General features: G+C 34.2%; 2 non-coding genes and 6 pseudogenes across 2 annotated transcripts; 5 read left to right on the forward strand and 3 right to left on the reverse strand.

Annotated features, from left to right (window-relative positions):
- Window positions 1-169,233: 169,233 nt before the first annotated feature.
- Window positions 169,234-169,377, forward strand: LOC122897433. The gene has a single exon (XR_006382531.1). It is a non-coding gene; the product is annotated as a U4 spliceosomal RNA (small nuclear RNA).
- Window positions 169,378-370,638: 201,261 nt separating this feature from the next.
- LOC122897467 lies at window positions 370,639-370,758 on the reverse strand (annotated as a pseudogene).
- Window positions 370,759-630,290: 259,532 nt separating this feature from the next.
- On the reverse strand, window positions 630,291-630,439 carry LOC122897505 (annotated as a pseudogene).
- A 25,936-nt stretch (window positions 630,440-656,375) lies between these two features.
- On the forward strand, window positions 656,376-656,494 carry LOC122897513 (annotated as a pseudogene).
- Window positions 656,495-749,350: 92,856 nt separating this feature from the next.
- On the forward strand, window positions 749,351-750,997 carry LOC122915797 (annotated as a pseudogene).
- Window positions 750,998-882,358: 131,361 nt separating this feature from the next.
- LOC122916419 lies at window positions 882,359-886,763 on the reverse strand (annotated as a pseudogene).
- Window positions 886,764-914,838: 28,075 nt separating this feature from the next.
- On the forward strand, window positions 914,839-915,239 carry LOC122898633 (annotated as a pseudogene).
- Window positions 915,240-1,144,076: 228,837 nt separating this feature from the next.
- Window positions 1,144,077-1,144,181, forward strand: LOC122898229. The gene has a single exon (XR_006382919.1). It is a non-coding gene; the product is annotated as a U6 spliceosomal RNA (small nuclear RNA).
- The last annotated feature ends 9,252 nt before the right edge of the window (window positions 1,144,182-1,153,433 follow it).

Raw genomic sequence — 1,153,433 nt, forward strand, 5'->3', positions numbered from 1 at the left:
TTAAGCTTAAGTCCATAAAGACCAACAGAGATGGAAGAGAGAAAACACAGAATATTGCATACTAAAGCATACGAAAGCCTAGGCTCCTCTTTCTCTCTCCATACATGTGTATAGAAAGATGAGAAAGACCAAGAGACAGACAGATCCATCTATCTATTTATGGTTTGAGAGAGAGGGAGAGAGACACATGTTCAGAGAAATTAGCATTCTTGTGGGATACATGGCATCTTGAAACTTTGTCTCCTATAGGATGTTTCTCATGAAGACAGAAGATAACGTGGCCATGAAAGGAAAAAGTAAGGGAAGGAAACTGTTATCCAACAAAGAGGAAAGATGAAAAGAATCCTCAGGATAATGACAGAGAGAGATTCTAGGATTAGAACCAAGCCTGGAGAAAACCAGTGCTTGACTGGAGCAGAATGTTGGAGGGTTGCTGAAGGAAGAATACCCTTCTAGTGAATTGGAGGACAGATTACTGATACATATAAAGAAAAGTAAGTAAGAAAACAGGAAAATGTAGTCACAGTACACTACATGTCTTAAGTTGAATAAAATTCACATAGCCATTATTAATAATTGAAAAAATGTCACCTAGTAAACTACATAAACAAAATGGCAAAGATGGAAGAGAGTAATACTGGTGTGTGAAGAAAGGTTAAAAGAAAGGTAGATTTACCTATTTTACCTTCAGAAGCCTATAGATACTAAATGGAGTACTATATAAAAACCTAATAATATAGTTAGCCGTACCTGGAAGGAGTGAATAGGATGGAATATCAGGACATGGAAGAACAAGCATTTTATTTTTTACCAAAAGAGTATCAATTTATTGCTTCAGTAAACCAGAAACCAAAGCAGGGAACCAGTGATGCATAAGAAAACTAGCTTTCCTTATAAATCTTACAGAGGGGCACCTGGGTGGCTCAGTGGGTTAAAGCCTCTGTCTTCAGCTCAGGTCATGATCCCGGGGTCTTGGGATTGAGCCCCGCATTGGGCTCTCTGCTCCGCAGGAAGCCTGCTTCCTCCCCTCTCTCTCTCTGCCTGCCTCTCTGCCTACTTGTGATCTCTCTCTCTCTCTGTGTCAAAAAAAAAAAAAAAAAACCTTTAAAAATAAATAAATAAATAAATAAATCTTACAGAATTATTTGTTTGTTTGTGTTTTTTTAATGTTACATCAAAGATAAACTCAAAATGGATGAAGGACCTCAGTGTGAGACAGGAACCCATCAAAATCCTAGAGAAGAAATCAGTCAGTAACCTCTTGAACATTGGCCACAGCCGCTTCCTTCAAGACACATCTCTAAAAGCAAGGGAAACAAAAGCAAAAATGGGACTTCATCAAGATAAAATGCTTTTACATAGCAAACAGTCAACAAAACTAAGAGGCAACCCATGGGCGAGAAGATATTTGCAAACGACATTATAGATAAAGGGCCATAAAGATCTATAGAGAATTTCTCAAACTCAGCACCTAACAAATAAATAATCTAGTCAATAAATGGGCAGCAGACATGAAGAGACACTTCTCCAAAGAAGACCATGTAACTGACTAGCATACACATGAAAAAATGTTCACCATCACTAGCCATCAGGAAAATACAAGTCAAAACCACAATGACATACCCCCTCACACCACTTAGAATGGCTAAAATTAACAAGACAGAAAACAGCAAATGTTAGCGAGGATGTGGAGAAAGATAACCCTCTTACACTGCCGGTAGGAATTAAAGCTGGTACAACCACTCCGAAAAGCAGTATGGAGGCTTCTCAAGATGACAAAAATAGAGCTACACTATGACCCAGCAATTGTACTACTAGGTATTTACCCCAAAGATACAGATGTAGTGAAAAGAAGGGGTATATGGACTCCAGTGTTCAGAGCAGCAATGCTTACAATAACCAGACTGTGGAAGAAGACAATAAGTCCTTCAACAGATGAATGGATAAAGAAGATGTGATTCACATATACAATAGAATATTCAGCCATCTGAAAAAATGAATACCCATTTACTTCAACATGGATGGAACTGGAGGGGATTATGCTAAGTGAAATAAGTCAAGCAGAGAAAGACAATTATCATATGGTTTCCTTCACATGTAGAACATAAGGAATAGTCCAGAGGATCCCCAGGGGAAGGGAGAGAAAACTGGGAAAAAATCAGAGAGACAAACTATGAGAGACTCCGGACTCTGAGAAACAAAATGAGGGTTACAGAAGGGAGGAGGGTGGGGGATAGGGTAACCAGGTGATGGGTATTAAGGAGGGCATGTGTGGTGATGAGAACTGAGTGTTAATAAGCAACTAATGAATCATGGAACACTACATCAAAAACTAATGATGATCAAGCCCCGCATCGGGCTCTCTGTTCAGCATGGAGCCTGCTTCTCCCCCTCTCTGCCTGCTCTCTGCCTACTTGTGATCTCTGTCTGTCAAATAAATAAATAAAATCTTAAAAAAAAAAAAAAAAAAACCAAAAACTAATGATGCATTATATGTTGGCTAATTGAATATAATAAAAAAATTAAAAATAAATTTAAAATAAAAGGTGTTATGTATAGAAGTGAGACAAAAACTAATTTAAGAGCAAAATGACAAAAGAAGGTTAAAGAGGATAAGCATAAAAGGTAGTGGAAGGAGAATCAAAACTACCATAGCTGTGACAGGGTATGGATAGTCCTCTTCCTCTGGCTCTGATGTTATTCATTCTTATTTTCTTTTTCCTTCTCTTGGATTCTCTTCCATACCTTTCTCTCCTATTTATATAATTTTGATTTACTAATTTTCTTTTTGTCTCTTTAATTATCTTTGCCTTTTTCCCCCATTCTCCTAATATCATAGGCTTTTATTTTTTATAAAAATTAACACTTGAAACATGTTTCAATAGCTCCCCCCAAATATTTTAATACCTTTGGATGTGCCTCTTTCATTAACATGGATTCAGTGGTCCTCTATAGATTCAGAGTAAGTATAATATGAGAAACATTAAAATCACCAGAAGAGTGATGCCTGAGTGGCTTAGTTGGTTAAGCATCTGCCTTCGGCTCAGGTCATGATCCCAGGGTCTTGGGATCAAGCCCTACAATGGGCTTCTTGCTTAGCAGGGAGTCTGCTTCTCTCTCTGCCTGCCATTCCCCCAGTTTGTGCAGTCTCTTTCTCTCTCTGTCTCTCTCACTCTCCCTTTCTCTCTGGCAAATAAATAAATAAAATGTTCTTTTTTTAAATCACCAGGTGAACATTTTCAAATTATATGTACCCTTAGCTTCCCATTTGGATAAGAATCCCTAGAATCTCTAATTGATAAGTATCTACAGATAGTTGTAATAGTGTTTTAGAAGATATCTCAGTATGGACTATTTTAGGCTTTATCCTTTTGCTAAATTAAACGTTATGTTCAAGTTATCGAACGCTCTCAGCAGCATGACTGAGAATCCTTTGGACAGCAGGGACAAATGTTCTTCAGTCAGTAATCCAATAATGGGATCCATAAGTTCCTTTCTGTTATTGAAACATATAACTTCCATCCCTTTGTGCAATGACATCACTGATTTATCCCACACCCTTTTAATCATAACAATTTATTAAAATAAAATAAAAATAATAATTTTAGCAAGATAGGCCAAAACTACTTTGACTGATAAAAATTAAATAAAATGAAATATGATATCAAATAATAATGTAAAGTACTTTATTTTCAATAAAATATGTAATCTGAAAGAAACAATAAACTCAAATTTTTCTTCACTCTTTTCCAATATGTCTTATAATTTCAAAACTTCATTTGCTGCATATTAGTATTATTGCATGAAATGTTATCTTTGTTTACCATTTGGCAAGTTCATATACATATATTAAGACCCTCTTCTGCATAAAGGCCTTCCCAGTCCCACAGATGTATTCAGTTTCTCCCCACTGTTTACAATCACAGCATATTTTAAGCTTTTTATCAACAGTGTAATAATTTTTTACAAGCTTGAAGACTATACTGGTATAATATGACTCTTGAGGATGATGATCTTATTTTATTTCTTTATCACTGGAATTTGGAAAATCAATATGTTATATTTTTCACTTTTTAAGGAAAAATTTTTCAGCAGATGAAATTAGAATAGTATTATGAGCTGTCATACACACATGACTCATAATCACCGATACTTATAAAGGTATATTTCAGTATTTATATCTAGAAGAAAAGACCAGCACACCATTTTCACACCTAAAAAAGTTTACAATAATTTCTAAATATCAAAAATCAAATTGGTACTTAAATACCCTCAACTGTCTTTTTTTAATGTATACCTACAAGTTGTGTGCTTGAACCAGCTCATTCCACCTATTTTTTTTATTTTCAATAATTCTGTGAGCCCAGTTATAATTACTAACAATTATATAACCATACAATTAAATATATTATATTAAAAATTTAAGACAAGAAATACTAAAAACCTCACTTTCTAATTATATTATTAACTTTTTCTAACACCTATAATTTTGATATTATTTACATCTATTGTATCTGTATGCTGAAAACATAATATGCTATTGTACAATGGTGCATCTTTTATCAACTCTGTCTTCAGTGATGCCATGTTAGTAGCCTAAAATTAACCATAGTGAAAATACGTGTGTTTCTGTTCCCAGCTGTGTGCACTGAAAAATTGAGAAACAATGAACAACTCAACCATAATGGGACACTGGTGTCCCGACTGTGATCTGTAATAACAGTTCATTAATAAGAGTCAAAGCTCCTTGGAAATATCCGACTCCAAATCTGGAATAGAATATGTGTAGGATGAGCCTGAAACATCTTATCATACAAAATAAAATGGAAGCTATTATTACTAGTGGGCTTATATTAAACAAAACAAACTTTAATAGACTACTGCAGTCAGAGATGGGGCAATACAAGCATCAAAAATAATAACTGCCATAGATTGAAAGACATCAAATATGCTAGTATCCTTGTATTAATAATCATCATAAAAATACATACTTATCACTTTTAGTACATGCTTGGTAACCAATTATTATTCTGAATAATTCATAAATATGAGAACAATTCAAAGACTTACTCTGCATTTCCTATTTGAACTATACTTCATGATACCTAGAAGAGTATAAAGAATTCCAGATAATAAATGAGGAAGACGTGAAAGAATTAAAATATCACATTATTCCACCATTAAAGAAAAAACAGAAGTAGACAATCATCCCTAATGGAAGTTAAAGTCCTTAGGTGAGAGGCTAGCAGTGAATTTTATATGGCTGGATCAAAATGAGAGCATCTAGACATGCTTGTCAAAATTAACCTCACAAAAAAGAGATCTGATGATGCATCACGTGTCTCTTGTAAAGATGCTCTAAGAAGTACAGAACACCTCTCTGTTATCCTCGTCAAACTGTTCAGTATTAAAGATGTGCAAGTGGATGTGAAAATAACTAAATGGAATTTGAAAAATTATTGTCTACAACTTAATGAAATCACATTTAGAACTTGAAGAGGAACAATCAGGACATTTTAAAATGCTAAAACATTTTTAAAAATCTATTTCTTTAGAAATATTTTTCTTAAGTGATTCTCGAGGCAGTAGTGAAACATTTTAAAGGTAATGGTACATATTTGAAACACTTTGAAAATTATCTCCTTGTTATTAAATAACTCTTTGAGAACTCCTTAGCAGTGAGGCTTATTAGTTGATTATAAATTATATTTTAAAACCTTTGCAGAGAAAATGTATAATAATTGTTAATATCTCAATTGCTATGCTATAGTCTTATTAATTTATATTTATTACTTCAAACATGAAATATTTATTATAAAGATATAAAACATGTTCAATCTATGAAGAATCTAAGGCTTAAGATAAAGATAGTTATAAATAAAACTCTGCCTAAAGACATAATAAAAATCTTTATCATTACCTCTCTGTCTCCTTTTACCCCTCATGCGCACGTGTGGATGCACAAATGTGTGCCCATTATATCTGTCTACCTATGTTTCTATCCATCTATTTATCTAACTTTCCTTTAGTTAAAAGATCAAACAAATTTTGCTTTTGAATTTTGTTGAATTTCACAAAGTTACATTTTATAAATAAAATTATTTCTTACATGTGAACATAATAACAAATTTCATTTCCATACTGGCATATAGGTATATTATTAGGAGATGAATAAAAATAATCCGTTGGTCAGTACAGTTGTTTACATAGTAACTACATAGTACATAGGACAAACTCCGTAAAACTCTGCTTGGTAAGTGGCTTCATTTCCTATATGTGGTAGAAAACAGCTGGCTAGCAGAATTAACTTTGCTGCCTACTTGAGGCAGTTCTTTTGGGGGCTGTAAAGAGATGGGAGGGATAAAATACATGAACGAAGAGAATTAATGACAACATTACTGGTCAATACAAACATATCCCCCCGTATCACTGGCATGGTAAATTATTAAATAAAAAATAGATAACATCTACCATAGGAAGCTAATGGTGTAGAACTTTATAAAAAACCGCCACCTTAGGTGGTGGTATTTATATAGTCTGTACCTAGAGTGTTCAGTTTTTCCTTTAGAATGCATTGATTAGCCAAAAATGCCTTGATTGAAGGAAAGGAGACTTTAACCTTCATAATGAATAAGCCTCACGTTGCTGCTCTAATATTCTAAGTCCTCGGTTTATCTTTGTTTCTAGCAGTGTGACTCTAAATCAAGATTAAAAAGCAACTCAACATGAGGTAAAATAAAAAGGAGGTCATTTAATCACCCTGTTAGTTTCAAATGATTATTGATTCTTAGAGGCGATGTCTAATTCTGCCAGAAAATCCATTTCAGTAATGATTACTGCCTCAGTCTTATGTATGATACTGGAAGTTATTAAAAGTGGGAATCTCAAGGGAAATATACAACTTTAAACCATTAATATCATATTTAATATTTTTTATCACAGCTCTGCCCTTTAACCTACAACAGAATCAGAGTATTCATTTAGAAATATGTGCTTTACCACAATTCTAATTACTATATATACAGTCCTTTGGGCGACAGAAGCATATTGAAATACATAATGGGTAAATATCAAACAATGTTGGACATATTGAATGTCTTATTGTTTCTTATTACCACAAACACACAACACTCAAGTATTATGCTTAAAAATCTGATATTACTCTTTGTCTTTTGTTCATTCAAATTATTTTAGAGTCATGCATGAAATGCTCCTAGAATCACAGATTTGCTAAATACAGTGAATAGAAATATCCAAACACAGTTCAAAAAGATAACTACAGATGATATATGTGTCTCTAACACAGAAACATAAAGCTAGGATGATGCTTTATTTTAGGTTTGTTAAGGGAGGTGTCACCAAATCGGAGATTTGCTTCTTTGAGTATGTCTCCATATTTGTAGTTGTTTAGTGAAGTTTAGCAGAATAAGAGAAGAGGACATATATGGAGCCTAATCTAAAGAGTGATGTTTCAAATCTGAACTTATTATTTAAATTTCTATAAAAAAATAATTTAGAATAGGTTTAATGAGTGTCAGGAATTCATGCAGTAAGAATGAAGAAAAGAGAGATCTGAGAGTGGAATTGTTAAATATTTGGTAGCAGATTAGAAAATAATCATATGAAATTGCAAAAGGTATTATCAAATGTTGTTATTAAGTTTTTATTCATTTAGTTTGTATAACCTGATTTCATAGTGGTTACACTGTATTCAGGAAAGACAGATCAATAACAAAATAAATAAGTAAAATATTATGTAAATAGTGTTATCTGAAATGAAAAAAGTAGGAAGGTTGAGTAAATATGGATATGAGAATACTACTATTTTAAATAGAATGATCAGGGACAACCTCATTGGGAATGGAATCTTTGAGATGGGAACATTTCTCTATATGTCAATAACATAGAAATGAAATGGCAGTCTAGATAGATCAGATTTATGCAAGTTATAAATCAATGAAATCTTACTCAGTGATAGGCATATCTATACACAAACTTCAAATTTGTTTTCATTTTTCTATTGAATTACAGAAAAGACATTCTCAAAGATTATACATATGTATTTTTGTATGCATGTATACATATATACATAGACCTATATTTATATTCATATCTATACATATGTATACAAGTTATTTTATTGTAATCTTCACTGCTTGTTTTATTTTTCTGAACAGAAACTGAAAGGTAACTAAAATTGGCAAAACCCTAACAACTGACAAAGAAAATAAAAGTGAAGATACAAAGTACCAATATTAGAGTTGAAATAGGGAGCATCACTACAGACACAGTAGACTTCAAAAAAAGAACAAAACAATATTATAAACAGTTGTACATGCATTAATTTGAAAACTTAGATCAAATGAACCAATTCCTCAAACACAAACTACTACAACTGTACAATATGAAACAGAGTACTGAATGGTTCTATAACTAACAACAAAATTGAATTTACAATCTTAAAACCCCCTAAAAGAAGTTGTCAACCCCAGATGGTTTCACTGGAAAATTCTACCAAAATTAAGATAATGATTAACACCAATTCCACACAATCTCTTACATAAAATATACATAAATATTATGTAAAATAGATAAAATGTACATAAATGTGGATTACAAAAGTAAAAGTAAAATGTAAAACTATAAAATTTTTAAGAAACATAGAAAATCTTAATCTAGGACTAGGCAAAACATACTTTAATTTGAAATAAAAACATAATCCACAAACATTTTTAAAGATTGGACTTTATTAAAATTTAAAACTCTGTTCTGTGAGTGATCTTATTAATAATGAAAAATAGCCTACACTCTGGGAAAAAATATTTTCAAATCATAACCTGATTAAAAAAACTTGTATCTAGAATAGGTTTTTTTTGTATCTAGAATATTTAAAGAACTCTCAAAACATAACTATAAAACAACAACAATGAAATTAGAACATGGAAAAGAAACATATAAACAAATATCTCACCAAAGAGGATATATAGCTGTCAAATAAACACATGAGAAGGTCAACATTTTTAACCATTAGACAAATACAAAATCAAGTCATACTGAAATATCACTACATGCCTACCTGAACAGTTAAAAATTGACAATACCAAATGCTGGTAATGTTGCAGAAATCAGGCAAGGTGATGCTCCCCAGCTTTGTCACCAAGACAGCATGGTACTGGCACAAAGACAGGCACACACCAATGGAACAGAGTAGAGAGCCCAGATATGGATCCTGAATTCTATGGTCAAATAATCTTAGACAAAGTAGGAAAAAATATCCAGTGGAAAAAAGATGGTCTCTTCAATAAATGGTGCTGGGAAAATTGGACAGCTATGTACAGAAGAATGAAACTCAGCCACTCTCTTACACCATACACTAAGATAAACTCAAAATAGATGAAAGACCATAATGTGAGATAGGAATCCATCAAAATCCTAGAGGAGAACATAGGCAGTAATCTCTTCGACATTGGTCACAGCAACTTCTTTCAAGATATGTCTCTAAAGGCAAAGGAAACAAAAGTAAAAATGGACTTTTAGGACTTCATCAAGATAAAAACCTTCTGCACAGCAAAGAATATAGTCAACAAAACAAAGAGGCAACTCACATAATGGGAGAAGACATTCGTAAATGACACTATAAAAAAAGGGCTGATATCCAAGATCTATAAAGATCTCCTCAAACTCAACCACACAAAACAGATAATCACATCAAAAAATGGGCAGAAGAAATGATCAGACACTTGTCCAATGAAGACATACAAATGGATAACAGACACATGAAAAAATGTTTATCATCATTAACCATCAGGGAAATCCAAATCAAAACCACATGGAAATACCATCTTACACGAATTAGAATGGCAAAAATTAACAAGGCAAGAAACAGCAAATGTTGGGGAAGATGTAGACAAAGGAGAGCACTCTTACACTGTTCATGGGGATGCAAGTTGGTGTAGCTACTTTGGAAAGCATTGTAGAGATTCCTCAAAAAATTAAAAATAGAGCTACCTTATGACCTCAAAACTACATTACTGGGTATTTACCCCAAAGAAATGGATGTAGTGAAAAGAAGGGCCATATATATCCCATTGTTCATAACAGCAATGTCCACAATCACCAAACTGTGGAAAGAGCCATGATGCCCTTCAACAGAGGAATGGATAAAGATGTGGTACACATATACAATGGAATATTACTCAGCCATCAGAAAGGATGAATACCCAATTTTTATATCAACATGGACAGGACTGGAAGAGATTATGCTGAGTGAAATAAGTCAAGCAGAGAGAGTCAATTATCATATGGTTTCACTTACTTGTGGAACATAAGGAGTAACATGGAAGACATTAGGAGAAGAAAAGGAAAAGTGAAGGGTGGGAAATCAAAGAGAGACTGTGGACCTGGAGAAACAACCTGAAGATTTTAGAGGGGAGAGGGATGGGGGGGGTAGGCGAGACTGGCGGTGGGTATTATGGAGGGCATGCATGTATTGCATGGACCACTGGGTGTTATACATAAACAAGGAATCTTGGAGCACTATGTCAAAAACTAATGATGTATTGTATGGTTACTAACATAACACAATAAAAAATAAATTAAAAAAAGAAAAGGAAAAAAATGTTGCAGAAAAACTGAATCACTAATCTCTTATTGATGTAAATATAAAATGGTAAAGTGACTTTGGAAAAACAATGTTGAAGTTTCTTATAAAAGTAAACATGTGACCACCAAATGATCTGACAATTGTACTCTTGGGTTTATATCCCAGATAAATAAAAGTTATGCTAACACAATATCCTATAGATAAACATCCATATTCATTTCATTTAAAATAGTCTACACCTGAAACAACCCAGATGTTCTTCATGAGATGAATGGTTAATCTAATAGTGATACATTCATATCATGGACTACCAGTCCACAATAAAAAGGACCAAACTATTGATAAGCATAAGAACCTAGAAGAATATCCAAGGAATTATTTTGAATGAAAAAGTTAAACACAAATTATATGCTATGTTGTTATATATATATATATATTTTTTTTTTTTTATTTGAGAGAGAGAGTGAGAGAGAGAGAGCATGAGAGGGGAGAAGGTCAGAGGGAGAAGGTCAGAAGCAGACTCCCCATGGAGCTGGGAGCCCGATGTGGGACTCGATCCCGGGACTCCGGGACCATGACCTGAGCCAAAGGCAGTCGCCCAACCAACTGAGCCACCCAGGCACCCGCTATGTTGTTATATTTCTAAAACTGTTTTCCAATGATAAAATGATAGAAATGATCTGTGGTTCTAGAAGTTAAGATGAAGAGGGGTGTGAAAGAAGTGGCCATGGTTATAAAAGGGTAATATGAGGGACCTTTATTCATTTGTCTATTTCAAATGGGTTAGCTTCTAAAAGTTATTTATTTGGCATATAATACCAATTTAAAAATTGTTACAAAATTTTAAAATAATTTCACTTCATTAAATTGCATGAGAAAGTAAATTTTCTGTACCAAGTACATTATTTGTGTACAAAGTGAATTTAAAACATTCCATGAGTGAGAGAATATTTTCTAAGTTGTTCTCAGGGATGGGTAGCTATAAGTAAATCAATTTAGAACCCACAACTTGCTTATTGTATCTCCCAAAATCTAATACACCACGTCAAGAATTCTGAAAAGAGTAATTCAAGTCCCCAGATGAATATAAGGCAGACTTATAAACTTCCTGAAAATTGACATCATTTCTTAAGTCACACACTAACCAATGGAAAAGGTGAAAAACTTACTGGCTCAGGGTGCTTGCATACACCCTGAAGGATCAGTGTTAATCATTAATCTATGCTGATTTAGGGGTGAACACTAAGAAACTAAGCTTAAAAGTGAAAACAAGGAAAAAATTTGAGTATGGGCATGAGAGGTTGCATGCCATGGGAAATGTAGATTTCACAGAATCAGTCTGGAAATTCACTGAACAAATAAACAAACAAAAAGAACAATAACAGCAAACCCTGAAGAGTGAGAAATAAGAACCCCAAGTTGCTACAATAGATCATATAAAATGTTCAGTTTCAACAAAATATTATATGACTGCATGCAAAGAAAGGGGGAAAGTGACCCATACATAGGAAAGAAGCAGGCAAAACAAAATGCTTTTGAGTACTCCAAATGTTCAACTCAGCAAAGATTTCAAAGCAGTCATTATATGCAGTGATAGAACAAAAAGAAACACTTTTTAAGTAACTAAATAAAGTTTCATCAAGTTGAGACTATTAAAAAAGAGAGAGAAATTATGAAAAGAAACACAAATGGAAATTCTGGATTTGAAGTTATAATAAATGAAATGAAACTTTCCCTCCAGGACTTAATAGGACATGTGAGCTAACAAAGGAAATAATCAATAATCAATGACCTTGAAGACAGATCAATAGAGTTCATACAATTTGAAAAAGAGAGAAAGGAGAAAATTGAACAGAGCCTAAGATACACATAGTACACTATTATGTGCATCAATATATAGTTAATGGTAATACCAGAAGATAGGAGCTGGAGAATGGGGAAGAAAATAAATATTTAAAGAAGTAATAACTGAAAACTTCCAAAATTTGCCACCAAAAATCAAGCAGTATAGTATATATCTATACTGCTTGAAGTTTTTGACCTTCTTGGATCTTTTTATCAAAGATCCATAAACAGACACATCATAATTAAATTGCTGAAAAACAAAGAAATACACTACATTGGAAGAAGCAAGAAAAAAACAACTAAAATAAGGAGGCAATAGATGCAATATTGGGAACACTCAAAGACAAAAACATGTAATCTAAGAATTCTCTATCCAGCAAAATTCTCCTTTCAAAGTGAAGAGTAGGGATGCCTGGGTGGCTCAGTTGGTTAAGCAGCTGCCTTTGGCTCAGGTCATGATCCCAGGGTCCTGGGATCTAGTCCCACATCTGGCTCCTTGCTCGGCAGGGAGCCTGCTTCTCCCTCCGCCTCCGTCTGCCAGTGCTCGCTCTCTCTCTCTCTCTCTCTGACAAAAAAAAAAAAAAAAAAAATCTTTAAAAGTGAAGAGTAAATAAGGACATTCTTAGATGAACAAAGCCTGTGAATTTTCAGTTAGTAAACCCGTTTTATAAGAAATACAAAAGGAAGTTCTTCAGTCTGGAAAAAGTGACTCCAAATAGTAATTCTAATGTACTTGGATAACAAAGAAATTCAATGTCTTGAAATTTGTTGTTTAATATATTTTCTTAGCTTTTGATTTTTTTTTTCGCCTAATTTTCTCTCATTACCAAAAGTGTTGAGGGCTCTTTTAAAGACTGAAGATTTTGGTTACATATTGAACGTGAAAGCAAACTCTGTGTGTGTGTGTGTGTGTGTGTGTGTTATATTAACCAGCCATCGCAGTTTGCCTAGGAAAAATGGGGTTTCCTGAGATGTACAAGTTTTAATGCAAAAACCAGAATGATCACAGACAAATGGAGAGCTGGTCATTCCAGATTTTGTGTTTATATGTATACACGTGTGTGTGTGTGTGTGTGTATCTGTGTGTTGTGTGCGTGTGTGATTTAGCTACTTTTACTGAGTTCCATTAAGATGAATATTGTACATGTATATGCCTTTTGTGAACTGGAATTTCTAAGAAACTTGTTGATATGACTTTCTGTACCTTTATTAAATTTAATCAAATGTACTAAATATGTAATAAGTGAGAGTGATAAGACTGGTACTTCCATGTCTTTTCCTTACAGCTTTGGCATTTAAAGGAGTTGCAGTAAATTGAAAAAATAAAATCTTTGACCTATCTGATTCATACAGACTCTTCCTAAATGATGGTAAAATAAGCTTTGCAGTGTCATAAATTTAGTCAAATCCATTATCTGTAACCAATGTGATCAAAGGACTCACGTCCTTAGTCTATATTTGATCATATACTTGAAAATTTAATTTTTGTTAGAAAGTACAATAATCATATGATATAAAAATATAAAATGGCTATTTTATTTTTTAATTTTTATCTGATAGAAGTAGAATCTTATGAGGCTTAAAGATGTGTTAAATCTAATCTAAAGTGATCATTGCACAAGAGTTCATAATTTATAGAGAATCATAAGCTATTATTCCCTATTTCTAAGGTACACATCAGTCTCACAATTAATCAGAACAGCATGTGTTTGTTCATGCCTGATCCTATTGGACTTTACATTTCCAGTATATGTTACAAAAATTGCTATTGACCGTGTGAGAGAGAAAAAAAAAATCTCAGCTAACAAATGGAATGCATAAGGTCCATTAATGCTAACCAATACCATGTTATATGATGAAGTGGAACAATTATCAAGCACCTGACTCAAAGCTGGCAGATCATTTCACATTGTCAGTTAATTCACTGTTAGTCTTACCTGCTTTTAATCTTTGTCTGTCTTACTTTTAAGCTGTTGATCCATTGCAGCAATGAGACATTTCATACTTTATTAAAAATTCCACTAACACACTAGATATTTAATCTCTGCCGTTTTGTTAGAAACCTATTTCTTAAATGTTAATAAAGAATGCATACACTGGAATTCTCAAGAAATGCTTGCCATAATGCATTATTTCTTCATGTTCTTTTTCACTTAAATGCCAAATCTTTCACAATTCTAGCTACCCCATTTAGAAGGAAGACATATTATCTTAATTGTTTCAGGGTTTATTGGCAAAGGTTCCACAATTTAAGATTACTGAAAAATTTTTTATCTGCTCAACTCACCAAATCTAATAAATGTTATTGAATTTTTTTTAAAAAAGGAAGGATATACATTTTGACTGTTAAACATGCCTTCAATTTCCTTATCCCATTTGGTAAAGTCTTAAAGAAGGAAGTTAAAGATGGTTGAGGAGGAAAGAAGGGGCAGAACAAGAGAACACATTCAGTGGAATATGGCAGACAAAATTTCCTCCAATGTACCGAAGAGATATTGTTTAATAACACCAATACTTCATGCAATAGTATTTTTACATTATGGTTAATGACTTGTTTAGAGAAGGAGGCAGCAGTAACTAGACTGATGTGCATGTATCTAACTCAGCAAAGTTTATCTTATATATCTAGGGAAACCACCATTGCACCTGTATCCACTTGCTTGACACACAGGTGTTACAATCTGTATTTACAAGACTGTCTGCCAGCCTGAAGACCCTTTGTTGTGAAGGGTATAAGCCATTGTGATTACAGGCACATTAAATCGAAAGAAAGCCGTTCCCTGATCTTCCTCACTTCCATCTGTTTGGTTGCTACTTCTCAGGTGTAATTTAGACAGGCAGATGTGCAATCTGGGAATCCATCCAAATTCACTTTATTTACTTCCTTTTTAAGGAAAGGGGAGCATTCAATATTGTCTTGAGAAAACAACTCTATCTATACTACTGTTCTCTCCAGTCTGTGGTTATATTTTATTCTCTAGTCATAATGTGGAAGAAGTGTGGGTCCTGAGGCTTTGACATTGATGCCCTATTTCTTCTGTCTCTTTTGTCACGTCAGACAGTGTTATTCTCTGGTAGGAGTCTCTAGCACTTCCTCCAGAGGAACTTTTTCCATTACAATTGTGAGTCTCTGACTGATGGCAAAGGGCTATAGGAAATTTACATAAAATTCCCTAACATATGCCCCTTCTGCTAACCTAACTGTAAAGGTAGTCAGATCTTTTGCATAGTTGACATAAGGGTAAAGATTAGGGCTCTTTTAGTAACCAGATGCAACTGGATATCTGGAGAACAGAATAGTCAATCATTAAAATCCTCATGATCAGGGACAGATAAAAGAGAGAGTAGAGACAGATTAACTCTTCAATTACTTGTAGTAACTGAAGACCTATGGTATCAGTCAAAATAGGTTAGGCTATTATACAGTAACTAAACTAACCCTGAGATCTCGGCTACTCAAAAAGGCAAATGCTTCAGATTAGAACGATGCATCTGTCCTTAAAAAAAAAAATTGATCAGAACACTCATATAACCTCATTTAGCAGCAAGTTGGAAACAACTTGTGTAATTTTTGTAAAGTATAATTTTCATGAAAAGAGAGGCGAACCAAATATGCACAGTTATTAACAGTCTTCACCAATGACCACATTATTGACTATTAATCTGTAAATTGATTGATTCTTTCAGTTCTTTATTGTTTTCCCATTAGTCACAGGTCCTGTGAAACAAAAATTAAAACTAAAAAAGTTCATGTTATTCTTATTTATTTATATGTAACCCTTTCAAAATTAGACATGCTTTCCCTAGTTACTAGAACCTTCAGCAAATCCCAGAGCTACTATCCCTCCACCTAGACAACACATTTTAGATATACAGAACTAGTGGGCAAATATTGTTACCTCAGTTATGAAATATTTAATTTTATTTTCGAAGGACATCACCATCACTGACTTAGTGATGCCTGACTGACTGAAAATGATGGCAGGGCCATGTTTGGAGAGGTCAGTTGGATGCAGGAAAATGTGGTAGCAGATGGTGACATAGTGTGTGGGAGATAGGGTGGTGTGAGGGGAAAGACACAAATAGAAATAAAAAGATTAACTATAGGTGACAGCTGCTGGTGAGGGAGTTGACAGATTTTTTTTTCTGGTGCCCAAGACTTTCACCACACTTGTTTTAGAATTAGAAAATGTGAAACCAGTGTTGGCACTTTTGATCTGTTTTGGCATCACCCAGAGGTCTTACATTACTGTCATCAATATAATAAGCCAAGAATTGATTCTTTGAAATAACTGACAATACCAAAGAACTACTGACAACCAAGTGCTCTCATCCACTTTGCTCTCATCTAAGTAAACAATTATTAAAGAAAAAACACATATATCAATAGGAAGAAAGCAAATATCAAAAGTTTTATGTTCCATTGAGTTGTATTAAATCATATTATTATAATAACCTATTATTATAAATACCATGAAGAAGCTTATAATGACTCGGAATTGACATTGTTTGGCAGCGACAGTATGATCATTGACTTACTATTCATAAATCATCTCAGAACAATGCACATAATAGGCACAAGTGTTTATTATATATACACACTAAAAAATGTTTGTTGGTTAAGTCAGCATTATCTTTTTTAGATCATAAGCAAATACATGTTTCTACTGGATCAAATTCTGAGATATTTTTTAATCAATATTCACCAATTAAGGTGAAATTCTAAAATTTATGGAAAATAACTTGGATACACAAGTTTACCCAAGTTAAAAAAGCTCCAATACATACATGAAATGTAGAGAGGACAAGTAACGCCTCCCAGAAGAAAAGCATAAAGGGAACATAAGCAGAGTAAGATATCAACAAGATTTGCAAAGATTCCAAGTTTTGGGTCCCTCCCCCCCCTTTTGTTTGATGTGATATGCTGATATCTCATAGGGAACTGGTTGGGCCAAGAGTTTTTTGGATTTCCCAGAGAAAAAGAAAATAAAGAGATGTGGCTTGATGATCCAATATTCATTGACAGAGATGAATGATGCTTATTTGCTGAAAGACAGAAATTCCTGACCATTCCTACCACTCAGTAAAAACCCTAGAAAGCTGGAAAGTTTGGCAAATGAAAATAGGAAAAAAAAATGTATAAAGCAAGAGGGGTTGTATGTAAGGTGACTGTTTGTGGGTTGAGGTCTCTAAAAGTTCTCAGTACTGCTTTATATTCTTATAGTAAATGTTCTTTCACAAGACAAGAGCATTTTTGTTTCACTATAACTTCATGGAAAAGTACACACACTCTAGGACACTGGGAAAAGACAATAAACACCCAGAGCTATATTTTGATTTTAATTACAATAAATTAAGTGACTAAAAAGTTGTGTGGCTAGAAGTGCTTGAGATCAATGGATTCAATTATCCTCAGTGACCGTGCCACATACTGGAGGTAATCTAAATGCTACAGAATGTGGCTGGATTAGAGAGGTGTAAAAACATATTTAATCCTCCAGTATAATGTTCATGTTTATCGTTTTTCAGCAACTAACTCACTGTTCTATGTCTGCTTTATTCAGTGAAGTATACACTGGAGAGGAGTTAGGCAATCAGTAGAGTAGAGGCCTATATGTCAGCAATATTATTCTTAGAAACATATTGACCCAAACTATTACTTTTGTAATCATGGCACTTCAAAGTCATTACAATACTTTTATGGTTTTCTATTTTCCACAGATAGCCCCTTTTAGACAATTGTATATTGTGTATTTTACATGTAGTTAATCTGGCACCCCTGAGTGTACCACTGTAACAAAGATTCATCTTTGCCTTAAGAACAGACAAATTACATATCCACTCATTGGACTAGACAAACTTACACCTGAGTTTTGAAAGATTAAACATTAAGCATATATTAGAGATATAATTAATAACTAAATACAGAGAAACAGAAGGTATCATGTACATAGCCTTTCCAACTCTCCGTTAAGTCACACTGTTCTACAGCCTCATGCTGTACGATGTTTTACAACCGCAGTTACCACTCTTGTAATGACATAGTCACTGATGGTATCTGTATAACATCTATGACTCTCAGTGCATTGTTGACTTTGGAATTTCTATCTTGTTTATCACTCTATCCTTATCAGCAAGCATATTGTTTAATTTATCAAGTCTCAGTTTTCACATATGAATAATACGGTATAACAACATGTACTTTATTGGAAAATAGCAAGTTGTAGTTAAGAGGGCTGATTCTGAAATTAGACAAACCTAGTTTATATCTCAGCTATGGCAATTAATAATTATGTGAACCTGTAAATTCCTTAGTGAATCCAGTAAGCTTTGTTTGTTTGTTTGTTTGTTTTATTAACATATAATGTATTATTAGTCCCAGGGGTACAGCTCTGTGAATTGCCAGGTTTACACTTCACAGTACTCACCATAGCACATACCTTCCCCAATGTCCATAACCCAACCACCCTCTCCCTACCCCCATCCCTGGCATCTAGTAAAAGTTTTATTTCAGATATTATATTTCATTCCAGAATTTCAGTTTGTTCTTTTTGGAGGTTCTTTTTCATAGATTTTATTTCTTATAGAGATCCTAGTCTATCTGTTTCAATATCGGTGTTATTTCAGACTAGTCCATTGATTTCTTTTTCTCTTGAGTATGAGTTATGTTGTTATATATACACATGTTATATATACACATATATATGTAGTCTAGAGATTTTGGAATATATCATGATACATTGTGTAGATTCTGGGTCCTGTTTTATTTCTTTGAGAAGTATTAAGATTTTGCTTGCTTACTTGTTTTAGCAGTTACTTTGTGGCTGAACTCAAACTTCATACTCTATCTGGTACCTAGGGTGCAGCCCTTGAACTTGATGTTCAGTTCTTTATAATTAGCTGCTTGGAGTCTGCCCCATGCATTCTTGGAATAGAGATTAGCTACAAAGTTGGGAAAAGTTTACGTGGAGAATTTTGAACCATCTCTGTGGCTTTCTCCTTTGTACAATTTCACTTCTTACATCAGAGCTGCTCTGGTACCCCTGATTCCTGTTCCCTAGTTGCTAATGTCATTAAGATTGCCAATTCTACATTCTAGCTGCCTGTCACAACTGCTATCCAGAGACTTCCTTTAGGTAAAAACTGAGAAAAATAGGAAAATCAGAACCATTCTCTTCTTCCAAATATTGATTCTTCTCCCGTTTCCTGCTGGAGAAGAATCACACTTTAATGCTTTCAGAGAGGCTTATATATTTCATTTTTTTTAAGATTTTATTTATTTATTTGACAGATAGAGATCATAAGTAGGCAGAGAGGCAGGCAGAGAGGAGGAAGCAGGCTCCCCCCTGAGCAGAGAGCCCGATGCGGGGCTCAATCCCAGGACCCTGGGATCATGACCTGAGCTGAAGGCAGAGGCTTTAACCTACTGAGCCACCCAGGTGCCCTGGCTTATATATTTCAGAGTTTATAATATAATCTGCAGGTTACTCTTCCATTACTTAACGTTAAAACTTCCTCCTTAAATTCACTGATAATTATTTTCTACATCTTTTTTTTTAAGGTGAATAGTAATCACAACACTTCAGAAAGTTGTGGCAATTGTTGATTAAGATGATATATATCAATAACTCAGCACAATGATTGGTAGCGAGAGTTTGATATGTAGCAATAGCAATTATAACAATTACATATCTGAAGATTAAATGAAGAAATATATATACCAATTCACAGTAGTTAAATATTATATTATCAGGATGAATTAATTAGTTTGAAGATTACTTGTACAATAAATAAAATATTAAGTTGAAGATCATATTGCCAGATGTAAGTTTTAGTTAGTGTGCCATATTGTGTTCTTAAAGCACTTTCATTAATCAAAGATTCCATGTACGTCAATCATCATAATAGCATTTTAAGCTAAATCCTCTGATGTACTTGGTTAACAACTATCATCTTTATTTCTTTATAGTAACAAAATTGAAGGCTAAATTTTAAGTAGAAATTTATCAAGATGATATAAAAAATATTTAAGCCAGTTGAAGAATTTGAAAAGCATTATAAACTTCCCATTCTCTATGTCACTTTCTATTTGTTCTCTTTAACGACAATTTCAGATTCTAGGAAGCAAAATTCTCTTATTTTTCTGTGCTCAAGAGATGATGTTGATCACTTTGTATGTTACATTTGCAAAGAATTTTCTATTTACAGTGTAACTTAGTTCTTATAATGCCCTTGTGAAGAAGTCATTCCATGTGTGTTACTTCATTGTAATAATGGGGATTATCACCTCAGTCTCCTGTATTTTCTTCTGTCACTGGGAATAATGACTACACATAACAAAACTAGAAATTGCATTTGATGGCATGCTTAAATATGAAATAATTGCTAGCTTTATAGTCATCCTGGCTCTAGTTACTGAATTTACCTTGAGAAAAAGAACAGTTTTAGACAGAAATCATTTGACAAGGAATTAGCAATGCTGATTTTTACACACCTGTCTTAGAATTAAAAAGAAAAGTTAAAAAGAAAGAAAGGAAATTGTACCTCTTTTGTAGAAATTTTCTGGGGTGTACTCTTACTTTGAATTCATTTGGGGTATTCTTTTCTTTGACTTCTCTCAAGGTATTCCAGTTCTTTCTTTATATAAATTGCAACCTTGTTAAATAATACTTAGAAACATTTTAATAATTATAAAAGGATAAAGTGTATGTATGCATGTATATATGTATAAATATATGTATGCCATATAATTTTACATTCACATACATAACACAAACACACACAGTCATGTTATACTTACACTTTAGTTCAGGTCCTTTCTAACACATGGCTTGATAATCACAATAGACATAAAATCTTCAGTCAAGGTTTCTAGCTTAGTTAACTGTAAGAAGGAGATTATAAAATGGCATCATGGAACCAAGCGGGAGTATCAGGATTTAGGAGTGTGGGTACAGGAGGGAGAGAAATATTCTCATGTGTGTGGACATATATGTACATGTGTGTATAACACAAGTAAACCTGGTTTGAAATGCAAACTCCACTATGTAGTAGGTATGTAAACACAAGTTCATTACCTGTAAAATGAGGATATTAGTAATTTCCATAGAGGTTTAGGTGATTAAAGAAATTTAAGGGCCCATTTCCATAACTGTGATATATAGTAGATATTCAGTACAGTCACTTTTATTCTATCTAAACTCAGTTCAAGTTCCAGCTTTACTTAAAAGCTTTACCTGCCAGCCTTACTCCTCAGTGATTATCTAAGTGATGAATTTCCTTAATGCCCATGCTTTTTGCAGCACTTTCTTAGCATATGCTACCTATTATTTCCAGTTGAATATTAACGTATATCTTTTATATCTCAAGTGAGACTGTAAGATATTTAAGACATTGTTCAAGACAGGAATGTATCGATATACCTTTCCATATACCAAGCATTCACCCATAAGTTTGTGTCATACTTAATCAGTTTTTGGAGCACTGATCAAAGAGAACCATAAAATTGCATGAATTTAGAACTTAGAGCAATCATAGAAAACATCTAGATCAGAAGTTTCCAAACAATTTTTATAAAGGGTCAAATAGAACTATTTTAATCTTGGCAGGCCAGATGATCCTGCCATAACTATTCACATTCACCTCTAGAACATGAAGGCAGCCATAGACACTATGCAAACAAATGCATGCAGCTGTGTTCCAATAAAACTTTATTTACAAAAAAAGCAATGAGCTACAGCTTATCAATCTCTAATTTAAAAGATTCATTTGATTCTTATGAAAACAGTCTCAGAAAGATATTTTTCCCAAGTAGAAAGCAGTACAAAATGGCAAAATGAGACTTAGAATATCTTTAACAGTATCTAGTTCCCTTTTCAGAAACCCAAAAGCCAAAGGGGTTAGTAAATTAAATTTAAAATAACATTTTAGTGTATAAATAACATAAAATTCAACTTAGTATAATGAGGGTTTATTTTTATTTTTTAGATTTTTTGTTTTTTATTTGACAGAGAAAGATCACAAGTAGGCAGAGAGGCAGGCAGAGAGAGAGAGAGGGAAGCAGGCCCCCCACTGAGCGGAGAGCCAGATGCGGGACTCGATCCCAGGACCCTGAGATCATGACCTGAGCCAAAGGCAGCGGCTTAACCCACTGAGCCACCCAGGTGCCCCGAGGGTTTATTTTTTAATGTCTGGAAATGGCTTGTGGTTATGGTATAGGATTAGGAATATCCAATATAGTCTTTTTTTTTTTTTTTTTAGATTTTATTTATTTATTTATTTGACAGAGAGAGAGAGATCACAGGTAGGGAGAGAGGCAGGTAGAGAGTAGGGGAAAGCAGGCTCCCCGCCAAGCAGAAAGCCTGTTGTGGGGCTTCATCTAAGGACCCTGAGGCCATGATCTGAGCCGAAGGCACAGGCTTAACCCATTGAGCTACCCAGGCACCCCCAATTTAGTCTTTCACTTATCATATCAGCTGAACTAGAAATATAGTGTAACTTTATTCAGTTACTCATATTTTCCATTCTTTTTACCATAATCATTTGAAAAGGGATCCACTATTCAGTTTACTTAATGTCACAACCTTCTTAAGAGTAAAACATAAATTTGAGACTTAAGTGTCAAAAATACCTCAGAACAGAAAGCAATGAAAGGACGGGATTCCTACATCATTGCAGAATTGGAAAAAACACAGGTGTCTAGTTTCATTGAGCTTCTGAATCAGTGGAATCCATAAAAAATATGAGTGTTTGCATTTACAGGAAATGACTGAAAATAGTCTATTCATATTAAAATAAACTCTTAAGATTTCTGTGCTAGCATTAAAATTCTTATTCTGCAATGATTTAAGTAGCCTCATACAGCAAAAGGACTGCCTTTGCAGGTTTCGCAGAGCTGTATTAAATCTGCTTTTATAAAATATTTTTAAACTTTAGAGTATACTTTAAAATAAATTGTATTATTGGGCACCTGGGTGGCTCAGTCATTAAGCATCTGCCTTTGGCTCAGGGCATTAACCCCAGGGTCCTGGGATCAAGTCCCACATCAGGCTCCCTGCTCTGCGGGAAGCCTGCTTCTCTGTCTATCACTCCTCCTGTGGTGTTCCCTCTCTCGCTGTGTCTCTCTGTCATATAAATAAATAAAATATATTTTTTTAAAAAATAAAATCAATTGTATTATCTTATGGAGAGGTATTTTTAATAGTCTCCTATAGAAAATATCTTACTATATTTAGGCATGTAATAGATTTCTTGGAAATTTCAAATCTGTGTTTCAAGGTAACTGTATGATTATTAGTTTATCAACCTCTTTTACACAGTGTATCCCAATAAACAGAGGTTGATAAAAATATAGAGAAAATAGAAATAATTTCAATTTATTTTTTTAAAAAAATATTTATTATTTTAGAGAGCGAGAGAGAACTTGAAAGCAGGGGTCATGGGAGGGGGAAGTGGGAGAGGGAGAGAGAAACCCAAGCAGATTTTAGGCTGAGCATAGAGCCCAACACAGGGCTTGACCTCAGGACTCTGAGATCATGATCTGAGGCAAAACTGGGAGTCAAATGCTTAACCAACTGTGTCACCCAGGTGCCCCTGTATTAATTTCAATTTTTAATTAATCTAAATTACATATATTTTCTTTAAAAACTAGTATTAATATGTGTTAATTATATTTGACCATGCATAATAGAAGTCTACATTCAGAGTAGTGTATTAGGAGGGAAGAGAAGGTTCTTTAACAGCTCCTTCCCTTACTGGGTCTGTGGTCTTGCGTGTTGTTTAATTTATTTACTCCTTTTTCCAACTGGGACTAGTATTCTCAGCTATTTCCACAGAGGAGGTTTTGCCTGATACCAATATATGTAAATGGCTTAGCATGGGACCTGACATATTATATGTATTCATAAACATTAAATATAATTATGAGTTCTGGGGATCACCCTGCAAGAAGAACACAGACAAATCCAAGCTCCTTTCTGTCTGCTAGAAAGAGAAAAAACATCTGAGGAATTCATTGCTATTTTTCCATTAAAACTAGTCTGTTTTGGTATACAATAAATGTGTGTCAGTCCCTGTTTTAGGTATTTATGATACATCAGTGAACAAAGCAAATTAAATCCTGATCACAAATGGCAAATGGCAAACATAATAAGTAACTATACAGTATTTTTAAATGTAATAATATAATACATATGAATATGTATATGTACACATAAATATATGAAAAATATAAGAAAAACTAAACTAAAATAGGGGAATTTAATGATAACTGTGATGCCACAACATGGTGGGATGAGCAACAGGAAAATCAGTTTAAGACTGACTTACTGAGAGTGACTTTGTACAAAGATTTGAAGAACCTGAGTTACCAATTCAGATATTTTGGGGAAGGGCAGATTAGATATAATAGAGACTCTACCATGGGGACATTCCTGACATGTTCAAAGATCACCAGGGAGTCCAACATGCCTGTAGCAGAGTGAGTGAGAAGAAAAAGAGTTAGGAAATGAGGTCAGAAAGAAAATGGGAATTAGTATCATAGAGGGCCTTGAGATCACCATATAAGATTGAAATCATAGCACATTTTGGAACAACATGACATGATCTTTTGATGGTTTAAAGGATCAGTCCCATTGCTGTGTATATAGGTGATCCTAAGTGAGCATGGGAAGAAACAGACCAGTTAGGAGGCAATGGCAGTGATATAGGCAAGAGATGATGGTGGCTAAGACTAGAAGAAAAGCAGATTCTATATTAATTTTTATTTTCTCATAGAATGAATGTGGGCAAAGTGAAGAAAAAAAGGGATCAAGAATGAATTTTTTTGACATGAGCAACTGGGGAGGATGAATTTCTGTAAAATGAGATATAGAATGCTCCCAGTAGATAACAGTGTCAGTAGGAATTTTCTTTAAGCCATGGTAATTTGAGATATGTAATGGGTTTGTGAGAATAGATACCAAGCAGGCAATGGATATAAGAGGCTATAGGTAATGAAAAAAAGACCTTGACTGGAAATAAATATATAGGAATTATTAACACATAGATAGTATTTAAAGGCATGAAACTCAAAGAAATCACCAGAGAAGTCCTAAGACTAAGCATCAGAGCTCACTACCAATAGGCTGAGAGACCAAACAAACAAAGGAAATTGAGAATTATCCAGTGTAACATGATGAACATCAATGAACAGTAGTACTCTGGAAGCCAAGTAAAGAAAGCATATCAAGGGACGCCTGGGTGGCTCAGTTGGTTAAGCCGCTGCCTTCGGCTCAGGTCTTGATCCCAGCCTCCTGGGATCGAGTTCCACATCGGGCTCCTTGCTCAGCAGGGAGCCTGCTTCTCCCTCTGCCTCTGTCTGTCACTCTATCTGCCTGTGCTCACTCTCTCTCTGTCAAATAAATAAATAAAATATTAAAAAAAAAAAGAAAGTATATCAAGGTGAAATGCCAGCAAAGATCAAGTAAATAAATACTATGACCATTGAAATCAGCATATGCAAGTCATTCAGGAACTAGAAAGAAGCTGGGGTGGGTATAATTCAGAGTAGTATTAAGAGACAATAAGGAGAGACAAACTGAAGAGTTTTGTACAAAAAAAGTAAAATAAATGGGTATTGGCTGGTGGAGGAAATAACACCACATTTGTAAAATGGTGTGAATGAGACAGTGTACTATGTTGAATGGCATCCCTCCCTCAAAAATTCATGTCAACACAGAACACGTGAATGTGGCTCTTTGCAAATGCAATTAAGTTAGAATGAGCCCTAATTCAACACCTGCGGTCCTTACAAGAAGTTTGGACACACACACAAATAGGTGAGAAGGCCATATGAAGATGGAGATAAAGACTGGAGTGTATCTACAAGACAAGGAATGCCAAGGATTGTAGGAAACCACCGGAAGCAAGAAAAGTCATCAAATATTTCCCTTCCTAGAGCCTTTGAAAAAAGCACGACCCTATTGATACCTTGATTTCAGATGTCTAACCTCCAAAATTTAGAATGAGTTTCTGTTGTGTAATTCTGTTACAGTAGCCATAAAAAATATAAAAATATAATAGAGAGATTAAAGATTGTAATGAATGAGAAAATTGTTTGTGGAGAGGAATGAGAATATCTCATGTGGTAAAAGGCAGGAAGTAGTATGTGGGTATAGATTCTGGTGAGTAGATATGGTGGTAAAGATAATTTTATTTTTTTTTAATTAAAAAAAAGGACCTTAAAAACCTACATTATAGGGACGCCTGGGTGGCTCAGTTGGTTAAGCAGCTGCCTTCGGCTCAGGTCATGATCCCAGCGTCCTGGGATCGAGTCCCACATCGGGCTCCTTGCTCGGCGGGGAGCCTGCTTCTCCCTCTGCCTCTGCCTGCCACTCTGTCTGCCTGTGCTCGCTCTCTCTCCCTCTCTCTCTGACAAATAAATAAATAAAATCTTTAAAAAAAAAAAAAACCTACATTATAGACCATAAAATACATTAAAAATCACTGATCTAGATTAGCCTTCACATTTTAATATAGAAAATCAAATAGTGGCATCTGACTGCTATTTTTCACCTAGGTATACCATGTCCTTTCTCAAGTGCCTGTCTTTGCTCTCTCTTATTTTGAATGTCCGTACTTTACATATTCACCTACATATTCCAAACCCAATAGAGTATTCACTTCATCAACATTTCCAGGTCCCCTCCTGCTATAAATACTTATAAATAATTTCTATTACTCATTTTTTAAAATTTGCTTAGAAAACACTTCTCACCATTCTTTGTGAACACACATATTTCAATCATTTTTCAAGATTTTTGAGACTAAAAACCATATCTTAAAAATCCTGAATCTCCCAGAGCCTCCAATAAAATATTTTGTACATAGGTTACATAATAGAATTTTGGTCAGGGTAAAATCAGAAGACATCGTGACCAATTCCTTTTATCAACCTATGAGGAAATTTATCCCTATACTCTTAAACAAATGGACTAATATATTTTTATTTAGGCTAAAATGGAGTGATATTTTTATTATACAGTGTTGTCTTCAGCATTTTCTAAACTGTTCTTTGATAAGAATAGAATTTGTATGGTGTTTGTTTTAAAAAAAATTGAAATCATATTTCAGTAAAATAAAATAGTCCACAATTGATGTGAAAATGAAACATTCCAACCACTTAAACAATTGGGTCAACTATTTTTCCTGGTATTCTCTTCCATGTAGCTCCCTAATTTTCAAAATTCATCTCTGTTTATTATCACCTGCATGTCACGGCTAGTAGAAAAGAAAACAAGTTTGGGGTGAATTTAAAATCTGTCATTTGCTTATTTCCTGAAACATTTGGCCAGATGTTAGGTAGGGATGTGAGCATTAATGACTACAGTAAGATCAGAGATTGAGAATTTCATTCATCCAAATTCTATTTCTCATTTCCAAGGGTAACTGAAAGTTGAATGAATCATGAAATGACGTTGTCCCATCGGTATATCTAAAATGGTTCCAGTGGATGACAGAGTTAATATTCCGAGGCCATATCTATGTGCAACTCCAGAATTGACTACTTTACAGTTAAAATGTCCTTTCTGGATCTTTTGAGGACTGAATTTGAAACATTTGACAGGATCTATCATTAATTCAACTCGGGATGGTCATTAAAGTGACGAAAAAATAATAGATTATTGAAAAATATCAATGGAAAATTGTAAAATAGAAATGACCAAAGACTTATGTATTCTTCTATTTTTAGAGAATTGAAAAATCTTTTAAATATTTCTTGCATTTTAACCTAATACACATTGTTTTTATGTCTCCAAATTGCAAAGACTTGTACAAATATTCAGTTAATCTGAGTACAAATGAGACTCAAAAATAAACAAAACAATTAAGACACTTAAATTTAATGCAAATTTGCTGGGGCACCTGGGTGGCTCAGTTGTTAAGCATCTGCCTTCAGCTCAGGTCATGATCCCAGTGTCCTGGGATCTTGCCCTGTGGCGGGCTGTCTGCTCAGTGGGAAGACTGCTTCTCCCTCTCCTTCTGCCTGCCTCTCTGCCTACTTGTGATCTCTCTTTAAAATCTTTTAAAAAAATTAAAAAATGAAACAAATTTGCCTAAATTTCATTAATTTCTGATACCCTCTATAGTATTTGGGAAGGAAATCGGTGTTTTTCATAGTAAACATAAACTGTTGATTATTAAATTATCTTATTTTATGGTATTGTTTTTCCAATCTATTTTTTTTAAGATTTATTTATTTATTTGACACAGAGAGAGAGCTCACAAATAGGCAGAGAGGCAGGCAGAGAGAAAGAGGGAAGCAGGTTCCCTGCTGAGCAGAAAGCCTGATGTAGAACTCAATCCCAGGACCCTGAGATCATGACCAGAGCTGAAGGCAGAGGCTTAACTCACTGAGCCACCCAAGCGCCCCTCTAATCTAATTGCAATGACATTTCTAGGTTCCTTGTAAAATGGTTCTCGAAGAGTTTCTTTATTTGATCTTCACAATACTGACATTGTGAATTAGGGCATTTATTTTTGTTGTTGTTATATTATTATCATTCTTATTTTAAAGATGAGAAATATTTAGCTCATTTAGTGTTTTATAAAGGCAAAGCATGAACTTGAAGTGCATAACTCAAAACACTGTGTTTTTTCTACTACTCTTAGTTAACTTGGTCAGTGATTAACTAAGTATTCTTAGACTTGTGTTCTAATTCTGGTTCAGTCAAAAATTAGGAGCCTGACTGAAGAAATTTTTGCAAAATGCTGCAGGTGAGAACACATTCTACCTTGTATAGAACATACCAAAATCTTTTCTCATCTCAAATTGAATGTTCTATACATCATGGGATGCCTGGGTGACTCAGCCGTTTAATTGTTCAACTCTTGATTTTGGCTCAGGTCATGATCACAAGGTTCTGGGATCAAGCCCCACACTGGGCTCTGTACTCAGGAGGGATTCTGCTTAGAATCCTTCTCCCTCTGCCTCTGTCCTTTACCTCCCCACTCCCTGCCCTTCCCCTCCCCACGCCCTGCTGATATGTGTGCATGCTCTCTCTCTAAAATAAATAAATAAATCCTTTTTTAAAAAGAAGAATGTTCTATACATCTTCACATTTATAATTGCATATGTGGCTACATGTATATATGCTTATACCAAATATTTAGAGATATGGTTGCAATTCTAGGTTGAATACAAATAAACATAGTTCTTTATGAATTCTCAAACTTTTAAAGCATTAATTGGTATTCTTAATTTCAAGCCTCAGTTAAATTTTGCAATATTTATTTAATTACATATAAATGGGGATCCATTTGTCAAGAAAGTTTATTGGTATTTAGTGGAAAAAGTAATTTCCTGAATATATTTTGGAAAATAAGATATATTTATTATTATTATTATTATTTTTAAGTGCTATCTTTTTAAGCTCATGTTGGGCTTCTTGTTGGAGTCCTGTGAACTCACAACTCAAGACCTGAGCTGAGATCAAGAGTCAGATGCTTAACTGACTGAGCCACCCAGGGACCCCTAATATATTTGTAGTTTAAAACATCTAATAATAAATGTATAAATCTGTTTTTAGATTGACATTAATTTTATTGTTTTCCTTGGGGGAAGGACAGAAGATATCACAGCATAAGAAATTATTCCTGATTTTTACTCCATATATTTTTAGTCAAAAAATTAAAGAGCTTGAAAATTTTCTAAAAAGCTGATTAAATAAGGGATCATTTTGGATATCACTACGGCCTCTGAATAACAAGTGTTAACTGAAAGAATATGGCTGAGGGCAAACATTACTCATTAATTATTTTTATTCCCTTGATTATGTTATAAATAAAATGATATGAGCTAGAAATACATCATTTTAGATATCAACTTATCCACCTACTTGTCTGATGGTTGTTTAGCATTGTAGAGCTTAGACATCAGTAAAATGGGATTATAGTAGTCATATTGCAAGCTATCTAGAAATATTAAACATAACTTATGTAAACTAGATTATGAGTTCTTCGGTTGCGTAAACCACTGCTGTATCATATGTACTGGTACTTCAGTTCCTCTAACAGTGTAGCTGTTTCTGAGTTGTTAGGAGAACTGAAGAATCCGAAGGGGACACTGAGTCAATCCAGAATTTAGTAATGGAAAAAAAAAAAATCTCTTCTATCTCTATAGCTAGAAGTGTAAGGAAAACAGGTAATGTTACCAGAGGTTAAGAGCAGGGATTATTGGCTGCATCTTTACTCATGAAGGGCAGGCCTGCCTGGAGACTGGTGCAATTATATATATATAAAGTTTTATATATATATATATATATATATATATATATATATATATTATATTTTATATATAAATATATTATATATTTTATAATATATATGATATATAATATATTTATATATTTTATATGTATAAAATATATATTTATATATATGACTATGATGTATAAAAATCATGCATTCATATATGTATCTATCCATATAAATATTTGACTACATACATACATATATATCTAAGTACATATATATTACATATGTACATATATGTCCATAAATAATTATATATTGTACAATTGTCTTTTTATATATTGCATACAAATATATATATAAATGTATTGCTTACATATATAATTTAAATTATGTTCATAATATATAATATATACATATACTGCATATATACTATAATATGTGCAATAATAGTGTATAGAAATATACAAATATATATTCTGTATTTATATTTATATATTATATGTATATTTTATAGAGATGATTAAGTTTATTAACATATACCTCTGGAAGGGTTATACAAGATGATTTAATTTTTTATTTCAGTTTTATTTTTTAGGTGAAAAACAGTGAGAGACTCCAAGGGCTAGAAACTCACCCCACTCAAAAGGCACTTTGACCACATCAATTGCAGGGTCATAGGGAAGTTCTATTTTTAATTTCTTGAGGAATCTCCACACTGTTCTCCAAAGAGGCTGCACCAACTTGCATTCCCACCAACAGTGGAAGAGGGTTCCCCTTTCTCCACATCCCCTCCAACACATGTTGTTTCCTATATTGCTAATTTTGGCCATTCTAACTGGTGTAAGGTGATATTTCAATGTGGTTTTAATTTGAATCTCCCTGATGGCTAGTGATGATGAACATTTTTTCATGTGTCTGATAGCCATTTGTATGTCTTCATTGGAGAAATGTGTTCATATCTTCTGCCCATTTTTTGATATGATTGTCTGTTTTGTGTGTGTGGAGTTTGAGGAGTTCTTTATAGATCCTGGATATCAACCTTTTGTCTGTACTGTCCTTTGCAAATATCTTCTCCCATTCCATGGGTTGCCTCTTTGTTTTCTTGACTGTGCAGAAGCTTTTGATTTTGATACACTATGGAGTATTATGCCTCCATCAGAAAGGACGAATACCCAACTTTTGTAGCAACATGGACGGGACTGGAAGAGATTATGCTGAGTGAAATAAGTCAAGCAGAGGGAGTCAATTATCATATGGTTCCACTTATTTGTGGAGCATAACAAATAGCATGGAGGACATGGGGAGTTAGAGAGGAGAAGGGAGTTGGGGGACATTGGAAGGGGAGGTGAACCATGAGAGACTATGGACTCTGAAAAACAATCTGAGGGTTTTGAAGGGGCGGGAGGTGGGAGGTCTGGGTACCAGATGGTGGGTATTATAGATGGATTGCATGGAGCACTGGTGTGGTGCAAAAATAATGAATACTGTTATGCTGAAAATAAATAAAAAATAAATTTAAAAAAAGAAAGAAAGAAAAAACAGAAGAGTAAAAAAAAAGAGGCACTTTGATTGTATCAATGTTGATACTGAGAAAGAGAAAAGGTATAGTGTTATTTTTTAATGCTCTTTAGGTGTGGAAATAACTGGTCCTCCATGGCAATCCTAGTTTGTGTTTTAGCCACATTTCTGTTCGAGAAATTAATTTTCATATTCCATGTATTATGTGTTTATTAAGAGTTTACTGTACTTATTCATTGTCCCAGGGGCATTAGAAACTTTTTTTTTCTCTCCAGAAAATTTCTCTATTTGTAGAGCCAGTCTCATCACCTTGAATGCTACCTACTAATCCAGTTTACCATCATGTCTTCCCTGAACCGTTTCAGCAGTTTTCTCACTAGCTGCCTGTTCCCATTCATGTACCAATTCACTTTAATCTAGGCTCCATAGCAAGCTGCTTTACCCATTTAAATGTAGATCAAATTGTTTCTAAAGTCAGAATCTTCCAATGTCTTAGATATTAAAATAAAAGCTAAGACCTTCACCCTGGCCTACAAGTCTCTTCATGACTTTTCTATCTCCCACCCCCGCTCTGTCTTTGAGCACCTATCCTTTCACTCACACTAGGGCTCACCATAGCCCAGCCACAGTGCTGCCTTGATGGTTCTCACACACGCCAACCAAGTCTTCACCTCAAGGCCTTTGCTCTTTCAATTCCCTCATGCTGAGATATTTCCTCTGTATATAAAGTTATCATTTGCTTTTTCACTTCCTTTAGGTCCCTTCTCAAATGAGATCTTGTCAGAATAAGTCCTGATCATACCTTTCTATACTCCATTGTCTTGGTAGCTTTCTTCTCCTATCCTCAAGTTCATGAACATTTCCCTCTGTCATCCTTATTGAGTCCATTTAAGTTTTTATTTAAACTCTCAGTTGTAATATTCCCACTGCTTTTTCTTTTTATTATCTTTCCAGTTGTTGAGAGTTTTTATCTTCCCACTTATTTCAAGAGGATCACCCTTAACTTAATGAAGCATGCCTATAATATCTGCTTTAAATTCTTCAATAATTCCAACACCTGTATCATTTCAGGGTTGGTACATATTTTTGTATTTTCTCTTGAAGATTCAGATGTTCCAGATTCTTCACATGTCAAGCAATTTGGGATTATATCCTAGACACTTTGATATTTTGATTATCAAGACTAAGTGTTGCTTAAATCTTTAGGAAATGATGTGTTTTGTTTAGTTTTAACAGGAAATTCACCTGGTTAATTTCATCAAAACAGATTTTTCCATTTTCACAAATTTCAATCTATTTTTCTGGGCAGCATTTCCAAAATCAGTTCCATTTTCAAACCCTTTGTAGTATTCTTCCCATATATCTTATGTGCATACCATCCTGGTCACCAGTCTGGAACTTGGATAGTGATGTACTCTATAGCAGGTTCTTAAGTCTCTGGTATACTATTCAGGGTCAGACCCACAGAGTTGCACCTTGCTAAGGTATTGATTTCCATAAGCTGCCACACAGTTCCTTCTACCAGTAATATGCGTAGAGCCAAGCTGCAGGAGAGAAGGTGGGTGGCACAGGGATAGGGAGATATTTAACCCACTCTGATGGAACCACAGATCCACTGGTCAGATAAAATTGTTTATCATACTCAGAGTGTCAGATGTCAAGAGCTGCTTATTATATTATTACCTATCCAGCTGTCACCATAGCTCTGGTATTTTCTGGGAGCTTGTCTGGGAGTGAAAGAAAAAAAGAAAAACCAATTGCTATATTTCATACTTTTTCTGACCCATAACACTCCTATTTTATACTTTTTTTTTTTTTAAAGATTTTATTTATTCATCAGAGAGAGAGAGGGAGAGAGAGCAAGCACAGGCAGACAGAGTGGCAGGCAGAGGCAGAGGGAGAAGCAGGCTCCCTGCCGAGCAAGGAGCCCGATGTGGGACTCGATCCCAGGACGCTGGGATCATGACCTGAGCCGAAGGCAGCTGCTCAACCAACTGAGCTACCCAGGTGTCCCTATTTTATACTTTTTGGTCCAGAAGGAGAGGGCTTAAGATCTCTTTCAGTGTACACATGGTGTACACAATGTGTTTGTTTTTCTTGTTGTTGTTGTTGTTGTTTTTGTGTGTTTTTTTAGAATTTTATTTTTTTATTTGACAGAGGATTAGAGAAAGCACAAGTAGGGGGAGTGGGAAAGGGAGAAGCAGGATCTCCACTGAGCAGGGAGCCTGATGCTGGGCTCCATCCCAGAACCCTGGGATCATGACCTAAGCTGAAGGCAGATGCTTAACTGACTGAGCCACCCAGGTGCAATACACAAAGCGTTTCAATCTGCCTTTGAGTTAATGCGGGCAATAGCAGAGGAAAAGAAAATCTGCACCAGTTTTGTTGGATTTTGAATCTGTCTCTTCTCTAATCCATCTGCTCTTTACTTTTCAGAATTATCATAAAGCTGTTCCAAGCATTGTGCCCAGGAGTTAGAGTTGCTTTCAGTGGGAGAGACAGGGGAGAACTGGTCTACACTAAAAATCCCTGAAATTGGAAATATTCATCCCCTATTAGTATTTATTTTATTTATTATTAGTATTAGTATTTAATAAAATTCCTTCTTTGTTATTTTATTTAGAAACAATGTTGAACTTACAATGGCTAAACATACATTTTTTAAAACAGTCAGCTAAAACCTCCATATGGACAATTAGCAAATCAATATGTGCTATCAGTGACTAATCCACAGATTGGGAGTAAATTTTGCTTTGGGAAATTCCTGATAACAGTTTGACCATTTGACTATGTTCAGTCAATGAAGACAAACTTTTGGCTCCTTTGTACTCCTTTGTGGGTGTATGGGTGGCTCAGTAGGTTAAGCATCTGCCCTTTGGTTCAGGTCTTGATCCTGGGTTCCTGGGATGAGGGAGCCCACATCTGGCTCCCCTGCTCCAGTAGGGAGTCTGCTCCACTCTCTTCCTCTGACTCTCCCGACTGCATGTGTTCTCTCTCCCTCTCTCTGTCAAATAAAAACTTAAAAAAAAAAAAAAAAAGAACAACTCCTTTGGACCTTTGGATACATAAAATGCCAAGCCTCCAAAAGAAAAGGGAAAAATGTAGTACAGGAACATTTAAACATGATTAACCAACCCTTCAAATAATTCAATTGTTTTTTCTCTTTTTTCACATTTGGGATATGTGGTAAATAACAAATTAATAATTGGATCTTAGAGATGTATTTGAAAATCAATACTTTTTAGGCCCTATCTTTGGGTCAATAGGGACCAACGCCAATATCCTGTACTCCTCTATAATTTCATCTCCATTCCTATGCAACGAGAATTGATACTTAAAATGATAAGCCTGAGGCATTGCAGTTCCTGAATTATCACAGATTCAATTATCTTCAGACTCATGAACTTGCTAAGGTGGGCAAAAAGACTAATACATTTGAGAAGGATTTTAAAATAATAAGGATTGACCTGAAATGATTGGGGAGTTAATTCTTAGTTTTCATGGACTTTTATTAACCATATTAACTGAATTTTTAAAGCATTACTGGTAATCAAGATTTTCTCTACAGATAGTCTTCTGGTTTGGAATTTGCTTAGAATATTGAGGAATAGTTTTAAAGAGAAAGAGTGAAAGTTTATTCTTTTGTAATAGTAAGAAATTCTTCTGTGGAAATCTTCTATACCTATGAAAAGGTCAGTAGCTATTTTATTTGTTTTTAATTTAATTAGAAAGAAGAGTATAGCAACTATAGATTTGTCAAAATAACAATATCTGGAAAATAATATTCTTACTTATTAGTATTATCATTTACTAAATGAATGTTATTTATTTCTTCATTTTTTATATATCTCTACAGTTATCTATAAGTATAGAGATACTTTTAAATTAGGGATTGATTATTAATTAGAATAAATTTCATTGCATTTTCCTAATACATATTTAGTTATGCAATTAAATCCCTTTCCTATCTTCGTGGATATGTAGAATGAAGATTTCTAAAAATTATCTATTTACAGGATGATATATTTTATTCCTGAAAGAGAGCAAACATACATTATGTAATATGTAAATTGTAGCGCAGCTTTTAAATATCAAACTCATAATTAGACATCCTGCTCAGCCAGACTTCATTAATCCTTAATCTTTTAACATACTGTGTGCTTCTTGAACATAAACTATTTCTGGCACAAACTATAAGCAAAGTCATACAGACATTTGTTGAAATAAAAACAAAATGACGTGAATTACCTGAGAACATTTAAAAACAGAACAAAGCACATTGTTTTAACCTCCGATTCTATTGATTTTGTCAAACTTTTGTTTACTTTTTGGAGCACACAAGAGGCAGACAGTATTAAATGCTTGACTGCATCCTTAAGTTGAGAATGGCTGACCCACTTGGGACATTTCTACTAAATCAAGAATCAAAGCATGCCATGTTTGAAAGAGAAAAATAGTCAGATTTTGCTCAAGAAAGAGATTGATTTGTCTAATAGAAAATATCTGTATGTAAAGCATTTTAAACTTGATTTGACTAATTCCCCATTATGTAGTAAGCATTCAAATTATTCCCTATTTCCCTCCTCTACTAACTTTTTTTTTTTTATTATTCTGTAACAGAAAGTTACAAAAGTCTTTTAAAAATGTGCAGAAGAAAGTAGAGTCGTGCTGGGAAAACTCAGTCTGAATGGTGTTTCCTCAGGTAAAGTTTCTGAGGAAAAATCTCATGTAGAACCAATGGAAGATAAAGAAAAGACCTCTATTTACCAATAAAATATAATTTCCTAGAACAGGGCCATGTAGTTGACCTAAAATAGAAGCACCTTAGTGGTTATCTGATAATATGACATGGTGTGGGACTCTGGGTCATTGTAGGAAATTCTAAAGGTCATACCAAAAGGTAATTATAGAACTGCAGTTAATGACCTACACCTGATTCTTTGAACTGTATCTGATTTCTCTGTATTAGTAGTTTTATTTTCTCAACTTAATCAAAATTCTTAGTGTTTTCTTTACTGCCCATGGTGATATTCTGGAGTTTGATTCTTGTTTTTTTTGTGGGGTGTGTGTGTGTGTGTTTTAATTATTATTTTTGTTTTAGTTTTTCTGTACTTATCTTCACCTTTATTAATGTGTTCACCCATTTAAGACCTGGCTGATGGGTACATACTTTGTATCACATACTATTATAGGTATATGTAAACAAATTAGCAAAAAAATCTTGCTCATGTGTTAGAAGAAATAAATACTATGGAAAAAGGAAATGAAGTAAAGTAAGGTAATAGAGAATTGTCAGGGCCAGAGGAAAAGAAAACCATTTCAGTGCTTATTAGAGTTCAAGTAGGCCCATTGGAAAGGAGATATTTGAGGACAGACCTAAAGGACCTATAAGAGTTCAGAATGAAGATATCTAAAAGAAGTGCATTCTAAGCAAAGGAAACTGTTAGTAAAGAGGGCCTCAGGTGGGTATGTGCTAAACAGGTTCCAGGAACAGTAAGACAGTCAAAGAGGCAAGGAAGAAAGTAATGCAAGGAGAGGTCAGAGTATTATGAGAAGCCAGGTCATGAAGGGCAACAACCTTCATGGGCTAGGCACATAGGACCATCCTAGGACTGAGGTTCAACCAAGGAAACAGTATTCCTATCCCTACCATGAGATTAACAAGCACTGAGTACAAAGCAACATCAATCTAATGTTGGGGAAAGGGCAAGAGTTTGGAGAGAGACACCATTTATGGCACAGTTTTGCAAGATGACAGAAATTTGAGAGTGAAATTCTTTTTTTTTTTTTTAAAGATTTTTTTTTATTATTTATTTATTTGACAGAGAGAAATCACAAGTAGATGGAGAGGCAGGCAGAGAGAGAGAGAGGAAAGCAGGCTCCCTGCTGAGCAGAGAGCCCGATGCGGGACTCAATCCCAGGACCCTGAGATCATGACCTGAGCTGAAGGCAGCGGCTTAACCCACTGAGCCACCCAGGCGCCCCGAGAGTGAAATTCTTAACAATGAGTAAAACCTTCTGGTAATTCAGCCCTCACCTGACCATTAAGCTCAAAATCCATGAGGCCTGTGGTATATTTCATGCAATAACAATGATAAAAACCAAAACTGACCCAAGTGCTGACTAAATTAATTTAGTCAGTTTAGTTAATTTAGTACAAATGTTGTAACTCTTGGAGGATTTAAAATAACCATTACAAATATGTAAAAAAAAATCTAATATAAATATTGTACAACATGCATAAACAGATGGGGAATTTCAGCACATAGTAAATGTATGAAAGTCAAATGGAAGTGATATGAATAAAATATACAGTAAGAAACTACTTCAAAGTACTCATCAGTAAGCTCAATATAGCCAAAGAGAAACTTAATGAACTTAAAATAGGTCAACAGTAATTACAATACATGAAGAAGAAAAAAAAAAGGCACAGGGAAGAAGATGATATATTAGATGTAAAAACTCCAAAGAAAAGACAGAGATTATCAGACTGGATGAAAGAAGCAAACCTAATTTCATGATAGGTACAGGAAATGCATTTTGTATATAAATGCAAAGATAAAAATAAAAGAATGGAAAATGACTTATTAAACAAGCGCTAATCAAGAGAAGGCTGAAATGATTGTATGATATAAACAAATTGTACTTCACATCAAGGAAAATTATCAGAGAAAAAGGAGAAATTGATATAAATATAAATAACTCACATCAGTAAGATGATAAAATGTTTCAAAATCTATGTATATATTAATTTATTTATTGTGTAACAACACAGTTTTGAAATTTATGAAGCAAAAAATTGATAGACGGAAGTGTGGACAAATTTGCCATTATATTTTGAGATCTAAATATTCCCTTCTCAGTAATCATTAGAAAAATTAAAGGACATTCAGACTAATCATACTATGTTATCTAATTGACAATTATAGGACACACAAACTTAGAATAACAAAATATATATTTTCTTAAAGAATACATAGAATATTCATAAAGATAGAATTATAATATATAAATTATAATTCATAGAATTTATAATAATTTATTATTTATAATAATTTATATATTATAATTCCTATAATTAATTATAATTTATAATTATAATTTGGGGCCACAAAATAGAACAACATATTTAAAAGATGCAAGAAATACAAAATAAGATTCTTAATGACAATATATGTAAGGGAGGAAAAATAGATATCACAAAATACACAAATACTTTTAAATTATATAAGATGTTTCTAAATAATTGATGGGGAAATATGAAGACTAAAGCAAATTTAAAATATTTTATTAAATAAAGTAAAAATAAAAATAAATAAAAAGTTAAAATATTTTGATTTAAATAAAAATCAAAATATATCAAAATTTGAGACATAAAGAAATGTATAGCATTAATTACTTATATTAGAAAAGAAGTAAGTCTTAAATCAATGACCTAAGTATTCATTTTAAGAAACTACAAAATGAAGAAAAATTGAAATTAAATAGAAAGAATAAAATAAAACAAATGAAATCAGAAATCAATGGAACTATAAAATAAAATAGAAAATATCAAGAAAACTAAAAGCTGTTTAATTATAAGGACAAAAAAATTAAAAAGACAAATATTTGGCCAGAAGGATCAGAAAAAAAAAAAAAATTAGAGCAACCCAAATTACAAATACTAGAAGGAAACATCTCTACAGATCTTGATATTAAAAATTTATTAAGGGAATATTATAAACATTATTATAATATATTCTACAACTTAGCAAATTTCTTGAAAAGTTAAACTCCCAAAGTTTAATGAAGAATTGAATGCACTATCCATTGAATAAAATGAATTTATAGTTAAACTCTTCTAGTCATGAAACATTAGGCACAGAATCCTTGAAAAAAGTCCATACTACTTAACTAATTTTACAGTTATTGTTATATTCAGAGTGAAGCAGAAAGAATGAGAGAGAAAAAATGAATAGAACAGAATAGAGGCTCAATATTCATCATGAATATAGATACAAAAATCTTCTACACTATATTAGAAAATGAAATCTCCTAATAAACTTAAAAAGATAACACATCATGGCCATATCCTGGTAATGCAAGTTTTGTTAAGTTTTTGGAAATCAAAACAATCTAATTCATTGTATAAATAGAACATTTATATATATTCCCACCATATCACTAGAAATAGGAGAATCATCTTTAACTTGTCAAAGAGAATGTGTCTTCCTCAAAAAATAAAACAAAACATCCTACAGGTAAAATCATACTTAATGTGAAACACTTAATCTGTTTTCATTTTTTCCCAACATCCTACTTATTGGTCAAACACTGAAATTTTTTTCTCATTTAATTCTATCATATTTGCATTAGCTTCTGCACTATTACTGGAAACTCCAGTCAATCCAATTAGGTAAGAAAGCACAGCAAAAAGTCATTTGGAAAATAATTAAAATTTTCTCTATTTCAAACACATAATTTTCTAGATATTGGATTCCAAAGAGTCTTTAAAAAGCTTCTAGAAGTAATGAGTGAGTTTAAGAAGATCACATAATATTGAATCATAAATTGAATTCATAAAATCAATGTATGATTAGATGAAGCATGAGAGGCTGTGGACTCTGAGAAACAAACTGGAGGTTTTGGAAGGGAGGTCGGAGGGGGGATGGGTGAGCCTGGTGGTGGGTTTTAAGGAGGGCACTTATTGCATGGAGCACTGGGTGTGGTGCATAAACAATCTTGGAACACTAAAAGATTTAAATTAAATTAAATTAAACTAAAATTTTATAAAAGTAATATTTTAAATCACACCAAAAATGAAGACCTTTAATATAAAATCCAACAGAACATATGGTAGAGCTATGTCCTAAAAATGACAAAAATTGAAATCAGAGATCAAATTAAATGAAGATACATACAATATTCATGGATTAGGAAACATGATTTCTTACTATGCCAATTTTTACCAAATTATGTTATACATTCAGCATATTTCCAAGACACATCCCAGTAGGTACTTTATAGATATCATTAAGCTGACTCTAAAATATGCATGGAAAGCAAATTTGCTAGATTAATCAAAAATTTTTTTAAAAGAATGAGGTCTTGGGATGCCTGGGTGGCTCAGTGGGTTAAAGCCTCTGCCTTTGGTTCAGGTCATGATTCCAGGGTCCTGGGATTGATCCCCGAATCTGGCTTTCTGCTCAGCAGGGAGCCTGCTTCCTCCTTTCTCTGCCTGCCTCTCTGCCTACTTGTGATCTCTGTCTGTCAAATAAATAAATAAATAAATAATCTTTAAAAAAAGAATGAGGTCTGTGGATTCACACCGTTTGATTTCAAGGCTTACTATAAAGCTACACTAATTAGTGTTTTGTGGAATTGTTGAAAGAATACACAAATTAGTAGAACAGAGTCAAGAATGCAGGGATACACAAAAACACACACTCATATTTAACTGATTTCAACACAGATATCAAGTCAATTTAATGAGAGCTGATAAAATATGTAACAAATGATGCTGAACAAATATTGTGAACAACACAATATCCATGAAAAAAAAAGGAGAGATCATTTCAAACTATACATTAAAAACTTATACCATATACAAAAATTCATTCAAAATGGACATAGATCTAATGTGCAACCTAAAATGATAAAAATTTTAGAAGAAAACATGCAAAAACATTGTTAGATTGTTAGATGAAAATTTTTCAAAGAGGCTAAAGCATGTTTCACAGAATAAAATATGAAAAAATGGATTTTATCATAATTAAAAACTTTAGCTCTTTATAAGTCACTGTAAAGAAAATGAAAAGATAAGACACAGACTGGGAGAAATAGTTGTAAAATATGTATATGATAAAGAATTGGAATCCAAAATATAGCACTGTTAAAATTAAATAAAGAAGAAACAAACAACACACTTTTAAAAATAGGCAGCATAGTTAACCCTACATTTTACCAAAGATTACAAATAGCACATAAACATATGAAATTATGCTCAACATTGTTATTTTTTGGATAATGTGATAAAATTACATACCTATCAGAATGAGTAAATTAAAACAAAAACAAGGAAAAAAGCAATATCACGTGCTTGAAAGAATGTGCAGCAATCAGAATTCTCATACCTACCCAGTGGAAATGCAAAATGTTACAGTTAATTTGTAAAAGTGTTAGACAATGATTATAAAAACAAACATATACTTATGACATGATTCAGCAATATCTTCCTTAGATATTTATCCAAGGAAAATGAAAACATATCCACACAAAAACTTGTATGTGAGTAATCACAGTTACTTTAGCCATAATCATTAATACTCCTAAATTATTCCAATGACCCTTAAGGAGAAAAGATTACAAATCATGAAGACATTCATACTTTGGAATACTACTCAGTAATAAAACTGAATGTGAATGGAACTCAGATACATGTTACAAAAGCATTATGAACAAATTTCAAATGCATTATGCTAATTAAGAGAAGCCAAACTTAAAAGGCTATTACAGTCTTTGATCCCATTTATATTGGATAATACAAAAAAAAAAAAAAATCAAAACTATAGAAAGAAAAACATCAGTGAATGCCCCTGGCTAGAGTTAGGGGTAGGAGATTAACTACAAAATTTTTCAGGTCGAAGAAAATGTTCTATATCTTGCCTGTGGTAGTGAATATATGACTATAAAATTTGACAAAATTCACAGCACTGAACACTTAAATAGATTATATTTTACTACATATGAGTTATACTTCAAAAATTCACCTTAAAAAAACTACTGTGATGAAAAATACAGCTGATACTTGATTACAGACTAGTCAGTGATGAAGTTGATACCGACCGCTGTGGATAAAGACAATGTTGACTATTTTCATCATATTTACAATGTTGATTGGGTGCCAGACACTATGTTGTTTTATAGACATTACCTTAAGAGTTTTTGACAGAATTGGGAATTATATGTAATAGAACCACTTTTTTCTCCACTGGGAAAATGAATTTCATATTAGTTAAATAGTAAGCCAAAACAACACAAAGGTGTCTGATAGGTCCATTAGATTCTAAAAGACATTCCCCTTTTTTGTTGGCAGTGAGAAAATAGAAAGGAAAAGAATTAAAGATCTTAGTGAGAATTAAGAACCTGTTCTATTATTAGAAGAGCATGAGAAAGGTGGCAGAAAGATTAGATTCAAAGAAGGAAATATCAGAGTGGCTAATGACTATGGTGAACGTTGAATTGGAATGACAAATCAAAGCCTTAGAGATCAAATAAATGTGACGACATGCTCTTAGGAGGGTTATTAACACTTACACTGAGATTTTTGAGGTTGATGGCAAAAGGGAGACTTGCTTTACATTCAACTAAATATATTACAGTTAATTGAGAATTTAGTTTTGTGTATAAATTCATTTCCATATGATTGTATATTATAATATAAAGTCACAAACAGGGTGGTTTCTCAAAAGGAAACGAAAATATACTGGAACTGAAACACTAATATATATTTCTTGACTACTGGAAAGGAATGAAGGAAGGAGGAAGAGGGGAAGGAAGAGAGAGAAGTAAGGGAGAGAAAGAAAAATTAAGCCACCATGGTAGCCTGCAAACTGGAGGAAATATGAGCTTTTTAAAAGTTTAATAAATAAAAAGTTAAGAATGAAAGTGAGTATTGTCATCTTGATCCACAGGGAATTAAGTGCATAAATCTCTACATTTACCTCTGTAGCCTGACCTTAGGAAGCAGAAATAATTGAGAAAGTGCTCACCGAATCTCATTATTAGAGAGTGAAATTACATAGAAAAACCTAATCCTGAAATCCTCATGCAGGTGAAGTCTCCTCGAAGACAAGCTTGTAGTCTACAGGGAGCTGACAAATGGAATTGTGTATAAGATTATCGGTCTCCCGGAGACTCTTGTGTATGCTCACTTTATTGGAACAGCAACAAGAACGTCCATTTCCTGGCAATGAGAAGTGCCTGAAGAATTTATCTATCATCCAGGAAGAGTGTGAAAAATACCCTGTAATATCTTTTAAAAAATATGTTCATTTGCTAGGAATGAAAATGGAGGACAGCTGCTATAACTGTTTTGAAATTCATTCTCTAACATGAAAAGGAAAGTTGCAAACATTGTACTAGGTTTAAGAAAAAAATAAAAATCAAGAACCCTTGATCCTGCTGCAGAAAATAAAACACTATGCAAAATAATTTTATTTTTCTTTTTTAGGACATTAGCTTTCTGGAATATGAATTATTCATAAAAGTAATAGTATTTTTTAAATGTAAAATGGAGAAGGTGCCAGAATGCTGTGTTGTAATATTAATGCATCTCTACATTTTTAAATGTTAATATTATTGTAAATAGAGAATGAATTATTGTAAAGTTCTAAATGTTTTACATATGTCATCTCGATGAATTATCTACGATAATGCAGGTTTTATTACTGTCCCTATTTTACAGAAGAAGAAGTGGAGGCAGAAGAGTGTGAACCACATACTCTGGAATCATAAAGAACATTTTTAGAAAATTCCCTACAGAGTTCTATAAAACTCTAGGAAAATTGTGATTTGGCATGACCTCATCTTTAGCTGTGCTTCCTCAAAAGTGCCCTTTTGCTGGTTTTTTGGAATGACCTACCTGGGCCTATTTAGGTGAGCAAGGATCCATTCTTAGATATTGTTCTGATATTCATGTCCCTCCTTTATCAAAATTTATTTGTTGGTATTCATTCCCTGAGGACCTAGCTAAGTAATTCCTCCTTACAGGCTAATGGAACAATGTACTACCTTCCCAGCTAATAGAGCTGCATTTCAAAAGAGCCATTTTGGAGACATTAACTTATGACATTAACTTATGGAAAAGAATTGATATTGATGAAGAGACTTTTAGGCATCAGCAGGCCTCTTACTTAATATCTGAAGTACTTAGAAAGTCATTCTGTACTATTCTGCCTATAATGTACTTAGTGGTAACATCCAAGTCATCTGGGTAAAAGCTGGACTTTTAAACATCTGGGACCTCTAGAGCTATTCTAAATTGCCTTATCAAATTATAAAACATCCATGTGATCAGAGGTTACCAGTTTCAACAGAATTGTTTACTTTCAGGAGACGGATAGAGATTTTTGTTTGCACTTAGCTGTTGGAAACCTCTGATATACTCAACTCTGTGATCTTAAGTGGTGTTGCCATGAGAAATTGTACAAAAGTACAGTATATTTTGTTAACTGCAAAATATGCAGAAATCTTCCAACTTTGTCTGAGCAGTCCAGGTTCAGAACTATGCATGTACTGCCATTAATAAAGAAAACATCCTCATATTCTAACGTGATAGCTTAAAACATGATCAACCATAAATTTTTCTTTTAAAAAAAAAAACCTCTGGCTATATACTGCAAATTATTTAATTATATGACATAATTTTGAATCAAACAATTGATAGTCACAAAATATAGGTACCAAAATCATAGAAGCTTATTATTCTTGCTTTTCAATATAAGTCTATAAAATCTTGAATAAATTATGCAAATGTTATCATATCATTTTGTCACTAAATAGTTATTAGGTGTTCACGAAGCAGAATGTTCACATGTCACATTTCAAAAGTGTGAATTTTTATGAAAAAAACTCTCAGAGTTACCTCAATAGCATAACTGAAAATGGATAGTCCCCAATATTTATTTTGACCTCGGAAAATTTGAGTTCAGACAATATATCCAAATTCACATTCTTTCAGTGAAAAACAAATTGAGTTTTGATCTAATGTATTCTATACTGAAAGGAGCATTGCATATATGAGATTCATATAAAATAGCATTATATCTTAGGGAAATTGTGAGGTGGATGGGACTTGCTTTTGAATCATATGTCCTGTTAATATCCACTTTCTTTTGTGTTTATTTCCTGGACAACAATTAAATTGGCTTTTAAGACACACCATATACATTATTAGGCAGCCCTATCCTGTTGCTTTTCTAATTTTATGTTTATATTATCTTTCATCTCTCTCTCTAGATATATACATATATTGAGAAAGAGATGTAGATATATACATATATGTGTATATATACATATATACATGTATATATATATACATATATACATATATACATATATACATGTGTATATATATATATATACACACATACACACACACACACACACACACACCCCTTAAACTAATCTCCAAAAGAACATTGACCACTGTCCCATATCTTGCACATTTCCACCATTCTTTAGCTCTTCTACATGGCACTTTGGAAATATTGGAGATGAATATTTACTTCTTCTCCGGGCTTTGTAAAATCCAAGATGGTGGCACAACCCTGGGAAAGAACAAGCAGCCCTGAACATAGCTGAGAACAAGCTGTTCAAGTTCTGGTGGGTGTTGAGCTGGGAGAGGCAACTGAAGCACTGGGTAATTCTGGCCATGACAGACGATGGGCTGACCATGTGGCAGCACCTCAAGAAGCGGGCATCAGGTACATGTGCCAATATTACTCTGGGAAGGAGTCCTGAAAACTCCTTCCACAGATACGGCTTCCCCAGAAAGAGAAAGCAGTCATCCAAATGGAAACACCTACTAAGCCATACAGGACTAGTAAGTCACAGCCCAAAGGGCAAAAGAAGACAAACACACCCCAGAATGTAGACATGGAAGATGCTGAAGGTGAGAGCTAAATCTCTCACCCTTTTTTCCAGAAGATTCTCAGCCAGAATTAGGAGTTGCTTCAGAGGACTTTGGAGAAAGCATTGCCCCTTTTTCACTCTCCTCAGATTCCTCTTCCTTAATGGACTTTAGTAATCTACCTGGAGGGTTCTGTTGACAGGAAGAAGGTGGAGAAGAAAGATTGGAGAAGGGGATCCTTAGCCCCCCGCTGCATTTGTAATCAAAGCCCTTGAGTTCTCACTGAAACAAAGGGGGAAAAAAAAATCCAAGATGTCAAAGAGCTGATTTGGTGAATTATTATGTACAAAGAAAGAATGCTAGAGTTATTTCCTAGAGAAAGGTAACAAAGAGCAAATCTTGAATGGGTGTTGGTATAACTAGATGGAGCAACTAGCTTTGGAAAATTTCTTACCTTCCCTAAATTTGTTTTGTCATCTATAAAAATGAATCATAGGTTGGCCAGATTTATAAATTCAAATGACTAAATTATATATGCTTTTATACCCACAAAAGTGGGAGCCCCATGCCTGAAACATAGCACACACACAATAAATATCTTTAATTGAATTTCAGTTGAAGAAGCAGGATGTAGAGGGTTAGTGGCTGGTATTGGACTTGGGTAATGAGAAGCAAACAATAGACAGAGAAGAGGAAGATTTGGGTTTTTATGGGAAAGGTCTTGATATCTGAACATCAGTGGTTAATATGATAAGGCAGAGGGCACAAGCAAATGCAAAAGCTGGAGCTTACAGAGTTCTTCTGTATATTGAATTGTCAAGAGTTTTATGGGAAAAGATAAGAAAGGGAGGAGCAGCATAGGCTTCTAGATTAATAGCGATTGGGAAATGAGATGAAGCAGCAATGACTAGGAAATTGATGAGGTGGTAAATATTAGTAGTTTAAAAACTAGACATATGAAGAAGAGATACTTTCATAATTTGGGGAAGTGGCACAAAAAGGGATAAGCACTTACCATAAAACTTTATATCAGTGTCCAAATGTGGCTTCCATACATCCCCCCCTGATACTTTATGAGATCCCTTTCAAGAAGCAACTGATTTTCTTTTTAGGGAAAAAAACAAAAACAAAAACAAACAAAAAAAAACCACACAAGTTCCTTAAGAACTTGTGACACAACAAGAAAAATTAATATCATGATACTTAAAATCCCTGAGGTTGAGTCTGTGTTCAGTGCTTTGTCTGCTTAATACCCAAATAGGAGCCATATGAGTTCTGTGATAGAAATCAATTATTTTATGATTGAGGAAATTAATATGTTACACTGAAAATATGGGGGTCATATGCAAGCACAGAACAGGCCATACAAATGCTGAGTAACAATGATCTTTACCTGAAGATTATGTATATAATCATTTTAAGAATCTGTTATGGTAGTAACTACACTGAGGGTTTGTTGTTGTTGCTGTTGTTGTTGTTTTTTGACTCAGAATATTTTATGATTTAAGAGATGCATATGTACTAAACCTGAAGCTGAAATAAAACACTGTGTTTATCAGGTGTTGCTTAATAGCTGAGAACCTTTTAAAATGGCTTAGAGCTATCTGTGATACATAATCACTGACTTTTAAAACTTCAGAAAAAGTTGTTATGGTTTATTTGGAGATATCATATACTTTACCAAAGTCTCCTGGGCTTGTTGACATCCTAGATACTTTGTGAATGAGACCTTTTTTATTCTCCCTTCATTTGTTTAGCTCTTTACCTAATTGATTTTCTGTGCTAATACACTAAAGGTCTGAAGAAGGCAGTGCCTCAGGTGTGACAGATGAAATAAGGTGCTTTTAGTCATTGCTTTTATCCTCCGTGTCTAATGTGTTGGTTACAGCTGTGCAGTTTAACAGCAAAATCAATACATCATTTGCTGCAGGTACCTGAAAGAATTTGGAAGTCCTTCACTATTTTAACTATTAGATTTCCTCTGGAATTTTTATGTATTTATTCATTCATTCATTCATTCATTCATTCATTCATATGCTTTCTGATACTGAATGTTACAAAGTTAGTGATTTTTTTCTTTCTCCCCTCTTGCCTTCTCTGCAAACACTGTCTTTCCCACTAGCTGGTTAAGTTACTTTTCTTTGGGTTTTGGAACATCTGCCAATCTAAATGAATCCTGTAAAGTGTAAAATAAATGTTTAAAAAATCTTTTCCATTTTGTCTAAATCATCTTTGAGCTTAAACATTTAGCATATGTTCTACTGAAAATGGAACCACTTTGTATTGTGCACGGAAGGCAGTATGTGTGGGGGCACTTGGGTAATTTCTCATGTAAATGGATGCTTATATTGCCAGTTTTCCATTTTACATTGGCAATGACATGGTTTCAGCCTGAAACAGGAAAAAAAAAATTCTCCTGATTAGAACATTTTCCCTATTCAATATTCTCTTGCATATATTTATATTCTCTCTTTTATTATTCTCCAAATGTTTAGTGCACGTAGTTTTACTTTCATACCTTGAATATAAACTCCCAAGGGGTGGGACATGGGACGCACCTCTCTCTCACCCTATACAGTTAGCATAAGCCCAAGATCTGGAATGAGGGCAGTTCATGCGGCTTTGAAGACTCACATAAAATTTATCAGGTTTATTTACTGTTAGTAGGTTCCTAGAATAACCTGTTGAGTTTGTTTTTCTTTAAGTGTTGAATTTTCTTTCCTACACTTATCCATGCCATATATAATTTATGAGAGTAGCAGTCTTATGCAAGAATTTTATTTCAAAGTGAACTTATTATTTTTAAGTGCATTTAAAAAATGACTAGTATGCTTATTTCAAAGAAGGTACATCTTTAGATGAAGTAGATATAATACAGTGGTGCTTAAGAAAACACACAATTCATCAACATTTATTCCATAATTTAGCATATTATTTGCAATAAACCTAATATTAAGTCTTACCATTTTAAATGTTAACATCTAGAAAGATTAAAGATTTAGAAGTCTCCTCACCCATTTTTTTTTTAAGAAAAGAAAGGACAAATTTTAGGATATATCATAATATAGTATGAGGGTAATCTCCTCCTTGGTCTGCATCAGCATATATACAAAGGCCATGTTTATTCATAGTGATAACCCTGTAACAAAGTGAGACCTAAGATTAAAACTAACCCGGTTTAGGCTAGAGCTAATATTAACTCATTTTATATTATTTTGTTAAAACTGCTTTTTAGTTTAATTCTAGCTATACTTTAAAAGTGTAATAATTCACAAATATGTAATTTCTCTCAGTTGACCAGAAAATTCAACTATATATTCTAATTATCAACCTTTCTTTTTCTTTTTTCTTTCTTTCTTCCTTCCTTCCTTCCTTCCTTTCTTTCTTTCTTTCATTATCTATCTATTTTGAGAAATAGAGAGAAAGCACATGAGTACAGGTGAGGGGCAGAGGCAGAGGGAGAGAGAGAATCTCAAGCAGACTCCCTGCTTAGTATGGAGCCTCGATGGCTCAATCTCATAACCTTATATCATGACCTGAGCCAAAATAAGAGTTTGGCACTTAACCAACTGATCACCCAGGTGCCACACATTCTTGTTATATTTAAAAAACAAAACAAAACAAAATAAAATAACAAATTTTACAAGTTTTGAAAGTAGTACACCAAATTATCAAAATCATTGATTATTTATTCTTGAATAGGATTTATTGTTACTCTTCTTGGATCCCTATAGAATACTATATTTGGATAGGTAAGTAGTATATGTTCATGTAGTTACACATAAATATATTTATGTCTCAACATATTTACATTAGCAATTATTTACCATTAATTTTCTTTCTTTCATTCAAGATGTCTCCATTAGTCACAAATGATTTTTCTTTTTTTTTTTAATTTTTATAATTATTTTATTTATTTACTTGACAGAGAGCGAGAAAGATCATGAGGAGGCAGAGAGGCAGGCGGGGGGTGGGGAGAAGCAGGCTCCCTGCTGAGCAGAGCCCCATTCAGGGCTCCATCCCAGGACCCCAAGATCACAACCTGAGCTGAAGGCAGAGGATTAACCCACTGAGCCATCAAGGTACCCCTCAAATGATTTTTCTAAGGTGAGGAAAATTTCTTTTCCTGAACATTCTGAGCTAGTCATACAGACAGGTTCAGTTTTATTTGTTAATTATACAAACTTGGGCTTAATTCCTCTGACCTAAGCAAATTAACAGACAGAGGCAAAATCTTGCAAAGGTTCTGTCTCTATAATAAAACAGATTCCTTACTAAAAAATAGAATTTTCTCTAAATTTTATTATTGATTACTTATCATTAAATAGTCAATTGAGTAAAAGAAGTGACTCCTTATGCTTATTATTTTCATGTCTACTTGTGTTTGATTGTGTTGTTTTGGGCCAGAGAATGAAACTAGATTCCACAGAAACCTGGCTGAAACTAACTGTAGGACTAAAAGAATAGTAAATCAAAATATGTAATATCACCTAATCTAAAAGTGGGAAAAAGACTAAAGTCCTTCATGTTTTGGCAAAACATACCCATTTAGAGGCAAGACAGCCTTGTTAGAGAGACGCCATATTAGCATGCTCTAGACTGGAGGACACAAGTTATTTCTGGGCAGGAATAGATCTTCCCTTAAAGGGAAAGATTTTTTTCACAATGCTTAAATGTAATTATGTTGGTGGGAATCAAACAGCCTCAGGCTGTCTGCATTTGCATTCCAATGGCATAATATTTTCATTGCTGATCTCAAGCTGCTTTAATCTGTTTCATTGTTTAAATTGGGGAGGTAGAAATTTTATATTGATGCTTTATATAAATTGATGCTTTGGCAATCTTGCCCAAAATTAAATCATCAATCTTCTGAAAAATATGGCCAGGAAAATTGTAGACTTGAGGTGGTTGTTAGTCAAGAAAAGTAGGCAATAACCTCATGAAAATCAGAAGTAAAAATATATAAAACCTTAATTCTTTAGGGATATAAAGGCCTAATAGGACATCTATATTCTTCCTCCCTTTCTGGGAAAGACTTACCTAAATAAGATATATATGTATTATGTGTCATCTTTTAGAATTAAATGACTAGCATTTATACAGCCACTACCATGTAATTTCTTCAAGCACACTAGAAGATACAAAGATGAATAAGACTTTAGTCACTGTACACTAGGAATTTTTAATCTATTGGTAGAGATAGTGTTGAGCACAGATATTAAGAATTTAAGCAATGAAAGGAGCAGACAAGGGACTGAATGGAACCTTATACTGAAAAATGGGCTGCTCAGTGCGAAGATTTCCTTACAGTTCCCAAGAGGCAGCTACTCAACTTTTTTCAGTAACACACTTTATCTAGTGCATTCTTCAACACTGCTCGAATATGGTCACACAGCCATTTTTTCCTCTGGATGTACCCATGTTTATAATTCTACATGTAAGCTTCATCCTGGTCAAATTGTTTTTACCACCTACTAATATTTTTGTAGCATTCCATGATGTATTTAAAACTGAGATAATAATTTAGAAATAAAGTCCTCCTGGTTTTTATGATATCCAATCATATTCTAATGTGGTATCTCTGTTTCTGAAATCTGTCTTTATTAACCCCTAACAAAGTGTAGTGTTAGTTATTTTTGGTGTTTGCTCTGCTTAGCTCTATTGTGTCAGGTACGGTGGCGTGTTCTCAAAACCTTAATGATTTGGGATGAACACAAGACCTGGAATTTAGTTTCAGATCAAATTATTTCCAAGCAGTTTTTTTTTTCTTTTTTACTGTAGTAGATATAGCAGGAAAATAGGGCCTTAATAGGATATCTATATCTATTCTGAAGAATTCTTATTACTCTATACATCTTCCCAGGAAAGAATAGCTCTGGCTTAAGGTCTAACAGAAACATAGCTTCCTCCCCTCCAGCTAGAACTATTATATAAAAAGCAGAACCTACTGATTCCTCAATGGCATAAAAATCTACCAAAAACCTTGAAAGGCAGGGCAGGTAATTGATTCTTCATTCATTAATTAAAGACATATATTGATTACCTACTAGGTACCAGCTAGAAGATAAGGGAGCTGGGGCAGAGGAGGGTATAAAAATGGGTCTTGATCTCAATAAATCTGCCTTGAAAGAAGGAGAAAATCAGAGAGTCAATCAGACCAGTATATCTTTTAAGGGGGTCTTTTGTAATCTCAACTTAAATCTGACAGAATGGTATATGTGATAGTGCCTTAAGACTATCCTAGTCTGGTTTCACTCTCTGGGGTATGTGTAGGGATCATATTTCTTTGAAACTGCTTTGGGTTACTTCAGTAAGTTTACTAAAGGAGGGTAGAAAACTCAAGACATGTATAGCAAAACTTCTTTAATTCTATGACAATAAATTGGACTTAAATACATATACACCAATTTGGTATAACTGTGTATTGTTCACTCCCTATTTCTCACAACCAAATACAGATACAAAAAGCATATTTTTGGCATATTTTAAGAATATCCCTTGAAGAGACATGACTTAATGATGTATCGACCTAAGAGATGATACCTAAAAAGGCAGTTCATAGAATAGCTATGATCTTTGAAAAAAGAAAATGAGTTCTTAAGAGTCTCTAGACATTTTTAAATAGTCAGCAAATTACATACTTTTTAGACTGTCACACAGTTAGCTTTTTCATTCAAGCACGACTATACTTTGTGAAGGTGCGGAAGGCAGGCATGTCTGTTATCATCTAATATTTACCTGACTATAGCCAATCAAGTAGCCTATGTCTATTCCCACAGTGCCTTACTGAGATAATGCATTATATAGTATTATACTTTCAGTAGAGGAAAAAAATATGGTTTTCACTTTTAGCTCTCAGAGAAGAAAGGGTGAAGAGGCAAAGTCTTATAGGAGCATAAGAAAGTAATGAATTTGATACAGAGAAATCCACTCACTAATTTGTTTTTGCCATTTTCCATAATAATCCCAATTGCACCTTTCAGAAAGGTACCTGAGCATTCAGCATATGATGTCTGAGCATAGGGAATAAGGAAAAAGGAAAAGAGTAAATGCGTGGCAAGAGCTAGATAAAAGTAGGGGCTTATCTTTTGTTCACCATTCCTATCCTCTACGGCCATACTCAGTTTTTATGAGCACTACGCTGTTTCAGGACTTCTGTTGTGCAATTATTTGTAAGATGTCGATAAAAAAACAAAAAATTATAGGAGGGCTATTAGCTTCCACAGATTGTTTTTCAGTAAATAGTTTTTTGGTGAGCTAGATTTACACCATTGCAGACCAATCCAGCTATGGGTTCCAGCAATAGAACCACAAATGAACACAGACATCTGAATATTATCAAGGCACATAGTCATCCTATAATTGGCTCTTTTGTCTAGTTTTTCTATATATTTCTGCTTACATAGAATGTAACTCTAAATTGCCTTTACCATAATGTTGAAATCAGTTGATCTATAAACCGCATGCACTATTTCAGCAAGACCAATTGTGGGAAGCAATCAGGTCTACTTAAATTTATAAAATGCAGTATTAATACAGTCCTTTGTAATGTGAAAAAGTCAAAGAAAATGAAAACCAACACCAGTTCTTTTTTTTTTATACATGCAAGCTGTCAAATCAGATAAAATGCTTGAATACCTGTTATTATAAAAGGAAAAGACTGACTAGGTAGTGAGTATGACCCTCTTCAAGAAATTAAAAAATAAAATGGAATAAGGTTCATGTGGAAAACATTTTCAACATGAGTAGTGGTCCTTTTCTGTATTCCATAGTATTTTGTTGCTCTATCAATTTCACTTGAGGAGGTTAGAGCCCATCCCCATAGCTGGAATTGATGAAAATCTATAATATGTCAAATTCTAGGCATACATCAAATAGCAAGTTCTTAAGAGTGACGAATAGTAAATTTTGAAGTTAGGTGTTTGGCAAGTAAAAGACACAATTTATATTCTAGCTGTGCTCCCAGTGACTTCCCTCCTGATTTAATCTGAATGTTATTGACCTCTGGAATCTCAATGCAAACAAGATACAGTCATTCCATAATATTTGCAGTCACTTGTGCCAAAAAAAATTGTGTTAGTTAATATTAAAACAAAGTATAGGATTTCTGAGATAGGGTGTGTCAAGTATTATTCAAATTAACAATTCAAGAATGATTAATGGTAGAAATGACATAGCCATATTTAACTTGAGAAATTCCAAGTTGGCCTATAGCTGCTTAGGGACCATAGTTTTTCTGCTAAAAGTTTTAGTTTTACTAATTCAAAGCATTCTCAGGAGAAAACTCCCACTTTATGTTAATAATAGTCCAGTCAAGCATTACATTAGTCTTTGGACACTTAATACACACCTAACATAAACTAGAAGTTCTGGAATACTAAAATTGTCTTTAGCACCTAAGATCAATATCATTCTCCTGAAAACCTCTCCAGGAAGCAGTATATACTTTATATTTCAGAAATGTGTGGTTTACTATGTTGATGTCATTGACAGGTTTTTTGGTTTTAGTTTTATTTTTCCCTCAGTCAAACAGTGATTTGGTAAATTCATCAAGATGCAGTACTATACTTGCTTTTCAGGACATTATGTCACAAAATAACTAGAAATAATTGTGATACTTCAGTTTAAAAGAAGTATCATGTTAACAATGGATTGAGTGTACCCTATGTATGTATCCCCTACAGCACTTTCTTATTCTTTATGATATAGTACTATAGAAGCATAATTCAGGTTATCATCTCTAGTGCTTTCCAGGGTAGAGAAGCACATTATATTAATCTAGTAATGGATAGATGAAAGCTTTTTGAATACAGCACAGTAAAGCTGTGAATTTGCATTATCACTGATAAGTTCCCAATCTTCTATAAACAAATTGTTTGCAAATGGCCACATTCTTACACCCAAGGGAACATCTGAAACATCTTCATTTTTTTTGATAAAAGTCTGAGATTCTGTTTTAAGCAAAATACCTTTGTAGAAAATACATTCTGTGTGTGTGTGTGTGTGTGTGTGTGTGTTTAGTCAAATCTTTTATCTACTTGAATAATCTATTTTATTCTAAACCAATTATTATGACTTTTTAAAAAGTATTTATTTATTTGAAAGAGAGAGAGAAAATGAGTAGGAGGGATAAAGGGTGAAGAAAAGAGAAACCCAAGCCGACTCTGTGCTGAGGACAGAGCCCCATGCAGGGCTTAGTCTTACTACCCTGGGATCAAGACCTGAGCTGAAACCAAGAGTCAGATGCTAAACTGATTGTGCCACACTGGTGCTCCTATTATGTCTTCTTATCCATTCCAAGACATATATAACCTCTACCTTTCAACTTTGCAAACAGAAAACTTAGAGTCATAAAGTAGAGTTATTATGATCATCATCATCCAAAGTGATAGAAGGGAGGGGTTCCCAATTCTAGCCATAGGAATAAAAATTTCAAGATTTATCTTCCATCTATAAACTTCTAGGAAACTAGCCAAAAAAAAAAAAAAAGAAAGAAAGAAATGACTGTTTTCAAACATTGAATAAAAGGAAACACAAGACTATGATCTTTGAAAAAAGAGAAACAAAGAAAGTATGCTATATATTTAGTCCAATTTTCCTCCTGGAGAAATTTCCAGATCACAGCATAAGAAAGGGGAACTTCCACAGCAATAACAGAGCCCCTTAGATTTAGATCTGTATAGATTTACTGTTAATCTTTGAAAATAATAATAATAAAAAAAATCAGTGTACACATAGGGTAAAAATTGACGAGCTGGGCCACAAATAAGTTTAGGAGGAAGAATATTCACCTGAATTCATAGTTCTGGAAATCATCTGCATTTTCACCAGCCAGTGTGGAAAATCATCTTTGAATGAATGAAGCTTTCAGCAGAGAACTCAAAAGACTTACGCCCCAGTAGTAGAGTTAAACTTGTCAAAGCTTATAAGAATTATAGACCAATCATACAAACAAGCAAACAAATAAACCTTGAAATTATCCATAAAATCTGCAGGTAACTTTTTAATTACTAGACAGACCAAAGTGCAACATTCTTTAAAGGAATACAGAAATTTAACTCAGCATTATAAAATCACTATGTTCAGTATCCAAACAAAAATTACTAGAAATTACAAAGGAAAATAAAGTAAAACAGGAGAAAATGCAGTTTAAATTCAAAAATAAGAAAGATGGAAAATTATGTTAATGAAGTTCTCATGAATAAATCTAATAGGCTTAATGATTTATTAGAAAAGATAAGCTTAGTAAGAAATAAGATAAATGAGGGGCGCCTGGGTGGCTCAGTCTTTAAGCATCTACCTTCAGCTCAGGTCATGATCCTAGGGTCCTGGGATCAAGCCCCGCATTGGGTTCCCTGCTCAGTGAGAAGCCTGCTTCTCCCTCTCCCATTCCCCTTGTTTCTGTTCGCTCTCTTGCTGTGTCTCTCTCTGTCAAAAAAATAAATAAATAAATAAAATATTTAAAAAAAAAAAGAAAGAAAGAAGAGATATGAAAATTAAAAATATCAAAAGATAAAAAACGTAATATCTAAAATGGAAAACTTGGTGGATAGTGTTAAGATTAGACACTGCAGAAAAAAATATTAAGATGAAGGATCAAGGTGCTTTATGCTAATATGCTATGCAGTTTAGCATATGGTAATTGGGATAATAAGCTAAGTGGTGTCAGAAAAAATATTTGAAGAAATAAAGAACAAAAAACTTGCGAAATTTGAAGTAAACTATAATCCCACATAGCCAAGTAACAACATAATCCAATAAAGGTTAACAGAAAGCAAACCATTCTAATTCATAATATAATCAAATCATTAAAACACAGTGATAAAAAGAAAAGCAGCTCAAGTAAAAAAAGTGCATTATTTGTAGAAATATTTGAAAAATCACAGACATCTTTGTAAAAAATTATGTAAGCCACAAAACAAAGAAATGGCATCAGAGTGCTGATTTAAAAAGAAGAAGAAGAAAAAAAAGAGGTGTTCTCAATTAAATTTCTATATTGAGGGGAATTATCTTTCAGAAGTTAAAAATTTTTTTCAGGGGAAAAACAAAGTTTATTTATCACCAGTAATCTTACACTACATTAAGTATTAAAGGAAAACTTTAAAACAAACAAAAAAAAAGGATATGAACCCTTTACTGGATATATTATTTGCAAATATCTTCTTCCATTATATAGAAAAAACTTATATAACTCAACACCAAAATCTCAAATAATCTGATTAAACTTGGTCAGAAGACCTACATAAACATTTTCCCAAAGAAGATATACAGATGGTTAACAGACATATGAAAAGATGCTCATCATCACTAATCAGTGAGGAAATGCAAATTAAAACCACAATAACTTATCATTTCACACCTGTCAGAATGACTGAGTCAAAAAGACAAGAAATAATAAGTGTTAACAAGGATGTGGAGAAAAGAAAGTCCTTGTGCACTAGTGGTGGGAATGTAAATTGGTAGAACCACTATGAAAAATAATATGGAGTTTCCTCAAAAAATTAGAAATACCATATGATCCAACATTCCACTACTGGGTATTTACCCAAAGAAAACAAAAATGGTAATTTGAACATACATCAACCCCTATATTGGTTGCAGCATTATTCAAAATAGCCCAGTTATGGAACCAACCCAAGAGTCTATCAATAGATGAATGGATAAAGAAGGTATGGGGTGTGTGAGTATGTGTGTATGCTTACATAAATAATATAGATTATTTATATGTGTGTATGTTTACATAAATAATATAATTATATAAGTGTATATATATATATTTCTCAGCAAAAAAAAAAAAATGAGATCTTGCCATTTGTAACAAAATAGTACATTATGCTAAGTGAAATAAGTTAGAAAGACAAATACCAGATGATTTCACTTATATGTGCAATCTAAAAAACAAAACAAATGAGTAAGAAGAAGACAAACAAAAAGTGGAATCAAACCTACAAATACAGAGAACAAAGTAATAGCTGCTGAGGGGAGGTGGGTGGAATAATGGGCAAAATGGGTAAAGGGAGAAATGGGCAAATGGAAGAAACAGGCTTCTAGTTATGGAATAAATAAGCCGTGGGAATAATTTCAGCACAGGGAATACAATCAATGGTATTATAATAACATTATATAGTAGCAGATGGTAGCTACACCTGTGACAAGTACAGCATAACATATAAACTTGTTGAATCATTATGCTGAATCACCTAAAATCCATGTAACACTGTCAATTACACTGAATTTTTTTTAAAAAATCCTTTACAAAAAATAGCGAAAGAAAATTATTTAAAATAAAAACTTGCATTGATATACAAAAAAAGCACCAGAGATGCTAAAATGTAGGTAAACAGAGTTTGTATTACTTTTTAATTTTTTAAAAAGTCTGTTTAACTATTGCAGATTTTACAACATATGTTGGAGCAAACAGTAAAATTATATGGTTATAAAACAAGGAAAGGAGGGGAAACATACTGTTATAAAAATTTACATAAAGTGTGGAAGAACGTAATGTCATTTGATGGTAGATTGTGACAAGTTAGAAGTGCATATCAATACCCCAAAGTTATTATCAGGAAAAAGAAATAGCTATTACCAACTAGCGATAACAAATAGGCTATCAATACTGAAGATGAATTAAAATGGTAAATATTATTAGTCAGAAAGAAATTAGAGAGGAAAAAAACTTTAAGACCAAATGGAAAGTGAGATAAAAAAAAATCATTATCATTAGCAAATTATTAGATTTGAAGCTAATTTCATTGGTAACAACAATAAATATAAATGGTCTATACATTCCTATAAAGGCAAATAGTAAAACTGGGGGATTAAAGCAAGGGCCAAATACATGCTATAGATATTAAATTTAAATATAAATACACAACAAAAGAAAAATAATGGAACATATATAGAATGATGAAATTAGAAAAAATCTGAGATGATCATGTTAATACGAGTGACTAGATTTCAGAACAGTATATAGTACAGGGTATAAATAGGGAAAATTCATGGTGATAAAGTGTCCAATTAATCAGTAATAAGAAGACACAAATGCAAAAAGCAGAGTTTAAAAGTACATGAAGTAAAACAGATATACATGCAAAGAGACTATTTCACCATTCTTATTGGAGATTTAGCACTACTCTATCATTAATTAATAGATCAAGTGAATAGGAAATAAGTGGCTCTATAAAAGGTGTACTATTATCCACTAAATTCACCTAATTAACATATCAGAACAAAGTTTTTATAAATGTAAAAATGTCATATCAAATATGTAATACTACTACAATAAAATGAAATGAAAAATCAATAAGAAAATACCCAAATATCCAAATATCTAGAAATTAAATAACATAAGCCTAAAAAATGCATGAGTTAAAAAAAAACTGGATAATATTCAAATCTATCAAAAATGAAACAAAAGATATTAAAATTTGTTAGCCATAATAAAAGCAGTCTATTAAATTCTTTATAAGAGTTCTCAAATCAATGATCTAAGTTTCCAACTTTAGAAAGTAGAAATGGAAGAGCAAATCAAACTCAAAATAAAGAATAGCAAGGAAAAAACTATAAGAGCACAAAGTGCTAAAGGCTAACAAACATTAGATAAAAATAAATAGACCAAATCAATTTCCTAGGAAACATCAATAAAATCTCTACAGATTCATAAAAATATATTAATTTTGAAAATTAAATATAACATAAATAAAGTAAAAATAAATGGGCTGATAAAACAGAAAAAATATTATTTGCCAATCTTAGGAAAGAAAGAAGAGTCAATCCCTACAAATCCATGAGACAAAAATAACAAAGTGAATAGTGTGGATGATTTTATGCTGATGGATTTGATATATATAAAGTGTTAGTGAAATAGACAAATTCCGTGTAAGGCATACATTTTCAAAACTGACTGAAAAATCTAAAACATCCAGAAATTTCCTATATCAACTAAAATAGATTAAATACTTAATTAAAAAAACTTCCAACCCTGGTAAAATGAGACAAAATGATTCTAGAATTTAAAATGGAAATGCAAAGAAAGAAACAAAAAGTTGGTGAACTTGCACCTTGACTTCAAGAACTTTTATAGCACTGCAGCAAACAGGATAGTGTAACATTGGCACAAGGAAACAAATGTAGAAGAAGAGAATATATACTCATACCCACATATACATAGTCAATTTTTGACAATGTGCTGAGGAAATGAAAAGGGGAAGTCTAGTCTTCTGAACAAACAGTACAAAAACAGTTAAGTCATATCCAAATAAAGAAGAAAAAAAAGAACTTTACTACTACCTAATATCAAACCAATAGTTAATTTGAATAGACCTCTAACTTAAAAGCTAAATAAAATATTACAATCACTACAAAAACACAGGAGAATATATTTACAAACTTTGACCAGGCAAGTTTTTCTAGATAAAGCACAAAATACAAAGGCAAATTTAAAAAAATGGATAAATGTACATTAAAATTATTATCTTCTGTTTTATTTTATTTTATTTATTTTTTTTTTAGATTTTTATTTATTTATTTGACAGAGAGAGATTACAAGTAGGCAGAGAGGCAGGTAGAGAGAGAAGGAGGAGGAAGCAGGCTCCCTGCTGAGCAGAGAGCCCAATGCGGGCCTCGATCCCAGGACCCTGAGATCATGACCTGAGCCGAAGGCAGCGGCTTAACCCACTGAGCCACCCAGGTGCCCTATTATCTTCTGTTTTAAAAACTATATCATTAAAAATGAAAAGTCAAGATGCAAATTGAGAGAATATATTTACCATGCATCTTTCTGACAAAGGACTTACATCCCGAGTATGTATAGTCAATAATAAGGAGTCAAGCAGTCCAATTAAAAAAAAAAGGAAAAAATGGACAAAAGACTTAAACAGAAACCTCTTTAAAGGGGATGGGAGTAATCAGTAATTGAGGATGATTAAATTAGTATTTTAAGCTGTCAAGGAAGTGAAAATTAAAATCATAGTGAGACACATTAATGTCAGAATGACTAAAATTATTAAAAATTAGCAATACCAAATGATGGACTGAATATGGAGCAAAGTGGAATTCTCATGTACTGCTAAGATATCTGAGGATGTAAAATGTATAAAGTTCTTGGAAAAACATATAGGCAGTTTCTTAAGTATTTAGGTATACACTGATTATATACTGCTCATCAGTTCCATTTTTAGATGTTTACTGAGAAACCTAAATAGGAATTACATGGCAGCTTTATTTTGATAACCCTGAAGTGGAACCTACTTAAATACCCATTATCCTTCCATCAACAGGTGGAAGGATAAATATATTGAGATGTATCTGTAGACACAATACTGTTTGGTAATACAAAGGAACACACTACTCATAGACTCATACTCACTACTCATAGAACACTCTAGTCACAACAGGAATGAATCTCAACAGCATGCCGAGTGAAAGATACCAGACATTCTAGCATACATATCACATGATCTTATTTTAATAATAGTCTAGAAAAGATAAATTGAATATGTAATAACTGAAAACCAGTGGTTGCCTAGGTCAAGCAGTCTTAGAAGAAGGCTGTCTTGTAACTGATACAAGAAAATCTTTTTGGGGAGGTTCTTGTTTTACATCTTGACTGGGATGATGACTATGTGGGCATATACCTTTGTAAAAATTCATTTAACTGTGCACTAAAGATGTACTTATTATATATAGTAAATAAATTACACATATCAATTATTGATTTAAAATATAAAGGGGAAGTTCAACAGAATGCAAAGGTAAAAAAACCGACTTTTTTTTTTCCTAAGTGTCAGTAACTCAGGAGAGATTCAATGCTTAGACCTCAAAGTTAAATAATATAGAGGGTAACCATAAGGCCTCTGCAGAATAGAACAATTTCCTCTGTAGTTTTCCATTACAGCGCCCTGTCTCATAATTGAAATGAACTTTGCAGTCCAACATGACAGTCATTACTCCTCAAGACTGAGCAAAAATTGCAGTGAAGTTATCTCCAGGAGAACAAGTTTAAAATGAATATATGGTGCCAGGAAGATGGGTCATTGACATAACACCTTACTACCATGTATACCAGATAAGAGGTTTTCCAGGACAGAGGATCCTGTCCAAATATAGGTTAGCTTCAAGATAAGGAAAGAAAGGGAGCAATGAGGCATATATAGATGTGTGAAGACATAGACAGAGTTGAACTTAGGAAGCAAAATTGCTTTTGTGTAGTGGTTGCCAAGGGAGCCCAACCAAAGAGTCCTGATGTAAGTGAAGGTGCGTGACTTTTTTTTTTTTTCCTGTTTTGTAATATGATGTGTATCCATGTCTAGATTAGTGTACAGCACATAAGAAGTATTTGATGTTTGTTGAATAAATAAATTAAAGTAATAAATTAAGGTAAGGTGGTTATCAAAAGAGTAAATAAGATAATGAAAATAAAATCCATGTAATATTCAAATTCCTTGTGCAGTTGTCAGGACACATATTGTACCAAATACAGTGTGGCTTCACTAACTGTTATTTTATAATTTTGGCTAAAATCAGCTAGCAACAACTGAATTTTAAAGTCATCAGTGAATATCATGAAATATTTCAAGTATCTCTTCTCAAAGAAGGGGAAGATGTAAGGTCAATTGAAGCAGGACAGTTATAACGAAGGATTTTAACTATGCTTAAAATTGTTCAGCTCCCATCTGTTCACATTATATTTAAGTGCTTTAGGGGAAAACCTGTTTGACCTGAAGTTCAGAGCTAAAACTCAAGTTAAAATAAAAAACTGTTCAGTATTAATTACAGTGATTAAAGAAGAGAAAAGTTAGAGAACTATGTACTTGTGATTTAGTCATTCAACTAACTATATTATGAATTAAAGGCAGTTGTTAAGGCATCTTGATAAAAAATAGGGGGATGGCCTTCCAAAGGAGTCTTTGACTTAGTAAGCTGTTCCTCTATTTAGGTCCCTGGCTTTAGTAGGCTCTTGTGATCTGGTGTGCCTTCCTAAACATTTTCTAAGATTCTTTCAGGTATTCTGGGTCTGCATAGATAACATTGTAGAACAAACCCACATTCTGACTGGAACCCTTCAGAGGGCTCTGTGAACCTCTACCATAGCCCATACCCTCTGCTGTGAAGCCAACCAGATACTCCCAACAAGCCCTGTGACCCTGTGGTTGGAATGGTTCCAGAATTATGACTAGGAAAAAGACTGCCCCTATTGTCCAGTGTGGTCCATGTTTCCAAAGACTGCACAAAATTGAACCTCAAAAATAATCTAACATGCTGATTTGGGGTGACTAAATTGTTTATATGGACAAGGGCGCTGTTAAAAGTAGCTTTCTATCTCTTTCCTTCTAGCCTAAGAGAGTAGAGATGAAATGTAAAATAAGAAAATTGTAAAGTGACAATATCTAAAAGAAGGTCTAACCATATGAAATATGAGCAGTCTTACTATAAACATGCTGTGCTTATAAATATAATTCCACTAAGGTGGAATCTAGAGGTAAAACTAGTAGACTTAAAATCCAAGTAACTAGATTGAAGCAAAAATAAGGCATTTGAAATCAAAGCTGGGTAGAATCTCTAATTAGAAATTAATTGTTTAAATAAGAGACAGAAAGCATAGTTTCTCTGAAGATCTAATGTACAGAATAATCATTGAGCAAGAATGGCTATGCTCTAGAAAATGAATCAATGTATGTGTGTAACCAAGGGGTATTAGAATACGCACATCTAAAGGTTATTTAATGAGGCATCATGTGATACCTAAATTATTTCAGTGCTTTTAAATATTAAATATTTTAATATTTTAATTATGTCTCTCACTTATTAGACATACAAGAAATACTTGTAACCAAATGGAGCTTATAGTTTGTTAGATTTTTATAGTAACAATGCATTAAAACCCTGTAAGAAGAAAGCAAATTTTAAAAAAAAGAAGAAGAAAGCAAATTTAAAGGTATGTAGGACATTTTTGAAACACAAGGCTTGCAAGTAGGAAAGATTTGTACTACCAAAGGCACTACCTGTGTAATGTCAGAGCTTTGAAAATTGACACTGTACTCCTGAACATAAGCCAGTCAGGATTTTTCAACTTTGAATGCCTCAATATACAAAAAGCATTTGCAAAATAATATATGGAGCACAGAGCATTCAAAGACAATGTGCCTTCTTTGGAAAAAAAGAATGCAATCCTTGAAATATTTTATTTTAGAAGTCTTCTATGGAGTAGATTCTAAGAAATATTTAGGTTATTTGTTACATACAAATACATATACATGTGTCTGTGTATGCTTCCATTTTGTGGTTGCTCTAAATTTTTAGAAATATAATAATCCCAGAAGTTCTGAGAAAAAGCATTTTTAGATAAGATATTTCATTTGGCTGCCATTTGGCCTAAGATCAGATCAAATTCTAATTCATTCTTTTCTTATTTATATGTTTTCAATGACTGGCTGAAGTAAACATTTTATATGGCTGGATAGTTTCTTGAGTTCATCTTTTTGAATTAAAATTACTGGTACTTGTAATTCAAAATATGGAAAGGCAATACATTTTGGGATATTGGCTTTGGAATTATTTTGTGACTGATAAAATGTGGTGTTTATCTAGAGAACATACATACCTAGTTCAATTTGGCTATAGGACCAGTTAGCATAGGAACACTTCAATGGGTAGGGTAGATTCTGGGTCCTCTTAAGAAACTAGATCCATATTCATCATAGCATACATTGAATTTAAAACATCTTTTTTTTTTTTAAGTTTGTTTTTCTTAGTATGTTTCTTTTTTGTGAAAGGTAACTTCTGAGATGTTTCTTGGAAAATAGAACCTAAAGGGAAGCATTGTGGGCTAAGATATATGTGAAAGTGTGCTGGGCATACTTAAATTCCAAGTTTGTTAAAAAAAAACTACTAGAAAATGCACAAATTATATTCCTCTTCATGGACTAGCTCTTATTTTTAGAAAACATGACATGTTTATAAAGAAAGCTATATTGAAGTGACTTTTCTAAGGACAGAAAAATATGACATTTTCAAGTTTGAAGAGTCGATTTTCAATATTTTTAATATGAGCCAAAATATTTGAAATTGAAGAGCCTTCCTTGTGTTTACAAGAAACTTCAGTTGGAACTATTTTCAGGATGAAAAATACTGAGAATGAAGTTGATGATTTACATTGACAATTCCATGCTGACATTTGCCTACAAACAAAATTCTATCACCAAAAGGATTACCTGTTGTATCTGCAATAAATAGAATTCTTACCAAAAAAAGATTAAATAAATTAGGTTTTTTTCTTTTTCTAACTACAAATATCGCTTCTAGGCACTTTGTGCATTTTTAATTTTTATTATCATTTTATGCTTTTTAAATGGAGCTTCTGCCTAGGAAGAGATAGTTTCTGGTACCTTTCCTTGTTATCTCATTTGCCTCTCTCTCCCTGAAATTGTGTATGAAACAGGCTCCAAAACACCCCTACTGAGATATACAAATTACCTGTCTACTTGTGGCTGGGAAAACTCAGAGGGAAATGTGCAATGAAACCAAAACTCATGCTTTTGTTAAAGCAAAAATTGGACAAATAACAGAAATCTAGTTATTTACTATAAAAAAAATTCCAATTTGACTATGAATTTCTTTAAACTAAATGAAACAACACTTTGTTTCTATGATGCTGAGGTGTATATATTTAACATAGATATATATTTATTTAAAGACTGTTTTTCTTTTTAAAGTTTCTACACCTGATAGGACAGCATTTCTTTAGAAGGTGAGGATATTTTTTTCTAATGAGTCAGCATATGAAGACACAAACCCAAGTGATCTCCTACAAAGCATGTTTATTATACAGGCATACTGGATAAATACAGAGATGGTTTTTAAACTCTGCTTACTGCTTCAGTAGTATCATCCTTTTGATAGTTAGCTACTAATTTCCATATGTTCTCTTCTTTCTTATTCAAAAAGATGTACTTCAGGGTCTAGTCAACAAAAGCTTTTGAGGGAATAAAACTCCTGTGTCTCTCTCTTGCTTGTTTTGTAAAGGAATAAAACCCTCTTCTTAAAATATCTGTGAAGATAGCATCATTATTGTTAAAGTCAAGAGGAGATCAAATTCCTAGAAATAAATCGGTATTTTCCAAACCTGGGTACATAAAATGATCCATCTGAATTTAGAAAAAGTAACAGAAAGTATTTTTATATTCATTTTTATTTCATCACTTTTTAAATTTCTATTTCTATTTATGTTGCATAATATTTATGTAATCCATACAATTTTTGTAGGATTCATACAATTAACTTAGAAGGATATACAGAACCAATAATATATTAAAGTGTTCAAAAATGTGCTTCTAGAAACTGAGGTCCAAACTCTCCCTTCATTATCTGTTAAACCAGGCATTTTGGCAAATGTGCTTCTCTGTGACTTATCCTTAAAACAGGGATGTTTTAAAGCAGTACCTACTTCAAGAGTGATATGGTGATAAAACGCATTAATACTGATAAAGTATATAGAATACTATATAAAATGTTTGGCTTTTGTTAAAATATTATTGAATTTATAAATAAATATAACTGTATTAGAAGGTATACATCTAGAAATAAAGTAGTATATGATTAAAATTTAGAGGCCATTTAAATATACACATTTCTAATGTAGGTATACAGATGTCATGAGAATAGGTCTTAAAATCAATCATCATTTTATGAATGAGCAGAGAAGAATTTAATGTATAAAAAGGTCTCCTGAGGAAAATGTTCCCCTCCTGAAATACATCATAACAAAAAGTATTTTAATTCTTGAGGATAGACTAATTTGTTTCTGACTCTGTGATCTTGGACAAATTAGTTCAGCAATCTGAAAACCACTTTTCTCATCTAATGTATTGCAAGAGTAGTGTTATTTCATAGGCTTGTTGTAAAGATTCAGCGATTTATTACATGTGGGGTGCTGAGTGCACTGCTTGGCACATAATTTGAAAAAAAAAAAATGGTTTAGTTCCCTCCTTTTCCTGACTACAGTGCCTTAAATTTCTATATTTTTCAGATTATAGGAATTTTTTTTGGTGGAAATCCTGCTGGAGTATCTTATTTTGAATTATTTATTAACTAATCATTCCATCTAAAACATCCTGAAGGCACAGAATGAGTGTATTGATGAGGTTATAAAGCAGAATCAAGAAGGATGTACAGAGCTGTCCTGTAGGCAGCGTAGACATGTCAGCCAAGTCTTTTCTTTATGGGGGAACCTCCATGGGCTAAGCTACATCTCACTTAGTTCTACCAACAATTCATGTGGTGCTATGGGACTGCTTGGCTGACATTCTCCGTCTCACAACTGTGACCCCAACTATGCTACATATTTCACATCAAGGCCTATTTCCAACTTCTAAGAGTGAACTGGGAAGGAAAAAACTATCTTCTCATTCCTAGGAATATTAAGCTTTGGTCCTTTGAAGTCCTGAGTATGGATTATTCCTGTACATCTGCTGGCTTTAGAAATCTTGATATCAGTATCAGGGACCAATATCCCTTTGCCTTAAGAGACACATTTCCCAAGATAAAATAGACCTTGTAATTAGACACCTAGAATGTTCTCAGAAATGTCACTTTCTCCAATGTCTCCTGCAGATAAAGGCATACGTTTAGTTTTTCTTGAGCACAGAAGCAGACTGGGCATCCCTCACCAACACCTGAGTCCTCTTAGAAGATAAGATCTAAAAATTTAATAGCTTTCTTCTCAGCTGTGTACTATCAACCATAATCTCAGGTGATTCAGCAATTGGGATAGTTATCTATCTATCTATCTATCATCATCTATCTATCTATCTATCATCTATCATGATCCAATATATCATATCTATATCACATAGATATCATATATATTCATATATATGTACACATACATACACATACAGATTCACATATATGCTTTTGCATTTTAATATGAAATTTGTGCATTGAAGAGCCATAGAAGAGGCAGTGGACACAGAAAAATAGGAAAATACTGAGGGGTACTAAAATATACTTCCTACTTAAAATATATTTTTCCACAAAATATTGTGAAAATGTCTATGCTACCTAAACCAATCTACACATTTAATGCAATTCCTATCAAAGTACCATCCTTCTTTTTCAAAGAAATGGAACAAATAATCCTAAAATTTATATGGAGCCAGAAAAGAACTCGAATAGCCAAAGGAATATTGAAAAAGAAAGCCAAAGTTGGTGGCATCACAATTCCGGACTTCAAGCTCTATTACAAAGCTGTCATCATCAAGACAGCATGGTACTGGCACAAAAACAGACACATAGATCAATGGAATAGAATAGAAAGCCCAGAAATAGACCCTCAACTCTATGGTCAACTAATCTTCGACAAAGCAGTAAAGATTGTCCAATGGAAAAAAGACAGCCTCTTCAATAAATGGTGTTGGCAAAATTGGACAGCCACATGCAGAAAAATGAAATTAGACCATTTCCTTACACTACACACGAAAATAGACTCAAAACGGATGAAGGACCTCAATGAGAGAAAGGAATCCATTAAAATCCTTGAGAGAACACAGGCAGCAACCTCTTCGACCTCAGCCGCAGCAACATCTTCCTAGGAACATTGCCAAAGGCAAGGGAAGCAAGGGCAAAAATGAACTATTGGGATTTTTATCAAGATCAAAAGCTTTTGCACAGCAAAGGAAACAGTTAACAAAACCAAAAGACAACTGACAGAATGGGAGAAGATATTTGCAAATGACATATCAGATAAAGGACTAGTGTCCAAAATCTATAAAGAACTTAGCAAACTCAACACCCAAAGAAAAATAATTCAATCAAGAAATGGGCAGAGGACATGAACAGACATTTCTGCAAAGAAAATATCCAGATGGCCAACAGACACGTGAAAAAGTGCTCCATATCACTTGGCATCAGGGAAATACAAATCAAAACCACAATGAAACATTACCTCACACCAGTCAGAATGGCTAAAATCAACAAGTCAGGAAATGACAGATGCTGGCGAGGATGCGGAGAAAGGGGAACCCTCCTACACTGTTGGTGGGAATGCAAGCTGGTGCAACCACTCTGGAAAACAGCATGGAGGTTCCTCAAAATGTTGAAAATAGAACTGCCCTATGACCCAGCAATTGCACTACTGGGTATTTATCCTAAAGATACAAACGTAGTGATCCGAAGGGGCACGTGCACCCGAATGTTTATAGCAGCAATGTCCACAATAGCCAAACTATGGAAAGAACCTAGATGTTCATCAACAGATGAATGGATAAAGAGGAGGTGGTATATATACACAATGGAATATTATGCAGCCATCAAAAGAAATGAAATCTTGCCTTTTGCAATGACATGGATGGAACTAGAGTGTATCATGCTTAGTGAAATAAGTCAAGTGAAGAAAGACAACTATCATATGATCTCCCTGATATGAGGAAGTGGTGATGCCACATGGGGGCTTAAGGGGGTAGGAGAAGAATAAATGAAACAAGATGGGATGGAGAGGGAGACAAACCATAAGTGACTCTTAATCTCACAAAACAAACTGAGGATTGCTGGGGGAGGGGGGTTGGGAGAAGGGGGGTGGAGTTATGGACTTTGGGGAGAGTATGTGCTTTGGTGAGTGCTGTGAAGTGTGTAAACCTGGCGATTCACAGACCTGTACCCCTGGGGATAAAAATATAATATATGTTTATAAAAAATTTAAAAAAATTAATTCAGGGTGCAAATTTGAATTCTAATTTTGTGTATATTTGCCGAAGTTTATTAAAACTCAAGAATTTATATATATATGTGTGTGTGTGTGTGTGTGTGTGTATATATATATATTTCCTACACTTAGGCCTGAATATAATAGAAAACTCAAAAGCATCAAATTATTCCTTACTTAAGATATATTTATTTTGACAGAAAAACTGATCCAGCAATTAAAAAATTGATGGGTTCTAGTTTGAGCATAATGGGTTTGATATCTATGGTCATTTAGGTGGCAATGTACATATCATATCACCAAAAAGCCATATCTTTTTATTGTAAGCAATTCATATATGTTTCATTATTCAGACTATCCTTTAAAAAGACAAACTATCTCAGCTTATTCTTAAGCAAACACTGCATTCAAAATCCCAAGCCCTCTAAATATCTACTACGTAAAAAAACTTCAATATTTTACATAGACTTTATTATATATAACAATGAGGAAATTCCAATTCCGAATGCACTTTTCATAGAAAAATCGTATCAATTTAACATAGTGAAAGCTCTATGAAAGGACTCATGTCGCAACTTTAGAAATTCACCATTAGTGAGTCCCTGGATAAGTGCTCTATGATGAGGTATGGAGGAAGTAGAGTGTGAAAGAGCAGAGATATCGACAAGGATAGACCTTAAAAGCAATAATCACTTGATGACTGAAAAGTTTCTCATATTCAAAGGGAATCTAGAAATTTCAGCAAAATCTGAGCTTAAACTAAGAAATGCAGTAAATAATACAGCAAATAGATGGTTCATTTCAAGTTAATAAAATTGTAACACACGTGATAGATAATTGAAACTGTTTTAAAATTTGAAACTGAGGTAGACCTTTCCTGATTAAAGAACTCCTTTTCTACTCAAACCTTATTATTTAAAACTTTTTACCTCCTAACCGAATATGTTATTTCTGTTTGTTTGATTTGCGTTATTCTAAGACACTGCTAATCAAATATTTTAATCAGCATTAGAATAGCAGTATTTACACAGCAAAAAGCAAAACATAAATAATTTAAAACATTAAAATGCAAGATACTTTAGTCTGTTCAGACAACAGAGAGAAATAAAAGGTATCCAAATTGGTAATGAAGAAGTCAAACTCTCTCTCTTCGCAGATGACATGATTCTTTATATGGAAAACCCAAAAGACTCCACCCCCAAACTACTAGAACTCATACAGCAATTCAGCAACGTGGCAGGATACAAAGTCAATGTGCAGAAGTCAGTGGGTTTCTTATACACTAACAATGAAAATACAGAAAGGGAAATTAGAGAATCGATTCCATTTACTAGAGCACCAAGAAACATAAGATACCTGGGAATAAACCTAACTAAAGAGGTAAAGGATCTGTACTTGAGGGACTACAGAACACTCATGAAAGAAATTGAAGAAGACACAAATAGATGGAAGACCATTCCATGCTCTTGGATCAGAAGAATAAACATTGTTAAAATGTCTATACTGCCTAGAGCAATCTATACTTTTAATGCCATTCCGATCAAAATTCCACCGGCATTCTTCAAAGAGCTGGAGCAAATAATCCTAAAATTTGTATGGAATCAGAAGAGACCCCGAATCGCTAAGGAAATGTTGAAAAACAAAAATAAAGCTGGCGGCATCACGTTACCTGATTTCAAGCTTTATTACAAAGCTGTGATCACCAAGACAGCATGGTACTGGCATAAAAACAGACACATAGACCAGTGGAACAGAGTAGAGAGCCCAGATATGGACCCTCAACTCTATGGTCAATTAATCTTCGACAAAACAGGAAAAAATATACAGTGGAAAAAAGACAGTCTCTTCAATAAATGGTGCTGGGAAAACTGGACAGCTATATGTAGAAGAATGAAACTCGACCATTCTCTTGCACCGTACACAAAGATGAACTCAAAATGGATAAAAGACCTCAATGTGAGACAGGAATCCATCAGAATCCTAGAGGAGAACATAGGCAGTAATCTCTTTGGTATCAGCCACAGCAACTTCTTTCAAGATATGTCTCCAAAGGCAAAGGAAACAAAAGCGAAAATAAACTTTTGGGACTTCATCAAAATCAAAAGCTTCTGCACAGTAAAGGAAACAGTCAAAAAAACAAAGAGGCAACCCACAGAATGGGAGAAGATATTTGCAAATGACAGTAGAGACAAAAGGTTGATATCCAGGATCTATAATGAACTCCTCAAACTCAACACACATGAAACAGGCAAACACATCAAAAAATGGGCAGAAGATATGAACAGACACTTCTCCAATCAAGACATACAAATGGCTATCAGACACATGAAAAAATGCTCATCATCATTAGCCCTCAGGGAAATTCAAATTAAAACAACGTTGAGATATCACCTTACACCAGTTAGAATGGCCAAAATTAACAAAACAGGAAACAACATGTGTTGGAGAGGATGTGGAGAAAGGGGAACCCTCTTCCACTGTTGGTGGGAATGCAAGTTGGTGCAGCCTCTTTGGAGAACAGTCTGGAGATTCCTCAAGAAAGTAAAAATAGAGCTTCCCTATGACCCTGCAATTTCACTCCTGGGTATTTACCCCAAAGACACAGATGTCGTGAAAAGAAGGGCCATCTGTACCCCAATGTTTATAGCAGCAATGGCCGCGGTCGCCAAACTATGGAAAGAACCAAGATGCCCATCAACGGATGAATGGATAAGGAAGATGTGGTCCATATACACTATGGAGTATTATGCCTCCATCAGAAAGGATGAATACCCAACTTTTGTAGCAACATGGATGGGACTGGAAGAGATTATGCTGAGTGAAATAAGTCAAGCAGAGAGAGTCAATTATCATATGGTTTCACTTATTTGTGGAGCATAACAAATAGCATGGAGGACATTGGGAGTTAGAGAGGAGAGGGGAGTTAGGGGAAATTGGAAGGAGAGGTGAATCATGAGAGACTATGGACTCTGAAAAACAATCTGAGGGGTTTGAAGTGGCGGGGCAGGTGGGAAGTTGGGGTACCAGGTGGTGGGTATTATAGAGGGCACAGTTTGCATGGAGCACTGTGTGTGGTGAAAAAATAATGAATACTGTTTTTTTGAAAATAAATAAATTGGAAAAAAAAAAGATTTATTTGACAGAGAGAGAGAGATCACAAGTAGGCAGAGAGGCAGACAGAGAGAGGGGGGAAGTAGACTCCTTGCTGAGCAGAGAGCCCAATGCGGAGCTCATCCCAGGACCCCGAGATCATGACCTGAACTGAAGACAGAGGCTTTAACCCACTGAGCCACCCAGGCGCCCCCAACCCAGACTTCTTGAAATCTTGAAGCAACTTCTCTATCTCCTTTTCTATTTACATTTCAGTTTTTTAATTATCTAAAGAACTCTTATTAAAAACTAAATTTTTATGGCTTTATCACAATCTCTCAAATTATTTAAATATTTCTCCAAGGAGGGGACACATGGGTGGCTCAGTTTGTTGAGAGTCAAACTCTTGGTTTTGGCTCAGGTCATGATAATATGGATGGTGAGATGAAGCCCTGCAGGGAGCTCCTCACTCAGCGAGGCTTCTGCTGGAAGATTCTCTTACTCTACTCCTTCCCCTGTGCACACTCACATTCTCTCTCTCAAATAAATAAATCTTTAAAAAAAAATTCTTTAAGGAAGAATAGTAAATATCCTTCTTTCAAAGAGTTTTCAAAACTTAAAAAAAAAAAAAAAAAAAAACTTTTTTTTTTTTTCTAATGTGAAATTGAGATATTAATTCCTGCCTGGCTTTGTGGTTGAAGACACCTGTGGACATAGAACTACCTTGGCCATTCCTCCTTTTGTGGTACTCAGGTTGCTGACCCATTAGGAATTGGACACTTCTTCTGATTAATGTATCTGTAGAGGTACCACTAACAGCAACATGTATAACATTACAGAGCTTTCCAGATTGTATTAGGTTGTTAAGATTTATGTCTTCTAAAGATGAGGGAAAGTTCAAGAAATAAAAAGAACAGCTATCATTTTGATTTTACTTTCAAAGAAACTGGGACTTACTAAAATTATCTAAATTTATTTTTTAAGCAACATAATCAGGGAAAGAAAGAAAAAAAAAAAAGGGAAAAAGATTCCCTCTGATTCCTCATTAAGTTTTCTATCTACACCAGAGATAAATCTGTATGCTCTCTACTACATTGGGGCAAATTTTCAACCTGGCTGATTGGGTTAAATAAGTGGTTTAAGGCTATGAAAGAAGTTTTTCCCTGTGGAATATAATTGATGTGCTTGGTGGCTGCACTCTCTTGACCTCATTATTACCATTTTCAATAAGGTACATTAACAAACTCTAATGAAATTAATGCTTTCTGTTGAGAAAGAGGGTAGATGAGAAAGATAAAAAGTATGAGTAGATGTTAAAAAAATATTCTAGGATAAATTTAGTATATCAGAGCTGGAGCAGCATCAGATTCCCATACTGTGTATGAATTTCCAGCTCCAAAAAGTGTGAAAAAGGCTTAGAAACTTCATAGATACCTCAATGCCCATGATCCACCCACTTTAGGGTGTGATTTGAAAAGCAAATGGTGTGTTGATGGCATTAAAAAAGGTATAAAAGACATTTTAATGACAGTGTAATCAAAGATTATACACCAGCTGTCACAACCAAGGCAACCATAGTAATTGGGGGTGACCAGAAGGCTTTCCAAAATAAGCTTCTTTTAAAGATTTATTTAAAACTGTCACCAAGGGACTGTTGACATTTTAATTTTTTCTTTAGATTTGGGAGTTGTTATTTTATTTCTTTTTATCTTTTCTTTGCAGAACAGGATAGCTCAATTTATTATCAGTTCTCTCTCTAGTGAATGATCAGAGAAGCAAAAAGGAAAATATACTTTTATAATGAATACTTTTATTAAAATTAAGGCCATTTTAAAGACAGGTTTTGAAATAATATATCAGTTTGCTTTAACTATCACATATAGTTTGTACATGCATAATTAATACTTATGTCATTAATTTTGTTATTAATATTCCTTGATATTCTGGGCTAATAATTCTATGATCAAAAAGCAATTGTTAGTACTAATATATTATCACGTTTAATTGATAATGATGCTTCTTGTATTATGTCTTCCAAGAGTTTTGTGTAATAAATGATATGAATATACTTCATTTACAAATGGGTTATCATTGTTTTAATCTTCCTCTTAACCTCTAAATTGCTAAAATTAAAGTAATATTTCATTACATCGGTACTTAGTATTTTACAAAACGTTTCCTTTGTGTTTCGCATTTTTTTCTTGCAACAGCCCAACAGCATATACAGGATAGGTATTAGCAGCCAAATTTTACAGATGTGGAAACTGAGAATGAGAAAAGTTGATTATTTAGATAACATAATGAAGAAAGAGCATAACTGAAACCTTACTTTGGGACATTTTTGTCAATGCATGGTATTGTCAGTCTGTTGTTGTAAGCCAAGTAAATAAGTAAGCAGTGGTATCTCATACTTGTAATTTTATTTCTCTAAAAATTAATGATGTTGAGGATCTTTTCAGCTGCATATTTGCCAAGAGTATGTCTTTTTGGATAAAATGTCTGTTCAGATCTTTGCTTATCTTTTTTATTGGGTTGCTTTCTTATTATTGAATTTTGAGAGTTCTTTATATAATCTGTATATGAATACTCTGTGAGGTATGTGATCTGCAAATATTTTCCTTTAGTCTGCAGCTTATATTTTCATTTTCTTTACAGTATCATTTAAATAGCAGAAGTTTTTAATTTTAATAAAATCCAAATTTTCAATTTATTATTTTAGGCCTTGTGCTTTTGGTATTACATCTAATAGATCTTTATCTGACCTAGGGTCACAAAGTTTTTCTGCTATACTTTACTATCTTTAAGTCTATGATCCATTTGAATTAATCTGCATATAATATGTGAGATGTAGTTTAAAGTTTTTGTTTCTTTGTTTTGCATGTGGAGCTCAATTATTCCCACATCATTTGCTGGAAGAGATTATGTTTTTCTTTCCACTGAATTGCCTTAACACCTCTGCCAAAATCAAACCAATATATTTCGATGTGTCCAAATCTGGACTCTGTTCATTTTATCTATGTATCTTTCTTTTCACTAAAATCATACTGTCTTAATTACTGTTAATTTTTTATTAAGTATTGAAATCAGGTAATGTGGATTCTTCAACTTTGTTCCACTTTATCAAAAGTATTTTAGATATTCTAGTTGTTTTGACTTTCCATATAATTTTAAAATCAGCATATCATTATCTACAAAAATAATTGCTAGGGTTTTGACTAAGATGGGTCAATCTCAAAAGAAATGACAGGCTAATGTTGAGTGTTCAAATCCATGAATATATTTTTTTCAATAATTTAAGTCTTCTTTGAGTTCTTCCATCTGTATTTTGTAGTTTTAGGCATACATATTCTATATATATTTTGTCAGATTTATGGTTAAGTCAGTTTGCCTATCTGTCTTTCTATCTTTTTTCCTTCTACCTTTCCAAGGTACAGTTATGATTGGACTTCTATAATTTATATAGAAAACAGTCATGGCTCAAATGTTGAGGCACTTATATTTTACTCTTTGGTGCTACATAAGTGACACTTGTTGCTGTGCCATTTTATCACTTGTTAGAAGAATTAATGACAGCTCATGAAATTGGAAAGCACCAATTTGAATATGCTTTCTAAACAAGAAGTTATTGTTTATTTCTCATTCAGGGTTAAAATACAATAAACAGTCATATTTCACTTTAAGATTGTGAAACTTTTTAGCCACTGAAGGCTAGATAGCATCAAGTTACCAATCACCTCTGCTCTGGATTAATATGCCCTATAGAAAAGAGTTCTGAATGGTGTATACCAAAGAATCTTGTATGTTTACTAAGTAAAGAAAATTCTTGACATTATAGTCAAACATTTATAATTGTGGATATTGTAAGCATTTCATGATTATTTACTACGCTCTAAATCACATCTTCCCCTTAATATGTGACCACAAACTTGTTTCAAGTTTAATTATCAATACTTTGAGTCACTCCCAGCTTACAATACACCACCAACATTGATCTTACTTCAGATCCTAGAATTTTCTTTACCTTACACTGAAGTTGACCAGAAGTGAAAAATTACTCAAAGAAGGCAAGCCCTACAAAATCCATCAGCTAAGTTCTGTTTATAATTTGTGCCTTTAATAAGAAAGTTATTAATAGAAGATGTTGCTTATACTATACTATAACTTTGTCCATTTCCACAAAGCACATATTGGTTTCTAAATGTCCAACAATTGAGGATTATTAAAAAAAAAAAAGGAAACATTTTTACCATCATAGAAATACTAAGCAATCATTGCAAGTGACATAACTGTAAATAAAATTAGACATTGTTATTCATATCACATTACATGATAGGAAAAACATAGCATTGCACAAAAATTCTTGCCAAAAACATTAAACATGTATCTAATCAAACAGGTTCTAAATACCAGTTTATAGGAAATACAATAGGGAGAGGAGAATGCTAAATGACTGCAAAAAAATGAAACCGATCAAATTCAGAATGTAGAAAATTCTATGGTCCAAAGATCAACTTACTTTTCTAGAAATAAATAGTGTGCAAAAATAAAGAGATATAAACTTCTAAAAGAGAACATTCCACCCTAAAACAACAGCATACTCATTCTTCTTGAGTGCACATGGAACTTTCTTCAGAATACACCACATACTGGGTCACAAAGAAGGGCTCAACCAATGCCAAAAGACTGAGATTATTCCCTGCATATTCTCAGATCACAGTGCTTTGAAACTGGAACTCAACCACAAAAAGAAGTTTGGAAGGAATTCAAACACTTGGAAGCTAAAGACCACCCTGCTTAAGAATGTTTGGATCAACCAGGAAATCAAAGAACTTAAACAATTCATGGAAATTAATGGCAATGAAGACACTTTGGTCCAAAACCTATGGGATATGGCAAAGGTGGTCCTAAGGGGGAAATACATAGCCATCTAAGACTCCCTCAAAAAAAAAAAAAATTTTTTTTTTAAAAATCCAGAACACACCAGCTCTCTTTACACATTAAAGAATTGGAAAATCAACAACAAATTAAGCCAACCCCACACACAAGAAGGGAAATAATCAAGATTAGAGTAGAGATCAATGAGATAGAAACTAGAGATACAGAACACATCAATGAAACTAGAAGCTGGTCATTTTGAAAGAATCAATAAGATCCATAAACCATTGGCCAAATTAATCCAAAAGGAAAGAGAGAGGACCCAAATTAATAAAATTATTAATGAAAACGGAAATGTCACGACTAACACCAAGGAAATAGAAACAATCATCAGAAATTACTATCAACAGTTACATGCCAGTAAGTTAGACAACTTAGATAAAATGGATGCATTCCTGGAAACCTGCAAACTTCCAAAACTGAATCAGGAAGAAGTTGACAACTAAATAGACCAATATCTAGTAATGAGATTGAAACAGTGATCAAAAACCTCCCAAAATGCAAGAGCCCAGGACCTGCCAGATTCCCTGGAGAATTGTACCAAACATTCAAAGAAGAAATAATACCTATTCTCCTGAAGATGTTTCAAAAAATAGAAAGAGAAGGGAAACTTCCAGACTCTTTTAATGAAACCAGGATTACCCTGATCCCCAAACCAGGCAACGACCCCACCAAAAAGGAGAATTTCAGACCAATATCCCTGATGAATATGGATGCCAAGATTCTCAACAAGATCCTAGCTAATAGGATCCAACAGTACATTAAAAAGATTATCCATCATGAGCAGGTGTGATTTAGCCATGGGATGCACGTGTAGTTCAACATTTGCAAATCAATCAATGTGATAGAACAAATCAATAAGAGAAAAGAGAAGAACTACATGGCACTCTCAATTGATGAAGAAAAAGTATTTAACAAGATATAGCATCCATTCCTGATTAAAACCTTTCAAAGGGTTTTAAATCCTTTGAAGGGATTAAAATCCCTTCAAAGTATAGGGATAGAGGGAACATTCCTCAACTTCATAAAATCTATCTATGAAAAACCTCAGTGAATATCATCCTCCTTGGGGAAAAGCTGACAGCCTTCCCTTTGAGATCAGGAACACAACAAGGATGTCCACTCTCGCCACTGTTGTTCAAAATAGTACGAGAAGTTCTAGCAACAGCAATCAGACAACAAAAAGAAATAAAAGGTATTCAAATTGGCAAAGAAGAAGTCAAACTCTCTCTCTTCACAGATGACATGATACTTTATATGGAAAACCCAAAAGACTCCACCCCCAAATTACTAGAACTCATACAGCAATTCAGTAGTATGGCAGGATACAAAATCGATGTGCTAAAATCAGTTGTTTTCTTATATACTAACAATGAAAATATACAAAAGGAAATTAGAGAATCCATTCCATTTACTATAGCACCAAGAATCATAAGACTCTGGGAATAAACCTAACCAAAAGGGTAAAGGATCTGTACTCAAGGAACTACAGAACACTCATGAAAGAAATTGAAGAAGACACAAAAAGATGGAAGAGCATTTCATGCTCATGGATCAGAAGAATAAACATTGTTAAAGTGTCTATACTGCCTAGAGCAATCTATAATTTCAATGCCATCCCGATCAAAATTCCACTGGTATTTTTCAAAGACCTGTAACAAACAATCCTAAAATTTGTATGAAACCAGAAAAGACCATGAATTGCTAAGGAAATGTTGAAAAAGAAAAACAAAACTGGGGGCATCATGTTGCCTGATTTCAAGCTTTACTACAAAGCTGTGATCACCAAGACAGCATGGTACTGGCACAAAAAAAGATACATAGACCAGTGTAATGGGTAGAGAGCCCAGATATGGACCCTCAATTCTCTGGTCAAATAATCTTTGACAAAGCAGGGAAAAATACCCTTGGAAAAAAGACAGTCTCTTCAATAAATGGTGCTGGGAAAATTGGACAGCTATGTGTAAAAGAATGAAACTCGATCATTCTCTTATATCATACACAAAGATAAACTCAAAATAGGTTAAAAAAAAAAAAAAACAAACCTCACCGTGAGACAGGAATTTATCAAAACCCTAGAGGAAAACATAGGCAGTAATCTCTTTGACATCGGCCACAGCAACTTTTTTCAAGACATGTCTCCAAAGGCAAAGGAAACAAAAGTGAAAATAAACTTTGGGGACTTCATCAAGATCAAAACCTTCTTCACAGCAAAGGAAAGTCAGCAAAACAAAGAAGCAACCCACGGAATGGGAGAAGATATTCACAGTTGACACTACAGACAAAGGGCTGATATCCAAGATCTATAAAGAACTCCTCAAATTCAACACACACAAAACAGATAATCACGTCAAAAAATGGGCAGAAGACATGAACAGACACTTCTCCAAAGAAGACATACAAATGGCTAACAGACACTTAAAAAATGTTTATCATCATTAGCCATCAGGAAGATTCAAATCAAAACCACATTGAGATACCACGTTACACCAATTAGAATGGCCAAAATTAACAAGACAGTAAACAAGTGTTGGAGAGAATGTGGAGAAAGAGGAACTCTCTTACACTGTTGGTGGGAATGCAAGTTGGTGCAGCCACTTTGTAAAACAGTGAGGAGATTCCTTAAGAAATTAAAAATAGAGCTTCCTTATGACCCTGCAATTGCACTGCTGGGTATTTACCCCAAAAATAGAGATGTAGTGAACAGAAAGGACGTCTATACTCCAATGTTCATAGCAGCAATGGCCACAGTGGCCAACTGTGGAAAGAACCAAGATGCCCTTCAATGGACGAATGGATAAAGAAGATATGGTCCAAATATACAATGGAGTATTATTATCTCCATCAGAAAGGATGAATAACCAGCTTTTATATCAACATGGATGGGACTAGAAGAGATTATGCTGAGTGAAATAAGTCAAGCAAAGACAGTCAATTATCATCTGGTTTGACTTACTTGTGGAGCATAGGGAATAACATGGAGGACATTGGGAAATGGAGAGGAGAAGTGAGTTGGGGGAAATCCGAGGGGGAGATAAATCATGAGAGACTGTGGACTCTGAGAAACAAATTGAAGGGTTTGGAGGGGAGAAGAGTGGGGGTGTTGGGTGAACCTGGTGGTGGGTATTATGGAGGGTACATATTGCTTGGAGCTCTGGGTGTAGTGCATAAACAATGAATTTTGGAACACTGAAAAGAAATAAAATAAAATAAAATAGAAAAATAAAAAAGAAAGCAGATGTGGCCAAATTAATTTCAAACAAAGTAAACCTGAAAATAAGGAGACTTCTTTTTATAGTTGAGTAATATTCCTGCATGTGTATGTGTGTGTGCGCGTGCGCTTGTGTGTGCAGGTGTGTGTATCACATCTTCTTTATCCATTTGTCAGTTAATGGACACTTAACACTCCTTCCATAATTTAGCTATTGTAGATAATGCCACTATAAACATCAGGGTGCATGTGCCACTTTGAATTGTTATTTTTGTATTTTAGAGGTAAATGCCCAGTAGTGTGATTCCTGGATAGAGGATAGTTCTATTTCTAATTTTTTGAGGAACCTCCCAACTGTTTTCCACAGTGATGGGATCAGTTTGCAATCCCACCAATAGTGCAAGAGGGTTCCCCTTTCTCCACAGCCTCATTAACACCTGTTTCTTGTGTTTTTAGCTATTCTGACAGGTGTGAGGTGATATCTCACTACAGTTTTTATTTGTATTTCCCTGATGATCAGTGGTGTTAAGCATCTTTTCATGTGTCTGTTGGCCATCTGTATGTCTTCCTTGGAAAAACATCCATTCATGTCCTTTTCCCATTTTTTAATTGGAATATTCATTTTGGGGGTGAGTTTCTTCATGTATTTTGGATACTAACACTTCATTAGGTAAGTCATTTGCAAATATCTTCTCATATTCCCTAGGTTGCCTTTAATTTTGTTGATTGTTTCCTCCCCTGTGCAGAAACTTTTTATTTTGATGATGTCCCAATAATTTATTTTTGCTTTTGTTTCCCTTCCCTCAGGATACATAATCTAGAAAGAAGCTGCTATGGCTGATGTCTGTGTACTCCTTTAGGATTTTTATGGTTTCAAGTCTCACACTTAGGTATTTAGTCCTTGAATTCATTTTTGTGAATGGTATAAGAAAGCTGTCCAGTTTCATTCTTTTGCATGTGCTGTCCTGTTTTCCCAACATAATTTGTTGAAGAGACTGCCTTTTTCCCATTGGATATTCCTTCCTTCTTTGTCAAAGATTAATTCTTGCCATTTGCGGATGGAACTAGAGAGTATTATGCTAAGCAAAATAAGCCAGTCAGAAAAAGACAAATATCATTTGATTTCATTGATATGTAAGAATTTAAGAAACCAAACAGGGGTGCCTGGGTGGCTCAGCGGGTTAAAGCCTCTTCCGTAGGCTCAGGTCATGCTCCCAGCATCTTAGGATCAGGGCCGCATCAGGCTGTCTGCACAGCAGGGAGCCTGCTTCCTCCTCTCTCTCTCTGTCTCTCTCTGCCTACTTGTGATCTCTGTCTGTCAAATAAATTTAAAAAAAAAAAAAAAGGAATTTAAGAAACCAAACAAATGAGCAAAGGGAGAGGAAAGGGAGAGAGAAAGACAGGTAGGAAAACCAAGAAACAGTCTTACAGTCTTGTAACTATAGAGAACAAACTGTTACCAGAAGGGAGGTGGGTGTGGGAGATGGGTGAAATGGGTTTTAAGGATTAAGGAGTATAATTGTGATGAGCCCAAGGTGTTGTATGGAAGTGTTGAATCACTATATTGTACACCTGAAACTAATATAACACTGTATGTTAAATGACAGGAGTTTATTTATTTTTTAAGGATTTTATTTATTTATTGGAGAGAGAGTAAGAGCACAGAGAGAGTGGGAGAGGGAGAAGCAGGCTCCCCACTGAGCAGGAAGCCCAATGTGGGGTCGATCCCAGGACCCTGGAATGATGACCTGAGCTAAAGGCAGACACGTAACTGGCTGAGCCACCCAGCCATCCCAAATAACTGGAATTTGAATAAAAACTTTTAAAAAAAGGAAAGTTATTAGAGACATGTAATGATACAGGAGTTAATTCTCTAAGAAGAAATAGCAATTCTTTTTTTTTTTTTTTTAAGATTTTATTTATTTATTTGAGGGAGAATGAGTGAGAGAGAGCATGAGAGAGGAGAAGGTCAGAGGGAGAAGCAGACTCCCTAAGGAGCTGGGAGCCCAATGTGGGTCTCAATCCTGGAAGTCCGGGATCATGACCTGAGCTGAAGGCAGTTCCTCAACTGAGGCCACCCAGGTGCCCCAAAATAGCAATTCTTAATGCATATATATACCTATCAACATAATGTCAAACTACACGAGGCAAAAACTGATAGAACTACAAGGAGAAATAGATGAATCCCACTTTAGTAGTTGGAAACTTCAGCACCCTTCTCTCAGAAAACCCTTCTCTCAGCACCCTGCAGATAGAAACATGGTTGAACTCAACAACACCATTAGTCAACTGGAAATAATGGACATCTTTAGACTACTTCACCCAACAGCAGAATGCACATTCTTCTCAAGCTCATGTGGAACATTTACTAAGACAGACCACATTCTGGGAGATAAAATACACCTTAACAAAATTTTAAAAGTAGAAATCGTATGTCTACTCTTAGACCACAAAGGATTAATGCGACATCAATAACACATCAATAACAGAAAGATAACAGGAAAATCCCCAAATACTTGGAGATTAAGTAAAACACTTCTAAATAACACATGGGTCAAAGAAAAAAATCTCCAGAGAAATTTTAAAATGTGGTTAACCAAATGAAAAGGTAAAGGCAACTTAAAAAAAAAATTGTGGGATGCAATGAAAGCAGTAGGGGACACTGAATGCATATATTAAAAAAGAAGAAAAAAAATTAAGTCAGTAATTTAAGCTTCCATGTTAGGAAACTGCAAAAATAAAAGAAATTAAATCTGAAGTATGCAGAGGAAAAGAAATAATAAGAAAATAGAAATCAATGCAATTGAAAACAGGAACTCAGTAGAAAAAAAAAATCAATGACACCAAAAGCTGGTCTTTAAGTCAGACTAAGACAAAAAGAGAGAGGGTACAAATTACTAATGTCAGAAGTGCAAAATGGGATATCACTACAAATGTTACTTATATTTAATGAAGCTAGAAAAAATATAAAAATCTTTGTTTGATATGAGTGACTGTATGAAAATAAATAAATTTCATTAAAATAAAATTAAAGAACTAGTAAACTTCTAGGTAGTATATTTTTCCTTTTTTAAATTCTTTAATGTATTTATGATTATTTAAAAGATTAAAATATCTTCTGAGATGTTTCAACATATATAGGTATATAGCTATGAAAATTAAAACAGAAAATGAGGAGAAAAGGACAAATTATGGCAAATTTTCTATGTTTCCAAAGGGGTAAACTATTAATACTAATTAATTTCACATTCCAATTAATGAAAAAGAAATATATATAAAAATTTTAATTAATAATATATATTATAATCCCTAGAGCAAACACATGAACAGCACCTGTACACACACAAAACCTAGAATATAATGATGTCAGGAGAGTAGAAGGAAAGAAATGGAAAATACTAATTAAAAGAAAACTATATTGAGTAAAATGCATGTTTCCAAAAGCTGACTAGAGTTTGAGAATCACTGGTCTATGCAGACAGAGAAGTAAAATGTTTAAGGCATCATTATCCCTTATTTGAATTACTGTCACAGTAGACATTTACATCCAACCTTTCTCTGTTCCAGTCCATGCTATACAGAGCAAGTAGAACATTCTTTTTTAAAAATTATAATGGACAGTAACACACCTGCATAAAGCCCTTTAAGACTCCATATTGCCATTGCAGTAAACATCCAATCTGATTTACACTTGTAGAACTTTTCAGTCTAGTTGCTTGCCTCGTCTTGAACCACTCTTGCCCCTTTCAGGCTCCAACATCCTGATTTTGTTTGATTCCTTTCAGTTCTGAGCTCCGGAATTTCACTGCTTTCATCAACAAATATTAAGACATAATTGTCTCTGTCAGAGTAGTTGCCTTCCGTCTACGGCCATACCACCCTGAACGCGCCCGATCTCCTCTGATCTAAGAGAAGCTAAGAAGGGTCAGGCCTGGTTAGTACTTGGATGGGAGAAGAGTTGCCTTCCCATTTCATTCCTGTTCTGCCTTGTTAACTCCAACTTCTACTTCAACTTCACCTTAAAATTAATTACCTTAGCGAGTCCTATCCTGGTCCCTAAAACTGTATAACTGTGTTCTCTGGAAGGTAATCACTGTGTACAACTTTGAGTGCCCAACTCCTTGAGGGCAGAGATCGTAAATGATTTGGAATTCTACTTCATAGGAGATCTCTCCATTCTCCCCCATTAATGAATGAATTGATAAATAAGTTATTCTATTTATTTCAGTATAGATTCTTGCATGTAGATTTTATATTTTGATTATAGACCAATGGCACTTTATCACGTTGCTTAGATTGTCCCAGCTTTGGCCATTTGGAGCTCTTTCCTTTGGCTTCTGTGTTCCTTTAACATATATCCATCATTTTGTGCAGGTGTGTTTGTGTGTGTACTTGCCTGTGTATGTGTGGGTGAGGGGGTAACAAAGAGAGGGAGAAAGGGGAAATTTCCTTAATTTTTGGATTTGGGGTTCTATAAGATACTCTACGATCATCTTGTAAATGTTTTGCCCCAGGCTTAAAGTAAGCTATTTGCCCAAGGATCCCTTGTTCTCCTGAAGAATAGTATTAGAAACCAAGATCTCTTGAACACTTGGGTGGCTCAGTTGGTTAATCATCTGCCTTTGACTTGGGTCATGATCCCAGGGTCCTGACTGAGTCCAGCATCCTGCTTCTTTCTCGTCAGGGACCCTGCTTCTCTCTCTCCATGCCACTTTCTCTGCTTGTGCGCTCGCTCTCTCTCTCTAGCTCTCTCCCTGACAAATAAATAAATAAAATCTTTTAAAATAACAAAAACAAAAACGAAACCAAGATCTGGGTGCTAAGTGTACTTGTTGCTACTGGAATGTCATTGCTTTTAGGTCCTCAGCAAGGAAATATATATATGCACATATTAACCTATGTATATATGTGTATCTGTAGCTATTTCTGTATGCCATCATCCATATCTGCATTAAGGTAAACATGAATTCATGCTGATGCTTCCAACATCAGCCTATTACATAAGAATCATTTAGCTTCCTCCCTTGTTTATGTGCAACTCCCCAATACAAGTTTCATTTACTTAATTGCTCAATAGTTGTTTCAGAATTGTTAACCTTTATTAACTTAATCACTTACAGGATAGTGCTTATGTACAGTTTCTTTTGCCTTTAGTTTTCAGGATTCCGCTTATTTCCACAGTTACTTAGGTTGGCACATTCTACCCCACTCCCTTTAAGTTTTAAAATATTTTATTTATTTATTTGACAGACAGAGAACACAAGTAGGCAGAGAGGCAGAGAGAGAGGGGAAGCAGGTTCCCTGCTGAGCAGAGATCCCGATGCGGGGCTCTATGCCAGGACTCTGGGATCATGACCTGAGCCGAAGGCAGAGGCTTAAGCCACTGAGCCACCCAGGCGCCCCATCCCTCTCAGTTTTTTGGTTTTTTTTGTTGTTGTTGTTTGTTTGTTTGTTTTTTTAAAGATTTTTATTTATTTATTTGACAAATAGAGATCACAAACAGGCAGAGAGAGAGAGAGAGAGGAGGAAGCAGTCTCCCTGGTGAGCAGAGAGCTCGATGTGGGGCTCAATCCCGGAACCCTGGGATCATGACCTGAGCCGAAGGCAGAGGCTTTAACTCACTGAGCCACCCAAGCGCCCCTATCCCTCTCAGTTTTAAAGAAGGATTTATTTGGTTAACAAACGTTGATGCCTAACATTTATCCTCAACTATCTCTATCTAGATTTAAGGAAGGATTTTTAATGGAAATATAAATCTATTCAAAACATTAATATTATTTAATTTTTATGCAAGTTTTACTTTTGGCTAAGAACCATGAAGCTAGATAGACTGACATCCTAAAAATCAGAATTGGAATTAAAAGCCCTTTTTTTATTCAAAGACATGTACACAAAAAATATTTTCACACAATAGATTTGAAAACAGTAGGCATTTTCAGGCAATTTATATAAAAGTCCAATGGCATTTAATTTTTCATTGAAACCATCTGAGGACACAGAGTCACTGAAACAATTCTCTGACCAGTATAATTACAAAAGTGGGGACACCTGATATTTCTTTACTTTCAGATGTATCAAACTACTTGTTAAAAAAAAAAAAAAAAAAAAACTTCCCATCTGGTTAAAAGGTTTTATTTGTAATATAAATAAACAACGTGTATACAAGTGTTTATCCTCTTGTTTTTATTGTATTATTTTATTTCATTTAGTTTAACATGTTGCAGAAATTAATGTTGGAGAAAGATGCACTAACATACAACTTTATCTCAGTTATCAACCTCCATGTTTGTCTAACATAATTACACAAATGTCTATGTAGAAAGAAATAACAAGCATAGTATTTCCTATTAATTATTAAAAGATGTAGAGTATTTTGGTAGATAAAGTAATAAAATTTATCCCAAAATGACACTTTATAAAACTTTGAATCAGCTTCTAAAGCTTGTCATGCATCTACATATAAAAAACAAGGATAATACTCCTGAATTCATAGACATTTTATTAGGATTAGTAAATAATGCCCGCAAAGCTTTTTCCATTGCCTAGATTTAGGCATTAACTAAATACAAAATATCATTGTTTAAAGATACAGGGAGAATATTCAGAGAGTGCAGAGGTAGATTTTTTTTTTTTAGACTTTATTTATTTATTTGACAGAGAGAGAGAGAGAGATCACAAGTAGAGAGGCAGACAGAGAGAGAGGGAAGCAGGCTCCCTGCTGAGCAGAGGTAGCCGCTTGATCCCAGGACCCTGAGATCATGACCTGAGCCGAAGGCAGATACCTAACCACTGAGTCACCCAGCCGTCCCAGAGGTAGATTTTTTAAAAAAGAATGTTATCCTGTGTTCCAAAGTGTTACTTAATCCTGCCTATCTCTCTGAAGTATAATTTTGAGATACTAGATGCTGTAATACTTATTAATTTGACTTCTGGGCACTGTATACTAAATAAGCTGAAATAATAGGCATTAAACTGGAGGCACCTAACAGAAAGAACTTGCAAAGATATGATAACATCTTTGAATTGGTATTTCCATGCTTAAGCAGGCCTTGCCAATGTTTTCTTAAAAGCAAATCCTATAGAGAATACTCTTTATTCCATACAAATTGTATACTTTGTTATTCAGACGGCTAAAACAAAACAAAACAAAACATTTGACTACATAGTCCAGCATCTTCATTAGTTTATGGTTAAGGGTAATTTTTTTTTTCTTTGTGTTCTAGCAATGCCCTCCTGTTCTAAGCCAAGTCAATGGTGGATACATAATAATTTTAAAAATGTACACATGTGTAAGAAGGAAGTCTTAAATACTGGTACAAAACTGCAGACGTGATTAGGAAGCATATCTGTTTGCTCAATCTTTAAATGGCTACTGTGTGTTAGCTATGAAAGATAAGATCATTAAAACAGTAATTAGAAGCTGCTAGGCATACGCATATCATCTGTTTAAGTCAGGAACGGTATCACATGCTGTGTAGAGCAATACATAGGTATAATTTGTTTAGCCTTTCCCTCAAACAGCCCACTGGCACCTACCACATGCAGGTTTTAGTTTAGATGCACTAATTGTCTGATCCATTATATTGAAATTCATGGTCTTATTTGAAGAGCTGATGAGAAATCATTATTTAAAGGATATCAAAGTGATGGTAATTGTGTAAAATAATCATTAGAGTCCATGTTTTGACAAGCATATCCTTTTCATCATTATTAATATCTATTTACTTCCTTGGGTTTATTTTTCTTTGTCAGTAGATATGTTAATTTTATTCAAGGAAGAAACTAAATCCTCTGTCCAAGGTTTTCCCAAAATTCAAATTCAGTACTATTGATGTGTCTTTGTAGCTTTACTGTGATATTTTTGCAGGATGTGAGCAGAATACTAAAATAAGCCTTTAATGTCTGTGGCTCTTAATTTTAAATTGGGATCTGGTGTTCTATTTTTCAAAAGTTTGGTGGTGTGATGGTATTCTACATAGGAAATGGATTAAGTGGAAAAATAATTCCTAAAATACCATATTAGAAACAGTAACAATAAGATATATGAGGAAAGTAACATGGTCAAAATCATCAAACTCAAGAACCCACAAGAAACTGTGGCACCCTGCAAAAGAAGTAAATACCTTCATTGTAATTTTTATCATCAGAATAAAATATTTATTAAGAGCCTAATATTTATATAGAAATAACAGGAAAGTCCAGGAATATTCAGATACTGATATGGTAAACCAATTATTTTGACCATATCATATTTTAGTAGTTCTAAAATAGATCATAGCTAGGATGATCAGTTTTAAAAACAATTTTAAAAATACCCATGGTATAAGACCTACTTTCCTACTGTGTCAGACAGTTATACAATCTTAAATACAAAATCTAGATACTGCCAAAATTGTGTATACCTAAAAAGTAATATAGAAGTGAGAGAACACATTATTAAGTAAATTTTTAAGCAATAATATAGGAGATTAAAAACAATCTGGGGTACCTGGGTGGCTCAGTGTGGTAAAGCCTCTGCCTTCAGCTCAGGTCATGATCTCAGGGTCCTGGGATCGAGTCCCATCTTGGGCTCTCTACTCAGCAGGTCAGCAGGGAGCCTGCCTCCCCCTCTCTCTCTGCCTGCCTCTCTGACTACTTGCGATCTGTCTGTCAAATAAATAAATAAAATCTTTAAAAAATAATAATCTAAAAGCTGAAATGATCAATTCCACATTCCTATCCAATATTTTATATTCATTAGAGTAAAAGCATGGAGGTAATGTGGAAGGAAGACCATTATGAAGATAGAAGGACTTTTTAAGATGAGCCTCATGATAAAATTTTCAGGTGACCTTATTTTGGTGAATTAAGTCTCACCATTTCATCCTCAAAAACTAGTATAATTTTGGCCTGAACTTTGGCATGCAGTTTGCACCTCCATAAATACTCAGATTCACATACTGGAGCTGATATGAATAGTATATACAGAGGAACTCACCAGACACTATGGAGATTTCAGGCCAGAGAACTTTCAGGCTGAGGAATTGATCTTAATTCTTTGGTATCTACTCACATCCAAATAAATTAGGTTCTGAGAAATTCAGGCAATCTGGAGTCAGAAGACAAATGTACTAGATAACTTTTAATAACCATAGAAGTAATTTACATAATCTCTCTAAAATTCAGTTTCCTTTTTTGCAGAATTAGGACAGGAAGAGTAATTTTCTCATCAAGTTGTGGTGAGGTTCAAATTTTTTTAAAAAAGTACGTGAAAGTGTTTGATAAACTTAAGTGAAATACAGTTGATATTTCCTTTAACAACATGAATATAATACTTTCAGATTTGGCTACAACAAAACTGATTGCCATTTTAAAAAGGCCAAAGTTACTCAGGATTCCCTTAAATGAATTTGGTGTGGCCTTGGTAGTACGTGGAGAGCATTAAATAAATTTCCATATTGTTATTAAAGAAGGAAAGGGTTACAACAATCTTTCCTCTAGTTCTCTAAATATTCCTGAAGACATGTACAGAGTTACCTAAAATTTGGAGCTCTCCAGTATACAACAAAATAAGTGCTCTCAACATAGTAGATTCTAACTTTGGTTTTTCATTTCTATATCCCTTGCCCCACCTCCGCAGGCAGGGGTGCTTTTTTTCTGAGGAGTCCACACTCAGCTAGTGGAAGGTTTCCTATGCATTTGCTCTCTCCATTAATAATTTCCCCTCTTCGGCTAAATCAATGTCCCTGCATGCTGCCAATACATAAAGGAATGCTATTTTATAAATAGCAATCATGAATTGAAGTAATTTAAATGAATATATCTTATTTTGGCCACATTTACTTAGATCTGATTTTGTTTATTATTAGAAAAATAAGATTTTTTTTCTCTTAATGAAATTCAGAATTTTAGTCTTTTTTCTCTTAACCCCAAATCAATAATAGTAATAATAAGAAAGATGTCCTGATAATCAGCCAAAAAGATTCTTCGGCTAGCAAGCAATAACTTAATTTCTGTATAGCTCCGGGGGGTGAGGGGGGCGTTGCAAAGGGAGTGTGAGAAGTTCATTATTATCCAGCAGAAAAAAAGGGAGCATGCTAAGAAGAAAGCAGCATCTTTCCTACTGGGATTTCTCTTGGACTACATGATTTGCATGAAGGGCGCCACATCAAACGCAGTGGGTGCCCTTTTTCAAATATTAATGTGAAGCTTGTTTTAAGTTCTCTCTTGACTTTGTGCCACCTTGTATCAAAGGAACTTAAAAGTAGGACTTGAGGGTGGGGGAGACTTTTCCAACTGTTTTAACACTTAGTGGAATTCTTTCTGCATTTGATCAGTGTGCCTCAAATTCGGAATAATATGACATATGCACACATTTTTCTAGGATGCCTATTTTCCATGATCATTTTTTCATGTTTTGTGTCTGTGTGGATTGTTTAAATATTCTAAACATTCTAAACCAAAAGGATTTAAAAGATTGATAAGTAAATGGCACACAGAACCAATAAACACAGACATTGATAGTTACTTGAATTTATTGTGGAGAGAGGACTGCTGGTTGCTGTTATTTTAAATGAGAATTTTCAGCTATTTAAGTAGAAGCTTTTAATCTCCTTCCTCTGGCATGATTAAAACAAATCAAGTTTGAGGATCAGTATGGAGATGAGTCTGTCTGGATGCAGATGTGCACAAAACAGGGTATGGGTCATGGAATGAGATTGTTAAATTGATCCACTGTGAGTAAATCTAGATTTGTCTCTGAGTCTATGTGGGTCAAATCGTAATTTGATCTTGCTATTGCTTGTTAAATAATTTAGTACTGCAGCAAGATAGTTCACGTTCAGACATGTTTTTGATTATTAATTTCAAGAATTAAAATTTGAAATATTTATAGCTTGATGTCCATTTATGCATATTTCTTAAAATACAAGATTGATAGAAGATTTAAATTAGGAAAATACATCTTAAAATGTAACATCTGGGTAAGAGACTCGTTACGTTAGGAACAAGATATTTTATAATGTAGTTTTATTAATATTGATTGACATATTATCAACTTTCTGTTCTTAGTCACTCTTTACCATGTTATCCCTCCTATTTTGCTTTGCTTTTCTCTCTTGCTTCACCTTCCCCTAAAGTACATTAGAAGAAAACTATCACCAGTATATCTGTCTATACTATGAGTAGGCTTATCTCTTTCATATGTAACATATTGCTAAGACAAGTAAAACACAAATGGTAAACAAAGCTGGTTTTAGTTTTTTTCAATAACAATAGATAACCATTGGGTATGCATTGTAGGGATTCAGACAGTGACCCCTAGCAATAAAGAATTTTACTTCACTCAGTACTATAAATCACTTTGTAAAGAATATTTTATGTTATGAAGTACATGTTATGTCCCCCTCATAATTCAGATGTTGAAACCCTGCCCCCAGCTCCGTGTGTTGGTATTAGGAAGTTAAGGCCTTTGGGAGGTAATTAGGATTAGATGAGGTCATGAAAGTGAAGCCTCATGAACGGGATCATGCTCTTACAAGTCATGAGAGCTTGTTCCTCTCTCTACCTTCTGCCATGTGAGGATGCAAGGAGCAGTCATCAGTCTGCAACCTGGGAAAGAACCTTCACCAGAACTCAACTATGCTGATACCCTGATCTTGAACTTCCAGTCTGCGTAATAAATAAATACATTTTTCTTGTTTATAAGCCACCCAGCCTAAGGTATTTTGTTACAGCAGCCTGAACAGACTGACACACTTTTGTGTGAAGTGAAACTATGTGTGGAGCACCTGGGTGGCTCAGTGAGTTAAGCGTCTGACTCTTGATTTCAGCTCAGGTCATGATCATTGATATGACCAGCATCAGGTCATGTGGTTGAGCTCCACATGATGCTCCATGCTCAGTGCCGAATCTGCATGAGATGTTCTCCTTCTCCCTCTGCCTCTCCCTCTGCTTGCGTGCACATGCATGCTCTCCCTCTCTCTCAAATAAATAAATAAGCAAAATCTTGAAAAAAAATCAAACTATGTGCTATAGACTGAATTATTATAATAAACAAAATAGTTCAAAATCTTTTACAATCCCATATCTGTTCCTCAATACAATAAGGGAAAGTAAACAGTCTTCTGAAATTTGTATTAAATATTCTTTATTTTTTATTATGTTACTTTTTTGTATAACTATAACACTAAAATCCACTGTATATAATTTTTCCTGACCTGTTAATTTTAGCTGAGCACTTTATTTCTAAGTATCATCCACATCATTTTTTGTTTGTGTTTGTGTATAGAAGCAAATTTGATTCTTATGTGATTTTTATGTAATAACCTTATAGATGGTTCAAATATTTCTTTTAAGTTTCACTATCTATTTATTTATATGATTATATCTATGAAAACAAGTTATTATTGTTTTATTTCCCCCATCCTAATTCTTGGGATATTAATATCTATCCTCAACTAACTGTCCTCACCAGCTGTCCCCATTTAAAAAAAAAAATTGAAATTGAATATAAATGATGATGATAATGATTTACTTGAGTTAAATTTTTTTAAGATTTTATTTATTTGAGAAAGAGAGAGAGAAAAAGAGAGATCATGTGTGTGCTTACATGAGTGGAGGAAGCGGCAGAGACAGAATTTCAAGCAGACACAACCCTGAACATGGATCCCAACCAAGGGCTTGATCTCACAACCCTGAGATCATGGCCTGAGCTAAAACCAAAACTCAGAAGTTTAAACAAAGCACCACCCAGGCACCCCCACTTGACATAAATTCTTTAAGAGTTACCTCATTAATACATATTACACATTTTTGTTATATTCTTTTTAATGAGTTATTAAGTTTACTTCTGTAGTATCAATTTAATGTAACAAATGGCATTGCACATGGTCTCTGTTAAATCAACATTATAATCCTTGGATAAATCAAAACAGGTCACAATGTCATTTTTTTCAATTTTATACACAAAAAAATTACAGAGAACAGCATGACATAAGCTGCTACAAATTAAAATAAGCATGAGCAAAATTTTTAGAAAACACATTTTGAGAAAAAATCATGATGTTACATGTATAAAAGGACGAAGACAGAAAAGAAAATAACTCATTAGGAAAGAGATTGCAAATATTAAATATATGTCATGGCAGATACAAGAAATGGGTATTTAGCAGTTCCGTGAACACAAACATACACACATAAAAATATACATATAGGGGTGCCTGGTGGTTCAGTCATTGGGTATCTGCCTTCAGCTGGGGTTATGGTCCTGGGATCAAGCCCCACATCGGACTCCCTGTTCAGTGGGAAGCCCATTTTCCCTCTCCAACTTCCCTTGCTTGTGTTCCTGCTCTTGCTGTCTCTCTGTCAGGTAAATAAATAAAATCTTAAAAGAACATATATGTGTGTGTGTATACATATATGTATACATATATGTGTGTGTATACATATATGTATACACACACATATATATGTATTTCTGTATTGACATGCATAGTCAATGACTATGTACTATTTGTGTATATATGTGCATTTATATCTATTTCATATATACATATATTCATCCACTAAAAGTCAAAACTCAATGGATGAATTAAACAGCACATAAGGAATAACTGAAGTGAGAATCAGTGAAGTGTTAATGAAACCTGCAGAATTAACCCCAAATGGTAAAGATATGAAGAAAAAGAAAGGTAAAAGACATGAAAAAGTAGTGCATATTTCTGACATATTAATTTAGGGTTCAAGAAGATAAAAAGAAAGTGAATTAGAAAGATAAAATATTCAAAAGATAATGATAAGAATTTTCCAAAATTGAAGTTTTCAGATCACAACAAACTACTACTTGCCATGAAAAAAAAGAAAAAGGAAAAAAAACACCAACCCAGATATTCTATTGTAAAATGACAAAGTGCCAAAACCCACAAGAGATTCTTAGAGGCAAATTTTAAGATAAATGAGATTTTCTAGAAAATAATTAAATTTTAGACAGATAGCAATTTTCACAGCAAAAATGAAAGCCAAATGTCAGTGGAATTATATCTTCCAAGCTATTAGAGAAGGTAATTGTCAACCTAGAACTGAATACCCAACTAAATTACCATTCAAATTTGAGAGATATATAAAAGCATTTCCAGAAAATAAAAATTTGAGACAGTTTAAAATTAATAGATATTAACTGAAGCAAATTCTAATAACGAACCAAGGAAGACATAAATTTACTTCCAAAGTTTTGGATATATAAGAAGGATTAATGAGCAATTACATTGGTAAATAGGCACAGTATCTAAAGTAACAGATGTATAAGCCAATAATAATGTAGTTTAAGGCTTAAAACAGCATGGAATAAACCTGCTAAAATAGTTTGACATGTGAGATGGGAAACAATTTACTTCGATCTAAATCTTTTTAAGACAATAACTTTGACTTTAATCATGCCTGTCTTTAAAATTTTAAATCACGGAGTGTCTGGGTTGCTCAGTGGGTTAAAGCCTCTGCTTTTGGCTCAGGTCATGATCCCAGGGTCCTGGGATCGAGTCCCACATTGGGCTCTCTGCTTAGTGGGAAGCCTGCTTTCTCCTCTCTCTCTCTGCCTGCCTCTCTGCCTACTTGTGATTTCTGCCTATCAAATAAGTAAGTAAAATCTTTAAAAAAATTAAAATTTTAAATCACTAAAACAATAGCATTAAAGAAAATATTTTCCAAACCTACAAAGTAAAAGTGGGCTGAAAATTTTCAAAAGAAAATCAAGAACTACCAAACTGTTTTCCAAGTGGCCATACAAATGCTCCAGCAATGTATGAAGATTCAAACTCCTCCAAATCCTAGCCAATACTTATAATTATTTATCTTTGTTATTATAATCATCCTAGTGGTTGCGAAGTGTTTCAGTGTGATTTTGATTTGCAGTTCCCTCATGGCTAGTAAGGTGAATCTTTTCATATGCTATTACCATTTATACATCTTCTTTAATAAATCTTCATTCAGACTTTTTACCCATTTTTAAGTTGGGTTGTCTTTTTAACATTGGAATACTTATTGTTATAAATATTTTGAGTTCTCTATTAGATACTAAAGACACAGGTCCCTTATCAGATCTGATTTTCAGTTTTGATTTTCCCATTTCGTGGGAGAAATGAAAGTACATGTCCACATAAAAATTTGTGTATGAATACTTATAGTGGTATTGTTCATAATAGCCCCAAACTGAAAATGGTAAATATCCATCAACTAATGAATGGATAAATAGATTTGTTATATCCATACAATTGAATATTATTCAACAATAAAAAGAAATATAGTACTGGGCACCAGGTGGCTCAGTCGGTTTAGCATCCAATTCTTGATTTTGGCTCAAGTCATGATCTCAGTGTCAAAGGATTGAGCCCCAAGTCAGGCTCTGTGCTCAGCACAGAGTCGGCTTGTTCCTTCCTCTCTGCCCTCCCCCTACTTATACTCTCTTTCTCTCTCAAATAAATAAATAAAGTCTTAAAAAAAAAAAGAAAGTACTGATACATAGTACAACACGGAAGAACTTTCAAATTGTGATGCAAAGATAGACAAATCACATTTTACATGATGGCATAATTTTATTTACATAAATGTTTGAAATAGGCAAATCTATAGAACAGAAAGTATATTAGTAGTTGCCAAGGGATGGAGTTGGAAGTTCGGGGACTTAAAAGTGATGGCTTAAAAAAAAAAAAGTGATGGCTAAAGTGTATGGGATTTTCTTCTATGCTGATGAATATATTCTAAAATCAGTTGTGGCAATGGTTGCATAATTTTGTGAATGCACCAAAGACCATTGAACTTACACTTTAAATGTGTGAATTTATCATATGTAAATTATATTTCAACAGAGCTGTTACCAAAAATGTCAAGAAAACAGATGAATATGAATATAACAAAGCAAGACATGAAGAAACATAAAATATTGTGAAGAAATAAAGCAATCCAAATAAATCATATTTGTAACAAATATAAATTACATAAACTTGCCCTTTAAAAACATTGCAATATTGGTTAAATATTTACTATAGAACCATATGTGAATACTTAAGAGTATATTGTAAGCTGAAATCATTGAAATTAAATGAAGAGAAGATGCATCAGAAAAATAATAAGAACAACAAAACTGTATGTATCTATATCAATATCAGACAAACATTTCAGATAGAAGGTACCAGCTTAACTCAAAAAGAACAATTTATAAGGAAAATCTAACAATTTAACTTGTTTGTTATAAAAATACTACATATACATACTTATACATACATATATATGATGATATGGGTTTAAATAAAATCTTCCAATTATTTCAAACATTTAAATAATTTGTTCAGTTACACATGGAACATTTCACAAAATGATGATATATTAGGTTGTAAAACAAGTCTAAGCACAACTCAAAAATTGTTAATATAAAGAATGAAGATTTCATATACTTATCATACAAGGTAATTAATTGGGGAATTACTTTAAAAACAAAAAATAAAAACTCTTACATATGGAAGTTTTAAAAAATAACTTCCAAATAATGTATGTGTCAAAAACACAATGAAATAAAAAAAACTCTTAAATTTGGAATAATACATACATTATTTGTAGAATGTGGCCAAAGATGTACAGACAGGAAAATTTATACTTTAAATTCCTAATGTAAAAATATAAAACCTAAAATAGCTGAGAAAGGCATTCAAATGATGAAATTCATTAAGAAGTATGATAAGTTAGAGTAAATGTCTAAGTAGTAAAAGAAGGGAATATAGAGGGTCATACGTTAATGAAATAGAATATACCAACAAAAATAATTTAAATTAAAGAGAGCCAAGCTTCAGTCAAGATTAGTCATGGAAGGTAAGGGCATCAAAGAAAACACAAATGAAAACACTAGAAATGAAAAAGTAGATTTGGAATAAGTTTTTATGTCAGTAATGTTAAAACTTAGATGAACAGCATTCTAAAATAATATAAACAAAAATAGAACAGACAAATAAATTAAAAACATTTACACTGTATTATATCCTTTTACTAATGAATTCTAGCATATGTTCAATAATAGAAATTCTTAAGCTATTTCACATGTTTCTGAAAACATTTTAAAAAGGAGGAACTGCAATAAATTTTACAAAGCTTTTAGGATCATGACACTAACATCAGACATGGACATAAGAAATTTAAAAAATAAGTCACAATTAAATCCTATAATCATAAATTCAAATGTTTGAAATAAAAATTTATCAAATTAAAAATAGGAATGTGTATAAACATAATAGTGACATACTGACAAATTTAGATTTATCTCTGCACAGCAGGAGGAATTTATAACACCATCCAATGTAATTCAGCTTGATGACAGGTATAAAGAGAAAAATGATAATGATAATGTATTCAAAACAACTTTTGATAAAATTCAGTGCCATGTCATGATTTTTAAAAGTCTCTTGCACAATAGAAATATGAAAGAATATTAGAGACATTTCTTTTCAAATAGGGAACAAGAAAAACATGCTCACTAACACTTCTACTTGTTGTTTACTGAAATCAGAATAAGAAATAAATAAAATTATAAATATTGAAGATAAGTCATCATATGCATCATATGTTTCCTACAGAGATGATGCAGAGCAATTATAAGTATTGAAAGCTTATCAACATTGATAGAAAAATACAAATTTATCAAAGTAAATTATATTCCTAGACACCAATATCAAAGATATGGCTGATGTAATTTTGTAAAGCATATATATATAATTTACAGTGACATAAAATATGGGTTCCTGGCAATTAACATAACAATCTATAACAATATATAAGACTTCATATTTTGAATAAAAAATATTGAAAATTATGTAATAAGTATAGAAATAAATGATGCATTATTTATAGGAATTCAGTCAGAGAGAAAACAAGATGTGGGAGAAAATGACAACTGCTAGAGATAGAGCCTTGAATAAAGATAAGGGAGTATTGAAAACATAATCCAGATACTGGCTTTTTGTGAGAGCAGAGACAGTAACAAAGAAGAAATTAGGGTAAAAGGGCAATATGCAGGTAGATGGTAAAAGAGAATCTGAAGTACCTGAGATTGCTTTAGTTGTCTTAGAGAAATAGGAAGAAAAATCAAACCAAGGGAGAGAATGGGGGAGAAAGTATTAGAAGTTTGAGAAAAAAAGAAGTATAAAATAATTGTATAAAGCAGTGGGAGAATGAATGGGACATATAAATACAGAATAAATGACAGAGAGCTCTATGGTGCTTTTGTGATCAGCAGTCATGAAATTAAAGTGAAACCTAGCAGCATGTCTTCCCATTTTTCCTTGAACAGATGAAGATGCATGGTTTTAGGCAGAGAGTTGGATTTAGCCAGAATAGGATATTGTGAAGGTTGTATGGAGAGGGGAAGATAAAGCAGATACTTGACAGCTTAAAACAATGATGGATCATGATGACAGAAAATGAAGACTACAGGTAGAAAGTGACAGATAGGCAGTCATTAGGGATAGTGTGGGAATATGGGTTTTAGGGAGAAGAAAGCATCACTGATCTGGAAGTATGGCAATGAAAAAGGAAAGGAGGGCACTCCCAGACTAGTGAAATGGGAGGTGAGAGTATAAAAATACCTACTATGTGAGAGGATTGTAAAAAGTCAAGGTCCTCAGAAGACGGTGAAAGTAAAGAAAAGGTCAGAGCAAGTTTCAGTATTTGGAGGATTTAGAGAATGAATGAATATGTGTTTGCAGAAGTACATACATATTTTAGGAGTTGTAGGTATAGAAATTTGAGTTAAAATAGAGCATTGGAAGGCCTACAGGCATGAAGTTGTAGGAGATGTGGTGTGCTAAGAGTCCTGAATGTCTTGTGGTGTTGGATTTTAAAATGAGTAAAAGGAAATAGTTAAGTTGGTTCCAATTGTCTTAAAACTTACATGAAAGCTTTTTAAAAAATCTTGTAGTCTAAGGATTATTGTTGCTAACCAGCTTTGAGTTTTAAAAGTGGATGTTAAAAATATTTTATCCAGAATTTTAGATATTCTTTATCAAGATAGTTTGTTTTGTTTCTTTTTTTTAGAACTTCTAACTTATCTCAAGTCAAGAATCCTAATAAGATATTCATTTCAAAAAGATTCAATACCAATTTTGGATGCTTTATTTCTGCCAGCCATTATGTTATTTGCTCTACTTGAATTTTCAAGGACCTAACCTCCCTCTGAGTACTAAGGCACACCTGGGCATTACTCGACTATTTCTGATGGAGTTTTCTCACTTATCTACCCTATAACAGAAATCTGTACTCCGTTATCAGTATCTGGAAAATGTATAGTAACAACAGCATCTCTATATTGTTACCGTTTATATGAAAACAAAAGGCAAGTCAACAATCCTGCTGCCACAGAGGAAGCCAGGAGCTGGATGTAAATTCATTTCTGGTCTGTTAGTCCAAGAAGTAATTCTGGCTAATACCGAAGCACCCAAGGTGTTGGTCTAAGATGTTTCACAAAAAAGAAGTTTATTTTTTTAATTTCCATTTATCTCAGAAGGCAGGCCAGGGATCGATACTCATTTGAAGCTAATATGAAGATTAAATGTTTTTCTTTATATTTTCAGTTATATTTGTCTGCCCGTTATTTTGAGTTAGGACTAGCTTGAAACAAAGATAAAAAGAGCAATGAGGCTGCTCTGGAGGCAGATAACAAACCATCCAACTTCAATTCACATACTTCCCTCAGTTTCATTTAACTCTCACACAAAATCCCCATTCTCTTTTACACACTTCATGAGCTCTCAGCACATGAACCACTGCACTACGGGTTAATGGGCCTCCATAGCCTTTTGAAAAAGAAGTTTGATTTGAAATAGCAGAAGTTTCACATATAAAGTAAAAGATGCTTTTAGTTTAGAAAAAGCAATGACAGGTGGTGGGCAATCTGAAATGATTCAATTCAGCCAATTTTTTAAAATCTATTTTTCATGTGGAACATCAAAATGATTTTGCTTTGACTCATCTTGGCTGCTACCGCAGTTTGTTTAAAAATTTGTGCAGTAAATGTCAGTATAATGATAGAGGCCATGTCTTAAACTTGAATGTCATCTAATATTTGCTATGTTTTGATATTAGACATATCTGGGAAATTATACACACTAACTGAAAAAACAAATATACTTTGTTCATACAATCCCTGCATTCAAACACTGCTAACATAAAAAAAAAGCTATTTTTTAACATTAAGCATATTATATAGTCTTAAGAACTCTAGTCCAAAAACAAAAGCTTGGATATTATGCTGCTGACTCAATTTCTGTACGATATTGAATATTTTCCAAGTTATAGTAATCTAAAATGAAATCACATAGAAGAGAACAGCAAGCAAAATAGGTCTAATTCTTGATATTTAAAGGTTTTTCTGTATGCTAAATAAAGTAATTGGGGGCACCTGGGTGGCTCAATTGGTTAAGTGTCTGCCTTCAGCTCAAGTCATGATCCTAGGGGGCCTAGGATGGAATTCCACACTGGACTCTCTGTTCAGTGGGGAGTCTGCTTCTCCCTCTACCCTCCCCCCAGTTTGTGATCTCTCTCTCTCTCACATATATAAATAAATTAAATAATCTTTTTAAAAAGTTAAAAATAATAATAAATTGGATTAAAAGATACACTTTTATGAACACATTTTTCAATATATTTGCCTCAATAGTTGAGAGAATAGTAAAATTCAAGTTGCTCTGATTGCTCATCTTTTGTTTCTTATTATTTAGTAAAAATATGATTTGTGAGAAAAGAAGAAAATAATTTTAGTAGAAAGAGGAAAAGATTGTCAATAAATAAAAAGTATATAATAAAACATGGGAATGTGTTTGTTAAACATATAGCAAAGGTGATCAGACATAAAAATAAATATATACTGATTTTCTTCTCTAATTTACACATCTTCCAGAATCTTTTTAAAATTGAGTTAGGAAAATATTAACTCTGATTAAAGTGTAAATGTGTAAAAATAAATGAATTATTTCTTTTTTCAAGAATACTTTTTCCAGAATTATATGCTATTAGTTATACACATTCCTTCATATTTCATGAAATCCTTTCATGTTATTATTCAGAATTACAAAATTCTCCCCATTATGCAATTTATCCATGCATACCATAAAGCATGATACTGATTTCATCAGGGAAATCAGAACCTTATCTACTTGTCTCACTCACCTCGAATTTATCATTTGCTTTCCTTGGGAGCTATTGATTGAAAGTTGGAAAAAAAAAAAACAAAAAACTTATCTTACTAAATTCTCCATGGCCCTTGTGGAGGATTTTTTGAGTTCTCTTAAGTGACATTCATTCCAATCTCCTAATAATATCCCCACTTAACCCAGATTTAAAATATGGCTCTAAAATCTTTTTCACCCAGCTTCCCTGGCAGTTACTATTCTAACCTAGATATAGGTTCTTCCAAACATCTCTGTCTTTCCCTGACTTGGAAGACATATGTAAAACAGTATGAGGTCATTGCGATTATTTTGCTGCTACTACTTCTGTTTTCAAGCATTATCATGGGTACATTTCACTTTTTGTGGAAGCTATAGCAGAAGTTCCTAATGGGATTGTGAAAGAGTATATGTGCCATCCATTTTGGTGGAGTGAACTGTGAGCCTGTAATTGTATATCCATTTCCTGATTTCCTGACTTGATGCGGCAGAACTAGAAGCTCCCACGATAGACATTGCTGCTAGAAGCTCAGTCCTGATCCTGCTCCTCAGCACGTCTTAAGGTACTATAAATATTACTTACCTATAATAAATTCCTTTCTGCTATCTGCAACTTTATCCCAACCGATACATCCTTCCTCCCAGTGAGGGTACACAGAACTACATATAAAGGCCTAAATAAATCCCTCCACTGGTGAGTATGTTGGAAACCTACACATTATCTTACTAAGTGAGGAAATGATACTCAATTCAGTCTGGTGATCTCAGATTTCCCTGAGTTTTCCTACATCAAGACCTGTAGAAACGCAACTTCTTGGCCATTGCTTTTTTTTTTTTTTTTTTTTTCCCTTTGGTTGCTAGAGAGTAATATGACTGCAGCTTTTATTAGTTTTAGAACTTTGAAACTAATCCAGGGCACAACAGGGAGATTTGCCTTTTAAATAAATTCATAGATTATATAACTGAAAATGCAGGAAGGCACAGCTAATTCCAATAGGCAATTCCAATTTTGAAGTGTTATTAAACATCTTGTATGTTTGTGGGAGAGATTCTAGGACCCCTTGTGAGTCTCTCTGTTGATAAAGGAAGAGTTTTAATATCGTATGTTGATTTATTCAGTAAATATCAATTGAGCCCCTAAATACATCCAGTAGGGGGGCCATTGAGGTATTCTAATGAAGGAAGCACTGTGATTAAATCTGTGCTTTAAAAAAGGCCTCTTAAGAGGCTCCAGTGTGGAGAATTATTTGAAACTGACAAATACCAGAGACAGAAGACTAGGTAAGGAGGTTAAGGAAACCAATCCAGGTGCCAGTTAATTGGGGCCTGAATTAAGACAGTGGTCCTTGCAAAGAGGAGAGAGAAACATTTTCGAGGTAAAAAGAAGCAGAAGCAGTAGAACTTTAAGGATGATTAGATGTGTGGTAGGGGCAAAGTTGAAGGAAAAGAGGTCAAGCACTGTATCTAGGTTACTTCTTAAGCAATTATACTGGTAGGGTGTCATATACTGTGCTAAAAAGCACAGAGATAAGGATAAATTCTTGGTCATTTTAGGAGCTAGAAAATTGTGGCACTGATTTTTAAAAATATTTATTGTAAACATATCAAATGTATTTAAAAGCAGAGAATAGTGCCAAAGTACTATCTACTTTCTTCGATATAATAGTACTATTCACGGCCATATACTTCTCATGAAATTTCAGCAAGATTTTGCCATATTTCTTTTATTTACCTTTTTATTATTATTTTCATTATTAATATATTTTAAAGCAAATGGCAGACATATCTTTTTATGAGATAATTCAGTAAAGAGAATGCATTTCGAAAACTAAGGACATTTATTTTTATGTAACCACAATCATTTTCATACCTAATAAAACTGACAATAATTATTTGAATTCATCTACTGTGCAGAGCAATATCACATATTTATGATTAATAGTACTGTTAACTTTTTATTGAAGTAAATCAATTATACAGAATAGTGCAGAAATCCAAATTGTATAGTTTGGTGAATTATCATAAACTCACCTCACTACTCAAATCAAGAAACAGCAAATTATTAACTGCCTTAGATCTCCATTCTTGCCTCTGTAATTAGTTTCTCCCTAAATACAATCTTGACAATAATCTTATCTTCTAAAACATAGCCTAGTCTTGCCTCATTTTATTTAACATAAATGGAATAACATGTTGTGTATTCCTTCATAACCGACTTCTTTTGTCCATTGTTCTGTGTGTGATATTAATCCATGGTATTTATGTGTAGTTATAATTTATTTTTTCTTTTTACTGTATACTATTCCATTGTATGAACATGTCATAACTTATTTATCCATCATACTGATGATCCATTTGATTTATTTCTAGTTTAGAGCTATTATGAATAACTCCTTATCAATATTTTTGTTGGTGTCTCATTGTACATACAAACATATGTATTTCTCTTCTTTATGTACTTAAGAATTTATACATGCCTAGTAATAGAACACATATATATTCAGATCTAGTCTATAATTAAAAATAGTTTTCCAAGATAGTTGTACTAGTTTTCACTTGTCATGAGAGTTCTAGTTGCTTCACTTCCTTTTCAATACTCGGGCTTGTCTGCATTTTTTCTCATTACAATTATTGTTTAGTGAGAACTAATTGTTTAATTTGAATTTTCTCAAAACTTATCAAGAATTTGACTCTTTGCTCAGATATTTTGATCATTTGGATTTTTTAAATAAAGTTCAAATCCCACAATACTTTTTAATTGAGTTGCTTGTCTTTTCCATAGCTCTTTAGTTTTTATGTTTCAGTCTTTTCTCAGTTACATGTGTTACTAATATTTTCTCCCTTCTCACTTTCGTAAAGATTATGAAGATATTATTCTATATCTTTTAGAAAGTTTAGTTTTGCTTACTTTTCTGATGATATTTACATCCATAAACTAACTGGAATTAATTTGGAGTTATGAGTTAGATGTCAAGATTCATATTTTCTATGTGGCTATACAACAAACTAAATAGCATTAATTAAAAGATTATTCTTTTACCAGTAATTTACTTTTACTAATTTCTTTAAAAACATTAATACCTATGAAAGTATGAAAGTATGGCCTATTTTATCTAAAAGTTGTCTTAGTACCTAGTGATATATCTTATATAAAGATTATGGGCTTATTAAATAATTTTTCTGTAAAAAAATCCACATTTCACAATAAACAAAAGAATAATAATAACTTTTATACAGTAGTTCCCCTTCCCCCATGTCACAAATACCCTAGTCACATTTACCACAATTTTCTCCTGAGACTCCAACCATAAATTTGGAGATCAGGTAAGATACATATTTACATCTGAAGCATATCTAACAAGGACTCCATAGGGTCAAAAGTGAAGAGTTAAAGATTCTGACCAAGAGAAACATGATGTGTGTGTGTGTGTGTGTGTGTGTGTGTGTGTATATATATATATATATATATATATATATATATATGACTCATAAAATGCAACCAAAAACTCTGAAAGAGTTTAATAAAGATAAAGGATACAGATGAACAGATGAAAAAAAAAACTGGCAAGAATTGAGTTGAAGTGACTTCCAGATGCACTTCCCAGTGGTCCTTTCTTAGGACATGCTTCATATCTGCATTAGTACTATCATCTTGGTTTCAGAACAGTAAAAGGCAATGATCTGCAGCAGAATCTCTTATGCCACACTGATCACAAAAGCAAGTCAAGATATAGAGCCAATTATACCAGGTGTACAGTGTCATAACTTCCTCTGCCCTATGGTCCTTTTAGCTGGACTTACAATCAAATTGACATGAAAGAGATTAACAGGGGAAAATTTAATTTAATAGGCATATGTACAGGGAATCCACACAGACATGAAATTTCAAAGACAATGAGGCAACATGAAGCTTATGAGCTAAGGAAAAAGGTAGAGTCTGAGAATACAAAACTGAGGAGACGATTAGCAGGAAGGTGAAAGATATTTTAAAAAACAAAGGTTGCCCGATTTGCAGATAAGTTCCTTAGATATAGGATAGTCTCTGTTAATAGCTCTATTCCTGGTATCCGGTCTCCTTTCCAGTGTAAATGTAGGCAGTTGATGGGGAGGCAGAGGACTTTTCTTGCATCTGATGAGTCTTAATTACTTTCAACTTGAAATAATCTTTATACCAAAGTGGGCCATTTTGGGACAAGTGTGCCCTTTGCCTCTGACAGTCATGAATATACAAGTTAACCATGGTGCCATCATTGGTAATTCTAACTATAAATAAACAACAGATTATGAATGATTAATTATCCCACTTGTTCTTAAAACAAGTTAGTACCAGAGTTGCAGGCATTTTTAGAGATAAGCAGAATTGTCCAAGTTGGGAAGAAAGATTACTACTACAAAACAAATGAAGACTTTCATCATTCATTTAAAAAAAAGAACATAATATTCTAAATAATACTTTAAAATCCAATTGTCACTCAAAGTCACATTTTCCTAGATTGTAATAAATATTGAATTCAATTCAGAGTTAATTAAAATTAATTTAAGACACTATCTTTGGAATTTTTTATACTGATTTGCTGTTGACAGGAAACCAAAGTAGAAAACAATTTAGCTTTGAAAGCAATTAGCATTTTAGAAATAATTTGGTTATGAATGACAGGGTGGTTGAAATCAGGTAAACTGGGCATGGAGCCTACTAAAAAAAATAAACAAAATAAAGAGAAATAAAATAAAATAAAATATATGCTTTTATTTAATCCAAACACATTAATTGTTATTTTATTAACATCGCCATGAGTATTTATTATTTTGTATTATCTGGTATCAATTTTCTGGCTCTTAAATTCTATTTTGGCTTTAATTTTCTTGTTCTCATTCTAAACTTAACATACTTCCCTAAGCCAATTTATCAATAAACATAGCCTGTACTGAAAATAGGAATAATTAGATTAACAGAGTTGGTGGACCTCTCACACTTAGCCTGCAAAGGATTTGGTAATATGCAAATCACTTAAGAATAGCGTAGTCAAATTTTCCAATATAATTTGTTTACAATCCCACCACTAGAAAGCAGATTACAACATTGTAAGCAGTGTTTCCCTACCATCTGGAGATATTTTTATTAAAATGAGATAAACAGGGTTTCCCAATTCCATTAATATTATGAGTAGAGAGCAAGAACATAAGTAATGTGGAACTAACAATATTCATTGAAAAGCACAGGTCATTTGCAAGGGCATTGGGTGTAAAACCTACAAACGGAGGATGAGGGAGACCTGTGGTTCATATTTAACTCCAAGTGGAATGATAATCCTCTCCTTTTCCTTTATTAGTTTCTATTTCTTTCTTATTTAAATTGCTTTCTGCTTTTTGGTAATACTTACCATCTTAATCCATTAAAGCTGTAATCTATCCAAATGAAGAAAACATATGCACAAAATGCAGAGTGGAGGTGGGAAGCAACAAAAGATTTTTTTTGATTGATTGATTTTGCTTGTTGGATTATTAGAATTTCCTATTGTAAATTCTATTATGCTTTTAACTTGCAAAATATAGAACTACAAAAAATAACAAGATTACCAATCTTTTGTTTTGCAAATATTAATTACACACTAGTTTGATTCCATAATGGTTTTCTAACATTTGAAATGTATAGCTATAACATTTACATTTTCTTATCTAACATCACACTCATATGTATTTAAGTGTATGAAATTATGTTTGTATGTAAATGAGTGCTCATGTAGGCAAACATGTATATGCTTTCTTGACTTTTTATATAATGGGAAATTTTCAAATCATATTCAAGTTGCTTTAGGAGCTATATTGACATAACTTCCATGGCAGACAGGTCTGAGGTCTAATCGTGTTAGAGGCAGTGCAACATAGGCTGGAAGGAAGGAGAAACTCGACGTTTATTGAATAGCTATATGTCTGTCCTACATATCAGATGTTTTCACACACAGTCTCTCATACCACCAGTCATTACGCCCTGTTGGTTCTTCCTACTAAATATATCTTGAATCACCCTTTTTCTTCGTAACACTACCATCAGTTTTTCTTGGAATACTCCTGTGACTTTCCAACTGCTCTTCTTTCTAAAAAGTTTTATTTCATCATTGTGCCATCAGCATTTGTCTTTCCAAATCACAAATTTAGCCATGTTTCACTGTGTCTCTTGAAATCATAAATCACTTGCCTTTGAAATGTATGACATATAAGATTATTCCTGACCTATACACAAGCTTCATTCTCCACAACTTTTACTGACCTTTCTTTTCCTTTCCTCTTTCCCACCCAAAATGTATCCCCTGATCAAATAACTTACAATTTCCCATATATGAATACCCATATGTATGAAACTCCATTTATCCAGTTTTTTATTTTACCCTTCTCCCAAAATGCCATTTGCCCTTCACAACTTCCCCAACCATTAAAAGTTACACCCTTCTAGGGGCGCCTGGGTGGCTCAGTGGGTTAAGCCGCTGCCTTCGGCTCAGGTCATGATCTCAGGATCCTGGGATCAAGTCCCGCATCAGGCTCTCTGCTCAGCAGGGAGCCTGCTTCCTCCTCTCTCTCTCTCTGCCTGCCTCTCTGCCTACTTGTGATCTCTCTCTGTCAAATAAATAAATAAAATCTTTAAAAAAAAAAAAAAGTTACACCCTTCTATGTTCCTATAACATCTAGTATATATCAGCCACTGCTCTACAGAGATATTTGAGTTTCCATCTAATCAACATATAGTCTTCAAAAAGAGAACACAACTTCCATATTTCTCCCATTAAGCATATTTCTTTATGAGATAAATCAGATTATTGTATCAAAAGATCTTACCATGAGATTCAAATAAGCTATCTCAGTTACATGCAAGACAATTACAATAAACCTTACTTTTGCCATCTGTAAAATTATTGTAGTGGAATATCATCTTGAAATCTCTATTTCCCTTTCCTGCCCTCTATTGCATGTGGCCCTTCCCCTATTCAAAGAAATTCATTTAGTCAGGCAAGATTAAAATTGGTCAGTTTGTCTTTAATTAATTCTACCTCCTAACAATTCTATCCTCCTCTTCTGAGAAAAGTTTGAAATTATGGTACAGACAAGAATCTTGAAAGACAAATCTTTCATTTTATAGAAAGTGCAATTTAGGAAATGGAGATAATGTTTATGGACTAAAGCAAAAGTCATGAAAATTTCAGCCTTAAAATTTAGAATTAAAAGACCTTCAGAATTTACTCTATTCTAGGAGACTAGATAAGAACTGCTAGATAGAAGAAAAACCAAGGAAGGTACAGTTGAGTGAAACTATGAGAAGGGGCCACCACCCACTCCTGGGACACATTACTTTAGAAAGATAATAGAAGGTTCTAGAAGTCTGATAATCAGAAATTATTGAACAAATTCTCAGTTGCATCTGTTCTGAAAGGAGTCTGGAGCCCCAAGATTTCCCTCCAAAGTCTTATAAACTTCTCACCCCAATATACAACTATAGTGATTATTCTATTTCCATGATAATTATTATGATCAAATCAAATTAGGCTTGTGGACATTATGAACTCCAAAGTATAAAACTTTAACATGATCTTCAAATCTTGAAGGTAAAAATATTATAGTTTCATTTCAAAATTTTTTCCACCCATATTCTATTTCCTTAATTTGTCACCATTTTAAATAAAATACTGATTTACATACAGTATATTACAAAGCAAGAGCAATGGCAAAAGCAACATAGGACATTCCAAAAAACAAGAGGAGTTTCATGTGTGTTTTATCTCTAATCCTTAAATGGGTAGGCTAAGCAATACTTATAAAAAAGGTATATATTGATAAAAGACTTCTTCCTTTATGTATAGTCCTGGTCCTTCTGCTGATCACAGACCCACACTAATTGGTCTATATTCTATATCTTTGTCAGTTACTTACTCTTTTTTACCTATTGGTACAGTCTAAAATTAACTTCTTCCTTTTTCACTATATACCCTGCTGTGCCTTCCCATGGCAATTTTCTCTTCATCCTGATTCCTAAGCAGATATTTTAAAAATAAATAGGACAAAAACATTTCCTTGGCTCAAGCTAAATCTAAACATAAAGTGACATAGAAATTTGACTATTATCAGATAAATAGATATATCTAGATATCAAAGCAATGTCAAAACAAAGAAAATCAAATTTTCTAGACTGATAAAATAAAATGGATAGTTGCCATATGCCCACTTCTCTTTCCACTTTGTGCACATCAAGCTAATTCTCAATGACAGTGCAATGTGTAATCATCTCTGTAAGCTACATATAACTTAAAGATGTCTGTACACTTGCAGAAACCTTAGTTCCAGAAACAAAAATGGAAATGTGTTTTCTATGTGGATGCATATTCTGTTCTAATAAGTGGCAAAGCTTGTTTCAGTTTTGAAATGATGGTGATCAAATAGGAACCTATTATTTATAAAACTCAGAAGCCTTTCTTGCAAGTCTATGCAAGAAGAGATGGAGGAGGCTTGGGTATTTTCTTCCACTCTGTCACTCTTCTTCTGTAGCTTTCTTTTTTATGTCCCCAGTGATTTGCCCAGAGTTTGGGCACAGAGGAAAGGTGTCTTGGGGCTGGGGGTGAGGGGATTAGTAATTTCAAAGATAACACAGTACCTATTAAATATTATGTCTTGCCAGAATTAAAGAGAGTTTATGCAAAACCTCATGATACAAAATGTTACATGACTCTTTTCTTAAATACTTTGAAGAACATTACCTACTTACTAAGTGGAAGATTAAACACTTAAATCTTGGTTATCTGATGATTAAGTACAATGAAAAATTTTTTAAGGATTTGTTTATTTATTTGAGAGAGAGAGAGAGAGAAAGTATCAAAGTTGGAGGAGGGACAGAAGAAGAAGGAGAGCAATCTTCAACCAGACTCCCCACTGAGTGTGGAGCCCAATGCAGGGCTTGATCCCAGAACCCTGAGATCATGATCTGAGCTGAAATCAAAAGTCAGCCACACAACCAACTGAGTCACCCAGGTGCCCCACGAAATTTTCAATATGTAATCGTTTACGCATTTCTTTTCACTTTCTTGTCTTTGGTATCCTAGCGTTCTCATGATTTCTCCTTATAAAATGAACAAACAAAGAATACAACTTATTCTGAAATGGTTCAATAATCTTTTTTTTTTTTTTTTTTCATTTTCTTATACTCGTATTTAGAGGCACCTGGATGTCTCAGTGGGTTAAGCATCTGCCTTCAGCTGAGGACCTCAGGCTCCCTGCTCAGAGGGGAGTCTGCCTCTCCCTTTCCCTCTCCTGCTCTCCTTGTTTGTGCGTGCTCTCCTCTCTCTGTGTCAAGTAAATAAATAAATAAAATCTTTAAAAACAAAAAACCCTTATATTTAGAAAAAAACCTCAAATTTACAGAAAAGTTGCAAAAATTATAAGAACGCTGCTAGTCCTACAGACCAGATTCACCTAGTTTTAGCATTTTGTTCCATTTGCTCTCTCCATACATTTATGTATCTTTTGCCTAAATGTTTGGGAATAAGTTGCATATATCATTACACTTTACCATAAAATTTTCAGTGAATATTTCCTAAGAACAGGGATATTCTGTTTCCTATCAACAGTATGTATATGAAGTTTGACAACTTGAACAGTAACATAGAATTTAATCTATTGTCAGTATTTCTATGATGTCAGTATAGCCAGTAATATCTTTTGGAGCATTTCTCCAGTTCAGGATCCAGTGTAGGATCTGATATTTCTCAAGTCATCATGTCTCTTTTGTCTCCTTGAATCTATAAAAACTCCCAGCATTTCTGTAACTATTATGATATTCACATTTTTTGAAGAATATAGTTAATGGACTATAATTATAGTCCCTTTGTCATCAAAATTCTCTATCAGGAGCTGATCTTTGCTCAAACTCCAAAGAATATTCTTGCGTATGGAAGCCTTAGGATTTTTAGGGTCATTCAGGGCAGAATCAGAACATAAATAATAATACTAGAGATAACAGGATGTGTAGAGGGAATATTCAGAAGGTGAGAGAGACATTCTGCAGTGAAGGAAGAGTAGAAAAGGAAAGAGGGAGGCTGGAAGTGTAAGTCCTTTGATATGGGGAATTTTAGGGAACTGTTGTTATAAAAGAAAACAGGAAGGAGCCTGTCACTCCTTCCTGTGTATCAAGTCTGTGTGTATCAGTCAGGGTTCAACCAGAGAAGCAAACTAGCAGAAGACATATATTAGGAGACTTATTGCAAGGAATTGGCTTATGAAACTGTGAATGTTAGGCAGGTCTAAAATCCAGAACATGCCATCAAAATGGGCAGGCTGAAATCTTGGACATGAACTTGGAAGACAGTTTTCAGAGGAAGAATTTTTTAAAATTTAAATTTAATTAATTAAGATAAACTATATTATTGGTTTCAGAGGTGGAGGTCAATTATTCATCAGTCTTATATAATACTCAGTGTTTATTACATCCCCTGACCTACTTAATGTCCACCACATAGCTACCCTGTCCCTCCACCCCCACCCCTTCAGCAGCTCTCAGTTTGTTTTCTATGATTCAGAATCTTTTATGGTTTGTCTCCCCCTCTCTGGTATCACCTTGTTTTATTTTTTTCCTCTGTTGCCCTATGATCTTCTGTTTTGTTTCTTAAATTCCACATATCAGGAAGATTATAAGGTAATTGCCTTTCTCTGATATATTTCTTTTGGCATAATACCCTTTGGTTTCATCCATGTCATTGCAAATGGCAAGATTTCATTTTTTGATGGCTGTGTAATATTTCATTGTGTGTGGGTGTGTGTGTGTGTATGTGTGTGTATGCATCACTTTTTCTTTATCCACTTGTTTGTCAATGACATCTTGGCTCTTTCCATAGTTTAGCTATTGTGGACATTGCTGCTATAAACATTGGGGTGCACATGCCCCTTTGGATCACTACATTTGTTTTTTGGGGGTAAATACCCAATAGTGTGATTGTTGTGTCATAGGGTAACTTTATTTTCAACTTTTTGAGGAATCTCCATACTGTTTTCCAGAGTGGCTGTACCAGCTGGCATTCCTACCAACAGTGTAAAAGGGTTCTCTTTTCTCTACATCCTTGCCAATATCTGTCATTTCCTGACTTGTTAATTTAAGCCATTCTGACTGGCGTGAAGTGGTATCTCATTGTGATTTTGACTTGTATTTCCCTTATGCCGAGTGATATTGAATATTTTTTCATGTGTCTGTTGGCCATTTATATGTCTTTTTTGGAGAAATGTCTGTTCATGTCTTCTGCCCATTTCTTTATTGGATTATTTGTGCTTTGGGTATTGAGTTTTATGGATTTTGGATACTAGCACTTTATCTGATATGTCATTTGCAAATATCTTCGCCCATTCTGTCCATTGCCTCTTGGTTTTGTCGACTGTTTCCTTTGCTGTGCAAAAGCTTTTTATCTAGATGAAGTCCCAGTGGTTCATTTTTGTCTTTGTTTTCCTTGTCTTTGGGGATGCGTCTTGCAAGAAGTTGCCATGGCCGAGGTCACAGAGGTGGCTGCCTGTGTTCTCCTCTCAGATTTTGATGGTTTCCTATCTCACATTTAGAATGGTTCAATCATCTAAAAGGCAAATGGCTTTTTTTTTTTTTTCAGCCTGTTTCCATTCAAGACACTTTAAAGAACATTTGGTTCCAGCTTTCTAGCCTTATTTCTCACAAACCTTCACATGTATCCTGTAATTCATAATTAAATTCTAAATTCTCTTGACAGACCCCAAAGTTTCCCTTTCCTGTGTCTTTGCTCATGCCTTTCCTTGGAGAAAGTTTTCATGGTCTAGACTACTGAAGATATAACAGAACCTCACCTGATTTTCAAGGCTCATTGCACAAGCCTTTCTTTCCTACTATCATTTTCCTGTTTTAGGCCTTTGTCAACTTTTGCTTGACAAAAGTTACTGATTCTGATTCCATCTTGGTATTATGCAGAATTATCACTTCTGCTGTTGCCTAGGTATTTTATCAATATAGCAAATTTTACTTTGTAACTCCTTTGATTAAAATGTTCCACCAACTACAGAAAAATTGCAAGCTGCTTAGCATGAAATGAAGCACTTCATAATTCAGGCCAAGGCATGTATATAATCTCATGTCCCAAAATGCTCTGACCAAAAATCTCCTGTTGCATTAATCCTGAATTACTTATAATTTTACTTTACATATCTTGATATTCCTTATCTCTTTTCTGTGTAGTGCCTGCTTTCTCCATTTCTCCAACTGGAGAATGTTCTTTTAAATTTTCAAAATACAAACTTCTGGTAGGCAGGCAGAATTTTAAGATGTTCTCCAAGATTTCTGTCCCCTACAAATCCTGTATAATACATTGGATTTAGGAATATAATGAATTTCATTTCCATAATTGGGTTTTGTGATATGGCACAGTTGGCTTTAAGAATAGGAAAGTTACAGCATCTGATCTGGTGAAGTCTTAAAAGACACTAGATTCTTCTTGGAGTAGGGGGGAAATGAAGATAGAAAGATTAAAAGCATGAGAAAGATTCAATGTCAGGGAGATTCTCCTTTGATTTTTAGAAGTTGGAGGACCCATATGGCGAGAAATATGAGTGATGTCTGAAAGCTGAGAGGCACATGGATGACATCTGGCAATGGAATAGGTCCTCAGTCCTACAATTGCAAGGAATTAAATTTTGCCAAACCACATGAGCTTAGAAAGAGAATCTCAAACTCCAGATAAGAATATAGCCTGGTTTCAGGGGTGCCTGGGTGGCTCAGTGGGTTAAAGCCTCTGCCTTCCGCTCAGGTCATGATCCCAGGGTCCTGGGATTGAGCCCCGCATCGGGCTTTCTGCTCAGCAGGGAGCCTGCTTCTCCCTCTCTCTCTCTGCCTGACTCTCTGCCTACTTGTGATCTGTCTGTCAAACAAATAAATAAAATCTTAAAAAAAAAAAGAGAGAATGTAGCCTGGCTTTTATATTTGATACCTTTTTATATATAATACTTTTATATTAGCATTGTGAAACCTTGAGCAGAGAACCACTTTAGTTGTGACTGAAGTTCTGATCTCGAGATACTGTGAGATAATAAATGAGTGTTGATGTTGTTGTTTTAAGCCACTAAGTAATTTTTATACAGAAATAGAAAACTAATAAAACTTCAATATTATTTCTCAAGAGACCTTCTTTCAATCTTAAGACTGGGTTAAATGCCCATCCTAGGTTTTCCTTTCAATTAGTATCATAGTTAGGTATAGCCTCTTTTTCCTCACATACTAAAAACAAAAACAAAAACAAAAACAAAACAAAACAAACAAACAAAACCAAGGAACAAAAAAACCAGACTGGATTCCAACTAAGATTATCTGTATGGCACATATAACATTTGTAATTAGCTTGAACTGATCAATACAATGCAGAAACGAAATGTTGCAGATGTTCTGTATGCATACAGACATAAAAACATACAAAAAATATTATTTTGGGGCAAAAAGTTTGATACTGATAGCAACAAATCTACTAGCACCCAAATAATTGGTTTCTAATACCTTCGTCCAACAATAGCAAAATTAAAAAAAAAAAAAAATCATGGCTCCTTGGAGAGATGCCTGTTTCTAGGACTAGGACAGGCAGTATACAAGAAGATCATGAAGCATCCTATATGCCAAAATTAAAGCACTAAAAATAAGTAAAGAAACAAACAAAAAAACAATAAAGACAAAAAAAAAAACAGAAAAATGAAAACAACTGATATAGGAAAGATGTTAGGGATCAAAGCCAATGGCCAAGAAAGAAGTCTTGAGATGTCTTGGGTGCAAAAAGGTGGTTTTATTGAAGTATGGGACAGGACCCTTGGGCAGAAAGAGCTGCCCTGGGGTCATGAGGGGTGGTCCCTGATAACTTTCAAATTGGGAGGGTGTTAGGGATAGTTTAAGTCTCTAAGGAATTTTGGAAGCAAGGTTTGCAGGACCTTGAGGGGGTTAGCTATTGTTGGGAAAATGTCATTTATTACTGTCTAATAAAACCTTAGTCATGACACCCTTCAGATGCATATCAGTGGGTCATATGCTTGGGAGATAATTGTCAATGCATATCTTGGAGGGTAGAGTTAAAGAAAGTTTCCAAAGGAATCCTGGGGTCAGGCTAAGATTGTCTTTTGCCTTCAGCGAAGTAGTAACATCCAGGCAGCTGAGTTCCTAGAGGAATGTCTCTCTGCCTGTTTCAAGGACTCGTCAGTGGACTATAGGTAGTCAGGAAATTTGATTTTTCTTTTGCCTTTATTTTCCACATCACAGTGATGTGTTAAATCAAACAGTAGAGCCTCCTGAAAGAGCCCTAAAGAGCCTTAACTGGAAAATTTTGAGTAACAAAATAAAGTAGTATTAGATTATGTGCAAAGCATAAAATAAAAATCCCTTTTCATATGGATATAAATAAACCACAAATTAAATAAATTATTTGAGGGAATTAGATCAGTGTCCTGATGTAGAAAATGTTGGGGTTCAGAGCCAATGATCAGGAAAGAATTCTTGAGACGTCTTTGGTGCAAAAAGATGATTTTATTAAACATGGAGACAGGATCTATGGGCAGAAAGAGCTGCACCAAGGTTATGAGGAGTGTTCTATTAAAGCGTAGCCAGGAGACCTTTCAGTGGCACATCAATGGCCCAAATGCTTGGGGGATGATTGCTAACATATATCTTTCAGGGAGGAAAGATAAAGGAAGTTTCCAAAGGAAATTTTATGTGTCAAAATTGACTTACAGGATTTTGGGGTGTGACGGGGTGGAGGGGTGTTGTTTGGAATAATGAGCTAAAATTGCCTCTTGCCCTTAACAAAGTTTTAGCATAGTGGTAGCTGAGTTCCTAGAGGAATATGACTCTGTCTGTTTTAAGGACTAGTTAATGGTCTGTGAATGGTAAGGAAATTTAATTTTTCTTTTGCCTTTGTTTCCCACATTATGTCCCATACAGAATTCCAGATAATTCAAGTAGATGCTCCACCATCAAAGAGGAGATATAACTCTTTACTCCTTAAATGGTATGACTTTTTTCCAAAAAAAACTTCCCAAAAAACAACCGAAAAAGTAACTTTATAGTAGAGAAACTTCACAGACATTACCTAAGGCAGCTGAGCAAGGTCAACATGAACAGTGATAGGTTATGTTGATAGTATGTGTCTTGGTATAATGTGATGAAAATGACACTTTACCTTGGCGTTCTTCCTCCCCAAAATACATAACCCCAGTATTAATGAGGAAAATGACAATTCCAAATTGAAGGACGTTCTACAAAATACCTGACCAGTCCTCCTTAAAACTGCCAAGGTCATTAAAATCAAGAAAAGTGAGAAACTGTCACATCAAAGAGGAGCTTAAAGATCATTATACATATGCGATATCCTGGATGGGATCCTGGGACAGAATATTAACATTACGTAAACTAAGGAAATCTGAATAAAGTATTGGCTTTAGTTAATAAAAATGTATCAATATGGTTCATTAATTCTGAAACACTTGTGTTAGAAGTTCATAATAGGGGAATTTGGATGTAGGATATATGGTAATTCTATATACTATCTTTGCAATTTTTCTATTAATCCCAAGTCATTCTAAAATTGTAAAAATTATTTTAAAAATTATAATTTTTTTTCATGGGACAGTGAAGAGTTAGATTAGAGGAGGGAGGAAGTAACTGTCTTTAATTATACAGGAAGATATTGTACATAACTAGAATACATTTTTCAGCTGATTAGACTGCCTGTGGATTCTTAAATGCTCACAAGCTGTGGTTTACAGATGACAATGTGGGTGCAATTTTGTGCCAGAGATTTGGAAGAAGCTTTTGCCAATATTTCATTGATATACACTTAAATTTAGTTCAGAAATATTTAGATCAGATATCTTTTATTTTTGCTGTTTTACAAAGAGCCACAGAACCAGGCTATCTGCTTTCTATTGACAGAAAACTGAGATGCTAATAGCAACCTAACAGGTTTAGCACTTGTAATCCTAAAGAACTTGACACAATTCAAATGTGAGAAATATGCAATTTAAAATGAGCTATTCCCTTTGTTTTGTTAAAAAGAAAATCACCGACCCAAAATGGCATTGCTTAGGCTAAGTCCTCAAACAGGGATCTAGTTTCAACCTCTTCCAGGAATGTAATCCTAACGTCCTTGGTCAGGAATTTTTTGATCAGCACCAGAGATGGTAATCTGCCCTTTGGGCCTTCTCCATCCTCCCCACTCTCTCCCCAAAAGAGTTAATCTGCATAATAAGATCCCTTGCCCTTCCCCCTGGGGGGAAAGTTGTCTTGACTGGATCAATCCTTTCATTTGCTAATAACTTTCATCCACCGCCCTCCCTCTTCTTTTTTTTTTTTTTCTTTTTTTCTTCCAAGATTTTATTTATTGTCCGGCAGAGGTAAAGAGAGAGCAGAACCAAGGAGAGCTGAAGTCAGAGGGAGAAGTAGGTTTCCTTCTGAGCAAGGGGCCTGACGCAGGACTCAATCCTAGACTCTGGGATCAGCGGACTGAGCCACCCAGACATCACCCAGACCCTCCTTCCTCTATAAACCTTCCACCGTGTAATACTCCTGGAAGCTCCCCTCTACTTGCTAGATGGGGTGCTGCCCAATTCATGGATCATTTAAGGAAGCCAATTAGGTCTCCAAATTTAGTCAACTGAATTTTGTTTTTTAACAGATTATATCTGGATCTATATGCATAGCCAGTTTTATTAAAATTTCTTTAAAATCTGCTTCTTGAGAAGAAATAACACTTGTTTGTATGGTTTCATTAAGTTTTGTATATATGTGATAAAGATAAATGCTGGAAACACAGTGATCCATTTGACACTGAGAAAACAAATAATAGTTATTATTAATTATTTGTGAAAGAAGCACTCGAAAGCTGAAACACTGCTTCTTTTGGCTTGTAATGCCTTTTTTTTTTTTTTTTGGCTTGTAATGCTTTTAAGATTAACAATACAATTTGTTCCAACCTCTACCTCTCAGTATATCTAATTTCTATCTGTCTCCTTGTCATCATTCTCAGAGGATCAGTCAGTTCCATCTACTACCTGTCTACTGTACATAAACTCTAATACTCTATTATTGAACTAAATTGATATTCAGCTGCGACAGAGGTCATGTATAATGTACTTCAAAATATCCTGCATATTAAATTGTGAAATAAAGAAAAGAACTTTGTTTCTATCCCTGAGAGCAAGGATAAAATAATATATAGCAACACTGAAACTGGTAGTGACCATATACTGTCAATAATGGTAAACATATACATTTACAGTTTTATACAAAGGAGCAGAATATATACCACAAAAACATTTCCTTTTTCAATTTCCCAAGGTCATATACTCTTCTGTAATTTTGTAAATTTTGCCATCCACCCTCCCTTTCTCATCTGACATATGAAGGTCATTCTAGATGCCTCTCTCATCCCAACTCCCAGGTTCTGTTCCTCACTAAATCCTGTTGATTATATTTCTAAAGGTTAGAAATTAGGAAAAATTGAGGTGGCATTGCATGGCATTTTTTTTTAAAGATTTTATTTATTTATTTGAGAGAGGTCACAAGTAGGCAAAGAGGCAGGCAGAGAGGGGAAGCAGGCTCCCCACCAAATGGAAAGCCCGATGCGGGGCTTGATCCCAGGACCCGGAGATCATGACCTGAGCCAAAGGCAGAGGCCCAACCCGCTGAGCCACCCAGGCACCCTTGCTTGGCATTTTAATGGAATTACACAGGGATATCTTAATCTTGTTTTAGTAGAACTACCACCCTGCCCCCTTATGTTCCTGGAAGGAGATAAATAAAACATAATGGGAAATGGAATAAAAGGTACTTTTACTGGTAGGCTGGCTTGTACCACAAATGTCATGAAGGCATTCTGATGTACTGAGCTAAAATATGTAACTTAGCACAAAAACTTTAATTTGGGCAATATAATTCTTACTGTGCTTCTTTGCTCAGGGACATAATCTTACAGCTAATTCATTGTCTTTGCATAGAAGAAATTCATTTTCCCTAAAGAGTTGTCAATTCCTAATCAGCTGGAACAACTGGGGAATCTAGCTGATACCCACACACCCATAAAGATATAATGGGGTTCTAGGCATTTATACCCAGAAAAGTTTGAGCAGGTATTGATATTTAGGTGGGACACACCCCACTATTCCAGAAGCTGGTGGGCAAGAAAGTAGAAAGATGTCAGATATGTAGTGAACATATACTGTCAATAATAGTAAATGTACATTTACAGTTTTATACAGAGGAGCAGAATATATATCATAAAAACCACTTTTTTGTGGGGAAATTATTTGCCATACATTTACTGAAAAACGACAAGTATCCAAAATATGTAATGAAGACTCTTACATCAAGGGACAAAAACAACAACAAAAAAAAGGAATACAAGTGAACAAAAATAATTAGCAAAAACAAAAAAGCATTTCATAGGAGATGAAGCAGGCATAGTCTATTAACATAAATAAACAGGCTCAACTTCCTTAACAGTCACTGAAATTCAAACTAGAAGCATCAAGAAAAATTATTTTATATTAATTAGATATAAAAATTTTAAAGTTTGATATATTTGGCATATATTTGCATACATGTGAGGTTTGATTTAATCTTTAACACAGACACACATACAGAAGGATGTTAAAAGCTTCATGAAAGAAGACTAATGAATCAAGCTTTTTTTTTTTAATATTTTATTTATTTCACAGAGAGAGATCACAAGTAGGCAGAGAGGCAAGCAGAGAGAGAGAGGAGAAAGCAGGCTCCCTGCTGAGCAGAGAGCCCAATGTGGGACTCAATCCCAGGACCCTGAGATCATGACCTGAGCTGAAGGCAGAGGCTTAAACCACTGAGCCACCCAGGTGCCCCTGAATCAAGCATTATCAAAAGAAGTAGAAGATGCAGTCTTGGCAGAATGAGTCACTCCATGTCTAAGTGCACTTCACCTAATTCAAGTGGATGGGTGTAAAAGTGGGTATGTAGTGAATTTAAGGTAAGTTTTGCTAGAAGATGTACATATCTCCTAGAGAATTTTAAGCAAGGATCTGAACTTAAGTAAAGAAAGATAGGACTAGGGAGAGAGTTAAAATTTTGGATAACTGACAGTTATTTTCTCCCACAGTGGCCATTTCTCAAACATCCATTTGAGTATATAAAATAAAACATGAAATTAAATCCAGCCCATTACTTTCATTATGGGATATGAATTTTTATCATAAATAAGTATATATGTGTGAATTGCATGATGTATATATTACCTTATAGAGTAATATGAACAAGAAATATATAGCTTTTACCTACCAATCATTACTACCATTAATTTAAGGGTATCTGAGATTTGTTTTATTCAGGTATTTTAAGACATGCAGAGTAGAAAAAAATTGTTGTGAAGAAAGAAGGGTTTTTTGTTTGTTTGTTTGTTTGTTTGTCTGTTTTAATATGCTCAGGTCCCTGAAAACAAGAGGCACGATATACCAAAGAGGGTCCATCAGGGAAACACTGAGCAGAGTGGGTGGACAGAGAGAGAGAGAAAGTGTAGGCTGCAGCCTTTCTTATGGTTATGGCAGGAAAGAGAGAAAAGCCCAAGTTTCTTAGCGGTGCATACAGAAATGAAGATAGGTTTAATGGGGACTGGTTATTGCATAGTGTCAGTTGTGTGCTTCTCTGAAAGGGGCAGCGACACAGCTATACCTAATATGGTAAACAAGACTTATGGTTGGAGTAGGGTCCGTGGTAAGATGCCAAATCATCAAATGTGGAAGCTAGAAACATGGTTATTACAATTATCTCCAAAGAGAATCCAATTTCCCCCATTAAGAGTTAAAAAATCTATTCCTATTATCCTTCAAAAAAAGAAAAGAAAAGAAAGAAAGAAAGGAAGGAGGAAGGAGGAAAGGAGGGAAGGAAGGAAGGAAGGAAGGAAGGAAGGAAGGAAGGACACAAGAAAGAAAAATAAAAGGAAGAAGGGAAAGAAAAGAGCAATACCCTATTTTTCTTTGTTTATTTTTCTACTACTCACATTTATTCTCTAATCCTTTTAATTTTACTCTTTTTACTTTAGGTATACTGACATTTATTTTGGGGTTTTTTTTCAGTGAAAGTTTTTCCTGGGTCAGGAGTTCAAAACTGGGTTTCTGCAAAATTTATTGTGGTTCTATTCACTTTGTGAAATGAACTCTTGATCTCTTCTTCCTGAATAATACTGAGTTTAGAAACAAATTCAATATATGCTATTAAAAAATAAAGTAATTAATAGACCAGTGTTTCTGCACAATATTTAATGTGCATGCTACATAAAAGAGAATTTAACAAGAAGCTCTATTTGGAGGTTATTGATTTTTAAGGAAAAAGGTTTCATCAGAAATTGTTGGTATGATTAAGTGTAAACATTAGCACTGTGTTAGCAGAAAGAATAATAATCTGAATAGAAAGTCCCATCATAAAGGTACATTAAATGACAGAGCAAATATAATATGAACTCCATACAATAGCTTTGTATATTTTAGTTTCATGTTCAGGACTGTTTATTTCTAAAAAAGAAATGTATAACATTTCTATTTTACAAACTAGAATTATCAGAAATGTCCAATATCTTCTACTTCTTAACTGGATGACTTTCCTCATGACTGATATGTTGACCTCCCAGACTCACACCAAGCTTAAACACTTTCTTCCTATGAACTGCCTTCCAGGGCCTCTTAACTTGCTCTTGGTTTGATTTCTATTTACATTCTCTGATTCATATTCTTGACTTTTCCCAACACTCTGAACTTCTTATCTCATTGCTCACTCCTCATTCATATATATAAAATATACTTTTAGTGAGGACAATCTTGATCTGCTTGTGTGGAGATATTCTTTGAATGCCTCTCCAACAAATTTTTACTAAATGTCATATTGATTTTTTTTCACCTCATCATTTTCCTTCAAATCTCTTTACTTTCTCATCCTTGATGCTCTTCATGCAATATGCTTTAATGTATCTGTTATTTCTAACCAGTGCCTCCTAAGGAGGTTCATAGAGATATTAATATAATGACTAAGGACAAAAAGATAAACTGCTATATAAGATTGTTTTGGGTCTTGGATATATTATCAAGAGGGCTATTTCATTCCCAGTAGGCTTTGAGAGGCATAAAAGGACCTTCTGTATTTCACTGGTACTAATAAACACATAGTAGAAAATATGTGAATAGTGGATAACCATGTAAAACACATTCCTAAAGGTCATCAAAATCATTACCATTATACAACCACTGTTTGGTAGCTGGGAGATCTCCCCTTGGATTCTCTAATAATCAGTATCATACATTTTATGTATAAGTCTATTGATAATAACACTGTACAATATTAGCACAGCTAATAGTTGGAACACAAGACACTCTTGTATTTAATGAAAATGTAAAAATATGTCAGGCACAAAACTCAGAGTACATAAGAATGTAGAAGGATTGGAGCCTACTTGGTAGGAGGATACGTTTAGGTAGCACGCTGGGATAAAAGTGAGATGACCTGAGGAATTCCAGACAGAAACTACCATGGTGGCACCCAGAAATATCAGCATCTCATGATTCAAATTGGGTCACAATTTTCCAAAGTGTTTCAGACTAACTGAGCATGGCCATATAATGCTTTTCCAGGCTATGACATCATAGAATAAATTATCTTATATTGTTACTTATAGAATATTTATGTTATTTTCTAATATGGAATCTCTCCACTAGATTATAATAACTAAAAGTATGCTTCATATTTTAACATTTTATTGCAAATCATATGCTAATAAATAGTGCACATATGATAAGCATTTACAAGAAAATTGACTTATACATTGTCAGTATCCTCTTAATTTTTACAGTGATTACAAAAGTTGAAAAACAAAAGTAAAAATGAATGAGAAAAGAGCATGTAAAGGTAAATAAGTGAAGCAGCCCTGCAATCACTCAATTGAAACAACTGTAACAGCGTAATAAAATTAAAAGACCATTTTAAAAACACTGAGAAGTATCCCAAAGTAGAAAGAAATAGCAAAGTTTGATCTCAAACAACTTAAAATAATAGGGCTAAGAACTGAATCTTCTTTTCTCCAGGACACTGATTAGTCTCTAGAGCTACAACAGACTGGAAATTACAGGCATCTGTATTGAAGGTGTTGGAAATAAAAGTTCAGGGCAACTGGTTACAACTGGTTAAATGTGGTTGTGCAACAGTCACAGAACGAATGAGACCCAATACACTACAAGAGAAGAAAATTATAACTCCATATCCCTGATGAACATAAATAAAAATATCAACAAATATTTACTAACCAATTTCATTTACAAGTATCATACACCATGATCAAGTGGGATTTCTTGCTGATATCCAAGGCTGGTTCAACATAGGCAAATCATTAAATGAGATGCACTGCATTAACAGAATAAAGGATAAAAATCATACAATCATCATAATAGATGCAGAAAAAGCATTTGTCAAAATTCAATATCCTTTCATGACTAAAACTCTCAACAAACTAAATATAGAAAAAACATAACATAAGGTCATTTTTTAATGAATAGGATAAAAAGTTAGAGACTTAGACGATACTATACAGAGAACAATCATAAGAAAGCTTGAAGTATTCTGGGAAAATAAGCTTAAAATCCAGAATTACTGTAAGAGTAACTACAGTGGTAATGAATCAGTACAGTATGGCAATGTGATATGAACAATGTTAAAACCAGTGACCAGAAAATTATATAGATTCTGCTATGGAAATTATGTAGATTCTGCTATGGATATTCAGATATTTACAATTAAACTGAGATTAAAATAGTGATATATTTTAACTTTATAGTACCTCAAATAGTGATATAACAAAATTGTGTGTGACGGCATTTTGAAGTTGTGTCAATCCTAGTTTTAACTTTATAGATGAGGAATCTTGAGGACATTTCTTAATCCCTTTGCATCTCACTATCATTAAAGATAAATTGTGAAAAACGACACCTTCCTTACATGGAAGAGGTGTGAAAAATAAGTAAAACACCTGGCATAGGGCCTCACACATATCATCACTTAATAAATGTCAGGTTTCTTTTCTCTCCATGTCCCTATCCCCAAATTAAAAATGCTAACATACCTAATCTTTATAATGATTGCTACTTTTCTTGTATTTTTTACATATACTAAAATATATCTACCATTTGCTATAAAAATTATTTGCTTTCTGGCCCAACCCTGGTTTTTATAAATGCAAAAAACTTCAATTGGCAATTTTATAAGAACAGCAAAGTTCCAGTAAAGTCAAGTCATTTCAAGAGTATAATAGTTGCTAAGATCTATTTTTTAATGGGATTTAAGCTGTGACATTACAATTAACTTGGGGAAGGAAATATTAATCAATGAGCAAAATAATTTCAGGTCTAAGTCTTTCTCAGATTTAGTGACAAAGTAACAGGCAAAATCTCTTAGAAATGCTATGAAAAAGCAGAGCATAATTATTCTAATTGGGAAATTGTGGCTGTTCAGAGAAAAAAAAATCACGATAACTATTTTATCTTAGCACTTAGAAAGTAGATATTATCTAAATTGTTTATGACAGTAAAATAAGTGTAGGGAGAAAAACTTAATTTTTGGTGTTTGCTCACTGACAGCTTTCAAGTCCCACACTTTATCCTTCCCCTTTCCCCTTACACCTGAACTAGCCTGCAGGAAAGCAGCCCCATATCCTAGCCAAAATAAAAATCAAAGTAAACAACTTCCATCTCTTTTATTTCACTCCAGACTGAAGTCTGGGTCCTTCTCTTTGGAGAATCTTTTTGCTGTTTATTATGCAAGTAATGACTTTTGTTGTTGTTGTTGTTGTTGTTTTCATATTCATTGGTGCCTATGTGTTATTTGTCTGATATCTGTATAAACTCTTAATCTAGGGGTCATTCAGAGGCCCCAAATACAACAATAAGACAAGCAATACGCCAGCTGGAAAACTGATTTGTAATTTCTTCATCTTCTTTGGCCATTTATTTTTCTCCTTTTCCCAAAAGTATAAGCATGGCTTCCCTATTTCTTTTGGTCCCTTCAAAAATAATAATAATAATAAAATAAAATAAAATAAAATAAAAATCTAAAATCATTATACATATAATGTCAATAGGGAGCAGCACACATAATTCCTAAAAGTAAATAAATGAAGTATAATTATTTTACAAATGCTATGTGATCTAGTACTTCACAGAACAGTCTCCTCATTTGTATACTCAGAGAAGAGAGTTTGTATCCAATGGATACAAAACGCCAAAAAAGGTGAAACACTTTGTCACTGTTGTTTTTATCATATTGAAAAGCAAATCTGTGGACATGTTTGTGTACTGAACTAAAACTGTCCCCGAGGTTTAACAGTAGACATATGGGAGTCAGATTGTACCTGTCAAAAGTCACTGTTGAGAAAGCACTGGTGTGGGAGAATGTATTAATGTTCTTAATTGTTAATGTTTGTTTTGTGACCTTCCCATCCGCAGATATGTATGCCTCTACTTGCTGATACATTCATCCATCTCTCTAATGGCTCTGCCTCGGTAGCTGCTGTTAGTACCAGTTATTCATCACTGCAAGTAGAATATGTTCTACTCCTGACATGGCCTTCAGTTCCGCTGAATGTGGGATGGAACGCTTCTACATCCAGGCCGCTGCCTCATTTTTTATCTTCCATGTGGTTTAATACTACTGCAAATTTGAAATTAAGAAACAGAGACTTCTTCCCCCTTTGGAATTTAAGAGAAAATATATTTTCTGAGCTAAAATATAAAGTGAGATGGAAGACAAACTTAACTTAAGTGACAGGTTATTATATACTGGAATCTATTATTACATAATTTAAATCAATGCCTGCTATACTTAGGTGGTATTAGAAATCAAATAAACATACATAAATAGGGCATTTGTATTCTTAAAAAAAAAATTGTCATATGGCAATCTTCTTACACCCTTCACCTGATTCCAGCCCATACATTTTTACTTTCTTAAAATGAGCTATTTTTGCAATATTCCCTTTTCCCTACCATGTATATTTTTATTCCATTTCTCAGGTTTAGGGCTTTATTGTATAAACCCTTCCATTCAATTTCTTAATGATTTCTCTACGGTACCTGTTTTAATAAGTCTAAGCTGACTAATCGAATATGCTCAAAAATGTGCATATTCATCTCAGTAAAACATACATACAAAAATTAATTGTAAGAAAAATTTCTTTTTTGAATGTATTTTTTAAAAAAGACTGTGTAAAGCCATACACAAAGGATACATTTATGAAAAAAAAATGATTGTAATGTTGTGGAGATTTTTTTATGACAATTATCTCTGCACAAATATGAAAAGTACAACTGTGCAAGTTCTTTTCTCTTTTAGATTCAAATTATATGTGTGTATTCTAATGGTCTAATATCCATAGTTTGTACGAATGATTGAATGAGTAGATGTTTTTGTTGCATTCCTGAAACTTTTCATTGGTATATATTCTGCCACAGTCACTTCTGATCTGGACTTGAACCTTACTGAGAACTCTGTTCTACTGAATAATGAAGATTTGGGTAGGAATTTAAATAAGTAGGCCAGAAACACAGTTTAATATAGTGCATCCCATGCTTAAGAGAATCTAATGTGTCAGTGAAACGTGGAGGCAGAATGTTCTAGGCATAAGCAACATGAGAGTTCAGGTAGATAGCATTGCATTTATTCCATGTCACTAATTTGTTTTGAACAGAACCTTGTTCCATTGGATTCACGTAGAGATAATTCATAACATTGATTTTTCTCCTACAAGATGGACGGCAAAGTGAACAGGGCTACAGCAAATTTATAACCCAGCTTTGGGAACAAGACACATATAAAGGAAAGAAAAAGCATCCACTTCTAGCAGAATGGCAAAGGTTAAGGAACAGCTGAAGGCTGGAAGAGCACGTCTAGCGTTCATCTTATACCAAGTGGAAATCTGACCAAATCTAGGTCTTCTCAAATGGTGGTCTTGCCTGCCCTGGTAGCAAAGAAGTACGTTTATGGATTGAAGAATCTGTCTCACCAGTAGGTCCAAGAGCCTGTATTTAAAAGCCATCTGTGTGTTTTTAAAAGGTAATTAAAGCCATAAGTAATTCAAACAGAAGGAACATATCCCAAAGGGGATGGAGGATGTTGGGCAGATACAAATATGGTGGTTTAGTAAATTTCAGCTCTTTTATTACCATATCATCATTCAAAAGATTTGGTGCTTTTAAAACAGAACCTTTTTTTTTTAAGCATAAATTTTACTAGCAAATAAAATATGTTGATCTATTCCTATTACTGGCATGTACACAACTATGCTATTAGAAGCCACTTTGTCATTTTCCTGTTTGACACCATACCTATCTTTGTCTATCTCTTACTCTTTTTATTTACTCTTTTAGTCCCCACAGCAAGGTAGGAATTATCAGCCCACCTTGGACAAGGGAGAAAGTATAAAGATGTCATTTATACAAGGTTATCTGACTAATAAGTGGGTGAACAGGGATTCAAACTACAGACTATCTTTCCCCAAAGTCTATTTTTCCCACTACATCTCTTTTGATGTGATTTTATAAAATATAGACATAGGCTGAATACAACTTCATAAAGCTTTTTCTTTTGATATTTAAAAATCATAATGACCTCATCTGCTAGACATAATTTGTATCTTAAGACAATTTGATATTTTGTCCTATTTTAGTTAAGAACTGGTTTGCACAATATTGAAGATTGTACTCCAGATTCCACAGATTCCTGTCAATTAACACTTTCCAGGAACTTCCTGATAGTTTGACAGGACTATTGCTTGTGCAATGTACTGCAAAACCATTGACTCAAGCATTTTAAAATACAGAATATAACCTATTAAGTGTTTGCTATTTTGATGGGATAGTGAAACGAATCTGTTTAATAAGTCAGGATGTTTCTCATTCGTGCTGGTTTATAAACTTTGCTTGTATACCTGTTTTAACCATCCATGCATGTTTAATAGCTCTTTCTATAAAGTCTATCTGAAGGTTAATCTAATGTCTGTATTAGGTCAACAGATTCTGTAACAGAAATCTATGCAGATAGGCTATTAAATGATATCAAAGTTACCCATGCAAGTGATAGTGGTCATTTATTTTACCTTAATTCTCTTAGATTATGGGAAAGATCTTGAAAAAGTATACAAAAATGTTAACAAGAGAAGGTTGAAATCTAGGAGCTACTATATCAGTTCACTTGTTTTTTTCCCAAATGAAAAAGGGATTTAGCTAATCGCAAGTATATAAAATATTGAAAATGAAGCTTTTCTTTTGATATAATAATTTTTGAAAGAGCAGAACTGATCTCCTGCCCCATATATCTTTAATTCAAGCTATAAGTTTATGAAGAATGTATGTGTGTCTGTACGTTTGTGTGTGAATAATCACTGAATAATTAAGCACAATAACAAAAAAAGTGACAGGTCTTGACTTCAAGGGTCTAGCAATCTGGTGAATTATGAATACATGGATGTTTAGTACGAGAGAATTTGGTTTTAGAGAGGTACACTTAGTAATGTATTCAAGAAACATTTATTGAAGGTCTAGTATATATGGGCATTAAACTATAAAAATAGGCTTAAAATAAGTAAAATAAAACATTCACAGATGGTAAAGAAAAATGAAAACTAACACCAATAAGTATTCTAATAGTGCTATGCATCTGGTCTTATAGTATAAGGATTTGGAAATAAATCTGGTGGGACTGGAGGGGGAATGGAAGATTGAAAAAGAAGTCTTCTCATTACCTATATGATAAATTCTAAGCTAACCGACCTGCCATCTAAAGCCCTCTGTGAAAGGAACTATGCTCACCTTCTAGCCTGTAAATGTCAATCCCCTGCCACGTCCTTCATTTACATACAGAAACAAAACTAAACAAAAACAACCAAAACAGCATGCTTGAGGTTCAACAACTCCCTCCCTTCACACACCGCCCTGCACATGTAGTGTTCTCCGTCACTTGCTTGCATTGGCTACACAATCTCCTTTTCCCGGATTGAAACTACCTTTCCCATATTATCTCAGGATTGAGATTTGATTTGGGGTCACTTTATTTTGGAAGATTTCCTTGACTTATTCAAAGTCTGGTTAGCAGTCATTTGGCTTTCATATATCCGAAGCATATCTATAATTCTTTTCACACATTTTGTATTAAGATTGTTTTCCTATATAGAAAGAAGCCTGTGTGGTAAGCTTCTTGAACACAGAGATTATATCTCATTATCTTTATAATTCTAGCTCCTAGCACAGTTTAGGGTTACAGAATAGTTATTTAATAGATGTTTCAAAATTAAATTCTGGTGACACTTCTTTGAAACTGCAAGGATGAGTAAAAATTAAGCAGGCAGATAAAAGCAATAAGAACATTCTAGGAAGAAGAAACAGAATGTGAAAAATGCAGAGTTATGAGAAAATGTAGTGCTTGATCATCCTATAACATGATTCAGAAATGAGTTTCATTTCTGGAAATTAGCTTAGCTTAACACCTTCCTCACAAAAGATAACAATGGTTTCATGGAAAAGGTATGCAAAATTTCAAAGTCTGAAGTGATGAAATTCAGAGACCATGATTTACCCTCTGAATAGCTTACAAAATCCTCATTTTTCCCGTCATCAGTGTGGGAAAGTAACCCTAGTGAAGAGAGTAGGATAGAGAGAAAACATAAAGGAAAAGAAACAAGGAAGAAACCGTAAATATACGTAAAAAAGAGCTAGAAATTTACTAGGTATCTATTTCAACTGAGCTTAAATATCTTCCCCTAGACCTGAATTTTTTAAAAAAGATTTATTTATTTGAGCGAGCAAGGAAAAGAGAGAGCGTGCCTGAGTGCAGAGGCAGGAGGGGCAGGGAAAGAGAACGGTAGTCTTAAGCAGACTCTCAAGCAGGGTTCAACCTCACCATCTGAGTCAAAACCAAGAGTCAGACACTTAACCCACTGTACCACTGAGTCATCCCTACACCTGAATTTTTAGTTGTCTACTAAGCAACATCATTTCACGGATCCACAGGCACTTTTGTTCATCCTCAAATCTTCTCCTACCTGAATTAATGTCTTCAGAAAATGACATATTTATTTCTTACCTTCACAATTATTTACTGATGATTTAGGTTGCATCTTTTATTCTGCTAGGGATTTGGTATATTCTAGTGAACAAAATACACATAATTTCTACATTTGAGGAAATATTCAATCTGTGTAGCCCAGAAACCCTCCTAGGTCCCTTCTTATTTCATTTTCCATAACCATTCAATTAGTAAGTCACTAGTTCCTTTCTATTCTGATTGTTAGACACTATGTCCCTTAACTTAATCTCTTCTTTATTTCTACAATTATTTTGATTTGGACCCCTAGTAATTCTCACTTGAATTATAATAGCCTCTTCACAATAGTTTTTCTGCCTTGCACTCAACCTGTATCTTCAACAATGTTTTTTAATACACATTGATTAATCATGTCACTAACCTGCTTTAAAATCTTTTACTGTTTCCACTTGGACTATAGGGGGGAGTTATTTACAAAATACATTTTTCTTCCCTTCTATCCCAACAGAACACCTGTTTTTCAAGTTTTCAGCCAAGTCTATGTGACTTAGGGGAAGATGACCCCAAGGTGAGCTTCTGGGGCTGATATTGATTAAGCCAATCATGGCAGACTTGTTTTCCATTGCCACTAATTGGTTTAGGGATAGGAATGTGCTTCAGTTCTGGCAGACAAGAAAAATGAGTGTCTTTTGAGGGAGTTCTTGGGAAAATTTTCTTTACTCCTAAGAAAGATTTAGGGGAGGAAATGATACCTCTTGACAAAGTGGGAATACGGCACCCGATCAGCCACCAGCCTGATTATGAAGTGAACACTAATTGCAGTGAAACTTAACTCATCACCTGAAGTTACCATTCCGGTAAGCCACCTTGACTCTGGACAATAAATATCTTTACTGTTCAAGTCCACTGAGTGAGGAATTTCTCTTATACACATCTTTACAAGTGCCAGACAAAGCCTTCCATGATCTGCTCCTGCTTTTCGATCTTAATTCTTCTAAGCTCTACTTTGAGGATAATGGTTTAAACTAAGTTGACTGAAACAACAAGGTGTGTGTGCAGTGCATCTGGGACCTTGTTAAAATATAGAGACTACTTTAGTAGGTTTGGGGTAGGGGTTGAGATTCTGTTTGAGGTTACACAATGGTGCTCTTCCAAGAATCACACACTATTAAGGAGGGGCAAGGTGACCTGTAAGTAGCTTCTTAAACCACCAAGACAGAAAAATGACAAAACCAGCACTGACTCTGTATATTTTGAGGTATATTGCCAATTCTCTGTCTTGTCAGTCATTTCTTTATTAAATACTAGCAACTTTTGAACTCAGTTAAGTGTTCCAATAAAATTAAAAAAAAAAAAAGGAAGGGAGCATACATTGTTAACATTCAGATCAGAAGATATAGGTATGTGTATGTATGTATGTATGTATATGTATATACACACACAGATATGTAAACAATATGTAAACATTCAGATCAGAAGATATAGGTATGTGTATGTATGTATGTATATGTATATGTATATGTATATGTATATGTATATACACACACAGATATGTAAACAATTTTGATTTCATGCTTATTGTCATGTTTCCTTGTTTGCTCTGTATGTTTCCTCTGAATTTACTCTAACCATTACCTAACTCAGGGATCTAAAAGTGGTATTTTTCCTAAATTGGATCATTAATTTTTAAATTCTATGCCATTTAGGAAAAACTCCTTAAGAAGGAGTTCCAGATAAAGTTTAAAGCAATATTAATTACTGAAAACTAGTTTCCTGCAGTTAAGGAAAGCAAATTACCTTGGGTAATTGAAAATAAATACCTAGTGTTATTAGCATAAAATTTTGTTTTCTAAATTACTGTTCAAAGTTGTCTGGCTTTTACAATTTCTCTCTATTCTTTGGTTCTAGGATGCTCTTTTTCTCTGGAGGTGGAAAAGTCTGAAATATTCATAATTAGCTTCTACAGGATTCTGATATTTGAAATATTTAAAGTATAGGAAAGTTTCTCTGCTTTCTATTATGTACTTTTCTCTTATGTGAGGAAATGTAAGTACAGATAAAACATCAGGAAGATCATATATGACAATTGTTACTCAAATCAAGACATTAATAAGTAATGCAGTGTAAATATTTAATAATTTATGCTTAGAATAACTACAAAAGAACAAATTACTTAAACTTTAATAAGAATGTTAGTGCTTTTTTTTTTTACTGGGGACAAGAGTCCCAGAAGTGTCCCAGTCTATATATTTTTGAATTACTTCTTTGTCAGAAGGAATATGCATTTAGTTTTGTGATAGTTTTTTTCAACATTTAGTAGACTATAGTTTATTTTTCCTGAAACTATAATTTAAGATTACCCAAACAAATGTAATTTTAGTTATGAAGGAAAATCTTCCTGAGTGAGTCTGGCCATTTTTCTCATTCTATTTGAATTCAATCAAAGACTAACATGCTTAAAAAAACAATCATGGGAGAAATCTTTTCATATTTAAATTTGTCCTCAACTCTTATGCTTACATTATAGTAAATTAACCTTGGAAAATTCTCTTTGTAAAATTTCCTTTTTACTAGGAACATCCAGAGGTCCAATATTCATAATTATGTGAGTATTAAAATTATATTATTTTTATTTATTCAATTATTGTAAGATTATTTACAATTATTATATGTAATGGACTATAGGACATGCTAATAGTGGCCAGAAGAATTATTAAACTCTTCAATGATTTTAATCAACCAGATGAACAATTAAAATAATAATGATTATAGTGATAATAGGAACATTTATTAAATATGTACCTAACTAGTCTACTCTTCATAGCAGGTTTGCCATCATTTTCTCCATAGTGTTCTACTATAAAGTACAATAAATTTACATGAGCGAATTGTTCTTTACAATTCCCTTCTTCCAAGAGCATGTATTGCATGGACCTCTCAGTGTTAACACGCAAACAGTGAATCATGGAACACTACATCAAAAACTAATGATGTACTATATGGTGACTAACATAACATAATAAAAAAAAAATTTCCCTTCTTTCTAGAAACATCCTGGAGGTCTAATATTCATAGTCTTAACATGAGTTTGAATAGCATGTTACCTTGCAATAAGAAAATCCATTACATTTGTTTTGTCAATAATGTTGTTTGCTCAATTATGAAAATATTGCTTATAATTATTATATGAAGTAGATTCAAGAGATATTAATTATTCCTTCAAAGATTAACTTATATAGGGGTTTTAATGAGTCAGCTTAGCAATTTAAAACAATTATAATGGCAGTAATAAAAAGTAAGACACTTTTACTATATGCTAAACTAACGGTTGGTATCATTATTTTTTTTTAAGATTTTATTTATTTATTTGACAGAGAGAGATCACAAGTAGGCAGAGAGGCAGGCAGAGAGAGAGGAAGGGAAGTAGGCTCCCTGCTGAGCAGAAAGCCCCATGTGGGGCTCGATCCCAGGACTCTGGGATCATGACCTGAGCTGAAGGCAGAGGCTTTAACCCATTGAGCCACCCAGGAGTCCTGGTATCATTATTAAATCATGTTTTTCTCCATATTATTCTACTACACAGCCATTCCGATCCTCTGTAACACAGGATAACTCATGACACTGTAATTTTACTTCAATATGGTTAAATCTTTAGTTGGTCTCTTCAGACACAAGTGCTTTTTCTCTCTTTACCTGCTATACAAAGAATATTGGGTTCCAATGTGACTTTTATAGCACTTTTGTAAGAATGCTTATTTATTTCCTTGTATTTTAAACATGCCCAGAGGCTCCATGTTCTATATCTATAAATTTACATTTAGGTCTAGTTACTTAGAAATAAATGAGAAAATAAATAAAATATGTACGGTGGATGCAAGCAGATATACAGCAGAGCACAACACATTTTGATTCTTGACTAGAAAACATGGGAAATTTTGTCATCTTCAATTTACCTTGCTTCATTCTGACCAAAACTTTCTTGACACAAATAATGATGTGTAGAATGGAGATGTGGTTTGTGGAATAGTTGCGACTCGTGTGTGTGTGTATTTTCTCCCCCCTGAAGCAGGATATAAGCACAGACGCCATTCAGTTAGAACACTGACTATAAGTTGAACACAGAGGGTCCTGACCTCATTGAAACAGTTATTTATGGTGAGACAGTGTCTGCAAATAGCATCCATTAGGACTAAATGCCTAGTGTATGAGATGGGGAAAAGGCACCTTCACACAAAAATGTAATATCCAGATTAGATGCCCGCTTCTGAAATTATTGAGTTTAGTAGGGAAAAAAGAGTTCCATTTGCTCTCAGTCCTGAGAACTACATTCTAGATAGATACGCATTCTATCTCCAAAAATCAGCTCTGGGTAGAAAAGATACAATATTAGTAATAGAAGGAATGCTAATATTGAATGGATTTATTTCAAATTTTTCTCTACAGGGCATTTTCCTCTGAAATCCTTTCATATTCTAAGACACGTCTTGGCAACACACGTGTACCTTTACATGTGCAAGTAATCCTGATATACAAATGTTAGAATGTGCAGAATAGAAAAATACTGAGTGATGAATTTTACTAAATCTGCCAAAATGTTAATACAGATGTCAAAATTCAGGCTGAAGAACATATTCCTCTTCAACACCATCAGCTCTTAAAATGTGATAGTGTGTGAAGCTTTAAATAAGAAGTGCTGGGGCGCCTGGGTGGCTGAGTGGGTTGAGGCCTCTGCCTTCGGCTTGGGTTGTGATCCCAGGATCCTGGGATCAAGCCCAGAGTCGAGTCGGGCTCTCTGCTCAGTGGGGAGCCTGCTTCCCTTCCTTTCTCTCTGCCTGCTTCTCTGCCTACTTGTGATCTCTGTCTGTCAAATACATAAAATATTTTTAAAATAAATAAATAAATAAATAAATAAATAAATAAGAAGTGCAGCTGAAGAGGAAAAACATGCATGTTCCAGGCACAATTTAATGACACGTTATATGCATTTCTGATTAAATATTTTAAATACATACATGTTAAATATTAAATTTGTATTTTGTTCATAGGGAAGTTAAAATTCATATAAGTCAAAAGTCATGCTCAAAAGAATTTCACCTATGAAATCTGTATTTTGAAATCAGTCCTCTCTGAGGATGTAAACAAAGTTGTTTTTTTAAAGATTTTATTTATTTATTTGACAGAGAGAGATTACAAGTAGGCAGAGAGGCAGGCAGAGAGAGAGGAGGAAGCAGGCTCCCCGCTGAGCAGAGAGCCCGATGCGGGACTCGATCCCAGGACCCTGAGATCATGACCTGAGCCGAAGGCAGCGGCTTAACCCACTGAGCCACCCAGGCGCCCTGTAAACAAAGTTTTAAGAATAGATGTGTAGATAAGAAAAAGATATCATTCAATTAAGAGAAATTTATGGAGCACCTATCATACCCAGGGGTCTTACTAGATGAGGTAGAATTTACAAATAATTTTTGAAAATCAGTAAATCCATTGACATATTGAGACTCAGAATGCTTATACTCAAATCAGAAAGATAATATATATTCAATACTATGACTTCCAGAGGAAGGGGTGTGCTTATGCCCATTCTGTCCCTGGATTGGTCTCTTTACTATCAACCTATTTATTATAACCAACTTCTAATATGCAGCATAAATTCAGCCTTGAACGATGGCAATAGAAATTTATGTCTCTTTCTTTTTTTTTAAAGATTTTATTTATTTATTTGTCAGAGAGAGAGGGAGAGAGAGCGAGCACAGGCAGACAGAGAGGCAGGCAGAGGAAGAGGGAGAAGCAGGCTCCCTGCCGAGCAAGGAGCCTGATGTGGGACTCGATCCCAGGACGCTGAGATCATGACCTGAGCCGAAGGCAGCTGCTTAACCAACTGAGCCACCCAGGCGTCCCTATGTCTCTTTCTTGAACCGTTGTTACAATATTTACTCCAATCCAATATTTGTCTAATTACTACCCCCAACCTATAAAGGCTACAAAAGTACAAACTTCAGAGATAGAATTCACCACTGAATTCTTATACAGTGCAGAAGAGCAGATGATCATTAGATTCATGTATGAATGTAATATTATACACTGTTCCATATTAAAATTGCTTCTTATGTGCATATACTATTGATAAAATATATTTTTAAGAATTTTTAAAGAGAAATATTTCCTGGATTTCTTTGTTTCCCTTGTATGCTTATAGAGTGATTTTCACAAAGTAAGTTCTCAACATAAATATTTTTTTCTCTTTTTTCTAATCAAGGAGATCTGCAGAGTGAATTTAGGTAGATATCTTGCTATATTAGAAAAATAGATAAGCAAAAAAGTGCAAACATTTGCTTACATATGCCCACATTGTCAAATTAGTAGTATTTCCCATGGGGTTTTAATTACATATCATCTATCCTAATATATATAGATATATACACACACACCCACATATATATGTGTATATATATTTTTATCTGTACATTCTTCCACTATTGTGCATAACACCTAGCTAGTGCTCTGAAATAGGGATCAACACACGGGTTCAAGTCCCTTCCTTTAGCAATCTATATTAACTGGAGGAATTTGTTACATTTCTATGTACCCAGATCAGCAGTACATAAGAAATTCTTTTATATTGGTGTGATTTTTCTGAAGCTCCAACTTGAGTTCTTCCCATTTTTTTGAAAATGAAAATGAGGCACCAGCAGAGAGTGATAAATAAATTTCCAGATGCAAAATAAAATTGACAAGTGAAGTTATAAGTAGATTTACATACTGTAGAATACACAATAAATCATAATATCCTGGAATATGAGTATTAATAACTTGATGTTAGAATCTGGCTTGACTTTATTCATTGAACACAAAGCCTAGGTTTATTATTATTATTATTGTTGTTGTTAACTATTTCCACTTCTATTTAATCCTGTTCTTCCTTAACTTTTTGATTTGATTCTTAAGAGTTTGAATCTTTTAAGTCTTCATTTTGATATGGACAATTGCACTTGATTTGCTCAGCACTTTAAAGATTTTTTATTTATTTATTTGACAGAGATCACAAGTAGGCAGAGAGGCAGGCAGAGAGAGAAAGGAGGAAGCAGGCTCCCCGCTGAGCAGAGAGCTGATGCAGGGCTTGATCCCAGGACCCTGGGATCATGACCCCAGCCGAAGGCACAGGCTTTAACCCACTGAGCCACCTAGGTCCCCTGATTTGCTCAGCACTTTAACAACTTGTCTACTCTGACTTTTGGTCAGAAAAATACTTTTAAATTTGTGACATTTGCAAAATACCTGTATCACATGCTATCACCAACTTTGACTTAAATGTGCAGGTTTAATATATGTCAAGTAAAGGCAATTCTTGGTAAAATAGTTTCTCAGAGGAAACAATGTAATATTTTGAGAGGTTCAAGAGAAAGGGATTATTATTAAAATAAAAAAATACATTGTGGTCCTGCTAGAAATAGTAAATTTTCACTAGAAATAAAAGTTATCAATATCAGAGAGCAAATCTCCATCATTCTATGGCTAGGCTCAAACATAACATGTAGCTACCAGAAATAAACAGAGGGAACTTTTTTTAAGGACACTGACATTTAATTCTATTTGAGGCTTGTTAAAGGTCATTCAATTTCTTTGCTTGCATTTTGCTTTCATTATCTTGCAAGCTACTTTGGTGAATTAATTCATTTAATACTGTGAAGATGAAAATTGATTTGTATCAGATCATCTCATTCTGTAGATAACTTGCTAATTTCAGAAACATTTCATTCTTATTTGTAATGAGGAAGAGAGGGATGGAAAAAATCTATGAGAAAGAGAAGATCAAGGAAATTGGATATTATACTAAAGATATTATCTTCTGAAGTTTCTTTTAAAAAATGACCATATCTTTATTTTGTTATAATAGTAAAGGTGAGAAGGAGATGAGTGCTATAAAAAAACAGTTTACTATAAAAAACTGTTTATGAAAAAGCAAGGGAAAGAAATAAGAATATAAACACTACTAGAAACATCAGTCTCAGACCCAAATAAAAATATCGGGAGCGATCTAAAGGATGTGTTCAAGCGGAGAGTGGCACAGCAAACATGGAGAAGGTAAAATTGTCTCTACAAAACCTTATAGTTACAAATGCAAACAAAAGAGGAGTGTAAAATTGATAAGAGAATAGAATGAACATGATTACATCAATTCTATTAAAAGCTATGAAAGACAATAAGTGATTCAATAAAAGTAATCTGCATCCAGGTTTGTTCAGTAATCCACTGGAGGTCTTTGTCAAAATCTTTTGACAAGCTAATTAAAAGCAGACAGTTATGCAGCATTTGGTGTTTACCTTTGTGAAATGAATCAACTCATCTTCAAGTTCCTATATTCATTTTTTCTCTATTGCCCTGTCATGGTGACCTTTATGGTACAATTCTATGAATAAACTGAATATTCATCAAGACAGACTCTGAGTCACAGTGAAAATAAAATGGCAGAAAAAAATTTTAACCAGCATTTAACTCATGAAATAAACGTTCACTGAACAATGAATGTATCCTGGACATTGCGTAGAGTGACACAGATACACACATGAAAGTCAAAGTAACTGCCCTTGAGAAGCTCCTGCTATAATAAGGAGTTTAAAAACAGGTCTTCTGAAATTTTAATTATATTTTGCTCTTTAAATATTTTTTTTTCTGAGTTAATGAGAAATATTTTCCTCAGGATAATTATGTTCCTTTTATAATACTGAATTCCACATAGCAATATATATTCACAACAAACAAATCCCAGAAAGGTTATTAAAATAAGGAAAAGATAGGGAAAAGGGCTTAAAAATAAGCCCTTTGTTTTTGGTTTTAATATATTTTGGAATAATTTTGCAGTGCTTCCATAGGATAAGCTGATTCCTTGAGGCTACTACAGTTTATATTTTTCCCTAGTGCCTGACAAATAAGTGGAAACTGGAATGAACTATTCTTTATGCCAGTAATGTCCTTCAGGGCCATGTTTGCTTTAACAAACTCCTCCTATCTTAAGATTTAAAGTAGGCCAACTTTTCTTCTCCTAATCCATCTCAGACTCAGGCTCACAACTAGGCCAGGAAGCTTGGCCAGGCCAGCTGTTTCTACACACTGCTGTTTTTGAAAAATTGTATTGCAGGATTTTAAGTGTGTCAAAAAAAAATTCTTAAATGAACATATTTTGAATAAAACAGCAATCAGAATCTGAGTGATGTGCAAGTAAAAAAAAATTAAGCAGATCTAAGAGCATCAAAAATAACTTTTTTCTTTAATCTTTGAATATTTTAAATCTAGAAAAAATCAATACAAATGTTTATGGTCGAGTGATGTTTCCATGTTCTTGACATTGATTCTTCAGTAAAGATTTAAAAACAAAGCCTAGGTAACATTTCTACAATATCAGTGTTCTTGTTTTCTTTGTTTGTTTGTTTGTTTTGTTTTTGCTATAATAGAACACAAGATAGCACTTACTATGTGCCAGCCCCAATACTAAGCACTTCACAAGTGTTACCTTATTGGATTCCCTTAACAATCATGAGGCAGATATAGCTACTTATTTCCATTTTGCAGATCACAAAATTGAGGCATCAATAGGGGAAGTAACACATTTAAATGTGACTCAGTCACTGGAGGATCTGAAATTCTAAACCAGGAAGTCTGTCTACAGGTTCTTAGCTCTTAACCAGATACATTGAAGCTGTGAAGTTTTGATATTAAGATCACTTTTGTTATGATTTATTTTTACTTTCACCAAAGTAATACGTGTATGAAGACCTTCAAACAATAATAATAACCAGCAGCCTTATGGTCACTACTATGCTTCTGATTCTTAATGACTCAAATCAACCTCTTTTAATTTTCTCTTTTTTCCTGTCATTTATCTATGTAATTCTAAAAATAAAACAAAGCCTACCTGTACTGTTCTTTCTTGACTTTTAAGTACATGGTATTTCCTACCTGCTACAAAGAGAGGAGAATCAGTATTTCATATCATAGACACACATGCATGCATTCACTCCTGCCCCCCTAACCAATGATAATCAATTTTCTGTTAGATCAGCATTCATAGTGACATCACATTATGTAAATCTTTGGTCTTATTAACTGACCACAGAGATTACATTTTCATTCCTGTACAACTTTTAATTTTCCCTGAAATTGCAAATTGATTCATTTCATTTGCTGAGATTTCTGAGTACCTACTATTAATTCATTCCCAAGTATCCTGACAAACTATAAATTTCCTTATAATCCAGTAAACACAAAGTTAATCTCTCGAGTGTTTTATTTCCTATCCCTGGGGACCTCCCCTTCTTGGAGTCCTTCGCCTTCTTTCCTGATCTGCACTGAATGGACAGCAGTCACAGGAAATCCTTTCACTATGATTCTGAGCAGCTGTCTCCTGTTTGTTTGTGTGTAATCATCGTTCTTTATAAGAATTTTCAATGAATTCTGCAGTTTTAACACCACTCTCAAAAGCAAGTCACCTTCAAAAGCATCCAGTTGTGCCCAATCCCTAGCCTTTCTAGAAATAATAAAGTAAGCAAGGGATAATAACCCTGATTGTCTCTCACATATACCTACTCCTATTTTCATAAGCATAAACTTCTGCTTTCTCTCTTTTGCTAAATTTTACACACACACACACACACACACACATTCCAGAGAGGTTGAAACCAGATGAGCCAGGTAGACCTCTCAGTTGTGACAGAGCTGAGATTGAGGAAACCAAAGTGGCTAAAATTCATAGAAGAGAGTAATAATAAATTCAGCTGTATAGAAATGCAAGATCAATTAAAAAATCAATCAGCTTTCTATATATTACTAATGATCAAACAAAAATTGTAAATAAAACAACATTACATGTATAACAGAACAAAAAACATGAAGTGCAGACTGATCTGACAAAAGACATGAAAGACTGGTACACTGAAAACTACCAAATCTAAACATAACTAAATGCATGGAGAGCTTTACCCTGTTTATGATCAGAAGGTCCAGTATGGTTAAAATGGGAAGGCTCCCAAATTGATCTATCCATTAAACACATATCTCAAATTAAAACTCATTAGGCTTTATTTTTACTTTTGTTTTTGTGTTGATTTTAATAGAAGCTGACTTGCTGATTTTAAAATTCATACAGAGAAGCAAAGGATTTAGAACAGCCAAGTCATCTCTGAAAAAGCATAGGGTTGAAGGACTAATGATAAGTGATTTCAAGCCATATTATAAAACTACAGAAAATAAAACTTCATGGTAAAGACAAACGGAGAGTCATGAGTCAATAGAGAAAACAGAGTCTAGAAATAAATCCACACACGTGTAAACAACTGATTTTTGGTATACTTACCAATACGATCAGTGGAGAGAGAATAGTTTCAATACTTGATGTTGAGATTTTTCAATAATGCAAAAAAGGTAATTTTTTCCTTACCTTGCACCATATAAAATAATAAAATAGATAATAGACCTAAAGGTAAAATATAATAAAATGGAAGGTTACATAAGAGACTTGGGTTAAACAAAGAGTTCTTATAGATAGCACCAAAAAACATGATCCTTAAAAGAAAAGTATTGATAAAATGCATCTGATATATATTTTATATATATATACATATATATATAAGAGATGCATAAATAAAAATGTATATGGTGATAGAGAAAGAAGAGAAAAAATTTGAAACTCAATAATAACACAAGCAGGGACGCCTGGGTGGCTCAGTTGGTTGGACGACTGCCTTCTGCTCAGGTCATGATCCTGGAGTCCCGGGATCGAGTCCCACATCAGGCTCCCAGCTCCATGGGGCGTCTGCTTCGCTCTCTGACCTTCTCCTCGCTCATGCTCTCTCTCACTGTCTCTCTCTCAAATAAATAAAATATTTAAAAAAAAATAATAACACAAGCAATCTAATTTAAAAAATTGGGAAAAATTTTGAGCCAACATTTCACAAAAATATATATATGGAAAACAAATAACCACATGAAATGATACTTGACATCATTAGTCACTAGGAAAATGCAAGTTAAAATCACAATCAGATTCTACTATATATTTATTAAAATGAATAAAATGTAACATCTGATGCTGCCAAGTGCTGCCAAGGATGGGGAACAACTTGAGCTCTCATATACTACTGATGAGAATGAAAACTGTCCAATCACATTAGAAAAGTTTGGCATCTTCTAAAATTGTTACATTCATCTGCCAGATAACCCAGACATTCTATCCCTAGGTATCTATTCAAGAGAAATGAAAGCACATGTCTATACTAAATCTCGTGCATCAGTGCTCACAGCTTCTTAATTTGTAAAAGACTGAATTTAGAAACAACTGAAATATCCGTCAAATTAGTCAAGAGATAAACTGTGTTATACCCACACATTGGTTTACTACTTAGCAATTAATAGAATTAATTATTGACACAGCAACAACATAGGTGAATCTCTTAGGCTGAGTAAAAAAACAAAAAACAAAAACAAAAAAACAAATAAAAACCAATATATGATATGATTCAATTTACATAAATATCTAGGAAATGCAAACTAATGACAGAAAACAGATTAGTGGTTGCCTAAAGATAGGCAGAGGCTGTTGGTAGCAGGGAGATGTGGAAGAGAGGGATTACAAAGGCATACAAGGGATAGAATTCACTATCTGGATTGTTTATGATGTCAGAATGTTTCAAATTATACACACAGTGCTGAACAGGCCAATAAAAATAAAGAGATAAAAAATAAGGGGGAAAAAAGCATTTACCTTTTTATTCTCTTTATTTTTGGAGGATTGTGTTTTTTTTTTGTTTGTTTGTTTGTTTTTTTAAGATTTTGTTTATTTATTTGACAGACAGACATCACATGTAGGCAGAGAAGCAAGCAGAGAGCCCGATGCGGGGCTCGATCCCAGGACTCTGAGATCATGACCTGAGCTGAAGGCAGAGGCTTAACCCACTGAGCCACCCAGGCGCCCCTGTTTTTTAAATCTCTAACATTTTAATGTTGTGTTTTGGGATTTTCTTTTTTTGTTTTGTTTGTAAGGAGGGATGGAGAAGGAGAAAGCCTGAGTGATGGGACAGTGAGGGGGGTAAGACAGGCACTATGACCTATTATTAGCCTACTATTGACCTGATCACCACCACCACATCGTGGTTAGCTGTGAGTGAAACCACGGAAAGCAAACCCCTGGATAAGGAGGAACTACTATATAGTCTCTTTGAAAGAAATGTTATGGAGGACACTGGGAAAATTGAAGAAAAGTTGCTTTCTGATAACCTCTAAGTTACTTTCCCCCACAGTTTCAAAACATGTGGATATGGTAGGAAATGGGATTGTGGAAAAAAAGTTTATAATTTGTAATGCATTGTGCAAGAGCAAGGTGACCCTGTCATTTAGCCAACTGAAGGAAGGATATGAATTAGAACCAGGTTGTTATGGTAAGATTCAGGGATAGGCATTCTATAAAACTAAGAACAGAAGGATTCCTGGAAAAGAGGCTCAGTTTTATAGTTGGATTTTTAGATGTTTGACATGAGGACAAAGGGGTCCTGGATGCCACTGGCCCTAACTCCTCAAGGCATAGAGGATAATGATGAAACCTGTATGAGCTGGGGTCATCTGTCCATGATACCCAATCACAAAGAAATTACCAGGTTCCTCTGAGTCCTCGCTTGAATCTCATTTCACTATACTCAGTGCCTATGCTTAGTGGTTAAAAGTCCTAAACTTACATCCAAAATGCCTGAGTTTGCATCTTTGCTTCCACTATGTACTAGTTGTAACCTTTAGATACTGAGGTCATTCATAAAAATTCATGTCTTCTCCTTTCAGTTATATGGTAGGATCACACCTCTTTAAAAGTTGGTATGACCCTGTGACAAGGCTTTAATCCAGTTGTGAAAAGAGCAACATATGTCACTTCTGGAAAGAAGCTTTAGATCAGTGCCTGCTGTGTCATGGCCGTTTCTTCTTGTCAAAATAAGAGGCGAAGCTATTGTCCAGTGGAGGACTTGGTCAGCTTGGGTCCCTAAGCAACAATAGTCAGCATGGATTCTTCCCTGCAAACCAATAATATGTAGTCCTAGGGAGAAACTTGTTTTTCAAGCCCCTGAAATTTGTGTTTGTTTACTGCAGCATAAATGGGTTCATCCTCACAAATATTGTGTGTGACCTTGGACAAGTTGCTTAACCTCTTAGCTACTCTGTTACCTTGTCTGTAAAATGGGAGTGATAATTGTATTTACTCTGAGGGTTGTTATGTGAATTAAATGAGAAAATGCATGCAAAGTTCTGAGAATATGCCAAGCACATAGTAATTTCTATTAGTAACAAATTATTATTATCAGTATATCTTTTGAAAGATTGAAAAACCAATGATTATTATTCATATTAAGCCAGTATTTAATGAATAATAACTATCAGCCTGGCAACATAATGATACTTTATGTAAAATATGAAAAATCATCATCATGACATTGTAAAACATTTTTAGCATTATAGGAATTATTAAGATCTACAAATTCCTTTTAGGAGTACTGAAAAATATTTGTGTGGCTTTGTTGGCAGCAAATGTCCTATTTCAATTGTAGCTAATGTTTTAATTTTCACGTGTTCATTAGAAGGACTTAAGTGAATCAAAATATATGGAAGTAGGTAATTCTCACTATGATTAGAGTAGATTTCAAGCTTGGTTAGACTTATTCTGGCTGCACTAACACACTGATTCAAATCTTTGTATGGGCTTACATGCAGTAGAAGTTACTGTTTTCCTCATTTGTCAATGATGCATCTCTCCTCCTCATATTCATTCACAGACCCATGCAGAGACTTTGCCACTTTGGACAAAGAGTCCTCAGAATCACTTTACAATTTGTCTCCATTCTAGTATTTTGAAGAAAAAAATCACCACCACTACCACCACTAAAAAACAAACCAAGGAGGAGTCTATATGAAAAGTTTTTATGGGCCAAGTGTAAGAGTCAAATATTAACATTTTGCTCATACTCTCCTGATTATGACTTACGGATTAATCACAATGAAGGGAAACCAAGTATTCTAACAATGTGCCCAGGAAAAGTAGCAGACATAGATTTGTGTGATGTATACACCAATCTTTACCTCAGCTATTTAAACCCTGAAATCTCTGAGTAAAAAACCACCCGCTCAAGGTAGCACCTAACAGAATAATCCTAACATATTTATTTCAATATTTTCAGCTTGTTAATGTTCCTTCACTTTCATTCATTCTCATTTTCCTCCTCACAACAACCCTCTGAGGGGTAAGAGAGGTGTTATTATTATTCTCCACTTAAAGTGGGAAGAATTGAAATAAGGGTGAAGAGTCCCTGGGTCAAATGGAGCAGAACTACTTAATAGAGAAATTAAGTGGATGTAGTTAAAAGGGATAAAGTGAAGCTATGCTCGATTTCCAAGCCTCAAGAGAGGGCTCAGGCAAGACCTAGTTTTAATAAGCCTTCATTCTTAGGGACATTTTGTTACTTATAACCTCAATTCATATTAAACTTAAACTATATTTTCTGTTGTTTTTTTTTCTTAAGAAAAATGGTTGTTACACAAAGTGTTACACATATCACACATTACAAATTACTATACTTTAAAAAAATCATACATATACACAACTGGACAGAGTCTTTTATTGCCCATGTGTTCTCCAAAAGTTGGATGAAAATAGGAAGGAAATTATAATTTAATGAGCAGGTCTGTATGCATGAAGCATTCTGTTGGTAATCTGCATGTATTGTCTCATTTAAAGAAAGCTTCAGTAAAATATTACCTACATTTTATACATGTGAACCTTGAAGGTAGAGAAATTAATTTTTCTCATGAATTACAAAGTCAGGAATGAGATTCTAAAAGATTAAATTTTTCCTGAAATAATAGTGATAAAAATCTATGGAGATTGTTCTGGAGGTTGTGAAGGCAATTTTCCACAATAATTATGGCATAAGTGGCATAAATGACAGGAGAATGTTTACATAAATCTGTACCAGGTACAGTTGCCAATATTGGCCTTAGCAAAACTAGATGTTGAAGGTTAAAACATTAAAGGAGTCCTGTTGTGTTGATAAGCTGAGAAGCTAAATGATAAAATCCAATTCAACCTAACTCCATTATTAAAAATAAGCTATAAGAAAATGGAGAAGTTAATTCTTGAGTAACTTGCATCCTTAAGCATGATTGGTCCATTCAAGTCCAGCTGGGTGATTCCTGTACCAAGTAACGCATGCATCCCAGGTACCCAAGCTGAGACCATAGCAGGTCTTCAGAGCAGTATTCTTCAGAGAATGGGTGGACAGCTTGTGCATACAGATTCCCAAATAGCGGATCTAGAAGTACTCTCCAGTTGCTTACCTTTTATTTACATATGTTTTGAACAAACCATTACATTTGTAAGAAAAACCAACTAATCTGCATTATCATTGTAGTCACCTTGTGATTCCAGAAGAGAACCTGTATGCTTTGGAATTATATTTTAGTCTCTGTCATTCACGGGCTGTGTGGTGCTGCTCAAGCCACCCTCCTTTCAAATCAAGAAGGTTAGAGATATTTTTCAAATATCAGAAACCATTTAAAGCACATAGTAATCCTCACTCAGTATTTATAGTTGTTATTGTTAACATCGAAATGGTAGCAAGGGTAATGATGATGATGTCGATGGTGGTATTTGGTCTCAAAAGCCCAACTCGTTTAACATACAAGAATCGTTTTCCAGTGGTTATTTGCATTTAGGCATAATAAGTTTAAAATTAACTTACATTTACTGAAACCTTTATTTTTGGGAAAATATTTTCAAACATGTCATCTTATTTGATCCACAAATGATAATTCTCATTTTAGAAATGGAATCTAATACTGATGTCTCATAGCCAACATTATGACTGTTCCAATGCTATTTCTGTTCTACCTCAATGTTTCTATGACAAATATTTTCAGTACTTAACATAAATATGACATTGGGATAAAACTGATCCATCAAACTCAATTATATAATTTTACACAAAACTATGTCACTATTCTCTATCTAAAGCTGGGTGCTGCATGCATGTGGCACAAATGAATCACTGTAAATTATTTCCCCAGAATAGATTCAATGCTGAAGTGAATTTATTCTCAGTTGGAATGGATTGAATAAAAGGCCTAATGAAGTCTCTAAATCCTAGAGCAAGAAGAAGCAGGAACACGTTTTGGATACTGCATTTGCCCTCAGAGATCAAAGAATATAATCTCGGGGGTGGGGGGAAGAGGAAACATTTAAAAATCAATCACAAAGATGCTCTAATGTAGGTAAAAAGCAGTGCTAAGAGAGCAGTATGTCCATTGTGATGATATAAGTCAGTAGTAGACAGACTCATAAGATATGAAACAGATACTAACAGAAATAAAACTTGTTTTGGTGTTTGTTTGATTAGTCAGTTGATGACATCTAAAAGATACAAGAGAAAGTCAATGTTTTCCTGTTACTCATTCTGGAGATCAGCAGCATTGTTTAAATACAGACTAACAGATGTAGTTACAAGAGCCTCTCCAATAGACACACAATTGCATAAGGCAGCCTGGCCCAAATACTTTAAAGAACAGGGAGTTTTATAGAACTTGAAAAAATATCTGCTATTTAGGCATCCCCAGAGTGGGCACTCATACCACCTGTGGGATCTCTGCTCTGGGACCACAAACAGAAAGGCAGTGCCCTAGAGCATAAAATCCTAGGTATTCTCAACACTTTGGAGTCTAGAGGGAGAAGTGATGTTCATATTTAGAAGTTATTGATAATGTCTAGGTGAACTTTCCAGCCAAAAGCAATGCTGGGGGATTTGGGGGAAGATTCAGTCTGAGAGGAGTGAGGTAGAAAGTACCACACTGTCTATAACTTGAGGGTCCAATACTCATGTGTGTTGACACTCATTCATCAGGGTGCAGGTCTATGCGTCAATTCCAAGCTCCATTATTCGGGGAGCTGGCATGTAATATAAATGAAACTGCTATTAATGCTGTTTCATTGAGTCAGAAGAAGAGAAAAACTTAAGTTTTTCATTTTTTCTGAAACCAACTGCTCAAAATTGGAAAGTCTAAGATAAAATAACTAGTAGATAAGAACACATGGTGACATCAGTAGACAAGTAGTTCTAGTATAGGAAGAACTATAGTTTTTCGATGTTACCCTGAACCACAACTCTTTTTTCCCACTAGGAATCATGAGATAATGTTTCTTTAGGCTAAACAGAAGAGTCATTCTTAGGATTTGAATGCATTCTCTTAAATATATTTCATGAATTTAATTTGATTTAATAATAACCATATGGAGTGAATGTTATTACTATACATTTATTAGTAAACAAAGAATTTGAGGTTTATGGAGGTGAATGGTTTTACACTCCAGATGCTTCTAACTTCATTTCCCATGCTACCTCTCTTGCTGTTTTATCATTTGCCCTCTCTTTTTCTTCTTTAAGGTTTTTTTTTTATTGACTCTAATTCCCAATACAAAATGATAGATGTTAACTTGAGTAAAATAATAAAGCATATTTTAACAAAAAGAATATTGAAACTACATAATTTCATCACCCACAGATAATTATAACTAATATTTTGACGTACTTCCAACATCTTACCTGAGAGGGTGGGAATGTGTGTGGGTGTATGTGTAGGCTTAGGAGTGCAAAAATGTCATCATACATGCATACTAATTTGGAAACCTATTTTTTTCAAAGAATATATTTCAGATATTTTCCATGTAATTATATATTTTAGTTTTCAGAATATTTTTTACAAAGAAATAATATGTTATCCTGTTAAAATTTCAAATAATGTAGAAAGATATGCACAATGAAAACCAAAAAATCTCCCAAATCTTCCATCATAAACACTGTTAACATTTTCATAAATACCCGATATACATATAATGTGTACATATGTATGGATATATATACACACATATATATACATTATATATAATATACTTTATATATAATAATGTATATAATCTATCTCTCTATATAATAATCTATATAAAGGGAAAGAATGAAAGACAGGGAAAAATGTGAACTCCTTTGATAATGAATGGAGTAATGTGAGCACTGTATTGTTTTGTTTTTAGAGGGGAAGGGCAGAGGGAGAGAGAGAATCTTAAGCAGGCTTCACACTCATTCCAGAGTGGAGCATGACATAAAGCTCAATCTCAGCGCCCTGAGATCATAACCTGAGCCGAAATCAAGATTCAGATGCTTAACTGACTGAGCCACACAGGCACCTCTGAGAAGTCTTGGTTTTAAAGTCAGGTTATATGGAATCAAGTCTGGTTGGTTTCAAACACTATAAAATAGGGTTAATTGTAATGCTAACCTCAAGGATTTCCCATAAGATTCAATGTGATTGTATGTAAAACCCTTAAAAGAGTACCTTTGCATGGTCATAAAAATTAACATTCAATACATATTAACTGTTATTATTGTTATCATTATTGTTTTCATAGCTATCATGACTTAATTGTTATATATTTAAACAATGTTAAACTGACATTAAGTGTTTACCTGTTTTCCGTTTTTAACATTTTCATGTATACCTGATATACTACCATAAGAGGGCTGCTTTTATGTCTCTTGGGAAAAAATAAACACTTTGACAAATAAGTCTTTTATAAGTAACAGTTATCTGCAAGAGCTGGAAAGATTCATTGTAATAATAATAATAAAAAAAAAAAACAGGCTTGGGTAATCAATCAGAACTCCTCTGTTTCTCAAGGTCCTCATGAGAGAGAAGCTTAAATCAGTGGTGATTAGTTTAAAGTTGTCACCAGGTGATTAGTTTAAAGACTGAATTTCTGCAAGGTTATGGGGAACCCTAAGTGTGGCACTCCAACATCAGCCTCCAAACCAGGTAATGATAAAATTCTGGGATAATTATCTTTTATAATAATGTTTTATAATGCCTTTAGCAACCAATGTTTAACATCGGGTTCTAGATATAATTTCTTCCTAAGCCACTGGAACAATCTTATTTTTTTTCCACAATTTATAAGAAGAAATAACCAGATATCATACATGTATCATTATATAACAGTAATGAAATGATCAGGCTGTAGACAAGAGCTATCCCTATACTCCAAGATGGCAAAGAAACTGAGAACTCCAGTCCTGGTTTGGACCTATTACAACATGTATTGTGTCTTCTTTATTGCCTAAGCTTCCATAATTTATTTGCTTGGATAAATTCCTAAAGGGGGATTTCTATGTAAGGATTATACATATATAGTGCATGTATTAGTATCTTTGATAAAACTGTGTCAGGAAAAATATTAAACAAATTTGTATTACTATGAAAAGTTCAGGGAGGAAGGTGTCTGCATTTCTGCTAGGATGGGCACCATGCTAGGCTTGCCACCCACATGGCAAGTAGGTGGTACACAGGTCCCCTCAGGGAGGTTTCTCTAACCCCAAACCATCCCTACAATCCAATTACTGTCAATGTCTTGGTTCCAACTCTTGTCCACTTTCCCTCAAAATCTCAGAAATCTCCAGACAATCCTCTCTGGCACCACTGTAGACTCTAATTCACCTTTTCTTATTCCCAGAATTATCTAATAAAAAACACAGACAGGATTTTATAGCAAGAAAATGATTTTCTGAAATCCTTTCTGAAAATGTTGTCTAAGAAGCAAAATGTCCAATTGTATTGTCTCATTTACCCTGCAGTAACTGATATTTATGCTATCTAAAAGAGAAATGAAGGGCATGCATTTATCATAAAGTAACAATCAAGACTCTACCTTAAATCTTGCTATACTGCTTAGTACAGCTTGTAATTATGAAAATTGCATCTTGTTGAGTTTTATTGATTAATATTTTTGGCTTAGACCCATATATTCATAAATTTTATAATTTGCATACCAAAGCAAATTCTTCTGTGATAAGAAATGTAACACAGTGTCCTAAATTTATCAAAGTATATGCTTAGTCTTTTGGGGTAATACCATTAGTTTGAATCTATGCTTCTCACAAGATTTAGGGAGAACTATATACATTAAGTGCAAAAATATGACACAAGGGATTTTTTTTTTTTTGTCTGTTGCTAAGAGAATTGGCCTCTTGAATTTTTCTCTAGGAGACTGGTTCTCAGAGGACAGAGGCTCCCCACTTGGAAGGAAGCACTCTCTCCTTTATCCTCATTGCTTTACATCTTTAGAGAGACAGAAAGAATAGTAATAGTAAGGTTCAGAAAGGAAAAAAAACAAAAACAAAACAAAAAAAACAACAGGGGTGAATTAAGCCTGCTGCAATAGACCTTATTTCCCAGGGTTCAAAGGAGTCTATAGCTCCCTCAAGTTATCACCACTCTCCCCAGAACTTTAATTTATATTCTGGAATCAAATGAACAGTTTTTATGCCAATAAATCAAGTTATTTAGCTACAGACTCTTCGTTTCTCCCTCAAAAATCTGCGGCATCTCTATGCAGTTGGTTTAAGGAAAACTAGATTTGCTACTTTTGTTGTCTTTTCCAAATATCAAAACTTTTATATGATTAAAAAATAAACTGGGGTATAATTTAGAATCATATACTACCGCAAAGTCACCCTTCATATTTCCCTTTTACACACACATGCACTTACTTGGTCCCAAACTCTATCTAGCAACTGAATTCAACCAGAGAGCAGAGCAGCCTCAGCCTCTGAGATAGAGCCTGGACCCACACTCAGAAGCAGGAGCGAAAGGAGGCTATTTGATTGGCCCCACTGCTTAGTGCTGATACAGTATCAGCACTGTACCTGCTCTGCCAGTTTTTGTGTAGTGATTTCACTAACTTTTTTGTCTGTGCTAATATAACTGTTCTGCATTGCCCTTTAACCACAATTTAACTAACTTCTTTATGATGAGATAATCATATTTCTCCACATCTTTAACTTTAAATTCCTTCATAAAATTCCCTTGAGGGCTTTTGTCTTCTACACCAAATAATTATACAGTCATTTCTGTTTCTCCAAGTAATGCCAGGAACCATGTACTTAAGGTAGATACTATGCTATGATATAATCACAACATCAAAATTGAGACAGGGTGGTTTTAGAGATAAATAGAGTTGTAACCTGAAACGTGCTATTATTTCCCATATTTGGGAGGTGCTGGCAAGGCACAAATAAAATGTATCTGCTTGCTATTAACTCTAGGCTGCACCAAGAGCTGGCAATACAGCTTCACTCGTCATTTTCAGTCTATTCTTCAGGTATTTTCAGTCACTAATAGGCATGCTTGTAGGGAAAAGCCAACAGTGAGTATGGAGATGAATGAATATTACTGTTTTATACAGTCATAAATTCATACCAATGATACACATAGAGTGTTGGAATTTTCCTATTACTCACTGATTCCATTTCTTTGGTTTCTCAGGTGCCCAGCCTTTTGGCTGAAACAAAAACATTAATTACTTTCCTTGCAGTTTTTCAGTGTTACTCTTTTGTAGGATAGCCAGATGGTGAACAGTCATTATTAGACCTACTCTGTGAGGCTCCTCTTCGTCCATGTACTTAATTTTGCATTAAGAGGACTTTTCTGGAACATACTTTTGAGTGCATCAAATTTGAAGTGCTAATCTGGCAAACTTGAAATTTTTCTTTTCTATGAAAACTTGTGTTCCATTCCTTATAAATGCATTTCTCTCATCAAAATTTCATTTAAAATATAGCAAACTAACTGCGATGACAATGCAGCTGTCATTGCATTGCAATATTATATCATTCTGTTCAAGCTGATGAGAAACAGCTTAAACAGAATGATATAATAGTTTCAGGCTAGCTTATGATATGAGAAGAAGCAGGATGAACCATGATGATGACAAACAATACACGATACAGTTGAAGCAGGAACTCGGTGTGAATCTTGCACGATCTCGGGTGAGTTATTCTCTGTGTCTTGGTAGCCCAATAATAACAAACATGCCTAACTCGTGATGCTGTGTTAAGGATTAGGTGAGTTAATATGTTAAGAAGAACAATAACTGATGTTTGGAAACATGCTACTAAAATTAGCTACCATTTCTTTGTAGTTTTCAGGACTTAAAATGACAATTTGACCCTTCTCTTATTAAAGGGAATTTGGCAAACCATTTCCTGTTTCCTTTTCCCCTAGAGAAACTTTCAAGTATGCCGTGCACCTTCCCAGAATATGTACAGTAAGTGAGATATCTCTGTCACTGGATACATTGCAGAGTTGATTTTGTGTGTGGTGTGTGGGGAGCAGGGGTAAATAATTCTATTCTTATTCCCTAACCTCTTGGACTGTCAGAGATTTATAAAGTTTCTTGTTTTTGTTTTTCTGTGTAAACAGTATGTGTGTTGACTTATTACTAAGAACTCTCTGAGAAGCTTCAGGGTTTTTTCCAGGCTTATGGAGATAAAATTAACATATAACATTATACAGGTTTAAGGTTTACAGGGTGATAATGTGATATACATGTATATTATGGAATGTTTATCACAATAAGGTTGGTTAACACCTCCTTCATCTCACGTAATTACCGTTTTGTTATTGTCGTTATGGTGAGAACATTAAAGCTCTCCTTTCACAGCAACTTTCAAGTCTGTAATATAGTATTGTTAACTATAGTCATCATGCTGTGCTTTAGATCGTCAGAACTTACCTATCTTGTAACTGAAAGTTTGTACCCTTTGATCAACATCAGCTCATTTTCCGCAACCTACGGACCCAGCTAAACTACCACTTCATGCTCTGTTTCCCTGAGTTTGATATATTTAGATTCCACACATGGGTGATTTCATACATTATTTCTCTTTTTCTATCTGGCTTATTTCATTCAGCATAATGCCCTCAGGGTCCATCCACGTTGTTGTAAATGACAGGATTTCTTTCCTTTTTATAACTGATTTATACATACATATCATATTTTCTTAACCCGTTCATCTGTTGATGGACATTTTGGTTGATTCCATGTTTTAGCTTTTGTAAATAATGTTGCAATGAACATGATGCACGTATCTCTTTAATGGTGATCTTGTCTCCTTTGGACATATACATACGTAGTAGTAGTATTAATGGATCATATGGTAGTTATATTTTTAATTTTTTGAGAACCTCTATACTGTTTTTCATAATGGCTACACCAATTTACATTCCCACCAAGAGTGCACAAATGTTCCATTTTCTCCACATCTTCCCCAATATTTATTACCACTTGCTTTTTGATGATAACTGTTCTAACAGCATGAGGTGGTATCTCATTATGGTTTTGATGATTAGTGATCTTGAGAACCTTTCATGTACTTGTTGGCCTATGTATTTCTCTTTTGGGAAAATATCTATTCAAATCCTCTGCACATTTTTACATTGGATATTTGTTTTTTGCTTGAGTTATATTAGTTCCCTGTGTATTTGGGGTAATAAAATTTTATCACACATATGTTTTAAAAATATTTTTTCCCATTCTGTAGGTTGCCTTTACATTGTTAATAGTTTCTTTTTCTATGCATAGCTTTTTGGAAATCTAATTTGTTGACTTTGTGTGTGTGGTACGTGTGTGTTTTGTTGCTGTATTTTTAACTTGTGCTTTTGGTGTCAGATCCCCTAAAACAACTGCCAATGGTGATGACAAAGAACTTTTTCTCATGATTTCTCCTAGAATTTTACAGTTTCAGATCTTACTTTTTAAGTCTTTAATACATTTAAAGTTAATTTATGTGAGTGGTGTAAAATAGAATCTTAACCACATTCTTTTGCATGTGAATATCCAGTTTTAAATAAACACCATTTATTGAGGAACTGATCTTTTCCTCATTGAGCATTCTTGACTCCCTTGTTATAAATTAGTTATGCATCGGTTTATTGCTGGTCTCTTGATTCTATTCCATTGGTGTATGTGTCTGTTTTTATACCAATACTATACTATTTGGTTACTATAACTTTGTAATATAGTTTGAAATCAGGAAGTGTGATGTTTTATCTATGTTCTTTTTCAAGGTTGTTTCAGTTTTTCAGGGTATTTGTGGTTCTGTATGGATTTTGGGATTTTTCTCCTATTTTTGTGAAAAATGACTGTAAGTTTTGAAGTTTTTTTTTTTTTTTTAATTCCAGTTAGTTAACATACAGTATAATATTAGTTTCAGATATACAACATAATGACTTAACATTTCCATACAACACTCCGTGGTCATTACAAGTGTTCTCCTTAATCCCCATCACCTATTTTACCCATCCTCCCACTCACTCCCCTCCAGTAACCATCAGTTCGTTTTCTGTAGTTAAGAATCTGTTTTGGTTTGCCTTTCTCCTCTCCCTCTCTCTCTTTCTCTTTTTTCCCCTTTGCTCCTTTGTTTTGTTTCTTAAATTCCACATATGTGCGAAATCATATGGTATATGTCTTTCTCTGACTGACTTATTTCACTTACCATAAGACACTCTAGCTCCATCCATATCATTACAAATGGCAAGATTTCATTCTTTTTTATGGCTGAGTAATATTTCATATTCTTCTTCTTTATGCATCATCAGTCCGTGGACACTTAGTCCATTTCCATAATTTGTCTATTGTAGATAATGCTCCTATAAGCATCAGGCTGCTTAGTTGAATTAGTGTTTTTGTATCCTTTGGGTAAAAACCTAGTAATACAACTGTTGGATCCTAGGGTAGTTCTATTTTTAACTTTTTGAGCAACCTCCATATTGTTTTCTAGAGTGGTCACACCAGTTCCCATTCTCAGCAGTAGTGAAGAGGGTTCCCCTTTCTCTGCATACTTGCTAACACCTGTAATTTCTGTGCTGTTGATTTTAGCCCTTCTGACAGGTGTGAGGTGATACCTCATTATAGTTTTCATTCTCATTTCCCTGATGATGAGTGATGCTGAGCATCTTTTCAAGTTTCTATTAGCCATCTGTCTGTCTTTGGAAAAAAATATCTATTCATGTCTTCTGACCATTTTTAAAATTGGATTGCCATTTTTGGAATGTTGAGTATCATATATCATTTGCAAATATCTTCTCCCATTCTCTAGGTTGCCTCTTGGTTTTGTTGATTGTTTCCTTCCCTGTGCAGAAGATTTTATTTTGATGAAGTCCTAATAGTTTATTTTTGCTTCTATTTCCTTTGCCTCTAGACACATATCTAGAAAAAAGTTGCTATGGCCAATGTCAAGTTGTTACTCTTTGTGTTCTCCCCTAGAATTCTTACGGTTTAGGTGTTTAATTCATTTTGAATTTGTTTTTGTGTATGGTATAAGAAAGTGCTCCAGTTTCATGCTTTTTCATATTGTTATCCAGTTTTTCCAACACCATTTGCTGAAGAGACTGTCTTTTTCTCAATGGATATTCTTTCCTGCTCTGTTGAAGATTAACTGCCATATATTTGTGGGTTTATTTGTGGATTTTCTATTTTGCTCCATTGAGCTATATGCCTTTTTTTTTTTTTTTAATGCCTACACAATACTGTTTTGATCACTGCAGCTTTATAATATAAATTGAAGTCTGGAATTGTGATGCCTCCAGCTTTCTTTCCTTTTTCAAGGTTGCTGTGGCTATTCAGGAATTTTGTGGTTCCATAGAGATTTTAGGATTGTTTGTTCTAGCTCTGTGAAAAATGCTGTTGGTATTTTGATAAGCATTACACTAAATGTGTAGATTGCTTTGGGTGGTAAAGAGATTTTAACAATATTTGTTCTTCCAGTCCATGAGCATGGAATGTCTTTCCATTTCTTTCTGTCATCTCCAATTTCTTTCAGCAGTATTTTGTAGTTTTCAGCATAGAGGTCTTTCACTTCTTTGATTAGATTTATCCCTATGTATCTATTGTTTTGCAATTGTAAATGGGATTATTCCTTAATTTCCCTTTCTGCTGCTTCATTGTATTGGATCCATAGCTGGATTTGGGCAGTACAAACATTTTGACAATGTTAACTCTTCTGATTCATGAACACAGAATATTGTTCCATTTATTTGTATCTTCTTCAATTTATTTCATCAGTCTTGTAATTTTCATTATACAGATTTTTCACTTTCTTGGCTAATTCATTCCTATTTCACTGTTTTTGATGGTGTTTTAAATGGTTTGTTGTCTTTATTTCTTCTTAGATATTTTGTTTCTTATGTACAGAAACAAGACTAATTTTTGTATGTTGATTTTGTATCTTGCTACTTTACTGAATTTGTTGTCTAGTTCTAACTGTTTTTGGTGGAATATTAATAATTTTCCTTATACAAGATAATATCATCAGCAAAAAGGGATAATTTTACCTCTTTTTTTTCTGATTTGGATGTCTTTTTTCTTTTTCTTGCCTAATTCCTTTGGCTAGGAATTTTGCTGAATAAGAGTGGTGAAAGAGGATACTTGCCTAATTCCCAATTTAGTGAGAAAGTTTTCAATCTGTTACCATTGAGTCTGATGTTAGTTGGGTCCAACTAAAATTCACAAACAATGTAGGAACTAAAGTGTTTAAAGGTTGGTGTGGCTTCAGGTCAGACTTGAAAGCTGTTGAACACTGGCATCAAATTTCAGTTACTCTGCATCTCTGTACCCTGTTTTCCTCACAAATAACTGGCTTCATCCTAAGACTGGCCTTGCTCAAATTTCCAATATGGTGTCATAATCTTTCATGGATGCTTACAGCCAGAAGAGTGTGTATATTTGTTGTAATATTCCCAGCAAAATGGAAGGCTTAAAAATGACTCAAGTTTCTGACTTATACAAGCATCCAACAAAATATGTGGCAGTACTATATTGCCAAATAAGGAAATTATAGGAGGGGGGAAATTGATCAATGAGAAACAGCTCTCCATGGGTTTCACAGTTTTGCACATCCTAGAACAACACACTGACTAACCTTTTTTTAGAAGTATCTTTTTGAGGATTTTTATGTAGTGAGCAGCCTTGGAAGACAAAATTATATATTCATTCTCCAGTGACTCTCCATTTATTGAGCAATTTACAAAGCCTTTAGAGCCACCTACAAAACCCAACATGAGCTACACCCTCCCATGCTCGTTACCTCTCTAATCTTATTCCCTACTAGTCCCCTTTCCATTCATTCTCTCCAGGCACACTGTCTACCATGCTGATCTTAAGGTATGCCTGGCATAATTCTTTAGGGCCTCTGCCGTGTCTGTTCCCGCTTCCTGAAATGTTCTTCCCCCAGCTATCCCATGGTTAACTCCCTTACCTTTTTAAGCATTTGCTTATCGGTCGGTCACCTTCCCAACTTCTGACCGTCTTACTTACATTGACAAGTTCCCTTCATTCCCACTCCATCCTTTATCCTTTCTTATCTCTTTTTTCTTGTTTCCACATTATTGGTCACTTTCTAACATGCTATATACTTGCTAAATAATCTTTATTGTTTTGCTACAATTTGAAGTCAACAGGACATATTTTTGTTTGTTTTCAAGGATGTTTCCAAGCACCAAGAACAGTACTGCATACATCATCAGTGCTCAATAAATAGTAGTTTGATGAATGATTAATGGACCTTCCTCAAATTTTCTGTGGAAGAAAGCGAAACAGTTACATACACACATAATTCCTGGTCATAATTGTGCAGGTCCTTTGCTTTTCTTAATAGAAGCATATTTTAACACTGTTCCAGAATGCTCCCAGCAGGATAAAAACCTTTCTGGTAGGATTTAAGTTTTGAATATACTGTTTACCATGACCTAGGCATATTTCAAGTCTCAGATAGAAGTGACCTTTGTTCTAAAAACCTCATTGGGCTGATTAGCAATGCTTTCACATTGAAGACAGAAAATATAAGCCCCCTAAGGAATTTATAATAAATGTGTCTTCTCTGTTTGCTGCACATTTTCTTCTTCCTTTTAGAAAAATATTTAGCAAGTTTCAGGTTACAGCTTTCTATTTTTCTCTTAAACAACCTTGTCCCCATTTTGATGATATGATTATATCATAGTCCTCTATTTTCTTTAAGTAGGAAGATTCTGTACAAGTTTGGGAAATTGCAAAAATATATAATTATTTAGACTGGAAGAAGCACAAAAGTGATTTGACTACGGTAGTAAACATTAGGGAAATATAGAAACATGATTAGCTCTTCATTGTTCTGTTCTTCTAAAAGAGGAACTAAACAAATAACCCTGTAGAAATTAAATTTTATGTTGTTATTTTAACAAGGAGAAAGTTAAATTAATGAACTTTATGACTAATATGTGAAATGTAATACATAATGTTCATGTGTTAATCAAGAAACCATAAATCTAGGGTTCAAAACAGCAAGCACATCTAAAAATTAAAAAAAAAAAAAGCAATTATTGACTTTATAAAGCACTATGAGGTGAAAAGATAATTAAATAATATTGTATAAGATTTTTGTTTTGGTTTTTGGCTTTTGGTAGTGATGTACACTCCTACCAAACATATGTGAAATTTCCTGGCTCAAAGTGAATGCTGAGTAAATATCAGCTCCTTTTATTAAGTTGCTTCTAGGCACTCCTGCCAACATTTACTATTAAAATAAAAAATCCAATGAGAAAAGTAAAATAGGGTATTTTATTATTGATTTAATGTGCATTTCTGTGTGATTAAACACTTTTTCCACAAGTTTATTGGCCATTAGTACTTCTTAGTTTCCTTGCTCAGATCTGCCTTTTATTTTTCTAATAGAGTGTTTATCTTTTGCTTATTGATTTCTTAAAACTTTTATAGAACAAGAATCTAAAGCTTTGATTTACATATATGGCAAACACTTTCCATTTGTTTATGATATCTTTTTCTCTTTACTTTAGGATAATTACATTTTTATATACCCAAATCTATCCATTTTTCCTTTGTTGAAATAGTAAGACCTTCTGCAACTTGAGATTAGATATATATTCTCCTACACTTTTTAAAAGCTATTTTCTGGTTTCATTTGTTATATTTAATCTATCTGAAATTTATTTTAGAAGAAACCACAAGGTAAGAATCTATCTTGGTTCTTTTCTAAGTAGATAAGCAAACTGTATGAGCATAATGACATGATATTTATCTTATAGAACTAAAACTAAGCTGTAATTGTCATTATTTGGACTTATTTCAAATCACGCAATTCTCAATTCTTAAACTCTAAAATAAAGATGTGTACAATAAAATTTTATTTTAAGGTTTAATTACTCAATGCATTTATTTAAGTTATGGATGAAGAAATCCAAAATGTGCACATTAAATGCATTCCATGAATGTGTTGATGTGAGAATATTACTAAACTAGAAATTGATAATAAAAATGATACTTTATAGAAATGACCTCCTAGAATATAAAATAAAATTCAATGGGGTAAGAATAGACAGGTCACTCAATGGAACATTATATAGAGCCCAAATATAGACCTACACATATAGTGAGCTGATCTTTAACAAAAGAACAAAGGCAATTCAATGGAGAAAGGATAGTTCTTTAAACAAACAATGCTTTGTGCAAATCTTTGTGCAAATCTTTGTGCAAACACCAAGTCTATAAATGGATACTACTAGGAGAAAGAAGGCCATCTGAAAAGGCTACACACTGAGTGATTTTGAGGCAGGGAAACTGAAGGGACCCCATGAGAGAAAAATCTGTTTCTTTCTTTTGCTTCTTTTCCAACTTCTATTCTTGCAAGGACCTGCACACCTACCTAACTGTACAAAGAACTTGTAATGCAAATAGCATATGTTCTCCTTGTAAGGAACAAGGATTTAATGATTCCCCAGAGTAAATGACATCTAAGGAAGAATCATGTGAGCCAAAGCTGTCATATGTGTATTCCAAACCATTGGGACCAGTCATCCTGATGCCAAGAACCCTTGGCTTCAAGGAATAACACCTGGGTCTTCATCTTTGCTCTAGCCATTCCCTGGATGCCTGAGATGACATGTACCCCAGACCTCTGTCCTCAAAACAAACAAACAAACAAGCAAGAAAACAAACAAACAAACAAAAACAGACCCTGAACAAAATCAAGACTCCTCCTTTCTCTTCTGAGTCTCCTGGACACTACCTCTTCTGTTACCTACTTGCTCTCTCTACCTTTATCAAACTCTGCTTTCACTTCCTGCTGGTTCACACATGATTTTCATCCTGTGTATGGCCAAGGACACGCTTAGCTGGTCCTGGAGGATCTCCTCTGGGTCCTCAGACCTTAACTGGTCCTGGAGGATCTCCTCTGGGTCCTCAGACCTGCCAGCATTCATTCCAACTATATGACATTCTGGCAAGGGCAAAACTATGGAAATAGTAAAAAGATCAGTAGTTGCCAGGGGTTGGTGGGTAGGGCAGGGCTGGGGAGAAGGTAAGGATGTATAATCAGAGCACAAAGAATTTTTAGGGTAGTGAAAATACTTCGTGTGATATTGTAATGATGAATGCATATCATTATATATTTGTTCAAACCCATAAATGTACAATACAAAGTGAACCTTAATGTGAATTATGAACTTCGGATGATTATGATTTTGATATGATTATTATTTTGTCAGTATTATTAATATTTGTAATATTAATTTTATTGCAACAAATATGCCACTCTGGAGAGGGATATTGGTAATGGAAGAAGCTATGCATGGGTAGAGGAAGTGGGTAACTAGGAACTCTTCGTAACTTCTCAATTTTTATGTGAACTTAAACCTACTCTACAAAATAAAGTCTTCATTTATAAGGGGAAAAGAGTATCAAGATACGCTACACCTTTCACAAAAATTAACTTGAAATGTATCACAGATTAAAATATAAAAGGCAAAACTATTATTAAAGTCCTAGAAGATAACAGAGAAGAAAATCTAGATGATCTTGGATTTTGGCAGTGGATTATAAGGAACATCAAAGAGACTATCCATGAAGCAACAAAAGATAAGTTGAATTTCATTAAAATTAAAAATCTTCTCTGCAAAGACACTGTCAAGAGAATGAGAGAATAAGCCACAGACTGGGAGGAAATACTTGTAAAAGACATGTCTGAAAAAACTGCAATCCATTATATACAAAGAACATTTACAACTCAATAAATAAGAAAGTGAACAACCCAGTTAAAAAGTGGGGAAAATATCTGAACAGACACCTCATCAAAGATGACATGCAAATGAAAAATAACCATATGAAAAGATGTTCCACATTATATGGCATTAGTGAGTTAAAATTAAAATAACAATGAGGACTACATATTTATTAAAATGACTACAATCTAAAATCTTGACAGCACCAAACGCTAATAAGAATGTGGGCAAAAGAAAGTCATTCATTGTTGGTGGGATATAAAATGTTGCGACCACCTTCAAAGACAGTTTCTTATAAAACTAAACATACTCTTACCATACTATCCAGCAATTATGCAACTTGATATTTACCCAAATGAGTTGAAAAAATGTCCATACAAAAACCTGCACATAAATATTTATAAAAACTTTATTCATAATTGCCAAAATGTGTAAGCATTCAAGGTATCATTCAGTATGTGAATGAATAAACTGTGTTACTATCAGACAATAAAATATTATTTGGCTCTAAAGGGAAAGGTTAACAGTTGTACTCAATTTGTATATAGTGATTGAATTATTACTTGCAAGTAATAGAGATTTAACTCTACATTGTGAAATGTATATTCATTTGTATGTATATTACATCTTGTTTTGATCAAAATGCAATTCCTGTAAAGGAAAAATAAATATTAGATGGCATCTAGAGAAAATAGAAAGTAAAAAAGACAATTTAACAGAGTTTCATAATAATGATAAGTAGAGAAATAAGGTGATTTCCATATATTTCCTACCTCCAAACACTTTGACTATTATTTGGGGGTTCAACAAGAACAGACCTCTAACAATTTTGTATGATCTATCAGGAAAACTATAACAAGGGAAAATCCTGTATAGTTTCACATGTTAAACTTGGAGGATTAGTAGGATCAGTATCCTATGTAATCAAGGCTTAATACTGCAAAACAATCATTAATATATTCAGAAAAATGAAGAAAGAAAGGTCACAAGGGAAATATATAGGTGAATCCAGTGAGCGTCACAGTAATAGAGTAGGCCTTAAAGTAATACGCCCAACTGAGAAGAATTCCATTTTAACCAGTCTGGTGAAAGAGAAATTGACTTAATGCTCGTGCTCAGGGTGTGGGAAGTAAAATTCTCCATTAGGGTAAATAATGTCATCTAGATAAAAGAAAAACAAAGTTATTATCAATAGCAGTTTAGAGTAAGCCATTATTTATGAAACTTTTAGAACTAAGTGTGAGAGAATGGTATGGAGTTCTCTTCTGGAAAAGGCATAAAATATAATGTATCAAAATGCCATTAATATGATATTTTCTTTAAAACTGAACACTACTCATAGTCATATTTAGAGGATGTAGGCAGGTCTGGAATAGAGCCTTTTTAGAAACTGTAGAAAATTAAGAATAAAATTCAGAATACATTCTCAGGACACCTTCATGAAGATCTTAAATTTCTTAAACTTAACATGTTTATAAATATAGTAAATTTACATTTATATATTTTATTAAAATGTCTAATACACACATATGTTCACACACACTTGGATAAAGTCCAATTAAGATAGTAGGATCAGGATTTTATTTCTAAGAAGCAGTCATTGTGCCTTAAGTCCAATAGTACTTAGCACATTACTTATGATAGCATAAGTACTCTGTAATGATCACATTTATGAAAATAGTAAATCTGCCTCTAAGACAGAATTAGAGTTCTTTTGATGATAGTGACCCAAACTACAAGAATGATATCAGGGAATAACTGATGTTAAATAGAGAGACTTGGGTAATTGAACTGTGCTCAGTTCCTCAAAAGTTTTATTAGTATCTGTGGAGTATACTGGCATAAAGTGGTTTCTTTACCAAGTGATTAACTAATGAAGTTGATTTATATAATGTGTCTAGAACACATAAAAGTGAGATGATTGATAATTTGGTTTTATTAGAATCTACAGAGAGATCTAAAATGAAATGAGACACTCTAAAGACAAGTTTAACATTTTAGTTGTAAATGTTCTAGTTGCAACTAGATGTATTGTTACATGTTCTAGTTGCAACTAGATGTAACAATATATCTAGTTGCAACTAGAACATTGATATAACTAGAACGTTGAAGAACATTGAAGTACAGATGTAGATAATGTCTACCATCAGAGATAATCTTAAAATGTACCAAAGGGATAAACAAAAAAAGCAGTTTACTTATAAAATAAGAACATTAAAATCACAGATTTCTTTTCTTGTTATTTGTAAAAAAAAAAAAATGGCAATAGAGAACAGAATAAAATAGATGTAATCAGGAAATAATTTTGAGCCTAAAATTGTTTTTCCAGCCAAAATATCATTTTATAAGAGACAAGTAACTAGGTAACATATGCAGCAATAAAATAAGATGGACTACTCTCTTCTCATTTCAAACATGTAGAAATTCTGGTTTAAATTTAACTATAAAATGATTGAATGTGTAGAACGATAAAAAAAAATCATAGATTTCTAGGGTCTAGAAATAAAGTGTTGGAAAATATTCCCTATGGATTTCTTACATTAGGTCATGTCTTGTGAGGAAGAAACTGTCATTTTTTTCCCCTACATTTTGAAGGATAGTCGTATGGCAAAGAAGATAGAGATCGTGTTTCCCTCTGTAGGAAAGAGCTGATTTACCTTGGAAGAAAGAATTTTGAGAAAAACTTTTGAGAAAAAGTCAGGTATGCTAATTGCACATTATAAAAGATTCAGGATCCATAAGGTCTCTCTCCTGTCATATACCTATGATGTGTTCAAAGTGTGCAGATTTCACTTGGACCTCTACATTTTCTCGTGGGATTTGAGGGGTGGTAATTTAGTGCAAAAAAATACTGATACTCTGTTTACCGCTATTGTGAACAGTAGGCTATCCTTTACCTTTGATTCATGAATCTTATGTCTTTTGCCAGCATACATGAAATTGTGGTGGGCTGCCTTAAAAGTTTGAAGGTAGGGTAAAATCTCTAATCTTTCACAGTTCTTAACAGAGGGCAGTCACTGAGCAATTATTGTGTGAATTAGTGCTGTGGAAATCCCAGAGAAATATTGTATACTGATAAACTCTTTAGAAGCTAGAAATTGGAGTTGTCACTTCACGAAGTCCACAGTTCAGCTGAATTCACAGAGCTATACAAACAAAGAAGAGCTATAATCTGCTTTCTGGTGTAGGAAACCTTGACTCTGTATGGAGTTGTGAATAAGGAAAACACTTCCACTAATAGGAACTTCATGCCAACATCAGGCATGAAGACTTCACAGCCTACATGGTGCTGGAATCCAGGACATGAAATATCACAAAAACAAGTAAACCCCTGGGACAAAAACAAGGGCAAAACTATTCTCTAGAGATGTCTCTAGAGATATCTCCTTATTTTAGGAATATATTGGAATCTCATAAAATATAATCTCCCACTAAGAATGAATTCAACAATAAGAATGTACAACTGCATAAAGAAACAATTCTCCATAATGAGGGATAGAAAATTAACCAAATAAGACCATTAAAACTCTGAGACTAAGAGATAATTATCTGTAAGATAACATAAAATATATTTAAGTGATTAAAAATATAAAAGAAAATAAAACAAAAAATAAATCAAAAGAACAGAAAATAAATATAAACACATATACATATGCTGAATTGAATAGGATGTGTATTGAAATTCTAAACATAAAATAATCATTGATATAAAACAATGTGTGGATTAGTTAGATATTAGATATAGCAGATGAGATTGGTAAACTGAGAATTCTGAAGAAATCATACAAACTGCATTATAGAAAAAGAAATCAAAGAGAGTCAAAAACAGTAGAATGAAAAAGCCCAACATATATTTAATTGTTAACTGACTTATTCCATAATTTATTCACATATTCATATGTCTGTGTGTTTTTGCATGTTCAATTTATTTCTAGTTCTTATTAAAGAGTTTGAAGAAATTCTTAAACATGCACAAATATGAGAGGTAGCGATATTGTTGCAGTTTAAAGATTTTTGAGATGTTTGGACTTTAAAGATAACTACATTCCTCTAAGTTAGACAGCTTGAAAAAAATACTGTGGTCAATTATATTTTGCGTTTGAGTTCTAAACCAACAAATTAAGAAGATAATTTTGTTTATGTTATTGTTTTGAGTGGCAATCACAGAATTTTCAAAGAATGCACATAGGAGAGCATGTGATTAGAAGTAGTTTAACAGATTCAGACACATTGCTAGAGCTGAGAGAAAATTGGCTAATAATCAAAGCTAAGATGGAAATGGGAAACCAGCTAGTCTGTTCATAGTGGACAGCACTGAGAGTATGACATGGAGTTGAGGGAAAGGCAGGACAATGGTTCCTGACTGCCATTGCACTGCCATTGCACTATAGGGAAGTGTTTCCACATGGTATCTTGCAACTTTCTTCCTAGTATACTGATAAATGTTGTCATCAGGTAGTCTACATATTTTTTAATGAATATATATATAGCACCTTACCATTATATATATATACTCACACATATACATACACACAGATATATCTTCTATAATATATATAACCTATAAATTATCAAACATGTTTTTTTAAAAAAAAAATTTACCAGTAATTACTAGCTGTATGTTTTCTAATAGTGTTGAATGAAATATTTATGCCATTTAAAACATAGCTCCTCTTAACTGTAGAAATAGTAGAGTGGGGCGCCTGGGTGACTCAGTGGATTAAAGCCTCTGCCTTTGGCTCAGGTCATTATCCCAGGGTCCTGGGATCGAGTCATGCATCAGGCTTTCTGCTCCGCAGGGAGCCTGCTTCTCTGTCTCTCTCTGCCTGCCTCTCTGCCTACTTGTGATCTCTGTCAAATAAATAAATAAAATCTTAAAAAAAAAGAGAATCACAAGCATTAGATGGGGCGGTGCAAGACTCAGTAACAAGAATAATTTACATATGTGTATATGGCAGAGAATGATAAATAAACATGTGAACAGTAAAATTATTTCAACACAGAGAAATATATATATGTATTAACTGTCAGAAATGACTTACATTAAGTTACAATCTTTCAGACTTTGACACTATTCTATCCTTTCTGATCATGCTGAGTAGCAAAAGGAAATAATAAAATGATCAAATAGAAAAACACATTTTACTTGCTTTTTAGAAAGGTGAATTGATAAGCCTCTAGATTTTCTTGATTTTTGTCCACTAAAGGAAAACAGCATATATTAAATAATATATTAAATAGGATTTCCAAGCTTTGAGCAGTGGCAATATCTTAGCCAATGAGGTTTATCCGAGGCGCAATTATTGCTAATTAAATAGGGTTTCCAATGTCCAGAAACTAGTTGTGATGCTTGTATATTCGGTTTCAAATTTTATGTGTCCCTACCAAACTAGTCATACTCTAATCAGTCTACCATAACTGCACATCTTTTCTTCAATGCTGTAACAGTTTTAGGTCAAGAAAACATCTGCTTCCAGCAGAATGTTGAAGTTGATTGGGCCTTAAGAAACATATATTTCAATTCTAGCAGTTTACATATGAAAGAAACGAGTATCTGAGAGATTGAATTATTTTCCCAAGGTCGTATATCTAGTTAGAAGCCAAATTGGTTACTTTCAAAAATCGCTGGAGTTGAAACAGAGTTCTTTATGTACAGCCTCAAGGAAATGCAATATTTATACCAGTGAGGAGAAAATTAGAATATTCTTACCCCTCCATATGCCTTAAAAATTTCTTCTTTTGCTTTTTTTTTTTAACAAATCTTTGAAATACTTTATAATTTGGTTTACAAATTGACATTGGGATTAAAAGGAACATTTAAAATGGCCTCTATTAATTCCCTATAGAAAGGGCCATCATTATTCCAGAGTGAAGTTGGAGAAAAGGGACATCCCATAAGACAAATATGCACTGGATGCTTTTCTACTATTTTATCTCAAAATAAAAGATTAGGTTTAAGCATTCTTGTTTGAATCAACCATTATCTTTATTTAAAATATGCGTGTTCATTTAAAAATAACTTCCGTGTTTCCTCTTATTTTTCATAGAACCTAATATAAGCTAAATATGTCACACAGTGCCTTTATGGCATAAGTACATGGGTCAGATTTTGAACACTTAATTACACTGAATTTGGCTTTGTTCTCTTATTCACTTTTATTTTCTTCTAGTTTGACAAAAAATTGCATAAGTTTATAAACTGATCAGGAATTCCCTAAGGTTACACATATCCAGATAAAAAGTGAAAAACAAATTAGATTCACAAGTATCGCCGCAGACTTAGCTGGATAAAAAGGCTGGCTAGTTCTGAAATGATGCCCAAAGTTCGCCCATCAGCACAAGATCCAGAGATATTGCTTTCTTCTGTTTATAAGAATAGACTGCTTGTGATGCCTGGGTGGCTCAGTCAGCTAAGCATCAGACTGTTGGTATGGGCTAAGGTTGTGATCTCAGGTTCTTGAGATCAAACCCTTTGCAGTGCTACCCACTCAGTGGGGAGTCTGCTTCTCTCTCTCTCCTCTCTCTCTCTCTCAAATAAAAAAATAAATCTTTAAAAAAAAAAAGTATAGATTGCTTAAATTGTTTAAAAAAAAAAAAAAAAAGCCTCTGCCATGATTCAAAGGAAGTTACAAGTGGTGTTAACTCATCCTTTAAATGGAGATACTGCTGTTGAATAATTTTTGTAGGGATTAGCTGACAATGTATATAAAGTGTATAACCACATGTTTGACACCTGGTAACCATCCATCCTTGTTTATTTACTCTATTTATATATTTACTTTCTTCACTTTTATATGCTCAAATTCTTGTGCCATCCTGTACTTATTGAAATACTGATAATTTTTACATCTCTTCACAGAAATTCCTAGTGCTTCTGGTGAAAATTATATCTCCCTCTAAGTATGTACTTTGTACACATGGCTTGCATTTCTTTTGTAGTATTTCCCTTTTCATCAGTATTAAATTGTGTTACATCTGTGTACTTTTGGAAAGTAATTGCTCCTGGAGTGCTATATCTTATACAAACCTCTGTCATATACTAAATGTACTCATAATTTTCAGTAACTCTATATTTTTCACTGAGTTAAAAGAGTTAAATACTACAAAAGAATTAACCCTATTGAGGAGGATATTATGCCATGTTTATACAATGTTTTATATCTGATTTATTGGCTGTTTTGTTTGTCTATTTCCTCAATACATAGCTAGAATATACCTCTGTGTTGTCAAAACATTGTCAAAGAAGTTTGTTAATGATTTGGGTATGTTTACATTGAATTTAGCCTTCAAGTCTGCATCTACATTATCACAATTACTCAGTTTGTCTACTTTGCATGAATTTTATTTGTTTCTATAGTAATTTTGTTCAATGCATTAAATTTAATTTTAGTAGCATAGTCAAATATGTTGTTAATGAGTTAAAATTTGTTGTAGGCTAATTCTGGACACAACTTCCTATATAACTTATATATAAATCTATTATAATTTCCAAGAGGCTAAGGAGAAAATTATCCTTTGGATCATATGTAATAATGTCTAGAAGCATGAGTTTTGATACTTAAGAGACAAAGCATACATATGATTTTTTGTTTCATATGCTTTGTATTAAAAAGTAAATTCTCCCAGTTTCACTTGTTATATCTTAAATTTTCATTGGAATCTTATTACATCTAAAGTGACAGGAAAAAAATTGACTGATTTTATTTTAGTTTAACCTTAGTTCATAGGCATTCAAATATGTGATTAACATAAAAATCTGAAAAAGAATTAGAAGCTTTAGATTTAAATCTTTAATGTTTAAATGTGTGACTTACAATACAGGAAAATATGAAAAAGCATTAGACTTGGTCTCAATATCTATTTACTTTAAAGTAAAATTTAGTATTAGTGTGCTCTCAATTGATTTGCTTTCAATTATACCAGTTTCTAAGCTTTCCTAAGTGTTAGATGTCATCTGCTACTACTGGAGTATACAAGTATATAGTTTAATAATGTCTGAAATGCTTAAAAAGTAAGTATATAATGATTGTTATTTGTGATAAGTTTATTGTAGAATTGCAACCTTATCTTCTTATTGGTTAAATGTAGGTGTTTTAAATAAATACTCTAAATAAATAGGTCATCTTAGGTCATCAGTCTGCCTTTTGCCTTTATCCTTGCAGAACAAAATCTGTTTGTAATCTGAAATAGATATTTAACTCACTTTTGTGAGACCAATTAGAGCAGAACCAGTTGGAAGTATCTTTAAAAATAAGGAATCCTTTCCATGGTGTAATTCTATAGTACCTAAGGTGGGTTAGTTTGGGGGAATTTTCATAGCAGCAAGAAGAGAACAGTTTTTTGGCATATCTTTATTACTTATCCATATAAAAATTTCATCACCTGAGCAAAGGACATAAACAAAATCCTTAGTGACTGTTATGAAATTAACCTTTATTTTTCTCTACTTTTTGACCTTCTGAAATTGGCTATGTTATCCTTCTACAAGTCAGAAAAATCAAAAGTATGCCATTGACCAGAATTATCTACAAAGAGGAGTAGTTTATAGTAATGGATAGACACTGTAGGGAATGTTAAAAATCATGGCATAATCTTAGAAATTTAAGACAATTTTTTAACAGTAACTTTAAAAACACTGTAAAATCTGGGACAGAGAAAATTCCTTACATGGCATCCTTGGTTCCTAAGATCTGTTTGACTTAATGTTTTACACATCCTTCTAAGGTGGTCACTTTTTGTTTTTAAAATGTTTTATTCTGTTCATTATGGAAGTATCATTCTAATAATTTCTTCACTTCCAACTGATGAGACTATGTAATTCTTTGTTATTTTTTTAATTCTTTGCTATTTTTAACATAGCATTTGTAAAATGTTAAATATGTGTATGTATGCATATATATGTATATATATATATGCACACAATACCTCTAACATTAAATCTTTATGTACATATATATGTAATTTCCAATTTCATATCATTTTTCACATAGGCACATTTATACAAAGAATAAATTATGAAAAAGAGAGAAAATCAGCAAAATAATATGTACCTTTACAATGTGAAAAACATAGCAAACATCTTAAATGTATTTATTTATGAGTATTTGGGATAAAAGTAAAGAGAAGAAAATTACTTTTCTACAATGACATGCACATCTGGACAAATCAAATACCACACAAGATTTAGAAACAGGAAATGTTAATCTTGTTGACTCAACACTTAAAGTGCTGTAAGAAAAACACTTTTAGTTTCAGAGCAATGTATATATGTACAATTACCATACATCGACAATAATTAGGCATGGGATGTCATTTTTTTTTTTAAGATTTTATTTATTTGACAGAGAGAGATCACAAGTAGGCAGAGAGGCAAGCAGAGAGAGAGAGAGGGAGGAGGAGGAAGCAGGCTCCCTGCCTAGCAGAGAGTCTGATGGTCTGATTCAGGACTCGATTCCAGGACCCTGAGATCATGACCTGAGCTGAAGGCAGAGGCTTAACCCACTGAGCCACCTAGGCAGCCCAGGATGTCATTTTCTTAATTTCATATTGAATACCCAATACAAATTTGCTTTGTTCTACAGAAGTGCAAATAACTTTGGTACTTTGATTTCTCTCATATACATGTAATAAAAGCTATAAGTAAATTATTTTTTATGTTTACATAGCAAAGCAATGAAATATTGCATTAAACTGTTCAACTACATTATCTTGGATGCTTGGATTACTGGTAATTTAAAATTGGTTTTTCTTCATTTTCCAAATGGTAAACAATAAGTATATATGGCTTTTATAATCAGAACAGAAGTTTTCACTAAAGAAAACATTTTAAATAACAGCTTTTTAAAAAAGACTGTCCTCTCGTTCAGTGTCTGACCAGAAAGGCCTGAATGGTGGTATAGCAGCATCTTGTCTCTGCCTTCATATTTCCTTTCTGCAGCATATATTCTGTTTTAACTCTTGGCTAGACAATAGGTTCTGTATTTGGGATGATTTTGACTTGTGATTTTGTGCTGATTTGAGGTTGTGACCTATTCCTCCTTTTAAATAATTTTGGTCAGCGCTGTACTTTTGACTTCTAGTCTAGTCCATTGAAGAAGAAAATTAGTATATAAAGATATTCTGGACAAAATGAAAAGTGCTACAAATATCTGTACTGTTTAGATCATCAACAATATTGTATTTCTTTTATTTAAAGTGCTATCAATTTATAAACACAAATGACATCATTGACTATGACTATTAATATAAACTTCAAGTTTCATATTTTCTAACAGCAAACAAAACAATGAAACCAGTTTTGCATCCACATAGCTCTATGTAATCGTGATACAGTGTTGTTAACATCACATATGATATCTGTAGAATTATTCTTCTAAGTCATCTGCAACAGCAAGATTTGAAATTGCAGGCCACTCATCATGTAAATTTAAATGTAAATCTTATTAGAAATCATCCAAAACAAACTTCATAATTTTCTTCTCCAAAGTAGAATAAATTGCTTAGTGTGTGAATCACCTAATCTGACTAAAAATTATTGAAATGTTCTTTTAGCTGTTTTGCAGTATGTACTACACAAAAGTAATTTTTTTCCCCAATCCTTGTTATTTGTATTCTTATCCCCAGTGTTGAAGTGCATTTATTAAGTCTTTGGATTATACTTTTTGTGTTAAGTAAAACATCTGTGTGTTACCACCCGCCTACAAACCACCCCTGCAAAAATGTGAATTCTGGCAAGCTAACAAGAACAAACAACACACCCTATACCAATAGCTGCAGGTGGGCTGAGGTCTTCCATCTGTGGTGTATGCTCCTTGTGGTCATTTGACAAAATTTAGATAGGCTGGAATAATATGTGCAAGGCAAAATGAAATAAAACTACAAATCTAACTTTATGATATTGACATTTTTCCCTTCTTTTAACCTTTGATTATGTTGCTAAATAATGTAAAATAAAATTTATGTGTTACAAAATTGTTTTCAAGTTATTTCACCAAATAAATACCATTACTGCAGTTTTAGCAACAGAATTATGAACTTATTCCATTTATTTAGAAATAATACCGTGTTCTTTAAGGGGTTAAATTATTGTCCTCTATGTTTTTGAAACTTTCTTATCAATATGGTATAATTTTAAGTGTTAGATTCTAATTATCAGCTTTACAAATTTTACTGTACATAGTTTAACTGTATGAGAATGTCCCTATTCTATGGCACTGGTTATTATTATCAGATTATTATCAGAATGGTTTAATTTGATTTTAATAATCTAAAGTATATCCATGAATTATAATGTCTTTTTAATTATGTTTTTGTTTAAGGAAAATGTTAATATTGGGAAATTCAGTACTCTTGATATGTATAAATAAGCAAGACTTTCTAAACCATATTATATAACTTAATTTCAAATATTTATTTTCATCTTGTTCAAGAAATGAATGTTCAGATGACATTTATTTCTCCTTTTTTATGTATGAGTGATTAAAATGTGTAAATTAAATAACATTGGATGCTTTATTTTTTCACATTTATAAAGAAGATTTTTTCATTTTTTTAAAAAATATTTTATTTATTTATTAGAGAGAGAGACATAGAGAGCATAAGTGGGGGAGAGGGAGATGCAGGATCCCTGCTCAGTGGGGAGCCCAACTCAGGACTCAATCCCAGGATCCTGGGATCGTGACCAGAACCAAAGGCAGACACTTAAACAACCCAGCCACCATGAGCCCCTGTTTCTCATTTTTTAATAAAAGTAATTTTAAAATGTGAGAAGCTAGACCTAAAGTCAATATATATTTTTTCTGGGCCAGGAAATCATGGAAGTATTTTCTATGGCAACATGGAGCATTATTAGAATCACAGTTCAGATCCCCTTTCTTTAATTCAACATTATTGAGGTATAATCTGCAGTTAATAAAATGCATGCTTATCAACTGAACAATGTGACAACATTTTCAAAGATTTACTCGTTTATTTGAGAGAGGAGCATGAATGTGCTCATGGGGGAAGAGGGGCAGAGGGAGAGAATCTTCAAACAGATTCCCTCTGAGGAGGAATCCTGAAGCCAAGTTCAATCTCATAACCCATGAGACCATAACCAGAGCAAAACCCAAGAGTCTGGCGCTTAACTGACTGAGCTACCCAGGCACCCCCCATGTAATTACTATCAAATAATCATGATATGGAATATTTATATCACCACAAAATACTGTCAAATCCAACTTTGAGGTTAGTCACTTTACCACCACTCCCCAATCTCTGACCCAGCCAACAATAAACTAGAACAAAATGTGTTCTAGAAACATACACTACTTATATCTGTTCTAGACTTTCAAATAAATGTCTGTTTGTTTTTGCTGACTGTTTGGTGTCTGTTTTGTTTTGCCATGATTTTTGCCCTAGCATTTCAAAATGCATTTTATAAATATTTATATGTATGTATCTTGTACATATTATGAATGCATTTTTAGTAGGAGATTTTAGGTATATCAATAATTTGTTCCTAAAAGTATTGAATAATGTTCCATTGTATGAATACAAGGCAATTTTTAACTCATTTACTCCTTGGTGATCTTTTTTCTCTAGTTTTTGGTTACTATGGGTAATATTACTGTGAATATGACCTGTTTATAGGTTTTCCTGCAGATTCATGTTTTAGGAAGAAGTGAAATTTTGGTGTTTTACAATAAATTTGTGTTTATTTTTTAGAAAAGTGTTAAATTGTTTTCAAAAGTGTATATACCATTTTCTACCCCTCCCAGCATGCCTGAGTGTTCCAGTCGCTCCTGATCCTTATCAATACCTGGTATTGTTAATCTTTTTACTTTTAGCCATTTTAGAAGGCTTGCAGTGGGTCTTTTGTGGTTCTAATTTACATCGTGCTGATGACTTAACAGTTGTAAGCAAGTTTTCATGTAGTTTTAGGGTATGTACATATATACGTTTTCATTCATGATGTCTCCAATTATGTCTATTGTCTATTTTAATACATTTTTTGTCTTATTTAATTGTAAACATTTTTTTTGTCTTCTAGAATGCAAATCTTTGTATTTATGCATTCTAGATTGTAGCCTTTTGTATTGTGGACAATTTTGCACAATTAGGGATGGTAATGTCTTAAAAAGAGTGATTTTTTTGTTTTAATATTTTTTTGAAGTCCAATTTATTGTTTATTCTATACCTAGTGTTCTTTGGGGATTTGTCAAAGAAATATTTGTCTACCCAAGTTCACAAAGATCTCTCTTTTGCTTTCTTCTCAATATTATATAACTTGAGCTTTTACATTTAGGTACATGCTATATTTTGAATTAATTTTTGTCTATGGTGAGAAGGGGTAAAGTGTTTATCTCCCGCTCTCAAGCATATATTTCGTTGAACTAGTACCATGTGTTGAAAAAAAAAAAAAAAAAACTCTTTCCTTTTAATTTAATCTTATATCTTCATTGAAAATAAATTAACCTTATATATGCAGGCATTTATAGGACCTCCGTTTTGTTTCATTGGTATATATGTCTATCCTAAAATCTATTTCTCATTATTTTGATTCCAGTGGTTTTATAGTAATACTTGGAAAGCAAATCCTTCATATTTTTTTCTTCATTTTCAAAAAGTTTTTGGTCACCATAATCCCTTGGATTTCTATGTATGTTTTAGAGTCATCTCTATTTCTGGGAGAAAAAAAAGAAAAAAAATTCTTCAAGTATATGACTGGAATTACATTGAATCTATATGTAAATTGGGAGACAATTAACATGTAAACAGTACTAGTTCTTCAAACCCATGGATATTGTTTTCAAAATACATATCTTGCTCATAGTTTGTTAACTTTGCCCTTTCAATTCCTATTTTTGATGGTTTTGTAAATGACAGCTTTTAAAAATTCACTTTCAATTGTTTATGGCTAGTATATAGAAATATTATTGGCTTTTATATAGACATAATGTCTTGTGTCCTTGCTATAGTTATTCATTAGTCATAGTAGTTTTAGTTAGATTCCTTCAATTTGTTCTGCCTGTGCTATCATAAATTATGCAAAAAACAAAAGCAAGAAATACTATTTTTTGCTGTATCCTGCCCTATGTTTTGTATAATCTCTAAATTCAAAGTATTTTATAATTGACATGATTTCCATGATTCATCCATTAATTTAAGGATACTGTTTCATTTTAAATAATTGGGGGTTTTTCAGACAAGTATCTGTTCTTGATTTTTAATATAATTTTGCTGTGTTCAAAGAATGCATTTTGTGCATATTAATCCTTTTATATTTAATGAGCCTTGTTTTATTGCAGCATTTGGATTATCTTGGGTGCCATTCACACTTGAAAAAATAATTTGTATTTTATCATAATTGTATATAGTGTTCTTAAAAGATAAATCCACTAAACTGGTTGATACTATTGTTCAAGTATTTATGGAGTAAGAGTAAGGAAATTTTGAACTAAAATAATACATTTGTCTATTTCTCTTTAGATCTGTCAGTTTTTTTTTTTTTTAAAGATTTTATTTATTTATTTGACAGACAGATCACAAGTAGACAGAGAGGCGGGGGAAGCAGGATCCCTGCTGAGCAGAGAGCCTGATGCAGGGCTCGATCTCAAGACCTCCCAAGACCTCCCAAGAACCTGGGATCACGACCTGAGCGGAAGGCAGAGGCTTTAACCCACTGAGCTAACCAGGCGCCCAGATCTTTCAGTTTTGTTTCACATACTGTGAAGCATTGCTATTAGGTAGATGAACATTGATGATTGCTCCGTCTTCTTAAATATTTGACCTATTTATTTTGAAATGTTCTCTTTATCTCTGGTAATAATCATTTAAGTCCTAAATTCTTCTTTAATCTGGTAATAATAAGCTACTCCAATTTTCTTCTAATGCATCTATACTTATGATTCATATATGAATATCTTGGCATTATATTTTTCTTTCATCTTTTTACTTTTTACCTGTCTCTTTATATTTAATGTATTTCTGTTGAAAATGCAAATAGTTCTGTCTTGATTTTTTATCCATCCAAATAATCTTACTCTTAGAGTGGACTGTTTTTTTATTGAAGCATTTAGACAACTAACATAAAACACATCTATCTATATGACTGATTTTAAATATATAGCCTTTTTTTTTTTAAACTTGTTCCATCTGTTCTTTTTTCCACTGTGGTTGTTTCCTCTATCTTTTTAGAATACTTGACTATTTTTAGTATTTTATTTTATCTTTGCTATTGACATAAAATGTATCTCCTTCATTTGGAGTTACTTTAACTTTGTCCATATATAGCTTTAATTTATTATAATATACCATAAAATAATATTCTCAAATTTCAAGTGCAATGTTGGAAACATAAGAGTATGCTTCCATTTTTTGGCTTCTGCCTTTTGATATTGATATTGTTATCATACATTTTATTTCTAAATATTATATTATAAAATGCAAAAAGTATTGATAGTTTTGTCTAGCTAGCATTTTTATAGAAATTTTGAGTCAGAAATTTACTATTTATCAAAATATTTATCATATTCAGAACTCTCCTTTGTTTAGATCAAGGTTTTTTAATACTACCATTTTCCATAAGTCTCAGTAACTTACTTTACAATTGCTTAAATATAGATTTCCCAGCTAAGAAGTGTAGCAGTCAGTTTTCTAAAAAAGGCTTTATTTTGCTTTCAGTTTTATAGGTAATTTTTTATGATCTAGAATTCCAGTTTGACAGTATTGTTTCTTTCAGCACTTAAAGATATTATTAATGTGGCTTTTGGCTAGATTGACTTTTTCATGAGAAGTCAGTGCTCATTCAATTCTTTGTAAGGTGTTAACTTTCTCTGCATGTTTTCAGTATTTTCTCATGTTAGAATTTCAATAATTTGATTTGACACAGTTGCTTATAGTTTTATTCATGTTTGTCCCACATGGCTCATTTAGCCATTTGGATCTTAAGTTTATAGTTTACACTAAATTTTGAGATTTTCTAAACATTTAAATACTCCTCATTCCCCTTCTGGAATACAATTACACATGTTAGACCATTGAATATTGATCCACAGTTCACTAAAATTCTATGCATTGTTATGTTTACATCTATTTCTCTCTACTTTCGTTTAAATGTGCCTATTGTCTTCAAGGCACATTTTTTTTTCTTTTTCCTATGATGTCTAATTTGATATTAAGCCATGCAATAATTTTTTATTTTAGACCATATATTTTTAATCCCTAGCTTTCTCTTAACATCTTTTTTCCCCTCATTATGTCCATGTTTTCTTTAGTTCTTTCAACATATTTATAATTAGTGTTTTGAAATCTTTCTTGTTTTCAGGCTTGCTTCTATTGACTAGTTGTTCTCCATGGTATGAGTAATATTTATTCTCTCTACCTCTCTTTCTCTCTCCAGCTGCCTCATCTTTTGATTAGATGTTGAAATTTGTGGTTGTTACATTGTTGAGAATCCCTCACAATTTTCTTACATACTTGTTGAATTTAGAGTAGACTCAAGGTTATCTCCATCTTCCTGCCGCCACAAATGACATTGAAATGAATACTTTTACACATATCCCTCTATGATTCACTGTGATGATTTATCTGGAAAATCACCAGAAGTATTCTTTCTAGGCTTAAGTAGTTATATCCCCAATTACCAGATTGCTCTCTGGAATAGCTTGTTGAGTAAACATCCACTATTAGTGCTATGTTCATTCTCCCCAATAAATTATATTTTTATTATCTAGGTATGTAAATTTTCCCATTCTTACAGGCATGTAATAATACCTCATTGATTTAATTTGCATTCCCATGATTACTGATGACTTTGGACATCTATTTCTTTCTGAGAGTCTTCACGTATTAGAATTACCTCTTCTGTAAATTTCCTTTTTCATATTACTTCCCCCTTTCTCTCTGATTTATAGGTATTCACAGGATCAATCTGCATATGTAAGGTCATATTTAGAAGAATTTAGAAGACACCTGAAGACTGGCTGAAAGTATTTATTAGTATAGTCATGTTTTTGGCTAGCTTGGCTATGTCTTCAATTTGGGCAAAATGACTTGGGGATAGGAGGAACAGATCAAAATACATTGGCTAACAATGATAATATGGGGAATAAATTTAAAAGGAGAAAAGAAAATAAGTGTAAGTAAGCAGAGATAGCACCAACGTTCTCATCCAGAATTTATCTATCTCCCTCACAACACAATATTTAACTTGAATGCAGGTTGAATTCTATTATTACTGGAGTTAAAAGTCTAAGAAAGTAAGGGAGAAAAGTGGAGGAGATGTATAAATAGTCTACAAAACACAAATAATACAGAACAAATCTGTGGGAAACTAATTTTAAAAATTGGTTGATATATGGGGTACCTGGGTGCCTCAGTCATTTAAGCAACACACTGTTGGTTTTGTCTCAGGTCCTGATCTCAGAGTCCCGAGACTGAGTCCCACTTTAGTGAGTGCCCACTCAGCATGGAGTATGCTTGGTCCTCTCTCTCTCCTCCTCCTCCTACTCACTCACATGGTATCTGTCTCTCTCTCTTTCTCTCTAAAATAAATAATAAAATCTTTTAAAAAAGTGGTTGATGTATGAGGTCTTTACTCATTTATATTGTACAGATTTTAAAGTCTAAGCTTTTAAATAAAAAGTTCTATCTCATTTAACATTTTCCAGATGCTGTAGTTTTTACTTTTTTCCATTCCTTATTTGAAAAAAAAAAATAAGAATGCTCCAGTCAGTTGTGTTTACTACTTTTAAAAAAAGGATTTATCTATCTATCTATCTATCTACCTATCTATTTATTTATTTATTAGTTTAGAGAATGATAAAGAGAGAGCATGAGCAGGAGGAAGGGTAGGGTAGAGGGAGAGGGAAAGAGATAATCCCAGTGGACTGTGTGCTGAACACGGAGTCCAAAGTGGGACTTACTTTCATGACCCTGAGATTATGACCTGAGCCAAAATCAAGAGTCAGAGGATTAATAAACTGAGTACCCAGGCACCAAAAACACTGTGTAGAAGAGCTAAATTTTCTTAATATTCATGAAAGTAAGAAAGGAAAAAAAAAAAACAAAACTGATGTTAACTATAGCTAATCTTTCTTATTATTTTTAAATTTGTGGATCTGACCCATACCTCACATAATGGAAAGTTTAAGCAATTTTACTATAGTCACAATTAAATATATTACACTGATCCATCATACTTTCTTAAATCCATTTAGAGTCACAGTGGATTAACTACTTACTACATCATTTGTAGTAAGGGTTTAAACCCTGAAAGACTCTTCATGTCCTTTTTTTTTTCTTTCTAAATAAATTGTTATGCCCTGTTATCTAATAGGGGAATCTTTGAAAAGACATCTCATTCCATTATTGCCTACATTCTTTATTGCAATCTATCATTTGCAAACTTCTACATTATGATTCTAAATCAAAATTTTCATCAGGACATATACCTTCTTGAACATGTTCAATATTCAGTAGGTTTGAACCTACATTGTTTCATTTGATGAGAAAAAACAAACTTGCGGGGTGTTAGGTAGCGATTTTTACAGATGAAGGCAGCGAAGCTTTAGAAATGTAAATTTCATTTTCTTGAACTTGTTTGTCCTGTACATGTTGGAAAAAAAACTTAAAACCTGAACTTACATTGTAAAGTTCATAACAATACACTCTACAGTTGTCATTCATTTATGTTTTAATCTTCATCTTTTGTGATATTCTACAAATTCTGATTTCACTACAATGATCTTCTCAATGGAATATTCTTTTGTGCTTCTTTACCATTATGTTTGTAGCTCATGAAAACATTGTTTCTTTTCTTTTCCTCTACCAGCACTATTTCCTTCCTTTTTTTTCCAGACATGTAAAAATCCTTTCTGGAATTCAGGACCCAAATTAATACTAGAATTCTATAAAGGTTTATTAAAACTGTGTAAATGATTTCTACAGACTTGTAAGTACAATTATATTTTATTTATGTAATTTATTTACTTATATGATGTTTAGAGTTTTTAAAGATGTATATTTGGGGTGCATGGGAGGCTCAATCAGTTAAACATCTGCCTTCTGCTCAGGTCATGATTCCAGGGTCCTGGGACAAAGCTCCAAGTAGGGCTCCCTGCTCAGTGGAGAGCCTACTTCTCCCTCTCTTTCTGCCACTCCCTGCCTGAGTTCTCTCTCTCTCTCTGTCAAAGAAACAAAATTGTTAAAAACAAAAAAGTTGTAAGTATTTGCTCACCAGGTCTCCCTCCATGTTGGACCATGAGCTCCAAGAATAAGAGTTATCTGTAATTCTTTGCTTTCTGTAAGTTGGAAATAAATAAATAACTCTGGATATATTACTAATTGACATAATACATGACCTAGTTGCCAATGCCCAGCTTTTTAAGGCATCTTAAAAGTCAGGTATTTAATCTGCTCACAATTTAATATTACATATGGTTTCATTTGAAGAAACCAAGTCACTAGGGATGAACTCATACAAAGTTATTAAACTAATATTATGTGAATTATCCTAGTTAGTTAATATGCCTTAAATTTGTACTGTTTTGCATTTTGCAGCATCCAGAAAAACATTTTACATTTACAATTTGGAGTTTTACTTTTGTATATGAAAAGTTAAAGTTTTGATAATTAAGTGACACTAAGCAGAAAGGATAAACAATCCAAACTTACTTCTTACTTCCATTTTTGGCCAGAATGGAAGAAATGGTACTGTAATTACCTTCCAATGATAGAAAATTTTAAAAAAAATATATGAAATGACTGTTTTCACAAATTGAAAACAGGCAGTGACAAGGGACATATTTCAAATTTAGGGAGCTCAACAGCTGGCATTTGTGAAGTAGATCACTAGAGAGGAGGAAGCTGTACAAAGAAAGAGCTCCAGAAATCTGTGTGTGGGTAATCCCGATTTTTGAGTAAATACTTAGAGGTATATGCATAAGACAAGAATCCATAAGACCTGAAAAAGAACAAATTCAAGGGAAAGAACAGTAACTAGGGTGATTTAAGATAAAATGCCATGCAAATTTAAATGGAGCTTGAAGATGTTCAAGTTCCACCTGCCAGATCAAAGAGAATTAATTGAACAAATTATATTCTGTAGAGACCCCAAAAGGATCACACCTTGTAGAAAGGCTGCACTAATCCTAAGGTAAAGGTTACACAAATCTACCCTAACACTATTTGAAAGTATCAAACTGATACCCAAGTAGCTCAATTGCCTGCCTTCACAAATCAAATTCATTTCACTTTAAAAGATGCTACTCTTAGAAGCATTACATTAGAAATCTACCTAAGCCAATACATGGATCTTAAAAACCATAGTTCTCAGTGAATTAAACATAAGCAACAAGGTAAGTTTTATAATATAATGTCATAGTACATTTTCATAAGAACACAAAGAAACAAGCAACAAAGACAATAAGAAAGACTGCTTTAGCAGAATGGGAAGTAGGCAGGGAGACAAGTGGAGTACATGAGTTAAAGGGAATACATGAAACAAGAAAAAGGTCTTTCTGTGGATCATGGATGATAATGTGACATAGTATTATTAATTCAGCCCTCTCTAGTGAGGTTAAAAATGAACAGCATAATAATATCATATTTGCAACAGTTTGTTAGTGAAAGTCCATAAAACCAAAGTAAAACATGTTATGGACAGTGTTTAATTTGGTTGATGTAAATAATCAATGTGTCACTTCTGTTGTCTATTAATTTATTATTAATTTACCTAAATTATCTGTATATTCACTTCAGTTTGTCATGGTTTTATTGCAGTTTACTGGCTGCCTCATTCCTTAGATGACTTTCTTCTCAGTTAAGTGACCCAAGTAGAACTCCACAGTCAAGAGAAAGAAGAAAGCAGAGAAGGAGGATAAAAGAGAAGATAAAAAAAATAACAAAAAATAAAAATGAAAGATGAAGGACTAAATTGAAAGAAGCAGCAGAAAAGTTATCAATAAGCTGGACATTGTAAATCCATCATTTTTTCTATTTCTCCTTCTCTTTTTGCAAATAAGGAATTTATTTTACTAATCATACCTGCCCTGTATGTGAAATCTTGCTTTGTTTCCACTAAAGGAAATTTTATAGAAGAGTTTTAATTTGGCTGGAGGTGAAAACCAAGAAGTAACATCAACGGAGGCACATTAACTGCACTTTCATGGCAGGGCCTTGCCCTCTGACCTTCCACATTCTGGCATAAGTAGCAACACAGCTGATGATGTTAGGAAGCCCAGAGAACCCACATACAGCATCTTGGAAAAACTGACGATGAAAGTGCACCACTATATGTTAATTAGAGTATAATAAGGTAACATATTGCCAGAGAAGATCAGTAAAATGAAAAATACAGGTGAAGAGAAACACTGTTAATCTGTCTGGTACCAAAGTGAGCAAGAACAAGCTCTCTTAGTCTTGGAGGAATAAAAGAGGAGAAGATATAATTTTCACAAAGGTATGTATTTCTGATACTTGCTGTCTTTAGCATTTCTCCCTTCTTTTATTATATTATATGTTCATCTTTACCAAGAAACAAAAATGCAATAACACATATACATAACAGCAAGCTTGGTTGAAAGGAAGGGAATTTATAGGCCTAAGGGAAGCTGATAAAGGTGGGAAATTGACAGCAATAAAACAAACCAAAAAATCCCACAGTCCTCTTTCTTCAATCACAGATAGGGGAGTGTTAAAAATGCACATATATGTATATACACACATATGTACATTATATATACACACATATGCATATATATACATTATTAATGTATAACTTGTAATATAATAACATATATAATTACCCCTTACTTTAAAAATAATACATGTAATTTCTTTTCCCTTCTTACTCTGCTCCTAATAAATGGCCCCTCCAGCAGCTGTCTTCCCGTGAGTTCTACACCAACCACCACTGATAATTGCTGTGTTAAGCATAATGTTTTCACAGCTGCAAGCAGGATTTTTAAATAGCAAAGGTGCACTGAAGCCATCCTCAGCAATTAATAAATACAATACTAACAATATTTGCACTTGTGACTTTTTTACTCTGAGCATACCAAAGCACTTCACAAATAAACGTGTTATTAACTTAATTTTTTACAGATGGAAGGAAAACCCACTAGATTTAGGTTAAGGCCATGTAAGTTACGATGTTGAAGACTGCACAACAAATCAGATCCGTGACCTTGAATAGAACCCAGGATGCCAGTAAGGCTTCTGCTTGGCTTTGTGAAAATCCAGCATCTATTAGCATTTGAACTTTAAATGAGCACCACTTAATGAACTTTACACATCATCATATTTGTAATAACATTTGCCATGAAAACCACTGTGTCAATTATAATTTCCATTCATTTCATTTCATAAAAAAGTAAACAATACAGTTTAGAGAGATTTTTAGAGGAAAGAAAGTCTTAAATAAACCACTCAGACACTGAAAGTGTCTTCTCAGGAGTGAAACCCACTGGAGCAAAGGAGGCACAGTCGGTGGACATAAGGGAAGTGACCACTGGGCCCTAGATAACTTTCAGAGGGTGGATAGCAGGAAGAGACTAACAGAAAGGTCAGAATGTTGTTTGTTTAACAGATGTGCTTCTAGCCTGTTACCAAAGCTCATGAGCCATTTTTATTTGTCAACATAGAGAGATTAGATATTTGCAATCTCTTATCACAAGTTCACACCCAATGCACAAAGGCTAACTTGTCCACTGGTTACTAAAGTGTGCTCCACTTCTAACTTGTCCATGCGTCTGCAGAAACATGAATTTTGTGATACCTAATTATATCCACAGTTCTTTATTGTTTAAAAGACTGTAAAATTATGTTTAATTCAATATCTTAATCTTCACGAACATATATGCCCTCTGGATTGGACATCTTGATTCTTACACAGATGGTTGTTATCTGCTAGTACATTCTCCCACTGCTTTCTTCCAAGTCAATTTGTCAGACATGTTAAATGAAAATATAGAAAATATAATTATATATGTTTATATTTTAAGTAATATCTATCTACTCATTATTATAATATTTTAAAGCATATTTTTTATTAAAAATTTATATGCAAGGGCATAAAAATCTGAATTTCTGATGTTTAACTGAAATGTAGCTCTTGCGTATTAAAATCATACAAAGTATATTCTTCTACTTATTTTTTTCAAAAACTAATGTTTGTTTTAAGCATTAAAGAGTAACTGAAACACAACTAAGTGGATATATATTTGCAAGCAGAATTCTTCTGACCATAAGTCAGTTTTCAGAATAAATTAGAGTTAACCGATTATAAAAGAGGCACTATAAGCTTATATCATAGATATGTATATTATCATATAACACTAGGTAATATGTGAACAATCCTATGTTTAAGTGATGTTCTGCGGAAAACACGAAGCCTACTAGATTACAAAGGTCTAATTATGCACATCATATTTAAATCCTATACTAATCCTTTAAAATAGCATTTATTATTTTCTTTAAAAATCTTCTTTTGTAGGGCATTTGGGTGGCTCAGTGGGTTAAGCCTCTGCCTTCGACTCAGGTCATGGTCTCAGGGTACTAGAGTCCAGCCCTCCATGCTATGGAGGACAAGGGGTGTTAGAGAGGAGAAGGGAGTTGGGGTAAATTGAAGGGAAGTGAATCACGAGACTATGGACTCTGAAAAACAATCTGAGGGGTTTGAAGTGGCGGGGGGGTGGGAGGTTGGGGTATCAGGTGGTGGGTATTATAGAGGGCACGGGTTGCATGGAGCACTGGGTGTGGTGAAAAAATAATGATTACTGTTTTTCTGAAAATAAATAAATTGAAAAAATTAAAAAAATTAAAAAAAATTAAAAAAAAAAAGAATCCAGCCCTGCATCTGGCTCTCCGCTCGTCAGGGAGCCTACTTCCCCCCCTCTCTCTGCCTGCCTCTCTGCCTACTTGTGATCTCTCTCTCTCACTCTCTGTCAAATAAATAAATAAAATCTTTAAAAAAAAACTTCTTTTGCTTTTTCCTTAATAGTATTTATAATTTATTAAAATAACAAATGTACTTAAATATAAAATAATAATGAAATATATAAACTCAAAAATATAACATGTCTTCTTGCTACACAATCTCCCAGTTATATAGACCTGAGTTAAACAAAGTAATACAGAGACACACATGTATTTTTTATAAAGACTACACACATACTCATATTTACATCTTCTTATTGTTATTATCAATATAAATGGAAAATAATACACATACAAAAACTTGCTTTACATTTACAATAGAATTTTGAGGAGTTTATATAACAATATATGAATCTTTCTATTCAGATATGTTTAATATTTAAGCAATCCCCAATAGACAAACATTTTTCCAGGTTTGTTTCAATTTTAAGAAATGCTACAATGACCAATGAGCATATAACTATCATGCATTGTTTTGAACATATCTCTATAAAATTTGGACAGCAAATATATAAAATTTAAAATGAAGTAGTTACCAGCAAATTGACCTCTAAAAGTTTTAGCTAATTTATAATTATTCTAAAAGTTTATGAGAATATACAAATAAATATATCTTTCCAATTAAATAAGTATGCATTCAATTCAAAATAATATAACTAGGAGGGGAGGTGAGTAGGACAATGAGTGAAATAGGTGATAGGGATTAACAAAGGCCCTTGTGATGAGCACTGGATGTTGTATCTAAGTGTTGAATCACTAAATTTTACACCTGAAACTAACATTACATGGTATGTTAACTTCAATTTAAGTAAAAACTTGAGGGGAAAAAAAGTAATATGGCTAGAAGCCCACAATATTGTGATACAAAAATTTTGGTAAAATAAGTATGAACACATTGGTGTACTCTCTACACTAGATTCTCAGACAACTGAATACCTGAATCACAGATATAGTAAAAGTATTTAAAGCCAGATGGAGCCAGATTGAAAAAGAAATTCAATTAGGCTTCAACTTTTTGCCTGACATGTTCAGATTCTTCAATGTTACATAGACTGCCCCAAAAAAGTCAAAACAAGAATTATGCAGTCCCCTCCAACATATGTTTTTTGTGTTAGAGATTCAGAGCATGTAACAATTAGAAAACTGGACAACTTTCTATCTGCAATTTAGGATTTTGTCCTGGGGGAGTTTTTAAGCCATCAGCAGCCATCAGTATTTCTTGGATACTACCTTTTGATATCCTCTCAGAGTGAGTTAATCACAGCATATATTTTGTGCATAAGGAAAGGACCAAGGAGGAAGTTCTAAAAAAGAATTGGGGGAAAATCATTGTTTCTATAGTTGGAGGAATAGTTTCTCAAAAGCAATCTAATCTTGTGTAGTCTCAAAAATTTTAGTTTTCATATTATTTAGTGAAATACATATTATTTAGAAGTAGTAGCATTGCTTCTGTCTTCAGCTTTTTCTCCCATGTTATATTTGAGAAACTATTCCTCCAACCAGAGAGCAATGACTGCATAACAGTACAATGACCTTAGTGTATCCAAGATGGCATTTGACAACTTAGACACAAATGTATGAAAAAAATTCCATAAATGATGGATAAAAGTTATTTATTACATTAAAAGATAAAATTATATTTACATTTATATTAAGTCAATTTGTTGTAACAAAACATTTGCCTAACACTTCTGCATAAATTCTTGGGTATGCACACTACATGACAGACCCAAGCACGTGCATACATATATTTCAACACACATATAATTAAGCAAAATTAATCAGTGTCCTTTATAGCAGGATTTACCATAGTCTTTAATATTCTAAGAAGTTTTTAAATTTGTTTTTCTGTCATGTCTTCGATGAAGACATATTATATATATAATATGGAAGAGGAAAACATTGACATTGTTCTTATCTCTAAGTAGTTTGATTGCGCATGCTTATCCTCTTCCCCTAATCTATTCTCTATTTTCTAATTACTCTACAACAAATATGTATTGATAATGAAAAATAATGTTTTCTTATAAAAACATTTAACTGGAATAAATCACGAAAGACATTCGAAATCTTAGAATGGGGAAAATTTTCTTATGACATAAAAGCTAAAAGCTATAAAAAGTGACCACGTTAACCTTTTTATTAGGTAAATTTCAAATGTATACAAAAGAGAAAATATTAAAAATGAATCCCCATGTAGCACTTCAAAGATTACCAACATTTTTCTTATATTGTTGCCTTTATTTTATTCAGTAATGCTATTTTCCCTTTCTTCTTTTGAATTCAAAATCTGTAATTTACTTACAAAAACTTCCATTTGTATCTCTAGAAAAAGACATTACTACAAATTCAGTGTTATTTTAAAATTTCAAGCACAATGAACTTACCAAAAAATATAAATCCATCTAAAATGTTTACAATTTGAGATCTATCCCTTATTAAAAAAAAAAAGTTTTTTGTTGGTTTATCGAATAAGGCAGTTTCACCAAAATTTACTCTTAATGCACTGTTGAACAATATTGTAGTAAGCTATAACAATAATAAAAGAATATAATAACAAAACAAGGTTTACCTATGCTTCTATATATTTTTATTTAGGTATAATTAAACATGAAACAGTTTCCCTCCCTTTCAATATTTTTTTTTAATATCTTCTTTTTCTACTTAAGTATAATTAACTATAGGGGAGTACACATTTTAAGTATTTAGTTCAATTAATTTTAACACACTAGTATATCCATATAAGTCAAAACCATATTAAGATATAAAAACTTCAAGGTAGACACTTTTCCAATTTGTGTTACTCCAGTTAAAAGTCATGCTAATTGTATCAAAGAGTGAAAAATCTTCAAGCATAGTATGATTTCTGTGGGATTCAAGTTTTGTTGCCTATGATTGTTCTTCACTCTTGTTAATTGCTGAAAGTACTCCATTGTATGGAATTTTATAATCTATCTGTTCAACCATTTTGTAATGGACTACTTCCATTTTTTGGTTTTAATTTTGTCCATTATGAAGAAAACTTCTATTTATTTGATTTTAGAGACCATTTATGAATATATCCTTATTTTACTTGGATAAATATATGAGTGGAAATGCTAACTCATAGATGATATATATTTATAAAAAACTATAAAATAACTTTTACAAAGGAGTTGTATACTTTTATACTTTCACCAGTAATACAGGAGTACATTTGAGTTCAGCAATTTTATCATAGCCATGTTAGTGGAATGTAATAGTACTCCATTAGAGTAAAATTTGCATTTTTTTTTCCTAATGAGTATTGTTGTTGACTACCTTTTCATATGTGTCTTGGCCATATGCATATTTTCCTTTTAGAAATACCTATTTAAATCTCTTGATCATTTTTATTGGGGTTCTTTGTATTTTTACTTATAATATAATTTATATATGTATTTACATATACATAATAATAATTATTATGATTATTTTAGTTTACAACAATATTATTCAACAGTAATAATGATTAGACAATAAGAGAAGAAAAATAAGAATAAGATACGAAGATTAGAATGGAAATAAAAGTCTTCATTACAGATATTGTATTGCATTGATATTATAGTAATAAACCATAAAAATATAAAAATGAAGAATTAGGACAAATATTTTGTAATTTTAGCAAGGTCACAGGACACAAAATCAATATGCAAATTCCACTTGTAATTCGGAATCCTGGCAATGAATCAACAGTAAAGACACCAACATTAAATACTAAAGAATACATTAATGACATATGCATAAGTCAGGGAAGTACAAAGCCTTGCAAAGAGAAATGAAAGAAAAAAGAAAATGGATATGGTATGAATGAACTGAAGGTTTTTACATTGTTACATTGCAAATCTAAGTTGATCTGTGATTGCAATCAACATCCCAGCTTTTTATTAGTAATCAGCTTTTATGAAAAGGCAGGTAACCTAAAATAGTCAAAAACAACCTTGAAAAAAAACAAAGTTTGACACATACTGTAGGATAATTCAGTATGGAATAAAGTTTATTTCACTAAATGGTGCTGAACAGCCATACAGAAAACTAGTTGGGTCTTGGGGTTTTATTGCTGTTGTTGATTTTTAATTTCTTCTGATAATCTTTGCCTTTTATTTGGAGTGGTTTGTCCATTAGCATTTAATCTAACTATTAATATTGGTGGGTTTCAATATAACTTTCTATAATTTGTTGTGCAGTTGTCTTTGATTTTAGTTTACCTATTTCTCCTTTTTTGCCTTTCTGTTTATTTGAATTTCAAAGCATGACATTTTTAGCATATGTTTAATTTTATCTCAAGGTATTTTATGTAGAAATTGACATTTTTTCCATAAGTGAGAATTATAAATTTTTTTGGAAAATATTATAGAAATTAACATATCAACCTATAGAAATGTGTAATTCCAGTTCTTTTTTTTTTTTTTTAAGATTTTATTTATTTGACAGAGAGAGATCACAAGTAGGCAGAGAGGCAAGCAGAGAGAGAGAGAGGAGGAAGCAGGCTCCCTGCCTAGCAGAGAGCACGATCTGGGACTCAATGCCAGAACCCCGAGCTGAAGGCAGAGTCTTTAACCCACTGAGCCACCCAGATGCCCCAATTCCAGTTCTTTTAATCAAGAACTTATCTTTTTTTTAAAGAAATAAGTCTATTGGTTAGAGCAAAGATTATTAAAGCAATAATGATTACAGCAATGATTATTTCATTCAACACACTTTATGATGTGCTACTTTGTAGTTTGTTCTTGGTCTTGTGCTATCTTGGCAGTTTATATCAGGATTACATGTACTTCATGATTATATAGTTTTCAATAATTTTCTAAGTAAGTTCTATCTGTATTTATATTTCATGGATATTATCCTCATTTATAAAATTAGAAAGCTAAAGCTCAGCAAGATTAAGTGATTTCCAAGGTCATGCAGCTTGTAAATGATGGAGTCAGAACTAGAATTTGGCATATATATATATATATATATATATATGGCCCAAATTTTATATATATATATATATATATATATATATATACATATATATATATATTATTTTTTTAAAGATTTATTTGACAGAGTGAGAGAGCACAAGCAGGGAGGGGGGGAGAAGGGAAAGGGAGTGGGAGAAGCAGGCTCCTCACTGAGCAGGGAGCCCAACATGGGACTCAATCCCAGAACCCTGGGATCATGACCTGAACTAAAGGCAAACACTTAACTGACTGAGCCACCCATGTGCCCTGAAATATATATTTCTGTAGCAATGTATAGAATTATATCCCCACACTTGATCTCAGAGAAGTCACACTGTCATCAGCAAATTGTGTACAAAACAACTTAATAAAATAAAAATTCTTAAGTAATTTAAAATAGATATAAATGCAGTACTAATACATACTTATATTAATAGTCTGTTTTGTATTTCAAGTTATCAAAATTCAAGATGCAACTTTTAAATCATTCTCCAAGTTTACACAAACACAAATGCCTAAAACAAAGAACTGAGTCAGTAATTCAAAATAGGACCAAGTGTTGACTTTTAAAATTTGGTATCAAATTCCAAAGTACAAATTATTTCTGAGGTTATTGATTGAATTGAGGTTACTGTCATTTAAATTTATGTCATACAAAAATTACCCCAGAAATGTTTCATTGTGTTTGTTACATAACTAAAGTAGACTTGTTCTTTTAAAAAAAATATTACTTCACTTTTCTATTTTCTTTTTATTCAATTTTCTTTAGTAGTTCTTAGCAATCATTCACTGGTTCTAGAGCTTATTATCCTATAATTGAGATAATGTGAAATGAAGTAACTTATCCACTTGAGTTGTAAAACTATCACATCATTTAGTTTGGGAAATGGAATCTCTATTCCAGGACTTTCTATTCTCATATTCAAAGAAAGCCAATATATCTGAGGTGAGTTTGTGGGGAAATATTTGAAATGAACAAGTATATAAGACTTTCCTTTCCTCTAAACCATTGAACATTTATTTCTTATTGAGAAAGGTAAATTATCATCCCTCTGTGAAGTATATTTGAGGCAAAGGCATTCAGCAGTGAGTGGGAAAAGGAGATCTCTGGCAGAAGTAGATATAAAAACCACTTTTAACTTACTAGGGGAGGGGGGAGTAGATAAAGTGATTTTCTTGCTGTGAATTCTATTCTCTACTATGAATTCACAGTAGAATTTTATGAAGCAGTTTTACTAGTGCCTACCTAGAGTCAGGAAACATTTGAATTTTGTTAAATAACTCATTTAAAGATATTGATTGATTGATTGATTGATTGAGTTGTTTGATTAACAGAAGTTGTCTCTGCCAGGGATGAAGGCTACAATTCTGAATGTATATTTTAGTGAAGAAAATATCTTCTTTACTTTCAAGGGATTTTTTTTTATTGTGAAAATGGCCTATATTTATTCAGACCTGGAGGAGAAGTGAAATGATTTTTCAACTTGGATGTAAGTTAAAGAGTGTTTTTAAAATAAGTCCTAGACTTAGTGCATACAGTGGAAGTCATGAAAATACTGGGAGATCTTAAATTAGAATCAAATTGTTTAAAAGGCTTCTATTACCATTTGAGGGTAAAAAATACAAGGAGACATCAGTGGCTATAAATCATGTTAATATGATCCTAATAGAGGATTACCACTTTGCCCAATATTAGATGTATTTATTCTGTAGCATGTATCAATAATTAATCCCTTAAACATAATTATGAGGCAAATTATTTGTTTTATAATTATTGTAACCAGTAATATTTATATTTTAGCATTTAAGAAATATATATAATAAGGTATTATTCTAAGTGCCAAAAAATGTTAATACAGTTAAAACATTGCAACTCTATGAAACAGATACTAATATTATCCCCATTTTGAAAAAATTAATGAAACAATGTTAAGGAAATTTCCTTAGGTCACACAGTTATTAAACAGTGGACCTGGGATTTGAATTTTAAAAAGCTATATTCCAGAGTTCATATTCATTTTATTTTGTTTTGTTGAGAAAGATAATAGCATAATGAATCCTTGTGTATCCATCACCAGTTTCAATAATTAGAACTATTTGTCCAATTGTGTTTCAACTATATCCTCTTCCACATACACTCTTCTGAATATTTTTTGGTGGCATAGATGTGACTAAGTGACAGATTACAAAAGAACCTTCTGATACTTTTCTTGCATTTAAATCTAAAGCCAAGGAAAATTCCCTTTTAGGGGAATGTAATTACTTTGTTGACTTGGAAAAATTTTCTTCTCAAGCTGATAGTGTAATGGACAAAAGAGACACCTCAAAGTAATGCCTTTCTCTTAATAAAAGGAGCTAAGGAAGCCTAAGTTACAGCTAGTTCTGCTACGGAAATGTAAAATGTAGTCAGTACTGAAGTTCTGAGGAACACGATGCCAAACTGATGGGGATCCTAGATTTAGAAAATTTGAGAATCAAAGTATAATGCTGGAGGTGGACAAGCAGTCTGGTTCCCAGAAAGCCAAGTGGAAAACACAATGAACATGCACAAAGATCTAGATAAAGTTAAGCTCATTGAATATTACCTTAAGACAAAGAAGGGTCACAGTTATCTGAAAACCTGCAGAAAACAAAATTAAGTGATGGCAAAAGTATTGATTAAGTGAGAACAGACATCACCCTTAGTATTTCTCTTTCCCTGAGGATTAAGTGCATGTCAGCTTTAAACCCTCCCTGTCTCCACTGCAACTTAAAGAATCGCATGCTTCTCTCTATTCAGCTGAGGTTAACAGTTGCATGCTTGAGAGATTTGCAAAAGTGTCCAGAACTTGACTTCTACGGCCAGGACATCCAGGCTTTTCTTATTTTTACACTTGTATTAATTTGAACATGACAACAACGAGTAATTCTACTTTATTTTAATCATTAGGGCTTCCTAGCCTTGGCATTATTGATGTTTTGACCTGAATAATTCTTTTTTTGAGGGAATATCCTAAGCATTGTAGGATGTTTTGCAGCATCCATCGCTTCTACCCAGTAGATGCCAGTACCATCTCTTCAGTTGTGGCAAACCAAAGTGTTTCCAGATATTACCAAATGTCTTCTGAGGGACAAAATCACCTTACCAGGGGAACTACTGGACAAGTATTGGATCATTAGACGGGGCCTACACAGCATTCTGAAAATGATTGCGAGCCATTATAGCCAATTAATTTAAGGATTTGACTACTTAACGTTTTATTGTACTTGATTAAATTCATAGCATTTGCTTATCTACATATGTATTTTGTTTCCTTTACTAAATTTAAATTCATTTTGCAGAGAATTTCATTAATTTTTATAACTTAAAAAAATCCCCAAAATGTCCTTTCATGAGTTAAAATTTCTTTTTAAAATACAGATAAAAAGATAGAACTTTCGGGGTGTCTGGGTGGTTCAGTCGGTTAAGTGTTTGCCTTTGGCTCAGGTTATGATTCTGGAGTCCTGGGATTGAGCCCCACATCAGGCTCCCTGCTCGTCAGGGAGTCTGCTTCTTCCTCTCTCTTTGCCCCTCCACCTGCTTGTGCTCCGTCTCTCTCTCTCAAATAAATAAATGAAATTTTTAAAAAACAAAAACAAAAACAAAACTTTCTTTTTATGCAAAACCTTAACTTAGTAACCACAATTAACACAATTAATAATAATTCCTCAATATTACCTAATATATTGTTGATATTCTAATGCCACTGTTTTGCAAATATATTTTTTAATTGCTGATTCATTTAAATTAAGATCAACTACGATCTATACTTTGCATTTAGTTGATGAGTCTCTTTATATCTTTTTTACTGTAGGGAACGATCCATTCTTCTTCCTTGTTTGTTGTTGTTTTTGTTTTTGTTTTTTGTCCCCAAAGCCATTTGTTTAGTTGAATAAAAGGACTAATATGTCCTGTAGAATTGTCCACCTCCACATTGGCATGATATGCCAAATGCAGTGGGTTGTATTATAAAAAGGTAAGTTTAGGGGACCTGGGTTGTTTTTGGTTGTTTTTATTTTTATTTTTATTTTTTTTTAAATTATAGCCAGTAATTACACTTACTCATTGTTCTGGAGGAAGACATTATCTTTTTTCTACTGATATTAAGGCATGTCTGCAATTTGCTCTTGAAAGAGATTCTATTTCTACCCTCTAAGGAGATCCTTTATATAAATGTCATTGAAAATACAGTCTGGAATGAAAGAGCCATCAATGACTCACAAGACATGCAGAGACGTGAGAGATCTGAAGAGAATTGTGTTCCAACAATACTCACCCTTCATTTCTACATTGTGTTGAATTTGGTAACTTTTTGAATAAGCAAGTCACTTCACTGGCTACTCTGATTAATCTGACCTACAGAGACCAGGAACAAAACCCATTCAATCGTTCCTTACAACATTTAACTAATGCTATTCTCAATAAGATTCCAAGCAGCTTAATGAGGACAACTTGAAGTTTTAACTACAAATATGCCATCCAAGGTAGCAGACACAGCTGAGCAAACAAAGCCTGGTTGGTGTCTTTCTCCATTTGGCTCAGCATTGACCTTTTTTGACTTGGCTTGAGGCATTAGTCCAGACACAGCAGATACATTAGTGATTATATACACTCTGCCTTGGCCTGTGAGGAAAAAGTCTCAGGCAGTCACCCATAACAACCATGACCAGTGAGTTCAGGCTGAACTCAGTGCTTTCTAGGGTTATTACAATATAATTGATCACTTTAGTTAAAGCCAGGGAAAATTCTGTACATGGTTTCTAATTTGTTGACTCACATTAGGAGACAACTGCCTTAAGGAGGACATAAATAATAAATCAGCTATCCCTTTAGGAAGTATCCCCAAGCAACCAAAAGTCACCTCTTTTGAAAAGATATTCACATTCATATATGCATTGCATGATCTCTTGTTACTGTTTCATAAAATACCTGAAGGTCTCTTATATCTACTCTTAAATTATAAGTTACTATATTTGGGGGAAAGTGGTAGATTAGTTCACCATTACTGGAAAAGAAACACATTGTCAGAGACAGATATAATGTCCCTAGGAAGAAATTATTTTTCTAAATGTTGGGGTCTTGCAAGTGGAACTAATATCCATTGGCAGGGGACAGAGGTTGAGAATGCCTCTGATATAGTGTCCCCCCAGAAAACTAATAACCTTTAGGTTTCCAAATTCAATTTGATTAATTGATCTAAGTCTTGTTTCATAATGAGTGCCTAAATTACCAGTAGGATCTAGTATGTTTGCTCCATAGAATGACTGAATGCTGGCTCTGCAGTGTCCAAAGACACTGACAGGTGAAGTCAAAAGCACCTGCAATAATTTAGGTGGGTCACATAGAGAAGGATTTCTTGCATGAGTAGCATTCTAGGGGTGATTCTAAAAGATAAAAATACTTAGCATTCCTCTCTCTCTATTATCACACAGTGTCTGAAGTGTTGTTTCCTCATGTGACTACATTATTGTTCTCTTTCTACCACCACAAAATCAGTGTGCCCATTGTAATGGTTATAACTTCACCTGTTTTAAAATTATACCCTGTACACATTAGAAGTTTTTCCAGAATTACCAGGAGAATTTGAAGTTATATCAATAAAACTTTCCAAAGTGAAATGCAAAAAGAAGAAAATGAAAAACAGATAACAGAACATCCAAGAGCTTTGGGGCAATATCAACCTATCATATGCATGACTGGCTTCACCAAAAAAAAAAAAAAAAAAAGAGAGAGAGAGTGAAAGGGGACAGAATAAATATTGAAAACATACAAAGAATTTCTAAAGTTAATGACTAACGCCAACAACAGAACCAAGGAACTCAGGGAAAACCAGGCAAGATAAATGTTAAATAACACTTATATGTTATTATATAAATGTTAAATAACATTTTATAGCATTTGAAAAAAAATAAAAATCAAATATCCTTTTCAAAGTACTGAAAACTAAATACAGAGAAAAACTTGAACATAAGAGAAAAAATCTAGAGTATCTAATTAGGAATAAGGACAATAATTTAAAAAGACTTTTGTTGAAAATCATGTAGGGGAAGAAATAATAAAATGACATACTTGAAGTGCTACATGGAAAAAAAAAATCTTGTTCCATAAATCTATACATGGCGAAAATAGTCTGCAAACAATGAATGGAGAATGACACTTAGTAAAAATTGGTGGGAATGCAAGTTGGTGCAGCCACTTTGGAAAACAGTGTGGAAATTCCTTAAGAAATTAAAAGTAGAGCTTCCCTATGACCCTGCAATTGCACTGCTGGGTATTTACCCCAAAGATACAGATGTAGTGAAAAGAAGGGCCATCTGTTCCCCAGTGTTCATAGCAGCAATGGCCACATCACCAAACTGTGAAAAGAGCCAAGATCCCCTTCAACAGATGAATGGATAAAGAAGATATGGCTAATATATACAATGGAGTATTATGCCTCCATCAGAAAGGACAAATACCCAACTTTTGTATCAACATGGATGGGACTGGAAGAGATTATGCTGAGTGAAATAAGTCAAGCAGAGAGAGTCGATTATCATCTGGTTTCACTTACTTGTGGAGTATAAGGAATAACATGGAGGATACTGGGTGACAGAGAGGAGAAGTGAGTGGAAGAAATCAGAGGGGGAGACAAACCATGAAAAACAAACTGATGGTTTTGGAGGGAAGGGGGTGGGGGGTTGGGTGAGTTTGGTGGTGGATATTAAGGAGGACACTATTACATGGAGCACTGGGTATGATGCGTAAACAAAGAATTTTAGAACACTGAAAAAAATTTTTAAAAATGGTAAAGTATGGACTGCAGAAATTTGTTCTTTCATAATAGCAATGAGTAAACTTCCAAAAAAAAAAAAAAGTCAGATTTTATTTTTTTTAGAGCTCTACATGTCAACCAAAGGCTTGCAGCAACCCAAATAACTTTTTTTTTTTTTTTTTTAATGAATGATCCCAGTAAGAACTGAGAGCTTTGTGGGTGTTTTAATGTGTCCTTGTTCCAGCATCTATCACCTATCTCTGTAGTTACACAGTAGCCACTATTTTACAGGTCTCTAGAAGACTCCCAGTTGCAGAGATTATATTTATTTGACATGACTCAGAACTCATTCAGTGCAGCCTTCTTTGAGGGTGTTTGTAAAATTATCAGCAGCAATTGTTTAACATTTCAGCTGCCCAAGACTGTGATAACATTTGTAGAAAACAAGAGGTTGAAAAAAGGAAAAGCTGTTGAATGGAGGTTCATAGGGAATTGTAAAGGGTTCTGATTTTAGCCATTCTGACAGGTGTGAGGTAATATTTTATTGTGGTTTTGATTTGCTTTCTCTGATGATTAGTGATGTTGAGCATCTTTTCATGTGTTTGTTATAGTGTAATCAAAAAAAAAATTAATTAATTAATTTTAAAAATAGCTCTGACATGTTCCTGAAAATTTAGAAGACCACACACAATCACAGAAGGTAAGAAAGCCCCTAGCTCTCAAGTGTGGCTTAACTTATGGTTCTGTATAAGCAGAAAGAGAAGGATAGTACAGTGTTGTAAACTACTACTTAAACAGTGAAGGCATACCCCGGAACACACAGAGAACACCTTAGCAAATACTGGAAGACTTCTTGGTCCAGGATATTAAAGAAAATCTCTGTCTAATCAATAGCTGGTCACTAAACTAGTCAAGCAGAGACTTCGGTGAGCATACATGACAATGAAGACCAACTTTACAAAATTCATTATTAAAAAAAGTTACTAACCAAACAAACAGTAACTACACTAAACAGTAATGACAACAAACCATGGTGAAGGAGAAAAATCTGATTTTCACAATTGCCATATTATTAAATTTAAAATAACCATTTTTAACAACAACAAAAAGGAATAAAATTATACAAATAAAGTAGAAAATCTGGCCAATACATGAGAGCATAAGAGTCAAAAGAAACAGTTCAAAAGGAAGCCCAAACACTGGAATTCAGAGACAAAACTTTAGATCAGCTGTTTTAAATTTCTTCGAAGAACTATAGAAACACCATGTCTAAATAACTACAGTAAAGTATGATACCAATGTTTCATGAAATAGAAAATATCAATAAATACATAAAAGCAAAAAAAAATTAACCAAATAGAAAACCTGTAGCTGAATAGTACAATATTTGGCATGAAAGCCTAGAGTGGCCATCAGACAGAGAAAGAATTCGTGCACTTAAAGATAAAACAATTGAGATTTCCCATTCTAAGATACAATAAGGGAAATGAACAACAACAAAAATGAGCATAGTCTAAGGATATACCATATATTAGGTCACAAGTCAAGCCTCAAAATTTTTAAAAGAACTGATTATCAAAGTTTGTTCTTTAATCACAATGAAATTAAATTAGATGTCAAAATAGAAGGAAATTTGAGAAGCTCATAAATATATAAAATTAAAAACACATTCCAAAACAAAAATTGGGTCAAAAAATCATAACAGAAATTTTTACAAATTACGTTGAGGTGAATAAAAATAAAAATATATCTAAGATTTTGGACTATACTAAAATAGTGATTAAGGAGAGATTTATGCCAGTAATGCATACATTAGAAAGGAATATCTCAAGTCTATTAACAAGCTAAAGTAGAAGAGTAAATTAAACTCAAAGTGAGCAGAAAGTAGGAAATAGAAAATATTAGAGCAGATAAATGAAATAGAGAATAGAAAATATAAAGAAAATCAACGAAATCACAGCTTTTTCCTTCGCTAATTTCAATAAAATTAAAGAAAAAAAACCTGTAACTAGACTACATAAGAAAAACACAGAGAAGACCCAAATTACTAAAATAAGTAATGAAAGAAGGAATAGACTCCTGATCAGGTAGAATTTTAAAAAAGAATTATAAGGGAAAGCTATTAATAAGTATATACCATTAAGTTTAGATAAACTAGATGAAATAGACACATGCCTAGAAAGACATCTACTCAATACTGAAAATTACTCAGGAAGAAATGGAAATCTGAATAGATCCATAACACATAGTTGAATTACTGATTAAAAAATTCTACAAAATTGGAGCACAACCACAAGTCTTCCTTGTTGAATTCTAAGAAACATTTAAAGATTTAACACTAATTCTTCACCAACTTTCCTAAAAAGTAGAAGAGGAAGGGATACTTCCAGACTCATTCTATTAGGCCAATATTATCCTGAAATTAAAGCCAGATTTATAATGGCAAGGAGTGCAAAATACAAAACAATATCCCTTATGAATATAGAGACAGATTTCTCAACAAAATGTTAACAAATTATATCCAGCAACATGATAAAATTTGGTCCAAGAGGACACAGGATATTCTACATTGCTATGTATCCTAGGTAATAAATAGGCAGGTAATAAATGACCAAAATCATGATCATTTCAGTAAATGTAAAAAGCATTTGACAAAGTGAACACAATAGGTGGGAATCTCCTCAAGCAGATAAAGAAAATTTATTTATTTGTTTATTCATTTATAAAGATTTATTTATTTGAGAGAAAGAGAAAGAGTACGAGTGGGGGGCAGGGCAGAGGAAAAGGGAGAGAATTTCAAGCAGACTCCCTGCTGAGCGCAGAGTCTTAAGTGGGGCTTGATTCTATGACCCATGAGATCATGACCTCAGGTAAAATTTTGAATTATTTGTTTAACAGACTGAGCCCCTCAGTGGCCCCAAGAAAATATATGAAAACAACCACCTATGGCTAACTTTAAACTCAGTGGGAAAAGACAAAGATTTCATCCTAAGAGATAAACAAGACAAGGATGTCAATATATACCATTTTGTTGAACATGGACTGGATATTAAAGTTAGGAAAACCAGGCAAGAAAAACAAGCAAAAAAAGTGTCCAGATTGGAAACAAAGAAGTAAAACTATCCCATTCACATACAATCTTATATTTTATTTAGAAAAACTTAAGGAATAAATAGAAATATATTATTAGATCTAATAAAGAAACTCACCAAATTGGTAGGACACAAGATTAACAGGAAAATCAACTGAGTTTTAATACTTTAATAATTCCAAAATTAACAATTTCATATCTAATATCATCAAAGAGAATAAAATGTCTAGAAATAATCTCACAAAAAAGTGGAAGAATTTTTTTTTTTTTTTTTAAGATTTTGTTTCTATGACACAGAGAGACACAGAGAGAGAGAGGGAACACAAGCAGGGGGAGCAGAAGAGGAATAAGCAATCTTCCTGCTGAGCAGGGAGCCCGATGTGAGCCTGGATCCCAGGACCCTGGGATCATGACCTGAGCCGAAGGCAGCCACTTAATGACAGAGCCACCCAGGTGCCCAAGTGCCAGACTTCTACAAACAAACCTATAACACTGTTAAAACAAATTAAAGGCCTAAATAAATGGAAAAAAAAAAAAAAAAACTTGACTGGAAGACTAATATTGGCTACACTTTCCCAGTTATTGGACAGACTCAGTAAAAATCCAGTGAAAAACCCAGCTGCCATTATACAGAAGCTGGCATGTTGATTCTAAAAATATTATGGGATTTTGAGAGATGCAAATTAGCCAAAACATTATCAGGGGAAAATAAGACAAAATTAGAGGGTACTGGAGGACACAGACTTCCTGATTTCAAAACACTACAAAGCTACAGTAATCAAGACAGTGCGGTGTCAACATAAGTATAGACATATATGTCAACACAATAGAATTGAGAGTCCAGAAATTAACATTTAAATTATGGTCAGTTAACTTTCAACAAAGTTGCAAAGACAAATCAATGGAGAAATTACTCTCTTTCAACCAATGATATTCACAAGCAAAAGACAATTTGATATCTACAAACAAAAGAATGACTTGGACTCCTTCCTTGCACACATACAAAAACAAACACAGAATGAATCACAGGCCTAAATGTAAGAACTATAATTATCAAACTCGTGGAAAAAAACACAAGGTATAAATCCTTGTGGTTTTTTAACTAGCCAATGGTTTCTTAGGTATTTCTAAAAATATCAAAGCAAAGTAACAAAAGAAAAATAATAAAATCAACTTCATAAAAATTAAAAACCATTGTGTTTCAAAAGGCACCATCAATAATTTGAAAAACAACAACAATACAGAGAATCAAGATCATATTTGAAAATCAGAAGGGACTACTGTCCAAATCAAATAACGAACTCTTATAACTCGACAATAAAAAGAAATGTTTAAGAATGCACTAAACTATTTAAATTTCTCTAAAAAGCCTATAAAAATGGCCAGTCAGCGCTGTAAAAGGTGTTAAATATTAATAGTCATTAGTGAAATGAAAATCTAAGCCACTAGATACTATTTCATACCCACCAAGATTGTTAATCAAAAAGATAGATCATAACATTTCTTTGTGTGTCAGAGTACTATTAAAGTATAATACATTGCTGGCTGGAATTTAAAATCATGCAACCACTTTGAAAAACACTCCTCAAAACATTCCTCAAAAATATAAACAGATTTGCCACATGACCCCGCTATTCCCCTTCTAGGTATTAACCCAACAGAATTAAAAATTATGTTCGTAAAACAACTTCGACACAAACTTCATAGAAGCAATTAATAATAGCTAAAAAAGTAGAAACAACCAAATACCCTTCAGCAGACAGATGAATATCCATGGTTTATCCATACAATATATAATTATTCAGCCATGAAAAAGAAAGAAGTACTTGATACATGCTACAAAGTGATCATACCTTGAAAAGATTACTTTAAGTGAAAGAAGCCAGACACAAGAGGCTACATTTTCTTTGATGACACTTATATATAATGTCTAGAATAGACAAATTCATAGAGACAGAATATTGATTCATTGTTGCTTAGTGCTCAGGAAAAGGGAAAAAGGAGAATGACTTTTAGTAGATATGGAACTTCTTTAAAAAGTAATAAAATGTGGTGGTTATGGTTGTACACTGAAACCCAGTGAATTGTATACTTCAAAAGGGTTTTATGATATGTGAAATATATCTTAAAAAAATAAATAAATGTTCTAAGTCACTTTCATAAAAAAAGACCTTGGTTTCTATATAACACAATATGTTATAATGAATTCCTCATAGTTTCACAACAAAATGTGCATCTTAAACTAATTTACCTTCCAGCAAATAATATAAAAAGAAAATAAAACCTTTCGTGACCATGGAGATAAACATCAATATTACAAACAGACACGAAAAGCAGCAACCATAAAAATTTTAAAAATGATAGTTTAAACTGCATTATTATTAATATTTTAAAAATCATAAAGCATTACTGGGTGAAATATCTAGCCATTAAAATGGGATAAGATATGTTCAATATGTTTGATTGACAGAAAAGTATTATCCAGATTAAGTATCACTTACAAGTCAATCAGAAAAAATATGTAACTTAATAAAACAGGCAATTATCAAAACATCATATTAAAAAAGCATAAATGTATTATTACATATTTTACATTATTATGAAATTCTAATTAAAACTGCAATAAGTATCCCAGTGGCGTGGAATGGAGCTCCACATTGGGCTCCTTGCTCAGCAGGGATCCTGCTTCGCCCTCTGCCTCTGCCTGCCAGTCTGTCTGCTTGTGCTCGCTTGCTTTCTCTCCCTCCCTCTCTGACAAATAAATAAATAAAATCTTTTTTAAAAAAACAAAAAGCTGCAATAAGATGGCATTTCACATCCATGCAGAGCATTAAAACAAACCAAAACCAAACAAAACATTGACCATATAAAAAACTGCCAAATATATGGTGCAGTTGGAACTCTTAAACACTACTGGTTGGGTAGATATTGGTAGAATACACTTGGAAAGTGGCAGCTTTCACTAATGTTCAACATCAGATACCATATGACTTAGCAATTCTATGTATACTGTCCACATATACTTTCTACATATGTGCATATGTTCACCCAATTAAATGTAAGTATTGCACCAAGATGATATGCATAGAAATGATCATAGCAGTATTCTTCCAAATTGTCCCAATTTGGAAGCATCTTAGTGTTCATTAATAGTAGGTAGATAAATAAATTTTGATACATTTATACAACAGAAGACAACATAGTAATGGAAATGAAGTGACACTGTAACATGTACTGACACAGATAGATCTTATAATCAAAACATTAGACTGACAGACACTGAATACAAAAGGTACATTCTGTACGATTCTACTATATAAAGTTCCAAACCAGATGAATAAATCTATGAAAGTAGGAAAATTACTTACCTTTGTGTGGATTATAAAGACACATAGTAGAGGTTTCTGGGATATGAATATAGTTCCATTTCATGCTTTGTTTAGTAGCTATATGGGTAAGCATACAAATGAAATAAAAACAACCCTTCCAGCTGTCTTCTGATATGTTCACTTACCTTTATGCATGTTATGCATGGTTAAATATAGAGTTGAAATTAAATATTAAGAAATATTACATAGATTTTTACACAAATAAGTTTACCATATTTATATTAATTTCACACTACTTTTTACAAACCAGGAGCTAGAGTAGAAATAAAATTATTTTCCCAAACAACCTATTGTAGCTTACAATTCATCTTCTTTTATAATTGCCTCTATGGTATATTAATCATCGGCAAAAAAAGAAAGTTTATGTTAAATTTATAAAATTACTTTTTAATAAGCTTGAAAAGAAGGATTCTTGCTTGGATATTCTTCTACATTTGTAGGCTAATAAATAATATAGTTAAGAAAAGTTAGGGGTGCCTGGGTGGCTCAGTGGATTAAGCCACTGCCTTCAGCGCGGGTCATGATCTCAGGGTCCTGGGAGCGAGTCCTGATCGGGCTCTCTGCTCAGCAGGGAGCCTGCCTCCCTCTCTCTCTCTCTCTCTGCCTGCCTCTCTGCCTACTTGTGATCTCTCTCTCTCTGTCAAATAAATAAATAAAATCTTTTAAAAAAAATTTAAAATAAATAAATAAATAAATAAAAGTTAGCGATATGTATCTCCCCATTACATCAAATAATAAGCATTAATATTTGTGGATTCTTGAGCAATATGTATCTCCCCATCACATTAAATAATAAGCATTAATATTTGTGGATCCTTGAACTGTATTCACATTTTCCTTATATACTGTATGAGAGAAAAGTCTATAAGCCAAAATGAACATCATATTCCTATAATATGATATGAATCATTCTCTGGATGAATATGTGGCCACCTTACAGAATATTTAGGCTAAACTGAATATTTTAATATTATTCTCTTTCACTGTTCTCTTTCAAACTCATTAATTTAAAAAATGTGGATGCTAATATCATTAAGCTTAATTTAAATATTGTAATATAATTTGTATGGGATTAGTTTTTTAATTTAATATATTTGGACTTTGATAAGAAGTCTGATTGCCAGTCAAAATCTTTCAGTTTTGAATATTTTGATCAATTTAGAAATGATGCCGTCAAGATAACTCAAAACAATTTTTTTTTTTTAAGATTCCATTTATTTACTTGATAGAGATCAGGAGCAGGCAGAGAAGCAGGCAGAGAGAGAGGGAGAAGCAGGCTTCCCACAGAGCAGAGAGCCCGACATGGGGCTCGATCCCAGGACTCTGAGATCATGACCTGAGCTGAAAGCAGAGGCTTAACCCACTGAGCCACCCAGGCGCCCCTCGAAGCAAATTTTTACATTATATTCAAAGTCTACCACTATTACACAAAATTAGAGACCTTTTATCTAACTTTGAAGAAGGAAAACAAGTTTGTAACTGTTCTTACTTAGGCAGAACAAACAGGAGGTTGTTGGCAAACCTTTAGAGTATGAGGATAGGACACTTGCTTCACTAGAAATTTATTTTGATTAAGCTGTTTCAAAATAGAAGGAATAACCACTTGGAATTTCTTAGAAATTCCATTTAAGAGAAGCTTAAGAGGGCCAGTCTAACTGGAAGAGGACTGCAGGGGACTGTTCTGAAGATATATTTGAGTAGCAAGCACATAGTACTTCAATTTATATGGGGTTACCCAGGGGAACTGATAGAGATGGAAAATAAAGAACCCCCAAACATCTTATTGCTATCACTTGATAGTACTATGTAGAAACATTCCTGTGGAAATAGAACTTCTCCTTAGAGATATGCGAATGTTCTCCAGTAGTTGGTTTGCAATGCAGCAAATAGACTTATCATAAACTCATCTGGTGTGCGGGGATACATCAACTTAACTAGTCTCAACTTTATTCAAATACTAAAGTTTTCACTTCTATGTGTTGGACTTCATGCCCTGACTCTCTAATATTAATGGAAGAAATAATCATGATGGTAAAGAAATTCCTATATTGTAGAAAATAAATATATACTTTGCCAGAATTGAGTTACTCAAACTAGTGTTTCTCCTTTGTTACAACAGCTATACATCAGAAAGTAATGGAAAACACTTTTTTTAGAGCTATTAGTATTTAAGGAAAAAAATAATCTGAGAGGTGTGTTTAGAAAAATTTTACCTATTTAGTTTAGCTTGCCTGTAGGGAACGCTGCAAAGTACATGCATTCACTATAGTGCATAGTCTGTGGTAAATTTCATTTTAAAATTTCTTTTTAATTGTAACTGGCACTTGTGAGCTTAATACTGGAATCAGCTGAAAAGTAATATAATTGTTAGGGATAACAACATGAGATTCAAGTATAAGTGACTAGTTATAGTTTAATAATCCTAAAAAGAACAAGTATATGAACCAAATGTTTAATTTTAAATACTGAACATCAAAGGCAGCTTTTTTTTCCCCCCTCTCAAAAGTTTAACTACTTTTAACAGAGTCTGGAAATTGGTTTACAGACTTTTCTTATACCCAAAGACATGAGAACACATGAGAACAGAGATTCTAGTCATGTGGCTGCCTCGAGCTGTAGCCCTTGGCCAGCCAGAGATGATTTAAAAGGTTCTACAGAGAGAGTCAAGACTTTTTTGGTCTATGATTATAAGTGAGTATGGTTTGGAACTGTTTAAACGAGGAGAGACCTATATTCTTAGAAACCTTGACTCTTTTTTAACTTTCTCATTCTTTCCAGCTGGCTAGAGCCTCCACTTTTCTCCAAATCAGGTGCCTGTCTAGATGGAAGCCAAATTTTTAAAGAATTAGATGGAAATAACACTTCTTATTTCATATTTTCAAATGTCGAATCTCCACTAAAAGGCAAGGGTAATTTTAGCCAACATGCAGGAAGAGTTAAAGGAATAGATACATTGTAAATCATATGGCAGAAGTGTCAAGTCCTACCCAAGTCGCATGTGGTTTTCTTTAATAGAAATAAGTCACTCCTATTATGCAGAGAATACTTCCCTGTAGCTATTCACATCCATTTAGTGTTCAACAGCTTGCTGAAGTGAGTCTTTGAAGACTTAAGTATATTCATACATTCATAAAAATGACACTCATTAACAATTATTGGACCAAAGAAGCTTTGCAATTTTTCCTTAAAAAAAAAAAGGAGCCTCATGAATAGCAACTGTTTTGTTTTGTTTTGTTTTTCAATCCAAATCTTTAGTGATCATTATTATATCCAGGCCTTTTACATTGCACCAGAGGAATCAAATTACCTGGGTTCCAAATCCACTTTCTGTTTGATCTTCAGCATGTTATTTAATCATCATTTATCTGATTTTCTTTATCTGTTAAGTTGAGAAATAATAATGTATAATTTATGGAGTTGTTGAGTATTAAATAAAATCATTTATCTAAAATTTTTAGGAGAGAATTTGGAATGTCACCCTGAGGACCACACTTATTACATGGTAGGGCCTCCATAAAGTTACTCAGTAATATCTATTGTTATTACCATCACAGTTGATCCTCATGACAACCGTATGAGCAAGCAATCTTATTGAAATTTGAATGTAACACAATTAAGAATCTGAAATTCCTACTTACATTCCAAACTTCATTCAGAAATCCTAAGCAGTGCAGCAGATGAGCTGGTACGCAAGCACAGACTGAGCAACTTTTCCCTAGTTTCTCAAATTGCATTCCACACCATACATAGGGACTCAGGTATGTTGTCTACATCAGGTCCTGTGCATGGACCTAAGCAACCAGAGATGGATAAGACATGATCGATCACCTAAAGAGATAATATTCTTCACAGATAGCCATGTGTGAAAATAAATCATTTAAAAACACATGCTAAGGGCTCTAGAGAGACATTATAGTAAGAGTAAAAGTGTTGCCTCATTGTAGAGGCATAGACTGTGGTCCCCAACAGATAGAAAGATATGGCAAAATACCCAGTGTCTGCAACCGGGAATACATAAACAGAGTTCATATATTTAATCACATGCACTTTTATAAATATTGAGACTGCTGAAAGCAAAATCTAGTAAAACTTACCCATAGTATGCATTTTCTTTAATTAATAGAATTTTTTTGATACTCAGACCCATAGTTTCGGGTATCAATGCCCAAAGCCCTATTTCCTTCAAAATAGCCAGTTAAACATCAAATCCTATTACTGACAACTTTCTGCTATATTTCAGAAATCTTATTCAACAATACCTTAAATCCAGTTATTTACAGTAGTAATGGCTAATTTAAGGTATCATGTAGAGTTTATTTTCCTACTTTTAGTTGCTTTAAGATTTGCAAGGAAAAATTGAAAGACAGAAAAATTTTGAGATTATTTTAAACATTGTGGTGGCTTTTTCCAGGTAAAATTAGGAAGATTGTAATAAATTATTAGTAAACACCAATATAAGAAGTCCTGTTACATTACTCTACATCATATACTTATGTTATACCTTCATTAACTGCATTTAAAAGCATGTCTTGCAGTCTTCTTTTAAACTTTTTCCAAATGACAAGGATTCACTGTTTCTGAATCAGTGAATCAGCTAATTCAGGTTATTTGGGATGATGGCAGGTGGTATTTTTCTGCATCTTTCCATATTACATACATAGCACTATTTACTCTCATTGTAGTGACAAATAATTAGAAATCCCAAGAAGCATTGACCCATTTTTCATTACAGTATAGTGGATATTTTTAAATAACTGAAGATACTCTTAGAATGCCCTGTTGGTTTTTAGGGAAAGATGTTTTGTTTTCAACATATTTGGTACTGCAATATATCAAACACAAAATGGAATGTGACTATTGCAAAGAGTTGGACTTTTGTTTCAAAAGAAATGAGTTGATTCATTTTTGCTCACAAAAGCACTACCTATAATTCATGATCTCTCTGTTTCATTTTTTAGACCTTTAACTTATTTATTATCTAACAAAGTCTGTATCAAAAGCCCACAGGATGATTTTCAATGATTTTTATTAGACGAGAGTGAAGTGAAAAGTTCTGCAAAACAGAACTTTTCTTTAAATCCCGGCACAGGACAGTGGACAGGAAGGACTTTGCTTCAACTTGATAAAGCAAAGTTTATTTCCAAAATCCCTCAATTAAAGTGTCCTTGGCAGTTTTGTAAATTTGAGAAAAGTATTACAAATGCAGAAGTGCCCAAAGGAGAGTGGAGACTCATCTCGTAAATACTGAAATAACATTCTTTTGATAATGTTAGATCTTTTTTGAGCTTTAGACTTTTTGTATTCCAAGTTAAAGACATCATTTAAATAATTTTGTAAATTTTGATTTATTAGAGATATGAATATTATGGTAGAAAAAATACTCATCATCATAATCTTATTTTGCTTACTCTAAAAATGCTCATATAATTCACTTTCATCTTACTATTATGAAAAATGTGAAAAATTTCCGAGTTCTAAAAATATGGAAAAAATTAAACACTCTTATAACAAATACGAGAATGTCAGATTCTTTATCTAGAAATAAAAATTCTTTAACATCTTGTCATAACTGCATTATCAACTTGTTAATATTTAGATATATACATTTTTAAGCCATTTGATGGTTACCCAGTGGTAATTTACTTACATATAAATCAGCATGCATTTCCTAAACAGGACATATTCCTGCATAACTGCAATGCCAACATTGCATATTAGATAGGACAGTAAATTAGGAAAAGTAATATTTTCTTAATATTTTAACATACAATCCAAATTCAAAAGTCCCCAAATATCTGCCAGTATTTTACTTGCTATTTTATTTTCAACCATGTTTCAAAAAGTTTCACACATTGCATTTTGGGGTATTTTTATTCTTCTTAAAGTTTATATTAAACTTCTACAATTTAATTCTTTTAAGACACATTTTTGAAAACAGTAAGTCTGTTTCTTTTAGGATCTTTCACAAACTAGATTTGCTTCATTGTTTTCTGATGATGTCATTTAACCTTTTCCTCAAACTCTATTACCTCTAAACTGGAAGTAAGGCCTAAAGGCCTGATTTAATTCAGATTAAAAAATTTTTTTGGCAAAAATACGGCACAAGTAATACTATCTACTATATACTGCATCCCATCAATTGGCACACAGCATCAGGTTGTCCCAAAATAAGTAATGCTAATTTTCATCTCCTTTGTTTGAGATGATAACAGACTAGATCTCTCTATTTTAAAGATATACTTTCCACCTTTTATAATTAGCAAGAAATGTGTGGGATAATACTTTTGACACTTTAAAAATGTCTGACTCCCAATAATCCATTTTATTGATCCCCAATAATCACTTTTTTCATACACTAATGATCATTTACTGAATCCTCGATTTACTAAAAAGTAATTTTCTAATCATACATATCATTCTTTCTATATTTTTAGCTGGACTTCTCTAATAAAAGAGTTTTTTATTATCAACAGGAGATGAATTACAGTTTTTGATTAAAGGGAAGCATTTATGTTTAATTCTGCTTCTTTAATTAATGAGTTTCAGATAAGACAGTTGGGGTAATATTGGTAGCAAATGAGTTTTTCTTTACACTTTTCTCTTTTTTTAAAATCATCATGGAGTCATGAATTTTTATAACTTGAATATTTTAGAATCTTTTTTATTCATTATTTATTTTTATGTGCAAATTGTGGAAACTTATTTTGTATGGAAATAGAGAAAACATCAGTAAAAAAATAAATGAATACATTCAGCTTGTTCCCTAGAACATGTCATTAGTTTAACATATATCTTTGTCCCTAGAAATATGTAAAGTTTTATTTATTTAAGTAATCTCTACATGCAACATAGGACTCGATCCCACAATCCCAAGCTCGAGTCACTTGCTCATCCGATTGAAGTAGGCCAGGTGCCCCTGAAAATATTTAATCATTACTCCATATGTTTTTCTGTTGTACATAAACTCAACAGAAATAAGTATTGTTGAAAAGTTTAGGAGATACAAACATTTAACTGGAAATTAAATAATCAGTTATTTTTGGACTCACTCTACAACATTGCAATGGCCATTATTATTCATCTTCATCAATTATTTAGTTTAACTGGTTTTCTCTGATACCTAAATTCACTTATGGTACTAAATACTTTTTCTAAACTTTCTTATGCCATTGTCAGTAAAGAACATGACAATATCACTTTTGCATTTAACTGCTTTGTGATTTTCACGTCATATTTTATAGACCTATGACATAGCACTTGTTAGAAAACCCACAAACCATACACCTGTCAACAGAAATCTTACCTAAGTACTTAAATGTTCTACTATTTTTTTCTAACCTATGGAGCTCCAGAAAGGTAGAAACTGCTTTCTATTAACAAGTATAAATACACATAACAGTATCATATTTATGAAAAAAAATCTCTGCAAAATTACAGATACCATGCAATTCTGAAATAATATATTAGTATCATAACATCCAAAAGAAGGATAAATTCAATCATTTTAGAAGTGGGCCATCCTGCAAAGCTGTCATATCTTGGCACATGGCCAGGTCTAGTTTAGAAAGTTCAATGGAATAGAGATTTGAGAAAGGAACCTGTAAGTAGACAAAAGAGTGTCTAGAAAATGGGAGACACTAAGGGTACCATATGATGGAAGAATATTAATCCTAGCATTTAGAATATGATAACCAGCTATACAGATAATAGAACACATATGGTGGCCAAGGTAGTAGGTAAATGGAACTTAACTAGCAAGAGGACGCATTAATAGGGACTATAAAACTTGAACCCATTTAGAAATTGAATTTGACAATACTAGAATGGACAGTTAGGCAGATAATCAATTGATGTGGAAATCTGCCTTATGGTAATGGGCAAAAAGCCACCAGAATGAATACAATATGACTCTAGTTCACCATGAAAATATCAAAAGCATGACTGATTCCTTGCCTTACATGGACAAGGGTACTGGCAAGCTACTAACAGAAGAGATATCAAGCACAGGAAATAGAAATGGAATCTAGTAAGTGGAATTAGATTTTGAGGCAGGTCCTAGGTTTGGAGAACAGGATGAACATCCTCTAATTTTAAATAGAAAAAAAAATTCAAAGCTGGTCAAGCTTTAAGAAATTAGTTGATGTGTGGTCTGAATATGGAGCTGGAATTTCTTATTCTGTACAGACCAAGATCAAGTCTAATAGGGCTGATGTATTATGATTGAGTCATGATCCTATGGAGGGAAAGCACATTGAGGCCAAAAAGAGACAGGACTTGATGGACTACAGACCAAATGGATATAAGATGCCTTGAATTTACAGATAAAATTGGTTCTAATGAAAAACTAAATAAATGAGATAGGAGACAAAATGGCGGGGAAGTAGGAGGAGGCTCCTTTTCAACCTGTACCCTAAAGTGAGCTGATTACCTACGAAAGAACTCCGATCACCCATGAAATCAGCCCGAGATCAGAATTATACACGTCTGGTTCTCTACAGGGGCAGAAGACGCCAGTGGGTAGGTAAAGCAGAGTGGGAACGTTGGACTGATACCGGAAGATAAACAAAAGGGGGAGGGAGCCACCAGAGGCGACCGATTGGAAAGTAATACCCCTAATACGAGAGTGTCCTGCATCTGGGGACCAGCATTAACTTGGAGACCGGTTGAAAGCACTCAAAAAGAGCAAAGGATCGCGGGGGGCATATTGTGGGAATCGGGGCAGCTAGGGACAGGGGCTTAAGTCCCCGGACCCAGGACAGCCTCCCCTGGTGCTGAGCCAGAGAGAGTGCAGCGGAGAAACCAGGTCTTGGTCCATGAGCTGCCAGCGCGCCCCAGAATGTGTGGGGTCCAGCTCCTGTGAGGGGTTGGGAGCCTTGCCAGATGGCAGAACACCGAGCCATGCTACAAAGCCTGAGACACGTGCACCCCTCACCCTCCCCTGAGAGAGGTGCGCAAAGGCCCACCCAGCGCTCTTCGACCTGTGCCATTGTTTCAGAGCCTGAGGCGTGCACGTGACCCACACCCTCCCCTGAGAGAGGTACACGCAAGCTGGGCGCTCTTAGACCCAGAAAGACCAGGCAATCCCAGCCTGGGCCAGCAGGAAAATCTCAGTGTGCGATTGCTGCTTGTAACCTCTCTGGCGGTCTGGAGCTGCCCAGACAGTCACTGCTGCCGTGGTTTTGGGTACAAGCAGAAGATCCTGCGTCCCCAGGGACCGCGACTCGGAACCTGCTCTGCCAGCGGCCAAGGGGGAATTTATATGGGCTCTGTAGCACTCACAGGAGAGCAAACTGAGGCTTCTCTCTGAAAGGGAGGTCAGGGTTCAGTTTGCTTTCTTCTAAACCTACAAAAACCATCAAAAGCGGTCAAGGCGAGAGGAAAAAAAAAAAGTGAACAAACATAAAAACCTCCAAAGAACAAAAGCCTGAAAAAAATGGTTTCCTCAGAGCCCACCCCCTTGAGGGGGGCGGGAGGACTTAACTCAGGGAACATCATTGACTGAAAACCCACGTGGCAGACCCCTCCCCCAGAAAACCAACCAGGGAAGGAAAAAAAAAAAAAAAAAAGACTATAAGAGAACAACCACCACTACTTCATAGGACAACTTTTATTTTTAATTCATTCCCACTATTCTAGCTCATGTTTTTTTTTTTTTTTTTTTTTTTTTAAAGTTTATTTATTTATTTATTTGAGAGAGACAGTGAGAGAGAGCATGAGGTCAGAGAGCGAAGCAGACACCCCATGGAGCTGGGAGCCTGATGTGGGACTCGATCCCGGGACTCCAGGATCACGCCCTGAGCCGAAGGCAGTCGTCCAACCAACTGCGCCACCCAGGCGTCCCTCATGTTTTTAATATAAATAATTTTCAACCTATTTACCATCACAGTGAGATGTCCAGTACATCAAATTCCATAATAACCTTCTAACCTGAACTTTTTGATACAAACACCTGTGTTTTTCTTTTGCATTTCTATTTTTTAATTTTTTTTTAAATTTTAGTTTAGTCTAGTTTGTTCCTTTTTATTTTTATTTTCTAATATTCATATAGAGTCAAACTTCAAAGTAATCCCCTTTCCCCAATCAACACTACCCTTATAGGTAAACCAATTTTTAATCCCCCTTTATCTTAGGAAAGTTGAGTCCTTTAACAAAGATATCAAGATACATCCAGGAAGAATCAAAACAACCTTCCTCACCCACACTGAGAATTTATAACCACTCTCCCAACTTTTTCTTCCACCAGTATTTCTGTGTTTTTGTGTTTGTCCTGATAGTATATAAATCTAGCACTTGGGGTTCTTTTTGACTAGGTTCTTCCTTTATTTGCATATATATATATATATATATATATATATATATATATTTTTTTTTTTTTTTCCTCTTGTCGTATACTTTTATCAGTCTTTTTGTTTGTTTTTGTTTGTATACTTCATAAATCTTACCTTGGGGCCCATTTGGGCTGAACCTTCTCTTTTATCTTCTCTTTCTTTCCTGTCTCTCTCTCTCTTTTTTTCTTTTTCTTTTCTTTTTTCTCTCATTTGGGTGGGGAATCCTGATTGCTCAGATGTGTTCCAGGGTACACCTTGACTGCACCACGGTCAATACATCCAGCTACATCCGTTTAGTCATCTCTCACCAAAATGACTAAGAAGAGGAATGCCCAACAGAAGAAAAATACAGAGGATGGACCTTCTGCAACAGAGCTAACAGCTATCAACATACACAATATGTCGGAAAGAGAATCCAGGCTAACAATTATCCAGGCAATAGCTAGGTTGGAGAAAGCCATGGATGACCAAACGGAATTGATTAGGGCCGAACTGAAAGCGATCAGAGATGATATTCACAATGTTAGGGCAGAGCTGAAAGCTACCAGGGATGAGGTTCACAATGCTCTCCATGAGTTCCAATCTAATCTAAATTCTCTCAAAGCTAGGGTTACTGAGACAGAAGATAGTGTTCCAGGCTTCCTCCTGATCTTTTCTCTCTGTTTGTCCTCCAGATCACTAATTCTATCTTCAGCTTAGAAGCCATGAAAACAGAATCAGGGAAATAAATGATGTCATGAAACATTCCAACATCAGAATTATTGGAATCCCTGAAGGGGAGGAGAAAGAAAGAAATCTAGAAGATATAGTGGAACAAGTTCTTCATGAAAATTTTCCTAATCTCGTGAATGAAACCAGCATTCATGTACTAGAGGCCGAATGGTCTCCAAACAAGATTATAGATTCCAAACAAACATCAAGGCACCTGATAGGCAAACTGAGGAATCATAATTGTAGATATAATCTCTTGAAAGCCACTAGGACAAAGAGGCTCCTTACAGAGGAAAGCCCATCAGAATAACGTCAGACCTGTCCACAGAGACCTGGCAAGCCAGAAAGGGCTGGCAAGATATATTCAGGGCACTAAATGAGAAGAATATGCAACCAAGAATACTTTATCCAGCAAGACTGACATTCAAAAAGGATGGAGAGATAAAGAGTTTCCAAGACCGGCAAGGCTTTAAAGACTATGCAACCACCAAGCCAACACTGCAGGAAATATTAAGGGGGGTTCTATAAAAGAGGAAAAATCCTAAGAATAGCATTGAACAGAAATACAGAGACAATCTATAGAAAGAAAGTCTTCAAAGGTAACATGATGTCAGTAAAAACGTATCTATCAATAATCACTCTCAATGGAATAGCCTAAAAGAGCCCATGAAATGGCACAGGGTTGCTGATTGGATAAAACGACAGGACCCATCCATATGTTGTCTACAAGAGACCCATTTTGAACCTAAAGATATACCCAGACTGAAAGTGAAGGGATGGAGAAGCATCTTTCATGCCAATGGGCCTCAAAAGAAGGTCGGGGTAGCGATTCTCATTTCAGATAAATTAGATTTTAAACTAAAGACTGTAGTCAGATATACAGAAGGACACTACATCATTCTTAAAGGGACTATCCACCAAGATGATCTAATAATTGTAAATATCACAATTACATAAGAAAACTGTTAATCAAGATAAAGAGTCATATTGATATGAATATATAAATAGTAGGAGATCTTAACACACGTCTCTCAGAAATAGACATATCATTAAAGCAGAAAATCAATAAAGAAACAAGAGCATTGAATGACACATTGAACCAGATGGACCTCATAGATATATACAGAACATTCCACCCTAAAACAAGAGAATATTCATTCTTCTCAAGTGCACATGGAACCTTCTCAAGAATAGACCACATACTGGGTCACAAATCAGGACTCAACTGATACCAAAAGACTGAAATTGTTCCCTGCATATTCTCAGATCACAAAGCTTTGAAACTGGAGCTCAATCACAAGGAAAAGTTCAGAAGGAACTCAAACACCTGGAAGCTAAAGACCACCTTGCTTAAGAATGCTTGGATCAACCAGGAGATCAAAGAAGAACTGAAACAGTTCATGGAAACCAATGAGAATAAAGACACTTCGGTCCAAAACCTATGGGATACAGCAAAGGCAGTCCTAAGGGGGAAATACATGGCCATCCAAGCCTCCCTCAAAAAAATTGAAGAATCCTTGGGGCGCCTGGGTGGCTCAGTGGTTTAAGCCTCTGCCTTCAGCTCAGGTCATGATCTCAGGGTCCTGGGATCTCTGCTTAGCAGGAAGCCTGCTTCCCCCTCTCTCTCGGCCTGCCTCTCTGCCTACTTGTGATCTCTCTCTGTCATCAAATAAATAAATAAAAATCTTAAAAAAAAAAATTGAAGAATCCAGAATACACCAGCTGTCTCTACACCTTAAGAACTGGAGAATCAACAACAAATCAAACCAACTCCACACATAAAAAGGGAAATAATCAAGATTAGAGCTGAGATCAATGAGGTAGAAACCAGAGATACAGTAGAACGTATCAATGAAACTAGAAGCTGGTTTTTTGAAAGAATCAATAAGATCGATAAACCATTGGCCACACTTATCCAAAAGAAAAGAGAGAAAGCCCAAATTAATACAATTATGAATGAAAAGGGAGAGATCACAACTAACACCAAGGAAGTAGAAACAATCATCAGAAGTTATTATCAACAGTTATATGCCAATAAGCTAAGCAACCTAGATGAAATGGATGCATTCTTGGAAAACTATAAACTCCCAAAATTGAACAAGGAAGAAATTGACAACCTGAATAGACCAATATCTAGTAACGAGATTGAAGCAATGATCAAAAGCCTCCCAAAAAACAAGAGCCCAGGACAGGATGGATTCCCTGGGGAATGCTACCAAACTTTCAAAGAAGAAATAACACCTATTTTCCTGAAGCTGTTTCAAAAAATTGAAGCAGAAGGAAAATTTCCAGACTCTCTCTATGAAGCCAGCATTACCCCGATCCCCAAACCAGGCAAAGACCCTACCAAAAAGAATGTCAGACCAATATCACTGATGAATATGGATGCTAAGATTCTCAACAAGATCCTAGCAAACAGGATCCTGTTGCACATTAAAAAGATTATCCACCATGACCAGGTAGGATTCATTCCTGGGCTACAAGGATGGTTCAACATTTGCAAATCAATCAATGTGATAGAACAAATCAATAAGAGAAGAGAGAAGAACCACATGGTCTTCTCAATTGATGCAGAAAAAGCATTTGACAAAATCCAGCATCCATTCCTGATTAAAACGCTTCAAAGTATAGGGATAGAGGGACCATTCCTGAGCTTCATAAAATCTATCTATGAAAGACCCACAGCAAATATCATCCTCAATGGGAAAAAGCTTGCAGCCTTCCCGTTGAGATCAGGAACACGATAAGGATGCCCACTCTCACCACTTTTGTTCAACATAGTATTAGAAGTCCTAGCAACAGCAATCAGACAACAAAGAGAAATAAAAGGTATTTAAATTGGCAATGAAGAAGTCAAACTGTCTCTCTTCACAGATGACATGATTCTTTATATGGAAAACCCAAAAGACTTCACTCCCAAACTACTAGAACTCATACAGCAATTCAGTAACGTGGCAGGATACAAAGTCAATGTACAGAAATCAGTGGCTTTCTTATACACTAACAATGAAAATTCAGAAAGGGAAATTAGAGAATTGATTCCATTTACTATAGCACCAAGAATGATAAGATACCTGGGAATAAACCTAACCAAAGAGGTAAAGGATCTGTACTCGAGGAACTAAGAACACTTATGAAAGAAACTGAAGAAGACACAAAAAGATGGAAGACCATTCCATGCTCTTGGATCGTAAGAATAAACATTGTTAAAATGTCTATACTGCCTAGAGCAATCTATACTTTTAATGCCATTCCGATCAAAATTCCACCGGTATTATTCAAAGAGCTGGAGCAAATAGTCCAAAAATTTGTATGGAATCAGAAGAGACCCTGAATCACTAAGGTAATGTTGAAAAACAAAAATAAAACTGGGGGCATCACGTTACCTGATTTCAAGCTTTACTACAAAGCTGTGATCACCAAGACAGCATGGTACTGGCATAAAAACAGACACATAGACCAGTGAAACAGAGTAGAGAGCCCAGATATGGACCCTCAACTCTATGGTCAAATAATCTTCAACAAAACAGGAAAAAATATACAGTGGAAAAAAGATAGTCTCTTCAATAAATGGTCCTGGGAAAACTGGACAGCTATATGTAGAAGAATGAAACTCGACCATTCTCTTACCCCGTACATAAAGATAAGCTCAAAATGGATAAAAGACTTCAATGTGAGACAGGAATCCATCAGAATCCTAGAGGAGAACATAGGCAGTAATCTCTTCAGTATCAGCCACAGCAACTTCTTTCAAGATATGTCTCCAAAGGCAAAAAAAACAAAGCGAAAATGAACTTTTGGGACTTTATCAAAATCAAAAACTTCTGCACAGCAAAGGAAACAGTCAAAAAAACAAAGAGGGAACCCACGGAACGGGAGAAGATATTTGCAAATGACAGTAGAGACAAAAGGTTGATATCCAGGAACTATAAAGAACTCCTCAAACTCAACACACACAAAACAGATAATCATGTTAAAAAATGGGCAGAAGATATGAACAGACACTTGTCCAATGAAGACATACAAATGGCTATCAGACACATGAAAAAATGTTCATCATCACTAGCCATTAGGGAGATTCAAATTAAAACCACATTGAGATACCACCTTACACTAGTTAGAATGGCCAAAATTAGCAAGACAGGAAACATGTGTTGGAGGGGATGTGGAGAAAGGGGAATCCTCTTACACTGTTGGTGAGAATGCAAGTTGGTGCAGCCACTTTGGAGAACAGCATGGAGATTCCTCAAGAAATTAAAAATAGAGCTTTTCTATGACCCTGCAATTGCACTACTGGGTATTTACCCCAAAGATACAGATGTAGTGAAAAGAAGGGCCATCTGTACCCCAATGCTTATAGCAGCAATGGCCACGGTCGCCAAACTGTGGAAAGAACCAAGATGCCCTTCAACGGACGAATGGATAAGGAAGATGTGGTCCATATACACTATGGAGTATTATGCCTCCATCAGAAAGGATGAATACCCAACTTTTGTAGCAACATGGACGGGACTGGAAGAGATTATGCTGAGTGAAATAAGTCAAGCAAGAGAGAGTCAATTATCATATGGTTTCACTTATTTGTGGAGCATAACAAATAGCATGTAGGACAAGGGGAGGTGGAGAGAAGGCAGCTGAGGGAAATTGGAAGGGGAGGTGAACCATGAGAGACTATGGACTCTGAAAAACAATCTGAGGGGTTTGAAGGGGTGGGGGATGGGAGGTTGGGGGAGTCAGTGGTGGGTATTATAGAGGGCACAGATTGCATTGAGCACTGGGTGTGGTGCAAAAACGATGAATACTGTTACGCTGAAAATAAAAGAATTAAAAAAAAACTAATTAAATACAAGCATTTATTGTTGCTGATGGGAGTAAAAGGACAGTCCTTTAGAGAAATATTTGGCCGTTCCTCAAAGTGTTAAATATATGATACCATTTGATTTGACAATTCCTCTGGTAGGTATACACCCAAGTGAACTGAGAAGAGGTGTTTAAACGAATATTTCTACTTGAATGTTCATAGTAGCATAGTCAAAATAGCCAAAAGATGGAAACAACCCAAATGTTCATGAAATGATAAGTGAATAAATAAGATGTGGTATATCCATACAATGGGATATTTTTCAGCCATAGAAATGAGGTATGGATGCATGCTATGACATGGATGACCCTTGAAAATTTTATACTAAGTGAAAGAAGCCAGTTACAAAAGGCCACATATTGTATGATTCCATTTATATGACACGCCCAGAATAGGCAAATATATAGAAATAGAACGTAGATTAGTGGTTTCCTAGGACATGGTAGTGAGTAGTAGGGTTGGGGTCATGTGACAGGTTGGGGAGAAATTAGGTGTGACTTAATGGGTTCAGATGTTGAAAATGTAAACTTAGATTGCGGTGATTCTTGAACAATTTTGTGAATACACTTAAATCCATTGAATTGTACAGTTTAAATGGGTGGATTTTATGGTATCTGAATTATATTTCTTTTTTTTTTTAAGGTTTCATTTATTTATGAGGGAGAGAGTGTGAGTTGGCAGAGGAGCAGCGGAAGAAGGACAAGCAGACTCCCCATGAAACATCGAGTCAGACATGGGACTCGGTCCTAGGACACTGGGATCACAACATGAGCCAAAAGGAGATGTTTACTGGATTAAGCCATCCAGGGGCCTCTGCATTACATTTCAATACAGATTTTTTTTATTAAGAAAAAAATTTAAAAAATAAATGCAATTTAAATTATTAGAGGAGTTCCTGTATTCAAAAATATATATCAAACCATAAACTTATATTTAGGTAACTGCAAATGTTTAAAAAGTGGAGTATCATATGGAATAATTTTTAAAGTAATATTTTAAATACACATTACACATTTTGATAAATTTTTCTAGTCCCATATGACTGTTTTATTTAGTGTTTAAATATTTGCATGGCTTATTTGGTGTATTTATAGCTTAAGATTTTCTTTTATTCATGTGTTTAGTTTGATGAAGTGTAGCACTCTTGTGCCATATAAAAATTCCCTTTGCCCTTTTTTATGCAAATATGTTGTTTTTTCCCTGAGATACATTCCAAAATGAGTATCAATTGGCATTTTGTTGATTTGTTACTATGTTAGTTCCGTGTCTTCTTAAAGGAAAAAGATGGCCCAGCCAACCATTCTAGATGAACATCATATTGGAGACCAGATGATTCGACACTTTTTTCCTACTTAAAAGTTCAATATAAGAAAGCATTTCTATAAAAGGTTAAAAACAAACAAGAAACTCAGGAACTCTTCACAAACTTGAGTGAAGCACGCATTATTATTTACTATGGTACATTAAACACATGATTATGTATAACAGATTTACCTCATTATTTTAATAACACATTGTTTTAATTAGTTAAACTGAATCTTGTTCATTGAAAAATGTGGTGGCAGATTGTCTGGTGACACTTCATTTTTCCTGATTATATTTTTAATAATATTTTATTGATTACATGGAATACAGTTTTATCTCTGATAACAAATCTCACGACAAGAAATCCTTCATAAATACACTGGAAGTATTATCTTTGCTGCTTTTTAAGACCCAATTCTTCCTTTGTTTTAAAGTTTAAAAACTTTTCCCTGTAGTTGGAAAATGAATTATAAGAATTTTACACATACTCAGTGGAAACAAAAAAAAAATTGTCAAATTTAAGGGGAATGGCAGATCTACTACGATTTAGAGTAATCACATTTATCATTTTTTATAGTTTATTTTAGTGTCTTATACCATGTTTTAATTCAAGATTTGGAATGGCATTGACGCTTTTGGGGTGAATCTACCTTAACAACAGTGCCAGGTTTCCCTCGGTCTAATTTGGTTCTCTTGGTGATAGCTAAACTTGTTCTTCTAATTTGAGCTCTGCTTGTCAAAGACCTTGTCCAGAATCAATAAAATAATTGACTTTAAAAATGCAAAGTCTTGTAAAAATTATTAATATACTTATATTACTTTATGAATTGTATTAGGTGTATTAATTATGATTACATGAATGCCCTTTTTCTAGATTATGGGATTATTTTAGTTATTTATGTTTGGTGCTTTCTCTCTCTGTCTCATTAGCATACTTCTGTATTATATTTTCTGTCTTCTCAATTTTGGGATACATGTCTTAAATATTCATTGCATTTACATTTTAAACTGAGTAGTTAAATTGTGCAGTGGGAACATAATTTTACTATGGGTCCACATGGCATAGACCCTATGAATACTGGCTAATATTTATGAAGTTCATTTATTTATTTTTTTTAGTTACCATTTTTTCCAGACAAGAATAATTATATCTTTGAAAATATGGTCTTTCAACTCTCTATATTTGAGCTCAACAATCTATATGGTCTATGGTCAAATCACATGCAGGTTCTTAAAATATCAAACAAATTTGCTCCAACTCATTTTAATGACCGAGAGTAAATTGCATGCTTTTGATTTCAAGTAGATAATTATGTCATACAGAACATCTTATGTTCACCATCTGCTTTCCTTTCTTAAAAAAAGAAATAATTCCTTGACCTATAACTACAAGTTATTATTTTTGTACTTTTCATAGGAAAAACTATATGCAGTCTCCAAATTTTTCCTCTCATTAAAAAAAATATATTTCAGTTGAGACTTTTGTTCCTACAATTGAAAATAAATTTCTGTTCTCCAAGTTTTAGTAATGTAAAATCCACTTGTCTCTATCAAAAATCAGCTCTTAATTCTCATCAATCATTAGCATTTAATCCAAATGATTATTCTCTTCTTCTGAATCCCCTTCTCTTGATCTACCCACCTCTCTCCTGCTCCAGCTCCTCAGGCAATTTTGCTGCTTTCTCATCTTCATGATCATCGTGGTGGTCAGAATAACCAAGGTCTCAATCTCTGACATCTTTTCTTCTCTTTGTACTCTATCTCCTTAGAGGATCCCATCAAGTCCCCTTCTATTATATGATGACTTCATAATTTCCATCTTTAAACTCTCTGAACTGATGGTTTGCCCAACTTCTGATTTATAAGGCCAACTGTTTAACTCAATTATCTCCTTGGATGTCCATAAAGGCATTTCAAATTTAACATGTTCAAGAACAGACATTTGTTGTTCTTTATCATACCTAATCCTCCAGACTTGTGCCCGTATTAGTAAATCACAGTATCATTCTTCTACTTACTTAGGACAAAACCCCAAAGATGTATCATTTACCATCATTCTCTCACACACCATACCTAATCCACCTGAAAAATTAGGTGGATTGATCTTTATTCATTATACATCTCAAATAAGCCACTAAACAGCACCACTAGCATCCAAATATCAGCTGTTATATATCTTACCTAAATAATTACAAAAGCAACTGCTGTTTCCACTTCCATATTTAACCTACAAGTCATTGTATAATTGAAAGCAATGATATCCAAATACATCAGATTAAGTCACTTCTCCATTGCATTCTCTATGACTACATTCCATCTTATTCAAAGTAATACTTTGAACCCAGCATCTTAGAGTGGCCTAAATGGTCCCACAGAATCCAGCCTACCTAATTCTTCTCTTCTGCAATACCCTATTCTTCTGTTTTAGCCACATGGACTTCTTGCTGCACAACCTAGGTTTGAAATTATTTTCTCCCAGACTCTAATTTAATCCATTTATCTCAAAAATTAGTATAGGCATTCCTTATCCACCTTGTGTAAAGGAACCAATGGCATCAAGTTGTGATTATTTTCCTTCCTCTTCTCTTTCCCCTTCCTTCCTCCCTTCCTTCCTTCCTTCCTTCCTCCCTTCCTTCCTTCTTCTCCTTCCTTCCCCTATGGATCTATCAACACAGCTAAAAAAAAATTACCTAGAGTTATTTCAGATTTGAAAGATCCTTTCTTTTTTTTTCTTTTTTTTTTCTTTTTTTTTTTTTTTTTTTACCATTCCTATCTTTCCTTCTTTTTTTTCTTCTTCACTTTTTTCCAACCAAATTTCTCTTGTGAAGAGCAGTAGAGCTCTAGAGTGAGAAAAGGATTTGTTTGATCAGGGAAGAGCATTAATTGTGTAGGGTAAAGGACTTACACTGAATAGTCCAGGCAACTTCTCATGTGAAAAAGAACTCCCAGGGGTGAAGGCCAATTTAACTTCCTTCCTATCTCAGACAATGGACATAGAGAATATTATGAGAGAATGTACTGAGCAAATATTATGTTGCTCTCTAGGGTAGTCCAAACCTATAGTCTTGCTAAAATCATAGTATGTGCTGCAAACTGACTTTTCACAACACCAGAGCTTCTTATGAATTTCAAAATGTAACTGAGTTGCATCATGGACACTCTTCATTGTTAAATATTTACTTTTACTAGATTTGTTTAAAAAATAGTAATGTACCATATTATGTTTTGCATGGAGAAATGGAAGTTGATACTAGCATTTCAAATATCAAGGCCTACAGAGAATAAGTACATGGAGGAGGAGAGAAAGGAGGGTCATTTTAGGCTCATTTAGCAGTATTCCATTCAAGCATGTTCTACTTTCCCTCAAGGCATGCTTATAAAGATGGTCCCTGCTGAGTTTAGGTCTACACATCACTTGTTTTATCTAGAGGGAGAGACAGTTAATGATTTTACATACCCCTTGCTGTGCACAGAATCATATGTCTTCTCTATCAAATGATACAGATAATTAGTAATTCTAATAAAGACTCAAGCTTGACAAATTTTACAGAATTGATTTTAATTTGTTTGCAGCATGTGTAAAATTCCTAAAGTTTTAAGACAAATTTTATCAACACAAAGTCCAATGAAAAACACACTTGACCTTGCTGTTATAAAATAGGTATTAGTAAATTGATCTAGGGGCTAATATCTAACTAAGTATCATTTTTGGAATCAGATTTTAGATCTTTAACAGAGTTTACATTTTTGTTTTCTAGTTTACTCACTTATGCTATGGAAGTATTTTGTTAATAATAAAGGTTAGTAATTAATATAGCAAAAATACAAAAAAAAAGAGAGAAAAGATGACTTTTGTAGCTATTTTATTATACCCTAAAAATTTCATTGTTTTATTTTTCAAAGTGGGATAAATGACAATGTTGAATCAAGTTTAATTAGTTTTTATTAATGTATGTCTTGGGAAAAAGAGTACAGATATAACTTTATCAAAGATAATCCTTAAATCACTTAGGACATAGGATAACTTTTTAAGAAGATACAGCATACAAACTAAAATTTGTCAGCCTAGCATTCTTGTATTTCATGAACTGTAAGAGTGTTTTTGTTTGTTATATTTTGTTTTCCAATGAATGGTGGAAGGATTTCTGATCAAGTAAATTACAGAAACATAAAGCATTGCCTTGGGTAATTCTATACCAATAAAGATTTTAAGCGTCTAAGAATCCCTGCAACGTTTTTGTGGGCTTACCTTTTGTTTAAATCAGAATTTCCAAAACTTTATTCATTATTGCATATAAGTCATCTATTTATATTATGTACAATACCTCTTTAGCAGGACATAGTTTGGCAAACAGAGGTAAAAATACTATTGCTTCTTTAATTTCTTTGAAATAGAATACTTTGGTAATTATTATTGAAAACTTTTACTTCCTTTTATCATGATGGGAGAAAATGGAAACATAATTGCTCTAGATATTTTATCACCTTTTTTAACACAAGAAAGGTTTGCTTCATTATTTTCCATGTACTCTATGGGTTATTTTTGTTTCTTATTTCTGTTGAGTTTTTTCATTCTTACCTATGATTTTTGCAATAAAATACAACATGATAAAAATTAGACTCACACTATAAAATCATTATACCATCCCCATCACTAAATTTGTATTAATAATTTAAAGTCACTGTCAGTGACTGTATCTTGGTTCTATATTTGGCTAAGTTTTAATGATTTTGGATTTATGAAAATAAATTACAGAATGAACAGTAGGGGCAAGCTGCACATAAAATATATCATTTGTTTCAGCCTATAGCTACTTTTATATTATCCTGGATTATTCCTCTGGAAATTCACATCTTTTATTTTGCATTTGCCGATTAACCACTGCATATATTGAATTCTCAAAATGCAAGTTTTGTTTGATTGTTTTTCATTGCTTGTTGATACACTATGAAGAAGCTGTCCAAACTATTCTAGAAGGAGAAAAATGGATCATAAAGGATAAGCATATTCATCCTCTCGTCCAAGGAAATGAAACAGGATGTTTTCAAGTGCATGCTAAACATATTTGTGATGCTAAACCCTGGGGCTTCATTCTGTGGTCATTAACTCTTCTGGTCATATGAACATTATGCATGATTTTTTAAAGGCAGATTTAGAGACAGCAAAACATTTATAGGAAATCAAAGTAAAGTGATTGGGAGTGGAAGGTGACCCTTAATCTAGGGCTTTCCCACAGCAGTTCAAGGCCAATTTAGCATAAGAAAAAGCCTATGCAACTAATGAATCCTTGAACACTACACCAAATACTAATGATGTATTATGTGCTGGCTAATTGAACATAATAATAAAATAAATAAATAGATAAATAATTAAATAAATAAATAACAAAATCTTTAAAAAAAGAGAGTAAGAGTCTATGAGGTGGCATTCTGTAAAGTAATTGCAGACATGAGTCCCAGTGCAGTGACTTCGTTAACTATAAGAACAGTGGTAACAGGAATGATTGCCCAACTTGTTGTTCTTGCACTCAGACCTGCAGAGTTCTCCAGCAAAATTCTATGGTTGACTACCTGTTGGAATGTGGATAAACTTATATCTGTTTTTCTTTGATATTTTAATTTTTACACCTTTGTTTAAATTACTTTATTATGACCTCTTCTGAATGACAAGGTCAAAAGTTTGGAGAATCCTTTGTGCTCTAAAGAGAAGTAGATAACACAAGTATAACCGCTGTAGATTGTTGACATTTCAATAACTGAATTTTTAATTAAAAATAAACAAAAGTTGTTAGAATTAGCCAGTTATGCTGGCACATACAGATCCATGGAAGCTCCACCTGAAAATGCATACTCTTGAGTTCTAAGAAAATGAACAGACATTTGGACACTTTTCTAGATTTCCTGACTCACTAAAGATAGTTTTGAATTAAAATGAGAGGAAATAATGAGAAAAAAAGAAAGGCAAAATCTTGTAAGGCCACTAACAACAAAATTAATGACAAAGGATGGTTTTAGTAACAACTCCAAATGCAAATTAGCATTGAGTAACAAACAGGAATGGATTAGTAAATGCTGAGAAACAGCATAGTGTATTGGAAAACAAACAAAGAAGAATAGATGTTGGTGGCAAGCACAAAAATAACAAAGTGATTAATACAACAATGTATACTGAAAAAGGGAAAATAGAATGAAAAGGAAACAACAGTCCAGTGAAGTGAAGAGAGATTATTCTTTAATTACTTTTTGATTTTTTTAAAACTCTCATCTGATGATTATTACTTCAGAACTTTCTCCTGTCCTTCTTTTCTCATAGTCACGGCCTTTCTCTAATAATATCTTTTATCATGAAAATGGGAATGATTTTGTAAATCTTTACTATAAAAGTAACACTCTATTATTGTTAAAAAAAATCTCCAAACTATATAAAGATAAAAATAAAAATCTTTCTTCATACCACCATCCAGAGAAAATTGCTATTAGTATTCAAAGTATATCTACTAACTCTTCTAATTATTTTTAATTTGCATAGGTATGTATTTTTGTACAGAAATCGATTTTAAATCTATACATTTAAATAGGATTAACACATATTGTATAGTCCTTTTTCTAGTGAAATTTGCCTCATCTATTTTTACATATTAAGTCAAAATCCTCCATGGCATTTCTCCATTTTATGGATATAAATATATTTAATCTATTTTGGTTACATTAAAATTTTCTGCTTCTATAAACAATGTTGCAATTAATATATTGTATTAAAATCTTCCTTTGGGATGAATTCCTGGAATTGTCAATGATTAGGCATATTTTACATAACTTTATGTATATTTACCAAGTGCCTTCCAAAAATTTTATGCCACGCTCTCTCTTCCAGTCTGTAGATTACCTGTTTCTCAATCACTCAACAATAGAAGTTTTCATATATATATTTAAAAATCTCTCATCTTTCATGATTTTTTCTCAATGTTTTATAAGAATTTTGTATGTGGGGACGCCTGGGTGGCTCAGTTGGTTGGACGACTGCCTTCGGCTCAGGGCGTGATCCTGGAGTCCCGGGATCGAGTCCCACATCAGGCTCCCAGCTCCATGGGGAGTCTGCTTCGCTCTCTGACCTTCTCCTCGCTCATGCTCTCTCTCACTGTCTCTCTCTCAAATAAATAAATAAAAAAAATCTTTAAAAAAAAAAAAAAAAAAAAAAGAATTTTGTATGTGATAGACATGAATCTTCTCTTCAACACTTACATTGCAAACTTTTTTTTTTATTTTTCTGGTTTTGTCTTGTTTTTGTCTTCTGTCCTTTTTTTTTTTAAGATTTTATTTATTTATTTGACAGACAGAAATAACAAGTAGGCAGAGAAGCAGGCAAAGAGAGAGGGGGAAGCAAACTCCCCACCTAGCAGAGAGTCCAATGTGGGGCTCAATCCCAGGACCCTGAGATCCTGACCCATGCCAAAGGAAGAGGCTTAACCCACTGAGCCACCCAGGTGCCCTGTCCTTTCATTTCAATTAATTTTTTAGTCTTGTTCAGAAGCTGTTTGACTTTTACATTATTAAATTATCATCCAATTATTTTATAATTATTTTGGTATAATGCTAAGAATGGCTTTCCTGAATTACTAAACCAGACACACGATCAGAAGCCATAAAGACTGATATTAAACAACATATTCATTTATATAATACAAGATATCATGAACAAAGAAACTGTGAATGGGACATTTTTAGTAGTGTATATAAGAAATGATGAGTAACTGTAATGTAAGATCTTAAAAATCTTTGAAAAACCAAGTAATACAAAAACATTTTTCTAAAAATGGTAAATTATTGTCAAATAAATTGCACATCAAAGACACAGATGGTACACACACACACACACATACACACACACAGTAGGTTGTGCTAACCCTTACTAATATGTCATTATTTATTCATCAGATTATAGAAAATAAAAAAAAAATATTGGTTACAATCGGTGTTGGCAAAAATACATTTGGAAAGGAATTTACTTTTATTTGATGTAAGTTTAAAGAATATGTTGTACATGTGATGCAAATATTCAGAAATAGTCCTGGTTCTAGTCAAAGAGAGATCCAGGGGGTTGAGCAACATACTCAAGTCACACTGTTATTTTCTGTGTTTGAAAATCTTATTATTTTTGTTGATTCTAGGCTGACTTTCGTTAATTAGTGGTAACATAGCTGCCATTAACTTCAGGCTGTTTTCAATCCAGCAGAAATATGTATTTTTTCATTAACAATAAAAGAAAATTATTTGATTTGTGTTACACTGTACAAGTCATATAATTTGCCCATGCCTAACCAGATGCTGTGCCCAGGAAGAGTCCATAACCCATTTATTCAGGTTTGAGTCAGTTGACTATACCTGGGGCTAGGGCTGGAGTTGACACATCTAATCCACTTGGATTGAGGTGATGGTTCAGAAATATGGGTTCTCCTAAAAGAATGGGAGAAATAGATGCTGTAAGACCAATGATAAAATGATTTGTATTGTTAGGTAAGAACAATACAGCTCACAGCATGATACACACACACACACACACACACACATCTCTCTTACAAAAAGTAAAAGGTAAGCAAGGATTTCCTTAAAATATACACATGTGAAACCAGATATAAAAAGTACTTAAGTGTACATACAACTGTCAGTATTGGTTACCTATGACAAAGGGCTGGAATTTGAATGAGGTTTTCTTTATTACTTAATGTATTTCTGAATGTGTAAACTTTTATAATACTGGTTAATAGGTAATGTTTATTGAGATTTTACTATATCTCAAACTCTGTTAACTTGCATTACATGTATAATTTCATTTAATTATGACAAACATTTCAAGAGGCAAATGTTATTTTTATAATGACTTCCAGATGAGAAAAATGATTTAAGAGAGATGTAGTAATTGCTCAAAATGTTACTCTGGAGTCTTTATTTTTTAACTGCATGGCTATATATATATTAAAATATATATGTATACATATATGAGAAATCATATATTAATACATATATAAAACAAGTGCATTATTTTCAATAGCATTGTTATATATTATACTATATTATTATAAATTATATACATATATACAAAATTATAAATGTATATAATTATATATATAAATTACATATAAGTTATATATAAATTATAAATGTATATAATTATATACAACTTATATATAATTATATAATTATATACATATATAAAAATAATAAATATATTTTTTGTTCATAGTTTCATTTGATATTAAAAATGTTGTATTTTCCATAGTCATATATTAAAATAGTGATCCATGTATCTTCAAGGACTTCTAAAACTTGCAATGTTGCATTTAAAATTTTAATTCAAACACTGGGCGTTATATACAACTGATAAACTGTTGAACATTATGTCTGAGACTAATGATGTACTATATGTTGGCTAACTGAATTTAAATTAAAAAAAAATTTCACATAGAAATCATGTATAAAATATTAATAAAGCCTCATTATTTTCCAAATTGTTAATTTGTCCAAATTGTTTTCCAAAAATAATTTCCAAATTGTTATACTCTCTTGTCCCAAGAGAGTTTATTAAATAATTCTAATTTCTCATTAATATAATAGCCACTTTATTATTGTAATAAGCAATTTAAATATAAGAATCTGTGAAATAAATGCTCTGCTCCATTAGTCTCTCCATTATGAACCCAGAACTATTTACAATTTTTAAAAGATTTTATTTATTTAATTGACACAGTGAGAGAGAGAGCACAATCAGATGGAGTAGGAGAAGGAGAGGGAGAAGCAGACTCCCTGCTGAGCAAGGAGCCCAATGTGAGACTTGATCCAAGGACCCAGGACTCATGACCTGAGCCAAAAGCAGATGTTTAACTGATTGCATCACCCAGGTGTCTAAGAACTATTTACATTTTTAAAAGAACTTTCTAGAATCAAATTTATATAAATCCATGTGATATTCAGAAGAAATGTAAAGTCCAAAACTTCCCAAACACATCAATACTCCATTTGATAGAATTATATTTATACATTATAAGAATTTTTTTTAATAATATTGACTGATTATATCTATGAAAATGGTCTTTCTCTCCCTTTTTAAAATAGCTCCTTTTTTGGCTTTTAACTAGTTTAATATTTTTCTTCACACAGTATGTCTCATCATAGTATTAATATCCCAAGGCATTTTATATTTTTTAAAGCTACTGTGAATGTAACACAATTTACACTACCCATTTCTAAGTGCTTATTACTGAAATATAAGATAGTAAGATAGCTAGTGATATTTTGTTCATTTGTAATATTAATTCTTTGTGTATTATATTTTTAAATGTTATTGAAATATACTTTACTTAACATAATTACATCAACTTAGAGTGGTTTTTAGTTTACTCACATGTAAAACCATCATCACCGTCTAATTTTGTGTGTCTGGTTTCTTTCACTTAAAATGTTTTTAAGGTCCAGGGATGCCTGGGTGGCTCAGACAGATTCAGCTCAGTTCATGATCGCCGGGTTGTGAGATCAAGCCCAGTCTGCGGTTCCCATGGAGCCCACTTGTCCCTCTCCCTCCCCTGCCCACACTTGTGCTTTCCCCCCCACCAAATTAATTAATTAATTAATTAATAAAATGTTTAAAACAATGTTAAAGCAATGTTGTCAAGGTTCATCCATGTCGTAGCATAGATCATTACTTTACTATTTTTATGATGAATAATATTTCATTGCATGGATAATTAAGAGAGATGTAGTTTATATATTCTTATATATTCTTATATTCTTATATATTCTTCAGGTGATGAATATTTGAATTATTTCTACTTTTTGGTTATTTAAAGTTAGAGAAGGCTGGAGTTGGATATTGTATTAACTGTGTCTTTTATTTTTTGTAGTTTCATGTTTTGATATTTGGGGCTTTGCTGACAGTAGAGGGACTGTCTTTCCCAGTGTTAGCTAATTTCTAGAGATAGTGAACAATTTTGAAATGAGCATGCTTTTCAAAGGAAAAGTAAGGTTTATATACCCTAGTCACCTATTTTCACAGTCTAGTTATTTCACTACAGCATTCCAGAAAGTAATGTTTAGCAAAAATTTATACATTTTCATGTTCAAAAATTTAATTATAGTTAACATGCAATAATTTATTATTTTTTTTTGTTATATAAACCAACTTCTCCTTTGGCCTAATATTAGATGAAAAAATTAAGTTAGAGTTTTAGTGATTTTTGTTCAAATAATGTTTACAAATTTGGGGACAAGGAGGTAGACTTTAAAAATTTTTAAATAACATTTGAATGTATAAATTTTAGGACTTGACAGGGCATAAATATAACTGAGTTTCTCTTCTTCCTAAAATGGTTCTATGAATAATGAGATTGGTATCTGTGGTTCTCTCATGGCCAGAGGGTTATAAAAATGGGCCATAGTGATTCAGATAGATTTAATCTTTTGACCAGGCTCAATTAGACCACACACATATGATTATTTCCAATGTTAGATGTTATTGACATTCTTATGAACTACTGTGTTGACTACCCATTAATGTGATAGCTATAATAGGCTATTCTAAAACACCCATTGAACTTTCATTTAGTCTGATTGAAATTGAGATTATAGTTAAGATCTGTTGACTTGTTCTCAGTATAACATCTATTTCAATGGTTTTCTTTAATATATCAAAGCAAAATCTTAACGTTATTCTTGTAATAAAGAATTTAGCTGGTCTTTTTCCCCACTTCCTGCACTAGAACCTCTAAAGCCTAGGCAATACCCCATTTGGGGGGAGGGTGTTTGTTATTTCTGCTGGTCCTTTAAGACCACACCTGAGCTTACGCTAATGAGGTGACTCAGGTGGACACTCTAATTGCTTTATATTTGGGGTTAGTCATACGAGAAAAGCTAGCCATATGATTAGAGATAGGGTTTTGTGTCACAAAACATCAGACCAATCCTGCGGGAAGAAATGGGGGCTGAAGTTTCAGTTCAATCACAGTTCCGTCACATGATTGAATGAATTATGACTACATAATATAACCCAATAAAAACTGTGGACACTCAAAGCTTGGTTATACTTCCTGGTTAGTTATACACATTAATATGTTAAGAAGGTGGCTCATCCTGACTCCAAAGAGAATGGACATGAGACGTTCTCATCTGGGATCCTCTCGGACTTTTGCCTATAGGTCTTTTGGCTTGTCCTGGTTTTTAGCTTCACAAGAAAACCGTAATCATAGGCATAGTACTTTCCTGAGTTCTGTGAGCTGTTCTGATGAATTATCAACCCTGAAAGGGTAGTTAGAACACCAAATTTGTAGTCAGTTGGTCAGAAATGTGTGTGGCTCAGAAGTTTCCAAGTTTGCAGCTGGTGTCTGATTTTAGGGCAGTCTTGTGCATCTTAACCTGGGAAGTTTTACCTAACTCTTGATAGTTAGTAATCAGAATCAGATTATAGTAATACAAAAATATTTTGATTATAATATGAACTACTTCATGAGAATAAATTACTTAAAAGTTTCTGCAGCAATAAGAACAAAATACTGAACAATCTGTAATAACAGGATGATTTAGTCTTTAAAATATAATAGCTCAGTGATAAAGACATTATGAATGAAACATTTTATCCAACTGAGTAGCATTTTGAATAAACTAAAATACTAACAGATGTCATATTTGGAATAGGCATAAAAAGCATTTCAAGCATAATATAATTTCTCAATAAAATTAATCAAATCAAGAAAGTGTCCTGGAAATCCAAGTAAGGAAAACCAAGTAAGAGAAATATTGCAATAAAAATTGCTGTGAAGAGTATTAATAAAATACACAAAACTCTATTGAGCCATGATGTCTGATATCTATATCTATATCTATATCTATGTGTGTGTGTGTGTGTAAAATGTAGTGTTCTAGTGCTAAAGAGGTAAAACTCATAGGTAAAATAGTATTAGTGATGGCATTCTGCATTCTATCAATTTCGTAATGTCCCCATGTCACTTATTATTGGAAATATAAGATATGGTTTCAAGAACCAAAATTACCAAAGAACAATAAACAAACAAAAAAAAGCACGAAGAATGCTTCCCTCAGCCTAGTGTAGTCTAATTGGCTATACCTTCAAGTACATGTGGTTTTTCTGCAGGTTGATTTGATAAATATCAAGCATGCCTCTTGGATGGGGGAGTAAATTTTTCATTGCCTCTTTTCTCATACATGTGTAATGGTTCGCATGAATAAATAAATATTTATATATTAGGAAAGAAAGATGGATAATGGATATAAGCATATCTAACAACTTTTTTCAATTTATTTTTTCAACTTATTTTTTCAATAAACCTTTTTAGACAATATATTTCAGGAACTGTGTAAAATGTTAGAAACTCAGAAATATGCCCTCAAGAAAACTTCTGTCCAGGGCTAGAGACAGAAGTGTAAAAAAATAAATACAATAAAATTAGCAAGTACTACTTGAGATAGATTGGTATAGAGGAAAGAAATTGTGTTTTATTTTCAAGAAAATATTTGTTTCAGTTTTCACTATATTTGGAAAAAATAAACTAAGACTGCAATGCATTTATTTGTGAATATACATAAGAAGACATAACTTTGAGATTGTTATATACAAATTTTTTTTAAGAAACTGTATGTCAATTATGCATCTCAAGGTTTTTTAAATTTAATTTGAACTTTTTTCAGTGTTCCAAATTCATTGTTTATGCACCATACCCAGTGCTCCATGCAATATGTGCCCTCCTTAATACCCAACACCAGGCTCACCCAACCCCCCACTCCCCTCCACTCCAAAACCCTCAGTTTGTTTCTCAGAGTCCAAGTCTCTCATGGTTTGTCTCTCCCTCTGGTCCCCCCGAATCACTTCTCCTGTCCGTCTTCCAATGTCCTCCGTGTTATTCCTTACTCCTCCTTCACTTCCGTGTTATTCCTTCACTTCCTCCACAAGTAAGTGAAATCAGATGATAATTGACTCTCTCTCCTTGACTTATTTCACTCAGCATAATTCCTTCCAGTCCTGTCCATGTTGATACAAAAGTTGGGTATTCATAATTTCTGATGGAGGCATAATACTCCATAGTGTATATGGACCACATCTTCCTTATCCATTCATCTGTTGAAGGGCATCTTGGTTCTTTCCACAGTTTGGCGACTGTGGCCATTACTGCTAGGAATTTTGGGGTACAGATGGCCTTTCTTTCCACAACATCTGTATTTTGGGGGTAAATACCCAGTAGTTATGCTGCACAAGTTTTTTTTTTTTTTTTTTTTTTTTAAGATTTAATTCATTTTATTTGACAGAGATCACAAGTAGGCAGAGAGGCAGGCAGAGAGAGAGGAGGAAGCAGGCTCCCCGCTGAGCAGAGAGCCCGATGCGGGGCTCAATCCCAGGACCCTGAGATCATGACCCGAGCCGAAGGCAGTGGCTTAACCCACTGAGCCACCCAGGCGCCCCACAGCACAAGTTTTTAAAATAAATTTCATCTATTATTATTTTTTGGTTTGAATTTCTCTAGAAACATATATCAGGATATGTTCAGAGTGTACTCAAGGGAAATCATAGTGAAATAGTAATATTCAGGTTGAGTTTTAGTGCTTAGCAAATCTTGTTCGGATAATATGTGGATGGCACTTAAAGCAGATCAAAGGTGGGGCAGTACTTAAGCCAGAAGTAAAGATGAAACAATATAATTTCAATAATGAAAGTGTTCACTATGTTTAGGGAATGGTGTGGTTAAAGCATGGTATATATAAAGAGTTTGTTTGGACATGCATTTCAAGACAAGGATGACATCTCTTCTAACTCTTCAAAATAGTATACTTTAATGATTGTATTCTTCACATCTTTTTGTTGTTGTTTATCACATCATTTAATAAGAATGCATTTACCCACCGATTTCCTATTCCTTGAAACAGGAATTTCCCCTTTATCTTTGTGAAATCATAATCAATTTAACCCATATGTGTTCTCCAACATGAGCTAGAAACCACAGCCATTGAAACAAATCTGGATCAGACAAAAAAAAAAAAAAATGTTTTTGAAACACAGCTTGGGACATCCGGGTGGCTCAGTCAGTTAAGCATCCAACTCTTGGTTTTGGATCAGGCCAAGGACTCATGGGTCATGAGATCAAGCCCCACATGAAGCCTGACTGAGGCTCTGCACTTTGTCTGTAGTCTGGCTCAGGCGTCTTTCCCTCTGCTCCTCTCCCAACTTGAGTGCACCCACGTGCTCTCTAAAATAGATAAATATTTTAAAAACCACACAACTATACCATCTCCTTTGCCTACAAAGTTTTGACATTTATAAATGCAGAACTGAGTGTTTAGAGATTTTATTACTCAAAAACCTAAAATATCTATTATCTTGTTATTTACATGAAAAAAATTGCCAACCCCTGTTCTATAAAATACAGAACCTGGCACCTAGTAGATAATCTAGCATATACTATATTTTCAACAAATGCTAGCTCCACTACTGCCTACTTTTCTTCCAGAAAAAAAATCCTCATTGTTCTTTTGAAAATGTTTATTTCAAGAGGTAATTAAACTTCATGTTGTGTATGACAGAGATACTATAAACTTCTCTCATAAAAGTATTAGTGTTTGGGATGCCTTGGTGGTTCATTGGGTTAAGCCTCTGCCTTCAGTTCAGGTCATGATCTTAGGGTTCTGGGATTGAGCCCTGCATCGGGCTCTCTGCTTAGCAGGGATCCTCTTTCCCCTCCACCCCCCGCCCCACCTGCCTCTCTGACTACTTGTGATCTCTTTGTCAAATAAATAAATAAAATCCCTTAAAAAAAAAGTATTAGTGTTTATTTTTGCTCACAAGCTTTTTGACTTTCTTCTATATTTGTGATAGATATATACAAATGTCAAATTACATTGTAGAACACAAACTCTTTTTGTTGTAAGAATATACAAATAATATATTTCTTCAGGCTTAATAGGCAATGCATGATATTAAAAATATGATTGCATAATACACTAAAATTATATAATTGATTTTTACATTTGTCATGCAGACTAATTATTAAGTTCATCCAGATATAGTATTTCTGTGTTTCCCAAAGTCAAAAATGGCCAAACATCTAGATATATCCTTAAGATTAGGGTATTTAGAATTTATCATCTTAGTTTCTTGAACTATTGACAGAAAACATCCCTCAGCTGTCAGCCTGTTTTAGCTTGCTTTTGCTAAAGAAAACTGACTTAGTTAAGGTCATATATAATTCTAGAGGTATCCCGCATTCAATACTTGATAAATGAAATGCTATACTTATGTGGTCCCCTCATCCCAACTTGGAGCAAATCTGTAGATCCACATCAGTTACAAAGCTCCTACTGTTTTACAGGAGGCCTTCGTTAGGATTCATGATGACTCAACTTCTTACTATTCCCAGTACTGCTTGCTTCTTTTCCATGAACAGTGTTGATCCAAGAGCACTCCCTTGTAAACATTTTAAATGTTAACACATGTCTGGGAGCCCACTTGGGAGACAGTATTAAATGCATTGTGAATATTCTTCTTATTCATAAGAATTCCCTAGTTTAGACCTTTTAACTTGAGATTATGATTTCTGTTATGACACTGTATTTTTCTTTTTGATTTTTTTTTTAAGAGTAGGGAGTAAAGAGATGCCAGTGTTGATCCTGATATGTTTCTCCTTTCTGAATTCAATTATCAGATTGGTTCAACTTGAGAAACTAGAACAATATTTTATTTTTCATGTAAATGTAAAGGAAAGAAATTGAAATCTATCTGTATTTTAAGTTTACTGGACAAAGAGTGAACAAAGTCCAGGCTTTTAAGAATTTGGCAGAATAATTTAAAAAGCCATTTGGAAGGAAAACCATAAGAGATTAGCTTTGATAACTGACAACAACAAAAAAGGATAAAGAAAGAAAAAAAAATGGAAGGAAGAAAAGAAGGAAGGAAGGAAGGGAGGGAGGGAGGAAGAAAGGAAGGAAATAAAACAGAATAAAAGAAAGAAAATAAATCAATTGAACACAGAGTTTTCTGTATTAAAAATTATAAAGCTACATATATTTTGAAGATATTGTCATTTGTATAAAACTTAATAAAAATTTTAATGAAGTCAATATATAAATGCTAATGTATTTGATTAGTTAGTATATGAAATATCTAGCATTTTTTAAAAAATATTTTTTATTTGTCAGAGAGACAGCGAGAGAGAGAACACAGCAGGGGGAGTAGAAGAGGGAGAAGCAGGCTTCCTACTGAGCAGGGACCCTGACGCTGGGCTCAATCCCAGGACACTGGGATCATGACCTGAGCTGAAGGTAGACACTTAATGACTGAGCCACCCAGGTGCCCCTCTGCCATGTTATAGTATGGTGAATAAAAGCTCATAAAATGTACTTTTGGAAATTTGGTATTTTTTTAATAATAGTTATATTCCCATATCCCTACTTATACTGAGAATAATCCAAATAGATTGCACATGAAATATAGAAAATAAAACTATGGGTGAAGATCTTATGCATAACACAGACACAAACATGCATACACACACACACACACACACACACACACAATCATAGAGCAAAGTAAATATGTCCCCTACATACAAATAAACATTTTTGAGTGACAGTATTATATACATAAAAGCTGAAAAACATACTTTTAAAATGATATTCTACAACAGAAAGAGATGTCCTACCTTATTAATAAGTAGATTCATGTTCTTAACTATTGTATTGATAATTTTTTAAAATAATTAAATCTAGATATGGAATAGTTATAATGGTATAGAATATCTCATTGGTTTCAATTTAATTGTAATTCAAAAACCTTTTTGAAGAGCAGTATTCTTTTACAATTTACCTTAAAAAGTGTATACATTTTAACCAACCATTACAATTTAAGCATTTAGTACTCACAAAAAACATAAAATCTTGCAAATGATTCAAGCGTACAAAAGTCTACCATTCTGTCTTATTCAAATGTAGAAACATTACAAAATATTACTTTTATACTGTGTTTTGTGCATATAATTTGACCCAATGATCAAGACCCATATGCATAAATAGTGAAAGATATCAATAATATATTAATGAGTAAATGAATAATTTCTGAAACCATATTATAACAAACTCATTTACTCATTTATGACTGTAGTATAAAGGTTAAAAGACAAAGTATTGAAAAATACTATACATACAATAATTTGTTTATGAATACATAATATAAAATAAAAAAGATATGAGTGTGGCATTAAAAACATAAAATGTAAGAAGAGAGAAAAATGCAGAGCTTTTGTATGTGGATCAAAGTGTTATCAGTTTAAAATAAATTTTTTTTTAAATATTTTATTTATTTGTCAGAGAGAGAGAGAGGGAGAGAGAGTGAACAGAGGCAGACAGAATGGCAGGCAGAGGCAGAGGGAGAAGCAGGCTCCCTGCCGAGCAAGGAGCCCGATGTGGGACTCGATCCCAGGACGCGAAGGCAGCTGCTTAACCAACTGAGCCACCCAAGCGTCCCTAAAATAAATTGTTTTAAGATGTTTTAAGTAAACCTCATGGTAACTACAAAACAAAAACCTATAGTGTATATACAATAGACGGATAGAAACACAGCAAAGCAGAAAATCATTGAATCACAAAGACAGAAAAAGATAAAAAGCCAAAAACTTACAAATCTTTCTCTGTAGACTATTAGGTTTGAAAATTATGTCTTTTAATGTGTTTTTCCTCTGGGTAGCTTCCAGAAACAGAAGAAAATATATTCTCAACCCTACATATATTGCACAGTCTAGAAGTGTTAAATGACAGACCAAGAGATAAGTATAGAGTTAATTTTATTTAGCATTCTTAATAAAGAGGCAGTTGTAATGAATTTGTGGTTTTTTTAACCACTACTCATAATCATACATTCATTTGACTTGTTCTTATTCTGACCAAAACACAACATCAGTGAAATTACTTGCAAAATAAAGATAATTTATCTCAAATTATAAGGAAGACCCCAAAAAGAAAATATGGGAGAAGTTTCTGGTTAAATGAAACAGTGGTACCAGAATGAACTTGGAAAATATCAGAGTAACAGAACAAACTTGGGAAACTCAGAAGACAAGGTTTGTACAATGAAAGTCATGTTCTTGGGATATTCTCAAACATAATATAAATGCTAAATTTCCAAGCACTGCAACAAGTTATAAAAAATGTATAGTTCAAAGATTAGGCCACTCATCAAAACTGCTTATCTACTCATTTCAGTCTTTTCCTTGATTTTCTCTTATTTATTCCTTTCATTGACTATATTTGCCCAACAAATAACAGTGTATTTGTACGTTTTCTCTACTATTCCCAGACTTACTTTCTCTATACTCCTGTGGTTAAGTTATATAGACTTAACAGTCCTTCAAATTGTGTAGTTAGTAGAATATATACTACTTAATGTACCAGATATATTGCAACTCAGAAAAATATATATGTAACATATATATGTGTGTGTGTGTGTGTGTGTGTGTATTTTTAAATTTAGTGAAGTCAGTCTTAATACAAATCATAAACAAATGTGTCGTTTACTTTGAAAGGAGAATAAATTATGGTATAATATTTTGGATTTTACTATCATAGCCATTATCTCTTAATGTCTGTTGGTTTTTAAAATGAGTTATTTTGGGTCATCTGGGTGGCTCAGTAGGTAAAGCATCTGACTGCAGCTTATTCATGATCTTAGGTCCTGGGAATGAACCCTTGTCAAGATCCCCACATAGTGGGGAGTATGGTTGTCCCTCTTCCTCTTTCTCTGCTGCTCCCCCACCTTCTGCTCTCTTTGTCTCTCCCTCAAATAAGTAAATAATATCTTAAAAAATAAAATAAAATAAAGCTTTGCCTGGGTGGTGCAGTCAGGTAAGTGTTTGTCTTTGGCTCAGATCATGATCTCCCAGTCCCAGGACAGAGCCCTGCATTGGGCTTCCTGCTTAGTCTGCTTCTTTCTCTTTCTCTCCCTCTGCCCCTACTCCCACTTATTCTCTCTCTCAAATAAATAAAATCTTTAAAAAAAAGGTTACATATTTTACTTTGTCATTAAATCTAAATAGCTTCTGAATTCAGCAGCATACTCTTTTATTTCACTTAATGTTCAAGTGGAAATGATCCATTTATTTTACTTGCTTCAGACTATTTAGACATAACTCATGGAGAATGATTGTGTTAGAATGAAATGAAAGATTTTTAGTTAATCACAATCAGGTCTGACTAATTCATGTGTAATTTATCTGTTTCTCAGGGTGGCTGAAGAAAACGAAGATGTGATCAACACTGAAGGAGTAACTAGTGAGTTAATGATACTATTGATATTATCTAAGGAAGAATTTCAAATTAATTAGCATATCTATAGTTCACTGCTCAATCTTCTTTCTAACACCCTGTGCACTATGAAGGGTCAGATGACCTGAAAGTGTAATGACAATTGTTTGTGTTTCAGTTTCCCTGAAATGTTTGAAGTACTTAAGATGTCCCAACACTTAACCTTATCTTTTCCTACACCACTTATTTACTACATGTTGAAATGCTTTGTACATTGTAAATATCAAGGTATTAGAATTATAAAAATGAAATGAACCTATGAAGCAAAACAAACAGAAAATACAGAATTCCAACAATTAATACAAATAGTAAACTGCATTTTAAAATTTATTTGCCTTGGGGTCATCAGATATCATAGCCTAGAATTTTAAATTCATAATGATTTGAATTAATACTATTCAAAATGATCTAAGTAACAATTTTGTGATTTTCTTGTTTTACTATGTTATGCCCACCTATTATAAACATTTTCAAACTCACAGAAAAGTTGATATTTTGAATGCATTATTTTTATATAATTTGCCTATATCATTTTTTGTCATATATACGGTAGTGCTCTGTCTCTCGTTTTGCTATACTGTTTTAAAATAAGTTATTAAGGGGCACCTGGGGGACTCAGTTGGTTAAGCATAAATAAAATCTTTTAAAAAATGCAAGATTTTTGCTGAAATATTTAGGGATAAATTAGCATGAACTCAGCAACTTTAATTTTTTTTTTTTAACAGATATTTATTTATTTGACAGAGAAAGAGAGCATATAAGCAGGGAGGAGGAGCAGGGAAAGGGAGAAGCAGGCTCCCCACTGAGCAGGGAGCCCAATATGGGACTCAATCCCAGGACCATAGGATCATGACCCGAGCCAAAGGCAGACGCTTAACTGACTGAGCCACCCAGGCATCCCAATCTTGTATTTTTTTTTTTTTACATTCAATTTTAATTGTTTTACTTAGGAGAGGTTGAGACAAAGTTTGTTTAATCGACTTACTTACCTATAGTAAAATATCAGAAAGACATTTTAATTGAGAACTAATTTCCCTTCAGATATAAATCTTCCCTGATCTAAATCTTATAATCCTTTCAAAATAAAGCTTTTTGTTTGAAACTTGGGCCAGTAGAAGAGACTTCTATTGCTGTTAGTCTTTTGGGTCATCTGATTAATTTGTCAATATATCTAAACATGTCATATGATGCTTTTCAAAACATAAAATAATATCCTTCATTGTGCCAAGATGAAGATATAGAAAATTGTCCTCCACTTTGAGGGAGCTATCCCAAAATGTACCAGACTCCCTTTTCTTTAGATGTTTTACTGAGGGACAAACCTTTGCATGTTATAGGATCTATCTCTCACCCTTGAAGGAATATTTTTCATCTATTAATTTCTGATTTCCTGTTTTATTAATGTAATATATTTAATTTATAGGTCAACGTGAAGGTTTATGAAATGAGGAAATGATTAAAATCCTTATAGTCTGAATTATGCACAGGATTTAAGAATTTACTTAATTTGAAGGAAAAAATGGGAAGTATGTATGAATGTCCCTGACAGATGAAAACTATTTCTATAATCATTTTTATTTAATGAGGCAGAGAAAATAAAGGCCTTTCTTGAGCAACAGCTGGATACCAGGTGCCTTTATTACCCCAGATCTGGTACCAATATCTAGTATTCTGAGTTTTCCTAGTTGCAACAAATAAAAACTGACTGTTAATTAGTTACACTGAAAGTAAATATATTGGTTACGGAAATACGGGGATGACTGAAGAACGTGGATGGAGAAACAGAAACAAAGAAAGCTATGTATCCAGAGTTACAGTCAAATCCCGCTACTGGGGCTGTTCTATTTAGAATACTATTGCAGCAACCAGTAAACATCTGATGCAAAAATTTGCTATAAAAAAACACTTATGTATGTAGTTTTGCCATTACGAGACCAGTGGATGCGGCCTCTACTACCACTGTAATTCTGCTTATAGAGAACAGATAACACTTCTTTCACTTCTGCCAACACAAGCGTGACTTGGTATCTTTAGCTTCCAATTCAAAATTCAGAGTAGGTAGATCTAACTTCCAGATGTAGGTTGCTACTGTGTTTTCACTGCATGGAAAACTTAAAGGACGAATGAATATCAGATCTTTTTGCTTTTAATAGTGTGAAACAACTTCTGTTGTCCCAGGAATCATGACATATAAAAGGTTTCTGAGGTTGAACCAAAAGATAAATAACAAGTAGGTCACAAGTAGGTCAAGTTTTTAAAAAAGAGAAAGATTTCTAGGAAGAGAGAAGAGAAAGTGAATAAATTTAGAGACGTGATTGAAAGATACATTTGAGACATCTGATAGAGTACTTTAGATGTTCATTGTACTTGTATTAAATATATATGACTATATACTGAGTATATGATATATATTGAGAAATAAGGCAAGAATTCTTTGGAACCAAATTTAGGATGGTACTGAATGTTAAGAAGAGAAATTATAAAGATTTGTTTATTCATTACTTTTATAATCTTGTTTGGAAGTACAAAACTCAGCTGCCCAGGAGAGAACAAAAATGCCCTAAGTGTTATTAACAAATAGGCAAGTACTAAAATTCTGCTGATAAAACCAATGTGATTCTTGGAAAACTAGTAACACAGTCCTGTATATTAGTGTACCATAAGTTATTAAACTTTAGCCCAATTTTGTGACATGCCTTATATAATTATTCAGTTCTTATCTTTGAGATCAAGAAAAAGTACACAATCTCTAGAACCTGGACTATGATTAATTAGAAGTTATAGTAATTTTCACTCCTTTTTTTGTGCGTGTTAAATAACATTCTAGTTAAAATCCTGAAACTTAAAGGTTTTATTTTGATTTATTTGAGAAAATGTCATCATACTGCAGAGAAATGGGTCTAATACAGGAAAATAATACATCTTCCATGATTGAAAATAATAAAAAAATTATAAAAACATAGACTTTTGGTGGTTACTGCTTAGAATGCAATAAGTATTATTATTATTGATTAGATATTATTATTAGATATTATTGATTAGATATAACAGATTATTTCTTTTATATCCTTAATTGAGCAATACAAGGAAAATTATGACCTCATTCTAATTAAGTACATAGTCAAAATTAATGACATCATCAAGATTAGAAATTTTCTTGAAATTAGAAAGTTACATTTATGAAGGAATTGCCTTCCAACAAAAAGTTTATACCTGACAATCAACTGTTAACATTTGCAAGTTGGAACATCTTGCAGAAATGAAAGAAATTTCATCTTCTTTTTGAAGAGCTTAAAGATCAGGAAAAATGGACCTAAATACTCACCTATAAAAAGTCAGTTATAACACTGAAGTGGAGGAAAAATGTCCCCTTTTATATGAAATATATTCTCTTTGTCACATTCCAAGCTATACCTCCCTTCATCCAAACTCCAAGCCTAGGAATAAATTGCCACTTACTATTTTCCCTACATTCCTTTGCTTAAACCCCACCTGCTTGGCCCTGTAGGCCTTGGTGTTTTTGATCCACACACTACTGGATAAGGGGTAGTAAGTACGATGTCCTCCTCCAATCTCTTAGAGGCTACAAGGTACACTGGCTCTGGATGAAATGAATTTATTCCTATCAGAAAATATTTTCAGGACAAGACATGAGAGTCTGCCAGAGAGAGAGATTTAAGCTTTTGGAACTAAGTAAAGAAAAAGTGCAATCCCTGATGTTCTGGTGAAGAATGAAGCTAAATGCTTCTAAGGTACTCCAAGCTGTGCATGAAAGGTTCCAAGTGACCGGGAGGATGGTATTGTTAAGGTGTTGTGAATGAGAGCCCTCCAGAATCTTCCTTATCAATTTACCTTTAAACAGTTCCTTTTTTGCCTCAGTATGAAGTGTCAATTCTGGTATTTTTAGAATTTTTTTCTTCCCTTGAATGGTTACCCCAACAGGCTCTTTTGAAAAAAAAAAAAAAAAAAAAGCACATTTAAAAGTTTTATGTAATTACAACCTGAGGTCCACTAGCACTGAGAGGAGCTTTATAGTTAGAATGCCTTGCTGTTTGCACAGAAAAACCCTGTGGTTCACTGCTTGTCTGATACTTCAATTATTTAGCTTTAATCACATACTAAAGCCGATATTGATTTCCTAGGTATTCAAATTACACCCCTAGCTGCAAGTGCCAGTAAAAGGGTATTTTATCATTTTAAATGATATACAATTTGGTGTAATGGGCTTGTTCTCATATAACGGTATATATTCATGTATTTTTAAAGTTATATTATAAAACCCTACCATAGGGATAACTTTTAAGACATATTTAGACTTTCCAGTGTGGGAGGTGTTCTTTTCATTGCCGTATAAAAGGAAAGGTACATTATGATTATAAGATTGGAACATTCATAAAAGTAAATAGTTATTTTTTTCCTTCTCTGCAATATAAGTACTCCATGTATATTTATTTTTTTGTGATTTATAAAAGGTATGTGATTATAGAATCTTTAGGCAAATAAAAAATGTAAAAATAATGAGCATTAGCAAATGTATAGAAGTGTGCCTTACCCAATTTTGTTACTGAATTTTTTCTTTCTCAATATACCATGGACATTTCAGGGAAATATATATAATTCTGCATATATTTGAAAATGATTATTTTAGTTTGATTTCATAGCTAGTGTTTGAATATTCCTACAAATAGTTCATTACTGGCAATAAAAAATATCTGATAGTCATCACAAATTTGGCCCTGATTTTTTTTTTTTCTACCTACAAAACTATATCACTTTCTTGTATGTTTGAAAAGCTGAGAGACAGGAATGATGCTCCTAAGGTATGAAGGAAACATTTTCTAGTTCCATTGATTAGAGTAGCTGATTTGAATTGGAACACAAAAGGTAAGTCACAGGAGAATGGAACTAGTACACCCCGATATGTTCAAGCCAAAAAGTTAGAACTTTTTAATATGGGCCATTTGTCTCAACTGGGAAGAGTCTTGGTTAAATCCTTGGCACATTTATATTACTGTCTTGTCCAGAAATAAAAGTCTTCTATCTTTTTGCTCTTCTCCAAGTAATCAGCAATTAATGATTAAAAATTTGCCTTACTTTTTCTAAAGGTTATAGTGTTAAAGGATAAGGTCATGCATAGAATTGAATATTTAATAAATTTTGTGTCATTTTTTTAAGGATTTGCTCAATCAGAATTATTTATTTACAGATGCAGTCACTATCTTCATCTTGTCATGCCTTCTCCTATATTTCCATTGATTAAGCAATAATAAAAATAGGGTTACATTTTTATTCCTTTTCTGAGTCTTCCACTGACTATTTCATAATAATCAATTTAATTAAGATTATTTTAAATAATTTATACTATCTATAAGGGTACTGAGTATAAAATTGAATGTATTATCTTGATTTTTTTTTTTAAGATTTTATTTATTTATTTGAGAGAGAGAGACAGTGAGAGAGAGCATGAGCGAGGAGAAGGTCAGAGAGCGAAGCAGACTCCCCATGGAGCTGGGAGCCTGATGTGGGACTCGATCCCGGGACTCCAGGATCACGCCCTGAGCTGAAGGCAGTCGTCCAACCAACTGAGCCACCCAGGCGTCCCTATTATCTTGATTTTATTAAAAAAATTACTTGACATTTATTATCCCAAAGAGATTTATTGACTACTAGATCACTTGACAGGTAGAAATAATCTTGTTGGTGTCTATATGAAGTAGTCAATGATAAACATTTACAGAGAATGTTAATTATTATTATAATTATTATTATAATGTTAATGTTATTATAGGGAGCAATTATTGAAAAATAATTCCATGATTGATTTTACATTATACTATTTTCTGTTCATTAAAAAAAAAATCTATTGAGGACACCAAGAAAACCAAACCACTTACACATCTGTTTACAGCATGGGCTTTTGCAATGATAAATATGATTTCACATAAAAAACACATAAAATCAAGTATACAAATTGCAGTATCTTACTGACCAAGTCTAATTATAACTCAATCTCTTTATTTACTTAATATAGCTTACAAATTTTTATTTTGAAAATGTTCTAAATAATGAAAGCCACACAGCATTTGGCGGCAGAATGAACTATGTTGGAATCCAGTTCCAATTTATCTATTATATGACTCTTAGTGAATAAATAACTTTTTGAGTAGCTGAGTTTCATTTCCAATAAAATTGATGATTATTAAGCACACAGCCTAGTAGTTTTCAGCATTTATTTACATGAGAGAGCTCCCATAGTATTATCTTTGGTGTCTTTCAATTTATAACTTTAAGAATTTTAAATTATCTTCAAAACAGTACCTGCTATGGTGACTAGACTATTAAAAGGTACTCAATAAATATTTGTGTAATGATCAAAATAATTTTTAAAATAATTATTGTGCTTAATTCTGTCCTTTCCTCCCCTCTCCATAAAAGACATGTTTATGCTCTCACCCCCTAGCATCTGCGAATGCAACCTTATTTAGAAATAAATTGCAGATATAATCAAGTTAAGATAAGGTCACAGCAGGTTGTGTGTTTTGGGGAGCTTAAATCAAATATGACCAGTGTCTTATTTTTAAGAAGAGAGGACACAGAAACACAGGAGAGACTTCAGAAAGAGGACCACCCTGAAGACAAACAGAGATTGGATTCATGAGTCTTACAAGCAAAAGAACTCCAGGGACTGCCAGCAATAACCAGAAGCAAGGAATAGGCAAGGAAAGATCTTCTCCTAGAGCTTTCAAAGAGGGCATGTTACTGACATCTTGATTTTAGACTTCTAGTTTCAGAATTCTAACAGAATAAATTTCTGTTATTTTAAGCTATGTGGTTTATGGTACTTTGTTAAGGCAGTCCTAGGAAACAAATGGAATTTCTCATATTTCACTTCAATAAGTTATTTTAGACTCATAAAATAAATAAACATTGTACACATTGTGTTGGGTATCATTCAGGTAGATACAATTTTCTTTGGTAATTTACTTATGAAGGTACAATTATTTATATTACATATGTAAATACTGATTTTCTAATTAATATAAACTTTCATATATTAACTCACTTAAATCTCAGAACGTATGGAATATATATATATATATCTATTTTCTAATAGATATATATATATACATGTCTCTATTTTTAATATATTTTTAAGACTTATTTATTTGAGAGAGAGTGGGGGTAGGGGCAAAAGGAGAAGGAGAGAGAGAATCCTCAAGCAGACTCCCTGCTGAACACAGAGCTTTATATGGGGCTCATTCCCACAACCGAGAGAGCATGACTTGAGTCAAAACCAAGAGTCAGCTGCTTAATTGACTGAACCACCCAGGCATCCCTATACGTATCACTATTTTATAGTTGAATTAACTGAGGCATAAAAAGATTAACTGATTTGTGTATAGCCTTAGAACAAAAATACCAGGGCACAGGGTAGTATCTGCTTATAAAATTTAAGAAGTAATGAAAGAAGTTGCTATCACTATCTCAGCAAAAGATATAACCACAACTGAAATAGCATACTGAAATAGTTGTACTGGATCCTCACCTTTTATTGTTCAGATGTTAAACTGCACTTGAAACCTCCTTGACCTATGTTTTATTTATGTATTTTCCCCCAGTAATAAGAGTTTCACAGTCCTCCACCCTTCTGCATTTCCCTTCAATGGATAGGAAAACTACATACCATCAAAACTGATATATATTAGTCAGGCCATCTATTACTATCCAAGCTGAACTAACTGCACACACTCCTGTAAATCACACTTGACATCATGACTCACATTATTTTATTTCACGTGGCAAACATAGGCATACCAAAAATCATCCTGAACTGCTTGTTTATTTACTCTTTTCCTCCAGTATAGTTAAGGCCATAACCAGCATGGTCTAGGCTGGTACATGTCCTAAAGAAACCTACATTTCCTATTTATTTCCTCACGACAATTTTGCAGGTGTTTGTTTTTGTTGACTTGTTATTTTGGTTTAATAGGGTATATTTGAATAAAGAATATAGAAGTACTGACAATCTTTTATCTTCCCACATTTGATATATACTATCTAAGGAGAGGAGTTGTCATATCTATAGCTTATGGAAGCTAATTATTTCATCAATATCCTTGGCAGTAAGATATGGGGAGAAACCAGATCCATATGGGAATTGTTAGGGCTGATTGAGTTCTTCATTCCATGTGAGCGTGCAATTACATTGTGATTCTCATTATTTATATGGTGCTTAATACAGTGCCTGGAACATACCTTCTGTCAAGTGAATGAACATATTTGAGAAGTGGAAACATGCTACAAACCAATAAGAATATGTTTAATGAGATTCCTGAGAGTAGTTCTCACTAGAACAATTGCAAACAAGAGGAATGCAGTTCCAAAAGAGGGTCATCCTCATCCATCCATCTTCATAATACTCGCGAATTACTATGATATTGGTGGTTGTGTTGATGGTAGGAGAAACAAACTGAAAAGGATAGGAAAAATAGAAAGTATGGAAAAGGATTATCTAATATTTTAAATATTGCTTTGTTAAATCCTTAAAGTATGAGATCTTACATGACCTATTTCAAATTCTAGGTTAAATGAAATGTTAAGAATCTGTACAAGAACTGACCTATTGACCTTTGTTCTCTTCAGGTTAATACAGAAATTTTACGAGTTAGGACTACTGAAGTGGGGATATTATGGAATATTAGCATTCTTTCTCAAATTTTTTCTTTGATAGAGAATTATTTGCTTGTTGAAACTTGAATAATTTTTAAACTCAATTATAAAAATGATTTTTTTGATTATGCGATGGTACTAAACTTGCTTGTGACTAATATTAGGAGGTTATTTTATTGCTTTTAAGACTAGCAAAGCATATGTGTCTTCAAGCTTCTGAATTTAGCAATGAAGAACTGGCATTTCAGTTCTGATACATAATGAGAATGACTGCTACCTTTAGCAGCATGGAAGCAGTTAAGATCTGTGGTGCACAGAGCAGTAAACAGTCTCTAAAATTGGCTAGATGCCAAAGATAAACATTAGTTTTGTCAGCTAATCAAATTTAAATGATATTTATTGCAATTATACTACAAGGCACCTGAGATTGTTGTTGCTCTGAGACTAACTAATATAACATGTAGAAGTAAAATTTAGGAGAATTTGGTCTTAGAGCTCCAAATGGGAACTCTTGTGGGTGATAGATGGAAATTATTCCTGAATGACTATAAGCTGGTCCATAAAGCAGTGAAAATCCAAAATCAGTTACATGCCAGAGATCAAAATTTTGCTTCTTACTTATGTTCTTCTATTCATTTTTATTTTGTGACTAAGAGAAATCAAATTGTAACTTATTCTTAAGTGAAGTCTTAGATGCTTAATAATCATTAGTGAGTTCTGAACAACTGTCCAATTATTAAGTAGCAAGTATTTGGAAATATTTTTAAAAAAAACTTTAAATAAAAATTTCACTTCCATATGCCTCTGACTTAATACAGAAATATAAACGTATTCCATAAAAATAATAAAATAAAATTTTATTGTTAGTCTTTAATAAATTTTCACAAGCTGTGCACTTTACTAAGTTGATTTAAAGGTGGCAGTCCATTAGAAGTATTCCATAGACAACAACAGTCACCCTAATTCTTTTTAAGAAAGCACAAGTGATAGAATCAATCTAATTCAAGTCCCCCATTCTCTCTCTCCAACAGTGTCTCCCTTATGAACCTGAACATTCTAGTACTTGGAAGTATAAAATACTTTATAGCAGTATATTTTCTATGGTTTGGAAATGCTCTAAATGTCCTACATTAGATAAATATTTAAGTAAATAAGAGCTCGATTTAGTCAATGGAAAGTTACGTATCAATTGAAATGTATCAATAATGAAGATTACTAATATATAAATACACTTGTGTTAGTGGGATCTAGGAAAGCAGGATTTTTAAAAATATTGTGAGATTATGACTACTTAAATTTAAAACAAAGTAAAACAATATAATGAACTGGCCAGAAAGATTTGGGACAGAATCTACTAATGGATGTATTTGTAGTGTGGAGTTTAGGATGATTATTTTCAACTCTTCTTCTGCCACCCCCCACCAACCTTCTCTAAGGAAACATCATATATATATCATATATATATATATATATATATATATGTTTTAAGTGAATAATGCATGACTCTGGGATAAACTAAAGAGCAATATATTCTATTCTATAATATATATTACTATTCCCTATTTACTTACTCTTTAGTAATACAAAAGAAAAATAACTTTATATTAATTTTCATCATACTTTGGAAAACTTATAGAATTTTTAAGTAAACATTGAGTTTTATTTTAACATATAGAAATAACTAAAAAAAACCACCTTTAAGTTCACTAGATTTTATTTATAATCCCAGGTATGTCATATTATGGTTTCAAATCACCCATAAGACAACTAATTCTATTTTTAACAAATATTTTATATTTCTGTAGTTTTAGATTTATAGAAAGTAGCAAAGATAGTATCAAGAGTTCACACATAGCCAGCACCAAGTTTCCTCTGTTATTAAGCCTTGCATTGTTATGGTATATCTATTTATTTCACATAAAGAATTATGCCGAATGCACTATCAGGTAATTCTCTTTGAGAATCATAATTCCTATTACATTGTGGAAAAATACATTCTTGAATTTTGAAGATATGTTGTCTTTTCTGGCTAGATGATTTTCAGTTAAAAAAATTAAAAAGTACTCCAAGTTAAATTATTAATATGTTACTCATGGGAATATGACAAATATAATAGGAAAGCCCAACTTTGGGGAAGTAGCAAGGCTAGCATCCAAAATGTAAAGTCATGGCATCCGTATCATAGTCTAAATGAACTATTTGATGTCAGTAGGCTAAAATAAACCAGATTATCCGTTTAAAAGAGAAATCTCTGTAACAGAAAACACAAGCACTCTAGATTCAGAAATTCAATTAGGCAGACCATCAACTTGATATCATCTTAAGTTGTCTGTGCCCAGAAAATGGAGCCCTGGTTCCCTACATGGAGTTAAGAGCCCTGACCTTGTAAAAGGATCAATTCACTTTGAAAAATTATGTAGAGTGACTTTTTGGAAATGCTGGACATTTTAAAGATATGACTTGACAAAATTTAGACCGTCATATTATAAACATAATAAAAAAATTCTAAAGCATAAAATAAAATTATTAAAGCTTGACCTAATTAACCTTATTTTCTAATACTATTATCTTTCAGGTCTATATATCTTTCTATTTTACATTTTAATAGTACTCTCATAATAGGCTTAAGAAAATTTTTATACATTTCATTTGAAAATTTTGCATTTATTTCAAATTTATTTTTATTATTTTATTTATTTCAAATTGAAAGTATTCAATTTCCTTTGGTGTTCATTTAGTGATTTACATCTAAGGCATGCTATGCAGACAAAAGCAAGTTGTATTACAATTTTCATTTCTCTTCAATTAATTTTGAAAACTGAGACAGAAGCAAATTCATCAATTATGATGTTAGAATCATTTTTCGGCTTACATAGGCACATAAGGGTATCATTATGGAGGTTTGGGTCATTTCTGTTCAGTAAAAACAAATAAACAAAACAAACAAACAGGGGAGCCTGAGTGGCTCAATCAGATAAGTGCCTGCCTTTAGCTTGGGTCATGATCCTAGGGTCCTGGGATCAAACCCTGAGTGGAGCCCTCTGGTCAGTGATGGGTCTGCTTTTCCCTGTCACTCTGCTGTTCCCCCTCCCTGCTTATGCTCTCTCTCTCACTCACTCTCTTGAATAAATAAATAAAATCCTTAAAAGAAACAAAGAAGTGCGCCTGGGTGGCTCAGTGGGTTAAGCCTCTGCCTTCAGCTCAGGTCATGATTTCAGGGTCCTGGGATCGAGCTCCGCATTGGGCTCTCTGCTCAGCAGGGAGCCTGCTTCCCCCCTCTCTCTTCCTGCCTCTCTGCCTACTTGTGATCTTTGTCTGTCAAATAAATAAATAAATAATCTTTAAAAACTCATTAAAATTAAACAAAAAACAAAAAACAACAAAGAAACCCTGATGTAAATCTTTGGTTTGCTGTATTTTAAGATAGAGTTAGACAAGGATTCCAAAATACCAGAAAGTAGAAATGTTTACTTTTATTTTTGTATGCTTTAAAATTCTTATTTTTTATTATATCTAATCTTAGTAGTTAAATTACTCAATCCAAATTAATACATTAATGATACATTCACCTATAAGTGAGAGTGGGCATGAGTGTCATTGGTGTTACCCTTGGAGGAGAATGGAAAATTTACCTTTTGGGAAGATTCCTGGCACATAGTGCCTTCTTTATGAAGAATCATAACCCCATTTTCTTGTCATTACCTTATATTCTCCTCCAACTTTTGCTGAATTCCTCCCAGAGTGTGGGAGAGCCTTATTCTAACTGGGTGGATAAGGAATAAACAAGCTATCCACTGGACTTACCAATTTTTTCACTCATAAAATTCTCAGGTAATGTAATCTCTGATAGAATTTTAAAACTATGTAGAACTACATTTGAGATTTAAAGAAAATCTATCAGCAGAAAGAGTTAAGAGTGAAATCAATCTAACTAGAAAAGCAGGGACAAGCAGAGACAAAAGCATGTTCTCAGGTAAAGTGAACTAGACTGATTTCTTAATTGCTTGAATGCTCTAGATTTTCTTACTGTGCCTGTGTTCTGTGAGATGGCTTTCTCACATTCCAATTCATTTCTTTTTTACTTAAAAAAATTTTGAGTGATTTTTTTATAAGAAAGTAAAACCAGAATAAATACTAATTAACTTAGTTAAATAATCGTTGATTAACTAAGATACTTTCAGATATTTTTGCTCATTTTTTTGTCTCATAAAATAAGGTGGTTTAGGGTTATTGGTATTATTCTGTACTAGCATTTCAAAAGGGTACAGAAATTGTCCCTTGGTCATAGAATCACATTAAAAGTACAGCATGAAGGTATAGGTCAATAGCTACATATTGCTAAGATCAGTAGAGTTATCCCATTTTAACCTCAGTTTTCTTTTTGATAAAATGAATATGTAGAGATGCATGAGGATTAAATGAGGTGCTATCCATAGTCTCTTGGGAATACTCTGGTACTTAAGGATACTGTAATATCTCAGCTATTACTATAACAATATTATGACTCATTATAATATCATTCATAAAGAGAGGTACAAACTGAGAAAGTAAACAGAAAAAAATTTGTAAATGGAATTAGTAATACTTCATAAATGAGATCATATACCTATAGGCTATTGGTCAAAGAAAGGAATTTTGTAAACAAAGAATATGAGGAAGGGAATCTCAAGCTGTAGGATTTAAATGGGCAAATGCTAGGACTGTAACATACATAATGTTAGCTAAGCAATTAGGAACTGGACACAGTGGGACATAGTAATATGATTGGATATGAAGGTTAGGCCCCATAATGCTAGATTTCTTTGAAGGGTTGATTCTTCCATCTAACATTTGATTTCCTTCTTTCTTACATTTCTAAGGATTCATTTCTATCAATGATCACCTCTCTCCTTTTTTGAGCACTGAGATACATAACTTGAAAATATTTTTTGTTTCTTTAGTCTATGAATACTTATTTTTCCTCAGCTTAATAATTCTATGGAGTTGTTTTCTAAATCACCTATTTCTTCTCTTCATTCTCCAAAAGAATAGTTTACACTTACAGTCTTCAAATTTTGTTTGTTTTCCTGTTTGTTTACATAGCTTGATTCCTGGATCATTTCTAATATGCTTTCCACTTCCCATAAGGACAGCATAATGCTATGGACAGACCACAAATTTTGGGAATTAGACACAATAGGAATTTCACATTTGTTCTGCAATTAGATAACTGACCATGAAAAGACTAGCCCATTGTTCAGCCTCATTTCCCTTATCTATAAAAAAATCATTAATATCATTTATACTGTGGTTTTGATATGAGAACAATAGTACCTAATCTACATAAAATACCTAGCATCACCGTAGACATAGATTGAGTAACTAACATGTGTTCATACTATTTATTTCTTCCTCTGGGATTCTTTTTTTTTTTTTTTTAAAGATTTTATTTATTTATTTGTCAGAGAGAGAGAGGGAGAGAGAGGGAGCACAGGCAGACAGAATGGCAGGCAGAGGCAGAGAGAGAAGCAGGCTTCCTGCTGAGCGAGGAGCCCGATGCGGGACTCGATCCCAGGACGCTGGGATCATGACCTGAGCTGAAAGCAGCTGCTTAACCAACTGAGCCACCCAGGCGTCCCTTCCTCTGGGATTCTGTAACTGTTCCTCAGAGCCTATCTCACTTGACCCTCTGTCTTGACAAACATCTCCCTAAAACACTTCCTTCATTGGCTTTAATTAATTTCAATTCCCTTTAAATTTTCCTATCTTTCCTTTCTTTGACAGAAAAAACTCCAGAATCTCCTCTGCATATTATCTTTAAGCAGTCTTAGCCATTCTAGCATATTGAATGATTATCTCTACATAGCTTTATAGTTTTATCTCTAGAGTTCCATTTCTGAGCTTTATTCTGAGCATTGGTCTAAGTATCCAAGATATGAATAACTGAATTAACTATCAACCCTTCACAAATACATACACAGTCTATTATACACACTCAGTCTGTACCTTCTCCTTCATCACTAACCACATTTGACCTAGCTCTCTGCTATCATTTTGATGTCATTTTCATATTGTGGTAGAAAGAACAGTAGTCCTCTAAAGATGTCTGTGTCCTAATCTCTAGAAATTATAAATGTGTTACCTTACATGGCAAAGAGATTTTGTAGATATGATTAAGTTAAAGATTTGGAGATGGGGAAATCATCCTGGATTAGATGGGCCCACTGTAATCACAAGAGCTGGAAGTCACTGAGAAGATACTGCAACAAAATCAGATGTTGGAAAAATGCACTTAAATATGGGAGACTGAACCATGACCAGTGAATTCATGCAGTCTCTAGAGGCTAGAAAAAGCAAGGAAATGGAACCTCCAGAAGGAACATACTTCTGTCAACACCTTCATCATAGCCTGTAAAATACATTTTGGATTTCCGTCATCTAGAGCTGTAAGATAATAAATTGTAGTTAAATCAATAGGTTGGTAGTAGTTTGTTACATAGCATTGGGAAATTAAAACACAGACATCAACAGAAACCATTCTGAATTTACTCCCTTTATGTATCTTGCCTGTTCTATTCAAAATTTCCTAACATTGCTCTATTTGAAGAGTTCATTTACTCTTTATGAAGTTCCATCAAAGTGTCAGTTGCACTGCCACCAGTTAGTTTACCAAAATATATGTATTGATCTTCTTTTTTCCCAAAACAATCATCTTCAAAAAATTATATATATGCAAATAATGAAAATTAAGCAACTTTAGTTTTTCATATGACTATATTAAATTTTTTCCTAATTATGCATTTCTTATTTTATATATTAGAAAAATAACAAAAATCATTATATTCGCACTATAGAGTGAATGTTTGTGTCCATCTAAAATTTATACATTGCGGGCTCCTGGGTGGTTCAGTGGGTTAAGCCGCTGCCTTCAGCTCAGTTCATGATCTCAGGGTTCTGGGATCAAGTCCCGCTCTCTGCTCAGCGGGGAGCCTGCTTCCCTCTCTCTCTCTCTGCCTGCCTCTCTGTCTACTTGTGGTCTCTCTCTGTCAAATAAATAAATAAAATCTTAAAAAAAATAAAATAAAATTTATACATTGATATTTAATCCCCAAAGTGATGGTATTTAGAGGTGGGCCCTTTAGGTGGTGATAGGTTATGAGGCTGGAGCCCTCAAGAATGGGATTAGAGTCTTTATAAAATAAATTCCAGAGACCTTCCTCACCCTTTCTATCCTGTGAAGACACAATGAGAGGAGAGTCACCTATAAAGCAGGAAATGGGCTCTCATTAGACACCAAGTCTGCTGTCATCTTGATTTTTAACTTCCCAGCTTCCAATACTGAGAGAAATAAATGTTTGTTGTTTAAGCTGCCTAGTATTTTTGCTGACATTTTTGTTATAGCAACCTAAAGGAACTAAGACAATCTATGATTTCACAGATTTTTATAGGAAATGGAGTCAAAAAATTATGATAATATTAAATTGAGAACAGAATAACTGACACTCAGGTAAAGCTAAATTGCAAAGAACTTAGACAAATGTCACAGGTTTGGAAAATATTAGAATGAAAATTAAACTCAACTGTGTGATACACCCAACTAATGAATCATTGAACATTATATCAAGAGCTATGTTGGCTAATTGAACTTAATAAAAATTAAATAAATTTAATTTAATTTAAAAAAAGAGAAGTTAAACTCAAATTGCTTCTCAGAAGCTCAACTACATAATGCAATATAATATTGTTACAAATGAGAAGTGTTCCTCTTAAATATTAAAGACTTTGACTTTTAGAAATGATAATCTCTTATGAGTGACTAGACTAGAAGTAACTGTTGATAATTTTGACAAAGGATATAATTACCCCAAATTAAAGAACTTCTAAAATACAAATTTCTTATAATAAGACTTGTAGTAGCTTTAGGGTTTTTTTTTTAATACATAAGTAGTCATTGTTTATTATTCTCATTTAGTACACACACACAAAAAAATCCCTAACGGTACAGGTTCCCTAGACCCTACCCCAGGCATACTGAAGGTGAGGTTGAGGGCAATTCTCTATTTGTAATAAGTTCACCAGATAAATTTTTATGATCAGTGAAGTGTGAGATACTGGACTGTAGAAACAATCACAAAAAGACCTATTACTTTTCTATAAAGTATACTTGCTAAGTAGATAGTTTCTATCTCAATAAAAGCACTGTACTTTCCTTAACAGTCATGCAAATATGAATATACATGTAAGATTTTCCAAACTTAAGACTTGTAAAATAAATGAGAGTGGGAAATATTATTTATTTCTTCATTTCTATTTCCCAGTTTGCAAATAAATTTATAATTACTTTCTCTCTTACAGCCAAGTGAAGTGAGTGGAGTATTTTATAGGCTGCAGGGCAGAGAGGATCTTTGATGAATCTTGTTCAAATCATATTGTATTCATTCAGTACTAATTACAATGATATAGTAAATATGAGTCAAAATATCATCTCCATTGAAAATTTTAACACACAGTATTATTAACTGAGAAGTAGTCAAGGATCGTGAAAATGTTTGAAAAGGGCATTGAATTTTTTTCTTTTAGGAAACAAAAAAAAATTGCTGAACATACAATTCAAATGAATTGCATTTCAAAACCTGCCTGCAACTTTTACTTTTCTTTAAAAAATAAAGCATTATTCATTCTCTTTGCTATAATAGTTAAATTATAAGTAAGTACATTACTTAGAATTAGGAGTGCATTTTCAATATAAATAATTTTATACGGACTATGTTTCTAAACTTTTCCAGACTACTAAATAAATGATTATAGATCCTATATTATTAATAAAATTTCCAATGAAAAAAATAATTAAAGGGTTGAATAACAAATTTAAACTGAAAATCTGACTATAAACTAGCTTTTTATCTTTGTCATGAATGCTGTTACTGAAACATAAATTTTAATTTAAAAAGAATGAGAAGCAAGCTGAAGACTTTAAAAGAGGACTGGTGGGCATTTTCAATGGCTTTAGGAGTTGGTGTTTTGGGTAATTTATAATCCCTAATTTCACTTCTAGACATAAATTTGCTTTATCTTTATGCAGCATTTCTCATATACTTTTCAACAAGTAATAGATGATGAGAAAGAGGTAAGGAGGACCACTAGCCTCCATGGTAATTATACTGAAAGGGAAACTGAGGATTTATTCTTTTTTAGCTGTTAAGCAATTTTTTAATGTTTTTTTTCACTATTTTTAGATTTTATTTATATTCAAGTTAGTTAACATATAGTGTGTTATTAGTTTCAGAGGTAGGATTTATTGATTCATCAGTTGTATTAACACCCATGATCATTATATCAAGTGCCCTCCTTAATGCCCATCACCAAAGTTCCCCTCTCCCTCACCCACCTTCTCTCCAAGAACCCTCTGTTTGTTCCCTATAGTTAAGAGTCTCTTATGGTTTGCTCTCTTTCTGTTTTTATCTTACTTTTTCCCTTTGCTTCCTCTATGTTTGTCAGTTTTGTTTATAATACTGGAAATTCATTATCCTTTGAACAAAATCATTTTAAACTCAGAATAAGTGACAAAGTTATACTTTTCTAAGTCATTTTCATACACACTAAATAAGTAGTCTTACTAGTTCGAAAAGAATTCTGTATCAAAATTATCACTTTGTTCAATTGTTCTTTCTATTGTTAGAAAATTAGCAATGACTTTTGGTAGATTCCTATCAATGATTAGTTTTTTAAAAGTTTTTTTAAGTAAAAAGGATCACTTTCTGTTGTCTCAAAAGATAATTTAGCTACTGTTTAAAAAGATAATTTAATGTACTGCTAGTGATTTGGGGTTAATTTCAACCCTTTTTGTCCTTTCTCTTTCCAAGCACATATGCTAATAAGTTCCCAGCAATATTGTAAAGATAAACTGAAAACACTTTGCATAAATGAAATGGTATGTAAATGCAAATTAATAGCACTAATGTATATTATAATTATATACAGAATCTTCCAATGTGAAGCACTGTCTTAAGTTAGGATACATTCCCCAGGGTAAGATAAGGATGAAAGAGTTCACAAAAGGACACATAAGATGATTAAAGTAGAATGAAACTTACACTTATACAAAAGGAAAGTGGGGGAATTTAAGATTATTTAGCCTGGAAATGTGAAGATATAGAGTGAATATAATTGAGTTATTTAAGATTTGGAAGTATTTAGTAAAGTTGATAAGATACTTTTTTATATGCTATTCCATAATACAAGAAGGAGGGATCACTCAAAAACTAATGGAAGGTTAATTTAAAAGGAACTAAAGGAAATGCTTAATATTTGTGTAGTGTAAAGTCAAACCACGTAATTCAATACCTTAGGAGATAATAGATTAAAATACAGAGGTTATATTCTAAATAGAGAAAAAAAATGAACATATTTTAGCCAAAGCAATTTTTCATATTAAATGTAGAAAAATCAATACATACATCCAGACTAATTAAATGATGACCATCAGTATTAGTAATATGGTTATTCTACTCACAATTTGGGTACGGAATTAGCTATGGACAAAAAAGAATGATGAATTTTTATAACTCTTGAATCATTTGTAATTTTATTTTCAAGGAAGAAATCATTGAACCTGTCTGTCAATGTGTCTATCCCTCATCACTGCCACACTCCATATTTATGACACATTCTTTTTTCCCCTAAAAATGACCTGGATTCTTTTTATTAATTTATAATTTTATCTATGCACACGATATAAGCAACTAATAAATTATTGGAAGCACAATTACAGAATCAAATGTTATATATTAATGTTTGAATTTTGCAACTGATTTTATATTGAAAAGTTATAGAAATGAATTCAGTAAGCAGATATTCTGATCTTATAATTTTCAATGTTTTTACTGTTTTAATTACACATACCAATACTTTAGTAATTTCAAGATGGATATTTGGAAAAGGAGCACAAGCACGGGAGACATGGGGGGGTGCAGAAACAGGTTCCCTGCTGAGCAAAGAGCCCAATGCAGGGCTCCATCCCAGGACCCTGGGATCATGACCTGAGCCAAAGGCAGATGCTTAACTGACTGAGCCATCCAGGAGTCCCTAGTAAGGTTATATATTTCTTATTTTATTTCTATTTAAGAAGTTTAAAATAGACAAACTTTTGGGGCACCTGGGGTGGCTCGGTCATTAAGTGTCTGCCTGGGATCAAGCCCCACATCTGGCTCCCTTTTCAGCAGGAAGCCTGCTTCTCCCACTCCCCCTGCTTGTGTTCTCTCTCTTGCTGTGTCTCTCCCTGTCAAATAAATAAATAAAATCTTTTAAAAAAATAGATAAACTTTTCATTTAATGTAAAATTTAAACATTAATAAATGTGCCATTAACAACTATTAACTGTTAATGTTATTTTTATTAATAAATACAGCTTCTTAAATGTTTTGAATATGAAAGGCAGTTATATTTTGATGGGGAGAAAGTGTAATTTTACTAGAACAAATGTTTGCTTTGGAAAAAAAATCAATGAACAGTCACATTGACTTTTTTTCCTACTGGAGTTGACAGCACAAGGATCAGTGCATTTTTATTTGGTTCTCAGCTTCTTTTCTGGGCAGTCTCCTGATGTTAGAGAATTATAGGATCCAGGAACAATCCAATAGACCTGTTTTAGTTGAAAGTTGATTTTATTTTAGAGGCTCAAGATTTAGTGACTGAGGATTTTGCCTAAATGGGGACTTGAACAAATTCTCTATTGGGCAGATATTTTAGGATTTCCAAACTCAGAAAATTCAAAGCACAGTATGATAGCTGTAACTTTAACTCATATCTTCCAATATGTAAAGCCAAAAAATGAGAAATGTTAAGAAAAAACTTGATGAACATATTGAGTCCTAATTGTGAAAAATGTGGGAGGAAGCTAGAAGCTAAGAGAAATGGTATAAGTCATGAAAGGAAGAGTAAAAGTTGTCTTGTTTTGCTTTTTAAATAAATTTTTGCATGCAATAAGTACATACTTTAATTATCATCACAAACTTGAGGCATTTTCTTTTCAAGTTAGGAGAAAGATCATTCTCATGAGGAAAATTTGTAAAAGTATGGCTATATAACCCATTTTCAAAGATAAAACAATTTTTAGTGTAGATTAAGGAAGCCCTAAGTTGTGAATATTGCTTCAACTATATTGCTAAATTTTAATATAATGAGGTTATAAAAGAAATTTAAATTTCCCAAAGCACTTCCTTACATACTGAAACTTAATTGCTCCCCATAATATCGATAATGCCATTATGCTATGATTTATATGCCAACTTACAGTTTCCTTTGTCTTGTAATGATCTGAATGTTATTCAAATACATTGAAGATACCCTTAGAATTTTTACTAAGAAAGACATTAATTCAAGTAATTTTAATTCTAATTATTTCCTTTCTGTTATGAATATTATGAGCAAGTCTATAGAAAGTTAAAATGATTTAATTGATAATACCTTAAAATTAGGGTATAGTGAATACATACGCTTTGATATAATGAATCAACTTTGTGTGTACTTTGTGTGTGTGTGTATATACACACACACACAAATATACGGATTTCATTCATTTGAGAGAAAGAGTGAGCACAAGCAGGGAGACAGGCAAAGAGAGAGGAAGAAGCATATTCCCCACTGAGCAGGGAGCCTGATGCAGGACTCTATCCCAGGACCTTGGAATCATGACTTGAGCTGAAGGCAGATGCTTAACCATCTGAGCCACCAAGTTGTCCATCAATTTTATATATTTTTTGAAGAGCCACTACTTTTTAATAAGATATTATTATACTTTAAAAACAACATATAAAGGATTTATGACATAAATTGCTTCAATCTTCAACCTTTGAAAAAACATTTACACAGGGGCTATATCAATTTACATCTCCATTAGGAGTACACAAAGATTCCTTTTTTTCTGTATCCTTGACAACACTTCTTGTTCATTCTTTTTGATTCTAGCCATTTTGACAAATGTAAGGTGATTACTCACCATGGTTTTGATTTGCATTTTCCTGATAATTAGTGATGCTGAGTATCTTTTCATATGACTGTTGGCTATCTGTATGTCTTCTTTGGAAAAATGTCAGTTCAGCTCCTCTGCCCACTTTTAATTAGATTATTTGCTTTTTGCTTTGTTTTGTTTTGTTGTTGAGTTGTGTAAGTTCTTTGTATATTTTGGATATTAGTGGTTTATTTGATACATCATTTGTACATATCTTCTCTCATTTACTAGGCTGCCATTTTGTTTTGTTGATGGTTTCCTTCATGAGAAAGAGTATGGAGGTTCCTCAAAAATTAAAAATAGAAATATCATATGATACAATAACTTTGATGCTTGGTATTTACTCAAAGAAAATTAAAACACTAATTTAAAAAGATACATGCACCCTTATGTTTATTGCAGCATTGTAAAATTAACCAAGATATGGAAGCAACCTAAGTGTCCAGTGATAGTTGAATGGATAAGAAAGATGTGAGATATACACATATAGTTCCATAAACATACCTATATGTATGTATATGATGTAATATGGAATATATGGTATAATATGGAATATTACACTCCCATAAGAAGGGTGATCATGCCATTTGCAATAACATGGATAGCCCTAGAGGGTATTATGCTAAGTGAAATAAATCAGACAAGGAAAGACATTTATCATATAATTACACTTTCATGTGGAATTAAAAAACAAGTGAATAAACAAACACAAAAAACAGAATCAGACCTGTAAATACAGAGACCATACTGATGGTTGTCAGAGGGAAGAAGTATAGGAGGATGGGCAAAATGGGCAAGGGGGGTGGGTGATATATCTAGTTATGGAATGAGTAAGTCAAAGTAATAGAAGGTACAATATAGAGGATATAATCAATGCTATTGTAATGGGGTTGTTTGGTGACAGATGGTATCTATACTATGGTGAGCATAGTATAATGTACAGAGTAGTTGAATTACTATGCTGTATACCTGAAAATAATATAACATTGTGTGCCAACTATTCTCTCTCTCTTTTTCTCTGTCTCTCTGTCTGTCTGTCTGTCTGTCTCTCTCTCTCTATATATATATGACTTTTTAAAAGAGCATTTATAGGTCAGAAAACTGAGAGTTGGAGAACAATAATGACAGTCTACTTTTCCAAAAAAGCCCCCATCACCCCTTCAATTTTATACCTTTCATATCCCTATTTGAATTAGATAGTAATGATAATATAAATGGGGAACATATAGAAATATAGGCTATTGGTAGAGATTATTATGATACATCACAACTACAGAGGTAAGTTAAAATGACACATCAATATCAACTGTATTTATAATGAGTGATTCACTAACAATTATAAATCTAATTAGGCAGTAATTGATTAGTCAGGTATCTTGGAGCTGAAGAATTTTCTGATAAAACATTGAATTTTGTTGATTTTAGTAAGGTTTTCTTGGTAATATAAATTTTCCTGTAATATTAATTTAAAGAAGTGAATACTAATGTCAAAAATTTGCATTAAACAGAATTAAATAGGCAAGGAAGACTTTATTCAAGACTGTTATAATAAGGGAGAGAGTTTGAGCTTAATTCCCCCAAAATGTAAAGCAGAAAGGATAAACTAGTGGAAAAGTACTGGAGGACATTCAGGAGGAGATTTGTAGATATGATTAGGTAGGTCGTCTATTTGCCAATCAGCACTTGTCAAAGTGAGAACCTCTCCTCTCACAAAGACTGGGACATAGGGGTGTATTTTTGCCCTATGATTACATTTCAAATGGATGGCTCCCAGGTTCTTGAGAAAGACATGCATGGACTGTAAAACCAGTAGGAGGCTTAGAGATAATGTATATCTCAAAGGGGCAAGGGAAGAATTTACAATAACAAATTTTCTAAAGTAGATGCTCTAGGAAAAGGGAAGTCAAGGATTATAGTAAGGAAAAAAAATTCTCTCAAGATTAGTCAGCTGAGGAGAATGTAAAGGCCATCTTGGTCACTACTACACCAATCTATTAGTTTTCATATTTAAGTAAATAAAGGGGAAGGTATGATATCTTATATAGGATAATACATATAGATTCTTGTATAGGATTGTGTGTGTGTGTGTGTGTGTGTGTGTATGATCTCCTAAATATAGGAGAAGATATATATAGAATTATAGAAAAATAGCTTTTGTAATTATAGTATCACAATGGTACATGCAATAGTGGCAGGCTTGGAAGGTTTGAACCCCTATTTCCTATGTTCCCTGGACCAGAGGTCATCTTAGTAAAGAATTGACTTTAACAAATCCAGTGCTCACATTTAGATAGAACTTAAATTTATGCCTAACAGAGAAGAAAGACAAATTCTCTTGCAGAATAAAAATTATAAAATAAAGAATCCATTGTTACATATTTAACATATGTAAAATATTACTGATATCCTTATCTCTATACTATCTTGCTATTGTTGGTGTTGCTTATGTTAAAGTTCTAAGTGAGTTAATAGTTTCACTCATGTTATTGGTCTTCTTAAGTTAATTTTACTTTAGATATTCTGTTTCTCAATCAAGTTTTCTACTGATTGTATGAAACAAGCTAAACATCAAAGTGGAGACAGATTACTATATTTCTAGTTTATATTAATATCTCTATTTCTTGATCTCTTATGTTAATGATTAAAGACTTTAAACCTATAATATACATACCAAAATGATTAATTAACACATTATTTATTTTTTATAAATTACCGTTACCTTCCTTTTAGAACTACAGAGTATCCCAAAGGTTTGTTCAGTGACCACCTGCATGAGCATAACCAGATATATTTGCAAAACTTGGCTTCTTTGAGCATTTCTGCAGAACCACCATATCAGAATCTCTTAGAATATACCTCAGGGATTTATAGAACTCCCTGGGCTGATATTTGAGAAATCATGAAAAGAGACAGAGAGAGAGGTAAAAGAAAGAAAGAGAGAAAAAGAAAGAAAGGAAATACATAAAATATAGATGTAAAGTGAAAAAGAAAAACATATGGGATGGGAAATTTGCACAGTAATTATAGTACTATAAGAGTATATGTACATAACAAATATATAGTGTGTATATACGTATCTATGTGTATATACACTAAATGGAGTACCATATTACAATATTACAAATATCTTTTTAAGTATTTATTTATTTATTTTTTAAATATAGAGAAAGCCCACATGAGTGGAGGGAGGGGCAGAGGGAGAGGGAGAGAGAGTCTAAAGCAGACTCCCTGCTGAGTGTGGAGCCTGATGCAGGGCTCAATCTCATGATCCTGAAATCAAAATCAAGAGTCAATGCTCAACCAACTGAGCCACCCAGAAACCCCAGTATTACCAATATTTTTAATATATTTCTTAAAAGCTGAATAATTATGGTTCTTTTCACCAAAAGATAACTATGATTCATAAAATATAATGCCATGGCATTCATATCCAAATACTATTCATAAAATAATAAGGTTAAAGTATTTACATACCCAGGGATCGTTTTTAACAAGACATGGATGCATATGCTATATTTGGTACTAACATCATACGATAAGATGAAAGGAAATTAGGAGGAGTGATAGAAATTCTATGAATTCTTTCCACTTGTAATTGTTTTGGTCAGTATTCCTTATACTATGTGAGACAGTTGTACATGAAAAATAATAAGCATTTTGATCTCTTTTTATATACTTACTTAGGTGTACACATTAGAATAGACAGAACACAAAAGCCATAATTTTATGGATACTTTTGCTTAGGAGGAGACTCCTGTGGGAAAGTTTTAATATACTAGCTTGTTCTGATCACCTGAATTACAAACCTGGTGCTTTGGTATGTCTATGACAGCTTCAGAATCACACCAACCTAATCTTCCCACAACTATTCAGATGCCTGGCTAGAAGAAATAAGGAAGGCTCAATTACATTTTTGTTTATGAATTTCTATGCATACAGTTGTAATCTATTGGATAACATATTGAAATGAGATTTCTAATGATACACAGATATGGCAAAAAACATGATGAACAATAAGTTTGGTAAACACTGCATTCAGCATCTAGTAGATGTCCACCATAAGTAATGTGGTCAGAGTATTTTTAACAATAAAGGCTAGAAAACACTGTAGTAATTTTAAATCTTATGTATTATTTAACTAATTTATTAGATAAGAGTCAAATCAGCAAGAATTAATAGTATCCAATAGCAATAATGACAATGAAAAGTTTAGACAAGTTCAACAGATAAAAATATTACCTGAAGGTAACTGTCCTTCAGGTAAAATTTTCTAATTGAGAACAAATAGATTGAGGGTGGAGGTGCTATTTTTAAAGCAAGCTGGATTTTAAAAGTTTTTTATCAAAATTTTTTTATCACTCATGTCCTAAGAGAGCAAAAACAGAATTTTAAAAATAATGTTTTAGAAGCAATTAAAATTATTAATGAAATAACTTGTTAATCATAGTGAAAAACAGGCACAGAAATTCCTACAGGTAAAAGCAACTTAGAGGGGGGTGAATTATAGGTGAATGTAGAAAAAGTAAGCAAAAACAAAACAAAACAAAGCAAAAACCGTGAGAGTTTGTTGAGGATTCTAGGTTGCTGTATATTCTAGGATCTTAGGAATTTGGGAAGAAGTGGAGGGAAAAGTCAATGAAAAAAACCCCTCTTTTAAAGGTTAGAGACAGACATTCCATGCTTAGTTGGAAGAACAAATATTGTTAAAATATTTATCTAGAGATTTAATGTAATCCCTATCAAAATGCCACCATTTTTTATAGAGCTACAATATTAAAATGTTTCTGGAACCAAAAAATATCCATAATAGCCAAAAGCAATCTGGAAAAAAGAAAAAAACAAAAAAAAGAAAGAAAAACAACATAACTGGAGGAATCACAATTCTATACTTCAAGTTATATAACAAAGCTGTAGTAATCAAAACAGTATGGCACTGGCTTCAAAAGAGACACATAGATCAATGGAGCAGAAGAGAACACTCAGAAATAAATTCATGATTATATGGTCAATTAATTCTCCACAAAGGAGGAAAGAAGAGTCTCTTCAACAAATGGTGATGGGAAAACTGGACAACTACATGCAAAAGAATGAAATTGCACCACTTTCTTACACCATACACAAGAATAAACCCAAAATGGATTAATGACATAAATGTGAGATATGAAATCATAAAAATCCTAGAGAACACAGGAAATAATGTCCCTGACCTCAACCACAGCAACAATTTTCTAGATATGTTTCTTGCAGCCAGGGAAACAAAAGCAAAAATAAACTATTGGGACTACAACAAAGAAAAAAGCTTCTGCACAGCAAAGGAAACAATCAATAAAACTAAAAGGTAACCTACTGAATGGGAAAAAATATTTGCAAATGACATATATCTCATAAATTAGTATCCAAAATATATAAAGAAGTTATTCAACTCAATACGAAAAAAACCTCACAAATAATCCAATTAAAAATAGGCAGAAAACACAAACAGACATTTCTCCAAAGAAGACATATGATGGCCAACAGACACACGAAAAGATTGTCAACATCAGGGAAATGTGAATCAAAAGCACAGTGAGATATTACCTCCCACCTCTCAGAATGGCTAAAATCAAAAACACAAGAAAAAACAAGTGTTGGTGAGGATGTAGAGGAAAAGGAATCCTTGTGCCCTTTTGGAGTGCAAACTGGTGCACCCACTACGGAAAACAGTACAGAGGTTCCTCAAAAAATTAAAAAATAGAGCTATCCTACAATCCAGTAACTGCACTACTGGGTATTTATCCAAAAATACAAAAACACTAATCCAAAGGGATACAGGCATCCATATGTTTACTGCAGCATTATTTACTACAGTCAAGTTATGGAAGCAACCCATGTATCCACTGATAGATGAATGGATAAAGAAGTGGTATAAATAAAGGAATATTATCCAACCATAAAACAGAATGAAATCTTGCCATTTGGAATGATATGGATGGGGCTAGAAAGTATAATGCTGAGTGAAATAAATCAGTCAGAGAAAGATAAATACTATATGATTCCACTCATATCTGGAGATTAAGAAACAAAGCAAAGAAGCAAAAGGAAAAAAAGAGAGGCAAACTAAGAAACAGACTCTTAACTATAGAGAACAAATATAGTTAGCAGAGTGGAGGTGGGTGGGGAATGTGTTAAATAGGTGATGGGGCGACCCCTGGGTGGCTCAGTTGGTTAAGCGGCTGCCTTTGGCTTAGGTCATGATTCCAGCATTCTGGGATCAAGTCCCACATCGGGCTCCTTGCTCGGTGGGGAGCCTGCTTCTCCCTCTGCCTCTGCTGCCACTCTGCCTGCCTGTGTGCGCTCGCTCTCTCTCTCTCTCTCTCTCTCTGTCTCTCTCTGATAAATAAATAAATAAAAGCTTAAAAAAAATAGGTGATGGAGACTAAGGAGCATACTTGTGATGAGCCCCAGGTGATGTGTGGAATTGTTTAATCACTACATTGCACATCTGAAACGAAAATAATACTGTATAAAATTTAAATTAAAAAATGTAAAAAGAAAAAAAAAACCCTCCCCTAAAAAAAGGTTTACAGACAGGCCAAAATAATTAATGGACTAAATTAAATCAAATTAAAACAATATAAAAATACTAACTTATTAATGCCATGGGACTTATTTTTAAGAAACTTATAGAGAAAAAGTGTTGTACTACATAATTTTTTCTTTACTTATAAATATTTATTTACCCTTGTGAAACAGAGTCTTAATAACAAATATTTTAAAGCAATTTTGCAAAAATGAACAAGTAATCATTTTACTTGGACCAGTAATTAAAACTAAGCGTTTTATATCTATAAAAGTAATTTTGTGAAAGCAATATAAAAATTATAAGTAATTATTTTATTTTATACCAATAATTCTTCAAGTGCTGAAGCATGAGATATGTATGTTCTTCTATTAGTTTGCGTAACTATAAAAATGATAGTGGGTTATAAAATTAACCAGAAAATTAAAGTGTACCCTTTTTGAAAATACTCACAAAATTGCATTTAACTGTGTGCTCACTTAGAGCTGTTTAATAGCTCTGAAATTATTGATAATTATTAAATTTAAGAGTAAATAAAATTAGGTTTTATTGTATTTAATTGATTTAATTCATGTGGATAATTGGCATTAGCTTCTGAAATACAGCCTTCCAATCCACAGTCTACTATGTAGAATATGATCCAATTAGATACAAATAGGACATTTTCTATATATAGATTATGCATTGAGATGCATCTACACATATAGTTTTTAAGTACAACACATAGTTTGTAATCTTTTTCATTTCACAACTAGTATGTTTTCAATATTATTAGATATGTCAATGAATAATGCATTTAAGTACAAAAATCCTACAGAATAATTTTTTATCATTGTTATTATTAAAATAGAAATAGTTTAAATGTGTATGTATTATATATGTATATAAGCATACAAACTCAAATTTAGTATTTGGAAACATATTTGGATTATCAGGATTAATCTAGTAATATGTTTAATGCCTTTTTTTAACCTATGCTTGTTATGCCTGCCTTTAAATCACTGTATGTGAAGACCAAATACAAGTTTCCATGTACAACAGCTGGTATCCTGTTTACAGTGATTACACAGGGGTTTGCGTTTCTTGAAGGATTATATAATAACTGAAAGAAAAAAACCTCAAAACCTCAGAAGTAAAATGAGCTTATGTCTTAAAGATTTTAGAAAATAAGTGTGCACTGTTAAAGGATATTATCAATTATACCATAGAATAACCATTATAATTATTTATATTTATTATTAATATTAGAATAAATAGATCTTTTTAAATATTTATTTTATTATTTATTTGACAGACAGAGGTCATGAGTAGGCAGAGAGGCAGGCAGAGAGAGAGGAGGAAGCAGGCTCCCCTGCTGAGCAGAGAGCCCGATGCGGGGCTCGATCCCAGTACCCTGGGATCATGACCTGAGCTGAAGGCAGAGGCTTCAACCCACTGAGCCACCCAGGCACCCCAGAATAAATAGATTTTTAAAGAAAAATCAATTTCAAGCACCTGATCACATAGTTTGTGACAAAGACATGCTTTGAAAGAAGAAAGTAGGGGCACCTGGGTGGCTCAGTCATTAAGTCTGCCTTCAGCTCAGGTCATGATCCCAGGGTCTTGGGATAGAGCCCTGCATCAGAGCAGGAAGGCTGCTTCTTATTCTACTCCCGTTGCTCATGTTCCCTCTCTCGCTGTGTCTTTTTCTGTCAAATAAATAAATAAATTCTTAAAAAAAAAAAAAAAAAGTAAATCCTCAAGCTAGATTGTGTTATTTGCACTGGAGAAAGTTTTATAAAAGAAAGCCAGAGTTAAAAATAAAATTTTAAAAAGATAATACCAAGTGCAACATAGCTAACCTACTGGAACTTCCATTCATTGAGAATAGGAATACAAAATGGTATGTTCTCTCTGGAAAACAGTTTGGCAATTTCTTATAAAGTGATGTCTACTGTATTATTAAAAAAATAAAATTTTGTTCATACAAAACCCTGTATGAAAATGTCTATAGTAGCTTTATTTATATTTGCTGAAAATTTTTTAAAAATTGTCTGACTGTTGATTGGATAATAAACTGCTATACATTCATATAATGGAATACACAAATGTAAGTCACAATGTAATTTCCTTTTTTAAATAAAGAATGAGAAATTATCCCAAATAAAGACATGGAGTTATTAGTACTTCATAGAGCAAGTTCTAATGGTCCTCTAAATTTGGGCAGAAAATAACCAAACATAATTTTATTGATATAATACACATGGAATACCTACTTTGTGTGATATTTAAATACCCATATAGACGTACATGGATTGTTTCCTTAGTGCAACAAACTATGTCAACTAACCTGAAATCTTAAATTTTAAAGTAAAGTAACTGCTTAGTGAGCCTTTGTGTTTTTTTTATCGACTACAATTTAATCACTATTTTTAAAGTGTTTTCTTTTGTCAAAAGATTTTAAATAAAAAGAACAGAAAAAATAGCTTTTGTTAAGTACCTGAAAAGATAGAAAATGTGTATCCACCAATTACTTATAATTTGTCTGTAAAAGTTAACTCTCCAAATGGCATTTACATCATTATAAATTGATACAGTATCTGCCCTTCTTTAAAAATTTACTCTACTCCTAACTTTTACCTTCAAATATTGGCACAAATTATTTCTTTAGTCCTGTTGCCTTTCTGATGTTCCATCACTTCAGATAAATGCTTAAAATTGGAAATAACAGTGGAATTTTCAAGATAGTAATTCACTTTCTCTTACTTAAAAGCATTCTGGAGGTTGAAGACAAGGTTGTTAGGAACATCCATGAATATTAGAAATCCAGAATTTTCTTGTTTGCTGTATTTTTAACCCCCTACTCTGCCTTCTTTAGTGAGTGGTTTCTGTCTTCAATACCGCATTAGTATTTCAAGGAAAAAAAAAATTATGTGTAAAAGGCAAAACATACATCTCCCAGTTTTGACAATCCCATTAAAATAGCCTTTAAAAAACAAAACAAAACAAAAAAAATCTTCACACAGTATTTCTTTCAATTCTTTGGTCATCTTTGTTGCAAAGGAAAATACAAAATACAACACATTAATTGTGCTAAAATCAATGTTTCATTAGTCACATTCATCCCTCCCAAAGGCGGACAATCACAAGCTAATATCCAGTTATTCTGTGAAGTCCAAAGTCTTTTATATCTGGTGCTGGGTAATCCTTGATATCAAATATACATGCAGCTCCTCATATTTGTAAACCTCAAACTAAAATTCCATTTTCCTGCTCATATTATACTAGTTACATAATGGGAAAAGACAATAACTTAAAGAACTCTGAGTTAGTAAATTAGAAAATGAAGAGTGCAAAGCATTCACTACTTTAGAGCAGTAATGAAACCTGCTTTTACAGAAATGGTAAGAACTGATGCCCACTTGGTGATTTTCATTTAGCAAGTATGCATGGCACATAATTGACACTTAAAGACAAGAGAATCTGTCATAAAATTCACCCAGTGAATCTGTCACAAAATTCAAGTACAATCAATACATATTTGAAGAGTAGGTGAATGAGTATCTAAGTAGGCAGGTATTTGGTGTTTATATGTTTTTGATGGGACAGGAGAAGAAAAGTTTAGATTTCAACTGTATTTGTGGTAATTAAATATTTACTATTAAAGATAATTTATGGCACATTTAGAAATTGAATAAATTAATTTTAGACTTTTCAGCTGACAATGATTTCTCTGATGTGGATAAAATCTTCCATGAACTAGTTTAGAACACACAAAAGTCTGAAATCAAAATACATAAAATAATCAGTTGTGCTTATTTAAAGTATACATATGTTCTTCATAATTGTTAGCAATAGTAATATCACTCTTTTGATTCAAAGAGTTACAAAGTATTCTAAATATTTTACACTGAAAGCATTAAGGGATCTTTTTCTTTGGTGTAGAAAGTCGATAATCCACTAGTCATAAGTAATTGCTACATTATGAATTCATTCTACCATATTTCTCTCATATAATTGCTGTGTAGTAGGAACTCTAGCCTTTTATACACATTCTAATAAATATCTTTTGATGGTCCTCCTGTGATGTTCTTAATATCTTTGAAATTCTTACATATTTTTGTCTTTGGGTCTTTTACTCCCCTCTCCCAATATTGTCTTAGCAAGAAGGAAAGGCAAATGAAATTAAATAGATACTGTTTGTACTTTGCAAGTTAATAAACATTGTCTATTAAAAAATCTATGGTTTCTTAACAGTGGAGAATTAAGTGATGTATTAGATATGATGAGAAAAGTTTCTAATTTGTTTAATTTTCTGGATTTAATTCATACCCCTCACCTTCTTTGCTGGCTGTTACGTGTGGGTGGTGCCTTCATTTTACTTGGCTACTTCTCTCACTCTTTCTACTGTTGATATCAGGAAAAAACATATTTCACATATATGGTTGTGGTTATAGATATGTATGTATATGCATGTATGTGTATGTGTATTTACAGAAAAGGGAGGGAGAGAGAGACCTTACAATTACAGCACAATTTTATATTCCTTAAGGTATACATTCTCTAAAACCTCAGCTTTGCAAATGTTTGTTAAAACTGCTTACATCTCACTATAAGCAAATAATAAACAAAAATGCCAAACACTCATTAAAATGTTATTTATTCTAGATTAAACAATATAATATTTATCAATTATATTGGCTTTTTTTTTTTTGCTTTGGATAATTTGATTCCACAGCTTGTAAGTTGTTGTGTATTTTAAATATAAGCAGCAGAAAGTCTTGTCATGTGTTATTTATAATGAATAAACCTCATAGCCATGAGGATGGACATATCTTATAAATATAAGTTCTCAAAGCAAGAATCTCTAGAATTGCAAAAATTTCCAGTTATAAAAGTGGCTCAAATTTAAGCAGCAGAATTGACAACAAAAACAAAATGCTCTTCTTTAATCCACTAATGTAACCTATAAAATGATGATAAACATAAAAATAAGAAATGGGCTTAAAATTCCCTGATCTTGAGTTATTAGAAAACATATTAATCTGCTATTACTTAGAATTTTAATATCTTCAGAAATTTTAAGGTTTTAAAAATAGCTTGGAAGATGAACATTTGGCACAAATGGTCAGAACAAAGACTGATATGATCATCAGTACCTCTCACAAATGAGGAAATTAAAATAGAGTAAAATAATGTGATCTGAAATAGTTTATATGCAAAAATCTACTCTATACAGACTTATTTCAATGCTTTGTAGGATAATGTTATGAATCAACCAATTTACAGACCCACCATGTACACATTTTGAACACCAGATCTTGAGGATATTAAATGTTAAGACTCTAAGTTCAGAGAATTCTTGGAGTTATATAAGCATTTGCTGAGGGTTAGAGTTTTTCATTGATAGAAATTCAGTGACAGAATGTAGACTTAAACAAACAAACAAACAAAAAAACCCTCCTAATTCCTTGTTATATTTGGGTTTCTTGTTTTAAGGTTAAGACACCACTAGCATGTTATTCCTTAATATTTTGTTTTCCAGGACACACATATCAGTTTCTTTAAACACTGCTTCTCAAATTTAGTTACAAGAATTAACATTATTGTGTTGGTTTACTCTGTATTTTCTTCAGTTTGTCAATGTTTATTGTCAATTTTGTCACCTAAAACAAAGTATCATATTCTATGTTGGAGATTTTCATAGCCAGAAGTCACCTTGAATATCATGGGATATAAATAATAATGTCTGTGATTGGGACACTATAATATTTCACTCATCTGAGAGTCACTTATTTGGAAACCTCATATAGTCACAGGAGAAACAAAAACCAGAATGTCTCTTCAGGCTTCTCAGGGCAGCCGGAAATCCTGGCATTCAGTCAGAGCAGATGGCGTAGGCCAGGCCTTGGCAGAGTCTGATCCCAAGACAGTTGGATTTAAGAATGTAGGGATGGACCAAACACAAGTCACAGGCTGGCCAGCTAAATGTATCAGAATATACAGAGAAGAGGGGCTTTAGGGGTAATTCTGTGAGCTGCTACTGTTGCTTTGTTAAATCTCAAAATAATTCTCTAAAATCAAGGCAAGACAAACATACTGTTTCTAGTCCTTGAAAAGATTAGACTTAAAGAGATCTTGATGTGTTAGACTGGAGTTTCATTCTATTCCTGAAAGACATTTAGTTGTATAGGCATTTATCCGGCTTTTTTACTCAATTAGCCTATGCTCAGAGGTCAGCATAGTTTTCTAAGTGCAACATGTATTTTTATGTTCTCTGATACTGTAAATATGACAAAATGTTAAGTGCAATTCTTATGTTTAAGGTTCATAATTTAACCAAAACAGCCTTCAAAAACAAGTCAAATATATTATCTAATGCTTAATAATAATGTTTCAAACTAGAAGATAACAGGTGGGATGGATTTTCTGTGGGACAGTATATAAGAATGCATTCCATGGATTCATAAAGTATTTTCAAGAATAATTTTCTTTATATAAGATTTTCTTTAATACTGAATTAAGAATATAACTCCAACCTCAATTCAACCACTATAAGATATTCAAGTAGAGCAAACATAAACATAAATAGATAAATATCCAAGTCTGAAATTATGGCTTTGTTCTGTGTCTCTGAATGAAACTGGAGGGGGGAGGTACAGAAGATAAACATCCTTCTTGTCAACAGCATTGACTAGAACTTCTTAGTTCTTAGAGATTTAGCCTAGATTTTGAAAGTATCCTCCTCATTAACAGAGGATTATATTAAATGACCACAGATTAGTCAAAATAAAAGTTACATAGTGTTGATAATGTGGGTTGTATTCTTAAACAATTTATTATTAATTCAGATGATTTGTTTGTTTATTGATTTATTTCCTCATTCCAGTAACTTCCAGTGTTGACTGAGTATGTAATATTCATCATGCACTGTTCTTGACATCTTGGAAATTGCAGTGAATCAGAGAGCCAAAGGTACTTCCTTTAAGGATTCTTACATTCTATTATAGGAAATAAGACAACAAACCCAACATAACCAAAGACAAATAAGAAAAGTTTCAAATAAGAGTAAAATACTTGAACAAAATAGGGAGTCAGGGAAGGCATCATCCAAGGAGGTAAATCTGGAGTTTACACATGAGACATTAGTGGTAACTCAACAGCATAATTATTTGATCTGTTAGTAAATAGCAAATTATAAAATGCAAGTGATGGAGGGACCTGTTGGCTAATATGAACACGAGAGATGTTGAGAGTCATATTTCCTATAATTTCCACAGGGTAATTGATTGCTTTTACCATACACAAAGGAAACTTTTAAAAGGAAAAGCTAATACTTTTATCAAGTTTTCCCCTGTTTTGTTCTAGTATCCCTGAAATTTTTCCCACTATAAAAGACCTGAGTGTAGTTAAATCATTAGCATCATGTTATAAAGCACTTTATCATCTCATACTGGATGAAAATCACATTATATAAATAACATAAATAACTAAATTAAATATAACAGCATAATCTAATCTATAAAATAAGTTAAAAAAGAGTAAATAGAAAATATGTGCTTTTTCCAGAAAAAAATAAAGTTAAAAATCGTAATTTTAGATGATTCTAAGCTAATTCTTTCAAAATGCAATGTTTTGATTAGAAGTTGTCTTCAGATCACCTTTTCTTAATTAGAGCTCAAAGACAAGTAGTCTTTATTTTTGGTGACCACATATGAAGAAAAACAACTAGTAAATCAATAAACCTGTTGATAAATATAGAAACACTTGAAATTTTATTTATCTCTAATGAAGAGAACAAAAATTTCTAAAACCAATAGTTTTTGAACAGCTTCTAAAATGCTATTGGATTTCCCTCCACCATAAAAGTAAAATAGTAACATTGTTTCAAGGCACACCCAACAAATGACAAAATATAATTGATCAAAACTTAATACTGTTTTGTTTTTATTAATTCTGTTCTAAGGAAGAAAGCAGCAGATCATATGACCTGTTTGTTCAATTTTGCATGAAACAATGTGAATAATACATCCTTATTTGGAGAAAACATAACTGATGGTGTATCCAAATTTAGACATAGCTTTTCTTTACATATGCACTGCAAAAATCACTAATTTGAAAGGGAACTAAATCAATTATTCCGAACATAATAATCAGACATTTTATTTTTATCTGAGATATAATTAATTCAAGAAGAAGCCTAATGAAATCTCCTTTCCCCACTTCTTTGGACAGTCCTGATTTAACTCCTTTGCTTTTATTTTGCTTTTTTAAAGATTTATTTATTTATTTGAGAGAGAGGGACAGAATATGAACAGTGGCACAGGGAGAGGAAGATACATCTTCAAACTGACCCCCTGCTGAGCATAGAGCCTGTCATGGGTCTCAGTCTCATGAGCCTAAGATCATCACCTGAGCAGAAATCAAGAGTCCAAAGCTTAAAGGACTGAGCCACCCAGGTGCCCTAACTCCTTTGCTTTTATAAGAAACTTTATATTAAAATGAAATATATTTGGAAAATATTAGAAAACATGAAGTTTTTACCCATATAGCTTTGTTTCATGACTGGGTTTCTTCTACTTTTCCGTGAATGATTCTAAGTTTACCTGAAGCATCATAATCTGTCATCATGGAAATAGTAACATATGCCAGCATCCCACTGCTTGTGTTCAATTTGCAAACAGTATGTGAAAGTTTGTCAAATTCATGTGTTTTCAGCATGCTACTTTGTCACCATCTAACAGGTTAAAATGCTACCACATCTACTGCTGCAGTTTTCCCAGCAGAAAACAGGTGTGTATTGATTACATCGTCAGCAGGGAAACAACAGTTTTGTCTCTTCTGTACCATGTCATTATAATGTAAAGTAGCAGGTAAATTATGGCAACAAGCTGATATGTAGTGAACCAGAGTTAAAGTTTCCAGGTGTTTGGGAAGTTTTCAATGTGAATGGGCATAAAGGTTTGATTTTCCTCATTTAATGATAGCATTTTGGTTATTGCCTCTTTTAGGAGTGTCTACATTTTTTACAAATATATATATTATACTGAAAAGCAGCATAATATGTTAGCAGTCCTGGGAAAGGTGCATGGGATTACAGCTAATATTTTCCCCTGTATATGCATTTTTCTATGATAGTATTTCTTCACTAAACCTATTTCATTTGTAATTAAAAGTAGAGTAGTAGAAATATGGGCTTTTCAACACGGACACTTAGGACACATGCTACAGGTAACAGGAAGGATTATGTCTATCTAGAATAACATAGTATTTTAAAATTATTTTCTATTATTTCCTTTCCTTATGATATATAATGCATTTAAGTGTATTACATACCTTACCAATTGAAAATATTATTTTAGTGTGTGATTTATTATTCATATAATAACTACCTATTATGATCAACTGCCAAGAATAATTTTCTGACAAAAGATTAATTTGGAAAATTGAAAACTAGATATCTGCTACATTTAAAAATATATTAGATATAGCAACAACTTAATATTTATATAAAGCAAAATAAATTTTAAAAACTTATTAACTTCCATATATTTAAAAAGTGGAGATGTTAACGAAGTGGAATTTATTTATTTATTTATTTTAACGATATTTTATTTTTTTATTTCACAGAGAGAGAGAGAGAGATCCCAAGTAGGCAGAGAGGCAGGGAGAGAGAGAAGGAAAAGCAGGTTCCCCGATGAGCAGAGAGCCTGATGCAGGGCTCCATCCCAGGACCCTGAGATCATGACCTGAGCCAAAGGCAGAGGCTTAACCCTCTGAGCCACCCAGGTGCCCCAACTAAGTGGAATTTAAATAAAAACATAAAAAAAATAGAAATTTATATCTCTAAGTCCTTAGTGTATGCAAATTTAAAAATATATCAATTTAGATAGTCATGGTATCCAGGATGGAATACAGACTATGATAAAGATTCTAGCTGTGTTATAAATGTACAAAATAACCTCACTAATATAGTTAGAGGAAAGGATATTGACCTATGCAATTTTGGAAACACATAAAATCATTAAATGAAAGGCAAAAACGGTGGACACAGCATTGTACTTTAGTTGATAAATTTGTCTTTCATGGGATATAGGTAAACAATTCTGAAACCATTCTACATGTATACTGACTTGAACAATTAAGTAATAGATATTGGATGATGGGAGCCAGGTTTCTTATAGTTGGACTGAGAAGTTATAGATATGCAAGGGAAGGAGACTATAATTATCCATCTGATAATTATCCATCTGATAATGGATTATCACTGGAGACATTGATATGAACTCATATTTCACTTAATATAAACATAAATGATTAAATGCAGACGTATTAATAATAGGTATATACACATGGGTTCATATACACACATGTATCTCCTTGCTCTGTCAGTTGAGATGGCCTGGAATGGACAACTCAGTAATAATAAACACATCTGCCATCAGATCTTAGTTTTTTTTACCATACTCCATAAGTGAATGGAGACAAGTTTCCTTGGGAAAATGACAAATTCTAGCTTTGATGCAGGAAACACAATCCAGTAATTCTCCTTCTCAGTATTTAGTCAATAAAAATAATATAATAAAAGGTAAGAATAATATAATTTATGGCCACACAAAAGCCTGTACATAAATGTTTATAGCAAATTAATTTATAATTGCAAAAAATTGAAAATAAACAAAGTGCTCACTTTATAATTGGATGAATAACCTTTGCTACACTATCCATATAATGGAATACTATTTAGCAACAAAAGGAAATGAACCAATCATATATTCAACAAGTTAGATGAACCACAGATGCATAGTATTATATGAAATAAATAAGCCTTAAAGAATTACATACTGAGTGAATCTATTTATATGACTTTCTTGAAGAAGTTATAAGAGGCAACAGATCAGTGAACACTAAGGGCTAGAGATGGGGGTATGGGTTGTACTTGTGAAGTAAAGGATACAACTCTGGTGTCTTTTAGGTTTTCTATATTGAGTATCATGTCATCCACAAAAAGTAAAAGTTTGACTTCTTCTTTATTGATTTGGATGAAGTTATAAATTTTTGTTGTCTAAGTGCTGTGGCTAGGACTTCTAGTATTACATTAAGTAACAGTGGTGAGAGTAGACATCCTTGTTTTGTTCCTGACCACAGAGGAAAGTCTCTCAGTTTTTCTCCATTGAGGATATTAGCTGTGGGCTTTTCATATATGACCTTTATGATGTTGAAGTATATTCCCTCTAAACCTATTTTGTCAAGGGTTTTTATTATGAATGGATGTTGTACTTTGTCAAAACATTTTTATGCATCTATTGAAATGACCAAATGGTTCTTACTTTTTCTTTTATTACTGTGATGTATCATTTTGATTGATTTGCAAATATTGAACCACCTTTGTAACCCAGGATTAAATTCCACTTGATTGTGGTGAATGATATTTTTTACTGTGCTGTTGAATTTAGTTTGATAGTATTTTTTTAAATTTTATTTATTTATTTGACAGTGAGAGAAAGACAGCAAGAGGGGTAACACAAGCTGGAGAGGGTGGTGGGGAAGAAGCAGGCTCCCTGCAAGGAACCTGATGCGGGGCTTGATCCCAGGACCCGGGATCATGACCTGGGGTGAAGGTAGGCGCTTAACAACTGAGCCACCCAGACACCTCTAGTTTTCCAGTATTTTGTTGAGAATTTTTGCATCCATGTTCACCATGGATATCAGCTTACAGTTCTCTTATTTTAGTAGTCTTTATCTGGTTTTGCTATCAAGATAATGCTGTCCTCATAGAATGAATTCTATAGGTTTTGACAAAAGTTTCATGCATTTACCATAATAGTATCATAAAGAAAAGCTTGTTTTAACCTAAAATATTCCCTATGAATCAATTGTCCAACTCCTCAACCCTCCTTGAATCCATGTCAAACACTGACTTGTTCAATCTAAGTTTGCCATTCCATAAAAATGGAGTGCAACTTTCCCACTGACTTTTTCCATCTTTCAAAAAGCACTTAAAACTCAAGCATACCTTTACATGGCTTCATAGCATACTCCTATTTATGGCTGAATGGTGTTTATTATATGAATGTACCATAGTTTTGCATCCATTCACCTATGGGAAGATATCATGATTGCTGCCAGTTTTTGGCACTTGTAAATAAAGCTCTTATGTATATCCATGTGCAGGTTTCTGTGCTGACATAAATGTCCAAATCAATTGTGTATACAGCTTCCTGAGATTCTGATTAGCATTGAATTGAAACTATTGGTCAAGTTGGGAAGAATTAATATCTTAACATATTGAGTTTTCCAAGTCATGGTCACAAAATATTTCTGCATTTATTTATATCTTGTTTGATTGTTTTCATCAGTGTTTTATAAATATCTGCACACAGATATTTTGTTAGATTTATAATTTTTGTTAGTGCATATTTTGTTAGATTTATACCAAAGAATCTCTTTGAATGTGTTGGGAGAGGGGGAGGGGAGGTTACAATCATGAAGGGCATTGTTTTAAATTTTAAATTCCAATTATATGTTACAGAAATATAGGAAGATGACTGGCTTTTATATATTGACCTCAATCCAAGTACTTTGCTGTATTTTTCTACTAGTTCCAGCACTTGTTACATAGATTCTTTCATATTTCCTTTTTTTATTAACACATAATGTATTATTAGCCGCGGGAGTATAGGTCTGTGAATTGCCAGGTTTATACACTTCATAGCACATACCTTTCCCAATGTCCATAATCCCACCATCCTCTCCCTGCACCCCTCCCCGCAGCAAACCTCAGTTTGTTTTGTGAGATTAAGAGTCTCATATGGTTTGCCTCCCTCCTGATCCCATATTGTTTCATTTATTCTTTTCTTACCCCGCGAACCCCCTACATTACCTATCTACTTCCTCATATCAGGGATATCATAGAGAGTTGTCTTTCTCCGATTGACTTATTTCATGAAGCATAATACCCCCTAGTTCCATCAATGTAGTCACAAATGGCAAGATTTCATTTCTTTATTTAAATTTTTTTTAAGATGTTATTTATTTATTTGACAGAGAGAGATCACAAGTAGGCAGAGAGGCAGGCAGAGAGAGAGAGGAGGAAGCAGGCTCCCTGCTGAGCAGAGAGCCTGACGCGGAACTAGATCCCAGGACCCCGAGACCATGACCTGAGCCGAAGGCAGCGGCTTAACCCACTGAGCCACCCAGACGCCCGAGATTTCATTTCTTTTGATGGCTGCATAGTATTCCATTGTATATATACCACTTCTTCTTTATCCATTCCTCTGTTGGATGAATGGACAGAAACTATGGTTCTGATGATGGACAGAAACTATGGAAAGAACCTAGATGTCCATCTAAGTTATTTCCATAGTTTGGCTACTGTGGACATTGCTGCTATAAACATTCGGTGCACGTGACCCTTCGGATCACTACATTTCTATCTTTAGGGCAAATACCCAGTAGTGCAGTTGCTGGGTCATAGGGTAGCTCTATTTTCAACTTTTTGAGGAACCTCCATGCTGTTTTCCAGAGTGGTTGCACCAGCTTGCATTCCCACCAATGATGTAGGAGGGCTCCCCTTTCTCCACATCCTCGCCAGCATCTGTCATTTCCTGACTTGTTAATTTTAGCCATTCTGACTGGTGTGAGGTGGTATCTCATTGTGGTTTTGATTTGTATTTCCCTGATGCCAAGTGATATGGAGCACTTTTTCATGTGTCTGTTGGCCATCTGATGTCTTCTTTGCAGAAATGTCTGTTCATATCCTCTGCCCATCTCTTGATCGGATTATTTGTTCTTTGGGTGTTGAGTTTGAGAATTTCTTTATAGATATTGCATACTAGCCCTTAATCTGATATGCCATTTGCAAATATCTTCTTGCATCCTGTCAGTTGTCTTTTGGTTTTGTTAACTGTTTCCTTTGCTGTGCAAAAGCTTTTGATCTTGATGAAGTCCCAGTAGTACATTTTTGCCCTTGCTTCCCTTGCCTTTGGCGATGTTCCTAGAGAGAAGTTACTGAGGCTGAGATCAAAGAGGTTGCTGCCTGTGTTCTCCTTGAAGATTTTGAGGGATTCCTTTCTCACATTGAGGTCCTTCATCCATTTTGAGTCTATTTTCATGTGTGGTATAAGGAAATGGTCCAGTTTCGTTTTTCTGCATGTGGCTGTCCAATTTTCCCAACACCATTTGTTGAAGAGACTGTCTTTTCTCCATTGGGCATTCTTTGTGGCTTTGTCAAAGATTAGTTGACCATAGAGTTGAGGGTCTATTTCTGGGCTCTCTATTCTGTTCCATTCATCTATGTGTCTGTTTTTGTGCCAGTACCATATTGCTTGATGATGACAGCTTTGGAATAGAGCTTGAAATCAGAATTGTGATTCCACCAACTTTAGCTTTCTTTTTCAATATTCCTCTGGCTATTTGAGGTCTTTTCTGGTTCCATACATATGTTAGGATTATTTGTTCCATTTCGTTGAAAACAAATGGATGGGATTTTTATAGGGATTGCATTAAATGTGTAGATTGCTTTAGGTAGCATAGACCTTTTCACAATCCATGAGCATGGAACATTTTTCCATTTCTTTGTGTCTTCCTCAATTTCCTTCATGAATACTTTAGTATTCTTTGCCTCTTTGGTTAGGTTTATTCCTAGGTATCTAGTCCAGATTCTTTGCCTCTTTGGTTAGGTTTATTCCTAGGTATCTTATGGTTTGGATTGCAATTGTAAATGGGATTGACTCCTTCATTTCTCTTTCTTCCATCTTGTTGTTGGTGTAAAGAAATGCAACTGTGCATTGATTTTATATCCTGACACTGTACTGAATTCCTGTACAAGTTCTAGCAGATTTAGAGTGGAGTCTTTTGGGTTTTCCACATATAGTATCATATCATCTGCGAAGAGTGGTATTTTGACTTCTTCTTTGCCGATTTGAATGCCTTTAATTTCTTCTTGTTGTCTGATTGCTGAGGCTAGGACTTCTAGTACTATGTTGAAGAAGAGTGGTTATAATGAACATCCCTGCCATGTTCCTGACCATACCAGAAAAGCCCTCAGTTTTTTTCCATTGAGAATGATATTTGCGGTGGTTTTTTCATAGATGGCTTTGGTGATATTGAGGTGTGTACCCTCTATCCCTACGCTTTGCAGAGTTTTAATCAGGAAGGGATGCCGTACTTTGTCAAATGCTTTTTCAGCATCTATTGAACGTATCATAGGGTTCCTGTTCTTTCTTTTATTAATGTATTGTATCACATTGATTGATTTGTGGATGTTGAACCAAACTTGCAGCCCTGGAATAAATCGCACTTGGTCATGGTAAATAATCCTTTTAATGTACTGTTGGATCCTGTTGGCTAGTATTTTGGTGAGAATTTTCGCATCTGTGTTCATCAAGGATATTGGTCTGTAATTCTCTTTTTTGATGGGATCCTTGTCTGGTTTTGGGAACAAGGTAATGCTGGCCTCATAAAATGAGCTTGGAAGTTTTCCTTCCATTTCTATTTTTTGGAACAATTTCAGGAGAATAGGAATTAGTTCTTCTTTAAATGTTTGGTAGAATTCCCCTGGGAAGCCATCTGGCCCTGGTCATGATTTTATTTATTTGGGTCCTTTCTCTTTTCATTTTGATATGTCTGGCCAGGGGGTTATCAATCTTCTTAATTCTTTCAAAGAACCAGCTCCTAGTTTCGTTGATATTTGTTCGATTATTTATTTATTTAACTTTTTTTTTTTTTTTTTTGTTTCTATTTCATTGATTTCTGCTCTGATCTTTATGATTTCTCTTCTCATGCTGGGTTTAGGCTTTTTTTGTTGTTCTTTCTCCAGATCCTTTAGGTGTAGGATTAAGTTGTGTATTTGAGTCCTTTCTTGTTTCTTGAGAAAGGCTTTATCGCTCTATGTTTTCCTCTCAGGACTGCCTTTGCTGTGTCCCACAGATTTGGAATGATTGAGTTTTCATTATCATTTGTTTCCATGAATTTTTTTCAATTCTTCTCTAATTTCCTGGTTGACCCATTCATTCTTTATTTTTTTTTTTTTAAAGATTTTATTTTATTTATTTGAGAGAGAGAGACAGTGAGAGAGAGAATGAGCGAGGAGAAGGTCAGAGAGTGAAGCAGACTCCCCATGGAGCTGGGAGCCTGATGTGGGACTTGATCCCGGGACTCCAGGATCACGCCCTGAGCCGGAGGCAGTCGTCCAACCAACTGCGCCACCCAGGCGTCCCGACCCATTCATTCTTTAGAAGGATGCTCTTTAGTCTCCATGTATTTGGGTTCTTTCCAAATTTCCTCTTGTGATTGAGTTCTAGCTTCAGAGCGTTGTGGTCTGAAAATATGCAGGGAATGATCCCAATCTTTTGATACCGGTTTTTGAGACCTGATTTATGGCCCAGGATGTGGTCTATTCTGGAGAATGTTCCATGTGCACTAGAGAAGAATATGTAGTCTGTTGCCTTGGGATAGAATGTTCTGAATATATCTGCCATGTCCATCTGGTCCAGTGCATCATTTAAGGCCTTTATTTCCTTGTTGATCTTTTGTTTGTATGATCTGTCCATTTCAGTGAGGGGAGTATTAACGTCCCCTACTATTATTGTATTATTGTCAATGTGTTTCTTTGATGTTGTTATTAGTTGGTTTATATAGTTGGCTGCTCCCATGTTAAGGGCATAGAAATTTAAAATTGTTAAATCTTCTTGTTGGACAGACACTTTGAGTATGATATAGTGTCCTTCCATCTCTTATTATAGTCTTTGGCTTAAAATCTAATCGATCTGATATAAGGCTTGCCACCCCAGCTTTCTTCTGATGTCCATTAGCATGGTGAATTGTTTTCCACCCCCTCACTTTAAATCTCGAGGTGCCTTTGGGTCTAAAGTGAGTTTCTTGTAGACAGCATATTGATGGGTTTTGTTTTTTTATCCTTTCTGATACCCCGTGTCTTTTGATTGGGGCGTTTAGCCCATTTACATTCAGGATAACTTTTGAGAGATATGAATTTAGTGCCATTGTATTGCCTGTACTGTTACTGTATATTGTCTCCGTTCCTTTCTCGTCTACTACTTTGAGGCTCTCTCTTTGCTGAGAGGACCCCTTTCAATATTTCCTGTAGAGCTGGTTTGGTGTTTACAAATTCTTTTAGTTGTTTGTCCTGGAAGCCTTTTCTCTCTCCTTCTATTTTCAATGATAGCCTAGCTGGATATAGTATTCTTGGCTGCATGTTTTTCTCATTTAGTATTCTGAATATATCATGCCAGTTCTTTCTGGCCTGCCAGGTCTCTGTGGATAAGTCTGTTGCAACTCTAATATTTTTACCATTGTATGTTACAGACTTCTTGTCCCGGGCTGCTTTCAGGATTTTCTCTTTGTCACTAAGACTTGTAAATTATACTATTAGATGATGGGGTGTGGACCTATTCTTATTGATTTTGAGGGGGGTTTTCTGCACCTCCTGCCTTTTGATGCTTGTTCCCTTTGCCATATTAGGGCAATTCTCTGTAATATTTCTCTCCAATATACCTTCTGCTCCCCTCTCTCTTCTTCTTCTAGAATCCCAAGTATTCTTATGTTGTTTTGCCTTATGATATCACTTATCTCTTGAATTCTCCCTTTGTGGTCAAGTAGTTGTATGTCTTTCTATTGCTCCGCTTCTTTATTCTCTCTCATTTGGTCTTCTATATCACAATACTTTCTTCTGCCTCACTTATCCTAGTAGTAAAAGCCTCCATTTTTTTATTGCACTTCGTTAATAGCTTTTTTAAAAATTTCAGCTTGGTTAGATTTTAGTTCTTTTATTTATCCATAAAGGGCTTTTATTCCTCCAGGTAGTTTCTCTACTGTGTTTCTCTAAGTGTTTCTCTAATATCTTCCATGTCTTTTTCGAGCCTGGCTAGCACCTTGAGAATTGTCATTCTGAATCTAGATCTGACATAATACCAATGTCCGTATCGTTCAGGTCCCTGGCCTTCAGTACTACCTCTTGTTCTTTTTCTTTTTATTTATTTTTTTTTTTGTGGTGAATTTTTCAGCTTTGTCATTTTATCCAGATAAGAATCTATGAAGGAGGGGCACCTGGGTGGCTCAGTGGGTTAAAGCCTCTGCCTTTGGCTCAGGTCATGATCCTGGGGTTCTGCGATCGAGGCCCACATTGGGCTCTTTGCTCAGCAGGGAGCCTGGTTCCCCCTCTCTGCCTGCTTCTCTGCCTGTTTTTTATCTCTCTCTATCTGTGTCAGATAAATAAACAAAATCTTTAAAAAAAAAACCCGAATATATGAAGGAGTGAATAAAATACTAAAAGGGTGGCAAAGACCCCAGTAAAACGTGCTTTAACCAATCAGAAGAGACCCCAAATCATGGGGAGAAGAAAGGGAGTAAAAAAGAAGTTTAGAAAAATAAAAATTAAAAAAAGGAAAAATAAATAAAGAAAAAATATAAAAAAGAAAAAATATATATTAGACTGGTGAATAGAACAGTGTCACCCACTTAATTTTGGGAGTATTTTGGTCCTTTGAAGAAACTACCTGCCATCATTTTAGAGAAAGAAAAATATATATAAGGGTAAACACAATGAAGGGATGGAATATGACTATAAAGATGAAAAAAATGTTAAATTTCTAAAAAAGGAGTTGATAAGATAAGTTGGCTGGGAGAATAAAGAAAAGGAATGTGGAGATAATTTTCTCAGGCTGGGGACTAGAACAAAGCCTTGTGTTAGATTTAGGTTAGATTTTGATCTATTAGAAGAAGTTGCATCACAAATTTTTTTAGAAGAAAAAACCCTATATGTATACAAAGATAGTTAGATACAATGAAGGATAAAATATTACTATAATAATGAAAGTTCAAAAAAGATTTTTTTTTAATGAAAGGTATTGTTAAGATAGACTAGTTAAAAAATGTTAAAAGAGGAAAAGGTAAAAGTTAAAGAAAATTTAGCAGAATAAAAAATAAAATTAAAAAAAATCATTAACTTTGCAAGACTAAGGAATCATGGGGAGAAAGCCATGAATTCCATGTTTTGCTTTCTCCTCCTCTGGAATTCTCTTTCTCCTTGGTAAGTGAACTTGGTCATGGCTGGGTTTCTTGCTGATCTTCTTGGGGAAGGGCCTGTTGCAGTGATTCTCAAGTGTCTTTGCCCCAGGCAGAATTGTACTGTCCTTACCAGGGGCCAGGCTAAGTAATCTGCTCAGGTTCGCTTTCAGGAGCTTTTGTTCCCTGAACGCTTTCCGTAGAATTCTGGAGGGCGGGAATAAAAATGGTGGCTTCCCTATCTCCAGCCAGGAGGAGCTGAGAGCTCAGGGCCCCACTCCTCAGTGCACCCTCAGAGAAAAGCGCTCAGTCACTCCCATCTCCCTGGCCTCGGGCTGTGCTCCAAGCTCACCCAGCCTGTGAGCAAGCGTCTCTGTCTCTTGCACACTACCCTACCTCTAGTCTCCAAACCCCACAGATCCCTGCACTTTTCCAGGGGTGTCTCCCTTGATTTGGTAGGGTCTCCACTCAGAGCAGTGGCCTTTGCCATGGATCACAATTTAAGGTAATCCCGAGTTGAGAGCTCATTCCTTGGCTCTGTCTCTGTAGCCAGCTTCCCTGCTCTAATACCTGTGAGTTCTGTGACACTTAGACACCCCCAATCCTTTTGTGACTCCGTGGGACCTGAGACTGCCTTGTCCCCACCTGGGCTCCACTCCCGTTTAGTCTCTGGAGCGATGTTTAAAGTGGAGCAGAGTTTTAAAAGTTCTGATTTTGTGCTCCATTGCTCAGCTGCTTGCCAGGAGCCAGCCATTCCCCTGTGGTCTATCTCCACATCGCTTTGGATTCACTTCTCTGCAGGTCCTACCTTTCAGAAAGTAGTCAATTTTCTGTTTCTAGAATTGCTGCTCTTCTTCTCTTCAATCTCCTATTGGATTTGTAGGTGTTTGGAATGGTTTGATAAGCTATGTAGCTGATCTCCTGCTACCTGATTTTGTCTCAGTCTGCTACTTCTCTGCCATCTTGACTCCCTCCCCATATTGCTCATTTAAAAAAAAAAAAAGTCTGCGAACTATTTTAGAAACAACGACAAAAAATTTAGCTTTATCCAAATTTCCTTTTTGTATGTTATTTTAGGAGACCAATTTAACATGTATAGCATACTAAAATTAAAAACACACTAAAATCTAATAGATGTGCTACTTTTGCTTCATCTACACTTACCCAAGATCTAGTCTCCTTTTCTAGGTGCTCTCAGTCCAGGACCCTGAACACTCTATCTTCCACATTCCCTTGATATCTAGCTTTAGTTGGATTTTGATAGTGGTAGCATTGGCAGTTTACAGGAGGAGATAGAAACTAAAGTATTTGTTCCCTACCCCTCCATACTGTATTTGTCCCTGGTAGTCAATTGTATTCCACTGTGGCAAAAACTTCCACAAGCTGCCCACTTATCCAATGGTCTAACATTCACTGAGCACCAGTAACTATTTCCTCCCTTCCACATCACCCCTCATCCCCAGGCTCCAAAGTTGGTAACTGTATCCTTCTGTAGCTATTCTCTGGGTATCTTACTATGGTTTGATCTTTTAACCCAGGATTTCCCATATTGACACATTGACATTTTCATCTGTATAGTTCTTTTTTGTGCAGAGCTATCCTATGCATTGTAGGATGTTTAGCATCATTTTTGGCCTTTACCCATTAGAACCAAGTAGTACCCCACCCCAGTAAGGATAGTCCAAAATGTCTCCAGACCGTCAAATGTCACTTGGAGGACAAAATCCATCTTCTCTCTCTCTCTCCCCACACACACCCTTTAGCTGAAAACAAACTGCCATAAACCATCTCATCATTCTGTATTATTTTCCTCAAAGTCTCTTCATTATAGACATTGTAGTAGAATCTTGACTCATATAACAGAAAATGATTAACTAAGAAAAACTGATGTATCGATCAATGTCAGTAATGTTGGGAAAGTAAATCATGATTAAGTATATGTGGTAAGATTATATCAGGCAATGGAAAATCTTTAATCCTTCCAAATATATAAGAATAGTTCTTAAAGATGTAACTATGGAACATACTTAATAAGATGATTGTTTAAATAATTTGTTAAATAATATATGTCATTATCAAAATGCAGATAACATGAAAAATAAAAATTATATCGTATTAAATAATATAAGGTATTCTAAAGAGTTTTAAGAATAGTAAAGTAACCCAAAGCTAATAAAAATATATAGATATTTATTGGAATAATGTCAAATAATCATTATTTACATTAAAAAATTATTATAAAAATAAATGCAGTGTTAAAAATCCAATGAACATATTTTTTTAATATTATAAAATGGTCCTTATTAATGCTGTTTTAAGCATTTCCAGTTCTCTGCTTCGTGAGTGTAGGAAAGCATTTCTCTGTCCCATTAAAGTTAGGTTTATCCACATGGCTCTGTTTACCCAATCTAATAGGTGCAGAAGCAATTTCTTTTTCTTTTCCTTTTTGAAATTGATGCTCTATAATTGGCTCTCATATTTAAAGATAATGATAGTAAGAACTGGTCAATCTCATATATAATGATAAATAACAGATATCATTATTTAGTCATGGTGATTACTTAGTTCATCATTTCTAAGAGGGTTTACCTTTTATTCCCATCCTAAACGTTAAAGCTATTAAATAAAAGTTAGCTTTTTGTTAATTCATCATTCATGATGATGGTGGGGATGAAACACACTGCATATAATCATAAACAGATTAGATTTAGTATCAGATTAATTCACAGGGAAATATAATTAATCACTTAAATAAATGAAAAGCTAATATTTGTATCACATAATTCTTTGTACTCTAAGAAGACTAAACTACTTTGCAATTAATTCTTTCTAAAATTATAAAATAATCCTTCAATCATTAGCTCATCTACTCTAAAACCCTTGAGAATTATGGAAACAAAGTTTGCTAATTGTAACATATCTGAATTTTAGTCTCATATCTTTAAATCATCATTCAGTAATTTTTCTAATATACCTTCTTTTTCCCTTTCCTGTGCCATTAATTTCTAGATCGTAAGGTATGGTAAAGAAATGTAAACCACCACATAATGTGGTCTCTGGCTGGTAGAAGTAATATAGGAAACAAGTGTTTCCTTGTTTGGAAAGGAAATTTGTTTAATCTTCACAACTATACTATTGAGATCTGTTGCTATTGTTGTTTGTGTGGTATTTAAAAATATAGGTGGACAAACAGTTTTTATATTTTACAAATTACTGTTCTGTTGTGTAAGCAGCAGTTGTTAATAAAGCAGCTTTCCTTTACTGGAGAATTACCGCAGTAGCAAAACCCAGTAGCTGTCAGTCTCAAAACCTGGGAAGAATTTAGTGAGCAGAAAGAACAGAGGGTTAGGTTGTCATTTGACCATAGCTTTTCAAGATCAAGGACATTTATTATAAAATATATGCCAGTCCCTCTGGTCTAATTTAATGATTCTTTGTTGCACTTGTATATTGTTGGGAAGTAGGATGATGACAGAATGCCTCACAAGGATATTTACAATAGAATATAAACTACATGGAGTCAGACTTGTAGCTGTGGAACTTGTTCAGATAAATTTGAGTTTATCTTGTTCCAAGTTGCATCCCCAAAATATGGGCCGCAGTTTAAGCATATAGTACATATTTCACAAATTTCGTGTTATTGAAGACATAATCACATCCACATTTGGATAACGAATGAGGATTTGAAAGTGAAATCAGACGAAAGCTTATTTAAAGAAGTCAAAAGCACATAAATTTATTACAATTCTGAATTTAACTAAATAGTAAGCTATGTTTTTGTCTAATAAACATTCCTTCTTAGTGTTCCCATAAACATATTATAACCTAAGAACTTAACGTACAGGGGCGCCTGGGTGGCTCAGTGGGTTAAAGCCTCTGCCTTGGGCTCAGCTTGTGATCCCAGGGTCCTGGAATGGAGCCCCACATTGGGCTCTCTGCTCAGCAGGGAGCCTGCTTCCCTTCCTCTCTCTGCCTGCCTCTCTGCCTTCCTGTAATCTCTGTCAAATAAATAAATAAAATCTTAAAGAAAAAAAACACTTAATTTACATTTAATAAGAGAAACTTGTGCAGGCCCATTTCAGATACTATTGTATTGCAATACTAGTGTCATTGTAAAAATGTACATTGTAATAACAATGATGCCAATTTCCATGCTAGCAACAGTCCAGTAGTCCTGTTGTGAACATAGCCAAGCTTCTCACATTAATGCTCAAAAAACTAGGTTTCTAGAGTATGATTATGAAATCTTGGTTTTTTTTTTTAATTTGGTGTGTGTGTGTGTGTGTGTGCGTGTGTGTAATTAGACCAGATGCTAATTTCTCTAACTTTCTAAATGGATATTTGATTTATTGCTATTTACCCTCTTCTGAGCCTTACTATTTATTCTCTTCTAAGTTGTTTATGTCATGTCCGTGAATTTAAAAATTGGCTAGTACTGGATAAGAATCATGTTTATTTTTGAAAATTAATTATTCTGTTGCAGGTTTCACTACTATTTATATCCCTTTCCTGCCCCCCATTGACTTCAGTCACAAACAAGTCTTTTAAAATACTCTGCCACATTATAGCAGAATAGCCTGGTGAGTAAGAAGCTAGAAGCAGTACCAGAAACCATTAAACCTTATAAAAATGATGCCAGTAAGGTATGCCACAGCGGCAGTGCTGCATTCAATTATAAATAATAACACAAGTACAAGTGCATGCCCTGGGCTTTCAGCTGATTAAATAGCATAACTACACAGGCTCCAGTACAGAGGCATGTAAGAAAGATTCCCAGTTTTTACCTAGAAACTAAAACTCTATCACTTAAGTGTTAATTGGTGTTACATTGAGTAACAATGCTGTGAACTGAAAAGGCAAGACAAGGACTCCCTGCTGTAATGTTAAAATGGTATGCATCTATTATCAGCTCGCTAAATTACCAATAGTGTGTACACTACCTCATCTAGTTGAAATAATGCAGGAGAACAGTAGGGGGTGAATGGGACCAACCTGCAAATTGATAAATAGATTCAGTTCATGGACATCTGAATTGTATCTTGCTATCATGTATCCTGCATTTTCTGATGATAAATGATTAAAAAGGAAGGCACCTAAATGAGATTTGATTATGTACTTGAAGTATAATGTTATGTAGATGTGAGTTTTTTTATTTAAAATGCATATGTACTATTTTGTACAATGCACATAATATACACAAATAGAAGTAAATATGTGATGATATCAGTGTTTATATTGAGTTGTAATGTCATAATCCTGGAGATTGCTCTAAGAAATCAAAGAAAAATCATAATTCTTTTTTTTTTTTTTAAAGATTTTATTTACTTATTTGACAGACAGAGATCACAAGCAGGCAGAGAGGCAGGTAGAGTGAGAGGGGGGAAGGCAGGCTCCCCGCCGAGCAGCGAGCCCGATGTGGGGGCTCGACCCAGGACGCCGGGATCATGACCTGAGCCGAAGGCAGAGGCTTTAACCCACTGAGCCACTCAGGTGCCCCAATAATTCTTGAAATATGTATAGCTCCTCTGCATTATCACCAACTGTGTGAGGTACATCACTATTTCCAATTTACACAAGTGGAAAACGATACTCAAAGAAATGATGCTTAAGACAGGTATATAATAAACCAAGATGACAATCTCTAATCCCTTTTAATCTCTAATCCCTTTTAATCTCTTTATATTATATCATGATGTCATTTACAAATATGTCAAAACTGAATTCATTGATAAAATATTTATCCTTTTATTTCAGGTAATCATACTTTGTTAAATTCATACATACTTTATTTTATAAATAAATAAGATCCATAATCCCCCAGATATTCTGGAGATCCCTAATTCCAGGGATAATGCTGAAAACTAAAGCATTTTATTGTTTGAACTTTTGTGCAATCTATCCTTTTGATTGAGAAAAAATACTATCCATAGTCATGAATATTTATATATATAGATAGGAAAGATTATTGACCATGTTTGATAAAGTTTTAGCTGTGAACATATATGGATTGACCCTTTACCTAATGCTTTAAGACCTTTATGGTATTTTGTTTGTAGATATCCCAGTGTGTAGTGGAACAATTTGTGCTGAATTATATTTCTTTAATCGAAAATAGTAAGATTATGTTTAGATTTAATAAATTTTACAGTTGTGCCAATATGGTAGTCACCCGCTTGGTGTGACTACTTAAATTTAATTAAAACTAAGTAAAATTTGGGGCAGCTAGATGGCACAGTTGGTTGAGCATCCAACTCTTGGTTTTGGCTCAGGTCATGATCCTGGCATTGTGAGACTGAACCCTGCGTTGGGCTCTGCACTCAGCATACAGTCTGCTTGAGATTCTCTCTTCTTCTCCCTTGGCCCCTCACCCCCACTCTCCCTCTTTCTCATGCTAAAATAAATAAATAAATCTTGAAAAGTAATAAAATAAAATAGAACTAAGTAAAATTTTAAAATCAATTACTCAGTTGTGCTAGCCATATTTCACAAACATGTCAGTGTTGCAGAAATCCTATTTAACAGTACAATTTTAGAATATAAGGAGTTGCTGTATACATTTGAAATATAATTTTTCATGTCAGTTGTACCAGAAACACTGAATATATCTTCATATTAATTTTAAATATATAATATTAATGACACAAATATTAAGAATTAAGTGGCAAAAACAACAAAAAAACATGATACAAGGTGTGTAAGATGAATTTCTTTGACAGGTTAGTCTTAAGTATGCAGCTGAGGAATGAATCAGTGGATTTGAAAATAGCTCCATGGTTATTAATCAAACTGAAACATATAGAGGGGAGATAAAATAAAAATCATCTTCAATTATCACCATAATCATACTGATGCTGACAGTATAGGACAATATTAAGCAGTCTAATGTATACAGACATAGCTTGTTTTACTTTACTATGCTTTGCAGATACTGTTATATTTTACAAAGAGAAAATTTATGGCAACCTTGCATTAAGAAAGTCTATCACCACCATTTTCAACAGCATTTGCCCGATTTGTGTATCTGTGTTGCATTTTGGTAATTTTTGCAATATTTCCAAAACCATTTTTAGTTTATATTACATTATCATATATTTGTTATGGTGATCTGTGATCAGTGATCTTTGATGTTACTATTATAATTGTTTTGGTATGCCATGAATAGCACCCATATAAGATAGTCAAACTTAATTGATAAATGTGTATGTTCCAACTGCTCCATCAAGTGGCTGCCCCCTGTTCTTTCTCTTAAGCTCTCCTATTCTCTGAGACACAAAGATATTGAAATCAGGCCAATTAATAACCCTACATTGGCCTGCAAGTGTTCAAGTGAAAGAAAGAGTTACATATCTTTCTCTTTGAATCAAAGTTAGAAAAGATTAAGCTTAACAAGGAAGGCATATCAAAAGCCAAGCTAAGTCAAAAACTAAATCTCTTGCACCAAACAGTCAGGTTGTGAATGCCAAGGGGAAGTTCTTGAAAGGAGGCTAAAAGTGCTATTCCACTGAACATACAAATGATAAAAAAGCAAACAGTCTTACTGCTGATGTGGAGAAAGTTTTAGTCGTCTTCACAGAAATCAAATCAGCCACAGCATTTCCTAAAATCAAAACTTACTACAAAACAAGGCTCTAACTCTTAAATTTTGTGAAGGCCGAGAGAGGTGAAGAAGTTGCAGAAGAAATGTTTAAAGCTAGCAGAGTTTGGTTCATGAGGTTAAAGAAGCCATCTTAAAAGTGCAAGGTGAAGCAGCGAGTGCTGATGTAGGAGCTGCAGCAAGTTACCCAGAAAAATCTAGCTCAGATAATTAAAGAAGGTAGCTACACTAAATAACAGTTTTTTAGTAGAGACAAAACAATCATCCACTGGAAGTAGATGCTGTTTAGGACTTTCATAGATGGAGAGAAGTCACTGCCTGGCTTCAAAGTTTCAAAGGACCAGATGACACTCTTGTTAAGGGTTAATGCAACTACTGACTTTAGGTTGAAGCTAATGCTCATTTACTATTTTTGGAAATCCTAGGGCCCTTAAGAATTATGCTAAATCTATTCGGCCTGTGGTCTATATAGAACAACAAAACCTGGATGACAACACATCTGTTTATAACATCGTTTACTGAATATGTTTTTTTTTTCTTTTTTTTAAAGATTTTATTTATTTGACAGAGAGAAATCACAAATAGGCAGAGAGGCAGGCAGAGAGAGAGAGGGGAGAAAGCAGGTTCCCTGCGGAGCAGAGAGCCCGACGTGGGGCTCGATCCCAGAACCCTGGGATCATGACCTGAGCCGAAGGCAGAGTCTTTAACCCACTGAGCCACCCAAGCGCCCCTCGTTTACTGAATATGTTAAGCCCACTATTCAGACCTATTGCTCAGAAAAAAGATTCCTTTCAAAGTGTTACTGCTTACTGACAATGCATTTTGTCACCCAAGAGCTCTGAAGGAGATGCACAATGAGACTAATGTTGTTTTCATGCCTGGAAACACCCATCTATTTTGCAGCCCATGGATCAAGGAGTAATTTTGATTTTCAAGTCTTATTATTTAAGAAACACATTTTGTAAGGTCCCAACTGCCATAGAAAGTGATTCTTCTGATTGATCTGGACAAAGTAAATTGAAAGCCTTCTGGAAATGACCCACCATTCTAGATGCCATTAAGAATATTTGTGATTCATGGGGAGAAGTCAATACATTAATAGGAGTATTGAAGAAGTTGATTCCAACCCTGATGAATGCCTTTTAGGGACTGAAGACTTCAGTGGAGGAAGTATCTACAAATGGGTGGAAATAGAAGAACTGGAAGTAAAACCAGAGCCTGGAGATGTGAACGAATTACTGCAATCTCATGATCAAATTTGAACAGATAAATTGCTTCTTATAGATGAGCAAAGAAAGTGGTTCTGTTCTTTTCTTTAGAAAGTGGTTTCCTGAGATGGAACCTACTCATGGTGAAGATGCTGTAAAGATTTCACTGATGAATCAATATCAGGGTGTGACAGGATTGAATACAATTTTGGAAAAAAATTCTATTGTGGGCAAAATGTTATAAAAAAGTATCACATGCTACAAAAATTACATTTGAAAGGAAGAGTCACTTAATGTGACAAACTTCATTGTTGTCTTATTTTAAGAAATTGCAGCCACTGCATCCTTCAGTGGTCATCACCCTAATTGGTCAATGACCATCAACATTGAGAGGGGACCTCCACCAGGAAAAAGATGATGACTTGCTGAAAGCTCAGGCAATGATTAGCATATTTTAGCTATAAAGTATCTTTAATTAACATATGTACATTTTTGTTTTAGATACACTATTATGCACTTAATAGACAATTGTATAGTTAAACATAACTTTTATATGCACTAAGAAACCAAAGACTGATTTTACTCACTTTGTTGTGACAATTGCCTTATTGTAATGGTCTGGATCCAAATGCACAATATCGCTAAGGTATGCCAGTATTTAACTGGAACCCTGGAAAGAGAAGAGAAGAGAATGATTCAGGGGAAATATTTGAAATGGCTGGAAATTTTCCAAAACTAATAAAAGACAATAGCCCATATTTCAGGTAGTTCAGAGAACTCAAAGAGGCAAACAGACAAGTGAATGCACAAATAGAGAGACATAATTTAGAAGAAAGAATCCCAGAGATCTACAAAGGCACCTCCTTGAGTGTTCAGAAGATACAGATCACTACATGCATATGATGAAACTACCCAAGAGTAGAGAAAAAAAAAAAAAATTGAAATATCAGAGACCATAGAACCTCAACTTGCAATGGGTTGGGAATAGGGCCCAATCCATACCAGGCAAGTGGGGAAAATCTCATACTTTGTGGGGTAATGAGTGAAGTACCCAAAAGGTCTTACCTTAATAATAGGGAATATTTAAACTAAATACTACACAAATCCTGATGAACCTGAAAAACAAGACATGAGAGGATTACAGTACTTCCAAGTAAACTAACTGCATTAGAGAATACAGAAATCTTAAGCATTCAAAAGTATAAAATTCACAATATATGCCAAACAATGAAAAATTACCAGGCATGCAAAGAAGTAGGTAAAAATATGTATAACTAGGAAATAAAAAGTCAGTTAATCCAAACTACCCAGGACTGACACAGATGTTAGAAAAAAGGACATTAGAATAATATTCCATATGTTAAAAGATTTCTGTGAAAACAAAGAAATATGAAAATACCCAAATATAACTTCTAGAGATGATTACAGTATTTAGAATAAAACATACATTAGTTAAAAACCACAGGAAGAAAAAAAAAAAAAAAACCGCAGGAAGAAATGATTAGAAAACATGAAAACATAGTAATTGACACATTTTTAAAGTTGAATATTTGTTGGCTGGTTGTTTGTTTTATGAAATAGGCCAAGTTTATCATGGTCATCTTTTTTATTTTAAGATTTTTATTTATTTATTTGAGAAAGAGAAAGAGCACAAACAGGGGAAGAAGGAGAGGAAGAAGCAAGTTCCTTGCTGAGCAGGGAGCCCAATGTGGGGGCCCAGGACCTTGAGATAATGACCTGTGCCAAAGACAGCTGCTCAACCAACTGAGACAACCAGGTCCCTCAGTAATTGAAAATTTACCCAAAATAAAATAACAGAAAGAACAAAAATAATGAAAGAGAAATGACCAACTATGATTCTATGTTAAGAGTCCTAATATAAATGGAACTGAAATTCTCAAAGGAGGAAGGTCAGAGAAATATATAAAGAAATAATGACTGAAAATTTTCCAATTATGAAGAAACTCTATAACAACAGATCCAAAATTTTTGGTGAAATCCAACTACAAAAATTCCCAAGAAAATGACACCAGACACAGGAAAAATCTAAACAAAATGAAAATGAATGTATTTTCCTGGATGTGTCAGACAACTAATGTTGCAGAGAAACCACCAACTAGAAATCTGTGAAGATAGGCACATTCCTCAAAGTCGTTGCTAAGAGGAGAGTGTGCTTTCCAGGATCAGAAGCCCCTGGAGCCATAAAATGATAAGAATACTTAGTGGTAATTTTGATGTATATTTGGGCATTCAGTGTGGAACAGTATGAAAATGAGGAACTCCTGGGATCCATCTTTTTATAGAAGTGGTACATTTTGTGGTCTTTCTCTTTAAAAACTCCATCATGTTCTCAAAATTAAGATATGAGAAAAATGTCTTCATGGCCCTAACAAGATAAGGGCAAAACTAATCATTATTTTCCAAATACATTTCCAGAGACTTCTCCTGGGAAAAGTCCTACTTTCCAAGGAAAAAAGGTTGTCTAACACTTGTCATAGTCAGGGGAAGATCACTTCTCCCACTTCACACGAATAAGTGAAATAAATAATACCAATGAAATAAATAATGTGAAAAATGAATTAGGGATCTACTCATTGGTACTTACAATACATGTGATATTATATGGTGTTGCGTGATGGTGGACTGAAAGTAGCTAAAAATGTATATTGGAAACTTGAGGGAAACTACTTAAATTACTTTTTTAATGTATATTTGAGGCTAAGAGAGGGGATAAAAAAGCATAAGCCTAATGCAAGCGGAAGAAAATATATAAAAATGAGAGTAGATATCAATGAAATTTAAAACATGGCAAAGGGAACAAGCATCAAAAGGCAGGAGGTGCAGAAAACCCCCCTCAAAATCAATAAGAATAGGTCCACACCCCATCATCTAATAGTATAATTTACAAGTCTTAGTGACAAAGAGAAAATCCTGAAAGCAGCCCGGGACAAGAAGTCTGTAACATACAATGGTAAAAATATTAGAGTTGCAACAGACTTATCCACAGAGACCTGGCAGGCCAGAAAGAACTGGCATGATATATTCAGAATACTAAATGAGAAAAACATGCAGCCAAGAATACTATATCCAGCTAGGCTATCATTGAAAATAGAAGGAGAGAGAAAAGGCTTCCAGGACAAACAAAACTAAAAGAATTTGTAAACACCAAACCAGCTCTACAGGAAATATTGAAAGGGGTCCTCTCAGCAAAGAGAGAGCCTCAAAGTAGTAGACGAGAAAGGAACGGAGACAATATACAGTAACAGTACAGGCAATACAATGGCACTAAATTCATATCTCTCAAAAGTTATCCTGAATGTAAATGGGCTAAACGCCCCAATCAAAAGACACGGGGTATCAGAAAGGATAAAAAAACAAAACCCATCAATATGCTGTCTACAAGAAACTCACTTTAGACCCAAAGGCACCTCGAGATTTAAAGTGAGGGGGTGGAAAACAATTCACCATGCTAATGGACATCAGAAGAAAGCTGGGGTGGCAAGCCTTATATCAGATCGATTAGATTTTAAGCCAAAGACTATAATAAGAGATGGAAGGACACTATATCATACTCAAAGTGTCTGTCCAACAAGAAGATTTAACAATTTTAAATTTCTATGCCCTTAACATGGGAGCAGCCAACTATATAAACCAACTAATAACAACATCAAAGAAACACATTGACAATAATACAATAATAGTAGGGGACGTTAATACTCCCCTCACTGAAATGGACAGATCATACAAACAAAAGATCAACAAGGAAATAAAGGCCTTAAATGATGCACTGGACCAGATGGACATGGCAGATATATTCAGAACATTCTATCCCAAGGCAACAGACTACATATTCTTCTCTAGTGCACATGGAACATTCTCCAGAATAGACCACATCCTGGGCCATAAATCAGGTCTCAAAAACCGGTATCAAAAGATTGGGATCATTCCCTGCATATTTTCAGACCACAACGCTCTGAAGCTAGAACTCAATCACAAGAGGAAATTTGGAAAGAACCCAAATACATGGAGACTAAAGAGCATCCTTCTAAAGAATGAATGGGTCAACCAGGAAATTAAAGAAGAATTGAAAAAAATTCATGGAAACAAATGATAATGAAAACTCAATCATTCCAAATCTGTGGGACACAGCAAAGGCAGTCCTGAGAGGAAAACATAGCGATACAAGCCTTTCTCAAGAAACAAGAAAGGACTCAAATACACAACTTAATCCTACACCTAAAGGATCTGGAGAAAGAACAACAAAAAAAGCCTAAACCCAGCATGAGAAGAGAAATCATAAAGATCAGAGCAGAAATCAATGAAATAGAAAAAAAAAAAAAAAAAAAGTTAAATAAATAAATAATCGAACAAATATCAACGAAACTAGGAGCTGGTTCTTTGAAAAAATTAAGAAGATTGATAACCCCCCGGCCAGACATATCAAAAAGAAAAGAGAAAGGACCCCAATAAATAAAATCATGAATGAAAGAGGAGAGCTCACAACCAACACCAAAGAAATACAAACGATTATAAGAACATATTATGAGCAACTATATGCCAGCAAATTTGACAATCTAGAAGAAATGAATGCATTCCTAGAGACATATAAACTACCACAACTGAACCAGGAAGAAACAGAAAACCTGAACAGACCCATAACCAGTAAGGAGATTGAAGCAGTCATCAAAAATCTCCCAACAAACAAGAGCCCAGGGCCAGATGGCTTCCCAGGGGAATTCTACCAAACATTTAAAGAACTAATTCCTATTCTCCTGAAATTGTTCCAAAAAATAGAAATGGAAGGAAAACTTCCAAGCTCATTTTATGAGGCCAGCATTACCTTGTTCCCAAAACCAGACAAGGATCCCATCAAAAAAGAGAATTACAGACCAATATCCTTGATGAACACAGATGCGAAAATTCTCACCATAATACTAGTCAACAGGATCCAACAGTACATTAAAAGGATTATTCACCATGACCAAGTGCGATTTATTCCAGGGCTATAAGGTTGGTTCAACATCTGCAAATCAATCAATGTGATACAATACATTAATAAAAGAAAGAACAGGAACCCTATGATACGCTCAATAGATGCTGAAAAAGCATTTGACAAAGTACAGTATCCCTTCCTGATTAAAACTCTGCAAAGCGTAGGGATAGAGGGTACACACCTCAATATCACCAAAGCCATCTATGAAAAAACCACTGCAAATATCATTCTCAATAGAAAAAAACTGAAAGCTTTTCTGCTATGGTCAGGAAAATGGCAGGGATGTCCATTATCACCACTGCTCTTCAACATAGTACTAGAAGTCCTAGCCTCAGGAATCAGACAACAAAAGGAAATTAAAGGCATCCAAATCGGCAAAGAAGTCAAATTATCACTCTTCACAGATGATATGATACTATATGTGGAAAACCCAAAGACTCCACTCCAAAACTGCTAGAACTTGTACAGGAATTCAGTAAAGTGTCAGGATATAAAATCAATGCACAGTTGCATTTCTTTACACCAACAACAAGATGGAAGAAAGAGAAATGAAGGAGTCAATCCCATTTACAATTGCACCCCAAACCATAAGATACCTAGGAATAAACCTAACCAAAGAGGCAAAGAATCTGGACTCAGAGAACTGTAAAGTATTCATGAAGGAAATTGAGGAAGACACAAAGAAATGGAAAAATGTTCCATGCTCATGGATTGTAAAAAGGTCTATGCTACCTAAAGCAATCTACACATTTAATGCAATCCCTATAAAAATCCCATCCATTTGTTTTCAACGAAATGGGACAAATAATCCTAACATATGTATGGAACTAGAAAAGACCTCAAATAGCCAGAGGAATATTGAAAAAGAAAGCTAAAGTTGGTGGAATCACAATTCTGGATTTCAAGCTCTATTCCAAAGCTGTCATCATCAAGCAGTATGGTACTGGCACAAAAAGAGACACACAGGGCACCTGGGTGGTTCAGTGGGTTAAGCCGCTGCCTTCGGCTCAGGTCATGATCTCAGGGTCCTGGGATCGAGTCCCGCATCGGGGTCTCTGCTCAGCAGGGAGCCTGCTTCCTCCTCTCTCTCTCTCTGCCTGCCTCTCTGCCTACTTGTGATCTCTGTCAAATAAATAAATAAAATCTTTAAAAAAAAAAAAAAAAAAAAAACAGACACACAGTGAATGGAACAGAATAGAGAGCCCAGAAATAGACCCTCAACTCTATGGTCAACTAATCTTTGACAAAGCCACAAAGAATGCCCAATGGAGAAAAGACAGTCTCTTCAACAAATGGTGTTGGGAAAATTGGACAGCCACATGCAGAAAAACGAAACTGGACCATTTCCTTATACCACACATGAAAATAGACTCAAAATGGATGAAGGACCTCAATGTGAGAAAGGAATCTATCAAAATCCTCGAGGAGAACACAGGCAGCAACCTCTTTGATCTCAGCCTCAGTAACTTCTCTCTAGGAACATCGCCAAAGGCAAGGGAAGCAAGGGCAAAACCACTGCCTTCGACTCAGGTCATGATCTCAGGGTCCTGGGATTGAGTCCCGCATCGGGCTCTCTGCTCAGCGGGGAGCCTGCTTCCTCCTCTCTCTCTCTGCCTGCCTCTCTGCCTACTTGTGATCTCTCTGTCAAATAAATAAATAAAATCTTTAAAAAAAAAATGAACTACTGGGACTTCATCAAGATCAAAAGCTTTTGCACAGCAAAGGAAACAGTTAACAAAACCAAAAGACAACTGACAGGATGCAAGAAGATATTTGCAAACGGCATATCAGATTAAGGGCTAGTATGCAATATCTATAAAGAAATTCTCAAACTCAACACCCAAAGAACAAATAATCCAATCAAGAGATGGGCAGAGGACATGAACAGACATTTCTGCAAAGAAGACATCAGATGGCCAACAGACACATGAAAAAGTGCTCCATATCACTTGGCATCAGGGAAATACAAATCAAAACCACAATGAGATACCACCTCACACCAGTCAGAATGGCTAAAATTAACAAGTCAGGAAATGACAGATGCTGGCGAGGATGCGGAGAAAGGGGAGCCCTCCTACATCACTGGTGGGAATGCAAGCTGGTGCAACCACTCTGGAAAGCAGCATGGAGGTTCCTCAAAAAGTTAAAAATAGAGCTACACTATGACCCAGCAACTGCACTACTGGGTATTTGCCCTAATGATAGAAATGTAGTGATCCGAAGGGTCACGTGCACCAAATGTTTATAGCAGCAATGTCCACAGTAGCCAAACTATGGAAAGAACCTAGATGCCCATCAACAGATGAATAAGATAAAGAAGAAGTGGTATATGTATGTGTGTATATATATATATAGAATGGAATACTATGCAGCCATCAAAAGATATGAAATCTTGCTATTTGTGACTACATTGATGGAACTAGGGGGTATTATGCTTTGTGAAATAAGTCAATCGGAGAAAGACAACTATCTATGATATCCCTGATATGAGGAAGTAGAGAGGCAATGTAGGGGGTTCAGGGGGTAGGAAAAGAATAAATGAAACAAGATGGGATTGGGAGGGAGACAAACTTAATCTCACAAAACAAACTGAGGTTTGCTGTGGGGCGGGGGGCAGGGAGAGGATGGTGGGATTATGGACATTGGGAAAGGTATGTGCTATGAAGTGTGTAAACCTGGCGATTCACAGACCTGTACCCCTGGGACTAATAATACATATATGTTAATAAAAAAAATAAGAAAAAAAATGAACAATATGAGAAATTCTAATCCCAGGATATATTCTTTTTTTCTTTTCAAAGGAGAAAAAACACTTAACATGAAGTTCCACTGTTCAAGATATTTGAAACAGTTGCTTTCCATTCACATTTTTGTTTAATATATATTTCTCAGAAAAATGTTCTCCACTAATGACTTATGGCAATTAAACCCATGTGGGATCATAAGTTTTGAGAAACTTGCAAAATATTTTAACCTTATAATAACTATATTAAAAATCTGCATTGCTCATAGATAGCTTATTCCCGTATTTCTTTTTGCTCTTAAAACAGGACCCCTAACTGAGGATTAAATTAAAATAAGTCTTTTCATAGATGGCTCCCACTGGAATGTAAATTACAATTCTAAGATTGCTGGTTCTCATGGCCTGTCTTTGCTATTTTTCTATTAAAGCTTCTAATTACACTATTAGTGTGTCTTAGATCTAATGAGAAAAGGATGGCCAGAAAGAATGAAGATTAAAACATTAATCACATGGGTCCGATCATGTTATGTCTAGAGGCTGACTGGATGCACTCTTCGTCATAGACATGTGTGGAGCTTGTCTTTTACTATTCAGAGAAGAAACACACACACAAAAAAATACTTTGGGGTTGTTTTTTGTTTGTCTGTTTTCTGTTTTCCAGATATTAGCTTAAAAAGTAAATAAATAAATACAAAAAAAGAAGTACTGAAGTTGGGAACAAACCTGGTTCTTTTTTATATTTTGATTAATTATTTTGTTTTTGCTTAATTTCACCATGATACTGTGATAGTTAAATATGAACTAAAGCAGTGCTCTGTGAAATGTGGGCCATAAAACAGCAATATTAGCATCATCTGGAGGCCTGTCAGAAAGGCAAACCTGGGCCCCATCCTGGACACACTAAATCAGAATCTCTGAGATCAGGGAATAGGAGTCAACATTTTAACAAGATTTTGAGATGATTTGATGCATGTTAAGTCTATAAAGCACTCTGCTAGATGATTTACTTAAAATTACAGTTACAGAGTTTCCGGGGTGCCTGGGTGGCTCTCGGGGTTAAGCCTCTGCCTTCAGCTCAGGTCATGGTCTCAGGGTCCTGGGATCGAGCCCCGCATCAGGCTCTCTGCTTGGCGGGGAGCCTGTTTCCCCATCTCTCTCTCTGTTTGCCTCTCTGCCTACTTGTGATCTTTGTCTGCCAAATAAATGGATAAAATCTCTGGAAAAAAAAAAAAAAGAATATGGCCAAAATGTATTATAACAGCAATATATCAAGAAAAACATCTTAGACATGGATTTTTAATTGTTTATTCTTCTTATGTTTCTTCAGTACCTACTAAGTTAAGTGGTAGACTCTGGGTTAAATACAGAAGTATTAGTGTTTGGGGTACCTGGGTGGTTCAGTGGGTTAAGCCTCTGCCTTCAGTTCAGGTTTTGATCCCAGGGTTCTGGGATCAGGTCTCATATCGGGCTCTCTGCTCAGTAGGGAGCCTGTTTCCCCCTCTTCCTCTCTCCCTGCCTCTCTGCCTACTTGTGGTCTCTGTCAAATAAATAAATAAAGTCTTCAAAAAAATAAAATTACAGTTTCCTTAACAAAGTTTTAAATTATAATTCTTCAAGGGATTATAGAAATATACAGTTATCTATTTTGTTTCCTAAAGCCAAACATATTACAAACAATATTTGAAAATTGTTGGTTAGTTAGGTTTAATTTTGCTATGTTTTCTGTCACTAAAAATGTTATGATAAGAATTGTTTGGTACCACAGATTCTTTTTCCAAATTGCCGCTTTTCTGAAAATAATGCAGGCTGATCACAACTTGCAAATGATAATGCAATTTAAAAATGACTTTGGAAATAAATGCTTTAAGGAAATTATCCTCCAAATTCTTCTAATCAGTTTAATAAGAAGTTATTAAAGATCAAAACTTTACTTGAGGCAAGTTCTGCTAGGAATTATCAGCTTCCATTAACAATGTTTTATTGGTATAGAATTTCAACTTGCATCCAATTCCCATACAAGGAAATAGAAAAATAATCTGTTCATATGGATAAAATTAAGTAGTAAGTATTCTACATGTAATATTATATTGAGATAATTATCAAAGTTATAAATAGTCCCAGAAATTAAGTATTTCAGGAGTAGATAGAAAAAATGTAATTTTAATGTATATTTTTATTTTGCTTTCAAAAAGAAGAATATGTAGTACTTGCTCTTAAAAACATTTCAGAAATTTAAAATATGGAGACAATGGAGTACAGATACTACTAGACCAGGCTATAAGCTTCTAGACCTTAAATTTGGTTTAATCCTCGCTCTGCTAAGCTATAAAACATTGGGTAAGTTACTAAGTGACTGAGACTTTAATTTCTTCATCTGTTAAACTGGAAAAATAATAATGCTTAATTTACAGAATATCATGAATATTAATCTATTTAATATGAGTAAAACATTTAAGAATACATCTGATACTGCAAAATAAATATTAACCATCATCAGTTGAAATTTCAGGAAATGAGTGTATCTGTATGTCTAGTCACTTCTTTCCCAACTATTTCACTTTTTCATTTAATATTTGCATTATGCTTCTTTTGGTCTGCATCTGAATAATCTCACCTACTTGATGCCAATCCAATAGCACTTCACAAATGACCATAAAAAATATTAAGAAAAATAATTTTTTCATGAAAAATACTTGCAAAAAACTTACACATTAACAAGTCATCCTCAACATCTAAATTCACTTTTCCTCAGCTTATTTATCCTTTCAAACAACTAGTCCTTCATATCCTTTTCCAAATATTTTGAACACTTTCTCCATCTCTACTCCTACCACCATCAAACAATTGCTTCATCCTTCAGTTTAGTATCTTCTTGATATCTAATCTCCTTTTACCACTCTATTGTAGTGATCTTTCTTACACAGAAATTTCAGTATCCTAGTAGAAAGCAATTTAGGGCAGGAACTATTTGCATTGTAGGTAGTATCACTAAAAAGACAAATAAATGTGAAAGATATTAAGAGACTCATACCAACAAAATTATTTTGGGAACAAAATATGACCCTATTAACTAGCATGTTATAGCTACGATTAATGACTATCAATTTCAACTTGACATTCCTTTTTGTTTACTGAATGAAGGAATGAATGAGTAGACATTACATATCATGTTATTTGCATTTTTTTTTTTTACCCCAAACAGGAAGTTTTAAATTAGCCACTATCAGTGAAAAATGGGAAGAGAAGAGAGACAATTCCTAGTTAGCATCCCTTAGCTAGATATAAAGAATGTCATGTAATCATCTGGACCTACTTTCATTGGGAACTAGAATTTGAAGGCATGATCAAACAAAACAAAAGCATTCAAAATTGGTTATATTTTTAATTTCCATTGTCTCAGGCAAAAGTTTATTACCAGCTACTGTGGGCAGTTAACAATTTTCTTTTAACACAATTCATGTTAAATTCTATTTACCACTCCATCCTCAACATCTAATAAAATTCTAGGAAAGAGCAGGGGCTCATTCAGCTTTTCTCTATTTTAAGGAAATATTATATAATACACGTAGCATACAAAATATGTGTTAACTGTTTATGTTATTGGTAAGCTGGTCGAAGAGGATAAAAGGCCTGTGTAAATGTATATTTATGTGTATAAAAGCAAACAAACCAAGATATTAGGCCAAAGAATGATTTTAGTAGAAATTCTTACCTAAGACAATTGCTTCACTGAGGGGTTAAAGGCAGGACAAATCATTTGAAACCTATGGGAAACAGGTATTACCAAGTGAGCAAGGGTGAATTTTTTAATACTGGCACTGAATAGATACTTTTTTTTTTTTTAGATTTTATTTATTTATTTATCTATTTATCTATTTATTTATTTATTTTAGACAGAGAGACCACATGAGGGGGAGAGAGAGGAGGAGAGAGAGGGACAAGAGAATCTGCACTGAGCATGGAGCCACACATGGGGTTTGATCCCAAGACCCTGAGATCATAACCTGAGCAGAAATCAAGAGTAGGATGCCTAACTGACTAAGCTACCCTGGCACCCCAGACATATTATCTTAACATTTAAAGTATACAACAGAGAGTGTCTCCGTATGTAAAACCAACTTGGGAAAATCCTGGCTTTCATAGGACAAAATATCCACCAATAAAAATTCATGGAGGACTTTCATAGAAATTATAAAGGGAACTTTGATGGATCCTAAATTTAACCAGAATGTCAAAATATAGACACCATGAAATATATTTCCAGATCAGAATGTAATTTTGTGTGTAGGGAAAAGTGGAAAAGGATAAAACTTTTAAAAACATGTCTTCTGTCTGTCCTTTCATCTGAAACAACAGAAAGTATAATTTTGCCATATTTACAGTATCTTAAAATTCTTTATCTGTTGACCTGATGAAACTTCAGGGTACTCCTAGAATCCTTTGGAAATTCAGATTATTTCTTCAATTTTCTTCCTTAAAGAGTTGCTTTGGACGTTTCTGAGACAGGGGAATTATCATTTATACACAGACATGCTGCTTGTAACTTTTTTTTTCTATGTTCACTTTGTTTGCCAGCCCCCTGCTCTGCTCACTGTCAATGGTTCTGTCCTATCTGGGCTTGCCCAATCTGTCAATCTCTGTACTCTTTTTTCTCTTTATCCTCAGCATGGAAACTCTTTCCTGTCTCCTCAAAGTTAACTTTTTCAGAAAAGTTATCCATAGCAGAGCTCTTGGGCCAAGAGTGGTGTGCTTATTCATTTATACCATAGTTTTAAAGGGAGTCAGATCAAAGAACAGTTGTCCAGAGATGCACATTACAACAAGAAATATTACTTAATTTTACATTTGGACCCTGTCTTCTTTTATGGCTCACATAGCCATATTACCTCACTCATATGAATTCTCCCTCTTAATTTCAATGATCTCTCCCTACTTACAGCTCATGGAACATACAGTATATCAGATAGACTTATTCTAATTAGAATAGATAAAAATTAACTCCTCTCCCAGTTAAAATGAAGGGGCATCACTGTATACACCTCAATATCCCCAACATTTGGAGACTATTAAGATAGACCCTAAACTTTCTGGTACTCATGACAGTAGACTTCAAAGAACCATACAGGAATTATTGCATAATTTTTAAAAATAAATTTAGACAGATTCTGACCCAGTCAACATATTGTCATGAATAAATCTCTCACAAAAATTGGAGTTTTGAGCACTGATACAGAAAGAATTAGATTAATGCTATGAAGTAAGAAGGAGATATTCACAGCCATTTGATATTAAAAGAGAAATACCAATAATTTTTTAAAATCAAAGTGAAAAGATAAAAGATACAAAAGTTGAACTACATGAAGTAGATGTTTTCAAAGATAAAAAAAATATTGAAAACTGACAATTTGGTGATATGATATTTCTGATTTATTTTCCTTTTTTTTTTTTCATAAGATTTTATATATTTATTTGACAGAGAGCCAGAAAGCGTAAAAGCAGGGGAAGTGGCAGGGAGAGGGAGAAGCAGGTTCCTGTTGAGCAAAGAGCCTACGTGAGGACTCTGGGATCATGACAAGGACTGAAGGGAGTTGCTTAACTGACTGAGCCACCCAGGTGCCCCTCTGTTGATCTCTATCATGAGAAATGATTCTGAGACTGTGGTTTTGTCCTTTTTATAACCCATATTTAATTTAGGTATTCAAAGTCCAACATATTAGTATATTGACATTAAAGGCAAAATTCAACTTCCCAAGGCATTAGGACAACACTGCTCAATTATGATACAAGTCACATATGTAATTTTAAATATTCTGGTAGTCACATAAAAAGGTAAAAAAAAAGTAGTTGATTTTCATAATATTTTGTGCAACATATCCAAAATATTATCATTTTGTCACACAATTAATATAAAAAGCATGGTATTTTGCTTATTTTTACACTGAGTTATTAAAATCCAGTATGTATTTTCCACTTAAAAAGATCTCAATTGGTACTAATGACATTTCAAATGCTCAGCAGTCATACATCGTTACTGGGTATTCTACTAGGGGTGCAACACTGGATTTTAGAATTTTTAAAAATTGGTGAACCAAGTAATATTTACCTATTTCTAATCTCTAAGTTAGAGTATCAATTTTTTGTGAGAAACTAACTCTTACACAATATATATTTCCACAATACAATGGACCTTTAAGTAACATGGATTAAAATTGTATGGGTTCACTTATATGTGTTTTTTTTTTTTCAATAAATATGGTAGGGCACTGTAAATATATTTTCTCTTATAATTTTCTCAAAAATTTTCTCTATTTTAAGGAAATATTATATAATACACGTAGCATACAAAATATGTGTTAACTGTTTATGTTATTGGTAAGGCTCCCAGTCAACAGTAGGCTATTAATAGCTAAGTTTTGGGGAAGTTGAGTGTTATGTATAGATTTTCAACTACATGAGGTACAGATCTCCTAACTTCTGTATGGTTCAAGGGTAAACTTATGTGAAAGCAATGTGATATTAGTGGCATTACACATTCAATTCATTTTGAAGAGAACAAATATGCTTTAGATAAACTTGTTCTTATGCTTCTTTGAAAAATCATATATTTTTGAAAAAGCAGTATTTTAAACAGACAAAATAGATTAATGTTCTAGAATTATGAAACAGAATTAACATGATAACTACTATTACATTAATAAAAGCATAGTTATAAGATAAATGAAAAGTCCTACTAATAAATTATGGGGAGGGAAGTATTAATTGGTTTAACAGGAAAAAAAAATACCTAATTTCAGTATCAACTGTCTTAACTTTAATATGAAAAACTTTATCATGAGTTAACAGAGCCCTGTAGTGATAGAACCAGAGGCCAGATCTGTGAACACTTGGTGAACAAAAGCCATTTCCTACTTTTTTTCTGCCTGCATTAACAATGCTGATCTCAGTGACGGTCACACAAATCATCCATATGTGATCACAGCCATATGACTAGTGATCCCATCTGAAAATTGTAAATGCTCAAGATTCCTTGTGAAATTGGATTAAACCTTTTAAGCAAGACTCAGGGGCATTGCTGAAGCAGGTGAGATCCATTAATTTAGCTGAGATCCATTAATTTAGCTCAAGTGTTAGAGGCAGGGAAGAGGGTCCTTAAACTGGGTCCTGGTGGTATCCAGCACTTTGTTACGCAGCAGCAGAGGCTGGAGCTGAAGGGTCCACAAGCACATTTTGTTTTGTTTTGTTTTGATTGTTCTACTGAAAGTGATCAGAAGTGATTCCCTATATACAACAGTAGCTGTAAAATAGTTGCCTGCGTCCTTCTATTTCTGCTTGAGTGGGAGAAGCCCTTCTATTTCATCTAATACATGGGTTTCACTAGATTGTAGTGTTCAGTCACCTCCCCTCCCAGTAATCTCTGAGAGGGCCATTAACTCTGGAGAAATGGAAGGTCCTTAGACACTCTGAGGGCTCACCACTATAATCAGAAGAATGAATAACTTCTCCCTACTTATTTGTTTAGGAGCCCAAAATTAATGTCCCACCCATAACAAAACGTCTTAATTTTACATTAACAGAGCACAGATTAGCATTGTCTTCACATATGGGAAATATCTTGGTAGTTTTCTTGGTGTGACTATGTGTTATTGAATTTTATAATTAAAATAATAAATTTTCTGGTATTAATTTATTCTGCAATATGATGAACACCAAACATAAAATAATACAAACATATGCTGAAAACAATTAGAATTATTTGTGGACAGGGGTAAAGTGAATTTCTTTTATAAAGTAAGAACATAGTGGTAATGGAGTTAGAGAAACAATTTAATTTTACTTTAGTCATGAGTTTGAATTAAACTGTTATGAAGATCACAGTTGTGTTGTGCTTAATCTAGCCAAGCATATGAATTATTGGGAAGGTTTTAGAAATACTAATTCTGGTATTCTGATCAACATAATAATCTTGATAACTTTACATTTCTCATTTGTTAAAAATTCAGACAGGTTTGTCCCTGAAAACAGGCACCTCATCTCCCTTGTTTTAGAGCATTTACTTTAGAAAGTTACATTTATAAATTATTTCTCTGTTCCTTTGTGATATAAATCTTCTATAACCTAGAAATATCTACTCAAGAACCTAGGAGCCATTACTTTGAATGGACTCATCAAGAAAGCTCACCCCAGTGTTTATGACACCTTTTATTTCAGAAGACTAGAGTTCAATCTCTCTCCCCTCTTGCAATAATTTTGAATAAAGTCTTATCACCTAATGCAATTTTTCTTTGACATTCATTACCTGCACTTACATACTTCCCTCCTTTTTATTCATTTATCTCGTTAAAATGACCATGAACATATACCGAAAGAGATAGATTCAAAATGGCACTGTAAATAGGCAGAGTGAGTAGTCATAAGTGACTCCAAAATATAAAAGAATTTCTAGAAGACAATAATGGGATAGTTTGGGTAATACACCAAAGTGTATGAAACCACAAACTTTTGGAGAATGTGAAGTAGGAAGTAAACTTTTTGGAGAAGGTGAAGTAGGATGGGAATCCTTTGCCAACTGTTTTAAATGAAGACTCTTTGGAGAGAGGTTTTAAGGTAGGAGTCTACATACATTAGAAGCAAGATGGAGAAACAGAACTATAATCAGAATAACTAGTTAAGGGTCTACATAGGAACAACTATGTCAGTTTCATATTCATCACTCAGTATCCTTGCACATATACAATTTGTGACTGCAGTACTGGCTTCTGTGCTAACTTAAGAGGTATTTTTTTCCTTAAAACCAAAGAGTAATCTGCCTTATAAGATGATCTTGGATGTAAATTACAAAAATTTCAAATCAATGTAGTTTATAGAATATGAATGTTTATCTTAAATAACAAGAAGTCTAGAAACAGGAATACTTACAGTTTGGCCCTTAACTCTCTTCATCTTTCTCAGCTTATTGTTTGGTCTTTAAAGTTGTACTGTCATTAACTATCATATGATCTCCCTGATATGAGGAGGTGGAGATGCAACATGGGGGGTTAAGGGGGTAGGAGAAGAATAAATGAAACAAGATGGGATTGGGAGGGAGACAAACCATAAGTGACTCTTAATCTCACAAAACAAACTGAGGGTTGCTGGGCGAGGGGGGTTGGGAGAAGGGGGGTGGGGTTATGGACATTGGGGAGGGTATGTGCTATGGTGAGTGCTGTGAAGTGTGTAAACCTGGCAATTCACAGACCTGTACCCCTGGGGATAAAAATATATTATATGTTTATAAAAATAAAAAAGTTGTACTGTCATTATCTCCAAATGGAATCTCATGCAGACACATCGACACTGAAATAAAAATAAACATATTTTTATTGGCAATTTTTGAAAGGAAAAAATCATTTCTATCATAATTTTTTTCTTACTATCAAGTTAGATAAAGTCAAAATGTAAAAGTATAAGTATACACTATGCATGTGTATGATATGTAATGCATGTATGTATAATTTCTGAAGCTAGCCAACACAGTGGTCAATGTTTACCAGGAATTTTTATCATTCTATGAAGGAATTGTTATGCTTTTTCTCAGAGAAAGTTATTTTTTTAGAAAGTTATTTAAACCTTTTCTTTTTTCAACTCAGTTTTATGGTTGTAGAACAACTATATATTTGAATTATATATTTAAATGTACTACCTCCATGTGCATTACAACATTCACTTCAAATTATTATTTCAAAGAGTAACCTAATTAGCTAAAACATGTTTGACCTAAACAAAGGAGGATCTTGTTCATTTATTTTTCTAATTATCCCAATCTAAATGTTATATAATCAGATTCTATTTTTCTTAAATTTACACTTAATACAACCCAAAAAACGTTTTAAAAAATACTTTAGAGGATGACATTTATTTCTCATTCATTTGAGCATTTTTCACATATTCTTTCTCCAAAGAGTGTCCACTTCACATCAGGTGCTATATTTGCCACTATGTAATTGAGTATGCAAACTAGAAGACTATGTAAATGTAATTATATACAATTATATGTAATCTATATTATATAATTATATGCTATATGATTGTCATTATATTAATTATAATTATATATATATTCTTTCTCTCTGTATATAGAATAGACTGACAGAGCTAACATGAAAGTATAGTCAATAACAAATAGTGATGTCTTTGTAGGTGAGTTGGTATTTGACATGATTACAAATAAGAAAATACGTAGGCCAGGTAACTTAGGAGATGGACATTCTCGTCACCTAACAAGAAAAAGATGCAAGTGAAAAGTTACATTATATTTCTTAAGAGCCAAGGTTAAGAAACTGAGCTGCCAGGTGTTGGAATAATTGGTTAAGAGAGTAAACCAAAATGAAAGTAACTGTCAAGTCTCATCACTTTATGTAACAGTATAAGCAAGAGAGTACATAGACAAAAGTGCTTTCCCCCTAGAAAAGCACTGGATAGAGATCTGGTTGATCAAGGCAAACATGGAGGATTCCCAGTACGGAGGGAGCCCTAACAAAAGGCTTTAGTCATTTTGCAGAGTCAGGGGCCAGGGACTGAGGGTCAAGGGAGAGGAAGAGATGAGGTAGCACTGGAAAAGTACTAAATAGGGAGTGTCTCAAAATGGAGACAATGTGTTTTCAAGGTCCCCAATAAGGAGACCTCCAAATAAAGGCATGTAGGTTATGACTACAGATATGCATGAAAGCATGGCCTCTAGGTGGACCTGTGTTCTTGACTACAACTCCCTTCATAGCCCGCAATACATTAGTTGTGCTCTAATCTGGTATGGGGAGAGAAGATCCCCCTCATAAAGCCTTCCAGGTAAATCTTTAATAATTGCCTATGGTTAGACCTAAAAAATTACATATGGGATTTTTGCTAAAGGGCTGAACTCCTCAATAGTCAGGAAATAGTTTGGGTAATACACCAAAGTGTATGAAACCACAGGTAAATTTTTTGGAGAAGGTGGAAGTGGGATGGGAATCCTTTGCCAATTGTTTTTAATGCAGACTCTTTGGAGAGAGGTTTCAAGGTAGGAGACATATATTAGAAACAAGATGGGAAAATAGAACCGTACAACATTAGATGGGCATGATGGAAGATAAAGTTAGACAGCTAAATTTATGGATGGTTATGGAAGGTTTCTGAATTCCATTTTATGGCATTTACCCTTAAGTGCACAGAGAATTTTAAAGGATTTTTTGCCTTGATCTTAGAAAGATCTTGTAGTCTTAACCATGCACATATATTAAAGGTTTTGGCAAGTAACCAGCAATATTTGCAATTTAGAAGTGTGATAGCACCACAAAATATTACTAGGGATAGAAATAAATATTTGATAATGATTAAATTAACATAATTTATAAGAGAGAAATAACAATACTAATTTTATATATTTTTAGTAGTAGTCTTCAAAGTATAAAGTCATTTTTGTCCATTTTTGGAGAACAAGAAACTCCAAATCAATGGAAATATTAACACTGCTCTTGTAAAAACTGATGAAACAACATAGAATTAGTAAGGATATCAAAAATTTGAACAATCCATAGATGCAAACATAGATTCAAAGCATCTTAGCAAACTCATTAGGGCATACAAAAAGATTATGCATTTTAATCAAATTTGATTTTTCAGAGTTATGAGTTTGGTTTAAAATTTTTAAAAACATAGTTTGGCTATTGTGGACATTGCTGCTATAAACATTCGGGTGCACGTGCCCCTTTGGATCACTACGTTTGTATCTTTAGGGTAAATTCCCAGTAGTGCAATTGCTGGGTCATAGGGCAGTTCTATTTTCAACATTTTGAGGAACCTCCATGCTGTTTTCCAGAGTGGTTGCACCAGCTTGCATTCCCACCAACAGTGTAGGAGGGTTCCCCTTTCTCCACATCCTCGCCAGCATCTGTCATTTCCTGACTTGTTGATTTTAGCCATTCTGACTGGTGTGAGGTGATATCTCATTGTGGTTTTGATTTGTATTTCTCTGATGCCGAGAACCTAGATGTCCATCAATAGATGAATGGATCAAGAAGATGTGGTATATATACACAATGGAATATTATGCAACCATCAAAAGAAACGAAATCTTGCCATTTGCGACAACATGGATGGAACTAGAGCGTATCATGCTTAGCGAAATAAGTCAAGCGGAGAAAGACAACTATCATATGCTCTCCCTGATATGAGGAAGTGGTGATGGAACATGGGGGCTTAAGTGGGTAGGAGAAGAATCCATGAAACACGATGGGATAGGGAGGGAGACAAACCATAAGTGACTCTTAATCTCACGAAACAAACTGTGGGTTGCTGGGGGGAGGGGGGTTGGGAGAAGGGGGGTAGGGTTATGGACATTGGGGAGGGTATGTGCTTTTGGGTAAATTGGAAGGGGAGATGAACCATGAGAGACTATGGACTCTGAAAAACAATCTGAGGGGTTTGAAGTGGCAGGGGGCGGTGGGAGGTTGGGGTACCAGGTGGTGGGTATTATAGAGGGCACAGCTTGCATGGAGCACTGGGTGTGGTGAAAAAATAATGAATACTGTTTTTCTGAAAATAAATAAATTGGAAAAAAAATTTTTAAAAACAAATCAATTAATTCTCTACTTAACAGAACAAAGAAGACCATATAAATGATTAGATCAATAGATTAGATTAATAGATTTAATCAATAAATGATTAGATCAATAGACCAGATAAATGATTAGATCAATAGATTAGATCAATAGATTAGATCAATAGATCAATGTTATGATAAAACTTTCGGAAACTAGAAAGAGAACATTCATTAATCAATCCGAAAGAGTATAGATAAAATAGATGAATAGATGACATTTATACTGCTACTTCACATTTAATATTAAAATGTAAAAAAAAAGTTCTACTGGATTGGGAATGTTTTAGTAATGTACAATATTACCATTTTTATTTATTAAAAGGTGTAGTCAGTGAAATAATGAAAAGATAAGGCAAGTGATAGAAATGAGGAAATGAAACTATCATTTGTATAAATTGTGAAAATTAAAAAAAATCAAACCTACAAAAAATATTAAAATAAGTCAGCAAGGGTTGATAAATACTAGGTCAATACAAAAATCAACTGTACTTTTATTAAGTTTTTTAATTTTCATTCCAGTATAATTAACAAATGGTGTTGTTTTAGTTTCAGGTATACAAAATAGAGATTCAACAATTCCGTACATTGCTTAGTGCTCATCATGATAAATGTATTCTTTAATACCCATCAGTTATTTCATCCATCCCCCCACCATCAGTTTGTTCTCTATAGTTAAGAGTTTGTTTCTTGGTTTGTCTCTTTTCCTTCACTTAATTTCTTCATTGTTTCTTAAATCCCACATGAGCGAAATCATATGGCATTTGTCTTTCTTTGACTGACTTATTTTGTTTAGCATTATACTTTCTAGCTCTATCCATGTTGTTGGACATGGCAAAATTTTTCTTTTTTTGTAGCTGAATAATATTCGTGTGTGTGTGTGTGTGTGTGTGTGTGTGTGTACACCATTTCTTTACCCATTCCTCTGTTGATAGATGGTTAGGTGGCTTCCATAATTTGGTTATTGTAAATAACGCTGCAATAAGCATAGGAAGGCATACATCCTTTTGTATAAGTGTTTTCACATTTTTAGTTAAATACCCAGTAGTACCATTGCTGGATTGTAGGGTAGTTCCATTTTCAATTTTTTGAGGAACCTCCATACTGTTTTCTACACTGGCTATACAAGTGTGCATTCCCACCACAGGGAAAAAATCTCCTTTTTTCCACATCCTTGCAACACTTGTTTTTTCTTATGTTTTTGATTTGAGTCATTGTGACAAGTGTGAGGTGGTATTTCCTTGTTTTGACTTGGGATTTCCCTGATGATTAGTGGTGTCGAACATCTTTTCATGTGTCTGTTGATCATTGTATATCTTCTTTGAAGAAATATCTGTTCATGTCTTCTGCCCATTTTTAATTGGATTATTTGTGAGGGTTTTGGTGTTGAGTTGTAAAGTTCTTTATAAATTTTGAATACTAATAACCCTTTATCAGATATGTTATTTGTAAATATTTTCTCCCATTCCATAGGTTACCTTTTAGTTTTGTTGATAGTTGTCTTTGCTGTGCAGTAGCTTTTTATTTTCATGCAGTCCCAATAGTTTACCTATGCTTTTGCTTCCCTTGACACAGGAAACATATCTCGAAAAATGCTGCTATGGTTGAGGACAGGACATTACTGCCCGTGCTTTCTTTTAAGATTTTTATGGTTTCAGGTCTCACATTTAGGTCTTTAACCCATTTTGAGTTTAATTTTGTGTATAGTGTGAGAAAGTGTTCCACTTTCATTCTTTTTCCTGTAGGTGTTCAGTTTTCTCAGCACCATTTGTTGAAGAGACTGTCTTTTTCCCATTGCATATTCTTGCCTTTTTTTTTTTTAAATCAAAGGTTAAATAACCATATAATCATGGGTTTGTTTCTGGGCTTTCTACTCTCTTCTATTGATCTATGTGTCTATTTTTGTGTCAGTACCATACTGTTTTGACTATCACAGCTTTGCAGTATACCCTGAAATCTGGGATTGTGATAGGCCCAGCTTTGGTTTGCCTTTTCAAGTTTTTGTGTGTGTGTGTGTGTGTGTGTGTGTGTGTGTGTTTTGACTGTTTGGTGTTTTTTTGTGGTTCCATACAAATTTTAAGATTATTTATTGTAGTTCTGTGAAAAATGTTTTTGGTATTTTGATAGGGACTATATTAAATCTATAGATTCCTTTGGGTAGTGTGGACATTTTAACAATATTTTTTCTTCCAGTTCATGAGCATGGAATAGCTTTCCATTTTTTGTGTTATCTTCAATTTATTTCATCAGTGTTTTATAGTTTTCAGAATGGAGATCTTTTACCTCCTTGATTAAGTTTATTTTTAGGTCTTTTATTAATTTTTGGTGCAATTATAAATGGGATTGCTTTCTTAATTCCTTTTTCTGTTGCTTCATTATTACTGTATAAAAGGCAATGGGTTCCTGTACATTGATTTTGTATCCTGCAACATTACTGAATTCATTTATCAGTCCTAGTAGTTTTTTTGGTGGAGTCTTCAAGGTTTTCTATATAGAGTATCATGTTATCTGTAATAATGAAAGTTACTTCTTCCTAACCAATTTTGTTGCATTTTATTCCTTTTTCTTATCTGGTTGCTGTGGCTAGGACTACTAGTACTATGTTGAATAAAAGTGATGACAGCGAATATCCTTTTCTTGTTGCTGATCCTAGGGGGAAAGCTCTCAGTATCTCAGCATTGAATACAATATTTACAGTGAGGTGTTTTATATGTGTGTGTGTGTGTGTATGTATATATATATATATATACAGCCTTTATTATGTAGAGGTATTTTCCTTCTAAACCTACACTGTTGAGAGTTTTTGTTATGAACTGGTATTGTATTTTATAAATCCCTTTCTTCATCTACTGAAATAGTCATATTATTTTTATCCTTTCTCTTATCGATGCAATGTATCATGTTATTGATTTGTCAATATTAAACCATCTTTGCATCCCAGGAACAAATCCCACTAGATTGTGGTGAGAGATTTTTTTAAAAAATGTATTTTGGATTCAGTTTGCTAGTATTTTGTTGAGGATTTTTGCATCTTTTTTTTTTTAAGATTTTATTTATTTATTTGAGAGAGGGAGAACACACAAGAGAGTGTGAGACAGCACAAGAGAGCACAAGTAGAGGGTGGAGGAGAGGGAGGAGAAGCAGACTCCCCACTGTTCATGACCTGGGCTGAAGGCAGATGCAGAGCACCTGGGTGGCTCAGTCAATTAAGTGTGACTTTGGTTCAGGTCATGGTTTCAGTGTCCTAGGATTGGGCCACATTGTGCTCTCTGCTCAGCAGGGAATATGTCCCTATCCTGTTGTCTCCCCCAACCCCGGCTCATGCTCTCTCTCTAAAAAATAAGTAGAACATTAAAAAAAAAAATCTCTCATATGTTTTGTGGGGCAGTGGAAATGAAAATTCCAAAATGTACCTAGCAATACAAAGGGTCAAAGATGCCTCACATAGGCCTTAAGAGGTAGACCAAAGTGGGAAGACATTATTTTTTAAGATTTATTATTAATTTGACCGACAGAGATCATAAGTAGGCAGAGAGGCAGGCAGAGAGAGAGAAGGGGGAAGCAGGCAAAGAGAGAGAAGGGGGGAAGCATGTCCCTCCTAATTAGAGGAAGAAAATAGAAAATGATCAGACATGTAAACAAGAAATAACATCCAGCACTTATTTCCTGCTTAAGATAGTGGACAAGCATAGTTTTTTTTGTTTTTTTGTTTTGTTTTGTTTTGTTTGTTTTGTTTTTGAGAGAGGGAGAGGGAGGAGGGAGAAGGAGAGAGAATTTCAAGCAGGCTTCATGGCCAGCACAGAGCCCAACATGGGGATTGATATCATGACCTAAACCAAAATCAAGAGTTGGATGCTTAACCAGCTAAGCCATCAGAGCCCCAAAAGTGTAGTATTTTTAATAATCTGTGCTAGGTCAGTTAAATATATATATATATGGACAAATAAAAAAGTAGTAATAATAATAAGTAAGCTTAATTCTTACAATGTATCTTACACAGAAAATAATTTCAGTTAACTTGTGGAAACAGCAAAATAATAAAACTTTTAGAAGGATACATGAAAGTATACCTTAATAGTATTAAAACAGCAATGATTTCTTAAAAACAATCATTAAAGAATTAAAAGTTACTCAAGTGGATTCCATTACAATTCTAAAATTAGTCTATTAAATGACACTGTAAGATTGTGGAGGGAAGCTATGGAGTCAGAGAAAATAAGACATGAAGTTTACATTAGAATTATATAAAGAAATATAATTCAGGGGTGCCTGGATGGCTCAGTGGGTTCAAGACTCTGCCTTCAGCTCAGGTTGTGATCACAAGGTCCTGGGATCGAGCCCCACATCAGGCTGTCTCCTCTGCAGGGAGCCTGCTTCCTCCTCTCTCTCTCTGCCTGCCTCTCTTCCCACTTGTGATCTGTCTCTGTCAAATAAATAAATAAAATCTTTAAAAATACATTCAATGAGAAATTACAGACAAAGCAAAGAAAAATAAGCACAAGATTTGAAGAAGTGGTATACAAGCAGGTTATCCAAATGGCCAAAATACTTATTAAAAGCATATTAACCATAAAGTGATACCTGGGAATAAAGATTAGAAAGAAATCAAATGTCCTTGCAAAGGTTTAACTAAAAGCCATGAAATGGTTTTTGAATGCAGCAATAAAGAAAGCACAAGGGAGTAAGATACAGTATCATAAAAAATTGTTATGACCTGTGTGTTGACACGCATGTTGTGAGAGATTCAGAAAGGGAGAGAGACAAGACAATATAATAGTACATATGTAATGATTTGATATTTAAAAAATAAACAAGAGAAAAGACAAAGTTGATATAAAAATTATTTCTGTTGAAATATTATATATAGAAATAAAACATCACAGAAATATTTTTCTTCTTTTTCTGTAAATGTTTGAAACATTGTAAGATGAGAATATTTTGTATGATTATACTTTCTATAATAAAAAATAAATATTGAATAGGGAAATATAATTTCTTAATTTTCATTTCATTTCACTCATATGAAATACGACTACCAACCATTTCTCCTACCCTACTGGCACCCTCTGACAAATTACAAGCACCCCCCAAGCCCCAAGCCCCCCCACACTCACTCACTCCACATTCTCTCAAAGGACCAGCAAAAGATCTGGTTGGGATTTTAAAAAGAGACTGAAGTTGTTGCTCAGCCCCTTACCTTTCTCTCCCTCTTTCTGTATCTCCTATCTTCCAAGTCCAAGTCCCATGTGACCACCGATGGGTCATGAGCACAAGGCCTGCAGGCTTTAGCTTTGCCAATGCCCATGTGAATAAAAGATCTTTACCCTTGGTGATGTATGGATAAGCCATTGTAACCATCACAAATCTAAGCAAATTGTTTCATTTCTACTCAGTAATAAAACTCTCCATCTCTCTGTCTCCTCTATGTTTTCAATGGATCTCAACTTGAACAGTTAATATAGTGTTACTTGTTGGATTTCCTACAATGTAAAAAAAAAAAATTGAATATATGGCATCGTGTCCATTTTTGAGCCTAATTTTTCCTTTAATATATAAATCTCTTTGTGACTATATGTATTGAAAATTACATCACATAATATAAACATTTTTACTCCATTGCCTCAGTTGTCCAGTTAACCTGAAGATGGAAGAGTAAAATATTTCTGTGTCTAGGACTGGTTTAAGAGGAAGCACAGTAACAGTTACCATTGTTTAGGCAAAAATTAAAGTTGTAGAAGGTGAGGAGAGAGATGAATTAGAACTCAGGGAATGGAAAATCACAAAGAATATTTCTAAAATGTAATCCTTCTTCATGGTAATGTCCAATGTAATATCTCTTCATTAATCTGTGGCTCATTTAATTTAAATTAATGAGATCGGGGGATTAGTATTTCAAAGAATAGGCTCTGGAATTAAATACTCTGGGTTGAAATCCCAGATCTAGTGCTTACTGGATCTGTTCTTTAAGGTACTTCATCTTTTTACGGCTGAGTTTTACAATCTGTGGAGGAGCATAATGACCAAATCTACATCATGCAGTTGTATGGAGGATATGAGAAAATGTATATAAAGCATTTTATACAATATCTGTATGATGATCCAATAAATGTGAGATCTATTAAAGTTGCTCTTTATATTGTTAGCATTACCAGGAACATTTGTCATTGGTTTTTTAAAGACAAAATTACTTAATATTCAATTTTAGCTGACCATAAAACTTAATTTTTTATTAAAAATCTTCTTTGGTTTGCAGCTTCTTAAGAATTGTCTTCTGCGCAAAAAAACTCCCAAGAGCGACTAAAAAATAGAAAAGAAGCACTTGGATTTATTATTTTCATCTTACATGAATCCACACCATCTTCTTCCTGTTTAGTAGACTGAAAATTTGTAGTAGAGATGAGTTAACGCACTAGTAGTCCAACACTATTAAACTTTCCGTTAGCTTAAAATAAAGTGACTTTACTTTTTTCCACAGCTTTGCCACTAACAGGCCCCAAAGCCCCGCTTGATAGTCAAGTTATCAGACCACTGTGGAGAGCTGCAATAAATGTATTCAAATCTCTTTCTTTCCGTCATTATTTCCATGGTCTATAAGTCAATAAGAATATGCCAAATGCCTTTAGAGCACTGAAACTTGATGCTTTGAGGGGTGGGCTCAGATGATCATTCATAATCTTTATTATAAACTCAAAAAAGACTCACAAATGCTGTCAGTGGCTTTAGAACAGTGTCTAATTCCAAATGTTGCATATTAAATCAGTTATGTTACGGAAGACACCTTTCCTAAATGATGTTGTCAATTCCTGGCTGCTTTACAAATTTCCTCCTTCCTCCTCTCTCTCTTCTCTCCTGTCTTTCTCTCTTTTTGTCTTTCTCTTTCTTCCTTCTCCCCTCACTCTTTTTCCTCCCTTCCTCCTCCCTTCACTCTCTCTCTGTCTCTCTTCCTCTTACCCTTAATTCTCCCTCAATTTCTTTCTTTCTTTTTTGCTTTAGGGATGTCTATAAGATCTCAATCTGTAATTAGTTTTATTACATTTTGTTTATAACTATTTCTTAATATAATAAATATTTTCAAGTAAAAGATATATTTTTAAACAATTTGGAATAATTAGTTAAGTGCCTTAAAATACACAAATGTGATTGAATCAGTGGTTATACCTGGGAAATGAATATAAGGTTTTGTTTATTAGGTTTGTCTGTATGTTTTTCAAATTTTTGTTCAAAGAACTATCACTGAATAACAAAAAAGGAAATAAAGCTATAAAACAAAATATTATATATATATAAAATACTTGGTAAAATTTTAAATCTTTGTATAAATGTATTATAATTTCTCTTTAATATCCCATCATAGAATATTCAAATTATATCTTACAAAGCACATTTCATTTCACAAATAAGAATATTTTCTGCTTATACAAAAGATCTTAAAGTGTCTTTCAAACACTATTCTATCAATATTTACTACATTTCTTTGAGGTTATTAGTATTTTAAAATTTCACAACAGAAAATAAAAGTAGTTAGGTTAATTATCCAAGGTCATATAATAGCTCTACAAATGATGTCAGGTGCTCACACTCAATATCTGACTTAAATTTTATTGCCTCCAAAATGATGCTTGAAGAGGAAATCCATCAGGGTTTTTACATACTGAGAAAGTTCTCATATAATCATTCACATACCATAGAAATATATGTATGCCAAGATTTAAAAAAAAAAAAAGACAAAATTTAAACAAGTTGACAATAATTGATTTCATTTTCTTAAATGTACAAAGAGCTTATATTTTTAAAGTACACTAAAGAATAAATAAAATAACAAATGCAATATGCATACAATAAAAGTATGAATAAGAATTATATAAAGCAGTGTATCAATGTATAGAGGTAATAAACAAATTCTATAAGTTTTTGCATATATGCTTTTCTTGAAACCAGTTACTTGGAATGTCTGAAATTAACAGGAAAAAGAGTCCTTAACTCTTGTGATAAAACTTGAAACATTACCATCACATTTAGGGAAAAACAAAACATGAAAATATGTGAACAAACATATAGCTTTTTGTACCAAATTAACAAAATGAATGGGCAAACTATTATAGCATAACACTTGAGAATCCTATTTACTCAAACTGTAGAAATTAGTATTTATACAATTAACGTGGGGAAACACCAACCACAAAGTGCTATAACTTCTCTTCCTTCTCCAAAATGTAGAGAAAGGTAGATTTAAATTCTAGATAACACAATTGTCTGAAAAGACATGCACTTACTTTTAAAGGTTCACAGGCAAACATGTTTATTTTTTTTCATAAAGATAATGTCTGCTACTACTAAAATTGCTCTTCCTCAGTGAAATGAAACAGATAAATTGCAGTGAGATTGTCAAAGAAATGAATTAAAAGCATAAATAAGCATTATTAAATTAAATAACATGTCTCTCAATTGAACACCTACAACAGATAATAATTTTTAAAAAAGATTTAATTAACTTATTTGATAGAGATCAGAAGTAGACAGAGAGGCAGGCAGAGAGAGAGGAGGAAGCAGGCTCCCTGCTGAGCAGCCGGATGCAGGGCTCCAACCCAGGACCCTGGGATCATGACCTGAGCCGAAGGCAGAGGCTTATTGAGTCACCCAGGCACCCACAACAGATAATATTTGCATCCATCTTTCCTTTGTTAGTTCCACATAAAAGATGGAGGTGTCACTCCTCATGACAAAGGGAAAATTACTACTACTTCATCTTATGATTCATGTTTTTTCACTATACTGATTTCTACCACTTGGTCATACAAAATGCTAGTCATTCTTTATATAACCACATTGGCATACATATGAATGCTTTTTTAAGATTGATGCTTAAAGTAGAATTCTTAGATTTAGTAGAATTCCTAAGTATGCCTTAAAATATGTGTCTTATAAATTGCATTAGAGACTGTCAAATTGTACTCTAAATTGGTGGCAATAATTTGTATTCTCATATCAATATAGAAATTTCATTATCCATAAGCTTCAACAACACATTTGTTTTATGTTTTCAAGTGGGATTTTAAATCATATCTAAATTTTAAATTTTTCCATAGTTGCACATATCATTACTTCCCTTTACAAATTTGGTTTTTTACATTTTATATTTTAAGAAAATATAATCAGTGAAATTCATAAAATTATTTGCTTTTAATTAATTTAAAGTTTTGGCTTATTTATATTTAAATATTTAATCAACTTGCAATTAATTTTTTATCATGAAGCATATGAATATAAATATTAAAAGTCAATGGATTTTCCTAATATCATTTATTGATTAAATTGTTTTACTGATTACTGCTCTCTAATCATTAAATAGTTTTTAGAGTGTAATTCCACTTTTACAAAGTGGCAAATTAGATATATATATGTCTATCTATTTTTTTAAAAGATTTTATTTATTTATTTGACAGAGATCACAAGTAGGCAGAGAGGCAGGCAGAGAGAGAAAGGGAAGCAGGTTCCCTGATGAGCAGAAAGAAAGCCTTATGCGGGGCTCAATCCCAGAACTCTGAGATCATAACCTGAGCTGATCACCCCTGGGTGGCCCCATATGTCTATCTATTTGCATTGATCACAGGATCAAGTTTATATAACTATTTGAAATTAAATGTATAAATTATATATGTATTTACAAATGCAATTATAGTATTTTTCTCAAGTACTTTTTCTAACTTTTTGCATATCACTGTAAAATATTTTGAAAACTGATTATACACAGGCATTTTTAAATAATAGTTCTAAAAAATAATTATCTCTAAAAGAGAGGTATACATTTATAACATAAAATAGTACCATAATCTATATCAAAATGGACATATTATATTTAAAATGTTTGAAGTATAAATTTTCTTTCTGTTAAGCAAAAGACCACATGAAAATTTTTTAAACTTTATATTCTTTGATCATTAATTTCAGTTCTAGCCTATCCTAATAAATAAATCAATACCCACTATTAATACTTTGGATCATATTCCTCATTGTCACTGTTTATAAAATAAAAATTATAAATGCTCTTAATTTCAAACAAAAGTTTAATAATCAAAGAAGATCATCAGTGAAGATAAAACTGTCTCATTTTAAAAAAGTTTCAAAATTTATTACTCATATGAGAAAATAATATTAACATTATATATGAGAAAATAACTTTGAACAAAATGATACACTTCTTAAGTGAAAACTGCAAGTTTAGACTACTGTGTACAATATGGTATTATAAGTAAAAAATTCCTGAATAGCATTTATCTGCACATTTTTGTATTGATTTGTAAAAAAAAACAGAAATACATGTGGAAGAGGAACAGTAAATGTTTGTTTGTTTGTTTGTTTGTTTGTTTTCTCTGAAGGATCTCTTAAAGAGAAGGGAAAATGGGACACCTGGGTTGCTTAGTAGTTAAGCAGGCAACTCTTGGTTTAGTTCAGGTCATGATGTCAAGGTCATGGGATTGAGTTCCAGGTTGGGCTCTAAACTCAGCTCAGAGTCTGTTGGAGGTTAGCTCCCTTTCCCTCTCCCTCCCCCTCTGCTCCTCCTGCCACTGGTACATTCTCTCTCTCTCTCAAATAAATAAAATCTTCAAAAAAAAGAGAGAGAGAAGGGGAGATTATTAGCTTTTCTTTTATTATCTATTTATATTGTTTATGTTATAAGCATGTATCGAGGAAAATGAATATGTATAGTGATATCCCCATTTTTAAAACTATAATAAATATACAGTATAGACAATAGAAAAACATAGAGCAACTTGCCACAAAAATATTAATAATTATTCATTAGCTTTATGTTTTTATTTTTAATGTTTTTGCTAGTTTCACAATTATTATATATTTCTCATAAAAATATACTAATTTACCAAAATGGTAACATCCCATATCTGCATTTAAAGTAAGAGAGAGCAGCCAAAAAGATTTTAATTCATATACACATCCATTTGCAACTTCCATGATAAAAAAAAGAAGAAATAACACTTAGTATTTAAAGTGGTTATTTTATGTCAGGGAAATAGATAATTTTTATACAGTTTTTACAATAAATATTTTTATACACTTAGCCATTATTTATTTTATAGGCAGAATTCAATTTATTTTCATTTTAAAAACAAGTGTTTATAGATAAAACAGATATGCAGTTATGAATACTCGAAACTATAACACTTAATTGTACTTCAAAAGCAAAAGGACCTACAGAGATCTATCATAAAGCACATCTTGCTCACTTTGCCTGAAAACCAGTATCCAAATTTACAACAATAAGCAAGTGTCACTCAAGCCACAACCAGATCAAAGTTGACCAACAAGCCCTAGAGCAGGTGGATTGCTTCAATTATTCGCCAGCTACGATGAATACAAAGTAAGTTCCAAAAGCTAAAAGCTTTCTGGAGATCTGTAGGATGCTGGCAATAGCTCAGAGCGATATGACATAGATGATAAAGCTTGGGAAAGACAAAAGTTCAAAAAAAAACCCCACATAAGTCATTGTTTTCTGTGGCCTTTAGTTTGGCAACAGTTTAACTATAAATGCAACAGCTGGCCACTGAAAGGATGGTATCAGGACTGGTTGAAGGGTGTTGAGATAAGATGCTATTGGCAGGCCTCCTATGTATTTGAGATGAAATAAGCTAAGAAACTGAATGGTTTAGCAGCTGGCCAGCCAAAGGATCCTGTTCAGATATTTCACAGCTGATAATTGAGCACTCTAGCAATATTTGCTGAGAATAGGTGGCTACTAAATGGGTTAGCAAGTGTTTGGAGACAACTAATATTCTAAGTTTGATAGTAGTATTTATGGGAAGATAAGCCAAGAAGCAGGAGGTTGTCATTATCTCAACTTGTTTACGAAGACTTGCAGAAAGATTAGACTAGAGATTCCATGGTATGAAATGAAATAGATCATGCTTAAACTCCAACACTGAATAGCCATTTTATATGCTCTTTCTTTTCACTGCAAACCAATCTTTTTACCATAATATAATCTATTTCTTATTTCTTATAACCTCACTGTTTTTCTTATGCTGATGATACTGTATAATATACCTCTTTAAACATTTTTTCTGTAATCTTACAATGCAAAAGTTTGTCTACTTTTTTTAAAAGATTTTATTTATTTATTTGACAGAAAGAGATCACAAGTAGGCAGTGAGGCAGGAAGAGAGAGAGAGAGGAGGAAGCAGACTCACTGCTTGCAGAGAGCCCGATGAGGGGCTCGATCCCCATGACACCAGGATCATGACCCAAGCTGAAGGCAGAGACTTTAACCCACTGAGCCACCGAGACATCCCTGTCTACTTCTTCTTAACTAACATATTTAACTATTTAATAAGCCCATTTAGTGAAAAACATATTAAATACTTGAAAGGCCATTCATTCAGAAAAAAAAAAAAAGAAAAACTTTTTACATTTAATTGGCAGTAAAGATGAAGTTACCTTGCTTTATTTTTGATATACTTAAACACTAGAAAGATGTAACAATTTAAAATATCTGCAATTTTAGTTCTCAAAACTTAAATTATACTTTATAATTTTTACATAATTTAAAAAGTTTTATTGTGACACAATATATATGTATTTTCAAAATTAAAAATCATCAAGATATATATATGCAGTGGTTTACATACCCAAGGATTAAATGAAAATGATAGCATTAATTTAGATTCTCATGCATTTGTTTTTATATACCAATTTATCAAACATTCCCTAATTGAAAAACCACTTTTAACTTAAGCTCAGTACTTTAAAGTTGTCCTCTAACATCAATCAATGTAGTTTTCTTTGCAGAATTGTTCTTTAAAACCACAATAGTTTAAAGAATGGGGTAAAATTTGATTATAGCAATTCTCACTGATTTAACTTGAAGAGATTTCTGACTTCTTCTGTGAACTGAATCCTATCTGATAGCCTCAGACATGATGCACTATATAATATGCTATATAAAGTTAAGAGGCAAATAAAGAAACATCTCGTCTCATCCCAATTCATCTGTTACATTCATCATACTGAAAACAAGGGTTAAAATATGAGAGAATTATTTATTACTCCAAAAACATATATGGGCAAAACAATAAATTGTAAAGACATTAACCAGAAAAGGAGTTCAAATCACAAAATGGCGGTTTGAGCTCTTTAGGGTTTAATGAACACTGGAAAGAGTTTATAAGCTTTGGTTCAAGTGGGGTCATGTTTCTGTATAAAATTCATGGTGGTCAACAAAAGAAGGAAAAAAAAAACCTTGCTTACTTTAAAAAGATCTATAAACCTTAAAATACCTCGATATTTGTGAGAAATAGAAAGTCCTTAAAGATAATGCTTTGTTTTCAATACTCCTTTAGAAATCATAGAACTTAGAATAAATGTCCAAACACCTTAAAGATAAACCCTTAATTATTTTCTCCATTTTATAGAACAAATATAGATTGAAATACACACACGTACACACAAGACTGTGTGGTTTTGTGTTGGAATACTTAACTATATGTAGGTCTATTTATGTCTTCATATGTATGTATTCACCTATATGCCTTTCTGCTTTCAGAATGATAACCAGTTACCCATCCTAAAATGTACAACACCTAAAAATGTCTAACCATTATTCGTTTTATAAAAGTTGTCAGAAATTTACTCTGTTGAGTCTTTTTAATGTTTTCTTGGTATTAATATAAATAACATTTAGGAAAAGCCACATTATTTATGAAGAGTTGCTCTTTGATCATCTCTTTACATTGTATTTTGATATCCTCAAAATATCCTCAAAATACAAGGTAGTGTAAGTATTTCAGGGTAATCATTATTTTACCACTTTCCCTTGTTTTTTAAACAGCTATTCTATGATCTTACAAATGGCATTCTCATTCTCCAAGTAACGACTGTGTTTAAAATATGATGCTATTGAGTAGCAAGATGGTGGAGAAGTAGCAGGCTGAGACTAATTCAGCTAGCAGGAGATCAGCTAGATAGTTTATCTAAAGATTGAAAACACCTGCAAATCCATCAGCAGACTGAAGAGAAGAAGAACAGCAATTCTAGAAACAGAAAAACAACCACTTTCTGAAAGGTAGGACTGGTGGAGAACTGAATCCAAAGCGACGGGAAGATAGACCCCGGGGGGAGGGGCTGGCTCCCAGCAAGCGGCGGAGCAACGGAGCACAAAATCACGACTTTTAAAAGTCTGTTCTGCTGAGGGACATCGCTCCAGAGGCTAAACCAGGGCGAAGCCCATGCGGGGTCAGCGTGGCCTCAGGTCCCGCAGGTTCAGAGAAGGATCGGGGGTGTCTGAGTGTCGCAGAGCTTGCGGGTATTGGAACAGGGAATCCGGCTACAGAGACAGAGCCAACAGTAAGCTCACAGCTAGGGGTTACCTTGAACCAGTCGCAGGCTCGGTGAGCTCAGAGTGCGGCCGGAGGTCAGGCAGGCGGGAGTTACTGGGCGCTGTTCTCTGAGGGCATACTGAGGAGTGGGGCCCCGGGCTCTCGGCTCCTCTGGGCCAGAGACCAGGAGGCTGCCATTTGTATTCCCGTCCTCCGGAACTCTACAGAAAGCACTCAGGGAACAAAGGCTCCTGAAAGCAAACCTGAGCGGATTACTCAGCCAAGCCCCTGGTAAGGGTGGTGCAATTAAGCCTGGGGCAAAGACACTTGAAAATCACTACAACAGGTCCCTCCCCCAGAAGATCAACAAGAAATCCAGCCAAGACCAAGTTCACCTACCAAGGAGTGCAGTTTCAAAACCAAGGAGAGCAGCATAATTCCAGAGGAGGAAAAGCAAAGCATGGAACTCATGGCTTTCTCCCCATGATTCTTTAGTCTTGCAGTTAATTTAATTTTTTTTCTTTTTCATTTTTTTTCTCTTCTTCTGCTAAATTTTTTTTAACTTTTACCCTTTTCTTTTTTAACGTTTTTTAACTAGTTTATCTATCTTTATATATTTTTTTCTTTTTTCTTTTTTATACTTTACTCGTTTACTTTTTTTAATTCTTTTCTTTTTTTTCTTTCTTTCTTTCTTTCTGAACCTCTTTTTATCCCCTTTCTCCCCCCTCACTATTTGGGATCTCTTCTGATTTTGTTAAAGCATATTTTCCTGGGGTTGTTGCCACCCTTTTAGTATTTTACTTGCTCCTTCATATACTCTTATCTGAACAAAATGACAGGCAGAAAAATTCACCAAAAAAAAATGAACAAGAGCAGTACCAAAGGCTAGGGACCTAATCAATACAGACATTGGTAATATGTCAGATCTAGAGTTCAGAATGACAATTCTCAAGGTTCTAGCCGGGCTCGAAAAAGGCATGGAAGATATTAGAGAAACCCTCTCGGGAGATATAAAAGCCTTTTCTGGAGAAATAAAAGAACTAAAATCTAACCAAGTTGAAATCAAAAAAGCTATTAATGAGGTGCAATAAAAAATGGAGGCTCTCACTGCTAGGATAAATGAGGCAGAAGAAAGAATTAGCGATATAGAAGACCAAATGACAGAGAATAAAGAAGCAGAGCAAAAGAGGGACAAACAGCTACTGGACCACGAGGGGAGAATTTGAGAGATAAGTGACACCATAAGATGAAACAACATTAGAATAATTGGGATTCCAGAAGAAGAAGAAAGAGAGAGGGGAGCAGAAGGTATACTGGAGAGAATTATTGGGGAGAATTTCCCCAATATGGCAAAGGGAACAAGCATCAAAATTCAGGAGGTTCAGAGAACGCCACTCAAAATCAATAAGAATAGGCCCACACCCCATCACCTAATAGTAAAATTTACAAGTTTTAGTGACAAAGAGGAAATCCTGAAAGCAGCCCAGGAAAAGAAGTCTGTAACATACAATGGTAAGAATATTAGATTGGCAGCTGACTTATCCACAGAGACTTGGCAGGCCAGAAAGAGCTGGCATGATATATTCAGAGCACTAAACGAGAAAAACATGCAGCCAAGAATACTATATCCAGCTAGGCTATCATTGAAAATAGAAGGAGAGATAAAAAGCTTCCAGGACAAACAAAAACTGAAAGAATTTGCAAACACCAAACCAGCTCTACAGGAAATATTGAAAGGGGTCCTCTAAGCAAAGAGAGAGCCTACAAGTGGTAGATCAGAAAGGAACAGAGACAACATACAGTAACAGTCACCTTACAGGCAATACAATGGCACTAAATTCATATCTCTCAATAGTTACCCTGAATGTAATGGGCTAAATCCCCCAATCAAAAGACACAGGGTATCAGAATGGATAAGAAAACAAAACCCATCTATGTTGCCTACAAGAAACCTATTTTAAGCCAGAAGACACCTCCAGATTTAAAGTGACGGGGTGGAAAACAATTTACCATGCTAATGGACATGAGAAGAAAGCAGGAGTGGCAATCGTTATGTCAGATCAATTAGATTTTAAGCCAAAGACTATAATAAGAGATGAGGAAGGACACTATATCATACTCAAAGGGTCTGTCCAACAGGAATATCTAACAATCTTAAATATCTATGCCCCCAGTGAGGGAGAAGCCAACTATATAAACCAATTAATAACAAAATCAAAGAAACACATAAACAATAATACAAGAATAGTAGGGGACTTTAACACTCCCCTCACTGAAATGGACAGATCACCCAAGCAAAAGATCAACAAGGAAATAAAGGCCTTAAATGACACACTGGACCAGATGGACATCACAGATATATTCAGAACATTTCATCCCAAAGCAACAGAATACCCATTCTTCTCTAGTGCACATGGAACATTCTCCAGAATAGATCACATCCTCGGTCCTAAATCAGGACTCAACTGGTATCAAAAGATTGGGATCATTCCCTGCATATTTTCAGACCACAATGCTCTGAAGCTAGAACTCAACCACAAGAGGAAGTTTGGAAAGAACCCAAATACCTGGAAACTAAACAGCATCCTTCTAAAGAATGAATGAGTCAACCAGGAAATTAAAGAAGAATTGAAAAAAATTCATGGAAACAAACGATAATGAAAATACAATGGTTCAAAATCTGTGGGACACAACAAAGGCAGTCCTGAGAGGAAAATATATAGTGGTATAAGCCTTTATCAAGAAACAAGAAAGGTCTCAGGTACACAACCTAACCCTACAGCTAAAGGAGCTGGAGAAAGAACAAGAAAGAAACCCTAAACCCAGCAGGAGAAGAGAAATCATAAAGATCAGAGCAGAAATCAATGAAATAGAAACCAAAAAAACAATAGAACAAATCAATGAAACTAGGAGCTGGTTCTTTGAAAGAATTAATAAAATTGATAAACCCCTGGCCAGACTTATCAAAAAGAAAAGAGAAAGAACCCAAATAAATAAAATCATGAATGAAAGAGGAGAGATCACAACTAACACCAAAGAAATACAAACAATTATAAGAAGATACTATGAGCAACTCTATGCCAACAAATTTGACAATCTGGAAGAAATGGATGCATTCCTAGAAACATATAAACTACCACAACTGAACCAGGAAGAAACAGAAAACCTGAACAGACCCATAGCCAGTAAGGAGATTGAAACAATCATCAAAAATCTCCCAAAAAACAAAAGCCCAGGGCCAGACGGCTTCCCGGGGGAATTCTACCAAACATTTAAAGAAGAACTAATTCCTATTCTCCTGAAACTGTTCCAAAAAATAGAAATGGAAGGAAAACTTCCAAACCATTTTATGAGGCCAGCATCACCTTGATCCCAAAACCAGACAAAGATCCCATCAAAAAAGAGAACTACAGACCAATATCCTTGATGAACACAGATGCGAAAATTCTCACCAAAATACTAGCCAACAGGATTCAACAGTACATTCAAAGGATTATTCACTACGACCAAGTGGAATTTATTCCAGAGCTGCAAGGTTGGTTCAACATCTGCAAATCAATCAATGTGATACAACACATCAATAAAGAAAGAACAAGAACCATATGATACTCTCAATAGATGCTGAAAGAGCATTTGACAAAGTATAGCATCCCTTCCTGATCAAAACTCTTCAAAGTGTAGGGATAGAGGGCACATACCTCAATATTATCAAAGCCATTTATGAAAAACCCACTGCAAATATCATTCTCAATGGAGAAAAACTGAAAGCTTTTCCGCTAAGGTCAGGAACACGGCAGGGATGTGCATTATCACCACTGCTATTCAACATAGTACTAGAAGTTCTAGCCTCAGCAATCAGACAACAAAAGGAAATTAAAGGCATCCAAATCGGCAAAGAAGTCAAACTATCACTCTTCGCAGATGATATGATACTATATGTGGAAAACCCAAAAGACTCCACTCCAAAACTGCTAGAACTCATACAGGAATTTAGTAAACTGTCAGGATATAAAATCAATGCACAGAAATCAGTTGCATTTCTCTACACCAACAACAAGACAGAAGAAAGAGAAATTAAGGAGTCAAACCCCTTTACAATTGCACTCCAAACCATAAGATACCTAGGAATAAAGCTAACCAAAGAGGCTAAGAATCTATACTCAGAAAACTATAAAGTACTCATGAAAGAAATTGAGGAAGACACAAAGAAATGGAAAAATGTTCCATGCTCCTGGATTGGAAGAATAAATATAGTGAAAATGTCTATGCTACCTAAAGCAATCTACACATTTAATGCAATTCCTATCAAAGTACCATCCATCTTTTTCAAAGAAATGGAACAAATAATTCTAAAATTTATATGGAACCAGAAAAGACCTCGAATAGCCAAAGGGATATTGAAAAAGAAAGCCAAAGTTGGTGGCATCACAATTCCGGACTTCAAGCTCTATTACAAAGCTGTCATCATCAAGACAGCATGGTACTGGCACAAAAACAGACACATAGATCAATGGAACAGAATAGAGAAATGCATGCAGAAAAATGAAATTGGACCATTTCCTTACACCACACACAAAAATAGACTCAAATGGATGAAGGACCTCAATGTGAGAAAGGAATCCATCAAAATCCTTGAGGAAAACACAGGCAGCAACCTCTTCGACCTCAGCTGCAGCAACATCTTCCTAGGAACATCGCCAAAGGCAAGGGAAGCAAGGGCAAAAATGAACTATTGGGATTTTATCAAGATCAAAAGCTTTTGCACAGCAAAGGAAACAGTTAACAAAACCAAAAGACAACTGACAGAATGGGAGAAGATATTTGCAAATGACATATCAGATAAAGGACTAGTGTCCAAAATCTATAAAGAACTTAGCAAACTCAACACCCAAAGAACAAATAATCCAATCAAGAAATGGGCAGAGGACATGAACAGACATTTCTGCAAAGAAGACATCCAGATGTCCAACAGACACATGAAAAAGTGCTCCATATCACTTGGCATCAGGGAAATACAAATCAAAACCACAATGAGATATCACCTCACACCAGTCAGAATGGCTAAAATTAACAAGTCAGGAAATGACAGATGCTGGCGAGGATGCGGAGAAAGGGGAACCCTCCTACATCATTGGTGGGAATGCAAGCTGGTGCAACCACTCTGGAAAACAGCATGGAGGTGCCTCAAAATGTTGAGAATAGAATTGCCCTATGACCCAGCAATTGCATTACTGGGTATTTACCCTAAAGATACAAACGTAGTGATCCGAAGGGGCACGTGCACCCGAATGTTTATAGCAGCAATGTCCACAATAGCCAAACTATGGAAAGAACCTAGATGTCCATCAACAGATGAATGGATAAAGAAGATGTGGTGTATATACATAATGGAGTACTATGCAGCCATCAAAAGAAATGAAATCTTGCCATTTGCGACAACATGGATGGAACTAGAGCGTATCATGCTCAGCGAAATAAGTCAAGCGGAGAAAGACAACTATCATATGATCTCCCTGATATGAGGAAGTGGTGATGCAACATGGGGGCTTAAGTGGGTAGAAGAAGAATAAATGAAACAAGATGGGATTGGGAGGGAGACAAACCATAAGTGACTCTTAATCTCACAAAACAAACTGAGGGTTGCTGGGGGGAAGGGTGTTAGGAGAAGGGGGGTGGGGTTGTGGACATTGGGGAGGGTATGTGCTTTGGTGAGTGCTGTGAAATGTGTAAACCTGGCGATTCACAGACCTATACCCCTGGGGATAAAAATATATTATATGTTTATAAAAAAATAAAAAATTAAAAAATAAAAAAAATATGATGCTATTTCTTTATCTTGGAAAAAAATAAATATTGAACAGCCACCCTACTTCTTCAAATATATTGTAAGAAAAGAAATACATCATCATTTTTTGCTTTACAGTTTATGAGTATATATTTCATTATTTTGTCTGCATGGTTATAATGCACAATACCATTGTCCCCACTTACTGATAATAAAATCTGAGAAAATAACATTTAGAGATGTTAACTAATTCATCCAAGGAAATGTGTGCTTAAGTGAACATGCAAGTTCAAATGTTCTTTCTACTAACTGGGAAAAGATTATAATAATGAGCTCATATTTCATAGAATTTACTAATTATAAAACAGAAAATATTTTGTAACTAATCAGATACATATTTAACAATAGAGCTTTAGAGTATAATTGAAATTAATAAAATCAGAAGTTTCTTTATGTTAAGAAATAAAAGTTAGTATCTGAAAAATAAGTAACTTGGTAGAATTCTAGCTATAATCAGTGTCAGAGGCAAGAAAATTACCATGATCTATTAACTCTTAGCACTGGGCACTTTCAACTAGGTATAAATGCAGTATAATATATAGTATATTAAAAATAGTCTATAAAATTTAGCTCCAAGTTTTAGTTTTCATTATTCTTGTGCTTTAGACATCCAAAGGAAGATTTGGTGAACAAAATTCAGTCAAAGATCAGAAACAGGTATGTAATACATATTCCTCAGTCTAATTGACCCAAAACTCATACATTTTCAGTCCAAGCATCAAAAAGTTGATCACTTCTAACTATTCTAATCACTTCTAATTATTCCCTACTCTCTCATTCTGGACCTTCCATTTTCATTTCTGTTTTGGAGAAAAAGTAGAAAAAAATTAATGTGACTATGATCAAAGGATAGGTATGAAAGGAACAGAATACCATCTTAGTGGCTTTTGTACTGACTTTTTGAGGGAAAGAAGAAAAATATAATAATTGAGTTTTACTTCTTGCCTTATTCCCATTAATTTCAAAACTATTTTTGACATGAAAAAAAGACAGGAACCTCTAGACACGTTGTAATAAAGGGAAAATATTCCTAAGATATACCTGGTAAATTTTATATACATTTAATCATATTACAACAAACCACACTTATATTAGAATTATGCCAGTATTATTACATCCACCAATTATGACAAAGAATTTTTAAGTTAAAAAAGGAACCACTGTGGTTTATATGTAAAATTCTTCTCAAACTAGGGCCCAGTGTTCAATATCTGAGAAATTTTGTATCTATTACAAAGTTTGACATCAACCCTTTAATATAAAAGAAAATGCATTCTTTATCTCTCAAAACATATTAAAGGTGAAGCAATACTTAACTGCCCAACATTTTTTCTTAACCTTTATAGGCTTGGACTAAATTTTTTCCCAGTTTACTCTGTAGAGCCTATTTTTCTCATCTCAAACTTTCCTTCTATTATTTCCAGCCTATAGGACTTTTACTTTCTTTCCCAACAAGCCCCTCCTTAGTTCTTTTTTATGTAAATTAAACATAAGTGTTCTTTATCCTCTTTTTGGAATTCATTATAGAAGAAGAATATGTCTTAAAAACAACCAAAACAAGGAACTGTATACATTAGCTTACAGGCCATAGAGTGGACAGCAGAAACACTGTTTTATATTCTTAAAAGATGGCAATCAACATTATGCAGTGGCAAAAAAAAAAAAAATGGTGAAAGTGTCACCAGAATACTTGGAAGCAAATAATGACAAAATACAATTGTAGGAAGAAGAAAAGAAGGCACAATACAATGGTATTACTGGGAATGTGTTTGTACTGATCTCTCTTGGATGAGAAAGAGAAGAGCTCAGAAGGAATCTCTGCCAGTTAGCAAGCAAGATTGCAAGATATTAGAGAGATTCAAGAAATCCATAGCTTGCAATATTGGAAAGTTGGCCAATTTTAGACTCCAAATAGTGAGAGAAAACAAGGAGATATTTTTTGAGGGGGAATAAATGACTGACTTACAGGCACGACATCATGCACAAAAACGTATAGAAGTGGTTCAAAGAGCAACTACTGAACAGCCAAATACTTTCATTTAGACAAAGAGACTCAGGAAAGAAACAAAACAAAACAAATATTGACTGTTCCACCATAGTTAGATAAGCCCAAGATGTATGCAAAGACAACTAAGTGGAAACGATATGAGGATACAAAAACAAAGAAACGTACTACTTCTGGAAATTAATTAAATCTCAAAAGGAACCTTAGACTTGTTATTTTATACGTGGATCTCACTAGGTTTTCATGGGAGATGTAATAACTAAATGATGTGGCTGAAAAGGTTACTATTTAAGACTTAAGATTATCTTTATACTCCTAATAAACTAGAAGTAGGGAAAAAACTGAAAATGCTCCTCTTCTACCCATTTCCTTATGGCCCTTTTAGGTATAGGCAAGATCAATGCAGAAAAATGAGCAGTTCCAAGAATGCAGTACCATGTCAAAGCTGACTTAATGCAATGAATTACAAACATATTCTGGGGGAAAAAACAGCTTAAATTTTTATTTCAAATATATACTATGAGATTTTTAAACTGGTTTTAATAAATGTAATAATGTGTTTCTACCCAATGAAGTTGAAATAGGAATTGGTTTTATTTTTCTTCAATCGCCGTCTTAAAAAGACTCTCAATAGAATTTATGCTCATGCTCCATAGGTGCAGACATTTTGTCTGTGTCATTGTTCATAGTTGTATCCTCAACAACTAGAGCAATATCTGCTATGTGATAGATGCTCAATAAATATTTGTTGATTAAATAAATCAATAAATGTTCTTTTAAACTTTTTGTTGCTTCTCCCAAACGTATTTTTTTGAACTAATGTATAATTTTTACATTAAAAATAAGGAGCTAATATATAAACATGACATGTGCCCTGTCACTCACATACAGCTTCACAGAAGGGTTTGCCTATAGAAAAATTCTCTGAAACACTAGGAATTAAGAGCAAGGAAGAGAGTGAAAGGGAACTCTATAAGAGTGACAAGAAAAAATGATTATGATTTTTCACAGCCTATCTGGAGGGCTCTCCTTATAGGTGTTTAAAGTGTACTGAAAAAAGTATTACATAACAGAGGCATACCAAAACCATAAAATGTTTGCTAATATCTAAAGCTAAAATCCTTTGGTTTGGAGCAATTCTAGGATTATGAACCTGCAATGGCATTAGAGTTCAATCATAATTGAGACAAAGAACAACAAAACAATGGAAATTAGTTGTCATGGAAAAGAGGGCTCAGTCAAGTTCAAAGCCCAGACTCTACCAAGCCTCTCATGTAACTGGTAAGGCATAAAATAAGAGTACTGTAAGTATAAAATGGACACATAAAACCCTGCTCAAGCAGGAGATATGCCTGTGCTCAGGGTTATCTTGAGCACATCTTTTTGGCATCAAAGGAGGCAAGAAGAATAGAAAAGTATTTCTTTAAATAGTCAAAAATATATTTTACTGTGGCATTTCCTATATTCTAAATAGTGCAATATGATTTTTCTCAGTAACATATACATTTTTTGATAGTTCCTTTCATATCCAAAGTCCAGAGGAGAGAAAGGGCAGGATGACATAGTAAGATACAGATTTTGTTTCTGTGGTCTTAGGTTGATAACCTAATGGATATAGTTTTTGTTTTGTTTTGTTTTTCCTAGAATAGCTTAATGTACTTTCATGTATATGACAATACAAGCCCAGACGCGAAAATCCAAATTTATTCCCCCAAATTTAGAATATAATTGATGTTGGAAGGTAGTTTTGAAAGAAATTATTTTAATAAGTCTGAGAAGCAGAGGCTTCTCACAAAAGTCTCTCACAGGATTTGTCTTTGCTTAAAATATATATTTCATTTGTTTGGTTAATTTTATGCATCAGTTTGACAAGGTTAACAGATGCCTAGAGAGTTGGTAAAATGTTATTTCTGGGTATATCGGTAAGGGTGCTTTTAGAAGAGATGAGCATTTGAATCAGCAGACTAAGTAAAGAAAATCTCTCAACAACGTGGGTACTCATCACCCAATCCGCTGAGGGTTCAACTAGACCATAAAGGTAAAGGAAGAGCAAATTCTTTCTCTTCTTGACCTGGGATATCCAATTTCTAACATCAGACATCAGAGGTCCTCATATTTATTTATATATATCCTATTGGTTCTGTTTTTCAGAGAACCCTCACTAATACACTTGGTTTTTTAAATACTATAGTTCACTGATTTCCCTCTTACCTCACTGGTTGCTTCTTTCTAAACTTCATTTTCTGGATAGTTCTCTCTATGCAAGACTCTGAATATTATTTTTTTCATAGTTAATTTCTCATTTATACTTACCTCTTGATTGATTCTACACAATCTTGTGACTTTCAATGTAGTTGATAAACTATAACTTTCAAAATAAATATATCCAGCTTAGACCACTCTTTGGAGACTCAAACTCTCATACCAAATTGTCTATTTAGTGTCTCCACATGGATACCTAAATACCCTTACCCTTCACATCACAGTATTATTTTTATTCTCCCTCTCAAACCAACTACTTTCTCATTCTTTCTCCCTTCATTAAATGGCACGATCATTAATCTAGCTGCTCTTCTAAAAATCCAGAAGAATCACCTTTTCTTCTCTTATTCTACCTTATCCTACATCCAAACCTAATTTATCCCACATTATCATTCACGACTAATAGCTCACCCAAACCTATTGTACTTCTAAATTCACCATAGTGCCTGTGTATTAGGGAACCCAAACTGACACACTCACTAAGACCCATAAGACCATCAGAGATCTGCCAGCAATCTACTTAAATATCTTACCTAATTATATACCACTTTTCATATTCTTGTCATCTCTTTAACACAAACACACACACAAGCTCTTTTCATTTACGTTTGCGTTTCTTATCAGTGGTATGGTCAGAGCTCAGGTTAAAATAAAGAAGTTACGGGGCGCCTGGGTGGCTCAGTGGTTTAAGCCTCTGCCTTCAGCTCAGGTCATGATCTCAGGGTCCTGGGATCAAGCCCCACATCAGGCTCTCTGCTCAGCGGGGAGCCTGCTTCCCCCTCTCTCTCTGCCTGCCTCTCTGCCTACTTGTGATCTCTCTCTGTCTATCAAGTAAATAAATAAAAATTAAAAAAAAAATAAAGAAGTTACCCAGAGAGAAACTGCTGAAGGCAGTTGGGTCCATCTTTATGAAAACAGAGATGGTTATGTTAAATTACAATTTGTTTCTAGATTTCATGCTAGTCTATCACTTCCCTACCAATAATTTCTATATTCTTAATTACAAGCCTATCTTGTATGAATGATGGTTTTAAGAAATCAAGAATAATAAACCATTTCCTCATTTAGATTATGAAAATATAGATATAAAACAAGTTACAGGAAGTGAAAATTGTGAATTCTTCTTGGCCGTTACTTGGAAAAATTTGGGTATCATCCTCTTAGTGTCTGGTTTGACAGTTTTGTTTCTTCTGGGGGAAGAAACAAAAACCAAACAAACACGAGCCCTTGGCAAGGTTGATCTAGCAGGATATGAAATCAAACACTGAGAAGGCTTTTTAGGAGTCTCTAAAATGTTAAACTTACTATAAATTTCTTATTGCAACACAAAGCATAAACCTAATAAATCAAATCATTTTGGAAAGCCTCAGGTCTAACATTTAGAACTGATAGTAAAAGTGGGTTTTGAACATAGATGTTCAAGTTTTGGCATTTACAAGAAGGAGTGCAGATAAACGGTAACGTTAGATATTATTCAGAATGCTTAGCTCTTAGAGTTTACAGCATTTGGATAAACCCTCTGATTTCCTGGTGCCTAATGACTCATGAGTCTGGGACCCTATATTGTTCTTCAAAGATTCATTTTATTTTATTTTGCTTTATTTATTTATTTATTATAACGTATTAATGTATTATATTGTATTGTATAATACATTGTACTATTTATATAATGTATTATTTGCTTCAGGGGTACAGGTCTGTGAATCATCAGTTTTACACAACTCATAGCACTCACCATAGCACATACCCTCCCCAATGTCCATAACCCTGTCACCCTATCCCTCCCTCTCCCCGCTCTCCAGCAACCCTCAGTTTGTTTCCTGAGATTAAGAGTCTTTTATGATTTGTTTCCTTCCCCTGTTCCATCTTGTTTCATTTTTTCCCTCTCTACCCGCCACGACCCCAGCCCGGCCTCTCATGCTAAGTGAAATAAGTCAATCAGAGAAATGTATTTGATTTAACTGCACTCAATGAACAGTTAAACTACTAGTATTACTGAATCTCTACTCTAATTGGAGAACGCTGAATACAATGGTGATTACTAGTTGTTCTACAAACATAAGTCATGTTTTGCTCTAAATGCACTAAGCATATTATCTATACCTCTGTTTTCAAATAGAGGGGCCACTAGGCTCATGCGGCTACTATTGCACTTGAACCTGAACTGAGATATGCTGTAAAATATATATTGTGCCTTTGAGCCTTCGTGTTAAAAAAACACAACTCATTAACAATTTCTATATTGATAGCATATTGAAATATTATGGATTGATGTAGTTCATTAAATAAGAGACTATTAAAATAAACCTGCTTCTTTTTATTATTTTAAATGTGGCTACTAGAAAGTATAAAATTACACGTGTCTTGCATTACATTTCATTTGGACATGTCTAGTCTGTATATAATTTTAAAATATCATTTCATTAAATGGATAGATAGTACATCATAAAGTAGACTTTATTAATGGCTTCCCAGATAAGGTCTCACTAGTCTAGTCTACAAAATATGAAAAGAAAGAGGGATGCAGACTTAGTGATTCCATTACTGATCAATGTAATGCTCCATCATCTCGTGTAATATTTTGTCAAGAAAATCAGAAGACAGTAGCATTACTGACCTTTTCTGATCTTTAAATATATTCATAGGAACATATAATTCTATTTGGTAATGTAATATACTACTGGTTCATGGCTATAATGTTCAGTTAAATAGTTAATTTGTTTTTTTTTTCATTTTATTATGAACATTTGCAAACATATAGAAAAACTGAAAGAGACTTCCACTGAGCACCCACATACCAAATCACTTAAATTCTACCATTAGCTATTTTTTGTCATGAAATATTTATTGAATGTTTATTATGTACTAGGTCTCAGGGTTAAAATGGTGAATCAGCAAGAGCTTTTCAACTATCTGGAAGACATGGACAAGAAAGCAGATAAACACAAAATACATGGACATATCATTGCACCTTGTGGTGGGTTCTTTAAAAAAAAAGATTATTTATTTATTTTTTTGACAGAGAGAGAGAGTGAGAGACACAGAGAGATAGAGGAAACATAAGCAGGTGGAGTGGGAGAGGGAGAAGCAGACTCTCCACTGAGCAGGGAGCCTGATGTGGGTCTCGATCCCAGGACCGTGGTATTGTATACGATACTCAACTTTGAGGTTGAGAAGTTATCTTCTGAGGATGAGCTTGGGTAGTTGGGGAAGAAGAGCATTGAAACTGAAAGAGAAATCAAAAAAGAAGGAACAGACTACACAGAGGGCCAGAGGCAGCAAGAAGTTTGTTAGGTTTGAGGAATTGGAAAAACACAAAGCAAACACACACAAACAAACAAAATAGGGGTTAGAAGATAACAGCAGAATGAGAGGACAGTAGGCTTGCCTCAGCTTACAAATACAACTAGGTAACTATCAAATTATCCTATAAACCCCGGAAATTGAACTTATGACTGGAGAAATGAACTCCACAATGAAAGGTAGAGAAGGGACCACATCAAAGAAGGTAGGAAGTGCAGAGACATGGTTTGGGAGAGGAACAGAATATGGCCACTGTGAGGGGGAGGGAGCTTCAGTCAGGAAGAAGAGCCAGAGGCAGACTAACAAACAAAGAGTGCCCAGAGAAAACAAATCCCAATACCAATTGGCTTGGAAAATGAGAGAGGTCAAGTTTCATAGTTCTTGCAACCAGTGGAGTTTAAAGCATGGAGTCTTAAGGTTCAGAAGCAATGGCTAGGATAGAGTCTGAAAGGTACTTCACTGCTACTGGAGAGAACACAGGAAAATAGCCTTTGTGTGGAAACAGCAATCTGAAGAGAGCTTGGAAAACACAGTGGGGAGGTTACTGCTTAACTTGGAGCGTATCCCAGAGAAACAACATTCACAGAGAGACCCCCTCCAGTAATAAAGCAACTAGCCAGCATAATTTCCCTCTCTCACACCTCAGCACAAGCATAGGGCTACTGGCAGGAACTAGTGTAGCATGAACACTATTTAACTTGCTTACACTAAGCTCCCATCCCCTGTACTCCAGTGGAACCACCTTTTTCAGTCTGTTTTGCCTCAGTCCCAGCTTGGCAGGTCCAATCCCCCAGAAGACTTGTCCATACCCCTACTTACACCACGTCTCCTGACTTGGAAGTTTTGCAGAGTTTCAGTTCCACTGGTAGTGGTGATAGATCTCATTTCACAAGCAGACCAGAGCACATCCAGAGAAAATGTGCCACATTCAGACCAGGGACAAAACACTGCCCACAACAAAAAGCCTCTGCAGATGACTGGCATGAAGGATAAATTGGCCAGGACAGAAGAGAAAAGCACATGTAACACACACTGGAGTGTGTGTCACACACTGGAGATACTCCCAGAAGCACCAGGCTCTAGGGAACAGGGACACTACATGGCAGGCACTACAGTACCTCTTCGTTATAAGGCCATTACCCTCAAGAACAGGTGACATACCTGTATTTCTTAACACAGGGAAACAGGCACAGAGACTTAAACAAAATGAGAAGATAGATAAATTAGTTTCAAATGAAGGAAGTGTATAAGCCACAGACAGAGATATAAGAGAAAGAGATATAAGTAACATGACTGATGGAGAATTAAAAGTAATGATCATAAGTATACTCGGTGTACTCAATACAACAGTGGAAGACATGAGCCAGATACTTTTCACAGAGATAAGAAATAGCTAAGTAGAGATAATGGGCTGAGTGAACAAAATGAGAAACATACGTGATAGAATAAACAGCAGGCTGGAAGAAACAGAGGAACAAATTAGTGACTTAGAAGACAAAGTAATGGAAAGTAATCAAGATGAATGAAAGAGAAAGAAATATATATATATAAACAAAATGAAAAAAAGACTGAGGGAACTCAGTGACTCCATCAAACACAGTAGCATTCATATTATAGGAGTCCCAAAAGAAGAAGAGATAGACAAGGGGCAGACAATTTATTTGAACAAATAATTGAAAACATTCCTAATTTAGGGAAGGAAACAAATATCCAGATCCAGGAGGCAGAGAGAATCCTCAACAAAATCAACAAAAGCAGATCTACATCAGGATATATTATAATTAAATTGGAAAAATATAATGATAAAGGAAATAACAACAAGGACGATGACAACCATAAAAGCAGTAAGACAAAAGAAGACAATAACAGAGACATGAAATCCCATAAAGCCATTAGGGATTTTTTTCAGCAGAAAATTTCCAAAACAGAAGAAAATTATATGATATGTTCAAAATGCCAAATAGGAAAAATCTGCAGCCAAGAATATTATATCCAAGAAGGCTATCATTCAGAATAGAAGGAGAGAAAAATCTCAGACAAATAAAAACTAAAGGAGTTCACAAACACTAAACGAGGCCTTTAAGGCCTGAAGGCCTTAAAGGAGACTCTATGGAAAGGAGAGATTAAAAGTGACAGTATAAAAGTTGGAAACACAAAAGTAGGAAAAATGAGCATTTCTGTAAAAAAAATTGGTCAAGGAAACCATAAAATAAAACGATGTGAAATATGACAACTTATACATAAAATGTTTGAAGCAGAGTAGTAAAGAATGGATTCAGACTTAAACAAACATTAACTTAATACAGACTGCTCATGCAGAAGATGTTATATACAAATCTAATGGTAATCACAAATCAAAAATCACTAATTAATATGCAAAAAATAAAGAGAAAGAAACCCAAATATATTACCAAAATGAACAGCAAAACATTAAAGAGAGATAGACAAGAAAAGGTCAGAGAAAATATTCAGAAACAACCACAACACAAATAATAAAGTGACAATAAATATGTATCTGTCAATAATTATTTTGAATGTAAACGGACGAAATACTCCAATCAAAGGACATGGATGACAGACTGGATAAAACAAATAAACACTCAAGACACATCTATAGCTGCCTATAAGACACTCATTTTAAACCAAAAGACACCTGCAAACTGAAAGAGTGGGGATGAAGAAACATCTATCATGCAAGTAGCTGTTAAAAGAAAGTCAGAGCATCAATACTTATGTCAGAAAAAACAGACTTGGGTGCCTGGGTGGCTCAGTGGGTTAAGCCTCTGCCTTTGGCTCAGGTCATGATCTCAGGGTCCTGGGATCGAGTCCCGCATCGGGCTCTCTGCTTAGCAGGGAGCCTGCTTCTCCCCCTCTCTCTACCTGCTTGTGATCTTTCTCTCTCTCTGTGTCAAATAAATCAATAAAATCTTTAAAAAAAAAAAAAAAGAAAAAGGAAAAACAGACTTTCAAACATGCTTTTTTAAAAAAGATTTATTTATTTATTTATTTGACAGACAAAGATCACAAGTAGGCAGAGAGGCAGGAAGAGAGAGAGGAGGAAGCAGGCTCCCTGCTGAGCAGAAAGCCTGATGCGGAGCTTGATCCCAGGACCCTGGGATCATGACCTGAGCTGAAGGCAGAGGCTTTAACCCACTGAGCCACCCAGGCACCCCATGAAAAAACAGACTTTTAAACAAAGACTGTAACAAGAGACAAAGAAGAACACAATATAATAATAAAGGGGATAATCCAACAAGAATATATAATGTATATATCCATGCATCCAATATAGAAGCACTCAAATACATAAAACAGTTAATAACAAAAACAAAGGAACTAATAGGTAATAAGACAATAATAGTAGGGGGGTTTAATACCCCATTTTTATCAGTGGACAAATCATCTAAACAGAAAACAATGGCTTTGAATGACAAACTGGACCAGATGAATTTAACAGATATATTCAGAATATCACATCTTAAAACAGCAGAATACACACTCTTTTCAAGTGTACAGGGAACATTCTCCAAAACAGATCACTTATTAGGCCACAAAACAAGCCTCAACAAATTCAAGAAGATCAAAGTCATACAATGCATCTTTTCTAACAAGAATCCTATGAAACTGCAAGTCAGCCACAGGAAGAATCTGGAAGGGCCACAAAATACATAGAGGTTAAATAACGTGCTACTAAATGATGAATGGGTCGACCAGGTAATAAGAGAAGAAATAAAAAATACATGGAAACAAATGAAAATGAAAATACAATGGTCTAAAACTTCTGGGATACAAAAAAAGAAGTTTTAAGAAAGAAGTTTATAGCAATACAGACCTACCTAAAGAAGCAATAAAAGTATCAAACAACCTAACCTTATGCCTAAAGGAGCTAGAAAGAGAACAAAAACAGAAGTTTAAAACCAGCAAAAAGAAAGAAATAATAAAGATCAGAACAGAAATAAATGATAAAGAAACTAAAACAAACAAACAAAAAACAATAGAACAGATCAATGAAACCAGGAGCTAGTTCTTCGAAAATATCAATAAAACTGATAAACCTCTAGCCAGACTTACCAAGAAAAAAAGAGAAAGGACTCATATAAATAAAACCATAAATAGGAGTGAAGAAATATCAATGAAGATCACAGAAATACAAATAATCATAAGCGAATATTATGAAAAACTATAGGTCAACAAGTTGGACAACCTAGGAAACTGATAAATTCCTAGCAATACGTATAAGCTACCTTCTGATCAAATAGTAAGAAATACAAAATTTGAAAAACTGATAACTAGGAGATAAGCTGAATCAGTAATAAAACAAAACAAAACAAATAAGAACTGCCAACAAACAAAAGTCAAGGACCACATGGTCTCACTGGGGAATTCTACCAAACAATTAAAAAAGAGTTAATACTTACTCTTCTCAAACTGTCACTTCCCCCTCCTCCTCAAAAAAAAAAAAAAAAAAAAAGAAATGGAAGGAAAATTTCTAAATTCATTGTACAAGGCCAAAATTATCCTGATACCAAGACCAGATGAAGATTCCACGCGCCTGGGTGGCTCAGTGGGTTAAGCCGCTGCCTTCGGCTCAGGTCATGATCTCAGGGTCCTGGGATCGAGCCCCGCATCCGGCTGTCTGCTCAGCAGGGAGCCTGCTTCCCTCTCTCTCTGCCTGCCTCTCTGCCTACTGTGATCTCGCTCTGTCAAATAAATAAATAAAATCTTTAAAAAAAAAAAAAAAAAGACTACAGACCAATATTCCTGATGAACATAGGTGTAAAAATTCTCATCAAAATACTAACAAACTGAACCTAACAATACCTTCAAAAACTCATTCACAACAATCAAGTGGAATTTTTTCCTGGGATGCAAGGATGGTTCAGTATTCACAGATGAATCAATATGTACATCACATTAATAAGAGAAAAGATAAAAACCATATAATTATTTGAATTGATTCAAAAAAAAATCATCTGATGAAGTACAACATACATTCATGGCAAAACCCTCAACAAAGTAGTTTTAGAGGGAACATACCCCAACATAATAAAGGCCATAAAAAAAAAATCCACAGCTCACATCATCCTTAATGGGGAAAAAATAAGAGCTTTCCCTATAAGGTCAGGAACAAGACAAAGATGACCACTTTCACCACTTTCATTCAACATAGTGCTGGAAGTCCTAGTCACGGTAGTCAGACAACAAAAAGAATTAAACATCATCCAAATTAGTGAGGAAGAAATAAAATTTTCCCTATTTGCAGATGACAAAAAAATGAAAGAGTCCACCAAAAAAACCTGCTAGAACTGACAAACAGATTCAGTAAAGTTACAGGATACAAAATCGATGTACAGAAATCTGGTGCACCAATGATGAATCAGCAAAAAGAAAATTAAGAAATTAAGAAAATAATCTAATTTTATTGCATCAAAAAAAAAAAAAAGAAGATACTTAGGAATAAACCTAAACAAAAAGGTGAAAGAACTATACTCTGAAAACTATAAACACTGATGAAAAAAATTGAAGAAAACACAAAGAAATGGAAGAACATTTCATGCTCATGGACTGGAAGAACAAATCTTTTTAAATTATCTGTACTACCCAAAGCAATTTACATACAATGCAATCCCTAACAAAATACCAACAACATTTTTCACAGAGCTAGAATAAACAATCCTAAAATTTATATGGAATCACAGAAGATCCTGAATAGCAAAAGCAATCTTGAAAAGGACAAACAAAGCTGGAGGCAGCAGGATTCCAGACTTTAAGTTATATGATGAATCTGTAATGATCTATAGTACTAGCAAAAAAACAGACACATAGATAAGTGGAACAGAATAGAAAGCCCAGAAATGAACCCAGAATGGTATAGTCGATTAATCTTCAACAAAGCAGTAAAGAATATCCCATGGAAAAAAGTCTCTTCAACAAATGGGGTTTGGAAAAGTGAACAGCAAAATGCAAAAGAAAGGAACTGGACCACTTTCTTACACCATATACAAAAGTAAATGAATTAAAGACAAAATGGATTAAGGACATCAGTGTGAGACCTGAAACCCTAAAAACCTCAGAAAAGAACATGGGCAACACATGTTTTTTTTTTTTTTTTTTTTTTAACATCAGCCATAGCAACTTTTGTCTAGATAGGTCTCTGGAGGCAAGGAAAACAAAAGCAAATTAAAAGCCTCTGCATAGTAAAGGAAACAATCAACAAAACTAAAAGGCAACCTGTGGAATGGGAGAAGGTATTTGCACATAACATATCTAATAAAGGGTTAGTTTCCAAAATATATAAAGAACTTACAAACCTCAATACCAAAAAACCCTACAAATGTTTTAATTAAAAATGGCAGAAGACATGAACAAACATTTCTCCAAAGAAGACATGAGGCCAAGAGACACATGAAAAAATGTTCAGCATCACTAATCATCAGGAAACATAAATCAAAACCACAAGTAAATACCACCTCAGAATGGCTCAAATTTGTGGCTCAACACAAGATTTCAAGGGTTACAAGGATGTGGAGAAAAAGGAATCAATGCACTGTGGTGGGAATGTAAACTTGTGTAGTCACTGTGGAAAACAATACAGAGGTTCCTCAAAAAGTTGAAAATAGAACTACCCAACAATCCAGTAATGGCACCATGGGCAATTGCCTAAAAATACGAAAACACTCATAGAAAAGAATGTATGTATTCCTATGCTTACTAGAGTGTTATTTATAATACCCAAATTATGGAAGAAACCTAACTATCCATCAACTGATGAATGGATAAAAAAGTGGTATATAGTATACACACACACACACACACACACAATTGAATATTATTCAGTTAAAAAAAGAATGAAGTCTTGCCATGTGCAATGATATGGGTAGAACTAGAGTATAATGCTAAGCACACTAAGTCACTAAGAGAAAGACAAATACTATACGATTTCACTCATATGTGGAATCTAAGAAACAAAAAAATAAACAAAGGGGAAGAGAGGGAGGGAAGTGGAAGGGAAGGAACAGGGTAGTGAGGAAGAGAGAGAGAGAGAAAGAGAGAGAGAGACCAAGAAGCAGACTCCTAATTATAGAGAACATACTGAGGTTACTAGAGGGGAGGTGCGGGGGTATGGGTTAAATTCGTGATGAGGATTAAGGACTGCACTTGTCCTGCTGAGAACAGGGTGGTGTATAGAATTGTTGAATCAGTATATTGCATACATGGAACTAATAGAACACTGTGTGTTCAACTGGATTAAAATACAAACTTAAATAAACAACAAAAAAGGAAATAACTTTATCAAACCTAAAAAAAAATTCTTGAACATTTAGGATAATATGTTATGAAACTTTGAATCTTATTTAAATTAAATCTTATTTAAACTATCTGCTTCAGGGGAACTCTTCTGACACTGTGCCATCAGGGAAAGGGAAATCATATCATTCTGCTAAATGGGGTAAAAGTCCACATTCTACTCATCCTCCATCCATAACCTACAGGTTAGGAGGCATTTCTCTACCATTGGTCAGGTGTAGTAAGGCTTCTCACTAGGCTTTCATAGATGCCACCCTGCCTTGTAGGTCAGAGGGGTTTTATTACTGCTTCACATGCCCCTCTTCTCCCACAGTTGGAGACATTGCTCATTAACTCTGGGCTATGGGGAAAGATCTGACTCTTTAGTAAGCCACCTCTGACACCAATCTAGCAGACTGTAGAGGAAGGAATCCTCATTACATCTGGGTGAGGGTACAAGTCTATGTTTCCCTCCTGGTCTCCACTGACACCAGGGGCACAAGAGACTGGCAGAAGTTCTTGTTATCATCCAGTGGTAATGAAAGTCCCAGTTCATCATTCAGTCTTCTGGCCTCAATACAACTCAGGGGTGCTCATTATAGCTGAGGGTGGAAGTCTTGGTCCCTATTCAAACTTTGCTTACAAAGGTTACAGTGGGTTCACTGTTTAGTCTATGATGTTTGGACAAGAGTAGGTCAATTATTACCTAAAACATTTAGGTAATAACATGACGATATATTCCCTGGATCTCCTTTTTGTCTCATATTTCATTAATTTGGTGGTAGAAAAGCTTATAACCCCAAAACACCAGCAGGTAAAAATAAGAAAGTCCCAATCAAAACTTTCTCTCTCTAGCTGAAGAACCAGGGTGTCTTTTCTGGTTCTTCAGCTAGAGAGAGAAAGTTTTGATTGGGACTTTCTTATTTTTACCTGCTGGTGTTTTGGGGTTATAAGCTTTTCTACCACCAAATTAATGAAATATGAGACAAAAAGGAGATCCAGGGAATATATTGTCATGTTATTCCTTGGTCCAAATGTCCCTAGACAGTCTGCCTTCTTCTCTCTACATTTCAGAGTATTTTTATTTTTGCTTTATATAATTACCTATGTGTGTGGTTTTTACCTATACCTGATGGGAAGAACAGGAATAAGTGCATCTACTCTATCTTATTGACAATACTGGCTTGTTTTAACACCGTTTTGAGAATCAGAGACTACAGGAACATGAATAATTTCCTTACACATATACAAAAGATATGAATTTCTATATACTTATATTCCTTCATATAACTAAGATTATATACTAGCAACTGTTTTTGGATTATCTGAATTATGTCCCATTTTCCATAATACATAAAAAGACAAATCCCTTTAAATATTGATTACACAGTTTTGTTTATGCAAAGAGGCAGGTTTCTCTTACTGAAACAAAACAAACAAAAAAAAAGATTTGACATTAACAATTCTAAAATAGTTTATCTATGTTTCCAACATTTAAATGGATTATACCCAATAATAACATTCAGAAAATTATTCTGGGCCAATTCTCAAGGTATGAATTTTCAATAATATATTACTGTAATTTTGATAATATATTGGTAAAAATTACAGCATTATTTTTTTCCCTCTCTATAATGCATGACTTTAATATTGGCTGTGAAATTTTCAAGTTTACTTCAACTAGGCTGTATAATTTTTAACTTTAGGAACTTTTATTCCATTCCTTATTTTATTAGATCATTTGTATTCTTGTAAGCTATCACAAAAATCTTTGTGGAAAAATAGAGACTGTCTTAAGTTTGATTTTTGTGTGAGGTAGGGATACATCATTTATATGCAAGTTGTTTGTACTTTGGGGAACTGGGGCCAAATCAATGGACCTCTTGGAGGCCATTTAAGACCTGTTTAGAGTTTTCCCACGCCACAAGATGGAAACTGGATATATTTATTCTTTGATTCCTATCTGTTACTGGTTGTGAGCTGAACTTGGGGTTATTAACTCCTTACTATCTCTTATGAAGGGAGTTTCAAATGTTGTAAAAGACAACCATCATCGTGTAAGAGAAAGGAGAGAAAGAAAGTTATACATGCAGGACCCCGATTATATGTGATACTCTGGAATGAGCATAAGTAAAATACTTTTTTAAAAAAATTGAACAATGTGCTCGATTTGGCAGCACATATACTAAAAAAATTGAACAAATAAACATCTAATATAAATATGTCTCCATGTGTTGGAGCAGGCAGAACTCCTTCATTTATAAGTCTTCTACCTTTGGGGAATCTGGGTGGATCCACAGGTGACGCATCTGACTCCGTTTCAGCCCAGGTCATTATCTGAGGATTGTGAAACAACCACACCTCAGAGCTCTGAGCTCCTTGTGGAGTTGGCTTGAGATTCTCTCTCTCCCTCTAGCTCTCCTGTGTCCCTCCCCCTACTCATGTGCACTCTCTCTCTAAGTAAATAAATAAATAAAATCTTTAAAAAAAAAAAAAAAGTCCTCTACCTTTGCTTAGAGAAATTCTAATTTAGAACAAAGGGTGCAATTTTTTTTTTTAAGATTTTATTTATTTGACAGACAGAGATCATAAGTAGACAGGCAGGCAGAGAGAGAGAGAGAGGAGGAAGCAGGCTTCCTGCGGAGAAGAGAGCCCAATGCGGGGCTCCATCTGGGATCATGACCCAAGCCAAAGGCAGAGGCTTTAACTCACTGAGCCACCCAGGCACCCCAAAGGGCTCAATTTTTGTTCAGGCAGATACACTGTTTAGGTTTCTTAATTTTAACAAAATGAGGTCCATCTCACTACATATCAGTCATTTCTAAAAAGTGACTGCTTTTAAAAAACTAGAGTTTTAGCATTGGAAAAAATCAAGATATTCCAGTTATTTTCTTAGTTAACACACAAAATAGTTTTAGTCTCCACTTAAATTCTTTGAAAAAACATTAAAATTTATTCTAATGATTAGAGATTATAACAGTTACACTTAAACACTACCTACTACCAATTAATCAGCTAAATTTTGCTTATGTTATGCATATAAAAAAGATAAATATGAAGGGGCTTATTTCACTCAGAGAATTCCTTTGATAGTTTTATTATCCACATTTTGGTAGTTTTTCTCTGGCCCTTTGACTACATATACAAAAACAGCACAACCACATAGTCACCATCTGATTACAATTTCATTCAATCATTGCCTTAGACTTTCCCCACTTGTATTTAACATGTTCTCACCCAGACCCCATCTCTGGACAACTCTGTACTCAGTGTCTTCTCTAGCAATTCCTGCCTCACACTGTCTGCACTTATTCTTCATCATGCGGGTGTCTCTACCATGTGGCTCTTTGCTTTTCCAAAATTACTTCTGAAAATTTCATTATTTTAGATTTCTCTTAGCTCTTTTATACCAGATTGATATTCGTAAGTTTCCACATTGTGGATTTGTTCCTTCAGAATTTGGTAATTTTTTACATGTCTGGGGGTTTAAGAGTATGGCAAACAAATGATTTTTTCCAATACACATATGGATTTAAGCAACTAATTTAAGATACAGTATTTTCCTCAAGGACTTAAATGATCTATTTAACCTTCTCCAGAAAAGATAGTAAAAATGTTTTCTGTATTCCTGCTTTATATCAACAAGTGTTACAATGCAGGATAATATGTTTTTCTTTTCATTCATATATTCAAAATTTAGGGTACCTATCTAATAGCTAAGGGCATGAAATTGACACCTTTAATTTCTGTTTTTCAGTAATTCTTGCCTCTTTGTAACTCTGATTAGGACTGAAATAAAACAAAATCTTAAGTGTCTCATCAATATACACACACACGATCATGTATACCACATGGATGTACACCTGCACACCTTTAAAAAACACCCCCTCATGACAATAAAATTGGCCTATGCACTTTATCTGCTCATATAAAGTAGAGTTTAATACACTCTGGCATTGCTGTTTAGGTTACTGCCTACATCTTTTGCCCTTTATTCTCTTTCGCTTTAACCCAGAGGAGTCTATCAAGAGACCATGTATAGAAATATCAAGTAAAATATATCATAAAAAAGGAACTCTGAGAACCTAGTGACCTGAAAAATGTTACTTATAAAACTAATGACCTAAGAATGCCTTTAAATATGAGAGCATCTAGTATGGCAAAAAGACCTTCAAAATGGACTTGTAAGCACTGATCCAGATAGAAGATTAAATAGCACAATATATATTAAAAAGCATAAGGTAAAACAGGAAAAGTTGGAATCTTTCATTCCACAGAAGCATTTCACTCTCCTACTGAGAAAACTAACTTCTTTTCTTCCTTCTTTCCTCCCTCCCTTTCTTCCTTCCTCCCTTCCTTCCTTCCTCCCTCCCTCCCTCCCTCCCTCCCTCCCTTTCTCCCTCCTTCCCTCTTCTTTCTTTCTTTTCTTTCTTTCTTTCTTTCTTTCTTTCTTTCTTTCGTTCTTTTCTCTGTATTTTATGGTTTTCTATTTTGGTGTCCATCTAGTTTATACTTTACCTATATTCAAAAAAACTGTATATTTGTATAGCAAGTCAAATATTGATTCATATGCTATTACACTATGCTAAGTAGGATTTTCATGGGCTTATTAGTACAATTAAATAATAAATGTAAATTATGTTCAGATGCTTATACACAGTTTTCTATAAATTTTTGTTTTGTATCTTAAGAATTTCTAACAGATTTCTAAAGTGATTGTTAATATACTTATTGGCATTATGGATATTGGTTATACATATTGGTTATGTGGATACATTAAGTCTTCATGTTGGCCATAGTGAATAAAAGTATTGATTTTCCATTCTCTAATCAATAAAATATCGATATGTTTTATAGTCAAGTGCCAAAACCAAAAGGAGTCATCCATAACACCTAGCTAAAGATTAAATCAATAGATGAAGTTCTTATTAGTGTTCAAAATGACAGTTTTATTTTGACAGGAGAAAATATAGTTGTTATGTCCTTTTTCATTTATAATAGTGGGGCAGAGGTCAAATATGCATAATGAATTTGAATTCACAATTTCTTTAGATAAAAAACCCTTGAAGCTCAGAAATTCATTTTTAAATAGATAGATTATCCCTAGTGTACAGTTCAGTAGACTTCATTAGAAATTATGGATGAGCATTTATAATCCTGAAAGGGACTACAGATCTGTTTATATACAATTCTCTCAATAAACCCATACTATTACACAAGGTACATTTTCTGTGTACTTAATCAGCTAGTTGTTTTTCTTTCTACTTTCTGCCATAATTAAATAAATATAAAATGTTTTTTATTCAATTTGTACTTCTCAAACAATCTTCATAAAGATCCACATAAAGTCTCATAATTAAACCTAATTATGAATAAATTTGTTTCAGATTTGCTTTCTAATTCAGGAACACTAGAAGAAGCAAATGACATCTTTTTATACCAGTTCTGATTTTTTTTACTGTTATTTACTAGATCTAAATAAATATTTTTAGGCTTGGTAATGTACTTCTTCCAACATATTTTTGTATGTTTTTATTCATTTTCATAATCTGGTATCATTAGCAGGAAACTAGTTCATATTAATTGGGAAAGAAACTGGTTGACATGGGAAAAAACAGTTTTGATAATTTTCATAAAGACACATACTATAATTACCATACATTCTCCTTTTAGGCTTCCTTTCTAAACTTATTTTCTCCAGTAACAAAATAATATTCTACCTCTTGACTTTGAGTAGTTGTATGGAATGCCACTTATTTAAGCAATTTCATATTTGAGGAAACTTTTTTCTTATTTTGTGTTATTGCAGATCATATTGTGATGAATATCCTTATAAATAGTTTGGTTTTCTATTTTTTTATAATTATAAATTCCTACATGATGATTTTCTGTTTCAAAGGGCATATGTTATTTTTAGAATTTTTCATTCCCATTTCCACCTTGGTTTTCAGATGTTTGTATCACTTTATAATACCATGAGCAGTGTCACATCAGATTCACTAGTCTGCTCCCTGGTTATACTGGCAAATAGATGAATAAATAGCTCCATAAATAGAACTAGTAGGCAGATTATGGTATTTGAATATTATTTAATTTTATATTTTCACTACAAGTAGGTTTAAACTTTTTTTTTAATATTTTATTTATTAATCTGACAGACAGAGATCACAAGCAGGCAGAGAGGCAGGCAGAGAGGAGGAAGCAGGCTCCCTGCTGAGCAGAGAGCCCGATGTGGGGCTCGATCCCAGAACCCTGAGATCATGAACGGAGCCGAAGGCAGAGGCTTAACCCACTGAGCCACCCAGGCACCCCTAAACTTTTTATATTATTAGACATTGATAATTTTTATTGTGTAAAATGCTTATAAACTTTACCAAATTACTTTTTCAGAAGGTTCTCCCTCATTTTTTAAAATTAATTGATGTCAATTTGTATTCTGTTGATACTAACAATATACTATGTCCCTCATATGTAATATGCCAATTTTCCTACTGTGTCTTTAAACTTTTATTTTCTTATTTTTTAATAAGATTTTAAAAAATTGTTTTGTGCCTTATGTTTTTCTTCCTTTTTTAAAAAATGTATTTCAGGTACATATTCTTTCATTTTTAAATGGTTATATTTTGAATCTATAGCAGAAGGCTAAAAAGGGTCAAAGAAAAAATAACCAATTTTACCACTTGGTTTTTACTAAGTTCCAAAGCTTAATGTACGTGTCCTAAGGTCTGCTTTAAACCTTAATCAGAAATGATAATTGAGAATGAACGCTGGTTTCTTTTCAGAGTAAGAGGCACGCTGAACAAGCATGAAAAATACCAGAGATAATTCATTTCTGGGATCAAAAATAGCTGAAAACAATATTTAGTAATGAATTAAAAGAAATTAAATTCATTCTTATATTTCAAAATTATAGAAGTCTATGAGGTAGTTATTGCAAAGAAATACCACTGATGAAAAATCTTGAATTTCTGCAACTGATGTTAAAAGAATCAAGGAATTGACACTTAACAGTGAAATAATATAACTTCTTAAATTGTCTGGGTCAAAACAAGAGGATCAATTAATACAAAAAAAGGAACTGGATTAAGTCTGGAACAAGATATAGTTCCTTTAATAAATTCTGGCTAAAATATCTTCCAATCACTTCTTTATTACAAATTGGGAGGTGAAACTACAACCAAATCAGTGACACTTTATATTGTACACAAAGGTCAACCTCAGAAAACTTCCCAGGTGAGAAGTGGTTACTCTTCACCATGAGTTTACAAAAAAGGAGGTGGGTAGGATATATACCCAGCAGTTTTGGAGGGTTCTATCTAGTAACTGAATACAAAATTCTATCTATATAACAAGGACAGACCTAAATAAAGAATGTCTTACAGATTACTACAATAAGAGTAAGTGCAATGAACAAATGCTATGAACTTCACAAATATCCAGTTCTGCATTTACTATGTTACATGGATTTCTTTTATTATTCCCTTTAATGGTCCCATGAAGAAACTCTAGTTGTATTTATTTTTTATTTTTATTTTTATTTTATTTTTGTAGTTTCAAGTTTTATTTAAATTCTAGGTATTTGGGGCACCTGGGTGGCTCAGTGGGTTAGACGGCTGCCTTCAGCTCAGGTCATGATCCCAGGGTTCTGGGATGGAACCCCACATCAGGTTCCCTGCTCAGCAGAGAGGCTCCCTCTGCCTCACACTCTTCCTACTTGTGCTCTTTATCTCTCTGTCAAATAAATAAAATCTTTTTAAAAAAAGAATTCTAGGTATTTAACATACAGCACATTATTAGTTTTAAAAGTAGTATTTAGTGATTCATCACTTACATATAACATCCAGTGCTCATCACAAGTGCCCTCCTTAATACCTATCACCTATTTAACCTAACCTGCTGCCCACCTCCCTTCCAGCAACCCTCAGTTTATTCTCTATGATTAAGTATTTGTTTTATGGTTTTCCTCTCTCTCTCTCTTTTTTTTCCCCCTATGTTCATCTTTTTTGTTTCTTAAATTCCACAAATAAGTGAGTCATATGGTATTTGTCTTTTTCTGACTTATTTCACTTAGCATAATACACTCTGGCTCCATCCATGTCATTGCAAATGGCAAGATTTCATTCTTTTTGATGGCTGAGTGATGTTCCATTGTATATACATACCACTTCATTATCCATTCATCAGTTGATGGGCATTTGGGTTCCTTCTATAATCTGACTATTGTTGATAATGCTGCTATAAACATTGGGGTACATATATCCTTAGGATCAATTAATTTGCTGGTTAACCCATTCATTCTTTAGTAGGATGTATTTGTGGTCTTTCCAAAATTTTTGTTATGGTTGACTTCAAGTTTCATATCATCTGTGATTGGCAAATATACATGGTATGATCTCAGTGTTTTTGTACTTGTTGAGCCTTGATTTGTGACCTAATCTACTCTGGAGAATGTCCCATGTATACTTGAAAAGAATGCTGCTTTAGGATGGAATGATTTGAATATATCTGTTAAGTCCATCTGATCCATCTTTCAAGAAATAGGTAAATTCCTAGAAACATATAAACTTTGAATCAGAATCCATCTGATTCAAAGCCATTGTTTCTTTGTTCATTTTCTCCTTAGATGCTCTGTCCATTGATTAATGGAGCATTAAAATTACTTACTATGAATGTATTATTATCAATGAGTTTGTTTATGTTTATTTTCATTTCATATATTTGGGTGGCCCCAAGTTGGAGGCATAAATATTTATCATTGTTAGATATTCCTGTTGGATAGATCCCTTCATTATGATAAAGTGTCCTTCTTCATTTCCTGTTACATAGTCTTTGGTTTAAAATCTAGTTTGGTAGAAGTATTGTTACTCTGGCTTTCTTTTAATGTCCATTTGCATGATAAATGGTTCTCTAATTACTCACTTTCAATCTGTAAGTATCTTTAGGTCTAAAATGAATCTTTTATAGTTAGCATATAGATGGGTCTTATTGTTTTAGTCTATTTTTATACCCTGTGTCTTTTGATTGGAGCATTTAGGCTATTTACATTCAGAATAATTATTGACAGATATGAATTTACTGCCATTTTCTTACTTGTTTTGTTATTTCTGGAGACTTTATTTGTTCCTTTCTAGTCTTTGTCAGTTTTGGTTTTTCTTTCCCACTCAAAGAGTCTCCTTTAATATATCTGGTGGGGCTGATTTAGTGGTCACAAACTCTTTTAGTTTTCATTTGTCTGAGAAACTTCATTTTTCCTTCTATTCTGAATGACAGCCTTGCTGGGTAAAGTATTCATGGCTGCATATTTTTCCCATTCAGCCCACTGAACATATCATACCTCTCTCTTCTGGCCTGCTAAGTTTTTGTGGAGAGATCAGCTGTCAACCTTATTTGTCTTCTCTTGTTTCTTTGTCTTGCTTCTTTTAGAATTTTTTTCTTTATCTCTATATTTTGCAGATCCAGGAGACTGGACATAACTACAATATGTCTTGGTCTTGGCCTGCTTTTGTTGATTTTGATGGAAATTCTCTATGCCTCCTGGATTTGGATGTCTGTATTCTTCCCCAGATTAGGGCAGTTTTGAGCTGTAATTTCCTCCAATAAACCTTCTGCCCCCTTTTCTATCTCTTCTTTTTCTGGGATTCCTATGATATGAATCTTATTAGGCTTTATGGATTCACTGAGTTCCTTCAGGCTACATTTGTGATCTAATATTTTTCTTTCCCTCCTCTTTTCAGTTTCATTATTTTCCACAATTTTATCTCCTGTATCACTTATTCATTCCTCTGTTTTGTCCATCCTTGTGGCCATTACCTTCAGTTGGTTTCAAATTTCAGTTATCGCATTTTTCATTTTGGCCTGACTGGTTTTTAAGTCATTTATCTCTGTGGTAAGAGACTTCCTGGCATCTTTTATGCTTTTCTCAAGAACACCTAGTATCCTTATGATTATTGCCTTAAATTCTGAATCAGGTATATTATTTTATCTGTTTTGATTATACCCTGGCTGTGACCTTTTCTTATTGTTTGTTTGTTTGTTTGTTTGTTTTTACATATTTCTTTTTTTTTATTTTTTAAGATTTTATTTATTTATTTGACAGACAGAGATCACAAGTAGGCAGAGAGGCAGGCAGAGAGAGAGAGAGAGGAGGAAGCAGGCTCCCTGCGGAGCAGAAAGCCCAATGTGGGTCTCAATTCCAGGACCCTGGGATCATCACCTGAGCTGAAGGCAGAGACTTTAACACACTGAGCCACCCAGGTGCCCCCTTGTTCCTTCTTTTTTGATGAATTCCTCTTCCTGGCATTTTGTCTATGTCTTTGTCTTCTCTGTGTTAGGAAACCCTGTTATGTTGCTACTCCTGGGAGTAATAGCATTATGAAGAAGAGGTCATATACTATCTGGGGCCTGGCACTTCAGGAAGTGGTTCAGGTGTGCTGTGTGCATTCTGCCATTATATTTTGGCTGCTCTTTCCTTCAGATAAGTCCTCTGCAGAATTTCTCCTTGCCTGCCGTGGGGACTATTTGGACCTTGACCAGAATGTGGCAAGTTTTAACTAGGTGTGCTCTGGTCGGCTTGCTAAAAGAGATCTGATGTTATTTTCACTAGAGCCGAAGCTTTGCAGACCTCAAAGGTCAGTAGATGTGGTGAATGCAGGAGTTTGTGCTGGGCTTCCGGGGGAGGGGCCTGCCACACTGGTTTTCAGGCACACCTGAAAAAAGCAACACCAGCAGAAGAACATAGGTGATGGGGCTGGGTGTGAGGGATTTAGGTCACCACTATTGCAATGTGCTGCTTACTGAAGTTTGTTTATGCTGAGGTGCCAGAGAGGAAAATGGTGCCAGCCCCCTCCTTCATCCCTAAAGAAGGGGATTCGTACCAAACACTGTCCTGGAAGCCCTTACAGAAGAGTGAACAATTTCCCCTCATGTGCCAGGCATCCCTCAGATTGCTGCCTTCACCCTGCCTGTGTCCAGGCCATCTGTCTGCCTGGCAGTATAATGAATCTTGGGATTACTCCTGGACAGGTCTCTCAGTCTTAAAACTCCAAAGTTGTTGGGGACCCTTGCTGGTCTTCTGGGGAAGGTGTCGCTGCAATGGGACTGATGCAGGTTTATCCCAGAAGGGCAGTTGCATCAAAACACAGGGGCATGGAGTTCAGAGTGAAGAGCAACAAAGAGCCAGTGTCCAAGTTAGTCATTCTTAGCAGGTGTCTCTGGGTATGTTGAGGGATGGGGAAAGGAAAGGGCATCCACTGGCTCTTTTGTCCAGAGAGAGGCAATGTTATCTCTCCAATATATACTTCAAGAAGGGGGAAATGTTTCTCCCAATGCAACCCAGGTGACCCCCTCGGCTATCTGCCCTCCTTCTCCACAATAGCATCGCAGCGCCTGCCAGGCTCCACATCAGTTTTGAACATTTAAAACTCCAGTCTCTGAGCTCTGTTTGTTGTAAAAACTCACAAAAACATCCCCTCTGGTTTACCCTGTCAATTGTTTTGGGGAAGTGTTTTCCTTGTGCAATCCTCTGTGTACTCCTCTCTCCCTCCCTTTCTCTTTCTCTCTTCTCCCTGTGTACAGGGCTCCCTACACTCCACAGCACCTATGATCCTCTTCTCCATCTCCAGTTTTATATGCATTTTACAGATGAGAAAACTGGAGCCAGGAAAGCCAAATAAAATGAGTGAATAGATGAAAAAATAAATAAATAGAATCAGATCTTTCTGATCTGAGAACTAATGTCCTCAGACTTGCTGATTCATTCAAAATATTTACAAATAAGTTGTTATAATTTAAAAATATTTTATTATTTCTCTTTTTTTAAATAATCTTTCCCCCCATAGATTGTGCTTTATTCCACTTGGTCTGTACATACTAATTTGAGTCCATATGCCTCAGGTGAAAAATTGGGCTGTTAACATTAATACCTCTGTTACAACCCTGTTACAAAGATCAATCATGATAATGGCTTTTAAAGTAATTTCATTTCATTTTAAATTACTATTCAAATATCAGCTATTATTATACCATAGTTTTTACTGCTCTGATGGTCAGTTTTAGATGTCAACTTGGCTGGCCTATAGTCCCCAGTTATTCATTAAAACATGAATCTAGGTGTCACTATAAAGATATTTTTTACATATGGTTAACATCCACAATCAGTTGACTTTGAGTAAAGAGGAATTTTCCCTAATAATGTGGATGGGACTAACCCAATCATGTAATAGTCCTCAAGAGCAAAACTGAGCTTTTCTGGAGGAAGAAGAAACTCTGCTCTAAGACTACAACATAAATTCCTGACTGACAATTACAACCTCCCAGTCTACTATAGTGGACTTGAGAACTGCCAGTCCTCACTACTGCAGAAGCCAATTCTTTGAAATCTATCTATCTAACTGTTGTCTCTCTCTGTCTCTGTCTCTTTCACCTCTCAATCTGTCATCTCTTACTGTTTCTGTTTCTCTCAACAACCCTGACTGATACCTTCCTTATCAGTTTAAATGTTTCTTGAGGAGATACGTTCTTGCGGTAATTTTCTCCCAACTGATCTCACAGTCAAAGAGAGAACTTTAGGTTCTCAATAAGTTTATATTAAGTAAATAAAATTTCATGTTATTAATACTAGGGAGGGAGCATAAAGCTCTCACAATAGTTTAAGGAAGAAGTTGAGATATTAAAAAAAACTGTATCAAGATAAAAATATTTTATTCCATCTACTCTATAGAAATCGCATCCAAGGAGATGTCTGTTCAAACTAATTTCAAAAAAAAAATCCTTTTATCTATGTTTTCCTTATTTTCCTTCCTTTTGTGGTCAAAATTTTGATATACCTATTTTCAAATAATCTAGATTTTGCAAATAACATGTTCTCAGGTTCTTTTTGCTACTTGGACCTAACAAAGTATGATATATGCAGATTTTCTCAAAATAATCCCTTTATGTGTTCTCCAAGTATTGGCAGTAAAGGGAAGATATTTTTATAATACTAAAATTTTTAAAATATGTAAAAAATAAGGTATAGATGTGTGTGTGTGTGTGTGTGTATCTACCTCTATTTCTCTATCTATCTCTATATGTGTCTGAATAAATGTTGCTTTTTACATCTGCTAAAATTCAGACTAGTTTAAATGGAAATAATACGTAACAGCATTGTAAAATCGACTTGTTTCTTATAAATATATTTTTTGCAATTTTTTGTTCCTGACATTTGTGCTTTAAGTCAAAAGTACTTATGTGAAAGCAATTGTTTTTTTCTTTCTTTCTTACCCGTCTTCTCTGAAATTGTGTAGGAGGAAACGAAACACTACCACTCAATCCCTGACATTAATTCAACAGACACATATTTTGATTTCAGAAGAATTATGGAAACATTCTTTCAGAAGAGAACAATGAAAGATAACATTCTGTATTTAGCACATTTCCCTTTTCCAAGTGGCAATGGAGTGTTGTAACAGCAAAGTAAATTGCTTCCTATTTCTAACTGCTTTATAAAAGTGTGACACTGAGCTGAATCACTGAGAACACATTTGTACACAGTTAAATGAAAAGTTTTATGTGATAGTAGAACTAGGCAGAATTATTTTGTCCTTGGATGTTTTGATGATTCACAATACTTAGGCCGTTGATTTGCGCACAGTAGGGTGATATGCCCAGAGCTATTAGGAAACTCCATTTTAAATCTAACACATTTTTATGAAGGGAATTTTTATACAGATTAGACCTGAATTAAGGGATATAGCAAGTACAGGAGCATAAGTAACAGTCTTCCTGGGAATATGGTGGGAATGAGGTTATTGAAGCTTCACATAGAGTTTGAAGTCATAGAAGCAGAGTCGCCCAACAAGAATATAAATAACAGCATATTGACATTGCTCATATTGAGCAAGGCTACACAGAGGTTATTAGGAGTGATAAATATCTTCAATTTTCTCTCCTAGCCCTCTGATTTCCTGTGATACCACTGAATACCTTCAGTCAGAGGCCAGAAATCAAGAGGGCTTCGGTGATGCCATGTGTAGGACGAAACATCTCTGAGCACAGAACAGGGCAGGGAATTTTTTAAGTTTTAAGGAGAGTGGCAAACCCATATATACATACATATGCATGCATATGTACAAGCTGACTGGCAGAAACTTTACCAAGTCTAGGCTGTTTAATGGTGGGATATCAGGTACAAAGTTCACATTTTTGAGTCATCTGGATACAAACATTTTATACATGAAATTATAAACAGAATGTGCTGATGAATATAGAATGATTATGATAACAAAAAACATCAATGCTTTTTGATACTGAATGGCCATTAATTCCTACTAGGTACAATATTACATGCTTAGCATATATTTTCTCTAATTCTCACAATTAGTCTGCAAAATAGATGTTATTAGATTTACTTTATATACAGTGGAACCAGCTTTCAATATAGTTAATTAAGTCACCCAACTTCAGCTAAGTAGTAAGTAGTAGAAGCAATATTCTTCACTAGGTTTTGAAGATTCAAAATCAACGTCCCTTATGTAATTTCATATTGGCTTCAAGGTATGCACACAATTGCCAAAAAAGAAAGAAACAACATTAGATTGAGGACCCAGAGTAGTGTCCAAAATTCATGACAGTGATTTCAGTGACTATTGATCATTTTTATTTGAACTCCTTTTTCCCCAACTTGAGTAAAAGCTATGGAAAATTTTGAAAAGCTCATCCTGGGCAAATGTTTGTAATAAACAATTCACAAAACATCATATAATTTCAGGCAGTTTACAGAAATTAAAGTCCATCCATAAATTCTTTCCAGGAAAGAATGCATAGACTATAGAAAAACACCAAGGAGTTATTCTAATCAATTAATAAACCAGAACCATCCAAACTCACAGTTCCTGGTGCCACATAAGACCATGAAAGCATAGTTACTTCCCAAGCTGTTACTATCCACAGATTTTTAAGATAAAATACCTTATATGTATTCTTGGCAAGTTCCTCTTTCTTCCTAACAAAAATATTTATTTTACCTTATTCTTCTCGTGCTACTCTAACAAATTGCTATAAACTGAGTGGCTTAAAGAACAAACATTTATTTCTCACAGTGTTGGAGGCTCAGAAATCTAAGATCAACGTGTCAGCAGATTTAGGTTTTGGTGAGGGCCTACCTGCTGGTTTCCAGAGAGCCATCTTCTTGTATCCTCATATGATGGAGACAAGAGAGAGATAGACCATCTCTCTCTTTTGTTCTTTCTTACAAGTCATTAATCCCATGTATGAGAGCTGCACCCTCATGACCTAATTATCTTCTAAAGGCCCTACCTCCAAATACCACTGCACTGGCATTTACGCTTTAACATTTGAATTTTGGGGTAACATAAAATTCAGTCCATAGCATACTGAAAGACATTATTACAGGTAAAGGTAAATAAGACAGATACAGTCTCTGAAGTTCAAGTAAATTTATAATGGCTATATCATAAGGATAAATAAAAAGAATGTTGAAATAGAAAATATGAACAAAGGCCTTGTTTAGGTAAGTTGATTAGGTAAGTCAATGAAAAGACAATTTTTAGATTGAAATGGAAGAACGAAAGAAGACAAGCAATGAGCTAGGATTAAACACTCCCCAAAGCTGAAAGACACTTGGCATATTTTCAATTAGCAATAATTGTACCTTGGATAAACCTCATTGGCTACGATACTGCCACTGTGCAAAGCTAACACTTTGCATATTTTAAGTAGTAGAAGGCCAAAGCTGAACAGAGCAAATTGAATGAGGGAGGACTGGCATAAGATTAGGGTGGAAAGACGGGAGAGTTTAGTTAGATTCAGAGGGCCTTTTTGGTCACTGGGAAACCATGCAGGAGAATGATATGATCAGTTCTTTTTGTTTCTAAAGACCACTCTTGTAACTGTATTTTAAGTAGATTTTAGAGAGGCAAGAGAAGATATTGAAGTCACTGAAAACACTACATTAAAAAAAAATTACGGTGGCTTTAAGAAGTTGGAGTGGAAATGGAGAAAAATGAATGGGTATCAGCTATCCTTTAGACATAGAATGAAAAGGATTTCCCAAAGTTGGATATAAAAAGTAAGGGAAAGGTGAATAAGCGGTATATGACCCCAGAATCTCTGGCTTTAGCAACTTGGTGGACAGTGATGACATTTACTAGATGAGTAACAGGTTTTGGATAAAAAGGGAATCCAGACTTATGTTCTGCACACAATAACTTTGAGATGATTAAGTGGAAATGTCAAGTAGAAATCTGAATATACCATTCTGAGGTTCAGAGAAATTGTTTTGGCTTAAGATATATTTTGAAAGTAATCATACTTTGAAAGTATTCAAACTAATACTTTGAAAGTAAAGTATGGCCCTACTCTAGGCCATAAAATTTGGTGAGCAGTGAATATTAAGTAAAAAGATAATGACCCATGACATAATTTGAAGGAACTCTAATATTTTGAGATCTGATATAACTTCTCAAATCAGTGAAAATATTGAGGAGTAGCCAATAAATTAGGGAGAAAACCAGGACTTCATAATGTTGTGAAAGGTAATGCAAAAAGTTAACAAAGAGTTTATAAAATGTGAGATGATAATGTATAAAGAGCTACTGAGAAATCAAATGAGATAAGGACAAAAACTTTTTTTTTTTTTTCCAGTGTGAAATATGTAAGCTTTTGGTGGCTTTGATTGTATAACTTGTTTGGATTGCAGTGGAGATTAGGAATGTTAGCTGAGCAAGTACAAAGTAATAAGTTGTCTAGACAATTTATTAGTCCTTAGAATTTCGCTGCAAAAATGAGAAAAGAGAAATGAGTTCTCAACTAGAGAAATTTTTTTTTAAATTTCTTTTCTGTGTAACAGAATTCATTGTTTATGCACCACACCCAGTGCTTCATGCAATATGTGCCTTCCATAATACCCACCACCTGGCTCCCCCAACCTCCCACCCCGCACCCCTTCAAAACCCTCAGATTGTTTTTCAGAGTCCATAGTCTCTCATGGTTCATCTCCCCTTCTAGTTTCCCTCAACTCCCTTCTCCTCTCCATCTCCCCATGTTCTCCATGTTATTTGTTATGCTCCACAAATAAGTGAAACCATATGATAATTGACTCTCTCTGCTTGACTTATTTCACTCAGCATAATCCCTTCCAGTCCCGTCCATGTTGCTACAAAAGTTGGGTATTCATCCTTTCTGATGGAGGCATAATACTCCATAGTGTATATGGACCACATCTTCCTTATCCATTCATCTGTTGAAGGGCATCTTGGTTCTTTCCACAGTTTGGTGACCGTGGCCATTGACCGTGGGGTACAAATGGCCCTTCTTTTCACTACATCTGTATCTTTGGGGTAAATACCCAGTAGTGCAATTGCAGGGTCATAGGGAATCTCTATTTTTAATTTCTTGAGGAATCTCCACATTGTTCTCCAAAGTGGCTGCACCAACTTGCATTCCCACTAACAGTGCAACAGGATTCCCCTTTCTCCACATCCTCTCCAACACACATTGTTTCCTGTCTTGCTAATTTTGGCCATAGCTAAAGAGATATTTTAATTAAGTTGATTTTTATTTGTTTATGTTGGAACAGAACAGAACATGGAATTATAAAGACAAAAGATCTTCAGACAGAATTTCAGAACAGCAACAACAAAAAGTGATGATACAAAGAAGAAAGAGAATAGGCAAAAGAAGAATGTTCTTGAGAAGAGAAGGTTAGACTCTAGTGGTCTTGAGAAGATAAGGATAAACTCTAGTTGTCCAGGCTAAAATAAATTTGAAGGACCTCCATTGTTATATGACCACATAATTCAATATTAGTATGAAGAATCAAAATTAATTTCTCAGGATATATATGAAGGAGCAAAGAGAAACAACAAACTCTGAATCAAGATATAAATTCAGAGGATTTATTTTATCTTCATTATTGCCCTCTTAGTTTTAGAAACTTCTGCCTTCATGAAGTTCACATGACAATTACACATCATCACTAAAATGTTTCTCCTTACATGAAGAAATACTACATTAAAGAAGAATAATAAAATTTCTTTAAAAAACTAACAGAGCTTTAGGAACTATAATTAAAAACATCATCATCAACAACAACAACAAAAACTCATGAAGAATTCTAATAAGCTCTCTAGGCAAAGATGGATATTTGGGAAGATTTTATAATCTGTTTCTTAATACTCCAGACTTGTACATTTGACCTCATACTTGACACCTATAGCTAGATATCTAAAAAGCTTCCTAAAATTAGTATGTCAAAAACAAACACTTGATTTTCCCCTTTCTTACTCTGAATCTGCTTTTTCCTCTGAACTTCTCATCTCTGTAAATGGCAATAATGATCCATGGTCTATCCAGTTATGCAAGCCAAAATTTAGGAGCTATTACTGGTCCCTGCTCTCTTTTCTGCTTTTCTCAGCTGAATACCTCATCAGGTTGTATTGTTTCCAAATTGAGCATATACAGATAATTTGTCAAATTTTATTCCTGCCATTTATACCCTAGTCTAAGCCATTAATAGCTTTTGCCCAAAATAATGGAATAACCCTTATCTGTCTCTACTCCTCTCTCTGTTCTTCATCCTCCACAAGCAGTCACAGCGACCTTTAAAAAACTGAACTCATTTCATGCCAACTCCCTGCTATAAGCTCTCTAATGTTTTCCCATCACCCTTAGCATAGAAGGCTTTCATATACTTTTCATTTCCTTCTCTTTTGTCCCTCACTTACTATGCTGCAGTACACTGTCCCTTTGATCTTTTGAGTCAGTGAGGTACTTACCTAAGTCTTTACTCTGCTTGAAGGGTCTTCCTCCAGATCTCTGACCCTCAGCCTTCTTGTTATAATGGTCCTAATGGAAATATCAAGTTATAAAATAACCCAAGAAAGAGATAGCGCTATGAAATAGCAATAAGTTAAATGTGTTCAAAAAGTGAGAAAAAGTTTTCTACCAATTAATTGTTGCTGTCATAAATAGGAAAGTGATGTTAGAAGTATGTGATTCTTTAAGCTGGAATAAGAAAATAAGACTGGAATAATACCTAATTTTCAGATGAAGTAGGATTTTAGTGGGCCCCATAATTTAACTGTGTTATTCATATTATTTTATAAGGTTTCTTAATTATAGTCAATGGGTATAGTAAATGAGTTTTATTAATATATGCAAGTATACTGTTTTTATTGTTATTTTAATGTTATTTTTAAGCTGTAACTTTGACCTTTCAAATGAAATAGTTGATAGGATCTGATTATCATTATGCAAAGTTTTAGCATTTAACAATAACTTAAACCTAAATTAATTTTGGGGGTTTTATTAACACTTGGGCAATTAGAAAATGGAAAAAAAAAGAGAGACAGAGATAATATACAATTAGATTGTGAAGGTTTAGCAAGACTCCACAATCATATTTCTAACTCCTTTCACCATTGACTATATTTTGCATACCTTCCAAGTAACCACAAGAATTAGTCTTCAAATCTACTCTCAATCAACTAAAGAAACTGACAAACCACTTTATTACTGAAATGTACTTATTTCCACACTTTGGTCAAGACTATCAGTTTTTTATCATAATTTCAAAGACTTTAATTTGACATCAAATATTTGAATACAGCTGCTACTAACTTAAAACATTTATTTTTCATTTACTATATATCATATATTGTGCTAGAGATCTATGACAGAGAAACGAACAAGACAATCTGGTGCCTGTTATTATGAAGGGGACGTTTCTTAGCATAATTCTGTATCCCCTTATAAAGATGGTTTCCTATATCTGCTTTTGTAAGTGCAAACAAATAAATAACAGAAAACAAAAACCAAAAAAATAAAAACATGATTCAATGCAGGAAGAAGTGAAGGATCATATTGCCTTTATCATTAAATGGTGGCCCGCTTAATACAGCTTAATGTTCACGATTTCTTAAATTGTTACATAATAGTTTATATATAAATTACATTTCACTTTCCATATAGCATAAATAAAATATGTAGATGCATAACCCTTTAGACAGTTCTAGTCTGTTTATTATTCAGGCGTATATCTTAATAAATTATACTTTCCTATTAGCATGTTCCAATTATGGGGGTCTCATTCTACCATAGTTGATAGTATTTTCATGGTAAAATTTATATTATATTGAATCTGCAACTCAAATATATTTTGCATTCAAGAATACTGTCTTTTTACTGTTTTTGGATTAGAAAATAGACATGTGGACCTATTCCAACCATACATATAATTTTTTTTTCCTCATAAAGTACTGTTTTTTTTTCTGCCTTTACTCAATAAACATTGACCATGCATTAGATACTATTTATAAGGACTTCCCAACTTCATTTAATTTTTTTTTTCTTTTCCTCCTCTATATTATTTTAAAATTCTCTGCATTTAGTCATCCAAAGTTTATAATTTGTCTATCTATCTATCATTTACCGTCAATCCTAGATTGATTTTTCTATGATCATGAGGTATATTTTGAAATTCAAACAATACACATATATAGAAGTTCAGTTTCCTTTTGGCTATTTTTGTTTCATCTAAAATCCATGATATTTATCAGATAAAACAATACAAAAATATTGTGGCATTATGTTGTCTAGGTTCCTGCTGAAAATCACAGAGACTCCAAAGTTGCTTCCTGGGTCCCTATCATGTCATTAACCCCTTTGTGTCTCTGCTTCTCTTTTTTTCTCTTCCCATTATGTTTGGGACATTTGATAAGCATCAGTTTACTCTGAGAATATTCCAAGATCATACTTTATGGAAACAAGCATACATTCTAACAGAATATGTCGTGTATCCAAGTCTGTATGCAGCTACCAGCATAACCATAAAGAGTGAGGCAACAACCACTAAAAAGAATACCTTGTTCCCAGACCCAGTATACATTTTCTCATTCTTCAGTATCTTCTTTCCAGAAAGTATGGGTTTATAGAGTTTTAGATATTATTATTACTTGTGTATCTTCTGATAAAACAGAATTTACTCCTTCCTTCTCCCACGTTCATCTATACTCTTTATAGTTTCTGTTTGTAAATTTTTATGAATCTGTCTTAAAAAATTATGAAACTTATCTGATGTTCAAATTTTATACATAATATTTTCCTCTTGATGTTATACATCCTAAGTATATCCACAGACACTACCCAGGACTTTTTACCTTCTCTTATGTAAGTGGCAACTTCATCTCATTTACCAAACATATACTTGGCTCTGGCAGAAGAGTAGATATACTCCCTTTCAGCTGATAAAACCGCTCCCCAGTTTCCAAATCTATTGGTTAGGTTTGAAATATCACATACAAGTACAGTTCTGTGTGCCTTCCTTTTATAACACTTTCAGTTTACTCCCATAGCAAATTGCCACCAAACTGATGAATTTCCTATTTACTATTGGGTACTGATAGCATCAAATCTTAAGAATTTGCTTTCAGCTATTTAATCATCTCACAATTTTCTATTTTATTATACCAGTAGAAGATAGCTTTTCCTTTGTCCATTGTCAAAAAAATTACTTCAAATTGCAATAGTGCATTTTCTTTTTCTAACATCCATCAGATTACAATACATTCCTAAATAAAGAACAGACCTTTAAGCTTTGGCAGGTTTTTTCTTTTTTTTTTTTTTTAAAGACCTACACTTGGAACAGAAAACCTAGAGAGCTTTAAATAACTCTCTTTCTTTGATATTTTAACCTCTGAATTGTGAATGGTCCTCTATTTGTTTTAATTCATACAGTACCATAAATAAGGGCATGCCTAAATTTACACAGATCCTGAGTTTCATCTCCATAGGAAACCCTAAAAAATTCAAATATATTGATTTAGCTTTAATATACATGTCATAAATAATCATATTTGTCATAGTAATTGCAATTATATAATATCGCATATCTCATGGACATGTGATACTTGCAGAAAAAGCTGAACCACACATTTAACTAATCATGTGACAAGGGTATGTGCTCTGTGAGAGCAAAGCTCTGGGCAAGACAATTATCAATAACTTATGCCACTGAAGGATATATTCAAAGCCCATCTGACTGTTACTGAGCCAGTTTTGTCACAATTTATAAATACATATATGTACACTAACATATGGGAAAATAAATGTACGTATATAACCCTATTTAGAAGTACTAGAATAATGTATATAAAATACCCTTCTGTTTATTTAAATAATAGCTGATATTCCTAGGCTGAAGAATATATTCAGTTTTAAATGAAAGCACATTTTGACTTTGTAATTTGCAGAAACCAAACTCCAGTACCATTTATAAACCTGTTCCTCAGTGTCTGAGCCTGAGGCAGAACCAGCATTTCACTGCAGGGAGAAGCTGAGAAATGGTAGAGCCAGATTTATTTGCCCCAAGAACTGGAGGGGAAAAAAATGCTGGCTTAGGAAGTATTCTGCCCACAGTCTTCTTGGACTTAAATTTAATTATGAATAGCTTAATATATACACACATAAATTTAATTATGGACATAATTATGGACATAAATTTGATTATGAATAGCTTAATATATACACCCACACATATATGTATGTGTGTGTATGTGAATTAATATTTTAATATTAATTAAAGTGCTCTAGCCATGTGATATGTCACAGGCAGAGGGAAGACAGCATCCCAAGGTAGGAGCCTGTCATAAATTACCCATTTTGGATACAAAGCCCAAAGAATTTGGTGGACTATGGGGAGAAAGCACACCTCCAGAAAGCAGTACTGAAAGTAGCCAGTCTACTAGGCATGTCTCTATTTGGATATATCAGAGAAGGTGGAAGTTTCACCTACAGAAGAAAAGGCAATCTCAGATGCCAGAGGCAGCCCAGAGGAAGTCAGCATGTCCAGCCCAGCCAGCTGTGGAAAGGATCCAGATAGTGGCCCATGTGGCTAGAGGAACACAGACTCAGACCACAGTTCAGAGGTCATCTTTGGGTTTGTTAAGTACACTCTTCACAACTATTTGTTCTTCTTTATAAATATTCTGACATTTACTATTCTACAGGTGCCACTTTAAACATTAGTATTTTTATTGACATCAGAACTAACAAATACACATGTATTTCCTATTTTTTTTAAAGTATATATATTTTTTAGTTTTTTTAATTATTTATTTATTTACGTTCACCCCAAACCTTGTTCTCACACTTGGCCTCTCAGTTTGCAAAGTAACTTCAGCCCTAGTCATGGCCTCTTTAGATGATACTACTTGTTTGTTAGGAATTGAAATTGAGTTGTCAATCTGGTTAATTATGTTGGGTTTTGGATAATAAGGAAACTGTTCTTTTTCATTTTATGTCTTTCACAGCAAAACATAGTGCTTGCATCTGTTTCGAAGTAAAAGCAGAACGAACACCCAACACTGATAGTTTTTGAGCTGTTTGCATGCTCATTTGTTAAAGAGATTTAGAAGGAATTATTGTACCGGATAGGCGATCACATTATAGGTGATCATACAGGTTCCTTCTAATTTCAAGAATCTATAATTCCATGGAACTACTTATAAGCAAAGGAAGACCAAAGTCTTTCAATAACTTTTGAGATTATTCTATTGAACAGTGATTCAGGAAAGCATCTAAGGAAAGGAAACAGTATATCTACTAGATAAGAGGATCTCAAGCTGACAGATATATTTGCAATTAATCAATTAGCAAACTCCCTTACACCTACAATTATGATGATGACATTTTTCAATGTTTTCTAACATTTCCAATATGCTTTATTAACTGAATTCTCAAGCTTCTTTGATTCTTAAGTTTGTATTGATTTATTTTGCAAATTCATATTCTTATATATAAAATAAAATAGAGACAACTTTCATCCCAGAAATAGTGAAGTATCTTGTGCTATACTAACTGTCCTGCAGATAACAATTTGATGCTCTAGAAAAAACAAAAACAAAACAGAAACCTCTCTTTGAAGACACAAGAAGCATTAGCTGCAAAGCTAAAATTGTTGAGCAGAGATTTAAGCTGCTAACTAGTATAGGAGAGATTAAAATTTGAGTTTGAGATTTGCCAATTTATAGACATTGCTGAGCACCTCAAACTTTCCACTGAAGGTCCATTTCTGAAATAAAGACAATGATACAAAGGCATGTTCTCTTGGTCAGACAGTAAAGCTGAATACTTGAATTAGCAAAGTAGAGAATATCATGATTCTCCAGATTCAAGGTGAAAAACAACAACAATACATTACATAATAAAATAATTCATCTCTATCATCTAAAATGGATCATTCATAATTTCAACTGCACAATCAAAAGCTATTTGACATGCAGACAAACAGGAAAATATATCTCAAAAATAAGAGAAACCTGCAGTTAGTTAAAAAGACTCAAGTTGATTCATGCATTGTTAGTAGTAGGAAAGGGGTTTATTTAGTTAAATGAATATGTTCAAGCACCTAAAGAAAAAGCATAAATATATGAATGGATCTGAAATCTCGATAAAGAAAGGAAAACTACTAAAATGAATCAAATAGAAATTTAGAACTAAAAAAATAAAATATTGGAAATGGAAAAGTCATTGGATAGGATAAGAGTGAACTAGAGATTACTGAAAATAAAATATGTCAGTGAATTTGAAAACAAATCAATAGATCTTATACACTTAGAAGAAAAGAGGAAAAACCTCCAAAGTTTATAAAAAATGACTATTATAGAGGCACTGTTTCTTTGACTGAAGAATAAGTGACTAACAACACTCTTGGACATGTCAACTATAGACTCAATTAAAAAAAAAAAAAAAACCTGAGGGTGAGAAAAAGCAGAAAGGTTTTGGAAGGAAATTAACACTTGGAGGAAGAAACAAAGTATGCACTGGTATTCCAGGTTTCTTTCTTTCTTCCTTCCTTCCTTTCATCCTTTCCTTTTCCCCTTCTCTCTTTCTTTCCTTCAGTGACAGCAACAATCAAAAGTCAGAGGTTTGGGGTAGCTTAAACTAAAAACAAAAAACAAAACAAAGCCAATATCTTCCTGGAAAGAGAAATCTGGACACCTAAGCTCCAAAGAAAAGAAAGGAATAAGCAAGGAGATGGGAAGATAAACTCAAATCAGGTTATATGTTCTTCCCAGGTATGTCTGAATGACCCCTAAACTTGATATTAATAGTAAATAAATAAATTTAAATTAAGTTATTAAAATGTACAAAATCTAAAAAGAGGAAAGAAGTTACAGAGAAAAAAAAAACAAACAAACAGAAAACCGAGAGAAAACCAATAACTAAAAGTTATACATAAGTCCAACCTGATCAATAATTGTATTAGATGTTAACATTCTATATACTTTGGTTGAAAGGTTGAAATTACAATAGATCAAAAAATAACAAAATCAACTCTTGAACGTCTAGATAGGTGTACACAATGGTAGATGTTCAGTAACCAGTCTCTTAAAATTTCCAAATTGGTAAATAACAGAGTATAAAGAGAAAAATCAACAAATCACAACAATGTGGTTTCATATACTCCTGCCTTACCCCATTCTGCCTTAATTCTTTTAGTGAGCAAAGACAGAGGAGGGATGCCAGGAAGGAGTCTGATAGGGAGTGGGAGGAAACAACAAAAAGATTAAGGTCTTCTTAAATCTGAAAATTCTGAAAATGCAATGGGACAATCAGGTGTTTAAACAGAGAACATTTTTTTCTAAGGGTTGAACACCTCCTGTAAATGGCTTACCTTGTGATTTAAAAAGACTTTGTTTTTAATGGAAAGATTCAGTTGAAAAGAAAACAATCAGTTGAAAGGGGCAAGTATGGTTTCAAGGGATACTATTCTAAACCTATGGCTTCTAGGAAAGAAAAAGTGCTAAGTTAAAGAAAAAGGACTTTTTGGTAATTAAATGGTGAAGTGGAAAAGAAAAAAAATTGCCATTAAGCTAGGAATCTGGTAAAATACCACAACATAAAAAAAAAAAAAAGAACAACAGAAATATAAAGTTCATTGCAAAAAATAAGAAATTGAAATTCACACAAATCAATTGAGACCCATGTCTAACACCCATTAAACAAAAAGGCATAAATTAGGAGAAAACTCTGTCTACACTTCAAACAAAATTAAATACAGTTGCCCCTTAACAACCCAGTGCAGATTTGAACTGTGTGGGTCCACTCTCATGCAGATTTTTAAAAATAAGTATATTGGAATTTCTTTTTGGAAATTTGCAACAATTTGAAAAAATTAGTAGGTGAGCTAAATAGCCTAGAAACACACACACACACAAACACAGAAAGAAAAAAAAGAAAAGGCCAGGTCTTATTGTTAAGAATACAGTATGTAATACATATACAAAGTATGTTTTATTCTATGGTATATGTTATTGGTAATGCTTCTGGTCAACAGTAATCTATTAATAGTTAAGTTTTGGGGGAGTTAGAAGTTATATGTGGATTTTCAACTGCTTTGGGGTGGCATGGCACCCATAAGCACTACGTTGTTCAAGGGTCAACTGTATACTCAAACTAACATGAAAACAACCTTGAATCCGAATCAAAATCTAGGATGAAACAGACACAAATGGGAACAAATGAAAAAAGAACTGAATGAATTTAGGAGATGGAAGAGGCATATTTAACTCAGGAAAAAAAAATTACATTGTGTCCAAGGGAGAAAAGATTCAAGAGAAAATTTAATTAGAGACATTGGAGAAAGGAAGGAAAACAATCTTGATAACAAAGTTAATGAAGTTAACATAAAAGGGTGAAAAAGAGAGAAGTGGAAATGCAAGACTAGCACAGAAAGAATAATATTTATATTACCTCAGAATCCTTGATGAAAAACTAATAATAGTAAAACAATAGACCAGAATTAATATTTAAATCTATAATGCAAAACAACCCTCTGGAAGTAGAAAAGTCTAGATACATAAACCCATTAAAAATTAACCCTGAACAATCAACCCTGAGGCCCATCACAATAAAACTATTAGATTTCAAAGGTCAACTAATATACTCAAAGTTTTCAGGACAAATGATCACATGACTTGTAAAAATCTGACTAGCAATTTTAAGATCAACATACAAAGCCAGGCAACAATGGGGTAATAGAGACCTTTTTTTTTTTCTTTAAACTCAAATTGTGAACCAAATATTTTATATCCAGCTAAGTTCTCCTTCAAATACTCTCTCTAATTCTTGAAAACAACTTTCTTTCTTTCTTTTTTTTAAAGATTTTATTTATTTATTTATTTGACAGAAAGAGATCACAAGTAGGCAGAGAGAGAGGGGGAAGAGACAGGCTCCCTGCTGAGCACAGAGCCTGATGCAGGGGCTTGATCCCAGGACCCTGGGATCATGACCTGAGCTGAAGGCAGAGGTTTTAACACACTGAGCCACACAGGTGCCCCTTGAAAACAACTTTCAACATACAAGTAGGGAAGAAGTTTTAAGTCCACCAACCCCTCTTCAGACATCTTAGAGGGTAAGCTGTATTCATTCCAGTGGGGCAGAGGTTGTTGTATTTTTTCCATGTTTATAAATATAAAAACAAATGACTTTGTATTTGTTTATTTTCTACATTGCTTCTTTTCTGTTCCATTGATATTTGACTCAATTTCTTTTCACTTGTAGAGGGCAAGATGGAGTCATTCATGTCAAGCAGTAACTTATATCAGGCAGTAACATAAGCAGCCAAGGGGATTGTAGCTAAGACCAGATAACACCAAAACCAGTACAGGCTAATGACACTCAGAACTGATAACCAATAGAACCAGAGGAGGTCTGCAAAGGTCCAAGACTGATTAGACTTTTAAAAAGAGAGAATTTTTATAGCAAACTGTCAGACTCTCCAGACACTGACCCTTTTATATCTGACCATATCAAAATGGCAACTGCTGCCATTTTGATATCCAAACAGAACAGGGATTCTCCAGTGCTTAAATATAGTAAGTAGCATGAGCCTAGAGTTACCTGGACTAGACTGAGGCCTCATCTTAACTGCATGCTTATGGACTGCATGTTTGGTTCATTAATGTCCTACCTTTTGTTGTATCTTGTTTGTTGTGTGACTTTGTATTGGGTTTTGCTTCGTGTGATGGGCAGGAGGCCAAGTTAAATGTGTAGTGAAATGTCACTGAGTTTGGAATCCTGAATATGCTTTATAATTATGTTAACCTTGCTTTATGATTCAATAAAACTGACCTGGAAAGACACAACTCATGTGTGTGCCCTCATAGCATGCCTGCAACATCACTTAATCATCCTTTTTTTGTGTGTATTCTGTTTCTGTTTTCCTAATTTCTTAATATGGACTTTGAATTCATTAGTTTCTCAACTTTTAAAATTTCCTAATATTGTTTTAATGTTACAATTCCATATATATACACGTGTGTATATACTCATATATATGAATACATATATGTAGAGAGAGAGAGATAGTGTATGAGTGCAGTGGGGCGGGGGGAAAGAGGAACTCAAGCTGACTCCATTCTGAGTGCAAGCATGAAACAGGTTCTATTCCACAACTCATGAGATCATGCCCTAACCTGAGAGGAAAACAATAGTCAGTGGTTAACCAACTGTGCCACCCAGGCACTCCTCAAACATATGTATTTTTAATCTTACAAGTTTATATGTAGAGTATATGTAGAATAAATTTCATTTATTGTTATTTGACTTTAAAATTATTTTTAATTTTCATTAACATCTCTCCTTTAAACACAGTTATTTATGGGTATCCGTAAATTACCCAACATGTGGTGATTTTGATGTATTATTTAGGTCTTTATAATGATTGTACTGTGATTTGGGGATGTTATATTTTCAAAACATACTTTGGATAGTTCACTAAGTATTTACTTGTTTATTGAGAGCTGTTGAGACATCATATAGCATTGGCTAACTGCATAGACTTTGGAGTCAAAATGGTGGATTTAAATACTAATTCTGCCACTTAATAGTTACATACCTTTTAATTATCTCTTCCTCAGGTTCTTTATCTTTAAAGTACATATAATAAAACTAAAATTATAGGGTATTTGTGGCACTCCAATGACTCAATGTATGTAAAGAATTCTGAGCATTTTATTACATATAATAAGAACTATATAAAATGCAGGTAATTAATTACTAATTTAGTGAAATCACTCTTGTAAATATGTGGGTTTTTTTAATGAATTACATGTAGATTTCTATACATATCTAGTATATCTAGGTTGATAATTGTAGTTTTCAATTAATCTTTGTCATCATTCATTGTTTTTTCTGTCTAACATTTCCAGGTATAAGAGACATGACTTTCCAGGCCAGCTCACCCATTCTCATGATGGATTTATATAATTCATCAAGGAACAAATACATTTTACTTTATATAAACTGGGGGGTAGAAAAGGTACCAAAATCATTTTGTAAGGCTGATACAACATTATCTAATTACTTGATAAACACAGTACAGGGGCCTAGTATCAATTAGAACCATAAATGTTAATAATAATAATAAATATTAGAATACATGAGGATCTGTGAATATTAATCCAAATGATATTTGTCTACTATATTCATGCCTTTGTTAGTTCTCTGTCTCATTCAGTTGGGGCTGGGCTATTTGACCTATAGAATAGAACATAAATACAGGGTGTGACTGACAAAACTCTGTCAGTGTTACAGTTGCCACTATAGTCCTGGATTGCTCATTCTGCGGGGAGCCATCTTCAATATGGTGCAGAGACTCAAGAAGACCTGTGAAAAGTTCTACATAGAGAGGAAACAAATTTCCTGACACCAACAGCCATACATGTGCAAAAGACCCCTTGAAAAGGGATCCTCTGGTCCCAGTCAAGACCCAAAGTCAAGACTTTGGATAATTCTATCTTTAATCATCTTGTGAGAAATTGAGAACACATATCTGAGATGCTGCAAATTTGTATACTCAAAAATATCATGGGAAATAATAAATTATTATTGTTTGTGTAAGCTACTTGTTATACAGCAACAGATAAGTAATACAGATTTTTAAAAATGTTAATTACTTTATATACAAGTGAAGTCAAAGAATAAAAGGCAAAACAGCTCAATCTAGGAATTATCTACAAAATGATCTCGAGTAAATGAGAAAAACAATGTCAAAATCAGATGTTGAATAGATTCAGGAAAAGTATTTGGCAGATTATAGTTAATTCCTAGTAAAAATCTCTTAGCAAATTCAAAATGAAGGAAAACTACTTTAACTTAGTCGACAAGAAACTGTTCATATCACATTTAAAAGTGAAATACTTGTGATATTCTCATTAAAGACAAGAACAAGCAAGTTTGGCTGATACAATTATTTAGTACTATTATAATGTTGTAATAGGTGATTAGTGGTTGCCTAGGGGTGGAAATGAAATGGGAAATGATTGCAAATGGGTACCAGGGATCTTTTTGGGTAAAATAAATGCTTAAAATTCAATTACGGAGGACTGACATAATTCTCTAAATTTACTACAAAATACTGAATTGCACTTAAAAGATGAACTACATGTTGTATAAATCATACTTCACCAAATTTAAAAAAAAGAGCAAAAATTAAAATGTACTGGGGTCCTAGGCAATGTTTAAAACCAACAACAAAGCAGTTGGGAATGTATAAACATTGTAAAAAGATAAAAGATAAAACTGTCATTTTTTTGCAGGAGATATTATCATCTAAATGGGCTATCCCAGAGAACAATAAGGTATCAGCAGGGTCTTTGGCTGTGAGATCATCATATCAAACACATTATCTTTCCTATATACCACCAGTAACCAGAAAAAAAAAAAAAGTAAAAGGTTTGCAAACATAATGACTCTAAAATAGATAATAACATCTAAAATGAAATGAGAAGGACCAATAAAAATAAAAGTATAAAACTTCACTTAGAACATAAAAAAGATGATTTAGTAATTGGAGGGGCCTTATCAATGCTCTGGATGGAAAACTCACTCTAGAAAATAAGACATTTCTTTAGAAATTATTGTATTACTGCAAAGAAATATGAATAAAATTTAACAAAAATAAATTTCATAAGCCAATTCAAAAAGACATATGGAAGAAGAAATACACAGTCATTATCAAGATGATAAATAAAAATAACACTGAGAAAGAACTTCCCATATAAAATATCAACCATAACAAGAAGCTATAGAAATTAAAATAAGCTGCTAAAATTTTTAAATGTCATATCTCTACTGATTCAGGCTCATTTTTGATAATTTAACTTTCAAAATACATACTGGCAAACAAACATAGGCAATGATGTATGTATTAGGGATATCACTAATTTATAATAGAAAAGAGTTTATAATAGAAAAGAGTAAATAATTTATAATAGAAAAGAGTAAAAAAAATAACATAGTCTAAAGTAACATTAGTAGAGTCTGAACAGAATACTATGCAGGAATTAAAATACCAGTATTCTATAAGTATTTAACTGGAGCAATCTTCAAGATTATATGTTTGTAGTTAAGAGCACAAACACAAGAACTAAATTATATAGATTTAAATTCTGGTTTTACCACTCACTAAACCATATAACTTTTGCTGGTTAACTCATCACTCTATGCCTCAGTGTCCTCATTTTTTAACATGGATAAGAGTATGAATATCTCAGAGGGTTCTGTAGTGTTAAAAGAATTAATACACTCTATCATTTGTCATATGGGATATGCAAATTAAAACAGTACCATTATACACTTACTAGAATTGCCAAACCTGGGTCACTGGCAATATCAAATATTGGTGAGGATATGGAAAAAGAGGAACTTTCATTCATTGCTGATGGGAATGCAAAACAGTATAGCTACTTTCGAAGAGAGTCTAACAATTTCTTATACAACTAAATATAATTTAATCATATGATGCAGCTATTACACTCATTGGTATTCACCCAAAGGAGTTGAAAATGTATGTCCATACAAAAACCTGCACACAGGTGTATTCATAATTGCCAAAACTTGGAAGTGATCAGTCATTTATTAGGTGAATGGGACAAAAAATATGGTATATCTAAACAATGGAATGTTATTCAGTGCTAAAATAAAATGAACTAACAAGCTTTTAAAAGACATGGAGAAAACTTCAATGAATATTACTTAGTGAAAGAAGACTATCAGAAAAATCTATACTGCATGATTCCAACTATATGATATCCTATAAATGGTCCAAATACAGACACATAGGTATGAGTAGGTAGAATATAGAAGATTCTTAGGGTGATGAAATACTCTGTATGATATTATAATGATGAATATATCATCATACATTTATCCAAACCCATGGAATGCATACCACTAGGAGTGAATACGTTAAAAAAAAAAAAAAACCTGTGGATTTGGGGTGATTATATGTTCATGTCAGTTCCTCCTGGATTAAAACAAAAAGCATCATTCTGGTGGGATGCGGGAGGATATGCAAGTGTAGGGGCAGTGGATATATGGGGAGTATCTATACCTCGCTCTCAATTTTGTTGTAAATCTAAACCTGTTTTAAAAAATAAATTCTTAAACACATAACAAAGAGAATACATTTACGTTCTTTGAACAGTGACTATGACACAATGAGTTTTTCTGTCTCCTAAAATAATTATTGCTTATTCTTACAGAAAGGGGGGGGGGGAGCAAGGAACAGTTCTACATAGTATGCTATCAATTAAAAAATGTATTTATATGTTTTTATGTACATAAACACATATATCAATTATGGATATGTGTGTGTGTGTGTGTGTGTGTGTGTGTATACCCAGAGAGTATAAAATAAAATAAATTGATAAATATACTTAGCACTACATGCAAAAATTATATCTATCTATATGGCTATACCATGTGGAGAGAAGGCAATAGGAGGAAACATAAATTCTACTGAACATAATTTGCAGGTATGTATGCTATCTTTGCATTAATTTCCAAAAATCAAATTAAAGGCTTATTTAAAATAGCATGGTAACATGGTATTTATGTTGAAATAGACAATTTAGGTCATTGGACAATCAAGATAGAGCTAGTATAAAAATCCATGTATGTGTGGAAATTCAGTATAAAATAATGGTTGCTCTTCAAGTTAGAGACCATTTTTTCCATTCAAAAGCAGTGAATTTCAGGGTGAGTGATGAATGGTGCTTTTCATCATGGGACCATAAACAAAAGCCAGGAGAACCTATGCTTGCAAATTTTTTCCTATCAATTTAGCAGAAAGATAGAGACACTTCCATTACTTAATAAGAGATGTAGTTTCTGATAAGTGCATTTGTGTCACAGTTTAATTGTAGTTTTTCTTAAAACTTTTTTGTCCTAAAAAAAAGTTCAGAATATCTTCATGCTTAGGCTGCATATTTGTTTTCTTAATGTGACTTTTGCTTCCAGATATGAAGTAGCTTGTATCAGATAACTTTCCCTAAAGGAAAATAACTAAAGGTTGTATAAAAGTACAAAAGAACATCTTTTGCAATTCATTTGAAGTAGCTTGTATCAGATAACTTTCCCTAAAGGAAAATAACTAAAGGCTGTATAAAAGTACAAAAGAACATCTTTTGCAATTCACTTGACCAAACAAAGTAGCCAAAACTTGAGGGATGTTGATCTCATAGAAAAGGGAAAATAAAACAAAACAAAACAAAATGCATCCCCAAATCTAGCTATACAGGGCAAAGGGGAAAGTATCTATACAAAAAGTGACAGCCAAGAGGCTAAATCACCAACCAGAGCATTTGGCAGCCTTGTGATATTAAGGAAACAAACAGAAATTGAACTTCAGAGATTACCAAGGAACCAAATAACCAGCCCAGGGTTTTATTTAAGACTCTTAAATCATAACAGTCTAAGAAGCAGAGCAAATCAGAAATAGGCCAGCACCACAAACACTAAACTCCAGCCTCAACTCACCTTAATCTCTGATTAGATCACAATAACTGACTGCCAGAGGTAGATCATTTATACAAAAAATTATGTTTCATAGCCTCCACACAATTTTTATACATAATAGCCAGCAGCAAGCAAACAAACAATTGCCAAGTCGACAAGAGACAGTATCAACTGGTTAAAAATTAAGATACTAAAAACAGGAAATAGAAATGGACTCATAAGTAATCAAGAAAGTGGAACTCAGTGTCAGTCTTAAAATAAGTCATTAATACTAAAGGAGATAGGTGATTAGATGGAGAATTTTATTAGAAATTTATAAACTTATAAAAAAATCTACATTTGAAATACATTAATGGAAATTAAGAAAATAATATATTTAACACAAATGAGAAACAGCATGAGAAGGACTTAGTGAACTGCAAGATAGGTCAAAGAAAATACTTGAGCCAAAGAATAAAGAAATGAGAAGAAAAAATACTTCTCAAGAAAAGAGTGTGGAAAGTTATGTAAAAGATGTTAAAATCATATAATTTGTATTTAATTGAGATATCAGAAGAGAAATGGGGAAAGAGGAAAACAACAATGTTTAAATAAATACTATCAAGAATTTGTGACAGTAATAAATGATGTCAAAAAACAGATTCAAATATTTCTAGGAACAGTCAGATAGATGAAAGCAAACTAACCTTGGAACAACACAGTGAAAGTGCTCAAACTTAAGATAATAATAGCAATAATAATAATAATAAATTTTGAAATCATCCCCCCAAAACCACTATGTTTTCTGAAAGACTTTAATATATAAAATATATTAAAATATTTAACTGGACAATTCATTAAAGAGTTAAGAGAAATTACAGTTGAGAATACTATTCTGTAATTAATTCATATCAAACTCATCCTACTTTTTTTTTCCCAAACTATATTCACATTTTTTTCCTTTCTTTCAAAGTATTATCCCTATCAAAAACTGTCACAAATTTTCTGGTTTAATATGAATTTATTCCCAAAATGTATCATCCAGGTTACTGATAAATAACATCAATACATTTTTTTTTCATTTCCTCTTACTGATTTGGCTTTTTAGCTAGAACTTATGAGTGTATATTAGTTTCCTAGTGGTACCATAATAAATGACCACAAACTCAGTTTTTTAGAAGAGAAATTTATTCCTTCATAGTTCTGACATCTAAAATCAAGATGTCAGTGGGGCCATGGTCCTGCTGAAGACTTTAAAAAATGATCTTTCTTTGCTAGCCCTGTGTGATCTTTGGTTTGAAGCAGCATAATTCCAACTCTGCCACTGTCTTCACATGGTTTTTTACTTTGTATGTATCACTGTGTGTCCTCTCATCTTTTAAGGACTCCAGTCCTTGGATTTAGAGGCCCTCCTAATCTAGTATGAACACATCTAAATTTAACCAATTACATCTTTAAAGATCCTAAATTCAAATTATGTCACACCCTGAAGTTCTGGATAGACATGAAGTTTTGAAGGAAATTATTCAGCCCACTATAGGGTGTGACTGAACAATTAATTTTGTTTGACTATAACCTCTTTTAACATTTTTTCCCTGAAGTTCAATGGCTCATGTTTGAAAGATAGACACCTTACTGTAAGTCAAACAAATTATGTAACACAATTTGATATAATCTATTATAATTTTATTTTTAAAATATTTTAAGTGATATATTAAAAATGTTTGGAAAGTCAGAATTATTTTCTTGTAAAAAATAATGGGTTCACATAATGATATATTACTTCACACCTGTCAGAATGGCTAAAATCAAAAACATACGAAACAACAACTGTTGGCAAAAATGTGGAGAAGAAAATAGGGCACTGTAAGTAGGAATACAAATTGGTACGACCGCTATAAAAAATAGTGTGGCAGTTCCTCAAAAACTTAAAAATGGAATTACCATATGATCCACTAATTCCATTACTGGGTATTTACCCAAAAAGCATGAAAACTCTAATTAGAAAAGATATATGCACCCCTGTGTATCACAGCATTATATATAATAGCCAAGTTATGGAAGCAGTCCAAGTGTCCACAAAGAGATGAGTGAACAAAGAAGATGTGATATATGTGTATGTACACACACACACACACACACACACACACACACAGAGGAATATTACTGAGTCATAAAAAGAATGAAATCTTGCCATTCTGCAACAACGTAGGTGGATCTAGAGGGTATAATGTTAAATGAAATAAGTCCATTAGAGAAAGACAAATACTATATGTTTTCACTCATATGTTAAAGTTAAGAAACAAAATAAATGAACAAAGAAAAAAGAGAAAAACCAAAAACCTAACTCTTAATTATAGAGAGTAAATTGATGGTTCCCAGAGGGGAGGTGGATGGGGCGATAAGGGAAACAGGGAAGCAGACTAAGGAATTCTTTATGCTGATGAGCACTGAGCAGTACATAGAATTGTTGAATCACTATATTGTACATCTGAAGCTAATCCAACATTGTATTATTTTGCCAAAATAAATAAACAAATTTAAAAATTAAAAAAAAAGGATTCACATGAATTAGTGAGTTTCAGAACCTTTGGGGAACAGGTTCCATAGTACCATAATACATGACCTAATTATTCTTTTTCTTACTGTCTGTATATAAAATAAAATCCTGAGTGGGTGAAATATTTTAATAAAATTAAAGAATGAAAAGAGTAAAGGAGAAATACAAAACACAAAATTATACTGGTTTGTATTGTCGGATTGCTCTTGTCAGGAGTAGGGAATGTGAGGTCCTATAGAAAAATTTGGGGAGAATATTTAAGCAGTCAAAAGATTTAAGATGAAAAGTGGAAAAAGATAAAAAGGCGTAAGGTACAGAAAGGCAAAATAAAGTACAGATTGGAGAAAAAGCTCAAGTAGGACATTTACTGCATTAAAAATGTTCATTAAAAATACATATCCCTAAGCTCTTTAGAATAACTGGATGCTGAAGAACAGCTATCTTTTTGTTTAGGGTTCACAATAAAGAACTTAGAGGGGAGTTGCTGAATATGTCTTCTTCCCTGGTTTGGATTCATTGAAGAGGTTAGTAATTACAGATGATGTTATGTTTAAGTATGTAGAAAATGTAATTCCTACACCTTGTGCTTCTAAAAGCCCCACTAATTATAAAAATGATATACAATAATGCTGAAGTACTTCTATACTGAATAGTTGATAAGACCTATATATGTCAGAGCAGAAAATAGTAAGCATTCAAGGTAATTTTTGCTTAATTAACTTAAATATTTCTAATTTCTTTTCATGTCTATCTTGATAGTATAGCAAGTGAATAAAAGAGATGATAGAGGCTGACTTAGGATACTGTCAGTTTATTTATATATAATGTCCTCATACTTATTTTTAAACTCACATTATTCACCATTAGTAACAGTGTATTTTAGGGTAATTAACAATCAAAAATAAAATTAAATAAGAACGAAAAAATAAATTAAATATTGTTTTGCATATTTATTTACTGCAACTCACCAGGAGGAAAAAGTCCCTCAGGCATGGAGGAAGATGATGAAGAAAAGTATCTGTCCAACTCACCCCTTTCCATTTATATTTTTTTAAAAAATACATTCACATTTCTATAGATTTCCTATAAATTTATGTAAGTCTATTTGATTCTTTCTGCCATTCTTTAACTCTGGCTATTTACATTCAGATAGATTATTAAGATTCATTTTTTGTGGTTGAAGTAATCCTGACCAAAGTAGACTAATGGGATAGTGTTAGATCACATTTTGATGACCAAGATGTTTTAATGACCTTTTGTAAGAATTAAATTGTTAAAAGAACTTAAGGGCTTTTACAGGAATTTTAATACTGTTACCATTACCCTAGTCAACCATCTTTTGTATCAGATTTACTAAGTGAAATTTATTATTTTAAATGAATATATTGAAATATTTGTAGCAGAAACTAGAGGATCACAAAAGACCATATATGGTAAAAACAGCAAATCACCTTATTTTACCATTTTTAAGTGACTACATAATAATCCATATGAATTCTTAAAATGATGGAATTAAATAACTTATGCTTAGAATAGTCCACGTGTTGACTGTACATAGATTGAAACATCAAACAACTATTGTTATCCACTAAAAACAAAGACCCAAATCCATTCAATCTGATAAATATAGTCTGAAAAAACAGTTAAATGAACTAAAGTTAAATAAGTCACTATAAATATAAAATTAAGATAAAGAGTCTGTCAATATCTATTTGACTTTGGTACATAATGTATGTATTTCTGTTAGAATGTATCTGCTCACAAAAGTGACAGAACTCTGACACCATATTCAAATATGTTTGTGTCTACAGTGGGCACATGTTCAATGCTAAGAAATAATTTGAACAAATTTCCATTCCCATTTCCTATTGTTTAAGTGATCTTCAATAAAATAGAACAAAATGGAGAAAAATAAATCTAAGTGAATGAATGTAATTTTTATGAGTCATATTGTTTTAGAAAAATAATTCTCCGATGATTGAAGATTAGTTTATGGCTTTAAAGCCATGAATTGCAAACTATATGTTTGAAAAAAATCCAACAATATTCAGAAGGAAGTTAACTTTGTAAAAACAGTGACATGACATCTTATCTATTCTAGGGACCCAATAAAGAAAATGTCAAGATGGTTTGATTAATGCCAGAATAATTTTCTCTTCTTGGCTTACATGAATCTTCTTGCTTATATGTTAAGTTCAATTTGACTTCCAAAATATCTATCTTTTGATTTCTCCCTCTATCATTTGTTGTTAGAAACTAGTTGTCATTTTTGAATGCAAATATACAACACTATTAAATAAGAAAGACTAATAGCAATGAATCTGTAAATATAGAAAGTCATTATTTCATTAACTTAAGAGGTCATGGCCTTAAAATATCATGATTTATCCATTTTGTAAATGGAAACTGTACCAGCTATTGTTCCAAATATGCATCTTAATTCCTAGGGCTTTCACTACAAGGTCCTGTTATTAGTATAACAACAAATTCTCTTCATTGTTTTTCTATATTGTCTTGCAAAAAAGGAATGAATAGGTGCCTGTTGTTAAACACCCAAAGAAACTCCTCTGAAAATTTCATTTTATAATAACATTAATTTTATTGTCATTATATTTTTATTAAAGACGGGAAAAAGACATTTTTTAAAAAGTTGTCTAGAATGGTGCACTCTTCTTTATGAAAATTTAACATATTAAATTATTTAAATAAATAAATGTATTCTGTATATCCCCAGTTCAAATTGTTTTAAGTTTTGTTTTAACTAAAATTAATTAGAATGCAGTCAATGAATTCAAGTTGATATCTACAGTATGTAAAATATAATCTAGTGTATTTTTATCAATGAGTAAAAGCTGTCATTAATGTTTATCTTTTAGCAGTTCAGGACACATCTTTCTCAGTGGACTTTCTATCTATAGATTGAGATGATAAAGCCTTCATGCCTGCACATACATTTATTTCTAAAGTGTAATCCCAGTGGTCCCTAATAAGTTATCCCATGGTGATTTATTGGTTTTAGAGGAAAAAAAAATTAAAATGTATGTCTTACTTCAAGGACATGTGCTACATTCTAGGATATAATGTTGACAAGACAAACATAATCACTCCTTTTACTCAGCATGCACTCTATGGTTTAGAATATGTTTTTTGTTACTATTATGTCTTACTGTATCTCCAAATCACAGAAAGTGGATCAATGCCTCAAAAGTGGCTCAACAGGGGCGCCCAGGTGGCTCAGTTGGTTGGGCGGCTGCCTTCGGCTGGGGTCATGGCCACGGTCCTGGGATCAAGCCCCCCATCAGGCTCCCTGCTCAGCGGAGAGCCTGCTTCTCTCTCTGCCCCTCTCCCTGCCACTCTGCTTACTTGTGTTCTCTCTCTAGCTTTCTGTCAAATAAACAAATAAAATATTAAAAAAAAAAAAGTGGCTCAACAAAGTAAAAATGTTAACAGCTTTATTGAAGTATAAATTATATAATCAAATACACTCATTCATTTTATTCATTCATTCATTTTAAATTCCAGTATAATTAGCATACAATGTCATATACGTTTCAGGTGTACAATACAGTGATTCAACAATTCTGTGCATTGCTCTGTACTCTTCACCATAAGTGTACTCTTAATCCCTTTCACCTATTTCCTGAATCCCCCCACCCAACTCCCCTCTGAGAACCATCAATTTATTCTCTATAGTTAAGAGTCTGGTTATTGGATTGTCTTGTTTTTTTCTTCATTTTGTTTCTTTTTTTTTTTTTTTTAAAGATTTTATTTGTTTATTTGACAGAGATCACAAGTAGACAGAGGCAGGCAGAGCGAGAGAGAGAGAGAGAGAGAGGGAAGCAGGCTCCCTGCTGAGCAGAGAGCCCGATGCGGGACTCGATCCCAGGACCCTGAGATCATGACCTGAGCCGAAGGCAGCGGCTTAACCCACTGAGCCACCCAGGCGCCCCAACTTCATTTTGTTTCTTAAATTTCACATCTGAGTGAAATCATATAGTATTTGTCTTTCTCTGATGAACTTTATTTCAGTTAATGTGATACCCTCTAGATTCATCTGTAGTTGCAAACTACAAGATTTTGTTCTTTTTTATGCTGAGTAATACTAGAGTATGTTTCTGCCTGTAATTCTGATAGGTATGAGGCAATGTCTCATATGGTTTTGATTTACATTTCTCTGATGATGAGTAATGTTGAGCATCTTTTCATGTGTCTGTTGGCCATCTTATCTCTTCTTTGGAGAAATGTCCTCTGCCCCTTTTTAATTGGATTATTTGTGGGGTTTTTTAATGTTGTGTTGTGTGAGTTCTTTATATATTTTGGATTATAACACCTTATCAGATATGCCATTTACAAATGTCTTCTCCCATTCAGTATGTTGTCTTTTAGTTTTGTTGACTGTTTTCTTTGCCATGCAGAAACTTATTTTGATGTAGTCCTAAGAGTTTATTATTGCCAAAGGAGGAGATCTGCACATACCTGCACATAAACTAAAAAAAAAAAAAAAAAAAAAAAAGTTGTTAGAGCTGATATCAAATAAATTACTGCTTATGTTGTCTTCTAACAGTTTGGTGGTTTCAGTTATCACATTTATGTTTTTAATCCATTTTTAATTTATTTTTGTGACTGGTGTAAGGAAGTGGTCCAGTTTTCCCAGTACCATTCATTGACAAGGTCATCTTGTTTCCTTTGTATATTCTTGCCTCCATTGTCATAGATTAATTGACTGTATAAGTGTAGGTTTATTACTGGCCTCTCTATTGTGTTCCATTGATCTTTATGTCTATTTTTGTGCAACTATTATACTGTTTTGATTACTAAAACTTTGTAGTATATCTTGAAATCTGGAATTATGACACACCCAACTTTGTTCTTTCTCAATACTGCTTTGGCTATTTGGTGTATTTTTTGTGGTTCCATACTAATTTTAGGATTATTTGTTCTAGTTCTGTGAAAAATGTTGGTATTTTAATAGGGACTGCACTGAATATGGAGAGTGATTTGGGTGGTATGGAAATTTTAACAATATCAAATCTTCCAAACCATGAGCATTGAATATCTTTCCATCAGTTTGTTTTGTCTTCAATTTCTTTCATCAGTATTTTATAGTTTTCAGAGTACAGGTCTTTGGTCACCAAAAGTTCTCTTCCTCCTATTTGTGCATAGCTACGTTTTTTGCAACTGAACAAATTTGCAGTTTAAGTGTTCCTACTGATTTATGGATTCAATAGTGTCTGTTCTAGGCAAGTGTATCTTGGCTGTGACTTTTTTGGATTAATTTGTTCTCCAGATTTGGAAATGTTGGTTTACCTGCAAGTTTAGTTCTCTGATGGGCCCAATAAAAGTTAGTGTTTTTCAATTTGGTCTGCCTTTTCTTAAAGATTTTCTCTTGGGTTCTTATGTAAAGTTCACTGTAATTCTGAGTTCTTGTTCTTATTCATGTATGATATCATCACCCTCCCGAATCCCTATCTTTTCTCAAGACTTTTTTCCTTTGGTTTTCTCCAGTGTGAATATGATATTACTGTTTTTTTTTCTTTTTTCATTATTACTACCTGACTTTTTCTGAGCTTCCTCTATTATTTTGTTTTCTATCATTACTTTTAGAAAGTTTTTATCTATTATACTTCAAGTATTTCATCTGCTCCATTCTTTCTTCTCTTTCCAGCATTTCAATTATGAATATTATACCATATCATGTTGTCCCATGGTTTGTGTTTGGTCTATTCTACTCTTCATTTCTTTTCTTTGCTTTCTTTCTCCTTCCTCCCTCCATCCCTTCCATCCTTCCTTTCTTTTTCTTTACTTTTTTCTCCTCTGTTTTTATTTTAGTTTTGGAAGTTTCTGCTGACATATTTTTAAGGACACTGATTCTTTTTCTTTCTTTCTTTTTTTTTTTAAATTTTATTTCTTTTCAGTGTTCCAGAATTCATTGTTTATTCACCACACCCAGTGCTCCATGCATTATGTGCCCTCCATAATACCACCAGGCTCACCCAACCAACCACCCCATGGCCCTTCCAAAACCCTCAGTTTGTTTCTCAGAGTCCATAGTCTCTCATGGTTTGTCTCCCCTTCCAATTTCCCCTAACTTACTTCTCCTTTCCATCTCCCAATGTCCTCCATGTTATTCCTTATGCTCCACAAGTAGGTGAAACCATATGATAGTTGACTCTGTTTCACTTATTTCACTCAGCATAATCTCTTCCAGCCCTGTCCATGTTGATACAAAAGTTGGCTATTCATCTTTTCTGATGGAGGCATAATATTCCATTGTATATATGGACCATATCTTCTTTATCCATTTGTCTGTTGAGGAGCATCTTGGTTCTTTCCACAGTTTGGCAACTGTGGCCATTGCTGCTATGAACACTGGGGTACAGACGGCCCTTCTGTTCACTAAATCTCTATCTTTGGGGTAAATACCCAGTAGTGCAATTGCAGGATCATAGGGAGGCTCTATTTTTAATTTCTTAAGGAATCTCCACACTGTTTTCCAAAATGGCTGCACCATCTTGCATTCCCACCAACAGTGTAGGAAGGTTCCCCTTTCTCCACATCCTCTCCAACACTTGTTGTTTCCTGTCTTGTTAATTTTGGCCATTCTAACTGGTGTGAGGTGATATCTCAATGTGGTTTTGATTTGAATCTCCCTGATGGCTAATGATGATGAATATTTTTTCATGTGTCTGTTAGCCATTTGTATGCCTTCTTTGGAGAAGTGTCTGTTTATGCCTTCTGCCCATGTTTTGGTGTGATTATCTGTTTTGTGTGTGTTGAGTTTGAAGACTTCACAGGCAACATGATGCTAATAAAAACGTATCTTTCAATAATCACTCTCAACATGAACAGCCTAAATGCTCCCAGAAAACAGCACAGGGTTGCAGATTGGATAAAATGACAGGACCTGTCCATATGTTGTCTACAAGAGACTCATTTTGAACCTAAAGATACATCCAGACTGAAAGTGAAGGGATGGAGAAGCATCTTTCATGCCAATGGGCCTCAAAAGAAAGCTGGAGTAGTGATTCTCATATTAGTAAGTTGGATTTTAAACTAAAGAAGGACACTACATCATTCTTACAGGGTCTATCTACCAAGAAGATCTAACAACTGTAAATATTTATGCCCCCAATACAGGAGCCGGCAACTACATAAGACAACTGTTAATCAAGATGAAGAGTCATACTGATATGAATACATTAATAGTAGGGGATCTTAACATGCCACTTTCAATAATAGATCATCCAGGCAGAAAATCAATAAAGAAACAAGAGCATTGAATGAAACATTGGACCAGATGGACCTCATAGATATACACAGAACATTCCACCCTAAAACAATAGAATACTCAATCCTCTCGAGTGCACATGGAAATTTTTCCAGAATAGTCCACATACTGGGTCACAAATAAGGGCTCAACTAATACCAAAAGATTGAGATTATTCCCTGCATATTCTCAGACCACAATTTCTTTGAAACTGGAACTCAACCACAAGAAAAAGTTTGGAGGGAATTCAAACACTTGGAAGTTAGAGACCACCCTGCTTAGGAATGTTTGGATCAACTAGGAAATCAAAGAAGAACTTAAACAATTCATGGAAACTAATGGGAATGAAGACACTTTGGTCCAAAACCTATGGGATATGGCAAAAGTGGTCCTAAGGGGGAAATACATAGCCATCCAAGTCTCCCTCAAAAAAAAAATTGAAAAATCCAGAACACACCAGCTCTCTTTACACATTAAACAACAAATTAAGCCAACCCACACACAAGAAGGGAAATAATCAAGATTAGAGCAGACATCAATGAGATAGAAACTAGAGATACGGAAGAACACACCAATGAAAGTAGAAGCTGTTTTTTTGAAAGAATCAGTAAGATCAAAAAACCATTGGTCATACTAATCCAAAATAAAAGAGAGAGGACCCAAATTAATAAAATTATGAATGAAAAGGGAGATATCATGACTAACACCAAGGAAATAGAAACAATCATCAGAAATTATTGTCAACAGTTATAAGGCCACTGATTCTCTCTCTCTCATTGTGTTGATTCTACTGAAGAAACCATCCAAGTACTCTGTATTTTTTTATAATGATTTTGATTCCTAGCATTTCCTTTTGATTCTTAGAATTGCCATTTCTCTGCTTATACTACTCATCTGTTCTCACATGTTGTCTGTTAGAGTTCTTAATATATTAATCATAAATGCCATCCTTAATAATTTAGACATCTGTATCAGATCTGAGTCTAGTCTTCAGACTGTGTTTTTTTGCTAGTTTGGCTTTTCCTTTCAGTGGGCCTTAAGTTGTATCTTAAGGCCATGACCTTCAGTAGCGTTTGTCTAGTGGTATAGTCTTTTTTCCTCCTCTCCCTTACTCCAGTCTCTGGAGTATTCCCATATAATATCATTGAAGTCCAGACTCCTGTTGTCCTTGTTCTTGGCCCTCTTAGGTGAGACAAAAAGTCTACAGGAATGGAGGAATTCTGCTACCTCTAATTGGGATGAAGCTCTAGAAAAGCCTTTTCTGTTGGCTTTTATTATGGAGACATTTCCAGTTATATGTCAAAATGCTTAATCTTCTTCCCTTGCCAGAGCCAGAGGAGATCTTTCTCATATCTTCCCTTTGAGAACATACTGGGATTCCTGGAGGGAGCCCACAAAAGAGTAGGTCTGTCTAAGTCTATTACCCTCAATAATTTCTGCTATTCCACACTTAGCCTTAAGCTATTCATCAAAATTATCACTGCTATGTTTCATTAAATTTCTATTGACCTATTAACTTTAACTTTAACTTTAAATTTCTATTGACCTATCAAGAGGCTAATGCTTCAGATAGATAGACCTTGGCTATATCTTAGTGGTAAGGCTCTGTTTCTAAATTTGGGTATAGTGATTTACTGTGCTACCTGTTTCAGATGGGACCCAAGAAAGTCCATACTTTCAGTCTGTCTTTATTTTATTTTTTTAACTAGGGATGGAAGTAGGAACCTGTAAGCTCTTTACATGCCAGAATTCAAGCTGGCAATCCAGCCCATTCCTGTTTATTCATCTTTTCTGGCCTTTCTTCCTCTTCCAGACACCTAAATGTTAAACTGCCTTATTAGGTTCTATGTGATTTTCCTTTTCTAACCATACTCAATAATTAAATGAAATTTTACAAACCTGTGGCTTTAATGCCATCTAAGTGATTACAATTTCCAATTTTTTTAGACTCATAGAGTCAATAAAGTGAACCTTAGACTCATACACTCAATAAACTCTTGAATGCCTTATGCACAATGTCACATATCTAATTGTGTTTGGGTTGGAGAAGGGATGGATATTAAATTTTCTGTAGAACATCTATAGAATTGCAGTTTAAGAAGAGAGAGAAATAAGATTTATGTCAAAAATAGGGCATGCATAGAATCACTGACCCTGGAGGCAGGCTGTCAGTCAATGCCCATACCCCAAAAATAGCTAGCTTCAAGAAATACTTATCAAAATAATGGAGAATAATTTGCACTAAATTTATGGCTAGCTACTTACATATACTATGAATTTCATTCATATTACTTTAAAATACATGTCATTAATAAAAATATTTTAAAATTAAACTATCATTTCAGTTTTATTAGAATTTGTTTTCATATATCTTATATATATGGTATCTTCTAAATAAAAACCTTAAATATATTAAGCTTAAAATATTTTAAAGAAATTTCTGCACAAAACATTTTCTTTTTATTTTTTCTTTAAAGAATAATTGCTAAGGTCTCAGTGGGATGTTGTGTCAAGAATGACAGATAATTCCTGAAGAAATTCTAAGGCTTTAGTTAAAAATAAGGGAAAACAATGATCTATGAGGAAATGAGAGAATGAAATTAGGAGACTACTGCAATGCATACATTTTAAATCTTTTTTTTTTTTTTTTTTTTGTCAAGTAAACCAATATAAATTTTTGGAATACAGTATGTCCCTTTCTGTTATTTTTAGCAAAATGGATTCCTTACTGTGGTAAGTGGAGCAATTGTTAATTTCAGCTTAAAATGGATTCTACTAGAGCAGTAGGTAGTGTTTTCATTTAAGCTGCTGAACAGTTATTTGGTACTATAAATTGTCCCAAATACTATGCTAAAGATTTTTCTTTATAAAAAGTAAAGTTATTATAAGAATTGAAATAACATTTTTTGGTTGCCCTACACTTGTTATATTTTCTGATTTAATCTTCAAGATCTCATATCAATGCAGGTATTACAAGCATATTTTATTGATATAAAAACTGAGTCCCAGAGAGATTATCTTAACCCAAGCACCATGGAAACTATGTGCTAAGCTGATTTGACCGGAGTTCTCTGTGATTTCAAAGTCCCCCTTCTCATATAATATTAGGTGCATACAATTGGATACTACTGTACATTTATGTTTAGGTTCAACCAAAAGAACATATTCATATGTAAATATTAGCATGAATTCAATATTATGATATTAGTTAGGTGACTATTTAACTTAGCATTCAATTGTGTATACTTTGAGATCAAAAGGGATGTTATTAATTATGCCATGGAAAACAGACATAAACCACCACTAATCATCCTAGGACATATGTTTACCTAAAATTAGTAGAATTCTAGTATAATACATTATATTACAAACTAGAGAATGTTATATGGTAAAATGAACATAGCACTTATTTTATTCCTACCTATAGTGACTTAATGATTTTTGGTACTATAACCTTAGGAAAATCATATATTATCTCTATAAAATCAGAGAACCAGATAATGTCTATGATGTCTTGTATATAAAAGTGTCATTGTCTCATATGTTTAATAAACCTACCCTTTATTGATTGTTTTTATGTGAAAGAAACAATGATGAGTGCCAAGAGAATATGAAAATATTTCAAGTACTGGATAATTCCGGAAATGTCTTGTTTAGCAAATAGGCTTAAGCCAATGATCAAAATATTGGTACCAATTATAGTTTTAATCCAGTGCTTAATGCTTTGACCATAATTAAGGTTGGAAATTACTTCTGATGAAAAAAAAAATTGCATGATTTAGTGGTTATGCATCATCAATTTCTATTCCGATAGTTTTAATGGGCAAACCAGAAGAATATTCTTTCAAGGGTCCTAATCTCCATGTTCCACAAATTCTAATAGTTTCATTGCAAAATGTCTTAGCTGCAAGTTAAACTTTAAGGAAAACATGATGTCCCAAATATGAAGAAATCAGCTTTAAAATGTTTTTGCTATTAAATACTCTTTCTATATACATCTTAATTAACATTAAATAGAAACATTTCATTTCTCAAACTTAGTAAAATGTAATATAGTACCAATAATAAAAGGAATTTCTAAAAATCAGAGAGTGCTACAGCATCTGTTGATCACTGAATACCATATCAAAATATAAATGTGAAAAGAAAGAATATAGCTGATAATAGCATAAACACAAATAAGAATTTGTGAGGGTTTTTTTGTGAATGCATAACACTTTATTTAAATATGCTTCTAATTTGCCTCATAGTTAACACATTCTGCCTTTTTAAAATTCCAACTTAAATTATATTTATAATCAACATGTAGTGAGTACCAAATATGGCTTAAATAGCACATATACAGCGTCTCAAAGCTTGTGTTCAGTATATAGTTATTTGCAAACTCAGAGATCATCTGGAAAAAAAAAAAGCCTACACATTTAACCGTAAGGGTCCAATCTACTGTACTTGAATCTATTATGAGGTACTACTTTTCTCATTTTTTCTATGAAAAGAATCCACCCATATAACAGTTAACACTCAGTTTTTGTTTTGCCATAGTCTTTAAGATACAATTTCATACATGACCCCTCAAAAACAAAAGAAAATAAAAAAGCTCCCAAGAATTCTGGGATATACCTTCTCATGATTATGCTATCAAAGAGAACAGCAACAACAAAACAACTATATATATATAGTGTGTGTGTGTGTGTGTGTGTGTGTATATATATATATGATAAAATAAAAACCTTATCAACAATGCAGTTGTCCTGTTAGATGAAGCAAATCACCACACTTCTTACACCTTCATGTCCTTATTTTTATAATAATTATTCTTTTTGCTTGCATCACCAGGATATAGAACATAAATAGTCTCAGTAGAGCTCTTGGCAATCATGGCTCTACTGGCTTGGTGAACACATCTGAAGAAGTATATTTGACACTTCATTTTAGCTATGTATTTTATTAGCATCTTGTCTTAAAAGACTCACTATACTAAGGAAACAGACTGAGCTTTTTTATATGCTTCAATCTTTGAAGTAAATGGAAACTATGAGCTTGGAACAGATAAACTGGATTTCTGAAAAAGTATGAGATTCAGTCCACATTTGAATTGTTCAGCTTATATTTTAATGGAAAATGAAGCTTGAAAAGAAGAAATGGGCATGTCATTAAAATATCTAATTCAAGATGGTAGTCACAACCCAATCATGCTGCCTTAGACTCTTTCAAGCTTTAAATGTTTTATTTTTCGAATATTATACTGTATTGAAGCATGGAAATCCTCCCCACAGGCTATAGTCAAATAGTGCGTTGTAATACTAATGTTTATATCTTGGAAACAGTTGCTGGAATGTGCTTCCTAAAGAAATGGATCTTGAAAGAGAACAAGGATATTGCTCCTTCAGTGAGATAGTGAAAAATGGTTCACTGCATTTTTGAAATAGGTACTGAATTGTTACAAAGAGTAAAAGAATCCAGGGAAATGAACTAAAAGTGATAGAAAAAGACTATTTAAACTTTAAGCTCTGTTAACTTCCAAAAATAGAACACAAAATATAACAAATAAAAAATGTCATTTTTCTTATTTTGGGGTATATCTTTGTATGTAACAATATAGATACATGAAGGGAAAAGGAACACACAACTTTTATGAACCTAAGTATTTGTTTAGTTAAAAAATGCTTCACATATCAAAAAAGAAATATTTTATTCATAATTAAGGGCCAGAGAAATAAAAGAAAAACATGTATCAATATAATGGCATGGATGGTTTTAATTCTTTATATGACAGTCTGACTTATAAAGTACTCTTCATGGAGAATTTTTTTTAATCTAAAATCGGTTTTGATAGGTTAATATCTGATATTGATCTTTCTAAACAGTTTAGGTAATAGAGAAAAATAGAGAAAGCAAGCAAGAAAGAAAGAAAGAGGGAGGAAGGAAGGAAGGAAGAAAAGTAAGGAAAGAAGGGAGGGAGGGAGGAAGGAAAGAAGGAAGAGTGAGCTAACCATATTGTTTTTATCTGGATATTTTGGTCATATAATTTTAAAAATCACTGCAGAGAAAATTAACTGCACACATTTACTTACTGTTACTTACAAAGTTCTTACATATGTTTTTAAAATGCAATTGTGCCTTATAAAATTAATACACAAATTAAAAGAATATGCATTTAATAAAATTAGTTTAACACTTTTATGTTTATACTGGTTATAAACTCTACCTTATTATTTTGGAATACTGTATTATTTAAAAAGATTCTTTTGACTATATATACTGTATAATATAGTAAGATACTGTTTGTATAATTAGCATATTAGATTAAGTAATATTAAAAGATGAAAAATAGCTATATCTTGCAATCCCAAGCATTTTGGACAAATAAGTGTCAGAACTGAAATCTCTGCAGAATATCAGAGCTGATTCTATAAAATGGGGGGGTAGAGACTTTCGTTTCTATCTTATTTCATGAATAGATGATTTTGGAAATAAGTGAATGAATCACTTCTTTTTGAGAATACATAGGGATTAAGTGCTCTCAGTGCTGGTGAATTAAAATTCTGTCCCTTATAGAAAAAACAGTATGTCTAATATTTCAATAATCACTTTTAAAATGTGATAACAAATGATCTACTTTCCAAATGAAAAATTTTGCAAACATATATTTTTTAAAAACTTGTTTTAATAATGGAGATTAACTACATCTTAAGCATTTAAGTAACAACAATCCATGCATATTAAATTATATTTCAAATAAGCTTTTTACTAGTATTTAATATAAAGTATAAATGATTACAGTATAAAGCTTGATGGATTATCATGAACTTATCACACCTATGTAACCCAATCTAGATGAAGAGTAAACATTACTATTATTTATGAAAACTTTTAGGTTACTGCTACCTAAGTACCCCTTTTTCTTTAAGGTAACTGCTTTGCTGACTTTGAATATGATAGATATTTTGCCTGTTTTTAAACTTTAATGGAAACATAAGGCATATATTAGTTTCCTATAGTGTCTTTCAACACTATTTTTGGAAGATTCACTCATGTTGTTATGTAAAACAAGAATTCATTCATTGATGATTATAACAGAAAAATCCATTCCACTGTTACTGGATATGCACTTTCTCCCCCAGAGTTGACTAATTGTGAATAATACTGACATGATACCTTGTACACTTGTGATGCACGTATGTATACGTTTTAGTTGGTAAATACTCAGGGTATATACCTAAGGAAAACTGCTGTTTCACAGGATATGCCTATGGTAGTAGATACTGTCAAAGATTTTCCAGGGGAGTGGCTCCAATTTACACTCCTACCAATGATGTGTGAGAGTTCAAACTGGCCATATTCTAGCCAACTTGGACAATTGTCACTCTTCAAAAAAAATCTTAGTCATTTGGATACTAAAATAGTATAATAGTATAGCTTTATTTTGCATATTAATGATGTTGATGTTGAGATGCTGAGATGATGTTGAGATGTTAAGCAAGTTTTAGTATTGGTTATTTCAGTAAACTCTTTTATCAAGTAACTCCTGAAGTCTTTTGCCTTTTTATCTTACGATATGTTCTGTATAATACTCAGTTACATATAATGCAAATACCTTCTACAACTCTTAAAATGAAATCCTCTGGGAAATATAAAATTAAATATATTTTACATAGATATACAGACACGCAGTATACTTATGTTTTCTATATTTCTATTTAGTTATAGCTACCTGATTTCCTATTATTTTCCTATCATTATCTAATTTTCACATTGGGTATTTCGAAATACCTTTGAAATATCCAGAAAAGATTGTTTCTAAGCAAGAATGGAGCTCTCATCTGTCAGAGCAAGAGATTTCCGCCCCCCCCCCAAGGTGATTATCAGAAAGCAGAGTGGATACACCACTAGGGTAAAGAATGAGGAGAAAATACTGATATCTCAACCTCAGGAAACTTTATATATAAACTATATTAAGAAATGTGAGAAAATATAATTGAGAGTTGAAATTTTTACTGTTTTTCTCATATCTTTCAATGAGTATTACTCATAATATATGTTATATCATAGTAATTCAATTAGCTGAATTATTTTCCTATCAAGCTTTAACCTCTCTGATAAAGTTTTCAATTCCTATTTGGAGTTCCATGAACATTTAATGAATTAATTAACAAATGAAAGAGGTTTTATCCTAGACATAGTCAAAGGTAAATAGCAAATAAATTACTTCAGTACCATATTTAATTAAAAATTAAATAGAATAAAAATAAATGCCACCACATTAATTTCTAAACTAACAATACAGGTCATCAGTGCATGAAAAAGAGACATATTTAGGGGCTGGGAAGATATTTAGGAAGACCAATATAATGTAAATGTTAAATGGAGGGGATCTGGATGTGACTTTTTAAAAATTTCTCCTGATTATACCACTGATGGTTACTTCTGTTATGACAACCTCATTCAGAGCTTAGAGCACATAAGTAGATACTCAAAATAGTAGGCACCTCCCTCCTCTGGAGGGTGATTATTATCACAAGATTGGTGGTCAGCATACTGGAGCACATAATGGCTGAAGGGTTTCATCCTAGTTATACCCTGTTGATAAACAGCTTAGAGAATTCATAGTGTCCTTGCACAGGAGAAACAATCTTCCTTTGTCTAGAATTACTTAATAAAACTCAGAACATCATTTTATGGCTGGCTGAGCACTCAGCCCTTTAAAGCATTAAAATATACCTTTAAGCATATTTTCAGAATCTGTAAACCATTGAAATTTCTTTTTTTTTTTTTACCATTGAAATTTCTAAATAAGATTATTTGAAATTCTACTTCCTTTTACTTCACTTGACCATTCTTCTTTCCTCACTTATTTCAGAAAATTTATTGTATTTCACATACAATTGTGAAACATACAAATAGTGTTAGATAAATCCCATTGGGAAACAAAAAAATTAGGTGTGTCAGATCTAGAAGGTAATTACTTCTTCTTGGGAATGAAAACTAATTTCATATTGTTAACTCAGAAATACTTAGCATGTGGTTTTGTAGTTTTCTGGACTGCAGTCTAATATATCATTTGCAGTCTTGTGTAGCAATATCTCTAGTGTTCTTCTTAAACTGTTACAGCTAAGAAAAATGGTATCATTAGAAATTTATGCTTTAGATCAAAATGGCTAGGTGGCAGTAAGTACTCTCAGGGTTTTAAGCAGTGGGGAACCACAAAGGAGTTTATATCCCAAACACATAGCTTGGATGCCTTAGAGAAGGCAGTGGGATTGCCTGCCTTTAGGAGGATCTTAGTGGAGAAGTCCACTTATTCTTACGGCGTGCACTTATTCTTCTGCACCCCAAACCTCTGCTGAATTGAATTGTAACTCTACCATTTAAAGTTAGGAGAAGGGAATTTGGGTAAATTGGAAGGGGAGGTGAACCATGAGAGACTATGGACTCTGAAAAACAATCTGAGGGGTTTGAAGTGGCGGGGGGGGGCTGGGAGGTTGGGGTACCAGGTGGTGGGTATTATAGAGGGCACGGCTTGCATGGAGCACTGGGTGTGGTGAAAAAATAATGAATAATGTTTTTCTGAAAATAAATAAATTGGGAAAAAAAAAAAAAAAAAAAAAGGCAGAGGAAGAGAGAGAGAGAGAGTCCTGAAGTAAACTCCCCACTGAGCTGGGGAGTCGGACTCAGAGCTTGATTTCAGGACCCTGAGATCATGACCTAAGTTATACACTTTACTGAGCCACCCAAGTGCCCCCCCAAAATGCTGCAACATATTGAAGAGGATAACAGAATATGGAGTTGAGCATTCACTTTGGAAGCAATTAGAGTGAAAAGTCAAAGGTGAGATCTGTCTGGTTCCTAGAAAGTAGTTATAATTTCAAATTCAAAGATTCAATTGACTGGTCTTAAATCATTATTGTCTTTTTAAAAAGTATCAGTACAGAACATTATGTAAGTTTATAATTAACATTATTTTTCAGCAGTAAAGAGTCAGGCAAAAGGGCACCTGGGTGGTTCAGTGGGTTAAGCCTCTGCCTTCAGCTCAGGTCATGATCTCAGGGTCCTGGGATTGAGCCCAGCATCGGGATCTCTGCTCAGTGGGGATCCTACTTTCCCCTACCCCCCGCTCCCTGTCTGCCTCTCTGCATACTTGTGATCTCTTTCTCTGTTAAATAAAGAAATAAAAAATCTTAAAAAAAAATAAAGTTAGTATATTATTTTCTTTTTCTTTTTTTTTAAAGATTTTATTTATTTATTTGACAGAGAGAAATCACAAGTAGATGGAGAGGCAGGCAGAGAGAGAGAGAGGGAAGCAGGCTCCCTGCCGAGCAGAGAGCCCGATGCGGGACTCGATCCCAGGACCCTGAGATCATGACCTGAGCCGAAGGCAGCGGCTTAACCCACTGAGCCACCCAGGCGCCCCAGTATATTATTTTCTTAATGTGCTATTTGACACAGGCAGACTTTTTTATTTGAGGTACAACTGACATACAATACTGTATTAGTTTCATGTGAACATAGTGATTTGACACTTGAATACACTGCAAAATGATCACCACAATAAGTCTAGCTACCATCTATCACCATATAAAATTAGACATTATTATTGATTATATTCCCCTTTGTGTACATCATATTTCCATGATATTTTTATTTTATAATAGGAAGTTTGTACTTTTCCATCCCCTTCACCTATTTTGTACTCTTTCCCTACCTCAGCAACCACTAATCTGTTCTTTGTATCTACAAATCTGGGTTTTGCTTTTTTATTTGTTCTGTTTTTTAGATTCTACATATAAGTGACATCATAAGGTATGTATCTTTCTATGCCTGACTTACTTCAATTAGCACAATACCGTGACTTACTTCAATTAGCACAATATCCTCAGGGTCTATTCATGTTGTAATAAATGGCAATATTTCATTTTTTATAGCTGAGTAGTATTCCATTCTGTGTGTATGTGTGCATCGTGTACACATATCCTCATTTCTTTATCCAAACATCCATTGATGGACACTTAAATTGCTTCCATACCTTGACTATTGTACATAATGCTGCAATGAACAGCATTGTTTATTGTGTGCATATATTGTTTTCAAGTCAGTGTTTTCATTTTCTTCCCATAGATATCAAGTAGTTGAATTGCTGGATCATATAATAATCCTATTTTTAATTTTTTGAGGAACATCCATACTATTTTCTAAGGGCGGCTGCACCAATTTACATTCCCACCAATAATACATGACAGTTGCTTTTCTCCACATTCTTTCCAACACGTGTTATTTTTGGTCTTTTTGATAATGTGCATTCTGACATGTATAAGGTATTATTTCATTGTGGTTTTGACTAGCATTTCCCTCATAAATAATGATGTGGAGCACTTTTTCATGTGTCTGTTGGCCAACTACATGTATTTTTCAGAAAAAAAAAGTCTCTTCAGATCTTCTGTCCATCTTTAAAATTCATTTGGTTTTATTTATTGGATTTTGTTTTAAGTTGTATAAATTCTTTGTACATTTTTAGTATCAACCCCTTATCAGACATACAATTTGCAAATACCTTCTCATATTTAGTAGTATGCCTTTTCATTTTGTTGAAGGTTTCCTTGCTGTGCAAAAGCTTTTTAGTTTGATATAGTCTCATTTGTTTATTTTTGCTTTTGTTTCCCTTACCTGTAGAGTCAGATCCAAAAATAATCACTAAGACCGATGCCAAGGAGCTTACTGTCTATGTTTTCTTCTAGGAGTTTTGTTTTTTTTTTTTTTTTTTCCAATTTATTTATTTTCAGAAAAACAGTATTCATTATTTTTTCACCACACCCAGTGCTCCTTGCAAGCCGTGCCCTCTATAATACCCACCACCTGGTACCCCAACCTCCCACCCCTCCGCCACTTCAAACCCCTCAGATTGTTTTTCAGAGTCCATAGTCTCTCATGGTTCACCACCTCTTCCAATTTACCCAAAAGCACATACCCTCCCCAATGTCCATAACCCTACCCCCCTTCTCCCAACCCCCCTCTCCCCAGCAACCCACAGTTTGTTTCGTGAGATTAAGAGTCACTTATGGTTTGTCTCCCTCCCTATCCCATCTTCTAGGAGTTTTAAGACTTCAGGTCTTACAGTCAAGTCTTCAATCATTTTAAATTGATTTTTGCATATGATATAAAAGAGAGGTCCAGCTTCATTCTTTTGAGGGTAATTTTGTTCTGTTTTCCCAATATTATTTATTGAACAGACTGTCCTTTCACAATTATTCTTGCATCCTTTGTCATAAATTAATTGACCATGTATGTGTAGGTTTATTTCTGGGCTCTCTATTCCATTGATCTATATGTCTATTTTTATGCCAATACCATACTGTTTTTATTACTATAGCTTTGTAATACAATTTAAAATTAGGTTTTTTAAAAGTTCTGGCTTTGTTCTTTTTCAAGATTTTTAAATTATTCAGGATCTTCTGCAGTTCCATATAAATTTTAGATTTGTTCTAGTTCTGTGAAAAATGCCATTAGAATTTTGATGATTATTGCATTGAATCTGCAGATTGCTATGGGTAGTATGGACATTTTAACAGTATTAATTCTTCTAATCCAGGAACATGGAATATATCTCCACTTATTTATGTCTTCTTAAATTTTTTCCATCAATGTCTTATAGTTTTTAGTGTGCAGGTCTTTTACCTTCTTGTTCATTTCTAGGTATTTCTTTAAATATGATATGATTACAAATGGGATTGTTTTCTTGATTTCTGTTTCTATTACTTTTAGAAATGTGACTTTTTGTATATTAATTTTATATCCTCCAACTTTTCTGAATTCATTTGTTAGTTCTTTTTTTTTTTTTTTAAAGATTTTATTTATTTATTTAACAGAGAGAAATCACAAGTAGGCAGAGAGGCAGGCAGAGAGAGAGGAAGGGAAGGGAAGCAGACCCCCTGCTGAGCAGAGAGCCCGATATGGGACTCGATCCCAGGACCCTGAGATCATGACCTGAGCCGAAGGCAGCGGCTTAACCCACTGAGCCACCCAGGCACCCTCATTTGTTAGTTCTAACAGTTTTTTGGTGGAGTCTGTAGGACTTTCTATAATTTTTATCAAGTCATCTGCAAATAGTAACAATTTTATTTCTTCCTTTCTGATTTGGATGACTTTTATCTCTATTTCTTGCTTAATTTCTATAGCTAGGACTTCCAATAGTGTGTTGAATAAAATTAGGAATAGTGGACACCCTTGTTTTGTGCTTGATCTTTGAGGATAACTTTGAGGTTTCATCATCGAGTATAATTGTGCATGTGTCATGTATAGCCTTTATTAGTGTGAGGTATGTCCCCTCTATACCCACTTTGTTGACTTTTTTAAAATAACAAACGGGTGTCAAATTTTGTCAAATGCTGTTTTGGCATCTATTGAAATGACAGTATAATTTTCATCTTTCATTTTGTTAAAGTGGTGTATCATGTTAATTTGTGGATGTTGAACCATGATTTTTGGAATAAATACCACTTGATCATGGTGTATGATCCTTTTAATGTATTGTTGAATTTGGTTTGGTATCATCTTGTTGGTAATTTTGTATCTATATTCATCAGGTATATTAGTCAGTAATTTTCTTTTTTGTCGTGTCCTTGTCTGGTTTTGGTATCATAGTAATGGTTACTGTGTACAATGCGTTTGGAAGTGTTACTTCCTCTTCAAGTTTTTATAATAGTTTGGGAAGATTGTTATTAAATTTTTGACTATTTATTAGAAATCACTAGGAAAGCTATCTGGTCCTGGACTTTTGTTTTGGTGGAGGTTTTAGATTACAGATTCAATCTTCTTGCCAATAATCAGTCTATTAGAAAAAACACAAACAACTCTCCATTTCTCTATTTTAAAATTTTTTTAATTTCTTTTTTAAAATTTTTTAAAATTTCCCTTCAGTGTTTCAGAATTCATTGTTTATGCACAACACCCAGTGCTCCATGCAATATGTGCCCTCCATAATACCCACCACCAGGCTCACCCAACTTTCCATCCCTCCTCCCCTCCAAAACCCTGTTTGTTTCTCAGAGTCCACAGTCTCTCATGGTTTGTCTCCCCTTCCAATTTTCCCTAACTCACTTCTCCTTTCCATCTCCCAAATCCTCCATGTTATTCCTTATTCTCCACAAGTAAGTGAAACCATATGAAATTGATACTCTCTGTTTGAATTATTTCACTCAGCATAATCTCTTCCAGTCCCATCCATGTTGATACAAAAGTTGGGTATTCATCCTTTCTGTTGGAGGCATAATACTCCATTGTATATATGGACCATATATTCTTTATCTATTAGTCCATTGAAGGGCATCCTGGTTCTTTCCACAGTTTGGGACTGTGGCCATTGCTGCTCGAAATGGATAAAAGACGTGAGACAGGAATCTATCAAAATCTTAGAGGAGATCATAGGCAGTAAACTCTTTGACATCAGCCACAGCAACTTCTTTCAAGATATGTCTCCAATAGCAAAGGAAACAAAGTGAAAATGAACTCTTGGGACTTCATCAAGATCAAAAGCTTCTATACAGCAAAAGAAACAGTCAACAAAACAAAGAGGCAACCCACGGAATGGGAGAAGATATTCACAAATGATACTACAGACAAAAGGCTAATATCCAAGATCTGTAAAGAACTCCTCAAACTCAACACACACAAAACAGATAATCACATTAAAAAATGGGACGAAGTCATGAACAGACACTTCTCCAAAGAAGACATACAAATGGCTAACAGACACATGAAAAAATGTTCATCATCATTAGCTATCAGGGAGATCCAAATCAAAACCACATTGAGATACCACCTTATACCAGTTAGAATGGCCAAAATTAACAAGACAGTAAAAAACAAGTGTTGAAGAGGATGTGGAGAAAGGGGAGCCCTCTTACACTGTTGGTGGGAATACAAGTTGGTGCAGCCACATTGGAAAACAGGGTGGAGACTCCTTAAGAAATTAAAAATAGAGCTTCCCTATGATCCTGCAATTGCACTACTGGGTATTTACCCCAAAGATACTGATGTAGTGAAAAGAAGGGCCATTTGTACCCCAATGTTCATAGTAAAAAACTCTATTTCTTAATGATACTGTGTTGAAAGATTCTCACTCTCTAGTTATTTGTAAATTTTTTGTAGATTGTTCTCTTTGTTGGCATATAATTCAGAGTAGTCTCCTATAATTATTTGTATTTCCATGGTATAAATCGTAACTTTTCTTTCATTTCTGATTTTATTCATTTGAACCCTCTCTCTTTTTTCTTGAGTCTATATACAGGTTTTTCTTGTTTTGTTTTTTGAGATTTTATTTATTTATGTGAGAGAGAGAGAATGAGAGGGAGAGAGAGCATGAGAGGGGAGAAAGTCAGAGGGAGAAGCAGACTACCTGCTGAGCAGGGAGCCCGATGTGGGACTCCATCCTGGGACTCCAGGATCATGACCTAAACTAAAAAGACAGCTGATTAATGAACTGAGCCACCCAGACACTCCAATAAATACAGATTTTTTAAAACTTTATCTAATCAAAGAAGCAGCTCTGAGTTTCACTTATCTTTTATATTGTCTCTTAAGCCTCTATCTCATGTTTCCATTTTGATCTTCATTATGTCTTTCCTTCTATTAAATTTGGGTTTCATATGTTTTTCTTTTTCTAGGTACTCAAGAGTAAAGTTAAATTGTTTATGTCTCTTAGAACCACTTTTGTTGCATCCTATATATTTTGGCATGTCGTATTTCTATTTTCATTTATCTCTATTTTTTTCTCTTTGATTTCTTCTATGACCTAATAGTTTTTCAGTAATGTGTTGTTCAATCTCTACATATATTTTTAAAAATTTCATTCATTTATTTAACAAAGAGAGAGAGAGAGAACAAGGAGGGGGAAGAGCAGTCAGAGCAGGCAGAGGGAGAAGCAGGCTTCCCGTCAAGCAAGAAGCCTGAACGGGATTCGATCCTAGGACCCTAGCATCGTGACCTGAGCCGAAGGCAAACATTTAACTGACAGCCACCCAGGCATCCCTAATACATATGTGTAATTTTTTCAGTTTTCTGGTTTTCACTGAAATCAAGTTTCATAGTATTGTGGCCAGATAAGATACTTGATACAACTTCAGTCTTCTTGAATTACAGAATTATTTTGTGGCATAATGTGTGATCTATCCTGGAAAATGTCCAAGTGCACTTGAGAAGAATGTATATTCTGCTTCTTTGGGTGGAATGTTCTGCATGCATCTATTAAGTTCATCTGGTCTAATGTGTCACTGAAGGCTGATGTTTCTTTATTAATTTTCTATCTGGATGGTCTACCCATTAATAGGTATGGAGTGTTGACGTCCTTTATTATTATCATATTGCTGTCAACTTTTCCTTTAGGTCTGCTAATATTTATTTTATATATTTTTGTGTTTTTCTTTTGGGTTCATATATATTTAAAACTGTGCTGGATTGACTGCTTTACCATTAGATAGTACCTCACTATGTATTTTATTGCAGTCTTTGTTTTCAAGTCTATTTTGTCTGATATTACTTACAGCTACATCAGTTTTTAATTTTCATTTACAAGGAATATCTTTTTCTACCCCTTCACTTTCAGACTCTGTGTGTTCCAACTTCTGAAGTGAATCTCTTATAGCTAGTATGTGGCTGTCTTGATTTTTATCCATTCAGCCATTCTATATGTCTTTTTTTTTAATTTTAAAAAAATTTTTTATAAACATACATTTTTATCCCCAGGGGTACAGGTCTGTGAATCACCAGGTTTATACATTTCACAGCACTCACCATAGCACATACCCTCCCCAATGTCCATAACCCCACCCCCCCTTCTCCTAACCCCCCTCCCACCAAAAACTCTCAGTTTGTTTTGTGAGATTAAGAGTCAGTTATGGTTTGTCTCCCTCCCAATCCCATCTTGTTTCATTCATTCTTCTCCTATCCCCTTAGCCCACCGTGTTGCATCTCCACTTCCTCATATCAGGGAGATCATATGATCATTGTCTTTCTCCGATTGACTCATCTCGCTAAACATGATACCCTCTAGTTCCATCCATGTCATCGCAAATGACAAGGTTTCATTTCTTTTGATGGCTGCATAGTATTCCATTGTGTATATATACCACCTCTTCTTTATCCATTCATCTGTTGATGGACATCTAGGTTCTTTCCATAGTTTGGCTATTGTAGACATTGCTGCTATAAACATTCGGATGCACGTGTCCCTTCGGATCACTACGTTTGTATCTTTAGGGTAAATATCCAGTAGTGAGATTGTTGGGTCATAGAGTAGTTCTATTTGCAACATTTTGAGGAACCTCCATGCTGTTTTCCAGAGTGGTTGCACCAGCTTGCATTCCCACCAACAGTGTAGAAGGGTTCCCCTTTCTCCACATCCTCACCAGCATCTGTCATTCCGTGACTTGTTAATTTTAGCCATCCTGACTGGTGTGAGGTGATATCTCATTGTGGTTTTGATTTGTATTTCCCTGATGCCAAGTGATATGGAGCACTTTTTCATGTGTCTGTTGGCCATCTGGATGCTTTCTTTGCAGAAATGTCTGTTCATGTCTTCTGCACATTTCTTGACTGGATTATTTGTTCTTTGAGTGTTGAGTTTGCTAAGTTCTTTATAGATTTTGGACACTAGTCCTTTATCTGATATGTCGTTTGCAAATATCTTCTCCCATTCTGTCAGTTGTCTTTTGGTTTTGTTAACTGTCTCCTTTGCTGTGCAAAAGTTTTTGATCTTGATGAAATCCCAATAGTTCATTTTTGCCCTTGCTTCCCTTGCCTTTGGCGATGTTCCTAGGAAGATGTTGCTGCGGCTGAGGTCGAAAAGGTTGCTGCCTGTGTTCTCCTCAAGGATTTTGATGGATTCCTTTCTCACATTGTGGTCCTACATCCATTTTGAGTCTATTTTTGTGTGTGGTGTAAGGAAATGGTCCAATTTCATTTTTCTGCATGTGGCTGTCCAATTTTCCCAACACCATTTATTGAAGAGGCTGTCTTTTTTCCATTGGACATTCTTTCCTGCTTTGTCGAAGATTGGTTGACCATAGAATTGAGGGTCTATTTCTGGGCTCTCTATTCTGTTCCATTGATCTATTTGCCTGTTTTTGTGCCAGTACCATGCTGTCTTGATGATGACAGCTTTGTAATAGAGCTTGAAGTCCGGAATTGTGATGCCACCAACTTTGGCTTTCTTTTTCAATATTCCTTTGGCTATTCGAGGTATTTCTGGTTCCATATAAATTTTAGGATTATTTGTTCCATTTCTTTGAAAAAAATGTCTTTTGATTAGACAATTTAGTCCATTTACATTTAAGGTAATTATTGATAAATACATACTTAGTGTCAGTTTAATTGTTTTCTGTCATTGTATTGCATTATTCCTCTCTGTAAGTTTTGCCTCTTTCTCTCTTCCATTTTGATTTGATGACTTCATCTTTAGTATTATGTTTAGATTGCTTTCTCATTTTCTTTTGTATACTACTATAAGTTTTTGCTTTCTGGTTACTGTGATGTTCACATATATCACCCTACATATATAACAATCTCTTCTAAGTCTACAACTTTAAAAATATTCTAAAACTCCACATTTTACTCCCAAACCCACCAATGTTTTATGTGTTTTGGTAGCACATTTTATAACTTTTTATTTTATGTATCCCTTAATTAATTACTATAGTTTTAGTTTATTTTTATTGTATTGGCTTTTAACTTTTATAGTAACTATTTTATACTGATTAATCCACTACCTTTATTGTATAGTCACCTTTTTCACTGAGATTTTAATATTCATGAATTATTATTAATTAGTGTCATTTTTGTTTTTTCTAGCTAAAAGAAGTTCTTTTATCATTTCTTTTAAAACTGGTTTACTAGTGTAAACTCATTTTGCTTTTGCTTGTCAGGAAAACTCTTTTTCTACTCAATTTTGAATAATAACCTTGCTAAGTAGAGTATTCTTTTTTTTTTTTTTAAAGATTTTATTTATTTATTTGATAGAGATCACAAGCAGACAGAAAGGCAGGCAGAGAGGAGAGAGGAGGAAGCAGGCTCGCCACTGAGCAGAGAGCCCGATGCGGGGCTCGATCCCAGGACCCTGAGATCATGACCTGAGCTGAAGGCAGAGGCTTTAACCCACTGAGCCACCCAGGCGCCCCGCTAAGTAGAGTATTCTTGTTTGGAAGTTTTATTGTCATTATTGTTCTCCTTTTAGCAATTTGAATATATTATTCCATTTTTCCTCTGGCCTTGCAAAGTTTCTACTGAGAAATTTGCTGACCACCTTATAGGGTTTCCCTTTTATATAACAATGTGTTCTCTGGGGTGCCTGGGTGGCTCAGTCATTACACATCTGTCTTCAGTTCAGGTCATGATTTCAGGGTTCTGGGATTGAGCGCTGGGTCAGGCACCGACTTCTCCCTTTCCCAGTCCCCTGCTTGTGTTCCCTCTTTTGCTCTCTCTCTCTCTCAATCACTCTCTCTCTCTCTCTGTCAAATAAATAAATAAATAAAATCTTAAAAAAAATGTGTTCTCTTTTTTCTTTTAAGATTCTTTAGCTTCTGACACTTTATTTTTAACATGCCTTGGCATAGATCTCTTTAGTTTTATCTTATTTGGAATTTTCTGAGCTTCCTGAACCTGGATGTTTGTTTTATTCCCTTGGTTAGGAAAGTTTTCAGCCATTAGTTTTTCAAGTATGTTTTATGTACCTTTCTCCCTCTTTCCTCTGAAATCCCCACAATGAAAATGTTATTTTACTTGATGCTGTCTAATTGGTCCTTTAGTTTATCTTTTTTCTTTTTTTCCTTTTGCTGTTGTGTCTGCATGTGTTCCAATACTTTTTCTTTCACCTCAATGATCCATTCTTTTGTTTCACCCAGTTTTCTGCTAAATACCTCACTTTGTTTTGTTCTGTTTTCTTTTTGTTCATCATATTTTTCAGCTCTGTGACTTATTTCTAGTATTTTCTCATCTTTTCCAATTCCTTTTTGGAAGTTCTCACTCTGTCCATCCACTCTTTTCCCAAATTCAGTGAGTATTCTTTATGACCATTATTTTGAATTCTTTACCATGAAGACTATCTCCATATCACTAAGGTCTTTTTCTGAGCTCTTGTCTTACTCTTTCATTTGGAATATATTTTTCTGTTTCTTCATTTTTCTTGATTCTCTGTGCTTATTTCTATGTATTGAGCATAAGTGTTACCTTTCTTAGTCTTGAAGGAGTAGCATTATATAGGCGATGAATTTTATGGTTGACCTTGTTCTAACTCTTGCTTCTTTCTCAAACTTGGTGATTATTTAAGCAGCCTGATTTATTATTTATTAATTTATTTATTTATTTAGAATTGGTTTCTAATGGGCCTTAATTGATGGCCTTGACTGATTATTCAACATACATTTTTTGAGAGATAGAATGACAAATGGTTAAGGGCATAGACTCCATAGTCAAACTGCCTGGGTTTTTAGTGTGACTATACTTGTCTGACCCTGGGCAAGTTATATAAACTCTTTGTGCTTTAATTTTCTCATCTTCATAATGGTGATGAATAATAATGATGTTTACCTCATACATTTGTGCTGGTGCTTAATTGTGTTTTTATTATTATTATTTTCAATTAAAATATAATTGGTCTGATATAATAGTTTCAGGTATACAACATTATTTGATATTTATATATACTGTGAAATGATCATCATAAGTCTAGTTACCATTTATCACAATACAGTTATACATTTTTTTCTTATGCTAAGAAATTTTAAGATTTATTCTCTCAGCAACTTTTAAATAAGTATTACAATATTATTGACTATAGTCACCATGCCGTACCTTATATCCTCATGACTTATTATAATTGGACATTTGTTTCTCTTTTTTTTTTTTTCCTAAAGATTTTATTTATTTATTTGACAGAGAGAGATCACAGCAGACAGAGAGGCAGGCAGAGAGAGAGGGGGAGGCAGGCTCCCTGCTGAGCAGAGAGCCCGATGCGGAACTCGATTCCAGGAGCCTGAGATCATGACCTGAGCCGAAGGCAGTGGCTTAACCCACTGAGCCACCCAGGTGCCCCACATTTGTTCCTCTTGATCTCCCTCACCCATTTTGCCTACCTCCCACCTTCCCTTCCCCTTTGAACAACCACCAATCTGTTCTCTATGTTTATTAGTTTGCTTGCTTGTTCATTTTTAAAAATTCAAGTAGAATTAAGATACAGTGTTATAGTAGTTTCATGTATTCAGTATAATAATTCTATACATTTCTCAGTGCTCATCATAACAAGTGTACAGCCACCTCACTTCTAGCAACCACCAGTTTGTTTTCTGTATTTAAGAGTGTTGACTTTTTTTTCCTTTGTTTTGTTTCTTAAATTCCACATACGAGTAAAATCGTATATATTTATCTTTGTCTGACTGACTTATTTGACTTAGCATAATATCCTCTAGATACATCCATCTTGTTGCAAATAACAAGACTTCATTCTTTTTTATTGGTGAGTAATACTCCATTATATATATACATATGTATATATATATATATATATATATGCACATACCATATATTCCTTATCCATTCATCTATGAATGGACACTTCCATTGTTTCTATACCTTCTGATTTATTCTTGGTATGTTTCTGTTGTTGAGGGTGTGTCAAGGTTTCCAATGTTTTAAGGAAAATAATCACATTTACCACCAAATTTCAGGCTGACTAGAAGCCAGACTGCCAGGCAGCAGCAGCTTTTAAAGCATGCAAATACATGCCCTGTGTACATGCCCTGTATACAGCCCTATGGAGTCACAACCGTAATCACTGCTGGCCTCTAGACCAGGAGATTTGACAGTGTTCCCTAGGCAACTGCTGTAAAAATTAAGGTTCCAGACAAGTGTGTAAGCTCCTTTCTAGGAAGTTTTGTTGAGCTGTGGTGAGGCCAAGGAGGGTATATAAAAATGCTGTCTCCATGATTACTTTCACTGGGAATGCTTTCCTTGCCTCCAGATGTGTGGAAAACTTGAAGCCTGTCCTTCAGACTGAAGCTCAGACAAAGTAAATAGGTCATATTCACAGGACAATAAGTTGTGTTTCAGTCTGTTGTCTGTGCAGAGCCCTGGGGGAGGGGTGGTCTGCTAGGAAATGCTTCTTTTTGTAGTTCCATGGAGCTCAGTAACACCAACTCCCTTAGTCATCAGGGTCATACAATCAAGGGATGGTTCCTGTGTGATCATTCCCAATAGCTTCAGCAAAGCAGTTGTAGAGTATAGGGGCAGAATATATTCCACAGCTTTAGAAAAGCAGTGGGGAATTGTCTTGATTGCATATACCCATGGGCTTCAGTAATGCAGTGGGAAAAAAAAATGCCTTCTCTGTGCACATGCATGAGCTTAAGCTAAGAGCAGGAGCATGCCATGACCATCTGTGCTTACTATGCCTAGCCAGGGGAATGGAGAGTATTGCAACTGCCTGGACATACTTGCTTAGGGAGTGAAAGGACTCTACCACCAATCATGCTCATTTGCCCTGGTGCAGGAGTAGGAAAATGCTGCAACTACACACACTCTCCAGCTTCACCAAGGCAGCAGAAGAGTGCTGCTACCAGTCACCACTGCCTGTCTTAGTAAGACAGTGGGTGGATGCCATGTCTCAGCTTGTCCAGCTGTGCTAGACAAGCAGGTGGAGAGTGTGATGGTACCTCCCAGCACCTTCCTTTCTGGAGAGAGGTTCAACTATACCCACCCACTGCAATGGGTGCTTTTAGATTAGCAAATACATCTTCATATACAGTCTAGGCTCTTTTCAAACTTCTAGTTTTTTTCTCTCTGTCTTGAGTTAAATGAGATTTCATGTGAGTCCTTTAAAAGAATCCTGTAGCATTCAGGATCACATGGATGTCAGCCTTCTTGGTTTTCTAAGCCAGACCTTTTGGGGATTTGTCTTTCCTATGTAAATCCCAAGTGTTAGAGTGCCCTATGCGGGGGCATCAACCCCTTGCTTCCCTGGGAGACGTTTCTTCTTATGTGTTGCCAATATTATTATGTGTTGCCACACCAGGGATGGAGTTTTTGGTGAGATCATGTTTCTGCCTCTCCTAACTGCCTTTACATAGTCCTTTTGTTCTTTGTTGTGGAAATGCAGTTCATCTAGTTTTCAGATCTTTTTCAGAGAGAAAATACCTATATTTAGCTTAGATTTGCTATGTCTGTGGGAGGAGGTAGTTCAGAACCTTCTTATGCCTCCATCTTAAACTCTCCTTCACACAGTTTTCTAGGTGGTAAAAAGCAAAGCAGACTGTGACTGTCACTACAAGCTGAAAATTTGAAAACACAAATGAACATCACCTTAAAATACATTATTTCATACTTACAATTATAAGAAAAACTTCCTTCAGGCACTTTGCCTGGGAATTCAGTGTCAGTCTATACGAATGAAGCAATCATGGCATGCCTAATCTGCCACTGTTTACCTTCTCTAGATCATAGAATGGGATCTGCCATAGTTTACCTTCTCTAGATCATAGAAAACTCAAGTCTAGAAGTGCGCATGGGCTTGAATAACCCACTACAATATTATATTATTATTATTATACTTCTAGAGGTTCTCTTCTAGCTAATGCTTATTCATAAAGAGATAAATGATGTTTATAGAGATGATCACTACTGCCCAAAATCTAAAAAGTTACTTTTCTTGCATAATGACTAAACTAATTAAAAATGATTAATACTTGACATCCTTTGCATGTTATGAGACAAAAAATAACTCAGAAAAGAATAAAACATAACAAACAACACTGCTGCAATAATGCTGCTATGGCAAAACAAAGAACAGACTACATTTTAAATACTGGATTTAAATGGATAGATAGAAAATTAGGTAGCTGTAGCTGAGCAGGTAGAAACACAGAGTTAGATTTATGTGTGTCTATCTACCTATGTAAAATATATTTTCCCTCATATCTCCCAAAGGAGTTTTTTAAAAATTATATTGTAAGGTTATGTTTCTAGTTCACTGAAAAATATGTAAAGAACTTGCTTTTTAGATAATTTTTTACCCAAACTACAATACTGCTACGTTATATACATACACTGAAAAAAGACCATACAATGTTAATTAAAGTGCCTCTATTTCCCTTTAGTGACATTAGACAATAACCTCAATGAGACTTGAGATTAGCAACAAAATTAGTACATGTGAGGGTATGGATTGATGATTCTTGAAAATACTGCAAGAATAAAAAAAAATCAGTAAAGTATGTTTATTCATTGACTAGATAATTCCCATTGAAAATTATTAAGGAACCATCATAAACAAAATTTTTCTTTTCTAGTTCCTAACAATACATCTGAAATGAAAAGAAACATATTCCTGTCTGCATGGAACAGACATTCTTCCAGGAAATAGCATAGTAAGGTCCAGATCTTATTTTTGTAGCCGACAATATATTTTTTTTTTACAGATTTATCTTATTAGTCTGCTCTCACATTTTTATTTGGTATATAGGAAATAACAAAAAAAAATATGAAAGAAAAAGTAAAAGGGAAAAAGAGAAAACTTTCTTTGGACTCATTTCAATGTTTATATCCTTTAAACTTAAATATTGATTTTTATTTCTTAAACATGGAAAAATCATGAGGCCTATGATATTGAAATAGATATAACACCTATAAATACTAATCATATCATTTTTTCTTTCAAAAGTCTGACCACTGTGCTCTTTGTAATATAATGGATTATAAACTTATAAACCTTTAAAATAAGGAGGAAGTAAGTAGTAGCTATACAAAATTATGATTTTTACTTGAACCTAAGTAAACCAGGTAGATCCCAGCTAACCATAAAAAAGAATATTGTTAGGACAAATTCAAAAATAAGAAAGATTTCTTAATCTATATTTCTCTTAATATTTAAAATATCATGAATCTATACTATAGAAGTTGATTTTCCACAAATGTGTTTTTTGAATCTGTGAATAGAATAATTAGGTTTGATACTTACTTGATTTCAAAGACTATCTTAAAGGAATAGCTATACCATTATTGAATAAAAAATCTTAGTCATAGGAAGTATCTGGATCAAGTTTAACAGAAGAAATTGTATACTCGAAGAAGAATAACAAAAATATTTTATTAGAGCAAACATGAATTGCAAAGATTTTACCAGTCACACATTTTAGAAATATCAGTGTTTTTACAGTAGCAGCAGCAGGATTAGAAGTAGCAGTAATACTTTGTGTATTAGAATAGGAGGACCCTAAGCTTACCTCATCCCATGTTAACAACTAGATATCATCCACATTCAAGTCAATAAACTGGAGAAGAAACTGGCATTCGAAACTCCACAACTAAATATAGAGAAGATGTTGCATCTGAAAGATTTGGAAACTCAGAAAAGCGGAGGGAGGCTGTGCATGTGGAGAAGGCAGAAAAATGGGCCTTTATACCAGGGACCTCACATGGGGAAGACAAACACCCAGAATGTGTGGCTTTAATAAGCAGAGGGGTTGAATTCTGTGAGTTTGTAAATCCAGTGGGACTTAGAGCCTGGAGCTTCAAAAGTCAGCTGAGTCAGCACCAGGCCGGCCCAGAGAGCAAGTGATAGGTGGGTCGCCATGCTTAAAGAGATAGCAGCCCCTGGGGAAAGGCAACAAAAAAATGGCAGTTTACACAACCCTGGGGTGAACTTGAGACGGATCTTTTCATGCTGACTTTGGACTGTGTCTGGGGAATTCTCTGAAAATGAGGGAACTGGCAGATGCCATTTTCCTCTCTGACCTCTCACATAAACACAGGGCCACCTGAGGGAGTCAGTGCTGTATAGACAATTGTTACCTAATCTGCTAGCAGTGTACCATGCCAATGAGTTCTTCTGAGGACTTGCCCTTTCTAAGCCTGCTAGCCTTGGCCCTGGGCTCAGCATTAATTTTGTTAAAGCTGCATTCGTGTCTTGCCCAGCTGCTGGGTGCACAGCTGCTGCCATGTGCCACACCCAGTTGCCACACCTTGCTCAAATGCTGTACCCAGCTACATGCCTCCAGGAACCATCATGCAATTACCTCCAGCTTCATGACCCTGGTTGCCCCAGTGTGCAGCACTCAACTACCACAGCAGTTTAAGAGATAGGGTATAGGACAAGTGACACAGCTCAAATTTTGCTAACACTATTGCTCTGCTCCAGAATTTCCTGGTGGGCACTCCGCCTCAGAGCTGGCCTACATGTGTCCCACTAACACCACAGAGAGCTAGCATAGCCCCACAATAGGCAGAGTCAGTACAGATGACTGCAGTGAAAGGACAAGTGACTCAGACACAATAACAGGATGAAAGTAACATCATAGGATACTCTCCTAAAGTGCCAGGTTCTGGTGAACAAGGGACATTAAACTGCAGGGCACTCCAGAACCTCTTTTTCATAAAGTCACTGCTTTCAAGAGCAGAAGACATAGCTGACTTTCCTAACACATATAAACAGACAAAGAGAGACAGACGAAATGAGGAGACAGAAATTTCTCCTAAATGAAAGAACAGGACAAACCCATGGCCAGAGATATAAGTGAAACAAATAGAAGTAGAAGTAACATGTTTGATAATGAAGTTAAAGCAATGATCATGAACATACTCACTGGACCTAAGAAGAGAGTGGAAGATATGAGCCTCAATACAGAGATAAAGGATAACATAGCAAAGATAAAAAGCTCAGTAAATGAAATGAAAAACATGCTTCATGGAATGAACAGCAGGATGGAAAAAGCAGAGGAAAAATTAGTGACCTGGAAGACTGAGTAATGGAAAGTAATCAAGCTGAACAAAAGAGAGAAAAAGCGTTATATAAAACAAGAAGTTGCAATACCATAACAATAATTAAGTTGAGTACCCTTCAATTCACGCTTGAATGTAGATACCTGAAAATATGTACTGACTCAGAAAGACAGAAACTGTTGTTTGGATTAGATAAGCCAGATGGCAATTTAGAAGGCAGAGTTCCACAATCAACAAAAGAAACATATTCACAAAGCTGCATATAGATCCTACTGTAACTTCAGCCAAATACCAATTTGTACATTTATAGTCTGAAAGTCAATTTTTCAGAAATCACAAAGAGCTGGGAGTCATGGAAATTCTCACAAGCCAGAGTCGAGACGAGACACATTATTAAAATCATGGTTAAGTATCTTAAATATCATATGTCTACATCTTAGGAATGTGGCAAGCTAGTCCCAGATTAAAGGATGCTCTAGGCATGCCCTATTTAAGCTTAAAAACAGACTTCAGAATGAGTTAACTGATCTATAGTTAAATCTATTGCTTGCCAGAGCAAAATGTAAAACAATTTAATAGCATTAAAAAATCCAACATTTAATAATGTAAAATTTATAAATCTGTTATCCAATAAAAATTATTATATATGCAAATAAGGGATATTTAACTTATAACTAATAAAAATAAGCCAATGAAAATCAACCAAAACATGACTGGACATGATAAAATTTGCGAAGACATTAGTTCTACTGTTTCAAAAATGATCAATATGTAAACAAATGTAAAGTGAATCATGAACAATAATGAGTAAAACAAATAAAATATATAAAAAAATACAAAACAAACACCTGGACATGAAAAAAATAATGTCTGAAAAATTTCACTAGACCATGTTAACAAGATAAGAAGATATTAGATACTACAGAACACAGTATCAGTAAAACCAAAGACAAAGCAACAAAACTATTAAAAATTAAGAACATCCAGAAAAATAATACTAAAAAATGTAAATAGCACTTTAGTAATGTGTTTATAAGATTAAGGAATCAACATACATATAATAAGAGTTCCAGATACAGAGCAGGCACCTACATGATTATTTTATTTGATGAAATTTACAAATACAAACATACAACTCGATGAAAATTACAAACATACAACTCAAGAACCTCAAAAACCACAAGGAAACTCAACTTAAGAAAATAATGCCAATACTCGATAATTGATCTGTTTACTACCAAACAGAGAAAAAAAGTTTTACTATGTATGCTACAAAGAAAGAAAGTAATAACTGCATACTTTTTGTCAGGAACTATTTAAGTCAAAAGGTAATTTCATCAAAAAATACTGTGAAAGAACAACAATCTAAAATCTAAATGTGCAGCTCTATATAGCCAATAAAATTATCTTTTAAAAAGGCAGATAAGGGGGTGCCTGGGTGGCTCAGTTGGTTAAGCCTCTCAGGTCATGATCTCAGAGTCTGGGATCGAGCCCCTCATCGGGCTCTTTGCTCTACAGGGAGCCTGCTTCCCTCTCTCTCTCTCTCTCTCTCTGCCTGCCTCTCTGCCTACTTGTGATCTCTGTCTGTCAAATAAATAAATAAAATCTTAAAAAATCTTTAAAAAAAAAGGTAGATAAGGGGCTTCTAATCCGTGCTTAGCAATATAAAACTTCAGATTTTTGTTTCCACCTTTATAGAAACAAACAGTCGAAGCACAAAATTTACCACTTTTCTTGAACTTATCAAAGACCTGAGTTGGCAGAGCAAAAACTAACCTGAAATCTATGGAAGTTGAAATTTATAATATATGAAAATTATGAAAGCAACATAAACCTGCAAAGAGAGAAAAGATATGATTATATGATTATCTGGGCAGAAACAGCTTGGCACTAATGAGAACTGTTAAATAACTGAATATTGTTAAAGAACTAGTAAAGGCTAAATGTGATCTAACAGACTATAGAATCCATGGGGGATGCAAATGCACCTACTTACATGCTCTTCCCCAAGGACTTCAATAGGAGCTCATAAAAACAAACAAACAAACAAAAAAACAACCTAAGGAGAAACTGGAGAAAGCTTTCCTTGTAGCAAAGGCCAAGTGAGAACAGCAGCTGCTGAGGAAACATATGAAATTAATTCCCTATCTACTACCTCCCATAAAGAACAAAAGACTTCCATTGGAAGGTAAAGGCAATATACAACGTCACTTTTATGAGAGTGAAAAGAAACATACACAAAACTCCTAGCCCTGGGGAAAGAGCAGGGACGCATGCTGCACCCAGAGCTATAGCTACAGGAGGAGCAGGAATAGTGAGAAATCCACACTCTCAAGACTTAAAGAGTGGCTGACACTGAAGCATAATAATTGTAACAGAAGGTACTTTCCCCCATAATCCAACAACTAACACCAGCTCACAAAAGCCAAAAACAGTGAAATACTGGAGAGAGACCCTCTCCAAAACACAGCAGAAAGGGAAGGCCTAAAGCGAAATGTGGAACAGTAATCAAAAGAAAACTTCTGACAAATAAATTCCCATTCTAAATGTTAAGTATCACTAAAGTAACCTAAAGCCTGCTGGGCATTAAGGGCAAAAAAGTAATAATACTATCCAAATAACCCACCCACTTCTGAAAAACTAACTTCAAACTAAATGTGAAAAGTCTAGAAGTAGGAAAAATATGAAGGCATGTGTATTTGAAAACATAAATACTTGTTTCTGTGTATTTTTTCAATCTTTATTACACTACCCAAGGTTTCCTAAATAAAAATTAAATAAAAACATGTCAAGAAATACAAAAATCAGAAGAAACAGACTGAGATATAACAGGAATTTAAAATAAGCACAATTAATATGTTAAAAGCTCTAATGGAAAAGGTGGGATAACATGCAAGATAATACAAGCAATTTTAGCCTAGAGATGGATACTGTAATGTAAACTGAAAGTAGAGAGAAAGAAGACATGAAGAACTACTTTTAGTTTCAAAATACAATGTACTGAGCTATGAAGAAAAAGGAATTTTAGGATAAGTCATTACAATTTACCCAAACAAAAATATTAGGAAAACTGTCTGGCAGGCCATGGGAGGCACTCACTCACTTCCTCCTTCCAAAGTTGTTGATTTCAGGAAAGGTTAACATGGTGGGGTAGGAATACCCTGAGTTTACCTCCTCCCAAAGGTACAGCAAATCCACTACATATGAAATAATTCCCTCTGAAAGAGACCTAGGAACTATTATTTCTCTGTGCTCATCTAGTTTACTATCTTGAAGTACCTGCCAGAGAGGGACGCAGTCAAGACTTTCCCTGGGAACTGAAATGCTTGTGGTGGCACCAATTGCTACTATATTATACTGCTATACTAATCCCGGCAGTGAGGCTATTACTTTGGAATTTTCCTTCTAGACTGTAAGTACCAGGGAAGTGTGTCTACTGAAAGTCCTGCATAACCCAGTACCTCAGTCAGAAGTCACAGAAGATAGGATAATCCTAAAGATGTGCTCACCAGCACATCTACAGATGTCATAGCTTGGCCCTGCAGCTAGATGGACCAGGAGCCAGCCATATCCATCTACTAGAACTCCCACTGCATTCATGGACCAGACACAATGGGAGGGCACATACAGCACACTGAGAATATCTGGTTTTGGTGACCAGGGAAAACTGTGCCTCTGGGTGTCACAGGACACCTCCTATCTAAGGCCATTTCTTCAAGACCAGGAAAGGTAGCTGATCTCTCTAATACATAGAAAAAAAAAAACAGAGAGTCAGGCAAAATGAGGAGACAGAGAAGTATGCCTCCCCAAACAAATCAAAACAAATAAGACAACATAAAACAATAAGACAGAATCTCAGAAAACAAACAAACAAACAAACCTATATGAAACTCTGATAAAGACTTCAAAGTAATGATGATAAAAACGCTCTCTGAATTCATGAAAATAATGGATGAACAGTGAAAACTTGAAAAAAGTGAGAGAAAATGTAAAAAGAACCAATCAGAGATGAAGAATAGAATAAATGAAATGAAAATATATTTAAAAAATAGCAAATTAAATGTAAAACAGATCAGAAAACGAGAAAAGAGGTAGGTGGAAATCACTCAAGCTAAAGAGCAAAATAAAGAAATTGATTAATTTAAATTTAAATTAAAAAAAAGTAACATGAGGATAGTTTAACAGACTCTGAGACAACATTAAGCACACTGATAATTTCCTTATACAGGTCCAGGAAGGAGAAGAGACAGAAAAGGTGCAGAAAATGTATTCAAAGAAACAATAACTGAAAACTTTCCTGACCTGGAGGAGAAGACATTCAGATCCAAGAAGCACAGGGAGCCCCCAAAAAGAGGAAGTCAAAAGGTCCACCCCAAGACACAAAATCAAAATGCCAAATTTCAAGATAAGGAGAATCATAAAAGCGGCAAGACAAAAGCAACTAATTATGTACAAGAAAATGTCCATAGGATTATCAGATGATTTTTTAGACGGAATCTCACGGGTTAAAGGGAGTGACACCGTATATTCAAAGTGGCAAAAGGAAAACAAACAAACAAAGAAACAACACAAAAAAAACCCCTATAATCATGAATACTTTAACTGGTAAGGTCAACATTCAAAATTGAAGGACAGAAAAAGAGTTTCCCAGACAAACAAAAGTCAAAGGAGTTGATCACCAATAAACCAGTCTTAAAAGAAATGTTAAAGGACTTCTTTAAGGTGAAAAGAAAGGCCATAACCTAAAGCAAGGAAAATATAAGAAAAAATTCTCAATTGTAAAAGCAAACATATAGGTAGTAGATTGACTACTTATAAAGCTAATAAAAGGCTGAAAGACAAAAGTAGTAAAATCGGCTATATCTGTAATAATTAGAAGAGGGCTATAAAAACATGCAAATTATGATGTGAAAAACAAAACATGGGTAGGATTAATAATATAGTTTTTTTAAAATATATTCAAACTTAAGTGACCATAAACTTAAAATAGACTCTTATAATATACAGGGTGTTATATATGAACTTCATGTTAACCACAGATCAAAAACCATAATAGATACAAAAAATAAAGAAAGAGAAAAGAATTCAAACATAACACCAAAGAAAGTCATCAAATCTATATCTATCTATCTATCTATCTAAAGGCAAAAGAAGGAGCAGAAAGAGAACTAGAAAGCAATGAGAAAACAATTTTTAAAATGGCAATAAGTGCATACATATCAATAATTACCTTAAATGTAAATGATCTAGATACTTCATTTAAAAGACATAAAGTGACTGAATGGATTAAAAAAAAAAAGTCCCATCTGTATACAGCCTAAAAGAGATTTATATCAGGCTTAAAAATGTAAAAAAATAAAAGATAAGGGTGAGAAATAAATTATTCCATGTAAATGGAAACAAAAAGAAAGCTGGGATAGCAATACCTGTAGTCAACAAAATAGACTTTACAGCACAGACTTTAGGAGGGCACATGCTGTGATGAGTACCGGGTGTTATATGCAACTAATGAATTGTTGAACACTATGTCAAAAACTAATGATGTACCAAATGGTGGCTAACTGAACATAATAAAAATAAATAAAATAAAAAACTATAACTAGAGATAAGGGTATTAAATATTGATAAAGGAATCAATTTAACAAGAAGATAAAGCAATTATGAATATCTATGAATCCAACAGAGGAGCACCTAGATATATAATGCAAATATTAGCAGAAATAAAGGAAGAAACAGACAGCAACATAATAATAGAAGATTTTAAAAACCTACTTACATCAATGGATAGATCATCTAGACAGAACATTAATAAGGAAACAGCGGCTTTAAATGACACATAAGACCAGATGGACTTAATACATATATACAGAACATTCCATACAAGGCATTTTTTTCCAGAAAAACAAACAAACAAAACAAAACAAAAAACAAAACACAAAAAGATAAAAACACATGGAGGCTTGGGGCACCTGGGTGGCTCAGTGGGTTAAAGCCTCTGACTTCACCTCAGATCATGATCCCAGGGTCCTTGGATCAAGCTCCATGTCAGGCTCTCTGCTCAGCAGGGAGCCTGCTTCCCTTCCTCTCTCTCTGCCTGCCTCTCTGCCTACTTACGGTCTCTGTCTATCAAATAAATAAATAAAATCTTTAAAAAAAAAAAAAAAAACATGGAGGCTAAACAATACGCTGCTAAACAACCAGTTGGTCTATGAAGAAATAAAAGGAAATTGGAAAAAAAAAATGCCTTCAGACAAATGAAAGTTGAAACACAAAGTTCCAAAATCAAGAAGACCCAGCAAAAGTAGTTCTAAGAAGGAAGTTTATAGTGTTATAGGCATATCTCAAGAAATAAGATATATCTCAAATAAACCATCCAACCATACATCTAAAGAAGCTTGAAATAGAAAAACAAAAAAGCACAATGATAGTAGAAGAAAAAAATATTAAACATTATTATAGAAGTTAATAAAAGAGCTGAAAAAAAAAAACCCTACAAAACAAAACGAAACAAATAGCAATAGAAAAGATCAATGAAACAAAAAGCCAGTTCTTTAAAAAGATACAAAAAGCTGATAAACCTTTAGTCAGACTCATAAAGAAAAGAGAGGTCTCACAAATTAAAATAGAAAATGAAAGAGGAAAGGTTAGAACCAACAGCATTAAAAATACAAAGGATTATAAAAGACTACTACTGCGAGCAACTATATACCAACAAATTGGACAGCCTAGATAAAATGGATAAACTCCTAGAAATATACTATCTATCAACACTAACAGGAAGAAATAGAAAATCTAAACAAATCAATAGCAAGAACAGTTAATACATACATTTCTCAAACTACTCACAAAACTGAAGAAAAACAAGTACTTCCAAATTCATTCTATGCCAGCATTACCTTAATACCTAAACCAAAGACAGTACAAGAAACGAAAATTATAAACCAATATTCCTGATGAACATAGATGCAAAAACCCTTAACAAAATATTAGCAAAGTAAATTAAAAGTAAATTGAAAAAAAAAAAGTAAATTGAAGGCATCATACACAAAGATCAAGTAGGATTTATTTCAGGGATGAAAGGATAGTTCGATATTCACAAATCAATCAGTGTAATCCATCAAATTAACAATATGAAAGATAAAAATCATGATCAACTTAAGTGCAGAAAAGCATTTGAAAAAACTTAACATCCATTTATGATAAAACTCTCAACAAAGTGGTTAGACAGGGAATTTACCTCAAATTAATAAAGGCAATAAATAACAAGTCAATAGCTAACATCATATTTAATCATGAAACTCTTGAAGCTTTTCCTCTAAGATCAGGAATAAGAGAAGGATTCCCACTCTTACCATGTTTATTCAACATTGTACTTGAAGTCCTAGCTTCAGCAATCATATAAGAAATAGAAATAAAAAAACATCCAACTGATGAGAAAGAAGTAAAGCTGTCACTATTTGCACATGACATGTTACTATAAATGGAAAACCCTAAAGATTCCACCAAAAAAACCCCACATTAGAATAATAAATGGATTCAGTAAAGTTGTAGGATATAAAATTAATACCCAGAAATGGTTTCATTTCTATATACTAATAACTATAACACAAAGAAATAGGAAAAAAAATCACAAATGTGCTAAAAAGAATAAAATACCCAGGAATGAATTTAACTATTACACTGATGGAAGAATTTGAAAATGGCACAAGTAAAGATATTGCATAATCATGGATTGGAAGAACTAATATTTTTAAAATGTCCATACCACCAAAAGCAATCTATAGATCAGTGTAGTCCCTTTCAAACACTAAAGGCATTTTTCACAGAACTAAAATAAATAAACCTAGGATTTGTATGGAGCCACAAAAGACCCTGAATACCCAAGACAATTTTGAAAAAGAACAAAGCTGGAGGTATCACATTCCTGGATTTAAAATAGTATCACAAAGGTATATTAATTAAAACACTGGTACTCACACAAGAAAGACGCATAGGTCAATGCAATAGAACAGAGAGCCCAGAAACAAGCCCATACTTACATTTTCAACTAATTTACAATAAGGAAAGAAGACTATACAATGGAGAAGAGACACTCTTCAAAAAATCACGTCGGGAAAACTGGATAACTACATTCAAAACAATGAAACTGAGCCACTTTCTTACATCACATACAACAATAAACTCAAAATTGATAAAAGACCTAAATGTAAGACCTAAAATCATAAAACTAAAAAAAACAAAACCAAAACAAGACACATTGGAAGTAAAACACTGTACATTAGTGTTATATATATACATACATATATTTGTACACATATATGTATGCATATATAGCTATGTATGTATATGTATGTTATACATATACATATGTATATATGTATGTATGTATACATATATGTTGTCCTTGGCCAAGGGCAACAAAAGTAAAAATTTTAAAAAGTTGGACTAACTCAGACTGAAAACCTTTTGCACAGCAAAGGAAACTATCAACAAAATGAAAAGGCAACCTATTGAATGGGAAGAGATACGGTTGACCCTTGAACAACATGAGTTTGAACTATGTGCAGGCCCACTTATATGCAGAATTTTTTTTCAATAAATACAGTAGAGTACTATAAATGTATCTTCTCTCCCTTATGTTTTCTAAAATTATTTATTTATTTATTTACTTATTTATTTATGAGAGAGAGGGAGAGAGAGAGAAGGAGAGACATCACCTGCATGAGGGGAGAAGCAGAGGGAGATGGAGAGAGAATCTCAAACAAACTCTGCACAGAGCATGGAGCCTGATGCACGGCTCAATCTCACAACCCTGAGATCAGGATCTGAGCTGAAACTATGAGTCAGAAGCTGAACCAACTGCACCACCCAGGTGCCCCTCCCTTATGATTTTCTAAATAACATTTTCTTTTCCTCTTATTTTATTGTGAGAATACAGTATATAATACATATAACATATTAAATACATGTTAATTGACTTTTTATGTTATCAGTAATGCTTTTGGTCAATGGTAGTCTGTTAGAAGTTAACTTTTGGGGGAGTCAAAAGTTATATATAAATTTTCAATTGCATGAGGTGTCACCATCCCTAACTCCCACTTTGTGGATGATACATTTGATAAGGGGTTAATATCTAAAATATATAAAGAACTCAAACAGCTCCCTTCCCTTCCCCCAAAACCAACAACGAAAATCAAATAATCTAATTAAAGACTGGGCAGAGGGCATGTATAAACATTTCTCCAAAGAAGACATATAGATGGCCAGCAGTCACATGAAGATGCCCATCATCAGTAATCATCAAGGAAAGGCAAATGAAAGCTGCAATGAGATAATGCCTTACACCTGTCATGCCTATTATAAAAAGCACAAGAAATAAAAAGTGTTAGTGAAAACGTGGAGAAAGGGATCACTTGTGCACTACTGGTAGAAACGGAAATTGGTATAGCTATTATGAAAAAGAGTACTGGGGTTCCTCAATAAATTAAAAATAGAGCTGCCATATGATCCAGCAATTCCACTTCTTGGTATTTATTTATTTGAAAAATATATGTGTGTTAATTTAGATATGTGTGTTAGTTTAGACTGACTGTTCAGACAATCTGAACATCTGAGCTAAGATGTGAATCAAAAGAATCATGCCATGCAAAAATCAAAAAACACAGAATTCTAAACATAGGGGAGAGAATAATTCAAAGGCCTTTGTAAGAAATTGAGCTTGACTTATTTGATTAAGAAAAAAGATAGTGTGAATGAAACTTCATGGAGGGAGATTTTGTAAGAGAGGTTAAGAGGAGCTTTGAAAGTAAAGGTAATGAGATTTTATTTTATATTCAGTGAGAATTAGAAACAGTTGTGGGGTAAAAAGGAAGAAAAATAATCTGACTCATTATTTAAAATATCATTCTGGCTGTTGTGTAAATATGGATTGTAGACGTCAGGATATTTTAGATAACCATATCATTTAGTTTTCCACAAAAACCAGTATACACAAAACAAATGATCTTCCTAGGTATAGCGAATATGTTTTGTCTGTTATTTTCCATTGTTTTCTTCTTTCTATCTAATAAAATCCCAATATTGTTCATGCATCCAGTTCTTATGCAGTCTAGGGAAGCTGGTTCTAGCTCTGCTTAAGCAGGCCTTATTTTTCTAAGGTTACTCCCATTGTCCTTAAAAGGAATTATATCAGAAATGGAGTTTTAATCATGACTGTAAATAGGATAACTAAGATAAAATAGATTTTTAAAAGACACCAGCTGCGAAAGCTCATTCAAGAAGAAATAAATAACGTGAATAGCTCTATTTCTACCATTAATTTTAATATGTAAAGTGAACAAAGAAACAAAACATCTTTCCATAAAGAAAACCAGGTCTAGGTGGTTTCACTGATGAATTCTACCATATCTTTAAGTCAGAAATAATATTATTTGTTTATAAACTGTGCCAGAAAACTGAACTAGAGGGAATACTTCCCAACTTTGTTTATGAAATTAGTGCTATATTGATACCTGATCTTGAAAAACACTTAAAAAAAAATGAGAAGACAAGCCACAGACTGATAGAAAATATTTATATGAGGAAATAAAGCATATGTTAATACCAATAGATATATACAAATGTATGTAACAGCTTTATAATGTATTAAATCAGTAAACAACCCAACATTGACAAATAAATGAAAATAATTAACAATATATGGTATATCCATATAGTGAAATGCTATTGAGTCCAAAAAAAGAGGAACTGAATATTGATTCATACTTTGACATAGGTTTTTCTCAAAATGCAGAATGAAGTAATTCCATTTATGATGGCATTTCTTTTCTTTTTTTTTTTTAAGATTTTATTTATTTATTTGACAGATAGAGATCACAAGTAGGCAGAGAGGCAGTCAGAGAGGCAGGTGGAGAAAGGAGGAAGCAGGCTCCCCGCTGAGCAGAGAGCCTGATGCGGGGCTCGATCCCAGAACCCTGAGATCAAGATCTGAGCCGAAGGCAGAGGCGTAACCCACTGAGCCACCCAGGAGCCCTGGCATTTCATTTTTTAAAGATTTTATCCATTTATTTGACAGAGATCACAAGCAGGCAGAGAGGCAGGCAGAGAAAGCAGGGTGGGGGGGGCAGACTCCCTGCTGAGCAGAGAGCCCAATGTGGGGCTCGATCTCAGAACCCTGAGATCAACCCTGAGCCGAAGGCAGAGGCCTAACTCACTGAGCCACCCAGGTGCCCCTATGATGACAGTTTCATAAAGTTCTAGGAAGTAAAAAGTAACACATAATGACCTAAAATTGATGAGTGTCTGCCTGGTGATACAAGGGGGATGAAGATGTAGGAATGAGCAAGATGGAGGGATGGCAAAACCCTGGAGAAATTTATGGGGTGGTATATATGTTCAGTGTCTTAATTTTGGTGATGATTTTACAGGTAATGATTTGACATTTAGACAAATGTCAAAACTTATCAAATTGTATATTTTCAATATGTACAGGTGATATGTCTGTCATGAAAAATATTACAATTTGAGTTTCTTAGTTACTTGTGGTTAGGTTGTATATACACATTCATATCAACTTTCTATAGAAACGTATATTCACAATGAGGATACAATGGGGGTCTGTAATGTTAACTCTCTCTCTCTCTCTCTATATATATATATATATATATGAATGTTAAATATATACATGTTTTGTTAATATCTTTGATAGTCACAAATAAAAGAAATGTATATTCATTTAACTGATCCTGATTATTGTTTCACCAATTATTAGATCCAGGTTTCCCCCCCATATTTTAACACCCCTGAAATTAGAACACATTTTGTCATCAGTCCATAGTATCTTATAAAAGCTTCTGACCAGAACTCATTTGTGATACAGTTGTCCTTGCCTGTATATAAAAGAATATGGTTACTAATCCTGGTGGCAATCCTGGATAGCAATAACACTATATTTTTCAAGTAATAGACTATTTAATTACTATTTATGGAAGAAATTAGAGCACCAGTTGTGGTCTGAAAATTTTCTACCTACAGTTTCTCTTAAGATCAAGAAAATGCTGGAGTGTTAGAGGCTTGGGAAAAATTCAAAAGACAACAGTAAAGCAATCACTTACAGTATCTACCTTTCTAGCACTCTTAATAGTACAGGGGATAATAATATTATTCTGAAAAACAATATTGTCTTGAAAAACATTAAAATAGAACCCTGAACTGAAAAATGATTCACAAGTTAGATTCTCAATGAAAAGAACTTTCAGGAAAGCCTTAACCAATTTATCTCTCTTTCTTTTTATGTAGGCAAAAATATGATATATATAATAAAAACATTTCTAAATAAATATTTAAAAAGCTTTTTCAATATATATAAAAACTCAATGATAAGAAAATATCATAATAAGAAAAAATAGTTTAGTTAGAAGCATTTTATTTAAGTGACAGCATCCTTAACAGCATCCTATAGCAAGGTAAGTGTTTCCCATTACTTTGTACAAGTCCATGGACAATATTCATATTCCAATCTATATCTACAGTGCCTCCAGAAAAACAAGCAGAAAACTGCAAAGTGGTAGCCTAAAGTGAAAGATTTCAAACATTCTATTTCTTAGAGAGAAATTAATACATGACATCTAAAAATGAGAAGTTAGAAAATAGTAATGTAAGTGAAGTATTTTACAAAATGAAGGCAAATACCAGAAGAAATATCTAAAATAATTGAAAGGCATCACTCGTAGGCACTGAAGAACAGAGACCATTGACTTATCTTTTTAATTATAAGACTTGTAACTTTGTTTTTAAACTAGTTACCTGGGCTACTGTCATAATTTTAAAAAATGGACATAATATAATTTAAAAATTTTAATGCAGCAAAATATATTTGGATGTTTAGTTTAGTTGAGACTAATAGAGAAGATAAAAAGTAAACAGCCATGATCACATGGACTACTTCCATAATCTGTGTTTTGTTTTGTTTTGTTTTGTTTTTGATAACTTAAGTAACAAATTTTAGACCGTTCATAAAATGCTTTATCTGCAAAATAATATAGGGCACTTTTGCCTGTGATATGCTATATAATTTTTTTTGAAAGAATAACATTAAAATGTTTTATCTCTAATATTAAGAATGATTTTTAGGGATGGATAGTACATAGAAAGAATAAAGGTTTTAGCAAAATTGGGTGAGGCAGGATGAGGAATGAAAAAGCAGAAGGGTTGAGAAGATGTGCCAATAGTTGATGAGAGGAAGTCAGCGACAAGGACTCAAGGATGACATTGTTAGGAGATTGCCAAAGAAGTGGGGCTGATTGTAAATTTCCTTATTTTAAAAGCAGAACATGCTTCAAATGCCCAGAGGTCTCTTACCTACTCACTATAGCAAAGAGCTGGACGATCACTTTTCTTTTACTGACAAAATTGGAGGCTGTTCGAGTGATTATCTGCCATCTGTTGTCTACAGGAGTTCAATTGCTGAAGAGTCCTCTAGAAGGGGGGAGAAAGAGCTCATTCTCGATGGAAGGTTGAATGTACATTCAGAGGTAGATTCAGCTGAGCAAGTGCCCAGCTAATCCCTTTTGCACACAGGGACAAGGCTGCCACCAACCCTAATTGATTCTGAAATGAATCTGTATAGAAAATTAGAAGGTTTTGGATTCCCATGTGAGCTTCAATAAAGAGCCAGGATGTAAGCCTGACAGCTGAATGGATTCAGAAATGAAAATCTGATAAGCAGCTTAAAACTGTACTTAAGTCCAGAAATGATTTGAATGCTGTTGTTAATGGCATATTGTATGTTGTCACCTAGTTAATTATCTCTGAAGATGAGTTCTTGCAGAGAAGATATGCTATTCTTCCACAGCTTTTCCTCATCACATATTTATTAACCTCCCCCCACACCCCTGTTCCCAGCTATCATTGCTAGAAGGCAGAAAGAAAGGATTAGACCACTGCAGCTCCTCTGTGGCTGTCAGTTCACTGTGCCAAACTTCAAATATGAACTGTTGCATGTACTGCCACCGACATTTCCTTTTACATCTTCATTTGCAAATGAGGAGCTGACATTTGTTAGGCCTTGTATTTGCACACAGTTCCACCACATGAAAAGCAAACACTGTCACTGCTGGATACTTTGTTTATTCCTTTGCAGATAGTATATGGCCTATTTAGAAATTTTCTTCAGAATTTTTTTTTTAAACTAACTGAGATAGATAGTCACAGAGCTACATGTCCTCATATTTTATTCAGTAAGCCGTCTGCAGTTTATGGAGCGTGCACTGCATTTGATAGCTATTTAAAACTCTATTTTTTAAAACTGATTTGCACTTTTCTGGTTTATACTTCTTAGGTTTATTTTCTCTAGATAAATTTTGGTTCATTTTTTGATTTAGGAGTTCAGGTTTCTCAGTCATTGATTTTTTTTTTTTTTTTTAAATAAGAGGAAAATATTTTCTGCCAAATGAAAATAATGATGTAAATTTAAAAAATACATTTTCCAAATATTGTTTGTGATTTATTAAAGCTTCATCTTTTCAAAAATAGCTTGACAATGTCAACATACTCGAAATCATTAAGGCAATTATCTATTATTTCTAAGAGCCTTTCTGTGAAACAAAAGCTTGGAGACAACTTTATAGAGATTATCTATGGCTGCAGGTGAGCTACATCTCTGCCTAAAGAGTTGGAGATCTGGGGATACCTGGGTGGCTCAGTTGGTTAAGCAGCTGCCTTCAGCTTAGGTCATGATCCCAGTGTCCTGGGATCGGGTCCCACATCGGGCTCCTTGCTTGGCAAGGGGCCTGCTTCTCCCTCTGCCTCTGCCTGTCTCTCTGCCTGCCTGTGCTCGCTCTAGCTCCTCTCTCTCTGACAGATAAATAAAATCTTAAAAAAAAAAAAAAAGGCCATTATTTAAAAAAAATTTAAAAAAGAGTTGGAGATCTGTTTGCTAAGGTGGTCACTAAAGGGTTGACTGCATGCTTTATTTCCAATAAGAATTTCATAAGAGCAAATTTTAAGAGTTTTATAAAAAACTAATAAATCAAAATCACCTATGTGGACAATAATATCATCAAGGAAGAGAAAAACAAAAGGAATATTTCATGGTTATTAGTAAATTTAAAAGAACAGCAAATTAAAAATTCTCATCCTATTTTTAGCAGTTCTCTAGAGTGGTAGTTATCAGCAATTATGTCCTATAATATATGTCTCGCTAACAGCATTTTCCTCACATATTTAACCATCAACTACAATCCTTCCCTATACCTTTCCAATTTGTTCATTTGACAGGACCCAACTAGTTCACCAAAATTTTGAAAATTGCTTTTCTTTATTTCTAACCAACTCAAAAGTTAAGAGGCACGAACAAATGAAATATTATAGATGAAAATTTCAGAGTATTATATAGACCAGGGCTCTTTTTATGCCAAAGACAATAGAAGAAAATTACTTCCGTCTATCTCACGTATTAGGTGGTTAAGTTCTTAGGGGCCAGTGTGTGTGTGTGTGTGTGTGTGTGTGTATCTTTGTATCTCACACTTGCCTCTTCTCACACCTAAATAATGATCAGCTAACTTGAACTGAATAATTTTTCCTTCAGTCAGTTATTTTAAAGTGTTTTGCTTTATTTCATATTGACCTGCTTTGACACCTTGCAAAAATATAACAACTTACATGTTACTAAAATACCAAAAAGTTGATGTTCAAAATGCAAATGATGATAAGTAAATGCAAGAGGGAATATTTCCCTAGATATGTCAGTGACAAAGAACTAAAAATGGTCAGAAAATGTTAGAAGTGTAATAAGTGAAATTTAATTGAACTCAGCTACTCAGGCTTAGAATTGTTTCAACTATTTATTTGAAAACTAAGGTCTATGTCCCAAATTTAAAAAAAAAAAAAAAGGTATAAACTAGATATGTGGAAAGAAATTCCTCCACTAGTACACCATTCTCATTCAGATTTATGTTATGTATGCACTGTTTTTTTTTTAATAAGAAAATAAGAAACTTAGAACAAGTGTCATAGAAAAAGAATGTCCATAAAATATGTCTGTTTAGTGTTTAGTGGAGATAGCTAACAGAAGGAAAAAGATACTTTAAAAGTATCCTTTATTGTGAGTGTTTGCGTTTACTGACAAATATAAGTATATATCACTTTGTGCCTTTCCACTGAGAATTTAAATTTTTCTACGAAACTTAATATTTTATGGGCCTATTATCTCTAGTAAGCAAGGCAAGCTGAAGATCAGTGAAAAAACAGGCAGATTCCTCATTAAAACATCATTTAACCAGATAGCTATGCTGCTTAGACTTAAGACTCATTTGAAAGTACTGTGAAAAATACCAATTACTTTTGATTTTTCACCATCTTTGATTACTTAATATATTTACTTAATATATTTACTCATCTACTAGATGGTATCCCCTCATGTTTTTCTCTCACTGTAAATTTATATCGTTTTCTTTTCAAAAATTGAACATCAGATACACTGTCATCAGTATAGCTCTGATAGAGGAAGGGTTGTCACTTTTGCTCATCATTTAATTTTACATAACTGCTCAAATAATTTGTTTTAATGTTTGCATGAAATACCTACTTTTCAACATTATAAAACCAAAATCTTATTTTGGTCTCTTATGTAGTACCATTTTCTAATGTACTATGTACATTTTTTCAAACTACAATTGTTTCTCTCCTATGATTTGTGATGGCTTTAATGGAAATGAGTTTTATCTCCATATTTAGATATTCAATACTTGGCTTAGAATGTATTTTTTTTTTAATCCCAGGCCCTTTGTTTTGAAAGTTATTATAAAAAAGGTAATGATCCAGGTCTTGGTGGTACTGGATGTAAGCCTGCAAGTGATAGCCAATTGCACAGCTTGCTTCCAAGCGAGCAGTGAAAAGCAGCTCTTATCACACAGGAGGCCACAATTAGTACAACATGACTTCCACACAGGCCACAATTTATTAGATCAAGAACCAAAGAGTGATGCCTCAAATTAGGCTATGTAGTGGCTCTGAGATGTAAGACTAAGAGCAGGGTTTAGCAAAGTTATAACATACTATTAACTAACTGGCTCAAGTAGACCTTATTTTGGGCCCAGTACTCTTTGAAAAAAATGTAGCTTCAAAACATGAAAAAAAAAATAGGAAGTATGTTAGAGAAATAGTTACATTAAACAAAGCAAAAAGTAATGAGTAGTACTAGAATAAAGAGTATGGATTCTTCCACAGAAAGGAAGACAGGATAACCAGCTTATTAGAACTTTATCTAGAATTGTATGTCTGCAAACACTGCTTTCTATTCTTCCTTCTTAGTACATCCATTCAGTAAATATTCACTAGCAGAATTAATCTGAACATGGCTCCTCTTTTGTGATCTAAAAAAAAATAAAATAAAAAAAAAATAAAAACAAACAAATATAGGAAAGGTGAAGAGCCAAAAAGTTAAGAGAAATATATTTTTAACATTCAACTTTAGAAATGAATATGTTTCTTCTAAATTCATATAAGCAAATCTTATTCATAGAAGAATAAAAAAATAAAACACTATATCTACAAAAAAGTCACTGAACATTTAAAGGTTTAATATATTTAAATTTTGGGGTGCCTGGGTGGCTCAGTGGGTTAAAGCCTCTGTCTTCAGCTCAGGTCATGATCTCAGGTCTTGGGATGGAGTCCTACATTGGGTTCCCTGCTAAGCGGGAAGCCTACTTCCTCCTCTCTCTCTGCCTGCCTCTCTGCCTACTTGTAATCTCTGTCAAATAAATAAATAAAATCTTTAAGAAAAAAAAAATATATATATATATTTAAATTTTATGTTTCCACTTAGCTAGGCCACAATATCCAATATTTGGTCAAAAATTAGCCTAGACATTGCTGTGAAGGTGTTTTCTTAGATGAGAATCACATTTAAATCAGTAGTCCTTGATTACTAGCAGATTACTTTCCTAGAAGATAAGCTTCATCTAATCAGTTGAGGGCCTTAAGAAAAAACAAAACAAAACAAAGACTGATGACCTCCAATGAGGAGGAATTCCGTCTTTAGAGTATCTTCAGATTCTAGCTGCAACATCAGCTTTTTCTTGGGTTTGCAACCTGCTGGCCTACCCTGCAAATATTAGATTTGCCAGCTTCTTCCACAAATGCATGTGTCAATTCCTTAAAATCTATCATATATATACATATATGTATAGAATCTTTGAACAATATGAAGATTAGGAGCTCTGACACCCCATGCAATCGAAAGTCCATGTATAACTTTTGACTTCTCCCAAACTTAACTATCAATAACCTGCTGTTGATTTGAAGCTGTATCAGAAACAAAAAGAGTTGATTAACACATATTTGTATATTACATGTATTACATACTGTATTCTTATAATAAAGTAAACTAGAAAAAATAAATTACAACATTTTAGTTTTCTACAATAAAGATATGAACTATGTGCTGAGGGAAGAAGGAGTCACTAAGGAGAATATCATTTCAGTTAGAAGAGACAAAGTATGAGCAAATACCTAGAACTAGCTTAAAGTTAGTATTGTTGACCTCTGAACCACCATATAGTTGAAATGTCAACTGTTTATCTCTTTAGTTTGTTTCTCTGGAAGAATCTTAAGAATACAACATATCTTCGTTGTATCAAATACTTTCTTTGTTATTCATAAATGGTGTTATATTAGAACTTAAGCATAAATAATAAACATATTTGGGGAATGTCAAGGTTTAGGATGGCTATTCTTATTTATTTATTTATGTATTTATTTATTTGACAGTGAGAAAGATCGCAAGTAGGCAGAGAGGCAGGCAGAGAGGCAGGCAGAGAGGGGGGGAAGCAGGCTCCCTGCTGACCAGAGAGCTATCTGCAAGGGCTCAATCCAGGACCCCAAGATCATGACCTGAGCCAAAGGCAGAAGCTTAACCCACTGAGCCACCCAGGAACCCCAGGATGGCCTTTCTTGATTCAAAAGTTCCTACAGTTAACTCTAGGTGGCTCTAGGTGCCCCATAAAGGACATAGTTAAGTTCCCAACACACAGCTTAATCAGAAAAACTTCCATGTTCTTCACAGTATGAAAATCTGGTTAGAACATTAATCTTTATCAACCACAATATAATTACTGACAAGTGCTAGTATTTACATTTACTTTTAGTTTTATGAATTTACATAGCAAAAGCCAAATTTGACATGGTCACCGACCTTACCTATCCCTGGTTACATACTTTGGTAATCATGCTCATATGGAATAATGAGAAAAATGATTTCTAAATTCTGAGGAATGTCTTTACTCTACACAGTTGGGGTTATTTACATATCCCTTGTTACAGAGATAGCCCTTGTTTCTCTAATCCCCATGATCCTGAAACTCAGACTATCTTCAACAGAGCTCTTTTTCCTCTTTCAGAGATGTTTTTAAATCAAGAAATAAGAGGGGGAAAAAAAAGAAATACGTAAAGAGAAGATCCAAAACACATTTTGTGTTAAAAAATATTTTATGTGCTAGAACAAACAGATTATCCTTCTCCTAGTGAAATCTTAGAGGAGGATGCTAAAAAAGTCTTATGTCCTCTGCATCAGTCCAGATAGGCTAAATTATGGTGTTATTATGTTAAAACCCCCAAATCTTAGTAGTATTTTAGCAATAAGGTTTTTTTCTTTCTTATACTATGTGCCCATCACAGGGTCTGCTGGAGACTGTGCCCCACATCCTCTGGTTCCAGGTCTCAGGCTAAGAGGGCATCCACTACATAGAACATTTCCAACCACTCTTTCTGGGAGAATGGAGGATGCTAAGTCATTCACTAACTTCAGTTACATTTGCCTAACAAAGATGCAGACAATCACACATAGATTTCATTGTCCAAAGCATTAGCCACAGCTAGCTGTCCCAGCAAAGTGGGACAATCACAAGTATTTGACAAAAAGATTAAAAGATGACCACACTCACCCTCCAAATGTGTAGTGTAGGAAGGTCACTACAAGCACTGACTGCATCAGGGACACTGTATGTCCCAGCCAAAGAATATTAATATGCTAAAAGTAGTATCTACTAGGTAACAAGCAACATATTGAGTCACATATATTTTTTCATTTACATATATTTTCACAATACTCTCTAAACTTCCCCAATATTATGTAACAAAAGTTGTTAAATATTAGAGTTATTTGATCAAAATCATACTCCTATTTAGTTATGGAGTCAGATATCCAACTCAGGACGGCTGGATCTCAGAGTCATTTTACCATTCTATAATACTATCAGTGTTCCTAATGAGGGTTCAAGGATTGGAGACATAGAGAAAAACTATGACCAAAGAATCAAGGAAGATGAGAGATAAGCAGAATATAAAAACACATAGTGAACTAGATAAATGGGATAATGTTGGAGCAATTTTATTTGTTTTCAATGTAACTTAAGCTCAGTGAAGCCAGAGCTATGATGATTACTGAAGTAGTAATAGCAAGGGTTAAATGTAAAGTACTTATCCTGCATGAACATTATTACTAACTGAATGATTCTGGAAAGTTACTTAATTTCTTTGTTCCTCAGTTTTCTTATCTCTTAATTGTGGTGACAATAATACCTAACTTAAAGTCTGTTAGCTTAAATTAGGTGATGTAAGTTATCAAAAACAGATAAAACGTAACAGGCATATGTAAATAGAAAGTGCCTATGATTCCTTAAAGATTTTAATATTCCCTCTTCATACATCCTCAAGACCCAGGCACTTTTTTCTTTCTGTCTCTCACTGAAACTATCTGATTTATGAGACACCTGGGTGGCTCAGTAGGTTAAGCATCTTCCTTTGGCTCAGGTCCTGATCCCAAAGATTCTGGGATCCAGTCCTGTGTCTGGCTCCCCATTCAATGGGAAGTCGGCTTCTCCCTCTTCCTCTGTCCCTCTCCCCGCTCATTGTCTTTCTCTCTCTCTCTCTCTGTCTCACTCTCAAATGAATAAATAAAATCTTAAAAAAAAAAACAACCTCTCTGATTTAAAGTTTGGGTACTTTAAATAAATTATAATGCAATTTGTATTTCATGACAATCCTCTTATTGTATATATTATGCTTTCAACATTTCCTTGTGTTGCTATTTTATGTATTTATTCAACAGATATATATGGGCTTTTACTCTCTATGTTTTTGTTTGTTTTGTTTTGTTTCAAAATGAGTCAGTTTTTTTTTTAAGATTTTATTTATTTATTTGAAAGAGAAAGAAATCACAAGTAGGCATAGAGAGAGGGGGAAGCAGGCTTTCCACTGAGCAGAGAGCCTGATGCAGGGCTCAATCCCAGGACCCCCAGGACCCTGCAATCATGACCTGAGCTGAAGGCAGAGGCTTAACCCACTGAGCCACCCAGGCTCCCTGAGTCGCCGGTTTAAAATAGAGAACCTCTGCTTTCAATGACCAGTGTTCAAAATCTGGGCATTTTTCCATGTTTCCCAGGTATGTGTACATATGAAATGATTTACAAATGAAAGAGTTCGCTTCTACAACAGAAGGCATAGCTTGTACTAAGATGCTTAGGTGGAAACGAAATGTGTATATTTGAGGGAAATGAAGGTGGCCGGATCATATGCGGTTGGTGAGAGGAGAGTGACATAGAGAGCAAAGCAGTAAGCAAATCATTATGATGTAAGTAAGGAAAAGTAAGGAAAAAAATGTACATTTAATTCCGTTTGTTGTAAGTTACACTGATGAAATATACTGCAATTTAGGCGTGCCCTGAGAACAAAATGGCAATATGCTAGTTACATCCATGTCGCTTGGCTCCTGGTACATCTATTGGAGTCAGTACCTATCAGGGCTTGTCACAGCAAACAAAGCAGGGCAGGGGGATCTGAGGTCATTGCTTCTTATGCTCTCTTTCTTCTTTTTCTAAATAAAGTAGAGCTACTAGAGAAGGATTTTCATTTAGCACATCAATATATTTTCATTATGACCAGCAATTTATTGTTCTTTCAATATCCTCATCAGTCACTTTAAAATGCTCTCACATGAAACATTATTTTTCTTTGATAGAGGATTAAGATGAATGACCTACTTGAATATGCTGTAGCTCACACTTACAGGAATCTCTTAAGGGAATCTGAATCAGTTCACACATGCAGAAGACCACTATAAAATTAATACTTAGTTACATAGTGCTTATGGAAGATATCCATTGTCTTAAAAACTTTTATTGAAAATCATAAAGAAATCTTTCGGTCACAAAAGAAGTCACAGAATTTTCCCCTGTGATTCAAGGTACCTTTTTATTGATGAAAAAAACATAGCCTGGGCTTCCCTCCCTCCCCCAAGAAAGGCAGCTACAGTTCATTCTCTTTGTATTTTCCAAGGTTGGAACAAATTAGGAGAGGTTGCAAAAATCTATTCAGGTAAGTAAAATATTGTTTATAATACATACAAATGTAATATCTTAGTATCTTAAATGAGAATTGGCAATGTTAAAATATACTTATGATTTTGAGGGGGATCATTTCTGAAAAGGCCTCAGTAAATAAAGTAAATGGTGTCTACTGAAATTTCTTTATTGACTTTTTTCATTAATAAATGCTATGATTATAATTAATTTCTTTGCACGAACTCAGCCTGACCTGTTTGCCTATGGCAGAAGTGAGAAAATGCCACTGAGTAATGCATTAAGGAGTTACTAACATGTGCTGGCAAAACCCAAAATTACTCTATTCCAGCAAAGAAATATCACATTTGGGAAATTAAAGTAGGTGTCTGATGTTTTTGTGTATAGGATGGTGAGAGTAAAAACCATTAGGACAACTTCTATTTGAATCATGATAACTTCTCTAAGATTCTACTGTCTTTTGATTCCATTTCTGGTTACTCTTTCTTGATCAACCCTTTATTTTCTTCTATAACTTAAAAAAAAAAAATCAACTAAGAAGGTAAATGATGGGGCACCTGGGTGGCTCAGTGGGTTAAGCCTCTGCCTTCAGTTCAGATCATGATCTCAGTCAGGGTCCCGGAATCAAGCCCTGTATCCAGCTCTCTGCTCAGTGGGGAGCCTTCTTTCCCCTCTCTCTCTGCCTCCCTGCTTCTCTGCCTACTTGTGACCTCTCACTCTGTCAGATAAATAAATAAAATCTTTAAAAAAAAAAAGAAGGTAAGTGATTTGCCCAGTATCATATGCCAAAGGAAGGTTTCTGGCTTGGGTCTGCTAATTCTTTCTAGGAAAAAAGGAAGTGGGATAAGTTTTAAAAAGGAGAAAGCTTAGGGATGCCTGCTTGGCTCAGTCAGTTTAGTGTCCAACTCTTGATTTTGGCTCCTGTCAGAATCTCAGGGTTGTAAGACTGAGCCCCACATTGGGGCTTCCTATTCAGCAGGGAGTCTGCCTGGGATTCTCTCCCTCTACCTCTGCCTCCCCCAACCCACTCTCTGTCTAAAATAAATATTTTTTTTTTTTTAAAGAAAAAAGAAGAAAGGCTATACAATGCCATATAGATTAAGGGAAAAGAATGTGTGTGTGTATAGATAGAAGCAATATGTTCCCCTTTTAAATGTGCTTAGAACTGTAGATTGAATGTGTAACAGTTCATGACAGATTAAAATACACCTTCTTTGACCTTGCCATCACTTGACCCCAGCTATTACGCCCTACCTCCCTACCTACACTGACCAACCCAAGCTGGCCAACCAATGGCTTCTAATCCATGACTCCAGTCTTTCGACCCTATGTCTTATTCCCCAGTGAACAAAACCTATGTTTCCTCTTACTTGCTACAAAGTTGGACAGTGAATAATTCTCATAACAAAATTGAACACTGATATTTCCTCCTCTATCCTGTTAAATCTTGAAGCTTCTTGTCTCTCAGAAATATTCATTTTAAAGCTATTCTCACATTTGCTATGTTTTAATGAAAATTTGAGCTAATAAAGAGTTAAGTGTGCTTGTGAGTCTCCCTCCTTCACTTTTGGTGCCATGGCTCCATCAGTATTGAATTTGTGATTCTACTTTAAAGAGGAAGGATGTATCAGAACGACTGCCAATGCCCCTTAGGGCCCCAAGCATAGACTGCCATATGAGTGCTGCTTCTGTCTTGCATTCTACCTTGTTATTGGCAGCTTGAGCATTAACAGTAACAGTCTTCAGCTAAGAACTCCCACTTTGGCTTGCCTTCACTTTTCTGCAGTGCTTTTGAACACACAGGTAAGAAACTGATGTTGACATTTCCAGCCATACATGTGCATGTGTATTATCCTGCTAATGGTACAGATATTTGGATATTTGGAGAACTTTTACCAAGGAAGTTTTTTTTGTTTGTTTGTTTTCCCTTAATTTGGTCCAAATTTATTTATGTTGAATTTTATACATAAGCAAAATGTTAACGCATTCTATTTTTTGTCATTCTATGACAAAAAGTATTATAAATATAATTAAAAGCCATAAAAACTCTTGAGAGAAAATGTTTGTAAAATATATTATAAAAGTGGCCAATGTCTTTTAATAATTTCTCTGCATTTATTATATTAGCACCTATGTATATATATATATATACACAAAAACTGTTCATACCCTTATCCTATTTTTCTGTTGGTGTATAAGTGCTTTTTATATCTTATTAAGGAAATTTAGAATTACAAGGATCACTTAGTACTTTACAATGAGCAATTTTGTTAATTTCACTGGCACCTTAAAACAAAAGGAAGATATCACGATGAGAAGATGGCCTTTCTTGTGTTTAAGAAATCGTAACAAGAAAGAGGTTACTTTATTTAAATGAACTATAACAAATCTTTGCTGGGTGTGTGTGGGGGGGAGTTGCATATGTATGCACATATATATGCATGTATATAAAAACATATTTTCTTCATCTGATCTCTTTTGACTCATTTAAAAAGCAAGACAATTAGCTGCTTTTTTGGATAAATAGCTTTTTACAAGGAAAATTTCTCATATATCTAAAGCTGGCTCCTCTTAATTCTCCTTTATCTATCTATTTTTACTGCCTCTCGAACTCCTTTCTCTATTCTTTTGAAAATTTTGCACACCAATCTGTAAAAATGTTTTTGTGTCATTATGTGTGCAATCTAGAAATATGTATTCTGGGTAGAGTAAAGTTTAAAAAAAGTACACAAAGTTAATTAAGTTTTGTTTCTTTTCTGGGGCGCCTGGGTGGCTCAGTGGGTTAAAGTTTTGTTTCTTTTCTCATACAATGTTGATTAAAGAAAGTCAAACCTATAACTCTGATTAAAGGAAAACCTAATAGCTTCTAAGCATTAAAATCTTTAAAATTTAGTTAGGTCAATATAAATATATGGATTTTGTTATGAAAATATTCTTTTAATATTTCTGATAAATACATTAATCTAACTAAGTTAATAATATTTGTTTAAAATCTATTCTATATATTCTTCCAGATTTTATTATATAATATTAATGTTCATATAATATTTTAGTTGATACTACTCTAATCTTAAAATCAGATAATTTAACATTTTAAAATGTCTACAATGGTTTGATGGGTCAAAGAAGTTACTGTTATTTCTGCAACTGTTTAAGATTTTAAATACATAAAATTATGTTTAAATGAAGTTTGAATGATGTATGTTTTAAAGTATTTAATCTTATTTCTTATAACGTCATAAATCATAAGGACTTAATGTATAGAGGTAAATTATAACTTTCATATTCTTAATCAAATTTAATAGCTTGCACTAACATTAAACTGTACTAATTAGTCACTGATATTGGGATAACTGGATAAATTAAAAGTAAAAAATAATCATCAAATTAGTCACTAGATTTAGTTTTAGTTTATCTTTATGCATTGCGGAAGAGCTAAAATTTGTCAGTGTATCAAAATGTCTTTAGGTGATCTATTTGCATTCATATATCTATAAAGGTAACACAAATTATCTGTCCATTAAGAAAAATAGTTAAGACATTTGAATGTTCCAACTTCTAGTTTTTTCTTGGTTTAGAGAAACAAAACTTGGTTGTTTTAATAAAAGATGAGAGTTACTATACATATTTGAAATTATATTAAGTATTGCTATCTATATACAAGAATACATTAAAATCATAGATATGACCTGTCGTTTTCTTAAGGAAATGATCATATTTTATTAAGATAGACTAATGAATATAAAATATGCATCATTTCGGTATATTGATAGTGTTCATTATATTGGAGCTATATATATTAAAGCTATATATAAAGTTAAGCTAAAGCAATGTTTGATATTATCATGCATATACATAATTATATATTTGCATATATCTTATCCTACACATGTATAGTTACATGTAGGTTATAAAATATCAATATGGGGGCACCTGGGTGGCTCAGTGGGTTAGAGCCTCTGCCTTCGGCTAGGGTCTTGATCCCACCATCCTGGGATCGAGCCCCACATTGGGCTCCCTGCTCATCGGGGAGCCTGCTTCCTCCTCTCTCTGCCTGTCTCCCTGCCTACTTGTGATCTCTCTCTCTCTGTCAAATAAATAAATAAAATCTTTAAAAAAATAAAATAAAATATCAATATGAATATGAATAACTAAATGAAAATAATGAAACATGTTAAACATTCTAACAATCTTGACTATATTTTAATATATTTAGGGATGCCTGGTTAACTGCCTTCAGCTCAGTTCATGATCCTGGGGTCCTGGGATCGAGCACCTCATCAGGCTCTTGCTCAACAGGGACCCTGCTTCTCTCCCTGCTTGTGCGTGTGGTCTCTCTCTGACAAATAAGTAAAATCTTTCAAAAATATTTATGCATAAGGGAAAAGGTTTATAGTTCCATTTTTCTCCATAAATACAAAAAGCAAAATTGAAAATTTTTTTGATTTTCAAAAAAATGACCAAGTTACTCTCTGCCTGGAGAAAAGCCCCATTTTTATACATTTTTATACATTTTTATACAACCTTCAATCTGAAGGCCAAATGATACCAATCTAAGACTGCTTTTGAATTTTTTTGGAAGAAACTTATTATGTACTACTACAAATACAGCTATTGAATTACAAGGATTGGATGCCTGGACCTGCATCTGCCAACTTGAAATAATTCATATCATTCCCATGACCTGGAGTTCTTGATAGCTCAGAGGTCTATAATTGAGAATCTCTCAAGATACTCCAGAGAAAATGACATCATGAAGGAGATGGTTTCCCAAGAAGCTTTGATCTGGCAGCAGATTTCTATATGTAAACAACTTCTACCAAAAGATTCCTAGACAAAGACCCAAATGCCAAGAATAACTGACTACATCCTTTCATCCTTTTGTCTCTACATCTTCTTCTTCTTCTTTTTTTTTTTCTTTTTTTTTAAGATTTTATTTATTTATTTGATAGAGAGTGCACACCTGTGAGAGAGCGCAACAAGCAGGGGAAACTTCAGAGAGTAATATCTGTATTTTAACATCTGGCTTAGCATATTGGCCTCAAGGCCCATGCTGACCAAAAGATAAGACCATGAAAGACCTTGAAAAGTCTATAAATATTCCACCGTAACATTTATGAGACTTCAGCTCTTTCTGCTCAGTCTCCTTACAACCCAAATTGCCCAAGCAATGTAACTAAACCATGACACCAATCTTGCTTCCCATATATCCTATTCCCAAATTAATGTAAAGTAAGCTGTCTTTTGGAAAAGTCTACTTCTTGGAAAATACTGAAACATAAGTAAAACACAAAAGAACTTCGTACTTTTTGTATTTTTTTAAAGTTATTGCTATGTTTTACATTGCCAAATTACATACTCCAAGGCTAAGACCCCTTTGGTTTTGTTTTCTTAGAACTTAAGAAAAGCAACAGAGTAACTGTGTACCTGCACTTACTTGGGAATGAAACATTCCCTAATGGGAAGGTAGGAGATAAAAAGATGCTTTGGTATGATTATGCTTTGGTATGATCATAATTATTCTCATGATCAGGATTTCAGACTATGTCTATCATTTCATGAATTACCATGCTAAAGTGATGAATCTACTATCTAATTCATCTCACTCAGCAGATTTTCACTGAGTAGATCACATATCCGAGGATTGATCTAAGCTCTTTAGATTCAACAGTGAACAAAAACAGACAAAATTCATTGTCCTCCTGAAACTTACAATTAGTAGAGGAAGACAGATAACATACAAGTAACACAAAAAATAAATATGAACTAACAATATAGACCCAGATTCCCAAGAGAATACCAGTATGTGATTATTGTCATTGAGTTGCATTCAGTTTAATGTATTTATAGTATTTTATGTGTATATATGTGTGTGTATATGTACATATACATATATACATGTACACACAGGCATATACACATACACACAGGTATACACACATTCATATACACATACACATATATATGTTTTTGGAAAAACTAGATTCCTGTTTTTAGAAACTATTTTAGACTCATAGGAGGTTGCAAAGTAAGTCTAGAAAGGACCTATGTACACTTTACCAGTTTCCTACAGTAGTTACAACTTACACAATTATAGCATGTCATCTATACCAGGAATTTGATATTGGTATATGTATGTGCATAGATCTTTGTCACTTTATCATACGTGTAGGTAGGTGTAACAACTTCTGTAACCAACATACAGAAGATTCCTTTACCACAAAGATCTCCCTCTGCCTCACTTTTATATTCATGTAAGTCCTCCTCCCTGGCATAGTCCCTAAATAAAACCTGGCAATCAGGAGTCTGTTTTCCAGCACTATAATTTCATCATTCAAGAATGTTAATAAATGGAAGTATGCAGTTTTGACTTTTTGCATTTGGCTTTTTTCACTCAGCATAATGTCCTCGAGATACATCCAAGTTGTGTTTATCACCAGTTCATTCCTTTTTTATTGCTAAGCAGTATTCGATGGTATGAATATATGACAATTAGTTAAACCATTGAGGGACATTTTAGTTGTTTCAAAGTTTTGGCTACTACAAATAAAGCTGTTATGAACATTCATGTATAGACTCTACAGTGAACATAAGTTAGTTTTCAATTTCCTGAGATAAATAAAATTTATGAGTCTTATGTATATCCTTTTTTATCTATTTATTGAGAAAGAGAGAGAGCGAGCATGGGGGGAGCACAGGCAGAGGAAGAAGCAGACTCCTCATTGAGCAGGGAGCTCAATATAGGGCTCGATCCTAGGACTGTGGGGATAATGACCGAACGGAAGACGGATGCTTAACTGACTGAGCTACCCAGGCATCCCGTTCCATGTTTATTTTTATAAGAAAATATCAAACTGTTTCCCAGAGTGCTGTACCATTTTACATCCCTATAATCAATGTTAAGAGATTCAGTTTCTATGTAGCCTCACCAGTATTTGCCATTTGCCATTGTCACACACACACACGTATAAAATAGTTTCTTCTGTTGGGATGTGCAAAAGTAATCAATGCTGCCATCCACTTGCACTCTACCAGGCCTCAGGCTGCCTATGTGGCAATAAAAAGTTCCAAGTGTCCTAATAACGAATACTGTCAGAAATCTGAATGATCTTACTAAAATGTTTTTGTTATTTACCATATAATTAAATCTATATTTTATTTAATTTTTACTCATTTTATTTTATTATTTTATTGTTTGGTAACCCTTTTCATTGTTCAATAATTCCTTTTGGCATCAGTGGGCTCAAAATAAGAACAAAAACAACAACAAAAAAACATGGAAAATGAAAACTCCAATACTGGTTTACATATTTTATGAAAGTTGATGGTGAGTTTATTACTTTTTATTTATTTTTTATTTTTTTAAATTGTATTTATTTGTTTGTCAGAGAGAGCATAAGTAGGGGGAGTGGCAGGCAGAGCAGGCAGAGGGAGAAGCAGGCTCTCTGCTGAACAAGGAGCTCGACACAGGACTCATCCCGGGACCCTGGGATCATGACCTGAGCCGAAGGCAGACATTTAACCAACTGAACCACCCAGGTGTTCCTGATGGTGAGTTTCAACATATTCCTTATCAACATTCTCTAAGAAATTCCATGAAAAACGTAAATAATTCCATATTGAAAAGATGTCATGGCAGAGTTCTAAAGACAGATATAGCTGAGGAAATTATAAAAGAATTTTGATATGTACCAACAGTAACTATTCTGTTTTAATGTTCATATATATTATTAACATTAATATAATATAAAAAATTAATCTTACATTATTATTCATATGGATGCTATTTTTATTCTACAGAAATAACTTTAAGAGTACTTTTTAATAGGAGCATTTTATAGATTTTAATATCACAAAGCCAATTGTTAGTTGATAAACATATCTTTTAATTATGTCATCTTAATTATTTTAGTGACCTCTTTCAGGACTCAAGGGTCCCCAATTCATGGTAAATCATGTCATTAGCCTAATTCTTTACTATGTTAGAAATTGATGAGATTTATGGAAAAAAAATATTTTAAAAAGAGCAGGGAAGACTTACTGGAAGTACCAGGATGGGGACTGGGTGAGATACACAGCAAATATAAATAGAGTGTTCAGGTTGATACTGAGAAAAGACCTAAAGGAAGTGAGAATGTGTTACATATCTGAAAGAAGAGTGTTTTAGGTAGAAGAAATGCAGAACCATTCTACAGCTCCTAAGGCCTGCTGGGTGCAGAGACCAGCAGAGGTTTAAATGGATGGAGATGGAAAAGAAACAGTAAGGGGAGTTAATAAGAAATGAGGTTAGGCAGGTAATGGAGTCATGCTGGTAGGTCAAATTTTGTAGGCCCAGTGGGCCATTATAATTTTTTTTTTTTTTTTTTTTTTTTACGCTTTGGTTGAAATTAGAAGCCATTGGAAGATTTTGAGCAGAGTTGTATAATAACCTGATTTATGTTTTAATTGAGAAATTCTGCTTCTGTTTCCAATATGCTAAAGTGAAAAGTTACCAGATTATTATTTTAACCCAGCCAAAAGATAGTGACCTGAACCAGGATGGAAAGAGGTGACAAAATTTGAAAATGGAAGCCTCTACTGAACCCAAGCCAGAGCCTAGAACAAATTCTTTCCTCAGAAACTGGATCTGGGTCACCAGTCCAGTCCAATGTCCCAATCCTTAATACTGAATTGGTCTTGGCAACTCTTATCCTTCTTGTTCTCTTACAGAATTCAGCCTCAATCGAATCTCCCTTCTCCAATCCGTTTGACATATTTAATGTGTAGATTCCAAGAGTAATTTTCAAAATCAAAATCCCTTTTATTTTACCCTAGCAATCCCCAAATTCCTTGCTACAAATACTACTATCAGTTTAACAATTGGGATGCAGGATCAATGAAGATAAAATAAAAGAGGTATGTGGGCACCTGGGTGGCTCAGTGGGTTAAAGCCTCTGCCTTCGGCTCGGGTCATGATCCCAGGGTCCTGGGATCGAGCCCTGCGTCGGGCTCTCTTCTCGGCGGGGAGCCTGCTTCCTCCTCTTTCTCTGCCTGCCCCTCTGCCTACTTGTGATCTCTGCCTGTCAAATAAATTTAAAAAATAAATAAATAAATAAAAGAGGTATGTGTTGCTATAACAGGTACCCTCCCTGTCTATCAGTAACTTCAACCCTTTCCTCTGCCTTTTTATCACATTACTTATCTTAATATGTCATGAAAGTCACACATAGTTTGTCATGAAAGATACAATTCTGTTTCAGTATAAGGACCAATTATACAATAAATTATTGTATGAATGTGACAACAACCTTATACTTTATGAGAACCACAAAAGCACAATTTTTGAAAGGCGCAGGATTATAGTGCTGTCATGTTCATTTTTTATAACCAGCTTATTCAAGTTTCTGTCTCAATAGGATATAAACCTGGAACCTTTTACATTTATTCTAATAACTGTCCTACAATTGGGCCATATACAATCCTCCTTCGCATTCATGTGAAATCATCCTGAGTGTGTGTGTGTGTGTTTTTAAATATTTTATTTATTTATTTGACAAAGAGAGAAAAAGAGACAGCAAGAGAGGGAACACAAACAGGGGGAGTGGGAGAGGGAGAAGTAGGCTCTCCACTGAGCAGGGAACATGATGCAGAGCTCAATCCCAGTATCCTGGGTTCATGACCTGAGCCAAAGGCAGTCGCTTAACAACCGAGCCACCGAGGTACTCCTGAATTATGGTTCTTTCCCAGATAGAAGACTAAACTCAGAGCATCTTCTTGAGTTAAATAAGGGAGAATGATTCAAGAACTTTATCGACTACTAGTCTCTCACTCTCTTGGTGAGTTTAAATGAAATACATGTAACATAGAGTGAAATTATTTGGACAGATATCCAGAATAAATCTAGAGAAAAATTTTTTAAAAAGTCCACTGTGAAGGACTTCTCAGTTACCAAAGGATGCACAGGAGGTGTGCAGACAAATCCTATTAATGGGTAATGGGATTTATTTGCATGTCCAGACACCAATTTGAAAATGTGATTCTGTCCAAGACATAAGAGGGAGAGTTCTTAAAGGAACAAAAATTCTGTCTTCAGGAAAGATGGAATATATTTCATTAAAATCACTCTGATTCACCCTTTAATAAACCACTTGAAGGGAAAAAAAATGTCTTTGTTGATACAGGAAATGCTGAAGTCTCCTGAGCTTAGTCCTCTGAAGTAAGTTCTACACTAGGCAGTTGGCAAGAGAACAACAGAATCTTAAGAGAGGTAGGCTCAGAAACATGAGGGATTTCTGGCTAGTGACATTATTTATTCTTCCTAGGCAAGATCTAGAATATCACTAATTGAGTATTTTAAAGAATAACATACATTGTACTAAACACATAAGGCAATATTTATAAGATGCAATGTCAAAATCTATTCAGCCCACCTGAAAAAAAAAAATGAAAGCTACATGACTAAGTGTTAACATGATTTTTTTTTCATTGTCCAACTGTTTATCATTAATTGTTTATCTACAAAAAATACATTAGGTAGATTATGCTGTCATAGAGCAGGGATTGTTTTTTTCTACTGAGAGCCAGACAGTAAGTATTTTAGGCTTTGTTGACTATAAATTCTCTATCACCTCTATCCCACTTTATCATTGCAATGCAAGAGTAGCTATAAACAATCCACTAAGTAGTAACCATTGCTGGATTTGGCCAGAAGGTTATAGTTTGCTGATCCCTGATACTAGCCATTCAGCATCTTTATCTATATAGTGTTAGCATCTATGACAGTTCCTGGTATGTTATATAAATTAATAAATAAATAAATTATTAAAAAGCTGGTAGTTCATCCTCTCTGTCTTTTATATATGACTTCTTTTATGTATGACATATATATATAATTTATATTTTATATTGACTTTTATATATGACTTCTTTTTATATATGACTTCTAATCTTTTACATATGACTTTTATATATGTCTTTTATATATGACTTCTCTGTTGATGTGATTCCAATGGTTGGTTCTAAGACCACCTAAACATTTTGGGAAATTTAAACTCAAAGTACATAATAGAAATATCATTTCTGTGTTATCATGGCCAAAAAATTCATAAAATGAATCTCTTCTTGAGAAAATATTAGAATTGTGGGATTACCAAATTGTGGGATCTTCTACAAAAATGTCAAGGTCCAGAAACACATGGCAAGGCTGAGATAATGGTCCAAATAAAGACAACTAGAGTAATATAAAAAACAAATGCAATGAGTATTCCCAGTGTAGATCCTAGTTCAGGGGAAAAACAAACAAACAAAGACGATAACATTTATTAGAAAATGACAAATTGGAATATATACTGTGGATTAAATGACAGTATTGAATCGATGTTAAAGTTCTTTAAAGGGGTTATGAAAAAGAACGACCTTGTTCTTAAGTATTATACCCTGAAGTATTTAGTGATGATGGTTAGGGTAGTGATGTCCTAATCTCACTGACAAAATAATATAAGCACATATAAACTGATATAGGATAATAAAGGAAATGGGGGCAAATCAGGCTAAAAGTATATAAGAGTTCCTTGTAAAAAGTTATAAAAGTAGTACTGCTAGTCCCCTACTCCAGATTTTGAAACATATAAAGCAGGAAACATCCAAATATTTTTTACGGATAATTTTTTAGCTCTACATAATCATTCTTAAACAAATCACAATAACTAAAAATATTGTGAACTTTAAGCTTTGAAAAATTTCACCAAGGAAATTCCAAGTAATATACTGCAGGAACTATTTCAAATACTTTCTTCAGCTCTTTTTTAATTAGATTATGTTTTGCCTGTAAACCAGATTAACAAGAACAAGAACACAGAGTGTTTGAGCTGAATGCTGAGTAAGGGCACAACAAATAATTAGGTAAACCCAGAAAACAAGTTTTCAAAATGAGACTGAAAAGGAGAATTTTTCAGACAGATTGGGCCTAAAAGAGTGAAATAAACAAGGGAAGTTGGAAAGTCCTGGGGGTCCAGGTAGAAACTGGTTACAAAGATAAATGTTTTACCAGATGAATAACCTGTTTGGTTAGAAAAATATCCCTTCTCTGGGCAATCTTTGAAGAACTTTGTGTTTGTTCTAAATGAGCTTTGCTGTTACACAGGTTTACTTTTCCTATTTAGTGTTTTTAAATTATTATAAATATATAACTTCTGAACCTCTACATGTTGGTTTATATTAAGGTCTTCCAACTCAGAATACTGAACAAATACGGAAAATCTTAAATTATTTTAAACCACTTTTTAAAACCATGTTGTTGAACTATGATTGACATACAAAAAGCTATAGATTACATATACATAACTTGGAAATAAGTGTATATATGTGAAATCACCACTGAAATCAAGGCTATACATTTATCCTTCATTTCTACAAGTTTCGTTCTGCCCCCTTTATTTATTAATTTACATTTACACTGATTTCTTGTATGTATAGTAAGAGCATTTAACATAAATTTTACCATTAGTCAATTTCTGAGTATACAATACAGTATTGTTAACTATAGGCCATATGCTATAGAGTTGATCTCCACCATTAATGAAACTTTGTGCCCTTTGATTAACTTATGGTTGTAAGGTTAAACATGAGTGTGAACTAATCACTGGAACCATGAATACCAAGCTTATTTGTGAAAATAAACATCACCTAAAGAATATCACCAGATTTGGGGCACCTGGGTGGCTCAGTGGGTTAAGCCTCTGCCTTTGGCTCAGGTCATGATCTCAGGGTCCTGGAATCAAGCCCCACATCAGGCTCTCTGCTCGGTGGGGAGCCTGCTTCCCTCTCTCTCTCCCTCCACCTGCCTCTCTGCTTACTTATGATCTCTCTCTCTGTCAAATAAATAAATAAAATCTTAAAAAAAAAAAAAAGAATATCACCAGATTTAACTGAAAAATAGACATGTGTCACCTAAAAGAAGTTAACTTACAAAAAAAAGAATTAAAACATACTCATTATTATCTCTACATTTTTAACCCTGGGCAGATCTAAGACTTAAGGTTCATTAGATGATGCCTTTTTGGCAAACCTGAGCTCAGTTAGCTTTCCATAGCTGTATGTTATAAGGAGTCAATACATTCTATCACTATAAACATACATGAAAAGTAGCAAATGGTGAAGTTATGACATTAACTTACTAGATAAAGCAATTCCCAAGTGGCCAGTAAAACAATTCTTTAAAAATTAAAGTATCCTCAAATTGTGATTTTTCCAGAAATTGTGTTGCTATATTTATTGTTCTGCAGTAATATCAACTATTTTGATCTGAAATTGGCCAACTGACCTCCATAAATTGCCATTTATCTTAGTTCAGACCTTGCAACATTTCTTCCTCTACAAACTCTTTTCAAATTATAGATATTGTTATCACAGTAGAAGGTCATTTTAAATCTGTTTATAGGTTCAAATAATGGTTAAAATCAATAGTATTTCCTGCATATCGCCACATTCTACTCGATTCAGCAGGTAAAGTGGTCACATTCTACAGAAAATAGAATTTTTGCTGTTGAAAGTCACCCTTATCAAAAGAGAGCATTAGGACCTTATTTATTTTTGTTTTGAAGCTTTACTTTGATTGATTTATATCAAACCAATACCTGTTTCTGACTGATGTTTCTTGGATATGAACTATATTAGTTATAGATCATAATTTGGTATAAAGGATTTTTTACAGATCTTACTGAATCTTTGAAGTATTTTTTAAAAAACAAAGATGAGTAGATTATAAAAATATAAAATAGTTATCTGCTAAATATCAATTATAGGTATATTTTTACACATAAACACACACACACACATAACTATCTGTAGGAGTCATATTTTCAATGATTCCTGCTCTCTATCTCTAGCTCCAAAGGCATTTTTGATCTTGGCTGTGTGAAACATGCTATTCACAACACCTGTAGCTAAGCCACTGCTCTGTCATTCTCCATCAGTAGCAGCAGGCATAGAAGTACAGTGGTTATCCTCTCTTATTATACCAAATTATTTGTTTTAAATCATATATTCTTTTTGTTTTCTGGCTCAGAAATACACATAGATACGGAGTGACCATTAATCATTACAACTGTACTGAAGAATCAATGTATGAATTTTATCTTTTTTGATTATTTAATCACAGCTATTTCTTATCTAAAAATATCTGGGAAGAATGTAATAGCTATGTTAATTTGTCATAGACTTATTTTTTAAACTCTGGATTTTTAATGAAAGCAGTTATCTTCAGATTTTATAATTAATTTCATAGGACAACACTTTGTTTTTATATAATAAGCATTTATATTAGTATGTTTTTACAGGTATACATACATCTACATATATATACACACACACACAGAGTGATATATACATACATATATACACACATATATACATTTATTTATTTGTTTATTTATGTATTTATGTTAAGTGAGATCATTCATTTCTCAAATTATCAAGAAGGTATGGGGTGGCCCAGCAGTATGTCTGCACTGGTAAGCTCTTGGGGGTTCATTGAGATTTCTAAACCTTTATTCAGCTAGTATCAGCAGAATTAATGCAGACAGTCAAGGTTAAGGGCCTTGATGCCAGGGCTACCAGCTCAGGGCAAAATTCTATAAAATCAGATATCCATATCATCTCTGTCCTGATATTGATCACCCCAAAATGCAGCTATCTCGATAAAAATAAAATAAAATAAATTAAAAGAAAATACTCCCTTTAAACTCAGAAATGAGATAAGAATGCCCACCATCATCACTTCTATTCAATGTTGTGAGGTCTTAACCAATGTAATAATATGGAAGACAAAAATTAAGAGGAAAAATGGGGAAAACAATGTGTTCCTTAAAAAATTAATAAAAATAAGTTTCAAAATGGTAAAGTATATAAAGTATTGTATATAAAGTATATAAAGTATACAATTATGGTAAATTTCTATATTTATTCATAACCATTTATGAAAAGATTTTTTTAATAGAATATTCTCTCATGTCACTGAAATCCCTTTGTGTTATATAGTGCTTAGCCCTTACTTTAAAATCTACATGTTGGGGGAACCTGGGTGACTCAGTGGGTTAAATCCTCTGCCTTTGGCTCAGGTCATGATCCCAGGGTCTTGGGATCAAGCCCCGCATAGGGCTCTCTGCTCAGCGGGGAGCCTGCTTCCTCCTCTCTCTCTGCCTGCCTCTCTGCCTACTTGTGATCTTTCTCTGTCAAATAAATAAATAAAATCTTAAAAAAAAAAAAATCTACATGTTAGAATGATCTTGTACACACCAGACTTAAAGTTGGCTTGTGGGAATCATTGTGAAGGCCTATGTAAGTGCACAAATACTTGCACATCTGTACATAAACTTGCTGAAAAAATATATATATATATATTTGTATAAATGCCATTCATAGTATTTTTAAATGATGTAAAAGGGCCTTGCTTGATTCCACTAACACTTTTTTTTTACCAAAATTGTATTATCAGAAATCAAAAGTATTACATCTTTGTTCATGTTCTAGCTCTACCAAAGATTCATGTAAATGACAGTAAATTAACATGATTTGAAAGAAAATAAAATACTACATTAACATTAAGCAAAAACTCAAATGAAAGTATTTATGTAAAATTCATTTAAGTTCCCTATAGTGATATACACATAAAATAAGTGGTCTTTACCTCTAAACTATTGTAACATATGCCTTAGTTCTAAAATAATACATTTCATGATTTTTGTATTATGTTGATAATGTAATATAAGTAATATATAAATGATAGCACCATTTGGAAAAATAAAGACCAAATGTAAACATTTGGTATACAGTTCAGAGCCTGGTATTTTCTTATATTGCTTTCCTCATGAGATAAATTTCAATCACAATAAATAAGTATTTGGTTAAAAAGTTATCCCTTTTCTTTTTTTTCTTTTTTACGTGATTCCTTTTCAAAAATTGTATTTTTTTATTTTAGTATAGATATACAGAATATATCTCAAAACAAGATATAGTAAAGGTGTTAATATGTAAATCATGTCCAAATGAATGTATCTGTTTCATAAATTTAACTTTCAAATCCGTTTATTATTTGATGCCATATATAGAACTCTGAAAGCTGTGTTCAACAACTTTTCTGCATCTTTTGAAACATCTCTGTTTCTTTACATTATTATTGGGTATATTAGCTGAAATTAAAAATATAGATAGGAAACTTTGCCTAAATTTAAAAAGTAGCAAAAAATTTAAAAAAAAATCAGCAGGAAAACATGCAGGTACTGTTGATCATTTAAGCTTCTGACTGTATAATGCACATTTAGGATTAGCATAACAATATTAGCTAAAGGCAACACAGACTTTTCCTTTTTAAGTCCTTTATTTAAATTTAAATCAGTGAGTTATCTCTCAGTATTAGCAGTAAGCTATTTCTGAACATGGAACACAAAATAAGTAGAGATCTTTTCCTTTGCTAGCACTCTCATTAAAAGCAGCACAGATGTGCTGGACTAAAATAATGACAGAAACCCAAGTTATAGTAAGACTAATGAGTTAAGAATAATAGAATTTGCTATAAAGAAAAAAAAAAAATCTGAGGTGTGGGGTCTTTTCTAGTCCTGCATGGGAATAGCATTTAGAGAATGAGGTCATGCTATAGGGGAAACTAAACCTGAACATCAAAGAAAGAAAGGTGTAAACAAAACAAATCCAAGAAAAACTTTGTCTATTGAATAATTTCCCGAGAACTGGTCTTGAGAATATGGCCTAGTGTCCTGACAACACACATGACTTTGGAGATGAATATAAAAATGTATTTGAAAACATCTATTCCACTTGTGGAAGAAAAATGTTAAGTAAGTTATTTTCTTAATCTACACACACATGAATATAAACCAAGCACTCATGATATAATCTTCAAAAACTTCCTTTTCCATAAGTATACTGAGATATTGAGTCAATTCCCTCCCTGTTCTAACTCTATTCAATTAATGATAGTCAATCGCTCCTTCACTGTGAAACCCGTTCCTTCCTTGCCACTAACTAGAGTATACTTCAGTGTAGTTTTCCTCTCAGTTTCTCTGTCCTTCCCTACCTCATATCTCGAACTGCTGCCTTTTCCTATGCTCACTGCCTCTGAAAACTTACTTCTTTTCAAATTCCTCTCTGTCAATATGAATCTCTAAGACTTAGAGTCACTCCTCTATAGGTGACAGCTACATTTATTTATTTGTTATTGTTACAAACCAAACTTCTAGAAGAAAATTTATTTTCCCTCATGATGGAGCTCTCTTCTTAGCCTCTAGCTTCATTTTTATCATTAGCACTACATATAATTATCTTGGTTCTCAAATTCCTAAGAGTCTACCAATCCTCTTCATATTCTCAGCCATTCTTCCCATATCACACTGAAAATTCTTCCTTACCTTCTATCTTGTTTTTTTAACTTCTAATAATTTTGTTTCTTGTATCTTATTGTTGACCTTGAACTTGTCTAATGGTTTGATATCCTCAAAAGCTTTCCCTATAATATCAATTCCTTTTATAGGAAATTTACTTTGGTGCTCTATTATTCCTCATATTAAAAAAAACAAGCAAACAAAAACCAATTGATTTTCCATTGACACTTAAGGCACCCTAGAGTGCCACATTACTTTTTATTAACTCTCTCATATCAAGGCCTCCATTTGAGTCAAGCCACCTTCAGTCTTGTGCTAATTCTCATTTGTTAGTTCCTTATCAGAAATTCTCCCATGTTTATTTCAGGCTGTATTTCATAATTTATTCAATATACAGTTAAGACTCACCTTCATTTCTGCTACTTTATGGTCACTTTTCCCTGCTTTTAATTCCTTTAGCATTTGTAAACACAGTTGGGTAATTTTATACATTTATTCATTCAATTTATATAATTTTATATATTTATTCAACATATAGCTTTGGGGTTAAACTCCAAATGTGTATTTTTTGTTTTGTTTTGTTTTTGTGTTTGTTTGTTTTTTGTGCCACACAGGTCTTGAATGGACTTATAGACTCTAATTTTCATTAGAACTATAACTGCTTTTCTTATGTCTTTTGGGAATTTGTTTCTTCAAAACTTATCAAAGGTCATAAAAGGTACTAATAAATTCAGTATAATATAATTATCTTTGTTAAGAACCTTCCATTTATATATTGATTCTGTAAATACCACTTTCTTCTTAAATGGGCATTCCTCTTTTTATATTTCCTGGGATTTTTGTTTGTTTGTTTGTTTGATTTTCTTTTTAATTAATTGTTGGTTCATAATTAAAACACAGGAAAAAAGAGGGGAAGGCTATAAAGCTTACCTCCAAATCTAATTTGTACTTATTGGTATTTCTGATGAAAATATTCTGAGAACCTAGTGCCTTATAAAAATAGGGTCAATAATATTTGTGGAATTATACGGAAACAAAATTATTTGTACCAGTTCCTTAAAAATGTCTAATGGCAGCTAGATTTTTCATGTAAACTGTTAAAGATTTGGGTGTTTTGTGGATTTCTTTCCTCAATGCTTTCCTTGTATCATTTGTGTCTTCTTTATATAGCAAGCATATGACTACAGATTCTGCCCTAAGTGGAAACTGCTATTCCTATGCTAAGACTGAGAAAATTCTATTGAATAAGCATCTGGTTAGTTGTCACTGACCGGTGTGGGAGAAGGAGAGACACAGTTATTAGTCTCTCCATTTAAACCATGCCTACCATTGTTCACCTCCATTCTGTCTTCTCTGTAGTTATTTTTGCTTCCTTCCCAGGTAATTTAGGAAGTGATTATCTAGCTACTGTTTCCAAATACACCTCTACATCCTTGAGCTGGTATCACTAGGGAAAAGGAATTACACAAATCTATAAATCCTAATTATACTTTTTGTTTTTGAGATATTTTTTTAAGAACAATATAAAAATAAGTAAATAAATAAACAGGATTATATATATATATACATATTTATATATAAATGTATATTATAGTATATATAATATTAATATATTATATATAAATATAGTATATGGAGATATATAGATATACTAAGTAGAGATACACATAGTAGCCAAATGATATTAGCTCATATTCTGGTTTTATTTCTTAAAATTATACAATTTAACTCAATAAATTTATTATATATATATACATATTTATATGTGTGTGTGTGTGTATATATATATATATATATATATATATAATAGGACCTAACATATGGTGTTTTTAGAACATCAAATAATTTGATCTCTGTAAGAACTTTAGGACAGTGATGGGCACATGTAAGTATGGTTGGTGTTGTGTTGTCAAATTGTTTTGTTAACAATTTGACACATGGTGAACCAAAGATCGGTAGCATTTCCCCAACTCTTTGTATTTCATTTATTAGATTTCTTTTAAGTTATGTAGTTGAGAAGATTTTAAATGAGAATTATGGTTACCTTCATTCTATCAAGAAAGCAGAATAGAGCTGATGCAGTCACTAGGTAAATACATCTTTCAAATCTACTCTATTTCTTTGCTATATTATCTCTAAGACTTACTTCCGATTGTATATTCTCTCAGCCTCATCTGAGTATGAAACTAAACTGATGCATACACAGCATAAATTTATACACAGATGTTCCAGCTATGTTGATGGTAGCAACCATATGTTGCCTATTCCACATGGAATGTTCAGGCTCACTTTGCTTTGCACAGTGGGAGTAATTGGGTTCAGTGGGAAGCATGACCTACTGAGATGCTGCACCTTTTCAGGTGAGAATGCAAATGAGTTGTTGATAAAAAGAAATCACTGTATCTGATAGCAGAAGAGTTAGAGGAAAAAGAATAAATACTTATTATAGTTAAATTGTGTGTGGAGAGACAATTAGAAATAAACAAGCGAAGGTCAAAGGAAGGAATAAGGTCACCCAGAGCAGACTAAAGAAAATACCTGAATTTCTTAGAATTAAACCCGGTATCTTTGGAAAGTATTATTAAATTCTGGCCACCAATTTACATGAAAATCAGAATATGGATCCGAGGACCATTCACAGATTGGTCTTTCAGTGATTTGTCAGTAAGCACTTTTCTGATCATTGGTCTAAATACAGAGATTTACAACAGACTTTTAATGACTGAGCCACCTAGGCACCCTAATTCTGAAGTTTATTTGTATGTGCTTCTAAAAGGAGTAACCAGATTCATAATGTAGATAGAAAATTATTTAAATTCTCTGAAGCTATGGCTAGTCACCACACCTGTGCATCAATCCTGGCTGAACATTACTTAAGGCTATTTATAAAGCAACACATAACACCACTGTATCAGAAAGAAAGTTGCTGGGTTAATTTATTTTTTTCTTAAAGAGGGCTTTTAAAAATTTCCTTCATATTTTATTTGACTGATAGGAAGCAATTACAATAGTTTTCAAAAGTTCATCCCTGACTGTTGGAAGTCCATGATATGCAAATATGAATATGAAAAAGAGTGAATTTACTTTGCTTTAGTTTAGATTAAGGTAACAATGGCATCTTGCATAAATTGAGCATATGACATATGTCTCAACTACCATTAGCAATGGATGTACCAAGAATGCTATAATAGAAGCTCACTAACTTTTTATCACCTGAAAGCTAAAAAGAGTTTTTACATTTTTAAAACGGTTTAGAAAATATGTAAAGAACATAATTATGTTGTGGTAGGTGAAAATTATATGAAATTCACATTTGTGCCCACAAATAAAGTTTTATGAGCACAGATACACTCATTCATTTATGTCTTACCTATGTCTGCTTTCCTACTACAATGATAGAGTTGCAGAAATCTTATGGCTCATCCAGAAAAAGTTATCAACTTCTATTATAAGGTAAAAATAAAACAGCACATTAGTCTTTCCTTAGCAGGCTTAGTGGTTCAAGAGTTGACTCTCGTAGAAACTAAGGGTGTGAGGATTATAGACTAGAGCAGCTAGGTGATTGGATTGATACGAAAACTGTAGGTTTAAAATGTGAGGGGTTCATGATACCCACCACTTAGGGTGTTCTCTTCCTATCTATGGTTGTGTCAGAGCAGTCAAAAATGTCTATGACTCACTTTGAGCCCTCGAAGGCCTCTTTTGATTTGATTTCTTCTCATTTTTAACTTCATGAAAATTAAGAGTTAAAAGGTAAATCTATGTATTTTCTAACAGAATATTTGTATTCACTTAAGGATGGGAAAAATAAGAGTGTGTCAACCCCTCTGATGAACAGAGGTCATACATCACACTCCAGTTACAGCGATAGTCCATTAGTGCCAGGGTAAAGATTCAGGGCAAGACGACATCATCCTCTAGGTGCTTTCAGTCGCTTACCCTTGACCTGTGAAAAAGTTGCTTTGAAGAAAAGGTGGAAGTTCATGGAGAAAGGTTCTATTTATGTGCCACAGCTGCCCAATTAGTGGGGCATGGTGCTGAGTTTAAGGAACAATTATAAGAAATAGACGGACTTCTCTATGTCTAAGTCCCTTCTAAAAAAGGAATGATGGAGCAACTGATCACAAAAGTCATAAGAAAGTGAAGTGCCAAAAGATCACAACATGTTTACAGCAGTAACTTCAAGAGAACTCACAGAATGGGAGGTGTAATCTTTTGGATATGGAGTTAAGATTATTTTAAGGCTGGGTTCATAAGCTATATTTTGTTGTTGTTCTTTTGGTTTAAATGTTTTTTTATCCCTAAACATGAGTCATTTTCCACTTTTCTATGTTGTTCATTCACAAAGATCTGAAATAAGAGAGGAAGAAGCAAATTTATTGCACAGCGTGCATTCTTGAGCAGTGATGTGCTGATAACAGGCTTATTAGTAAGTACTTCTAGAGGCATTCATTGTGGCCTGATATGGAGCCTCTTGCAATCTGTTCAATGGCAAGTGCTCATACAAACTATTTTCTAAAAATCTAAGAGCCTCTTAGAAAATGACAATAGCATCTGACCTATCAAGCATTCACTAACTGCTCAGTCACTTGAGTTCTTTTGGTGCTACTGAAAATAATACTTCACTTTTTTTTTCTTTTTTATTCTACCTATTGGTTAGTTTTTTAGTATTACATAAATACTTAGTATTTAAAGGCCTTGTCAGAATTTAGAATCTTTCTTTAACATTTCTTGTTCTGTAGTAGAGGATAAACGATTGTACTCTCATCTAGCCAGCATTTTACTTGATTTTGTTGTATTGACCGCAAAGGACTTAACTCTGAAGCAAACACAAAATGAACACTGTCTTGTTAAATACATTTGAAGTTTAAAAGGAGAGCTCACAACAATTCTTTTGAACGGGACTGTCTTTTATTATACCGACTGTATTACATTTATCTCTATCAAAAGCTCAGTGAGGCATGATATATTATTAGATAATATAAATAAAAATGTAGAAAAAATTAAAAGGTTTTTGCTTATAAATTAAAATCCATCAGATGACAATATCTAGTTTGTTAAATTTAGTAAGTACTTGTTAATCATCTATTTTATAGCTAATAGTTCATGCCATGAAGGATAAGCTCACTTCTCAAAACAGAAATAAAAGTAAACATACATGACGATAACAGGTAATAATGCGGTATGGTATATGTGAAAGTTGCAAAGGCAACAGAGTGATTTCTCATCACAAGGAAAAACAAAACTGTTAAGTATATGAAGTGATGGATGTTAACTAAACTTATTGTGGTTTTACTGTATACACATGTCATGTCATTTCGCTATACATCTTAAACTTATATATTTATATATGTCAATTTTGTCTCAATATAATTGTTGTATGCCAGTTATATATCAATAAAACTGGATAAAATAAAAATACTCATCATATGAAAATCAATAAAGGAAATTTCTTACTTATGAACTGGGAAATATTATTGAAAAGCATATGAATATATTCTATTATTATATTTTTAACATGGTATTTGGCACATTTATGTAATATGTGTGCAAGGTTTTCAAGAAGAGTATGGTGAACTCCCAGCAGCCCACTGCTAAACTCAATTAAAAAAACTACCAACCAATCATTTTTTTACCTGAATATTCTCCTCCATCCCTCCTTACTTCTACTACAGATGAGTATCCTGAGTTTTGCATTTATCATTATTATGATTATTAAAGCTTTATCATATTAAATGCAAAAAAATAATATAGTATTACTTTTTCTGATCTTTATTAAAATATATCTTCATGTAGGTAGCTTTCTGGCAATTGCTTTGCTCACTCCATTGTAGTTTAACATTTATGTATATCCTGAGTAGTTGTCACTTATTCATAGCTTGTTATTTCTCACATCTCATTGTCTACACTGCCATTTATTTATCTACTTTTTGTCAATATTTAGTTGTTTCCAGATGTTTGTTTTCACAAAAACTGTTACTGTGAACATTTTTTTTTACATACCTCCTGGACCAAATGTGAAAATACTTATTTAAAACACATAATTAATTGATTTAGGATATGGGAATATTAAGGTAATGGCAATGATTTATCTAAAGTATGTTATCAATATATATTCTCACCACAGTCTATTAAAGGTTTCTTTAATCCACAGCTTCTTCACTATTTGGTATTAGGTTCCTTGGTAGTTGACAATCTAGGAGATATAAAATGGTCTCCACTGTGGCTTAAATTTTTATTTCCCCAATTAATAATTTTATTGAAAAATTTCCATATATTTATTTAATAAGCATGTCTTCTCTTCCAAGTAACACCTAGTCCTGTAATTTTTTCCCTCATTTTTATACCGTGTCATGTTCTTGCACACCTTTCCCTTTACATTGCCTTACGGAGTATGTCTTTCCAGGATCTAGTTATATTACAGCAATAATATCATTCAGAGTACCATGCCAGAAGCCAGTAGAAATAGTTTTGACTATGTATAAAATAACAATAAAATCAGAATATAAGTTCAGAATTAGAGTATCTACTTTGACATCTAAATTTAAATATAATAAAAGCTAAAACCCAAGGGAAAACGAAAACAACTAGAACTAAGGGGTCAGTCAGGGCTCCCATTTATGATGGGGCTTTATCATTACAGAGAGCAGAAACACCAAAACCAAAAAATCAAACTAAATCAAAGCCAAAAGCGAATTCCAAACTTGAAATCTAAAAGAAAACCCCCAAAATTTTCAAATGGGTGAACACAAGCAAATAAAAAATCAGGATATAGAGCCTGTTGCCAAGGACCAATACAAAGACACAAGTCCAAGTATGAACCATTCTCAGAGTAAGTGGGAGGGGGCAGGGGCAACTGCCTAGAAATCCATGCTCTTGTCAGAGATGTGATCTTATACTACTGCCAAAATAAAGTGAATAAATTAGACAGCTGAAGTCAAAGGGCCCAAGATGATAGGCATCATATTGTGATCTGCATAAGTTTTCATGAATTATTCAGAGCCAAGGCTGGAGTCAAATCAACTCATTATAAGTTCAGCATTCTTTGGTGTACAAGGAAGACAAAAATGTGGATTTGGAGAAAGGCCTGCCAGTTCCCAGGGGTTCACGTAATACTTAAGTCTAGAAGCAAGCTGGGAAGGTAAACGAAGGTCTGAAAAGTCCTATAGGATACACAGATGGCAATGATGCTCAAGGTAACAATCTGGGGAACTGAGGACAGGGATTGGAATGCCTGTGGAGAGAACACTGTGAAAAAGGAAGAGGTCAGTGAAGTGGCAGTTGCTGTCTCAACTAAGACATATGATACAAATCCCAGTCTGGCCCCACTGACGATACTAAACAAAAATCACAGAGTTCTACTCACATTGAACAATCTATAAACTTTAATCCCATCAATCAAAATAAGAAGAAATCCCCAGGGCCTCTATATATGATAATCTACACTTGTCTTAGGTAATACCTTATCAAACAAACTTGAAGTGTTCCTTTTCTACCTAGTGGGTATGAAACAGAAAGTTAACATCTATATAATTTAGCAGGCATATTAAATCTCAATCTGACAATGTCATACTGCAACAGTGTGTCTTTTAATTTTTCATTCTAGATATTAATTTTGTTTATTAATCTTAAAGTCTATTGTAGCCCAAAACTCATTATTTGTGTAGTTTTTTATAAGATGTAACTTCAAATCCATAAAAATTACACAAACAAAATCATATACACTTTATTCTTAGCTGCAAGTATTCCTAAGGAAATGCCAAATGTATTTGGTCTCTCGATTTCCATGCTGCCAAGTTATTCCCATTTGCAGCAAGCCACTAAATTTGAAGATGAGGTAGACTTGATTCATGTTTTAACATGAATATAATCATCAGGATATGTGCCAATAATTTTTAGAATTTTTAGAAATTTTTAGAAATACCTTTTTAATAGTTTTGTTCTTTTTCTCATTCCATTCACAAAAGAACATGGAAGGTGAGATAAGATATATTAATTTAAAAATTAATTTCGATAATAAAACAGCAAGAATAAGTTAGAGGGAAATTTACAGGAAAAAATTGCTTATTATTAGCTAGCTAACATATTTGTGTTCACACTTCTAGTACAATAAAAAGTGTTATTTAAAAGATGTCTTTCTGGGGAGCCTGGGTGGTGTAGTCAGTTGAGCAACCAGCTCTTGGTTTCAACTCAGATCATATTCTCAGGGTCTTAAGATCAAGCTCTCCCCCAACCAAAATAAATAAACCTTTAAAAATAAATAAATAAATAGGGGTTTGGGTGGCTCAATCCATTAAGCATCTGCCTTCAGCTCTGGTCATGATCCCAGGGTCCTGGGACCCAGCCCTGCACAGGGCTCCCAGCTCAGCCAGGAGCCTGCCCCTCTTTCTGCCCCCCTCCCACCCCAACTCATGCTTGTTCTCTGAAATAAATAAATTTAAATAAATAAATAAATAAATAATCTCTTTCTCTAAGGTTTTCTTCATAAGCTTATAGCAGGTAATCATCCCAAAACATTTCCCCCCCACTGGATCATAACTGTTAGGAGAACATGTATTACAACTAGAAATGTATGTATAACAGTCTTCTGTTGAGCCAAAAAATCATTTTAATCTCGCTTCAAGGGTCTGGTTCGTTTCCTTGCATATTTGTCTATAACTCTACTTATTCACTTTATTACTACTTTGAATTAACAAACATAAATTCAGTATTATATTCAGTCTTATAAATATCTTTATGACAGCAAGGGCACTTATTTCTTCATTTTTATATCTAGTTTCCTGTGGCAATCTCTAATAAACTGGCTTAACTTCTTAGATATTTTCTACTTCCATTTCTCCTTTGTATGTTCAGAACTGTAGTTTCTCTGTTTGCCCACTCTCCACCATTTTTAGAACAAAAGAAAAAAACAACCAAATAATGACATTTATCAATACGAATTATTATCTTCCTGGGAGCAAACATAATTGTATTTATCAAAATAAGACTAGAACATATACTTGCACTTTAATGTCTATGAACATTTTAAGTTTTCCATTAGAATTTTAACTAATTAATTACAACATGCTTATATAATGCACTTAAACATTTTCAACCACTTAAAAATTGTATTTCAAAATGTAGTCAATTATTATAATGAAATCACACAGACCTTCTAGAATATAAATAATTCAGTTATATCAAAGACTAATTTTGACTTCTAATGTATCTTAAATGAGGCCACAATTACATTTGAGGAAGGGCATCCTTTCATATAAAAAGTATGTATACATCATGGTTTCTCTTATTTTAAAGTGCCCATGTATATTGCATAAAATTGGGTCTGGAGAACCAAATATTCAGTCTCCCATTAACAACAGTACACACATATATATATACTGAAAATACCAGTCTCAAAGAAAGCTTTACCAAATGTACCATCATCAAATAAGAGTGAATGGCCTTTTAAACCTCTCAAAATTACTGATAATTTAAAAGTCAGGGATTATGTTATATAATAAAATAAAGTGTAAATCAGAAAGCTGTAATCTGAATGGCTGCAGAATAAAAATACAAATCCCAAAAGTAAGGTTAGCAGGTTATACTCTGGGTAGGGCTGATAACATTAATTACAGAGTAATTTGATTAATGCTGAATTTGCAGCGTTCTTGCTTTGCATAAACTCTGTAGTTTGTTAGAGATTGTGCAAAGTTGATTTTCAAAGGGTAACCTGCACTTTAAGATCACATTCTCAATAATTTTTACTCCGTCTCATTAACTCTTTTTTGCCTTAATAGGTCAGTGCTACTGCAGAAAGCAGAGATTTTCATAAAGAATTTCAGGTCAACTTTGTTAAAATATTTTCAGAAAAGTAGTTCAGTAACTTATTCTGTAGGATTACAACTGAAAGGTTTATTTTTGAGTCTGCTTCTCTTTTTATAAGATTTTTTTTTAAGATTTTATTTATTTATTTGACAGAGAGAGATCACAAGTAGGCAGAGAGGCAAAGCAGAGAGAGAGGAGGAAGCAGGCTCCCCATGGAGCAGAGAGCCCGATGTGGGGCTTGATCCCAGGACCATGGGATCTTGACCTGCGCCAAAGGCAGAGGCTTTAACCCACTGAGCCACCCAGCCGCCCCTTGAGTCTGCTTTTTAAAAAATTTTACATACTTACAAATTGTTTTAAAACAATTCACATATTTTTTGTGAAGAAAGTGATCCAATTTATATTATTAGTCAAATAAAGAATTACTATAACGATCCCGTATGAAGACTATAACTGACCTGCTGAAAAAGGGTTAATAGATTTGAATTGAGATTAACATTCTAGCAAATAGGTGTCACTAAAGTATATGGGTACATGGATTCCATAGGCAGAGGTCACAAGGCAGTCACTCTAACATTACTCTAAACACTGAGTCAGATCTGTACCAGATAAGCCTATTGTTTTAAAATTGGAACCTACACGTTATGGCAAAGACCTCTCATGGCCCAAGTAACGTTTGAAGATTTAATAAGGCAACTTTGTCATCTAGATAAACTCAAGAGTTACTGGATCTAATTTATATTGAAACTGACAATTGTGTCACTGACTCATTTTTTTAGACTGAACTATTCTCAATATACTATTTAAATTTCTTTAGGAGTACAGTGCTATTCCAACATCAAGCATAGGGTTAGTAATACTTTATGACCTTACAGTATATAAAATTATTCATCATACCTGATTAGTAGTCAATTTCAAGTTTCTTAAAAATTTTAAATGTACCAACCTTGGTCATATAACTCAGGACTGAAAATACATACTAGATTTTTTTTTTAAGATTTTATTTATTTATTTGACACACAGAGAGAGATCACAAGTAGGCAGAGAGGCAGGCAAAGACAGAGGGGGAAGCAGGCTCCCTGCTGAGCAGAGAGCCTGTTGTGGGGCTCGATCCCAGGACCCTGGGATCATGACCCGAGCTGAAGGTAGAGGCTTTAACCCACTGAGCCACGCAGGTGCCCCTACATACTAGTTTTTTAAATTAATGAATATCTTTTCTATATTGATCAAACTAATCAAAACAAAGCAAATACCTTATTATTTCTGCCTAGCTATGAAATTTTAAAAAAGAACAAAAGAAAGCATAAGTTCCCTCTGAAGTCATTTCTTTCTCCAGTTATCTATTGCACATCACTCCTTGGACCTCCCCTCCGAAGGCCCCTTGCCTTTACATGATGCATTTTTTACATTTTAAATCATTGCCCATACCCCTCAAACATGTTCTCCATCTTTACTTCTCTATCTAGCCACTAAAACTAAAAATCCAGAAGTCAACCCAGATTCCTTCCTCTCTGCACCATTCATATCCAGTTGTTCAGTAACTCTAGCCATTTCTTCATACTAGTATCTCTCAAGTGTAGCCTTTTTATCTCTTCCACTAAGTAGTCTTGGTTTCAGACCTCATTTTTTCTTATTCTTGTTTTATTTTCCTTCAATTCCTTCTGCATACTCAACTTAATGATATTTCTAAAATAGACCCTTTTACATCGTAATATTAGATAGCTCCCTGAAGGATTCCTTGTAGGAATTGTAGGATTCCTTGTAGGATTCCTCATGATAAAATCCATATTGCCTACCTCCTTGGCTTCCCTTAGACTCCTCTTTATTTTACACATCGTTGTTTTCTCATGCTGTGTTCTGCTTTCCATTGAAACAAATGCCTATCTCATTCTTCATTGATGAGCTTCTAAGTAATTCTACTAGAGATCAGCTTTATCATCACCTCCCCAAAACTCTTTCCTTGGTCCTCAGTCATACTAGGCATACTTCTAACATGACATTGATCACAGTCTATTATAAAGTCTGTGATCCATCTCCATTGCCACATAGCTGATTGAGCATCATGAAGGCTACTACTGTGATTTTAGCATCTAACCTAGTGACTAGTATAATTTTTAATAATGAATAATTAATATTTGCTTAATGAATCATTAAATAAATGAACCCTATTCATTTCTCAATAATTATACTACAAATCTAGCAGCTATCTATCTCATTCAGTTCCAGAATTCTTGGGCAGAACTCTCAAACTAGTTTTATCCATCAAAGCATGGAGAATATTGTGGTATAACTAGATTCCAACTGTATATTGAGTATATAAGATAAAATAACTTTATACTAATTTATTCGGAGAAGTTGTTTACATATATATACAAGGATTTCTTTACATTACTATCTATTTAGATATAGATGGAGAGAACCAGATTGAATGTATTACATCAAAGGGACTTTTACATTAATAGGATTACTAATTCAAAACATTGGAAAAGTAGTTCTGAAGATCAGTGCAAAAATGTCCTTTGTATTGCTTAAACTTTTAACTACACACCTTGACAGTCACTTTGTTAAGCAAGCCCAAACGTCAAGAAATAAGAACATACATACCCTCTGCCTGATACAAGGGCAAATAAAATAAACACAACAAAAAGTAGGTAGAAATAAAAAGCTAGGGTAAACCACCCAACCCCATGAGCCCCAAACCAATGAAATGGGATATCTGAAGTATGAAAAAAAAAAAAAAAAGCCATCGTGTTTTAATACGAAAGCATATTATGGCAATATAAGATCAATTTCATTTCAACTCAAGCTAATTTAAGTTTACGCTGTGGTTAGAATTCTTATTCTATCACATATTAACTGTATTAACCTCTTTATCCCAACTCTCACTCATTTGTGAAATATGCAAAGTAATAATACATAGAAAAATGTTGTGAAAACGAAACGAGATAATACATGTGACCAATTAAGCACAGTGTCTAGTATATAGTAAGCATTTAATATATGCTAACTTTCCTGTGGAATATTTGCATAAATGACTTAAAATTTAAAAAAAAATTAAAAAGAAAAAATTTACTTTTAGTTGAGAATTATTAGTTTCAGCAAATATTGGTATCAAATGGATTTACTTTTTCAATGATCTGAAAGAATCCACTTTTACTGCATTTTCTTTCCAATACTGTTTGGCATTTTGTACCTCTGACCTTGCATCACTTTTTACAATCTCAGAAGACTTACTTTTACTAAATTATCCAAAGTAAAATATGTTGGTTGTTTTCAACTACATATTTATTAGAATATCTAACAAGGGATTTAACTATATGACTCTCAATATAAATAATTAGCATTCCTTAGGAAAAAAAATGTACTTGTTTTCTTTTAAAAGTCATAGCATGTGTTTGTATTGACCAGTTATTGCACTTAAGTATAGTTAAAGTAGTTAAGTTATAAGTATAGTTAAGTACACATAAGTATATGTATGTCACAGAGAATTCTTTTTAACTATTTTCTTATATTGAAGTCATAGTAACAAAAGATAAAAGAATAAAAATACTCTATAGAAATTAAGATCAGGCAGAAAATATCTAAATTCAAATTTAGCTATCCCCAAAGAGAAACTGTTGAAGTATCACTTTTTAAAAAATCTTGTCTAGGTGTTAGAATTAAATAGGCTCATATTAATTTTTAAATGTACAACTATTGTATTACAGCATTCCATTTCAAGTCTTGACAATTATTTCCCTGTTGGTTCTAAATCAGGAAATAGATGCCAGTAAACTGAACTATTGTTATGCTTACAGCTGCAGCTGCACCATCTCAGAAATAGCTGTGAAAAAGAAAATAGAAAAAAGAAAAATACTGTAGAATGGTTTGCAAAAGGTATGGAAGTCATCTTAGATTTCTGAGAAATCTCAGTCAAACCATTTGCACCTGGGTTCCCATGAGGTACATTTTCTTCTAGATGACAATAACATAGTTGGGAAATTTCTTTATCACCAGTATATAGAAGCATGTTATAGCTTTTTGATCGTTTGTTGCTATTTCTGTCTTTTCTTATCCTTGGAGATAGGAAAAAAAAAAAAAAAACCCACTAATGCCTTTTATTTGTATTCTTGTTTGTTTCTGGTTCTAAGTTTAAAATGCATGCGTGTTTATATGTGTATGTATTTTATAAAAATCATTGTTACAGAATCTATACCTTAATGGGAATAGATAAAACATGAATGCTTAAGCATGTTAAAATAAGGGAAGAAAGTATTGTTACCAAGGCAGCAACATAAATGACTAGGTCATTTCTGACTTCAACTCCTTCTCACAAGAACTAATGTCTAAACATCTGTTCAAGAATAAAATACCACTGAGACAATCCTAGAATATGAGGGTAAGACTGAAGCATCCCCTGCACCTCAGAGACCAAGACAGACTATATTCGAAGGGCAAGAGATGTAACTATACATTGACTGGTTGGTTCCTCCCAGCACAGCACAGCATCCTGCAGAGAGATCTTCCCTAAGCCTCTGTCTCCTCCAGTTAGAAAAGAAAACCCAATTACTTTGTGGGAGACACTCCTACCATGGGATTGAAAAATAATTTGAGGTGCCCAAGTCACTGGAAATGTAAATGTGATGGAGAATGGGGAGGGATTTGCAACAACCAGCATTTTAATATTGACAGACAGAATTGATACCTAAAGTGCCCAAAGAGTAATCCCAACCAGTGTCTTTGTTTACCTGCAAAAACCAAGTTGGGAGTGCACTCTAACCAGGTATTTGGCAGGGTGTGGATCTGCCTGATTCAGATACTCAAACAAGGACTTTTGGTGACTTTAAGCTTTCTTACCCAGGCAAGAAGCTGAATCATACCTGCTGTAAGAGTGCCCTCTAGACTCATCTGAGCAGAAGGACTGGCAATAACTCCTGGAAGATATGGAGGCCAACAGTGTTTAAGCTCAGTGGCAGACAGAGTTGATTGCCCCCAGAGCAAAGCTAATGACAGGTTTGAAGGCTTCCTGTGATATGATTAGGCAGGGGCTTAATATATAAGGAAGGATGAGGTCAGCTTCCAGCATTTCCCAACCAAAGAGCCTATCTGGGAAATCAGAAGTAGAGCAGCCCCTCAACTTCCATTTGGGCCAGGGGACAGATCCATAGCCACATGTACTATGGAAAATGTCTTCTGGTCCCATTTGACCAGAAGAACTGGAAAACAACAACAACAACAACAACAACAAAACAAAAGAAAACAAAACAAAATAACACCTGAAAATTGTGTGGCCAAATAGTGCCTGAGCTGGGATAAGGGCAGACAGAACTGATAGCAGAGCAAAGACAGTGGTCCCCTTCAGCCAAGAAATTTAGAGTGTAGGTTGGACAGAGTTAAGACAACAAAGAGTTTTACTGGTTTTTGAGCTGCTTCTCCCACTGCACCTGAACAGGGGTACTAGTTCATAGCCCACTCATCATTGAATATAGTTTTCAGGCTATCCAGCCATGGAACCTAACTAGAATGTATGGGAAGCTGCACAGCACATTCAATAGCCCTATGTATAGTGATATTTGAACAGAGAACACATCCTCCTGACTTTTCCCATCTGTAGAACAAAACTGGTGACCTCATCAAACTAGGAAATTCAGTGCACACACAGGCTTAATTTGGGCCCCAGACAACAACTGATATAGGTCCTGGGCCCTGGCCTGATGCCTTTTAAGAGCAGGAAAACTAATTTATATACCCATCTACTACTGAATACTGTGCCCTGTCCCAACTATTAATAAGCCTAACTAGAGAATTCGGGCATCTGTGAAGCCCATCCTACAGCCTCATTTGAGTAGGGCAGTTCTAACCAACTGCTATTAGGTAATGACACTCCACCACTGTCCTCAGAGCTCAAATAGTTGTCTCATCCAAAAATAGACCATAATAGCAGGTCCTACCTGTCTAATGACATTACCAGAATACAGACATATAAACCCAAACTGAGCTGACTGGCAAAGAATTATCTCTGTCAAAGAAAACATGTAAAATCTGAAAGAGGAGGCCCATTACTCAAATGTGCAGATACTCTTCTAAGGAATCAAAGATTATGAAAAATCATGTAAATATGACACCTCCATATGGAGACCAATAAAACTCCAATAACTACCCTGAAGAAATGGAGATGTATGAATGGTCAGACAAATAATTCAGACTAATCCTCTTAAGAAAGTTTAGTGAATTGCAAGAAAATACAGACAAATAACTAAACAAAAATAGGAAAAAAACACATAAATGAAACAAGATGTCAGACAAGGAAAGAGCAACTATCAACCTCCCTGCAAAAAAAACCCAGAAATCCAAGTTGAAGAATATAGTAACTTAACTGAAGGATTAAATAAAGTTTCAAAAGTAAACTCAGCCATGCAGAAGAAAGACTCAGAAAACTGGAGGACAGGACATTGCAAATTACCCAGAGGAGCAAAGGCAAAAAAGAAAGAAAAAGAATGAAGAAAGTCTATGGGAATTATATGACACAATGAAAAGAAATAATATTTGTATTATGGGAATTCCAGAAGAAGAGAAGGAGAAAGTATAAAATAATGGCTGAAAACTCCCAGAATCTGTGGAGAAAAATATACATCTCAATCCATGTGGTCCAAAGAATTCAAATAGGTGGAATCTGAATAGAGCTACATCAAAACAAATTATAATTAAACTATCAAAAGTCAAAGAGAAAGAAAGAATTTTAAAAGTCACAATCAAAAAAGTTATAAACAAGGGAACCTCCATAAGGCACTGAGAAAATTTCTCAATAGAAACTTTTTTTTTTTTTTTAAGATTTTGTTTTATTCATTTGACAGACAGAGATCACAAGTAGGCAGAGAGGCAGGCAGAGAGAGAGAGAGGAGGAAGCAGGCCCTCCGCCAAGCAGATAGTCTGACACAGGGCTCGACCTCAGGACCCCGGGACCATAACCCGAGCCGAAGGCAGAGGCCCCAACCCACTGAGCCACCCAGGTGCCCCATCTCAATAGAAACTTTTTAAGCCAGGAGAGAAAGGGATGACATTCAAAATATTGAAAGAAAATAAATTCTAAGCAAGAATTCTATACCTAGCAAAGCTGCCTTTCAGAAACAAATAAGGAATAAAGACTTTCTGAAGAAATAAAAGCAGGGGAATTAATTACCACAGACCCGCCCTACAGGAAATGTTATAGGGAGTTATTTGAATGGAAGTAAAATAATACTAATTAATGTCATAAAAATATTAGAAAGTATCATAAATCTCACTAGTAATGGTAAATATATAGTAAATAGATTCTGCAATAATGGTGCATAACTCACAACTTTAAAGGTCTTTATTTTTCAAGGGTAGAAAAATTACCATAAATACAATTACTTGCTTTGAGTGTGTAGGTGTATGCATACATTTATACAAAAGCATATATATATATATATATATATATATATAATATACATGTTTGTTTTGTGTACATATACAAAACAAACATGTAAATTATAACTGCAATAACTTAAAATTGGAAGAGGAAAATTTAAAGTACAAAATATACACATTCTATTGAGGTTAAAATGTTACCAGCTTAAAATAGGGTATTGTAAGGTTAAGATATTTTATGTAATGTTCAAGATAACCACAAGGGAAAACCTGTAATAATTTAACACAAAAAATGATAATAAATACATCAAAGCATGCTGATACCAAAAGACATACAAACACACACACACTCACACACAAACACACATAATGAGATAACAGGATGAGACACACGGAACAATGGATCTACAAACAAGTATACTACAATGAACAAAATGGCAATTGTAAGCCCTTACCTATCAATAACTACTTTAGATATAATCAGACTAAATTCTCCAATCAAAGGATCTAGAATGGCTAAGTAGATAAAAAGAAAGACCCAACAATATGCAGCCTATAGAGACTCACTTTGGCCTTAAAGACACATATACACTGAGAATAAAGAAATGGAAGAAGACATTTCAAGAAATGATAACCCCAAAACAACAACAATAACAATAACAATAGAAATAAAGGCAGGGGTTGCTATATTCAGATAAAATAGACTTTAAACTAAAATGGTAAAAAGGAGACAGAGAACATTATTACATAATTATACAGAAGTTAATACATCAAGAAGATATAGCAATTATAACTACTTATGTGCCCAACATTAGTGCATCTAAATATACAAAACACAAACTAACAATTAAAAGGAGAAATAGGGGTGCTTGGGTGGCTCAGTGGTTTAGCATCTGCCTTTAGTTTAGCTCAGGTCATGATCCCACAGTACTGGTATCAAGCCTTACATTGGAATTCCTTTTTTTTTTGTTTTTTTCTTTTCAAGATTTTATTTATTTATTTGACAGACAAAGATCACAAGTAGAAAAGAGAGGTGGGGGAGGGGGAAAGAAGGTTCCCTGCTGAGCAGAGAGCCTGATGCAGGGCTCGATCCCAGGACCCTGAGATCATGACCTGAGCTGAAGGCAGAGGCTTAACCCACTGAGACAGTGAGGTGCCCCCCACACTGGGATTCCTGCTCAGCACGGAGCCTGTTTCTCCTTCTCCCACTCCCCTGCTATGTTCTCTCTCTCATTGTGTCTCTCTCTGTCAAACAAATAAATAAAATCTAAAAAAAAGAGAAATAAAGAGTTATACAATAATAGATGGAGACTTCAATACCCCATTTTTAATGGGATAGATGGATAGATCATCCAGAAAGAGAATCAATTAAAAAGAGAGAGAATCTTAACAATGCAATAGACTGAATGGACCTAACAATCATATACAGAACACTCTATCCACAATAAGAGAATATACATCCTCCTTAAGCACACATGCAACATTTTCTAGGAGAGATCATGTGTTAGACCATAAAACAAGTTTTAGCAAATTCAGAAAGACTAATCATACCAGGTATCTTCTCTGACCACAACATAAACTAGAAATCAATAAAAAGAGGAAAACTGGAAAATTCATGAACACATGGAAACTAAACAATGTCTCTTGAACAACCAATGGGTCAAGGAAGAAATTAAAGGGAAAATGAAATGTTTATTGAGACAAACAAAAATGAACACAACATACCAGAGTGTGGGATGCAGTAAAAGCAGTTCTAAGAGGAAGGTTCATAGCAATAAACATCTACATTAAGACGCAAAAGAGATCCCAAATAAACAACATAACTCTATGCCTTAAGCAACCAGAAAAAGAAAAAAGTAAAAATTAAAAAAAAAAGCCAAGTCCAACATAAGCAGAAGAAAAAATAATAAAGACTAGAGAAGATATAAATAAAATCAGGAACAGAAAAACAAAACAACAACAGAAAAGATTAACCAAACCAAGAGTTGGTTCTTTGAAAAGATAAACATTTCAAGCTCTTAGCTAGACTAAGGAAGGAAAAAAGAGAAAGGATTCAAATCAACAAAATTATAAATAAAAAAGGAGACATTATAACTGATACCACAGAAATTCAAAGGCTCATAAGAATCTATTATGAAAATTATTCCCTAACAAAATGGACAACCTAGAAAAAATTTATATATATATAAATTTATATATATATATATATATATATATCTTAGAAATATACAACTTATCAAAACTGAATCAGGAAGAAATGGAAAATCTAGGCTAATCACTATTAAGGAGATTGGAACCAGTAATAAAAACCTCCCAATGAAGAAAAGCTCAGACAGTTTCACTGAGGAACTTGATTAATATTTAAAGAAGAATTACCAGTCCTTCTCAAATTCTTCTAAAAATCAAAGAATAACAACAATCCCAAACTCATTTTACAAGGCTAGTATTATCTTAATATCAAAAGCAGAAAAGGACATTACTAGAAAAGTATAGGGCAATATACTGATTGATGAAATTAGATGTAAAAATTCTCAATAAATATTAGCAAACCAAATTCAGCAGCACATTAAAAGAAGTATTCGCCATGATCAAGTAGAATTTATCCTTGCGATGGAAGGATCATTCAACATAGCCAAATCAATCAATGTGATATATCACACTGACAAAATGAAAACAAAATCATATAGTCATTTCATAGATGCAAAAAAAAATTCAATAAAATTCAACATTCATTCTTGGTAAAAACTCTTAGCAGATTAGGCATCGAATGAACATATCTCAACATAATAAAAGCCATTTATGACAAGCCCACAGTGAACATGATACTCGATGATGAAAACTAAAAGCTTTTCCTCTAGTATCAGGAATAAGACAAGTGTCCCCATTCTTATCACTCCTTTCAACATATTACTGAAAGTCATAGCTAAAACAATCAAGCAAGAAAAAGGAAAAAAGAAAGGTATCAGAATTGGAAAGGAAGAATTAAAATTGTCCCTATTTGCAGATGACATAAATTTATATACAGAAAATCCTAAAAGCTCAACTACAAAACCATTAAATTTAATCAATGAATTCAGTAAAGTTGGAAGATACAAAATTAATATACAAAAATCAGTAACTTTTTATATACTAACAAAATTTCTGAAAAATAAGGAAATTGATCCCATATATATTAGCATCAAAACAATAAAATACTTAGGAATAAATTTAACTAAGGAGGTAAGAAATCTGTATACTAAAAATTACAAAATATTGATAACAGAAATCAAAGGAAACACAAATAATTGAAAAGTATCTTCTGTTCATGAATTGGAAGAATTAATATTGTTAAGGTGTCAATATTACCAAAAATCATCTACAGAGTTAGTGCAATCAATATTCTAAAGGCATTATTCTATAGAAGTAGAAACACTCCTAAAATTTATATGGAACCACAAAAGATTACAAATAACCAAAGAAATCACAAGAAAGAAGAACAAAACAGGAAGTATCACATTTCCTAAATTCAAGCTATGCTATAAAGCCAGAAATAAACACAAGCATATACAGTCAACTAATATTTGAGAAGGAGCCAAGAACACTGAATGGATAAGAGACAGTTTCTTCAATCCTGGATGCTAGAATAATTGGATATCCATATGTAAAAGAAAAAAATTGGACAAATCTTACACCAATCACAAAGAATTAACTTGAAATTGCCTAAAAACTTAAATATGAATCTGAAACCATGAACCCCTAAATGAAAATAGGAGCAAAGCTCCTTGTCATGGGTCCTGGTAATGATCTTTTTGGATTTGACACCAAAAGCACAAGCAGCAAAATTAATGATAAACATGTGGAACTACATCAAACTAAAATGCTTTTGCATAGCAAAAGAAACCATCAGCAGTGTGAAAGACAACCTACAGAATGGGAGAGTATTTGCAAACCATACAGCATATAAGGGTTTAAAATCCAAGGTATGTAAAGAACTCATACAACTCAATAGCAGAAAAGACCAATAACCCAATTAAGAAGTTGGCAAAGTTCCTGAATAGACATTTCTCCAAAGAAGATATACAGAAGGCCATCAAGTACATTAAAAGATGCTCAACATCACTAGTCATTAGGGAAATGGAAATTAAAGCCACAGTGAGTTATTACCTTATTCCTATTAGAATGGCCATCACTGAAAAGACAAGAGATAAAAAATACTGGCATTGATACTAAGAAAAGGAAACCACTGTGCACTATTGGTGGTATTGTAAATTGGTACAGCCACAATAGAAAGCAAAATGGAAAATCTTCAAAATATTAAAAATAGAACTACAATATGCTCTAGCAATTCCAATTCTGGAAATATATCCAAAGGCAATGAAAACACTAACTCAAAAAGATTATCTGCATTCCCATGTTTATAGCAACATTATTTACAATATCTAAGACATAGAGACAACCCAAGTATCCATCGGTACATGAATAGATAAAGAATTTGTTTATACACACACACATATATACATGTATATACATACAATGGAATATTTTTCTTCCAAGAAAAGAAATGAGGAAATCTTACCATTTGCAACCTTAATGGACCTTAAAGGCATTGTGCTAAGTGAAATAAGTCAGAGAGAGAAAGACAAATAAGACAAATACCATATGATCTCAAATCTAAACCAAACTCACAGAAAAAGATATCAAGATCATACTTGTAGTTACCAGAGTTAGGGTAGGGGTAATCAGAGGAAGACAATCAAAAGTTATAATGACTATAGCGAACATTGCTATATGATACATAGGAAAGTTGTTAAAGTAAATTATAACAGTTATCACAAGAAGACTTTTTTCCCTTTAATCTTTCTCTTTCTCCTTCCTTCCTTCCATCCTTCCTTTCTTCCTTCCTTCCTATCTATCAATTGTATCTATATGAGAAAATGGATACTAACTGTACCTATCGTGGTAATCATTTCACATATATAAATAAACCATCATGCTATATGCCTTAAACTTATACTGTGATATATGTCATTATTTCTCAATAAAACTGGAAAAAAAAAGAGAACCATCCTATAAAAATTCTATTTTACAAATCAACAAGAGAAAGTCTCTTTCAGTGAACAGATTTAACTTGATGTTTCTAGATTTACAAGATTGAATACCTAATTTATTATTTGTTTTAGATTAACAGGGCTGAGAGAATTTTAATTCATATGGATAAAATGTATGGGCGGCCTTACACAATTTTACATTTCAGAAGTTTGCAGTTAGAATGTAAAAAAAATTATATTTGTAGACAGCTATAGGCACTTTGTGGGATACATAAAAGTACAGAACTCAAATGTCCTCAAGGAGCTCTCAATATCTTCAGAAAATGGAGACCATAAAATATTACAACTGAGGCTAAAAGGTGATAACATACTTGGTTTTTTTGCTTTGTTTTTTGTTTTTTTAAGATTACAATGTATATAATCCTGGAAAATCCAAATTTTTAAGGGAAAAGTACTGGCAACTATAGGCACTAGGATTGTTTATGAATATAAAAATGTACAAAGATGCCTTAATATCTTAAATATAGAAAGGTCTCTTATTATATATCCCAGGAGTATAGTTCACAGGTAAGTACTTCCAGGAAAGATACCCTGTAAAGTGTATATGCAAGTAAATTAAAAGTGAGTAAAACATTTGCAATTAATGTTTTATAAAGAGGAATTATAAAGAAGTAGAAAATTCAGCTTGGGTGAAATACTAAGAGTTCTGAGTTCTTTTTTCAAGAAAAGAGTTTGGAAAACACTAGATGAAAGTTCTAGTCTTAGCACTGTCACGACTTTCTCATCTATCATCTTTAAAATGAGGGAATTCATGTAAAGTTTTTTCTGTTTTTAGTATTCTAGAATTCCCTCACTGACCTTGTGAGGTCAGTGCTGTGCAGAACAGCATATCCTTTGACTTGTCCTAAACCATGTAGCCCTATTAATTTTACATAGATCTTATTGTAGTCAATGGATTTTCTTTAAGTCAGCAACATTCTTTCGTGAATCTCACAAAAATTAGCTGTAGTGAGTAACTATTGATAGAAGGCATCACATTTAAAAGAAAAATCTGAAAACCATCCCTTCCCTATGAATTACTGGTAGATATTCTCCCAATAGCCCTATGCTAAACATTCTGCTTATGTCTCTTTGTTAACCCCTAATTAGTTGAGCTGGAGGCTTCATCTGAGTAAAATAGAAACTAAATTTTCACTGCCTCAATAAAGTGGTTGAAATCCCTGTATAATTTTCTTAAGTTTAAATGGGTCTCCAATTATATTTTAATATAACCTAAAAATTATAATGCTGAAATGATTTTTGTAAAATGATTTTCTTAACAGTTATTATATGGTTATTACTTGTGCACTAGAATCTTGACTAAAACTAGGAGGATGCCTCAGTTTATGCATATATGTATACTTAAAACAGAAGGAAATTTTTAGCCTAACATTTTATGTCAAAAACAAAACATCCTCATTCAGGAATAAGAACATTGTGCATTTGCTTATTTCACTGTTTTACTGTTATTTGCAGAGCACTTTCAATTACTACTGAAAAAATAAAAATAAAACCCAACATTTTCGGTAAATAAGTTCACAGAATGAATTTTTCTCTATTTTCTTCAATTCGTTCTATTTGCTTCAATTTGTTGGATGCCTGCTTTCATTTCACACATACATTTTTGCTCACATGACTGCAGCTTTCACTGCACACTGAGCATATTTTCTTTCTTTTTTTTGAGCAATTTTTAAAAGATTTTATTTATTTATTTAATTGAGAGAGATAAAGAGAGAGAGAGAGAGCCTACACATGAGTGGGGAGAGGGGCAGAGAGAAAGGGAGGGAGAAAACTTCAAGTAGACTCCACACTGAGCATGGAGCCTAACACAGGGCTTGATCCCAGAACCCTGGGGATCATGATCTACACTAAAATCTCAAGCTGGATGCTTAACTGACTGAGCCACACAGGTTACCCTGAGCACATTTTCTTTAAATGCTAGCTTCTTAACCACTACTGGAATTCTATATGCTTGTCAATGGACAAGGCATCATAAACTTCTTTTCACATGAACAATCACAAGATAATTTAAACACAAATTATCCTATTCTACCCCACTGCAATCCTTCCAGTATAGTATCTAGTATATTCTGTTAGCAAGAGCAGCACTTTTATTAACATTCCATAGTCAATGTTATGGTTGCTACACTGATGTTTCACATTTGAGAAATGAGGTCATTCAACAATAAGATAGCCCATTTAAAAAATGAGCTACAGACCTTAAGAGATACTTCATTAAAGAAGATATACAGATGACAAACATATGAAAAGATGTTCCACATCATATGTCACTAGGGAAATAAAAATTAGAAGAGCAATGAGATACCATTATACACCTACTAGAATTGGCCAGAATCTACAACACTGACATCATCATATTCTGGTTAAGGTTGTGGAGAAACAGGAACTCTCATACAATGTTTATGGGAATGCAAAATAGTACAGCTACTTTAAAAGACAGTTTGATGGTTTCTCACAAAACCAAACATACTCTTACCATATGATACCACAGTCATGTTCCTTGGTATGTATCCAAAGGAGATAAAAACTTCTAGCTACACGAGAATCTGCACACAGATATGTGAAGCTGCTTTATTTTTAAGTGCCAAACCTTGGAAGCAACCAAGATGTCCTTCAGTAGATAAATGGATAAAATGTGATATACCCAGACAATGGGATATTTATTATTTAGTGCTTTAAAAAAAGGATTTTTCAAGCCATGAAAATATATAATGTTCAATGTATATTCCTGAGTTAAAGAAGCTATTATGAAAAATCTATATACTGTATTATTCCAACTATAATGCCATATAGAAAAGGCAAAACTATGGAAAGAGTTAAAAAAAAATCAGTGATTGCATGAGGATGATGGGGGGAAAGATAAATAGGCAAAGCACAGAGAATTTTCAGAGCAGTGACAATATTCTATATCATATAATGATGGATATATGTCAGTAAATATTTGTCCAAGTCCATAAAATGTGTAACATCAAGGATGAACTGTAATCTAAACTACAGACTTGAGGTGAATATGCTGTGTTGATGTAGATTAATCCTTGGTAAAAGTATACCATTCTGGTGGGAGATGTTGATAATGGTGGAGGCCATGCATGTGTAGGGGCAGGGGGTACAAGGGAAATTTCACACTTCTCTCAATTTTACCATAAATCTAAAATGCTCTAAAAAATTAAGTCTTTAAAAAAAAAAACCATAATTTTCACTTTATTTTTAAAATAGGTGTCGAAAAATTTTTTATTCTAGAATTAAGTTTTCTATATAATCTTAATAGCATTTTTTTTTCTGATCTCCAATTGCATGATACTTTAATCCCAGAGGAAGTAGAGTTCAGAGTTAAAATGTGTAACATGGCACTTACCACATATTATATACTGTTGTTTTTTTGTTTTTTTGATTTTTTTAAATCTGAGAGACAGAGAGATCAAGAGTAGAGGGAGAAGCAGACTTCCTGCTGAGCAGGGAGCCTGATGTGGGACTTGATACCAGGACCCTGAAATCATGACCTGAGCCAAAGGCAGCCACTTAACCGAGTGAGCCACCCAGGCACTTTTCTTTCTTTCTTTCTTTCTTTCTTTTTTTTTTTTTTTTAAATTTACCAATTCTACACATGCTTGAAGTAAGAAAAAAGAATTAAATTCAGATTTAGGGAGTGTCAAAGTGAGTAGTCAAACAATTCTATACATCTCAAATTCAAATGTCCTTTCCATTTGGCCACACTCATCCCCTTTCCAACTACCTGCAATGCAATCGGCTTTTAACAAGAATGAATCTATGTATAAAGAATCATTAATGCCTTTTTTGACACTGGAAAAAAAAAAAAAAAAAGCTTTGTACTATCAAGTGCACCAAACATAATTCCTTCTGTATTTTGAGAGGGCCCTCTATAATGATTACCTAGTTGGCTTTCCGGGCCATAATGGAATGGCAAATGCACTTTGTCCACACCTAGACAGAGCAGTTTGCCAGTGACAAAGAGAAAACCTTAACTGCCAGTGTTTCCTCTCTTAATGCTCACTCCATTCTTCTCCACAACAGGTCAGACTTAACAAAAGTTCACTTTCTACCCCACAAAAGAGTCATTCTTGATTCCAGCCCTCCCCTAATCATATCCCTTAAATTCATTCCTAAGCATAAAAAGAGTTTTGCAGAATAAAACATGCTATAGGATGAATCAGATTTGCAAAACACTGGGCTAAATGAAGATAAACAATTTTCTTTATAGCAGGACTATTCAATGCTTGCATATACTAATATACATTAATACATACTCATATGATTCTCCAAATGGGGGAAATAGTAGCTTTTCTCAAGCTTACTGGACTATGGGAATATGACTTAGCTGAATTCCTGATTAATACTGTTTGGCAAGTCCAGTTTGAGAAACATAGCCTTAGCTTGTTATCAACTATTTATACTTTAGTGTAAAAGAAGAATAAGAGATTGGGTTTGATAAGACCAAAATTAATTTTGTCTCAGTGAGCTTCCAAATATAAATGCTAGTTTTGGAGTCATTTTTACTTAGGGCTCTTTCTGGAGCAGGCCACCATCACAGATGCAGCTGATGGGCAGTAAAAGGAAACAGAGATTCTCTGTTTTTTCACATGTGTGTGCTGACAGTGTAAGTGCAATTTCCCATTTTCATCACAAGATTATAAGAACAGCTACATAAATACTCTTGCCAGAACAGCCTGGAATGCAAGAACAGAGTAATGGGAGCCTTTAGTACAACAGAGAGCAAACACTTCATCAGGTAATAGAATAATCTTACCTTTAATGTGCTAATGGGCTACTAAAACAAAAAAAAAAAGGAACAAAACCCTCAGATCTAGTTGAGCAATTTCTTATTGAACCAGTTTGTTTTTAATGTCAAAATCACTTGCAGAATCATTCCTTCTTAGGAAGTTAGTAAACACCTTGAGGAGTCCACCTAATTATCCCATTAATACATATGTACTTTGTTTCCTAATTTGTTAGTAAAGAGATGTAATAGTTAGTAAGGAGATGTAATAACACTACAGTTTATTCGCATGTGTATATGCTCTCTGTCCCCAGTTATGCAGTGAATTTAAGGTTAAGTGGATGCCCACTTGGCTATTTTTCTTTAAACCTTTTCATTGCTACATTGTTTTTTAACATATGGAACACATTTGGTCAGCTGGATGCTCAGGCAGATAAGACTGTTCAGCCTCTCACAGCCACATTTAATTAACAGAATCCTACTAAATGGAAAAGAGTTCAGGTATCTTTTTAAGTATTTCTTTTAATGTATGGATTTACTTAAATCATAGAGTGACTCAAGAGATTACTTTTATTTTGTTCTTCAGGAGAATCACTCATTGTCTATTCCCACTGACATCTCATTTCTCTAAATAAGTGCTCCAGTATGAAAAATCTAGGTGTCATAAAGTGTCTTTTCATACACAGAACTAGAGATTTTACCACTGACAGCTGAATAAAGAATAAAGAAATAAAGACTAAAGAATAGAGAAAATATTTTTATACAGTTTTTCTTTTAAGAGTCTAATAACACTTAGATATAAATTTTCTTTTTAACATCATAGCAGATTTCAGAATTATCTCAAAACAGGAAAAACCCAGTAAGTCAATCTCTGTGACCTATTCCTTCAGTCAAGTAGCTACACACAGGGTCACTTATCACTCAGTTACAGAAGAAAATGTCTAATTATGTTTTTTTTACTTAGCACAAAGCATACATTTATTTTATTAAATAAGGATCTAAGACATTTTCTGAGTCTGCAAAGTCTAAAAATACCCAGTCAAAGGCCCAGCCCTCAGAGCCTTTATGGGTGAGTTGCACTCTACTTACCCCAGGCAGGCAGTTGATGCTTTTCCTTCTACTTCTCTATTAACAGTACTAATGGACTTTGAAAGATTTGCATTTCTTCGGCAGCATTATTCTGCCTCATTTTCTTAATGCTATCCTGTGGGTTTTGTCAACTTCCCCTTTTATCTATTCTTCTAGTCTAAATTAAATTCAAACAAGCATACATCATTCTCTATGAATATTATATAACCTACAAAGCAAACTCTTCCGTGAACACAGTAAATAATACTTCTGAAGGTAATATTTAAGTGCAATTTTAAGCAAAGTCATTCCACTTTGTAATAGAACTAGACAATTAAACAAAATAAATTGCTTAAGGTAACATTAAGAAGATGGCTGCAGGAAAACTCAAAGCAAGACAACTGAATTAAGGTTTTGTTTTGTTTCTCCTCATTAGTTCAGGTGAAGCACCTAGGTATGTATGTTGAATTCTTTCCTCCTCTCTCTCATGAAGACTGTTTTGTCAGGTTTCTGTTGAGTTATTCTTGCCTGTGAGGTTGCTTAGTAAGCAGGAGCCTCAGGAATAGAAAACAGAGAGGACTGTAGAGCAGATACCATGACCTATTTCTAGGCAATAACCTCTTCTCACTTGCCATTCAAGTATCTTAAGAATTCTGTAAAAAGTGAAAAGTAGGCTTCAAGGCTACTGTTACTGCTCTGTATTAGAGATTTTCCTCTTAGGAAGCCTAACTACTTCTCTAAAGTCCACTTGATGGATATGTCAAACTACAACTAATTCACAAACAAGACCCTACTTTCCTTCAGGTGGCTCCGCTATGGCATGAACACATCTGAACGTGTTTGCCCTTTGTCCCTGATGGGAAAAGGACTTGAGTAACCGAGGTCACTAACTTTGACCCAAAACATGGAGAGCAGAAAAGAAGTTGGTTATTCCCACTGGTACCACCTTTTCAGATAGCCAGCAGATAATTTTGGCTTCTGGCATTTCCTTTATCTTCTGCTAGGCCAAAACTTAATCAGGGACATACTCACATTGTAACCTGACTTTCTCTGCTTCTCGCTATTCCTTACATATAAATAAAGAGGAGACTGCAGCCCATGTTTTTCTCCCTCTACATGGCAAATAATATATGAAAAATGAGTCATAAAAATAAATGTAGATCTTTGACACCTATTCTTCAGGACTCCATGTTTGGCTCCCCTTTCTTAACTATCTAAGAAAGACAGGCCAGGTGAGTTGAGGAGAGGAATATCTGGGTCTACAGCAAAACTATCAGAATTCAGGCAACTAAGCTACGGAACACAAGTATTCTAAATCAGTATAATATTCTTTGCTATAATAAAGTTTCATGTAGTTAGTTTCCCTTCTCTCTCAAGATACCTTGATTTGTGCTTTCATATTTGGTACCTAGAAAGAGCTTACAATTTCAGTAAAAACAGCTAAGAATTCTGAGCTATGACTGAATTATTTATCAAACTGAGAGACCAGTTTGCTCTTTGCAGAATTACAAACAAGGATAGTTATAAAGCCAACCACAAGAATAACATTAGGAGCCAGAAATATTGGTTACTTCTGAACATCATCCTTTAATTTATCTGGGGCCTTCTTTGCCCCTGGCAGCCCATTCAATCATCTCTACTCTGGGGCTTCCTCACCTTTGGGGCTCAAGCCTAGGGGAGGCAGACCCTCCCAGACTTACTGAGAACACTACTGTCCTTAATGTTACATTTCAAAACTTAGATCTCATTTTCTTCCTTTCTTAGGGCCCTTGAAACTCTTTTTCAGAGAGTCCTTTAGTGCATTTCTATATTTTCTCTAATTTATTTTCTGCTGCACTTCTGAATCTGATGAAGGGCTGACAGAGAATAGACCTTCTTGATGTATACCACAAATGTTTGTGTATGTCTTTTATGCATTAATCGTACTACCAAAAGCCCAATTGTTTGTCCTTGATATCAGTGCTTGTAATCTTTTGTTTATTTAACTATTTTGTAAATTTCTTCTTAAATTTACTACATATTTTAAATATGTCTAAATATATACTTTATTGTAAATCAATATATACTCTAAAAAGATGTAATAGTTTGTTATTAATGATTATTAATATTATAATATTAATTATATTTTAATTTAATAAATTAGTAATTTAATTTATATTTAATTAAAATATTATATTATATTAATTATAATATATTATAATTAATATTATAATTACAATATTAATAGTCATTAATAATATTGTAATAGTTTGTCATTAAAAATATAAGCTAGTCAGAGAAGTCAAATACTGCATAATTCCATTTACATAAAAGGAATCTAAAATGGTCAAAAACATAGAAATACAGAATAGAATGGTATCTGGGGACAAAGGGAAATGGGGAATTGTTCAATGTGTGTAACATTTCATTTATGCAAGTGCTAGAGATCTGCTGTACAAGGGTGTGCCTATAGTTAACAATACTATAAAAGACACAAAAATTTTAAAAGGGTATTTCTCATGTAGTGTTCTTACAACGGTTAAAAAAAGAAAAAGAAAAAAACATATATATGTATATGCATACATAAAATATAGAAAAAGAAAACAAAAAATAATTATTTTGTCATTTTCTCTATGCTTTTTAGTAATCACTTTACAAACTATATTTTAAAAGAGGTGTAATCACAAAGGGTGTAGATTTTTTGGTGCTTTTCTATATTTTCCTATTTCTACATAGTCATAATAACTTACTCATCTATTGAATGGGTGCTAATGCTCTACTAGATGGATGTTTTATTATGTCTCCTACTAAGGTGGTTAAGAGGCTATATTTTTGGATCACCTGGGCTGGAATTCTGACTCCTTAGTTATTACCTGTGAGATCATGGTAAGCTTTGCTATTTAGCCATGCTTTGGTTCCCTTATCTTTAAAAAATAGTTTTCACAGTGTAGGAGGGTTCCCCTTTCTCCACATCCTCGCCAGCATCTGTCATTTCCTGACTTGTTAATTTTAGCCATTCTGACTGGTGTGAGGTGATATCTCATTGTGGTTTTGATTTGTATTTCCCTGATGCCGAGTGATATGGAGCACTTTTTCATGTGTCTGTTGGCCATCTGGATGTCTTCTTTGCAGAAATGTCTGTTCATGTCCTCTGCCCATTTCTTGATTGGATTGTTTGTTCTTTGGGTGTTGAGTTTGCTAAGTTCTTTATAGATTTTGGACACTAGCCCTTTATCTGATATGTCATTTGCAAATATCTTCTCCCATTCTGTCAGTTGTCTTTTGATTTTGTTAACTGTTTCCTTTGCTGTGCAAAAGCTTTTGATCTTGATGAAATCTCACAAAACAAACTGAGGGTTGCTGGGGGGAGGGGGGTTGGGAGAAGGGGGTTGGGGTTATGGACATTGGGGAGGGTATGTGCTTTGGTGAGTGCTGTGAAGTATGTAAACCTGGCGATTCACAGACTGTACTCCTGGGGATAAAAATATATGTTTATAAAAAATAAAAAAAAATTAAAAAAATTAAAAATAAAATTTTTTTATGGTAAAAAAAAAACAGTTTTCACAGTCTAAGGTCTATTGTGAGACTTAAAAGAATTACTAAATGACAAGTATTTAGAACCGTGCTTGATACACAGTAAAGCCCTCAATACATGTAAATTAGCATTACTCTTATCATTGGGCATGCATATGATTTCAGTATTCAATAGTTGCCAATGCAGTCCCACTATGAAAAAAATTTAAGAGACATATATTTTATATTTGGTATTATCTTAGATATTATATCTCCTTTGATTCTTTTCACATCCAAATTATAATTATTATTTTTTAATGCAGCACCTAAGGAAGTTTTGATAGGTACTTACTATCTTCTAAAATGTATACAAGACCCCAAAACTCCTATTTGAAATTTTATGTCGTAGAATTACTGAAGGTATCTTCGTAAGGTTCTATTAATATTTTAATAAATAAATATTCTTTGAAATTAGTCCTCTGTGTCTTAACAACTCACCTAACTGTTATTCAGTAAGTTTCCAAATGTGCTTTGTAGATATACAAAGTATATGGAGTACAGAATAAGAAAACTTTAAAAAAGAATCATAACTTAGGTCACAGAGTATATGAAATAATGCTAAGCTCTAAATACACCCAGGTTCTCATTCACAGCTATGGAATCTTGTTTTACATGAATTCCTAACAGCCTTTTCTGGGTCACCAGTAGAAGAGAAGCAAAATAAAATAAGATTAAAAAATGGAAAGTAACTTAAAATTAAATTGAATTAAATTCAATTAAATGGAAATACAGACTAACTAATAGTTTCATTGAGACTAGTAAAATATGCTAGCCTATTGCCAGGCATCAGAGACAAATATGAAAAATATCCACAAAACCATCACATAAGAACCACAAATACAGCACAGCGTAAGGTCATTTAACATAATGGCAAACAGCCTCACATAACTCAATATGCCCTGGGGCATTGCTTTATTAGATCACAAGACAATATTTTAAATTCTGACTGAATCATCAATGACAGTTTAAATGTTCTTCAATGTGCGCTATACATACAGGAAAGGATATAATAAATTTCAAAAATGTATGACAAAAAATGGGTATGATTTTTATTTTTAAGTGCCTTTGTTTAAGATTAAAATAAAATATCACAAAATGAATTATTCAAAATTGACTCATTCACAGAAGGTTTGCATTTTGTTTCAGAGACAGCCATGAATAAGTGACGTTCTGTGTCCCTTTCCCCTCATGGGTCCTCACAAATACATTGAGTAGGCAAAGCAGAAAGAGAGAGGGAGGCCTGAACAGGACAGTTGTTGCAATGAACCAGGACCCCAGCAACCTGTCCTCTCTCATATCCTAGAGTTGTGTAATGAAAAGAAATGCACCCTTTATAAATTATATATAGTACTTATTCCCCATGTCCTATTTTTTACACTCTAGAATTAATGGTGCAATTGAAATAATACATTTCTTTCTGTCATGTATTTTAAATTAAAAAAAACACTAACACTGGATTTTCTGAATTTGTATTTTTTTCCTTTTTGTTTGTTCATTGTGGTATATCCTAATTCTATTAAGGGAAGGCTATTCTCTGAAGAGCCCATCATTCCACAGAAACCATAGCAGCTTATTCAAGAAGAGACCAGAACTATTGGTTCTATATTCTGCTCCATTAAGCAAAGCACAACTGTAATGAAACACTCAGCTGTATAATTTATTCAGAGAAAAGAATATCATGGTTATATTTATCCATTTCAACTATATTGCAGTTACAATTATCAGCCCCTTCCATTGTATATACTAGAAAAATGTCTTTCCTAAAATGTAACTTAGTAATAGTTCTCATTCATGCCTCTCCAGATACAGTAGTAGATTGTTTAAAAATCTGAGTAAAACTTAAAAGGTTGCTTATGTTCATCACTTTATTTTGTATTTAATTGAATCCAGCTGCTAAAGACAATCTCTGAGTTCTGCAATAAAGATGTAAAACAGTTTATTACTTGTATATATATGTTTAGAATGCTTAAGAAACTACAAAAAAAGAATTTTACCTACAGATTATTTTTGGTTGTTAAGATAGTAAGTAGGATTTGGATTTCCTTTTTTTTCCCCTTTAAATGTTATTTTTTAAATTGCCTGAAAATACTGCCTGACAAAAGTGCTCTGGCTAATACTGTAATTTAGAAGAGCACTGAAATGTGCCCTCAACTAGGAAAGTCACAGGTTCTTGGTTCTCCTGTTACTTGTGCAATAGGGAGTTTATAATGGAAATGACAACAGACCATTAACTATAGCACTGCTTGCGGGCATTGATATAAATATCATTACAGATTAAAGACCTCTGCAAGAATTTAGTCAAGTAGGATTAGCAAATAAACTATTAGAGTTGAAGATTAAATTGTGATAGACCAAATAAAGTAAATTCCCTGCTTATAGTCAATTTGTTTCCCAGAGTGGCAATGATTCTTCCTGGTTCTCCGAAAGTGAGTCCTGTGGCTAAAGTACAGCTGAGAGGTATGGAAGAATACCTAAGGTTCTGGTTGATGATAAGGAGATGGGACCAGAGACTTTGGGCTCAGTGTGTTTCAACTGTGGCTCATAATCCTTAAATGGTTTGGAGAAGCTACAATTTCAGAGTCATTAATTGCTGTGCATCCACAATCCTCAGCAATACGAACTTGACATTCTAATCTTTTGGGCTTCACGGACTTGTTAGATTTCATGTTTCTCCCTGCTAGGAATTTCCTGCAGTTATAAGGATAATAAATGTTTTTAACAGATATTTGTTAGGTAATAACCTACTTGATATATAGGAATATAGCTATGTAAGTATGAGTGTTGATATGCATATGAAAGCATGTTTTTGTATATATGTACATGTGTTCCCTCTAGAAAATGTATTTCTTATCTTTGTTTGGCTTCCCCTGTTCACTGGTTTTGTTTTTACGGATGTCAGGACCCATGCAAACAGTGGCATTTTTGTCTTATTATTGGCAGGTAAAAAATAAAATTCCACCTAACCTATTTGTTAGGTAATAACCTACTTGATATATAGGAATATAGCTATGTAAGTATGAGTGTTGATATGCATATGAAAGCATGTTTTTGTATATATGTACATGTGTTCCCTCAAGAAAATGTATTTCTTATCTTTGTTTGGCTTCCCCTGTTCACTGGTTTTGTTTTTACGGATGTCAGGACCCATGCAAACAGTAGCATTTTTGTCTTATTATTGGCAGGTAAAAAATAAAATTGCAGGGCACCTGGGTGGCTTAGTGGGTTAAGCCGCTGCCTTTGGCTCAGGTCATGATCTCAGGGTCCTAGGATCGAGTCCTGCATCCAGCTCTCTGTTCAGCAGGGAGCCTGCTTCCTCCTCTCTCTCTCTGCCTGCCTCTCTGCCTACTTGTAATCTCTCTCTGTCAAATAAATTAATTAATTAATTAAAAAATAATAAAAAAGCCTTCCTGGGAGGTCTCTTAAAAAAAAATAAAATAAAATTGCATACACGCTCACCTTCACCTTTATATGTATTCAGTGCATTAAAAATTTTATTGGTTTCCATTTATATTCACACTTTGGTTTTATGTGATATATTCCCACCTACTTCTAAAAATATGCTATAATACAGCATTTCTGTGAATACATCAAATCACTCTATAGAGAAATATAAATTAATAATGTTAATTTAAATATACATTTGTTATATCTTTTTGTCATTCATTTTATTCAGATGTTCAAAGTCTATACATACTACAGCTTTGAAAGAAAGTCTCATCACCTGGCTCCCCCAGCCTCCCATCCCCCGCCCCGTATTGCATGGAGCACTGGGTGTGGTGCAAAAACAATGAATTCTGTTACACTGAAAAGAAATTTAAAAAAAAATATATATATATATGAAAGAAAGAAAGAAAGTCCCAAGTCTGCTCAGGTTTCTTTCAAACACAGACTGTGAATCAGGAAGAAAGAATGGCACTAGTACCATAGAGCTGCTGCAGGAAAATTAGGCTTCTCTGGCTCACCCCCTTTCAGAGAAGAAATTAAAAGCAATGGGAACATTCTTATATAGCAACATCATGTGGAAGTATGAACTGATGGGTGAAATAAAAAATACATGCTCAAAGCACTGCTTGTTTTTCTTTTTTACTTCTTCTCAAAAGATATAAGAGTAAAAATTCTGAGGTCACTATCTGTCACCAGAAGCCTATAATAGTGACAAAGAGCTACAATAGGAAAGTTCAGAAGAAGAGATGGAATCATGGTAAAAAGAACAAAACAAAACAAAATTAAAATGCTGGCTTTGATTATAAGTTCTGGCAGGACCAGTGAGAATCAGACAACAAAATCCAATCAAAAATTCAAGCAAGAATTATGATGCCTAACATCAGGGTATAACTGGTGGTAAGGACAAGAAATCAGTGACAGATACAAGACAAATAATAACAGGTCACAACTAAGACTCCACCTACAGTGAATAATGCCAAGAAGTTAGGCTGTGAGTGGGTACAGCAAGCACATGAGATGATCCCTACCAGCGTAAGGACCTCTGGCTTCCATGTGAAAACATTTAGGAATAGTATATATTTTGATTTTATGTTGGGAAAGATGTTTTTAGAAAATTAAGTCCTTTTGCTTCTGACTAAAAGCATATTTTTGTTAAATAAATAGCTTAGACTATCAGAGACTCCTTTATACATTAACTTAGTGATAGGACAATATAGCTATGATTGCCATATAAATAATGTAAGCATTCATATTTTTATTGGTACAAAAATAAATGACATAGTGCTTGTTATATTTCAGGTATTGTTCTAAGCACTTTACAAAAATTTTAGCATATTTAAATTTTGTAATAATGATATAAGGTTCATGCTATTAATATCCTAATTTCCCAGATGAAGAGCCCAAAACCCAGGCCCTCACTAGTAAGCTATGAAGCAGGAATAAAACCCAAGCAATCTGACTCTGTGTACCTAGTAAGTCATTTCTGATGGCTGCTGGCAAAGACACACTTGAGTATAAAATTATGAGATGGCCTCTGTATTCCTGGAATGCTCTATATTCTTGGAATGCTTGGCAGAGAAATTGTGGGCCATATCTAGGAGAATTCAGAACATGTGCAACTGTCCTTTAGCTCAGAATCTCAGGTATTTACTGATGTAAGGAATTAAATCTATTTTATATTCCCAAAGCACATTCCAGATATAGTAATAAAAGGTTACTTACTTGATTAATTAACAGATTGTTGTACTTAATTGAAGATAAAGGTGCTGTAACAGTCCCTAAATTTTCACGATGTTCAGTCTAGAAGCAGTGTATTTTTTTTTTTTTTACTAATCTGTACTCCTTTAATATACTACACTGATTTATAAACTCTACCATATTTATTCTGTCACAGGTATATGTTTAGAAGTATATGTGAAGATACACTAATAGGACAACTGCATGAAATATATTTGTGTGTGTGAGAAGAGGGGTTCTAGTTCTCTCATTGCTTTGCTATGCTTTTATTTTTGGTAGTTTAATTTTTAATGTCATAAAAGTACTATAAATATATACCCAGGGTCATAGGGAAGCTCTATTTTTAATTTCTTGAGGGTATTTACCCCAAAGATACAGATGTCGTGAAAAGAAGGGCCATCTGTACCCCAATGTTTATAGCAGCAATGGCCACAGTCGCCAAACTATGGAAAGAACCAAGATGCCCTTCAACGGATGAATGGATAAGGAAGATGTGGTCCATATACACTATGGAGTATTATGCCTCCATCAGAAAGGATGAATACCCAACTTTTGTAGCAACATGGATGGGACTGGAAGAGATTATGCTGAGTGAAATCAGTCAAGCAGAGAGAGTCAATTATCATATGGTTTCACTTATTTGTGGAGCATAACAAATAGCATGGAGGACAAGGGGCGTTAGAGAGGAGTAGGGAATTTGGGTAAATTGGAAGGGGTGGTGAACCATGAGAGACTATGGACTCTGAAAAACAATCTGAGGGGTTTGAAGTGGCAGGGGCGTGGGAGGTTGGGGTACCAGGTGGTGGGTATTATAGAGGGCACGGCTTGCATGGAGCACTGGGTGTGGTGAAAAAATAATGAATAATGTTTTTCTGAAAATAAATAAATTGAAAAAATATATATATATACCCAAATACTTAATTTCTATTTTTCAAGTGTTGTTTTGAATTTATGTTCTGTGTCAAGTTTGTTTAGACATCTTGAGAAAAATTTAGTTAGCAAAGAAAATCATTGTAATTAAAATTATCTATGAACAAAAGAGTTTGTAGTCAAGATCTTATTGGAAGGAGGAAGGCATTGTCAAGTATTTGGAGAGTATACTGGTGTATTATGCAGAAAAGACTAGACCGTGCAATTCTAACAAATTAGCCCCCAAACATCATTAGTTTAATCCTATAAACATTTGTTGCTTATTCACATAAGACGGAAGGGTTGGTGGATTTCCTTCATCCTATAGCTATTACTATCTGGACCACCTATTCTCTAACATTGCTATGACCTGGGAATAGAGTGGTAGAGAAAGTACACCATTTCTTAATATTCTCAGACTAGAAAGGAAATGCATTGTTTATATTCTAAGTCCACTGGCTAGAACTAGTCATAAGACATGAATTTAATTTCAAGGGATTATGAGAAATATAAGGGAACACATGGAGAAATTTGAAACAATAAAGAATTAATTTTCTCTGCTACAAAGTAATATTAAAAGGCATGAGTCCAATATGTTAGAACTAATAGCAAGATAAAAAAGAACATATTTATTTTTAAAGAGAGTACCTTATAATGATGCTACTTACTTATATATTTTTAAAATGAAAGTTAATAAAGACTAATGTGCTAATACACATGTCAGCCATACTTTAGCAAAAATATGATAAGAGAAATTCAAGAGGGCTAGAAATAAGAAAAACAGGCAGACCCAATGGAACAGATGCTGAAGGAGGGGATGGTAGGAGTAAAAATATTAGTGCATGAACAGAGATTAGCTACTTAAGCAATGGTCAAAATTATTGTTGAGTAGACACTGAACTACCAACTTAGAACTGTCCATTGAGTTAGAAATTCTTACCAATTAAGAAATGCGAGGAGCTGAAACTAAGCCAGCTATGACATAACAAAAGTTGCAGAGCAAGAGTGCAAACATATCCTATTGCCATAATCAAGGCCCCACTATTCCCCTGTAACTTTCTTTTCATAAAAGGCAAAAATAATTATGAGAAAATAAATGGCCTCTCTAGTTTCAAAAGTCTATCTCAACCAATAAACTATTGTACCGGATCCCATATGATTGAGGAGCCATCTATTCTATATATTCTCTGGAACAACATATTGATTCTTACTATACAGTACAGATAAACACTGGTTGGGAAGGATTCAGTATGATGACATAGCTGGGCATACACCTTAAGTCTACCAAACAGAGACGTACACATGAGTGTACTACTTAAACACGCTGACCTTTACTCAACCCCACTTTAAAGTGAAGGAAATTATAGCTATCAAGTAAGTTTGTTCTTGAAATTTTGAGATAATGGAAGTAAATTTCATAGGTCAGTACTTGTGTACAGAAAGCACTAAAAATAGACTTCTAAATAGTAGGCATTAAAACAATAAAAATCAAAGGTAAAACTAAATAAGGGTACACATTTTGGTGTACACTCCGTTAAGAAAACCCCTCCCCAGATATTTTCCCCTCAGTTTCTACAAGTGTACAAGTGTGACTGAGTGGAAAAATACGACTTTGGGGGGGATAAACACATGATAGGATCATACATGATGAAATCGTCTGTTCTGAGCTCAAGGGGAAAACCGAAATTGGAAACGGCAATTTATTTTTTTTTTCTTGCCTGCAAAAAAAGCTATCTCTCAAGTTGAAGCAGGGCATCAAGTCTGTTGACCATGTATTAACTGACCAGTGGGAAAATTGGTTAATCTTGGGACTTAATCATTTAGGTTCACAAAGATATCATTCATTTCAACAAAGAAAATAGGAAACAGGATTTTTTTGATTGAATACATCTTTTGTAGTATTTATAAAACATCAAGAACCAGTGAAAATAAGCTTTAAGACATCAATAATCTTGATGTAATTCATGATTTTATTTGAAAATTAGTTCTCATATTGATATAAATTTATCATAAATAAAAATTAATTAATGAACCAATTTATTTGGTTTCCCATTTTTATTAAATGTGTATTTTTGGATGTTCATATAAAATAAATTATAAGGATTAATTTATAGTTAAAATGAGAATCTTTTTTTCATAATTATTATCCTTAAGTGGGTTTAAAATCAAAACCTATTCAATAACAGCCTATTCTTAAAATACAATGACAAATACCTATAAGCAATATCTAATTAAAATAAGTTTGATATACTATTTAAAAATAGGATAAAAATGTTTTGGATTAATTTCAGTGTTAATAGAATATCTATTTACATTGAAGACCTTTTACCAGTGTGAAAACAAAATAAAATGTTAAAGGTGCAACCTGTGCCCTCTTCCAGTTTTATTTATATACAACATCAATTCTTTGGGTTGATAAGGTTCAGTAGCTTTGACTCCAAATATTTACACGTGGATAAACTGATAATGGAATAAGCAAGGAGCATCCCCATGTGATTTCTCTAGAAACAGTACAATATTGTGTGGGAAAGTTCAGGGCATTTTCACTTTAGAAAGGGTCACCTTAAAGTTTCCTGAGAACTTGGTTTCGATTTTTTTAAAAAATTGACTATTACTTTTTTAAAGATCAGTTTAAGAAAGTGAGAAAGGAGTCTATTCTATACAAAGTGCTAGAAACTCCAGGAGTGACTTGAAAATGCTCTAGTGCCTTAGCTCTACTTCATTATTCTGAATGCTCCTAATCAGAATAACTACTGGTGGAAAGTAAACACATGTTCAATTTTCTATGACCTTGTCCAATCCTAAATCCTATTCTTAGTGATCATCATTGCTTGGGCTAATATTTCACAGGGTGGGTACTGGATAACCAAATTTATTCTCCTCTTAAAACCAGTTTATGCTTCTTAAATTGGGAAGTATGACAGAAAAGAAAAAAAAATAAAAAACAACTTGTCAGAAGAAGTGTAATGATGAGTTTTATATGTCAACCTGAATTGGCTATGATACTCTGTTCCTCAATCAAGGAGCACTAATCTAGGTATTTTTATAAAGGTACTTCATAGATGTGGTTCACATCTGCATCTCTTAAATATAGGAGATTACCTTCAGTGACATGGGGTGAGCCTCATCCAATCGAATGATGGTCTTAAGAGCAAAATCAAAGTTTTCAGGGAAGAAATTCTGTCTCAAGACCATAGCATCAGCTCCTGAATGAGTTTCTGTCAGTCTGTCTCAAAAATTTTAAAATCCCCAACTCCTGTAATTATGAAACATTTCCTTAAATTAAATTTCTCTTGATAGATGATAGATAAAATAGATGAAAAATTTGAGAGAGAGAGAAAGATTGTACATAGTTACAGAGATTAAGATAGAGCTATAGATAAAAATATAGTATAGATATCCTACTGATTCTGTTTCTCTGCAGACCCCGACTACTGATCAAGTACTCTACTAATTTTTTAAGTTCATATAATGTGCCAGCAAACTTACTTCTTAAATTTATCTTTAAAATCTTTTAAATGAGGCAGTTATTATTCAAGATAATTTTCTAGATCTCTTAAATGTTCATTTTCCTAAAATAGCTTGTTATTATTTCATGTGTGAAATGTATTCTTTCTCATATTATTAATTTTTTTCCTCTTCATTTAATTATTTTCTTGGAACAATTTTCATGTACCTGTTTTCATAGCAGTCTAAGACCTGTACCTAACTCTGATTTTACCAAACTCCTCTGACTTCTGAGTCTCACCAGGACTTTTTCTATGAGAAAATTAAGATAGGGAGAAATTAACTAATTAATTTGTCACATTTTCATAATAATAGCACAACTTTCTATTTCAGGATGGCACAATAAAATGAGAATGAACATACAAAAAAAAGGAGTAAGTATATCAATAGAAATGTTGGTTATAGGAATAGATGAAATCTGTGACCATAGATACTAATTTCCCAAATAGGAAAATAACATGGGGTTATATTGAATGATAAACAAGAACAGGTGTTCCATAAAAGACTATGTATAGCAGAAATCTGGAGTACATATGGGAAGTTTTGATGAGAACTGGAAGGTACCAAGAGCAAGAATTGGCTTAATGTTCAATAGAGGAATTAATTACAATAAAATAAGACTTCGTCCTTTCTGTCTCTTACATTTGCTTATACAAAACTTTTAGAGTTTTTTCTTTAATTTGGAGCTATAAAACTTTATATCTATACTTTTCCTTTTATCCTGCTCAACACGCTGTGGAACTTTACAATATCATGATTTTTATTGGATTTTCAATCATATTAATTTTCTTCTATTACTTTATTTATTCTTTCTCCCCATGATCTTATTTCAATTCTGGATATCCTATTTGGTGGAGGTTAAGCAAATTGGAATTTTCCTCAATTCCTCTCATTTATTCCATATCCTTATACTTTTTTTGTGTGGGTAATTTTCTTAAGACTTTATTTTTTAAAGCAGTTTTATGTTCATGGCAAAATTACAAGGAAGGTACAGAGATTTCCCACAAACTCCCTCCCCAACACATGCATAGCCTCCCTCATTATCAACAACCCCCACTAGTGTGATATGTTTGTTCAGCTGATGAGTCTACATTTGAAATATCATAATTACCCATAGTTCATTGTTTACCTTGCTGTTGTACATTCTGTAGATATGGACACATTTATAATGACTTATATCCATCATTATGGTATTATGCAGAGTATTTTCTGTAGTAGACCTGTGCCCTCTGTTGTTCACAATATTTTATCATTTTAATGCCCATGGGACCTTTCATTTCTAATGTTAGTAACTTGTGTACCTACCTGTCTTTTTTCCTTAGTTCACTTGGCTAGAGTCTTATCAATTTTATTAGTCTTTTCAAAGAATCAAATTTGGTTTAATTGATTTTCTCTATTGATACCCTGTTTTCAATGTCATTGATTTCTCTATTCTTTCTTGTTTACTTTGGATTTAATTTGCTCTACTTTTCTAATTTCCTAAGGTAGGAACTTAGATTATTTATTATCTTTCTTCTTTTCTAATACAAACAGTCAATGCTACCAATTTCCCTATAAACACTACTTTTGCTACATCCCATATTATTTGTATTTTCATTTTATTTATTTCAAAATACATATTAATTTCTCCTGACTTCTTGAGTCATACATATGTCACTTAGCAATGTGTTACTTAATTTCCATATATTTGGAGGTCTTCCAGTTATCTTTCTGTTATTAATTTCTAAAGTTATTTTATTATGATCTGAAAGTAGATGTTGTATGATCTATTCTTTTAAATTTATTAAGGTATGGTTTATGGCACAGATTGTGGTCTATCCTCGTGAATGTTACCTTGAGCTTGAAAATGGGTTAGATGAAGTAGTCTGTAGATGTCAATTATATCCTGTTGATTGATGGTGTTTTTGAGCTCAACTATGTCCTTACTGATTTTCTGCCTGCTCGATCTGTCCATATCTGATAGAGAATTGTTGAAGTCTCTGCCCATAATAGTAGATTCATCTATTTCTCTTTGACATTCTATCAGTTTTTGCCTCATGCAGTTTGCCACTGTTATTAAATACATATACATTAGGGATTGTTACAACTTCTTGGAATGTTGACCTCTTTATCATTTTTTTAAAATTTTTTATTGCAGTTGAATTAGCATAGTGTTATATTAGTGTCAGGTGTCAACATAACGACTTAATAATTTTTTTCAATAATTCCTTATATAACTCAGTGCTCCCCATGATAAGTACTGTCACCATCCGCCAGTAATGTTACTACCAATCTTACTGACTACAATCCCTATGTTCTACTTTTTATCTCTGTGACTTATTTATTTTGTAAATGGAAGTTTGTAACTCTTAATATCCTCATAATGCCCTTCTTTGCCCCTATAACTTCCCCTTCTTTGAAGTCTCTTCTATGAAATTAATATATATAGCTACTCTTGCTTTCTTTAGTGTTTGCATGATGTATTTTCTTCATTCATGTACTTTTAATCTATATATGTTTCTTTAGTGGATAGCATATAGTTGAATCTTTTTTTTTAATTCACTCTGACCATTACTATTTTTTATTGAATTTAGTTAACTGACATTTAAAATGATTACTGATATACTTAGATTAATACTTACCACATTTTTTGTTATTTTCTATTTATTGCCCTTGTTCTTCATTTTGTTTTCCTTTTTTTGTTGCTTTTTAAATTTTAATTGAGCATGTTATATGATTCTGCTATCTCTCTTTTAATAGTATATCAGATATACATCTTTTTTTGAACTTTTTTTTTATTTTAGTGGTTGCCCTGAAATTTGCAATATATATTTACAACTAATCCAAGTCCATTTTCAAATAACATTGTAATGCTTCAAGGTGGTGTGAGTACCTATAATAACAAATAACAAAATAATCCTAATGCCTTCCTCCTTCATTGTGGTCATTCATCCCACTTATATGTAAGCTATACAAGCATATATATCTTATATATAATCAAATACAGTATTGACATTTCAAATAATTATCTGTTAGATCAAATAAGAATAATAAAAAGAATAATATTTTAATCTTGACTTAATTCCTTCTTCAATATCTTTCCTTAAATAAATCCAAGTTTTTAACATATATTATTTCTTTCTCTCTAAGGACTACCTTTTAGCATTTCTTTCTAGGCAGATCTATAGGCAAGCTTTTGTTTGTCCAAGAAAGTCTTTATTTATTGATAGCTGGATATGATGAACTAGATAAAAGGAACCATGGTAAATTGGCCTTTAGTACTGAGCTGGTGAGGTGTTGGAGGAGGGGAAATTTTCTATAGCCCTATTTTTAGGTCTCAGTCTTTTAGTGAGCCAATACCTCTGGACTATGCACTTTATATGTGTTCCTTAGTTTGTTTTGTTTTGTTTTCCTTCCCCCACAGGTAACACAGGATGGCTAGAGTGGTCTGGAGTTGGGTATATTTTTTTCTTCTAGTCAGTTAGGCCCTTACCAGTTAACTAGTTTCACCTGAGGTAGCTTTTGTTAAGAAGAACTGGGTACTCTGGACTATTCCAATATGGTTCCTTTTCCCCTCTTCCCACCAGAAGGACTTTTAGTGATGAAGGAATTTTATGAATTTTTACTGTGAGAAGCTGGTTGTGCTCCTAAAGGTAAATCTCACATAACTGTGGACTCTTTCCTATGACTGACTAAATGTGGAATTCAACACTCAGCCTCCTTAATTCACCAATTACAGTTCAGTTTTTCCCATATCAGCACTAGTACCTGCGGTGGTTTCTGCTGCCAAATCTCTGCTTCTATCAGCTGTGACTCCCTGCACTTGAATGGCTGTATCTCTGCTTTGGGGGCAGCATTATCCCTGTGTCACCTCTTATGGATCCTAGAAGAATTACTGATTTTTCAATCTTTGCAGTCTTTTTTTTTTTTTCCACTTGTGTTAGGATACAGTGATGACTTCTAAGCCCCTTACCTGCAGGATTACAGTTTTGCACTTTTTTCCATTTTAAATTAAACCTATTTAATCTATTAACATTTTGGTTTTTGTCCCTATTCTTTCTGTCTTTGTATTTATATATATATATATGTTGTGTTTGTTATTAGAAATTATGTTTCAAAATTTCAGGTCTATCTTTTTATTTATCATCCTATCTCTTAGATGTCTTATTTACTTACAAAAAAATATGGGCCAATGTACTTTGGAAATCTTTAAAGATATCAATAAATATTATTTTTTTAATTGTCTTCTACTTCCTAAATTAATTGTTATCTATGGCTATTGTTCTTTTTTTTTAACCTTCCTTCTTTCTTTTAATGTTTCAGTTTTCTTCAGCTATCTGCGGTTCTCTGATTAGTCTCATCATATATTATGAATGGGTATCTATCATAATTAGTGTATACAACTGGGTATCCCTAGCTGGTATGTAAGTGTATGTCTCTCTTCACGCTTTCTGACTATAGGATGGTTGACCTAGGCTCTTAGAATATTGTGGCACTTTTAACTGTCAGCCTTCATTTTGAGGTTTACAAACAGAACAAGTAGAAAGGATAGATTCTTTCAAGTCTAAATTCTATATTGTTTAATGTGGGGGCTGATTTGCACTTGACTATAACTCTGTTCTGGACATACCTGTTTTCTGAAGGGTCTCTTTTCTGTTTTAAGTCTGGCTTTTCCTCAGTCTCTGCCCTGGTTCTTTCCTTCTGAGGTCAGCATGGACACTGTCATTCAAGCAGAACTCTCATCCCTTAGAATATAGGTTTTAGGAGATACCCTATGAATAAACACTACCATTGCAAGTGACTTGATAACAGAGGTTCATGTCAGATCAGCCCAGTTCTTTTGTTTTCTTTCTGTTGATAGTCACATAATTATTTACCATGATTACTAACTCAATGTCCCCTCCCATTTATATATTTATTTGCCTTAAATTTAGAATTTTCCAGGGCTCTGTGGGAAAAACACTTAGCTGTGGAGTAAGTAGCTAAATAATTTTTTTCCCCTTTCTGGTTTAGAGATATATAGACTAATTTGGATGCAGAGTGAACTACTGATTAGGAAAAAAAAAAGACAATTTGATTCACAGAATTCTGTTCAGACTCAGAAATCAGAGGAGGCTGATAAAAAGAGACGCAGGTACAGATCCTGGACAGCTATAAAAGGAGGTGCATGAAATGAATGCCTATTTCTTAAAGAATCAACATCCGTAATCGCCACAAAACACCAAAAACATAGAGAGAAAAGGGTAATGTGCCAACAGAATAACTAAATCAAGAAAAAAATCCTCATTAATAATCTGAGAGAGATAGGGGCACCTGCATGGCTCAGTGGTTAAGTGTCTGCCTTCAGCTTAGGTCATACCATGGTCCTAGGATCTCACCCCACAATGGACTCCCTGCTTAGCACAGAGCCTGCTTCTCCTTCTCCCACTTGCCCTGCTTATATTCCCTCTTTTGCTGTCTCTCTCTCTGTCAAATAAATAAATAAAATCTTTAAAAAAAAAAAAACTGAGAGAGAAGACATTTTACAAATGAAATAACAATGTATTTGGGGAAAAAAATGAGCAATAAGAGAAGAAAATGCTCTTAAATGTTTATGTATAACTCTTACATTTAAAAAGTATTTTTTTTAATTTTTAATTTTTTATAAACATGTAATATATTTTTATCCCCCGGGGAACAGGTATGTGAATCACCAGGTTTGCATTTAAAAAGTTTTAAAGATAAACTTAAGGTGTTCTCCTAAGAGTAGAAACAAAAGAAAATGGACAAAGAAAGAAAGAGAAAAATTAAAATATTAGTCTCAATCCAGGAAGTTCGATTTACTATTAGTGGGGGTTCAAAGGTGAAAAAAAAAAAAAAAGGAAAATAAAAGAGGGGAAAACTATCAAGGGATTAATACAAGAACATTTCACAAAAGTAAAATCCACAGGCCCTTAGAGAGTAGTACATTTAATAAAAATGACTCCCTCCCAACTAGGCATATCATCATAAAATTTTTACCACCACAAATAAAAGTTTTCAGAAAAAAGGAGTTAATATGTAAAGGATTAACAATCAGAATGGCACTACACTTCTCAACAGCAACCCAGAAGGCTAGAATAAGGGAGATAAGAACTTCAATATTCTAAGGGACAATAATTTTCCACCTAAAATTCTAGGTAAGCCAACTAATCAATTAAGTATAAAGGCATAAAAATACATAAGAAATATAGGGTGTTATAAAATTGTTATAAAATTGTTATATAAGCCAATCTAATAAACTCCCTCCTTTGAGCACCTTTGGTTCTTACTATCTTTATTACTTGGACATTTTAGATTTTCTGCCTTATGTAGCTGTTCCTGTGTGTCTCTTATGTCTCTAATTAAGGGCTTATACTCTGACAAGACCAGACCTGGCCACATACTCTATTATTGGAGATCTTAACACCCTATATATGACATGAGCATATGCCAAGAAAGAAGAAAGTCTAATAACAACAAGCAGTGGATTCAACACAGTAATAGAAAGATGGCAACTCTGTAGTAGATTTGGGGAGCAGACCAGATAAAAGTGGAAGGACTGTCAGTCATAGAATTGAAGTCTCTGAGGAAAAAAGCAGGACACTCAATAAAATACCTTGTATAAGCACATTAAAAAAAAGAACTTGTGGGCACATGGGTGGCTCAGTGGGTTAAGCTGCTGCCTTCGGCTCAGGCCATGATCTCAGAGTCCTAGGATCGAGTCCTGCATCGGGCTTTCTGCTCGGCAGGGAGCCTGCTTCCCTCTCTCTCTCTCTCTGCCTGCCTCTCCGTCTACTTGTGATCTCTCTGTGTCAAATAAAGAAATGAAATCTTAAAAAAAAAAAAAAAAAACAAACTTGTATAGACATTAAGGATATGTGAATTTCAAAATATATAATACAGAATGAAGAAAATAATACAATATTCAATAAAAAATGCAATCATAATATACTAACTTACTCTGCAGAGAACAAAATGAAATTGAAGGATGTAAATATCTATTATTAGTTAAACTAAAAATAGTGATAGTACTATATAAAGAAGAGAGAGGAAAAGGAAATGAAAATTTGGTTAAGTACACTAAAATTCACTATTATCAGAACAGAAAGCCATATGAATATATTGTATTAATGAATCATATACATATATATACACTATCTATACACACACACATATTCTCTCTCTCTCTCTCTCTACAGAACCTATACACAAAATTATACATATGGGGGCGCCTGGGTGGCTCAGTGGGTTAGGCCTCTGCCTTTGGTTCAGGTCATGATCCCAGGGTACTGGGATCGAGCCCCGCATTCGGGCTCTCTGCTCAGCGGGGAGCCTGCTTCCTCCTTTCTCTCTGCCTGCCTCTCTGCCTACTTGTGATCTCTCTGTCCAATAAATAAATAAAAATCTTTAAAAAAAATTATACACATGTTATATATGTACATATTCTTGATTTTAAGCTAAACTCTGCCTTATCTTAGCAAATTGCCTTAAAGCAAATTGAATAAATATCTAACCTTCATTGTCTTCACTGTAAAATGAAAATATATATAGAATCTACTTCAGAAGGTTGAAATAAATTTGATGTAATAAATGAAAATACTTGCATATTGCCTAACATGAATTCCTAATCAGTAGTAGTTTTATAAAATTTTCTTTGATTTTTGTATTATGTTCATCTAAATGTGTTTGTTTCTATCATAAACATTTACTCAAACAAGTCAAGTAAATCAAAATTATTTACTCAGGATTATATAATTTGTCACCATTTAAGCCCATATTTCGATATGCATTTATCTGACTTTAAATTCATACCTTTAATGTTACACTTTCTTAGGATTTAATAAAGTTTAAGCATGTAAGACAAATCACAGATCTTTCTGAGCAAATGATTTTGTTTCAGACTAAAAATGATCATAAACATATATGAAAACCTAATTTGTGAGAAGAGAGAAGTTAAGCTTTCTCAGGATTTCTCCGTCCAGTGTAAATATTGTGTTATTATGACACAGTATTCTTGAATATGCATAATAAATTTACGTAACTTTCAATCCAATACTGAAAATATTCTGATACTGAATAAAACTCAGTGATTCTAAATTTTCCCCTGGTTCTTTACAAGATACCAAAATGTCCTGATTATCCAGAAAGAGACAAAAACAGAGTGCCTAATATAATCCTTTTGAATAAAATGTTTTTCTTTGATTTTATTCTAAAGAGGAAAAATGAACTTTGTTGGCAATGGAGAAAATCAAATATTAAGAAAGAAGGGTCAGTAGCTGATACTGCCCAAGGTATTTACACATCACTGGACTTTGATGTAATAAGATGTTTTCTTTTTCAATACACTAGTTCAATGCTGCGGAAAAAAACTATCAGTACAAAAAAGAAAAATAATTCTGTTAAATTAATGTTATTCAGATTCATAGATTATGTTGCCATCCAATTTTGTATAGAGCAAAATTTAGGTGAAACTTTGGTAACAAAAGTTCACTTACGTCAAGCTACTCTTTCCTATTTGATCAAATTCTTTCCTAAAACAGTTGGAGAAGAGAAACACTTTTAATAAAAACGAGGTAGCTGATACCCTCAAAACCTTCAAGTCAAGCTACTAAAATCGCATGATTTCATCCTAAACTCATATAGAAGTGAGTTTGCCTTAAAAATAATAACTAAATTGCCTTAAAAATAATAACTAACTAAAGTTTTTGGTGCAGATATGCAAAAGTTGTAGTAGACATCATAATGAACAATCTTAATAAGCAAAACATTCTCTCTAACATGTCTCTTAGTCCTGATTTCCATTCCCTTCCCCTTACTAGGATAACTGCTACTCACATTTACTGAAACCAAACCCCTCTTTCAATTTCCAGTTAAAATTCCAGTGCCTTCTCTGAATAAGCCAATCTAATAAACTCCCTCCTTTGAGCACCTTTGGTTCTTACTATCTTTATTACTTGGACATTTTAGATTTTCTGCCTTATGTAGCTGTTCCTGTGTGTCTCTTATGTCTCTAATTAAGGGCTTATACTCTGACAAGACCAGACCTGGCTACACATTACTGCAAGGCTCACTATTACCCCTATACCCCCACAGAGATATACGTATTATTAACCAGAAAATCACACAAATAATAAGCACTTAATATTTTTTCTTTGAAGAAGATAATCTAACTGTATTTTAATAAATAAACTTTATATTTGTTTAACAACATGACAAAACTATGTAGGGACCAAGGGAAATGAAGTAGAGTTTTGAGAGAGTCTATTGTCTTTAAATAAAAATCACACCTTCTAGGAGAAGTAGCAATAAACAAACAAATAAACAAACAACCTCTTTGATTCCTATTTCAATGTTGACTGTGTATGATATGAATTTTTTAAAAAACTGAGAAAGTATGAACAGAACAATTTTGTATATTCAAGGAATCTCTTTCTTTTAGGTATAGAATGAATACATCAGATTTAGAATATCTTGGACATAGAGTGATGTTCCTTTCTGGGAAGGAATAGAAATGTTGAGGAATAAATACAGGGAACTTAGCAAAGCCCCACTAACATCCCTTCACTTAGAGGCATGGGACAGAAGGCATTTGTACATCAAATCAAAAGGAATGAATCCGAAAAACAATCTGAGGGTTTTGAAGGGGCAGGGGGTGGGAGGTCGGGGTACCAGGTGGTGGGTATTATAGAGGGCACGGATTGCATGGAGCACTGGGTGTGGTGCAAAAATAATAAATACTGTTATGCTGAAAATAAAAAATAAATTAAAAAACAAAAAGAAACGAATCAAAAGAAACAAATAGATTCATCAACAACTCCAACAAGAGAGTCAGATACAAGCAGCTCCACTCTTTAGATCATCTAAGCTGGCAATTGCTCCTGGTTAAATAATTTTCAGACACAACCGTAACAGTCAAAAAGTAAACACACTGCTAAATCTGTTTTTTAAGAATGACTACTATGTTTACATACACAGTGAAAACAGTCACCTACCAAAGTAAGAAAGCCATGCAAACACAGTGAGGAAAAACCCAGGAGAGAAGACACTTTCTAGTCAAATTACATTGAGCTTTAGCCACCTTACCTTTATCTTCAAGCAGAATATCTGAAATAGAGCAGCCAAGTATAGAAACTTCAATATTCTTCCTTTTCATTTGTCTGGATCTGAAAGATATAAACAGAATTCATTTCAAATATGAATACCAGAAGATCAAAATAAAGTAAATAACAAGTAAAACGAATTCTTGAGCTATATGAAAACTCTGTATTTTAAAAGAAAGGAAACTATTCTGAAAGACAATTGTAAACAATGTTATTATAAGAAAGAACATTTAGGGGCGCCTGGGTGGCTCAGTGGGTTAAGCCGCTGCCTTTGGCTCAGGTCATGATCTCAGGGTCCTGGGATTGAGTCCCACATCGGGCTCTCTGCTCAGCAGGGAGCCTGCTTACTCCTCTCTCTCTCTGCTTGCCTCTCTGCCTACTTGTATCTCTCTCTGTAAATAAATAAATAAAATCTTTTAAAAAAATTTAAAAAAAGAAAGAACATTTAGAAATACTTTAAGTTCTCAAAACAACTCATTAAAATTTATGCAAGACTAATAAGTTTCTGATTAGGAAACAGAAAAGACAATATGATTCTATGACTGCTTAAATAAAAACCACGAAGGAGATGAGATTATCAGATTGGACATTAAGGAAAATAAGATTAATAAAATAAATAACAGTCTTAAGGAATTACCTCAGAAGCCAAAGAGGAAAAATGTAGAATACTGATTAAGATGATCCAACCCAGATGGAGGGAACAAAACTGACAGGTTATAAAAAGGTAGATCAATGATTTTTAAATTAATAATTAAAAATACTTCTGTATTAAAGAACTGAATTTATGTATAAGAAAAATTCAAAGAGGGCCACCTGGGTGACTTAGTGGGTTAAAGCCTCTGCCTTCAGCTCAGGTCATGATCCCAGGGTCCTGGGATCGAGCCCCGAATAGGGCTCCCTGCTCAGCGGGGAGCCTGCTTCCTCCTCTCTCTCTCTCTCTGCCTGCCTCTCTGCCTACTTGTGTTCTCAGTCATATAAAAATAAATAAATAAAATCTTTAAAAAAAAAAAAAAGAAAGAAAAATTCAAAGAGGTCAACATTAGTTAAAAGATACAAGAACTCAAGCATGCCTTTGTGAATGTGTTTCACATTTAAAGGATTTAAAAAATACTCTCTATACACTTCTAGGGGAAAAAAAAAATTAGTATCTACAAAAAGGAAAAGTACCTGGCTGACTTCAAACTCTTGAAAGTAAGATTGCCAAAAGATAATAAAGATTGTAAAACAAGATTTCTAGATAAAGCCAATCTAATTTTTATGCAGAAAGGCAAAATCTATTTAAAATAAATTGTAAAAGTTGTTCTTAGATAAACATCTCATAAAATATGTCATCGACATTTTGTTTAGAAAAAACAAGTATTCAGTGACATACTCTAAATAACTGAGAGATTATTCAAATCCTAAAAATCCTAGAATGGGACTTTTTATAATAAAAGAACCAGTAATATACAATGTATCCAATAAAACATAGATGTAAATACTTCAATAAGATAAGAAAACTTTATCCAAGTATCAAAAATAACTATTATAGAAATTTCACTTGAAATAATATTAACATTGATGATATCGAGTTACAATTCTGTTTATTTAAACAAAACCTCAATAGAAAGTAAAAGAGAACCAAACTGTTGTACCTGTAGAAAACAGAATATAGACTTAAAATATGACACCAAACCAAGATACTGACTATAAAATCAAATAAAAGATATTTAATATGTGGAAAATGATCAAAATAAATAAGGGGCAAAATCAACTTCTCAACTGGTACAAACACATAATTACCAAATGTAATTATTCATACACCAATACTTACAAAATGTTAGCAGCCATTCGCTTTGCATAGTAGACTATGAGTCTTTAATATTCTTTTTTATATTTTGCATGTGTCACAATTTCCAAATACATAGACCTTTTATAATCTGTAGTTTTAATAAAAAACATGTTCTTATAATAATACAGATAAGATCAAACTTTACACATAGGATGAATTTTTTTCAGTCTCTTTAATAGGTAGAAATTAAATTACTACTTATTCTAATGGATTTTTTTTTTAAATGTCTTTGGAAGATATTGTCTCAACTGGGACCAAGTGGTTGTTGGCCTGGTGGAGCCTGGTCCCACACACTGATATGCATTTGTATTAGTGAATATGCTGGGAAGGTTTTAGTTGTGTTTGTTTGCTTTGCTTAGTTTAAAAAGTAGGAAATTAAGCAAAAGGGGCAAATAAAAATGGCCAAAGAAATAAAGAATGAAAGATACTGTGCTGACTCATTGGAGAAAGGGGTACAGGTAGGATCCTATGTCTGTTTTGAGGCTTGTGAGATTCAGCATAAAGAGTACTACCCATAGAACCAGAGAATAAAAATACACCATGGAATCGAAGAGAAAGACTACATCTTTGCTAATTCTACCATTGGTTTTGAGGCAGCTTGGATATTATCCTAAGGCTTTGGGACCACAGCCAGAGGATTGCTATGACAAGTGTAAAAACAGGAGAGTCAGAAGCTAGCCACAGAACATTTCCATGAATGAAAATAGCAACATGGGATGGGGAAATAGTGTGCAGCAGTTTGTGAAACTTAGAACAGAACACTATTAGGAAAAACTTCTTGATAACTAATCATCAGAATTGTTCATGAGATGTCCTCTGAGATTCCTAAAGTTTCTCCATTTCCTTTTCAATACACTTAGAATAATTAATTGCCCATCACAAGCAGTGGCCAATGCCTTTCTATCTAATATGACATGTGCCTCCTGCATCAACCTCATTTGTTACCATCCAATATCCACACTTTCTCCAATACAATTTTGCTTGATCTAATGAAATTTTTTTTTAATTCTTTTTTTTTTCTCTTGCAATGGCTAGTATTTCTAAATCAGTATTTAAAAATATATATATATTGGGCTTGTTTTATTCCATCAAGCCTTCAACAGAAATTCTTCTAATATTTTTTCAGTGTTTCAGTGATGCTTCCAATAAAACATTAAAAAGTTATGTACAGATACTTTTTTTTCATTTTTTCAATTGTATTAAAGTAAGAGTCAACTACTGTTATTTTACTAAGGGTTGAAAATCAAATAGTCTTAAAATTTTGTCATATGCCTTTGTAGTGTATGCCGGGATGGTCATGCTTCTTTTCTTTTCTTTTCTTTTTGTAACATCGATTTTAATTAAAAAACTCATTCTAATAAGCTTCTTTTCTTTTTTAAAAATACCTTTTTATATGGTTATCTATGTGAGAAGATTTTCTATTTTTTAGCTATCTTTGCATCACTGGAATGATTTCAAAGAAATTCAATAAGTTCCTAAGACTATATCTATAGAAATGTGAGAAAAATAGGAAGTGGAGATGGGAAATATAAGAAGGATGTTAAAATAAAAAAGAATTGATATATCAACTCAATGACTACTTTAAAAAAGTGAGTTTTACTGATTATCATGACTCATATTCCATAGCCCTCAAAAAACATTTTAGGGACACTTGAAATGGCTACTTGACATGAAATTAGACCATCATGCTTATTAAAATAAACTATAGAAATACAAAGATAGTCTATGAAAGAAGAGAATTTTGAATAATTATATACATCTTTAACTTCTGATACTCGGGTTTACAACTTTTGAGTAATTTTCCTTTTCATGGGTAAACCCAGAGACAATATTAAAAGAAGAAAAATTTAGTCATTTTTTAATTTGATTGACTCATTTTATACTCTCCCCTCACCCTACTGGTTATTAAAAAAAAGAAATACATTCAAAACTATTGTGAAGTTTTTTACTTGGACAGAACAGACACACTGTAATTTATAAAAGGGAATTTTCTTCCTCCGTGAACAATCACATCTCATTGTTCATAACATTGATAATCATGTGTAGTTATGTACAAAAAGCTTGAAAAATACTGCTTTTTGTGTGTTATTTAAAGCTGCCAATTTGCCTAGGCTTATTAAAATCAAGGCTAAATCGTTTCAATGAGCAGAGTCTTAAAGTTGTAGTTGCACTGTCATAGACCCAAGAATAAATTAAAATGTAAAAAAACTTCAGCTTGAGAGAAATTTAAATGATCAAACTAAAGCATTAATGCAGGATAAACCTAATCTTAGCAGTACAGGAATGAGGCTTTACTAGCAAGTCTCTCCCAAGAATCAATAAATGTTAGTGAACAATATTAAGTGACATGCTTAACAGTCCAACTATTAATACAGAGAACCAAACTGTTGTACCTGTAGAAAACAGAATATAGACTTAAAATATGACACCAAACCAAGATACTGACTATAAAATCAAATAAAAGATATTTAATATGTGGAAAATGATCAAAATAAATAAGGGGCAAAATCAACTTCTCAACTGGTTAACCTGGTTTTCTCAAAAAAGAAGCTTTGGCCACCTTGGATAGAAGCAGCCTGATACATTAAAATGTAAATTGTCTTTTTCCAAGTTGCTTTTTTTTTTTAACTACATAATCCATTAGTATCAAACCTGATTTTTTAAATTAAGACAAATAATGTCTTTTGCATATGATACAATTGTAATATAAGAATCTTAATACCATAAAATCTAGATAGACCATTCAGACTTAAGCAATCTCCTTGTAATAATATCCCCTGGTAGAAAGAATCTTTACTAATGATTAGTTATTTTTATAGATAGCTTTATAGTATAGAGACAGAGTTAAAGGTAACTCTTTTCTGTGGCTCTCATTTCATTTAAAAACAGACATAATACAGAACAAAGGTGGTCTAAAACACTCATATGTACTACATATTTAAAATGTTTTAAGGGAACCTAGTTGTTTCTTATATTCATTTAAATTTTGAAAATTTTATTCATTAAGTGCTTTCACTTTCTATTGCAACTATTAAGACTTAAGATTTTGTGTAGTTCAATTTTTAAGAAATGCTTGTGTAATGAAATATATGTTGATATTTCATGTATTCTGATCTCTGTCTTTCCTCATATAAACCTCAAAGAGATTTATAATCTCTTTGTGGTCAGAATATCTATTTGTTCTACCCCACAGGACATAGTCACATTCAACCGCAGGTAACAAGGTTTATTCCAGGCAATTATACTGGTTCATCAACTCTCCATGACTCACTAAAGTTGCTGTATTTTGTCTACCTGGATTTAATGAGCCTTCTATCTATATTCAGTTTAATTTCTACTTTTGGCCACCTTTTTTGTGTCATCTCTATTTTGCTAAATGGACTTTAATTGTACACTTAAGTCTTGGTTCTAACTCATTCCACCCTCTATATATCATCTGCAATCCATATGGTTAAGTTTTCTTTCTCAGTCTCAGAGCTTGATCATAACCACCCCAAGTTAATCCATTACTCAGCACCCAGGAGACAGGGAGTCAGATTGAGTTATTCGCAATGGGTGATATAATTATAACTATTGTTCACTTATTAATCATTGCTCTTAAGGAAACATATTTAAAGGGTGGCAAAATTAAGAGATACACACAAACACACACACACACACACTTACCTCAAATATTTTACATACTCAGCTATTCTAGAACTTGATTAAAATTTAATAACCTATATACCACACCGTGGGTTAGATAAGTCATACAGATTACTTTTTATCATCAAGCCTGGTAGCATAATTTATTGTTGTAACCATTATAGAAATGGACAAAGCAAGTTAAGGGATATCCCTTATTATACTGATTAAATTATAAGGTGAACATTAAGCTCAAGTAGAAGTCATTCACCAATGCTGTATTATATAAAACTAATCATTTTAATTATCTTAATTATTTAATTTAATTTATTATTTTTTAAAGTTATTATTTATCAAACTAATTATTTTAAATTAATTTTCAACAAATAATTATTTAGCACCATGTATGTGTTAAATACTGTTCAAGCAATGAACAAAACAGAAAAACTCATGTTTTCATGAAACATTTTAGTGGTAGAAAATAAGTTACAAAACAAAATTTAAACAAAATGTAAAAAAGTATACCAGTTGTTGATTTTGTAAGTATAGTATGGAAAAGTGAAGAGGACAGAGAATGTTTTGAAGAAAAAGACTTTGCAGGGAGTGAGATTTGAGTAATGACCTAAAGCACACAGAGGGAGTGAGCAATGAATTACATAGAAAATTTCATTCCAGACACAGGGAATAGTAAATACAAAAGCATATGAGAGAAATATATCTGTTGTATTTAAGGAGTGGAGAGGTAGTCACTGTGGCAAGTGTAGAGCAAATTAGTGAGAAGGTGATAGGAGATAAAGTCAGAGAATCAGGGTAGCAAATTATATTGATTTCTGTATTCAATTTAAAGGAATTTATTTCTTACTCTTAATAAACTAGGAAGCCTGGGTGGGACTGGGCAGAGAAGTGACATGGTCTAACTTACATTTTTAGTAAGACCACCTTGGCTGCTATGTTTGGAAGAGTCTAAAGAGTGTGGGCTAAGAGCTAGAAAAGAAATGTCAGTTCACAGGTTGTTTCGTTAATCCTGGTTTGAAAATGATATCAGCATACATAATAGTCTTCACAGTAATAGGCAGTGTAAGATGGTAAGGTTTTGTAAACATTAAACTGTGTAGCAGATAAGGTTTACAAATATATTTGTGAAGGAAAGAAGTTAAGGATTATTCCAAGATCTTGAACCAAGTAACTAAATAGCAAATAGAAATAGAAATAGAAAACAGAAAAACTGTGGGAGGAAAAGGTCTGGAGGAGATTAGGAGCTCAGTATTCAATATGGGTTTGAGATGTCTATTAGACATCTAAGGAGAGACATCCAGTAAGTTAATTGATATACCTGTTGGAAATTGAGGGGAGGAGCTGATGTAGATAGTACATTTGGGAATAGATAATACAATTGGGAATTGATGTAGATCATATATTTGGGATTAAAGTAAAGAAGAGTTCCTTTCATTGAGCCTTATTAAGAGGTTAAAGGATTGAGAAATTTAGCTCATATGTGGAAACTGATGATGTCACACATGTACCAAGAAGATATAAAACTACTTATTACTTTTAAGAGGCTTTATGGAGACATCAAGGAAAGTCCTCCCAAATGGATTCAAAATGGCTTGAGAGGCCAAAGAAGGGGTACTGGCCTGGAGTTTTTATTATTGTTCAGGGTGGAGTCAGGCTGAGGATTTCTGTGCACAGTCAGGAAACTTGTGTGGATTAAATCTGCTATCTGATGCTACCAAAGGAATGAGCACCTAGGTTTTCTTATAAATTTGCTAAGATGTGTGGGCTGAAGGAGAAGAGGAAAGAATGAAAGCCAAAAAAATTGTCTGCAGTGAAATTTTAAAAAAGGTGGGGACTCAGTTCCTTATTTTAGATAACTAGAAAAATATCACCTTAGAGTTAGGAGGTTATCTCAAGAGAAGTAGAAAAAGGATGTTCTGAGAAGGACTGAGTTATCAGTGGGGCCAAATATTGATGGTAAGTCCAGTAATACAAGTGGTATGAATAACCACTAGATTTAGTCTTATGGAGGTCTTTATGTCCTTAGAAAAAACAGTCTCACTGGAGTGCTGGGATAAAGTCTTAAAGACCTCTCAAGTAAGAATGAGAGAGGAGATATTGGAGGGTGTGAAATTAGACTTTTTTATAGAAATTTTACCATGAAGAAGAAGGAAAAATATAGAGTGGGAAGAGGAGATAAGAATTAAGTAAAACCAAGAGAAGCTTGTGCTTTTTTGTTTTTAAAAATAAGATTATTTATTTATTTATTTGGCAGACGGAGATCACAAGTAGGCAGAGAAGCAGGCAGAGAAGGGAGAGGAAGCAGGCTCCCTGCTGAGAAGAGAGCCTGTTGTGGGGCTCAATCCCAGGAACCTAGGACCATGACCTAAGCCGAAGACAGAGGCTTTAACCCACTGAGCCACCCAGGTACCCCGAGAAGCTTGTGCTTTTAAGCAATTTTGATGCTAATACCGCGAAAATTGTCACCTTCACATGAATTTCAAATTGCCCCAGGCAAATAGGCATGGACAATTAGAACTTATTTAAAGTTTCCAATTCAATACTGCAAACTTAACAACTATGTTCTAGGTCCCTAAATCTCATTTAAATGAGAAATCTATTACAGTTCTAACAATGGCAGGACAACAATTCATCTTTCATTATTATATCATTAATTATTTTAAGGGATGAGCAAGAATGGAGGAAGACATAGACCAGAAACATACTCATTAGCATGCAGAATGGCAGAAAGTCTCTCAGCTTAGTGACTACTGACAACCTAATAGGCTGTGAGAAACAGTCAGGTTAAATAAATTAAAAGATGCATTCATAAGACTGAGAATCTCCTACATATTTGCCCCTCCCATATTACAACATGGCAAGCTATTATGTTGCTCCCCATTGTTCCTTGTCTACAAGGATATTTCTACTCTATAGCCTAAAAAAGCAGTAAGTCTGAGAATGAGAAGGGTACCTAGTATGACTATTAGATTCCAAAAGTGAAGTTTTGTTTTTTTGTTGGTTTTTTTTTTTTTCTGTACTAGTATGGACTCCAGAATGTTCATCTATTTCTCATTAAACCTAAAAGTGAGTCTTGCTGTCAGAAAGACCTTCCCACATACTCAGTTCACCCAAGTAGATCTTACAACTGAGGAAAGGTCTGTAGTGGAAACACAATGCCACATAATCTAGCTACCCATCATAATTCTAATCCTAAATTCACCATCTGCATAAGAACTACCGGGCACCTAAGGAAAATTAATTGTATAAAGAATCTAGTTGAAGAAAGAGAACTTAAGCCAAAGGAAGCAAAACCTTTATTTAACATATTAAGTATAATTAATAAATCTAGAATTATACATAATGAAAGATTCAAGAACAAGAAATAGCTCTAGAAAAATAAAAATAAAATACAATTCTCAAAAGAACTGAATAAAAGTTTAAAAGGCAAAAGTTAAGCAGAAACAATGAAGGAAAAATAATGAAATATACAAAAATTATGACATTAACATGTTTTCAGAGTTAAAGACAACATGACAAATGAAAACACTTCCATTTGGACATGCGGCTTATGAAATTTTAGAATATCAGAGAAAATAGAAGCTACAAAAACTTTGAGAGGAAAGAAAATCAGCTTATCCTATAAAGGTATGAAAATAAGATGATCCTCAGACTTCATCAGCCATATTAGATCTTAGAGAAAAATAGAGCAAAGATTTCACTGTTCAGAGGAAAACTGATTCTACCTAGAATATGCAAACTAGAAAGTTATCAAATAAAAAGGAAAGGCACTTTCAATTGTTCAAAAATTAACAATTAAATTCCATTTATTTTTGTCTAAGGTAAAATAAGAAAATAGAAAAGTGGGAGAAGACTGTCATAAATAATGAAGCTAATTCTCCATAACAAACTTCATAACTATATGAATATGAGAGACAGAATATTGGAGTGATTGAGAGGCTTTAGTTTTCCACTGTCTGCTACACCATTAATTCCATGATCTTTGCCAAGTCATTTCATTTCTGTGTCAGTTTCTTCATTTGTAAAATGAGCCATAATTGGACCAACCTCATAGAGTTTTGTGATAATTAAATGAGTTAATACGTGTGAAATACTTAAGTATGATTATCTCATTAACAATGTGAGCACATAGTATCAGGTTATATACTGGCCATCAAAAATTGAAAAAAATACAGGTAGAATGTTTTTAATTATATAATGGAATATATGGTTGACCCTTAAGCATTGTGGGGGCTAAGGACAAAATACACATATAACTTTTGACTCCCCCAAAACCTGACTACTAATAGCCTACTGTTCACTGGAAGCCTTACTGATAACATAAGCATTCAAATAACACAAATTTTACATGTTCTATGTATCATATACTGTATGTTTACAGTATATTAAGCTTTAGAAAGGGAAACATTATTTAAAAATCACAAGGAAGAGAAAATAAATTTACAGTACTGTACTTTACTGAAAGTGATATGAATATAAGTGGACACACATAGTTCAAGGACCATATTTAAGGGAATTAATAAAAGAAGAAAGCATTAAAACTGGAAGTACATTAAAAACTCAAAAGATTCAATTACACAATGAAAGAGATATTATGATTTATATATATGCATAATCTTTTCATAAAGTAGAGAATATGTGAATGGGTGGAAATAGGACTGGGCAAACTCGTGTGCTTGACTTACTAGTAATTATATGTTGAATAAAGAACTCTTATCAAGCTTTGGGCTAAAAAAGTCTAAGTCTAGGCAACTTCTCAGTTCCTCATTGGTAAAATGTGTCTATTGGACACATTGCTGGTAGAAGAGGATGTAAATAGAAGAATGAGCTTCCTTCCTGGTTATAGCAGGCTCTGGCTTCACCCTACTCTATCTGCTAACACAACCGTCTAGGAGAAAGAAGTTTCTGAGTATAGTATGAGTCACTTTGTGCTAAGGAGTTTGAGTTGTGTCAAGCTGCAGTACCAGATTATGAGCTTGCTGCTGTAGGAGCTGCCACAGAATCAGAAAACCAAAGTTTATAGACCTGGCTCTCCCCAGTCTCCATAGAGGCAATGTAGCAAAGAATGGGAAATCTCCCCATAGTCAAAAGTTTAAGGCAGAAAATAAGATTTTAAAAAATCATGATATATTGAGTATTGTGTTTTCATTGCTTAGACACTGAACAGAAAATTTATATCTTCATGAATAAATATAGTGTTATCAACATTGAATATATTAAAGTAGTATAGAAGAACAAATTGGACAGATTAAAAGACTAAGGAAGATTTGAGAAACAAGTAAGGATAGAAGTTTCTTTTTACAAAATAGGCTAATAACAAATATTGAATTTTGGTGTATCAAGAAATATTATTAAATCAACTAATAGATGATTTAATAATAAAAAAAAGCAAGTGAAAAAATTGAAAAAGAGCATAAGAGGGATAGGATGAGTTACACTCTAATTCTTGAGAAGAAGAAAGTCATCAGACACTGTCAAAGTTGATTAATCAAACTATGGTCATATAAACGCATTATTTGGAACTAGGAAGACAACTACCAGAAACATCAAAAAATAAAATTTAACCTGATTGCTTGTGGAGAGAGGGAAAATGGGGAAAAAAGAGGGATATGTGTGTGTGTGTGTGTGTGTGTGTGCGCGCACACACGTGTGTGTGTGACAGAGGGGAGAAGGAGAATAAGAAGGAATGAGGCAGTCCTTATTATAGCCAATTGGAATTAACATTTCTGTTAAGAATCAGCATTGTTTTGTTGTTTACTCAGGTATATCAAGCCAACTATACAATAGAGACTAGAACCCAAATTACTTGACTACCTTCACCTTATAAAACTTTAAGAAAAAAGAATTAACAATGAAGACAGAACATTAAGTATCCAAAGTGTTATTGTTTAAAGAACTTTGTTGCTACCTTGGAAATCCATGGAAATGCACAAAACAATCATTGTTAGCCAACAAACTGAATTAATATTATGGGTTGAAACATCAAGAAACAACCCACACTCAAGAAGTGTATTTATAGCACACAATATTTATTTATTTATTTATTTTCTGTTCAGAAGAATAAACCATTAGAGTCAAATCCTCAAGATGGTCTTGAGGTCAAATTGCTAGTTACTGAGCTGTGCTGAATAGTTTCTTCAGCCACAGTTAATAAACTACTTGAAGCATGCTGGCTGAAATGAGCCACACAATGGTGAAATGAAGATAGAAAAAGACACTTTTGAACAAGATTTGGGGGACTCTGCTAATGCACTAAATGACATTATGCACAGTCTCTTGATGAGACCATTTCAACATTTCCTAATTTCCATCACAATTTAACAGTTACAGCAGACCTAGTTTCCTTGAAATTTGTTGTGAGGTTAGTAATGAATTAATTCTACCTGAATTAGATAGAGGAATAAAGAACTCATTTTGATTTAAAATAGCTGCAAATCCTATTATGTCTAACTATCAACATTTTTGCCTGCCCAAGAAATCCTTGTGGACTATTTCCACTACCACCCTACCCCCATAGGATTAAAATTAATGTCAAAGAACAAAATTATCTCTCAACACACCAATCGAAAGTGTAATATATAAAATATATAATACATGATTACTATATACATATATATCCTTGGAAGATTTTTTTAAATCATCAGTCTCTCTGGTGAATATTTGATACTGTATAATACTCGTAAGTGTTATATCTACTGTTTTATTAATATTTTAATTTATTCCCATACCATTTGCACTAGATTAGTTGTAACTTTAACAGTGCACTAAAAATACCCAATGTTACAACTACAGCTAAAACAAAATATTATTTCACTAACATAGTACTTTATTTTTATTTAAAAAAAATCTTTAATAGTAACTACTGAAATACATGTAGTAACTCTTTAAATTTTCTGTCTATAATTTTCCCAGGACCCTGAGATCATGACGTGAGCCGAAATCAAGATAATTTTTAAAAATCAGAGAAATGTAACATGAAGTTTACATATAGGAAGTTGCCATATGGTGCAAACCTTTCCATAAAGTCCTCTTACATGTGTTCTTCAGTCGGCATAGTTATTCTACTTAATACTTCTTAAAATTAGATCATAGAACCTATATAATTCTGTTACTGCAAACTTACTCACTTGTCAAACATTGTGACAAATCGCTAGCAGTTTGAAATTAAACAGTTGTATTTGAACACCACCTTAATATAATCCGTTTTCAAATAACTATTTAGGGACATCCTATAATGTTAAATGTTAAATGTATTATTATTAATACAGATTCAATAATTATATTTCCATGTGCTTTATATCTTATCAATTTTGCAGTTAGAAGTTTTATTAATAACTCCATGACTGGCACAAAGATCAGTGAATCATGACCTATGTATAGTTCAAACTTTCCACTTTTTAACTGACCCAACATAATTTTAAATAACTGTGTTTTTAATGTGCTTTATTATGACTTATTCAGCTTGAAATTCTACAATTGAGATATTCTCTCATGAGTTCATTCTAACTCCTGGGAAAGAGTACTAGGGAAACAGAATAAAAAAACACACAGTAGAAGGATAAATGAAGAGTCAGAATCAAAGTTATTGTAATTCATTCATCTTATTCCCCAGAGTATCTACAAACGTGCCAAATTTGGGACAGTAAAGCATGCCATCTCACCTAATTCAGCTTGTTTATCAAACAAATCTTGATATAATATTGTTTTAGGCTAGTACATGTCTTCTATTTTTAATTGTCATAAAACATACATAATATATTTATCATTTTAACTATTTGTAAATATACAATTCAGACATTAAATACATTCACAATGTTGTATAACCGCCACACATTCTATAACCCACATTTTTCATCATCCCCAACCAAAATTCTGAACTCACCAAACACTAACTCCATTTTTTCCTTCCCCCATCCTTGGTAACCTCCATTCTTTTATTTTGTATCTATGAATGTGCCTATTCTGGATACTTCATATAAGTGCAGTCACATAATATGTGCTCTTCTATGTCGGGCTTATTACACTAAATGTAATATTTTAAAGGTCCATTCATGTATCATGAAGCAAAATTTAATTCCTTTCTATGTGTGAATACAATTTAATTGAATGTATAATAATTACATTTTTTTAAAAAGATCCCAGGACGCTGAGATCATGACGTGAGCCAAAATCAAGAGTCACACACTTAACTGACTGAGCCACCCAGGTGCCTTAACAATTACATTTTTAAAGTAAATTTAAAAAGACAAACATGGCATGTATAACAAAAAATTTCAATACTTTTATACTATATTTTGGGTGGCCAAGTGAATTATTATTCTTTTTTTTCTGAGAGTAAAAGGGATACTAAAAACAATTAAGCCTGGACAACAGGCTTATACTAGGATTCTCTAAGGCAAACAAGAAAATTGGTCATCCTAGGTATCAAGGAACTCATTGTGGCAAGCAGCAGAATATGGATAGTTACCTATGGCAAACAAAGTATTTTCTTCATGAAGAACTAGATATGGAATTGCTTTTTGGGATTCCTTGATTTTGATGTATTAAAGGTTTTTAAAATAAAACAAAATTAAAATGGCAAACAGTATCTTTAAAGATAACCCCATTTTCCAAACAAACTGGCCTTGTAGGTTCCTAAGAAATGGTGGGAACCAGAAAACCTTCATTAGCTGGTTAGAGTACTGCAGAAATCGCCATAATTTCACCTGAACACAGCAGACTCAAGTCATTTTGAAAACCTAATTTTATCCTGTGCTATGGTTACAGAACAAAGAGCCTCTTAAAATCAGTAAATATTTTTTACTCTTCCTCCACTTCCATTTTTACCTAAGTCATTTTAATTCTCTTATCTTTCAAAATTTTACTCATCATGTCACTTTTCACTAGGAGCCTTCGCTGAATATCACAGCAGATTGTCTATTTCAACTAGAGTACTTCGTTTTCCAATCTTATGATTGAATCTTATGATTATATATACTTTTAATACATATATTTGGAGCTTGAGATGATTGGTATCTTCCGTATTTTCCATCATCTAATCTATTGTACCTTCTAAAATAGAGTTTCAGGGCATCTGGGTGGTTCAGTGGGTTAAGCTGCTGCCTTCAGCTCAGGTCATGATCTCAGGGTCCTCGGATCGAGTCCCGCATTGAGCTCTCTGCTCAGTGTGGAGCCTACTTCTCTCTCTGTCTCTGCCTGCCTCTCTGCCTGCTTGTGATCTCTGTTTCTCTGTCAAATACATAAATAAATAAAATCTTAAAAAAAATAAAATAGAGTTTCACAAATGTATAAAAGTAAAATAATGGGTTAAGTTCCGCCCACAAAAGAAATAGCTCTTTCTTGAGACACATAGGACACCTCATGCTCTCCTGACCAATTATCTTCCAAAATTTCAAGTTCATATGGGGCCTAAAAACAATAGAAGAGGTTGCTGAAGTTGGGAAATATTTATCAGAGTATCATAATAACTTTTATCTGCTGCAGATACCTAAAACAATCAAGAGCATGCTAGAGTTTGTCATAGTAATAGCATTGCATCAGGGAAAAATATTATCTTAAGAAAACGATTTTGACTGAAGGACTAGAAGCATAAAACTTCAGAATCTGAGTCAACCATAAAATTCATCCTTTTTAGAAAGCTACCTTCTCCAATCTTCTTATAATGTACTAATTTACTGGACAATATACTAGAGAGATGATTGTTCTAATTCACCTTAATACCTCTATTAATGGGAACTCATTACCAGTTGAAAAAGCCTCTTCAATTTAGTGTTAATGTGTTCTCAGGGCTAATTTAGAAAACTTCAGCTTCATATATATTTTGTGTGTGAAATATTACTCTATTCCTCAATATTCTTTAAGATTTCATGCTGTCTAAATGAATCCTATCCCATTCATATAGCTGGACCTATTGTATTGAGATAGGATATAATATAAAATATTGAGAGTCTTGACAGGAAGTTAAAAGCTTTTAAGGATGGGATGTAAAGACCTTATGCTATAGCGACAGTGTTAGAAGTGCAGTTGAGAAGTGTAAGACTTCTACTTCCTGGAGACCAGATAACCTTGCCCTGAAAAGGGAAGAAATCATAAAGTAAAAAGTAAAAAGAATCTAAGAAATCTAAGAAGTCATAAAATAAAAAGTAAAAATAATCTAGGTACTTCTGTAAGGCCCTGAGAAGCATGGGTACTCCCATGTCTAAGTTTTTGTTAGTGGGGAGGGTTGATAATAGAAACTCCAATAATTCAAGTGATCTCCATCCCTCACTCCTGCTCCCAGTAAAGGTTGAAATTTTGCAAAACCTAGAGAGCCCATACATATCAGTCTCCCTAGAAAAGGAACAGTTTTGTAAAGTGTAAAGAATGGATCTGGAGAGACAATAAGAAAATATCTGATAGAAATGCAGCAGGATTTATGGAAGGTCTGAAGGCTCACTTGAGGTTTGTAGCCATCAATTCAAAGACAGACCCGTCAGTGAGATTGCATTTTCCTCTCTAACCCCTACAATCAGCAGTCTGGATATACTGCAGAAATAGATGGAGAATTTAGATTTTGTCAGGTAAGTACAAAAGGTGGGGGGAGGAAGGAATATTGGAGTAGAGATTGTATTCATGATACTGATCGTAGTGCTAGATCAGGTTATAAACTGAAAATGGAAAAATGATAGACCTCTCATTCTGCAAACAACACAGGGTTAATAAATTAGAGGAACTATTAGGGTGAAACATCTTAAAATTGGATATAGAATAGGAAAGTAGAAGAGAGTGGCCAGAAATCAGAACATTTGTTATCTGAGATGTCTGAAATTGACACACTTGGTAATTTAGAGTTGCAGAATGAGCATGATAGTATTTTACTGAAGAGGTATGTTAATGCAATGATTTCCACAATCAAGGTTCTTTCTTCTATTAAACTACATTAATTTTAAAAGGGAGGGGTGTATATTAGAGGAGAAATTCCTGGTATTATCTTGTCCAGGGGATTTCAAATCCTTGGATAGGTATTGACTTAAAAAAGAAAAAAAAGATCCTCATAGGAGTTTTACTATTAAAATGTTAGTCAACTATATATATATATTTTTTTTTACATACTGATGGTACTGGTTCCATATCATGGAGGCAAAGAAATCATCAGCACATGAAAGAGTGCAAGGCATATAATAAGTATTTAATATGTATTTGTTTCATGAGAAAGAGTATTTGAAAGAATTAATATAATTTTAAGAACTAATGAGAAAATCATTATGAAAATGATTATTTATTCAGTTATTCTTTGTGTCATAAATAGATGAGATAGTATATCTGAAAGCTTTTTAGATCGTAAAGCTTCATTATCATTACGTTTCTGCAATTTTGATGTATTAATATCCATTTAACAACCATTTATAGAAAAATACTCTAAAGAAGAAGAAAATTTCTAAAATCCTTAATATGCGACATATGTCACTTGGGTTCTTTTTTTCTTTTTAAATATTTTATTTATTTATTTGACAAAGATCACAAGTAGGCAGAGAGGCAGGCAGAGAGAGAGGAGGAAGCAGGGTCCCCGCTGAGCAGAGAGACCAATGTGGGACTCAATCCAGGACCCTGGGATCATGACCTAAGCCGAAGGCAGAGGCTTTAACCCACTGAGCTACCCAGGTGCCCCTCAATTGGGTTCTTAAGTTGGCCTTAACATCCTTCAATTACATAAAGAATGGTTTTGAAAATATAACCTTGTTTTTCACTGTTGAGTACCACTAATCCAGGGCTGTGTTTACCCATTTTTGTCTTCATATGATAAATGTTGCTAATTTTATTTATTTATTTAATCAATTTTATTTCTTATCTAATTTCATTTCTTTCTACTCTCCTTCTTTTATTTACTCATTTGTTTTCTTGCAGGAGTAAACACATTTTTTTCTCTTCTTATGAAAACAGAAAGAATAACAATTCATGTTACTCTCAGGACTGCATGCTTAGGAAGCTCTTCCTTTATGGATGTTTTCATGATTTGCTTCTTATAGGTCCCAGGTTAAATATCTGCTCCACTCCCCATCCTAGACACTATCATAACTCTAGCATATCATTCATTTTTCTTTTCTTTAACAAAGCACTTATCAACACTTGAATTTATGTTGCTTCCATGTGTAATCCTAATCTCACATCTAACCCTCACTATCAAGTAAGCCCCTTAAGGTCAAGGATTAAGTGTGTCTTTAATCCTGTGTTCCTAACACTTAGAGAAGTATTTAACAAATAGTAGGTTCCCATGGAACAGTGGTAGGTTTTCTAACATTAACAGATCTGTAAATCTCTCCTTTTAAGGTTTCTTTAAAGGATATCATAGTTAAATAACAGTACTGTATCAGCCAGTCTAGTCCAGATACAAAAATTTCAACAGACAGTTTAACAGAGTTTTTGGTATAAAGAATTATACACCATGTCTCAGAGAACTAGAAAGACAAAAAGGAGATACTAAAGTATCACAGAAGGAAGCAATTACCACTTTTATGGCTGGGGAACAAAGAGATAAGGTTGGAATAGGTATCATTTAGAAACCTGGAGGAAGAGTCCTCTGAATGTGGAACTCAGATCTCTGAGGAACAGATGATGTTAAGATGGGGCTGTGTATGAGAAGCCACAGCAGAAAGTTATGCTTTCCCACAGCATTAAAAGACTGAAAAGTGGAATCAGCTGCTACCACAGGAATTGGTTCTTTGTTGCTCTAAGGATAAAGAAGTGCTGTGGTGATGGCGAGAGAAACAGGAAGCAAACAGAAGTCACACATTCTTCTTCCTACACCCTTCTGTTTATTTCTACTGAAAGACTCTAATAAGGAACCATCTATCAAAGGAAAAAATTGGTTTGCAAAATTCCAGCCCCACGTCAAAACACAGTAAAAAGTATCTGTTTGAAGTCAAGAACCTAAGTTTAATAACCAAAATATTTCCTAAGAATATTTAATTTTTATTTTACTTGGGTAATCTTCTAATTAAATTTTAAAATTTTAAACATGACTTTAAATACTTACTATATTTGAAATTTAATTTGTTAAATGTTTTGAAATTTATATAATTAAATTGTCTTCCACAGTTATTTTTTGTCCCATGACTATTCATCGAATAATTCTTTCATTATATAAAATTCTTTTTTACACAGTAAATTCTAGTGAAGGGAGAGGAACAGTGTGGATAGAGATACACAGATGCTTGGTTTACTTTTTTTAAAATTCCTGTTCTATTTTCTGATTTCCTCAAATCTTTTAATCTTTCAATTTTTTAAAATATCTATTCAATTATTTCTTTTTTTAATTTTTATTTTATTTATTTATTTGATAGAGAGACATCACAAGGAGGCAAAGAGGCAGGCAGAGAGAGTGAGAGGGAAGCAGGCTCCCCGCTGAGCAGAGAGCCAGATGCCGGGCTCCTGGGATCATGACCTGAGCGGAAGGCAGCGGCTTAACCCACTGAGCCACCCAGGCGCCCCTATTCAATTATTTCTTAAAGAGAAAGAGAGGGAGAGTGTGAGCTGGGGAGGAGCACAGGAAGAGAGCGAATCTCAAGCAGACTCCCAGTTGAGAGCAGAGCTCAACACAGGGCTCTATCTCACAACCCTGAGATCATGATCTGAGTCAAAACCAAGAGTAAGATGCTCAACTAACTGAGCCACCCAGGTGCCCCAGTTCTTTCAATATTTCCATCTCACTAAACGACACTACTTCCATCCCTAGGTCTGGGTGTCCTCTTTGTCTTCATCTTCTATGCTTTCCTTTCTTGTCTTTCAGGGAATTCTTATCCCCTTTTTAATTTGTTCTCTCACTGCAGCCAGGGTGATTTTTGTTGGAAATAAAAAAAAAAAGGATCACACTTTCTTCTTACTTAAAATGTTACCATGGTCTTCCTTTGCTCTTAAGAGCACATCTTTACCATGTCTAAGTAGGATTAACATCATCTGATATATACCCTCTATCATAGTCTCACCTTTCAATGTACTTCTTTTCACTCACCATACTTTAATTCTGTACTTCTTTTCACTCACCATACTTTAATTCCACAGGAGTTTTTCCCCGGTACTGCTGTTTCTGCTCCAACCAGAGTCTTAAAGGTTCCTTTTGCCTTAAAGGGGCTAACCACTCCCACCCACTGCAGGTAGGAGCCTCTTCAAATTATTTTTGATTTTACATATTTTATCTCTTTTTTAGAGTAATTCCTATGAACTCCTTTACTAGGTTACAGTCTTCTATTATATAATAACTTTATAGGCCGTATGATTAAGCCTTTTGCCACTCAATAGTAAGTTCTGTAAAGGCAATGTTTGTTGCATACATTTTATCCATGGAGTATTTTCCATAAACTGATTATTCAATAAATATGTGCACAGTAAAGTAACAGAGATAATACCTTCTATTATTAGGTATATAATTCAATTATTTGTTTGCTTCAGTTTCCTTCTAAGAGACATCTATAATGCACATTTTTAAGTTCTGTATATTTTTATTCATTTAACTAGGCATTTTATATTTTATGTTGCCATATGGAACTCTTCAAATTGTATATTCAAATAAGATGAATTTTTAAAGTTTCAACAATGCTTTAATTGAGCTTTTTGGGAGATATTTTTTTAAAAATACAATCAGAAATAAACTCACAATTATGTGGTCAATTAATCTGACAAAAAAGGACAAGAATATGCAATCAGAAAAAGACAGTCCTTCAACAAATGGTGTTGGTAAAACTGGATAGCAACATGCAGAGAATGAAATTGGACCACCTTTTCAAACCATACACAGAGATAAACTCAAAATGGATTAAAGACCTAGATGTGGGACCTGACACCATAAAAATCCTAAAAGAGAGCACAGACAGTAATTTCCCTGACAGCACAGGCAGTAATTTTTCTGACATTGGAAGTAGCAACATTTTTCATATGTCTCCTGAGACAAGGGGAACAAAAGAAAATTAAACTATTGCAAATACATAAGGTAAAAAGCTTATGCACAGCAAAAAGCAAAAGCAAAAACAAAAACAAAAACAAAAAAACAAAAACAAAATTCGAAAAAACAGCAACAGCCAAAAAAAATAAAATGAAAAGACAACTCTATGGGAAAAGACATTTGCAAATGACATAACCAATAAAGGGTCAGAATCCAGAATATATAAAGAACTTACACACTTTAACAGACACATACACACAGGCATAGACACACATCCAATTAAAAAACGAGCAGAAGGCATAAACAGACATTTCTCCAAAGACAACATACAGATGGCCAACAGACACATGAAAAGATGCTCAACATCTCCCATCCTCATGGAAATGAAAATCAAAACCACAAAGAGATATTACCTCAGACTTGTCAGAATGGCTAAAATCAAACATGAGAAACAGTAAGTGTTGGCAAAGGTGTGGAGAAAAGGAACCTTTATGCACTCTTATAGGAATGAAAACTGGGGCAGCCACTGTGAAAAAGAGTACGGAGATTCCTCAAAAAAATTAAAAAATAGAATTACCACATGATCCAGTAATTCCACTAGTGTGTATTTACTCAAAGAATATGGAAACACTAATCTGAAAATAGGTATGCACCCCAATGATTACTGTGTTATTTACAGTAGCCAAGATATGGAAGCAGCCCAAGTGTCTATCAACAGATGAATGGGTGAAGAAAATGTGATATACATACATACAATTGAATATTACCTAGCCATAAAAAAATGAAATGCTGCCATGTGCAATGACATGGATGGATCTAAAGGATATAATGCTAAGAAAAATAAGTCGGTCAGAAAAAGACAAATACCATATGATTTCACTCATATGTGTAATTTAAGAAACAAAACAAATGAACAAAGAAAAAAGAGAAGAACCAAAAAAACAAAAACCAGACTCAACTATAGAGAACAAGAGGAGAGGTCAGGGGAGGGGATATGTGAAATAGGTGAAGGGGATTAAAAGTACACTTAGTGTGATAAACACTGAGTAATGTACAGAATCCTAGAATCACTGTATTGTACACTTGAAACCAATGTAACACTGTACATTAACTATACTGAAAAATTTTTTTAAAAGAATCACTTCTGGGGCACTTGGGTGGCTCAGTGGGTTAAGCTGCTGCCTTCGGCTCAGGTCATGATCTCAGGGTCCTGGGATCGAGTCCCGCATCCGGCTCTCTGCTCAGCAGGGAGCCTGCTTCCCTCTCTCTCTCTCTGTGCCTGCCTCTCTGCCTACTTGTGATCTATCTCTGTCAAATAAATAAATAAAATCTTAAAAAAAAATCACTTCTGCAAAGACTAATAAGACTAATGATAATTTTCCTTTCTTTTGATTATCTATCCTTTTAGTCTTTCTTGATTATTATCTGAAACTTCCACAAAAAAATATGTAATGATAGGAGTGATAACGTCATTCTTACAAACTCTTTTGGGAAAATATTTTGGGGTTAAAATAAGAGAAAGAGCAAGTTACACTAATAAGTAGTAGAAATAATGGAACTGTCCAATTTCTACTTTACACTTACCTTGTTAAAAATACTGCCCACACTTGGTATGTTGTCATTCTACTTCCAAGACAATGCTGTATTTTTTCTCCTTTGAATCCCTTTAAAAAGTTTCCCATATTCTTTTGTATGTTTGTTTGATTTATTGTTTATCCTATGTTGCCAGAAGTTCCAATAAAGCCCAGAGGATGCCAGACAAGGCTGGTCTGATTTAAATCCTTGCTTCATTTCTTACCAGCTTTGTGACCTAGGATAGTCATCTGAGTTCACTGTGACTCATTTCCTTCTCTGTAAAATGGTATGAGAATAAGATGAGTTAGGATATGTAAAACATTAAAAAAAAAAAAAACATTAAAAGATCTTGAAGATTTACAGAGCTATTATTTAGGACCCTATGATTACATAATCGCAAACAAAATTATAGAATGTTGGATAGAAAATTATGTGATACAGGAAAATCATTTTTATCATTTAAAACTGAAAATGTATCTTTTTTTAAGTTATTCAATCAATAGCACTTTAAAATAGCTTAAAGGATTATGAGCTAAAAATACATATCAAAAGCATTTATTTTAGTGAAATTTCTATGTTATCAAAAGCCACTTATAGGTCAAGAAACATTGAGAATGGTTCTGATTTACTTTTAGCAGCTCAAGGACAGGAAGAACACTTAAAATTAATGAAGTGAGAATTTTGAGAATAAGTTTGAAAGATGTGTCCCTTTAATTTCAATAAAAGACTAGCCACAGAAGAGAAAAGGTGGAAAAATCAAAAGGTAATATTTGAGAGGTGCCATCCGAGAAATAGCTCATCCTTCAGGACAATTTGTAAATATGTGAAATATCCTCAAATCCAATCAAGATGACTAGAGTATATTTGCAAGGGAAAAAGCAATCATCAAACTTAGAAAAAGTTATAACTTAATCACTATTTGTTATCCCTCATGAAACCTTCTGCTTAGAATTTAGTCTAATGCACATTTATACCAGGCTGGGATTCCAAGATGATGAACATCAGTGTTCCACTCCCTCAAAAAGCAATGGCATAATCCTCATAGTGAATGTATTAAAGTGCCTGTTTGTCTTAAATCTAAGTCTCCTATGTGTTTATCATAGAAAATCATTCCATGAGTCTGGCTGATTAAAATATATAATTGATTTAATATTAGAAGAATCAAGCAAAATCTCTTATTTTATGATATTTAATTTAACGTAAGATAAATCATTGGGCTTGTAAAATATTAAATCAACATTAAATATTATGTATATTTGTTATAAGGATATGTTTTTAAAATCAGGTGTACAGGGACACCTGGGTGGCTCAATTGAATATTACCCAAAGGGTCTACCTTTGGGTTAGGTCATGATCACAGGGTCCTGGGATTAAGTCCCTTGCTCAGCAGGAAGCCTGCTTCTCCCTCTGCCCCTCTCCCTGGCTTATGCACTCTCTCTCTGGCTCTCTGACAAATAAAATCTTTAAAAAAAAATCAGATTTACATAAACCACACATTATATTGAAATGTGTCTCACTCTTCCTTATATCAATAAGCAAAGTCCACCAATAAGGGAACATCCTCTTATAATGAGTCTCAGAAGTCAATTTCTGATAATTTAGGGCTATAATAATATTGATGAGGGTCTCGATGAATTATGGATAGCATAAAAGATGTTATCTAAGAGATAAGTGAGCAGCAGAGTTTTGAAAAAGGAGTGGGATTAGAAATTTTAAAAATATACATATGCTGTCTTCCCCACTATCCTGTAAAAATACATTATCGACAAATGTGGTGTGATTCATGATAGAAAAAGGTTTTTAGTTAAAAGATATCTAAAATCACTGGGCTCTCTATTCCGTTCCATTGATCTATTTGTCTGTTTTTGTGCCAGTACCATGCTGTCTTGATGATGACAGCTTTGTAATAGAGCTTGAAGTCCGGAATTGTGATGCCACCAACTTTGGCTTTCTTTTTCAATATCCCTTTGGCTATTCGAAGTCTTTTCTGGTTCCATATAAATTTTAGAATTATTTGTTCCATTTCTTTGAAAAAGATGGATGGTACTTTGATAGGAATTGCATTAAATGTGTAGGTTGCTTTAGGTAGCATAGACATTTTCACAATATTTATTCTTCCAATCCAGGAGCATGGAACATTTTTCCATTTCTTTGTGTTTTCCTCAATTTCTTTCATGAGTACTTTATAGTTTTCTGAGTATAGATTCTTAGCCTCTTTGGTTAGGTTTATTCCTAGGTATCTTATGGTTTGTGGTGCAATTGTAAAGGGGATTGACTCCTTAATTTCTCTTTCTTCTGTCTTGTTGTTGGTGTAGAGAAATGCAACTGATTTCTGTGCATTGATTTTATATCCTGACACTTTACTGAATTCCTGTACAAGTTCTAGCAGTTTTGGAGTGGAGTCTTTTGGGTTTTCCACATATAGTATCATATCATCTGTGAAGAGTGATAATTTGACTTCTTCTTTGCTGACTTGGATGCCTTTAATTTTCTTTTGTTCTTTGATTGCTGAGGCTAGGACTTTTAGTACTGTGTTGAATAGCAGTGGTGATAATGGATATCCCTGCCGTGTTCGTGACCGTAGCGGAAAAGCTTTCAGTTTTTCTCCATTGAGAACGATATTTGCAGTGGGTTTTTCATAGATGGCTTTGATGATATTGAGGTATGTGCCCTCTATCCCTACACTTTGAAGAGTTTTGATCAGGAAGGGATGCTGTACTTTGTCAAATGATTTTTCAGCATAGACCCTCAACTCTATGGTCAACTAATCTTCGACAAAGCAGGAAAAAATGTCCAATGGAAAAAAGACAGCCTCTTCAATAAATGGTGTTGAGAAAATTGGACAGCCACATGCAGAAAAATGAAATTGGACCATTTCCTTACACCACACACAATAATAGACTCAAAATGGATGAAGGACCTCAATCTGAGAAAGGAATCCATCAAAATCCTTGAGGAGAACACAGGCAGCAACCTCTTCGACCTCAGCTGCAGCAACATCTTCCTAGGAACATCGCCAAAGGCAAGGGAAGCAAGGGCAAAAATGAACTATTGGGATTTCATCAAGATCAAAAGCTTTTGCACCGCAAAGGAAACAGTTAACAAAATCAAAAGACAACTGACAGAATGGGAGAAGATACTTGCAAACGACATATCAGATAAAGGACTAGTGTCCAAAATCTATAAAGAACTTAGCAAACTCAACACCCAAAGAACAAATAATCCAATCAAGAAATGGGCAGAGGACATGAACAGACATTTCTGCAAAGAAGACATCCAGATGACCAACAGACACATGAAAAAGTGATCCATATCACTTGGCATCAGGGAAATACAAATCAAAACCACAATGAGGTATCACCTCACTGGTGTGAGGTGTGACACCAGTCAGAATGGCTAAAATTAACAAGTCAGGAAATGACAGATGCTGGCGAGGATGCGGAGAAAGGGGAACCCTCCTACACTGTTGGTGGGAATGCAAGCTGGTGCAACCACTCTGGAAAACAGCATAGTGGCTCCTCAAAATGTTGAAAATAGAACTGCCCTATGACCCAGCAATTGCACTACTGGGTATTTACTCTAAAGATACAAACGTAGTGATCCGAAGGGGCACGTGCACCCGAATGTTTATAGCAGCAATGTCCACAATAGCCAAACTATGGAAAGAACCTAGATGTCCATCAACAGATGAATGGATAAAGAAGAGGTGGTATATATACACAATGGAATACTATGCAGCCATCAAAAGAAATGAAATCTTGCCATTTGCGACAACGTGGATGGAACTAGAGTGTATCATGCTAAGCGAAATAAGTCAAGCGGAGAAAGACAACTATCATATGATCTCCCTGATATGAGGAAGTGGTGATGCAACATGGGGGCTTAAGTGGGTAGGAGAAGAATAAATGAAACAAGATGGGATTGGGAGGGAGACAAACCATAAGTGACTCTTAATCTCACAAAACAAACTGAGGGTTGCTGGGGGGAGGGTGGTTGGGAGAAGGGGGGGTGGGGTTATGGACATTGGGGAGGGTATATGCTTTGGTGAGTGCTGTGAAGTGTGTAAACCTGGCGATTCACAGACCTGTACCCCTGGGGATAAAAATATATGTTTATAAAAAATAAAAAACTAAAAAAGAAGGTATCTAAAATCATAAGGGACATTCTAAATCCTTAAAAATGATAGCTATGTAGCTAAAACAGTTGAAAATTTGGACTATTTGAACAACATAATTTACGAATTGTTCTAATAGATAATCAGTAACACTGCTCTGCTCCCCAAAAGCTGGACATACACATTTGCTTTCCTTTTCAAAAAAAAAAGAAAAAAAAAATTTTTAAGATTATTTATTTATTTATTTGACAGACAGACAGACAGTAGGCAGAGAGAGAAAAGAAAGCAGGCTGCCCGCTCAGCAAAGAGCCTGATGCAGGGCTCAATCGCAGGACCCTGGGATCATGACCCTCCTACCTCTCTGAGCTGAAGGCAGAGGCTCTAACACACTGAACCACCCTGCCACCCGGGAAATTTTTAAAAATAAGCATATTTAATGTCTATGGCATGACATTTTGTTACACATACACATAATGAAATGATTACTACAGTCAAGCTAATTGTAACGTGACCATCTCCTCACATAGTTAGCATTTTCCTCCCAAGATGAGGTGTGCGGTCTCCATTTCTTGAGACAGGCAAGATAGAAGCCAGTCCTTCCAGTAGCAGCTGGAAACGTCGTCCTAGATGTGCGGTCCACTTCCTTCTCTCCTCAAGGAGAGCCTGGGAGCTGGAGTGCCCACCCACTCTGCCCTGAGCTGGGGGACGGAGTGTGGCAAATGCCTGCACTCTTGCGGTGCCTTTTCTTATGGTTGTTTTGCTGTCACTCTCAGGGGACAAGCAAACGGCAAGCCTCCTCAGCTCTCAGAGATAGGTGGTTAGCTGGAGGCTTCGCTCCATCTTTGGGGTAAGAGGGCCAGAGGGGTGCTGCAGTTAGTGCCCACAGCCGTTTCAGGTTACCAGGAGACTGGGGATCACCTGCCAGAGACAAGCCAGTTAGGAGCCAGACCTCCGGAGAAAAGTCAGAGAAGATGAGGCACTGGATGTGCAGTCTAACCCCTTTCAAGGAGAAGGTGGGAGGTGGGCATTATTATAGGAGCGGGATAGGCCCAGACTCGCAGGAGAGCCTGCAGCCCTTTAAAGCTTCTGCTTTGTTCACTGGAGATGGGAGGGACCGGCAAATGCCAGGCCTCAGGAGTTCCCAGGCACACAGGCGACGGAAGCACAAGGAGACCGTCAGGCCGCTGCGGGGACCGGAGGTCTCGGGAAGTATAGGCCAGATCCTTCCGGGAAGAAGCGAGAGGTTGGCGTTCCGTTGTTTTCCTCAGAAGAGCAAGGGGACGGCGGGCGGGAGGTACACCGGAAGTGCCCGCGAGCCTCTCCTACCTCACGAGTCAGTGGCTCGCACCGCGTCCCCCTGAAAAACAGCGGTGGGTGATGATATTACTGAGTTCAAGGTCTCACCAGCCGGAAACTGGCCAAGCTCGCCAAGGACCCTGCCGGCCGCCAAAGGTAGGAGAGTTAGAAGCTGGACCCTATAGTCCCAGTCCGAAGAGCCGGAAATTAGACCCCAAAGCCTGGTCTAGACGCTTCCAGGGAGAAGCTGGGAGCTGAGCTTTATGGCGGAGGCTCACTCGGCACAGAGCGGGGTGGACTAGCTTCTGGAGGCGCTCTTGCGCTGGTTTAAAGTGGACTCTTGGTTCTCTGTGGTCCCAGAGGGTCAACGAATCTCTGTCAACTCCCAGAAATACATGCGTTAGGGGGTCAGTTCTCGGGTGGCCATAGTAAAGGTTGGTGCCTTGGTTGCGTCATCTAAACTTTTCTTCACTCTTCAGGAAAAAGGTGGGAGTGGATTCCTTTTGGATTGTATGGTGCTGTGCCAGGGGTGGTGTTTAGGATGAGAGTGCGTTTCAGCTCTTCCTACATGTTCCATTGTGTGTATTTTCACAGCCACTGGGTGTATAGGAGATTCTATATTCCTAGACACTGGCGATCCTATATTCCTATACACTGGGTGTATAGGAGATTCTCAGCCAGTTTCTGGATTTTTGCACAGAGCCATCCGACATGTGTAGCCGCTTATTACTTGCATCCCTCTTAGGGAGGAGGAAGAAATCAGGAACGTTCTATTTCACCATCTTGTTAATGTGAGTCCCCCCATTCTTTTCAGAGATTCATGCAACATTTACAAAAAAAATTGGTATTTTAAAGAAAGTGTAAAGAAAGTGCCATTAAATTGTAAAATATCAACTCCACATTATGATTACAACATAAGATTAGTAATTCGCTAACAAGCACATTCTTAGACCTATAGATCTGGAATGTAAAAATGGGTTTATGAAAATTAGGTGAGTAAACTTCACATGATGTGTGAGGTTTAATGAGGCTAAATAAGAACTTGGAGGGGAGTTTATATTCTTAAATTTGTTTTAGAAAAGAAGTATTAGGGGCGCCTGAATGGCTCAGTTGGCTAAGAGTCAGACTCTTGGTTTCAACTGAGGTTATGATGTCAGAGTCCCGAGATCCAGCCCTGATGGGCCTCCTCTCAGAGAGAGTCTGCTTGAGATTCCTTCCCTCACCCTCGTTTTTCCCCCTGCTTATACTCCTGAAGTGCATCTCTCTCTCTCTCAAATAAATAAGTAAAATGTTTAAAAAGAAAATGGGATATAGTAAATAATGAGCATATTCCTAAACAGGCTGGGTACGTATCATCAATCCAAAGGAACTATAGAAAAGAAAGTGGTAAAAATAAAAATAATAATAGAATTTTTAAAAATCAGATTAATTAACTATCCTTAGGGATAATCATTAAAACAAGAAGCCATTTTAAAAAACTAATAAAATACCTTGGTATAAGAAAATATAAATGAGTAATACTTAACTAATTTAAAGTTAAATGTAAAAGCAATGTAGGAACACAAAAGATGCTTCACAAACTTGGGCTATTCTAAAATTTTAAATCTTGACATTCAAAATATTGAAAGTTTTAAATACAGTTAAGGAAGTAGAAAAATACTCAACACTTATGAAAAAGACAAAGACAATCCTTAGACAAAGATAATACAGTCCTTAGAAAAATTAAGGGCAGGGGACCTGGGTGGCTCAGTGGGTTAAAGCCTCTGCCTTGGGCTCAGGTCATGATCCCAGCATCCTGGGATTGAGCCCCACAGGGAACCTGCATCCTCCTCTCTGCCTGCCTCTCTGCCTGCTGTGATCTCTGTCAAATAAATAAAATCTTTTTAAAAAAAAAAGGAAAAAAGAAAAATTAAGGGCATAAACTGAATGTTCACAAAAAGGAAATATAGTTAAAATTAAAAATAAAAACAATTACTGTATGATCTAGCAGTTTCATTTCTGTGTGTATATCTAAAGGAAATGAAATCTGTATCTCAAAGAGCTCTCTGCACTCCCAAGTTCATTGCCAGCATTATTCACAATACCCAACATATGGAAACAGTGTCTCTTGAGGAAAGAGTGGATAAAGAAAATATGATAAATGTATATATATGATATATATATTTGTGATGATATGAATGAACCTGGAGAGCATAATGATAACTGAAATTAGAGAAAGATAAATACTGTATGATCTCACTTATATGTGCTATCTAAAAAAGTTGAACTCCTAGAAATAGTAGAGTGGTGGTTGTCAGGGAATAGGAGGAGGGAAATGGGGAGATGTTGGTTAAAGGGAAAAAAACTTTCAGTTATGAGGAATAAGTTTTGCACATTCAGTTATGAGGAATGTACAATGTACAGAGTGATGACTATAGTTAATAATACTGTATTGTATACTTAAAAGTTGCTAAAAGTAAACCTAAAGTGTTCTCATCACACATATACAACAATAGTAACTGTGATGTGATCATGTGTTAATTAACTTGATTGTAGTAATCATTCCATAATGTAAACATATATCAAGTTATAATGTTATACAACTTAAATATATACTAGTTTACTTGTCAATTATACTTTAGTAAAGCTAGGGTGAAAAAGCCCTCTCGAGCTTGAGAAGCATTGACACAGATTTTAATTGACATTTATTTAAAATTATACTTCACATAATTTGAAATTTTTATTAATTCATTCATGATTCATAAATAAATATACTATCCAAAAACTAAAACAAAAAATATTTGTTTAAATCAAATTAAATTTAATTTTTGCATATGCAGCTAAGTGAAATATATATGATGATAGAAATAAATAGTGATCATGATGGTAACTTTACTTTGAGCATTCTTATACCTGGAGCAGAAGTTTGATTGAAACAAACATTATTAAATCAATTTAGCAAAATATGTCAAGGATTATAAAAAAATGTAGTAAGATTTGTACCAGTAATTCTCTTCCTAGTAATCTATTAAAAAGAAAAAACAAAACACATACATACACAGAAACTCTTACAATGATTTATCTACAACAGAGTTTAATAAGACATTGCTTATGATAATGATAAAATAGAAGTAGTCTAAATGTCTCCAAATGGAGGACAAGTTAAATAAAATATGGTACGTAGATATTATAGTTGGCATTTGTGAGGGACTACGTATCATTCATTATTTCTTGTCCCTTTCTCACAGTACCTGGATTTTTCTCCCATTTTATAGCATCTATAAGGTTTTTGTGGTGTGGGCCCTGACTGGCTTGATTAGAAAAAATACATAAATGGACAGAAATTAGTAAGGTGAGAGGCAATAGACAGACATAAGCCAGTCAGTTCCCATAATTCTTTCTGGATATAGTGATTGGTTCAGGGTAAATATATCAAGTATTATGTTCAGCTGTATATAACTGAGAACCCCCAAAATAGCGATTTAACCAAGTATCAGTTTATTTGTATCATGGAAAAAGCCTAGAGCGAGGCAGGCTGGGACAGGGTCAGTCAGTGGCTGCATTATTCATCACAATATTAAGTATGTTCTTTCTCTGTTCAGCCATCCATAACAGACAGTGTGTTTCATACTTGTCTTTTCATAGTCCTTAAATGGCAGCTATGCAACTAGCATCGTGCCAACATTCCAGGAAGAAGAGAAAAGGGCAAAGTCAAGATCTTCATTTCAGCGAGTTGTTCACACTTAAAGAACTTCCTTTGGAGCCACCCAAAAACTACTGTGTGCTACTCAGAGGTTGTATGCCTAGAAAGTCTAGAAAATGCTGTTTTTAGTTTTTTGAGGTATTGTTGATAAACGAGGAAAAGACTAGGTAAGGTAGGCAATTGATGATTTCACAAAGGTAGGTATAAAAAATGAGTTAGTCCTAACAGAGTGATGCCTTTGACTTTTCCCATGGTTTAGGGAGAAGGGTTTGCATTTAAGACTTTAAACGTCCTTTTTGTGTGAATTAAATAATGCTTGATTAGTTTACATCATCAATGTCCTATCATATTATTGTTTTCACTAATCGAGAATAAGATAATAAAATTGAATATTCTGTGAAGATAATTTGTGCTCTTACAGAAATAAGCTACATAAAATTGTTCCTTAAATGACAAACAGTGCAAATTATTCTTTGTTCCATAAAAAATATTTGCTTTCAGGGCACCTGGGTGGCTCAGTGGGTTAAAGCCTCTGCCTTCAGCTCAGGTCATGATCCCAGGGTCCTGGGATCAAGTCCTGAGTTGGGCTCTTTGCTCAGTAGGGAGCTTGCTTCCCCCTATCTCTCTATGCCTGCTTCTCTCTTTAAAAAAGATTTTAAAGTAAAATCTTCAAAAAAATTGTTTGCTTTCTATATATGGATACAGTTTATTTTAGGAAATTAAATATACCTTGACTATATCTACCCTATCATCTTCTCTCTTACGGTGACACATGGTGATGGAAAGGATAAGGAAGTTGTAACAGGAGATTTGAGTTTGGGCCCAGATCCCATGTTTACTAATTAGGGGCTCTTAAGCAACTATCTGAATATAATTTCTCCATCTATAAAATGGAAGTAACTAGAGTATACTCAGAGGACTCTTATGGGGATTTAAAGAGAAAATATTTGAGAAGCATTTAAAAAAACTATCCAGTTCTGCACACATGTTTTTGAACATTACCCTTTCCTCCCTTTTTATTTTCTGTTTTATCTGCTTATAAAGCACAATGTTGACTTACTCAGCTTAATTAATGTAATATCATGTAACCTCAGTTTCATACAAAGCTCTACCATAATGAAATTTTATTTCACTTACACTTTAGAAACACTCTGGTGCCATTTCCTGGGCAGAAACAAGGGGGAAAGCTAGCCCTAGGCATGGGTCTAACAGGCTGGACTTTCACCAAGCATATGGGCAGGCAGTGCTTCAGTGGAGGGATCAAAGCACAGTGGATGGCCTTTCTCTGGATGACTTCCCCAGATGCTTAAGGTTCTTAAAACAGCTGTTTCAATCCAGGCACAGCAGGTTTCCCACTCTATCCTCTGTAAATTGTGGATTCTTTGCAATATCCCCAATGGATTTTTTTTCCCTTACAAATTGGCCTATAGATTAGGCATGACAATTAGCACTAGTCTGTAGACTTAGAAAAAGAAAGAAATTAGTCTGGAACTAAAAGAAAATATGCTGTGCACTAGTAAAACATATGATATAAATTAAGTCAGAGGATTATAAATGATGGAACTAGAAGGGTCCTTTGAGACTCTATAGCCCATTGTCCTAATTTTACAGATGAGGAATCTGATGATACCATATTTCATTAGGCTGCTCATGGTCACTATCTCTAAAATTGCTAAATTTGTCAGTGGGAGGGGGGAAACAAAGACAATTTTGCAGATTCATTTTGTATATGGCTATATTTTGAATCTAAACATAAAGCAAGCTTATACATTTATTTAAAACAGCAATCATTTAATCCTTATAATCTATAATACTCCCAAATTTAAAAAAAAATATGATATTTTTTCCCTTTATTATGTTTTAACTCAAATATAGTTTTCATTAGTATTTTAAGTGCAGGAAGTTTCTTGCTCTCTGGCCAAATCATTTTTTTTCCCCATTTTATTTCTTTTCAGTGCTCCAGAATTTATTGTTTATGCCCACACCCAGTGCTCCATGCAAATCCAGTATATCAAGGCAAAAAGCACTCTATTAAAATACTCATTTATCCATTTGTCATTCATTCATTTATGTAATAATCATCCAGTGAATATTTACAAAGTGTCTATTACTGTTTTAGTATTGTCCTGCACATTTAAGACAGATAAACAGAGAAATGGCTCTTGATCTCTGAAGGAGAAAATATAGCATAGTTTGTGAGAAAACCAGTCTGGAGCTACCTTGTCTAGGTTTGAATTTTGTCTTCCATTACCATCTAGCCAAGAGACAGTCAGCAAGTTACTTAACCTCTCTGCCTTTAGTTTCCTCATCTGTTGACTGTTCATAATAATACTGTTCTCAACTTCACAAGAGCTTATGAGGATTAAATGATGTAATCTATGCATAGTTTTAACATACTCCCTGACAATTATTAATCACTGAATAAGTGTTCATTACATATGACGTTAGAAAACTCCTTATCTAGTGAGAAATATAGACGATTATACCACTGCTCACAATATGATAAAGTGTGGTCTGAGAAAGATAAAAACATTCATAAGTTCCTGAAAAATATGTCTCTGTTCCTATGGTGCTACCAAGATGCAACACCAAATCAATGGTTGGAAGATGAGGCCACTGTTCCCTGAGAAGTTAATGCTTGAGTTTCTTTTTATAGATTTTTTTTTCTTTTCAGTTACTTCACAGGGACTTAGGAGAAACAATATAAGGATTCAATATTCCAGGTAGAAGAATGCATTTGGATTTTAGAATGATTGCTCTGCCAGTGATACATAAGTTTGCTTGAACTTACCCTGAAGACAGGTGTTATGAAGGTAGACTATTGGGGTACCGTAACTGAGGAAATAATGTGTGAAGAGTTTGAGAGAGAAGATATATTTGATAATCATTTAGAAGATGGAATTAGCTAGACTTAGTTGCTGATTGTATATGAAAAGTGGAGGAGGAAGGAATTGTGTAAACTTCCTGAAGTCTTTACTTTAAAAAAAAAAGTGGCTATGGATTGGAGTTCATTTACTGCAATAAGGAAGACTAGGCTTGATGAAACAATCAGACGATGAGTCCGCCTGTGTTTTCCATGAGCAAAACTTTCCAAATGACCTGTAATTCATGAGAGAAAAGGATAGCAAAGCTAGACATGAAGATAAAGGTATCTTCATTGTAAAGTGGCTAGAAATCATATGCATGGATGGAGTGAGTTATTTAGAAGAGAAAAGAATGCTTGGGTCAGACGTAAGACTGGAAGACTTGGACTGGGAGTAGTGAGGAGATAAAGCAATCACTGAAACTGTCAGATACATTTGGGATGAGTTAAGGTAAAGGCAAGAAGAAGTATATTGAAGTACCTAACATTTAATAAACACACACTGTAACCTGAGCCATTTATATGTTAAAATATTTAATTCTCAAAAGAGCCTGTGATACAGTCATCATCGTTTCAATAATGAGAAGGCTGAGGCTCTGCTGGCACAATATTTTCAGTCACACAGCTCCTATATAGCAGGACAGAGGTAACACTTAAGCCAACTTAACATCAGAGCCTTCACATTTCAGTACCTCATTTTACAACTGAAAAAACAGGATGAAACAAAACAAAGAGTAATATCAGACAAGCCAAAAAAGGAGAAAATTTCATGAACATAGATGTAGAGAAAATAGAAACAGAATATTTTTTAAAAAGTTCCAAGTAAAAAGAGTAAGACTATTTATTTTGGTTGATATTGTTGTTAACTATTTTGAGGACAGGAGAAATTTGAAAATACACACACGTACATATATATACACAGTTATAGCATCCATGTTTTCTTAATGATGCAACTTTGGAATAACTTTTCATTAAATGATTGAGGCATAAACTTTGTGAGTTGAAAAAAATAATAAGCAGAATTTATTTCAGTAATATTTCAGGAATATCATCTTATTCGATGGGAATACATTCTTTGATTATCCAGATTAGAATGAAAGGTAGAACTTGGAGGGAATGGGGGAGCAGACTTTGGCAGTGACTGTGTTTTAAAGCCTAGAGTTTCTTGGTTGTGAGAAATAAAAGGATGGGAAAAGCAAGAGGAAGAGAAAAGGAAAAGCCCACTGATATAGCCTATGACAAGAAGATTGTGCAGTGTATTATATGAATCCCTCCAAGGGGCATTGGTGCATTCTGTACATGTCTGTGGAACACCAAATATCTTGACTTCAGTGGATTTCTTGTTTTATTAACTGTTAAATGGGTAAACTTAACTCTAGGAGTTCAGATGTTAACATACTATAGGTTCTTTGTGAGAATTTCTTCTCTTTAATATGTTTTGGTTTATTTTAATTTTTTTCCCTTTGGCTATGTCTTTCAATGATTGCAATATGTTGAATCTCAGTATACATTGCAGTTAATTTAACTTGCTAAGGATTCATTCATATTTTTTTGTTTTAAATATGTGTATGATGTCTTTTGTTCATTTTGGAAAGTTTTCAGCCATTATCTCTTAAATAATTTCTCTACCTAAATTTCCAACTTGTAGGACTCTATTAAGTGTTTCATCTTTGTATTGTATTATTTTATCTTACCCTCTTTTCCAAAATTTTATCTCTGTGCTTTATTCTGAAAGGATTCTTCTGATCTTCCAGTTTACTACTTCTCTATGCAGCTATTCTGTTTAATCTATTCATTGAATTCATCTTTATAGTATTTTTCATTTCTATGAATTTTATTTCATAGTTTTAAAAATCTTCTCTATTATTTTTAAAGTTTTTTGTTTTTAGTAATCTTTTTTTAATCTGATGGAATGGTGATCTTTTTTAGTCTGATGGAATGGTAATCTACTATGGGCCATTAAAATTCTTGCTAGGCATTTCAAAAAATGAAGTCTCTCAGTGCTCTTTATTTGAGCCATTTCTTGGGCTTGAACCATTTTTTTTGTATTTGCAGTGAGCAACCACGGAGAATGAGGGAGCATCTCTTTTTGGACAAAAATCAGACATCCTTTTATTTACTATAAAAGTGGTGAATCTAGTAAGTGCTCAATTAACACAACCCACTGTGTATGCAGGCATTCACTATAGGCACTGTGCCCTGACCTGGATGTAGGGAAGCAGTGTGAACAACTTGCTACATTCTAGTTACCGCTTTGCCCTAAATAATATTCAAAATCATTCTGAGTTTATATCAGTTATTTTGCCAAAACTTCTTTACAATGTTTAAATCTTTCATAGTGAATATTTTTTTCTACTTTTTTTCTGAAAATTTAGTTTGTTTTAGAGTTAGTATAGGATGGAGTTAACTGCAATGACATGATTATGAATGCTCTATGTAGACCGGTTAGATTAAAATATTTTGCTATCTCATAGAAAAGGTAAGTAAAGGAAAGTTGTACTTATATGTGCATACTTTCTAGAGAAGGTGATTTATTTGGAAGTAAAATAAGTTGAATCTGATTATCTGTTGGAACACAGTAAGATAAAGTCATTTTAAAGAGCCCAATGAAGAGTATTTTCATACAAATTTATTAAAAAGTTCACATTTCTATAATGTATGGGCTCTGATAATAAGTAAATTGTCTTAAGTGAAAAAAACCTAATGAAAGCCCTAGTTATTTTTTACAATTTTAAAATATAATTTTAATATCAGTTTTATAATTTAACTCTAAGAAAAGTCATCAGATACATAAAATTTGGAAAAGAAATGGTTTTTAGTCAATTATGTTCACTTTCTTCTTATGGAACTTGTCAACCTCACTTTTCTCACTGTAAATTCCTTTATAGCAAGCATAGGTTTTAGCAAACAAATAATAAATGATATTTTTGAAAGAAAATAATTCTGTTTTTGTGGGTAGTCAGCAACAATAAGCTTCACATTACCCCCTGACATAGGTATATATGCATTTAAAATGAATACACCAGAGTGATTTGCACTGAATATTTTTTATCATTTGATACTTTACCTGATGCTTTACAAGGTCTAAACGCCTCAAAACTTTGGTTTGAATGGTGCCAAACATGAAGTAGAAAGCACTAGGTTTGATCTGAAACCCACAAAATCAAAAGATTGCCTAACCAAAAATCCAACATTTTACTGTCTGTAGATTGCAATGGGAATTAAAGTATTGCTTTTTTATTCTTTTCATCCAACATTCTGAAGGACATTTGAGAACTTGACATATGGCTTTGAGGAAGGGGGTTAACCAGCAAAGAATTTAAACATCCCTATATTCCTTCAAAGATGTACCATTGGTACCTCATGTACTTTCATTAAGTGGCATGTCTAGATTATATGGCCAAAAGAGGAGACTTCTTGTAGTCTACGTTTTTCATTGATGTGGATTTAGCAGAATTTCTTTGATATATCATTCATGTATCCCACAAATTTTTTATTATCTAAAGTGGTAGTTGAAGCTATAATTCTTATATCTCCAAAATTATGATCAAGCATTTAAAATGCCCATACAGGAGATGGAGGTGATATATAAATATACCAAGTCTTTCTTATAAGAGGACAAATTATTTTGAAAATGTGGGATAGAAGAAAGGACTTATTGTGTAAACCGTGCAGCTCAGAAATAATTTCATAGTTGTGCCTGGGACAGTGAGCCTATATTTTGCTTTATTAAACTCACAGGCCAACATATGTTAATTGTTGAAAAATGGTTTTGGGAATACCTCTTAGGAGTATCTCTAGTAATGCCTTGCAAGTCTGACTAATTAGAAACATTCTCTAGTATCCATTGATACTTTTTATTTTCTTCATCCTTTTCTTTTCCTGCCTTTAGTCAGTTTAAATTGATTTCTTCTCTCCAAAGTTTAAAAAAAAAATAGTAGGAATAGGGCTGGCAAGAAAACAAAGACATTGTCCTGGGGGAAGAAGTATACAAGACAGAGTCAGACCTAAGGATCCAGACTGTAGCTTTATAAGATGCCATCAGAAATCAGCCAGAATCACATAGGTGCATCCATGTGGTACCAGATATGTCAGTGCCCTAAGTTAATAGTGTGAGTATAATTGGTTGAGGGATATATATTCAAATTGCCAGAAGTTGAATCTCAGTACATAACTAAGTGCCTGTGTCTGATACTTGGAATAGAAATTTTTCAAATTTCCTCACAACTATAGTGAATGTTAAGAAGTCCTTTACTTTTCTCTATTTTGCAACAAAATATTTGCATTGGGTTGCTTGCAGTGTGAATTAATGCTAAGTATTCAATATGAAAAGCAGTGTAACATTCATTTTTAAATTTCATGCTTCGTGTCACTTCACCTCTCTCCTTACTAAATTACATTCGGTCACACTTTAACCACACAGGATGATGCAGCAGTGTTATATGTGGAAGAGGAGCAGGTAGGTGGAAAGGTGCAGAAGTGTATTGCAAAAAAATTAAAATTTTGTTTACAACTATCCAGGAAAAAAAATATAAAGCTGTGGTCTACAGGCCAAAATATTTTGAAAGATAATGAGACTAAGTCTTATAATTCTATATATATTTATATTCACACTGAAGTTTAATTCATTCATTTTAATTCATTCATGTGAAGTCGTTAAAATATCTATCATATATTTTGTTGTGATGATGTTACTTATGAGATTTGTATATTAAAAGTTTACAATTTTTTATGTTATCATTACTTTGTACAATAAAAAATGTTATATTCTGAAAGATCTGAAAAAGATAGGGAAAACATTCTGCAAGATCTTAAAGAGAAAAGTAGAATTAAATGGTAGCTTATACTGAATCTTTAATTAACATTGATTCAGTAATTACTCAGTACCTGCTATGAATAAGACACTCCTTAACACCTTACAATGTAAGTATTGTAGTCTTCATTTCATAGATAAGAAAACTGAGTCTCAGAGAGAAGCCTTTGTTTTAAGCCTACACTAGTAGTACATCAAAATCTGGGAGTTTTATCCAAACATAACCTGTCTTGGAGTCTCATGCCTTTTACTATATATCCCACATTTTCCCTGCTATAACTGTTTCTTACTTTTAAGAAGCTTAATATAAATGGCAGAGATATAAAGAGCTAAGTATAATAAAATTAGGATGAAGTAAGAACTAAACAAGATGTGATACTCTTGCTGTACTGATGAGAAAATGATTAAAAGTATTAATGAGGTCAGATAAGATTTGCTGGAGGAAAATGTTCTTATTTAATTTTAATTCTTAAAAGTTATTTAGCAAAAACAGTAGATATGCAATTAAGTATAGTATACACACAGTTATGTTTTAAGTGTAGACACATAAATAAGCACAGACTACATAAGAAGTCTATTTTCTGTAAGCATTAGGAGCAGAATCTATAGGCCACATCTGCTTTGACTCAAAATCCAACGTTTGCTACTTCCTACTGCATGGTATTACAAAGCCAGTTTCTTCATCTATAAAATAGGCTGTATAGTACTTATTTTGTGTTTTTATGAGGCTTAAATGTGATAATCCATATAAAGCTAGCACAGTGCCTGGAAAATAACTAAAGAATCCCATAAATAGTTACACACCTATAATTTGTGATAGGCATATGGTATGTGGTTTACAAGCAGAGATTGGGAGAAGAGATGAAGAAGATACCCTGGCTGGGTGAATAGTGTTGCAAGTACATAGAGCTCTTAATAAAGCAATTTGCTTGGGGATAATGGTTGGTATGGCCAGAAGGCTAAATGCAAGGTCATGGGAAGGTCATGGGAAGGAGCAGGAGATGATACTAAAATTCACTTTAGCTTTTTTGGAGGATGAATGTTTTTGTGAATAGCTTGCTTATATTATTATTCTTATAAAGCTTTAGTATACATTTAATACCAGTCTCCAAGAAGGCACTGATACCAGAGCATTTATACCAGGAATTTTGGAACTGACCAAGAAGGAACTCTGGGCTAAAGAATCAGAGGAAGACAAGTTAAATCTCTTTGGGGTACCAATGATGGTTTACTTGGAAGCCAGCAAGAAAGAAAGAGATAAAAATAAAATTCTCAGGAATGAACAAAAAGGCAGACTGGACACTAAATCTGGATATGTTATTTAAATTACTTCTTTATAAGTAATAGAAATCCAATCTGAGTAACTCAGACCAGAAGGGAATCAATAGTAAGCATTTATCAAGACTCAAAAATAACACGAAGTCTAGAAAACCCAGCTGGATAAAAATTAATAGTCATGGACACCCAAGATCTAGGTTAAAAAACACAACAATAACTAACTTCCAGTTTTATCTCAGCACAAATGCTAGCTTAGCTCTCTCTGTTTAAGAATGGATTCCAGGGAAAGAGAACAATTTTTTATTTGTGTAAACTGGGTCATTTTCAACACAATGATCAAGTATAGGACCTAGATTAATATTTCAGCCTTCACTCTGATTTCAGTCAAAGAATATGTGACAGTTCCCCAAAAGAAAATTGTCCTTTGCTGCCAAAAGAAAATAAAATAGATGTTAGGCAGCCGTTCTCCCCATCCCCAACATACACACACCAGTTGCTTTTTGAAGGAGCCAGAATGAAGAGTCTAGAAAATGTGAGAGAGGATTCCTAATGACTTAAGTGAGACACTGTAGGCAGATCATATTTTGTGAAGAGTTAGTGTTTTTCCTTAAAGGAACATGGAGTAGAAAGCATACAATATTCCTGACTTGGTGAGTTCATGATGAATAGAGATTATAGAGGTTTCACTTCAATTATCTTTCTATCTGAGAACTTAGACCTGTGTCTGGATTGTAGCTGGCACTTAAAACTTGGATAAAAGGATGAATTAGTAAATTAATAGCTCTTTTATGTTTTTTTTTTCCCTTCATTTTATATCAATTCCCTAGGATAGATTCCTGGAAATAAAAACTTATAAACACTTTAAAACTCTGGACATGATCACTAACTATTTTAGAATAAAAAATATATTGAAGGACTGACTTCTGGTTCCTTATGCCACCCTTGGAAGTCACTCTAGCCCAACAGTAAGAAACTGGACACATAAATCAACAAATCTTAGATTCATATGAAAAGAGAGAACACAGAGCACACTAATTTCTCCAATACTGGGGAGTCAGACAGTGACTGACAGGGAATTACGCTTACCAAAGCAAAGACTCATGAGCAGAAATAACCAGTAATTAGTACTGGAGTAGGAATAACTGAATTGTGATTGAGGAATTACAAGAGGCTCAGTATGGATGATTCTGTGAGTTAAAAACTCCAGGGGGACCCAGTCAACCCTTCTACCCCACAATTTTATGAAACTTACCTCCAGAAGCTCGGCTGGTTTCCCACAGTATATATTGGAGAAAAGTCCTCTCTGGCCTCTAGCTGGGGGATGGGTAGAGGAATTACTTTGGTATGTGCAAAAATGCTTTGTTTTTCTTTTTCTTTTCTTTTATTATTTTTTCTTTTTTTTGAAGATTTTATTTATTTGACAGAGATCACAAGTAGGCAGTGAGGCAGGCAGGGAGAGAGGAAGGGATGCAGGCTCCCCACTGAGCATAGAGCCCTACGCGGGGCTCCATCCCAGGACTCTGGGATCATGACCTGAGCGGAAGGCGGAGGATTTAACCCACTGAGCCACCCAGGCACCCCTGCTTTGTTTTTCTTAACAAGGCCTGCCCTCAAGGAAAACTAGTTAAATCGGAACCTAACCAGCTGGGGAATTATCAGAGTATAATGGAATAGCATGAAGGAAAATACCAACTTTGGCCCACTCTAGCCATCTTATCCAACCTGAGAAGAGGAAAAACAGTACAAAACAAAACACTAAGGTAAAGAAAGACTTGAGCTTATAGTCCAGAGGAACAGGCTCACTGAAAGACTGGAGTCCTAATCATAGGACTCCCCCTCATCCCACATCTCAGCATCTAACTAAAGGTCTGTTTATAACATTTCTTTATGTGAATTTTTTACATATGTCTGGCTATCAAGAAAAAAAATTACAAGGCATATCAAAAGGCAAAAGAACACAATTTGAAGAGATAGGGCAAGCATCAAGATCATATATAGTAGGGATGTTTTCAGACCAGGAGTCTAAAACAACCATGATTACATTAATCATTTTAAGAATCTAATGAATAAAGTAGACAGCATGCAAGAACAGACGGATAGGGAAACAGAGAAAAATCCTAAGAAAGAATAAAAGAAAAAAAAAAAATTCTAGCAATTGAAAACACTAACAGAAGTGAAGAATGTTTTTGATGGGTTATTAGTAGACTGTATGGCTGAGGAAAGACTCTAGGAGCTAGAGATTATATTAACAGAATCCTCAAACAATTGAAAAGCTAAGAGAACAATATGTTATCTATAAGAAACCCACTATAAATAAGAAAAAATATTTCTTTTAATAGTAAATGGATGTCATGAAAGGGCATGGAAGACCTTAAATGTATATTACTTAGTGAAAAAAGCCAATTTGAATAGGCTGCATACTGTATATTTCCAACTTCATGGCCTTTTGGAAGAGACAAAATTATGAGACAAGAAAAACAGCAACAGTTTTTAGGGAATGAGGGAAAGAGATGAATAGGTAGAACACAAAATATTTTTAGGGCAATGAATATACTCAGCAATATGATGCTGAAATGGTATGTCATTATACATTTGTCCAAACCCATAGAATGTACAACGCCAAGAGTGAATGGTAATCTGATTAAAATGTGTCAATATAAGTTCATCAGTTCTAACAAATGTACCACTCTGGTGGAGAATGTAGATAATTGGGAAGACTATACATGTGTTGGGGCAGGGGACATATGAGTAATCTCTGTACCTTCCTCTCGATTTTTCTGTGAACCTAAAACTTCTCTAAAAAAAAAAAAAGAACTGTGGGTTTGTTTTATTTTTTAAAGTTAATTTAAACACTGGACTTACTTTAAGTGTATTTCTGAATTTTAAAAAATAAAATTACAATATCATCAACAATGTGGACTAACTCTAACTTCAAAACAAACAAAAGTTTGTTGGCAAGTACTGTAAACAAACAAAACCCCAGTGTAATCCAAAATAAAATAGATTCTCTATTCATTGTGAAGTTTGTATGTATATTTTAATCCAAAATAGGCACCATTCTTTTTGAGCCTATTCTGATATATTAGTTGTAGAAATAGCAGTAACTGACTTCCTTTTAGCAGCTGCAGTGGACACTCTCACTTGGAGGGTATGGTGAGTTCCAGAAGTTTTAACCAACAAATCTATACAAAAAAATGTGATGAAAACTTTTTGCTATAATAGCCTATAATCAAAGAACTTGGAGAGAGCATAGTTGTAAAAAAGATTCATGGAAACTGATTTTTATTTAATATCTATTAAATGCCAGCCACAGCCACCATATCTGCATATAAAGACTAAAACTATGATTGTACTTACTTCTTTCCTCACTGTAACCCCCTTAGATAAGCATTGTTTCCTTTATTGTATATATTAAAAAAAAACCCTCATTGAAGCTAAAGAATGTTTACAACTCCATGTATTTTGTGGTGATAAAACTATGATCTTATTGTGTATCTTGTGGCCTTTTACATATTACAGTATAAAAATAACAATCTATAAACTTTCTGGAAGACTCTAGATCTTTAGGATCTAAATAACTCTAGATAACAGATTTCATAGCAAAAGTCAACTTTATTCTAGTTCTGTCATCTCAGATAAATACTGAAAAGGTGAAAAGAAAAGTCTTATAAGGCCAATTGAAAATCTACAATTGGTATGATCTTTTTTGTCTCTGGAGGCCTTAGTTAAGGATGCCTGGAGAAAAGAAAGTTTTAGATATCACCTGATTCAGTGGCAAAAGTGGTAAGCCTTACTAGCCAACTCTAACATATCAATACAATCTGTGCCATCGCTTCAGCTTGAACCATTACCTGAGCATCCTAGGAACAGGTGTTGGTTGAAGTATTATTCCACAAATAGCTCAGAAAACCCCAAAATGATGCCCTCAGAAATAAAATGCTATGGGAGCTGTATAGCTGAAATTAATGAATTCTAAGGGCATTTAATTTTTCAGGAATTTTCTCTACCAAACAATTTTTTATATCTAGTTTTAATAGTAAAATTAATCTAAATTGCTTATTTAGTTAACTTGAAAAAGCATTGCAAAAAATTCTAATGAAAAAATGTAATTTTCTAGTGAAAATTTCAGGCACACAAAGGAAAAGGCAGATGTGGTCTGGGGAAAAGAATATTTAGCCAAAGGCTTAGAAGTCTTGGGTTTGAATTTCCATTTTTATCCATTTATCAGCTGATTTTCATAGATAAATTATTTGGCCTTTTTGAACTTTATTTCCTTCTATGAAAATGTAGATAAAACATCTCTTCAATAAAGCTTTTTGATTTGCAACCCAATAGGATTTTTGTACATTTGGGTATATTTTTAGAGATTGTATATCTCTTAAAATTTTACACAGCTGTCTTAAAGGTATCAAAACACCTCCTAACAGTTTAAAAATTACCAAATTAGACTGTTTCAAGATAATTAAAAGAAACTGACCCTAAGGGACTAGACTGTAGTTCAATGAATGGTTGATTCTTAAATGTGAATCTGAACTCAGGACTTAAGAATAAATTATTACCTTTCAAATATTGTGCATATTCAAATAATCAGGTGTCCTGAAGCCGTGCATTTCTCTACTTCACTTTCTTGATTCTGTTTTTGTAACTATTGTATTGTGTAACTGCTTGAGGGAAAGATGATGTTTATTTGTATAGCCTGGCACAGTTTGTTGTTAATAAACACTTATCAGAATAAATGGGAAAAAGCAAATTGTTACATACATTATGATGTATAATTAACACCATTATTAAATAATGCAATTATTTAAATGCAGTGCTGACAAATTTGGCAGTTATTGAAAAGAAATGTACAAAACACTTGCTAAAAATGAAATTTAAAATTATAAAAACTCAGACCATTACTGTCATGCACTTTGCAAATGCCTCACAAGCACTTAAGGCGCAGCTAGTGAAGAGCACCAGACTCCCTGGTAATATTTATGTAACTTACAGTTTCCCAAAATGATGTCTTGCAAAACAACAAGGTGACTCTGTGGGAAAGAAGTCTTTTTTGTTTTGTTTTGTTTTTTGTTTGTTTTAACAAATAAACAAGAAAATTTGGGTTAAATAAGACAAAACTGTCTTCAGTGCAAAACCACTGAATACTTCAGTATGTTAAAATTTCATGCAGCTATCAAAACAACAGAATAGCCTTTCCTCAATATATATTTATATATATTTTTTTAATGGGACTTTTCATTGTTAACCTGACGGGCTTTGTGTAGTTTGAGGGAAGAACCTATTATTATTTCTCATAGCTAATTCCCACACTAACTAAAGAAATATATAGAGTTGTCCTTTGTCACCCTGTCATGAAGAAACACCTGTAGCTAATGCACGCTCTAAAGGGAGATCTGTAAAAGGTGATGTAAATATTTGTTAAACTTTTTTTTTCAATAAATTATGTATTTGGTGCCCAGCATATGGCAGAGACAGCTCTAGGTATTGAGTATACACATATCAGTTATCACTCTGGTGCTTTAAAGCTTGCTTACTAGAATGTAGTAAATAAGGAAAAAGAATTAATAAATGTGAGAAGTGTTGAAAGTGGAATGGGCACAAAACACTAACTAAAGAAGTGATGAACCATGTCAGAGGAGAGGAACTTGAGGAATTCTGGAGTCAGTGAAATCTTACTTGGTCAAACAGTGAGCCTTCCTATTTTAGGAAAATTGCAAGGGCTGAACTTTGTTTTGAGGTTGATGTTGTTATTGATTATTGAGCATTTTGGTTCCTTGAGTCTCTGTGATAATGATCAGAAAGAGTTACCTAAATTGCTTTGATCCACAGGTAATTAAATGACTCTCTACATCACTGTGTGCTATGAAAGAAAATTACACAATTTATCTTGTCTAATAAGGCAGAAAAATAGGAATAATATGCTATTACACTGTTTTATTTTTTAGCACATAAATTAGTGCTAGAAATAGACTTGAAAGAAAAATATTTGAATGTATAATTTCTGCTTTTAAAGCAATTTTGTTGAATGTCAGTTCATCATGCTTTTCTCCACATTTGCTCTATAGGTACTAGTTATGGGAGTAGCCATGGACATATACATTGTTTATAGCAAATGAAATGGTTAGTTTGAGCTACTGTTTTTCCCTTGAGAAATAATATAGCTGAAGATTTTATCCATTTCAGGAATCAGTGTTTTTGCCTTTGTAATAATACTGTGTCCTCCAACATGGAGAAAGTCAAATTTTCACAGTCTTTGTATCAAATTAACTGAAAGGCCATTGCCTTAATAAAGTTATCTATTTTGCCATTGTCCTTCAAAAATTGTGCTTCGTAAAGTTGTTTATTATATTCCAGTAAAATTACATTTTAGAAGGATACAGATAATAATTAAAGAGTATATATTCTAAATAAGGAAATTTTTTGAATATTTCTTTCACAGTAACTAGCATAAAATTACTAATGGAAAAATCTTCCTACAATTTTAGTTACTGATATCAGGTGTAGTATGGTATCATGCTGTGTGTAGACATAGTTGTTTATAAAGTAAGTCACAGAGTGCTGACTTTAGGCTAGCATTTAGGCAAGATTTTTAAGTGAGCGTGGGTGTTCACTTTTAGATTGAGGAGAGTGAGTGGAATTTTACATATTGTTAAGGAGGACAACTCCCATGTTAACAAACATATACTGGTTAGAGATAGAGAGCCATCTAGGGCTACGTGAGAACCTTGGCAATGGAAGCTTTTATGGAGAAAAAGATAGAAGGATCCTACTCCGACACTAGGAAAATCATATACAGCTTGTAGACTAACTTCTTCCAGTTAGGAAAACATTTTGATTGTAATGGGACAGTCTTTTTTTTTTGTTGCTATTTCTCTTGCTATGCTCAGCCAAACCCTAATTCCAATAATTCATTTGCCATCAGGAAATGCTCATGATGGATTGTATGTGGGGGAAATGATGGATGTAAATAATATGTAATTTTGTGGGAAGGGTGTGATAATAAGAAAGAAGGTGAGGAGAAAGAAAAGTAGGAAGACTTGATGACTGGAAATAAACAGATGTATTCATTTAGTGAATTATTATAAGTAACTGAATTATTTTCTTTGGATATTCAACATCTTCCTATGAAATGCAATCAGTATTAATAAACTTATAGTTAGAATACTACAGTTTTAAACATTGTTTTAAACATTGTTTAAAACAAAAGTTTTGTTTAAAACAAAAGTTTTAAACATTGATTATGCTCAGGAAAAATGAAATTTAGCTTGTACTTCAGTGGCTGGGTCCTGAAAGAGTCTCATCCTGGTTTCTTTATTCTGTGTCACCCTGTGCTGATGATAAAATGTATACATATTTTTCACTGATTATAAAAATAGTTCAGAAGGTGAATAAAGAGTCATTATAAACATTGAATGGTCAGGGAATGCTTTAGCTATATCACACAGTTACCACTCTCTGTATTAAAGTTCCTTAATGCAAGTGCATAATAGATTTTGTAAGTCACAGAGTGCTACAGATTTTTGCCGAGAAAATTAAGCACAGAAAGCAATATAGACTGTTGAGTAAAAACCCATAACCTCCAGTAAAAGAGAGATTTATAATGCTATACTATGAATTTAACAAATCACAAAAATACATAGGCTTGCAGAGATGTCAACCTGGGACCCTTTGTGAGAAGAACACTTCAGTAAAGGTTGTGGATGATCACATTCTCTGTTGTGGGTGGAATTGTGTCCCCATAAAGATTTATATATTGAAATTCTAACAGTCACATTGGGAACAGCATCCTTCAGTGATACTTTTTTTTTTTTTTTAAGTGAAGTCCAAACTCTTCACTTTGCCTACCAGTAATCTCAAAGTCGGGTCCCATCCCATCTCTGCAGTTGACTTTCTGGCATTCTTATGTTACGTTATTAGTCTTCTGGTACCATATATAAACAACTTTCATCTTTAAAAAAAAAAAAAAAGTCATGTTTTTCCCTTCTTCCTTCATCATACTTTTATACTTTCTATTTGTACTTCTGGAAATGTTTTCCTCTCTTCTGCTTTATCCTATTCATTCTTCAGATTTCCATTCCAATGTATTTTCAAATGTATTTTCCTTTAGAGAAGACTTCCCTGCCCATACAAGATTGCCTTAGCAGTGGTCTTTCTGTGTCCCCCCCTTAAGTACCCTTTGCTTATCTATGTGAGAACACCTACTCATTTGCATTGTATTAGGTTATCTATTTACTTGTCTATATTTTCTTCTACTTTAAAAAAAAATATTTATTTATTTGAGAGAGAGAGAGAAAGGTGAGAGGGAGAAGCGGACTCCCCATGGAACTGGGAGTGATGTGGGACTTGATCCCGGGACGCCAGAATCATGACTTGAGCCAAAGACAGTGGCTTAACCAACTGAGCCACCCAGGCACCCTATGTTTTCTTCTATTATATAAGTTTTTTTGAGCATAAAGTGTGTCTTTGTCATTATTTTCTCTCATATATCTATCCTTCTAGGCTAAATAAGGCCATGATATGTACTTGGAAAGCTGTATATAAATGCATGAGTCATCAGTAGAGTGATGCCAAACTTCTCATGGCAAGTGGGTACTCCTTGTTGGGCCAAATTAGCTTCATTTTAAGGAAATCACTGTTTATGGCGAAGGATTTAAAAAAGCTGTTGATATTTTGTAGAGGGATTAAAGTTTCTTTTTTTTTATTTTTTTTTATTTTTTTTTTTAGAGGGATTAAAGTTTCTTGAGTGAAAATCTAACTGATACTTCAAAAGGCAAATCTTTGTATATGATACATATAAATTTAGAGCATGTATACAAAATATATATATTATATGTAATATATATATATTATATGTTGAGTTTAGGGGAAAAAACATTTTATTAGGATTCAGCAAACCTCTGATCTTTATTATCACTCATCATGTCTTACTCAGCCTTTCAGACCTCATCTTCTTCATGTTCATAATGGAGAAATCATGGATTGTACCCATTTAATAGATCACTATGGAATATCAGTGCAACAATATAAGTGAAAATCATGAAGAATGAATTCATAAGCAAATATAAGAGTTTTTATTGATGTTAGTGGGCTAGGAAGCATGTAGAGAGAAGTTCTCTGAGATAGTATAGTGTATAGGAGCAGACGGTAGAGATGAAAGATCTCATTTAACCATTTAGAAAGTGACAATTTGATGGTTTATTTTTATGGAAAAGGAGCATGGAAGCAATATTAATAACATTCTTAAGTTAAAAACAAGAATGTAAAAATAACTGTATTCTACACTTCATAAAATAAGTCTATATATTTTAATTTTTATATAATTTATGTTAAAATGTTTTAGAAACACAAAAGCATTATTTTTATATATATATATATTCTATTTTATGCATTAATGTTTTGGAGCTCTTCCTAGGTGAGGAGTATATTTTAAGTACTTTTCATTAGTGAGAAAAGTGGTGCTCAAATCTGTTGAGACATAATTTATGAGGTTCATGAAGAAAAGACACATGGGTAAGACTAAACAGTTGGCCTTTTCTTTTCATATCCTATGCTCTTTTCTGTACAACCCATCACTTCTTTTATGAAAGGAATATTGCATATTGCATATTGACATCAGATGGCACAATGGACTTGGTGCTCAAGAGCACGAAGAAGAGTATGGCTGAGGATTAGAAATCCAACTATTTGTGCCACATGGCCATTCTTTCACCTCTTGGACAGAGACATTATAGAGATTGATACAACATAGGCATCTGTGAATATTTAATATTTTTAATGAAACCAGCTGCTTTCCTTGCTCTCTGTATAATTTCATGAATAAGACTGCTGGAAAAAATAATGAAAAACAAGTACAGTATGTTAGACATTTGACGCTCCCATCTAGATAAAGAAGGAGGAAGAAAGGGAAATAAGTTATACTTTCAGGCCCCAAAGCATGATCTGAGTAATCTGTTGCTTAAACAAAAACAAAAACAAAAACAAAAAACTGTATTTTAAGTTCAATATTCTATGTTGTGAGGTGTTTTAAAACCAAAACAGAATAAAACATTCTTTGAACTTAATTTTTAACTGTCACTGAATATAATTCTGAGTAAAGAATTAGTCAGTTAATTCTCTTTGAGGAGTATTGCTTGAGACCTTGAGGTCAAATCAAAGGTCCTCAATTTGGAAAAGTAATATTTGAAATCACCTTACAAGCCTAAACCAGTATTTCCTTATGTACCTACCAGTAATCTCCTTTCTTATTCCAGGCCTTTTGAATCAGCTTTTCTGAGGTAAGAGTTGAACAAATATAGTTTTTTTTAAATTAACATATAATGTATTATTTGTTTCAGGGGTACAGGTCTGTGATTCATCAGTCTTACAAAATTCACAGCACTACTCAAACAAACAAACAAAACAAAACAAAACAAAACAAAACAAAAACAGACAAAATTTAGGTCTCACTTTGTTCTTTTGCAAATGATTTCCATTAGGACTATTTCAGTAAGATTTTAAGGCTTCTTCTAATTTTCCACACACTGTATTTACAAAGATTCTCAAACTAAAATCCTCTTTAACTCTAGGATCTATCCACATTTCTGGTGAGGCAAAATCTTCCTGGTAAATATAAGCCTTTCTGTTAATCTTTTCAACTTCACTTGACAAAACATCAAAAAAAAAAGAAAAAGAAAGAAAGAAATGGTCCCTTGAATGAATGTCATAACTTACACACAAGTCTAATACAGGACTATATTTATTTAAAAAAAATATTCTTTCTCCCTTTTAGATAACATTTTTTTCTCCTAAAAAAATTAGATTACAGCAGGAAAGATGCGTCTCTACCTGTTGTAAGGGGTATCTGTGAAATGAGGTACTCTTATTTGGTATTGTGCATACATAATCTTTTTATTTGTATCAGATATAATTCACACAATATTACATATTGCAACAGAGGCTTCTACCTTAAATTAAAACTCATAGATTTTGACTATGTTGCATTCTATTTTATTTACCTTTATCGGTATAAAATTGTTGAGTTTTCATACAATACCCTTGCAGAGATGGAGCCCTTGACTTTCATTTGGAGTCTCTTCAGGCTTAGAAATGTTTGCTTTCACTTGACCCATCCCATTGATAAAAGAGCAATAAGATCCATGAAAATTATCAGTGACCCGTTACAGTGCTGCTTATGAATATCAACCAAATAGTAGAACTCTCAGAACCAAATAGTAGACGAATATGGAAAGGCCTGTACGCAGTCGTGTCTGATATCAGTTCTAGACTGCTCCCAAAAAAGCTTATTTTTGCTCTTGCCAAACCAGAACATTTATATTAGAAAACTACCTTATATGCAACAAATCTATAATTAATACACTGACTATTTCAGAAGGATGTAAGTAGAGAATTTATAAAATTATCTGTAGTAGTTCAGCTCAATATCTGACTTAGGTATTCCTTACAAAATTGTACTTTTGTTGTTCAAATCCATATAGCACCCATGCTGTAGTATTTAACCTTCCTTCATTTGTGCTTTCACTCACCAGTTATCCCTTTCCATTCATTCATGATAACAGAGCCCCGCACTGCTCTCCAAACTTCTGTTTCCTTACTTGTATAACATCACCTATTCATTACTTAATAGGGTCTTCTAGTTGATTATTTCGTTTGTGTTAAGTAAACATGTTTTTTTAAAGTGCCTCCTCAACTTGTTTTGAATGGACACTTCAAATTAGTTTTATTTTACAAAATCTTTCCTTGCTGAAGATTTGGAGTAGTGATTTCCAGTTTGTGAATATTAGATTTACTTCAAAGTGCTCTGAATCCCAAAATATTTGTAACATACATGTGGAATAATTTTGTACATGTGTGCAAATGAAATGCATGTCATTAAAAAATAAATCAGCAGCTATTAGGGGCATATTTATTTAAGCCAATAAAATACAAATATCATATGAGAGGTATCTACAGAATTTTTATCTGAAGTTTTTTGGAAGATATTTAATTGGATAAGGCACACCTGAAATTCTAGTTACTTCATTCTCAAGTGGAACTAAGGTAGTCCTATTCTCCTTTAACATCACTGCCCCTTGTCCCAACTGCAGCCCTAAATAGTTGCTTATTAGTTGAAACTGAAACTAAGACTTTTCTTCAAAACACATCAGAGATCAATAATAATATTAAAGGACACTGGTGATTTTCCCCACTATGTTTTCCCTTTACAGATCTGATCAAGCAGATCAAGACTGACTGTTTTCTCTCTTCTAGTTATAACACCGTAAAGGTCTTCTATTACTGATTCCTATTTTTACTCAAAATTCATAAAATTCCTGAGAATACAGAGAATCTGTCCTATCAGAAGATATTGATTATTATCAGGGTAATGTGGTAGATATCATCTTTCTTTATGCCCTTAAATATCATGATTGTCACAACTGTTCTCAATCAGGGTTAACTGGTTTAGTGGTTTAGGCAAAAGCTACTTAAGACTTTCCCTCTCAAATCCTGCTCTGTACCAAGGAACAGTTAGTTAGCTATGTTACTTAGTGACAAAAAGGACTTCAGACTTCCATTCCTGCCTAACCCTATTTTCTGAGTCCAAAAATATTCTCCTTTGAGAACGGAAGAGGGACGTCTGGGTGCCTTAGTCGGTTAAGCATCTGCCTTTGGCTCAGGTCACGATCTCAGGGTCCTAAATCCAACCCTGGGTCAGGTCAGGCTCCCTGTTCAGCAGGGAGTCATCTTCTCCCTCTGCCTTTCCCTCCTGCTATTGCTCACATGCTCTCTCTCTCTCTCAAATAAATAAAATCTTTTTTTAAAAAAAAAAAAAGAAAAGAAAGAACTGAAGAGGGAAAAAATGAGCAATTTGTACTGGGCATCAGTGATATTCTTGAGTTTATTAGCTACTACTGATAATTTGTGGGGTCACATGATGGGAGTCCTATCATAAATAGCCTTAGGAAATTTGTTGCTATAGCTCTGGCTCCCTGGTTTTTACATCAACATCCATCCTATGCTAATGGAACCAGTGCCATTTGAAAAATCCAATTACCCTTAAAAGGGCAAGTTTTTACAGAGAAATAAAGATATATGGAGATAGATCTTTTCCTTTGTTTTGGTAACTCTTCTTTCTCCACCTATATATTTTAACATTGAGGAAAAAAAAAAAAGAATGTTACAGTTATAGTAGGAAAGCTTAATCCACTGGTAGACTTGTAGAAGATTGTTTTCTAGACCTATTCCTTTAATTCAACATAGTTTTTTGTTTTGTTTTTAGATAAAATGTATGGCATCAAAATAGAATGATTTCTTATGATCAGATACTAATAATTGGATCAGGATCATTTCTTGCTAAATTGTTACTTCTGTCATGAATAAAATTACATTGCATATTGTTAATGGAATAATTAGAGACTCTGGTGTATCATAATATGTAACAATTAAAATGCTTCCTAAGATTGGGTTTCTCTTTTCCCTGAAGTTATGCTGCCTTTTCAGCCAAGTATGAAGTACCAAATTTTTGTCATAGCAGAACTATGATGAACATTGTTAAGTGCTGTAATTATTATTATTATTATTAGTTTCAATCCATTATATCTCAGAGTCTAAACATATGTAACAAAAAATATCAACTGAACTAAGCGTACTTTTTATTTTCCATTTATATATCCTCACATGTTTTGTGGTTGAGATCCAATTTCCACCTGGAAAAAACTGAGGAGGAAAGTAGAAATGATTAAGGCAATGTCATCAAATAAATAATGAATTTGGTTAATTTTTCCAACACTTAATTGATTCAGTGAAAACAATCAACAAGCTAATTGCTTCACCAAAATTAATAAATCACTTGAAGCAATCAATTGCTTAGCCCTAAATCTCATTTTAATCCTAGGAAGGGTGAACGGGAAACATACAATCCAGTCTTAATTAGTATTTTTTAGTTGAGAATTCCAAAGTATAGAGCTTATTTTTCTGAAATATCTTACATATCAGTATATACAATTTAAAGGAATAAATCCAAATTATTTAAAGTGTTTGCCAAATATTTTAAATATTAAGTGTAGAAAAAGCATAGACTTTATAAGTAGAGATCTAAAATAATTGATATTATTTTTGACATATTAAATCAATATACCAGTAATTCTTAAGAATTTTTTTTTCTGAGTATACTTGATTTTTCTAATAGCTACAATATCTTCCATCAACTTCATTCAAATAAACATTTATCTTTACTGTGATTTTTCAGTTGTCCACTAGGTATGCCTCTACAAGGGTTTCTTTCTTTTCTTTGTGTGTGTGTGTGTGTGTGTTTTAATTATGCACTTTGTGACCAGCATTTCATATTTCAAGATGTTTGTTTCATTGGGATATATTTCCAAAATATTGACCTGAGAACATTCTATGCCTTTTTTTTTTCAATAAGTATTTCATAAGGTTTGGTATATATTATTTCATTGGTCTCCAGAATAACTGAGCAGATTTACAACCCACTAACAAGGTTTAACATGTAATGTGCCTCTACATAGTCTGGCAAACCAAGTTAATGATTTTTATTAGATTAACAAATGTAAAATTAATCATTAAAATTATTTTAACTTGCATTATTATGTGTGATTTTTATTAAGTATTATTATTAAGTATCTATAACTCCATAACAATAAACTTGATTTCTGTCCTTTGTAAAAATTTGTCCATAATGATTTATCTTTAGAAATACCTATGTATCAGTTCTTAAGAATTTTTATAATAATTCTGTCATATTCTTCATGGTTTTATTTGTTTGATTACATTTAAGCTAAAGGTTGAATGATTTACGTTTATATGTCTCTATTAATTATGACTTAGTTGATTTTCTCTGTTTCTTTATTACTCCTAAATTTTGTCTTGGCTTCATTGTTGTATTGCTTCTGATTTGTCATTACCAGAATAACACTGGTCTACTTTGATATTATAATACCTTTGAAATTAAGCTTTTGGAATTTTTTAAAATGCCTTGTTTAGTACCTATTCCATGCAGCTGGATCTTTAAAATGGTGTAATCTTCAGTTACAAATACTGTGGACTATACCCTCAGGATTCCCTTGATTCATTATGTTAGTATATTTCCATAAATTACATAATCTACAACCTGGTGGCATAATTCCTGTGCAAGTGCCTGTTATGTGCCAAGTTATTTTATTTATTCATTGACTCTTCACAAGAGCAAGCCAAATGTCATCTCTGTCAGTCACCTAAAATGTTTCAACAAGGACCACTGAGTCAGAATCTCTGAGAATTTGATGATTAGGCTGGAAGAATCTTTTTTTTTTTTTTTAAAGATATATTTAATTTATTTGAAAGAGATCACAAGTAGGCAGAGAGACAGGCAGAGAGAGAGGGAGGAAGCAGGCTTCCCGCTGAGGAGAGAGCCCGACACGGGGCTCAATCCCAGGACCCTGAGATCATGACCTGAGCCAAAGGCAGAGACTTAACCCACTGAGCCACCCAGGTGCCCCAGGCTGGAGGAATCTACTTTTTGTTTTGTTTTTGCTCTTAGGAACTTTTACTGGATTTTTTTTTTTCCCTTTCTACATACCAAAGTCTGAATACTGCTGTTTTATAGCACTATCTTAATCACTCTCATTCTAAGTATGGGAAAATAAAGTCCAAGAGGAGTTAAGTGTCTTATCTAAAGCCACCTGAACTTGAAGCATGAGATCAAGATTACAGATCTGGTATCCTTTCTCCAAGACTGATTATCTAACCTTTAACACTAACTCAATCCAGGAGGAAATGCCTAAAGAGGCCTGAAACTTTTTACTCTATTTGAGCTAAAATTAACTAGTTTGTTTTGATTCAACTGCTTATTAAAAACTAACACATGGGGAGTGTCTGAGTGGCTCAGTCACGTAAGTGTCTGCCTTTGGATTGGGTCCTGATCTCAGGGTGCTGCAGTCTATCCCCACATCAGGCTCTTTGCTCAGGGGCAAGTCTGCTTCCCCCTTTCCCTCTCCCTCTATGATCTCTCTTGCTGTCTCTCAAGTAAATAAATGAAATCTTTAAAGAAAAATAATACAAAACAAAACACCCTGAAACTTGGGTTTTGAGTGGATCATGCTGGCATTGAGGCTTGAAAGAAGACAATTTTAGTAAAAACAATCATTCATGGGACATACTTTTAGAAGTGTAAATATCATCTGTGAAACAAGCTATATATTCTAGGTCATAATTAGCATAATGTTATACCCATTACTATATGCTTTGGTGGATATCTGGTAACAAAATAATGTGAAAGTACATGTGCCTACACACACACACACACACACACACACACACACCCCAGCTTGAGAATTATTACTCTAACTTGATTCTTTTTAAATATACTTTTCACATATATGATACGATTATAATGTCTATGAAAATTCAGTTATATGTTTAGGGAAGAAATGATTGCATATTGTTACAGAAAGAATTATAAAGTCTAGCAAAATAGTTATTTTGCAATAGAGCAGCTATTAGGATAAGTAGTATGGGGTAGGTAGGCAATTCTACAACTCATGGCCTATGACCAACACAAATGAAGAAATGCTATATTAACATAAATATATCTGTAAACTAGGAGGTCCTTTATTACTTTGAGAAAAAAATACAAAAATTCACAATCACCTATTTTTTAATAAAATATAAGTGGCATAAAACAGGTTTGAAGAGAAAAACAAGAATCAATGCATCTGGTTGGCTCAGTCGGTTAAGCATCTGCCTTTGGCTTAGTTCACGATCCCAGGGTCCTAGAATCCAGCCTGCTTCTCCCTCTCCCTCTACCTTCCTACCCTGCTCATGCTTGCTTTCTCTCTCTGTCTCTCAAATAAGTCTTAAAAACAAATATTTAAAAAAATAATCAGATTCACATTTTTTTTTTTTAATTTTTATTTTTTAAAAAGAGATTGAGAGAGCAGGGGTGGGGCCAGAAGGAGAGAAAATCTCAGGCAGGCTCCAAGCCCAGTGCAGAGTGTATGTGTTGCAGGGCTGGATCTCACAACCCTATCATTACCTGTGCTGAAATTAAGGGTCCGACACTTAACCCACTGAGCCACCCAGGCACCTCTGGATTCACATAACTTTTAAATAGGCAATAGGGAACATAACAATTTTGAACAAAAAGTAAACCTTTTTAAAAAACTTAAATGATCCATTAGAATCAACAAAACTGAGAGTGAGAGTAAATATGGCAAAGAGTCAATAAAACAGAAGGGAAATAAAAATTAAACAAAAGGCAGGGAAGAGAAATATGTAGATTATCATCATAAAATTTTGTACTATGCAAAATGAATGATAATAGTATATGGGCCAGGGGTCCTGTCTGAGGCAGAAGTGGAACAGCAGTTAAGCATAGTGGAGTTTAGATCGGTCAGACCAGATGTGGAGATGACCAACATCATGAGAACACCTTGGGTTGTCTCTAACCCTGTGAATAGGACCTACTTAGGTTCTGGCAGTGGCAAATTAGGTAAAAAGTTAGTAGATTAGGTAACAAATTAAGGGAAAAAGTCAGGGAGGCTCAATTTAATTTTTCTAGCCAGAAATTTTCTCATGTAGAGCTATTTTAAAGATTGGTATCTCACTTTTGACTCAGTGGAGTAGAGACATAGAAAGGAAGAACCACACACCGAGATAAAAATAAGAAATGGGGGAAACATACAGATAAAAAAATAAGTTCTCTGTTATGTATGAAGAAAGTTGAAGTTCCCATTCAGAGGTGGTGGGCCTCTGAGGGTTATTACTTATTTCCCTAAAAAAAAAAAATGGGGGTTGTTTCTTTTCACAGCTGCTGATTTTTTATCCTTAAATTATAAAAGCATCCTTTATCATAGAAATGAGAAGACTGTGAATGAAGATACAATTTTGTATATTGCAGTGACCTTGAGTAGAACTTTATTGTCTCCAAAACTGTATGGAATCATTCACATAGTATATTATATAGCTATGAAATCATACCTTCTTTGTCATACAGGGATCATACATAAGTGATTGAATGAAATTGATCGTGTGACCGGAGGATCTTCTCATGGAACATCTGCAATTTAAAAATAATAATTTATTAATTTTCACCTCAATTTCTAATGCTTATTTTCCTGTGAATAAGAAGACACAACGTATAGAGACATAGAACTCAGTTCTGTACTTAGACATACCTGAATTGGAAATTTTGCTCCTCACAAACTCCCTTGAGCAAACTGCTTAACTTTTATATTTCTTTGTCCTCAACTACAAATTGAGAATATTTATAGTTCAGACCTCAAGAAGTTGTAGGGAAGATTTAGTGAGATAATCTGTTATACATATTAAGCTTTCACTAAATGTTAGCTGTTATTATTAAGAAGGTCAAAAGGACCTACAAAGCTTGAGTTTGTGCTTTATCAGAATCTCTCTCTAGAATGAAATCACCATGTCATTTCTCTCTGAATATGATGACCTCTGCATATTTTAAACCCCACAGAAACCAGACTCTCTGTAAATAGCACACAGAACTGACAAAATACCAAACATGTTTTTTATTGAGGTCTAATTTTGGGGGAAAATTAAATAAAACAATGAATTCAGCATGCATTTAAGAGTAAAAGTCCCTAGAGACAGTCTACAGAAAGAAAGACTTCAAAGATAACTCGATGTCAATAAAAACGTATCTATCAATAATCACTCTCAATGTGAATGGCCTAAATGCACCCATAAAATGGCACAGGGTTGCAGATTGGATAAAACGACAGGACCCATCCATATGCTGTCTACAAGAGACCCATTTTGAACCTAAAGATACACGCAGACTGAAAGTGAAGGGGTGGAGAAGCATCTTTCATGCCAATGGGACTCAAAAGAAGGCTGGGGTAGCGATTCTCATATCAGATAAATTAGACTTTAAACTAAAGACTGTAGTCAGAGATACAGAAGGACACTACATAATCCTTAAAGGGACTATCCACCAAGATGATCTAACAATTGTAAATATCTATGCTCCCAATATGGGAGCAGCCAATTACTTAAGAAAACTGTTAATCAAGATAAAGAGTCATATTGATATGAATACACTAATCGTAGGAGATCTTAACACGCCTCTTTCAGAATTAGACAGATCATCGAAGCAGAAAATCAATAATGAAACAAGAGCATTGAATGACACATTGGACCAGATGGACCTCATAGATATATACAGAACATTCCACCGTAAAACAATAGAATACTCATTCTTCTCAAGTGCACACGGAACCTTCTCCAGAATAGACCACATACTGGGTCACAAATCAGGACTCAAACGATACCAAAAGACTGAAATTATTCCCTGCATATTCTCAGATCACAATGCTTTGAAACTGGAGCTCAATCACAAGGAAAAGTTCCGAAGGAACTCAAACACCTGGAAGCTAAAGACCACCTTGCTTAAGAATGCTTGGATCAACCAGGAGATCAAAGAAGAACTGAAACAATTCATGGAAACCAATGAGAATGAAGACACTTCGGTCCAAAACCTATGGGATACAGCAAAGGCGGTCCTAAAGGGAAAATATATAGCCATCCAAGCCTCGCTCAAAAAAATTGAAAAATCCAGAACACACCAGCTGTCTCTACACCTTAAAGAACTGGAGGATCAACAACAAATCAAACCAACTCCACACATAAGAAGGGAAATCATCAAGATTAGAGCTGAGATCAATGAGGGAGAAACCAGAGATACAGTAGAACGTATCAATGAAACTAGAAGCTGGTTTTTTGAAAGAATCAGTAAGATTGATAAGCCACTGGCTACACTAATCCAAAAGAAAAGAGAGAAAGCCCAAATTCATAAAATTACGAATGAAAAGGGAGAGATCACAACTAACACCAAGGAAGTAGAAACAATCATCAGAAGTTATTACGAACAGTTATATGCCAATAAGCTTAGCAACCTAGATGAAATGGATGCATTCCTGGAAAAATATAAACTACCAACATTGAGCCAGGAAGAAATCGACAACCTGAATAGACCGATATCTAATAACGAGATTGAATCAGTGATCAAAAACCTCCCAAAAAACAAGAGCCCAGGACCTGACGGATTCCCTGGGGAATTCTACAAGCCTTCAAAGAAGAAATAACACCTATTCTCCTGAAGCTGTTTCAAAAAATTGAAGCAGAAGGAAAACTTCCAGACTCTTTCTATGAAGCCAGCATTACCCTGATCCCCAAACCAGGCAAGGACCCTACCAAAAAGGAGAATTTCAGACCAATATCACTGATGAATATGGATGCTAAGATTCTCAACAAGATCCTAGCCAACAGGATCTAACAGCACATTAAAGATTATCCACCATGATCAGGTGGGATTCATCCCTGGGCTACAAGGATGGTTCAACATTCGCAAATCAATCAATGTGATACAACAAATTAATATGAGAAGAGAGAAGAACCACATGGTCCTCTCAATTGATGCAGGAAAAGCATTTGACAAAATCCAGCATCCGTTCCTGATTAAAATGCTTCAAAGTATAGGGATAGAGGGAACATTCCTGAACCTCATCAAATCTATCTATGAAAGACCCACAGCAAATATCATCCTCAATGGGAAAAAGCTTGCAGCCTTCCCATTGAGATCAGGAACAAGACAAGGATGCCCACTTTCACCACTCTTGTTCAACATAGTATTAGAAGTCCTAGCAACAGCAATCAGACAACAGAGAGAAATAAAAGGTATCCAAATTGGTAATGAAGAAGTCAAACTCTCTCTCTTCGCAGATGACATGATTCTTTATATGGAAAACCCAAAAGACTCCACCCCCAAACTACTAGAACTCGTACAGCAATTCAGCAACGTGGCAGGATACAAAGTCAATGTGCAGAAATCAGTGGCTTTCTTATACACTAACAATGAAAATACAGAAAGGGAAATTAGAGAATCGATTCCATTTACTATAGCACCAAGAACCATAAGATACCTGGGAATAAACCTAACTAAAGAGGTAAAGGATCTGTACTTGAGGAACTACAGAACACTCATGAAAGAAATTGAAGAAGACACAAATAGATGGAAGACCATTCCATGCTCTTGGATCGGAAGAATAAACATTGTTAAAATGTCTATACTGCCTAGAGCAATCTATACTTTTAATGCCATTCCGATCAAAATTCCACCGGCATTCTTCAAAGAGCTGGAGCAAATAATCCTAAAATTTGTATGGAATCAGAAGAGACCCCGAATCGCTAAGGAAATGTTGAAAAACAAAAATAAAGCTGGCGGCATCACCTTACCTGATTTCAAGCTTTATTACAAAGCTGTGATCACCAAGACAGCACGCTACTGGCATAAAAACAGACACATAGACCAGTGGAACAGAGTAGAGAGCCCAGATATGGACCCTCAACTCTATGGTCAATTAATCTTCGACAAAACAGGAAAAAATATACAGTGGAAAAAAGACAGTCTCTTCAATAAATGGTGCTGGGAAAACAGGACAGCTATATGTAGAAGAATGAAACTCGACCATTCTCTTACACCGTACACAAAGATCAACTCAAAATGGATAAAAGACCTCAACGTGAGACAGGAATCCATCAGAATCTTAGAGGAGAACATAGGCAGTAATCTCTTTGATATCAGCCACAGCAACTTCTTTCAAGATACGTCTCCAAAGGCAAAGGAAACAAAAGCGAAAATAAACTTCTGGGACTTCATCAAAATTAAAAGCTTCTGCACAGCAAAGGAAACAGTCAAAAAAACAAAGAGGCAACCCACGGAATGGGAGAAGATATTTGCAAATGACAGTACAGACAAAAGGTTGATATCCAGGATCTATAATGAACTCCTCAAACTCAACCCACACAAAACAGACAAACACATCAAAAAATGGGCAGAAGATATGAACAGACACTTCTCCAATCAAGACATACAAATGGCTATCAGACACATGAAAAAATGCTCATCATCATTAGCCCTCAGGGAGATTCAAATTAAAACCACATTGAGATATCACCTTACACCAGTTAGAATGGCCAAAATTAACAAAACAGGAAACAACATGTGTTGGAGAGGATGTGGAGAAAGGGGAACCCTCTTCCACTGTTGGTGGGAATGCAAGTTGGTGCAGCCTCTTTGGAGAATAGTGTGGAGATTCCTCAAGAAATTAAAAATAGAGCTTCCCTATGACCCTGCAATTGCACTCCTGGGTATTTACCCCAAAGACACAGATGTCGTGAAAAGAAGGGCCATCTGTACCCCAATGTTTATAGCAGCAATGGCCACAGTCACCAAACTATGGAAAGAACCAAGATGCCCTTCAGCGCATGAATGGATAAGGAAGATGTGGTCCATATACACTATGGAGTATTATGCCTCCATCAGAAAGGATGAATACCCAACTTTTGTAGCAACATGGACGGGACTGGAAGAGATTATGCTGAGTGAAATAAGTCAAGCAGAGAGAGTCAATTATCATATGGTTTCACTTATTTGTGGAGCATAACAAATAGCATGGAGGACAAGGGGCGTTAGAGAGGAGTAGGGAATTTGGGTAAATTAGAAGGGGTGGTGAACCATGAGAGACTATGGACTCTGAAAAACAGTCTGAGGGGTTTGAAGTGGCGGGGGGGTGGGAGGTTGGGGTACCAGGTGGTGGGTATTATAGAGGGCACGGCTTGCATGGAGCACTGGGTGTGGTGAAAAAAATAATGAATACTGTTTTTCTGAAAATAAATAAATTGGAAAAAAAAAAAAAAGAAGAAGAGTAAAAGTCCCTGAAGCAACCAACCACCTATATTTAAAAGCTTTGCTTTTAAATTAGATGATATTCAGAAAATGTTTTGGGGAGAAACAGCAGGATCTGTCCCTCCCCCTTTTCTGCATCACTTTACTTGAAATTACACAGTTATCTTCTCAACTGCTTGATTTGCTAAACTGAATGTCAGAAAATGTGTTCTAAACTTCATTACCAAACTAATATTTCATAGCTGTTGACAGTAAAAACAGTAAAAATTGATATCTTGAATGAGATAAAAATGGATAATTTCAGAATCTTTTTTACACCTTTTTTGGGGATTGATACACACTAAACTGTACTTATAGTATACAATTTTCTAAGTTTTTATATATGTATAAATCATACTAGTATCACAATGTGATTAATATTTCTAACACCCGTAAAAATGTCCCTTTGTAATACCTGTCCCTCACTCCTCCATGCCCACCCCCATCCTAGGCAACCACTGATAACTGTCGCTTTATGATAATTTTAGTAACATTTTTTGTCAGTTTGCTTTTTCTAGAATTTTATATAAATGCGGCTCTATAGTGTTGCACTTTATTTTCCTCCTTGGTTCATTAAGAGTAACTCATTCTGTTTTATGTATTAATATTCTGTTCTCTCTTTCTAAATAGTGCATCCCATTGTACGGGCATAACATAATTTGTTGTTATACATTCATCTGAAGATGATGAACATTTGAGTTTTTTCTGATTTTCAGCTGTGAAAATTAAGGCTACTATTATATTTGTAGAAAAATCTTTGTGTGAACATTTTCTTTCATTTCTCTTAGGTAAAAATCTAGTAGTAGAATGTCTGGGTCAAGTGGTAAGTTCTTGTTTAATTTTTTAAGAAATGTCAAACCTGATTTCCAAGTATTTTTACAATTGAACATCTCTGTCAATAGCATACATATGAGAATTTCAGTGTCTCCATATCTGCACCAACACTTCAATTGGTCATACTTTTAAATTTTAGTCTCCTAATATATGTGTAATAGTATCTCGTTGTGCTTTTTAATTGGCTTTATTTTTTAGAGGAGTTTTGGGTTTACAACAAAATTGAACAGAAAATACAGACCTTTCCCATATGTTTCCTCCCATCCCCTGCATTTTGAGCATTCCCTAACAAAGTAGTACATTTGTTACAGTCAGTGAATTTTTTTTTTTTAAAGATCTTATTTATTTGACAGAGAGAGACACAGCGAGGAAGGGAACACAGCAGGGGGAGTGGGAAAGGGAGAAGTGGGATGCCCACTGAGCAGGGAGCCCGATGTGGGACTCGATCCCAGGACCCTGAGATCATGACCTGAGCCAAAAGCAGACAGTTAACCGACTGAGACACCTAGGTGCCCCCGGTCGATTAACTTTTTAACACATCAATATTACCTAAAGTCCGTAATTTACATTTTGATTCACTCATGGTATTGTACATTCTGTGGGTTAGACAAAAGTGTAATGATCTTTATCATTATGGTATCATACAAAATACTTTCATTGCCTTAAAACTCGTCTGTGCTCTACTTAAACATCCCTTTTCCCCACCCCTAAGCCCCAGCTATAAATGATTTTTTTTTATTGTCTTTATACTTTTGGAAATGCAAAGACACATTTTTCTCTAGAATGTCATATAGTTAAAATCTTACAATATATAGCCTCTTTAGATTGGCTTCTTTCACTTAGCAATAAAAGTTTAAAGTTCTTCCATAACTTAAATTAAAAAATGATAGCTCATTTTTAAGCACTGAATAATATGCCATAATATCCCATAATAATATCCCATAATAGGTCTGGATGTACCAGTTTTTTCACTTGCTTAAGGACATCTTGGTTGCTTCTGAATTTTGGCAATTGTGAATATAGCTGCTTGTTATGATTTTAATTTGTTTTACTCAAATGATGAATCATGCTGAGTACTAATTATGTGTTTGTTATATATATTTTGTTGTTGACATGTTTATTTAAGTTTTGCTCTTTTTTGTTAACCTCTTGATTGAAGCATAATGTACTAACATAAAATTCACCTATTTTAACTGTACTCTTCAATGAAAAAGAGTTGTTCAGTGACCATCAGGAGAGAGTTCTAGTACGTTTTTATTGCTCCCAAAGTGTCCTTCTACTTAGTGACATTCGGTTGCTACTCCCATCCCCAGTCCAGGAATCTGTTCCCCTCCCTAATCATGCTGCTTTCTTGATGCCTATGAGGTTTGCTTTATCTAGAAATTTCATATAAATAGACTCATAAATTATATTTTTTCTTCTGGTTTGTTTCCCTTCTGTAAAACTTTTGTGGCTTATGGATATGTAGGTTATATTGTCCCTCTTTATTTTGAAAAGTATCCCATTATATACTTCATTTGTTTATCCTTTCACCAGTTTTTATCCTTTTGGCTAGATTCTAATTTCAGCTGTTTTGAATAATATTGCTGTTAAGATAAACAGACAAATCTTTGTGTGGATGTAAGGTTCCAGTTCACTTGGGGTACTTATCCTTTAAACAAAACAAAACAAAACTAAAACTGCTTTCCAAAATGGCAGTACCACTTTACATTCCCCCCAACAAGGTATAAGGGTACTGCTTTCTCTACTTACAGTGGCAAAACATGGTATTGACAGTTTATATCACTATCATTAATCTATAGAGGTGTGTAGCAATATTCCATTGTAATTTAAATTTGTATTTCCCTAATGATTGCTGATGTTGAGCATTCTTTCATGTTCTTTTTAGCCATCCATACATCTTATTTTATAAAATGTCTATTCAATTTATTTGCCCATTTTATAAATTCTCTTGGTGATGGTATATAATTAATTTTATAGCTTTCTGGATATAGTTTGCTAATGTTTGTTAAACTATTTTTTTAAATATTTTATTTATTTTTTTGACAGAGATCACAAGTAGGCAGAGAGGCAGGTGGTGGGTGGTGGCGGGGGAGGCGGGAAGCAGGCTCCCTGCTGAGCAGATAGCCCAATGTGGGGCCCAATCCCAGTACCCTGAGATCATGACCTGAGCCATAGGCAGAGGCTTAACCCACTGAACCACCCAGGCACCCCAAACACTAATACTTTTATTAGAGTAGTTTGTAGTATCTCTGTCATACACAACATGAAGTTTAATTACCTCTTGAAGTAATAATCATTTTCAAAAGAACAATGAGTTGTTTGTACTAATCTCTAATAATCCTTTTAATTTCTGCAGTGTCTGTAATGATGTTCTATATGCTTCCAACCTACTGCTAATTTGCATCTGTGTGTGTATATATATATGCGTGTATGTATATTCTATGGACATATAAACACACACACATTCCTAAAGAGTCTAGCTAAATTTCAGTTTTACTCATTTCAAATAACTCATTTAACTCATTTCAAATTTTTTTGTTTTATTAATATTTTTATTGTTATGTATCATTTTTTAAAATTTTATAAAATTTAATTTTTTTTAATTACCTAAAATATATTTAGGCTTGCTTTGTGTCTAGCTAGGTTGGAGAATAGTCTATATGCTTTTTAAAAGTGTATATTTTGCTATTATTGGGTGAAGTATTACAAAATTTCACTTAATACAAATTGGTTTATAGTATTGTTCAAAACTTCTTTATTACCGATTTTCTTACTAATTGTTCTCTAAATCACTGACATGGAGATAATGAAATCACCACCAATTGTTGAATTGTTTTTCTTTTTTCAAATTTATCAGTTTTTGCTTAATCTAGTTTGTGGTCTATCCTTTGGTACTTTTTTTTTTTTTTAATGTGTATCTGATGTATAAAATAAACTTTTAGTCATTTTGAAATGTCCCTGTTTTTCTATTAACAATTCTTTTCTAAAATCTACACTTTTCTAATATTAATATAATCACTGCAGTCCTCTTAAAGTTCTGTTTGCATGCCCATGTTTTTGCATCCTTTGACTTTGACGTTTGTGTATCATTGCATTTTGTGTCATTGACCTTTCTGTGTTCCCTACGCTACTGATAGCATAGCCGTGTCTTCTTTTCTTAGCCATTTGTCCAATATCTACCTTTTGATTAGAATGTTTGGTCCATTCATATTTAATGTAATCACTTATGTGGTTTGATTTATATCAACAGTTTTGCTATTTATTTGCTATATTTTTCCCACTTATTTCTTTTTTTAAATTTATTTATGTAAAATATTCTTAGTGTATAATTGAAATTCCACTGTTAACTTATAAAAGATTTATTGTTATATTGATTGTTCAGTATCTTGAAAAATGTTTTATATATATTTTGTACTTTTTTTTTCTATTTTCAGAGAGAGAATGAGTGTGAGAGAGTTTGTGGGGGAGAGCAGAGGGAGAGGAGAGAATCTTAGGCTTCATATACAGTGCAGAATCCCATGTGGGCTCCATCTCTCGACCCTGCAGTCATGACCTGAGCTAAAATAAGTCAGTTGTTTAACCAATTGAGCTACCCAGGCACTCCTGTTTTGTACTTCATTAAAGTTCTTTCAACCAACCTCTCCTCTTAGTTCACTCTGGTTAAAAGTGGAAGACTATTCATTCATTCAAAGATTTCTATGTAATTTCTATGATAAACATAATAATTACAAAAATTTCATATTGAAAAGGAATTTCCCACATTTTATTCACATCATTGTAAGATAGGGAAACCTCACCAACATAGATTCCCTTATCCTCCCTTCTTATTCAGTAATAATTATATGTGTGCTATCTAAATACATTAGAGATCGTCATGCAGTTTTATAGTTTTTCATTCAACTATCATATTTGTTTAATAAATATATAATGTTAACCCTTTGTAATGCTCTTTTTTCTCTCTTTCTCTCTCTCTCTCCTCTCTTTATCCCTTCCTTTCTTTCTCTTTTTCTTAGAAATTAAGTTTCCTTTTGGCATCATTTCCCTTCCATCAGAAGAACTTCTTTTGGTATTTCTTTTGGGACATTTTCTCTGGTGACAAATTCTATAAGTTTTCCATTATGTGTCTTTTAGTTGGTGTTTTTAAGCCATTTATATTTAATGTAACTATTTATATAATTATGATTTTTAATTGTATCGTTTTCTGTTTGTTTTCTCTGTTTTCTGTTTCTCTTTCCTGCCATCTTTTGTGTTCTTTAAATTGTTCTTAGTATTTCATTTCCATTTATATGTCATTTTTTAACTGTTTTTTTTCTAGTACATGTTTGTTCCCCTGAACATAGAATTCTAAATTGTCATTTTTTTTGTTTTAACATTTTAAGAAAATGTTGGTTTCTTTCCTTCTGCCTCCATAGTTTCTGATGAGGAAAAAAAAAAAATCACAGTCATTTGTATAATTGATCCTTTATATATATATTTTGTTCTTCTGATTGCTTTTTAGGAACTTTTCCTTATTTTTGTTTCTCATCATTTTTATTATATCTATGTGGGGAGGGAATGCTTTGATCTTACTCAGTTTTATATCTCTGATCATATTGAATCTCTTGTCTTTCATCAGAACTTGGAAGTTTTTACTCATTATTTCTTAATTTTTTTCCCCATCACTATGCTCTTCCTCCTTGCCTTCTGAGAGCCTGATGACAAAAAAGTTGGGCCTTTTTTATTGTATTGTGTCAGTGGCTCCTTACTTCTCCTATTTTTATATTCAACTTCAGTCTTGATTCTATCATCTCTATTCTGCTAATGAACTAATCCAGTGGATTTTATATTCTTGTAAATGTGTTTTTTAATTCTAAAATTTTTATTTAATCTTTATGTTATCTATTTCTCTGCTGATATTTTCTGTCATTCCATTTGTTTTAAGTTGGTTCACCCTTACTTCTTTGAGCATGGTTGTAATAAAAGCCTTCAAGCCCATTAGTGATAGTTTCAACATTAGTACCAACTTTGCATGTCTTTTCTTTTGTTAGTTGAAATTATCCTGGTTGTTTGTATGCCAAAACTTCTAAATTATGTAATGGAAATTTTGGTTGCTATGTATGAGACTTGGGTCTTTGTTTAAATCATTTTTTTTCTTTTGTCTGTTTATGTTATGACAGAGAATCTATCAGATTAGATTCAGTCTGAAAGTTCGAACCTTCCTTCTGTAGTGTGCAATTTTAATGTCAATTCAGTTTTCAAGATGTTTATATATGTTTACATGTATGTTTATCTGTTACTCAATCAACATCATGTGCCCACTAGTGGTCAATCTCAATCTTACATGCTAAACTACCATATAGTTAGTTCTCAAAGCCTATTTATATTTTTCTGGGCCAGATTCATGCATGCAGTCCTCTGAGATAAACTCAGGAGATTTTTCACAACTTTATGAGATTGTTCCCTGAATTTTCGCTACTGACATTTTCTGGTTCCATAGAGTCTTCCCTTCCATTCCTCTGGCCAGAACGCTGGGACTTTGGGTTTTCTACTCTGTTGCTCATTTCTTGTACATGAGGCTGCATATAGAGGTAAGAAATAGATGGACAAAGAGAAAAAAAAAAGAGCAACAAGAATTTAATCCAAGATCTTAAGGCCACAACCCATGCCTTCCAGCTGATGGTGACTTCACCTCCCAGCTTCAGCAAGATTCTTGTGGACTGAGTCAAAAGGAATGGATGAAGGGAAACTCCATAGAATTATCTCCATTCTATTTAACTCTTAGAATAGAGAGGGATTCTTTAAGGATTCTTTCTGTTCCTACTCAGTTTCTGTTTCTGCATTTCAAGCTACCTTAGAGTCTAGGCTGAGTGATATCAGAGGAACAAGACTCATCACTGATTTGTTAGTACTTAAGATTCTGACATCTTTCCCTAATCTTCCTGCTCACAAATTTACCTCCAGGTCCTTAGATAGCTGTTTAATGCAAATTGCCCAGGGTTTTATTTCATTCAGTGAGAGAATAGGATGCAGTGAGCTTCTTCCATATGGAACTGGGTGGTACTCCTTTAAATTCCAAAACTTGAACACTTTGGTACTTTTTTAAGCTTCCTCGTCTAATCCTTGGAATAAGAATATTTAGAATATAGTATAAGTTTATATATGTGGGGGGGAATATTCATCATACTAATTGTTGGGGTAAATAGTATACTTTTTTTTCTTTTGCTAAGGATGAGGGGTCCTGGGGGTAATGAGGATAGAGCATATGCTCCGTGAATGGTAGAGAAGACATAGTAGAATTTCCAAAGCTAAAGGGAAAGAAAAACCTACTTTATGTGTGACCCAGAGATAATACAAATATCCCTATCTTGTAGGGCTTTGACTGCTTGACTCCATACTCAGGTAAGGTGACTGCCCTAAAAAAATATTGTTGGGCAAAACCTTATGAAAAAAAAATTCACTGAAAAAGTTAATAATAAATTCAAAATCTAGGGGACTGAGCTGTTAGATCTTCCATGACAACAGATTTTTCCAGTGGTACTTATCTTTTGCAATTAACATTTTTTATTTACAATATACATCAAAACTCTAAATATGTCTATTATTTGATCATATAATTCATTATAGTTGTTTTAAATATAATTTATTTTAATGGTTTAAGTGTATGTGTGTGTGCGTGTGTATATATATATAGTTTTTCTTCCACATCATTAAATCAATGTTTTTAGAGTTCTGAAGTGAAAAAAGTTTCAGAAATTTGTGTTTACGTTTTTTTTCCCTTTTAGAGATTCACAATGAACATGATTACTGTTGTAAGTGCTCAGAGAAGTTACTCAGTACAGAAAGCTATTAAAATATGTTGAACCCAACACTTCCCAATCCTGTTATATCAGAAAAACTGTTTTTTTGTTTTGTTGTCATCTAACACTTAATAAACTTACAGAAACCAGTGTTTCCTGATGAAACACACTTGAGAATTACTGTTCCACTATAATTCAGGAGATTTCATCTTTAATTTGGTCATTTATATTAATTTATGAACAACAGAAAAATAATATCCCATCAAGTAGTTTGAACACATGTTACCATATCCATTGATTGCCTAAAATTGCAGCATATATGATTTTGGAGATGAAAACAGACATAAATGAGAAAAGAGAGAGTCTTGTAATTTGTAAGGACCTTCATATAAATTGTCAACAATTCATGAAACTAATTAAGAAGTAAAAGCATTAACTTTAACCACTTATGATAATATTAAGAAAGGGGCATAAATAAATGCTTCTTTTGCAATTCAAACTTAAAGAAAAAATACTAGAAATACTGTTCAAATGGCAAAAAGAAAAAATAAGCTCCTAAATTTATTTTAGCCATTCTTGTCAGGTGTGAGGTGCTGTCTCCTTGTGGTTTTGATTTGATTTCCCTCATGATTAGTGATGTTGAGCATCTTTCATGTGTCTGTTGACCATCTCTGTCTTCTTTGGAGGAATGTCTATTCATTTGTTTACCCACTTTTAATTAGATTATTTGTGGAGGCTTTTGGTGTTGAGTTTATAAGTTCTTGTATGGTATAACCTAATACTTTCATTATTTATTTTGTTGCCCGTATTACTCCACCTGTGACCATTAGAAGCTCTTTTAGAACAATTCCTTGGTCCCCATGTCCTTTACACATGCTCCAATACTTTATTGTTTTATTATGTGTGTGTGAGTGTGTGTGTGTTTAAGCATTTCCTTACTTTATGGAACTATAAGTATTTGGCCCTTTTTTGATTTGTTACGAAGCATGTATCCAAACACAGCTGAGAGTATTAACTACAAGCAAATGCCACATTGTTTTAGTGAAAAACTAAAGAAATGTTACAGTCTTGTAACCTTGCATCCAGATAGTTAAGGTTTTTTTGCTGAGTTTATATGGCAGCAACACTTTCATTTGGGATGATTATTATGGTAATAAAATATTTTGTGTGCACATTACAATAAAATATTTTGTATGCCACATATTGTAATGTGATTATACTCTGATTCCTCTTGGGATACCTGCACTTCGATGAGTACATTATTGTTAAAAATTATACGGTGATTTTAGATATTAGGAATTACAGAGTTTTAAATTCTCAAAATAGGATACAAAACCATTTCTCAATGGCACACTTTCCCCTTTTTCTAGTGAGAATATTGTGTGGCAATAGTACCCCTATATAATTACACAAATTTGGAAGGACCTTTACAAAGAAAAAATTGGTATATCTTAAAAGGGTACTTCTCAGGTTTCTGGAAACTATACAGTAAAAGTATTCATTGAGTTTTAAGAAGAAAAAAATGTAGTTAGTTTAATCAGGGCAGTGATTATATTTCAGGGCAGTAGATTATATTTCTGATAAATTGCTTTAGGTTAAACAGTATTATCAGGTACTTCCAGTGATGTTGTACCGTCAGCAACATTATACATTACAGAAACATGTCATTCTCTGTAACTGAAGTTGTTATTTCATATGTACAGGGATCATTGTAATGCCATTTTCACCCCATTAACAATTTTAACCATGATAGTTTTATTTTTCCCAAAAGCTGATTGCTGAATAATATTACTTTATTAAAGGTATATTTTTAGAGGTAATATTATTAATTATGGCTCAATCAGAAACAAAAATTAATTTCTATAGATTACCCTTACCATAACTGCTGCTAATACTATTTTAATGGAATATCCTAGACTTCCCCAATTTTCTATGGGAAAGGACATACCTAAAAGTTAATTAAAGTTCCTATTCAATTATACTCTTACTGAATCTAAAACAAAACACTATGTAAATAGTTTATCCTAATATTCCCATAATTAAAAAACAATAATGTAACATATCAGAGGAATTAAAATATACATAAGTAGCCCTATTTAAAGGTATCAACATTAACCTGTTGTTCCGAAGTAAAGCTACTTCATACTGTTTATGATACTGAAATTGATACTGAAATTGTCTGTTAGTCTGATAACAATACTGCCCTGCAAACACATGCACATACAGTTAGAGAGAGAGATTTATTTGAAAAGATACTGATTTATTATAAAGATTTATATTCTGAGATTCATTGCAAGGAATTGAATTGTGTGATTATGGGGGCTGCCCAAGCAAATCAAAAATCAGTAAAGCAGGTTATAAGTAGTATAGCATTCCAGTGGTGCAGACGGTATTATCCACAGGTAGAATTTCTTCTTCCTAGGGAAAACTTTCAAGGCTTTCCACTGAGTAAGGTAGGCCCACCCAGATTATCTAGAATAATTCTTCTTACTAAAAGTAAACCATTTAGGACTTTAATTGAATCTGAAAAATCCTTCTTCAGCAATACACAAATAATGTGATTGAAAGACTAAAGATTGTGGCCTATTCAGGTTGACATATCAAAAAAGCTCCTATAGCCATTGCCTTACTTGATAGTTCAACCTCCTCTTCTCTTACTTTTTTAAAAATTTTAATTATAGCATTAGCAATAAAGAAAAAAATTAACCTGAATATTTAAAATATTGTTTTTTCTTCCTCAAAATAATTGAATTTTTCTTTTTTTTTTTTAAATTATATAGGTATATATTGCTCTCTTCATAGCATTCAGCGTTGGAAATAGAGTTATAATTAGAGGATATTAAAAAAGTGGGATTTTCCCAAACCAATGTTAGTTTTGAGCAATAAGATCCCATGTTTAATATAAAGCAAAGTATCAATCTATTACAAAGGAAAATTACAAGGAATGAGTGACACAGAAACATTGTCAATGGAAGAGGTAGAAACATTAGTCACTGAAATTCAAGACTTTAAATAATATAAAAAATTGAGAAATATTTGGAGGTTGTTTCATTATTAAAGTAAACTTCAGTGTATTACACTTTATTCATAATTTATTTTCTGTGACAACACTGCAAATGTATAAGAATGTTACATAAGATCAGAAATACAATATTTAGGACAAACCTATCTATAATTTCTCACTAGGTCCAAACCTAAGTATTATTTAGACTTTTTTAAATCAGTTTTTTTTAAATTTGTTTTACTCCAAAAGTGAGATTGAGAAAACACTCTAACAGATTTTTGTTAAGATTGCTTTTATTTATTTATTTATTTATTTGACAGAGAGAGAGAGAGAGAGGGAGAGGGAGAGGGAGAGAGGGAACAGGAGCAGGGGGAGGAGCAGAAGGAGAAGTAGGCTCCCCACTGAGAAGGGAACCTGATGTGGGGCTAGATCCCAGGCAGGGCTCTGGGATCATGACCTGAGCTGAAGGCAGACACTTAATGACTGAGCCACCCAGGCATCCCTAACAGAGTATTTCTTAAAGAGAACAGGAAAAATATTATATTTATTTGAAAACAGAATGCCTAAAAAAAAAAATTATGGACAGAGGGTACAGGCAGTACTTTGTAATTCTCCCTTTGACACCTTTCCAGGACACCTTCCAACCAGGGAGCTCAAGTTCTTTCTTAAAGCTAAGGTACACAAAGTACCTTAGCTGACGTACTTCTGGTTCTCTAGCTGAAGTAATATCTGTTTCAATTTCCTGACCAAAGATTAATCTGTATATGTAAGTAGAGGAAAGGCTCAGTTGGAGGTAATATTTTCATATTTTCTCGAAATTCCCTCTTATTAATAGCTAACCCTAAATTATCTTCATCATGAGTACCAGAAATGCTTGTTTAATATCTAATTTCTTAGGCTCCAACCCAGAAACAGACTTTCCTTACTGGGGCATAGGAAGTCAACATGATAGAACAAACATTCTGAATATTTTGAGAGCAACTATCTTTGGTAAATTATTTTATAACCTAGGACTTCACATGTTTAAACTTTCACAAAATACTGTTTTCTCTGGAATGCTTTTTTTTTTTTCTTTTCTGTGTTTCAGGAAAATAATAAGAAACTGATCATTTAAAAATACCCATCAACCACTTTAGATCATTCAAATTAATCACCCAGAGAAGGCTTCCTACCTCCCCTGTCAATTGAACAACTTATTTAAGGAGTTCTGTCAGATACAATCCGCTTTACTTCACTTTGTCCCCTGCTGATATCGTTTTACAGGGGATTGCCCACACGCTGAGTGCCTGAGGGATCTAAACTCAGATTACAAAAGCAAACCCTGAATGCATGCTCTCTGAAAGGTAGACTTCTATGGGCTACAATGCCAAGTGTTTAGGAATGTGTCAAATAACAGTGACACCACCTTGCAACTATTTCACTTTATAAGATATTTTTAATGCTCACCCTCAGGAAAAGATTCTCACGGACAGATTACATATATCAAGAACTCACTAAAAATCATAGCACAAAGCTGTGCTCCATATGCATTCTGCAGCCAGAATTCCAAGTCTAGTTATGACCAGGAGATTAGAGGATTATTCAAATAGTGTTTTCTCCCACCCAACCCCCAATAAATATTTTACTTTACTCTTGCTAAGGATCTTATAAGGAACTTTTAGGTCATATTTCTGTAACTACAGAGCAAGATTTATCCCTCACATAGAGGTAAATGTCCAGGCTCTTTTGCTATTATGTCAGGAATTTAATATTTAAACCAGAAATTTTCATTTCTTTTCTTGCTGTTTGAAGACTAAAGCCAACGAACATGCTAACAAAATATGTTACAATACAGCAGGCTGAGAAGTCTATTCAGAAACCTATCCAAGAATGATCTGTAACCGAATTTTAAAATCTGCAGACATTCACTGCTTGCTTGTAAAATGGACTTGGTGAGCTCCATTGGGAACCATGTCAATAGCCAGACATTTCTTCCCATTCCACTACTGAACTCAAATCTTAGAGGCTTATCCCTGGAAGATCTGCATAGTCCCATCAAAGCCACTCAACCCATAATGCCTAAAGCAATTCAGGTAAACTCATTTCCTAGTAGGAAAGATGTGTAGCAAGCAAAACAAACAAAGTGGTCTTCATTCCTGCCAGCTTAAATCAGAGTCCTCTCCCCACCAGCTCATTTGCAAGGCTTTTAAATTTTTACTGTACTGAGTAGCTTTCAGAGAGCTCACATACTCCCTCTACATTAACTACCACTGTTAAGCAGATTCAGTGTTCAATTAAATTCAGTACTCTTGAAGACACAGGTGTGGGCATAAAAATAATTTTAAAATGTCCTCAAGGAACTTATTCTTAAAATTGTGTGAAGAGGGCGCCTGGGTGGCTCAGTGGGTTAAGCCGCTGCCTTCGGCTCAGGTCATGATCTCGGGGTCCTGGGATCGAGTCCCGCATTGGACTCTCTGCTCAGCAGGGAGCCTGCTTCCCTCTATCTCCCTCTCTGCCTGCCTCTCCATCTGCTTGTGATCTCTGTCAAATAAATAAATAAAATCTTTAAAAAATATATTTAAAAAAATTGTGTGAAGAAAGAAAAAGTAATTATGAAGATAATCCAATGGCATATGTCAGGTGTCTCAAAAGAAGGGGGAAATTACCACTGAGGTTCAAAGCCAGATTATGAGTCTCAAGTGCTCAGAGATCGTGATGTCACCCTGACCTCCCTGAGGTAACCAGGAAATCACTATCTTGGAAAATAGTAAATAATGGAATGCTTTTTAGAGTAAAAAGGAGGATTTTAACATATTTATTTTAACATTGATACCAAGTCATAGCACATCAATTTTGAGAATATTGCATCTCTTTGAACTTGGTGAAACAACTTAGCCTCTCAAGTTATGGAGGCAGCACAGCAGTCCAGAGTTTAAGAAGATGTGAAATGTCATAAGTCACAATACCAGTTCAAGTTACATGAAGTAATAACTATATGACCTTGAGCTAATTACTTTTTGTTGGGACTCTCAGTCTCCTCATTATTAAGAGGGTAAAACAATAAGTATCTAATTTTCAAGAGTGAATGAGATGATTGAGTAAAGACATAGTATCTAAGGCTTGTTTCAGATCTTTAACACACAAGTGTGTGCACACTTATAGTCTTTAGAAAGCTTGGAGTTTGCCATCCGTATATATGACAAGCATTAGCCACTCTAAATTTGTCATCAGGAAGAACTCAATCTCAGAGCAAAGAACTATGGGGACAAGGATATACTTTTGCCCACGCTGACTCACAAATTCAGATGCCTATCATACACTTGCAAGTAATATAGAGGAATATGATGGGCCACAGATAAATATATTTATTCCCATTTTTCTTGAAATCTAGACTCTACGATAATCTTTTTTTTTTCTTTTTGACAAACACATAGGTACAGATAATATTTCTATAGTATAAGAAGAGCAGCAGAATAAGGACAACACTAAGTGGCAACTGTCACTCTTCTGTGATGTCAGTAGGATGACAAACAATGTGGAAATTGTTGATTTGGGCAGTTTATGTCCTTTCTAAAAAGTGCAGTTGTTACTCTATCTTGACAACTCTTGGTATATGGAAATTCAGATACTATGTTAGTAGGTTTTTCAAAAGGAATTGGAAACTTGATTTTTTTAAAAATAAAATCTACTGGTTGAAATGTGAGTTGAAACAAAACAAAACAAAAACCCATTCACACTCATTCTGCTGAACAAACATGTCTGTGAAATTGCTCATATAACCATAGTCTTGTTGTTCTGTTTGATGTAACCATAAATGTATGTGTTCCTCTCTTGTCTATTTATGTTACCAGTGAAGGCAAATGGCAGTAGGCAACCCCTGAGATTATTTTTGCTGAATTCCCACCATCATTTTCTTTCAAAATCCCAGATAGAAATCACAGGAGTAATTTTATCACATGTTTGGCATCATAAATGAAAAGTTGGACACTATTTATAATTTAGCCTAATAATACTAAACCCTAGCTCATATTAAAACTACTCAAGTTTTCTGATATGATTAATTACAAAACAACTTGGAATTTCTGATTTAATTAGTTACAAGTGGATCTAGGACATCATTATTTTAAAGAGAGGCAGAGGCAGAAGAAGAAGCAGGCTCCCTGCTGAGCATGGAGCTCAAGGCAGGACTCAATTCCAGGACCCTGAGATCATAACCTGAGCCGAAGGCAGACCCTTAACCAGCTGAGCCACCCAGGCACCCTGGAGAATGACTTTAATTATTTGATACCGTTTTATATGAGTTTGGAGCAGAGAACAGCAAATTTATCTTTTTTTTTAATTGCCAGATAAATACTTTAGGCTTTGCAGACCAGATGGTCTCTATTGTAGCTATATAACTGTACCATTCTAGTGGGAAAGCAGCTGTAGACAAAATGTAAACAAATAGGGCATGGCTGTGTCTTAATAAAACTTAATTTATAAAGGTTTATAAATAACCTTTGGTTATTTATATCCACTGGATGGAGTGGACCCATGGATCATAATTTCCCAACCTCGGCTATACTGGATAATAATAAATGATACCCAATTTTTGAATATGATTGAGTTATGAATAGGTATGCTTCCCTGAAAACTGCCAGGATCCTCATATAACTCAAAATGAAAATAAATCTAGCCAATATACATAATTAGGTAGAGTGGTTAAATCAAATACATTTAAAGTATTTGATGAGTTGCTAGAGTAGTGCTAGAGAAGCTAAACTCTGTAAGAAGTTTCCAAAAATCTCTTATTTTCTGTGATAATTTATGTATTTACTGTTTTGAAAAAGGAAGATCTAACCCAGCAATTTTTATGCTGATGATTCAGATTAGACGAAGTTTTTTGAAAACTCAGACATGCTATACTACAATGGATGCTAGTTAAAATCATCTCATTTCTTTTGATCCCTACCTTAGCTGTTAATTTGATTAATTTCTAATAAGATTTCATTGAGATTGGATTACACTTTATCAGTTTCTCAGTTTCATGTCTCATGATGAGATATGAATCCTTACGCAAATTCTACCATTTCTACATTTACTGGGTAATAAATGCCACTGCATGTACACCTGTCTACATAGCCCCCTTCTGAATAGATGCAACAGCTGCTGGTGAACATTGCTTAGGACCTTGCTACTCAAAACTGTGATTCATGGGCCAACAGCGTTTATGTCATCTGGGATATTGTTAGAAAAGCAGAATACTCAATCAGAATCATATGTGTATTAAAGTTCAAAAACTACTGCTTAGAACACATGCAAAATATGCTCCCAGGTACTCAGTAGAAATCTGAAGTGACTTTATGATCTTACAGTGTTTATTTTAATTAGGAATTTACCCTGAGGGTGCCCCTACGAGTAGGGACTCCAACCTTGGCTAGGACTGCAAAACAAATCCAACCAAATGGGGAAAATGTTCTTTAGCAAAGGAAATCAGAATATGCAATTGAAAATGTTTACTTTTCAACTAACAGCTCGTATTTCCTATTGAGAGAACCCTCATACTTATGTAGTTATTCTTAGCATGTGATAAGTTAGCCCAAGGGGGGTTGTTACTTTTTAGGCTAACAACTGGAATATGACCATTACAGAGGTATAAACTGACCAGTGATAGAAGTGTTGACCCTAAAATGAGAAGACTGGAATGGAATATGGAGGCCACATTTATAAGACGCTAGAGAATCCATTATATTCACCTGGAGTCAATACAGTAACACTTTAATCTCAGAGAATAACTCTCCTTTTCAGAACCCTGACACCGTTTTAGTATATTATTACCCAGAGTGCACGGTTTTGGTCCTGACCCATATTCCCATTGAATTACACTTTGACTTTAGGAGACTACCATGTTTTACTGTAGATTAAAGGTTCCCAGAACACTTCCCTATAGGTGTACAAGGTGATCCATAGGGAGCAGAATGGCAATATTAAAATTGTATTTCTAATTTCTCAGTTTCTTCATATTTCAGTTCTCTTTATTGCTTATTAATATAGTTATGTGTATTAATAAATTAATATTGAATAAATATTCACATATTAGAGACACAGTCTCTCTTTCATTTTCCTTAGAGTAGTATATGTTCAGGGTGCCTGGGTGGCTCAGTCAGTTAAGCATCTGCCTTTGGCTAAGGTCATGATCCTGGCATCCTGGGATCAAGCCCTGCATGGGTCTCTGCTCAGTGGGGAGTCTTCTTCTCTATCTGCCCCTACCCCTGCCCATGCTCTCTCTCACTCTCTACCTTGCACTCATTCTCATAAATAAATACAATATTTTAAAAAAAACAAGAGTAGTATATATTCAAAATATGGAAACCTTTAGAATAGAAAACCAGGAAGCTCCAAATAATGACCTATCAGAATTCTGTTGTATATTTGTGAATCTGTATATATAATATGTATGTAAAAGTAAATTTGAAAGACATTTCTTTACAAAATGATTAACATTTTGATATTGTTTCATTTAGTAATCTGTATTTTATGAGAGGGCTCTTTTTTCATATAATGTATAGAGAGCCATAGACATTGTATAGTACAAGAAACTGGATTCATAATTTTTACTATAAAATACCAAAAGGCCCTTATTTCTGATTTTTTTAAAAGATTTTTTATTTATTTGACAGAAAGAGAGAGAAAGCACAAGTAGGCAGAGTAGCAGGCAGAGGGAAAGAGAGAGGCAGACTCCCCACTGAGAGGAGAGCCTGATGTGGGGCTCCATCCCAGGACCCTGGGATCATGACCTGAGCTCAAGGCAAGATGCTTAATGGACTGTGCCACTCAGGCACCCTAAAGGCCCTTATTTCTTTGAGCAGCCAAGTCAACATATAGATCTTAAGGGAGTAACATATAGTCATTTTCTTTTTTTTTTTTTTTTTAAGATTTTATTTGACAGAGAGCGATCACAAGTAGACAGAGAGGCAGGCAGAGAGAGAGAGAGAGAGGTGGGCGGGGGAAGCAGGCTCCCTGCTGAGCAGAGAGCCTGGTGCGGGACACAATCCCAGGACCCTGAGATCATGACCTGAGCTGAAGGCAGCGGCTTAACCCACTGAGCCACCCAGGCGCCCCAACGTAGAGTCATTTTCACACACAAAGTAAACTTATATTCTAACTTACTTTGGCTTCTCTTATTCTCATTATATGCTTATTTTTATTATATATTAACTCAACATAGTAGTCTTCAATTTACTTTTCCTATGTTTTTATCTTTGCTGTCAATTTCACATGTAAATAGAGGAGCTTTAAAAAAAAGTTTCAGCCTCAACCCTCCTGGCTGCTCTAAATGTTAAACTACTAGCTAAACAGAAGTCAACAATTGCCTTAAATCAGTACCTTCTGAATATTTCACAGGATTACATATTTTTATTAAAATTTAATGGAAATAAACACATGCTTTTAAGTAAAACACAGAAGTGCTACTTTGAAGAATACGACAATCATGAAACACAATTCTTACCAATTTCAACTGACTACATCCTTGTTGGCCTGTGTTTATTAGCATTAAAGGTAACTTTTTCATACTTCTTCATAATATTGAGATCCCTCTAAAAGAATGTCGTTGATCAACAGTCCTGTTCAATACTTGTATGTCAGTCCCAGAGACACATGCCTGTGCTTTACTTTCAAAACAACAAAAGTATTTACCACCTCATGATTTTTTATTTCTATAAGCATCTATAGTTTCAAAGTACATTAAGTTTTTAGAAATTAAAAAAAAAATCCATTATTATGAGTTTGACTAGGATAAAACCAAAGGTAAATGACTTTTGACTGACTAATCCTGCCTGAACACTAAACACTGGAAGATCTCAATGAAACATTAAAGACTAGGATCATACTGGCTGTTTGCCTAATTTTGAAACTTTTTGATATAGTATCAATTGTAACAAGGTCATGATAAGTGTTTTGATCTGAATTATTTTGGCTTTAGTTTTCATTTTTTTTATACCCCTTGTTGCATTTTAGACTCTAAATTTGCTACCTAATTATCTATTAATAAACATATTCATATAATAGAGGTTGATAACTATACTTAGATACCTATATATGCATATTCATAAGTGTAGTTTTATACAAATAGAACACTAGATTTTAATGGATTTTGTAGGATAATCTTTAATTATTTCTAGATGAAGTTACAACCTGGGAGTTGCAGAACCTAAGTTTGGATCCACTACTAATTAATGACATAACTTTGGGTATGAATGTTGATTAGATTTCTGGACTTTGGTTTCATCATGCGTCAAAAGGAGAAGAAACCAGTCTTAAAGATTTTTAATAATTTCTGAGTTGCAAAATCATTTGAAATCTATAAAACTCTAATAAGGTGCACCTTGTTACTAGTAATTTCACAAAATGAACAATGTTCAATGTTCTTAATGTCAATTAAGTCTTCCCGTTGGACTCAGTGCAAATTTAATTTCAGTGTGCATATGCATATGTGTGTATGTGTGTGTCTATATGCCATTAAAATTTATTTTTAAATTTTGAACTGGATTTTACCAACACTTTGTATTCCCTCTCCCCAACAGGCTACAAATTTTAACAAGGCTTGCCAATGTCTCATTGTACAAAAGTGACGCTATTTCATTCTATGTCTTCTGAGCTAAAGGAGGTATTGTTCAATATGTAAGAATCCTGAGACATCAAAAGAAATCTACTATAAGGAATATTTTTTCTTCCTTTAAACTTTCCATTAATTGGCACCTAACATGAAGAGTTGTTCCTGACTCCCCCAAAAAATAATAAGTAAACTTTATAAAACGTAACAATAATGGTTTTATAGCCATTATTGAAAGGATTGCTTCTCAAAAAAAAAGAAAAAAAGTTATTTCACATGATTATTTTCCTGTAGTTATGTAGACAAAACCTGTGTTCTCATCTGAGGACATAATGAGGATGTAGTTCTTAGTAAAGAGAAACACAGGTTCAAAAAGAATCTTTGGGGCATCTGGGTGGCTCAGTTGGTTAAGCATCTGCCTTTGGCTCAGGTATTGATCCCAGGGTCCTGATACTAAGTCCCACGTTAGGGTTCCTGCTCACTGGGGCATCTGCTTCTTCTACTCCTTCTGTCTCTCGCCCCTGCTCATGCATGAACTCTGTCTCTTTCTTCAGTAAATAAATATAATCTTAAAAGAAAAAGAATCTCTTAAAATGTGTTCCTAAAATATTCCTAAAGATATCCAAATTTACCATACCACTTTCCTAATAGAAGACTTTGAATTTTAGTATAAGCAAAGAGTAACATGAGAAAATAAAAATAATACTGAGATTGCATAATTATTTGCTTAATAATGTAATCAGTGCACATGAAATTTTCTAACTAAACTAAACTTCAGAGGTCTGTAATTTGCCATAAGTCATTTACCATTGACCCACATAGCAGCAGTAGCTCTTTTACAGAATGTTGTGTGATATGTAGGACCCTTCAGTAATGCTAATTGTGGGGAAAGAATTATTAGTGATAAATCCAACAGAATCCTGAAACATTGGATTTTCTTATGCAACTTACGGTTTCAACATTAAAATAGAAGAGTAATTTTGTTTTGTTTTATATAGTTTAAAAGTGGCCCAGGTATATTCAATAACTAATGATTGCTAGGAAATATTCAGGTAGTTATATTGCAATTTGGAAATTGTGATTACATTTGAGAAAATATAATGTGCAGTTTTTAAATAATTGTACAATTATAAGGTAAAAAACTTGTAAGTAGAGAGTGTTTCAGATAGTAACTATAAACCTACATAGTTTCTTATTTTAAGCTATTATCAAAATAACCACTTGAATACATTCATTCAAGTAATCTGCTGATTTTCACCAAAAAAACCAAACAAGCAAACAAAAAAAAAACCCAGTCAAACTTGATCGATGGCTTGCTGGTTATTCATCTGAAGTGTCTAGAAACATCTATTAAAATGTAGATGTTGGACATGTTGTCACGGGCTTTTTATGCTTTCACAGACTAGAAAATACAACTTAAATTCCATAAACCTATGCTTTGTATGAGACCTATAATAAACTGTGAGCATAGATTTATTTGTAATTTGGTCATTTTGATACATTTTAAATAGTATTAGAGATTTAGTGTATGCTTTTTGCTCATATGACCTCATATGTGTGTGTATGTGTGTGTGTGTGTATACAGAAGTACTAAACTTTCAGGTTCTCACAAAATTATGGAAAAATATCTTAATTCAGGTTTTTAAAAATTATATTTATTTATTTTTTTAACTTGGCAATTTCTAGCAATTACTACTTTTTCACTTTGCCGAGACACTGGTAAGACATTAATGGGAATTTACTATGAAAAGTCTTGTCAAATTCTTCAGTTGAATGCTTCTTTTACCTGTACTGAACAAAGATGTTTGAAATTGATGCTGAATTCAATGTTCATCCCTTTTTTATTTCAGATTATCTTTATGTTTCTTAAAGCTTACTAGTTCTGCAGTGAAATTTGCTTAAAGATTCACATCACTAAATTAGAGTTAAAAAAAATCTAAGAAGATAAGTTCTAATAAACAAAAACTGTAAACTGTATTATACGTAGCTCTTACAGTTTGTGTTCCCAACATGTCTAACTTACTGCAGTGGATTAGGTTGTAGTTATAGGAACACAATTACTGGACCATAGCATGGCTTGTTTTGTGAGCTCAGACATCTTATCTGTTTGAATTACTCCACACTCACTCTAATCAATTCAGCTGTGAGCAGTGGTTAAATATGGCTGGAAGAAAAATCAACCATGAAACAGTCAATTTAGAGACTGCCTAAAAAATACACACATACTGTGGGGAAAATAGATTCTAATGATAATAAAAAAATGAATAAAACAGCTTAAAATGAGATGAAATAGAACTTACTTTAACACTTGAAATACTTTTAAGTATTTTGGGGGGTAAGAACCAGTTTCTCAAAATAACATGGACCTTTCACTAATCCAACTGCCACTTTCTTTCTTTATGAATTTTTTGTAGAAATGATACAGATAAGTCATAATTTCTACAGAAATTCTCTATAGAAATATCCTCTATTTTAGATGCTCTAAACAGCATCTATTCACTCCATTTTTCATTCAGAGAGTAATGAAACACATAATCCTCTGCTAAGTTTGCTGTGGAAAATCCCATTGCATTTCAAAGCAGTAATCTTTCTAGTCAAAAGATAACATTTTTAAAGGTTGAATTGGACCCCTGTGTTTTCCTTAACTAGACACCGGAGAATGAAAAACACAACTGTCGAGATATCTCCTAGCTGGCATTACAGGAAACTTAATCCATTTACTTAATAGTGTGATGTTCTGTTAGCTGCAAGCCAGAAAACACTAATAAAACACTTCGGTTCATTATTTAAATGCCTATATTTCTCCCCCTAACCCCCCCAAAAGTATGTCTGGTGCAGTTTTAGGGTTCTTGAGGGAGAAAATGAGCAATTTTCTTAGCAACTGGTAAGTAAAGAAACATTACAAATTACATAATTGTAGCTACAGATAAAATAAAAATGAAGATCCTGAAATATGATAAACATGTATAAATTTTTTTTAAGATAATAGTATTTCAGATAGATCCCACGTAATTAACTGAATTTGTTTAGAATTAAGGACACATATAAAGTCAACAGATAAGTGACCAAATTTCAAAAACACTAGGGTCAGAAGTAACAAAGTTCACAGAACTTCAGACTAAGATTGATATTGTCATTACAGAACCTTCCTCCACTTTAAAACCATATAATATATATAGGGATGCCTGGGTGGCTTAGTCGCTGGGCGTCTGCCTTTGGCTCAGGTCATGATCCCAGGGTTCTGGGATCAAGCCCCGCATCTCCCACTCCCCCTGCTTGTGTTCCCTCTCTCTCAAATAAATAAATAAAATCTTAAAAAAAAAAAAAAAGATAATATATATGAAGGCTAGTTAATGGATGGTTATTCATTTTGTAGAGATATCCCTAAAACTAGATGAGACTCGGAAGACTCAGCCAAACTTTCAAAATAGGATAGTTTTTTGTTTTTCTTTTCCATCAAATGACTTTAGAATGAAAATCTATTCCATATGTGTATAGGTCTATGTGTATACTTTCTTGAACACGCTTATATTAATAAGTAATGTATATTTTAGAGGTGTTAAGGATTTTTTGTGCTAATGCAGTGACCTGCTGTCATCAGCTTTTTCAAGTACTATTCAAAACTTTGCTTTGGTTTTTCAAAAATCAATGACGAAATGAGAAATGTTTCTTAAATAGTAGGTGCTGACATAGTGTTCTTTATTGAGCATCACCAAACTAGATAAAAAGAACAGTGAACTGATCTTGTGGTAAGAGCTAAAACAACTGAAAAATATTTACTGTTCTATTAAAAATGAATTAACCCAAACAGACAGCCTTTTAATTGAAATCTTTATCACATTTCCTTTCTATTTAAATGCAAATGTAAAATCCTTTACACACTAATAGAAATCAGAAACTAAAAAGTGAACTACAGCTTACATGATACAGTAACCTAAAATAAGTTCAGGTCCAATATAACATATGAAACATTAAAGGCATTAAAATAACTTTTATAGAATTGTATAAAATGTTGCTATTTTGAGAATTTCTAAAGTAATTGCTTATTTTAAGCATCATTTTATTTTTTATGCCAATTGATAATTTAAAATATATTTTTCTATTATTTTCTTAGAGTAGAAGATCATATTTTTGTCTCTAATAAATTACTATTTACATCACTCTAATGTTCTACATTATAACACCTTTTTTCCAACAGGAAGTATTAATAAATGCTTATATTGTGAACACAACATTATTTAAGCTTAAGCAGAACAGTGCATATATTGGGTACTTTTAACCATTAAATGTGACTAAGGCCACAGTCTAAATAAAGGAGAAAAAGTTTGGAAACCCCCTCATGATGTTTATGGACTTGAATTTCTTAGTTACTCTAACAGCTTTTTTAAAAGGCTAGTATTTTAGGACCTATGAGAACTAAAATCCTCATAAATATGTTTCTTTTAAGCTTTCATGGAAGTTTATGTGTAACTTACCTAAAGTAATCTGGTTATGTAGAGTGAGCTGGAACTAGATGTCAATGGAAAAATAGGTGTGTGTGTGTGTGTGTTTTCTGTTGGTCTAAATGGTCACAAGAAGTACAAAGTGGTATAATCATTCTAAGGTGTTCTCTTTATGTCCCTTGTGTGTTATTTTTCCTATGTGCTTTACCCTACGTGATGTTTTTTGTTTGTTGGGCTTTTTGGTTGTTGGTTTTTTGTTTTGTTTTGTTTTGTTTTTTGCTTTATTCTCATTTTGAAGCACCATATCCTCCAGTAACTTTCAGGGAGAGTATATATGAGAGGTAAATTTTCTGAAATCTTATATTTCTAAAAATGTCTGCAATTTATCTTCTCACTTGATTATTTAGGTTGGTGTCTCTTCAGAACTATGTTCTGAACTATGTTCTGAACATATAGATTATTTAGGTTGGTGTCTCTTCAGAACTATGTTCTGAACATATATTATATATAATATGTATATATAATACATTATACATACTATATATAATACATATTATATATAATACATTATACATAATACACATATCATATATAATATATATAAAATATATATAAATATGTATATTGGACATTATCAAACGTGTACAAAAAGAGAAAGGATAATAATGCCCTCATCTCCCTGTGCCCTTCACTCAGCATCACCACCCATCAGCTTTTCTGCTATACTGTGTCATCTACTCATACTCCATACTCCACACTTTTCTTGGGGAGAAGGAAAAGGACAGGACAGTTTTAAAGAAAATTCCCAAAATCATGTTGTCTACAATAAATATTTCAGTATGTATCTATATGAAATAAGAACTACTTTTGTTAACCAGACTAGAATCACAGTGACACAACCGGTAAGTTAAACATTAGTATATTTAATAACAGGTCATGTTTGGTCTCTCCCAACTCTCTCACACACTCTCTTTTTTTGTCTTATTTTGGCCAATGAGAATAAGTACCTAAGCAGAGAAGGTCCACATGATCCATTTGTTGTATTTTGTTCCTATGTGTCTTGAGTTTCTTTTGATATCTAACAATTCTACTGTACCCAGCCTTGTGACATTGCTTTATTGAAGCAATTAGTCATTTGTATAGCAAAATGTTGTTGATTGTATCTTACTGACATTAACATATTCTATTGCTCCACTATCTCCTACATTCTAAGATTGCTATGAGAAATTGAAAGAACTCTGTATATACTCTACTACATCCCATCCCAAGAACATTGTAGAATTCCATTTTGCTTCATCTGTTTTGCTGGCACACTTATTTATTTATTATTAACATATAATGTATTATTCGCCCCAGGGGTACAAGTCTGTGAGTCATCAGTTTTACACAATTCACAGCACTCACCATAGCACATACCCTCCCCAGTGTCCATAACCCAGCCACCCTATCCCTCCTCCCCCAAGCAAACCTCTTTTTGTTTCCTGAGGTTAAGAGTTTCTTATGGTTTCTCTCCCTCCCTGGTCCCATCTTGTTTCATTTTTTCCCTCCCTACCCACCATGACCCCCTGCCCTGCCTCTCAAATTCCTGATATCAGAGAGATCATATGGTAATTGTCTTTCTCTGATTGACTTATTTTGCTTAGCATAATGCTCTCTAGTTTCATCCTTGTCCTTGCCAATGGGCAGGATTTCATTTTTTTAATGGCTGCATTACATTACATATATATACATCTTCTTTATCCATTTATCTGTTGATAGACATCTAGGTTCTTTCCATAATTTGGCTATTGTGGACATTGCTGCTATAAACATTTGGGTGCACATGTGCCTTCAGATCACTACATTTGTATCTTGGGTAAATACCCAGTAGGGCAATTGCTGGGTCGTAGGGTAGCTCTGTTCTCAACTTTGAGGAACATCCATACTGTTTTCCAGAGTGGTTGCACCAGCTTGCATTCACACCAAAGGTGTAGGAGGGTTCCCCTTTCTCCGCATCCTCGCCAGATGGGCATCTGTCATTTCCTGACTTGTTAATTTTAGCCATTCTGACTGGTGTGAGTTGGTATCTTACTGTGGTTTTGATTTGTATTTCCCTGGTGTTACTGGCACACTCTTGGCATTTTTCTTGAATATTTTGTTGATGATTTCCTCTTTTATTTTCAATTCTATTTTTGGGGAAATTTCATGAATTTATACATCGAAACCTAATAGTGTGAGTCTGCATATTTCTTATCATTTCCACCTTATTTTCCGTATCTTTACCTTTGTGATACATTTTCAAATATGTGATCTTAATTCTCCTTTATTTTCTAATGAGTTTTGTTTGTAACTTCCCAGAACTCTATTTGTTCTTTTTTATAGTATCTTGTTTTTGTTTCATGCGTATAAAACCTTCTGTTTTCTCTCTGAGAATATTGATTTTATTTTCTTAATCCTTCAATCATCTTTGATTTCTCCATGTTTTTAATATATTCCTTTTTTTTTTTTATGTTAGAGGCTTTCTATGCACAGTTATTAATCTCTGATTTTCTTCCAAAGCTACAGAAGAGCTTATTATAAGATCTTTTCCATAATCAGGCTCACCTTTGGGTTTCACTGTAAGGATGTTCTGTTTGGGCCATTTCATCTTTAATATAGATATATTTATGTCTTCTCTGTTAGGCTGTTCAGATTTTCCAAAGAGAATCTGGGTAGGGTACTCTTATCTGAGTACCGTAAATGCAATTTTTGAAGGAAGAAAGCTTGTATCTCTGCCTTGATGTTAGATATTCATTTATTTCAATAATACTAGGTATAAAATTCCTGCCCTCAACTATCACTAGTGTTTGCCTTTCTCCAAAGTAATCTCTTTGCTTTACAGGCTAAGTCATCTTTGTCTTAGAGACTTTTTCTCCAAAGTCGTCTTTGGAGATTAGGAAGAGTCATTGTTGCAGGTCTGGTTTCTGGGAAGGAGGCTCTGAGTGAATTAGTGTGAAGGATGGGTATTAAGGCAAACCCTTGGGTTCAGTATCTTTAAGATAGGAAAGGAAGAGAGGCAATAGAGAAGATACAATTCAGAAATAGAAGTTACAGTTGAAAATCCTACATTTAGGATTCTTTCAGAACCAGAGACTGATGCTTCCCTTGTTGCTCTAGTAGAGAGAGACTAAACATTGTAGTCAGTTTACCAAATCCATAATGCCATGTGTGTTTGGTAACAACAGACCAACATTATGGAAGGCTCTAGATTGAAAAAGGAACATTTCTCACTCCTGTCCTGCCAGTGAAGTGGTTAGGAAACTGTATAAATAAAAACAGTGCTTTTAGGGGAAAAAAAGGATACTATAAAGTCCAACAGACATACTCAGCTGACCCATACAGCTATGAAACTAAAACAGGCCTTCAGAGTTTAACCTTTTTGTGCTTAAAGAGCTAGGCCTTTATCATCCTGCATTGATTAGCTGTTAGATGTAGACCACCATGAGTCAGGCTGAGACCTTAAATGAGATGACCTTCTGAGGGGCTAACACCTGAGGTCGGTTTGCAGCACCACTCATAGCAGTCTGATGACAAGTTGTGTATTAAAGGGGAATCTGGACTGTTCATTAGAATATCCAGCAGCACAGCATTCACAAGAACTGCATGGGAGAATAGAGGGGGACTCCGACTACTACTTCAATAAACTTTTAATACAGTCTGGTTCTTCTTTTGTTTTTTTTGTTTTTTGTTTTTAAAGATTTTATTTATTTATTTGACAGAGAGATCACAAGTAGGCAGAGAGGCAGGCAGAGAGAGAGAGGAGGAAGCAGGCTCCCCGCTGAGCAGAGAGCCTGATGCGGGACTCGATCCCAGGACCCTGAGATCATGACCTGAGCCGAAGGCAGCGGCTTAACCCACTGAGCCACCCAGGTGCCCCAGTCTGGTTCTTCTTTCTGTTCTTTATTTTTGCTCACTTCAGGATGCATCCAGTGCTGCTAGTCTCTACATCTTTTCATGGTTCTGTTTTATAAATTATGTTACTCAACTTTTCCCACTACCAGTTTAGGATTCAGGTCTCTTGGATATGCTGAGTTAGTCACATGCATCTGTCAACATTCCAGATTCCAGAAAGTTGTTGTTTTGTTTTTACCTGTTTTTTTCATCCTTGTAGGTATAAGACTTTTTTAAAATTCTTATCTCTACAGTGGAAAGCAAAAATTAATGGGGTGTTCAACCCATCATCTTTATCCACATATGTCCCTGGCCTCTCACTCTTAATATGGTGACTTTTATTCTTCCCTCTACCTTACCTTTTGCTTATTTTTTTCAAAAGTTTACTATGCATTTCATTATTTATATAATTCTCTTGCCATATGCATAGAGGAATCAAGAAGGAATCACTTTCTTAATTATCTTAAAGTTTTATCTAAGTTTTCTCAGTTTTTATTTAATAGTCTCTAATTATGTCTTAATAAATATTTTTCTACATATTAAAAAAAAAGATGTTTTTACCCCCTCAACATAGCATATTCTGTTTTAAGCTATTTTAAAGTAGTCATTATAGTTGTGTTAGAGAGATACTCTTCTTTCCTAAGTTGGGTCTCTCTAACATTATTATGATTCTATTATGATAGGATCTGAACAGAAACCAGTCCAGGTAGGTAGATAGGACTTTTCTCTCATAAAGAATTCTGTGTATAGTGTAAAATTTGTGGTTTTACAGGTACATTTTTAAAAAGTAAGTAATGTGGACTTGTAGCCCCTGTCCCTATGTAATATCATAATATATATTAAGCGTCTCAGTATGAAATAAATGGCATTTTTGCTCAAAAATTTGCTTTCTTAATTTTGTTATTTTTAAATTTATTAATTATTTTATTATATTATATTTTATTTTTTTAACCTTCCTGCTCCTAAAGCTTGAGATAAATACCTCTGCATGTCCTTGGTCTTGAAATATTTTTTCTAAACACATCTGAAGGGACATGTGGGTGGCTCCGTTGGTTAAGTGTCTGCTTTCAGCTCAGGTCTTGATCCCAGAGTCCTGGGATCAAGTTCTGCCTCAGGGTCCTTGCTTAGCGTGGAGCCTGTTTCTCCCTCTCCCTGCTGCTCCCCCTGCTGGTGTGCTCGCACGCGCTCTCTCTCTTTCCCCCCGACAAATAAATAAATAAAATTAAAAAGCAAAACAAAACAAAACAAAAAACAACCCACATCTGAAGTTGTTGTAAGTAAATATCTATAATATAGATTAATGTAGTGAGTGGATACATGCCCTACACTAAGTTTTGTCCTTTAAATAATTTCCCTATTGGGTAGGCCATTTTCTTCCTGTATCTCAGTTTTGGCGGGGGGATGGGGGTGGAATATATATCTATATCTATATCTATATCTATATGTATATCTACATCCTATATGTAGATATAGATATATATATATATATATAGAGAGAGAGAGAGAGAGAACAAACATTTGGAAAAGAGATAGAAGTTATAATTCTGTTATCACAACACTAATGCTAGTGCTAAATGCTATGAAAAGGAACATTTATTATTTGTCACAAAATAACAATGTTAGGCTCTATTTTAGTAATCCACAGACCATAAAAACAACCTAGTGCAATTCTTGAGTTCACTTACTTAGGTCAATCCTGTGAATTAAATGTATGCAACGCAAGTGCCCATGTGAAAAGAGCAAACTGTGCCCAGCAATGGGAAGGCATTTCACTCATTATAATACTAAATACACAGGGTGAATTATATAGCACACAAAGTGATATAAGCTGACAGATAGAGGGATATAGCTATATATAAGTAAGCTAAAGCTGACTTTTTTTTTCCCCCTTCCTGGAAATCTAATAAATGCTGAATAGGCCTTTTATATGCTCTTCCTTTAATGCAAGCATCAGCTGTTCAGTATAGAGGGAGCTGATAGAAGAAAAAAAAAAATCAAACTCCATCCCCCACAACACTTGTCTCTAAAGGTTCCTTTCTAGTAAATGGCAGTCTATTAAGGTTCTTCCTAGACTTAATCAAAGTGTTGTACAGAAAGATCTGCCTCTGTGTGAACAGCTCTCTAGTCTCTCGGTGAGAGCCCAGGTCTCTAATTTTGTAGCTGGCCTAGTCCTGCTAAGCCCACAGTCTGCACAGTGTGTGGCTTCTCACTCCCTGTGGTTCTTAGTGGCAACAGGAAGTTGGGGGAGAGAGAGAGGCTGCAGTGCCAGAGCTGCAGGCAGGGATGCTGTCAAGACTGCATTTCTCTTTTTTCTGCAAATAAGGGGCTAAATCCAATTGACACACACTGAGGTAAACAGGCAGTGACATATTTGTAGACAAATTGTCATACTGTAGATTATTCACAAAACAAATTGTTTTTGATTTGTACTCTTAGATTGGGGGAGAAAAGACTGCCAGCACTAACAGCTGCTCCCTTTTCAAGGGAAACAAGCATTTAATGAAAAAGTTAATTTAAAAATAATGTTATACTGTTGCTAAAATTCCTTAGGGGAAATGTTTAACACTGCTCAAAACTAAAGGAAAAGATACTGTTTCGAGTCCATGTAGAAATATCCCAGTTTCCCTAGGGAATGCAATAAGTCTGTAGTTCTTGGAATCATTTTAACTTTCTTATTTTTGAGAGAATATTTTTAAATAATAATAAAATAATATAATAAATGTCCAAATATTTTCCTATGGCTCTTTTCTCATTTATAAAGCATTTAATAGTTTCTTTACAATAAGATTTGAGCTTAAAACATTATGTCATCTTCCACATGTGTTCCTTGTATATCTTTTAGAATCACTTGGGAGGCAGTACTGGAACTGCTTACAGGGAGAACTTATATGGATTCCACCACCATTTTTAAGACCAGGCCAGCTTTCACCCATTATTCTTATGTCAGTGCTAATATCATCTCTTATGGTATCCTCCTGTCTTCAGAAAAATCAGTCTGTATTGATATCATTGATTACAAACCACCTCCAGTACCCTTTTACCTAATCCCAGATCCTTCTTCCTAATTCTACTACTTTTAGGTAGTTTCTTAATTCTACAGCTCTCCCCTGGATTTTCCCAAGAGAAATTCCATTCCCTACATTTTATTTCTTTTGGTTTGGCTGCAAGGGGTCGATTAACTAATCTTGGGAATCAATTTGAACCTATTAACTGATCATGGTTGAGGGTTAGAGGGTAATTTGCAAGCAGTATGTATGTAGGCTGAACATTTTACATTATAAACTTTTTTAAAAATGAAAAACAAATGTATTTTTGGCTAATCTGACCTGTCAGCACTACTCTAGTCATGCTCTACAGGCTGCCACCTAGTTTAATGTAGTCTGCCACTTTATAAAACTAATTTTGCCTCAGGGTGCCTCTCTCCTTTACTTTCTTATATTGTTATATTAAAAAAAAAAATCTCTGAGCTGTGAACATTCTTTGGGTCTAATCAGATAAACCCAATATGGAAAATATAGTTAATATTGTGTAACTTACATCTTTTCTTTTAGCACTAAAGTCCATCTTTTTTTCAATTTCTCTTCATCCCATTTCCCTTTTCAAAGGCATTATGACTGAACAGTTTATCTGTAATCATTGCTTTGTATAATTTATGCTACATGCTATTTGTTGTCTTGAATTATTTAATACTTTAAAACATTGAGGGTATATATCTTATATAATGTTTTCCCCTAAAGAAAGGAACGCATATGTTATTTAAAATATTTCAAATGTTAATTTCCTTCTACATTTATTTTTATTATCTTCAATATTTGGTCCCAAGTGTGTTGCCTAATGTTTTATTCTCTGGCAAATAATTAAGAACATGATATTTGTCAAAATATGTTGAACCAGAGGAAGCCCTATAAAAATTTGAATTTTTAAAAAATTTGATAGTGATTGCATTATTTCAAAAACAAACAAAAAAGACAAAAATGGTTTCACTGTATTTCTGGTCTCTTCTATTACACTCTCATTTATTATTCCATTATCAGACAGTCCTCTTAAAATATTTCAGTATTTTAAAGCCATTTTAACTTCTGTTGGGAAAGGTATTTCAAGAAAAAAACTATACAGTAGTTCACCAAATACATAATAGCTTAAAGATTAATTTATGAAAAAGCTACCCAGTGATAGGAATTTCTTTCTTTTCACTGTGCATTGTCTAGAGCACTATCCCAAACACAGAAGCAGCTTCTGTGTTAGAAGCTGCTTCTACCAGGCCTTTTCATCTCCCACCCCCAGGCCTACCTACTAAGCAGTCCTAACTGCTATATCTGATATAAATAGAGGGAGAACAAAAAGGAATCTCACAGTTTCTCAGCAAATAGAACATCCTTAGCTTTTGATTTTCCACATGTGATTCAGTGCCAACATAATGACTGTCACTGCTTAAAGAGGTAACATAAATGAATAAAGCAAGATTCTTGAGATATACAGAGTCTAAGGAGAGAATCATAAATGGAAGTACAGTTGGGGTACCTGGGCAGTGTGGTGGGTTAAGCATCTGACTCTTAGTTTCAGCTCAGGTTGTGATCTCACAGTGATGAGATAGAGCCTTGCAATCGGCTCTGTGCTCCAGAGTGGAGTCTGCTTGAGATTCTGTCTCTGTCTCCCTTACCTTCCCCCTATGCACTCTCTCTCTCTTTCAGTGAAATAAACAAATCTTAAAAAAAAAAAAATGAAAGCACAAATCATGATGTCAACATAATAATAATGTTTTATACAAAATACTATAGCCACAAAGAGGTGGAGTTAAACAATCTTTTGGAAGTGAGAATGTGGGGAAGGTTTCACCAAGAAGATGACATTTAAAGAGTGGTAACGGATGGGAAGACCTTCATGTATTTCTTCCTCAAAGACTTGGGTATAAAAAAAGAGCATGTTGTGTTCAAGAACAGTGTGGGGATTGGTAGGTTTGGCTTATAGAAAGCACTGCTGTATCTCAGGGAATGAGCTGAAACCAAGCTAGGCTTCTTGCACAAGCTATACACAAAATTTCTGGAGTTAAATTCTGTAGTTTGAATTCTATAATAATATAGTTGAGGAGATGTAATCTTGCATTATCCAACTGGAATCAGGAAAAATTTTGGAGAGGCAGTTTAAGATAATATTTAAATATCGGGCCGTGAAATTGAACAGAGCTGGGTTTGAGAAATGGCTCCATCACTTACCAGTTATTTAGGTAATTGATTTAAACTTTTAAAGCCTCAGTTTCTTATCTACAAAATAAGAATAATATTTACCCCATGAGATCTTGTAGAAGCCAATGAGATAATATATCAGAATCTGGTAATACCCTGTTTGAACATGGTAAGTGTTCAATAAATAATAACTATTATTCTTCATCTCCATAGAAAAAAGTGCAGAACAAGGTCATTGCATTGTGGAGCTCTGGTTTGTCATCAGCCAATTTTTTACTTAAGTCAGTTTTGTCTGCTGATGTCAAAGGAGCAGCAGGTTAGCCAGGGGTGCAGATCGGAACAGAAGGTGCATACACCTGCCCAGCCACTAAATGAATCTGTCTTTATGGGACAGGTGTTGGCAGGCAGGCTCAGTAGCAAGAAATCAAGAAGGTAAAATGTGCATATCTGAGGCTCAGTGTGCTCTCTTAATCTCTGTCCCTGGAGTTCTCTCTATCACATGTGCTCACTCACTCTTGCTCTCATTCTTAACCAGTCACCTCCAATTAAATACCATGAGAGACTATGGACTCTGAAAAACAGTCTGAGGGGTTTGAAGTGGTGGGGGGGTGGGAGGTTGGGGTACCAGGTGGTGGGTATTATAGAGGGCACAGCTTGCATGGAGCACTGGGTGTGGTGAAAAAATAATGAATACTGTTTTTCTGAAAATAAATAAATTGGGAAAAAAAAATAGTTTACAAACTGAAGTCATTTTCTAACCCCTACCCTACTTCTGCAATACCCAGACAACTCAGCTCAATTGAGGAATTAAAATCAAGAATACATACTGACCATTAAATTCTGTGGATTCTACTTTCAAATACACCTCTCCCTCTCTAACTCTATTCCAGTGTTAAGCCACCAATGCTCTCATTTGGGTTATTTCAATATATTACTTGCCGTCTGTATCTTCTCTAAATTTTATAGAACTGGTAGAATTTGTCCTTTTTCATAGTGCAAACATGGCCATGTTATTTTACCTCATAATCTGACCGCTGGCTAACTGTTAAGCCCCACCAACATCTTTCCCCAGCTTGACTCCCTTCAGTCTAGGCCACAATATATTCTCTGATTTACAGAAATATGTATTGACTTAGGAAAGTAAACATTTGTTATTCTGAATCTCATATCAATAATCACTAACTATGTAATCATATAAAAAATATATTAATTCTGAGCTTCAGGTGTGATTATGTAAAATAGTGATAATACCTTCATTGAAATAGTTTGTGATTATTATTAATATTACAAAATACCTAGAAAAGCTTCTGGCATCTTGTAAACTATAATATCTGCAGTACTAGTAAATAAATGAATCAATGAGTGGTACCTAAAATTAATCACTCAAATTTTTAGTACCTTTGCTCCTATGTTTGCCTGGGATGCCCTCTATCATCTTGGACAACTAATATAATTATACTCTCAAGACTCACCTGACTCTGAATTATTCTCTTATTTCCCCAACTAGAATAAATACTTCAGTCCACTATTTCTTACTCTCCTATATGGGGTTATCTCTCACTTGAGGAGTTCAAGTTAGTGAGGAGTGCAAGCAATTAAACCAGTCTTAAATTTGCTTAAATTATTTTAAAATAAATCAACATCTTTTGTAGACCCTTTAAGGTAGCATTAAAAACATAAATTTTGAGGGGCACCTGGGTAGCTCAGTGGTTAAGTGTCTGTCTTCAGCTCAGGTCATGATCTTGGGGTCCTGGGATCCAGCCCTACATCAGGCTCCCTGCTCGGTAGGAAGCCTGCTTCTCCCTCTCCCTCTTGTGTTCCTGTTCTCGCTGTCTCTCTTTCTGTCAAATAAATATAAAATCTTTAAAAAAAGTAAATAAATTTTGAAATTAAATTTTGGTGAGATTCAATGAAGAGACATAAATTACATTTTTTATGGGTTACCTCTTACCCAAACATGGGGCCAAGGGCAGTGTCTCAGTTGCCCAACTCAAAGAAGCATTGTGTCTAGTTTTTTTAATCTTATTCTTGTCATACTCTAGCATTTCTTTGTTTCCAGACAGTTATTACCTCTTGTAAGTTCATGAAAGGCAGAGCATTCTTTTTTTAATTTGTGTATTCAAAGCATAGTTCCTAAGCTAAATTGAAGTGGATTGACTTGCCTCTACTATAAATGGAGAGGAGAAAACACTGATAACATAGCTGTAAGTATGTCAGGGAGTTCTATAAGAGGTAATGGGGAAGACATCCCAGTGGGGCTGGAGCAGAGAAGTTAACATGGAAATAAGAGGTTTAGAAGAAAATTATATGATGAATCAGGAAGACTGGGTGATTAACAGTGCTCTCCAACAAGGATTTGAGACCTGGGCTGCGTAGGTTTAAATCCTAGCTCTTCTGAGCACTTTGTTCTGTGATCTTGGGAAAATTATTTAATTACTCTCTGCTTCTGTTTCTTAAACTGTCCCAGCCACAGAAGGTTATAATAATGATCATATGAAATAATATGTATGAATGGTTTAGAGCAGTATTCCATAAATGTTAGTTTTATTGGGAAAGGTTAGTAGCAAAATATCATTTAGAGAGCTAGTGTTTAAAGTCTTGCCCAACTCAAAGGGCAGAGGAATTAAAGTAATGTTATTTAAAAAAAAAAAAAGTGTTTTAACAAAAGGAACAAAGCAAAGACTCAGTCAATCATGAGAACTATTTCCAAGGTCAGTGGTTTTGGATAAGAACAAGAAAAAAGGTGCTAATGAACGCTGGATCTAATCTGGGACAGGACCAAAATTACATGCAGGGACTATGAAGGGAAAATTGTCAAATAGTACTTGGAATGAGAAGTGGAGAGATGAAGTGACAGGGCTCTCAAAAGGCCTTTAGATGGTTTGGAAGTATAGTCTGATTTTATAAGCTTATTTTGGGAAAAAATGATGCTCTGAATTTAAAACAAATTATAAGTGAATGTTTAAAAATAATTTCATCTTGAAGTTGTCTGTTTTATCTCATTTAACATGATAAATTACTTACTTTCTGTTTTCATCTTTTAGAGATAAAATGAATTCCAGCAGACTTGAAATATCCAGATGATGATTTAAATTGCTAAAAGGTACTGAACACTTAAATTATGCATTCATGATAGCCAGTATTCCACACCAGTCAGAGCATCTTCATGAGGTCAAACTGGCCATAGAAGCCTTCAGGTTTTTATTCCTTTATGACACCAGTCTGGATCATCTTTTGCCCTCTCACCTTCTCTCTCAGTTAGAGGCTATAAAACTATATCAGATTATCTCCCATTTCTTCCTAATTGTGACCATCAAAATAAAACATTATAAAGTTAGGTGCAAGGAGCCAGCTGAGTGTTAAAACTATTCATGCTTGCCCACAACCCTGTCAGAGAACTCTCAAAGACAGAGTGACCTCCCTCCCAAGGGTGGGAAGGATGAAGGGATCACCTATTCATGCTTTTATGCTGTGGCCTCCAAATTTCCAGTGACTCAGAGGAGCAAAGCAAACAGAGAAAATGAGAGAATGAGAGTAGCCACACATAATTAGAAAGGTTAGACCCTTTTCCTTCCTGCAGTAATTCAACAGAGAGATGCGTGTAAGCAATCAGTAAGTCAGACCTATGAGAAAAGTTTTGAGTTTAGGAGACAGTAGTAATGAGATAAGCAGTAAGAAAGTTAACTTCTGTCCAAGTAGCACTTCCCATTTGTCTCAGACCTTCCTTTATTTTGTCTTCTCAGCAAAGTGGCAACTATAATTTATAACTCAAAATGTCACTCTTCTTCCTCTGATTTAATAAAATATATTGAATAATGTAAAACAAATAGCTTGATTTTATCATTTTCCAAAATTAAAAGTTATCTAAGACATTTTCATTACATTTTTGTTTCATACTTTAGGAAGTTTTAATTCTGTAAGTGAAGAACTTAATGATTTAAAGTGTCCAATCTAAAATTAACCATCTTTTCCCTGAGTACTTGAGAAGAGGTGAGTCAATGGAGTAGTTTATGAGTTAATAATAGAGTCCACACTTAGAATTAATGAAAGAAAAGAAATTACCTACTGATCCATATAAAGCAGAATTGTCCTAAAATAAGCAATAAAGCAGTGGCATAACTGTAAAAAATACCAAAATAAGTTTTTTAATGCACACTGCTCATTCTCTTTTTTTCATTGGTTCTATATCTTTATAATTAGATTAATTTTTGACATTACTAAACATGCAGTATTTGCATTTAAATTCTAAATGTGGCATCTTGACACTTCCAGAGGACACTTACAATGAAAGTCACATAAGTTAGCTAAACTAATTAATGATATCAATTTTTCTTGATATCCTTCATTTCCCACCCCATCTCCTTGATGGTTAGTTATAGCATTAAAATATTGATGTTTCTTCATGGTTCATATCCAAAGACATTTATGAACTTAATTTGCTTTTCACATTCTCATTTTAAAGGATTTATGGTAGGATGAAGTGGGAACACATGGTAACTTCCACCAGCCTGGAGTACCAGCTGGTGGTGCTTGGTTGTTAAATAATCACCCAGCTTTGCTTTTGTCATCTGGAGAAAGGAGGATTAATAATACATTTAAAATGAGAATTTTAAAAATAATAATAATGAGCCTAATGTCCTTGATAATAACTACAGAGGAGTGAGGTTAATCATCACTGAAAATTTTTCATCTTCCCTACAGATTGGTTAAACTGATTAACAACCAAGAACAAATTTGCACAACAGTTTAGCAGGTGGACTAAAAAAAAAATACTGGTAGGAGGAGATGAGGTCATTAGAATGCAAGTAAAGAATGACTAAGGGCAGAGTACTGGAACACACCCACTTGAATTAAATGCTGTGGGTATTTTTGATAACCTTTGCTGGATTACTAACTAAAAGAATACAAGTTTCATTTCTTCTGTTATTGAATATTGGCTTTCTTTCCTTTCTAGTATTTTTCCAGAAGTTCAGATAATAGTACCACAATTGTTTGAATAAAACTTTGCAAAGCATTTCCAAAAGTACCCACACAAGCCAATAAGAACAATGTCATTAGTTTTACAAACAAGGCAGCCAAGGCATAGGCAGATATTTAAATAACAACTACAGAGTCAGTTAAAAAGCAGAGTCAAGATAGAATACAGTCTTATGAAACAAACCTCACTTTGATAACACTGGCCTATGGAGAATGGAGCTAGAGACATAGATCAGTTACATATTAATTTCAAATTGTCTGTGATTTTTTTCATTTCTCTTAAATGTCATCACCTTTATCCGTGCTCCTTGCATATCTGTCCTATAAATCATTCTGTTAATTAGCCTATGTAGTTGCCATTTCATAATTAACAGACAGCTTTTTGTGTTTTTTTCCTCTAGTCATGACAGTAGTCACTGGGTGTGGCCACATAATGGGGCACTACTTAGTACAAGATAGTGGCTCACTTGCCTCACCAATTTATTAAATAGGCAAGTAATTTTCATTTTAAAAAAGTCCTTTAAAGGCATTTCTACCACAATTCCTAGCTATAACCCTAGAACCAATGAATAAATAAAGTAATAAAAGAGAATTTAGCATCACCAACAACAAAATTCTCTTCAAGGAAAGGAGGAATAACTACCCAAAATGTAAAGAATGATTGTAAAATCAATGATATTAATCAAGGATGAAGAGTGGGTACATATCAAGGATGAAGAGTGGGAACACAACACCAGCATTTGCTTACCAAAATACTGAAAACAAAGAAGCAAATACAAAAATACAGAAGACTTATCTGAACACAGAAATATCTGATATATCAATATTAGTGAGATTCAATTGTTTTGAAAAAATGAATACTCTCATATTTAACCAAAAATAGAGATTCCAGCCTCTTCCATTTGCTATATAACTGCTTGAAAGTTAAAGAAAAATACTTACTACTTGGTAAATGCAAACCAAAACAAATAATGATGAGAGTAAAAGGATATCAAATTTAATGTAAAAAAGTATAAAATGGGGCGCCTGGGTGGCTCAGTTGGTTAAGCTGCTGCCTTTGGCTCAGGTCATGATCTCAGGGTCCTGGGATGGAGCTCAGCATCTGCCTCTTTGCTCAGCGGGGAGCCTGTTTCTCTCTCTTCTTGCCTCTCTGCCTACTTGTGATCTTTCTCTGTCAAATAAATAAATAAAATCCTTTAAAAAAAAAGGTATAAAATGAAGCAAAGAGAACTTATTTATAATGATGAACTACAAAATGCTATAATGGTTAATTATTAAGGTTTATGTATGGATGAGAATTGTTATGAAAAAGCTTCTGTAAATACAAAAATAAATTTTGTAAGAAACAAATTAAAAGAAACTTAAACTCAGTCTATTACTGCTTATGTAGACACAAATGAGTGAAGATACTGAAAATAGTAATAAAACCTAGAATACTATAAAGAGGTATAAAATTCTCCTTATCTCATTCTTGATCTTTCTACACACATACCTTCTAATATATTTCATGCCCTGAACATGAACAATGTGCTCTCATTTCTTATCCTCGTGAAACTTGGAAACAGACCCTGATAATTCTTATTCTTCAAGAAATTCTAGAAGTAGTATATGCCATATTTTCTGGTCATAATACAATTAAATTGCAGGTTAGTTTATATGAACCCTAATGTAAACTATGATCTTTGGATAATAATGATGGGTCAGTGTAAATTTATTAATTGTGAGGACTCTACCAGTCTGGTGGGAAATAAGAGATAAGGAGGAGACTATGCATGTATGGAGGCAGGGAATATGGGAAATTTCTGTACCTTCCTCTCAGTGGTGCTCTAAACCTAAAACTGCTCTAAAAAATAAAGTCTACTAAAAAATTAATAATGAGGGCTCCTGATGGCTCAGTTGGTTAAGTGTCTGCCTTTAGCTCAGGTTCCCATGGTTCTGGAATTGAGTCCTGCATTGGGCTCTCTGCTCAGCGGGGAGTCTGCTTCTCCTTCTACCCCTCTCCCTGCTTAAGCTCCCTCTCTCTCAAATAAATAAATTTTAAAAATATAATAGTCAAATCCCAACCACCTTACATTTACCAAAATCCAAACAAAAACAAAAACATCCAAACTTCTCTTTTAAAAGATTCCTATTGGCAGAGTGAAAAGTAATACCTAAGTTGCTTACTGTCTAAAAAGAAACATAGTGAAAACACTATGTATCAGTTTCTGTGAGCACAATTACAGAAGTTTTCAGATGAAGACTTATGTCTTAAACACTTTTATTTTCTAAACAAATTTAGAAATATTTATAATAAGAGTTAAATATGTTCAACTATAAATGATGGAGAGAGATGGCCAAAATAAATAAATGGAAAGATGGAAAACTAAATACATATGAAAACAAATTAATTATGAAAAGGATATAATAAATATAAAGAAATAAAATAGTAAATAAGAAAAAAGAGGAGTAATTATAAAAGCACAAAATTAAAAATGAAAATGACCAAAGAACAATAAAAGGACACTGAAATACTTATAAGATGATAATTTGTTAAATGCTGTTCAAATAAATTTGACTCTCTCAGATGAAGCAAGTATTCTGAAAAACTACATTATCCATAATATCCACTATAACATCAAAAATTACTGGTTCATCAAAAATGAACCAGTACAACCATGAAAAAACACAAAGTGGGAGGAGATATTTGCAATGCATCTTATTAAGACTTTATAAAGAACTTACAAATCCACATGGAAAAATGCTGATAACTTAATAGAAATATAAGCAGAATACTTGAGAATTACCTTGGTAAAAAAGAATATCCTGCTGAAGAGTTAACATATTGTTCAGCATCATTAGTCCTCAGGTAACTACCCAGTTAAACTACAATAAATTACAAATGTGCACCAGATGACTATTTGTTGGCAAAAAGGTAGGGCAACCGGGACTCTCATAAGCTGCTACTAGAAGTGTAAATGAGTATAACCACTTGCAAACACTGTCAGCATGCATTCAAGTTGAAGATAGGCAGATCCTATGAACCAGTAGTTCTCTTCCTATGTAGACACACAATGGAGGTAAATATGGGCTCCCAAGATATATATAAAAATATTCATAGTCACTTTATTCAATATAAGCAAAAGTTGGAAACAACTTAAAAGTCCATAAACTGCATAATATATAAATAGATTGCAGTCAGTTTATAAAGTAAATAAGAGTGATGAACTAATGCTTCTACACATGGTGAAAAAAAAGTAACTGCTTCTAGCAAAATCTTGGATCAATCCCATTGAAAATAAGGATTAAAAAAAGCCAGACATTATATAACTTCAATTATATAAAGTTCAAAAACAGGCGAAAACTTTCTATGGTGATAGAAATCAGAATAGTGTTTACCTTTGGGGGCATAAAGAATGAATGGAAGGCCAAAAAAAAAAAAAAAAAGACTTCTGAAGTGTTGATAATGTTCCATACATTCATCTGGGTTATGCATATATTGTGTTTAACTTAAAAATGCTTCCAGTTGTTGCCAAGATTTTTGTTCTTTAATTCAATGTGGTTTTTTTCTAGAGCCAAATTTGAAAGAATGCTTTTAAAACTCTAAGACACCAGTAGAAGGATAGCTAAAATTTTTGAGTAGGAAAATTTTCTGTTCTTTCTTTTCTTTTCTTTTCTTTCTTTCTTTCTTTCTTTCTTTCTTTCTTTCTTTCTTTCCTTCTTCCTTACTTTCTTTCTTTTTTTGAACGTTTTATTTATTTATTTGAGAGAGAAAGAGAGAACACAAACCTGGGGAAAGGCAGAGGGAGAGAGAGAAGCAGGCTCCCTACTGAGCAGGGAGCTTGATGTGGGGGCTTAATCTCAGGACCCTGGGATGATGACCGGAGCCAAAGGCAGAAGCCTAGCTCACGAGCCACCCAGAGGCAGTCCTGATTAGGTAATTTTCAAAGGAAAATAAGTAAATGGTTCTCTATGAAGAAAAATTAATAGAATAATATATAGTTAATATTATAATAAGATACCATTTGTTAAGTATTTGAAGATAAAGAATAAAGAATAATAATATACCAAGGTTTTATGAGGCTGTGGTGTAATGACATTCTAATATATGGCTGTTGATTGTGTAAAGGATCACAACATTTCTTAAGAACAATTTGGCAATCTACTTAAACAATAAATGACTTTATTCTTTTTTTTTTTCTAAGATTTTTATTCTTGAGTAAGCCCTACACCCAATATGGGACTCAAATTTATAACCCTGAGATCAAGAGTTGCATGCTCTACTGGTTGAGCCAGCAGGAACCCCAGAATAACTTTGAATGCCATATTCTTGAACTAATTATTTAATCCTTAGCTTTTTATCCAATGATCAATTCAGATAAAAAAAGATCTTAACACAAGATCTATGTAGGAGAAAAATCCACTGGTAATCTATAAAGATAGATTATGACATAAAATGTGTGCTTTTCAAACTTTAAAAACATGTTGACAATAATACTGGAAAATGATGAAAAATGTCATTGTCGTAAGTTGTAAAATAGCACGTACGAAAGGAATCGTAAGAAAAATGTATGCTTATCTGCATACACTGTACTGAAAAGGGCTTATAAGTATACCAAAATTATAATTATCTCTGATTATTTCTCTATATTAATTATTAATTTGTGTATTAAACACAAGATAATTTTATCTAAAAGACATATTTGTGTTTCCAGGTCTAAGTGTAAAAATATACAAGATCCTAAAATCCTGGGTCCCTGGTCACCCTGTGATTTTGTTTGTTTAGAGAATGGTGGGGATATATTTGAGCATTCACTGATATTACTTTTTATGGTATTGTTACTGTATATTTCCAGTGCTTAACTGGAGGGTGTAGCACATGGATCACTGGCTAAGTTTCAGTCTCCACTTACCCTGTACACTGGGTGTTCTGCTGGGTACACTCAGCACAGCCATCTCCAGTAGTCTCATATGTCTTTATGCCTATGCAAGTCCTCTGCATGATTTTCTATTGAGATTCTGGTGTTCTGAACAGCCACCATTGTCACTAACCCAGAACTGCTAAAATCATAATTTATTATAACCTTGAACTCACTTCCAAATATAGATTAAACATTTTTCAACTCTCTGTGAATGTTCTCTTAGAGTAAAACCTATGAGACAACCTTGGGTACATTCCTTTTATTAGTGACAGTTTCTTATTTCAGTCAAAAGAGCATTGAGATTATTTAGGAAGTCAGCTCTATATTTTAATAAATGACTTTTAGTGGTCTTCCTAATCCTTGAATTCATATATGATGACTATGCCACACACTCTGACTTCTATACACATTTCTTGTCATATTAAAAAGTAAGGAATGGAAATTAACACTTATTAATCACCAAACTCATGTCAAGCACAATGCTGGACACCTCATTATGTAAAAATATTTCATTCTTATAATGACTCCTGAGAGGTAGGAAAAATCATTTTTTACTGAAGATGGAAAAATAAAGCTCAGAAAGTTAGGGAACTTCAAAATGACAAAAAGTAGTATGTGGCAGAACTGGTATTTGAACATTTATGGACACTTATGAACATTTATGCCTTCCTCCAAAGATCCTGATCTTCTAAGTGTGTTATAGTGGATAAACCTGTATTTGCTGAGAACCTAAAACTTCCATTGGGAGGCAGCACAGTATAATAATCAGGAACTTAGGCTGAGTAGTCAGACTACCCCACCTTGGTCTAAATGCTAATTTCAATGCATTGGCTATATGACTTGAGTAAGGAAAGTTTTTTAACATCTCTCAGCACTACTGTCTGGGTATAAAAGTAGTTTATACCCTATTAGATTATTAGGAGGGTTATATTAATTACTTACTGAAATTAATGAAAAAACTTAGTGCATGATACATGGTAAGCATTTAATAATTGTTAACTTTACCTCCAATTTTGTTTCTTCCTTCTTATTATTAAATGTTCACTTTCAAGATGAGTAGTACTCTGCTTTATTTTGAAAGAAGATGGAATCATCTTGTGATTTGCTCTAAAGATGGGGAATTCAGTAGATAGACTTACTGAAATGTTTCTATCGATAGCTATAAAGGTTATAAACTACAGCTGAATTTTTTCCTTATGCTTTTTGCTTTACTTATGCTTTCAGGAGGTATGAAGTAGTGTATAGGCTTATCAGATCTTTATGTTTTACCAATTTTAATTTTATTCCTACAAATTAAAAAGATACCAGCTGGTAATAACATTGGTCTAATAAATTCTCTATTTTTGATCCATATAAAAAGGTAAGTATATATTACTAACACAGATACTTATGAACAGAAGAGCTTTTTAAAAAGAGTTTAGAGACAAATGCAGTTAATAATTTCTAGAAATAAAAATATTTAGAACTAAGTTACACATTAATGTTAAACTTCTGTGGATGAGTAACTTTGTAGAGATTTCAAACATCCTTCAGCACTGAAACTTTCACCTCTTCTTTTGAAAATTTAATCTTTCATTCCAACAGGACTGAAATTTGATATTTTTAATCTCCAAATATGTAGTAATATATTTTCACAATATAGTTCCACAGTTTCTTACCTTGTATTAAATGAAGGAAATTGGAAAAGCATTTTATGTCTCCTCACAAAACAGATTTGTTGATATTTAAAAGTTGTTAATCGTTTCAAAACTATTTCACTTCCCAAATGCATATTGCTATTAAAAAGAATACTGATATCATGTCTTATCTATATCTTTTCCTTTCTTCTTGTTATTGTGGTTACATTTCTTTCCTTGAGGTACTTTTTTTTAAAGATTACTTACGACTTTTTCTATTTGAATGAATGCAGTTGAGTGGAAAACAACAAAAGCCATAGAAAATTAGAGTAAGTTTAAAATGAAGAGACTGGGGCGCCTGGGTGGCTCAGTGGGTTAAGCCGCTGCCTTCAGCTCAGGTCATGATCTCAGGGTCCTGGGATCGAGTCCCGCATCGGGCTCTCTGCTCAGCAGGAGCCTGCTTTCCTCTCTCTCTCTCTGCCTGCCTCTCCATCTACTTGTGATTTCTCTCTGTCAAATAAATAAATAAATAAATCTTTAAAAAAAAAATAAAATGAAGAGACTGACTCATTTTTTTCTCCTTATCTTTGCTTAACATAAACTTGGTAAAGAATCATTTAGTGTATCTTTGGCCATTTACAAAAGATAAAGATTTACAGTTATCTTTCCTCTGAATTAGAATTTATGGCATTACGCCTATTATGTGGTTCAGAGTCCTTTGAGAAACATTATATAGAAACAAATATAAGAATTATTTATTTGTTCATTTAGCAAATATTTGTGCAGAGCATACCATGAGGAAGGATATTTCTTGGCTCTGTGACAGCAAAGAACATGATACCTGTTCTTTCAGCACTTTTGTACAAGGCGAGATGGGCAGGTATTTAATAAGTAGTAAATTAGAAAAAAATAAAGTAAGTCAACAAAGTAATCTCAGATTGCAGTTAATTTTATGAGGAAACTAGTATTGAATGAGCTTGAAAATAACTGCAGGTTGCTTCAGTGCTCAGGGTTACTTGGATTGAGATCTGATTTCTAAAAAACAAGAGGAGCCTGATACTTGAAGATCCCATTTAGAGTATTCAAGACATGAAAGAAGATCCTCTGAAGTAGAAAAGAAGAAAATATGATTGTAGTTCAGTGTACTATAGTGTCTGAGTGATAAGAAGAAGATATACTGTGGGTCAAAAGAGATTTCTAGACAAACTGCTTGAAGATCAGGTCTTGCAAAGACCTGTAGGGTTTTCATTATAGATTTTCAGCAATACACCCTAGGTGTAATTTTCCTTTTATAAAAAGATCACTCTAGCTTCTCATTTGAGAATGGGTTCTAGTGAAGAAAAGGGAAATTAGGGAATTTTATTATTGTTGTGGTTGTGCAGGTGAGAAAGATAGTGACTTAACCAATGGAGGTTGCAGAGGAGATGGAGATAAGTGCATAGGTATGAGCTATAATTTGGACAGAGGTGAATGGAATTTCAAGGTCTGAGTTATACAGAGGACTCAAATATTACTCAGTTCTGAGTAATTGGGTAGTTATATTGTCAACTCCTGAAGTAGGGAGGAAGAGTTTGAGACAACTAGTGACCTCTTACAGTATCAAAAATGTTCATTATCATCACTTTCCTTATTTCATATTTATTTTCTAGCCTATGTAGGGAGATGTTGTTTTGATCAAATTAATATACGTTCTTAATTTCCATTACTAAGAATTACCTGGATAGAGGAAGTTCTCTAAAGAAACTTCTGTTGGGAAGTTATTACAGTGTTCTCAGCAAGGCATAATAATCAGTATAAGCAATTTAGAAAAATCTCAAGTTTTACAAACATCCAGATTGGTAGACTACAAGAATGTTTATTAATAACTGAACTCTAAAGAGAATAATAATAAAACAATGTAATTATATTAAATAAGTAAAAAAAAAAAATGAAATCCCTCCCTCCCCTTCCTCTTTACATATATTTTATTTAAGCCACAGTCCTTGTTCTGGTTATCTATTGCTGCATTACTTATAAATAACTAAATATCAAAATTTAGCAGTATAAAGTGACAGCAATCATTAGCTTTGCTCATAAATCTGCACTTTCTGCAAGACTTGACAGAATGGCTTTTTATTTTATTTTATTTTATTTTAATTTCTTTTCAGTGTTCCAGCATTCATTGTTTGTGCCCCAGACCCAGTGCTCTATGCAGTACATACCCTGCATAATACCCACCACCAGGCTTACCCAACTCCCCATCTCCTCCCCTCCAGTGGCTTTTCTACTTGACGCAGCATCAACTGGGATGAATTACATGAGGCTGAAGGATTCACTTCCAAGGCGGCTCACTCACGTAGCTGCCACATTGGTGTTGGCTGTCAGCTAGGAGCTGAGAGGGTGTCATCTGGGTGCCTCAGTTCTCCACTTGAGCCTTTCCATAGGTCTGCATGTGTGTCCTCCCAAACTGGCAACTGATTTCAATAAGCCAAGTGTTCCAAAAGACCCAAATGAAAGCTGCAAGACTTAGAAGTCTCAGGACATTCTTGCAGTATTATTTTGGCCAAAGCTCACTGAGGACAGCCCAGATTCAAGGGAAAGGGAATTGGACTACCCTTCTCAGAAGTTGCAAAGAATTTGTGGTCATCTTTAATCTACCACAAATCATCTTAATAATTCCACAGTGCTGCTGATAAGTAAATAAATAAATATATTTTTAAAAAGTGCATTTTTCTGCTCTGCCTTCTTGCACCAGTTGCTTATTAGGGGCATTCCCATGAACTTTTTGTGAGTGCTAATGAGTATGCTTATGGACCTTTGAAGATTTGAAAAAGGAAATCCATACACGCAGATAAACTATAAGCAGGTGATTATGACAAACCAAGTTTTCAAGTAGAATTTCCATTACAATGATTCAATGCTAGAAAACAAATTGAAATGCCAAATAATGTTCAGTTGAGTTGTGTCCTCAGATAACATTTTTCTAATTGCAGTTCTTGCTTTAGAGAACAGCAATTAGAAAATTACATATGCCGAGAAAAGAGGCCCAGAAAAGGCCTTGAGATTCTGGCTCACCATTGTTAATGAAGTCATACAATCTGTCTTTACTTATTAAGGTTTTTAAGCAGAGAACAGCTGAAAAGTAAGGCCCATTTAAAATGAAATTACAGAAAGGCAGAAAAGACTTTGATAAATATATTTGAAAGAGTAGTATTTTTTCACCTGTTCATGTGGTGAACATCTGTGGTTTTTTGGCAATTCGTGTTTTCACTCTAAAAGAATCTCCTAGTTCAAAGACTCATCCTCCCTTGTATCTAGTTCTTTGAAGTGTTCCCTTGGATCCCTTAAACTATGGGTAGCCAAATGATTTTGGCATGTGGGATATAGATTCATTACAAATGGAGTCTCAGGATTCAATATTTTATCTTTTAGCTTGTCACTACCTGCTTAGACTTTTAACCAGGTTGTTTGACCACTTAGCCTTGCAGTTCAGCAGAAATGCCATTCTCACAGGCAAAACTATAGTTAGTGTAACATGAGAGTCTTTTCACATGAAAAGAAATGGAAAAAAAGTAGTGAGATTGTTAACTGATGGTGATGGTGATAATAGATAATAGACAATAAAGGCATATATGCTGGTAGAGTAAGTTTCTCTGATATGCTTAAATGAAAATTATTACACTACCTTATTTTGGAGATTGTCCATAGTGAAATGCAGCTTGCTCTTTGAGATTTAATTTTAGGAATAAGTTTAAAACCCCCTTAATTGGAGTTACGACATCAAAACTAAGTATTCTGATGTTCACTGCTAAATCATACAAACAGCGTCTATGTAAGTGTTGTATATGCAGAACCATTATGTACATTTTCAGTCACATTATTAAGTTAGTAAAACCCAGCCATTATCAATTACGTATGCATATACTATTTAAGGTTACCAAGCCTAAGGGCAATCACAATTCTCTAGCGATCTGCCGACAACTATTTACAAACAACCTCAGATTTTCTATATATCTTGTTAAATAACTATTGGCTAGCCTGCATTAGAAATATTGATTCCATCCAGAATTTTTTTTTCTGAAATTGTACATGGTAAGAAATTTCAGGGGGACCATATTATTACAATATGCATTTATTAGATCGTTCTATGCATTTCCCTTACTTTAATAAAGCAATTCCTCAGATTTTTTACTAACTGAATGTTTTAAGTATTTCTCTTCATCGGAAGTCCACAATGTATGTAGAGAGCTAGAGCTTTAAAAAAGGAAAAGGATGATCAAAACTTAGGTAATGGACTGATTCTTCTACATATTCAGCCAAGTATTGAACTGCTCTTACTTCTGTGGTTAAAGCCCTCATATTATTAATTTTGTGATTTATATTCAGTATACTAATGTATTTGGTTCAAATCACCAGATGGTGATAGATGACCCTTTTTTTTTTTTAAGATTTTTTTTTCCAATTTATTTATTTTCAGAAAAACAGTATTCATTATTTTTTCACCACACCCAGTGCTCCATGCAAGCCGTGCCCTCTATAATACCCACCACCTGGTACCCCAGCCTCCCACCCCCCCGCCACTTCAAACCCCTCAGATTGTTTTTCAGAGTCCATAGATGACCCTTTTTATTTATATTTTTTGAGAGAAAAGATAAGGCCTTTACATGTTTCATCTTTAAGATAGGAAAATACATCGGTTTAGCATAATTTAGTGTTTACTATTTAGTGTTCTCATTGGCCCCTCATTTCTACATATCAAAATATTTACCTATGTCGCTTTACCTTAGTAAGGACATAATAAGGATAATTTGCACTGCATCATGACCATTTGTTCTTTTTATTATTCTTCTAAATTGTCTATGAAAACATACATATTTATAAGGCAAAACTATAAGGTGATTAATTGTAGCCTCCATATTTTTTAGTTCTGTTCCTCTTGAAAATTATAGTAATAGTCATGCTTATAGTAATGATTGCTAACATATATTGATCAATTACTATGTACAAGGTGGCATTTTAAAGACACAAAAAATCCATGAAATATATGTGCTATTTTTATGCCAAATTCAATTTGGGGGAAGTAAAGTACAGAAAGTTTAAGATATTCTCCCAAGATCCACAGCTTATAAATTTCAGGGTCAAGATTTGAACCCATGGATTCTGATTCTAACTTTATAAAATTGAGATCTTCTGACTCTACTACTTGAGAACTCCAGCTTCTGGTTAAAATCTTTTAGGCTTGACAATAGGCAGTTACAGAGGCCTTACCTGGCAGGCCTCTTGGGATAAAGTTGCCCCCCTCCCCATTCCTCCAGTATCCTATCGTGCGCGCGCGCGCGCACACACACACACACACACACACACACACACACACATCAGACTTGGTGCACAGCTAGAGTATTGCAGTTGCTCTTAAGGGAATTATAGTCAAGGACTCAGATTCCCCTGGCCAGTCATGCTCTGAGGAATATTTGCATGCCTAGCCCAGACATTTCAGTCCTAGGTCTCTGTATGAGTCCTTGGACAGAAGTCCTTCTTCTAGAAGAGAGGAGAGGAAGGGGACCTTGAAGACACTTTTCTCCACGCTGACTCAGTATCCAGTACTTTCCTTCTACTAGCTCTCTTCGTTATCTTCCTCTCAGCTTCAGGATTCATAAAACTGCTGAAGCCTTTTGCTCAGCGTTCTCTCACTTATAAGACAACCCTCATATCTGGGCTGATCTGTGTAACCCTCAACTGATGCACCCTTCTGTGGGAGAAAATAGAACCAGGGGAATTGGCACCTTCTCCACTTCATTGCTTATACTATGGCAGTAAGAAATTAAAGGTTTAACTCTTTCATATTCGGCTTTCTGTTTAATGGGCTCTTCTGACACTTTGGCAGCTCATCTGAGCTCCTGACAGTACTTGATACAGTCACTGTTGTGACAGAATCAGATCTGGATTTCAGAAAGGTCGTTCTAACTAATATAAAGAAATGGTTGAAGCTAGATGGAACTAGGAGTCTGGGAAATCTAAATGAAACCTGATAATGTCATAGATTAGGTTAGTGAAGTGTGATGGAGAAAAGTAGACATATTAGAGGTATATTTAATAGGTAGAATTAACAGGGGTCAGTGATTAAAGATAGAGGAGTGAGGATGGGAGAGATAAAGGATATGTTATGTCAAAATTCATGTTGAAGTTCTAACCCCCCAGTACTTCAGAATGTGAGTATATTTGGAGATAGAGGCTCTTCAGTGAGTTAAAGTGAAGCCATTAGAGTGGGCCTAATCCAATATGATTGGTATATATGATTCATTATAAGAAGAAGACATAAATACAGAGGGAAAATCATACTAAGAAACAGGAAGACACAGTACTCCTCCCTTCTTTCAAGGGGATATGCTCCAAGACCCCCAGTGGATATCTGAAGTCACAGATAATACTGAACCTTATACTTACTGTGTTTTTCCTTCATATTCCTAAGTATGATAAAGTTTAATTTATAAATTGGGTACAGTAAGAGGTTAGCAACAACAATAATAAAATAGCACAATTATAAAATTTATATTTATAAATTATAAAATATATAAAATAAAAGTTATGTGAATCTGTACTCTCTCGAAAAGCATCTTCTAGTACCTTAACTCTCTCATCTTGGGATATGAGATGATAAAATGCCTATGAGTGAGATGAAGTGATGTAAATAATGTAGGCATTGTGACATAGCCTTAGGCTTCTATTGACTTTCTGATGATATGTCAAGAGGATCATCTCCTTCAACACCTTGACCTTTGACTTCCATCTCCCAGAATTATGAGAAAATAAATCTGTTGTATAAACCACCAAACCTGTGATACTTTATTTTGGCAAACCTAGCTAAGCAACACAGGGCAATGTCCATTTTTTTGAAACTAGATGTTTTATAGTTGTGCTCCCTGATACTTGAAAGTTATGAGAAAGAGTGATCTAGGGATGGGAATCAGAGTTTATGGGCTCAACTGAGTTGGAGATGTCATTGAGCAATCAATTAGCAATAATCGCGCCTCAGATAAACCTCATTGGCTACGATACTGCCACTGAGCAATCAAATTGAGAAACTATATATACAACTCAGTCAGTCAATCTAAACCTCAGAGATACCTGTACTAGAAATTGCAATCTGTGAATCATGACATAATATGTAAAATATCATTGGAACCTTATACACAAAGTGAGATCCATCACTATATATATTTGGATATAATTGTGTAGACTTGTCTTGTATTTCTCTACCTGCATGGTGCTATTAAGAACTTCTACAAATGAGTAAAGATAAAGAAAATGTCAGTACTTAAGAGTATTTTACAAATGCTGAATACATAAAGTAGAATAAAGATAAAATTGCTTAGAACACAAGGCCAGGGTCAGTGGAAGAGATCTGTAGGTGTTACAGTGAGTTCTTACTTACTTAAGCCTACCAAGATTTTCAAAGGAAAATGCAGTGAGCCTTAAATAACAAAGGAAAACATACAGGGGAAAGACCACTCAAAATCGTTCAGTGGACTTATAATTAGAGTCCATTCAATGCTAGCTTATAGTACTTTTACAATTGCATTATTGACTTATCTGTGACTACCATCACAGGAGAACAATAGTGATACAACAATAGGAGAATGTACTAGAGAAGCTAGTATGAACGAAAATGGAACCCACACTTTCAGGGGCAAGTAGGTCTATGTCATGGTCTATGGTAGCAAATGTATGCAGACTGTCCAAGGAGCTGTAGAAGCCAGAAAACATAGGATTTGTACTGACAGAAAAGGCCATCCTGGGGCACTTGGCTTACAGTGACAAGGTACTAAAAGAGAGAAAAGAAATTTTTAACCTTCTCTCCTCTTGATTCAACACATTGAAACATATGAAAAGAAAAATTCAGATACTTAGAAAAAAGTGCTTGTTTCAGTCTCCTTACAATTTCACAGTGGGTAAAGTGACCTTTGATTTTAATCTAGGTGCTTGCTTTTCCTCTTTGGTTTGAGAAAACTGGGAGTTTTCTTTTAATAACTCTTTGCTCAAATTCTTGAATTCTTTTCCAATATACTTGACCCACATTCAATGTTCTCTGAAGTTTTGAATTCCTTTTTCTAATTATGATGATGGCAGATTTTTGAGGTGCGGATTTATTTTTGTACTGGACACTAAAAGATTTAACATTAGCAATCAGAACATAAAAATCATCAAAATTTTGCTAAGTTCTTTACTGGAGTGTATGGAAAACATCATGCATTTCTGTTTATTTTTTGAACATATAAAATAGACTATTGTAAACCATGATGTGAAAAAACATACTCAGCAATGGTAAAGCCTTTTCAGAATTAGCCTCTCCAAAAGTCTACAACTTTCCAAGTTGTTGGAAGTGCTACTTAAAAATATCAAACTGCAAAGATGCACTTCTAGAAATTATAAGTAATTTGTGCATCAAACAATATGTACAATAGTACTATACAGTAAATTGGACCAGCTGCCTATGCCTACCATTACAGCTGGTTGCAAAGTATATAATTTATGTTTTCTGCAGTAGAAAGTGGGAAGGTTTTTTAAAACTGTGTTCATGCTTTTATAAAGAGCCTTTTCCTGTTTTATTTTTTTAACCATTGTAAGCTCAAAAGAGGTGGTATTTTGCCATTATGTTTAATGTTAATCCACTTCTATTATAGTTGAAGGATCTATCAAAGCGGTTTGCCTATGACCTCTTATTTCATCCTTCTAAGTAGATGAATTAGACACATATTTATCTTCATGTTTTTCTTAAAATATGGGTTTATTTTAAGTTTAAAGAAAGACATTGACAATGACTAATAAAGGATACTTGATAACAAATAATTGGCTCTTAAAATTCAGCAAATGGCATAAGTTAAAAAAGTTAAAGAAACAATGCTTTCTATTGATAAACTGAACAAACTTCAGAATGGCACTGTTGAAATTCATTTCCTATTAGCCCTGTACATTTTTTATTTGGTAACAAATAAACAGTATGAAGTATATTTGTATATTAATCAGTGGTTTCCAGTGTGTGTAGTAGAATGGCTCAAAATCTGGGGAAAAGATCAGATGTAGAACAACTGGAGAGGGCACAGATTGCATAGAGCACTGGGTGTGGTGTAAAAACAATGAATACTGTTATGCTGAAAATAAATTTAAAAAAAAATTAAAAAAAAAAAAAAGAAAAGTAATCTCTGGAGCACCTGAGTGGCTCAGTAGGTTAAGCCTCTGCCTTTGGCTCAGGTCATGATCTCAAGGTCCTGGGAATGAGACCCACATAGGTCTCCTTGCTCAGCAGGGAGCCTCCTTCCCCCCTCTCTCTCTCTGCCTGCTGCTCTGCCTACTTATGATCTCTCTCTCTCTCCCTCTCTCTCTCTTTCTGTCAAATGAATAAATAAAATCTTTAAAAAAGAAAAGTAGTCTCTGACAAATTCATTTTGTGTTAAAATAAGTTTTGTTTTGCTACCATATTCCAAATAGTATTTGAAAAACAAATGAAAGTATACAATAATATCTATAATATTTAGTTGGTAAAACAGTGCTGAAAGTTTCAATCTTTTTACCCATATAATTTTGTTCATTGGCAAAGATGTTAATGGTTTATGAAATTTTACTGATGACTTTATAATTTTTTAATCATAAATTAACATAACCAAGGTACATAAAGTTTAAGCTGTGAGGTATAAATATTCATGGTATCCAACTTTACTCAAACAATTATTATGCATTTAGAATATGGACAAATTAATCTTAAATAGATTGTATCCCTCAATTAATGAAGATTTAAGTGATATGACTTATGAATGATTTATATAAATGAAAAAATGGTGTCCTGACTGACTTTAGTGTAACTCTTAATATTAATATGTATCTCCTGCATATTAATATACAAATGTGTAGTTGAACATGTAGTAAATTTCTCTGAAGAATATTTCCGAAGTGCTTTTTTGTTTTGTTTTTTTTTTTGGTTATTTTACTCACTCATTTGGCTTTATTATGGTTCTTTTTTGGTTAACTAATGGTGACAAAAATATACTTTCATCATTTTGCCCATGTCTCCCTCATGAAAGAAACTGACACCTACTGGGAGAATATCTCCTATGCACACCAGTCCAAGTGGGGGGCTCTGAAAATGTGGGAGAGAGAGATTTCAGACCTATTGCAGAATGGAGGAACATCTTTTTCTTGTGTTGGGGCAAGATAAAATTATTAAGTTGCTTCTTCAGAGAAACAGCCTCCTAGAAGAGCTTTCTCCAACCCTTAACATGCCACCAATTAGTAAGGTGATAGGGGAGGAGCAACTTGCCAATAGCCCAAGTTAGCAGGTAAATAAAGGGAGAAAAACAAAAGCAAAGGTTCATTTAAAGTGAGCACTTAGGGGGCGCCTGGGTGGCTCAGTTGGTTGGACGACTGCTTTCGGCTCAGGTCATGATCCTGGAGTCCCGGGATCGAGTCCCACATCGGACTCCCAGCTCCATGGGGAGTCTGCTTCTCCCTCTGACCTTCTCCTTGCTCATGCTCTCTCTCACTGTCTCTCTCTCAAATAAATAAATAAAATCTTTAAAAAAAAACAATAAATAAATAAATAAATAAATAAAGTGAGCACTTAGGATACTATTATCCCATTTTTGTATAGTAGTTTCTACTTATAAGTAATTATGAAACATCCATATTTATATAATTTTACCTCACTAGGTCCTATGCAATGTAAAGAAAATACTCCACCTTTGAAAAGAAAATAAATCTAATTGCAAATAGGATCTCAGAAATATAATATTGACACTCTAAAATTAAGCTCAAGGTCTCATTAAAATTTACAGAAATGTACATATAACTTTAGTGACAAAAAGGAAATTTCAAATTTTTTTTCCATGTTTTGTCCCTTCAGCTTTCTATTCTTCAGGTCTTTGTTTATCTAAAAATAGGTAACCTTAAGCAGGTTAGCCTCTTTGAGTCCATTATGCCACCTATAATATGGGAATATTATAATATGGGAATATGGGAATATTATAATATGGGAATAATACTAATTCTCCATTTTGATGATTCAAAATATTAGAGATATCATCACTCTAATGAACTTAGTGCAGACCTGTTTATTGTACTGTGGATGCAACTGTTAAAAACCCTCTGGTTTTTCACACTGTTGCTTTGTGTAAGAAAATGAAAGATAATTAACTCTTTAAATAATAAAGTAGAATTTGATTTCTTCCAGTAGAATAGTAGGTAAGTAAATTATTGTTTTTGTTGTCAGCTTAAATAACAATATTTTGTCACCTTAAATAATAATAACCTATTGGGGGGCCTAAAAATCATGAAATATGGAATCAAGCATATTCAGTTCAGTGCTATCCCAGCTATTAGTGACCTAGATACAATTTATTTAACTTTCCTGAAAGCCACTACCCTCTCTGGAAAAAGTAAGAATTAAGCCTCCTAGGATCCTTCAGCTCAGGTCATGACCCCAGGGCCCCATGATCCCAGGGTCCCCATACAGGCTTCCTGCTCAGCGGGAAGCCTGCTTCTTCCTCTCCACTCCCTTACTTGTGTTCCTTCTCTTGCTGTGTCTCTCTCTGTCAGATAAATAATATCTTTAAGAAAAAAAAAAAAGAGTTAAATCTCCTGTTTAAGGATTGCTGTTAAGATTATAAATATCACAGGGCCTATTAGAATATATATATAGAGAGAGAGAGAAAGAGAGAGAGAGTTGGCCCCTCCCCACCCTGGTTCCACATTTCTTTCTTGGTAACCACACAGACAGTGGATGGGGAATAGTTAGGTAAAGGAATTGAAAGTAAGGGTCAAATAAGGGAAACAGAGTACTCTGTGCGCCCCTAGGTCCCATAGGCTGTGGCTCCTTTGAATTACTCTATTCCTGGGGCCCTTGCACTCGGACTATGATAGAAGTAGCAGCTGTGAGGATCTCTGAAATGCCTTGCTTTAAGCGAGAGAGGTCATTCTTCCTTTGTCTTAAACAATAGCTCCTAGCTTCTGTGGAAGTGGCTGACTAAACTCCTAGGAAATGTTGGTTAGTTACCTCCATAGTGTTCCTTTCTGAGCACATTTCTTCATTTTATCAATATGGATAGGCTGACAATTTTACAGATCTTTAAATTCTGCTTCTTTTTTGATTAAAATTTCACCTTCAGTTCATTTCTCTCCTGGCATTTTGTTATAAGCAATCAGGAGAACAAAAGCCACGCCTTCTGCATTTTATTGGAAGTAGCTTCAGCTAACTATCCAATTTCATAATTCGTGAGTTCTACTTTTCACAAAAAACCAGGGCACAAACACAATCAGCCAAGTTTTTTTGCTACTTTATACTAAGGGCAGTGTTACTTCTAGTTTTACTTAACATGTTCCTCATTTCCTTCTGAGACTTCATCAGAATGACCTTTATCATCTGTATTTCTGCCAACATTCCAGTGAGGATTACTTAAATATTCTGTAAGAAGATTGTGTTTTTTGTTTTGTTTTGTGTATTTTGTTAGTTGTTCTTCTGCAGTTTCAGCCCCCTCCCCCACCCAGGTCTTCTCTTTTCTTTCTGGGCCTTCCCCCAAATCACTCATGACAACAGTCCATTCACATGGGTGTAAGATTTTTTTACCGTGCTCTTCAAAATTCTTCCATCCTCTACATATTACCGAGTTCCAAAGCCATTCCACATTTTTAGATGTCTCTTACAGCAGCACTCCACTTCTCAGTACTAAATTCTATTTTAGTCCATTTTGGCTCCTCTAACAAAAATATTATTGGGTGGCTTAAAAACATTTTTTTTTCCTAAGAGTTCTGGAGGTTGGAAAGTCCAAGATCAGGAAGCCAAGATCAGGAAATCTGGTGATGGCCCACTTCCTGGTTCATAGATGGTCATTTTTTTGCTGTGTCCTCATGCAACAGAAGGGGTGAGAGAGCTCTTTGGGACCTTTCTTTTCTATAAAGGCAATAGTCATATTCATGTGAGTTCCATCCTCATGACCTAATCAGCTCCCAAAGATCCCATGTCCTAATACCATCACATTGGAAATTAAGTTTCATTTTATGAATGTTGGTGTAATGCAAACATTCAGTCTAGAGCAGATTGAATCAGTCACTTACAGGCCTGGTCATTTCTACCCAACATGAGATAACTCGTGAGCCTTATTTAGTTCCAGAATATCTCTTTAGGGTCAGATAATACTGTAGTCTGGTCTGTCTTACAGCTGGACTTTCTACCTATTTTTGCTTCTTTTTTTTCTGTGTAATATCTGTTAATCCCAAGACCACTCAAAAATAAATAATTCTGCTTACTAATTCATCTTCAAATCTACTTCCAAAAGAATGCAACCTATAAAAAATTTTCGTAGACATCTCAAAATCAGTATTTCTAAAATGTTAACATTGCCCAGAAACTTTTCTCTTGCAGGTTTTCTTATTCATTACCTCCTGGTCTAAAAATATGAGACACCTGGGTGGCTCAGTGAGTTAAGCATCTGCTTTTGGCTTGGATCATGATCTCAAGGTCCTGGGATCAAGCCCACATCGGCTCCCTGCTCAATGGGGAGACTGCTTCTCCTTCTGCCCCTTCCCCTGCTTCCCTGCTTGTGTTTCTCTCTCTCTTTCTCTACCCCTCAAATAAATAAACAAAATCTTTAATAAAATAAAATAAAAATAAAGACCTTATTTTAATTTTTTTTAAATTAGGCTTTCGTTTTGAGAAAATTAGATTTAGTTGTATTTGTAAGAAATAATAATGACAGATGCCACTTACCTTGTACCTACTTTCCCCCACTGGTAACATTATGCAAAATTATAGTACAGTATACAGTATATAGTATACAGAATATTCTCATCACTGAAGGATCCTTTGGGTTGACTTGCTTCCTCTCTGCCCCTATCCCTCCTTAATTCCTGGCTATCACTAGTCTGTTCTCTATTTGATAATTTTGTCGTTTCAAGAATGTTAAACAAGTAAAATCAAACAGTAAGTAACCTTTGAGGGTGGGCTTTTTCACACAGTCTAATTCTCTGGAGATTTAGCCAGATCAACAATGCATTTGTTTTTATTGCCAAGTAGTACTTCCTGTTTTGTTTAGCCATTCATTTTGAGGGACATCTGGGTTATTTCCAGTTTGAGGCTTTTAGGAATAAAACTAATATAGAAACATTTGTGTATAGGTTTTTGGATGAACATAAGTCTTCCTTTCTTTGGATAGATTCTCAGGAGAGCAGTTGCTGAGTCACTGGCCAGTTGCATGTTAAACTGCCAATTTTCTATAGTGTCTGTATCATTTTAGATTCCCAACTGCAATATATGAATGATCCAGTATTTTCACATACTTGCTAGCATTTGGGTGGTCATTTTTTTCCCCTATTCTAAGTGATGTTTGGCAGTAACTTTTGAGGTATTAATTTGTGTTTACATAAGGACTAATGATAGTTAACGTCTTTCATGTTATTTCTTAATTATTTAAATTTTTAAAAGAATTTCCAGTTTTATCTTATTCAGTGAAATGTCTCTTCATGTCTTTTGCCCATGTTTTAATTGGATCATTTGCTTTTTTCTGCAGTTGAGTTTTGAGAGTTTGTGATATATTTTTGATACTAGTATTTTGGATATATAATTTGAAAATATTTTCTCCCAGTCTTTTACTTGCCTTTTTATTCTCTTGACAAAAACTCTAATAGAATACATATTTTTAATGTTAATGAAATCAAACTTATGCATTTTCTTTTTTTGTAGATCATGCTTTGTATGTCAAGTCTGATAATTTTTCTAGGTCTAGATCTTGAAAACTTTTTCCTATGTGGTTTTGTAAAATTTTTACACTTTATATTTGTGTTCATGATCCATTTTTTTTTTTTTACTTAATTTGTGTACAAGGTGTGAGACTTGGTAAAGATTATTATTTTGCCTATTGATATTAAATTGTTCCAGCATGATTTTTTGAAGAGGCTCTCTTTTCATCAATTTGCTTTTGCACTTTTTTCAAAATTGTTGGGCTATGAAAACTCAGTGCTCACAAAATTGATAACCTAGATTAAAAAAACCAATTTCGTAAAAGGTATAATTTGTCAAAACTCACAAAGGAAGAAACAGACAATCTGAATAAAGTTAGATCTATAAGAGAAATTGGGACAATAATTAATAACTGTTCAAGAAAGAAAGCACTATGGCTAGATGGATTCAGTGGTAAATTCTACCAAACATTTAAGAAAGAAATAGCAGTAATTCTCTCCTTTGTTTCAGAGGATAAGTAAAAGGACTACTTCCTAACTCATTCTATGAAGCCAGAAATACCCTAATAATACCAAAACTAGACAAAGACATTGCAAGAAGAGAAAACTATAGACCAATATCTCTCACAAACATAAATGCAAAAATTCTCATTAAAAATTCTCATTAAAATATTAACAAATAAAATGCAAAACAATAAAAATATATACCATAATCAATTGTGATTTATACTAGGTTTGCAAAGTTAGTTTAACACTTGAAAATCAGCTAATATAATCCATCCCATCAATAGTTTAAAAATGGTCATATTAATAGATGCAGAAAAGAATTGATAAAATCTAATATTTATGATAAAAACTCACAGTAAATTAGTAATGGGGGAAACTTTATCAACTTGATAAGTATCTACAAAAGAAAAAAATACATCGCTAACATTGTACTTCATAGTAAAAATACCTCAAAAATTTTCCACTAAGATCAGAAGGTCAAGTACAAGCAAATATGTCTCCTCTCACCACTTCTTTTCAGTATTGCACTGGAAATTCTAGCTAATACAGTAAGGTGAGAAAAGGAAATAATAACATTATTGTCTATGCAGAAAATTCAAAAGAATTAAACATCTAGAATTAAGTGATTATAGCAATGTTGATGGATACAGGATTAATATACAAAAGTCGTTATTTTTCTTATTTCCCCATAATAAACCAGGGGAATTTGAAGTTAAAAACACAATACCAGGGCATTTTGGTGGTTCAGTTGGTTAAGCATCTCCCTTCAGCTCAGGTCATGATCTAAGTGTCCTGGGATCGAACCCTGCATTGGGCTCCATGTTTAGTGGGGAGCTTGCTTCTTCTCTCTCCCTCTGCTGCTCTCCCTGCTTGTGCTTATATGCTCTCTCTCCCTGTCAAATAAAAAAAAAAAAGTATAAGATCTTTAAAAAATACCATTTATAATAGAATAGCAACTCCAAAATGTGAAATAGGTATAAATCTAACAAAATATGTATAATAACTACCTAAGGATAACCTCAGAACTCTTATTTCAAAGAAGAACTGAATAAATGGAGAGATATTCCATGTTCATAGATAGGATGATTCAATATTGTCAAGGTATCAGTTCTTTCCAAATTGATCTAAGATTCAATACAATCCCAGTAAAAACCCAAGTTGTTTTGTGGATATTGACAAATTGATTCTAAAATTTATGTGGAGAGGAATAAGATCCAGAATAATAAATAAAATATTGAAGAAGAAGAACAAGGTTGGAGGACACTACCTGGCTTAAAAACTAACTATAAAGCTATAGTAATTAAGCCAGTGTGGTATTTGCAGAAGAGGAACAGATCAATAGAACAGAATAGAGAGCCCAGAATTAGAACTCCATAAATTATAATCAACTGATCTTTGATAAAGGAGCAAAGTCAATGCAATGAAACAAAGATAATGTTTTCAACAATGTTGAAACAATTGGATATTCACATGCAAAACAAAACACAAAATCTAGATACAGACCTTGCTTTCTTCACAAAAACTAACTGAAAATGGATCACAGACCTAATGTAAAACATTAAACTATAAAACTCCTCTATGATAACAAAGGAGAAAGCCTTGATGACCTTAAGCGTGATGACTTTTAGATACAGCACCAAAGGCATGATTGAAATGAGAAATAATTGATGAGTTGGACATCAATAAAACTTAAAACTTCAGCTCCATTAAAGTCACAAAAGAATGAGAGGAAAAATCACAGACTGGGAGAAAAATATTTGAAAATAACACATCAAGAGGGATGTCTGGATGGCTCAGTCAGTTGAAAGTCTGACTTTTGATTTCAGCTCAGGTCATGGTCTTAGGGTTGTGATATCCAGCCCTGTGCCTCAGGCTTTGCACTGGACATGGAGCCTGCTTAAGATCTCTCCCTCTGCCTTACCCCACCTTCCCCTCTTTAAAAAAAGAAAAAAAAAATCACACATCTATAAAAATCTGCTTTGCAAAGAACTCTGAAAACAAGAAAATAATCTGATTTAAAAATGAACCAAACACTTGGACACCTCAACAAAGAAGATAGATGCCTGTGGTAAATAAACAGATGAAAAGATGTTCCACATGATAAGTCATCAGAAAGTTCCATCAATTAATTAGATGGTACTATACATCTTTTAGAATGGTTGAAATCTGGAAAACTGACAATACCAATACTCATGAAGTTGTAGAGCAAGAGAAACTGTCATTCTTTGCTGGTGGGAATGTGAAATATTATAGCCATTTTGGAAGACAGTTTTATAGTTTCTTACAAAACTAAACACTTTTTAAAAAAAAAAATTTATTTATTTATTTGACAGAGAGAGATCACAAGTAGGTAGAGAGGCAAACAGAGAGAGAGGGAAACAGGCTCCCCACCGAGCAAAGAGCCTGATGTGGGGCTTGATTCGAGGACTCCAAGATCATGACCTGAGCCAAAGGCAGAGGCTTAACCCACTGAGCCACACAGGTGCCCCACTAAACACACTTTTATCATATGATTCAGCAATCATGTCCCTTGGTATTTACTCAAAGGAGTTGAAAATTTACCTTCACACAAAAACCTGCACATGATATTTATAGCAGTTGTATAGTATTACCAAAACTTGACAGAAGCCAAGGTGTCCTTATGTGGGTGAATGGATAGATAAATGGTGGAACATTCAGAAAATGAAAGTATTCGATGTTAAAAAGAAATGAGCTATCAAGCCATGAAAAGACATGGGGTAATCTTAAAAGAATATTAATAATTAAAAGAAGCCAATCTGAAAAGTCTACATAATGTATAATTCCAGCTATATGCTCTGATGGAAAGGCAAAACTATGGAGATAGTAAAAAAGTCAGTGGTAGCCAGGGTTTTGGGAGTGGGAAGTGATGAACAGGCAGAAAACAGAGATACTTTAGCACAGTGAAAATACTCTGTGTGATACTATAATGACAGATACATGTCATTATGCATTTGTCCAAACTCATAAAATGTCCAACGGCAAGAGTAAAGAGTAATATAAATTATGGATTCTTCATGATTATAATGTTAACATAGGTACATCAGTTATAATAAATGTGCCATTCTGCTGAGATGTTGACAGTGAGGTAGACTATGCATGTATGGAGGCAGGGGTTATTTGGGGAATCTACTTTCCTCTCAACTTTTCACTGAACCTTAAACTACTCAAAAAATAGAGTCTTAATTTTTAGAAATCAGTTATATGCATTTTTGTGAGTTGATTTCTGAGTTCTCTATTCTGTTTCACTCATCTGTCTCCATCTGTTGACCAACACCAGTATTTTTACTGTAGCTATATATTGGTTTGAAATCAAGTTGACTGGTTTCGCCTACTTTATTTTTCTTTTTCAAAAGTACTTCAGTTATTCTTATTCCTTATCTTTCCATAGAGACTTTAAGATAATATCGTCTATATCTACCAAACTGTTTCTGGAGTGTTGTTAGGAATTGTATTAAACTTGTACACCAATTATAGATGAAGTTCAAAAGACATCTCCAAATCAATCAATATCTGTTATTAGAAATATTTGAAAAGCGTGAAAATCTGAATTTTTGTGATGTATGTCTGTTTCTTTCATTAAATTATAAAGTACTTCAGGGAAGGCAATCTTTCCAAATTCATTCATATATTTTTGAGGTCTAGATTCTTCGTGTGCAAGAGAAGATATTCAGTAAGTCATTACTTAATGAGCTGTATTATTAATATTACTACCTTTAGCAGGTTGCACTACACTCTCAAAGTTTATTTATTTATTTATTTATTAAAGATTTTATTTATTTATTTGACAGAGAGAGATTACAAGTAGGCAAAGAGGCAGGTAGAGAGAGAAGGAGGAGGAAGCAGGCTCCCTGCTGAGCAGAGAGCCCGATGCGGGACTCGATCCCAGGACCCCGAGATCATGACCTGAGCCGAAGGCAGCGGCTTAACCCACTGAGCCACCCAGGCGCCCCATACACTCTCAAAGTTTATTTTCGAATACATTATTCATTACTTAAAATAATGCTATTCTTTTAAAACTTAATTCTTACCCCTTTCTTTCATGATGATATCCTTCCATTATTACCTTGGGTGGTTTAGAAAATGCCTCTAATTATCTGATAGTTAATTGCATGAAATCATCAAAACTTATTTTGTCTTTTATGTGTTGATTTTGAACAGAATTGTTGATTATTGTGCTTGCCTAGAAATTCACATTCGTAAATTTATGTTAACAGATCAGATCTTTATAAGAGATAACTGGGAATTAAGTCCGTTGCATTTTTTTCTTTCTCTCTGTTGTCTATGTAAAACCTAAGATTACAACACACTGTCCAACATTTACTTTTCTACATACATTTTTCAAGGCAAAAGTACCTTTGTAAAGTTATTATCCTTTTTTTATTTTTTTTTTTTTAGAGAGAGATCATAAGTAGGCAGAGAAGCAGGCAGAGAGAGGTGGGGAAGCAGGATCCCTGATAAGCAGAGATCCCGATGCGGGGCTCGATCCGAGGACCCTGAGACCATGACATGAGCCAAAGGCAGAGGCTTAACCCACTGAGCCACCCAGGTGCCCCTTATTATCCATTTTTTTTTTTCATCAGTTCAAAAAACCACCCATCGGCCATATATAAATAAAGGTGCCCTATTACATTTTTTTGGTGGGTTAAATATTGCCAAATGAAACTTCTTTTATTACTAATAATATCCTTCTCTTTTCACATGTAGTGGATTCTTCTAGGTCAATTCCTTAATATAAATTTTTTTTTAAGGGAAGAGGGTCAGAAGGAGAAGCAGACTCCCTGCTGAGGAGGGAGCCAGATGCGGGACTTAGTCATGGGACTCCAGGATCATGACCTGAACTGAAGGCAGTCACTTAACCAACTGACCCACCCAGGCACCCATCTATCTCTTACATAAATTTTTTTCTGAAAAAACTTACCTGATTATCTTTAGCTTATGGATAATATTCAATTTGTTGTATCAATTAGTGGGGAATTAAGTCTAAAATTTCTCTTGACAATGTTTTTATTGCCATTTAACCACTACTTAAATATTAATCTTTCTTTGGAGGAGGATATTTTGGGTTTCTTTGTTTGTCTTATTTTGTTTTTTACTTTTTATATACTTTGTTGTTCCTCCCAGTTGTAGATTCCTGGAAACCTATGGTATATAGTATATTACAAAGACATGTTATATGATTTGATTTGAGTAATATTTATACCTCAGAAGCACACTAAACGGTCAGTTGTGACCCAGAAGCTGTATTTTCAAAGCTTTTAGCAACATCTTTCTTTTATTCCTATCTTGAAAATTCTGTCAAAAAATTATTCAATTTTATTGTAATGAATATTCACATGATCTTATGATAATAAAGAGCTAAACTCTATGGTGGTCATATGGTCTCCATTCAGATTTCTGCCTGTTTCATTCTTGTTTCATTCTTGTTATCCCTTAACTGTGTTAATTTAACCTTTCTAATATGTATTCCTAATGAAGATAATTTTATTGTATAATTCTGTGATTTTTAAAAAGTAGTCAAATTTCTCTTGGATCAGATTTCAGTAAATATCATGCACTTCTGAGAAATGTATCTTTCTGTACTCAAAGAGGCACTGTATGTAAAGAACTTAGTATGTACTTATAATGTAGTAAGCAATATCCTATGTATTACTTATTATTAATGGCATATCTTTAAAGATGAATGCTTTTTCTCATTCACAAGCTATTATAGAAATTACTGCAATTATTGGGAGTTACCAGTTACTTCAGATTACTGTTACTACTTCTACTTCTACTACTACTACTACTATTTCCATAGTACTATCCTAAAAGAACAGGATTATAGCATCTGAAATTTTTTTTTTAAGATTTTATTAATTTACTTGACAGAGATCACAAGTAGGCAGTGAGGCAGGCAGAGAGGGGGTGGGGGAAGCAGAGTCCCTGCTGAGCAGGGAGCTCGATCCCAGGACCCTGGGATTATGACCCAAGCTGAAGGCAGAAGCTTTAACCCACTGAGCCACCCAGGCGCCCCAGCAGCTGAAATTTTTAAAGAGAGATGAAAACTTCAGTGTTGAGTTTTTTCTTCTAAAATACATGTATTGTATTATTACAAGTAACATTTAATATATGGTCAATAATCTGTAATATTAATATTCCAACTGTTGAATTTGTTCATTAATTTTTCCAATAATATTCTGCCTACATTTCTAGACCACATGTTCAATTTTAACAAATCCTGATTCTATGGAAGACTGTCACAGTCATAACACCCCTCCTTCTAGACTAATTTGCATCACTAGTGCAAGCTGTCCTAGTACTCTGGTAGTCTGATTCTCTTTGATCAAACTTCAGTAAACATTCTGTGCTTCTGTGCACTATATCTTATTGGCATCCATTTATCTCCTGGGCATGATTTTAGTTAGAGGGCAAGCCTTAGGGAAAGAGCTTTGTAAGATCCTTTAAAGAACAAATTGTCTCTCTGCTTTGGCAGCAGTTAACTTGTCCTGGTCTAATCCTAACAACAACTCATATTTTTCTGAAGGTTGTGTGAGAATTTACATCATGGCTGTTCTAGCTTAATCTTATTGTTTGTCATCCCTCTAGGTTAGTATGGATCCCGAGTGATTTGAGGAAATTGAAATAGTGAAATAATACCAATTGAAAAATGATTTCTACTTATAGAGTATTAATCTGTGGAGTTCAAACTCATTAATCTAGAGCACCTCCCTTTGAGAGAGCAGGAAACATGTATGGCAATGTAACTGAGAGGTCAGATTGAAAAAAAAAATGAAAGAAAGAAAGAAAGAAAAAAAGAGAGATATTAAAGAACTTCAAGGTTACATAATGAATCAAAGAGGAGTTAGAAAATTTGCTGAACTTTTAGTTTGCTTAATAGGGCATTTCTCAAAGCCAAATGAAATTATTTTGGTTTAAAATGCCCTACTAACCCAGAGAAGGAAACTTCCAAAAATTAAACACAATAATACTCAGAGAAAAAAATTCTTTTAAGGACAAATTTTTGATTTTTTTTTCCATTCCACTTAAACTCTTCAGTTACAACTAATAGAACTCATTCCAAAAATATAATCAGGCTCTGTGTGATTTTACCCCTTTTATTCTTTGTTCAGATGTTACTCTTTAGAGATTTAGAGAAATAGATGCTGAGGAGGGATGGCATTTGTTACTGTGGCAGCTGTAACCATTTGGGTGGCAGGAAAGACATTTGTTAAAACAGAAGTATTTCTAACTTGGCAGGTGTGTCCTTAATGACAGCTATAGAACCTTATAGCTCTCTGGGACATGATGATAATATCATTGCCATGGTGTTTTATATAAATGTTCCATTATAGTGAACAAATATATGGAAGATGCCTGTGGAATCAAATAAATAAATAAATCTAATACCAAATTTTATAGTCATGGCACCAAGAATAGTGACAGTGTTTTTGGGAGTTAAGTAAACTGATTAAAGGAATGTACCTATTTTGTTGAGGAAATTTATTGTCCAATACAAATGTTATTTAAGATTAATATCCAGTACCATGATTTCTATGAAAGAACAGACTACTAAACAAAAGAGGGATGAGGAATCTTAAGTGTCTTGGAGAATGAGACAGTCATTTAATAGGAAACAACTAGAGAGAAAAGTCCCATTGGTGGAAACTTCAAGACAAGATTTGAAAAACCAGCATCTAAATGAATGTGTTTTTTGTTTGTTTTCATTTCTTTAGGATTGTTTTCTGTGGTGTATGTCTAATGTCAGACTTCTCCAAGGACATAAAAAATTCTAGTAAAGTCATCTTAATCACTTATTTCTTTGAAAATTAGAAGGGGCTTTGAATTTTGCATCCAATAACACACACCATAAGACCCAGAGAATGAAGAAGATATATAGACGATATACTAGAGATATATTTTAAGGTTTTAAAAAATATAAAAATATTTTAAAGAAAACACTTTGTTATACTAGTTTCAACAGTAAAATTACCATATTTTCTAATTTAGTTATTTTTTTAAAGATTTTATTTATTTATTTGACAAAGAGAAAGATCACAAGTAGGCAGAGAAGCAGGCAGAAAGAGAGGGGAAAGCAGGCTCCCTGCTGAGCAGAGAGCCTAATGCGGGCCTAGATCCCAAGACCTGAGATCATGACCTGAGCAGAAGGTAGAGGCTTAACCCCCTTGAGCCATCCAGGCCCCCCTCTAATTTAATTCTATAGATAGAACGACTGCATCTGAAATATCAGTTTTACTGCCTGAACCTAAAATGTCTTTTCAAATTTACATTTATCAATTATTCTTAATAATAGTAGAGTTAAAAATATTCTAAGATTTGAAATTTTAACCTTTTTTTAAAGCATACTGACATCCAGTTAAAATTATGAAGGTTGAAAAAAAGTTTTATGTGGCATGGCTGAAATGCATTAATATATTCATGAGGCTAATTAAAGCAGAACAATAGAAAATGGAAGTATTCATTGAATGAGTGTAGCTCTGTGTTTGTGTGTGGGAAAGATGGGTATGTATAATATCTATATATTATAGGTATTTACTTATTTATTTTTGTCGTTCTTTAAATTATTTCTTGGGTGCCTGGGTGGCTCAGTGGGTTAAGCCGCTGCCTTCAGCTCAGGTCATGATCTCAGGGTCCTGGGATCGAGTTCCGCATCGGGCTCTCTGCTCAGCAGGGAGCTTGCTTCCTCCTCTCTCTCTCTCTGCCTGTCTCTCTGCCTACTTGTGATCTCTCTCTGTCAAATAAATAAATAAAATCTTTAAAAAAAAAAATAAAAAAAAATAAATTATTTCTCATATTTCACATAACCTCCTAATTATTTTAAAGGTAATAAAAATGCCAAATATATTATTGGTGACTGGAAACTAAAATTACTTGTTTTTAAGTATTTATTTCCTTAAAGCAATATGTGGTAATGACTACTACTAATGTTAAATGCTGTACTCTCAGAAGAAATATTACAAATATTGGCTTTGTATGTCTTTCTTATATTCAGACAATAAAAGAAAGCAATTAATGGTGAAGTTAGGAAAATATATATTTAGTATTTGTCTCATCTCAATGATAATGAAGAAAGAGTAGTGAGAAGCACATTTAAGATTGGAAGAGCAAATACTTTCGACAGGTGCCTGGATTTCATGGAGTATAGAGGGTATTCAAACTGTCCTCTGTTGGTGGCTGCCAGATAGCTATGCTTTTTGGCCTCTTTATAGAATTAAACAAGATTACCCAGCTGGCTAATAATTAACTGGTAGGATAGTGCTTTTCATCCTTTTTATGGAGGATTGTCCATACCTTCCTTTACAGCTTTCTTAATCTTGGATTTGTTTGCATACATGTAGTTGAGAAAAGTTTTCTGAAATATTGAACTCTAGAAATAAAAACACTTAGTATATTCAATTTTAGCCTGACAAAAGACTCCTGACTTTGTGTCTCAGGGCACTTGTTTTTTCTGTTGTGTGTGTGTGTGTGTGTGTTTTAATGTCACAATAACACTTGTTACAAATAGATAATTTAGCTAAGGTATGAGGGTGTGAAGGGTCATATTAATTAGTCATATTTTTAACAATAAAGAAGTGTCAAGTATTTTTTATGTTAATGCCAGCTTTCTAGATCTGTAGCTGGAAAATAGTACATGCTGTCCCAAGTGGGATGGGCTCCAGCATTTCCTCTCCATTTTAACTAAAGATGTTTCACTTGGGTTAGTTTATAACAACTTTCTAAGTAAGGTTTTAGATGAAAACGTGTCTTGTAAATTAAAAGCAAAGGTGGGAAAAAAAGTTTTATGGCAAACAGGTTGTTATGTCCTATAGTATGTAAATGCCAAGCTGAAGACCAGATTCTTCATGTACTAATCCTGACTTACCAGATACAGATACAGATACAGATACAGATATAGATATAGATATATATAATGGGCAAGCAACTTAACTTCTTTGTACTTCAGTTATTTCATGTGTAAAAGAAGATAAAAATACTACCTACCTCAGAAAGTTGCTTTGAGAATTAAATGCATTAGTAGTACCTTGCAGAACACTTAGAATGATGACTGGCAAAAATTGATAAAACTTAGACATTATTAACATTTTTGTTGTCATTACTTTTGTATTTTTATCATTATGCTCATTGGCTCTTATATCTCTTTTAATAATGACATAGGAGGAGATGTCTCACATCATTAAATTATAGATTGAAGAACAGAGATAGTAGGTAGGGCTGCTCACAAATATTCTGGTTGTACTTCTAGGTAGCAAGAAGAACTTCACTTTCTTGCTCTTGTAGTAAGGAATTGCCTTGTGACTTTTTTTGCTCAAAGAAATGAGAAATGGAAATATGCATATCACTTTCAGATAGAAGCTTTAACAATCAATGCACAATTTACTGTGTCATCTCCCTGTGTCTTGGTGATTGTGGAAGCATGTTAAAACTGAACTTCCATCAACCTCAGTGGCTATAATGGACAGAGACTTTGCCACTGCCCTGCATGGAACCTGCAGCAAAAATAAGAAGTAACTTTTTGTTGCTTTAAGCTGCTGAGAATTTGGAGTTAGTTTATTATCAGAACATGAATTAACCTATTTTGACTTATACAGGAGGCAAATATTGGTATTCCTTTCCTTTTTTTCTCAATTTATTCAACAGTACAGAATCTTGTCAAACAAATGAAAGAAAATATCTTTATTGAAATAGTTGTTCTTCCTTGTGAAAACATGTGAATTCCACAAACTGTACTATCTTCAATCAAAGGATTATTTTCACCTTGTGTTTGACATTTTAATATCAGTTGACTGTTGCTTAATCCTGCTTCTTTCGTTTTATCTCATCATGAATCTACCTTATAGAGCTGCTTTCACTGGGAAATTTATAGGTTATTGCCGTGTTTCACCATAAAATCATACTTTGACATTTATTTCCTTGGAAATGACAATGAAAGAACAATTGTTTAGTTGATTATTATGACAATCTTCTGTGTTTTCTTGGTATTAATCACAAAATGTTGGAAATGTTTTTGTCTTAAAAAGATGTAGTTTCACTTTTATTTTTTTAAAGTACTCAATTAAGATTTTAGAAAACACCAAGGCTTAGGGGATTCAGGAGAATCAAGGGAGGCATGCACTGAAAGCTCTGGGAAAGAATGAAGACTTCAAGAAAAGATTGTGGCTTCCAGAAAATGTGTTGGTGCTGCTTTTTAAAACCTTTCAGGTTTTTGTGCTTCTCTCTCTACATACAGGGGACCAATAGATCCTGCTTACATGAAAGTATTTTGGGGAGAAAGTGGCAGAGGCAACTTTTCTGATGTAAAAATTTTCTACTGAAGTATTGTGAAGGTCAAATAATGTATCTTCTGTGCTATCTCCTCATATGTTAATGGGTTTCAAATGTTTAGCTTCTCCCTTCGATTACAATTTTCCTGAATATAAATTTTTCATCTTTTTCACTGTTGTTTTCTAACTTCATAGCACAACATTTAGCACTTATTAGAAAATAGTATAAGTTTGGTAAGTAAATAAATCAAAAGATTTATTATTTAAGAACTCAACAAAGGAGAGCCAAAATACATATAATGAGTTGCTTAATAAAGAATTGGTTTAGGGCTCTTGGGTGGCTCAGTCAGTTAAGCGTCTGCTTTTGGCTCAGCCCATGATTCCTGGGTCCTGGGATTGAGTCCCACATAGGTCTCCTTGCTCAGTGGTGAGTTTTCTTCTTCCCTATCCCTCTGCCTTTCCCCTCTGCTCATGCTTTCTCTTTCTCTCTCTCTCTCTCTCACTCTCACTTGCTTTCAAATAAATAAATAAAATCTTTAAAAAAATTGGTTTAGTAAAATATTCTGGCCTGGAATTTATAAAAATGTAATAATAGGAAGTTAATTAGAGTATGTGAATTTTCATATAGAAACCCAAAATATGGCAAGGTCATTGAACTATTTTACTTTGATGATTTTGTACTGTTTTAAAAATAAACACATATGTTTTCTTATTCTTTCTGCTCATGAGCTTCTGCTCTATTTTCTTGCTCATCATGCACGTGAAAGAGACTGTAGGGAACGTACAGCTATGGATGAATGAGATACTCCCCAAAAAGTAACTATAAAATGAGCATGGTTAATTTAGCTATCACTATAATTTACAAACATGGAAGATTCTAGAGGATTCTAATAAGGAATATTAGAGATAAAACAACTCAGAAAGCAAGGAAGAGATACAGGGAAAAGTCAACTCCTTGGCGATATCATTCTAACCATTAGATCAAGCCTTACTAACTTTCACATTTTTTAATATATTTTTAGAACAGTTTTAAGTTCACAGCAAAACTGAGTAGAAAGTACAGAGAATTCTCTTATAGCCCCTGCACAAACACAGTCTTTCCTATTGTCAACATCCATACCAGAGTAATACATTTTTTACAATTGATGAATCTAGAGTGACTCATCATTATTACCCAAAGTTTACACTGTTTCTCTCTTGATATTGTACTTTCAGTGGGTTTGGACAAATGTGTAATGGCATGTACCATCATTATAGTATCGTGCAGGAAACTTTTACTAGCCTAAAAATCCTCTGTGCTCTACCAATCATTACTTCCTCCCTATACCCAATCCCTGGCAAACGCTGATTGTTTTACTATCTCCATAATTCTGCCTTTTGCAGAATGTTAGTTAGTTGGAATCATACAGTATGTAGCCTTTTCATGACTTTATTCATGTGGTAATATTCATTTAAGTGTAGTCCCCGCCTGCCCCCCCCCCATCTTTTCAAGGCATGGTAGCTCATTTCTTTTTAGCACTGAATGATATTCCATTGTTTGCATGTCCCACCATTTACTCATTCACATACTATAGTATATTATTATGGTTGCCTTCAAGGTTTGAAAATTATGAATAAGACTATTAAAAAATCTGTCTGCAGATTTTTGTGTAGGCAAAGTTTTCAACTTATTTGAGTAAATTCCAAGGAGTATGATTGCTGGATCATTGGTAAGAGCATGTTTAGTTTTTTAAGAAACTGCCAAACTGTCTTGCAGAGTAACCATACCTTATACATTCCTACCAGCAATGAATGAGAGTTTTATTGTTCCAGAAGCTTACCAGCATTTTGTGGTGTTAGTGTTCTGGATTTTGGCCCTTCTAATAGGTATGTGGTAGTATCTAATTGTTTTAACTTCCTGATTACATACGATGTTGAGCATCTTCCTGTAGGGTTATTTGCCATGTGTATCTTTTTTAGTGAGGCCTTTTACTTACTATTAAATTGGGTTGTTCATTTTCTTATTATTGAAGTTTAAGAGTTCTTTGTATTGTGGCTAACAGTCATTTATTAGATATATCTTTTGCAGTTGTTCTCTCCTAGTTTGTGTCTTGTCTTCGTATTTTCTTTTTAATTACATGAACAAACATATCCCTTTCAATTTATTAAGGCACTAAAAAATCTAAATGATACAATATTTTTCAAGAGTTTTTGGATGGTAGCATAACCATTCAAAGAAGAGAATTATTTTAAGTGACTTTAAGACAATGCATTTTGGGGCACCTGGGTGGCTCAGTGGGTTAAAGCCTCTGCCTTCGGCTCGGGTCATGATCCCAGGGTCCTGGGATTGAGCCCCGCATCGGGCTTTCTGCTTGGTGGGGAGCCAGCTTCCTCCTCTCTTTCTGCCTGCCTCTCTGCCTACTTGTGATCTCTGTCTGTCAAATAAATAAATAAAATCTTAAAAAAAAAAAGACAATGCATTTTGACAATATATTTCTAGTAAGTTATAGAGTAAAGGCAAGAGAGAGAGAAATCTTAAACCACAAACAATAAAATTAGTAGTAATAAAATAAGTATTATTTTAAAATTATTTTATGTGTATATAAAGGAAGTAGACTACATGTTAATATTATTAGAACCAAGATTTCAATGTAGGACAAAAGAGATATAAATATAAAATCAAAGAGGTCAAGTAAAACTCTAGAATCTTAAATTTGAATTTGCAATACCAGTATAAATTTATGACTTATATTTCCTTTCTAATAGTGTGTATTTCTAGCTGTATACACTAAAAAGAACAAGAATCAATAGCAACCCAATGGCAAAGAAGATCCACCTTTGGTCTCTAAACATAATTTCTGCTAAAGGAATTGGAGGTCTTTGGGGAAAGGGCTAATTTCAGGTTTAGGGCAGGATATGAATGCACAAGATGAATCTAAAACATCATTTTCCCAGGAATCAAGGAATTTGTGAAAGACTAATGTGGTCATGTGAAAAGGATCCAGTCAACCTGAGAAGCTCTCATTGGCATATAAGAAAATAATCTGAGCTTTGAAAAAGGACTATAATTGGGGCACCTGGGTGACTCAGTCCTTTCAGCATCTGACTCTTGGTTTCAGCTCAAGTTATGATCTCAGGATCATGGGATCAGCCCACACAGGGCTCTGAACCTAGCTAGGAGTCTGCTTAAGATTCTCTCCCACCCCCCCTTACACCTCTCCCCTCCTTCCCTCTTTATCCTTCTCTCTTTCTAAAATAGATAAAGAAATCTTTTTGTAAAAGATTATAATTTATTGGAACAAGACAAAAAAAAATTCACAGACTCATAATATTCAAAAAAGAAAGACCTAGTTTATCACTGTTAAATGTTGTTTGGGACTACAGTTCTTTGAAAATTAAAAGTAAGTGGAAATAATATTTTTATGGGAAAAAAAAGAGGGGAATTTTTACTGATTTCAGAAGCCAGCCCACACATAATTAAGAACAGTTCAGAAAAATTATGGGTCATTAGTTCAGAAAAATTAAGGGTCATTAAGTTGCCTTGCCAAGTACAAAGTGGAAATTTGAGACTTGAAAGAGTATTTTAAAATGTGCTCTATACTTCATTAAAATTCAGTGTGAAAGGAGAGTGTCTACTGTAGACATTTTATAAAAAATAGATTTTAGTGAATCTAAAATCATTAATGTTCAATTCTTTATTCCTGCTATTGGTTATTGTACCTCCCCTCTTTTTCTTATCAGTCTTTGTAGTGGTTTTTTCAGACAATGAACATTTCTTTTGTTCATCTCCTCTGTCATTGTTTTTATGTCTCCAAAGTCTGTACTTTATTAGTTACTTTTACTGCTTTCTTTAATTTTATGTTCCTTTTCTAACTTTTGACATGAATACATGGGTAGTTTATTATTCATTCTTTCAGTGTTTTTCCTATGTACAATTTTGAAGTCTATGAATCTTCTTCAGAGCATGGGATTTAGCTGGATCCCACAAATTCTGATATGTAGTTTTTCTATTATGATTCAGTTGAGAACATTACCAAATATTCTCTGATCCCTGTTAGGTAGACCTCTTTGCCTCCTGAATTATTTAACGGGATATAATTTTTAGGATTTAAGAATTTTAAATTGCCTTTTATTTATTATTTCTAATTTCATTATTGTCAAAACTTCTACTTTCTATCATTTCAGTCCTTTATGAATTTATTAAAATTCACATCATGGACCAACATATGGTCTATTTTGGTAAGTGTTCCATGTGTACTTGAAAAGAATACATCTTTCAGATTTACATTCCATATTCCATATATGTCAGTGACATAAATTTCTTGGTCATATTTGTTCAGTTTTTTTTTTTGTCACACTTACTTATTTTTTTTGTTGTCTTATTACTGTCATTCACTCAGAGGTGAGTGTTAGAATCTCATTGTGTGATTATAAATGTGTTTATTGCTCCTTATACATAAGTCAAATTTATGCTTATCCCTTTTGAGTGATTACTGTTGAATCCATCATATTCAATTTTTTAAGAATTTTTTACAGATTCCTGAATGATCAACCACATTATCATTATGGCATGTTTCTGATTATCTCTAATAATGACCATGGCCTTAAAAGAGATTTCTTTCTGATACAGTACATTTCCAACTCCAGCTCTACTTTTGTTGGTGTTCATGTGATAAATATTTTTCTAGCTTTTATTTTTGTATACTTATGCATGATATGTATCTCATAAGAAAGTTTAAGCAATCATATCTTTTAATTGAATATTCAGACCACTTATATTAATGTAATTTTTATGTATTTAGAATTAAATTTATGATTTACTTACTTATCCTTTATGCTTTAATGTTTTCTTTTTTCTACTCTGTTTACTTCTTTTGACTTCCTTTAGTACTTTTAAAATTACTCAATTCTCCTCTTTTAGATTGCTAGTTAAATATCCTTTTATTATTTTAATGATTACCCTAGCGAGTATAATATCACAAAGCAAAGATAGTAGAACAAATCAATGCTATGTATACATTGCACTTTTATAGGATATTCACTTATATTTTAATTTTTATGTTTTAAATCAACAACATATAATTATTTCTCTTTTGTTCTCTTCTATTATATTTATCTACAATTTTTTTTCTTTTGGTTATTAATCTTGTCAGCATGTCCATGCTTGTATCCCAAATGATTTTTTTCCTTGGTATTATGGGTTATTTGGAAGTATACTATTTGATTTCCAAATACGATTTTTTTCAGAGATCTTTCTTTTAGTGGTTCTAATTTAATTACGTTTATAATGTTTGAGAGCTTTTTATGACAAACAATTTTGCCTATTTTGGTTCATGTTCTGTGTGTACTTTAAATAAGTATACATTCTGACATTCCTGGTTAGAGCATTCTAAATGTCAGTCAGTTCAAATTAGTTCAAATCTTTTATATCATAAGTGATTTTCTCTTTCCTGATTTTATCATATAATGAGGGATGGCCTCTCTGACTACAGACAGTGCATTTCTTTCTTTTCCCTCAATCTAGCAGTTTTTGCCTCATACATTTTTTTTAAAGATTTTATTTATTATTTATTTATTTAAGAGAGAGAGCGAGAGAGGAAGCACAAGCAGGGGGAACAGCAGGCAGAGAGAAAGACAGGCTCCCCACTGAGCAAGGAGCCTACTGTGGGAGTTGATCCTAAGATCCTGGGATCAGAACCTGAGCCTAAGGCAGATGCTTAACCAATGGAGTGACTCCAGGCATCCTGTGTTTCGTACATTTTGAATCTCTATTTTGAGGAACGTGAACATTTGGATTATTATGGACCTCGGATGAACTAACCCTTTTATCACATGAACAGTCATTTTTATTTTTGCTAAAATTCTTTGGTCTACTTTGTCTGAAACTAATATAGGAAATTCAGCTTGCTTTTAAGTAATAGTAACATGGTACATCTTGTTTCATCCTTTTACTTATAGCCTATTTGTGTTTATATATTTAAAGTGTGTTTGTTATAGGGAGCAAGTATTCGGGTCTTGCTCATTTCTCCATTCTATCACTGACTTAATTAGGAGTGTTCAGATCATTTATTTCATGTGACTATTGATATGGTTAGGTTTATTTCTGTTATTTTGCTGTTGATTTTCTATCTCACATGTTCTTTACCCTTTTTCCACTTCTGTGTTTTCTTTTGAATTAAGTATTTTCTGCAATTTTTATTCCCCCCTTAGGACTTACTAGTTATGAATCATGTTTTGTCATTTTAGTGGTTGTTTAAGGTTTATGATTTTTATGGCTAAATTATCAATCTAATTTCAATTAATATGGTAACATTATTAATATTTCCATATGATATGCATTTCATATTATACACCCCATAGTACATTATTTTTTAAGAGCCAGTTATATTTTCAGAGAGATTTAAAGAGAAAAGCTATTATGTATTTGTCCATGTAGTTATCATTTCTAGTGCCCTTTGTTCACTTTTGTGTAGATTTGTAGATTTATACCTCCTTTTGATATCACATTTTTTCTACTCAAAGGACTGTTTTTTAGTGGCAGTATCGTAGCCAATGAGGTTAATCCGAGGCGCGATTATTGCTAATTATATATCTATAGGGCTTTGGGTCTGAAGATGAAATATTTAAATTTTGTATGTCTAAAAAGTTTATATTTTGCTTCCATTTGTAAAAGATAGTTTACCCTGCATATAGAATTGTGTTTTATTTTCTTCTTTTTCCTTTTAGTAATTTTAAGCAGCTCTCCACTATCTCTTCACCACCCCGCCCCCCATTGGAAAGCTGGCTGTCAATCTCATCTGTATTCTCCTATACATAAGATGTGTTTTTCTGTGGCATCTTTAGTGTTTTTTTCCTGCAGTACTGGTTTCAAGCAATGTGATTATAATTTTCTTCAGCACTGTTTTCTTTTTGCTTTGTGTGCTGGGGTTCCTTGGAATTCTTGGAACATTTTTCATAGTTTTTTTGGAATTTGCATAATTTTCCAGGATTACTATTTTTTTTTTTTTATTAGGCCACTCAGAGTTGTTCTACAGGTCAGTGTTGCTCTTTACATTTTTTTATCCTTCTCTCTGTGTTTCATTTTGGATTGTCTATTGCTGACAAATTCAGTTCAAATCCAGTAGTATTTTCTTTGTAATATCTAATTTGCCATTAATTCTACTCACTGCCAGTTTTTTAAATCACAGCCAGTATAGATTTCATGCTATAATTTTGATTAGAGTACTTTTCAATCTTTCATGTTGGCAGTTACCTTTTTTAATATGGCCCACATATAGTTAAAGCTGTTTATTAGTTCTGGTTGGCTTCCATGAACTTACTTTTCTTTTCATCATGAATTGCATTTTCTTGCTTTTTTTCATACCTGATAATTTTTGCCTTGGATGCCAGATTAGTGTGACTTTTACTTTGTGATATACCTGACACTTTTGTATCTCTATATATAAATCTTGAGCTTTGTTGAATGAAATTAAGTTAACTTGGAAATGTTCTTGCTTTTAATATCAGTTGGGCAGCACCAGAGCAGTACTAATTTTAAAGCTAATTTTTCTCCAAACATGACATAAGACTGAACTGGATTTTATATCTAATGTCACATGAATTATGAGGTTTCTAGTCTGTTTAATGGAAATTAGCACTATTCCCAACGCTATGTGACTGCCAATGAGGCACTGTTACTTATAAATCCTTGAGTATTTTCTTTTGTTCACTTTAGGTGATTAGACCTGCATGTCCTGATTAGTACTCTGTTGAATATTCTAAGATGATCCTCTGTAGATCTCTATATTTCTTTCTCAGAGCATCCTCCTTCTTTCCAGGAGGCTGTTCTGCAAATTCCATTTTGCCTGTTCTCCCCACGTTCTCAGCTCAACCTTCTGAAGGGAACCCCTTATTCACAATATAGTCTGAAACTGTCTCAAAGCTGTAACTTGGGACAATTAATTGGATTCATCTAAATTGTTCCTTGTCTCTAGAGATAATTTTTCTCCATTGCCTAAAATCTAGTTTCTTGAAAACTATTGTTTTATATGTCTTTTCCAGATTTTGTCTATTTCAAGCGGAGAAAATTCTAGGGAAGAAAAATTTGCTTCTCATTATTCCATTTTGTTTAGAAATGGAAGATCCTGTCCATTTAATTTTTAATTTTATTAATACATTTTTTTGTTGTTGCTGTGGCATTTTCACTTGATTTTTTTTTCATACTCTGCTGATATTCTCAACCTATCCCTAATTTGTTCAATGTATTAATCATGATTATACATAAATTTGTATCCAGTAACTTCAGTACAGATCTTCTATGGATCTGTTCCCATTTTGTTTCCCCTCCTGCTTTTTAGTCGCCCTTTGTATTTTTTGTAATTGGGCTGTGTTTCAATGAGTGGTACATAGTATATATGAAAAATTAAAGATATAATCTTTCTGATGTTATGTTCCTCCAGAGGCTATTTAGTTTTGCTTCTAATAGACCATAGGCTAGGAGAAGAGCTCTTTAATTCAATCAAAAAACTGAACCGATATAAAGATGCGTGTCAATCTTTTATTCCTAGGAACAGCTCTTTGGAGCCCCAACTGGGTGTTTTTAAAACAAGGGTCCCTCCTCTAAGACACATGTTAAATTCCTTTTTTTTTTTTTTTCCCATCAACCAGGTAAGTCTTCACAAACTTTGTGAAGCTTTTTGTGTTTGAATCAGTACATGGTTTGAAGGCAAAAGCAATATTAAATACTGGGCTTTCCTCTCTGGTTTTTCCTTCTCTCTGAGATTAAGTTCTCATTACCTTGGTAGCTTTCAGATGACTTCAAACGGATTTTTTTTTTTTCCTATCAAGTTTTCAAGTTGTTTTCAGCACAAAGGTTGATCTGAAACAAATTCATCTACCAAAGCTTGAAGCAAAAAGTCCCCAATAATGTATTTTAAAATAACTAGAAATAAGGGGAAAATAGAGGTACTGACTTAATGCCTTCTTGGCTAAGATACTTTAGAATCTAGCATACATCTGTCAGCAAAGAGTTAAAAATGGAACAAAATCATACAGGATGTTCTACATTCAAATATTAAAATATTCATTGAGTGCTTACTACTAACCAGATTAATGGTTATAAGTCATATTACATTATGAGTTTTAAACTTACAAAGGCCAGTTTATGCTTTTACAAAATATCTTTTTATCCCAGAAGGATGTTTGAAATAGGTAAACAAGAATTTTATCGATTTGAAATTCGAGACTGAGCTATTTGGGAGTTATAGAATTCTTAATTATAAAGAGAAGAAGGAAATGTTCAAACTGGAAACAGAGGAGTAAGTAAATTACAACTGCTTCGTTTGATCAAATAAAATGTGATTCAATTCAAAACATATTTACAGAGTGCTAACTTTTGCAAGTTACTCTACTAAGCACCAATGAGAGGGACCATTGTTACACAGCCTCCACCAGTATTTATTATTAATTTGGACTGAGTCATTTTCAATCTTGTGTGTCACAGGAATATATTTTAACCATTCGCTGAAAAATTCAGTTATAGAGAGACAGATCTAGTAGAGTCTTTTGATGTTATGAGCATTAACAAAAAATGAGTCATTGTAAGTAAGGTTTTATGTTGAGGGGCACTTGGGTGGCTCAGTTGGTTAAGAATCTGCCTTTGGCTCAGGTCATGATCCCAGGGTCCTGGGAATGAGCCTTGCATCTGACTCCCTGCTGAGTGAAGAGTCTGCTTCTCCTTCTCCCTCTGTCTGCTGCTCCCCCTCCTTTTGCTCCCTCTCTCTCTCTCTCTCTCTCTCTCTGTGTGTGTGTGTGTGTGTGTGTGTGTGTAATAAAATCTTTTTTTTAAATATGGTTTTATGTTAAATTATGGTAAAAACCTAGTCTCTCGATGACTCATCATCACCAGTATAATATTTCCAAATCATTGTATCTTGTTTATATGACCACCCTAATTGCTCCTCACTCTCTTTATTCTTGAGTATATGTCATTAAACCACTTACTCTTCAACTTGCCATTTCTCTATATCCTTATCTCTCAGGATGGTCAAGTCTTTGCTACCTCATTTAACTGGAAAACAACTACACAAACTTCCAAGTTTAATTAAAAGTGTTCTTACATCTCTAAAGTGTTCTGCAGCAGCCTTATTTAGCTTCTTACTTTCATAAGAATTACATTTTATGTATTATCTGGTCCTGTTTGTGTATTTGTTTATCTTGAGAGATAAACAGGAAATTTTCATTTGAAAAAACTCTAATAATTCAAACCTACCTCTGAAAACCTACCTCTGGTGCATAATTACTAACAATTAAATTGACACAACCATGTATCAATAGAAAGCCAAGTTCACTAGATAGCCAAGTTCATAGTTCATTCTGCTATAAATCCTAAAATTATTCACTTTTGATGAATTTTTAATTTAGGGTTGAGTTACCCTATTTTAAAGTTTTTGCATAAAATAAGACTTTATTAATATTTTATATGATGCTTTCAAACTTGCGTAATTCAAATTTGCATAAAGTTCAAACACAGTACACTATTGTTATGGCACTTGTTTTTCTAATTTGCACCCATCTAACCAATAGACTTGTGCAATCCTCAAGTTCAGACAATATTTTTCATGTAAATATCACCAAAGCTTAAACTAAAGCTGTGATGGTGTTTAGTGTGCAGTAATTGTTGAATGAATTAAAAGACAAGAATAGCCAGAACCACTAAGCAATATATATATATGTATATTTTTAATTAACTTATCATCTCTATAAAAGTTTTTAAAAAAGAAGGAAGAAAAGAAAGAAGGAATCTTTAGTTCAAGAACACATAAGAAATTTTTTTTGTGTGTCTTTGTGTGGGTTCCACATTGACAGAAAATATTCATTTTGGCTGATTATTAAATTAGTTGGTAATTATTGCAGTTGTTCCAATTCCTTTTATTTTTTAAAGATTTTATTTATTATTTATTTATTTAAGAGAGGGGGAGAGAGAGAGAGAGAATGCATAACCAGGAGGAGGTGCAGAGAGAGAATTTCAAGCAGACTCCATGCTGAGCTCAGGGTCCCACTCAGGGCTTGATCTCATGACCCATGAGACCACAGTCCAAGCCAAAACCAAGAGTTGAACGCTTAACCAACTGAGCCACCCAGGTGTCCCTGTCCTATTTCCTCTTAATATGATTTTTTTAAAATATTTTTTTTATTTTTTATAAACATATATTTTTATCCCCAGGGGTACAGGTCTGTGAATCGCCAGGTTTACACACTCTCTTAATATGATTTTTATGTTTGTACTCAGCAGTATAGTTTCATTCACCTCAAGCACTATAAACCATCCCATTTGATTTTATATATTAAAAATATTTCTAAAGAAGTGATGATAAAAACTTTTACAGCTTATTCATTTATTATTTAAGAACTCTTTTTTAAAAAAAAATTACTTGAAATTGAGTATTTTAGCAAACCAGTATACCTATTAAAATTATTCTCTAATCTTTGTTAAAAGTGCTTAAGCAATTGAGGATGTAGAAGTGTGTTTGGAAATAACTGTAAAAATAATGCATTTTTCTTGTTTTACTTTTATGTTTATATGCTAAAAGTGAAAAAAACCACATTGCACTATTTTTTCAAGTTTTTATTTAAGTCCCAGTTAGTTAACATACAGTGTAATATTATTTTCAGGTATAGAATTTAGTGATTCAACATTTACTTATAACACCCCGTCCCGGTACTCACTACAAGTGCCTTCCTTAATCTCCATCACCTATATAACCTATCCCCCATACTTCCCTTTGGCACCCACCAATCTGCTATTATAGTTGAGTCTGTTTCTTAATTTTCCTCTCCCCGCCATGTTCACTTGTTTTGATTCTTAAATTCCACATCTGAGTGACATCATAGAGCATTTGTCTGACTTATTTCACTTAAAAAATAATTTCTAGCTCCATCCGCATCATTGCAAATGGCAAGATTTCGTTCTTTTATATGACTAATAACTCCATACCACAACATCTTTATCCATTCATCAGTCAGTGGGCATTTGGGCTTTTTCCGTAATTTGGCAGTTGTTGATAATGCTGCTGTAAACATCGGGCTTCATGTATCCCTCTGAATTAGCATTTTTTGTATCCTTTGGATAAATACCTAGTGGTGCAGTTGCTAGATAGTAGAGTAGTTCTGTTTATAACTTTTTGAGGACACCCCATGCTGTTTTCCACAGTGGCTATACTAGTTTGCATTCCCACCAACAGTATAAGAGGGTTCCCCTTAAATTTTACTATTTTTGGCACTTGCATAAATGTAATGAACTACATAGAAAATCAATCCATGTTTTTTTTCTTTCATTATGCTACCTATATTTGCAGATCAAATATATAAAACATTTTTAAGAGACTGCAGGCATTCATAGTTGATTAAAATTATTGTTTGAGATGCTAAACGTGTTTAGTTACCTGGGGTCACATTTCAGTAGAAAATCACACAAAATAATATGCAAAGTCCTTACATCAAGATTTTAACTAATTTCTAAAGTTATTTATTTATTTATTTATTTATTCGGATTTATTTATTTATTTTAGAGACCGAGAGAGCAGGGAAGGGGGGAGGAGTAGAGGGACAAGCAGACTCCCCACTGAGTATGGAGCCTGATTGGGGCTCAATCTCAGGACCCTGAGATCATGACCTGAGCTGAATCCAACAGTCAGACACTTAACCAACTGAGCCACCAAGGTGTCCCAAGAATTAAAAATTTTTGGGAGCCTTTGAAATAGGTACATAAGATATGTATCTTTTCTGTTTCTCTATGCACACACATATTTGTTTTTTGAAGCTTATGTGTATGTATTTACTGAATATATCTATTTTCTTCTTTTTATTAGAACTGCTGATCAAATAGTTTAGTTGGCAGAATCATAAAACTTATAGGACAAAATTCTAAATTTTGTAACAGATGTCAGACTTATATACTGATAATAGCATTGATGTTTTCTTGGAAAATCTGGGGAACTGAAGACAATAATAAATCTATCCATATGTGAGATGGATATGCTGCCTTCTAATGATACAGACTTTTTTTTTTTTTTTTTTTTGACTTGGGTGGAAAATTTAAATCAGATTTAGAATGGGAGGGGAGACCTGTATGGTAGCCTTTCGGTTTTTTCTTTTTTTCGTCCTGAATGGCAATATGTAAATCTTCAAATTAAGTTAAGTGTATATGTTGTTATTGAAAAGGCTTAGTAATTAACCTCATGTTATGATGGGCATTTTGCTTATGTAAAGGTCCAGAGAAGATAAGAGTTAGAATTGGTCATGGTTGGAAATTGGCAAAGGACACTTGGCAGTGGAGTTTTGCCCAGGATTTTGTTGTAGGTTTTCAGCTAATTTAAAAAGAGAAAACGAAGGTGGCGGGGGAGGAAAAGGAAAATAATATTGGGACATTTGTCGTTCAGCCTTATAAGCTTCTTTCTTTTCTCTTTCTTTCCATGTTCTTTAATCTATGGACAAATGCCATGTGCCATGAAAGCAATTGGCTCTTTAAACTGGACACTATCCAAAGCCCAGTGTGTAAAGATGAAAACTAAATAAATATTGGAGCCAGAATGTTACACATCTTATCTTTGGAGAGTTATTATTTCAGAGTTGCCATATGTGATGCCTGTCTACGGTTAGCGTGGTCAAAATCATTATTAGGCATATCGAACCTACAACACTAATTCCAGTGTCATGAATTCAGTTTAAAAGCAACTCTTTTGCAGTCAGGTTCTGGCAAAACTTCAAAGCTAGCATTCAAAGTCAGAAAGCTTAAAACCATGCAAGCTTATTTAGATTCCTTAAATGGGCTGGTTTAGGAGATTTCTGGGCATTTGAAGCTTTGTAAGCTATTGCAGAATGAAAAAAGTTAATCTGTGCAGCTACGTTTTCAATAATGTGACATTAGATTCATTTCAAAGGCTTTTCTTCTTGGGTATCAAACCACACTCAGGATTTCTCCAGGGTGTAAGACACACAGTCTCTTCCTTTATTTATTTATTTATTTGTTTGTTTGTTTATTTTTAATGAAGGGATTGCTTCTCATGCTGAGGATTATATAGTCAGAGTCTAAAGATATTTGGGTTTTTTGGTTACATCAAACAGCAAAAATGTGCTGTTTTATTTAAAAAACAAACAAACAAACAAAAAAACTATGCCCAAAACTAGAGAGAAAGTACATTTTTTTAGGCAGCAAATGCCTAAAAATACAGGTGGACTTTGGAGTAAAAGTGGCATTTGTGGCTCTATAGGCTATATTATCATGAAATTTGAAATATAACATTCTAAATTCTCTCAATCTCTCTCTCACTTTCTCTGACATCTTTAGAATGCATCTAATTCTCTAAGTTAATAGAATATATGAGATGAATATATTTATATCATTGACCATCTAAGCTTCTTTCTACTTAAGTCTTTCAAAATGCATTTTAAAATATTGGGCAATTTAAAGATTATTTTAAAAACTCAAATAGAACCCTGAATAGTCAAGAAATGATAAATAAATGTTGTGGAAAAAAATGTTTATTTTGTTTTCTTTATGTGAGAAAATTTCCCTTTGACCATTTTATTAGTGTTTTACAAAGTATTTTTCTCCGGAAGATAGGGAGAATTTCCTATCAAAATGTATACTTAATACTGTTGAAAGATAAAATGAAATTTAATAAAATTTTAAGAGTTTATTTGAGCAAAAATCTTTTGTAAACAGGCAGCATCCAATGTAGCAGAGAGAAAGGAGCTCCAAGGAGCTTGACAAAATTAAAGACTCATATTGACAGAAGGGAGTGGAAACAAAAAAGGTATATTGGCAAAAAAGTGAGTTGGTTATTGTAAAGTTACTTTCCTTGAGAAGATGGCAGGCGTCTATCAGATTACCTAACTAGTGCTGATGTGGCAATTCCTGATTGACTGGTTTAAGATTCTGTTTCTGGAAGAGCCAAACTATAATTAAGTCTTTGTTTGCTGATGTGGAGCTTAGCTTATGCAACTCAATTTTAGGCCTGTTGTATTGTTTTTAACAATACTCAAATCTGTATATTCACCTGATATTGTGCTCAGCTCCAGTCTCTGCATTTGGGAATATTTTGTCCTTGGAATATCAATTCTGGAACTTTTAAAAGTTGACACAATTAGCCACAAAGAGTGTATAGAGGGTTTGTTGTTTGTTTGTTTGTTATTTTAATTGCAAACTATACTTCATATTTCACCAACTTGGTTTGAAAGTGTCTGGATCACAGTAACTTCACCTTAAAACACATTTTCATCTCTTTGGGTACCTTTCACAGTATTCTCTATTGAATAATTTTAAAACGAGTTTTGGAAAAATGGATATATGAAATAAGGAATAATTAAATTTTGATAATTATTTGGAGATTCACATCTTGACCCCAAACCAAAATTGAAAATTAAGGTTGTCATGCATTTCTTTTGAAAACCAGTTTTTAGGAGTGCCTGGGTGGCTCAGTTGGTTAAAGCCTCTGCCTTCGGCTCCGGTCATGATCCCCAGAATCCTGGGATCGAGCCCCGTGTCGGGCTCTCTTGCCTAGCGGAGGGCCTGATTCCTCCTCTCTCTACCTGCCTCTCTACCTACTTGTGATATCTCTCTCTCTTTCTGTCAAATAAAGAAATAAAATCTTTAAAAAAAAATAAAAAATAATAAAAACCAGTTTTTATTTCCTGAAGTAACTTGTGTTCTCTTCTAGATAATTATTTTTTTAGATTTTAAGTCAAATGTTTAAATTATATATATTTATAACTGCTTACATATATATGTATAAGTAGATATGAAACTATAACTATTGAACTATAGAATATATATAAATAAATATATTCAGTAGTTGAATTAGCAAAATTGGAAATAATATTTCCAAAAACTTACATTTAGAAAACTGTAAATCCATAATGTAGAATATAACCACTAATACACTGAGGACTATTTTTTTTCCAATTTATTTATTTTCAGAAAAACAGTATTCATTATTTTTTCACCACACCCAGTGCTCCATGCAAGCCGTGCCCTCTATAATACCCACCACCTGGTACCCCAACCTCCCACCCCCCCCCCCGCCACTGCAAACACTGATGTCTATTTTTAATGTCCTTTGTCATCTTGCCTTCATTTCTGTCCCTTCCACCATCCCAAGGGAGAAACTGGCACTTCATGTCTCTTGATTCTTTTGCAGAACTGTTTCAGGTGAGATTCTGTAGGCAAAACCCTTGTCTCTAAAGGAAGTTGTACATAAGCAAATTGTGATTTTGGAAGCCCCACCTAACGATCACCCACTTGAGTCCTGAATCACCTGAGGTCTCTGACAGCATTCAGGTATCCACAGACATGCTCTTCAGAATCACTCTCTTTGATAATTGAGATATGCCACTCTCATTGGTGGCATGATCTTTGTAATCCTTTCACTTCCAGATTGACTGAATATGGACTTACTAGTTTTCATTCCCCTTGCCTGTTGAGAAGCACTTAAATGTCTACTGAACCAAACCCTTGTGGTAATGTCAATTTACTTCACGCTTCCTGGACATAAATCCCTTCTGCAGCAAATAAATGATAGATTTTAAAAATACATCATAATGCAAGTGAGGTGATCCACAAACACATGGACTTTTTTAGTGCCAGTACAGAACAATATTATTGATGAATGACTGTCCTGAACTCCAGATTTTCCTAAAAATACTCAAAATATGCTGATTTTCTTTGGTTATAGTTTTACCTTATGAAGTTGAAAACAAGTGTCCTATGATTAATTGTTTTAGAATATAAGCAAGAACATGCAAAAAAGCCTTTTTTAAGTTAGTTTTTTTTTAATTAATTTACTTGTGAGATTAAATAATATAGTCTTTGGGTCTCCCCCCCCTTTTTTTTTCTTAGTAAATACAACCCTAAACTAAAAATGTATAAGGGCTTTAAAATTTAAACAGGTACCAAATGAAAAACAGAACAAAGTTTATTATAACATAGTTAAAAACCAAGTTAAACTTTTATTTTGACTAAAACCTAATCTGGTAGATATCTCTGAAAATATTTATAAAAGTGAATTTCTTATAGAATTAAGTTAAGGCATAACTATATCTTCTTTGGTATATATCTTCTTTGGTAAAACATCAAAAATTTTTGACTGACATTTGAAATAAAAACATTTTACATTTAATGCTTATAACTTTTTCCCATTTTCAGGAAGCTTTTCCATATATCTTATTTTATACCCATTTCATAGACTAATTTCTTAAGGGTTTTCTCAAAATGCTGAACTTAGAAAGAACTAAAGCAACAGAATGCCCACTGTTTTTTTGGAAGTGTACAAAGGGCTATTATGAGGTGCCATTTAAATACCTCAAGATAAGACAGGAAAGAGAAACTCTTTGTTGTTGCAGAAGGGGCCTGACATTTTAGGAAGAAAGTATTTTAAATATCAAAGGTGAGTGTAGGAGGTAGCTGAGAAGCAACACAGATGTGTCCATGCCAGAAACATGATTGAAATACTTTGATATTTCTTCCTATTCAGGAAAAAAAGAGACAAAGTGGAAACCTAAAGTGGTCCACTAATGAAACAGATTTGGGAGCTAAATGAAGAGAGTTTGTGTGTGTGTGTGTGTGTGTTGATATTTTGAAAATACGGTTGAATAAATTCTAAACAAAAATTAATATAGAATTAAAATATAAGAACTAAAGCTAGTTAAACCAGTAAAAATAAATGATGAATATAGCCTAAAGTAGATATGACTTGCCCAATGAAAATGAAAATGATCTTTAGATGTCAAGGATCATTATTTTAACCAACTTTATTATAACTCAATGTACTGAAAATGTAAATATTAAACAGAATTCAGGGAGAATCCTGCCAACACATTTTAGGAAAGATGTTGTAATTGATTTTAATGAAATAATATGTAGGGTTATTTAATGTCGTCACTGGAAGTGTCTACTAAGGATTTTTTAGCACTGTACTATAGCACACCACAGAAAGCATGTAGGAACTCTCATTCTAATGCCTTCACCATGCACCATAAATTCATAGGTGTAGGCAGTTTCAAATGAACACTCTCACCATTAGGTTAACATCATCAAAGCTAAGTGGTTTTATTTTACGTGTGAAAACTAGAACACTGCTCACACAACTGCTGACATGCAAACAGTTTATATAAGTTACTAACTCTAAATGTCCATTCATATAGCAAGGGCAGTATCTCCATGTTTCAACTGTTTGACACAATGATGGATTATTTATTTACTGAACAGCACTGGTGGCCAGAAAATCTGATTTCCATGCATGAAATCCATGAAACCTCAGCCACTGAACAGTTTCTTTTCCATGTGGCAAAGGTCATCTATCAAGGGATTTTCTCACGTTTTGTGTGATTGGTCATGCCTCATTTCCTTCAAGAAAATATGATTTCCCTAAAGTCCGTGCATTTTAAATGACTCACAAAAGGCCTAGAAAGTTATTTCCTCTCTGTTTCTGATAAGCACAGAATATAGAGGCTAACCTACAGGGAATGACAAGCAACTGTTTGTAGCTAGAAACCATATTTAATCCTATCATTAGGAAAGCCTTAGCACTCACCAGGTATAAAAGGGCTGCAAAATTAGACACTTAACCTTGTCATTTAACCTTGCAGAGTTTAATCGGCCTTCAAACTTTAATAAATATGTTCCAAAGACCTATCCTTACATTTTAGAAGCGATTTCTTTCAAAAAATGTATTTCAGATTTTAAGTTTTATTTGCTAAAGGACTATGTGAAGATTTGACTCCCTCAAAATGCAAAATCATTCTTTTTATTTTTGGCCTAAAAAAATCAATGAGAAAAAAACAGTAAAAGATGATACTTTTAGTAAAACCTTTGAGAACAATAAGTATGAAACATGGTAAAATGAAGAGCAATTCAAAAAGCACCATTTGCCTGAGAAAAGATTATAACATATAATTCTAGAGATTAAAAATAAATAACCCTAGTATCTTAACTTAATTATGTTTACAAAATGTTCTTTGGCATACAGTTCAAAAGTATCTTAGAGTAGTACAAATGTCCCAAATCTTTTCATAGTTGCAGGTTATGTCCAAAAACTTCTGAGTATCAGTGGCTACTTGATACAACCAAAAGCACACCCACACCTCCATCATTGTACCCACGTGTTCAGTTTAGGCAAGTGATGCAGGAAGACCAAGAATAATCACTGATTATTAGTGTTATTGTGATAAATTTATAAAGACATCAGCTATAGTTGGTAGACAGGATGTGACAAATGATAAATAGTACTCTTATCAGTTACTGAGTAGAATATAAAACACTGTCACAGATAACGTTGTGAATCTATTGAAGTGTAGGCTTCATAGCTCCTGATTATATGGAACTCTTTACAAGGCCTTGTACATATTTTTGATTTAGTAGTTTTGAATTATTTCTTTTTTAATAAGGGCATCTTTGATTATATTAGGCCCTCAAAATCTGAATCCATCAACTGGTACTATACCTGGATTTCTTTACTATTTTTAGCTCCTTCATGTAATTAATCATTCATTTGTCTGCTCAAAACTATTCAAAGTTAGATTTGGAGGACAATAAATAGGAGGTTGGGAAAAGCAAGCTTTTTTTTACTACATTTGTGTTTGTATATATGTCTAATTTGAGTTGTAACTTGTACTGAGATTTTAGGAATAAAAAATGTAATCTAAGGGACAACCATCACAGTTAAAATTGTGTTTAAAGAAAGTGGTATAGAAAATAATAGATTTCCTAAAGGAATTGCAAAAGAAGGGTAGAGAGTTTACAAACAGATAAAAGCAGTATTTATACACTGACACAAATACACACATACACATTTGGATATGTGCAAAATGTGTTAATACCCTCTTTCTCTTGCAGTTTTATTGACAACCAATATATATGAGGTTTTGGAAAAATCATCCCTAATATCTTTATCTTAGTTATGGATATTTCTGGATTCTCAGCTACTTTAATGTTCCAAAATTAACAAAATGGTGTAAATGCAGTGTATTTATACACACACATACACTTACATATACACATACATCATCATTGGTCATATGTGTGTGTATATATGTATATATGTATATATATATGTGTGTGTATATATGTATATATACTATATACATATATATAATTGTATAGTAATATATTAATATTTATGAACAGTAATATATTTAATATATAGGTGTGTGGTTGCACACCTATATATTAAATATGTGTGTGTATACACACATTAATGAGACCAAATATCAACTCAAAGGAATTTAACATCTATAGAAACACAAATTTCCAATTACTAATTTTGAGTAATTGACCTATATTAAAAAAATAATAATTACTCACAGACTTGACAGTAGATACATATTTTTTACCTTGGACATAATACTGTATTAAAATTAATGATAGCAATATTAGGAGTTAGAATTTTTGTCAACATTTTTTGTATAATTTGTTGTATTATATATTCCTAATATCTTCCCTAAATCTTAAGAAAGGGCCATTTCTTTGTCTTTTAAGAGTAACTTCAGTTTTAACATTGAACTTCTGTTAAGGTGTATTGGTTTACAAAAAAAGAGAATACTGGAGAATTTACTACAAATAATCAGAATACTTCTTTAAACTATTTAATATATTCAGTTCAGCTATATATAGATTAATATTCCTTGAATTAGATTTTGTTGACAAAGTACTTTTCTACCTAATGGTTTTTGCTATGAGTATTTTAAATTATAAATATGTATTTTTTAATATTTAACATATTTAAATATAAATATGTATTTTTAAAAGATTTGTTTATTTATTTGAGAGAGAGAGAGAGAACAAACACATTCACAAGTGGGAGGGAGGGCCAGAAGAAGCGTCTTTAAGTAACTCTCCATCCACTGCAGAGCCAGCCAATAGGAGCCTCCATCTCAGGACCCATGAGATCACAACCTGAGCCACCCCAGCACCCCTTAAATTATAAATATGCATTTAAGCATATAAAGTAAAACACGGTTGCTTAGCTATTCCTCAACTAAATGTATCACTTTAAAAAATAAATTATAGAGGCGCCTAGGTGGCTCAGTTGATTAAAGCTTCTGCCTTCAGCTCATGTCATGATCCCAGGGTCCTGGGATGGAGCCCCACATGGGCTTCTCTGCTCAGCTGGGAGCCTGCTTCCCCCTCTCTCTCTCTGCCTGTCTCTCTGCCTACTCATGATCTCTCTCTCTGTCAAATAAATAAGTAATTTTAAAAAATTAAAATAAAAATTAAAAAGTTATAGTCTACTTCATAATTGTATGCTATATATGAGACATACATTTTCTTATAATAAATCATATTAATATTAAACTATATAGATTTGTAAATAAGTATTTTGACAACTAAATGGTATGATTTTACTAGTTGTACTTTAAGGAGTTACAAAGGTGTTCATCCAAAGAAGTACTTAGTATTTATTTTCCAATATATTCTTACTAAAGTAGATTAAACAGTCTTTTTGGTGTTTTACTTACTTGTTATATTATGAAAAAAGAAAGATTTCTAATGGGCCCAGTCCTTTTTTATGAATTTTGAAAATAACAAGTAATCATTACTTACAAATTTTCAACAGTTTAAGCATTAAAAAATCAATTTCTATAAAACTAATATCTAGATTACTGATGAAAAGAAACTTATTTCCTTACTACTCACTACCACAGAACTGATTTTGTTTTGTTTGAAATATTCTAACTATATTTAATACATTTTACTGATTTTTAAACTTTTTATACTGTAATCCATATATTCAGTACATAGGAAATAGGTTTAATTTCTTATGGCAAAGTATTGTCAATCACTAGACTCAACAATTGTACGTGAATGAGAACAGTGCTTAGTAACTTGCTGAGTATATAAGAACAAAACTAGCAATCTTTCCCTTTATCATTTATAAGTATCAAGAAGTCCACAAATAGGGCTGCTTATATAGACTCCAATGTGAAGACATGACAATGTATGTAATAGCTGTACACTGCATGTACAGCTTTGTACATTATGCTTTATTATGTCTAAATGTCTTGAGGTGAGGAAGAATCTGTGGATTACAGAGAAACTAAACTCTAAAGAACATATGTTGCTTGACATTACACATTTCCAGTGAAGATGCAATAAAAAGTAGGTTGATGCACGTCTTACGACAAAATACAGAAATGAATAAGGACCTCAAAATTCCCTAGTATTCAAAAATTTACCCTGATGCATGCAGTCCAGTACACAAGAGACTAATAGAATTCAATTTTATAATAATGTCTGCCTTTCTGAAAAAAATGCAGCGGTCCCTTGAAAAAAGAAATGCAAAAGTTTCTATCAAATAAATGTAAAATATGTTAATAAAGTGATTGGAAAGTCAAATGCATATTAAGGCTGACACTTGGGATTGCTTTGGTTTCTAATGTTACAGATTGTGACAAAGATCAGAATTATTTGGTGTAGTAATTAGTTATCCTTTTTGTTCAAGTCCAGCAAAACAATCTGTTTCATTATCCAACACTCACCCCCTCCTTCATTTTTCTTGTCATTCTTCTCTGCAGAGTTTTTTTTTTTTTTCCATGAATTCGAAGGTATTTTAAACACCATTTGGTTAAATTACATATTTTAGTTTTATATTTAGATTACCTTTCCTTAATTAATGTAATAGTATGGTGGCTCTCTGTCGCCTTCTGTCTTTTCATTTAAATTTTTGTCATGAGAGTATGGATCAAAATTTGGGGATTCAATAAGTAAACCTAAAATCTCAGCATTCAAAGACATGGTGCCATGGTCCATTTCTATTAAATCATCAGACTTTTCTGTGTTAATGTTTATATTTAAACATAATAAATTATACATGTTATAATGAATAGCATGGAAAATAATTGAAATCATGCTACTTCATAATTATGCAAACCCAGTGAAATGCTTGAAATGTTTAAAGTAGTATAAATGAATAAAAGAAGAAATAAGTTTTGGTTAAAAAATATATATATATTTTGGGGGGCGCCTGGGTTGCTCAGTGGGTTAAAGCCTCTGCCTTCGGCTCAGGTCATGATCCCAGGGTCCTGGGATCGAGCCCACGTCGGGCTCTCTGCTCCGCAGGGAGCCTTCTTCCTCCCCTCTCTCTCTCTGCCTGCCTCTCTGCCTACTTGTGACTTCTCTCTCTGTGTCAAATAAATAAAATCTTTAAAAAATATATATATATATATATATATTTTGGATAATAGGTACATGCCTGTTAAATTATAGGTAACTATGGATGAATGAAGTCACTGCTTATTTAAAAATGTAGGGTACAGAAGCACCTGGGTGGCTCAGTTGATTAAGTGTCTGTATGTCTGCCTCTTGATCTCAGCTCAGGTCTTAATCTCAGGGTCATGAGTTCAAACCCTGTGTTGAACTCCACACTGAGCCTGCAGCCTACTTAAAAAAAAAAAAAAATGTTGGGGACACCTGGTATTTTAAACTTAAATCTTACTTATATTTAAACTTAAATCTTAAATAGGTTACTACACTGAGGAATATTTCTATCTATATGAGTTTCTATTTTAAGAAGCAAAGAAGCATGAGGTTGCATTCTGAGAACTGGGAAAAAAACTCAGTGGAAATATTTCCAAATTTCAGGATAGTGTGAGATGGTCACATAACCCTGGCATCCCATAAAGTCCAGTAGGGTGACAAGTGTATCACTTACTAAATTTTCCCTAAGAACTCTTAAGTTATTCTCTTAAACTCTTATGATTTAATTCCTTTGGTTTTGGTGAATATTCAGTCACAACCTCACTTTTTCCAGAGGGTCCTCCACTCTAATCAAGACAAGCCCATTATTTTTTCCTCCCAGAAATGTCTTTGATCTTGCCTTTCTTTTAGAATATGTGCAGTGTTTTTAAGTATCTTTCAAGACTTTTCTTTTCTTCCAAAGTAGAAGTTTAACTCTTAACAGAACTGAGGTATTGTGAGTATTCCTCACCATTGAATTCCAATGACAAGAATATTGCTTCGAATAAATAGATGGTTAAGAAATATTGGTTCAGAGGCACCTGGGTGGCTCAGTGGGTTAAAGCCTCTGCCTTCGGCTCAGGTCATGATCCCAGGGTCCTGGGATCAAGCCTCACATCAGGCTTTCTGTGCAGCGGGGAACCTGCTTCCTCCTCTCTCTGCCTGCCTCTTTGCTTACTTGTGATCTCTTTCTTTCTGTCAAATAAATAAATAAATAAAATAACATTAAAAAAAGAAGTGTTGGTTCACTGGGGTGTCTGGGTGGCTCCGTTGGTTAAGCGGCTGCCTTTGGCTCAGGTAATGATTCCTGGGTTCTGGGATTGAGCCCCATGTCGGGCTCCCTGCTCAGTGGAGGGCCTGCTTATCTCTCTCCCTGCCACTCTGCCTGCCTGTGCTTTCTCTCTCTCTCTCTCAGATAAATACATAACATCTTAAAAAAAAAAAAAAGTTGGTTCATTGATAGCAATAAATGAAAGACTGTAATCAATTGACAAAAGCCATGATAACCTTGATAAAATAACAGTTTATAAGGTTTCTCATTTATTCTTTCATTTTCACAATGACTGAGCTAGAAACCCCTATTCCCATTTCACATGTGAACATAAAGCCCTAATTAATTTGTCAGTACTGTTCAAAGGTACAGTGGTCACTGTACCTTGCCTTTTATACTCATGATTAGGAATATCTAATGGTAAGATTTTGTGTATCTCTATTGACACTTCATGCCATGGATTATTAGTGCTCTTGTTAGTACTGGAAGTAAGAGTCATAGTGCTTTTAAATCTAATGAGATTAGAAAACCAATTCTAGGAAACTCAGAACTAATTCAGAAAACTGATCCTTAAAATTCTGATCCTCTCTTGGCCCCCAAATCTGTATTAGTCACAATTCTATAAAGAGAATTTCTATAAAGAAAAGAATATTAAGGAAAGTGGGCAAGAAAGAGATTGAGAATTGGCTCATGCTATTGTAGAGACTGGCAAATCCAAATTCTGCAAGGTAGGCTGGCAAATGGGAGACCAAGAGAAGAGATAATATTGTACCTTGACTCCCAAGGCAGTCTGGGGCAGAATTCCCTCTTCCTCTATTTTTTTCATCTCAGTATCTTCAACTAATGGATAAGGTCTACTATGTTATGGAGTGCAGTTTGCTTTTCTCAAAGTCTGTTGATCTAAATGTTACTCTTGCCTAACAAATACCTTCACAGTGGAATTTAAACTAGCATTTAACTAAACACTGAATACTGTGGCCTAGCTAAGTTTCATGTAAAATTAATCATCACAAGGCAGCAAAGCTCAGTTGCTCTGGACTTCCAGTAAAACATACTCAGGATTGTGCTAGACTCCTTGTTCTTCCAAGCTTGACTAAATGGGTTCCTGTGGCACTGGGAATGCTCTTGGAAAAATTTATGAAGAACTGGTTAAGTTATATCTGAGCTTTCAGGAAATGATCGTAACAGCTGCAGCCAAAATTAGGTAATAGGCAGAGAAGATGAATCTGTGAGAGCTCCCAAATCTATTTCGAGGCTTACCAACTCTACCTCTGCATCTATAATTTTAACAGTATAATAATCACATTAGACATCAGACATACCCTGATGAGCAACACATACTTTATTTTTCCTAAAGCTTATCTTTCAACATGTTCCTTATTAGTGAATGGTGCCAATGTTCATCAGTTTGCACAACCTATACATATGGGAATCACCTCAAATCTACTCTTTGCCAGTATGTTCTCTTGGTTATGCTTTCTCTACTTCCACTACTGCTATCCTACTTCAAGTCATTATCAGTTCTTGCCAAACATACCAAAATAGGCTGCATAACAGGCATTTAAAAATATAAATCAGGTATTACTACGCTTGTTCAAAAGTAGCCAATGTCTTCCATTAGAATCATAATGAGAGCGTCTGGGTGGCTCAGTGCATTAAGCATCTGCCTTCAGCTCAGGTCATGATCCCAGGGTCCTGGGATGGAGCCCTCATGGCGGGGGTGTTGGATGTGGCAAGGGGGGAGCTGCTCAGCAGGAAGCCTACTTCTCCCTCTCCTCTCTGCTCATGCTCTCACTCTCTTTCTTTTAAATAAATAAATAAAATCTTAATAAAAAGAATCATAATGAAATCTAAACTCTGTACCTAATCTGACTCTTTCCTGATCCTTGATGCCTGTCTTATCTCTTCCCATTATATTTGTTGTACTCCAGTCATATTCCTATATCTGCTAAAATGTCACCTTCTCAACCAGCCTCCCCCAAAATGCCTTATCTGAAATTATCCATCCTATCTTTACCATCACAGTTCATGCTTTACTCTATTCTGTTGGTTTCATAGACTTATCAATACCTAGCATTATATCATGCATCTGTTTGTTTTCTCTCCCTCATTAAAATGTAAGTTTTATGAGGGCAAAGTTTTGCCATTTCTATATTTATTTTCTATGCCTAAAAATGAGACTAGCACACAATTACACTGAATAAATAGTTGCCAAGTGAAAGAATTGCTATTGAATTTAGATATGTGTGACAGTGGATAAGAAGAAAATTTAAATATCACAATCTATTTATGTATGACATAATTGCAATAACAAGGGATTCATTGAGAAAACATGTTGGATATTTCTGCAAAAGAAACAGGCAAAATAATTGGAGTAGTTACCTTAAAAAGTTACCGTCAGGGCGCCTGGGTGGCTCAGTGGGTTAAGCCGCCTTCGGCTCAGGTCATGATCTCAGGATCCTGGGATTGAGTCCCGCATCGGGCTCTCTGCTCAGCAAGTAGCCTGCTTCCTCCTCTCTCTCTCTCTGCCTGCCTCTCTGCCTACTTGTGATCTCTCTCTGTCAAATAAATAAATAAAATCTTAAAAAAAAAAAAAAAAGTTACCGTCAAAGAAATATACACAATGCTAAGGTTTTTTCACTTAAATTTTAGCACCTGATGGTTTAAAGAGTTCCATAAGGATAAAGGCCACAATGTTATCCAGATATGTAATATATATTTTTGCTTATAATTGTTTTATAATTTTAAAAATAACATTACAGGACTTTTTGGCATACATTTTTTTTCTCATTTTAAGATTAAAAAATGTACACACTCTTTATTGTTTTAATATTTTTCTTAGTAGAATTTCTTTTCCTTCTCCATATGATTTGTTTGTACCTAAGAGTTTGACATCTTAAACTCCATGCAATCCTGCTTCAATAAATATGAGCTTAGTATGTCTAATTAAATGAAAATAGCTAACACTAACATGGGACACAGATTCTATACAGGACTTATTATATTAAACTATCCAGGAAATAACTCATACTGAGACTAAAATAAACTAAACCCAGAAAGAATTTCTCTGGCTTTAACAGTATAAAATTACTGTTTGAATTTATAGCTTATAATTTGACATTCTCAAAAGGAAAAGTATAGCATTTTGAATGCTTAATTACAGAACAAAAGAAAACAGTGGATGGCCTTATATTAAACCTTGACATTGACATGTAAGGTATTACAATATGTATAACTAGGGGTGCCTACTGGTACCTGGGTGGCTTAGTAGGTTAAGCGACTGACTCTTGATTTTGGCTCAGGTCATTATCTCAGGGACATGGGATCCAGCCCTGAAGTAGGCTCCATGCTCAACAAAGAGTCTACTTGTCCCTCTTCCTCTGCTCCTCCCCGCCACCATTACCCCATGCTTGCTCACTGGCTCTGTCTCATACATAAGGAAGTAGGTAAATAAATAAGTAAATAAAATATTTTAAAAAATAAGTTAAATAAAATAGTTACTACTATTATGTTGATAATTGGCTCATGGCCTTTACTTAATATTACTTAATAAATGAATAAATTAGTTAGAAAGAAAATATCTTCAATCTTTTGCTTTGTGAGTCTAAATGCCATTTCTGATCCAATTTGACTTTTGATGAAGTAAATCAAGGAGCTAGAAGAGTATTCTAAAAATTGTTTTAAATAGCAAATTTCACACCTTCCCTTAAGAACTTCATAAAATTGGGGCACCTGGGTGGCTCAATCAGTTAAGTGTCTGACGTCAGCTCAGATCATGATCTCAAGGTCCTGGGACCCAGCTCCTGTGGAGCCCTATATAGGGCTCCATGCTCAGAGGAGAATCTACATGTCCCTTTGCCCCTCCCCCTGCTTCTGTCCCCTCTTTTTCCTTCTCTCTCTCTCTCGGATAAATAATAAAATCTTTTTAAAAAAGAATTTCATAAAATCATCAAATGCAGTTTTCCTGTTATGATATTGATCTAATGGCCTATTTACCTATTTTTTTACATAGTCTTCTCTTTATTTTAAGTATATAAATTTAGATAGTTTTATATGAATTATTCTCATACATCTAAGTATTTAAATACTGTTTTGTCATTAAAAATTTTGAGAAGAAAATTTTTCAAAAACTCATTTCTGCTTTCATATTGTTTTTATTTTTATTTCTCCCTAACTGACCTCTAAGTCATCAACTTTTATCTTCCAGTTAGTGTACAATCTGATTAAGTTATCAGTGAGATCAAATATTACAAAGTGTCAAGTTTTCAATTGCTATGTCTCATTTCTGACACATACCAAGTCTGATTTTTGTTACCAATACGGTTCTTTTTAGCCTAGCTTGGTTTCAGATTCCATTTGACCATTAAGTGTTTCAATATTATGTTCTGTTATTTTCCTCCAGGCACAATCATATTCTCAAAGTGAATTTCTTTCTACTTTTTTCAAACCATGGAGTGAAACATAGTTTTGAACACCCCTGGATGCTATCTTTAGCTTCACTGTGTAGCATCATCACCGTCCTACATCTGCACAACACCGTCCTGCACAAATCTGCCGCTCCATATGTCACATCGTGCAAGGAGATTACAATGGGCTTGAATTTGGATCTCAGTCAGAGATTCTCTGGAGAGCTTCCACATAAAAAAAAATATTGCTCAAGCCGATATTTAAATCTTTGCCTAGAGGTACCCCCACTCCAAGGACAAATACTATGAGAATGAAAGCAGAGGCCCCCAAATTCTATCACCATATTTTTTTTTCCTTCTTTTGAGGAGTTTGTCCTGTTCTCCTTGTTGTAATTTCTTTCTATTGGTACTGGCAGATGCCAGATGGGCTTTATTTTTAAATTTAAATGCTTTATTTTGTGGCAGTGTTGCCCACTGCATTGTATTTTGTGCCAACTCTTATTCCTTTAAAATTCAAATGCTTGGCACATGCTTAAATTGTTTAAGGCTCAGAGACTAGGAACTTATGTGAGGGGGAAAGTGTGCATTGCTATCACTCTAATATTGAGAATAATTGAACCATAGAATGGCTATTAATAGGAATCTTTGAACCTAGCTATGTGTTTCTTTTGGTCACATGCACTAGCTAAATACTGCTCACAGTGTATTGACAAATAGTGAAACCTAGAAGAACGTAAGCTGTTAAAGAAATTCAACAATGCAGAGGACAAAGATAGCTTGAAAAACAAAGCTTATATATCACAGTGCCCATACTTTTTTCTTATCGACACAAGAACAGTGGGCAGAAACTTGGAGAGTTTCTGCCTCTACCTTCGGCTCAGGTCATGATCTCAGGGTCCTGGGATGGAGACCTGCATCAGGCTCTCTGCTTAGTGGAGAGCCTGCTTTCCCCTCTCTGCCTGCCTCTGCCTCCTTGTGATCTCTCTCTCTCTCTGTCAAATAAATAAATAATATCTTTTTAAAAAAATTACTGCATAGTAAGAACTCAATAATAGCTAGTTAATGTAAGAAATGAATTTAAAAATGGCATTAAGTAAAGTCCTCACTTTGAGATTATTGACCCTCCTTTCAGTTGTACCATATTCGATATTATAACAGACCAGAGGAACAGTCTGTGAGAAGACCCCAGGATTGGAGAATTATTAAGCAAGGGCACAGTGATGATGATGATGATGATGATGATGATGAAGAAGAAGAAGAATCATGACTGTGAGGCAGAGAATCTCAAAAGCAAAAATTAAGTAAAAAGTAATTTACAGGCTATTGTGATAGAATGTGATCACTGAAGTTAAAAATTAATGTAGAGAGTCATCAAGATTATTAATGTACAGAAATGAGCAACAAAAAAAAGAAAACATTTGTTCAGTTGATTTTATCATTGTTATATATGACAGTAGAATGAAGCACTGAAAAGCCATCGTTACTTACAAATATTGGTATTGGAATATTTGAGTGACAAATATGACATCATAAATTATGGTATTAGAAAACTAAATTAGTCCTTAAAATGTATGACTCATTTTGAAGAAAGTACTATATTTTTGCCAAAGATTAATTCTCTAAGTAGCAAGGTATTTTTACTTGTTTGTTTTTAAATGAAATAACAAAATGGTAAGAAAACATATATATATTGTTCTTGGAATTGTCATGCAGTGACTAAGTTATTGTCCTTGTTTAAAAGTTTCTATAAGATTTTATTGTTCTACTTTGTCCATCTTCGTAGGTACCAGGTTACGGAGCACTTAAACAATGTAGGAAGAATAAGACAGAAACAAGACTGCCAGAACATGCTGAATAATTGGGCATCTCAAAACAACTAGCTGGCCACTGAGAAGGACAGTTAGGAATGAAAACATAGGCTGGATACTCTACACCAAGAAAGGCTTCTTAGGTTTGGAAAAAAAAGGCAGCAAATGATTTTTTATTTTTTTTTCTATCTACTCATCCATTCTTCACATTTTTAAAAACCAAGAGAAAGATTGAAGTGTTGAAGGTGGTATTTATAGCACAACATATTGACATATTGACATACCGATCCTACCCCTTATGCAGATTTTTTCCAGAAGGGAAGCTCACTCATATCACACACTCAGTGCCAATGGAGCAAGAAGGTGTGCAACTAAAAGAGCAGAGCAGAACTTCTTAGCTAAAATAAATGTTTTGTGGGATTTTAATATATTTTATGATTTAATGATATATTGATCCTTAATAGTTTCCTCAGTTCAAATGTCATTCTTATAATAATGAAATGAAAAGAGAAAACTCTTTTCACCATTTGCCCTCATAACCCACGGTTGCCATTTTCTTCAACCTCTAATTATTTTATAGTTAATAAAGGAAAAAAGTTCTTTCTAAAACTTGTGCTTGCGGCTTAGGGTTTGAACTCACAGTATTACTTAACGTGAAAAGGGAAAAGCTTAATTACACTGCATAAGCTGTTCTAAAATCATTTTATTAAACTGGTGACTAACAAAATCTTTTTCTTTGAGGAAAAAAAAATGGAAGAAAATAGACTAGAATTTTGAATAGCAAGAGAAGTTTAGCGTAGGTTAAATAAACACATGTTTTAAATGGAAGGGTCACTAAACATTATAAATCTATGAAAAAAATTGAAATCTTATACTGTGCTTTTAAATTAGTAATTTGAGCAAACTAGATTAGAATCATATATGATTTGCTTTTGAAAATAACTTTTGCAAAGAGAAGGTTTTCAGATTTGTTCCTAAATTAATAATGGGATGAGCATCTTTATATACCACTTAACTCAGTATAAGTAGGACAATAAGGCCCAGAGTTTGCAGTAAATGAACACCAATTTGTAGAAAACTTAACCTCTCATACCTAACATAACTACATCTTTGGTTAATGAATGCAGTTATTTACAGCTACATATTAATAAATGCAGTTTCTTCAAATAATGCGTCCTCAATTTTACATAACAGTGTACCCTGCAATAAAACCATGAAAGAAAACAGTAAGATAGTTGATTATTAACTGAAGTGTCAGAAAAGAGAGGTAGAGTAGAAGTAGGCACTACTGATTTTATATATATATATATATATATATATATATATATATATATATGAAATTTCCCTCAGAATGCAGAGGATTTCTAAGTTGGTAATAGGAGGGAAATGTTTTAAAAGATAAATTATGTAATATTTTAAAACTCTCTCTTAACATAGCATGAATTGAAAATCCCTAAAAATTGCTTAATAAATACTATATGTCTCATTTGTTATTCTAAAATAAATATAAATATAGTTACTAAAAACAATTAATATATAGCAGAAAATTAGTGTAAATCTATTTACAGTTCAGAATATCTACCCTGGGGTTATTAAAAAAGAATGAGAGACAGAATAAATGCCTCAATCCCCACACCCATCTATGTGGCTTGGGAAGGATGGTTATAAATAAAGCCTTCCCTTTGTAATTTTTATATTTGTGAGCAGTATTCCCCCAAAGCATATGATTCTCCCAAAGCATATACAGGCTGGCTGTAGCCTGGGGAGATAGACCAATGGCATCTCAGTAGTGATCACTTAGGCATCTGGCTTCTGGCTATGTTGTCAGATTTGTGATCACCTTGAGTTAAGTGTAACATTTCCCCTTTTATAGAAAATATATTCCCCAGATCAGTCTTTTGTGGAATATTCTGGTCAGGTTTGTGTCAAATGAGCAACAGAGTCCTTACAAGGTTAAGAAAAGTGAAGTCAATTTTTTTCTTATTTCATCTATAGGAAAATAAATTATCAGCTTCTGTATGAACTATGTCATTGACTCTAAAAAGTTTCACTTTAAATCATCACTAATTTTCTCAAGTTCTTTATCTTAAAATGTGTAGATCATTATAAAAATAGGGCAAATTTCACAAAATCATGAATGTAGACAGATCATTACTTCAAATTATCCAACAGCAGGCTGGGCATTGATATGTCAGTGAGAAGAAGAAAAACATCAGACACGGATGAATGCTGTCTTCAAACCCGCAGATGAATTCATCAGCTACAAGAAATGCATCTCTCAGCAGCAGGGTTAAGATTGGGTGTCATTTGAGAAATATGCAAAGATATTTTTGTCAGTATTCTTTTGTCCACCCACCACTCCCTTCTGTCCTCCTCTCCCACTTATGCACCCTTCTTATACTAGGATCCTACAGATCACTCCTCACTGTTATGCTCAGTGCTTCTGCACAATATTTAACCCAATCTGAGTAAGATTAATTGAATTAAAAATTGGGTATTGAATGTGATTTTGTCAACAGATTTGTAATTTTTTCTTTCTTCATGAAGGGGAGTTTCCCTCACTGTGGCAAAAAGTAAATGTTGCTGTATACATACAACTTCAAGTTATATTACAAAACCTCAAGTTCCCCAGACTTCAGGATATCACCTCTCCTTTGAACACCCAGCCAACACAGGTCCTCCTTTCTACCTGTCTGCGGGAATTCTATGCTTTCCTCCTTCCTCCTTTTTCTCCTTTCCTCCTCCTTCCAACATATCTCATTTACTACTGCTGAAAATCCCTGAGGATACCTGTTAGATCAAATGGATAGCTATCCCCTCTTATGGATTGCTGTCCAGACATCAGGTTGGGTCACCTGTTACAATTTCATATCTGCTTTCCTGGCTACTGATGGCCTCTCTGCTTTCCTTTTCTCTAATCAGAGCAAAGTAGAATTAATAAACCTTTCCTGAAATCTTAATGAAAAGGAAAGCTTTAGGGTATAATGAAGAAATGGGGGGGTACAATACAACCCTAAGTTAACCAGTAAGACACATGTTTTCCATGTTCTCTGACCCCTTGGCCTGTCACAATAATCAAAGATTTTAATACCTTGTACACAAGGGCTTATTTCAGGCCCACTTTATTCTTAGGCAAGTTCTAATATTACAACCAGAAAATTACTAAAAAATACACTTGTATTAATTTTATAAAAATCAAACTATAACCCCAGTGCAGACAAAGATGTAATTTTTAGATTAAAGTTCCTACATTGGATTAACTCATTGGTAAAGCTTCTGAGAGTTGTACAGTTGTGTTACATTTTATCCCCCCCAACACATACACAACTGTCCTCCCAGAACTATGACAGAGGACACACTTCCAAGTACAAATTCTGTCCAACTTTACAGAGACTTTTTATGACCTCCACATGACAATTCTACACTCAACTAATTTAGATCCTACTCTCATAATAGGAAGAATACTACATTTCTTTTCCAGCAACAAATTTGCACACAGGAAACAATTTTTAAATGTATATAAAATGAATAATGATGCATTACTAATGTATACTCAGTATTTTAAAGTCATATTTTATTGTGATATTGTTACTTGTTGCCCATATTTTAAGGCATAAATATATAAATATGTATATGCACACATATGCATACATGTATAGCTATATATTGAATGTTGTGATTCCCTTTACTTTTCCCATGATTTGTAATTAAAATGATCAATGTATTTAGACAAAAGGCAAGATGTTCACAGCATTTTCTTTAGTAAATGGGAATTCATTTTGTTTGAATTTGTGCTTGAATGTCTAATTATGTTGTTTTGGGGACTCTGGGGATTTTATAATTACCTCTTCAAATGAAAATTGATCAAGGTTGAATATCAAAGGAAATAGAGAAAACCTTTTAAATATATTTGGTTTCAGAAACTTCAAAAGTATACTCTAGTAGGTGCTATTTATAGTTTGAATTGAGTGTCTCTTACTGCTTGGCACCATATAACCACTTGTGTTTTCTTTCCTATTGAATTTTACGTTTTATTTGTTTTTCTCTCTATTTTTGTTTACTGTGAGAACTAAGAATATATTTATTATACAAGCTGATGCTTGTGTTAGTTAGTATTTAGAGCAATTACATAAACACTTATGTATAATTGCTGATAGAAAATTTTCAAAATAAAATGGAATTTTAAATCAATTAATGCAATGCAATGCAACTTGTTTGCATTCCATACCTTAATTGAGCATGGTATTTTTTTTTTCCTCCTCTGAGTTCACCTATGGGACATGAGTTTGAAGAGTGTTCCTGTATCACAATGTCTAAAAGTTGAACTATTAAGCATTATTTATTAAAATCAAATGTTATTTCATGCATGAAGGAGGTAGTCATTATTAGTAATTATGGAGTCTTGCCCAAAAGCAAACAAAAACATAACTACTAGGATTCTCTTCAAACCATGAAATTCAAATGTAAAATTGAATTAATGAAATGTGCCATCATAGGCAAGATAAGTTGATCATTCAGCAGAGACCCACAAGTTGATTCTTAAAGTCTTTGTCGTACTTTTCTACAATTATATGTCAAATTTGGGTTAAAACTGTGATAAATCACTATTTTTAGCCATAAATGTCTGTGGAAAACCCATGCAGTCATGAATGAGCATTTCTCTTTTTATGTCTATAAATGTAATTTATAAATTTTGTTAAGACAGTTCTATTTAGGAAACATGAATTATAGGTCTTTCAATTTTCTTTGAGAACAGTATCTAATCTGAATTGCTTTAAATGCTTTTAGTTTGTGAGTTAAAAAAAACAGACCCATGAGTATTCTCTCTGTTGAAATAGTCACAGGATGTTTGCTCACTAGTTTGTTCAAATAGGTCAGCTATGACTTGTTACACGACAGCTATGTATCCCTACATAGAGAAGCTGTGCCTAAGTTATATGAGAAAATGATACAATAATCACCCCTGATACTCCATGTATAAAAACAGCCTTAGGCTGTTCCCCTAATATATCCTGTTAACACTTGTATATTGGTATTATATAAGATACTGACGCTCTTCTAAAAGGAAAAAAAAAATCAAGAGAATTATCCATTAAAATCCCTTTATGGAAATTACACAAGTTATTTGTATCCAGGGCTGGCCTCAGGCAAAATCTTGAAGTTGTTGCTTTTTCTGGGTCCTGTGCAAGGTCTTGCTCTTAGTATGTATGGAGTGGATTACATGCAAGATACAAAATACTTAAGGTGGTGCCTCTTCTAATAATCCCAGTATTTTTCTAAAGCAAAAATCTATGACTTTTGTGTATCTCCATGCATGATGTCACTGCCCACTCAGTTGCCTGAGACAATAAATGGACATCTTGATGCCTCCTTTACCAACATAAGCAGTTGTTTATTGGGTCCTGTTGGTTCTCCATCCTAAGAATGCCTTCCATTCCTACCTGTCTTCTTCACACTTCACACTGCCGGTGCTCTGTAAAATTCAGATGTTCCTAGATTCCCATAGAACTATTGTGGTACCCACCAACTGCACATCTGCCTCCAGCCTTCTTTCAGCCAACCCATCTTCTATAGTCCTTTCAGAGTTGTCTCTCTATAGTGCAAAGATGGCTTTTTTTCCCCCCATTTAATTTCAGGCAGTAGCTTCTTAGACCTCCACAAAATTTCTTGGATTATCCAGGTCTAATTTTTCTCATATATTTCCCATATAGACTGCTTACCTCTACAGAAAAACTTCGAGTATACACATGTAATGTGCTTTTTCATATATCACCTCCCTTTTTGTTTATTATCTGTCAATGGAATGTATGAATAAGTGCATGCTCTGAGACTGTGTTAATCAAAATTAAACAATATCTTTCTTTTACACCTCTGTTAAATAATATTAACATGTGATTTAAAATAATACATGCTTATCAAGAAAATGTGGGTAATACTGAAAAGTATGAAGGAGAATTTTTACAAAGCACATTAGCTTTATAACATGGAGATTACCATTACTATTTCAGATTTCATTCCATTATTTTTCTATGCATCTACCCCATAATTTTATTATCACTTAACATTATAACCTAAACATTTCTTCTGCCTAGAAAATTTGCTGAACATATTTTTATAATTCATTTATGGTTATACTATAAATCAAAATTTCCTCATTGCTAGACATTCAATTACATCTACTCTTTTACTATTTATTTTAAGGGCCATATTTTTCATTTTTTTGAGTATTTCTTAATGTAAACGCCAAGAATTAGAACTATTGGGTAAGAAGACAAAGAAACAAATACATCTTGAAGCCTATGGTTGCACTGCTTTCCGCAATGTTTTAACTGTTTCTGTTCTTGCAGTCCAACTATGAGAGTCTTATCTCACCAGCCTTGAGTATTCTCATTCTTGTAATTACTACTTTGGTGAAATAATTATCTTGGGTGCCTGGGTGGCTCAGTGGGTTGAGCCGCTGCTTTTGGCTCAGGTCATGATCTCAGGGTCCTGGGATCGAGTCCCGCATTGGGCTGTCTGCTCAGCAGGGAGCCTGCTTCCTCCTCTCTCTCTCTCTGCCTGCCTCTCTGCCTACTTGTGATCTCTCTCTGTCAAATAAATAAATAAAATCTTAAAAAAAAAAGAAATAATCATCTCATAATATTTTAACCAGTGTTTAAACAATCACTTCTAAAAGTGTGTTAGTTTTCTTATATTGTTGTTTTATCCATCCAAGTTCTTAACTTTCAGTTAAGTTCATCCAGTTCTTAACTTTCTTGTAATAACTTAAATGATGTCTACAAATGTGAGGATACAGTGCTCGCTTCGGCAGCACATATACAAATGTGAGGATATAAAATTTGTCACATTTGATTTATTATTTTCTAGTTTGTAATATGCATTTAATTATATATGCTGGCATATAGATAATTCTACATTTCATGTACACAATCGATTTTTAGATTTATTTCTACAGTTGTTACTGAGATTAAAAAGTATTCAAACATTCAAAAATTCGACTGAATTAATTTCTCTTCTTTTGTTATTTTTTTAATTGCTTCATATTAAAATTTCAGTCAACTGTAATTTCAATTGAGCTATTTAGGCATTAGGAATTTAGCAATTTTATCAAACTAATATGTGCAAACATGCAGTTATGGTTCCTTGACCCTTGGGGTTTTTAGGGGATTGACTCACTTATTCACAAGTGACTTTCCAATTCAGAATCATACCTGTAAAATAAAAGGAGAACTACAGAACAAAAAGCAATTTTCCAGAAAATAATAGGATATAATATTTTGGGGAGAGAGGCCACCTGTATAGTGTCTAGCACAACATAAGAATCCTACCTGAGAATCTGCTTCCATAAACGCTTCATGATTTTGGAATTAATTCCGTCCTTTAATTTTGAATTCACAGATTTTTCTAAAAGATCTGTTTCAGTAGCTACAAAATCAGTTAGTTGAATGGAAGAAAGGTGAGAAGAGGACAAAGGGATAGTATAAAATAGAAGTTATTTGTGTATCTATGTATTTGTAAATGACCTGACAACAGGATTATTATAGCCAAGTAGTTAACAGATTGTTCAGATTCATCTATAGTTTATATATAAATGGCCTTTCAGTGGCAATTCATATGCTTATTTAATAAGGCACTCACTTTTATAGTAACAGAAAATGCACTTCAAAACAATTTAGAATTAGCATGTGGTCAGTAATTCAAAAATGAAGTGAAATATAGTGAATTTGAATAAGTATGTCAGAAAATGTGACTAGTTCATCCCATAATTATTTCAGACCCAGTGGACAGAGGAATCTATGCTTCCCTAGCTGCAGTGAGAGAGTCTTACATTTGCTTTCATTGCCAGAGTGAATTACAGCATCAGAATCTTTCTCTTAGTAGGCCAATCATATCTGATTTTGCCATTGTCCTCATTGCATACACCTGCTATGGAAATTTAATATACTAAACAACATGCCTCCTTTTCCTGTTGCTTCCAATTGGATCTCATGCATTTGCATTTAACTCTGAAGGCTGTCAAATTATATGCAACAATTTAGATTCAGCAAGTTTAATCACATCTAGAGACGATTAAAAGAATATTTTAATCATCCATTTTCTTAGTTTGACCTAATTTCTTATTAAGTCACTGCTTTGTCTTGCATTTCATTTTTACTGAATTTTCTATATAACATTAACATTTTCTATTTAAAAGGACGGGACATTTTTTAGAAATATGTTAATATGGCAGCAATAGGGATGCAGTTATAAGAACTTTGCAATCATTCTCATTCTTTCTTTAGACTGCGCTGTTTGTAACAACCCTTTTGACCTCAAAAGTCTCAACACTTTTCCCTCACATACATTTTTTTCCCTCTCATTACCAAAATGCTAAGTTGAGACCATTAACATCTGCCTAGAGCAGATGTCCCTGAAGTTCTCCTACAAACATAAAATTTCCCTGAAAGCCAAAAGCATAGGTGTTATAAAGAAGCAGTTTTTAAACATACGGAATTTATTGTTTTCTGGGTTGTTTTTTTTTTTCCTGACACAATACCATTATTCTTTTTAAGAAATTCTTTTTTTTTTAAACTAACATATAACATATTATTGGTTCCAGAGGTACAGAACTGTGATTCATCAGTCTTATATAATACCCAATGCTCATTACATCCCATGCTCTCCTTAATGACCATCACCCAGTTACCCCAATCCCCCACCACCCTCCCCTCCAGCAACCTTCAATTTGTGTCCTATGATTAAGAGTCTCTTACAGTTTGTCTCCCTCGCTGGTTTCATCTTGTTTTATTTTTCCCTCTCTTTCCATATGATCCTCTGTTTTGCTTCCTAAATTCCACATATCCGTGAGCCATATGATACCTGACTTTCTGTGATGGGCTTATTTTGCTTAGCATAATACCCTCTAGTTCCATCCGCATTGTTGTAAATGGCAACATTTCTTTCTTTTTTTTTTTTTTTTTTGGTGGCTGAGTAATACATACATACATATACACCATATATATGTATGGATATTTGTGTGTGTATATATATACACACACACACACACACCATTCATGCTGTATCCATTCATCTATAGATGGACATCTGGACTCCTCTTTCTCTTTTGGCTGTTGTGGACATTGCTGCTATAAATATTGGGATGCAGGTGTCCCTTTGGATCACTACATTTGTATCTTTGGGGTAAATACCCAATTTTTGGGTCAATACCCAACTTTTTGAGGGACCTCCATAGTGTTTTACAGAATGGCTGCACCAGTTTGCATTCCCACCAACAGTGTAAGTGGGTTCCCGTTTCTCCACATCCTCGCCAACATCTCTCAATTCCTGACTTGTTCATTGTAGCCATTCTATCCAATGTGGGGTGGTATTTCATTGTGGTTTTGATTTGTATTTCCTGATTTTTAGTGATACTGAACATTTTTTCATGTGTCTGTTGGCCATTTGGATGTCTTCTTTGCAGACATGTCTCTGTTCATGTCTTCTGCCCAATTTTTGATGGGATTGTTTGTTCTTTGGGTGTTGAGTTTGGTAAGTTCTTTACAGATTTTAGATCCTAGCCCTTTATCTGATATGTCATTTGTAATATCTTCTCCCATTCTCTTGGTTGTCCTTTGGGTTTGTTCATTGTTTGCTTTGCTGTACAAAAGCTTTTTATCTTGATAAAGTCATAGTGGTTTATTTTTACTTTTGTTTCCCTTGCCTTTGGAGATGTGTCTAATAAGAAGTCGCTGTGGCTGAGGTTGAAGAGGTTGTTGATTTATTCTCTAGGATTTTGATGGAGACCTCCTCACATTTTGGTCTTTCATTTTGAGTCTATTTTTGTGTATGAGGTAAGGAAATGGTCCAGTTTCATTCTTCCATGTGGCTGTCCAATTTTCCCAACACATTTGTTGAAGAGACTGTCTTTTTTCCATTGGATATTCTTTCCTGCTTTATCAAAGATACTTGACCTCATAAGAGTTGAAGGTCCATTTCTGGATTCTCTATTCTGTTGCATTGATCTATGTGTCTGTTTTTGTGCCCATACTCTATCATCTTGATTGTAAGGACCTATTTAGCCATAGCGATTCCATCTCTGTTAAATAGCCATTTTGTTGTTTGTGCAGTAAACTTAAATTGACTCTCCCCCCCAGAGAAACTTACTTAGAATCAAGTCCAGGAAACCAGTAAAATGTAGTCTGCTAGTTCCTGATAACAGAGCCCAGAATACAAGGACGAGTCAGGTCAGATGGAGACATCTAATCAGTACGAAGTACTGTTTGTAACAGTGAGAAGGTCTTGCCCAAACCAAAATGACTTCATCTTGGGAAGGACGACGATCTTATTATTCACACTGAATATGTTGGCTGACTAAATCCTTCCCAGAAAATACTGTTTGTAACAGTTCCTAGTATGGAATAATCTTGAATAACACGTCACCAGACTGGATGAAACTAGCCAATCAGCAAGAGACACACAAACCCAGTGGGTTGAGATACCAAGATATGGGTTGCAGTTTTACCCAATAAAAGGTAGCCTATAAGATTGGGAGGGATCTCTCTCTTCAGAGGCGGCCCTGGCCAGTCAGTCTGACTTCTAATGCTTGGCATAGAATAAAGCTTTGCATAACTTTAACTTTGTTTCAGTCTCATTCTCCTGGCCAATCAGTCTGACTTCTAATGCTTGGCATAAAATAAAGCTTTAAATAACTTTCACCTTGTCTCAGTCTCGTTCCTTTGATAACGGACCTAACACTGATGATTATAGTTTTGTAATAGAACTTGAAATCCAGGATTGTGATGCCACCAGTTTTGGCTTTCTTTTTCAACATTTATTTGGCTTTTTTGTTTCCATACAAATTTTAGGATTATTTGTTCCAACTCTCTGAAAAAAGTAGATGGATTTTGATAGGGATTGCATCGAATGTGTACATTGCTCTAGGAATCATAAACATTTTAACAATATTTATTCTACCAAACCATGAGCATGGAACATTTTTCCATTTCTTTGTGTCTTTCTCAATTCTTTCATGACTGTTCCATAGTTTCTGAGTATAGATCCTTTGCCTCTTTGATTAGGTTTATTCCTATGTATCTTACGATTTGCGGTGCAATTGTAAATGGGACTGACTCCTTAATTTCTCTTTCTTCTGTCTCATTGTTTGGGTATAGAAATGCAAATGATTTCTGTGTATCAATTTTACATCCTGCCATGTTGCTTGTATGATTCATGTTGTTGTTAATTCTTGTATGAGTTCTATTGATTTGGTGACAGAGTCTTTTGGGTTTTGCACATAGGGTATCATGTCATCTAAAGAGTGAGAGTTTGACTTCTTTGCAAATTCAGATGCCTCTTATTTCTTTTTGTTGTCTGATTCTGAGGCAGGACTTCTAGTACTGTGTTGAACAGCAGTGGTGATAGAGGACAGCCCTGCAGTGTCCCTGACCTTAAGGGAAAAGCTCTTAGTTTCTCCCCTTTGAGAATGATAGTTGCTGTGAGTTTTTCATATATGGCTTTAATGATATTGAGGTATGTTCCTTCTGTCCTTACACTGAGAGTTTTAATCCAGAAAGGATGCTGTACTATGTTTTTATGCATCTATTTAGAGAATTATATGGTTCTTGTCCTTTCTTTTATTTATGTAGTGTATCACACTAATTGAATTGCAGATGTCAAACCACCCAGGAATAAATCTCACATGGTTATGGTTAATAATCCTTTTAATGTAGTGTTGGATCCTATTGGCTAGTATCTTGGAGAGAATTTTTGCATCCATGTTCATCAGTGATATTGGTCTGTAATTCTCTTTTTTGGTGGGGTATGTGTCTGGTTTGAGGATCAAGGTAATGTTGATCTCATAGAGTTTGGAAGTTTTCTTCCCATTTCTATTTTTTGAAACAGCTTCAGGAGAATAGGTATTAATTCTGTCAGTGTTTGGTAGAATTCCCCTGGGAAGCCAGCTTGCCATGGGATTTTGTTTGTTGGGAGATTTTTGATTACTGCTTCAACTTTCTTGCAGGTTATGAGCCCGTTCAGATTTTCTCTTTCCTCCTGTTTCACTTTTGGTAGTTTATACATCTCTAGGAATAAATCCATTTCTTTCACATTGCCTAATTTGTTGGCATATAGTTGCTGATAGTATGTTCTTATGATTATATTTCTTCGGTGTGGTTGTGATTTCTCCTCTTTCATTCATGATTTTACTGATTTGGATTTGGGTCCTTTCTCTTTTCTTTTTCATAAGCTTGGCTAGGGGTTTATCAATCTTATTAATTCTTTCAAATAACCAGCTCCTAGTTTTGTTGATCTATTCTACTGTTCTTTTGGTTTCTATTTCATTGATTTCTGCTCTAATCTTTATTATTTCTCTTCTCCTGCTGGGTGTAGGATTTCTTTGCTGCTCTTTCTCCAACTCCTTTAGGTGTAAGTTTAGGTTGTATATTTGAAACCTTTCTTGTCTCTTGAGAAAGTCTTATATTGCTTATATTGCTTCCCTCTCAGGATCACCTTTGCTGCATCCAAAGATTTTGAACAGTTGTGTTTTCATTTTCATTCATTTCCATGAATTTTATTTTTTATTCTTCTTTAATTTCCTTGTTGACCCATTCATTCTTTAGTAGGATGCTGTTAGCCTCCATGTATTTGAGTTCTTTCCAATTTCCTCTTATGACTGAGTTACCATTTCAAAGCATTGTGGTCTGAAATATGTAGCGAATGATCCCAGTCTTTTGGTACTGGTTGAGACCTGATTTAAGACCCAGGATGTGATCTATTCTGGAGATTGTACCATGTGCACTTGAGAAGAATGTATATTCTGTTGCTTTGGGATGGAATGTTCTGAATATATCTGAGAAGGTCCAGTGTGTCATTCAAAGCTCTTATTTCATTGTTGGTCTTCAGCTTAGATGATCTGCATTGCAGATCATTGCAGTGAGGGGGTGTTAAAGTCCCCTAATATTGAATTATTATCCATGTGTTTCTTTAATTTTGTTATTAGTTGGGTTAGATAATTGGCTACTCCCATGTTAGGGGCATAAATATTTATAATTGTTAGATGATCTTGTTGGATAGAACTTTTAATTATAGCACAGTGTCCTTCCTCCTCTCTTATTACAGTCTTTGGTTTAAAATCTAATTTGTTTTGATATAATGACTGCCACTTTTTGCCAGCTTTCTTTTGATGTCCATTAGCACGATAGATTGTTTTCCATCCCCTCTCTTTAAATCTGGAGGTGTCTTGGGGTATGCAATGAGTCTCTTGCAGACTGCATATTGATGGGTCTTGCTTTTTTATCCAATCTGATGCCCTGTGTCTTTTGATTGGGGCATTTAGTCCATTTACATTCAGAGTCTTTACTGACAGATATTAATTTAGCACCATTGTATTACCTGTAAAGTCATTGTTATGATATATTGCCTTTGTTCCTTTTGGGTCTTTGTTCCTTTTGGACTTTCTCATTGCTTAGAGGATCCCTTTTATTATTTCTTGTAAGGCTGGTTTAGTGATCACAAATTCTTTCAGTTTCTTATGCTGGAAGTTTTTCCATCTTGTCATTCTGCCCGGGGGGGTGAGGTGGGGAACAGACAATATAATCAGATAGGTGAGCAGAATAGAGCAACACTGGATTCTACATGTATTTTTGTCTGTTTTTTAGAAAACTAGATCCCAAATTTGTAAAGAAAGAAAAGCTTATATATGTACACAGATAAAATTAAATACAATGAAAGGATAGAGTGTAATAATGGAAATTAAAAGACAAGGGAAAAAAAGAGAAAAATAAACAACAACAACAAGAAAAGAAGGGACATAGATGGGTGAATAGAACAGAACAATATACTATCTCCTGGGGGTATTTTGGTCAGTTAAAAGAAACTGTATCTTTGTGTTTGTCCAGTCTGTGACAAGCATTTCTATCTCAGGCACATGACTCTGCTTTGACTCTCAAATGCTGTAGACTTCTGTGGCATGCTCTTTCACCACTCCTCCCAGGGGAGGAAGGTGGTCTCGCTGGTTCTGCTACTGTTGGGTTCCTGCTTGGTAAGCGGTTGTCCAGATGTGCTGCGGTTCGCAGTTCATGGCAACCCCGAGCTGAGAAACCACTCTTGGCTCCCTCACTCTTTGTAGGTGATCATGCTCTGATGCCTGGGAGCAATGCTGTACTCAAACACCTGGTCTTCCTGTGATCTCGAGGATCCTGAGACCACACTGTCCCAGCTAGGATTCTGCCCCTGCTTAGCCACCTGAGTGACATCCCTCACCGAAGCTGACTTTAAAAGTTCTGATTTTGTGCTCTGCTGCTATATCACTTGCCAGTAGCTGGTTTAAAGAGGCTCCCCCTCCCCATGGTTTACCTTCCCATATATTGCCTCAAATTTACTTCTCTGCACCTCCTCCATTGCAAAAAGTGGTTGCTTTTCTATGTGTAGACTTGCAGCTATTCTTTTCTTAGATCTCCATCTGAGTTTGCAGGTGCTTAGAATGATTTGATAGCTATCTAGATGAATTCCTGGGACCAGACAAAATTAAGGTCTCCTACTGTTCTGCCATCTTGGACTTCTCCTATTCTTTTTAAGAAATTTTCACATGATTATTTCCAAATTTGATTCAACTTATGTAGTTGTTTTAAAACCTGTATTTCTCAAAACTAAGACTTATTCCAGATAGTTTAATTTTTGTTAAATTAAATGCATTAGCAGTTTACCCATATCCTCAAATAGTGTTGAATCATTGCTCTTTATGGTGCAAAATGTCATAAAAATGGTCATTCAAAAGATTAAAAAAAGTATATCACTGAAAATTCATAAAAGATATTCAACTGTATTAGAAACAAAATGAATCCACTTTAGAAAATGAGCATTATATCTATTCCTATTAAACTGTCAAATATTTAGAAAGAAGAGGAGAGAGAAAAAACAAAAGGAGAAAAAACAAAACAAAACACCCTTTCTCCATTTCTTTGCACACTGACTCTATACTGAGGCTCTTTTTCCTCACTCTTCCAGACCATTCATACCTCTGCCTGCCTTCACTTCTTGCTTATACCTAGAGGTGAAAGTTTAGGATTTTCTCTGACATCTTCTGAGTCAGTGTCCATTTTATTCATGCATGTGTATAGGGCACTTTTTAATGCTCTAATCTTCCAAAGGAATTTTCCCCAGCTTTTTCTCCCAGGCTCTTAGTGCTCTTCAGAATGCCTCAAGGATATAATCTTTTGACTCAGGCTGCTATGGGCTTCTCATTTACTTTAAAATGTTTTTGAGGAATGCAATCTACTCACTTTAGTAGGTTCCTACTTAGGCAAAATGAAGAGAAACAGCTGGCATCCGTCCTTCAGTTAGGTGAGAAGAGGCATACCCAATTATTTGTTAATAAGGATTGCCCTGCAATAACTGTAGGTTGCCTGGGTGGCACAGTGAGTTAAGCTTCTGACTCTTGGTTTCAGCTCATGTAGTGATCTTAGGGTGGTGGGATGGAGCCCCCATAAGGCTGCAGGAAGTATGCCTGATACTCTCTTTCTCCCTCTACCCCTCCGCACTGTGCTCTCATTTTCTTTCTCTCTCAAATAACTAAATCTTTTTTAAAAAAGTAACTGTATAAATATATAAGCTTTTCCTTAGCATTCCAATCAAAGTCACTTGCTTTCCAGGATATTCAGTGTTTTCCCAGGATACTCAGTGTTTTCTTCCATAATTATTTTTTGTTACTCATCACTGCATTATCCCTCAAAAATAGGTCTAAAGAAAACCTACCTATTCTTTCACTATTATTTCAAAACCACATATTTCATGATCTCTATAACCAGACATGTTTACCTGCCTTGTTGAACTTCTGAAGCATTTTTAGTATTTTGTTTGTGGCTCATTCAACCTTAAATTACAATTGCATGTATATCTGATTTTTCCCCTTTATTGGTTTATAAGCTTTATGAGAAAGGAAACAATATCTTATTTTTTCTTTCCAGGGTATTTACAATAATAGGGCACTGCATAAATGCTGCATTTTTTTTTGTGGTTTTGTTGTTATTGATTTTAAAGATTTATTTATTTATTTTTGAGAGTGAGAACAGTGGTGGGGGGGTGGGTAGAGGGAAATAATCTCAAACAGACTCTCTGCTGAGTACAAAGCCCAAGGAGGGGCTCAATCGCAGGACCCTGACATCATGACCCAAGCCAAAATCAAGAGCTGGATGCTCTTTATTGCATGGACCACTGAGTGTTATATGCAAACAATGAATCATGGAACACTACATCAAAAACTAATGATGTACTTTATGGTGATTAACATAACACAATAAAAAAATGAGCGTCAGTTGGACGCTCAACCAACTGAACCACCCAGGTGCCCCAATACTGGATATGTTTTATATCTCTATTTTACATCCTGAAACTTCAGGTCTATGTTGTCTTGACACAAACACACCTTTTTTTTTTTTTTAATTGTTGTTATTTACTTGCTAATTATTATTTATTTTTCAACACTCTGGTCAATTATATTCCTCTTTTAGGAAGTTTTCCCTGAATATGCACTAGTCTGATTTTTATTCCTTCTTCTGTCAGATGCTACAGGAATCCTTGATGATTTCTTTTCTTTTCTTTTCTTTCTTTCTTTATTTTTTTAGATTGTAATTTCCTTTAGGGAAGGAATGAAGTCTTATTTAATAAAATTGCATAGTGCAGTCCCTGACACATAGTAGACACCTAATATTTATGGAAGGGAGAAAGTAATGAATAAAGAGAAATTGCTAACTTCTTTACAGTATAAATAAAACCATATTCTTTAAATATATTCATGTAAAATAAGAAAATTACCACTGTCATTTCTCATTTGTATAAAGTTAGGAAAATATAGGGAAAACATAAACAAGGCCTGAACCATTACCTTCTCCAACCTTCAGAATACCTTCAGAATATCAACTTCAGATATATGATGTTAATCAGGATGGGGAAGGCAGGATTAAGAACTTTGATTAAATATCACACATCCATTTATGTGACCATTTTGTCATACATATCAACACAATATGAATGTTTTCAAATTTTATATATGAATTTTTTATCTTATGTGGGTCATTTAGTTTATTTTCTTTTGGCATTTAGCTACATTTATGCAGTTTATAACATAAACATGTACCTTCAAGATTCAGTGTTTTATAATATTGAAAATATTTACTAGAATCTCATAATTCTTGTGATTATCAGTAAAGTAGATTTGATTATCAAATGTGTTTTTTATAGTAGTGTAATAGCAGTTATCAATGATGACTATTTTCATGCTTTAAAGATAACTATGTCCATCTGAATTATTTTTTAAAAGAAAAAATTTTGATAAAATAGGTTAAATTTTTATAATATTTTGGTTCTAATATACATCTGTAAAACATCTATTTATCTTTCTATCCATCTAACATGTAATTGCCTGGACCGCAGTCTTAAATGATGAATATTTATCACTGGGGACAGAGAGGGCCTGAAAAGAAGTTGAAGTGATGCCCCTCAGAGGTCTGCCACCATGTCTCTCTACTGTAATCCTCCATATATTCTTAATAGCTGAAATGGCATTTTACCTGTAATTCATCACTGACTTAATTATCTTTCTGCTCTTATCCAGCTAGGTCAGGAATAGGATAATAAAATAAATGACAATCTATGTTGTTGCTCTTATTTAAGCAAATTTCCTAGATGACAGTTGCTCCTGAAGGAAAGAAATCAGATTGAATTATTGGTGGCAGAGACTGAAGAGTACTATATTCTACTGTCACATAAAGGCTCTGAGGGAACTTCCCAGATTATGAGCCTCACTTGTGTGTATGTAAATAATTGAATCTTTTTTAGGGCTATAATGCTAGGTAACATGCATATTTATTTCATATCTCTTTTAAACATGATGTTGATAAATGAACACAATAAACCTTTGTGTCACCCAAAGAACAATACCCTTTCTCTGAAAACACATATGATTTCAGGTGTAAGTAGTATAATGTTTGCATTTACTTATTTATTTTGGAAATGCAGAAATCATAGGAAAACACTAATGCAATAAAAATAACTTTTTTATTTAAAAATAATTATTGCTCTCTTCCTGTCAATCTCTTCCACATCCTTAAAAAAATGGATAGATTAAGTGAATTTAGATGATGGTATATGAACCTTGTGTAAATATGATTATATAGGCCTAATACTGAAAGTCTTCACTTTGTTGGTACTATAGGACATCAGAAATATAAACTGAAATTATGCAAGGCAACCTTAATAATCAGTGGGAAAAATTACGGTTGTTCTATGACATAAAAAACTTGTCAAACATTTTTAAAAAACTGTTACTGGCAGTTATAAGTATACAGGGAAATGAAAAATAGTAAAACTAACATTTAATATACTATAAATCATTAGAAATGTTGAAATTTAAGTGCCTTATTTCTTTGAAAAAAATTAGAATCTTATTGAATAATGCTTGCATTTTCATTTCTTCATATAACTTAACAGTGCACAGTGAGAATTTTTTCTATGTCTTGGCAAATTGTCATTCTCCTTTCCAAGTTTGGGTTAGCTCCCAACATTTTATCCTTTGCATTTTCAATGTCATGAAACATCTCTGAGAGTTTCTTCAAAGTAATGTCACTTCCTCTGGAACTTTTTTTTTTCATTACAACCACTTTCCTCATTTATAGGCAACAACTTAAAAAAAATACAACAAATAAAGTGGAAGGCAACACTTATAATATTTAAAGAGTGAACAGATCTCATAACAATTTCTTACAAAAATCAGAAGAAAACATACTAAGCTTCCTTGCTGTCAAGAGAATAATATAAAATCTCCAACTGAGAAATTGGAACATATAATAATTTTCTATGGAAACAGAAATAATAGAAAAGTAAATATGTAAAAGAAATAAAAATTTAAGTAGTCAAAAAAAATGTAGTATAAAATGTTTAGAGCAAGCCAATAAGAAACAGAATTGGTACCAAGGAAAACCAAGTCAGATTTTGAGAAAAATTCTGAAATAAATGTCTCAAAGAATAAAAAGGAAATAGAAGAAAGAATGAAAATTATCTGACACAATGATTGTAATGAGTATAAGAAAAACAGAAATGAATACAACTTTGGAGAGCTGAGATAGTATCAGATATACACACTGTGAAAGTACTTTATTATGGGAAAAATCAACACAAACCATAAACTCAACAATCGTAACAATAATTTAGAAACAGACAAATGAATATAAATGATAATATTTTTCTCCCATTTAGTAAAAAAAAAAAAAGAAAGAAAGAAAGACAAAACAGTAAAGGCAAAACAAAATGAAATGTCATACTTTTTGCAGTAAAAACTAAACTCAACCTCACTTCAGCTAGCTCTGCAACACTAACTGCCAGAAGACAATAAGTAACATTTATAAATTTCTGAGGGGAAATATCATGCCACAACTTTTACATAGCCAAATTGACTTTCACATTTAAGGAAAGAGAATCTCATTATAAAACAAATAAAGTTATAAATGATCTATGTAAATTTTTTTAATTGCTTGAATGTATAAATCTAATGGATCAACAGATTAAATAAATCACAAGTTCAAAATTGATAAAATGTGGGACACCTGGGTGGCGCAGTTGGTTGGACGACTGCCTTCGGCTCAGGGTGTGATCCTGGAGTCCCGGGATCGAGTCCCACATCAGGCTCCCAGCTCCATGGGGAGTCTGCTTCGCTCTCTGACCTTCTCCTCGCTCATGCTCTCTCTCACTGTCTCTCTCAAATAAATAAATAAAATCTTTAAAAAAAAAAAATTGATAAAATGTGATGTAAGTATAGAGAAAGTTGACTCCAAAAGTTATCAAAAATTGTGTTACAGGATGCCTGGGTGGCTCAGTCAGTTAAACATCTGCCTTTGGCTCAGCTCATAATTCCTGGGTTCTGGGGTTGAATCCTCCATTGGGCTCTTTGCTCAGCAGAGAGCCTGTTTCTCCCTCTGTCTGCTGCTCCCCCTGCTCATGCTTTATGTCTCTCTTTCTCTGTCTACCAAATAAATAAATAAAATCTTTAAATAAATAAATAAATAAATAGAAAAATGTTGTGTATAATTCAAATGGGTCATTTAACTAGCTTGGCATCATTAGAATCCAGCCATAATATAGTAGTATATTTAAGTTACTCAAAGAAGTTCTTGGTCTTTGTTACTCTTATATTTATGCTTTTTCATGTGCTGTATAACATTGCATAAAAATATAAAATAACAATGGTAATATGTAATTTGAGTGTGGCATAAACAATGTAATGTATAAACAAAAGTTGATGATATGCTAAATGATCCCCTTCCCAATTTTCCTCTTGTTGTAGCTAGAAGCCAATTATCCTAGCATGACTTGGACTTAAGGGACTAGCCAATACTATGTATGGACTAGGCTGGACCAGTGCAGATGCCCATCTTCTTTCTTATCTCCTTTCATATCATATTGTTTCAGTCCCTCAATATTGTTTCATGATGTCTCTTAAATATGTCCTCTTTTCTGAATCTCTACTACCACCATGCTAATCTGAGGTCTTTTACTTGGGCTTTAGTAGGCAAACACCCACCCATCTATTCTGGCATAAAAAATCCTATTCCCGTGCCATTTTTAACACTAATCTCATACTGATAAAGATCTTTCTTTTAAAAAAATTGATGCTATTTATCAGTTCTTCTTTTTCTAGCTGACTGTAGCTTCCATGGAACAGAGGAAATTGTGTTAGTTTTCCATGGATTTCTGAGAAACTACCACAAATGTAGTAGCTTTAAAAAAAACACAAATGTATTATCTCAGTTTCCATGTGTCAGGAAAGTGCAGCACAGCATGGTTGGGTTCTCACCAGGTTGAATTTAAGACATCAGCTGAGAATGTCATGTCCTCAACTGGAGACTGAGCTAAGGCTACTTCCAAGTTCTCTCTGCTTGTTAGCAGATTCTCTCTCTTCATGACTGCATGACTGAGGTCCGTGCTTCGTTTTGTTTGTTCATTTGTTTGTTTAAGGTTTTTATTTTTAAGTAAGGGGTTCCTGTTTTCTTACTGCTGTTGGCCAGGAACAGCTCTCAGCTTCTAGAGGCTACTCTCAGGTCCTTGAGACATTGCTTCCTCTGTCTCATGTTGATTGAATTTACATGTTCCCTGTCTTCAGGAAAGGTCCCAATCCCTTTTAGGGCCTCTCTGATTAGATTGGCACCACCTAGGATAATCTCCCTTTTTTAAAAGCAAACTGTGTCCTGAACATAACTTAAGCATACTGGTGATATTCGTCATATTGACAGGTGACACCCATTCTCAAGAGATTATACAGGAGCAGGAGTACTGCTGGTCATTTCAGAATTTTGCCTATGACATATATAATGTTCCTCACCATTTTATTTCCAGCAAGTAACACAGTGTCTGGTTAACAGTAGGTTCTTAACAAATATTTTACTTCAGATCCCAATTTGTATTTTTTGCCCATCTTCCAACTTTACTTCTCCATTTGAGTACCTAGAAGCCATGTAAAATTATTATGACCAAAGCAAAATGCTGAATTTATGCCCACCACTCCTCAAGTCTTATCCAAGCCTCAAAATGATATTATCATTAACTGCTTCTAAGCCAAAATTTAGGCATCATCTCTGGCTTCTTCCTATGATTATATCTCATACTCAGTGCATCCCCAAATCTTGTCAGCTTTACTTATAAAAAACATACTATATCTGATACTTAATTGTTTTTCCATTGCTTTCATCCTAGGCAACCTCACATTCCTCTGGTGTATATCACTGCTCTCGCAGCTGAAGCGGTCTTCCTATTTCCATGCTCTGTCTGCATACCTCCGTTTAGTCTGTTCTCTAGAAGGGATTTTTTTAAACTTTTAAAAAAATATTTATTTATTTATTTTTAGAGAAAGAGAGAGAGAGAGAACAAGTGGGAGGGGCAGAAAGAGAAGAGAGACTCTCAAGCAGACTCCTTGTTCAGTGTAGAGCCAGACATGGGCTTGATCTTACCACCCTGAAACCAAGAGTTATCACTGAGCCACCCAGGCATCCTGGGAAGGATTTTTTTTTAATGAGGATATGATCATTTCTCTCCAGTCTCATCTTCCAACCTTCTTGCACTATTTTATTATAGCCAGCTCCGATGGCTTTCACTTTTCCCCTCAGATACCAGGTGTGTTCTGCTTTAGCACCTCCATTCCTTTGTTTTTCTTTTTTTTTTAACCATTCTTTATTCAAGTATAATTAACATATTATATGTTATATTAATTTCAGGTATGCAATATAATGAGTCAGTAATTGTATGCATTACTCAGTGCTCATGATAAATACACTCTTAACCATCTTCAACTCTTTCATCCACCCACCCCTATCCCCACCTTCTCTCTTGCAACCACCAGTTTGTTCTCACTATTTAAGAATCAGGGGGTTTGTTTTGTGTTGTTTTTCCCTTTTTTTTATTATGTTCATTTGTTTTGTTTCTATTTATTTATTTGACAGATAGATCACAAGTAGGCAGAGAGGCAGGCAGAGAGAGAGGAGGAAGCAGGCTCCCCGCTGAGCAGAGAGCCCAATGCGGGGCTCGATCCCAGGACCCTGGGATCATGACCCGAGCCGAAGGCAGAGGCTTTAACCCACTGAGCCACCCAGGTGCTCCATTTGTTTTGTTTCTTAAATTCCACATAGGAGTGAAATCAAAGGTATTTGTTTTTCTCTGACAGATGTATTTCACATAGCCTTATATCCTTTAGATCCATCCATGTTGTTGCAAATGGCAAGATTTCATTATTTTTTTTTATGGATGAGTAATATTCCATTGTGTGTGTATGTATGTATATATGTGTGTGTATATGTATATGTACACACCACATCTTTGTTTTTCCTTTTTTTTCTTTTCACATCTTCTTTATCCACTCATATATGAAAGGACACTTAGATTGCTTCCATATCCTGGATATTATGAATAATGCTGCAGATAACCATGGGAGGGGATTGCACATATTTTTTTCTATTTAGTGTTTTCATTTTTCTCAGGTAAATACTCAGTAGTGGAATTACTGAATCATATGGTAATTCTAACTTTAATTTTTTGAGGTGCCTCCGTACTGTTTCCCACAGTGCTTGCAGCAGCTTACATTCCTACCACTAGTGTACCTGGGTTCATTTTTCTCAATATTCTCTAAAACACTTATTATTTCTTGTATTTTTTTATTTTAGCCATTCTGACAAGTAAGAGATGATATTCATTGTGATTTTGATGTGTATTTCCCTGATTGTGATGTTGAGCGTCTTTTCATGTGTCTTTTTGCCATCTGTGTGTCTTTTTTTTTTTTTTAACATTTTATTTATTTATTTGAGAGAGAGTGAGAGTGCATGAGAGGGGAGGGTCAAAGGGAGAAAAAGACTCCGTGCCTAACAGGGAGCGAGATGTGGGACTAGATCTTGGAGCTCTAGGATCATGACCTGAGCCAAAGACAGTCACTTAATCAACTGAGCCACCCAGGTGCCCTCTGTGTGTCTTCTTTAGAAAAATGTCTATTTATGTCCTCTGTCATCGTTAACTGGATTATTAGAGGTATTTTTGGTGTTGAGTTGTATAAGTTCTTTATATAGTTAGATAATAACCTCTTATTGCTTATGCCATTTTTAGTATCTTCTCCCATTCATCAGGTTGTCTCTTTGTTTTGTTAATTGTTTCCTCTATGCAAAAGCTTTGATTTTGGTATAGCTGCAGTAGTTTAATTTTGTTTTTGTTTCCGTTCCTAAAGAAGACATATCTAGAAAACTGTTTCTTTGGCTGATAGCAGAGAAGTTACTCCTTATGTTTTCTTCTAGGACTTTTATGGTTTCAGATCTCACATTTAGGTTTTAAACTTGTTTTTATTCGAGTTTTATTTTATTTTAGGTTATGGAGTAAGAGAGTGGTCCAGTTTCATTCTTTTTCATGTAGCTATCCAATGTTCCCAACACATTTTTTTTTTAAGATTTTATTTATTTGACAGAGAGATAGCAAGAGAAGGAATATAAGCAGGGGGAGTGGGAGAGGGAGAAGCAGACCTCCCACTGAGCAGGTAGCTCAATGTGGGGCTCAATCCCAGGACCCTGGGGTCATGACGTGAGCCAAAGGCAGACGCTTAACAACTGAGCCACCCAGGTGTTCCTCAACACAATTTGTCCAAGAGATGTCTTTTTCCCTTGTATATTCTTCCCTCTTTGTTTTAGGTTAATTCACTATAAAAATGCAGGCTCATTTCTGGACTATCCTTTTCTATTGATCTGTGTGTCTATTTTGTGCTAATACCATATTTTTTTCATTACTATAGTTTTGTAGTATATCTTGAAATCTGGGATTGCGATACCTCCCGTTTTGTTCTTTTTCAGCATTGCCTTTGGCTATCTGGGGTCTTTTGTGTTTGCATACAAATTTTAGGATCATTTGTTCTAGTTTTGTAAAAAATGCCATTGATATTTTGAGAGGAATTTCTTTTGGTAGTATGGACATTTTAACAATATTGGTTTTCCCAATCCATGAACTTAGAGTATCTTTTTTGTTCATGTCATCTTCAGTTTCTTCAATCAGTGTTTTAGAGTTTTCAGAGTACAGATCTTTCACCTCCTTGGTTAAGTTTATTCCTAAGTATTTTATTATTCGTAGTGCAATTGTAAAGGATTTTTTTCTTAATTTCTCTTTCTGCCTCTTCATTATTAGTGTATAGAAATATAAGAGATTTATGTACACTAATTTTGTATCCTGTGACCTTACTGAATTCATTTATCAGTTCTAGTAATTTTTTGGTAGAGTCTTTAGGGTTTTCTGTATAGAGTACAATGTCATCTGCCAATAGTGGAAGTTTTACTTCTTTTTACCCATTCAGATTTCTTTTATTTCTTTTTCTTGTCTGATTGCTCTAACTAGGACTTCCACTACTATGTGGAATAAAAGTGGTGAGAGTTGATATCCTTGTCTTGTTGCTGATCTTAGAGGAAAAGCTCTCAGTTTTCACCACTGAGTATGATGTCTGTGCATTTTTCATTGGCTTTCATTATGTAGAGGTTTGATCCCTCTGAAACTACTTTGTTGAGAGGTTTTTGTTTTGTTTTGTTTTTCCATGAATGGATATTGTACCCTGTCAAATGCTTTTCTGCAAAATCTATAGAACTGATAAAACATGTTTTTTTTTTTTTTAATCTTTTGTCTTACTGCTGTGATGTAGCACGTTGTTTTGCAAATATTGAACCACATTTTCATTTTTGGAGTAAAACCATAATCATTGGTGAATTTTTTTTTAAGGTATTGTTGCAGTCAGTATTTTCTTAAGGATTTTTGCATCTGTGTTCATTACAGATATTGGCTTGTAGTTCTCTTTTTTAAGTGTCTTTCTCTAGTTTTGGTATCAAGGTAATGCTGGCTTACCAGAATGAATTTGGAAGTTTTTCTATTTTTTGGAATAGTTTCAGAAGAATAGGTACTAGATCTTTGTTAAATTTGTGATAGAAATCATCTATGAAGCTGTCTGGTACTGTACTTTTGTTCATTGGAAGTTTTTTTTATTACCAGTTCAATTTCATTGCTAGTAATTGATCTATTCAAATTTTCTATTTCTTCCTGATTCAGTTGTGGGAGGTTTTATGTTTCTAGGAATTTATCCATTTCTTCTAGGTTGTCCAATTTGTTGGCTTGTAAGTTTTCATAGTATTTCATATCATCTTTTGTGTTTCTGTGGTGGTTGCTATTTCTCCTTTTCTATTTATGATTTCTTTTATTCAAGTGCTTGTGTGCTGTCTCTCTGTCTCTCACTCTCTCCCTTCCCCCTCTCCCAATCTGTTGTTGTTGTTGAGTCTGGGTAAATGTTTACCAATTTTGTTGATCTTTTCAAAGAACCACTTCCAGGTTTCACGTATCTCTTCTATTGATTTTTTAGTTCCTATTTCATTTATGTCTGCTTTAATCTTTATTTTTTTCCCTTCTACTAGCTTTGGGTTTTGTTCTTTTTCTAGCTCTTTTGGGTGTAAGTTAAGGTTGTTTGATATTTTTCTTGCTTTTTGAAGTAGGCTTGTATTGCTATTATCTTCTCTCCTACAATAGTTTTTACTGCATCCAAAGGATTTTTGGACCATTGTGTTTTCATTTCATTTTTCTCTATGTATTTTTTGATTTTCTCTTTGATTTTTTGGTTAAGCCATTCATTGAATAGTAACATGTTATTTTATCTCCATGTATTGGTGTTCTTTCAAGATTTTTTTCTTATAATTGATTTCTGTGGTCATACTATTGTAGTCAGAAAAGATGCATGATAATATTTCAGTCTTTTTTGAATTTGTTGAGACTTGTTTGGGGGCTGAACATGTGATCTGTTCTGGAAAATATTCCACGTGCATTTGAAAAAAAATGTGTATTCCTCCGTTTTTGGATGGAATGTTCTGAATATATCTGTTAGGTCCATCTGGTCCAGTCTGTGATTCAAAGCCACAGTTTCCTAGATTTTCTATTTGGATGATCTAATGATTGATCTAGGTGGGGTCTTCAAGTCCCCTACTATTATTGTATTACTATCAATTTCCTCCATTATATCTGTTAATAGTTGCTTTATGTATTTGGGTGCTCTCATGTTTGGTACATAAATATTTATAATTATTTATCTTCTTGTTAATTATTCCCTTTATAATTATGTACTGTTCTTTGTGTCTTATTACAGTCTTCATTTTAAGGTCTGTTTTATTCAATATAAGTATTGTTACCCCAGTTTTCTTTTTGCTTCTATTTGCATGACAGATGTTTTACCATCCCTTCACTTTCAATCTGCATGTGACTTTAGGTCTAAATTGAGTCTCTTATAGGTAGCATATAGATGGATCTTTCTTTCTTTCTTTCTTTTTTAATCCATTCGGTCACCTTTTGTCTTTTGATTGGAACATTTAGTCTGTTTACATTCAAAGCAGTGATTGGTAGGATCCGTTCCTTTCTTCTCTGTCCCTTTCTTCTCTTGCTCTCTTTCCTTTAATGAATTTTTTTTTTTTAGCAATATGCTTGGATTCCTTTTTCTTTATTTTTTTCATACTTATACAGATTTTTATTTGTAGTTACCATTTCCTATGTGTACAACAGTCTGTGTTTGGATGATGGTAACGTAAGTTTCAACCATTCTAAAAGTACCAAATTTTTATTCCCCCACCTACCTTTTATGTATATGATATCATACTCTTCATCATTTTGTGAATCAGTTGAAGTTTTATAGGTATAATTGATGTTACTGCCTTTTGGATTTACCTCTGCACTGGTGATTATTTGTGATTAACCTAACTACTTTTATTATGTTTGTGTATGTGTGATTTTTTTTTTCCTTTCCTGATTTTCTTATTCCTAGTGATAGCCTTTTCTTTCCACTCAAAGAATTACCTTTAACATCCACTTAAAGTATTATCATTCACATTTCTTATAAGGCTAGTTTAGTGGTAATGAAAATGAATTTCTTTAGCTTTTGTTTATCTAGGAATCTCTTTATCTCTCCTATTCTGAATAATAATATTCTGGCATTTCAGGGGTGTCTTATGTTGTGTGTGCCCTAGTGCTATGGTTGAGCCACGTTTGCCTTCTGTCCAGTTGGCTGCAGTGGTCCATTATGCTTGGCAGGGTTTGGTCTCTGTGCTGTTAGGGGGCCAGTCTGGGACTCTCTTGGGCTCATAGGTAGTTCAAACCAGACTTTTCCCCTCAGCTTGTTTACTGGAACTGTGGTCGCTCTCAACTGCAGGACATTCTCCCTGCATTGTCCCCTGAAAGGCTTTTGTTTGTTGGGGGGGACTATAGTCAGACTAGTCTGCCCCTAGTCTGTCTGTTGGGGTTGTAGTCACACTAAATGGGGTTCTCTCTTTGTGTTGCCCCATGTGAGATTTTGGTGATGGTCAGTGCCAGCAACCAGTTAGATGTCTTCCCCCATCACAATGCTGGGGCTACAGTAGAACTGATGTGTATGGTTATCTTCCCCTCCCCCTATGGTAAGAATCACTGTTGGGAGTACTTGCAAATGAGATGCATTAGGCACTCTTTTGGAGGGACTGCTGGCAAGTAGGGTTAGTTGGATGGGATAGTCTGGGAGAATGCAGGGGCTAGGCACAGGATGTTAGCAAACAAAGTAGCACTTTCATTCTTGACCATACTTGTTTGCATGGTTGGCTCCCTCTTTTTAGCAATATTCCAGTTCAAGTGTCACTTGTGCAGGGTTGCTTTTCCTGACTTCCCAAGCTGAAGTTCTTTATTCCTTTTACATCTCTGCCATTCTCTATCACATCACCCATTGTTCTCTGAACTTCTCTGGCCATGTAATATTTTAGGTACTGCTTTTCTGATTTTAATTACAAGGGTGACTGATACATGATGGGTTTGTGATAAAAAGTGCTGAATAAATTAGTACCACCATGATAGGATTTGAATAAATTTTAAAGGGTCTTCTGCTTATCATTCATGACAGACTTGAACATTCCAACTTTAGACTAACACATATTTGAACAAACAATGGAGGAATGGGAGTACTATCCTCTAGAGACTGCAGCGAAAATGTGCTAACTAGCGTGTCATGCAGCTTTGTTGTACTATTTCTTTAGAATGGGCTAATTCATAGAACAACCTACTTAATTAGTGAAAACCAGAGTGTATGAAGTTTGATAGTCAGTTTTGGGATTCATGACAATTTCTGGAAAGTTCTCCATGTCTTCAGTGGACATCCTGGATAAAGCAAACTATACCATATGACATAACCACATGTCTTCCTGATATAAAAGAGATAATGTGCTTCAGGTGCAAATGTTTGGGGAGAGATATAGCAATTATTATAGCCTACCACTTTATGTACATTTTTTCAGGTTTAAAGCACTGTTATTTTTTCTCATTTTGCTATAGAGAAAATCTGAGTCAAAGAAGGGGTAGAAGACCTAATCAAGTAGTAGTAATTACAACTGGTAATTAGAGGAGCTGGTATTTCAACCCAGGAAGTGAAAGTCTGGAGCCAGTCCTTTTAATCACCATACTACATTATATGTGGAAAGAGTAGGAAATAAAAGTTTTGTTGTTGTTGATGTTGTTTTTCCCTAGTGTAGGTTCCATTAGTATAATGGTATGCTTAATAGGGAGAGTCAGTTAAATCACAATTTCCAAAAATGTGTTCCATGGAACACTAATAACTCTACACAGTCTGTGAGGAGAAAATATTCTAGAGTGATATAATTTGAAGAAAACCATTTAATTATAATGTCTTTATCAGGGAATCCTGTTTTATGTCAGTCTTATAGGAGCTTATCTGGCTCTGAAGCACTCCAGAGCATTGACATAGAACATTCCCATATTACTTTTACAATGGAACAACTCCTCCTCCTCCTCCTTGGTATAACTGGCAGTAGAATATCAAAACTGAGAATGGCAGCTGTTTAATTGTACCTCCATCTAATAATTACTATTAGCATTAGATGACTGAAAATATTTTAGTCTCCATTTCACTGATGGCTTATTAATGTACAGAGAAACAGATAGACTTGTAGTATGCTCATATGAAGTAAGTCAGCAACACTTGGGAACACAGATCTCTGTGTGGGTGTTCATGTGGGCTGTGAGGAGTGAGAAGAAGGGCAGAGGAGAAAAGAAGCTTAGTTACATACATATTTAAAAGTCAAGAGGATGTGATGCTTATTTTTTTCCCTTGTATTCATTACTCCTCTAATCCTTGACTCTGTTACTTTCAATTCTGCTGATTAAAAGGTATTATGTGTGTGGGTTAGTCAGTGCTGTGGTGTTACTGAACAGCAGGTAGATAGTAAGTATAATTCTTTTATGCAGTAGGACAAGTAAAAATGTAGTCAGCTTTGAAACTGGATTGCAAGAAAGAAATACCATGAATAGACATGGATGTACATAACTGCCTGGCTACCAGACGGTCACTGCGCATCTCTAGAATTGGAATAAATTCTTTTTAAAATTTGGAGAGGAGTCAGATTAGAAAAGAGATAATTTTTCTGATTGATCATTGCATACAAAAAGGCTTGACTTACACATTTTGCAACAGAACACAATGTAAAAGCTGAAAAATATACCATAAAATACAATGCAAAAATTTCCATATCACAGCTGCCCAGAGTGCATAACAAGGAGAATATTAGTAATGTCCAGATGCACATAAGTCTATAGGGATGCCTCTTGCCAACAGCAAAATGAAAGGAATGGCAATGTCAATCACATCCAATAGACTATGTTAATGTTTTTCAAACAGTTCTTTCACACTCAGAAATAGTGCTCATTAATAATGGATAGTACTGTATGAAGGAAAAAGAATGTTGCCTACAAAACTGATGGAATTCATTGTTCATTGCTCATCTCCTCTCAACAATGAACTACATTTCTGTAAGATGATTTTTCTTTTTTCTTTAAAACTGTGCCAAAATGGCTTTAAAACTTTTAAGCTAATTGATCCCTTTTCTGAACTAACATTTTATATATGGCATTAATGCAGAGCCCATCCTCACATTTCCTTCTCCATTCCTACCTGTTCCTGTTTAAAGTCACCTCCTTTTTAGTCATATTTTTTTGACTAGTACTGCTGAAATATACAAGTTCTCACACTTTCAAAACTACTTGAAATCCTGCTGGTAAAATCAAGATTGAAGTTTGGGGTTGTGTGTGTGTGTGTGTGTGTGTTTTGTTTTTGTTTTTTGGGTTTTTTTTTTTTTTCTTTTTATATTGTTAAGCAGCTGTCAGTCTGGCCTGTGGGTTTGCGGTATATTTGGAGTTTTCCAGATTATATAATCAAATACAAGAACTGAAAAATCACTGAAATTCAGAAAGGTTACCAATTCCATGGAGATTAATTTCCTAATATACCACTTTCTTCAGGGAAGCACCTAATTATCTCTCTTTGACTAAGAAGCCATTTGGAGTCAATTTTGTATAATGACCTCCATTTTTTAACATTTTTAAGCAAATGCTTTTTTGAAATAGCTTTGAATACTAGACCATTATTTTGTTCACATTAAAAGCTACCTTTTAGCAATATATTGGAAAACCCATGTACAGAAATACAGGATACCACTTACAGCTATAGGAAAAAGTATATTAATATAAACTCTAATGATAATGCTTTCATGTTAAAATGAATACTAGATGAAAATGACAATTTATGTTAAGATATATAGCAATAAAAAGAGAAATTCTGTCTTTGGACATAGATAAATTTCCAGTTAGTTGACAAATTCAGGTTTTTTCATCTCTATAATTTATGGGAGTGATTTCCTGTCGATTGGATTCATTTGTCTCAATAAAATGATGCCTTATCAGGGGATGAAAGAAGTACAGTAATGTTTAGTTATCCCAGATCCACATAAGCAAAGAACTCATATATGACAGACAAAATAATTACCCAACCACTCACCTCTTCCAAAGTTGTTGAAGTCCAAATTCCCACCACCAGTGATTATATTATGCTATAGAACAAAGGTAAATTGAAGTTGTAGATGGAGCAAAGGTTGTTAACCAGCTGCCCTTTATATATATAAATTATCCTGGATTATCTGAATGGGTCCGATGTAATCACAGGGTCCTCAAAAGCAGAGGAGGGAGATAGAAGAGAAAGAGTAAAGCTATGTTAGGAGGACTCCATCCTCCATTGCTGGCTTTGAAGATGAAGGGAAGGGGTCCATGGTGCTAAGAAATGCAGGAACCTTTAGAAGCTAGAAAAGGTGAGGAAATAGATGCTCTCAGAAAGCAACTGATTTCTGCTGTTACTTTGATTTTAGCTCAGGGAGAGATAGGTTGTACTTATACAGTCTACAGAACTGTGAAGTAATGACTTTGTGTTGTTTTTAGTTTCTAAGTTTGTAGTAATTTTTACTGCAGCCATATAAAACTAATATATCATATACCTAGATTTTGGGGCATAGTCAGATTTGTCTTTGCCCTTTAAAATTAAAAAGTTACAAACCATCAAAAAAGACTCTTCCAGACTTCCATTCAAACTGTCTGCCCTCACCAATTTAAACTGAAGAAAGAGAGAGTAGATAAAAATATAGAATAGTACTTATTTCACTAGTGGTTCTGTGATCTGACCTCAGGATCTCTGGAACTGACAGGTATTTAAAACTGAGTCATGGATATTTCCATGTCTTCTTTGGTGTCTAACCTGCTGAGTATTGTGATGGGTACTCCCTGTATCTAAGAATTCACCAAGAGAAAAAGACCCAGTAGGAGATATATATAGATATATAGATTATTCCAAGAATTGGCTTATCCAATAGTGGTGGCTGACTAAACAAGTCTGAAGTTCACAGAGCCTACAATCAAGAAGGAAAGATCACAAGCAGATTGAAATACTATGAACTAGGACCTAAACATGTTGCCCACTAATTACTCACTCTTTTTCTGTCTCAGGAAGGCTTATGTCCTTTTTTCCTAGGGCTATTAACTGATCAAGTTAGGTCCACCCAAATAATTACTAAATTGAAGTCAGCTGATCAAAAGCATTAATTACATAAATAAAATCCCCTTCAGAGCAACACTTAGATTTGAGTTTGAGTAGCTGGGAGAAAGTGTGTGTGTGTGCACATGCATGTGCCTGTGCTAGGAAATTACTTGCTTTCCTTACTTCTTCAAACAACAGTTTGAATATATGGAATTGAATTGAATTGATACTGAATTGAAAATATATTGAATATATTTTGATTTATCCTTCCTAGCCAATCTGGACACATACTACAAGAGGAATTTTAGCCTCAGAAAACTGATACACCACAAAATAAATAATTACAAACCCTCAGTTTGAGATGTGCTCTTCCTATCCTGCCACTTTATGTCTTCCTTTAGCGTCTGTATTTATGAGAATACAGCCTCTTACTACCAAGTATATTTCTCATCTTTCAGAGTACCAAAAATATCATGGATATCATGAATCTCAAGGATATCATGTGGTTGGAGATGGTGGGGAGTATGTTGTACATGGTTCTTAGTAATAAACGAAACAGGAAATGTTTAACATTTCATTTTAAGTGGGAGCCTATATTTTACCTCTCTAAATTTATTCCTTGCTGTTTTCCTTGCTCACTGACCTTACTGCTGACACACTGAAAGCACTTGTCTGTTTTCTACCTGGAGAGAGGACTTTGCCCATTTTAACGTCCAGGCCTGGGATGCTGCCTTCAGAGTTTCACAGGACTTTGTCCATTGCTTCAGTTAGATATGATCTGTTACCACATCTATGTTAGTTACTCTTTATGGCTTTATACTACTTCACTTTTAATTCCTAGAGCTAATTATTACATTAAATTTCATTACATGTTTACTTACTTCATTGTTTTTTGCTCTCCCATTTGAATTAGAAACTCCTTGAAAGCAAGAGCTGTCTCTCTTTGGTTCAACCTATGTCTAGCAACCCGAACTGTGCCTAGCACTGTCAATAAAATATGGTTCATTCTGAGGTTTTGCTTGAATGAATGAGTGATTGAAAGTTCTCATACATTATTAGGAAAAGTGATAGCTTAGTATGAAATAGGTAACTTCAAATTTTTCAGTGAATAATATTCTACTAATGCTCATAAAATAACCAAAGCCACTTTTTTGGTATCAAAACTCTAAGATTCATAGTTAAGTATATTTTTAAAAGTATTTTAGTATATAGTGATTACTTATTTTTTTTTAAGATGTTATTTATTTATTTATTTGACAGACAAAGATCACAAGTAGTCAAAGGAGGCAGGGAGAGAGAGGAGGAAACAGGCTCCCTGCTGAGCAGAGAGCCCCATGTGGGGATCGATCCCAAGACCCTGGAATCATGACCTGAGCCGAAGGCAGAGGCTTTAACCCACTGAGCCACCCAGGTGCCCCTAGTGATTACTTATTATTGGGAATTTTCAATGTGCTAAATTTTGACCAAGAGATGGACAGATTTATGAGCCCAAGTTATACTACAGTTCTACCACTTCTTAGTCATGTGACTTTGAATTAAGTAAGCCCAAGATTTTCCAGCTTCCTAGTGGAGATAATATTGGACATGCAGATTTTAATGAGGATTGCATGAGCTCTACACATAGTAAATCCTCAGTAAATGTTATATCCATCTGCATTTCTCATTAGTTGTAGTATGCATTTCACTCTTTAATTATTCCATAGCAGTTACATTTGATCTCATTAAGTAATCACTATTTAGCACTGACCATTGATAAAATATAAGTAGTAGTATCCTCTTATTGCATTGCTTAATCTTAAAAGATACGTCTAATTGTATTTTTTATTAAAACATGGTTTGGATGTCATTGTAATCACAGGAATGGCTAAATGAAACTAATGTAAAAAAAAAATAGAAGGAAAGAAACATTGCTACTAAATGCTAAGAATATGAAGCTAACTAGATATACCCCTGGGATTCTGTCCCATATCATGATATTCCAAGGTTATACCTATTATTATGGTATAAGTAATAGTATCTCTAATTTTCAAAATTACCTTCATTTGGCTAATAAGTTTATCATTGACCTAAATTGAAATAAACAACATGAAGGATGAACAGAGACTTAACTACAGACGTTTCAGAGATTAAAAAGATTTAATAAAAGGTATTTTCAGCAATTACAAACCTGTGTATTTGAACACTTAGATGAGATAAACTTATTTAAAAGGAACACATTAAAATTGATAACTATATTTTATATATATACACATATATAAAACTACACATATATTACCTTAACTACATATACAATTATATATGTGTGTATATAACCTAAGAAATCTTAAAATCATCAGAAGAGTTTAATGTATTACATGCCTTCCCACAAAGAAAACATCTGACTGAGATGGTAACATCCAAAGAATAAATAATCCAATTTTAACATAACTCTTGTGGAGAGAGGAAAAGAATGATAGCTTTTCAGTCTTTATGAGACAAACATAATTTTAATAATAACATTATATATTGATAACACTAGGGAGAAAGAAACTAAAAACATAATCTTAGTCTAGAACAAGGCTATAGACTCCTAAAAAAATATTGGCCAAGAAAATATAAATATTTTCTTCATATAAATCCAAAATGATGATCTATTGGACACATATGCAACACATAACATCCTCCAAAATACAAAAGCACATTCTATTCAAGACCAAAGAGTTTATCTCCAGTCTCTAAGTCTTCCCCTAAAAGTCCACACATTGACCTTTTTACTAAAGGTCTGATTAGATAAACCTATTGCCAAATCAAGTTCAGAATTTCCAAAACTGCATTTATTGCTATTTAATAAATCTTTCTCACATCCTCTCTTTTTTCATACTTTAACTGGTTCACCGAGCATGAACTCTTGGAATCATCCTAAACTACTTCTGTCCCTTGTACAGAATCTTTGACTTGGTTACTATGTCCTGCCAGTTCTACTGTCAACATGATTCCAAGAGCAGCCCTCCCTTTTCCATCTGCATCGGTAACACTTTAGTGAGGCCCTGGTTGTCACCATTTGGACTACTGCAGCCTTCAATATCATAATTTTCTTACCCATTCTTCCCATTATTACAACTCCTATAGATTGATGTCTCTAATACATGTATCTGAGCATCACTATCCACTTAAAACCCCTTTGTGGTTTTGTATCCCCTTTAGAATAAAATCTAATCTCAACATAACATAGAGAAGTTTCTGGCCTCCGCCTTCTTGACATATTTCCATATTTCTCTACACTGTGCTTTATCAACACTAAATTACTTGCAGCACCTGAAAACCAATGTATTAACTGATGCTTCTTTGCATTTTCAAATGCTCCTTCTTTTGCTCATAGTATTATTTTTTCCCTTCTTTAATGAAATGAATGGTTAATCCATCATTTCCTTAGAGACCAATCGCAGGAATCCTGTATTCTAGGATACTTTACAATTAATTATTTTTATCCTTCTCAGGACTATCCCCTCCCCCCTGTTTCTGTTCCTACTATACTTACTACACTGTAGCTTGGGTTTTTGCTTGTTTACCTTTTTTTTTTTTTCCCTATCTAGACTGCAAGCTCCTTGAAAGAAGGAATCAGTGAAGGAATCAGCACCCATGAAGATCTAAATAAGTGAACATGAATATAAAGAAGTAGAATATGAAAGCATATGTATTAGTATCCATATGTACACTTACATTTTTGAAAGTGATTCTTTATGTTTTGACTAAATATGAGGTTTTTTTTTTCCTTTCAATATCCTTCTTAGTTTATATTTTGAGGAATAATGTGTACATATGCAATTTTTAAGGTAGACAAATAATTACTCTGAAAATCCACTGTGGAATGAGTTAAAGTATATTTGGACTGTTTGTGTTCCTTTTTGAGTTACTAAAAAACTCAATATTAATTTTGAACACTTGAAAGAAAAGAGACAAAATAATCAGTAGAAACTACACCACTTTCTGGCATGTGTAATGCATTTGCTGAAGCAGAAGCCTGCCATATGCCCTACATGATATGCCACCCAACTTTGCCATCATGTCAGAGAATGCATTGTATCCTGCAGCCAAGCCACATGGGCATGACATGCTTTCCACTTCAGCATTTCTACGAACATTTTCCCACTTAATTCTGTCACACATGGTATCTATAATCTGTTAGGAGGAGTTCTGCCCATTTTGTCACCTTTAACATCTGAGAGTTCTTATGATGGCGCCAAATTGATTGTTCTTCTGATTTGAATCAGATGTGAGTCATTCTGGGTAAAATTTCTAAAGAGGGTTTCCAGTAGTCACTTTTCCATAAAAATTGAAATAAGAATGCATACTGGCACATACAAGAAATAACTTGGAGTATAGTTAATTGCATATGTGATTTTTTTTTTTTTACTCACACATTCATTCATTGACCAAATATTTATTGAGCTTTCATGATGTGCCAAGCACTGTGCGATATGCTGAGGAAGGAAATAAAAGAAAAAGATAATGTATACTAAATTAGGATCTTCCTCTTCCTCCTCAAGAAAGTTGGGGGAAAACTAAAAACAATAAAAGAAGAAGAAGTTTTCATTTCATTTAATTCATTTTATCTTTAAAATAATTATATTTCAAATTTTTTATCCACTCAAACTTCTTGCCATTTTGGAAAAAAAAAAAAAGCCTATGGGTAGAGCTTTTTTTTTTTTTTCAAGAAAGAATGTAGTATAACAATTCAAAAGTACAGAAAAGAATCAGAAAAATCTTATGTATAAACAAAGCAAATAAAAACTGTGTACACATCTTCACATGTATATTTTCAGTAAAAATCATTTTGGGACTTTGGCAGAAAAGATGACATGAAAAACATTTCCTTACTGGTCTTCCATCATTTAATTTGGAAGAAAAGAGAGTTTTGTTTTGTTTTTAATTGTTTTTTTCTTAAACATATATTTTGGTGGTTATATTAAGAAAAAGGCCATCCTTGGGGTACCTGGGTGGCTCAGTCAGTTAAGCATCTGCCTTTGGCTCAGGTCATGATCCCAGGGTCCTGGGATTAAGCCCTGCATCAGGCTCTCTACTTGTGTGCTCGCTCTCTCTGCTCTGTCTCTCTCTGTGTCAGATAAACATATAAAATCTTAAAAAGAGAGAGAGAGAGAGACAGAGAAAGGCTGTCCTCAAAATAAATGTCGAAGTAATACTTAAGACATTTGCTCTTTTGAAATATTACACTTAGAAGATGAACAGATTGAAGTAATAAAATATTACACTTAGAAGATGAACAGATTGAAGTAATAGAATAGGTAAATTTCAAAGTTAAATCAAAGATTTTTTGGAAATGTTTGTGGAATATCAAAACTAGTATTTATGAAGGGAAAGGACTAAATTTTATCACAGACTTTGACATTTGCAGAGCAATCAGAATTGAATTTTTACTTTTTAAATGTTCAAATTTTTACTTTTTAACTTTTTTTAGAATGTGTTATTTTTATTTAAATTCAATTAATTAACATGTAGTGTACTACTAGTTTCAGAGGTTCAGTGATTCAGCATTCTTATATAATACCCAGTGCTCATTACATCACATGCCTTCCTTAATTCCCATCACCCAGCTACCCCATCCCCCACCACCCTCCTCTCCAGCAACCCTCAGTATGATTAAGAGACTATGATTAAGAGTCTCTTACAGTTTGTCTCCCTCTCTGGTTTCATCTTGTTTTATTTCTACCTCTCTTCCCCTATGATCCTCTGTTTTCTTTCCTAAATTCCATGTATCAGTGAGATCATGTGATACTTGGTTTTCTCCGGTGGACTTATTTTGCTTATGATAATACCCTCAAGTTCCATATGCATCATTGTAAATGGTAACATTTCTTTTTTTTGGTGGCTGAGTAATATTCCATTGTACATATAGTGTATATATATATATATACACATACCATTCATGCTATATATATATTTATACACACACACCATTTATATATATATATTTATATTTAATATATATTTAATATATATATTTATATTATACACACACACACACACCATATTATATATACCATTCATCTGTGGATGGACATCTGGACTCTTTCCATAGTTTGGTAGTTGTGGACATTGCTGCTATAAATATTGGGTTACAGGTGACCCTTTGGATCACTGCATTTTTATCTTTGGGGTAAATACACAATTGCTGGGTCATAGGATTCAGGTATTTCCAACTTTTTGAGGGACCTCCATAGTGTTTTCCAGAATGTCTGCACTGCCCTGTATTCCCACCAACAGTGTGAGAGGGTTCCCCTTTCTCCACAACCTCACCAACATCTCTCCTTTCCTGACTTGTTAACTGTAGCCATTCTAACCAATGTGAGGTGGTATTTCATTGTGGTTTTGATTTGTATTTCCTGATGTTGAGTGATGCTGAGCAGTTTTTCATGTGTCTGTTGACCATTTGTATGTTTTTGAAGAAATGGCTGTTCATGTCTTCTGTCCATTTCTTGATTGGATTATTTGTCCTTTGTGTGTTGAGTTTTGTAAGTTCTTTATAGATTTTGGATACTTGCCCTTTATCTGATATGTCACTTGTAAATATCTTCTCCCATTCTGTTGCTTGTCTTTTTGATTTTGTCGACAGAATTGAGTATTTAAACATAAGAACTATGTTTACTATTCCATATATATTCCTATAAACATTTATTTAATTTAGACCATGTGGCATTTATTAAACTCTGTTACCATGTTTCATCATAATGAGAGTTGGACTGCATAAAATTGAAGATCGACTTCTGGTTTGAATCTTTTATTTTCCCATCATAAATATTAATAAACCTGATTATATAATTTTGTATCTATCTTTCAAAGGTATAATGTACATAAAAATATCTGAGTCTATTGCTCATTAATAAGGCTCTTGAATTTTAGCTAACATCACATTAAAACCATAGTGTAGAGATACAAAAAACAGAAAAGGATGGACCTTCTTAGATTAACTTTAAAATAAGAAAGCTATTGAATTCAACAAGAGATAAAATAAATGTTAGAATTTTAAGAACATTGTTAATTTTTTCAAAGATTTTATTTATTTATTTGACAGACAGAGATCACAAGTAGGCAGAGAGGCAGGCAGAGAGAGAGGAGGAAGCAGGCTCCCTGCCGTGCTGAGAGCCCGATGTGGGGCTCAATCCCGGGACCCCAGGATCATGACTTGAGCTGAGGCAGAGGCTTTGTTTAACCCACTGAGCCACCCAGGTGCCGCGAACACTGTTAATATTTTATACAAAAACCAAATTGTAATACCATTTTGATAAAAACAAAAGCAAGATATTCTCTAGAATCTCAAAATTCTAAAAACTTACTGTTTATACAATTCTTGTATTAAGAGACCATTCTATTACCAAAATGTATACTTCTACCTGTTCTTAGTGTCCTGGGTTAATCTTATGCATGACACCAGTAGCACAATAATTGAATGAATAATAGTGTAGGAACAACAGTAAGATTTAAAATAGCCACAGACACAGGAAATACTTGAATCTAATAAAAAACATTAAAAGTTGTATCATTGGGTAAAAAAGCAAATTGTAATGGCCATAGCTGTGGGACTGGCTAAATCAGACCTCTCCCACAGACCTTCATCAGTGGCTACAACTCAATGAGTTTCCATTGCTCTTATAAAGAATAAGATAAATGTACATAAACTCATTCTTGTTGATGACTGCCTTCCTTCAGGAATGTCATGTGAATTTTATGTGTCTCTACAAATATGTTGGCAGTGCCTGAATGAACTGATATAATGAAGAACACTGCCTTGAGAATTGTGAGACTTTGATCCTTGATATTAAATTTATCTAGGGTCTCAAAAAAATTAGTTTCTTGGAATTTTCTGTTTGGGAATAGGAGGATAATTAACAGATGACCTCTAATGTACTTTATATCTTTAACATTTATACCTATATCAGTTATCAGAAGCTGCTTTGTGGTAGTATTACAGTTTTGTTAATATTAGATTTAAGCATGTAGACACAGCTGAAACCTAAGCATTTAGAGCCTCACTGTCAATATTTAGTGTGCTGATCTTCATGCTTTCTTCCCATCGTTTTGTCAATATTTCCCTTTCTCTTTCCCACCCTCTCTCCTTCCAATTTCTGTAGAGTAGAAGAACATGTACAAGTTTTATTTTTTGTTCTTTTTAATCTGTGTATTTATATGTATATGTGAAAAGACTGACCACACAACATCAGTTCGCATTGCATCGCATCATGTGATGCGAACTGACTGCACTGTTTGCATCAGCCTCCCCAGTGAAGATGTTAGAAAGAAAGAAAAGAAAGAAAACGCAAACTTTTCGTGATAGTAGGGAACTTAAACAATTGACACTGTAATTATCTTTTTTTTTTTTTTTTTTTTACCATACCAAAGTAAATTTATTGAAGACTTGAAGAGGTACCTATTTTTGGACAACCGATCAGTAATATTAGATTCCTGTGTGGGTTATGAAAGACATGGCATGTCTTAGGCCTTAGCTGAATTACTGGGGGTATTTACTTATCACATGTTTAATATTTTAGTTAATATACTAAATTCCTTTCTTGAATCTGGTGATCTATTTTCTGTGAGTATTTTTCCGTTTTAGAAACAGAAAATAGGAAAATGTTATCCTAATGTGTCTTCATATCTGCTTTCTTTATTTCACCTCCTGTAAATTTACTTACATCTTTTTAGAGGTAAATATTTACACAGTATCAAGAATCCTCTTTCGAAAGGAGCCTGGGTGGTTCAGTTGGTTAACTCTGCCTTTGGCTCAAGTCTTGATCCTAGGTTTCTGGGATGGAGACCCATGTCATGTTCCCTGCTCTGTGGAGAGTCTGCTTCTCCCTCTCCCCTTGCCTGTCACTCTTCCTATTTGTGCTCTCTCTGTGTCTCTCTGTCAAATAAATAAATAAATAAAATCTTTATTATTATTATTATTATTATTGTTATTTATTTTCTCACCATAGCACATACCCTCCCCAATGTCCATCACACTGCCTCCCCATCCTTTCCACCCGTCTCCCCTCCAGCAACCCTCAATTTGTTTCATGGAATTAGGAGTCTCTTATGGTTTGTCTCCCTCTCTGGTTTCATCTTGTTTCATTTTTCCCTGCTTTCCCCTATGATCCTCTGTCTTCTTTCTCAAATTTCTCATATCAGTGAGATATTATGAAATTATCTTTCACTGATTGACTTATTTCATTAGCATAATACCTTCTAGTTCCATCCACGTCATTGTAAATGGAAAGATTTCACCTTTTTGATGGTTGCATAGTATTCCATTGTGTGCAAGTGAGAGAGTGGGTGTGTATGTGTGTGTATATATATATATATATATATATATATGTATATATACCCATCTTCTTTATCCATTCGTCTGTTGATGGACATCTATACTCTTTCCATAGTTTGGCTATAAACATTTGGGTGCACATGCTAAATAAAATCTTAAAAAAAAAAAAAAAAAGAATCCTCTTTTTACATGACCACACTCACCTGGACTCATAGTGAAAAGTATCAAAAAGCCAAGAATTTATTATTGCTAAGTATCAAATGGGTTTGAAGGTGGAGAGCTGTAAAAAAAACACTAGAAATCTTTAGTGGATTCCATTCATATGGTTAAATTAAAGTTGTATAAGGATATACCTATGCTTCCATGAAGCCTGTTTATTCTCCATGAATTTCTTTTTCCTCTTTATTTTGTTTTAATGTGTATTTGACCATCAGCCATGATACTTTGTGCAGAAAGCAATTAGCAATGAGTGCTATCATGGTCTTTATTTTAAAAATTTTGTTAACTGACATCAAACAAATGCGTTAACATTACACAATAACTCCTAAATTTTGATCAATCCTTTAAATTTATTTAGACTCTGTGTTTCTCACTGCTTGTTAAGGGATACTAGGTTAGTGGTTTATTTATTCTTCAAGTGAGGCTGCAAGAAAAATATGAAAAAGAAATAGACTTAAAAGGAAAAGAAAAAAAAGTTTTAAAATTTATCAACTCCCATTCTCAAATTGTCATAGATATTGCCTTGCAGATTTATGTTTTCCACTACCAAAGAATAATATCTGCTTTAATTTAACAAAAATTTTTTCAAGATCATTTGTTAGTGATCCCTGTTTTGGTTTTATTTATTTTTTATTTATTTATTTATTTAAAGATTTTATTTATTTCACAGACAGAGATCACAAGTAGGCAGAGAGACAGACAGAGAGGGCAGAGGGGCGGTGGGGAAGCAGGCTTTCCACTGAGCAGAGAGCCCAATGCGGGGCTCGATCCCAGGACTCTGGGATCATGACCTGAGCTGAAGGCAGAGGCTTTAACCACTGAGCCACCCAGGTCCCCCCCTGTTTTGGTTTTAAAAAAGAAGATGGAATTTCCACAAGCTTATATATTATAGATCCAAAACATATAAATACATATGCATACATATAAATGCATATATATAAATATATAATATATATTTATTATTAATAAATATATTAAACATGTTATATATTATTAAACATGTTATATATATTTAACATGTTTAATATATTTATTTAATATGTTATATATATTTAATATGTTTAATATATATATATACACACACATATACATGTATTTTATTATATGTAGGCATTCAGAGTTTATTTACTTTCTTTACTTGTAATGTAAAATAAACCTGCCATATAAATTTAAATATACCCATAAACCCTTCTTTCAATTTTTTTTAAGTTTATTTTTTTTAACAATCTGTGTACCTGATGTGGGGTTCAAACTCATGACCCCAAGACAAAGAGTCACATGCTCTTCTGACTAAGGCAGGCAATCAACCCCCTTCAATGTTATATAAAGAAAAAAAATCAGATTTTAATGTATTTACCACATAATACTTCTGGATTGATCAATGTATGTTATTAATTACTTTAAGGTTTCTTTTAATGTATTAGATTTAGAATTTCCTTTTAAGGAATTGGTGTCTGCATCTTCAAAAATCATAATTAACTTTGTTCAGAAGGAAAAAAAATTATGTGGAGAAACTATTTAACTGGTATGTAATTAGACTGAATTGTAACTTAAAACTTGTGAGATAAACATTTTCTGATAGGTTAATAGTTTTTATCCCACACAAGAGAATTGATTAACCAATGATTTTAACCATTGTAAATATTACAGCTGTTATTATACCCCTTTAATTTATGGTTAAAAAAATCAATTTAAGATTTCCTTTGATACAAACAAAAATATAAATAATTCAGTGGGGTCAATCCAATGCATTGTATTGTTTCTTAAGGAATAACTTTGTCATAATTACATGAGTGAAAATGGCAGAGTGAGTTCTCTTGGAAATTCCATTATAAAAACAATAAGAACACTGGCAAAAATAGTCAGACTCAATCTTTTAAACTCTTCAAATTAACCAGACTTTCACCAATCAAGGGAATTTTTATTCCAGGAAAAAACAAAACAAAACAAAACAAAAAAACCAGAACTGAATCTCATTAAGAAAAGTGAGCTTTATGGCTTTTTTTGTTTTTTTTTTTCTAGATTTATTTATTTATTTATTTGAGAGCGAGAGTACAAGCAGAGGGAGGGAGAGGGATGAGCAAACTCTTGGCTAAGCATAGAGCCTGACAAGGGGTTCAAGCTCAGGACCCCAAGACCCTGAGATTGTGACCTAAGCTGAAATCAAGAGTCTGAAGCTTAACCAACTGAGGCACCCAGGTGCTCCACAAACTTTGTGACATTTTAACACTATTTAATCCAATCTCCCTCCTCTCAGCTTTCAGTAGCCTTTGAAATCTACCACCATATTTACAATGAAAATCAGTAATCTGGAAGAAATGGAAAGAGGCAGCATGGAATTGGAGTACCTTCAAGCCTCATTCTCAGGGAATTGTCATTATTTGACTTATCTGTGGTTCTTGTTGGGTCCATGGTCAAAGGAACAAGACTGTTACAAAGCGAAGATCAAGCAAATCTTTATTTCGTGCCAAGCATCAAGAATCAAACTGACCGGTCAGGGTCGTCTCTTAAAAAGGGGCGACTTCTCTCTGCCTTACAGACTAGCTTTTAAGGGCAAAGGCCATGTGGTTGGGCCTGGCCACGCACAAGTGGCCAATGAGATTGTAACACACAGAGAAAGCTGCGCAGTCATGCCAAGTCACACATAAGTGACCAATTGAATCAACTGAATTACAATTTACCCTATAGTAGGTATTTGAACTAGCCTATCACCTTGGTCAGAATTGGTGCCCAAAAGGTGCCCAAAGGGCAGGGCCCTAACTCCTTGGTAGCTAGGAAGACAGTATGCACCCACACTGATTGGATACCTTCACCTGGCCTGACCCACCCTTCTATTTGGGCTTTGTTACCTGGGACTGGTTTTCGGGGGGGGGGGGTGAGGAAGGAGGGCAGGGACAATTTAAGTTTTACTGTATAAACAACAAAATCACTGTTTAACCGGATGGAATCACTCTGGCTAAATAGGCCCTTACAGTTCTCAGGGAGACCCCATTTAAAAAGCCCTATTATACATCTGTATAATGTAATATTATTCAGCCATAAAATAAGAATGATAGAGGGTATTATGCTAAGTGAAATCAATCAGAGAAAGAAAATACTATATGATCTCACTTGTATGTAGAATTAAAAAAAAAAAACAGATGAACATATGGAAGGCGGGGAAGGAGAGAGATAAACAAACCATAAGAGACTTTTTTTTTTGAGAGAGAGAGAACAGGAGTGCAGCCACCTCATAGGGTGGGGGGGCGGTACAGAGGGAGAGAGCAAGGAAGAATTATGAGCAGCTTCATGCTCAGGGCAGAGCCTGATGCAAGACTCACTGTCATGACCCTGAGATCATGATCTGAGCTGAAATCAGGAATTGGCCGCTTAACCAACTAAGCCATCAGGCACCCCCATAAGAGACTCCTAAGGATAGAGAAAAACCTGAGGGTTGATGGAGAGAAGTTGGTGGGGGATAGGCTAGGCAGGTTTTAAAGAAGGCACTTGTGATGAGCACTGGGTGTTGTATGTAAGTGATAAACCACTGAATTCTAGTCTTGAAACCAATATTGCAGTGTATCTTAACTAAAATTTAAATAAAATTTTAAAAATTAAAAAATAAGAATGAAATATTGATTCATGGTTCAAAATAGAGGAAATTTGAAAGCATTATATTAAGTGAAGAAGCCAGATACAGAAGGCCCCATATTGTATGATTTCAGTGATACAAACATCCAGAATTGGCAAATCCAGAGACCATAGTGGTTGCCAAGGGTGTGGGGAACTAGGGAATGAGCAGTGTTGCTAATGAGTATGATGTGAAATATTCTGGAATTAGATAATGATACTGATCGCACAACCTTGTGATATACTAAAAGCACTGAATTGTACACTTCTAGAAGGATGAATTTTATAGCCTGTGAATTACATCTCAATAAAAAAGGGCAAAAGTGAATTTTACTTACTATATGTTTCTAAGAAAAAAAATACAGGTCATAGAAGATACATAAATATTGTAATGATAAGATCAGTGGTATATGGTCTATTTGAAGCTGGCAACTACAATTGTGTCTATGACTTAAAAATATATCTACTGTTTTCTTAGTTATATTTTTAATCATTCTGATTTTTTAATCTTTTAGATATATTTTGTACTTTCTTCAGATAGATAGACCATTATAACCACTTAAATACTTTTAAAAATAATTATGTAGAAATTCCAAGATGAGATTTAATGAGTGAAAAAATGGTTTGGTCTTTAGATTGAAAAAAACTAGTTTACTTTTAATAGCAGGGAAAAAAAAGAATTTGAGGACACAAACTAGTTTATTTTATGCCTCATGTGCATTTTTTCTTAATGGAAAATTAGATTTATAGAACTGAATTAATCAATTCTTTATTCATAGCACATTTTTGTGTGTCTATCCATAGTCCATATTCATAATCTATTTTATGTTTTTATTCATATACTTCATAATACATTAAATCACTATGAACATTCCATCCAACCTCAAAGCTAGCACACTCTCTGTAACTTATATTGAATTACATAAACTTCTCCATATCATCTCCAAGTCTTCCCTTCAGAAGTAACTCATTTTTATATTCTCATTTTTCTCATTTTTATATTTATAATGAATGCCTAAACATTATATAGTTAATTTCTACTTGCTTTTAATCCACAGAAAAAAATATAGCATATATTTTCGAGTAAGAGCTTCTCTTCCAACACAAGTATGATGCTAATAAGATTAATCATTATTAAATATGCCTGCTATTCATTTATTTTTACTGCTAAATAATATATTATGGATTAAGTATACTTTATTTTCTATCAGTTTTTGGTCAATGAGTATTTCAGTTTTTTCCAGTTTTGCTGGTAATGCAAAGATCATTTCTATAAAAGTTCGTAGTCATTTTTTTTTTTTTTTGTTACACATGACCTGAGTTGCTCCTTTATGATTCTTAATTTTATAATATATTGCCAAATTATTTTAGAAGGTGGCTGAAAACTCTCACTGGCAATGTTTTAGCAATACAGATTATGTAAAGACCCTCAGATCTTTGATATGGTCAGTCCTTTTGCATTATGCCACTCAATTATTTCCAAACTTGTATCTCATTTATGTTTTAATTTGCTTTTCTTTGTCTAATAATAAGGTTGAACATCTCTTAATAAGCTTGTGATAAATATTGTATAATAGACCCCTTCATAATTAATACCTCTTTTTTCATTCATCTTTTTTTAATTAATGTGAAGTTTTTAAAATTATATATATATTCTTGGTATGAGTTCTTTGTGACTATGTGACACAAATATCTTTTATAACATATCTTTCACTCTCTTTAAATGTCTTTTGATGAATTAATTTTAATTTTAATGCTATAGTTACTATTATTTTCCTTTATGATTATTTTGTACTTATTAAAATCTATCTTTCCCCAAATCAGAAAGATACACTGTATTTTTTCTAAAAGTTTAAAATTTTTCCTTTTCACATCTAAGTTCTTAATCCAGAGTTTATTTTTGTGTATGAGTTGGGGGTGTTTTTTTTTCCAACCCCATTCATTGAATTATTCCTTTTTTCTCCAGTGATTTTTTTTTTTTTCATTTCATTTGTATACTTTCTCAAGGTTTTAAGTTAATATGAGTATAAGCTCTCTTTGGGCTCCAAAGATCAATTTAGTCTATCCCTTCACCAATATCAAGCCATTTTAATTATAATATTTTACAGCGATGTGTAAAGTAAGTACTTCCTTATTCTTTTTTGGTGTTGTTAGTGGATCTTGGCACTCTGTTCCTCCTTATACAGTTTGGACTATTCTTTCCTAATTCAAAGAAATTCTTATCATTTCTTCAAATGACTCCTCTTCATTTATTTTTGACAAGTTATTTTATCTGAATGTTGTGTTTCTACTTTTATGTCCCATTGCTCTTAAATTTTGCATTTTCTCTTTCTTTCTCATTTTTGTTTACTACTGAGAGGGTTCCTTAATACGACTTGCTAAACAACTTGATCTTCAGCTGAGGATCCAATTATCATGTCTTTATTGTATTTTTAATAATAAATTCATTATAAATTTATATTATCATATCATGCCTACATTTATATATAGATATAAAATTATTTATTTATATCTATATATCTATATATATCTTGGTTGATATCCCATCTGACTCTTTTAAGGGTTTCTCATTCTTACTGAATTTGCTAGCATAACTTATTTACTTTTCTTAAATTTTTGGTCTGGCTGTTCTAATATTTCTGCTTCTGATGGTGTATAATGCTTATTTTTTCTTCTTTGAAGATAAGTTTTCTTTAAAAACTTAAAATAAGTTTTCTTTAAGTACCAGGTTCTTTATTGTATGAGTCTTTATTTTCCTGAGACTATCATCTATTTTACTCTAGAGTATGTATTAAGGGATTGAAGGCTGGCACCTGGTTTAAGTGAATTCAGGGAGGCTGTGGAAGATGAGCCCTTACATAGACAGAGAAATCCAGGCACCATCAAACCATTGTTAATTCCATATATTTTCTATAATTTGCACAAGGTCAGTTTTAAAACTTCATGAAAAGGAGGAACATTGGGAGAAGGCAATGTTCTTAGAAAAATCATTAAAAAAATCACAGAAAAAGTGCCTCGTTAGCGCAGTAGGTAGCGCGTCAGTCTCATAAAAAAATCACAGAAAAATCAATCATGTCTCACCTATATCCTTCATCACCTCATCCAAGAGCTTTTGTGGAGCTTTGATACCGCCTACCGACTTCAGCAGAAAGGAACACCTGATGACTCTTCCAAGATGGTGGTGGTGGGAGGGAAGGTGGAATATGGGTACAAATAACAAACTCCAGCTAATTCTTATCTTATCCATCATTCTCTCACCATCATGGCTGGCCTAAGTCTGTCTTGGTTATAACCACCCTCAATCCACACAACTTTTTCAATCTTCTGTCTTACTGGGTCTCCTAGCTTTTGATGTTGTTGCTGTATTGTGGGTGCCATCTCTCTTTATCCAGGGTAGGTTTTGACCGAAGAAGCTATTTCCCATTATGTCAGGAATCACAGTTGTCCTTTTTACTTTTCACTTAGATATATATTTGTAAGTTTTCTTTATTTCATAAAATAATGACATGGGATAGTGTATTTTTGAGTGCACTTTTTTGGTTTTCTCTATCTGCATAAAAAAAAAGAAAAAGCTTCTTTAGAATAGTTTGACTTTCTTAACACAAAAACTGTTCCTTCCCTAAAGAAATGTGACACTCTTTTTTTGTTTGTTTGTTTTATTATGACAGAGGCAGAAAAGAAATTGACAGTGTATGCCTATGTTTTCTGTAAAATTCCCTATACACTGGAAAACACTTGGATTTTTCAACAGCTGTGTTATCTTAGTTGCAAACCAGCAATAATGGCTTTTTTTCTCCTGTAGTCCACTAGAGCTAAGTTAACCAATCCATACTTCTACACTTTTCCCTCTGTTCCAATTATATTACTAATGGAATTGGGGGGAAAATTCCTTTTAATCTGTAATGGCAGGTTAATCCTACTTTGCCTATTCCAGGTTCAGAGTCTCTTGAAGTCCTTTTATCCTTGGTGAATTTCTTACTAAATTACATTTAATAATTGTCCAAGTCATTACTGATTCATTTATTGCCCATTTAAGAAAACCAATATGTTATAAATACCAGATTTGATACTATTCTATGATAAGAGTTATCATAGCGCTGCCCTTCAACCATTTTTTATAGAAAACAATACTACTTTCTCCATTCCTCACTTCCCCCCTCTCTCTCTCTCCCTTCTCCCTCTCACTCTCACATGCACATACTACAATCTACAAATAAAAATGAATTTTTAAATTTCAGTATAAGCAATGTGTTAGTTTCAGATGTATAATATACTGATATGCAGTTCTGTATGTTACTCAGTTCTCATCACTATAAGTGTACTCTTAATCCCCTTCATTATTTTACCCATTTCCCCACCCACCTTAAAATGCAATTTTTTTAAAAAGGATTTTATTTATTTGAGAGACAGAGATCACACGTAGGCAGAGAGGCAGGCAGAGAGAGAGAGGAGGAAGTAGGCTCTCTGCCCAGCAGAGAGCCCAATGCAGAGAGCCCAGAGGGCTCAATTCCAGGACCCTGAGATCATGACCTGAGGCTTAACCCACTGAGCCAGGCGCCCCTAAAATGCAATTTTTTGAACATAAGGAGAAAAAAAGATAGAGAGAGAGAGAGAGGCACACCTAGAAACAGATGCTAAACTATAGAGAACACACTGATGGTTACCAGAGGAGGGGGGGGAGGGGGGGTGAACTAGGTGATGGGGATTAAAGAGTAAACTTGAGATAATCATCGGGTATTTATGGAAGTGTTGCATCACTATATTGTACACCTAAAACTAATATTACACTCTATGTTAACTAGAACTTAAATAAAAACTCTTAAAAAGCTAAGAAAGAGGCAAAACAAGATAATAGAATTATTCAATAAATATATGAAAAAATGCAGTTTAAATTTTTTTTGAAAGACAGGTGAGATGAATTTATAGCGATCCTCTGAAATAAGCTTTTCTGATGGTTTTCTGCCAATGGCACATGGGTGAGAGATGGTTGGCTAGCACTTGGCAGGTAGTCTGGTCTCACAAACGAAATAAACAAATTGGATATTTCTGAATAGAAGTTGACTCAGGCTTTATTAGCAATAATGTCTACAGAAATGGTAGAGAATTGATACATAACAGCCTAAATACCAAAAGAGTGAAGATTTTTATCAATGATAATGATTGCTGTGTGCATGCTATTAACAGAAACAGAAATAAACACTAAGCATTTAATTTTTTAGTCAATGGTCAAATTTAGTGGTTAATTTTATGTATGTATATTTAAATGTATATATGCACACACATATATATAATATACATGAAAAATTAATCAGTATTTGAAAAGGTGATAATAATAGGATTTATGATATAGGGTAATGCATGCATATCTGAGGAAAACACCAATAACCATTCAATTCAACTAAAAATTATAGATGCAGTCATTGACAATTAAAAAATAATAGTTTCAGAACACCTCATATTGACTCAACTAAATGTTAGTTTCTTTTTTTTTTTAAATTTTTTTTAAAGATTTTATTTATTTATTTGACAGAGAGAGATCACAAGTAGGCAGATAGGCAGGCAGAGAGAGAGAGGAGGAAGCAGGCTCCCTGCTGAGCAGAGAGCCCGATGCGGGACTCGATCCCAGGACCCTGGGATCATGACCTGAGCTGAAGGCAGCGGCTTAACCCACTGAGCCACCCAGGTGTCCCTAAATGTTAGTTTCATTTAAAAATCTGCTATCAAGACACCTAGATAATGTTTTCCTCATAATTTTATGTATATTTCAATATAAAAATTGTTTTTAAGCTCTCAAAAACTTGAGTACAAAAGGACTTAATTGATAGTTTATAGTTTCTGTTTATTAGTTTCTCCTTCCCTTTCCCCCATCCCAGACATCCAAAATCAATGCATTAGTTTTAGTCTACCAGTCATGACAAATGCATGGTTGGTAAAATATTTTCGGACCATAGGTATATAATATTTTAAAGAGATTCAGCCACATTTATGAGAAAGCATGCCTATCTTTAAATCCCGTTCTCTTCTGAATTAACTTAAAGTCTCTTTCTGTTGAATATTCCTCATACACAGAGTTTAATTAGTGTATCAGAAATTCACAATATATTATCTTAAACTTAACGTTTAGAGATGAAATTTTTAAGGAAGAACTTTATGAAAATAAAATAAATTTATTTATTAAAATTTTGTTTAAAAGATTTTTTTGTTTATTTGACAAACAGATCACAAGCAGGCAGAGAGGCAGGCAGAGAGAGAGGGGGAGGAAGCAGACTCCCCGCTGAGCAGAGAGCCCAATGTGGGACTCAATCCCAGGACCCTGAGATCATGACCCGAGCTGAAGACAGAGGCTTAACCCACTGAGCCACCCAGGCATTCTGAATCAGTAAAATATTTTTAAATGAAATATAACACTTAAGAGAGCAACAGATGTATTTCAGCTTTCACTTTTGTTTGGTAGAAGTCTATTGTTTTTCAGCTGCCAGTATCCACCTGTTGGATGAATATTGGCCTCCACCCCTCCTTCTCACTGTGCTTTCCTCCCTTGGTCCTTTAGGTGACAGCCATTAATTTCTGGAACTACCCATGATCCATCTCTATGCAGTTCAAGTAAGGTTGATCCCATCCACAACTTTGGGTGTGGACACAGAGCTGAGCAAATTGAGTATTTTGTTTTTGATGTAGTGATTATTCAGGAATGGGCATGTGACACACGCAAGGCCAATAAGGATAGGAAGATGCAGTCTTAAGACTTATGTTTAAACAGTTGGTCTAAAAAATATTTAGCCTCTGACTATGGCAAACTAGGTTGCTTTACACCATCCAACCACACAAAAACAACTAAAATAGTTGGAAGGCTAATATAAAACATCTATTTAAAAGGATTGGGACTTTATCAGTGCAGCAAGAAAAGTCCAGAAAGTGAGTCCGACATTTAGCATCACTTTCTTCTCAGATATTTGCCAAGAAACAGAACGGGAATTCTGCTGAGAACCTGAGCCAGAAGAGGGAGTTGAGAGGCTAAGATGTAGAATAAAGTTTTAATTAATTTTATAAGGTGGGAGTGCAAAGTAGGTCAGGTACTGATAAATACCCTGGACTTTCCTTTGGGAAAATAAAGGTCTAAAACCTAGGAGTAAGGTCATACCAGAAAAGAATAGTTGTGACAAGGCCTAAACAAATTTTAACTCAGCTCCTAATGGGTTAAGGAATTGGTTCTAAAGCAGAGGGGAGGCCAGAGTCAGCCCCCAGGGGACATTTGACCATATATGGAAACAGTTTTGATTGTCAGAATTTAGGAAAATGTTACTGGCATCTTTACAAAACAAAGACTTATCTAGTCAAAAATACAATAGCACCAAGGTTTAGAAACCCTGGTTAAAGGTAATTTGCACTACCCTGACAGGGAAGGAAATCTGGATGAATATATTACTTATTCTTTAAAATCACCTATCCAATTTTTATACAAAATTTCCCTACTTATTAAAAATCCAATCAAAGTGGGTTGGCTCAGTGGGTTAAGCCTCTGCCTTCAGTTCAGGTCATTATCTCAGGGTCCCAGGATCAGGCTCTCTGCTCCACAGGGAGCCTGCTTTCCCCTCTCTCTCTGCCTAGTTGTGATCTCTGGGTCGAATAAATAAATGAAGTCTTTTTAAAAAAATCCAATCAAAATAAATTGTAATAAAAAATAAGGAATAACTAATAACCAAGAGAAAAAATAGGAGATAAAAACAGATAAAATGGAGATTTAGAAATTAGAATGTTTAGACTCTGATTCTAAAAAAACAGTGAATATTTCAAGGGTTATAATGATGATAAATGTTGACAGAAACCTAGAGGCTATATAAAATAGTCAAATGGATTCTAAAACTACAAATCAATACAACTTTTAAACTATGGATTGGCACATGGGAAAAATATTAGGAGAAATATAGGCATTTGAACATCATAATTATCTAACCTTAGAATTTAGTTGGCCTTTATATAAAAACACTGCAGAAAACACATTTATTTTATCCATTCATGGTACATTTATAAAAATAACCGTATGCTGCCCCACGAAGCAAGTAAACTTCAACGAGCTTTTAGGGACTGATAATATACATAGTAGGTTCTCTAATCACAATGGAATTAACCCAGGAATCAGTAACAAAAAGATAACTAATAAGTAGTAATATACTTGAAAATTAAGGAGTATTCTTTTAACTAAGTAGTATTACATAAAAAAATGCTTATTTATTTAAATGTTTTAATAAAGGCTTGGCATATAATGTTAGACTTTTAAATTTATAGTTTCTATCTTACAGCATACAATTTGTGCTTTGTATCTAAAGATAAATAAGGTAATATATTCTCTAGGTCTATGTCAATGTTGCCTTTTTTATACTTTTCTCAACTCTGGTTTCCCTTAATTGGATCCATTCTCAGGAGGTGTCCTACTTTGTGTAACATGATGGTTGCCATGAAACACGTTTTGCATTCTAACCTCACCAACCCAAGTTGAAGCATTTCTGTTCCTTAACAATATATCTGTTTTTCAAATGAACTTTTTTTAAAATTGAAGGGTAGCTCAGTACAGAAAAGTATGCAAGCATAAATATACTCTGTACATATAGATAAATGTATAATGAGTACAGACCATATAACCACAACACTAGTCAAGAAATAAAACATAGCCAGCATCTAAAAATTCCTTTTTGCCCTGTTAGGTCAAAGGAGCAATTGAACTGGAAATTAGAAAACATTGAAAGTACTACAAATCAAAACTTGCAAGATGTATTTAAATGACATGATTAGAGGACAAAAAAATCTGTAGTTGTACAGAGTGTCTTGTAGAGTAAAGAAACTGAAGTCAATAAATACAAATATGAGATTGTTGAAGTAACTCAAAAGTGAGGCTTTAGATAATCATAGAGTTGAAAATGAGGTTGGGGGAGACAAAAATATAGAGGAATCATTGATTATAATGTGTCAGTTGCTTAGCTGATGAGAAGGAGAAGGAAGAGCAAAGGGTAGCATTATGTCTTTTTTTCCTGAATTCCAGTGACATCAAGAGAAATAAGACAGAAAAATGATTTTAATTTTTTTAAAGATTTTTATTTATTTATTTGATAGACAGAGAGAGATCACAAGTAGGCAGAGAGGCAGGCAGAGAGAGAGGGGGAAGCAGGCTCCCTGCTAAGCAGAGAGCCCGATGTGGGGCTCGATCCCAGGACCCTGAGATCATGACCTGAGCTGAAGGCAGAGGCTTAAACCACTGAGCCACCCAGGCGCCCCCAGAAAAATGATTTTAGATAGATGGACATTGATTGCTTTGGCCTCAACTTCTTGGTTGTGACATTTATCTTTGCCACTAAAAATAAAAACAAATTTGTGAGCCAAGTGTGTCTAGTACCTGAATAACATCTTATGGCAATCTTAAAAAATGTGTTCTTAAAAAGAGGTTTATTCTTTCCATACAAAGAGGAAAATCCGCAGTATATACTGGCTGACCATGTCTAGATCACCTATCCTCAAAACAATAAAATGTAAAATGTACAGTTTACACAAATATCAGAAATGATTAGCTGAGATTGGAACTGCTTATGACAACTGATAGACTTAACTTCTTAAACTGGATTCACATTCAAATTGACTACATATATTTCCTTGTATACTTGTAAAATGGAATGCAAACCTGAGAAAAGGTGAGTGTCAATTTTCAGAGAGACTTTAAAGATATAGGGGCCACAGGAATTGTTCAAGGAGAAGTCTTCTAATTTGATCTCCTTTCAGCGACTATTTGAGGCAAGTGAGTGATGGTGTCATTTCTCCAGATATTAATATTCAGAAAACTCTGTTACTATATTGGAAAAAGCATCTGAAGATTATATGAGTAGACACCTTGGGAGAGGACATTTTTAGGCCTGTTACATGAATGCTGTTTCTGAACAGAATCAAGGATCAGGTTTTGCCATGTTTGGAAATAAAGGTTAATTGCTCCATTGATCGAATATGCTTTTCTTTCTAAGTGCTTAGGATCACTTTCTTTTACTAAACACGAGGCTTCTGTTTGGCTTTAACATTGATTTCATTATTTGGTGCTATCCAATTCTTTAATTCCAATTCTTTAATAATTCTTTAACCAATTATAACACATTCTAATTCTGTTTTCAAAATCCTACAATTGCCTCTTTCAGCATCCATGGGTGTTCAAAAATCTCATGTGTGTAAGAATGTGCCTGGGTACATAGAAGAGTTGGCTGAAGTGTCTAGTCTTTTAACTCTGATATGTGTTCTCCAAAATAGGAAAATGAGCTTTATATCAATTAAGTTTAGCTAAGCTAGCTAAGAATTTAAACATATTAATAACAATAATTTTAAGCTAATAGTTAAATTAGGAAAATGTCTCTAAATTACCTCCAGTACCTGGAAAGAGTTTTTATTTCCACAAAATCATGAAACAAATAAAAAAAATTTATGATGTTAATATAATATAACATATAATTGGTATAAAACATTATTTCTTTAGAGATAATAGGAAAGAGTATTGTTCTTGGTCTGAGTTATTACAAAGTTTAAATTAGTAAAGTTTTAGTTCATGAGTTAACTTTCTATATGATTATTTAAAAAATACAGTGTGAATTTTGAGGAACTTCACTTTAAACACATACCATAAGATAATTCTAAACACCCTGGTTTATAGAGTAATTTAACACATATAGCCATGTTGAAAACACTCAAGATCAGTGAGGTCGCCATGTCTAAAGGCATGTCGCTGCTACTGAATCAGTCAGAAGTAGAACTCTATAAAGCAAGTCACTAGGAGATGTGTCATAGTTTCTCCCAACTGTAAATTTCCCTGTGCATGTGTTACAAACATGCCTGACACTAACTATGACTGTTACAGCTTTGCATTCATTTCCCCTGATACATTGACACTGGAGTGAAAAATGGCGGCCTGCGACAAAGAGATTTGGTGTTCTCACAGTGAATCACCCCACACTGGCTACTGATAAGCCCTACCACAAATCAGGGATAGTTGGCAAGGTCCTCTGCCCTAATTTGTTTTTAAAATTTTCATTCAGGCAGTGTAACTTCATTACTTCCCTGCAAGCAAGACCTCAGGCATTGTGTGAGAGAGATTTACAGCCAAGTAAGACAGCCATTTCAGACTGCAGAGAAATCCCTTCAGTTGCATGGTGTCTGCAGTTTTCCTTAGTTTGGTGAAGTAGATTTTCTTATGATATAATTTTTTTAAGATAGATTTTTTTTTTCTTCATATGACTAGATGAGGGAATTTACTGCTGGATATAAAGAAGCATTCATTATCTCTAGTCACAGTCTCATTGAAAATCAATGTGCAAAAACTCTAATATCCTTTACTGTTGTTCCTTAATCATAGTTTTCCTTTTCCTGTTAAAGGTGAAAAGAATTCAGCACATTGAGTCGAGGTGAGGATATACATTCTGACATAGGGCTAGAAGTCTGATGGAGAGAGAATGTATCATGTCAAACACCTTCAGCCATACTGTTGACAAACTAAATCTTGTCAAGTACTGGACAGCTTGCTTTCCCACCAAACTGCTTCTCCTGCTTGAGCCATGCATTAAAACTTGGCAGATCGACTTTTAACACTGACAGAAATGTTGTTGCCTACTTACTATTGCTTGGAGAGGAAACAGACCAACTGAACTATTAAGGAGCTTTGACGCCCATAAACAATTTATAAAAACTTCAATTTGGCACAATGAAAACAACTCAACTGAAAAGATTTTGAGCAAGACCATATCAGAAAGAAAACTTATTTCCTAGAAAAGGATATATTTCTCAAACAAAAGAGCCATTTAAAATAACGTGTGATTTATTGGCCAGAGGTAATAAAAAAAGTCCTACCCTTCCTTTTCTGTTGAATTTGTATTAATAGTAAAGAATGTCTAAATTCCTTTTTAAAAATTTCATTTTTTTCTGCCTTACTGATGTAGTTAATGTTTCTACACATGGTACAAATTTTGTAGAATATTGAATTCTACTTTGATTTCTAGAATAATAGTATCTTGAAGCACTGATTAGATTTAATCCAAAACTGAAAGAGTAATTTAAAGAGATTAAGCTAAAAAGAAGTCTTATGTAAATAGAAGAAATATATAAAAGTTTCCTAATATTCTGATGCATATTTGAAATCATTCAGAATTGAATCTCAGATACATATATTTTATTCTTGTATGTTTCTCATTTTCTGCATTGAAACTGGACTTTAGTTTCAGCCTAGAACTGTGATGTAAATATAATGTGAAAGACTGTTTATTGTAACTTCAGTGAATGCTTTATCCATAACCTTGCAAAAACTTGTCAGTAATGTGACCAGTAAGCATTCAGTTCTCAACTTGCAGCTCAGCAGTTCTGAGTGGAATCAGGAGAAATCCTGATAGCAGATATATGGGCTGCATCTGCCCTTCAGGCCCTCAGCCTATGAAGTACCCAGGAGTGGTGAACTTTGAATGTCTTTAGTATTTTTTTTTTTTTTGTATCAATGCAACAAATCCAAACTAAGTCAATTTGAGATGTTGGCAACATGTTTTTACATTCCCAGGAGTGAGGGGCATTGTGTTTTCTCTCATATACAGAAAACCCAGAAATGTTAAACTAGAAAACAGAATAGAAAGTAATATCTTTTTTCTTTTTTCGAGCCAATTTTTTTTTTAACTTTTAATGAAGCCATTGTTAATTTTGAGTTGTTACACATATTCTTTCAAAAAGCATGCCTCTGAAGTTTATTCATTAGATGGTCAATATTATGTTAAATGTGTTTAAACTTTTTTAATTTTGTTAAAATTAATAATAAAACTTGTTAACAAATAATATAAACATATTTCTAGGGACAGAGGAAAAAATGATCACATGAAGAAAAATGACACAAATTTCTGTATTTCATACTAGAATATCTATATGTTCTCTCTTTTTGCCTTTTTTTTTTCAGTGCACTTTAAGAGTAGTGCAGTAATCTCAAGTTATACTTCTCTTCTTTCCCCAAAAAGTAAATCCATTTGTTTCTTTATTCGATAACATACAGTATAAGCAAATGCTTCAGAGAAAACACAACCCTTACAATGGTCTGAATTTTAACTGGCTACTGTGTTTAGATTTTCAATTTTCCTTCCTTTTTCCCTGCCAGATTTGAAGAGAGTGTTCATATGCCTCACAATATGCTGAGCCCAAGATGATCAGCCAAGTCTTGGCTTCTTTGAGAGCTTAAACCCTTTAAACTCAGCGCTCTTTCCAGCTGGCAGGTCAGCAGCACTGAGCAGACCCTGCAGGTTTCTGCTTAGTTAAGTTTCCACAAATGCAGCTCTGCTTATTCTTAGCAAGAAAGGGGAAAGATTATCTGCCCCATGAACAATTCTATCCATCTTCCTTTTCTTAGGTCTCTGTATCTAATCTGTTTGGCATAGCAGGTTTTTTTTTTTTTTTAATTCATAAATTTTGATTGACAGATATTATTAAAAACAAACAAACCAACCATAAGATGTTAATGTCTTTCACTCCTGAAGGCATGTATTTACTTCTCATGAAACCTGCAAATGTTTCACTCATTCTCCCACTTCATATTAATAGACATGCTTGGCAATACTCCATAGATGTACTCTTCAGATGTTAGTTTTTATGTAGAGATTAAGTTTACAAAAAACAATGTAGACTTTCTTTAATCTCATTTCATTCATGTCTAAACTCTATTTCAGACATTTCCTCCCTGACACTTCAACTCTTGTTCAAACACTGACAACTTTTCTTAGGGTTACAGAGATAACCCAAACCAGCTAAATGAAGTTGGAATGACTGTTTATTCTGCACATTTTCTTTAGGTCATTATTAAAACCTCAAAATAAAAATAAATGGGATCTAGGGTAGCACTTAAATCGTTAATGTAACTTATGAATGAAAAAAATTCAGTTTGGGTATATGGAAGCTTAAATAAGAATCAGGAGGCAAACATTACCTTGCTACATGTTCTTGATTTTCATATGCATCTGCAGATGAAATTACTGGTTTGTGTTGGTTTTGGTTTGATTAGTTACTTGACTTTCCTATGGTTGAACTCTGTAAATGGTTGAATTCAAATGTAATAATGCCATTTGTTATATGATTATTAGACTTAGTTGTAGGCAAAATAATAATAACTATTGATTTTGGCTTTATGTATAACAGGAAGCCCAAAGCAATATATTTTATTTTAAATTGATTATTCTGAATTTTAAATCCCTCCTCAGCTGCCGTTTATTTTTATTTTTAGCTGACATATTATATTTTACATCTGTTTTCCTGAACTTTAAGAGAAAGCCAGATCTTTCCCATGACTTCTTATTTATATATTTTGTTCATCTGACTTATATAGGTTGACCAACATTTTTTTGTCTTCTTAATTAATTAAGGATTTCTGGCCCAGAGGTTTTTAAATATCTTCAGACAAGAAAATGATCCATATCTGTGAAATTACTCTATAATTCAAATTTTATTCAGTGTTATGGCAAAATATTAAGGGGTGGGGAAAAGAAATAGGAAATTTTTCAGTGGGATGGAAAACTAGGTTCACAAGAATATGAGAGCCATAGTCCTTTAAAAACTTCTGTTTAAAGCCACATTTGATAATGATAAGAATGATAATACTAAATATGTTTCTGTCTTTTAAATGATGAGGAAATTATCAAAATGTATCTTTTGTTTATTTTTTCAAGCTTAAAATTGCTTTTTCATACCCATTGCCCCTCTTGTTTCTGCAATAACCTGAAATCATCATGTAGAAAAGACCTCATTTTTCACATTTCCAATAGAAAACCCATACCTGAGAATCTGAAATAAAAAACTCAGGTGCTGTAAAATCAGTTCTCAATATTTTGTAAAAAAGTGACTTGGAGCAAAAATTTTGGAGAGAAAAAAAAAATTAATCCGATGGGATCATGGAAATTCCTGGGAGGAAATATGGCATACTCAAAAGGGGTGATTCAAGAGAGATTGATATTAAGATGTTTTGTTTTACAAAGCTGCTGACAGAGTTAAGAAAGACCAGTAAGGGATAGTTTTAGTAGACATCTGTTACTACCTATATGGTTGAAGTGCAAGGGAGAAGTTGATACCAGAACTCTGTAACATCTACAACTATAGGATAGGGCTGCTGACCCTTTAAGAGAAGGTCTCCACCATCATCAACTTACAACCTAGCAGTGAAGGATCTGGCTTTATACTTATCTTGTCTTTGTACTCAACCACTAACACACTGCTAGTAGTTCCATTGGCCAAACCAACTGGAAGCCAGAGAGCAAGGAAATTCATTTGATGCAGTTCATAAAGATCAGCTTTCCGGGGGACAGAGCAAAGTGGAAGAGTGGAGAGCAGATCTGTAGGAGAAACCAGAGAATATCCAGTATAATTAACAAACTAAAATGCACAAAGTATTGGAGTAACTGGCTAAATGATGCATTTCCAGGTAAAGGGTTAATATACTCAAGAATATAAAATATTGTAAGAAATGATTCATCTTTACTGAGAACGGAAAGTGAGAGCCACTTTCCCATTCCCATTTACTAAATCATCAGCAAAGGTTATTTTTCATTATATAAATAATGACTGGGTTTTATTTGTTATTTTTTAAAGATTTTATTTACTTATTTTGAGTAAGATAGAGATAGAGAGGAAGCACACATGAGCAAGGGGCAATGGGTGTGAGGGGCAGAAGGAGAGTGAGAGACAGAATCCCAAGTAGACACCATACCAAGCAGGGACCTGACTCTGGGCTCAATCTCATCACTGTGAGATCATGACCTGAGCTGAAATCAAGAGTTATACACTTAACAGAAAGCCACCCAGATGCCTTAGTAATGCCTGTATTTTAAATTAGTTTATAGAAAAGAATTTTTTTAAATAAAAACCTTTTTCAAATAGAGAATTCTAATAACTAAAAAACTAATAATTATGTATAGCAGCCAAATATTTACCATAATGTAGGAGAGTAATATATTTTATTATGACAGCCTGTTGATATTATTCAGATGGTAAATGTTTATTAAAGAATAGCTGTCTAGTTTGTGCATATAGAATCTATATGGTGTAGATGCATAAAAAAACAATACAGAGTTGATTAAACTTAAAAATGAAAGGAACTAAGAGGGGAAACACTATTTGGTTGCCAATATGCTATCCATTCCAACCTCAACAGCCATAGTATCAGCTGTCTAAACTTCATTTCAAAATTAACTCTACCACTTCCTTATTTCTGTCAGTGATGCAGCCATGTATCAAAGATTTTTACACCATTAATCAATGCATCATCTTTTTCTCCTTCCCTTTTTTTTTTCTTTGGTCTGGGCTATATGCTTGTGCATTGTTTTCAAGAAATCATGCTTTTAAACAGACATCCCTCCAGTGGACACACCCACACACACAAATAGAACCACACATGTGTATATATACAGGTGCAAAACACACAGGTGCTTTGAAGAGGAAAGTGCATACTATGATGTTCATGAAATTTAAGTTTAATTTCAAAGAGAATAAGAGATTCAGAGTGAATATTGTGACAAAATTGTATAGTGATTGAAGCCAATATGACAAAAAATTACAGAGCAGAAAGAAGCAGCACTGTTTAGCGTAGATAGGAAATAGAAGTACAGTTAAGGATGAAAATGAATTTTGACTTTACATGTTAAATCTGGGGAGAATGATAGTTATTACTCAAGGAATAGATGATGCTGCTTGCTAGTGATTAAAATAAGCTTCCTTGTGTTATCTCTTTACATAACTTGTTAGTGCCTCTCATATTTACCAAAGGTATTCTGATCTAGGACCTAAATTTCTGATGATATATAATAAGTTTTTTTGACAAAAAATAAGGGACCTAGTTATACAGCTTCAGATATATTGTTCTTAGAATTCTGCTCTTAGAGAATTTAATTCAGATGGAAAGTTTATTTTGGCTTTTCTGGTGTGCATGTGCATGCGTGCATGCGTGCATGCGTGTGTGTGTGTGTGTGTGTGTGTGTGTTGGTGTGTGTACCAACACATGGGTTTTATCAAAACATATATAACTATTGTTTAATTTATTTTGTTGTAATGTGATCCTTTAGGTCACTATATACTTGTTAGCTTTTTTCATGTGTTTAGAGAATAAAAGAGAAGGCAAGAGATTCAGAAGGCCTTACTGAAGAGCACCTATACTCAGACCTTTTGGTTGCATTTTGTGTTCTCTGCAAAGAGATCACCAGAAAAGGATGACAGTTTCCCACCTAAAAACATTCTGATAGAACCAGCACATTTTTGTGTCCAGTGATAACTCGGGAAAATTGTCTAAACAGCAATTTCAGTTTAATAATCACTCAGGTTTTGCTGCAGGAATTTGTATATTAATATAGATTTTCTATAATTTGTTTAGCTCCTGTCTTCATCCCATCCTCTAAACATCTATAATGGGTACTGAGAAGTATCAAAAGGCCAAAGTTTCATTTTAAAGAATTATCAGCTAATCTATAATTGTTTATAAACTTTTATTTTTGTAATGTCAGAAAGTACAATGGGCTTAGTAATTAGAATACTTGCAGTTCCATTTTTGTCAAGTACAAAATACATTTTTCCAGATGAAAATACATTGGATCAATTTATTGCATCTTCTTTTATATGTTTTCAAAACTTTTTCCTGATTATTTACTTTTTTTATGAGAGAAATTGAACTGCTGTCAGGAATATTTTCAACAGAGCCATCAAAATAGTAACAATGACAACAATAATACAACAAGCATTTTTAAATGCTTACAAGTTGTCAGACATGGAGCTCTTAAATGGAATTGCTCATTAATTCTTACAGCATCCTTTTCTGACACAAATTTGTACCACTTATATATGAGGAAACTAAAGAAAAGATCAATCAAGTATACTTTGCTCCCTAGGACAATAAGTGGACGGTCAGATCCCACACTTTAAACTCAGCCTTGCTGTGATGCTTCCTTAAACATAGCTTTAACAGGACTTTTTCCTTTCTTTCCCACTTTTTTTTAATATGATAGATCACCAAAGGACTTTGGAAATTAAAATTCATTAACAATCACAGAACCAAAAAGTATGGAGAAATTATTTTTGTCTCAACCCCATAGAGCAACAAAAAAAACCATGGACCCTGGACTCAGGTACTATTGAAAGGAAAAACAAAATTATTCTAAATTCAAAACAAACAAACAAAAAACCTTACTAAATAATCTTGCACAGGACACCCTAGAAAGTGAGAGAAAGCCACTTGGCAGACTTGAATGTTTGCAAAGTCAATTTATCAATAGACATTACAAAGCCTATAAACAAACTCAGGAAAGATGTATTAACTTATTCCTTAGTATCAAATAACACTAAAGAAAATTTACTCCCATATTTAGAATTTTAGTATTCCCTTCCTGTAAAGCTAAAAGCGAGGACCCTTCTGCATGTTTAACATGTGTTTAATGTTTATTTTCTTTTATAGTGATACTCTTTAAGAAAAGTAAATAATTATATTTTATTCAAGCCTAAATAAGAACTCTCACATTGTTACCATACCATAAATGATATAAAAATAAAACCATATTAAATTTATTCCCAAAAGAATGATGACCTTTCTTCTGTTTTTATTTATGTATTTATATTTCTCTTTATTAGAAAGTATTAAATTTCTATAGTGTTTTATTAAGATAAAAAAGGAAACATATGACTCATTTGATGGATTTATTAAATTATGCACTAATGTATAAGAAATGAGACCTTTATTTATTAATGTTGCAAAAGCAACAAAAAAGTGTTTAGAGATTTCATATACATAAGAAATTTCTTCCTTAGACTTTTCTAGGGACTTACTGCATTGTCACATATACATATACTGTAAAGGTACACTTTGAAAAGATTTAACATGGGTTTTTTGTTCACATGCTCTATGTAACTGTTATCACCAAAGAACAAAACAATTGTGTTTAAAACTAAAGAAGAAATATCAATATGAAGGATATCAGTGCTCTTACCTTGTTCATTGACACCCCAATACGTAACTCCAAAAGCTCTTTTTATTTAGCTATTAACTCTGTGTGTTTGCTGTAGGCTCCACCTCTCTTTCTAAAACAAGAATTTAGGAACCATTAGTAGTTGATACCTCTGACTGATCTTCAAGTAAGTGAAGATATTCCCAAAGAACACCTTAAAAAGAGATTTTGGAAGAATATTGTGTTTGTGAACAGGATGCATTAGTAGTTCCGGCTACTTAACTGTCTTGGAAAAATCTATAAATCATAGAAAATATTCATTTGATAGCAAAGTATATTATTGTGTAAAACATAACTGTTCGAATCCATATTATATTTTGAAATATCTAGTTAATTTTATTGTTGAGAAAGAGAGAGTGTGTGTGAGCAGGGGGAGGGGAAGAGAGAGAGGGAGAGAGAGAATAGAATCTTAAGCAGGCTCCACATCCAGCATAGAGCCTGACATGGAGCTCCATCTAATGACCCCGAGACCATGATCTGATGCAAAATCAAGAGTCGGGTGCTCAATTGACTTAGCCACTCAGGCACCACTAAATTTTTATTTTCTCCCCATCAATAAAATTCTTCTCTCTTCTAAATCATAGATGTCATGATTGAGGTATAGGATGAGAAACTTGTTCCATATTGACATATTCCACATTGCTTAATGGAAGCATAGCACATGACTGAGGAACATAATTTTTTTTTTAACATTTATTAAACATCTATTCCAGACTTCTTCTGTATGTCTAGCAAATTGCATCTGGTCCTGTTTCTTCAATTAACTCACTGTGTAACCTTGATTTCTGAGTCTGTATCTCATATAAGTGAGATAATTAAATGAGGTGAACTACAAGATATTTCCAGGTGAATATTTTTTGAACTTAGTAGAAATAGTTTTTTTTTTTTTTAAGATTTTCTTTATTTATTTGACAGATAGAGATCACAAGTAAGCAGAGAGGCAGGCAGAGAGAGAGAGGAGGAAGCAGGCCCCCTGCTGAGCAGAGATTCTGATGTGGGGCTCAATCCTAGGATCCTGGGATCATGACCCGAGCCAAAGGCAGAGGCTTTAACCCACTGAGCCACCCAGGCGCCCTAGTAGAAATAGTTTTATATGACAATAATTTCATTTAAAATCTATTAGCATCGGTGGTGGGTATTGGCGAGGGCATGGATTGCATGGAGCACTGGGTGTGGTGCAAAAACAATGAATACTGTTACGCTGAAAATAAATTTAAAAAATTAAAAAAAAATCTATTAGCATCGTCATTGCTTGGACCTAATCCAGCCAATGAATTTTTGATGTTTCAAAAGAAATATTACTATAGGAATGGTTCACTTATAAATTAGCAAGATAATTTTCTGGGGAGGTTCAGAAAAATGTAAGGTAATTTTAGGAAACATACTTTGTGTGTTCTGTTCTTCCCTAGAGGAGGACAAGCATAAGAGACCAAATAGATCAACAATGAAATCTAGTTAAATGTAAAGGTTTATGTATTTTCAGTGTTTGAAAGGGAAATGTAGTGTCTACATGGAAAACTAAAGGAACACTGACCTTAAGACTAGGTGTGTGTGTTTGAATTTTTCAGAGATAGAGCCCCTGTATAATTATCTTCTGTATCTTCAGAAAGTTTTGTCACAAGTAAATACTGAACCTGCTAAATACCATCAAACATTTAGTAAATGGATATTCTATTCCACTCTATTGTTTTGTTTTTTATTGGCCTAATCCTGTAACTACAGAACAGAGGTACAAAGAATTTTAATTTTTCTTTTTAACTAGTGCCAAATGTTCTAATTAACAGTTCTAATAACATACCTCATAATAGGGTTAAATATTAACCATGCTCCCCCATGCCAATCATTATGATCTAAACCAGAATGCAATAGAATATATTGGTTTTTTCAGAAGTATAACGCTTTTCTTGTATTTTTTTTTTAGATTTTTTATTTATTCATTTGACTGAGATCACAAGCAGGCAGAGAGGCAGGCAGAGAGGTGGGGGAGGCAGGCTCCCTGATGAGCAGAGAGCCCGATGCGGGGCTCAATCTCAGGACCCTGGGATCATGACCTGAGCCGAAGGCAGAGGCTTTAACCCACTGAGCCACCCAGGCACCCCATGTATTTTTTTTTTTCTCTATCTCATTCATTAATAATACTGAATTTTTGACTTTCCTATTTCTGTCCTTATTTGATCATCCTTCTCTTTCCAAGTGGTAACCACAGTGTTAGCTCCTTTGCCAAATAAGGCCTTTATGACATTTTAGTGGATACTGTCTGTGAGTTGTAGCTCAAAACTTCCTTCAAGCCTGAAAGATACAGTCTTTGCTTATGGAAGTGCTTCCAGCTATTAGCCCTCCTAGAAAATTGTCCTCAGCTGGAGAGAGTCATTTCACTCCTGGTTTTGCTCAATGTGTATCACTGGTGGATACATGATTATCTTGGCCCAGCGCTCTCACCATAAAGAAGAATGATTTGAGTAGTTCTCCCAGACTCTTTTCCATTTGGGCTCAGGAGATGTTTTTTGTTTTTAAAGATTTTATTTATTTATTTGACAGAGATCTACAAGTAGGCAGAGAGGAAGAGAGAGAGAGAGGAGGAAGCAGGCTCCCCGCTGAGCAGAGAGACCGATGCGATGCGGGGCTCGATCCCAGGACCCTGGGATCATGACCCAAGCTGAAGGCAGAGGCTTTAACCCACTGAGCCACCCAGGCGCCCCAGGAGATGTTTTTAAGACTGTATTGCCGTCCAACTTTCCCACTTGCCTGTTCATTCTTTATTTCCTTCCTCAGGTGCATATCCTACACATTAGTCTCCTTATCAAGTCCGCTTCCGGGGGACCCACGTTGAAAAGGTATCAAAAATTATTTAACATCTTTAGACATTTTTCATTTTATAGAGTATTTGTCACTCATATTCCTGTAAACAAGAAAGAGAATAAGTTTGTTTGTTAGAAATAACTGGATTTGAAATATAGTATATAAGAAGTATAGAATAAGAATCAGGCATATATATTTTTTTCTAATGAAAACATAGTTAATATTCATTGTTTAGCATTCACTCTTTTACAGTTTAGTTGCCCACACTTTTCAGTAATTTAAGTTGGACAATAACTCCTTTTGAGCCTGAGTACAAATAAGACAGTGGATGAATTATTTGCCTAGATTTTTCTGTTAGCCATGAAAAAAGAATTAAGTTAATAAAAACAAGACTCTTGACTAAGGTTTTTTACTTTATTCATTTAAAATTATTTTTAATGGACTTAATCTCATATTTACAGAGATGTTTTCCATCTTCCTCTCTCTGTATCATACTCAACTGTTTCTGTATCTTTAACTTTTATTGCCAAATTACCCTATTTGTATATCTTGCCACATGTGGAAAACAAATATAAAGATATTAGAAAAATGTAATAAGGTACAACTATGTTTTCGCAGAATTAGGTATTAGGTTAAGCTCCCTCCGGGAAAGCTTTACTCATGGAGTAGGGAAAGGATTTAACTAAATTTTGGCATTCTATACATGAGATCTGATGAATTCCAGAGTAATAGGGAAGACAAATCAAAATGGGAACTGAGCTAGAAAATACTAATTATCTAATTAAATCTGCTTCCTAATTCTGAGATGTGCCATTATATCTGTTAGGTCTTGCACATGAAGTCCAAAAACTCCTTGCATGACTGATTAAATTCAGGTTTCGCATTAATCACAAGCTGTATGTTTATCTTTCATTTTTTTCTCTTAATTTAAAAGAAAAATAGAAATTTAAGTAGTTACCTTCTACAGTGTTGTAGAACAAGGTAGGATGCCTATGTGGCCTATTTTATTTAGAGATGGTAAATGAAGTGTTTCAAGAAGATTCACATATGAACCATCCAATAAGCAGATGCACACATTCAACGCAATTGAATGGAAGAAGAGTAAACTATAAATCTTCAAATAAAAATTTACTCAGGATAAACCCATATGGGTTATTTTAAGAAAACTGTCCCTTAACATTAATGATTTCCTATGATGAATTCCAACATAGTATGATACCCTAAACCCAAAGGGCACTGTTTTTGTAGCAGCATCTGCACTTGTTGCTGGTCTAAGGCAATGAGTGCTGGTGGTAGAACTGATAGGGAAAACAATGCCTCAGATAGATATTTACCTCAAGAAACAGGCAAGAAGCCTCATATCTGACCAGCAACGGCACATCTCTCTCAGCGGTGTATTCCAAACCATAATCTATCATGACCAAAAGAGCAGGTTGTTGAGGAATATAAACATAGGGCTGTCAGATTTAAAAAATAAAGATTTAGGACATTCAATTCAATTTAAATTTAGGTATGCAGTAGACAATTTCTCACTATAAGAATGTACTAAATATTGTATCCTGTATTTTATCTGGCAACTCTATATGATAGGCTTCCAAAGACAGATAGAGAATAGATAGAGAATAGATTCAAAGGCCAGGAAAATAGAACCCATTTTATCTATTTCAGAGAAAATTCGATACCGAAAAATGGTTACGTGGTTATTGGAAGGCCTAAGAGAACAAAAGGGAAATAGTGAGGTAACTTAGATATTAGTCACTGCAGGAAAGAGCTATGATCTGTAAAGCTGCGGGGCAGATGGGAGGGGTTGATTTCCCTAGAGCCCACAATGAACAGGAGAGGTTGCATGGCTATACCTAGACCTTGACAAGGGGCCTCGCCATTGATACTGTAGCATGGGAGAGGAAGTAACCAAATCAAAGTATGAACACTGGAGAAGGTTCCAAGTGGGGATAACAAGAGCACCAAGGGAGACAAAGGGCTGATTCTGACTGCTGACTGTAGGAAAGAGGCTCTTTCCAGAGTAGGTGTCAGCTACTGTTCTATTAACATGGATATCATTCCTCCTCCTCCAACTATTGGTAGAGCCTAGCCAGAAATCAGCTGGCAAGGAACTCTGAGAAATATCATTTCCCACTCCTTAAAACACACAGAGAGGCACAGAAAAGTGAATAGGGGCAGAAGGCAATTCCTCAAGCAAAGAGCATCTTTTTAAAAATTTGAACAAAAGAATAAGGTTCAGAAAAAAAGTTGAGAAAAGAGAAGTAATTTAAATTCCAAAATTAACAGACTAAAGAATTAACAGCTGAAGTGACAGAATTAATAAGAAAGGCAAAGACTCTAAGTATAAGTAATTTCATCAGAGTGGTTAGGATAATATTTCTCTTATAAAAAAGAATTAGGTTTCCTATAAACTGCAAATAAATTTAGTAAGGTAAAATTAAGATTATTTCAATTAACAGGCAGAAGAGAAAAATGGCCGATACCAGAAATCAAATTAATCAAATGGAAAAAGGTCTCAGAGAATTTTCTTAGTGTTATAAACACATTTTTAAAAAGATGGAAAGAGCTAGACTAGGCTGGGAGCCTCACCCAATCTGGTGGTCAAGTTTGCCGACTCTGACAAGGAAAACATGATCCAGTGAATGTGACGGATGGCTGGCCAGATGGGCGTGTTTAACCCCATGGCCATCCTTTTGGTGCCCATAGCACTGACACAGAGACACAGACATAACAGCAAGCAGTACTAATGACGTCAGTCAAGCAGGATGGCTATCTGAACCCCATGGCTACCTTCACTGATGCCCAGATGCAGCAGATGGTGACCCTCAACATGAATGGCCTGGTGCCTTCACACATAACTTCAGCCTCAGGCAGCAGCACCTCTTGGAGCATCACTTCACCAGCTGTGCATGGCTAGCATCCCATCCCCTACTGGGGTGAACCTCTCACCAACCTCTCCGAAACAGATCAGAGGGCAACTTGCAGTGCAAGCTGTGTTTACCAAAGGCATCCAGCCCTACCCAGCACACAGCCCAGCCAGTGCAGTCCCCTACACTGGAGTCAGAAGTATGCATGTCCAGCCGACCACCGTGCTGACTATGGTCAGGTAAGACAGGTCTTTCTGTCCTCAGTAAGTTCCAGTAATCTGCCAGCAATAGAGAGAAGGCTCCAACAAACAGGCCAACCAGGTCATGAGCAGCTTCCAGATGGGCATGAAGAGGCTCAAAGTGCAGCTGAAGCAGCCCAGAGAGGCCAATTACCCATACTTAGTTTCTGGGGGTCTATTTCCTCTGCTTGGGGGAGACCAGGACTCAAACAGGGCAGGAGGCTGAACAGGCTACACTAAAAAACAAGCCCCTCTCAACACAAACTAAAAATAAGAACCGTTGTCATACCAGCTAATATCAAGCAAGCTGGGACTCCAGACACACTCTGTGAATTGTAACATTTCATTAAGGAAAGTATAGAATCTGGGGGTTCAGAGGGCACATGTTCGGGTGAAAAATACATATGACATAAAGAAGATGATGGAGAAAACTGAGAAGGAAAAAAGCACAAAAAAGGACAATTTTACAACAAAATAATTTGAGACCAGATGGGAATGCTGAAGGGCTAGAACTGAGGAGAAATGCTGCTCACTGATCCCCAGGACTTTTCTAGCCTGTGGGCACTTGAGGCAGTCTTGGGCTGTGTGGCAGGCCTGGTTCCCATGGGGCAGCTGGGAAGACGCCGCTGAGCATCTCTGTTATTCCTTTAGCTTTGGGAGTAAAAGACCAAAGTTTTTATTGCAGATGTGTAGTTCTATGTCAAATAGAGGATGGGTGGACGAGATCCTCCTTTCTCCTCATCGCTGTTCTTGAAACAGCTTAGAGTGATTCCCTGAAAAATGTAATAAAAAAATGAAATTTAAAAACTAAAAAACAAAGCTTCAGTGCTTTTAAAACAACAAATTAATAGTTCTTAGATACTTTGAGAGGTCTTTGATTACCCTCAATCAAGTTTATGACACTTTCTTATGGTTTTCTATATTGTAAGTCTGGATGGAGCTATTAAGCTGAACAAATAGATGGATATTTGGGGAAAGCAGCAAAAATAGTAAAGCTCACTAACCATGCAGTATGAGAAAGGAGGAGGTTAAAAAAGGGACTGACAGGGGCGCCTGGGTGGCTCAGTGGATTAAGCCTCTGCCTTCGGCTCAGGTCATGATCCCAGGGTCCTGGGATGGAGCCCCACCCCAGGCTCTCTGCTCAGCTGGGAGCCTGCTTCCTCCCTCTCTCTGCCTAACTGTGATCTCTGTCTGTCAAATAAATGAATAAAATCTTAAAAAAAAAAAAAAGGGACTAACAAAACAAGATAATTGTGAAAAGTCTGTAAATGCTTCTTTCTCCTCTTAAAATCATAATAATTGTACATAATTTTTAAAAAGAAGTTTAAAAAATACCTATATAATAGGTAAACAATCAGAAAAAAACATTTTTTTAAATTAAAGGAAAAAAACAAAAACCTATAGATGTTAGCATTACTGCTAAAATCCCAGATGTCGTAGGACTGTACTTTTGTAGAGTTTTGACTCAGTGCTCATCTGTTCTCCCCATGAGTGCTGTCAGAAGTCCTTGACCCCTAAGACCAGGCCAGACTCATCCAGACTTACAGGCTCATGGGTGCCCACAGCTTGTGGAGGCTGCACAGGCAGAAAGGCCCACTGATAGCCCTCGCCTTTCTTACCCAGGATCTGGATACCTGCTCACCTTCTCTCCTCAATCCCTCAACCCCTTCCATATCACTCATCTTCCTTGCTTGCTCCAGAGAATTTCCAGGCAAGAGAGATCTGGGAACTTTCATCTTAAAACTAAACAATGCAAACACACACCTACACAAACCTTAAAGAAGAGAGGGAAAAATAAACAATCTTTGGGGAGTTTCTGGAAACCGTTTACAAGGAATTTTGAAAAACAGGAGTGTTTAAATGATGCTGGCTCAGTTTTTTGTAAATATGTTTGCATATTTTGTAGGACTTTTAATTGTAATATAAAAAAGACTAGGAAAATGATGTAATGAAAGCATAATATTTATTTTTAGTAAATGACTTTACAGCAGTTAAAAAAAAGACTTCTTAAACTCAGAATGAGAAGAAACGTTGAGTTGTTTAAGACACATATATTTTAAAGTACAGCACATTTATTATAATTTATTTGCACATTTGGTAAGACTTTCTTTGGCATTCTGCCTTGACAATCCTCTTCTCATTGATGTCTAGTTCATCTGGAAGCCAGGGCATCTCAGACCTACCATTTTTTTCTTTTTCTTTTTCTTCTTCTCCTGCTCCTTCTTCTCCCCAGCCTCCCCATTCCCTCCTCCCACTCCTCCTCTTCGTCTCCTTTTTCTTTCTTCCTTTTTCTTTCCTTTGTTTCCCTTTTTGACTTAGAAGAACAACTGTCCGTTTCCTCTTAGGCTTCCTTTAACTTTCTATTCCATTGGTTAGTTATTATTTTTAAAAGTGTCTTTTTCTTTCTCTTGGCTCCTTCTTTTAGGATGCCTAGAAGTAAAAAATAAAAAAAACAAAACAGTTAAAGTTTGGTACAACTACTCTCTTCGTACTTAACTCCCTAAAATTCAAGATCTTGAAGATCTTGAAATCTTCTAGACCCATTAGGTGGTATTTTCTTCTGGCTTAACTAAAAATAAACCACAGTTGAAGAGAAGAGAAGAGAAGAGAGGAGAAGAGAAGAGAGGAAAAGATAAAAGAAAGGAAAAGAAAATGGAAGAATTAAAGAAAGTAATGAAATATGGAGAATAGGTACAGAAATTCCAAAATCAATCAAATGTAGTCACAGAAGTAAAGAAAACAGGAAAAAGCAGATACAGAATTAAAAAAAAAAAAATCAAACAAACAAACAAAAAAAAACTTCTTAAAATTGAGGGAGATTTCAGAACAAAAGGGCACATCTAGTTCCAAGAAAGTGAGTATCATAGCCAATACATTTTGATGAAGTTTCAGAATCCCAAGAATAACAAATTAAATTTCCTAAAAGATTCCATGAACAAAATTCTAGTTTCTTAAAGAAGAACAAATATCAGACATTTTATCAACAACTCTTGCTGCCAGGAAACAATAGAAAATATCTTTAAAATCATAATACAAATTAATAACTAAATGTGCAACAGAACTGACATTCAAAATTAAGGAGAAATAAAATGAAATAAGATTTTGATTTATTTAAAAAAAAACTTTGAAGGAAATATACAAAGATTACTTCATCAAAATGATAATATCATAAGGAGGGAAAGATATAATTAAAAACTGGGAAAAAAGGGATGAACCAAAAAACCAATGAAACATAATAAAAGAAAATTAAGCAGACACCAGATAACATTCACAAAAGAAACTTTTCAATGGTGAGTTTATTAAGCATTAAAAGAAATCTTAGAAAAAAGGTTTTGATTTGTTGAACAAATTGGTAGAAAATGTAGGTAAATCTAAGGAGATATAATTCTGAATAGGACAAAATAATGATGCTTTGTTTGCTTTGTAAACTTAACAGTGAAACAGAAATAGCAATTGGAACAGCAAAGAAAACACCCAAGCAGTTAAGTTTCAACAAAAGTAAGTTATAAATTTTTCCTCCAACCCAGTCATGCCCAGAACATGACTGAAACAGCAGATCTCTCATAGACCTCTAATGGGTTTAATAGTTGTGCAAAAGTAATGGGGGCAGGGGCAAGAAAAAGGGAGTTTTCTAATAGCTCTAAGGTCTCAGAATCCAGAAAATCCCAGCGTATATTCTCCCACACACTGAGAAAATTGAGAGAAACAGGAAAAATAATCTATAGGATATAATTTGTGGGCGAGAGCTTGAAAATATTCACCAAGCCCCACTAAACTGCATGAATATCAGGGGTAGTTTCATCTCAAGAGCCCAGGTGTCACATAGAGTGGCCAGTAGCTATATATAGCCATATATGGCTATTGAACAAGTCTGGATTAAAATTAACTCATAATGAGATACTCACCAGGTTTTGGAGACTTCGTGCCTCCCAAAAGAAAAACATAAGAGCACATAATATATCCCAAGTTTTTATTTTGATCTAAAATTAAAATGTTATTATTTATGATAAGTCAAGTATTTAAAATTCATTTTTAAAATTAGTTTCTTTTCTTTCTTTTTTTTTATAATGTGGCTAGTAGAAAAATTAAAGCTTTTATGAGTTTATATGACTCATATCATCCTGTCATATGGTGCTGCTTTAGAGGTTCAGAAATATCTCAGAATATTTCTAAGAAACTGATAGAGACTTCCATTAGAAAACACTGGGAGTAGAATTTACAACTGAGTAGAAAAGAAACACTAAAAAAAATGAAAAATATCAGATATTGGAATGAGAGTGTTCTTTAAATCCAAAATGTAGGACTTTATATAGGAAAAATTATTGTTTCTTTGATAAATCCATGGCAAGAAAAAGGAAGAAGAAATTTAAAAGAATAAGAGACTTGACAAATATGACCAAATTAGTTTATACAGTCTTCAACTTCATTATCTCTTCATTTGTAGTATTAAATCTATAGTAAGTCCATCTCTTGCATTTTTTACTTCAGATACTAAGATTTAAGTTCTAGAATTTCTATTTGATTATTTGGTTTTTCTGTTTTAACTTCTCTGACTCAGGTTCCCATTCGTTAACATGTGGTATCGATATTTTCTTTTTTTATACACTTGAATGTATCTTAGTGGGTGTTTTAAGCTCTTGTTCTGCCAATAACAAGATTTTTGTTATTTTTATGGCTGTTGCTATTGATTTTTTTCCCCTCGTAATGAGTCACATTTTCATTCTTCATAAATGCCTGTTGTTGTTGTTTAATGTACATTGCATTATTATGCTGCTGAGTATTGTGATTATATTGTCTTCCTTTAAAGAGTGTTGATTTTTATTTTGAAAGAAGTATAATTACTATCATTTAGCCAGGCCTCATTCAGCTTTGGTTATGTTTAAGATGGATCTACTATAATGCTTAGTGTAAGACCAGATTAGCCCTTGCTTCACAGTGTGTTTTTTCTTTTTTCTCAGTCAAATTCCTTTTGTGTTCAACAAGGTATCTCCTTGTGCTTTAGTATCTCTTACCACTGTGGGACCTATGAAATCTCCATCCAGTTTTTAGTCTCCCAGTGACTGTTCTCTTTCAGGCTTTGCCTGACCTACATATAGGTTTAGTATTTGGCCAGAACTCAGGAGGAAACCCATGCAAATTTCTGAGACTCCCCTCTATATAGTTTCCTCACCTCCAGTTCCCTGACTGACAAATATAAAATTCCTCATAATATCTGGAATCTGATTACTGTCACTTCCACCTTGATAACCTGATGATCTTATTTGTGTCCCATTTCCCAGTACCATAGTTTTCAGATTGCACCAGAAGAGAAGGTGAGCGTGGAATTCAAATCAAGTGTTTTCCTTCTTTAGGATCATAGTCTTGTACTGTCTGATTTCCAATGCCTCAAAAGAAAAAAAAAAATTGCTTCATATTGTCTATCAAGTTTTACAGTTTATGGATGGAAGAAGCAGGCCATCTATGAATTATTCTATCATGGCAGAGACTAGAATTCTACAAAGAGAAATGGATTGATCTGAAATTGTAGTGTAAGAACATCCTCTCAAATAATTACAGATTGGGAGCACCTGGGTGGCTCAGTCCATTAAGTGTCTGACTCTTGATTTTGCTTCATGTCATGAACTTATGGTTGTGAGATCAATTCCCAAATTGGGCTCTGTGTTCAGCAGGGAGTCTGCTTGGGTTTTTCTCTCTCTACCCCCCCCAACTCCACCCATTCTATCTCTGAAATAACTAAATAAAATACTTTTTAAAAAGAATGAAAATTATAGATCAAACAAATATGTAAGTTTCACAAAATTTGGCCATTCATTATTTTACAAAGGAAAACTCAAACCTCCCAAAATAAAAACTTATGGACACTCACACTGTGGTGAGTTTGTAATTGAGTAAGAATGGTGTACCACTGTCTGGGTCAGAAGAGAATTCACAATAATTTAAAAGAATTTAATCATACAAAGTATGTTTTTTAGCCACAATAAAATAAAATTAGAAATTAGTAATGGAAAGATATCCAGAAAAATCTGTGGAAGTTTAGAAATTAAATAACATATTTTAATAACATAGGGTTAGTGAGATCAAAATGCAACTTTAGAAAATATTCTGAATAGCATGAAATGAAAATACAACATATTAGAATTTGTGAGATAAAGCTAAAATAACACAAAGGAAAAATTTATATCATTGAACAGTTCTATTAACTTTTTGTTTACCTTAATAAACAAGAACAAAAAGAGCAAATTCTACCCAAAATAAATAGCAAAAAGTAAATAGTAAAGACCATTGCAGAAACTTATAAAACAAGAAACATAAAATAATAGAGAAAATTAATGAAACCAATGACCAGTTTTTTGTAAACATCAAATGCATTGAATAAAATTCTGACAAAACTTACCAACATAACAAGAAAAAAACAAAAGAAATCATACCATTGCAGCTTCTTCAGAAATTAAAATAATAAATTAATATTATAATATATATCAATAAATTTGACAACTGAGATAAAATGAAAAATTTTGTAAAAAAGCATGAACTATCAAAGTTCACTCAAAAAGAAAAAGATAAGCAGACTTCTGGGGAAGATGGCAGAATAGAGGATCCTAAGCTCACCTCATCCCATAGATACAACTAGATAACACACATATCAGTGTAAATAACACAGAAAATGACCCAAATTCTGGCAGACAACCTCTTCACAACTAAATATAGAGAAGAGGCTACCAGGAGGCAGGTAGGCAAGGCTGAAATATAGTGGGAGAAAAGGGGACGCAAGGGACTATCTGCAGGATGAAGAGACACCGTGGGCATGGAGAGGGGAGATGACCAAATCCCACATGAGGCACCCCAGACATAAGGGACTGACACAGAGAAGACAAATCTCCATAAAAATTGGCTTTGAGAACCGGAGAGGCCTAACAGTAAGTAGGGCTTAACACCAGGAACTTTAAAAATCAGTAGACTCAGCTCTGAAAGACAGTTCCAACCCACCATTCTAAAGTGACTCCTGCCCTAGGGAGTGGGATACATAACCATACATACCTGTCTGCAGCAGTAGTGGCCCCAGTAGTGGTAGCAGGGGCAGGCACATGGTCTAACTGCAGGTGCAACCCACCGATGAAATTCTCAGGAGATAACATAGGGAAAATTCCCTGCAGTGCTATTCAGTGCTACTGAATCTCTGGCAAATGCCTGATCTGATTCAACTCAAGCCCAAGGAGGGCCCAGACTGGCCCACTAACAACACAGAGACCAAATCCTTCTAAAAACAGGGAAGGAGAGTGATTGCAGACAACTGGACTGAAGGAAAATGCAGCTCAGTCACAACAATAGGGTGCAAGAAACACATATAGGAGATACCCCTAAAGCACTAGCTTCTGGTGAACAGAAGACCCTGCACTATAGGGCCCTACAGGACTTCTTCAAAACTGCACTATTTCCAAAAGTCAGAGATGTAGATGAGTTTCCTAACACATAGAAAAGACACAGGGACTTACACAAAATGTGGAGACAGAGGAATATACCCCAAATGAAAAGAACGGGACAAAAATCACAGCAAAAGAGCTAATGAAGCAGAATAAGTAATATGCCTGATAGAAAATATAAAGTAATAGGCTTAAAGTTATTCACTGGACTTTAGAAAAGAGTGGATGATCTCAGTGAAAACCAATTGGAGATGAAGAACTCAATAAATGAAATTAAAAATACACTAGAGGAAATAAATAATAGACTAGAGGAATCAGAAGAGTGGATCAGTGACCTGGAGGACAGAGTAGTGGAAATTAATCATGCTCAACAGGAGAGAGAAGAAAGACTAATAAAAAAGGAAAATAGATTAAGAGAACTCACAATGATGAAGAAAGAATTATAAAAGTAGCAAGAGGAAAAAAAATTTACAAACACGGGTAATCCCATAAGGCTATCAGTGGATTTTTCAGCAGAAACTGCAGGCCAAAAGAAAGTGGCATGATATATTCAAAGGGCTGAAAGAAAAAAAAAATGCAGCAAAGAATACTCTGTTCAAGACGATTGTCATTCAGAATAGAAGGAAATGTAAAGAATTGCCCAGACAAACAAAAGTTAAAGAATTTATGACCACTAAACCAGACCTACAAGAAATGTTAAAGGGGAGTCTTTGAATGGAAAGAAAAGACCATAATTAGGAGTAAGAAAAGTAGTACACAAAAGCAGTACAATTAGAATCTATAAAAACAAGTTAATGATTCACAAAATAAAAAGATATATAGTATGATACCATATATCTAAAATGTGTGAAGGAGAGGAGTAAAGAATGGGTGTAAACTTAAGTGACCATCAACTTAATGTAGACTACTATATGTGTAAGATGTTATATATAATTCTAATGGTAATGACAAATCGAAAAACAGTAATAGATAAGCAAAAAATAATGAGGAAGGAATCCAAGTAGATCACTAAAAAAAGCCAGAAACCCATGAAAGAAGAGAGCAAGAGAAGAAAGGAACAGAGGAGAACTACAAAAACAATCATAAAATAGTAACAAAATGGCAATAACTGCATACTTAGTAATAACTACTTTGAATGCAAATGGACTAAACATCCTAATCAAATAACATAAGGTGATGGCGTGGATAAAAAAGCAAGACCTATTTATAAGCTGCCTATAACAGACACGTTTCAGACCTAAAGACACTTACAGATTGAGAGTGAAAGGATGAAAAAGAATTTATCATGCAAATGGTAATGAAAAGAAAGTCAGGATAGCAATACATATATTGGACAAAAATCACTTTACAACAAAGACTGTAGCAAGAGACATAGAAGGACACTATTTAATCATAAAGAGAACAATCCAGTAAGAAGATATAACAATTATAAATATTTATAAGCCTCACCTGGGAGCAGCCAAATATGTATAGTGACAAATGACAAACATAAAGGAAGTAACTGAAAATAATATAAAATAGTAAGGGACTTCAAGTCCACTTGCATCAATGGAAAAATCATCCAAACAAAAAATCAACAAGGAAATAGTGGCTTTGACTCATAAATTGGAACAGGTGGATCTAACAGATATATTCTGAACATTTCATCTTACAACAGCATAATACACATTCTTTGCAAGTGCACATAGAACATCCTTCACAATACATCACATATTAGGCCACAAAATAAGTCTAAACAAATCCAGAAAGACTGAAGTCATGCCATGCATCTTTTCCAACAAAATGCTATGAAAATAGAAATCAACCACAACCACCACCACAACAACAAAATCTGGAAAGAACACAAATATCTAGAGGTTAAATAACATGGTATTAAACAATGAATGGGTCAACCAAGAAATGTAAGAGGTAATCAGAAATACATGGAGACGGGGGGAGTCAAGATGACAGAGGATTAGAAGGCTGGGATGGCATCAGGTCACAGGAGTTCAGTTAGATACTCATCTAACCATTCTGAACATCTATAAATCCAAAAGGAGATTGAAGAGAAGAGCAACAATCCTAGAAACAAAATCAACTACTTTCTGAAAGATAGGATGAGCAGAGAAGTGAATCCAAAGGGATGGGAGATAGACTGTGGGTGGAGGGGCTGGTCCTGGGAAAGGGTGGAGCAACAGAGCACAAAATCAGAACTTTAAAAAGTCTGTTTCATTGAGGGACATTGCTCCAGAGACTAAGTGGGGGTGGAGCCTTCATGGGGACAGCGTGATCTCAGGTCCCACAGGGTCACAGAAGGATTGGAGGTCTGAGTGTAGCAGAGCTCGCAGATATTAAAGCAGAGAAGCTAGCTACAGAGACGGAGCCAAGGAGTGAGCTCTCAGCTCAGGGTTACCTTAAACTGTGATCCATGGCACAGTTGGACCACTGATCTTTGAGCAGGGACCCCACATGTGGCAGATCCAGGGAGACTCCCCTGGAAAAGCAGAGTGACAGGAATCTGCTGGATTTGGAGACTCCAAGTGGGGCTGTGTGCCAGAGACAGGAACACTTGGTCACAGGCCAGGTGAGCTTGGTGTGTGGCTGGAGACCAGGGAGACGGGAGTGATTGAGCACTTTTCTCTGATGGTGCACTGGGAGTGGGGCCCTGAGCTCTTGGGTCATCTGGGCCGGAGATTGGGAGGCCACCATTTTCATTCCCATCATCCAGAACTCTACAGAAAGTGTTCAGGGAACAAAAGCTCCTGAGAGTGAACCCGAGCAGATTACTTAGCCCAGCCCCTGGCAAGGGCAGCACAATTCCACCTCAGGAAAAGACGCTTGAGAATCACTACAACAGGCCCCTTCCCCAGAAGATCAGCAAGACCATCCAGCCAAGACCAAGCTCACTGATCAAGAAGAGCAGCAGAAATCCAGAGGAGGGGAAAGCAAAGCATGGAATTCATTACTTTCTCCCCATGATTCTTTAGTCTCACAAAGTTAATTAATTTTTATTTTATTTTACTTTTTTCTTATTCTTTTTTTAACTTCTACTCTTTCCTCTTTTAATGTTTTTAAATAGTTTATCTTAATAATACAGTTCTTAAAAACAAAAATCTTTTTGAAACTTCATTATTATAGTCATATTTTATCCTTCATTGTATCTAACTTTATTTTCTGTACACATAAAGAGTTTTTCTTCTGAAAGATTTTGGGATACAACTTCTAATAGATCAAAATATATGCTAAATCTAGCACAGGGCTTTGTTCTAGATTCCAGCCTAAGCAAATTCTCTACACTTTGTTTTTCTTTCTTTACCCAACGAACTTATCAATCTTTTTTTAGATTTTTTTTAAATTTTCATCTTTACAATCATATCCCATCTCTTCATCATGTTTACCCTAAGTTTTGTATATATATATTTTTTCTTTCTTTAAAATTTTGGGAGGTAGTTTCTTCTAAGAGGCCAAAATACACCCAAAATCAAGTGGGTGGCTATGTTCTATTCACCAGTCTCTCTCTTTCTCTCTCTCTCCCTCTCTCTCTCTCTCTCTCTCTCTATATATATATATATAATTAAATATATATTGAATTTAAAAAAATTTTAACTTCTTTATACCCCCTTTCTTCTCCCCATGTTTTGGGGTCTTTTCTGATTTGGTTAATGCACATTTTCTGGGGTCTTTGCCACCAGGAAAAGTATTTTATTCTCTCTTTCATATATTCTTATTTTGATAAAAATGACAAGGTGGAAAAGCTTATGACGAAAGAAAAGGTCAAGAGGCAGTACTGAAGGCTAGGGTCCTAATCAATATGGACATTGGTAATATGTCAGATCTAGAGTTCAGAATGATGATTCTAAAGGTGCTAGATGGGCTCGATAAAGGCATGAAAGATATTAGAGAAATGCTGTCTGGGGAAATAAAAGCCCTTTCTGGAGAAATAAAAGAACTAAAATCTAACCAAGCTGAAATCAAAAAAGCTATTAATAAGGTGCACTAAAAAATGGAGGTTCTTACTGCTAGCATAAATGAGGCAGAAGAGAGAATTAGTGATAATAGAAGACCAAATGACAGAGAGTAAAGAAGCTGAGAAAAAGAGAAACAAAAAACTACTGGACCATGAGGGGAGAATTCAAGAGATAAGTGATACCATAAGACAAAACAATATTAGAATAATTGGGATTCCAGGAGAAGAAGAAAGAGAGAGGGGGCAGAAGGTATATTAGAGTAAATTAATGTAGAAAATTTCCCTAATATGGCAAAGGAAACAAACACCAAAATCCAGGAGGCACTGAGGATCCACCCTCAAAATCAGTAAGAACAGGTCCACCACTGTCATCTAATAATAAAACTTGTAAGGCTTAGTGACAAAGAGAAAATCCTGAAAGAAGCCCAGGAAAAAAAAGTCTGTAACATACAATGGTAAAAATATTAGATTGGAGGCAGACTTATTGAGAGACCTGGCAGGCCAGAAAGAACTGGCATGATATATTCAGAACACTAAATGAGAAAAACATGCAGCCAAGATTACTATATCCAGCTAGGCTATCACTGAAAATAGAAGGAGAGATAAAAAGCTTCCAGGACAAACAAAAACTAAAATAATTTGTAAACACCAAACCAACTCTACAGGAAATATTGAAAGGGGTCCTCTAAGCAAAGAGAGAGCCTAAAAGTAGTAGACCAGAAAGAAACAGAGGCAATATACAGTTAACTGTCACCTTACAGACAATACAAAGGCACTAAATTCATATCTCTCAATAGTTACCCTGAATGTAAATGGGCTAATTGCCCTGATCAAAAGACACAGGGTATCAGAATGGATAAAAAACCCAAACCCATCAATATGCTGCCTACAAGAAACTCATTTTAGACCCAAAGACACCTCCAGATTTAAAGTGAGGGGGTGGAAAAGAATTTACCATGCTAATGGACATCAAACGAAAGCTGAAGAGGCAGTCCTTATATCCGATAAATTAGATTTTAAGCCAAAGATTATAATAAGAGATGAGGAAGGACACTATATAATACTCAAAGGGTCCATCCAACAAGAAGATCTAACAATTTTAAATATCTATGCCCTTAACATGGGAACAGCCAACTATATAAACCCATTAATAAAAAGATCAAGAAACACATCGATAATAATACAATAATAGTAAGGGACTTTAACATGCCCATCACTGAAATGGACAGATCACCCAAGCAAAAGATCAATAAGGAAATAAAGGCCTTAAATGACACACTAGACCAGATGGACATCACAGATCTATTCAGAACATTCCATCCCAAAGCAACAGAATACACGTTCTTCTCTAGTGCACATGGAACATTCTCCAGAAAAGACCACATTTTGGGTCATAAATCAGGTCTCAAATGGTATCATAAGATTGGGATCATTCCCTGCGTATTTTCAGACAACAATGTTCTGAAGCTAGAACTCAGTCACAAGAGGAAATTTGGAAAGAACCCAAATACATGGAGGCTAAAGAGCATCCTACTAAAGAATGAATGGGTCAACCATGAAATTAAAGAAGAATTGAAAAAATTCATGGAAACAAATGATAATGAAAACACTGTTCAAAATATGTGGGACATAGCAATGGCAGTCCTGAGAGGAAAATATATAGTGACACAAGCCTTTCTCAAGAAACAAGAAAGATTTCAAATACACAACTTAACCCTACACCTAGAGGAGCTGGAGAATAACAGAAAAGAAAGCCTAAACCCAGCAGGAGAAGAGAGATAATAAAGATCAGAGGAGAAATCAATGAAATAGAAACAAACAAAAAAAAACACCACAATAGAAAAAATCGAAGAAACTAGGAGCTGGTTCTTTGAAAGAATTAATAAGATTGATAAACTCCTGGCCAGACTTATCAAAATCAAAAGAGAAAGGACCCAAATAAATAAAATCATGAATGAAAGAGGAGAACTCACAACCAACACCAAAGAAGTACAACAATTATAAGAACATATTATAAGCAACTATATGCCAGCAAATTTGACAATCTGGAAGAAATGGATGCATTCCTAGGGACATATAAACTACCACAACTGAACCAGGAAGAAACAGAAAACCTGAACAGACCCATAACCAGTAAGGAGATTGAAGCAGTCATCAAAAATCTCCCAACAAACAAGAGTCCAGGGCCAGATGGCTTCCCAGGGGAATTCTACCAAACATTTAAAAAAGAATTAATTCCTATTCTCCCGAAACTGTTCCAAAAAATAGAAATGGAAGGAAAACTTCCAAACTCATTTTATGAGGCCAGTATTACCTTGTTCCCAAAACCAGACAAAGACCCCATCAAAAAAGAGAATTACAGACCAATATCCTTGATGAACACAGATGCGAAAATTCTCACCAAAATACTAGCCAGTAGGATCCAACAGTACAATAAAAGGATTACTTACCACAACCAAGTGGGATTTATTCCTGGGCTGCAAGGGTGGTTCAACATCTGCAAATCAATCAATGTGATGCAATACATTAATAAAAGAATAAGAAAAAGAACCACATGATATTCTCAATAGATCCTGAAAAAGCATTTCACAAAGTAAAACATCCTTTGCTAATCAAAACTTCATAGCTAGGGATAGTGGGTACATACCTCAATATCATCAAAGCCATCTATGAAAAACCCACAGCGGATATCATTCTCAATGGAAAAAAACTGAGAGCTTTTCTGCTAAGGTAAGGAACATGGCAGGGTTGTCCATTATCATTCAACATTATGCTATTCAACATAGTACTAGAAGTCCTAGCCTCAGCAATCAGACAACAAAAAGAAATTAAAGGCATCCAAATCAGCAAAGAAGAAGTCAAACTATCACTCTTTGCAGATGATATGATACTTTATGTGGAAAACTCAAAAGACTCCACTCCAAATCTGATAGAACTTGTACAGAAATTCAGTAAAGTATCAGGATATAAAATCAATGCACAGGAATCAGTTGCATTTCTATACACCAACAACAAGACAGAAGAAAGAGAAATTAAGGAGTCAGTCCTATTTACAATTGCACCCAAAACCATAAGATACCTAGGAATAAACCTAATCAAAGAGGCAAAGAATCTGTACTCAGGAAACTATAAAGTACTCATGAAAGAAATTGAGGAAGTCACAAAGAAATGGATAAATGTTCCATGCTCATGGATTGGAAGAAAAAATATTGTGAAAATGTCTATGCTACCAAAAACAATCTACACATTAATGCAAACCCTATCAAAATCCCATCCATTTTTTCCAAAGAAGTGGAACGAATAATCCTAAAATTTATATGGAACCAGAAAACACCTCGAATAGCCAGAGGAATGTTGAAAAAGAAAGCCAAAGTTGGTGGCATCACAATTCCAAACTTCAAGCTCTATTACAAAGCTGTCATCATCAAGACAGTATGTTACTGGCACAAAACAGACACATAGATGAATGGAACAGAATAGAAAGCCCAGAAATAGACCTCCAACTCTATGGTCAACTAATCTTCGACAAAGCAGGAAAGAATGCCCAATGGAAAAAAGACAGTCTATTTGACAAATGGTGTTGGAAAAATTGGAGAGCCATATGCAGAAAATGAAACTGGAGCATTTCCTTATACCACACACAAAAATAGACTCCAAATGGATGAAGGACCTCAATGGGAGAAAGGCATACATCAAAATTCTTGAGTAGAATACAGGCACCAACCTCTTTGACCTCTGCAGCAACTTCTTCCTGAAAACATCACCAAAAGCAAGGGAAGCAAGAGCAAAAATGAACTATTGGGACTTCATCAAGATCAAAAGCTTTTCGGCAGCAAAGGAAACAGTCAACAAAACCAAAAGACAACTGACAGAATGGGAGAAGATATTTGCAAACGACATATGAGACAAAGGGCTAGTATCCAAAAATCTATGAAGAACTTATCAAACACCCAAAGAACAAATAATCCAGTCAAGAAATGGGCAGAGGATATGAACAGACAGTTCTGCAAAGAAGACATCCAGATGGCCAAGAGACACATGAAAAAGTGCTCCACATAACTTGGCATCAGGGAAATACAAATCAAAACCACAATTAGATACTACCTCACACCAGTCAGAATGGCTAAAATTAACAAGTCAAGAAATAACAGATGCTGTTGAGGATGCAGAGAAAGGGGAACCCTCCTACACTGTTGGTGGGAATGCAAGCTGATGCAACCAGTCTGGAAAACAGCATGGAGATTCCTCAAAAAGTTGAAAATAGAGCTACTCTATGACCCAACAATTGCACTACTAGGCATTTACCATAAAGATACAAATGTAGTGATCCGAAGTGGCACGTGCACCCAAATGTTTATAGCAGCAATGTCCACAGTAGCCAAACTATGGAAAGAACCTAGATGTCCACCAACAGATGAAAGGACAAAGAAGTAGTGACACACACACACACAAACACACACACACACACATACACACCCCGGAATACTATGCAGCCATGAAAAGAAATGAAATCTTGCCTTTTGCAACATGGATGGAACTAGAGGATATTATGCTGAGCAAAATAAGTCAGTCAGAGAAAGAAAATTATCATACAATCTCCGTGATATGATGAATTTGAGAGGCAACCTAGGGGGTTTGGAGGGTAGGGAAGGAAAAAAAAATGAAACAAGATGGGATCGGGAGGGAAACAAACCGTAAGAGACTCTTAATCTCACAAAACAAGTGAGGGTTGGGCACCTGGGTGGCTCAGTGGGTTAAGCCACTGGCTTCGGCTCAGGTCATGATCTCAGGATCCTGGGATGTAGTCCTGCATCGGGCTCTCTGCTCAGCAGGGAGCCTGCTTAAAAAAAAAAAAAAAAAAAAAAACCACAAGTGAGGGTTGCTTGTGGGAGGGGAGAAGGGAGAGGGTGGTTGGATTATGGACTTTGGGGAGGGTATGTGTTATGGTGAGTGCTGTGAAGTGTGTAAACCTGGCAGTTCACAGTCCTGTACCCCTGGGGCTAATAATACATTATATGTTAATAAAAAATTTAAAATTTAAAAAAAAAGAAAGAAATATATGGCGACAAATGAAAATGAAATCACAATGGTCCAAAGTCTTGGGCATTTGCAAAAGCTGTTCTAAGAGGGTAGTTTAAAGCAATACAGGCCAACTTCAAGAAGCAAGAAAAATATCAAATAAATCATCTAACCTTACGCCTAAAGGAGCTAGGAAAAGAAGTAAAAACAAAACCAGAAACTAGTTAAAGGAGGGAAATAATAATGATTAGAGCAGAAATAAACAAAATAGAAACTAAAATAACACTAGAAGGGATCAACAAAACTTGGAGCTACTACTCTGAAAAGATCAACAACATTGATAAATCTTTCCCCAGACTCAGAACAGGGGGCAGAAGAAGGGTAAGAGGACATAAATAAACAAAATTAGAAATGAAAGAGAGGAAATAAAAATTGACTCCACAGAAATACAAAGGATTATAAGAGATATTATGGAAAATTATATGCCAACAAATTGGACAACCTAGAAGAAATGGACAAATTCCTAGAAACATAGAAACTACCAAAATGGAAGCAGGAAGAAACAGAAAATTTGAACAGATCAATTATCAGCAATGAAATTGAATCAGTAATCAAAACTCCTAGTGAACAAAGATCCAAGACAAGATGGCTTCACAGGTGAATTCTGCCAAACATTTAAAGAAGGGTTAATAGCTATACTTCTCAACTATTTAAAACAACTATTTAAAACCACAGAAAGGGAAGTTTCCAAAATCATTCTGTGAGGCCAGCATTACCTTGATACAGAGAAAGACACTGAGAGAGAAAGCTACAAGCCAACATTTCTGATTAATATAGATGCAAAAATCCTCAACAAAAATTAGCAAACTGAATCCAACAATACCTTAAATAAATCATTCACTATGATCAAGTGGGATTTATTCCTGCGACGGAAGGGTGGTTCAAAATTTGCAAATCAGTCAACATGATACATCACAGCAACAAGAGATAAGATATAAATCATATGATCTTTTCAACAGGTGCAAAAAAAAAAAAGCATTTAGCAAAGTACAACATCCATGTGTGATGAATAACAAAAACAAAGTAGGTTTAGAGTAAACATACCTCTACATAGTGAAGGCCATATATGAAAAACCCACAGCTGACATCATATTAATGGTGAAAAACTGAGAGATTTCCCTCTAAGATCAGGAACAAGACAAGGATGTCCACTCTTACCACTTTTAAACACAGTACTGGAAGTTCTAATATTAGCAATAAGACAAGACAAAGAAATAAAAGGCATCCAAATTGGTAAGGAAGAAATAAAACTTTCTCTATTTCCAGATGGCATGATACTATGTATAGAAAACCATGAAGATTCCACCAAAAATTACTAGAACTGATAAATTAATTCAGTAAGATCACAGGATACAAAACCAATGTTCAAAAATCTGTTGCATTTCTATATACTAAAAATGAAGTAGCAGAGAGAGAAATTAAGAAAACTGTCCCATTTACAATTGCACCAAAAATAATAAAATACCTAGGAATAAACTTAACCAAGGTGGTAAAAGATTTGTACTCTGAAAACTATAAAACATTGATGAAAGAGTTGAAGATGACACAAACAAATGGAAATATATATTCCATGCTCATTGATTAGAAAAACAAATATTGCTAAAATATCCATACGATTCAAAAAAATCTATAGATTTAATACAATCCCTGTGAAAATACCAATAGCATTTTTCACAGAACTAGAACAAATTCTTAAATTTGTATACAAAAAAAAACAAACAAATAAATAAATAAAATTTGTTGTGCGACTGCCAAAGATCCCCAAAATCAAACCAATCCTGAAAAAGAACAGAACTGGAAGTATCACAATTCCAGATTTCAAGATATACTACAAAGCTGTAGTAATTAAAACAGTATGATGCTGGCAAAAAATAGACATACAGATCAATAGAACAGAGAGCCTAGAAATAAATTCACAGTTATACGGTCAATTGATCTTTGATACATGGTGCAAGAACATAGAATAGAGAAAAGTCAGTTCGCTAAATGTGTTGGGAAATCTGGACAGCTACATGCAAAATAATGAAACTGGATTACTTTCTCATACCATACACAAAAATAAACTCCCCAGTGGATTAAAGACCTAAATGTGAGACCAGAAACCATAAAAATCCTAGAAGAGAGTGCAGGAGTAATTTCTTTGGCATTGACCTTAGCAACATTTTTTTAGATAGGTCTTCTGAGGCAAAGGAAACAAAGGCAAAATTAAACTATTGCAACTTCATCAAAAGTTTCAGCACAGCTAAGGAAACAGCCAACAAAACTAAGACAACCTACTGAATGGGAGAAGATAGTTGCAAATGACATAACCAATAAAAGTTTGGCATCAAAAATATATTAAGAACTTATACAACTCAAAACTAAAGCTAAAAATATTCTGATTAAAAATGGGCAGAAGACATGAGTAGACATTTAACCAAAAACACAGATGGCCACAGACACATGAAAAGTTGCTCAACATCATTCATAATTAGGGAAATACAAATCAAACTACCATGAGGTATCACCTCATACCTGTCAAAGTGACTAAAATAAAAAACACAAGAAACAGAAAATTTCAGCAAGGATGGGGAGAAAAAGGAACTCTCATGCCCTGTTGGTAGGAATACAAACTGGTGGAGTCACTGTGGAAAAAGTATGGAGGTTCCTCAAAAAATTAAAAATGGAATTACTGTATGATGCAGTATTGCACTACAGGATATTTACCCAAAGAATATTAAAACACTAATTCAAAAATATATATGCAACCCTATGTTTACTGCACCATTATTTACATAACCAAATTATGGAAGCAGCCCAAGTGTCCGTCAGTAGATGATTAGATAAAGAAATTGTGATGTGTATGTATATATACACTGGAATATTAGTCATAAAAAGAATGAATTCTTGCCATTTGCAACAACATGGTTGGACCTAGAGCATAATAATACTAAGTGAAACAAGTCAGTCAGAGAAAGACAAATACCATATGATCTCACTCACATGTGATAGTTAAGAAACAAAACAAAGAAAAAAGAGACAAACCAAAAAGCAGACTCACAGAGAACAAACTGATGGTTACCAGAGATGTACGTGGGGGGATGGGTGAATCAGGTGAAGGGGATTAAGAATACACTTAGCATGATTAACACTGAGTAGTGTATAGAATTGTTGACTGTAGACCTGAAACTAATATAACATTGCTTATACTGGCATTAAAATTAAGAAAATAAATAAATAATTTAAAACGTTAAACTTATAAAAAACCTCCCCACAAAGAAAAATTCAGATACAAATAACTTCCAGGTGAATTCTGCATTTCCTCCAAACACTTAGGAAGAAATCTTACAGGAAGGAACTCAAAGAAGTGGGAAAACTTTCAACTCATTTTATGAGATGATCTTTAATCTGAAACCAAAATCAAAGAAATTACAGAAAAATAAAAACTATAGGTCACTATCATATGTGACCCTAGATGCAAAATTCTAAACAAAATTTAGCAAATGTAATACAACCATATATAAAAAGACTCTAAATAATGATTCACTGGGATTTATTTCAAGATTGAAATTTGTTTAATATTTGAAAAGCAATCAAAGTAATTCATCATAACAGAAAACTATAAAGGAGAAAAATGTGATGATTTCATGCAGAAAACCATTTAAAAAAATCTAACATCCATTTGAAATAAAAATTCTCAAGAAGCTAGAAACTAACAGACGTCCTCCACATGGCAAGGGACAGCTATGAAAACCAACAGCTGGGGCTCTGTGTGGCTTTGTTGATTAAGTGCCTGTCTCTTGATTTCTGCTCAGGTCATGGTCTCAGGGTTGTGAGATTGAGCTCTGCAGTGCTGGGCTCCATGCTTAGCATGTAGCCTGTTTAGGATTCTCTCTCTACATCTCCCTCTGGCCCTCCTTTGTGTCTCTATATGTTTAAAAAAAAAAAAAAAGACCAAAAGAAATAAACAAAAAACCTTTAACGGCTATTATTATATTTAATGGTGAAGGACTAAGTGCTATCACCTTTAACATCAGGACAAGACAAGGATTTCTGCTTTCCTCATCTCTGTGCAGCACTGTGTTAAAATTTCTAACCAGTAAAATAAAGCAAAAATTAAGATGTGAAACACATACAGTTTGGAAGGCAAAATTAAAATATTTTTTAGGATAATAAGATTATCTATGTAGAACATTCTGTCAAATCTAAAAAGGCTCTTAAAACTAATTATAATGGAACTCCATTATAAGAACAAAACCTATTTTTTTTTTTAAATGGGCAAAGTATTCGAAGATGTGTTGCCATAGGAGACTTAGGGGTGGCAAATAGGTACATGAAAAAATGCAACACACTTTGTCATTTGGGAAATGTTAATTAAAACCACAACAATATGCCACTACATTCTTACTAGAATGGCTAAATTTACAAAGCCTATCATATCAATTGTTGGTAAGTATGTGCAGGTACTGGAACTCTCATACAATGTTAGTGGGGATATGCATTGGTATAATCACTTTAGAAAACATTTTATCATTTCTTAAGAATACACAGCTACTGTATGAACCAGTTATTTCATTCTTTGATATTTGCCTGAGTAACGAAAGCATATGTCTACAAGGACCTGTACATGAATATTTATAAAAGCTTAAGTTGTAGGGGCGCCTGGGTTGGCTCAGTGGGTTAAGCCTCTGCCTTTGGCTCAGGTCATGATCCCAGGGTCCTGGGATTGAGCCCCACATTGGGCTCTCCGCTCAGTGGGGAGCCTGCTTCCCCCTCTCTCTGCCTACTAGTGATCTCTCTCTCTCTCTCTCTCTCTCTTTCTGTGTTAAATAAATAAATTAATTTAAAAAAAAAAGCTTAAGTTGTAATAGGCAAAAAGGCAAATCAAAACCCAAACCTAAATGTCCACACTTAAAATGGAAAGCTACTATATAAAATACAACTCAAGCAACATCACAGTTAAACCCCAAAATAATCATGATAACTGAAAGAAATAACACAAAAATAGGTACTTTATATGATTCCAGTTGCATAAAACTCTAAAAAATGCAAACTAACCTATAGTGACAGCATATCATCAGTTGCCTGAGAATGGATTGGGGCAATGAGGAAGAGCATGTGGGAAGGATTGTAAATAAGCCAAGCGACTATTTTAGAGTAATGGGTATGCTCATTATCTTTGTTATGGTGATAATTTTGTAAGTGTTCACATATGTCAAAATTTATCAAATTGTACACTTTTAATATCCAGAGTACATTTTATGTTGGTGACACCTCAGTCAAGTTGCTAAAACAAAAAAGAAATACTGAAAATATGTAACTAGGAATAAAATTTAGAAAAAAAAGTAAGAGCAACAAATGAACACAAAGTAAAGTTTGCAGACTGAAAGAATTAATAAATTTTGAAGTAGGAGCTAGTGCCCATCAATATCATCTTTATTCTTATTCCTTGCTATTCTCAGAACTTGTTCTTGTCATTCATGCATTAAAGATATTGATATATAATTTTCTCTATCATAAATCCTGCCACCGTGGTTGTCTTGAAGACAATTGGTAAGCAATTCTTTCACAATTATATAGAATAATTGGGCATAATAAATATACATATTTATATAATTTATGTTTGTTTATAAAACTTCACTTAATATGTTATATATTTAATAATATATATTTAATAGTAAAATATTACACTATATATCTTACTCTAATTTATATACCTAAAGGCAAAAACATTAGGCAAAGTATATGCCTTGGTTAGGGTGAAGCATATAGAAATTAAGTCATTGACATTTTAGGTATAATCTTGTTATCTAATGGTAGTTAAGTACTTACTGGTTCTTGAATAAATGTGAGAACCCAACACTATGGCACTGGGAAGGAATGGGAAATAGAATCCTCTATCTACAGATAGAATTCTGTATCTTGAGGGTGGGATCTGAACTGGTCCAAAACTTCACTTTGGTACAGAAGTGTGAGTGTTTAGAAAAATATTTTCAAGTGTGAATGATGAATTCCTAAGATATTTGATAAAAAGTAAAATATGGCTAAGCTATTTTAGAAAAAAAAATTAGTGGTATTATTTGGTAAGGAGAATGATAGAACATAATAGAGTGGAAGACCTAAATGTTGGTTGGTAAAGGTGGTTGTGGGCTAATCAAAAAGAGTTATAAGAGGAGGAAACAGGGAATTAAATAGGCCCTGAATTAGAAATCCTGGTTTTGTCATGGAAAAGTAATTTATGCTATTAACACTACTGAAAAAAATGTTGTTTTGTTTTTGTTATACTCCTTCTTGTAGCTCTGTAAACTTTCTGGTTTTTTTTTTATTATTTATTCTGAATATGATGTAACTTGTAATTCATTTAATTTAATTTTAAAAGTAAGTTATCTTGGGAGCAAGGTGACTAAATTACATATTAAGGTCCTATAGCAACTCTGCCATGGAATCTAGCCAGTCCATATGTCCTCAGACATAGACTTTTCTCTCCTAGGGTGTTCTTTATTTTTAGAAACACAGAAATAACTACATTACAGGGCATCAGTTTTCTTAAAGTTCATTTTCTTTATTTTTAACTGAAAAATGTATGCTTCCATTTTTCAGGAAAATACTTTTCTAACAACAATGTAAGTGTGAAATTTACACATAAAAATGTATGTGTAGGGCGCCTGGGTGGCTCAGTGGGTTAAGCCGCTGCCTTTGGCTCAGGTCATGATCTCAGGGTCCTGGGATCGAGTCCCACATCGGGCTCTCTGCTCAGCAGGGGGCCTGCTTCCCTTCCTCTCTCTCTGCCTGCTTCTCTGCCTACTTGTGATCTCTGTCTGTCAAATAAATAAATAAATCTTAAAAAAAAATATGTATGTGTACATGCGCTCACGCACTTACACACATATAAGCTTATACTTTTCACAGATGTTACTACAGAAGTGTAGCCGAAGAATAGACAGTAAATTTTATAGGATTGTCATTCATTTTCAAGGTCTTATTTACAATAAGATATCCATTTTGCTTACTCTTTGCAGACAGTTGGCTTCCTTTATTATCTAAAACTTTTATGAAAAGACATACACCATTGCTTTTCACAACATTGCAACATGTATAGTCAATGGTTCAGAACAATGGAATCTCAAATAAAATACGATATAGCGTTTCCTTTCAAGATGAATAAACAGTACAGCAGGGATAATTTAAGATGGTGGAGTGAAACATTATAATTTATAAATACCTATTCAGTTTGACAATTACAGTAATCTCCCAAAGTATATGGATGTGTATGTGTGTGTGTGTGCATATATATTGTCTGTGTTTATGTGCGTATATATATGCACATATACACAGGTATATATGTGTATATATTATATATATCATAGAAAGAGGCAAGTCTGTATTCTGATTGCACATAGCTAAACAAGCAGAGACATGTATTTGTGATACACATACACATGATTTAAGAGGTAGAAACATATTAGTTGTCTGTTAAGCCACACATGATCAGAATAGGAATTTGCCTTCCTTCCTTGATGAGTTCCTGATGCTTCGCTCCCCACAAGTTGTTAAAATACACAGATACTAATAATGATATTTTATTGCTTCTTTTCATTTTTCTTTAAACTCTCTCCTTGTGATCTCTCTAAATAAATAAAATCTTAAAAAAAAATTTAAAAAATTTAAACTCTCTCCATAATTAAAGTTTTTTTTTTCTTTTTTTAAGTTTCCAAATCAAATAGGAAATGTAACCCTACTATTTATTGCTCGAAAGATCACTGGATTCTACCAGCCATCGTGCAGGCCTTCAAATTTCTTTTTTTTTTTTTTTTAATTTTATTTATTTATTTGACAGACAGAGATTACAAGTAGGCAGAGAGGCAGTCAGAGAGAGGAGGAAGCAGGCTCCCTGCTGAGCAGAGAGCCCGATGCGGGGCTCGATCCCAGGACCCTGGGATCATGACCTGAGCCGAAGGCAGAGGCTTTAACCCACTGAGCCACCCAGGCGCCCCCCTTCAAATTTCTTTTTATTTTCAATAAATATACTATATATGTTGAAAATCATGTATATTAGAAAACACATGCTTAAAACTTTATTTTCTCTGTAGTTGCATTTTCTTTTTGAAAATAGCCTCATTTACAAAAGGAATAGTAGACTCATTCCAGAAAATTGAAACTCTTCTAAGGGTTGATTTAGGCACGAGGGTCTGTATATAATATATACTATACAAATGCTATGTACAGATACTACTTGTTTTGGTATTACTTGTGTGTATGTGTGTACACATATTGTCACAGAAAATAGGCAGTGAGTTGGTGGTCTCGTTCATAGGTTGGGGCATGGATAATTACTGGGGAAAAAATGGCACCTCAGTGTCAAAGGCTTCGTGGGAAATAACCTAGGAGAATGTCCTGGTACAGAGAGTGTTTTTTTGTAATAGGTGTGATGATACAGGAATTTGAAAATTATGGATAGAATTATGCCTACAACAGAGTTGGGTATTTACTGCTATTGTACTGATTTCATGCAGAAGGATGCCCAAAGACTGGGGGATGGTGACATTCAGTTAAAGGCTAAGTTAGAGGGCTCTCTGATAGCTTATAAAGTGGCCTTCATCTTCTGAAATATATTGCTGAGATCCTAATTGCTAGAGTCACAGCGTTTCAGAGACATCTGAATGCTCATCCAAGGCCAAGTTACTTGAAGTCAGGCCCTGGTAGGGAAAACCCAGAGTCATGAAAAAAAAAAAAAAATATATATATATATATATATACATACACACACACACACACACACACACACACATATATATATATATATATATATATACACACACACGTGTGTGTATGTGTGTATAAAATATAATATAAAAGGGACTGGCAATATATAAAAGGATATCCCCGAAGATGTTGAGCTTTTAACTTCCCCCAAACTTTCTAAATTGTACAAGGGACCACCTTCTATAATAATAGCTCTTACTTTTACATTTTTACTTTTACTTCTATGTGGTAGAAGAACTTGCAGAAACCACTCCCACACAAGGCAACATATATCCTTTTCAGGAGCTTCCCTTCCTTTTTTTTTTTTTTTTTTTTTTTTTAAAGATTTTTTATTTTATTTATTTGAGAGAGAGAGACAGTGAGAGAGAGAATGAGCGAGGAGAAGGTCAGAGAGCGAAGCAGACTCCCCATGGAGCTGGGAGCCCGATGTGGGACTCGATCCCGGGACTCCAGGATCACGCCCTGAGCCGGAGGCAGTCGTTCAACCAACTGCGCCACCCAGGCGTCCCCAGGAGCTTCCCTTCCTTGATTCTCCTGGCTGCCAGGCTAAAAATTAAGGTAAAATTCCACCATCATCTACCTGGAAACTTGCTTGGCTGGTAGAGGAAAGAGACCACATTTCTAAATAATTGCAAGAACTTGTTGGTTACTGGCATGAATGAGAATAGTATTCATGGATTTGATTTTAACAATGCTAGATTGAGTGAGCCATATATTTTATTTCATGAGATGATTATATTGCAAGTGTCCATCTTTTCAGCAACACAAAGGGCTTTATTTCTTTGGATGACCAATCCACCCCTTTTTGGCAAGTTGTCTATATTGATTCCCTTTTTCCCTAGAAATTCCCTACATTTGTTCTGACAGGATGAGAAACCTATTCTAGGTATGAATTTTCCTTTCCTGCCTGCAAATCCTTGGGGCTTGCAGAATGCCTGAACCACAGGTATGGACAGAAGACATACTTTATGGTGAAGGAGGTATTAGAGTGGGCCTATGACCATGGAATTTGTTATTGTAACACATACTATATACCTAGGACACTAGTGTTCCTAGGACACTAGAATGACCTTTTAAAAGTGAAGCTGAAACTATAATATCTGAAAAGATGGGATACCATCCTTCAGGATATGGTGCACTTATTAGATCAGAGAATCCTTTTGCACCGCATTTCTAGTAAAAGGGATACATGATCCCAGCAACTAAAAGATGGAAGCTAGAGTTCTTCTTTTACCATAACTCCTAATGACCCATGTGGGAGTTTTGTACCTTCTATCTGTCTGCTTTGGGCTCTGTAGAGTGAGCTCTGTGGAGTGTTGAGTCCTCTAAGCACGAGCTTACCAGGGGACACAGCAACGGTCCCACTGAACTACAAGTTTGGTATCCTTGTGCCCAGTGACAGACAACCAAGGTCAATAGTCACCCTCCTGGCAGATGTAATTAACACTGAACATCATAAGGATTTTGTCTGGATTTTGTTGTTGTTGTTGTTCTCTTGGTTGTTGTTATTGTTTTTGTTGTTTAGGGATGCTTTTATACAAAGGGAACAAGGGAAAATATGTGTTAAACAGAAGATTTACTTGAGCACGTCCTGGTATTCCTTTGTCCCATTATACATGCGAATTGTCCTGTGCAGGACTGAGAAGGGTACAACTACCAAGGAAAAGAATACCTTGGTAATGAATGTTATCACCTGGTATATAAACAGAACTTACTCAGGTGATCACTAAGGCTAGGGGAATTTAGCATGGAGATAGTAGAAAACAACATGAGTACCAGTTACAAGCCAGAAATCAACTGCAGAAATGAGAGATGTAGTTTATCACAATAAGCTTCCTTTCAGAAAGAAGGGCACAAGAGAACCATGAAGGAGTTGATCCCTTAGTCTTTGTGGAGAAACAGACCTCTAGCAAAGCTTCTGAACATGGAATCCATTGCCACATTTGCACCAAAGCCATGTTTCCCATGAGTTGTTGAAAGCCATAGTCTGAACACAGCAATATATTAATATTAAAGTAGACACAATCGTTGGATGGCTGAGACTGTCTTGCATTCTCTTTGAGAGCCTAACCAAATCTTTAAAATTCATGCCAGTCTAGGACACTTCTACCAACCATCCCTCCCTCTCTCCTTCTCTTGGATCAGACTTGTATTATCTGACAGCACTCCCACTCTTACACAGATCCATCACCATTTCTCTCACAAGCAATTGCTTAATATAGTCGTTGCACATTGAATTCCTTCTTACGTTTGCTTCTTGGAGGAACCAGAGTAACACAAGTTGCAAATTATAACTCCAAAAATGGCTTTGATCTCATTCATAAGATCAGTTCTATCTGATATCATAATTACTTCTTTCCAGTGTTATTAGCCTATCAAAGTAAATACTTTCAGACTTCATATTAGAGTGATAAATTTTTAATTGAGGCTACTGAAATCCCGAAAGTTTGAGTGATTTGACTAAAACCACACAGTTAAGAATTTACTCATCTGAATCCTATTGATTTTCTTACTAGTTGCCTCAAAAAACTTATTTTTTGTTTACAATTGTATTTTTTGTACTTTTTGCATACATTTGTACTTTTTGTATTTATCAACCACCATCAGGAAGTGGACACAAAGAAATTCAGTGTATCAAGCACTGATAGAGAATGGGACATTTCTCAGAAATATTTTCCATTTTAAGTTCTATTACTCCTTAATAATCCTTGTTTTACAGCATTTTGTGTCTGCCAACCAACAAAGAATATCTCCATGATATGAGGATTATAAGTCTATGGACCTATATTTAAGACACAGAGTTGCACAATAGCTGAAATCTTGAACAGTCCTAAAGCCACTGACGTGAGCTAAGATACTAACATTGATGATACCATGTTGTCTTAGAACTCTCACCAGATAAGTGTGGCATTTCTTTGCCTCCAAACTTCAAAAGAAGAGAAAAATAAAATAAAAGGGCCATAGGAAAAGTGGGTATGCATTCCATTTTGGGGTAGAGAGTCTTGATTATGCCTGTTGATCTGATGTAATTTTTAAAAGCACCGATTTCATTCTCAGAGATGACTTAGTTTTGATGATGAAGTACATGATCACCAAAATATCAGAGTAATGTAATTTGTATACTAATGTCTCAGTCATATTGCTGCTAAAAATAATACTTTCATCTGAAACTGCCTATCCAAAGCCAAGGCATCTGCTTAGGAAAATGAAAAAAAAAAGTACCATGTGCAAAGATGGCCATTCTTTGGACAAGGTTGAACATCTGATACACAGGTATGTCATAGAGACCTGTCAGTGATCCTAAAAAAGAACCCTACCCACTAGGCATTTAACCAATAAACAAAGCCAATTAATCTGGACATGAAATTATGACGGAAATTGGTGAGAAGAGAACAGATGCAAGAAAACAGGATATAAAGATACCTTATAGGACTTGAGATAATAACATAAATGTGTCTCATATTCCAAATGACTCTGTTTCCAACCTATGTGAATCTTTATAGTAATATCTCCCATTTCTTAATAATATCTGAATGAGTTTGCAGATGCTGAACCCAAAAGTTCTTATCAACACAGCAAACCACTATTAGATTTCCTTCTTTTACATCCTCTGCTTTCCGTTGTTCTTTAACATCTCATACCACCCTCATCTCACCCCCCTGCCTTAGATGATTTATTTTCCAGGACACTCCTCACTTTTAATACAAATGAACCATTCTGTGTGTCCAAGAGGACACCTCTATCTCTAATCTAGGCCACTGCTATTTTTAGCCCAAAGGATTATGTTGCTCATATCTGATTAACTAAAAATTAACTAGGTTTTTAAGCATTTTTTTCCTCTACTCTGAGTTCTTAAATATATATACTACACATTTCCCCCATGTCCAACAAAGAAAAATAAACAATAAAAAAACTATAATTGGAAAATTCCCCAGCTGTTCAGAAAAGGGAAAAACTACATAGGCAAACAACATAGCATTTTGTAGAATCAAGACTTGATTTTAACTTTTAGTTCTTCCACTTGCCACCATGCTGGACCTTTAGAAGTTTTAACCATTCTTTGCCTGTTATTCTTTATCTGTACAATGGTCATTACAACAGTATCTGCCTCCTTGGGATATTTGTGAAAATTAAATGTGATCACATATAATGCACAGGCATTAAAATTATGCAATAATGGGATACCTGGGTGGCTCAGTGGGTTAACCCTCTGCCTTCAGCTCAGGTCCTCAGATCGAGCCCTGCATCCGGCTCTCTGATCAGTGGGGAGCCTGTTTCCCCCTCTCTCTCTGCTTGCCTCAATGCCTACTTGTGATCCCTCTCTCTGTTTCAAATAAATAAGAAAAATATTTTTTAAAAATGCAATACTCCTTTCTTTTCTGCAAAATGAGGACAACATTGCAGTCTAAAACTCAGTTATTTATAATACTAAATGAAAATCTTTTTCAGCAAGAAACTTAAAATTTTTTTATTTAAATTGGTCCATACAATATTCTGTGCTTACCTGAATCCTTAAACACAGAATACAGACCATGATTTAACCTATTTTTGGTTGCTTATTTACCAATACAAGTAGTTATTGTACTAGTTAGAATTCAGTGATGACAACGCTTGACTTTCAGCTCTGACAGCAGGAGGTATGTGTCTCTTTAAAGGCTGCCAAGGAGACACTCTGACTATCACACTTTGTTTTAAATTAATGATTGATTTCCCCAAGCCTGTCATTTTCCCTGCTTTAAGCATTAACAATGTTTAGCAGTAGTCACAAATCCCTACTGCTTATAATTACTATTTCTTCACGATTTCTAAAAGGCCAGAGACATTGCACAAGCAAGTACATCTTGTATGTACTGTATACCTGCATCCCATCTTTTTTCACTATAGGTTAAAATCTTAGCAGTCACACTTCTAAGGTCTATCAGTACTTCACTGACCACCAGTGATGGTGTTTGCATTGCTTGCTGTCCAATAGATGACTGAGCTCCAGAATTTCACCCTATGTGCCTGCTTCTTAGAACCACACCTGGTCTGGAGGTATCTTTGGGCTTAAAATGAGTTTCTTGTAGGCAACATATAGATGGGTTTTGGTTTTTTATCCATTCTGATACCCTGTGTCTTTTGATTGGGGCATTTAGCCCATTAACATTCAGGGTAACTATTGAGAGATATGAATTTAGTGCCATTGTATTGCCTGTAAGGAGACTGTTACTGTATATTATCTCTGTTCCTTTCTGATCTACCTCTTGTAGGCTCTCTCTTTGCTTAGAGGACCCCTTTCAATATTTCCTGTAGAGCTGGTTTGGTGTTTGCAAATTCTTTCAGTTTTTGTTTGTCCTGGAAGCTTTTAATCTCTCCTTCTATTTTCAATGATAGCCTAGCTGGATATAGTATTCTTGGCTGCATGTTTTTCTCGTTTAGTGCTCTGAATATATCATGCCAGCTCTTTCTGGCCTGCCAAGTCTCTGTGGATAAGTCAGCTGCCAATCTAATATTCTTACCATTGTATGTTACAGACTTCTTTTCCTGGGCTGCTTTCAGGATTTTCTCTTTGTCCATGAGGCTTGTAAATTTTACTATTAGGTGACGGGGTGTGGACTTATTCTTATTCATTTTTAGAGGCATTCTCTGAACCTCCTGAATTTTGATGCTCATTCCCTTTGCCATATTGGGGAAATTCTCCCCAATAATTCTCTCCAGTATACCTTCTTCTCCCCTCTCTCTTTCTTCTTCTTCTGGAATCCCAATTATTCTAGTGTTGTTTCATCTTACGGTGTCACTTATCTCTCGAATTCTCCCCTTGTGGTCCAGTAGCTGTTTGTCCCTCTTTTGCTCAGAATAAAGAAATTCTCTGTCATTTGGTCTTCTATATCGCTACCTAAAGCAATCTACACATTTAATGCAATTCCTATCAAAGTACCATCCATCTTTTTCAAAGAAATGGAACAAATAATTCTAAAATTTATATGGAACCAGAAAAGACCTCGAAAAGCCAAAGGGATATTAAAAAAGAAAGTCAAAGTTGGTGGCATCACAATTCCGGACTTCAAGCTCTATTACAAAGCTGTCATCATCAAGACAGCATGGTACTGGCAAAAAAACAGACAAATAGATCAATGGAACAGAATAGAGAGCCCAGAAATAGACCCTCAACTCTATGGTCAAATAATCTTCGACAAAGCAGGAAAGAATATCCAATGGAAAAAAGACAACCTCTTTAATAAATGGTGTTGGGAAAATTGGACAGCCACATGCAGAAAAATGAAATTGGACCATTTCCTTACACCACACACAAAAATAGACTCAAAATGGATGAAGGACCTCAATGTGAGAAAGGAATCCATCAAAATCCTTGAGGAGAACACAGGCAGCAACCTCTTCGACCTCAGCCGCAGCAACATCTTCCTAGGAACATTGCCAAAGGCAAGGGAAGCAAGGGCAAAAATGAACTATTGGGATTTCATCAAGATCAAAAGCTTTTGCACAGCAAAGGAAACAGTTCACAAAATCAAAAGACAACTGACAGAATGGGAGAAGATATTTGCAAATGACATATCAGATAAAGGACTAGTGTCCAAAATCTATAAAGAACTTAGCAAACTCAACACCCAAAGAACAAATAATCCAATCAAGAAATGGGCAGAGGACATGAACAGACATTTCTTCCAAGAAGACATCCAGATGGCCAACAGACACATGAAAAAGTGCTCGATATCACTCGGCATCAGGGAAATACAAATCAAAACCACAATGAGATATGACCTCACACCAGTCAGAATGGCTAAAATTAACAAGTCAAGAAATGACAGATGCTGGCGAGGATGCAGAGAAAGGGGAACTCTCCTACACTGTTGGTGGGAATGCAAGCTGGTACAACCACTCTGGAAAACAGCATGGAGGTTCCTCAAAATGTTGAAAATAGAACTGCCCTATGACCCAGCAATTGCACTACTGGGTATTTACCCTAAAGATACAAACGTAGTGATCCAAAGGGGCACGTGCACCCCAATGTTTATAGCAGCAATGTCCACAATAGCCAAACTATGGAAAGAACCTAGATGTCCATCAACAGATGAAGGATAAAAAAGAGGTGGTATATATACACAATGGAATACTATGCAGCCATCAAAAGAAATGAAATCTTGCCATTTGCGACAACGTGGATGGAACTAGAGTGTATCATGCTAAGCGAAATAAGTCAAGCGGAGAAAGACAACTATCATATGATCTCCCTGATATGAGGAGGTGGTGATGCAACATGGGGGCTTAAGTGGGTAGGAGAAGAATAAATGAAACAAGATGGGATTGGGAGGGAGACAAACCATAAGTGACTCTTAATCTCACAAAACAAACTGAGGGTTGCTGGGGGGAGGGGGGTCGGATGGGGTTATGGACATTGGGGAGGGTATGTGCTTTTGTAAGTGCTGTGATAAGTGTGTGTACCCCTGGGGATAAAAATATATGTTTAAATAAAAAATTAAAAAATTTAAAAAAAAAGAAAAGAAAAAAAAAGAACCACACCTGGTAACAAAAATTTTGGATCAGACTTTCTAGAAGCACTGGCTGAGACAGGAATTTGGGCATACATGATGCATTGAAGGCCATACTACAGTAAAACCTATAAGGGATTGGGGGAAGTAGGATAGAGAAAGGGAATGAACTGGGCAAGGATGAGGCCTCAACTGTCCATAAATACTTTGCTAATCTATGGGGCAAGCAGAAATCTCTGGAGCACACATCTCTTTCAGAGTTGTATCCCCTGGAGATAAGTGATCAGCCTTCCATACTCTGTTATTGCTTATTGGCTGCTGTAAGGAAAAGGGGTAAGGTGTGAAGTGGTTAACCTCCTGGATAAGGGGGTGTTATCAGCAGAGAGGTATTATCTAGAGAAAAAGGGCAGTTGTGCAAATGTATGCACTGGCCACAGAAAGGGATACTGAGTGGGGCACAAACAGCATGTACTACAGGTAGAACATTACCTATCCACAAATGGCATATGGGAAAGCTCAAAGGTAGGCAATGGAAAGCTTTAGTAACCTGCTCCACGCCTCACATCTTGGGACTCAGAATTTGAAGCCAGGTTTTTCTCACCAGAATTCATGTTCTTAACCAACCTGGCATAATCACCTCACAAAGGGAAACCAGGAGGTTTACATGGATTGAAGAGAAAAAGAAAGAGTAGAAAAAAAGGAGACCAATCCATTTTTTCAGTAAGCCTAGACTTTATTCTAAAAAGATAAATGTCAATGAGAGAAATCAAGGAAGTATAGATACAGAATAATGCTTAAAATAATTTTACTTTAGGCCTCTCTAGGTTATATCACAAGAGAAATATATAACACCAAAACATGTTGGAAAAGGATACATAACCTAAAGAAAAACTGATGGAAGAAAGAAGATACCAAAAAGAAGAGGATTTGAAATAAACCTACAGGAAGATATATATTGATTCCAGCTATGGGGAAAAAGGTGTCTATCATATATGTATATATTTTTTTTAATAGCAACTAAACATAGCTATTTTTTTTAAGATTTTACTTATTTGTTTGACGGAGAGAGAGAGATCACAAGTAGGCAGAGAGGCAGACAGAGAGAGAGAGAGGAGGAAGCAGGCTCCCTGCTGAGTAGAGAGCCTGATGCAGGGCTCAATCTCAGGACCCTGGGATCATGACCTGAGCTAAAGACAGAGGATTAACCCACTGAGCCACCCAAGCACCCCTAGATATTGTTATTTTAAAAGGAGGTGAGACAGGGGATGGTCCTACCAATAGAGCAGGATAATTTATATAATTTCTGGTTCTCTACATCATTAGAAATGACAATTTAAAGTCTTTTACTTCTTTTGGGAGCTATTTTTAAAATTAATACAGGACATTATAATATGCCTATGCTTATTTATAAAAAGGCTTAAATAGTGCCTAAATAGTTATTTAGAACTTGCTTTGCATCTGCATTTCCTTTATGAAAGAGAAAGTGTGAAAAATATTTAATATTATTAATTCCCAAGTATGAGTACTTAAAAAAAAGTTTTAAAGACATTGCCTTTTGTCCCCCTATACTTGGTCATCATACTCTTTTTATAATCCCTTAGCATTCTTAATCAGACCTACAGAAGCTTAAATTATTATTGAGCAATTTATTTAGGATTATGGCTTAATTCATGATTCTAAAATGAACATACTATCAACTTTTAGGAGTAAAATCACAAGAAACAGCATAATCGTCCAGACCAAATAGGGCTTGAGCAATTTAAAATACCCAGGATTTGAAGGAATTAATAGATAAGAGGATAGATTCATTATGTGGTCAAGAGGTCATTTCATAAAAATATTTTAAATTAAAAAAATTAAAAACCTTTTAGTTTTCAGACTGAGGATAAAATGGATTGGCAAGAATTAACGAAAATGTTGAGAAAGACTGTAAATTATGCACCTGACTAAAGGGCTAATTAAAATTATCTTGAAGGCACTGGAAGTTTTTATCTTTGAATTTTGTCTGTGGATGAAATATTCTTTTATTGTTTTCCAAAGGAAAGTATGCATAAAAACCTAAATACTCTCTCTCTGAGGAATTTTATATAAAACGTGGTATAAAATACAGATTTGTGCTCCATGCATGTCCTTCTTAGTATAAGAACTCTGAACAGTCCATCTAATCCAAAGTTCTGTGAGTGTTGAAGGCCACAGTCTGAGAATTTCTTTGGGCCTTCTAGAGCCATCTTATGCAAAAAGGCCTTAAGGCTACACCTTTACTCTAGGAAAACCATAATGATTTAGGATTAACAAGTTTTATACATTTGTCTCAAATTAGGACTCATTGACTGGGCAGGTTTCCCCAGAGGTTTAGATTGTTGCTAGACTTGAGCTGAATTGATACCTTAGCCAACATGCTTTCCTTCATTTCTCTGCAGTTTTCCCTTCAAAACACTCCCTTCAGTAAAGCACCTGCATAAGAATCCCGACATCTGTCTATCTTGTGATTATAATCTATGTTCTAGTGATTCTCAAAATTTAATTGCCACCAGGAGGGTTTGTGAAAACACAGATTGCTGATGCTGTGGGTCTGTAGTGGAGCCTAAGATTCCGCATTTCTAACAGTTCCCATGGTTCCCTCTGGATGCCATGTTGACCATCATTATTCTATAATAATCAGCCTAAAACAATGAGGACACATTTATAAATCATGTGCTACTGACTTTGACTCCTTGCTAAAAACAATTATAATTTATTAATATAATTTGGCATTTTAATGTATAAAAGAATGTTATAGGTTAAATAGTTATAGATACTTATTAAAGTTAGGTAAGAAAATGTGAGCCAGATGCATTCAATAATTATATTCAATAAATATTGAATGAATGAACATATTCTGTGCTTAAGGCTGTTGCAGCCCATTAGTACAAAAGATCTGGAAGCAAAACCATTCCCACCCAAGAGGGCTTCTGGGGAAGCAGAATCCTGTGAAAGTTAGCTTTCAACTAGAACAAAAAGACACAGAGATTGAGGATGGAGGGGATTTGTTGATTATTGACCATGGGATCTAGATGATAAAGAGACAAGGTTTCAGAAGATTGGAAAACATGAGAGAGGGTAAAATGAGGGTAAAGTGTGGAACTTTATTAAGATTAAGGTCAATAATGTGAGTTGATTTGGGCTTCTGTTGGTGACTGATATGAGTAGGGTCAAGGTCCTTGATGAGATTCATGCTCCTTGCCCTCAATGTGGAGGAAAGACTGATAAAGAAATCTTTAATTTTGATGCAATTAAATGCATCATTTTTTTTTTTTGTCCTTCAACAACACATGTATGCATAAGGTCACAAATATATTTTAATACCTTTGTTTCCTTACAGTTTTTCTGACACATTTAGGTCTTTAATCCATCTGGAGATTATTTAAACATGGTCAGAAGTAGGCAACAATTTTATTTTGATCTGCTGGTGAGCTGACTTTTCCATACCATTTGTTCATTAGTCTCTTTTCCTACCGACTTGTGATAGTAATTATCATTTCCAAGTCCTAAAAAAGGTATATCTTTTTCTGAGAAATCAATAGTTTTCATTGGTCTGTAAGAATATTTCTGCGTTGATGCTATCCTATCAAATTACTGTACTTCTAAAATATGGCTTAATATGCGGTAGAGTCAATCCCTAACTCTCTTTGGTCCATTTTTCAAAATACTTATAACTATTTAGGAACTCTTTATTTTTCCTTGTCTGTAGGTTTGTTAATTGATTAATTTTTTTTTCTTAACCACAAAGACCTTTTATTTCTTTGTTATTCAGAGTCATATTTGTAGAGATGATGAGACAAAAGAATTAGATTCTAGGCTTGAACAAAGGATTGGAGCTTGAAATAATATAGAGCCAGTGTATGTTAGTATCTTAGCAGCAGCCAAAATAAACTGCTTTGCATTAACAGAGCATTCTGTAAGGATCTTAAAGTTGGGAGATATACTAGGTTGGAATGAGAATATCAGCTGGTATGTAGAAACTGGAGAAACAAGACAGGCACCATTAATCCATCTGAATGGTACGTCCATATTTTTTTTTTTTTTGAATGATCGGTTTGACTTATCCATCAAGTGATTGTTATTGTTGTGCTTCTTTTGCTTTTCTGAATATACTTCATTTTGCTTTCTTCTTGCTCTGAAGTTCTTGAACCACATCTGCAGTACTATACACTAACATTGTTCAATACATAATTGGATGTTCCTGTTTATATGGCAGGATATAAAAAAATAAAATGTAGGAATGAAAGAATCAATATCTAAATTATTACAGGAAGAATTTTAAATTATCTAAAGGGCATAAAATTACAACTAAATAGCTTGAGAGGTATGCCATGTTTGAAGATTAGAGAACACAATAATGCAAATATATCAATAATTGGCCAAATTTAATCTTAAAAAAGTAGAAGTCACAACAGAATATTGGGAATTTTAATAAACTGCTTCAAAAATAAATAAGGAATATTTTCTCAATGAATCTGAACACATGCACAAAGTAGGATTATAAAATGCCAGACTCAGAGGACCTCACTTAGGTATTACTCCATGCTTCACAGACACAATTTAATGGATCCATGCATGGTCCTGTGAGAGAGGGACTTGAATCATCATCATTTACCACTGGGACATCTGGAACTTACCACTGGGATATTACACTGAGACCTGAAGAAGCAAATTCACTTTGAAGAGTTATTAGTAGGGACTCTGGAAACCCAAGAGACATCATATAAATTGTTATTCCTCTGATGACTTATTGAACTCAAAAGAATCTAAAAAAAAATCTTGATGCTACAGGAACCAGCTCATCCATTTAAACACTAGATGCATCCACAAAGGAAAAAAAAACTATGTTCACTGCAAGGCATTTGGAAAATCTGAACGTTGTTTTTGATTTCCACCCATACCCCAATAATTGGAAAGAAATGGCCTCAAAACAAACAAACAAACAAACAAACAAAAACACATTTACACAAAAAAGACACAGGCCAAAGAATGCCACCAGCCCGCAGAATATAGCAAAGGGAAGGAACAGATTCTCCCTTACAGCCTCCAGACGGAGCAAGACCTTGCCAGTGATCTTGGCCCAGTGATACCAATTTTAGCCTTCTGGCTTCCAGAACTATAAAGGAATAAATTTCTGTTGTTTTGAGGCACCTGGGAAGCTCAGTTGGTTAAGCATCCAACTCTTGATTTCAGTTCAGATTATGATCTCAGGGTTAGGAGATCAAGCTCTGCATTGGGCTTCATGCTGGGCATGAAATCTTTTTAAGATTCTCTCTCCAGCTCTCCCTCTTCCTCTGCCTCTCTTCATCACTCGTGCATGTGGGCACACACTTGTATGCACACTCTCTCTAAAAAAAAACCAAAAAACTTGTTTTTTATAAGGCACCAATTTAATGATAATTTGTTACAGCAGCCGTGGGAAATCAATACAGTGTTCACTACAGCTCATGGATAATCCATCCAGAATGGATACTCTTCCACCTCAAAATCCTTAACTTAATTACATATTTTTTCCATATAAAATAACACTTACCTCTTCCCCTTTTTAAAATATAGGTTAATGTTCACCCTTTCCAGGGATTAGGATGTAGCTCTCTTTTGAAAGGCAATTATTCCGGCTACCATACTGGTGAATGATTTATTTTGAAATTGTCCTAAAATATTTGGGTTTTTGTACTGTCCTATTCTGGTTATAATGTCAAGGCTTTATTTGCTAATAATTATCATGCCTATGAAAAGATACATAAACTAACTAAAATCAGAAGAAAACATGGAAATTGAATAAGGAAATTTCACTTTGGCTCTATTTAACTGTAGGCAATTAATAATATCAAGGCAGTCAAGGATTTGGGGAAATGGAAACACTCATGCACAATTGATGGGATAATAAATTATAGTAGTTTTAAAACAATTTGGCAGCTTTTATAAAAAGGAAGTGTGTAAATAAATTCGACACATCACTTTTATTCTTTAGATAATGCTCTAGAAATACATTTGAGGACTCAGATTCAAAGGTATTGATCACAGTATCATTTTTTGTAGCAAAGACTTAGGGGCAACATATTTGTCCACATGGAGAAATGGATAACTAAAGTATTTATATTCACTCTAAAATGTTTTTACTTAGCAGATGCAAAAAATATATACTTTGAATATATATACACATATACATATATGTATATATACATATATGTGTACGCATGTATACATATAACTTATCATACATGTATATATATATACATATATACATATATGCAACATATATACATATCTTTATATAGTTGTTGTCACAACTGTTGTCACACATGTGCTATACAACTGAATAGGTCCTTAATTTTTATTTCAACAATATATTCACCATATGGTGACCTATTCAGTTGTATATCACATGGCTATGTGATAGAAGGCAGTGGGGAAAGATAAAGGTAAAGTCAGAAATATTATAGGCTGCTATACTAGTAAAGGTTCTCTAGAGAAACAGAACCAATAGCCTATCTATTATCTATCTATCTATCCATCCAAATTATTATAAGGAAGTAGCTCACACAATTTTGGAAACTAAGAAGTCCAAAGAACTGCGGTTGCCAAGCTGGAAACCCAGAAGAGCCTCTCCTAGTTTGTATATAAGTACAACACAAGAAAAGACCAGTATCTCAGCTCATATATAATTAGGCAGTAAGAGAGAATTCTTTCTTACTCAGCTTTTTTATTCTCTTCAGGCCATCAACTGATTGGATGAGGTCCAGCCATACTGAGGAGGACAATCTGCTGTTCTCTACCAATTCAAATGTGAATCTCATCTGGAAACACCTTTATGGGTACCTACAAATGTTTAACCAAGCATCTGGACACCATGGAATCCAGTCAAGTTGACACATAAAATTAACCATCATAGGTACCACATTTGAGAAAAAGAAAAGGGTGAAATAAGACATTGAAACATATGTTTTAAAAATAGAATGCAAAAATGTAGTGAAAAAATGAAGAAAATTAAAGAGGGATGCGTATGATACTTTCAAGGAGTTTGGTAGAGCAGGGATTTAAACAGAGTGACACAAGTGGTATGTTCCGACTTGCCACTTAATACTGGGAGGTGTATTCAGTTATCTTAAATTTGTGAACTTTATGGGACTTGAGTACCACTTTTTCATTCTAGTAATGATTTGGGTAAGAACAGACTAATGGATCTTATCTAAGAATGACCAACTGAAGAAACATGAGTGATATTTTACAGATTGACTGCCTTACATTTTTTTATCATAATTGGAAATTCTGCAATACATTCTAATGGATATTTTGCTCAAAATATAACATCCTCCCTCTATACTTCAATTTTCTCCTTTTTCTGCATTGCAGTCTACTTACAATAAGATATGGGGGAACACATTTTCTATTTTTACAATAAAACTGTAGTTGCTCTTTCTTCATCTCACCCAGCATCATCAAATACGTGAGTGTCTGAGGGACAAAAAAGGTAGTACTATCTATGACTTAGAATATATGCATATATATTATGCATATATTCTCTCTATATATATATGCATATATTCTGATAAGCTATCTTTACCTCCAAGATTCCCTAGAGGATTAAAAAAAAAATTCCAGCATAACTTTGTTTTCTTTGGTGCCTTCCTAGGAAAGATGTTATATTTTGTGATTTTACAGGTCCTTGTGTGGTGTTTTCTTGGCCTGGTAATTTGCATTAATGGATATTCAAGAAACCAATTTATACAGCTCACTGATGTAAGTTATAACAAAGTCTGGAGACATATGAGGACACATTTTCAGTAGGCTTTTGAAAATGTGCTGACACATTTTAGGAGTGCATCTGTTTTTGCTTGCAAAAACTCACATTTATGTGTGCAACATGAGAAATTGAATGCACAAACAGGTGGTTTTAAATGGTTTTAAATACTCAAGCAGAATTTAAATGGAGACACTCACAACCTTATTGGAGTCTATTGAAAATTCTTCCAAATCTCACATTTAAACTAGTGGTAACTATCTTGGTACTCCTGTTATTTGTGACATTATTCTTACATTTGAAATAGCACGATATAAGAAGTCTTATAGATAGCATTCTGACTTTACTAATGATGTACCATGTGGAATTGAATAAGTTGTAAATCTTCTTTATACTTTAGTGTGTTATATATTAACTAGAAATAATACATCAATCTCAGTAAATATATATATATATATATATATTCTGTTTCAAAACCCAGCCTCTTTTAAATAAGTATAGAAAACTATAAATAATGTGTAAATGATGGATTATAAAAACAACCTTGAATCTTTAGTGATATCCATGTGACTATTAAATGCATGCACACAACATGCACACATATACATATCAAACATTTGTTTAAGTCTCTAGAGTAGGTTTGATATCCTGCTAATCAATAGAAATCATAAAAGCTAATGGTTCCTCCATCAAGGCACATTCAGCCTATTATAAAGATAGTCCTATAGATATTTTCAGAATTTCAAGCAAAGTGATAGAAATAATGTTGAGAACAATGAGAATTACAAACAAGAATATTATTTTAGGAAAAAGAGGGCAGGGTATGATGTATAAAAGACAAGTTAGATATTATTAGAAAACTGAGTTTGAGTTGAATTCTGAAAAATATATTATATTTATATATATTATATATAATATGTTTATTATATATAATATATATATATAAAATGAGAAATGATGGCATTCATACAAAGGGAAAGTTGCAAACAAAGATGACATTAGGAATGGAGAGGAAAGACTACCTATAAGATTGATTAAAATAAAGAATCAATTATATCTCCATGTTTCTGCCTTGGGTTATTAGATAGATGATAATGCTAATGACAGAGTTAAGGAATTAAAAGATTCAGTGATTTTGTATTAGAAGAGAAGATGATTTCTTTTTAAGTCTAAGACAAGTTGGAATTATCTCTGGTTGCTTACAGTGAATATGTTCAGCAGGCAGTTAGATCTATGGGTTTGGAGCCTAAATACCTAAAACCATATTCATCAGGGCTTCTCAAATAGAAGCATACATCAGAATCACTTGGTTTCCACCCCCCTCATTTACAGAGACCATGGCCTCAATCCAAATCTACTGACAGATTTGTGGGAGAGGGACACAGATCCTATTTTGCAAATGTCTCCCTGTGTTCTGATACGCACTTTAAATTTAGATTCCCTCATTTGGGTGGTGATTGAAGGCACTTGAGTGGAGAGTACTGCCAAGAGGAAGACCAAGCACTGCACCTGGGAGATATCAGATTAAGAAATAAGCAAAGAGATGGAATTAGTGAAGAAAAGGAAGGAGAATTTAAAGGTAAGAAGGTAATTAGAATAAAGACTCAGAAATGCTGGTTTCAAAAAATGATCAACATATTTAAATGTCACAGAAGTCAAATTAAATAACTCTGTATGTTAACTAAAGGGATTTAAAATAAAAAGTTTTTAAAAAGAAGTCAAATTAAAGAATGAAATGGAGAATATTGAATTGGGCAATTAGAATTCCACTAGGGGGCTTCCCAGTTCTGACTCTATAAACTAATTGCTCAGAGGGGGTCAAATATTCCTTAGAAGTACTTGTTTTAAGCAGAAGAGGAATGTGAACTTAAAGTGTGCAGGAGGGAGGGAGGAAGCCAGGATTAAGGGAGAATTCTTTAATATGATAGACTCTTTAACACGTTTGTTGCCTTAGAGAAGCAATTAGTATATAGAGAAGTTGAAAACAAAAAAAGGAGAGGAAAACCAACAGATAGAGGAAGATTCAACAGAACAAATGGTTAAAGAAGTTCTACCATGAAATTAAGCTTGTGCAACTATTTACTAAGATGATTTGTACTGAGCTCTGTGAAAGGTAGTATATCCCCCCAAATCTGTTAGATATCATCCCTGCCCTATATGCAATTATAGAATGAAGTAGCTAACACTGATTGTGACCCCCCAAAAAATAAATTAATAAAATAAAGGGTATATATAATCTGATGCCCAAATTAAGTAATAAAGTTATTCCTTGACAAGACTGTAGATATGGTTTATTGAGAAATGTCCCAAGTTTCTAGAAGTTGAATATAGATACAAACTATAGTAAATATGAATTTATAACTCTCTTTGAAATATCTTTTTTAATCAAATACTAGTGGATATGTATAATTTTTGAGAAAGAATTCTATTTCTCATGGCACCTACCATTTGGTAGACTTGGTTAACATAATATTATTTGGATGCGTTCACATATTCATGGCACAGCAGACTGAACAGACAATGAGAAGTATCTGAATTGCTTTCCATTGAAAATCTCCTATCAGTGTGAATGTCAGAGTGAACAAACCTTTACAAACCATATTAGCAGTTAGACCAGCTAGAAATAAAGTAAACCAGGTTACCATACTCTATCCTGATATGAAAGCAGTAATATTTCCTTTTAAATCACTTTTTTATGATAATTTATACTAAAAGGTAGAAAATCATAAATCCTCAGTATTATTTCCAAGAGGACTTAGTCACAGAAGAAATATAAGAATGTATCTAATTTCTAATTTTTATGGTTATTTTACATTTCATGTACATATGTCTTGCCTCTCCAACTAACTTCTAAAATCTGCAATGGCAGGGAATATGTTTTTGAAAGTACGTATTTGACTGAGAGCTCTTTGAGGACTCTCAATCATCTTTGTATCTACTTACTAATTATACCAGTTGGTATATAGTTAGACCTCCATGCTATATTGAGGGAGAGAGTAAGCAAATGGGTGTAATTATCTTATAAATCTATTTACATAATTATTGTAATGCATCCTCAGTTTTGCTATTAATGTTTCTGGAGAGCAAAAGTAAACAATTGGAACAACCTGAGCAGTGTTCTGTGTTTGAAGGCATCAACTTTGTATATAGGTGAAAGAGTATAAACAAAAATACCAATATGATACTTAGACCTTAATTAAGCAGAATGACAACTCGGAACCACAAAGGTACATGGACATATTGTGAAATCTGTTGATATTTTTGCTCTCAGCTCTTAGTTTGAGTCTTTGTAAAAGTTTTTAGATTATACAGAAACCTGGGAATTGTCTTCTCTTTAGTAATGTGTCTGGGAAACATCACAGCTGTTCATTAACATATGAATTTAGTAGAGTTTCAAAATTCCCCAATCATTGTTATCTCTGAGTATATTCTTTGTTGCGAAGGGAAGTGAGTTGTTATTTTATTTATCTGAAGATTGTACTGTGATAAGCAAAGTGTCAGGAGTAATCATACCAAATGCTATCTACCACAATAGCATACAATTACACTTTACATGTCTTTCATCAAGAAAAGAAGTGAAGTTTTTAAATTACTTATCATGACTTGATGAGTTGAACATTTTAATGAAAGTTGCTTAAACTCAGAGTAAGATCATTAGAGATACTAATAAAATAGATTTCAGACCCATCATTTGTCACAGCACATAGAATCCAGGAAAATTCCTAAAAAGTACAAAAATTTACTTAAGCTCTCAAGAGCTTACATTAATTTGGGCAAAATAAGAAACAAGACATAAATAAATATAAATATCAAACAGCTAACGCTTATCTATGGGGATTTTCATATCTTGGAGGTTAAGAAGTGGGTCTCCTTAATGAGGGCTTTAAACATAACTCTCTGGAGAGGTTTCTCTCTGATTGCCGTTTTCTTCCTTTGCATAGTTGCTTCCAATTTTTTTTTTTCCCTTCCCATCCCTACCACAGAGACATTTGACATGAGTTCAGGGATGTTTATAGAGATATGTTTTGGGAAGTATAGCAAGAACTAAATTATTAGAACTATTACCTAAAAATAGGTTTATTAATTGATACAGAGCCAAGCAAAATAACAGCATTTTTATGTTTCTTCCATTTTCATGTATGGGGAAGTTGCAGTATGCCAAGGCAAGTGCAATCTCTTAAAAAGTGAGTTTAACAGAAAAAAAAAAAGTGAGTTTAACAGAGAGTTAAAGGAAAGAGAGAATAGGGTAAAATATCTATTTTAATACAAGATTTTATTTCAAAGAGATATCACTAGAGGGAAAAGGAAAAGGAAAATGATGAAAGGAATTTATTTCCCATTAAATACATTTATACATTCAGTGTGTACTTCCTCTGGCAATCTAAAATATATGGCTCTATTTTAGCTTTTAGTTTATAATTCATTAACCTCATTCTAACATTATAAAGCCTATGAATAGTCTGGTCTGAACACATCATACCCCTCAAAGCCTACTACAGGTCATTATTTCCTACAGAATAAAGAGCAAATTCATTAGTCTGAATTCATTAGCCTGAAATTTAATATATTTCTCACTTGCATTTCTAGTAGGACTCACATACCACATGGTTCACCTAGATATGATTCCTTTCCATGATTGGTGTGAAGAGCCAAATGTATGTGACACACTTTCAATAATTTTGCAACCTAGCTATTAAACATTTTTAACTTAACATAGCCATAATAAGGGTATTTGTACCATGGAAATTTTAAGTGCCACAAATCCCATTTGATTTTTTTCCTTCAAAGAGCCATTTATTAAACATTTAGTAGCATATCACTGCTGAATTCTTCAAACATGACATATGCTCCCTGACTACATGCCCATGGCCTTCTGCTTTGCCCCTGGATGCCTCCATTCTGTCTACATCTGTTAAACACCATCTAGTGTCCACTCTTCCTAAGATCTTGCTTAAATGGCTTCTTTCTGGCTCATAGAAGCCAGAAATACCCCGTAATACCCTGTTGGTCTTGTGAGCTGATCTGCATCCACAGTCTAAATAGCTTTAAGTTCCATACTCTCGTCTCTCCTTCTCAATACCCGAGTCCTAACATGTGTATCACCAAAAGTTATCAGTTCTCTATGATTTCTCAGAATTCAGTAGTAAAAATATTCAGATTTATCAAAGGCACTTTTACTACTCTTCTATTCTTATTAGCTAATGCCTAAATGTGTAGGCTAAAGCAAAATTTAAAAATTCTAATCTAGGGAGAACAGATCTTTTTAAAGTATGAAATTATTTCTACTCTTCCAAATTCCTTTTATGTAGAAAGTTCACTGTGTTGATGTGGTGAGAGGAATTTACTTGAATAATTTCTAGTTTGAATGCTATCAGGAAGACACTTCCACTCCTCAGCTCAAAGTCATTTTGTTTGTAGCTACTTCCTGTTGGCCTCTGTCAAATGCTTACATAGGGGCCTCCTACAAATGTATGAGTGTGCTACACTAGCCAACATAGTTGCCAGTTACCAAGGTTGCCAAAATTCTTTACATTTATGCTAACATTTAATCTTTCTGACTTTTTTTTTTTTAAGATTTCATCCATTTGACAGACAGAGATCACAAGTAGGCAGAGAGGCAGGCAGAGAGAGAGGGTAGGGGAAGCAGGCTCCCCGCTGAGCAGAGAGCCCGACCTGGGGCTCGATCCCAGGATCCTGGGATCATGACCTGAGCCGATGGCAGAGGCTTTAACCCACTGAGCCACCCAGGCACCCCATAATCTTTCTGACTTTTAATATTTAGACATTATTATCCCTATTTTGCAGAAGTGGGAAGTGAAATTTTGTGGGTTTTTTTTTAAATGCTTACTAGATAACTCATTAATCAAAGTACTGAACCACCACTTAAAACTAATTTTGTATGTGCTATAATGTTCAATGTTTAGCTAATGAATTTTTTCCAATTAAGTAGGAAGGGGCAATTTTTAAAAAACACTACAATAGTTGTGTTTAACTAAAAATGTGAATTATGTGGGGGCGCCTGGGTGGCTCAATCAGTTAAGCATCTGACTCCTGATTTGGGCTCAGGTCGTGATCCCAGGATCCTGAGATTGAGTCGCATGTTGCATTCCATGCTGGACCAGGCATGGAGCCTGCTTGAGATTCTCTCTCTTTGTATCCCACCCCACTGCACATGTGCTCTCTGTCCCTCTATTAAAAAAAAATGTGAATTATGTGGTAGGATAATATATTGACATATTTACTGATGTAGATTTTCCTTTATCTGCATTTCTCTAAACCTATGACCTTCACCTATTCTACTCAATAACATATAAGTCTTCTGTCTTTCAAGATGTTCTTATAGTTAAATAAATTAAGTCCTTGGCTTTCAATGTTCAAAATCCAGTATCTGGATGTAGTATTAAAATAGTTTTGAAGTTTTCCTCCCAAAGTAATCTCAGGTAGTTTTGAAGTTCTACCTAATGGTGGAAAGAACCTGCACTCTACTTTTAGCTAAATTTGGAGATACGGCAAAAACTCAAGTTTCCCACGTCCTCGAATGGCAATCGGCCAGAAAGCCTGATAATTTTATCTACAACCCTGATTCCCTGTGTGCTGGAGTGTAATATTACAAAGATAATAAAGAGCCTCAAGCATTCTGAAAGAATTCCCGACAACCTTCAGTGTGCTTTAGAAGTGATTGAAAGAGAGCTAGACCTAGAAAACCTTATATTCAGAAACAAGGAACAACACATCAGCAATCCTGAAGACTAGATAAGGACAAGGGGGTTTTATGAATGTCAGCATCCAGAGATGATACAGTTTAAGAAAAAAGCATTCTACCCAATGTCTTGGAGGTAGCAAAGGCTATCTGGATATAGATAGAGCTCTATGAAAGCGAGTGGGAGCATAGGGCCTGGGGTATCCTAAATCAACAGAGCCAGGTTTTAGATACCTGATGGAATGAAGACTTGAACTACCACACTGAATTGCATTCTTGAAAAATAATGTCACATTTCTTGCCAATTTGGTTTGGTGGGCAAAATTGGTGGCTACTGTAGCAGAACTGTAGTCTTAGAATGAAAATATTCTAAGATGTTTAAGGGTAAAAATACGCTCTCTTTTTACATTAAAAGATAAGGGACTTTAAAATCATCTTTTACATTAAAATATAACAGTGGGAATATAAATTGGTGCAGCCCCTACAGAAAATAATATGGAGATCCCTCCAAAAACTGAAAATAGAAGTACCATACCATCCAGTAATTCCTCTTCTGGGTATTTACCTGAGGAAAAGATAAACTCTAATTAGAAAATGTATATGCTCGGGGCACCTGGGTGGCTCAGTGGGTTAAAGCTTCTGCCTTCGGCTCAGGTCATGATCCCAGGGTCCTGGGATCGAGCCCCGCATTGGGCTCTCTGCTCAGCAGGGAGCCTGCTTCCTCCTCTCTCTCTCTCTGCCTGCCTCTCTGCCTACTTGTGATCTCTCTCTGTCAAATAAAATGAGTATAATCTTAAAAAAGAAAGAAAGAAAGAAAGAAAGAAAGAAAATGTATATGCTCCCCTATGCTTATTTTAGTGTTACTTACAATATCCAAGCTATGGAAGCAATCTTAAGTATCAATTGATGGAGGAATGGATAAAGAAGATATGGCTTATCTACATGATGAAATATTACTCAACCATAAAAAAGAATAAAATTTGCCATTTATGACAACATGGTTGAGCCTAGACTATATTATCCTAATGACGTAAGTCAGAAAGGGAAAGACAAATTGCCATATGATTTCACTTATATGTGGAATGTAAAAAACAAAAACAAATGAGCAAACAAACAACAACAAAGGTAAACAGACCCAAATATAGCAAATAAACCAGTGGCTGCCGAAGGGGAGGTAGGTGGTGGTATAGGTAAAATAAATGAAGGAGATTAAGAGGTAAACTTCCACTTGTAAAATAAGTAAGTCATGGGAATTACAGTGATTACTATTCTAATAACTATGTGGTGATGGAGTAACTATAGTTCTTGTGGTAAGCGTTTTGTAGTGTATATAATTATCAGGAACATCTGGGTAGCTCAGTCAGTTAAGCATCTGCCTTCAGCTCAGTCATGATCTTGGGGTCCTGGGATCCAGCCCCGCGTGAGGCTGCCTGCTCAATAAGGAGTCTGCTTCTCCCTCTGCCTCTCCCCCCTGCTCCTGCTCTCTCTAACTCATGCTCTCTCTCTCAAATAAGATAAATAATATCTTTTAAAAAACCCTGTCAAATCACTATATTGTACACCTGAAACTAATATATATCAACTATATGTCAATTAATTTTTTTTAAAGATTTTTATTTATTTATTTGACAGACAGAGATCACAAGTAGGCAGAGAGGCAGGCAGAGAGAGAGGAAGAGAAGCCGACCTCCCGCTGAGCAGAGAGCCTGATGTGGCTCCATCTCAGGACTCTGGGATCATGACCTGAGCTAAAGGCAGAGGCTTTAACCCACTGAGCCACCCAGGTGCCCCTGTCAATTAAAATTTTAAACATAATAAAAAGATAAGGGACTTATAACAGTATCCTATCGCATAGAATAAAACATTTTATTATTGGTAGATGTGATAAGTGAAAAGAAAAAAAAAATAGAGTAGCATCTCCAGCTTTTGGTTTGTGGACTCTAAGAGCAGAAATACCAAGGTAATGTTTTTCTACAACTTGGGAAGGGAAGATAGTTTTCACTATTCAAATCACATCATGGACTTGAATTAGCTTAGATTTATGTAGGATTTAAGAGAGATTATTTATTGATTCAATAAAATCAATAGACTGCTGATCAGAACCTGTATAGAAATATAATCAGTAGCCAGCAAAAGAATCCATACATAGACACACCAAACTGTGCATACAATTTAGAGAGTTCCTAAGAACACTGAAGTTTATTCATTAACTTCCTCTTCTCTTTAGATTTTCAGGTTGAGAGAAAATGGGACCATTAACCAATTGCTAAAAAACTAATGAGAAAACTATCATTACCCAAGTTTCAAAAATTTTAATCATTCTTGATGGCATTTATGTACTTCCTGCTTTACTAATTGAGAATTTTGTCATCTTCTTAAATAAGAGAAAATAACGTAAAGCAACACTCTGTGCCTTCATAAATGTGATGTGCTTCTTTTTCCTTTTACCCCATTATAAACTGTGTTTTCTAAACAATGATGCTAAACAGAATTTGGTCCTAGAAAACAAAATGCTTATTTATATAAGATAACTTAGTCACTTTTCCTCAAATATAATACTCTAGAAAAATGTGATTATGGTAAGCACAATTTTCAGAAACCTCTTTTGTGTTTTAAATCGTATAACTTGATTTGAAGCAAGTTTGTCCTGTGTGGTCCATTTTACATGAAAAGAAAGAATGTCTCTGTCTTTTAGTCTCCAATTTTGTGTTGTTTTTTAGAGTGGCTATCCCTTGCAAAATGTAAGTCTCGAGCTACACTGTAGAATCTATTTTTATAGAAGGAAATATCCTTCTGTATGATCCTCAAATGAAAAGCTGTCATCCATCTTCTGAATAGGCTTTATCCCTCCTTCAATGGCTAGTTTTTGAAACTGCTGATGACTAGAAGCAATTCTTTATAACTCCCTAAATAAAGACATCAGTCTATCAGCAAAAAAACAGTACATGAGCAGGAAGGGGCAGCTGTCTCCAAGAGGGGGTGGGGAAAAAGAACACTTATCAGCTTAGTTAAAAGCTGTTAAATGTTATTATTGAGTGTGTGTCAATATGATGTGTCCTTACAGTTTAAAATGCTGCTTCAAGCAAAAGGTTTTTTTTTTTCTTTTTCTTTTTGTAATTTATGCTATATTAACCTAAGTATATAAATTCTTCTGTGCAAGAGTCTTACCCTACCATCAAAGGCAATTAGAGTCGGGAAGGAAACTTCAAAGCCAAAATGAGAACTGAATCCTAAAATGATCAGTTCATTTTAGGATTAAAGATAAAGCATTATTCAGAGTGTCTTAGAGAAAAGCAAAGGTAAAGCAAAAAAGTCTATAGTGCCTCATCCACATACCCCACCATCCCTCACCCTGACCTTGCTTCTTTATTGTACTCTTTAGGTGAAATAGGATATATTATAATGAGAATCAGTGAAGAGGTACAGTGTGATAAGCTGTTCAAAAGCAAATGGATACAGTGAGAATTTGTCTTTCACATAGCTTATGTATTTTCTTTGTATACCACCCCCCACCTCCCCACACACCCACCCCCATCCTCCATCTTGGAAAGGTTTTAGGATCTTCTTTTTCTCCCCCATCTTTTGAAATTTAAAAAAAAAAAAAATGCACCTTGATGTGGGGCTTTAAAAAAAAAAATCAGTTTTTTCCTGGGCATTATTTCAGCTTCCTATAGTATGTAAAATAATGTTCTTCAGTCCTGAAAATGTTATGGAATTATTTCATTAAAGATTACTCTCTTCTGTGTTCTCTTTTCTCTCTGTTGGCTCTGTTATATGGGGCTTCTGATTTTTCCCCCATTCAGACTCTCTCACTCATTTTCTCTCCCTTTCCTCTGTCTCCATCTATGACATGTATACACACACAAACAAGCTGCTGTTTTAACCCCAGAGCTCCTAATTTAATAGGATAAATCATTGACTTACTTTTCTTACTTCCTCTGACATTCTCTTTCTGTTTTCTTTTTCTGGAGATTTTCTTGATTTCTTCTTTTAAACATTCTATCCAATTTTCAGTTTCTGCTCTTATACCTTTAACACCTGGGAGAGTTTCTGTTGTTATCTGGTTATTTATTTCTTTTCTGTAATAAGAACTTGTTTTTATTTCATAGATGTAATATCATTATGTGTGTGTGTAAATTCTGCTTTCTCTGTTATTTTAATTTTCAACAGTCGTTTCTTCTTCTGTTGTTTGCCTAAATTGGTGTGGTTATATTATTCTCTATCTTTTATACTAGAGAATCTGGTGTTTACTCTGCTAATATTTGAGAATGAAGGTCCAAAATATTAACTGTGAGCTTGGTATATGGATACATGTATCAGAGAACTTTAGAATAATAATGTGTAGTGTGGTATGATTGATTTAAGAGTGATCTTACTATTTTATTAGGATGATTGTAAAAGATGAGGATTGGATATTGTTTTTCTTGTTCATTTGTTTCCTCCATTTTCCATTTCCCATTACTATGTTTCCTCAATAGTATTCCATTTTCCTGATGAGTGATACAAACTATTTTCCACTGTTCTTTAATCAGAGTAGGGAAAGTGAGCCAGAGGAGAAGGTCAGTCTTAGCCCTCAATTTATATTGTAGGCATTATTTGTACAGAGAGTGTGTATATATTTACATTTGCATATATTTATATGTATATACATACAGATATATATGGTCCATATGAAAATTATCAGCCTGAGGAACATACATATAAAATACTTGAATCTAAACCAGCGTAATCATTTTTCTGAAGTTATGTTTTTCCTTATACAATGTGACTAGATCTCTTGTCAGCTGAAGAGAAAGTGTACTCATTCAGAGAAATCGCTGGCTACCTAGAAGTGTTTCTTATGCCTATGCATTAGGATCAATGAATTAGAGAGTGTTCATCTACAATATTTGACTATTTCCCGAACCATGCTTACTGAGTGAGAATTTTGGAGTATGAGACTCTGGGACTTGTTTTAGTTTTAGTATTATAACTTTAATTTCCCTGCTCATTCCAATGCAGCTGAATCATTAAGGAGCAAATGATAATAAATGACTAAGAGTAAAGGCCCTATAAAAGGAAATAAATTCCTAAAAATAAATTATCACATCAATAAGAAAACAATAAATAAAGAAAATTTTCTTCTTCCAAATTCTAGTTCTTTGAATTGAGGTTCTTTTGGGAAGTATTTATTTCTGCCCCAGACCACTAGGTTACCTAAAAGTTCACTTCTTTCCAGTAAAGTGCCCTGAGAAGAATCATAGTGGGGAATTTAGAAGCTGGATTGATCAGCTCAGTTATTCCTCAGTGTGATCAATATGATTTAAAAAAAAAAAAGTCATTGACCCCCTGAGCAGATAATCCAAGCAGATTATTCCTAGAATATCAGGAGAATATACATGTATATTTCAGGTTAAGTAATCAATGACTAAAATCAAAGGACATGTATTTTCCAAACTTGCTTGCTTCTGACTATCACCTGGTATTTTATTTGTTAAAAATAAAAACTTCTGAGCCTAGTAAAAAATGACTACATCTTGAAATTTAGAATCTTTAAAGAATATTGATAAAAATCTGCATTTTTAGCAAATACCCTGTGAGTTTTATAAACAAGCAAATTCGGGCTACCTTGTACTAGACTTACAGCTTCATGAGGTCAAGGACATGTTTTGTTTGTTTGTTTGTTTTGGTTTTGTTTTTATCTTTTTTCTGTTTCTGGATTTACTTTCCACATTGCCTGACACTAAAGTACTCAATGCATAATGGGAAGTAAATTTTTTTCAAAGTGTTATAAATTTCAAAAATGACTTTCAAAAATGAACATGAGAGGAGCCAGGCAGAGCATAACATAGCAATTAAGTCCAGCATATAAAGAGGAAACCTAAAGAAGAATAAGTTTTATCCATGAAACCATTGAAGCTAGGATTTAGCAATGATAGTGGCACACTTCATTAGTAAACACTGTAAATTAATGTTGGTCATTGGGAAGGATGACTCCATAACTGTGAGAAGAATGTTAGAGGAATTATAATTTCTATAAGGACATATGTATGAAAATGAGGAAGAAGAAAGAAACAGACAATAATGAAGAAAATGAGGAAGAGAGACAAAATGGAATTAATTCAGTCCCCTACATGGCAAATTAAACTCCTGGTTAAATCAATACAATCAGCTCAGACTGCTAATATATTGTGACTTTTGTCTATTTTTAAAGCAATCTTTTTCTCCTTAAAGTCAGAGTTAAAAAAAATACTAATTCTGGGTAAACCCATCTATCAGTTGTTAGATAGATTGGTGTCAAAGTTGAACACAAGTAATTAGTCATATGAAAATTTTCTTCCCATTTCCTTTAGCCTTTCTATATTGTCATTTATCCAACTAAATTAAATAACCAGCTCATTTATTTTAATTTATATTAATAATAAAATATATATAACAATGATCTTTTTCTCTAATCAGTTTTAAAACTGAATCTCATAAATTCTGACATTCTGTGATGCCAGTAATTGAATCACAGTCTACTTACAATTTTTTGTATGTATTTTTCTTATTATGGAAATTTTATTTCATAATTTGTATATTCACATTTGTTTCTATTTTTTTATTTTTTTTTAATTGTGGTAATTTGTTGTATTCCATGTGGTCAGAAATGTGCTGTGTAGAATTTCTAATGTTTTATAATTAAAATTGTTTCTCAAAATATGATCAGTCATTGTAATTGTTCACTGGACTAACATTTGCAAAATAAATATATTCTCTGTTTCCAAGGCACACAAGTAAATTTAAAAATAAAATCTGTTATATACCTTAAATGTTAAAAAACCCCCTATAGGTTTCATCAGTGTCCATCAGATCTACCCAAAATTGATTTTATTTGTAATCAACTTTTTTTTTTTAAGATTTTATTTATTTATTTGACAGAGAGAGATCACAAGTAGGCAGAGAGGCAGGCAGAGAGAGAGAGGAGGAAGCAGGCTCCCTGCTGAGCAGAGAGCCCAATGCGGGACTTGATCCCAGGACCCTGAGATCATGACCTGAGCCAAAGGCAGCGGCCCAACCCACTGAGCCACCCAGGAGCCCTCAACTTTGTTTTTTATTTTCAGTGTAATGTCATTTGTAGCAGCAATCTTTATCATCTTTATCAAGTAATATATGTTTGGTGATATAAAGTCAAATGTAAAACTTCTACTTTGCCTCTCATTCTATTTGATATTAATATTCAAGATCCTGCTTTTTTGTTTTTGCATTTACATTTCACTCATTGCATTATTTCTATGCATTCTACGATGCATAGAAATTTGCCTTTATTTGCTATTATTATTGCTTTAACCCAATCTGAGGGTACTTGCCCTCTAATGGAGAAGTTTATATTTAAATATAAACCATTTATATTTATTGTCAAACTAAATATTTGGGATTAACTTTGTCTTATTGCTTTATGCTTTTGCTTTAGGCTGTATTGTTTCAGTGATTTTTCTCCAAATCTTTTGTTTTGTGGACTGAGTATAGGTCTTAAGTACATTATTTTTTGCCCTCATGATTGAAAGTTTTACATTAACTTGTATGGCATTCAAATTTAAAAATAGACTGTAATGCAAATATTTATATGTAACTTTTATGAACACTGAAATTATATCCTGTTTTTAAATATGTTCTAGAGTAAAATTATAAACTTGCCATCTTTTAACTTACTAAATATCCTAAATTTTAAAACTCCCAAGAGTGTGAGTGGGTTTTAAGAACACATTATTTTTATTATTTCAGTTATGAGACTAGCATTTTTCTTATTTTAGTTTTATATCCTTTGAGAAGATCCTTTATAAAGTACTATCAGTTGTTTTTGTAGAGTTTTTTCTGGTGTAAGAGTGATGCAATACACATATCTGGTTCTTTTAACCTATCAGAACGATAGGAATACTGTACTTCTTGCAAAATTAATGCTTATATCTAACTGAGTTATAGTGGAATATATGTGTAATTTGGAGAGTTTTCTCCACTTTGCTAAATGATTCATTTAGAAAATGGAGAGAGACAAGTGTGCACTCTCTACTAGTTGTTCTGGTTTTGACTTACCTTATCTATCATCTATTCTTCAAAGTATGATTACTTTTATTTTATTATTTTATTTGTGTGTATGATTACTTTTATTTTATTATTTTATTATGTGATTTCAATACATGTAGATTATTGCAAACATAATCTGGATCAATAAGATGGAGTTAGAAATTTGGGGATGGAGAATATTATATGTGGTTAGAAGACAAAAGGAGTCAAAGATGAATAAAGAAAATTCAAGTATTACGGGCTTGTATTCTGTTATCAAAAAATAAAATGTCAGAATCCATGAGTTTCAGCCAGATATGACTGGCTCCATATTTCAGCCAGATATGACTGGCTCCATATTTAAATTAAATTCTTAATTTAAATTAAGAATTTAAATTCATCTGTATATTTTCTGACTTGGACTTATAATTTCTGATTTTGACGTTTTCCCCTAACCTTAGAATCCACCATTGTCATATCTGAACTCCAATTAAAGTTGACTTCTCCCTTTACTTGAAAACTAACCTTGTTTTCTTACTGAGTTTAATCCTAAAAAAGGAAAAAAAAAAGAAAAAGGTTTCTAAATCACCAACAAATTTGAAACTTGTGTATTTATTTATACATGTCTATAATTCTTCCTCAATTTATGTTATTCTTCTCCATAGCACCGATGCAAAGAAAATTGTATTCCTACAATTGGGGATTATGAAATCTAAAAATTACAAAGGATTTTAGTAAACATGTAAATGAACTTCCCAAATCTCAAAACATGTATTGATTATAATAAATAAATAAATTACTGGGTGCCTAGATGGCTTAGATGGTTAAGCATCTGCCTTTGGCTCAGGCCATGATCCTGGGATCCTTGGACCAAGTCCTGCATCGGGCTCCCTGCTCAGTGGGGAGTCTGCTTCTCCCTCTGCCTCTCTCTCTCTCTGCCACTCATGAATAAAAAATAAAAATTACTGAACGATTATACGATTATAAAAATTACTGAACGATTATAAAAACTGTATTATTTATGAGCACAGAAATCAAAATAGCATCACATATAAAGTTGGGAACATTTATATCCTATAAATAGCTTTGATTAACATGACAATTTATATTTACAAATATTAAATTATTTTGACATTGTACATAACTATTTATGCTGGTAAAAGTAAAAATGTTAAATAAAAAAACCATTAAGAGTTTGAAATATATTAAGTATATTTATATTTTAATTATTGCATAATTATAAAATACAATATACATTATATTATTAATTACATATCATTAGATTTTGTATATGACTTTATATAATTGTAAACTATATATCATATAATATATGTATTTATAGTTATCGCCTAATGGACTGAGCCATTCAGGTACCCCTTGATAGGGAGAAGAAAAGATACTTTCTTTGAATTTCTTAAGCAGAGTAAAATTAAAACCTGACAGTTCTATGAAGCAATACTCTTTTGTGAATATACAATGTGATGTTATCTGCCTAGAAACAATTAAAACAAAGGATTAAAATATTATTATAGAATCCTAATGACATATAAAAATATACAAAAACACAGTATAAAGAAAATAGAATATCAGTTCATATAATTATAACTTGAAACTTTTTAGAGATGTAAAAAATCACACAGAAATGCACTGATATGATTATACTTCAAACTTTCTGTATAACAATAATAAGAAAAATGAACAGGTTGGGGATATATTTTTAATAAGAATTATTTAAGAAAATTATTTAATACATGTGAAAATAGTTTTATTATCTCATTCCATACCAGTAAACTACTGAATTTGATAAAATAGATTATTCATTGCTTGAAAAACTGTAACAAAATATTTTCAGTAATTGTGCTCACATTAAGTATGTTACTTTCTGGAATTTATCTCAGAAAAAATAAATATTATTTTTCAAAGGTAATAAAGACTATTGCTTGAATAAATTTGCTTCATTGATATATGCAATGAAGGAAACATAAATTTTATAGCTAAGTAAATTAAAATAACCTAAATATCCCCAAACAAGTTAATAATTAGGTTTAGATTGCCCTCAATTCACAGAATATTAGGCAACTATTGAAATCATCCACAAAATATGAAAATACATATTAAAAGTGCAAAAAAGAATCATAAGGCAAAACTATTTGGATAATGTAAATTATAAGCTATGTCATATGTGAATGCTTTCCTATGCACAAATAGCTTTCCTTTTAGGTTGGCAAACTTAGATTCCTATCTTTTTTTTTAACAAATTAGAAAAAAATTATCATTGTAAAAAATAATTGGTTGTTACATTTTATTATAAAAGGGAAATAGTGCTAATTCAGAAAAACAAACAGAAACAAAATCTTTCAGTTAGGAAACTATGTAGCTAGCTAAATTTGTTTGCCATAATTAGAAAGCATACATTCTAATAAAAATGTAAGGGGAAAGATAACAGATGTTAACTTTATTTCTTGTCTGCATGATTTTATATGGTAATTTCTTTATACAATAAATTAATGCCATAAAAGACATTGATTATGGATGTATTGTTGATTAAGTACAATAAATGTCAAACAAAATGGAAATAGTTAGCAAAAGAAATCATTATATATACAATAATTATGCATGTATAATTTATACCACATACGTAAATAAGAAATAAATCAGTGAAAGGTAAACTTTAATGTTGAGCATTTACTAGGAACAGAAAATATCTGTTCTGAAAGGAACATATTTTTAAAGGCAAATCTAGTTCCAGGCATTAGTCTTTGAAAAGATAGGAGAATGTTTTTTAATGAATGTAAAGTAATATTTCAAGGGAAAACTCTTCTCTAATAGAAAGTTACTATTCATAGAAACTAATTATAAGAGAGGGTTTCACTAATTTTAAAGGTGTCTGACCAAGGTGAAAAATTAACCATGAATCATACTGCCATTGGTTGATCACCTGGTGATGTTTCAGTACTTCATCATGCATTCCTAAGGTAGAGTTCTCATGGAGTTCATGGACCCACACATGTGCAATCATCGCAGATGCATTCACCCCAGACTGCAGGATGTGTACTTGTAGGAAGTGAAATCACTAAATGTGACATTTAAAAATTCTAAATTCCAACAAAAATTCCTTCCTTTGTCACCAAGACTTTCATAATTCTTTATAGTGACAAGTAATTATGCTTGATTAACTGACAGACTTTAATTAACTAGTGCTGTTTGTAATTTCATAATTTAAAGGAGATTTAAATGACTCAGTCACTAATAAAAATAATTTTCAATTGGATTGGTTTCCATAAGTTTAAAAAATGTGTTCTTTTCAACATTTTTTTTATTAGAAAATAAGATCAACCATGTTAGATTTGCTCGCATTTATCCAAATACTTTATATGCAAATCTAATTGACCTCCTATCTTTGTAACTCAGATGAAGTTTTCATGTATTCATTGTTTTAGCAAATGATGTTTTGCCAAAATGTTTTGCAATGTTTTGGCAAAATGTGTCAGTGTCTGAAATCATGTGAAAAAAAAAAACATTTTAAAAGCACAATTCAGTTTTGAACTAAAGAAATTGAAGCTTCTGTACTGTTGCTATATCCAGTTCAATAAAATCTATGCATGTTTTTAAAAGGACTGAAAACAAGCAAAAAAGTTTTGCATATCAAAACAGAAAAACCCTAAACTAACATTTTTAATAATACACAAAGAAGTTGGTAAGTGTGTAATAAATGGGATTTCTGCAAGGAGCAATCAACATATATCAATGGATGATGTAACATTTTCTCTGTTGATCTTGAAGTTTGACAATCTTGTATTTCATTTAACATAATCTCCTAAATGATGTTTGATTAATGATGTATATGTTTTAATTCATATATATATATATTTTTTTTTGCTAGGGAATTTTTCCTTAAAGATATTCTCTACATAGCCAAATTTCTTTGAGAAAACAAATCTTGTTTGAATAATAAAGAATAATATCTAAAATCGCTAATAACTATAGAAGATTATTGTCAGATTTTTATTTGCCATAGGTTTTCCCATATGTAGTATGTGCATGCTTGTTTTCCAATAAAGGAGGAAAAAAGCTCTATTCTGTATACGTGGAAGTGTTTGTGACTTTTGGCCAGATTTACACATGTATATATAATTCCTTTTCTACTGTAAGAAATAGTAAATTGAGATAGATAAAAGAAGATTCGTTTATAGGATCTATTGAGACTACTTGTTACAACAGAGCAATACCACAGGTTGATTAACTTGTTATGCATACATTCTACTTATTTAATTTACATTTAAGAATATTTTCCAAATTGGCTTTCAAGATAGAAGGTTTTTTTACTAATGTCTTTCTTCATAATTCTTTGCAATCTCTAAAAAATCATTCTGCCTTCTTATATGCTGCTTGTGAGATTATTTCTAAAGTACCTCCTGGGTAATAGTCTCTTTGAAATTGGCAACACTTAATGAAAAATATATACATATTCATCATTAAAAAGAAGATACAGAGAAAATATTACTAGTATACAATCACTCTGAGCAGAAGAATTATTTTGAACATGAAAGAAATCATTAACTGTAAATAACCCAGGGATCAAAGATTTGAGGGGGAGAAGTGGGCTAGCGGGTAGACACTGCCCTAGTGGGCTGAATGAAGGACTATCTGAAACATAAGCTCAGAGAGGAAAACAAAGTTACCCAGTTCTTGCCAACCTGGAGACTTCCTTCAGGATAAGGCCAGGAAGCATTAGGGAAGTTATATCAGTCATTATAAAGAGTGGAAAGCAGCATGATTTTTGGTTAACTGCTTTCTGCTTCAACAATCATATTAATGATAAGGAGCTTTTTTATAATTCCAGGTGACCTTTTAATGAAAGAAAATAAATACATGATTTCTGCAATTTACTTTTCTTCAATAAAACTCTTTCACTGCAATTAAATAATGGAGATCCTATTTAGATGTATTTCAGGCCATGAAAATTAAATATGCAGATTTAGGATTGTCAAAACAGTTCATTAGGTTCAATCTTGTCATTTTAGGATTTACATTTAAAACTATCCCTGCTGTTAACTAACAGTGTGCACTGAAAATTGGGCTCATTTTATTAAATTTAACATTACATACATATTTTTCTCTACCTGCTACTTTTTTTTAAAGATTTTATTTATTTATTTGACAGAGATGACAAGTAGGCAGAGAGGCAGGCAGAGAGAGGAAGGGAAGCAGGCTGCCTGCTGAGCAGAGAGCCCAATGTGGGGCTCCATCTCAGGACCCTGGGATCATGACCTGAGCTGAAGGCAGAGACTTTAATCCACTGAGCCACCCAAGCGTCCTGCTATTTTTTTTTATATAAATATATTTAAGGAATTATATTTCTATGGCATAATTTTATCAAAAAGCATACAGGTAATTGTTTCATCACTTCTCTATTTTAAAAAGGGCCACTGTGTCAATAAGGGACATATTTATTTTTTAACATAAATTTAAAACTTTCTGAAATTGGCAATATTGTAATAATTCCTATCACTTAATTTTTAGATGCTCAAGAAAATGAAGTTATGAACATCTTCTGAGATCATAGAAAGCTGGATATAACTAAAATTTAGCCATTACCTTTTCTTCTTAGTTGAAAATATTAAAAGACCATGATGACTAACGCTGAAAAACTGGACCGCATCTTTTTCAGGGTAGTAGTGGGAATGAGATACATTGAAAAAAGTTTAACTGTTCTCTATTTTCTGTTTCATGACAAATTGAAATATTAAGAAAACAGTCTATAAATTAAAAACATGAAATGTGATAGCATCATTAATTAGGTTTTAAAGAATCAAGAATAGGTCCTCAAAATTATTAGATAGATAGGTAGATGATAGATAGATATACAGACAGAGAGTTACATAACTACACAGAACTTCCAAAACAAACTAGATGTATTCATGAAATATCATTCTACAAATGGCTTGATGTTATGGGCAAATGTCCAGGTCCACTCTTCTGGCCATAGGTTTATATATTTTTGAGCCATTTCCAGTCATTGGCGTCTGTGCTGAATCGGAAAGAACATGATCTCTGAAGTAAGAAAAGGAATTTTTAAATTTTTATTTTTATTTTTTAAAGATTTTATTTATTTATTCAACAGAAAGAGAGAGAGCTCAAGCAGAGGAAGTGTCAGGCAGAAGGAAAGGGGAAAAACAGGCTACTCACCCAGCAAGGATCCCAATGCAGGGCTAAACCCCAGGACTCTGAGATCATGACCTGAGCCTAAGGTGACATTTAACAGACTGAGCCACCCAGGAACCCTGAAAAGAGATTTTAGTTTTAAATTTACTATTTATTAGCAGTTTCACATCAGGCAATTTAGAGAAACAGCCTCAGATTGCTCAGACTGTCAAAAATGGGAATAATAATACATATTCACACAGTTATTATGAGAATTAAATTAAATCATACACGGAATTAGAGTGACAGGCAGTACTAAGTACTCAATCAAATACATATATTCCTTTTTTTACTTCCAAGACTCAAAAAGAAGTATGCATACCTAGGTCCAGTTATGGACTGACCTGGGAATAATTTAGCTGAAACTCAATGGATTTTCCCAAATTAACGGGATTTGGTTGCTTTTTTGTCTCCAAAAGGATACATAATCTATCTTCAAAAATGGGACTTGACACTTTGTCTATTCGCACTCATTATAACTTAACCCAAAGCATTGTATAATGTAAGAATTAGTCCTATTTCTATTTCATCTCTAGCTGATAAGGTCAGTGAATATAAAGGTTATGGAAAAATGACCCTGGTTTGGCTACAGTCTTCATTAGTTCCAGTATATAGTTTTGGTGGCTTTTATGATACTTTGCCTTTGAATGTTGACCACAAACAAAATGTTGCAGCCATGGTAAAAATTGATGTTTGAGATTTACTTATTATGCTTAGTGTACTATGATTATCACTGAATAAATTTAATCCTAAGGAGACATTAAAACTAATTTGGGGAGTCATTTTGCAATTTAGCTCCTCTCATCTTGACAAGTTTACTTCAGATCCTAAACGAAAGAAGTTACTGCAAACAGGTTCAATTTCTGTTGCTGACTTATGTATCTTAGCATCATGATTGTGCCTATGACACTACCAGAAGCAAATAAGAAAAATTTGTTTTAAAAAGCTTATATTTTAGGGACGCCTGGGTGGCTCAGTTGGTTGGACGACTGCCTCCGGCCCAGGGCGTGATCCTGAGTCCCGGGATCGAGTCCCACATCAGGCTCCCAGCTCCATGGGGAGTCTGCTTCGCTCTCTGACCTTCTCCTCGCTCATTCTCTCTCTCACTGTCTCTCTCTCTCAAATAAATAAAATAAAATCTTTAAAAAAAATAAAATAAAAAGCTTATATTTTAAAAAAATATTTTAAGCAAGACAAATACATATAAACTAATGTTATCTTATAATACCTTTCAGACAGCCTATTTTGTAGTATATTTGGAAGTTGATATGAACTTACTGTTTGGTCTAAAAGATGGGAGATTTGAATTTTTTTTAAAGAAAATTGATTTATAAGAAAGACAAATGCAATGGCTAGTTTGCTTTGACTTATCAAACTGAGTTTATTCTTGTTTTCATAACATCAACTCAATAGTTAGTGTACTTTAAAATTTTACCAATATATGCAATATAGTGATAAAACCATAGCTTATTAATAAAATTCATATACATTCTCTTTGAATACTTTCCCCATATTTGTTAATTTTCAGTTACTGATCTGAGACACAGACATTGCTTTATATTTTATTAAATGCAAACTTATATTTGAAAATTATTCTGCCCTCTTTCAACAAATGTATTCCATTCAGATTCTAGAATTATCAGGATGTTGTCGGCACACCATGTTTTGTAATCAGAATAAACATTTAACTGAGTCCTCAGCATTAACAGACTTCACTTTGTTATTAGTTTTTCAATGCATACAATGGAAACTGAGATAACAAAAGGACATATTTTATTTGTGATTAAATTTATCACTGACATAAAACAAAAATTTTGTATCGCTTCTTATATGAATTGTGCTATTTTTGATGGAAGTTTTATGTATTTGGTAAAATGAAGTCAAGTGATAATATTTTGTTAAGTAATATCTAATTCATTTTGAGATATTGTGGTATTTTCTCCCAAGGATAACTTTAGGGGGCACTGTGCTGCCAGTAGAGAGCTCTCCTTGGACAAGTTCAGATCTTGTTTTCTTTCTTTGCATATGAAAATATCTAACAAGTTTTTCAAAGAAATTGTGTCAAAAGTATTAAACTTTTTTAAATTTATGTTTTCCACTAGGACACTGTGTGGAAGGACAATTTTGAAAGTTGCTGAAGAGAGTATGTTTTTACAAAAAAGAGTTGTATTTCAGTACTAACTTGGAGCTGAAAGTTCTCTCCCGTTTGTTTTGGAGGTAAGAAACAAACCATCCAACAAACAACAAACACAGGAAAAAGCAAAAAGGCATCTCCTGAGAGCAAAAGGTGTATGGTAAGAATTTTAACAATAATACTTCATGGTATAGTAACTGAAAAAAAGAATTCACGGCAGTTGCCTATAATAAACGAACAGCAACCCGCCAGAACCAACCAAGTTTTAGGAATCCTATGTAAACTGTAGTTAACAGGAAGGCCAGCAAAAAGAGGGGAAACAACAGTGACAACAACAGACATGAAAGGATACCACCACATATACACACACACTTGGTGTGTCCAATGGCTTAGCCCCTTTCCCCCGCCTCCACTCTCACTCCATCAATCATCTCTGACATCTGTATTATATTCTGATTCCAAAGTAGTTCTTTTGTCATCAGAAGAGATCAAAGCAAAAGCTTCTATCGAAACAATGCAGTGTGTTAATGGAGACCCCTCATCTTTGCTTGCATCTTTCCGATTGTCCAATTGTAATAAGTTTAATCAATTGCTTCTCATAGAGCTACCTGGAGGCTTTTTGCAGTCTACTTCCAAATCATACCATATTAGCTAAAATAACTATATATATGGAGGTTATGAATTTTTTCTTTTATATACTTTAGAGCCAATTAAATGTCTTTCCTTCATATTAGAAATGTAAAATGAACATCTCTTCTTACCTTTTTAACTGATATGTGAAGGTAATGCTTATGACACGTGTAGATTTCAGAGTAATGAGGCAGAGTTGATTGATTCAAAAGAGAAAATGTCTTTTTTGCATATGCCTTAATTCTTCAGGGAATACATGCTTAGATATGAAGGACATGTGTAAAGGAAAGCAAATAGTTTAGAAGATCACTAATGTTGAAACGGGGATATTAAAGAACAAAGAACAGTGAAGTATTTTCTTAAATGTTGATTTTTAAGAAACAGATGAACATTTGTGGTACTGGAATAAAAAAGACTTTAGTATATGTAATTGATTTGTTCAAAAGAGACTAGAGAAAATACAGAGTATGAGCAGACAAGTAATAAGCATTTAACAAATATTTTGTTGTCATATATGTGTATGACACATATATTTTACATATATGCTAAAGCAAATATCCAGCAATGTTGTTAAGAGAAAAAAAACTGAAACTATCTAAGAAATGTTGTGGGGTTTTCCTCTGCTAGATAATAGGAAGTGCAAATAAAGATTGAAGTTAGTTCTTGATTATTTCTTTAAAGAGTAAAAAGCTTATGTTAAATGACTAACTTTACTTAAAAAGCTATTTAACTTTAAGCCTGAATTTGCAGAATCCTTGGTGTTTCAAGTGAATTACTTCCTTTTTTCCAGTTCTATATTAATGTAATTATTGAGAAAATTATTTGCTATCATGATATTTAGAATATATGAAGATCTCAAGATGCATTGTTTTTGAATGTCAAAGGTATCCAGGATTTCAGAATACTTTTTCTCTAGCTGTATCTCCAAGCATTCCAATTCTCCAAGGGCTTAAATCAATGGAGAGAATTAAGAAGAGTAGAAGAAAGAATATTAGATAATCCCAGATTTTATATCTTTATTAGTGTTCATTGGAAGAATTTTAGGAGATTAGCAACAAGCTAAGTGGATTTCTTACTCCCTTCTGTGAAGTTTAATAATGTTCTTTATCTCCTGTTTATGGCTTTGAAGAAGTTCAACAATATTTATAAAGGAATTTCTTGAAACTCTTAGCCACTTCCTTCCCGTATAGGTATGTAATTCATGGAAAATCCCGTAACATGTCTTTTTCTTGGAATTTCTTGCTTAAAATAAAGTTAGTGGTTAAGTACATATAATGTCTGTTGCCATATGGATTTTGTGATACTTAGTGGAAATTATTAATATTTAAAAATCGTAATGATTATTTAAATATTAATTAATTAATATAACAAATTAATATAAATAATAATGATAGTTTTAATTCTGCTTTGCACTTTCTGTAGTGAATTTCTGGTAATGCCTGGCACTTTTAGTTGTAAACACTATCAAGGAGTGTCTGTATCACAAAGTATACACACACACACACACACACACAGAGACATACACACACACACACAAAATATATATATATAATATAATATATATTATATAATATATAATACATATTCTAGGAAGTAGTTTTAATTCACAGAAGATACTATATTACATCATCTTTTTTTAAATATTTACTTGAGAGTCCAGATTTTAAATGTACACTTTTTTCCCTCCATATTAAGGTTTAATTTAAAAAAAATCTAGAGAACTTAAGTGTTTTGTAAGACTTGATTTTTTTTTTAAATGTTTACAGTGTAAACAATATTTTTATCTGTTTATTTGGATCTGGTCTTTACTTGCTTAGATCTGTTTATTTAGATTTGTTATTTTTCAAAAACTAGATTCTCTTTTGATAATCATATATTAAATTACTAGAAAAAATAGAACTGTCATATGCTAATATGTACATATGTATAAATATATAGCTCAATGAGAGGAAATGTATGAAATAGTTTAATTTACTATTTTGCACTCCTGGGTAAGATAAATATTTAAAATCAATTATGTATTTAAAAGAACATAGGAAAACTATAAAACTTACTTAAATAGATAACTGAAAATATTTTTCTCATCTATATTTATTAAGAGTAATCCCAAAAATATACTTAGATTTATTGCAATCCAGAAACATTTTGAGAGTGAAGTATATTGGTATTTGTAAATATGGAAGGATATTTTTATGTCTTCCTACTAAGAATATCTGTAGAAAAGTCCTTTTTGGACTAAATTTTGTCAGCTTTTATTCATTTTTCTTGAGCTGTTTGTACAAAATTAATGAAATAACAATCAAATTGTCCTCAGGAAAAGTGCATTTGCCTTTTTTCTAATACCCTGATTTTTAGTCCTTATTTGTGTCATCTAAGGTCTTCCTATTTAGGTGTGCTCTGGAATCAAAGCATCAGTCTTCTGGGATCTTGCTAGAAATACAGATCATTAGGCCTAGCTGTGGACCTACTGAATCAGAATCTGCATTTTAACAAGATCCCTAGGTAATCCCTGTGCCTCAGCTTTTTAGAAGCACTAGTAGAAAGTAGCAAAGCCTTGAAGTAATATTTAAAAGTAATAACCAGAAAAGACCAAGATAGAATTAAGGAAACCAGTAAACTTTAACAATTTTCCCCCTCTTGGATCATCTGGTTCCGTTTATGGGCAATTTCATTATTTCAGTAAATATATTCCGTTTTCTCCTGTGTTCTCTTCATTTATCTCCAGATAAACTCATCTTTCATCTCCTGTTACAATCAAATTACAATGAATAAATATCAAATTTTCAGGAAGAAATCATTAAACATTTGAAGGGTCTTTAAGAAAGGAAATGCCACCCTTTCAACTTCGAGACACAAAAAACGTAATGGCTGCTTAGTTGATGGCTTCTTTAAAGAGCGCTAATGGAGTCACCTTCTTCTAGCAATGCTTGTCTGACACAGCCACCCAGAGCGTGCAAGTTGAGTACCTCATCTGAGTGTTTCCGGTTTCTTAATTGAGCTATAATCATATGCATGCTGTGTTTCATAGGAGAGAAAACCATGACTTTTTTATGGTTTGTGCTACAGCATTGGGAAATTAGAATTCATCATAAAAACTAACCAGGAACTTTTTTAAAGGCCAAGTTATTTTACTTTTATAAAATAAAAACTAATCATGAGGAAATGGGAACTTTTTAAAATCTTTTTTTCCCCCACCATAATATATAAGAAGAAATATATGAATAAACCACACATAGCGCCTAGAATTTGTATTTTATATATTATCTATTTTTTCTCAAGAGCTGTGAATAACTCCTCTGGTATGTTATATGTAATATTGAGTATATTATTATAAATATGGGATGATAATTATATTGAAACAATGAGTAGAGGAATACATTTCCAAATTTTTTTTATATTCTTACTTTAACTCCATATTTGCAAATATTCAAATATTTTTCAAATATTCAAACTTTATTATTTGTGGACTTTGTCTTTAACATGAAATATTTATTTTAAAACTGTCATTAGCAAATTTTTTTTAAAGGATTAGATCATAAATATTTTAGTTTTTGCAATCCATACCATCTCTGTCTCAACTACTCAACTCTGTCTTTACAGCAGGAAAGGAGACGTGGCCAATACAAACATCAACAGACATAACTGTGTTCAAATAAAACTTTATTTACAAAAACAAGAAGCAAGCTACATTTGGTCCATGGCCTTAGTTGACCCCCTTTCTATTTGTATGTACAACTAAAGATTTTAAAATAAAGTAAATAATCTTTTTAAAAAAAAATCCTCATTAGTACCTTTCTGGAAAATACAAGTTTATAATAAACTAAACACATGTATATTTTCCCAACATTTTGGAAAAAAACATTCATTTTGCCTGTTTTCTCCAGACTAGCACCTAAAACTAGATAATTCCCAACCCTCCTATAATTTCAACTGTGCAGCTTAGACTTAAAAGTCTCATGAGTTAAAATAATGTAAAATTTACAACCTTTCATTCCATGGGCAATTTCATTTTATTTGGTTCAAATGGAAGGAGATTTAACTGGCAGGTTGTTGGACTTGGCATGTACTCCTATGCCAACTAGTTATATTAAAAAAATTATATATAAGATAGAGGCTTTTTATATATCTCTGGACTAGTACTTTAGGCAATTTAGTACTTCTGAGCAATTTATAAAATATTAACTATTTTTACCCTGTCAGACTTGTTTTCCTTGTATATATATTAGACATTTGTTGAATGTAATCTATATTATATATTACAAAGTTTCTGTTGTGAATATTGGCATATTTAATGGAGTTCACAGTCTCTAGGATTTACCAAAAATTTTTTTAACATTTTAACTAGTTTTATTTCATTTCAGAAATATTATTCAGTTACTTGGGAACAAAGGATGTGTCCAAGTGTAAATTGTATTTTTGAGTTATAATAATAACAATTAATAACAATAATAATAAGTGACTTGTTTGGCTTAACTTCAAGTTTTAAATCTATTATAATTAGTAGGTAATTTTTTTGAAGAGGGGCAAAGGCTATTGATATGAATGCATTCTTTTTATATTATTTTTCATACAGACTGATGTGAATTAATATTAAGTCTGGAATTTATTGGAAATTTACATTTTAATCTATCATTTATGTGGTCATTTCTATTAGAGGCAGTATTCTGTATAACCAGTGGACTCTAAGATGTTAACGAATAAAAATGTTCTTGTTCTCCAGGTCTGCTGCAGATACTGAGATACATAACAAAAAATTACTGCTAAGGCATATTGTCTTCCACAAATACAGATAAAAGGGGAAATGCTGCCACAGTTGGTTATATTGAATTAATCCACTTAAATCTCCTACATTTCAAAAGAATGTCTATGTATTTAGAAAGCCTTTAACGACATTTCTGGCTTCCTTGGGGCTCCTAAAGAGCTATGTGGTAGAAATAAAAAGCTCTTTACCACAGGGATCCCTACAATTAAGAAAAGCAGAGATTGTAGAAGTTTGCTAGTTTTGAAATATTAGCTTGCCTCCTACTTAAATCCAAACAAAAGCACACTATGGCTCTGGGTCAGCCCAATACAGACAAATCCAGAACTCTGATTTGCCCCATACAAGGAACTATAATGGAGTGGAAACAGCAGCTACTTAATATATGAGTTAAAATTACCCGTGACTGAAGTGAGCACATCAATCAAAAGTTTTGGCATGTACTGAGCCAGACAAACCAGTGTGGTGAGTTTAAGGGCAGGAAAAGCTTCTGTTCTGTATTCAACAGTTTTCAAATCACCATGACATCCCTTTGCATACACCACCCGACTTCCAGCAGGTGGATTTTTGAGGCATTGTGCTTTGAACACAAAGATAGATCAACTAGGAGCATTTGAGATAGTTTCCTGTTTTGTGTTCTGACAACTAGGGTTGCATAAAGCCTTCCAGATTCTTAGCATTTTTTAGATGTTAGGGAACAAATAAATATAGATCATTGAGAACAGAAAATTCAACAATTAGAGTTGGAATAGAAACATCTGTAGATTCTGATTTGGGTTTTGAGTAAAAATTGTATATCCATTTGAACCATCTTGACATAACTACAATTTGTTAGTTTAAGTGATTTCATTCAGAGTCCTGTTGTATCTAGTTGTCTTTACCAATTTCAATTAATTTCTAAATATTTTGAAAGCTGAAATAGAGCTTTCCTTAATAATTATATGCCTCAATAGGAATTTTGTATAAGCATGTCTAAAAGGAAAGTATAGTACATGGATATTGTAGAATACTTTCCATCTCTCACACATGAGTTCAGTTATTAATTTTAGAATGAATTCTGCCCACAGATCTATATTACTGCTTCTCACTAAATGTCTGAAAAGAAACTATGGAAAACCTAAGAGCAGAATTTGTTTCAATAAGAATATGGATGTGCAAAACTATGGTTAGATAATTTTACCTGCTCTCTAATTAATTTTTTTCACTATTGCATTATATAAGCAAGTAAGGAACTCTGTTTTCTTCAGTACTATACTGACTGGTAATTTTATTAACTAATCACTTAAAACAACTTGGTTCTAAGTTAATATTAAGACTATTAGAGAAAACATTACAATATTAAAATATTGTAACTACAGAGTAAGAAAACAGACTTGTGTCTAACTACAAAGCAAACAAGATAAAAATCTGGTATACACAAATATATATGCTAAAATGTTTTAATTACAAGGTCCTAAAGTAACTGAATTCGTGAGTGAATTGTCAGAAGTGCTGTGTAGTTCAATAAAAGTATCAGATAAATTAATTATTTATTTCAATATTAGTGAATGGATTCTGGATAGAAGAAAGTATATAAGAAAAAAAAAAAAACTTTTGTCTGATAATTTTACCCACTGATTTGACCAGTTAAGATGGCTATGAAATTAACATTTGATTTCAGATATCAATGGTTTAGGCCTCCAATAATAGTTTCCTCTGGTAGCATGCTTCTTTTTTCCTGTCCTCCAATTATTGCATGTTACAATAATTGAAATACTCATGTTCCTAAGTGGGGCAGGATCTGTAGAAATTCTTTTAATGAGAGAGAGACAGAAGACGTATTTAGAGAGATACTTGAAGTGTATTTAGTTCTTTTTACTATGTTGTATTTAGTTGTGACCATTCTATCATACCACTTCATATATGCAATGATAGAATATGCCTAAACTTGTAAATATCTCCTGCAGCATAAGGCAAAGTTCACAAAGTAGTATAATAGTTTCTTTATTGTCAACAGTTTTATTTTTCTAATATGAATTTTATGATTTCACTTAAGCACATGCAAAAGACACAATTAGGAAACATATTAAACTTGTGGCAGTGCTGACTGGTACACTGTGAAAAGAATTTAACATTATATAATAAAACTGAACATTTGTGAACCTTACAGCATAGCAGTAAACTTGTGAGAAAATATTCAGGAGGACTTTGGCACATATGTACCAGAATATGGTACAAAAATATTCCTATCCCTATGGGCTGTTACAGCAAAAACACTGATAACAAGGTAAATTTCCACTAGGAGGAGAAAGTATTAATGCATCGTGATATATTTACAAAATGGAATATTATCTAATACTGAAAATGAACCACAATTACAAGCAATTGTATGAATAAAGCTTGGGAACATATGATTGTTTTTTAAAAAAAGTGAGTTCAAGGAGTCAATATTTAGTAAAATGAAACTAAACAACATCTTACTTAGTGAGAAAACTGAAAAGGGAACATAAAGGAACTTTGGACACACATTACCAGAATGCTGGTGACAGGATAGGTGAGGGACACACCCACAGAGATGTTTCTAGTAATATTCCGGTTGTCAGTTAAATAAATAAGTAAAATAAAATATATCCTGGAAAAGGACAACCAATAATAGTGGTTAAGAAACAAAAATTATGGTCAACCAATTCTGTGCACTTTAGACCCTCCGTAAGAAAAAAATAGTAATGACCATATATCTTAGTAAGCTGGGACAGCTGCAACAAAATATCGCAGACTCAGTGGCTTAACAAACATTTATTTTCTCAAAATCCTGAAGGCTTGCAGTCTGTGATTAAGGTGTCAGCAAATTTGGTTCTGGCGAGGACTCTTTTCCTGGCCTGTAGAATATTGCCTTCTTGTTGTGTCCTCACACAGAGTTTTCTCTAATGTTTCTTTCTCTTCTTAGAAGGACCTCAAAACTGTCAGATTAGGACCCCCCCACACACACCTATGATCTCATTTAGCCTCAATTACTTCCCTAAAGGCTCTGTCTCTAAATGCAGTAACTTTGAGGTTTAGGGCTGCAAGAGATGAATTTGGGGGAGATAATATTCAATTTGTAACACTACATAAAGTGCTATTTAAATTTAAATGTCCATATTTAATACTAAATATAAACATTTATAACAAAATAAAATATTTTACATAATTAGAAATTCTTTCTAAAATGAAAAAAAAAATCAGTGACATCTATCCCAATTTCTAAGGATATTGCCCAGCATGAAGGAAGAATGAAGACATGGGAATTAATTAAGTAATTAATTAATTCATTTAATTACTGTATTTGAGAGATGCATACCTTCAGATAGGAAAAATTAATCCTCCTTTAATGATAGTTTCAATTAAAACTGAGCCTTATAAAAAAGAATATAAGAACCTGGGATGCCCGGGTGGCTCAGTTGGTTAAGTGTCTGCCTTTGGCTCAGGTCATGATCCCAGGATCCTGGGATCAAGTCCTGCATCAGGCTCCTTGCTCCACTGGAGTTGCTGCCTGCTGCTTCCCCTGTTTGTGCTCTATCTGATGAAAAAAAGAAGGAAGGAAGGGAGGGAGGGAGGGAGAGAGATTGAGAGAGAGAAAGAAAGAACCTCACACTGAAGTGAAATATATGAGAATTGCACTAATGTATTTTAGATTCATTACTGAATTTGTTTTCCTTGTTAACAATTCGTGGGAAATGGTTGAATGATAACATAAGTTCTCTTGTTCAATTAATACAAAGCTTCATAATTTGTAGATACAACTGATATATGCAATATATATATTGATAGGGCCTTATCCCACATTGAAGAGTAATGTGACCTCAATGTTTTTATTTATATTTGAATTTACCTGTTTTGCAGTATTGACAAGTTGCCAAACAGTGTGTAAAATTATATTTTTTCCAGTTATACAGATTTTGAATTTTGATACCTTTATAATAGCTCTACATTTTTTAAAAGAATAAAATTTAAAAGAATAAAATTACAACATTTAAATACTGCAGAATTAAGACCCTGTATCATTATTCTTTTAAAATTAATTTAGCATCAACAAAATCTTTTTTAATGCTTTACATAGGACATTTTTATCTTTATTCTGAGTTTCTTTAGCTCTAGACATACTTTAGCCAGGATGTATATTTATATATTTGTACAGACAAATGAGCACATATACTCATCTATAAAATTTACAGCTCATCACTCTAGCTATTTTTCTGCTGTTTCCTTTTTAATTATGCCTCTAAAAACTTCAATAATCATAGAAGACTACTTGGCCATTCTTAGAACTTTGTGATTGTGTCACAGCCTAGGGATTCCCTATGAGTGTTCTTCCACTACATCTTTATCTGTGCAAACATGGAGGGTAAAAACAAAGGCGAGCCATTTAGAGAGTTGTGTCTTAAAATGATTTGCCTATATTTACTCGGTGCATCTGTTTCATGGAAGTCTCAGTGAGGTCAGTGAGGAATCTGAACATGTGAAGATTTGGATCCATGTTAGTATATGCTGGGCTGCTCTAGACTGATATCCATAGAAGCCTGATGAAGGGCTGGTAGGAGCAGCAACAAAAACTCATTAGTGATGGAGCTCTAGTCCAGAGCATGGCAAGACCCGGGCTACATTCTGTACCATGCCATTATTTGCACATGTGAGACTTCCAAAATGGGGGGGGGGGGATGAATGCAGGGGATGACAATGACTGAATGAATAATCAAGACTGGAAGAACCCATAAGGTGAACAATATGTTTGCAAAGTGGGAGCCAGGTTGAGAGTAGCCTTGAAATTTAATTAATAAAATTAATCAGGTCACTTTCTCTACCATTTTCATGACTAGGTCTCTCACACTGTAATACAATGAAGCTCTATTGAACACTATTATCTCATATAATTGCATTCCAATGCTCTAAGGTCAAACTGAAGCTTTTTAGAGGCACAGTGGTCCTATTAGCAGCTGTTTAATGTACATGCTCCCAGGAAGAAATCTTTATGAGGTATTCCTTCACTGTCCTGTGACTTATTCATCTGATTTAACATCATTGACCTTTGCTGAGAGTCACTTCCTTTCACAGGAAGACACCTGGAGACCCAGGCATTCCTCTGTGACATAACTGTGAGAACTGGTGACTGTGTAACAGGTTTAACTGGTTCAAATTAAGAAGTACACACAATTTGTTTTCAGTGCTCCACCAATTTACTGTCTTCTGACATTTCACATCTTCTAGAATTTAACATACTTTTTTTTGTCTTAGGTAATTGTTAAATAATATACAATAAGAGGAGTTCCTCTTTATATGTATTTCAGCTGTAGCCTCAAAATTCAAAAAGACATAGTATTGCAGACATTATGTCAGGGAATGAATAAAGGAAATAAATACTCCTCAGTTTACCCCACGTAGCTCCATCTTTCTGCTTTCAAATAATACTCACTCTTTAGTAAGAATAAGAGTAGTGGAAGCCAACTTCTCACCGAACTAAGGAATCCCTTCAGTGACTGTGTGGACAGTTGTGTAGTCACAAAGCAAACTGATTCACAAAGCAAGTAATTTCAAGCAAGAAGTTGAAGACTCTACCAGAGCTTTTTAATGTGCTGAGCTGAAATCTACTTCTTATTTCTCACCTTTCTCTCCTGTTGTGTTTGAATCATATGCTAAGCCTATCCTTCTTTTCTATAGATTGATTTCTTTGAAATGGAAAAGCATAATCATGCATGGAGAACATTTTGTTCAAGAATTCTGTTTTTAACCAAGTAGTATAATGACAATCTCAAAAGTAACCCTCAAATAATTAATATACTCTGTTCTAAGTATATTGCATGTATTAATCCATGTAATTCTCACAAAAGGTGTTGCTATTATTATCATTATTATCTTAGTTTTACAGATGAGAAAATTTAGGCACAGAGGGGTAAATGTACAGAGGTACCCATAGTACACAGATACTAAAAGGAGATGTGAGATTTATTAAAATTTCTTTCAAGTTAGAATACATTTTAAAAGAAAGTCAAAAGCCTCAAATATGAAAAATCAAAGAACGGCAGTTGATCATGTGTGATTATTTGATGATTGGGTGGGGTGTGTACTGATAGACCCTATTAAGTACAGCATGCATAGTTAAATAGCAAGCCATCAGAATGAAAAATGCAACTTTTTTTTTTTTCCAAAGAAATGGCGATGAAAAGAGAAGGAAACATTTGAATAACAATTTTGGGTAGTTTTGTAAAATGGTTTTGGAGATTAATTACAACCAAAACATGAAGCAAAAATGTAAATAAATAAGGATGCTGTAAACAACTTCCATGTCCTATTATGACCAGGCTAATGTTCCGGTTTAAGCACAATCAGTCTTTAAAAACAGTTCTTACCCATATAACCTTAACTCTAATAGTCAAGTAAATGTTAAGTTCATATATATTTCCTTCATGTTTGCCTTGTCTCATTAATGTTTGAGGAGACAGTAAAAGCAAAAGGCTTAAATGGCTTTATAGCCTAAATATCTTAATCTCACAAATATTTTTAAAGCCTAATAAAGGAAGATAAAGATTAAAATTCTATACATATAAGTTCTTTGTGTTATTATTTGAGAATATGTATTATCAACATATTAATATAAACATGTTATTTTACTGCATTTCATATTTTGGAAATTGACAAATTTTAACCTTCCATCAACAAGTACTGATTTTTTTTTTTTTTCACATAGTGACGGTAAATTGCACTTTTACCGTGCAGAATCTTCTGGAGTCTTAGCAATAACCAAGAATGAACGTTGTGTGTACACAATGGGTATAAATGAGTAATAGAGCCAGAAAAAATTCCTAGCTTTAGCCTCAACACTGTCACATTAACTATTAAACTATGGTTGTAAAATATATATTATGAAACTATATGATATTTTCACTATTGACTTTTATTTCCTTATTATTTCAGATAGTACTTACTGAGCCTCACCAAACACATGACAGATATCATTTATTTATAGCTTGCATTCCATGCATTGTGCCGCTTTCTGAGATGACATTATTTGGTAGAACACAGCCCTTCCTTTCAAGGGGATTACAGTCAATTAGATAATAGATTCATAGGAAAAATATATGTACTAGAGTCATAGTAGACTCTCTCACTCTCCCTATGTACATGATAGTTTCAAAGGGGGTGCAGGGAGAAAAATTCACAGTTTATGTGCTATCTAAAGTATAGACAGAATAATAATTCTGTGATAATAGAGAAAAACTTGACCAAAAAGTGCCTTTTGAAGTGATCTTAAGTAAAATGATCTTAAAAAGTAACTGAACAAATGAAATGGAGAAATTAAGAAGAGGCATTTTATTGAGCTGTGCATAGGCCTTGAGAGATAAAAATGGGTGAAGAATACTTGGAAAGGCAAATGCTCCAGATATGTAGGTAGTATGAGTGGAGCTACTGAGTGAGGTTGGAGAAGTACTTTACAACTTAGGGCATCGAAGTTATTGTTAAGAGGCATCATTATTTTATGTACTACTGAGAAGGGGGAGAAAACCTACCAATTTTTTTTAAACCGTAACATTTCTTATCATTTGGTATATAAGCCTTTACATCTGTTTCCCTATAGGTAGATTCCTATTCTACTAAAATAGAAGACAGAGAGGTAGACAGACCAGATAACAAACAAATGATAATTCTTCAGCATTCTTTTAGGCAGGTAACACTATGTCACGCCAGATTGAAATCACAGGTATAGAGATATTAAAATGTATAGTAAATATGTGAGAGCTAGTCTGAATTAAGGGCACAGTGTTTTAAATATAAAAATAAAACAAGAACAGCAACAAGAGCAGCAGCATGATAAATATTTTAAAACACTACACATAAGGAGAGAAGATTGTGGAATATATGACAAACTATTAGTTGGGTGTTTTTGGATATTAAAATAGTGGGACTAGGAATCTCTATTTAATACTTGCTTTTGATATTACAACCTACTTCTGCAACATACTCTGTTTTCTATGGAATTCAAATTTCAATATATGGGAATATAGTACATTTAAAATGCATTTGCTAGAAATTCCATCCATAGAAAGTATTGTTAATATTATCTATTTGAGTGTTACTAAGTTTTAATTTTCAAGTTATTTTTAATAGGAGTTTGTCCACATTTTGAATATTCTCTATATAGCCTGTTTCCTTTCCCAAGTAGAAAATTTATGGACACCTCAACAGAATTTTGTTACAAATTCTCCTTAGGTGACACCCAATTCACAAAATAAAACACATTGATGTTCTGAATAAACATACTGTGGACATTCTGTTCATGGATCCTTTTCTTAGTATCATGAGAGTAAATCTAATAATAAAGATGTTCATATGCTTAATATATTGTTTTCACCAGAGATAGCATAATAAAAAGATGTACAGTTCTCTAAGAGTGTATTTAAAAACAGGGGCGCCTGGGTGTCTCAGTGTTTTAAAGTCTCTGCTTTCCACTCAGGTCATAATCCTGGGGGTTGTGGGACCCCACATTTGGCTCTCTGCTTGGCGGGGAGCCTGCTTCCTCCTCTCTCTACCTGCCTCTCTGCCTACTCGTTATCTGTCTGTCAAATAAATAGATAAAATCTTTAAAAAAATAAATAAATAAATTCACACACCATAAAAAGGATTGATAATTTTTTTCAAGAGAAAACCTAGTTGAATATTTAAATCATTATTTTAAATGTCACAATAATTATATTAATATTCATTTTAAAGTTTCAGATATTATACATTAGTTTTGTATTTAGAGCAGTGCATCTGCCTAATAATCATGGAGGTTGCTAATTAAATTACAAATTAAATATGGTAAGTTATTTTTGGCTTTGTTAAATTGAGTAATGTATGATATAATGTTTAGCTCATGTAATTATTATATTTAAGAAAAGGATATTTGAATGGACCAAGAATTAGAAACAGTAAAATTAAATATAAAATAGACAATTAATGGCAACTTTTTCATCTTTCTAATAAATGCCCAAAGATCCAACTGAATAACACTACATGTACAGTTTCCAATAGCATTATTAAAAGAGAGGTCACAAACTGAGAAAGATTATAGCTGAGTTGGGGGAAAAATAGGCTAAAACATTAGATGTCAGTTTCATTAAAGTAAAAGCTCCTGATACTGAGAAATCTGCTGATAAAAATACTCAAATCCACCAAATAATTGGGTCAAAAAACAGATCCCACAGGATATGCAGACGGTCAGTGAGTGTGATGGGAAAGGTACTTGGGTATGAGGGGAGACTGTTTGATTCAAAATATGAAAGGAAATGAAAAATCAAACGAAACAGACTAAGCCTCCACTCTCATTTCTTTTAAAAAGAAGCCTGGCAAGACAGAGTTTATTTCACTTTTGGCCAAGGAAATTGTCCCTTTAAGCTATGGGAATGAATTGTCTCTTTTTAACCGCCTTTTCTCCCTGCAGTACATAATCACTGTCTGTCACACTTTGATGTCATAATCATCCGCTGAAGCTCCACCGTTAAAGAGTAAATCTGCTTAACTCACAAAAAAGGGAGGAAAATTGCACAGAGGCACTTGCTTCCCTTGCCTCAATGGCAGCCCATTTGAATTACAGAAGTGCAGGTTTATGTCACTTTGGTATTACGGGTGCCATTTCAAAAGCCAAATGCCTATTTTTTAAAATATATCTTAATCAGTTCAAACAAAAACAGCAACAATTTGCCATTAACTGAGTATAGAGCTTGTGTGTGTATATGCCCATGCGTGTGCGCGCGCACGTCCCCGCGCGCTCGCGTGCACACGAGCAGCATGAAAAAGGCATTAAACAGCGAAGGAATGTTAGTGTATCTTCAAGCTGCCACTTTCCGAAAGGGAAGAGCTCTTGAACTTTGCATCTACTCTCCCCTACTTGAAGAAATAACTTTGCACTAAGTGTTCAGTCCTAAAGAATATTTCACACCTCTTTGTGCCAGAAGAAAGAAGAATTTAGTTAATCTTGTTAAAAAAAAAAAAGGAAAATTTTTGCCAATAATTATTTTTATGGTGAGCCAATAGGTTTTTATTATTATTTAATGTTTTTTAAAATGGAAACCTGAAGATTTATTTAGTTATTCTTGATCTTGGCTTATTTGACTATTGAGTAATTTGTTTTTACAAATTATACATAGTATAGTTTTGATCAGAATAATTTCAGTACCAATGAAGCACCATTTTTTTTCCTTTTGCTATCTCATACCATTCCGCACAATAGATGCCACATTAAAAAATTTACAATTTCAAGAAGGGAAATTAGGTTTCCACATGAGTGGACCATATTGTCTCTTCCTCAAGCATTTTCCACTTCTGGTTATCTTTGTCATCTCATATTCTTAGACAAGAATGGGGTGGGGGGGGATTGCTGAAAGAAAGATAAAAATCCCACTTTATTAGTTTCATGTCAGTAATACTTTGTTGAATCATAGTGGCTATTTTATGTTCTGAAGAAAACCCACAGGAAATCGTATCAGTCTACTCTGTAGATTAAATACTAAAATCTTAGGGCACCTGGGCGGCTCCGTTGGCTAAGTGGCTTCCTTTGGCTGGACTGAGATCCAGCCCTGAATGGAGCTCCAGTTCAGGCCCCAGGCTCTGAGTGGAGCCCAAAGTTCTGCTCTCTGCTCCCCGGGAGCCTGCTTCTCCTTCTCCCTCTGCCCTTCTTTTTTTTTTTTGAGACTTTTTTTTTTTTTTTTTGGTCTGATATATCCTATTTGTTTTTGTTTTTTTTTTTTTAATTAATTAATTAATTAATTAATTTTCCAAGTTATTTATTTTCACAAAAACAGTATTCATTATTTTTTCACCACACCCAGTGCTCCATGCAAGCTGTGCCCTCTATAATACCCACCACCTGGTACCCCAACCTCCCACCCCCCCCCGCCACTTCAAACCCCTCAGATTGTTTTTCAGAGTCCATAGTCTCTCATGGTTCATCTCCCCTTCCAATTTACCCAAAAGCACATACCCTCCCCAATGTCCATAACCCTACCCCCCTTCTCCCTCTGCCCTTCTTCCAGCTTGTGCTCGCTCTCTGTCTCTCAAATAAATAAATAAAACCTTTAAAAATAAAAGAAATACTGGGGCGCCTGGGTGACTGTTAAGCGGCTGCCTTTGGCTCAGGTCATGATCTCAGGGTCCTGGGATCAATCCCCTCAAGGGGCTCTCTACTCAGTGGGGAGCTTGTTTCTCCTTCCCACTCTCATTCTGTGCTCTCTCTCTCTCTCTCTCGAGTACATAAATAAAATCTTAAAAAAAAAAAAAAATGAATAAACACTAAAATCTTGTCCTATCTGGAACAGGGCATTTGAACCTCATTTAAGTGGCTCCTGCTGCTGCTAGTGCTCTTACCACTTTAATAATAATAAAGAACTCAAAAAAAAAAAAAAAAAAAAAAAAAAAAGAAAAGAAGTGTCCGTTCAAAGATTATTTTAAATGAACTTCCATAGTAAAATATTAAAAAACTGGTAACTGTTTTATACTGTGAGATTTTATAAGAGCAGTAAAGGAATTGCTACCTTGGAAGCTCAGTGTTGATTTCATGAGAAGTGGATAATTTTACGTTAATTTCACCCCTTCAGTAAAGTGGTAAAGTCCTTTCAATGTAACCTTCTTGTTTCAATGGATTCCAGTACTGTTTTCCCTTACCACAGGGTCTCTATTTGGCCATTTTTTTGCATACAGCATAGATAGATATTTTGATCCTTCATGTTCAGATTTTCTCAGTTACATGATTTTAAATTGATAGATCACTCACCATATTAAGGTAAAAAAAGTGGTTGCATTTGGTTGCCCTTATTATGTAAAGATATTTTATTCAACAGCAAACCTATGCAAACAAAATACTAAAATCTGAAATACTATTTTTCTATCTGTCTTAATCCAGTAAGACTCACTGAGTGCATTTCATCCTAACCATTCCTTTGTTCATGAAATCTCTGATCTTGGGTTTCAAATGACAAATTTAGCTGATTCTTTCAGAAATAAGAGAGCTACATTAAGAAAATGCAATACTTCTTACCAAAAATGAGGACAAGTTACTTTCATAACTTGATCAATGGAGGTCTTATCTGCCTTCCTGGACTTAATTTGTCAGATTTCATTTCTTCTTGCATATGATACCATGATAAATTTTACAAGTTGGCTGGTAGGTAAATCCTTTAAAAAGGAAGCTTTACATCATATGTAGTAGAGGGATTCAGCTTCATTGCAAGATTGCCCACTCCATTTTAACACCAAAAGGAGATGCTGTTCACTAACACTAGAAAAGCTCGACACAACAAACAGTGGGAATCATAGTTCACCCAGGGCTTGTGCAGCTGTACAGGCAGAAATCCTCCATAAATCAGGACCTTCAGGACTTTCTTTCTTCCCACCAGCTTCCCTCTTTTGGGAATTATACATTCTGAGTTGCAAAACATCAGGCACTGTATCTAAAAGTCACGAGTTCCTTATTCTGTTTTGTGTCCCTCACCTCTCACCTCAACCTAGCCCATGAGGACTGGACCCTACAGATTTAGTTAATAGGAACATTTGTAAGTGAAGTCAAATTTAGAATTTACATTAGTAACAACTTAATCTCCTCAAATGTTTTCTGTAAATGTTTAGCCATTTAAAAGACACAATGTTCTTAATACGAGAATACAAGTTAGTATTAGGTTTCCAATGGACTGAGGCTTGGGATGGGAAAATCACGGTTCATACAGGCTATAAATATAGCAAATAAGCATTTTATGTAATATATACTTATATAATATATACTTCAGATAGTGCAATCGACAGAGTTGTGGAGGCTTTATTTACCATTTCCCATATACTCATATACATGGATTTTAAAAGGCAATCAGAGGAAAGATAACTCTAAGAATGCTCTAACATTATTAACCATTATTGACAGAGAATGATTTTGCAAAATTAGTTGCAATTTGCAGGCAGGGAAATAATGCTCTTAAATGTCAAATCAAACATTTTGCCACTGAGATTCATGATGAGAGAAGTGACATGTCTGTTTCTGAACTTTAGAGAGACACATCTGGAGGCAGTTTGGATAATGGCTTGAAGAAATTGATAAGGAGAATGCATGGAAGCTAGTAGGAAAATAAAAGCTGAAATTCAAATCTGTAATTATGAAGATCTGAGTTGGGAATTCTGCAATAAGAATGGAGAGAAATCAGCAAATTTGGGAACATTGTGTAGCATGCACTGAGTAAACTTAGGGACCATGTAGAAGTTGGTTATGGTAAGGAGGAGTGTGTTTGGTTTTGTCTCTGTTTTTGTTTTTTTGTTTTGTTTTGTTTTTGCTTTTGTTTTTCCACAAACCCAAAGATTTTGGAAAAAGGAAAGGTAAATTTTTACTACGAATTGTGACTTTAAGCTTTCTGGCATGGTAGTTTGGAGGAAGGTGACAGTGATTGGGACACAAATACAGGAGGAAGGCTTAGGTGAGAAAAGACAAAGAGAACGGTTTGGGAAATGTGAATCAATAGCTGTAGTCAATAGCATAGAATCAGCAATAGGAAAACATAACATCTCATTCATGTTGTCCTATTGTTTGCATCTTGTTTCTTTTTAGTACCGAGGCCGGTCTACTCACTAGCCCGTGGAGGCACCCCACCCTTCTCACCTGTTACACCAGATTACTCCCAAGCTGATCCCAATCACACAAGGCAATTTCATTCTCTATATGCTTATTTGGCAACTTCTAAATAGCCATATTTTTCTGTCTAGTGAAACGCTGTTCATTGTTTGAGCTCCTGATCAAAAGCGTTATTTTCTCTGAAGTGATCCTTCCCCAGTCCCTTTATCTCTACCTTCATAGCCCTTGATTCACACTGCTGCCAGAGAACTATTTCTTTGTGTTTGTAAGGGTGGCTTTTCAGTCGTCTCCAGTCATGCTCAAGAGATGAATAGATTGTGAGTACTGTACTAATAGAAGCTGTACTTTGTTCACACTTGTATATCCGACACTTACATAATTACCCGTGAAGGGATCTCAATAATTGTCAGTCGGATTGACTAAAAAGATGAAACATGCTGCCTCTTAGCCAAGAACATTGCAGAAGAATTTAATAATCACATTGAACAACCTAAGAATATACTCCTTATCTTACTATGCAACCCAGATGTCATCGGAAGTTTCCCTGTCTATTGAAATATGACTATTTGCCTCAAGGATACTTCTTTCTCATATTCTCATTGGAGTTCTTGAGCATCTCCAAGATTTCTCTGCTGGATTGAAAACCATCTGATGGACTTAGGTTCTCATACTTAACTCTGTATCTCACCTCTTTTCTCTAGTGACTTAATTCAGTGCTTAGCTCATGTCACCATCTCCTGTATGTTTCCCATGTTTCAAATTGCTTGAGACCTAGGCATAAAGCTGAGCTATAGTTGAGTTTCACACCCAAAAACAACCTCTCCATCATCAAATATGTATGTGTGCAAATGTATATTGGACTCTCTCAAGGGGATGTGAGGCTCAGATGCAGTGCTAATTTTATAGACATAAATGACCTCAACTCTAGTATTTGATGTTTCACACATTTTTCTAGAAGCCATTTGATCAACTACCAGAGATTTTTTAGTGATCCCTTCCCAGCACAGTGTCCCTAGCTTCATGCTACCTTATTGACTCTGATTGCTTTCTCCACTTTCTGCTTCACTACCTCCCTTCACATTCTTCTCCCTCAGTTATTCAAAGTGATTCAGCTGTAACCAGCCCCACATTAACCTCCCTGTCCACCTTTGCTGCTCCCATCCACTCAGGAAGTTATGGTTGTACATAGCAGGGGTTTTTGTTTTTCATGTTTGCTTTTTTTTCCTCCATGACATCTCTCTATCAAAGTCTTATTTTCCTCAATAAAAATGGAAATAAAATGAGTTTGTCATTAAATACTAGCCTAGAAATTTGTTTCCATTATATGTTAAGGAGAAGTTCTTCCTGCATCTTTCAACAGTACAGTTTACAATTTATTTTTCTACATTTGCCAGGAATTCTTCAGTTACAGTACTTTTTTTTTTTCTTTACTGTTTCTTTGGCCTTTTTCTTCAAAGCAGTCATTGTACCATTTTTCATCTCTACTTTCAAAACCCTTGGGTATGGGAAGATAATGATTCACTGTTTTCATTAACCTCAGATATGTAAGATAGCTTGTACTCTTTATCCCCCTCACCATAACACATTCATTTGCAAATATACTTTCAACTAAGTTTAAATATTTTCTTTTGCCTAGAAGATAGAAAAATAGAAGGCATCTTGAACAGAAGATATGTATTTATCCTCAATGTAAAAGTAAGACAACTATCATACTCTTGATTTCTTGACATTATATCTCCTATTCCTTATTTGAACTCTCATGCCTTATTTTTTGTTTGGATAATTTTTATTTTTATTTTTATAATTAAGGTTTTGTGATTCCTTTCTTTAGGCAAGATTAAATGCTCTAGATTTCATATTTAAGTTGAATTAAGCTTTCATATTTTCTACTGAGAAATCATTAACCTACTTTCAAAACCAGGAATCATCCCAAGTCCTCTGTGTTCTATCAGTCTTGTTTTTCTTTACCATCATTAGATCAGTATCATCTTTTTTGTCTCTTAGACATGTGGTTCACAGCCATACCACCTCTCATTTCACATTCTGTGTATTCCAAATCCTGTTTCTTCCTTCACATCTCTAAAAACACCATCCAAAACAAACAGTCCTTTCTTCTTCTTTTAAAAACATGTTTTCTCTTGTCCCTGGGGGCAGATACTGTCTCGCCCATGGTGGGTCTGAAATGTTTTGAGAACAGATGCTATAAGAGAAATAATCTTCAAGACACAAAGCTGTGGGGGGCACAGAATTTATTACTAGAATGCATCTCTGGACCTGGCTATTCCTCCACCTCTTTTATCCTTGACCCTGGATGGCAGTTGGGCAAGGCCTGTGTTTAAGTGAACTATGAGATTTTATGTTCAATACAATGCTTCACTGTCTTAAAGTGCTACAGGTGTTTTTACTAGTTAATTAAGATACTCGGTAATAACTAAGATATTGTTGCGAATAACAAAGAAAAAATAGTGAATGCATTAGTGGCCACTAATTGGGGGGAGAGCCAGTTAAAAATATGCAAAAACTTATCCCCAGTGTTATCAAACAAAAGTGTTTTAAGCAGAGCTCAGCTAAGAGTGAGGAAACTGTCATATTTCCAGATGAAGAGCCTGGCATTTTTCAAATAAGAGGCTTTACATGAATATTTCCTGGATGATTCTTAAAGTAAGAGGTTTAAAACCTTGGAGGATTATTTGTTGTTTTGTTTTTAAAAAGAAAGACTGAAGGGAATCATAAATTCTGCTCACTATGAATTCTGCTTCTTCTCCCCTGCGGGCACATGATAGGGCTACACTTCTCTCTGCTCTTATAATTAGTGGTAACCATATGGCTTGCTTTGGCCAGCAAAGTCTAAGTGGAAGTGACACAAGTCACTTCCACATAATAGCTTTCACAGCCCATGTGCCATTTGCCACATTTCCCTTTTCCTCTGGCTTGGTGACGAGCAACATTTGAGATGATCCCTGCTTCCTCAGCGTGGACTTCCAAACACTTCACTGAGCAGAGAGCCCTGATGCCACATAAGGTCATGCGGGGCAAAGGAGATCCTCGTTTAAGTGGATGGGATTTGGTGGTTAATTGTTACTGCACCATATCCCAGCCCAGCCTGTTTGACAACTTTTGGTTTTTCTAACATCTTTGCACAGGACCCTGAATGCAAACGTTTCCCACCATCTACATAGATTGTTAAGACAAAATCTTGTTTCCTTAAACCTTGGTGATTTTACATTTTCAAAACTAGAAAGGAGAAGTTAAAATTTCTGTTATCACCCCATCTCTTCGCCAGCAGACATCACAGAGAATCTCCTTTTGGAGGAGAACATTTTGTTTCTTCCTCTAGATTATAAAAGTGTGGGTAGGGAACTTGTCTTTCCTTTGGAGACTCAGACATGGTTGAATAAAAACATTCAGGCAAAACTATGACAAATATTTGAAGGGATGATCTTAATCAAAAACATGGAAGTGGGAAAAACAAAAAGTTCTCAGTGCTTTGGAAAATTCCCCCAGAAATGCTTTATGAGGAAACTTAATATACATTAATGAAGAATCCATATGAGAAATTTCTTCTTAATACAATAGTAATTTTTACGTAAGTGGGTATTTTAGAATTTTGAAATTGAATTTTGGAAAATTACGTTGAATTTAAAATTTAGGTATTAAATTCCTTCCTATATTTAAGATATTGATATTTAAAACTGAGAAATATCAATTTCAAAATGAAAATAAGCTTATAAGGCAAATAGTCATCAACTATTTACTTTTTTATAAATTGATTTCAAATGTGGATTCCTTTTTTATTTTTATTTTTATTTATTTATTTTTAAAGATTTTATTTATTTATTTGACAGAGAGAGATCACAAGTAGACGGAGAGGCAGGCAGAGAGAGAGAGAGAGAGAGAGAGAGAAAGGGAAGCAGGCTCCCTGCTGAGCAGAGAGCCCTATTTGGGACTCGATCCCAGGACCTGAAACCATGACCTGAGCCGAAGGCAGCGGCTTTAACCCACTGAGCCACCCAGGCTCCCTGGATTCCTTTTTTAAATACAACATTTAATTGTTAGTACATTTATTACAGAGGTATTGACAAACATTAGACATAAAACCCTGAGCTAAGTGTAACGATGTATATAAAAGTATGTAACATTAGTTATGACTTCAGTGTATTTTTATATAGGAAAAACATAAAATTTCAGGAAAATATAGATATTGATATAAATAAAGAAGAATGTTACAAGACTTTGGAGAAAAAGAAGAAAAAAACATGATTAGTACATATTGTCTTTTCTCAAAGTGGTAGATATCTGGACATGCTTGGGAAAACTACAGATTTTCTCAGAGCCCTAAATGTAAGCTTCAGTGGGTCTTTTCAAAATTAAGGAATAAAATATTAATGAAAACCTTCGAAGTCAGTAAACAACCAACATATTAAAAACACTAAGTAATTGATTTATATTTTTAACATAATTTCCAAAAGCATAGTGTTTTCCTTTTCTAAATGGGATTGTTTTTAAACTGACCCTCCCTAGCAAATATCATAACAACTGTTTCTCTTTTTCTAGATTCCCTAGACCACTCAGAATAAATTCTGTGTGGTTAGTGGGCAAATAATGTGCATTTATAACTGCCTTAATTTTTTCTAGCTCTAGTTAATTTGCAGGATTAAAGCAATTCATTCCACAATATACAAACCAAATAATCCATATAATTTGGAAGAAAGCAAATGTTGGGATCACTGTTGAATACTCATTTACATAGATTAAAAATAGCAATAACAGAGTTTCTAAACTTGGTTAAAAACTTGAAATGCACAGTTATTTTTGCTTTCTAAAGAACCATCCACACTGCTTAAAAATGAACATTTAAATCAAAGAAATGGAAACCAAAAGAATAATTTTATAAGAAATATACATTAAATCCCAAGCTATTGTATACGTTTTCATTTTCTTTCTTTTTGTTCTAATGGTGATTTTTGGATAACAAGTTTTTAAAGCTATTCATCATTATTAAAATTTAAGATTCTTCTAATTTCTGTGTCAGTCCATTCCAAAATATATAAAAAGACTATGGTTACCGGCTGAATATACTTTAAGATTAAAAAACATTTGACTACTAAAGAAACATCTTTCATCTCATAAAGCAAAAATAAAAGCCGATTTCTTGGATTTTCTCATATGTCTGTATATCTGAAGGGCTCAAATATAACCTGATGTTGGAGGAAAATGTCCTCTGGCCACACAGCCACGCTGAAGCTAGCTTTTTGCTCTGGAGGCAAAAGCATGTTGTTGATAAAAGTTTGAAATATATCTGCCAGACATCCTGGAAAACTGCTACATTTTCTGAAGACAAAGTGGAAGAAAACCTGCTTCTCAAACCAAGCTTTCATTTGCCAGAGTTTGGATAGTATCCTAGCAAACAAGAAATCACTTTCTATCTGCAGGAACATTACTGTAAAGAACTTTATTCAGCTTTATTTCAATAGTTTTTTCTTCCTAATATGAAGGATGCATTAAGTTGATCACAAAAGACTTTCACTATCTGAATTACCTGTTTCACCTTGGAAAGCCACACAAAATGAACCTCTTAAGCCTTTTTAAAATGACCTTTTTTTTTTTTTTCCCCTCAGCAATGATTTATCTTTCCCCTCGAAAATCCGTTTTACAAAAGGGAGTATGATTAAAGGAAACCAACCAGCACAAACACTTGCTGAAGATCCTGCTTATCTGGAACTCACTTGACAATGTATGTTTTTGGGGTTGGGAATGCTGCAGGTTCAAGGGATAATTCTGCCTTTCAGGCACTTCAATTTATTTCATGCCTGAGCACTGTCATTGTACGCAGACAAGATGAAACGCATCGTTGTGTAAAGAAATTGAAATGGAATCCTACTTGACCCAGCAGGATGGGGCATTATGTTTGACTCAGTAGTGATTCCTGGGATAATATCTAATTCCAGGAGGAAAATTTCTTGATATGGCCACCTGCTGTGAACGGCTTTGTCCAGGGATCACAAGTTGTTCTGGGTGACTAGGCTCAGGACATGCCTAGAAGAATGCAGCTCGTCTCCTGCTGGCATTTAGATCTCTTCATTTTCTCGATGCTTTCTATTCAACAGGAACAACTGAATGGAACAGGGGGGCTGGGAGAATATGAAGCAGTGCACACTCGAGCAGCAACGAGAGTCAAGGCCCGCTTGACCTGAGATTCCTATTTATTTAATTTTTTTTTAGAGAACCATCATTATTTCTTCACAGGGCACTTTTTAATTTTTACACTTCTCGGGCCAGCCCCCTTGCATGTCTTTCTCTGTTCAGTGTGTGTGAAGTATTTACTTTGAAAAGGCTGCACACCAATAGATTAAATAAAATAGGAACACTCCATGTCTCACAAGAGGGAAGCGTGCAGACAGCTTTATTACTTCTATCAGAGAACAAAGATTTTTCCCAGCATGCAGAGGATTATTAGGCCAGAAGCAAATCAACGGAATGTGTGATGTCAAAGCTTCCAATGCGATCAAGAAAAATTGTCTAATTGATTTTGCTGCAATTATGGCTTTTGGAATACAGTTCCTCATGCGTTGCTTCCGAATTTCTCTTTTAGAATTTTAGTAGACTTATTTGGTTACAAATATAGGGACTAATCCATTATCCCAAAATTCTCTTCCCCCAAAGTCTAGAGAATAGTTTTAAACTATACATACTTGCAGTGAAACATTCATAGATTAACATGGTAATTATCAACAATTGACAATACATTTTCTCCCGGCCCCCTCCTTTAGTTCTTTTTTAAGAATGTTTCTGCCATAATATACTCATTATTTAAACTTCAATATTTCTTGCCTTGATCAGTTAAAAGTAAATTCAGTGAATAATGGGAAATGTGCTAGTGGGTTTTCATTTTTCCTCTTTTTTTAAAAAATTTCTCTCTGGACATCAGCTTGAAGTTAGAAGGATTTATCACATTGTGAAAACTCATTTTTTCTTTTCTATTTTATTTTTGCAAGACAGCTCTGAGAATAAAGGTAAACAATGACTGTTTGTTCTCCCAAGTAAAGGAAACAAACTTCCCAGCCTCAATTCTTAATCTAATAAAAATGAGTAGTCTGAAAAATACACACATAACATATACATTAACTGCATATATATATGTATATGTATATATATTTTCACAAATCATGCAGATACTTAAAGAAAATTAACATATGACTGATTATATATGATTGATACACACACACTATATGATACAACATATTTATGTATAATTTCTTTTTTTAAAAGATTTTATTTATTAGAGAGATAGAGAGAGTGAGGAGGTGGCAGAGGGAGAGGGAGAGGATCTCAATCAGACTCCCCACTGAACGCAGAGCCCAATGCAGAGCTCATCCTAGGATCCTGAGGTCATGACCTGAGCTGATATCAAGAGTCTGATGCTTAACTGATGTAGCCACCTAAGCACCCTTGTATATTGTAATTTCTGTGTAAAATGCATTTATGTACTATTGCAAATGATAGTATTTTCCAAGTTTTATTTAATTATGAATAATTTTAAGGACTATAAAATCTATTTAGAAATTACCCATATTTATATTTTAAACCAGTAAAAATCTAAAGGTATTTGGGTAGTATATGGGAGCAGTTTTTGTACTCTCTTACTGGATATCTCTCAATTTAAGTCATGTTTATACAAGAATATATTTCTATAATTCAATGAGAAAATCTGAAGTTACTGACCTTGTTAGTCTTCATTCCTTAATAACTGTTTTAAGCTAAGAAATGTATGCTACAAACAAAATATAGCTGTTGGTCAAATATTTTAGAATTTAAAAAAAAATAAAAGGCAGAGTACCAAAAGTGTAAATGTATTCCTTATACTAGAAAAATTACATATCTGTAGCTTTGAAATATAAGGTATATCTCATAAAAATAGGATAGGAAATTTCCAAATGCTTTCTTCCTTTTCCCTTCCCCTTGCTTTTACTTTCTGATCAATTCCTTCTGACAGCCATTATATAGGGTTGTGCAGGGTAGCACTCAGTACAGGAAATGCTTAATCTCTGTGGCTGCAGGGGAGGGATTCACCCAAGCAAACAAGCCACAAACACAACAGGGTGGCCTGCCTCTGGGTACTGGACTTGAGAGGAATAAGCAGCACATTCTTACTGAAGGCAGCCAGGTATGCTATGTCAGAGCCCAGGCAGGGTGAAGAAGTCTTCTGTGTGGTTGGTGGCCAACTCTGGAGTGCCAGTGCCTAAATGGGATGTTAAAAAAAAAAAAAAAAAAAAAAGGCATCTTCAGAGAGGGCAGATGCAGTGCAGTGTATGGTATCAGAATTCAAGGGGAGTGAGGAAGACTTTTGAGTAAGCCAGAAGTCAGCTGTGGAGTTTCAGTGCCTGTGCACCTGAGAAGGATGTTTGTAGGGGCAATGGCTTGACTCAGGATGTTGGAGCCTTAAGTGGAAAGAACACCCTTGTCGTGAGGGTGGGCATGTGGTCTGGCAGAAGTATATGAGCCAAAGTTATACAAAGGGGATGTTGACAAGAAAAGGACTTTGGCATGGAGGCAATGGCAATGGACGGTTAGCTATATAAAAGAATATTCATTTAAATAAGTAAATGTATTGATGATAAGGGTAGTTACAGGAGATGGAGGGTAATACATATGAGGAGGAAAATTAGAATAAAGCTTTTTTATGCTATGGAATTAGAATTATTGGGGTAAGTCAAAATTTTCAATAAATATAGCTGTTTCTAGAGATAAATATATATAAGAAAACATGAGATACATATATGTATGTACATATATTTGCATTTACGTCTACAGTGCATATACAAACCACACACACACATACACACACACACATTCCCTCACTCTGTCAGCTGTAACTGCTTAGGAATTATGACACTCCTATAAAAACAGGCACAACCAATGTTCAGGTCTTGGTTTTGATATCTCATTATCTCCTGAAAAGAATCAGAACACCCTAGAGAAAGAATTCCATTTCAGGGCTAAGCAAGGAAAATTAGAGATTATCTGGAATATCTATTGTATAGAAATGAAAAAGTGCTCAGAAAATGATGAGAACATGCCAAAAGGCAAAAGTCTGCTTAAAATGGCCTCATTCTGACAAGTGTGGGATGGTTCAATTATTAAAATAGATAATGACAGTAAAAAATTATAATTTACTGAACAAAATAGAAATCCATGAATTCGTGGATAAATAAAAATTTCAGTTAAAGCAGGATAACTTCATAGACCCAAAGTACCTCTCCATAAAATTATTACTAATTACAAAAAATAATTTTGAAGTGTAGAAGCCTAATACATACCATATCATCCAAGTGATCAAAATTAATATCCCCAAAGATAAGCGCTTCCAGAAGGATGGAGTAAGGACTGCTGAAAATCTGCCTCTACACAAAAATGAGGGCACAGGGGGAATTAGAAAAATTAACTTTTTCAGAACTCTAGAAATTAACTGAAGGCCTTTAAGCCATTTAAGGGACATTTATTTAAGAAAAATGGCTGAATCTCTATAAGAATAGTAAGCTCTCTTTCCATCCTTTCATCACAGATTACCAGTAGTTTAGAAAATGAGCAGCCTCATAACCATGGTCATAGTGAAAACTAGGAGCCTAGCAGCCATGGAGAGAAAGAATGGGTTTGGAGATCCCCCCCCAAATTTCATCCCTAGAGTACCATCATTCTGTCATTATTTGATCTGTCTGGTCATTTGCTGGAAAAGCCTCATGCATAAGATTTTCTTTATTTGACTTGATTAAGAGCTCACGTGAAGGGGGGGAGCTCTATCCTCTTATGTTTATCAAAAAAATAAATGGGAATTATTTAACACACAGTTACCCGAGGTGATGATATCATTTCGAGTCAACAAGAGTTTAGTCAACAAATTTAAAAGGAAAACTCTGGGAAAAAGGAAACCCATGAAGAGTTTTGGAAAGGTCTGAAAAAATCTTGGGGCTCTTGGATGGCTCAGTAAATTAAGCCTCTGCCTTTGGATCAGGTCATGATCTCAGGGTCCTGAGATCGAGCCTCACATTGGGCTCTCTGCTCAGTGGGAAGCCTGCTTCCCCCTCCCGCCCCTGCCTGCTGCTCTGGCTGCTTGTGATCTCTCTCTCCATCAAATAAATAAAATCTTTTAAAAAAAATCTGAAAAATTCTTAGAAATCTAGAAGACCATGCATATGTGCAGGACTGTGATGATGACCAGGAATAACCTGAGGATGTCTAGTTTCTCATATCTAGTTGATCTTGAAGCTCTGAATAGGTAGGAAGTGTAGGTTAAAGTAAAGTTTGTAAAGTTCTAGAATGAAAACTTACCCCAACAGAGAGAAAGAGCTCTTTAGTCAAGAATGGAAGAGCTAATGTGCTAGACATTTAAATAAGCCTGTTAAATCATTCTCTGACCACTATGCTAAATAAGTAGAAACTTAAGTGACTACACAAGACAAAAATTTAGACTACAGAATTAGTGGAGGAAAATCCCTAAAAAATCAGCAATAGTAGGGGCGCCTGGGTGGCTCAGTGGGTTAAGCCACTGCCTTGGGCTCAGGTCATGATCTCAGGGTCCTGGGATCGAGTCCCAAATCGGGCTCTCTGCTCAGCAGGGGGCCTTCTTCCCTCTCTCTCTGCCTGCCTCTCCATCTACTTGTGATTTCTCTCTGTCAAATAAATAAATAAAATCTTTAAAAAGAATCAGCAATAGCAATAATAATACACCCTGGGGAGGGAGAGGAATCTGGCTTCTAGAATTTTTTCATTACATAATTTAAAAAGTCCAATTTTCAAAATACAAATACAAGAAAATATGGCTTATACACAGGAAACACAGGAAACAACAACAACAAACAGGATATGCTCCTATAGGTGTCTAGATGATGGATTTATTAGAGGTTTTGAATCAGCCATTACATATATATGTTCAAAAAATAAAAGCAAAAAGATCTTAAAAAAAAGAAATTTTGGAGTTGAAAGTTACAATAACAGAAATGAAACTTTTACTATAAGAATTCAATGGCAGATTTGTGGTGGCAGAAAAAAGAATAAGCAAACCTGAAAATATGTAAAATTAGATGGTCTGATCTTTTTTTAGATGACCTAATCTTAAGGCCCAAGAGAAAATGAATGAAGTGAAATCAAGAGAGACTCAGAGACCTGTGGGATACTAAAAAGCACACTAACATATGCATAATGCAAATCCAGAAGTAGAGAAGAAAGTAAAAGTGTCAGAAAGAACATATTAAGATATAAGGGCTCAAAACCTCCAGAATTAATTTAAAGAATTATTCCACACATCCGAGAAGTAAAATGAACTCGAAGTAGGCTATTCTCAAAGAGATCCACATCTAGGTACAGCATAATTAAATTTTTTTTTAAAACAAAAAAACAAAGAATCTTGACAGCAGAAAAAGAAAAATGGCTTATCACATACCGAGTCTGTAAAAGATTAATAGCTAAATTAAATAGCCCGGGAGGCAATAGGGTGACATATCCAAGTTGTTGAATTCAAAAAGAAACTTTTTGCAAGAATTCCATATCCATCAAAAATGAACAAATATTAAGATATTTTCATATTTTTTAAATGAGAGAATTTGTTGCTAACTAGCACCTGCTCTGTAAGAAATACTAAAGGAAATCCTCAGGCTGAAATGAAGGAACACTAGATTAAAACTTGAATCCTCACAAAGAAATAAAGGACACCAGTAAAATTAACTACACAGGTAGATATAATAGACAGTAGTAAAATATTTTTGTTTGTAAATCTTTTCTTCTTCTATTAGAATTAAAGTACGTGTGCATAAAGCAATAATTATAATGGTGTGTTGATCAGTTTATAAATAATGAAGACATAGTTTGGATAATAGTAATATCAAAAGAGGGAGGAGGAAATGAACCTCTATTAGAGCAGACTTTTTGTATAGTATTAAAGTTAAGTTAATATTAATATGAACTAGATTACTGAAGTTGAAGTGTTAATTATATTTACTAGGACAGCCACTAATAAAAATACTCAAAAAATAGCATAAGGAATAAGAAGTCAAAACATGAAAAAAATATACCAAGCAAATATTAATTAAAGAGTGGAGTGGCTAAGATAATATCAGACAAAATAGACATTGACAGAAATTGTTACTGGGAACAAGAAGTACTTTTCAGTACTTCTTCTGTACTGATAAATGTGTCAGTCCATCCAGAAATTATAATGATTATAAACACATATATCCCCTGCAACTGAGCCCCAAAATACAAGAAGCAAAACTGACAGAATTGAAGGGAGAAAGTGACAACTCAAAATAATAGTTTGAATATACATCAATAAAAAAAATAAATAAGAAAAATAGAGAACTCAATATCCTACTTTCAATGATGTATAGGTCACCTAGGCAGAAGGCCATCAAGGAAATAGAGAACACCTATAAAACTATAGATAAACGAAAACTACCAGGCATTTATAGAACATTACATCCAAGGTAAACACAATACATATTCTTCCCAAATGCACCTGGAACTTTCTCCAGAGTAGACCGTTATGGTAGGCCATCCAAAAAATTTAATTCACTTAGGACTGAAATCATGAAAATTATGTTCTTCAATAAAAATGGAAGTAAATTATATGTAATAATAGAAGGAAATATGAAGAATTCGCATATATATGGAAATTGAACAACACACTTTTAAATAACCAATGGTTAGAAGAAAAAGTAATTAATAAAAATAGCAAATACTTTAAGACGAATGAAATTGAAAAAACACCCTACCAAAATTTATGGGTCAGAGCTAAAGCAGTGTTTACAGAGAAATGTATGATCCTAAAGGCCTTTATTAAAAAAGAAAGATCTGAAATCGATAACCTAACCTAAAGCCTTGATAAACTGGATAAAGAAGCCCAAAGACTACATAAGGAAGGAAATAATAAATATTAAAGAGGAAATGAATGACACAGACAATAGTAAACAACATAGAAAATTAATAAAATAGAATATTGCTTCTTCAGAAAAATCAATAAAATTAAGAAAACTTAAGCTATTCTGATCAAGAGAAAAGGAGAGAAGACTCAAATTACTAAGTGGGAAATAGACTTGTGGGTATCACTATAAAACCTAGAGAAATAAATAAGATTATAGGAGGATATTATTAACAACCAAACGAACACATTAGATAACCCAGGTAAAATGGACAAATTACCAAAAAGCCACAAACTATGAAACTCATTCAAGAAGAAGTAGAAAATCTGAATAGACCTATACAACATAAAGTGGTTGAATTAGTTTTAAAAAACTAATTTTTTAGTTTTTTATATTTCAACTTTCTGAATTAGTTTTAAAAAACTAATTTTTTAGTTTTTTATTTTTTCAACTTTCTGTAATGAAAAGTATAGGCCTAGATGGATTCACTAGTGAAAGCTCTCAAACATTTAAAGAAAAATTAACACCATTTCTTTACAAACACTTTTACAAAATAGAAGGAGAGGAAATACTTTTTCAACTCATTCTATGAGGCCAGTGTTATTCTGATATCAAAACCATACAAAGACTCGATAAGAAAAAAATAAATAGAAAGGAAAGAAGGAAGGGAGAGAGAAAGGGAGGAAGGAAAAAACACCAGTATCCTTTACACATTGCAGTAAGAAATCTGGAAAAGAGACTAAACTGTAAAATAAGATCAAAGTAATATTAAGTAATTTCACCTCACAGAGGATTTAAAAATCACATTAAATAATTTTGTGCCTAGATTCTAGGTGAAAATCATCTAGACAGTGATCAAGTTGAGCAGGAATGACCTTGAAAATTTCATCAATGAGTGATGGGCACATGTATCACTTACCAACATACATGCATAAAAACTCTTTATATATGAAACAGGCTGTATTTACAACTTCTAATTGAAGGCAAATAAATAACAACAATAAAAGAAAAATACTTACATAAAGCCAATGCAAAAAGAGTTCTACTAATTTTCCTTTTGCATCCACAATTAAGTGCAGGTGCAATCATTTCATGCATAATTAACTCACATAGTTATTGTTGTTTTTTGATTAGGGAGAGAAAGGGCTCCTTGCTTTGTTGCTTAAAGACTCAAGTGCCAATTGTAGCCCTGTTTGTTGGTCTTTCATTACTGCTCCTTATAAAATCTGCACCTGCCAAATTCTGAACTTCATTTAATGTAATAATACAAATTCTATGATGTATCAGATAAGATGACATGTGGTATTTGAATATCTCATCACTAAAAAGCCAATTTGTGTGTAAATCTCTCTCTCTCTCTCTCTCTCTCTCTCTATATATATATATATATATATATATATATATATTAGAAATGCCTAAATTATCAGATATTTAAAGGAGAGTGATAATGGCAGAGAAGAAAGATTTAAGATCAGTAATCCAAATTTCTACCCTAGGAAACTAGACAAAGAAAAGCAAAGTAAATCCAAAGTAAACAGAAGAAAAAAACAAGAATTAGAGTAAAAAATCAATGAAATTGAAAGGAAGAAATCAATAGAAAAAATCAACAAAACCAAATGCTGGTTCTTTGAAAGAGAAAACCAATAATCCTCTAGCCAGACTACCTAAGAGAGAAAGAGAGAGAGACGACAGAAATTACTAATATAGGAAGTGAAAGAGGGACATCACTGCAATCCCATGGAAATTAAAAGAATAATAGAAGAATATGATGAACAACTCTATGCCCACTAATTTAATAATTTAGATGATGGGACTAATTTCTTGGATAACACATCAGCCAATATTCACACAGGAAGAAATAGACTATCTGAATGGGCCTATATGTATTAAAGAATAGAATCGCTGATTTTAAATCTTCCTAAATAGAACGCACCAGACCCAGATTGGTTCACTGGAGAATTCTATCAAACATTTAAGGAAGAAATTATACCAATAGTCTACAGTCTCTTTCAGAGGATGGAAGCAGAGGGGATGCATTCTAAGTCATTCTATGAGGCTATAGTTACCCTAATACTAAAACTAGACAAAGACATTACCCTGAAAAAAAAAAAAAAAGACCAATGTACTTCATGAACATACATGAAAATCCTCAATAAAATATTAGCAAATTGATTGCAAAAAGGCATTAAAAATTATATACCACAACCAAGTGAGATTTATCCCAGGTTCAACATTCAAAAGGCTGGTTCAACATTCAAAAAACTAATTAATGTAATCCATTACATTAATTTTTAGTTTAGCAAACTTTTTAGTTTAGCAAACTAAAAAGGAAAACCACATAATCATACCAATATATACAGAAACATCATTTGACAAAATTCAACACTCATCCATGATGAAACTCTTAGTAAACTAGGAATATAGAGGAATTTTCTCCACTGCTTGATGAAGAGATGATAGTAGAAATCAGGGTACATTCCAGAAAAACTAGTGATAATTGGGGAAAATTGACATTAATTTGTAAACTATAGACTTCATATGTGCTAAAGGATAAAGTAATATTTATTCCTTGTTAAGAAAAGAATTCATTCTTAGACAATTTCTTTGGACAAAACTAACTGAAGGAAATATATCACGTAAATAAATATCCTATGCCTGGCATCAGAGTACCTGGACTTTTCCCCATTATTTTTTTCACTAAGTTCTTTTTTTTTTTTTTTTAAAGATTTTATTTATTTATTTGACTGACAGAGATCACAAGTAGGCAGAGAGACAGGCAGAGGGAGAGGAAGGGAAGCAGGCTCCCTGCTGAGCAGAGCCTGATGTGGAGCTCCATCCCAGGACCCTGAGATCAGGACCTGAGCTGAAGGCAGAGGCTTTAACCCACTGAGCCACCCAGGCGCCCCCTCACTAAGTTCTTAAGGAGGACACTTTATAGGGCAAGTCCTGAAATTAGCAAATTATCAGATTCTCTTTCTCAAATAGGCTTTAGGAGAAGAGAATTAAAAGTTGCTATGTAGCTAACTAAGTCTTGATTAATCATTAACCAATCATCTACCAGTAAGCATTTTTTTCCTCCTCTCAGAAAATGGTCTGGAAGTCATTCCAGCAGTGATAGTCAAGGATGCAACAATCTTAATACTCCCCTGTGAAATTATTAATAATTATTTTAGTTTATTACTGGCTGTTTATCATTCAAAATTATTGTTTTGGTTTTGTGTCCTTTCCAAACTGAAGAAGATCTTGTACATAGTCTCATAAACTATTAACCACTCATCGACTCACAAATTGGGGTATTAAAACTACCCGAATATATTTGATTTCTAGCTTTTGAGACCTCACCTACCTCATATATTGTATATTTTCCATATTATTTCAAAATTTAAAAAATTTAGTCTATAGTGGTATAATTTTACTGAATTATCAACTTGCTTTTAATTTTTTTAAGCCAGCATTTCCCCCCTCTTCCTCCCCTTATTCAAATAAATAGGCCATTCTCTGCTCATTATTACAAGGGAGGGATCGTCACTATGGAAAGCAGAGGTAAAGGAACCTTCCTGGCTTCAGTTTCTAATGGTGCAAAATATTTACAGCAGAGGTGTCAAATTAGCAGCCCTCAGGCCAAATCTTTGCTGGAGAAAATGTTTTGTTGGTTAATGTAATGTTGGCCTCCACATTGTTTTAAACTAGAAATGGTGGCCAACATTTGAAATTAGAATGTTTAATATTTATGTCTAGCTTTTGGACTTCTCAAGAAGATTCAGATCTTTCAATGGGGGCAAAATTCCCACATGGCACCAGTGGAATAATCTGGTTATCAATTGTCTGCTTTGTCTGGGACACATGCTCTCTCATTGGCCTTAGTCCCTGCCTATGCCTTTGTCTCTTCAGTACTGAAGTACAACATCAATCATCTTTATTATCTTACATCGACTAGATTTTTTACATTAACTGCCTTGAGCCTGAAGCTACCTAAGACATCCTTGCTTTCATGGAGATGAAAGATTCTGATTACAGGGAGTATTTAGGGTGGAAACAATGTACTGTAAAATCAGTACATTTAAGGACCCTGCAAGGAGGACAGTAAATGCAGCGGTGGGAGTAAAGTGCTAAGAGTGCACAGTTAGTCGGTCGATTGAGAGGGAGACTCCATGCCTTGCTTCCCTAGCAGAGAACAGGGAGATCGCAAAAATCTCAATTAAGCATCTGAATCTGAGAGCTGAGGAGATTTATGCCATAGAGAAGAGGCAACACCTGAGAGTGGAAATAATTTTGTGATGTTCTTGGACATATATTGACTTCAGTAGTTTTAGAGAAATTTCTCTGCCCCAACATGAACTGGAAAGGGCAGAATGTTTCTGTGTGCCAAGGCATGGCACAGAATTAACTGTGAAGGCTGCTAGATCTGAAGCTGTGTTGCGAAGAGGATTGAGAGATAGCCTAGAAGATGTCTGCATGAACCAATTACATGGAAGACCAGATTCTAGTATATCCATATCCACCCCATGTTCATGAATACTTTGGTGTTTAATGAATGGATATAGCAAATTGACACATTGAATTTGTATATATTCAATATGTTAATGAAGTTAGGTATCATATGCACCTGGATTTGAGGACTGAGATATATACCCTCAAAAGATATCCAGAGTAGTAGGCTTTCCTGGAACAGATGTGGCACCAAGAACCACTAGACCAGAATAGTCCTCTTAGCTCTAGTGTGTTAGGTTGATCATAGTCTCTTAGTCAAGAGAGAGAGATACATATATATTTTGCTTCCGTCACTTATATTATATAACTTAAGCTATCTATCTATCATCTATCTATCTATACATCATCTATTGGCTGTTAACTTTTTATTATATATGCATATCTTTTCTTTTAAGCTAAAGTTGTTTTCCTTTTAGGGTTACACTTAATTTTCTTCCAAAGTAATTTGTTGTCCTAATAAATTCTCTGTGAAGAATTCCCAAAGACTCTATAAAAGTTATCTGAAATTTATACTTTAGGTCTTACCTGACTCTGACATTGATTCTGGAGCCCAATAAGCAGATGCTGCCCTAATGAGGTTTGTTTCTGACGGGGCTTGTTGCTTGGTACACTCACACCTGATACTCCTGGTGTTTTCTTATGAGTAGATCACGTTTCTTCACTTCTACTTTTGAGAATTCACATCAAGTGGATTCACATATCACTAAATAGATATCATCACTGTGCCCTTTACTTTTTCTGACCCTTTCTTCAGTTGTCAAGTGTACTTTTCAAAAATGAAACAGATGATGAAACGGAGGGGACGATGCTCAGAATAAAAGTCCACATAATGAGTGTCTATCAGCACTTTCATCTCACAGTTTATAGGTGGACGTGTTGAACAGCAGCCCCAGAAATATCCTAAATGAAAAGTCTCTGAGGGCAACTCATCGTGAATTTTAGAAAATTTTACAAATAAGATTAAAAGATTTATATATTCTCTATTGTTTTTTGTCTTTTCTCTTCAGCTATCATCTCCTTTCCCTATTAATATTTTTCCTATGAAATGTTTTTCTATCCCCTATGGACCAGTTCTTGTGGAGGTTCATGCTCTGCCTCCTACTTCTCATTGTTTTGGTTCCACTGTGTCATTTCTGGTGACTCAGCAGGACTTCAAAGTGGCCCCTACTCCATATCATTTATCAACTTTTCTACCAATTTGCTCTCACTCTGATGTCCCACTGAGTAGTTGGCAACAACACAGCAGGCCTAAAACTAGACACAACTGGCAGGACCCAGGAGTGAATAGTTTAACTGGAAAACAGGGTTTAGTGTGAAGAATCCAGAAGCAATCTGATGACAGCACTATGATGTTCATCCATCTGTGGCTAAGAAAAGCCGATATATAAAATATATATGCATATGTGTGCATATTCTACAGTTTTAGTAGAGATTTAGTATTAAATCATAGGGCATTTGAACTTTAAAGAAATTCAAAGAGCAACAACCCAATATGAGAAAACTGAATGACCAAGAGGGAAGTGGCATTACTCATCAGTATAAGGTTGAGATGGACCTTGTCCTGTTTTCCTCAGTCTCGGACAAGTTCCCATTCCACCTTTCAGGATATTGCCAAGACAAATGTGTGATTTCCAACATTGTCATGAGGGTTTAAGTATCAACTTTGGATAGCCAGAGTAGTAGGGTTTCTAGAACAGATGTGGCATCAAGAACCACTAGACCAGTACAGCCTCCTTAGCCATAGTGGCTAAGGTGGATCATAATCAACAATGTTTCAACAAAATGACAATTATCATTTTTCATTTTAATTAAAATAGTCCTAATGTTGGATATAAAAAAAATTTTTTTTCTTTTTGAAATTTAGATGTCTAAGTTTTCACTGATGTAGTTCCAAAGAATTTCTAACTTGGCAAAACCTGGGTTGAAATTCAGTGTCCAAATAATCTTGAAAAGAATTGTTCATCCTTTTACATTTTTATTTTCTTTTTAGGAAAATAACAGGTTTATCTTCCAGTCTTTCTATTAAATTTTAAATTTTTTTGCAATTATGCTTTATATTTCTAAGAGCTAAGTTTTTATCTTACAAAATTTCTTTTATAGCAGCTGCTCCTATTTTATTTTAAGGGTATTTTCATTCATCTCTCTAAGAATAAGAATAATTTTTATTTTTACTCTTTTTTTTAAGTTCTCTCCCTCCTACCAAATGGATATTTCCTCCTAGTTTTGTGAATGTTTGTTTGCATCCTCCTTCTTTGCTTCCTACCTTCCTTCCTTCCTTTTTCCCTTCTTCCCTTCCTTCCATCCTTCTTTCCATCTTTCCTTCTTATCTTTATCTTCGAAGTTATTTCTTAGATAAATCCTTGACTGTTTGCTCAGAGCTAAGAATGAGGGACTAAAAAGCTATTGGGAAACTATGAGTTCATTTTCAACACACCAAATGTGAACATTTTTGGCTAATCTGACTGGACCATTTCACTGGGGACTGATAATGTAAATATCTTTTTTTTTCACAGTGACTAGATTTTGAAAAGGAAATTTCTAATCCCATATCTTGAATAATAAACCATTCTGCTAACATTTTAGATAGACATGACTGAGAGAGGAGTGCTGGGAATCTCAGAATTCATCACATAAATATTCACTTTTATCATCTTTTTATGAATATGATATGCCATGCTACAATGGGCCTGGTGTCATTCAATACATATACTCTGTTAAACTTTCCAACAGTCTGCCATCACTGTGGAGGAGGTTGGGAAGTCTAAAGACTTCTTATATGGACTCCTCTCCTGTTTCAGCCCCACATTCAGTCTCTGATCTTCCATGATTTTTGCCACTGATTCATACCTTTGAGTGACTTTGACTAATGTAGTGCTTTCTGGGGCTCCTGAGTGGTTTGATCCGTTGTGTCCAACTCTTGATTTCAGCTCAGGTTATGATCTCAAGGTTGTGAGATTGAGCCCTGTGTTAGACTCCACACTGAGCATGGAACCTGCTTAAGATTTTGTTTCTCCCTCTGCCTCTGTCCCTCTCCATTCCCATTGACACACTCCCTCTGAAACAAACAAACAAATAAATAAAACAAAACATGGTGCTTTCCTTGTTGACAGATTTCTTCCTTCTCATAAGTCATTCTTTGCACATCTGCCTTCAGTTACCAAAGTTATATATTAATTTTCTCCATTCTTCATTCTTTGTAGTTTGTCTTGATTTATTTCCCATTCATTGGGTTCTCTGTGTATTTCATGTATTTAACCTTTCATCTTTAAATTAATGTCTAATCTCTTTTTTAGGTGCTTACATTGTTATTAGTGCTCGTGAAATCAATAGCGAAGAATTTCACTTTGGCCTTTTCTGTCACTTAAAAGAAGTACCTGGTAGAACAAATATATGAAATCAATCCAACCCTGACAAAAACAAGCCAAACAATTCTCAAGATTTAATATTCTTCTCTAGGTGGTTAGACAGGAGACTTACTACTTCTTTATCATCTTCACTCATCCCTCATTCAAGAAATATAGGATGGTTTTCCCAGTAGAAGGACCCAGCTTTATTTAGTTAAGGGTAAGTTGGCAAATACCCTTCTCTATTAGATGACACTAGTTAGATATACACGTATTTAAAATCAATTACCCTTTTCACTGTCATGAATTAGTAGCATTTCAAAGCCACAAAATCAGAAGTAGAAGAGGAAATATATATTATGTTATATATCAAGAGTGGACCTTTCTGAACTAGGCTTGTTAAGAGTAGCACAGTGAAGCAACCTCATGAAGCTGAAGGAATCCAATGTAAAAGTGAGGGGTAAGGATTTGAGGTGAGTATTGCCTAGGGAAAAGGCAAAGAACTTTCTAATCAGAACCATATGCCACTTAAGATGAATAATTTTCAGAAGCAGGTCTATTTTCCTGTGGATTTACGTGGTCAGTTTATTCATAAGTGGAAGAATACTTTTCACAACTGAAAGAGCACACATCCTATTAGTTGAAGACAGTACTGGATTAGTCTTCCCTCCAAAATTTGTATCCTTCCCAGAACCTCAGAATGTGACCTCATTTGGAAACAAGGTCTTTGAAGTTAAGATGATGTCATACTGGAGCAGGATAGGGCTTTAACCCAATGTGACTTGTCTGCTCTAACAAAAGAAGAATGGAGACAGAGACACAAGGGGAGAATGCCATGTGACAACAGAGGCAGAAGTTGGAGGAAAGGCAAGGATTGTCAGTAATACCAGAGTTAAGAGAAAGGCATGGAACAGATTCTTTCCAATAGCCATGATTTGAACTTCTAGCCTCTAGGAAATACATTTTGGTTATTTTTAAGCCACTCAGTTTGTTGTAATTTTTTTTTTCAAATTCTCTCCCTCCTACAAAATTGCTTTCTACTCTAAGTTTTGAACATCTAAATATGTCTAATGTGAGGTGATTGAGCAACTGATTTCAATTAACCAAAAAATTATTTAAGAACTTGTGGCTAATAGCTACTGTATTGGAAAATCAACTCTATATTTACACCTTTTATGGACATGTTAGATGAAGGAACTCACAATTTTGCAGACAAGGTTTATGAAATTTAACCAATATTCAGATGTACCCTAAAATGTTGAACCTCAAGATTGAGGGTAGAGTCTCGACAGATAGTTTCCCTACAATTTTCTTCATACATAAATAAATTAATGTGTTTAGCTGAAATCACAATATTAAATGTTTCAATATTAAATGTCAGACAAAATGGCTTAATAACTAAAGTTACCAATTATAAAACATGTACATAAACTCAAAAGAATGTAATATATACTTATACATGTCATTTAAAAATGTATTCATTAAAATAATCCCATATATTATAGCAAGCAAAAATAATAAATACTAAGTAATGAAATGAATAAGAAAAGGAATGAAATGAGTGAGAAAAAAATAGAACATCTCCAAAGGGTCATAAATATATTAGAGTATGAACCATATCACCTTCACAATGTAGTCACTCAGTTATATTGTGTCAGTTCTCCCTAAATTTATCTGTGAATCAAATTCAATATCAATAAAACTACATTTTCCTAAACTATATAAATCAATCTAAATAAAAAAGGGAAATCCCAAAAATTATTAAACCACATATAACAAAAGAAAAGGTATATATTTTTAAATCTATAAAGATGTTTTAAACTTACAACAGAAAGAACAGGTCAATACAAGTGGGCTAAGAACACAGAAATGAAATTAACAAAATGTTTAGAACTATCTGAACAAGAGAAGATGAACTTTTCATTTTGAAAGACCTCTTAAAGGTTTAAAGGGTTGAGATCATTATATTTCCAAAGTTTGAAGGACTGTATTAATAATTAGTAACTTAGGGGTTCCTGCGTGACTCAGTTGGTTAAACATCTGCCTTCCACTTAGGTCATAATCCTGGGGTCCTGGGGTAGATTCCTGCATTGAGCTCCCTGCTCAGCGGAGAGAGCCTGTTTCTCCCTCTCCCTCTGCCCCTACCCCCAACTCATGCTCTCTCTCTCTCTCAAGTAAATAAATAAAATCTAAAAAAAAAAAAAAAAAAAGCAATACTAACTGACAATTAACATGTGCCAGATTAGTTCTGGAATCAATAATGTCTCTTTGTACTTCTTGGTTTTCTATGTGAACAAGTTATTTGCAAAAGAATTTTAATACCTCTTGCAAGGGAAAAGAAGATGAATCTATATAATTGTGTGGTACTTGGAGAGTTTGGCCAAATGATTCCACTTCAAATTCTTTCAAGGACAGTTTAGAGAAAGTGGGTATAACTTTAACTAGATAAATGGTCAAAAGCCATGGCTCTCATATACTTACAGAAGGCTAAGTTGTAAAAAACAACCACCACCACCACCACTGAAAAACAATTACCCACCCCCCCCAAAAAAAAACAAAAAGAAGTTGTTTAACCCTTTTCATAAGCATCAAAGGGAGAAATGAAGCTATACCAAGAAAATTATTGTCTGGCATTCTGAAGGGGATTCACTTCCTATTTTTGATTAGCCTTGGGGAGATTATATACACTGTCACATAGATTTTAAGAGCAACACAGTGATTTAGATAAAAAAGTATTATGATCCGAAGTCAGGGGAGGTATCTGGACAGCATTTTTCATATTTTAAAGTTCTATTTAAGTTCTATGAGGACTAATTTTGGCCAGTATTGTTCCTTAACCCTATTTTCTGACATACATTTGATGCTCAAAAAATATTTGTTGGGGGGGCGCCTGGGTGGCTCAGTGGGTTAAGCCGCTGCCTTCGGCTCAGGTCATGATCTCAGGGTCCTGGGATTGAGTCCCGCATCGGGCTCTCTGCTCAGCAGGGAGCCTGCTTCCCGCTCTCTCTCTCTGCCTGCCTCTCCGACTACTTGTGATTTCTCTCTGTCAAATAAATAAATAAAATCTTTTAAAAAAAATATTTGTTGGGGCATCTGGCTGGCTCAGTCAGTAGAGTGTGTGATTCTTGATCTCAGGGTTTTGAGTTCAAGCCCCATATTGGATGTAAAGATTACTTAAAATATTTTTAAAAATTTTGTTAAGTGGATGAATTAGTTGCTGTTCAATTAAACCTTTACTCATTCAACATTTTGATATGCAAAATATTCTTTTGAATTGGTGACAAATATTATACAATTTAAACAGTACCATTATAGTTTATTCCTTGTACCTAAAATCACTGAGGAACCTGTATTTGGGTTTTAATTTTGCAAAATGAAGTCAGGGTGGGTTATAAAAGAAGGGGGAGACAAAGTGTAGAGAGGAAATTAAGAATAATATGAGAAAAGCAGATGAAACTTACTAGGTGAACTTTATCACTTGTTCCAAAATGAGCATAATTTCAACATAAATTACATTAAAGTAAGACAAGAACATAGCTTGAATTCCTGTTTTCATTGACCCCTCTAAACATTTAAATTTCATGTATTTTTTACTCAATTGTCTACTCATTCTTTGTTTCATTTGAATGAAAATATAGTGGAAGTGTCATTTGCCAAACCTATCACAGGATATTTAGCTAAATGACTTATAAAGCAAAATAAATGACTTATAAAGCAAAATACATAATGCCGTTCTTTTTTTTTTTTGTAATTTTATTTTTTTCAGTATTCCAAGATTCATTGTTTATGCACCACACCTAGTGCTCCATGCAATACCTGCCCTCTTTAATACCCACCACCAGGCTCACCAAACTCCCCACCCTCCCTTCCCTCCTAAGCCCTCAGTTTGTTTCTTAGAGTCCACAGTCTCTCATGGTTCATCTCCCTCTCCAATTTCCCCCAACTAATTTCTCCTCTCCAGCTCCCAATGTCCTCCAATTTATTCCTTATGCTCTATAAGTAAGTGAAACCATATGGTAATTGACTCTCTCTGCTTGACTTATTTCATTCAACATAATCTCCTCCAGTCCCATCCATGTTGATACAAAAGTTGGATATTTATCCTTTCTGATGGAGGTATAATATTCCATTGTATATAAGGACCATATCTTCTTTATCCATTCATCTGTTGAAGGGCATCTTGGCTCTTTCCACAGTTTGGCAACTGTGGCCATTGCTGCTATGAACACTGGGGTACAAATGGCCCTTCTTTTCACTACAATCATCAGAAATTATTATCAACAGTTATATGTCAATAAGTTAAGCAACTTAGATGAAATGGATGCATTCCTAAAACCTATAAATTTCCAAAACTCAAGAAGAAATTGACAACCTGAATAGACCAATATTTAGTAACGATATTGAGACAGTGATCAAAAACCTCCCAAAAAACAAGAGCCCAAGACCTGACAGATTCCCTGGAGAATTCTACCAAACATTCAAAGAAGAAATAATGCCTATTTGCCTGGAGCTGTTTCAAAAGATAGAAACAGAAGGAAAACTTCCAGACTCTATGAAGCTAGCATTACCCTGATTCTTAAATCAGGCAAAGACCTCATCAAAAAGGAGAAATTCAGACCAATATCCCTGATGATTATGGATGCCAATGTTCTCAACAAGATACTAGCTAGTAGGATCCAACAGTACATTAATAAGATTATCTACCACAACCAGGTAGGATTTATCCCTAGGATGCAAAGGTGGTTCAACATTCACAAATCAATCAATGTGATAGAACAAATCAGTAAGAGAAGTGAGAAGAATCATATGGTCCTCTCAACTGACGCAGAAAAAGCATTTAACAAGATCCAGCATCCATTCCTTATTAAATGATTCACAGTATAGGGATAGAAGGAACATTCCTCAACTTCATAAAATCTATTTATGAAAAACCCACAGCGAATATCATCCTCAACGAGGGAAAGCTGACAGCCTTGCCTTTGAAATCAGGAACACAACAAGAATGTCCACTCTCGCCACTGTTGTTCAACATAGTACTGAAAGTCCTAGCAACAGCAATCAGACGACAAAAGGAAAAGGTATTCAAATTGGCAAAGAAGAAGTCAAACTTTCTCTCTTCACAGATGACATGATACTTTATATGGAAAACTGAAAAAACTCCACCCCCAAACTACTAGAACTCATACAGCAATTCAGTAATGTGGCAGGATACAAAATCAATGTAAAGAAATCAGTTGCTTTCTTATACATTAGGAATGAGAATATAGAAAGGAAATGAAAGAATCAATTCCATTTACTATAGCACCAAGAACCATAAGATACCTGGGAATAAACCTAACCGAAGAGGTAAAGGATCTGTAGTTGAGGAAATACAGAACACTCATGAAAGAAATTGAAGACACACAAAAAGATGGAAGACCATACCATGCTCATGGACCAAAAGAATAAACACTGTTAAAATGTCTGTACTTCCTAGAGCCATCTATACTTTCAATGCCATCCTGATCAAAATTCCACTAGTATTTTTCAAAGAGCTGGAAGAAACAATCCTGGAATTTGTATGGAACCATAAGAAACCCCGAATTGCTAAGGAAATGTTGAAAAAAAGCTATGATCACCAAGACAGTATAGTACTGGCACAAAAAGAGACACATAGACCAGTGGAACAGAGTAGAGAGCCCAGATATAGAAGGGCATTGTTGCCTCCTTTTCTGCTATTTGAAATATTGTTTTAAAGCCTTTTCCAGTTTTGATATAAGAGGCATTTGAGGTGTTTTGAAAACATGTTTTCAGATTTGGAAAGAAAAATGTGTTTTTCTTTGTGGTTTATGATGCTTAATTTATATCCAGTTGCTAAGAAAGCTGTGTACGTGTGTATGTGTGTGTGTGTGTGTATACACACACCCATGTGTACTCTTGAATGTTCATTCTCTTGTTCTCAGAGCTGACATTCCTAAAAACTGATAATGGTTTTGGGAGATGGAGTGATAAAGTAGACACATTGTAAAGATTTTTTTAAAAAATGATTTCTCATTTTTTGGTCATTTTTTAAAAGAAAAAAAAAATGATTGGTTGAGAGATGACCCTCTATTTTAAGGGCAAACCATTGGGCACCTGGGTGGCTCAGTCATTAAGTGGCTGCTTTTGGCTCAGGTCATGAATCCAGGAACCCGGGGTCAAGGCCCACTTCAGGCTCTCTGCTCAGTGGGAAGCCTGCTTTCCTCTCCCACTCCTCCTTCTTATTTTCCCTCTCTCTGTGTGTCTGTCTCTGTCAAATAAATAAAATATTTAAAAATAATTAAGAGCAAACCATAAACATTACAGAGATTTTATTACTAAGCACATATTAAAATCATTTTGTTTTGCTCATGTTTGAATACAAGAACAGTCATCAGGACTGAAAAGGTAAATGTATGGAGCATTTTAACTATTTCTTGTATTTCTCCAGGAAGGTATGTGTAGATAAATTTAGGGACAGTCTATAAGGGGTTATGATATTTTGTGAAGTCTCCTGGGATGCATTATCTCTTTATGACAACTATAGTAGGAGAGAAAAAAAGACAAACTTGGAAGATTATGGATTATTAGTTTTCTATTGCTGCTGTAAAAAAAAAATTAACACAAATTTAGAGTCTTAATCCAATACAAATTTATTATTTTGTAATTCTGGGGTAACAAAATAAGAAATCAGTTTCATTTGGCTAAAACCAAGGTGTTGTCAGGGCTACATTCCTTCTGGAGGCTGGATGGAAGAATTCATTTCCTGGCTTTTTCCAGCATCTAGAATTTGTCCTCCTTCCTTGGCTCCCAGCCCCACATCATTTGTCTTCTGCTTTCATCATCATATCTGCCTCCTTTTTATAAAACTCTTGTGGTTATATCAGGCCAATCTAGATATTCAAGATGATATTACCATCTCAATATCCTTAACTTACTACATCTGCAAAGTCCCTTTGGCCGTATGACTCAATGTATTCACAGATTCTGTGATTTTGGCATGTATATCATTTAGAGCCATTATTTTACCAAACACAATAGTTTATATGTGACAGTTTAACTTGATTGTGTGAATCACTGAAGATAACATAAAGTTTATATCGTATTAGAATATACTAGTAGTGTATTGTAGAATAAATGTTTCTTTTTTTATGGCTTTTGCCTAAATCTTTTCCAATTTGGGATTCAAGATTAAGTAGGAAGCAAAATATTTGTGGCACACTGTAGGTGCTCAGTTTTAAAAATCAGCTAATAGGGCATGGCATCTTTCTCTCATAGAAAACATCAAAATATGTTTGAGAAATATGTTCTTGAAAGCAAAGGATGAGGCAGCAGGTGGCTATCAAGGATCTATGGATCCTAGAGGAGACGGTGAGGAGATTGCCTTACTTCACTTCCCATTATCCATTAAATCAGCAGCATATCTAGTGGGGGAAGACAAATTTTCTCAATTGTAAAGAATATTTTGTTGCTATGACACCTGAAGTTACTGAGGATGAGACATCAAACTAACCCCAGAAATCTAAGTCTTGAAGAAAGTATATTTTTTTCCTACCTTATTTCCTTTTGCTTTAATATGAGATTACATAAACTTAAATTCACTTCAGAGTCTCAAACACAGTGAAAGCTGTCAGAGACTCCCATTAAAGAACCACAATTTACATTTCAAAATAAAAGGGTTTAAAAGTACAATCTGGGCATGTGCATTTGTGCATGGATATAGCTTCAGTATTAAAATTTGCCATGAACAATTCTTTCTGACTCCACAAAGAACACTATGATATCCCTCTGATCCATCTAATGAGACAAAAAATGTAGTTTAAAAGATAAAGAACCAAAAATGAGTATTAGCTACAGATCTTAGAGAGTTAGAAACAGAATATTCTACCTAGGATGAACAGTGGTTTATCAGTCAGAATATTTTGTAGATAACCTTTTACAGAAATGTTAATTTAGAGGTTAAAGTGATTTACCAAAGACAGAAAAAAGAAAGAAATTTGTTAAGTAAGATAGTATGAAAGGAAATATAGCTTAATGATTGGTTTAATGGCTTAGAATATGTATAATTACATAAGTTTTTTAAAATAGAAATTACATTTTTTCAACCTGGTTTAGATATGGAGCCAGCCTTAGATAACTAGTTGAAATGTTGTGATACCAATAATAAGAAAATAAGTCTACAGATATTAATTGATCTCCTATAATATATGTATGAATGTATAAAGAACTAGAGAGTGTTTTTATAATGTTTAAGGTAGTTTAAAATCTAATTTGTTGCCCACCTGGTTGGCTCAGTCAGTTAAGCCTCTACCTTCAGCTCAGATCATGATCCCAGGGTCCTGAGATTGAGCCCTGAGTCGATTCCTGCTCAGTGCAGAGCCTGCTTCTCCCTCTGCCTCCCCTCTCACCCTCGCTCATTCTTTCTCCCTCTTTAATAAATAAATACAAACCTTAAAAAGCAATCTAATTTGATGATATTATTTTAAATAGACTTAAATTTAAGACAAAAAATATGTGTGAATTTGGAAAGATAAGAGTTGGTAAGGAAATTTGGAAGACAACACACTTCTGGTTGGGTACTGAAATGGAATCAATGATAAATTTTAAACTTTAAATAGGTTCTGATGGACAGAAATTTGTTTTTCATTATATACTAAAATGTGTGAATAAGTTATTTAGATCTAGCTGAATTTATGGTTATATTCCATTACTCGTTTTTCTTGCAAGGTGTTTAAAGCATCTTTTAAGATGTTTAAGTACTATAATCAGTAAATGTTTATAAATTGGACCCGTTTTTTTAGATCAACTTATTTAGCTACTTTCGAAATTTATGGGCTTCCCAGAGGAGAGGAAGAGCAGAGGTGAATTGGTTTACTATTGTGGGAAATAAACTATAAAATATTAGTAATTTATAAAAATCAGCATTTGCTTAGTACCCTCACATGTCAGTTGGCTGCATATTACGCCTAGGTCATTTAATCTAGGCAGGGCTTGTCTAGTGTGGCACTACTCTATACTTCTCTCTTCCTTCTGGGACCCTGAACTAGGCTGGGTACACTGCATATTTGTTACAGAGGCAGAAGTAAGCCATCCCAACTAACAACTACATTTTAAGCTTCTGTTTGCATCTTTTAAAATATTACCTACCAAAGCAAGTCAATTGCCGGATTTTATGATAATTCATATCATTTTGAAGAATTGCCAACATGTTTTCCAAAGCAGTTGTGACCATTTATACTTCCACCTATATATGAGGTCTCCAATATTTACACCTCCTTCTCAACACAATTATCTGTCTTTTTTATTATAGCCATTCTGGGAATTCACCAATCAAACCATTTGCTCTTGGTATTTCCTTTGTAGAAGAGTCTTTTATTACTAATTCAAACTTTTAAGTTGTTACATATCTATTCAGATGTTCTACTTCTTGAGTCAATTTCAGTACTTTGTGTTTCTCTGTCCATTTCATCTAGGTTATTTAACATGTTTGCATACATTTGTTAATGTAGTCCATTAAAATCCATACATTTCTTATTAATCTCTGCTTTTAGTAACTTAAGTCTGGTCTCTTTTTTTTTTTCCTGATGACTCTAGCTAAAGGTTTAGTCATTTAAAATAAAAAATCTTTTCAGAGAGCTAACAATTGGTTTTGTTGACTTTTCTCTACTGGCTTTCTCTTTTCCGTGTCATTTATTTCCAATCAAATCTTTACTATATCCTTTCTTTTGCTTACCTTGATTTAGCTTCCTCTTTCTTTAGTGTCTAAAAGTGGTAGTTTAGGTTATTGATTCAAAATTTTCTCTTAGTTTATAATATAACATTATATTAATCCAAGTATTGGAAGATATATTTGTGGTGTTCTTGAAGTGGGAGTGTTCACTTACTTAGTGTTTATCAATATGTTGACCACACAACATATTTGGAAAATATCAGGCACTTAAAAAAGAAGATGACAGGAATCACAATGCATCCAATAAATATGCCTGGTTTGGCTTAAATGAAGAATCAAAATTAAAGAGTTCTAGAAATCAAGAATGGAAGAAATGCTATGTGGAAAATCAGGCTTGATTTATTAGTGTTTGCTTTAATGAGCTAAAATTCTTTTAGTTATGATGAGAGTATTTCAGTTGTATGGATGTGAAGGTAAATACTTTGAATCAAGTGATTTGACAGAAAAACATCTCTGTCTATCAAAACACTATTTCACCGTGTTTTCTCAAAATTGACCTGTTTTTTATTATATTTTATTTTTTGCTGTTTCTGTATTTAATTCATAGACTTCACAATAAACATTTCCAGAAACAAATATAATTTCACCCATTTCTACAAACACTATAAAGAGCATAGATATCTGAATAAAGTCAATTTAATGTTCCTAAGGACTGAGAATTCAACCACCAAATCAATGTATTTTTGTTGCAGGCAAATGGTAAAATATGAAAACGTTTCTTCCTTCATCAAAACAACATAGGTTCTTTCCCAAATGGTAAATCTCAAATGTTAACATGTTTCAGTGGGAGGGTTTCCAAATTGAAAGGGGAGATTAAGGTTAAATAGAATTGGGTCTCCTTCCAATCCAGATTGTATATTGCTCCTATAAGTGGTTTAAATTTGATGTCCCTTTTCAGGCAAATATGAAATTGTGAAGACCTTATGAAACTGTTGTCATCTCCCTCATGGGAAGTCAGCAGCAGGCACTACTAGAGCAATAGGGAAACAAACTTTTACTTCCCTACTTGATGCATTTCCTTCAATCAAGTCTATCCCAGGAGAAGAAGGAACAATGTTGTTTGTCAAGCCAAACAGCAGGCTGAGAGAAACATCACTTTTAACTTAGGGATAGAGAAGGAGAAAAAAATAGGCCCAGAAAAAATAAGTTTACTGTATATTCAGAATCAAACTGTAAGTCACATCCTACCATATTCCCATGTGTTGAAATGGCATGTTATTTCTGGACTACGGAAAGTAATTTGGATTACTGTAGCATAGTATTGTACATATCCACTCTTATGTTTTCTCTTCTCTCATTGATAATTCAGCTCCATTTTAAGAAATACACTATCATGGAAATAAAAAAAAATAATTCCTCAATTATTGCACTGTTATAATCGATTTTGAATTTCATCATGAATGCAGAGAAAATAAAAGTTATATTTTAATGGGTAAGCTAAATATTATTTTGATAGCTATTTTCTTTTTTATGTTTACAGTTTACTAATTGCTTTCATTTGAAATCTGCAATAATACCACATACTTCACTACATAGACTATCTTTTAGCACAATCATTTGTTTTCATGCTTGGAAATATATACACAATGAGAGTAAAATCATTAGAGGCAACTGAATGAGTATACAAGATCTTTCAAGTTGCCTAATAACATCTGTTGTAAAAGTATAAACGTTTTGAAAATAATCAGAAACCTTTTTTTTGTTCAACCTAGTGGAATGCTCCTTTTCTGTTTATATTAAAATGAACTGTGGCATATTGTTCAAATTTGAAATAGATTAGATCTATTTTTGAACAATTCTACTGATTATAATGAGGTGCTATTTTTTCAAGGATTTCTGAACTTCTGGCTTCAAGAGTTCCATTTTACTCTTTTTTTTTTTTTTTCATTCCCTGGGTACTTGATTGTTTTCGCTCACTTCAATTTTGAAACAAAGAGTTGCTAGATACTGGGAAATACTCCTTTTATACAAAGAGCCTATTTAATCACTTGGAAGAGATAATATCTGTACACAAAGAACTCTAGATAACAGTGAAATCTTATAGAGAAAAGCTAGTTCATAGTTGTAATCAGAAAAATGACCATGTTGCAAAAGACAAGCCAGGCTACTTGTAATCAGTGTAGCTTTACTTTTTTATTTAGCTAAAAAGAACACTGAAGTAGCATTGTTTACACCTGACACAGTTTGCATTAATATCACCCACATTAATCAAATAGGCTACCAGAAAAAATAATTAAATGGCACGGTTGTAATTTATGCATTTATCCTGTCATTTTGAAAACTTTTGTCTTAATGTAATTGTTTTGCCTTGTTCCTGAGCATTATTCTAGAAAAATAAAAATTAAACAAAAATTGCACAAACAAACCTGAAAGCATGACATTGTTGAACACATTAGTTCATTAGCTGTACATTGTTCCGCATATTAGTAACAAAGTATGACAATGTTTTTTTATCTATTTGACCCATATAATTTATGTGTCTGTAGAATAATAAAAGTACCCAATGGCTATGTTCAGAAACTTAAAATGCACTTTTCTTGTTTTTGTTTTTTTTTTTAAGATTTTATTTATTTATCAGAGAGAGAGAGGGAGAGAGAGAGAGCATAGGCAGACAGAATGGCAGGCAGAGGCAGAGGGAGAAGCAGGCTCCCCGCTGAGCAAGGAGCCCGATGTGGGACTCGATCCCAGGACGCCGGGATCATGCACTTTTCTTGAAACTTGCTTTAATCTTTCAGTACAAGAACAACACCTCAGTGGTCTTAATAATTTGCATTTGATGAGAGACTATGGATTCTGAAAAACAATCTGAGGGGTTTGAAGTGGCGGGGGGGGGGGGGAGGTTGGGGTACCAGGTGGTGGGTATTATAGAGGGCACGGCTTGCATGGAGCACTGGGTGTGGTGAAAAAATAATGAATACTGTTTTTCTGAAAATAAATAAATTGGAAAAAAAAGAAACAAAAAAAAAGAATTTGCATTTGAGGAAGAATAAAAAGACTTTTTAAAGGTAGTAGTAAATAACATTTATTGAAAGCTTACCATATGCCAGCAGCATTATTACTGTTTTCTGCTGATGAATCTCTTTTTTATATTTGATGCAACACTCTTATAGAGCCATTATTATCCCATTGTTCAGAGGAAACTGGGACACAAAATATGGAAATAATTTTTCCAAGATCACATAGCTTATAACTGGAATTTCTGGAATTCCACACAAGATAGTCTGATTTTAGTATCCTTGCATTTACCCAGTACACTGTAGTCTTTCTTTTCAATAGAATAAAACTTGATATTGACTGAAAGAAATATTTAGGTTAGGATAGTATCTATGAAGAATATTAAAATGTGTATAAATATAATTTGTGAAATCTGATCACTAGAATTCAGAAAGCATTTTTGAGGACAACTGGGTCAGATAACTATTTTTAACTGTATACAGGTAGCTCACACTGGTCACATTTTGGGGGAAGAAGTTTAGGGCATCCTTGCTTGAAGCAGAAGTTGAAGTGAAAATCAAATAATGTTAGGTTATATTTAAGAGTAATCCAAGTCAATATTTCTGAATTTTCTTTCCTTAATTTTTACTTTATTTCCAAATTTTTACTTGGTTTTAGATTGCAATATAAATACAAAATAATAACTTGTAACCATATTAATTGGCTTCATTAACAGAAAAATAAAAGTTAAAACACTTAGCAGTGACATTTTGTTTAATTTCATGTATATCTCCCTGTGGCATTGCTAACCTGAGGTCCAGAACCTGATTCAACCCTGCATGTTTGGTCATGATTGCAGGGAGACCATCTGAGGGGAAAATAGTCTCTAAGAAAGTCCCATTGCAAGTTCTGTCTTTATCAGTGACACCAAACATTCTCTCTAAATTGGGTTAAACCACACATTAAAGTTACTGAGGTATCCTGAGCACTGTGAAGCCAAACAGAACATGATTTCTTCAATTTTGTTCCCCTTGAATTTTTTTCCCCCTTGAGTTTTTAACAGGTATGCTGTCACTTGAAAGGAGCATATCCTTTTTAAAAAATAGAGCAACTTGAAATGATGTGCTATTCAGCTCTAGAATGGAAACCTACTGCTGCTGACTTAGCAGTTAAAACATCTTTACACCAAGAAATTATTTATGAATTTGAATTGTTCTCCTATAGGAAAACTAAATCACCATTCCATATAGACACACTATATTGATAGTTCACGGGGGAAATATACATCATTTCTTATTTTAAGATTTTATTTATTTATTTGACATAGAGAGAGAAGCGAGAGCAAGCACAGGCAGACGGAGTGGCAGGCAGAGGCAGAGGGAGAAGCAGGCTCCCCGCCAAGCAAGGAGCCCGATGTGGGACTCGATCCCAGGACGCTGGGATCATGACCTGAGCCGAAGGCAGCCGCTTAACCAACTGAGCCACCCAGGCGTCCCTCATTTCTTATTTTAATGGTGACTTTTAGATGGCCACAAAGATACTGACACCTTTATATTTTTAGTTTTATCTTGCTATATTTTTTCTTCCTTAAATTTTATTAGAGTTAAGTTTTCTAAGTGGGTCTAATGAAGAAGTAAAGTAGGTATGCATGACTTCCTTGCTTCTTAACTGCAGTAAAATCTGAATCAAGGAAGACTGGGAATGGTCCATATATAGGCTCTATCAGACTTAAGATCTTTGAGTTGGGTTCCCAAGCACAAAAGCTATAGCTGTGATTCAAGCAAAACTTTTAAGATACAAAGCTAGAAAATAGTGCTCTAATTGCTTTAACCTCAAAAGAAAATTTCTAAAATTTACCCCAACTAAAATTTTTGGTACACTAAAAATATGCATTTTACATATGTGATTGCCATCTGCTAAATCTGAATTTTTGCTACCTAATAGCTATGTCTAGACTTGAAGTTCATTTGGCTGGCTTCCACAGAACCAAACAGAAGGCAAAGAGTGCTTATTTTATTCATTTGCCCTATTAATTAATTAGTCTATTAATTAGTTAAGATATAATTTTCAGATATTTATCAGAAAATTTTATTGCCATAAAATATGTATTTTGCAGACTTTACTCTCCTAAATAAATGAAATATTTTCAGAATGTTTTAGTAACATAATAGTAAACAAAAATCAATGCAAAATGGTAAGGGCCAAGCAAATTAAAGTACCATGTACTTACTATAATATTTGTTAAAGCACGACAAACAACATTCTCCATTATTCTTATAATGAGGATTTTTCCCATATTTTACTTATAAATTATGATTATGGCCATATTGAAGCTCTGTCTGCAATTATGCAACCATAATTATCAAACCTGGTAATGCAAACTTCCTATTGTTGCTTTATTAATGTGCTTCAATCCTGAATGTCTACATTATAGATCTTTGTATTCTGCTGAGATTTTCAGCAAATATTGTGGTTGCCAATGGGATCATCTCTTGAAATAAAAATATTTTAAATTACAATCATCTCCATCTTTCCATTGCCTAACAGGTATTATTTAAATGGTGAACATTCTGTTCACACCTACAGGATCATATAATTTTGTTCACACCTATGGGTATAACTGATTTGTAAGATTTAAGGCCCTATATCTCATTACTAATTTATTCTCAACCTTCAACGAAAGTATTTTTTTTTTTGTATCTGCACACAATCTACCTTCCTCACCCCACATTTTCCTTGTCTGGTTTTAAGCTCCATAGTATAATATGTTTGAACTTTGGATCTTTGATATAGTCAACTTCCTCTTGTTTTAATATCTAAAGCTGTGGCTGGATGCATTATTGATAAGTGCACTGGGAACTTCTGCTGAAGCTTGTGAAATAGTTATTTGGTGTCTGAGTCATGAAAAAAAGATTCTTATGGAAACTTCATTATGCCTTTTCTTACACATGGCATGTGTTTGATTACTTCTGCCACCTTCTTAATGTTGATTGTCACTTTATTTTCTTTCTCCTTGAAATTGCTAGGTATCATTTAATGCAGAGAATATACCCATCTGTAGTGTAAATTATGCATGTTTTTATTTTAGCTCACTTGCTCTCAAATCCAAATTCTTTTTTCTGAACAGCAAAAAGTTAATTTTACATTTATGTATCTTTCCATGTGCTTTGTGCTTAGTTAGATAAAGTTCGAAAAGCACTATTCACTTTTTTACTTCTCTTTTTTAATTAAAAAAAAAAAGCTGAAACATTTTCTACATTTTTTTTTCCTCAAAGGAAATCTAAGTTGCTACATCCTGACCTTGGGCCAAATGTACAATTGTCTTGCTTAAAAGAGCTGATATGAATTTATCCCATATCCAAAATGAAACAATACTTCAACAAATGCAACTTTTATCAAATTTCATTTGCTTTTATTAGAATGATACACTTTAAAGTCACAAAGTTTTTTCTGTCCAATTCTGTGGACTTTGGCACCGAAGTGTATATATCTCACTGCCCTGCTTAATAGAGAAGGACTTTCAGTGGCAAGCTGGTTGTTTTTTTGAAAGGACTTATTTGTGCTAGAAAAAAATTATAATCTTTGAACAACAGAATTTAAGAGACAATTCAGCTAAATGAGTTTATAGAACATCTGATATCTAAGCCAATACTGACTTTCCATGATAGTATAAGACCCTCTTGAAGAAGTTGGAACCCACCCACTTTCTATACTTTCTACACCATTGAATATACCATGTTCCTATAATCATTATGATAAGTAAACAACCTTAAGAGATAGCAAATTTTTCAGATACCCAGAGTTCAGATTATTTTGTTGTCAAATATATGTGGTGTTTATATTTATTTAAAATATACTGGCATGATATTACATTAAATTTAACATTTAAGAAAACAGTGGGGTGGTTTTCCCTCTAAGTAATTCTCTGATTATGGTCAACCAAGAATTCTATGTACACAATGAATGCTCTATAGCTTTCATTATAATCTGCTTAGAAATGGAACAGACACTTAAATCATATAAAGGAAGGCAGACATTTAATAAGTACCTGTCTTGTTTTTCAGTGGCAGTTTAATATTTATGCTCACTGACTAATTGGCATTCTAAGCTTTATAGTTGGGCTAATTCTTTTTCTAGAAATAGTAAGAGATGATTTTTCCCCCCAACTCTTTAATTGCAGTAGAGTCTTCATTCATTCAACACATATTTGTTGAGAACCTACTATATCCTACTTTTCTAAGTCTTAGGATTTATCAGTGATCAAAGCAGGAAAAAATTCCAATAGGGAAGCAGACAATGAACATAATAAGCAAGTAATTAACGTGTAAGTTAGAAGGCAATAAATGTCATAAAGTAAAGTAAAACAGGGTTAGGAAGGCCATGAATATTGTGTGGGAATGTTATTTTAAATATGATGGTCTAGATAGCCTTGATGAGATGGTTATTTGAAGGACATAAGGGAGTTAGACATATGGAAACAAAATTCAAGCAGACAGAATAGTTAGTGTGGAAAACAATAATGTGGAAGCATGTCAAGGATGATGGTGGAAAGCAAGACTAGTACAGTTGGAATGGTATGAGAAGAGAATAGCAAAAGATAAGGTTAGAAAGATGACTTGGGGGGCAGGGCACATAAATGTAGGGATTTTGACCATTGTGACAAATCTTGCTTTTACGCTGGATTTTAAAAATAGAAGTGGTTTGATTTCTAGGATCATTCTGTATACTGTGTTAAGAATATCTTTTAGGGATAAAAGGTAGAGGTGGGTAGACCCACTGGAGATCATTACAATAATTCTGGCCAAAGATATTAATGGATTTGGAGCAGAGTGGTAAGTTTCTCAGACTGTTAATATATACTTGGCATCACTGAAAAGTTAAAAAAAAAAAAGCCTTCAAGACATAGTTAATGAGTCAGAGTTGTTGATTATTCTAATAATTATATTTTTGCTCTATCATTAATTTTCCTTGATGCATCAACATAGTTTATTAATCACCTTGAAAAAATAAAATTATAAGAGAAATTTGGAACCAACTATCATTTTTTAAAAATTTATGCTTTTTTAAAGATTTTATTTATTTATTTGACAAAGAGAGAGAGATCACAAGTAGGCAGAAAGCTAGGCAGAGAGAGAGAGAGAGGGGAAACAGGCTCCCTGCTGAGCAGAGAGCCTGATGTGGGGCTCAACCCCAGGACCCTGAGATCATGACCTGATCCAAAGGCAGAGGCTTAACCCAACTATCATTTTAAAATGCACATAACTACCCTCCTATGTACAATGGGCACAATATTCTCCATTCATAAACTGCATCATCAGTGACTCTGCCCAGCTACCTAAAGGTATTTGTTTCTGATGGGAAAACTAGATTTTATTAACCTCTAATTGTTTCTTCAATAAAGTTCATGTTCTGTCTGTCAGCTCATAACTAAAGAAGGCAATTAGTCACATAGGATAAGGAAGTGAATTATCAATGTTACCAACTCAGAATCTTTGTTAACTTCATTGAAAAGCAGTAACATTATTCTTGAAGAAAAGATTAAGTAAAATGTGACTTGCATATTCATCTTTGAGTAGAATCTAAAAAATTACAGGGTTATTAATCAGTCAGAAATAAATATTCAGTGAGATAAACACATGCCCTACTCACTTCTACACAACTATTTTTAAGTCCCAAACTGATCTTATATCATATATTACACATTTAAAAAAATCTTAGAGTGTTTTTATATGTGCTATTCCAAGTTTCTTTATTTGTATATTACTAAATGCACACAACAGGACAGAAGCAGTTGAAATATTTTCCAATTTACTATTTTGATTATGTTTCAACCATAGTCCAAAATTATTTTGTGTGTTCCTCCCTCCTTTTTAAAAAAATATTTTACTCATTTATTTGACAGAGAGAGCCCACAAGGAGGCAGAGCGGCAGGGAGAAACAAGCTCCTTGCTGAGCAGAGAGCACAATGTGGGGCTTGATCTCAGGATCCTGGGATCATGACCTGAGTTGAAGGCAAAAATTTAAGCAACTGAGCTACCCAGGTACCCCTTGCCTGTCCCCTTAATAGTCCATTTTTTTCCTTGTTGATGTTTGTTGCTGTCATAAGATTCTTTAATTGGAGTTCATAATTCTCTGTATTCATGTATATTTTAACAAAAAACATACCTAGCAACAATGAACACATATACATACTCTCACATACTTTAGTTGGATTTTCCTGAAATGAATTTTTTTTTTAAAAGATTTTATTTATTTATCAGAGAGAGAGAGGGGGAAAGAGCAAGCACAAGCAGACAGAATGGCAGGCAGAGGCAGAGGGAGAAGCAGGCTCCCTGCTGAGCAAGGAGCCTGATGTGGGACTCGATCCTAGGACGCTGGGATCATGACCTGAGCCGAAGGCAGCTGCTTAACCAACTGAGCCACCCAAGTGTCCCTGAAATGAATATTTTAAGAATTCAAAATAGATGAGAAACTCTGATGAAAATTTGGTATGTTGCCCCCCCCTTTTTTTCCATGAGAGGCCCAAGAATAGTTAATCTGCATCTTTATTAACATATCTAGGGCCCCAACAAATCTCATATCATACTACTTACCAGTTTTAGTCCCATAACTCTGAGGTCTTTGCTAGTATTTCCCGCACATAAAATTGTTTTCATTTTATTGTTTTCGTATATTCACCATCATAATAATACATTGGAAGTATTGAACAAAAATTTCTCCTCTTAACAACTCAAAGCATTTCAAACTAATTCTTCCTCAAAAATGTTCTTCTGAGGGGCACCTGGATGGTTCAGTTTATAAAGCAGCCAACTCTTGATTTCAGCTCAGGTCATAACCTCACAGTGGTAAGATCAAGCCCTGCATCAGGCTCTGTGCTCAGCAGGGAGTCTGCCTGAGATTCTCTCCCTCTGCCCCTCCCCCTCCTTGTGTGCTCTCTCTCTCTCTAAAATGAATAAGTCTTTAAAAAGAAAGTTCTTCTGAGATAAACTCAAATATTATTCTGTGTCACATACCTAATGGGAAGAGTGAATTCATAGATGGTTTTTCAGACATGGTAATAGGGCTTATTTTATTTTATTTTAAAGATTTTATTTTTTAATTGACAGAGAGAGACAGGGAGTACAAGCAAGGCAAGCAGCAGACAGAGGGAGAAGCAGACTCCCCACAAAGCAGAGACACTAGCACGGGGCTGGATTCCAGGACTCCAGGATCATGATCTGAGCCACAGGCAGAGTCTTAATGGCCTGAGCCACCCAGGTGCCCCTATAATAGGCCTTATTTTAGAAAGAACATGAAAATAGCTCACTTTTAGTAAGTAGCTAGTGGTAATAAAAGGTAACTTACAGAAAGGGTCAATATAACCATTTACATTAAAGTCAAGCAAGTGAATTAGTTGTAAATAAAACTTGACTTTGTGTTACATTGTCATTTAAATAAGAACCATCAATCTCATTCAATATGAATTTACAACATAAGATGCACTCTAGGTCACGCATCTAGAGTCAAACCAATATACTATACACTTATATAATGAGGTAAATCAATTATATTTCAATAAAACTGGGGAAAAACTAAAGTCATTATGCTGTATGTGAAACATAAGTTCAATGGAACTTTTGGGAATAGATCAATTGTGTTATGCTCTTTTGGCAAATAGCATATGAATTTGATTACCCATGGCATCTTCTTTCTCAGATTAATGAGTAACAATTACTAAACAACCCCAAAGTAGACTTAGAAAAATTTACCAGTATTTTATGAGCTAATGGAATATAGGCAATTTATTTCAACTTTACTGGTTTGGCTGAACATAGAAATTTTGTTTTTGTTTTTGTTTTTTTTTTTCAAGTAGGCTTGGGTGAACACAGAAATTTTGATTAAGGATAAAGATAAATTAGGCACTATATTTGACATATACTATATATTTTCAGTGATAATTCAATATGTTATAAATAAGACTTTAAGTATGTCATACTATTCTACAAATAAACATATACTGAATAATTTATTATTCTTAATGAATATCTCACATATTTATAAACCATCTAATAGTCTAACTCATCAAGTACAAAAATCTCACACTCTTAAATATATAAACAGACAAAAATAAAAGAATTTTTGATACTCCTTAGTTTTCCAATAGATTCATGTTTCTAAGTCACTTTGGCTCAGAACTTTTAATGTATCTTTTTCATCTAACTCATCTGTTTTCTACGAAATATGATAACGCATTCTCATTTTATTTACCTCAAAGTCCACTGTATTCTATCATTTCATTCCTTTTGGCCCCTCAGTAGTTCAGTCCATTGTGATTTGTGACCCATGTTATTTCATTATTTTCTAAATGTCCATTATTGCTTCTCTACGTGGTAATCCACATTCAAACTCAGCTGCCAGATTATCCTTCTAGAGCATGCTTTGATGATTCTCTCCTCCTAAATACTTTTTAAATGCCCACTAAAAATAAAGGTCAGTTTCTGTCTATGAAACAAATTCATGATCTGATTTCACCTCATTTTCTTTTTTTTTTTTTTTTTTTTTTAGTATGACAATTTATTTTTTTTTTATTTTTTTTTTTATGACTGATTTTTTTTTCCAATTTATTTATTTTCAGAAAAACAGTATTCATTATTTTTTCACCACACCCAGTGCTCCATGCAAGCTGTGCCCTCTGTAATACCCACCACCTGGTACCCCAACCTCCCACCCCCCCGCCACTTCAAACCCCTCAGATTGTTTCACCTCATTTTCTTATTTATCTGTCTTAATGCACTCTACTTCCCATAATCTTTTATTTGACCAAATTACAGTGCTCACCATTTCCTAAACACAGCTTACATTTTCCTTTTATTTCTCCCATCTGAATTCAGTCCAGAGGCATTTGTTGAGGATTTGCACTGTGACAGTTTCTGTGCCAGCAGACAAAACAGTCGGTATTCATCTTCTGCTTTATGAGGAGTTCTCAAAACGTAATGGGAAAAAAGACACATAAACATATTACAATAAAATATGAGGAAATAACAGAAATAAGTTCAAAATAGTAAAGAAGTTATTTACCCACCACCCACACTGACTTTAATCTATGAATTTCTTCTCCAAATGTCTAGATTCAAGACAAATGGTGCCACTTTGGTGAAGCATCGTAAGGGTTACCAGATCACTCACAACTGTGCTCTCCAGCTCAGAATTACATTACCCATTGACTTTTCCTTTCCTCAGTCCTTATCACACACTACCTTGCACTACAGTGGTGTGTAAGAAGATGGGATAACTCCTGCTATATTGTAAACACCCTGAGTTGAAGACCTTGCCCACTAGAATGTAAACTCCAAAGAGCACCAAGTCATGTCTCCTTGTAGTGGACATTTTAAAAATTTTCATGAATGAATGAAAAGAACATGCAGAATATTTTTGTAATAGTCATGGAAACTAACATGCACATGACATAGAATTAGGCTAAATCAATATTTGTTGAAGAAATAAGAATGTCTTAGGTTTAAATCCTTTTCATGGTATGCATGTGGTACTTTGCCTCAGAACTTTTAATGTATCTTTTTCATCTAACTCACCTGTTTTCTATGAAATATGATCTTTCATATTTCCAACACATGCACACACACACACACGATTGATTTGCAGCATTAGCCAGTTTCTTCCATGTAAGCATTCCTAGTATGGCAGATTTCGAGCTCAAAATGTGGTTGCCACTGAAGCAAGAATTGAGAAGGGATGAGAACAGGCTTTCAAAAGCTGGTGTAAACCAATTCTAGCTAAGGTGGCGTCTAGTACATATAATAAACTCTCAATGATTATTTATTGTTAATTAGTTAATAAAAGTTTTAAATGTAGAACTGAGCTTGAAGGAAAACTACGTACTACAAAAATAGAAAGGTGAAATGTTATTTTTCCAAAACTGACTTCAGAATTCAGAGGATTCAGATAATTAAATAATAAAGTGCAGGCCTCATATCACAGATAAAGTTAATGCAACTACAGACTAAAAATATTTTGGATATATATATTTGTCTTGTTATTTGCTTTTAGAATTAATTTTATTTTACTTTTCCTTGGTGAATTATCTGATAATTTGTTTTTTTCAAATCTTGAAATAGGTCATTGTTCCAAATACCAGAGAAATAATGTTTTATTATTTCAATATTTCATGATTCCAGAGAAATTTTCCCTTCCGATTTCAGATTTGGAAGATCTTGGTAATCACAGAGTATGGAAGACTTACTGGAGTATAATATTGGCTTTGACCTTGACCTTGGAGTTTGGTGCTCTCCAGTGTGCAACAGCTGTAGGGGACTTTATCATATAAGTTATGATCACTAGTACCCCCAAAATCAGGTCCTCATTGTTAATAAGGATATTTGTACCTTACTTTTCTTACTATATAGTAGATTCAATTTGAAAAAAGTATAGTAATTGGGATTGTGTTTGGCTGCAGATGAAAGAACTCAATTAACCAGCTTCAACAATTTGTTTTTTTCATATAACACAGAAATCTGGAAGAAAGCCATTTAGGATTGGTCCATGTTGCAAATGGGAATTAACCAAGCTCCTTCTTTCTCCCACTCACAAGCTGCTGCCTCACATCAGAGTCAAAACTACAGAAAAAAATGGTGGAGGTCATGAGTCTCATGCCAGATGAGTTTGTCCCTTTATTTCAAAAAAGGAAAAAAAAAAAAAGCTTTCATGACTTCCTCTACCGCAATTCAATTTCTGACTACATTTCACTGGCTAGAACTTTGTCACATGGCAACCCTTAGAGGCAAAGGAGGGAGGAAAATACCTTTTTTTTCCCCCCCATAACTAAATTAAGATCATATTAGTAAGGCTGGAGACAAAAAGGATATTGGGTAAGAAACTGTAGTGACATAAGTCATACTTACATCATTGCTGCAGTATGAATAAGAAATTGTTATTTCATTGTACTAAATATTTCAATGAGGAAGTAACATCATTGCATTCTATTACTTGCTGTGTCATTTACTGAGCAGAGCTATCTCTGACATGTGGGTCATACACTATTTCATCAACTGTCAGGAATTCAGCTCCTACTCTATTCATGACGCGAGGATAGTTGATACTGAGAATGCTGGGAATTAAAATACCAGACCTTGCATCGGGCAGGCACTAACAAACATGACAACTATCACACATTTTCTGGGGTACACAGATACAGATCATTATCCTTAAACTCTGACGTGCCCACGTTCGCAAAACACGGACTGCCACGCATCTTTATGTTACAAACTAATACGATTTTTCCATTGGTAAGATAGAACTACAAGAGTTAAAATAATAATTTTTTTTTATTGATAAACATTTGAGATCTCCATTTGGTAGCCAAAAACTTCTTTGGACTTGAAAAAGCTAGAATAATGTATTGAGTTGAGTTTCTGACCTAGGATTGAGAACAAATAGGTTGGAAACAAATTTGTTCATCTTGTGTCATATCAGACTATAGGAAAGTCTAATGACATAGGCATTTGATTTACATTAATACAACTTACGATTCCAGTTTATTACTTGAGAAAGACAGCTACAGATGCAAGAGCAACAGAAATCATTACAGAAAAAGCAAAAAGAGTGAAAAAGTGAAAGAGTGAGAGCAAGAACACGTGAGAGAGGGCAGGAGAGAGAGAGACAGAGAAAAGCGAGAAAGATTGTGTGGCTTTGGAAAGTTTCCTAACATCCGGTCTTCAAAAGTTACCCCAAATTTGAAGGACTGAAAAACAAAACAGAATGCTATATAAGAAAAAGCTTCGGGCGCCTGGGTGGCTCAGTGGGTTAAGCCGCTGCCTTTGGCTCAGGTCATGATCTCAGGGTCCTGGGATCGAGCCCCACATTGGGCTCTCTGCTCAGCAGGGAGCCTGCTTCCTCCTCTCTCTCTGCCTGCCTCTCTGCCTGCTTGTGATCTCGCTCTGTCAAATAAAAAAAAATCTTTAAAAAAAAAAAAAAGAAAGAAAAAGAAAAAGCTTCAAACTCATGAGTCAGGGTAACTTGTGGATCGCTCTTAATCTTGCTGCCTGCCATTTTAGTGATCTAACGCAAGTCACTCAAATTCTCAGAGTCTAAAAACCTTTGTTAACGTATTACAGACAAAGACCATAATAACAAAATTCCATACTTTCCAAACACCACATAATTCCACAAAAGGTGTGCCTCGGATAGATCTGGCAAATTACTGGATGAAAGAAAGCTTTTCAAATGTGTCACTAAGGAAGATTCAGTGTACACCATCAGCTGGCGTGGTTAAAGAAAGCTCAAGTGAAAATTAAAATCTGCATGTAATTTAGAGAGAGAGATAAGATCAAAGATGAGCTTTCAGGTTGTGGAAATGGCAAAGGTAGAGGTAGAGAGGAAGGAATAAACATACTGTGTAATATTGTGAGGATAACTCAGTTTTAGACACAAGGTTTTATTGTATATTTATCCTATATATTAGAGATCCGTTTGGAAAAATTGCAAGTCTTGAAAATAGCATTAAAAGAGGACTTTACTTGTGGGTAATGAGAAAACCATATATATTCTAGAGAAAGCTATTGACGTGATGAGATTATTGTAGTCTGTTTCCCTCTAGTTCAAAGATGCTTTATTTCCTCCAGTTATTTTCTTCCAAACTGGTTACTATATTGGAGTTAATCATGGCATTTAGAGAAGTTATTTTAGGAGAAAAGAATCGAGACAAACATATAAAAACCATGCAATTCTGGACTTTAAGCACACATGGCTTATTTTAGGTATTAGAACAAAAAGATTTCACAGAATATAAGAGATTATCAAGCAGAATCAAATTTTCCTACCTCTCAGACCAGTGCAGATGGAAATAGGAGAACTGGAAGGAAACAAGAATGTTAGAACCTGCACCCCAGCTTTGTGCCCTTCCTTCCTCTTAAGTTGAAGGGAAGTTAGAGGAAGGAATGCATTCTTTTTGTTGAGCAGTGAGATTTGTTTTTGCTTTCTGGTCGGACCCAGAAAGGTCTGTAGAAGTACAGTGGAAGTGGTTTCACAGACATCCTTATTTTTCATGACAGTTTTAAGGAGTGGTCAGCTATTTTGAAGCATATCACATCATTTGTGTATTTTTGATATTTTCTCATGATTAGGCTGGGGTTATTTTTATTATTATTATTTTTTTAGTAGGGAAATTGCAGAAGTAAATACCATTCTTACCACGTGATATTAATATGTGCTATAGGATCACAAATTATTGGATTAACAGTTCATCTTTTTTTGAATTTTTATATAGTATTTTTTTAAATTGTGATAAATTACTCATGAAATAAAACTCACTACTTTAACCATCTTTAAGTGTACCATCTAGAGGAATTAAGCACATTCACCTTGTTGTGCAACCATTAACACAATCCATCTGCAGAACTTTTCCTCTCCCTAAATTGTAACTCTTTACTCATTAAATACTAACTCTCCATTCATCTTTCCTTCCGGGCCCTAGCAACTCCCATTCTACTTTATTTCTCTATGAATTTCACTACTCTAGGTATCTCAGTGCTTCATCGTAACATAACCATCAGTTTCTCCTTTCATATGCTAACCCCCCATCCCACTTAATGAACCTTTTTCTGCCTAGTCCAACACCCCCATTCACTGTTTTTTAACCTCCAGCTTTATTGAGGTATAATTGATAAAGAAATTGTAAGGCTTTTAATTGTACATAGTGATAATTTGATACGTGTATACATTGGGAAAGAATTTCTCTCATCTAGTTAATTAAGACATATAAACACATCTATCACCTCACATATTTATCTCTTTTTGAGTGTGTAGGAACACTTACATTCTACTCTCTCAGCAAATCTCCATTATGCAACACGATATTATCAACTATAGTTACCACGCTAGGCATTAGATCCTCCGACCTTATTCAACTTACAGCTAAAAGTTTATACCCTTTTGTTAACTGCTCCCTGTCTTCCCAACTCTCTATTCCCTGGCATCATTTTTCTACACTCTGTTTCCATGATTTTAGCTTTTCATTTAGATTCCACATGCAAATACACCACACAGTATTTGTCTTTCTCTGTCTGGCTTATTTCACTAAGCATAATGCCCCCAGGTTCTGTGCATGGTGTCACAATGACAAGACTTCCTTCTTTCTTGTAGCTGAGTAATATTCAATTTTATACACCACAACTTCTTTATTCATTTATATATTCATTGATGGACACTTAGGTTGTTTCCATATGTTGCTATTGTGACTAATGCTGCAATGAACATGGGAGTGCAGGTATCTCTTTGATATCCTCATTAACTGTCCTTTACATTTAATTCTCTTTCTGCTGGGTAAATTACTGAATTCAGCTATTCAGTTACTGGTTACTTTTGCATACGAACTGACAGAAAACAATAATATTGAAATGAAAAATTCTACAATAAGCCTCATGGGAACAGTACAAGTTTCATTTAATTCTGGCTACTCTTTTTCTTCTATTACTACAAAATTCGGGCAGAAAAGTAACTCCCTCAAAAAAGGTATTTCCTCTCACTGATGGCTATCTTAAAACTACATGTGTTCTGAAAATTAAATTAGGCAGTTTATTAGCAATTAATATTTATTGACTTCACTGCCAGCTTAGTTTCTTTCTTCTTTAAATCCCCCCCACTTTTTTTAAAAGATTTTTTAATGTATTCATTTGAGAGTGAGAGAGAGAGAGCATGGGAGAACACAAGCTGGGAAGAGGGTCAGAAGGAGAGGGAGGTGGAGACTCCTTGCCAAGCAGTGAGTCCTACAATGTGGGGCTGGATCCCAGAACCCTGGGATCATGACCTAAGCCAAAGGCAGCTGCTTAACTGACTCTGCCACCCAGGTACCCTCTCTTCCTCTCTTTTAAATCTTGACTGTCTTATGTTCATAGGAAACAAAGGACTGAAAAATGTATATGTACAATAACCTTAGTTCCCTTCCCTTTTTTTTCTTCACTAAGATTTTGCTTAGCCTTTAGACAAGTTTCTCCTTTTTATATGACCCAATTTTATTTCTTGAGATTTCAAGGCACACCTGACCTATAATAAATAGACTTTGAGTTTTACGAAACAAAGTAAATAATTAATAGCTCAACTATTTTCATTAAATTAGGATCAAATTGAATTTTTATAATCTACTATTATTCTATATTATGGTTTTTAAATAATTGTGGCATACATACAATGACTGAACACTTGTTATATGTTATGCTAGTTTTATAACATTATTCAATATAAAAATACAATATATTTGAACATAATTTTGAACTTTTAAATATGAATAATTATACTATGGAAAAATACACATAAAAGTGGTCTCCTATCACTTTAAAATATAAGTTAAAACATCACAAATAATGACCTAAAATCTACAGATCAGAAAATGAAGATATTTTCATGTTAGTATATCTGTGTAGTCAGTGAAATTTGTTCCTTTTTAAAAATTTATTCTTATTTTTGTATTTTGGGGAGGAGGAGAAAATCATCTTTATTTTTTTAAAGATTTTATTTATTTATTTGACAGAGAGAGATCACAAGTAGGCAGAGAGGCAGGCAGAGAGAGAGGGGGAAGCAGGCTCCCCGCTGAGCAGGATCCTGAAATCATGACCTGAGCTGAAGGCAGAGGCTTAATCTATTGAGCCACCCAGGTGTCCCCAAATAATCTTTATTTACTTATTTTAACAAATACACCAAAGAATCATGCAATCCTTCCAGCATTGGATGCAATCTTGGGCCACAGATCTGCACACCCCTTTGCAACTGGTTCTGTGAAAGCAGAACCTTTCATTTTACCTTTATTGTTTACCATGACCCCCATGTTATCTTCAAAATAAACACACTAACTTTCTACAGTATTCTTTCATTGTGGAATTACCACTGCTGGATGTGCCTTCTTTCTGGGCTCTGGTTTGCTTTTCTTCACTGTGGCCTCACCATGGCACCCACACCAGCACCAGTAAGTCTGCTCAGTCATCCCTTGATCCCCTTCGCCAAGATAATAAACAGATTTTTGGCTCCTGTGTTGTCAACACAGTTGATCACAGGTCTTACTGGTAGACCCAGGGAAATCCAGAATTTTGCAATGGAGAACCCACCATATCCTTGCCCAGATTATCTTGAACATAGGAAAGGGATAAAAAAAAAAATAAGCTGTACTTTTTAAAATAAATGCATTAATCATTGAAGTAAAATTGAAGACCACATCTTTGTAGTAATTATTTTTGTCTTTTTAAGTCTGCCATAAAATCTGAAGAAATGCACGTTATTTATTTTATAACTTAGAGCAAATACGTATGACTTTTTTGCAGGTATTTGAAATTTTAGATAAAAAATGTTACAAACATCTATTTATCCAACAATATCATGACTTCTTTAATGTTAAGATTAATCATGAGATCAGAGGAACTTAAAATGGAAAGGATCTCAGAAATTCTTTTTTAAGTTGTTTTCCTATATTGATAAGCATACTATTTAATCCCTTCCACTATTTCACCCACCACACCCCTTTCCTCTGGTCATCACCACATATGGCAGATTTAAAAAAAAAAATGGAAGCTACAAAGGGTAAATTGTTTTCTTTAAAAACTAAGAGACATGTATGGCAGATTCCACTAAACATGCTTCCTAAGGCACATGGACATGCACACAGAATACCAACCACACAGAGACAAATGTGTTAAAAAGATAATTAGTGAAATTGGGAGAGCAAATTCTTACAAGGAGCTAAAAGGAAAAGAGCCAGTCTGAATTGTAGCTAGAAGGTTACAAAGAATTTGCAAATAAGCTATCTTTGGAGAATTAAACAGGAAGATCATGGCATAATCAACCTGGACAGGGATAAGACAATCTATCTTAGGAAGACAAAGATTCTCTCAGAAGAGCAAGCCTTGAATGAATCGTGATTGCATGAATTCACACATCCAACAAAATATCAATATCAATCAGAAGGAACGTAGGTTAAGCATGAAAAATAAAATAAGCAGAGTTCAATGTCAAATATAATCACTATCCATCCAAGGACAGCCCAAGGAAGTGGGTGACACAGGCCAAAGGCTTTTCCTGTCCAGTTGTAACAGTACAGCTTCATCTAATCCTATCAACTATTTAAATCTTATAACTCATCTGTTTTTGTGATTTCGTATTCACCAAGCCATCTTCTAATTGAGCTGTGTTTTCCCACTGAAGCATCTGAGGAAGAGAATGACTGCTCAGCCCGGGGACTGAAATAGTGTATACACTAACCTGGCCTGTTGTATTTTTGATTGTGAATGAACAGCCCCCTGGTTGGAATTTGACAATGCATATAAATTTCCCAAAGGGAAGATATGTTGGCCATAGGACTCAAACGTCTAATACCGCAACAATTAAAGTTTATGCCACAAAATAGCACAGATTTGATTAATATGAGTTGTCACTGGATCCTGACCAATCAGGTTTTGGATCCTGCAAAAAATAAGACCGATTCTGAATCACCTCATAAATTCATGATCCAAGGAATCTGAAGTGAAACTGAGCTTGCTAAGTTTCCCCAATATTGCCACATTAATCATAGGGATTGTCTGTACTCTGAAATATCTAGAACTCACTTTAACAGGAATGATTCTGTAAAGCTGGTATTGTGATTCACATTTGATACATGAGAGAACTGAGGTGTAGTGGTTATATCACTTTTTCAAGCTGACACAGTTAATGAGTGGACTTAGAATAAATCTGGGTCCTTGTAGTCAGGGCAAACTCAAGTTATTACCAAGGTAGTAAGTGGGTAAAAAAGGTATAATGAGGAGGTTCCTGTACAGCTCAGTCTTTAAGTGTCTGCCTTTGGCTCAGGTCATGATCCCAGGTTCCTACGATCCAGTGAGTGGGCTCCCTGCTCAGCAGGAGGCCTGTTTCTCACTCTTTTGTTTCTTCTGCTTGAGTTTCCTCTCTCACTGTCTCTCTCCGTCAAATAAATAAATAAATAAATAAAATCCTAAAAAAAAGAAAAAAAGGTATAATGAAGACTGCTTAAACCCGTGTAAGTTGTAAACTTATAACAATGTAGGCCCCAAAAAAGTCAAATATTCTGATTTCATATAAAACTCTTGATTTTGAAATATTGTTATCTAATTTAAATATAAGTTTGGACACAATGAGATGAATAAAACACTTATGCATAAGCTCATTTGGGCTATGGGACACCAATCTGTGGCCTGTGAGCCCAAGTATATACTTCTGTTATTTACTGTCAGAAGGTTTTTCTAAATTCTGGAAAAAATAATTACTGGTCAGAAATTATACTCTCTGATGAGGACCTGGAGTGCTAATAGTCCAAGCTATTCAGTGCTGATCTTATGTGTATGATTTAGAAGCAAAAACAAGTGTGATTTGCTTTTTTGTAAAAAATTGTGAGACCATATCCTACCTCTTCTAAACAAGGGATTTCGGATGTATCATAAAGCAACTAGAATTTTCCCAAAGAAGTAGTTACCTGATATTTCACCACAAGAACAAGTAACTGAAAATATTATTAGAAATTATAAAAACAAATAAACCAATACTGTGATGATTTGGAACTAACTTTTAGCACAGTAATTACTTATAAGACACAATCCGACATTAAAACATGGATAATTTGTGGTATAGATAATTATATATGAGTAGACTGCTTTAAAAACTGTAAATCATTTTCATTTTAGTGTGGGCTTAATACTCTCAATATGTCTTTGGTGCGTCTTTCATAATTCCAAAGTTAAAGAGCTTCTGAACTTGGAGAAACCAACTGAAAACTCATTATATGGGATAAACAGCACTCAATGGACAATGACATCTTAGCCAAGACATGGTTCAGTCTAGGTGAAATACATTTTACGTGTGCATATTATTCTTGTTCTCTCTAAAACTTGCAAGAAGGAAAGTTATTTGTTTCCACTCATAAGGATGCATTAATACTCCACAATATATACTTAAAGGGATCTCTTTATACTGAGAAAGAGAGAGAGAGAAAGTATAAGACCATTATATCATAGCTTCTGTAGAAAGTATTATTTTATATTGTATGCCATCTACATAAGTTAAAAGTTTGAAATGACTTAAAATAATTATTTTATTTAAAAGGAGAACATTCTCCAAATAACTAATTTGAAATAAAATGCTAATGTCAAAGGAGAATATATCAGTCAAAATGGTATAGAAATGCCAAAAATATTTATAGAAGTAAAAACTGCAAGTTATGTTTTCATAGTATCGAAGGTTAGACAACCTAACAGTGAATCTGATTCTCCTACTTCAAATGCAGATTTGCTCTCATGTCGTGGAAACAATAGTTTAATTTCAGTAGAAAACAGGCAGACCACCCCATTCTGCAGCCGTTTTCCCTGCTGCATTTAGAGCCACAGAGTGATGAGGAAACCCATAAGGTGGGTCAAAGCAAGTGAATAATTCTCAGTTGAGAAGACAATTGCCTTTTGATTGTAGACTGGGAAATTTTTCTTCAGATCTCCTACTTCTTCTTTTTTTTATTAATGTATTTATTTTCAGCATAACAGTTAGATCTCCTACTTCTTAAGGGACCCCACCTAAGAGACAGTGTGAGCCCTGTTGTGAACAAATGAGATATCCATCTCTGGATCAACTCCACAGAGGCGTCAAGCAATATCAGCAACTGACCCAAGGATGCCCTAGATATTGCACTTCTAAAAACAGGTCTTGAGATGCAGTGCCTTTTCTTTGATTGTTTAAAAACAGGGACTATTTTTGTGTTCAAACACAGGAACTAAAATCACAAAAGCATGTTACTACAAAAATGTGTAAAATCTATCTCATAAATACAAATTAAGCCAATCTTGTGACTAAGATGTCTTTCTATTAATAATTTTCCTAATTAGAACCCCAGTGGTGCGAGTATTTTCTGGTCCAAAAATAATAATTAATTAAACTACTGATATATCCTTCTTCTTAAAATGTAGAGGATGTTATGTCATTAAGTTAATAGCTATTTATTAAGTACTTACTGTGTACCATTTACCTACAACCGAGCTAAGAACTGCCACTTCCAAAATAAGCTTTATCTGATATGGTCTACTAATGGGATGAATAGTGCTGGGAGGTATCAACAGGGGCCTCATCACCAGCCTTCACCTAAATCATTCCTGATTGATGGCTATCTCTGCTGTCCTTAAAGATCTCCTAGAGAAGTGCTCCCAATTCATTAACAAATTCTATAAAGGGGAAGTTCTCCCTAATAACCAGTGTCATCGCAGAGCCAAAATCTGTTTTGTCTAATTTTGTTGCTGTTAAAATTGTAAATAACTGTACTATTAACATGTCATAATTTAAAACATCTAAGCTTAACTATGTTTCCTATTTCTTTCTTTTCCTTTTTGTTTAAAAGAAAGATGTGTCTCTTTTTATATCTAACACTAACCTATCACGCTTTCAGCATTGCTCCCACCTTATGTCTTGCTCCATTATTTATTTCTCTTTCTCCTATACGAGCTGGTCCTTCCGCCTAAGCATGTAAAGATGTTCACGTTTCTCTCATATTCTCTCATATTAAAAAAAAAAAAAAGCCCAATTTATTCTTACCTCATCCCTTCTGTTTGTTAATTTCACTTCTTTCCATCCTTAGCCTGGTTATTTTGCTTTTCCTTCCATTCTCTCCTTAACTCGTTGTGAGCTGACTTTTATTACCAGTGTACAGAAATTGCTCTTATAAAGATCACTACTAATAGCTTAACTGAAAAATCTAATTTCCACGTCTCATTCTCATATGAGAAGTAAGTACATTCAAGTAAGAGATACATAACATGATTGACCACTGCTTCACTATTAAAATGCCTGCAGTTTAAAGCAATTTAATATATTCTCTTTTATATTTTAGTCTCTCTTAGGTTTTGTGACTACGGTCTCTCCTGGTTTAACTTTTCCCACTCACTCATTATACAATCATTTGTGGTTTCTCTTCTACACACTCCTTAGATAGTGGTATAACTCAGAGTCCTCAGCTTCTATCTCTTTGTTTCGCGTATATTCTTTGTGGATGATCACATACACAACAGCAGAGTCCCCTGCTACTTGGTTATAGAAAACACCAAATCCATACCCCAACCCAGACCCTTTTTTATTGCTCAAGCTCCATATGCCTCCTGGTGTCCTTAGCCAGCTGAGTATGTGAACTTCATCCCTAGTTTTAATTGCTAGGATCACCATCTCACGTGTTCATCTGCAAAGATATGAGTCACTATTTTTTCTCTTCCCCTTTACTTTCCATATCTAATTAAATACGAGTTTTTGGTCCATGACTTATACTTCTCCATTGAGAGTCCCTAATCTCCAGTCTCAACCTTCCTACTTCATCCCCCAAAGGAACCACTTCTTTCATCTTCTGCGAGTTTCGTCTTCCCATCTTTGCTCCTTTTCAAGTCATTAACTAACCTGTTTTCAGAGAAATGCTTCTCAAACACAAAAACCACCACGTTACTTCTACTTACAAATTTTCATCTGTTTGCCAGTGCTTATACCAGGGAGAGTTCAAATTTCCTATTTTGACCCTTCAGTCACTAATCCTCATTCCCACCTGCTTTTTCAGTCCTCTGCCCTGCCGCTCACATCCTACGGTCCTCTACACCCAGCTATACATACACATACAGGCACACATCCCTTGCTTATCTGTATCAAGTAACTTTCAAGTCCCCAGTTAAAACATGCCTCTGGGCTTCTGCTGCCTGTGTCACAGCTCTGTCTGCCACTGAATTCAGACCTGCCGTGCTGGACAATTCTCCACAAGTTCTGTCTTCTTGAACTACCCTTGGGGGGAATCCTCAACCAGTAGTGGGTAGAAGTGGTGGATAAATAGTCTATTATCCTGACTTTTAGGGGAACAGCATGCACACCTTCTCTTTATTTTCAGGGGCACTGACAGACTGAGACTTTGTTGCTTGGGGCAAAACTCAGAATGAAAGCTTGTATTGTTTTTACTTCTTTTCCTTTCTCACTGTGCTCTTCCCCTCAGTCCTATTTACTGGGTTTTGTCCCCCAAATAAATTCGGTGTATTCAAGACAGTATCTAAGGTTTTACTTCTGAGGAACCCAAACTAAGCCTCTGCCATGCATGAACTTTTGGACATGTCATTACACTTTTCTAAAATCCCCAGTCTACACATGATTCCCATGAAAAAGTTCCATATTCTCCTATATTATGGTTTGTGACCATTTGCTTGGTAAATGTTACCAAACTTTTAAAATAATCACCGTTTTTTAAAAAATTACTATTTTTTTCTTGTTATCAATAAAAACTATTAGTTTATCATCATCTCTCCTATAATAGACCATGAATGGCTTGGGAGTTCAGACCAGGCTTAATTACCTATATATTCCAATGCTTAGCATAGTGACTTAATACATAATGATATTGATTTGTTTGTATTGAGCAAATAACATTTGGATTTTAATAATGATGACACAGACATTTGTATTTTAATAATGATGACATTTGATTGAAAGAGATAAGGCATTCTTCGGATATATTTCAGTGATATAATCAAGAATTTCTTGAATTTTAAGAAACAATAATAATAAAACACAGCTAAAATGATCCTTAAATCTTTCTGGGCTAATATCTATGATATGAAAGGAACAATATTATAAAGGCCCCAAGAACTTAGAGGTTGGTGGTGGTAGTACCAGCTGGAGTTAGAGGGAGTGGTCAAATCGAAAGTCCTAGAGACTAAAGTTCCATGTGGATCTAACTGCCCTTTAAGTAGTATGTTCAAAAGCCATGAATCCAGAGTTGTCAGTGAGTATTTGCACATGAAATGAGAAGCTATAAACATAAGAGGAATTAGCCATAGACAAAGCACAGAATCAATTATACACCCATAGGAATGAAGAAAAAATTTGCTGGGATCATTGAACCTGAGAAGACAGCCAGATGATGAAAAATCAAAGCACACTGGAAGGAGAACAAAATTAAGAAAAGGCAAATTCTGAGTAAAATAGTCTTAGAGCCACTTGGAAAAAGAAATAGAGTTTGAGTTATCTTCATTTTCTTGGAGACTCCAGCTACTTTGGAGAAGTAGCCCAGTTCGACCAGTGATATCCCTCCTTATTTTTCAAAGAGCTATTCCTAATGGGACTGTGAGGAATGTATAAAATCATATTTCTGTAAATTAGTGATAAAATAATGAACATTTAAATATATTTTATATTTAACACAATTGAATGAATATAATTCATCTTATAGGTTATGATACTTCAAGGATATACTCGGTTCCAAATGAATAATATAGATGGTTAAAAATGGAAGTAAAATTTTTCAAAAGTACCTAACTTACAAAAAAATATGCATGTGTTTAAGATTAAAGTAGAACTAAAAAGAAATAATTTAACTATAGAAATATATTGCATATTGTTCACACAATGAAGGTTAATATTATAATATTATATTTAATAACTTACCCTGAAGCAAGTTGTAGTGTGAGAGTTCCAGTTGTCTAGAAAAGGCACACAGAAGGTAAATTTTAACAGATATAAAAATAAAGTACCACTGTGTTGAAAAATTAATTGTAAATCCTTATCAAAATATTATTAAAACAAATCAGACTATATATATATATATATATATATATATATATATATATATTTAAAAGCATTAAACTTCATGACCAAGAAAGAATTATCTAATTAAGGGATGGAAAGGTAATTCAACGTCCAAACATATGTTAACATAATATATCATGTCTTGGTTTTCTATTGCTATGTAAAGTAACATTTTCACAGGGCCTGGGGATGATAACTTTGAGGATTATTAGTCAACCTACCATGGTGCTCCTTCTGGTCCCAGAGGGAGCCATTCCACAGAAAATATATTCACCATATCCTAAGGTCTTCAATATAATATTAATTCAAGTCTCAAATCTCACCTAGACTTATCTGCTCACAAGTACCAAATTTTATCATCTAAATTATTGAAATTAGCTAGGAGTAAAGCTCTAGGGGTAATCCATCCTGAGGCAAAATTCCTCTCCATCTGTGCAACTGTAAAACTAGAACATAAGTTAACTACTCCCCAAACACGGTGCTGGGAAAGGTATAAGAAACAGTTATAGATATTCCCATTCAAAAATGAAGAAAATGAAAGGACAAAAGGAATCACCTGCCCAATAAAATTAAAATACCATCACGTAAACTTTAGTTTCAGGGGCTAGAAACAATCATCTGTGGCTTATTATAAACAGCAAGGAGAAAACAGTCCATACCTTCAACACTCTGCTTGAAAATCTCAGCTAAATATTGAAGTTCATTGTTTACAAATTCTAGGTTTTGTATAGCTTATAAAGCATAATTCAGCTAAGCTTCTTGCATTATATAACAAGGATTCCTTGTCTCCAGTTTCCAAAAATATGTTCCTGATTTCCTTTTGAGCCCTCATCTGAAGCTCCTTTAATACTTATATATCTGTCAATAATCTATTTATGACTATTTAAGTATTCTCTAAGAAAACAGATTTTATTCTACGATGTTCCTCCCTTCCTTCTGAGTTCTCACTGATGGTACCTTTAACACCCAACTTATTCAAGGCAATCTAGAATTTTTCTAATGTATTCTTCATAATTCATTCAGGCTTTGCCTACTGCCCAATTCCAAAAGCTACTGCCACATTTTTGGGTATTTGCTAGAGCAGTACGTCATTTCCAAGTACCAAGATCAGCATTAGTTTTCTATTGCTACTTAAGATAACATATATTCACAGGTTCTAGGAATAAGGTGTGGGCATCTGGACATATTTTGGGGGCCATTATTCAGTCTATCACATCGCATTAATAGGATAAAGATCAGGGCACCTGGGTAGCTCAGTCGTTAAACAGATGCCTTCTGCTCAGGTCATAATCCCAAATTCCTGGGATCAAGCTCCGCATCAGGCTCCCTGCTCAGTGAGGAGCCTGCTTCTCCCTTTCCTACTTCTCCTGCCTGTGTTCTCTTTCTCACTGTGTGTGTGTGTCTCTCTCTCTGTCAAATAAATAAATACAAATATTTTTTTAAAAAGATGTTTAATAGAATAAATGCCAAAAAAAATCACATGGCCATCTCAACAAATAAAACAAACAAAAATGACAGAATTCAATATTCATTTATTATAATGACCCTCAAAAAACTAGAACTAGAACTACAAAGGAACTGATAAAACACATCTGTGAAAAACCCACAGCTATCATCATCCTTAGTGTTGAAATATTGAATACTTACTCTTTATGATTAAAAATAAAGCAAGAACGTCTGTTCTCACCACTTCTGTTCAATGATGTTTTGTAAGTTCTAGCCAGTGCAATAAAGCAAAAAATTTTTTCTAACTTAACACCATACAGAAATTAGAAAGGAAAAAGTAAAACTGTAATAACAGATGACATAATCCTATATAAAGAAAAATCCAAGGAATAGATACATACATGCACACACCATTAGAACTAAAAAATGAGTCTAGTAAGGTTGCAGAATACAAGATCAAAATATACAACTAAGTTGTTTTTCAATATACTAAAAATGAACAATCCAAAAGTGAAGTTATAAAAATAATTCTATTCAAAACAGTGTAAGAAATAAAATTTAAGGGAAAAGTTAACAAAAGAAATAAAAGGAGTTGGACAAAGAATAGTATGAAACATTGCTGAAAGAAATAAAAGGAGATTTAAATAAAGGGAGAGAAATCTATAATGCTATCTTCTGTTTCCTTCAGAGAAACACCCACCCCAGTGTTGACAGCCTGTACTATCCTCTTGTACATACAGAGATCCAACAACTCACACTGCTCTGCAGTTCTCTTCTGGGTGAAAAAAAAAACAAAACTATTTTTTTTAAAGATTTTATTTATTTATGTATTTGAGAGAGAGAGAGAGAGAAAGAAAGAGCATGAGAGTGGAGAAGGTCAGAGGGAGAAGCAGACTCCCCGGGGAGCTGGGAGCCAGATGCAGAACTCGATCCTGGGACTCCGGGATCATGACCAAAGCAGAAGGCAGTTGCTTAATCAACTGAGCCACCCAGGCACCTGAAAAAACAACAACAACAACAACAACAAAACAAACCTCTCTTGATCAGTACAAAGTAAATTATTGTAGACAGAATTATTCAGGAAGGAAGAGAGAAAGACAGGAAGACGAGGGAGAGAAGAAAGGGAAGAAGGGGCTATTCTCTTTAAAATTAGATATTTTTTTTCCCTTCAAAAGCATCTCTTTATGTCTTCATACACAGTCTATGGGGTATAGTAATCCTGTATACCAGGTGCGTCATATCAAGCCAGAATGTTGTATTTAATACCAAACACCACTGTTAAAGAGTGTGAAAAAGAGGACCAGTGGATGAAGATGCTGAGATTATTTTTGCGTTGAAATGTGTGTATGAAGACATAGCAGTTTTCAAATATTTGAAAGACTATCATGTGGGAAGGAAGATGGTATAAGATTTGGGGGATTTGGGTTTTTTTTTATTTTTGTATGTTGCAGAAGAGAAATTAGTCTCAGTGGAAGGACCTTAAAACTGAAAATTGGGATCAGTACCACGTTTCTTTCTGTAGTCCTCTGTCAGAGGCCAGATGATTATCTTCCGTGTTGTTCAAATGTCCCCTGTTTTCAGGTAGCAGGTTGTTTTAAGTCTCCTCTAATAATAATTGTATAGCTCATATGTTAAGAATATATCAACTAAACCATTCTAGAGTTAACTTGGAATATTTGAAAATTTTAAAGGAGCAAAACTTCCTTCATAGGTGTCAGATGTTTATTTTACAAACGTCGTTGGATGCTTCACTGATATCCATGAGTAACTCCTGAAATAATTTCCTCTAACTGACCAAAGTCATAGACTTCATGCCACATAATATTACTGTATGTAAATTTGTATGACCTACGTGTATGTCCAATTCATGTTGGAATGGATAATGTCCTTTAGTTACTGATTCCATTTCAAATCAGTTTCTTGATAGTGCCAACAGAAAACAGAGAGATGCCTAACTGTTGCCACAGGTTTTTCCTCTTCTTAAAAAATGAAAACACACCCAGTTAGGGAAAAACCGAACACTATAAAAAGATTTTTACAATGTTACAGCTTTAAAAACATATTTAAAATATATGAAAATGTCAAGCACCTGCATTTTCATTCATTAGCTTACAGGATAAATCAATAATGAAGGCAAATAACATGATGTAGAATGAATGAAATCAATTTAGTAAGCCAGTCATAATTGGAAAGTCTGCATGTGCCATATTCACTAGCATGTCCAGTCTTTATATTAAAAAAAATCTTATTCTTGGAGCTGAGTCTTACTTGTACTTTATAATATAGTTTGGATAAATATAAAATAGCAGCCAAATACACTTATATAAATCAAACAGATCTCATAGGTTTTCACCATATGTACTGAGAAAGAAACAGGTTTACCAATTTCTTCTCACAAAGGATTAAGACTTGAACTCAGAATGGCATAAAAGAGGAAGCAAGCTATACTACTGGCACTGTGTGACAAGCCACACTAATATTTGAATCAATAAATGAGGAATTTTTTTCTTAAAGTTCATAATTTAAATGAGTCAGCAACCTGATTAGATAGCATTAAAAATTAGCTTTTAGCTGCTAATAAGCTTCCCCTTGGATCCGTAGCCTGTTTTCCTGAGGCGAAGAGAAAAGGGAACTGCATGAGCCACTGTTTGCAGTGTATGAATAAGATGACAAATGGGAAGAGGGCGTGGATGTTGATGAAGAAGGTTTGATTAGCAATTGGCAGCATGAAAACTTCTGAATTATTTTGCAAATTTAAAGAAAGGTTACACATGCAGTTGGTGAACAGAATTATAGACACAAAAATAGAACTATCTGAAGAAGCAGACATTTTGTTTTCATGCATGTGATTTGGGTATTTTTGCATCTCTTTATCTTTAATCAAAACTCAGAGTAGGATCTTGATATGAGGCAAGTGGAATTTACTTGTATGTTGCTTGGCCACCAAGCAAATATCACTAGTGTTTCCCCAGGCCACACCAGTCTGGGGTAGCAGTAGAGTAACAATAAGTAACAGAATGTAAGTGGTAAGTGCAAAGCTTCACCAGACTGTGAGAACACATGAGGTCACATTTACATTAATCCCCTAAATCTCTACACTTGGAGCCTCCACCTGTTTGGCTAGCATAGGGAATTCGGGGCTATTCCAAGTTTGTTCTTACCAAATATTTGCAACACCCCAAATATCACATATACTTTGAGATGTCTCAAAAATAAGTAACAACAAGAACAAAAACAAAACAACCACCAGAATTGCCTAAAACAGGGAGAAAAAAATAAATCATTTAATAACAAGACGACCAGAGGTAGTATGGTTTCACCTTGGGCTCACTAGCATCATCAAGGACCCATTTTGTTTTCGTGGCTCACCCTAACATTAGAGAGGGCTGCCTTGTGCTCTACTTTTCAAGGGCCACTGTAACAATGTACCATAGCCTAGGTGGCTGGACTCTGAAAAACAATCTGAGGGTTTTGAAGGGACGGGGATGGGGTGGGAGGTCAGGGTACCAGGTGGTGGGTATTATAGAGGGCACGGATTGCATGGAGCACTGGGTGTGGTGCAAAAATAATGAATACTGTAATGCTGAAAATAAATAAAAATAAATTTAAAAAATATGGGAGTTTATCCTTTCACTGTTTTGGAGGCTGAAAGTTTGAAATCAAAGTGTCAAAGGGCAATGCTCGTTCTAGGGAAGAAACTTTGCCTGCCTCTCCTTACATTTTTGCCAGAGGTCCTTGATGCTCCTTGGTTTGCAACTCCAGTTTCTGCTATATCCATTACACGGTATTGTCCCTGTGTATCTCCTATGTCTGCATTTCCCTCTTCTTATAATGACAACGGTCATTGGATTAGATCCTGCTGTCAACAGATATGACCTCATCTTAACCTGATTATATCTGCAAAGACTTTGTATTCAGATAAGTTCACATTGGCAGGTTCTGGATGGACATGAATTTGGGGGAGGGGGGAGATATTGTTCAACCCAGTACACCTGGTTTTCCACCAGTTCCCTCATATTTGCAGAAAGACTGCCGTTGCAGATGTCACCTTCTCAGCATAACTAGATGTGGAGTCATGAAAGAAGACTATCTCTACTTGTTTTCTCATTTTCAGATTGAAGAAATTTCTGAAATGTCTAGTGGTTCCACCCAGCATATATTCTTTCATGTCTCTTTCTTAAGAAATGGTGGGGCGCCTGGGTGGCTCAGTGGTTTAAGCCTCTGCCTTCAGCTCAGGTCATGATCTCAGGGTCCTGGGATCGAGCCCCACGTCGGGCTCTCTGCTCAGCAGGGAGCCTGCTTCCCCCTCTCTCTCTCTCTGCCTGCCTCTCTGCCTACTTGTGATCTCTCTCTATCAAATAAATAAATAGGAATCTATATAAAAAAAACTAATTTAAGAAATGGTTGCCTTTTCTAAACCATTAATTAGCGAGGAGGAAGGACAATTTCCATGGTTAGTACATATTAAGTGTATTTCCATTCCTAGATTATGAAGGGTTTAATCTTCACTAACGTACATGACTACCCATTTATGAACAGACTGAGTCTTCTTTTCTCCCCACAATGGACACCTGTGACAAAGGCAGAGTTGGAAAATGACTTCTTTACAAATATGAGAGACTCCATCATGTTGATTCTTACCATAAAGAGCAATACTTTTTATGATACTTTCAGATGCGTATCTCTACTGTAGATTCTATAATACCAAATCTTTACTACTCCTAAGAAATTTTCATGACATCTAAAATTCTTATATTGGCTATTTCAGTTGCTTCAAACAGTGAGGCTACCAGAAGGTAGTCCAGAAAACAGCTACCATGGATGCTCCTGTCTCCACCTTTACTATGGTTGAAAACCAAAGAAACCAAATACTACTCATTTTTGCCTTTATTCTTTAAAGATTTTACAGGGTGAGACTGACAAGTTCCAATTAATCATTTCCTTAGTCCTCAATAGAGTTTTATACATTCACAGAAAGGATGGTATTATGGGCTAAGTTTTGTACCCCCTGCTCCAAATTCACATATTGAAATCCTAATCTCCAGTACTACAGAATGGGACTGTATTTAAAGATAGAGTCTTTAAAGAGGTAATATGGAGTCACATGGTTGAGTTCTAATCCAATATGACTGGTGTCCTTATAAGAAGAGATGGTGTTAAGAGATTCACGTGCACAGAGGAAAGAACATATGAAGACACATGAGAGGTGACCATGTGCAAGCCAAAAAGAGAAGCCTATGTAGAAACTATACATGTTGACGCCCTGATCTTGGACTTTTAGCCTATAGACTGTAAGAAAATTAATTTTTATTGTTTAAACCACCCAGGCTGTGGTATTTTGTTGTGGCAGTCCTAGAAGACTAATAGAGATATCTACTTTCAGGAGCTGAGTGGGTGAGGAGTCATGCCCTTCATGTGCAGTTAACTGACAACTCATAGAAAAGTCACCTAAATTCTATAGTTTTCAGATTTTCGGTGAATTTTATCTTTTACAACTGATACACACACACAAACACATTGGGCCATTCTTTTGAAAACGAGCCAGAAAGTCTTGCTTTGAACAAGCTGAAAAAGTATGAGAAAGGCTTGTTCAGAATGAGATCAAACTATCTGTCACATATCACTCACCTGCTGGCAGTCTTGCTTTGAATTCCCTCTCAGTTCTCATCATCAGGATGAGATTTTTTTTTTTTTTTCGTGAATATACTACCATTTTTCTCGTGAATATACTACCAACCAGTGCTCACTGAAGGCTGCACTGGCGAGACATTCCAATGGCAGAGGACATAGTTTTTAAGTGTAGACGTCTGGAGTCAGATTTCCTGGGCTTGAATCTCTGTTCATCTACGACATTGGGTGGGTTACTTAAGACCTTTTTGTCTCTACCACAGCATATATAAAATGAGGAAACTAGAAGAGTCTACCTCATGGGCTTGTTAAGATTAAATGAGGTAATATGTGTAAACACATAGGGAGTGTTTAGTAAATGGAAGCTAGAAATAATAGTATCAATGCCCTTGCTGAGATAAGGCTGCTCAGCATTGTAGAGGGAAGGTGACAGGTTGGAATGAGACAAAACCTCTGTCCCTTCTGCACATTGATCTCAATACTGTTTCCATTAACCAAGCCACCAATATGTAAAAATCCATATACTTTTAGCAAAATATGTCAACTTTTATTACCTAAATGTCAGCCATAGTGTCAAATATTATTGGTTTGAAAAGTATCCTTGAATTAAAATGGAGCGATCAGCTCTTGAAACAAAGAGAAATGAGTTACATCTTTGGAATATTCATTTTGAGGTTCATCCAGGGAGCTCCTGGAGGGCTCCTGTGTTTTTTGAATTTTCATTCACACTGAGTGGAGCTTAGCCCTGCATTGTCATTTGCAAGGTGCTTGTTTGAGTTATCTAGAGCTGAGTTATGAGAGCAACTCCATCCTTTAAGTGTTATTGCTCTTTCTCTCTGGCTCTTCACTCCTCTTCCCAGACTCTGTGAAGGTACTTCAGTGGCTATAATGAAGTGAATCCAAATTACTAGTTTGAGAATAGCAAGAAACCTGACATGCACACAAAATATTCTTTTAACATTTCACTGAACTAATCATCCTAAAGGATTTACTCTGTCTCTCATAAGCTTTTATTCGGCTTTGATTTTTTTTTTTTTCTCTTAATGTATCTTGGTAGTTTAGCTCAAGGAAGTTTGAAAATGTCATCCTGTGCCTTTCAGTAAAGTTGTCATGCACAAGATTTTTTTGCTTAATATATTTAGTAGATGATTTCAGACATAAAAATTATAATAACAAGACTGAGTAGACTAGTCTTATTAGTACCCTACGTTTATATCCAAGCACAAAATATTTACAGTGTGCTTGCTATGACTAATTACTGAACTTTGACTAATGTAAAGATAAGGCAGTACATTTTAATGTACTCTTCTGTGGTAAAGAATATCACATTTGTTGACATGAAATTTCCTTAAGATATTAGATAATAGAAATTTATTCAAAATTTTTAGAAAGAGCTTTAGGGATTATAGAAGAGGGACAAACTGAGAAGTATTAATAAATTATTGGATCAGATTTATATGATTGTTAACATTATCTTTAATAAACCTTCGAGAGACTGAGGGTAGTCAATCAAAGAGATCAGCCATTACCTTTATGGTAATAAAAGTCAGATCATATGGCAGGATTTAGTTTGTTAAACAAATGGGCTTGCTCAAAATGTAGCCCTGAAATAATATTCCCTTCCAGGTATGGGCATGGCTAGAAAATCATTGGCCTTCCCTAAGAACACTACTTCTATAAAACATACTGCACCAAGCAGTAGGGAATGTGTGTCTTTTTCACACATATTACAAAGACAAAAGCAAGAGAGCAAGCATCTAAACTAAACAAGCTTACTTCCTTCTTTAAAACTGACCATTGACCGTGGCCATTGCTGCTATAAACATTGGGGTACAGATGGCCCTTCTTTTCACGACATCTGTATCCTTGGTGTAAATACCCAGGAGTGCAATTGCAGGGTCATAGGGAAGCTCTATTTTTAATTTCTTGAGGAATCTCCACACTGTTCTCCAAAGAGGCTGCACCAACTTGCGTTCCCACCAACAGTGTAAGAGGGTTCCCCTTTCTCCACATCCTCTCCAACACATGTTGTTTCCTGTTTTGTTAATTTTGGCCATTCTAACTGGTGTAAGGTGATATCTCAATGTGGTTTTAATTTGAATGTCCCTGAGGGCTAATGATGATGAACATTTTTTCATGTGTCTGATAGCCATTTGTATGTCTTGTTGGAGAAGTGTCTGTTCATATCTTCTGCCCATTTTTTGATATGTTTATAGCAGCAATAGCCACGGTTGCCAAACTATGGAAAGAACCAAGATGCCCTTCAACGGACTAATGAATAAGGAAGATATGGTCCATATACACTATGGAGTATTATGCCTCCATCAGAAAGGATGAATACCCAACTTTTGTAGCAACATGGACGGGACTGAAAGAGATTATGCTGAGTGAAATAAGTCAAGCAGAGAGAGTCAATTATCATATGGTTTCACTTATTTGTGGAGCATAACAAATATCATGGAGGACAAGGGGTGTTAGAGAGGAGAAGGGAGTTGGGGTAAATTGGAAGGGGAGGTGAATCACGAGAGACTATGGACTCTGAAAAACAATCTGAGAGGTTTGAAGTGGCGGGGGGTGGGAGGTTAGGGTACCAGGTGGTGTGTATTATAGAGGGCACGGATTGCATGGAGCACTGGGTGTAGTGAAAAAATAATGAATACTGTTTTTCTGAAAATAAATAAATTGGAAAAAAAAAAAAAAAAACAACTGACCATTCATTCCCTGAAGGAGAAGGAAAGAAGATGCAAAGGAGGCCAGTAGAATTACCCTACTGATGATCTCTGCACCTGAAAACAGGTAGAAAAGGAAATAAACGTGCCCCTTTACAAGAAGTTCAGGTACAAATTTCAGAGCAAACTGTTGAGATCTGTTGTGTGTCTGTTAGTAAACAGACATTAGTCTTTGGTTCAAATGAAGAATTCTGAATGAGACCTAATTCAGTTGGAGTCCTTCTGAAAAAACAAAAAACAAAACAAAACAAAAAACGACTCAACTGCTAGGAAGCCCTGAAGAGTCGTTGTTAAATTTCACACTCTGGTAAGAATCACAAGTTCCTTATTGCTTAACGAAACATTCTTTGTTTGTCAATAGGTGTCCATTTTACCATTTCCAATAGGATGAGATCTCCCTAGTTGCCTCCAAATGCCTCCATCCAGATCCTGGGAAATCTTTTCATGAAGCAAAAAAATGCCATCCACATTTGCTGCTGAGCACTGACTCTCCATTCTTTTGGCTACAAGTGTTGGATTTTTCTGGGATCTATGAATAGGAGATAGGTATAGGTCTGCCTATAGGGCTACCTACCTAAGCAAAATTGAGATATATGACATACTTTACACAAATTTTAGAAAATAATTGATTAGACATTGATGGCCACATGGCCCATCCTCTGAACATATTCTTCCCAGAATGGTTATCATAACAAAAATATTGAATCTCAAATGCCAGAATTAGTAATTCTATTTCTCATTTTTAGAATATTCAGTGTAGTCACCTGGAGGATTTATATCTTCTAGAAGTGTCTTCTAGTCTCACAGTACTCATTTCTTGGTTAAAAAAAGAAATCAGTTACAGTGGTAAATGTTTAGTGTATACCCATGTGCAACAGGGATTCAGTATGAGTACAGTGATTTATCTGCAGTCCTATTCATTATATATCTCAATAGTAATCCCAAATAAATTTTGTCCAACAACAAAAAGAAAAACTGTTCACTTCATCTTTTTGATTTGCTGGTATTTAACACAATTCCCAACCAGAAACTAGGGAGATCTCATCCTATTGCAAATTTGGGGTGTGTGTGTGTATGTGTGTGTATCTCTGTGTATTTGTATAGGGTTATATGATTTGACACTGTACTTAGTACATAGTAACTCTTAACTGAAAGATATTTTCTTTCTACCTTTCCATCTTCTTTGTGTATAAAGCTTTCTGCCTCCCCAACTCCCTATTCCCCCAACACATATCTCACTAAAAACGAAGATTGTGAGGATTCTTATTTAAAAATTTAGCTGAGCCCTAACAAGTGGCTATTTACACTTTCACTAGGAAGCTATTTAAATAAGGGGCAGCAAATAGGAGATACATGATGTAAAAATGCACATGATTAACTTCAGTTTGCTCTAAATTTTCAGTAATGTCAATACCACTCAGCGGCTTGGTGTTGTGTTATTGAGAAAGGAAAACAAATCATGGGCCATGAGATGGGAATCAACCATGCTCCAATATCACCAACGTTCTCCACTGAAGCCCTGAAAATATGGCACAATCGCATCAAGATGAGATTGGAGATCTTCAGTCTTTCATGAATGTGAATAGACACTAACAGTGGTAAAGCAAAAACCAGCGTAGAAAAATAACACTTTAAAGAACTGGGGGAACCAGCACTTAAGTTACACAGGTATTATTATGACACAAATGTATAAGGTACATGACATATTCATCCAACAATAGCTATGTACAGTACACAGTTCTAGGGGTTTGGGAGAGTTTCGTTAATGAAACAGACAGAAATCTAGCAATACAAAGATAAAGAAACAAAGGAAGTATGATCTCTGTTTGAAACAGAAACAGAACCATGTCCTCAGAAGTCAACAGCTTCTTGGTCCCTCAGAAGTGAAACAAGGGATCTCAAAAAGAGTGAAGAGAATATTACTTTCACAGAAGGGCCTTCTCTGGGAAACTTGAACTAGGAGAATCCTGTTCTCGTGGAGGGTGTAACTATAAATCCCCATTTGCGTCCATAGCCCTGACTTTCCCCTGTTTTCCCGTGCAGCATCTCCTGCACACTTCTGCTCTTAGTAGAGCATTGGCTTCAGTGGGAAATGACACAGTCAGTTGAAATTCAACCTTATACCTGTGATGAAGCTAAAAAGTGCCTCATTGTTGTGGGCAACATTTGGGGTCCATGCCTGCAGATGTGGCCAGTGCTTCAGACAAAGATGGAACTTTCTTTGGCCCCAGAGACAGCTTGGCTTTCTGGGACGGATGGAGTCTGCTTCTCTTTCACGTCCTTCTGTCAGAAGTACAAGACTGATTCCTGGGTTTGCCCTCATGGAGCCGAAGAGTTGTCTTGCCCTGGCCACATTTGAGCCTTACTAGGAATAAATCCAGGTTTAGAATACTACTTGACAGCAGTGACTAAGTGACTAGAAAAAGTTTATCTCAAATATAGACTTGCCTCTGACAGGCTCTGGAAAACCAGAACGTTGACATTTGAGAACAATAGGGTCAGCATTAAGGAGGGAACAGCAGGGTTATTTATTCTTTTACTTATTTGCTTTTTCATGCAATAAATATTTATTTATCAAATATTGCTACACACTGATCTATGCTGGTCTTCAAATATAACAGTCAGCACAAAAGATTTTTGATCTTACCAGGATCCTGATGCATCACTGGGAAATTAAAGTAATTTATTGGAGGGAAGAGTAGAGAAGTGCAATTCTAGGAATTATGTACTTTGGGAGTTGGAACAGGAAGTTCTGGTCTCATCCCTAATGACTTTTAAGTTTAGGCTCTACAAACTCTATACATACAGCTAGAGAGGGGGTTATACAATTTCGATATATGCACAGAGAAACAGACTAAGAAAAAGAAGTTTGATAGAAACTACACAAGTGTTTCTAGTGAAACTACAAAGAAAATAGAGATATTTTACTATCATCTTGGTTGAGTACTGGGGTCTTGAAGATTCAAAATGATAAAGGATGGGGTCACCAAACTGGAACTCCTATTTTTTATTATGTAAATACTACTTCAATTTTTCCATTGATGAAATAGAATGAACCTTCCCGTTAGAGAGCATTTTATTAGCAAATGCTTTGAATGTGCACTTGGTGAATGGTTGTTACATGCAGACAATAAACAAAACCTGGCATTCACAGAAGCATGTGGCATTCTGAAAACTCTTTTCTTAGCCTATCTTCCTAATAGTGTCCATTATCTACAGCAGGTTTGACTTCACAGTCATCAGCATATTCACTTTACAGCCCCCTTTGTAAACACACAAACTCCAGTCTGCAAACTTTCAACCCACATTTTTATTTGTGCATCAAACACATCGAAGAACAAAAGATCTGTGGGAAAATTATGCACCACCACATAACTCCTTTTGTCAGAGCACAGAGCCCGAAGAAGTCTCCTAAGAGTCTTTTATCCAAAGCTTTGCTCCTACAATGAATTATACCTCCCACTTCCTCTTCATCTTTTATTGTCACCTACTTTGCAGTCCACCTCCTTATTTGTTCTTCTCTAAATTCTGACATAAAGGAAAATGCAAAAAGAAACCTATTAGAAGGTATAGAAAGACTATCCTGGGCCAATATAAGTAATTATTAATAGAGGAAATAATGAAAAATATTACACTATTACTGATTTGCATAGTTAATATGTCAACATGAATAAATCATCTGAAATGTAGTCAACCTGTCCATACTTGAGGTGAGGACCAAATTTGACTAGAAAACAAAGTAATATAAAAAGCACAAGCTTAAAGCAATCAGAACTGATGGAAAAGGCTAATGAGAAAATTGATCTGTTTGCATGGTAAGGAAAGTGGAAATAATTTCTTGCACATTACGCAAATCAAGCCTTCATAATTAGATTTGACACAAATACAGGTATAACATCATTGCATGGGACATTAGGTTGTACTACAAAGTAATTTAAGTTGGAAATGTAAGTTCTATTAAGAAATAAGTTCACCAACCTAATAAGACCAGAAACATTTTCATGATAAAAAAGAAAAAAATCAATAGTGCTTTTTCTGATTGAAACATTCAGAGTAGCCTGGGAGAACAAAATGGAGAAAAAAATACTGAAATCTAATTGAGTAAAATTCAATTGAGTAAAATGTGAATAGTAAACAAACGGAATACAGATTAAAAATTAAGTAGCACTTTTTTTTTACCTCAAATTAGTCGTGTTATTGTACATTCACTGAGTACTGACTTGCTATAGACAGTGAAACAAGAGAGACTAGTGACTTGCAGACAATATTAAAATTTAAATTACTTGTATATTTATTATCTTACAGTTTTATTTACCATTTAAAAAATACATGAACAAGTGAAAGGCATACTATGTTTAGGAAAATAATGAGGATTTCAAAAAGAGTATGTACTGAGATATTAAACCTGGGGGCAAAGGGAAAATATAAATTTATTTTGTATTTATTTGCAAGGAATAGAAATAATGTGATTTCGTCTAATTTACATGAATTGGCAATTTAGAATACTTAAAAGAGAAGTTTGTTTAGTGGTTTCTTAGATGTTTTCACTGTACGTGTCAGCCAGTTATCATTATGTTGCCTCTCAAATGCAAATTAGTCTTTGGGTGTCTGATTTGAGGTGATGAACTGGGCTCTTTCAGCCCATCACCTTTACAGAGATCATGTTGAACTTTGTCAGTAGAGGGAGCTGGAGGGGCATTGCAGAAAGAAGGGGAGACAGAAGTGGTGGTTATCTTCCTGGTTCCAAAGTGCTGCTTCTGCTTTTCCTTGCTCCTACTGGATAGAGTGTCGGTCATGCACTGTGGTGGGGGGAGGAGGGATATTCTCTCCAACTGGAAGCCTAGAGCCGGCAGTCCCGCAATGAGCTTGCAGCCATGGTCCCCTGATTGCAGGCACTGTACGATCCAGAGCTCAAGCCCGCATGGCCTAGACCCCATCTGCATTCCTACCCACTATTTTCCCCTTGATGGAACCTCAGAGCTTAAGTCTTGCAGAATGCAGTCTTGCAAAAACTCCAAGCCTTTAATAGGACCCACTGACTCCCTCTGTGTATCCTCCCACCAACTTTACCTTGCTTGAGCTCTGTGATACCATCTCTTGCTTGTCCAGTGACCGGACTAAATCTAGTTTTGGCAACCCAGCAAAATATTTTGCCACCCATTGGGCTGCAACTATATCTTCTTCAAAGAGTTCTCAGACTCCAGCCTTGGGGGTAGGGCCACCCTTCCAAATTTGTCTTCTCTGAGATGCTTTCTGTGTCCCAGGGTATCTTAATGAATTCCCTTTATATTTTTACAGTAACCTAGTGTTATCAGGGTTCCCAAGACCATCCTCAGTTTCCATGATTCACTAGAAGGATTCACAGGAATTAGCATATAGTTGTATTCATGGTTATTTTTTATTATAGTAAAAAATGCACAGAAAAACTAGCCAAGAGAAAAGCTGCTTGGAACCACGCATAAGGGTACAAGAGCCTTTGCCAAGTTGAATCACACTGATTACTTAATTCCTTCAACATCAACATCAAATAATGATAACACATATGAAGTATTTTATACCAGCGTACTCATTAGAAACTCAGTGGCCAGGGATTTCACTGGAGACCTGTCACATAGTCACTGTCTGCCTAGAATGTGCCAAAATTCCAGATTTCCAAAAGAAAAGCAGGTGTTCAACATAAAACATAGTGTTTGCATCAACAGTTTAGGCAAAGTGAGCCATTGTGATCAGGGAATGGTGAAACCCTTCTAAAATACAAGGTCCCAGATGCCAAAAGTCAACCTTACAAGCAGGCCTTACTAAGGAATAGTCTCGGGCCTTTAATGTTAACTATTTTTTCTGCATACCTAGTATAGTTTCATATTCTTTATATGAAACTTACTTTGTTGAAATTACTGTGTGATTTCTGTCTTTCGATTGGACTTAGACTGAAGTGAAAGTTACTTCTTGAGGCTTAGTAGACTTTTTCAAATTGACCCTAATTTTTAAACTCTTCAGAAAATATTTTGAAAATTATTGCTGCAGAATATTAAGTTATCAGAAGTTAGCCTCATGACATCAAACAACAATTCAAATTAGACAATTTAGGGAAAGAAATCTGGACAGCTGGTAGTTAGGTTTCTGTCTGTACCCAAAAGTCATTTTAGACTAGAGCAAGTAAAAAAAGGAACAAGTGTGAAATCTGTAAAACATGTTCTTGTTTTTATGTGAAAAACTTTTCTTTCAACTATTTTTCTCTATTTTGAATATTCAAATTATTTAAAAATATTCATTAAGGAAAAGGATTGGCTACTTTAAAATTCTATGAGCTTAAGAATGGGAAATGGGAAAATGCTAAAACTAGAGATAGCAGACGCAAAATATATTTTACACATGTCCTAAGAAGCAGGTGGAGAATTGAAAACGCAAAGCGATCATGCAGGAAACTCATTCAGGGTGCTTTCTGATAAGGCAAAACTGCCATCAAACCGGGGCAGGACCCAGACTGCTGCGTTAGCCTTTGAGTTTTACTTATTTGGTTCCAGCAAAAGCTAAAAATCAAAACTGAGTTGAAAGGGCCATTTTTGTCTGTGGATTTCAGATGCCTTGAATTCTTGGAAAGCAAAACAGAAGAATCCCTGACTAGAGGCTTTCTGGTAAGTACCTATGAAAAGCTATGATTCCTGTACATCCCAGGATGAAGAGAGATGAGGATAAGCCTCTCTGGTGTTGCAGAGTAGATAAAAGGTAGAGGCCATCTGTCATCAAAATTCCCCTGAGAAAGTAAGTTCTGTTTAGATTGTGCTGGGAGAGAATCAAATAATTTCAGAGGATAAATATACTATACTTAAAAGCCAGCCAACCTAACCCTATAATTTTACAGATAGCAAACTGAACACAGGAGAGTACGTTATATGTCAAAGAAGCACAGCTAAGTTAAGCGCACTTGCTAGTTAGTTAGCGAGCTGGTAGGATCAGAGTTGGTAGCTATAATACACATAAATTTAATGCTCTTGTCATAGACCACTTGATCCCATCAGAGAAAACAGATGATTTAGAGATGTGTGAGTCTTAGCGCAGGGGAGCCGAATAAGATGGCAATGTGGTAGGCTTCGAAAGGACTTATGTTAAAATCATGCGATACTTAAAGCCTCAGGGAAGAGAATTATTTTGGACTTAGAATTTATAATCTTTCTTTACCTGCTATATAGCCCATAAAAGATTTTAGAGATTATTTTGATTGTTAATGTTCCTGATGGTTTACAGAGCATATCTTCTTTAGGTAAAAAGCACAAAAGCACAATGGATTTGAGAGGTTTTTTCCCTCGACTAGTTAAATTTGTCACAGGAGGGGCACCTGCCTGGCTCAGTCATTAGAACATGGGACTCTTGATCTCAGGATCGTGAGTTCAAGCACCACGTTGGACATAGAGACTCCTTAAATAGGCAGACGAAAAAAGAGTCGTGTGAATTCTAATGTATAAATTAAATGCTTAGTACCAGTACTCTGGATTAACATTTAGTAAGCACTAGTACTCAGATGTTAACCCACAGTATTTTATAGTATCTGATAGTTTATATCATAGCTGTCCTTGTTATTTTATCTAGTAATTTAATAATGGTTTAAAGGTTTAGCTCAGCTGTTAAATTATTAAACATGGCATACATGATCTTGAGGTATTATCATTTTCACTTCTGGATTGTCTATACCCTCATTTAGCATTTAGTGACACATTTCTTCCAATAAAGATTTTTTTCCAACATCCCTGCTTTCCTTGGACATCTTCATGAATGAGGAATTGAGATACTATTCACATTGTTGACCAGTGCTGAGTATAAGGAAGCATATCCTTATAATTAGGTACATAGGTTTCCTTATAACTTTGTTGCATTTTATCTAACTTTTGCCCATATGATATGGGAGAAACAAACAAACAGAGCCAAGGCAGTCATTCAGGTGAATATGACCTGGCAAGGCTTCTCTTCTCTGCACTCAACTTTCTTATTGAATAAAGCATTCTTTCAGCGGTAGTATTTGCATGTACTACTCCTTCTGGACTTCGCCCTTAGAGTATACTCACATATTTTCAATGCTTCCCCCAAAATAAGAACTCAGCAACTGGATCTGGTACATTTTGTCAATGCAGAATACAATAGCATATTTCTTGTTTTAACTAGTGTAGTACCACTAATGAGTTAATTTCCTTTAATGTTTTCAACAGTGTTTTTACAGTAACTAAAACTCCCAATATATATTTTTACACAAAGAACTACAGAACAAGGGTTTTTTTTTAATGTACTTATGCAATTAATTTTATGAACATGAACGCATGTCCTAACTTTTATTTCTGTAGATAGTACTTAGATTTTAAGGCTTTAAACCACAATTTCATCGTGCACTAGCTTTTATCCATTTTTTTGCACTTGTAAATTTAATAAGAAAGCTATTGATGTGTTCACTCAAAACACTCAATGCAGGTTAAAGACCCATGACATCAGATATCAGAATATAGCTTGCCCCTTACTAATATCAAATCTGTTTATGTGAGGTATATTCCTGGAAGTCTGGGGAAAAGCCTTGTAAGTACCGTCTCTTATTACACTAAAAACTTACTGAATTGCTTAATTGTAGCTTTTCTAGCATGTTTTCTTAACCAATCACAAACCCTTCACTAAATTCAGTGTTTATTTTTCTAGGTTTTAATTGAAGATATCTTAGAAAGCTTTAGAAAGGCCATGGAGGAATTAAAATCCTAGATGTTGTGTCTATAGGTGTAAAATCCTTGGGAAATGTAAATGAGACTAGTTTAGAATTGTTTAAAGGTATCCCATATTTTTATTTGTTCTTGATCCTTTCAAAAGTGTATGTTAGAGAAATTAAATGACTTGAAAATATATCTCGTTGGAAATCTTCATTGGGAAAGTCACTGAGAGACATGTGAAAAGATGTATTTATTTGATTTTTACAATTGGAATACACTACTGAAAATAAACGTAATGGTACCAAAAGTTGAGAATTATCCAGTTAAGGATGAAATTTGTACACTACTCCAGGAAATACTGAAACTAGGAGATAGAACTTTGTTGCGATAACCTCTGCAGGTCTATGGAAAAAACTCATTAAGTGACAGAGAAACCTGTTTGATTTTGTATAAGAGCAACACTCAGTGGATATATAGTTATTTAAGAGTGACAGGTCACAGAAGGGCAAACTTTCAAATCCCCATGCTACCTGCCTATAAGTAGTATCTCAACGTGGAAGTGGAAGGTGGTGGTCTGTTTGGAAAGTTACCACTAAGAAATCCAGAGATTAGAGGTAGAAAAGGAGCACTTAAAATTACTAACACCTTAAGCACTCATTATCAATCATCATTTAGTTATTATTAATGAATCATTATCAGACTGGTAAAGATAGATTTTTCTAAGCACATTGAAATGAGAGATAAAGGAACAAATGACTTCTGAGGTCTGCTATTAATACCAGAAATCCCAAATACATTTTATTTGTGTTTAATATATGTTCAATATAGTTTGTTTTGTTGTATACATGGGTATAATAAGAAACAGGATTACGCCTATTAAGATTTTATGACTTCTGAGAGTCTGTTTTCTTTCTCTTTTTCTTTTATTTGAATATAGTTGACACATAATGTTAATATTACTTTTAGGTATACAGCATAGTGAGTCAACACTCTTCATGTTACGCTCACTACAAATATAGCTACCATCCGTCACCATGTGGTGATATTACAGTACCATTGACTATATTCCCTATGCTGTACCTTTTATTCCTTTGACTTATTTTTTCATATTGGAAGCTGGTATCTCCCACTCTCCTTCACCCATTTTGCTCATTCTACCATTTCTTCTCCCCTGGCAACCATCAGTTTGATCTCTGTATTTATAAGTCAGATTCTCCTTTTTGTTTGTTTATTTGTTTTGTTTTTAAAATTCCACATATAAATGAAATCATATTGTATTTTTCTTTCTCTGTCTGATTTATTTCACTTAGCATGATGGGTGTCTTCGTGTTGTCACAAATAGCAAGATCTCATCCTTTAGTTATGACTGAGTAGTATTCCACACCTTCTTTATCCATTCATCTGTTGATGGACATTTGGGCTGCTTCCATATCTTGGTTATTGTAAATTATGCTGCAGTAAGCATAAGGGTGCATATATCTTTTCAAATCAATGTTTTCATTTTGGGAAGGGGTAATAAATAACCAGTAGTGGAATTATTGGATCATGCAGTATATTTATTTTTAATTTCTTGAGGAGAATTGGGTGTACCAATTTATATTCCCACTAAGAGTGCCCAAGGGTTCCTTTTTCTCCACATTCTTGCCCGCATTTGCATTTTTTTGTCTTTTTGATTCTAGCTACTCTAACGGAGGTAAGGTGGTATCTTTGAGGTTTTTATGTGCATTTCCCTGAAGATTAGTGATGTTGGACATATTTTGATGTTTCTGTCATCTGTATTTCTTTTTGAAAAAATGTCTATTCATGTCTCCTGACCACCTTTCAGGTAGATTACTTGGGGCTTTTGGTGTTGAGTTATATAAGTTATTTATACATTTTATATACTAACCTTTTACTGCTAAAGATTTTATCATTTGCAAATATCTTCTTCCATTCAGTAGATTGTCTTCCATTCAGTAGATTGATTGATGGGTTCCTTCACTGTGCAAAAGCTATTTATTTTGGTATAGTCCCAATAGTTTAATTTTGCTTTTGTTTCCCTTGCCAAAGGAGACATATCTAGAAAAATGTTGCTAAGGCTGATGTCAAAGAGATTACTACATATGTTTTCTTCTGGAATTTTGTGGTTTCAGATCTTACATTTAGGTCTTTAGTCCAGTTTGAGTTTCTTTTTGTGTATGGTGTATGCATGGAGCTAACCTTCTCCCAACACCATTTATGGAAGAGACTGTCCCATCACCATTGTATATTCTTGTCTTCTTTGTCATACATTAATTGACCATATATTGTGGGTTTATTTCTAGGCCCTCTATTCTGTTCTATTGATTTATGTGTCTATTTTTATGCCAATATCATACTGTTTTGCCTAAGAGTCTCTTTTCTGAACCATGATTGGATACTGCAAGAACCTGTGATGTGTGTACTAGGCCCTGAACATCTGGGGTCTATAAGTCATTTGGTAGATTCTGACTTGAGCTCACTTTGCTTAAATAATTAAATATTTATATTATTATCCACAGTACTGCTTTAGTTGACTTCAAGTAACACAATTTGTTGTGCTGCAAAGCATCAAATTAATCTATCTAAATACTAGTAACATAACCATAAGTGCTTGGAGAACCCAACCAACTGGTAGTAACTTAGAATAACATTAGTTTGGGTAATGATATAAATTTGATTACTAAAATGTATCCGGGACTATGCTAAATCCATGCATGTTTTGTCTTCTTTCACCCTCAGAATATCCTTATAAACTAAGTTCTATTATTACCCATTTTTCAGAAAATACATTAATTAGAATTATTCAGTAACTTGATTAGAGTCATAGGTAGTGCTTTACTAACTTGTAAACTTTCACTTCCCACTTTCAACCAGTCTGCTAATCTTCTATCCTATAATATGACTTAGAAAACATTAGAGAATTTGGATGGAGTAGGTCTCTTAATACAACTCAAACAAGCATCTCATGCACTTTCTTAATCATAGATCCCAATTTGCTTCTTGGATTCTTCTAGGATTTTACAATAATGGATTTTAAACTCAATAAAAGTAGTTTCAGAAAGAAACTGTCCAATTTCTATGATGATGGAAATACTATATGCTGTATGATGTCCAAATTGATATCTGTTAGGCATTGTGGCTATTGTGCACTTGAAAACAAGCTAGTATGACTAAAAAACTGAATTAAAATTTTTATTTAATTATAATTAATTTAAATTTGAGTTTAAGAAAATACATGTGGCTATTGGTTCCACATTGGACAGTGCCCTTCTAGAACATATATATATATATATATATATATATATATATTTTTTTTTTTTTTTGCTTTTTCAAATGGAGTAATTTGAACACCTAAAATTGAAATTTCAGATCTTATTTTTCTAGTAGAAAATTCATTTCTTAAAATAAGACATTATATAAAACATTAATATATAAATTAAAAAAGTGAAGCTGCCTTTGTCAAATGACAAGGGATGGGAAAACCTGGATTTTATAGTAAGCATGGATGGAAGCAGTTGACTTCTCTTCTTTTTTGCTTATACTCCATGCCAGTCCTGTAAGGGATTACTACTAGTGAGATACTGTAGAATATCATTTGAAAGTAATTGATTAGAATATTATGGTGCCTCTATAATATTTTATGATTTCTTCAGTATTTATAAATTGATTTTATGATTATCATTTAAGAACTCTCATCAGGTGCTTACCACTGTGCTATTAACGTTAATAAAACACAAACCTTGGGACACTAGGGAGGTTCAGTCAGTTAGGTGACTAACTCTTGATTTCGGCTCCAGTCATTGTTTCGGGGTCATGGGATCAAGCCCCAGGTCAGGCTCCTGCACTGGGCATGGAATCTGCTTAGGATTCTCTCTTCTTCTCCCTTTTGCCATTCCCCACCTCAACCCCATGGATATATGCACACTCTCCCCACAAACACCAAAAAGAAAAAAGAAAGATGGTACCTCTAATCAAAATAAATTATTAAAAAATAAAAATAAAACACAGAACTTATCCTCAGGCAACTCAAAATTTAGGTGAAATATTTTTAAAAGTATCCCACATTGTTAATATAGAAATTCAGTGTTTAAATGCTATACATGATAAAAGTATGAAGTACAGGGAAGTGCGCAAAGGAAGAAGAGGAAAGACTTCTCAGAAGACATAATATGTAAACTGACTTTTAAAGAAATAACATGAGTCAGAAGGACAGGGGATAGAGGTGGGGAATAGACATTCTAAAAACAGAAATTCAGTATTTGATATAGTGATTTGAAGACATAAAGTTATTTGCACTCTCCAAGGGCTGGGTAAAATGATTTCTTTTTTTCTTTTCTTTTTTTTTTTTTTTTTGGTAAAATGATTTCTTATCTATTTGTTGTGTTTTAATTCTTTGTCATAATCATTTTTTTTTTCCTTTTCCAACTGAAAATTAAATATCTTGGGGGAAAAAAAGAGAAACCAGGTAAAACTTGAATATTTTTGCCTTTTATGTTATTTATATTCTTCAAGACACATTTTTTTAAACTTGAAAAAAAGATCACATTTCCCCCTGCTTTTCAACAAATCTGGCAAAACAAAAAAACAGAGATGCATTTCCATTGGGACTATCATGAAAATTTTATGTAGAATCATACACCCCTGGATGTCATAAGCTAAAAAAAGACATTAAAAAAGAGTAATTTATTTGTGTGGGAATTATCATTATCTTATTTTTCTAATTCATTCTGTGAGGCTATAATGGACAAATATTTGTTTTTTGTCAAATAATGATTCCACATGTTGTTTGAATCCATGTGAAAAATCAAATGAGCCCTGACTATTGCAGACTCTTCATGTTTTAGAAGTTTATGTTATCAATTACAGGAAGCAGATAATCTCAAGAATAGATGTCTACAGAAAAAAGAAACACTTAATTCCAAAATAATTGATTCTTTTCTTTCTTAAATTTTTGAAACTGAACAAAGAATAGTGAAAAATAAGAAAAAAAGGTTGAAAAAAGAAATCTAAATTAATGGGGCACAGAATATTTTTAAAATGATAAGAAAATCTCAACAGTCAAGAATAGCTATTTGGAAAAATGTAAGGACTCAGACTAATGCAATTAAAGATTTTTTGATGACAATGCTCAGTATTATGTTCTGTAAAACATTGAAAGTAAATACCATAGGTAAGAATATTTATATAGAGGGCGCCTGGGTGGCTCAGTGGGTTAGGCCGCTGCCTTCGGCTCAGGTCATGATCTCGGGATTCTGGAATCGAGTCCCGCGTCGGACTCTCTGCTCAGCTTCCTCCTCTCCCTCTCTGCCTGCCTCTCTGCCTACTTGTGATCTCTCTCTGTCAAATAAATAAATAAAATCTTTAAAAAAATAAAGAATATTTATATAGAGAGATCAAAGATGAGAATTGCTACTCAAAGGAAAAAGAGTATATAAACACAATTATTAAGTAAAATGATCTAATTTAAAAACCTAAGGTAGTAAAATGATCTAATTTTAAAGTCAACATCTGAAATTCTTATATAATAACTATGCTTATGTTCTTTTCTCTAATATTGTCATATTAATGTTGACTTATTGTCTTTATATTTCCCTGCAAGATGACATAAATGTATGGGTTACAGACTGTAGGGAACTCGAAAGTATTACTTCTTGATGTTCGTTGGTGTCTAGCTGATTTATTTTCTAACATTCCGCTATGTCTATCCTGATGGCATGTGCTATAATGATCAATGTGAATGAGATGTATTTCCTGACCGAGCCAATATAAAAAGCATGAAAGTGAAACATTACAGAGGCGTAAAGTCATTTTTACTTCTGTTTGGAAAAAAAGTACTTTGCTGCCTTTGACCTTTCAGTGTTTTCTTGTGGTTACCCATCACATCATCCAATTCTATAAAAATAATCACTTCCAAAGTGGCATAAAATAAACTAAGATACTGGGTATAGAATGAAAGCACTCAGTAAAACCCAAGACAGAACAGAAAAGGCAAATGCACAAATCATCAACTACAATGTATTTTAGGTTAAAGCTTTCATTATGTCAAGATTTTAAATATATGATTGGTTGGTGAATAGTAGTTCTCTTTCCCTCTGGCTGCTTGAAGCTCTGCTGCCATCATGAACAACACAGTAATTATCTGGACCAGGAAGTTCATGACCAACCAACTACTTCAGCAGAAACAAACGGTCATTGATATTCCTTACCGGAAAGACAACAGTTCCTAAGACAGAAGTTTGGGAAAAACTAGCCAAAATATACAAGACCACACCAGATGTCATCTTTGTATTTGGATTCAGAACCCATTTTGGTGGTGACAAGATAACTGGCTGGCATGGTTTAGGATTCTTTGGATTATGAAAAAGGAAAAAAAAAAAAAAAAAAAGATGAACCCAAACATAGACTTGCAACACATGGTCTGTATGAGAAGAAATAGCCATCAAGAAAACAGCAAAAGGAATGCAAGAACAGAATGAAGAAAGTCCAGAGGACTGCAAATTCCAATATTGGTGCTGGCTAAAAAAGATAAAGATTCTGCAGTGACTTTTTCTGTGGTGATGTGAGTGGTTCCAAGTCCAAGGTCAATGAGTGAGTAGGTCTGAGAGCCAGAATCTCAGACATGTCTCCTGATCTTTCTTGAGGGTACTTCCCATTATATCATGTTGTTTCTGTATCTTTACCATACATTTTTGCCATTCAATTTAAAATGTTTTTGTGTGTTTTTACTGAGGTGTGAAAATACAAAGCTTTACCATTTGGCTGCCTTTAATAATGACCCCAGATATTTATGGCTCAGTGGTTCTCAACCTTAGTTGTGCTAAAAAACTCAATCATTGTATATAATTATTCTAATATACGTGGTTAGATATCACCTTTGAATCTCCTGAATGAGTTGGTATAGGCTGAGGCCTTGGAATCTGCATTTTAACAAATTGTGCCAAGTAATGTCAAAAACACAATAGCAAGAACACTAATGATAGCTAACACATAATTATTTAATAAAACTTTCAAATAAAGTGTCAATCATTGTTGAAACCCTTTAAACATATTAACTTATTTTTTCCTCAGTACAATATCATAATTCAGGTGCTATATGCAATTTTCAGATAAGAAAACTGAAACAGAGTTTAGGGGGTTGTTACCAAGTCATATTGCCAGAGAGTGGTAAAGCTAGAATTAACCACTGCTATTATTGAGTTCTGCAGTCTTACGTGACTCTTATGTTTTTTACTCAGTCTCACTACCTCTCTTCATGAGGGAAGAAAAGAAATATTTTAGGGAGACGGAATGTTAAAACTACGTTTATTCACATATTAAAGAAAAAAAAAACTGAGAAATTAAATGTCTTTTTTTCTAGTCACATAAGTCATGGGAGACCTAATATGCTACTCTCGATTCAGCATTCTTTCTCAAGAAACATTGCCTTCAGTCATAGTAATTTTGCTTTCCTCTAATTTGGTATAAGGACTGTACTATTCATAATTATTAGTTGAAAGCAACAGAAGTAAATTTTAGTTCTATGAGGCAAAAAGAATTGATTGAAAAAATAGTAAGAAGCTAATAGAACTGTTAGGAAGGTAGCCCAATGCTCAAGTTCCAGGAACGATGGTCCCAAACCCTCCCCAAACTGGCCTGAGGCAAAATGGCTTAGACCAGCTGCCAAGAACTCATCCTGACTTCAACCAAAACTCCACCAGCACTGATAACAGTTCTAGGACCAGAAGTCAGAACTATAACCACTACCACTCCTAGAAATCCAATGTCAATTAAATGAAGGGCACAAAGGGTGTACTTAACCCCCAGTTGTATGAAACTTCATTTGGGCAAGTACAATTGTTGGAATCCTAAATCATGATCTTGAGAGGCACTGCCAAGGAGAGCAAGAATTTGCATTTTCTGACTTCTACAGCGAGGAGGTACGATTCCTAAAATAAGCAAAAAAATGGCAAGTATGTTTAAAAGATATTAGGAAACCAAAAAAATATGGGGAGTTCATAAAGGGATTAGGAAATGATGACTTTCATGCAGGCAGACATTTGAAATCTTGGAATATTAGTAAGATGAAGACGATGCAATTAGGAGCCTCTCTTAAAATGATTTTTAACCACACACTTCAATAAAAGACCAAGGGATTTATTTTCCAATTTTGCCTCTTGGGTTGGAATGATTTTGGCAATTTATGGTCCTATTTCAATACTACTCTCATTCATTGCTAGTAGTCCTGGGTAACTTCTTGTTACTGTTCAAAAAGGAATGTCTCTATCGGGGAAATAAAAATAATACTTACATCACAAGGTTATATTAGGATTAAATGAAAAAGTACAAGTAAAACATTTGACACCAAACTCCAATTTCTATCCCTTTTGGAAAATTTTTGCTATCTATTGGAAACACTTCAAAACTAATTTCATTGATAAACAAAAATATGAAAATTATTGTGTTCATGACCTTCCAAAGTAGATTCGAATACTACCTATACCCTTTATGAATCATCGTACCAAAGAAAAGGCCTTGTTCTTACCTAAGTTTTCATTGCTCTTTCTTTTTTGATATATCAGTCTGTTTTGCTAGATCCTATATATCTTGAAGGCAAAAAAACCTGTGAGATGATGAAAGATGATTGCATCAAAACACACGTTTTTCCTTTCCTGCTTATTAATAAAATCCTGATGTTATCCATTGAGATAATGAGCCCCACTGGAAGCCTACAGAGTACGGAGCCTTCTGAAGCTATACTGTGCCATGTGATTACATTCTGAGAAACATTGTATGGAACTGCTGGAAAAGCATGTTAAAAGGACAGGTTACTTTCAAATTTTATTTCTCCTTCTGTCTTCCTGCCCCCCTTGGCCAAGTTTACAATAGCTGAAGCTTCAGAAGCCATCTTGATCCATGAGGTAACCTTGAGAATGACAATCACATGAGACAGGGAGAGAAGCAGAAGGAACCAAGAAACATGAAAATTTTGTATAGCTATAGTATCAGCACTGCAGGACCTTCCTCTGGCCTTCTTATATATGAGAGAATAAACGTTTGTGTCTGTTTAAACTCTATGAATCAGATCTCCAAACTCGAAACATAACTGATTCATACTGTCTCTCATTTAAATTTGTATTCCCAATACTTATCACAAAGCCTGACACATAGTAAGTATTTAATAGAGGTTGACTTAATTAATTCATCTATGGCTTTAAGCCAATTAGAAATGTCTTTTGCTTCGTCTATTACCTCATTTGAATAGTTAAAATAATAGAAAATTTTCTGTTTAAAGAGTGAGAAAACAGAATGGTCTTCTGAAGGTGAGAAAACTATGGATATTTGTTTACCTTTTCTAATTATAATTGTATTAAAATGAAAAGTCAGTGAATTAAAACTGACGTGTCTCTATATGTTTCGTTTTCTATAGCTCTCTTTGGGAACGTGCGAGTTATTCTTTTTAGATAACTTTTGGCTAGTGTGCAATAGACTAGAAAGAAGTTTGCTCAGTCAAGTATATTCACTATTTGAGGAGGGAAATCTAGTTCCAGCATGATAAGTATTGCTTCAGAAAAGATCTAAAGGAAATAATGAGCAGTGGATATAAAAAGTTAATGTTAGTACATAAAATGTATGTACTTTCCCTATTCTCTATCTAAAAAAAATGTTGGGATTTTTCTTTTAAAAGACTTCCCTTACATTATTTTTTTAAAAGATTTTTATTTATTTATTTGAGAGAGAGACAGTGAGAGAGAGCATGAGTGAGGAAAAGGTCAGAGGGAGAAGCAGACTCCTTGTGGAGCTGGGGGCCCCATGCGGGACTCGATTCCCGGACTCCAGGTTCATGACCTGAGCCAAAGGCAGTTGTCCAACCAACTGAGCCACCCAGGCGTCCCTTTCCCTTACATTATTGAGAAAGGTATGGGAAGGGGCTGGGGGAAAGGGTATATTTGGAGCATTGATTTTAGGTACAACAGAAAAAACTCTCATATAGAAGAGGGAATACAGAGTTTGTCGATGGAGATCAACGTGTAGCTATATAGTAGGAGGAAGGTGAGGGACTTCAAATGTGATGCCTGTTTTCATTGGAGGTATATATCCAGCACATCAAGTTTGTGGTTTTGTGTTGTTCAAGTCTTCCGTATCTTTCCTAAAATGTTTGTCCACTTGACCTATCTTACTGATAGAAGTTTGTAAAATCACAACCTATGATGATAGATTTATACATTTTCTTCATAACCTGTCAATATTTGCTTCATGTATTTTGAAACAGTTTTGAAGTACCAGAGTTCTGCCTTCTTTTTAGCAGTGTAAAATAGAAATCTTATCATATATTTTAAATAGTCAATCTATGACCGTGTCACAGACCTCTGGTTTCACCTAATCTCTCCAGACCTCTGACTGTCTGAACCTTCCTGGAGTGAAGAGCTGGCAACAGCACAGCCTTCTGATCAGCATACTTCTGTTTTACCTACGTCTGATCTGAGATGATGCATGGAAGCCATGACTATTCTCTGTGCTCTGGGATCACTTATTGTGCTTTCTTCTCATGTGTGACTTCTGGAATTTTTCCTACCTTTATTATGTATATGGGTATATATGTGTATATATGTATATACACACATATACTCTATTACTATATGCATACATGCATACACATATACACACATACATACATTACATTATTATATATTACATTATTTCCAGAAAAAGAAAGAAAAGAAGGAGTTATCAAACCATTTCCAAAACAACAACTCTCATTTCTCATATACCTTAAATTTGTAATAGTTAGATTTGGCTCAAAAAATATCATCCTTGCTTATAGTGTAAAATAGAGGCTTTTGGGGTATGAAACATTGATCTCTGAACACTGTGCTTTTCAGATTTAAATTTTAAAGTATTAATTTGGAAATAAAATCTTTTAAAATCAAAGGGTGATATGGTTAAATATATTTTTTCTAATATTTAATAAATGTCCTCTAATTTCATTGTTTCTTTACATATAAGTACATAGTGAATAGTCTATATTTTGTTTTATAAACTAATTTGAGAATTTTCTACAATAATTATTTAAATAAATGATAACTATAATTTAGTATAGGTAAATGAGGTCAGAGATTATGAAGAGAAAATTAATAACTTATGTGCAGATGATACTTCATAACATAGTTTATCTGGGGAATATCTTAGATTAGAAGTTTTCATTGCTCTAGAGGTCTGTAACAGCATTAAAATACATTTCTTGATTATAAAGTAATTACATTTTTTCAGTACCATGGAAACACTTTACTAAAAATGTAGAAATGAGAGGGAATTGAAATGCTTATAACATGTACCCAAGTACTTGAAATATCAAAAGGCAATCACTGGCTACAAATAATCAACTGAAAAAAAACACCTAGAATATTTATGATTAAAATAATGAGTAAATATAATTATTAGAATGATGGCTTTTATAAAATAATTGTGTGAGGATACATATTTTATAATAATAAAAGCATAATATGTACTAAAGTATTTCAAAGACATGTTTCACTAATAAATTGGAGAGCTTCAGAGTGGGGGCCAGGCATCTGCATGCTCCCAGGCAACTTGATGATTCCCAGATGAACCAAGATCGAGATCCACTGGCTTGTAGTATGGAGGGTATGCAGTGCTGTATGACTTGAGTTTAGGACTTAGCATCTTATATTTCTATTAATCGGCTGCTATTGGAAGGTTTTAAACAGAAGACAGATGTCTACTTTAAAATGACCTCTGTGTATGGAAGGAAGGAGCACAGATGACAAGGAGATGAGAAGATTAGGAGTACCATCTAAAAAGCTATTGCACATTTTTTTCATAAAGAAGAATTTTAAATAGTTTATGTAGATACTCTGCCTTCAAAGAGGTGGAGTTTAACTGGCTATCCCTTATGTATAGATTATGCTCAGTGACTTCCTAGGTTAAAATATAGGGAGGGAAAAATGAGTCAATTTACAGTGGAGGTACTTGGCAAAGACTGCCTAAACCAGAGGATCAGGGTTAACAATGACAGTGATAAGCCTTCTGGATAGAATGCACCCCTTTATATGATGTAATAAGAGTGGCATCTCACTTTACAGGATATTCTCCCCCAAATTCATGATCTCTGTTGAAACGAGAAAAATGCCTCAAAACTGTCAAAGTTATCAAAAAGAAAAGAAAATCTGAGAAACTGGTATAGCTAATGATTAAAAGAGAGGGATAGAGATTTAGAAGAAATGATTAAGGAGTAGAATAGTGAATGCTAGGGGCAGCGAAGGGGAATCTGGGTGCTGAATGGAAAGCATGACTTTCAATTAGTACCAATTGGTATTATTCCTAGATCTTTTGTCACAATGCTCAGCAGCTGGAGAGAGCTCAAAAAAGGCAATGATGGAGCCAGTATATTCACTTTAAGATGATGAGGCAAGGCATTTGAACATAAAGAACTCATTTACCCAGGAATATGCATGAGAAATGCATAAATTGACAATATAAATAATGAATGAACACTAAGGTGAAAAGCCGGCATATGAGGAAGTCAATTAATGGATAGAGATGGATAACAAGCCAGGATTAAAAATACCTAATGCATTTGTCATGGCAAGACAGGTTGGGAAAAGGGAAGAATCATATAATCAAAATGATTAAAAAAAATTCAAAATAACATAGAAATTGATAAAACAGAAAAGAAGCCAGGTTCAACTGAAGTGATTTTGTGATCTAACAAGCATGTAGTTTGGTACATGATAAGAACGTATTGATGACGTCTTTCATTTTAGAGTGAGGGTTTCAATTCAGCGATGTAACTAGAGCATCACATCACACACCTGCGGGAGAATAGCCTCCGCTAGGCCCTGGCAAGCTTCAGGATGGCTCTCTGATTTGGAGCCTGGAATCTGCCTATGCCAACCTCTGAGTTACTAGAAACTTAACCTCAAGGATGGGTCATACTTGCTTGGCTCCTAGCTTCTCAAACCTTCCATAAGGACTCTCTTCTAATGTCTCGAAAAATTGGCCTTTTTTCAGTACAGTGAGGAAAAATCCTTCACTTTTTTTCTCCTCAAATTCATCAACAAGGAGAATTCTGGTGAAGCCTAACTGTGCTCAGTAACATTTGTGTATAAATTGCATAGCCAGTGCTAAGCTTCCCCTGTTCCTTGTTGCCCATTCTCAACTTGCTGCCCAATGACGGTAAAGGTTTTTTGGCATCTGCATATGTTGGCAGAGGACCTCTTTTCTCTGTAGGAACTTGTAGTTAAGTGCTTCATTCAAATTAAGGCAATGCTTAATATTGCCATGTGCTCTTTCAAGTTCAGTCAGTGATTTCTCAGCCCTGATTGCACATTAAAAAGACCGGGGAAACTTTAAAAAATTGGTGAAGATGTTTAAGCAGCATCCCCCTTGATTTAGGTTTGAGTTGGGTTCTGGGCAGGCATTGACTTTTGTTTGTTTGTTTGTTTTTAATTTAAAGTTGATCATCCAAGAGTTAATAGTATACAACTAGAATTGAGAATCACGGGATCTGAGCTTCCAATTGAGAAATAGAGACATGAAGGCTTTTATACTGTTTTTTATTCCCCTTTGTTTCTCTACCTTCAAGGTATCTTCAACACTGCCTCCCTACTCCTTATTAACTCCAGTAACATTTCAGCATCATTTATCCTAACATTCAAGTATATACTTTCTAGTTTTGCTCCTACACTCTGCAAGTTTCTTCTGGGAACATGTAGGCTAAATCTGGTGCCCACTGGCTTGAGCTCAGACCTTTGAGGACCAGCACCAGACTGGGAAGACTAGCAAGTATCTCAAATCACAATATTTTCCATATATCTTTCTCCATTGAGGAAAGATCTTCTTGTCTTAAGAATTTATATGGGAATATGGAATGGTGTTTCTTAAACTTCTTCAATCTATTGAAAATATATAATATTGTATACACCTAGCTTTTTATGATAGGCATTCCATTCATTTAGAATAGTGTCTCTCAGTTTTGATCTCAACAGTAGTTGAGATAATTTACCTATGACTTTTGAATTGTTTATCAAGAATCATGAAGTCTGCTGTCAGGCCATTCTCCTATTGCTTGCATCATAAGTCTAACAACTTACCCAATACAATGAATTGTGCTGTTGGATTTCCTGGATGAATCATTAATCAAAGGAGCAGCTAAATACTGCACCCGAGTTTCAAAAGTCCTTGATGATAGGTCTCAAAATTTAATATGAGTATTACATGAGTGTTACTAGATCCCCTTGGGCCAGCTGTGCTATTATCCAAGCCCTGCCTGGAGACCCGTTTCTGACCTGGCTTGGGGAAGACCACAGAGAAGACTGTGCAGGATGCCTGGGTTGGTTAAGCGTCTGCCTTTGGCTGAGGTCACGATCCCAGAGTCCTGGGATCGAGTCCGACTTGTGGCTCTCTGCTCAGCAGGGAGTCTGCTTCTCTACCCCTCCTCTCGCTAATGTTCTCTCTCCCTCTCTCGTTCACTCACTCTCTCAAATAAACAAGTAAAATTTTTAAAAAAATAAGACTGTCGAAAATGTGTGAAGAATAATGCGGAGTTTTTACGTATAGTTTCTTGAGAAGACAGGAAAAAGAGTCCCCAAATGGAGTGTGAGAGGAAGTACAATACATAATATACCTTATAACAAAACTTTTGAAATTAAGCTTTAGGTATCTAGAACAGTGGTGATGGATCTAGACCTGCCTCAGCTCATACGAAAATGTCCAGCTGATCACGGCACTCACCCACCATCAGATTACAGCTTCCTACCCTCTGTCCAGAGCTCCTTGGAAAATGGGTTGTCCAGAAGCAAAGGATGAATCAGATGGTGGGATTTGAGGGGGGAAAAAGATTTGTGGGGTGTTAGGGCTCTGGATGATTAGTGGACAATCTCTTGTAAGGTGCTTTAATTCCCTTCATGCTTCTCCCATCTGCCTCAATTACGGAAGTGATCATCTCTGGGAAAAATGTGAAGATTTTCCTCAGGGTGACTATTTTCAAAAGGAGCAGAATAAAGAAACCAGAGGTGTTTATGATATAACATTTGTCCTTTTCATGATTAGATATTCCGTACAAAACTTTAGAAATGTCTTAAGTTGGAAAATGGAATGAAGAAAATAATGTTTGGAAAAGACAAGAAAGACCTTGAGAGTGTCATGAAGGTGTCATTGATTGATTACAACTGCAGGGAGAACAGAATGTTAGAAAACTGTAACTGCAGGTTAAGTACAACTCGATTAAGTGAAATTACAAAGTTTGGGTTTGAGTCCATGTTAGAGAGACTTCAACTGGAAGAGGTAGTCCATAACAAAATAATCTTACAAAAACAAACAAAAGAACTTCCACATTTAAAATTATTTCCATATTAAAAATAAAATAAAATAAAAATAATTCTTTATGGAGACAAGGAAGAGAGAACTCAAAATAACTTCAGTATTTTTGGACTTTCATGGGGCACCAGTTGATGAATTGGATTATCACTAGGAAGTCTAAGGCTCTGTTTCTCTGAGGAGCTTTGCCCGCTCTGTCCCTCAGGTGGCGCTCAGCTTCTGTGTCCACAATACCCATGGGTCTTTTTTCTACTTCTAACTGTATTCCATCTGGTGCACTAAATGTGGATGTCATACAAATACATATACTTCAAAATGATCCGAAGATATCTCACTAAGAGAAAGCTGTGGGACTATTTTCCTCTCTTTTCTTACTTTTAAACTCAATTAAGAAGAAACTTTTCCCCCCTCTGAGTCACTGCCTTTTATCTTCCCTTCTTAGGTTCATTGTTGTATTTTTCTCCTTCATGCTAAGATGGTGGCACAGAATACTGATGAGAAAATGCTTATTTTAAAACCACTCATTTCTCTGAGTACAGCAAACCTGATCTGCATTTTTACAGATGTTCCCCTGGTCTGACCTCAGCCTTAGGAGGGTTATAGGTGGTCCCACAGCAAAAGGAAAAAAAAAAAAAAAAAAAAAAAAAGAACAGAAATTTTGCACCCCAGGTTCTTCTGGATTGGCAAAGGAGGAGTTAGAGAACAAACTACTCTACATCAAAAGCAATTGCTAGAGGCCATAGGATTTTTATGTTATTCCTAAATTAATTTCTTTATATAACAATAGGTCTAATTCTCAGGACAATCACATTCAATGAAATACTTTTTTGGGGGAGAGGAGAGGAAGAGAAAGTGGATTGTGTATAGGAGCAGGTTGGTCCCTATTTTGATTTTATAAATGTGCAGAGCCCTAGTGGGACAATACCCATACTAAAATAATCGGGGCTTCTCCTAGTCTGAGAAACTCCACAGTTCTTTTTAAGTTGAAATTACAAGCATGGTTGAAATTCTTTCTTAAAGGGATCTCTATTATTTTTTAAAATCCGAATCAAATTGATGCCTAAGGATGGTTTTATAACACTCTCACATTAGAAACCTCCAAAATGGTATATAGATTATTTCACTTGTATGATAAAATTTGCAAATATCTATCATTTTTGTCTAATTCAAAATAAATTAGCACTTGAAAACAGAATGGATAATTCTCCAAAGAAATTAGCATTTGCCTAGCTGTTCTGATTCAAACATTTTGATAGCAAAGGCTCTTTTACTGTCTGAATTCTTTCTGATGTCTACAAGAACTGACAGAAGCAGCATAACTGGTAGGCTTCTATGGATTCTGCTGTGAAGAACCCAGGGGAAGAATTGTGGCAAGGCAACCTGCATTCATCTAAGGAGGTAGAAATTAGACAACAAGGTGAAATCTAGTTATTGGTAAAAGTGGAGCAGGCAAACATCAATGTGGTGAGAATTATCAGTCACATGCCTATATGTTTACTGTTACATATGTTTTTCTACTTATTTATTTTTAAACTTTTTAAAATTTTCATTTTTTTTAAGTTGTTACAATAAAGGAGAGTCTTAGTTCATCTGGTAGTTTTCCTATTTAAACATCAGATCTGAATCTGAGGGACTGTGGGTCATTATTTTTTAATCCTTACAGTACCGACGATATTATTACATGAAGCTTGGAACACTCAAATATAAGTAAGTAACTGAATCAAATGTATCAACACATTCTTTATTGGTTAAGTTCATATCCACCCATCATCCTCCGCATAGTGCACACACACACACACACACACACATTTTTATGTGGAGTTAACCATGAATGGGAGGAAGGAAGATAGAAGATACAGCACTGGTATCTGGGAATCAAGCCAAATAATTAAGGACAAAAAGATTCCTGGAGATACTAAATACAGTTTTGGCCTACGTCACAACTGTTACCAGAGTCATTTAGACTTTAGGTACTTATATATAGAATATTATAATAATGTAACCTGCTTATATATTTCCAAATGATAGAAGAAATGTGAGATATGTAAATTATGTAAACTTTCTTTTTATTTTTTTAAAGATTATTTATTTCAGAGAGAGAGAGAGAGCACATGCATACGCATGAGCAGAGGGAAAGGGTAGAGTAGAGAGTATCCAAGCGGACTTCCCCTGAGTGTGGAGTCCCACACAGGGCTTGATCTCAGGACCCGTGAGATCAGGACCTGAGCCAAAACCAAGAGCTGGACACTTAACTGACTGAGCCATCCAGGCACCCCTACTTTCTTTTTGCTTATTTTAACAGGTATTATATTCATACTTCTTATGAAGAATGAAGAAAGAAAAATGACTAATAAGTGCTCCCTTTCCTCAAAATATTTTAATTCTTGTGATAGATCTAGAAAAGTAAACAGACTTTCAAAATGCAGACTTAATCCAGTCTTGGAGGATTATTTTTTTCAGATGTGTCTACATAGAGCCTTATAATTTTTTCTAATGTGCTACTAATCACTTTTAATTGAGCTTTCAGCTTGCAGGTGTCCATTTAAATGACTGAATGTTGCTGCAGTGGGACTATCCAACAAGGGGGAAATTAACCTGAAACAATGTTGCCATTTTATTATGGACATTTTATGGTTACTCTCAAGTCTTCTGGATTCCTGGTGGTATTCCGTCACCAAATAGAACAATAAACTCTCATACCTGGAAAGAAATTCAGAGATTAATTAATGCAATACACTTATTTCACAGAAGAGAAAAATTAGATTCGGAGGTTGTATTTGCTGGACATGATTATAGAACTTCTTAGTGGCACAGCTAAGTAGGGTCTTCTTCACACCCAAAGTCAAATATAATTTATATCACACAATATTTCTGAAAGACTACATAATTATAAATAGATATAAAAATGAATGAATTCATAGGATTAAAGGCATGGCATCATAATTCTTTTGTATAAGTTGATTCTACTTTTACTAAATACCTGAATATAAATACTGTTCTTTTTTTTGAGTTTGTAGGCTAATTAAATGAGCTAAAATACATCATAGAAGATTAATTCTGAACATGTTGATGTTTTCTCTTATATACTTTATATTTACATTTTTGATACCATAAACTTGCAATAAAACAAAGATGTAATGGTTACTTGTGGTGTGACTCAGTGACCCTAGAAAAAATGAACACAATCTGTAAATAATACATTAGATGAAGAAATCACTTGAAAATTAACATGACTCCATTTTGTTTATTAAACAGCATCCAGTATTTCTTAGACACAGTGCTTGGCACTTTAAAAATATCACATTAAACTTACAATAAAATTGAATGCCAAATTACGTTTAAAAATATAAAAATGTGATTTCAAATATAATAAATTTGTACATTAAACAGTAATATTTCTCTGACTAAAAATATAAGTTGGAGATAGAAGATAGGTGAAAGGTGGTAAAATCTAGAGAAGAGTTGACCTCTTACTCTCTACCCACAAAATGAATATATTGGTCTTCTGTCTTATTAAATGCATTCTGGTATGGACCAGTAGGAATGTTCTGTCTAGTGAGAGGGTATGGTTCTACAGTGCTGGCATGTGATTATTTATTAGGTTATCCCATTATCCCAATTGTTCCCGTTATTTGTTAAGATGACCAAATTTACTTCCCTAAGCTCTGAGTCCATACTCTTCATGCAAACAGCTATAGAGAGAGTGATCTGTTTAATAAATGCAAATGCTGTCACATAACTTGTATACAAATTGATTCTTATGCAAGTAAATATGTTTAATTAGACACTATACATTCATCTTTCCTTTCTTTCTTTGATTCCTTTGAAAAAAATTTTTTTGCCCTTTGACTTTTGAGGAAATCTGTCCTATGTCCATGACTCTGAGATGCAGGGTCACAGATACAGAATCCTCACACACCAAGAATTACATTATAGAAGAGGCAGGAAGGATAATGAACAGACAGACAAATAACAAAATAAGTGATGATATAAGAGAGTTTTATCGAGAATGCTGTTTGGCATAGAGGAAGAATGCCAAAGCCCAAGTTCATTTCTGCTTGAGCTAGTGTTTGAGCTGAACCTGGAAGGATTGAACAGTTTGTCAGAACACTTGGGAGAGGGTATTTCAGTTAGAGAAAAGAATTTGCAAAAGAGAAATGAATGCCTGAGTTAGCAGAAACTACAAATATTTGACTTTTCCCGGAGGGTCCCTTATGATTTAATAAACATGTTCAGTCTGAGTAACTTATTGCATTTGGTATAGCAACACAATCATGTTTTTGAATTTAAAAGCAATAATTCACGCCCTAAACTATCCTGGCCACCAGCAGAACAACATTCTGTGAGAGCTTGCGTGGGCATCAGCTGGTGCCTATAGATAAATCTCCTTTGGGTTTCTTGCCAAATGCTGCAAACACCCACATTCTTAAACTGCTGATAGAGAAATAGAGGCACATTCTTAAAATAAAAATTATAGTCTTCTATCAAATTTTCTCTGCTAAAAACATACTGACCAAAATAGTCAAGACTGATTTTTATATCTTTTACATATTTTAAGCAAGGAAGACAATAACGATACTTCACATTTCTGTTCAGATTATTTAATTTCTCTTTTTCTCTCTTCCTCTCACTCACACACAGACATATAGACATACACAGACACACAGATGCACACAAACGTGCATACTTTTCCACTTTTTAGGTTATTTAGCTATTCTCCAGGGCACATCAAGTGGTGTTTATTTATTTATTAAAACAACAACAACAACAACAGAAATGACTATGAGCAGGGTAAGTGGTGACGGCAGGAGGCACCAAGAAGATAGAAATGTTGGCCCTACTCTCAAGACAATTGGCTGGATTAGTACATATGTGGTTTCATTTTATACCCCAGTGAATCTCAGTTAGGACCAGGTAGTAGAATACATGAATCATGAATGTCAGCTTGTTACTCTCTTCTCTTCCCTCCCCTCTCCTCCCCTCCCCTTCTCTCCTCTCCTTTCTTCTCCTATCTCTTCTCCTCTCTTCCTTCCTTTCTTTTCCTTTCCCTTCCTTTTCTTGAGTTACCCCATGAAACAATGGCATAGGAATTTCATAATATAAATTTAAAACTAATTCTGCTGCTAGAAAATAAACATTCACCTCAATGTGAGAAAGGAATCCATCAAAATCCTTGAGGAGAACACAGGCAGCAACCTCTTCGACCTCAGCCGCAGCAACATCTTCCTAGGAACATCGCCAAAGGCAAGGGAAACAAAGGCAAAAATGAACTATTGGGATTTCATCAAGATCAAAAGCTTTTGCACAGCAAAGGAAACAGTTAACAAAATCAAAAGACAACTGACAGAATGGGAGAAGATATTTGCAAATGACATATCAGATAAAGGACTAGTGTCCAAAATCTATAAAGAACTTAACAAACTCAACACCCAAAGAATAAATAATCCAATCAAGAAATGGGCAGAGGACATGAACAGACATTTCTGCCAAGAAGACATCCAGATGGCCAACAGACACATGAAAAAGTGCTCCATATCACTCGGCATCAGGGAAATACAAATCAAAACCACAATGAGATATGACCTCACACCAGTCAGAATGGCTAAAATTAACAAGTCAGGAAATGACAGATGCTGGCGAGGATGCAGAGAAAGGGGAACCCTCCTACACTGTTGGTGGGAATGCAAGCTGGTGCAACCACTCTGGAAAACAGCATGGAGGTTCCTCAAAATGTTGAAAATAGAACTGCCCTATGACCCAGCAATTGCACTACTGGGTATTTACCCTAAAGATACAAACGTAGTGATCCAAAGGGGCACGTGCACCCCAATGTTTATAGCAGCAATGTCCACAATAGCCAAACTATGGAAAGAACCTAGATGTCCATCAACAGATGAATGGATAAAGAAGAGGTGGTATATATACACAATGGAATACTATGCAGCCATCAAAAGAAACGATATCTTGCCATTTGCGACAACATGGATGGAACTAGAGCGTATCATGCTTAGCGAAATAAGTCAAGCGGAGAAAGACAACTATCATATGATCTCCCTGATATGAGGAAGTGGTGATGCAACATGGGGGCTTAAGTGGGTAGGAGAAGAATCCATGAAACAAGATGGGATAGGGAGGTAGACAAACCATAAGTGACTCTTAATCTCACAAAACAAACTGTGGGTTGCTGGGGGGAGGGGGGTTGGGAGAAAAGGGGTAGGGTTATGGACATTGGGGAGGGTATGTGCTTTTGGGTAAATTGGAAGGGGAGGTGAACCATGAGAGACTATGGACTCTGAAAAACAATCTGAGGGGTTTGAAGTGGTGGGGGGGGATGGGAGGTTGGGGTACCAGGTGGTGGGTATTATAGAGGGCACGGCTTGTATGGAGCACTGGGTGTGGTGAAAAAATAATGAATACTGTTTTTCTGAAAATAAATAAATTGGAAAAAAAAAGAAAATAAACATTCAAGTTTGAATGCAAAGTAAATCATTCTATGAGTAGAAGAAAAGGAGCTGTCACACTTACCATGATCATATTATTTCCAAGTTCTTCTGTTAGTATCCATTTACTATGCATTAGATATTTTCTTAACTGCTCATACTTTCTGGCAGGTGCCCAAAGTTTAAGAAAAGCTGAGATAAAAATCCTGAAATTGAGAAAAATTTATTAATTCATTTTTCTTTCTTTCTTTTTTTAAGAATTTGGAAGGTTATTTTATAATCTAATTTGCCTTGGTCAGGCTAGCAGAATACTAGGGTTCTTTAGTTCCCCAATTTTTAATATTATTTCTTAGTCATTTTATACATTTAATATTATATTAGAAAATTGTTTTCCAACATTTCCAATTAAACTTTAAATCATATTAACCACGATTCCTGGTATTTTGTGTTTAGATAAAGTTTTCAGTGAATATTCAGAATGTATTTTATGCTTTTATTTCTGGAGTGGATCACAGAAATAATGCTTATGTTCCCTAGAGAATTACAAGACTGAGGTAAACCTTATTTAGACACATGCTATAAGGGGTGCCACTAGCTAGTTAGGCACTAACTAGCATTAGCTAGTTAGGATTCTCGGTAATTTTTTTAAAAAAAGTTTAATCATCAATTGCACTTTACTTAACCTCGCTATGTGTATATAAGTGACCAGATTTAACAAGACCACAGAAAATATATATGGCTTCATACATATATATATATATATATTGAGTAAAAGATATTTTGTGATTTCAGATACCAATTTCTTGTTATTCTTCTCAAAGGAACCTTTTTGGAATGGGTCATTATTTCCCAATTGAACAGGTTGAATAGGTCTAAAAAATCCTTCTGAATTCACTCTTTAATTCTATTCATTCAACTGCAATTTATTATAGAGGTTAACAATACATAGAGACAAGTGCCTGTTTTGGGAAACTTAAAAATTGAGGTGATGGATAATTAAGAATTTATTGGAGCACATGGGTGGCTCAGTCGGTTAAATGTTTGTCCTCAGCTCAGGTCATGATCCCACAGTCCTGGGATGGAGCCTGGAGTCCAGCGCCCTGCTTGGCGGGGAGCCTGTTTCTCCCTCTCCCTCAGCCCACCTCCCTGTTCATGTTCTCTCATGTTCTCCTAATAGATAAATAAAATCTTTAAAAAAGAGTATTTATTGTTTTATTTGAGACAGAACATATATAGAGACATTACAACAAGGAGAAAGTATGTTTAGGGAAATCAATCAAAGGGACGAGGGGTGTTAATCAACTTAAGAAATGGATTCCAGATTTTGCCTTATGTCTTATTTCCTTATTTCTTAATTATCAGGTTAATTGACAGCAAACATGTTTTATGGAAAAAATATCTAATAAAATTGTATTTATAATGAGAGAAGCGTATATTATTTTCTCAGATTTATAAGAAATATTTCCGTAACGGCATGACAAGATTGTATTTCTTTTTTTTTTTTCTTTTTTCTCTTATACCTATCAAGTTTTGATGGTAAACATATGTCTTAGAAAAATGTTTTGGTTCCATTTAGCTTATCAAAAAACAATTAAATGACATTATATTCATGGGAGAAATTTAAGAAGCAGATGAATTTGTACATATTCCTGACTACAGAGGAGAGACTTAACTAGATCATCTTTTAACAGTTATGTTATTTTTTCACAGCAAGTCTTCAGCAAGCAAGACTGTGCCATGAAAAAATTGGTTTAAGTTAGTTTGTTATTTGGAATTTACTTTCCCATAAAAATCGTATTTTGGAACACTGAAAAAAAAATATAATTAGATTTAAAAAATCGTATTTTAAATGTATTTTATCCAGATTCACCTAAAAGAAGTCTAGTGACGGCTTAATGTGTATGAAGAATAGTAATAAAAATATTATGATGGCTAATATCACTGGTCAGTTTTGGCATTCTGCTGCTTGAATACATTATTATTTTCTCTTTGCTATTCTGTGAGAGGAATATTATCATTTCTATTTTACAGGTGAGAAGATTATAGTTTAGATAATTCAAATGACTTGGGACTTAGAGTCAGAATTGGGAATTTATGTGTACCATCTGACTCCAAATCCATGTTTTTAATCATTTTATTATATTGTGATGCATGGTTATATTACGAATGTCAGAAAAATGCACATGCACCTATTTATTTCAACAACAAAAAGCTGGCAGTAGAGGCACAGATTCACTGCTGATAAATTTGTTAAGGACATCACTTACATTAGGTTATACAAGACATGTTTAATAGACTTCACTGAAAAAGCAAGTACCCACTGGAGGGTTAAGTTAAGGGAGTAAGGTATCATTTCTTGAAGCAGTGAGAAGAGAGAAAAAGGAAAATTCTCCAAGGGGCAAAGTAAAAAAAAAAAAAAAGAGTCTCAGAAAAGTAAACCAGGGGTCTGAACAGAGATTGCTTGTGAAAGCAAAAAAGAAAACAAAAAGAAAGAAGAAAACAAAACTTTAAAGAAATACATATGTATTTTTGGTGGGGCAGGATTAGAAAAGAAAACTTACAAGAATGCTGAGTGAGTGAAATTAAAGTGGTGACTGTCAGAGACTATTATGGAAAGAGTTTAAAACAAGAAGTGGAGGTGCCTGGTGGACTGGTGGGTTAGGCAACCGGCTCTTGGTTTGGGGCTTGGGTCTTGACCTCGGCATTGTGAGATGGAACCCCACCTCCAGCACACTTGCATTGAGCGGAGAGTCTGCTTGAAAAATCTCTCCCTCTGCCCTCCTTAGTATGCACTCTTCCTGCCTCTCTCTCTCTCTTTCTCTCTCTAAAATAAATAAATGAATCGTTAAAAAAAAAAAAAACAAAAAAGAAGTAGAAGGGAGTGTAGATACATAAACATTTTAGGAATGAAGGACATGAAAAAAAAATCAGGGCACAAAACAAGTATGCAGGAAGCCTGTACGTTTTAAATATGTGCTCTTCTTTCCACTTATTCCTAATGGGATCTCTGAAAGTGACTGTAATTCAAGATTTTTGAGATGAAAGATTGTTGTAATTCTGTATTTCATTAAAATCATTTTGATTGCTGCATAGGATGCACTTAATGTTATATTGCCTGGTCTTTCAGGTTATTAACAGGAAATTGACATATAGGCAATCTAGATCTATGAATTACAGATTATATTACCCATAATCTGAGAATACTTTCCTTTTCCCACTTATCTATTTAAACTGAAAGACAAATCAAAATAGATTATGTTGCCTATGGCAACATAGAGGGTGGGAGGTGTGGCTATGGGGAGAAATTGCTATTCAGCGAAAAGTTTCTTTTTAGAGTGATGAAAATACTCTAATTTCCTTTTGGAGTGAGGAAAATATTCAAAGTGTGATAATGATCACAAAATTCAGTAGACAAACGAAAAACCAATGAATTATAACATTAATTGGGCGAACTTTCTGGTACATGAATCATATCTCAATAAAGCTGCCTTTTTTTTTTTTTTAAAGAAAAAGAAGCAACTCTAAATGCTTCAGGTCAAATGGTAATGAATTGAAAACTTAAATTTATTCACCTGTTGGTGAATAAATTTTCCTTTTCATAAGGCTCCTAAGCTCATGACACTAGGGAGAACATAATTAACGTTAATGGAGAAACCTTCTAAAAAAATACAACTGTAATTTTTCAAAAAGCTCTTCAGTACTTCTTTTTTGCTCTCAAATGGTCTTGAAATAATTGTCTCAAAGTATAACTATAATCTACTTTCATGTAATTTTCTCTTAGCATAACAGAAAAATGTAGAGCAAAGGACTCCCAGGGAAATTTTGCAATATGATTACAGTTGACCTAGTATTATGGATTTGGGTTTTCTGATTGACTTTTCACCCAATTAATTGTTTTCACAAATTTTTCATAGGGCTTTTATAACTTCTCCCCCACATTCAACATACACTAGGCTGTCAGCCTTGTGTATAAAGTAAGAGACCTATTACTGTCCGTCATGGAGTTAATGGAATAAAAAAAAAAATGGAATTAGAAAAGGTAAACACTTAAGCAACTAGATAAGTCAACAGAGAATCTGGTACCTAAATCTGATATCTGAGCATAAATAATATTATCTCCCAGTTTTACCTATTCTATTCTAAATGTTAATTTATGATATACACATATATCTGGTAATATATACTTTCATTGCAAATGGTTTTATAAGTAAAACTTTTTCTATAGAGTGTGTAGTAAATAATAATAAATTTTATTTGCAAGGGGACACTGAATAGATCAGAAGGGAAAATAGGTAAAAATACATCTTGTAAAAGTTAACATTCAATTTGTCAGTGCTTAAGCAATATGATATAACACTTAAACTTTGGGGAAAGGCATCCTGGGCTTGATTCCAAAATCTTCCACATATTAGCTGTAGAAGCTCAGATAAACTACTCATTTCCCTTAGCCTCAGTTTTCTTAAGGGAATACTAATTTTGCCTGAAACTTTTGTTCTGGTAATTAAATGAAACAGCATATAAAATATTTGTCACCTTACGATACATAACAAGTATTTTCTAAATGTTCGTCATGTACATAGAATTCGATTTGAAATCAAATGTATCTAACATGCGTTGATATAGATAAAATTTTCTCTTGATTAGCACAACTATTTCAGGAAACCTAGAATTAAATCCTATCTTTCCAATATTCCATGGAGTTTAGTTTCCTTCTTAGAACCACAGTATTAAAATGGAATTTTACATTTAGGTAGGCTGGATTTTAAGAGAAGTAAGCCTTTATGTTTTTCCCTAAAGTACTTTCCAGGATTTTATTTACTTGGTAAATTTTATACCAACTAGTGAATTAAAGATAGCCAGAAGTAGAGCTCTGGGAAGTGCAGTCTAATTTTTCAATCCATTGACTCCAGACTGAACCTCTGTCTTCTTACGTAGAATGTGGTGGGAGATTGATACTCTGGCCAGTTCTGGGCCCACACTCTAAAAAGGCTGGCAGCTTCTCCAACTCTTCTGTATCTTGGCTGTCATTCTGTGAGGAAGCCCAAGCAACCACAATTGACAGTTGATTGAGATCCCCAACCAACCATCCTACCTGAGCTACCAGCTAAAGCCAGACCAACTTTTATTCCACGTGACTGAGCCACCTTCATGTTGATTCTCTAGTTTTTCCAGTAAAGCCCTTCTAAAAATACCCTGTGGAACAAACATGAGCTGTTGCTCCCAAGCCCTGAGTGAATTATAAAATCATCAGTAAATAATTGTCATTTTAAACCACTACATTTGGGGGAAGTTTATTGTAGAGCAGGAAATAACTAAAACTGCAACCAGGAAAAGAAGCAGTATCTGCAAGGGTTAAAAGATGTCCTGAAGACTCTCTCCTCTCTATGAAGAACCTGTAAATACTTCTATCACAAATACTTCAATCACAACAAATTTAGAAAGCTTCATTGTTATCATTTCCCTATATCTGTTTTTTATTAACTAAGCTTCATCTTTCTCAGGTGGTAATAAATTAGTATCTCAGACCCCAAACTTTCTAATTTTTAGTAAATACGCCACAAATGCTTATGGAATGAAAGAATGAATGATGAATAAATGTCTGGTTTCATTAGGATTGTTGTCTTTTTTGTTATTTCCAGAGAGAAAAAATAACAGTTAACCCTGATTCCTACAATTTGAAGGTTTGTATGAATAAATAAAAGTACTCAGTTTGGGGGTGCCTGGGTGGCTCAGTTAGTAAAGCAACTGCCTTCAGCTCAGGTCATGGTCCCAGAGTCCTGGGATCGAGTCCCACATTGGGCTCCCAGCTCCAGGGGAATCTGCTTCTCCCTCTGACCTCCCCTCTCGTGCTCTCTCTCATTCTGTCTCTCTCTCTCTCTCAAAATAAATAAATAAGAACCTTTAAAAAAATATATTCAATTTGAAGAAAGATTCCGTTTGAAAAAAGGATCTTGTGAAGAGAATAGGGAATCAGGGCCTTAATTAATTTCTTGGTATAGATGTTGAAAGAAATGAACTAAACATAAAGGAACAATAGATCTTTTGGAAAAATAAAAGTTAACTGGGGTTCTCTTTTCCTAGGGACATCCTACAAAATACTTATTTTAAGGCATGAACACCAAATTCCTGGGGATTTCCATGATCTTTAAAACAGCAACAACAACAACTAGCACCTTATAATTAGCAGCAAAGAGTCTGTGTACTGACTTATTATAATGTACAGTCATTCCATTAGGTGCATACCACCGTGTGGTATGAGGCAGGAATAATTAGACACCAGATGGTGATATCAACTCCAATAGAGAATGCCTATGCATTATGCATGAGAAGTGACTTTATTGTTGTTTTTATCCATTTGGTACCATTATGCTGCTCTTGGACCTCAATCAGTGTCTCAAAAAAAAATCTCTTTGGATCTGGAATTTTTCTGTTCTGAACAATTTGTAACATCACTTTGTCATATTCTGATCAGTTATCTCCCTACTCAACTTGCAGAATTTCTAAAAGCATATTATTTTCTGGCAGCACCATAGAACTGAGCTTTCCCATTATCCAGAGCATCTGAGCTTACTGGATATAATTTTATGTTTCTGCCAGAAGTATAAAGTTTAAGATTAGTATCTTTGAAAATTGAATCTGATTTTTAATGATTGTAGTGTCACATTTCTGGGCTGAGGTACTTTTAAAATGTCATTAGTAGATATGTGATTAATCATTTTATGTCTTTTGACCACTAAGAATATCTTTTATTTTCATTATAGATGTAATGAATTTGAAATTAGGAAAGAGCTGGAATATATAGTGATTAGATAGTAGATTTCATTAATATTATTAATTCTTCAAAGGAGAGCTCAACAAAACGGTTGTTTATCTTGATTCGTTTTGGAAAATGGTAGCATTTGAGGAGGTTCCAATATACTGTATCAGAATTCAAGGACAAGTTGTCTTTTAATTTTCAGCCTTCTTTTGATTAATTGATTGATTCTGTGACTCTTAGCCCTTGAAATAAGACTCCATACATAAGATTTTTAATAAGTGGTCCTAATAGATGACATTGCTATAGCAGATAAGATTTGATCAGAGAATCGTAATATGAGTGAACTTATAATGTATGATATCTATTATACGGTTTTTACTTTGTTTGCAAACTATTTAAAAAGTTTATGTTCATCTGTTGCCTCAGCCTCTGGATCTGAGGTCAGCAGAGCAGGAAGCTGGGAAGGTAACAGGGATATGAGGGTAGTGGAGAGTAAAAGAAAACTGGAATCCCTGAAACGAGGCTGAGGCCCAGATAGATTCATCACCACTTCCAAACCTCCAAGTTCAATGATGTCAGTAACTTTTGGGAAGCTGAGGTCTTTGCCCATGGAGCTAAACATGCATGAGCTTTAGGAAGTCAGAGATGCTAAACGGGGAACCTGGAAGAAGCTTGAGATGATGCAGGCAGAGATCAGTAGCAAAATCTGAGGCCTACAATAGTGCCTGGAACATTCTATATATATTTAATTTTTTTATATATAAATATATATATATTTAGATTTATGTTTATAGAAAATTTGTGAAGCTAGTACAAGACTTCCTGTTGGGAAAGACAATCTTACGCACATGATTTTTGGAGTCTCGCTCAGCCACACAAAAGTAGGCCTTGGGCTTTAAGCCTTCCTTACCAAGAGAATTGCCTTGAGTCTTGCTGAGGGCATTCAGTATTTGGCAGGGGAGAGGTCAGGGTAATTATGCGGGGCATCAGTGGAGAGCACATAGGCCAATTGCCCTGCATTGGCCACCAGGGACCTACTGACTATGAGGGACTGACACCCACTATTGGAACTGATCTTGCACTGTCTCTTCTCTATGGGAGTAAAATCATCTTACCATCCAGTGCTTGGTCATGCCATTCTTTTCTTCATGACTCAGATACCAAGACGCAGTGGGCAGAAGTCTTTGGAGTTCCATTTCTGGTATCTAGAACTGTGTTGATCTTTGCTATCCTCCATGTAGTTGGAGTCTTTCCTTGGCATTGGTTCCCATGGACTGTGTGCTACTTAGCACTTCCCATATAGCCCACACCCAGCCTCCTCTGTTGTTAACACCTTGTATTACCATAGTACATTTGTCACAATCAATGAACTAATAATATTAAAATATTATTAACTAAAATCCATTTTTAGATTTTCTTAGTTTTTAACCTACTTTTTTTTTTTTTTTTTTCTATTTCAAGATCTTACCCAGGACACCATATCACATTTAGTCATTATGACTCCCTAGACTCTTCTTGGCTCTAACACTTTCTCAACTTGCCTTGTTTTTAATGACGTGACAGTATTGAAAAGTACTGGTGAGGTATTTTGTAAAATATCAGTTAGGATTTGTCTGATATTTTCCTCATAATTAGTTAGAAATAGAGACACATCTTAAAATCATCATTAATCTTAACCACCAAGACTTTACTCCCATTAACATTTTGGAGATCACTTCTCTTTAATATCATAATTGAAAAACTAACATAATATATTTTGCTTTCCTTCTATACCATTATTTTATTGGTTTTTTCCATGTGATTAGGAGGCTTTTAGTTGCTGCATAACATTTCTACATGTATGAATCATGTACCTAAGAAGTAGTCTGAACTACTGTAACAAAAGAAGTCCAAACAATGATAGTTTAAAGATAAATCTTTATTTATCCTTCATATAGAAGCCTCAGAGTCAGGTGGGCCAGTAATTTCTGCAGCACCAAACCATCAGATCCAAGATCATTTACTTTGTTTCCTGCCATCCATGCTCCCATCTCATGAATGAATGTTGTTGTTCCAGCTCATTCTACCATGTTTACATTATAGAGAGAAGAGAGAAGTAGTAGAAGCCTATCCTTCATTTTAAGACCACAGATGTTGCACATTCATGTTTTGTTGCTATCCAATTGTCCTGAATATAGTCATGTAATCACCCTAGCAAAGAGAAAGGCGTAGAATTACAGTATTTTTCTAGGTGGCCATATATTAATTAACATCTGAGTGTTGCTTTAATAAAGGAAGTAGGAGAGAATGGATCATTAGGCAATATTAGTAGTATCAAAATAAATATTTCTATCTTCTCTTGGCTGTTTAAAAAAAAAGTAGTTGCTATAAATCATGCTGTGTTGATCACCCTAAAACAGAATATTTCTATCCACATTTCTTCTTCTTTTTTTTAAGATTATTTATTTATTTATTTGACAGACAGAGGCCACAAGTAGGCAGAGAGGCAGGCAGAGAGAGAGAGGGGGAAGCAGGCTCCCTGCTGAGCAGAGAGCCCGATGTGGGGCCCCATCCCAGGACCCTGGGATCATGACCTGAGCCAATGGCAGAGGCTTTAACCCACTGAGCCACCCAGGTGCCTCTATCCACATTTCTAATTTTCTAAAACACATCGAGGAAATGAGTTATTGTAGGCAATTATTTATTTTAGATAAATATTACTAAATTATTTTCCTGAAATTTTGGTCCACTTTGACATCCTATTAGCAGTAAAAATGATTACAATATTATTTTAATTCTCAGAATAATTTGGCTAATCTAATGGATTAAACATATTTAGTCACTGATTTAATTTGCATTATTTTAATTATTCAAGAATTTGCACATCATTTTTCCACTCGTAACTATTTGAATTTCCCATTTTTAAGGGCTTTGCTCATTGTTCTTTTGGGATTTTTATATTGATTTGTAAAAGCTCTCATGTGTGTAACTTGGGGAATATATGCAATAATACGCTCATATTGGTATAACTTTCTGGAAGGCAGCTTGACAATATTAATTAGGACCCTTATAATACTCATTCCATTATTATTCCTAATCCTAGTGTTTTATTTCATAAAAACTATTGGATATATGCATGAAACTTTATGTATAGTATTGTTAATAAAATCAGACTATTGAAAAGTCTTATGTTACAGTAGAGATATGGATAAATTATATAACAATATATATTGGTTTATTATGCAGCCATTAAAAAGTGTTTTAAAAGGTGAGTGAATATAGTCATGATGCAATATCAAATGACATTTCCACATTAGCGATCTCTAAGAGCGCCATATAATGTGTAGATTTACATAAACTTACCTTAATACAAAACTCCTTTTCTCCTAGAAATATTTTATTTATTTTTAAAAGATTTATTTATTTATTCATTTTTTATGTTTTATGTTTCATTTATTCATTTGAGAGAGACAGCGAGAGAACAGGAGTAGGGGGAGAGATAGAAGGAGAAGCAAACAGACTCCCCACTGAGACAGGAGCCTGATGACCTGGGTTGGATCCCAGGACCTGGAGATCATACCTGAGCGGAAGCCAGAAGCTTAATCTTCTGAGCCACCCAGGTACCCCCTCTCCTAGAAAAATGTACGTATTGGTGTTATGCAGAACATGTTTTGGTAAATGATAACTTTCTTTATCAAGCCTCCCTTTTTAAAGGATTTTATTTGTTTTGAGAGAGAGAGGGAGCATGAATAGGGTAAGTGACAGGCAGAAGGAGAAGCAGGCTCCCCAGTGAGCAAGGAGCCCAATCCCGGGCTCCATCCCAGGACCCTGAGATCATGACCTGAGACCAAGGCAAATGCTTCACGGACCAAGCCACCCAGGAGCCTCTACCAAGCCCTTTTAATACAGTTTATTATTACCACACAAGTAAATGAAAAAAGACTGAAAAGAATTTGAGGATCTGGTATACACAGAAAATTGCTAAAATCTCATTAGTCTATGTAAGTTAAGTAAAAAGTCAAGGCTGTATGTCATAGTCATGGATATCTACCATGCTTTCCCTTCATTCCATTCTTAGATTTTTAGTTCCTAAGTGTGGGAATAGTTCAGTCATTTCCCATCTATTTTAGAATCACCCATCCATTTTCTGGTTCAAAGAATAAAACATAAGAGTACTAGGTTACTCTTGTAGAGTAACCTTAGTTAACTTTTCTCTCTAGAGTTAACTTTAGAGATAGTGCTTAAATGTATCTGCTGGATACATTTAGGAGATTGGAAACAATGAGGATCCTTCCAGTTCATAAATTTGAGACTCAATCTAAAATTCTTCCTGTTTTTATGATATGAAAAATATGATTCTATTAAAATACTATTTTCTTTTTTTTTAAAGATTTTATTTATTTATTTGACAGAGAGAAATCACAAGTAGGCAGAGAGGCAGGCAGAGAGAAAGGGAAGCAGGCCCCCTGCTGAGCAGAGAGCCCTATGTGGGACTCGATCCCAGGACCCTGAGATCATGACCCAAGTCAAAGGCAGTGGCTTAACCCACTGAGACACCCAGGTGCCCCTAAAATACTATTTTCATCTTTTAAGTCATGGTATTCAGTGCTGAGAATGTTGAATAGTTAAATAACTTTAACTCATAAAAATTTTTTATTTGTATCTGTAGACTTTTTATGAAAGTGCTAGAATGTCAAGTCTAAGAAATTTGGAAAAATTTAGTGCAAATCTATGCTTAAGAGCAAGAAGAAGCTGTGAAGTCACATTACCTAAGACTTTTTTTTTTTCATGGAGAAAGTTATTACCCAGAAAATATAAAAGCCAGAGAAATTCTTAGTGACCTAATATTTGACATTTGTTATCTTATATGTATTTTCTAAATTTCACAGTCCATTTCTTAGATTAAAATGCTCCACAAAATGTGTGTGTGTGTGTGTGTGTGTGTGTGTGTGTGTAAATCCAGATATACAGATGTAAGGAAAAAGAGATTTTTCTTTTCCTAATAGACAGCCAACTTCTCCTATGTAAATATTAACTTGTTTTACAGAATCTATAATATACATCCAGAAGAATAAATTATACTACTAAAGATAAATATTAAAAAGAAATATTAGAGGACAAGGGGCGTTAGAAAGGAGTAGGGAATTTGGGTAAACTGGAAGGAGAGGTGAACCATGAGAGACTATGGACTCTGAAAAACAATCTGAGGGGTTTGAAGTGGTGGGGGGGTGGGAGGTTGGGGTACCAGGTGGTGGGTATTATAGAGGGCACGGCTTGCATGGAGCACTGGGTGTGGTAAAAAAATAATGAATAATGTTTTTCTGAAAATAAATAAATTGGAAAAAAAAAAGAAATGTTAGCATCTGTAGTATCATCCACTAACACTTGCTAAGTCCATTAAAACTACTTTACTGAAATAATACCTACCTGAAATCCATAACATTAATGGCAATTATAGTCATGTAACATTTAAAATGACAGTATTCCTTTTTATACTTTTATCTATTTGAAGTGGAAACTGTAACTTGTAGTATTATTTCTATTTATGAAAAAAAAAGAAAACTAGTTTTCTTAGTTAACACGAAGTGTGGATTTTAGATAATAATAATTCAATCGAATGATTTTTTCAAAATATTATATTTTTCACAGTAATGAGATTTTATAATGGTTATGTTCAGAAAGGAAAAAATGTCTTAAGAGAATAAAACTGCCAAAGTGTATTCATCTGTAGAAGACCATTCATTGTCCATTTATTTATGCACCTGTGAGCTTATATTTTGCATGGTGGAATAATTTTAAGCATAATTATTAAATGTTTACTTAAGAGGGAGAAAAAAAATATATATATTAAACCATGGGCCATAGAATACCCTCAACAATATGACTTAGAATCATAGATAGCACTTTTAACTGTTTTTTTTTTTTGAATAATCATTTGATATATCTATCATTTTCCAGAATATAATTTCTTTTTCTGTCTGGCATTTTACCTTTGTCATCTTTATCATATATCCTATATCATTATATCCCATTGTCCCTTCAATATAGTCACATACACAGACACACACACCAGACCCTTTTGTGAATTTTCTGTGCAATTTAATACTGATTTGTAAATTTTTATAAATTTCAAAAAATATCACCTGCATTTTCTATTATTACTGGAATTTACAGTCATGGTAAAATAAAACAAAACTTGCCTGAGTCTATCAGAAGATTTTTAAAAAATTGTTTTTCTTCACAATATTTCTATATGACCTAAAATAAAATAAACAGAGTTTCTCTATCATTCTTATAACCAAATGAGGTTTTTATTACTTTAGAGACTTGTGATACATTTGACCACCCACTTAGAACACCAGTTTGGTGTGCTCTGATTGTGCAGTGCCCATTTGTCTTCCTATTTAAATAAAAAAGAATGATAGCACTTAATACACTTGAGAGTAAGAAAAATTTCCAATTGGCTTCTTTACTCCTACAGGTTATTAAAGATCATACAATACTCAGATCACATTTTTCCTGAAATGCTTTTTATTTTATTTATTTATTTTTTTTTTGAGAGAGAAAGAGAACAGAAGGAGGACAGTGGGAGAGGGAGAGAGAATCGTAAGCAGTCTCTATGCCCAGCATGGAGCCTCACATGGGATTTGATCTCACAACCCTGAGATCATTACCTGAACCAAAATTAAGAGTCAGATCCTTAAGCCACTGAGCCACCCCTGAAATCCATTCTTAAACCCTAACCCCTCCCCGCCACTTCTCACAGACCCTTATCATGTGAAATGATTTGCAGGGAAAAGGAGGCAGTAAAAGGAAATAAAAGGATTTTCTGTAGTGATTTGTGGAGTAATTTTGACTTCATTATTAATTAAGTGCAGCTTACACAAAATATCATATTAGTTTCAGGTGTACAACATGGTGATTTGACATTTATATATATTATGAAAAGCTTACCAGGATAAGTATAGTCACCATTCGTCACCATTCACAATTTTAAAATTATTATTGACTATATCCCTTCTGACTGTGTTTGAAGAAATCCCAAGGATATTCCTGGAACTGAAATTTTGAAATTGAGAACTTTATACATAGTAGAGAACCAGAGGGAAAAAAAAAAACATGATCTAGTCAATTCTTATGAATTTTTATATATTTCACAAGTGTTGAATAGATTTGGATGGGGACAAAATGTGGAACGACAATAGTACTGGCTTATTTTGAGTGCTTAGTTTTGATTTATTTATTTTGATTATTATATAAGGAGTTGAATCCCTGCTTACATTTTGGTCATAGTTTTTCCTAAGAAACCATTCTGCCCACCATCCAACCTTAATTTTCCTGGTGCCCATGAACCAGGAAGCAGTCAGCTCCAGAATTTCCCAAAATATACCATAATCACACAAGCGTTGGCCCATGGAGAGTTAATTTATATTATGTGTGAACATTTCTAACAAGAGAATATTTACCAACCTTGATTGAGCCCCATTATTCTTTAAATTCCTATGATTTAAGTTATTAAAATTTAAATGATGTGTAAATAATTGGACTGATGATCAGACAAAACCAAGCCTTGCTAAACAAACATATAAGCAGGAGTGTGGAAATAGAGGTGGATTAAAACAGAAGGAGCACATAACAAAATAGATAATATTCATTCTAGTCAGATGATTTGAAAAGGATTTGATGGATAATGTATTTCAAGCCAAAGAGTCGTATAAGGCAATCTAAATCAGAGATACAGGGTCTGAGTGAATGCAGCCCTAAATCAGCTGGACTTCTTTTGCTGATACATATGCAGTAAACGGAGCCTTGAAGAACCATTTGACTAGAAATATGCATTTTTATCTTATGATGGACTCAGGCAAGTTTTGTTTTATTTTACGATGATTGTAAATTCCTCTTCATGGTGATTTTGTGTCCTTTACCTGGAACTTTCATTACTCAGCTAAGAGTGTGTGACTTTTAGAGAAAATAAAAGTACCTCTCGCTCCCAGTCATTTTATCTTTTTTTTTTTTTTTTTAAAGTACGCTCCATGCTCAGCATAGAGCCTCATGTGGGGCCTGAGCTCACCACCTTGAGATCAAGACCTGCACTGAGATCAAGAATCAGTCACTTAACCAACTGAGCGATCCAGGTGCCCCCCACATTGTCATTTTTTTAAATAATTAGAAATTTAGAATTACTACTCTAAATAAACTGTAAAACAAAAAAATCAAACGATTATCTCATACAATGATGATATTCCTGATATGACAGATTATAGATATATAAAGTTAGATTCCATAATTTTTACCTGATGGTAGCAAAGAAACAGTATTTTAAGAATAAGGAAAAAATGGAGCATCTGCCTATTAAATTTATAAGAAACTATGACTTCATGGAGGTATTTATAGATATTTTCTGGCATTGTATTATCATCTTGAAACAGTGTTGTTTTGGGGGGTGGGCGGGGAAGGGAATTTTTTTTCACTTGTATTTGGTTTTGTTCACATGGTATTTTCCAAAACAACAAAGTGTTTGAATACTCATCGCAACCACGCTTGCTTTAAATATTTCTAAGTTTTGAAGCATTTGCAGTGATGGATAATAATGGTGGTGCTTAGTAAACCTGTATTAGTTAGAACTTTGTATTTACATATTATAATTTTTCAGTGTATCCAAAGAAAAAAATAGAGAACAGCCCTGCCAGATATACTTTTTATTCAGACAGTTATATACTATATTTTTATTTACTGAGAGTGTACTTAACAAAAATAAAGAAGAAGGAGAGGAAGAAGAAGAAGAAGAACGAAGAGGAAGGGAAGGAGGCGGAGGAGGGAATTAGGCTATTAATAGTAGTTTCGCCTCTAATCTAAAGGCTTTCTAATTTTGTGAGTCAAAGAGGCTTTAACTCTTGAATTGAACTACTACTAAGTGTTGAGTTGGTATTATAATTGAATATTCTTAGAAATTCTTTAGATTCAACTATTTTTAATATAAAAAAGAACAATTTAATATAGTTAAATGATAGAAACACTGACTATCATACAAAATTCAACTGAAAGATTTTTTTTTTGAGAATTTTGGCATATGAAAGTATATTAGTTATCAACTAAATCTTAGTTAGTTATTAGCTATTGGAATTGAGCTTAGTGAATTCAAACTGAATGTTTTCTTTTAGAAGGTGGTAATTTCTATGAAGTATGACTTGTTATGATCCATAATCAATACCTCAGTAGAAACAGAACTTACATAATGAAGGCTCATGCATAGAACAGTTGCCCATCTCCAAATCATGTTAATATATCAATCAATAGTTTACACCAATATATCTTGATTTTTTTTTTCTGACTTACAGTGACTTTTGGAATTTTGATTAAAACTTTTATTCCACTTCTGGATGGCTCGTGCCCCTTTCCCTCTAAAAATAATCTCTTTAGCTGAAAATACCAGTTTATTCCATAGAGTTGCTAAGAATATGCAGTGGTTTGGGAATGTAAACATCTACTTTGAGATGTTTCCAATATACCACTTCTTGAATAGCTTGATAGCCTTTTATTGAGAACTAATTGTATTAGTTTCTCTTATTTTTAACTGCATGGAAAAAGGCATTTTTGCAAAGTCTGAAAAATAAAGGGATGAAATACAAGTTTACCATGCTACACAGAGAAGCAGACTATGTAGCCGGATGCCATTTAGCATTAAGTGATGCTAAGTTGCAGTATACTGTTCACAGAGAGATGGATGGCAATTCAGATTGTTATACAGATGCTTAACTCAATGGTGTGCATTACAATTTTGAAGATGCCATCCGATTTGCACAGATTAGTATGCCATGCTGATAGAGATATGATGCAGGGGATTGGAAGTCAAAATTGGTTTCTTTTTCCTATTCTTTGCTGTCTGACATCCTTGACTCCAAGGCTCAGTCATTATGGCAAACACATTTCTAGCAATTCAGAGCTTGGAATTTCACTTGGGTTGGAAATTGCTTAGTGTTTGTAGGGCTAATTTGAATAGCTCAAATCATTTGGATGTTTAGTAATTTCGTTAAAAGTTAGGGAATAGTATTATGGGTTATTGCCCAAATCACACTTGGCCGTACAACCAAAGAATAACTAGTAGCCTTTGCATTCATTTTAGTGGTAGTCTGCATATGTCCATTCCATCCTGCAAGCCCATCTCCACATGGGTCTTGGAAACACTGTATAGCAGTGCAAATTTCCAAACAAAGTGGAAAAGAACATCTGCTGAGGGGTTTATGTAATTTTCCAGTCAATTTGTTCTGTCAAGAAGATAAAGCATTTCATTCCTTTGAAGAAACCAGTAGCATTGGGTAGAGTGGGGGTGGAGCTTAAAAGATTATACAAATTGATGACATCTCTATATTTAAAACAGTTCTTCTATCACACAACAAAATGCCAATGTTGCTTCAGTCTTTTATGAAATTTCTCCTATTTCTACTACAAGTATTTCTGATATAAAAATTACACTATTTCCCAAAAACATGTATGATTTCATGACACTTCAAAACTACTTGATAATGCAGTTTGAAGATGTGAACTAGGCTTATGCAAGACCGTTACTGTAGACTGTGTCTTATAGTATCGATCAGACACTAAAAGATGTTTCTACTTTTGAATCAACATGTAAATATTTGTGAGTATGAATGCTTTCATTTTTCTTTACTAAGATGGTGATTATTAGCAAAATTATTAAATTAACAGAATGAAAAAAGATACATGATTTTCTTTTGCTGTCTTTAAGTCTTCACAAACAGCATGAAAATATTATGGTTATCACAAGTAATACTAAGGAACAAAAGTTGTGTTCACTATCATAATTTCTATCTGTTTTTTTTTTACAGGCATGTTACTCTTATTCAGTAGGGGAGAGGAAAAGATGATAAAAGATGATCACTATTGAAATACATTATCCCTCTTATTAATATGAAGATGTTATGTAATACACTTAGGGAAAAACTACCTGTGGAAAAACTTTACTGTGACCATTTCCCCTGTAGACTCTAACATATTATTAAGAAACATCTAAAGAAGTATGGCATGCACTATTTTATTTTAGCCAACACAGACATAGACCTTATGGTATAGTTTCCTATTATCTTGAATGTTTCATATTTACTCTTAAGAACTTATGAGATATATATATATAGTTCTCCAATTACCTTGAAAGTTTCATTGGGCGCCTTGGGTGGCTCAGTGGGTTAAGCCGCTGCCTTCGGCTCAGGTCATGATCTCAGGGTCCTGGGATAGAGCCCCGCATCGGGCTCTCTGCTCGGCAGGGAGCCTGCTTCCTCCTCTCTCACTCTCTGCCTGTTTGTGATCTCTCTCTGTCAAATAAATAAATAAAATTTAAAAAAATAAAAAAAAGAAAGTTTCATGAGTGCCTATTAAACAAATGCTAATGCTACTTGATAGGTAATAGCATTTGAGTTTGCAATAAACATTAGACCTATTAGAAATGTCTAATATTCTGACACTGGAATGTCATGATCCTATTCTAGAAAGGTGAACTCTTCTGATTTTCAGACATGTCCACAAGTATTTGTATTAATTACAATTAATTTAGAGAAAAGTTACCTTTACATTTTCATTATTACTTTTACTTATATAAAATTCAGAACTTTTAGTTATGCATGAAATAACTTCCTGTTTCAAAAAATATATACTATTAACATTATCAAGAATAATAGAACAGATGTTTACTGAAATTAACTCTTGGTTTGGAAAGGACTCTAATTTCCCCTATATGACTCTAAATCTACAATGATAGAAATTATATGTATTGAGTGCTGCCCTTCCTAGGACGATTAAAAGTTCGGGTTGGAAAATGTATCCTTCACGGAAAGGGAGCATATTTATCAGCTTGTGGAATGTTCTTCAGATGAACGGCAGAAATGTGTGCCCTCTTGGGTGACGGATGCAAGCTGTGGTGGAACCCCCTGGTGCCCTTGCCAGTCATCTGGAAAAGATCACCAATCAAGAACTGGCCTTTACTGTGACACATTCACAATACCATGCGTCAAAGGCAAGGAACAATGGTATTTTCGGTAAATTAGCGAAGCAAAGTTACAGGGAGAAGAACAAAGCTATTTTATTCTTCTATCAAGATATGCAGAACAGTGTTTTTCATCACTTTGCTGTTCCCATTTCTCTAATTTATCAAATCCAGTCTCTTTTTGCAATGTTTCCCAAATTTGGGTTAGTCATGTATCAGCTTCATGATTTATGTCATACTTAAGCACTACATATAGTTTTAAATCAAGTCATATTTTTACTTAAAATAAATGTTTTAAAATTGATATCATTATAATAATGATAAGTATATGAACTTATACGTATAAGCATATATGTGCATATATATATATTTTTTCCTATAATAGGTAAAATTACAGTATTACTTCATGTTAGAGTAAGGCTAATAGTTTATTTTTTCAAATATATTAATATATCATGAATTTTAAAAAAAAGATATGTTCAACATGTAGAGTCTGAATAAATCTCACATGCCACACTTCGAAAGTTGTTACTCTTAGGCCCGGTAATAAGGCAGAGAGGCATTTATTTATTTGGGGGCAATACTAAAATACATTTTCTCAAATACACTAACCTTATAATCTCACTCTACTTATACCTATTCTTATTCAGGTACAGGAACCCCACAACATAATGATAGTAGGAAAGGAAGACTTGCTCAGCTTACTTAAATCGGACATTTTCTTCATGACATACACAAGCACATGTGAACACACACAAACCCACACATGTGTGTACATCTGCATGTACACACACTTAAACACAAACGAAATCAATGTCAGCCAGACACCTGTGCCTGCTCTCTAGCCACTCTCAGTCCTAGACCCCTTGCTGTGACTTGTTCGTGGCACCCCAGCCTGCCTTACTTTTGAAACTTTCCTGGTAAATTTTCCTGTGTACAGTTAGAAATGCTACTTTGGACTAAATGTTCTACCTACGTTCCAGGCTCAGCCTTGAATCCCTATTCAATTTCTTCCTTGATTTTCTATTCTAGAAAATCCCTCACTAAAACAGATTTGGTTCAGCATTGCTTTTAGAGTATGCATTTCAGGCGAGTCCACGCTGTGATATTCCCACTATTATTTCTGTCAGATTCTGTGAGCAAGATCATAACCACAATGCTGAATAATGCGGATGAGAAGGAGAAAGTGAACAGACTGGAGAAAGCATTTATATGTAACCCAGGGAAGAGTAACATAAATGCCTCTGCTTTAATAATAACTCTAAAAATATTTAGCATTAGAAAGTACTTCATTTTGTGAAGCATAAAGAATTAGAAATATCATCATAATAGTTATTGTTAACATTTATTGAATTCTATGCTACCTATTGCTAAAAATTTAATTTATTTTCACAAGAACTTCATGATTTTGATCCTATAATTACATCCATTTTACAGATGAAAAAACTGAGACAGAACAGTAACGTACCCAAGGTCTTAGGGTCTTACAAGTAGTAATTAATAGAATACACAGACAGAGTCTGATATCAGGACCTGAAACTTTAACTCTCAACAGTTCATAATCCATTGACCAGAAATAAACACTATCAACACTCGAGCATATGTATTTTCAATCTTTATTTAAAACAAACATTAAACACACACACACACACACACACACACACACACACATATATATATAATAAAAATCATACTATATGCTATATGTTATATATATATTATTTTACAAACTATTTTCACTCAAAGGTTTTATCAGGAACATTTTCATAGGAAATTAAATATTGGGGGTATAGCTCAGTGGTAGAGCATTTGACTGCAGAAATTAAATATTTATTTTATGGATCAAATAGTATTCTGTAAGGATTTATAGCACAGTTTCCCAAATTTTCTTAGTTCATAGGCTTCCTGGTGTCTGAGTATTTGTTCTTCATAGCCCCTCTAGGAAAAAAAGTAGTTCTATTTATTAAAAGTTTAAGAGCAAACACTTTAATAAGCATTAATAACCTAATAATATTATCCTTAATAAACATTTATATCCTTAATATATAGCATTATTGTCCTTAAGTGGAATTTATATCTTAATGTTCTTTGAAAAATAATGCACATAAAATACAGAAAAGAACACTATTCCTAAATAACCACAGTCACAGATGGGATGTCTGCACCTTTGAGCATGCCTGTTCTTCAACTTTGGAATTATACTGGACACTACCAGTCTCATTTTTTTTCCACATTGATTTTCACACAGTATTTGTCTTTCTCCCTAGAGCTACCAAAAACCCAGCTTTGTAAAGGCACATCATCACTGAAAAAATTATAGTCGATCTTAAGATGCTGAAACTGAATTACATGAAACTAGTAAATCATATATTATCCTATAGGCGTCAAATATTGTGTTTCTCTCTAAAATTTATATTGACCCATGGAAACCCTGGGGGTTCACTAAAGCACCTCGGGATGTCTCTTGGAGACTGCACACTTATGTTGAAATAACCATCACTAGGGGTGCCTGGGTGGCTCAGTTGTTTAAGCATCTGACTCTTGAATTTGGCTCAGGTCATGATCTCAGGGTTGTGAGATTGAGCTTCATGTTGGGCTTTGCGCTGGGTGTGAAGTTTGCTTGAGATTTTCTCTCTCCCTCTCCCCACCCACCCTGCTCACACTCTCTAAATAAATAAATAAATAAATAAATAATAAACAATAATAAACAAAATAAGCATTACTAATTTGCTCATCATCTTTGTTTTATAATTTAGTTTCTCCCTGCCTGATACAACCTCAGTTGGCGATGCTCAGCTGAAACTGGAGGAATCAACTAAGATGGCTCGTGTTCATGGTTAGGAAGCTGATTCTGGCTTCAGTGAAGAGCGATGCTCATATTGGAGACCCCAGTTGTCTGCCACATGGGCCCTTCCATATGGCTGCATGGTCTTCCTCAATATATACGATGAGGAAATGGTTCATGTAATTATGGAGACTGAGAAGTTCCAAGACCTACATAAGGGGACCTAAGAGCACTGATGTTATAGTTCTGTCTCTGTCTGAAGACCTGAGAAGCAACAGAACCAATGGTGTAAGTTTCAATCTGAGTCGGGGTCTAAATTCAAAAGCACTAGAAAATTGATGTCCTAGCTCGAAGACAGTCAGAGAGAGTAAACTCTCCCTTATGCAGGCTTCTGGTTCTTGTCAGATCTTCTGCTGACTAGATGAGGCCTGTCCACAATGGAGAAAACAATCAACTTTACTCAAGTCCACTGATTTAAACATTAATCTCATCCAGAAGCCCCAAAATGGACACACTCTACATATGCTTAACTAAATCTCTGAGCACCCCTTTGTCCAGTCAAGTGGACATAAAATTTAACCATCACACCTATTTTTTTCACAATTGACCATTGCAATTAATATCACAATATATAAATATTTAGTCTTAGTCTCATTATTTCTTAGGATCAAGTCCAGATAGATCCTTCTATCCTAGGATCTAAAAACCTAATTTTTAAAAACATATTCTCAAATTACCTCTGGCAGGGTGAATGCCCATTCTCACACATCATCACCAGCACCTGGTTGATTCCCTTTTACTTTTTAATCTTCATTCCACTTGTCCAATGATCTATAGGCAGTAATACTTGGGATGAATAACTTGAGATATTTAAGAGAAAATATGATTTCTGGAAAAGGAATAAGCCAGAACTTTACAGTGAGAAGTATATATTTTATATTTTGTTGTAGCAAGAACCATAAATACCATCCATTTCCAACAACTCAGTTGTTGAGTTGTCATCTTTGTGGACTAGTTGGTTTAGTTCCCTTTACTACCCAAGTTTTGCTCTTCTCTGCTGTCAATATTTTAAAAAGTTTCTTGCTCCCTATTTTTTATCTCATGTTAGTGTGTATTTTGTCTCAGAGCTGCTGCTATTCTAGTCATAGTGGGCTTAAGAGTTAAGTTTAAGTGAAACTTTTACGGTCTTAATAAAGTCCTCTTCCTTCATTTATGTTCTGTGGAGGATCTTTATGTTTTGTGTTTTGTTTTTGCAAAAGCATGCCTTCTCTAATGGAGGACTTCTCAGGAATCTTTGCTTTGTATTGAAATTGACATCATCTCCATGTAGCAGTGACAGACATTGTCCATTGTCTGCTCCCTTTGTTGGGAAAAAAAAAAATTCTCATCGCATTTCCAAGAAAGATGACCTTCTGTTGGGAAGTCACTTGGCACATCTGGTATCACATCATTAAACATCTTCCAAACAGCAAAAATTTAGGGATTATTGATTCTATCTACTTCAAAATAAATTTTATTCAGACTTCACTATGTTGTATTATTAAAATCAATACATACAAATTAACAAGTGTATTAGCCAAATGCACATAGGAACTTCATATTCTGTCTCAGTTTTTGAGTGTAATATCTAACTTGATTCTCTTTGGTTTAAAATTTGCCTTGTAGTCTGTGACTTAAAAAGCAGCTTATGAAAATTAGCACTGACCATAAATTTGTAAAAAATGCCTTCAGTATTTTGTTTTACTAAGATTTGTGTAATCATGGCTGCATTTTTGCATAACACAAGAAAGCAATTAGATCTTCTCTCAGCAAATTCAAGTGCCAAACGTTTAAGTTATAAAACAGGAAGGATATGACTTACTGTTCTCAACTCCACCCACATGTTGAGCTTCTTTTAATGATTGCCTAACATGATTGTCACCAGAATTTTTTTTTTTTTTTTTGGCCTTCTAAAGTTTAATGGGGCTATTATAATTGGCATCTGCATAACTGGAGGGGAAAGATTCCTTTCCTCCAGATACTGTTTTTTCTTCTATTTTCAATCAGCGATTTTCCTACCTGAAATCCTTTAAATCTGTCAATCTAAAATAAGCAAATAAACAAACAGGCTTATCAAATTGTCTACACACCAAAAAGGACAGATACTTAATAAAGAGACATCATTTTTGATATGTATTACAAGTTCTTTATCAACTAATTCCTTCTTATTCCCAGATCCAATTAATAAACAGAATACAAGCTAATATTTGAATTTCAGTTTCTGTAAACAGCATCTCTCTAGTCCATTCTAATATAAGTGCATTGTGTGAAAAAGTAGTTATTTATCTTTGAATTTTTATTTGTGTGAAAAATAACCAAACTTCCCATACAAAAAGGAGCATATAATGCTTATTTAAGAGACTTTGACTGTCTCATATATATGTAATTTCAGTTCTAAGAATTAATAAATATCACTCCTAATAATGCCTGTGTTTGATCACTAGGAAAGGAGTAATTTACACTCAATTTGTCCTCCTCTGTTTGGCTTATTAACCATATCAAGTTAACTTTAATTGCTCTTTCCAAAAGGTCACTTATCACTTTGTAATCAAATATCCCATTCATTCTCAACCAATACAACATGAATCTTTTTTTCCTCTGGACATGTGACTAGGTTCCAATTGCTTTTCTGGAAATAAAATGTGCTATATTGAAAACTTACTTCAATAAAAATGAAACAAATGTCTAGAAATAAACATTAATTAGTGATATTTTTAAAATTTAGCTGTGAAAAGAAAAACATTGATATACAAGTATTTATCGCAATGATTTAAAACTAAGAAAGTGGCATTTTTTCTTTGTTACTGAAAATGAGTAGTAAATAAATATAATAAATAAAAATTAAAATAAATACTACTAAATAAATTAAAACAATACTAATTTTTAATTTTTCAGCAAAAAGTAGATACTTCTACAGTATGAATTTAAATATATTGATTTGCTAGTATCCATGAATAAGGGTAAGAGTGATTTGCCTAAAAAATATAGGTTCTGAAAAGACAATGTGATATGTACACATTAGGGCATATGTATTAAAATGATCAGAAAGGAATTAGCATTGCATAGTGACAAATTATGTAAACTTTGGAGCAAAGAATCTGAGTTCAATTTCCTCTTCACCACTAACCAGCTCTATGATCATTATCATTCATACAACCTTGCTGAAGTTCAGCTGTTTTCATGAGTAGAATGGCTAAAACAATTGTAATCTTGAAGAGCTGACAGGATAAAAATATAAAATGTGTACAAAGTGCTTCCCACCATGTTTCCCTCATATTTGGGATCAATTACAAATAATAATAGTTACAATTATTAATACAAATGAAAAATAACACATGTAACAAAGAAATAGAGATTGAGTTGGCAGAGAGCTAACAGAGCCTGGGGTCTTCTCTTATTTGAATAGATATAAAGACCTACAGAAAGTAAAAGAATTTCAGTGAGAACAGGAATAAAGGATAAAAGTTAACCATATTAGGGGGGTGGGAGGTTGGGGTACCAGGTGGTGGGTATTATAGAGGGCATGGCTTGCATGGAGCACTGGGTGTGGTGAAAAAATAATGAATACTGTTTTTCTGAAAATAAATAAATTGGGAAAAAAAAAGTTAACCTTATTACTGGAATCAAGGAAGAACTTTACAATCTGTGATAAACAAAGAAACAGATGAACTAATAAAGTCATGGCTAATGTGAAGTTCATAAAACAATGTTTCCAAAAAATGAAAGTGGAAGATTAAGATCAGACTCATTTCTACTTTAAGAGCAAGGATTGGTCTAGATAAGACACAACAACCTGTGTGAAGGAGCACCCTTTTACCACAAGCAGCACGTTTTCTGAAGAAACCAGGATTGTGTTCCTTCTTGTCTCTCAGTAAGACCCTTACTATGTCAATGTAAAAATATATAGATTCCGTATTTAATCCTATCTATGAAGTGGAAGACACAGGCTATTCAACACCCAAGTTTAGGAGTGAAATTTTTAACAACCTTTGGTATTGTTCTTATGATTTTCCTAAGGAGTGATGTGGAAAGTAATCTCACAGATGAGCTGGGCAGTGATAGTTTCTGTGTCTGACTTTGCTTGAATCACGTGTTTGCTCTTTGCCCTGTCATCGAGCTATACGAATAAAGCATTCTGATTTGGTAGGCCTACTCAATTACAATTTCAAAAATAATGTCAACTCCAACCAAATCTCCTGGCAAAAATTCTTCATAGTAAATAGAGATTCTTTTGTCAGAAGAAGTAACTGAAAGTTACTGAACAGATGAAAACCAGGTTTCACTATATGCGTTAAGGAATATCCGTTGTATTTAGCATTGTAGAGGTTCCTGGTGACCTTACAGTTATTAGACTTGAGGGAATAAAGACACAGTGAACAGTACAGAAATAGAGACAAATTGACTGAGTGGTAAAACACCAGGTAGTAGATAGAAGAAAAAGGGATGAGATTTTTCTAAAAAAAGAAAATAAAAAAGGCCTAAGCCAGTTTAAAAGTTAAAAAAAGGATCTATTTTCGAATAAGTGGTTAAAGGATTAGATCCAAAGGAGAGATTGGTCCTCAGTAGGGGAAGACAGTTTCTTTATTTTAGCAAAAAAGAGCAGGATACGTGTAGACAGGGATAAATTTGCATGTTGGCAGATCTAATGGCTTCTGTTTTCATTGAGAAGTATAAAGCAGATGAGAGAAGATGCAGGGAATTTCAGATTTTTAAGGAAAATGGAAATGGTTCAAAATGGTATGATTGATGGTAAGTCCGCGAATTATGCAGGAAATCATGGTAAGTTTGCGGGGGAGGGGTGTGATGTGAACTGAGGTAATGAGACTTTTTAGGGTTACATTGTATGCTTCCTTGCTCTGTGACATTTTTTTTTTAAGTTGTGTTTGACTGTCCTTGATACAAATATAAAAACTAAAACAAAAGGGAGAATTATATTCACCCAGGGCTAGATCTTTGACTGTTGAAGCAACAAAAGGAGAGGGTCAATGCAATTTGTGTGTTGCAAAAATGTTACAATAATTAAGTAGGGTTTTAAAATGGGAGAGAAAGGAAGTAAGAAGAAGAAAAAAAAAGCTATTGAATTGAGAGTACTCATAAAAAGTAATGGACTGGAGATCCTACTAAGTATGATGACAATTGTATTAGAAATACCGGAAAAGCCAACTGGAAAGAGATGAAATCAGTTTCAAAAGGTGCATTGCAAAATTTCAAGTAGCACTTGCATGTTATGAAATCTCTAAGTAGAAAAAGAATGCAGAGAATAAGGGATTACTCTAGTCTTCACCTTATATTAACACAGCCTATAGGTCCTTTCATGAAATTGAGTAATAAAGGAAAATGAATTAATGATTGTAGAGAACATCAAGATAATCAGCAGCTAGGGGTGGAGGTGGAGTTGCATATCTTCTTATTTGATGGAGAGAAAAAAGGTGGAAAGATCCTCGTCTGATTTGGCATAAGACCAGAGATAAAATCAAATTGGAAACAAAATGAGATGCACTGATTATTGCAGTTAAGACTATTTTACTTATGATAATAAAGAAAAAATTGATAAAACAGAAGAAACTGAAAAGGTAAAGCTGAAATATTCATGAAGCATATTCAAAAATTGTTCAAATTTTGCATATATCCAAATTAGATTGATGAAATGCTATTTTTGACCCATAAATTCGTAAAAGGTTGAACTACATTACCCACTGTTTGCAATGAGGCTTTAAATGAATCTTTTCACATATTTGAAGTGGAAATAAATTGATACATTTCAAGAGAACAATTTGTAATATGTTTAAAAACTTAGATATGATCAAACTTTAACCCAAATACTGAATATCTAAAAATATCTAAAATTACTAAAAGTATGTGCCTTATTAATAAAGATATCAATCAAATTTTATTTATAAAACCCAAATGTTAACACATAGTACAGAAAATTATTTTATAAACTAGGAAACTATTGACAATAAATAGTCACAAATTGTATAGAAAAAAGATGATAACAGTTATTACCAATGACTTACAAGACTATTTTTCTTTTCATATTTTTTTATTTTTCCTTTATTTTATTTCTCCTTTTACATACTACAATATTTTTAATCCTTTTTATGTTTGGAATAATGAGAAATAGTTAAAAGTGCCCTAGAATCGTAGGGAAGGGATTAATCAATATTAAATTCTTATATATGGAGTAAAAGAACATTTGTTATAACATGTCTATTAAAATATAAGAAAAGTATATTTTAAATAGCACTGAACAAAAAATCCTGTTAGAGGCTGTTTAAAAGACACACTCACCTAACACCCAAAGAATGCACATTATTCTCAAGTGCGTACAAAACATTCTCCAGTAAAAATCATATGTTAGGTCATGGAATAAGTCTCTACAAATTTAGGATCAAATTTATATAAGTTATTTTTTCTGACTACAGTGGAATGAAACTAGAAATTGATAACAGTAAAAAAATGGGAAAATTCACAAATATGTAGAAACAAATTAGCATACTCTTGAATAACCACTAGATCAATAAAAAAATGAAAAGAGAATTGTAAAAATATCTCAAGACAAATGAAGATGAAAACACAACCTACCCAAACTAACAAAATGCAGTGAAAATAGTAATGATAGGGAAGTTTATAGCAGTAAATGCTTACCTTAAAACATAAGATGTCCAATAAATAATCTAACTTTTCACTTCAAGGAATTCAAAAAAAGAAAAAAAAAAACTAAAGCCAAATAAATAAGAGGAAGGAAATGGTAAAGATCAGAACAGAAATAGAAAATAGAACACAATAGAAAAAATCAACAATATAAGCATTGTGGGGTTTTTGCGGAAATAAACAAAATCAACAAACCCTTCATAAACTATGAAAAAAGAGAGAAGACTCAAATAAAAAAAAAGCCAGAAATGGAAAGGAAGACATTATAGCATATACCTCAGAAATGAAAAGGATCCTAAGGAACAATTATGAACAAGAATATACAAACAAATTAGGTAAACATAGAAGAAATGGATAAATTCCTAGAAATAAACAGCCAACCAAGACTGAATCAAGAAGAAATAAAAAACCTAAACAAACTAATAACAAATAGAGATTTAAGTAGTAATCCAAATGTCCCAACAAAGAAAAGCCTAGGAGTGGATGCCTTCATGGTTGAATTCTAAGAAACAGTAAAAGAATTAATATCAATCCTTTTTTAACTCTTCCAAAAAATAGAAGTAGAGGAAGTAATTTCAGACTCATTTTATAAGACCAGCAACACTCTAACACCAAAGTCAGATAAATATAGTAAAATAAAACTAAGGCTAAATAAACAGAAATGCAAAAATTCTCAATGATTTAGTAGCAAACCGAATTCAACAACACATTAAAGTGATTACATACCATGACTGAATGGGATTTACCTCTGGGATGCAAGGTGAGTTTAACATACACAAATCAACCAATGTGATACATTACATTACCAGTATGAAAGATAAAAACCACATGATCATCTCAATAGATGCTGGCAACTGACAAAACTCAACATCCATTTATGATAAACGCTCTCAATATAATATGTTTAAAAGAAATGTCCTTAACACAATAAAGACCATTTCTGAAAAACTCACAGCTGACATAATCAACGGGGAAGAGCTGAAATCTTTTTCTCTAAGATCTGGTACAATTTAGGGATGTCACTTTCATCACTTCTATTCGACATAATACTGGAAGTTCTGGCAAGAGCATTCACACAAAAGAAAGAAGTAGAAGAAATACAAATCAAAAGGAAAAAAAGCGAAGTTGTCTCTGTTTACAGACGACGTGATCCCATATGTAGGAAACCCTAAAGACTACATTAAAAAGTGTTACAACTAATAAATAAATCCAGTTAAGTTTCAAGAGACAAAATCAAAATTAAAAATCAAGGGCCACCTGGCTGGCTCAGCTAGTAGAGCATGTGACTCTTTATTTTGGGATCACGAGTTCAAGCCACGCATTGGGTGTAGAGCTTACTTTAAAAAGTAAAAATAAAATAAAAATAAAAATCATGTGAATTTCTTAATATTAACAACAATCATCCAAAAATGAATTCAAGAAAACAAACTTATCACAGCATATAAAAAAAATACTAGGAATAAATTTAACCAAGGGGGTAAAATGCTTGTACATAAAACCTTGTTGAAAGAAACTGAAGACACAAATAAATTAATAGATATCTCACATTCATGGACTGGAAGTTAATATGTTAGAATGTCCTATTATCCAAAGTAATATGAAATTCAATTACTGTAAGGGATTCAATGCCATCCCTACCAAAATTTTAATGGCATTTTTCATAGAAATAGGAAAAAAATTAAAATTTTATGGCCTCACAAAGCAGTCTTGAGAAAGGACATGCTTGGAGGCATCACAGTTTTCATTTCAAACTCTGTTACCAAGATACAGTAACCAAAACAGTATAGCATGAAAATAGACAAATAGACAATGGAACAAAAAAAGAGTTCAGAACTAAACTTTGCATACAGAGTTAGCTAATTTTCAACAAGAATGCAAAGAATACAAACTGCAAAAAGGAAATCTATGCAATAAATCTTCTTAGGAAACTGGATAACAATATGCAAAAGAATGAAATTAGACCTTTACCTTACATCATATATAAAAATCAACCCAAAGTGGATTAAGAACTTAAAAAGTGAAACCTCAAACAACAATACTCACAGAAGAAAGCACGGAAAGGATTCCTTCACATTGGCAATATTTTTTTTAATATGTTGAGATACAGGTAAAAATTTGTATATCCTACAAATATATTATTTATCTCAACATATAAGAAGCACCTATAAGATTCTTAGAAAAAGACAATATGATTTTTTTTTTTAAGATTTTATTTATTTATTTGACAGACAGAGATCACAAGTAGGCAGAGAGGCAGGCAGAGAGAGGAGGAAGCAGGCTCCCTGCTGAACAGAGAGACCGATGTGGGGCTCAATCCCAGGACCCTGGGATCATGACCCGAGCCGAAAGCAGAGGCTTTAACCCACTGAGCCACCCAGGCGCCCCTGATTTTTTTTTAAAGCAAAGATAATAGGAGACCAGCTTGTGAAAATTCTCAGCTTCACTGATGATTAAGGATGTGCAAATTAAGCAATACTACTTTTTGTCTCTTATGTGGGCAAAAATTCCAAAGAATTACAGTATCTAGATAGCATCTAGCTTAGAGCTATAACCAGAATATGTAAGAGAGTTGTTCATCAGTATATATCTTCATCTTTTTTATTTGTTTTTCCAAGTTATTTGGACCAATTTATACACTCCCACAATCTGTGTACAGGAGAGGCCTTTATTCCCAACAAATGGTGGTATCCAGGCATCACAATTTTTGAAAATTATATGACTATGGAATAATACTTTATTCATTTTTAATTTGTATGATTCTGATTACCAGTGAGTTTGAACATATTTCCTATTTGTATTAACCTGATTTTCTATTTTGTGAGTTGCCTATTTATATCCTTTACCTACATCACAATTGTTTTCATAATTTATTTTTTGATTTAAAATTGTGCTTTTTAAATTTTTTTAAAATTTTAATTCCAATGGTGGTATCATACATGTTATATTAATTTCAGTTATACAACATAGTGATTCAACAATTCTATACATTATTCATTTATTTTTAAAGATTTTATGTATTTCTTTGACAGAGAGCTAGAGAGCACAAGCAGAGGCAGAGGGAGAAGTAAACCCCCTGCCAAGCAGGGAGCCTGATGCAGGGCTCCATCCCAGGACCATTGGATCATGACCTGAGCCAAAGGCAGATGTTTGACTGAGCCACCCAGGTGCCCCAACTGTGTTCTTTTTAAAACACAACTCATATCTTATCACCACACTGAGCAAATTCCTGTAAAGGAATTCACTCAGAGTAAAAGCCTTCATCCTCACAATGGCCTATGAGACTCTACATGACTTGGATCTTCTTATTTCTCTTACATTCTCAACTGCTACTCACCTCTTTCCTCATTTCACTCCAAATCACACTAGCTTCTTTCTTTTCCTTGAATATACTGACAAGTTCCAACATTAGAGCTTTTGAAATCTTCTTCTGCTAAAAGAATGTATACATAAAAAGCTAACTCTACACTTTGGTAGGTTTTCACTTAAACGTAAAGCTCTATCCTAAACATTAGACTGAAAGTTCCAATTGCAATTCATTTCCCTGTCCATACTCTCAATTTTCATTACCAGTTTGCTTTTATATTTGTCCACGTAACATTTATTACTTATTTATTATCTCTAGTATCTCTTAGCTAAAATGTAAATTCCCCAAAGGTTAAGATCTCTTTTTCCTTTGTTTGCCAATATATCCCAAGAGCCTACAAAAGTGCCTAACATAAAACAGGTACTTAATATGTAAGCCTTAAAATAAGAAATGAATTAAAGACTTAATCATGTATCTAGGTGCTATCTTTTGCCTTTTGCATGTGTTGTAAACTCCTCTATGCACTCTTTGGCATGTTTAACTTTGTTCACGGTTCCTTTTGTAGTGTGGAAGTTGTTTTTTATCTTATTTTGTTTTTTTGAGAGAGAGAGAGGGTGTGCATGAGCAGGGGTGGGGGGGTGCGGGCAGAGGGAGAGAGAATCTTAAGCAGCCTCAAAGTCCTGCGCAGAGCCTGACATGGTGCTCGATCTCATGATGCTGAGATCATGACCTGAACCAAAATCAAGAAGCAGAAACTTAACCGAATGAGCCACCCAGGTGCCCCTGTGGTATGGAAGTTTTTTATATTAACATAGTTCAATAAATCAAAATTATTTTTAAGGATTTGTGTTTTTATATACTGTTTCAGAAATCTGCCACTGTGCTTATGCTTTAAAAACAGATTTCATAATCCTATCTTAACATTCCAAAGGGTTTTTTCAATATTTAATTATTTCATGTATATATAACCCATTTTAATGCATAGCAATGGATCCATTTTTCATATGACCAAATTTTTCTAACAGAGTTGAAAAATCCATCCTTTCTCCACTGAATTCTTTCCACCTCTATCATATGTTAGTTTCCATATATGTAAGGGTTTGTGCCTCACCTCTTTATTCTGTCCCATGTGTCTGTTTTTCTGTAAAGTAATCATGTTCTCTACATAATATAACATATTCATTTTTTCCCTTCCTATATTTATGTATCAGCCCCTATTAAATCTTGAGTATTTTCATGTTATTTTGTGGCTGCAGGGCATATATGTAATATTTAAATATAACTCACAATACTAATATTATAGATTATCAACTTAATATTTTTAGCAAGCAATTTACTTCTTATCTAGAGGTAACATTCTAGTCATTTGAGTGTTCTTTAAACTGAGGATATTTTACACATATTTATTCTGTTAGATGTAAAATAAGAGAAAGTACACAGTGGTATAATGAATGATCATTTTGCTTACAGTCCATAGCAAGTGCATATTATGCATTTGTCTTTTGAGAATCACCTAAAAATATCTGAGCACTTTAAATATGTGATACCACCTAATGATCAGAATCATATTATTTCTACTGTAAAGGAATGGTAAGTGAAGGAATCTGAAATCTCTTAGGAGAGGAGAGTTGATCAAACTGGCATATTGCATTTGTGATAGTAATTCTTCTGAAATCATTATTCGAGAAATGTTTTCACACCAGTTACTAAATGGATTATTGATTATGAGATGACTTAAATGGTTTCAGAGCTAATCAATTGGTAATACATCCACATAATATTTAGACAAGGGCCACTGTTTTCAGGCTTCTGCTTTTCTAATTTAAAGAGAAATCAGGATCAAAGTTTCTGCTCAATATTTTTTTTATAAATATAGCATATCAACTCCCACCCTATTAATCGCATAGCCAGTCATTTATTAAATGAATTAAAATGCCTTGGTGCACCTGGGTGGCTCAGTGGGTTAAAGCCTCTGCCTTTGGCTCGGGGCATGATCTCCGGGTCCTGGGATGGAGCCCTGCATCAGGCTCTCTACTCAGCAGGGAGCCTGCTTCCCCCTGTCTCTCTGCCCACCTCTCTGCCTACTTGTGATCTCTGTCAAATAAATAAATAAAATCGTTTTTTAAAAAGGTACCTATTTGACTCCACAAAGTTATGTCAGTCCCTGACCTAATTGTGAGAAGGACAGCGGGTGCTCAGCACTGATGGAATTCGCAGTTTAAGAGAAATGTAGAACATGAAGGGGATTATATTAGCAAGAGGCAGTGTAAGACCTGAACCAAAGCTCTAGGGCCAGACATCCTTGGCTCTAACCCTGGCTCTACCACTTATTAACTGTGTGACTTCAGGCAATTAATTTAACCTGTGTCTTCATTTTCAGTCAGTAATCAAGAGAAAATAATACTCTTAACCAACCGAGTTGTTACGAGGTTCAAAGTACTTAATAGTGCAGATTACTGAATAGTGCATAGCGTAGAGCATGTAGTATGAGATACCTATTTTAATTTTTCATCACTATCATTTTTATTACAGTGACTGAGAGGGATTTTATTTAGAATAGGGTCCTTGCAGATAGAGTAGAGATAAGGTGAGGTCAGACTGTATTAAGTGAGTTTGCCCTAAATCCATGGCGGATATCCTCATAAAGAAAAAGAGATTGGAGACATAGAGAGACACAACCGAGAAGCCCATCTGGCAATGGGTGGGGATGGGGGGCAAAGAGTAGAGTGATGCAATTAGAAGTCAAAGAACACTAACGATGGGTGAGGCATGAGATAAATTATCTCCCAGATCCTGGAGAGGGAGCTTGGCCCTGCCTCCTGAATAGATTTCTGTTGTTTTAAACCAAGCAGTTTGCTGTAATCTGTTACAGAAGCCCTAGGAATACCAGTAGCAGCTATTATCGTTGCATTTAAAGATAAAGAATCCACAGTCCAAAGGAGTTAATGACTTTCTGGAAGTCACACAATTAGAATGATGAAGCTGGGTTTCTAGTCTGAGGCAATCTGACTTAAGAGCTTACATTTTAACTACTTTGTATTCTTTGTCTGCTGATACATTGTCCTAATACCTGTTTTGTAGTCAATATTTATTGAAATGCCATTATATGCCAAGCACCATTCTAAGCATTAGAAATCCAATAGTAAACAAAACTGAGAAAAGCAACCTGCATTTTGGTCAAGTGGGGTAGTCAAAATAATTAAGAAAAAAATGTGTTATTTTAGATATAAATGTTGTTAAAGAGAAAATTAAAAAGTAGGGGGAGTAGGGAGTTCTAATTGGGTGATCAGGGAAGATCTCTTCCCATGACTTTTGAGTGAAGTACTGAAAAAGGAGAAAAAATACCTATGTTCATATGTGGGGTAAGAAAGATGAAGAGAAAAACCAATGCAAATGTTCAAGTATTGTATGCCTGAGTATTCGAAGAATTATAAGTACACCACTCTGGGTGGAGTGGAATATAATGAATAGTAAGAGTTGTGGTTAAGGAGGAGTTAAAGGAAAACATTTAACCCAGGTGAATAAATGCATAGATTGATATGCAGGGTTTAATATGAAGACAGGATATAAACCTATGAGACTGGATAAGTTTATGCAAGTAAAGGTTGACAGAAAATAGAAATGAGCCACAGGCTGAGCTCTGAACTCCTCTAACTTGAAAAGGCCAGGGAGATGAGGAAAGCCTCATAAAGGAGACCAGAGAATAGACTAGCTGCCATTCAATAAGTAGAAAATCCCTCGGGTGTGTTGATCTGGAAGACAAGTTTATTCTTCCACAAGCTAGTCTTATATGTCAAGGGAAATGGCAACTCAACATATGTATGAATAATCTTTGTATAAAAATTTCTACTTAGACTTTGTATTTTTACTCTATGCATATAAAAATTTATTCAGAATTATAAGGAGAAAACGGCTGCTTCTTATAATACTTATTACTTCTGTTTTCAAAAACCTTTGGTTCATAAAATTATTTTATCATCTCCTTAAAAGATTCAGGACAAATATTTAACATAGCTTTATAAAGATCACTCTCTATGTACAGTGAGAATCATAAGAGGAGTAAAATGAATAAATTATTGCATCATCTCTACCTTTTAACTATTCAACTCATGCTTCTTATTGCAATTCTCTTACTTACGATTGGTTGACTGTGATCAGCCTGAATTGCTGGTCTTGGTTGTTTACACTTGGCCATCACAGTTTACATCTCAATACTGGTAGGTGTATCAACTTACAATAGGTAACAGCCTTTAAATAACAATATGATATTTAATGTTCTTTGACATTCATTCTATCTTCCAAGTGTTGAATATGCATATCTTTGTGTCACTTGTGACAAGGGTCAGAAGTATTGTCTGTGATTATGAAGGATAGGAAAGCCAATAGGTTGGTGTAAGATTAGAGTTATAACCCTGGCATTCTTTACCTAACTGACTGCAACCAATTAACACTGTACTGTTCATACTACTACATGGAAGTAGTAAAGGCTATTGGATATGTTCTGAGTTGAGTACAGTTTTATATATTTTGTCAGTGACCTAGAAGAATAAATGTGTATGTTGGCTAACACTTTAGAGGAGAAGATTATAATTCAAATTGACCTTGACAATTTGGAAGAGTAGTTGGAAATAATGAAAATCCCGAGGTCAGATACAAAGCAGGAACTACTGTAAGAAAAAACTTGATCCATGCAGGATGGGGAATGTCTAATTAGGCATGATCATGGCAGAAAAGAACCTAGAGATCACAGGGGACATGAATTGAACATAATTCAGCTCAGCAACATTATTTTAGAGGCTTGAAAATATAATACTGAAATGGGCTATAAAAAATAGAACAGTTCTGATAAAAAAAAAAAATATAAGGTAAAACTTGATCTACTTTTTACATTGATTAGTTTAGAGCTAAAACAGTGTGTCAAATTTTGGACAGCTGAAAGATGGAGAATTTGTAGAGGTCCCAAAAGACAGAAGTAGATTAAGTGATTAGAAAATTGGAATTTCAAAGAAGCAATAACATTATTTGAAATGTGTTATTATAAAGGAGAAGCATGAGGAATGGTTTAATAACTACCTTGAAGTATACAAGTGGTAATTTTATGAATTGTTGACCAGATGCTCTTGAGCTTCTTTGTGGTCAAATTCTTGTTAAAATTTCAACAAGGATGACATAAATTTGTGGGTGAAAAAAACAAAACAAAACACAGCCTTAAAGAAAGACTGTAAGGGGGCATGGACTAGAAAGGCTTATTTTTCAATCTTACTCCCTGAGCTTTAGGTGTGGATTTAGTTTTCTAGATAATCTAGCCTGAATAACAACTACTCCCAATCCCCTTTCTTCCCTCAACCCAACCCTACTTGATACAAAGTTTAGATTTCATTTGCATATGTATATATTTTGTTAGGGACCTTTTCATTATTTTTTTTCTCTGAGTTGTACAGTAAGAGTTGGTAAGAACAGTGTATTAAAAATATTACTATTAATTTACAAAGAATAACCAGTTAGTTGTCCACACAGAAAAAGATAGGTTGAAATTTATCTCTCAAATCTAATCTTTATTTTGATGTATGCATTATCTGATTAATACTTTTCATGTTCTCTTCCACTGCTCAATTCTGACCACATGGGAAGGCTTAGCTTTATGTGGAAATGGAATAAATCATTTCACTGATATGATTTAAGTGACACCAGAAAGTACCTAAAAATATCTACTCTGTGTTATCCTGCTGGTTTACCCTTATGTTGAAAGTCTTCACCATTAATATCATACCCTCAGGCACTTATTTCTCAATAAGATTTTATATTTTAAGTGAGCCAAAGGATGGGGTTATCTAAGATATCTCAAGTATGAGTTTGAAATACATCATTCTCTTCATGATTAAAAATGTACCTTCACTGTTCCCGCAGGCATCAACAATCACAAAGTTTGAGGAGACCGGTCTGATGGAGAGATAAGATCTGCTAGATAGGAGAGGAAAGATGTCTGACTTGAGAGCTCCACGTACAGCCCACTTTAAGGCACAGAGTTTTCAAAGCACAGGCCAATGGGGCCACACCAAGGCAACAGGGATAATGCTCCCCAAGCTGAGACATAAGGACCCATAAAGGATCTGAAAGATTTTTTTTTTTTTAAGATTTTATTTATTTATTGGACAGAAAGAGACACAGCAAGAGAGGGAACACAAGCAGGAGGGGTGGGAAAGGGAGATGCAGGCTTCCCGCCCTGCAGGGAGCCCTATGCTGGGCTCCATCCCAGGATCCTAGGTTCGTGACCTGAGCTAAAGGCAGTCCCTTAATGACTGAGCCACCCTGTGCCCCAGATGAGAGAACTCTTTTTTTTTTTTTTTTTTTTAAGATTTTACCTATTCATTTGACAGACAGAGATAACAAGCAGGCAGAGAAGCAGCCAGAGAGAGAGGAAGGGAAGCAGGCTCCCCGTCGAGCAGATAGCCTGACTCGGGGCTTGATCCCAGGACCCCGGGATCATGACCCAAGCAGAAGGCAGAGGCTTTAACCCACTGAGCCACCCAGGCGCCCCCAGATGAGAGAACTCTTAAGCTGTTGCCCATTTCAATATTTTGCTAAGTGCCAGCCACATAGATGTGCAATAGGCATGCTATGGCTTATCAATGCAACATTTTGTTTTCTCAAAAAAGGCTGACAGAGCATCAGTTTTACCTAATTTTAACATTTTGAATGTTTTGGAGACCTCATGTTTGTGACTCCTCCCATGAATTTTCAGGAAAGAAGTGAGTAGAAGGCAAGGTGAAAATTTGTTCTTGAACATGCTACTTTTTGTTCTGAAACTATGTTAGTAGAATCTTAAAAATTATTGATATTTTCTTAATAAGCTGTAGCTATATTACTGTTAAGAATTGAAATTTTATTTTATCCCCAAGAAATTAAATTTCTTTGCTTTAAAACTTTCTTTAAAAAAGGTTATCAATAAAAATGAAATTTAGGGAAGTTTTGCCTTAATTTTAAATAATATTTTGTAATAATTTCAGGGTCTTCTAAGCAATCCTCAGAAATATCATTATCTTGTAACTGAGTAAGTAAAAAACATCATATATTTAATTTTTTCTCACAGATTATTAATTTTCCTGGTGCTGGATTTATTATCACCTCTTCAGTCATTCTTTAAATGTTATAAACCAAAAACACGAGTAGGGAAGAAATTATTTTAAGTATTAGCCCAATGGAATTTAATGTATGTGTGTATGTATTCATTCTTAATTTTTGGCATATACTTTGTTGCCATGAAGGAGCTTAATGCCTATAGAAAAAAAAATGGGTGCATGAAATCAAACAGTAATCACGAAAAACTTGAGAGGAAATGCTTTAAACACAAGCAACTGTGAAGCTGTACAACCGTGCCACTCATTCCCAACATGACTTTGCTTTGGCTACCCTCTTTCCTTGAAAGTTGTCCTTCCTTTCCATTTAGCTATTGGGTTATTTTCACCCAAATAACTGCTTTTTTTTTTCCCATTAAAATTGAGTTCAAGAGGCTTTCCTATAATATTTCAAGTCCCAAATGTGCACATTTATCTCATTACTTGCCTACATCAAGTTTTAATTATGTGTTTTATATTTCTGCTTATTAGACTAGACCTTTTCATATTTCAAGATCTGTTTTATTCATTTTTATATACATATAGAAAAATAAGCTCAGCATATTGATGCTCAGCAATTGAAATATCATAATTATTTTCCAATTATCCTTCTCAATTTCTAATAGATTAACAGCAAATCATTTGCTTGGAAGGCCAAAAATAAACATTTTACTGAAAAATAATGAAATAGGATGTTAATATCCTAGTTTTTTTTCTTCTTCTCTCCAGAATTTAGCTAAAAAATAAATAGCTCTCAACTAAGGCAGGGATGAATGTGAGAATATTTAGGTTGATTTGAGTTGCAGAAAACTCAGCTTTCAAACTATTTGCTTGAATCCAAACAAAAATGTAATGATTCTTAAAACTGAAAGGCATAAAGCTTAAATTCTCCCCCCCCCCCCCAGCTTGGGGCTTTCTTTTTATCAATGTGTCTCCTACCTTCCCCCCATAATTTCAGTCCCTTCCATTTATCTTCAAAAAAGAAGGTGGTGAAAGGGAAGGAATGTTGGGGTTCTGAGCCCCTTGGGCAGTTAGAAAAAGATCAGAAACAAAACCAGTCATTGGATGTGGCGGATTGATGATCAAAAAATCTAAAGCAGAGTGGGAAATGTGGTAAAAGAAAGGTAGAAAGAAGAGGTAGTAGAGGCCACCTCCCCCATGAACACTTCTCCTAAGAGGGGCTGGAGGAGAGTCTGAAACATGAGGAAGTGCATCTCCTGAAGGAGAAGTGGTGGTTGAGCTTGAAGGAGGAGTAGGTCAAGGAAGGGAGGCCACCTCTCATTTTGTCAAAGTTTCAATTCTTGCCTAATCCAGGAGTAAAATAATATCACTCACATCCACTATAATTTTTATTACTACATTTCTGCATTTTCTCCTCTTCCACCCTCACTATCTCCCTCCAGTCTTCCAAGTCTTTGCAAACATCTTGTCGCATTTCAGAGGTTATAGATGGGTTATTATGTATCTCTCCAGTGCTAGGGTAAAGAAATATTTTAAAATGATTTTTTTTTTTTTTTTTTTTTTGCTATATACCCATCCTTAAAATAAGGGGCTTTGTCAATTCCACTTAACTATGGAAAACTATGAAAACTGTTCTTTTTTAGAGGAAAATAGTAATTCTGTTACCAGAATTGGTTTCCTTTTCTTTTTCTTTTACTTTTTTTTTTTAAAATATTCTGGCTGTCAGAAAATTATTGCCAAATATACCATATTTTTCTCTTCTTTTCTTCTTTATGCTCCTTTCAGTTTATTAAGACATGAAACAAAGAACCATAGCTACTGAGATTCTATTGATAATGATAATATTTCAATGTGTATATAAATAGATAGACAAATAAATATAAACAAAAGAAAATGAAAAGCCAAACAGGCATTAACCTTGCAGTATAAACGGGCACTTTTAAAAAAGGAAACAATTTTTAAGATAAAATACTTTTTTTATGAAAGATATTCAAAGACTTTGTGTTCTTCTTTTGTTAAATTATTATTAAAATACTGTTGTCCACTTCCTATATGCTACTGTGAGAAATTTGAGGCACCAAAAGTTTGAGATTAATGGAACCCACCTGCAGTAAAGGAAACAATGGTTTTGTTTATAGACACATTAAGTTTGAGGAGACTATTTATTGGCAAAATATTTATTCAGTTCCTATAATGGGCCGTACACTATCAAGGGCCAAGAATTGGACATGAAATAGTGAACAAGACAGTGTCTTCACTTTCATAGAATTTATAAACATTGAAGCTTATATTCTTATAATAGTTAGATATGTGAGTCCATACATCCGTGGAGGTATGTTTGGGCTAGAGATATGTATTTGAGAGTTATTCATCTCCTTATTACTCACATCTCAGTAAGAACCTATGAAATCACACAGTCCATCTCTACACCTTACTACCACCAGTCTCGTTTCCCTGAGAAGACCTCTTTAGGTTTCTGTTTTTTGCTCTTCTTGTAGTTAGGTCCATAACTCTAAATATTAGGTGTTTTCTTCTTTTCTTGATTCATCTACTCAAGATAGTATGCATTGATTTTCTAATATGAGAGATAAGTTCTTTAATTCACTTGTATCCTCCCCCATGATGTATAATAACCTATTTCTATGTGAAAATCAGGATTTGAAGTCATTGTGTAATTTTTCTTAAAGGACACTCACTTTCAAACTTAGAAGTAACTAATTTTTCTTCATTGCTCACTAAAAAGATGTAGAGATATGCAGTTTCGAAATTCCAGGTTTTTTAATACCAAAGTCAATCTTTTTAGCTGAAATTCACCACTGCTCCATGTAGAACATTTCTCTTTCCAAGAGTTTTTTTGTAGCTGAACAAAGGTTTTAATTGCTTTGCTTTTGTTCATGAGAACCCCCTTCTAATGGCCTACCCCTGTTGAGCTTCTATATGGTCTTCTATGTCTAGCTCACATTATTTTCTTTGACAAATTTAATTATTTCTTAACCAGAAGTCAATTCTGAGTTTTCAGTCTCACAAGCTTTTTTTTTTTTTTAAGATTTTATTTATTTATTTATTTGAGAGAGAATGAGTTGGGGGAGACGGTGGCGGGCAGAGGGAGAGGAAGAAGCAGACTCCCTGCAGAGCGGGGAGCTCTGCTGGATTGGATTCCAGGACCCTGAGATCATGACCTGAGCCAAAGGCAGACACTTACCCAATTGAGCCAACCCGGGCTCCACTCAGTCTCATAGACTTTCTTGAATCTCATTTATAACACTATTGTCTACTTTAGTTCATAATTATTTTGCGATTTATTTTTGCTTAAGCGTAAGCTCTTTGGAACCAGGCCCGTTACCTATACAATTTTATCACTAAAGTGTTCTGGTGCAATATACCTCAGGCATTGTTTGGTTAATTGATATATTTTCTTTTACTATTGAGTGAATGTATGTATGAATATTAGGGTCTTCCTGGTATTAAAAGATGTTACCGTGGTGCCTGGGTGGCTCAATCAGTTTAGTGTCTGACTCTTGATTTCAGCTGAAGTCATGATCAAGGGGTCATGAGATTGAGTACCCCACTCCCCCTCCCACCAGTTCCACACAAGTTCTCTCTCTTCCTCTCAGTTAAAAAAAAAAAAAAAAAAAAAAGGACCAAAAAAAAAAAGAGCTTGAATGTCTGGGGCTCTGATCACCTGAATAATTGCACCTCTCTATGCTTTAAAATAAAGATACAAATTTTCAAAAACTCTTTCATTTATGTCTCCCATGTTTAAGCTCCAGGAAAAGGCAAATGCAGGTCATTATTTGTAAAAAGAAAAAAATTTCTCATTTAGCCATGAGCCATTTTATTCAACTAGATTTCTTTTGCAGGAAGAAAAATAAAATAAAAATGAATTTATACATTCATGTTTGTCCTTTTTGATAAGAAAACATTGAAAGGCATTACACATATTATTTCTTCCTCTTAATTTTAGGAAATTTTAAGAAATTAAGAGTATGTTATAAAACACACTTTGGAAAACTTTAGAACTGGATAGAAATTCAAAAGAAACAGAATAAGCTTAAGGAAAGAGAAAGACTGAAGTTAGAGAAAAACTAAATGGGACAAGCAGTCAATAGGAGGAGTATGGATTATTCTGGTCTATGTCCTAGGTCTAGGACTAGGTGTTCTTCACTTTCAGGTCTTCTGGAATTTTCAGACCATCTGGAAATTAAGCCTTACAGGATGCCTATCAGAGGCTTTCAAAATGGTAAGTGCTACAGGAAGGCAGGAAGGAAGTTGGTGATGTTTCGCAAAGAATCATGGTATAGAAGTTCTGTTTTTCATCTGGAAAACGATTCATCAAACTTCTTGAAAATAAAAGTTATATATGAAAGAACACTGGACAGGTGTGCTCAACATCAGAGAAGCCTGCTACTCTCCCATAAAACTCAGCATTCACAAATTCTTTCAACCCAGAGTATATGCTACCATATTAAACTTACTCTTAACTAGGCATCCCTTTCAAAAGACAAGGCATAAGGAAGCCAATTAGCTTAGGAAGCTAGGCAACAAAGGTTCCATCTCCTCCCCTCAGCACACACTGTTGTACACAGGGTGAACTGCCTCCAGTGTAATATTAATATTAATTCAGTTAAGTTAGCATTATTATTATTCCTAATCATCCTATTTAGAAAACAGAAAGATTGCAATATCCCTTGTGGTAATGCCAAAATTCCAAGAGTGCTTTTCAAGTTAGGGATATGTGTTAAAGCAATTAAGAATAGATTTAAATGAGGAGGCCTTGAGAAGACTGAAAATCACTCTGTGATACGTGGTTTTTAATTGGCTTAAGTTAAAACATGATTTGTTAATTTTACTCATAGGTTTCTATTTAAAAATAGGCTATATCCTATACCTAAATCAAGGTACAGAAATATGTTATTAAGTAATTTTAAAAAATAATAAATTGCCATAAAACATGACTTTGTTATGCATGATTTGTGCCCATTGGTACCCACAGGCCACAGGATCTGTACTCTGAGAATATGTAAAAGTAAATATGGTGTTAAATCACAAACAAAAGCATCACTAGTTGACTCGGTTTGAATGAATAAATGAATCAATGAATCAATGAATACTTCCTGTTTTGTGCAGCATTTACTGTCACTTTCTCCCAGATGAGGCCTAATACTTGATCCTGAAACATGGGAGTCTTTCCGGATTTCTCTTCTTCCTTCAGCTTTTATACTAAACCAGCCCATTAAGTTCTATTGGGTCTCTTATTGTCTCTGGAATTTGTATTTTTCCATTTTTATTGCTAGTGCTTACTTCAATCCATGATTTTTTTTTTAACCAAAAGTATTACTGCAGTACATTTTCTGGTCTTGCTGTTTCTAATATTAGCCCATACCCATCCTGGGCCAGCAATCAAATGGTTGTGTCTGTACATGGGTATATAGAATAAAAGAAATAAAAATTAAAAAATAAAACAACACTGGAATGATATATATCAAAATACTATTTGAATGATAGGATTCATGCAATGTGTGCTATCTTCCTTATACTTTTATCATATATTTTATGTTTCTAAAATAATGACAAATTGTTTTAATAGAGACAAATATTACTATTACAAGTAAATTATCTGTCTATTAAATCTCATCAGGCCCATGTCTGCCACTATCTGCTGACCCAGGATTGTTTTCACCTATAGTCAAAATTCCCTAACATGAAGTACAGGATACTTTCGTCTTATATTTTGAAATTATATTTGAGATTTATATATATATTTGAGATTTAAAGAGATTTCCTCTTATATTTTGCTACATTTTGGGTAGGTTAAATGTATAATTTATTGTCCGAACTTAGACACTCTAATAATGAAAATGAGGCCTCTTAAGAACTTTAACTAAACAACTGGTCTAAATCGAACCAGTCTGGCCAAATAGATAAAAGATATTCCTTATTTTTTGTGGGTATTCCCCCCTCTTTTTTGTGTATGTGAAATGTGCAGGGAGTATATTGCTTTTAGTTTTTCTTCATCATATTTTGTCCCAAATTATTTATTTATAACCTAAAATAATCAGTTTCTTCATTTGAAAGTCTTTGTTTTAAAATTTATATTTTTCAAATTCTAAATATATAATATGAACAGAAATGAACTTACTTAGAGTTATCAGGTATAATTCTAATTTATTCTAGTGAAACATAAACTCCCTTAAGGCAGGAATTTATGCCTATTTTATTGATAACTTTATTCATGGTACTTTGGAAATAGTTGGCATATAGTAAGAACTCAGTAGATAGTTGTTGAATGAGATAATCTGATTGAAGGTAAGGTGTTGGGTGCCTTGGTGGCTCAGTCACTAAATGTTAGCCTTTGACTCAAGTCATGATTCCAGAGTCCTGGGATGGAGCCCCATATTGGGCTTCCTGCTCAGTGGGGAACCTGCTTCTTCCTGTCCAGCTCCCCCATGCCTGTGTTGCCTCTCTCACTGTCTCTCTTTGTCACAAATAAATATCTTCATTTTTTTTTTTAAAGAAGGTAAGTGGGTTGGCGAAAAGCTTCAATGAGATCCTTTCTAATACTCCTTTCAAAAAACAAGCAAAGTTTTACCTCTTATTCTTATTAATGAATATATTACTAAATGTTTATTATGTAGATATGTCATAATATCATCAGATAATTTAGAGAGAGGAAAGAGATTGTAGTTTATAGTATTCAACCTTTTTATTAAGAGATGGGGAATTGGGGGCCAGAAAGTGAAGAACACAAACATACTAGTAACCGGACACTAATCAGAGTTCAGCTTTATAATCCTACAGCTTTTTCCTCTCCATAAGACCTTCAGTTCTTCTCCACTAAACATGGCATTTGTATCTGAATAATATAGTTGTTATATATTGTAGTTATATATTGTAGTTATAGTTGTAGTAATATTATATGAATATTGGTTAGTCTACACATGTACCATCTTGGTGTGAGATACAAAATACAGAGGAAACTGAATGTTGGATAAACTCTGTATTGCCGCTGCAAATTTTTGTAAGTCTAAAACCATGTTAAAATAGAAAGATTATTTTGTAAAATATTTACATTCAGCATAAACATAGATAAAATGAATCATTCACATAGTTTACAAATAATGTTCTTGTTAAAGTGATGACAGTAAATTAGCAGAATCAGTTGTAATCCAAATGTCTTACTTCCAGGCCAGTCACTAAGATTCCTAAACAACTTTGTGTCTCTTCCACTTGTAAGGTATTTTTTCAAGTCCTTGTGTTTTCATGCATTGCAACTGTGGCATTGACTTACCTTGTTTTGATTAATTAATTGATATCTTCACTTATAGGTGGTGCTGGTTTCAATATCATAAACCAATGAAATAGTCATGTGATAAACACCAAATGCTGCCTTTTGACCTGTGTTCAAACCTAATTCTACTTACTTGAAAAGTACATTTTGGAAAGTAAGAAGAATACACCTGACTGCACATGTAATGATGTAGTACTATTCTTGATATTAGAGATCACCCAAAACACAAGGTTTTCCCCTGTTGCCATCTTCAGGCCACCAAAGGAGACAAAAGAAAATGTGTTTAAATATGTGTATTTTCATTTTAAGTTACTGATTGTAGTTTTCTATGGGTATTTGTGGAAACATCATTTGAAAAGTGATAATAAAGAAACTGAATAAAGGCAAGTTCTCACTCGGGTGATTAGCTTTCCCTTTGTAACTATTTTCATTGGATTTTAGGGGGTAAAGTTTTGGAATGTGTCTTCTTATTTTGTAGCCTAGCTCAACTAAATGTTTTTATAACTTCGTGTACAAGTCAAAGGTCCTCTGCGGGAATTCTGTGGGAAATATGCAGACTGACCTGCACGTGAGGAACAAGGAAAACATCACAGCATGGGATGGTATGGAAGTTAAAATGAAATATTTGCAGCTCTATGCATGGTTCTTTTCAAATCTTCCATAGGAGGTCTATGTTGTGCTGACAGAGGAGTCACATTTTTATGGTTAGTATGCTATTTAGAATTAGACACCATGTGAGTATGATTCTCTCCACAGATTTAGAATCCATTAAATACTGCGTGAAAAGAACAGTGGTAATTGAGACTTTGTCACTTAAATCAATTTTCTTCTGCTGTAACACACCAAAGTAGGGGTGGGAGGGGCAGACTGTCCCTTCCGATCTTTGTTAGCTGATGTCTCAGTAATAAATGGAAGCTCAAATGTGCTGTCAGAGGTCGATGTCAAATCTTCACTGCTATGCTATTAGCTGCCAGCATTATCACTGATTGTTGCCTTTAACAACAAAAAGAATGTTGATGTAAAGTTATGGGCAGTTCTATTTACTTAAGTTCTCTGAGATCTATTTAAAAGTTCTACCCCTTAAAAAACTCATAGTACAGTTTTTGAAAATGTACTTAATTTTTAAATAATTTTACCACTGTGTTCTGATGATTAGGGAAAAAAGGTCGTGATGTCAATGAGAATGTTTTTTAAAGTATTCACGTGAGATCACTGGTGTGGTATGTTAGTCTTTTGTCTCACATAATGACTTTCAATAATTTTGTTTCTGTTATCAATTTCACTAATGTCTTGAGAATGTATGTCAAACAGAGAACAGGAGGAAAAAATGAGGCAAAATGAAGGGGCAAAAAGTCCATACTGCCATTTCAATATTAAAGAGAAATGTTAAAAACACAAAACTATTTTAGGATCAATAGAAATCATTGCTTTCTTTTTTCCTGTTAACAGTAGATATGCAAGGGTTTATCATTAAAATTAGGCAGCAAACCAGATCACAGGTTTAAAATTCATGTTGGAGTTTCAGTGAATGATGTACCTTCAGTATAAACGTGGCTCATTTGTCAACATAACATAGAATCTTGCAAACCTACATTCTAAGATTTATCAGGCTCCTGAATGAACAGAGAAGTGAAATTCTCTATAGCTAGGATTTTCACTTGTATGACTTAAGATGTACATCCTTGAAGTTTTGAAGTATTCTACTCTGAAATAGCTGTGGTTATGATTTCTCTTATTCTAAGCATCTTAACTAAATGAGTAAATATGAAAAATCTGTAAATTTCAAAATTAGGGCAGATGATTGGTTTTTAGTGGTTTGATTGGTTTGCAGTTGCTGACCATCAAAATCTTAGACATGGGATAGCAAAGTTTACTAATAAATAGATATTGACTTTTTGAATATGGATGAGTTGTCAGAAAAAGGAGACATGAATACACAGGCAAAACAAAACAAAAACCTTGGGAAAATATCAACATTCACATATAAAATGTGTATACCTTGTTCTTACTCCTCTGTGACACTGTGATACTTTGGAATTCACACCCTCATCTCTCTGTACTTACTTCCCAATCTTGTTTTCTTGTTTTCAGCACTATGTTCTTCTAAGTAATTAGTTGTATTGTGTTCTTTCTCAAAATTCATGCTTGAGAATAATTTTAACCCCACAAAGTTTCAAGCTGACCATTTCTGAAGATATTTTAAACACTCCAAAAATTTAATAATTATGAACTATTTGGTCTTTAGTACTAACAGCAGAAATAGTTATTCTCTAGATGAATTATGTCAACAAGTTAATGAGATTTGGGAAACTGTAGTTAAAGTATTAGGAAACTTCTACTATCTTTTCCATACAAGGATTCATAGAATACTATGATGCAATGCTGAGATAAGGTTTTAAATTAGAATTAGGCTGCTTCTTTAAACAAATTTATTTAGACCCCCAAAGCAAGCCCGGACATTGAATTTAACTTTGAGTAAAGTGCAGAAATAAGTACAGAAAATTTAGATCTAAAAATATTGATCAGAACACAAGCCAAAATTCAGAAGAATAAATGAAAATAAAGAACCATGTTGGGGCTCCTGAGTGGCTTAGTGGGTTAAGCCTATGCCTTTGGCTCAGGCCATGATCTTAGGGTCCTGGGATTGAGCCCAGCAGTGGGCCTTCTGCTCAGGAGGGAGCCTGCTTCCCCCTCTCTCTGTCTTCTAGCCTCTCTGCCTACTTGTGATTTCTTTCTCTGTGGGTCAAATAAATAAATAAAATCTTAAAAAAAAAATGTATGTGCTTACCAATTTTTGAAAAGCAGACTACAGTAAAATACAAGCAATAAGAAAAACATTATTATTTTTGAAATGAAAACCATTGAGTACATTATTTAAAAAAAACATTTTTTGTGTTATTTGTATCAAAAGGTCAAATGTTGAAAGAGAAAAATCACTGTTTATAGATCAAATTGTCAGCTATCAAGATAGAGTGTCATTATTTTTTTTTAGAAATCATACTTTTAAAAAGTGGGAAAATGAAAAAAATAAAACCACAAACTGTCATGGGCTAAATGTTATAGAAAATGCTATAGAAAATTTTCTCTTCTTCGTAAAAGAAAAATACATATTTAAATATAACCATTCAAACTCTAAAGCAAGCTTGTTTTTTTTAAAAAAATGTTTAATTATGACCACTTGTTAAACACTGTGCAAAAAGAATGACATGATATAGGAGTAAAGCCCAAAGAATTATTTTCACCAGATCTTTTGGTTAATTATTTTTAGTAATTGTTTTGAAAATGACAATAAATAAGAAAATTAAGATGATATAAACTCATGAAATGTGTAGGATTCCCTTACCCTTAATGAGGAAACAAGATATTAACATAACTGATATAAATAAATTAAAAGACCAGGATATTTTGAGAAATATCAGTATAAAGTTTCAAAAAGTTGTATGGAATTTGGGATTTTCAGAAAATGCCATTTTGCTTGAAGAAGGACAGCTTGTCAACATGATTCTTACAAGTATAAGAAATGCTTCAGAAATTCTTCTAGGCAGATAATTTTCTAGATCTGCACTGTTCAAAGTGGTACACATTGGTTACATGTAGTTATTTAGATTTAAATTAATTAAATAAAATAAAAAATCATTTCTTCAGATGTAGCAGTCAGGTTTCAAATGCCCAATAGCTATATGCGGTGGCCATTGCCATCCTGGCAGAATGTTCTATTGAACAATCCTATTTTAAAAAGCTAATGATATTCATTCCAAGCTTATAAAATATATAAAATTTGCAGCATGACAAACTACTCATCTAGTACAATGTATATGGGAAGAAACAGTTCTATAGTTTGAGGGAATTATAACTGACTAAACTAAAAGATATCTAAGAAACTATATAAAAATGCAGATAGGAGGTAAGTAAACACTTATTAAAACTGGAACATAAACATATACATGTTGTTCTACCTAAAACAAAATTTTAAAAGAATAACTAATTGTTGTTTCTATTAAGAAGAAAGACTAACACAGAAGTGTGTGTGAACATGTTAGAGATTCATTAATAAGTCCTATAGTTGCCTTTAAAAAGTAAAATGCAAACCTTCAGGGGAGTTGGGTGACTCAGTCCGCTGAGCTTCTGACTCTTGATTTCAGCTCAGGTCATGATCTTAGGGTCACAAAATAGAGCCCCTACCCCCATCCCAAGAGCTTCATGCTCTGTAGGGAGTCTGCTTGAGATTCTCTCTCTCCTTCTCCCTCTGCACCCCCCCTCAGAGCTCTCTCTCTTTTTCTTACTCAAATAAATAGATAAATCTTTAAAAAAAAAGGCAAACCTTCAAAGTCCATTTATATAAGGTTGCAGAGTTAGAGTAATTTATCCTAACCAATCTAAAAAGATGGTGGGCTCTGAAGTATTAAACATTTATTTGAGTTTATGCAGTCCATGAAGATAGAAGTTTAATGTTCCACATAGAACTCAGAAGGACAACCAGAATGGACTCCTTCATTGATAATAGAGTGATCAAAATCTGAAAACACCGTAACAGATAGAGTGTGTTCTTGTAATCTTTACACACCCTGCAAAGTTAGAAAAATCATAACCCCTCTTCCAATGAGTTTTTTTTTTGCTTGGGACTGGGGAAATCCAAACTCCTTTAATTCTGTAACATATTTTTATCTGGCTACTTATAGTGGAAATGTAATTAAGGCTACATTCTTCTAGCAATTCCCCCCAGCAATATAGATAGACAATTTTGCAGACATGTACAGGGATCCAGAACATCATAAAGCCATTATGAGGATACCCTCAGATCCCAAGATTCCAAAAGACATTCCAAAAACATATAAAGTTTGTATCTTTAAGAAGGAACTGGCATTTCTTAGCATCAATTTAGAAAAAGCTTAGATCTGCCTGATAAATTCAAGCTTTTATTTGTTCACTTTTCTAGGTGCAGTGGTTTTTATTTTTTTTTTGCAGTGGTATTCTCTATTTAAGTCAAATGTTAAGTAACAATCATAGCCATAAAATATAAATTTAATATTTTTATTGGTATATGTTTATTTTAAATTAAGATTTATTACATTTATTTATTATTAATTTAATCTATGAAACTTTTAATGAGATCAAAATTCTATAAACTAAATTTTGGATACTCAAAAAATCAAATAGCAACATTTTATTTTATTTTTTATTTTTATTATTTTTTAAAAGATTTTATTTATTTATTTGACAGACAGAGAACACAGGTAGGCAAAGAGAGGAGGAAGCAGGCTCCCTGCTGAGCAGAGAGCCCAATGCGGGGCTCCATCCCAGGACCCTGGGATCACGACCTGAGCCAGTGGCAGAGGCTTTAACCCACTAAGCCACCCGGTGCCTATCAAATAGCAACACTTTATTTTTAAACATCTACCTTATAATCTAAGATATCCAAAGTATATAAAAAATTCCTCATACCAAAAAGAAAAGATAAAGAATCCAATTAGGTCTGGACAAAACACTTAAACATTTCACAAAATTGGCCAATTTTACATGGCCAAAAATATATAAAAAGACACTCAATATTATTATCATAGAAATGCCAATTAAAACTAAGACAAATCATTTTAATATATCCACTACAATAGCAAAATAGAAAGTAAATTCCAAAAGTTGAAGAAGAGGTAGAAATCTGACATTGTTGGTTGGAATGTAAATTGACATAATTTGGAAAACTTTTGTCATTGTCTGCTAATGCTGAACATACTTTTATCCTATTGATCTAATAAGTCCACACCTAGGAATATATCCAAATGAATTTTGGAATTATATGCATGAAAGGATATGAATATGAATACTTAGAGCAGCGATTTTCATATTAGTCAATACTAGCAAGTAACTTGAATGTCAAAGAAACTAGAATGGAGACATAAATTATGAAATATTCGCACAATGGATTAAACAATCAACAAATCCCACAGACAAGAACAGATGAGACACAAAATATTTAGTGAAAAAAACTAAATGAAAATACTTATATATTGCATGCTTCCTTTGTAATAAAGTTGAAAAACCTTGGAAACTTAATTCTAATATTCAAGAATGTATAATTATGTAACAATGGCATAAATAAGATCAGACAAGGATTATAATAAAAGCCAGGGTATTGGTTATCTTTGGAAGAATGGACAAAAAGGGAGCTTCAAGGGTGCTAACTATACTCTGTATCTTCATTCTAGTAAATTTGCTCACTTTATGATAGTTCATAAGCTTACATTTTTGTTTTGTGTACTTTTCTGTATGCTGCATTTTACAAAAAATGGGTTATAAAATGCAACAGGATTTAGATCATTCTGTGAGAACGCCTACTCTATGTCCTTCTGGATTATTGACCGAGAGAGTTGCAGCCCAGAGATCTGGCAGTGGTTACCCAGAAGGTCAAACTTTTAATCATATTGTAGCTTTTGTTTGTTTATAATACTAAATGAATAAATGGAACTTATACCCTAGGGTGTATATCAAAGATCAAAGCTAAGGAAGACAAATTCAGTCATTGAGACAAACACAACATTAGAGAAGTTGATGATGGAAAGAAGCAGAAAGTGAGAGCTAACTCTGAAAGTAGCTCTACATGTATTTTTACTAACCACGGATCAACCACACTGTTTGAGAATTGGCCCGCCTAGCTTAGAGACACATAGTGAAAAATAACAAACAATAAATGTAATGCTCTATCATATGGACTCTATTAAATATTTGATTATGGATTTTTATAAGTCTCATAAAAACATAGTCTTGTTCGATTACTGTCAAGTCCTTTTAAGGTCTCCCAAAGAAATATATAAGCAGAGTTAAGTCCAAATCTATACACTATTCCTACTATTATACTTTGCCACGAAAGTCCAATGTAATTCTTTTTTTTTTTTTTTTTTAAGCTGTACTGGTGAGGCACTCTTTTGTCTAGGTTAAAGACAAACTTAAAGACCCTATTTCCACTTTTTCCTGGTCTACTTCTATGATAAGAGATAATGATAAGAGAAAGTTAATCCAAAAAACTATATCCACATGTGTAAAAACAGAAGTGCTTTCCCTAAGAATTAGTGAAATCTTGGTCTTTCTAGGCCTAGTCATCTTCCAAGTAAGCAGTTACTCTATATTCACAAGTGGCAGAGATAGAAACATTCAAAGAAATGGATTTCCAGGAACAAAGAATGTGCATCTAGATTGTGGCCCTCGCTCTTGTATCAGCATTTCTCCTTGGGAGCCGAGTAGAAGATGAACAGAAAAAACAAATACAATATTGCATCCCCCTGAGGTCAGGAGGCTGAGGAGCTATGCTTTGCCCTTGATTGGGTCTAATAATAATGGTTATAATAATGGTTGTTTACTGAGCATCTATGCAACATGTCAGACAGTGTCTAAATATTATTTATATGCTGTCTCAGTTATTTATATAAAAACAATTCAATGAAGAAAGTATTATTATATTTTATAAATGACCAAAGTAAGGGTCAAAGAAACAAAGTAAATCTCATGAGGTCATGACTGGTGATGAGGAGAGCCAAGATTTTGATCAAGAACACATTTTTTTTTTCATTAAATCATACTGACTTAGGCTCCTCTCACACTAAAGCCTCAAATTAAGAATACCTGAATATACTATGGGAATCACCATTTATTAAAATATAAAACATAAATGATGAATTTTGGATCACTGAAAAAAATTAAATTAAATTAAAAAAATACTTTCTGCTTCTTAAGAATTATAATCACCACACATTGATCATGGAAACAATTGTGTTTTTGAGAGTTTCCACTTTCTTAAATTAAAGCAATGTTTAATTTTTTGTTTTATATTTATATAGTCACACCTCCTTATGTAATATTGAATATTTAAAAAGAAACAGTAAAAAAATAAAATACAAAACAAAATTAAAAACAGAAGAAAGATATTTATAAGACAAGACAATCAAAAGGATAACTATATTCTTTTATTAAACAAGATCATAGAAGATCTTTATTTAAGAAACATGAAGACTGAATGACTGATGGGTTAAGTTTATAGAATTATGAAGGATATTGACATTATTTACCTGGACTTAGAGATAGAATCACAGAATGCACTAAAGATTTGTTTCTTATGAATCATGAAAGAGGCTATTTAAAATAAGTTGAGTGAAAGATTCTTTATACAGTAGATAGGAGGGTTACAGGTTTCTATACCACCAAATATTATATAGAATAAAGGATTAAGTTAAATTCCTAGTCAAAGGGCAAAAACAGGTCATTAAAAGTATACTTGTGTTGCCATCCTAGCTTTGCCATTATATTAACTGGCCAAAATTACCAAGAAATTGAAAGGATTGTACCATCAGTCTGATCAGTATGCCAAGTCCTCTATACTAAGATATCTATTATCTGATTGTCAGTGCCTAATTTATTTGGATTTTCTCTTTTCAATCTTTTACCTCACTCATTATATGAAAAATGTATAATTTCTACTACAAAGGTAGAGACTAACCATTTAATGCTGCATTCCAAATTACTATGATGAATAAAAGTGTTTAATAATTGTAATAACTTTGTAACTCCTTGACAATCTTACAGATAATTATTATTTTAGACTATAAATACTACCTCCAAAAAGGCAAACTGTCATCTACTTTGAATCATGTAATTGTCAGTCTTCTGTTCAAAATTCTAAACCATAGCAACAGAAATTTACTTACCATTTTAAGGAATGCAGGTGAGAAACTAGGGAATAATTAGCTAAGAAACCAATAGGCAGAAAATTTAAGGATGTTTAAACATTTAAAATGAATTCTTTATTTAGCTTGCATATGTTTATTTAAAGAGTATGTATTTATATACATACACATATGCATTATATAGGTATGTGTATGTAATCCATATATAAAATATGCAGTCCTTATGTACATAAATATATGATGCAACACACATATTTATTTCATTTATACATATTCATTCCATACACACACATATATACACACATGTATATATATATATTCTATATTCCATATATGTGTCTATATATATATGCATATAAAGATGGAGTGGAAATCCATAGCTATTGCCTTTAAAATTGTTAGGGAGGAAAGGTGAAGTGCTTTCTCTAAACATGTTGTTGTAGAGAGCTAAATCATGTTGTGTGAAAGACAAATCAATATGCATGTTTCCAGAGGGAAAAATTGGAGATTTGATTTATTTTAGATATATATTCGAAAGTTCAGCCGCACCTCAATATCACTTTGATCCATAAGACTTTTCATAATAAAATTTATATAGTGATAACTGCTAATAGAAACATTCTTCATGTATTATTAACATTTTGTTATTATTTATGAAGGATTCTAAATGTAAATTCAAGTAAAGTATAAAAATGGCACTCAAGAAAAAATAACATGACATTCTAAATTTGAACTTACAATATGATATTGTGATAATTTAGGAAATCTATTTTTTTCAAGAACTCTTCTGATAATTTTGTCTTTTTGCTGCAACTCTTGTGAAAGGCTGAAGTTCAATTGCTTAATCTAGAACTCATCATAAATCAACATGTATATTTCGTAATGTACTTCAGGGGACAGTTATGAAAGTGTCAAGAAGACATGTAAGCTATTTAGGTACTGTTCAGGCACAACCCCATTAATATAATATAAACAAAGATCAAACACATCAAATCAGTTATTACTTACACATACGGAAAGCCCATAAGCCCATGCCTGAATTCTAGGGTTTGCGATTTTGTTGACAAACACTTAGAATTTATAGTAAAGGGGAGGTTTTGCTGAAACCCTAAGTGATACATAGGAGCTACAAGTGATATGAAGGTGTACATTTGAGACTGGAGCCCTAAAAAAAAAAAAAAAAAAAAAGGTGTACATTTCCAAAGTGAGTTCTGAGAACCACTTGTCTAGTTTTTAAATCTCTCACCTGAATCCCAGCTGCAAAATTTAGAAAGTGAGCAATAAACTGAATGAATATTCCGATGCTGCCCTCCAGAAGTTATTGCTGTATCAGATTTGACCTGGGCTCCAGATGTTTTCAGAGTAAAGAATGTGTGTATGCGTCTCATGGAGTACATCTGGGAGGTGCAGGAAAGAGGGTTTGCATTTAGATTCTATTCAAAAAAGTTGCTCAGTATTGGTGTAAAGGACTGGAAGTGGACAGCTGGATTCCTAGGAAGATGTGGAAGGCATAAAGCCAGATGTGAGAATCTTAATCCAGTAAAAAGATCAGTCATCAAAAAAGACTGGGGATTATGAGTAGAGCAAAGTGGCTGTCACTTGCATTTAGATCTTTGAAATGAAAATGGTTGTAAGAAAAAAAAATAAATGGAAAGCACATTTTGTGAAGGCTTGGATCACCAGCCGGACTGCTTTGGGATCCTCTAGTGAAATGTGACATTACGGGAAAAAAACTTTCTTCTTTTCCTTGCTACATTCTTTTTGATAAGAGTTGTCACACTGTTTTGGCACCATGAGTGCGTGGTAGCAGGGACAAGCGCAAGACAGAATCGGGGGCACAAGACACAGATGGGTATACCTGGAGGAGTAGTGATAGCGTCCTCGTGCCTGGTGAAGAAGTCAAACTCTCTGGCGGTGCATCAGGGAGTTCCAGGTGCCTGTGAATGCCCTCGAGAGCAGAAAGCAGCAGGTCTAATCAAGGCAGTCTTGAAGACCGTAAAACAAAACAGTAGAAACTGTAATGTCAGCAGAATAGAAGTGGACTCAGGAAAGAAAAAAACATTTGAATCTAAAGAAGTGGTAAAACTGCTCCCAGCGTAGATGGCTAGATTAGTGACCTATTACATACACTATGGAACAACACGCACAAACATCACCTCTTAGAAAATGGCTTCAGGAGAGAAGACCAGCCTCAGCAAAAGTGAGCTTAGTCATAAGCACATGCAGAAATCCGAGGACTTCAAAATTCTTGACATCTTGGCAGGCAATGTGTTGGGCAGTGGACACTGAGTTCCTACAGTTGCAGGTAGCATCGCAATCCAAGAAGCTTTAAGTTATGCTAATGGCAGTGATTTACATCCACAGACAGTTAGGAACTAGGAAGACAATCAACATTTCAACATTGAAACAACCAAAAATATAATTCCTTGAAATTTTCCAACAATTTCATTTATTAAAAAGGGCAACACATCTTTCTAGTAAAACCCTAAAGGAGACCAAGATTATTTTGCATTGCACTAGATTCCTTAAAATTATAAAGGAAAATTGCATGCAAATTAAGATGACAGTACTTGTTATTAAACATATTATTTTGAGAACTGAGCAATATTGAATGGATATTTCACAGTGCATACATACTCCTAATTGTTAGATACTCAAATTATTTCCAAACATTAACATTGTGAGTAATGCCCACTGAACATATATTTGCATAATGCTTTTCCACCCTGGCCCGGGATAGTTTCTTTTTTGAGAACCCAGGAAATGGAATTGCATAAGTCACATAACAAATACTGCAAAATTATTTTTAAGATTGTTTATAGAAATTGCACCCCCAAAGAAAATAAAATTTTACTCCTGTTTTATCAACCTAAAGTGTTCTCTTAGATTTCCTAAATTGAAAGGGAAAATAAATGTCTCACTGATGGCTTAGTTGGTGTTTCTTTACGTACTGATAAGTATTGTGATTTTCAAGTTAGTTATTTATTAGTTATGATGACTTTATTTTTTTCACCATTTACATTTTAAGGTTTTGAGTTTGATTATAAATTTGAATGATTTATGTTTTAAGTACTTTATTTTCATACCAAATGGTTTTTGTATATGTTAATTTTATTGTATATTAAAATACCCAAATGTTTTCTATTGCAGTGTGCTTAAATTTATCGATCTTGTCTTTGTGTTTTTTTTTTTTCCCCAATTTATTTATTTTCAGAAAAACAGTATTCATTATTTTTTCACCACACCCAGTGCTCCATGCAAGCTGTGCCCTCTATAATACCCACCACCTGGTACCCCAACCTCCCACCCCCCCGCCACTTCAAACTCAGACTGTTTTTCAGAGTCCATAGTCTCTCATGGTTCACCTCCCCTTCCAATTTACCCAAATTCCCTACTACTCTCTAACGCCCCTTGTCCTCCATGCTATTGGTTATGCTCCACAAATGAGTGAAACCATATGATAATTGACTCTCTCTGCTTGACTGATTTCACTCAGCATAATCTCTTCCAGTCCCGTCCATGTTGCTACAAAAGTTGGATATTCGTCCTTTCTGATGGAGGCATAATACTCCATAGTGTATATGGACCACATCTTCCTTATCCATTCATCCGTTGAAGGGCATCTTGGTTCTTTCCATAGTTTGGCGACTGTGGCCATTGCTGCTATAAACATTGGGGTACAGATGGCCCTTCTTTTCACGACATCTGTATCTTTGGGGTAAATACCCAGGAGTGCAATTGCAGGGTCGTAGGGAAGCTCTATTTTTAATTTCTTGAGGAATCTCCACACTGTTCTCCAAAGAGGCTGCACCAACTTGCATTCCCACCAACAGTGTAAGAGGGTTCCCCTTTCTCCACATCCTCTCCAACACATGTTGTTTCCTGTTTTGTTAATTTTGGCCATTCTAACTGGTGTAAGGTGATATCTCAATGTGGTTTTAATTTGAATCTCCCTGAGGGCTAATGATGATGAACATTTTTTCATGTGTCTGATAGCCATTTGTATGTCTTGATTGGAGAAGTGTCTGTTCATATCTTCTGCCCATTTTTTGATGTGTTTGTCTGTTTCGTGTGGGTTGAGTTTGAGGAGTTCATTATAGATCCTGGATATCAACCTTTTGTCTGTACTGTCATTTGCAAATATCTTCTCCCATTCCGTGGGTTGCCTCTTTGTTTTTTTGACTGTTTCCTTTGCTGTGCAGAAGCTTTTGATTTTGATGAAGCGAAAATAAACTTCTGGGACTTCATCTTTGTGTTTTTTTCCATTACATCTGAACTTGGAACGTCTGCTTCCTGCTACTTGTACCCAGATTTAATAAATATTCACTTTTATTTTCTCCTAGTTTTATAAATATGTAAATATTCAATATACTTGATGTTTGTTTTGATGTAGGGTGTGAAATAATCAGTGTATTGATTTTTCTGAACAATTTACAAAGCAGTCATTTGGTTGTGATATATTGAATAATATATTCCTTCTCCTCTGAAATGTTAGTGGAAAATACATTTATTTGTAACAGTTAACACTCATCAAATTGGATAAGATTATAATCCAATATACTTGTTGATTACTACCTATTAAATATTATAAATAGTGAAGGATATACTTTATTCATTCTATCACTGAGCACAAACATATACTTTTTTTGCTTCCAAGTTTTCTTATATTCATTTTTTTCATCTTTATTTGAGGACTATATCTATGGAACAGTATGAGAGTCAATATATAGTTCCATATTTTTTGATATACCAACCATTATGTATACATGATTTTCATAATCCTTTCTAATTCTAACAAAACTCAATATCAAATACAAAAGAATGTGTTCTTATTTTACTTTATCGGCAAAAGAATGTCATTTATCATTTTGTGCCACAGTGCATATAGATAATTAAGTGACTGATATATGATTAAGTAAAAAGAAATTATAATTTGAAATTAAATTTAGGTTAAAGTCTGGCCTGAAAACTTATTAGGCTTTAGAAAATTGTTTAACGCCTCCAATTCTAAATTTTGCATTGTATCTATGAATAATAATGCTGCATTTTTAACGAAAAATAACAGTCTAACACTGATCATGGCATATAGTAGGCTCAATATTATATGTTTTGTGGTATGTGGTAATGGAATTCATTTTTAATATTTTCATGCCATACTTTAATCATCTAGCAACTACATGTAATAAAAAATTCAAAACTCAGAGGAGAGGTTAGATGCATTTTCTTCAGAGGAGAGTTTAGATGGGCTGATCAGCTGCGCTAGACCATTCTAATTCTGTCTGGGCAAAGCCAAGGAATAGAAATGATGCTACATCATATAAGATATCTCATATCTCATCCCAATAATAGGACTGCATAAAAGGAGTCAAGAAAAGTTGCTTGAACACAAACTTCAATGGAAAGGTTGAGTGGAAAACTCGACTAGGTTCAAGGTAGCTTTCCAATGCATTCTAATAAATAATAAGCCCATAAGTTCTCAAGTTCAAATGGAAATACCCTGCAGTCTCTGTTAAATTCTCTGGTAAGTCTTCTTTAAGATAAGCATTTTCCAATGCACATAATACTGATGCATACGCATGCATATAATATTGAAAACTCACAAAGTATGTGTTGGGGGGCAGTAGTTTCCACCCAAATTGAGGATCTATCATTTCTGAAGACAATTACATTGTAACTAAACAATAAAATAAGAACAAAAATTTTGAATAAATTCTAAAACCTCCGTAGTGTAGAACTGATCCTGTGTCAATGAGTCAGACTCTGGTCTAGAGAGGAAGATAATAACAGGTGACATTAGAGACAAGAGCAGAAATTGAAACACACTGTAATAAATAGTTTCAGGATAATTTTAAAACATATAATGAATACCAAATAACTCAATATAAAGTCACTTAATTTCGTATGAAATTTAAAACAACAATCAGATGGAAATAGAAATGACTATCTATAAAATATCTAGGTGATGAGGACACTCAAGCTTAAAACCTATAGAATATAGAATATATCACATTGAAAGTGTTTTATAGATAGGACTACATAGTGATAAGTCAAAACTAAAGTGGAAGAATTTTCATAACAAATAGATCAGAAAAACTTTACTGGAGTGGGTGCCCCCTTTCATTTATTCAAACAAATAGCAACCATTTATTGAGTGCCCAGTTGTGTCAGTTGCTGGCCTAGATACAGTGTTGATATGGTGAACATACAGTGTTGAAAAAAACTGTTCTCCTGTACTTGCAGAATGTAGTTTTTGAGACACAAGGTAAATAAATATTATACATGGCGTTGTATTAGATAAAGTTTGATGAGCACTACTAAAAAGAAATATTTTAAGAATACACAACAGGAAAGATTTTAGTGAACAAGTGACATGTTTCAGGTGAGCCCTAGAGAACATCAGTGAAAGGGGCAAAGGGAGACATTCCAGGCAGAGGGAGCAGACTACGAGAAGTCCAGAAAGGGAGTTTCAAATATCTTGAATTAGGGCAAGAAGACCAGCGTGAGAAAGAGGAGGCTGAACAGACACAAGAAGCAGATCATAAGGGCCTACATTAAGGAATTTACTAAGAGCAAGCCAACATCATCAAAACGTTTTAAGGAGAGAAGTAGCAAGACCATATTTCGATTTTGAGAAACTCGTTCTGACTCTTGTGTGAAAATGATATTGGCAGGGGCAGGAGTGACTATGCCAAGGCAAGAGTGGGTTAGAGGGAGAAGCCGTGTGAAGGATGGCTCCCAAGTGTCTGTCATAAGCAACAGAGTGAAAAGGTGGTGTCACTTATGTGCTGGGGAATACCAGCAGGGGGTTGGGGGTAAAAGATAGATGATTCATTTATTTTTTAAATGTCCAGTTTAAGATGTGGGAAAACAATAAATGTATGTTAAATAAATAATCATACAAATAGTAATTATATACTACGATTTCAACTTAGTGAAATAACAAAATAAAACAAAACATGGATAGATAAAATATTATAAGAAATCACACCAAAGTAGAAATGTCACCAGCTCCAAGTGGTGAGATTTGGAATAATTGTTACACATGAAAAACTTTTGCTTTAAATTTAAAAGATATTTTACAAAAAGTGGTTTATTTTTAATCTTAAAGCCCTTCATATTTGGTGCTTTAAAATTTCTTTATGCATATTAGGCCTTCTACCTAATGTAAAGACAAGTCAGAGCCTTCTTTTTGTATAGGTTCCTAAGACAAATACGCTAATCCTGATACCGTTGTGTACGTTAGCTGAGAGAGACTGGATCGTTATGATGGACCAAATTTCATGGAGATTAGTTAGTTTCTCTCTGGGTCATCATTCAACATCTCTTTAGCAGTTGCTCACATTAATCATGTCAGACACAACTGAACATGTATGTCATGATAAAATAATAAACTGCACCATGATAAATAAATTTCTAGTCTATTTTAAGAGCGAAGCCTCATGAAATCATTCACTGCCTTTCTCAGTGGGCTTGGTAAAAATTTGTGAATGCTTTATGCCTAATTCTATTTGAACTTCTATTCTACTTTGTTAATGTTCCATTGTTTTTTTAAGGTTAGGTTCATTTATGCTTTTTATTTTTAAACAGAGCCATTCACCAACAAAGATCCTATCATGATCCAAGCTTTTTTTTTTTTTTTCCCCATAAGAGAACTTTTTTTTTTTTAATAACTCAGCTGGCTTTGTGGTTTTGAGTTATGGGCCCTTCACACTTATGATAAAAAATGAAACATTCAGACTTATCCAGTAAAGTATATTAACAGTATATTCAACTTGACATTATGACCAATACAGCCCTCAGGAGTTGGCCTGTAAATTCAGGAGTTGTCAAAGAGTTAAGAGGGTTTGTTTCTCACAGGCTTGAGTAGCCACATCTTTATCCTCTTACTGTTGATGTGTCAAATGTAATCCCTGAATATACATTTATTGCATATCTATAATTTAAAGACAGACTACTCAATAGTACCCTAGCTCCTGCTTTCAGGAATCTCCTATACTAATTGTAAAAATAAGGCATACAGAAAATGACTGCAATAGATGATTCTATGTGCTATACATACTACGCAAAATAATATGAAAAGTTTAAGAATACATTTGTTACCAAATTATCATATGACTTCATACAAGGAAAATAAAACAACACAGTTTAATACATTTTTTAAAAATTTTAAAAAATGAAGTTTTAATTTAAAAACATGAAAGTCCAGAATCCTGGAAGAATTAATCAGGAATTCCCTCAACCAAATCCTCAAAGGAAGATTTCATACCATATGAAGCTTAGAAATCTGGGTCTTTAATGTCTTTGCTCCCTGTTGTTCTCCCACTAGAGTGTACTTGGGCAAATGTGAAAGACTTGTGAGACTCAGTACTGACTGCCACGGGTCCCTAAGTTAACTAACAAGGGACCAGGAGAAGGAGCATCAGCATTTGCCCAGTCTTGATTCCCTGAAATTTCTTTCTTGACATCTTGCTTGTCAGGAAACAGAGCTCGAGATTAATTGAATATGTAACTACATCGACTTGACTAGGTTCACTAGGATGAAACCAATTTTCAATGCATCCAAAAGTACTCTCAGGTTTGCACGTTAAATTCAATGCTCTAAGCATTATCCAGAGTCTCTTCTTTTTAACTGATGCTTTGATCATCTCACAAAGTCAGATTCTTTCTCCCTCCTGCCCTCTCAGTAGAGCTAGCTGGACCAGCTATAGCTTAGCATCTAGTTTCTGGTTACTTCATTTGCACAGGGTGTTTGTCCTTATAGGGTGCGTTGTTCAGTCTCAGGACCTTTGCATGTTATTGGATTCTAGTTGGTTAAGTTCCTATTGGGTTCTTGCCTCCTCTTAAATTATTTGGTTACAAAAATGTAAATATTAATAATTTACTATTTCTTCATTTGCATGTAGCTGTCCAGTTTTCCCAGCACCATTTATTGCAGAGAATGTCTTTCCCCATTATATATTCTTGCCTCCTTTGTCATAGATTGACAATGTAAGTGTGGGTTTATTTCTGGACTCTTTATTGCATTGGTTTATGTATCTCTTTTTGTGCCACTACTACAGCGTTTTGATTATTACAGGTTTGTAGTATATCTTAAAATATGAGATTGTAATACCTCAAGCTTTGTTCTTCTTTCTCTAGATTGCTTTGGCTATTCAGAGTCCTTTGTAGTTCCATACATATTTTAGTATTATTTGTTCTAATTCTGTGAAAATGCTGCTGGTCTTTTGGTAGGGATTGCATAAGTTATGTGGCTATTTGGGTAATATGGACAATTTAACAGTATTGATATTTTATTCCATGACCATGGAATATCTTTCCATTTGTTTATTTTATTTTCAATTTCTTTCATCAGTGTTTTATAGTTTTCAGAGTACAAGTCTCTCATGTCCTTGATTAAGTTTAATTCTAAGAGTTTTATTCTTTTTGGTGTCTTTTTTACTATCGTTTTCCTACATATTCTTTCTCCATGATATAATTATTTAAAAATTATACCTACAATTACTAAATTCCATAAAATAACAAGTTATTATTTTTTCTTCTGAGGTTATCGTTCAGTCAATTGTGAATCTGGAACTGCAGATCAACAACTGTAGGTAGCGTTCACCTGTTCTTTGTTCCATTGTGTAAGAGTGATCATATTTTTCTACCACTACTTCACTTTGTAGTTTAGTGGCACCTGTATTTATAATTTTATACTTTTCCCATATTATGCACCAACAAACTAGCTACTTATCAACTTGCTGTATACACTATTATTTTTATCAAGGGCTATTCTACTTTTCTTAATTATGCTTAAGTGATGGACCTGTCCATCTCAAGGAAGCCTTTCTGGCACTTCACTAGACAAGAACATCCACATTATATGTTAGACGTATGCACATCATGACCCTTTCTATAAGAATCACTGTTCCAAGTATGAGGACCCAGCTATAATCTGATATCTCTGGTAACTGCATCAAAACTAAGTTACATTCTGACTATATCCACTGTAAGCCTATATATCTATATAACATTGAACTGTACTTGACAACCTGACATATGAGTTATATTTCTTTTTATTCAAGACAGAATTTTCCAAAATTGGCTGCTTGGGTAACTGAAAAATAAGTTGCAAAAGCAATTCACCACATGGAACTACCAGCAGTTTGGTAGTACAGTTAAAGAAAACATAACAAATGCCAAGCACATTACATAACATCTTCACTGGTACTCCTACTTCAAAGCTAGCAAGAGATGAAAGTTTTATAAGCTGAAGATGTCTTTTCTGTTTGTATTACCATTACCATCATAAAAATTAACAATATACCTTTACTAAGTGATCCAATATGAGGAAAATATTTCACTAAATCCATGCTGTTCATCATAATTATGGGAGAAGAGACTAGTCAGTTATTTATATCAAAACTGAGCACAGAATTATAATTTGTTCTACAAGTATACTTCTTACTGGGGTGCATTGGGCTTATTTGTTAACTAAGTGCATGATGGACAGAAAAGGAAGAAGTAGTATGCATACCAATATAAAGTACACAAAATACCATCTAGACTTCTGCAAAATATTCTAGTAGAGCGGACAAAAAGCAAATAAAGATGACTTCTGAATTAAGCTATTAAATATGTAACAGAATGAGAAGTCACCTGATAAAATGTGCATGTATCCACTCACACACACACAGATATATATCATCACTGGTTGGATTCTGCTGAAAGAAGTTCAGGTAAATTTTAGCTTGTAAAATTTATTAGTGAGTGCTCATGGACCAATGCAAAAGGAAGGGGAGGGAGGAAAACTAGACAGAGAAAAGTGGATGTTGTGATGTCCTGCCTGGATTCCCCCTTCAGTACCAGGAATTAATTCCCACAGCTGCTTAGAGTACTGGCTTCCAACAGTTTAGGGTGCTTTCCTTTTCTGAGAATTACCCTTGCTTTAAGGGAGCATTGTCACCCCTTAGCCAAACCCATCAGTAACTCCTGAGCTGGGATGGCCTTTCAGAGCTTCATTTTAACATGCTACTAGATGCAGTCTACCCCTGAAAGAGGCATGGCCTTGGGTGAGGCAGTTTTTATCATCTGAGAAAATCCACAAAAATGACTGAAAGCTAAGAATAATCTGATGATGCTCCCAACAACTTGGGAAATGGTACGTACATTGCTGTAACACGATTCAGGAAGTGCATCAGACCATCACCCACCCATGAGGAAAACACGATAGTGAGTTACCCTTAAATAATTGGACCATTCCCAGGTGACTTTTCATAAATTCTTATTTGATATGTATCAAATGTCCCCTTAAGTGATTTTTTATTAAAAACAAGTTTTTCAATAAGAAATTGAAAATTTGACACTAGAAGATTTGCCCAGATGCCATTTACTGGGGAACCACACCTGAGGAAGGTAGACTTGGGTATATGAATTCCAATGCTGATGACCCCAGAGGGGATCTGGAGCTGCAATTGCCCTTCAGAGGTGTCCCAGTTAAAGCAGCAGAGTAAGACTTCCTACCATTCATGAGTTAGTAATTATCTGTGAACTGTCCTTTAGGAGGACAAAAACCTCAGGTGAGGCAATTCCCTTCAGGCAAGGAGATTCTCAGCAATTCCTGAGGTGAATTTTGTCAGCAATAAGCATTCCAGGAAGTTGTGGGAAGGAGTTCCTTTCTTTGAGAAGGTGACTCTGCACATCATCCACAATAGTAAATTTTAATTAAGGGTATTATTTGAAAATGTCCTCCAAACACACACCTTTTTCCTTTGTGAAAAACTAGTGATATTCTATCTTACATATGGCACTGTTATTTTCCTTGCTTGTCACTTACGTAGACTGGTGCTTATTTCTTTTTAGACTTCATGATTTTATGTATATTTAAGAAGGAAGAAGGAAAATAATTATCAATGATCTTCAAAAACATAGTTTCAATAAATGTCATCCTCAATAAGAAGTATCATATAACTGAGAATGTTTAAAGTACAATATATGTCCATTTCATTTTCAGTTGTGTAAAAGTAAGGTTGAACAAGATAGAAAAGATGGTGGATAAAAATCTTACTTCTTGTATCTCAAGACAGTTGATATTGAAATATTTGTGAATTCTAGTGACATTCTAGTGACAAAGCTTTACATTTCTGCTCTATGCTCCATAATGAAATTAGCATCTTTAATTAAGTATGCAATAGATGAGATTTACAGTTTTCATGACACAAGAACTATTCAGACATAAATGAGTAATTTATAAATTGTGCTTCTGTGTTAGCTTGGGCTGCTATAAGAGAATATCATAGATGGGATGGCTCAAACAACAGAGAATTATTTTCTCACAGTTCTGGAGGCTAGAACTCTGAGGTCAGGGTGCTGCAAGGGTCAGGTAGTGGTAAGAGCTTTCATCTTAGCTGGCATTTGTTCATCTTCTCACTGTGTGCTCACATGGCCTTTCCTCTGTGCATGTGCGTGGTGAGAGAGATCTCTCTCATTCCTCTTTTTACAAGGCCATCAATTTTACAGCATTAAGACTGGAGCATCATGCCTTCATTTAACCATTACTACCTAAAAGCCCTATATGAAAATAGTCATATTGGGGTTTAGGGTTTCACTGTATGAATTTGGGGAGCATAAAATTCAAACATTAGAAGCTTCTTTTTGAGGTTGCCGTTTCCCTTTTGTTTCAGTATTTACTTTCAGGTATTTAATTATCTCCACTGATCTATATTAATTATATCTAACATAATCTTCTTCCTAAATATCTGTAAGGTATAATTTTTAATTAACATCAAACTATTAGAGTGTAAGGATTATAAATGCTATATATATATATATAGTAAATTAAAATGAAATTTACCTTACATCTATAGCAAATCATATGGAACTTTAGGTCAAAAGATGAAAAATTATGACTTATTTATGGCTTATGATTTCTGATATAACATAGTGAATATTTTTATTTTATATTTTCATTCTTTTAGGTAGAATTTTAGAACATATACTTTTCTGTGTGACTTTTAGTTAAATTTGTCTCTGTGTGGTATTTACTCTCACTGCTATGATTATTTTCATTATAGCTATAATGATATTTCATGGTTTAACTACCTCAACTGGTGTCTGTTGCTAACATTCCAAACATATAATTTTGTATTTAAAAACACTTCAGACATAGTTTGTTTCATGATTACTTCATAATGTGGACATAATATTAATCTTCCTTTTAGAGATATTGAAGTTGCCAAGTACCTAAGCAAAAGTCATGATGTGAAATAATAGTGTGAACTTTCTATCATTTAAGAATGTTAAATATCTCACTACTGTTTTTAGTACCAACAAACATGTAGGCATAGGCATTTGGAAAGTATAAAGATTAATAAAAGTTCATCTCTTTTATTCTAAGTATCCAAAAATTAGGTCATAGAAGTGGTTATGAATTATGACTCTGAAATGGGAGAAATCAGTTGAGTATGTTAAGGTAATTACCACCTGTATCTCGGAGTAGTGTTTCCTGAATGCACCGTGCATGTCTTTTACTTCTTCTGAACGTAACTAAGTCATTTAAAACATAAAATTTAATAAATCACATCATTGAGAATGTACTAAAAACTCCATAACATGGAAACAATTACACATGATTAATGGGTGAAGTAAATCTTCCAAATAGAAAAAAGTTTGTACTGCTTGAAAAGACATCTGGGGAAGAAGAAAGTCTAAAGGTTGTCTTGCAGCTAGAGTACAGGGAGGTTTCTGGAAATGGTAAACAGCTCCTCTGATAAGATTTGCAAGAGAACTGTGGGGTTTCCAGGTCGTTCACTAAGAGACAAATTAAATGCAATCATCTTGTGAAGAATTTGGTAAACTAGAGATAGGGGAGGGTTATAATGTTATAATTAGTGAATTCCATTGTCTGTCAGACTTCTCAGTGACAGGGTAGTCATGGTTACAACTGACCATGGTTTCACACCGCACAAATTAGGACACTGACTGCTTTCACCAAGAATTTTGAATATCGCCTAACGATAAAGAAAACTGTGCATAGTATGGCACCGGTAACTAAATACAAGCATCCTTTCTACACAATCTTTGCCAGATTAGCATAGTTCCAATTTAGCTGTCAGTAAAATTTCTTATCCTTCCTGTGGTTATGGGGCAGCTTCTGTCTTATGCTAATTACTTCGCGATAGTCACTGCATCTCAAATGTACACAAACATTTTCTTCACACCTCTCTTTCTTTTGTTGGATGGCAGACTGCAGCAATGACCTACTGTCTCCTCACATCGTTGAGCAGGGAAGGGAGTCACGATGCTGTCTGGAGTTAGTGGCTATACAAAGGACGGATGCATTAGACTAACAAACACATTGCAGCTCATAGCTCCACCAGGAGCTAAATGAGGCCTTTATTCTTTTTTTCAAGACAAAAAGAAGCTCAGGCCCCGCAGCTGCTCCATAAAATATGGTAAAAAAAAAAAAAAATCACTGGAATTTAAGTAAAAAGGATATGAAACAGACTGAGTCATTCATGGTCCAATTTAGGGATGTGTTATGTGGTTTGGGTTAAAACTGACTTGAGAGCAATTAATCCACTACCCAAAATTATCAGAAAGTATCTTGCTTATGCAAAGTGTATACAGAATTTTTAAGTAGACTGAACATACCTGTGTGTCTGTGACAATTGTATTGCATATAGTGGTACCACAGTGGGCATTGATATGTAGCTTTGCTAGGATCTGCATATAAATACCTTGCATGCATTAAAAGGTTTAAAGAAATATCTGTGGTAACTGGGTGAACCCAAAGGTATTCATTTTTTAAAAAGGCAGTAGATGTAAATTTAGAATAAAAATGTCAATAGTCGAGCCTTTAACTTAGATTCTAACCTGAAATTGATCTTCTTATACATATAGTAAATACATAATAATGTAATTTTTGCCACCTCAAAAATTTAAAAATATAAGCCTCTGGACTTGTCCTGAATTTTAGGAGCACTTCCATCACCCCCAGAAAGTCTGCTGTGATGTTCGTTTCAAGCAATGGAAGTTGTACAAACTTGGTTAAAAACTTTAGTACAAAAATATTCTAAAGACATTTTCTTCAGTTTAAGCTTCACAAGAAATAAGCCTGAAAAAGGAAATGGGGATTTATGAACATTTAAAATGATGTTAGAAAATCAGGTGCCTCACAAACGTCTCATTATTACTTCTGAAATAGATTAGGTAAGCAGAGAGATTGCCTAGGTTGTAGTATTCTTAAATTCCTCAGGCAAAATTATCTAAATGACTAACTGGATACCCCAACACAAACAACAATTATTGCCCCCCCCCCTTAATTTCTATCAGCATTTTGCAACTCTGGATCAAGGAAGATAAAGAGTAATTCTTTGTTGTGAGACGTCCTATAACACGGTCATGAGTTCCTAGTGCCATAGAGCAATAACAAATATAAGATGCGATAATACAATCCTAAGACAGATAAATAAATAACTTATTTATTCATCTAATTCCATCTTTAAAATTAATTCCATAACTCTGAGAAACAAACTGAGGGTTTTGGAGGGGAGAGGGGTGGGGGATTGGGTGAGCTCAGTGTTGGTATTATGAAGGGCAGGTTATTGCATGGAGTACTGGGTATGGTGCATAAACAATGAATGCTGGAACACTGAAAAGAAATAAAATAAAGTAAAATGGAAAAAAATTTTAAAAATAAAATTAACTCCATATAGCTTTTACAGAAACTCTCATAGGTTTTCATTAATTAAAATGTTTGGAAACTCTTCTAATGATATCTACATAACCATTGCATATGCCAGAGGTGGGGAAAAAGCAGTATCTTTTTGCTGAATTTTAATTTAAAAATTCCTTTATTCAAAAATAATGGTTCTAAAAATGTTAGATGTTTCTAAAACTGGCCATCAAAATACAGAGTTGTCACCACTATGATCATTCACAGTTTCACCTTAGACTGAAATCTATAAACACCCCTTGCACTCTCTCTCACCCCATTCCCCATTCAATTCATCTCCAAATCTTGCCGATATTAATTTCTAAATTTGCTCAGAATCAGTTTTTTCCTTCTCAATTGTTGCAGCCTTGATTCTGGTCTCACGTATACTCTCCATTCTGTATAATCTTCCTTCAGGGGGGCTCTGCTCCCTGAGATGGCTTAGAAAAGTTTGATATTTTTTAATCCCCATAACAATACCCAACGCTTTACAATCCTCTGGACACATGGGATGATGTTGTGATTCCCTACTTCATAAACTATCATTTAGCATTCAAAGCCTAATGAAACCATTACTCATTCCTATGAAGCGTTGATGGTTCCCACCCGCACTACCATTTTCTTATGTATATTTGTTAGTGTTTCTATTCCTTCAGCAACCATTTCTTGGACACTTATGTGGTGTTGGTCCCAGTGCTGGTTCTGGGCAGTCCCTACTCTGTATACATTTCAGTCCCATAAGAATCAAGAATGTATTTAATCCTCAACTATGGCTCAATGTCAAAAATTCTGTATTAAAAACATTGAGAGGATGTTGTGCCGTGGTGCTTGTTTGTATTTTAGTTCTCCCAATGGAGTATAAACCGATTGAGGGTAGAAATTGTGTCTCCCTCATTTTTTTGTCCTCAGCACCAAGAATAATATTTTGCATACAGTATATCCAAGCATTCAATGTGAGCTGAATGTTTTTGTTCTGGAGGCTTGGAAAGCAGTTTCAATGAAATGCCTGCAAATAGGTTATGAACAATGATGGTATCGGTGCAACAGTGTTCAGTCTTTCGAAGCACTTACTACAAACATGTTCTTTTTTTTTTTAACACTTTGAGTTTTAATAATTTATACAAACATTAATTTTAATATCTAACATTCATTGGGAGTGCATAATATTTCAGGGACTGTTATAAATATTTTAGACATATTAACTTACTGTTTTAATGCTCATGAGTCCTTTATGAACTGAGTACTATTATTATCATCATCCTGACTTCACAGGTGTAGAAACTGAGGAACTGAATTCAATGATTTATCCAAATTCCTGAAGCTAGTTACCGGCAACAGAGCCAAGATTCAGTGTAGCCATGCTCTGATGTCTTTCCCTTCTCTTTTGGTGGTTTCTGCCTCAAGGCCACTGGCACTGGTACCAGATTTTTCTGACGAATGCTTTCAAAAGGCACTTTACTCCGTATATAGTATATGCCAAAATTGACATATAACACATTTAAGATTATGTGAGCTTTCCCTCAAAATATCCTGTGACCACTGTACCTTTAAGTTTATACTAGCAAACTTAAGGTTTAACAAAATTTTCAACATGTTTTCTTTAATTTCCCTCTTGAAAAAGCATTATGAAACAGGTCTTTCCATATTAATTGAATTAATATCAGTTTAGACAGGTGGCTGATAGATTGAATGTTACAAATCTTTAAAACTTAACTTGAAATAAATTGAATGTGGTTTATAGAAATGAGTATATCTGATTTGTTACCTTAGAGAAATACTCTACATTTTAATCCAGTATTGTATTTTCAAATATTGTTCCATATTGATTCTGTTTTCATCTCAGTGTCATGACTTTTTAAAAGCTCGAAATAATTTTTAGGTCTTGTGAGTGTAGGGATCTCAGCTTGGGAGCGGGGCAGAACTTACCCTGGTAAGCAGTGGGCTGCAAAGGTTGTCTTTTTAGTTCTTTTATCTCAAGGTAAAAGCCACAGTGAGATTATTGAACTGCTGAAAATTGGTGGCAATAAAAAAAATTAAGCATGAAAATACAGTTGCAATATTATAAAACCTTCACTTTTAGATATGCAATGATATTTAAATAAACAATTTTTTGTTTAGCCATAATACATAAATAACTGAGCCAAATTTCAAAGAAAAAAAACAGAAGGAGCGCTTTGTCTCCTGTAGAACCACGGTTTTAATCAGCTCACATTCTGATACTGGAATATAATTCTTTAGGCTATGGAAACAAAATCAAAATGATAAGGGTCATATGCTGAGATTTCTTGCCAAAAATGCTTTATGTGCTATCAAAATTAGAAGCAATGTTTAGATAGTATCTTTTTTCTTGTTCTCCACTGTTTTGTTATATTATCTTTCTTCTCCCCTTATTGAATCTAAAGTGCTCCATAATCCTGGGGCGCCTGGGTGGCTCAGTGGTTAAGCCGCTGCCTTCGGCTCAGGTCATGATCTCAGGGTCCTGGGATCGAGTCCCGCATCGGGCTCTCTGCTCAGCGGGGAGCCTGCTTCCCTCTCTCTCTGCCTGCCTCTCCATCTACTTGTGATTTCTCTCTGTCAAATAAATAAATAAAATCTTAAAAAAATAATAATAAAGTGCTCCATAATCCTTAAAGGAGATAAATATATATGCAATTTTTGGAAAAATTATAATTGTGATATTCAAAGGAAATAAACCAATAAATAAGTATTTCAATCAGCTAGAGGTAACTTTCAGAAAAATTGAGAAATTGTCAGTGTTGATAATTTGAAGTCCTATTTGCTGTTTTCCCCTAGGTGCCTAGAACTTTTGTACTGGCTATTGATACCCAAGAAAGCCCCTCTCTCCTAAACCCAATACACACAAATATTATGAAGAAGAAACCCACTGGTAACTCTATTTTTAGGTAACATTCCATGCTTAGATATTTTTTAGCACCCTCTCTTCCAAACGCTGTATGTGTCCCTTGTCATAGCTTTTCTCTTTATTAAGAGCTATTTAGAAAATCTAGCAAATTCCTATTCTGTATTTTTGGGTGCCATAATTTTATTACTACACTACAACAATGTAATGGAATTTAATTGAGCAGTTTTAGATATAAACTATTAAAGCAAAGTGGACCTTAAAGGTTGGTTTCACCTTTTTGGGATCCTACAAGTTACATTTTTCTGCTGTTTTCTTTCTCTGTATGGGACTTTCCTTAAACTCATCATTATTAACAAATATTTAATTTAGCCTATTCTATAAAAGTCATTGTGTTAAAAATTATGAAGGATGTAAGATGTTGACCATACTAAATGTTTATAATGCATGGAAACTGAAGAGGGTATATATTTGCACTATTGAAGGAAAATTATATATACTAAAATACAGAATCAGAAACTATGGCAGGGAGAGTTGGTAGATATGGCATAGCTTCTGCCCCATGTGCATGACAATGATATATCCAATAAGAAAACAAAATAAAATAAAAACTGGTCTCAAAAACAGAGATAGTATTGTAGTGCAGAACGAGAACACAGATACAAATCTAAAGACATTGCATTGCAGGTTCTAGTTTCCTGGTGGCCAGGAGTTTGACTGCTGTGGGTAAAGGATGTAAGTCTGTTCAAGGCTAGACAACAGGCTCAGAGTCTAGCTTACTTCTGAAATTCAGGTATTGGGAATGTATTCTTTCTATTCATGAATGAAACCTTTTTCTAAAAAAAAGCAGTAGTGCTGTTGGTCATGTGGCTGATGGCATTGCTGTTAGCATACTGTCGCTCTACCTTGCCGGTGTGTATAACCTTGATACTAAGACAAAATCAAGCCTCTCATTGGCGTGAAGACTAGATATGCAGTATCACTGCAGGTGAAGTGGGTGAAGGCAAACATGGAGGTAATTGTGTTGCAGCCAATTGGTAAGTAGAAATGAGGCCTTTTGGTGGGCCTCACACATCCTGACTGGTATCCTTATCAAATGAGGACATTTGCACAAAAAAAGGAATGTGTGAGGTGTGCTTGCACAGAGGAAAGTCCACATGACGATACAGGGAAGAAGGCTGCTGTCTGTAAGAAACCAGACCGATCAATTCTTTGATTTTGTACTTCTATCACCCAAAAATCTGAGAAAATAAATTATTATTGTTTAAGCCACCAAGGCTGTGGTATATGTTAAGGACACTCTAGCAAACACATATAGTATCCTTTCCAATGGGTATGCAAAGTATCTTAATGTGGTTTTGATTTACATTAATGATTAGTGATATTGAATATCTTTTCATTCTTGTTGGCTATTTGTATATGCTCTTTGGAGAAATGTCTGTTCAAATCCTTTGCCCATTTTTTTAAAGGTTATTTATTCTGTTGCTGCTGTTGAGTTGTAAGAGTTCTTTATGTATTGTAGACATTAACCCTTTATCAGATATATTATTTGTAAATATTTTCTCCCATACCGCTGCTCATGATCTTTTATATTTTCTCTTCCCAAGTCTCTGACTGAGTAGCCAAACCATGTGCCAACTACCCATGAATCTATTTGTAAATGTAACCTCGGGCCAAATTTTACCTTTCACCCAAGTGGATGACCAATGGTTGGGACTGCAGAATAGTAGCAGTCCCTTTTCAGACTGTACCCACCAATGTGACTCATTCATTATCCAAGTTTGGCTTTTTTCTTCCAGCCAGTTGGACAAAGAAAACCTCTTCATATGGTCTTAGATATAAGCTAAGGGAAATATATTGGCCTATTGCACTTAAAACTTATATGTGCCTTCTGCTGAAGCCCAGTTCTATAATTGTCACCTCCATCATATGATAAACGTTCCTTCATCTGCTTAAATTTATAACTTGTTAAAATTTATATTCAGAATCATTTATGTTCCATGACAAGAGCCTCAGTCTCTACCAGGACTTATTAGCATGTTGGGGACTATTTTTTAAATGATGTAGGATTTTCTGCTTTAGGGAATTTTGTTTTTCTCCAGAAACCTAGGTGTCTACAGTGACATTCTTCTGCCAGGATTTGCCATAAACTACACATGGTATGTTTTCCACAGAGATTCCTCCATAGGGTAGTACAAGGTTTTTTGCCCAAAACTTGGTACTGCTTCTAGTGAGACCTAGACCTATTACAGAACTCTTTCCTGCTCTTGACCTTGTACAAACATGACAGCTATCCAAGTTACTCAATAAAAGATTTGGAAAAGTATTCCAAGTATGTCCCAGATCACAGGCCTACCTCTTCTTCAGGTAATGACACTTGTAAGACAACATAATTTATTCCTTACTTTGTTTGGGATATCCTACCATTCTGCAGAATATTAGACCCTTTAAAATATGACAGATATAATAGGTCTTTGAATTTTCAGAGGGATTATGAAAGCTGAGTTCCAAGTAGAACAAAATATTAATAATGTTTTAAAAACTAGGCAGATGGTACTATACTTGCAAACACCAAAGTGATATTAAATACTCCCAGAGGGGGGGGGGGAAAGATATATTGTTTATGAATAAGTGACCTACAGGAGCAAAACAATCTTAAAAAAAAAAGGAATAAAATGAGAGGACTTATGCTATCTAATTGCACAACTTACTATAAAGCTACAGAAATCACAACAGTGTAGAGATGGTGCATAAATTAATGGAAAAGAATAGAATCTGGAAATAGACCCATATGTGTACAGACGATTTTGGACAACGGTATTAGAGTATGCAGTAGGAATACTCTGTATGTCTGAAGCGTAATGAAAAAGCTTGATTGACTAGAATACATGGAACACAGTAGAGAGTAGATTACATCAAATATGTAGGTTACATAAAGTTTTATAAATTACATTATATAAAGTTTTTACATACATAAAGTTTTATAAACTACATTAACAACATTGGCTTCTATTACATATATAAATGGTAGCCTCTTGTGTAGTTTAAGCAGGGGACTGATGTGATCTGATTTATGTTTTAGAGGGGTCACTTTGTTCCTGTTGGGGAGATGAACTTGTAGACAAGCCTAAGTGGAGGCAAGGAGACCAGTGAGATTATTGCACAAGTTTGGAAGAGAGATGAAGGAATTCAGACTAGAGTTTTGATAATGGGAATAGTGAGAAGCGGTTAGACTCATGTAATTTTGAAGATAGTGCTAGTAAAAATTGCTAATGAATTAGAAATGAAATGTATAAAATGAGAAAAATTAGAGACTATGCAAAAGGAAAGATTTCAACTGATTTGGTGAGCACATGTGATAGCCATTCATTTCACTTTGGAGTGGTTCTGATTTTCTGTGGACTATCAAGCCTGAAGCTAAGTGAGAGTTCCAGTCTGACAATGGAAACTGGTAAGTGCCTAGATGTTACATGAAATTTAAGAAAGGGATCTTGGAAAAAAGGGAAGTAATAATAATTAAAAAAAAAGATTAACAAGAAACTCCCCAAAGAATTAGAAGAGAAGCCAACTAAGATATTAAAGTATTTCTAGAATAAAGGAATGACTAATTTTTGTCATATTTGCAGAAAATTTGATTGAACTGATGACTAGTTTTAGAAAGATGTACATCTCTTTGAATAACTTCAAGAGCAGATGTTAAAACGTTGCAAGTGTGTAGGTGCTAATGAATGGAGAAACCATTTTGCTAAGTAGTTTAGAGCAGAAGGTAAAGATATAATTAAAAAAAAATCTTTTATGTTTCATTAAGAAAATTAAACTTTGTTTCATAGAAAATATAGCACCTATATATTTTTTAGAGTAGTGACACTATCAGAAGAATATTTTAGCCATCTGAACTACATCTGTATGAAAGACAACTGAGTGAAAATCTCCTTGCCAATCCATGTCAACACCTAGATCTGTGAGATAATCATGTGTTGCCTTAAGCCATTAAATTTTGGAGTTATTTCTTCTACTACAAAATGGTAACTGAGGCAATGTTTAACATTCATAACAGAAAACAAAAATAAAAACAAAAACAAAACCCTGACATCCCTAGTCAATATATTTATATATAATAAAATATCCCTTCATTCTTGACACTTACGAGACTTTCCTGCCTTCAAATTTTCCTTTCTTAGAGGTCTTTCAAGCTCATAACTTCCACATTGCCATTTTCTTCAAGATTTCGTATTCTAGGAGTGCGTGGGTGGCTCAGTGGGCTAAAGCCTCTGCCTTTGGCCCAGGTCATGATCCTGGGGTCCTGGAATCGAGCCCCGTATCAGGCTCTTTGCTCAGCAGGGGAGCCTGCTTCATCCTCTCTCTCTCTCTGCCTGCCTCTCCGCCTGCTTGTGATCTCTCTCTCTGTCAAATAAATAAATAAAATAAAATCTTTAAATAAAAAAAAAAAATTCTTATTCTTCTCTCCTCTACCAAAACCTCAATCATCCTTTTTCAGCCCAAATTTTACTTCAGGCTCTCTACATAATGTAATACTCCATAAATGAACACAAAACTGAACAATTGTAAGAAATGAAGAAGTGAACTTTTTTCCTGACTGTTGCATTACCATGTTAAACTTCCAGGAGAAAAACATACGTCAAAATTAAATATGATGTATATATGATGTATATATTCATTTATATAATTTGGTATGTATTAAGCTCTGATTAGGAATATAAATTCTGTTATTTCATCTTTTCTAGAGGAAAATACATTTAAACATAATGAACATTTAAATCCACTTAAATCACTAAAATAAAAACATTCTTAACTCTAAATAACTGCATAAAAATAAGATTTTTATTATTTCATTTAAAAATTCTTTACGTACAATATGATCATCTTGTAGTTTTAGGATTTTTAAACACCTTTGAATGCCTCATTAGTTTTTTAAATTAATACAATCTTATGGTTTCAAATACTTTAAATATTGAGCATCACTAAAGATTACTTTACAATACCATTCTAAGTTAAAAAAAAAAGGAGAAAACTTTTTTCACAAAAAAGATTTTTCAAGTATTTCAAAAGCTTTAGAAAGTCTTCTTTTCTCCTCAGTGTCTCTAAAATATGCTTATTTTATTTAATGATAATATTTGGTTCAGCTTTTTTTTCTTTTTTATATTACTTTAATTTTAAAATTTTTCTTTAGAGTGTGCCACCTCCTGGTGTAGCTACCTCTTTGTGAGCTCTGTAACAGGCACTCTGAATTCTATGGTGTTATCCTAAATATTTTTTCCTTCTTTTGAAGTGCATGGTTCACATTTCACACAGATCCTTTAGAATGATTTCCTTGCATAGTGGGAAGTTTTTGACGTATTGGTATTCTGGAGTCCCTTGGCTTTAAACTTGGCTCAGAGCAGATGGTACTGCTAGAGGGAGCAGCAACATGGCTTTGGGCTTGAAAATGTAGTGAACACATGATGCCGTCTCCCCTCGGATCTGGTATGATTGATGGGACTTTGGAACTAAAAACTGAGAAAAATAGACTCTTCACAATTGGCTATTTGCTGAAAAAAAAAAAAAAAGTCACGAAGAAGAATGGGACACAGTTCATTGTTTCAGTGCCAAATAATAGTCCCTTGTCATCTAGAGTGACTTTCCTCTAAAAATAAAGTTTTAAAACTGCTGAGTTTAAGGGAACCTATAATAATAAATGTAAGGAAAATGAAATAGTTGTTTTAGTTCTAAAATGTCTTTTAGCATTTTTATTATATGGAATTTATATGGAATGGAAACTAAATGGTACTTAAGCTCTTGCTCTAAGAATAAAAATAAAGGGAAAAAATGAAACATAAAGCTTAAGTATTATGTTTGATATTAAATAGCATCTGAAGAAAATGTTAAAATGGGCAATTGATGGTAAATAATTAGAAGAAATACTATCACTGAAAGGAAGGCATATATATGAGAGATGGGCATGTGGGGGGAAAAGAGAGAGAGATTCAGGTAAATTTTTCATTATAGTTTATAATATTTTCCCATAAATCATAGGAACCAATGTATTTAAACATAAAAGAGACTGTATAAGTAATTATATAGAACCAGGAAAGGGGATAATATTAAAGTCATAGCAAATCATTTGCTATTATTCAATAATGTATCTACTAGGACATGAAAACACACACATGTATTTTTTTTCTGTGTGGCTAAATGGCTAAATATTTCTTATCATAAATTGGTTCAGGAAACTTTAAGTTGAAGTTTATCAACTGAACTCTATTAGAAAGGTTGAGGAAGATCCTTACTTACGGAAATATAGGGTGAAATAACACCTTGTACCAGAAACTGCTCCTATTTTATTTTTTAATTTTTTAAAAGATTTTATTTATTTATTTGACAGGTAGAGATCACAAGTAGGCACAGAGGCAGGCAGAGAGAGAGGAGGAAGCAGGCTCTCCGCTGAGCAGAGAACCCAATGTGAGGCTCAATCCCAGAACCCTGGGATCATGACTGGAGCCGAACGCAGAGGCTTTAACCCACTGAGCCACCCAGGCGCCCCGACTGCCCATATTTTAAAAAAAAAATATGAATTCACTGGGATCACAAGACACTAGGATGGGTTAAGATGATAGATCAGGTTGGGGTGCCTGGTGGCTCATTTGGTTAAGCCCCTGCCTCTGCTCAGGTCATAATCGCAGGGTCCTGGGATGGAGTCCTTCATGGAGCTCTCTGCTCAATGGGGAGCCTGCTTCTCACTCTCCCTCTGCCCCTCCCCCTGCTGGTGTTTTCTTTCTCTCTCAAATAAATAAAAAATAAAGTCTTTAAGATGATAGACCAAAAAGAACCCACTGAAGGTCCAGTGGAAGGAAAGTCATAGTGTATGCTGGTAACCAGTGGATACAATAAGTACAGTGGTAATAGATAATGGAAGTTCCTTTGGACCCAATAATTCTTTTAACAATTTTTTACTATTTGTTGCATGCTAAGTGCTCTATGAAGGAATCCTCATAGGAAACACATGAAGTTTGGGTTATTATCCCCATCTTATGGAAGGGAAAACTGATGTTTTCTCATGTGAAATATCTTGCTCAAGTAAGAAACATTAAGTAAAACTACAACTCAAAAAATCAGATAAAAAAGCTCTAATTCCCTACAAGTACAAAAATTTTATGCAGCCCTGATTAGTGAAAGTAGAGATTTTTGTCTTACTCACCACTATACTCATATTGCCAAGAACAGCACCAATAACATAAATAATTGTTGAATAGAAAGTAGAATAAACTGTGAAAAAAAGCTACTTTTCCAATAATCGATAAAGATTTAGAAATTATTATATTAAATATATAACATATTAATTTAAATGTGATGCAAAAAGTTAGAGGTGAAAGATGCACACTTTACAACATGGAAAACTGTCAGTGATTCATAATATGTAAAATGTAAATGTACAAAGGAATTTTGCACATAAAAAATTTAAAACTTCTGAGGTCACCTGACTCAGTTGGTAGAGCATGCAACTCCTTTTTCTTCTTCTTTTTTTTTTTTTTAAGATTTTATTTATTCATTTGAGAGAGAAAGAGAGACAGAAAGAGCACAAGCAGAAGAAGAGGTAGAGGGACAGGGAGAAGCAAGCTCCCTGCTGAGGTGGGAGCCTGATATGGGCAGGACCTGGAGATCACAACCTGAGCAAAAGGCTGGAACTCAACCATCTGAGCCACAGAGGCACCCTGAGCATGCAACTCTTGATCTTGCAATCCTGAGTTCAATCCCCACATTGGATGTGGAGCTTACTTTTAAAAAATAAATAAATAAATAAAAATTCTCAAAAATAAAAATTCTCCCATGACAGATTCTTAGTAATCTAAGTCACCAAACTTAGGCTCAGATGCATCCTTCTCGAGGAAGGATTTCAGAGTCCCCTCCATGAGAATAGGGTTTTCTTTTCTACATAACTGAAAATAACCCCAAAAAGAAAAGGTTTACCTTTGTTAAAGGAGTAATTAATTATTATTTAGTGTTGAAATTATTTCAAATTTTGGCAATTTTTTATAATGGCAATTTATCAATAACTAGGTATAACCAAATATTTGCTGTATCCAGATAGTCCAGACCACTTTGAAAATGTACAAGGAGAATGTGTAGCTTATATCCTATAGTAAATAGAGGCTAGGTTTATGTGAAATTATTTGTACACCTAAAGCAATGAAAGAGCAATTAAATGTGTAAAGAGGTGGTGTTTAAACTAAAAAAAAAAAAAAAAAAAAAAAAAAAAAGAAAATAAGAAAAAGAAAAAGACCAGGGAAGTCCCAAAACACTTGGTCTTAAGGATGAGGCATAGAAAGACAAGACAGACAAAATCAGAGGCAGGCAAGAAAGTCATCTGGAGGAACAAAATTATATTTGAATAATTGGAAATGAAAACATTTTATGAAGTAGTTACTAACAAAATGGACCAGGATAGATACAGAGACATCAAAATAATTTTAGAGTTGATAATACTACAAAACTGTAACAATCAAAACAGTATGGAACTAGCACAAAAATAGACACATGCATTAATGGAAAAAAAAAAGAAATAAACCCATGCTTATATGGTCAATTAATGTATGACAAAGGAAGCAAGAATATACAATGAGAAAAAGACAGTCATTTCAATACTAGTGCTAGGGAAACTGAACAGCTATATGCAAAAGAAAGAAACTGGATCACTCTCTCACACCATACACAAAAATTAATCAAGATGGATTAAAGACCTAAATGGATGCCTGAAACCATAAAACTCCTAAAAGAAAACAAAGCAGGACCTTTTTCTGACATTGGCTTTAGCACCATCTTTTTAGATATGTCTCCTCAGGCAAGGGAAACAAAAGGAAAAATGAACTATTGGGATTACATTAAAATAAAAGCTCTTGCACAGCAAAGGAAGCCATCAACAAAACAAAAAGGCAACCTATGAACGGGAGAAGATATTGGCAAATGGTATCTCCAATAAGGGACTAATATCCAAAATATATAAAGAGCTTGTACAACTCAACACCAAAAAAAAAGCAAAACCACACACACAAAAACCAACCAACCCCTTCCCCGCCCACACACAGAACAAATAATCCATTTAAAAAATGGGTAGTAAAGAGGTGCCTGGGTGGCTTAGTCATTAAGCGTCTGCCTTCATCTCAGGTCATGCTCCCAGGGTCCTGGAATCGAGCCCTGCAGTGGTCTCCCTGCTTGCCAGGAAGCCTGCTTCTCCCTTTCCACTCCCGCTGCTTGTGTTCCCTCTCTTGCTATGTCTCTCTCCATCAAAAAAGGAAATAAAATATTTTTAAAAAAATTTTAAAAATTAAATGAATAGACATTTTTTCAAAGGAGGTACACAGTGACCAACAGACACAGGAAAACATGCTCAACATCACCATCATCAGGGCAACACACATCAAAGCCACACCTTACACTTGTCAGAATGGCTAAAATCAAAAGACAAGAAGTAAGAAGCGTTGGTGAGGATGTGAAATAGGGGAACTCTCATGCACTCTTGGTAGGAATGTAAATTGTTGCAGCCATTGTGGATAGTAGTATGGAAGTACTTAAAAAAATTAAACATAGAAATGCCAGATGATCCAATAATTCCACTGCTCAGTGTTTACCCAGAGAAATTGAAAACACTAATTCAAATAGATGTTGAGGCGCCTGGGTGGTACAGTTGGTGAAGCGTCTGACTCTTGGTTTCAGTTTAGGTTGTGATCTCAGGGTCGTGAGATGGAGCCCCACCAACTGATGGTTGTCTGAGGGAAGGGAGTTGGGGAATGGGCAAAATAATAGGTGAAGGGGAATGGGAGATGCAAGCTTCCAGTCATGGAATGAATGAGTCATGGGAATATATTCAGTAACATTGCAATAGTTATATGGTAACTGATGGTAGTTACACTTGTAGTGAGCAAAGCATCATGTACAGAGATGTTGAATCACTACCTTGTGTACCTGTAAGTAATGTAATGTTTCATGTCAACTATATTCACATTTTTAAAAATTTTTAAAAAGTTAAAAAAAATAATTGATAGTAACTTGATTTAGGTACTTAGATGTGAATAGTCCAATGATACTCAGGTAATAAAGACCATCTGTTTCCACAATGTTTGTTTTGTTTTTCTGATTTTTCAAAATTTATTTATTTATTTTAAAGAACTTATTTAAAGAGAGTGAGAGAAGGAGAGAGAGCACAATCGGGGGAGCAGCAGAAGGAGGGGGGGAAGCAGGCTCCCTGCTCAGCAGGGAACCCGATATGGGACTCGATCCCAGGATCCTGAGATCATGACCCGGGTGGAAGGCAGAAGCTTAACCACTGAGCCACCCAGGCACCCCTGTTTTTCTGATTAATTGTTCATTTCTTCTAAAGTAAGTCAGCTCTTTGTCTGTTCTTGACTTTTCTTAGACAGTTATTTCACTATGGCTTCACTTTTCTTTTTCTTTTTTACTGAAATAGAATTATAGGAATGAGATTTTCATGGCATTGTTTTTAACTTCGAGATTCTATTTCTAAACCACTGAAGAATATCAGAGCTAGCTATTTTCAGAAAGAGATATTATGGCAATGACAGTGGAATTAACCTGTTAACATAAATAGAGGAATTGGTATATTCTTTTCTCTAAAGATACTTTGATTTACCCGAGAGTGCCATGGAAGAGTGACAAAAAGAAAACCCCAGCATCTGCCAACTTTCAAGCTATTTAAACATTGGATGTGTTCCCATCCTTTTGCCCACAGTGTCTTCTAATAAAAATATTTTGTTTCAGAATAAATGCTTAATATCTAAATTGTTCTTTGCTCTCACAATGTTAAAAAAATAATCAAATATTACTGATTAACTTTTTGCTCAGCATAGCAGAGAACTACTGATATAAGCATTTCCATATATTAAGAATAATCATTTTTTCTGCAAACTTTTCAAATATCTTTCTTTTTCTTGATTAAGCTTTGAAACTTTGACTTTTTTACTCTATTTTATGATACTGATGTTTCAAGAGGACTATTTCCCACTTTGATCAATTCACTGCATCACTGTGCTGTATGAGAAAAGTTCTTTGTCTATTTTATGGATCCTATGAGTATGTACAAGCTGCAGCACAATGTACTCATGAGTTTTGATAAATAGGTATGTTTGTGTAACCTCTACTACAATTAAAATGCAGAAGATTATGATCATACCAAAGCGCTTGCTAGTCCATTCTACCCCCACTCTAGCAACTACCAAACTTCCATTTGTCACAATGATTCTATTTGTCTCCACTAGATTTTTAAAATAAATGAAATCCTGCAGTATGCACTCATTTGTTCCAGGCTTCTTTCGCTCAGGGTAATATTGCTAAGATTCACCCATGTTGTTGTATGGCATCAATAGATCTTTCCTTCTACTGCTGAGTATTATTCCATTTATGAACATACCATTATTTTTTTTATCCATGCAACTATTATATTTATGTCATTTCCAGTTTGGACCTCTTATGAATAAAGCTGTAGTAAACATTCATTTTCAAATGTTTTTATGGAAAATGTTTTCATATCAACTAGAAGTGGACTGGCTGGGTCTCATGGTAAGTATATGTTTAACTCCATAAAAATTGCCAAACTGTTTTCCAAAATGCTTGTATAATTTTGCAGTCCCAACAGAAATGTAAAAGAGTTTCAGTTGCTCTGAAATCTTGCCAGCATTTGGGTTTTGCCAGTCAATTTGTTTCAGACATTTTAAAATGTGTGTAGAAATTTCTCATTCTGGTGTTAAGTTTTACCTTCCCTGATGATTGACACTGGAGAGATCTTCCATGTGCTTTTTGACCATTCCTATAACTCATTTTGTGAAATGTCTGTTAAGCTATTTTGTCCATTTTTATTGGATTGATAATAATTGATTTTTAAATGGGTTTTAAATGATTCTTACCTGTTCTACATATAGGCAGTAATCAGATATATTTATTCCAAATATTTTCTCCCAGTTGGTGGCTTGCCTTCTTATTTTTTGAAGAGTGTGTCTTGTAGAGCAGATTTTCGTGGAGGCTAATTAATCAATTTATCTTTTTAATCTAAAAAATATTTCCTTATCTTGAGGAAACAAAGGTTTTTCCTCTATGTTTCCTATTATGTATGCTTTGTGTTAGACTATAATCTATTCAGAGTTAAAATTTGTGTATGGTATTATATGAGACAATGTTCTTTTCTTTTACCTATGAATATACATTTCTTTAAACATCATTTGTTTAAAACTGTTATTTCTCGGGATGCCTGGGTGGCTCAGTTGGTTAAGCAGCTGCCTTCGGCTCAGGTCATGATCTAAGCGTCCTGGGATCAAGTCCCACATAGGGCTCCTTGCTCAGCAGGGAGCCTGCTTCTCCCTCTGCCTCTGCCAGCCATTCTGTCTGCCTGTGCTCGCTCTCTCTCCCTCTCTCTCTCTCTCTGATAAATAAATAAAATCTTTAAAGGAAAAAAAAACCTGTTATTTCTCTAGTAAATTCTATTACATTTCTATGTTAAATTTCCCTTGGAAATCTTAGTAAAAACCACTCATTTTTATATGGACATGTCTATTTCTGGACTTTTTCTCTTCTGTTGAGCTGAGCTAGCTTGTCTTCAAGCCAAAACTATAGTGTCTTGCTTACTATACTTTATGGTAAGTCTTAAAATCAGATAGTGTAAGTTTTCTTAACCTTGTCCTTATATTTTAAAATTGCTTTTACCATTTTAGGTCCTTTGTTCTTTCATATAAACTTTGGATCAGGTTGTTAATTTCTATAAAAATCTTTCAGGAATTTTGTTTGTGGTGTGTAAATATAAAGAACAAAACTGGGGGCGCCTGGGTGGCTCAGTGGGTTAAGTCGCTGCCTTCGGCTCAGGTCATGATCTCGGGGTCCTGGGATCGAGTCCCGCATCGGGCTCTCTGCTCAGCAGGGAGCCTGCTTCCTCCTCTCTCTCTGCCTGCCTCTCTGCCTACTTGTAATTTCTCTCTGTCAAATAAATAAATAAAAATATTTTAAAAAAAAAAGAACAAAACTGGAAGAATTTATACCTTAACTATCTGTATCTTCCAATTGACAAACACAGTATATATATATTTTTTAAAGATTTTATGTATTTATTTGTCACAGAGAGAGAGACAATGAGAGAGGGAATACAAGCAGGGGAAAGTGGCAGAGGGAGAAGCAGGCTTCCTGCAGAGCACTTGAACCCAGGCACTCGAACCCAGGACCCTGGGATCATGCCCTGAGCAGAAGGCAGACGCTTAACGACTGAGCCACCCAGGCACCCCAAACACAATATACTTTTAATTTAATAATCTTCTTTTTCCTATTAACAACACTTTTAGTTTTTGTTGTATAATTCTTGCATGTATGTGATAAATTATCTTAAAATATATCATTTTTGATGGCATTATAAATTATATATTTTCATTTCTCAATTGGAATTACTTATTGCTAGTATATTAAAGAGACTTTTTTTCATATATTGACTTTCAACTTGCAACATTGCTAAACTCACTTACTATTTCTAATATCTTTATTATATACTTTTTAGGGCTTTCTATATGCCCAAATGGGGCATGTGTACATAGATAGCTTTATTACTTTTACAACCTTCAATCCTTTTATGTATTTTTTTGGGGGGGCTTTATTAAACTGGCTAGGACTTGAAGTATGTTGAACAGGCGTGGTGAAATGGACATTTTAACTCTATTCCCCATCTTATGGGAAAAACATGCAACTTTTCATCTTTAAGGATTCTACTTAATATTTATTGTAAGAAGTTTAAAATGTACAATTATATTTCTCACATTTTGGCCTTTGTTCTATTGATGGCATATAATTTTCTTATACTTATAGGTTCCATAAAACATTATTACTCTGCTTTAAATTATCAATGACATTTTAAATGATTTGATAAAAAGAAAAAAAGAGGATTTTAAAAAATATACGAACCCACGGATTTATTATTTGAGCTGCTTTGCATTCCTTTGTTCAGACCCAGATTTCTTTCTGCCTATTTTAATAATGTCCTTTAACACTTCTTGAAGGACAGATATGCTGGCAGTAAATTCTTTCAGTTTGATTGTCTATATAAAGCTTTGTTTTACTTACATTTTTGAAAGGTAATTTTATAGGTATAGCACTCTAAGTTGGTGCTTTTAGTTTCTTTCAACAATCTAAAAATTTTACTCCATTTTCTTTAATAAAGCTTATTTTTTATGACAAGTCAACTGTCATACATATTTTTTAATATATATACATATGTATATATATACACACATATATATATATATATATATATATATATATATATATATAATTGGTCTCTTCTCCCCTACCCAATCCTTTTAGATAGTTTTAAGTTTTTTTTTTTTTTAATATTTTTATTTATTCATTGACAGAGAGAGAAGAGAGTGCTCCTGAGAGTACAACTGGGGGAGGGGGGCTGTCTTCAGGAGGGGGCAGGCAGAGGGAGAAGCAGACTCCCAGCTGAGCAAGGAGCTCTATGTGGGACTTGACCTGAGGACGCTGTGATCATGACCTGAGCCAAGGCAGATACTTAATGGACTGAGCCACCAGGGAATCCCTAAGGTTTTCTTTTTATCAGTTTTTAGACATTTTCTTTGATTATGTCTTTGTTTGATTTTTTTCATAATTATTTCTGTTTAGAATTCACTGATATTTTTAGTGTTGTAAGTTTATAAATTTCATAAATTAGAAAAGTTCTGGCCAATAATTTTTACATTCTGCCTTCCTTTTTGTACTTTCCTGAATGGATACTGATTCTGAGTTCATTTTTTTATGTTTTATTTCTCTGTGTGTTTTCTTTTTAAGACTTTATATTGCTATATTTTCTCACTCACTATTTCTTTTTTCTAAAGTTTCTTCTGAAACATCCAATCCTCTATTAATTTTATCCAAAGTATATTTCATTTGAGGTATATTTTTCATCGCTAGAAAAATGGTTTGTGCCTTGTTATACCTTCCATTTCTCTCATCATGTTTCTGCTTTACCTTCTTAGAAATATGCAGTCTATTTATAATAATGCTTTTAACATCTTAATCTCCTAATTCTATAATTTATATAATTATATCTATATCGCCTGTATCATAGGTCTATTTTTGTCAATTATTTTTTTCTAGTTATGGGTCAAAGTCCCTCTTTTTACTCAATGCTAAGCACACAGACTTTTTTTTTTTTAAGATTTTATTTATTTATTTGACAGAAAGAGATCACAAGTAGGCAGAGAGGCAGGCAGAGAGAGAGGAGGAAGCAGGCTCCCTGCTGAGCAGAGAGCCCGATGCGGGACTTGATCCCAGGACCCTGAGATCATGACCTGAGCCGAAGGCAGCTGCTTAACCCACTGAGCCACCCAGGCGCCCTAAGCACAAGGACTTTTATGCTAATGAGTGCTGCATTCCCTTACATTTTATTTAGCATTGTTCTGGGGGTACTGTGATGTTCATTTGGATCATTATGATCGACCATGACTTGTTTTAAGCTCGGTATCCTGTGTCTAGGGCACTCTTTCACCTAAGTCACAGTCTAATTAGGTGATCAGTGTTGGAAGATTCTACATGATGGCAGTATGAGAAGGACATTGACTTTGACTAGAAGAAACAAAAATTATTTTCAGCAGTATGACAACTTCAGGGATTGTTCTGTTCACTTTTATTAAGTGATTATTTCATCACCACCCTCCTTGAGTACTTTAAATGTTCAGATAAGTATTCTGCCAAAGACTTGAGGTAAACCCTTCACAGATCCCTGGAACATTCTCTGTTTTTCCAGCTCTTTTTTAACTCTGATATTTTCCTCTGAAAATTCTATCTTTCTTGGCCTTCCCAAATGCCAAATTGTATATTCTCTATGCTTAAGACTGCAGTGCTTTGTTTGGTTCCCCTTACTTCGCCCACAGTGTGGAAATTCTCTCTAGACAACTAAGGTAAGACTCTCACAGGGCTCAATTTATTTATTCTCCTTTTCTCATGGATTATTCCTGGCAATGCCTATTAATTAACACCACAATACCAATATTTCACATAATTTTCCTAAGTTGTCAGTAACTTAAAATGTAGGGTAAGTCTGGTCTTTGTTACTCCCTCATGGCCGGCCTCAGTTTAGCATGTAGGTTGGTTAGTGTATTTCATGTCTCATCTCACTTACGGAACAATTTTTATATCTCAAATATTTTTCTTTCTTTTCCCACAAATGCATTTCATTTATACCTTATAACCCTTGAAGCTGACTTAAATTTCTTTCTTTATGAGACAGGGTACAAATACATTCATAAATATAGACATAAATACACCTAAAATGTAAACAGATAATTTAGAAAGAAAATATTTTCTCAAAGAGATGTTAAACACATAGAGAAAGGAATTGACCAAATATTTTATACATGACTAAGATACTTTTGATCACAATGGAGACAAGAATCTTCATTTATTTAAAGTGATAATATTAAAACACAGTAATTAAAAGGTGAAGGTTTAAAAGAGACTAGTGGTTTCATAGAAAATAACAGTTACAAAAGGATAAATAACATATAAATTTTATTGAATCATCTGATGAGCCATTGAGGGGATATGATGTTATAACTACCTCAATCCACATTATACAAAAGAAATTTAGATTAAATTACTAAAAGTAAAAGATAATAATTTAATATCCATATATCTATGAAGACAAGCAGAATCTTTTCATATGCATAATTTTAGAATGGGAAGTCTTTATAAAGTATCAAAACTTCAGGAAAAAAAGAAAGTCTGATAGATTTGATTAAGAAGAATGAAAACTCTGCATGGCAAATCATCCATAATGAATTTGAAAACAAGCAATAGACTGAACAAAAAACTATTTAAGATGAATATAACAAAAATAGCTTAATTATTAATAATACAAAGGGAACCCCATATATCTACCAAAAAACAGTCTAATAGAGAAGTAAATAAAGTATGTGACCAGACAATCTGAAGAAATGAACAGAATATCAACCTGACATGGAGGTTAAGGTGAATATCAGGGAAATACAACTTACAACAACAACATGATACTTTTTTTATCCAACCATTTAGCAAAATTAAGCCAAGCCAATGAAATCACATATTTTAAGTTATTTAGTCTTTGAAATGTATGAGGAGACTATTTGACCCTGAATTGAAATCTATTTGACTGTATTAGTAAAAGCAATTTATAAAAATTCTTTGATCCAGTAATTCTGCTCCTAATACTAATTTGAATACTTATTACACACTAACAAAAACTATAAATAATTTGTGTCCATTAAAAAGACATGTAATTTAAAAATAAATAAATAAATAACAAAGATAATATAATTTAAAAGAAGTGTGTATTTGTATGTGTATATATATACATATGTATGTGTATATATTTTTGAGTATATATACAGGTATGTGAATAGATAGTTAAATCTAGTCGGTAATGCTTAGGTTTGAATGTTGGTTTTATAAGCTAGAAAAATCCATCAAAATCATTAATTCTCTATTGTGTCAAGTACTTTTCTTTTTAATTTTCAGTATATTTGAGTTGAATTAAATTTTTAATATAAGTAGAATTGAATTTTTACAAATACATAAGCATGATATAAAATATCTAATATTTTGCATAAAATGTGGTTTGAAAAGTCACATATTAGTGTGACTTCAAAATACGTTTTTTAGTGTCATGTTTTATTCATAAGCTTGTCACCAATATAGCTTTGTTTAATTATTCAAAGAAAGTTGTAGAAAACATATTTAAATCACAACTACTAAACATACAAGGAGTTTTCTAGAATATATGCACAACTTTTTTCCTTCATATGCCATATCAAATATGTAAATGTTACATTTGTATCTTTATTTGTAAGATTAACATTTGTATTCCTTCTCCAAAATATTTGTTTAACACTTTATGACAGAAAGAAACTAAAATTTTCCACCCCTTAGAACATGCCTAAGAGATATTAAAACAATACAAGGCATGGTTCCAAAACTGCTAATGGTGAAATTACTTATATTGGACTAAGCCTCCTGCTATTAACAACTATAAAGTTGGAACACAACTTTAAAAACATACATACAAATATTTGAAGATACTGATTACAATAATTGCAGGTAGAAACTGGAGGCACGTGACTTTTGAAAGCATGGAATGAAACTTACATGATATCCACATTAGTATAGTTTTTTTTTCCCAAGAACACAGCTCCTGCTACACTGTAGATATTGTCTGGAATTTAAGAAGAAAACTTATTTGATAGAGTTGAAGTGATAAAAGTAGTATCAGATCATTATCAGATCATTATCATTATCATTATCAATATTAGATCATTATCAGATCAGTATCAGACCATTAGTGCAGATGTAAGTTGAAGAAGACGATCATAGAAAGAAGCCAAAAGAGATTATGCTGAGTGAAATAAGTCAAGCAGAGAGAGTCAATTATCATATGGTTTCACTTATTTGTGGAGCATAACAAATAGCATGGAGGACATGGGGAGTTAGAGAGGAGAAGGGAGTTGGGGGAAATTGGAAGGGGAGGTGAATCATGAGAGATTAAAACAATCTGAGGGATTTGAAGTGGCGAGGGGTGGTGGGAGGTTGGGGTACCAGGTGGTGGGTATTATAGAGGGCACAGATTGCATGGAACACTGGGTGTGGTGAAAAAATAATGAATACTGTTATGCTGAAAATAAATTAATTAATTAAAAAAAGAAAGAAAGAAAGAAGCCAAAAGAGAGAGAACACAAAATCTATGTATAAATTGCCATTAAATCCAAGTGAACAAGTGAACAGAAGTGACACTTCGAGTGGTCCAAAGAAAAGCAACACATTTGAAAAGACTGAGCAGAGATTTTCAGCCTGTGCCTACTACAAAGGATATAGTTTGGAATTTTGAATCCCAGAAAATTAGAGGAGTTTGATAAATATTTTGTAGATTTCAAATAAATAACCATAGATTTCTTGCTTTAGGGTTACGGCTGTATTTATAGATGAAAAAGATAGAACCTTATAAAAAGCGTCAACCTAAGTCTACACAATTTCAAAATGATAGGCCTGAATTAACTTTCTGGCACAACAAAAATCAACACTCCTGAAGGAGGATACCTAATACATTTTTTTAAAGTTAATTTATTTTTTTAGTAATCTCTATGCCCAACATGGGGCTCAAACTTACCACCTAAGATCGAGAGTTGCATGCTCTTCTGAATGAGCCATCCAGGTGTCCAAGAAAAATAAATCTAGTTTCTACAACATAATAGGCACAATATCCAGTATGAAGTAAAATGCTTCTAGAAACCCTCATTTTTCTCCTTTTTATTTCTCTTCCTTTCTTTTCCTAAAATTAAATAAATAAACTAAATAAAAATCAATAAAATAAAATAATTAGTCAGAAGTTATTAGTTACAGCAGACAGCCAGGCAAATAAAACATACATATTCGGGAGAGTGGTAAAAGGGTAAAGATTTACAGTTACATAGAACACAGAGTTGGAACCTGAGGAGGATAAGAAATGAGTCCATGTGAAGGGCTCTCAGTGTGAGATATCAAAGTTTAACATGTAAAAGGAATCCAAGAGGCAGGGGAAGTTTGATACAAGTTGTTCAAGTCCAAACACAATGAGAATGATATTCAAGCAGAACGATGACCTAATGTAGCTACAAAGGACCAGCCTGGTGTACATTGTGAAAATCCAAATGTAGTGATAACAGCATCCACACATGACTGCAAAAATATAGTATCAGAGTATGAGGATTTGAAGCTATGGAAAGGTAGTCTACTATGATGTAAGAAAAGCCTTCCACTAGGGAAGATAACCTACAATGGAAAGTTGGAGCACAAATGGTATTAATAGGACCTCCAAATGAGAGTGCAACCTGGAAGTACCGAAGGTAGCCAGTAGGGAGAGTTGGTCTGTTGCCAGTTGTTGAAGCCTGAGGTGAGATTTCCCCCTGGTAGGATGACTGAGCTTGAAGTGTTGGTATTTGAGCAATGTGAAGAGGCAACTATATTAGTATAGTGGGACTTCCATAACAAAATGCCAAAGACTAGGTGGCTTAATCAACAGAAGTTTATTTTCTTATAATTCTGGAGGCTGAAAGTTCAAGATCAAGATGTTTGCAGGTTTGGTTTTTCCTGAGACCTCTCTCCTTTGCTTGCTGATACCACCTTCTCCCTGTCTTCTCATGTAGCATTTTCTTTGTACATCTACATCCCTGGAGGTTCTTCTTTAAGAAAAGACTTACGGCTTAAGACCTCGTGTTTTTATGATTTATCTAATCTTACTTACCTCCTTTGGGGTCTCTTTTCCAAATACAGTCATATTGACGGTTAGGGCTTCAAGTTATTAAATTTAGGGGAACATAATTCAATTCATAATAGCAACTTACATGGAATGGGAGACAGAAGTTGGAACATTGGCAAGGAAAAGAGGGCATCTAAATAGGGGAACAGATATGATGGCACAGGGCAGGGTGTTAGACCTTGAGTAAGATATGAAGGACATCCCCTGAGCGGTGGTGAGGAATGCAAGCTGGTGCAACCACTGTGGAAAACAGCATGGAGGTTCCTCAAAGTGTTAAAAAAAGAACTGCCCTATGACCCAGCAATTGCACTACTGGGTATTTACCCTAAAGATACAAACGTAGTGATCCGAAGAGGCACGTGCACCTGAATGTTTATAGCAGCAATGCCCACAATAGCCAAACTATGGAAAGAACCTAGATGTCCATCAACAGATGAATGGATAAAGAAGAGGTGGTATATATACACAATGGAATACTATGCAGCCATCAAAAGAAATGAGATCTTGCCTTTTGCGACAACATGGATGGAACTAGAGCGTATCATGCTTAGCGAAATAAGTCAAGCGGAGAAAGACAACTATCATATGATCTCCTGATATGAGGAAGTGGTGATGCAACATGGGGGCTTAAGTGGGTAGGAGAAGAATAAATGAAACAAGATGGGATTGGGAGGGAGGCAAACCATAAGTGACTCTGAATCTCACAAAACAAACTGAGGGTTGCTGGGGGGAAGGGGGTTGGGAGAAGGGGGGTGGGGTTATGGACATTGGGGAGGGTATGTGCTTTGGTGAGTTCTGTGAAGTGTGTAAACCTGGTGATTCACAGACCTGTACCCCTGGGGATAAAAATATATGTTTATAAAAAATAAAAAATTAAAAAAAAAAAGAAGTTGGTTACTTATTAAGAGGTTGATGAAACAAGTTAATCATACCAAAAAGATTAAGATTTATCACAGCTAGAGAATTCAGTTATAAATATGAAAAAGGAGCATGATAAGAAGAGACATGTATAGTAGTGGACTTAGGGGCATTGTGTATTACACCATTTATCAATTCATACACTTTAAATATGTACACATTTTTAGATGTCAATTATAATTAAATAATGTCAAAAATAATCTGCCCACGAAAAAACTTCACTCTCAGAAGGCTTCACTGGTGAATTATATCAAACACTTAGGGAATAAAAACAATCAATTCTATATTGATTGTTTAAAAAGTAGAAGAATGAGGAACACTTCACAATTTATTCTATGAGGCTAGCATTGCTCTGCTACCAAAACCTAACAGACACTACACACCAATATCTTACATAAAGAGAACATTATAATCATTAAAATATTAGTAAACTGAATGCAATGACACACAAAAAATAATACATTATGACCAATAATACATTATAATCAATATGTTATGATCATAGATTGATTTTACTTTTGAAAACCATGTAAATCATCGCACTAATGAAGTAGGGAAATAAAAGACATGATTGCCTCCATTAGGTTTGAAAAAAAATCTTTGCACAAAATTTAATATCTATTCATGATAACAGTCAGCAAACTAAAAGTAGAAAAATACATTCTACACATTGGCTAACATCATATTTAATGGTAAAATATTAGACACATTTTTAAATTTTTAAATATTAAACACTTTTTTGTATGTCAGTCAAGGATATCTATTTTTATCCCTCTTATGCAGTATTTATTGGAAATCTAACCATTATGAAAGCAAGAAAAAGAAACAAATTACATAAAGATTGGAAACATAAGGTAACACTCTCCTTATTCCCAAGTGATATGGATTTACCTCAGAAAGCACTATAATTAATTACAGAAATGATCAAAATTTCATATAAATATTTTTTACAAAAATCAATTGTAATTCTATATTTTACAAAAAATTAGAAAAAAGGAAAATCTATTTACATAGCAAAAATAACACTATAAACTACTTAGAAGTGAAGACGTCCATAAATGCAAATACACCTCTCATTTATAGAAGAGAGAGCTCAATATTTTTAAGATGCCAGTTCTCTTAAAACTGATTTGTAAATTAAATGCTATCTCAATCAAAATTTAAAAGGACTTATTTTTTCTTTTGCATAAATGAAGTTGATTTAAAAATTTATAGAGTAAATACAATATTGAATAGCAAGGAAAGAAAAAGGAAACTAAGAGGTGCCTGGGCAGCTCAATCAATGGAGTGCCTGACTCCTGATTTCAGCTCAAGTTATGGTCTCAGAGTCCTAGGACCAGACCCACAGCTGGGCCCATGCTCAACATGGAGTCTGCTGGAGGTTTTCTCGCTCTCTCTTCCTCCTCCTGCTCTTTCTCTCTCAAATAAATAACCAAATAAATAAAATCTTTAAAAAAAAAAAAAAAGGAAAACTAATATGGAGAAGGCAATACGTGATTCTGGACTCATAAAGCTACAACAATTAAGAAAGAGTAAGATTGTTGTAAGAATAGACATCTGAGGGGCGTGTGGGTAGCTCAGTTGGTTGAGCTTCCAACTCTTGATCTCAGCTCAGATCTTGATCTCGGGATTGTGAGATGAGGTTCTGCACTGGACTCCACCCTGAGTGTGGAGTCTATTAAAAAAAAAAAAAGACATTTGGAGCTTTGAAAGAGACAGTGAGAGTCTAGAAAAGGACTTACACATATATACTTAATTGATTTTCTAGAAAGCCACAAAGCTTATTCAATAGGGAAAGAAAGTTTTAAAATAAGTGATGTAGGAGTTATTGGATGTTCATATGGGGATAAAAGAATCTCAACCTCTACCTCATACCTCATAGAAAAATAATTTGAGATGGATCATACTCTTAAGTATCAAAGGTAAAACTATGAAGCTTCTCAAAAAATAGGATTAGATCTTAGTAGATCTTCCTATTTCTCTTGGAATTAGAAAAAATGCTTAGATAAAACACAAAAAGTAGTAAATTTAAAAAATTATATTGACAAATTGGACTTTGTCAATATTAAAATCTGCTTATCAAGATGTTCTATTAAGAAAAGGAAAAGGCAAGTTACAGACTAGGAGAAAATATTTTCAAATATTTCAGAATATATATTTAAAATATAAAAAGAATGTTTATAAATCAATACTTCTGCAAGCACTCCAGTTTTTAAAATTGTATAGCTTAACTTCATGGTAGTATAATCATGATAGGAGAAACAAAATAGTATAATCTTCACGAATCCTCACATTTCTAGCACTTAAAATCCTGATTTACCTGATTAGTGAAAATGTTGATTTTCCATCCCAGTGAACTACTCAATGAACATTTTCATTGGTACATCTCTGAATTGACAAGTAAATAAATTTACTATTTTTTGAAACTCTGATAGTCTTGCTTGATTTTTTAACAGACAAAATTTCTGATTGTATATCAAAGAAACAGCAGTTATGTGTTATATTTCCAACAACTCATATACTTAAATAAAAGTTACTAACAACTTTAACCTTAATATCTTTTTAGTAGCTTTTATTAAGAAGATGTTTGTTTATACAATATGAAGAATATCTTTCTTAATTACAGGAATTTTTATAACTTATCATATTATAAAACTCATATCTGGCTTTACAAGATAATTCCATAATTTCATGATAAGCCTGGTGGTAGTTCAGATAACAGACACAAAAGCCAGACTGGCTGATTGGAAGTTTGGCTCTGCCATTTAAAAACTGTGACCTTAGACATGTTCTGTCGACTCTCTTTCCTCTTCTGTGGATAATTGTAATACCTACCTCATAAGGTTATTCTGAGGATTAATTGAGTCAATTCATGTAAAGCCCTTAGAACATTTCCTAGCAGAGTAAGTAGTCAATAAATATCAGTTTTTGCTATTATTGTTAACAAGAGGGAAATTCACTTTCTAACATATAGGCATGCTCCTCTAAACCATGATGATCTCAACCTTGCCTCACAATTCCCATCATCAATACTTTATATCACTAAACTCTAAATAAATCCACTTGAACAACTAAATATCCTTTATTATCAATATGGGCTCTATTTTTCCTCCTAAAAAAGAAGGCAAAATGACAACAAATAGCAATCTCAGTTTGGATTTTGATATTTCACAATTGTAATAAAACCAGCTTCTCCTTTATAGATGTGAATCTCCATTGTTAATTTTTGACCCTGCATACTTGCTTTAATTGATTGTCTCAGAAACCATCTAAGGAACCTCTAATCTTGTCTACAAGTTACATAAAAGTGATTAAAATTACATATGCAACATAAATTCATTAATGATTCTAAATTCCAATGTTTTTTCTAAAAATATATACTAAGAGAGGCAGATGCTAAGATGGTGGTGAAGTAGGAGGATCCTAGGATTGCCTGTCCCTCAAACACAGCTAGATAACTATAAAATCATTCTGAATATCCAAGAAATCAACCTTAGGACTGACAGAACAAACTGTACAACTAGAAGGAGAACAGAGGCCACATCAAGGAAGGTAGAAATGCAGAGATATGGTTTGGGGAGAAATAGATCATGGTTGCTGTGGAGGGGAATGAATTCTGATGTCAGAGAAAGACAAAAAGAGAGAGAGAAAGACAGAGAGACAGAGAGAGAGGAGTACATAGGGATATGCACAAGGATAACCCTTCCCCAAAGCCATTGTCTGGGAAAAATAAGAGAGGCTGATTTTCATGAGTTTTTGTAACTAGCGGGATCAGAGACTGGAGGTTTAGGGGTAAGCAGGCTTGGCTGATATACAGACCTCAGGGCACTGCCTTACTCCTGAAGAGAAGGCAAGCAAGCAAGCATCCCGGGGCAGACAGTGTCATCTGAAGATCACCTAAGACTTATGGGGGGAAATTATTCACTCTTTTTGGATCACATCTATGAGTAGTGGCATTCACACAGATACTTCTCTGGGAACAGAAAGAATGGTGAGCACTATTTTCTTCCCTCAGTCCTCAGCATAGACACAGAGACACCTAGAGAGAGCAGATAACCCAGACACAGGCTGCTTAGCCTGCTTTGCCCCAAATCCCACATCCCTGCACTCTGGCACAGCTGCCCTTCTTGGTCAAACCTGTATCTGTCCCAATGTGGTGACATTCTCCCACAGAAGCCAGTGCAGGCCACCCTCCATAGTATATTCCTAAAGTTTAGAGTTTTAAAAGTCAGCAGGCACAGCTGGGATAGAGCCCAGGGTGCCCTGCATTGCATCAGGAAGGGAAGCAACCTAGTTACAGACAGTATGAAAACAACCATCTGAAAAATGCCTGAGATGCATAAGGGGAAATGATTTGCTCTTCTGGGGGTGCTTCCCTAAGACCAGCAAGCAGAGACTCCTCTCAAAGGACAAAGGAGCTGGCTGGCACCCTTTCCCTCACCCACTCCTCACATACACCAATTTCAGTAATAGCAGAATGCCAATACTGGCTGTCTAACCTGCTTACACCAAAACCCCCCACCACCTCCTACCCCCTGCCTGGTGCTTTGTTGGTACTGCCTTTCTTGGGCAAATGTACCTAAGGACCAGCACAGTGGGCCCCTACCTCAGAAAACCAGCACAAAGCCCTATACACACCATGTTTACTGCCCATAGAGCTGTGCAAAGCTTCAATTCTGAGAACATAGCATCAGGTCTCTTTGAGAACACCTAATTAAAACTCACCACACTCTGGCTAAGGTCCAAATACTGTATACTGCAGACAAGGAAAGCCTCTATAGATGACTGACCTGAGAGATAAAGCAGCCAAAACACAGCAGCAGAGTGCATGCAGCAAACATCAGATACATTCTCTAAAGCATCAGACCCTGGACACTATATGACCTCTTCTTCATAAAGCCATTAATCTCAGGAACAGGAACATAACAAGCTTCTCTAACACACATAAGAAGACAGAGATCTAGACAAAATGTCAAGATTGAAAAATTTATCCCCCAAAAAGAACAAGGAAAGCCCACAGCCAAAGATCTCACTGAAACAGATATAAGTAAATGCCTAATGGAGACTTTAAAGCAACAATCATAAGGATACTCGTTAGTCTTGTGAAAAGCATGGAAGACATCAGGGAAACCCTTGCCATAGAGATAAAAGAGTTAAAAAAACAACCAGTCAGATATGAAAAATACTATAACTAGATTTGAAATGGATTGGATGTAATCACTACAAGGATGGAAGAAGTAGAAGAATAAATAAGTAATATAGAAGATAGAATAATGGAAAATAATGAAGCTGAACAAAAGAGAGAAAGAAAAATCACAAGAGTAGATTTAGGGAACTCAGTGACTCCATCAAACATAATAACATATCAGAGGAGTCCCAGGAGAAGAAAAAGAGAGGGATATGGAGACAGAAAATTTATTTCAAGAAATAATAGCTTAAAAGTTTTCTAATCTGGGGAAGGAATTAGACGTCCAAATCCAGGAGGCACAAAGAACTCCTATCAAAATCAACGAAAGCAGGTCAACACCAAGACATATTGTAGTTGTTTGCAAAATATTGTGCTAAAGAAAAATCCCTAAAACAGCAAGACAAAAGAAATCCCCAACTTACAAGGAAAAATCCATAAGGCTAGCTGCAGATGTCTCTATAGAAACTTAGCAAGCCAGGAGAGAGTAGCAGGATATATTCAAGTGTTCAATAGGGAAAATCTGTAGCAAAGAATACTCTGTTCAGCAAGACTAACTCAGGATAGGAGAGAGAAAGAGTTTAACAGACAAACACAAACTAAAGGAGTTCATGACCACTAAACCAGCCTTGCAAGAAATGTAAAAGGGAACTCTTTGAGTAGGAAGGGAAGACAAAAAAGAGTAGAATGGAACAGAGAAAATCTCCAGAAACACTGAAAAAACAAGTACTAAAATAGCACTAAATACATACCTATCAATAAATATTCTGAATGTAATGGACTAAATGCTACAATGAAAAGACAGGGTGTCAGAATAGATAAAAGAAAAAACAAGATCCAACTATGTGCTGCTGACAAGCGATTCATTTTAGAACTAAAGGTAAAAGCACCCACAGTTAGAAAGTGAGGGAATGAAGAAGTATTTAGCTTGCAAATGGAAATTAAAAGAAAGATTGAGTAGTAATACTTTTATCAGAAAAACTAGATTTTAAACTAAAGACTGTAATAAGAGATGAAGAAGGGCACTGTATCATAATAAAGAGGACTATCCAACAAGACCTAACAACTGTAAGTATTTATGCCTCCAACATGGGAGTACCCAAATATATAAAATAAGAACAAACATAAAAGAACTTATTGATAATAACACAGTGATATTAAGGGATTTCAACACCGCACTTACATCAATGGACAGATCATCCAAGCAGAAAATCAAGGAAACAATTTTTTTTTGCTGTTGTTGTTTTTTGTTTTTTTAAAGATCTTTATTTATTTATTTGACAGACAGAGATTACAAGTAGGCAGAGGAGATAGAGAGAGAGGAGGAAGCAGGCTTCCCGTCGAGCAGACAGCCTGATGCGGGGCTCGATTCCAGGACCCTGGGACCATGACCTGAGCTGAAGGCAGAGGCTTTAACCCACTGAGCCACCCAGGCTCCCCAAAACAATGGTTTTGATTGACACACTGGACCAGATGGACTTAGCAGACATATTCAGAACATTTCATCCTAAAGCAGCATAATACACATTTGTTTCAAGTGCACATGGGGCATTCCCCAGGATAGATACTCATAGAAATAAATGAGAATGAAAATATCATGGTCTAAAACCTTTGTGATGCAGCAAAAGTAGTCATAAAATGGAACTATAGAACAATGCAGGCTTACCTCAAAGGATATAAAATATTGATTCAAAGGGATACATGCACACCAGTGTTTATAGCAGCATTATCAAAAATAGCCAAATTATGGAAAGATTCCAAATGTCCATCATATATGTTTTTAGTATATATATATATATGTATATGTATATTATATATATTATACATACATAATGGAATGTTACTCAGCCTTAAAAACAAATGAAATTTTGCCATTTGTAATGATAGGTATAGGGCTAAAGTGTTTTAGCCTAAGCAAAGTCAGTCAGTCAGAGAAAGAAAAATACCATATGATTTCGCTCATATGTGGAATTTAAGAAACAAAACAGATGAACATAGAGGGGGAAAAGAAAGAGGCAAACCAGGAAACAGACTCTTAACTATAAAGAACAAACTGATGTTTACAAGAGGGGTGGTGGGCAGGGGGAATGGGTTTAAAGGTGATGGGTATTAAGAAGGGCAGTTATTGTGATAAGCACTAGGTATTGTATATAAATGATGAAATATTAACTTCTACACCTAAAACTAATCTTACACTGTATGTTAACTAATTTAAATAAAAACTGAAAATAACTATTTAATAAAGCAAATAATAAAAAAACTATTTAATAAAAAAATAAATAAAACCATCTAAGCACTGAGAGCCTATACAGTACTGTGCCAATATTATTTACTGAGAAAAAGTAATTTTTCTGTGTTTCCATTACAGAAGCCATTACCCAAACTTTAAACTGACACACCTCAGCATCATTTTTCTTGTCCCTTCTTTATCCCTAAGTCATCTTACCTACTGTTATGATTTCAGATGACACATATATCCCCAGAATCACACATTTATATCTGCAATCCAGATTGTTCCTCTGAACTTTAGAACCAAAATTCTAATTAACCATTTGCTATTTCTATACAGATGAATACACATTATGTTTTATGTAGATATCTAATGTATCTCAAACTGTATCCCAGATTTCCTCTTTTCCCCACATTTGTTATCTTACAGTATTCTCTATTTAATAAATGGGACATTCATTTATTTAAGTAGTTTATTCCAGAAATTCAGAACGATAATTTCCTCCCCTTTACACTTCCAATCTTGTCTGTCACCAACTCCTAACAATCTTTACTCCAAAATATTCCTTTAAACCTTACAAATTACCTTTGAACCTTTGAACCTTACAAATTATCCAGCTTTCTTAAGCTAATTTAGCCTTAAATTGTAGGTAGTATAGTAGAGTAGTTAATAGCAAGACTCCAGAGCCAACGTGCCTTTGTTTCAATTCCTTCTCTTCCATCTAATAGCTATATTACCTAGAAGAACATTTATTGCATCTATTTCTTATCTTCAAAACAAGACAAATAATAGTGTTGATCTTACGGGATATAGTGAAAAACATCACATAAATTAATACCTTGAGAGTGTTCAGTTCAGCTTTTTCTTATTATTTTCTTTTTTAAATTTTAATTTAATTTTATTTTTTTTATTGTTCCAAAATTCATTGTTTATGTAACACACCCAGTGCTTCATGCAATACATCCCCTCCATAATACCCACCACCAGGCTTGCCCAACCCCCCCACCCCCACCCCTCTGAAACTCTGTTTGTTTCTCAGAGTTCATAGTATTTCATGGTTTGTCTCCCCCTCCAATTTCCCCCAACTCACTTCTCCTCTCATCTCCCAATGTCCTCTGTGTTATTCCCTATGTCCCACAAGTAAGTGAAAACGTACGATACTTAACTCTCTCTGCTTGACTTATTTCTCTCAGCATAATCTCTTCCAGTATTGTCCATGTTGATACAAAATTTGGGTATTCATCCTTTCTGCTGGAGGCATAATATCCATTGTTTATCCACTCACCCATTGAAGGTCATCTTTGCTCTTCCCACAGTTTGGCAACCATGGCCATTGCTGCTATGAACACTGGGGTACAGATGGCCTTTCTTTTCACTACATCAGTATCTTTGGGGTAAATACCCAGTAGTGCAATTGCAGGGTCATAGGGTAGCTCTATTTTTAATTTCTTAAGGAATCTCTACACTGTTTCCCAAAGTGGCTGCACCAACTTGCATTACCACCAGCAGTGTAAGAGGGTTCTGCTTTCTCCACATCCTGTCCAACACTTGTTGTTTACTGTCTTGTCAATTTTGGCCATTCTAACTAGTGTAAGGTGGTATCTCAATGTGATTTTGATTTGAATCTCCGTGATGGCTAATGACGATGAAAGTTTTTTCATGTGTCTGTTAGCCATTTGTATGTCTTCTTTGGAAACGTATTTGTTCATGTCTTCTGCCCATTTTTTGACGTGATTATCTGTTTTGTGTGTGTTGTTTGAGGAGTTCTTTATAGATCTTGGTTATCAGCCCTTTGTCTGTAGTGTAAATTGTGAATGTCTTCTCCCATTCCGTGGGTTGCTTCTTTGTTTTGTTGACTGTTGCCTTTGCTGTGCAGAAGCTTTTGATCTTGATGAAGTCCCAAAAGTTCCTTTTCACTTTTGTTTCCTTTGCCTTTGGAGACATATCTTGAAAGAAGTTGCTGTGGCCAATGTTGAAGAGGTTACAGCCCATGTTCTTTAGGATTTTGATAGATTCCTGCCTCACATTGAAGTCTTTTATCCATTTTGAGATTAAATGGATGCATTCCTGGAAACCTATAAAATTCCAAAACTGAATTAGGAAGAAACTGACATCCTGAATAGACCAATATCTAGTAATGAGATTGAAGCAATGATCAAAAACCTCCCAAAAAAACAAGAGCTCAGGACCTAACAGATTCCCTGGAGAATTCTACCAAACATTCAAAAAGAAATAATACCTATTCACCTGAAGCTGTTTCAAAGAATAGAAGGAAAACTTCCAGACTCTTTCTATGAAGTCCACTTTATCCTGATCCCCAAACCAGTCAAAGACCCCACCAAAAAGGAGAATTTCAGACCAATATCCCTGATGAACATGGATGCCAAGATTCTCAACAACATCCTAGCTAATAGGATCCTATAGTGCATTAAAAATATTATCCACCATGATGAGGTGGGATTTATCCCTGGGATGCAAGTGTGGTTCAACATTCACAAATCAATCAGTGTTATAGAACAAGTCAATAAGAGAAGAGAGAAAAACCACATGGTCCTCTCAATTGATGCAGAAAAGGCATTTGATGAGATACAGCATCTGTTCCTGATTAAAACAATTCAAAGTATAGAGATTGAGAGAACATTCCTCAACTTCATATAATCTATCTACGAAAAACCCACAGTAAGTATCATCCTCAATGAGGAAAAGCTGACAGCCTTCTTTTTGAGATCATGAACACAAGGATGCCACTCTCGCCACTGGTGCTCAACAGAGTACTAGAAGTCCTAGCAACAGCAATCAGACAACAAAAAGAAGTAGAATGTATTAAATTGGCAAAGAAGTCAAACTCTCTATCTTCGCAGATGACATGATACTTTATATGGAAAACTCAAAAGACTTCACCACCAAACTACTAGAACTCATACAGCAATTCAGTAATGCAACAGGATATAAAATCAATGTAAAGAAATCAGTTGCCTTCTTATACACTAACAATGAAAAAATAGAAAGGGAAATGAGAGAACCAATTCCATTTACTATAGCACCAGGAACCATAAGATACCTGGGAATAAACCTATCCAAAGAGGTAAAGAATCTGTACTCAAAGAACTACAGAACACTCATGAAAGAAATTGAAGAAGACACAAAAAGATGGAACAGCATTCCATGCTCATGGATTGGAAGAATAAACACTGTTAAAATGTCTATACTGCCTAGAGCCATCTATACTTTCAATGCCATCCTGATCAAAATTCCACCGGTATTTTTCAAAGAGCTGGAACAAACAATCCTAAAATTTGTATGGAATGAGAAGAGATCATGAATTGTTAAGGAGATGTTGAAAAAGAAAAACAAAACTGAGGGCATCACGTTGCCTGATTTCAAGCTATATATACTACAATGCTGTGATCACTGAGACAGCATGGTACTGGCACAAAAACAGACACATAGACCGGTAGATCAGGGTAGAGAATAAACCGCTCAGATATGGACCCTCAACTCTATGGTCAAATAATCTTCGACAAAGCAGGAAAAAATAGACAGAAATAGACAGAAAAATAGACAGAAAAAAAAAAAGACAGTCTCTTCAATAAGTGGTGCTGGGAAAATTGAACAGCTATATGTGAAAGAATGAAACTCGACCATTTTCTTGCACTATACACAAAGATAAACTCTTATTATTATTTTCTAAGCCAGGATCATTTCTGGTCTGTTTCCTAGCAGAGCCTTTTCAACCAGATAACAAATATTTCTTTTACAGTATTTTACTTAATTCTCCACAGAATAAGCTAAGTAATCTTTCTAGTAAAATCTAACTATGTTAGTTCCTTACTACCCTCTAATTTGTTATCCCTAATACCTTGTTGCAATGTATGAAGTCATGTTTGTTATCTTATCCTTCCACTTTTTGTATTCCAAATTTACTAATCTTCCTTATGTTTCTCTTAGATGGTAGACTCTTCCCTGCCCCAGGGACTTTGCACATTCTCACTTGTCATCATCTAATAAACCTCTGCTGGACTTTCAATTTTCAAACTAATTTAGTTTTTCAAAGAAGATTTCTTGGTGGGACTTCCAGAATAGAAGAGTAAGGACCACCACAAATATACAGTTCCATGAAGGCCACATAGTATGGGAAAAAATATTCAAATCAATTTTTTTTCAGAATTCTGGAATTTAAAGGGTTAAAGCAATAATAAGAGCAGTTTATTCAGAAAACAAACTGCTGAACACTGGTATCAGTGGGACTCATGACGTTTTACCTTAGCCTATTCCTGCCTCCCCTTCTCAGCCCTGCAGTAGTTTTGAAAACTGACCACATTATAATCATGGTAGCCTTGAAAATTAGCCACCTTACAGCCACCAGAGAGAGTAGACCAGCACTGGAGTTCCTTAAAACGTCCTACCCTGAGTACTGTTACTATTTGAATTGTCTTGCAGCCTCCCGAAAAATCATCATTCATAGTGCATTGCTCTAATTTGACATAACTTTGAGTTCCTTCTTAGAAAAAGTCCTTTTCCCAATGTGTTTACTGATAAACAATCATCTGAAATTATTTATTATCACAGTTGCCTGAAACTGAGATACAAGTTGGGATAAACAAGAACTTACAAAAAAATATAAAAAGAAGACTTGTAGAAAGAGATGACCATGGGGGCTCTAAAAAGCTCTGACATAATTCTGGTGATCTAGAGGGCTAAATATACACACTTAGGAATGTGAAAATGCCCAGAAAATAACTAAGAGGTCCCAATTAGTCATTTCTGGATGAACTCGAGACCCTGCACAAGCAGGAATTAAAGTCTGATCTGGAAATGTAATAAAGTATGTAAGCTTTCCTCCTCCCCATACATGCAATATTCCTCAACAAAAGATAGGTAAAAAGACTTACCAGATTAAGGCATTTAGAGAAATCTCTGACTAAGAATTAGCTGACCACTAAGCCAATTGAGCAGAACTTTCTGTGAATACAAATTTCATAATTAGTCCAAGAAGGTCACTAACCAAACAAAAATAATAATGACAATGACCACGGGATAGGGAAGGATATGATTTTTGTAGTGCCACTACATATTACCTAAAATATCCAGTTTTCAGCAGAAAGATAAATGACTTTAAATAAAAGGGAAAATATAAACCATATACAGGGGAAAAATAGAAACTATTCTTGTAGAGGCTCAATTTTGGACCTGGTAGACAAAGATATTAAATCAGTATTTCATTGAGAATATCAATAGTCCCTCTATCTATCTAGCATCTATCTATTAATAAATAACATAATATATAAGTTATCTAAATTTAAAATTTATTTAGATAAAAATTAAAGAAATCAGGAAAAAACAAATTCTACAGCTAAAAAGTATAATAACTGAAATAAAATATTTACTAGACAGGCACAGCACTACATCTAAACTTGCAGAAGAATGAATCAGTGAACTTGACAATAGGTCAATAGAGATTATCCAGTGTGAGGAAGAGAAAGAAAAAATAATGAAGAAAAATGAACAAAGCCTCCAAACCTGTGGGATACCATCAAGTGTTCCAATATGTGCATAATGGGAGTCCCAGGAAGAGAGAAAAAGAGAAAGGGATACGAAGCATATCTGAAAAAATATGGCCAGAAGCTTCCCAAATTTGGTGAAACACATTAATCCGTACATCCAAGAAGCTCAACAAACTCCAGTAGGATAATTTCAAGTAAATCCACAACAAGCTATGTCATAGCTAAACTTTCAAAAGCCAAAGACAAAAAGAAAATCTTAAAGGCATCAAGAGTAAAATAATGTACCACATGCAAGAAATTCTCTACAATATTAATAGCATTTCTCAAAAAAGAGAAATTTCTAATCTCCGTATCCCCACATGTGGGCCAAATTTAGTCTATTTACCATGTACTCTGCGCTTTTTCTTCATTGCTTTTATCAATTTTACATTAACCTGTGATTGTTTAATTCCTATCTTCACTTCATTGTTAAATTGGCAGGAAGACTGGACACATAGTAAATCCCAAGTAAATGAATGAATGAATGAACAAATGAACACATATCATCCATCATATATCTGACTTCCTCATTTTTATTTCCAGGGTTTCTTTGACTATAGTACTAAGCAGCTTCATCAACTTCTCTGAGAGTTAAAGGGAAAACGCATGTCAATTATTTTTAAAATATTAGTAACTATTATTTCATAAGGTTTAGAGTGGCTATCTTTGAGAGAAGAAACAAACAACGATGGTGTTTTCTTTGGTATATCATGTTACACATCCCAAATTTTCCATAATGACCTGCTATGGACTGAGTTTTTCCCTTCCCCAATTTCACATGTTGAGCCCCTACCCCATAATGTGATATATTTAGAGATAGGGTTTTTTGGAGGTAATTATGGTTAAATGATGACATAAGAGTGCAGTCCTAATTTGATTAAGACTGGTGGCCTTGCAAGTGGAAGAAATCTTTCTCTTTCTCTCACTCTCTCTCTCTCTTTGTTCTCTCTCTCTCCCTCTCTCTCCATGTAGACTCACTGAGGAAAGGTCATGTCAGCACACAGAAAGAAGGTGACCATCTGGAAGCCAAGAAGTGTCCTTGCCAATGATGCAAGCCAACAGGTCCTCACGAATTATGCAGCCTCCTTAATGTCAGACTTCCAGCCTCCAGAACTGTGAGAAAATCAATTTTTGTTGTTTAAGTTGCCCAGTCTATGGTATTTTGCCCCGACAGCCTAAGTTGACTAACATTATCCTATATTTCTTTTACATTGGGGCGAAATCATTTTTATATCAGGCTTAATGGTGTTATATTACTAAATGTTCACACTTTTCTGTGCTTTCCCCCTCCCCCCGATGATTTGATTCAATAGGAAAAAAAAAAGTCTTAAGCTGAGGATTACTGAGGATTGAAGATAATGCAAAGATTGTTATAACAAGTAGTCAAAGCAGAAGTAAAACTCAACATCGATGCTTCCTTCTCAATTCTTCCACCTCTTACCCCAAATTTACACATACATACTCTTTCTCTGATAAAGGCTTGGATAGTTACATATTCACCTTTTCCCCCCTCAGATAAGTCATTGTGATCTTACATCTATATTCTGACTCTCATTGGAATGTGAGCTGGTAGGTAAGGATCAGGAATAAACTGATCCCTCCTACTACCCAGAATGGCTTTCCATTATCCCTGCATATCATGACATTTCTAGGTTGGGGGTGGGGTTCTTCTGTTTTAGGGATACCTTTGTGACTGCAATTTAAAAATATCTTATCTGTGTAGCTAAATATTAGGTCCATGAAGCATTTCTTATTCATTTAGAATCCCTATTAATTTTGCTCAGTAAGAATAGTCTTGTTAAGTCTAATTTGTTTTATCTCATATAGTAGAACAGTAGGCTGAACAAGACCAATGCTGACAAGCTTTCTCCCTGGACCTTTGTTTCCTCACTTGTGAAGTGGTGTAAGACTTCATACATTCGAAACTGGAGCTTTGCAAGCATTCAGGAATGGCCCTCCTGTCCTCAGAAGCCTTCAATAGTTTCCCCATCCCCATCCCCTCAAAATAATAAACAAACAGCTTAGTACAGCCCAGTGGTCAGACCCTAACTGTATAAAATGCCTTTGAAGCTTCATTTCCCACATCAACCTTCTACGAACGTTGTTCCCTGACCACAGAGGACTGTTGTCATTTGCTGTACATATAGTATGCTTCTAGGCATCTGCACCTAACTCCCCAGCCTTTAATGGCCTCCTCTAATCCCCCACCAATCAAGAATATCTCAATTATACCTACTGCTTTAAAGCTGCCTCACCTCAAGATTCAATCTTTAGTGCCTTTGTTCTCTCAGTTTTTCTGATTTCCCTCATTCTATTGAAAGAGCATGTTTATATGTGTGCCTACCCCTTGATGAAAGGAAAGGTGCCTCGCATTTTTTCATTATTTGTATCCCTAGTGACGTGTACACACATACACACACACTTTATTTAATTTACAATTTAAAAGTAAGTTAAAACTGTATGTTAACTATAGTGGAATTAAGGTTAAAAACTTTAAACAAATTAAAGAAATTAAAATAAAAATTAGAAATAATAACTTAAAACTGAAAATAGCTTAGTTATTAAGTAACCTTTTGTTCATTGAAATAAACACTCATTCTGATTACCACAAGAAGACTCACAAAAAAAAAAAAAAAATTAAGCATAACATTCCAGTCAAAGCTTTAATCTTCAACTAAGCACATTCCCTGGAATCTCATGAGAGACTAAGTCTGAGATATATTTTATGTTAGTTTATCACCCCTAAGCCCTTAATTAGCATGAGGTCTCACAGAGTTACTAGATGAGAAGGTCATTTTAAGAATTACTCAGAGTTATTGCATGGTTCTTGTAAAAAATAAATGGAAAAGAGGTGATAGAAAAGAAATCCAGGAGATGTTTGCCCGAAGTCCCAGCAGGTTTGACAAGTGTGCACACAGTGTCAGTCCTCCCAATTGAACCGAGGCAGTCAGGGAAATGTGGTTGCTTATCCTGGCTCTGCCAGTGAGATACGTAGCATTCATGGCAAGGTACCTGGACAATTTCTCAGGTAAGAATGTTCTCTTGTTTCCCAGATACGTTGTGGGGACTGAGAGATAGAGAACTGTAAAATGATAATATGGTTCTAAATCACTCTTTTAAACAGCATGATGGGCGCATACCTGTGTTGGGATTCTAATCATGACTTTGAAAGTGCTGTGCTGCCTGGATTTGGAATTGGTTTCGGGGTGAAGAGAGTTTGAAGTTCACTAAAGATATCAAAAATGATATATAATGGCTGGAAGTTGGCTATGAATGATTTAGGCTCAAGTTAAATATTGCAGGATGAGACTGAAATCCATGGCATATCATATTTCACTCAATTTGAGACACTATTCACTATAATATGCACCAATACTTTACGCACAAGCAAGAAAGAAAGCCCACCGGCAATTATAATTTTTGCTTGTGCTGTGTATTTGGATTTTAGAAAATTAAAATGTGAAAATATATGCTTCTTAAAAACAATAGAATAAAATATATGTGTGTGTATACACACACACGTGTTACTAGCGATCATTTCATGCTCATCAAAAACTGTGTCCAAAAAACTAAAGTCAATATATCTGCCTCTAACTTTTTTCTCTCCCCTCTCCCCTGTTTTACGCTGGATGGCTCTGCTTTTTACCCAGTTGCTTGACTCCTTTTCTCTATCACTCCCTGTATCTCACTACTGATGAAGTTCTTTGGCTTCCTCTATTCTGTCTGCCTAGTCTATCCTTTCTCCTTTCCCCATAATTTGACCAACTTTGCTATACCTGTCAGATTTCACTTTTTTTTTTTTTTTAATTTATTTGACAGAGAGAAATCAGAAGCAGACCGAGAGGCAGGCAGAGAGAGAGAGAGAGGGAAGCAGGCGCCCTGCCGAGCAGAGAGCCCAATGCGGGACTCGATCCCAGGACCCTGAGATCATGACATGAGCCGAAGGCAGTGGCTTAACCCACTGAGCCACCCAGGCGCCCCAGATTTCACTTTTGATGTTGAAAAAAAAAACAAATGCTGAATGTGCCAAGTCCAGATTAGTAGATCCTTCTAATTCCCAACATCTATTGAATTCATATATTCCTTTTCACAATCATATCCTATGTTGTACCCAATCACTTCCTTGTCTGTACCTATCACTAAAACCCAAGTTCCTTGATGACAAGGAATATTAGTCTGTTTCACAGTTGTGTTCCTGGAACCTAGAACAGTGCCTTATGGGATCAATTGCTGCATAAAACTCAATAAGTGAGAATATTAAATGAAAAAACTGAATAAATGAAAATATTAACTTATATTAAAAAAAAGTGATTTAGTTTTCAAATATTTTAAGAGTCATACATACAGATAAAAACATTCTCAAATTGAAAGTGGCCAAAGAAAAACAGCACAATGTTGTGCAAAAGAGAAATCATTTAAGTCAAATAAAAGCTAAATGCACTAAATTTCTGATACATGTAAGTTGTTCATCTTATCCATTTTTGCCTTCATGCCAGACACATACTGTATACTACAGTGAAGAAAGTTTTATTTTAGCAGTTTAATTGTGTTTCCTAACTCTGAGCTACCCTTTTAATCTTTTGGGAGAATGATCAGTAACCTACATTGATTGTATTTCTGCTTCTATAAGACAAGAGGCTCTTAATGGAACCTGTGATCGCTGTGGGTCAGAGAATTAAGAATACAAGCCCATTCCTTTCCAAGCCTTTTTTAAAAAGAAAATATAAAAGATTATCTTTCTTGAAGACCTTGCCTAAAAATAAAGTTGAAGTCATTATCAATTGACTACATATTTTTACTCTACAGACATTATTCATAAGATATATACCAATTAGAAAGTTTATATAGTAAAAATCTCATGGTGTCTGGAGTTTAAATTTCTTGAATTCTATGTACTAACTCAGTATGGAATAAATCAGTTAATTTATGAGTATCTACTTCCTAATCTTTAAAATGCAGTAATAATATATGAATTTCTATATATATAAAAAGTAAAATTAGATGAGATTTAAGTTTTTTTTTTAATTTTCTGGTTTGCTAGATGAAGTTCCTGACATGTAAAAATGTAAAACAAAGGAAATGCAACAAAGTAAAACAAAGCTTACTGTTATACCAGAAACACAATAAAACTCTTCATTTTAGTTGGAAAAAAGAATTCAAATCTACTAGCTATATTTTGTAATCACATTGCTAGTACTATGGTAATATGTAAGGTAATATGTAATCATGTGACTTACTCAAAATCAAGTAGGAGTTTTACTAGTAGCCCATACTGCTTTTTTTGTTCATTTGTTTGTTTGTTTGTTTGTTTTTCCCAAAACACATTAAAACCTAACTGGCATATTGACTAACAAATACCTCTCATGAACATCCTTTATTGAACGTAAGATGCTGAAAAATCGTAGAACAAAACAGTGATAGATTACAGAATGTATGTCAAAATAGGATAATCTGCATGAAAAAAATTTTACAAAGATAATCAGCTGGTACTAATTTATCGCTGTTTATTTGCATAATTACCTTTGTTTCTTCGCGCAGCAAGTTTTATCCTCAATATTCTACTAGGATTGAAGAGTTAGAGTGGCATGAAACAGTTAAAATTCTCTTTAAAAAAAAAAATTCCTCTCTTCCTGATTCAACATGACATTTTTTTTTTCTCATTTGTAACATGATAGATATTTCTGTCCTTTGGGTAAAGTATTTGATTGAACATTTAAGTTACTTTTTTAGATCTTCAATTTTCACTGATTCATCTCAATAATGCCTTGGCTTTTTCACCTCTCACTGCCTTTAGCTTTAATATACCCCAGCATTATAGGTAACAAAACCATAAAAGTCACTTTGTCTATGGTATTATTGAGAACTGTAAATGGTCTCAGAGAATTTTTAAAAGAAAATCACATCTTCTTTCAATATTAAATCATAAGTATTTGCCATGGTTTAATTAAATACTTCAGTTCCTCGCACATGCTAAATATTCGATAAATGTTGCTTCTTGACACATTTATGCGACATCAATTTTCAAACTGTTTCAAGATTAAGGTCACAGATATATTTGACCAGTTCCCTCTTTTTATGAGAATTCCAAGTTTCCAATAAGAGTACTGGATCATGTAAACTCTTAATTTTCTTAAACCATGAAGTTGTATTCGTCGATGATTCTAGTAGCTGATTGCCATAACCAAAGGTTTTATGAGTGATTGAGTGGAAATCAGGATTTTGTAGCTAATCTCATTTGTGCTAGTAGATTTTGTACCCTGATATAAGGAAGGGAGCATAACAGATTTCTGTTTTGAAAACTGTAGATTCTTACACTGCACTGGGTATAACCCTCAGGTTACTGAAACATTGTTTCACCCTTGCCTAAATAAATAAAAATTTGGGTTTGTCCATACAATGCTAAAAGAATCAGATTGAGGGTAGAAAACCCAATTATCCAAAAGCTCTCAGAAACAAACAACCACTTGCATACTTCTTCTTCTTTTTTTTTTTTTTTTAAGATTTTATTTATTTACTTGAGACGGTCAGAGGGAGAAGTGGACCCCCTGCTGAGCAGGGAGCTGGATGCAGGACTCCATCCTGGGACTAGATTCTCCGACTCCAGGATCATGACCTGAGCAAAAGGCAGTCGCATAACCAACTGAGCCACCCAGGTGCTCTATGCTTCTGATAATTAAACTATTTTATAATTTTGGGCTTTTATACTTTCTTGAAGTTTGAGTCTTCTGATAATAAATTTTTAGTTCTTTGTCACAGTAAATAGAAACAAGAGAGATTCAAATTAGGGGGAATATAAATATTAAGCCCTGGTATTAAAAATTATATAAAAATATAAAAACAAGAAGACATTATGGCTTATACATATTAACCTTATAAAGATATTCTTTTAAGATTTTTAAAAATTTATTTTAGAGAGAGAGTAGGGGGAGAGGTATGAGAGAGGGAGAGAGAAAATTTTAAATGAACTCTGTGCTTGGGGAGGCAGTCTTGATCTCACAAACCTGAGATGGTGACCTGAGCTGAAATCAAGAGTGGGTCACTTAAGTAACTAAGCCACCAAAGCATCCTTGTAATAATATGGTTTAATCAACAAATCCCCTTGTAGATTTAGAAATATATTAGAATTTATGTTCCTTTCCTTGGTGAATTTTGAAAATATCAAACTGATAATCATGAATAGATGATAATATATGAAAAGAAAGAACACGTAATATTTAATACCTTTACTTCATCTGGGTCCAGCAGCAGGCTTTTTGACATATTGCCAACAGTAATATCTGATCAAATGATTTGCATGGTGTTATGGAAAAATTTAAAACAAAAGTCTAATGATAATTCTCTTTTTTTAACAGAGTAAAATCATTCAGAGAAAGAAAAAATATCCAAAATCGAATGAATGAGTTAATCAATGCTAATGCAAGGAAGAATACCTTGAGAGGTAATATAACACCAACAATAAAAAAGAAGGATATCTAAAATATATGATTGAGGAAATGAAATCATGGAATTGTTGCTGGGCCACATTTAAAATAAAATCCCTGCACGATGAGCTGAGGATAGCTAAAGGATGATCACATTCAGTCCCTAGTGAAAGGGGAATACAGAAGAAAGCTGGTGAAAAGTAATTTATTTTTCACAATTAACACACTGAATGCCTTTTACGGAAAGGATATAATGGTAAAGAGCTCAAAAGAGCCCATCTAAGAAGTAAAAGAAAGTAGAGGGCAAATCTGGAAATGAAAAGGATAACACAAGTATGTTTGGGACAGAAGCAAAGGAATACATGCATTCAACATTAAACAAAAGGGGATTACATTAAGGTATTGGATAATACCTTTGTCATTTAATAAGAACATGATCCTGAACAGGTTACTTAACCTATTAGAGACTGTTTTCTTTTCTGTATAGTGGATGTAGAAATGGCATTTTCCACATATGGCTTTCATGGAGAACAAATGAGTTTTTTATTGATCAGTACAATGCTCGACACAGGCAATATTAAATAAATATATATAAGGTTATGTTTATTTTTTTCAGTTATAGAGCAATATGTATTTTTTCTATGGTAACTTAACATTTCTCATCCAAACACCGTAAGAGTTACATGTCTTGTTTTCTGGAGGCAAGACCCTACATCATCTATATCCCTCTGTAATGTCTATGAGTGATTTCCTGCTGGTCTCCATGCCATACAGCTTCTTGTTTAATACAGAGCGTTCCCTCTGTAGAGTCTTTGCACTGGCTATACCCTTTCCTCTGAAAGGTTCATGTAGTCTTTCTTCCCTTATTCAGTTCTGACACCTCCTCAATAATATTTACCCAACATTGCATAGTCAAAATTGTAGTGTGGTCCACATCCAGAACTCACAAATCTCTTATCCTGCCCCACTTTTTAAGGAAATCACTTTTTAACATAGGAATAACTTATTTGTTATGTCGATTATTCACTCACTATCTCCCCTCTTTAAAATGTAAATTCTGTAAGTAGTGAAATAATTATCTATTTTGTTCCTGGTATATTCCAAGAACCCAGAAAATTACTAGGCTCTTGGTAAGCACCCAATACATTTTTTAAGTTGAATTGAATATATAAATTATCCTTAACTTATTAAAAATAAACATAAGCATTATTAATTCTAATGCCTAGATAGATTTAGAACACAAGAATTACTTGGTCATTTGTTTATACCTAGTAGGTAGCTGAGCTAAAATTTAAAGCCCAATGTGTGTGAGCCTTTAGTTTTTTTTTTTTTTTTTTTTTTACTATATGACTTTTCTATCTAGTAAGGAAGCAAAAGAGGGGATCCTTTATTCCCCGAAAGGAAATCATTCAAACAATAGAGCTTATATTTTGGCATAAAACATTCCATACTGTAATCTTTTCCCCTTTGCTTCAACTGTTTACACTGTGATAATATTAGTAGTGAATAAATTAAAGAGAGGAGTTTGTGATGGAACGTGGAAAAGAATAGATCAACTTGGGGGGAAAAAGGAAGGATGAGACAGGATAAAAAATGTTTACTATAGAAGAACAAATGAAGAAAAGCCAGAATGTCTATGAAAAGAAGTAATCCCCCAAAATGTGTATGTTCTAATCTTTGTAAGACTTAGGATAGTTCCCACTCATGAGTTGTCCATGTATTATTTTTTCTTATTTTGTCTATGCTATTATCAATCTTCCATTTTGTTATGGTCCAGAAAATGTAGAGATATGATTATATAGAACTTGTTTGCTCCTTTCCCCATAAAAATTGAAGGGGAAATTCTATTGGCTTATGAATGATGGTTGACATAAATTGTACCTGGTGTACAAGGTTTACCAATATTAAACAGTTTTGTGTATCAGTAATATTCTTAATTAATAAAATCAATTTAGTCATAAAATTTTGTCATTCCAGGCCACTTTAGTATCTAGGTTTGCTTTCTCTCAACCCATAAATAGAGACTTTTTTTTAAGACTTTATTTATTCATTTGACAGACAGAGATCACAAATAGGCAGAGAGGCAGGCAGAGAAAGAGAGAGAGAGAGAGAGAGAGAGGAGGAAGCTTCCCACTGAGCAGAGAGCTGGATGTGGGGCTCAATCCCAGGACCCTGGGATCATGACCTGAGCTGAAGGCAGAGGCTTTAACCCACTGAGCCACCCAGGCACCCTGAGACTATTTTTCATAGTAACTAAGAAGATACATTGGCTAGAAAATAAACCGGCGTTTCAGTGTTGTCTCTGTCATGTCCTCAATGTGGGACCTACGGATGATATTCTATGTTTTCTAAGAGGTTCTGTCTCCCCAATTGAAAAATGAGTTTAATTTGTGCTTCTATCTCAAAGAGATACTATGAAAATAAAAAAGAGATAATATTTCTAAAGTAGGTGGTAAACACTCAATAAATACTAGTGTTCATTTTTCTTATATTAAAATACTTGATGTATCTTCATGTATTCTCTTCTCTCTCTCTCTTCTCTCAAGTATATCACAGCATAAGCTTAGGTCTTTACAAATATAAGTTTAACATCATTGTTGACAGTGGTGGTCCTGTCAATGTTGGGTAGTTGGGTATTTTTCCCAGATAGTCATAAAGTACTTGACAGAGTAAAAGAACTTTAAAATGGACTTTACAAAAAGAAGCAGGAAAAATAATTAGTGGACAAATATTTGCTAGGGAATTTTTTTGAAAGAGAGATATCTCATTTTTATGACTCTCAGGAGTCATCCTAAATGGATTACATCCAGGCCGACATTAATTTGTAAGATTCCTCTGCTGAAAAGGGAATATAGCAGATGGACTATTATTATTCATATCCTTTACAAACAATACCTGATAAATGCCATTGGCATTACAAGTTCTTTGGGAGTACATAAATTTATATAGTGTAAACTCAAATAAACCACTAGGGCTTCTAAGTATCCAAAGTATTACTGAGAATTGGCCCCTATTCCTCACTGATATGGTAAAAGAAAAAAAGAGATGAATGACATTGAGGTAGAAGTTATCCCCATTCTAACTTTGGATAAAAGAAAACTCATCATAGAAAAATGCCATTATTTTCTTATTACTTTTTAAAAAAATTTGATGTCAGGTCTACCACTTCAGTTCATACTGACTTCCATTTATTTCTCCATTTAATATTCCACAACTAATATCTTTCTTTATTTCAAATAAGTTTAGATTCTCTCTAAATACAAATAAAAGATTCTCAAGTTATTCTGACATATGTAATTAATTGATATATTACTATATAAACTCATTTTTGTTTAATTGAGTTGGGTTCTATTGGTCTTACTATCTTCTTTAATTAATAGTATCTCAAAAGACATGTAAAGTAAGGATTCAAATATGATTTAGAGACACATCTACAAAGAGAGGATCCCACTCAGATTTTAGAGTAGCAGAAGAAAAGCATCAACCAGTCAGCAGTATTCACCAATGAGCACTGTGTAGAGGTTCCAAGCAGTAGAAGGATGTTAGAAAATTAAATAAAAGGTAATGACTGGGGTGCCTATGTGGCTCAGTCAGTTGAGTGTCCAACTCTTGATTTGGGATGCCTCAAGATCTCTCATGAGATTGAGCCCCAAGTCAGCCTCTATGCTCAGCAGAGAGTCTGTTTCAGATTCTCTCCTTATTTTTGGGTGCCTCCCCTCCTCCCCTGCTCCTATACTCTCTATCTCTCTAAAATAAATAAATAAATCTTAAAAAAAAAAAAAGTAATGATCATATATTTCAGGTATGAAGGATTGGTTATGAGAAATTAATTATAAATTCTTATTTATGAAAAGTTAGTTATAAAGATTTAAGAAGCTTAATTAGAAGCAAAAAGTTTAACTATGAAGAGTTAATTTTTCAGATAACAACCACCTTAAAAAAAACAAAGTAGTTATTCCCATTCTTTCTTCAGAACTTAAGGTCAGCCTATGGAAGAATGAAGTGTATTTTTTTTCCACTGAATATTTAAATAAGCTGATATTATGTGCTACAAAATCAAGACTCTATTCTTCTCAAGTCTTCATCTCTAGGGAAATCAGTAGGAAGTTCTTATTCATGTTGAGTTTAAAAAAAAAATGTAGGGGCAGCTGGGTGGCTCAACTGGTTAAGCATCTGATTTAGTCTCAGGTCATGATCTTGGGGTCCTGGGATTGAGCCCCACGTTTGTGTTGGACTCTGCAATCCGCTGGGAGTCTCTTTCTCCCTTTGCCCCTCCCTTCATTCCTCACTCATGTCCTCTCTGTTTCTTTCAAATAAATAAATAAAATATCAAAAAGGTCATTGTAAATAACATTATATGTAGAATCTTGTCACTTTTGACTATCTAAAAATTATTATTGATTTAATTTTGAGGTAAAAGTATTAATAACAACACAAGCTACACATTACTAGCTATTATGAGTTAGGTTCCCTTGTTTTAGTTCAGGCATTATTATTATTATTATTAATTTTTTTTTAATTCTTGAGTGATACTAAAAGTGCCTTAAAACAAAATAAGTTATAAGATCTATAAAGACTATATGCATCTTGTTTTCCAGAACTTTCCAGAGAGTCGATTTCTAATAAATTTTATTTTTTTAATTAGAAGAAGGGCAGATAAGTTAATGTTGAGTCTTTTTTAATATAGAGACATGGTTAAAAGTAATCTGGGAAAGATTCTACCAATAACCTGTGATAAAGCCAAGAATAGAATCAGATGCCCCCATCTAATTGGTCTTCCATGGCACCTTGTGTTTAAATCACTTGTGCTATTCAGAAGAGAGAGTTATTCTGAGATTGAATTCAGCTTTATTGCTGAATCAGCTACTTCCTCAATGTTCTTCCTTTGTTATGTCTGCATCTTTTAAGTCATTTTTATCTCTCATGTGTATTTTCTGATCCTTGAGTTCACGGATGAGGCAGTAAGTCTACAATTGATGTAGAAATTGCATTTAATTTTTTAATAAAATATCTGCAAATATTTTGTGAAAACATTATATATGTTAAATAAAAAAATAATAAAATTGGGCTTTGCCTTGATGAAGAGTAGTTTGGTACCATTTATGTTTGAGAGAACAGTGAAGGTATTTCAACACATAGATGCAGGGCAAGGCTTGTAGTTACTACCGCTCTACAGAGGAACTAGTGAGCCAGCTGGTCATTTCATCAAGATTAGTCAGTCTCATGCCACTGCTGTTTAACATGGTAGCTTGTGTTCCAACAGCATCATGGTGAAGGCTATTCTCAGAATGCAGCCTTAAAAATAGGTTTGTGGATTGAGGAGTGGGAAGAAGGTTCACACTGTTATTACAACGCAGTCTGAGTCTGTGCTCCAAGGACATGAGGTTGCTCTAAACCTGTGGTGGAAAAACCTGTGTGTTTTCTACAACAGATGGGGAGTAGGAGGGGAAAACTTTTTTTTTTCCTTGTGTGCTCCCTATAACCAATATTATTTAGATATGTGTAACGAACAAGTGTTTGAGAGTGGAATGGCATTGTACCACCCACATGAATGATTGAGGATGAGGATCGATGCCAAGTCTGTTTTCTATGTTGCTATTTTAGTTGAGTGAGAGAAGGTGTTGTCTTCAACCACTCCAGGGCAATAACCTTGAGGTGAGTTCTCTGCTTTAGGAGATGAAGTTCAATTTGAATAGAGAGTACAAACAGGGTTAAGGAGTTTCTCACTCCAGAGCTTGCCATTACCCCTCTAAAAGGAAGACAACAGTCTGTGTCCAAACACCAGAAAGTAGTGAATGTATTGTAAAGAAATTACTAGTATTCATCATATGACTCGATATTAGTAGTAGTATTTGGGATGCAAGCTCTCTCTGCTGCCTAGTTCACTGCACTCTATAATTAGAGCTTCTCGTTGTTAGAGCGATAAAGTCGGATTCAAATAAACAGCTCGGGATTTTGACATTTGTGAGAAATAGTACTGAAAAATCATTACAAGAAAATGAATATTAAATACCTATAAGTGCAATATGATCAGCTCAGTCACCTACTGAAGAAAATGAATAATTGCATTTGTAAAAGCAAATTACAATGGTGGAGGGGCAGCCAGTTAAAATACAGATAAATCACTTTTTATCCCATTGTTGTGGCACTCAGCTTTGGGACCTGATCATTTCAGAAACTGGAGTCTCCTGAGAAGAATTTCTTGCCAAGAGAGGGTTAGCATGTTAAAGCAGACAGTGTTTTGGATTACTCTACATATCTCTACTATAAATAGGAGACTTCCAAAATGCTGTTTTGAGCTCTTTAAGTGAGCTAGTGATCAGATGTGGCAGACTTCACAATAATGATGGACTGACATATGAATAGGGGAAAGCCTCATCATTGCAGATGGACAAGTCTTGATGAATTCAAACTATAACCTGTAATCTTTAAACTAGCTACCTAGCCGATAAGGGTAATGATTTATGATGCGGCTTACTCGTTTATTGCTAATCAACAGGATTCACATATTTGAAATCCCTAGCATTCAGGAACCTGTAAGAGGATTCATGCACGTGTTCTACTTTATGCTACTGATTTGCAAAACAATGAGGCTGGTAATGATGTGAAAGATTTAACTGGCTCTCCTTGTGTCTCCTCTATCTGAACTGATTGTTATTTGTAAAGAGAAATCTTCGGAAGCCTGTGGTTCCCACAGGATGCTAAGCAGCCAGGCACTGGGTTGAGGATGACATCCTGTGTCAGGGATCAGAAATCAGCCAGTTAATAGCTTTGCACTTAAAATTGTCTAATATTTTTTCTCGTTAAAGGCCAATTTTCTAACATATAAAGTCATTTTCACATCCTGGATATATTATAGACTGAAAGATTATTTGAAAATAGCACTACTTTAGATGATTTCTTTCCAAAGCACAATAACTTGCTAAATATTTTATGCATCAAATCATTATATAATTTAGATTTATGTAATTCAGACCCAAGAAACAAAACAATTTTTGCCAGAATTTATATTAGAGATTCAGGCTTTGCTGTTATTTTACAAATGGTATGTTGTAACACGATTTTGCTTTAGTAAAATAAGGGTGGAGCAATTTCTCTCCCATTGTTAAAAAGCTAAATTTGTGCTATTTCCACTGAATTCAAGTTATTTTAATTATTCCAAGAAAGAGTTGATGTAGTCACTATTTTCATTTTTTTCTAGTTGTATATAAGAACATTTGAATTAAATATCAAGTACTAAGATAAAAATGTATTATAAGCTGACGTGGTCTCATAAGTTTTGAGAATTTAAATTATTTTATCTAAGTAAAGAAAAACATACATTTCTGACCAAAAAAAAAAAACAGGGAAAGATTTAAAATATGCAAAGACACAGTTTAGCACATGTTACTTTAATGGCACCCTTACACACACACACACACACACACACACACAAACATATAGTCACACTGAAACATTCTCTTCCTTTCAGAAATATTTAGCTAAAAGTTGTTTCAGTGATTATAAACTTTGAAAAAGGAAGGAAGGAGTAGGAGATAGGGGGGAAGGAAAATGGGAGGGACAGAGTGGGGAAAAAAGAAAAAAAGACAAATAGGTGGAAAATGATGACACTTTCCTTATTTCAGAATTTAAAGCAGTATCTTTCTACCTTCTAGTCAGAGATGGGTCTTTAAACATCGTCTTTTATTTTATTTTTTTTTTAAAGATTTTATTTATTTGACAGCGTCTTTTAAAAAGCATGGCTAAGATGCTCTAATCATTAGTCTTTTATCAGGACCCAGTACCGCTAAGGAAAAACAAAACAAAACAAATTTACATCTGCCACTTTCTCCTACTTCTCATTTCTTTTTCCTCCCCCTCCTACACAGCTTCTGTGTTCGTGTTTCAATTTCACAATCTGTCCATTGTTAACTAAGAACATGTTGTTGGCAGTTCTCCTTACCTACAGGGGGCATGATACATTGGCCTCTGTGACATTGAGTCCGACCGGCTCGGTTCCTATGATTGCTAGTAAAGACCATCACTCTCCTGGCAAGCGGGAGTGCAAAACCAGGAACTACATATAGCAGGTGCTGCATCTGTCGGTAGGGAACAAAGTTAAGAAGTGTCGATGACTCAGTGACAGTTCTATTGATCTTATTATTTTTTTTTCCCCTTTTGGTGAGGATATGATGCAAAATAAATGCCTCAGCAGTGGAGGCCTTATGGCAATGAAATTTACACATTGCTATTATTTTTAGCTTGTTTTGTGAAATGTGATGCTACAATTACTAATAATGTTACAGAATTCATTTATAATCTGTTAGCTGAGAGCCCAGTAGCTGCCACCTGATTAAATGTGGGAGCCAGGCCTTGCAATTATTTTCCAATTTGGTTTGTAGTGTATTTCTCAAATGACTTGAGCAAAAAAAAAAAAAATGTTTTTGAATATGCTTATATTTATTTCAGCAAAACATGTACTATTCTCTAAAGCTGTTAGCCCATTTTAGCCAGGTAAGTGTCTTTGATTATGCCAAGTAAATGCCTAAAACAAGTAACAGTATTTTTTACTTGGAGGTGATCAGAGTATTACACCGTATTGACTCTTAATCTAAAAAAATAAATTTACAAGGTTACAGTTGTCTGCTTTGATCTGAAATGTCCCTGTCTCTGGTGTAATTAATAGGAAATTCACTAGACAAATCTTGCTTTCTCTCAGGGATTTTTTTGTTTGCTCCTTTGACTGCTTGGTTGTCTTAAAGGAAATACCTGAGCCAAAAAAAGCCTCCATGGTAACTTCCCCAACAATATTTTGCCATGACAAGAAGGTAGTTTTTAGCAAATTAACAAAGCCAACACATTTCATTAATAAGAAAAAAAAAAAACCCTTCCTTTTAAAGAATCACATTTCTAAAAAAAGTAAGCTATTTTTATAATTTTGATAAACTCCATAACCTCCGTTGCTGAGTTCTGTCATATTTTCTGAGTTTGTTTTCACTTCTTTCATGGTTCTCACTATCACCTGACCAAGTGAGTAGGTGACCAACTAGAAAATCATGCATGTACACTTTACCAAGATTACTGCTTTGTGTTTCTTATTGAATTAGCAAACACTTTTCTCTTCTCCTAGAGGTAAAGATATGTGGAAAGAGAAAACAGTGTATATTCTTGGAAATACGTCCATTTTATATGTATGTCTCCCAAAAAGATATTTTAAAAAGTTGTTCCAAATTTCCATTATGGTGAATTTATATTCACACCGTCAACAAATATTTATTGAACAATGGCTAGATACCTGGTGCTCTATCATATTACCGGGGACAAAAGGATTTCAATTTATTCACCCTTAAACACTATTCAGTGCAGTTAGAGAAATATCACATAAACAGAAAACCTAGAAGAAGAATTCACGTTATCTCGTGCCTTTCACCTGAGCTGGGCACACTCTTCCTGGGGATTTACACATGTCTTCTAAAAAACACTCTTGTGAATTCACACTTAATGGTCCCATTTTAAGGATGAAGAGCTTGGGGTTCAGATAGCATAATTTAGTTCCTTCAGACCATAGCTACTAAGGAAGGGGACTGAGAATCAAATTCGTGTGTTACTGATGTGGACACCAGGATTTTCTTATGGTCAAAGTGCCTTGGAAGTTTTGAGACATCATGTGTGTTCTGGAACATCAAGGATGGCTTTAACAGTATCTTGACAGATAGATCATAGTGAGTAGGTCATCATAACCAAGGCAAAAGAGCAACATTGCCAAACCAAGAAAGAGAAATTTGTTTTTTGTTTGTTTGTTTGCTTTTTTGTTTTGTTTTGTTCTTTGTTTTTTGTTTTATGAGAGAGAGAGAGCATGCACAGTAGGGAGGGGTAGAGGGCGAGGAAGAAAGTGAATCCCAAGCAGACTCCACGCAGAGCCTGGGATGATGATCTCAGATCTCAGGAGTGAGATGTTTAACCAACTGAGCTATCTAGGTGTCCTGAGAAATCTGCATTTAAGTACAAGTTCTTCTTAACTGGAATTAATAGGCAAATTTAGATGGATATATACACAGATACACACTGATGAGAGAAAGAATCTTAAAAATGTATGTTCAAAGCAAAGAAACCATGGAATGCCATAAAAAGTCATATTGCATATTATAAAAGGATTCAGAAAAACAAATGCAGAAATATGTATTTTTTAATATATGGATTATATAAGAAAACCCTTTCATAACTTATTTTTTCTTCAGTAATTATAGTTTGGCCACTTTCTCCACATCAGAAATCATTCACACACTTTATAGATTAATTTATTTAAACTATAAGTCTGTTTTAGCTATTTGGTTTGTTCCATTTTCTTTCTTTTATCTTTAAAACCAATACTAAAATGAGTTTCTATAATCATGTACTCTTTTTTTTTTTTTTTAAAGCAAGCAAGCTCTATGCCCAACATGGGGCTTCAACTCATGACCAAGAGTCACATGGTCTACTGACTGAGCCAGACAGGCACCTCTATACTCACATACTTGTTTTTTTTTTTTTTTTTTAAGATTTTATTTATTTATTTGGAAGAGAGAGAGAGAGAGAACACGTGCGCACAAGCAAGGGGAGTAGCAGGCAGAGGGAGAGAGAAAAGCAGGCTCCCCACAGAGCAGAGGGAGCCCGATGTGCATCTCCATCCCAAGACCCCAGGATCATGACCTAACCCGAAGGCAGTCGCTTAACCAACTGAGTCACCCAGGCACCCCTCATACACTCATATATCTTCAGTTATCTCAAGATAAATTTTTAAATATGGATGGCCAGATAAATACTAAACATTCACATAAAGGGGTTTTAATATGTTTTATCAGGTCATTTGGTAGAAAGTTTCTACTAATTTGTATTCCTACTTTGCCAAATTAATCTTCCCTGAAAATCACTTTCAATATATTACTTACATAATTTTTGAAAAATGTTCCCCTCTTTTTCTAACCTCAGTAGCTAAAGATGCCTTCCGTACTCAGCTCCACATGCTGAATGTTAATATAGCACCCTGCTCTTCCTATCTATTTTTCAGATTTCTTTCATTCAAGGACCAGATGTGATTTTTCATGAAATCCAGCAACCTTTCTTGAACTATTCCTATATGTATGTATGTATTTATTCATTCATTCATTGACTCACTCACTCAACCATTCATTCATTTATTCAACAAAATCGAATAGGGGGACCTAGAGTATATTGGAATTATATATATATTCATTGGCTATAATGTTTAAACCACTCCTTGATTATTTTTGTTGAAAAGGTTATGTGAAAATTATCCAAAGAAATTTTTAAAGACACAAGTTCCAATGTCTTTCATAATTTTTTTCATTTTATCTTTCACACCTTATCTATGTGTGTATCTGACAATATTGAATTTGCTTTACAAAAACATTCATGAGTTTGAAATTTTTTAATTTAATATTTTAATCCAACACTTGATTTCCACTCATATTGTAAGTTATATTTTACTACATGTTAAATCTTCACTTTCCAGTTTTAAACTCTTGATATTGAATAGAATTAAATAGATGTGAATAAAATGTGTAAGATACAAAGAAATGAATCGATGTATGAAATCTCTTTTTTCTCTCTCTTTCAAACTGAAAATATATCTGGACATGTGGGTAAGAGTTACGCTATAAATGACCTAGTAATCTTGGGGATAACGAGAGTCAAAACATGAAGAATAAAAAACTGTATATGTTCAGAGATGGAATGATCTAGAATTAAGTAAAAAATAACATATGTATTTCTCTTGAGTGCTTTGTCCAACTTAAATGCTAAAAAAGAGTGATTCGGTTATCACGTATTTTGGAAAGTAATATTTGCATTCTAGCTGACTCTGGGTTTTGCATTTCCAAAAGCTACCTGGGAGGGTTGCTCCCAACCCCCAATCGAGCATACTACCTGCTAGAGATGGGAAAAGTAATTAAAAGGCTATGAACTTAGGCCAAATGTTAGAGAAGGTAAGAATCTCAAAGATAACAAAAATGTGAAGACATTCCATTGGTGAAAATTATCCTACAAGGCTTTGGTTTAATGATTTCTGGGGACCACATATCTTCACACAATGTCAAACAGTCAAAGACGTGTTTTCACATCTTTGAGGGAGAAACGAACAAAATCTTTCCCTGAATTCCCACAACACTGCTTGTCCAGTTTAGAAGCATGATCTTCCTGGCCTCCTCTACGATTAGGCCCGGCTCCAATCTGAAGAGGGTTTTTGCAGGTGGTGTGGCTCCTGACCCAAAAGCCCTTTAAAAGCTGCCTTGCTCCTTTGGAGTTACATCAAGGTTCAGATTCAGTTTGAAAGTGAAACAGTCACGATAGTACATCAATAAATATAGTACATCCGTAAACAAAGAACATTTTTATGGCAGCCCTGAATTCACATGACAATCTATAGAGGTCCATCCTAGGGTCTCTGCAAATACCATCTGATGAGGAGTTGCAGTCCACGGTTTGCGCTGCACAGCCAACAACTCACTTGTAAGGATGTGGGTAATTCCTGATAAGTGTCCAATTGTCATCTTGAAATAGGGGACATTTGGAGCTGTACGGGCTCCTATAGTAAATGATTAATGTGTGTTTTTCTGATCCTGACAGATTCCCAAAGAAGAGCAGATTGCTACCCATAAAACCAAGCAACGTCAACGTGGAATTACTGGAAGAATCCGAAAGTCTTTGCAGAAATGCTGTGCTTACTCCAATGTTTCTCAAAAACCAGCTATTTTAAAGGGACCAGGGTCAATATAAATGAAATAAATGGAGGCTAAGATAAAATATGTCAGAAAATTTGCCGAAAGGTTATTTTAAGGTGGCATGTTAAAAACAATAATGGGCCATTAGTCTGTCTTGTTAAAGGCATTAAAGTCACAGGCACAGTGCATGAGTCACATGGGCAAGATTTTCCACTTTATATATAAGAACTTCAATATTAAATTTCTGATAAAAGTAAAATGTTACCATTTCTACGTATATTATTATAAATACTTAAATTAAGTTGTAGGCAGCGGAATAAGCAAAGCATTCATGCCTCTAGAAATGTCCTATCAAAATGCTACACATTATAATTAACATCACAATACAGACTTTAATGTAATTTTTCTTTATAATTAAGTATGCATTTAAAAAAAAAAAATCTTCTGGCTGATCATTTTCCATGCAGGCCCACTGCTTTTTACAAGCAAGCATCCCATTCTCAAAGGCAATAGTAGTTTATTTACTTTTAAAACAAAATTTGAGCCGTTCCAATGACTAAGGTAAGGTTCTAGGTAATTTAGTGATCTATAAGAAATGGTTACATCATCTTTTAATGTAGAATTGGAAACAGATGCTTGATATGAAGTATGTGCCCTATGAGCACGGCTTCATCTATTTTGTGCACTGCTCAAGCTCCAGAACCCACTGCAAATTCTACCACATAGAAGAAACTCAAGCACTATTTGTTAAAAGAAGGAATTATTAATACATTCTTACTGTTTGAAAAATTATTTGAATAATAAATTCTTACCACCCTTTTCTGACTGTTAGGCATGATTTTGAAGGCTATACCTTAACTTACTAATTAACTTGTTTTATTTAACTGGGCAATAATTAACATTGACGAAATCTTACTCTTATTAACTGTTCATGGGCAGTTGATAATAAAGAACAAGTGCTTTTGGGGCACCTGGGTGGCTCAGTGGGTTAAGCCTCTGCCTTCGGCTCAGGTCATGATCTCAGGGTCCTCGGTTCAAGCCCCACATCGGGCTCCCTGCTTAGCAGGGGAGCCTGCTTCCCCAACTCTCTCTCTCTCTCTGCCTGCCTCTCTACCTACTTGTGATCTCTCTCTCTCTCCCTTTCTGTCAAACAAATAAATAAATAAATCTTTAAAAAAAAAAAAAGAACAAGTGCTTTTAAGGGACATGAAACACTTTGTGGTGAATGTGTTGCCCAAATTTGCCTTTGCGTTTTTGAATGTATTTATTTGCTTTGTTTATCTGTTTGCTTACTTATTTTGAGTTTTAGATTATTAGGGGCAGAGCATCAACAATAACAAAGACTCCATGGAGATAAAGATACAGATACGAATAACTTCCATTTAGGTCTGATTGTCACGATATCTGGTTAAACCATGTCTTCTTCCTCATGGAAGCTCAGGATCTTTAAGTGGTTTGGGTCATTTAAGTTAAATATCTTACATCAGATACGCCACATGGGAATTTTTTTGCTTACAATTTTTATACTGTCACACAAAATGTAATTACTTTCTGAATGTCTTGCATTGTCATATTTATAAATATTAAAAGTTAATCGGGAAAAAAAAATTATTTTCCATCCAGCAGCGCTCAGTTGTTCAGAAGGAGCGGACTCGTGAGTCCTGTGCAGGGATGAGACCGAGTCCCGGCGGGCAAGCCGGCCTGTGCGTGCTTTGGAGTTCCATGACACAAATTCATGTCTTGGATGGGGTGAGGGGAGGGAGCGTTTGGAGAGTAAAAAGAAAGAAACAGAGTACTGCAGAAGACTCCAGATGCTAGAGCTTACAGATGCTTTCATTACAGGAAACTCCTATAAATGATGACGGTTCACAGAATAGACGTGGAAAGCAGAGAAGGATACCGATCATGAGATATGCATCTGTACTCAGAACATCACGGGTGAGATTACCGAAAACAACTGTTGGGAGTTTTGTGATTTAATCCCATTGACTGGGTCAGTGAGCAGGACATTTTTCACTTCCAGTTTCCATGTTTTGGCTGACCTAGGAAATCTCATGGTTTTGCTTTGTGACACACGCTTTTCGGAAAAGCTGTTATTTCTGCTGCTCTGCACGGCCCTGTTTCTACTGAACTCTGTTTCGGCAGGATTTAGAGTTTCAGCGCAGCCAGCAAACACGGGGAAATAATCCAGCGCTGGATAGCTGGAGCACTGGGGATGACAGTCTGTTCCGGTGTTGGTGGCTGGAAGGAAGAGGGACTGCCACCCAGTGTTTCCGTAGTGCCTATTTCAGACAGCCTCTAAACCAGCAAAGGCGAGTGAGAGTGGGACAGGGAAGAAACAAGAAAAAAAAAAAAAAAAAAAAAAAAAAAAGATTCTATTTCCTTGAGGGGGTAAAAATAATTCAAAAGTATCTGAGAAAGCTTAGGTATGGTAATTGCCTATTCCAAACATACATAAGTCACAGGCAACCTTATTCTTTGGTTTCTAGGCACTTTTTTGAGTTTAGCACAATAGGGAGAAGAAAACTGGAGGTTAGTGAATCCAGTGGGGCAAAAGGTGAAGAGTACTAAATTTCAGTCAAGACAACAAGGAAAGTACAAAGAATGCAGTTTCTCTTTCATGTGCTTTGATCGTCTTTCCTGTTTTACCCTTAATGAATACTTTCTCAAAACTAAAAATAAAACACTGCATTCTATTAAGTTATGCTCTTCCTCCTAGGGAATTCTGAATGAGTAAGTGTGTGTTTCTCATCTACGAATTAGACTATATATTTTCATATGTAGAGCTCATGCACACATGCTTGCTCCTGTGTATTTTCTTTTGTGGGGATCAGGCAATGGTCAGGAGTCCATACTGAAGACCAAAAGCAAATGTTAGTTCCCTCAGATGGCGCTTGTAAGTCTAGTGGCTGGCCCCAGCCGAACTCAGTCCCGTGTTTCAGAAGGTGTACCGTCGTCACATAAGATCACACATGGGCTGTGAGAAGCCAGGAAGAGTAGGGCAGGTAGACCAAGAGAGACACATTTCTTGTCAGCAATTAAGGTGCACCATGTGTGAACACGCAGGGTGTGATTTGCTGTTTTATATCAGATAACGTGCCCACAAGCTCTCATATTATTCCAATTGGAGAGTCATGAAATAAGAGATGTTACCCCAGATGCCTTTGATTTGATTTTACCGGTTTGCTTGTGCCTCACACAAAGGCCACACTTGTATGCTCTCATAGTGCACGAGCACACATTCCTCGGAGCTCTATTACCAATCCTTGATGCTAGTCACAGCTTGCTTACTTGCGGATAGGACCTTTGCCATTGTGGAAAGACGCTAATAAATACATGGTCAGCAACTGTCCTCATTACAAATAAGATCTCTCCAACTTAATGATTTAAATAATCATATTAATAAATACATGATACCTGTACGTACAAGTCACCTTTTCTCCCCTACTGATGGCTTTGATTACTTTGACAGACTAAGATACGCTAATGATACAAATTAGGAGCAAGAAGAATTAAAAGGGTGTTTAACTCTGATGCCAGGCTGTCAATTTCCTATAGTGCTACCAACTTACAGATAGATGATTCAAATTGTTTCGTTTAGGAATTTTGAATATTTTAAAAATTGAATGGGTTTCTGGGGGAGGAAAAAAGAAAGAAAAATCTATGCTTAGCTAATTAGACGTCCTATTTGATTTAACAATAGAACAGGATTATTCTTTGAGCATTAAGCTCATCCTGCATCACTATAAGAGCCTACATTTTGCTAATACAGAATGTATTTGCAAATTTTACTCCGTGTATTTGGCTCATTCTGTATATTTGATATTATTCGTATACTTTCTTTAATCACAAATTTAGGCAAAGAAAAGGTCATAAACTCCTTAATTTGTTTCAAAGTAATTTTTTTCCAAAACATGATGATAGATACTGTGGTTAGTCCCAGATACATGAAATATAGTTTCTTTCTCTGAGGGGCTAAAAATCTAGCAGAAAAAATGGCACAGGCACACAAACAAGCGTATAGTGTAGAATCTTAGGAGTGATGTAGTAGTATCCACAAAGTACTTGGATTGCAAGGAAGTAGTATGGAACTTGAATTTTTCAGTCAGACAGTGTAGTTTTAAGCCTTCATTTTGTCACTCTGTAATTATCACCACCTTGAGAAATTTACTTAATTTATTTGGGCCCCTATTGTATTGTCTGTATGATGAAGTAAATATTACCTCTCAAATATGTGTGAATATTAATTGAGCCAATACCTGTGAACTATTTAGAACAGAGACCGGTATGTAATACACCCAATGGTTATGCCAAAGATCAAATGTATCCTTGTGTTTTTATCATGTCCTTCTTGACACTATACACTAGACTATAAACCTCTTGAGGTCTGACTTTATCTTATTCATTGTTATATCCCCACTGATCCAATAGGAGTTGAATAAACATTTATTAAATGAATAAACAAGTAAAGAGATGGATAGATGTTTGATAAGCTGTTGGTTAAATAATATTTAGTTATTTAGAGGGTCTAGCAAGGTCTGCATCCTCATGTCGATGGAATGGTCATCTTTGTCTGAGGATACAATATTAGAAAGGATTGTAGGAGTATAGGAGAAAGCAGAACCCCTATTTATACTGTCAAAGAAGTTGAACCAGTTCTGAGGGTCACTAGAGTGACATACTTCTTTCATATTCTATAAGTAGGTTATAATAAATGTTCAGAAAATAAAAACACTGGGGTAAAAGTTAGTAAAACAAAACAAAACAAAATATAACAGCAACAACAAACAGAGGTTGCCTAAAAAAAATTAGTACTCTTCAGTGGGTATAGGTAAGTGAGGATAGAATAATGCAAAGAGCTCCATGCAGGAAGTCAGTCTTCACAGTCAATCCCATCTGAGAGTTCCATGACCCTGGACAAGTTACTTTATGCTTCTGAGCTTTATTTCCATCATGTGTAGATAGAAAATGGAGAGCTAGTCATCTCTGATTTTTCTTCTAAGTGTAAAATTCCGAGTTATTTTACTTACTTTTCTTATTTATTTGAGTTTTAGAGGAATGAGTTTGCTCAAAGGATTGTTAAAGTATGTGTGATAGACTTGAAGACAGAAAGAGTTGCTGACATTTGCAGCCCAAGTGCAATTTTTGATTTTTTGTGATTTTTTTAAATTACTATAAGGCTAGTTCACTCGGCAATTAAGAAAAAATAGTTGAGATATTCTGAACCACCATATTTCCCTAGAAAATGTAATAAAATTAGAACTAAAATTTTGTTCTTTACCTGGACAAGTTATAGAGCTGTATTTTTTTAACAAAAAGAATTATACTGTGATTCAATTAACTAACAATTATTTAATAAACCCTTAAATGACATAAAATAAAGAATATTTTTATCCTTTTCAGTTTACCAGGCACATGTATGCACATGATTTTATTATTTCTCACAAGTATATAGAAAGATCAGCGTGTTTTCAATACCTTTGTTGTACCTCCAGATCTGCCTTGCATCCCTCCTACTCCCCTGCTGTACTCTTCCAGACCAGCCTCTACAGACCATAAAAATAGAATGCTCTGCCATGTCAAAAGATTGGTGGAAGAAAGGAAGGAGAGTGGAGTCAGATTCCTTCTTTCCATAATTCCTTCTTATAAGGTTGCCTCCAGTTGGCTGGGGCTCTACTTTACAGACTTTTTCTCCTTCCAGGTTCTTCAAACCTAAGGATGGAGACAACCCCCAGATTTCTACACTATTCCTGCAGTTCTTGTTCACCCCACACAGTTTTGTGATCACTGTGTTTTTAAATAAACTGGGACCAAGTTATCCAACTTTGATTTGAAAATTTTTACTGGTTTATGAACTAAGAAGCTGCATGTCAACCTTGCTTAAAGCTATTATTTGAAAGCATCCACAGAAGATAGGACTAGATCCTTCCAACATCTAGCCTCTGTACATGCTTCTGCTTTCCCATCTTATCAATTAAGCATAATTTTTTATAGTCACTTTGTGTGTTCTGAGAAATACATTGGACATTCTGAAAAGTATAAAGAAATCAAGAAAAAGTACCTGCTTTCATATATCTGCCAATCTAGTACAAGAATATACACATGCAGCAACAATATTTATATTAGAGATGAGCCCAAAATACCAGGTTTGAAATGTAAAGACCTATCTGAGTGGAAATCTGGGGTCTGTCACTTACTAGATGAGTGACCTTGAATAAGTGACTTAATGCTCTGAAATTTAGACTTTTCTCAATGGCAAAATAAAATGACTTGCTCTAACTATGTTATAGGAGGTTGGTATTATAAAAGAATTCCTAAGTACTCTGTGTGTATGTGTGTGTATACATATTAATTATATTGTGTGTTTTTTGGGTTGGAAGATGCTGTCACCATGAGAATATGTTATGATCAAAAACTTTAAGAAGAGCAAGTCTAACACACATTAAACAACAACTAATACTGTCAGATTCTATGTGATAAATAGCTACAAATGTCAGGTGTGAGCATTAACATTTCAGTGGATAAAAACTGATTAAAAACAGTTTTTTAAAGTAGAGGTGAATTTAAGATCAGTCTTACAGAGTAGGAATAAAATTTAATTAAGTCTTCAGAACCAAATGTATTTTACAGAATTCCTAAATTCTACCTTTCCAGAAACTGAAAAATTGGGTAATTTATTTCAGCTACCTGGGTCTACCAAGTCAGAATTAAAAATATTCTGTTTCAATATCAAAGGCATCCTTTAAGTTCTTTGTGTTGCTACTGGCAAAGCCCTCATTAGATAGAATTTTAAATGACTTCTGATGAGGACAGTCTCTAGAGAGTTTCTGATTTAGGACAAATAAGTCCAAATATTCTTCTCAGACATACTTATCCAATTGAAACAGATTTTTTGATGTGATTAAGGACATCTTACACTGTAAAACAGATTATAAAGATGGCATCCCTCAGGATATATATAAATAAGCCACTTTGAGACCTGATGATGATGGTGATGAAGATGATGATGAGGAGGATGTTGAATTAGAAGAGGGTAATAGTAATAAAAATACTATTTAATAACCAGTGAGTGCTTACTTTTAGCAGAAAGCATGATGACTCTCTTAATATGTAACTTTATCTAATCATCTCAGTAACATACAATAAAACAATGTTATGTATATTGTAAATTACCATAATTTTTAAAATGAGGAAACAGAGGCACAGAAAATTATATTTAAATTATGTAACCTAATAGAAATTGGTGCCAGATTTCAAATCCAGAATTTTTTCTCAAGGATTATCCATAGACATTTTAGATATCATAGTTATTTTAGTTTCCTATGGTAAATTCTATCCCTTCAAGTCTTATAGAGAAATGAACTTCAGGATTGCCCCAAAACCAATCATTAAATATCATTTTTTTTTCCTAGCCAGAGATGTATAATCAATCCTTTATTCAACAATGTTTAAAGGTTAACTAACCATCTACTAAAAGTCAGTCCTGATTTTATTTTATTATTTTTTTAAAGATTTTATTTATTTATTTGACAGAGAGAGAAATCACAAGCAGGCAGAGAGGCAGGGAGAGAGAGAGGGGGAAAACAGGCTCCCTGCTGAGCAGAGAGCCCGATGCGGGACTCGATCCCAAAACTCTGCGATCATGACCTGAGCCGAAGGCAGCGGTTTAACCCACTGAGCCACCCAGGCACCCACAGTCTTGATTTTAGGGGCTGAAGATATGGTAGTGAATGAAGTAGAAAAAAAAAAAAAAATCCCTGCCCTTAGGACATTCTCACATAGTAAGAGATTGAGCTGTAAAAAAAAAAAAAAGGTATAACAATAATGTAGTGGTTATGATCATGAACTTTGAAATTCAAAGATAAAAATAAAAATACCATATGATCCAATAATTCCACTATTAGATATTTATAAAAAAATGAAAACACTAATTCATAAAGATATATGCACCCTTATGTTTATTGCCGCATTATTTACAACAGCCGAAATATGGAAACAACCTAAATACCCATCAATAGATGAGTGGATAAGGAAGATGTGGTATATGTATATATGTATATACACAAACAACTTTCGTGCATGCATGCACAATGAAATATTACTCAACCACAAGAAAGGATGAGCTCTTGCCATTTGCAGCAACAAGGATGGACTTGAATGGTATTATGCTAAGTGAAGTAAGTCAGACTGAGAAAGACAATACCATTTGATTTCACTCACAGTTGGAATTTAAAAACAAAACAAATGAATAAGCAAAGAAACAAAAAATAGTCAGACCTATAAATATAGAGCTCAAGCTGATGGTCGCTAGAGGGGAGCAGGTGGAATGTGGGTAAATGGGTGAAGGGGAGTGGGAGATACAGGTTCCCAGTTATGGGATGAAGTCATAGGAATAAAAGGTACAATGTAAGGACTAGGGGTCAATGGTATTGCAATAGCATTGTATGCTAACAGATGGTAGCTACACTTGTGGTGAACATTGCATAATGTAGAGAGATGCTGAATCACTATTTCCTACATCTGAAACTAATGTAACATTATGTGTCAACTATACTCAAAAAAAAAAAATTTAAGGAAGATATGAATTCAAATGATCCTCCATCACTTTTTATCAATGATCTTGGAAAAGTTATTTAATCTCTCTGAAACCCAGTCTCTTCATCTGCAAAATAAAGATAATAATATTTAATTCTAAGTAGGATGACTATATGGTATGAATAATATTTATAAAGAGCTTAGCATACTGCTTACAATAGTGCTTATAGGGAAGCTGTTTTTAAGTGCATCACACATGCTTACACACAGGTATTGAAGTAGTGAGTAAACACACACCCCTCTCCCAATTCATCACACTTATTTCCTGTATTTCTGGTCTCTCTTAAAATTATAATTTCTTTCAGGTAAACTTTTCATATTAATTCAACTTCCACAAAAATTTCCTCACCACATTCATCAACACATTAATCTTTAACTCATGAGCCTTAAAATTCTCTTCATTTTTGTTTTGTGTTTGGTATTTGGATTTGCTATTTGGATTATCCCACCAAGCTTTTTATATTGGCTGAGGAAAGAACCTCTGACTAGACTAGGACAATTGAGCTCTCTGCGGATTCTAGGAAGCTAGCCTGGTTTCTCACTCCTGATTGCGACGCGGGTGAGCGCCAGACGTAAATCCTTGGCAATCATTTTGCCCCTCGAAGAGAAGCTGGTCCGAAGATGTGGCTGCCCCTGAACAAGGCGCGCAGAGTGGCAATGCCCTGAGCAGCTAAATCGAGTCAATCCTGACTGATGCCCAGCCCTGGATCCTCTAGTGATAAAGTCAGAACAAACAAGCAAAACCCACCCCTTATTACATATCCTTTAAGCCAGTTTGAGTTACTTTCTTTTTAACCAAAACATAAAAAGCCCTAACACACACACAAACTGCTCCATTATAATAGCGAAGAGAAATCAAGGGAAGAGTAATCAAGAGGAGAATATATTTTGCATGCATTTTATGCAGCCAGGTGGCACAATAAAAGACCAAGTAGAAGCCAATACGTGTGCTCCAATGGGCACCCTGAGCCAGCCTCGGGCTTATGGCACTGAACACCAACCCACAGAAGCTCATGGAATGAGAATGTGAAGTCCTCAATTACAAGGCTGCTGTAGTCTCTAAACACTGTTTGCTAATATTTAGACAATCAGATGCTGGAATTTAAAGTCTCAATCTTGAGGGTATTTTTTTTTTTTTAACATTTGCAAAAAAAAAAAAAAAAAAAATTGCAATGAAAAAGCAGCATGGTAGCCAAGAAATTGTTTGCAACAACTGCAGGAAGTTCTTAGCCACGTCTGATTTCTTTACAACTTTTTCTTTTTGGTATGAGATTCTTTTTTCCTCCTTTCTTCAACAGGAATCTATTCGTAATGTTATGGAACTGACATCCTAGTCCTTTTCTCTGAGAAATGTGTGTTTGCGGGAGGGTCTTTGCTGCAGTTTGCAAACCACAATGAAATGGAATTCTGGTGCATGTTGTAAAAGTTCTTTTATGAATTTTTGTTCTAGTTAAATACATCAGGGAAGAAATATGCAACAAATTATAAAATGGATGCAAACACTCATCAATCAAGAGCTTCCTGCCACTCAGTGCTCCTAGAAGTGTCCTCGGAGTGACAGCCCAAATGCATGTTGGCAGGCCAATCAAAGCTTTAGAAATAAAACAAAATGTTTCATACTGGCCTCTCGACACTCTAAGGCTCTGACAGTTGGGTTGCAATTTCATTTTTTGTGTGTTAGTTTAGAATTTCTTTATTAAATCATGTTCATTCTGCTCCCTTTGCTGTCACATACCTGCCAATACTGTCGATGGCTATAAAAAGAGTGTAGCCATAATCTCTGGAGAACGGTGTTCTTTAGATATATTTGTGATTTATTTTAAAGCTCGACGATAATATCGGCATTTTTTTATTCTTTCAGATGGAAAGTTATGTAATCACAACCTAAAAAAAGTACTTTAACACCGAAGAAAGGGATAAGAAAAAAAGAATTTTTGATTCATTTCACCCCTATTCTTTTGCCTATAAGCTGCAATTCTTTTTTTAAAGTATATAAATATAAAGAGGTATAATGGAACAGAAATGCTACAAATAACATCCACACTGCTCTTAATGTGCCTTAGTTTTGGCTTGAGAAGCTAAAATGTTCATGCTGTATTTATTTACAATGGGGTTACTTTCTTTTATTGGTTCAGTCATAGATTGTCATTTTAATAACAAAGGCTTCAGTATGATTTGTAAAGTTTTAGATGTGCCATTGGTCTAGTTTAGGACATATGAAGCATGGCAGTGAAAGGAAGGGATCTTGTTAATGCATAAGGATGAATAGAAATTTCCATTTCGATTTTCATTTCAAGCTGGGAAAGCAGATGTATTCTAAGAGACAGTGCTGCTGAACTAAATTCTTCCTTGCACCCAGCATTTCTCTCTTGAGGCAAATACCCTTTTCCTTTTTTTCCTAAATAATTCACAAATTGCTTCTGCACAGAGGCCAAAGAGGGTCAGAACAAAATTCAATTACCTCATATCACTATATTCTCCTCTTACAGGGGAATGCTGTGGTATGAGCTTTGCTATCTTAATCACATATGAAGGTTAAATGCCAAACAGATGATTATAAAATTTGGGGGTCAGGGGAAGACCATCTAATATTCTGCATGTTTTATTTTATTAAAAAAAGGTATGCTCATTCTTACCTTTTATTTATCTGTCATACGATTCTTCATTAAATCCTTCTCAAACTACTCGTTTCCAGGGTTTTCCTAATTATCTATGCCAACACAGACCACAAACCATGCTCTGTGTCACGATGGGTCTCATCAACATGTCACATCGTGTCCTGTCACTTTATAGAGCACAGTGTGACAGATGAGTTTCCAGAGCGAGGATTGCATTATCTCTTGGCAAAATGAAACATGAAAAGAAATAGATTTCTCATCTGATTTTTTTTCTTTCTATTTGTACTTATACATACCATATGGATTTTTCCATAGGATTTTCAAAGCTCATTAGAGTTAAATAATACTAAATACATATTCTTCTAAATGTTGACTTTTCTTATTTCCTTTTTTTTTTCTTTTTACACCAAGGGCAGTGGTCTACTGACCGTCTAGTCTCAATGATGAGAATAAGAAATAGGCATTAAATTCTTAAAATACTGTGTTTAATATGAATTACTTCTTTCTTGTGATGCTTACATCAGTTCAGCACGTTAGGTATGGTAATATGTATTATTCCTGTTTTAAGATAAAAATACAGATGCACAGAGAAGTTAATGACGGATCTCAAGTGATATACTGTCTAAGCAAAGACTACAAGAGGCTCTTCTGCTTCTGTAAGTGGTCAGATAACAGGTGCAGGGCATGCTTCTTGTGCATGAATGTTGAAAATATAGAAACTAACTATGCTCTATGTTAATCTGTGTCATCTTTAAAATTGTTATATTGCATATATGTGCGATAGGCAGATCTTTGACCCCCATGGTTTTGTCCCCTTATGTAACACCTGTGAATTTATTGTGTTACATGATAAAGAGACATTATAAATATAATTAAAGTGACAGATCTGTTGACCTCAAGATAGTGAGATTATTCTGAATTATCTGGAGGGCCCAGTGCAATCACTTGGGCCCTTTAAAGCACAGGAGGACATCAGAGAGATTTGACAGAAGTGAGAGAGATTTAAAGGACTAGAAATACTTGAAGCAGTGTTTCTACCTTGAAGATGGTGAGGGCATCATGTCAAAGAAATGAGACATCAGTACCATAACCACAAAGAACCAAATTATACCATAAAACCTAAATAAACTTGTAAATGGATCTTAGAGTCATTAGCTAAGCACTCAGCAGACTTTCACCTTGTTTTATGCCCTGTTAGATCCCATGCTGAGTACCTAGCTGGGCCTACCTGGATTTCCAACCTGGAGAAACTATAAGATAATAAATGACAACAATTAAAAAAGAAAATAGGTACCGTTTTTAAAACACTAAATATGGAGTAATTTGTAAAGACAGTAAGAGAAAATTAATGAAATAGGATGCTTGTCTATCATTACCATAATGTCAGTGAGTTCTCTATGTAAAGTTTGAGTTTTGTCTCACGGAAAAATGGGGCAAATACAATCTTTTGTTGGTGTTTCCGCTGACTCTAATTAAGCCCATGGTCAAATTCCTCATGGCCTAATCTGTTCTACTCTCCAGGCATTTCAGCTGTAGAAGGCAACCATTGACTTCAGAAAAACTGGAAGTCTGTGGCCTTGGAGCTCTGTCTGGGTTGACCAGACTTCAGCCTTTGGTCAGTCTTTTGCTTCCCTTGGATCCTCTTGTACAGGCAATGACCCAGGAAGGTGGGTCGACTCCACAGGAGAGAGGAGAGTAAAGCTATAAAAAACTGACAGAATAACCTTTTGTGATATCAGATCATGTACTTGTATTCTTTTTTTTACTGTAATTCCCTTATTAATCTGTGGACTCTCTCCTTAAATTAGATGTGAGCGGATTCATCTGGGGCTGCAGGAAAAGGTGGTCATATTAGAAAAGAAAACAAAAAATTCCCAGCCTTGAAATTAAAATTAGGTCTTTGGACCTCTTGGTCCCAACAATAAATTGAAGATGATATTCATGAGTCTTAAAAGCTAAAGCTCATCACGTTGGAGGACTCTTCACATTTATGTTATAAACCAAAGACTAACAAGAATGTGAAATGACAGGGGTGTCTGTGAGGCTCAGTCAGTTAAGCATCTGCTTTCAGCTCAGGTCCTGGGATAGAGTCCTGCATGGGGCTCCCTGCTCAGTGTGGAGTCTGCTTCTTCCTCTTCCTCTACTTGTGTGCTCAGTCTCTCTCTCTCTCTTTCTCTTTCTCTCTCAGATGAATAAATAAAATCTTGGGACCCCTGGGTGGCTCAGTCATGATCTTGGGGTTCTGGAATCAACCCCGCATCAGGCTCTCTGCTCAACTGGAACCTGTTTCCCCCACCTCTCTCCCTGCCTGCCTCTCTGCCTACTTGTGATCTCTGTCTGTCAAATAAATAAATAAAATCTTAAAAAAAAAATCTATCCTTTTAAAAAAATGAATAAATAAAATCTTTAAAAAACGTTAAATGACCAAAAGAAAAACCAAAAAAAAAAAAACAACAACAACAAAAAAAACCCACAAAACCCAGAAACAAAAGCCAGTTCAAAAGGTATATGGGCCTCTGATAAGATTGGGGGAGGGTGACAATTCCTGGAAGTGTCCTCCTCACATTCCTCCACTCTTCTCCTTACTTTCAGTCTTGGGAGCCACACAGCATATTAGCATGCGGTAAGAGTATGGGAGAAAAAATGAAGGCATGGACTTCTGAAGTTATCAAAACAGCTACACAGATTCTCTCTAACCCAGCCCTTAACAGTTTGCCTGGGACTGAACTATGAATCTGGTATATATACACACCACATTTTTTTTAAAGTAGGTTCTATATGGGGCTTGAACTCACAAACTTGATACCAAAACCTGAGAGCCAGGAGTCAGACATGTAACTGACTGAGCCACCCAGGCACTCCAGGATATATATATATATAAGCATTTTGCACCTGTAAGCAGTCCTACATGGCTCTAGCAGCCAGGAAAGGCAGGCAGGGAATTCAGGTCAAAATGGAGGTCCAGAGAGCCATCCTCATCTGATAACTTTATCAGATATTTATTTTTTTGCCTTTCAATCCAATTTCAGAAATTTCAGATTTCATTTCCATTTTTTAGGATCTCAGATGTGCATTCAAGATATCTTGATTAATTATTTTGTTTCAAAGATTTTTAGCTATTTGTGGCAGAAGGATTTTATATGTTGTTCCTCTGTCATCTTAATGGAACTGAATGTTATATTCAAAATTCATAGACATTACATAAGTGATCACCTAAAACAAAGTCTCCAAACCTCTGTTATGGTCCACTTAGAAAGTAATAATAGAAGTAGACTGCACAAATCTTCTTTTGGCTTGTGGAAACCAACCTAGGTACCTGGCCACCCCAGCCTCCACTCAGCTCCAAGGAAAACTAAGATCATAGATCAGCACCTCTCTAGCCTATTTGTAAGGATACTATGTTCCTCAGCACACAGGTTAGTAAACTTTGATAAAGAAGAATAATGTTTGCTATCTCCATTTTTTATCATTTTAACAATATAATCTCAGCACACTTGTTACAACTAGTCTTTGTCTCTAATTGCTTTTATTGTAAAAAAAAAATATATATATATATTCTCCCCTCTACACTTCCTATATTTTCTTTAAAATTACCAGTTCATTTTATAACATTATGAAAAGAAAAACAAGAAATAAATTTAAGAGTAATCTAAGCAGCAAAAGACAAAAATTACTTGTAACCCCAGGATCTAAAAAGACATGGCTAATAGTATGTGCTCGATAATATTTTTAAGTGAATGAATTAAAGAATTCTATTTTTGTACATTTAAAAATATTGGATTATTTTAGGTTGTTGTTATCCTTTTACATATAAATTCAGTTCTATTTCCAGTTTTTTAATCCTAACATTCTAATGTGATTATATCAAGACATATTTGTATCCAATTGACAGAAAAGCAATTTAAACTGGGTTGGGGGAAAAAGCTATTGTTGAAAAGATAGTAGCTTACATTTAAAAAAAAAATTTGAAGTGAATTTTAACCTTCCAGTTCTGAAAGGAGGGGTGTTCTTGCTCAGCCTCAAAAACTACCAGGTACTCAAAATCATTCCAGGAAACTTTCTGCCATTTTTACTAACTCTTCCCTGTATATCAGCTTTTCTCCCCACCCACTGCATTCCTCCAGATGGTGGGAAATACATTGAAGATCCCAAACATCCCATATTATAGATTAGGAAGAAAGAACTAAAACTGTCTTTGTTTGCAGTGACATAATCACCTATTTAGGAAATTCGAAAGATTAGACAAAAATTCCTGGAACTGTAGAATGCAAAGCTACAAAACTCCTAGTACACAACGTAGAAGAAGCCATAAACTATCTTGGCTATGGTTATGTCTTTTTGGTTTCAACACCAAAGGCATGACCTGTGTAAGAAATAATTGATAATCTGGACTCATAAAAATTTAAAACTTCTGCACTGAGAAAGACTCTTCCAATAAAATTAGAAGAAAAGCCTCTTACCAGGAAAAAATATTTGTAATAGACATCTGATGAAAGACGGTTACCCAAAATATACAAAGAATTCCTAAAACTCAGCAACAACAACAAAACCCCAGTTTAAAAAGTGAACCAAAGATCTTAACAGACACCTCAGCAAAGAATATAAACAGATGGTAAATAACCATATGAAAAAATGTTCAACATCATATATCATTAGGGAATTGCAAATTAAGACAACAATGAGATACCATTACACACCTATCAGAATAGCCAAAATCCAAAATGCTAAAAATACCAAAGGCTGGTTGGAATGTGGAGCAACAGCAACAGGAATCCCATTCATTACTGGTGGGAATGCAAAATGGGGCAGACCGTTCAGAAGGCAGTTTGTCAGTTCTTAATAACTAAAAGTACTCTTACCATATGAGCCTGCTATCATGCTCTTTGGCATTTACCCAAATGAACTGAAAACATACCCACACAAAAACTGCAAGTTTATTTATAATTGAAAAAACTTGGAAGTAACCAAATTACTTTTCCTTCTTTCTCAGTAGGTGAATGGATAACTAAACTGTAGTATATCCAGACAATAGAATATTATACACTGCTAAAAAGAAATGGGCTATCAAGCTTTGAAAGGACAAGGGGTAGGGGAGACTTAAATGCATATTACTAAGGCAATCTAAAACAGCTACAGACTACAGGAATAATCAGTGGTTGCCACGGGTTGGGGAGAAGGAGAGATGAATAGAAGCACAGAGGATTTTCAGGCAGTGAAACTGTTTTGTATGATACTATAATGGTGAGTGAATACCACTATACATTTGTCCAAATCAAAAAATGTATAACACCAGGTCTGAACCTTAATGCTCTAGACTTGAAAGTTTATGTCCCCTCAAAATTCATATGTTGAACTTCCTAATGTAGTAACATTTGGAGATAGGCCCTATAGAGTGTGATTAAATCATAACTGTGGTACCCTCATGAATGGAATTAGCTCCTTTATAAAAAGGGCCTTGAGGGATCCTTCACCCCTTCCACTTTATGAGAATACAACAAGAAGACAGCCATCTATGAACCAGGAAGCTGGCTCTCACCAGCCACTGAATTTTCCAGAACTTTTTCTTGGATTTTGCAAACTACAGAAGTAGGAGAAATGAATTTCTGTCGTTTATAAGCCCCTCAGTTTATGACATTCTATTATAGAAGCCTAAATGGACTATGTCACCTAATGTAAACTATGAGTGATAATCAGGTGTCAATGAAGGTCCATCAGTTGTAACAAAAGTGCTACCGTGGGAATATTGATAGTGGGGAAGGTTGTGCATGTGTTGGAAGTGGGGGTAGATGGGAACTCTCTGTACTTTGCACTCAATTTTGCTGTGAACCTAAAACTGCTCTAAAAATACAATTTAAAAAATTCGTAAAAAGGAAGAAAAGAAAAACTAAAAGCATGGTAAGTAGAAAGTATAAAATATAATAGCAGAAATAAATCCAAATACATCAGTAATCACAATAAATTGACATGTCAATATCATTAGTTGACAGAAATTCTTAAAATGTATTTAAAAAGAAATCTCTTATGTTATGTGCACAAGTAGCACACATAAAACAAAATAACAGAAAAAGATGGCATATGAAAAGATATGAAATGACATAGACAAATACTAAGGAGAGCTAAGCTGATATAATGATATTAATCAGATAGGTTTGAATTTAAGGCAGAATGATTATTGGAGATAAAGTCATTACTCTACACAATGATTGAAGTAATAATTTGACAAGAAGCTATAATTCAAAATGGGTATGAGCTTAAAAAATTAAATTAAATTAAATTAAAAATTAAAAAATATTTTCAAAATAAATATTCAAAATCTGTCCGTATTGTGAGAAAAACTGGACATATCTTCAGTTAGTGTGGTGGACAATAATACCTCCCCCCTCCAACCCAGAAACTAATCAATCAATCAGGACAAGTGTAAGAATATAAATGATTTAAACAAAGCAAGTATTAATCTCTATACATTGATATGTACCTTAAACTCTTAACTCTTACATTTAATCATTATATTCTTTTTTTTTAAGATTTTATTTTTATTTATTTGACAGAGAGAGGGAACACAAGCTGGGAGAGTGGGAGAGTGAGAAGCAGGCTCCCCACTGAGCAAGGAGCCTGATGTGGGGCTCTATCCCAAGACTCTGAGATCGCAACCTGAGTGGAAGGCAGACGTTTAAGGACTGAACCACCCAGGCGCCCCTAATCATTATATTCTTTTCAAGCAAAAATTAAGCATGTATTAAACAACAAAACAACAAATACCAAAGATCATATAATGTAGACTGCACCTAGTATAGTCAATATTTTATTTTTATTTTTTAAAGACATTTATTTGTTTGAGAGAAAGAGAATGACAGAGAGAGCACAAGTGGGGTGGAGGGGACTGAGGGAGAGGGAAAACCAGACTTTCTGTTGAGCAGGGAGCCTGCTGTGGGGCTCCATCTCAGAAGAGACATTTAACCAACTGAGCCACCCAGGAACCCTGCATTGTCAATATTTTACAGAGTAAACTGAAGACACAGCCACACCAGACAATAATAGTAATGACAACAACAATAATAAGTTAGAGTATCTATAGTATCTATAGAATAGATATACACATACCTGTTATTCTTTTAAAAATTATGAAGAATTGGTACTCACTTGAAATTTTGTTTCCATGTTCTGATACAGTAAATTATTTTCTTTTTTATTTTTATTGGTCATGAAATTATATAAAATACGCTGTGTTTAAAATTTATAAATGTAATACCTTTTAAATAAAAACATAATATAACAGGACTAATTAACATATCTTACTTATATGAAATAATAATGACATGTTTCCTTCAGTAGTGTGTTTTTATCTTTCAGTTTATTTTTCCAATAATTCTTCCCTGAACTGCCTTTAGGACATTATCCTTTTCTTTTATTTAGAGGTAAAACTGAATAAATGCAAGTTGGTACAGCCACTTGGGAAAACAGTGTGGAAGCTCTTAAAAAAAATTAAAAATAGAGCTACGCTATGACCTAGCAATTGCACTACTGAGTGTTTACCCCAAAGATACAGATGTAGTGAAAAGAAGGACTACATGCACCCCAATGTTCATTGGGTGCAATGTCTACAATACCCAAACTGTGGAAAAAGCAGAGATGCTCTTCAACAGATGATGAATATATAAGATGTGGTCCATATATACAATGGAATATTACACCTCCATCAGAAAGGATGAATACCCAGCTTTTCCATCAACATGGAAGACATTGGAGAAGATCATGCTATATAAATCAAGCAGAGAAAGTCAATCACCAGACAGTTTCACTTATTTGTGGAACGTAAGGAATAACATGGAGGGCATTAGGAGAAGGGAGGGAAAAATGAAGGAATAATGAAGGGAAAAATGAATTTTAAACATATATTATATATATCTCACATCTTCTTTATCCATTCATCTGTTGATAGACAACTTGGGTCTTTCCATAATTTGGTTATTGTGGACATTGCTGCTATAAACATTCAGGTGCATGTGCCCATTCAGATAATTATATTTGTATCTTTAGGCTAAATACCAAGTAGTGCAATTTCTGAGTCATAGGGTAACTCAACTTTTTGAGGAACCTCCATACTGTTTTCCAGAGTGGCTGCACCAGTTTGCATTCCCACTAACAGTGAAGGAGGGTTCTTCTTTCTCCACATCCTTGCCAACAACTGCCATTTCCTGACTTGTTAATTTTGTCATCCTGACTAGTAAGAGGTGGTATCTCACTGTGGTTTTGATTTGTATTTCCCTGATGCCTCAATGTGAGACAGGAATCCATGAAAATCCTTGAGGAGAACACAGGCAGAAACCACCCCCCCAACCCCACCCAACCTCAGCCCTCAGCCGCAGCAATTTCTTCCTAGGAACATCGCCAAAGGCAAAAAAGCAAGGGCAAAAACGAACTAATGGGATTTCATCAAGATCAAAAGCTTTTGCACAGCAAAGGAAACAGTCAACAAAACCAAAGACAACTAACAGAATGAAGAAGATAATTGCAAATGACCTATCAGATAAAGGACTAGTGTCCAAAATCTATAAAGAACTTAATCAAACTCAACACCCAATGAACAAATAATCCAATCAAGAAATGGGCAGAAGACATGAAAGAACATCTCTACAAAGATGACATCCAAATGGCCAACAGACACATGAAGAAGTGCTCAACATCATCGGCATCAGGAAAAAAAATTTTTTCTATGGGAGGCAATAATATATATTTTATTTTATTTTATGTATTTTTTATTTTTTTATTTTTTATTTTTTATTAATTTTTTTTAAAGATTTTATTTATTTATTCGACAGAAAGAGACCACAAGTAGGCAGAGAGGCAGGCAGAGAGAGAGAGGAGGAAGCAGGCTCCCCGCTGAGCAGAAAGCCCGATGCGGGACTTGATCCCAGGACCCCGAGATCATGACCTGAGCCGAAGGCAGCGGCTTAACCCACTGAGCCACCCAGGCGCCCCTCATTACAATTTTCATAAAATTAACTATAGTATTTGAATCTCATTTCAGAAATTAAAGTATATAGAAGCTAAGGGGAACACGTTTTGTCATTATTGTTTTTGTTGCAGTGATTTGACCTATTCACTTGATACACTATAAAAAATCATGATAATTAGTAAGATCTGACAGAAACAGCTCTACAAGATAAGGAAAAAACAGTAGACATTTTATTATTTATTTTAAACACAACATGGTTTAGTTATAATCTCTATATCAGGAAATGTAACATTACTCATTGCCATTGAGCAGTTAAGGGATAGATATGGTCATAGATTTTATGCATGTGATCTGTTCAAACTAATTTGGCAACCATAATTTTTGAGCAGTGATATTTTGGGAAATGAAAAAAAAAAAAAAAAAGCCATGATTGACTTAGAAGTGTGTAGCTGGTTTTGACTTATGGATTCAGTTTTCATGGGCTTTCTCCCTCATGCCCACCCTCAAATTACTTTCTTCATATTTTATGGTCTGATTTGTTCAGTTACATAGCTCCTGAGTCTTTTTTTTTATTGTCATTAAAATTACACAGTTGTTTAATCTTCTTTTCCATTGAGTTCTAGATAATGCTGATGTTAATATTGTATTTTTCTCATTTTCATCATCTATACCCTTGGAAAAGCTGGTCACAATATTCACAATGCTTGAAACTAAACTAGTGGTATCTTGATACAAGGACAATAGTTAATGCACAGGCAAAAGGTAAATTGTTAACATTCACAAACACAGCACATTTAAGTTACACAATTACCTTGTGTCAATCAAGCGATGGCAACATTGAATGATCCATTATCAGGAAATACAAATCATGACTGCCAACATCAGCGGTCAGGGAAAACTAGCAACACAGTCAATGGAAGGCAACCCATCCTTGCTGTGTCCATTTAATACTAAAAATGATTTGCTTCCAGTACATATTTTTGGTTGCTATATGACTTTTGTACTTTTCTCCCAAGCTTCCACATGTATCAGTGAAAAATGGGACTGCATGAGTTCCGGAGAGTAGTTTCCAAGGATGGAGGACTTTTGGTACTAAATTAAGATAGCCCCAGGAAAACTGGGATGGTGGTTAGCTTAGCTGCCCATGATGAAAAACTGTGCCCAGCAGTAGAAACAAAGAAAAACTAGCTTCTGATTTCCATGCATTTGGAAGATTTAAAAATTATTTCCAGACTTCCGGATTTATCTCCTCAATTTAGGTATTGAATATTAGATAATCTATTAATATGAGTCACCATATTAACAGATTAAAGGAGAAAACCAGAGATAATTTCACTAAATTTAGAAAAAACATAACATCCATTTATAAAGAAAACTCACAGCAAACTACTAGAATAAACTTTTTAACCTGGCATTAGTAACTAAAAATAAAATATAGAAAATATTCTTACTGTTTTTCTGGAGGCATTAACTTTAAAATCAGAAGAAAGGAAAGAAGGTTCATGATCTTTGTATCTATACACATTGCACTAGAGATACTATTCAGTGCAAGACAAGAATAAAAAAAACTGAAAGTGAATGAGAAAAAAAGCTATAATTATTCATAATTGATAGACTATATAGTTAATTATGCTTGATGGATCCGAGAACAATTTCTGAAATCAATAGCACTACTTTGCCACAATAAAATAATTAAGAAATGCAGCTTAATAAATATAACATTCATGAAATCAACCCAAATCATAAGATTTCTGGGAATTAATCCAACCAAAGATTAGTGCAAATTCTCTATGGAAAAAAATATAAAACTTTATTGGAGAGCATAAAAGAGGGCAAATAAATGGAGAGATTATAACATATTCAGGATCAGAAGACTCAAAATTATAAAGATGTCATATGCCCAAGTTAAATATGAAATTAAATATGAAGCAGTTTCAATTAAAATCCCAACATGATATTTTATGAACTTGTAAAGCTGTGCTAAAATGTCTATGTGAGACTTACAGTCCAAGAACAACCCAGTTAACTTTGAAGAGTTATCCAACAACATATAAAACTCATAATAAAATTAGACTAATTTTAAGAATGTTATTAAAAAAAAACTGAGGCAATGTAACAAATGAGAGAATCTGGAAACAGACAAATATATGTATTTATATGGGAAATGACATAGCAAACACTGGAGAAAGAATAGAATAACTGGCAATCTATATGGAAATATTTAAATTGGATCCTAGTTCATACCTATACATTAAATTCCAAATGTGTTAAAGATGTAAATATGAATGTTATTAAAATATAATGAAGAAGATATCTTTATGACATCAGATACGGTCACTAAATTTGATAACATTGACATTTAAATTTTTACTTTAATAAACAATCTTAAAAACAAAAACAATCATCAACCAAATGAAAAACAAGGAAAAGTCTTGCAGAAAATATTTGCAACACACCTAATTAATGAAAGTTCAAAATTTAGGAAATAAGAAACTCTCATATATCTATTAAGTGAGAAAGAAAAACACTCCCCATCAAAAAAAATTTGCAAAGTTATAAAAAGGAAATTTAGGAAACAGGAAAATTAAATTGACAATACTAAGCATATTGTCAATTTAATTTCACTAAAAACCAGAAAATGTAAATGAAAATTGTTATTAAATCATATGATCACAAATAGGAAATTGAAAACACTAAGTGTTGATGAAACTATGGGGAAATAGAATTTCTCTTGCTTAACTATCAGAAGGACAATGAGATACAATTCATTTGGAAAACAATCTGAAAATATGTAATAGAATTATAAATTTTCATATCCTTTATTATTTAATAATTTGCACTCATGGGTTCACAGGCAACATTGCACAAGAAGACATATTCAAGCATGTTAATTGCACAACTGCTTGTAATAAGGCAAAGGTGGAAGCAACATAACTATTCCCGACACATTCCAAGGAAATGTATAAATGAAATGTTTTTAATATACACATTTAACAAACAGCTGAATAATAAAAACTAATTAAGATAGATGAACAAATCCTGCACTATTCAGCATGGATAAATCTTTAACAAAAAAAAATTATGAGGTTCTATATACATTACACTATTTTGTATTTTTAAACCATAGAAAACAATAACACAATGGTTATAAATGCATTTGTATCTGCCAAGTGACCAAAACATATATTGAAATGAAATATACTGATTTTAGGTGAGTCTTTCCCTGAGTAGATTGAGAAAGTGAGTAGGGGTGGTGAAGATGGACTTTAATAAATCTGTCAATTATATTTCTTTTTATGAAGCAATAATGACCAATGTTAACATCTATTTTATTATGGTTTGGAGTATTTTGGTAAAAAAGTTTCCTGGACCTGATTTCAGTGTGTGTGTGCTTGTAATCTTCCCACACCAAGAGACAATTTTCAAACACCAGCAGGGTGTCTGAGAATTCAACTTAATTCTGGCACTGTTTCTCAGAGATAGCATCAGATTCCACTGGTTAAAGGGTCAGTCCCCCAAGATTCACACACACACATTCAGATGCCAGTCACAAACTCAGGTTGTTACCTGTACTTCTGACCAAGTGGCTATCGATCGGAGGTTCCCAGGACCTCCTCTTTGACATTCTGATGCCACTTACAAGTCCAGATGTTAACCTGGACTTCTAACCAACTATCTATAAATCAAATTTCCTCCTTGGGTTCAATTATTTTGCTCAAGTGGTTCACAGAACTCAGGGAAACATTTTACTTACTAGATTATACTGGTTTATTATAAAAGAATATAACTCAGAAACAGCTAGGTGGAAGATACAAATAGGGCAAGTTATGGGGAAAGGGCACAGAGCTTTCATGCTCCATGGGTATACCACTCTCCTGTGCCTCCACTGTGTTCACCAACCTGGAAGTTCTCTGAACACCATGTTTTTGGTTTTTGATGGAGGTTTCATGACTGATTAAATCATCGACAGTGGGTGATTAAACTTAATTTCCAGCATCCTCCCCTACCTAAAGTCCAAGGAGTCGGACTAAAATTCCAAACTTCTTTTTTTTTTTTAAAGTTTTATTTATTTATTTGACACAGAGAGAGAGATCACAAGTAGGCCGAGAAGCAAGCAGAGAGAGAGAGAGAGGGAGGAAGCAGGCCCCCCGTGGAGCAGAGAGCCCGATGCGGGGTTCGATCCCAGGACCCTGGGATCATGACCTGAGCTGAAGGCAGAGGCTTAACCCACTGAGCCACCCAGGCGCCCCTAAAATTCCAAACTTCTAATCACAGTTTGTCTCCATTGACAACCAGCTTCTATCCTTAGGTGCTCACCAAAAGTTACTTTACTGACATAACAAAAGACACCTTTATCACTTTCAACACTTAGGAAAATTCCAAGGGTTTGGGAGCTAATGAGCCAGGAGCCATGGATAAAAACGAATGTATATAAGAAATATATTTTGGTCATTTGGTTGACCAAATATGTATATTTTTTTAGAAATCACAATCTTGCAATTGGTACCAATAATGTTATTTTACGATCAGTTGAAATACTTTGTAATCAAAAATTTGTGTGTATATATTCCAGATAATGGGAAATATGAATTAATTATGTACTAACTTGTCCACATATTGTTTAGTATGTTAATAATTACACTGATTTTCATGCAATATTTTAAGAGATATGTTGACCATTTACAAAAAGGATTATCTCTACATGTGCATGGTCAGGAAGGTGATGGCAAATCGAATAATGTAACTAAGAGTATTTTAGTACCTACAGTGTGCCAAATTTCTGATATAAGTGTGCCGTTAATGTGTGCAGATGTTTACATCAAAGAAGTCAGTTAATATGTACAAAATCAAATAACTGAGAAGGTTGAAACTAGCACTGTACCTATTTATCTTCATTAAATTAGGCATGGTCTTTCTTCTCATCCATTTTTTCTTCCTAAGAGGATTTGAGACAATATAGTATAGTGGAAGGAAGCTGAGGGGTAAACAATATACAAAACTATTTACATGTATCCTTAACAAGAAAATCCATGAGAGTTATTCTGAAAAACCTGTAGAAGGACCAAGGAGAAAGAAAAACAGATGCACCATTTTTGGTTGTTGAGACATCCAGCCAGGATTCATCAAAGAACAATTACAATGAGGCAAATATCATTCACCTGGGAATTGTTTAAGCTTCCTGTGGCTGCTGGGATAATTGCCATAAACTTGGTGAAAACACACACACACAATACTATTATCACACAGTTCTGGAGGCCAGATCCTAAATCAGTATCCCTGGCCCCAAATCAAGGTGTACAGGCTTGAGGACCTAGGGTAGAATCCACTCCCTGCCTCTGCCAAGTTCTAGTGCTGTCGGTGTTCCCTGGCTTGTGGTCACATCACTCTAATCTCTACCTTCGTGGTGAAAATACTTTTCTGTTATGTGTCAAATTGCTCCTGGTGTCTTCATATAAAAATAGGTGAGATTGGGGGTGCCTGCGTGGCTCAGTGGGTTAAGCATCTGCCTCCAATTCAGAGTCCTGGGATGGAGCCCTGCATCCGGCTTCCTGCTCATCAGGAAGTCTGCTTCTCCCACTCTTTCCGCCTGCTACCCTCCCTGCTTGTGCTTGCTCTCTTTCTGTCAAATAAATAAATAAATCTTAAAAAAAATATATATATATATATATATATATGATTTTATTTAGAGCCCACCAAGATAATCTCCCTTTGTCAAAATTATCAACTTAATCATATCTGTGAAGTCCTATTTTTGTCACATAAGGTAACACTCATACATTCCAAGGATTAGGAATGTATGGCTAGCTTTTAGGGACATTACAAAGAAACATTTGGATACCTCCTGCTTCTATTTGCCCATCATTTTTTCATTTCTACTTGCTATGGTCACCCTCATTTTATAAAGTACTTCTCCCCTGCTGCATATAGATTTGATGGAGGGAGTCTAATCACAGCTCTCTACTTCTCCTTGAACACAGGATTACACACATGGGCTTTGGCTTGTATTGATGTGATAGGTCATTTTATTAGGCTAGTCTGACTATTTGGACTTCACTGCCTGGTATTTTATATATGGAGACAGAAAAACCCTCTTTATCTGGAATCTGGAGCTAAATGGTTTAAACATTAAAGCTGGCAGTAATACAGAGAGGGAGCATATTTAGAGGAGAATCTGAACAGAAAAAGAATGTTTTTGATGTCTGCTGTTGGATCAGTCTAGCTCCATTCCCAGCTTTCCTCTGTGAGCTGAGTAAAACCCCTCTGTTGGCCTCAGCTAACTTGAACTGAATATCTCCCTAACATCTCTCATGGACAATACTGATAATCCTGCAGTAGAAAGAATTCCACTCCCATCTCCCCCAAAAAGGAATTCCCAATGAATAAACATTTAGACAGGAAGATCTGTGTTCCCTCCTTCTACAGTGTCTTTCTTCCAAATACAATAAAATAATAAATAAATAAATAAATCTGGAAAAATAAAAATAGATTGTTAAGGATTGGCAATGACAGTTCTAACACTGTACTTTAAGGTCATATACATTATCTGAAACAATTTAGATATAATATAATTATATTACCCGGTCATAAAGAAATAGATACAATGTCAAATACAGAGGACTCAAAGCTTATTTTTTGCTATAAAGAATATTACAACAGTCAATAGAAATTATCAAAATAAGCATTCATGAGCCAACTTCCAAACAACAACAAAAAGTAGACAACTAAATAAATATTCAAACAAAATCCAGCAGTCATTCTCTGTATCCCTAAAAATAGCCTAAATTTTCCCACTAAAATTGTTTCAAGGGAGCTACTTATATTCTATGTTCCTGACTCTTGCTTTCTTTTTTTTTTAAGGTCTTATTTTTTTATTTGTGAGGGAGAGAGAGAAAGAGAGAGGGAGAGTGTGATAAGGGGAAGGGTCATAGGGAGAAGCAGGACTCTCTGATCAGCAGGTAGTCTAATGCAGGACTCCATCCAGGACTCCAGGATCATGACATGAGCTGAAGGCAGCCACTTAACCAACTAAGCCACCCAGGTGCCCCCTGACTCATGCTTTTTATACCTCTAATTTCTTAAAGTAAAGAAAAATTATTCTAGAATTCTATCAGAATTCATAACATTTTATGTTCTTGAGCACCATGTTGCCCAATTCAATAAAACCACTGAAAAACATACTATTTGTGTTACAAATATATTTTTTATATATAATTTAAGAGTTGATAAAGCAGTTTATTTGAAAGTAACCATTTCTAAAACAAAACAAAACTAAACAAAAAATGCATCAATCTCTTGGTCTGTAACATAGCTTTCCATTATAAAATTGTTTCTACAGAAACATTGGATCTGATATTCCTAATTTTAACATACACTGATTTTTACAGGAATGCAAACCTCAGGATATTTGAAGGATGATTATAAAATGCTACTTTTAAAACAAAGTTTTAGCAAGTATGAGTAGATGGCACATTCTGATTGAAATGATTAGAAACACCATCACTGTGAATAAATTAGACAAATAATCAATAGATCTTAGTAATGTAAATGTTGTCCTTAATCATGTAATGGGTCACCTTTGAGATAATTAGCCCAAGGGTTTAAATGGGATGTTAAGGATCATGATATTTAACTGAATATGTACTTGTACAATTTATAAAGGGGAAAAAATTCTCCATACCAACACATAGCAACTCTTATCCTTTGCACAATGTGGAATAAAACTGCTTTTGATCATGAAAAAAGGACACTGGACAAAAGGTTCTGTTTCAAAGGAGGATCATTATAGTGTGCAGGTTGATCATTTACAGGGCTTCTTTCTATTTAGTAATACAAATCCTAATCTGGTTAATATACCCAAGTTTTAGCCATAGCTGGGCCTTGGGTATAACCAATTATATCCCTAATTCCTAAGTTTGGATTAAATTAATCAGTGTATTCTATTTCCATGACAAACATCAGGGTACATAGATGAGCTAAACATTCCAGTTGTAGTGAATCTTAGAATTTTCCTGCTTTTTCCTATTACGACAAAAGCATTCATCTCTTTCTTTGCATGTTGAAGTATGCTGGTGTGAAAACTGGGGTCACCTTGAGAAATGCTGCCTAAAGTATAATCCAATATGCACAATTAAGATGTATTTTTTTTAAGATTTTATTTATTTATTTTGAGAGAGAGAGAGGAAGAAAGAGAGTGTGAGGAAGGGCAGAGACAGAGGGAGAAGAAGCAGAGGGGAAAAGCATACTCATCCTGATGTGGGACTGGATCTCTACATGACTGGAGCCAAAGACGAACACTTAACTGACTGAGCCATCCCAGCCCCCATACAATTAAGATACATGCACGCACACAAAAGTGGAACTGGGAAACTTGTGGTCAAGTTTCATTCAGAAGAGACCACTAAGGAGCCAGCACCAATGCAATCACACGAGGGTTTATTCAGCAAGCTTAAGCTTGGGTCCAAGTATACCCGATGCAGTGGAGTAGGGACTTGGACCCTGAGTCTGGTTACAGCAGGGTATTTATGTGTTAATTTAGGGGATTTCCAACAAAGGGCATGGACTCGGTGTCTCAAGGCCCAGTTCCTGGTGTCCTACTAGGCTGTTGACTCTGCAGTTTTTTCCGTAACTGACACCGTAACTGACGCTTGGGCTATTATGTGGTTGGGCCTGCCACACACAGGTGGCCAATGAGATTGTAACACACAGAGAAAGCTGCACAGTCATGCTAGGTCCCACACAGGTGGCCAATTGAATTACAGTTCATCCCACAGTAGCTATTTGAACTAGCCTATCACCTTGGTCAGAATTGGCACCCAAAAGGCGGGGCCCACACACCTTGGTAGCTAAGGAGACAGTATGCACACTCCACTGATTGGACATCTCCACCTGACCCGACTCATCCCTGCATTCGGGCTCTGTTGTCTCCACCTGACCTGACCCACCCTTGTATTTGGGCTTTGTTACCTGGGACTGGTTTCCTGGACTTGTTTTTAAGTAAGTTCGGGGTAAGGGGGGTGGTGCAGGTCAATTTAAGTTTTACGGCATAAACAACAAAATGGCTGTTCAACTGAGGTGGGGCCACTCTGGCTAAAGAGGCCCTTACAAAACTGAAATCAATTGGCCCTGAAATTTATCTTATCTTTGGACAACCATTTATGAGAAAACAAATTTCTTGATTTTTGAAGTCACTTTGGATCAGTTTCCATGACATGTAGCTGAAGTCATTTTATCAGATATAATCACAAACAGTAAATTAAGTACGTTATGCTGTCAGGAGCTATATCTTCAGTGTATAAAGAATAAAACCTAAATGGATGATGAGTGATTGATATCTAAAGAAAAAAAATGTTTAAGTCACATTAACTAGAAAGTAGGAGAATGGAATAGAGAAGGAATTTATTTTGTGAAATATTAGCTTTGTGAATGTATTCACAGAGGTTTCAAATAATTATAGGCCTATTCCTTAATAAAACCTCTATGCTAAAAGGCCCAAAAATTTGAATAAAAAGAATAGCTTTGTTTAACTAATCATGAAGGTGTTCTGATTTAAGGACTACTCGGTAAGACCTGAGGACATTCACAACAAGTTTTGCTGTAATGGGACTCCTAAGATTATTCTCAAGAAAAGAATTGTCAGGTTTTGGAATAAAAGAACAAATGTATGCATTCCCTTAAAACAGTAGTCTCTTAGCATTTCAGAAACATCAATCTATTAAAATAGTACGGAGATTGAAATTTTGCTGAAAATATTAATATTGGCATGAGACAGAAAGTCAGAGCAGAATTATCACAAGTAGGTATGGGAATCATGCATTTTGAAACCTCAGAGGAATATCTGTTAACATCTCCTTTAGTATGAATATTCTCTTGATCACTAAGAAACTGCATATAGGTCGTATTTCCCAACTCTGAATAGGTAGCATGGTAGAAGGACGTGTCTTTTTGATTTCTGATTTCTTTCCTTGGTCCATGAAAAAGAAATTTCTTTCAATAGTCTCAGCTGTTGCAGGGGAATATGGATAAAACATTCCCACTTTTCCTCCAGCTCTTGAGCTTTAACCTTCCTCATGGTAGCAAGAGTGATTTATCTCTCCTCCAATCCAAAAACTAAGTTAATATTTTGGGCCATTTCTGAAGCTGCATTTACTCCTCAATTTTTTCAGAATTCTTTTATTTCTTTAGGGTTTTATTTATTTATTTATTTGAAAGAGAGAAAGAGCAGAGCAAGTGAGTACTTGAGTAGGGAGGAAGGGCAGAAGGAGAAGGAGAAGCCCAATCCCAGGAACCTAGGATCATGGCCTGAGCCAAAGGCAGACACTTAACTGACTGAGCCACCCAGGTGTCCCTGTTCAGAATTCTTCAAGACCAGTTCACATCTTTAAGTCACAACAGACAATCCAGGTATATTATGAATTATATAAAACTTGGCATTTAAATGCTCACATCCTAAATGTCTAAGGAGTGTTTCTTGATGAATAATAGTTTGGCTGGTAGAAAAAGGGATATTTCAAGGAAAAGTATTACTATTGGTTAAGAAATAAAGGATAATGTTGAAACAATGTCTAAAGAGAGGAGTAAAAAGGTAGTGTGTTTGCAGTGTAGTGATACTACATGCTGCTAGGTTTGACATGATTTTAATAGTGTTAAAAATGGGTCTTTATGGATATACTTTGTTGTTAGATTATTGCTTAGATTATTATAGCTGCTCCTACTCAGGTTTGTACATTTAAATCTACTCAAGTATCTCATTTAATTCCCACTGTAACCCTACAGAGAGATATCACTAACTACATATGATAAATAAAAGTGTAGAAGACAGTTTTTTCCTAATGTGCAAGTTCTAAAGAACTAGTGGGAGAAAAAGATAAGAATTATATTTCAGTGATAAGCTGTAACAATAAATAACACATTTTATTACTTAACATGAACTTTTAATCTACATGAAAAAGAATTTTCAGGATTTTGAGATATCTCAGGAAAAATAGTCTGAAATATTCTTGGTACTTCAAATTAAAAGACCCCTAAAAAATGTGTATCTTTAATGAAAAAAATTAATAGAATTTTTGTCAGACTTTCATTACAATATTTGAAAAACAACATATAATTTAGAAAAACCATTTACTGTACTACTGCCAACAAGCAGCAGACAATCCATGGTTTGTCATTGTGTTTGTTTCAGTATTTGGAAGGTGTTTGTGAAAATAGGTAATATTGAATCACAAAAATGACACTTGCATCTTCCTGAATCATTAAATATTGAGTTAGATTAACAAAGAAATGAAACATCTTTTTCAAATTCACCAGACTTGTTCAGCATAATTTTCCAGTCCTAAATCCACAAAGCACAACTCCCTCCATAAAATCATAGTGGAGAGGGTATATTCCCCTTGCCTTTCTCTTAAAATTTCTCATAGAATTATAAATGGTTTAAGCCTGTGGCCTTTAGTATCCTGATTTTAATTCATTACATTCTATTTATAATATTCCTCCATTCTGCTTGTGTCTCCCTTTTCATCTCCATTTATCCAGAATTTACCCATTTGTCAAGGTCATTACACACCATGCCTGAAAATGTCTTAACTCTTGTTCCAGATTACTCTTTCAAATAGTTTATAATAGATACATTAACACTTTATCATATATTAACAGTATTGCTCACAAACTAATATGTATTTGATAATCATAAAATGCTTTAAGTTCTATAAGGATATTGACTTTGTATTAATTTCCCCACGAAACTTAGTATTCTTAAGTTATAATAGATATATGTTTGCCAAGTTGAATTAAATACCTCTATGAGACAGGTGGGTCCTACCAGAGGGCGTCCATTGGAAACCTCTTTAAAATGCATGACATTCCTTTCATTCACATTTCTCTAGGAAAACAGATGTAAATGTAAATCTCTTCTCCCCTCTTTTGCATAGATTCAAGGAGCTTCTTGTGGCAGACCCATGTATCAGATAACAGAGCAGATACTATCAGTGCTGTAATTACAAGTTGGCTATTTTATCTTTTTTTTTAAGATTTTATTTATTTATTTGACACAGAGAAAGAGATCACAAGTAGGCAGAGAGGCAGGCAGAGAGAGAGGGGAAGTAGGCTCCCCACTGAGCAAAGAACCTGATGTGGGGCTAGATCCCAAGACCCTGAGATCATGACCTGAGCGGAAGGCAGAGGCTTAACCCACTGAGCCACCCAGGTGCCCCAACAAGTTGGCTATTTTACCTAAACATTGTGTTACACGGTGATGAAGGTCTAAGCCAAGTAGTATAATACTATGGAAGTAATGTATTCAGGGCAGTCTTTTCTTCCAGAAAGCTGATCATGACACATATAAGATTCTTAAAATGTTCTTCTCATTTATTATAAAATATTAGCTGAATTCATGCACATGCTGACCTAATACTTTTACTTTTCCAAGTTAGAATCATTACTGAAAACTGGCTCAGTTTGCTAATGACCTTGACAATGCTTGAGTTGACAAAATGTCTTGAAGATGTTGATCACTATTTCCCAGTCCACAATCTCTTCTGAAAGAATCTTTCTGGCCAACACCTATGGTTTTCCCATTTAGAATATGACATACAAGCTCCCTCCCACCTAACTGCATCCGAATGGAATGGAAAGACTCTTCCTTCAAAGAACAATTCATCATTTGGACTGATTGAATCAGATAATCTCTCCTGATGAAGCTGAGACACAGATATTGAGGATATAAGAAGATAAAAACTAAGACAGATAAGGAGCTAAAAGCAGTGTCTTATTAACAAATTATGACAGCTCAAATTTCCTCTCTTTCTGAGGCTTTGATCAGCATTCCCTTTTTCATTAATAGCTGTATAATAAATCTCCTTTTACTTGATCAAACTTAAATAGGCTTATGTCTCCTGCAATTAAACAAGGCTCAATACTGGTATTTATTCTTTGAGTGGAATTGCAAACAATGAGACCCTTAGAGAAAATGTGGATAAAATTCACAAATTTTATCCAATTGCTATTGGATAAAATTCGAACTAATTGTAATGCCCTAAATTGGAAAATCAGCATTCTATAAAACATAGATCTTTGTCTGAAGTCACTCAACACAAGTTCACTAGGGGTGTGATATCAAGAACCAGGTATTTTCTGTCATAGAATATTCTAAATGGATTGGTAATACAGAGACAAATGTTTTAGGTGATTACTTCTGAATATATTAGGCAAGATTTTGAGAAAAAGACTAACATATGCACTGAAGAGCTGGCACTTAACACACAAAAAGAAAATACACCCATCCTACTGTAAGAATTCTTTTTTCTCTCTATTCAGTGGGAGACATCTAAAAAACAACTTCAGAACACTGAATATTTATCCAATATTTTTAATTATAAGAATTTTAAACATATAGAAATATTGAAATAATTATACTATAACACTATATACTATATACTATAACACACATACACCTAACATCTAGCATCAGTAATTATCAATTTTTGCTACAAAATTATACATGTGTATAAAAAGCAAAATTTATTTCCTAAAATACTGATGATAGGTTTCAGTGTCAGATGTCTTTTTCCCTAAATTATTCATTATGCATCTTCTAAAAACAATATCAGCCAATATAAATATGCCATTGTCATACCTAAAAATATCAGGTAATATCCAGTTCTTATTAATAATCTCCTAAAATCACCTAATAACCAGTTCTTATTCAAAATTGCTTATACCAAACAACTTAAAAGAAAATGGAAAGAATTAAAAAAGGAAATAAGTGAATCCACAATCATGGTAGAAACCGTAGCATAGTTTTTCCAGAATAAAAAAGGCAGACAACATCAGTATGAGTATAGAATATTTGAGTAGCAAGATGAACGAACATGACCTAATGCTACACATAAGAAACTGGAGCCAACAATGATCACTACAAATGCTTTTCAAATACTCGTGAAACAAACAAAAAAATTAATCAGATGCTGGGCAAAAAAAACAAACAAAAAAGTCTCAATATTAAAAATGTGTAGTTTGTTACTGATAAGAATAAAACTAAGAAATGCTAAAAACTTATTGATAACAAGTCTTAAATATTTTGAAATAAACTCACGTAAGTAGCTTTTTCTTTCCAAATAAGAGATCACTTTGCAAAGTAGAAAATATTTGAAATGCAAATATATTAGAGAAATTTAAGTCACTTATTTAAGAACATTTAAAAGTCAGTTATTTAAAATTTCTGTAAAAAGTTGCAACAGGTAATCAAGTTTTAAAAAGCTGAATGAAGGAAATGAGAAGAAATTGATGAAATAAAAAAAAGAAAAAAAGAAAAGTCAAATTTTGCTTTTTTGCAAGGATCAATAACTAAGAAACCCATAAAAATTTATCAATAAACAGAAAAAAAGGGCACAATTAATCAATATCAAAAAGGAAAAAATGAAAACACTACAGTGATAAAGGCAATGAAAATAAGAGTGTAGTTGATTGATTGCAAAAATGGCTTCTATCTCCATGTTTCCCTCTGCCTTTGCTTTCTTCAGTGTGACTTTTTAGCTCCCCCTATGGAAAGGCTGAATCTGTTTCAAAATCCTTTGAATTGGGTCTTACAATTAGCTTCATTAATGAACTGTGGTGGAAAATGGTGCCATGTAACTTCTAAGCCCAGATCTTAGGATAACTTCTATGATTCAACTCTCTTTCTATTGGATCCCCACCTTCTCTGGGCTTTTTGGTTTTTTTTTTTGTTTGTTTGTTTTTGTTTTTTTGAGAAAGAAAGAGAATGAGAGGGAAGAGGTCAGAGGGAGAAGCAGACTCCCTGCTCAAGGGGGGGTCAAGTGTGGGAACTCTAGGATCATGACCTTAGCCCCTGGCAGTTGCTTAACCAACTGAACCACCCACCTTCTCCTTATGAACAAGCCCAAGCTAGTCTGAACAGATGGGAGACGATGTGGAGCAAAGGTGAATAAGACCAAAAGATAGAGCTGAGGCTCAAGATACGCAGAGAGGAATCCAGCCCAAATTATCAAAACTGCCCCAGCTGGCCCATGAAGCATGTGACCCCCTCAAGTACAGCTTAGATTTAAGAACTATGTCAAGCTGACGAAGTAGAAAGAGCAAAGCCAACACAGATGATAGATAGATAGATAAATAGCTGGATGATAGATGATAGGTAGATAGTAGAGAGATGATAGATAGATGATAGATGTGTAAGATTGGAGAAGCAGAAACAAAATTCTTCTTATTTGAAGATGATTTATTTCTACATAGATAATTAAAAATCTACATTTAAACTTCTAAAATTAATGAATATATGTCATTCACTGAATACATATTCAATGCACAAAAAGCAATGTATTTTTTAAGCCAATAATCTTTAAGGTAGTTTGTTTTATGGAGTTATCATGGGGCCAAAAAAAAAAAGATAAGTTGCTTTTATGCCAATAAACATGAAAACTTAAACAAAATTCCTAGAAAAATATAGTTTTCTCAAAATTGATAGAGGATATAAAAATCTAATGAGACTTTTTATAGTTGAATTTAATTAAAATAACATTTCAGATAAAACTCCAAGTGAAAATCTTTAAGCAAACAAATAAATAAAAAATACCAATCTTAGAAAACTGCCTACTTAAATTCAAGAATTGGAATATTTCGATCTCTTTTTATGACCCCAGCAGAGCTTGATACCCCAAACCTTAAAAGACCAGTATCTCTCCTGAATAGATATAAAAATCCTGAAAATTATTATCAAAAGGAGTTTATCAATTAATTAAAAAGGCAGTATGTCAGTAAGCATCTGACTCTTGGTTTCAGTTCAGGTCATGATCTCAGGGTTGTAAGATCAAGCCCTTTATTAGGCTCTGCACTGGGCATGGAGCCTGCTTAAAATACTCTCTCTCCCTCTCTCTCTGCCCTTTCCATCCCCCCTCAAAAAGACATTATTTTGTACAAAGTTATATTTATTCCATGACTTCAAGGGTCGATTAAAATGTTAAAGCAAATCAATGTGATTTTCAAATTTAACACAAAATAATGAAAAAAATTATAATAATTATCTCAAAACCTTTTCACAGTTTTAAATAATAGAAAACTAGAAATAAAATGGAATTTTGTCATTCTGGTATAAAGCATCTATTTTTTAAAAATAGCAAACAAATTTAGTGGTAAAATGAAGGATTCCGAGTTCTAGAGTGAAACAAGGATGACTCCTATGACCTGTTTACACATTTTCCTGCAAGTCCTACCCAGTGCAATAAACCAAATAGTAATAACAGGATGATAATGATGATATCCAGAATAAAAATCTTCCTATGTTCAGACAACATGATTTTCCCATAGAAAGTTCAAAAGAATACACACTCACACTACTAAAATCAGTAAATTGAGTTATATCACTGGACTGGACATGAAGTTACTATAAAAATCAATTGTTACATATACTAGCAACTAACAAGAGTTATTTTTTAAATAATGCCATTTTACAATCATATCAGTCTAACGTAGGTTATGTGGAAACCATATGTAGAAAACAACAAAACATTGAGAGGTATGAGGAAAGATTATAAATAACTGGCTATACTATGTCCAATGGATTAGAAGACAATTCTCAAACTTTACAGAGATGTAATATGATCTCAGTAAAAATCCTATGGTTTTTTTGTTTGTTTGTTTGTTTGTTTTGGAGGGCCTAGAAAATAACAAACTAATTCTAAGTGCTATTTGGAAATGTAAAGGAGCAGGAATAGTTAAGAGAAACTTGAGTAAGTACAAATTGGAAATCTTAAACTACTAAAGAAAATATCTTCCAGGAACAAGGACTGACAAAATAGGCCAATGAAATAACAGGGGATTTAGAAATGAACCCACACCAATAGATTTTATGACAAGCAAGGGAAAGAGTGCAGTCTCTTTAATAAATGAAGCCACCTAAATGGTATACGTATATTACAAAATCACAAACTGACATTTCTATCAGACCATATGCAAAATCTAATCCTATATGAATTGCAGTACTAAATATGGAAAGTATTAATATAAAGATTTTATTAGAAGAAATCAAGGGAGAATATATTTATGATTGCAGATAATTGTGATAATGTCCCATCCTTATTCCTCAGCCCACCTCTGAATACACATGTACCTGTTACTGACTTTTCCTGACTGGTTCTATACATGCTGAGAACTTTCTGCCTTAAGCACCGAGGATCTTTTCTTCTTTGAGCCAGGATTTTCTCTGGCAACGTTAGGCCAGGTAACAATTCTACTCTGCTCTTCTTGACTAAGAAAAATAATAAATGAACCATCACACATTTTATATTCCATTGACTTTACTCCCTAATTTGCCAATTAAGTATAAGTTAATTTTTCTTATGAAGATAACATGTTGTAGCAGAAAAATTATACTTTATAGGCCATATGCATTTTTATTGTGTTATGCAGAAGGCACATATTGCTAGGTTGTCCCACCAATAATGATGCCAGATCTGATCACTTCATTGTGGTAGTGTGATATTTAGTTTTGAGTGTTGACTTCATTGGCATGGGGGTGGCTGGATTAAACCTTTTTTCCACTGTGAGGAAGGATGTTCTAGATGAGATTAGCATTTGAATCTGTAGATTTAAGGCAACTAGAGACATCACCCAATCTCTTAAGGGTCTAAGTAGAACAAAAGTGGAGAAAGAATTCAGCCATTTTACTTCCTGCCTCCTGTTGAGCTGCGACATCAGTCTTCTGGGCTTCACCTGGAATTTACACCATTGGCTCCTCTGGCTCTCAGGCCTTCAGATTCAGTGTGGAATTAACACCACCAGCTTCCCCGCTTGTTCAGTTTGAGGATGGCAGATTATGGGGGTTCTCAGCTCCCATAGCCATGTAGGCTGATTTCTCATAATAAATCTATCTACCTACCTACCTATTTACCTATCTACTTATCCTTACACATTTATAGACTCAGACAACATTTATTAAATGGCTGAAAAATTACATTATCATATCACTGTTGACAATAAACTACTAAGTTAAGTTTGAAATTATTTTAGAGATTGTTAAGAATACTATATTTCTATTGGTAGAATTAGAGAGTGATGTAAATCCATGTTGTATAAATGAGGCAGAACAAAATATCTACAGAAAGAATGAAGAGCTAGACAGAAGTGCAAGTGTGAGCCCCTGTATCCTCAGGTAACACTGGCCATATCCTTGGTGCATCACTAATATCTTTCTAAGTTCTTGTTTCTCAATAGTCCTGAGACTCTATTGCTTTATTCATCCTTGGATATTATGATATGCCTATTTTAATATTCCTACACCACCATACTTTCTTTGTTTTTACTCATTGCATGATTTTTTTTTTAAGATTTTATTTATTTATTTGGCAGAGGAAGAGAAAGTGAGAGTGGGAATACAGGCAGGGGAAGCAGGAGAGAGAGAAGTTGGCTTCCCTCGGAGCGGGGAGCCCGATGTGGGGCTCTATCCCAGGACGCTGGGATGGTGACCTGAGCTGAAGGCAGACGCTTAACGACTGAGCCACCCAGGTGCCCCGCATGATGTTTTTTATATTGAAATTAATCAATTCCTTTCTAAATTAATAAACTCATTTTAATGTTGAGAAAACGAAGAATTTGGGCTACTATGAAACTATCGTAAGCCCCACCACTAGCACAGCTGGAACTAATTGTTGAACTGTCAAGCCTACCCTCTTTAGAATTACACAATCCTGATAAAAATCTTTTAAAAATTCAGATATTGTCTCTTTGCCCACATGATCTCAAGAACTTGTTTCTACATGCTGGATTATCTTGACTCTCCTATCGAGCTGAAGTCGGTACCGAGATTTTCTTCCCAAAAAACGTTACGTGACCAGTTCTGAATGTGTCTTATGAGCAGAGGTAGCTATGTTGGAAATTTTAGAATTGTGAGAAATCATAGCTCAAATACATTTGGCCTTTTATAATTGATTAATTCATAAAATTTAAGAATTTAAAATGCAGGAATTACTACAGGAGTGACCTTCAAAATGGGTCTTTACCTGATAATATCATCCTAATGACAGGAATTACTAGAAAATGACAAGACTTTGTGCCCCTTAAAGTTGAATTCTCTTAGCAGCTCGTTTTTCACAACAGAGAGAGTGAGAAGGAGGAAGAAACAAAGTTTTCCTATATTTGCTTGACTTTATCCTGATCTCATGTGGGAATTTTAACAAATTTTGTCTCTGGATTATAAAATCAGAAATCTGGTCATGGTGGATAAGTGAGAATCTATATAAGAATGCATATAATTATAACAAACCTTAATTAGTTTCTGACTTAAATCTAATTCTAATACATAGTTGATCTAAAACTTTTATAGCAATCATGAAATTAATTAGTATTTTGGGAATCAAATATTCCATATGAAATAAATCTATTTCAATATCTTCTAATATCTCAAATGTCAACTTTCAATTGTTAATTTTACTTTAGTGCCTACTAGGTCAATTTACTTATTTTAATGAATCTTATGAAGTTATTGGAACATGCAGTATTTGAAAAGTATTTTTCTAATATCTTAAAATTTTCATTTGCCTTAGCTGAAAAGAAAATTTAAAAGTACATGCCAACAAATGTTACCTTTAAATAAGTTTTGACTTTGATAGAAGTAAGTCATTACCGGCTCCCAATCAATCAATCAATCAGCAGAAAAAGTAAGCTTTTCTTTTTAAGGTAATTACAAAATTACATGTAAAGCCATGGCCAACAAGAGTAGCTGTTACTTGCACAAAGTATGTGTGTTCTCATTTCTCAGGTTCATTTACTTTTTTTTACGAACCACTCCCTAACTCCATTCAATAGAGTTTTCCTTCCTTTGAAATTACCTACCCTAGTTTATTCCTTAGCAAATTGTGACAATGTTCAACCTCAAGGCAGACAGATTTAGAAATAGAATATGTTCAAAATGTAATATTTTGCTATTAAATATTAGCAGTAAATATAAAAATATTGACTTTAAATACTTGGAAAGATGAACTTTTTAATATATTGTAATGGTAAAAATTGCATAAGATATAATCATGATTAATATGAAATTGATGACTTTTGAAAAAGAATGGCTACCTCATTGGTAGTAAGAACTAAATTTTGTAGAGTCCTTTCAGGATTAAACACCTGCATCATATTCTGATATCCAAGAGCAGAACTAGGCTGAAGCTAAAATGAGGCCTTGTGTGATCATTTTCAGCATTATAATTTCCTACAAAATTTGAGTGATTTGCAGAACTGTGATAGATTTCCCATGAATAGGATAGTGGCAAAAGCTTTGTAGATTCAAAAATAGTTTTGCTGAAGCAATGAGAAAGAATACACTATCAGAATAGAAGCTGTTCATATTTTACCAAGCTGTTTATATTTTAGAAGTTGATAAAAGAATTAGTCTCTAAACACTGCAAAATCTTGCTTCCCTTATTTTGTTTTTTGTATTTTGCTTACATTATCTTTCAATTCTCTTAATATCTCTCAACTGATGAAAAATGATAACTGTATTCACAATTTAATAATTAAGTGTTCTGTATTATACAACAATAATTTTATAATTATCAAAATTTTGTAACTTTGTATTTCTGAGATGATTTAAAAAAAGGTTTCTACCCAAAAATAAAGAAAAATTAGGAAGAAAAATTCATAGAATCCTAGAGAGTTATCAAGTCTGGGTAGGTGGAGGCTTGAACTGACTGAACAATGAAGGTCATTTTGCTTAAGGACTATGGAAGAGTTTTCAAGTGTGTTTCATAGGTTTAATGTAACAGGGCCATTGACTGGAACTCTACATCAATTGATTTCACACAGTATTGTTTGTATTCATGAACTCTGATTCATATCAATATCACATTAAGGTACTATCTTTCTGGGATACCAGACTCACTTAATCAGTAGCAATTTGCTGATACACAAATGTTCACTGATAGACAAATGCTTACTTAACAAAATTGTTGAACTGTGATAAAAATGTTAAAGAAAAATGTGAAAAATATAGAATATTCTTAATGTACAGGTAGATTTATGTCATATTTATCCTTCATGAATGATTGCATTTCCTATGATCTCAAGTATATCCATCCAGCATATCACCTATTGTTCATAATAATATAGCATACTTACACAATAAATTGAACATGACAGTTAAACATGAGAATGGAAACTAGACTTTAAAATCTGTCTCTTTCCAAGGCACCTGGGTGGCTTAGAAAGCTGAGTGACCGACTCTTGGTTTCAGCTCAGGTAATGATCTCATGGGTCATGATCTCATGGGGTGGGCGATCAAGTCCCATGTCTGGTCCCTGATGGTAGCCACGGATGAAGCCCCAAATTGGGCTGGATGGAATCTGCTTGGGGATTCTCTCCAGCACCACCCTTCAAATAAATAAATAAATCTTTAATAAATCCTTTTTTTTTCTTTAATTTTTAAGAATTATTTGTAGCTGCTGGACTTTTGAATATTTAATACACTGTTATGCTTTAGAAGTATGTTTTGCACTTATGTCATATGTTCTTAAGTATTGCTTAATGTAATTTTTGATGAAAAAGGTTTAGCACTACTGATTTTCCTTTCTATTTGTGCCAAGGGTATTTTTGTTATTTTATTTCTCTATTATTGTCTTCTTTCTGTGTGAATCAAGAATTTTACACTAATCCATTTTATACCTTCTGTTAGTTTTTTTTTTTTTTACTAATTACACTAATATGACTACATACATTCTTACCTTATTGTCTACTATATATAGTTATTCTTGCCATATTCCAAACAATGTAAAATCCTTCAAAAGAGTTTACTTTATTTTTTAAGATTTTATTTGAATTTCAGGTAGTTAACACATAGTGTAATACTAATTTCAGGTGTATAATATAGTCATTTAACACTTTCATACAACACCCAGTGTTTAATTTCATCTATAATGCATATCGTTATTCTATTTTTCTCATATGTTTTATTCCTTCATATGTTATAAACTCCATAAAACATTAAAATTCATGGTATTTTAAACAATTTTCCCGCACATTTTCACATATATTCATTCTATGCTGCTAATTCATTCTTGCACTTTCATGCTTCCGTATGAGATAATTTTTTAGGCTAAAGAACTTTAAGATTTCTTGTACTGCAAGTCTTTTGGTGACAGATACTCAGCTTTAAAAAAAAAAATCTTTATATATAATTCTTACTTTAAAGATATATTTTATCTTTAAAATATAGACCGGTGGCTCAGTCAGTTAACATCTGCCTTCAGCTCAGGTCATGATCCCAGCCATGGTCCTGGGAATGAGCCCCACATGGGGCTCTCTGCTCATCGAGGAGCCTGCCTCTCCTACTCCCTCTGCACCTCCCCCTACATTTGTGCTGTCTCTTGCTCTCACTCTCAAATAAATAAATAAAAATTTTTTAAAAAGTATTTTAAATGAATATAGAATTCTAAGTGAGGTTTTTTTTTTTTTTTTTCCTTTTTTGCCATTTTAAAGATACCTATTCACTGTCTTTTGGCTTCCACCGTGTTGTAGAAAACTCGACTTATTTCTCCTGTTACACTGAAGGTAATGTGTCTTTTTAGCCTCTTGATGTTTTTAACAATCTATTTTACGGTTTTTAGCAGTTTTTGACCATAATATGTGTTAATTATTTTTCTTTATTTTTTTCCTGGTTAGAAAAAGTTCACTGTCATTTTTTAGACTGTAGATTAATTTCTTTGTTTTAAAAAATTCTTGGCTTAATATTTTCTCAAGTATCACTTATGTCCCATTCTCTCTCAACTCTCCTCCTGAGACTCCAATTAAGCATATATTAGAACATCTGATGATGTCCCACATGTGTTCACTTTTTTTTCCATTTTTTTTTCTTTTTGTGGTTAAATTAGATATTTTCTTATTCGCTAGTATTTGAAGTCACAAATCAGTTGTTTGGCAGTTTCTGGATAACTGTAACAGCTATAGGATAAATTTTTAAAGTTGAAATATAACTGACATATAATTGACCTATAAATGTACAAATCTTAAGTATATAGGTTAATGAATTTTGTATATGCACATACTCATGTAACCGTTTTCAGATCAAGATAAGGTTATTTCCATTACCTAGAATGTTTCCTTGTGTCAATTATCTCCCTTCCCTTTGCTCCTCAGAGAGGTAATCACTTTTTATAGTTTCTATTTCCATAAATATATTTTTTTCTTCTCCCTTTATTTACTTAAAATAAACTGAGTCTCACAATGTTTTTGTTGCCTGGCTTCAATTACTTCAATAAACAACGTTTTTTGAAGGTTATCCATGTTGTTATGTGTACCAATATCTTAATCTTTTTTTTAAATTTCTGTGTAGTATTCCACTGAGTGAATGTACTATGATTTATTTATCCATTCTTCTGTTTTTTTAGTTTGGGCCTGGTTATTTTTAGAAGTGGCCTATTCTGAAGAAACTGGTCATGAATTAGTAAAGTGTACTTTTTTTTTCCCCTGGTATATAACTAATCATGGAATTACTGTGTCAATTTATAAAATACTATCAAACATTTTACAAATTGCTTATGCTTTTCAAGCTACTACCAGTGATATATGGCTCTCTATCATTGCCAACTTTTGATGTTGCCAGTCTGCTTAGTTGACCAAATCTGGAAAGTATGTTTTAGTTTATACTTTAACTCTAACTTATAAATTTAAATTTCATTTCCTGATGATGAATGATGTTGAGGAACAATCTGGTTGACCATTCATATTCTTTTTGTTTCTGATTTTTTTTGTGTGTATGCTTATTCAAATGTTGTGTGTTAAAAAAGAAAAACTTGTCTTTTTCAAACTTATGGTAAGAGTTATTTACGCACTTTGGATAAAAGTCTTTGTCAGACATATGTATTAGAGATATTTTTTACCAGTATTTGCCTTGAATTTACAATTTTAATAGTATCTTGAATGAGCAAAATTTCAAATTTTGATAAAGCCAAATTTATACTTTTCCTTTTATTGTCAGGACCTTTTGTATATTATTAAAATCTTTGCATTCTCCAAAGTATGAAGATGTTTTCATATGTTTGCTTATAGAAGTTTATTATTCTAACTTTCACATTTGGATTTTTGATTCATTTCAGATTTGATTCTTGTTAATTAAATGCAATGAGTCAAGGTCTATGTTTTTGCCATGCAGCTATCCACTTGTTATAGCTCCTTTTATTTAAAGAACTTTCCTTTCCCCCACTGAATTGCAGTAATAACAATGCTGGTTAAAACCAAGAACTATCAGGGGCACCTGGGTGGCTCAATGGGTTAAGCCTCTGCCTTCAGTTCAGGTCATGATCTCAGGATCCTGAGATCGAGTCCTGCGTCGGGCTTTCTGCTTGGCAGGGAGCCTGCTTCCTCCTCTCTCTCTTTGCCTGCCTCTTGGCCTACTTGTGATCTCTGTCAAATAAATAAATAAAATCTTTAAAAAACAACAACAACAACAACAACAAAAAACAAGAGCTATCAAAGAGATATTTCAGATACTGTATTTTTTTTTAATTCTAAAGTGTCTTTTGATCATTTTTTAATGGTCTTATTCTGTTTTTAATTACTTCATCTGTTAGTCCTTTGGATTCACCTTTTTCTGTATATTCCTTAATATAAAGCTTAACATTTAATCATATTTGAAGTTTTGCTGTTATTATTGACATCTAGTTCCTCCTTGGGTCTGTGACTACAGACTATTTTATCTCTTGAATATCTGTCACTTGTTTCTTATATACCTAGTGAGTCTGTATTGGATGCTGGCTATTGCTGAGGTTCTAGATTATGTTACATTCTTCTGAAGAAAGTTATTTTATTTTCCAGTAGGCAATTGAGTCACTTCAAGGCTTGGTTTTAATCTTCTTCTGGAGCAGGTCCATCTTAATTTTGTCCTTACTTCTTACTTCTTACTTCTTGACTACAAGAGTTTGGCCCTTTGAAGTCTTGACTCAGTGGCTGGCTGGTTCATCAGGTTCATTCCATTCTGGCCAGGCTTGGACTCTAATGCATCCAAAGTAGTTTGTGACTTCTGAAATCTCTATTCAGCTCTGCTATGCCTCCTGAAGTCTTGCCTTGTGTATGCATAACTTATGAGTTAGCCAAGGATCTGTTGGGAGTTTTAAAGCAGAATTTTGAGATTTAGTCTTTGTGGTTCCCTTCTCCTCCACCACCTCCTCCTCTTCTCCTCCCCCTCCTCCTCCTCCTCCTCCTCCTCCTCCTTCTTCTTCTTCTTCTTCTTCTTCCAACTACACTGGTAAAGTTTTATTTCTTAAATAGGATTGTAAAATTATGACTGTTCATTGTTTTATTCCTTTTACCTTTTTTTAAATTAACATATAATGTATTACTTGTTTCAGGGGTATGGGACTGTGATTTGTCAGTCTTATATGATACCCACTACTCATTATAACACATACCCGCCCCAGTGTCCATCACCCAGTTATCTCATCCTCCCACCTCTCTTCCCTTCAACAACCCTCAGTTTGTTTCCTAAGATTAAGAGTCTTTTATGGTTCCTTTTTTTTTTTTTCTATCCACTGCTGCCCAAACTCAGCCTCATTTACCAAGCCTGAATAGCAAACTCTGCTTCCCCATTCAAGTTGCTCTCAGCGTAACCTCTAATTTATTATACAACTTGGAAAATGATTTCTGAGAGAAAGTCAAGGTGAATGTGTGGCTCACTTCATGTGTTGTCCTTTTCTTAAGAATTGTGGTACCCGGGATGCCTGGGTGGCTCAGTTGGTTGAGCAGCTGCCTTTAGCTCAGGTCATGATCCCAGCGTCCTGGGATCGAGTCCCACATCGGGCTCCTTGCTCAGCAGGGAGCCTACTTCTCCCTCTGCCTCTGCCTGCCATTCTGTCTGCCTGTGCTTGCTCTCTCTCCCTCTCTCTCTCTCTGATAAATAAATAAAATCTTTGAAATTCGAAATGTTTAAAAAAAAAAAAACAATTGTGGTACCCTACTATATAATGTCTCAAGAAGTTGTTTTATATGTATTTCCAGTATTTGTAGTTGTTTATGACAAAAAGAAGAAACTCCTATAATAGCAATAATACAAGCTACTTCATCATGGCCAGAATCAGAAATCCTAGATATTTTTGTTTTTTAATATAGGTAAAACATAGTTTACTATAAAATTTCATAATTTAGTCAATTTCTGACCTTTTTATAATTATGATATATTAATAGAAAATTTTGAGTTATAATATTTTGTCTCTTTTTAAAGTTCTTAGAAAATAAAGAAGAGAGCAAAAACTTCCCAAATGAACTAGAATATTCACACACAACTAAGACTCAGAGAGCTGTTTATTTCTTGATAAATCATTTAATTGCAGACCCAGCTAAGACTTAGCCAGGCATGGTTTTAGTTTGAAAGAATAAATACAGCATATTCACTAGAAATTAAATTGAGGCAACTAAATCTTGCAAAGCAGCTCTAGAATGGTCATGAGATGCAAGGATACTTACTTGGCTACTCACAATGGACACTGGATTTGTAATGTAAAACTTAGTTGTGAAAGGCTGCATATCTCCTGATGTTTTCCCTCAGCCAGAAAATGGAGCCTTTCTAGGAATTGAAATATAGAGATTTCAAGCTTATTTTAAAAAGCCAAAGTGTAACAGTCTAATGAAATGTGACCAGTTTGGAGGGAAAAGTCACCTTTTACCAACAGTGAAGGACTTAAACATTTCTTTAACATTTATTAATATAGGAAACATTAACCAGGATCCTATAATAAATATTCAGTAGATTAAACTACTGCTTACAGCTGAATGCCAGTAAAGGATTATTTTGGATGTGACAGGAAGTTATTGTTGTAAACTATGTACTGGACAGAGAAGTCACAAAAGTATAAGTATTTTTCCAACTTAAGAGACCATAGGTTTTTCTTGTGTGCATGAGAAATTCAAGGATTCAGTAATTTGGCTGTGGTTTGGGTGCTTCATTTCCTGCCAAACTTCATGTTGTTCAGAACAGGCAAAAATACATCTATTTTGACTGTAATTATGCCAAGCATTTTTAACAGCCTATACATGACACATAAAGAAAAAGTGAAAGGAAATGCTTACTTAATTCAGTTGAAGACTTAATTAAGAGCTCAATTCTATCAGACATTTAATATTATAGTTTATTCTCATTTACTTTTTTTTTCTAATAGAAAATAATGGCATGGCAATTGTATATGATTATGGATAGCTATTTATGGAACTAGGTCTGGCCTCTACACTTAATTACATTCTGTTTGGAGGTTAATATTATATTATAACTATTTGAATCTATTCTTATAGTTTTCCTTTCTCATTAGGACTTAGATTGCTGGTTTATAGATTCACTTGTTTGTGTTTTTCTCTACTTCTCTTTTCTATTTCTAGGCCTATTCTCTGATGCTGCATTATTCTTTTTCTGATGACTTTAAAGACATTTGAGAGTACAGGAAAATAATTCATTTTTGCCATATGCTAAAGGCTTTGATAAACACTGTATTTATAAGCTAAATAAAAACATGCCATACATTCTGTGCTTCCTGATGAATACATTTGATTTTTATTTAACTTTTCTCTTTGTTCTTTATACTCTACCCTGCTGTAGGATCACTATGATCACTATAACCTATTCATCTCAAATCGTACAAATATGCATTGAAACTGGTCATGATTATCTACTATATGGATTGTTTAATAAACTTCATAATTTCTTGTTTCTTCCTATTCTGCAAAAGAAGTTAGAGTGACTTTTTTGTTTACAAATATCATAAAACTAATACATTTTATGTAGCCCATAATAAGGCTCAAGTAAGATGCGATTAGATCCATGTTTCCATTCACACTCTTACTTAAAATAAGCAGCATGGTTTCTTGAGAGTTTAATATTATTCCTGGCCTAACTTTTTGCATTATTTAGTAATAACTTACTAAGTATTTTATAAAATTAATTTGGATTATATTGGATAAGTCCACATAAAGTAAGAAATCTCATAGTTACATGTTTATTATTATTCCATATTACCTAGGAATGTAGTCAAGGCTATACTTCATAAATTGAAAGCATGCCTTCCTAACATGTTCTGATATGCCAACCAATAAATAGATTCTTATTTTTATTCATGGGATTCTGTGACCAATAACCAGCTAGTAAAGAATGTGTCGAAATCAATCATGTTGTAGATACATGCTCGGTAGATGGATAGAGAGAGTCACTAAGTCTAAGTCATAAAATTGTACTTTCTATCTAACAGCAGAAGCTTTTTTTTTATTAGAGTTCCAAATATCTCAGTGTTTGGTGAAGTCTCGAGGTAATATATGCAGCAAAGAACATTACCAGGCACAGAGAAACAATAGGCTTCTATCAATCAACATATATTTGAATATGAACAGCTTTTAGGAGAGCTTTGGATATTTTTTTTCTTTCACTGACATTGATGTTAATTAAGTATCATAATTTAATGAGCCCCCCAAAAGATTGACATTTATACAATTAGTCTTCACATGGTACTCAAATTTGATCCTCTAAATCTGAATTTCAGACAACTGGTACTGCCATTGTGTGCATAAAACCATGATACCAGCTTCCAGGTCTCCCATTACATTCCTAAGCGTGGGAGCATAAAATAAATGAAACGAGACAAGGCTTCAGCCACAATATTGCCTTACTCAATTGATTAGAATATATAGAAAGAATAGCAACACCATCAACACTAAAAAAGCTTACTAAAAACCCAGGACAATCATAGGGGAATAACAAAATATTAATTAGTAATGTGTCTTCCATTTATACTTGTAAATATTTCTGCATGTATTCTCATGTATTCCAGATTCTTTGCTTTTAAATGCCCCAATTTCCCTACTAATTATCCTGCTGGTGAACTCATTCCTTCTGAATTTTTAGTCCCTCCTCTTTTGAGGGGTTAAATGCTTAGCTTTCTTAAAACAGTCACTAACAAGGGAATAGAACTACAATGATTGTCCTAGTCCAGTGTTTCTTTACTTCCTTTACAAATCCTTTACATTAAATGGTGTGTGATCTCAATTTGTTGAAGAAAGTACAACTAACATTTAACTGTGTAGTGGAATAGGTTAAACTGGACTAGAAAATAACAGAGTGACTTATACATCATAATCCTAGATGTTTTGATTTATACCTACATATATATGTGTGTATCTGCATTAGATTGCAATACGTCATGGTTATGCATTCATCAATTCCATTAAAAATGTTTAAAAATAGTTGCTTATTCTAATCAGGGCTTAGTCCAGGAGATCATGAGATGACAGCTGTAATATCTATCAACTATGATGAAACTGTAACATGACCCCATTTTATAATCCTTCCCCTTAGGTTGTGGGTGGGTAAGATTTACAAATATACTGAGAGCACTCATGTGATTAGGTTACTGTATATGGAAAAGATCAAAGGAATTTGAAGATATAATTAAGGTCTCTATTCAATTGAGTTTGTGTTAGTTAATCAAAAATCTTACCTTGGGTGGGTCTCTCCTAATCAGGTGAAGCATATAAAAGAGGATCTAGAGTTAAAAGATACAGAGCAGCAGTAGATGCGCTCATGTTGACCTTAAAGAAATCAAATTTCCATGTTGTGGAGAGGGTTATATGGCAGAGAACAATGAATGAACTCAAGGAACCAAGTTCCTCTATCTTATATCTATAAGAAAATAAATTGTACAAACAACCAGAGCTTGAAAGTGGATTTTGAGCTTCAGACAAGTTTACAGCCCCAGGTGACACCTTGATTTCAACCTTGTGAGACCTGGAGCAAGGATTTAGTTATGCCATGGCCTAATTTCTGGCCTAAAGAAACTGTGAGATAATATATGGTGTTGCTTTAAGTCACTAAATATGTATAAAAGTGTTACACAGCAGTAGAAAACAAATTTGGTAATCTATCTAAATACCAGGTGTGTGGAACCCCTTTTCTTTGTCATGGAACCCTCACTGATCACTCCTATGAGGGACAACATTAGCTTTTACTATCTAGCTGAGTTTCTGCAGCCAAAACTGATCATTAGTACAGTTGTTTCCTTGCCTGCACAGCATGGCAGATGGATGTCTTCCCCCTTTGGCTTCTCATTTTATGCCCCAATCCATTTAAAAAGCACAGGGAAAGGGGCATCTGGGTGGCTCAGTTGGTTAAGCACCTTCTTTTGGCTCAAAAATAATCCTAGGGATCCTGGGATCGAGCCCTGCGTCAGGCTCCCTGCTCAGTGAGAAGTCTGCTTCTCCTTCTCCCTCTGCCCCTGCTTAGGTTCTCTTGCTCACTTTCTCTCAAATAAAAAATAAAATCTTAAAAAAAATTAAAAAGCACAGGCAAAAATACACCTGGGTAAAACAGAACTTTCAGAATATAATCCTCACACCTTTGTAAAGTAGACAATACTAACCAGCTTTGCAAAAGAGAAAGCCAGTGGCTAGAGGTTCAGGATTTTTTTTTTTTCCTTTTTAAAGAAACACATAACTTCTATACAATTAAGTCTTCTACTTAGAGTATAAGGGTCTGTCTCTAATTGTCATTTTCTCACTAAATTTTTCAAAGCAAGGAGAAATCAATTTGTTTTACTATCAAGGAGAATTTAAAGGAAATTAGTTTTGTGATTTTTAGCATTGTTACTTAACCTATGTGAATCTATTTCACATTTTCTCATTTGGGGTGTGTATGTGAGAGATAAAGAGAGAGAGAGATTATAATTTAAAATTGTGAAAATTATAAAATGACTACTGAATACATATTTATTTTAATATTACTTAATTATTGTCCCAATTCTATTAGCTCTCTTTTTACATGTAACAAAACAGTTTATAATTTAATTTCAAAATTAAAAGGGACCAATACTCTCAGCAATTCAGTAAAAGCTTTGCAATAAAATTTTCACTAATTGAGAATTTATGATGATTTAAATAGAATGAGACCTGAAACTAAAGAGGAGAAAAAGATACATTAAGAATGCTAATAGAGCAATGAAGAGATCTGGAAGAAATTTAATATATTTTAAAATGTATTTTGGTGTAATAATGCATTATTTATGATAAGCTAATCTTATATAGATTAAAAGACCTTTACCTAGCAATTTTTCATTGAATATTGTCATGAGTATTTGTGTTATCCTTATATTAAGATAACTTTTTAAATCTAATTGAAATTTCCTCCCTATAATTGATTTGCCATATTAATGAATTTTTATCCAAAGTAAATCAAAAGTATTTGAACATATCAAAACATCACAATGTCTATGAAATTTTTGTAAAAATAAAATCTATCTCTAAATAATCTTTTGCCAAATTAAAAAAAATTCAGAAAAGTTGAACTTATAGAAACAGTAGATTAGTGGTTGCAAGAGGCCCAGAAGTGAGGGGGATGGGAAGGTTTTATCAAAGGCTACAAACTCTCCTTTATAAGACGAGTAAGTGTGGGAGATGTACCAGACAGCGCAGTGGCTGTGTGAAAGTACTGTACTGTATACTTGAAAGTTGCTACAAGAGTAGAGCTTCAACGTTCTCATTACACAAAAGATGAAAACTATGTGAAGTCATAGAAGTGTTAACTAATTTTATTGTGGTAAACATTTTCCAAGTCCTCATACTGTACACCTTATATTTACATAATATTAAGTCAATTATATCTCAATAAAGCTGGGGAAGAAAATCAGTTCTCTTGGCTTATAGCTGCCTGTGAAAAGCCTCTTCTGATAAACAGTCTAAATTTAAAGCTAGAAACAATCCCTGATTATGGACCTCAGTAGAAGTTAATTGTGCACTCACAGCACACATCTGCAGTGGATGAGATCTAACACTCCCATTAGTACAATGGGACAGGAAGCTGCCTGTTTCTGCTAATCTGAATCAGTCACGCGTTTTGGGGGCTGTGAATGTATCTTCCTGCTTTATATATTGTGTTTTTATTTTTTAAGGATCATGGTGATAATGACCATGGGACTAAGATTTCCTCTCATATCTAGCAAAGTATGCTCTTGCCCAAATTTATCACAGTACCTATTGTATGGCAAAACATTTTTCTTCATAGAAACTGCCTTCAAGCACCAAATGTCACTTTTTCAGTAACTTGTTACAACTGTGATGGATATCTACTGTACACTATGACAACATCTGTGTCAATGGATTTGTTTGCTTGCTTTCAGATTTTTCTATCTTTTTTTTTTCCAATTTATTTATTCTCAGAAAAACATTATTCATTATTTTTTTTTCACCACACGTTCTCCATGCAAGCCGTGCCCTCTATAATACCCACCACCTGGTACCCCAACCTCCCACCCCCCTGCCACTTCAAACCCCTCAGATTGTTTTTCAGAGTCCATAGTCTCCCATGGTTCACCTCCCCCCATGGTTCACCTCCCCTTCCAATTTACCCAAATTCCCTTCTCCTCTCTAATGCCCCTTGTCCTCCATGCTATTTGTTATGCTCCACAAATAAGTGAAACCATATGATAATTGACTCTCTCTGCTTGACTTATTTCACTCAGCATAATCTCTTCCAGTCCCGTCCATGTTGCTACAAAAGTTGGGTATTCATCCTTTCTGATGGAGGCATAATACTCCATAGTGTATATGGACCACATCTTCCTTTTTTTTTTTTAATTTTATTATTATTATTTTATTTTTTAAATCTGTCTTCTTTCCTCTGATTAATTCTTCAAAAATCGTTCTTAATAGAATGGAGGTAATTTTTAACTGAAGAAAAGGAAGAATTTTAACATATTTAAGGGTTGATCTAGAAGAAAATCTTTGGATTTCTCCACTTCTTATTTTAAGCTAAAGTATGTAAGTCCACATTAAGACAACATAAAATCAAAAGCTTCTGCACAGCAAAGGAAACAGTCAAAAAAACAAAGAGGCAACCCACGGAATGGGAGAAGGTATTTGCAAATGACAGTACAGACAAAAGGTTGATATCCAGGATCTATAATGAACTCCTCAAACTCAACACACACGAAACAGGCAAACACATCAAAAAATGGGCAGAAGATATGAACAGACACTTCTCCAATCAAGACATACAAATGGCTATCAGACACATGAAAAAATGCTCATCATCATTAGCCCTCAGGGAGATTCAAATTAAAACCACATTGAGATATCACCTTACACCAGTTAGAATGGCCAAAATTAACAAAACAGGAAACAACATGTGTTGGAGAGGATGTGGAGAAAGGGGAACCCTCTTACACTGTTGGTGGGAATGCAAGTTGGTGCAGCCTCTTTGGAGAACAGTGTGGAGATTCCTCAAGAAATTAAAAATAGAGCTTCCCTACGACCCTGCCATTGCACTCCTGGGTATTTACCCCAAAGACACAGATATCGTGAAAAGAAGGGCCATCTGTACCCCAGTGTTTATAGCAGCAATGGCCACGGTCGCCAAACTATGGAAAGAACCAAGATGCCCTTCAACGGATGAATGGATAAGGAAGATGGGGTCCATATACACTATGGAGTATTATGCCGCCATCAGAAAGGATGAATACCCAGCTTTTGTAACAACATGGACGGGACTGGAAGAGATTATGCTGAGTGAAATCAGTCAAGCAGAGAGAGTCAATTATCATATGGTTTCACTTATTTGTGGAGCATAACAAATAGCATGGAGGACAAGGGGCATTAGAGAGGAGAAGGGAATTTGGGTAAATTGGAAGGGGAGGTGAACCATGAGAGACTATGGACTCTGAAAAACAATCTGAGGGGTTTGAAGTGGCAGGGGGGGTGGGAGGTTGGGGTACCAGGTGGTGGGTATTATAGAGGGCACGGCTTGCATGGAGCACTGGGTGTGGTGAAAAAATAATGAATAATGTTTTTCTGAAAATAAATAAATTGGGAAAAAAAAAGACAACATAAAATGAAAACAAAAACAAGACAAAATAAGACAAAATAAAACAAACAAAAAAAAACTTGGCCTGAATAACGACAATGACTATAGCATAAATGATTGCCAACCACGAGAGTTTTCAAAATAACTCGCAATTTTGTGATTTTTGAAAAGTTGTAGCTTCTTTTAAAAATTATTAAATAGATGTACAAAATAAATCATGTACTATACATCTTCTGTAGCCTGTGCTGCCTGCTCACTGAAACTTTTCTGGCTGCCAATTGCAGATGAACTTTGAGAGGAGCAGCCAAGGATGAAATGGGAGGGGGCACGGTGCTACAATAGTGCTGGTGGAGGCCTTGCCTGAGGGCAGGGGTGATTGAAGCGAGTGACCCTCCATAGAATTGGACCTGGGAAATACAAGGCCATGAAAAGAGAAAAAATGAGAAATGTGAAGGCATTAAGGAAAAACAGCATGGACCAGGATTGAGAGTCAGTGCTTACCTTGTACCTAGAATGCCTTCTGTCCATAGTGATGCAATTGCTCTATTTTTAGGTCTCAACTATCCCTTTTACATAAGATGTCTTAAGTGTGTTTCATACTTCATCAAAAGCAATTTGTCAGTTCAGAGAATTTCTCGGATTACTAATGAATTTTGGATGCCTCGATTTCTCTGTTATTTACATTATGAAATGTCCATCATGTTTGATCATGGAACACTGGGTAGGATACACCCCCCAAAAAGTAGGAGAAACAATGTTCTGTTATGTTGGGCCCATTCTGATATTGACTTGATTCCATTCAGTGAAAAGACTTTTTTGAGTTGACATAGCTATGAGCAAATTGCTGTCATGCAGAGTATTTTACTTCTTTTCTAGTAACTTCAGATATTTGTTTCAGAATGGAACCTCTGAAATATGATTACTAAATAACCAGATGATAACATACTTTTTTCCGAGTTAACAGCAGCTCAGTAGAAGAGTATTTTCATTGCATTTTGGCACAAAACCTAGATGATCATTATAGCAATGGTTCTCAAACATTTTGGTCACAGAATATTTTTTCCTCTCCAAAATTAATGAGAACCCTGAAGAGCTTTTGTTTCTGTGTGTTATATCTTGGTATTTTCCTTATCAGAAAACATAATGGAAAGTTTTTATTTTTTTATTTTTATTTTTTTTGGGGGAAAAGTTTGTAAAGTAGCTTTTTAAAAATAACAGAAACACATTACATGTTAAAATAAAATATTTATAAAAAATAACTATAGTTTTCAAAAAAATGAGTGACATTGTTTTGCATTTTCACATCTTCTTAGTGCCCAGCTGATATAAAATATCTGGATTCTCATACTTGCTTCTGTATGCAGTGTATTGCATATGTATGTTTATGAGGAAAGGCTGATCTTAGATACGAAGTGGGGCAAAGAAGGTCCTCACAGACCTCCAAAATGGTCTCCAGGATCTCCAAGTCTCCTCAGATCACTCTTTGAGAACCACAGCTCAGTAGATCACCTGTACTTTCACTCTTCTCTCTTCCTTAACGCCTGACACTCATTATCCCTGGTCTTTCTTTTTCCCTTACATACATGGTTTTATTTCTTTTTCCTTTCCTTATTTATTTTCCCTATCTTATTATCTCTTTAATCACCCCTTTCCTTTTAGACCTGTACCTACCTTCTCCACTTTTCCTTCCTCCCTTGAAACCTCTCTCCCCTGTACTCCCCAGGTGATATATGAAAATGAAGTCTTTCTAATAAATAAATTATCTTGGGGGATCTTGGAAAGATGTGTAATATTTCTTATTTATTCCTCCATAAATTTTCTCTGTAAGTGGCAGTTTCTAGTCATATGTACGTGAAAGAAAAAAGTCATCCTTAAACCCCCATTCCCTCAGTCCCTTCTAGTCTCATTCCTCTTATTCCAGAATACATCCTCTATCTCTACTTTCCTTCAACTCCACTTTTCTAAGTTCAGTGTCAGTTTAATTCACTCCCTCCTCTCATTTGTAGTATTGCTGTAGTCCTCACTGGTTTTCCTTCTCTCTACCTGTTCCACTCCACAACCACCTCAATCAATTCTCCACTCAACAGTCAGTGTGCCTATAGTAGCGATTCTTGGAAACCCATGTTGGTCTCCTTTTCCAGCTATTGTGAGGATTGGCTGATAATACATAGCTGATCCTGGTCTCCTCTGGAGTATTGACTTATATCATATAGTGGCTGTCTTTTCCAGAAGCTATACACCTTCTTATAGCTCCAGGATAGAAAGTGACCAGTCAATGACAGTTGGGATTTAAAAAGACTGGCTCCTTCCTCAGGGACTAACTCTGTACTGCAATTTTTGCTTTAGAGCCTTCCCATTGGGTTAAGACAGAAGCTGGTCTCTCCTGAGGCCACATTCTTGTTCCCCTCCTGATAGTGCTTATTGTCTCCTGCTCTGCTTCTAGAAAACCCAACCCAAGATGTTAAAAGCTCAATAATCTATATAAAAATATGTTATCTCTATGTAAAACTCTCCAATGAATTCCAACTCTTCATTACTGCCCACAATATACTTCTTTAACTGGTAGCTTCCTTCCTTTCAATATTAACTTGAATTAATATTGAAAATGACATTTATACAGCTAATTTTAAAATAATACTTTATTCTATGATAACTCATTAATTTACTCATCCATTCATTCCACAAATTCTTTAGAGCACTACTTCTGTAGAACATTGACTTAAATGTTATAAAGGTTAGAAACCTGTGGAAGGCATTGCTAGTTTCCTCCCATATCTGATTCTCTTCCTCCTCAGGAACGAAAGAAAACTGTATTTTCTAGCCTCCTAAGTTATTAGGTGGATCCATGTGGTTAAGTTCTAAATGGAATGAAATGTGAGTGAAAACGGAATGGATCTCTTCCATTCCGAGACATTAAAGAGCCAGCATGCCTCTTTTACTCTGTTTTGTTTCTCAGTCATACAGATACAGGGAAAGAAATGAATGCCTCTGAGGGGACTCTAGTGAACAATGGAGCTCAAAGATACCAGGAGTCTAAATATCTGAGTCACCACTTGGAGAAAATATGCCCATATTGGATTTGGTGTTAGTAAATAATAAACTTTTATGAGATTAAATTTTTGAGATTTCATTTTTACAGCCATAGGCATGTACCATCTTGATTAAAAATATATCAATAGTCACAAAAAAGTTTATACTTTAATAAAAAAGAAAGTAAGGAAATATAAGTGTATTAGTTATCTATTACTGCAAAGCAAATTACCCCAATTTTGCGGCATAAATGACAAACATTATCTCACTGCTCCTGAAGATCAAGGCCTGTTCCACGTGACTTAGCTGGATAATTCTGCCTTGGGGTCTCTCATGAAGTTTCACTCAGGCTTTTAGCTGTAATTGGAGGCATCTCAAGGTTCAGTAGGAAGGATTCCTTTCTAAGATCCCCCAGAGAGAGCGAGTCAGGAGAGAACAAGACATGACACCCCAGAAGGAAACCCAGATCTTTATAATGTATTCTTGAAAGTCTTACTGGATTACTTCTTCCAAATTCTATTTACTAGAAGAGTCACCAAGTCCAGCTCCCACTGAAGGGACTGTTGAATTAAGCCGCATCTTTTGTAACAAGGAGTATCAAAGAATTTGTGGACATATCTTTAAAATAACAGCAAGACGTGTAAGACTGGGCACCTGGATGGTTCAGTCAGTGTTAAGTGTCTTCTTTCTGCTCAGGTCAGGATCCTAGGACCTTGGAATTGAGCCCTGCGTTGGACTCCTTGGTAGACAGGGAGCTGGCTTCTCCCTCTCTCTCTGCTTGAGCTCTCTCTCTCTGTTAAGTAAATAAATAAAATCTTGAAAGAAAGAAAGAAAGAAAGAGAAAGAAAGAAAAGAAAGAAAGAAAGAAAGAAAGAAACAAAAATGCAAGACTATGTGTAAAACCCCCATAATGGTGGGTAAAAGCAAAGTATTTGTAAGTATACGGTACAAGCAAAGGTTTTGGCGAAAAGGTGGCCATTGGTGTCTTTTGATAAATCAAGATTGGAGTAAAATTATTTTAGGCAGAAGACACAAGATGAAAGGTATAAGAAAATGCAAAACCCAATCAAATAATGAAAAATAGTTTGGCCAAGGCAAAATTATTTGTGCGAGAGGAGTATTTGGTATTTGGTACTGCAGGGAGAGAGCTACCCATTCCTGTTTGTCCATGCATCACAGATGGCCAGACAAAAGAAAAAAGAAACAACACCACCACCTCTTCAGACACTCATGGCTTCATCAGCATAACCCTGCTCTCGCAGAAAGTGAAGCGGCAGCTGTGTGTGAGGTGATTCAGGATTTTATCCAGCTGCCTGCTTCTCAGCATCCTTGGATGTAGATGCAGCTTTCTCACCAGCAGGAAAAGATCTCCACTTACCAGTTGGAGCTGACACCCATCTAATACTGCACCCAGTTAGATTTCAATGAATCCTGCTTCTTATTGACTTATACACATCAGAAATATGATAAATACTTTTATGGCCCTTTCTATTGAACGAATGCTTTATCAAAGTACAAATACATTTGGATAAGCTTCTTCACCTGAGACTTTGCTAATACATAAAAACCAGGCTAATAAGTTACTCAGGTAAACAACAGCTCAATTGGGGTCTTGGGGGTGATGAAAGGGGAGGGTAGTAGCAAACCAATTGATTGACCGTTTTCAAGCTGACCAGTCAATTAAGTCAAAACCCCAAACCAGTTTATCTACCAGACTGAAGTTTTATTTAAACCCCATTAATTGCAAACTTGGAGAACAAAAGAAAACAACTGACCACCAAAGTCTGGATTCTCAAAATGGATTTAAATTATTCCTTTTATCTTAGGAGGATAAAAAGATACTAGTTTCATCAAAGTTTGTTTACTGTAGAACCCTAATGAAGAAGTTAAGATCCTGAGATCTATTATAGAACAAAAATCTCCAGTATTTTGTCTGCTGTCGTGATAGATCCCTTACCATAGGCAAACAGATTATAAGATGCAACTGATTCACTGTTTCCAAACAGAAGCCAGAGAACCAAGTCTTATAATGGCTAAACTAGGAACATTTAGGTCACCATATCAGAATGCTTACCTTTTTATGTAATACACCATCAAAAAATACATTCTGACAGTTGGAAGAACAATGTAATTATTTTTTAAAATTGAGGATGACATACTGTTTTATGATTTTATAAATGTAATGAAATACAGAATTTATCTAGAGGGAGATTCCACTCTGATTTTCAATTAGCTTAACCAAAAGGGGTAAACACAATTAGTCAAAATAATTTTTGCAACCTCCATCATTATCTATCAAACTACACCGGAGATCATTTCTATCTTTATAGTTAGAATAAAACACAGCAGGTCTCTGTTCTTATGCTAGCTAAACTTGTATATCTCCTATGAACAATTTATTGTTTAAGCTGTAAAAGACTTTCATGTCTTCTACATAATTTTTAAAGATGGGTGACACATGTTTAACAAGCAGAAGAAGACTGGGAGGAAAGGAGAGAATGTGTGATTGATTACATTCAATAAAATTACATAAAACATTCATTTGGAAAATATCTGCTTTGTAGTACTAATGAAAGGTATTGCAGCACATCTATTACTAATATCTGATGCTGGTTGGGCACAGTCCCTAAAGGTTAACTATGTACCCATAAAATTAGATAGTCATGTTCTAAGGAAATGATACTTTCTCACACTTGAAAAACAATTAACTATCGACTTTGTGTTCTTTTCCTTACTCTCACATTTCAGCCAATAGTTCTCGTCATTAACTCCTGGAAAGTAATAACCCAATGCTCTAACACAGTTGCAAGGGTCTCTTGATATGCCCTGTCTCTCTTCCCAATCTCACATTTTTTTTTTCTCTTGTTTCATTTTTGTTTTTGTTTTTTGTTTTTAACAAATTACCCATCAGTTCCTACAGCACTGCTTATGAAACATTCAACTCTGTTTAAGTGATGAGAGCAACTGAATGCAAAAAACACAGTTTAAAATCTGATAGGTTCCATTTTAAAGAAAGGAAATAAAACTTCCTAGGAAGAATATCCAGTAAGGAGTATGGAAATGTTAGTAAGACAGTCAGTGGTAGAAAGCTTCAAATAGAGGTTTCCCAGGGACTCCTGAGTGGGTCAGTTGGTTGAGCATCTGCCTCCTGCTCAGGTCATAATCCTGGAGTCCAAGGAAAGAGTCCTGCTTTGGTCTCCCTGCTCAGCTAAGAGGATGCTTCTCTCCTCCCACTCAACCTGCTTGTGCTTTTTCTCTCCCTCCCTCTCTCTTTCTGAGAGTTCCCCAAACACCTTTCTTATATACCAACTCTTCTTTTTTCCAATTTGTTCTTTCTCTAAACAGTTTTTAAGTCTCATGAATGCTTTAAAAACTTAACTCACATGTCAATCTCTAAAACGATGAAGTCGTCTCCATACCTTACCTGTAATTTTCCATTATTGTTTTGACACAGTGTATTTCTTATCTAATTTAGAAATACATAACAACCCCATGGATTTGTTAGCCCCAGCTTACTCCCAGAGAAGGTCAAAGTCCTAGACGTTTCCTAACCTGGGCCAAGTCGTTGGAACTCAGTGGCAGGTGTCTTGACTTTCAGTTTAGTATTCTCCTAACAATACCCGTTGGACCCTGAATGTTTTTCTACAATCTGGAAAACTCATTTTTCTGCTCATCTCAAAATGTCCCTTTGTGAATAGTGGTATACTAGTACTGAATTGTGTATCCTCAACATTCATTTGTCAAAGTCTTAATTTTCAATGCAATGGTTTTGAGAGATAAGACTTAGGGATAGAATCTGCCTTAAAGGAAAGTCATGAGGGTGGGGTCCTCATGATGAGATTAGTGGCTTCATAAGAGAAAGAGAGATTATATTCTTTCTCTGTGGTGTAAGGACCCAGACAGAAGGTCATTTGTGATCTAGGAAGTAGGCTCTCACCAGGAATTCAATGGGCAGTCACCTTGATCCTGGACTTTCCAGCCTCCAGAACTGTGAGACATAAATGTCTGTTGTTTAAGTTATACAGTCTGCAGTGTTCTAACAGCCCAAGCTGACTAATACAAATAGATAAATCACATCTACATTTGGAAATGTACCCTCTTTTTACCACAAATTTAACTAATACTTAAATTTTTTAAATATATCAGATTAATTCATACCAATTATGTTAACCTATTGCTCCTTTAGTCTGATTTCTTCTTACTGATAGAGTATTCAATTTTTTTTGTTTTTGTTTTTGTTTTTTGTTTATTCTAGTGGTTTCTCAAGAAGTGTTCGGTAGGAATGATTTAATGTAAGTTTTATAGAAGTAAGTAAATAACACTGAATCAATTAAGAGTTGACTTAAATGAAATGCACAGAGAAGAATCATAAAGAAAATTAGCTGATTTACTAATTTAATTATCAAAGTTATTTCAATTCTGGAAAATTCAGTAGAAATTAATGTCCAGAAGATACACTATAATTTGTAGGAGATCAAATAGTGTTTCTAGTTAAAAAGTAAGAGTGGTCAAAAACTGTATCAATCTAAATAAGAAGCTAAATATATGAGTATATTCTAATTTCTTGCCATTATTGTTATATTTGATCACTGCCTTATAATGTATTTTAATTTATATCTCATTTTGAGAGCATGCTCACAGTCATTAAAAAAAAAAAAATGGGGGGCACCTGTCACAGGTTGAGTTCTCTGAGCAAACATTGAGGTGGAGTTTGGGATTCAGGATGTTTATTAGGGATTAACACCTCTAGGAAGGGAGAAAAGTAGGATTATGAAGCAGACCTGATCGAGTCTCCACCAATGTTGCCCGTGAGAGTTGACCTATTTTGGGCCTGAGTGAGCTAGCTTTTTTACTCTTACTTCTCTTAGCAACTGGATGGGGGCTACTTTGGAAAGGTCAGTTAGCTCTCTGGAGCTGAGATGGATCCTGAAAGAGCTGACTGCTGGTGATGTCTGCTCATTGCCCCCTCCCTACAGCTGAGTGAGATCAGATTGGCACATGCCAGTTTTTCAACACCTATATATTGAAGATGAACCCACTACCATTCCAGTGTGGGTAAAAGTAAGTTCCGAACATGCTAAATGATGTTCTGTGACAAAATATCTTGAAAAAATACAATATACTGACTGTTAAAGTAGGTGGGATGCCCTTGGCTACTTTCTGCCATGTCCACACCCAATCATCTAGCCTTCCTAGTTCAGCTGGCTACTTTTGAAGAAACTGATTCACGATGGAAGACCACACTGGCCATCTACTCATGTTCTGGTCACCACTCTTGCTCCATTAGACCCACAAAATGGCTAATTCCTTTATATCGCACATAGTACAGGTTGGAAATCTTAATACCCAAGTGCCTACTCTCTCCTTTGGACAGCATCAATGGTATAGATTGCTTGATTACCAGCAAACATATAAAAATGAAATGCTTAGAATACTTTAATCCTAAAATATTCAAAGAATCGCTAAAATTGAATAAAGCTATTGGCAAAAACAAACTATTGTTTTCTGTTTCTTTGTCACAGAACCTAATCTCTTATCCCCAACTTTCTTTTGAAAGGATATCAAATCAGCATAACATTGATCCTTTCTCTCACTCTTTACTCATTCTATTTTTCAGAGGTGGAGTGATTTAAGGAATTTGTAAATTTGGGTAGGAAAAGCCAGCCATTTGGGGCTCCACTCTGCCCTTTCTCTTCTTTGGAAGCTGCTCAAAGATGTATAGGTTCTGCTATCCTATCCCAGGACAGGCCTTCCATATGGGGCTTCCTCTGAATGAAGGGTAAGAACCAGCCTAATTCTACAACTGTAATCCACACCCTAAACCTGACCATATCCATCATTACTCATGTAGTTCCTTGGTATTCCAGTATCCAAACATGAAAGAGTACTCTGAGGGTCTTCCTCAGAAACTACCAATAATTATAATAGAATGAAAAAACCCCTTATCTATTTCATAGCAATGAACTTAAATTATTTTTCACATACATAAGAAAAGAAAAAAATTAAGAAGTGAATCTGAAGGGAAAAATGTATTTTTTGATTCCGCAGTGGTAAAGCTCCTTCAAAATTCTGCTTTGACTTCAAGATAATCAAAATTCTTATAAATAATATGACAATCTGACAATACCACAACACATTAAGGAATGTAAAGAACTCAAGTGTTCATCTACTATGCCATAGATGACTCCTCTGGTTTCTTTTTGTTTGTTGATTTATTCAAGAAAATCTTTTAAAAACTGGATTGACCAAATGGGCTCCTTGCCCTGGCATTATATAATAACAGCCAGAAATGTTGAGTAAATAAATCAATACAATGGAGCTGTATATTAGAAAAAACAAGCAGAGTTTGTCCTAAATGTTTGCCCCATAGCCAGGTTTACTTTGAGCCAGCATATGAAAGATTTTGTGATTAGGCCCCAAAGCACAAAAATATCAATTAATTATGATGATTAGATATGTCTTCATTAGTAGTCTATAAATAAATCATGCACAACATTATGCAGTCAGCTATCTTGGAAAAAAATGCTTCTAGAGGATTGTGAAAACAACTTAATTATAAATGCTCAGCAACTTATCACATATTATATTTTGAAATGTTAAGGCATACATATATACACATGTTATATGTGTGTAGAGGTATTTGTCAAACTGTTCCAGTGGTTTTTTTGTGTGTGTGTGCGTGTGTGCTATTTAGCACTAAAATGCTTTCTAGAATCAAGATGGAAGTTTGTTAAAAAAAAAAAAATCTGTATTGTTAAAAATAAAAATGTTATTTCGATTGGTTATGCTTCCCATTCGTTTCATGTTTTCAGATGACAGAGTGTTTCTCTTTGATATTTAACTTCTGTGCTTCCAGAAATGTTTTGCGAATGTGCTCCTCTTCTCTTCCTGCCCCACTCCCTCACTGCGCCCAGTATATTTTCTTCATTGATTCAAAAACAATTTCTTCCTAAACATGTTGCTGTTATTAAAAGCATTTCAATTGCACTGACAACCCATTTGTGCAAGGTATCCTTCATTTAGTCCTCTAGATCCTCTGTTCCCCCTTCTCCACCCAACTAGAACCCCAGGAGACTGACCTCCGTGAACTTCATGAAGCAATTTCCTTGCCCTCATGTTTCCAGCTGAGCTCCGCTAATGGGGATCCCTGGCAGGAGATCAGACGTGGGTGGGGGAATTTATTCCCCTAGCTCCTTCACTGCAAGTTGACTGTGTACCTCAGCCAAAGGTCCTGGCAGGTGATTCTGGCTGACAGTCTCTCTATGCGTTTTAGTCCTTTCAGATCTAAGGGTGGTAACGGGTCTGTCCATATAACTCATCCTGAGGTACTGCATCATCTCTCTTGTTTTCCCTATCCCCTACCCTAACTTTCGTAAATAGTGTTTTTATTAAATTCATCTCAAATTACCCAATTTGAATATGTAATCTGTTTTCTGTAGGACCTTGACTGATACATGATTCTTCTTGTAAATTATTCAAACAATACAAAAATAGGGGAAAACATGAACACCCTCATTATATATTTTGATTGTGAAAACTGAAAATACAATTCAAACTGGTTTAAGCACCTTGATTTCTTGAGTTCTCTGAGTCAATATATCGCATGCAGACACACAAACAGAAAGATGCACTTTTCAGAGCTAGTTAGGATTTAAATAGGCCAGAACAGATGTTCAGGGTACAATAGAGCATGCTTTGCATCCACTACCCTGGGAAGCAGTTTATCTCAGTCGGGGTCCAGTCAGAAGGAAAAAAAAAAAAAGAAATCAAATCAATTATTTCAACAAGAACAGTTCTATATAAAATTTGACAATGGAGGGGGTTGGTGCCTGGGTGGCTCAGTCAGCTAAGTGTCTGACTCTTGATTTCAGCTCAGGTCATGATCTCAGGTCCTGGGCTTGAGCATTGCCTTGGGCTCTCCTGGGCGCAGAGTACGCTTCTGCTCCCCCCACCACCCCTCACCATCATGTGCCCACCTTCTCTCTTTCAAATAATAATAAATAAAATATTTTTTAAAAAGTTAAGATTAGGCATTAAAGAATTAAGAAGGAAAATTAAGTTATATAGGAGTGTCTTCAGGTTCCAGCTACCATCCTAGGGCTGGAGGTTGCAAATACACAAATTTGGAGCAGGGGCGCCCCAGAGCTGAAGCTAAAACCTGGGATGGGGTGCTCCTTGACCTGTGCTGGTATCTCTTTGCTTGGAGGAGAAGCCTCATGGGATCAGGACCCAGATATCTAAAGAGGGATACTGAGCAACTGCAGCCCATCAAGGCTGGTTCAACAAGTGTTAAAACACTGAAAACCCAGTTCAAGATTTTACTGAAACAAACTACTGTTGCCAGGGAAAAGAGGTGAGATGAGGCCAGGGTGATGTTGAAAGCCGCAGGAAGCCAATAGGAAGCCATCAGCAAGCAAAGATGCCGGGAGTCCCTCTTCTTCCACCATCCGTACAGCTTCCTCTGCTGCTTTCTACTGATCAAGAGTAACAGAGAGGCAGTTGGTAAAGCAAACACAGTTTGTAAATTTCCAGCCCTAACATCACAGAACAGAGTCTAGATGAAAGAGTTCAAGCTGAAAGGCAATACTTAATAACTGGAATGGGTCAAGGCCAGGAAATCAGCCATATTCCTTTACTAGAAACACTTTGGTATTTCAGAGTTCCTACTTTATACCAGGCTCTGTGTGAGACTAGACTGTCTTAACCACAGGAAAATTTTAGTCCTGTTTCTAACTGGACAGTTAATATGATAGAACAATTATATAAGACATATAATGACAGAGATAATAATGCAAAGTTTTTGAGGTGGCATTTAAATTAGCTCTGTAGGGTCAGACAGAGTGTTCCATTGGAGGTGATGTTGAGATTGGAATTGACTTGAAACTAGAGAATCGTATTTTGGAAAATAGGAATGTCAAGCCTCAAACACTACAGCTAAGTTCCATCAGAGGAATTCCCTGGTTAGAACATATATGTCACTTGCTCTGCTGCCCCTGATACCTTGGTAATAGACCAGCTTTCACTGTGCACTCCTACCACGGTAACCAACTATGGTCAACCAATTTTTAATAAATTCTTATTTTTATCTCTCCCTTAAAATTAAAATTGGGGCATCCAGTTGGTGGAGCCTAGGTCAGATGCCTGAAGAAAGAAAGAAGTGTATTTGATCCTATTTGTTTGATCTTGAACCCTGACTCCTTTCAAGATCCACATAATGGGGACTTCATTCCCAAATAAGGCAAGCATATTTGTATGATGGTCCCCAAATAGGCCCACTAGAAATTGTCCCTTTGGCAATCCAGCATTCATATAAAATCTTCTTCCTATTATGACAGAAAAAACAAACAAACAAACAGACAAACAAAAACCCTAACACAATGCAATCTCCTTTCATAGGAAAATCCATTTTCAACAGTGTCTAAATAGGAGAAAAACAGTCTCTTTAGTCACTGCATCTAACTCCAAGACCAGAATCCTTGAATAATGTCCATTCTGACTCCAGTTTACTTGGAATCTGTCTTAATACTCAGCAAAATATATCCCAAAGTATAAATAACACTATCACGTATTCTTATCATAGTAATGATGGAAAAGAAAGGAACTGAACAGAAAGGAAAGGAAAAGGGGAAATAGATTACAATTATGGTATATATTTTAAATAAACAGATTTGCAGAGATTGTGCATGTGTGAAGATTATATATATAATTGGAGCCATAATCATTTTTACAGTAGTCACAAAGTTTTATATATATGAGTTCTTTTTTTCTCTCATATTTCTTTTGTTATGAGCTATTGTAGAGATCTTTAGCCAGATGTGTCACCAACACTTTCTTCCTAGGGATTCTGAGCTTTTACTGGGCCTATACATAGAGTCTCAGTCTTTCACAACTAGAGCTTGTATGAAAATTCACCAGGGAACAGTTGGGTCCTCATCCTCCTTAATACATAATCAAGCCTTTTTTTCTTTTGATTTCCAAGATCTATCACCCCCAATACTTACTGACTCATTGTCTTCAGGCTCTAAATGGTCTAAATGGCATTGGTTACCTCCATGAAATGTTGCTGAATTCTCTGGTAGAGTGTTTCTTCCCTTGGTTATTACTAACTTCTAAACCAGTAATTGCTACAATTTCAGGAGTAGGAAAAAAAAAATGTAGTTGATTAGGTATAATTAGGAAAGGTGTTAATTCCAACTCTAATCTTCAGTTTTTGGACTCATCCATACCAATTTTGCAAGAAATGGTACATACATTAGTCAATATTTCAAATCATAAATTGCATCCTTTCATGTGGTGCCATGATTCATTCTTCGATAAGGTATATGATAAAACTAGAGTTACCTGAGGGCATTATCTAATAGTCTTTCTTCTTTTATGGAAAGTTAGATTCCTTGCTTGGAAGAAATTATGAAAGATACCATGAGGTTGAACAAGGCATCCAGTTTCTCATTCATAGTAATGCTTACTTGAGGCATGATGGATGGAGAAATCAAATCTAAACCAAATCCAGAGTGAGTATCTAATCCACATTATAGGAACTCTACATGACAAAATTAGTGGAAGAAAAATCAACTGACACCAAAACATATGGCACAATATTATAGATTCACTTTTACTATTTTTGGGAAACTATCCTCACACACTACTAAAGGCAACCCTGTGTTGCTGCACTTGTGACTAGTACTCATCTTTATCACCATAGCCATTTTGTTCATTACATAAGTTCTGAAGTTGCTATGAATGGGAAAGAACTGACACTGAGAAATTATCTTCTCTTGTCCACATAATTATTATGAGTAGACACGTCCTTTGAGTTAACATGCAGCATGGATATTTTGTATGTTCTGAGCTCATTTTAAGGAATCTTTCCCCTGCTTCTCCCCTCTTCCTCAAATCCTTGTTACTAATCTCCATGTTCAGATCATTTGGGATTCCTTATTAACTAGGAAAACCATCAGCCACTTCCCATAAATTCTGGTAGATTCTGGTAAAGTGAAACAATTGTGAAGCTCTAGATTACATACCAGTACCAGAGAAAACTGGACTTCTTGTGCCATTATTTGGCTCCATTAGCTCCACAAGTGGCCTTGTAGGTCAGAAAGAAAGAAAATCCTCCCAATAGGTATAATGGGCTGATATACACTTAAGGCTTATATATAAGCATCTCCCAAAATTTGTGTATTCCACTTTCCCCAGGGAATAAACCTTTACTCTGGTAAGCAGCTATTAGGGACAACTATGTGGAAGTTTTTTAGTATGTTCTTCAGTGTCCGTGGACTACGAATGGAAGTTTACTCATAGTATTCAGAATACCAACATACTCTTTTTCTACCAATTCTCTAGTTTTCACATAACAGAGAGAAGAAAAAGCTCTCAATTCAAGCAATAAGTCTAATTTTACTATCTCCAAGACCACGTTTTGTTTTTTACCCAGCTCAGTCCCTGCAGCAACAAAAGATAAGAGATTCTTTTTATCTTGGTCCTAGAAACTCCCTGGATTTTAGTCAGTGCTATGAGCCTAGAATTCAACGATTTTAACTTGTCATTCTCTTTCTTTAAGCTACTCATTGATGTTTAAAGCAGCTGCCCCCTTTACTAAGTCCATAAATTCTTCATGTACATCCTATTGTTGTATGGTAAGAGCAACTCAATCCCCACAAGTCATGCCTGCAATGAGCTGTTGATGCCATGTGACCACAGGCAATGATTTGATTAGCTTTTTTCCTGCTGCTGAATTCCCATACTGGCATTTAAGTAAGATTTTGACTAGTTTCTGACCCAGCTATGCGAGATAAACGATTGATAGTCTCCACATTCCCTTGCAGGTTTCTAACGCACCCCATTCCCTGGTAATACTTTCTCAATTAGGTATTTTGGTTGTGGGGAGCAAAAATAGCTCTAGCTAATAAAAAGAGAAAATAAATTTGTTGGAATAATGTTGGATAGCTCACAGAACTAGCTGGCAGGATGGAAGACCTGCTAGGGAAATGGGCAGAAAATAACAAAAGCTTTGCAGGAGGAACCACAGCCAAGATTATGCTGAAGAAATGTACTTGTTTGGATGCCCTATAGGTATCACTGGTGCCATTGTACAGATCTGCTGCTGGATACAACCAATGTTACACACACCAGAAGATGATAGATCATGAATCTGAAGGACGTAAATCCAAATCTATATCACTGGTAAGTATCAGAAAGAATACAAAACAAACAGAAGAGAAACAAAAAGTCATCTCTGTAGTGATACTTGGGAATGCAATAAAGGCATTCAATATTTGAGATTAAATGAGAAGAATACTAAGAGACATTTGATTAATATGCAATCTTCATTCAATATCTTCCATTAGAGTAAATAATCAGTTGTAAGAGTCACTTATCTTTCCTGTGATTGTTCCTTTATCTCTGCAATGAAAGTAATAATATCTGCAGGAGGATGTCATGAAGGAAAAAATGAGTAATATATACAAAACACTTAGAGTAGTAACCAGCAGATAGTATGGACCTTACAGTTGTTAGTTAACTAGTAGCAGTAATACTGAGGTAAAAACAATATTAGAGCCACTTCAACTTTGAAGAAAATAAATACAAATATGTAAATACAAAGAGAAGAGAACAACTGGAGAATTGTTACTACAGTTAATTTTAAAACTGGCATTGAAACAACTTGATCAATTAGATGTCTCCCGGTTTTCATCTTATAGTGAACAATTAAATCATAATAATTAAATAAGTGTTTTTTAAAAAGAATTTATACATTTGTCTTCAGATTAAAGTTTATTTATAAAAATAACTACTATTCTGGGAATAAAAAATTGGTTAAGCATATCTAAAAAAAAGATGGTCAACAATATATTTGATGATAAAATATTAGTGGTACTCCATTAAAGTGAGAAACAAGATGCCAGTATTTACTACTACTTGAGTTCCTAGTTAATGTAATTACACAAAATAATACATACATGAGGTACTTGAATGGTAAGAAAAAAAATTCTCTTGCAAAAACATGGTTGTCTATCTCCAAATAATAAGAATTAATAAACCAAATTTTAAAAATTAGCCCTAACAAAAGAGTTCTAAAAAATTATTGAGTTTATCATAAAACAAAACAAAACAAAACTTGATGGCATTTCCACTCTTACACATATGCTGTAAGTACTAGTAAGTGCAATGGAAATATAAAATAGAAAATATCACGCAAAATAGAAGACAAATTTCATTCATGGTTGTAGCAAAACGTATATGGCTCCTACAGATTAATCTGACAAGGATTACTGTTAATAATTAATTAAGAAAAGGGGAAAAATAGACTTTCCTGAAGACACTGGTTTTCCTGGATGATCAGCTTTAATCTTCATTCTTAATTCTCCAAATTAGTGGGCTTAAAAGAATGCCAAGTCAAATTATTTATTTATAAACAGAGAACGCTTTTTTTTTTTTTTTTTTTTTTTTTTAGTTTATTTAACAGAGAGAGAGTGAGCACAAGCAGGTGGAGTAGCAGGCAGAGGGAGAAGGAGAAGCAGGCTTCCTGCAGAGTAAGGAGCCTGACATGGGGCTCCATCCCAGGATCCTGGGATCATGATCTAAGCTGAAGGCAGTTGCTTAACCAACTGAGCCATCCAGGTGCCCCAGTCAATTTTATTTTTTAAAATTAAACTTTATCAAATGATTCTAAATTTTTTTATTTGATTTTTGATATTTGCATGTTGGCTTTCTGCTTTGTTTTATTTTTGTTTTTCCTTGAAAAGGATTTCTCAAATAAGGTATTGTTGACATTTTGATTAAAATAATTTTTTGTTCAACAGCACTGTCTCATTTATTGGAATATGTTATCATTTCTCACCTTCACTCAGTAAAAGCAAAAATAAGCAAAGGCACACCTTCAGTCATTGTGACACCCTAAATTATCCCATACCTTTCAAATATTCCCCAATCATATGAAGCAACATGAAATTAAGAATCAGTGATGTGGAAAATATCAAATTGCACTATGAACCAAATAAGCAAAACACTGTAGTACACAGAAATAGACAAATATATCAATAAAACAAAATAAGAAGCATAAAATATATTTGTGTATGTATACAAATTTGCTTGTTGTAAGCATGATTTTAAAATCATTGAGGAAAAAATGGATAATCTACAATAAGGTCAGAAACAAAACCCACTTCTAAATAAGACATGGGGTGGGGTACTAGGGTTGCTCAGTCAGGTAAGCATCTGCCTTCAGCTCAGGTCATGATCTCAGCGTCCTGGGATCAAGCCCTACATCAGTCTCCCTGCTTGGCAGGAAGTGTGCTTCTCGCTCTCCCTCTGCCTCTCCTCAATGCTTATGCTTTCTCTCTTGTTCACTCTCTCTCTCTCTCTCTCTTTCCAAAAAAATAAAGTCTTAAAAAAATTAAAAATGAATAAATAAATAACGCTTGGGTCAAAGAAAATATCTCAAGACACATTTCAAAATATCTTGAACTAAATGAAAGTACAATTTATCAAAAGTTGTGAGATGCAATGAAAGCAGTAAGTAGAGGGAAATATATATTATTTAATAAATGTACTAGAAAAGAGGAGAGATCTAAGTCAACAATCTATGTTTTCAACTTAGAAACTAGATAGTAAAAGGATAATAAAGTAAATTAGATACTATGAAAAACTCAATGCTTACACATTTTATAACTAGATGAAGTGGATAAATTCCTTAAAAAAATATAATCTGCCAAATTCACACAAGAAGAAATATACAATCTGAATATGCCTATATCTATTAACTAAATTGAACCAATAATTAACAATCTTTGAAAACAGAAAGTGAATTCTATCAAATATTTAAGGAATAATTTATACCAATTCTCTGAAAACTCTTTTTAGAAGACAGAAGCAGAAGGAATACAACCTAACTCATTCTATAAGACCATTATTACCCTAATACCAATACCAAACAAAGCTGTTACAAGAAAAGAAAACTAAAATCAGTATCTTTCATGAACACAGATGCTAAAATCCCCAACTAAAATATTAGCAAATTGAATTCAACAATGTACAAAAAAACATTATACAACATGACCAAGTGAGATTTATACCAGCTATGCAATGTTGATCCAACATTCAAAAATTAATTGATATAATTCATCACATCAATAGGCTAAAAAAGAAAGATCACATGATCATATCAAAAAAACAATAAACAAAAAAAACATTTGGCAAAATCCAGCAACCATTTGTGATAAAACTCTCAGGAAAAAGAAGATAAGCTTAGAAAAAAAAATACAGATTGAAAATGAAGAAATAGATGACATAGAGGACAAGATTATCTATGTAAGAAATCCAAAGAATTGACCAAACAAAACAAAACAAAAACAAAACCCTCCTGGAGCTAATAAATGATTATAACAAGGTTGCAAGACACAAGGCAATATATGGAACTCTTTCACACACAACACCTCCCTGTTGGCTGTTTTTGCACTAGCCACTGGGGTGTTTGAACTTCCTGTGTGTGAACAGATCTCTGAGTTCTATAAATTTGAGGTAACTGATGAGTGCCAATGTGTGGGATGACTACATCTTAGGGCAGGAGTCAACAGCACAGAAAATATCCCAGTCATGAATTTTTACACAGATGTTAATTTGGAGATTTAAAGAAATTCTGAAAGGACTATTTCCATTAAGGGACCAGAGAAGTTTATAGTAGAGTCATGGATGGATTATTCCTAGTCCAAGAACTCCTGGGAACTTTGGCAGTTTACCTCAGAGACCATCTGGTTTTGCTCATGACCTTGGGAGCATTCTAAACTGATCCCCACTTCAACAAAACCTCATTACCTCATTTCACACAGAATCTTCTGACTGTGCTGGGTCCAAGGCTAGTTCTTCTATGACTATTTCCAACCCTCAAGGGAGCACCAGAACTGCTCTGCACAGACTGAGATTTTATGGTCATGCTGAAACTCTGAAGAACAGCCAACAGCTTCATTTCATAGCTTTTTGTAAAAAATAAATAAATAACTAAATCCTTTTTGTAAAGGTTCTTCATTCTTGCAGGAAGGCAAGATTGAAGTTTGATAGTGATTGCTGTTGGTCTTACAAGTGAAGCCCACACTAGGACGAGCAATAAACCTAGGGGCATGACTTGGGTCTCTCTCCTTTCCCAGGCTGGTCCATTTTGTTGTTTTGAATCCTTTCCTTTTCAAAGCTAATATACTATCTATATCCACCCTGTATTAACAGAATAGGGAGAATGAAGTGGTTATTTTAAAATTATAGTTCAAACTTTTAAAGATTTTCTATAATGGATGGTCTGATTCCTTTGTGGGTCTAATTTCAAAATGTAAACAAAAATGACTATTACAGTTCTAAAGTATTAATAATTTGGTAAATACTTTGCTTAACTTTTTTTCCTGTCTTTTTAGCAAAACAATTTGAGTAGATAATAGGTACATTGCTCTTTTCAAGAAAACGTAATGAGAGGCCAATTAGAACTTCTCTACTAAAATGTAAAACCACGAAAAATGTGGTTTTTTTAAGACTTCATTTATTTATTTGACAGAGGGAGAGATCACAAGTAGGCAGAGAGGCAGGCGAGAGTGGGGGGGAAAGCAGGCCCCCTGCTGAGCAGAGAGCCCAATGTGGAACTCGATCCCAGCACCCTGAGACCATGACCCGAGCCGAAGGCAAAGGCCTTAACCCACTGAGCCACCCAGGCGCCCCATGACAAATATGTTTTAAGGTTTTCACTTTTTGTTTGTTTGTTTTTTAAAGATTTTTATTTATTTGACAGACAGATCACAAGTAGGCAGAGAGGCAGGCAGAGAGAGAGGGAGAAGCAGGCTCCCCGCTGAGCAGAGAGCCCAATCTGGTGCTCGATCCCAGGACCCTGGGATCATGACCTGACCCGAAAGCAGAGGCTTTAACACATTGAGCCACCAGGCGCCCCTTATTTTTTTTTTTTAAGATTTTATTTATTTATTTGACAGACAGAGATCACAAGTAGGCAGAGAGATAGGCAGAGAGAGAGAGGGAGAAGCAGGCTCCCTACAGAGCAGAGAGCCTGATGCAGGGCTCGATCCCAAGACCCTGAGATCATGACCTGAGCCGAAGGGAGAGGCTTAACCCACTGAGCCACCCAGGCGCCCCTCAGACAAAATTTAGCTTGGGAAACTTCAATTATCTGTACTCTGGGATTCAATCTGTTCCCAGAGGAGCATCTATGGGAGGTAAGTTTAATACCTGATTTCAGGTTTCTTGTTACTTTTAATTCAATGCAGAATCTAGTTACAGTAAAGATTGCAATAATGCTTTAAATTTCCTATAAGTTCATGGATTTCATCCAATATAAATTAATTGTATTTGTTTTCTCTTTAAAAAATAACAATAGGGAACAAGTAAACTTGATGCCTTTTCTGCTTACAGAAGGTAATGCCCTTATAAAATCTTCCAGTTAGGCGTTTAAGATGGTCCAGCTGCAATAAACCTTTTATTTCTTCAAAATGCTGGCTTCTGCTAACAGAATCTCATGTTCTCTTCTTTAGAGACAGAAACTCCTTTATGTTTCAACTGTAATTCCATTTGCCCTGAAGCAGACACAAAATTCAGTGCAACTGTTGCATAGTGTTCTTCTAGCTAGTTCCTACATCTCCATTTCATGATGATCTTTTTATTTGTTAACAATTTCACATATTCACTGGTTACGTGTCAATCAAACATCTGGAATTTCCCTCCCTTTTCAGAAAATTTTTGCACCAGATCTTTTCCAGTGAAGATTCTGCACAGCTGTTTCACAGCTGTGCCGAACAGTTCCATCATGAGTAGTGCCACAGTGGGAATCCTTATTCCCAATGCCACTGGAGATGAGGTTTGCGAGGTATTCTCACTCAGTTTCCTTTTAGCAGTCAATTCTTAGGTTGCCAAAGTTTTCAATGGCAAAACCATTTCCCATGTAAATCCTGTCTTACATGGCTTCAGGTAATTGCCAGAGACTTCCCTGACTTGGTGGAGCCTAAATTTTTTTTTTTTTTTAAATATTCTTCACTATATCCTCATCATCTTTCTTTTGGCTCAAATTCACCTCGGTGTCATCTACTTCATTTTCTTCAGAGAAATAGGCTATTTCAATCTATCCTTTATACTTCACACCAGATTCTTTAATTGTACCTTTCCAGCCAAGTTTGGTGTTCCACTGACAGAAGAAAATTTGCTTTCCTTTGTGGCAGCTTCTGGAACATTTGCCTTCTATGCTTCTTGCATTCTCTACAACAATGTCCACCAGGATCTCACAGAGCTTCCCCTTGGACTGGCTGGGGAAAACCCATTCTGTCCAGTGCCAGATATTCATGTTGGTCCAAACTCCTGCTCTTCCACAAGCCAGGGTGAGTCTCCTTGGACCCACTTGACCATGTGTCCATGGGCACCAAGCCTCTTTAAGGCTCAACATATGATCTATCCTTGGTAATGTTCCACACATTTGAGAAGAATGTGTGTTTCATTGATTTTGGATGGAATGTTCTGTGTATGTCTTAGGTTCATCTGGTCTAATGCTCAAAGTTTAATGTTTCCTTATTGATTTTATGTCTGGTTATTCTACCAGTTGTTGAAAGTGGGACATCAGGGACACCTGGATGGATTGGTCCATTGAAAAGCCAACTCTTGATTTCAGCTGGGGTCATGATCATACCATGATCATACCATACCAGGTTCCACACTCAGCAGGGAGTCTGCTTGAAATGCTTTCTCATCTTCTCCCTCTGTGCCTCTCCCCCATTCTTTCTCTCTCTCCCTCTCTCTCAAACAAACAAACAAATAAATAAATACTTAAAAAGAAAAAAGAAAGTGGAATATCAAAGTTCCCTACTATTGTTATATTGTTGTTTATTTATCCCCAGATCTGTTGCTATTTGCTTTATATATTCAGGTGGTCTGATGTTGGGTGCATAAATATTTACAAATTTTATATCCTCTTGTTGGATTTACCCTTTTATCATTTATATAATGACCTTTGTTTCTTATTACACTCTTTATCTTAAAGTCTATTTTGTCTAAGTATTGTCACCTCTGACCCCCTTTGGGTTTCCTTTTGCATGGAATATCTTTTCTTCATCCCTTCACTTTCAGTCTGTGTATCCATAAACCTGAAATGGGTTTCTTTTAAGCAGCATATAGTTGGGTGTTATTTTACTTATCCATTCAGTCTTTCTAAGTCTTTTGATTGGAGAAACTAGTCCATTTACATTTAAAGCAATTATTGATAAGTACAGACTTACTATTGCCATTTAAAAAATTATTTTGTGCCTGTTCTGTAATCCCTTTGTTCCTTTCCTTTTTTCTTGTTCTCTTCCTTTGTGATGTGTTAATTCTCTGTACTCATATGCCTAGATTCCTTTCTGTTTATCTTTTGCAAATCTACCATAACCTTTGCTTTGTAGTTACCTAGAGACTTAGAGAATACATCTTTTACTTATTTTTTTGCAATATAATTTGCAGTATAATTGACATATAATATATTAATTTCAAGTATACAACATAGTGACTTGACAGTTATATACATTATAAAATGTTAACCACAATAGGTATAGTTATTCTTTGTCATCCAAAAGTTATGATATTATTGACTGTATTTCCTATGATTTAGTTATTTGTTTATTTTTGAGATTTTATTTATTTATTTAGAGACAGAGAGAAAGCATACAAACAGCGGGGGAGAGGGAGAGAGAGAATCTTAAGCAGACTCTGCACTTACCATGGAGTCTGACATGGGACTCCATCCCATGACCCTGAGATCATGACCTGAGCCAAAATCAAGAGTCCAGTGCTTAACTGACTATGCCACATAGGCACCCTTCCATGACTTATTTATTTTGTAATTGGAAATTTTTACCTTTTAATCCCCTTCAACCTATTTCACCCATCCCTCTACCTACCTCCTCTCAGCAACCACTAGTTCATTCTGTGTATTTAAAGATCTTGTACTTACAACAGTCTAGTTTAAGCTGATAACAGCTTAACATTGAATACATAATAAAGCTCTACACTTTAACTCTCTCATCCCCCAACACATATATAAAAGTTTTTGATGTTATAATTTACATCTTTTTACCTTGTGTATCCATTAACAAATTATTACAGCTAAGTAGTTTTTAATACTCTTGTCTTTTAATCATCATACAAAGTAGCGATTAATTTGCTCCATCTAAATTTTAATCAGAGTCCATTTTATTTTCACAGTAAAATAATTGAGCACAATTAAATAATGTAACTGTTCAGTTTTCACCTGTATTTTTATATAGGTCATTTAAAGATTTTATTGAGTAAATCATTTTGCAAGATTAATGAACTATGATTTTTGATCAATATACATTGACTGCTAAGTATGACTGCTCTGTACTCAGTGATACATCTAAACATGGATTCCATAATTTGAAGCCTTTTAAGGTATTTCTTTAACCTTTTTAAATTATTTTTTGTAATAAACTATTATTGAGAGACTTAGCTATAAAGTTAAGATACTTGGGGCACCGGGGTGACTCAGTTGGGTGAGTGTCTTCCTTCAGTTCAGGTCATGATCCCAGGGTTCTGGGATCGAGTCCCACATCGAGCTCGCCCTGCTCTGCAAGGAACCTGCTTCTCCCTCTCCCTCTGCTTGCCACTCCCCTGCTTGGGTTTTCCCTCTCTTTCTCTGTCAAATAAATAAAAAAGATCTTAAAAAAATGTTGAGATATGGAATTTACCATTGGGATTATAATGGACTGAATGTGAGATTCTGAAAAAGGTGATATTTCATGCTAAACCACCCACAATGATGCAGGGCCCTTTCAAAAGAAACAGCTTGTATTTGCAGGGCAGTTTCCCAGGTTGAATTTGCACTCTGTGACTCAGGATTCTTGATAAAGATAACTTTCCAATGTGGGAAAGTGTAACAGAAAACATTTTTAAATAACATGTTCTAACAAATTGAGTTAACTGAATTGCATGCCTCATCTTTCTTTTTCAAATCAATTTTAGATTTATTTCTTTACAGAATCCTAGACTGTGTTTAGGTGTTTCTCAAGGACGTGCAGAGATCTTGATGAAGATCTTGGACTCCAAGGTCAAAGAGAAGTTGGCCTAAGCCCTGATAATATCATTTAAATGGTTTGCGAGTTCAGGAAAGTTACATAACCTTTTTAAACCTGCATTTCCTCATGTATGTAACTGAGATAATAGTTAATAGTACCTGCCTCATAGGATTGTGGTGAAAGTTGAATAAAAATTCCATATAAATGTTTATCTTATGCATGATACATGGAAAAGACTGAATAAATGTTAGCTCATAAAACTATTATTTATTTGATAGTGTGACTTTCTTCAGTGTTTTCCCTAGAGATGTAGCAATTAAAATCAGACTGGACCCATATTCCTAGAATTCAAAGTTAATTCCATATACTCACATATATACAAAGCTAGTGATAGAACTATATTCCAAAGTTGCAATTCAAAACAAATCTGCTTTGTTGTGTACTTGACAATATACACGTATCTATACAAATGTGTTTCCATAGTCCTACTCTCTAGATGTGCTTAGCTTCTGTAATACAGATGCAAATAAACTTGGATTTTGTTGCAAGATAAATTACACAGGCAGCATGATTCAAGGCAATTGTAGTAGGTGGCTTCTGAGTAAGCTAAGTACAAGTGACCTCTATTTCATTATGGGGTTATGGTAGAGATTTTAAGAAGACTAAGTCTTGATAACACTGTTCCTTTGAGTTCTCAGTTTCAAGTCAGATCCAGATGGAAATATCAAAAAGGAAGTGCCCATTCTTATGTGTATATCCTGCTTAAGACCCTTGACCATACAGAGATATTTGCTCTTGAGAAAAAAAAACTGGCCTTATTCAATATCTCTTCCACGTTACATGTGTGCATTACTAAAAAGGGAAAGTGAAACCTGGCGGCAAAGCATAATTATAAATGGTAATCATTACATTTTCATCATATTTATGCAATAAATAAGTCTGTCAAAACTAGAGTTTGGGATTTGTAGTATGCTTCCCTCCTGTACTAATATAATTTATTTTGCTCCTCTGCTAATGAGCCTGGCTTTAGATAGTCATGATCATCAGTCTCAAATAAAAATTAAAAGACAGTGTATTACATTTCTCCTTCTGTTCCTTCTGCATATTACATTGCTCCATAAGCTCATCGATGCTGGAATTCTCTCTCTCCTTCGGCACAATTTTCCTCCATGGTATGATGCTATGAATATTTATGGTACAATAAAAATAATATAATAATAGGCATTTCCTAAACTTGTGCTGCGTATATCTTCAGACAGGAGCTGGGAGGCCTATATCTGTTCCCTCCCACTGGAGAAGATCTTTATGTCCTGTGAAATAGCTGGCTGTCCCAAAGACCTTCACTACCATGTGAGTTAAATGGCTTCTGTACTGAAAAATTCTGAGAGGAATTTTTTCTTCTTCCAGATATATATTTTTGACTACCATCATCTCTGAAACATTGCCAGATTTTTCTTACATTGAGTAGGCTCAATTGATATCCTTATTCATCCTTCCTATGTCAACTACTACAATTCATTCTTTTATAGCCACCTTAAATCTTCAGTCTCTAAAATTCCAGGGTCCAGAATACTCTGAGCAGACTATTATCTTGCTCAGTGAAGCGAGACTGCTTTACCCTCACGCCTCCTCCATCACCTTAACTGACTGGATTTCTTTTCATTTATAAATTTAACTCGAATTGTTTTCTTTTTTCAAATATTTGCCAAACTTTCTCATTCCAGCCTTTTTCCTCAGCCTGATATCTGCTTAGCTACACATAATGCTCCTAATCCTGTGACTTTCAACATTGCCACATATCAGTCTCCCATTTATTCTCCACCGTTGTTCCTCTTATCTAGTTTATGAATAGGGCTAGAATTCATTCCATTTCCTATTAATGATTACTAAAAAAAAAAAAAAAAAAAAATCAGAGTTTTTTTTTTTTATCATATCAGCTATTAAAGAAATTCTGAGGTTCACCTCAAATGAACATCCTGATATTTTTATTATAAAATTTCAGGGAGTTGTTTTAAAGCTGTAAGACACCTCAAAAACACTACTTTAACATTTGCTGTGTATGTGTGAGTGTGGAAAAGAGAGAGCGAGATAGAGACAGAGACAAAGATAGAGACAGCATGCGCTTTAATATATATTTTCCAGGTAAGGTTGGGAGACAATTCTTCATGGGTCTCTGACATTTCTGGATGTCTTCTGAGCAGAGCCTTTGTTCTGGATTCTTATTTCAAGGATGTTAGCATAGGAAGTAGCCTCAGAATCTAGAGGTAATTCTTTCCTCTGGAGCAAGAGCGGTTGTTTGTTTTGTGGTGGAGTTTTGTTTTGTTTTTGCTGTGTTGTTTCTTGGTTGGTTTTTGTTGATTTTTATTGTTATTGTCATTAATACTATTGTCCAGATAACAAAAATATCTTTCTGTTTGGGTAAAAATCAGGCATGCTTTCTACCTATCAGAAAGGCGTTGGTTTCTCTAACTCATGTTTTCTCCCTTGTATTGTTATCCAATACATGTATAGATATCATGTGAAGCTCTTCGAGTTACCCTGTGGATCTGGAGCTTGAGGAACCAGCATAAACAGTGATAATTGGGCTAGAACAGTCACTGGAGATAAAGTCCTTTGTTTTTTATCTAAGAGATTGATTGGCTGATTTATTGTCTTCTGTGAGCATCCATGAAACAGAGGCAGAATAATTCGTTAGGTGAAATCTCAAACCTTTCCATTTTTTCTGAGAGATGGAATGATGATGGAGATGTAGCTTTCTGCAAGAGGAAAGATTGGGATCTCATTGGCCAATTAATAGAAGTAGAAGAAAGTTCATATATGGTCAAGTAGGTAGGTAGAGTCCTCTCCTATTACCTTTTAATTAAGAGGAACTGAGGAGATGGTTTAGGGCAAAGCACTAGGACATAAATATAGAGACAACTATTTATATGACACTCTCGGTGTTGCTAATTCTCTCGTAAGAGGTGAAATTGGGCTCCCATCTGGTGATCATCCTCAGGTCTGTGGCTTTGCAAAAACCGGTACTAAGATTTGTCCTGGGGTTTGATGGCAGGAAGTTCTACCTGCCTTTCATTCAAAAGAGATATTCTGAGGAAGAATAGAGGGAAATTTATGACCACTGTGGGCTGAAATCAGGCAAAATACTAGAATTTTTGTTAGTTGACTTGGGAGAAGAAACATGTGGGGTATAATGCTTGACTTTAGGCACATAGACCTGCTAAGGAAGAATGACCATAGATGGGTTGTCTTATGTCTTAGTTCCTTCTGCAGTGTAGCATGCCAACCCTAGATCCTTTCAGAGATGACAATAAATGGCATCAGGATTTTGCAGTGAGTCCTGGCTACTATGAGGGAACTTTGGCCTTTTAAGGGAGATTTCCATGGGAAAGAAAAACTCCTTTGAGAAACCACAGATGAGGCATTGACTAGTATTGGGGCTCTGATTGCTCATTGTAAAGCATGAGCTTTACAATGCTAATGAAAATGATCCATTAATGAATGAGAAATGGACCCAAAGAAATCTGGATAAACTTGTTTGAAAAGCCATATCACCTTGGAAAACTCCCTTAGGCCTGATGTAGAAACCCTGCAAGAATTTAAGAGTTGCTGTTTTGATAATGGGACTGCAGATGCCCTAGGTTAAGGTAAAATCTGTGAGGGGGAAAAAAAAAAAAGGCACCACTGTGTATGTCAAATCCAAATAAGTCAAAGGGAAGTAAATCCCACAACCTCAAACAGAAAGCAATGTGACAATGGCAGTTGAATGAAGGGGTCCCCAAATCTAAAATATAAGGCATCAGAATGGTCTGTCTGCTCATACAAGGCTTTGGGTGGACTGAAAACATAAAAGGTTCATTAGGTTGAGCTGCATGCTGCAACCTCTCTATTCAAATTAGCGTTTCTTTTCTGCTTCAAATTTGAAAGCAAGTATGCCTTGCCCTCTAATTCCTCTATGCTAATTCCTCTTTATATACTGTCCTGACTTAAGCCATTTTGAGAAAGATGATTTTGAATGAGTTCTAGGTGTCCCTGACCCCAAAGAAAACCAAAGGCCATGTGCAACCATCTAAGTAAGCTGGCAGATTTGGAATAATAAAGAAATTAAAGCTTATATAATTCTGTTGAAGAAAGATACCCAACCCATAGTCCTCTCTGGTTCTGCAAGCATAGGGGTATCCAGATTCAGGTAATAAAATTTGGGCTAGGTACACATTGGAGAAGGAGAGCTAAGATATCCTCATGATGGGGCTTTTTGGACAGATTCAATGTAATGTGATTTATATTGATGAATGTATAGTAATGTAAATTAATGTTTTATATACATACTGTGCTATTACTTGGGAAATACAGAGTGGATTCTCTCAGTCAGGAAGAGTAATATGTAGGAAATTGCTAGTAGTACCTGTAAATCACTTCCCAATATATCTGCCTATTGGATATTGCCTATCCTACTCAGAGTGGTCCAACGGAAACATTATATAATCCAAGAAGGACACATGAAAATCACAGCTTTGGTTAAATCTTAAAGGTAGCAAGAGTAGGTTGCAATATTAACACAACAACCCCAACCCTACTAGGTATGGCCAATGAAAAATGATAATGAAAGTTGGGGATTTACAATGGATTATTGCCAGTTGGATCCACTTTATCTGCTATAGTCCTATAAATGAATCCATTTCACAGACTGATGATACTAGATGCATTGAACACTGAAAACACCTTCCTTTTGTCCCACTGGCACCCAACGACCAAGACCAATGTGCTTCATATACTAAGGCCTTTAATATACATTTGCAGTACTTCCCCAGTGGTACATCAGTTCCCCTGTCATTTGCTACCAGGAGTTGAGCCAGAGTAACACTAATGCCTCTACCTTCTAATGTCTGAAGTTTTCACTAAATAGATGACTTGTGCATTGGCAAATCAGAAGCTTCCATGTCAATGGCCTTGACCGCACTGTTGTTACATTTCTATAATCAGGAGTGGCTGATAAATCCCAACATAATTTAGAAGACTGCAGCCAAAGTCTGTCTTGGACCTATGTAAATTTATATCAAAACTCTCAAACCTCTAGCAGTCAAGGAAAAACTACTGTCACTTTGCTATTCCCAAAAGAGAGATCAACAATTTATTGATTCTTTGAGTATTGAAAACAAGTGGGCATTCTACTTGGAACATTATATTGGCTGGTCCACAAATAAGTATCCTTTGAATGGGATCCAGACCAAAAGTGTGTTTTGGAAGCTCTCCAGTGAGTTCTGCTTGCTCTCGAAACTACTGTCCTCTCTAAGCTGCAAGTCTTTCTGACTGATAATTTTGCTGTTTGGGTATCTGGTAGAGGGAGGCATCCTACATTCAGTGATGCTCTTAGAGCTTTTGGATTTGTTGCCTCTGTGATACAGTTACCAGATATACACCTTTCGAAAATCAGCTATCAGCTTGCTATGAAACACTAGTCAAAACAGCATACCTCACCTTGAAGGCGCTATAACTTTTTAGCCTAATAATACCATGTGGAGTTGGGTTGACTTGGATTCAGTGACTAACAGTGGTTAGCAAGGAAAAGTTCAATGATCCTCTCTTGTCAAGAAGAAATGGTGTATTAGAGAATGGTGCTGACCTGGCCCCTATATGCCCCTATAAGGCCCCTACTTTACATGAAAAGAAGAAAAAGAATGGTAATCATTTCTTTGGGGAAATCTTTATCTTTCTCTCCACCAATCAAAGCAAAGTTGTTGGCACAAAAAGATCCTTGATTCACAGAGGTTGCCCTAAGTGCCTAGGCTTGGTTCCCTGATATTTCCTCTAAACTGACACTTAATTGTGTCCACTTGACTGCTGCAGCTCTGCAACCACACCAGCCATGCAGAACACAACATGGACGTAATTGTTCAATTCAGTAAACTAATACTCTCCTTGATAAAACTCATTTTTTGTTTACTGCCTCTTGAGCTGTTGCCAATAGTAGTCTAGACTATTTATTCTGCCACCTGGTAAACTAGAGCCTGGCAGATTAGAGACACCTCTCTTTAGACTACCAACTGGGGAAACAAATCATATTGTCTATTGAACCATCTGGGCCCATAATGGAGATGCTTACAGTGAACAGTGAGGGCCTGTTCTTTGATGAAACGAAGTCGAATCAGTCTGCTCTACTGTCTAGACTGCCACTACTCCTGTCTAGATTTACCGCCCACCAGATATGGCAACACATCCATCACCATAGATTAAGCACAAAGTAAAAGACAATAGGTTTATAACACACATTCTACCACTGCTCACCAGACATGTGAATCTTACCGTAAGTGGATGTTTGTCCTGTGGTATGAGAAAACACATCACATTGAGGGTTGCACTCACCTGCTCACAGCATAGTGACTAAGCCAAACCATGGACCCTTCTCAGGAGGATCAGCAGTGCTTACAGCTCTTGACATTTTTTCAGATTACAGTGTTGCTGTTCCATGTCTGATCAGCATAGTCAAACACACCTCTGTGGCTCTTGAAACGAGTCTATGCCATGTGTTCAGCTTTGTGGAGCATGCACAGCCCAACACTAGTGCATATTTTATCTGAAAGTCACCAGACAATGAGCTAATAATCAAGTCACTCAATGGACTTCCTATAATGACTACAACCATTTGGTATTGAACAACATTGAAATCACCTAAAAAATTGACCCAGAAAGGTTTCTGGCTATAATTCCCTCAACTCTTCCTCTTCTACACACTGTAGTAAATCAGTTTGACCACTAAATAAAGCTTTCTCCAGAAAAAGGTCATCTCTTTTCAGTCACTTATTGCAAAAAGGATAAAGTGATTTTATATAGATATAGATATAGACATGGATATAGGCATAGGTAAATACAGATAGATAGGTATAGATAGATATAGATATAGATATCTACTTTGAAATTTTGGGATTCTGCCTTTATCTTAACCGAGCATGGTACCTGTTATTTTTCCCCAATATCAACTCCAGGATGGCTTGGTTTGTTTAACCACTTGGATTTTTTTTAGAAGAGTAGCATGGTTATATCATAAAAATAATGACCATCTGGTTGAGTATACTGCTTGCTAAGTTCCCCTATAGTAGCCCAAACTGGCTAAAGTGAGGAAAATAACAGAGCTTTATAAGTTTAATTAAATGTAACTTTTGCACCTGTATTAAAACTGGGAGTGAGAGTCAGGGGTGATTAAGAAAAGGTAAAGTTAAAGGTACTGTATTTAACAAGTATTTTATGGCACTGAAGGAAAAGCAACAAGCTGGACCCTGGGAAAGGATCATGTTAGAGCCCGGGAACATAGATGGGAAAAGGACATTAATATTTCTTTTTTCCTTTAGACCACCCCTGGAGCATTCCTCAAGAAAAATCCTCTTATGTGTCTGTTCCAAACTATTAAGCACCTAAACTGTCAAGCTGCTGTAAGGCAGCTCTGGCCACCATTTGATTGCCATTCAACTGAAAATGACCAAAAAGCTTATCAAAAGGTAAGGTCATAACCCCTGTCCCTACACTTCCCAGTGCAATTTCTGTAAACACATTTAGTTATTTGCTTCGTCCACATTCCCACCGCTGTAGCATAGTGATTTCCTGGATTGGATGAAGGTTACCTTGTTGATGGCATGGACCAGACAAACTGGACTACTGTCCTTAAGTATTACCTTCAAAAACAATGAGTAGACTCAATCATTCAACTGAACTGAAACCTCTGACCTATCAGATGGTTAGGAGACAACAATGGAACAATATCAACTTGTGCTTCCGGGTGACGTAGATTCCACTCCAGGAGCTTCTGTAATTGCAAATAGTTCTTTTTTGGGGGATACCAAGTATACTCTTGGGATTAGAGGTCTTGGGTGGAAGTCAAGTATTAGCTCGTTTCTCCGCCCCCCCCCCCCGAAATGATGATTATCCTCTTCGGAGTAATTCTAAGAGATCTCCAAGATTTTAAGGAAACACTCCCAGTAGATAAGTAGCCCTTGAATCACTATTCTGTGTCTCCAAAATGAACTGCACTTAGTTGTTTGGGGAATCTTCCCAGAGGGGTAGCTGATTTGCTACTTAACACCAACTTCATAGTCAGTTTTCCTTACAATATGAATCATTATAGGAAAAATAAGAATTAGAAAATTCTATTGGAAAAAGAGATACAAGCACTTGCTTCATCAGCACATACACTAAAATTGGAATGATACAGAGAAGATTGGTGTGGCCTCTGTGCAAACGATGACACAAATTCATGAAGAAAAGGTGATATTGTCTTTGATATTAGTTGAGGTGATCAAAGATACCACCTCAGTCCTAGAATGCATTCAGGTTAGCCTGAACTCAGTGGCCAGGGTTGTTATAGATGATATTGGCTGTAGATTTTCTACTTGCAGGGCAAGGTAGAATCTGTGTGATCTCTAATATATCCAGTTGTATCTGGATTAATGTCTTGAGCCAAGTGGAAAGGTCAGTGTGGAAACTTAAGGAGAAATACACCTGGATTTCTAAGGTGGATCCAGATGGTTGAGATTTACCTAGCTGATTGGGTCTAGGACACTTGGTGTTATTACTGAATATTGCCTCATCCTGATGCTCAGAGTCCTGTTGATAGTAACCTTTATTAAATGTAGTATGAGATAAATTTAACAGATTTAGTCCTAATCTCTATGAGTCATAATGATCAATGTGCCTGACTGACAAAGTAGTGCACTCATAGGAAATTTTTCCAGAAGTCAAAACAGTGTTGCATCAAGGAATGAATATAGTTAGAAGACAATTCTCCACGGATCTTACTATTCAGATATTGTCTCTTTGGGGCAAAGATTAGTCAGGTTTACTGTCCATTATAAAAGATTCATTTTTCCTACAGTTGGAATTCTACTCTTATAATTCAAATCATGATGTGTGAGCAGGCACTTGCCCCACTTAACACTGACTTGTGGGACACCAGCATAAAATGCTGATACTCTGATGACTACTATTGCCATAAGTAGTAAACTTTTTGTTTCTGATTCAGGAGTCTCATGTCTTCCCCCAGCACCCACAAAACTATAGCAAGCTAACTTGACACATTGGTAGGGTAAAGTCTCAGATCTTACTGAGTTCTCTTCATCTCTATTACTAATGCATACTGATTATGATTTCAGTTATATTAAGGAGAGTAGACTTTAGTCTATAGAACTTATAACTAACATTTTCATAGGATACTAGACTTTAAAATAATTAGTGACTAAATTAATGTGGTTATATATAAGGTTATTCGGTATGTCCTGAGAGGAACTCAGGGGATTGGTTTTAATATTTTGGAGAAACTGATAAAAAATACAGAAAATGCCCAATGACATAAATTGTGCTTGGATGTTTGCGGATAGTTTGAAGTCTGGATTTTTTTTTTTTTCCTTTTTTTAAAGAAGTCCCACACCTAGTATGGAACGCAACACAGGACTTGAGCTCACAACTCTGAGATCAAGATTGGAGCTGGAATCAAGAGTCAGATACCCAACCAACTGTGCCACCCCTGTGGCTCAGAAGTTTATGATGGATTTCTAATTGAGAATCCTTGCTATAGGAGAAGCTACTCCTCTGAAGTAAAGGATGAGTATGCTTCTCCTAGGTCAAGCTTCTGGCACCTCCTCATAACAACTGAAATAGATTATGGTATCTTCTCACTGAGTTCTAAGAAATGCAACATATTCATAGTCAGAACACTAGAATGTTTGAAGATCTATTGCTGAGTAGATGGGTATATTAATATATTATAAATCTCAATCATATGACTCAGACAAATTCCAAGAAATAGAAAAGCATTACCTATTTGAAATGAGTTACATATACAATTCCTCTAGCATGAGTTGTTTAATGAAACATAACAAAGAATGGTTGGTCAAATCTTAAGGAAATATCTTTCTATAATGTCTTATTCTTACAGCAAAATGGATCAACACTTGTAATGCTAAAGTTCCCTTCAGAAATGTATGGAAGAAAGTTGTACTTGGGAAAATATTCAAAATTTTCTTCTTTGCTGGTATTAGAATAAGGTATTGAGGGTAAGGAAAGGTTATTAGCTTGCTATTACTCAATCCCTGCTGAGCACAGTAGAACATAAAATAGGAATAAAGAAAGGAAGTCAGCTCTCCAATCGCAGCTGCAGGCTGATGAATCAGTTAGTGATTAATTGTTGCTACTAGTAATTGAAATAATCATATTTCGGGGGGGGAAGCATTTGGTCTCTAAAATGCTTTTTCCACAAAATGTAATTGCTGCAATATTACTGGATGTCTTAAAAGGAGATATAATGTTCTTAATGTAAAACTAAAAAGAATTATGATTCCCAAGATTGACCCAACATCTGGCATTAGGTTTTGAAAACCCTCTGACTGTCAAAAGCAGTGGTCTCTTTGCATCAGCCCTCTTATTTTCTTATACACATTTCTTTCAAGTTAGCTTTATAGAGAAGACAGCATAATGTAGAATGCAAAACAACAACAAACTAATATGCATTACCTTACTGTCAGTAAATCCAGTGAGTTCACATTTACTCCCTCCCCTCAAAATAGTGCTTATATTTTAAAAGTAATATTAATGTGTTAATCAACAGGCTTTATCATGTTCCTAATTCTAAATGTGTATGGCCCCATGCCAAGGATTTGGGAAGTCACTGCTTTCAAGTAGTTTACTACGTAATTGTGAAGATATAGTATGTATGTAAAATGTTGCCAATCAATACCGTGTACATGAGTACCATAGAAAGATTTCTTGAAGTTATATATTTGCATTTAGCGAGAACTTCACCTGTTCAGTTCCTCCAGAAAGTTTTTTCTTTTTTTCCAAAACTAATCTCCACAATCACCCTGAGATGAAAGTATCATATCAATTTGAGATGATAAATAAATAGGATCAGAAAGGTTAAGTCATTCACTCAATTCCACACTACCAAAGTAATGTACAGCAATTTGTGTAAAACAATTTTCAAATGTGCTTTTGCTTGCATCTGATTGCAAAAAGAAGAGAGAGAGGTAACTCCATGTTTTAAATCCTTGGTGATAATAAAAGCCTGAGATAGTAGCATTTATGGAATAGAAGAATTATAAGGAGAAAAAAAAACTGTCATGGGAGGAAAGATGAGTTCATTTGCAATATATTGTTTCTGAAGTGATACTAGGTCATATAAGAAGAAATACCCATGAGCACATAGAGATAAAAGATTCTAGTTAAAGAAAGAAATCAATCAGTATTGGATATGTGGGTATGGTATTCAACAGTGTTTCAATGACAATGAAAGAAATAGTAATAAATGAGCAACCATATGTTATGCATGCAACTCTTCATGTTAAAAAATGGAAACTATTTCTTCTCCCCTTGAAACCGGGTTGGTTTTGGACTTGACTTGACCCATAGAATGTGGTAGAGTGACGCTGTCCTAGTTCAGGGTGTAGGCTTTATGAGATATGGCATTCTTTTGCTATCCTGAGGCTCCTGGTAAAGAAGCCCAGGCTGTCCATCTGGAGAAAGGAGCTATGTGAAGAGAGGAGCCCCAGCCAATAGCCCAGCAGTATGGTCCCTGACAAGTGAATGAGGCCATTCTTGATCCTCCAACTCAGCTACCATCTGAATAAGTAAACCCTGCTGACACAACAGAGCAGAGATTAATCATCTCTGATGGGCCCTGCTTAAATTGCTGAACCGCAGAATTATAATTAATAAACATGTTGCATTTTATCCACTTAGTGTTAAGGGAGTATGTTACACTGCACGGTACTGCTGAAACACAGAAGGAGACTAACAATAGGTAATTAAACAAATACTTGCTTTTTCTTCCTGTCACATAATAAAACATTCTATTAAGAAACATAAAACAGGAGGGGCACCTGGGCGGTTCAGCCGGCTAAGCATCTGCCTTCAGCTCAGGTCCTAATCCCAGGATCCTGGGATTGAGCCCTGCATCAGGCTCTCTGCTCAGTGGGGAGACTGCTTCTCCTTCTGCTTGTGTTCCCCCTCCCCTCCTCTCTCTGTCTCAAATAAACTAAAAAAGAAAATTAAAAAAAAAAAAAAAAAAGAAAAAAGAAACAAACAGGACTTAACAGGATAGAGAGCTATCAAGGAAGTGATAGAGAAACATCTTCATTGCCAGTCAGAGGCTTTCTGAAGAGGCAGCATTCGAGTAGATAAGGAAGTTAGAGAATGAAATGGATAACAATGATTGACCATGAATATCAGAGAAAACTTAATTCCCAAATGTTTGATAATATGTTCCAAGCAACACATCCAAAATCAAATTCACCATCCCACTTACATTTGTATCATTATAGAGGGCCCTTCCCACTGTCTTTTCTTTTGTCTGTATCACCATTGGTGGCTGGGTTATGGACATTGGGGATGGTATGAGCTATGGTGAGTGCTGTGAACTGTATAAGACTGATGATTCACAGACCTGTACCCCTGGGGCAAGTAATACATTTTATGTTAAGAAAAATAAATAAATAAATAAAATCTTTTAATAAATAAATATAAATTCAGAAGCCACCTTCTCCAGAAGGACCTACCTAACTTTCTTATCTGGCCTAGTGTTCTCTTCTCTGTCATCCCAGCCACCTATATTTTCTTTGTGAGAGAATCAAAAACATGAGGCAGCTCTTTTTTTTCCCTTTAACCTAATCTCACACCAGTAAACTTAAAACTCATTTTGACCTGGCTAACCTCACAATATGCATCCTGTAGGTGAAACGGCAGTGCTTTCTTGCCTCTAGTTACCCTGGGCCAATTACCCTTTCTTTTATTCTTCTACTTTATCTCCCACTGGATTCCAGCTTAAGCACATCACCAAAATTTAGATTAAATCAAGAAAAAAGTTTTTGACCAATGGCTGCCTAATCTGTCACTGAAAAGTAGCAACAAAGCAAAGCTTTTATCAACCAGAAAATGTACTGTGCTTCCTTTGGGAAGGCAAACAAGACAGCAGATATAGAAGCCTCACTCAAAGGAGGAAAAAGAAACTGAAGGATTTTCAGAGTAACACCTGTCAAATGGAGCCGTAATGTGTACTATTTGACAAAATAAGCTGGTGACTGTCAAAATAAATAATAAACCTTCCAGCTCTGACTAATGACTGAACTATCCTGGAAGACTTGAGGGAAGCATCCAACAAAATGCAAAATTGAAAGAAAAATTGGAATGGTCGGCCCAGCCTCCTAGCAGCTAAATTTGGAAATAATTTTGGAAAAACTCAAACCATTCACCAGGTTCCATGGCAGAGGGGAAAGTTCCAACTCCTCTGATTGAGCATTCCACTTTCGTTAGGAAATCACATCTCTTCTGATGGAGTGCCAAGAAGTTGGTCTCTGCTTTTTCGATACAGAAACAATCCTGCCGTGACTGTGGCATTCTCTGTGCAGACTTTCAGCTGACTGCCAAGCATATCATCAGGAAGAGCAGCCCGAGCTGGACCCCTTTGTATGCAGAGTGGGGCAAATTGCAGAGAAAGCCCATTTTAATACCTTTTCACTTCCATTTCTTCCCGGGAGAGGCACCCATTTTCCTTTTCCCAGAGCTCCTTAGAGGGTCATCTTATTTTCCCTTTCCAGCAAGCCAGGTTTTCTAACATGATTACAATGAAAACGGCCTGAGTGTCTGCTCATAATATTCTGACCCTTTCCAGGGGCAGTTTGATTTAAACAAATTGTTTTTTAGAGGTCCACAAAGACTCGATAAATTCCTGCTCTAAAATTCAATAATAAATCGCAAGTGGAAAAATACATTGTTAGTGGAAGAATTTTAAACATCTCAAAAATAGAGTCCTGCAAAAGCCGTCTTGCTTCAGCAATTATCCACTTATGCCTCAAGTTCTAAGTAGCAGAGGTAAGTACTGGTTTGTCCCTCTGCTTGACTCCTTTAATTGTGCTTTTGTTCCCAGGAGAAGATATTCTCTGAGCTCCCTAAGTCAAAGTGTTAGCGAAAAAAGAAAAAAAAAACACTAAACGGGATATCTGCTTTTAAGGAGGGGCTTGTTTAGATATTATTTAGCCTAGAGTAACATGGCTTGTTCTCTCACTTAATTTTATTTATTTATGTTCTTTCATTATTTATTTCTCCTTCATCTGTTTTATACATTAGAGTATATTGACTCTAGTTCCAAATATGTTTTTCATAAGGATTTGATTCTGTCATAAGTAAACCACTTAGAGACATGAAATAAACAAAATATCAAACAAAGAAACATTTCTTATTTGTTCATTTCTAACCAAACATATCTGCTAAAATCTATAATTTAAAAAAATCCTGACCCTTTTTGTTGTTCGTTTTAAGCATTAACTTGGAGATATGTGCTAGTCTAAAACTGCATTTCAACATTATTTGATAGCCATATTCATTTAACAAGAAATCAGAACACATTCCGATTGTAGAATGAACGTCTAAACTCAGGACCATTCCAGACATATGGTTAGCAGGTAACTGTCCATACATGTCTGTAAGTGAAGTAAAAAGTTGGTTCGTTTCTGGGACGCCTGGGTGGCGCAGTTGGTTAAAACGACTGCCTCGGGCTCAGGGCGTGATCCTGGAGTCCCGGGATCGAGTCCCACCTCCATGGGGAGTCTGGTTCGCTCTCTGACCTTCTCCTCGCTCATTCTCTCTCACTGTCTCTCTCTCTCAAATAAATTAAAAAAAAAAAAAAAAAAAAAAAAAAGTTGGTTCGTTTCAATATCCATGACTCACAAATGGACAGGAATTAGGATGCCCTTGCTTCCTACCCAGTGATTTCAACATTCTAGGATAATTTGATTCACCAATCCATTTGGTTGATCCATCCTACTGATGGAAGATGATCCAATCCAGTCAACATCATGTCCAATGTATCCTGTACTTCCTGCAGCAATTATTCTGCTTGGCAGGACAGTCTTCTCTAAAGCCTTCTCTGCTCATTATTCTTGCTGCCTCTGCAGGGTCAGTAATGTGTCTGCCAGTAAAGTGTTGTCTCCTTCCATTTCCTATTCCCATAACCACAAGGAGTAGAAGCAGTTCCCCTGTTGAGGAAAGAACATTTGTCCATTAATAACCACACTAGTCTAGCCAAATCCCATGTTGATGTTCTGGTCATTTTTAACGTGGACTACTATAACCACATTCTGTGCTGTCTCCAAAGCTTTATTCTTCATTCCAGTTTCAAATGATCTGCATTCTGCAGATCAAATCATTTTCTAGATGGATTTAAGTTATCCCCATGGGAAGGAAAACCCTGGACTTGGCAATGTTGTATATAGGGATTATGTTGTGGAATGGGGAGATGAGTCTCTAAAAGAGGCATTTGCATATACCACATGATGACAGAGACCCAACTTAATAGTTTGCAGGGAAAGGAGGTTGTTTTTGTTTTTTGGGTTTTGTTCATTTTGCTTTTTTTTTTTTTTTTTTTCATTTTCATTCCAGGTATCAGGAAATTTCAAGATCTTATTACAATTTTATGACTACATTTGCCAAATTATGGGAAGTGGGAATTGGCTCTGTGTCTCTCCTTATTACAAAGTATTGAAAAATATTTTGTGTAACTTTTGGAAGCTGAAAAAGTCACCAAGGAGTACTGTCAAACCATTGTTTACTAACTTCTACTTTGATGAAGCCGAATCCACAGAGAGAATTTCTAAGAAGTTCCTTGAGCAATTGTTACATTGTCCACCAATATCTGCAGATAAAAATAAAAGTAAGGAATGAAAGACAATGATAGAAAAAGAGCAACTGTTTGTTGCTCTTGCAAACTCTGTTTAATTTCCTGGCATCCTGGACAATTTGGGGGCTTATATTTTGTAATTACTATAGCCCTCTATGAGACAGTGAATTCATTACCAAAAGGTGAGCCATTTCCTGTCTGCTCAGTTATGGAATCAGACTAAGTACTATTTTATCAAAGGAACCTTGGCTGTCACCCAGCGTTAATCATTTTCAGAACAATTATGATTTACGTTAGACATAAGGCTGATGGATCTCTATTTCTAGATTCCATTTTGGCAGCTTGGAGCCTTACCTCATACGTAAGATTATTGCTGAAAATAGTGCTTCTCCAAATTGTCCTCCTCCATTCTTTTTGTGTCTATCTTTAAAAAAATATATAATTAATTACATTCAAGCCAGCAAAGCTATGTGACTGCCAGTGCTAGCTCAAATATTGTTTGCATATAATCCTACACAGATGTGGAACCAATAGGGAGCTGGATGACTGTGTGCTTTTACATATCTTTTAGTTAAATTAAAAATCCAAAAGCTAAATCTTGTGTTCTGGGACAACATGTGAATTTGACATTTCCTGGAGGTTATTAGAACCATAAACCAATGACTAGACTATATTCATCCATTTAAGTGGTTTGTGACCATGAAAGACTAAATATTTACAATGTCTCTTATCCTTGGATACCATATAATGATTTCATCATTTTAATAGCTCTGAACTCAAATGTGGTTGCATCCCACTTAAATTTCAGAGACATGCATTTCAAATAATTTGGGTCTCATTAACCATTTGACTAAAGCCCAAGAGTGACAAAGCACACATCAAGAGTTCAAGGTGTTGAAATCAAGATTTTAGTTTTGATTTATGTCTTCTTTCCTGAATCTTACATGATTTACCAAATTTTGCTGTAAATATTCTGATAAAGAGAGATGTTTTTACACATACAGTTCATTAGAAGAAAGTCACTTAACAGATCGCCAGCATCTGCTTATAAATGCCTGGCTGTGCACACAAATAGGGATCAATCAGGTGACCCAATGTGAATGAACCATCACAACTGCCATAGAACCAATTGAAGTCATATGCCCCACTGAAAGCTGCTTGAGTTGCTTTGTTGCTTATAGAAAAACAACAGTATTATAAACCACAAAAACCATCATCTAATCATTTGTTTTACCTTTTAGAGCTCTAAAAATGTCTGAATAGTCTTCCTCTCATTATTTCCCTATCTACATACTTAAATCTTGCTGTTTGATGGAAAGAAAAATCAGTTGGTTATATTGGCTAATATTATTCCCCACCCCCTTCCTCTCATGTATGAAAAAAAACTAAATCTGGTTTATTTTCAACATAGGAATGTAGGAACAACATTAACTAGTTCCTTTTGCATTTGCCCCTATTTATCACAGCTTTTCACTTATATTAATACTCATTGTTTTGCACACAAGAAAAATAAAACATAACAACTGATGTAAACATTATCAAAATAGATTTATGGTTGCCTCCCCTAAAGTGCACAAAAGATATGATCTATTAGAACTTTTGTGCTAAGACTTTTGGAATGCTCTGTTCATAGTAGTTGACCTCAACAATTATTTCATAAACCATTATCCTAAAGCACCTATCAAAAATGTTTTATAATACCTTGGTTGGATCATCTGTCAAGCCATAGTTTATGCCATGATGAGGTTAGAGTCAAAATAAAAGAAATAAAAGATAAGAGATTTTTTATTGGTTATATTATTCTGATCCTTAATGAATGTTCAAAGAAAGTCATGTACATATAAAGGGATAATATTTCTTTTTACCCC

Source organism: Neovison vison, chromosome 1, assembly GCF_020171115.1.
Source record: "Neovison vison isolate M4711 chromosome 1, ASM_NN_V1, whole genome shotgun sequence".
Taxonomy (NCBI): domain Eukaryota; kingdom Metazoa; phylum Chordata; class Mammalia; order Carnivora; family Mustelidae; genus Neogale; species Neogale vison.